At 44.1% G+C, this 1,153,433-nt stretch overlaps 1 protein-coding gene across 1 annotated transcript; it reads right to left on the minus strand.

Annotated features, from left to right (window-relative positions):
• Nucleotides 1-172,442: 172,442 nt before the first annotated feature.
• Nucleotides 172,443-776,449, minus strand: LOC147683687 (phospholipid scramblase 1-like). Its single transcript, XM_086944890.1, has 8 exons — nt 776,380-776,449; nt 666,421-666,453; nt 626,192-626,334; nt 517,357-517,387; nt 459,034-459,209; nt 397,666-397,830; nt 304,005-304,145; nt 172,443-172,712 (listed from the first exon to the last, which is right to left on the minus strand). Exons 2-8 carry the CDS (start codon nt 666,443-666,445, stop codon nt 172,659-172,661), a joined length of 735 nt encoding a protein of 244 aa, XP_086801016.1. The 5' UTR covers nt 666,446-666,453; nt 776,380-776,449; the 3' UTR covers nt 172,443-172,658.
• Between the last annotated feature and the right edge of the window lie 376,984 nt (nt 776,450-1,153,433).

Raw genomic sequence — 1,153,433 nt, forward strand, 5'->3', positions numbered from 1 at the left:
TTCCCTATCGTTTACAGCACTTATTTATTCCAAACGTTCCTCATAATTCTATTTTTTCCTAAATCGTCTTTGATCTTCTTGTATACTGTTTCTAAATTCTTATCTTGCCTCTACTATGACTCTCTGTGCTACTACTAGATTATTATTAGTCTGTCTGTGTAGCTAGGTAAGCTTGCACAGTTGGCAAAAGGTGTTAAACAAAACTCCTATTCAGCAATAGCTCTAGGCACTGACAGATAGATTCATGAAGCAAGTTTGCGATCGCAATTGTTGCGAATTCGCAAAATCGAGCGCAAATTCAGTGAAAGCCATTCATGAAAGAGAAAATCGCAAAATAGCACAATCGCAAAATAATAATTGTGAAATCGCTAATAAAATCGCAGAATCCTGAAACCTGCCAAATTGCGATTATGAAATAGCGAGAAACCAATGATTCTGCGAAAACAGTTGCGAAGTCGCTAAATATTCGCTATCGGCATTCAAGAAAAATGGCAGTTAGCGAAATACACGAAAATCGCAAATAGCGATGCGCAAATTAAGGAGAAATCAAACCAGGTGGTAACCAACAAAGAAAAAAAAAATAATTTCAAAGTAAATTGCATACAGGTGCTGGCCTGACCAAACACACTTAAGGACATGCAGCTGCAGACTGTGGACTCTCACAATGCCAGGACTCTACATGGTGGTGAGGCGGCGTAGGCTGCAGCGAGCAGCACAGAACAGGCGTAGAATCCAGGATCGGATATTCCGGCAGCGGGTCACCCTTCTGGGTCAAACCAGGGAGCAAATCTATGCCAAGTATCGGCTAAGTGGCCCAATGATTATCAAGCTAATCCCTAGACCCCCTGCTGCAGCATCCAACAAGGAGAACCAATGCCGTCCCCACCCATGTACTGGTATTGTGCTGCCTGCACCTACTGGCTTCCGGAAGCTTCCAGGAGATAGTTGCTGTCGCTGGGGGCATATCCCAGCCCACCATGTCCCGCTGCCTCAGTAGTTTTCTGGATGCAATGCTGACCAGGCTACACCACTACATTTCATTCCCAACCACCCAGCAGGACTTAAATGACACCAAGCTGAAATTCTACAACATTGCACAATTTCCGCATGTAATTGGATGCATTGACTGTACCCATATCCACATCTGCCCACCAGCACAAACGGAGTACATGTACCGCAACCGCAAATCCTACCACTCCCTCAATATCCAGATGGTGTGCAACGCCAAGAATATCATCACGGACATAGTGGCACAATATCCGGGCAGCACACATGACTCCTTCATCTTCCGGCACAGCGGCATTCACACACGACTAGCAAGGGGAGACTTTGGCGAAGGACACCTACTGGGTAAGTACACATGTCCCCATATACTATACTTTCATCCTGTATCTGCGCAGAATAGGCACTCACCCTGTGCTCATTTCCCGCAGGTGACAGCGCCTACGGTCTACGTGAGTACCTCCTCACCCCATACCTCAACCCAGCCACACCGCAGCAACGGCGTTACAATGCTGCACACATACGGACACGAAATTGCATTGAGAGGACATTTGGCCTATTGAAGAGCCGTTTCCGCATACTGCACAAGACTGGTAGGGCCATCAAATACACACCTGAGGTCTGCTGCCGCATCGTGGCCGTGTGTACAATAATCCACAACATTGCCACCAAGCGCAGGATACCAGTGGAGATATCAGGCAGTGAGTCTGAAGGTGACAACCGGCCACCTCCACATGTACGTCATGCCCGCGGACAAGATCCTGCGGAAGGACACAGGCGCCGCAACCACATCACTACGAACTGTTTCTAGTGCACACATTCCACTATCACAACACTGCACCCATGCATGACGAATGTAATAATGACATGAGTGTGTATGAAGTTTGACCATTTTTCTTTAATGTTACATCACATTAAATTGGCCTTCAAGTATTAAATTGTCTGATGGGGAGAGTATTGCTCCATACCTCCCCATGCTGGGGTAGGGGGTTTGCAGGGGTCGACTGCATGGCCTCCTTCATAGTTTTACAGTCCTCACTGATGTTGACGACGAGACGCCCCAAGTCGTCTCTCCGCATCCTGAGGGACGGTGTTGGCCCTACTTCCTGATGTTGGTACACAGACAAAATATCGATATTTAAATATCGATATGCAAAAATATCGAAGTTTAAATATTGATATACAAAAATATCGAAGGTAAGTAATATCGACAGTCTAAATATCGATATTGGTATGATATCAGTAATATCGAAGTTGTAAATATCGATGTTAATAATATCGAAATTAATAACTTTGATGTTACTAATATCAATTTTTAAATAAATTTAGTGTATATTATATTGTATTTATTATGTTTTATTATTTATTTTTAATGTTATTTTATAAAATATTGTCGTTTACTACTGTAGCGGGTTGTGGGTTTATAGGGGAATAGGGTGGGAAGTAATTTAATTATGTTAAATTAATTATTAATTATTAGGAATTATTAATTAATTAATTGAGAGTTAATTTTAAATTATTTTTAATTAATTTATTAATTGATAAATATGTTCTGTAGCGGGTTATGGGTTTATAGGGGAATAGGGTGGGAAGTAATTTAATAATAATTAATTAATTGATATATGTTTGTACATATTTTAATTAATAATTAATTGGTAATTAATTTCTATTAATTACTTAATTAATTATTATAATTTTTTTCATATTTTTTAATGATTAATTAGTTGGTAATTAATTATTATTAATTATTTAATTAAATTAATTATAGTAATTTTTATATATAATTTATTGTTATTTTTAATTAATTAATTGTGCAAAATAATATTAATTTTTAAATTAAATTAATTACAGCAAATGTGCTAATATATTTACTTTATTGTTATTGTTAATTAATAATTAATTGGTAATTAAATAATATTAGTTAATTTTGGGTACAGGGGTATTTTTAGGGTTCAGGGTCAGTTTTCAGTTCATGGGTAAAGGGGTATTTTTAGGGTTCAGGGTCAGTTTTCAGTTCATGGGTAAAGGGGTATTTTTAGGGTTCAGGGTCAGTTTTCAGTTCATGGGGAAAGGGGTATTTTTAGGGTTCAGGGTCAGTTTTCAGTTTTTGGGTAAAGGGGTATTTTTAGGGTTCAGGGTCAGTTTTCAGTTTGTGGGTAAAGGGGTATTTTTAGGGTTCAGGGTCAGTTTTCAGTTTTTGGGTAAAGGGGTATTTTTAGGGTTCAGGGTCAGTTTTCAGTTCATGGGTAAAGGGGTATTTTTAGGGTTCTGGGTCAGTTTTGGGTTTTTGGGGTACAGTCGTACAGGGTAAAAATTAAATAAATTTAAATTAAATCAATTAAATGAAATTACAAAATATAAAATTACATTAAATTACTACGTTTTTAATTTATTTTAAATGTATATGTATTAGTTTTAATTTTTTAATTATGTTTTAATATGTTTATTTAATATTTGTAACATTATATGTATTTTATAATTATTTTAAAATTATTATTAATACATTTAAAAAAACGATATTTTTAATTTCGATATTTTTGTACTACGATATTATTTTTTCGATATCTTTGTACTTACCTTGTTAGGGATAGGATTCCGATATTTTTGACTTCGATATTTTTGTCCCGATATTTTTGTATGTCTATATTTTTGATTTCGATATTTAGTCAGACATTCCTGATGTTGGCCTGCTGCTGCGGCGAGGTGCAGGCAACGGTGGTAAGGATGCACTGCTGTTGGTCGACGCAGCCTCACTTGCGTCGTCACCCCCCTCTGCTTCTTCCTGGCCAGTGGCTTGTCTGCCAAGCACAGCTGCAGTGAGTAGGTCGAGTGACCTGGCCACATCCTGGCAACACTGCACCATTAGGGCCTGCATGGCAAGTGACCGTCGTGCAAGCTGAGATGTGGCGTGGCCAACAACATGATTTGACCTAGTGTAGGCGGATAGGCGGGCCAGTAGTTGGTGGTGGCGTCAACGGGTCATGTCCTGCTGGGATACAAGCAGCTGTTTTTTTTGTCTCACAGCTGCTGTCATCTGGGCAATATGTTGTCCCTTTGCCTGCATCTGTGCAAGCATTGCTGCCATGTGGAGTGCCTGCATGCGATGCACCGCCAACATGCAGCGTTCGATGACCAGGCCTGGGTCGGGTGTTTCTAGTGCCCTGCCGGTGCCTGCTGGGCCCTGGCGCTGCTGGCGCCTCAGTGCGCTGGTCTGTGACCTGGCACCAGGTGTGTGCCTCGTCTGCCTCCGAGGCGCTGGTGGTGGAGCCTGTACCATTGCTGTGGCGGCACGGGGTGGTGGTTGTGTTGGTGGTGGTGGCTGCACTGCAGTGGCTGCAGGGGTGGCCCTGTCCGCACGGGGTGGTGGTGGTGTTGGTGGTGGTGGCTGCACTGCAGTGGCTGCAGGGGTGGCCCTGTCCGCACGGGGTAGTGGTGCTGGTTGCACTGCTGGTTGCTGTGATGTGCCGGGATTTTGGGAGGACTGTCCCTCACCCTCAGTGTCCTCCTGGCTCTCAGCGATGTGTAGCGCATCGCTGTCCGTGCTGCCTTGATCACCTGCACCTGTAATGTGAAAGGGTGCATGATTAATGTGATGTGTCTTGCGCAGACAATGTTGATACATGCACGCAGCCTTGCTTTCCCTGACTGGGTTTTGGTTTGACTTAGCAATGAGTGCTCTGGCACTGTTGGGCTGACTGCGGGCTCATGATTACACTACAACTACCACAATGCAATTGGGCTTTTTTGGTGAGCTTGGTCTGCATTTTTGGGGATGTCATGTTGCTAGTTCAGGACTTAAGGGCATTGTTAGGGGACTGGGTCGCAGTCGCATGGCACTTACCTTCTGTTTGTGGTTGGCTGGGTCGAGAGGAGTCCAGCTGAAGGACCCCCACGCAGGCTGCTGGCGCTATGGTGTCCTCAATCAGGTCCTCCAATGGGGTGTTAGGAGTGGCTAAAGGTTCCCCTCCACTGGTGCCCAGTTGATCCCCAAGCTTCACAGCAATCCGCTCCTTGGAACGTCCTCTCAGGTCGTACCAGCGCTTTTTGATGTCGTCAATGGAGCGCTGCGTGACACCGACAGAATTGACCTTGGCGCGGATGCGCTGCCAGATCCTGCGCTTCTCGGGCTCAGGCAGCCTCCAAGAGTCTTTCCCAAACAGCTTGCCATAGTCCTTGCACACCCCCTCAATTATGTGCTCCAATTCAGCTTCAGAAAATTTCATTTTCCTCTTCCTCTCCTGCCCACTGCTCCCTGCTGCTTCCTGGGACATCTTTTTAAACTTTCCTTCAGGCTGGGGTGCTGCAGGGTCTTGCTTTTGGAGCTCCTCATTTTCCTGCTGCCACTCCCTAGCTCTGTGTTCTGTTTGTGGGTGTGGTGAGCCTACTTCCTGGTTGTGATGTCATCAGTGGGCTCGAAATGCGACTTCCCGTTTTTGCAATCTCGTAGTTAGCGAGATCGCAATTTGCGATATCGCTATTAGCGATATCGCAATTTCGTCATGGGAAAATGCCGAAACTGCGATTATTTAGCGATTGCGGCTAGATCGCAATCGCCAATTGTGATCGATTGCGATTCACTATTTTTCCTCGCATTTTATCATGAATGCCATTCTGCGACTCTCAAAAAGCAATTCGCTATTTTTCGCTATTTGCTAATCGCCAAATGGTAGCTTCATGAATCTGGCTGTGAGTGCAGTCCTCGGGGTTGTCCATAATGTCTATTGAAGTCTTCCAAATGTTTATGCTTTGACAATTCCCAACAATAAAATGTCAAAGGCCACCAAGAGTAAGATACTAGTTTCCTTTGTGATTGGATAGATGGACATACTACTACTGTTGGAGGGACTGTTCTGCACATACAGAACTATGGACAAGAAATAGGGCATTGGTGTTGATAATAGAGGCAGTTAGACTTTCCACATACCTCAGTCATAACAGAACAGTTGAACCCCCAATCTCCTTACTGACTAGCTAGTGTGTCAGAGTCATTATTAAGCTCCCGAATGCAGCGATGATCCCCAATGATTATACAACCCAGAACATAAGACTACGGAGTCAGAGTCCCGACCTCTCAGAGTCACAGACTCATGCTTGCAAATTGCAAACCTTTCGCTCACTCAGGGGCATTCTGGCTCCCTACACGAGAGGGGACTTTCTTCACAATATAGAACAAAGTTAGGATGACAAGAGTAACAAATGATGTCTTTAATTTATAAAAAGGATTGATGTAAGGTAACTTGGGCTATATTAGAGATATTAGGACTGCTTAGAATCAGGGAGCTAGATTTTCTTAAACAAATTTTATGACATTAAGAAGTTTCAGTTTTTTTTCCTCCCTTGATGAAAGATCTATAATACCGATATTCAGTAATATGGTATTATCTTTAGATCCACCCCTCTGATCATCACATAAATAACAAAGAGTGGATGAAGACTGGGGACTGAGACAGACGAATTGCGTTATACATGCGCTTAGAGTCACCGCACCCTGGTGACTATGCTTCACTAATAGAACTAAAGGACTATAGGGTTGATTTAATTAAGTGGGGGCTACTAATAGAGCTCCACCATATATGTGCTCTCTCCTCTCTACAGATTAAAAAATACTTTTACCATCACTGATTGAACAGACGTTGGTTTCCTTCCTTATCGGCTGTACCACATGAGAGGACAGAGAACCCCCAAGTAATCGGTAGGTTATAGTAGGGGTTAGGGGTATACAAGATACCCAGAAATCAGACATGAAGGAGGCATTAAATTAACTTAACTGAAGTGGTTTTGGTATTGTTTCTCTCTATAGTACCTACTTCAAGAAGCGCTTGGAGCCTTAAGGAGCCCCGCTTAATTTTAATATTTCTCCGGTGGAGTATAGACCACCCTGTAGTGATCAGTAGGTCTTAAAAAGGGTTGGGGGATCTATGTAATGTATCTCCCCCACAGATCATAAGAGGACAAAAAATTTAAATTTAAAATATAACGGGACCATTGTTCTTCTACCCACAGTGTTAGTACTAAGAAAAGATTGGAGCCCTAAGGAGCCCCGCTAAAACATTCAAATTGTGGAAATATCTTCTGAACCACCCCAGAAATACCATGAGTTGGGTAGAATCAATTTCCTTCCCGGCTTGGCCGGGAGAGACAATGATAAAAAGGACATGATTTGTGTGAAAGTAGGTGCACGTATGGAGAGGTATGTGTATATGTATGGGATGGATGAATGGTATTTGAGGACACCTTGGACAATTATGTTGTACAATAACAAATTGTTAGGACGATGTGACCAGGGATCTTTATACTAGGTCCAAATGCCATCATGCTTTAGATAATGTGGTTCCTAAAGGGAAGGGGTGTTACAAAAACCTGTTTAAGCCAATCTGTACAGGAATTAGAAGGGATAAATACTACTCTCCTCCCTATGACTTTAGGTGATAGAGGCAAGAACATTACGATTGGGACTTTAGGTTATACATTTCTTCATTGGTATGATATGCTTAAGTAAATAATAACACACTGCTTATATGTTTTTTGATTAGGATTCACTGGTGTTTTTAATTGAAAGAGAACAGTCTATAAACTTTGTCTTGAAGAAGGTGGCTCACAATAATATAAGGGCCATCGAAACGCGTCAACGCATTATATGGTGTTGCATCCAAGGATCTGATTGGGTGGTGAATAGATGAAATGATTTATGGAAGATATTATGACAATGAATTCTATGTGGAGTAACACATTTATGATGCTTTTATGATTACACATTGTTGTTTGTTGTTCTCTCATTTTTATTCCCCTGTATTGCCAGTATATTGGTTTTTTTTATATACACATTTTTTTTATTATTGTTTATGTATTATCTGAATTTGTTCACAAACGTATTTTTAACCATTGTATAAATTCTATATATTGTATTAAAATGTGTTTACTTTTGCATATCAGCCCTTTTTTTGAGCATTGTTATACATAATTAATTGACTGTTATAGCTCTGGTTGATTTCTCTCTTTGTTGTGATCGGTGATACTATAGCTGTCGTGGATAAATGAGGTTGAGTGAATTAGTATGGATGGTTAAAATCTCTCTCTTGGGTGTGGGGTCGCTCCCATTCTCTCGATTTAGACCACCAAGAATAAGATACTAGTTTACTTTTTGATTGGATAGGAGGACATACTCCTACTGTTGAAGGGACTATTCTGCACATACAGAACTATGGACAAGAAATAGGGCATTGGTGTTGATAATAAATGCAGTTAGACTTTCCACATACCTCAGTCATAACAGAACAGTTAAACCCCCAATCTCCTTACTGACTAGCTAGTGTGTCAGAGTCATGATTTAGCTCCCGAATGTAGAGATGATTATACAACCCAGAACATAAGACTACTGAGTCAGAGTCCCGACCTTTCAGAGTCACAGACTCATGCTTGCAAATTGCAAACCCTTTCGCTCACTCACTCAAGACCTAAAACCACAAAGTCTATGTAAGTGTTAAAGTTTTATTAAAAGTAAAACTAGTTCTGTGTGTACTCTGTATATTAAATTTAAAGTGTGCATTATATAAAAACATTTATTAATATCAACTTCATGTGAGATAAACAGTGAACGACTGTAAACTGAAAAGTGGCTGATTTCACACATTAATTGTAGGAGAGCCCTCACCTGGTTGGAACTTAAAGTCTTGGTGGTGAAGATGACGACTCCGACTAACATTCATGATCTTGCTCTTGTTCATAGAAGGGAAGCTTCTGTCTGTTATGAGAAAAATGGTGTGTGTTAAAAAAAACATTCATCAGTTGTGCCAAAAAGTGTAGCATCACATGTTATTGCTAAGCATGAATAAAAAACACAATTCCCTGAAGAAAGGGACATTTTTAGTTTAAACAAGAGAGTCACAATTATTAAATTTGTTTATGTAGTACTAGTAACATATGTTTTCATTCCCAGACAAAATAGGGAGTTGTTTATATGGCATCTAAAAATATTAAATGTATTTTCTAGGCGTAACACCATCAGCACAGCCCACCACCATCGCCGGGGCCAGCGCGGAGGTGGTCACTCCAGTGGCGGATGCGATGCCACAGCCAGCAGGAACTGCTATGGGGGATGCCACGGTAGTGGCGGGCAGTGGTAAGTTATTATATTCCTTACTTATTGAGATTGCAGAGTGGGCTCTCTGCAGGCTCTCTGCAGGGGTGTATATGTTGTACAGTACAAGTACACTTTACTGTTAAGAAGACTTACAAATTTAGAACTAAGTTTTTGTCAACCAGGTAGAAGACAGTCACCCTTGACTTTGCATTAGCAATAGCATTAGGAGTGGGAGTTGACGAGTAACCAATGGCCTCCTCTAAATTTGACTTCAACTCAGCTGTAAAAGTTTTATCGATACGCCAAGTCAGATAGGAGATGGACTTGATGGATGGGATGAACAAAAAGGGAAAGAAGGGTGTAAGGAAGGATGAGCAAGTTAAAATTAATGACTGGCAGAGAATGATACGTGTTTTTGAATGCTGCCCGAGGTGGCTGGGAATCTGATGCATGGCCGGTTGAAGGCTGAAGCAAGGATAGGTGGAAGGAGAAAGAAAAGAGCACTGCCTGTGTGGGTGAAACAGAAACTGTATGTGTGTGCAATATATCCTTTGGTTCAAATTCAAATGCAAGTCAAGCACGGATGCATGTCTTGCGGTTTACAAAATAAAATAAAAAGGTTGTTTTTGGGTGAGAAAAAGTAAGGTTCGTCCAGTTGAGACATTAAGAGGAATGATTGACATTTACTTTAAATGGATGGATGCCTGGGTGGTACCTTCCTCATAGATAGCATAGGTGTATGTAGACAGAGTAGACAGTCACTAGATGAAGAGTGTTACTTTGAAGAGCATGTAACACCGCACGTCCGTGCCGGAGTAGCAATGCCGAGGAAAGTAGAAGTTGTAATTTTTCAGAATACTACCATGACTAGTAGCAGTAGTTTGCGAGCACAGCATATTTCCGTCGATTACGGGGACCACTCACTACCTCTGTTAATCATTTTACAACTGTGTCATTCATGTGTGGCCTATCAGTGTTTACTCAATCAAAAACAAAGCACCTAAAGTCATCCCATATGTAAGCAAATATCCTGTGAAGGGATAGATGATCATCTTATTTATCTTCTTCATTTTCCTTTTGTAGTAGTCAGGGGCTGGGCAGGGTGAAAGTTAAATTAATTAAGCAGTAGCCCTTGTAACAGAGTATGGCCATTGCCACCCGTAATAGAAAAGTAAGAGCTTCACCACCTGCATGTACTGGTCTGGACTGGTAACAGTAACGCAAGTCTGTGTCATCATGGCTTGCATCGGTTTTCTCGGGTGCAAGTTGACTGCTCTGGCATTATGCCGGCTTCCACAAGTTTACGTATCAATTTCGCCAAACAAGAGAGAGGAAGAAGACTGGTGTACTGTCTGAGTCTAATGTAGTGAGTCCATATAGTGCTAGTAGAATTCCTGAATCTCCCACTAATGTTAGAGCAGAGGGCCACAAAGTGGGAGGTTAGATAGATACATGCTACAAATGTTATGTACTGTGCTTGCAAGTTGCTAGTGCTACTGTGACACAACTTTCTGCTGAATTATTTTGTGTTAAACTTAAAGAGCATTGGTTACAGTATGTTTTTCTTTCTTCATATAGATACTCTTTCTAAGCTAACACGGAAGGAGATGGCTATAAGGGCCCGGCAAGGGAAGCTGGAGGCAACTGTCGCCGAATATCGGCGGCTGGTGGCCCAGGAGGAGGAGGATGACTCGCAGTCCACAACATCCACGGCAGCTGCATCATCCTCCGCTCCCCCTGGGGCATACAGTCAGCGCAAGCCTCCAGTGGTATGGAGCCGTGGTCCGGCAGCCACCCGCCGCCGCGCAACAAGAACAACCGCTGCCCCCCACAGTACCTGCAAGTGCAAGGCTCGTGTGCACCGATTGACCCTGTGAGTGGGCTACCTTGAGCAGGAGGTGGCGAGGCAGAAAGCCCTGCTCAAGGACCTCCGGAGAGAGCTGCGTGACCACCTGGCTACAGGAGGACACCGCCGGCGAAAGTAAAAAGACTGTAACGTGCCCCTTTTTTAAAGACTTTTGGGGGGTGGGAATTGGGTGTTGGGGTTTTTGGACTTTTGGGGACATTTGATTTCATGGTTATTGGTAGGGGTTAGGGAGGGGGCTGGGCCGTGTCTTCTTGTGGGATAGTTTATTTTTGTTAGGGCTCAAATAATTATTTATTTCAACTTAAACATAGCATACGCGTTTTTTTACTGTTTTATGGGGGAGGCAGGGGGGGTGGTTAACTGTACGTTTCTTTTCCTGAAACTTAACTGGCTGGTTGATTCAAATTGTCTAATTACCCAAATTTGTACAAAAGTGCCACTGACAGACGTAGTGAATTAAATTGTCCTACTACTTTACTATTACTACCATCAGTCTCTCCTCTCCTCCTACTCCATTATTCTTCCTCCCCCAAAATGCTTATCTTACCTGTGATTTGTGTTTCAGAATAGGGCTAGGCACAGGGCTGGCCGCATGGCAAATAGCGATTAAGGTTGGCTATGGAATCCTGGACGGATGAAATGTCATAGTTGTGGTGGTAGTAGTAGTAGTACACACTGGCAGTAGCAGCATATGAAAAAAAGGAAATGAAACATTGAGTGGCCTGAGCGGAGTGTTAGAACTGTACGATAGATAGTACTGTACACAAGAACAGTGCCATAAATTGTAGCCTAAGCAATGCTAAAGTATTCAAAATATAACTACTAGTTGCGTGGAGTATGGCTACTACAAGAAATAGTACTGAAGGTGAAGGACACAGCAGCGTAAGCATTCGTCACGTGTAGGAGGAGGATGTTGTTGATGATCAATCCACTTAATGGTGCACATAAAATTCTGATTTGATTTGCAAATACTCATGGGTGTGTGTCAAGCAGAATAAGAATAGGAATATACACTTGGATTCCTTCACCAGCCTTGAAATTGATTTTCTCTTGCTTTGACCTTATCCTCCCCAGCAAGTGTGTGGAATTATTGTTGTCATTTAGTCACACCTCAATAAAAACCACACAGACCAGGGGAAGAGGATTAGGGTTTGAAAATTGGATGGGAATGGGGTTTTTTGTGAAAGTTTCGTGGAGAGAGGAAAAAGAAACACAGCATGGACAAACAACACATGAAGAAAAACAAATTGTTGAATATGAATACATCCATAAATCTTTTAAGGGACATAAAGGAAGTGCACTGCATGCATGAAGTTGTTTGCTAAATGGATGGTTAGGTTACCGAAAAGTAGTATTTACTACATTTTACTAACTATGAATAAACAATTTGACAGTACAGGGCTGCAGTAATTACTCAATGTCACTTGCCTATCTGCCCTCAGAGAGAATAAACACTTATTAGTACATTAAATTAGTTTTAAAAATAGAAAATAAACTGATCAAATATCTGTAGGGATGAATTTGAAGCAGAGAGCAAACGCACAGAGTCACACTCATAGAAGTTCACAACAATAACATTATTTAAAAGGTGAGGAGAAGTGAAGAGGATACTGTAACTGTATGTTGTAGTTGTCCTGTTGAATTTGGGAAGTTGCATGCATCCAGCCATTCCTCCTATTCGCGGTACTCCTCCATTCCATCTGACGCTCTGTCGATCAATCTTGGTGACCACCAGACACACTGTCCACTGCCTGCCTGGCGGATGCGGAATTGCGGATTGCTAATGGTAAGCCTAAATTAATGTTTTTCCCATCACACAGGGTAAAAGCCAGCCTGTAATTGTTGCTGGAAAAACAGAAAGGGATAATAATTAGCACACAGCAGGCCAGGGCCATGCAGACGGTCAAGGCAGGCTCCACTGGGTGAACCAACCTCCATGTAGCATACCTCTTTGACACAGACAGACAAAGCAGATCTAATTTTATACAGCAAGCCGCATAGCCACAATTTTACATGAACTGCTGTCTGGACTCTGGCATAACACACTCCTCTGACTCAACCACTCCATACCACGACTAGACAGACACTTAGTTCTGCTGTGGTTGTTGTTGACTTGTTTACATGTTTGCAACTCACGAAAGGGCCATAGTTCTTCCGTAAACTGACGATGATGATCCATCCATCCCAGTGAGTGTCTGTAAAGAATAAAGATATTATGTAACTTTGATCATCAAGACTCATCATCATCATGGTATATTAGCAAACTCAATGTTGTTCATGCAGTCAATGTCTACACACAGTGAGTCCAAGGACATTTTCCATATTAGAAAATGCTGCCTAGTGACCCCTGCAGTAGAAGTACAATTTGGATTAAACAAGGTAAAAACAGAGTAGACTTGAGTTACATTTAGTGTGTAAAAGATGAAATAATAACAGAACACATACGATTCATTTCATGCACAACAAACAAAACAGCAATTGCTTTCATCAGAGCCAGACAGCCAGTGTTGACCACTGCATTCCATCTCATTATTCATTACCTGTTCTGCTTTTTGTCTGCATCTTATTCTTAAAGTGAAGGCCCACAGGGAAGTCTCTCGTGTCAATTTCATATAGTCAGTAATTCCAGTCCCACTTCTTGTGAGGGGACTCGTCTACAAAGCAACAGTTTCTTGATTTTGCGTAATCCAGCCATCTACCTTGAGGGAAATGGATAGGGGGAGTCTGGAGGAGGAGGATAGAGGAGTATGACTGAGTTGTGAACTTGTAAACTTCAGGAATGCAGACAGTGGCACATTCAATAAAGAAATAAGACAAAGACAGTGCTGCTGATGGATTTGTTGTGATTAGAGTTTTGTTGTGGTAAAAGTTGCAAAACAAAGAAAGACACACAGGAATAAAAGTGAATAAGGACGAAAAAAAGAAAGTCAGTATTTCAGGCCTAGGTTTCAGGGAAGTAGAGCTCGTCCTCAAACTCTGTGAATGGAACCTGGAGTAGGTCAGCTAACAGAGAAGAACTTCTGTCACCTAACTCAGTGTCCTCTTCTTCCTGCGTGGATTCACGTATTTTGTAATCTTGTTGTATGAAGTGCTGATTCATCTTGATCAGTGTTAACCTCTCCACATTTTTGGGCAAGAGGCGGGTCCTTTTTGAAATTACAATGGCACCAGCACCACTGAAAACACATTCAGAAAACATGCTTGACGAGTGGGCAAGCCAAATAATTTGTACCCAGCTTGGTGATCAGTGGCCATTGAGGCCTTTTCCCATACCAATACACCAATGGGTTCTAATCAAGAAGACCTCTGTTGGGTCATCCAGATAGGCCTGCACCATCCATTCAAGGTCCTCCATGGGTGCTCCACTTTGCGTACCATCTGTTGCCTTTGCATCAACACTGGAACGAGCTAACCCATGATGATTCTCCAATCTGCTTCCGACAATATTATGGCTGCGGCTGGTGCAGGTGATGATGATGATGATACGGTTGCTGCTGTCAGTAAAGGCGGTGAGGGAAAGTGACTGCCTTCGGCCACAGAAGTGTACCTTAATGCCAGATGGCCTGCTGCTTCAGTAGTACTTGTGGTGGTTCCTTCAATTTGCTGCCACTCTTTTTCGAACCGAGTGGATGACAGAGCTAGCCAATGTTCGTACTTGGAAACATCTGCTTCAGAAAAAGGAATGAATGAATTGCTGGCCAGTTCCTTTTTGTACCGTGGATCCAGACTAGTGGCACAAATGTAATGTTGTTCTGAATGTATTGCTTTAAGCCTTTCAGTGTCAACTAGTCGGCTTAATACCCTCTCCGCCAACTGATATCCGTCTTGTTTTTAAGCATCAACTCGGAATGTTGAAGACACCGCCTTCAGTTGGTGCTCTAGCATGCGCAACAATGGGATAGCTTTGCCAAAGTACAGTCCTCCCTACCGACTTCATGCGTGAACACTTCAAAAGGACGAAGCATGTCTGTCAGGCTTTTAACTAGGTCCCATTCATCCACTTCTAGCCTATTGTCTTTCATAGAAGCACCCTGTGCGTTAAAGACATACTCATTGATTACCAAGTACTGCTCAAACAGACGCTCAAGCATGTAGAATGTTGAGTTCTAACTTGTTGCCACCTCCTGGATGAGTCCTCTGACTGGCACTCTATACTGTTATGTTGAATGATCCTCAGCTGCTTCCGGGCCTTAAAAGAATGGCTGAAATGTGTGCAGATTCTTCGGCAGGTGGTCAGTACATTGTTGACTGTGTTTTCTTTTTTCAAGAAATCTTGAACAACAATGTTAATACTGTGCGCCAAACACTGCACTCTGAAATAGCCACCATCAGACATGGCCTTAACTATATTACTGCCATTATCCGTGGAAACATAACCAATCATGCACTTTCTTGGATGCAGCCATTCAAAGACCTTACTGTTAAACTCCTCCAAAATGTTTCCTGCAGTAAGAGATTTCTCCATGGCAAACATGGCTACTGGTACATGTTTCCGAGTAGCTTGAAAAATTGTGACACTGTCAACACCTGCAGCTATCTTATCTCTAAGCCCCGCAAAAGAGACCCAATGTGCAGTGATGCACATGTAATCAACGGCTTGGCAACTGGTCCACATGTCTGTTGTCAGGTGGATAGTGTGAACAGCACTCTTCTACAAAGCTACCCCAATCACCTCCAGCACATCTAGATGTAGTGCTGGAACCGCAACTCTGGCAAAATAGGACCGGCTAGGAACCTTCCATTTAGGGAAGACTGTTGCCACAAATTCTAGAAAACCCACCTCTTCCAAGAAAGAAAAAGGGAGAAGGTCCAGCGCTAACCTTTTAGCCAGCATTGCATTATAAAGTCGTGCCGTTGGGTGGTTGCGTTCAAATGGCGCCTCCGACCAAAACATGCTTCTGAAAGAGGGGACGCTTATAGAACAAGCTTATAGTATAGCAGCCCTTACATATTTATGAGATATCTAACACCTTTCAGGTAAACATGTACTCGGTGGCAGTTCTGATGCGCTGCAGTTTTTTGCAAGTTTTTCTATTGATTAAATATAGTGAGCATTCTTTTTGCTGTCTTTTTCCTTTCAGGACTCTGAAAGAGGGGACGCATGTAGAACAAGCTTATTGTGTAGTAGTCCTTACATATATATGAGATATCAAACACCTTTCAGGTAAACATGTATTTGGTGGCAGTTCTTTTTATACAACCATCATGTGAAAAGACCCACTGAGTGAGGTGTCTTCTTATTTCATAGGTACATATTACTGTGACCACAAGGCATTTAAGAAAATACGAAGTGGATTGGGACAGTAGCTGGGATCAGCATCTCCTTGCCTTGTTAGGTATATATATATGGATCCTATATCACGCATGTTATAAGCTATTAAGACATATATCTGAAACTACGTCTTTCCCTGTGCAGACTTTTGGCGCAAGGTGTCAATTGAATAAATCCATGGCCATAGATGATGCAGGAAACAGTTGTGGTAGAAAGAGCAACATAACATGTATGCAATCTATCTTTAGAAATCAATCTGGTATAAAGCTGGCTTGGAAAATAGAGACACTCTGTGAGTGGATCAAAAGTGTAGGACATACCATCTGTTCTATCTGTCTCATAGGATAAAGAACGCATTAACCTTTATTCCACACCTCAGAATGGAAGGAAAGGTATACCCCCTTCTAACCAGTTGAGCTTAATGCTTCTTTGATTCCATCCGCCACTTTTAGTAAGTGTTTATGGATGCAATATATGTAACTGTGGAGGCAGATTTTATATGTTCTCCGCAAAATGTTATGTATATTTTCACTTGGGTGCTTGGTGATGGTTTATATACACAGTGGCTGTGTCAAGCTCATTTCACCATGAGTAGGTAGGGAAAAAATGAGTTTTGTTATGGTATTGGGTTGTTTCATCTTTGTTTTTTTCGGTTGCACAATCCTCTTGTAGGGTTAATGTAAAGGTAAACATTGTTCTCTTGATGGTCCATAGATATGTAAATAATAGAAGATTTGTTCTTGTCATCAGAGTGAGCATCTTTCATAGTATATATTTATATTTCCTTAGGTGGTTGTTTTCCCCGGGCTGAGTAGACACTCCTCTTTGTTTTCTGGCTTGTCCTGAAAAAGGTGGCATGTCATCCTTGTTTAGCCACCGAAATGCGTCAACTAGAGCCTAATCAAGATCCTGCCTTGTGCAGTTGTTGGATATAGTTTATGGAAACTACTATGTCATTCTGTAGCAGATCCTCCCAGAGAAATTGAATGTGTGTTTGCGGAAGTGGTTCCATGGTATGAAAGTGTGTGTGTGAGTTTGTTGAGTGTCTCCTCTCGCGGGGTCAAAATGTGTTGTGTATATTATGTCTTTTGATCTTTTGCTTATATATTTTGATTTTGAATATTCTATGTATTGCCTTTTTTGAAATTGTAAAAAAGAGAAAAATAAGTTATATATGTTTTAAAAAAGAGAATAAGATGATAAAAATATTTTTGATAAAGGAAATTAAAAAGATATTTTTGTGAATTGGTCTGTGTTTTGAATAGTTTTTGGATGGCTCACATATGAAAAGGGAAATAATAGCAATGTAAAATAACTGTAGGTCAGAGGGAGACTTTTTGCTTTGATGGTTCTGTATTTCCCCTCTTCTCCCTGACCTTTCATTGCTTTTCTAGCGGAGGTCCCCCTTTTTCTGCCAAACATGTCTCCTGTTGCATGTTTCTGAGTAGCTTCAAAAATTGTGACACTGTCAACACCTGCAGCTATCTTATCTCTAACCCCCGCAAAAGAGACCCAGTGTGCAGTGATGCACATGTAATCAATGGCTGGGGAACTGGTCCACATGTCTGTTGTCAGGTGGATAGTGTGAACAGCACTCTTTTACAAAGCTGCCCCAATCACCTCCAGCACATGTTGATGTAGTGCTGGAACCACAACTCTGGCAAAATAGGACCGGCTAGGAACCTTCCATTTAGGGAAGACTGTTGGCACAAATTCTAGAAAACCCACCCCTTCCAAGAAAGAAAAAGGGAGAAGGTCCAGCGCTAACCTTTTAGCCAGCATTGCATTATAAAGACGTGCCGTTAAGTGGTTGCGTTCAAATGGCGCCTCCGACCAAAACATGCTTTGAATGGAGGTCTTGACCGTTTTCATTTGTGATGAGGAGGATCCAGACCTCTTCAACCCAGTTAGACTCATTGATGTACTTTTTCGCATTGGTGTCTCTACCAGACTACTGTGCCTCCTTGATGTTGCTGGGGTAGAGGAGGGTGTGGGCGCTACCACTTCAGTGCTGCTGCCAGGGGTATTGTGTGTACCAAAAAAGTGTCTCTCAGTTGTTCACCTTCCCCCTGCATGATCAGCTCCTCCTCGTCATCAGATGCAATATCAATGTCTGCATTTGGATTTGTACTTTTGGCTTTTCGGATGTTACTCAGGTGTGCCTCCCACTGGATAATGTGGTGTTTTTTTAGATGACCTCTCTGGCCCCCTCTCTGGCCCCTAATACTAAAGAAGTCCCAAACTGGGGACTGGAGATTTCTGGTGATGGTGGAGGTGCTACTTTCAATGCCAGATGAAGTGGAGGATGGGTGTGGCTGAATTGGACTCTGTTGTGCACTTACAGCACCATTACTTGAGGTAATGGAGGTTGAGCTGAATGGAGGTCCCTGCCAGCCCTTCTGACGAGAAAATATGGAAGCTGTAGGTTGTGTTGGTGTAGTAGTTATTACCTGTGTTGGTGGTGGTACCAGTGCCACGCCGCCCACATTCTGCAGAGCAGCATTTCGGGATAGGGTAAAAATGTCTATCTGCTGCATTCCCGCTGGGGCTGGAGTGACGACTATGATGACTGGGTTGTCAGACTGTTCATCAGCAGCAGAATACACCACTTCTACTTCTTGTTCGTCGTCACCCGTAAGTGAAAGCCTTGCGGGAACCTTCCTTTTAGCTACCTTTGTCGGCTCATGGCGTGCCTCCCTCTCAGACTGCATTGGTGGGTTCCAATCAAGATCTAGATCATCAGAAGAAAGGGGGTTGGAAGAAGAACTTGTACTAGCCCTCCTTGACCTTTTTCTTGCTGGGGATCTGGAAGACTATGGATCATCAGGAGGAGTGGCTTGCTCCCGTGATACCTCCGCTTGAATGATGATTTCCTGATGTGCCCCTACTTCTGGAGGAACAGTCATTGTGGGCATTTGTGCCTCTCCATGCACCTCTACTTGCGCCACTCCTTGCGCCACTCCTTGCGCCACTCCTTGCGCCACTCCTTGCGCCACTCCTTGCGCCACTCCTTGCGCCACTCCTTGCGCCACTCCTTGCGCCACTCCTTGCGCCACTCCTTGCGCCACTCCTTGCGCCACTCCTTGCGCCACTCCTTGCGCCACTCCTTGCACCTCTCCTTGTTGCACCTGTGGTTCTCGTTGCACCTGTGGTTGGACACTCGTCAGATGAGTTACACCCTGCGTTAATTGGATGCTACTTTGCGATGAGTCAACGCCAACTTCACTGGTCGATGGTGAAACAACAATTAAAGAGGCTGCCTCTGCGGCACTCATGGACTTGGGCCAAACTTGGCGTGGTGGCCCTGAGACCAATGAAGCGGAGGTGCTGCTCCCCACTTGGTCCCCGGGGGACACCGCTGCTGCAGGTGTAGTTTTTTTTTCCCTAAAAAAGTGTGTGTCGGCACACCAGTCTCCTTGGTAAGTGGCATCACTTGCTTCTTCTGCTCCTTCTTACTGGCAGTGGCACTGGCAAGTTTCTTGGTAGAGGAGCTACGGCCACCTTTCTTTGGGCCCATCTTCTTCAGATGTCAGAACAGCAGGATGTAGTTGCACGAGTTGCAGAGTTGTCTGTGGCCCCCACACATGACGTCCCGTGACGTTGTGCACACACTGCAGCAGGACTTCTTCCTGGCACTATAAAAAGTGTTGATAATGAGGATGATGATTTCTGGTTCCACTTCTCAGTCTTTGTGCACCTAAAGCAAAGGAAGCCAGAGGAACATCAGTTAAATAAATGTTGCATATGTTGTGCTTCAATTTATATTTGCAACTAGGCATTTATTTTGATTAACACAACACACCCAAAAACGGAAAAACCCAAAAATAAAAATTGCAATTCTAATCCAAAATGGATGTTTAAATTAATAGAAGAGAGACCACACAGAGAGCGTTGTTTCATGCATCACTGGCTACCCCAGGGCATATAATGGATGAAAGCAATGCAGACTGGGTGCAGGCCTATGGCCCAAAGCACATTGCCTGGCTACAAAATGGTCCCTAGAGACCCCCACCCAATGGCCAGGCCCTGGGCCAGGCCTTAAAATGGTCCCCACCTACATGGCCAGGCCCTGGACCAGGCCCCAACAACACCCAAAAAATCAAAATTCACACAAAATCACCCCAATCCAATGGCATCTATGTCCTAAATAATGTTTAAAATCAAGTGAACACAAAAAGACTTGGCCCATGCACCACTGACTACCCCTGGGCATAATGGATGAAAGCATAGCAGACTGGGTGCAGGTCTATGGCACAAAGCACACTGCCTGGCTTCAAAATGGCCCCTAGAGACCGCCACCCACATGCCCAGGACCTGGACCAGGCCTCAAAATGGCCCCCACCCACATGGCCAGGCCCTGGACCAGGCCCCAACAACACCCAAAAAATCGAAATACACACAAAAATCACTACAATCCAATGACATCCATGCCCTAAATGATGTTTAAAATCATGAGAATACACAGAAAGACTTGGCCCATGCACCACTGACTACCCCTGGGCCTACTGGCTAGTGTGGCTTTAAAACGCACCCCAAAATTACCAAAAAACATCCACATAGATATAACAGTGAGCTATTCAATTCCATGCCATCCATGCCGTAAATGATATTTAAGTTACAAAAAAAACTCACAGAAACAGTTGTATCATGCACCCATGACTAACCCTTTGCCTGCTAGATACTGTTGCTACCCACAATATATTTTTATTATTTTTCAAAAAGTTGTAAAAAAGTTTATAAGTTGTAGTTGCAGCAACTGGAATGCCCCAAACAAACAACATCAACTTACTTGTAAAATCTCAACTCAAAAAGTGATCCAAACAAAAAGTCCTCAAATACAAATATCCAGCATCAGCCACAAAGAGTAATTCTTCCAGCTCCAGATCCAAATGAAAAGTGACCAGGACATGGACAAAGCAGTGGGAGGAGCCTGCTGGACAGGAACAGGAAGTTGGAGACTCTGGGGCACTTCTTTCCTCCCATCCCCCCAAAAAGGCACTCCTTGCACAAAAAAGTGCAGCCAAATGTCAATCTGAGGAGTTATTCTGATCCAAATCATCAATTTCAGAAGGTGTATGCTGCCAGAGATAGATTTCTTGTGCATAGTTGCAATTTTTGCTATTTCCGGAAAGCAAGATGTTCAAATCTCCCGCCGCATGTCAACTGCGCGGCGCATCTACAGGTTCGCAATTGTTTACTCTCGTGATTCCTAATCGCGGGCCCTCACGACGTATTCGCGTTCTGAAAGTCTCGCAGCGCAAGATGGCGGGCCGCAATGACGTACTCGCGGTTGAAAAGTCTTGCGCGATCACGTCATGACGTCCTCGCTGACGAAAAGTCACGTGCAATCACGCAGCAAGATCGAAAATGGCGCAGCGCTCCCAAACCGGGAGGAAAACAACTCGGCAAACTCAGAATCATGGTAAGTCAACGCTGCGCGCGCAAGATTGTAGTTTTTTAAGCACGACCAAGCAAAAAAAGTCCGCAAACTCGCGAATTGCAAATTCTTTGACAATTTCGCGCGATTCGTGGACCGCGAAATTGCCAAACATTCGCAAATTCCGCAAGCGGAACGGATTTTCAACCCACACTTATCTGTGTGTAGCAGATACTGTGAAGTATTTAGAGTGTGTTAGGAAAATAAATCCATATTTTTATAACTACTATGTGGGTCTCCTTTCATTTAACCAATACAATAAGGTTGCATTCTGGTAAAACAAGCTGCTTAACATTCCTTCAAGACTAAGCCTGCTCACTACAGCTACCACTTGGATAGCTTTCTAAGGTTTTCTTTGACCTCTTAAATCACCATAAAGGTTGTTTGGCTGGTGCAAGGTGCCCACTTTAATTAGTGGACCTCAAATACCAAGCCAACTTCTCACATTGATGTGCAGCTGTGGGATTCAAGCCTGCATTGTTTAACCAGATAAACCTTTGTATTGATTAATTGAAAACCACTAAGTTCTAGGTACTATAATTCTAGCTTAAGATAAGTAAGTTCTACTGAACTTAGGGTTGGGTAAGTCAAGGATTTAGCACACCCTTACTCCAACCTCAGAGTGTTTAGTTCCCACTAGGTGAGATATATGCAACACCTCACCACACTTAGCTTGTCTACTAAAGGAGATGCCAGCGGATGCCTGCCCTCTAGATACAGCGAGCTTTCCTTTCAAGAATTAAAAAGCCTTGTGTGCCTCTAGAAAGTTGAAGACAGGGAGAGGTGCCAACACTCTTTGTCTTATTAAAAAGTTACTGTTAGATGACCTTGGGAAGACTCCTGGGTCAGATGAACAGGACAGAGAGGGTGGGACTGGGAATGAAGACAGGTCAGGAGGTGACACCTTTTATAACCTAGATTCAAACCTTGGCAAGGAGGACCAAGATGGGTACTGCCTGGGCAGCTCAAATCTCCCAGGGGACAAGGCCGACAGGGCTCCCTCTTCACCCCTCTTGGAAGAGTTACCAAGGAGATCTAGATCTCCCTCTACAGAGTCAGCTCACTCAGGACAGTCTGTAGGGACCTCTGTATCTAGCAAGAGGGACCACTATTTTGATAGGGAATACCAATTTCTTGAACTTGAGAAAGCTAAGCTTAGGCTCAGGTAAGAGCAATTGGCCCTTGATAAAGAGCCTAGAAGTCCAGAGAGCTAGAAATAAGATGGGACTAGAGTCCCATGGTGGCAACAATAGTGCCCCTAGAGTTAAAGAACATTCATTTGACCATAGGAACCTGCGCAAGATTGTCCCTCCCTACCATGTTGGGGATGACATCCATAAATGGACAACTGCCTTAGAGAGGGCATGTTAAGTTCAGAGGGTCCCTCAGGAGCAGTGGGCAGCTCTATTGTGGCTCTTCTTTTCTGACAAAGGTAGAGATAATCTCCTCACTGTTATAGGAGAGGATGCTGACAACTATTCAATCTTGAAGAGTGCTCTCATTGATGGGTCTGGCTTAACCACTGAACAGTACAGGATTAAGATAGAGACACCCAGAAGGCACAGAATCAGGATTGGGTAGACTCTTTGGATAGTGCCATTAAGGCTATGGAAGGCTGGTTGCTTGGCAGCAAAGTAAATGATTTTAAAGGATTATACAATTTGATTATGAGGGCGCAGATCTTTAATAATTCCCTAAATCAGTTATTGCATCAGTGCATGCTTGACTCTCATCTGAAACCTCCCCAGGAATTTGGAAAGAGGCAGATAAGTGGATCAGAACCAGGGTGAAGCAGAAAATGCAGAATCATGATGGTGACCAGAAGAAGGAAGATGCTGAAACATCAGATAAGGTTGGGGACAAGTGTAGAGATGACAAGACTTCATCAGTGCTCCAAAAACCTGCATCTGGGGGGGGGGGGGGGGTCGCAATCCAACAAAAGTAAAAGCAAAAATAAACCTTGGTGATATCTCTGTACACAGAAGACACACTGGACAAAAGATGCTGATTGTCCAAAAGCCAATGAAAATATTCCTACCACCACTGCCCCTCAGGCAACTACGCCCCCTAGCACAAGTGCAGGTGGTGGTACAGAGTACAAGGGATTAGTATGGTTAATCTAGGGCTCTGGGATGGGTTCTGGCCTAGTCAGAACTCCAGGTCTGGTTGTGCAACTCTGTGATGATGGCATGGATATTGTCACCTTATTTGTCAGTCCTAGTAAACTGGGCAAATACAGACAACAGCCTTTGATCAATGGTAAGGAGGCCATGGCGTACAGGGACACAGGTGCAAGTGTCACTATGGTGACAGAGAATCTTGTGTGCCCTGACTAAATCATATTTGTTGAAATGTTCCAAGTGACCAATGCCAACAATGTCAGGACAGATCATTCCTTGGTAGTTGTTAATTTCAGCAGGGGAGGGGTAACTGGCCCTAAGAAAGTTGTGGTTAGCTTAGATCTTCCAGTGGAGTGTTTGTTGGGAAATGATTTGGAAACTTCAGCTTGGGCTGAAGTAGAGTTAGGGACTCATGCAGCAATGCTGGACATCACTGCAGATGTGTTTGCTGTGACCAGGTCACAGTCCAAGCTGGCTAAAAATGAACAGGCATTGGATCCTGGAACAATGTACTCAAGGCCTTCCAAGAGAAGGTCAACTAAGAATGAGCAACCCAATATACCCTTGAGGGCTTGGGCGATAGGTATGAAAGGGTAATTGTGCCATCAAGGGTTTTTGGTAAACTGTTTAATATTCAGAATTATATATTATTTTGTGGTCCTAAACAATTGACACCACTGATGCACAATTTGTGTCAGACAAAGTTTTTAGACAAGTAGAGCTAATACCAGACGGTAATAAAAAGAGAGAGCAATAGCAGGGTGTATGGAAAAGTTCTGTTTGTTTTAATTATTCACAAAACAAGAATAAAATATACATGGGTATACCATTTGTTGCGAAAGCTACAATAGGAAAAATATCAATAAAACAGCCTATTTGCAGCAACTGTTGTAGCTTATCCATCTATTTACAAATTATATCATTACAAGCGGTGGAACAAGCGCAGTCGACGTTTCGGTCTCTAGAGTTGCGTTATGGAGACCATCCTCAGGACAAACAAATCAAATAATGAATACCCTAAAAAACAGTAAAAATGATAATTAAAAAACTGTTTTATTCCCATTCAAGGGATTTACATATATTATCCAAATAAAACCCCAAGCTCTCTACATGATTTTAATAACAAACTATGTTACTTTTTGATTTTTTATCATTCATGATATTTCATTCAATGACACCTTAACAATCAAAAGAGATTGTCAACATACTTTAAGGCATATTGCAACATCATTATCTTTTGTACATATTTCATTATCATTTTAACATTCTTGATGGTATTGTCTGTTAACCAACAACATTGTTCGATTACACTTTGTAACACTCAATTTATCATATAGTGGATATGGTCTGTATGAAAACACAAATCAATCCAATCGCAATTTAGAGATAAAATTCTGATCCATTTAACCTCGTTACAATTAGCAGATTCGGCAGAAACTTTTACCTTTCTTATAGATTAATGAAGATCATGGAGTTTAAATGGGCCTCCAATTCAAGTAGATGGTAGCGCTGAGTGCAATCATCTGTTTTCAGAAAAGCAGAGATAAACCATACATGAGTTGTTTATAAAGCATGTATTATATGTAACCCTCGTTCATGGCAAAACAAATATCAGGGCAAACTTGTTAATGCATTCATATCGGTCTTTTAATTAGAATTCAACTTGAATGCATTATTTGGAGGTAAATAGATATTTTTATTTTTATTTGAGTTAAATGATTGGATTCCCCCAAAAAAACTCTTATTCTTGGCCTTATTTTCTATAAACTGCAACAGGCGTATGACTATTTCTCGACATTGTCGTGTGTGTAGTCGATCATATATTACATTTGGGCCCGAAGGATCGTATGCTTCAATATTTGTCGCACCTGTGTGTTGTGGTGGACAGACTGATTATATATCTGCATGCATATATTAAACGACGGTGTTATTGTTATAAGAGATGCAGAGATTCTCAACTGGATGCTTAATGCATGCTAAACACACAGCTCACATTAAAAATTAAAAGTTATTATATCAGCCATTAATTATATCTGTCACAATATGAGGAACAAAGGTAAATTGTGAGATTTACCTGTAAAGACAGGAATCGACTGATTTTGTCTCTCCCTAGGTAACTTTAGAGGTGGCGCTGCTGATAAACACGCACATCTAGTCTGTACTTCAGTTCTCTAACGGAGATAAATCAAGGAGAACTTATCAAACATCATTTCAACTAAGACCTTTCATCTCATATGTTTTAAAATTACCACAAAGGGAGTATTGGCCTAGAACGATATCGATGTTAAAGGACTAACATACCTGTATATTTAAGCGATTGGCAGGCCCTCGGTCACTTTTACATGAAGTTCACTTAACACGGCGGTCCTACAAATGGTAATAAGGAAATCACCATAAATATTATGAGGTGCCCAGATTTAAACTAGCTTAGAGGACATTAAACTAGTTTCTCAACCATAGAAGAAGACCTTTCTCCTGAGGCGGAAGCCGGGAGCTACAGGCACGAGCACTCGCTCTTTTTAAACCACTTGAGAGTCACAAAATTACTGGTATTTTAGCTAAATTTACCTGTTGACAAACTGTGTGAATGTGTGCGTGTTGACATTAAGAACCCCACCTTTCCACAGCTGCACTCACCCGCCTTCAGCCTCACAGCGGATCTTAGCGCTGTTGAGGTCTCGCAAGGTAAACAATCTTTGCCGCCATTTCCCGCCGCACTCGGAGGCCACGCCCCTTTTTACGAGGCCACGCCCCCTGGGTATTTAATACGCGAAATCCGAGCATTGGGTTAGAAGACCTTTCTCCTGAGGCGGAAGCCGGGAGCTACAGGCACGAGCACTCGCTCTTTTTAAACCACTTGAGAGTCACAAAATTACTTGTATTTTAGCTAAATTGACCTGTTGACAAACTGTGTGAATGTGTGCGTGTTGACATTAAGAACCCCACTTTTCCACAGCTGCACTCACCCGCCTTCAGCCTCACAGCGGATCTTAGCGCTGTTGAGGTCTCGCAAGGTAAACAATCTTTGCCGCCATTTCCCGCTGCACTCGGAGGCCACGCCCCTTTTTACGATGCCACGCCCCCTGGGTATTTAAGACGCGAAATCTGAGCATTGGGTTAGAAGACCTTTCTCCTGAGGCGGAAGCCGGGAGCTACAGGCACGAGCACTCGATCTTTTTAAACCACTTGAGAGTCACAAAATTACTTGTATTTTAGCTAAATTGACCTGTTGACAAACTGTGTGAATGTGTGCGTGTTGACATTAAGAACCCCACCTTTCCACAGCTGCACTCACCCGCCTTCAGCCTCACAGCGGATCTTAGCGCTGTTGAGGTCTCGCAAGGTAAACAATCTTTGCCGCCATTTCCCGCCGCACTCGAAGACCACGCCCCTTTTTACGAGGCCACGCCCCTCTAATCAGGACCCCCTACCTCTATAAAAATGTGCTTGTACCGAACGCGCAGCGGGCGAGCGCAGCGGGCGCGACTTTTGCGCGCCGAAGGTGCGCCTAAGGCAAGCCCGTCTGCGCCCGTCCGCGCCAGCTCCGTGCCTAGGGCTTGCCATGCTGCCAGTCCCCTACCAACCCCGAGAATCATGTGGACCAGCACTCAGCTACGTGACTTAGGTAAGAAATCATGCCCATCTCCCTCCACTTGTAGCTTCCCCCTACCCTGTCCCTTCCGGCACAAATGTCCAAATTGTCCTTTCTCCCTCTGTCCTGACTGGACCCGAACTAGGAATAGTACACCTACTACTAAGCAACGCCCCCCTACCAACACCTATTCCATGGGCTTGGTGAACTGTCGCTCTCTACCCAGCCACGCCACTGACATCTGGCTTCTACTATCTAACTCAGCCTGGGACGCAATGTTCCTAACAAAGACTTGGATAAAAGACTCCTCCAACCCTGACATCGCACTAGCTCTACCCACTGACTACTACTTCATGGGACTCAGCCGTGAAGGCCCCAAAACAGGAGGAGGAATCGCAGTGTTTCTAAAGAAACACCTAAAAATCACCTCAAGAAAAATACCAAACGTTAACCCCATTGAAGCTATGTACTTTTCTATCTCCGACTCCACCACAGCAATCTGCTCAGGGATCCTGGTCTATAACCCCCCGAACACCCCTCAACCTGCAGTCCTAAAACTATTGGCTGTAACAGCAGATCTCTCCCTCAAACACCCCCACTTCTTGGTTCTGGGAGACTTCAACCACCATGTGGATGTAATTAGCTGCAACCGCACCGCCCAACTCCTCGAGGCTATGCAAAACATCAATCTTATGCAAAAAGTAAAAGGCCCTACTCATAAAGCAGGTCATACCCTCGACCTTATTTTTTCAAATAGCGAGAAATTCAAAATACTCCCATCTCTACCCCTACCATGGTCCGACCATTTTCTTATACCCTTCGAGCTACCCCTGACCTCAGTCACAAAACAAGAGTCCGCCATCAGAGCTAAGGGCAGAAAATGGCATAAACTTACACTTGCTGCCCTAGAACCTAACTACCACACCAGTCTAATCCCTCTCCCGGACGACCTTAACAAAGCAGTGAATGTACTAAACAGCGACCTCACGGCCGCCATTGAGAAAGTCGCTCCTCTTCAAAACCTCTCCTCCCGTAGAAAACAACCATCGGCTCCATGGTTCACGGAAGCACTACGTGCACATAGAAGTACGTGCAAAAAGCTAGAACGACAATGGAGACAGAATTACGATACAGGAGCTAAGGCCCTCTATCGACAAAGCCTTAAAGAGTTTCGCAAACTCAAACGTCAATCCATGAGCACCTATTTCTGCGAAACAATTGCCAAAGCAAAAAACTCCACCAAGACTCTATTCAATCTAGTGAAAGAATTCACTCACCCCAGCGCACTCTGCACTCCTGTCCCCGAGTCACAGACACTATGCGAAAACCTATCTAACTTCTTCGAAGATAAAATTGCTAACATAGCGGCAGCAATCATTCAGAAAGATCCAGATACCTCCACAGATCTCACCCCCAGTAGTACTCATGCATTTACTTCATTCCAGCCCCTTAGCAAAGAACTTGCGCTTAAGCTACTTCTGGAATGTAAATCTGGCTCACCTCTGGACCCAGCCCCTGCTCGGATCATGAAGGAAATTGCCCCCATCATCATTAACCCCCTATTAGATATCTGGAATGCCTCATTACGCACGGGGGTGGTCCCCACGGCCTGGAAACACGCCATGCTAATCCCTCTACAAAAAAAATCTGGCATTGACCCCTCCTGCCTAAACAACTACAGACCAATTTCACTTCTTCCCAAACCCGCAAAAGTTCTGGAAAAAGCCGTCCAAAAACAACTGTCCCATTACTTGGAATCCAACTCCCTATTACACGACACCCAGTCAGGCTTTAGACCAGACTATAGCACTGAGTCGGCGCTGCTCGAGGTATCCGAATCGATCCGCGAATGCACGGACAAGGGAGAGGAGGCCATGTTGGTCCTCCTCGACCTATCCGCTGCATTCGATACCATTTCACACGACAAACTTCTGATTCGTCTACAAGAAGTTGGTATCAGCGGACCCCCCCTGGAATGGATAAAATCCTTCCTTACAGACAGAACACAGCAAGTGATGCTGGGACCTTTTCTCTCATCTAAAAAACAGCTGATCTGGGGCGTCCCTCAGGGTTCTGCCCTCAGCCCGCTCCTTTTTAACGTGTACCTCAAACCTCTGGCTAAAGTTGTTGAATTCTGGGGCGTCAAAGTAACCTTTTATGCTGACGACATCCAACTGGTGTTCGCCTTCAAAGAACACACTGAAAAATCTTTTAACAACTTTCGTCTCTGCATGCTCAACATCGCAGCCTGGATGTCCGCTAACAACCTGAAACTCAATACTGACAAAACCGAGGTCCTGTTCTTCAATCAAAAATCGCCTATTCCCTCCAATCTCTGGTGGCCGTCTGAACTTAACCCCCCCCCAGAACCAGTTCAAACCGCCCGCAACCTTGGTTTTCAATTCAACACCTCCCTCTCATGCACAACTCAAATAAACAAAGTTACCTCAGCTTGTTTCGGGAAACTCCGAATGATAAAAAAAATCATTCCTTACCTCCCACTCGAGTCCCGTAAAACTGTGGTTCATGCCCTCATCACTGCTCATCTGGATTATGCCAACAGCCTATACGTAGGCGCCCCCACTTACCTCATCCACCAACTTCAAAAAGTCCAGAACGCGGCAGCCAGGTTAGTCTGCAATATCCCCTACCGCCATTCCATCACACCCCACCTAATCAAACTTCACTGGCTCCCTATAAAACTCCGTATTCAATTTAAGGCCTTAACTCTGGCCTTCAGAGCGCTTAATGACCGAGGCCCATCCTACCTACGTCAAAGAATGAGATTTTCTCAAGCTCCAAGAAACCTGAGATCAAATCATCTCCGCCTCATGATCTGCCCCCGCTTTCGCCTCACTCGCACTGGGGGAAGGTCCCTGGCAGTAGCCACCTCTAAACTGTGGAACCAACTACCCACTGAGCTAAGATTCCTGACGTCCGAACCCCAATTAAGGAAAAAACTGAAAACCTGGTTATTCTCACAGATCTAAACTTCCCCATTCCTCTCCTTCCCTCCTGAGAATATGTCTTCAGCGCCGGGACACCTCCGTCGGAGGTAGCTGTGCGCTCTACAAAATTCTAAATAAATAATAAATAAAATAAATAGATCCTGAGTTTTAAAGATATATCATTTACCTGGCTAAACAAAGGTCGAAGGCGATCCTCACAGTTCAACAGGCAGCAGCAATCCGGCAGAGATCATGTGATTCTCTCGCCTCATGGTTTTTATACCCTGTTTGTTTGGTAATAGAAATAGGACTAACAAAGTGTGTCCCTTCTTTGTCTCCTCTAAAGGAGAGACGCGGCCATCTTGTAATATGCAATTTGCCGACTTTAGTAGTCGTGAAAATGAGGAAGTACAGAGTATATCATTACTCTGTTACATTTAAACGGGGGAATTCAAATTGTGTACTTAACATAGTGAAAAGACTAGTTTTGTTTATTTTTATTTTTTAAGGGACGACTCGAATGACGAATGTTAATCAATGAATGACTTACAAACGGGCGCTTTTATGGTGTTTGTTCCAGGATTATTTAGTATCCTACTATTTCCGTGGTTAAAGTATTTGTATACATTCAAGTCTGCTTATTCTTTCTAGTCTTTCTTATTCTAAGAAACGTGTAGGTTTACAAATGGAGTTGCCAATAAAAGCATTGATCATGAAATTACAATGTCAGGTAGAACAACTTGGTTGGTGGTGATGCATGTTTATATATAGTTTGTTGAACTCATTTGAATGCCATATATTCCAATTGCCAGTAAATATAAGACAAGATATTAATGTTCTTTACCATTTGATTCATATTGTACATTGCTTTACATATTGATGTATAGTCCCTCCTGGCTTTATGCCAGTTTACATCTAATCATAATGTGATGTCCCTCCTGGCCATCTGCCAGTTTACAGCTGATTATAAAAAATACAAAAATACATTGATTGTATCCTTCAGAGACTTGCAAGCGAATGCCATTCAGTAGCACTATTCAGTCCTTGCTCAATGGTATTGGCATTGCATATTAGCTTGCCCTCCCTTAGTGTCAAAATACGGTCTACATTTTGTTGTCGTTTGGTGGGTTTGATCACATCAACTACCCACCAGGACATTTGGTTGAACTTGTGTCCTGATCTGAGATAATGCTCCACAAGGGGCGCATTTTCTACACGGCACCTGATGCGGGATTGATGATGAAGTATCCTTTTTTTGATTGGTTGTATTGTCTTGCCAATATAAGCTAACTGGCATGGACACCTAATGCAGTACACCACATTAGTGGTGTTGCAGTTTGAGAACGACTTAAGCTGTAGATTTAGACCATTGATGTTACATGACTTCACTGATTGTGTGGTATGGCATGCCTGACAATTGCAGCATTTCTGATGGCCCACAAAGGGGACTAGTTGTCTCATGTTGTCCACAATATTCTTTTCTCTGGTGTTTTCATAGGCATGGACCAGCCGTCCTGCACATTGGCACCCCTCTTAAATGCAAAGAGAGGTTTTTGGATGAGTTCAGGTATCACTTGAAGTAAACTCCAGTGTTTCAACACAATCTTTTTAATGGCATTAGCATGGGTGCCAAAGGTGGACACACAGATTAGATTCTCTTTCTTTGGACGTTTTTTTACCTTTAGAAGCTCCTCCCTGGGATTGTACCAGGCTCTCTTTAAAGATTTCTTTAGTAGCTTAGATGGATACCCCCTTGCTTTAAGTTTGTCCTTCAGCTTTTTTGCTTCAAGGAAATAGTCTGCCCTAAGAGTACAATTTCGGCGCAAGCGCAGAAACTGCCCAAATGGCAGCCCATCCTTCAAGGATTGTGGGTGATGGCTTTGATACTTTAGGAGCGTATTACGGGAGGTGGGTTTCGTATATAGGCTTGTGTATAGACGATTTTTCAGGTCACATTTGATGTATATATCAAGAAAATTCATTTCAGTGACATATTCCAAAGTGAATTTAAGATGGCTACTCTGGTTGTTGAGCAATATATGAAAGTCTTGCAGTTCTACGTCAGTGCCGTGCCATACCATAAATACATCGTCGATGTATCTCAACCACTTTCGGATATTTCCTAAGAAAGGGTTGGATACATCGTGGACAAATAAAGTTTCAAAATGAGCTACATAAATATTAGCTATGTCCGGGGCGTATACTGCCCCCATAGCTACCCCATTGAGTTGTTGGTAATAGGTGTTTTCAAATAGAAAAAAAGTTTTCGCATAGTGATATGCGAACACATTCTACTATAAAGTCCGTAGGGACCTCATGCGGACGGGGTCTACCATCTAACAGATTGTTTAGGATGGTTAGTACTTCAGCTTGTGGTATGTTCATATACAAGCTTTCAATATCCATGGTGACTAAAATGTCACTCATGGAATTAAACTCAAAAATGTCAACTTCATTTATTACTGCCAACGTGTCCCTGATGTATGAAGGAGAGTCGATGGCAAAAGGTCTGATAAAATGGTCGGCATATTGTGCTAGGGGCTTAAGGATCGAATTGCACCCTGACACAATAGGTCTCCCGGGTGGGTTGACTTGATCCTTGTGCACTTTAGGTAGTAGGTAGATTGCAGGTGTTGTCGGGGTTTTATTGATGAGGAAGGCAGCTTCTTTTTCATTGAGCCAACCTCCATCAAGACCCTTTTTGCTTAATGTTGAAATTTCTTGCATAAGTCGTGTTGTGGGATTAATTGTTAACTCCCTGTAGTTGGTAGTATTTGAGAGTTGTTTTAACATTTCAGCGTTGTATTTGCTACGTTCCCACAAAACTATTCCTCCCCCTTTTTCCGCAGGTTTAATTACGGTATCTTCCAATGTCTGCAGATTTCGTAAAGCTCTTTGTTGGTCAACTGAAAAGTTGGACTTATAGTGAATTCTCTTTTTGAAGAGGTTATCTATTTCTATCAGAAATGCATTTTCAAAGGTTACAACCTCTTTCTTAAAATAGAATTAAGAGGGTAGAAAGTTGAGGGACAACAAAGGCCCGTAATCCCTGGACTTTTGCTACTGGTGTTACTTGCAAAAAAGTTTTTGAGTCTCACAGATCGAATGAATTTGCACATTTCCAATTTTGTTTCAAATAAATCATTCTTATATGTTGGTGCAAAGCTAAGCCCTGCGGACAAAACATCAATCTCTTGTTCAGATAATATATGGTTAGATAAGTTGAAAATAGGGATGGAGAGATTAGGTGTTACCACTCGTAGTATTGGTTCCAAGTCTTGCGAAACCCTGGTGTATATGGTTTCCGGTTCCATCCTCTCCTCTGAGGTTGGGGCTGCGGTCTGTACTGTTGACCGTTGTGTTGTCGTTCCTGTACTAAAAAATTCTGCTGGCGTGAGGTTGAGGCCTGTTGGTCTTGATGCTGGTGATTGTTTTCACCAGATCTGTCACTACCAGATTCTGAGATGATGTCAGAGAAATTAATCCTCTTTCTTCCCCTAATAGGTTGGTTGGTATTCTGAGGGGCATAAAAATCTTTTTGTAAGTAAGGGTATGTACGCTCTTCATTATACCTTCTTATATTGCTTTGGAGTTTATCCGGTTTTTTGTGGGCATTAAAGGCCTCAAAGTCCTTGATTGTTTGCTGGACTTTGTCCAATAAAAACTTGCTATTGGTGATTATTGAATCCCCTAGAATTTTCTTCTCCAGGGCTTCTATTTCCGTAGTCAACAATTTAATCTGTCTACCAGCTGTTTCAATACTCAACACCATCCAGGTGCGAGAACATCTGTTGACCGAATAGCTGAAGCCAATTTTAAAGTCCTCGTCATCCGTAAATATGATTGGTATATTACAGATTTGCAAACCGGCTGGTATAATGTTCGCGCTCAGACAATCAGTGAGGAACTTTGCGTGTAGCTCCTTTCTTACCAACTTCTTTTTCAATCTTTCTAGCTGATTTAGATCAGTTTCATGGGCTGGTTGGACAACTGTACTTTTGTTGCCCAACAGTGAAGGCCCTGCCGCTACTTTCAGGATATACTCTTCTGAGTAGGCCAAAGTCTCTGCCTCAGACATGTAGTAGAATGATAGACTTACGACAAACCACTTGTTGTAGTGGCCCGCACCAGACCACCGTTTGTGCTTGAACTGTCAACTAAGAATGAGCAACCCAATATACCCTTGAGGGCTTGGGCGATAGGTATGAAAGGGTAATTGTGCCGTCAAGCGTTTTTGTTAAACTTTTGAATATTCAGAATTTTATATTATTTTTTGGTCCTAATTATTTGACACCACTGATGCACAATTTGTGTCAGACAAAGTTTTTAGACAAGTAGAGCTAATACCAGACCGTAATAAAAAGAGAGAGTAAAAGCAGGGTGTATGGAAAAGTTCTGTTTGTTTTAATTATTCACAAAACAATAATAAAATATACATGGGTATACCATTTGTTGCAAAAGCTACAATAGGAAAAATGTCAATAAAACAGCCTATTTGCAGCAATTGTTGTAGCTTATCCACCTATTTACAAATTATATCATTACAAGCGGTGGAACAAGCGCAGTCGACGTTTCGGTCTCTAGACTTGCGTTATGGAGACCATCCTCAGGACAAACAAATCAAATAATGAATACCCTAAAAAACAGTAAAAACGATATTTAAAAAACGGTTTTATTCCCATTCAAGGGATTTACATATATTATCCAAATAAAACCTTAAGCTCTCTACATGATTTTAATAACAAACTATATTACTTTTTGATTTTTTATCATTCATGATATTTCATTCAATGACACCTTAACAATCAAAAGAGATTGTCAACATACTTTAAGGCATATTGCAACATCATTATCTTTTGTACATATTTCATTATCATTTTAACATTCTTGATGGTATTGTCTGTTAACCAACAACATTGTTCGATTATACTTTGTAACACTCAATTTATCATATAGTGGATATGGTCTGTATGAAAACACAAATCAATCCAACTGCAATTTAGAGATAAAATTCTGATCCATTTAACCTGGTCACAATTAGCAGATTCGGCAGAAACTTTTACCTTTCTTATAGATTAATGAAGATCATGGAGTTTAAATGGGCCTCAAATTCAAGTAGATGGTAGTGCTGAGTGCAATCATCTGTTTTCGGAAAAGCAGAGATAAACCATACATGAGTTGTTTATAAAGCATGTATTATATGTAACCCTCGTTCATGGCAAAACAAATATCAGGGCAAACTTGTTAATACATTCATATTGGTCTTTTATATATATTATATATTTTATTCTTGTTCTGTGAATAATTAAAACAAACAGAACTTTTCCATATACCCTGCTATTGCTCTCTCTTTTTATTACCGTCTGGTATTAGCTCTACTTGTCTAAAAACTTTGTCTGACATAAATTGTGCATCAGTGGTGTCAAATGTTTAGGACCACAAAATAATATATAATTCTGAATATTCAACAGTTTAACAAAAACCCTTGACGGCACAATTACCCTTTCATACCTATCACCCAAGCCCTCAAGGGTATATTGGGTTGCTCATTCTTAGTTGACATATCAAGCACAGACGGTGGTCTGGTGTGGGCCACTATAACAAGTGGTTTGTCGTAAGTCTATCATTCTACTACATGTCTGAGGCAAAGACTTTGGCCTACTCAGAAGAGTATATCCTGAAAGTAGCGGCAGGGCCTTCCCTGTTGGGCAACAAAAGTACAGTTGTCCAACCAGCCCATGAAACTGATCTAAATCAGCTAGAAAGATTGAAAAAGAAGTTGGTAGGAACAGAGCTTCACGCAAAGTTCCTCACTGATTGTCTGAGCGCGAACATTATACAGGCCGGTTTGCAAATACGTAATATACCAATCATATTTACGGATGACGAGGACTTTAAAATTGGCTTCAGCTATTCGGCCAACAGATGTTCTCGCACCTGGATGGTGTTGAGTATTGAAACAGCTGGTAGACAGATTAAATTGTTGACTACGGAAATAGAAGCCCTGGAGAAGAAAATTCTAGGGGATTCAACAATCACCAATAGCAAGTTTTTATTGGACAAAGTCCAGCAAACAATCAAGGACTTTGAGGCCTTTAATGCCCACAAAAAAACGGATAAACTCCAAAGCGATATAAGAAGGTATAATAAAGAGCGTACATACCCTTACTTACAAAAAGATTTTTATGCCCCTCAGAATACCAACCAACCTATTAGGGGAAGAAAGAGGATTAATTTCTCTGACAACATCTCAGAATCTGGTAGTGACAGATCTGGTGAAAACAATCACCAGCATCAAGACCAACAGGCCTCAACCTCACGCCAGCCGAATTTTTTAGTACAGGAACGACAACACAACGGTCAACAGTACAGACCGCAGCCCCAACCTCAGAGGAGACGATGGAATCGGAAACCATATACACCAGGGTTTCGCAAGACTCGGAACCAATACTACGAGTGGTAACACCTAATCTCTCCATCCCTATTTTCAACTTATCTAACCATATATTATCTGAACAAGAGAATTATGTTTTGTCCGCAGGGCTTAGCTTTGTACCAACATATAAGAATGATTTATTTGAAACGAAATTGTAAATGTACAAATTCTTTCGATCTGTGAGACTCAAAAACTTTTTTGTAAATAACACCAGTAGCAAAAGTCCAGGGATTACGGGCCTTCGTTGTCCCTCAACTTACTACCCTCTTTATTCTATGGTTAAGAAAGAGGTTGTAACCTTTGAAAATGCGGTTCTGATAGAAATAGATAACCTCTTCAAAAAGAGAATTCACTATAAGTCCAACTTTTCAGTTGACCAACAAAGAGCTTTACGAAATCTGCAGACATTGGAAGATACCGTAATTAAACCTGCGGACAAGGGGGGAGGAATAGTTTTGAGGGAACGCAGCAAATACAACGCTGAAATGTTAAAACAACTCTCAAATACTACCAACTACAGGGAGTTAAGAATGAATCCCACAACACGATTATGCAAGAAATTTCAACATTAAGCAAAAAGGGTCTTGATGGAGGTTGGCTCAATGAAAAAGAAGCTGCCTTCCTCATCAATAAAACCCCGACAACACCTGCAATCTACCTACTCCCTAAAGTGCACAAGGATCAAGTCAACCCACCCGGGAGACCTATTGTGTCAGGGTGCAATTCGATCCTTAAACCCCTAGCACAATATGCCGACCATTTTATCAGACCTTTTGCCATCGACTCTCCTTCATACATCAGGGACACGTTGGCAGTAATAAATGAAGTTGAAAATTTTGAGTTTAATTCCATGAGTGACATTTTAGTCACCTTGGATATTGAAAGCTTGTATTCGAACATACCACAAGCTGAAGTACTAACCATCCTAAACAATCTGTTAGATGGTAGACCCCGTCCGCATGAGGTCCCTACGGACTTTATAGTAGAATGTGTTCGCATATCACTATGCGAAAACTTCTTTCTATTTGAAAACACCTATTACCAACAACTCAATGGGGTAGCTATGGGGGCAGTATATGCCCTGGAATTAGCTAATATTTATGTAGCTCATTTTGAAACTTTATTCATCCATGATGTACCCAAGCCTTTCTTAGTAAATATCCGAAAGTGGTTGAGATACATCGACGATGTATTTATGGTATGGCACGGCACTGACGTAGAACTGCAAGACTTTCATGTATGGCTCAACAACCAGAGTAGCCATCTTAAATTCACTTTGGAATATAATGTCACTGAAATGAATTTTCTTGATATATACATCAAATGTGACCTGAATAATCGTCTATACACAAGCCTATATACATAACCCACCTCCCGTAATACGCTCCTAAAGTATCAAAGCCATCACCCACAAGCCCTGAAGGATTGGCTGCCATTTGGGCAGTTTCTGCGCTTGCGCCGAAATTGTACTCTTAGGGCAGACTATTTCCTTGAAGCAAAAAAGCTGAAGGACAAACTTAAAGCAAGGGGGTATCCATCTAAGCTACTAAAGAAATCTTTAAAGAGAGCCTGGTACAATCCCAGGGAGGAGCTTCTAAAGGTAAAAAACCGTCCAAAGAAAGAGAATCTAATCTGTGTGTCCACCTTTGGCACCCATGCTAATGCCATTAAAAGATCGTGTTGAAACACTGGAGTTTACTTCAAGTGATACCTGAACTCATCCAAAAACCTCTCTTTGCATTTAAGAGGGGTACCAATGTGCAGGACCGGCTGGTCCATGCCTATGAAAACACCAGAGAAAAGAATATTGTGGACAACATGAGACAACTAGTCCCTGTTGTGGGCCATCATAAATGCGGCAATTGTCAGGCATGCCATACCACACAATCTGTGAAGTCATGTAACATCAATGGTCTAAATCTACAGCTTAAGTAGTTCTCAAACTGCAACACCACTAATGTGGTGTACTGCAATAGGTGTCCATGCCAGTTAGCTTATATTGGCAAGACAATACAACCAATCAAAAAAAGGATACTTCAACATCAATCCTGCATCAGGTGCCGTGTAGAAAATGCGCCCCTAGTGCAGCATTATCTCAGATCAGGACACAAGTTCAACCAAATGTCCTGGTGGGTAGTTGATGTGATCAAACCCACCAAAAGACAACAAAATGTAGACCGTATTTTGACACTAAGGGAGGGCAAGCTAATATGCAATGCCAATACCATTGAGCAAGGACTGAATAGTGCTACTGAATGGCATTCGCTTGCATGTCTTTGAAGGATACAATCAATGTATTTTTGATAATCAGCTGTAAACTGGCAGATGGCCAGGAGGGACATCACATTATGATTAGATGTAAACTGGCATAAAGCCAGGAGGGACTATACATCAATATGTAAAGCAATGTACAATATGAATCATAAGTTGTGAACTGGTGACTGGCAAGGAGGACAAATGGTAAAGAACATTAATATCTTGTCTTATATTTACTGGCAATTGGAATATATGGCATTCAAATGAGTTCAACAAACTATAGATAAACATGCATCACCACCAACCAAGTTGTTCTACCTGACATTGTAATTTCATGATCAATGCTTTTATTGGCAACTCCATTTGGAAACCTACACGTTTCTTAGAATAAGTAAGACTAGAAAGAATAAGCAGACTTGAATGTATACAAATACTTTAACCACGGAAATAGTAGGATACTAAATAATCCTGGGACAAACACCATACAAGCGCCCGTTTGTAAATCATTCATTGATTAACATTCGTCATTCGAGTCGTCCCTTAAAAAATAAAAATAAACAAAACTAGTCTTTTCACTATGTTAAGTACACAATTTGAATTTCCCCGTTTAAATGTAACAGAGTAATGATATACTCTGTACTTCCTCATTTTCACAACTACTAAAGTCGGCAAATTGCATATTACAAGATGGCCGCGTCTCTCCTTTAGAGGAGACAAAGAAGGGACACACTTTGTTAGTCATATTTCTATTACCAAACAAACAGGGTATAAAAACCATGAGGCGAGAGAATCACATGATCTCTGCCGGATTGCTGCTGCCTGTTGAACTGTGAGGATCGCCTTTGACCTTTGTTTAGCCAGGTAAAAAATATATCTTTAAAACTCAGGATCTATGGTTGAGAAACTAGTTTAATGTCCTCTAAGCTAGTTTAAATCTGGGCACCTCATAATATTTATGGTGATTTCCTTATTACCATTTGTAGGACCGCCGTGTTAAGTGAACTTCATGTAAAAGTGACTGAGGGCCTGCCAATCGCTTAAATATACAGGTATGTTAGTTCTTTAACATCGATATCCTACTAGGCCAATACTCCATTTGTGGTAATTTTAAAACATATGAGAAGTATCCAAAGAGGTTGGTACAGCGATCGCTCAAGAGAGCGAAGAACAACAATCGCATGGCATTGTTAGAACCATCAATCCAGAAACCTCCGCTTGAAAGATTGACTTTTGTCACCACCTTTGGGACCTTGTCCAATAGGATACAGAAGGTAGTCAAACGTCACTGGTCCATTTTAAACTCAGATGAATCGACAATACAGACTCCCCTCTTCTCCTTTAAAAGAGGTCCGAATCTCAGGGACCGTCTTGTTCACACGAGACCACGTATGAAAGAACCCAGGGCTCTAGGTACTCTATGGGACCTTCCTCCAGTGACATGTCACCATCCATGTTGCTCTTGTCATTCCTGTCCTCAAACTAAGAAGTCCACCGAAATAGATATAGGCACGACACGACCCTGGATCCAAAACAAATTCACAAATTGTAACAGTGACAATCTGGTATACCTGATCACATGTCCCTGCGGTCTTAAATACGTGGGAATGACCACTCGCAAGATCAGAGTGAGAATATCGGAACACAAGAGCACCATTAGGTGCAAAAGGCAAGCCACCAAACTGACAAATCACTTCCTGGAGGCACGCCATCCATCTACCGCTTTCCAATGGACTGTGATTGAACAACCTACCATACCGCCACATATTACTGACATAAGCAGATTCTTACTGTTAAGAGAGCAGAAATGGGTGTTCAAATTGGGTACTAATCGCGTTGGGCTCAACGATGATATACCATGGGGTAGCCTTTGATTTCTAAATTTCCCTTTCTGTTAATATTTGAAAAACAGTATTACAACTAATCTGCATACCATGCATATTCTGAAATACAAGGGGTGGTATGACTTTGTCTCAATACTGTATACACGTGTGCATTATAATACCACACTGGTACACACAATATTTGCATATTTTTATTGGTACCTCGTACCCACTCTGCCACAGTAATACAGGGCATAAACAACTCGAGGATCAAGGTTACACAACAGTTCCATTTGCCAAACTGACCTGCTTCATCACAACAACATGAAGCTTGAAGGTACTAATTGACTGTCTCACACTACAGACTGAATACTAATGCATAATAGAGCAGTGTTATGTTTTTCTTATATTCGGGATATTTAAATCACATGTCAGAATATGCTGATTATTAAAACAAAAATAAACTCGCCGAACTTACACACTATCGGCATGTTAAATTCACCCTTTTGTGGAACTCTTCTTATAATAACCAAAGCTAGCACTTTTTGGGCTCGAAATGAGGCTGTAATCTATACACATCAGCCCGTTCACGGGGCTTTGTTAATTTCTTCAAGTATTGATAACATCTAGCCCCCATTGGCTCTCAAATCAGCCAATCAGGATGCACACTGAGATGCATGTGACGCTGGCTGTTCCAATGACAATGAGCCGATTAATAAAACAAACAAACTCGCCGAATTAATAACCATTGGCATGTTGATGTTACCCCTTTCACAATTTCTTACAACTCTTCTCATAAATAACCTAAGTTTGCACCTCTTTGGCTTAGAACGAGGCCATTTACATCAGTCCATTTACGGGGCTTTGTTTACCTTTTTAAGTATCGACAACATCCAGCCCCCATTGGCTCATAAGTCAGCCAATCAGGATGCTCGCTGAGATACATGTGACGCTCGCTATTCCAATGTCAATGAGCGAAAAACAGTATTACAACTAATCTGCATACCATGCATATTCTGAAATACAAGGGGTGGTATGACTTTGTCACAATACTGTATACACGTGTGCATTATAATACCACACTGGTACACACGATATTTGCATATTTTTATGGGTACCTCGTACCCACTCTGCCACAGTAATACAGGGCAAACAACTCGAGGATCAGGGTTACACAACATTTCCATTTGCCAAACTGACCTGCTTCATCACAACAACATGAAGCTTGAAGGTACTAATTGACTGTCTCACACTACAGACTGAATACTAATGCATAATAGAGCAGTGTTATTTTTTTCTTATATTCGGGATATTTAAAGCACATGTCAGAATATGCTGATTAATAAAACTAAAATAAACTCGCCGAATTTACACACTATCGGCATGTTAAATTCACCCTTTTGTGGAACTCTTCTTATAATAACCAAAGCTTGCACTTTTTGGGTCGAAATGAGGCTGTAATCTATACACATCAGCCCGTTCACGGGGCTTTGTTTACTTCTTCAAGTATTGATAACATCTAGCCCCCATTGGCTCTCAAATCAGCCAATCAGGATGCACACTGAGATGCATGTGACGCTGGCTGTTCCAATGACAATGAGCCGATTAATAAAACATAAACAAACTCGCCGAATTAATAACCATCGGCATGTTGATGTTACCCCTTTCACAATTTCTTACAACTCTTTTCATAAATAACCTAGGTTTGCACCTCTTTGGCTTAGAACGAGGCCATTTACATCAGTCCATTTACGGGGCTTTGTTTACCTTTTTAAGTATCGACAACATCCCAAGTCAAAAAGGAAGATCATCCTGGAGTGATTCTGAAGTCATTCAATGACTTCAGCAAGGCTATTCCTGCAATTAACTGGGGAGGTCATCCGAAGCCATCCTGAAGTCTGCCCACAGGCAAAAATATTTAAAATGGGATGACTTTATCTAGAGTCATCAGAGAAACTACTCCAGGATTAGGGCCCGATTACTTCAGTGGAAAAGATGTGATGAGCTTGAACTACTGCCGGATGATCCCATGCTGATTACAGGATTAGGGTGAATTACTCCAGGATGGGTCCCTGATTACTTCAGTGGAAAACGTGTGATGATCTTGTACTACTCCAGAATGATCCCATGATGATTTCGGATTAGGGTGGATTACTCCAGGATGATCTTTTGAGTATTTCAGGATGGGGCTGTATCATTACAGAATCATTTTGTGATGACTTCAGAATTAGGCTCCATTACTCATGGATGATCCAAGGATAACTTTATAATGTGACTGGAACCGTACTATTTGATGAATTAATAATGGGGATGTATTACCGCAGGATGGGTACTGGCTGTATTACTGCATGGCGGTGTCAATATGTAGAAGTATTATTCTAGGATGATTTCCAGTAGTAATACTTGTTTGCCATTCACAAGATGTTAAGAAATACAGTTTTATTACTTTGTTAGCAGAGCAAATAATGGTTACAAAAACAAGCATTGGCAAAGCCAATAGGTTTCGCCTTTTTGACCATGTGACTTGCCAATGTCTTTTGTCGATGGTCTGTAGTATCGGTTAAAATGAACAAGCATTGGCAAAGCCAAATGATCTTGCCTTTGCAAGAGCTATTGTCTTTGCCAATATGTTTTAGCCATATTGTACACAAGCGTGGCTGTTCAGCACGGCTAAAAGTTATTGGGGTAAAGAAGAGAAAGTTAGTGGGGTAAAGAAGAGTTGCATGTTGAAAAGTGCAATGTGATGAAGTAGCATAGATTCTAGCGACAGTGTCATGGAGTGGTGTAGAACAGAGTGGCGTTAAGTGTTGCATAGACTAGATTGCTGAGGAGTGGCATGAAGTGTAGCCGTGTAGGAAAGTGGAATGGCAGAGTGGAGTAAAGTGTTGTAGAATCGAGTGTCTGAGTGGAGTGGCATGGATTAGAGCGGAGTAGTATGTTGTAGAATAGAGTGGACTAAAGTGGCATGGAAGGGGTTAGGTAGAGCGTTGTTGAGTAGTGTTGGAGAGTGACATAGCATGTAGTAGTGTTGTAGAGAGGAGTGGCAAAGAGTCGAGTAGAGGTTTATGGAGTAGAGTATCACCGAGTGGAGTATCAAAGCTTATAGTGTGTTAAAGTGCAGTAGCCTAGATTGAAGCAGTGTAAAAAACAGTGGTGCAGAGTAGACTGGCGTAGAGTGCACTGGTTAAGTAGAGTGGTATAGAGTGCATTGGCGCAGAGTAAAGCGATGTAGGGTGCAGAGTAGATTGCAGTGGTGTAAAGTAGATTGTTTCAGAGAAGAGTGGCATAGAGTGGAGAGGTGCATGGTAGATAGGTGCAGGCTAGATTGCAGAGATGTGGAGCATAGTACAGTGACAGAGTAGTGTAGAGTGCAATGGTACAGAATAGATTAGAGTGGCGTAGAGCAATGCAGATTGCAGAGTGAGTGACTTAGATTCCAGTCGTTCAGAGTAGCGTGGCATTGAGTTCAGTTTCAGAGAAGGCAGTCTTGTAGAGCTGAGAATCAAAAGTGCAGGGGCGCAGAGTAAAATAGTGGTGCAGCTTAGAGTGCAGTGGAGTTCAGTGGCAGAGAGTGCAGTGTGGCAGAGTAGACTGTCATAGAGTGAAGTGGTATATGGTAGAGTGGTGTAAAATACATTGGCAAAAAGTCCAGGAGCCTTGAGGGACGTTGAGAGTAGTGGTAGCAGAGTGGTGGTGTCAAGTGGTGACACAAAGTGGTGTTATCGAGTATAGTGGCAAAATGTAGAGTGAGATGGAGTGGCATAGAGTTGTAGAGAACTTAGTTTACCATCCTTCTGAGACTGGTAAATGGAGAAATAGGAAAGAGTGTAATAGCAACAACTGTAAGATACAACGCTTAAAAGATGGAGGTATAGTATAAAAAATGAATCCTAGTTTGGTGATAGCAGGCCTTTAATGTAGGAAAAATCACCATATGGTACCCTAACTTCACTGTAGATTCATGTGCAATGAGAACAGCGCCCTTGACACTAATAGGAATGTGGGAGTATAGGCAAATGGGCAGTACCTAGGCTGAGCAATGAGGGACGGGCAGGCGACAGAGCAGAGTGGGATGAGGAGGTAGTGTGGTAGAACAAATCCAAATGCATGTTGAAAGACACAAATGTAGAGGGCTGCGAATTGGCTTAGTAAAGAAATGTGACATGACTGGGGATATGTTGCTATGCCGCAATTACCAGAAGGGCTGGGAAGATTAGGTTGGTAGAGAGGAACGAGCACCAGGGAAAGAAAGGGCAGTGTCTTATGTATTTTGTAATCAAAGAGGAACAGAAATTAGCGGAGTAGAGGGTAATATGATTTGAATGGGCAGATGCCATATAGGTAGATATATAAAAGTGCCAGTTTGACACTGGGGGGGGGGACACAAGGTTGAGAGACAATGTAACTGCAGGAGAGGTAGTAATAGAGGGAGGGTGGGCAGACTAGGGCTGGGTGAAACTGGACATAGGGGCACCAGAGTCAGCTAGGCAGAATGTGTCTGGGAGTATGATGCCGGAGAGGTACAACAGTCAGCTAAGCACAGTGGGCAGGTAGCTGAAGCAAAATTTATTTTAAACAAGAAGAGTGGGCAGGGTGGCAGGAAGAGATTGAACGCAGGACCAGAGCCGCCGGGGTAGATCAGGGCTGTGCAGAGGGGAGCTGTGTACATGAGGAGGGTAAGCACTGGGCGCCTCAGGCTAACTGCAAAGTGGCACCCTCTGGCAAAGTATTAGTGTTCACTGCAGAGAAACAGGATGGAGATGTAGCTATGAAGAGACAGGATTGGTGTAACATTATGGACACAAGGGTAGTAGCGTGTATGCCGCCCAGGTAAAAGAAAACAAAACTGAAATGTGTCTAAAATGACACACAGCTTGGCTTAAAACCACAAAGACAGCTAAGAAATACTGCCCACCCACTTGCTTTTCACTTCCTCCTCCACCGCAGGTTCCCCAGCATAGTATCGACTTCCCCTGCAGCGACAGAGTCACAACAGCAGGGTAGGCCCAGACCTCATTCTTAAGTTCTTACCGCAGCCAGCAAACCAGATGTGGTCTGGGCAAATGACACTGGTGCTACTCTCAAGGTGTGCTCACCAGCAGTGCCCTCAGAGTGGGCGTGGAGGGCAGCCAATGCCTGGCTTAGTGGAGCAAGAGACGGCTCCAGCAACACAGCCTTAGCACTGCAGCAGCGACTGCGTCTGACACAGGAGCAGCCCTTGCCCCCTGCCCCAGTACCCGGCCAGCACCGCCACCAGCAGTGGAGTAAAGGGTCACGGAGTGGAGTGTTGTATAGTGGAGGGGCATAGAGAGTTACAGAGCAGAGTAGTGTGTCAGAGTAAAGTGGCGTAGAGGGCGTTTAACAGAGTGGCAGTGTCGTGGAGTGGCATAGAGCGTCTTGGAGTGCTGTAGAGTGGTGTACCGTATAGTGAGGTGTCATTGATTGGAGTATCAAAGTAGAGAGTTGTTGCAAAAAATGTAGGAGCATAGAGTGGAGGGGTGTATCATGGAGTGGTATGTTGTATAGTGTCAAAGTAGAGTGACAGTGGATTGGCATGTTGTAAAGTAGAAGAGAGTGGAGTGTGGTAGAGGAGCATGTGGTAGAGGGGAGGGGCATGGTGTGGTGGAGAGCAGAGTGGTGTGGCGTGGAGTATGCCTGGTGTGATGGTGCACTGCCTGTACAGTCAACACATTTCCAATTGAAATGACTATTACATTTGCTCAGGCATATAGTTTTACTGATTTAAAGTAAACAGTGCACAAAACAATGTGTGGAAGTGTCATATCTTAGTGTACTGATTTGTTCTAAATTATATTGAAATATTTGTTTCCACGTCACCTCAAAGAATTACAAAAAATTTGCTTCATTTGTGCTTTCCCTATTCTGATATATAGAGATGTGTGCAGAGGGAAGTGAGCAAGAGCACGGTTGAGAGAAAAACTATAGTGTAAAGAGTAGATAAATAGGGTGGTACTTGCTTGTAGAGGGTGGAGAGCTCATGTGCAGTATAAAGATGACTGATGTGGACAACAATGTGCACAGTAGAGATCGGATAAAAGGTTAGAAAGTGGAATTACACAGAGTATAGGCAAGGGACTAGCCAGAAAATTTAAATACCCACCACTTTGACCAAAACTCGTATGACACCAAGCAAGTGAAGCAAGTCATCAGGACCATCCCAGATAGGCTTGCTTTTCTCTTACATCCAACCATCTATCCATTCATTCTACCATCCACTTACTGATAATCATCATTTCACCTTTACATTCTATTGTCCATCCAATATTCAGTCCTTCACCATTCCATCCATCCATATACCCATCTACATGCAAACCTATTCATCCATCTTCAAACCGATCCCCAAAACATATCTATCCTTTCACTCAGTCATCCATCATTTCACTTGTCCATCTCCACTTGAATCCATCGATCCTTTCACTCATCCATCCACTCTTTGCTCATGTATCCATCCTTTTACTCCATCCATCCATCCTCCGTTTCACTCATTCATTGACTGATCCACCCTTTCACTCATCCAGCCTTTTACCCATCTATCCTCCCATCCATCCATATACCCTTTCAATCACTCATCCACCCCTCCTATCACTCATTTATCCATCCATCAGCCTTTCACTCATCTGTCTACCATTTAATACAGCCAGCCATCTACCCTTCCTCTCACATATCCATGCATACATTCACCCTTTCATTTAGCCCATCCATTTATCGTCCCAGTCCTATTTACTCTTTCCCTCATCCATCCACCCTTCCTCTCATCTATCCATCCATCCTTTTACTCATCCATCTATTTTTCCTTTACTCATCCATCCTTGCCTCCATTCTTTCACTCCTTTATCCATGCACCTATCCATCCATCATCCATTTACCTTTTCACTCATTCATCAATCCACCCTTTTTTCAGCCACCCGTCCCTTCACTCATCCATTCACCCTTCAACACATTGATCCACTCATCCATTTACACTTTCACTCATCCATTCTCACTTTTACTCCTCCATTCTCACCTTCACTCATCCATCCACCCTTTTCACTGATCTAACCATCCACCCTTTCATCCAGCTATCCATATATTCTCCCTTTCACTCATCCATACATCCACTAATCCACCCTTTCACTCCGTCAATTTACACATCCACTCACTGATCCATCCATTTATCTTTAGACTCATTGATGCATCCTTTTACTCACTCATCCATCCTCCCATCATCAATCCAGCCTCTCTCTCATCTATCCTTACATGTGTTTCACTCATTCATTCATGCATCTATCCATCCACCTTTTCACTCACACATCCATGCTTTGGCTCAACCATCAATCCTTTCCCTCACTCATCCACCTTTCACCCTACCTTTTATCTATCCTCCCTTTCACCGATTCGTCCACCCTTCCAACCTAGCCATCCATCCAGCCTTTCACTCCATCCATCCTTTCATTCAGCCATCCTTTCACTTACTCGTACATACATCCTTTCACACATCCATTCATCCTTTCTTTCATTACTCCATTCTTACATCCATCCTTTCACTATTTCACCTATCCATGCATCCCTTCACTCACCCACCCCTCCACCAGTTCACTCATCCGCTCACCTTCCGACCTTTCCTGTGCCGAGTTGCAGACAAAAGAGCCCCACAGTCGCTGTATTTGTAAAGCAGTGTTGACAATTAACACCTGTGAGTATAGGGAACATAATGCGGATGGACAGTCTATGTGGTGAGAAGAGAGCACGTGCAGAGGATGGAGACCAAGTGTCTGGAGTATGTAGTTGTAGAGCAGACGCATGGCCGGGCTTGAACAGAAAAAAAGACCCAGGCAGTAAAATTAAGGAGGCCTGGTAAATCATCTAGTTAAATAGTGGCCCACAGTTGTATTCAGGCAGTTTTGACCTTGTATAGCCATTTGTATATGTTATTTACACGGTATGGGACCTGCATTCTTTGACCTTGCAGCAAGCAATGTGTGTGGTACTAACTGGGAAAGCAACAGTTAAAAGTGGCCCACCAGAACCATGAAACTAGTCCACAAACAGCCCAAATAATGCCCCACATACTGCCCTATCAGATCAGCCGTTGCGGCACTACCAGGCCAGTCCGACCCGGACCAAACTTAAAAGAGAAGTAATGTAAAGGACGAGTAGCAGGAAAATGGAGCAGGGGTTCAGGAGGAAGAACGCAAGCTGCACCGGGACAGAGGGAAGTGTCGAACCTGGGAGAAGAGATGAAGAAAGATGCGTAGAACAAAGATTTTTTTTAAAGCGTATTTATGGCTCGAGTGTGGTGTGCAGAATGAAGAAAAAGATTAGTAATCAGAACGAAAAAAACCAGCCTTAAAAAACGCAAGACCGAGAGAGAAGTCCTCGACCCCTACTTAAAAGTGCAAACCTGGTCAATCTCTCACCTTGGGGGAGGGGAATTCAGTGCCTTATTTGCCTTTGTTTCTCCCTGCAACCGTGACTACACTCACTCCCTTCCTGCCAGAGCGCTGCACTTGTTTTAAAACCAAGCCCCATCCTCCGTTTGCATCTGAAAGTTGAAAGAAAGCGCCCTTTCTTGTGCTGCAGGTAAGCGCAGCTCGGAAGGACCGGCATTTCCCTTTGTTTCAGCAGCAGCGCAGAGCACACACCATGACGAGCGACGAGCCGGGGTCGAGTAGCCCGATTGCAGGTCAACAATCCTCCTGCTGATTGGCCGAAATGGCCTGTGGGCGGGCAAAGGTCACAAAGGTCGGTTGCAGGAAAGGCCGTTTCCATTGGTCACCCAACTTTATTGAAAGCTCAAGAAAGGCTAAAAGACAGAGTTGCAGTTCTAATGCTGTGAGAAGAATGCCAAACATTTGCAATGCAATAGCTCTCGCATTTACGCGAGTTTGAGATATTGACATTGCAAATAACAGTGCCTTTTATTCTTGTTTTTGTTTTAAAAACATAAATAAAAAGGCATTGTTATCTACAATGCCAATAGCTGAAACTCTTGTAACTGCAAGGCCTATTGTATTGCAAATGCTTGTTTATATGTGTAACTAGTCATGTGGAGATCAGCGAGGACCTATGAAGAAAGAGGCAACTGTCTGTGATACACTAAAACGTGCTCTAGAACACGAGGTCTATAAACTTCTGAAGTGGCCCCCTTACTTCATGTGTGTGTTACAAAAATCAACTCTTTAACATACTCACAATGTCAAAAACACCATGATTTGAGCTTCATTTTTTTGCAAAACATTTTTATTAGCCATATATGAATTTGTAATTGAGATTGGTAACGACTGAAAGTGACAACAGTTATGAACAGATGCGTGAAACGTATTAAAATACATTTAGAAACTGCTTTAAAGAATAAATAAACAGTGCCCGGAGTGCTTTTTGTTCTTAAAGAGTTAGCTATTTGCTTGTAATGGGTTTAATTTGCATTTTCTTGTCCTATAATTCGATCAATCTAGCTGCATACTTTGGTCTTCCATTGCCACATAATTCCAGTGGCTCTGACGTAGATCGTGGTTCAAGACTTTAACAATACACCACTCCATAAGTAGGGCCCATAATGCTATTACGACTCTAAACCCTTCCTGGTTTGTTTATAATTTTTAAAAGCAACATATATTTTGTCCCCCATCCACCTAATTGGTTACTTGACCTGATTAAGATTCCGTCCCCTCTGTCTTCTTCAATCCTAAACTTTCCTTTGACAACCGCACCTATGCATTCTGGGAGCTGTAGTTCTAGCTCACTTGGAGGAACAAGATGGACCTTTAGATAACATTAGTTGTAGCAAAAAAATATTCAACCCAATCAAAAACTGAGAGAACAACCACTGACGAATCAGAACGCAGCCTCCCGTCCAAGCACACGCATACAGACACCATGATTTTCTTTAAAGGGGTGATGCATCGCCATATGCAATATGTGCGGAGCTGGAGAGTCTCGCCCTTTCTAGAACAAAAGTAATTACTCTAAACCTACCGCTGAAAAACATGTGATAGCTAATGGTAGTTAAAAGCATAAACACAAACATATTTTTTCATTATAACTCATTTCCAGAATATACATGTCTATATAACTTAGCAGTGTTTTCTGGTAGGTGTTCACACATAGAATAAGTTAATCTTTTGCGCGCACTAATATTTCGCTCGTCTGGTTAGGTGTGCTGTCCCCGCCCACGGCAGTTTCTAAAATGAAGCCTCTTAAAGTTACACGGATTTTGTCGTTTAAAAGGTAATGTGATGCTTGCACTGTCAAGCCAGACCTAAAAACTCTTGACGGGTTCCTCTAAAGCAATGAAATAGCCCAACAGGTTTATGCATCTGCTGCTGAAATCCTTATACAGCCTTCACGTGTGAAACCGGAGCAGGTCAAATCAGGGACTTATCCTTCCGAAGTCGATAAAATGAGCAACGCTGTGTTGTAGTTAAATAGCGTCTACGAATCACTGAGCTGTGAAGCCGCAAGGCCAGGGCAGAAATAACTTTGTAAAATGAGTTGTTTTTAGTACCCTGTAACACTTCACATTAGTTAGTTGCAAAACAACACATTAACCCGATATTAAGTTGGCCAATTGCAAAGGTTTGCACAATACCAGCACGAGGAGTGTCCCAGGGGGTTGAACTCATGGAGAAGGTCAAAAGGAACTGCAGTAAAACACTTCCCTGCGAAGCCACTGTACTTGGGGTAGATTTAAACTAGAGGATAGCTGAAAGGGTTCGGGCGCTGCTGCAGAGAACAGCCTGCTGCCAGAAGCTTCTGAGTTTTAACTGCTAAAGAGCAGAGACCGCTGAATTAAGCAGTCCCGAGTAAGGTAGTAATATAAGACCCCCTACTAAACGTGGCAAAAATAATTAAGTGTTAGGTTTTCATAGCTCTCAAATTGCACATCAAACGTGGGAGTAGTACACCGAGTTGTAGTGTTCACTTTATTCTGGTACTCTTATTTTTTTAAGCCGGAAAGAAGGTTCAGTGAGTTGAACATTCGCCGCTGAAACGTGAAGTGATGTGAAGGTACCTAGGCTCTTTTAAACTGGGTAACAATAACACATTGCATTTACAGGTATTTGGAAATGGCACGTGTGGCATTCAGCACTAGATAAAAAAGTCATTATTAATGACAGTTTTATTATTTTTAAAGCAAAATCGTGCGTACAAGTCCCGGAGGCAAGACAAGAGGAATGGGTTAAGTGCTTCTGTGGTTGGCGAGTTTTCCAGATGTATCTGCTGCATAAACTGCAGCTTTCAAAAAAAAAATCACACTGTTTCTAGCTCAAACATATCAAAAGTCACTGAAGAGACGGCTTAGCTCCACACAGTGACAGATCCTGAGCAAAGGTTAACGGGATACCTTTCATTTGCGGATCACTAATTACACGTGGTAAACTGGTACAAGTTTGTTAAACTTTGCCCAAACAGGACCCAAAGCTGTTAAAACAACCATACAATACTGCTGCAGATTGTGCAATGTTATGCCTCATAATTTGCATTTTCTTGTCCTGTAATTCGATCAATCTAGCTGCATACTTTGGTCTTCCATTGCCACATAATTCCAGTGGCTCTGACGTAGATCGTGGTTCAAGACTTTAACAATACACCACTCCATAAGTAGGGCCCATAATGCTATTACGACTCTAAACCCTTCCTGTTTTTTTTTTGTTTTTTTTTATCCTCATTTGCCTGGCCACCTCTTATTTAACCTCCAACTGCCAACCACTCTATCCAGGAGCATAGTTTCCTCTGCATCCTATGCTCTATTAGGTGGAATTCGGCAATGGATGGCCCGAAGAGTATCGTGGGAAAAGACTCCAAACTTGAAGTTTTATTCAGTTGAACTAGCCATTCTGAGCCGACTGGGGGGGGGGCCTAGTTCTTGGAGTTTCAAGGCATAATCATAGGACCGGGGAAAAAAAAAAAAACCCCGGTTATTGTCTCCATTGAACCAGAACGTCCCAAAAGATACGGCTCCGCTCGCTGCCTGATCTCCTCAAGTCAGTTTTAGAGGTTGCGTAGAGAGACGACAGCCAATTTGCGTGGGTTGGTGCTAAATTTTCAATCCAAACCTTGCATATCTCTCTTCTTGCAAGTAGTATGGCAAAAAACAGAAATGTCCTAGCGTGGCCCTTTATATTGTTGTCCCATCCAAATATGATCAAGGAAAGTGTGATGGAGATCGAAGTATTAAGAATGGAGTCCAGAGTTGCTTTAACTTCATTCCAAAATTGTAATATGTTGGGGCATTCTTTAAACATGTGGACATCTGAGGCTGCGATATGGCCACATTTATTGCATTTCTTCCCTGGGATAAATTTAGAAAGTTTGAGCGGTGTAAAATATGCACGGTGAATTGTAAAAAAATGATTGCGTCTTAGCCATGCGGGTTTGACACATTTATATAGTAGGGTACAGGAGTTCTGCCAGGTTTCAATGCTCTGGGCCCCCAGATCTGAGCCCCATAGTTGTTCCGGAAGGATGAAATCTCCGTCTATCTCTTCTAGCAGGCACCAATACCATTTCGAGACCTCTTTACCCCCTGCAGGTTGCGCTACCAATTTCTCTTCTGTGATGCTATACTTCCCTAATGGTACTCCAGACCTGTTTGTTGCCTTAGCCCAACTATCTAGTTGTAGATACTTAATCCTCGAGAGCTCTATCCCCCGCTGCTCCCGCAAATCCTCCCAGGGCCTCAGAGTCGCCTGTCAACACATCACCCCATGTTAGTATCCCTCCTGATCTCAACGGGATAGTAAGCCTATCATCCCAGCAGGAAGGGAGCCCAGGGGATTCCCAGATGGGTGCAAGGTTGGAGTAGTATGACAAACCCAGGTTCCTCCTTATATGTGACCATAGCTTTGCTTGGGACATAAGAGTTTTTAATTTTACTTTCTTGAAGTATTTCTGTTCTCCAAACTTGAACATGTAGCCGTTAGTTGGTAAGCCAGCACCAATCAACATTGCCATGAACATAATGCCTTTTGATGTATTAGATGGTACTTTTAAAAGCATTCTCGAATGGGATTGTTGGAATGCCCACGCATAGTATTGTAGATCGGGTAGGGATAGGCCCCCCTTTTCCCTCCTCCTCCTCAGCTTTTTCCAGGATATTCTTGCTGACTTATATCCCCAAACGAAGGAGTTAAGCTCTCTCTGGCATTTCTCTAGCGCTGTTTTATCAAATGCAAGGGGGATCGTGTTAAATAAGAAGGTAAACTTGGGAAGAATTGACATCTTTAGCAGGCTTACTCTGCCTAGGATAGTTAGTGGGAGATTGGACCAAGATTTTAGAGATTTTTTGATTTCCTTGAGAATTCTCTCAAGATTAACTTGGGCAATTTGTGTAATATCTTGCACTATCCGAATTCCCAAATATCTCATTGTGTTTGATGTATTTAACCGTAGGTCAGGTATGTTCCATGCCATGATATCTGTTTTAGAGGCGTTTATCTCATAGCCCGAGATACGGCCGAAATCTTCGGCTCTCTCGATGACTACTGGTAGAGCGATCTCCGGGTCTGAGGTAAAGACCAAGATGTCATCTGCGTACAAGGCTACTCGCTTTTCCCACTCCCCGAACCTGAAAGATGGAATCGAGTCTTCTCGTCTGAGAACTTCCGCAAACGGTTCTATGTATAGGTTAAAGAGGAGGGGGGAAAGCGGGCAGCCCTGTCTTGTGCCTCTGGAGATCTTGAACGATTCAGTCAGCTTTCCATTTATTAGAAGCCGTGCTGTTGGCGATTTATATATAAGTTTTATTGTTCGGCAGAGTTTCTCCCCTAAGTTGACCTTTTTTAAAACGTCGTTTAAGTAGGGCCAGTTTACCCTGTCGAAAGCTTTAGCTGCGTCCAGGGTGAGGGTTGCCAGTGGAATAGAAAAGGCTGAGGCGATGTCGATTGCTCCCACTAGATCATATGTTAGGTCGGAAAGCTAACGCCCTTTAATGAATCCCTTTTGATCTTGATGGATTATTTCCCCCATAACTGATCCCAATCTAGCTGCTAAAATAGAAGCATATATTTTGTAATCATTATTTAACAATGATATAGGGCGGTAAGACCCACATAGAGTTGGGTCTTTTCCAGGTTTTAAGATCAAGACTATAGTTGCCTCGCTCCATGATTGAGGTGGGTCGTTACCGTCCTTCAGAATGCCGTTGAAAAGGGCCGTCAGAGTGGGGACAATTGTATCGGCCAAGGCTCTATACAGTTCTCCGGGGAGTCCGTCAGGACCTGTGGCTTTGCCATGTTTTAGTGCGGATACAGTCTTTTTAACCTCTGTCTCTGAGATATCCAATTCCAATGCCTCACTTTGCGCTTGCGATAAATGTGGAAGAGATACCTTATCCAGCCATGACTTCCTTGCCTGTTGGTCATCTATAATATCATCCCTATATATTTCCGCAAAAAACTGCGTAAAGGCAGTACTGATTCCTACATCTGTTGACCTGAGCTGATTTTCCCCCGCTGCCATGATCCCTCTTATGTGGTTTTTTGCTTGGTCTGCTTTGACCCTCCAGGCTAAAATCTTACCTGCGGTTTCTCCAAATTCAAAATTGGACAGTTTACTCGCCTCCCATTTCTTTGAGACCCTTTCTTGTAGGATATCTTCTATCTGACTTTTGAGGTCTGACATATTTTTTTGATCTTGTAGTGAGCCAGTTGTGCCCCTAAGCCTTTGTTCAATTATCTCCAGCTCCTGTTCTAAGTTTTTGATTTTGGCTAGATAGTTTTTCCTCCTAAAGGAAGCTCTGTTGGTGATGCAACCTCTCAGGTATGCCTTAAGAGTTTCCCATACTAAGGCTAGGGAGGTTGAGTGCAAGTTGCTATCTAAAAACATCCTAGCTTCGGAGTTGAGGTATGTCACTTCCTCCGGGACCAGTAGAATAGTTCGATCAAATGCCCAAGAGGGATGTTTTTTGTGAATTTGAAGTATTAAGGTGAAAGAGAGAGCTGAATGGTCGGATAAGTGGGAGGGTATATAGTTAATGCTGGCTATAGAGTTTTGGAGACAGTAGCTGAACAGGGCAAAATCTATACGTGAAGTATGTTTATATTTTAGATTCCTATAAGATACCCCTGGTTTAGTGCCGGCTCTTTCTCTCCATAGATCTGCCAGACCCAGATCCTCCATAATCCCTTTTAGAGTCTGTCTAGATTTTGAAGGGGGTTGGCAACTATACCTGCTACTATTAGTGGTTTTATCAAGTTATGGGTTCAAAATGACGTTAAAGTCCCCTGTTCAAATTATGGGGTCAGAGGTAGTTATTAAATCGTTCCTTATTATTTCCAATAAAGATGGGTCGTCAGAGTTAGGACCGTAATATCCGACTAGATTGTATTTCTGCCCATGTATAGAGAGGTTTACTATGAGCCATCTTCCAGATTTGTCCTCTCTGAATTCAAGAATCCGCACGTTGGCGGGTTTTTTGCAGATTAAGAGAATTCCTCTTATATTTGCATTATGGTCAGTACTTAAGAATACGTCAATCCATTTTTGCTTTTTTAAAATTGCGTCTGCCTCGTTTTTTAAGAGATGTGATTCTTGGATAATGATGATCTGCGCCGGGGAGTCGCGCAAATATTGAAAAACGCGTTCTCTTCTCCCCTGCACGCGCAAACCATTCACGTTCCAAGATAAAAAAGATAACGATGTCATTTCACCTTCTCATTGCTCACTTCCATTCCACCCGGTTTAGTATTTGTTGCTTTGTTTCTTTTAGTTATTGTCTCTAAGGCGATTGGACTGTAAGAAAGAAAAGTCTGTTTTAAAGGGCCAGACTTCTGAGGATAATTTTGAATTTTTATGCTTTTGTGCCCCCCCCCCCCCCCCACCCCTTTGGAGAACCCATCCATACTTACTCCGACCAGTTGTTGGGCCGGTTTGCGCTGATCTGAGCTCTACTCTCAACACGGAGTTACACTCCTTAAAAATAGCTGAGAAAAAACATTGTACTGTCGAGCACATTCACCATCACCATCACCATCACCATCCACTTTCCCCGTTTATTTATTACTCACTTTCTCTAAATAGTGTACATTTATTCATTTAATCATTTGTTTATCTACAGGAAAGGGTTGTTTATGAAATAGTGCAATATATTTATTTATTTATTTATATATATATATATATTTTTTTTTTTATTTATTTATATATATATATTATTTTTTTTCCCCTCTCTTTATTTATATATGGATTTTTTTTTCCCCTCTATTCTTCATTCTTCCCCCTCCCTCTCCCCAAAAGCTCATAAGACTCCTACTTAGTTATTACGTTGTTCAGCTTGTTGAGTAAGAACAGGTACACTGCAATGAGGGGGGGGACCTAATCGTTTAACATTTGCCCTGCGAGTGGTTCTGAATGGACTCCAGGAGCTCATCCGCCTCAAATGGTGTTCTAACATTATACATCTTGTTATTATACATGATGCGTAAGTAGGCCGGGAATCTCATCTGGACTGTTGCACCTGCCGTTCTAAAACTATCCATCTTCTGTCCCAACTCCCACTGCCTATCAAGTGTAGCCTTGGATAGATCAGAGCGGATCTCAAAAGGGAATTCTGAGCATTTTGTAGTTTTAAGTTTAAGCGCAGTGTTAAGAATTTTCTCCTTTAAGGTATAAGTCAAGAAGTTGACAAGGATTTTCCGAGGTTTAGACCTGCCTGCGTTAAGACGGAACGGGTCACGATGGATCCTTTGGATGTCTTTCTCCAACACTTCAACTGTCTCCTCGAGATCCAAAGCTTCCTTCAAAAGATTTACAACGAAACTCTTAATATCCCCGCCTTCTTTCCCCTCCGGTATTTTGAGAAGACGCAGGTTGTTTCTGCGTGAGAAATTCTCTAAAGTTTCCATTCTTTCTTTCATCGCATCTCCCTCCTTGCGTAGGTTGTGAATTTTTAACACAGCAGCTTCCAGGTTAGCTTTTACCGCCCCCACTGTGTTCTCCAATGCCTCCGTTCTTACACCCAAGCCATCTACTTTCCTTTCTAAAGCTTCACAAGAAGAGCGAATGTCGTTTTGGTTTGCTTTGGAGACCAAAAAATCGCTACGAATTTCTTCTCTCATTGAAGCGATTGAAGCTGCCAAAGCCGCCAATGCCGACTCGCTCGCAGCTGTTTGCTACCTGCCGTGACTCTCTTGTGAATCTCCGTGTGGAAAGGAGTTAAGCCAGTCCTAGAGTGAAGGCGCTTGGAGGCTGCTTGTCAGAGGACGGGACTGCGAGACCCAGGGTTCTGCGCGCGAAGATCGGAGCGCCCCTGGAGTCTCTTCCCGCCTCTGTCCCGCCCTGATTGCTCGGCTGCCTGCTCTGACCTGATTTGCCAGCTTCAGCATATACAGCTCGCGGCCCCCGCTCCGCGGGTGCCGCTCGCAGCTGTTTGCTACCTGCCGTGACTCTCTTGTGAATCTCCGTGTGGAAAGGAGTTAAGCCAGTCCTAGAGTGAAGGCGCTTGGAGGCTGCTTGTCAGAGGACGGGACTGCGAGACCCAGGGTTCTGCGCGCGAAGATCGGAGCGCCCCTGGAGTCTCTTCCCGCCTCTGTCCCGCCCTGATTGCTCGGCTGCCTGCTCTGACCTGATTTGCCAGCTTCAGCATATACAGCTCGCGGCCCCCGCTCCGCGGGTGCCGCTCGCAGCTGTTTGCTACCTGCCGTGACTCTCTTGTGAATCTCCGTGTGGAAAGGAGTTAAGCCAGTCCTAGAGTGAAGGCGCTTGGAGGCTGCTTGTCAGAGGACGGGACTGCGAGACCCAGGGTTCTGCGCGCGAAGATCGGAGCGCCCCTGGAGTCTCTTCCCGCCTCTGTCCCGCCCTGATTGCTCGGCTGCCTGCTCTGACCTGATTTGCCAGCTTCAGCATATACAGCTCGCGGCCCCCGCTCCGCGGGTGCCGCTCGCAGCTGTTTGCTACCTGCCGTGACTCTCTTGTGAATCTCCGTGTGGAAAGGAGTTAAGCCAGTCCTAGAGTGAAGGCGCTTGGAGGCTGCTTGTCAGAGGACGGGACTGCGAGACCCAGGGTTCTGCGCGCGAAGATCGGAGCGCCCCTGGAGTCTCTTCCCGCCTCTGTTCCGCCTATTTAAGCCACACCCTCCACGCTAAGCGGGACGCGTGCGGGACGCCGGGCGAAGCCCGGGCAAAGGGCGGGCCGTCTGTGGCCGTCCGGGGACGACCGAGGACGGGACGGACCTCCCCTCTTCAATCTTGCCCACCCGCAAGGTAAGAAATAAGATCATTCTCAAATCACTTACAATTACCAAGCGAATTCAATAACCTCTGGTTCACGCTGTAATATACACAAGAACTATAAAAAGATCTACAAATGGGCTTCAAAAAACTACGCTCACGTACAATTTTTATGAAAAGAATGGGGACTGAAAACGCTATACGGAAATCTACAGACAAAGCCATAAAACCAGGCCGTGTAGTTCAAACACCAGCAATAAGTTCCTACTTTACTCAACTCACAACAAAAGTCATGCAAACTTCATATACTTCAGATCAAGAAAACTCTTTCAAGGTTTCCACAATCTTTAAGGAAACCGAAAGCACCCCCAAATTGCCTGATGCACAATATCAAACGGGCCAACTGGACCATGACTTAAGCAATAAAATACCACATACCCCCAAAGACCTAAAAAACTCAGACCGAGAACTGTCTACCCTACTAACTTCTACACCTCTAGAGAACAGAGGGAATTCAATGTTACTCGGAGATCCAAAAGTCACCAAAACAAACGATAGCTCACAAAAACCGGATTACAGAACAAGCCTTGACTCGCAAGAAACAAAATCTCCTCCTGTTATCTTTTCGGAGCTTTCTATGGACCTCTTTAATAAAACTATCAATAACAATAATAACACAACCTTAACCATATCTAAAGCTTTGTTTTCTCTGCAAGAGATTCTAGAATCAGTCCTCTCCTTCTTGGGAAACATCCTAGAAAATTCCGACCAAACACTGGACGCACAAATAGGGATCTTAAAATTCCTGGTAGATAAGAAAAAGAAAAAAGACCTTCTTGTAGCGGGGGAACACAAAAACACAGACTCAATTGACAACAATCAAAAAGAATTATTAAAGGGTCACAAAAAAGACCAGAAGAATAGAACCCGCAATTCTGGTACTCAGACTACTGAGATTCTAATACAACAAGAACAAATATCGGATAATCAAAATGATTCAGTTGTTTATTCTTTAAAAAAACTCTTCAAAGAAAAACACCAACAAAAAAATGAGCACTACCCAATATTTTCAAAAAAAAGTGCAATAAATACTCCTGCTAAAGACTATAAACCTATAACTCAGGAAACTCACAATATCAAAAATCAAGAAGAGGAAGTAATGACATCTAAAACAAAATCGGAAAATATCCCAGAGGGAAAGGAAAGAAGGAGGAAAAAACCATTAAGAAGGATCCAGAAAAAGAAATCCTACAAATTAAAATTTCAAAACCCTGCTAAAACTCAAAAACTTGAAGAGGATAAAGAGGAAACCTTAATAGCATCCGTAATTGTAGAAAACTCAGCTCTCAACAATAATGACTCAGAAAAAATACCACATCTGGATCCAAGAGCTAAAGAATATGTCCCCATCATACACACAGAGGAATCAGAGCAAACTTATAACAAAATAAAAAATAGGGGCGACACAACTAAGTACAACCACAGGGACACAGAACTTGCCTCGAAAATTCTTCAATTTGAGGAACTTTTCCCAAGCGATCCAGCTCCACTAAATAGAGGAAGATTAATTCATTTATTAAGACACATCGAACCATTGCACTCGCTAAATAGTAATGAGTTTGATCTAGTCTCCTTTCCCTGCAAAGACAATGTCAAGCTAACAAGGGTAACTTTCTGGTCATCTGTCCTACCGGAGATTATACTCAAGGAGAAGGAGACACTACACAGACATGGCTACGATGTAGTGGAAAAGAAAGAACAAACGGTCCCCAAAGATATAAGGGGGTACAATGCTCAAATCCACGCTCTCTCCAACTCAGTAGGGACGCAATTCAAAAGAAATTCTGTGGCTACCGCAAACCCAGTAAAGACATATACCGATCAACTAACTACAGGGCAAGAAAAACTAAAAATCTTAGTTAATAAAGGACAACGAGCAGTATGGTACCAAGCTCCAAAAAAATCCGACAATGACAATAACATTAAATCTTGGGCTTGGGTATCAGAAACCTTGAATAGCAACAAAATCAAAATTTCCAACCAACATTTTGTTTAGCATTGGCACAAAAATAACTTCCTGGAACATCGCAGGTGGGATAAAGAATAAATTGCCCACTGCCTTGGGAACTCATCCGGACATCCTGTTTTTACAAGAAACGTGGGCAGTCGAATCGATCTCTTGTAAAAACTACTTTGTATATGAAATTCCGGCTAAAAACTCTTGCAGAGGTCACGCCAAAGGTGGTCTAGCCATTCTATTGAGCGGAGAATTTATCTGGGCACAGGAAATAGTGGAAACTAATCTCGAAAATCTACAATGCATTAAGATCTCCACCGTAAAACACTGTACGACCCTTCCCAACACAACTTTACTCTTCAACGTCTATGCACCACCGGGAAAAAAACATGACATAATATTCCTTAACATCATGGAAAAAATAGAGTCTATAACCGAACAATATCCTTATTCTTCTTTTTTAATTGTCGGCGATTTCAACAGCAAAATTTCGAACACTACAATTAATACTTGGGCAAAACTATTGATTGTAGAAGGCAGGGAAATCATCACTCCACAATTCCCAGATGGGATACTTAGTGACAAAAGAGGGAATCTATTATTGTCAACATTAACAAGGCTTAACGGCGCAATAGTGAACGGCACTACGGAAGGGGACATTCCCGCGAAATACACTAGGCGTGGCAATGGGTCTCCCTCCATCATTGACTACATAATCACCAGCATGGATTTGCAAGACTCCGTAACACATTTGCTTAACCAATTTGGCCATGAAAGCGACCATGCTCTAATGCTTTTGAATACTGATTGGCTTCCAAAATCCTATGCAACTTGCCATATTAATTACCTCAAAAGCAACATAGTGTTAAACAAAGAAAAAAGACGTATTTACTGGAACTCCTCGACCATTGACAAAATTACATCTCAGATTGATTATTCCCTAATTTTTACGAAAAGATTTTCCGAAAATCCTATTGAAAACTTCGAAAATATTATAATAGATTTCAGAAATTTCATTTTAAATATGACAAAGGATGCAGATAGAACTGGAAAGATGAACGACGATAACAAAAGGCGCACTTTCAAGACCACTGAAATAAAGAAACAATTAAATAAATATATCCGCGCTCAATTCATGAGTCCGACACCAATTTTAAAAAAGGAAATAAATAAACTAAAAAACCAACTGAGACGCGAAAACCAAAGAAACAAAAAAACTTTACAGGATCGCAACTGGGTCGACATCCAGATCGCAGCGAAACATAACAACCAACGCAAATATTGGTATTTAATAGGAAAACTCTCTGGTACAAAAAAGAATTTACAGCCAATTCCGGTCCCTCCAAAAGATTGGGAAGCTTTTTTGTTAGACCTTTATAAATTAAACCCAACTACACTAACTGAAAACCGTGTTGATAACTACAAAGCTAAAGAAAGAAGTCCCATAAGTAAAACAACAGCATCATCAGTTGAATTAAACATCCGCAAGGCAAGAACCACTGGTGCTTCTGGCCCTGACCAGATCCCTATTAAAGCACTGCAAACAGCCCCTAAGGAATGGAGTGGACTACTATACCCCTTATTCAACTATATTTTAGATACAGGCCAGGTCCCAAAATCCTGGCGGGGAAGTATCGTCATCCCCATCCACAAAAAGGGTAGCAAAACCAGTGCCTGCAACTACCGCCAAATTGCTCTTATAGACGCCGTGGGTAAAGTATTCGCTGCTGAAATTCTTCAACGTTTAAAAGAATGGGCTTTCTCATCTGGCCTGATCCCTATGTTCCAAGCAGGATTCAGACCCAACCACGCGGTAACAGACAACATCGCAGTTATCCAGGTCATCCTCGATAAATACGTAATCCAAAAAAACCAGGTTGTCTACGCTGCCTTTATAGATTACTCTACAGCATTCGATCGCGTAGATCGTCCAACGCTGTGGAGGAAATTGAAGAAGCTTGGCATACAGGAACAACTACTACAATCAATTGTAAGCCTACACACCGATACGTGGTGCCAAGTTCAACTAGGGGGAGAAAAGGGTTATACAGAAAAAATCAAAACTGAAAATGGACTAAAGCAAGGGTGCCTTCTAGCCCCACTCCTTTTTTCTCTCTACTTAAGTGACCTGTGTAATTCTCTGCAATCAGGATCCAACCTACCCCCGTCAATAGCAAACCAAAAAATTAACGCATTGCTATATGCGGACGATATTGTCTTGTTGGACCTCACTCCCTTTGGATTACAAACATCGTTGGATCTGCTGTTCAACTACTCCAAAGAGAACTTTCTAGTCCCAAACATCAAAAAAACAAAAGTGCTTGCCTTCTCTGGGAGGAAGGGAAGCGCAAGATATGTTTGGAACTTAGGAGGAGATAAATTGGAAGAGGTGGCAGACTATCCCTACCTAGGCAGGACCCTCTCCAAAAATCTCACTAATGCAAAGCAGATAAGTAACTTACAAAGGAAAACTGATATTCACACTGCGGCCCTTCAGAAACTCTACAGCGCAACAGGCAATAGGCACTTCTCTTCCCTAATAAATGTCTACAAATCTAAAATACCACCTGTATTATCTTACGCTATGGAGTACATACCTATCAAACAATGGGTTTTTATGGATCGTAAAGAGGGAAAGGTTTTGAGGAAAATTTTAAAATTATCAGACGCAGTCCCAGTCCAGGCACTAAGATTGGAATTATCTGTTACTAGCTCATATGCTGTAGCCCTTGCAAATGTCATAAGGTGGGCATACCAACTATTGCATGCAAAAGAGAATACCTTAAGGTCGCTGTTGAAAAAAGAAACTTTTGAGTCTGATATGAAAAAGCAGACCTTCCAAGAAAACGTGACAGAGGCATTCCGCATCGCTAATATTGACGCTAAAATGTTGCCCACCTGGTCACCAGCACAATTAAAATTGTTTTTAAAATGTTTTACCCCAAAAATAAGTTTCGAGATGGACTTTAAGCACTGTAGTAACCTACCTACTTATAAACCTTTCGTCGATACATTAGAATACAAACAGTGCCGATCCTACATCAATTTAACCTTGACCCACGGTGCAAGGAGAACAATTGCCATGCTTCGATTGGGTATCCTTCCTGTACTCTCATATACTTCAAGATGGCTTCCGGGAGGATCGCCTTTATGTACTTTGTGCGCAGGCGGCGACCAGACTCTAGAGCACTTGTTATTAATATGCCCGAACCAGAATGTAACGTCAGCCCGCACAAGATTTCTTGACCCTATTTATCATTCTAGCAGAATTCAGTCGAAGAAAGACCTTATTAGTCTATGTAAACAACCTCCGAATGAATTCATCTGCTATAATCTGTACACATTTCTGAAACTGTTTTTAGCTTTGTATTGAGAAACTGACAAACTTTTTTACTATGTATATGTTGAATTATATTTGTGGTCCTCGGTTGAGTACCAGTACAAATAAAACTTTTTGACTTTGACTTTGACTTCGGTCGCAGTGTGAGTTGTGATGCCAGCCTCCCCTTCCTCCTCTCTCTCCCCTGAGGCCTTCGAGGAACCTGTTAGTGACCTGTTTAGGGCCTCTCCTTCATCATCACATGGAATGTTTGCCTCCACCAACTGTGACGGAGCGGATGGTGATGGGTCAGCCATTTCCGTTAGTGGGGGTGAATTCACTGAGGGGATATCAATACCAAGAGGAGTGTCAGGGCTCTCTTCTTGATTATTAACTGGGCTTAGATCCAGAACTTGGGGCAGGACTTTAAAAAAAGAGCGTAAAGAGGGGGTGATTTTCGCAGCACTGTTAGTTGAAACTAGAGTCTTAGCCCCTTCTTGGCTGTTTTTACTGATTCTTTTGTTTCCCCTCCCTTTAGCTTTCGTTCTTGTAGCTGTCAGTTTAGGTTTCTGACTGGGTTTCTTTTTCCCTTTCTCTTTTGGTAAAGCTGGTGGACTAAAAGAGGCAGGCTCGCTTGAAGGGTTGCTTACAACGGGGACGGGAGGGAGGGCTGGAGCGGGGACAGAGGACTCAATTGCTGCTGTTGTATGAAACACTGCCTCTGAACAAGGGGATTCTGGTAGCTGTAGTAAAGACTGGCTGATCCTTTTAATTTCTTTTAGATTATTAATTACAGAGTTGAGGTTACTTGTCACCCCTAATGAAGTGCCCTTGTTACTGCCAAGACTTGATTTCCCTGATCCCTCTGAATGCAAAAACACCCCCACCCTCGGCTCCTTACTGTCACAGGTATTGTGTGTTGCTAAGCCGGCACCAGCTCGCACCTGGGGCTTGTTAATGGGCTCAGACTGCTTCTGTAGCAGTTGAACCACTGTGCCTCCGGAGCCCACACATTCAAGTCTGCCTCTAAGCAGACCTCGCGCCGAGCGACCCCGGCGAAGCTCCACGGCTGCTCTGCTCCACGAACTCTGAGGGGGCGGAGAGCTGCCGGAGGGCAGGGAGAAACACATCCGAGTCGTACCGGTTAACCAGGCAAAGGTGAAACGAGAAATGAGCCGGCAATCCCTTTCCGCGCACTTCCGCTACTCTGGCTCCGCTCTCCCGTTTCCAGCTCCACTCTAGCACCAGCGGTTCAGTCGGCAGGCGCCTTGAGACCGGGGGGGGGGGGCAGGGCAGTGACACTTCCAAGATCTCCGAAGCGGACCTGGACTGGCGAGGGGAATCAGCCCGGAAGCCTCCGGCAACCTCCAACCTCGCTTCGCTCCGCTATTCCGTTCCGATTCCGATGGCAGTCAATCAGTCCGGCGGTTTATGTCATCGCGCCGAGTCAGGTAGGGGAAAGAGAGCAGAAAAACAGCGGGAATTCAAAAGTGCCCGATCATCTCGCCGAACGGAGAGGAGTGCTTCCCCATGCCAGAGGAGCTCAGAGGATCAGCGCGCGCACCGCACTAGCCTGCGGTCGCCATTGTTATCTACAATGCCAATAGCTGAAACTCTTGTAACTGCAAGGCCTATTGTATTGCAAATGCTTGTTTATATGTGTAACTAGTCATGTGGAGATCAGCGAGGACCTATGAAGAAAGAGGCAACTGTCTGTGATACACTAAAACGTGCTCTAGAACACGAGGTCTATAAACTTCTGAAGTGGCCCCCTTACTTCATGTGTGTGTTACAAAAATCAACTCATTAACATACTCACAATGTCAAAAACACCATGATTTGAGCTTCATTTTTTTGCAAAACATTTTTATTAGCCATATATGAATTTGTAATTGAGATTGGTAACGACTGAAAGTGACAACAGTTATGAACAGATGCGTGAAATGTATTAAAATACATTTAGAAACTGCTTTAAAGAATAAATAAACAGTGCCCGGAGTGCTTTTTGTTCTTAAAGAGTTAGCTATTTGCTTGTAATGGGTTTAATTTGCATTTTCTTGTCCTATAATTCGATCAATCTAGCTGCATACTTTGGTCTTCCATTGCCACATAATTCCAGTGGCTCTGACGTAGATCGTGGTTCAAGACTTTAACAATACACCACTCCATAAGTAGGGCCCATAATGCTATTACGACTCTAAACCCTTCCTGGTTTGTTTATAATTTTTAAAAGCAACATATATTTTGTCCCCCATCCACCTAATTGGTTACTTGACCTGATTAAGATTCCGTCCGCTCTATGTCTTCTTAAATCCTAAACTTTCCTTTGACAACCGAAGCTATGCATTCTGGGAGCTGTAGTCTTAGCTCACTTGGAGGAACAAGATGGACCTTTAGATAACAATAGTTGTATCAAAAAAAAAATCAATCCAATCAAAAACGTTTTATAGAGCGCGAACCAGACCCGTGAGGGTATCAGAACGCTTTACAGGAAGGTGGTAAAAAAATTCTTAGGACGGGGTATTCAATTGGGATAGGAACAGGTATTAGGATAGGAACAAGTAATTGGGATAGGAACCGGTGATTGGGATAGGAACCGGTACTCCTTCATCAGGATTAGTCACACTGAAGTCATCAGATACTCATTCTCAAATCCTTCTGAAATCATCAGGAATATAACACCTTGTGAAGTCATTAGATGCTCATTCTCAAGTAATCCTCAAATCATCAGCAATAGTCACACCTTGTGAAGTAATCAGATACTCATTGTCAAGTCATTCGCAAGTCATCAAGCTCAAGTTTCTAAACTCTGCTGATGACTTCAAGAGCTTGATGATGTCTGAGAATGTGAAAATGACTTCTAGAGTAGTTGGATAATCATCCAATGACTCTAGGATGGCTTCTAAAGTAATCCTGTTTGACCTGGGCATCCAGCCCCCATTAGCTCATAAGTCAGCCAATCAGGATGCTCGCTGAGATACATGTAAATGTGCTGGACTTGTAAATGTGCTGGACTTGTAAAGCGCACAGCTGCCCGTAAGCGTCCCGGCGCTTGCTTAGGGAACCCATCCTGGTATTCCCCTGTGAGAAACCACGGCAGGGTGTCCACAAGGTGAAAGCCAGGCATCCCGCCGCGAGGGGCCGTAGTGGAGATTAAGCAAGCTATTGCCCAGAGTCGCAGAGTGTGACCCCGTGAGTTGAGTAGGCACCAGAGCGAGAATTGTCGAGTCCGTGGAATTTTGAGCCCGAGACCTGCCGAGGCGGGGAATCGAACCCTGGTCCACAGTCGATCTCAGCTTCCGGGTCTGCCGCCTCTAACCACTGAGCCACGCTTCTCCTAGTGACGCTCGCTATTGCAATGGCAGTGAGCGTTATATACTGCAGCCCAGACGGCCTTCCTCACCTCCCCGATCGGCTCAGATGCCGATTAGAAGTACCGACGGAGAGGTAATGTGACCGTCGGCATGCTGCCAGCGCTGCTAGGGTAGGGCCTTTGGTTGTATTAACAGCAAAGAGGCCTAGCCAGTGAATTCAATAATTTCCTATGCCAGCGACAAATCGGTTCCTACATGTCAGTTTACAGTAAGATTGTAACGTCTGGCTGGCATTCTGGCTTCACGTGGGGAACAATGTGGCTCCACTTTTACAAGCGCTAGCAGAGGGTCACTATAATATGGACACTGACCCAATAATCCATATTGATCACGGAGCTTGAGTGATAGAGTAAACAGTGCGTCTGGTGCTCATATCTGTCTGTCTGTAAACACGAGATATAGGGGCATTTTTCAGCTTTGCTGTTCTCTGCCCTTCTTTTAGAGCGGTGCTTCCCTTACACCCTGAGCCGTGGCCAGGTGGGGTGAGGTCGTTACACCTTCCAAGTGGGGTAAGATGCTGATCTCCTTTGGTGACTTTTGATAAATCAGCACAAAGTTTGAGAACATGGCACTTAATAAGATGTTTCTATGACTGTGCCTTCACAAATGTTTTTCGTAGCTTGGATTGTACAATTTAAACCGACAATGCTTTAACTAGGATAAGAATGCTGTGCCTCCCCTATTAGATTACTGTCTAACAACTCTATGTTTTCACTATTCCCAGCAATTTTCCATTTTGGAACGGTGACAGTTCCGATACAGACATCTAGTGGACACAGGTGATCCAAGTATCGGGTTTGATATTATAATTTGGAGTACTTTTTCTTTAATGCACATTAGTTCGTAGTAGCAAATAAGTGTATAGTGGTCCTGATGAAAGCAATGACAACATAAGTCATATATTGCAGAAACATGTTGACCCTAGAATACCTTAGATGATTCAAGTTGGATTGTCCATGTCTACTTTTTAATATTGGAAAAGCGGGTAGCGACAGAATAAAGTTATGTTTAGCACCCTCCTATCCAATTTTACTTCACACACTTCTTTCTTGTTTTTTCACCACTATTTTTTGCACTACGACATCAGTCCCCTTCTCTTAAACATCCTCTCAGTTGAGAAGTAGGACCACGTTAATCTCATTGACCATGAGAGGTCTGTTACAATCCTAGCTCTCCATGAGTAACATAAGAGATAACACCATCAGTGGTCTTAGAAGGAACCCAAATGATGAAGGGCGGTTCCGTGTGGTGACTGATGGGCATCCTCACATGATCATTTGTTGGGTTTAATGTAAGGTTGACCCTTATTGTTCTAATATCTAACATGGCTGTGTAAATCTCTTGGAGAAGCACATTTAGCATTCTTGTTCATGTTGTTTTCAGACCCTCTGACACTTTCTTTTTCTTAAGTACTGTCGGGCCGTATCAGAGTGTGGTCTCTAAAAATCCCTTTTTGACCCTCCTCCAATATATATCGTTATTGTTTCTTGAGCAGTCTCTCGGCTGCAGGTCTTTTATCTAGAATACAGACCAACTTTTGGTCTGATTACGCTAGCACATTTTGCTAGACGTAAGCTCTCTCGTGTTTGCAGACGTCATTGTCGAGTGCCTGAGCGTTTCCTTTTCTTGTTCCCTTAAAAATGGCTGAACACCAGGGTCTTTCCTTTGATGAGGATGATTTACAACTCGCCCTGGCAAGCCATCCTGATCTATTAGAAACATTGCCAATAGCCGTAACCAGTAATGAAGATGAATGGGGTAAAATTCTTCTTTTAAAAAAATCCCACACTCGCACCACATTGCATGGGACTTTGATGGCACAATATTTACGGAACATCTGTGCACCTATTGGACTGATTGTCACCAACAGTCCTAGACTGTTCCTGAAGGATAAGGAGTTCCTCAAGAGCTGGTCCCTCATCGCTTGGCGATGTACCAGGGACTGGCTTATACTGATTATACAAACATCTAAAAGAATAGCGGACACAATACTGATTGAAATCCAACTGTTAGAATCCCAGATAAAAACAACTTTATCCACAAAAGCTTTTCAAAAGAACCAGGACGAAACAAATAAAAACAACAGAGAGTTCAAAGAGTTCACGGTGTCGGTTAAGATTGAAAAATTCCGGAAGGATTTGGACAAGTTCAAATTTGATAAGGTTTACCCTTATACAAGTGATACGTATGTCCCTCCTGATTTCACTGCCAATGGACATAAAAATGGGTCCAATTACGGGACCTCAAGTTCCGATGATATTAGCTCAGGGAGTGACACTGGGTACACCAATCAAGGTTCTAAACCAAGAGGTAGAGGAAGGAGGAACTACCGCAACAACTGGAGGGGCAATCAACACAATCAAACCCCAATGTGGTGGCCCCCAAACACGTGGCAATACGGTGGACCTCCGTTCCCAACCCAAATGGGACCGCAACAAATGGGTCCTTTTCAACCACACATGGGACCCTTTCCACCTCCATTCCCTAACAACTTTCAAGGGCAGCCTTTTTTAGGCGTAGGCCGAGGACGGTCGCGAGGCAGGAAGAGAGGTCAACAGCAACCGCAGGTTCACTACAGCCCCCCTACAACCTCAACCCGGAACCTGAGGAGTACATCAACAAAGAACAAAGACCCAACACCGACCAGCTTGGAACCGGGCTCGTGATCAATCTAAGTCAACATGTGTTGACACCAATTGAAGAGAAAGCCCTAAACAGAGGACTGGGCTTTGTCCCAACACATGTCAATGACCATTTTGAAACGCGCCTTGAACTAGCTAATTTCCTACGCAAAGTGAGACTACACTTCTTCTTTGCCAATAAACAAGGATCTGAAATGGATGAGGTACGAGAGACCAATACTGGACTGAAACGGAAATCCACCTTCACTCCTCCCTCACATGCTATGCCCCCGAAGGTATTGGCTTTTGAACAAGCTATTGAGAAAAATATAGAAGAACTGTTTTCCCCACATGAACGGGTCTTTCACAATTTCCCTAAAGAAGAGCAGCTGGCCTTGAGGAATCTATCAGCATGTTCTGATTTAACAATAAAACCGGCTGACAAAGGGGGAGCAATTGTCCTCCTAGACACCAGTACTTATCGTGCTGAATGCCTTCGCCAATTGAGCGATGGGAAATCATATCGCCCTCTTGATGTCGACCCGACTGAAGAACTTAAAACCATCATCTCCACCATGACTGAGGAAGCGTTAGCTGAAGGATGGATCACATCTCAAGAGGCGTCGTTTTTGTGTACTCCACATCCTGTGATACCATATTTTTACGCCTTACCAAAGGTACACAAGGAACAAAGACCACCACCAGGCCGCCTCATAATATCGGGCATTAGTTCTATTCTTGAACCGTTATCAACATTTGTTGATTTCTTTTTACGTCCGATGGTACAAGAAATGCCAACGTACCTTAAAGATACGGGTGATGTTCTATGCCTCCTACCTGAAATTGAATTCGACCTACCTATGGATCTCCTGGTTTCATTTTATGTAGAAGACCTCTACACTTCCATACCTCAAGATGAAACCCTTGAAGGTATTGAACATCTTCTACAATCCAAAACATTGGATAGTATTACTCCTGTGAGTTTCATCATGGCCTGTGCGACTCTAGCTCTTAAGCGCAATTTTTTCAGGTTCGAAGACACCATATACCTCCAAGTATCGGGCACCAGCATGGGGAGCGTTTACGCTCCCAGCTTGGCGAATCTTTATGTTCATTCTTTTGAACAACGGCACGTGCTTGCAGACACCAACCCCTTTCTTCGATGTATCAGAACCTGGAAAAGGTACATCGATGTCCTTGTGGTATGGAGAGGCACTAGTGTGAGCTGCCTAGAGTTCTTGGGATGGCTTAATAGCAGGAATGAGTTTCTCCGGTTCACCATAGAGATAGGGAAAGACAGACCAGCTTTCCTTGACCTACTGATGACATCGACTACAGAGGGTTTACATTCTGAACTTTATAGAAAACCTCTGGCAAAGAATTCCCTCCTATGTTTTGACAGCCACCACCCTAAATCCTTATGGGAGAACCTGCCATATGGACAGTTTCTTAAAGTTCATAGAAACTGTTCGAGTCCAGGAGCCTTTCAACATCATTCCATTGCATTGAAAGAACAATTGATAACCAGGAAGTATCCAAAGAGGTTGGTACAGCGATCGCTCAAGAGAGCGAAGAACAACAATCGCATGGGATTGTTAGAACCATCAATCCAGAAACCTCCGCTTGAAAGATTGACTTTTGTCACCACCTTTGGGACCTTGTCCAATAGGATACAGAAGGTAGTCAAACATCACTGGCCCATTTTAAACTCAGATGAATCGACAATACAGACTCCCCTCTTCTCCTTTAAGAGAGGTCCGAATCTCAGGGACCGTCTTGTTCACACGAGACCACGTATGAAAGAACCCAGGGCTCTAGGTACTCTATGGGACCTTCCTCCAGTGACAGGTCACCATCCATGTGGCTCTTGTCATTCCTGTCCTCAAACTAAGAAGTCCACCGAAATAGATATAGGCACGACACGACCCTGGATCCAAATCAAATTCACAAATTGTAACAGTGACAATCTGGTATACCTGATCACATGTCCCTGCGGTCTTAAATACGTGGGAATGACCACTCGCAAGATCAGAGTGAGAATATCCGAACACAAGAGCACCATTAGGTGCAAAAGGCAAGCCACCAAACTGACAAATCACTTCCTGGAGGCACGCGATCCATCTACCGCTTTCCAATGGACTGTGATTGAACAACCTACCATACCGCCACACATTACTGACATAAGCAGATTCTTACTGTTAAGAGAGCAGAAATGGGTGTTCAAATTCGGTACTAATCGCGTTGGGCTCAACGATGATATACCATGGGGTAGCCTTTGATTTCTAAATTTCCCTTTCTGTTAATATTTGAAAAACAGTATTACAACTAATCTGCATACCATGCATATTCTGAAATACAAGGGGTGGTATGACTTTGTCACAATACTGTATACACGTGTGCATTATAATACCACACTGGTACACACGATATTTGCATATTTTTATGGGTACCTCGTACCCACTCTGCCACAGTAATACAGGGCATAAACAACTCGAGGATCAGGGTTACACAACAGTTCCATTTGCCAAACTGACCTGCTTCATCACAACAACATGAAGCTTGAAGGTACTAATTGACTGTCTCACACTACAGACTGAATACTAATGCATAATAGAGCAGTGTTATGTTTTTCTTATATTCGGGATCTTTAAAGCACATGTCAGAATATGCTGATTAATAAAACAAAAATAAACTCGCCGAATTTACACACTATCGGCATGTTAAATTCACCCTTTTGTGGAACTCTTCTTATAATAACCAAAGCTTTCACTTTTTGGGCTCGAAATGAGGCTGTAATCTATACACATCAATCAATCAATCAATCAATGACACTTATAGAGCGCGCTACATACCCGTAGGGTCTCAAGGCGCTGGGGGAGGGGGGGTGCCGCTACTGCTCGAACAGCCAGGTCTTCAGCTTCTTCCTGAAGGAGAGGTGGTCTTGGGTCAGGCGCAGGTCGGCCGGGAGGGAGTTCCAGGTCTTGGCGGCAGGTAGGAGAAGGACCTTCCTCCTGTAGTCGCTCTTCGGATGCGGGGGACGGCGGCGAGGGCGTGGTTGGCTGATCGGAGGTGGCGTTTGGGAGCGTAGAAGTTGATGCGGCTGTTGAGGTAGCTCGGGTCTTGGTCGTGTAGGGCTTTGTGTGCGTGGGTGAGGAGGCGGAAGGTGATTCTTTTGTTGACGGGGAGCCAGTGAAGGTCTCTCAGATGTCCGGAGATGTGGCTGGTTCGTGGGATGACGAGGATGAGTCTGGCTGAAGCGTTCTGGATCCGCTGGAGTCTCTTCTGGAGCTTGGCGGTGGTACCGGCGTAGAGGGCGTTGCCGTAGTCCAGTCGGCTGGTGACGAGGGCCTAGGTGACGGTCTTCCTGGTCTCGGTGGGGATCCACCAGAAGATCTTCCGTAGCATGCGTAGGATGTTGAAGCACGCCGAGGAGACGTTGTTGACTTGCCTGGTCATGGAGAGGGAGGAGTCCAGGATGAAGCCCAGGTTGCGTGCATGGTCTGTCGGTTTGGGTGCGGTGCCCAGGGCGGGAGGCCACCAGGAGTCGTCCCAGGCGGAGGGTGAAGAGCCCAGGATGAGGACCTCCGTCTTGTCAGAGTTCAGTTTCAGGCGGCTGGTCGTCATCCACTCGGCTACCTCTTTCATCCCTTCGTGTAGGTTGGCTCTGGCGGTGGCGGGGTCGTTGGTCAGGGAGTGGATCAGCTGGGTGTCGTCGGCGTAGGAGATTATGCTGAGGTTGTGTTGGCATGCGATGGCCGCGAGGGGGCTCATGTAGACGTTGAAGAGGGTGGGGCTCAGAGAGGATCCTTGAGGGACGCCGCAGATGACTTCGGAGGCCTCTGACTTGTACGGTGGTAGGCGGACTTGATGGAGCAAGGATTCGCACGTGAAGCGCCTTGCCCAGTGCAAGAACCTCGCCAAATGTATAATACTACTAAAATCATTGTTTGTCGTTTATTGTACGTTTTCCCAAACACGCGGGTGTCCCTGGATGCTTGCTTGTATGTCTTTTTCATATTAACGAAGCTTGCATTAAGGAAAATGGCTGCTTCGCTGAAATTCAGTCTGCGCATGCGTCGGTCATACCCATGTGATGTGACGCACTCGCATTCTGGAGGGAGTTTTGTGCTCATGCGCACTGTTGCAAAAATGGCCGCTTGTCTCTCACCACGCTTTCTGCTTGCTACCGCTGCTTTAGCCTATCTGTCCTTTCGCACTAAACCATAATGCTATAGTCATTATAAAGTAAGGGTTGGTTAATGTTCTATCATGGTATACAGTGTAATCATTTTGGATGTGATTTTAATTTGTTCTCGCTTACTTTTCATGTACCGCGTCTTTGTGGGCTGGGGCATACGTGAGCAACGCCATCTTGAGGCTCCTCTGAACCCTGTCAGCTGACCAGGGAAAATCCTAACTGCGCAGAAGCTAAAACTAGCCAGCTGGCTCCTGAAGCTCGATGCGCCTGGGAACCCATCCCGAAGATGCAAGATTGTACCTTGAACTATCATACACTGTTGCTATATACTGAACTCGTGTATTGTATTCTGTATTCCTATGCCTGGGAACGTGAACCCGGGGGGCGGGTATGCAAATCTGAATATTAAATATGGGAAAGCTGAATTTTAGGAGGTGGTAATGATCGCACCACCTCTCTTGACCAATCATAATATGAGAAGCTGTCACTTGCAACATTAGTGGGTGGTCTGAGGGTCCCCAAAACTGTATAATTGCCCTAGTTTAGCTTAGGAAAATTGTCCGACTTGTCCGAGTAGCAGACCTGTCACTGACCCTACGATCTCAATAGGTGCTCAATCTGAAAGTGCTGCGGAGCACTTTGTCCATACTTTCCACAAACTCCTAAGGGGTGGAAAATCCTAAGTGCTGGCGAAGCACTTTGCTGGGAAATTCGAAAATCCAATCGGGGTTTCTGGCGGATTTCTTGCGGAAGGGGGTAACGCAGGCGTTGCTGTCCGAAGCTGTGGGTGTTGGTCGTACTCTGGGAGGCCCAGTCCTTTGACCCGAACCTGAGGGGTATCCTGTCCTGGTCTGTCCGTGGGTTGTACCTGTTCGCATCTGGTGTTCCTTTTCCGAGGGTCCCTGTCCCCGTCTTCCCAACTGACCCGTGGCCAGGGTTGGTCTTCAATCTGAATTAGGTAAATATTGATTGTGGGTTTGCGTATCTCTATCTCTCTCTCTTTCTTTCTCTCCCTCGTATAATCTATTAAAGCATTTTTCCTGTGATATTGCTCTATTGCCGTTGAAACATCAAGTATATGTGTCTGATTTAGTTGGTTCCTTCTCTCCCCCCCTCCTTTAGGAGCTCATTGATTCTATTATAAGTAATAGCTTGTTCCCATTTTTCCCTTTCCTTTAGTGGATTGCAGTGAACTTAGCAAGAATAGTCTAAAGTGATAAGGATAAGTACATGTTTTTAGGTCCATCCATAACTCTTGTCTTAGTATATAATTGCAGTGATTAGGTCTGTCCAAAAACCTACCTCTAGTCTTCCCATATATCCTAATGGTCATATTTTTTGTGCAAAGTTACCTATTGGTGTTGATATTGATGTTTGACATATTATTCTGCATATCGCTTATTGTCTTGGCATCTTCTCTTTGAATCTTCATATAAAGTGTTAAAATTCATCAGGTGTCTGTGGTCATTTTACAGAAAGTGAATAAGTATGTACTGCCGTAAAGAAATGTTTTAGGTTCCTGTCTACTATTTTCCCTTTTAGCTCCAGGTCCGTCGAAAGTTTGTGCCTGTGGTAAGTCAGGTGCATGGTAAGCAGAGGTAATCCTGATCCATTTATTACTCATAGAAGCGTGCCAGGATTTCACCCGGTTCGCAGGAATCACTAATTGAAATTGAATGCACGCCAGGGCCCAGTGCGTGTAAGAAATTGGTGACCCGGGTGAACTGCGCGCTCTATCAGTAATTTTCTGGTAGCAGTAGTATGGTTTGGACTAGTTAGATTAGGTAGACAGGGAAATTAAGAAACAAACCGTGAATATAAAATGTGCTGCTGATTTTCTACTATATTGTTTGAAATATTTTGAAATGTTTTAAGGATATGTGTAAAAGTATATGATTTTTTTGCATTTTTGCTATAGATATTACATGTTGAATTAACCCAGGATTGTTTGTAAGTGTTCAGTGTAGTCCGAATCCCCGGGGAAGTATTTTAGCTAACGGTGAGCAGAATCCGGTTAGCTGTTGAAGTCACTAGGGTCTGAATCATTAGTGTAGGGTTAAAAGAATAACTGGAAGCACTAATTAGGATCTTTGTTATATCTGAATAATTGATAGCTACGAGTCCGGTATAAAACTTTCATTGCGATATCACCTAGTAAGGGTCGCATACGGAAAGGAGTAGTAGGGTCTCCGAGGCTTGACTGGTAAGTAAAATAGTTCACTGGTGAAATCCCGGCTCAGTACATATCCCTGACGAAAGTGGATGAGTCGGAAGAATAACGGGCTCTATATTACTCGAGTGTGAGGTTAGGCAAAGAAGTCTACCCAGAGTGAATGAGAAGTAGACAGAAGTGGTTTACTTGCAGTGAAAGGAAGTTTTTCTATCTCTTTAGAACACTCAGACATAGTGGCAGACGTTGTGTGTTAGTAACTAAGTTTTACATTTGCACTTTAGGAAAAGTTAAAAGTTTCCGTTACCTTGTGAAGGAGGGAGTCAGTCGGAGAGCTGCTCTGACGTCACTCTGTGCCGCGCTGGTATTGGTCAAGACAGCGGGTGTGTAGTGAAGCTGAATTTGTGAAGGAGGGGTGAGTGCCGGAGCGTGAGACTTGTTCTCGTGAAAGGCCGCGCACCCATTGGTTAAGAATTTCTGTATTCACAGACCTGATTGGGTATTGTGAAATAAAATTCGCGCTAGCATTGGAAGTACAAAGGTAAACAAAATTAATCAAGCCGAGTTCGAAGAGAGTCCCGAAGATTATATGTGGTATCCAGATTTTATACCTCATCCCAAATACCTAGGATTTTATAAGGATCAGCTTAGACGAGGTAGACCACACATGATGTATGGAATAAAGAGGAAAATGTCATTTACTGACAAGGTAAAGAATTTCTTCAAACCCGACAAGCCCATTAGGACGAGGGAAGGTGTGCTCATTCCCCCGCCGAATACTCCTGCTTCTTTCATGATGTTTGATAAAGGGTATCACACTTGTGTCTGGTTAGAAAATTGGGCAAAATATACTGTAGATGACGGAATTCTAGCATTCCCTGTTGAAGGTACCTTTAATGGTCGGATCCTGTTTAACTTAAGGACCCGTATGAATGAATTACACCCTAGACCTAGGTTGACCCAGTACGAAGCTCTGGAGGAATGGGAGATTGAGGCTGCAGAGCGAGATAAACCCCGGATGGATAAGGGAGTGAGTAAATGGTATCCTAAGCTTCCAACGCCAACCAAAGAGCAGAAAATGAAACAGTGGAGGCAATCTATGTTAACTGAAGGACTATTCCCTATGATGGGGGTGTTGGAAGAAAGGAAAGGAAAATGCAAAGAAAAGACCCATCACCTAGCACCTATGGGGGACTTAGATGATGAACACTTGGAAGATTTGCTAATGAAAAATCCACCTCCCTATGATGCAGACTCAGAACCTGTGCCCTCTCGAAATCCCTTTACAAATTATCCCAGATGTAGGAGGGACAGTAATACAGATGGAACAGGGACAGACAGTAAAACCAGTGAAAGGGACGGGTTTTGCAGACCTAAATCCACAGTCCCGAATTATCAGCCATTCGGAGAAGATCCACCTCGATTGGTCACTCCGACAGCTCCGAATATTTATCCGTCCTTAGTACCTCAAGTATTGCATGACAAATCTGCCGGAAGGGTATTAGGAGAAAAAGAGAGAGAGGCCCTGTCTAAACAGCGAGATGAGTTAGTTCGAACCATTGCCCAGATGCATCCCCATCCTGATTCCTTGACTATTCCAGTAACTATTGGTCCAGCTATTCCTCTGTATAGAAATGACATGACTAGTCCCCATCCTCCTGTTGTCACCTCAATGCTGCCTACTTCTAGCATCCCGACCCCGAGGAAGGAGGTATTCATAGATGAGGATCAAGAGAGTGAGTGTGAATCTGTGGTTCTGATGGATCTGCCCATTAGAGAATCGAGGGCTAGTATAATAGGGACAAAAAGTCAGCCCAGACAAAAGGAAGTGTTGATTGAAAGTGCAACTGGGATTAAGAGTGCCGCCTTGGTTTCCCCAGAAGAATTGGACAAATGGACAAAGGAGCTAGAGAAAGAGGTCACTCCCCAACCCAGAGCATTGGAAATATATAAATTGAGAATAGAAATAGAAGAAATGATGGCTGGGAACGTAGGAGTTGAGCGCCTAAGCTCGTATAATGAAGAAGAGTTACTGTTTATCAGTAAAAATCTTACCCGAAGTGCTAGGTTGCTCCATGAAAAGATAATGGATACAGCAGAAGAAATGGGAATTGATGTTAGTCGCTCCAAAATTCTTCAGAAACCTTACAGAGTGGATTTCTCAGACAAAGATTTAGAAAGCCTGAATGTGATGGGAAAACAGATCCAAGTAAAAGAATTGTTGAAACTCCTGCAGAAGTGGGGCGAGGTGGGGAAGTGGAGAACCCGGTGGGCAAAGAAAAAGGAAAGCAGCAGGGCTGGGTCAGTAACTTCAGAATTCGTATTAAAGGAAGTAACACCAACAGAAAAATTGTGCCCCATGAGGGAGGTCCCGGGAGGAAAATATGTCCATGTCCCTTGGTCCCGACAGGATATTGTGTCATTTACAAATGACTTCCCGAAATTACGGGAGAAGCCTGTTGATTGGTACAGGCAGGTAGAACGCTTCATAAAAGTTCAGAAATGTCTGCTGAAAGACCTGGATGGTTTTTTCGACATTGTGGTCCCTGTAGATCTGTGGACCGACTGTAAAATTGAAATTGATTGGCCCAGTGAGGAATTTCCCAGAGATGAGAAAACAGGTGCGCCTGCACCTGAAGTAATGAGGAAGTATGAACAAGTCATACAATATCTCAAGAAAAAGGTTCCCGCAAAGGAAACAGACTGGACCCGAATAGATAGAACCACCCAAGAACGTGATGAAACTGTTCACTCCTATTATGAAAGGCTACTGCAAGTGTTTAAAACATACAGCGGTATCGACAATGTGGACATGAAAGACATGACACATTTCAGTTACAGATTTGTGCTAGGATTAAGGCCCGAAATTTCCCAATGGATTAGAGACAATAAAATCAGTTGGCAGGGAAAACCAATAGATGATGTCTTGAAATATGCAAAATACTGCGAAGATGAAATCGAAAACAAAAGGAAGGCCCTCAAGGAGAAGGTAATGTGGGCACAGGTGAAGTTGGCTGAACAACAAGAACAGCAGTTAAGTAACTTGAATTCTAATAAGAACTCACAGAATACCACTGGTGGGGGAGGAGGAGGAAAACCCCGAACTAAAATGAGTAGAGAAGAGGCCATGAAGAAATTCCCGTGCCATGGGTGCGGCCAGATAGGGCATTGGAGAGACGAGTGTCCACACCTGCAGGCCGGTAATGCCCCTGTAAATGGTTTAAATCCACAGGTGCAGAAAGAGGGGACAAGGAAGAACCAGCAACAGGTAAAATTACCCCCAGTACCTCGCGCTCCTAGACAGAATTTTAAGAATCAGGGTCAGCAGAATGAAAGGGCGGAAGCATGGGAAGTCGAGAATGAAAGAAACGCAGTCATTCCACAATATTTGTTAAATGATACCTTCTTCTGTGAAGATCAAGATTGACGGGGCCTGAGAGGGGAGGATGAGGAGTGCGTACTTGGCGCCTCCTTGCCGGTAGACCAGACTGGACCATACATTGAAGGAAAGGTTGAAGGAAAAGATGTCACCTTTCTGTTGGACACTGGCGCTACCAGATCTACTGTAAGAACAGTGGATGTTCCTAACCTACCCCTCTCGGGAGAAGCAATCCAAGTAGTGGGAGTCTCAAATCAAATAATAAGTACCCCAGTAACCGAACCAATGGAAATTTCTATAGGAAATTTCAAGGAAATGCACAGATTTGTGGTCTGTGATTCCAGTCCCGTAAACCTGCTAGGACGTGATTTGTTGTGCAAAATGCGTTGTACCATTTACTGCACACCAAATGGTGTCGAAATTCAGACCCCCGATGAAGATGGCCTGTACAAACTGATGTTAGTTAGACAAGATGCTGATATAAAATCATTGACAATTGAAGATTTACCTGAAGAGCTCCAGTTAAGAGTAGTACCAGAAGTGTGGGATTTCACAGGAAAAGATGTAGGCCTGATGGCAAATGTGGACCCAGTTAAAATAGCAATAAAAACGAATGCTGTATACCCCAAAACCAGACAGTACAAAATGAGTGCAGAAGTGAAAGCAGGAGTGGCGACTGAAATTACCCGGCTGCTCGAAGCAGAAATAATAGAAGAAGTGATGAGCAGCCCCTGTAATTCGCCTATCATTGGGATCAAAAAGCCTAGTGGGAAGTACCGGGTAGTGCAAGATTTGCGCAAAGTAAACCAAATTGTTGTACCTTGCTGCCCTATTGTACCCAACCCTGCAGTAATACTATATCAGATTCCCTGGAATGCAGAATGGTTCACTGTCATCGATCTATGCCACGCATTCTTTTCCATCCCATTACATCCAGAAAGCAAATTCCTTTTCAGTTTTGAATTCGACAGCCATATCTATGTCTGGAATCGTGTCCCCCAGGGGTACACCGAAAGTCCATCGATTTTCAACCAGATACTGAAAAAGTGCCTTGAATCCCTAGTGCTGCCAAGAGAGTCTGTTTTGGTACAGTACATAGATGACCTGTTAGTGGCATCTAAAACCCAAACTGACTGTGTCACTGACACCATTGCCTTGCTGAATCACCTAGGAAAGGGAGGACATAAAGTGTCGCCTGACAAATTGCAGTTTTGTAAGAACTCAGTGAAGTATCTGGGGCACCAGATAGAAAAAGGAATCAGGAAAGTAACTACTGAAAGAATCAAAATAATTAGAGCAATGGAACTGCCCAAAACTCAGAAAGAAGTGAGAATGTTTCTAGGAGTTGTGGGTTACTGTAGACAATGGATTGTAGGGTTTGCTGCACTGGCCAGGCCCCTGATAAAATTGACCAAGAAAGGAGTAGAAGACCCCGTCAGTTGGGACAACGAAAGCATGAACGCTTGGGTAACATTGAGAAATTGCCTATGTACAGCTCCTGCATTAGGTATGCCGGACTACTCTAAATCTTTTGAACTATTCTGTGACACCAGAGAAAATTGTGCTCTTTCAGTTCTGACCCAGGAGCACGGATTAGTTAGACGCCCAGTGGCCTATTTTTCGGCCACCCTAGATCCGGTGGCTGCTGGATTGCCGGGGTGTCTGAAGGCAGTTGCTGCTACTTGTGTCAGTCTGGAACAGAGTGAGAACATTGTCATGGGACATCACGTCACTGTATATGTTCCTCATTCTGTTGTAATCCTGCTAACTAGAACTAAGACCCAGTACCTCACACCTAGTCGGCTGACTAAGTATGAAAGAATCCTGATTGGTGCTGAAAACGTCACCATTTCCCGGTGCAATGTCCTAAACCCAGCGACACTGTTACCTGTCCCCCTGGATGTAGAACCAGAAGAGGAGGGGGAGCATAATTGCATTGATCTGACTGAGTTCAGTACTAAGCCCCGTCCGGACATCCGTGAAATAGCATTACTTGATGGGGATGAGACAATGTTTGTGGACGGCTCATGTTTAAGACATGAGAATGGAGGTCTGTGTGCTGCCTACGCTGTGGTCACGTTGACGAAAACCATAGAGGCATCATACTTAAGCGAGGTGAAATCTGCACAGGTGGCAGAGCTCATCGCGTTAACTAGAGCCTGTAAGAGGGGTAAGAACAAAAGAATAACTGTGTACACCGACAGCCAGTATTGTTACGGGGTTGTTCATGACTTCGGCCAGTTGTGGTTGCAAAGAGAATTCATGACTTCCTCAGGCACCCCCATCAGAAATGGAAAAGTGGTGCATAACTTACTGGAAGCTATCCAATTGCCCAAAGAATTGGCAGTGGTCAAGTGTGCGGCTCACAGATCAGGAAACGATGATGTGACCGCCGGTAATAGATACGCTGACCAAATTGCACAGTTTTGTGCCCGACATCAAATGTCCCTCCAAATTGCATTGTGGAGTGGAACCAGCTGCCAACTTATGTTGTTTGAGAATGTGTCAACGTGGGAAGAACTAAAGGATTTGCAACAGGCAACAGACAGGCAAGAAAAAGGCAGGTGGGCCGCAAATGAATGCAAGTTGAGAGAGGATGGTGTGGTGGTAAGCGCGACTGGGGTGCCTGTGCTGCCTGATAGCTTGGTAGACCCCATGATCAGAATGATACATGAACCAACACATATGGGAAGAGACGCAATGTGTCGGGTGTTTGACAAGGTGTTCTGTAACTCAAAATTCAGGAACCAGGCGGAAAGGCTTTGCCAGAGGTGCCTAGTGTGTCAGCAATTTAATGCAGGAAAAAGGACTGTGGTAGAACAGAGTACCATTGGGAAGGCAGTAGGTCCCTTTGTCAGAATGCAGGCAGACTTTGTAACCATGCCAAATTGCAAAGGATATAGATATATCCTAGTCATAGTTTGTCTGTTCTCCAGGTGGGTGGAGGCTTACCCAGCAAAGAAGAATGATGCCCTAACTACAGCTAAGCTATTGCTCAGGGAGCTGATACCTAGGTATGGGATCCCAGAGACTATCGAAACGGACCAAGGTGGGCATTTTGCCAACGATGTCCTATTGGAACTCTGTAAAGCATTCAAAATGAAGCAAAGACTACATTGTGCCTACCATCCAGAGGCTTCTGGAGTAGTGGAACAAATAAACGGCACCCTGAAGTCCAGGTTGGGAAAAATGTGTGATTCCACAAAAATGAACTGGATAGAGGCTTTACCCCTTGTGCTGATGAGTTTGAGAAGTATCCCGAACCGAAAGACTGGCCTGAGTCCCCATGAAGTGTTGATGGGAAGAGTGATGCGGCAGGCATGGGTACCCGGACACAAACTGCTAAGCATTTCTGATGATATGGTGCTAGAATACTGCAAGCAGCTGGGTGACCAAGTGCGTTCTCTCTCTCAGCAGATTGGAGAGACAGAAGACGAGTGGCCAAAGACTCCAGCACATAAACTGCAACCAGGAGATTGGGTGGCGTTAAAGAAACACACCCGGAGCAGTTGCCTGAAACCCAGGTGGGGAAAGCCACGACAAGTGATCCTCGTCACTACCACTGCTGTAAAGTGTGCTGGTGTACCGAAGTGGATCCACGCCAGCCACACCAAGCGGGTAACTGGAGAAGACGCGACTGAAGCTGAAGGCAGCGCAGCTGATGAGGCTTCCGAAGAGGAGAGTCCGTAACTAGCTGACATCGAGCTGCCGAGCACAAGTCAAGACATTGAATGGTTCCCCGCCGACGACCCGGTTCATGATCCAATACGAACCAGGAAATATTCCTACTTAGACAGTGAGTGGGATAGTCCAGGTGAGCTAGAAATAGACGAAGCAGATCAGGTCCACGAGAATCACATCACACCTGATCAGGAAGTAGGCCAAGTAGGGTCAGATCAAGGCATCGAGACTCCTCCTGGAACTCCGGAGTCCGGAAAGGGACAGATAGTAATTAGAGCTGACGTTCATGCAGAAGAAAACGAAGAGATCGAAGAGCATGAACAGGAACAGATAGAAATAGATCAATGTGCTCAGACACCAGAAATAAAACCAACTAAACAGAAAAAGCAAGTACGATTTGAATCTGAGCAGGGTCAGACTAGGGACCAGGCAGAAGAGATAGATGAAAGACCTGGAACTAGTCAGTCAGGTAGGGAAACAGAAGTGCCACAACAAAAAGTAAAAAGAGTGCACGAAGAAGGGCAAGTTTCCTCAACTACTGGGAGGAAAGGAGGCAGAAGTGCACCTCGATACGTCAAGAGACTAAGGCTCAGACTGAAAACAGTCGGAGAAAAACTGAAAGACCGAAAAAGGGCTGAAAGTGAAAGAGAGGCAGCCAAAGGCAAATCGCTGAGAAAGAGCGACAGAATAAAGAAACAGAACCGGCTGTATCGAAGCCCTGAATGGACTTACTTTGTGTTGGAAGAAATTGACGAACCACACCTCAGTGGCAACAGTGACGACGAGTCCATTGCTGATCGGAGTTCGGACGAAGACCCTCCTTGAGAGAGCCCAGAAGTGAACCTCTGGTACAAGGAAACGAAGAGGGGTAGCAAAAGCCTCCTGTAAGCTAAAAATGTCTGATCCGAGTGTCTCTGGGAGATCCAGATGTGGGTGTCTTAAAACTTGCTGTAAAATATGCTTATGTAGCGTAGCTATGCTAATAGTAATGTGGATAGGACTAACAATCTTCTTACCGTTTATGATAAGTAAGAATCCTAACTTTTCCCCTACTGAACCTGAAGCAGTAGACGTAGGGGCTGACCCGACTGCAGAAACACCACGAAACTTAGAAAGACGCGACAAACAAATGAGTCTGACACACACACGACCTAACTTAGAAGCATCAGATGAGGATGGACTACATTTTCACAAAATGAAAAACAGGACACATTTAAATGTTTTTGCTAACTTGTTAGTGCATTATGTAGAAGCTATGGAAATAGAAGACTGTTATGTCTGCATGAAGCTACCTACCTCAGTGGCTGAAGGCGTGACATACCATCATCTACCGTTAACCTATGGAATTTCCTGCAGTATTTTAGCTAGCTTGTTCTATAGAAGCACTTTGCAATACTATTATTCAAATGATGACGTAGTATTTTCTGAACTGCCTATTAGAGGACACTTGAACCGTGTACATACTACAAGTGACGTGACCCGTTATATGGGAGAATATTTTCTGACTATAGGTAACAGATTTAAATGAAGCTAGAGAATCTAATTTGACCTGTTCTCTGCAAGAGCAGGAAAAGATGTTCATTAAGATGGCAGACAGAAGGAGAGAAAAGTTTCAAAAGAAAGCAAATGACGAAAAGGATAGAGTCCCTAGGTGGGCTGAGCACATGGATAACACCTCGCAAGGCGAAGCTAATCCTGCCTTGTTGCTGGATTTTGAACGAAAGGGGAAACTTTGTATCCATAGGGAAAAGACAGAGTACTATAACAATGTATTCATCGGTTCCAGCGAGTGTGAACATAATTATAAGGTAATTGGAGGTTGGGGTTTCAAAAATGGGTCAGAACCTGTGTTTCCCGGAATATATTATATATGTGGGAACAAGGCTTATTTTAAATTGCCGGATCACTGGTATGGAAGCTGCTACTTTGGCATTGTTTTCCCGAAAATATACCATGTGAATAATGCAGCTGGAAGCGATGACGATACTAATGGCTTAGTGCGTAGTAGACGTGAAAGTGTAGGTGAAATTATAGGTGATATTTTCAGTGCACTGATACCTGGAATGGGGGTAGTTCTGAACACCCATAGAATCTGCAAATTGTCTACAGTGGTGGACCGGTTATCAACGGACACTGCTGCAGGATTCCTGATGGTCAATACCGAAATGGTTGCGATCAGATCAATGGTTTTACAAAACCGTCTTGCCCTTGACACCCTATTAGCAAAAGAGGGCGGAGTCTGTAGAATGCTGAAGGCGCAACATTGTTGCACTTACATTCCTGACAAAAGTATCGAATTAAAACAATATGTGAAGAACATAACTAATTTGGAAAAGGAACTCAAACCATTGGAGGTTGACAGTGCCTGGACGAGACTGACTGGAGGTCTCTCCTCTATAGGTAGTTGGTTTTCTAACCTAGGTAGAAATATTTTATGGAAAATACTGATGCCAATAGTTGTGATAGGTATAATTATATTGATTATTTTTATCTGCTGCAAATGCCAAAAGTGTAAAAAGAAATACACAGTAAATCAGAGGGGGGTGAAAAGAAATATTGATGAACTGGAATTAGAAGAACTAAAGAATACAATCTACAAAAAGGCGAAAAATCACCACTCTCATAGAGAAGCTGAAAGAAAACTGAACAATAAATTTGTTGAAATTGAAATGAGTGATGTGGATGAATGAGAAAAGTTGGCATCTGCTTCCTTTATGTAGTGATGATAGTAAATATCATCAAAGAGGGGATTGATGGAGCAAGGATTCGCACGTGAAGCGCCTTGCCCAGTGCAAGAACCTCGCCAAATGTATAATACTACTAAAATCATTGTTTGTCGTTTATTGTACGTTTTCCCAAACACACGGGTGTCCCCGGATGCTTGCTTGTATGTCTTTTTCATATTAACGAAGCTTGCATTAAGGAAAATGGCTGCTTCGCTGAAATTCAGTCTGCGCATGCGTCGGTCATACCCATGTGATGTGACGCACTCGCATTCTGGAGGGAGTTTTGTGCTCATGCGCACTGTTGCAAAAATGGCCGCTTGTCTCTCACCACGCTTTCTGCTTGCTACCGCTGCTTTAGCCTATCTGTCCTTTCGCACTAAACCATAATGCTATAGTCATTATAAAGTAAGGGTTGGTTAATGTTCTATCATGGTATACAGTGTAATCATTTTGGATGTGATTTTAATTTGTTCTCGCTTACTTTTCATGTACCGCGTCTTTGTGGGCTGGGGCATACGTGAGCAACGCCATCTTGAGGCTCCTCTGAACCCTGTCAGCTGACCAGGGAAAATCCTAACTGCGCAGAAGCTAAAACTAGCCAGCTGGCTCCTGAAGCTCGATGCGCCTGGGAACCCATCCCGAAGATGCAAGATTGTACCTTGAACTATCATACACTGTTGCTATATACTGAACTCGTGTATTGTATTCTGTATTCCTATGCCTGGGAACGTGAACCCGGGGGGCGGGTATGCAAACCTGAATATTAAATATGGGAAAGCTGAATTTTAGGAGGTGGTAATGATCGCACCACCTCTCTTGACCAATCATAATATGAGAAGCTGTCACTTGCAACATTAGTGGGTGGTCTGAGGGTCCCCAAAACTGTATAATTGCCCTAGTTTAGCTTAGGAAAATTGTCCGACTTGTCCGAGTAGCAGACCTGTCACTGACCCTACGATCTCAATAGGTGCTCAATCTGAAAGTGCTGCGGAGCACTTTGTCCATACTTTCCACAAACTCCTAAGGGGTGGAAAATCCTAAGTGCTGGCGAAGCACTTTGCTGGGAAATTCGAAAATCCAATCGGGGTTTCTGGCGGATTACTTGCGGAAGGGGGTAACGCAGGCGTTGCTGTCCGAAGCTGTGGGTGTTGGTCGTACCCTGGGAGGCCCAGTCCTTTGACCCGAACCTGAGGGGTATCCTGTCCTGGTCTGTCCGTGGGTTGTACCTGTTCGCATCTGGTGTTCCTTTTCCGAGGGTCCCTGTCCCCGTCTTCCCAACTGACCCGTGGCCAGGGTTGGTCTTCAATCTGAATTAGGTAAATATTGATTGTGGGTTTGCGTATCTCTATCTCTCTCTCTTTCTTTCTCTCCCTCGTATAATCTATTAAAGCATTTTTCCTGTGATATTGCTCTATTGCCGTTGAAACATCAAGTATATGTGTCTGATTTAGTTGGTTCCTTCTCTCCCCCCCTCCTTTAGGAGCTCATTGATTCTATTATAAGTAATAGCTTGTTCCCATTTTTCCCTTTCCTTTAGTGGATTGCAGTGAACTTAGCAAGAATAGTCTAAAGTGATAAGGATAAGTACATGTTTTTAGGTCCATCCATAACTCTTGTCTTAGTATATAATTGCAGTGATTAGGTCTGTCCAAAAACCTACCTCTAGTCTTCCCATATATCCTAATGGTCATATTTTTTGTGCAAAGTTACCTATTGGTGTTGATATTGATGTTTGACATATTATTCTGCATATCGCTTATTGTCTTGGCATCTTCTCTTTGAATCTTCATATAAAGTGTTAAAATTCATCAGGTGTCACTCTGTGGTCATTTTACAGAAAGTGAATAAGTATGTACTGCCGTAAAGAAATGTTTTAGGTTCCTGTCTACTATTTTCCCTTTTAGCTCCAGGTCCGTCGAAAGTTTGTGCCTGTGGTAAGTCAGGTGCATGGTAAGCAGAGGTAATCCTGATCCATTTATTACTCATAGAAGCGTGCCAGGATTTCACCCGGTTCGCAGGAATCACTAATTGAAATTGAATGCACGCCAGGGCCCAGTGCGTGTAAGAAATTGGTGACCCGGGTGAACTGCGCGCTCTATCAGACTCTCTGAGTTCTTCCGTCGAGGAAGGAGATGATCCATTCCAGCGCCTTGTCCTGGATTCCGACGTTGCTGAGGCGCTGTACTAGGGTGCGGTGGCAGACAGTGTCGAATGCCGCGGAGAGGTCTAGGAGGATGAGGGCCGCTGTTTCTCAGTTGTCCATCAGGGCTCGGATGTCATCGGTGGCGGCGATGAGGGCGGTCTCGGTGCTGTGATTGGCTCGGAAGCCGGACTGTGAAGGGTCGAGGGATCCATTCGTCTCGAGGAAGGCGGCCATCTGCTTGTTGATGGTCTTCTCGATGACTTTGGCTGGAAACGGGAGGAGCGAGATGGGCGGTAGTTCTTGAGTTCGGTGGGGTCCGCTGTTGGTTTTTTGAGTAGAGCGCTGAGTTCGGCGTGCTTCCAGCTCTCAGGGAAGGTGGCGGTGTTGAAGGATGTGTTGATGATGTCTCGCAGGTGGGGTGCGATGACAGCGTTGGCCTTGTTGAAGACGTGGTGAGGGCAGGGGTCGGTTGGTGATCCGGAGTGGATGGAGTTCATCGTGCGGATGGTGTCTTCGGTGCTGATCGGGGTCCAGGCGTGGAGGGTGGTGGTGGGGGGTGGTTGTTCGGTCATGGTGTGCGTTGGTTGGTTGTTGAAGCTGTTGTGTATGTCTGCGATCTTGTTGTGGAAGTATGAAGCGAGGGAGTTGCAGAGGTCTTGCGATGGGGTGATGTCGTTGTTTCCTGCGCTGGGGTTGGATAGCTCTTTCACGATGTTGAAGAGTTCCTTGCTGATGTGTGCGTTGTTGTCCAGCCGGTCCTTGAATGCAGTTTTCTTGGCGGCGCGGATCAGCTGGTGGTGCTTCCGAGTGGCCTGCTTGAGGGTGGTCCTGTTGTCCGGTGTAGGTTCCCTTCTCCAGACTTTCTCGAGGGCTCGGCAGTTCTTCTTGGAGCTCTTGAGTTCGTCGGTGAACCACGGGGCTTTCTTGCTGCCGGGTCTGCTGGGCGGGGTCCTCAGCGGGGCGAGCTCGTCCGCGCAGTTGCTGATCCACTTCGTGAGGTTGTCGGCGGCCTGGTTGGGGTTCGCTGAGCTGGCAGGAGGGTGCTGGCTCAGGGAGGTGGCGAGCTGGTCTGCTGAGATCTTGTTCCAGCTTCTGCGGGCGGCCTGTTGCTGGTGGTGGTGGGTCGTCGTTCTCTTGAAGGTGAAGTGGACGCAGCTGTGGTCCGTCCATTGAAGCTCTGTGGCGTGGCTGAAGTTGATGTCTGTGCTGGAGGAGAAGACTGCGTCGAGTGTGTGTCCGGCGAGGTGGGTGGGGGTGGACACCAGCTGCTTGAGTCCAAGATTGGCGAGGTTGTCGAGCAGGGTGCTGGTGTTGCGGTCGTTGTTGTTCTCCAGATGGAAGTTGAGGTCTCCCAGGAGGATGTAGTCAGCGGAGGGGAGGGCATGCGGGCTGACGAAGTCGGCGATGTCCTCGCTGAATGGGGTGCGTGGTCCCGGGGGTCGGTAGATCAGGGTGCCTCTGAGGGTGGTGTTCGGGTTGGTGTGGATCTGGAAGTGCAGGTGTTCGGCGCTGGTCAGGGTGTTGTCGGTGCTGGTCGTGAGATGGATGGTGTTCCTGTGGATGATGGCGATGCCTCCTCCCATCTGGTTAGCGTTGCGGTCCCTCCGGACGATCTTGTAGCCCTCTGGGATGGCGATGGCGATGTCGGGAGCTGAAGAGGCGTTCATCCAGGTCTCCGTGAGGAAGGCAACGTCAGGGGCTGTGGCGTCTAGGAGGTTCCAGAGTTCGATGGCGTGTCTGTGGACGGAGCGGGTGTTGAGCAGGATGCACTTGAGGTGGGTGCTGCTGGTGTTTGACTTGGCGGGTGCTGGAGCGAGGCAGGTCCGGATGCAGGAGAATTTGCAGGCGTGGCAGCTGAAAGGTCCATGGGTGCGTCGTGGTGTGGCTTGGTGGCAGTCTGGAAGTCGGCCGGTGTTGAGTGCGATGAGGGTGGCGGCGGAGTACATCAGGCGGGTAGGTCGGGGTCTTCGAGGGCCAGGGGTCCTGGCGCTGGGCGCCGTCCGGTCGCGGACGGGCGCAGACGGGCTTACCTTTGGCGCGCCTTCGGCGCACAATCGGCGCGCCCGCTGCGCGTGACCGCTGCGCGTTCGCAAGGTCGCCATTTAAGGCAAAGTGCGCGGGTGGGCGGAGCAGCTGGGAGGCGGGAGCGGGGAGGGAACAGAAGAAAAAAAGGGGCGGGGCAAATGGCGGTGGCGGGAAGCGGGGAGGGAGAGCGGAGGGCGGCGAGGTAGGCGGGCAAACAGGAAGGAAACTGAGACACGGCACAGGGACTACACCAAATGAAACAGGCACAAATGGAGGGCAAAACAAATGGCAAAAACAGTGAGAGAAACGATGTCACGGCACAAATAAACACAAGCACAAATGGAGGGCAAAACAATGGCAAAAACAGTGAGAGAAACGATGTCACGGCACAAATAAACACAAGCACAAATGGAGGGCAAAACAATGGCAAAAACAGTGAGAGAAACGATCACACGGCACAGAAAAATACAAGCACAAATGGAGGGCAAAACAATGGCGAAAACCAGTGGGGAGCGACCAGGCGGCAGCGAGGCCGGCGGCGAGGCAGCAAGGCAGGCAAGGGGCACACGCAGCAGCTGGTGGCCGTGCGGCGCGGGGGTGTCCCACAAGTAGGTCACACATCAGCCCGTTCACGGGGCTTTGTTTACTTATTCAAGTATTGATAACATCTAGCCCCCATTGGCTCTCAAATCAGCCAATCAGGATGCACACTGAGATGCATGTGACGCTGCCTGTTCCAATGACAATGAGCCGATTAATAAAACATAAACAAACTCGCCAAATTAATAACCCTCGGCATGTTGATGTTACCCCTTTCACAATTTCTTACAACTCTTCTCATAAATAACCTAAGTTTGCACCTCTTTGGCTTAGAACGAGGCCATTTACATCAGTCCATTTACGGGGCTTTGTTTACCTTTTTAAGTATCGACAACATCCAGCCCCCATTGGCTCATAAGTCAGCCAATCAGGATGCTCGCTGAGATACATGTGACGCTCGCTATCCCAATGGCAATGAGCGTTATATACTGCAGCCCAGACGGCCTTCCTCACCTCCCCGATCGGCTCAGATGCCGATTAGAAGTACCGACGGAGAGGTAAGGTGACCGTCGGCATGCTGCCAGCGCTGCGAGGGTAGGGCCTTTGGTTGTATTAACAGCAAAGAGGCCTAGCCAGTGAATTCAATACTTTCCTATGCCAGCAACAAATCGGTTCCTACATGTCAGTTTACAGTAAGATTGTAACGTCTACCTGGCATTCTGGCTTCACGTGGGGAACAATGTGGCTCCACTTTTACAAGCGCTAGCAGAGGGTCCCTATAATATGGACACTGACCCAATAATCCATATTGATCATGGAGCTTGAGTGATAGAGTAAACAGTGCATCTGGCGCTCATATCTGTCTGTCTGTAAACACGAGATATAGGGGGCATTTTTCAGCTTTGCTGTTCTCTGCCCTTCTTTTAGAGCGGTGCTTCCCTTACACCCTGAGCCGTGGCCAGGTGGGGTGAGGTCGTTACACCTTCCAAGTGGGGTAAGATGCTGATCTCCTTTGGTGACTTTTGATAAATCAGCACAAAGTTTGAGAACAAGGCACTTAATAAGATGTTTCTATGGCTGTGCCTTCACAAATGTTTTTCATAGCTTGGATTTTACAATTTAAACCGACAATGCTTTAACTAGGATAAGAATGCTGTGCCTCCCCTATTAGATTACTGTCTAACAACTCTATGTTTTCACTATTCCCAGCAATTTTCCATTTTGGAACGGTGACAGTTCCGATACAGACATCTAGTGGACACAGGTGATCCAAGTATCGGGTTTGAGATTATAATTTGGAGCACTTTTTCTTTAATGCACATTAGTTCGTAGTAGCAAATAAGTGTATAGTGGTCCTGATGAAAGCAATGACAACATAAGTCATATATTGCAGAAACATGTTGACCCTAGAATACCTTAGATGATCCAAGTTGGATTGTCCATGTCTACTTTTTAATATTGGAAAAGCGGGTAGCGACAGAATAAAGTTATGTTTAGCACCCTCCTATCCAATTTTACTTCACACACTTCTTTCTTGTTTTTTCACCACTATTTTTTGCACTACGACATCAGTCCCCTTCTCTTAAACATCCTCTCAGTTGAGAAGTAGGACCACGTTAATCTCATTGACCATGAGAGGGCTGTTACAATCCTAGCTCTCCATGAGTAACATAAGAGATAACACCATCAGTAGTCTTAGAAGGAACCCAAGTGATGAAGGGCGGTTCCGTGTGGTGACTGATGGGCATCCTCACATGATCATTTGTTGGGTTTAATGTAAGGTTGACCCTTATTTTTCTAATATCTAACATGGTTGTGTAAATCTCTTGGAGACGCACATTTAGCATTCTTGTTCATGTTGTTTTCAGACCCTCTGACACTTTCTGTTTCTTAAGTACTGTCGGGGCCGTATCAGAGTGTGGTCTCTAAAAATCCCTTTTTGACCCTCCTCCAATATATGTCGTTATTGAACTGTGAGGATCGCCTTCGACCTTTGTTTAGCCAGGTAAATGATATAAATTTAGAACTCAGGATCTATGGTTGAGAAACTAGTTTAATGTCCTCTAAGCTAGTTTAAATCTGGGCACCTCATAATATTTATGGTCATTTCCTTATTACCATTTGTAGGACCGCCGTGTTCAAGTGAACTTCATGTAAAAGTGACAGAGGGCCTGCCAATCGCTTAAATATACAGGTATGTTAGTCCTTTAACATCGATATCCTACTAGGCCAATACTCCCCATGTGGTAATTTTAAAACATATGAGATAAAAGGTCTTAGTTGAAATGATGTTTGATAAGTTCTCCTTGATTTAGCTCCGTTAGAGAACTGAAGTACAGACTAGATGTGCGTGTTTATCAGCAGCGCCACCTCTAAAGTTACACAGGGAGAGACAAAATCAGTCGATTCCTGTCTTTACAGGTAAATCTCACAATTTACCTTTGTTCCTCATATCGTGACAGATATAATTAATTGCTGATATGATAACTTTTAATTTTTAATGTGAGCTGTGTGTTTAGCATGCATTAAGCAGCCAGTTGAGAATCTCTGCATCTCTTATAACAATAACACCGTCGTTTAATATATGTATGCAGATATATAATCAGTCTGTCCACCACAACACACAGGTGAGACAAATATTGAAGCATACGATCCTTTGGGCCCGAATGTAATATATGATCGACTACACACACGACAATGTCGAGAAATAGTTGTACGCCTGTTGCAGTTTATAGAAAATAAGGCCAAGAATAAGAGTTTTTTTTGGGAATCGAATCATTTAACTCAAATAAAAATAAAAATATCTATTTACCTCCAAATAATGCATTCAAGTTGAATTCTAATTAAAAGACCGATATGAATGCATTAACAAGTTTGCCCTGATATTTGTTTTGCCATGAACGAGGGTTACATATAATACATGCTTTATAAACAACTCATGTATGGTTTATCTCTGCTTTTCTGAAAACAGATGATTGCACTCAGCGCTACCATCTACTTGAATTTGAGCCCCATTTAAACTCCATGATCTTCATTAATCTATAAGAAAGGTAAAAGTTTTTGCCGAATCTGCTAATTGTGACCAGGTTAAATGGATCAGAATTCTATCTCTAAATTGCAATTGGATTGATTTGTGTTTTCATACAGACCATATCCACTATATGATAAATTGAGTGTTACAAAGTATAATCGAACAATGTTGTTGGTTAACAGACAATACCATCAAGAATGTTAAAATGATAATGAAATATGTACAAAAGATAATGATGTTGCAATATGCCTTAAAGTATGTTGACAATCTCTTTTGATTGTTAAGGTGTCATTGAATGAAATATCATGAATGATAAAAAAATCAAAAAGTGATATAGTTTGTTATTAAAATCATGTAGAGAGCATAGGGTTTTATTTGGATAATATATGTAAATCCCTTGAATGGGAATAAAACAGTTTTTTAATTATCGTTTTTACTGTTTTTTAGGGTATTCATTATTTGATTTGTTTGTCCTGAGGATGGTCTCCATAACCCAAGTCTAGAGACCGAAATGTCGACTGCGCTTGTTCCACCGCTTGTAATGACATAATTTGTAAATAGGTGGATAAGCTACAACAATTGCTGCAAATAGGCTGTTTTATTGATATTTTTCCTATTGTAGCTTTTGCAACAAATGGTATACCCATGTATATTTTATTCTTGTTTTGTGAATAATTAAAACAAACAGAACTTTTCCATATACCCTGCTATTGCTCTCTCTTTTTATTACCGTCTGGTATTAGCTCTACTTGTCTAAAAACTTTGTCTGACATAAATTGTGCATCAGTGGTGTCAAATGTTTAGGACCACAAAATAATATATAATTCTGAATATTCAACAGTTTAACAAAAACCCTTTCATTCCAAGAGAAGGAGGGGTAAGGCTGTGTCTTCCCCCCAGACTCAGTGGGAAGATCAATCTCTTGAGGGAGATGATCTCAGCCCCTGTGAAGGAACTGTCTCAGATGAACTGGAACTTGATCGGGTTGAGTTCTTGGGGACAGGTGGTCCTTTCAGGGCAGACTTGAATTTGGAGCAGCAAACCTGCCCCTCTCTTGAACCCACTTAGACAGCAAGCTGCTGCTGAGGCTGCTGGGAATGTCATTGGATCATAAAAGATCCATTGGGACAAGGGACTCCTATACTCAGAGCGTAGAGACCCCAAGCCTGGTGCCACCAGGAGGTTGGTCATACCTCTGAAGTTTAGGGGCTTCCTACTCACCCTAGCACATGACATTCCATTAGCAGGACACCTAGGCCAAAGTCAGACATGCTTGTCCCTCACTTTCACTGGCCTCACATGCCCCCTCATATCACTACCTGTGGTGGGTGTTCCCTTTCAGAGGGTTGGGATTGACATAATTGGTCCCATGAACCCTCCAACTGCATCTGGGCACAGTTAAATTCTAGCGGTAATGCATCATACCGCTAGGTATCCAGAGGTTATACCGTTTAGAACAACCACTGCTGTTTTGGTGACCAGGGCCCTCCTGGGAATTAATTTTTTCCAGAGTGGGTTTACCTATGGAGGTCTTAACTGCTGAGGTACAAACTTCATGTTAAGGTAAATCACTGTAATGTGGAAAGAGTATGACCTGAACTACAAATTCACCACACCCTGTCACCCACAGTGCAATGGGTTAGTTGAAAGGTTCAACAAAACCCTAAAAGCCATGATCATGGGCCTCCCAGAAAAGCTTAAGCTAAAATGGAATGTCTTTTTTCCCTGCCTTCTCTTTGCCTACAGAAAGGTCTCACAAAAAGCGATTGGCTATAGCCCTTTTGAACTTTTGTTTAGGCATCCAGTTAGGGGTCCAATGTGTTTGGTGAAGGAGAGATGGTTATTTCTCAAACCTCCGAAACAAGACATAGTGGACTATGTACTTGGTCTCTGCTCCAGATTGGCTGAGTACATGAAGAAGGCAAGCAGAAACCTTAGTCACGAATTGCAAAAGCTTGTCATGACCAAAAGGCTGTGCTGACTATTTATCAGCCAGGGCAGAAGGTGTGGGTGTTGGAGCCTGTGGCCCCAGCAGCTCTCCAAGATAAATGGAGTAGACCCGTACCATACTTAAGCAAAAGGGAGAAGTCACCTACTTGGTGGACCTTGGTACTCCCAGGAGCCCCCATAGGGTGTTCCATGGAAACAGGTTCAAGCCATACATTGACAGAGCTAACATGGCTTTGCTCATGGCAACTCGTGAGTGAAGGAGGAATGGAGTGACCCACTCCCTGACCTTCTCTCACAGAACCCTGATGATGGATCACTTGATGGTGTAGTCTTGGCAGACAGCCTCACTGATCAACAGCAGATTGATTGTAGGAAAGTCGTCAATCAATACAGACATGTGTTTTCTCTGTAACCCAGTCAAACCACCTGGTGTACCCATGAAGTGGGCACTGGTGAGAGCCCTGATGTGAAGAATGAAATCTACAGGCAGCCTTACCATGTCAGAGATTGCATCAGGACAGAGGTCTAAAAGATACTGAAATTGGGAGTGATTGAGCCCTCCGATAGCCCTTGGGATAGCCCACTAGTCCTGGTACCTAAACCTCTCACCCAGGGTGGTAAGAGAGAGAGGAGGTGTTGTGTGGATTACATGGGACCCAATGCAGTCACTAGGATTGGTGCTCATCCTATGTTTGCTCTGAAAAAGAATAAGAACATAGGTCAACAAATAATTAGAGCAGACTTGGGTACCTCTAACGTCAAAAGTGATTTACGCACCCTATGGAACTTAAATCCGGTGAAAGGCCATCACAAATGTGGAACCTGCATATCGTGCGCCAGCACTATTGAAGGCACCACTTTTGAACACAACACCATTAAGTGGACCCACAATGAATTTACAAATTGTAAAAGCAAAAATATTGTTTATGTAATAGTTTGTCCATGTGACAAACTTTACATTGGGAAAACTAATCAGCAAGTTACACAAAGATTGGCCCAATCAAACAAAAAGAGCTGACCGCACCCATTGTACAGCATTTTATTGATCTTGAGCATACCGAGAAAGATCTAAAATGGTCCGTACTGTCAGGGATAAAGGCTACCCCATGTGGAGGTAATGTGGAGACATTACTGTTAAGAAGAGAAGCGTATCTGATTGCAAAATATGACTGCGTGAGTGGAAGCTTGAACGAATATGGAGAATGCTGAAATTGGTTAAATGGGTCAGATGTAATATGACCACTGATGCAAAATGCCCCAAAGAAATGGAAATGCGAATAGTAAATAACCTGCATCTTTTGAATGAATCCTTGGACTACATGTCCCATAACCACCTGCGCATATGTCCCAGTATAAACCAAGTCACGTGACTATCAACAAACACTCACTGGAGCAGAAATCTGACTAGACATAAGCAGCTACACGGAAACACCGCAGGCATCCTGAAATCTGGTATAGAATATCGAGAGCTTCACGTGATAAATAATTTTTCTAAAACGCGGATTATCCTTTAAATTTCGCAGCGGACGCGGGAACTAACATACCAACAAAAGAGGCGCCGTCCCATTCAAAACGATGACGTTCAGTTAACACACCGAAAGCCCGAAGTAAGTAAAGGTGAATTACAAAAAGTTTTAGACGATAACATTCAGAGCCTTTTAACTGAAACCGCACTGCTTGAACGTTACAATACCCGGTGAGCTCCTCGAAACAAAACCTGCAACAAATTTAGCCTAGAGGACAAGCGGTGGCAGAAACCAAAGTCATTTAAAATGTTATTTATACCGTGTTGAATTTTCTGGGCTAACAAAACAACTAGTAACACAGTGTCCCCACTGAAAAAGAGATACATCTATTGTGTTTCACTTTGCAGATTAAAACAAAAACGGCAGTCAAGAGTCTGAAACAAACATAGTAGACTTGTTCACACAGCACAAGAAGGTACAAAATAAATGCTAAACAACCCTCTTGTAAGTGACATTATATGTGAAGGTCCCATATTAAAGTATGTCCTCCCCTTACTTCAACACAGGTACCCAACTAATAAGCCCTGAAGAAAAGTCCGATAAATGAACCACGGACTTGGAAACGCGTCAGCTTTGGTACATTTGTAAAAACGAATGCTTTTTCCGCAAAAGGCTTTTTTGAATATTTCCATGAGTGCAATGGTATAAAAAATGTACATTAGGTTTAAAGCCTTTGTGTGAGCAGGTTTAAACTAAATACAAAATTCTTATTCGCAAACCTGGCACAATCACTTGGTAGGGTACAATTGTGAAGTTAGATAAACTTGTTTGTGATAAATGTATTGTATAACAGTGAACATATTTATTAATAATTTTTGTTGTATTGTAAAAAGTGTTATAGTAAATGTAAATATACGTTCTGTGCACGGCAACGAACAAACCTCAGACGTTGTCAAAAATTTCCCCAGAAAAAAGTGTTGAAATTTGTACCACTTGAAAAAATTGTGTATAAACATCCAAGGATTAACTACCTTAGGGTGAGATTCTGCTTAAAATAAAGTAGAGGCAGATCAAAACAGTGACCGGGTCCTTCTTGTTTTATAACATCCTATTCATAGGGCAGATGAGCTTATTGACACTTTGGCCTCAGCCAAGTATCTAAGTACATTTGACCCAACTGCTGGATATCGGCAAATCACTCTAGCTGAGGATGCCAAACCAAAAACATCATTTTTAACCCCTAGTGGGCACTATCAATTTATTGTAATGCCCTTTGGTATGAAGAATGCACCTGCCACTTTCAAAAGGCTCGTGAATAAAATCCTTACATGCCTGGAAGCCCATAGTACAGCATATCTTGATGATATTGCTGTCTTTAACTCCACCTGGGAGGATCACCTGGTACACCTGAAAAATGTTTTGGAGGCTCTGCAAAGAGCAGGGCTTGCTATCAAGGCCACAAAGTGCCAGATAGGGCAGAGCAAGGTTCTGTATCTGGGCAGCCTTGTGGTTGGAGGCCAGGATTAACCATTCCCGATCAAAATCTAGACCATAATGGACTGGGTTGTTCCTACTACCCAGACTCAGGTCAGAGCTTTCCTTGGGTCTGCCAGGGTATTACAGGATATTTGTATGGACATGGGTCTATAGTGGCTCCCTTGAATGATCGCACATCGAAGAGAATATCCAAGATGGTTCATTGGACAGTAAGTTGTCACAAGGTATTTTATGATCTCAAGCAGACCATGTGCACTGCCTTCATTCTGCAGAGTTAAGACTACTCCAAGCAATTTATTGTCCAAACAGATGCATCTGAGTTTGGGGTAGGGACTGTGTTGTTACAACTTAATGCAGAGGGTCAGGATCAACCAGTATCTTTTATAAGCAGATGGTTGACCCCCAGAGAGAAATGTTGGTCAGCTAGAAAGAGGGAAGCCTTCGCTGTGGTCTGGGCCCTGAAGAAGCTGAGGCTATACCTGATTGGCACTCACTTAATTATTCAGACAGACCAAAAAGACCCTCCTATGGCTAAACCAGATGAAGGGGAAAAACCCAAAAGTTTTTAGGGGGTCCATTTCCCAACAGGGGGTGGACTATAGGGTGGAACTTAAACCTAGGAGTAACCTTGCCAATGCAGATGGACTCTCCAGATATTTCCACTTAGGAAATGAAGACTCAACTGACCAAGGTTACTCTCATCTCATTATGTTGGGGGGGTTGTGTAGGAAAGTAGGATCTGCTTCTTATGGTTACCCCCACTCTTTGCTTCATGTTACACTGTTTTTGACTAGTCTGTCTTGGACCCAGCTTATCAGGACCACAGTCTACCTGATTTCTCCTTAAAATGTTATGCCACGTACTTAGATACACTCCAGAATGGATACTGGGGTACCCTTGTCAGTCCTTAGTATATGGTAACCATATACCCAGGGCATAGGTCATGAAAAATGGAACTACAGGCCTGCCATTGCAGACTGTGTAAGATGGTGCAGGCACCTCTTACTTTAAATATAGGTTTCCTATATTAAGGGTCACTGCACTTAAGACCTATAAGCCAAACCTATAGAAGGCCTTAACAATCATGAAGGCAGGGTGCTTTGTTCTAAGTGAGAGGGGACCCCTGTATGATCAGGACACCCCTGTAGCCTAGGTGGGAGGTATGATTCCATCCCTGAGAAATGAGCTCTGTGAGGTCCCTGGTGTTCCTGGTACCAGCCTTCTAGTCCCAGGCAGCCCAAAAGGGTTGCTGCTGACCATAGACACATTTATGCCCTCCTGTTGCTGAGCCAAGCTCGAGCAGGGAAAGGCAGAACAATATACATCCTGTCACATGGGGGTGTGACCACCTCCCAGGCTAGGTTTAGTGTATTAGGCCTGGGTTGGTGAGCTTGCCAGCTACCAAAAATCTGTATGAGGGGCGTATCTGCTGTCCCTGTGCATAGTCCAGTTCAAACCAGTCCTGGGAGCCATTGGCACCTGCTCTGGCACAAAACTGGACAAATAACATGGGAGTAACCTCTCCACTGTCCTGACCCTCCCCTGGGAGGGTCCCCTTAATCTGTCCAACACCATCCCATGTGTACAAAAGGGCTTACCTGGCTGTAGGATCCGAGATTCAACGTGGACAAGATTATGAATCACAAACCACTGAACTTCGACCGCTGGACACTCTGGACTTTGCTGGACTTTGTTTGGGTCTGACTTCGTCTCCCTCTCAGTCTGAAGCTTTGTCTGTGGCCGTACCCGTGCCCGTACCCGTACACCATACAGGTTCCATGCAGGACCTGTGGAGTATCAAGAACAACCAAAGACATCTCCCTTGGAGTGAAGGAGTCACTCCCCTGCAGTCGCAACTGACTGGACTGCTGATTCTGAGCTCCTGCAAACTCTGAAGGCTTCCACAACACAGGAGGGGGGTTCTATGTCCCTTGAGGTCCAAGTGGTCCTCTCACCAAGTTTGACGTCAAAATACCCTTACACCTCTGCACTGCATACTTTTGCAAGTGCATATGCTTGTTGGTTTTCCCAAAACAAGTGCACTGGGCTTCTATTAGCCCCAACCTCTGGCACAGTTTCCACCAAAGAACTTCAGTCCGCACCTGGAGCACCCAACATCGGTGGGTATTCGTCTACCAAGCCCCTGGCCACTCCCGAGTGACCCAGACTTTGTTCGCTCTGCTTTCAGGTACTCTTCATCAAGAATTCAACTTTGGATTCCAAAGGACACTGTTCTTCTTCCCAGCAGTGGCTCTTCCTTGAAGTCCTCGATTGAGATCGACCAAGGTTTCTGACACCATTTCAGCCCTATGTATCTTGCTGCCCTGGGATAGGTATCTCTGGTACTACGGTATCCACTGGAGGGGTGGCTCTTCAACTTTCTATAATCCAAAGGCCTTCTTTGTAATCAACTGGGTAGTTAAAAACTGCAACCGCAACTCTCCCACTGAATTGTACGTAGCACGCGGTTGTGTTCTCACACTGCACCGGTCCTCTGTGGGGTCCCTACTTACTCACCTTGGGTGGTTCCTTGGGGTTCCAAGTGATTCCACTTCCTCTAGACATTGTCTTGACTCGAGTCTTGGTTCTTATATCACTATTTTAGAATATGATTTGGTCTCCCCCTGAGTCCCACTGTGTATTAGTGTTACTTATGATTGTTTCTGTGCTACAGTATTGTGTGCTCTTTGTTTATCTGTGTGTAGCAGATACTGTGAAGTATTTAGTGTTATAAAGATAAATCCATATTTTTATAACTACTTTGTGGGTCTCCTTTCATTTAACTAATACAAAAAGGTTGCATTCTGGTAAAACAAGCTGCTTAACATTCCTTCAATACTAAGCTTGAAGACTGTTCACTACAGCTACAATTTGGATAGCTTTCTAAGTTTATCTTTGACCTCTTAAATCACCATAAGGGTTGTTTGGTGCAAGGTGCCCACTATAACTAGTGTATATCATATACCAGGCCAACTTCTCACACCATGGCTTCTGCGTCCAGCAAGTCATTCACCACTACATCTTTGAAACCCCATTGTTCTCTGAAGATGTCTGCTAGTCTGCCTACCCTGCTCCCTTGTCCATCTTTGTTATAGCCCTTAGATATGGTGTTTGCAATAATGGGGTTAGATTCTTCAGACAGCCAGGTTTCTGTAACATAAAAAATCAAGAATGCCTTCCTTTAAGATGTCATAGATATTGTATGCGTGTTGTTTGCATTGCACGTTGCGTTAATCAATGCACCACACCCTGGGATAGCATATTTTTTTTAAAGGCCATAGCAGGCTTCTCTTATGTGTTCCACTGTCCCACGTATGATTAAAGTGACAGTCTGGGCAGTTGATCTTTTAAAAATCTTTTTATTGTAAATAGGCTGTTCGGAATTCGGTTTAAACCGATTATGCTCGAGAAAACCATACTGTCTAAAAATTAGCTGACCCGGTTGAAACCGAGTGTCACTGATTTTTCACATTCTTATACTGCTTGGCCACTTGAGGGAGCCAAAGCTGTACAAAGCTGAACTGTGCTGAAAAGGTTGCTCGTTAAAGTGAACGGAAACCTCCCACTGCCTGCATTGGTTCTTTTTGAGGGTTTTCCATTGTTTGTTTCCCCGTGTTGCACGATACATTTTTCTGATTGGGCTAAGGTGCACGGGTGGCCTGTTTGTGTGCAGGAGCTCGGGGTGGTTTAATGGGCTATCAGCATGCTAACTTCTGGAGGGGCCCCTTTTTATCTGGGGAGAAGAGCTACTTAGTCTTCGCCCGCAGGGGTCTCCACCCCCTTTCAGACAATTCTCAGGCGTGCAATACATACGCTCGAGGCGGCGGATTTCACCCTGGCAGGGGGCCCAGGGAGGAGCTGGGCTGGCCAAGTCCTGCTCCTAAACACACAGCTTGACGGCAGCAGGTAGCAAGGCAGGGCTGGGAAACACAGAACTTGGGCGGGACAGCTGTTAGAGTGCGTCAGACCTCTCTTTGCATCTGAGCAGAAAACGCGCATTTTCAGTTATTGCTCAGAATGCCCATATGGCTCAAAGGGCTTCAGCGTCCTCCCCTCTCCCCCCTCCCCCCTTGTCGTGTGCCTCAACCCGGTGAGTCAGCTTCCCGGTCACACACACAGCCTCGCCAGAGTACTTCACAGGTCTTTAAAAGACCATTTACGTCTGGACTAGGCTTTGTTGCTTTTTCACCCCTTCATCTCCAGAATCCTTCATCTCCATTCTGGAGATGAAGGGGTGAAAAAGCAACAAAGCCTCGTCCAGACGTAAATGGTCTTTTAAAGACCTGTGAAGTACTCGGGTGCAGCTGTGTGTGTGACTGGGAAGCGGACTCAGCCCCTGTCTCAGGCAGAGAGCCTATTCCTGGAAGAATTACACTCCCCACCTCCCCAAATTTGGCTACAGTTGCAGCTTTGAGAATTCCTCTAAAATTGTTATCCCTGCAGCTGCTTAGGCGTGCATTTTCCGTTATTGTTATCACTGCCAATATAATCCGTGTTTTATGTGCATATAGAAACCAGCCCTCGTTCTGACGAAAATGCTGCACCGGAGTCACCCTGGTGACAGCCTGGGGGCCTATGCTGCAAAATACCTCTTAGCAATTTAATCTGACCCAGGGCACATTTCCTGGAAGCCCATGGAGGAGTGAAGGAGATTAGCCACTGCGGAGGGAGAGGAATATTGCTTAAAAAAACAGGTGGGAAAGACTTGCGACACCACCGCTCAGTAACTGTTTTCCAGTTCCAACTGGATCGAGGGGATAGTGAAAATCATTCACCACTGAAAGGTCACCTGGCACGTTGTGTTCTAGGTGGCTGGAAACATGAAATTCAACCAGCACGTTATTTCACCCGATGCAAAAATAATGTACAATGTGGCGGTCTCCTTTAAAGGTTAGTAATTAGTATGGAGACTATGGCCCACATGCATCAAGCACTTTTTCATTCGCAAACGGTGCGATTCCTTAAAATCGGCCGTTTGCGAATGCAAAAGTGCTTTTTGGGATGCATGAAGCAATTTTAGAATTCGCAACATTGTTGCGAGTTCTAAAATTGCTGGTGCTTTTAAGAAGTCACAGATGTGCGACTTCTTAAAAGCAATGCATCATTAGTTTTAGAAGTGGAAATTCGCAATTAGGGTTCCAAATTTACCGAGTGGTTGAACCACTCGGTAAATTTGGAAAAAGTGTTTAAAATGTTGAAAATGCTTTTTTTTCAACATTCATGTTACGGACACACATGTCCTTAGGACATGTGTGTGTGCAACATGATGCGAAAAATACATTTCAGGGGTGCATGGGGGGGTCCTTTGGACCCCCCCCTGCACCCATGAAATTTTCTAAGTGCCACTCGCAATTTGCATTGACTCCTATGGGCCTTTTGGCCCATAGGAATCAATGGGAATTGCGAAAATTAACTTAAGAATTCGGTATTTCTTTGGGATTCGGTAAAAATTGCGATTTTTACCGAATCACAAGGAAATACCGAAAAAAATGATGCATAGCATTTTGCACTTCCTAATTTGCGATTCCTTATTTTTCGCAAATTAGGAAGTGCAAAATGTCACAATGATGCATGTGGGCCTTTGCCTCATCTGATTTACAAATCCTGTCCCACTCCCCTCAGGGCTAATCTCCACCATGTCAGATAAAGTGTTCTCTCTTTAGCCGCTTTTTTGTGTCAGGTTAATCACAGCCCGTGTGTCTCTTTTTGTCAGTTTTCATGTGGTGTTTAACCTGACAGTCATGAGGCATATATTGGATTCATATAAGACACCTCTTCCTTTGGTTTTAGTATCTTCAGTTATTTCTCTCCACCAGATTTTATGATTTACTTCGCAGTACTCCGTGTTGAAATCTGTGGTTAAGATTCTTAAGAGGAAGATGAATATTTCAGTATTGTTTTTATTAGGTTTATCAGAGATTGTGTCTGCTGAAAAGTGTGCAGGTGCAACAGAAATGAAAGAAGAATTACTGGATTCACTGAAAATATCTCAGAGGCAGAATTTAATAGCAAAGTTTCAATGCTGGCACGGACTAGGGGCCTCATTTATGAGAAATGACGCATCGCTGCGTGACAGCAGTGATGCGTCACTTCTCAGTGCGCACTCCTTGCGACATACCTGATGCGTCATATTTAATGTATGACGCATCATGTCGCAAGGAGTTACAGATACGTCAGTATTTCTGACGTATCTGTGAGCGCAAAAGTGACGCAGTGCTGGAGTGTGTCACAAAAGTGATGCAACTCCAAAAATGCGTCCTTTCACATGGGGCAAGCCCCATGTGAAAGGTCCAGCGCCAGTCTTACGCCTGCTGTGAGGCAGGCGCAAGATTTTAACGCAACGGCGTCCTAAAAGTCATGCAGTGAAATCTCATAAATTTCACTGCGTCACTTCTACGACCCTTCCTTGCGGCAATACGCCTCCCTTGCATACATTATACCTGGCGCAGGTATTCTGTGCCGCAGGGGTTTACAAAGTGAGGCATCTACCTAGATGCGTCACTTTGTAAATATGGCGCAACAAGGCGCATTTTTTACGCCACTGGTGCGTCACAAAAAGTGACACACTGGCGGCGTAAAAGTGACGCACAGCCTCGTAAATGAGGCCCTAGGATTCTAGGCACCCCTGGCAGCTCAGCAGTTGTTTAGTAGCCTGGACAGCCACCCCCAGAAATGCTGCCCAACTTGAGTTACTTAATCAGGAGGAGGCCCTCTTCAATACCAAATACATGAAAGTGGGGAATATGCATTCTTTTAGGCAGATGTGTTCAAGTTTGAGATACTACATATACACAGAAGACCAATGTCTTCCTTGAAAGTTCGGTTAAAATAAATGCAATTTTTTGTTCAAGCCATTTGGTTCAACTGTAAATTGTATTTATATAGCTCTGACTATCCCTAGAATGGCATTGAAGCACTCTGCAGGAGCGAACAGCACGCTACTTCGGAGGATTAGAGTTCACTCAGAAGAAATAACAATGAATTACTGTGTTTCTAATGGGCAAGACAACTGACTGTGGCCAAAGAGGGCCTTAGTTGTTGGATAGCTTCCGGGCGAGGTCAGGGTGAAGTCATTGACATTTGGTGGAAATCTCTAACTGAGATATATTTGAATTTCGCACCCAAAGAAGGTCCCTTGCCAGTTGAATACTTTTTACACTTTTGCTAGTGAAAATTTCTCCCTCCATACATACTCACTTCTTTGGACCTCGATTGTTCCAGTGGAGCAAGGCTGCAGGCTGTAGTCGAAGAGCGAGATACCTTCTACACCAGGTCCAGCTGAATTGGATTTGCTGATGCAGAAAAGCTCAGAGCAGGAGCAACCTAATTTTTGGGGCAGTGTCAAGGCAAAGTCGTCGGATCAGCTTGGCAGGAGGTCTTGAAGATCTGACTGTGATTTGGGCCTTCCCAGCCTGTGGTGGACACTCCTGTTTTAGCAGACACAGACTGTCAATCATTGGCTCATCTGCAGCATTACTGAGTCTTTGCTTCCATACTTGGTACTGGGTTGGAATTGCTGCTCGCAGTATGAGATATTTTGACCCCAGTAATGACTGATTTTCTGCACCGACAGTTCTGCACCCACACTAATTTCTAAACTAGATAGTGCGCTTAATCGGGTATCCCCGGCCACTATTTACCCTACAGAACCCAGTGAACAAACTATAGAGAAGATATATTACCTTCCGTATACATATATAACTTCCATGTACCTATGTATCTTTATATTTCTTTCTTTACTCCTAATTCAGAATATCCAATACACTAAACTATACCAATCTCATTATATTCTCTACCACTACTCTCTGACTCATCCCATAGCTCATTCAACAAATCTGTACAAGTTCTAGATCCCTTCCGTAAAGGTGAATTTTCTCTGGACTTTGATAAGTGCTGCTTCATTTTAGCCTGCTTCAATAACTCCGAGGGCATATACACCCAGTTCAATGCATTGTTCCAGCACCTGTCCCAGGGAATTACAATTTTCAGGTGCAGCAAATTGTGTACTGGCTGTTTTGACATGGTCTGCCTCAATTGGCAATGTGGAGAGGGCCTGTACACAGATGACAGTTTACATAGGAAGGAAAGCGCGAGTGTGCATGATCAATGACTCACTGAAGAAGTATTGTATCTTGTACTACAATAAGATTGACTTGTAAAATGTGTTTGGACCCCATAAATGCTGTAGTACACTGCCTATATACCAGTCCCTATCATTGCAGAAAGCAAGCAATAATAAAAGCAAAACGTTCCATAAACACCGGAAAAACACCATTAATGTTGTTTTTAACTGCACGAAAATGTGTAACCACTGATAACCACTGTTTTTTTAAGGTTTTGAAATCACTGGAATACACTGAAAAAACCCCACCAGAATTTACCAAAAATAGAAACTGAAAACAGGAAAGCCTAATTGTAAATAAAGGCTCCAGTAAACAGCACGTTAGTCAGCATCGGTAATACATAGATACATGGAAGGCTCAGCAAAAGTTACACATCCTGGTGACAATTTAGCCTACATATACAAATCAAGCCCCTGGTGTACATCCCTTCGCCCGCAGTTGATACACCCAGTCTCTCCACCTAGGAAATATCACCCATCACGTAATATGGACAGCTCATTCCCAATGCCCCTCCCATACCCACTCCCAACCCACATCAGGCAATAGTACTCTGTCACGAAGCTGAACAGAGGTGTGCAATCTGCGGGATCACCCTCAACATCCAATCAAGTGTCATGGATCTGATTGCACCATGGCTACCAACCCAGATCAGACGCCTCCTGGGTATCAACTAGTTCTCCCCTATACAGCCGCCATGCCGCCCAAATTTTTTCCCATTTCTTGGGGCACCTGCTACTTTTATATATGACTCTCTCAGCTCTTTGGCACCAATCGAGGTCTCGTTCCCAGTCCTCCACTGTCGGTAAGATCTCACTCCTCCAAAGTCTTGCTATATTCCTCTTGGCAACCACACTTGCCAGTGCCAACCAGATCTTGTTCCATTTCGGACAGGTGGTATCACCCCTGACCTCCAGGACATGCCATCTACCTTCCAGCGGGACCTCTGCCCCCACAACCTTCGCCATGATGTCAGACAGTCTGGACCAGTAGGCCCGGACCTTGGTGCAATCCCACAATATATGGAAGAACGAACCCACTTCTCCAAACCCTCTCAAGCAGAATTGCGAGTTCACATAGCATATCCGGTACTGGGTCATGCGTGGGGTGTAGAAGTGATACAGAATGCGGAGCTGAACCAGACGGAATCTAGCTCAGATCGCCACCTTTCGTGGGCCTTGCAAGGCCTCCCTCCAGTCATCGTCCTCTAACAACCCTATGTCCGATTCCCATTTTTCCCTTAACGGACCCAAGGGATGAGTCAGATTATTAATATGTTTTTTGTACGTGAGGGAGATGGCTTTATCTATCATTGGATCCAGCAACAACCTGTCTTCCAGTGGGTCCTATTCCGGTACTTGCTCCCCAGCTGGTAGATGGTTATATAGGGCATGTCTGAGCTGTTGTTAGTGCAGGAACTCACCATTCCCCATTTGGAATTCCGTCTGGAGAGACCCGAATCCCACCATATCCCCTCTCTTCCATACATCCCCAAGCACATCGATACCTATAAGGCTCCATTTGCGAAGATCTTGTAGCTTCGCCACTGCTGGGAGAAAGTTCCCAGCCCATAGAGGGGTCTGATCCGTTAGCTTCGCCTCCCAAGCTATTTTGTTGCCCGTTTCCACACCCCAACAACTGCGGCCGTCTGTGGTGGCAGGGACATGCAGCATCTGCCTCTACTATAAATAGCAGTCAAATATGTATCGTTTCCGAAGACCATGCGGTCCAACTGGTATGCCCGCTTTTCCATGGGGGCAAACACCCACCCATTGACGTTAATCAGCTGGGTCGCCCAATAATACAGACGGACGTCTGCGACCGCCAGCCCACCTTCATACACTCCCTCTGCAGTTTTTTAAGAGCGATTCTTGGATACCCCCCGTTCCATAAAAAAGAGCGCTGCTCCGATTCAATCACTCTGAAGATCTGCTCCAGTACCAGGAATGGCGTATTCTGCAATACGTAGAGTAGTCGGGGGAGTGCCATAATTTTAAATAAGACAGCACGACCCATCAGGAAAAGCGGGAGGGTCTTCCAATGCTTGATGTCTCCACGTAATCGCTCCAGTTGAGACGATACGTTCAAGCGCATAAATTCTGCCTTCGACTTCGTTATCCAGATCCCCAGGTAGCGGAATACCTCCTTCCACACCGTCCCTTCGCACGTTTCTGTTAGGTACGGTGGCGGACCCGCCAGGACATGACCCAGGGACTTATCCCAGTTGATACGGTATCCTGAGTAGGCAACAAACCTGCGTAAGATCTCCATCAATCTCTGGATGGAGGCAGCTGGCCTTGGAACGTACAGGAGAACATCGTCAGCGTATAGTGAAATACGCTCCTCCCATCCGCTCCCCAGATCTATGCCCCGCACTCTGGGGTCTGTCTGCACCCACGTCACCAATGGTTCCAGGGCTAAGGCGAACAGGGTCAGGGAGAGCGGGCATCCCTGCCTCGAGCCCCGCCCGAGTCTGAACTCCCGGGACAGGGCTCCATTAACTCTAACTGTTGCCAGTGGTTCGGTGTAGAGCAGTTTCACCCACGCCCGGAATTTGATCCCAAAACCCAGTTTTGCTAAAACAGCGTAAATGTAATGCCATTCCATATTATCGAAAGCCATGTGGGCATCTAGTGATAGCAGGGCCGCCGGTTCGTGTGGTCGGGCTGATACCATCTGTAGTACCCCAAAAAGACGCTGTAAATTAAGCAGCATGCTCCTGTGTAGCATAAAGCCTGACTGATCCGGGTGGATTAGAGATTGCACCACTGCCCCCAGTCTGGTGGCTAGGAGGACTTTACCCAGGACCTTCGTTTCATAGTTGAGGAGTGATATGGGCCTGTAAGAACTGCACAGGTCTTGTGGATTGCCGGATTTATGAATTACTACAATCGTAGCAGATCGAAGGTCCTTCACCAGCAGCCCCTCGTGCAGGGCCTCATTATACATCTGCAGCATGTGGTGCGCAACTCTGCCAGAGACACACCCAAATGCCTCTGCCAGGAACCCGTTGGGCCCCGGCGCCTTCCCTGTCTGCACCCATGGCATTTTCCATCTCTTTCACCGTAACATCGGAGTCCAAAATACCTCTATCTGCCGGCTCCAAAGTGGGCATCTGCAAGGGGGCCAAAAAATCCTCACATTCCCGCTCACTTCGCAGAGTGTGGGACCGATAAACTGTCTCATAATAAAGAGCAAACTCTTCTGCTATACCCACGCTCGTAGTCTGCATCGTCCCCGCCTTCGTCCGGATCCCAGGCACCCAGTTACACTCCCTGTCCCTCCTCTCCAGCCAGGCTATCATCTTGTTTGCCTTGTCACCCAGATCATACACGGGCCTCTGGGTAGCTAGAGCTCGCGACCTCGCCTGATCAGAGAGCACATCATTTATTTATTTCTCAAGGAGCAGCAGTCTATGTCACCTATCCTGTTCTTGCTCTTGTGTTTCCTCCCTCTCCCTCTCTAAGGCGTGGAACTCCGATTCTAATCTTTCAATATGGGCACCTTTCTCCTTTCGCCGTTTGCCCACCTCCGCTTGCACAAACCCCCTGACTTCTGTCTTATAAGCCTCCCATACAATACTGTGTGACTGAACCGAGCCAACGTTGTCTGAAAAGTATTGGTCTACACGCTCACAAAACTGTGTCCGAAACTCTTGTTCTTTAAACAAAAAAGCCTCAAGTCTAGGGGGAGCACTCCAATCCCTCTCTGGGCCCTGTAGTTGCACCTCCACCGGGGAGTGGTCCGATATGCCCCTTCCCTTATCACACCCACCATGGAAGGAGTTCATGCAGCCTACTTGTGTGAATAAATAATCGAGTCTGGACCCTGACCCGTGCGCTGCAGTTATATGTGTATATTGCCGAAGGTGGGGGTTGTGTGCACTCCAAAGGTCAAACCAAGCCCATCGCCTGCCCAAAATCCCAGAGGTGGCTTGCCCTCCCCCTGTTAGATGGACCCGGTGATCTATCAATGTCTCTTACCATAACCTCGTCACATCCCCCTCTAAGAGGAGGACCCCAGTCGGCATCTCCGGGAGCAGTTTCCCAATATCCGGGAACGTGGTACTGTGCAATTTTGGGGGAATATAGAGTGAGCAAATGTTAAGAGTCAGGCCCTCCCACTGGCCGGTTATAGCTGCATATCTTCCCAAAGGATCAAAACCGTGCCTCCCGATCACCAGCGGGAGGGAATTTTTAATCAGGATTCCAGCCCCCCTTAGCCGGTGGTGAAGCCGGCATGGGCCCTCAGCATGTAACCAAATCTATTAAGGGCCTTATTGTGATTTCCTATCAGATGTGTTTCCTGGAGTAATACTATATTGGGGCATGCCTGTGGAGATATTGAAGAACCATAGTCCACTTGATCTTGTTCTGCAGGCCGTTAACATTCCAGGATAGTATAGTGACTTTCTGTGCCCTTGATGTATGCATCATAAAGATAGATACATACAAACCGAGAAGACGGTTCCTCAACTCTACCACCCCCACCACCCGCCTAGCCACCAATCGTGCCTCTGGAGCCAAAATAACTTTGTAGCAGATCAACAATAATGCCATATGCAAACACACAAACAACCCCCCAACCCTCCCCCCTGCTACCCTGCTTCGCAGGCCAAACGGGCCCAACATACCCCAACAAGCAGAGCGCCTGTCCTATGCAGTTGATCTTAAACTCCACCGAAGGGACCCTTGGCTCTGTTTGACACTTGGTAATAGGCAGGAGATCCAGCAGAACATCAACTGTATCTAATGCAAATCTTACTGTCTGAAAGCTCCCGGACAGTGTGGCTGGCACTGGTTGCCTCTGGGACGCTGATGGGTGCAGATGGGCTTGCCTCAGGCACACCTTTGGCTTGCCCCTGGATACTGATGTAAGAAATAAAGAAAAGTAAATATAAAAAGATTAGTGATACAGCTAATAATCACCCCAAAAATATTTTGTCAAGGAAGGACAAACACAGTAACATTGAACTTTTCTAAATCAGATCACCGATAGTACTAGTATTGTGGACCTACTCCTAACTTACTAAACCTAACCCTATTCCAAACCACATTTTGGAACTACTACTACATTGCAATAAATGGTCTTTGCTTCTCATCTCATTCTCAATCTCTCAACCCACTTTGACGGGCTGACTCAGTTTGCATTTTGTTCAATCCATAGATGCATGCATACTACACATCATTGGAAGACTGCTTGGGACTGTACAAGGTACAACAAAAAAAGGCACAGAGTAGTGAGAGAATGCTAACTCACTAATACTAATAAATACCACTATCTTAGTGACAGGATAGGGGAGTCTCTGCATGACTTCTTAAATAATCTGCCCAAGCGAGCGCCAATGAAAAGGATTAGGTAGCACTGAGCACCTGGCTAGATGAGGATTACATAATATTTGTAATGTAAACTTAACTTATCCCCAAGTGTGAGTAGCATGTTTGCTATTTGGGAAACAAATATTAGCATGGACGCAACAAATAAATGACGTTTACTTAATGAGCCCCACACCCTCAATGCCAAGCAGGGCAAGGCCCTTTTCCCGGTCCAGGATGTCAGTCCACCGATGTGTAAGCTGTTGTTGGGGTCGTCACCCAGAGCTGTGATGCACACCCTCTCCCAGTGCTGCAGAAGCTCCTGGAGGCCATACAAACTGCCAGGCCTGTCGCCTGCTGCCAGAGTTGAGGGGAGGTGGCGTTGCTCATAAATAAAAATAGTGCAGCAACCTCCATATCTGAAAAATAGTGCAGGGCTGCACCTCTTCGCTGCTCTGCTGATCGCAAGGTAGGCAGCTAGTTTTGGGGTGGTTCAGGGGGTTGGAGGGCCTGTGCTGCTGCTCTCCTGCTCTGCCTTGGTGCTTGGTGGGGGGGTAGGATAGATACAGGAAAATGAAGGAAGGAAGTAAGGAAAACTAAAGAGGAAGTAAAGCAAAACATGTACAAAAGTCACACAAACAGACATGTGATTTCCGGTGCGAGAATGCACGTCATGTTGAAGAAAATGTAATACATTACGTGAACAGCTGTGCAGAGTAGCTCTACCCCCTCCAGGAACTCCGCGTAGTGCGGCAGAGTATTTGGGGCACCTCACAGAGTTCCACTTAGTGCAATTCCGTGAACTCTGCCGAGGTATAGTAGTAACATATGATATTAGAAGTTGGGCAAAGTGAACTTATGAACTTTTAGGCATTGGTTTTTACAGGTGTGGGTCAGAGTGTTGTAGGGTTTATATTTTATTGTGTAAGTGGAACTTTGAATTGACTATGCCATCCTTGTCCAAGTTTGATTAATACTGGGTACTCATTGTCTATTGATCTGTTATTTATTATGTTACTCTGTTGTAGCATTTGTAACGACAACCATTTGCCAACCATTTTTTTGTGCATTTGATAACTGATTAAAAAATACATCAAATTAAACCTAACATTACATCCACAAAGTAAACGTCCATGAGGAATACAAAATCAAGTAGATAGGACTAGTAAGGTAGAGCAAAATGTGTTATACTCTAGCATAATTTACAGAATGATTTACATAAATCATGCAATTTCTCATTACACAATATGTTTGAAAAAGAATATTTCTTTAAAAATGTGTTCTACAAACATGCTTTTCACTTGTCTTTTCCCTTCTTCACCAAACTCTCATTAGTCTCCGACTTCAAGTTCAGTGATAATAGGTGTTTTTGACTTTAGGAATGTTGTATTTATAAAATATTTTACTCTACAAGAAGAACAAATAATATGAATATGTCACAATTAGAAGGGTTTATGCACATTTTGCAAACCTGTGCTAAACAATAGTAGAACTGCACTAATCATGTTTTGATCTCACTTGTTTATTAGGCCCAAGCGACTAAGGGATTAGAGAGTAACAGTAGCACACTATAAATTCATAAACCAGTGAATTATTTAGTATTCTGGAAATATTTTTAAAAAACTGAGAAATACACATTTGATTAAATTGTTATTATGCATATTTGGCGCAGGGCATCGTTGTAATCTACGCATGCTCTAGTGACAGATTTTTTTTAAACACATTTACTATTTCATAAAAATTGACTTTGAAAAATATTGTTATCATAAATGGTTGTATTGGAAATGTCCATCTTGTGAGTGTTATCCACCCAGTTATTTGAGTTGACAGTTTATGTTGCAGTAGAACTCTTTGCCAATGCAACTCTTTGTGAACTTGTTTAAATTTGTATATACCTGATTGGAACCTTTAACTTGCCCATACGCCCCTAGTATATGCCACCCAGTGTACTCAGTGCTTATAAGTGAAGGGTCACTAGTGGGCTCCAGCACCCTTTGCACCATCCACTGCAGTGGCACATAAATCCGAACAGGGCCAACATTGAAAACTTGCAGTTCAGTTTTAAAACTGTCATTTCAATCTATTATATTAAACCCTTTTGGAAAAGCCAAATACCTTCTTTTTAAGCATTAATAAGTCACCCCTAAACCTACTGTAGGAAGGAACTTGGAGCTGTAGCATAGAACTCTCATCAGATGGTCTTAGATTGACATGGAGAACAGTCGCAGCTGCACGCCAATTACAGAAAGTGATCAGTGAGATTCTCCATGTGTTTAGGGCATGCCTTAATAAAGCCAACATCAAAAAGGTAGAATACACACCAATTTGTTGCTTCCCAGAATTATAATGCTCAAAGGCTAAATATTACTGCGTGCAACCCTGGTTGAGCGCTCCGTCCATGCGCGTGAAATGTAACTGTCTAGGATGCACTGCAAATGTTACAAATAGATTAGTTCCAACAATGTTTCAAGTTTTAGTTTTCTAGCTTTTTAACTAGTGAGGTCACATGATTGGGAGAGATCACGTCCATGATTTAATACTTGAAACGTCAACATCTCTTTCAAAGGTACATACCCTCCAGTGAGAGGCGAGATCAGACATCTTTTTTTAAGGTAATATCGAGCGATTATTTGAGTTAATACACGGTGTTTGGGGGGCACGGGAGTTTAGGTTTGAAGCATGGGAACAGAGAATCATGATGTAGAATGAAAAGCAGAGCACAGATTTTTTTCGGACTTTTTGCATGGATACGTTCATTTTATTTAAGTTGAAACATGTAAAAGGTGGGCACAATTTATAAGTGAAGAAGGGCAGTGTGAAACCATGAGTATTCATGAGATTGACATGGGTATGAGTCATTTATATATGATCTGTTATATTGTAGTTACCGCTGATGAAGGGTCTCAAATGCCCGAAATGCATTGGGTTTTATCAAATACGTCTTGCTTTGAAGAAAAGTGAATCTCCGGGGGCCTCATTTATGAGGCTGTGCGTCACTTTTACGCCGCTGGTGCGTCACTTTTTGTGACGCACCAGCGGCTTAAAAAATGCGCTTTGTTGTGCCATATTTACAAAGTGACGCATCTAGGTAGATGCGTCACTTTGTAAACCCCTGCGCCACATTATACCTGCGCCAGGTATAATGTATGCAAGGGGGGCGTATTGACACAAGGAAGGGTCGTAGAAGTGACGCAGTGAAATCCATGAGATTTCACTGCGTCACTTTTAGGACGTCGTTGTGTCAAAATCTTGCGCCTGCCTCAACGCAGGCGTAAGACTGACGCAGGCCCTTTCACATGGGGCTTGCCCCATGTGAAGGGACGCATTGCTGGAGTTGCGTCACTTTTGCGACACACTCCAGCAATGCGTCACTTTTGCGCTTACAGATATGTCAGAAATACTGACGTATCTGTAACTCCTTGCGACATGATGCGTCATACATTAAATATGACGCATCAGGAATGTCACAAGGAGTGCGCACTGAGAAGTGCCGCATCGCTGCTTTCACGCAGCGATGCGTCATTTCTCATAAATGAGGCCCCTTGTGTTTAGAAAAAAGTCTATGAAGTCAGCGATTGAACTTGGTTGTGATATAAGCATGAGCAAAATTGAAGGAAACGCGAACTATAGATAAAATTGGAAGAAATAAAACTATGAATTGAACTTGAAAACTTGTTGAAACTGATCAATTCGTAACATTTGCAGTGCATCCTGGCCCGGGGCCTGACGAGGAGCCAATACTTTGCACGCCGAAGAACACACTGTTTACCCAGCAGCCGTAGCTTTTGTCCAACTGTATTACCTCATTAAGAAAGAGCTTATGTGACCTATAAAACCCCATAGTATTTAACCAAAATGGTTTAGTCATGAGCGCCCCATCGCTAATTGCTAATTGCACTTAAGGCCTCGCTGAAGAATTCGCAAGCAGTGATAGACCTACACAAGTCATATAAGCAAGTAACTGCAGCCAGAAAAGAGGAAGTACTAGATCAGCATTGGGACTCCCTAATCTTAACGGCCAACACCAACAACAGCAAACTCTTTTGGTTAGCAGTAACAGTTCAATCAAGTAGAATGAAAGATTAGCTGAAATATCACAAGTTAGGCTTGGTAATGGCATTTCTGTAATATTTATGCACCCCTCCCCACCGACACTAAACATACCCTGGACCCAAACGGTGCAGAGATAGAATAACGGGTAAAAAAATATTGAGTTGCATAAATATCTAGTCATTAATCAGTGGCGTCACTAGGGGGTGCGGGGGGTGCGGACCGCACCGGGTGACACCCTCACATGGGGGTGACACCATCTGGTTACGCTGTGCATGTAACACAGTGACAGCTCTGCAGCCTTGCCTCTGCCCTGCTTGTATAAAGTATTCCTGGGTGGCGTGGGCGCGGCCTTTTGGGAGGGAGGGGTGAGGGGGGGTGAGCAGACACCAGACCAAATTGAGAGTGTGCAAAAGGCCGCTTTTATTGAAACAGGTGCATATTTACAACAATACAAACCTGGAAACCGCCTCACAAAACTAGTCCTCACTAAATAAGATGTTACCTTACAACCCCAAACGTCAGGCCCGCCCCTAACACGTCACAAACCCCGCCCCCACCCAGCACAACATAATTACAATTCAAACAATACCAAAACCTGATAATCATTTAAATATCATCCCAACCCACCGCATAACATCACATTCCAAAAATTACCCACCAACAACTTACATTACCCAAAACCTTGTAACCACCCCACGAAACAACTATTTAAACTTTTCCAGCCATAGCCCAACTTTAGCAAAAACCCAACAGCCTTCATGTCCCTGCTGACCAAGAACGCCCAATTTCCGCACGGCACCTGTTCCAAGCGACAATGAACAACATTTGTTTGTTACCCCATATCCACCTGTTCCGACAAAAAGACCCGAAAATTATGGAAGCATAAACTAAATAAATAAATAAAAGGAATTAAATAAATAAATAAAAGACCCAGGGAAAAGAGGAAAAAGAGCTAACCGAGAAAAGGGAGGGAGGGAGGGAAAATTTTTAAATTAATCTAATGAGCTCCCGGCCACCAGGTCATTCAACCTAAAATGGTGGCCGGGAGGAGGAGCCAAAGGAATATATAACTGGGCTCCCTCAGTAGGAACCGAGGGAGCCCAAAACAAGCCCAAAAGCAGCCCAAGGCTGGCGCTCCGAGCACAACCCCCCCCACTAGCCCCTCCCAATCAGCCCGGGGGTGGGGACCTCCCTACGGTCGGCTGCCCCCCCCTCAAGCCCCCCTTGGGAGGGAGGGGTGAGGGGGGATGAGCAGACACCAGACCAAATTGAGAGTGTGCAAAAGGCCGCTTTTATTGAAACAGGTGCATATTTACAACAATACAAACCTGGCAACCGCCACACAAAACTAGTCCTCACTAAATAAGATGTTACCTTACAACCCCAAACGTCAGGCCCGCCCCTAACACGTCACAAACCCCGCCCCCATCCAGCACAACATAATTACAATTCAAACAATACCAAAACCTGATAATCATTTAAATATCATCCCAACCCACCGCATAACATCACATTCCAAAAATTACCCACCAACAACTTACATTACCCAAAACCTTGTAACCACCCCACGAAACAACTATTTAAACTTTTCCAGCCATAGCCCAACTTTAGCAAAAACCCAACAGCCTTCATGTCCCTGCTGACCAAGAACGCCCAATTTCCGCCACCCAGAAAAGAGGGGGAAAGGAATTACCCTCCTCTCTTTCTGCCCCCCAAAACTGACCAACCAAGAAACCAGAACACCTCAACCCAAAAAATTTTGAATCTTCAAGCACCTGGAGAGCACCTCTCGCAATTCCAATAAATATAAATCCATCCCTATACGAGACAAATGAACACCATCGCTGCGAAAGAATTCCATAGTGTCATAACGGATGTCCTTATGGGACACCCGCCCAAAACCCAGATCTCTACAAAAACGGGAAACCTCCAAATTCAACTTCCTCTGCGCCTTATCAACCGCCCTAGGCTTGATCGCACCCCTCCAGGTTCTTCTAGGGACCAACTCTGTCCATAAAACATGGCAGCCCGCCCATTGTTGACGAATAAGGGAAAGATCCTTCTTCATCGCTCTCAATAAAACCACCCCTTTCACCCCACAAAGGTCATTCTCACCAAGGTGCAACAGCAATACATCAGGACAAATACCCCCCACCAACCAGGAATTCAAGGCCGGGATAAGCTCCCTCCAGATCATACCTCCCTTCCCCTTCCATACAACATTAAACAGCCGAGAATTAAAACCAAGCGTGGGACCAAAATAGCTTCTTATAGCTTGAGCCTCCGCGCGCCTAATGAAGGAATGTCCCACTATCCAGATCGTCATGACAGAAGAACGGGGGCCGGCCACTGAACCTGAAAAAGAAAAGCAGCATCAAACTCAAGAAAAATTATCATCCGCAGGCGCCAAAACAGGAACATTACGCACATAGCGCCTAAAACAGTTGGAGGACCAACGCCCTAAAGCCATAATGTCTTGCTGCGACCAACCCCTGTTATGAGCTTCTGTTGCCGCCCCAATCCTGAAAGAATGCGTACCATACTGTGTCTCATCCAAGCCCATGAAGCGCAGCGCTTTACGCAAAACCATGCGCAGTTGGTACTCAGTCACCCTGGAACCATCCCTATGTCGAAAAACAGGGCCCTCAAAGGCGGCCCCCGAACAGTCCCGCAAACGCCTGGCCCACCTCAAAGGACACGTCTCAGAAGGGGAAGAAGCTTCCAGCCAAATGCCCCTCCCCTTGCTGTGTTGATCAGTTTTCGCCCGGGCCAACCAGACGTGCAACCCTGTGTCCAAAAATCGAACATTCCCCCACCCCACCCCAAAAGTAACTTTCGACCCCAGTAACTCAGAAACTCTGAAAGCACCAAAAAACATCCAAACCATAAGAGTAGAGAACAGACAAACCTCAAACTCATTCAAACAAACTGAGGGCAAGACCTGCAAAACTCGGGCCAATGTCTGCCAAGACAAAGGTTGGCGAACCATGTGTTCCCTACCCCTCTCCCTAGACCAACCTTCCAGCATGCGCTTACCCACCTCCCCTGCTGAAGGAGAATAGCCCCACAGTAATTTGCCCATGAAAGCAATACCAGCCAATTTTCCAGCAATCGTCACACGTGTCAAACCTCTGTCCATCAAGTTAAGAATGAACTGTACCACATCTTCAGATCGTCTCCAGCCCGGAGCGCGCCAGCCGGCCCCAGATTCCAAAAACTCTTTCCAGGCCAATTCATACGCTGCCCTAGTGGAAACTGCGAGCGAACCTACCACCAACTGCAAAACCCTGTCTCGCCTACAGTCCACAGATGTTCTGGCATGTGGGTCGGCGTCCTGTCCGCCTCCGAGGCTAGCCCATGGAATCTCTCCCACTGTGAACGAGACAAAGCATCCGCAATGTCATTGTCCACCCCAGGAATGTGTAAGGCCTTAAAACTGATGTCATACGTCAAACACCCCAACACAAAGACTCGCAAGAGCTTCAAGATGTGAGCATCCCTGGCCGACTGCCGATTGATAATATCCACCACAGCCTTATTATCAATTCGAAACAGCACTTTTTTGTGAGCAAGCTCCTGACCCCACAAAGTCAATGCCACCACCACAGGGAAAAGCTCAAGGAAGGCAATACTCCTGCCTCCGTTCTTCCACGCAGCAGGCCACTGTTCAGCGCACCATCTGCCCTGCCAGTAAAGACCGAAACCATCACTGCCTGCAGCATCTGAAAAAATTTGGACGTCCCAAATCCAATTCTCTTCTCTGTACAGAGGAATGCCATTGAAAGAGTGTAAAAAGGCTACCCACATCCGCAGATCCTCCTTAACACCCGCTGACAAGCGGACGTGATGGTGAGGTAAAAACTGACCAGACAGAGCTCTACCCAAACGCCTGCAAAAAGTTCTACCTGCCCTAACCACCCTACAAGCAAATTTAAGATGGCCCAGCAGCACCTGAACTTCCTTCACTGTCACCTTTGCCTTATTCAACATAACATGTAAGAGGTCCAACATTTTTGCTTTTTTATCCACTGGTAAGCGTGCCTCCATAACATTAGAATCAATTTCGATCCCCAAAAAAGACATGGTCGCGCATGGGCCCATTGTCTTTTCCGGTGCCAACGGCACACCTAAAAATTCCATTAGAGTCTGGAAGGTTCTCAAAGCATTCTGGCAAGCCGAGGAATTGGGAGCAACCACAAAAAAGAAATCATCCAGGTAGTGGGTCACAAGCTGGTGTCCTGAAGTATTGGTGAAAAACCACTGGAGAAAGGTGCTGAAAGTCTCAAATAATGAACAGGACATGGAACAGCCCATTGGTAAGGCCTTATCAACATACCACTTCCCATGAAATTGAATACCCAACAGCTCCCAATCCTCAGGGTGTACTGGCAACAAACGAAATGCAGATTTTATATCACACTTAGCCATTGCCGCACCAGTGCCGGCAGATACAACCAAGGCCATAGCCACATCCACTGAGGAATAAGATACTGAGGCAGCTTCGCCGTCAATGAAATCATTAACCGACGAGCCCTCCGGCCATGACAAATGTTGAATCAATCGAAACTGCCCAGGCTCTTTCTTAGGGACCACACCAATGGGAGACACGATAAGGTTATCCAAGGGCCAATCATCAAAGGGTCCCGCCATCCTTCCTTCACACACCTCTTTGTCCAATTTGTCCTGTACCACAGTGGGGTGTTCATTGGCCGACAACAGATTTTTTGACCACCGCCGCACCCGCGGCCCATTGTAACCAAGACGAAAACCTTTTTGAAAACCATCCAACAGTAACTTAACGGCCTCGGCATCCTCATAACCCCTTAAGGCCACTGCCAAGTGAAAGTGATTAACTGGCGTTCGAGCCTTTGGGCCCAGCCCCTGAATTGTTCTTCCCCCCCCTGTTAGGCTGAGGTTGCTGGGCAGGACCCGGGGAATTCCCTGACTGTTGTGACCATTGCCTGCCCCCGGAAACACGGGGCCCCCAACACCTTGCAAGAGGGTGTGTTCTACCACATTGGGAGCACACGTGCTTAAACTTACAATACTCCCTGGGGCAATAACCTCTGTTAAAATCCCAACACGTCCCATCTGCAGGGAGGGCTGATGCTGTTGGACCCACCCCTCCCCGGGTGGGCTTCCCCTGAAAGGGCCGAGAAGGTAAGGGATATCCACTGGCCGTAAAAATCGTCTTCCCACCAGCAGAAGCCCCCATCGTGTGTTGCCACAAATCATTATCCAGCTCCCCCCATTTTGCCTCAGGATCCCAAGCCATCCGGGCTCGAAATTCTTCGTCATACTGGGACCAGGCATACCCGCTACCCGTAATCTGTGCCTTTCTGATCACATCCATATATTTAAACAGCACCACACAGCGCTCCGGGAATTTCTCACAGTACACGCTGGCATATATAAGAAATGCCGCAGTCCAGTTTTCTATGGTCAAAGGCACTTTGGGGCGCTTAGCCAACTCGTACTCCTCCTCTTTAGACCCTTCCTTGGATCGAACCTCCCTATGTAAGAGCTTTAACAGTTCCACATATTCCCCTTTCCAAATCCTCTCCTTAGTAGATAGCATTAAATGGGCGCCCAAAGGTTTTGTGACACCCATGTAAGGCAATTTCTTTATTTTAAGTTCCTTACTGTGTAGGGGGTCTTTACCTACCTCCATGGGCTCAGTAACAGTGCCAGAATCCACCTTAGAACCCGCCCCCGTCAGTGGTACCCACTCCCTGATCTTTAACGTAACGACCTTTGTGAAGCTTTAGGTCCACACTCTCAGAAGGAGGTTCCCCCCCGTACCCACAGACACCATCATTGGTTTTGCTCGCGGCCCAGTAAGCTCACCTGGATTCAACAACGGAGGCTGGGCCTGCCTCACTCTCCATGCCAACTGTTCCACATTTTCACCCGTCCGAGGAACCCTCCCCGCGGGGCCGCTCTCTCGAGGAGGTCTTGATACTGTAGTTTCCGAATGTACCACCACATGAGTCTGCAAAACATCATCAGAAGCGTGAAAAAGCCCCCCCCCTTGTACCCCCAGCACGTATCTCGCCCTCCTCAGGGCTCTCCTCATCGTAATCTAAAACCAAAGATTTCTCCAACCTAGGAGGGGCCAACACCTTTGACGGACTTCTGAAACCAACCTGGGCCTTACCAGCCCGTACTGACACCTGAGGCGGGGGAGCCGACTGGACCCGTCTGTACTCCCCCGAACGTTGACCAGTTTTATACACTTTAACCAACGATGAATCCCTTTGTTGATGAGAAGAAACAGTTGGGGGCAGCGAGGACGCGCCGGTCCTGCTTCTGCCAACCCCGCCGATATCCAAAGAACCTGACAATGGGGCCAGCGAGGACGCGCCTGGTCCGCTTCTGCCAACCCCGCTGATACCTGTAGAAAGAGAAGTTGGGGCCAGCGAGGGCGCGCCCGACCTGCTTCTGCTGACCGTGCCGAGATCCTGAAAGGAAGACGTTGGGGCCAACGAGGTCGCGCTTGACCTGCTTACGTTGACCGCGCCGGGGTCCCTCGCCGGTACGGGGTATGCAGCGCCAGGCTCCACCCTCCCTTCTCCTCGGTGTAACTGGGCCGCACTCCACCCTACCAAGTCTGCCTCTCCACAACGCTCTCTGACCTGCAAAGAAAAAGGCTGAACTGATGTGCCGGGACCCTTACTACCAGAACGGCCAAAACTATCAACACCACTAGCCATACAAAAACTAGAATCCTGAAACTGCACTTGACCAACCTCCCGAGCAACAGACCCCTTAGATCGAACCGACAACCCCCGCCGAGGAGGGGAAGGCTCCACGTCCTCACCACCACTACTCCAGTTCAACAACTCCTGAAAAATCTTAGACGCAGGTCCCGATGCCAGTCCACCCTGCCCTCTCTGCTGGATATCAGAGCGGGGCTGCTCCATTCTCCCAAGCGATCTGCCCCCAACAGGCAAACCCGGAAAACTCAAAGTGCCCCCAAAACCACTCAGCATATCAGTGCCCTGAATGGGTGTAGCCCTGCCCGCATCACGAATCCCCTCTGACCAGGAAGGAAAAACATCCAAACCCTCCCAAGATCTAACACCCACCTGCCTATCCCCACTCTCCTGCAAAGTAACATTGACAGCACCACCCACAGAAGGCTCAACTAACCCCTTGCCAGCCCCAGAAACATCCTGTGTATCACACAACAAAACACGACCAGACTGCTGACCCAACAAACCTGCCCCTGCCCTCCTTTCCACCTGCGCACACTCCCCCTCCCCCACAGAACCACTGAGCACAGAAAGTACCTCCCCCCGGGTTGAGGCAGGGGGGGAAAACAACAGGGGGCTATATGGCACAAAAGCAGACTGCACTGCACCACCGGCAACATCACTAACATGCACAACCTCCCCAGAAAAACGGGCCGGCGTCGAAAAGCGATCACCACCAGCCCCTGTGCATACAAGCGGAGTTACAGCCTGTCCATTCCCTCGAGCCCCCAAATCTGTTAGATCCATAAACTGTCCATTAGGCCCAACAGCCGGCAACACACCCTCACCGCCAGCGCGAGGCCCGGAGATTCCAGCGCGCGCATGCGCGTCAACCGCCAGCTCCCCACTCAATAGCTCTGCGTCATGCGACACGGAGGCAGAAGCCGAGCATTTCCTGCCTCCGCGCTTACCGGCCCGCTTGCCTCTGGCAGCGGGGACCGAAAGCGACCTCACCGGCAGCCCCACAGACGCCAGGGGAGCCAGCACCAAACCCTCCTCCAATCCCGCCTCGCGCGGCGCAACTGTTTCCCCCCCCGCATGCGTCACGGTACCAGGGGCCGCTCTCCAGAGAGCGCGGGCGGCCCCTCTCACTTACCGCCTCCCTACGTGACTTCTTCGGCGAACCACACGCCGCGACCACCGCCGCAACACGCGCCGAAGCCTGCCGCCGAGGACGCGCCGCTCCAGGCACGTCACCTAATACCAGGTCCAGGCGTCCCGCCTCACTAAGAAGGCGGATCGCCTCCAGAACACGGTAATCTTCCCCAGACATGTCTCAGAATAAAACACCACAAAAATTTTAAAATTCATCTAATGAGCTCCCGGCCACCAGGTCATTCAACCTAAAATGGTGGCCGGGAGGAGGAGCCAAAGGAATATATAACTGGGCTCCCTCAGTAGGAACCGAGGGAGCCCAAAACAAGCCCAAAAGCAGCCCAAGGCTGGCGCTCCGAGCACAACCCCCCCCCACTAGCCCCTCCCAATCAGCCCGGGGGTGGGGACCTCCCTACGGTCGGCTGCCCCCCCCAAGCCCCCCATTTTCGGACAGTGATCTGTGTCAGTAGAGGCCGTGCCCAATTGCTGTTTTCGCTTTGCAGGACGTTACGTAATGTTACGCTGCCGCTTCCTGCGGTGGCGGGAGTGAGGCTTAGTACTGCACCAGACTCGAGTCTCTCATGGCCGCCCACCGTGCAAGAGAGGCAAGAGAGCATGATCGATTGCGGCGGGAAGCAGGAAATTCTGATTTTAAAAGTAAGTGTGCCATCGATGCAGTGCACTCTGCCTCCAGTCTTCACCCCAGGCTGTTGGCAGTCGAGTCGACTCGTCCCGCCGCAGGAAATTCTGATTTTAAAAGTAATTGTGCCATCGATGTGCACAGTGCACTCTGCCTTCAGTCTTCACCCCAGGCTGCTGGCACTCGAGTTGACTCATCCCGGCCATCGACTCGAGTGCCAGCAGCCCGGGGTGAAGACTCGAGGCAGAGTGCACATCGATGGCACACTTGCTTTTAAAATCAGAATTTCCCGCTCGCCCGGCCTGCCTCTAAGAGTTCATTGCCACCCCTGTGCCAAATTAGATAATAACAGGAGGAGTTCGGTGGTCGTCCCGTCACCTCCTGACCTCGACACTTCCTGCCTTTTTAGTCCCTGTTGTGGGCGGGGGGGGGGGGTCTCTGAAGGTTGTGTCCCACACAGCGTGAGTCTGAGAGCAGGTGCTGTGTGTCTTTAAAAGGCACAACAACAGCACGGCTCTCTAGACAACAGTGCCATTTAGCAGATTATATAACGGCCATCACTACCTGAAATGTGTCCAGATTGCCAGCAGCTGCCTGTGTCCAAGGAGTGTGACAGACAGTCTGCATCCCCAGCAGTCTTTAGATTTTCAGCTGCAGCACTGTGACTCGTGAAACTTGGTAAGAGTAAAAAATGAAAGCTGCTGCCATTTTAAATGTTCATGCTAAGGTCAGATTTTAAGTTTTATTAGATAGCTGCCAAGGTTTCAGATTGCTATGTGTGTCATTTTCATAATTTTTGTATAATTTGTTATATTTATATGTTTCCCTCATTTTCATTGCTTGATTTTTGCTCGCAAAAAGTGTCACTCATATTTGTTGAAATGTCACTCATAATTGCACTACAATTATGAAAATGTCACACATAGCAATCTGAAACCTTGGCAGCTATGAGGCTACAGGTTTGGAACTGGAAGCCTGGCTGGGCAATTGCGACTGTGAAGGCCGCGGTCATAGAATCAACGCGACCGCGGCTGGAGCTTAGGCACACGCTACAGTACTGCAGCTGAGCCTTGAATGCAGCGGGCTGAGGGAGTCCAGTAGATAGTTGAGGCCTGAAGGACTCACTATGTAAGCTTGGGGCGGCCCGGCCTTAAACCGCATTTCCCGTCTGCCGTTCACCCCCTGTAATGTAAGTAAATTTATTTTCAACAGACTACTGCAGGTAAAATGTGCGTTATGTAGCGCGGCTCGCTGTAACGCACTTTATTTAAATCATGCGACGTTAGCAATGGCTCTTGTGCATGCGTGCGTGCGCGCCTCGCACCCTTGTCCCCGGAAAAAATAAGCGGACCGGGGCTCTCTGACGCGACGCCTGTAAGTCCACTCAAGTTTTTTGGCTCATTAAGGCAACTCACCTGGGCCGCTGGCTACATCGGTGCCCCGCCGGCTACACTGGTGCTTGGAACGTAGCAGCGCGCTGACTGGGCCGTGGACCTCTTCTGCTTTGGGTAAGAGTTTGTTGGAGCCTCGCACATGATTGTTAGGGCGGCCTAGTCGTGAAGGGCACTACGTTATTGCCCTTCCATTTGTGGTGCTTTGCAGCAAACTTATGAGTTTTTCATTGCTCATATAGGTGTTATTTATATTTGTGTTTCCCTCGTCTTCATTGATTTTGCTTGTGAAAGGTGTCACTCCTATTTGTGGTAATGTCACTCATAAGTACACTAAAAATATGAAAATGTCACACGTAGCAAACTAAAACCTTGGCAGCTATGCTTTGCTTTATCATCAGGAGGAACCCTGGGTGGAGAAGGCGACGAGGAAAGGGTTAAAAGACCAGCAGGCGGGGGAGGGGGCTGCAGGCGGAGGGGGAGGGATGGTGCAGGCGGAGGGTGAGGGATGGTGCAGGCAGAGAGGGAGATGGTGCAGGCAGAGGGTGAGATGTTGCTGGCGGAGGGGAGATGGTGCAGGAAGAGGGTCAGATGGTGCAGGCAGAGGGAGAGATGATGCAGGCAGGGGGTGAGATGGTGCAGGCGCAGGGGAGATGGTGCCGACAGAGGAAGAGATGGTGCCGACAGAGGAAGAGATGGTGCCGACAGAGGAAGAGATGGTGCAGGCGGAGGGGAGATGGTGCAGGCAGAGGGAGAGATGGTGCAGGCAGAGGGAGAGATGGTGCAGGCAGTGGGGAGATGGTGCAGGCAGTGGGGAGATGGTGCAGGCAGTGGGGAGATGGTGCAGGCAGTGGGGAGATGGTGCAGGCAGAGGGGGAGATGGTTCAGGCAGGGGGGAGATGGTGCAGGCAGAGGAGAGATGGTGCAGACAGAGGGATGAGATGGTGCAGGCAGAGGGGAGAGATGGTGCGGACAGAGGGAGAGATGGTGCAGGCAGAGGGGAGATTGTGCAGGAAGAGGGTGAGATGGAGCAGGCAGCAGGCAGGGGGTGATTTGGTGCAGGCGGAGGGGAGATGGTGTAGGCAGAGGGGAGAGATGGTGCAGGCAGAGATGGTGCAGACAGAGGTAGAGATGGTGCAGGCAGGGGGTGAGATGGTGCAGGTAGAGGGGAGATGGTGCAGGCGGAGGGGAGATGGTGCTGGCAGAGGGAGATGGTGCAGGCAGAGGGGAGAAGGTGCAGGCAGAGTGGGAGAAGGTGCAGGCAGAGTGGGAGAAGGTGCAGGCAGAGTGGGAGAAGGTGCAGGCAGAGTGGGAGAAGGTGCAGGCAGAGTGGGAGATGGTGCAGGCAGAGTGGGAGATGGTGCAGGCAGAGGGGAGATGGTGCAGGCAGAGGGGAGATGGTGCAGGCAGAGGGGAGATGGTGCAGGCAGAGGGGAGAGATGGTGCAGGCAGAGGGGAGAGATGGTGCGGACAGAGGGAGAGATGGTGTAGGCGGGGGTGAAATGGTGCAGGCAGAGGGGAGATGGTCCATCCGGTAAGTTGTGAGGGGGTGACACCACGAGTTACCCGCACCGGGTGACACCAACCCTAGTGACGCCACTGTCATTAATATCGGAGGTCGGAAATATCGACAGAGAGAATATCGTGGCCAAGAATGTCGCTTTAAGGTGAGTAATATCAATTTTAAATATATCAAAGTGTTTAATAATATATTTAATATTTAATGTATTTGATATGTATTATTATATTAACGATTTATTTAAAAGTTGATATTTTATATATCTATAGGTTTCACATCAATGTTTTTATACACTCAGATAAAAGAATGGGCAAACGAAAAGTAAATTTTTTTATCTATGTCAATGTGGTATTAGATCTAAGATCGGCACAGTAGAGCAGTGTCTCAATGTAAAGTTACTGATTGGTAAATATATTATAGCACAAAACTTCCCAATATATCTGGCATTCATGGACCTGAACACAGGGTTCAGTAGTATAAATAGATCAGAGCTTTGGTCCATCCTTTTAGCTCTTGGTATGGATGAAGCATTGGTGTACTTTATAGCATATTTGCACAGAGACATAAAGTTCATAATAATCAGGGGAAGGTGTCTCGGGCAATCGTAATTGCTACAGGAGTGAGAAAAGGATGTATTCTAGCCCCACTCTTATTAATTTCATATATAAACAATCTTCATCCTTTATTCTCATTCATTATGCCTGATGTAACAAAATTTAAAGGCTCATTTTTACCATTGTCGCTATATGCTGATGATGCCGTACTAATGGCCACACCCGAGGGCTCTGTGACTGTTAGTGCAAGGTTACGTAAATCATGCAGCCAGAAAAAACGTAATCTGGCTTCACTTAAAGTGGGTTAGTCTATACTAATATGCCTCGCACCTTTTCTTACCTGGGATTATTCTTCGCTGATATTGGCTCAGGGACTGCACATGTTGCGCAAAGTAGTAATACATGTTCCTGAGCAATTAATTCACTGTTCACTGTATCCCAACCAAGGAGTGGTGGAGCTCCTCTCCCACTCCTACAGATCTTTGAGATACAATGTCTACCAATAGCTACTTATGGGGCTGAGGTATGAGGAAATGCTTTGATTACTGGGGGTAATCCCCATTATTCTTAGTCCTACTCGTCCTTGACCCAGTCATAACACATGAGGTATTCCACACGACAGGAAACAAAACAGGAAACGCTTTTTTACTCCACCCACCCTCCTGTCAGGTGCTATAACACACCTCACCACCAGAAGCAAATCCTGATGTACCAAGCACCAAAGGCCTGGAAAGGGAGGGCAGGTGAGTTGTATGACTGGGTCGAGGACGAGTAGGACTAAGAGTAATGGGGATTACCCCCAGTAATCAAAGCATTACCTCTACGTCCCTCGTCCTCGACCCAGTCATAACACATGAGGCATACCAAAGCAACACCAAAAAGGCCTTTGGCACACCACAAACAGAAACAGTACAGACACAAAGGAGTGCAGCAAGACAGAGTTAAATAATAAACAGAAATCAAACAGGGGGGGACCCCCACCTTTTGCAACACACCAGAACCAAAATTAGGGCGGCCAGACAGAGCACAATTCAAGCGATAATGTCGCACAAAAGTGGACTCGGATGCCCAGGTCCCCGCCCTACAAATCTCCTCAAGAGGAACTCCATGGAAAGCAGCCCAAGAAGCAGACACACCCCTGGTACATCTCGCCTGAACACCAGACGGGCAAGGCAAACCAGAGCCCTGGTAAGCCAAAGAGATCACAGCCTTGATCCAACGACCCAAAGTAAGGCGAGAGGCAGCTTTTCCCCTACCAGCCAAACCAAAGGTCACGAAGAGGGAGTCAGAAGACCGAAACCCCGCAGAACGTGCAACATAAACAGACAAAGCACGCCTCACATCTAAAGAATGGAGCAAGATGTCAGAAGGCGAGGAAGGAGAAGGACAGAGAGAAGGAAGAACCAATTCCTGTGAGGAATGGAAACGTGAACAAACCTTAGGCAAAAACCCGGGGTCCAAAGAAAGGACCACCGCGTCGTCCATAAACCTCAAGAAGGGGGGAGAACAGCGCAATGCCGTAAGCTCTCCCAACCTCCGAGCAGATGTAACAGCACTAAAAAGGCCACCTTGAAAGACAGGAATTTCAAGTCCACGGACTCCAAAGGCTCAAAGGGAGGGGACTGCAAAGCCCCCAAAACCAAAGAAAGATCCCAAGGAGGAACCTGAGAGCGGACAGAAGGAGCAGAAAGGGAGAAACTCCGAAACAGACGGCAAACCAACAATCCATCCGAAAGGCCCGGATAGCAGCCCACTGACCCTTCAAAGTGGACAAAGCATAACGTTTTTGAAAGCCATCCAAAAAAAACTGAAGAACAGAAGAAACATCACAGGAGGTAGGGGACAGGCCCAGGGAAGCACACCAAGAGGAAAAGGAAACCCAGTGCTTGTAATAGGAGGAAAGAGTGGACTTCCGACGAGAAGCCTGCATCACGGTGATGAGGTGGTCGGGCAAACCCCAGACACCAAGAGACAGCCGTTCAACCTCCAGACCGACAAGGTGAGAGGAACCAACAGGGAGGTCGACGTGGAACTCAGAGGAGGCGGGAAGTGGGGTAGGATCCACGGAGGGCCCACCGCCAGAATCAGCAGCAGAGGAAACCAGGAGCGGCGAGGCCAATAAGGCAGAACAGCCACCACCTGAGCCCCCACCCGCTGAACTTTCAGCAAGAAAGCAGGGATCAGAGGAAAGGGGGGGAATCCATAGAGGAACCAAGGAGGCCAAAGGACAGACAAGGCATCCACTCCCCAAGCCCCTGACTCCGGAGTCCTGGAGCAGAACAGGGGAAGCAGGGCATCGGTCCGGGAGGCAAACAGATCCAACACCGGAGTCCCGAATCTCCGGCAGAGCAACCTGAAAATCCAAGGGGCCAGACACAGGGAGAGAGAGGACGGGAACCTCCGACTCAAGGAATCGGCAACCACGTTGTCCACACCCCGAATGTGCTGAGCAGAGAGGGCCACCAGATGACACTCGGCCCAACTCGCAATTGCTCACGCCACCAAGTTCAGGGAAAGGCAGCGGGTACTCCAACTAAGCCCTAGCGACCTATGTGCTCTCTCCACCACAAACATCGCAGAAAAAACGTTATCTCCTAGCAGCTGGACAAACAATTTTTCAATGAACTGTTCCATATTGCCTGTGGGAATCGATTCTGGAAGGCCCACTATTCGCAGGTTACAGCGCCGAGAATGAGCTTCTAAATCCTCCGTCTACTCATGTAGGATATGCATTACTTTCCCCAGTTGCTTATGTTCAGCATCCAGTGTGGTATGTGCCTCTTCTACCTCCTCCAGGTGCCTGTCTGACATATCCAGCCGCTCAGCGTGCTTATCTAGGCGCTCCGCCATTCTGTCCATCCTATAGGTTAGGGCATCCATTTTAGTTCCCAGACTAGCGATGCCGCTCTGTAGCGAATGTTCCATGGACTTAAGTATGGATCTTATGTCGTCGTCTTCATGCTATTGCGCTGGCAGCTGCACCCCAGCACCACCGCCTGGTCCAGGGTCTAGCGATTTGGATCTTCGCTGCTCAAACAGCAACTTTGATTTTGTTTTGTCTCCCTTGCCCATTGCAGCCTTGGGCGTCTACCTCCTACAACCAGGGCGTAGTCTATCCCGGTCTCCCACACTCCAGCAAGCAGATTCCACTCCAGCGCCGGTCTCACCGATCCTTCAGCTTAGCCCCTCTCGTCCTGCTGCCACCGTTCACCTGCTGCTTGTCTCCCTGCCCCCCACGATGTCTCACGGTCGACTGGCAACGACTTGCTCCTCTTGGCTTTCTCCTGCTCAGTCCAAGCAGATAGCGCACGCCAGTGGGCCTGGCCTGCAACACACCTCCACTCACAAGGCCACAATGGGGGAACCAATGCTCTCCTCCAACTCGGTCTGCCTGGCACCTGTAGGGGACGATAACGACCCCGGGGACTCCCTGCACGCTCCTTTCCTTCACCCGTCAATCACCAGGGGGTACAGTGCCTCTGTTAACCAGCTGCCCCGAGCACCACACAGCCTTCAGCCAGTACAGTCAGTGGGAGGGGGGTTCCACGCTTCACTCCTCGTTGTGGAGGGTCCACCTCTCTCTTCTTTTGTGTGTACTCCACCAGTTGCCCGCAGCAGCCTCTCCACTGCCGCAGCACATTTCTGCTATCCAGTGCTCCTCGCCGCTGTAATTTTCAGTGCTCTCGCCGGGAGAGTTCCGTTCTGGCCTCTCCCCCCTCGGGGTCTTGTCCAGCCGCGCACCGCATGCCGCAGGACCCAGCCCGGCCCCAGTGAGCACCACACGCCGGGGATCAGCGGCCCAGCCCCGAAGAATACTTCGCCCCCTGCGCTCACACTGCCAGTCGTGCTAGGAGCAGGGTGGTTGTCCCTGCCGGCACTGGACCTCTTTAGACGCCGTGGGGCATCTCTTGCTGTCTCCCAAGCTGCAGGATTATCGAAATATAGCCAGATGGCTATGTGGAGCTCTGGGCTCAGGCGGCTATTAAGCTTCCAGGCTAGCTTCGCCCCCCTGATCTCACTTTCTTTTAAGATTATTGTTGGGATGACACACAACCTGAATTCCACAATAGCCACTGTGATTTTGGACTTTTTTGGGAACGCCACTAATTTTATTTCGGAACTTGTTAAAGACTGTAACTGAGGGATCTTGCGGATCAGATTCACTATTCTCCCTCGGTTAAGTGGATAATTTCTAGAGGGAAATAAGTCTGAAAATTCCTAGAAGCACAATTGACTCCACTGTACCTGGAAACTTGTTGCCCCTGAAGTGTGTTCTTTGTTTTGGGCGTAGGATAAAGCAGATTCCTCTGTATCGCACCCCGGCATAGAGAAATTTGGAGCAGAAGGATTTAGTTGTTTTTGATTTGCTTTCTCCATGAGTTCTTGGTTACTATGACAGATCTCATGTACACTTATTACTGATCTTGAAGATTGTTCCTTTTCTGAGGTTTTACATTAATGGGTTTAATGTATCAAAAATTGTAACTTCTGTGCTTTCTTTTTCGTGAATCTTCTTCTAGCTCTTTTCTCAGTCTCTTGCAGCCAATCTTTTTTTATCTTTTTTTCCTTTTTACTTGAAGCTGGGTCTGGAAGATCTATTATCGAGGGTTCACTATTTGTTGTGACTTTTTTACTTGTCTCTGCATTAGGAGATGTAGGTAGGCCCTTGGGTCCACATTGATAGAAGATTGAATAGAAAGGAATTACTTTGTTTTGGACTTTTCCTTAATTGGATCTTTGTGGAGAAGTGTGGCTCACTGGTTAGAGCGATATTTTGCTGGGTTAGGGAGCACTCCGTTCAACCTGTTTTTCCTGTTATTCACAATGGTGCTACGGTTACAGGGTTTGTCAGTCCCTTGTAAGTAATAGTTTGTTTATGTTGGGTATGTTGGCCCAACGAACCGTGCACTGTTCACTTCGTGCTATGCACCTAAACTTATTTCATTTGTTCAACAAAGAATGAACCTTATATAATTTCAGTTTCTTCTTTTTATTTTAACTTCTTTTATCTCTTTTTATCATGTGTGTATTTTACCACATAATATTATTAGCAATTGTTCATATTCCATACACAATCAAAATAACAGCCAAAATAACATTAACATTTCTATTCATGTTATAATTTACAGTGCCATATAATATAAATTTTTTGAAAGAGCCCAATGCATTTCGGCACTACCAAAGTGCCTTCATCAGGGGCGAACCTTGGTACGTTGTACTCAATGCTCTAACCGCTAATGTTGTAGCTTCAAAAAACTCCCTGATTGTCCAGCACTATGACGTTCTGTGAAATCCAACTGTTGCACTCCCTCTTGTTCACCAAACTTCCTCGCCGTCTTACTCTAGCCTGCTGTTACTCCCGTAAGTGTTTCACTGGTTAGAGCGGCAGACCCTGATGCAGAGATCTGACCCGGGACCAGGGTTCAATTCACGTTGCAGCAGGGTCTTGGGCTCAATATCCGCGGACCCGATGATTCTCGCCACGGTGCCTACTCTAATCATGGGTCCCACATTAAGCAAGCAATAGCTTGCTTAATATCCACACCGGCCCCAATCGCTAAGGATGCCTGGCTTCACCTTGGGATGCCCAGGAGTGGGCGCCTCACAGCAACAGGCCAGGATGGGTTCCTCAGCAGTACAGCGCGGGGACACACTGGCTAGTGTAACCAGGCGCTTTATTTAGCTCAGTTACATACTTACTAACTTACTAAATAGTTTTCAAAGGAATTTTTTTTCTCCATTATCTGTTTTTTTTTATCTTTCCTTTTTTAGAATTCCAGTTGGTTTGGGTCGCGTTTTATTTCTTTATTAGAGAGGGAGCTTCTAGTAATGGGTTATCTTTTGGAATATCCAATGTTCCTACCCCCACTCCTGTGCCTTTCAATGGTGAGTCAAGTTGGTCCATTTGATGATGTTTCTTTTTCTTGTTGACTAGGTATTGGAGCATTCCAATTTGATGTCCAGCATCTGATCAGAATTTTCCATTATATTCATTAGGAGATGTAGTACTGACTTCAAGATTGTTTTGAAGGGTAAATAATGTATCAGACACTGGAGTTTGGCCATTGGATGAGACCATATTATTTAAAAATGGAAGTTCCAATCGATGAGAATAATTCCCTTCTAGAGCTGATGTTTTCTGTGGAGTGCTATTTGGAGAGTGCCCGGGTCTTCCCTGTTGCTTTATCTACCCTTCGGAATAGTGTTTCGTTGATTTTTATATCTGGGAAAGTAAAGTCTGTTTTGGAAATTTGACAGTTTTTTTTAATATTAAGACTAGTAGATGGATCAGAAGATCCTTGATGATCATTGTCTTTCTCAGATGTTAAGGTTGTAATGTCATTTATATTCATTCCGTCGCAGGCTTTATTATTTTGCAAGGAAGAACTGCTGTTTTCGCTTTGTCTATTCCTTTTTCCAATGCTTTGCCCTGATCAATTTGTTCAATTTTAAAGGACCCTTGGTCAGTTTTAATGGGTTTTATAAAAAGATTTGAGATTTCAGCATTCCCTGACAGGAATCCGATATGGGCCGCCTTGCCTGGGCATTTTTGTGATGTTTGCTGTGAGCCCAGTCTTTTCACATGGATTGAACGTGAACACAAGTTTTTTATAAACCATTAGGAGGGAAGTGACAGATGACAAGTAGTAGAAGCTACTGGTCAGATTGTACTATTGCTACAGTTTTTATTTGACACTGGATTGCCTGGTTAGTGCCAGTTGTAAGCCGATGTGATCCATTCTGTCTTCAGTAAGGATAGCTAGTAGGCGAAAAACCACAGGCATTTAAAAGAGGCTACTGGTCACTGTCTCTTGTCAGGTCAGGGAAATGCAATGTTGTTGAGAGTCTGTGCTGGCTGACCAAAGTTTGGTTGGGTGGGGGGGCCTGTTGTAGGTAACTGGAGACAGACATGGAATGATGTCACATCACCATATGATGCACGCTCTAGGCTAAATGTTATGATGATCGAGAGAGTTGCCAGTTTGATCAGCCCGATTCATGCAGCCACTTGTTTGTAATTGTTGGTTGTTGTAATTGTTCTCAATTAATTGATCACACATAAATCATAAAATGAATCATTAAAAAAGGACTATGCTCTTGCTCTGTCTCAGAGTCTTCTTGGTACACTAATCATGAAGCTTACCTTCTATCCTTCTCCTTGACTCTTCAATATCATTTCTGTTTTACAATGCATAGGCCTTCTCTTCTCCTGCAATAAAAGCAAATGCGCCAGTACACTCATTCTTACCTTATCGGACCACTTCAGCCAGGTACCCAAGATTGACGAAAAATCCCAAAAAGAATGCAGATGCACCAACCAATTTGGCAATTCTTTTAAGAATCATTTTTTTAGAACTGTGTGGATTTGATTCAATCCTCCATAATTTGAATTTACTTTTTTCAAACCCAAGTAACAGAACATTTAGATATATAATAATATAATAACTTGGGTCTGTGGGGCTGATGGACTGTTTACAATGCATTTAACTTAACTGTGTCATACTCATTCCTTCATTTCCTTCCACAACAGATTGATGATGGTTGGCTGTTCATCACCCAGATGACTATTGTCTTTGTGTACGGATTGTCTTTGTCACTCCTTTTCCCAAATTCCCTTTACCGTCCATTCATCAAACCCTAACCTTCTTGCCCTGGGCTGTGTGATTTATTGAGGTGTGACTCAGTTTGCACCATTAATTGATTACACACTTGGTGGGGTAGATGTTGTGAAAGTAACACCAAATCAGTGCAGTCTTTTCAGTTCTATTACCTAAAAAATAGTCCACATAGTCCACTTTAACCACCCATGCATAAAACATGATTGATATTTTAGATATAGAAGAACATAATTTGTCAGCCCATTATTCATGCACTGTGTTGCGGAAATGCTTAACGTTATCCACTTCAGACTTTGAGTTCACTTCAAGATTCGAGTATTTCATAACTTCCGTTTTACAAAAAATACTACCTCTCCATTGCTCTGAAGAATTTACCATTGCTATTTTTTATTATATATTCACTATCATGTATTCTTTGTTGTGTAGTAGTCTGGTCTCAATTGTTTTCAAAGCTATGATATAATAATAGATAAATTGAAAAAATTATCAGGTCAGGCGTACGGTTCCCCTGTGAATGTGCACACTTTTTATGGAAAACCACAGAGGTTTCTAATCCAAAATTGTTCAATCCAATCAATCAATGAATTACATATTTAAACCATGATTTTTCATTCTTTTCATGAATTGTATTTTCAAAAGGTATCCATTTGAATTCTTCAATCAAGAGCAATGCATTAAACATCCAGTTATATTTCATCCATGGATTTCAAGAACCCAATTCATTTAGGGTCCATGAACCAGACCCTTTATCAGGGGTCAAAAACAAAAAATTACATAAATCAAGATTCCAATCAGTCCATCCCAGTATGCAATAAAACATAACAGTATCATAATACAATGATTACCATGAACCATAATTAAGTCTCCACCCAGGACCTTCAGCATTCTGTTATATACTGCAACATTATATTCATTAACATTCGAGTACATGTGACACTAAACATTTGCCATATATAATAAAATACCCATGCAGGAAAATGTATGTTGGAATGACAGAAAGAAAAATTAAAACACGAATAACTGAACACAAAAGCAATTTAAGATTGAGGAATGAAAAGTCATCAGTGGCCATACATTGGCAAGAAGCTGAACATAATGTGTCGCAGCTGAGATTCACAATCTTGGAGTCACTAACGAGTCGTCCAGATATGGATACACATAAACAGTTGCTAAAATCTGAATTATTTTGGATTAAGAGACTGATTAAGAGACTGAATTCCTCTCACACGTCTGGGTTGAACGACCGTATTGAACTAGCATGCTTTTTGTAAACAAATATGATGTCCTTGTAGTATTTTTGAATTATGCTTTGGCGACTAGATAAGATTTATTTTCCTTTTTATCAGGATGATCTAGCCCATATATTTAATATGTTTAATTTTATATTGCTGTAATATGCTGATTTACACTTTCTACATTTTATAACCATCTGATGTTCACTCAATCGGGTAGAACTAACTCCAACATTATAAGCACGTTTTTTTATATTTTATTGCTCTCCAACACTCTAGAGTACTCAAGGGCCCTTTAAACAGCAACCTGACACCAGCATGTGATTTTGGTCACGTCTTGTACGTAATGCGCATTTAAATCCACTGAACGTTTTCGAGTTGATTTCATTTTGAACTTGACTAGGGCGTAATTGCCGAATGCAGTAAGGATATTCACCTAGCAGCGCTTTAAACAGATAGCCCGGTAAGATTCAGCTACGCGCTTAGTACACACCACGCAATGCGAGACGGCTGAGTTCCCGGTTAACATTGGGTGAACGCGAGTCCGTACAAGAGATAGAATCAGCTAGTGGGAGGTGTTCTGGAAGCCGTTCGGGCTGCATGCGAAATTCCGATTATAAAATTGAGAACGCTTGACTAACGCTCATTGTAAACCATTGAGTGGAATCGGTAGAATCATGATTTATACTGAGTTATGAAGACGCATCCCAGAGTTTAGCGCACAAACTAATTACCATGAAGATGCAAGTTAGCACACACTATTCTCAGTTCAGCGGGCTGCCACAGAAAGCACTACTGCGTTTAAAGCATATGTTACATTGCAGGTTTTAGTAGTCAAACTTGGGGTATTGAGAACTCAAGTTATATCATTCAGATGGCTGGTGGAGACAGCCATTACAACGCGGGCTTTACACCGCGCTACCATTTACGACGCAGCCATCACAACGCAAGTCGTTACAATGACTTGCGCTGGATGGCGCTATATACTAAGGAATAGTATGATTTACTATTCCAACACCTTCCCTACTGGTACGTAGGCTGGAGTTGGAATAGTAAATCATACTATTCCTAAATCCAGAGCCTACAGCGCAAGTCATTGTAACGTCTTGCGTTGTGATGGATGCGTTGTAATGGTAGCGCGGTGTAAAGCCCGCGTTGTCATGACATACATCCGATGGCTAGCATTGTATGAAGAACATTAGTATGTTAATGAATAGAATGTTGAAGTATATAACAGAATGCTGAAGGTCTTGGGTGGAGACTTAATTATGGCTCATGGTAATGATTGTATTATGAAACTGTTATGTTTTTTGAATACCGGGAAGGAATGATTGGAATCTTGATTTATGTCATTTTTTATTTTAGACCCCTGAAGAAGGGTCTGGTTCATGGACCCGAAATGCATTGGGTTTTTGAAATCCATGGTTCAAATATACTTGGATGTTTAATGCATTGCTCTTGATTGAAGAATTCAAATGGATACCTTTTGAAAATAAAATTCATGAAAATAATGAAAAATCATGGTTTAAAAATGTAATTTATTGATTGATTGGATTGAACAATTTTGGATTAGAACCCTCTGTGGTTTTCCATAAAAAGTGCACACATTCTCCGGGGAACGGGACGCCTGACCTGACCATTTTTCACTTTCGATAGGCACTGGCAGACGCAGTGTAACGACTGGAGCAGCACCAAACGAAATTTTGATTATCAGAACAAGTATAAATAATCTTAGTGTGCACAGATAATCTACATTATTATAATAATACATACCCCCGTCTAACTCAGTGTTTATCTTTCAATTTAGTTGCCTGTGATGTATAATCATTCTGATTCATCCTACAGTTCTAGTTCACCTAGGTGGGAGTGTGACCTCGGTTCTGATTTCTTCACTGTAAGTGTGCTGGGCTGCTACTACTACCACCACCATAAAATAGAACCTTGGGACACCATTCAGCCGTCACTTCATCTATTCGAGTAAGAGAACTACAGAGCTTTGTTGTAGACAATATAAGCAATGGCACCACCTTTACTGGTCAATGTAGTTGCAGACTGCAGAAATTAGGAGAGTATTAAGATAAGAGTACCGCATAGCTTATTGTTATTCATTATTAGCAGATTTTAAATTCAAGTTTTGCTAAAAGGCAGCAGTGCAAAGTATAACACCCCCAAAGGATTTAAGTTAGAAATAAAGTAAAATACATATTTAGTACCCTTTTTAATAATATAATAAAATCCACCCCTTCCAAACACAGTTTGCGCACCCCTCTCCTCAAACAATTTCCAAATCGTCCAATAGAAAAGTAAAGTCCAAAATGTCCCTGTCAAACTCCCATCATGTCTTCCCTCTACACCCTCAACAAGTCTCACACACTAAAACAAACTAGACACAGACTGCCAGGAGCTCTCTGAGATCCCCTCCATCTGTTCCTGCCTTGCTTCAAAGCAAGATAGCCTCAGTAGGATGTGGCAGTGGAAGGTGCGGTCTGAAATAGATGGGGGCAGCATTGATGGAATGACAGTGTTGCGTGTTTATCTAGGTTCCTGATCGATACTGTGACCTTATGCCCCTATTCGGCTATAAATCCATTTATTCCCTATATTGGCATAACCGTTCAAGTGCGATATTCAGAAAGTCATCTCTGGCCTCACACGAACAGAGCCACATTCCAGAATAGTTCTCTGCCACTTCCTTTGCAACCAATTAGTGCAATGACAGAGCAGAAGTCACTATCTGATATTCCTAGATTAACACTCCGAGTTCTTCAACAAGATAAAAACTCAGCAAACCTGGAAAGCCCCGCTTGCTGTGTTTTGATTAGCAATGGAACTCTAATGAGCAACTGATAGCTATCACTTCCTAGTGACATCTTTTATTGACGTCTTATGTCCAGCAAACTTACGTCAAACCAGGCACCTGTCAGGTATAAATATTACCAACATTGCCTTAAGCAATTGCCTGTTGCTAGCTGTCTGCAAGTGAAGCTAGCACCCTGTTGCTGCAGCCTGCTGCCCGTTGCCTGAAGCTGCTGATACCATTATCGCTGCTAAAGTGCGAACAATGGTGTGGTGTAACTAGGAGCTGAACAGCCGTCCCTCTACAAAGAGCCCAGCAGATGCCAAGCTGCCCGCGGACGCTGTCCCCCCTCCTTCTCCTCGACGCGCTGAAGAGAGACGCTGTCTTTCTCCTGCAGAGAAATCCAGCTCCAGCGTTTCTGGTCTGCCCTCGCGGGTGACTGGGATACCGAGTTCCTCCTGAAGGAGATACCAGACCTCCATCATTCTATTCAGAGGTATGGTGTTGACTAAACCCTTAGTGAGAATTCTTGAAGCAAACCTTGGCAAAATCAACTTAACTTAAAGCTACTTACTTACTCCCCTTCCAAGTGTAAGGCTTAGGTCAGGCACACTGGGGTAGGCGTAGTTAGAAGCACCAGTTGAGTATTTTAGCCTAATGTATATATGAATGTATATATGTTTTATTACTTTTAAACCATTATATGGCTAAGAAACCATATCAATGCTTTTACAGTATTATTTCGCAATACTTATCTTACTGTACGTACTTTTCATAATCACAAGTCTTGCAATTGTGGCAATACATTTCTCTTGTACGAGAAGAAAGACTGTTCAATAAATGTTAACCCTTTATTGACAAACGCCCGTCTCTCTAGTCTCTACATATTGTGAAAGTAAACTGCACTAACCTGACTGAGTGAAATACCTGTCTATTGTTTCACACGACCCTAGAGATCGACTCTTAATCTGAGGAGCAAAGTTGTCATGTTGCACGGTTGTTGGAAAGCTGCATCCCTTCTTGTCTGTGCCAGGGAAGCTGATCACTTCCCATGCAGAGAAGAAAGTTTCCAGTGACCTCTGAGCTAGTTGGTAACACACCCAATTAAGTTTAGCATAGTCAGTGGAGGCCTGGAAGATCCGCATTTCTACGTCGATACTACTGTTTATGTTATTCCAATGCGCAGGGCCTAGTGGGAAACTAGGAACTACACTACATGGCGCCCAAACGTTTGGTAAGGCGATAAACTAACGCAAGACGTTAGAGTAACTCAGTCGTGCATATTTCACACAGACCCCTTTCTCCCGTAAATACTCCAATAGACGTCTGGAGTGGGTGAAAGGTTAAAATCCGCCCGACCTTAGTAGGAAGAGATTCCTATGTAAAGCTCTGGTTTATTCAACGTTGAAGGATACAGTCTTCCAAAATATTGTGCACCTAATCTTTGTCTCCTTGGAGACCAACTCTGCAAACCTTGCATTTATACAATGCCAGGAGAAAACGGAGCCACTGGGGCCGCAGCAGATGCGACTCAGCAGGGTCCCGAACACACTGAACCGGGTGCAATTATTATCCCGGTCCACTTAAGAAAATCTATAACTTTAAAACTTATAGAGAACGGACTGACACCTCAAGGTGGTAGAGTAATTTTCGTGATAGAGGCTCACGAATATCGGCAGACAGAGGTATTCTATTCATGGATAAACTTTCCAGCGGCAAACGCTAGAACAAAAGAGTTTCACTATTACAAAATAGAGGAACCTCCGAAAGAGTACGCTCCTTTCGAGGAGATTGAAATTCCACTTAAATTTCAAGAGCACCTGCTCTGGCTTAATGGCGCCCTAAAACACAATGATCATATTACCAGGCTCGGTCCACTAGGTAGACCAGGAGCAACGTGGCCGGTTCTAGCCGGCTACACACCACATCCGGACATTGTAAAAATGTCAAAGGAAGAGCTGTTAGTACAGCTAAAAGCACTAAATAAAATACATAGGCAATTAGTCCAATATGTAATGCGGACTGCAACAGTCCAGCCAGCTGTTAATGTACCACAGCTGACCCCTCATCAGGGGAACACTAATAAAATCACACCACAGAACATACAGTCATGTCTTGGTAAAACACCCGTAAAACGGGAACAAATTCCTTTCTGGTTAGCACAGAAAATCACTCAAATAGAGGCAGTATTTCCTGATACTACCCCTATTCTCGAATCACATTCCGATTCACAAAAAGTATACATATGCAAGGAAATGGGCAGTAGCCCAGGCACCGGCATTGTATAAAAATCATGTAGGATGGGATGAGGACTCACCGCCTCACAAAATCCAATTAAAAGGTGAACCAACTGCCCAACGGCAGTATCCCATAAAGCAAGAAGCTAAAAAACAGGTCAGGGAGATCTTAGATCAACTTGAGTACCAGGGGGTGATTGAAACATGCACCTCTCAAATGAACAATCCTTTGTTTCCTGTCTCCAAGCCAGACAATTCATATCGTCTAGTTTTGGACTACAGACATCTTAATACATGTTGTAAATCTTTTGCAGTACAAAACTCGCATAGTGCAGCCCTAATGAATAACATAGTTAGGAAAAAATATAAAACGACATTAGACATATCTAATGGTTTCTTTTGTCAAAACATTGCACCAGAAAGCAGATATTTGACCGCTTTCTCAGCATTTGGGTCGCAGAAAAAATTCTGTCGACTCCCACAGGGGTTCAAGAACAGCCCAGGACTATTCTCAGCTAGAGTAACAGAGTTACTACAGATATATGATGATGAGGCATTATCTTACGTAGATGATATCTATCTCACAGACGACGACTTGGATACTCACTTGAAAAGAGTGAACACCATTATACTTGGGTTCGCAGAAGAGGGTTACAAATTCAACTTTAAAAAGTCTCGAATTGCCCATCTGACAGTACTATTCTTAGGGTACGAATTATCAAGTGAAGGGAAAAGCCTAGCGGACAACTTCTTAGAGAAGTGCGCTGTACTCCAAGCTCCAAAAACGCTGAAGAATTTACAATCCATTCTAGGTTTTCTGAATTTCGGAAGAACATACATTCTAAATTACGCAGAAAGGGTTAAACCTCTCTAGGAACTAATTAAAACTGATTTTAAACAAATCAATTGGACTCAAAAACACACAGAAATTTTGAGATCACTGCAAACAGACATGTTAGCTAAAACAAAATTAGATACACGTGACAACACACGTGATCTTGTAATCCGAGTCATCCCAGGAAGATGCGGATTCACATACCTGACCTCTAATGAGGGAGAAAAGGTACCAATTTCAATTAAATCTCACTTATACACACAAGCAGAAAAAACATTCAGTCACACAGAAAGAACTGTGAAAGCAGTGCAAATCGCATTAGCAAATGAACGAGAACTAGCACACGGCAAACAGATTAATATCCTTACAGCGGAATCCGCCTTCGAGGCGCTATTCAGCCCAGTAAACCTGCCTACAGTGTCACTGGATCCGAAATGGATACAGTATGTAGATTCTCTAGGAGCGGAAGACGTGAAATACTATTTCGCCCCGCAATTCAAAGAACTGAATGGTTTAGAATATGAAGAAGAATATCCTCTGCCAATCGAAATTCTGCCTCTTCCACAGTACGCCTGTATAATCTATACAGATGGATTTGTACAGCATTTCAACGTAGAGAGAAAATCCTACGATGCAGCATGTGCGATTATTAAAGGTCGTTGGCTGTGCGGTAAATTCAGACCGAAAGTAACAAAAACTGAATCTGTAAGAAACTGTTCGGTTCAGAGAACTGAAATCAGATGTTTAAAGATGGCGCTCGAAAATGCAGAACGTGAATTCCCGACACTAATCGTGTGCGATTCTCATTTTTGCGTCAACTCTTACAACAATAAATTGCAGAGGTGGTTTGAAAACGATTACAAAGATGACACAGGTGCCACAATAAAGCATAAATTTCTCTGGAAACAAGTAGCTCTTTTATACAAAGAACTACAAATGACTCACGTGATTCACGCACAGAGTCTTCAACGTGATGGCGTTCACGTTGCAGGGAATTCATTGGCTAATACAGCCACAGCGGAAGCAACTAAACCGCCTTCCGTAGCCACAAAAAAGCGTACAGAAAAATACATAGACGGGGAAACCATGCTGGCAGTGAAAACGACCGTAAAAGGCGACTGTGCAGCACTACCCGTGAACTATCCACTCAATTATGCATACGTAATCGATGCAAACTCCGTTCCTTTTGCTCGAATCCCTGGAGTGGGGGACAGAGTAATTCCAAACAGGAGCAGGAGGGGCTTCCTCTTACTGGAAGCACACATGGGGTTGGGTCTGAGACATCAAACAATTAAGGATTCTCTGAAAAAATTACAATCAGAGTACTGGTGGCCAGGAATGAGCATAGATATTCAATGTTTTGCTCAAAATTGTGAAGACTGCAACAGAGATCGCAGTAATGAACAGGCCAGTGTAGTTTCAGGTACCCTGCTAGACAGCATAAGGCGGTCTATCTGCGCAATCAAAGAAGAGAAGCGCGTCCCATTGTACACAGTTAGGGCTAAACACACTTAAAAATGTGGCCTCCAGCACTCGGCTGACGCCTAGAACTGTTATAAAAGATTTGCGAGTCCATATCGGCATATACACAATTACCACGTTCCATTGTGACCAGGGTCCTGCTTTCAGCTCTCGAGCTTATAAGTAGGCCATGGCAAGCATGGGAATTGGGTTGCGGTATTCTTGTCCGTCGCACCCCGAAGGGAATAGTGTGGTTGAAAGAAAAAACCGGGACATAAAGCGATCTATAACAGCGAAGGTATTAGGTTCAGGCGCTGGGTGGGTCAAACATCTAATAAGTGTCCAGACTAGTCTTAATAACTTGCCAAGAAATTCTCTAAAGGGTTTCAGCCCATACGAACTATTGTTCGGAATTAGAATGAACATTCAGGACCTCGATAGTCAGATGTCAGTGGTACAAGAAAAAACAACAGACTTTGACATCAAAGATCGTTTGGCTGTTTTACAGGAACTGAATGAAACAAGAAAATCCTTAAGCAACATAAAGTTAAAGCAACAGCCAGATACCACTGACGAGGCACCACAAGCAACAGCCCCAGCAAGGCCTTTCTGGATTCCAAAGATTGGGGATCTAGTCAGAGAAAAGATCGCGGTGAAGAAGGAATTTAGGCCTTCTTACAGAAAAGCAGTACCTGTCTTGGCAGTCACCGGAACAAGATCAGTTGTGCTACCGCCCCTTGCTGGTAAAAAGGAGAACAGAGTCGTGTCCATCGACCTGGTAAAACCACAAGCATGTGGCCTATAATCAACAGTAGGCCCAGTGGACTCCCAAGAAACAACAGAATACCCAAACTTGCAACAATCCAAGAGGTTCAAACTGAAAGACTAATCACATTCGATCAGCCTGCAGTGCACAATGAAGGACTATGCAATAATGCCATGGAACTCGTGCCTCTTGAGACACAGATTGAAACAGTTCGTCAAGAAACAACACCAGTCTACAATAATGTGGCATCAGAATCTGCTACTGAGAGACAGATTGAAAGAACAATCCCATCAATCGACAGAACTGCCTCTGGTTATTTCATCAACTTCGACAACTTCTCTGAAGATCAAAACGACCCCGAAGTGATGCCAGAAACAAAAAAGTATTCAAAAGAAAATACAGCAGGACTCCTTCAACAAATCAAAGAATTATATCTGGATTCACTGTTGATTGAGCATTGGATTATTTCAGGGGTATTCATACCCCTACTATGCCTAATTTTAGTTTTAATTTTAGGAAAGTTTATTACAATTGAATGGACACAGCAAGTCAGAACATCAACGTAGTCCTCAAACCACACAGATCATCACACGTGAAGAAAAGAGAACTGTCAACAGTAAATGTCACAGCAATTCCAATACCTGGTGGGGTAGTTTGGGAGAAAACTGACTATGAGATCTATGGTCCGGTCGAAATCCTGAAGTATCCTCATCAACTGAAGGTTTCCTTAAGTGACTTTGTAAAACCTAGCACATTCTCTGATGATTGGGACTTTAACAGTATTAATGACATGATGTCTGATTTAGTAATGTCAGCTAGATTCACAGATCATGATTATTTACAAGGTTTATCTAGTTATGAGCAGCTATTCTGCTACACACACTATGGTGATCATTACTTGCATAAATCTGCACAGCCTAGAAATGTTTTTATGTATAATCAATGGGAACATTGTGCTACACCACCTAAAAGCAGTTCTAAAGCATTTTTTGAGAAATTCAAATACTTCTCAGGGTTTAACACCAGTGATGCAGAAACGTTTTATTACAAACTGTTAGATAAAACAGGAATGAAAACAATGCTGACAAATTCTAAATTGATATATTCAGAAGCATTTTATGAAAAAATGATGACATTTGGTTTTGATAATTGGAAAAATAATATTGAAACGAAAACAATTTGGGGTACAAAAGATTGGCAGGTACAAGGCCTTGAAGCACTATTCAGAACCTGCATGATACCAGAACAAATGTTGTTGTTAAATGACACAATACACCAAACATCCTGTCTTGGCCTAGCTAAGATCAAAGACCTTAAAACACCGTCTATACCAAAGCCAATACCTGAAAATATAACTGCAGATATTGAGTTAGACGTAACAAAAATTTTACATTTTAACAGAACACATCCTGATTGGAAAAAGTGGTTAATCTGGCCTACTGACACAAACAGCTGTCAAGATAGATTCCTGATTAAAACACAGGGGTTAAAAATGACCAAACAAGACCCGAGATACTCCCAGAGACAACATCCAGGGATAATAACAACATACAGTGTAGGGAAACTCTGCCTTGAATGGCTAACATCATCCACACTGGCTGAAATTAAGCAACACTTGTCTTTACTAAAAGATGGTGCTGATTTGCGCGATTTCATTCTTGGACCACGCAAACAGCGTCAAAAGCGTTTCATAGCGACCAGTATCTATGCTACTTACAACGAGGCTTGGAAAGTCAAACAAATTGAAACAGCTGAAAAAATACGAGAAATTGATCGTATTAATTTGGAGAAATCACTTTCTGTAGTAGACAATGGCTTAATGACTCTGTCTTCCAGAATATATTCGTTGGACAATATTGTATCCTCTGCCTTTGATGTGATAGACAGAGACTTGCTAATGTTACGATTTAGAAAAGGGGGTGGTGATGAACAGAGTGTCTGAGTTAAGCAGACCACTCTTACCCAGTCCAAAGATCAGGGCTTGATCCATCACGGTTATTTATCTCACTGCCCCATCCCAGCTCAGAACCTGGCTATATGCAAATCAGTCTGTCCCTGGCCCAGTGCATCATGGGAACAGGGCAGACTAAACTACCAAGCCAATTCTTCACCAGAAAGGAGACAAGCTACCGGGGACCGGTTTCTGGCATTTCAGCCTTCTTCGGCCCGGCTTTCTTGAATCCTGATGGAGCAGTGAGAAAGGGACTCATGTCTGAGTATACCCTGCCACACCTATAGTGGCCAAAAACGATTTAGAAAAGGGGGTGGTGATGAACAGAGTGTCTGAGTTAAGCAGACCACTCTTACCCAGTCCAAAGATCAGGGCTTGATCCATCACCGTTATTTATCTCTCTGCCCCATCCCAGCTCAGAACCTGGCTATATGCAAATCAGTCTGTCCCTGGCCCAGTGCATCATGGGAACAGGGCAGACTAAACTACCAAGCCAATTCTTCACCAGAAAGGAGACAAGCTACCGGGGACCGGTTTCTGGCATTTCAGCCTTCTTCGGCCCGGCTTTCTTGAATCCTGATGGAGCAGTGAGAAAGGGACTCATGTCTGAGTATACCCTGCCACACCTATCGTGGCCAAAAACGATTTAGAAAAGGGGGTGGTGATGAACAGAGTGTCTGAGTTAAGCAGACCACTCTTACCCAGTCCAAAGATCAGGGCTTGATCCATCACCGTTATTTATCTCACTGCCCCATCCCAGCTCAGAACCTGGCTATATGCAAATCAGTCTTTCCCTGGCCCAGTGCATCATGGGAACAGGGCAGACTAAACTACCAAGCCAATTCTTCACCAGAAAGGAGACAAGCTACCGGGGACCGGTTTCTGGCATTTCAGCCTTCTTCGGCCCGGCTTGCTTGAATCCTGATGGAGCAGTGAGAAAGGGACTCATGTCTGAGTATACCCTGCCACACCTATAGTAGCCAAAAACGATTTAGAAAAGGTGGTGGTGATGAACAGAGTGTCTGAGTTAAGCAGACCACTCTTACCCAGTCCAAAGATCAGGGCTTGATCCATCACCGTTATTTATCTCACTGCCCCATCCCAGCTCAGAACCTGGCTATATGCAAATCAGTCTGTCCCTGGCCCAGTGCATCATGGGAACAGGGCAGACTAAACTACCAAGCCAATTCTTCACCAGAAAGGAGACAAGCTACCGGGGACCGGTTTCTGGCATTTCAGCCTTCTTCGGCCCGGCTTGCTTGAATCCTGATGGAGCAGTGAGAAAGGGACTCATGTCTGAGTATACCCTGCCACACCTATAGTGGCCAAAAACGATTTAGAAAAGGGGGTGGTGATGAACAGAGTGTCTGAGTTAGGCAGACCACTCTTACCCAGTCCAAAGATCAGGGCTTGATCCATCACCGTTATTTATCTCACTGCCCCATCCCAGCTCAGAACCTGGCTATATGCAAATCAGTCTGTCCCTGGCCCAGTGCATCATGGGAACAGGGCAGACTAAACTACCAAGCCAATTCTTCACCAGAAAGGAGACAAGCTACCGGGGACCGGTTTCTGGCATTTCAGCCTTCTTCGGCCCTGCTTGCTTGAATCCTGATGGAGCAGTGAGAAAGGGACTCATGTCTGAGTATACCCTGCCACACCTATAGTGGCCAAAAACGATTTAGAAAAGGGGGTGGTGATGAACAGAGTGTCTGAGTTAAGCAGACCACTCTTACCCAGTCCAAAGATCAGGGCTTGATCCATCACCGTTATTTATCTCACTGCCCCATCCCAGCTCAGAACCTGGCTATATGCAAATCAGTCTGTCCCTGGCCCAGTGCATCATGGGAACAGGGCAGACTAAACTACCAAGCCAATTCTTCACCAGAAAGGAGACAAGCTACCGGGGACCGGTTTCTGGCATTTCAGCCTTCTTCGGCCCGGCTTGCTTGAATCCTGATGGAGCAGTGAGAAAGGGACTCATGTCTGAGTATACCCTGCCACACCTATAGTGGCCAAAAACGATTTAGAAAAGGGGGTGGTGATGAACAGAGTGTCTGAGTTAAGCAGACCACTCTTACCCAGTCCAAAGATCAGGGCTTGATCCATCACCGTTATTTATCTCACTGCCCCATCCCAGCTCAGAACCTGGCTATATGCAAATCAGTCTGTCCCTTGCCCAGTGCATCATGGGAACAGGGCAGACTAAACTACCAAGCCAATTCTTCACCAGAAAGGAGACAAGCTACCGGGGACCGGTTTCTGGCATTTCAGCCTTCTTCGGCCCGGCTTGCTTGAATCCTGATGGAGCAGTGAGAAAGGGACTCATGTCTGAGTATACCCTGCCACACCTATAGTGGCCAAAAACGATTTAGAAAAGGGGGTGGTGATGAACAGAGTGTCTGAGTTAAGCAGACCACTCTTACCCAGTCCAAAGATCAGGGCTTGATCCATCACCGTTATTTATCTCACTGCCCCATCCCAGCTCAGAACCTGTTACAGCATGGCCAGTCACAATTACGTTCTATTATACAATTAGGCTGGACGCTGCAAAATCTTCGTTCAGGCTATGTGCCTTGGCGTTTAATCAACACAACGTCATTATTTTCCATTTTTAACCTTACTGATAAACAGATCAGTTTGGGACAGAAAGGAGCAGACTATACAATCCTGAGCATCGAAAAACTTGAGAGATTACCATTGACAATGTCAGAGAGTCCTGTCATTGAATGGATAATACACGGAATTATCACCATTCCGATAACAACTTTCCGATTTAAAAAGTGCCTTGAATACATACCTGCTGGCCAGTATGAACAATTGGGTAAAGGATATGTAAAATCAGAGTGGAAATTACCATACACACATTCTTGCTATAGTGACAGCGACAAAAATGTATTTCTTAGTGGTGAAAATTGTAAACATTCACTGAGCGGTATACTTTTGTGTCAGGGTATTAATTTACACGGAGCATGTGATGGAAATTCTAACAACCTTTCATGCCACCAGCTAGTCACACCTGCAACTCAGATAGAGCCCTTCTTTATGCAACTTGCAAACGGGAGTTACATTCTTAGAACGGATCACAGATGTTGTGGCCTAGTGCCAGGGAAAAGTTATCTAGTAAGTGTAACATCCATGGTCAAATGCTGTATGCAGGCATTGTTCCCGAGTGGGCCTGCAGACACAGTGACTCCCATCTGGCCTCGTCTGAATCTCTTTTCTATACGAATTGATACTTTAAGCAAAATGAAGTCTGTGCTTTTGCAGACAACAGTGCCCATAACGTCATCAAAAGAGACGTATGATCTTCTAGTTGCAAGGACAGCTACTGAAGTTCATGAACTTTTATCAACAAATTGCCCCGTGCATTTCGTAGAAATGCTTAGCCAACTCCTTAACATGTCTAGTGCCACAAGCATCCCAGCCATATTTAAGACGATTTTTACGGGACTGCTAACACCTTTTCAAGCAATTTTGGGAATCGTTCCTAATTTTGTACACTCTGTTTTTGGCGGCATACCCTTATTTTTGGGACTTGTAGCAGGGATTTTATTTTTGTCCGTCCTGCTTCGTTATGGCAAGCCAAAGCTCAGACATAGCTCCCATGGGAATGGAAGAGACAATCCTAGCAATGCGCTACCGGGACAGGATAACTAACGTCCTCAGATTGGCCAGGCTGAGAGATCTAAACATGACCTGGTTCCTTTCATTCAGACCTATATGGCAGAACTGTATCTTACCGGTACTTCGATGTATGCTATGCGGAGATGAATGCGTGTTGGGCATCTGTCTTTCACTTCCATCAGCAGTACCAATGGACGTCGATACTTTGCTCAGTCCAATAACGGCTCACGCATTGTGTTGTCCCCAGCGGCTACCAATCCTGATGACAGCATTCGTTGAGACTCCTGTACTACACTAGGTGGTAACAGTGGAGCGAGTGAAAAAAGCAGCATCACCCAGGTACGACCTTCTGTGAGCATTGCTGAACCCGACTATGATGACAGCAATCATTCTCACACCTGCCAAGTTACAGCGATATCGAATTTGGTTGAACTGCAACCTGATTTTGTAGACCAATTCTTTGAGAGCCTGTCTGATATGATGTTCTCACACGAACAGAAATAATAACTTTGGAGAAGCTTTCCGACACACAGCGTTCCCATGAACTCTGAATTCGGCCTTCAGTTTGATCAACAAAAACTGCTAAAAGCGTTGGAACTCTATTTCCCCGTTCAAGCAATAATTCTTTTGAATTGGACATTTTTTAATATTGACCCTTTTCTGGCACGAACAATTCTTTGCTTAAGGTAAAAACTATTCTTAAAGAACAGAAGCTTCAAACTTCTATTTTTAAACACATCTAGAGATATAACAACTTACATCAGCCTCTAGCACACATTTATTGCAATGCATTTATATGTGATGATTTATCTCGCCCTTCTTCTGTTTCAGAGATATTTCATGTGTAATTATTTTTGCTTAATCGTTCATTGATTTCATATGCAATAATTTTTGAATGATTTCTATACTTCAAAAACGTACAGTACCTAAATTTCACGTATTACAAATACGCCTATTTCAAATGCATTTATGTATTTTGGGGTGGGCAATGTTACACATGCATCTAATTGCTCTAGTTTAGTAATTTGATGGACATGAAAACGTGGAGTGGGTGTTGCGTGTTTATCTAGGTTCCTGATCGATACTGTGACCTTATGCCCCTATTAGGCTATAAATCCATTTATTCCCTATATTGGCAAAACCGTTCAAGTGCGATATTCAGAAAGTCATCTCTGGCCTCACACGAACAGAGCCACATTCCAGAATAGTTCTCTGCCACTTCCTTTGCAACCAATTGGTGCAATGACAGAGCAGAAGTCACTATCTGATATTCCTAGATTAACACTCCGAGTTCTTCAACAAGATAAAAACTCAGCAAACCTGGAAATCCCCGCTTGCTGTGTTTTGATTAGTAATGGAACTCTAATGAGCAACTGATAGCTATCACTTCCTAGTGACATCTTTTATTGACGTCTTATGTCCAGCAAACTTACGTCAAACCAGGCACCTGTCAGGTATAAATATTACCAACATTGCCTTAAGCAATTGCCTGTTGCTAGCTGTCTGCAAGTGAAGCTAGCACCCTGTTGCTGCAGCCTGCTGCCCGTCGCCTGAAGCTGCTGATACCATTATCGCTGCTAAAGCGCGAACGATGGTGTGGTGTAACTAGGAGCTGAACAGCCGTCCCTCTGCGAAGAGCCCAGCAGATGCCAAGCTGCCCGCGGACGCTGTCCCCCCTCCTTCTCCTCGACGCGCTGAAGAGAGACGCTGTCTTTCTCCTGCAGAGAAATCCAGCTCCAGCGTTTCTGGTCTGCCCTCGCGGGTGACTGGGATACCGAGTTCCTCCTGAAGGAGATACCAGACCTCCATCATTCTATTCAGAGGTATGGTGTTGACTAAACCCTTAGTGAGAATTCTTGAAGCAAACCTTGGCAAAATCAACTTAACTTAAAGCTACTTACTTACTCCCCTTCCAAGTGTAAGGCTTAGGTCAGGCACACTGGGGTAGGCGTAGTTAGAAGCACCAGTTGAGTATTTTAGCCTAATGTATATATGAATGTATATATGTTTTATTACTTTTAAACCATTATATGGCTAAGAAACCATATCAATGCTTTTACAGTATTATTTCGCAATACTTATCTTACTGGACGTACTTTTCATAATCACAAGTCTTGCAATTGTGGCAATACATTTCTCTTGTACGAGAAGAAAGACTGTTCAATAAATGTTAACCCTTTATTGACAAACGCCCGTCTCTCTAGTCTCTACATATTGTGAAAGTAAACTGCACTAACCTGACTGAGTGAAATACCTGTCTATTGTTTCACACGACCCTAGAGATTGACTCTTAATCTGAGGAGCAAAGTTGTCATGTTGCACGGTTGTTGGAAAGCTGAATCCCTTCTTGTCTGAGCCAGGGAAGCTGATCACTTCCCATGCAGAGAAGAACGTTTCCAGTGACCTCTGAGCTAGTTGGTAACACACCCAATTAAGTTTAGCATAGTCAGTGGAGGCCTGGAAGATCCGCATTTCTACGTCGATACTACTGTTTATGTTATTCCAATGCGCAGGGCCTAGTGGGAAACTAGGAACTACACTACAACAGCGAGCCATTGCCAGCGACTGCTGCACCGGTGTTGTTTCTGAGAGGCTGGAGGTGCTTGCGGCTGGCTGGGGCCCTGGACAGCTGCCTACTCCTCCTTCTCCTGGGCCACCAGCTGCTGGTACCCTCTCTGTATGTCCTCCAGCTTTTGCTGCTGCAGCTGGGCTTCTACATCCTGTTGAGATGGCTGACCAACAGGAGTAGCTATAGCAGGAAAGAAAAGGGACAGGCAGCAGTACATTGCTTGTTCACTAGGGCCATTTAATTTGATGTGATTACCATCACAGCTATTACCCACACATGCCTCATATAAATCACACCTGCCTCATATAAAACTAAAGGCAAATGGCAAGTGCACTAACTGTCTGAAAGGAATTAAGGCAGAATAGACAGCATAACAGTTTAAAAAACAGTTTTTTATTTTGAAGGAGTTCCTCATAAAAACTAAAGGGACACATTGTGTGGAAAAAAAAATGAATTCTCACTAATGAGTAAGGCATTATGCACTATGGAATACAAGTATCCTCTCTCTTGTTGTGCTAAATTGATTGAGGCATGCTAGCTGGCACCCTAGTTGTACTCATTAATCATACTTTTCTACTCTCTGCAGTCTGCAGATGGGGCAGCTGTGATATACAATTATCTTATTGCAGTGACCCTGCTCCTCTCCAAAATACCCTTCAATTACGGCCTGAAAACAAGGCAGAATAATATTAATGAATGATACACGTCACATATAAAATCATATGGATATCCTGTCTGCAGTAAGTAGATGGTAGGACAAGCGATGCACTGCAGTACTGGGAAAGGATTAAAGAATAGGATGTAGATTGTATTTGGCATGTTCATCACAGACTATCCCATCTGCAAAAGTCAAGGCATTTAGTTAGTCCGACTTTACTCTCTGACCTCACCCTCCACCACACTGTAATATTATTTTCCAACAAATACTTTGCTCGGCAGTAAGGAAAGAAAACTTAACTTAGTGGTGTGTCACTGATTATCATAATGCGCCTAAGCTTTGGCTAGTGAGTTACTGTGGTTGACAAATGTTGAAAGGCAAAAATTTGAACAGGTGTAAATCCGTATTGGGGGCCCTGATAAAATATATCAGTTGGCCACAAAACGTGGCGCATGACAAAAATAGATTTTTCCAAATTTTCGGAAGGCTGAGACAGAACTTAGGAAAGAATAAAGGAGAGAAGTACTAGGAAGTGACTGAGTGGGCACCAGGAGGGAAGGAAAACATACCTTGTTTTCGTATTACTGTATATTGAGAACTTTGTGAATGCCACAGTAACTGAAGCAGATGCACATTGCACAGCCAACACTGCTGTACTGAATTGAATTATGCAGTAATTTGGTCATCATGGGAGGCAGTGGCAAAATGCCATGGGTAGGGAGGAGTGTGGTGATTGATGATGGGTGGGATACATAATATCTGCCTCGCTCTAATTCTCTTCACTCTTGGCCTTGATACACACCTTTTAAGCTTTACATTCTCTCATCCAGTCGCTCACTATTGAAAACCATCCATCCATATATATATTCATCTATCCAAACATGGTACTCAACAAGCCTTTCACCAACATTCATTTAGACACCCACACATCCTTTCACCCATCCTGCTTTACCCCACCTGAGCATTCCTTTCACCCACCCAGTCAGGCATCATATCACTCATACCCTTTCACCCAGCCAGGCAGGCATCCTTTAACCTGTACAACATTGCAACCCCAAGAACTCTTTCTCACCTGCACACCAGCCTGCTGCTCGGTAGCGGAACAGTCCACGGAGGACTTCTACATTGTCCAAAACGCCCGGGACTACACTTCCCAGAGTCACCAGGGGCGCCTACCAGCCATATCATCTTTCTTCCGCAGGAGGCGCTTTAAATCTCCTGCAGGGCTCCCGCATCGCAGGTCCCTAGGAACTCTTTCTCACCTGCATGCCAGCCTGCTGCTCCGTAGCTGAACAGTCCACGGGGGACTGCTACGTTGTCTAACACGCCCGGGACTCCACTTCCCAGAGTCCCCAGGGGCGCCTACCAGCCGCGTCATCTTTCTGCACCAGGAGGCGCTTTAAATCCCCTGCAGGGCCCCCGCAGCGCCCGTCAGAGCCAGGAGGAGGCGGGGCGGGCCATACCATTTGGCTCTGGGCCCTGGGTTCATATTTGTTGCACAAGACACTAACAAATGGCAGCAAAGCGGGGATCAGGAGGCATTAAGTTCACAACCCCAAAGACATCAGGGACATCGACACTAGATGGATACCTATTGCGAGCAACGAAGGCGATCGAAAAGGAGATAAAAACTGCAGAAAGAAGAATATCAGTAGAAGGTGGTCGTGCAACTGATAACATCTCAGCAGAAACAGGTACTTTTAACATAATTGAGGCTATCACTGCTAGTGAAATATTTAATAAATCACCATCACTTCCTATACTGGACCCGGAGTCAATACACAGCCAAGGGACTCCAGAACAGGCACCTGCCCAAGCAGAGAACACTATGGCCCTGAAAAAAAGGAGAAAGACTAAACATATTGACCCCTCCGGCTCTACCCATACCAGGTCAAAGAAAAACAGCAAAGGCCCAATTGGGGTTACCGGGGATGGGCCTCAGACCTGGAGTAAGCTTATTGACAAAACTAAGAATATAGATCTTTCCCCCTCAAACTCACCTGAGATGTTAATATGCCTCTTAGAAGAATCTTTGGCAAGAACTCTTTGCCCATTAATCCTGAGATTGGAAAAAATAGAGGCTAACATTGAACTGCTGTTAAATGCTGTAACAGGGTGGGAAGGGAGGGGGAGCGGAAAGCGGGGTCCAATAGGAAGGTGGGTGCCGAAGAGGCTTTACTAACACATCACGATCTCTGCAAACAGGGGACGGAAGCTAGGGATCAAACTAACAGTCACTTGGAGCTGTACACTGGTGCTATGACCAGAAGGAAAATAGAACCCGTACTGAAGAAAGCCCTAGAAACAGGCAATAGGTTGAATTGTCCAGTTGGGGAAATGGGAAAAAATGTACTACCTGCCGCCCTAGGAGAAAGGGAGGAAAGCACTGCACCAGCAGGAAAATTCCTCTTAGCTAACCCCAAACCCGGTCTAGCTAGAGGCCACGATAAAATCACACTACACCTCGTACCTGAATGCTCCCCGTATGTAGTAGTGCTAACTAATACCCCACCTCTCAAAGAAAATGAAAAGGAATCCTATGCGGGGCTAAAGAACCAGGTGTGCCATTGGTTGACTCAAAATTTGGATCTGTCAAATGCTTATTTTGGAGACACTTTTGCTTGTAAGAAGGGTTAGGTGGGTTGGCCCTATGACTAAGAAACATAAGGGGGATTGCATTGTAATTAGTTGCAGATCCCACTCGCTAGCAAAGTGGCTAGCTGACCGGAGTTGGATGCTAGCAAATCAAAGCTTAGGACAATGCCCCAAACTACTGCCATTGGCCTGCTTTTATAGGAACTTAGCACCTAATGAGGGGGCCCTGATGATGAGTAGGGACGGCCCCTTGGGTGAAGCTATTAACATAGGGCCCAGTGCTTTAGAACTTAAAAATAGATACCAGCCGCTCACAAATATAGATGATCTAGATTGACTCAATGGAGTCCGTAGACAGATGTTAGGTGTAGGCAATGGACGTACCGTAATAAATGGGGCACAACCAAATGAACGAGTAAAGGATAATTCAAACTGTCCCAGCACAATCGTCCAGTCCAATATGTATCCCGAAGATGGGGGAAAACAACTGAACAACAAAGACCCTCAGATAAATATTGCAAATTCTAGTGACCTAACAATTCTGTCTTGGAATATGGCGGGTATCAACTCAAAGCTTAATGAACCTGAATGGTGCACTTTTATCGACAAATATCACATATGCTTATTCCAGGAGACCAGGGCAGTAGAGAAAGTGTATAAATTGGACTTTACTACCTTTAGTATTGAGGCAAAAAAGGGACCAATGGGCCGCCCTGTAGAGGGCATATTGATATGGGTGAACAACTCCCTGATAGGGAAAATCAAAAACATTAATCTTGGATGCGATTACCTAATTGGGTTAGAAATACTTCTCCCCACAGGGGGCGCCCCCTTGAATAACTTGAATGTATACAATCGGATGAGCAGTCCACATAGGCCCTCTGAAACACTGACACTTCTGGGGAACCATCTTGACTTAGTAAGAGGGAGGCACCGGCTAATAATTGCTGGTGATTTAAATATTAACTTTGAGCCTGTTGATTATATCCAGGAACTTATTGAAGAGGGAGATGAAGCAAGAGGAATCCCGAAACTGGAAATTCCACCAATAAAAAAGTGTAATAGTGCAGTTCAACAAGTACCTTCTTTGACCATTGATCATGGGCTATGAGCATGCAGTGGTAGGACCGACTCCCATAGGAAAGCCGGCTTTACTTTTAAGAGAAGGGTATGTAAATCCAGAATCGACTATTTTTTAGCCGACATTGAACTTTGGGGAAATATAAAAGATATGGTGGTTGTAGATAGAGATGACAGATAGCCTGGAAGCCCCGCTATCCTTGCCCTTAAGGAAAGATACATCCATTATGGTTGAGGAGACTACTCTGGTCATATATTCAATTCAGAAAGGGAAGGCTCCTGGCTTGGACAAACTGCCTGGAGACATGCATAGGGCATAGCCTGAAATATAGGGGGCATTAGTAAGTAGAGTTTTCAACGCCATCCTGGAAGAGAGAGAGGTCCCACTGTCCGGGAGGGGCGCTGAAATCATTCCCATCTTCAAGAAAGGAGAAAAGGGCTCCCCTGAAACCTACAGAACCATCAGTCTCATTGATGTTTCCCAAAAATTCTTTGGGAAGATTATACTAGCCAGCATCCAACAGTGGATGGAGAATAATCATGTACTCTCCGATCTCCAGGCGGGCTTCAGGGAGTCCACGAGCACAACGGACCAGGTCCTCAGATTCCTTATGTTAATCTGGAAGGAAGTGGTCATCAATAGAGGTTACCTGTACGTTGTGTTCGTGGACCTAAAAACAGCATTTGATTCCTTCGATAGAACCTAACTGTGATCCGTCTTGAGAGAGATGGGTCTACCACCATAACTGCTTAATATCTTGGTTCGTTCATACATAAACAACTTTGCAAAGGTTAGATGAAACTCGGAGGGTAGACTTACGGGCAACCTAAAGATCCAAAAAGGTGTCCGCCTGGGGTGCGTCCTGGCCCCTACTTTATTTACACTTTTTGTAAATGGAGGGATAGATGAGCTATTCAATTGTGATGGAGATCCTCCCAAAATGGCGGGCAGAACTGTCCCCTGCTTGCTATATGCGGATGACACCCTAGTGATTGCAAAAACAACTAGGGGAATCCAGAACCTCCTCAATAGATTTGAGGAAGCCTGCAATTCTAGGGGGTTTGTAATCAACTGCAGTAAGACAACATACATGGTGTTCAACCCCTATAAGCACCAAAAGGGAAAGCTGCTTCTCAACTCCCAAAGATGGAAACGGGTGAAATCTTTTGATTATCTTGGGGTTTGAATTAACAAAAATCTTACTTGGTCTGACCAAATAGAAAAGAGCACTTTAATACTCCAACATGTAGACAGTGCAATAAAAAAGAGGGTCAAAGTTTCCCTATATAGGCCAATATCCCCATTATTAGAACTGCACAGCGCAAAAGGGCTCGGCGCAGCGCTCTATGGAGCTGAACTTTGGGGCTTGAAAAAACTAAAAGGTCTAGCTCTAGCGGAAAATAGGTTCATTAGGATAATTCTACATCTTCCTATTAATACCCCTCTCTTACCCTTGAGATTGGACCTTGGCCTTAGATCCATTGCCCATTTTGCGATCCTGAGGGTATTACATTTTTGGATCAGGATCTGGGTCAACAACTCTCAAGTTCCTCTCAGAAGCTGTTTAACGGAGCTAATCATTCTTCATAAAATGAATGGGCGTGTTAAATGGCTTGAAGGGATCAGAGATTGGTTTTATAAATTTAGTATGGGTTTTGTTTGGGATGCCCCGGAAGGCATTAAGAAAGAGATGGTTTCCACACTGAAAAAGAGGTTCTGGGATTTCCAAGATCAGTGTAATTTAAATTTGAACGCCCATGGCATATTGACCTCTTCCTTTCTTGAAATTAAACCCAGTTTTAGCCTTGAACCGTTCCTTGATGAGATTGAACCACCCCAGGCAAGAATGTTGTTTTTACAATTCAGATATGGGAAGGTTATACTAGCCAGCATCCAACATTGGATGGAGAATAGTCATGTACTCTACGATCTCCAGGCGGGCTTCAGGGAGTCCACGAGCACAACGGACCGGGTCCTCAGATTCCTTATGGTAATCTGGAAGGAAGTGGTCATCAATAGAGGTCACCTGTACGTTGTGTTTGTGGATCTAAAAACAGCTTTTGATTCCATCAATAGAACCCAACTGTGATCTGTCCTGAGAGAGGTGGGTCTACCACCATACCTGCTTAATATCTTGGTTCATTTACACGTAAACAACTTTGCAAAGGTTAGATGGAACTCGGAGGCCGGACTTACGGGCAACCTAAAGATCCCAAAAGGTGTCCGCCAGGGGTGCGTCCTGGCACCTACTTTATTTACACTTTTTGTAAATAGAGTGATAGATGAGCTATTCAATTGTGATGGAGATCCTCCCAAAATGGCGGGCAGAACTGACCACTGCCTGCTATTTGCGGATGACACCCTACTGATTGCAAAAACACCAAGGGGAATCCAGAACCTCCTCAATAGATTTGAGGGGGCCTGCATTTCTAGGGGGCTTGTAATCAACTGCAGTAAGACAAAATACATGGTGTTCAACCCCTATAAGCACCAAAAGGGAAAGCTGCTTTTCAACTCCCAAAGTTTGGAACGGATGAAATCTTTTGATTATCTTGGGGTTCGAATTAACAAAAATCTTACTTGGTCTGACCAAGTAGAAAAGAGCACTTTAACACTCCAACATGTAGACAGTGCAATAAACAAGAGGGTCAAAGCTTCCCCATATAGGCCAATATCCCCATTGATAGAACTGCACAGAACAAAAGGGCTAGGCGCAGCGCTCTATGGAGCTGAACTTTGGGGCTTGGAAAACTTAAAAGGTCTAGCTCCAGCGGAAAGTAGGTTCATTAGGATAATTCTACATCTTCCTATTAACACCCCTCCCCTACCCTTGAGATTGGACCTTGGCCTTAGATCCATTGCCCATTTTGCGATCCTGAGGGTATTAACATTTTGGATCTGGATCTGGGTCAACAACTCTCAAGTTCCTCTCAGAAGCTGTTTAACGGAGCTAATCAATCTACATAAAATGAATGGGCATGTTAAATGGCTTGAAGGGATCAGAGATTGGTTTTATAAACTTAGTATGGGTTTTGTTTGGGATGCCCCAGAAGGCATTAAGAAAGAGATGGTTTCCACACTGAAAAAGAGGTTCTGGGATTTCCAAGATCAGTGTAATTTAAATTTAAACGCCCATGGCATATTGACCTCTGCCTTTCTTGAAATAAAACCCAGTTTTAGCCCTTAACCGTTCCTTGATGAGGTGGAACCACCAAAGGTGAGAATGTTGTTTTTACAATTCAGATATGGCACCCTGCCTTTAAACTCAGTAAAGAGTAAATGGGGACATGATCTACTCCTTTCGGCATGTCCCATGTGCCATTCTGCCACAGAGACTAGTAATCACTTTGGGGTATATTACCAAGCAATAGCGATAATTATCGCTATTGCTTGGTTAGAGACAAAAAATTACCGCTGAGCTGTGGCGATTTTTATCACAGATAAACCTTGGTATTACCAAGGTTTATCGCAAATGCGATAAAAATCGTCCGCTATGCATGAATATCGCTGAAAAGTCTGCAATATTCATGCATTACCAAGCTAATGCTCTTAGCCATGTTATCCACCTCCCATTGGATAACTTGGCTAAGAACTGCTCAGGGCAGGTGTTGGCTTTTGGAGATATTTGCGCTTAGCGCGAATATCTCCATAAGTTGGTAATAGGAGATAGCGATGTTAAACCCCCTTGATAATATGCCCCTTTATTCTTTACTGCACAGCTTATGCAGACCTTGGTAGGAACTGGATTGCACCAATGTGTTGCTTGCTATCATGTCAAATCCCCCAGTAGAGGCAATGAGAATTTTTGAATCAGAGACGACTAGATGGATGGTCTTTGCCTTCTCGAGATTCTTGCTCTATGCTTGGTGGAGGAGAGCGAAGACTATTAAAAACTACCTAGCCGATAAATTGTGATTATGATCTGCGATAAACAAAGTATGTGAAAAAAGGCAAATGAACTGTGATCAACATTATATTAAGTAATGCACTTTTGCTTGTGAATGTATTTTAGGGATCATGTTTTAATAGTTGTTACATTTATATGGTGGAACCTCCCCTTTTTAATTATTTTTATGAAGTAATTTGTTTTAACTATGAACTGTGATGTTTCTATTTTGTTATGGTCATAAAAATTATCGAATAAAATGTTACTTACTATTACAACCTTTCAACCATCAGTCACCCACCCATGCATCCTATCACCCACCTATATGTATCCTTTCAACCACTCATCCTTTCACATGTATTACATTTCACCCATCCTTCCTCCTTCCATCCTTTTTTCCCTTTTCCAGCAACCCATCAGTGTTAAAGTTCATTATGAACCTTTGTCTCCTGAGTTGCAGATAGAAAAGGCCATTAACTACTCAACTCCTGTGGTATCTGCTAAATAGGGTGTTCACGAGTCAACGCCCTTGCAGTGAGGATATTACCAATTGGGAATAAGCAAGCAATGTGGCTTACCACTGATCATCCCTGCCGCTGCTGGGATCCCCCCCAACTGCCACTGCCACAAACACTCGGCTGGCACTCGCTGATGGCTTTGGCACTCTGTGGAGCTAGAAAAACATTAAACAGATGCCAGATATACGTCCCTCTATTATTATTTTCTTAGTCATTAGAGAAATGCAACCACAGTACCTCACTACTCACTACAGTTTAGCCACAGTATCTCCTATGAAAATATCATGTTGGGCGTTTTGTTGGCAGTATTTGAAAAGCCAGGTAGTCAAGCCAAACAAAAACATTTTGTAAAAGAGGGGCAGCTCTGTGATGAATCTGAATTATTGAAGTGCAATAAAGGGGTAGAATAATTGGTCAATAAAAGACAAATGGTCTTGGTTGGAAAATGCAATGGGGCCCTCCTCTTACTTCCAGCCATGCTGAACTGTTATCAACTGCTGGTATACTATGATAATAATATATACACAAAATTGTGGGGTCCACTATGACTATGGCCCCTTTCTCATTTTAATTTTTAAGCATGAGCAAGAAAAAGAAAGCCTTCTCAACTAACATGCATAGAATACCTTACGTGTCAAGGAATCTTCCAAGTAAAATACCTGACCTAACATTCGTTTTCTGAGTCTTACAGGACCTGTCCACACGATATATCGGGGGAGAAAGAAAGTTTACTTAGAAAGCAGAAGAAAGTAGTAGTACAGATAGTCTGAAGTCAATTACAGAAACTTGAGATATAGGAAAATTAGTATGTACTACCCTACATTCCAGACCATACTCAGAAAATGGTGGTTACCTCCCTTATTCAGTCAAAATTGGATTACTGCAATGGGCTTTATCTCAATGCCCAAAAGCAGTGTCTGAAGAAGCTCCAGATAGTTCAAAATTCGGCGGCTCGTCTATTGCTGAATCTGCCTAGGTATACATCTGTTTCAGAGGAGATCAGGAAGTTGCACTGGCTTCCAGTGTCTCAACGAATCAAATTTAAGGCTCTCTGTGTGGCCTACAAAGCTCTGATGCAGAAGGGTCCAGATTTTCTTCAGAATCTCTTTGTGTGGTATCAGCCAGCTAGACAGCTCCATTCAATGGGGCAAAACTTCTAGTGGTGCCTAGAATTCGGACCTTGCACTGGGGCGGGCGAAGCTTTCAGTACAGTACATCCAAACTGTGGAACTCTCTTCCATAGAGAATAGGAATGCCAGCTCCCTTTTGAGTTTTAGAAAAAATTTAAAAACTTGGTTGTTTCAGTGATTGGCGCACTGCAGGTTACTTGTCCTCAGCGCCGAGACACCATTTTGGTATTTGTGCGCTTTATAAATAGCATCATCATTATCATTATCAATAGGGCAGTGTAGGGATAAGAAAAATCTAGGAAACAGATAGAACGAAGAGGAGTTGGAAAAGAATTAGGAGATAGGCACAGTAAAAACCAAGGACAATTATTTTTTTAATGTGAAACGGTAAAGGTTAGCAAAATAATAATAATATTAATAGGAGGACTTACTGGGGCCAGCAGAACCATCTGCCTTGGCACTTTTGGAGGCACCCCTGGCTCCTACACTCACCTCCGTGGTTCCAAGCCCAGTCCACTGCTTGATATGATATGATAAGTGATATGTAATGCACACAGCTACTCCAAAGGAGTGCCCCGGCACAGATTTATTATTTATTTATTTATTTATAGTGTTTTATATAGCGCGGACAAGACCCGTGGGTATCAGAGCGCTTAACAAGGGAGGAATTACATATAAAGATAATAAAAACAATAACAACAACAAGAGAGTAGTGAGGTAGAAGGCAATATACTAAATGGACGAGATTAAATATAAATATATTCATAATGGCTGCGCAATTAGCATTATGTGGCGAGCAAGGCTTGGCTAGTGTCATGGTAACAAACCATGCTCGTTGAGGTAGGGTTAGAAGGCGATCGAGTGCATATCAAGGATAATAAGTATAGATAAATCAAGTGAGGTAGAAGTTATATATAATGACTGTGACATATAGTAACGGTACCACATATAGGGATAAATAAATCAAGTGAGGTAGAGTTATAAAGTATGACTGTGAGATATCGTTAAAAGTTCACACTTATAAGAGGTAGTAGTGATGTGTCAAGCCTTGGCTTGGGCACGGCATCAGATCATTGTTCGATAATGATTTTCCCATTTTCAAGGAGAGGGGGGCCCTCAGATAGCGTACTTGATCATCCCAGTGATCCTTGGGTTTCTCTAAGTAGGGTATCTACTCATCAAGTGGCTCTTCAGTTCTCGTTTGAATGTTACTGTATTTTGAATCTTCCTGATGTTTGGAGGGAGTGAGTTCCATGTTCTGGGGGCAGCTCCAGAGAATGCTCGGTTGTAGGTCTTTTTCTTGTGGAAAAAGGCTGGACGTAATAGCAAGTCTTTTGCGCTTCTAGTTGTTCTGTTACCTCCTGAGATCTTAAGTTTCTTAGCTAAATATCTAGGTGTGTTGTAGTGAACCGCTTTGTGCGTAATACAGGCCATCTTCATTTGAATTCTGGCCTCGTATGGTAGCCAGTTTAGTGCTTTCAGGTGAGGAGATATGTGATCGAATTTCTTCGTTCCCGTAATGAGTCTCGCCGCTGCGTTGAGGCAGGCTTTCAGTGGTGCTGTGGACGTTTTTGGTAGGCCCGCTAATGTGGTGCAGCCGTATTCGATCCTCGAGATGACTAGTGATTGGATAGCCAGTTTTAGATCTGCCTCAGTGATAAAGGGTTTCAATTTTCTTAAATAGTTCAGGTGGAAGCGGGCGCTCTTGGCCATTGAGTTAATATGGTTTTTCATGTCGAGGTTCTTGTCTAGTGTAATTCCTAGTGATTTGGCTGAGTCAACTAGGGTCGGGGTGCAGTTTAGTGCTGTCACCAATTTAGTCCACTCTATAACTTCAGATTGGTTTCTAGTCGTTGAGATTAGCAGGAATTCAGTTTTCTGGGCGTTTAGTTTCAGGTGGTTCATTGTTAACCATCGCAAAGTACTCTTGAGTGTCTTATTCATTAGGTCAATGTCCTCGAGGGATGCGATCTTTATGTATAATTGCGTGTCGTCCGCATACATATGATAGGATACCTGTGATTTTTGAAGGATCTCCGTGAGAGGTTCTACATATAAGTTGAATAAATCTGGGGACAGCGAAGAGCCTTGTGGGACCCCTATTGTGTTGGGGCTCGGGGAAGAGATTGCTTGGTTAACCAGGAATCGCTGAGTCCTGTTCTGTAGGAAAGAATTGAACCATTTCAGCACGTTTCCAGACAAACCCATCCTGTCTTGTAGTCTGGTCAAAAGCACTTCGTGCTTTACCGTATCAAATGCTGATGATAGGTCAAGGAGGATCAGTAGGCAAGATTGATTTCGGTCCAGTGCTTGAAGGGCGTCATCAACAATGTGTAAGATCGCAGTTTCGGTGCTGTGCCCTGTTCTGAAACCTGATTGGCAATCGTCCAGTAGCGAGAATTTAGCGATGTGTTGACTTAGTTGGCCCTGCACGCATTTCTCAATGAGTTTAGCCAGTAGCGGGATGTTGGTCACTGGTCGATAGTTGTTTGGATCTGTAGCAACAGCTGTCGGTTTTTTGAGGATGGGCATCACCTGCCCAGTTTTTAGACAGTCAGGGAGGGTTCCTTGTCCAAGTGAGGCGTTTATTATCTCGGTCCAGATCGGAACTAGAGTGTGGCTGATGTCTCTTACACACTTTCCTGGTAATGGGTCTTGAAAGTGGTTGTTCGGTCTAAGTTCTGCCAGCGTTCTTGCTATCTTTTCCTGGTCGTATAGTTCAAATGTGACCCATTTTGCTTTATTTTTAGTTTGGAGGCTCTCTGGTGAGAAATTGGACTCGTTAATGGATGGAGGCAGTGCCTTAAGGTTAGCTGCTGCAATTGTGAGGTCATCTTCAAGCAATTTGGATTTTTTCGTGAAGAATGAGGAGAATTCCTCGCAGCTTATGGGAGTTTTAGTATTCTCTAAAACCGTTTTGGCAAGTTTATTTGACTGTTGATTTAAAATCTCAAAGAGTTTTCGAGGTCTGTTCTTGGCGCTGTCCAACTCTTCTCTGATAAATTCTTTTTTTGAGTTGATTATTTTTTTGTTGTATTCTCTTCTTGTTTTTCTGAGTGCTTTCAGCTCAGGGGAGGAGGGATGGTGTCTCCATCTCCTTTCGGCCATTCTCAGTTTGCGCCGATCCTCATTCAATGATTCATTAAACCAAGGATTTTTTGGTTTCTCTGATACCTTTTTCATTTTTTGGGGCATGGTGTCCTTGACGATATTACCGATTGAGGTTATGTAGTGATCCGTCAGCTCATTGACATTTTGCTTATTGATGGGTGGCTTCAGGTCTCTCTCACACCTTTTAACCAGTATTTCAGTGTTAGCCTCCTTCGTGTCTCGGATCAGTTTCTTGAGCTTGCGTGGTTGCACGGTCCTGCCCTTTGTCATTGTAGGGATCGTGAATGTTATGATGTGATGGTCAGACCAGTCACATGGGTCAATAGCCAGGATGGATGTCTCATCCTTTCTTGAGATAATCCAGTCTAAGGTCGCTCCTTGTGAGTGAGTGGGTTGGTTGCAAGCTTGAACCAGGTTTAGCTCATTGAGGAAGTTTTTAAGTGAGTTGACCAATTTGTCGCCGCCGTCATTCCAATGGAGGTTAAAGTCACCCAGGAATATGTTATTGGCGTCCGAGTTAGAGTTGGTCGTTATGATCTCCATCAGTTGTTCTATGAACTTAGCGTTCTCTCCTGGTGGGTGGTAGAATGTATGCAGTTTGCAGCTTTGATTCTTTGGTGTTCTCACATTAATACCAAGGTATTCACAGGATTCTAAGGGGTCATATTGGAAATGGCAGACCTCGATCTCCGACCGATGAATGCAAGCAATGCCTCCTCCCACATTCCTAGGTCTGTCTAGCCTGATGATGTTATATTGTGACGGTACTAAGAGATCCATGGTAGGAGATGATGATTCATTGAGCCATGTCTCTGTGAGGATAGCCAGGTCAATTTCCTTATTGATGATGAGGGCAGCTATGTCTGCTGCGTGTTTCGTTGCCGAACGACAATTAAGTAGAAGGCAGTTCAGAGGTTTCTGTGATTTAACAAGTTTTCTGTTCCCTGCTTCGGATGCAATAAGCTGAATATGTTGTAGGTTTTGGTGAATTGCTTTCCTGTCATTCTTTCTGGTCGTTCTATTAGAGTCAATCGTTACTGTTTTGATATTCTCCACCTTACTACAGTCAGGTTGTTCATAGGACCTGAGTAAGGCCCGAATTTCTTCATTCGACAAGGGCTTTGTCCTGTTGGGTCTGTTTTGTCTAAGTACCAGATTCTGGATATGTGAGACTCTGGTGTGCGTGCTTATCGTCATCTCCCATATTTTTCCAATTGTCTGCGAGACTTTCATCGAGTTTTGCGCCAGATTACCTACGAGATTTTTGAGCTCCTTGATTTCCTTCAGTGTTCGGGATGTGTACTTGTGTGAGGTAAACCTGGCTGGATGAGCATTGAAGTTTGCTCTTCTCTGCCGCTGATCTAGTCTCAATCCCATAAACCTTTTCTTGGAAAGGGGAGTTTTTGTGGATAAGGATCTGTAGAATTCCAGTCTCGTATTCGAGGGAGGAGCGGGTAGGTCGATGTCATCTACTCTGCTCGTTTCATTAGCCTCATAGGGGTATTCGCTTGGAGCTAGGGTACAGTCTTCCAGCGCAGTGGGGTTGGGCATTAGCGGCACCGGCTCTTTCCTTGGGACCCGATTCTTCACTTTGTTTCCAAGGTTGGTGGCCATCGCTATCCTTTCTCTCTCTGTCAGCAGGGAGAGAATTAGACTTGCACAAAGAACCAGGTTTTCAGTTTCTTCCTAAACTGATTGCATGCCAAATGCATCCATGAATGTTAGTGATCTACCCCCTGAATTTTGACGCTGAAACTTTGGAATCACTGCTGTGAATTTGTTGGTCAGTTGTAAATGCCTAGTAGGGTAGTAGGAGCTAAATCTAACCCCAAGGTAATCAGGCCTGTCTGATACAAAGCATCATGTACCAATGTCAGAGCCTTAAATTTGACTTTCTCCCTGATGGGAAGCCATTGGAGTCCCCGCAAGTGTGAATTGATGTGCTGCCTTCTCGGCACATTTAGCAGAAGGTGAGAAGCCGTGTTCTGGATCATTTGTAATTTATCCAATTAGTACTCCGGTATGCCCAGATTTAGTGCATTGCCATAGTCTATTCTAGATGTTATTAGTGCTTGGATGACTGTGTTCCTTGCTGAGAAGGATAGCAATGGCAGAAATTCTTAAGGGAGATCTTAATCCCAAAATATATGCCTACCAACTTTTTGACTTGAGGACAGAAAGATAATTTATTGTCAAAGGTTATTCCCATGTTTTTCACTGAGTGTTTCTGGAAACCTGGACGGGAGGCATCATATGATCAAGGAATTCACCAGGAGTTTGGTGGGGATGTCCCAAAGATGAGGATTTCTGTTTTTTCCTCATTGCATTTGATTTGAGCTATGGCTAGCCAGGGGAATACTGTGGTTAGGCAGGTGTTAATCTGTGTGCCCTTTCACTCACATCCTTTGTTCTAGGAGAAAAGCATGTATGTGTCATCCGCATAGGAAATCACCTTTGCTCCCAGTTCTTCTGCTACAAATGCCAAGGGAGTGAGATATAAACTGAAGAGTGTTCGATTCAAGCCCTAGACTTGGAAACACCTGTATCCGCCTCCCGAGGACTTGCCAAGCAGGGAGGAATCAAACTTGCTGGCCTCTGTCTGATAAAAATTAAGTTAGCCAGTCCAACCCATGCCCTGTCACTACGATGGCCTGGAGGCAGTGAAGCAGCAGAGTGTTGCTTCTGGTATTGAAAGCCGCTGATATATGCAGCATGATCAATATAGCCGCTCCCCCCACTTAGGATATCTTTAATATATTCTGATACCTCAACCAGTGCGGTCTCAGTACCTTAGCATGCTCTAGAGCTAGATTGACTTGGGTGTAGCAACTTATTTGCTTCCAAGAATATTGACAGTTGTATATGCACCTGCTTCTCCATAATTTTGGATAAGGCTGGAAGCAAGAACATAGGCCTATATTTGAATAGCAGGGTCTGCAGCTGGATTTTTATTAAGTGGAAGGATTATTGCATGCTTCCATGCACTAGGGACTGAATATGTCCTTATTGAGGTTTTTAGAGTCCAGTTTGCCACAGGATTGATAGTATCTGCCATCAATGCAAACAGTTTCGGGGGGGCACAGATCTTTTGGGGAGGCTGATTAGACGCTTTAGGAAACTTCAATGTGAAATCCAACGGGATAGTTTCATAGCTGCTTTGATTTGTACTAGCCAGTGGGATCTTCCTAGTATGCTGTAAGATCTCAGCGTCAACCTCAGGTAATTGGCCTCTAACTAGGGTGGCTTGAATACTAGAGATCTTGCTGGTAAAGGAGCTTGACAGCTTTTCACACCAGTCGACCAAGGCTACCTTGGTGTAAGTGCAGGCTGGAGGGGTCATAAAACTCTTGACTGTAGAAATAATCTCTTTTGATCTATCTACTGCCTTTCCTACGCGTTCCTCGATGTAAGCTTGCTTAGCTTCGGTTACAGCCACGTACTATACGTTTTGTGCAAGTTTGAAAGTCTCTTTATGGGCTGAGTTATAATCCTTCCTCCATTTATGTTCTAGCGCCTTAAAGCATTTTTTCTCTGTTTTATGGGTGGCCATGAACCAAGGATGTGAAGATGTACTTCTGTGTCTTCTGCTCTGAAGAGCCGGGGCAAGACATTCTTCTGGGTTTCTCATCCAATTGTCAAATTTCATGAGATCCTTGTTCAGTATGCCTGCTAAATCTGGGATGCATTGCTTTAGGATTTTCTAGAACCCCTGCGGTTCTATTTTACTTTAAGCTGTCCCATTTCGGGTCAGAATGCTCAGGGAAGATCTTGTTTTACTGGCATTTGCCAAGAATGTCTGATTAAATGGTGATCCAACCAAGGCAGTAGTTGGGAATCTTCCATCTGTTTTATTACATTGGAGTCCAGTGTGTGCCCTCCTCGATTGGTCAGTTTCATCAGATATAGACTTAAATTAAGTAGAATCGTTATTTCTTTAAAAATCAAGGCTACTGAATCATTTGTTTTGGCTAGATGTAGTTTAAAATCTTAAAAAATCATTAAATGCAGATATCTTAGAGCTAGATGTGTGGTGGCTTTATCAAGTGATTTTAGAAAAGAGCCAGTTGGACCTGGTGGCCTATAGGATAGAACTCCGGCTACTGAGTGTTGGTGTTATATGGAAATTCAAAAGCCTGTGGCTTCTGCGTCCAGCTAGTCATTCTCCACTATGTCTTGGAAACTGCATTCTTCTCGGAGGATGACTGCTATTCTCCCATCCCTGCCCACTTCTCAATCTTTTCTATAGATTTTGAACCCCTTAGCTATGGCATTGTCAATGACGGAGTTCAATTCCTCTGCTATCCAGGTTTCTGTATTACAGAGAAAATCAAGACTACCTTCCTTTAAGAGGTCGCAGATATTGAACGCATGTTTTTGCATTGATCGTGAGTAAATCAACGCAGCAAGCACTGGGATACCTTCTTTTTTAAAGGACCGCTCTTATTTGTTACTCTGCCCCATGTATGATATTAGTGACAGTCTGGGCAGTTGATCTTAAACCCCACCAAAGGGGCCCTATGCTCTGTTTGATACTTGGTAAGTGGAGCGAGATCCAGCAGAACATCTCTACTGTATCTAATGCAAATCTTACTGCCTAAAAGCTCCCGGGCAGCGTGGTTGGTGCTGGCCGCTGACGGGCACAGACAGGCTTGCCTTAGACTAGCCTTCGATTTGCCCCTGGATACTGATGTAAGAAATAAAGCAAACAAACTATTAAAAGCTTTGTGGTACAGTTAATAATATCCCCAAATATATTTTGACAAGGAAAGGCAAATGCCGTAACAATAGAACTTCTCTAAATCAGATCACTTATAGAGTTAATATTGTGTACCTATTCCTAATTAACTAAACCTAACTCAATTCCCAAATTTACTAAACTACATTTTGGAACTACTAATACATTTCCACAAATGATCTTTCCTTCCTGTCTCGTTCTCATTTTCTCCAACCCCTATGATGGGACAAATCAGTCTGCATTTTGTTCAATGCATAGATGCATGTATACAACACATCATAGGGAGATTGCTTGGGACTGTACGAGCTACAAAAAGAAAGACAGAGTGTAGTGAGAGAACGCTAACTCATCAATACTAACTACAATCGCTATCTGCCGCAGCCGCCTACACCTCTGAAAAAATGGGGGTTAGGGGCCTGGTGCTGTCACTCCCCTGCTCTGCCATGGTGCTGGATGGTGTGGGGAGGATAGAAACAGGAAAAGGAAGGAAGGAATGAAAAATAAAGAGGAAGTAAAGCAAAAAAATGAAAAATGTATAAAAGTCACAAAATAAAATGTGTGATTTCCGGTACGAGAACGCACGTCACGTTGAAGAAAATGTAATACATCAAGTGAACGGCTGCGGCGAGTAGCTCTGCCCGCTCGAGGAACTCCGCATGATGCGGCAGAGTTCGTGGGGCACTACATGGAGTTCCATTTAGTGCAACTCCATGAACTCCGCCGAGGCCTAGTAGTAACATATGATGTTGAAGGGTGAGCAAGGTGAACTTGTGAACTGTTAGGCATTAGTTTTCACAGGTGTGGGTCTGAGTGGTTTAGGGTTTAGATTTCATTGTTTATGTGGAACTTTGAATTGACTATGATATTCTTGTCTTAGTTTGATTAACACAGTGTAGTCTTTGTCCATTGATCTGTTTTTTATTATTTTACTCTGTCGTAACATTTGTAACAGCCATGTGCCAGCCATTTTTTAAGTGCATTTGATAACTGATTAAAAAATACACCAAATAAAACCAGAGATTACATCAACAAAGTACAAGTCTATGAGGCATACAAAATCAAGTAAGTAGGACTACGATTATGAGTAGAGCAGGGCAACATTTATTTTACACTTGCATAATGTAAATAATGATGTACATAAATTGTGCATTTTCTCATTACACAATTTTTGCAGAAAGTTTGAAAAAGAGTAGCAGTTAAAATTTTGTTCTACATAAATGCGTTTCAGTTGTCTTTTCCCTCCTTCACCAAACTCTCATTAGTCTTCGCCTTCATGCTCAGTAATGGGGACTTGGAGGCTTAGGAACGGTGTATTCGTAAAATATTTTACTCTACAAGAAGAAAAAATAATATGAAAAAGTCACAATTAGCAGGGCTTCTGCACATTTTTCAAACCTGTGTGACACATTGTAGAACTGCACTTTTCATGTTTGATGCTACTTGTTTATTTCCTCAAAGCCACTACGGGATTAGAGGGTAACAGTAGAAAACTGTGAATTCATAAACAAGCAAATCATTTAGTATTCTGGGAATTTTTTTAAAAACAGACAAATAGAAAGTTGATTAAATTGTTAACCATTATGCACATTTGGAAAAGGGCAATTTAGTAATACAAATGCTTTAGTGACAGAAAAAATGCACAACACATTTACTACTTCGTAAAAATTCATATTAACATTCAAGAATGCTGTTATTATAAATGGCGGTATTCAAAAGGTCAATCTTGTGTGTGGTACTCACCCAGTTATTTGAGTTGATTGTTTACTGTGTACTTTATTCCCACTAACCAGTGGGTTAAGTGCCAGTGCTCTTTATAAACATGATGACATTTGCATATATTACTGATTGGCATTTTCAACTTGTCCATAAGTCCCTAGGACCTCATTTATGAGGCTGTGCGTCACTTTTACACCGCTGGTACGTCACTATTTGTGACGCACCAGTGGCGTAAAAAATGCGCCTTGTTATGCCATTTTTACAAAGTGACTCATCTAGGTAGAGGCGTCACTTTGTAAACCCCTGCGCCACATTATACCTGCGCCAGGTGTAATGTATGCAAGGGGGGCGTATTGACGCAAGGAAGGGTCGTAGAAGTGACGCAGTGAAATCCATGAGATTTCACTGCGTCAATTTTAGGACGCTGTTGCGTCAAAATCTTGCGCCTGCCTCACAGCAGGCGTAAGACTGACGCAGGCCCTTTCACATGGGGCTTGCCCCATGTGAAAGGACTCGTTGCTGGAGTTGCGTCACTTTTGTGACACACTCCAGCAATGCGTCACTTTTGCGCTTACAGATACGTCAGAAAAACTGACGTATCTGTAACTCCTTGCGACATGATGCGTCATATATTAAATATGACACATCAGGAATGTCGCAAGGAGTGCGCACTGAGTGTCGCATCGCTGCTTTCACGCAGCGATGCGCCATTTCTCATAAATGAGGCCCCTTGTATATGCCACCCAGTGTACTCAGTGCTTGTAAGTGAAGTGTCCCTAGTGGGCTCCAACACCCATTGCACCATCCACTACAGTGGCACACAAACCCGACCCCAGGCCACCTTTGCAGCCTAGCGGTGCAGTTTGAAAACTGTTGTATCAGCTTATTAAAATAAACCCTTTTGGCAGGCCTAAAACCGTCTTTTCAAGCATTAATAAGACACCCATAACCCTAATATAGAAAGGAAATTGGAGCTGGTTGCATAAAATGCTGATCACCTCATCAGATGGTCTTAGATTAACAAATAGAACAGGCGCACCTGCAGCCCTATTTCAGAAAGGGATCAGTGAGAATCTCCAAGCGGTAATGATGTGCCTTAATGAAGAACAGAGGGGCATATTACCAAGCAATAGCGATAATTATCGCTATGCATGGTTAGCGGTTAAAATTATATCAACGCGCTCCGACGATTTTTACCGCTGAGATACCTTGATATTATCAAGGTTTATCTCAAAAGCGGTAAAAATCCTGCGAAATGCATGAATATCGCTGAAAAATCAGCGATATTCATGCATTATCGTGACAATGCTCTTAGCCATGTTATCCTCCTTCAATTGGATAACATGGCTAAGAACTGCTCTGTGCAGGCGTTAGCTTTTGGAGATATTCGCGATTAGCGCGAATATTTCCAAAAGTAAGGCTTTGTTGATAATTGGAGATAGCGATATTAGCGACTGTTTCCAGTCGCTAACATCTTGGCACACCGACTTTGCATGTCATTAGCGATAAATATCGCTGACATGCAAAGTGGGCCCCAAGATAATCGCTATCTCCTATTAGCTGTCGCTAACTGGTGTTAGCGACAACTAGGTATATGGCGATAAAATTATCGCCGCTTTCGCGGGAAAAAGTCCCGCTAAGGCGGGGATAATGGTCCTTGGTAATATGCCCCACAGTGCTTACCCATCAGTCGTGGCTTTTGTCTAGCGCTGTTCCCTCATTAAGGAAGAGATAATGAGACCTATAAATTCCCACAGTATTAAACAAAAATGATTTAGTCATGAGTGAACCATATCTAGTCGCAAACTGCTACAGGCACTTAAGGCCTCTCCGAGGAACCTGCAAGCATTGATAGACCCACGTAAGTCATAAAAGCAAGTAACTGCAGCCAGAAAAAAGCAAGTACTAGATCAGCAGTGGGACTCCCTAGTTGTACCGGCCCAGTCAAAGAACAGAAAACTCTTTTGGTTAGCAGTGAACAAGATAAAACAGTTCAATCAAATAGATTCGAAGATTAGCCATAATATCACAAGTGAGGCCTGAGAATTGTATTTCTCTAATATTTATGCACCCCTTTCCACTGACACAGAACATACCCGGAACCCAAATTTTGTCTCGGTGCAGGTAACCCTGAGGGAAGTTGAGGATGCAATAAATCATAGTATTGGGGGCCAGGCTACCAGCCCGACAGAAGACCGATCAACCTTTTTAAATCTAACCCAAGATTTTGGGCTCTGATGTTATTATAGCCTTAAAGCCCGCCGTAGCGGGCTATACCGGCTAATCATTAAACGCCTGAGCCGAAGGCGAGGGATTTTAACGAGACAGCTAGACTTTAATTGCCGGTATAGCCCTGCTACGAAGGGCTATAAGGCTATTAGAACATTCTGCCACTAGAGGGCAGAATGTTCTAACAAATTCAACAAAGGGTTCTCGAAGCTCGAGGGGATATAAATCCCCTCGAGCTTCGAGAAGCCTTTGTAGAACATTGGAATGTTGCTCTGCTGGCCTTTACCGGCCTGTAGAAGCAGGGAGCACTCCATTGTCTGCAATGGAGCTCCCAACATTCCAATGTTCTAATAAACGTTAATTATATTGTAGGACATTTCTCTTTACCAAGTACATGGTCAACATCAACTATAGTTCCCATTTTTTAAAATGGGAGATTGCTCACAGCCCAGCTGTTGTAGGCCCATTTCGCTAATTGATACAACACTAAGGGCCAGATGTAGGTAGGCGTTTACCGGGTGGTAACGGCCGAATTCGGCCGTTACCGACCGGTAAGAGCAATTTGACATGTAGGTCCCTGTATTTTACAGACTCGGTAAATTTACCGATAGGTAAATTTACCGAGTATGTAAAATACCGAGTCGGTATCATTACGGATTCCGGTAAATTGGTATGTAGGTGGGACTCTTCTGAGTCCCACAAGCAGTACAAAATCGGTATTTTACCATCAAATACTACTTGATGGTAAAATACCGTTTCTGGTGTGCATGCACATGTGTGCATGCACACCTATGCCATATGACAGGCAGACCTGCCCTTAGGGCAGGTATGCCTGCCACATGGCACCCGAGCCTCTTTTGGGGGTGCCAGAGGGTGTCAAAGTGACACCCCCTGCACCCTTGTGACAGTCGGTATTTTCCGATGTGGTAAATACCGACCGGAAAATGCCCAATCAATCCTATGGGCTTCAAAGCCCATAGGAATGAATGGGCATTAACTGGTCGGTATTTCCCGCATCGGAAAATACCGACTGTTTCCGATTCGGTAATTGCACATCTGCATTTACCTACATTTCGGTACTTTTATTTTCCGACCTCTGAAATACCGAGTCGGTATGACTCGGTATTTAAGAGGTTGGAAAATAAAATTTACCTACATCTGGCCCTATGGGCCAGATGTAGGTAGGCTTTTACCGGGTGGTAACGGCCGAATTCGGCCGTTACCACCCGGTAAAAGCAATTCGACATGTAGGTCCCTGTAATTTACAGACTCGGTAAATTTACCGATAGGTAAATTTACTGAGTATGTAAAATACCGAGTCGGTAACATTATGGATACCGGTAAATTGGTATGTAGGTGGGACTCTTCTGAGTCCCACAAGCAGTACAAAATCGGTATTTTACCATCAAATAATGCTTGATGGTAAAATACCGTTTCAGGTGTGCATGCACATGTGTGCATGCACACCTATGCCATATGACAGGCAGACCTGCCCTTAGGGCAGGTATGCCTGCCACATGGCACCCGAGCCTCTTTTGGGGGTGCCAGAGGGTGTCAAAGTGACACCCCCTGCACCCTTGTGGCTATCGGTATTTACCGATGTGGTAAATACCGACCCGTAAATGCCCGTTCATTCCTATGGGCTTCAAAGCCCATAGGAATGCATGGGCATCAACTGGTCGGTATTTACCGCATCGGAAATTACCGACTGTTTCCGATTCGGTAATTGCACATCTGCAATTACCTACATCTCGGTATTTTTATTTTCCGACCTCTGAAATACCGAGTCGGTATGACTCGGTATTTAAGAGGTCGGAAAATAAAAATTACCTACATCTGGCCCTAAATATTTTGGGGAGGGTCTTATATAATCAGATAAAAGAATGGGCAAACGAGAAGTCCATTTTTTATTCTTGTCTATATGGTTTTAGTTCTGAGATCGACACATTAGAGCACTGACTCAATCTTCCCTTATTGATTGGAAAACATCCTATAGCATAAAACTGCCCAATATATCTGGCATTTATGGACCCGACCACAGTGTTCAATAGTATAAATCTCTCAAAGCTGTGGTCCTTTTAGGTCTTGGTATTGATGAAGCACTGGTGCACTTTATAGCATATTTGCACAGGGACACGAAGGCCAGAATATTCAGGGGGAGGTGTCTCGGGCCATTGGAATTACTAGGGGAAAGAGAAATGTGTTCTAGCCCCACTTTTATATATTTTATATATGAACAATCTTCATCCATTTTTATCATCATTTACTTCTGATGTCCCTAAATTTAGAGCTCATTTTTACACGCCTGGTAAATGCCTATGATGCCGTACTAAGGTCCCTCACCCTGAGGGCTCAGCGACTGTTAGTGCAAGGTTTAGTAAATGTCATGGCATCACTGGATCTACGTACTAATTTGAGTAAATCTTATATAATGTCATGCGGCCCGAAAAAACCTAATGTGGCTTCCCTTAAAGTGGGTGAGTCTATTTTAAAATGCACTCGCACTTTTTCATACCTGGGATTAATCTTCGCCTATAATGGCTCAAGTACTACACATGTTGCACAAAGCAATAATACATTTTCAAGAGCGAATAATTCACTGTTCAGTATACCCCGACCAAGGAGGGGTGGAGCTCTTCTCCCACTCCTGCAGATCTTTAAGATCTAATGCTTACCAATAGCTATTTATGGGGCTGAGATATGGGGTATGAATAAGTGCAATCTAATTCAAGTAGAAGAAGATAGATTTTGCAGAAGAGTTCTAGGGGTGCCTAATTCCACTTCAAATTTTATTTGTCATAATGAAATGAACATCCCTATCAGTAAAGATTATATCTATGTCCGTCCCCTTTTATTATGGTTAGCAATATAGAGAAACACAGAAGCAAGCCTCAATAGAGATATTATCTCACATTTTCAGGCATCTGAAAAAGATAAGAGTATCCTATGGTTGGCGACAGTAGTATCACTACTTATAAAAGGCTGGTTGCCAATCGGTGTTTTAAAACCCTTACGGACCTCACACCATCGATAGAAAACAGCTACAAGAAGATTTTTATGAATACCTACAGACCGATACATTAGCTGCTGAGATTTCAAAAGCGAGTGTGGCAGCAAAATTTGGAATTAACAAATTGATTACAAGGTATTTAACAAAGACCATGGGGCACTAGGAGCGAAGTTTACTGTTTTGTTGCAGGGCAGGCACGGTTAAATATTTGTTATGTTTCCCCTTAGGATTTCATGTAAATCTTGATATTTCTCCCTGCCCGTGTAATGGAAGCTCATACCAATCTATGTTACATTTAATATTTTTTTTGTGGCTTTTACATTCTGCGAGTATTTTACTTACCATAATCAAGAAGCTTGCCATCAGGGATTTTAGAGTAGCATATAGTAAGTAGCTTCAATTCACTATTTTGCTGTGATTACCTGGAGTGTGCCGGGCAGAGCGTGCTGGGATCTTTTTTCTGCCTACTTCTCGCGGAACCCGCTTCGCGGGTCCCACATCGCTGGGACTGCCTGCTGTTGCCCCAGGACTTCTGCCTGTAGCTGAGAGGTGGGACGTAGGAGCTGCAGGGCTGCGAGCGGAGCGCGGGGCTGGGACTACCTCTCCCAGAAGCGCCCGCCGCCCAGATCAACAGCACCTGGGCTGCTCTCCCTGCTGGCCCCTCCCCATCAGCTTGAAAAACCCGAGCCTTCACCTTTCCTGTGGGACGCTTTGCTGTGATCACCTGGAGTGTGCCGGGCAGAGCGTGCTGGGATCTTTTTTCTGCCTACTTCTTGCGGAACCTGCTTCGCGGGTCCCGCATCGCTGGGACTGCCTGCTGTTGCCCCAGGACTTCTGCCTGTAGCAGAGAGGTGGGACGTAGGAGCTGCAGGGCTGCGAGCGGAGCGCGGGGCTGGGACTACCTCTCCCAGAAGCGCCCGCCACCCAGATCAACAGCACCTGGGCTGCTCTCCCTGCTGGCCCCTCCCCTTTACCACAGACTTACAAATTGACTAGATCAGTGACGCTGCGCGGGAGCGACCGGGAGAAGCCCGGGACAAGGGCGGGACCATCTGTGGCCATCAGGGGCCGTAGGAGGCCGGGCTGGGCCACCCCTCTTGGCCTTTGGACAAAAACCTGGTGAACATTACTATTAGGTGGTAAAGTAGTTTAGTCGCCCATACAGTCATAGTTGATGTTGGGTGCCCGCTGTGACTTTAATTCCCGTACTCTGGTTGTATAGCTTGTTTACTTGTCAACATGCCTCTACGTTCGGGTAGAGATCGTTCTGTAGCACTTCAGACTTCAAAGGGGGTGGTATCAGGCCCACTAGATGCTTTTATAACTAAAGCTACGGGTATTTTAGAAAAAGAAATAGCGTTTGTTGAGAAAAGGTTGTCCCTAGATTTAATTAATGGGAAACGTTCTTCCTTGGGGCACATTGTTACAGTACCAAGCCCATCACCTAACTTACCACCTCCCCCTAATTTGGTTCTTGTACCAGTCGAGATACATAATGACACTGAAGGTTCCCCTCTACTGCATTGTATTTCTGATAATACCATTGGTGATGCAGATTCATCTGTGAGTGGAGTAAAAGATAGCGTACTATCTGCTACACCTTCACTACTGGACTCCTCCTCTGAAGAGGAGACTCTGGAGATGAATCACCCTGGTAAGAGGAAGCGTAACAAAGGTAGGCAGAAAGGTGGAGTTTCAAAGGCATTAAAAACCGCTAGTCCATTGTTGCGTGTGTCTGAAACTCTCCTTTCAAGGGATGACCCATTACTTACTATACCATCGGGTGGCTCTGTTACTTCCGCTTCTAATCCCACAGGGGTCCCCCTTACTAGCATAGTAAATATGAATGTAAATAATGTTGACCTGCTAGCTCAAATGGAAATCCTAGCTAAGACACTTTTGCTCCCGGTACTAGAGAGAACTAGACTTATGAATAAAAAAATTGACAGCTTAGAGACCCTTATTACAGATAATTCCTGTCTACTTAAAAAAAACTGGTTAACCATCAGGCTAAGCAGTTGGTCTCTTCTAGTGGTTCTGGTCATTCTAACCCCAAATCTTCAGGCCATACTGATACAGTTACCAAGGCTATCCCACCTGGGGATCCGTCAGAGGTTAGGGACATTAGACCGGTCCCTAAAGCTAGGACTTCAAAGCCACCTAGTGCACTAAATAAACCTTCTACCCCGGTTACCCAAACTGTTATACCTAAGAAGGCAAGTTTTAAATCTTATGGGTTACCACTGTTATCTACCCCCAAGCCTGTGAGCTCTGCACAGGCCTCTACTTCAGGGGTAGGCAGCTCCAAACCGACTTCCCATCAAAATGCTAGTACTTGTGTTGCAGCTTGGTGTACACAACCTCCTAAGAGAGTTACTAGAACAGGACCTCCCCCAGCAGATCTACCATTGGATGCCACACCATATACTATCGTCCTGACAGGTGTTGCACCCTTAAGGGACAGACAATCGGAATCACATGGAGACTTATTGAATAAAGTAGCCTTTTGGCTTAATAAAAATCGTCCCCTTCCACCTTCCTCTTCCACAAAGATTCTGACAGTCCGCAGAGCTGATTGGGTGGGTTATTGTCCAAAGGACTTGGAAGGCGATTGCATTTTAATAAATTTTCGGGATCCATGGGTGGTCAACTACATTCGCAGAGAGGCAAGATTCGGAAGAACAGGGGATGTACAATCCTTAAGCTTGTCTTACTTTTATCCTAAAAGGTATGGTCCGCCCCCTCCCAGAAATTTTCCATCTCATAGACCGGTGGGGAGAAACGTGGTAGAGAGGTTTCCTAACTCGCCCTTCTACCCGTGTCTCTCGAACAGGTTTGATCCACTGTCTGGGCTGAAATGTGTGGATTGACTGGGGTATGTTCATGGTCTAGATAGCTCTAGTAGGGATTCCATAGGTTGTAGCCAACTCTCCATCTCCCCAAGAAATAATGCCACTGAGGAGGGTAATAGCAAGGACCATGCAGAATCATACCGTTAATCACCTCCTCTGAGATCTAGTCCCTTTTGGAGGGCGAATGATGAATTAGAAGAGGATATGTGTACCTTAGATGCACCTGCTTAACGTCAGAGGTCATACTGTGTAATGACAGGAAAAGAGTAAAATGGTCTAGGGTAGTTGTAGACCCCTCCATAATAAAAGGTATAGAGGAAGAAGTGGCAAAGACACTGGTTGCAATGGAAGTTGTATCATCCTCCCAGGGGACTATCTCCCAGATTAGTGATCTTCACGACCAGTGCTTTGCGGAACTAAAAACCCTGTTAACAACCCCATTAATTCCAAGGAAGGATAATGTCCGGACCAAATGGTATAATAAAAGTTGTAGGGTAGCGCTCATCTATAAAAAAACACTATGGGCCGCGAAGAAGGAATGGGAGGACCGACATTGGTCAGAGCTCCTTTCGGCATGTCTAACATCAAACCAAATTAAGTTTTGGGAAATCGTTAAGTGGGGTGCGAACCAGGATTCCAAAACCCCGTGAATCATGTTTCAGTGGAAGACTGGGTGGCTTTCTATTCATTGCAGTTCAGAGCCCCGGATGTGGATCAGGATTCTCATCAAGAGTTGGATGTAGTCTTGCCTTTTAACCCTGATTGCTCGCTTGTTTTTAATACCTCTGACACGAAGTATGCTTTGGGTGCAGTCCACTCAGTTAGAGCGCCTGGGATGGACGCAATACCCTCTGATCTTTTTAAAATGAATTTTGACATTTGGGTTCCCTACATAACCATGCTTGTGAATGCAATCGCTGCAGGGGCAAGGATCCCGGACTCCTGGAAAGGGGCGGAGATTCTTCCAGTATTTAAAAAAGGAGACCGCTCAGTCCCGGGGAACTATCGCCCTATAAGCCTGATAGATTCTATCCAAAAAATAGTTGCCAGGATGGTACTCGTGAGAATCCAGGGGTGGATGGAGCAAGAAAATATTCTGTCTCCTATGCAAGCTGGATTTAGAGTAGGCACCAGCACCCTAGATCAGGTCTTTAGACTTAACATGTTGTTTTGGAAGGTTGTCAAGTTGGGTGGTGGTGCCATTTATGCCGCTTTTGTGGACCTTAAATTGGCTTTTGATTTAGTACCAAGAGAGAAAATGTGGAAATCCCTTAGACTCATGGGTCTGCCACCCGAACTTCTTGATTTAGTGGTTAGACTCCATGAAGATAACTTCACTAAAGTGAGATGGGGTAAACAAGGTCAGGTGACTGATAGTTTTCCAGTCACATGCGTGTGCGACAGGAATGCGTGTTGGCACCCACCTTATTCCTTTTGTTTATTAATCAGGTTGTAAAATTCTTTTCTGATACCCCGACCGATGCACCATCTTTGGGTGGGTTTAAATACCCGATGTTGATTTTTGCAGATGATACCCTGCTTCTCTCAAAAACTCGTAGGGGGTTGCAAATAGCCCTCAACAGGTTTGCTGAGTTTTGCAGGATTAATGATCTGCAGATCAACACAGACAAAACCAAATTTATGGTTTTTAGCAACAAAAGCCCTATCAAAACCTCTATCACTTTGAATGGTACCCTGATTGAACAAGTGGATACAATGACGTACCTGGGTGTGACCCTGGACTACAGCTTTAGCTGGAAACCCCAGATAGAGGCTTTATATCTTAAGTTTGTCCGCCTCTCGGGCTGCTTATTACAGGAGCAAAAAAAGTCCCTGACCAAACGTATTGCCCTGGTGATAAAGATTTACGAAGCAAAAATTAACACAGCCATATTATATGGCGCTGATGTGTGGGGGTATAAAGATTTGTCTCTCCTTGTTAAGGCACAAAATAAATTCCTGCGTAATTTGGTGGGTCTTCCTCAATCTACACCCACCAAACCACTGCTGTTAGATTTGGGCTGCAAACCCTTCAACGACTTGGCTCTTTTCCGTCTGGTGGCCCTATGGCGACGGCTCTGGACTACTCCAGAGCTTAGCCTATTTGCCAAGGAACTGGATGAAGTTAGGTCATTGTGGGGGGCTTCTCAAATCCCCTGGCTAAGGGAAGTAAAATCTGTGCTGGATGAGATGGGTCTCAACCACCTCTGGTCGAACCCGGGGGATTCCCTCTTTCCCTCTAAACAGGATTTCAAGGATTATACTGGGCCACAGTAAAGCATCTAGCAGTGGTCCAGTCGGATGCTTCTAACCTAACTGGGCATTTTCTGGTACATAAATTGACCCCTTCTTTAGAATCTTACTGGGATGTAATCACTAAAACCCTCGACCGGAAATTATACCACCAGTTCCGTGTCGGATCACTCCCAGTCAATTCCTTTGCCGGGAAATGGTCTGCGAATACAAATTATACTTGTCCTTGGTGCCCTAATCACCCGGAAAGCATGGGTCATTTTTTCTTTGCATGCCCAGCGTACCGTGAACCGCGGTTAAAATGGCTTAAGCCCATATGTAGTAATCTTGAAATCAAAGGGTTCTTAGAAGCCATGAGGATATTTCGCACTAACACTTCTGAAATGGTGGTGGTTGGTGTGGCCAAGTATCTAGGCGGAGCCTGGATTATTCGAACTAGGAACTCTAATGTCTCTTAATGCCTGTTTTTTACATATTTTATAAAGTTGATTGATATTATAACTCGAAGTCTTTATGAAATTGTCTATCAAATTGTTTAATATCTTTTTTAAATGAGGAAAACTTTTAGATGATGATCGTTACTATGGTTTTACAAAATATTGGTGTTTTTTATCTATTGTCTTTTATGAATTGATATTTGAAATAAAGACTTTTTGAACTTGAACTTGAACTTGACAATATTTTTTATGTGGGTACATTTCATAAAAATGCTGTAAAACCATGCTTGACAAAGGACACTTATCAGAATTGTCTTTCACTAATATCATAGTCTAATGACATACCTTTTATCTTAGTTTTATTGTGAATTTTTTGAAAAGTCAGTTTTATTATCTACTGTGATTTTAAAATGTACTTCTTTAGATACTTTTGTCTCTGAATAAATATATAATTAATTGATTAATTGAAATCATCTATATTGTAGGCTTACTGCTCAAACAGGGTGTCTTACATTTAAAAGTATGACATGAAAACATTTACTGCCACACATGTTCTAAAATGAAAAAAAGCCTAAAAGCTACTTGCACTGTGCCAAAGTTGGAGCTTTCATAGGGAAACACTGGAGTAAATTATAATATGCCATAATGCTCAATTCAGGCTGGTAGCAGCTAGAACATATAATTCAAGGTTCTTTTTAATGGACAAAATCACAATGAATTGTAAAGTTGGATGCTGTCTAACTATTGGGAAAATGGCACTTTTTTGCCTATAACCACTTTGTGTAAGAATTTCAACTGTCACCTGTCAGCTGATGGTGCCCTTATAGCGAGGTGTGAACTGCTCCTGGCACAGGAAACACGGCCTTGGGTGTGGATAGGAATTGTTCATACATTGGCATAATGACCTGGGGGTTGTGCCCAGCCCCTTGATTAACTCCAGCAGAACTCTCTTTTCAAAGCCAGTAATATCTCACACCTGGACCTGCCCCTCCATTATCCTCCTAGTCAGTCTCACACGAATTCCAATGATGGGAGGGAGTTGCCACAGAACTGGTTTAGAGTAACCAGAAGAGAAAGCGTTGCTCATTTCCATAGCCACACCTTTTGTTGGGCACAGTGAGCTTGGATGAGGGGAATAAAGGTTCTGCCATGTTAGATAAAGGGAGAAAAAAGGCACTGTGAGATAATTTTACAGGAAACAACCTACAGAAGGTGATGAAAAAGTGGGTGGGGTCACACCTGGGAACATTTACCACATTGGTTAGGAAATGTAGAGGAGTTTCACCCACCCACAGGCTGGCACAGTGCATAAATGTTGCATTCCCAATATCCTCTTTAAAGCACTGCGAGAGCTGATTCAGAAAACAGCAAAATATAATGGTGTACTCGTCACTTATATCCTATATTAATTGTGTTGGTGTAGGTCAATTGGTGCAATTACTCATATATTTCAAATGTACAGAGCAAATTTTACTAAGCTTATAATAGAAAAACTCAAAATAATGTTCATCAACGCTTCAAAGGTTGACATGAATGATAGTTTTACTTGGTCCTGATATTACAAAGAAGCACTGAGTGTTGTAACTGCAATTACAGTTTCTTAACAGTGACTATAGAGATGTTGGTAGAGATGCTTCATAGATTGTTTCAGCAGACACGTGTTTCGTCCATGCTTGGGACTTTTTCAAGACTATATCCAAAGTTCAGTTTGAGAAAGTAGAGTAAAATGTAAGATTCCATTTCTTCTTATAAGCCAACAGGCTCATACGACTCACTCAAAATTTGAGACATTCTTAGGAAATGAAAGAGTTGAACCCAATAGTGCATTTACTCCACTTTTATCCCATGGTGCGTGTCTACATTTATTTATTTCTTTTCACAATAAAAATCTATATTAAGAAAATAACATAAAAAATTGCACCAATTGACCTAGACCATCACAATTTTAATAGGATATAATGGAGGAGTGCCCCGCTATTCTTTGTTTTGTTCATGTTTTGGCTGAGAAATTGTTTCTCTGGTCCAGATAAACTCATTATGGCAACAGGTGTGTTTTAGCATTCAGAGCACCACTGTTGTTTTTACCTACCTCACATTTCTCTAAATATAGGGATGTGTGACTTCTGCACTACAGACAAGTTCGAACTAGATTGGATAATTTCTATTCAAAATGAAAGAGGCTTCGAAATCCAAGTTCCAAAAAAAAATCCAGTATGAATAATTAATCTCAAAATAATTAAATAAAGATTGTCTTACGTTCTTAAGCACACTACTTGATACATTGGACTTGTGATGTGGATCTTGCATTATGAAGCCATTTGCAACTTGAATTAATTAAAGGACAGTATTTTCTCACAACCAATCTTTTTTTGTGTGGTTTTGGACCAGCCCTGGACCCTGCTGCTGGACTCTGCTGTAGTGAACATTGACCCTCCTATTGCTGTCCCCAAGGTACTGTACTCTTGGCTGTGGTCAAAGTGTACTCCTCCCTGCCTAACCCTAAAACAGTGGACTTAGAAATGCATTTCCATCTTCTGCTCTGAGAACCGTCGTGGGACCATTTCCAACCTGTCCAGCCAATGCGCATATGGTGTATGACTACTAAGATTGAGTTTGCCACAGATCCTGATATATTATTCTCCACAGCAAAAAGTCTGATTCAGTGGAACTGACATCAAATGGAATCTAATGGCGTCTAGCACTCTTTGGCTACAGCCTGCAGCATAGATCTGCTTAGGAATTTGACATCCAGAAAAGTTTTGAAGTCCGAACATAAAAAGCTTTCCAGAGACAATGCCAAAGGGGGACCACTTGACATTGAGGGGTTCTGAGGTGCTAAATTTGAACTTTTCCTTCTAAGAATTTTTCCCACCTAAGCCAATGGTTTAATTGACACTCCATTCTTTGGCAACCTGATGATATTGAACCCTCCTTAACAACAGCCTACTGCCTGTCCTCAATAAAGACTTTTGATTTGACTTGTCTTGACTTCACTAAAATGTTTCTGAGTGCAAAGTAAACTTAGTTGATCAAGAGAAATCTGTTCCTAGCTTCAAATCATTGTGGTCGACCTTGAAAATTGTCCTATTCTCAAACATTCATTTTAACATGGTGGGCACTAAATGCTGTTGGTGTTAATTTTGGCCTAAACTTTAAAAATTCATGTCTCCTTTTCAACTGATTGGTGCTTATGTTGTGGGGCCATTTTAATAATTGAAATGTACTCTATTTTCAAAATTGGTTTCGGATTTTTCTTGTGTTCAAGTAGTGCAAATATTTCACACATTGCCTCTAAGTTAAGCCTGGCGGCTCTGTGAAAGCTACCCGAGGGTTGAACACAGGTTTATTTAAAGACTTTAGAGGCTCACCTTGGTAAGGACTGAGGGTATGACTTGTGGTGGTTACCCACTCCACTCAACTAATGTTCGATTTCTCACAGGCAAGTTCTCTACTTACTTGCTGTTAAAAGTAACTAATTACAATGCTTGCAAATCTCATATATCTATAACACTCCTCAATGTACCTTACATTTTATAATTTATTGTTATATTGTTCTGCCTTTCATTTTGTCCTAAAACATCTACATATTGTAGAGTTATTTCTTCTTCGTGTACATAAAAACTTATTACAAACACTGTATAAAATAAATTAAACTATTTTATTGAGTAATTCCCACTTCCAAAGTTCATTAGACAATTCATACTTTTACATTTAACCATAGGCTACGCAATGATCAAAACAGTTTAAAAGATAAAACTTAATTTTCAAAAAGTCAGCACTTGTTTTAAACATCAATGAGCATGCAGTTACATTTTGTTCACTCATTAAAACAACTAATCAATACATGATCTGTATAATAAAGTCTGCTCTCAGTAGCACTGAACATAACACATCATTATTCATTCAGAGAGTGCTACTTTAAGAAAGGGGTGTACATTTCTTTAATAAATCTGTTCAACTCCAATGTAGAATTAAGCATTGCACAAATGTGTTTTTGTCTGTTCTTTAAGAAAACAAAAAAACTCCTTCTCCTGAGTTTGGCAATGGATTTGTAATGCTAAATTCCCATAGGGGGGCGTTTACACAAGTGGGAGGGACTCAATCTTTGCGTGGGTTACCAAATTTACACCTTTGCATTTGTCAGATCAATAATAACATGAAAATATTGCAAACACAACATTAAAAATGGCATTAATTTATTTTAAGATGATTTAAAAACAACAACACATTATTTCATCAAAACAATCTTATGCACATTCGTATTGGCTGTTGACCAGCTATATTTAAAAACTCCAATTTCTAAAATATGTTATTAAGCATAGTTACACAAATCTAAGTATACATCATTGTCTGTTCTTTGACACAGCTGGATAGCGGGAGGTATGAAATACAGTTCAACGTCCTCTTTGGTTGCACGTACTCCACTCTCAAGAAATACAAGTCAAAGCCAAAAATTATCATTCAGCCATTAGGACAGGCATGTGCAAAACTAGTGAAGTACGGTTTCCAGGCAGTACTACAGACCCAAGAGCACATAAGGCTTTCCAAACTAAACCTACATTTACAAATTCCCAGATGTAATACTGTAAACCTTTATTTTTTGTGACTCATTGTTGGTGTTAGTGGAATCATCAAGTGTTACTGAATTACATGCTTACCTTTAAAGGCAATAACAAATTACTTATGTTAATGCACTTCTAAAGATTACTTTCTGTTACATGGAATCTGTAGCATATAACCCCCCCTTTCTTTTAGCCTTACACCAGGCTAAGATAATTTTGCTGCGTACATGTTTCTCCTAGATTTCCCAATGCTTTGTTAATTGGTCTTGATTTGCCACCTAAGGGTTTTGGCAAGACAAACTGTGAAATTTAAATAAATGCAGAACTCAGGAGACACAGGAAGCAGGCAATAATCATTTATTGGAACAAAGGTTACAGGAAGATGACCCCAGCCACAGCTGACCACCGTCAGGATAGTTTTACTCACACTCGCCGCTCGGCTCCGAACCTGGTTTTCCTGTGCCTCACAGCTTTGCAATCCCTGTCTCGCCACTGTGACTCCCTAAAGTGACCCGTCCAACCTTTGTACCACCCATCCACCCTGGTACTAGCCTTGAGGTTGGTTTTCTCGATCTCAGTAGTTCAAAAGGGGTAACGCCTGTGGTTTGGTGAGGAGTGAGTCTATAAGCTTCCAGGCATTTAACAACCTTTCCAACTCAACCCACTAGCCCTCGCTAGCTGGATCCCTTCTTTGATGGTTTTATTAAATCGTTCAACCATCCCATTAGTCTCAAGGTGATATAGCGCACATCTCTTGTGTGAAATACCACTGCTTCCTAGGAAATTTTGCATTTCTTTAGAGCAGAGTTGCACGCCATTGTCAGTCAATAAGCTGCTAGGCAGCCCTTCCCTGAGGAACACTTCTTGTAAGAAATCAATTACAACCTTAGTTGTGACCTCAGACACAAATTTCACCTCCGGCCACCTTGAGTACAGATCTATAAGTGCCAGGATGTAAGGGGTTCGATGTTCACCGGTTAGTGGGTCCACAATGTCTAACGCCACGTCCACCCATGGACCTTCGGTGAGTGGCCTGCACTGCATTGGAGGTGTGTGGCGTTTTAGAACCTTGTCGCTGGTAGAGCACGGTACACAGTCTCTTATTTCCCTCTCGATCTCAGTGTCCATGCTGGGCCACTAGTTGTCTGCACGCAACCTTTGCTTTATTTTGGTGATCCCTAAGAGCCCTTCATGGGCCAGGTTGACTAGGCGGTTTCTTAAGATCTCAAGTGGGACCAACCTCGTGCCCTTGAACAGACAGTCATCTGTGACTGATAGTTCGTTTCTGACCATCCAAAACGATCTTAGTGCCTCTTCTTGTTTGTCTTTGTCTTTACATCCTTCCTTAGTTTTCTCACACACTTTATTTTAGTAGTGCATCATTTCTCAGAGTCTCATTCCAACTTTCTTCTTCAATGGCTCCTTGGATAACAATTCACACATTCTCCGACTGTATCTCCTTCTCCTCCTCATCTTCCTCCTCTGTGCCGGTCGGATCCTCTTTCGTCTCCCTCACCAGGCGTGAAAGACAGTCTGCTGATAGGCTCCTTAGTCCCGGTACGTATTCGACATCGAACGTGTACTCTTGGAGACTCACCACCCATCATCTTATCCAACTTGAAATGGAGTCCAGCCCTTTCCTGCTGAAAACTTCGACCAGGGGCTTATGGTCTGTCCTCAGGTGAAACCGCAAATTCAGAGACACAAAGTCTCTGAACTTGCTCATTGCCCAATATACCGCCAGTGCTTCTTTCTCAATCAATGAGTAATTTAGCTCAGCCTTGCGGAGCGATCGTGAAGCAAACTCTATCGTTTCCTCAACTTTATTGCCCATCTGCGTGAGGACCGCTCCCAGTCCTTGCGTCGGTGGTCAGCACTGTCTTCCTCCTTGGTATAAAACCTTTGAGACTCGGGGCTTCTGCCAGTGCCCTTTTAGTAAAAACAACAGGTGATGGACCGAATGTGGATCAATGTCACACACTCAACCCGGTCCAAAGATCTGGGCCCAAATCCATCATTTTTTTGCACTCCACACCACCCCGGGTTAGACAATGGCGATATGCAAATCAGCTCTGACCCTGTGCCCCATGGGAACAGTCCAGTCCAAACTACAAAAGCCATGTCCTTCCCAGAACGGAATCAAGCATCCGAGGACCGGACCGGTTTCGAGGTGACACCTCTCATCAGCCCGGCTAGCTTGACTCCAGTGGTGTGGAGTGCCTGGGACCCACGTCTGGGCATCCCCAGCGCACTTAGGGCAGAATTTGCAAAAACAACAGGTGATGGACTGAATGTGGATCAATGTCACACACTCAACCCAGTCCAAAGATCTGGGCCCAAATCCATCGTTTTTTTGCACTCCACACCACCCCGGGTTAGACAATGGCGATATGCAAATCAGCTCTGACCCTGTGCCCCATGGGAACAGTCCAGTCCGAACTACAAAAGCCATGTCCTTCCCAGAACGGAATCAAGCATACGAGGACCGGACCGGTTTCGAGGTAACACCTCTCATCAGCCCGGCTAGCTTGACTCCAGTGGTGTCCATCACCTGTTGTTTTTGCAAATTCCGCCCTAAGTGCGCTGGGGATGCCCAGACGTGGGTCCCAGGCACTCCACACCACTGGAGTCAAGCTAGCCGGGCTGATGAGAGGTGTTACCTCGAAACCGGTCCGGTCCTCGGATGCTTGATTCTGTTCTGGGAAGGACATGGCTTTTGTAGTTCGGACTGGACTGTTCCCATGGGGCACAGGGTCAGAGCTGATTTGCATATCGCCATTGTCTAACCCGGGGTGGTGTGGAGTGCAAAAAAACGATGGATTTGGGCCCAGATCTTCGGACTGGGTTGAGTGTGTGACATTGATCCACATTCGGTCCATCACCTGTTGTTTTTGCAAGTGCCCTTTTAGTGTCTTCAAATTCCTTCTGGCACTCTTAATTCCAATTGAAGGCTACCCCTTTTTTAAGAAGGTTGCGTATCGCATATGTGCGTCTAGCAGAGTTTTGTACAAAATCTCATCTTTGTTCTTGAGTGGAGAGAGGTTAATGATAGTGATTTGTAGTTCTGTCTTGGGGTGATTTCCCTCTGCCCTCACCTTATGACCCAGGAATTCTATTTCGGCACAGCCAATTTTGCACTTGTCCTTCTTTACTGTGAGTCCCTGTTCTTTGAATCTCTCCAGTACATGTCTCAGCCTGGATCCATGTTGTTCGTCGTTCTACGCAAAAATCAGCACGTCATCCTGGTAGCACATGACCCCAAGAATGCATTTGAGCAAGTTACTCATTATCCTTTGGAAAACTGCTGCGGCAGAGACTAGCCCGAATGGCACCCGCTTGAATTTGTATGCCCCCATGGGCGTAATTAACGCTGTGAGTTCTTGCGAGTCAGGGTGGAGCCTAACTTGGTAATAGGCTGAGGTCAGATCTAGTGTGGTAAATATCTTTGCTCCCTCCAGTGTGCACATCATTTGTGAGATGTTCGGAAGTGGGAATTTGTTGACGATAACTTCCTTGTTCAAAGCCCTGAGATCAATGCATAGCCAAACAGTCCCATCCGTCTTCTTGGCTGCGACTATTGGTGCCAGCCACTCTGTGACTTCTATTGGTTCTATCACCTTTAACCTGCATAATTTCTCCAACTCCTCCCTCACAGCTTCTTGTATGGCAATACGGAGATTTCTGACTTTTGCTGAAACAGGCTTGGCATTCTCCTTGAGCTTTATTCTATGGGAATAATTTGTGAGGCACCCCAAATCCTCTGCAAAGACCTCTTTGACCTCTTCCTCTACCCCCACGAGGGCTTTCCCCACCTCCTGTACTAGTATCTGGGGATCCTTGTTGGGATTAAGATAAATGCCTAGTTCCTTTTGCGCTTGCCACCCTTGAATGTTGTCACCTTTTTTAGACATGTAGATCTTGGTAGCAGTTTCTCTGTCTTTATTGCCAACTGTACCCCAAAAGTAACCTTTCATGCATAAGGGCTGCCCCCGTACCCTCCTGGTCTGACATCCATTTTCTGCAGTTTAAGTTTACTTTTCCACACTCTCTCTCAAATTCCACTGCAGATATGATCATGATCTTGGAACATGAATGAAACATTGCTTCCATTCCTGTCCCCTCCACAGTTATTACATCCTTAGGATTGCACACCAACTCTCCCTGTACCTGTTACACAATTTCATCACAAACCTGAGTTCAGCTATCCCTACCCTGTTTTCTGTGAATGCTAACACTTCAGCAACATTGTTTGAAATGACCCTTCTTCCCACACTTATTACATATTGACTTTAGGGCAGGACAATACCTGTCACTTGCCATGTGACCTTGTTTGCCGCACCTGTAACAGTTTCCTTTGAAACTCCAACCCCCTCTGGCCTCCCTCTGTTCCTTTTTTGTTCTTTGACTGCGAGTATATTCTCACCTTACACTGACACTTCATTCACTTTGACTTTACTCTCACCGTCTTGCTTTATTTCATTCACACCTTGCATCATGTGTTCCACCTGTTTCACTACTATGAGCACCTCCCCCAGGGGCGGGTTGTCTTTTAGCCATAGCTCCTCTCTTATACGTTCAATCTTACAGGTCAAGACAAACTATTCTGGGATTCCCTCTTCACAAGCTCCCCCAAACTTGCAAGCAGCTGCCAGTTTACGCAACTCAGAGACAAACTCTTCTATGGTTTCCCCTTCCTTCTGCCCTCTCTTTCCAAAGTGATAACTCTCCATAATGGTGCTTATCTTTGGTAGGTTATGTATATCTAGTTTTTTCAGGCTTATCTCATACTCATTTAACACCTTCGCATCATTCGTGTTCAACTCTGGAAGATGCTCCAACACCTCATGTCCTTCTGCACCTAAGTAATGCATTAAAAGGGCAACTTTCCTTTCAAGCCCTAAGTTTGGTCCACATACCACTGCATAGTTTTGGAAGACTTTCTTCCATTTGTTCTACTTGAGGGTTGGTTCTCCCGGAGTGGGCAAACAGAATAGAGTAGGTGTTACATTCTGCATGGTTGTGCTAAACTGCAGATGATGGGGTATAAAAGCTGTTGGATGACTACTAGCGAATGGTAAATTCAAGAAACCCACAATGCTTCTATATCAAATAGTTGTTACCTTTATAGAAGGAAAAATAAACATAGGGAGGTCAAAAGAAAAGATATGAAATGGTGACAGCAAGGAAGAAACTTGAGTGTTACTGCCAAGAAGCTTAACACTTGCGCTCACTAGGTGGCGCTGCAGTACAATAGATTATTCAGTATAATGGCAGAGACTCTTTCACGCTCTGTCTATACATTTTCCTTTACTCTGCCTGCGGATGTGTTCAACAAAATTGTTGGGGTGATTCGGGGAGTGAAACCAGTCTCAGTTATCCTCACCCAGATGTTCAACGCTGAGACACTACACAGAGACCGAAAGGCTGCTACGAGGTTCAGTCGCGCTTTCACAGTTCAGCCTGTCCTACAGTCACCAAATCGATGTGAACCTTCAGAACAGAAAATTAAATAATCCGACTAAAACCAACGTCCCTGGGCTCTTCTTAAGATGGCCTAGCCGGTACTTTCTTTCCCATGCCTTGATTCCGTGGTTTCCCTGCTGCGCTGATGTCACCCGCCTGACAGGACGGCCCCGGCTCCATCCTCTTCGGCGCTCCTCCTCAGCTCTCACCACCATTCTATATTCATAAAAGTGCTCGGAGAATCTTTACGCACTGCTGCCAGCACCACTGATTAACATGCACACAGACAGCTGTTACGCTTCACTGCCCAACAGATCCTCACAGTTCAAGTCCGTCTGCATGGGCATCCTCTGGCCTAAGACTCTTGAGGAAAACCTCTCTTCTACCGATGCCTGCTCCCCACTACCCTGGCAGTGTTTTTTGCCTGCTCCACACCATCACAAAACACTCCTCGCACCACTCTTGTCACCGCCACCACTCCAGGAACCAGCAGCGACTACTCAGTCATGAACACGGTGTAAGCAACCAGACCACCGAAGGCAGGTAGGTGCCTGTTCTTCTTGCTTGTCCTTTTTTTTTTTAATACCATGTCAAGAGTGATCCTCGACCAGTTCTAAAGGAATCACTCTCAAGCGCGAGGAAAATTCTTATGTCTCACAATTTTCCTCTACTCACGCTGCGAAAGCTGGGGCTTCTTTTCCACACTCCAGCTTGTTGAGGTCATTTATTCCACTTCTGCTTCTTATAATCCCCGTCCTCGTCGCCAGTGTGAAATTTAAGTAAATGCAGAACTCAGGAGACACAGGATGAAGCAGGCAATAAACATTTATTGGAACAAAAGTTACAGGAAGATGACCCTAGCCACAGCTGACCGCCATCAGGATAGCTTCACTCACACTCGGCTACGAACGTTCACCGCTGTGACATTTGGAAGGAAGTCACAGTGGTGTCAACCAAGTATCAACCTGGAGGAGGGTGGTGGGAGGGTGGTGGGAGATAAGATAAGGCTCCCCCTGGGGAGGAGGATACCACACAAACTCTACTTATTCACCTCAGCTAGTAGCAAAGTGGTATAGGTGAACCTATAAGTCAAAAGTTAAATTGGGATACATTGATCAAACTGTTTTTTTTTCTCAGATGCTCGTGGGGAAATACGTATCTGAAAAGTAATAATATACTGTACAGCATATTCAGAATATACCCAAGGAATAACAACAGAGTAATACTCCGAATAACAATGTTTTCCCAAAGCGCACATTCAGCAGTTGTAAAAGTGGAGGAAGAGTAGGACTGAGGAGCTTTTCATAACAAAGAATATGATTAAAATGATCCTGGGGTCGCATTCATTGGCCAAACCCGGAGCCACTTTGCAGATATGTATAGGTATTCCTTTAGATCCCACATAAGCAGGCAATTTGAAAATGTTGCTAGTCTTTTTACTTGCAACTCCAATTACACTTCAAAGGTGCCGCTGATTACATTTTTGATAAACTACTAGCATAGTATGAAAATGTAAGAGCTCTTTTGACACTTGCATGATTCCCTACTTTGATTTGGGTGGTGATATTGGCAGTGGTATCTTCGTATTTATCACTGGGCAAATAAATATCATATGCAATACTTCTTCAGCTGGTGAGACATGACCTAGAGTGGCCTCAGTAAAACAAATTACCCACAGAAACCCTAATAATTTGCAGTGATAAAGCGGACTTCTCACTGCGTCAAGGATTGCCAGAGACGGTGGTTCCTGCCTGACTGCCCTTCTTCCTCGCCCTTCACCTTTCGCGACACCCGCTGCGCGGGTGCCGCTCAGCTGTTCCCCGGGCCGGTCTCCCGCTGGTGTGAGCGGCTCTGCGGTCTGCAGAGAGCACACGCGCTCCCAGTAGAGGACAGGCCGGGTGAGCAATCTAAAAGTGCCAGCAACGCGTTGAGCCTGCCGGGGTACTGCGAGGTCCAGCAGCCTCTGCTCTACACAGCTGGTGCCTCTTCCCCCGGCGGCCACGCCCCCAGCCTCCAGCATTTCAATCGCTGTTTCCATCGGCTGTGGTGGGTGCTTTTCAGCGGACTTCTCACTGCGTCAAGGATTGCCAGAGACGGTGGTTCCTGCCTGACTGCCCTTCTTCCTCGCCCTTCACCTTTCGCGACACCCGCTGCGCGGGTGCCGCTCAGCTGTTCCCCGGGCCGGTCTCTCGCTGGTGTGAGCGACTCTGCGGTCGGCAGAGAGCACACGCGCTCCCAGTAGAGGACAGGCCGGGTGAGCAATCTAAAAGTGCCAGCAACGCGTTGAGCCTGCCGGGGGACTGCGAGGTCCAGCAGCCTCTGCTCTACACAGCTGGTGCCTCTTCCCCCGGAGGCCACACCCCCAGCCTCCAGCATTTCAATCGCTGTTTCCATCGGCTGTGGTGGGTGCTTTTCAGCGGACTTCTCACTGCGTCAAGGATTGCCAGAGACGGTGGTTCCTGCCTGACTGCCCTTCTTCCTCGCCCTTCACCTTTCGCGACACCCGCTGCGCGGGTGCCGCTCAGCTGTTCCCCGGGCCGGTCTCCCGCTGGTGTGAGCGGCTCTGCGGTCGGCAGAGAGCACACGCGCTCCCAGTAGAGGACAGGCCGGGTGAGCAATCTAAAAGTGCCAGCAACGCGTTGAGCCTGCCGGGGGACTGCGAGGTCCAGCAGCCTCTGCTCTACACAGCTGGTGCCTCTTCCCCCGGCGGCCACGCCCCCAGCCTCCAGCATTTCAATCGCTGTTTCCATCGGCTGTGGTGGGTGCTTTTCAGCGGACTTCTCACTGCGTCAAGGATTGCCAGAGACGGTGGTTCCTGCCTGACTGCCCTTCTTCCTCGCCCTTCACCTTTCGCGACACCCGCTGCGCGGGTGCCGCTCAGCTGTTCCCCGGGCCGGTCTCCCGCTGGTGTGAGCGGCTCTGCGGTCGGCAGAGAGCACACGCGCTCCCAGTAGAGGACAGGCCGGGTGAGCAATCTAAAAGTGCCAGCAACGCGTTGAGCCTGCCGGGGGTCTGCGAGGTCCAGCAGCCTCTGCTCTACACAGCTGGTGCCTCTTCCCCCGGCGGCCACGCCCCCAGCCTCCAGCATTTCAATCGCTGTTTCCATCGGCTGTGGTGGGTGCTTTTCAGCGGACTTCTCACTGCGTCAAGGATTGCCAGAGACGGTGGTTCCTGCCTTACTGCCCTTCTTCCTCGCCCTTCACCTTTCGCGACACCCGCTGCGCGGGTGCCGCTCAGCTGTTCCCCGGGCCGGTCTCCCGCTGGTGTGAGCGGCTCTGCGGTCGGCAGAGAGCACACGCACTCCCAGTAGAGGACAGGCCGGGTGAGCAATCTAAAAGTGCCAGCAACGCGTTGAGCCTGCCGGGGGACTGCGAGGTCCAGCAGCCTCTGCTCTACACAGCTGGTGCCTCTTCCCCCGGCGGCCACGCCCCCAGCCTCCAGCATTTCAATCGCTGTTTCCATCGGCTGTGGTGGGTGCTTTTCAGCGGACTTCTCACTGCGTCAAGGATTGCCAGAGACGGTGGTTCCTGCCTGACTGCCCTTCTTCCTCGCCCTTCACCTTTCGCGACACCCGCTGCGCGGGTGCCGCTCAGCTGTTCCCCGGGCCGGTCTCCCGCTGGTGTGAGCGGCTCTGCGGTCGGCAGAGAGCACACGCACTCCCAGTAGAGGACAGGCCGGGTGAGCAATCTAAAAGTGCCAGCAACGCGTTGAGCCTGCCGGGGGACTGCGAGGTCCAGCAGCCTCTGCTCTACACAGCTGGTGCCTCTTCCCCCGGCGGCCACGCCCCCAGCCTCCAGCATTTCAATCGCTGTTTCCATCGGCTGTGGTGGGTGCTTTTCAGCGGACTTCTCACTGCGTCAAGGATTGCCAGAGACGGTGGTTCCTGCCTGACTGCCCTTCTTCCTCGCCCTTCACCTTTCGCGACACCCGCTGCGCGGGTGCCGCTCAGCTGTTCCCCGGGCCGGTCTCCCGCTGGTGTGAGCGGCTCTGCGGTCGGCAGAGAGCACACGCACTCCCAGTAGAGGACAGGCCGGGTGAGCAATCTAAAAGTGCCAGCAACGCGTTGAGCCTGCCGGGGGACTGCGAGGTCCAGCAGCCTCTGCTCTACACAGCTGGTGCCTCTTCCCCCGGCGGCCACGCCCCCAGCCTCCAGCATTTCAATCGCTGTTTCCATCGGCTGTGGTGGGTGCTTTTCAGCGGACTTCTCACTGCGTCAAGGATTGCCAGAGACGGTGGTTCCTGCCTGACTGCCCTTCTTCCTCGCCCTTCACCTTTTGCGACACCCGCTGCGCGGGTGCCGCTCAGCTGTTCCCCGGGCCGGTCTCCCGCTGGTGTGAGCGGCTCTGCGGTCGGCAGTGAGCACACGCGCTCCCAGTAGAGGACAGGCCGGGTGAGCAATCTAAAAGTGCCAGCAACGCGTTGAGCCTGCCGGGGGACTGCGAGGTCCAGCAGCCTCTGCTCTACACAGCTGGTGCCTCTTCCCCCGGCGGCCACGCCCCCAGCCTCCAGCATTTCAATCGCTGTTTCCATCGGCTGTGGTGGGTGCTTTTCAGCGGACTTCTCACTGCGTCAAGGATTGCCAGAGACGGTGGTTCCTGCCTGACTGCCCTTCTTCCTCGCCCTTCACCTTTCGCGACACCCGCTGCGCGGGTGCCGCTCAGCTGTTCCCCGGGCCGGTCTCCCGCTGGTGTGAGCGGCTCTGCGGTCGGCAGAGAGCACACGCGCTCCCTGTAGAGGACAGGCCGGGTGAGCAATCTAAAAGTGCCAGCAACGCGTTGAGCCTGCCGGGGGACTGCGAGGTCCAGCAGCCTCTGCTCTACACAGCTGGTGCCTCTTCCCCCGGCGGCCACGCCCCCTACCTCCTCGTATATTCTGACTCGTGCACTCCCGCATCGCGGGACGCACGCGGGACGCAGGCCGGGGCGAAGACCGGGCAAAGAGCGGGCCGTTTGAGGCCGTTCGAGTACGAGAGAGTCCGGTCCGGGCCCTGTCTCCTGCCTGCCATACCGAGGTGTCTGAAACATTACCAATATGACTACAAGGGAAACTAGGAGTAAAACATCTTCCCTGGCGGCGGCGGGAGTTGTCAAAGGCCCTATCGACACCTACTTTGCCAAAGCGGGTTCTCTCCTGATTGAAGAAATTGAGGTCCTCGAGCGAAGAATCTCCCAAGAAATAGACTGGGTAAGGAGATCTTCAATGGGCCCGATGGCTCAAGCTAGAACACCTGAAGATAGATCGGGTTTACCTACTAGTAACAGCATTGACCAGGTAACCCGCTCACTATCCAATTCCACAACTAATAACCCAGAGTTTACCATTGAGGCTCCAAGCGATCTTGAGGATATGAGCCTCATGGCTCTACCTAATTCCCAAACCATCCAACCGCTCCTAACAGAGAACACAGACGCAGCTAAAGTCACAGAACCTAATAAAGATAGAAATAGGGGGACTAGAGAGGGGGCCATACCAAAAAAAAGGAAGCAGGGTACACCAAACATAGACGATGATAAGATCAAAGCACCCACACCTAAAAAGCCTAGAGGTAAAGGGGGGAAGGGGGCCACCTCTGCACCAATGCTAGAAAGATCAGCAATGCCAACTTCCCCCAGCACTGTCAACCAAACCACACTACCACAGTCCACCAACAATGTGCAACTAGATACTACCTCTGATGACATTACACTAGAGGATATAGGCACTCTCCTTAGGTCCTTGCTAAGTCCCCTCGAGGCTAGACTGATCAAAATCGAAGCGAGATTAGTCACCATCGAAAAGGCCACAGTGCAATTGGCCGACTCTAGGAAAACTGATAACAATGGGACAAAGATAGCGAAAGAGGGGTCATGTCCTAAACCCCCTAGGGGCAATGGACCCCCCACAGTAATAAACAATAAGCCCCCCCTTACAAACCCCAAACCAGCTCAATCCATATCTAATAATACTTTGCAACCACCTGAGGCCAACAAGGCCCCTATCTTAACACCACAAACTGCGACTGCCACTCCAAAAATAAACTCGGCAGTAAAAGATAAGGCCTTGCCACCGACTAACACCAAAGGTAATCCACCACAGACTAGAGAGAAACTGAACCCCAAACGTAGATCTAAGCCTATAAATCTCCCTCCTGAGGTAGCACCTTACACCCTAGTTCTGGCAGGGGTACCGGAATTAAACCACTCCACTTTCGAATCTATGACTTCACTGAAGAACAAAGTCATTAACTGGCTCTCGGAAAACAGACCACTTCCGAGAGGAACAACTAGTGACATTTCTATGGCTAGGAGGGTACCGTGGGTGGGCTATACAGAGAAATCAATCGGGGGAGACTGTATTCTGGTCACTTTTAGAGACCCGAACACTGCCGCGTACATTTGTACGTGGGCTCCCGATGAGGACTCTGGTACCGTCGTTCAACCACTCCCTCTTTCATTTTTCTACCCCTCCAATCTCTACAACACTGAGGATTACAGATGGGGGTATCACCAAGAGCTGTTGGAGGGTAGGGAAAATTGTTACAGGGAGAGATTGGACCATCAGCAACACAGAGGAAGACCATTAGAACAGTTTTCTTCATACGGTAATGAGGCTGGCTGGGAAACTGTCCCGAGAAGGAGGGGGGGAGGTGGTGCCCATATGAGAGGAATCCCTGGGCCTTATAGAATACACTACCCTGCCCATCTCGCTACGCACAACAGATATAGTAGCCTAGAAACAGTGGACTGACAGGAGGTTGAGGAGCGGAATGCTCTAATGGCAGTTCCCACGAACGAGAGTAGGACACCTCCCGATGCACCCAGCATAGTTGAACTTAGTCAAGTTCGTGGAACGACGAACTTAATTACACCCACTGTCAATAAGCCTACGGGCATGAATTATCCCCCTACAATCCAACAGGCGCCCATTGAGCTTACCTCCAATAACTCCGCCATTCCTGGTCAAGCAACTACTGCTCTAGCACAAATAATAGTGACCTCTTGGAATGTGGCAGGCCTTGCTAGTAAAATTGACTGCACAGAGTGGGGCTCTTATATTAGCTCTAAAAACATACTTCTCTTTCAAGAGACCTGGGCGCGTGAGGAAATATCCTTCCCGGGCTTTGCCTCCTTTTCTAAAGCTGCCAAATGGGGGGGAAGGGGCAGGCCATCAGGGGGGCTCACGACATGGGTAGCTACGGACCTAGGATGTCAGGCCTCTTATCTAGAAACCGCCTCGGACGACCTATTGGCTGTTCTACTTGAGTGGCCTGACTCCACGAAGCTGCTAGTTATCAATATTTACTCAAGGCCAGTACCAATGCACAAAGAATCAGGTACTATAGATGAGTTAGCAGGGCTTTTAGAAGACATCCCATGTGAACTCGCCTGCGTGGTAGGAGGGGATTTTAACTGCCACTACGAACCCCTGCCTGGACTGCCAGTCAGTCAGAATATCTTTATTCGACTTAATCAAAGTCATACAAAGAAGCAATAGCAATAAAACATGACATAAAAAGTATAATTAGAATTCCTGGTATCTAAAAGCATCAAGTTCAATGTACATTATAAATACTATTTACACAATTTAAAAAGATACATTTATATATAAGACAATACATATACTCTCATTACAATTAATAATCTCTTAGGGCGGAGATTGGCCAACAGCTTTCGCCCTTGCTGCGGCGACTAAAAAATTTGCAAGACTAAATGCTGTGCGTGGGTTTGTCATAAGCTGTAAATAGAGCAGCGCGGGGCGCACCTGTGTGAACCCTGCATCTTTAAGTATGGGGAGCAAATACTTTTTCCTCTGCTCATGATATAGACTACAAAACATGACAAAATGCATTGTGTCCTGCACAGAGAAATGGTCACAACTGCAAGGGGCGGCTAGTTCTGGCTTCTGCCAACCCTTAAAAGAGCCTAGGTGAAAGTGAATAAGATTAAACCTAAGTTTAGTTAATAAAAACCTATGGTAAGGGATTGTTACAAAGCGGAGGTAAGGAGCCAAATAAGGATCGCTAACCAGTAGATAGTGAGCCCTTACTGCAGGTTTCTGCAGCTCGTCTACCTCGCGGCATGCTTCCTTCCTTTCTTTGAAGGCCTTTTTTGTATAAGCTATGTCCAGAGCCCTAATATTCTCTGGGCAGCGGAAAAGTTCTGGGCGACCCAATTCTATAAAGGATTTACTTAAATAGGCCAGCCAAGGGATTTTACTGCAGTTATCCAGAGATAGGACATCCCTCAAAATTTTGTGGTTCAGTGGAAGATCGACGTTTAGCCACATTTTCAACCACAAGATCAAGGGTGCAACACTTAATGAGTCCGACAGATATGGCAAACCAACCTCCTTATGGATGGAATAGGTTGGGGTTGATTGAGGGACAGAAAGGAGAGATCTTATGAAACAATTTTCTGCTCTCTGAATGGGGTCAAGGTTTACATAACCCCACAGAGGAGATCCATATGACGCGATGGCAACAGGTTTACTCTTATATATCTTCAACATCGCTTCCATGGGCCTGGCACCCAGCTTGCCGGCAAAACCCAAGAGTGCGGAGGCAGATCTAGTAACTGCCAGCCTCTTTGCACTTATCTGTGGACCCCAGGTGCCTTTTTGATCAAACAACACTCCCAGATAAGGAAATGTGGTTACCTCCGACACAGGGATCCCACTACAAAAGAATGATTTATGTCTTCTCTTCACACACTCTCGGCCCATGACCATTGTATGGGATTTGGATGCGTTGACCTTTAGGTCCAGATTTTCCATAAAGGAACTGAAAGAATTAAGAAGAACCTGCAGGCCAACACCCGTGCGGGCAATCAACACGGCTCATCCGCGTACAGGAGTGCCGGGATATGGGTATCCCCTGCACGTGGTACATCCGTGCCCATGCCCCTCAGGTGCGCCCCCAGGCCGTTAATGTAAATGGTAAAAAGCGTGGGGGCCAGAATGCAGCCTTGCCGTACCCCTTTCAGGGATTTAAATAAAGGGGTACACCTGCCATTGTTGGACACTCGAACGGCTGCAAAAAGCTCCTGGTGCAGTGAGGCCATAAACATAACCAGGGCTTCATCGATTCCCAAATCCAACAGAATCGGCCATAATTTGGACCTATTAACGAGGTCGAAAGCCGACGAAAGGTCCATAAAGGCCAAAAACACTGAACCCTCCTTAGCCACTGTGTATTTAGAGATGAGTAGATACAGGTTAATGCATTGCTCGATTGTACCTTTACTCTCTCTAAAGCCATATTGCAGTTCGCACAGCCCACCACATCCCTCGACATTCTCCCTCAACCTAGATAAAAGGACTCTCCCCAGAATTTTTACGGATGAGTCCAAAAGGGATATAGGCCTGTAGAATGCTGGGTCGTCCCGCTGACCTTTGTTTTTATAGATGGGGACGATGGTGGATTTAGCCCATGAAGCAGGCGCTGAATTGAAATTAACTGCATTAAACACGTTGGACAACACCCTCGACCACATTTTAGGTGAGAACATAAAAAAGTCGGCCGGAACTCCGTCCGGACCAGGTGCCTTGTGTTTGGTGGTTTCCATGAGCGCCTTTTCTACTTCTTGGGGGTTAAAGACTATAGGGTTTACAGTCCCACTAGGCAGTGAACATCTATTAATGTCCTCATCGGCTACATCTCCCCCATATACATTTTTAAAAAAAGACAACCATTTTTCCTCGGTAATCACACAGTCCATGGGTAAATTATTATCCTCTGAGAAAAGGGGCTGCTTAATAATTTCCCAGAATCTTCTGCTGTCCTTCAGCACTGCCGCTGAGAGAAGGTCATCCCATGCTTCACGTTTAATGGATTCTTTGCGGCTCTTTACGGCAGTCTTATAAATTTTCCTTAACCTCACAATTTCCTCTTTTACTCTAGGAACAATTTTTAGAGCCGCCAACAAATCTCTGTGAGCCTTCGAACATGCGGAATCAAACCAACGCTTGTGACCCTGAGTTCCCTAAAGGGGTTTAGCTAAAAGATCTTTGGAAACCTGCACACATAATTCCTCATAAGCTGATACCATGAGGCTCCCTTGGGTGTCAGGGTTCTGACATAGCTCGACCTTGGTTTTAATCTTAGGGAAGCATTTTTTGTAGAAGTTTTCTGGGATCACCTTCGCCCATTTTACTCTTCTGTCTTGAACTATGGTCTTCAAGGAATGGGCTGATTTTACAATTGATGGTGCTGCTCCCATCTGACTGCCCCACTCCACTTCAAGTAGTACTGGGTTGTGATCACTGAAGTGGGTTGCTACCGTACTATACGCGGTGGTAAGAGTTAAAATGCCAAGAGAAACAAAGATATAGTCTATCACAGACCCATGCTGGCCGCCGGTGAAAGTTGGCATTCTCGGACCTAAGTTGGGTTCATAAAGATTATAGTTAGCAAGTAGGTCTTCAAGCTCCTGGCCCTCTCCCGAATGTTCGAAATGAGGCACTACTGAAGCGGCATCATCATCTTCACGTGCTCCTCTTCCCTTACAGGCTAAATTACATAAATGTATATTAAAATCACCTAGTAAAATTGACTCGGATGCAAATGAGATATTCTGTAAGACTGAATTTAAAATACTATCTAAACTGGCGATATTACGACCGTCATAGACGTGATTACCAGAGTTATAGAACTTAACGTATAAGGTCCTACTAGTTTTATTGATGATCCTTTCGACAATCAATATATTATCAGATTCAGACCTAATCTGCCTGTAACTTCCTTTTAAGTCCAAGGCGAATAAGAGCGCCAGACCGCCTTTGGCCCTGCCCAATCTACTAGGGACAGCAGGTCTTGTGAAGCTAGTATACCCGTCCCACCAGATTTTATTGGATGTGTCCCAAGTTTCTTGCAAAGCAATAATGTGGTACTTTGAGATAAATCTCCACCATACTGGGTCCTGGCGTTTGGTGTTTAAGCCTGCCACATTCCAGCTTATAATCTTACATGACTCCCTAATAATCATAGACTTGCTGCCACTCACTGGGTCTCCTTCCGCTGTTGCTTGTGCTAAAGGGGGCCCGGTTGTATTCGCGTGACTGCAACGCTGTGTCGACTCTCTGGACGTACCCGTGTTAGGACCAGACTCAGTCCCAAATGAGATTGTTTGCTGACCTGGGATAGTGGATGGTTGGGGCTCAGTGACTTCGTTAAACATATGAAAACTATGGGGATTATCGGTGCTAAAGCCATCGCTACACGAATTTGGATTGATCAAACCAGCATTATTTTGGTCAGTACCTGGTTCAAGTCAATCACAGGTGTTAAGGTCAGATAAGGGGCCAAACCTGTTACCTGTAGTAAAACCCCATGCAGAGGGGGTGGCTAATTGAGCCTGGCCAGCATGAGCTAAGTTCCACAGGGGATGTGGGGTGATTGGGTGGACCAAAGACGGGTCCATTCTCTGCCACTGTGTTGGCCTAAAGCCCCGTGCACTATGGTCGTACCCTGATACGCCGTTCCCCCACCCGTTTGTTCCCAGCACCTGTGGGTGAGCCGGCGGAATGTTTCGCTCGTACGAGTAAATGGGTCTTCCTGACACTTGCTGTACTGTAGGCAGGAACCGGTCATTTACGTATCGCGAGCCCGTGGCCCCTCCCCAGCTACTGTTATTCCTATACTTATTATGCATGTTGGTGTTAGGTAAAGTAGCAGATTGAGACCCGTTATTGAAAAATCTGAGAGTTAGTGGAACTATAGAGCCGTTACGCTTCTGAGGTGGGAAGACGTTGTTGAGGATTTCTGGAAGGACCTCGGCATTAGTGAAGTTTATAATGACACAATCGCCTTGAAACCTTTTCGGCTTGCTGCCAATCCTGCCTGGACTGCGTGATGGTCCCTCCCATGAGGAAGACTCATGCTGCCTCATCCCAGAGACGGTGGCACCACCTCCGAGGGCTTGGACTCCCCTGGCCCTGCAGATAACTGCCCTTACCCTCAATCTAGGTCTAAGGGCCTGCAATGGCCGTTGTAGATCAGATATACCCAGCCTTTATACTTATAACAAAACTGGCAGTGAATCTAGACTGGACTACATAATGATTAAATTATTTATGTGGCCAGCAATAGTCGACTTCCAAGTCACTGAAAGAATGGATAGTGACCATAACGCACTGGAATTGACTCTTTCCCTGCCCGGGGGTGAGGTTACACCCCACGGATCAGGCAAAGACAAGGAGGGCCTCCTACTAGAAAACAATCGGAGGAAAGTCAAGTGGGAGAAACTGGCCAACAGTATAGACAGGATACCCCGGCTATATGAACGGATCATCCCCTTCTTGGAGATTGCCTTCCAGGTTGGGAATGAGGTTCAAGACAATGCTAGCAGAGATAAGCTTGCACAAATACATGCCAATATGATTAATTCCTTAGAAGAGGACTTATTTTTTTCCTCTGGGAAAAGGAAAGGTCCCACGCCCAAGATGTCTTGGTACAACGCCACCTGTAGGGAAGCTAAAACCCTCTTGCTACATGCCATAAAAGAACGCCTTAACAGAGAAGAAATCCGTGCCAGTAGAAAAGCGTATAAAACTCTCCTGGAGAACGCCCGGGCCGAATGGGACCATGACTATTGGGAAAATCTCACCAAAGCACTAACAACAAGAGATTCCTGCAAATTTTGGCGTATAGTCGCGAATGGCACGGAGGACCTATCCTCCGCAATAGAGCCCAATATATCCCCTCTGGTGTGGCACAGTCATTTTGAAGCCCTGTATGCGGAGGGAGGGGGGGATCAAAACACTGATATAATAACATACACATCCAGCGCCACTGGAGCTCCCTTCAATGAAAAAGAAGTGAGAGATGCCATAAAAGGTTTAGCTGCAGGGAAAGCCCCGGGACTAGACGGGGTGCCAGGGGACTTGTTCAAACAAGAACCTGGGATATGGGCACCTTACCTCACATTGATATTCAATGCCATCTTGGGGGGAATGGAGGTACCCGATACTTGGAGGGGAGCTGAGGTGGTTCCAATTTATAAAAAGGGATCCCCTCTGCTTCCCTCGAACTATCGACCTATTAGTCTCATCGACATATCCCAGAAACTCTTTGGTAGACTGATCTTGAATCGTTTACAGGCCTGGATAGAAGAGATGGACATCCTGTCCCCCTATCAGGCAGGTTTCAGGCAGGGTGTCTCGACCATAGATCAAATCTTCAGGCTAAACCTACTCTACTGGAGAACAGCTGTAATCGAGGGCGGCACTCTATATTCCATCTTTGTAGACTTACGTGCCGCCTTCGATTTGGTACCCAGAGCGAGGCTGTGGAGGGTCATGGAAGAGCTAAACGTCCCTGGGGATATTTTGGCAATCCTGATGAGACTCCACTGTAACAACTATGCCCGCGTAAGGTGTGGCAAAGGTGGCAAGCTAACCGAAAGGTTCCCCGTTCGCAGAGGGGTGAGACAGGGCTGCGTCCTCGCACCGACCCTGTTTTGCCTCTTTGTGAACGGGGTTGTTGCCCACCTAAACAGGATTGCCAACACCGATGCTCCAAAGTTGACAGGCCACAGGGTGCCTGCAATTATGTTTGCAGATGACACCCTGCTGCTGTCTAAATCCCCTATGGGAATCCAACGCATCTTAGATGGCTTTCTGGAGTTTTGCTCCGAACGTGGATTGGAGATCAACCCACAAAAAACTAAATTTATGATCTTAAATCCAAACCCCCATAATCGAGCCCCACCCAGGCTAGGCACTGTCCAATTAGAACGTGTGCATAATATTGAATACTTGGGGATTACTCTAAACGAACATCTAACTTGGACGACTCACCAGACCAAAGTGACCATCAAACTGGCTCAGTTGGCGGGTGGCACGATGCGTCTGGCGAATAAATCTTCTTATCGCCCACTAACCCCAATTATTCATATTTACAAAACCCAGGCCCGGGCGGGTGTCACATATGGGGGTGAATTGTGGGGGCATTCCAAACTCCCAAAACTACAGCTAATTGAAAACAAATTCCTGAGACAGGTTGTCGCCCTACCTCAGAGCACCCCCCTACTCCCCCTCAGACTAGACCTGGGAATTCGATCTATAACAGAAGAGCTGGGACTCAAACCGCTAACCTTTTGGAGACGCCTGTGGTGTAGCCCAGACCTTATAAGCTACAGAGAGGAATTACAGGAATTTCTAGAGCTAAGGAACGCCAAACGAATTCCGTGGATGATTTATGTCAGGGCAATGCTTGAGGAGATGGGTTTCCCGGAACTATGGAGGGATCCCCTAAACTTTTGTGTAAAGACTCCAAAGAAAGTACTCGTGAGAGCATTTTATGAATTGATGTTGACAAAAGCTATCGATGCCACGAGAGAAGGATCCTTGACACATTCGTTCCTCAAAGTGAAAGACTCTTATCATCTTGAAAGTGCTCTTGACTCAATCTCCCCCACACTAACGAGCAAATTATTTCTACAGTGGAGGTATGGATGCCTCCCTCTAGCTTCATTCACAGCGTCATGGCAATCACGATCCACCACAGAACTCTGCCCAGTGTGTGCTCATCAGAAAGAAGACGATGTTCATGCCGTCTTCTTCTGCAAGGGCTACGAGAGGAGTAGGAGATCCTGGCTAGTCCCGCTACTTAAAAACTTGGGCTTCAGATCTTTTCAACCTGCCTATAGAATTTTAAAGTCAGACCTCTCTCCCATTGTGGTTTTCGCCCTTTCAAAATTTTTGACCTCTATGTGGTTCATCCGGAATCGTGCGCTGAAAAGACTTATATAACAGTACCCCTGAAATTTTTACTGCTTTTACTGTACCCTATGTTCCCTTTTTCTTAAAATGTTCTTAATCATTGGATCACACTATGTTTAATCATTTTTTTACTGTGTACAAATACTATGCATCTTTTATGATCTGTGATCGAAATAAAGATTTTTGAAATGAATTCCCCACACAATTGGAAGATATAATATTCTTCAAGCCCATATATTATTATATGTTGTAATTTACAGGCCTAGACATATATGAACTTGACCTGTATTTGTTTGTTTTAGTGTACTTACTTAGATTAGGCTTGTTTTTCGCCTTCGAATTATGCCTTAGAATAGAAGGTTCAGTGAAAAGGGGGTGGTATGGGGTGGAAGTAATCCAGGGGGTGGTTTGCTTCTTGAGAGTTTCCGCTTTATAGAGTGTGGGAATGCCATGGGGTGGGTCGCAAAAAAGGTCAATTAATCTCCAGTCTCCTTTTACTAGCCTGTTCCTTGGCATTCTCAGCGCATGTTAGTCGGAGAACTCATAGGGATGTTAAGCAAGAAAGTTCTCGAAAGTCCCATGCTAGGAACTGAATGCTTGGGCCTCATTTGGTAAAAGTGTGCTAGTTTATTTTTTATGGAGGCCGCATTTTTTTTCATGCCGAGAAATTAACATTATTTAAGCAGCCAGGTTGGAACTTTTTCATATGTGTACCTTGTCTAGAGTTTGATCGAGGAAGTGAAAGAGTTTTTCCCTAAGTGGCCTATTCCATTCCCCTATGTATAGTTTTGGAACTGCTGGGTAATGGTGGGTTAAGTGGGGGATGTATGTCTGTATGTATGTATGCATGTATGTATGTAGTGAATTTGTAAAGCGCAGGAATCACCCCCGGAGGGGTAGCTCCACGCTGTCGAGGATCGAGGGTCAGACAGGCACGAACCACCATAACTTAGGCTTTCAACAATTCTGTCTTCAGGAGTTTCCTGAGTGAATGAAACTGGGGCATTTGCACAAGTTCTCCGGCAGGGTGTTCCAGTGTTTTGTAGCCAGATAGGCAACAGTTTTGCCTCCTGATCGAATTTTCCTAAAGCGCAGGACGACTAGCAACCCTTTACCTTCTAATCGGAGACAATGATTCGGACAGTTCATTTGAAACTTATCTGCCAGATAGCTTGGGCTTGCACCATAAAGTGCTTTATGGGCTAGACAACAAAGCTTGAATTTTATTCTCTGGCAGATAGGGAGCCAGTAGAGAAGTTTCAGCAATGGCCTAGGGGAAGTACGAGGTGGTTTCTTGAGGGCCAAGCGTGTGGCCACATTCTGGACAATCTGCTTAGCAGTGATTCACGGCTGCCAATAGAGCATTACATTAGTCATGGCAACCAATTATCAGAGCCTGAATGAAGGTTCTGCGAGCAGAGAGAGACAACCATAAAAAAACTCTACACAGAAGACTCAGGGTATGGAAGCAGGTCTCTACTGTGGCCAATATTTGGTCCTTCATTGATAGCTGAGCATCTATCCAGACCCTTAAATCGTTGGCCACAGGGGTTGAAGAGGGAGCAGGGCCCAGCACTGTCGGCCACCACTCAGGGCCTTCCCCCGCTACTGATTAATAGGCCCACTTCTTAGCTATGCATGAATTCTTGCAGTCCCATATATTTGCCTAGCAGTGTGGAAGTGGCAATAGTGGAAGGGTCTGTATTATGTAAAGAATCTTGGGGAAGGGGAGCCGAGTCATTATTATCTCAGCAGTCCTGCCCAGCCAGAAATGTTCCCACTTCTCTACTTTGTAGATCTGAGTGGGTTGTAGTCAGTGTGGTTGCATTCCGATGATTTCCCCTCTGGGGGGCATATTTTTAGGCCTAGATATGGCACGCATCAAGTTTCCCATAAGAAAGTAAAGAGGAGTTCCCTCTGAGCTCCTTCTCCCTGTGGGATAGTTAGTTGAGGACCTGCACCTTTTGTATGTCAGCTTTGAAGCCGGAAATGCTGCCAAATGGATCAAGCTCCAGCAAGAGTAAAGCGGCAAGGTGCGTGTTTGGGTAAGAGTGCCCATACAATCATCTACATAGAATGCTATTTTGTGCTTTAGGTGGCCTATATAGATTTGTTTGATCTGAGTATTCATTGTTTTCCTTTCCACTAGGAGCTTCATATGTATGGCAAACAAGAGGAGGGACAGGGGCCATCTCTGACGTATGCTTCTTGCTTTAGTGACAGTGAGTGAGCCCATCTTGTCCTGGAGCCTTGCCTGTCTGGAGCCTAGCTATGGCCGACTGTACTTCACTCTCCTGGATGTCTTTTTTTAATTTTTTTTTTATTAAAGTACTTTTAGAGCGCACTATCACCGATTGGTTGCTTGGCGCTTTGATCAGTGATAACATGAACATAGAGGGGAGAGAGTTATGTAAATGCTTGTCTGAAAAGCCAGGTCTTCAAGGCTTTCCGGAAAGAGAAGAGGTCTTGACAATTCCGGGACTCCATCGGGAGAGAGTTCCACAAGCAGGGAGCGAGGGTGGCAAACCTACGACCTCCTGCACGCTTTAAGTTGAAGGTAGGCGACTGCAGGAGGTTCTGATGGCGTGAGCGTAGGTTGCGGGACGGGGTGTATTTGGAAATCAGATTGTTGATGAATAGAGGGCTTTTACAGTATAAGGACTTGAAAATTATGCAGCCAGTTTTGAAGGCACATCGTTGGGCCACCGGGAGCCAGTGTAGTTTCCTGAGGAGGGGGGTGGCTGCCTGGCGCCTGGGTTGGTTCAGAATTAACCTTGCGGCATGGTTCTGTGCCATCTGGAGTCGCTTAACTAGGTAGTTGGGAAGACCTAGATAGATGGAGTTAGCGTAATCCAGATGGGATAATACAGTAGCCATCACCACCTGGGTGAGTGCCTCGGGTGTGAGCAGGCGACGTACCTTCCGAATTTTCTTCAGTTGGAAGAAACACTTGGAGACCACTTGACCAACTTGAGTTTTTAGAGATAAGTCCCGATCCACGGTGACTCCTAGTGTTTTAGCTGACAGGGAAGGTGTTGGGGCTTAGCCTAGTTCAGAAGGCCAATAGTGCGGGCCCCAGTGCTTGCTGCTATCGCCAGTCAGGACTAGTTCCGTTTTGCCCGGATTTAATTTGAGCTGATTCTGGTCCATCCAAGTTTTGATGAACCTCATGGTGGACTGGAAGTGCCGTATGGAGTCTTCGGTGTTATCGATGGTGAATAGCAGCTGTAAATCGTCTGCGTAGTTGAAGACTCTCACCTGATTATCTCTTAAGGTCTGGATCAGAGGGAGGATGTACAGATTAAATAGGTGAGGAGACAGGGAGGAGCCCTGTGGCACTCCGCAGGTGATGGCCTGTTTGGTGCCCATTAAGTCACCTAGACGCAGAGTTTGATTACGGTCAGTCAGGAAGGATCTCAGCCAGTCGGCTGCTAGTTCCCTGACGCCGGCTTGTTCGACACGGTCGACCAAGATGTTGTGGTCGACCGTGTCAAAGGCGGACGAGAGGTCCAAGAGCACCAGGGCTTGCGGAGAGTGTCTGTCAGCACAGTCTCGCAGGGTGTCCAGAACTGTCGTGACTACTGCTTCGGTAGAATGAGCAGGCCGAAAGCCTGCCTGATGAGGGTCGAAGCAGGAGGATCCCTCAAGGAAATTAGATAAACATTTGGCCACATGTGCCTCAAGTACTTTTGCCAAATAGGGCAGCAGTGAGATCGGCCGAAAGTTGGCCTTGCAGGCAGGGTCTGCCCCCGGTTTTTTTAGGAGCGGGATGACTATGGCTTCTTTAAAAGCTGTGGGGACTAGGCCAAGTGTCAAGGATTTGTTCAAAATAGTAAGGGCAGGAGCAGGGTGGGTCAGGAAACACTCTTTTAGGATGTGGGGCGGGCAGCTATCTGAGGGAGCTCCAGATTTTACTCTAGATAGTAGTTCCCAAAAATGGTCCTGGGTAATGGGTGGGAACCTGCTCAAGGTGTAGTGGTTTGGCTTGATTGACATGCCAGAAGTGAGGGGGGACACTGGTCGAGGAATGCTGGCTTTGATGTCCAGTATTTTGTCGATGAAGTATACGTTAAGTGAATCACATAACGACTGGGTAGGGATGATCTTGGGTCGGACTGTGTCAAGGTTTGTAAGTTCGTTAAGGATGGAAAAGATGTCTTTAGACTTATTTGTGGATTCCAAAATTTTAGAGGAAAAGTAGGATGCTTTGGCCGTCCGGATGGCCATCATGTATTCTTTCCTAGCTTCCATAAAGATTTTTTTTAAGTCAGGGTCGTACTTCCTACGCCATTGGCGTTCTAGTTGTCGTAAGGTCAATTTCCTTGCTTTTAAGTCGGTGGAGAACCACCGATTGGCGTCAACGCGTCTTGCCCGTTTGATTTTTTTAAGAGGGGCATGGGAATCCCTGGCCGTATTGAGCCAGCTGGTGAGCGACGAGACCGAGGAATTGATCTCATCATGAGTAGGTGGGATGGTGTTGGCTAGTGACTCTAAAAAAGCTGGTTTGTTGATTGAGTTCCAATTCCTGGCTGACCCACCACCGACAGGTGCGGCAGTGGTCACAGGGGAGATGCAGAGGTTAAATTGCAAAAGGGCATGATCAGACCAGATGCATGGTGATATGGTTGGGGCAGTGGTACAAGTGGTTTTAGACCACAACTGGTCGAGGATGTGGCCCTTACAGTGAGTGGCAGAGGAGACTAGTTGGGTAAGATTTAGGTTGGATAGGAGGTCCGACAGTTCGGCTGAGTGGGGGCCCTCTAGGGGGTCTTTATACCAATAGTTTAGGTCTCCAATCAAAAAGATTTTAGGGTGTTCGAGTGCTAGATTAGCAAGTTGGTCGGCCAAAATCATAGGAAATGTAGGCATTGGGGTCGGGGGTCTGTACAGTAGAACACACGCGATAGTCGAGTCAGGAGTGGTGATTTTCATCACAAGGTTGTCTGACTCCTCCAGCAGGAGGCTAGCAAGGGAGGTGACGGTCAGATTGGAACGAATAATAGCTGCTACTCCTCCCCCTTTCCCGCTGATCCGATCAGCGTGGATGATGTAGTAGTTGGGTGGGAGTGCTGCAATGATGTCGGGAGCAGAGTTGGAGTTTAACCATGTCTCCGTGAGCAGGAGAATATCCGGTTTTTCTATCTCTAATAGGAGAAAGATGTCCAACTGGTGTTTTACCAGGGAGCGAGTGTTTAGGTAGAAGATGGTGAGTAGGATGTCAAGAAATAATTTATCCAGGCATAGGTTTGATGTTTGACAGAGAAGACTGTATAATCCTGGTTCCAAAATCGCCAAACACTCTTTTACCAGTATGAACACATCCCTTGAATACAGGATACAGAAGCAACTTTAGACAAGTAGGCAGAGGCTTCAGTGGAGATTAACGTTTCTGCATAATGAAGGTCAGCATAGAAGCTACTTCTCGATAGTTGTGTTAGTTCTGCTCCAATGGCCCCTTGGATCTCCATTATTTTACTCACTTGTATTTGGGCCCTCAACCGATAGATGTTTAGTCACCTAGCTTTGTGGCCTCCAGCATAGTACTTCTGCTTGCTGTAGAGTAGAGAGTACTCCGCTTAATTCATATCTAGTGCTTTGAGCTCTTTTCTGGCCAGTTTTAATAACCTCTTCTTTCTATGGTAGCCAGACTGTTTGTGGGCCTCCTCTAAGTCTTTTATTTAGCTATGCAGGACAATGCATTTATCCTTTCTTCTATTAGTGATTCTTACAGAGATAACTTTCAGAGTGCTCCAAAGGACCAATTTTAGGTTGTTGAATAGCAGGTATATTGAGGTACTCAGTGTGTCATTCATGCAGTGAAAATTGTGGACCACTTTTTTGATCTCCATTTAGAGAAGTTCATATGTTAGTAGCTTGGGGTTGAGGTGCCACGTCCAGTGGGATGCGAGTTAACTTGGATTGCTCAAGGAGATCAAAATTGAGCAGTGATTGAAAAGTGCTGTGGCCCCTATTTCTACTTGATTAGTGACTACTGAAAGGCAGTAGGATGTCAAGAAATAATTTATCCAGGCATAGGTTTGATGTTTGACAGAGAAGACTGTATAATCCTGGTTCCAAAATCGCCAAACACTCAACAGGCCCATTTCCTGCAGCCACCACTGGCCTTCTGTTGTGAAAGGTCCAATTTACCCTGCTGTTTGTGCTGATTCATCTAGTAGCATGTCTGGGTCTAGGTTGAAGTCCCCTCCTATCAGTATGTTGGCAACAGGAGTGGCTATCACCTGCCCCAGAGCATTAAGGATGAATCCTTCTATGTGGTCATTAGGGGTATAGATGGTGGCCAGAATAAAGGTGTATGTGTGTATTGAGATTCTTAGTGAAAGGAGTCTTACAGGTTGTTCTGTTTGTATCTGAAGAACTTTGCCTTGAACGTACAAGGCAAGCAGGAATGCCACTTCTGTTTTTTTGCCAATAGGGTCATTCATATATGTAATGTGTTTGAAGTGAAGTACTTTCTCTACTGTTGCTAAGACTGGAGTAGGAATAGTAAATGTAACCCCTTAGAAGTCCAACGATTTCCCTGCTGTTGCACAGACAGGAGTGGGAAAAGTAAATCTAACCCTTCCAAAGTCCAACACTTTCCCTACTATTGTGCTTTTGATGAGTGAATACTAAATTTAAAACCATGTGAAGTCCAGCACATTCTCTTCTATTGTGCTGAATGGAGTGGGAATAGTAAATTTAACCACTCCAAAATCTAATACTCTCTATGCCTTTGTTCAGAGCTTTTTGAGTTATGGCAAAGATTGGAGAGCGATGTCCAACACATTCTCTACTATTGTGCTGAATGGAGTGGGAATAGTAAATGTAACCCCTCCAAAGTCTAATACTCTCTGCTGTTGTTCAGCTCTTTTTATGTTATGGCAAAGATTGGATAGGGAATAGTAAATCAAACCCATCCAGTGCCACACTTTCCCTGCTATTGCACTGTTTGGAGTGTAGATAATAAATGCAACACCTTTAAAGTCCAACAGTTTGCCTACTGTTGTACTGGCTAGAGTTTGAATAGTAAATGCAACCCCTCCAAAGTGTAAACCTTTCCATATTGTTGCTTGGACTGGAGTGGTAATAATAAGTGTAACCCCTTCAAAGTCCAAACCTTTCTCTATAGTTCCACAGCCAGGAGTATGAATAGTAGATCTAACCTTAACAAAGTCCTATGTTTTCCCACTATTACGTTGTCTGAGTGGGAATAATAAACTTAGCTCCTCTGTAGTCTAGCACTTCCTTATTGTTGCATTGTTTAGAGTGGGAATAGTCAATAATAGCCCCAACCCAAAGTCTAACACTTTCCCTACTCTTGCACTGTTTGGAGTGGAAATAGTAAATATAATTTCTACAGAGTCCAACAATTTCCCCACATTTGAGCTTACTGGAGTAGGAATAGCAAATGTAGCCTTTCCAAAGTCGAAAGCTTTCCGTACTGTTGCTTAGACTGGAGTGGGAATAATAAATGTAGCCCCTTCAAAGCTCAATACGTTCTCTAATGTTGTGCAGATTGGAGTAATAATAAATTAAAACCCTCTGAAGTCCAATACTTTGGCTACTGTTGCATAAACGGGAGTAGGAATATTATAGTTAATATTCCAAGCCTTTAATACTTTTCTTAACATTTGTTAAATATATTTTTTATTATTAGTTGTTTATGTTATATAGTTGAAAAAATATGTAAATATTTTTCAATTTTTCAAATGTGTTTTTGTTTTATTAACATTTTTTATATTTTATTTATTTGCTAATATTATCAATATTTTGTTTTTGAATTGTAAATATTATACATATAGATTTATTTTCACCGAAAAAACAATGATTAAATAAATGTCATATCTAGGTCTGATAAAAAGATCTGGGTTTTTTGTTTAAAAAAACTTTAGAAATTCACAGAAAAAAACAAAGGTTAAAGTGATCTTTTAGTTAGGTGAATATTGTCACTGATAACATTAACGTTTTGAACTAGAAAAACACAGAACATCACCAGATATAGTTAGCAGCGCTTAAAATAACTTGCATTCCCATGCAATGCTTATGTCCTCACACATACCACTTATGGCATGTTCTATGACATAATTTATGACATCACTGATGACAGTTCATATGACATCATGTCATGAGTGATTCATTTCTATTTTTTAGTTCAAAACGTTAATGTTATCACTGACATATTCACCTAACTATGACATTATTTTAACCTATGCTTTTCAGTCAGTTTCTAAGGTGTTTTAAAAAAAATAAAAAAGATCTTATCACACCTAAATATAATGTTATTTTAACATTTTCCTTTTTCTAACTACCCCACAAAGGACGTGTATGGTGTGGGGTTGACTGTAGGGTGAGTGGAGGGACTGGCATCTCCTTTCAGAAGTCTTTCTTAGATGACCGATGTGCATAGTAGTGTGTGAGGAGGGACCTGCGTCTCCTTTCAGACATTTCTCTCTCAAATGAAGGATTTGCATGGCAAAGTGTGGTGAGGGGCTCCCCTCTCCACCAAGAAACCTCTATTGTATGATGGGGGTGCATAGTAGGGTATGGGGAGGGACTTACTTCTCTGCTCAGAGCTCTTCCCAATCTGATGGGTGTAAATACAAGGGTTGGATAAACACCATCTCCAGTCACACTCCAGCCTACAGTGTGTTTTAAAAGGTCACCTATTCCTTTCTAGTTTTTACGATCCTGCAAAACTCTTGCCAGATCATACCAATTTGAAAAAAAATTTAACATTTTATTCATCGAGGCCTTATATCTCACACACTCCCTCTCAATAATTAGGTACACAATATCCATTCCTACTAGTAGAGTGTATTCACAACTTATCTACTCCTTTTTACTAATCACAATCTCGCGATAATCCTGCAAGATCATAAACTTGTTCAATTAAACAATATAGATTTACTTTCAACACAGTACTTATAGGGCTACTCTCAAACTTTAGGGGTACTGTAGGCCTTTCTGCTACCCCTTAAGCAGTTCTTTACCACATTTTCACAACACCCACAATTTTTCACAGTAAACAGCAATAGCAGTCCTTTCATTTCTAAAACTCCAACAACCAGCAAATCAGAGGTCTCACTCTTGCAAGACTCATTTTTTCAATTTGCCCTCTTGTGGGATACTTGTGAGGCTCTTGCAAGCCCAACCTTCCAAATATCCCTATTTTATTACACTTATTATCTCCAGACTACCAAACAAATTTATCACAAAAAGCACAATCTGTAAATCAAGATGCAGCTTCTGGCAGAAATTGTAGGAATACCGTTGAGCAATTTTTGCTTTAGCTTTGTCTAAAAAAGTTTTGGAAATCCATGGGGATTTTGCATTTTGGATCCCCCTTTTTTCTCAGCCCCCTCTTGATTGATCACCCCAAAACTTTCTAGGAACGAGCTAAGGTGGATAAACGTTTTTTGGAATGTTTTGGGAAGAGTGGTCAAATGGGGCCAAAGTTCTTGGCAGTCCAAAAAACACTCATTCTATGGAGACACAAATATATATCAATGCCTATCTATATATAGCTGTATATATAACCAAGAAAGCCGGAGCACAGTGGCACTAAGTGCAGCAGTCCGCATTTGGCCCGGGATGCCTCAGTATAGCCAAAAAACATTCCTCAGAAGTAAAGCATGTCGCGGACACACTTGAAGTTTCAATGCAATTTAATCCAAAAATGTAAGGGAGCCATTAGGATGGCGGGCGGACTTTGCCCACACGCCATCCTCACGGTACTTGGGACAGCCCGCCATTAGAGTGGGGGTCAAGTAGGGGGTATTAGGAGACGCCCGCGACAGTGGTGGGCGCATCCTGCATTTTTAACATTGTAGCGGGCGGTGCTCTCAGCACGGCCCGCCACAATGCTAAAAATGCATGTATTCATTTGCATACACAAAGTGGCAGGTACAGCGTGGTGCCTGCCGCTTTGTGTATGCAAATCCTGGGGGGTACCACAGTGCACCCCCCACCTCACATTCACTCAGGGGGCCCACAGGGGGCCCCCGAAGTGAAGACCGCATTCCTTTCGGTAGTGGCATCGCCGCCTCGGAAAGGCATCCGTTGCAGCCCATACTAATAAGGCTGGCGTGTCTGATAGACACCACCACCATATTAAACCTTTTCCGCCCCGTTTGCCATGCAGCGGACAGTCTTTCCGTCCACCGGGGACCCCCCAGCCATGCTAATATGGCGGGGGTCATTCTGGTTAGGATGGCGGGCAGATTAAGGGCAGGGGCAATCCTCCCGCCATCCTAATGGGCCCCTAAGTCTTTACCAAAGCATTTCAGCCATTGCCTTGATAATGGTGATGTCACTTGGGATGTCACTGACCATGTCATCAGTGATGTATTATGTGAGGACATAAGCAGTGCATTACAAGGGCATAAGTTATATTTATCTCAGGTAACTATAACTGCTGAATGTCACTGGTTTTGCACAAAGGAAATCTGAGCCTAACTATAACGTCCCTGTAGCCTTTGGTTTTTTTTCTGTGAATGTCTAATGCTTCTTTAATTCTATTTCCTAACTATGACGTCCCTGTAACCTTTGTTTTTTTCATTGGATTTCTAAGGTTTTTTAAATTCTATTTCCTAACTATAACGTCCCTGTAACCTTTGATCTTTTCAGTAAATTTCTATTTATCCTGGGCCAAATAAGGCTCAAGGAGAGGGGGGTTGCGAGGCCCCCTCCTTTCTTGATTTAGGGCCTGGCCTGGGGAGGTGGCTGTCCCTAGGGCTGAGAAAGGCCTGTTGGAGCACACTGCCTCCTCCTATTTTCTAGAATACAAAAGGTATTTGGCCCTGGGGATTTGGTGGTCACCGGAGACTGGGGGGTCAGCGATGCCCCAAGAGGTGGTGGTCCCTGAGACTGTGAGGGAGGCCATACAGCCCTCCCCTGCGATAATATCAGTTAATAGCCTAGGGAGTAGGCTGTCCTCTGTGTTGCAGGTGTGCCTTGTATACTTCCACATCAGTGTACTTATTTTTGCCCCAGGTAGGAGGCGGTCCGTGAGGCAAGAGGGTACCCCATGGTCACCCCTGCATTATTATAAAACACTGCCCAAAGGATTTGGCCCACCCAATAAACACACACACATACACTTATGGACCTACTAATACACAGCCGGTAAAAGACATGTACACCCACTCACAATAACATTCTACCACTAACGCATCTACTCAAAAACTCATGTACCCATTCTTGGACCCACTAAGACACACATATTCTTAAGTAAAGAGCCATTCAGAGACTTATACACCCATGTACAGATACACTCAGAGACTGACACACCTACTCACAGACCAATTGGGAGACATATCGACCTACTCACACATATAGTGAGACATTGATGGACGTACTAACAGACCACACCGATACTCATGCATTTGTTGATTTAGCCACTGAAAGACTGGAACATTCAGTTATGAACCTACTCACAGACTCATGCACACATTCGCAGACCCAATAAAAAACTCATGCAGCCATTTGGGGACCCACTTAGACACTCATTCGCTTATTTACATACACACATGGAGACTTATACAGTCTCATACAAACTCACTTAGAGTTTCACACATCTACTGACAGACACACTTAGAAATGGAGACACCTATTTACAGACCCACTCAGGACTCATGCACTGACTCACACATCTATGCAGTCACTGATGCACCCACTAACTGCTCATGCACTCATCCTGTCAACCAGGCACTACTGATGCACTCATCCAATCACCAAGACACTGCTTATGCACATATTGAATCATTTATCCACCACTCATTCAATTATCCTTCCAACACTCATGCATTTATCAATCATACATGCAGCACTGACAGTCATTGAATTCTGCATGCACCAATTATGCACTTAGTACAGACATACAGTTTTTCTTTTTTTAACTATGAAAGGCGGATCTGTAATGACCCCTATTTTTATTTACTTTTTTGGAACTCCGTTTGGAATTTTCTTCATATTTTTAAATATTTTCAACTTTTTTTTATTTTTCGGGAAAAATAAAAAGGCAAGAGTGGCGAAAAAATATTGTGAGATCAAAAGTAAAGAGCAGTTCAAAAACTAGTCAAAATAATAACAAGAAATTAATATATGTGCTTGTCAGCAATGTCCAAAATAATGTCAACAGACTGTTAGAGTGGCATTTCAATCCAAATAGTATAGAGCCACGTGGCTTAATTTAAGACAGATATCAGGCTGGTGGCTCTGAACTGAGGATACCATTGAAGTTGGTGCTGCTACAGTGTTCCTTGGCTGGTCTTTCATTCTTTCCCTTTATGCCATTTTCAATTGCCTTTTGTGCAGTGCTTAATTTGTAAAATATTAAGTTCGGGTGCTCAAATATTTTCAGGAGGCCACACCCACTTCCCCAACTCCACCCACTTCCTTCACTGGCTCCACCCATATCCTCAACTGGTTCAACTGGTACTGCTAAAGCCAGATGTAATACCCGATCTGAATTTCAGCAAGGTGGCCTTCCTCAAGTAAGGCTTTGATAGGAGTTTGAGGGAGGACGAGGTGAGTTACCGGAAGTGCAATCAGTGGTTCTAATTGGAGACAGTTTGGACTGGAGGGAAAATAGAATTACATGCCACTGTCAGTGAGACCAGCCAGATATATGTAGTATGGTGTGTAAGAGTGTGGAGAGAACTGTTTTAAGGGGATAGGTTCTCAGAGAGAGGATTTTTGCATTCTTTCTTTGCAGTTTTATATAGCGCGACCTCAACCCTAAGGTATTGGAGTGCTTTACATGAGTACAACCAGTTACATTACACAAGGCGAGCGTGGCTTCAGAAACTAGTGCAGATCACTATCTAGAGATGAGTGCAACACATGTGAGGGAATGCAAGTGAAGTTTGTAAATGCCTGGATGGAGTCTCCAAGTACCAGAAGACTAGCACGTATGTCAAGGGTTAATTTAATGGGCCGTGGACAGACAAAATATGATGGCTGAAGTGGACCAGCATGACAGTAGGAAGTAGTGGGTTTTCTACAGCCCCTATCCCAAAGGTCTGTAGGAGAGCCAATGTTGAAAAGGAAACACCTTTTTACATTTTTAGGTCAGGATTACAAGATATCCTGTATCCCCACTTGTAAGGTCTATCTCTTTGATTTACGGAATATCAGCACTTCATGTTGGTCTGCGTTGAGCGGCTGCTCAATAATAACTATGGTTCCCCATGGGTTTACATCTCAATTTAAGATCATAATAGCTCAGGTGTCCAGAAGGTTCCTTGCAGCTGATCTTTTGTCCTGTATAGCATGCAAGGTCCAGACCATCACTGTTAGCTGAATGAAGTCAAGTCAGGTATTGCTCTCAGCTTTGCAGGCGGCATTCAGTCTGTCATCAGTGTTGTCATTTGAGATGACATCAGTGATGTCATCAGTGATGTCACTGACCATGTCATGAATGATGTAATATGTGACATCATCACCAATGGATTGCGGGCGCGAGAGTTACAGTTAGTACAACTAACTTTTACGGAGGAATTTCAATGGTTTTGTATGAGTTAAATGTCCAGCTAACTTTAACACCCTTGAAACCTATGGTTTTTTCAGTGAATTTCTAAGGTTTTTTAAATGATAATTCCTAACTATAACCTGAAACCTATGGTTTTTTCAGTGAATTTCAAAGGTTTTTTAAATGACAATTCCTAATTATAATGTTGAACACTTCCCCATATTTTCAACAAGAAACTACATCTGCAATGCTACCTAAAAAAACAGGCAGCAGTTCCACTTACCACTAACCAATTAATATCAACATTTAACTAATGTAAGGAGGTCGACTATGTACTGCGTGAATTACATCCAACTCACACCCATATTAAAAGAACAATATGTGATAGAGGTTCTAATTATACACTTCCGACACTAAACAAAATCACAATACTCAGCGCCAGCACCGCTACAACTACTCCTCCGAACCCCTCCCCTCTACTCCTTCACAGGCAGTGCAAAACAGGACAACAAACCTGCCCAAAATAATATATCCCCTCAACAGCACACTAGCTCAATGTTCAGAGATGTGGCAACCAAGTATATATAAAGGAAAGAACTCGCACATCAACAATAATGTACACAACGGCAAGACTACCAGTGAAATGCTCTACACAATTCACTATACAAATAAAAAACTTTTCCGTGTCTAGAAATACCATTGATACGTGTAATGTACTGCATAGTGGATGCAACCATATTATCTCAGACACTGGGGAATATTTTGGTCATGTAGCTGTGTCCCCCCCCTTTGAAGCAGAAGCTGAGTGGGCTGGTCCAACGTACACAACGTCAGCGTAAGACTATAAATAATTTGGCTACTCCTTGTGTGTGACTCACTTCTGCAATGAGAAGAGACTCCACCACAGTGAACGTCCTCACCCTGCCACGTGGCTGCCGCCATGACCACATGCCTCCTCGATACAGGCCCATTGCGAACTCAGAGCCACAGCAACACAGGCATATCTGTATCGACTACTGCCTTCGATCTACACTGCGGACAGCGGGGTTCACAACTTAAATTAAGCTTTGGATCTACACTACGGACAGCATTGAAGTTAGCCTGGATTTATGTAAAGCAGAGGCAATTGTATTCTATATCCTCAGACTTTGTTAAAATAAGTGACAAAAATTCTTCTTCGATATCTGTGGTCACTACTGCCTTCGATCTACAGTGCGGTCAGTAGAGTTTACAACTTGATACCAGTTGCGGATAAGCACTACAGACAACATTGAATTCAGTCTCAATTCATTTAAGGCAGGGACAATTGTACTATGTCATCAGATTTTGTTAAAGTATGTGACAAAAAAGCATTCCTTGATATCTGTGTCAACTATTGCCTTCGATCTACACTGCACACAGCAAGGTTCACAACTTGAATTCAGTTTTCCATGTACACTGCAGACAGTATTGAAGTTAGCCTTGATTTATGTAAGGCAGAGACAATTTTGTTAAATGATGCAACAAAAAACATTCCTCAGTGTCTGTACTGAGTACTGCCTTCAAATGTACACTGTGATCAACAGAGCTTACCACTTGATACCAGGAGTGCATCAGCACTACAGACATCATTGAATTAAGTCTCGATTTATTTAAGGCAGAGACAATTGCACTCAGTCCTCAGATATTCTTAAAGTATGTGACAAAAAACATTCCTTGATGTCTGTGTCAACTACTGCCTTCGATCTACAGTGTGGTCAGTAGAGTTTACAACTTGATAAAAGTTGCGCTTCAGTACTACAGACAACATTGAATTCAATCTCGATTTATTTAAGGCAGAGACAGTTGTACTGTGTCCTCAGATTTTGTTAACCGCATGCACGTTAGCGGGTTTTCCCGCTGCGTGCTGAAATTTAAAAATCGCGGCTTTCGTGACAAAGCCAGCTCATCATGCGCGCAGCGCAGGTAACGCCTATGACGAGCTGGCTTTGTCATCCGCATCGAAGGGGTTAAAGTATGTGACAAAAAATCATTCCTCGATGTCTGTGTCAACTGCTGCCTTCGATCTACATTGCGAACTGCAGGGTTCACAACTTGAATTCAGCTTTGCATCTACACTATGGACAGGAGGAAATTCTGCCTTGATTTATTTAAGGCAGAGACAATTGTACTGTATGTATTTAGATTTTGTTAATATAAGTGACAAAAATCATTTGTTGATATCTGTGCTGACTAACACTGGGCGTAGTGGGCGTAGTAGGGCTACGCGGAGCATCACAAAGTGGGGGGAATCTATGCACACCTGCACACTTCGCGTAGCCCCACTATGCGCACACTCGGCAAGCCGAACCCTTCGGTTATTTTTCAAGGCAGACGCTGGTGCTGATGTCCCTTGGATTATTTTTCGTAGACCTGACACGTTTCATTGCTTCTGCCACTCATCAGAGGTCGCTTTAGTAAAAGACTCGTGCAGGCAGTTCTGGTTACTTTTATTTGGTTATCTTCATGCCATGCCCTAAAAGGGCTGTTCGATGTTTACAAAGCATCCTGGTTTCAGTAGTCCAATCCAGAACCAGTGTTACACCTATAGTAGGTCCTGCTATCGTGTCATGATTTTAAGCAGTATTCACCCATAGTGGACACGCCCCTCAGTGATTACATTTTAGAAAATAAAAGTTACAATTCTCAACAATTTTTCATCTCATTTTCCAGAATTTTAGATTGACAGATTTGGTAGTAGTTTGAAATTGTTTTCTTGATTGTTTTATATACTTGCTTATTAAATATTTCCTAAGAAATGTTTGTGAGATGATGCAAAATCAAAGCAAGGTAGGATATGTTGATATAAATCTCCCCTTGAGCCATGCAGGTATTTTTAATCTCTTAGGATGTCACAATCGCTGATGAATCTGATTACATTTGTCGAGATAAAATACCACAATTAAAGCACACTCAATCATTTAAATTTGACGCCAGCCACTGCCTTATTCTAAATAAGACTTTGAGACCAGAGGCTGGATCAAAAGTCTGTTTTGACCAGTGATATTTTATGTCCTCCATGATGACATTACTTGCTTTAAACATATTTTACAACAGCTTTATGAAAACAAAATTCTGGAGGTGGTAATGTTTCACAAGACTGTTTGTGCAAAGATTCTGTGTGGCATTCTATTGTGCTTTTTATGTGTTCTGTGTTTTTTTTGCCCTGCTCTGTTTTTATTGCAATGTGTGTAGTACTGTAGTTGTGTTACATTCTGTTTTTACTGTTTGTTGTGATGTGCCCTGCTATGTTTTAATTGTGTAGATACGTTTCTTTGTGTAGATATTTGGGTTATATTCCAATGCAGCTACATTTCCAACCATAGTCAACACATGCTGTAAAGGTTCCTCTAACAAGCAATAATTCATATTATTGTTGGAGGTAAAATAGCACTGCTCCAGCTCTTAAGCTATTTAAAGACACACAATTGATGGATGGAATGCAAAACAAATCAAAACATTCACCCCAGTCAAGTGATCTGGGTTAAATCCATCATTCTTTTGCTCACCATGCCATCTGGCCATATGCTGGACTGTTCCCATTAGGAGCAGGGTCAAGACTGATTTGTGTATGGCTGGGTCCAAACTGGAATGGCATGGTGAGCAAAAGAACATTGGATTTAGGCCCAGATCTCTGTACTGGGGTGAATGTATGACATTGCTATGCATTCTGTCCATCAATTGTTCTTTTTGCATTTGTCACCCCAGGTGGGATGGGTATGCCTAGACGTGGGTCCCGTGCTCTCCATGCCACTGGAGTCAAGCTAGTCTGGCTGATGAGAGCTGAAAGCCCGAAACCGGTCCTAGGATGCTTGTTTCCAGTCCAAGGAGGACCTGGCCTGGCAGTTCGGGCTGGACTGTTTCCATTGGGTGCATGGTCAAGACTGATTTGCATATGAATGGGTCCAAACTGGAATGGCATGGTGAGCAAAAGAATTATGGATTTAGGCCCAGATCTCGGTACTGGGGTGAATGTATGACATTGTTCTGCATTCTGTTCATCAATTGTTCTTTTTGCATTTGTCACTCCAAGTGGGACGGGTATGCCTTGACGTGGGTCCCGTGCTCTCCATGCCACTGGAGTCAAGCTATACTGGCTGATGAGAGCTTGAAGCCCATAACCGGTCATAGGATGGTTGTTTCCAGTCCAGGGAGGACCTGGCCTGGCAGTTCGAGCTGGACTGTTCCAATTGGGTGCAGAGTCAAGACTGATTTGCATATGGCTGGGTCCAAACTGGAATGGCATGTTGAGCAAAAAAATGAGGGATATAGGCCCAGATCTCTGTACTTGAGGTGAATCTATGACATTGGTCTGCATTCTGTCCATCAATTGTTCTTTTTGCAATTGTCACCCCGAGTTGGACGAGTATGCCTAGACGTGGGTACCATGCTCTCCATGCCACTGGAGTCAAGTTATCCTGGCTGATGAGGGTTAATAGCCCGAAGCAAGACCTAGGATGCTTGTTTCCAGTCCTGGGAGGACCTGGCCTGGCAGTAAGGGATGGACTGTTCCCATTGGGTGCAGGGTCAAGACTGATTTGCATATGGCTGGGGCCAACCTGGAATGGCATGGTGAGCAAAGAAATTATGGATTTAGGCACAGATCTCTGTACTGAGGTGAATGTATGACATTGTTCTGCATTCTATCTATCAATCGTTCTTTTTGCAATTGTCACCCTGATTGGGACGGGTATGCCTAGACGTGGGGCCCCTGCTATCCATGCCACTGGAGTCAAGCTATCCTGGCTGATGAGGGCTGAAAGCCTGAAACTGGTCCTTGGATACTTGTTTCCAGTCCAGGGAGAACCTGTCCTGGCAGTTCGGGCTGGACTGGTTCCATTGGGTGCAGGGTCAAGAATGATTTGCATATGGGTGGATCAAAACTGGAATGGCATGGTGAGCCAAAATATTATGGATTTAGGCCAAGATCTCTTTACTGGGGTGAATGTATGACATTGTTCCGCATTCTGTCCATCAATTGTTTTGTTTGCATTCGTCACCCCGAGTGGGAAGGGTATGCCTAGACATGGGTCCCGTGCTCTCCAGGCCACTGGAGTCAAGCTATCCTGGCTGATGAGGGCTGAAAGCCCAAAACTTGTCCTAGGATGCTTGTTTCCAGTCCAGGGAGGACCTGGCCTGGCGGTTCGGGCTCGACTAATTCTATTGGGTGCAGTGTCAAGATTGATTTGCATATGGCTGGGTTCAAACTGCAATGGCATGATGAGCAAAAACACGATGGATTTAGGGCCAGATCTCTGTACTTGGGTGAATGTATGACATTGTTCTGCATTCTGTCTATCAATTGTTCTTTTTGCACTTTTCACCCCAAGGGGGACGGGTATGCCTAGATGTGGGTCCCGTGCTCTCCATGCCACTGGAGGCAGGATATCCTGGCTGATGAGGGCTGAAAACCTGAAACTGGCCTAGGATGCTTGTTTCCAATCCAGGGAGGACCTTGCCTAGACGTTCGGGCTGGACTGTTTCCATTGGGTGCAGCGTCAAGACTGATTTGCGCATGGCTGGGTTGAAACTGGAATGGCATGTTGTACAGGGAAAATGTTTAAATATTATTTTATCTCTAAAATTATTGTAAATTATTCTCATATATTTAGTTGAAATGTAGTGCACAATTAAGAAAGATGACATAATATTAATAGCTTAAATTTGAATGAAATATTAAAATAATTTAAATATATTTGGGTGTGGCCAAGATGACAGACCAGTAAGACGTCATTCCCCATCTCTTTAACCTTCCACCGGCCCAGCCGATTATAGCCACCTGTCAGCCCTAAAGAAGCCATCAATTGTTGCTGTCACTCCCGGGAGCCAGCAAGCCGGGGAGCCGGGGAGCCGGGAAGCCCCAGTATGGAGATGGGGCTCCAGTGGCAAAATTAGCCAACACCCAACTCGAGCTCCAGTGACCGGCAGGCTCTGGAAAGAACACCTGACATGGGGCGGGCCTGAAACACTCGGCCAAGAAGAGCGTCTCGATCCTAGGTGGCCTGCACCTGAGTGCCTGACCAGAACAGCGGGGCAGGTAAATGGAGGAGCATGGAGTTGGAGTTGACGGCTTCACCTCCCAATGGTCCTGAGAGATGCCCGGAGCATTGTCTTTGTGCGGATGGTTTGCCTGGGCCCAGCTAGAGGGAAACCTAAGATTCGACCATTCTCCTGCTATTTGAGTTGGAGAGGGTAGCCTTGTTCCCCGAAATTCCATTGATGTGGGACACAGACAGGAGTTGCTGGTGAGTGTCTCAAGTGCGAGGTGGCCGAGGCCAGGGAAGGACACAGACACTTGGAGGGACCTGCCCCTGGTAAAGAAGACCGCAGCAACCTGGTTTGGTGGAACCGGCACGTGAGCGCAGACAATAGGTACACACAGACAACATGGACAATAGGTAGCAGCAGCAAAATTAGGGGGGGTGCAACCACTTCCACTAATTGGTGGCCAGGAGCTGGGCTGCTTCGGGGGGGGGGGTAGATGGGCATGGTTCGGCCTCACTGACATTGAGAGTGCATGCAGCCAGAGGCAAGAGCTTCATACCTCTCCCTGGACCGCACATCCCTGTGCCTTGAAACAGGAGAGCTCACTGTGCCTATAGGAGAACAGCAATTGAGGGAGTGATAGACTGGAGATCTGCACCATTGGGCCTTCCCTGGGACTGTTGGTGCTGGGAGCAAAACCAGATATGTCCCCTTCACTGTGGGGAGTAATGATGCCTTTTCTAGCAGCTGCCTGCTTTGGGATCCACACTGTGGGGGGGCACCCAGAGCTAGACACCCTTCTACCACTGCATGATTCTCCTCCACGTGGGGTTCCCAGACACAGTGCCCACACAACTAAGATTTGACATGCAGCTGCGTGGCAGCATTAATTGTTCCTGGTGACAAACTAGAGGTAGGTCTCTTTTGGGAGAACCTGACCTTTGGATACAATATTCTTTTGGCGGAAAATGATTTGCCACCTGAGTTCATTATGGATTGCCCAAAAAAAGAAACTGTAATTTTATCAACTTTCTCTGACCTTGTTCCAGAATCACTAAAACATTCATATGTTCATGAGTGGGCGGTAGCACTAGCTCCTGCATTATACTGAAATCATGTATTGTGGATGTTGAGTCACCTCACCATGTAGTTCCAGTAAAAACGACTCCAACTTCACAGCGGCAGCACCCATAAAAACATGAAGTGAAAAGCAAGTCAGGGAGATTTTAGATCAACTTGAATATCAAGGTGTGAATGAGATTTGCACCTCTCCCATGAATAAGTCTTTGTTTCCCGTAATGAAACCCGGCAATTCAAACCATCTAGTTTTAGACTACAGGCATTTGAACACATGCACGAAAACATTTGCAGTACAGAATGCACACTGTGCCGCATTAACCTCATCCATGCTCGTGACGGAACCGTTCCGTCATGAGCCATGGGTGGGCTATGCTGTGACGGAACGGTTCCGTCACGGCCCTGCTGCCGTGCCTGCGCGGCGCGAATTCCGCGCATGCGCTAACGTTCTAAAGAACGGGCGGGGCCGTGACGGAACCGTTCCGTCACAAGCACAGCTCACCCGCGAGCCATGACGGAGCGGTTCCGTCACAAGCACGGAACCCCCGCGTGGCCGCCTCACCCCCTTAGCGCTGCGGCGGAAAAGCCGCCGCAGCGAAGGGGTTAATGAGTAGCATTGTGTGCGAAAAATACAACACAACACTAGATATCTGAAATAGATTTTTTTGGCAAAATATAGCGTCTGAAAGCAGAAATTTGAAAGCATTTCTGGCCATCAGCTTTCAATGGCAATTCTGTGGACTTTCCCCAAGAATATAGGAGTAGCCCTGTATTGTTCTCAGCAAGAGTATAAGAGTAACTGGGGGGTGCTAGAGGGCGCACACGCAGTATGGCCGCACTTTCGTGAGGCTCCTGCTGCCTGGACCTAAAATCCTGCAATTATCCTAAACAACTGGAGCATTATGAGGCTGTAACCTTGCCAGCTTGGAGAACTGGGGGAAAGCTACCCTCGATGTAAAACTGGGCCGATCGGATGCTGTGTGCCTCAATGCCGACCTGCTGAAAAACTGGCCGACGATAGCGCTGTCCTGGAGAGGAGGCTTGGAGCGGCATGCCTCAGTAGGTGAGTCCGAGGCTCCAATAACGGTGACTGGGACGCACGGCGGGGTACGCCAACAGACAGCTTCTGCGGGAGCGGGAAGACAAGCTTAGCCGCTGAGACACTGCGGAGCATTGCAAAAAACACAGTTGATGGACAGAATGCAGAACAATGTCTTACATTCACCCCAGTACAAAGATCTGGGCCTAAATCCATCGTTTTTTTGCACTCCACACCACCCTAGGTAAGACAATGGCTATATGCAAATCAGCCTTGACCCTGTGCCTCATGGGAACAGTCCAGCCCGAACTACCAAGCCATGTCCTTCCTAGACCGGAATCAAGCATCCAAGGACCGGTTTCTGGCTATCAGCCTTCTTCAGCCTGGATAGCTTGACTCCAGTGATGTGGAGAGCCTGGGACTCACGTCTGAGCATACCCAGCCCACTCGGGGTGAAAATTGCAAAAAACACAGTTGATGGACAGAATGCAGAACAATGTCTTACATTCACCCCAGTACAAAGATCTGGGCCTAAATCCAAAATTTGTTTGCACTCCACACCACCCTAGGTCAGACAATGGCTATATGCAAATCAGCCTTGACCCTGTGCCTCATGGGAACAGTCCAGCCCGAACTACCAAGCCATGTCTTTCCTAGACCGGAATCAAGCATACAAGGACCGGTTTCTGGCTATCAGCCTTCTTCAGCCTGGATAGCTTGACTCCAGTGATGCGGAGAGCCTGGGACTCACGTCTGAGCATACCCAGCCCTCTCGGGGTGAAAATTGCAAAAAACACAGTTGATGGACAGAATGCAGAACAATGCAGAAGGAAACAGCGATTTTTCACCAATCCTCAACAAGCGGAGGACTTCCTCGGCACAGTGAAGCGTACTCACCGTAGAGGCGGCAGCCCAGAAAGTTCCCAGAAATCCTCTTAACCGAGAGACGAATATGACCCGCAATGATATTGGCACGGAGGCACCACTAGGCGCCGGTCTTGGATATGGCGAGTATATATGAACTCAATAATGGTGATACAAAGGTGAGACATTCACAGTTGTTCCAGTTGTTTGATAGCACAGTGTTCCAGGCTCCCCTCCCCCCTTGAAGGGTCCCGGGCGCACCAACAAAAGGGGGCCTCAGGGGGGAGTTGTTACTGTGTTGCCATATGGAAATGACCCCCAATGGGAATACCCCATTATCTGAACTTAGCACACATAGTTCAGGGGACTTAAAGGCTTGATTGACTCTGTTGGGGACAACGGTGGGGGGAGGGTAATGGATACTGGCAAGATTGGGTGGCTTCGGTGGGAGGGGGTGGGTGGAGGTAGGGGGGTTTGTTGTTTGGAAATGTTTGTAGAAATGTTGGGCCCATGGAGACGTTAGAGGGTTCTACTGAAGTATTCTGTGCAGCATCACCGGTACGCTACAGCCATGATAAGTGGTGGGGAACCAGAAAGGGGACACACCGCTCTGCTAACGCTCGACACATGACCAGCACTAGGAAAGTATGGCTGAGACGACTTTAGGCAAATTGAACATCATCACTTGGAATGTGAGGGGTTTGGGGGATCCCAGAAAGAAGAGGCAAATCCTATCGTATTTGGACAGGCATAACGCGCACATAGCAATGCTGCAAGAGACTCACTTCCCACGAAACACACCGAACACATGTGCCTATAAATGGGCAGCACATAGAACTTTTTCTTCCTATTCCACATACACATGGGGAACTGCAACCCTGATCAAGAAAAAGGCACAGTTTCAGCTGTTGGTAGCGTCCTGTGATTCAGAGGGGAGATATTGTATCGCAAGGGGGCGGCTGGGCTCCCAGTCAGTGACACTGGCATGCTGCTATGGATCCAACACAGATGAACCTGGGGTTCTTTGATGCGCTGTGGGCCAAAATATTTAAGACAGCATCTACACATGTAATCTGGGGGGGTGATTTCAATGTCACATACTGCCCCAACATGGACAGGTCCCGTGCAGCGTCGCAACATTACACGAAAGCGCAGGCAGGGGTGCGTGAGATTATAGAAGCATATCAGCTGACTGCCGCCTGGTGACACAGGCACCCACAGACACTGGAGGGCACTCATTTCACAGCGCAGGCACAATCCTGGGCTAGGTTAGACTACTTTCTGGTGTCTAGAGAATTGGCACCAGCGGTGGCCGATACAAGACACCTCGCTAGGACTTATGCTCTGCTCTGCTGACTTTAATATACTGCGCAGCCCATGGAGACTCTATGCACCTATACTACTTGATACGGTGTTCCAGGAGGAGCTGCGGGAGGGGATACATGAGTGTTTTAAGAGAAACAAGAACTCTGTCAATAGTGTGGAGATCATCTGGGATGCATTCAATGTAACGATTCAGGGATACTGCATAGCGAAGGAGGTCTGGAGTCTTTAGGGATATACAGACTACTTGGAGAGATTGCTGAAAATACGAAGGGCGCAACTCAAACTATCTTTAGGGAGAAACTCACGGCATACATGGAAGAAGCACAGAGAGAGGCGAAATTTAAGGGAAAATACTGGGTGGATAGGAACTATGGAAAGGGAGATAGCCCTGGCAAGATATTCGCGCAGAAGGTAAGGCAGCCCTGCTGCTCCAACTACATAACAGGGGTGGAGAATATGGAGGGGGTGGTCTGCCGGGACACAAGCAGCATGCTCAACACCCTTGTGGGGCATTATAGTAAGCTTTACACTACGACAAGGCAGGATGACCTAGATTTGGACGACTTTCTCGGGGAGGTAGCTTTGGACTGGCTCAGCGATGGGCAGAGGGCCTTTTTATGCACGCCATTTGAGTTGGATGAGATGAAGGAGGCTATAATGAGTCTGCAATCGGGTAAAGCAACGGGCACAGATGGGATCCCTGCTGAATTTTACAAAACATATATGGATCTGATGGCTCCTATTCTCAATGAAGCGCATGAAGACGCATTGGATGTTGGACATTTACCTCCCACAATGAAGGAAGCTGTCATAATGTCACTGTTGAAGCCGTGAAAGGCACCTGAGCACTGTGATTTGTATCGGCCTCTCTCGCTCCTTAATTGTGATGCTAAGATTTTAGCCGAACTCATCGCAACGAGACTGAGCCTGCTGATGGAGGCTCAATCGGGCTTTGTGCCCAGGAGAGCTACGTTCCGCAATCTGAGGACGCTCTTTGCTACTCTAAACAATGTGTCCCCGGACCTCGCTCTTTCTGTGATTCTTTTAGACGCCACCAAGGCATTCAGCTCCATAGAGTGGGATTACATCTTTGGAGTGATGCTGAGAATGGGGTTCCCACCGTTGTTTTTGTCATGGATTAAATTGCTATACACCTTGCTAGTAGCGAAGATTCTTATTAATGGCCATGCCTCACGAACTTACAGGATAACGAGGGGGACTCGACAGGGGTGCCCACTATCACCATTACTATTTGCCATCGCTGTAGAGCTGCTTGCAGCGAAATTCCGTCAACATCAAAATGATAAGGCCCTGAGGTGTTATCAGTGCCAAATAATCATATCCCTCAATGCAGATGATATTACCTTGTATATCTGTGACCCGCAGAAAAACATGAACCCGGTACTGTGGGAGTTCATAGTGTTTGGGTGGATTTCGGGGGTCCAAGTAAACTGGGGGAAGTCTAGTTGTTTTCCGCTTAATGAGGCTACTGGGTCCTTCTTGATGGAGTACCCTTGGAGTGGTGTGATGATGAACTGAAATATCTAGGGATCTGAATCACCAGAGATAGGTAGGAACTTCTGAGAATGAATTATGGTACGACTGTGACTCGAATTGCAGAAAGTGTTACACGGTGGGTGGCTTTACCTCTGTCCATGGCTGGACGTGCGTTATTGATAAAAATAGTGATACTCCCCCAACTGCTTTATCTATTTTTAAACATATCCTATTACCCGGGAGCGCACTTCTTTAGGACGCTTAAATCGCCTAGTGTGGGGAGGCAAACAACCTAGATTGCAGTTGGAGGTGCTGACGCGGCCTTACGCTAAAGGTGAATTTGAAATACCAAACTTTGAGCTGTATTTTGCGGCTGAGCAGGCCCATTATGCATGGTTTTGGGTGCAGCAACTGAAGTATATGCCACAGGTGGCAGCGGAACACTGGTTGGCACAACCCATTCTCCTAGAGGGGGCACTCTACCTACCGATAGGGGACAGAGATAAACAACCCAACGCTTTTGCGTGCACGATAACAGCATGGCGACGGTTCGGACACATGCTGGATGTGCCCTTGTTATATCCGCCATTGCTGCCCCTAGTGTACCACCCGGACATGCCACTGCTACAGGAGGCGCTCCTTCATAAGTTTAAACACCGGGCCAACATCGCTAATTGGGGGGACTTGTACATTGAAGGCTGATTTCGTACTATGGACCATATGTTTCAAACAGAGCAGACGACACCACTTACAAGCCCTAGACCAAAATCAAGCATGCCTACTGATTCTCCTGGACCTGTCATCGGCATTTGACACGGTAAATCATGAAGCACTATTGACCAGGGATTGTCCGGAAATGTGCTGAAATGGTTCAATTCTTTCCTACGGAAAAGAACACAACGATTCCTGGTTAACCAAGCAATCTCACCCCTTGCCCTAACACAATTGCGGTCCTTCAAGGTTCAACGCTATCCCCAGATTTATTCAACTTGTATGTCGAACCCCTCACAGAAATTCTTCGGAATTCACAGATATCCTCTCACATGTATGCAGACGACACGCAAATATACATAAAGATCGCCTCCCTTGATGGCATTGATCTAATGAATGAGACACTAAAGATGGCTTTGCAATGGTTAACTGCTAATCATTTGAAACTAAATGCCCATAAAACAGAATTCTTGCTAATTTCACCTCCAAGGAGCCATACGGAAGTAAAGGAATGGACCAAATTGGTGACTGCGCTAAATTGCACCCCAACCCAGGTCAACTCAGCTAAATCACTAGGAATCACGTTAGATGAGAAACTTGACAGGAGAGCCCACATTAATTCAATGGCTAAAAGTGCCCACTTCCACTTGAACTATTTAAGAAAATTGAAACCATTCATCTCAGAGGCGGATCTAAAACTGGCTATCCAATCCTTAGTTATCTCTAGGATCGAATATGGTTGCACCACCTTAGCCGGCCTACCTAAAACTTCCACAGCACCACTAAAAGCTTGTCTCAACGCAACGGCAAGACTCATAACTGGATCTAGGAAATTTGATCATATATCTCCTCACCTGAAAGCACTAAACTGGCTACCTTATGAGGCCAGAATTCAAATGAAGATAGTGTGTATTACCCACAAAGCGGTTCACTACAACACGCCAAGATACCTACCCAAGAAAATTAAGCTATCGGGAGGTAACAGACCAACTAGGAGTGCCAAGGAGCTGCTGTTGAGGCCAGCCATTTTCCGAAAGAAAAAGACTTATGACAGAGCGTTCTCAGGAGCTGCCCCCAGAGTCTGGAACTCACTCCCTCCAAGCATTAGGAAGATTCAAAATATTGTAACATTCAAGGGGGAATTGAAGAGCCATATGATGAGTAAATACCCTACATGGAAGCTTATTGATCACTGGTATGATCATCTATGTCAGCAGAAGGGTAATCCTCGACATGAATATTACGAAGATTAATCAATGACACCTGACTGACTCCACGTACAAGCCTAGGCTGTATCCTTATCGCTACCTCAGGTCAATGTGAACTTATAACTGTATCTCATGGCCACATCTATATAATATTTTACCTCACTTATGTTTGTTTATATGGCTCTTGATATAAGTTAAGCCTTACTCACCTCTTAATACAAATTGCACATGCGTTAGGTATATATACATTTACGCACCCCCTCACAGCCATATATTCTTCTACCTCATATCTGTTTGTTGTTATAATTGTTATTATATTGTCAATCTGTATCTTACTCTCTTATGTTAAACGCTCTGATACCCACGGGTCGTGTTCACGCTATACAAAACACTATAATAAATAAATAAATTCATAAATAAATACTTGACGTTTTTCTGTACATCAGACTACAGCAGGTAATAAGATCGCTTACTCCTAACTTCCTGGAGGAACCCCAAGTGTTGGCTACCCTGCAGCTCCTTCTGGGCAAGGTTACAGCCAGAAGACTAGTATCCCTGATATATAAAACATCAAACACACAGAGGGAACTGCCACCACACTGTTGTGCATCTGTGGGAGGAAGAATTAGGAACTGCCCTAACGGATGAACAATGGGAGACCTGCTGCCTGCAGACTGAACACGTATCCGTGAGCAGTAGACTCCAGATTATACACTACAAGTTTTTACATAGGCTATACTACACCCCGGCTAAAATGTGTAAATATAGACTTAGAGAAAATGACAGATGTGACAGATGCCATACTGAGGGGGCAGATTTTCTACACCTGCCGTGGGAATGCCCCGGAATCAGGGATTACTGGGTCCAGGTTTTTCACGCATTGCAAATAATGATTGATACTCCATTGGAACATGCTCCTTTGTTGGCCTTGCTGGGGTATATTAAGCCCCTACGAGCAGAACACTGTAAATTTGTTGCCATGGTGCTATTATTGGCCAAGAGGAGAGTGGCTTGCAGATGGGGCAGGGGGCGTGCACTTAAATCCAAGATATTGCTTGATGACTTGATAACATTGCAAGAGAAGCTTACGACATATGTAGAATTGCTACCCATGGCCACCATGCCCAATAATATATGGGCCCCAATGACATGCTATCTGATTACTCACCTGAGAGGTGAGAAATAAGTCCTTTTGAAAAACCATGAAACAGAGTGCAAGTGTGTACGACCGCTTGGAACTAGATATGAGTGGGGAACGTTGAATGGGCTATAAATGTGAGACTAGGATGCACTGATTGATTCATGCTGATTGGGCTAGGCCAAACATGTAACATAGGATGGGAGGTGGAGCAATGTAACTGAAAGAGAAGAGCTGATGGAAGGTTATACCTGGCTATAGAAATAGATAGAACTGGTACCCTAAAAGAAATGTGGCTAATACAACGATGTTGTACTGAACTTGACATGCGACAATGCTTATCTTGGATGTAAATGATGTAACAAAGAACCCGAACAGTTTTCAATGTGGATAAATGTTGATGATGCTATTGTATGTAAATTGAAACTAATAAAAAGAATGTTAAAAAAAACAGTATCAGATTAACTTCTGAATTTTGTTGAGGAGGCATTGTCCTAAATAGATGATATTTATCTGACGGACGATGAATTATTGGATCACTTGTGTGAGAAGTTGGCCCGATATGCAGTGCTCACTATTCTAGTGATCACTATGCATCGGTCCAAACGACCCTTATGGTGATTGGTTGTAAGTCAACCTTAGACCAGCTATCCTAGTAGCGTGGATACGAGCAGTCTTCGGGCTAAACTCTAGAGGGCGTGTTAAGCCAGCTGTCATACCATCACATACCCCTTGAACACCAAGTGAAAGGACACCACACAAGTGTTATGAAAATAAACAGTGTATTTATTTAAAGTCACAACAGCCCTGTACTCTTTATGAGGCCAGGGTACTAAGCACACAACAAAACTCTTAGGAAAATACTTCAAGTGCACAATCTATACAAGTGCCCGAGGGCACGGAAAGTTAGTGGTCTCGGGCGAACCCGATAAGGTAAGTCGGGAGCGATAGGGACTCGGGACCCTTAGATACTGAGGCTATGCGGGCACCGAAATGCCGAAGTTACCTAGCCCGGGGGGCTGCGGCTGCACAAGTCTTTACAGACGTTGGGAGTCCACGCTGACGAACCAGGAGCCGGAAGGAAGGAGTTGCTGGCCGGCGACCAGTGGAGATAGTTCGTAGGGATCCAAGCCTGGATCAGAGATGGATGACACCTGAAAGCAGAGGGGACCAAGTTCGTAACTACTAGCCAGTAGTCAGAGGGCACCAGGAGGGCACCGGATGATCGTCACCTCGACTAGGTGAGTGGGCGACGCTAGGCTCTGCAGTCTCACGGACCAGGAGGCGTTGTCGGCGACCAGGATGGAGGTGCGAGCTGTCCCACAAAGGTTGATGCTGTCGGCGTCGCTGGGCCCAGGATTGGGGCAACAAGCCTTGGCAAATTCAGGGCCACGTGGTGGACCTAAAATGGCGTCTTGAGTGGACCAGGAGGGTCCAGGGTGCTCCTCTCTCAGAAGGGAGCAAAGGCCAGTCTGGAGCAACCAGACCAGCAGCGTTATTTGTCGGACGTCATTGAGAAGGCCACAAGCCAGCGGCTAGTAACCAGACAACGTGATGAGCAGCGGAAAGCAGAAGGGCCCCACGCAGATCGTGGAGATGCTGGGAGGCTGTACTTTGGTGCTGGAGCTGCTCAAGGTCGGGGTTTCTCGGACCCCAGAGCACTCACCAGAGGATCCCTCGGTGGTCGTGACGGTTTAAGAAATCGTGCAGGTTTTGAAGATGGCCGGTCCCTCGAGGTCTCGTCGCACCCACAGATCTCAGCTGAGCTGACGATGTGGGTAGAGGTCAGAGGTGCCAGGGAAGCCGGTTCTCGTTGAGCTGGGCAGTCGGATTCCTGAGGAAGGACGTGCAGCAAACCGCAGAGTTCTTAGATGGTGCCTGCAGATGCAGGGTGACTACTCCTTAGCCACAAGGGAGAAATCTTGAGAAGAAGTCGAGAGTTCCTTTCGTAGAAAGTAGTTCTTGATTCAAAGATGATTTAATTTGGAAGGGTCCCCGCTCCTGCCTTAATCCTAAAGAAAGGGGTGGGTACGCGACTAGGTCCTGCCCTAGGGGTGGGACCAGGAAGGGGGGTAGTTACACTCCTCTCCCATGCCGGACTTTCCCCAGGTCAGGGGCTGGTGTGCCCCTGGAACTGGTTCTAGCCGGCAGATGCGTAGTGAGCACCGGGGTGCCACTCCGCAGTCACCTTCCTGTAAAGCCCTGCCTACCCAGGATACACAAAACCCTGTCTGGGATGGTGCGAGCACCGCCCCGGACAGGAAACCCTTTGTCCAAGCTCTCCTCACTGGAAGGACTCCCAGCAGCAGGAGGTCAGACTCGTGTCTGTGGTGGCAGCATCCATTTTGTGGAGCTGAGGCTTCAGTTAACTTTAACCGGGGTTCACAGTTACGTACATGTCGTGTCCCTCTAGGGTGGAATGCTAACCCCGTCGCCAGCATTGGTGAGGGGTCAGTATCCCGATTCGTATGACACCTTACTCGGCATGTCTTGATAACGCGATACCGAAGTTACCAATATGGTACGCGTTATCAAGGAACAGCCATTGGGTTTTGGTTCCGCAAGCTGCAACCGGGCTCGGCTCGTGCCAGAGCCCAATTCACACGATTCCACGCACTCTGCCTTCAGGAGTGTCAAGGCCTGCCATAGTAGTGGCTGATAGGAATTCGGGTGTCCATTTGAGGGTTAGATAGAGGTATACTATATCTAAAGCAAAGGGCGAGTACGCCACGTTGCCCCAGCTGTCGCGCAGCCAGTTGTGTCAGATTTAGATGGCCATCCAGGGGTGGCATAATACATGCTTCAGCCCCTGGTAGGCCCTTGGTACACCGATGCCCTGAGTTACAGGGTCTGACAAGGTGGCCCAGTTCCAATTGGGTAATGCACCTAAGGTACACATATCAATTTAGCGAGAGAACAGCTAGGCTGTGGGTCTGATTGGCAGGCCCACAGCCCGAGAAAGTCATAAACCAGTGAAACAAAAGCAAAAAATCTGGGTGATCATAGGATTGCAGACCCTACTCTCCTACATGACCCCCCCCCAAACGTTGGGACAATAAACTAACCTTGACCAGGTAAGTCTTCTTGTTCTAAGTGGAAATACCTGGAGAGCCCATCTGCATTGCCATGATCAGTGCCAGGTCTATGCTCCACTGTGAAGTCCATCCCCTGTAGCAAAATGGACCACCTAAGCAGTTTGGGGTTTTCACCCTTCATCTGATTTAGCCATAAGAGGGGCTTATGGTCGGTCTGAATCTTGAAATGAGTGCCAAACAAGTATGGCCTCAGTTTCTTCAGGGCCCAAGCCACAGCAAAGGCCTCCCTCTCAATAGCTGACCAATTTTTCTCTCTGGGTGTCAGCCGTCTGCTTATAAAAGCAATGGGCTGGTCATTACCATCAAAATTCAGTTGAGATAGAACAGCTCCCACACCCAACTCAGAAGCATTTGTTTGGACAATGAATGGTTTGGAGTAGTCTGAGGATAGGTGCCGTGCACATGGCCTGTTTTAGGTCATCGAATGTTTTTTGACAGCTCGCTGTCCACTGAACCTTTTTTGGCATTTTCTTACTTGTCAGTTCATTAAGTGGAGTCACAATCGATCCATAATTTCTGACAAACTTTCGGTAGTAACCAGTCAGGCCCAAGAAAGCTCGAACCTGAGTCTGGGTGGTTGGAGGAGCCAGTCCCTGATTGACTGTATCTTGCTCTCCAGTGGTTGAACTTGGCCTCCACCTACAAGGTGGCCCAAGTATACAACCTGTGTCTGCCCTATCTGGCACTTGGTGGCCTTGATAGTGAGACCTGCTGCTTGCAGAGCCTCTAACACTTTCCTCAGGTGGACCAGGTGATCCTCCCAGGTGGAGCTAAAGACAGCAATATCGTCAAGATACGCCGCACAGAAGTCATCCAGCCCAGTGAGAACGTGATTCACCAGCCTTTGGAAGGTGGCAGGTGCATTTTTCAAACCAAAGGGCATTACCACAAATTGATAATGCCCACCAGGGGTAGAAAATGCTGTTTTAGGCTTGGCGTCCTCAGCTAACCTGATTTGCCAATACCCAGCTGTCAGGTCAAACGTACTTAAGTAGTTGGCAGAAGCCGATCTATCTATAAGCTCATCTGCCCTTGGTATTGGGTGGGCATCAATCTTAGTGACTGCATTGAGACCCCTGTAGTCTACGCAGAACCTCATCTCTTTCTTACTACCCGGGGTGTGAGGTTTCGGCACTAGAACTACGGGACTAGCCCAAGGGCTATCCGAGGGTTCAATGACTCCCAACTCCAACATTTTCTGCACTTCAGTTTTGATGCAGTCTCTAACGTGATCGGGCTGCCTGTAGATTTTACTCTTGACGGGCAAGCTGTCACCAGTGTCAACCTCATGGGTACACCAATTGGTCTGACTGGGTGTTAGAGAGAACATATGCCGGAAGGATTGAAGAACCTGTTTACAATCCTTCTGTTGATGTTCAGAGAGGCTGCCACAAAAGACAATACCGTCTACTGACCCATCGTCAGGATTCTGAGTGAGCAGGTCTGGGAGAGGGTCACTCTCTTCCTCCTGTCCCTCATCTATTGCCATGAGCAAGCTCATGTCCTTCCTGTCGACATATGCTTTGAGCCTGTTGACATGGAGCACCCTGTGGGGGCACCTGGGAGTTCCAAGGTCCACCAGGTAGGTGACCTCTCCCTTTTTCTCCAGGATGGTGTAGGGCCCAGACCATTTGTCTTTGAGTGCTGCTGGGGCCACTGGCTCCAACACCCACACCTTCTGTCCAGGCTGATAAACAGTCAGGACAGCTTTTTGGTCATGCCAAGCTTTTTGGAGTTCTTGGCTGGCCTTAAGGTTTTCGGATGCCTTCTCCATGCACTCAGCCATCCGGGAGCGGAGGCCAAGCACATAGTCCACTATGCTGGTTGCAGGCTTTTTGAGAGGTCTCTCCCATCCTTCCTTCACCAAACACAGGCGTCCTCTTACAGGATGTCCGTACAAAAGTTCAAAAGGGCTGTAGCCAACCCCCTTCTGTGGGACTTCTCTATAAGCGAATAAAAGGCAGGGAATCAGGACGTCCCATCTACGCCGGAGCTTTTCAGGTAGTCCATGAATCATCCCTTTCAGGGTCCTGTTGAACCTTTCAACAAGCCCATTGCATTGTGGGTGATAGGGTGTAGTGAACTTGTAGTTGACACCACATTCCTTCCACATAGCAGTCAAGTAACTCGACATGAAGTTTGCACCTCTGTCAGAGACAACCTCCTTAGGGAAGCCCACTCTGGAGAACACTCCAACTAGGGCTCTTGCCACAACAGGTGCTGTAGTGGTCCTAAGGGGAATAGCTTCAGGGTACCTGGTGGCATGATCCACTACCACCAGTATAAACTTGTGCCCTGATGCTGTCTGGGGTTCCATTGGACCGACAATGTCAATCCCCACTCTTTCAAAGGGCACCCCCACCACAGGCATTGGCATAAGGGGGGCCTTTGTTGTGCCACCTGACTTACCACTGGCTTGGCAAGTGACACAGGAGCGACAAAACTCCTTGGTATCTTCGTTCATGTGAGGCCAGTGAAAGTGCGAGACAAGCCTGTCCCACGTCTTCGTCTGTCCTAAGTGTCCTGCTAAGGGAATCTCGTGGGCCAAGGTAAGAAGGAAACCACGCTGAGACAAGGGGATAACCAGCCTCCTGGTCATGACAGGCTTGGGGTCTCTTGCCTCAGTGTACAGGAGTCCATCCTCCCAGTATACCTTGTGGGTACCCGTGGCGTTCCCAGCAGCCTCAGCAGCAGCCTGCTGTCTGAGGGTTTCAAGGGAAGGGCAGTCTAACTGGTCCTTCCCCAGGTCTTCTCGTGTGGGTCCCCCTGAGCCCAGAAACTCAACTTGATCAAGTTCGAGTTCTTTAGGTTCAGTTTCCCGCAATTCCTGGAGGTCAGCCTCCTCTGAGACCTGATCCTCGACCTGGGGCAAGGGGGAAGGCGATGCCTTAACCCGACTGCTCTTCTTCTTGGGAGGTGTCTGGTCCGTTGTTCCAGGATCCAGCACCGGTTCAGTGGGGCATCTTCTGACCTGTGACCTAGTCACAGTAAGCACGTGTGCTGGCAAGCCTAACATCTCCATGTGAGTCCTGTGCTCCACTTCTGACCATTGCGATGACTCCAAATCATTGCCCAACAAACAATCCACTGGGAGGTCTGAACTAACAACAACCTTTTTCTGGCCATTTACCCCTCCCCAGGAAAAGCAACAATCGCCATACTATGACTGGTAGTGACGTTGCTGGCATTGGTCACCAGGAATTCTGTACCTGGCATGATCTGTCCAGGGTCCACAAAGTTAGGCGTCACCATGGTGACACTGGCACAAGTGTCCCTATAGGCCTGAGCCATTTTTCCATTTATTAAAGGCGTCTGTCGGTATTTGCCCAAAGTATTGGGACTGACATCGGGGGACATATCCACATCCCCCGTACAGACAAGGACAGCCTGAGTGAGTGTGCCAACTAAGTTGTCACATCCCTCAGAACCCAAGGTTAACCCAACTAATCCCTTGGGAGGTGCACTGCTACTGCTGGCTGTACTAGGGGGCACAGGTGCCTTAGGGGCTGCAGTAGCAGGAGTCTGCCCTCCTTTCTTGGTGCACTCACTAAACCAGTGAGTTTTACTTTTACAGTATTGGCACCACCTTTTTGATTGGCCTTCTTGATTCTTCTTTTTCTGGGAAGCCTGACCCCCACCCTCTTTGGGTTGTTGGGGACCTGTCGAAGACTTCTGGTCATTTTGTTCACCCTTAGAATCTTTACCCTTCTGGTCTGCTTTCTTCTGACCACCCTGGTTCTGGCCCTGGTTTTGCTTAACCCTTGTTCTGACCCATCTGTCTGCCTTCTTTCCCAATTCTTGGGGAGAGGTCAGATCCGAGTCGACAAGGTGCTGATGCAACAACTGGTTCTGACAATTGTTTAAAATCTGTTCTCGCATGATCAAATTATACAATCCTGTGTAATCAGTAACCTTACTGCCCAGCAACCAGCCCTCCAAAGCCTTAGTGGCACAATCGACAAAATCAGACCAGTCCTGAGACTGAGTTTTCTGGGTATCCCTGAACAGCAACCTGTACTGCTCAGTGGTTAGGCCGAACCCATCAATCAGTGTGTTCTTCAGGACCTGGTAATTGTTAGCATCCTCCACTCTAGTAGTGAGGAGCTTATCTCTCCCTTTACCTTCAAAGGAGAGCCACAAGATAGCTGCCCACTGACTCTGGGGGACGCACTGTACAGTGCAGGCCCTCTCCAAAGCAGTAATCCATTAGTGGATGTCGTCCCCTTGCTTAAAGGGGGGCACTATCTTATTCAGGTGCCTAGTGTCTAAACTCCTGTTTTCCCTTGGGGGAATGCTGCCACCAGTGGGGTTTGTCCCACTCAATTCTTGCTCTCTAGCAAAGGCGGGTCTCTCTTTGGCCAGGGCAAGTTCTTCCCTTTCAATCCTCAGATTGACTTCCCGCACTTTAGCTTCGCACACTCTCCTCTGAGGGGATGTCATCCCTCTTTGAGAAGAGCCTCGAGAGCCATTGGTTCGAGCGGATCTATTAGAGCCTCTAGACAGAGACCTAACTCGTCCATTCCCAACGTTAAGCTGGCCTGAGAGGGGCCCCAGGGGTCTCCTAGTACCATTCTCGTGCCGGCTTAAGTTGTCCCTAGTTAGCTGGCTAACTACTACTGGACCTTTGTCTGCCTCGTCCTCAGATGGCTCTGGATCCTCATCCTCCTCTTCACCTTCTGCGGAGAGATGGATATGGTCAGGGTCATCCAAGGTTCCCTCGAGGGGGGGCATATTCCCTTCTGGATGAGAAGGGTCTGTGTTACCAGCCCTCCTAGCATCATAAGTTTCTAAGAGACCAATCAGAAACGTAATGGTAGGGTTTGCACCCTGTTTTAGCTTCCGAGATGTACAGATCTGTTGCATCTCTTGGAAGCTAAGTGCAGCTGGACATCTGGACATGACCTGTGGATGGTCGACTGACACAAGGGGAGGCTCAGAGTTTCCTCCTTTGTCTGACATGCTGCTTCTAGTGTGTGTAAGTGATGCACCTACCTACACTATATGTTTACCTACTGATCCCTTGCTAAGAGTTGTAGCCAAGGTGTGCTAAGCCTTGGGGAGCTACAACAGCTGGTTCAGTAGAACTCAGAGTATTCTAAGCTAAGTTATATGTACCTGGAGTACTTATGCGATCTTTCACAAGATATTCTTAGGATACGCATGGTAAAACAACAGCAAGCTCAAATCCCAACCGCTGCTCACCAATGTGAGAAGTTGGCCCGATATGCAGTGCTCACTATTCTAGTGATCACTATGCATCGGTCCAAACGACCCTTATGGTGATTGGTTGTAAGTCAACCTTAGACCAGCTATCCAAGTAGCGTGGATACGAGCAGTCTTCGGGCTAAACTCTAGAGGGCGTGTTAAGCCAGCTGTTATACCATCACATACCCCTTGAACACCAAGTGAAAGGACACCACACAAGTGTTATGAAAATAAACAGTGTATTTATTTAAAGTCACAACAGCCCTGTACTCTTTATGAGACCAGGGTACTAAGCACACAACAAAACTCTTAAGAAAATACTTCAAGTGCACAATCTATACAAGTGCCCGAGGGCACGGAAAGTTAGTGGTCTCGGGCGAACCCGATAAGGTAAGTCGGGAGCGATAGGGACTCGGGACCCTTAGATACTGAGGCTATGCGGGCACCGAAATGCCGAAGTTACCTAGCCCGGGGGGCTGCGGCTGCACAAGTCTTTACAGACGTCGGGAGTCCTCGCTGACGAACCAGGAGCCGGAAGGAAGGAGTTGCTGGCCGGCGACCAGTGGAGATAGTTTGTAGGGATCCAAGCCTGGATCAGAGATGGATGACACCTGAAAGCAGAGGGGACCAAGTTCGTAACTACTAGCCAGTAGTCAGAGGGCACCAGGAGGGCACCGGATGATCGTCACCTCGACTAGGTGAGTGGGCGACGCTAGGCTCTGCTGTCTCACGGACCAGGAGGCGTTGTCGGCGACCAGGATGGAGGTGCGAGCTGTCCCACGAAGGTTGATGCTGTCGGCGTCGCTGGGCCCAGGATTGGGGCAACAAGCCTTGGCAAATTCAGGGCCACGTGGTGGACCTAAAATGGCGTCTTGAGTGGACCAGGAGGGTCCGGGATGCTCCTCTCTCAGAAGGGAGCAAAGGCCAGTCTGGAGCAACCAGACCAGCAGCGTTATTTGTCGGATGTCGTCGAGAAGGCCACAAGCCAGCGGCTAGTAACCAGACAACGTGATGAGCAGCGGAAAGCAGAAGGGCCCCACGCAGATCGTGGAGATGCTGGGAGGCTGTACTTTGGTGCTGGAGCTGCTCAAGGTCGGGGTTTCTCGGACCCCAGAGCACTCACCAGAGGATCCCTCGGTGGTCGTGCCGGTTTAAGAAATCGTGCAGGTTTTGAAGATGGCCGGTCCCTCGAGGTCTCGTCGCACCCACAGATCTCAGCTGAGCTGACGATGTGGGTGGAGGTCAGAGGTGCCAGGGAAGCCGGTTCTCGTCGAACTGGGCAGTCGGATTCCTGAGGAAGGACGTGCAGCAAACCGCAGAGTTCTTAGATGGTGCCTGCGGATGCAGGGTGACTACTCCTTAGCCACAAGGGAGAAATCTTGAGAAGAAGTCGAGAGTTCCTTTCGTAGAAAGTAGTTCTTGATTCAAAGATGATCTAATTTGGAAGGGTCCCCGCTCCTGCATTTATCCTAAAGAAAGGGGTGGGTACGCGACTAGGTCCTGCCCTAGGGGTGGGACCAGGAAGGGGGGTAGTTACACTCCTCTCCCATGCCGGACTTTCCCCAGGTCCGGGGCTGGTGTGCCCCTGGAACTGGTTCTAGCCGGCAGATGCATAGTGAGCACCGGGGTGCCACTCCGCAGTCACCTTCCTGTAAAGCCCTGCCTACCCAGGATACACAAAACCCTGTCTGGGATGGTGCGAGCACCGCCCCGGACAGGAAACCCTTTGTCCAAGCTCTCCTCGCTGGAAGGACTCCCAGCAGCAGGAGGTCAGACTCGTGTCTGTGGTGGCAGCATCCATTTTGTTGAGCTGAGGCTTCAGTTAACTTTAACCGCGGTTCACAGTTACGTACATGTCGTGTCCCTCTAGAAGGGTAGAATGCTAACCCCGTCGCCAGCATTGGTGAGGGGTCAGTATCCCGATTCGTATGACACCTTACTCGACATGTCTTGATAACGCGATACCGAAGTTACCAATATGGTACGCGTTATCATGGAACAGCCATTGGGTCTTGGTTCCGCAAGCTGCAACTGGGCTCGGCTCGTGCCAGAGCCCAATTCACACGATTCCACGCACTCTGCCTTCAGGATTGTCAAGGCCTGCCATAGGAGTGGCTGATAGGAATTCGGGTGTCCATTTGAGGGTTAGATAGAGGTATACTATATCTAAAGCAAAGGGCGAGTACGCCACGTTGCCCCAGCTGTCGCGCAGCCAGTTGTGTCAGATTTAGATGGCCATCCAGGGGTGGCATAATACATGCTTCAGCCCCTGGTAGGCCCTTGGTACACCGATGCCCTGAGTTACAGGGTCTGACAAGGTGGCCCAGTTCCAATTGGGTAATCACCTAAGGTACACATATCAATTTAGCGAGAGAACAGCTAGGCTGTGGGTCTGATTGGCAGGCCCACAGCCCGAGAAAGTCGTAAACCAGTGAAACAAAAGCAAAAAATCTGGGTGATCATAGGATTGCAGACCCTACTCTCCTACATGACCCCCCCCCAAGCGTTGGGACAATAAACTAACCTTGACCAGGTGAGTCTTCTTGTTCTAAGTGGAAATACCTGGAGAGCCCATCTGCATTGCCATGATCAGTGCCAGGTCTATGCTCCACTGTGAAGTCCATCCCCTGTAGCGAAATGGACCACCTAAGCAGTTTGGGGTTTTCACCCTTCATCTGATTTAGCCATAAGAGGGCCTTATGGTCGGTCTGAATCTTGAAATGAGTGCCAAACAAGTATGGCCTCAGTTTCTTCAGGGCCCAAACCACAGCAAAGGCCTCCCTCTCAATAGCGGACCAATTTTTCTCTCTGGGGGTCAGCCGTCTGCTTATAAAAGCAATGGGCTGGTCATTACCATCAAAATTCAGTTGAGATAGAACAGCTCCCACACCCAACTCAGAAGCATCTGTTTGGACAATGAATGGTTTGGAGTAGTCTGGACTCTTGAGGAGAGGTGCCGTGCACATGGCCTGTTTTAGGTCATCGAATGCTTTTTGACAGCTCGCTGTCCACTGAACCTTTTTTGGCATTTTCTTACTTGTCAGTTCATTAAGTGGAGTCACAATCGATCCATAATTTCTGACAAACTTTCAGTAGTAACCAGTCAGGCCCAAGAAAGCTCGAACCTGAGTCTGGGTGGTTGGAGGAGCCCAGTCCCTGATTGACTGTATCTTGCTCTCTAGTGGTTGAACTTGGCCTCCACCTATAAGGTGGCCCAAGTATACAACCTGTGTCTGCCCTATCTGGCACTTGGTGGCCTTGATAGTGAGACCTGCTGCTTGCAGAGCCTCTAACACTTTCCTCAGGTGGACCAGGTGATCCTCCTAGGTGGAGCTAAAGACAGCAATATCGTCAAGATACGCCGCACAGACATCATCCAGCCCAGTGAGAACGTGATTCACCAGCCTTTGGAAGGTGGCAGGTGCATTTTTCAAACCAAAGGGCATTACCACATATTGATAATGCCCACCAGGGGTAGAAAATGCTGTTTTAGGCTTGGCGTCCTCAGCTAACCTGATTTGCCAATACCCAGCTGTCAGGTCAAACGTACTTAAGTAGTTGGCAGAAGCCAATCTATCTATAAGCTCATCTGCCCTTGGTATTGGGTGGGCATCAGTCTTAGTGACTGCATTGAGACCCCTGTAGTCTACGCAGAACCTCATCTCTTTCTTACCACCCGGGGTGTGAGGTTTCGGCACTAGAACTACGGGACTAGCCCAAGGGCTATCCGAGGGTTCAATGACTCCCAACTCCAACATTTTCTGCACTTCAGTTTTGATGCAGTCTCTAACGTGATCGGGCTGCCTGTAGATTTTACTCTTGACGGGCAAGCTGTCACCAGTGTCATTCTCATGGGTACACCAATTGGTCTGACTGGGTGTTAGAGAGAACATATGCCGGAAGGATTGAAGAACCTGTTTACAATCCTTCTGTTGATGTTCAGAGAGGCTGCCACAAAAGACAACACCGTCTACTGACCCATCGTCAGGATTCTGAGTGAGCAGGTCTGGGAGAGGGTCACTCTCTTCCTCCTGTCCCTCATCTATGGCCATGAGCAAGCTCATGTCCTTCCTGTCAACATATGCTTTGAGCCTGTTGACATGAAGCACCCTGTGGGGGCTCCTGGGAGTTTTAAGGTCCACCAGGTAGGTGACCTCTCCCTTTTTCTCCAGGATGGTGTAGGGCCCAGACCATTTGTCTTTGAGTGCTGCTGGGGCCACTGGCTCCAACACCCACACCTTCTGTCCAGGCTGATAAACAGTCAGGACAGCCTTTTGGTCATGCAAAGCGTTTTGGAGTTCTTGGCTGGCCTTAAGGTTTTCGGATGCCTTCTCCATGTACTCAGCCATCCGGGAGCGGAGGCCAAGCACATAGTCCACTATGCTGGTTGCAGGCTTTTTGAGAGGTCTCTCCCATCCTTCCTTCACCAAACACAGGGGTCCTCTTACAGGATGTCCGTACAAAAGTTCAAAAGGGCTGTAGCCAACCCCCTTCTGTGGGACTTCTCTATAAGCGAATAAAAGGCAGGGAATCAGGACGTCCCATCTACGCCGAAGCTTTTCAGGTAGTCCATGAATCATCCCTTTCAGGGTCCTGTTGAACCTTTCAACAAGCCCATTGCATTGTGGGTGATAGGGTGTAGTGAACTTGTAGTTGACACCACATTCCTTCCACATAGCAGTCTAGTAACTCGACATGAAGTTTGCACCTCTGTCAGAGACAACCTCCTTAGGGAAGCCCACTCTGGAGAACACTCCAACTAGGGCTCTTGCCACAACAGGTGCTGTAGTGGTCCTAAGGGGAATAGCTTCAGGATACCTGGTGGCATGATCCACTACCACCAGTATAAACTTGTGCCCTGATGCTGTCTGGGGTTCCATTGGACCGACAATGTCAATCCCCACTCTTTCAAAGGGCACCCCCACCACAGGCATTGGTATAAGGGGGGCCTTTGTTGTGCCACCTGACTTACCACTGGCTTGGCAAGTGACACAGGAGCGACAAAACTCCTTGGTACCTTCGTTCATGTGAGGCCAGTGAAAGTGCGAGACAAGCCTGTCCCACGTCTTCGTCTGTCCTAAGTGTCCTGCTAAGGGAATCTCGTGGGCCAAGGTAAGAAGGAAACCATGCTGAGACAAGGGGATAACCAGCCTCCTGGTCATGCCAGGCTTGGGGTCTCTTGCCTCAGTGTACAGGAGTCCATCCTCCCAGTATACCTTGTGGGTACCTGTGCCGTTCCCAGAAGCCTCAGCAGCAGCCTGCTGTCTGAGGGTTTCAATGGAAGGGCAGTCTAACTGGTCCTTCCCCAGGTCTTCTCGTGTGGGTCCCCCTGAGCCCAGAAACTCAACTTGATCAAGTTCAAGTTCTTTAGGTTCAGTTTCCCGCAATTCCTGGAGGTCAGCCTCCTCTGAGACCTGATCCTCGACCTGGGGCAAGGGGGAAGGCGATGCCTTAACCCGACTGCTTTTCTTCTTGGGAGGTGTCTGGTCCGTTGTTCCAGGATCCAGCATCGGTTCAGTGGGGCATCTTCTGACCTGTGACCAAGTCACAGCAAGCACGTGTGCTGGCAAGCCTAACATCTCCATGTGAGTCCTGTGCTCCACTTCTGACCATTGCGATGACTCCAAATCATTGCCCAACAAACAATCCACTGGGAGGTCTGAACTAACAACAACCTTTTTCTGGCCATTTACCCCTCCCCAGGAAAAGCAACAATCGCCATACTATGACTGGTAGTGACGTTGCTGGCATTGGTCACCAGGAATTCTGTACCTGGCATGATCTGTCCAGGGTCCACAAAGTTAGGCGTCACCATGGTGACACTGGCACAAGTGTCCCTATAGGCCTGAGCCATTTTTCCATTTATTAAAGGCGTCTGTCGGTATTTGCCCAAAGTATTGGGACTGACATCGGGGGACATATCCACATCCGCCGTACAGACAAGGACAGCCTGAGTGAGTGTGCCAACTAAGTTGTCACATCCCTCAGAACCCAAGGTTAACCCAACTAATCCCTTGGGAGGTGCACTGCTACTGCTGGCTGTACTAGGGGGCACAGGTGCCTTAGGGGCTGCAGTAGCAGGAGTCTGCCCTCCTTTCTTGGTGCACTCACTAAACCAGTGAGTTTTACTTTTACAGTATTGGCACCACCTTTTTGATTGGCCTTCTTGATTCTTCTTTTTCTGGGAAGCCTGACCCCCACCCTCTTTGGGTTGTTGGGGACCTGTCGAAGACTTCTGGTCATTTTGTTCACCCTTAGAAACTTTACCCTTCTGGTCTGCTTTCTTCTGACCACCCTGGTTCTGGCCCTGGTTTTGCTTAACCCTTGTTCTGACCCATCTGTCTGCCTTCTTTCCCAATTCTTGGGGAGAGGTCAGATCCGAGTCGACAAGGTGCTGATGCAACAACTGGTTCTGACAATTGTTTAAAATCTGTTCTCGCATGATCAAATTATACAATCCTGTGTAATCAGTAACCTTACTGCCCAGCAACCAGCCCTCCAAAGCCTTAGTGGCACAATCGACAAAATCAGACCAGTCCTGAGACTGAGTTTTCAGGGTATCCCTGAACAGCAACCTGTACTGCTCAGTGGTTAGGCCGAACCCATCAATCAGTGTGTTCTTCAGGACCTGGTAATTGTTAGCATCCTCCACTCTAGTAGTGAGGAGCTTATCTCTACCTTTACCTTCAAAGGAGAGAACTCTGGGGGACGCACTGTACAGTGCAGGCCCTCTCCAAAGCAGTAATCCATTAGTGGATGTCGTCCCCTTGCTTAAAGGGGGGCACTATCTTACTCAGGTGCCTAGTGTCTAAAATCCTGTTTTCCCTTGGGGGAATGCTGCCACCAGTGGGGTTTGTCCCACTCAATTCTTGCTCTCTAGCAAAGGCGAGTCTCTCTTTGGCCAGGGCAAGTTCTTCCCTTTCAATCCTCAGATTGACTTCCCGCACTTTAGCTTCGTACACTCTCCTCTGAGGGGATTTCATCCCTCTTTGAGAAGAGCCTCGAGAGCCATTGGTTCGAACGGATCTATTAGAGCCTCTAGACAGAGACCTAACTCGTCCATTCCCAACGTTAAGCTGGCCTGAGAGGGGCCCCAGGGGTCTCCTAGTACCATTCTCGTGCCGGCTTAAGTTGTCCCTAGTTAGCTGGCTAACTACTACTGGACCTTTGTCTGCCTCGTCCTCAGATGGCTCTGGATCCTCATCCTCCTCTTCACCTTCTGCGGAGAGATGGATAAGGTCAGGGTCACCTAAGGTTCCCTCGAGGGGGGGCATATTCCCTTCTGGATGAGAAGGGTCTGTGTTACCAGCCCTCCTAGCATCATAAGTCTCTAAGAGACCAATCAGAAACGTAATGGTAGGGTTTGCACCCTGTTTTAGCTTCCGAGATGTACAGATCTGTTGCATCTCTTGGAAGCTAAGTGCAGCATATCTGGACATGACCTGTGGATGGTCGACTGACACAAGGGGAGACTCAGAGTTTCCTCCTTTGTCTGACATGCTGCTTCTAGTGTGGTGTAAGTGATGCACCTACCTACACTATATGTTTACCTACTGATCCCTTGCTAAGAGTTGTAGCCAAGGTGTGCTAAGCCTTGGGGAGCTACAACAGCTGGTTCAGTAGAACTCAGAGTATTCTAAGCTAAGTTATATGTACCTGGAGTACTTATGCGATCTTTCACAAGATATTCTTAGGATACGCTTGGTAAAACAACAGCAAGCTCAAATCCCAACCGCTGCTTACCAATGTGAGAAGTTGGCCCGATATGCAGTGCTCACTATTCTAGTGATCACTATGCATCGGTCCAAACGACCCTTATGGTGATTGGTTGTAAGTCAACCTCAGACCAGCCATCCTAGTAGCGTGGATACGAGCAGTCTGCGGGCTAAACTCTAGAGGGCGTGTTAAGCCAGCTGTTATACCATCACATACCTCTTGAACACCAAGTGAAAGGACACCACACAAGTGTTATGAAAATAAACAGTGTATTTATTTAAAGTCACAACAGCCCTGTACTCTTTATGAGGCTAGGGTACTAAGCACACAACAAAACTCTTAAGAAAATACTTCAAGTGCACAATCTATACAAGTGCCCGAGGGCACGGAAAGTTAGTGGTCTCGGGCGAACCCGATAAGGTAAGTCGGGAGCGATAGGGACTCGGGACCCTTAGATACTGAGGCTATGCGGGCACCGAAATGCCGAAGTTACCTAGCCCGGGGGGCTGCGGCTGCACAAGTCTTTACAGACGTCGGGAGTCCTCGCTGACGAACCAGGAGCCGGAAGGAAGGAGTTGCTGGCCGGCGACCAGTGGAGATAGTTCGTAGGGATCCAAGCCTGGATCAGAGATGGATGACACCTGAAAGCAGAGGGGACCAAGTTCGTAACTACTAGCCAGTAGTCAGAGGGCATCAGGAGGGCACCGGATGATCGTCACCTCGACTAGGTGAGTGGGCGACGCTAGGCTCTGCAGTCTCACGGACCAGGAGGCGTTGTCGGCGACCAGGATGGAGGTGCGAGCTGTCCCACGAAGGTTGATGCTGTCGGCGTCGCTGGGCCCAGGATTGGGGCAACAAGCCTTGGCAAATTCAGGGCCACGTGGTGGACCTAAAATGGCGTCTTGAGTGGACCAGGAGGGTCCGGGGTGCTCCTCTCTCCGAAGGGAGCAAAGGCCAGTCTGGAGCAACCAGACCAGCAGCGTTATTTGTCGGACGTCGTCGAGAAGGCCACAAGCCAGCGGCTAGTAACCAGACAACGTGATGAGCAGCGGAAAGCAGAAGGGACCCACGCAGATCGTGGAGATGCTGGGAGGCTGTACTTTGGTGCTGGAGCTGCTCAAGGTCGGGGTTTCTCGGACCCCAGCGCACTCACCAGAGGATCCCTCGGTGGTCGTGCCAGTTTAAGAAATCGTGCAGGTTTTGAAGATGGCCGGTCCCTCGAGGTCTCGTCACACCCACAGATCTCAGCTGAGCTGACGATGTGGGTAGAGGTCAGAGGTGCCAGGGAAGCCGGTTCTCGTCGAGCTGGGCAGTCGGATTCCTGAGGAAGGACGTACAGCAAACCGCAGAGTTCTTAGATGGTGCCTGCGGATGCAGGGTGACTACTCCTTAGCCACAAGAGAAAAATCTTGAGAAGAAGTCGAGAGTTCCTTTCGTAGAAAGTAGTTCTTGATTCAAAGATGATCTAATTTGGAAGGGTCCCCGCTCCTGCCTTTATCCTAAAGAAAAGGGTGGGTACGCGACTAAGTCCTGCCCTAGGGGTGGGACCAGGAAGGGAGGTAGTTACACCCCTCTCCCATGCCGGACTTTCCCCAGGTCAGGGGCTGGTGTGCCCCTGGAACTGGTTCTAGCCGGCAGATGCGTAGTGAGCACCGGGGTGCCACTCCGCAGTCACCTTCCTGTAAAGCCCTGCCTACCCAGGATACACAAAACCCTGTCTGGGATGGTGCGAGCACCGCCCCGGACAGGAAACCCTTTGTCCAAGCTCTCCTCGCTGGAAGGGCTCCCAGCAGCAGGAGGTCAGACTCGTGTCTCTGGTGGCAGCATCCATTTTGTGGAGCTGAGGCTTCAGTTAACTTTAACCGGGGTTCACAGTTACGTACATGTTGTGTCCCTGTAGAAGGGTGGAATGCTAACCCCGTCGCCAGCATTGGTGAGGGGTCAGTATCCCGATTCGTATGACACCTTACTCGACATGTCTTGATAACGCGATACCGAAGTTACCAATATGGTACGCGTTATCATGGAACAGCCATTGGGTTTTGGTTCCGCAAGCTGCAACCGGGCTCGGCTCGTGCCAGAGCCCAATTCACACGATTCCACGCACTCTGCCTTCAGGATTGTCAAGGCCTGCCATAGGAGTGGCTGATAGGAATTCGGGTGTCCATTTGAGGGTTAGATATAGGTATACTATATCTAAAGCAAAGGGCGAGTACGCCACGTTGCCCCAGCTGTCGCGCAGCCAGTTGTGTCAGATTTAGATGGCCATCCAGGGTTGGCATAATACATGCTTCAGCCCCTGGTAGGCCCTGGGTACACCAATGCCCTGAGTTACAGGGTCTGACAAGGTGGCCCAGTTCCAATTGGGCAATGCACCTAAGGTACACATATCAATTTAGCGAGAGAACAGCTAGGCTGTGGGTCTGATTGGCAGGCCCACAGCCCGAGAAAGTCGTAAACCAGTGAAACAAAAGCAAAAAATCTGGGTGATCATAGGATTGCAGACCCTACTCTCCTACAACTTGCCCAGGGTGAACAACATAATTATGGAGTTCGCCTCTGAGGGCTAAAAATATATCTTTAGGAAATCAAAAATTGCCCAACTAAGGCCCCCATTAGGATGGCAGGCGGACTTTGCCCGCCCGCCATCCTCGTGCAAAATGGGACTGCCCGCCATAGGAACGGTGGTCCCGCCTTGAGCATTATGATGCGCCCGCCACACAGGCCTATCTGGATCTTTATTGTCCGAATTAGTGTTATTGACTTGTTTTTATTGTCCAGTAGAGGGTTTATTCATACCAGAGGAAGCGATAATTAGAGCTAAGACTAAACAGGAACTTAATGGTGTGCTTAAAACAGCCCTAATTTTGTGTGTATAATTTGGTTGCACATTGATTTGTGCCTACAGCACCTTGAGGTAGTAGGTGTTTTGGGGCGGATATAGCACCCGCTTTGTACATTCAATAGTATATTCATATTTATCACGCTCTACTTCTTGTTACATCACTGTGTTGTTTAGTGAAATGTGCAGACGCTTCCCTATGGGAACGCTACTAACTAAATTGTATTTTGTTGATGGGTCGCAGATTAGGGTAAATATTTGCTGCACACCCGGCATGACAAGAAGAGTGGGTAGGGTGGGTCATAGTGTTACAAAAAATGTTGAGGAGGACTGTATCATAGTTAATGTAAGACACCCAATACATGCTGAAGCAAGGGCTGAGAGTCACTTTATGCAAGACTCTAAAACTACAATTAAAATGTTACTCCTTCACTACTTTTATCCCACTTACTCCTTTCTTCTTGATTGCCCTAGGCAGTCTGTATTCAGGCCATTGAGGATTACACGGGGCGATAATGGTAGATTTGCATTCCCATTAGTCAATAGGTTTGAACCCTTGTTATGTCTAGATGTGCTAGATGGCAATGATTGATTGCCATCTGACCAGGCAGAGATGTTGGGTACAAGGCCCATGGGCTAGATGGGTAATGTATCTATTTCACCCCCCTAGTCAGCATTTATTACTCCTGTTCCCATTTGTATGAAGTTCATGTCCTGGAACAGCGGGACTGAGGTCCAAAAGAGATGATGCATTGTGGCTGAGGATTCTTGCTCGTTGTCACATAATTGTTTTGCAGGAAACATAGGATACTGATAATTCTTTTTTCTAGGATGGCTTCTACTCTTTTTTTGAAAGTTAATCCTTATCTCCAGTTGACAGAGCCAAGGATGGCCTCCTTCTTTTTGTTTCACTCAAATTAACTTGCACTACCAGAGAAGTAGACTGTCACTCACCCCACCTGTTAGCAGTAGAGCTGTTGCTATTCACAAACCACCCTCCCCTGTTGGTAGTACATTTTTACAATTCCTTTTGTAGAAATTTTGATGTTCAACACATTGCAGCATTAGATGGGTTTCTTTAACAAAACAGGGAGAGGGAAGACTCTTACTATGAAGTCATAATTCTAGGTGATTTTAATACACATCAATGTCAGCTTGATAGTTCTTTCGCAAAGGGTCATGCGGATATATTACCGCCTTTCCATTTTGAGCACTCAGAATCATGTCATCTCATAGAAGAACTCCTTGCAGCTAACAGTCTGCTTTGCATAGAACATGCTGGGGGGAAGCTCCTGTTCCCACTTATTCAGGCAGGAGTTCCTCCAGCACTATTGATTTGTTACTGCTTTCTGCCCTCGTGCGTCTGCAGTCCATAAACTGAATGTCTCTTGGAACAGTTATAGTAATCACAATCCCTTAAAGCTTGAACTGGCTCATTCATTTAACTCACACAGAGGGGAGGGAAGGAGCATTCCAAACTCTCCTTTTAGCACAAAGACCTAGCACACAAGTTAAAATGGGAGAAGGTGATACCGGAGATTTTTCTGCATAATCTGTATGTAGATTGTGCAGAAGAGATTTAACTCTGTTTGGATATAGGAACACAATACATAACTGTACTAGATGCTCTAAATAAACTTATTAAGCAGATAGCCGATAACCTAACCACTGATTGTAGGTGTAATAGAGCCAAGGAGAAAAAGTAGTTTTATGGCACCTGCTCTAAGGCTCACAGGTGCCTAATGCTGGCTCTCAAGCAAAACCTGAGGGATGAGGTAAGAGCCAGGTATTGTAGGAGGGCCTACAAACTAGCAACCCAGCAAAAGAAGAAGGCTATCAGGGAGCGGGCATGAGAGACCCTGAGTCAGGCATGTGTGCTGAAAGATAGCACCAAGTTCTGGGAAGTGGTCATCAATACTTTTTTTTAGATACAGCAAATTCTAGAGTAGATTGCACTATAGCTGCAGAGATATGGGTTCTCCACTTTGAAGGGATGCACGGTGGCGAAGATGTAGAAGGGTCCGATGAACACTGGGATCCTCTCATGGTGACTGTGCCATTGCGTTCCAACACAGACAAGGTACATAGAGCTATCCTTGCCAAAGCTGGGGAAAAAGTGCCAGGTCCAGATGGGGTCCCTTCGGACCTCTATAAAACTGACCCTCTGACCTGGGCCAAGATATTGACACAGGTCTTTAATGCGGCCTGTCTATGTGGCTTTTCCTCTTCTTTGTCAAAGGCTATTGTTTTACATATTTTTTTTAAAAGCATAAGGGAGAGCCCAGCGTGCATCGACCAATCTCCATTCTAGATTCAGTTGCAAAAATGATGGGAAAGGTGATCCTGGAACATTTACCCTCTAGGTTACATAATTTGAATGCTATTTCAGACTTACAGTACGGTTTTAGTAGGGGCAGAAGGATGTTAGATCAATGCATAAATTTACAATTGGTGGCTGGAAATATACTTTAGCTTAGGGGGGACCCCTGGATGTGGACCTAACTTTGGCATTTGACCTCATCAACAGATCCAAGATGTGGTCTATCCTCCTGGGTCTGGGCATGGGAATAGATTTGGTGGCTTTTCTACACTCCACCCATGCTAACATTACTGCTGCGTTGAGATATAACAAGGATGCCAGTGTGTCAGCCTCCTGGGAGGTCAAGAGACGGGTCAGGCAGGGTTGTATTTTGACACTCCTGCTGTTTACGCTTTACATCAATAAGCTAGGGTACGCCCTTTCTGCAACAAGTAAAGAAATCCCTAGGGCCGGCCCAAATTGTATTTCGGCACTTCTCTATGCAGACAATGCGGTATTGTTTGCTAGGACTGCCATAGTTCTTCAAAAACATTTAAATGATTTTAATCAATTTTATGGATTCCCTTGACCTTGCAACAATTTTTTATAAATCTCAGACCATGATAATCGGTACTCAGAAGGCTGTTAGGTGTAAATGTTCTGTAGGGGAGAACTATGGAAAGATTCAACTTGACCCTACTTGGGTGTGGTGTTTGATGACAGAGGGTCATGGGTTGCTCAAAGAGCACACAAAAAGAACATTTAGGCAAGAGTAGTGGGGGCAACCATGGACTTTGCAAAGCGATTAGGGGCTAAGCCTGTATCCGCACTGTTATAGGTGTCTAGAGATAAATGTATCCCAATGGCCACATATGGATGCGATGTGCAGGGGTGCGAGGATGTAAAAGACTTGAGGGTGGTGGAAAACAAATTTATGTGTAGACTCCTTGCTGTCCCCCCCTGTACCCCTGCCATCATGATGCATGAGGAGCTTGGCCTGGGATACATTTCAGATCTTTTCGCAGTCATGCATTGATGCATTCGAGGAGAATCTGGTCAAGTCCAGCTCCCACTTTCAATAGTCTTGTAAAAGCAGACTGTGCTGCAATTGAGGGGGCTCTGCATATTCATTGGTTAAGGTATATTGTGGAGCAGATGAGGTGGCTACATTGCCCTGATTTGTATATGAACTCCAGGCCTTTACGCCCTAGTGACATTAGGAAAATTAAACATCTGTTTATGGCTAGGCAGCAGGGAGAAAGGGTGGGTATGGAACTTGCTAAGCCCTTGGTGAGAAAATATGTTACACTAAGCTTAAGCTTGCAGGTGCTGCCCTATTTGTCACTTGTTAACATTGTTCACCTTCGCTACTTGTTAACCAGATTCAGATTTAACTTTATACACTGGTTACTAGCCATTCCCAGGGGCTTCTCAAAGCCAGGTGCCTTAAAGCCATGTCCATGTGAAAATTTCTCTGACCAGTACACTCTGCATTATATATCACCTTTGTGAATTTTATGGCACTTTGCGGGAAAATAAATCACTTTCCCCTGCTTAGATCTGGCCATTTTGTTCAAGTAAGGTCTGCATTAGAGATGTCACAAGGACCGTGGTCAGCGAAGAGATACAGCAGTGATGTTGAGTCTCCCACTCAGGACACACACACATTTGGGTCTCCGTGTAATGGGAAGAATTCTGCCTTTTTCCAAAACACCGAAATTTGAATTCCAAAACATCATTTTAGTTTTATTTTTCTCTCTTAGCTTTCAATGAACACTAAGTCTTTCAGTGTGCTTAGTTGGTCTTACAGTATATTGACTATTTAGATGACTTATAGAGCTTTTTAACTTTTGCATTGTTTTTTAACTCATACCATGTTTTTAGATGTTTTTATACTCATATTTTCGCAATGTCTTTTCTGCTTTTTAAAAGGCATATTTTAGCATTTGTTAATATTATCGTCCAGACGGATGAGGAGTGGGATTTATGAGGCTCAATGTACCCCAATATAGGCATAGGTAGTTACACAACCTTTTACCTACATTTGTCCTACCTTGTTCTACATAACGGCTCTGCTGCTGACCTTTTACCTAGTTAGGTGCTGAATAAATGTTGTGTGGTTTTCTTTGAAAACTATCCTAATTCATTATGCATGAGGATTCTTAGTATCCCAGCATTATTACCATCTTCTGCCTAATAACTTTGTGTAAAAGACACCACTATCGTCATACTTGGACGACAGGCCCACAGTACTATGACACATCTAGGTAGAATCCCTGAGGATTCCTTTTGGGTAAAGAAATACCACATCTTAACTGGGCAAACCAGAGGAGAAGCTTCCATGCTGATATGAGACTCTAAAGCCCCTGAACACAGATATTCCAGCACGCAGTGGGCTGACATCTCTTGCGAGGTGTCCAACTAAAGACTAAGAGGGGGTCCTTAGTTCTCTCACATCTTGTAATCGGGTGACTCTATCCTAGTGGAATTCTTGGCTATACACCTACATACATGCGAGTTCCATTTAAGTACATTTAGTTAGGGTTTGCATCTAAGGAGTACTCATGATTGCTGCCATGTACGTGTATGCCTGCATATACTCATTGTTTAAGCACCATGGTAGAATTCTTCCTTATATTTACTCTGCTGGTGCTTACAACCGTATACATCTATATCTGTCTAATGCTTGTTACACTACACGTATTTTATACTAGAATGACGCTGGTTCAATAAATGTTTATTGAAAACGTCCTCCCCGTTTATTCTGTAAATCTCTCTGAGAGCAAGTGAGCACTAGTGACTGAGCAAAAAGTAGTACACTGTTTCAACGATCCCAGAGGGGTCAGGGTTGGCAAGTTCAATAGTTGCCAGAAACTATTCGCTCCTTGGTAAGGTTGTGGGGCTTATTGTGGCACTGTGAGCTGGCTTGTCTGCATACTATCATATCCTTTGGGGATGTCTGGAATCAGTCTGGACACCAATCCCTTAGTTTATGTTGTCTAAACACGCAGATCCTATATAAATTTGTTGGAACTATACAACAAACCTATCTGACTAGGGATCTATAATGTGGAAAATATAATGTCCAATTCCTCCAATACTAGGGTATATAAAACATCTTTCATAAAGACTCTGCTTATAGCTTCATTACCCCCCCCCCCCCCCCCCCACCCCCACCCCTGGGACACCTAGGGGAGACTTTAGGGATTCTGACTATGCAAAAATAATGTAGATCCTTAATCCACAGGGATCCTAGCAAAAAAGTCGATTTTGGGAAACACTTTACTACAATGGCGTTAGTGAAATGTTTAGTTTCTCTGTTCCCAAGGCATATAAAACATATTTTAAGAGGGTTGTCCTTGTGTACCAGTCCCCTTACCCCTGGGACACCTAGGGGAGAACCTGGCGGTACCTAATAAGCTTAATATTTTGGTTTATCAATTTCCAAGTGCTCCAATTTACACCTAAAAGCAGTACTGCAACACAGGGTTGCTTTTACACTGCCCTCAGGCTCTCAGCACTGCACACATGCAAGTACAGAAAGAGCTGTGGCCTATAAACTTCAATGCCATATTATATACAAGGGACTTAAAGGTATTTTTAATCCCCCTGCCTTATTATGAACTTGGGTTGGACTGTTCCCATGAGGCACAGGGTCAAGACAGATTTGCATATGGCCATGTCTGAACTGGGGAGGCGTGGTGAGCAAAATAACGATGGATTAAACCCAGATCTGTGACTTGGGGTGAATGTTTTGCCAATGTGCAACATTCCGTCCATCATTTTGTGTATTTTGTTATTATGAACTAGGGCCTTGTAGGGGAGGTAATGCCAATCATAGGGGTACCCTAACCCATAGTGTACACTAGTGTATGTAGGTGTTTTCACTGTATTGTAAGTGTGTTTTCAGCATTGTTCTGGCCCTGAACCTGCTTAGGCATAGCCCAGGGACAAAGTCAGTTACCATCAGTACCAGGCAGCATAATATTGGTGTGCCCAGTTCACACCATGACTTTGCAACAGTGTGTAATGTGTGGGTGCTCACTACAATTCATGAAGAGATCACTTCCCCAGTCACAGTTTGGTGTCAGATGGCCAAAAACCGCAGGCCCACCTGTATACTTGATTAAAACAACTTAAAGGGCAGAGTGGAGAAGAATGACCAGGTTCTTCAGCCATACAATGCGAGTTTCAAAACTCGCACTTGGCATTAGAAACTGTTTACCCACCCGATCCAGATAGCAACATATGATGCATATGTTGTTTATTGTTAGACAACTACAGAAAGCCTCAAGTTTTTTCCTTGACCTTCAGTTTTCTGTGATTGAAAGTCTCATTGCTACAGAAGCAGCAGGCTGCAGAAGCGAATATTTGCTGCTACAATTCCTGCAACACCCAAAAAGGAGCGACCATGTTGTCGTTGTAAAGTGTGTTTGAGCAGAGGAAGAGGCAGGAGAGTCTTGTCTACTGTCCCCAGTGCACATCTCAGCCAGCCTTGAGTTTTCCAATTTACTTTACGTTGTATCATACTAAAGCAAAGTACTCAACAATTTACTGAGGTGGAGCTCCAGTTAGGTAAACCTTTCAATTGCTGTGAATGGATACTTACTGTCTATGAGCCACTACTTCGCAAGGCAATCAGCCGCATACTTTTAGTTCCTCTACTTCAAGGAATCATGGACTTTTTAACACCTTTATCTGCTCTCAGAACGTGGTATGTGTTCTGTTTACTGATTGGCAAGTGCATTATAGTGCCTGCACGGCACATAATGGTGGACAGAACATAAGCCACATTGTCACTGAGTACCCTGTTTGGCAAAATGTTAAAGGCTTGACTGGATTTTGAAGTGTTTGTTAGGGGACCTATGTATGTATGATACTACACATGGACAACCCTGATTGCCATCAAGAACCAGCATAACTGTAACAAGTCAAAAAATGTCCAATGGGACTAATTCCCCAACATTTCTACTTGCTTTGAAAGTGTGCAAACTCAATTAGTAACTTGTGCCACAATCATTTTATTGAAAGGAGTTGCAGGACAGAATATCTTATATGATGATTGTTTTCACATCCTTAGTACCAGATGTGAAAGCAATCATTATACAAGATATTGTGTCCTGTACTGTTTTTTAATAACATTGGGTATGATGCAGGTTAATAATTGAGTTTTCACCCTGTCAAAGTAAAAGTGTCGGTGAATGAGTATGAGAGGATGTTTGTTTGGCTTATTATTTTAGGCAATATTCCCAGCATGTTTACTTTCTTTTCAAAGGTGGATATGCTCACTCAGTTCAAGGAATTGGCCTTAGGACATATTCAGACATCTTTAACTTGCATCCACAAACTGGAAGGAGTAGGACTTCGCACAGTAAGTGCGATGTTGGAGCATGAAAGACATGTTTTCTCATACTTCAAGTAGCTAGGGACGGTTCACTGACAGAATATTGACCACAAAGGTATAGTTGTAAAAAATATTGAAGAAAAAATATGAGACACAAAAATATCGACTCCCTACACTTAAAAAGGTAGGTACAAAAATATTTTTAAAAAGATATAGTTTACAATAACATAGTTGTATTAAATATCGATTGTAAAATACATATATTTTAAAATATTAATATAAACATTTATTAAATACTAACATTTGTTTATAAAACATAAAATATAAATAAATGTATATTTCAACAAATACAACAAATAAAATTCCTTTAGAAATGTAAACGCAGAGGTGACCAAGATGGCGGTGAGGTGAGACGTACCTTGCAGTCTCTCCGCCGACCGCCGACTTTCAACACCGTCTTCAGCCTCCGGGAAAGGTGCCAGAGGGGACAACTGCTGCTGACAGTGCAGCTGCGCCTGCGATGCCCGGGGGGGTCTCTCGCCACAGCCAGAGCCGCTGTAGGGGTGTATTGCATTGAGCTCCAGGGTCGCCATCCAGCGGTGCTGCCTGCTCCCTGTGCTGAGACCGAGCCGAGGAGGAGACCCACATCCTTCTGCCCCCCGTGGTGAGTGGAGATCGGGGAACCGGGTGTCTGCTCGGGTGGGGGTCGCAGAGGGGGTGCTGCGCAGTCACCCCATGGGGCCTTGGCACCGGAGAGGAGTGAGCGTGCCCAGAAGTGGGAAGAATTACCCCGGAGGCTATGGGGCGGCCTATATTCCAGCGGCGCCCGAGCCGCGAGACCAGACTGCCTCTCTGTCTCCTGCACCTACCAAGCACCCTGGGCCTTTGGACGACCAGGCCCTCACTGCCATGGGCCACCTGGTATCCGGATCTGGCGCGGCGGGGACGTCTCAATGCCCAGGGTGCCCTGGCTCTCGGAGCGCCCATCTGCAGAGCTGGCACTCCCTGGCGGGAATGTATCTGGCGTGCTATGGCCTGGCCCCAACAGTTTGGCCCTCAGCTGGCAAGAGACCCGACAGAGGGCCTTGGAGACCGCGCCCTACAGTTCTGCCGGCCTAACCTGTGCCTGAGGTAGGCCAGAAGTGACTAGGCCCAGGCAGCACTGAGGGTTCCTTGGGGTTTGCAGCCCCCTATCTGGAGTTTTGCGGGGCACTGCTGGTCACCATCGGAGGTGCTAGCCGGGTCTGAGCGGGGCAATCTCTGAGGACATGCAGGGCGGGCTCCTGAAGTGAACTGCCTGGGAGCCAGGGGGTGTGCTTGAAGTAGTTACAATTTGGCTGCTGCCTCCTGCCCTGGGCCGTTGCAGAAGCTGGACTAGGCATCAAGAAGCGGCTGAAGCTGGCCCTGGTGTCCCCTCCTGACCCACATAGTCCTGCTCTGGTGTAGGGCTGGAGCTGGCTTGCGCCACACTTCAATTGCCGTAGGCCCAGGAAAAGTCCTCCAGCCGCTCCCGAAGGGACAAGACCCAGCCCAGGAGAAGGCGGCCACCTTGACACCTAAGGATACCCAAGATGAACCGGTGACCCAGTCCTTACTTAAGTCCCTCTTTACGATGTTCCGGGAAGATCTCCACACCCTGAAACGTGATCTTACCTCTGAAACAAAGGACATTCGCAAAGATGTTGATGGCATTTGGGAGCGCGTGTCGTCGCTGGAAGACAAATGTGAAGACAGGGTGCAGAAATCTCCTCGCTTCAACAAGAGGTTATTCGAATCCATGAGCAGTAGGTCGATCTCCAAGCGCACATTCGAGGGGTGGCACGGACTTGGAAGCGGGGGACATCTTTGCTTAAGTGATAGTTATGTTACAGCTGCTTATATAGCGCAACGGCTGCCCCAGCGAAGGGGCGTCCCGGCGCTTCAACCACATTCTGGGGAATCTGCCTACCGCTGAGCTCAAAATCGACAGGGCCCACCGATAGGGCCCCCTTGAGCAGACAGCGCAGCCCCTGCAGACGTCTTGGCCTGCATTCAGGACTTTGGCACCAAGAAGGAGATCCTGCATAAGGCCAGAGACATGCACTCGGTCATGTATCAAGCCCAATGTCCCACTCTTTACCAAGACCCAGCGGCAATAACTTTGCAGAAGCGCAGGCTCATCATGGACCACCTCTGCCAACGGAACATTTCCTATTCTTGGGGACACCCGTTTCATTAGATGTTCTACTTGGAGGGAAAACAATACCAGCTCCGTTCGTTGGAGGAGGCCTGCAGACTTCTTTATGTTGAACTCCCGGATGAAGAAGGCAATAAAGGTGTCTTGAGCCCGGCGGCCGGGGTCTCATCATCGGGCTGGCAGAGACAGCGACGCCGCAGAAGACCTAAACAACCGGACCCTGTCACAATTGCGATGAGCCAGAAGTCAACATTGGAGTCACTTACGAGGACTTGGCAAAAACCCACCCTTTGGGATAGTAGCTGAGGCTGTTTGTCTTTTCCTATAATGAGGCGGGAGGTGGGGAGGGTACACTCTTGGTCACTTCATGGACCCCACACCGAACTTCTTCTGTTCATCCCAGAATGACGGACTTTCTTGTTCCATAGTTTTGACTCTTGTTGTTTTTTTGTTTTTTTTCTCTTTTTTGGGGGCGCTTGTCCACTGGTTTTTAATATGAGCAGTGATAGGCTCAGTTGGCTCATTCCTATTCCCTGCAGGTTAGGCCCCGGGATCCATAGCAATACTTGGGTTTACACTCTCTAGATGGCTCCCACTACGCTTCGAATCCTGACCCTGAAAGTGGGGGAACTTAACAATCCTATCAAAAGGAGAGCAATTTTGTGCTATCTTGAACACTCCAAGGCAGACATCTGCCTCCACCAAGAAACGCATCTACTAACCCGGCACTGCCACCGCTTTAAATCTCACCTCTTTCCCACTCAGCTTTTTTCCTCTAGCGCCACTAAAAGAGCAGGGGTAGCCATCCTGGTTTCCCGCTCCTTTCAGGGAAGAGTTCTCCAGAAGGGGGCAGAGATTAGAGGGAGGCTTCTCATATACCAGTTTGATATTGGGGTACTGATTTTCATGATTGGGTCCATCTACCCCCCCAACGAGGGGCAAGAACAGTTCTTACATGATACATTGCCTGATGGTAGAGCGTAGGATTTTGCTAGGGGATTGACTTCGCTCGACAATTCGTGGGATAGGTCAGCACAACTCTCCGGTCAGGAGGATGCGCTCTCTTGGAAGGGCCTAGACCGCCTGAAAGACTTGGGAATGGTGGATCTTTGGCGTGCTACCCACCCAAACAACCACGGATACTCATTCCATTTGAGCGTCCATAAGACCTAGGCTCACCTTGATTATTTCCTAGGCACAGAGGTGCTCCGGACTCTGCTGCTGGAGTCAAGGATTTTAACAGCTTCCCTCTCTAACCACGCACAGGTGACAGTCACCTTCACGCTTCCCCACTTCAGCAACCTTCCCACCACTGGTGTCACCGCAACACACTTCTGTATCCCACGGAGGTGGTCCAACAGATACAACGTGCAATAGATTATTTCTTGACACATAATGATAACAATGACACCCCACTCTCCACACAGAGGGCGTCACTTAAACAGGGGGGAGATCATTTCTATTGTGACAGCAGACAACGCCGACCGCAAATGCAAGAGAGATGAGCTCAAACAACGTACCAAGGAGCTTGAACAGATGCAACAGCGCACAGGAGCTCCCAGGATCTGGAGGCAGATGCACGCAGTACTGCCCCCAGCTCGCGGCCATTGATAACGATAGGGCAGAATATGCTGCGCTACGCTTACGCCAGGCATTTTACACAGGGGTTACCGTTGTGGCCGGTTGCTCACTCATAAGTTACGCAAAGTTCGTCAGCGCCACGGGGTCCGGGCGGTATCGGACGACGCGGACATACCGAATATCTTCTGTGACTTTTATGCTCACCTGTATGAGGCTCAAACAAATCCCTAGGAGCAGGAGATACACATGGAAGAGGTCATAGCGGCAATCTCATGCCTCAAGCTGGCTAAATCGTCCGGCACTGAAGGCTATACGGTAGCCTTTAACAAGACCTTCCGCCCAACTATAGCACCTCTTTTGACGTGTCTATTTAATTCTTTTGCGACGGCGGGGGCAATACCAGTAGACATGCTGGAAGTGGCCATTGTGGTTATCCCTAAGGCAGGGAAAGACAAGACTAGCTGTGGGGCCTATCACCCTATTTCGCTCCCTAATATTGACCTCAAACTTTTAACAGGTATCTTGGCTGAAAGGATGGCACCCCACATGCCGGGACTCATAGACCCAGACCAGGCGGGGTTTATCCCGCAGCAACAGATGGGCGATAATAGTAAAAGTGTACTCCACCTCATTGAGAAGGTCTCCCGGGTCCCTGAGGAATATATGCTTCCCACAATAGATGAGGAGAAGGCCTTTGATAGTGTCCACTGGCTGTTCCTTGAATAGGTGCCGATCCAAGTGGGGTTGGTGGAGAAATTCTGTATCTTAATTCTCAATTGCTTCTGGTGTCCCTCGGCCTTGGTCTGGCTAAACAGTCACACCTCGTCCAGGTTGCCTATCTCCAGTGGTACCCGTCAGGGATGTCCCCTCCCCCCTTTCTTTTCGCGCTCTATATGGAGCCCTTTGCCCAACGTTTCAGGCGCAATTCTCTTATCACCAGGAAGAAATTTGGGGGTGACATTTATACCATTCGCCTCTACGCTGATGACATCTTGGTGTCTCTCTCCGATCCCTCCCGGGCCTTGGGTTTCTTCATGGCGGAACTAGGTTGCTTCACTAAGGTGTCAGGCTTTAAAGTTAATGTTGAGAAATCAGTCGCTCTTAACGTCTCCATGCTGCCCTCCACCCTGGAGTGCCTACGCGCTGCGTACCCCCCACAATGGTCGGTCGGATCCATCCCCTATCTCGGCATCCAGCTGATGCCAGCGCTTCTAGAGATCAGCCATCACCTACACCAAACTGCTGACATAGATCCGAGTGAAGCTACGGCGGTGGACATATATCCTGATCTCCTGGCTAGGGGGAGTGGCTGCTATAACAATGACTATCCTGCCCCAAATACTCTGTCTTCCAGACTCTCCCTTTATGGCCCCCCGGGGAGGATCAAGCAGGTTCAATCGGAACTTGTCACATTTTATCTGGCAGGGTTGCCGATCCTGCATGAAGGGAACCATTGCGAGGCTAACCCAAAAAAAAGCGGGCTAGGAGTCCCGGACCTTTGACTCTACTTTCAACCTACACAACTCTGGCATTTAGTAGAATGGAGCAGATCTACATCAGAGAAACATGGACTGTTCCAAGACCAAGCGGTAGCAGCCACAGCTCTGCAGCGCGTTCCCTTTTCATGTAAGGCCCACAGACCTGCTAATCTCTATGCCTCCGATATAACTAGGATGATTCTGGAATCCTGAGATCAGACCTGCTTGAAATACATTTTGACCTCTTTCCCATCTCCCCTCACTCCACTATTCAACAACCCAGATTTTGACCCCGGTATGGGTGAGACTTCTTTTGCGAGCTGGTGGCCTACGGACTGTCGGGCTCTGGGACATTAGTTCGATCTTGATGGGATTCTACCTTTCCCTCAAGTCCTGTCACACTATGGGATCCCAGAATCAGAGTGTTTCAACTATCTCCCGCTCCGTCATTGGGCTCTCCACCCCCTCTTAAAGCCACACGCCCAGCACCTTCTCACACCATATGAAAAATGGCTGCTAACTCGCTCATCCGGCAAGAAACTCATTTCGGATTTGTACAATATGCTGCTCATCGGACATACACATGCATATAACACAGGGCGCATGCGTTGGAAACGGGATCTTGTTCGGGCGATTAGCCATAACGAGTGGGAAGGGATATAATATAGGGCTCTACACTCAGCCCGCAACATGGGACTGATGGAGACCATGACTAAGGTGACCACATACTGGTATTACACTCCGGACCGCCTTCACTCGATGAACCCACTACAAAGCGCTGACTGCTGGCGGGGTTGCGGGTAGCGGGGCACGCTGGTGCATCTACTGTGGGAGTGTGAGCAGCTGCATGCTTACTAGGCGCAGGTCATTGACGAAATCGACAAACACTTTGACACTTAGCTCCCTCGCTTCCCAAGTTATATTCTCCTGGGCCTTCCCAATGCCCTCACATACCCTCTTCACTCACAGCGAGATTGCCAGATGGTGGTTGCGCTGGGCTTGGCCACACAAAATATTCTGCTTCACTGGCGGACTACATGTATCCCCACATTTACTCGCTGGCTACAGCGTCTTTGGCAGGTCCTGGGAATGGGAAAGATCGCTCTTACATTGGCAGGAAAGGGTTCCACCTATGCGGACCTTTGGCAGCCATTCCTCGCCCTACTAGGCTCTGAGTTTAGGGAGCTCACATGCCCGAGGTACCTCCGCCTGCTGCGCCTCACAACACCACCTGAGGGGGAATCTCAGGGAGCTTCACGACCTAAAAAGAAGTAAACATATCCTGAAAGGATATTTTTGTTGGTGGACGAGGGTCCGGTGGGGGTTGAGGGGGTGGTGGGGTGAGTTCTTTTTTTTCTTTCTGGCCATTCACAGTAGTAACGCAGCTGGTTTTTGCATGATGTTCAATTTCCTGGGGCTTCACTTGACATTGGTTAGTAAACCTATGTGAAGCTTATTGTTAGCCTTTGCTACGAAATAAAAGATTTAAACCATAAAATTGTAAACACACACCCATAGCTACATATCCACTTGGATGCTATGCTTCTTTTGGAACTTCAATGTAATTTCCATTGAAATCAATGGAAACTCCATGACGAGTTACCCTTGTCATTAGCGGCGAAGAGGATATAGATGAACATATATAAAAAATATATATAAACTAATATTTATATTATTAATATAATTTGAAAATCACAAATATCATATTATCAAAACTATATGTAAACATATTTAAATATACCAAAAAATTAAATATTTAAAAAAATCAGTTTAATTTAAAATAAAAATTAAGCAACACACATATTTTACAATATCTTTCAAAATAAGTTACAAACAAAAATATTTTTAATTATAAATAGTATTATTATAATAAATCAAACACATAATTGTATTAATTAAAACAACATCAAATGAAATATATAATACAAATTAAAATAAACACATATGAATTTCCCACTACATTATAAGCAAAACATTTTCATACTAAATAAATATAAAAATAAGTATTCCCACCTACACAAAAGTAACAATTTTGTTTACATCACAAAAATAAGATTTACTTTTCTAACCACATTAAATATAAAATTACTTAAAATATAACATTGCAACATACTAGAATTTACTATTCCCACTACACTTAACAAAAAATAAAATGTATAATTTACATAAAAAAAGAAATCCCACTACAGTCAGTGCAACAGTAGGGAAAGTGTCGGATTGTGGAGGGGAACATTTACTATTCCCACTCCAGTCAGTGCAACAGTAGGGAAAGTGTTGGATTGCAGAGGGATAAAATTTACTAATTCACCTCCAGTTAGTGCAGCAATAGGGAAAGTGTTAGATTGCGGAGGGGTAAAATGAACTATTCCCACTCCAGTCAATACAACAGTAGGGAAAGTGTTGGATTGCAAAGAGGTAACATTTTCCATTCCCACTTCAGTAGGTGCAAATTAAAAACAAATAAAATATTTAAAAAAAATTCAATTAGAAAAAATATATATATATAATATGTTGAATAAAGTACAAATATTTTTTAATATAAAAAATAAGAACATATTACAATGTTAAATACATATCACAAAAACCTACAAATAATATTATAATAAAATACAAAAATAAATTACATACAAATAAAAATTTTTATTTTAAAAGTATTTATTACCAAAATATATTGATCACATGAATTTAATTAGTAACTTCCCACCCTACAACCACACAATACTCAAAACCTACACCTAAAACTTAACTAAAACAAAAAATTGTGTACACTAATAATATACATTTTTATCAACAAACCAAATACAATTAATCAAATAATAATGAACAATTAATGTTAATTAAAGTTTTTTCCACTGTATATCCCCACAAAACACATAACACACAAAGATGTACCAGAAAATTATCAAATTAATAGTTAATATTCCTTAAAAAGTTATACTTATTTAGTAAAAATGAATTTACTTCCCACCCCATACAGCTACAAAACAAACATTTAAAATAAAAATAAAATAATTCCTAAAGTAACATATTTATCAATTAAACAATTATTATTTATGATCTAGATATAAATTAATTACAATTAATTAACGTTCCACCCTTTACCCCAAAAACCCCACAAGTCACAACTAAAATTTAAAAAAAGTAAGACAATTAAAATAATTAATTTATAATTACATAATTAATAGTATTCAACAATTAATTATTAACTATTTAAAATTTAATTACACCTCACCCTTTACCCCTATAAACCCCACAACCTGCACCTAAAAAATGTAATTAAACAAAGAACAGAGTTAATTATCAATTAAATAATTAATATTAAGTAACAACAAATTATTACATAATTACTGCCCTATAAAACCCACAACTCGTGCAAAACATTTACATAAAAAATTGTAATAGCACAATTACCCTAATTAAATATCATTTAAATAAATATTACATAAAATATTCATTAATTATGCATTAATGCCTCCTGAAGACTGTCCCATATCAAGTACTTCAGGAATACAGTCTGCAAAGAGGACATTATTATGGTGCTTTACACAGATAAGTAGACTTGGAGTAGAGTAAAGGGAGGGAGAAATGAGACTGTAGAAACAATGGGCCCGATTCACACAATGAATTTAAGACTAAATCCTAAACGTACTACTATTTGGTATTCACAGAATACACTTACTACTTTCGAGATTCACAGATTAAACCTACTAATTTTGGGATTCACAGAATGAACTTACTACTTTCGGTATTCACAGAATAGATTTAAGACTACTAACTTTACGTCCGCACTCGGGCCGTAAATTCCGGCCCGGGGGTGGAGTTTCCGGCTTGGGGGCAGAGCTTACGGCCCGGAGGCAGGGCTTCCGGCCTGGAGGCGGAGAGGTGGAGATTTCAGCCATGGCTAAATACCCACCTCCGAGCCGGAAGCTCCGCCTCCAAGCCGCAAGCTCCGCCTCTGGGCCGGAAACTCCGCCTCCGGGCCGTAAGCTCTGCCCCCAAGCCGGAAACCCCGCCTCCGGGCCGGAATTTACGGCCCGAGTGCGGACGTAAAGTTAGTAGTCTTAAATCTATTCTGTGAATACCGAAAGTAGTAAGTTTATTCTGTGAATCCCGAAAGTAGTAAGTTTAATCTGTGAATCCCGAAAGTAGTAAGTGCATTCTGTGAATACCAAATAGTAGTAAGTTTAGGATTTAGTCTTAAGTTCATTCTGTGAATCGGGCCCAATGGGACAGTAACACGAACTATGCCTGGCAACCCCCTCCTTTTCCCCCTTCTGATTTCGGATCAGCTGTTCCATCGCTCAGTAGGGAAGGGAGAATCATGTGGGCCCCCTGCTTTACACCCAAGGGCATTCCCCATCTGTTTTTAGAGGTGGGTGGGCAAAGAAATGCCAGCATTGTTGAGTTGCTGTTGTGGGGGTGTGGGATGGGGAACACTGTTTCAAATCCAACTTAGTAATGCAACAAAATGGGTACAGTTGTTTATACGTGTACAGAAGAAGATAAGTAGCGGTAGGTCTACAAAATTCTACAGCGAATATATAATGTTTAACATATGTCTCAGGGTACCGCACCACTGACAATTAAATTGCTGACATGGAATATTTGAGGTCTGGGGGACCTTCGTGGGCATAGACGGATATTATCATACCTTGATAGGCACCATTTTCACATCGCCATGCTTCAGGAAACACACTTTGATGCGAGACATACCCCGACATTTTCCAGCAAATGGGCTGCGCATCAAATGTTTTCTGTGTATTCCTCATACTCCAGAGGCACAGCGATTATCATCAAGAAGAACTTTTCATTCATCCAGGGCGGAGTGAGCTATGACTCAAAAGGGAGGTACTGCATGATGTGGGGCAGGCTGAGTTCACATTCTGTCACATTGGTGTGCTGCTATGGTCTGAACGTAGATGACCCGGAATTCTACACTACAGTGTGGGGAAAAATCCTTGAACTAGGTTCCACACATGTAATATAGGGAGGAGATCTCAACACAGTACTAAATACTATTAATGCTAGATCTAATCCCCTCCCACATCACTACACTAATACCCATGGTATATTGCTTGATATGATCTCCGACAACAGCCTTCTAGATGCGTGGCGACACATTCATCCTGCGAAAAGGGAAATCCCACACAACACAGCGATGCACTCAACATGGGCTAGACTAGATTGCTGGGTGATTACCAGGGGTGATGCACCATGGATAGTTAATGCTGAAGAACTAGCCAGGACATACTCTGATCATGCCCCTGTCAGTATGACAATATGTCCACTGGCACTGAATGCAACCCCCAGGAGCTGGAAACTCACTCCAGAAGCATTGTTAGATACCGCTTTCCAATCCAAACTGGGCCAAGAAACCACAGACTTTTTTCCAGAGAAACGTAGGCTCAGTAACACATATGGGCACAGTGTGGGAGGCCTTTAATGTCACAATGCGAGGCTCATGTATAGCTAAGAGCATCGGAGTCTTACGAGACATACAACAAAATTTGCAGACGTTAGAAGGGAGTTAAAGAAGCTGGAAGGTGAGATCGGGAATGGTACAAATGGTGCTCTCCAAACAGAATTCAGGGATAAACTCTCCAAAAATAAAATTACTGCAGAGAGAGAAGCCTGCTTTCGAGGGAAATATTTCTTTTTGCGCTGGTATGGGAAAGGAATGAGGCAAGGCACTGGCAGAAGAAATTGGTCAACCCGGCTTCTCTAATTGCGTGATGGAGATTACTGATGATGACAAGGTGAGACATAGAGACAGTAAAAATATACTAACCATTTTTATGGTATATTATGCTAACTTATATAGATCTTGCAGGCAACACCCACTTGACTTATCCAACTATTTGGGTGTCCTAGCTTTCGGTTGGCTTGGATATACACAAAGGGAATTCCTCGTGGCACCTCTCGAGGTGGATGAAATACGTGCCACAATCATGCAAATGGAGTCAGGCACAGCCCCCGGGTCAGATGGCCTCCCGATAGACTTTTAACGTATATTAGTCAACTGATCCCTATACTAAAAGAGGTATTTGAAGAAGCTCAAGAAACAGGCATTCTCCAGTGCTCGATGGGAGAAGCTCTTATAACATCACTCCTAAAACCAAGTATGCCCGCAGACACATGCGATTCATATAGGCCACTTTCCTCAATCAATAATGACGCAAAAATACTTGCGAAAGTATTGGCTAAAAGATTAAGACTTCTGATGGAGAAGCTAGTGTTGCCTGATCAGGTTGTATTCATTTCAAAGAAGGAGACATCTCATAACCTCTGAACGTTATTCTCCATACTGCAGAATGTAGACTCTCAACTGGCCCTTTTGGCAGTCTTGCTGGACACCACAAAGGCCTTTGATTCCGTTGAATGGGATTATGTATTTACCATATTACAATGCATGGCAAATCCTAAAGAATTCCTGGTATGGATACACCTACTATATATTTACCAAGGCAGCCAAGGTCATTAATACTGGTCAGACTTCATCAGCATTCTCTGTTACATATGGCACGAGGCAGGGGTGCCCCCTTTCCCCTCTGCTTTTTGCGCACATGATTGCGCCCCTTGGGACCAAAGTGAGACAGCAACACAATGACAAAGCTTTGCATTGTCGCATACGTTCCATTCTCATCTCCTTATACACATGATATTACTCTCTATCTTAGAAACCACCAACAGAATCTAAACCCTATATTGAGGGAATTTGTCCAGTTTGGGTACCTTTCAGGAATACATATAAATTGGGGGAAATCCCAGATCTTCCCACTTACTACATCTACAAAGTTATTCACTCCCCACTTCCCTATAGAGTAGTGTGCCACAGAGGTGAAATATTTAGGAATACATATAACTACTGATCGGACTGAACTGATGTGTTTAAATTACGGTAGGACCCTGGAAAAAATCACTAGCAGTGTCACTTGGTGGATCCAGCAATCTATGGAAACCTACCAAACCCTGATAGTTCTGAAAACTAGTCACCCGGGGGAGTCCAGGGAGATGTAGCTTATGTGATTCCCCCAACATTTTCCTACCCAGAATCCCCTGCAAACCTCACATTTAGCTAAAACAAATCACATTTTCCTCAAATATCTGTGTGGGAAAGTTTTGTGATCACAGGACGGGCACACATTTCCTACCACCCAGCAATTCCCCAGGTCTCCTGCTAAAAATGCTGCCTCACTTCTGTGGGTGGGCTAAGTACCCACAACTGGGAAGGGCCCAAAACGTGTTATGGAGACATCAACGTTATCTATCACAGAATGGCCTGGCTTTGCAAATGGTGTCACCTGTATTTTTGGTCCCTGGCTCGGCGACCCTCTAGGGAAACCTACCAAACCCAGACAGTTCTGAAAACTAGACACTAGACATGAAGGTTTGGCTTGCTTGGGTACCCCAATGTTTTTCTACCCAGAATCTCCTACAAATGTAGCTAAAAATATCACATTTTCCTTACATTATCGAGAGACGTGGGGGAATGCTGGGTGGGTGGAAGTTTGTGACTCCCCACAGATTCTTGAACTTTTCATCACAGAAATATGAGGAAATTGTGTTTGCAAAGTTTGATATTCGCAAGGGATTCTGGGTAAGAGAACCTGGTGAGAGGTTGTCTTGTTTTAAAAAATGCATGGTTTTGCTTGGTTTCTCTAGGTGACGGCTGAGCTAAGCTACAAAATCCACAGCTAGGCACATTGCAAAAAAAGGGCCAGTTTTCACTGGAAAAATGTAATGTGTCCATGTTATGTTTTGGGCCGTTACCTGTCAGAGGCAACAGGCCTACCCACAAAAGTAACGTTCTATATATTTTTTAGGAGACTAGGGAGAATACTGGGTGGGAGGAAGTTTGTGGCTTCCCGTAGATTTCTGAACTTTCCATAACAGAAATATGAGGAAAATGTGTTTTACTTTCAAAGTTTGAGGTTTGCAATGGATTCTGGGTAAGAGAACCTGGTGAGAGCCACACAAGGCACTCGATACTGGGATCTCCTGGGTGTGTAGTTTTAAAAAATGTACAGTTTTTCTAGGCTTACCTAGGTGCCGGCTGAGCTAAGCTCCCAAATGCACAGCTGGGCACATTGCAAAAAAAAGGGTCAGTTTTCACTGGAAAAATGTGATGTGTCAACGATGCGTTTTTGGACTGTTTCTTGTCTTGGGCACTAAGCCTGCCCACACAAGTGAGGTACATTTTCAAAGGAAGACAATAGAGGAATGCTGAGTGGGAGGAAGTATTTGATTTATTTTGACAATGTTTGAGGTTTGTAAGGGACTCTGGGTAACAGAAACAGGTGAGAGCCACATAACTCAACCCGTCCCAATTCCCCTGGGTGTCTTGTTTTCATAAATTTACAAGTTTGCTAGGTTTCCCTAGGTGCCGACTGAGCTATGGTTTCAAAACCACAGCTAGACACATTGCAAAAAAATGGTCAGTATTCAATGGAAAAATGTTGTGTACATGTTGCGTTTTGGGCTGTTTCAGGTCGCAGCCACTAGGCTAAATGACACATGTGAGGTGCCATTTTTATTGGGCGACTAGTAGGAATGCTGTGTGGGTTGAAATGTGTGGCTCTCCACAGATTCTGGAACATTTCATCACAGAAATGTGCTGAAAATGTGTTTTTTACAAAGTTATGGTTTGCAAGTTATTCTGGGTAGCAGAACCTGGTGGGAGCCACACAAGTTACCACATCCTGAATTCCCCTGGCTGTCTCACTTACATTTTTTTACAGGTTTGTTAGATTTCCCTAGGTGCCGGTTGAGCTAGGGTTCAAATTCCACAGCTAGGAACATGTAAAAAAAGGGTCAGTTTTCACTGGAATAGTATGATATGTCCACATTGCATTTTCGGCTGTTTCCTGTTGCGGGCAGTAAGCCTAGCCACACAAGTGAGGTGCCATTTTTATCAGGAGACTTAGGGGAAAACAGAATTGAAGAGCAAGTGTTATTACCAATTGACTTTCTATGTATTTCTGACTTCAAAATGTAAAATAGTGTGTAAGAAATCTGTCATGCTACTGTGAGTACCCACAATTTTGGAGATGTGTAAATACCCACTGCGTCTAAACTGCATATGTTTTTTCCATTTCAGAAATACATAGGTTTCCTTGATACCTATTTTTCACTCTTTATATTTTACCAAACAAGTCCTATATATCCCTGCTATCAAAAGAATCCACAGACGTAACGGTGTATTGCTTTAAAAAAAATGCCATTCTTAGAAGAATTTACAGGTGAAAACCTTGGCACAAATGGCTGTTTTTTTCAACTTAATTTCAATATTTTTTTAGTCCAAATGTTACCTTTTATAAGAAATCCTTTAAGGATATAAGCAAATGACCTCTTGGTGAATTTAGAATTTTGTATACTTTTCAGAAATGTGTAGGTTTCACACCCATTTGTACAACTAACTGGAAAGAGGTTGAAAGCACAAAAAATAGGAAAAATAGGCTATGTCAAACTAAAATGCCAAAACTGTGTAGAACATTTTGGTTTTCTGACAAAAGTCTGCTTCTTCTTGAGAGCTTTTAATATAGTGACTGAGGCACCACAAATCCTTTATTGATAACATTTGCAGGGGGAAAAAAACAAACGCTTTCTTCAGCAGCACTTCTTTACAATTTTTCCACAAACCCTGGGTACTTTTATATTTCCCATGATGTTGGAAATAAAGGACGCAATTATGGTGTGGATACCTTATGTGGAATAAAAGTTATGAATCTCTGAGCACAAACTACACAAAAAAGCCAAAAAAGGGCTCAGCACTTGGCGGAGGAAAGGCATTTAAGGGATTAATAGGAAGTTAGCTAAGTCCTATAAGCATATGAAGTAGACCTTGATAAAATGATTTAGACTTGCTACTGAAGAGTAGAGGGAAAAAACAGACATGGGTGGACTTTGTGAACTCCTCAGTCAAAGCACTAGGGCCATGAGGTGGACACTTATGATGGATTTTATATTTTTATTCAGAAGGAGCACATTTTAACTAATTGTGGCTCAGAGACATTACATTAGCATTTTGTGACTTCTAAGCTGTCTTCTCCCAGTGAGCTGGGTAAGATAGCTAACAAATGGACCAGAACCAGGGTGTATAGAAACGCCTATGGTGGGAATGACCAGAAAATGAGCTCACAGACCTCGCAGTAGGGGAAGGATTTGAACAACACATAATATATAAAAAATGAATTTCTCTAAAGGCCCCAAAATACTTCTCAGGAGGGTGGGCCCCAAGACTTCTCCCAGTCCAAAGGCAAGGGGTACCAGAGTAAGAGCTGGGATCCAGCAAACACTTTCCTGTTAAGTCATGAATGTCATCAGGCAGTTCATATTAAAGGAGATGCAGTATGCCCCAAAAAGTCCCCCAATTGTGGACAGTCCAAGGAAGTGGTTAACACATGAGTGAGGGTAAAAGTGTACTATGAGTAGGCCAGCGATTACGCAGAGGCCACATTAGTTTACCTGGCAGGGGTGGATATTGAAACCCTGGCCTTCTTGTCTCCAAGCTTGGAGGAGTATAGAAAAACGCCATAGAATAATGTACTGAGATAGAGGCTCTGAGAGATACAGGTGTCAGTATTTCTATGGTAGCAGCTAGACTGGTTTCTCCAGACTAAATGTTGCCTGGTGTCATTTTCCAGATTAACATTGCTGCCAGTGAGACTAAGCTCTAGCCAATGGCCTTGGTAAACTTAGAATGGGGAAGGGGTACTGGCCCAAAGAAGATGGGTGTGTCCTCTGTCATCCCAGTGGAGTATCTGTTGGGAAATGATCTTGAGACTTCTGCATTGGCAGAGGTTGAGGGGAAGGCTCATGCAGAACTGCTTGGTGCCCTGAGTGGTTGTGTGCTACTACCTGCGTACCCGGCGCCTTAATTTAATCTCACTCCGGGCTTCAAGCACCCTCTGGATATTCGGGCACCGCATAGCGGGCATTGCATACCTGCCGCCTTAATTTATTCTCACTCAGGAATTCGAGTACCCACTTTCCAATGACTTGCTCAGGGGATTGAGCACTCCGTAAACGGCTATTTTTACCTAGTAGTGTGAGCACCTTTGATTTTAATTATCTAATACCGTTGATTAAATCCTTGTGCTCAGCCATGCTTTTACCACCAGAGCTTGGCTACTTCACCGATTCCCTACACCGATCGAGGCATGCTGTGGGAGGTCACAACTTTGTTGTAGCTCATATTAAGTGGGAATCAGTTCACTTGTTAGTCACATGATCTAAACGTCCTTCGTATAAAGGGATTTCTCTCAACAACATCTGTGCATCTTCCTCACTGACCACTTCTAAACCACAATCTGGTCACATATAAGCACGTTAAGAGAGACCCGTAATTCCCTTGGCAGTACAGCCACCCTGAATTACTTCCCTTTTTTCCCTTTCTAGGTTTGACCTATTGGCTACCCAACAGGCTGCAATATCTCCACCTGTTTCCCATGTGAGTAACCTTCGCTCACACACGTCAAGCTTGACGTTTTTAATACCAGACCTCTCTGAAAACATTCTCCCTTTCCTTTCCAGACTGTCCCCTGTCTTGATAAAGACCCGCCGCGCCCACCAACTGGGGCGCTTTAGGGTCGAAAGGTCGACGCTTACCATTGGTCAAGATAACTCCAGGAGCTTGTACAGTTACCCCTTGTCTCCTTGGAGTACTAATTCAATACTCTGGCCTTCTTACTTCCCCATGTATAATCTGTATATATGTGTCACTGAATTTAATGCACTGTTCACTTTGTTCACCAACAGTCACGTTCATCACATGTTTTCCTAACGGTTTACCATTTATTGAATCTTGTGGCATCACAGAATCAAGTAATTCTTGTGTATCGTGATTGTTTTTTACCCATAGAAAGACTTGATTCTCAGTTGTTTTCAGAGAGGTTTATTCAATGTGTAATGAGCTGATCTAGCCTTTCTTTAAAGTAATTTCTCGTTACCCAACAGAACCACTTTGTATTTAACCACTACCAGAGTGCAGCCAAAATGTCCCGGAGGTCATGGAGCCTTGGATACTGAAACAGTGGACCAAGTTACCCAAACTAAGAGAAAGGGCAAGAGGTCTGATAAGGCAATGCCTAAAAGATCACGGGACCAGTGGTGTGTTCTCCTGAGGGAGATATCCTTGTGCCCGAGGAGGTAACTGCGGCTGAAATTGTGTGGCCTGACCTGGCAGAACTCTTAAGTGCAGGGGGACCCTCCGGAGAGGACCTATGCCAAGGGAAAAAGACATGTCCTACTCTTGAAAGCCTTACGAGGCAAGTTGTAAGTCAAGAAGAGGGAAATGTCAGTGGTACCCAGAGGGTCTCCTGGTAGAATGTTTTTTGTATACACTGAGGCCAAGAACCTCAAACCAGGTGCAGCCAGGAGAGTGATGGCCCACTAAATGTAGAGAGCCTTCATCTTCACTGTGGCCCAAGACATCCCCCTAGCTGGACATCTGGGACAAACCATAACCTGCCACAGGTTGTTTGCCAAATTTTTGTGGCCCTAGATTTGTGGAAAAGGGAAGGAGTTTGTTTCTCCTGTGTGAACTGTCAAGCCACTGGCAATACAGGCTCACAACCAAAGAATCCCTTAATTACACTATCAGTGGTTGAGACTCCCTTTGAGAGGGTAGGGATTGACATTGTTGATACACTTCACCCTCAAATTGCATCTAGGAATAGATTTATTCTGGTGGTGGTGGGTCATGCCACTGGATACCAAGAGGCAATTCCCCAAGGCCAACTTTGAAATCTTCACCAGGTTTGGGTTTCCTAAAGACGTGGTCTCAGAGAGATGTACTAACTGTATATCTCCATACATAAAAGCTATGTGGGGTGAATGTAGTTTGAGCTATACGTTCACTACCCCCTATCCCCCTCAGACACATGGTTTAGTTTAAAGGTTCCACACAACCATGAAAGGCATGATTATGGGCCTCCCTGAAAAACTCAGAAGGAAATGGGGTCTTGAAATTGTGCCTACTGTTTGCATACAGCGAGGTACCACCAAGAGGGGTTGGATTCAGCTCATTTTAACCTTTGTTTGGCCATCCTGTAAGGGGCCCATTGAGCCTTGTAAGGGAAGAATGAGAGAGATTCGTCAAGCAGGACTTAGTAGACCTGCTGATAGGCCTATGTTCATATATGGCAGAGAACATGAATAGGGCAAACAGGAACCTAGAGTCCAGTGAGGAGCTTATCAAACACTGGTGTGACAAGAAATCAGCACTGGTGGAGTACCAACTAGGTCAGCTGGTGTGGATATATGAGCCTGTGGCTCAGAGGGCTCTCCGGGATCAGTGGACTGAGCTCTATTCAATCTTGAAGAAGAAAGGGGATGTCACCCACTTGGTTGACTTAGGTACCTCAAGAAGTCCTCACAGAGTTCTCCATGTGAATTGTCTAAAACACACCACGACGGTGTTGATATGACCCTGCTCATGGTCATGGATGTAGGCCAGGAGTACAAAAATGAACACCTCCTTGACCTGCTGTCAAAGAACCCCCAGGATGGGTCAGTGGAAGGTGTTGTCTTGTCTAAACTCCCTCACTACAAAACAGCAATCTGACTGCAGGCAAGTCCTGGAACAGTTTGCTGAGCTCTTCTCCTTACCCCGTGGACAGACAACATGGCTTACCCATGATAAAGACGCTGGTGACATCCTCTGTGTCAAAAACAAAATTAACAGGTTGTCAGACCAAGTTAAGGGTTGCATAAAGACTGAGGTCAGCAAGGTGTTAGAGTTTGGGGTTATTGAACCTGCCGACAGTCCCTAGGCTAGCCCAGTAGTACTGGTCTTCAACTCTCATTCCTAAGGTAGGAAACCTGAGATGGGGTTCTTTTGAAATATAGGGGTCTTAATGCTGTTACCAAAACTTATGCTGACCCCTTTCAAAGAGCAGATGAATTGATTGACAAGCTGGGTGCACACAAAGTCTTAAGTATCTTTGATTTAACATCAGGGTACTGGTAGATTGGACTCACCTCAGGAGCAATAGAGAGGTCAGCATTTTTAACTCCAGAAGGTCACTACCAGTTCAAAGTGATGCTTTTTGGATTAAATAATACACCGCCACCTTCCAGACGTTGGTAAATAGATTTCTTTTAGGGTTGATGACTTCACTGCATCATATCTTGAATATATAGCAGGCTGTCACGGGCTGGGCACCCCCTCCCCTACAATACTGCCCGGAGGGAATAAATCCCAAGAAGACTGGTGGTCCAGACCTTCTGAAAAACAACATGCCCTTTCTTTTCAGCCAGAGAACTGGAGACCCACAGCATACACTGTATGGTTTGAAAACTCCCCTGATACAGAGAGATATACCTTTAACGACCGAGAAGAACAGCGAAGCCCCGCCTGGAGAAGTGATGTCACCTGGGATGAACCAATGGAAGCTCCGCACCGGGACAGAAGAGGAGGTGAAAAACCCGGAAGCAGGAAGGACGCAGAGACCGAGGGAAGCAAGCTGAACAGAAGCTACCGCACAATGCTAAAGACCTGAGGACCGAGCAGATGCCTGGAGGCCACCGACTCTGTGTAGAACCCAGCCACACTCCAGGAGGAGTGAGGCTGTCACACGTACGGAGCCGAGTGTCGGGCTGGGTCGGGAGGAAAGAGAGGGAGGAGGAGTGACCGCAGAATATTAATCTGAGGTTAGGCTTAAATCAAGTCAAGTTTAACTTTATTGGTTATCAGATAAGAACAATCATAAAACAGATATTCATACATAGTTAATAGCCAAAATATAAAATCACCAATCTCATTTAGTTCATTTAAATAATTGTCTTCCGAAATCTAAAAACAAATTTAAAAAATGCAGACAAATGTGCAATGGTTAAAAAATTATCCAATTTTTGCAGTTCTAAAAATGCAGGCAGACATTGAGTACATTCCATGATTTTCAACAGGGGCACAATCATTTTTTTCCTTTGGATGATGTAGAATCTACAGAAAAAAAGGATATGAATGTCTGACTGCTCTGAAGAGTCGTCACAAAGACATTTGATCATTTGCTTAATCCAGATATTCACTTCAGGGAAGCTGAGGGAACGGTGTAACAGATTTAGTCTAAAACGAGTCAGTAAAAACCTTTCAAAATCGCTAATTTTTAAATTAATATATGGTTGCATGTGATCAGAAGTCATGATCAGTTGATATGCGACCACGGTTTTCTTTACCATTTCCGATTTAATTCTTAGGTCGCACAAATGACTCATGCATACTTCTTTAAGAAGCTTCCTAGATATGTCACACACAGTTGAGGGGTCATCATAGTATTCCCTGTGCCCTATCTTAATTAGGAAAGTTCTTACATAGGTTAACCACGCTACCCTCCCAACATTCGCTAGGCCCATAACATCCCTTAAAATAGAGCAATTGAACTCACATTCCTCAGTTGACCAAATCCTGTGCCACAATAGTACCGGGGCAACCTTAATAATGTCTTCTATATACGGTACCCCTAGCTCAGCGTGACTAACATAAGTTGATACACTATACAGTACTGCTAATAGAAATTTTAAGAAGGTATTCTCTACTACTTGTAGTGATTTTATGTTTACATAACACCATACCCCTGCACCATATGTAGCAACTGTCATGCAGGTAGATCTATACACAGTTAAAAGCTCCCTGATAGGTTTTTTGCCCATCTTTCTGCTAAATGTTTTCAAAGCTGTAATGGATTTGATGAACAGTAGTCTCCTGGATTGTATTGCGTCGGTCCATCTACCTATTTCATCAAACAGTACTCCAAGATATGGAAAGGTGGGAGTCTGTTCAAGTCGTTTGGAGCAGACAAATATTGTTTTATCCTTTTTGTGCTTCCTAGGGCCGTATGTCACGCTAAAGGTCTTAGTGCAGTTAATTTTTAAATCTAGATTTGTCATAAAAGCTGTAAAAGAGTTAACCACCGTTTGCATGGCCAGCGGTGTCCTGGCCATTAAAACAGCATCATCAGCATATTGGAGCACAGGGAAACACCTTCTCCCAACAAGTGGCATGTCCCTGCATTCCTCCAACAAAGTTTTTTCAAGACAATTAATGTAAATTGTAAACAAAAACGGAACATGGACGCAGCCTTGCCGAACTCCTCTTGATACGGTGAATCGATCAGTACATTCTCCGCTCATTACATACCTAACCAGCGCTGAAGTCCTCATGTAAAGTTCCCTGAGAAAGTTAAATATGCCAACCTCCACTCCTAGGTTCCGAAGGACCAACCATGGCTTCGAATGGGTGACACAGTCAAAAGCTGACGTTAAGTCAACAAATGTTAAAAACATTCGACCACCCTTTGCTTTAGCATACTTTTCTAGTAAAAGATGCAAATTAAGACATTGGTCAATGGTACCTAGACCCTTCCTAAAACCATATTGAAGGTCGCTTATTGCCGACCGTTCATCGGCCCACAATTGCAGTCGATTTAAAATTACCCTGCCCAAGATTTTAATGGTAGAGTCTAAAAAGGAAATGGGCCGATAGCAGTGGCAACTCGATCTATCGCCCCTTTTAAAAAATAGGAACTATTATTGACTGGCACCATGAAGATAATAGCCCATAGGAACAGGATGCATTAAAAAGTTGTGTAAGCAGTGGGCCCCAAAGATCCATGTTGCTTTTAAAATAATCAACTGGAACGCCATCGGGGCCTGGCGCTTTACCTCCAGCACTGTCTCTTATACTCATGTTTACTTCGCTCAGTGTGATTCCCAGGTCCAGCTTAACCCTACTCTGTGCTGATTCAGACATATCATGGTCATCGTTAGGAGCAGGATCATGGTTAATTTTAACACTATAAAGTTCCTCATAGTGCTTCACCCATTCAATATCAAAATAGTTATTTCAACCCTAGCCTTTTCTTAATCTGCAAATAGGGTAGGTATTACCACTTTCCAAAAGGCAGATGAATCCTTGTTCTGCGATGCCTCACACAGTGCATCCCATACTTCCTTTTTTCTAATATCTTTCCTTAGTTTAAGATTTTTCTTATACTTCTTTCTTATCTTTTTTACAAGCTCCGTATCACGGATCGGAGCATTCAAGGCGAGCTTCAGCTTAGAACCAGTCTTAGTGCAGACTGTATCAAACCATCTCGATTGCTCTATAAAGGAAGAAGGGAAGGGAAGGGGGGGCAAGAGGGTGGGTCAGGGGGGAGGAAGGGGGCACTTTGGTGTGTTTCTGGGGTGAAAATGTGGGAAAAAATGTGTTCACAGCAATTAACACAGGAAAAATATGATGGGAGTAGAAAACAAAATGAATGTGTCAGTATCCTCATTATAAGTTTTAGATTTTTTGTATGGTGGGCAGTAGATAGGTGGATGGTAGGGTACGGATTGGCACAATGGCGAATAAAGGTATAAGAATTTGCTCCATGAATGTGTCCGGGCTGCACAACTTCACAAAAAGACAAAAAGTAGCTGCGGAATTGAGCTATATTCGGCCGGACAAATTGTGCATACAAGAAACTCACATTCCCTGGTCAAAAAGGGGAATGTTAAAGGAATTAGGGTTCACATTAGTGGTCGCGTCCGGTCAGTCTACTATGATAAGGGGAGTAGCTATTCTTGTTAAACAAAATCATGTAAATATTGTACGGAAAATAATGGATAAAAACGGACGGTGGGCTATTGCAGAGTGTAGGATTGAAGGGAGACAGTTAACGCTATGCACAGTTTCCGGAGCTAATTTGGATGACCAGGCGGCCCTGAATGAAATAAATTTAGAATTAGCTATTTTCCCACAACCAGTAGTGGTTTGTGGGGATATGAATATAAATCTATTGAATAGTGCAATACAGGATGGTTTTGATAAATATACAGATCGGAAACCGATTGTATAAAGCACTTGTCAATTTATTAAAAGATCAAGGTTTAGTGGATGTATGGGGGCGGCTTAGGGGGGAAGACAATGGGTTTACATTTTATTCACATCCGATCCGCATAAGAAGTTGGTCAGATTAGATTATTTTTTTGTGCCAGAGACTATATTGGGCGGGGCTATAATAAAACCCTATCCTAGGGTTACATCTGACCATTCTCCTATAGAGCTGGAATTCAAGTGGGGTGTGAATAACCCAAAGCGCTCTAATTTTACTTATGACCGGAAGCTGGGTTTGAACAAGGAATTTAAAGTGCATATGGATAGCTGGATTCAGTCTTTTTTTCAGCTATAACAAGGGGACGGCTAATGTTTGCACAGTATGGGGCACATTTAAAGTGGGATTCCATGGTGAATGCATGAGTTTTTCAATTTGGCAGCAAAATATATTTAAAAAAGAGATCGCCATGCTATATGACCAGCTAGCAGAGGCAGAGACCTTATTAACGAGGGAAGTAGTTAGTGGCCGGAAAGAGCTATGGGAGTTAGAGAATATGGTGGCAAAGGCCAGGGCCAATGTTCTTGGGTTTTGGAGTACTGAGATCGCAAGAACATTTTTAACATCTAAAATGCAAAGCCATGAGTTTGGGGAAAATATTGGGAGAAGGCTTGCAGTCAGACTGCGGATGAAGGAGTCAGCTAGGAATATTCAAGCAATGAGGGATAGTGAGGGGGCATTACATTCGGAGCCGCAGCAGATTCTTAATATATTTCAGAAGTTTTACTCTGAATTATACACTCAGGAAGGAGGGAATGGAATGGGTTTGGATTGGAACGATATGCTGGAAATGGGGTTGAAGGTTCTAGAGCCTATGTTAGCTAGTCATTTGGACACTCCTATAACGATGTCTGAACTAAAAGTTGCCGTTAAGAGTCTGGCAATTGGTAAGGCGGCAGGCCCTGACAGAATCCTGGGGAGGTTTACAGACAGTTTTTTAATTACATTAAGGAGGAACTACTGAGTGTAATGCAGATGGCCCAGTTGGGAAGTCCTCCTAGTACTTGGTCGGAGGCGACTATTGCGGTATTTTGCAAGAAAGGCAAAGCCCCGGACTTGGTGGGATCTTATCGGCCCATATCCCTACTAAACGCCGATAATAAAATTTACTCAAAGATTCTGGCCAATCGCTTATCTGAAGTTATAGCTTCTTTAGTATCTCAGCAACAGCATGGTTTTATACCTAAAAGAGGCACGGTAGACCACATAAATAAAGTAATCACGTTATATGACATCACTGCTGTGAATAATAAATAATTAGCGCTTTTTTTACTTGACGCGGAAAAAGCGTTTGACCGGGTGCATTGGGGCGATTTGTGGAGGCTCATGGCTAAAATGGGATTCGGTCAGAAATTTATTACATCAATACAATCCCTTTACTCTTCACCAAAGGCTAGGATATCAGCCATGGGATTACTTTCAGACTCTTTGAATATTACTCGAGGGACTCGCCAAGGTTGCCCCTGCTCCCCATTATTATTTGCCCTGTATATTAATCCTTTTATAGAACAATTAAACCAGAACATACTTATCCCCCCGTATTATGTTTTTGATTATTTCTTTTCTGTATTCGCATATGCGGATGACATCGCTGTTGTAACAGTTAATCCGGGAACAGCCATTGTAGAGATTGAGAGGCTTGCTAAGGAGTTTGGATCTATAACAGGGTACAAACTTAATGAATCAAAGACCCAGATCCTGTGTTCAGAAGCTTTAACTTGGGAAGATGAAAGGGTGGTTAAAGAAGTCATTTATTTGGGGATATTGATTAAAGCTAATATGACGGAGCAGGTCAATGCTAATTGGAATGATTTGTAAGTCGAAATTAAGATGTCTCTTGATAGGTGGGAAGGACTGTATTTTACTATTATCGGTTGCACTAACATTATTAAAATTAATGTCCTACCTAAGGTTTTATACTTGTTTAGGTTGATTCCTTTGGAATTCCCCAAACACAGGATACAGGCCCTGCAATCCTTATGTGGCAAATTAATCTGGAGCCCTGGAAAGCCGAGGCGGGTGATGAAGTATATGATGCTACCATTAGAGAGGGGGGGGGGGTTAGCGGTCCCAGATTTTTTTCTTTACCATGTGATCTGTTTTTTATTGAAAATGAGGATACTGATAACAGGGGAGACAGTCGATCATATGTCCAACTACCCATCTATCTTTGAAATTTTGCTGGGGTCTTGTGCGAAGCAGAGTCTATTTATTGAAATAGACGGTAGCTATTACAAGCGCACTCGCTTCAAGGTTTTGCTGGGTGCATATAAGGTCTGGAGATGGCTTGCCAGGATAATGGCTATGGGGAAATTTTTGTACTATACACCTTTTAAAGCATCTAGGATACTGCCTACGATATTTTCAGATGGAATGTTACAAAATTGGCAGAGAAAAGGGGTGAGGTGGCTGGGGAATATTTGTTTGGAAAATGGCACGTGTAAATCATTTGATGACTTTCTTAGCTTTTTTACGAGATCCGTATCACGGATCGGAGCACTCAAGGCGAGCTTCAGCTTAGAACAAGTCTTAGTGCAGACTGTATCAAACCATATCGATTGCTTAAGCGTGGGATTTTCTGTCTCTACCCATAGGGCATTTTTGATATTTTCAGCTATAATTTTAAAATTGGACACGATAACCGAATCATCCGCATTGTCATCAAGACATGCTATAATGTTAAAATTACAGTTTTTAATCACCTTATTCAAAAGGTCTTCAGGTACTATTTCTTTCCATTTAAGGGCATATCCATTCTGTCGATTAGGAACTATGTCCTGAACTTCCTTATTTGGGATATTTATTCTGGGGAGGTCTTTACCTACTTGTGCAATCTTCAGGCTTAGAGGGAAATGATCGCTCAAGGGATTGTCAAGAGTTTTACATTCTAGCACATCCCCACCAAGTCAAGTCAAGTCAAGTCAAGAGATTTATATAGCGCGCTACATACCCATAGGGTCTCAAGGCGCTTGAGGCAGGGTGGGGGATTACTTGTCGAATATCCAAGTTTTAAGTTGCTTTCTGAATGCTAGGTGGTTCTGAGTAAGGCGAAGGTGAGTGGGAAGTGAGTTCCAGGTTTTAGCTGCCAGGTAGGGGAAGGATCTACCTCCCATGGTGGTTTTGTTGATGCGTGGGTTAGGAGGCGGAAAGTGATCCTCTTATTAACGTGGAGCCAGTGGAGGTTTTTCAGGTGACCAGAGATGTGGTCTTTACGCGGGATGTCTAGTATGAGCCTGGCTGAAGCGTTCTGGATGCGTTGAAGTTTTTTCTGGAGTTTTGCGTTGGTACCGGCGTATAGGGTGTTTCCGTAGTCCAGGCGGCTCGTGACCAGTGCGTGGGTGACCGTTTTTCTAGTTTCGGTGGGGATCCAGCGAAATGTTTTTTTGAGCATGCGAAGGATGTTGTAGCAAGATGATGAAACGGCGTTGACTTGTTTGGTCATCGAGAGTGAGGAGTCCAGGTTGACGCCCAGGTTCCGTGCGTGGTCCGTCGGGATGGGTGCTTTTCCAAGGGCCTCTGGCCACCAAGAGTCATCCCAGGCGGAGGGGGAGGTGCCTAAGATGAGGACTTCTGTTTTGTCTTAGTTCAGTTTCAGACGGCTGTGCTTCATCCATTTGGCTACTTCTTTCATTCCTTCGTGTAAGTTGGTTTTGGCGGTGTTAGGGTCTTTGGTGAGTGAGAGGATCAGTTGAGTGTCGTCAGCGTAGGAGAGGATGTTGAGATTGCGTTGGCGAGTGATGGCCGCAAGGGGGCTCATGTATACGTTGAAGAGGGTGGGGCTGAGTGACGATCCTTGTGGCACGCTGCAGATGACATCTGAGGCCTCTGATTTGAATGGTGGGAGGCGGACTCTCTGGGTTCTTCCGGTGAGGAATGAGGTGATCCATTCCAGTGCTTTTCCTTGGATTCCGACGTTTCTGAGGCGTTGTAGAAGGGTGCTATGACAGACTGTGTCGAAGGCAGCGGAGAGGTCAAGGAGGATGAGGGCGACTGTGTCTCCATTGTCCAGTAGAGTTCGAATGTCGTCTGTTGCTGCGATAAGTGCGGTCTCGGTGCTGTGTTTGGCTCGGAAGCCGGACTGTGAGGGGTTGAGGGATTTGTTGGCTTCGAGGAAGGCGGCGAGCTGGTTGTTGACAGCTTTCTCGATGACTTTGGCCGGGAATGGAAGAAGCGAGATGGGGCGGTAGTTTTTGAGTTCGGTGGGGTCAGCTGTGGGTTTTTTCAGAAGGGCGCTGAGTTCGGTGTGTATCCAGCTTTCTGGGAAGGTGCCGGAGTTGAGGGAGCAGTTGATGACATCTCGGAGGTGTGGTGCTATGATGGAGTCTGCTTTGTTGAAGATGTGGTGAGGGCATGGGTCAGTTGGGGATCCTGAGTGGATGGAGTTCATCAGGCGGATGGTGTCCTCAGTGGAGATTGGGTTCCAGTCGTTGAGGATGTTCAAGGGGGGTGAAGGTCCTGTAGAAGGTTGGGTGGGTTGGTCTCCGGGTCGGTTGTCGAAGCTGTTGTGGATGTTTGCGATTTTGTTGTGGAAGAAGGAAGCTAGGGAGTCGCAGAGGGCTTGGGAGGGGGTGATGTCGTTGCAGTTGGCTGATGGGTTGGTAAATTCTTTGACGATGTTGAATAATTCCTTGCTGTTGTGGGCGTTGTTATCTAGTCGGTCTTTGAATGCGGCTTTCTTGGCGGACCGGATAAGTTGGTGGTGTATGCGGGTGGCGTTTTTGAAGGCGTCCCTGGTGCTGGTGTTTGGGTCTTTTTTCCAGGCTTTCTCAAGGGAGCGACAGAGTTTCTTCGATTTCTTAAGATCATCGTTGAACCAGGGGGCGTTTTTGAAGCCTAGTTTGATTTGACGTTTTTTCAACGGTGCTAGGATGTCGGCGCTGTTAGATAGCCATTGGGTGAGGTTAATGGCTGCTTGGTCAGGGTTTTGGGAGTGGGCAGGGGGGTTTTGAAGAAGCGATGAGGAGATCTGGTCGATGGTGATTTTGTTCCAGTTTCTTCGCATAGTAGGTTGTGGATGGTTGTGGGTTGTGGTTTTCTTGTAGATATAGTGAACGCAGCTGTGGTCCGTCCAATGGAGAGCTGTGGTGTGGCTGAAGGAGACATGTTTGCTGGAGGTGAAGATAGGGTCGAGTGTGTGACCTGCAGTGTGGGTGGGGGTAGTGACAAGTTGTTTGAGTCCGAGGTCGGCGAGATTGTCCAGAAGGGTGGTGGTGCTGCTGTCATTGCTCTTTTCCAGGTGAAAATTGAGGTCTCCCAATAGAATGTAGTCCTCGGAGGGGAGGGCGTGTGGGGTGATAAAGTCAGTGATGTCGTCCCTGAATTGTGCACGGGGTCCTGGAGGCCGGTAGAGGAGGGTGCCTCTGAGTGTGGTCTTGGGGTCGGTGTGGATCTGGAAGTGGAGGTGTTCGGCGCTGGCAAGGTTGGCGTCAGAGCTGGTTGAAATGCGGATGGAATTCTTATGGACGAGAGCGATGCCTCCTCCTGTTTGCTTGATGCGGTCCTTACGGATGATCTTGTATCCTTCCGGGATGGCAATGGTGATGTCTGGGGCTGAAGAGGCATTCATCCATGTTTCTGTAAGCAAGACGACGTCTGGTGAGATGGTGTCTAGTAGATTCCAGAGGTCGATGGCGTGTCTGTGGACCAAGCGGGTGTTGAGCAGGATGCATTTAAGGTGGTTGGTGTCAGGTCTCCGTATGGTGGTGGTGGGTGTGGAGTTGGTTTTGGTGCCGTCAAATTTGCAGGAGTTGCAAGAGAAGGGTCCATGGGTGTGTCCAGGAGCGGCTAGGGCGCAGTTTGGGGATCGGCCGGGGTTAAGGGCTAGGAGGGTGGTGGCATCGTAGGTGATGCGAGTGGGCTGGGCATTACGGGAACCAGGGGGTCTGGCGCTGGGCGCGGTCCAGGCGCGGACGGGCGTAGACGGGCGATATCGCGATGATATCAAAACAAAGTCTATGGTGGAGTTTGCACCTCTGCTGTTAAACGTTGGACGGAACGGGACCTCGCTCTTACCAGTTCTATTTGCGAAGTCCAATTCACATGAAAAAATGATCTCATTTAAATGGTTCCAACAGGCAGTGTGTTCAAAATGGCTAAAGCTAGTGGCCTTCTCTAGCATTAAGCCACAGGTGCCATTTTCCCCATATTTACATAGGGGCAGGTAAAGTCCCCTCCCCAGATTACACAAACTGATTTTACCTTCCCTTCCATCTGGCTTTTAATGTCTTTGTCCAACTTATCAACGTTTGGTCAACAGCGGCCGCCAGTACGTTGTTGTAGAAATTTACAACGACCAAGTGTAGATCTTTTTCAATCACTATCCTAATTATATGGTAGAACCAATTGTTAACAACCATCTCAATCCTGCAGCACATTAGCAAGTTGGACACATAGGTACACAGACCTCCTTTTGCCCTGCCGTAGAGAGAGGGAATTGCTGGTGAGTGAAAAGTCTTAAAGACGCATAAATGCGGAGCTTCAGTCACCCAAGTTTCTTGTAGACTTACAATGTTGTAGTCTCTAATCGCATTCAACCATGAGGGATTAAAAAGTTTCGTTTTAAGGCCCGCAACATTCCAAAACATAGTTGTCCAGGATCTCTCCGTAGTTATAACTTCCTCCATGACAGTGGGTTGGGATGCCTGGGTAGTCTGCTGTTAAAATGCTCAACTTATTGCGATTGTAAAACACAGTTCCCGGAGAGGCTTTATCGGGGACCTCTGTGCCTATTCCCGGATCCGCCTTACTGTCACCATCTGTGTAGATTGCCTCATCCCGTTTTGGGCTATCATTGCCCATGGGAACATATAGGATCGAGTCCATATTGTTACAATCCAGTCAGTCGACTCCCTCCAATCCATGGAGTGTCTCAAATCGATTAAATAAGGGAAGACAAAAATCTGGTCTATGTATATTTGGGCATCTATGTGGCATATCTGTCCTATTTCGCAAAAAGAGTAGAGTACCAAACATTGGGTGAGGATAAAAGTAGCTCAGATCAAGGGTTTAGATCCCACCCTCCCCGCTGTGTTCTTTCCCATCGCATATACACCTTACCACCCTGGGATCCCTAAAGTTCACAATTTTGCAGTCTCCCTCTTGATCCTTACATCTGCGTCAATCAATCAATCAATCAATCACGTCATTTGTATAGCACACTACTCACCCGGGAGGGTCTCAAGGCGCTGGGGGAGGGGAAAGTTACTGCTCGAACAGCCAGGTCTTGAGCTGCTTCCTGAAGGTAAGTTGGTCTTGGGTTCGCCGAAGGTGGGTGGGGAGGGAGTTCCACGTCTTGGCTGCCAGGTAGGAGAAGGATCTTCCTTCGGCGGTGGCTCTGCGGATGCGCGGTACGGTGGCGAGTGCGTGGCCGGTCGATCGTAGCTGGCGGGTGGGCATGTAGAAGGTCATGCGGTCGTTGAGGTACTTGGGGCCCAGGTTGTGGAGAGCCTTGTGTGTGTGGGTGAGGAGTCTGAACGTGATTCTCTTGCTGACGGGGAGCCAGTGCAGGTCTCTCAGGTGTCCGGTGATGTGGCTGTGTTGGGGGATGTCGAGGATGAGTCGGGCGGAGGCGTTCTGGATGCGTTGGAGTCATTTTTGGAGTTTCGCTGTGGTTCCGGCGTAGAGGGCGTCCAAACCAGCTCACCCTTCTGACATGCAAAATTTCCGCGTTTGTATAGCCCGGTAGTGATCTGTTACTATTAAGCCAGAAGATGACTTTATTTTTCAATTCCCTGTGGGTTTCTAATTTATCCTGTTGGATCTCTGGTACCCCTGTCAGTATTACAGTGTATGGGGCAGTATCTGGGAGGAAAATAAATACATGGATGCCTCTTTTTTCCATGCTCTGGGCCTAATCCCTCTTTCACTTTATTAGTTACCTCTCCAGCTAGTTTTGAGTTTACCGACTCCTCTCTAACCATCCTCCCAGATACTTCTGCACTCTTACTAAGCATGGGCTGAAAATTCGTTCCGCTCGCGGAATTTGCGGATTTTCCGCGATTTCGCGACCCGTGAATCTCGCGAAATCGCAGTAAAATCCGTGAATTAGCGGGATGAATTTTCAGCCAAGCACTTACAGGGTTACAGCACCAGGTGCAAAAGTTGAAGCTAATTTTTTGTAACCTTTTACAAAAGGGTTTCAAAGAAATTAACTTCAACTTGGGCACCTGCTGCTGTAAGCCTGTAAGTGCTTCCTGGTGCCTCGTTGCCTACTTACAACTATTCTCTGACCCTGCTCTGACCCTTGAAGCAGGGTCAGAGAATAGTTACAAGTAGGCAATGCGGCGCCTGTCACGAAAATTAAACCTCAACAGGAAGCACTGACAGATATAAAAACAAGCAATGCAATAGGTCTCGCATTAGGAAAGTTTGAGCTATTGGTTTTGTAAATGACATTTTTTTTTATTTATGTTTTGGTTTTGAAAATAGCTAAATTAATAGCTTTGTCATTTACAATGCCAATAGTTATAACTTTCGCAAATGTGACACCTAAAGCATTTGTAATGCAACATGTTTTGTATTTACGTGACTTAGATGTATTGATATTACAAATTACAATGGCTTTTAATTTTTTAAAATAATTAATACTTAAATAAAATGATTTTAATTTATAATGGCAATAGCTTAAACTTTTGTAAATAACTTTTGTGAAGATTATGTTCAGTGTATTTTATTGTGACGAAAATCCAAGAACAGAAGTGAAATATTAACATCTTTTTGTGACATTTGTAATAAAGCTTGAAACATTGAGGGAACATATTTGAACCAGTTGTTGTTGAATGGTTGCACAGATTGATGCTGTGGTGGCGCTGATTGGTGCTGTGGTGGTGCTGAGTGGTGCTGTGGTGATGCTGAGTGGTGCTGTCGTGGTGCTGAGTGATACTGGGATGGCGCTGAGTGATGCTGGGGTGGTGCTGAGTAGTGCTGTGGTGGTGCTTAGTGGTGCTGTGGTGGTGCTGAGTGATGCTGTGGTGGTGCTAAGTGATAATGTGGTGGCGCTGAGTGATGCTGTTGTGGCACTGAGTGATGCTGTGGTGGCGCTGAGTGGTGCTGTGGTGGTCCTGAGTGGTGCTGTGGTGGTGCTGAGTGATGCTGTGGCAGTGCTGAGTGGTGCTGTGGTGGTGCTGAGTGATAATGTGGTGGTGCTGAGTGAAGCTGTGGTGGCGCTGAGTGATGCTGTGGTGGTGCTGAGTGGTGCTGTGGTGGTGCTGAGTGTTGCTGAGTGGTGCTGAGTGATGCTGTTGTGGTGCTGAGTGATGCTGTGGTGGTGCTGAGTGGTGCTGTGGTGGTGCTGAGTGATGTTGTGGTGATGCTGAGTGATGCTCTGGTGGCACTGAGTGGTGCTGTGGTGGTGCTGAGTGGTGCTGTGGTGGTGCTGAGTGGTGCTGTGGTGGGGCTGAGTGATGCTGTGGTGGTGCTGAGTGGTGCTGTGGTGGTGCTGAGTGATAATGTGGTGGTGCTGAGTGATAATGTGGTGGTGCTGAGTGATGCTGGGGTAGCGCTGAGTGATGATGTGGTGATGCAGAGGGCAGAAAGGCACAAAAGCAGTCTAACAAAGTGCAGAAGGGCAGAAAAACAAGGGGAAAACGAGTCTAACAGAGGGCAGAAGAGCACAAAAAACAGTCTAACAGAGGACAGAAGGGCAGAAAAACAAGGGAAAAACTAGTCTAACACAGGGCAGAAGGGCACAAAAAAGAGTCTAACAGGGGGCAGAAAGGCACAAAAACAAGTCTAACAGAGGACAGAAGGGCAGAAAAACAAGGGAAAAGCGAATCTAACAGAGGGCAGAAGGGCACAAAAAACGAGTCTAACAGGGGGCAGAAAGGCTCAAAAACGAGTCTAACAGAGGGCCGAAGGGCACAAAAAATGAGTCTAACAGAGGGCAGAAGGACCAAAAAACAAGAGAATAACAGAGGGCAGAAGGGCACAAAAAACGAGTCTAACAGAGGGCAGAAGGGCAGAAAAACAAGGGGAAAATGAGTCTAACAGAGGGCAGAAGGGCACAAAAAACGAGTCTAACAGGGGGCAGAACGGCAGAAAAACAAAGGAAAAACGAGTCTGACAAAGGGCAGAAGGGCACAAAAACAAGGGAAAAACGAGTCTAACAGAGGGCAGAAGGGCACAAAAAACGAGTCTAACAGGGGGCAGAATGAATCCCGCCCTGCGTGTTTGTCCACAAATATGCCACCTACTTCGACGACATTGGGGTGTACAGCCCCAGTTGGGAGTAACATCTTTTAGACCTTCCTGAGGTCCTGACAGACCTATCCAAAGCCTGACTCCACATAAACCCCAAAAAGTCAAGAATAGGGTTTGAGAAGGTTAAATATCTGGGATATGTGTTAGGAAACGGGCTCATAGAACCCCAAGAAGAAAAAGTGAGCGCGATCAGAGACACCCCTTTTCCCTCCAACAAACATGAAGTATGCGCATTTCTGGGTCTTCTGGGATACTATTGCAGGTTCATACCTCATTATTAAGAGATAGCTTCTCCCCTGGCCGAGCTACTAAAGAAGGGAGTGCCAAATAGGACATTGTTATACCCCTCAGAAGAGGTAGAAGAAACATTCCGGCGTCTATAGGACGCCATCACCACCTCTCCCGTCTTGTCCTCCCTGACTTCTCATGGCCCTTCCTATTACAGACAGATGCATCGGAGCACGGCCTTGGAGCCATCCTTTCACAAACCTCTCTGAATGGGTCGAACACCCGATCCTCTTCATAAGGAGAAAATTGTTCTAGAGAGAAAAAAAATATCCCACCATTGAAAAAGAATGCCTAGCTATAAAATCGGCGGTGGACAAATTGCGTTATTACCCAGAAGGGACACTATTCATCCTTTATTCTGACCATGTACCTCTCCAGGGGGTGAGTAGGAATATGGGACATAATCTTCGTGTTTTGCGATGGTTCCTAAGCTTACAACATTTTTTCATTCGAAGTAAAACACCGTAAGGGTACAGACAACGGCAATGCGGACTTCTTGTCAAGGGTTCTACCTCCGCCCGATCAAGAGAATGCAAGGGGGGTATGTCACGGATCCGGCACCCCGTCCCCTACAATACTGCCCAGAGAGAATAAATCCCAAGAAGAGTGGTGGTCCAGAACTTCTGAAAATCAACATGTCCTTTCTTTTGAGCCAGAGAACTGGAGACCCACCGCAAACACTGTATGGTTTGAAAACTTCCCTGATACAGAGAGCTGTACCTTTAACGACCAAGAAGAACAGAGAAGCCCTGCCTGGAGAAGCAACGTCACCTGGGACGAACCAACGGAAGCGTCTCACCGGGACAGAAGAGGAGGCAAAAAACCTGGAAGCAGGAAGGATGCAGAGACCAAGGAAAGCAAGCTGAACAGAGGCGAGAACTCCTGGAAGCTACCCCGCACCGCTAAAGACCTAAGGACCGAGCAGACACCTGGAGGCCAACGACCCTGCGTAGTGCCCAGTCACACTCGAGGAGGAGTGTGGCTCCCACAGATACAGAGCTGAGTGTCGGGCTGGGTCGGGAGGAAAGAGAGGGAGGCGGAGTGATGGCAGAGTTTCAAGCTGAGGTCAGGTTTAAATCACAACCTGCCCCTTCCAATCACGAGTACTCCCTTTTGCCGCGTACGCCCAAAATTGAATATCGGAGTGCCCTCACTTCCCCTCCCTGATGCAGCTATAAAAACATACAAACCGGCTGACGCATGGTTTTCTTTTTTCCTTTTTCCCTACGCCCAAGGAGCGGAGTACCAGAGCCAAAAAACGAGGTGGTGTGAACAAAAAGCTGGATAAGAAACATTATCCACTGAAAACATAGAACACTTTCTTTTCTTTCTGGTTTATTACGCTGGCATCCCTAAAAGTACGTGTATACAGGAAAAGGGTTCTACCTCCTGTCAAGGGTTCCTGTCAAGGTTTCTACCTCCGCCCGATCAAGAGAATGCAAGGGGGGGTATGTCACGGGTCCGGCACCCCGTCCCCTACAATACTGCCCAGAGAGAATAAATCCCAAGAAGACTGGTGGTCCAGAACTTCTGAAAATCAACATGTCCTTTCTTTCGAGCCAGAGAACTGTAGACCCACCGCAAACACTGTATGGTTTGATAACTTCCCTGATACAGAGAGCTATACCTTTAACGACCAAGAAGAACAGAGAAGCTCTGCCTGGAGAAGCAACGTCACCTGGGACGAACCAACGGAAGCGCCTCACCGGGACATGAAGTATGTGCGTTTCTGGGTCTTCTGGGATAGTATTGCAGGTTCGTACCTCATTATTAAGAGATAGCCTAGAGCGGAGTACCAGAGCCAAAAAACGAGGCGGTGTGAACAAAAAGCTGGATAAGAAACATTATCCACTGAAAACATAGAACACTTTCTTTTCTTTCTGGTTTATTACGCTGGCATCCCTAAAAGTACGTGTATACAGGAAAATAAAGCCAGGTTTGAGACATACTGAAGTAAATCTCTTTTCTGACCAGTACCCCATTGACCCCCTCCCACTACACTGTCCTTCGCTCCACCTGGGAGGATCACCTGGTCACCTCAAGGCAGTGTTATAGGCCCTGCATCAGGCAGGCCTAACTATCAAGGACAGCAATTCCCAGATAGGGCAGAGTTCTGTAGTGTATTTGGGCCACTTTGTTGGTGGAGGTCAAGTGCAACCTCTACTGCTCAAGATTCAGATTATTCTGGACTTGGGAACTCACAAAACTCAGATTCAAGTCAAGGGATTCCTTAGCTTGACTGGATACTAAAAGAGTTTTCTGAAGGGTTATGGGACCATTGTGGCTCCACACACTAAATGTACCTCCAAAAAACAGCCTAAGAAGGTCATATGGACCACAGAATGCCAAATGGCATTTGACACCCTGAAGGTGTCTTTGTGCTCTGCACCAGTACTGAAACCATCTGACTGTGGTAAACAGTTCATTGTCTAAACAGATGCTTCTGAACTATTGAGGCACTGTTAGCAGAAACTAATGATGAGAGATACAATCAACCAGTTATGTATATCAACAGGAGACTCCTCCCTAGAAATCAGCGTAGGAGTGCCAATGAGAAGGAAGCCTTTGCTGTGGGTTGGTCCCTGAGGAAGCTGAAACCCTACTTGTTTGGGACTCACTTTGAGGTTCAAACTGATCAGAGGCTTCTCAGATGGCTGATGCAGAGAGAGGAAAACCTCAAACTGTTTAAGTGATCCATTTCCCTACTAGAATGGACTTTACACTGTAACACAGACCAGGAACTTACCATGCCATTGCAGATGGCCTTTCCAGGTTTTTACACTTAGTTATAAAAACTACCAGAGGATAGGTTAGTTGATCATCACCTTTCATCTGGGGGCGGTCATGTAGGAAAATGCCCCTTTTTGTATGGTCGCCACCACTTTTTCCTCACAATGCTGATGGTTGTGCCTCTGAAAGTGCAATGGAGACTTCTGCCCAGACCTGTGCTCTCTCCTAAAACTGTTATGTTTGACTTGATAATCCCAAATTAACAAACGCTTTACCACCTTATAAGTCCCTTGTATATGGTACCAGGGGTGCCCAGGTCACTGATGGTAAAGCGGTCCGTAGGGCTACAGCACAACTTTGTGCCACCCTGCGTGACTCAGGCAACCTACTGATAGTAGGCTATCTATTACAGACTACCAGAACAAGGAGAACTGCTCGAACTTGACTGTGCCCTCACCATGTGTGGCACAATCTCATACACTGTCCTTAATGTATGTAAAAATAATTGATGGACAGAATGCAGAACAATGTTATACATTAACCCCAGTACAGAGATCTGGGCCTAAATCCATCGTTTTATGCTCACCATGCCATTCCAGTTTGGACCGAGGCATATGCAAATCAGTCTTGAACCTGCGCCCAATGGGAGCAGTCCAGCCCGAACTGCCAGGCCAGGTCCTCCTTGAACTGGAAACAAGCATCCTAGGACTGGCTTCGGGGTTTCATCCCTCATCAGCCTGGATAGCTTGACTTCAGTGGTGTGGAGAGCACAGGACTCACGTCTGGGCATACCCGTCCCACTTGGGGTGACAATTGACAGTTCGGGCTGGACTATTCTCTTGAGGCACAGGGTTAAGACTGATTTGCATATTGCCAGGTCTAAACTGGGGTGGCATGGTGAGCAAAACAATTATGGATTTAACCCAGATCTCTTGACTGGGGGTGAATGTTTAGATTTGTTCTGCATTCCGTCCATCAATTTTGTGTCTTTTGCTTTCTCACCCTTAGTGCACTGGGTATGCCCCGACGTGGGTCCTGGGCTCACTGTCCCACTGTAATCAAGCTATCCTGGCTGATGAGGGGTGAAACCCTGAAACCGGTCCTAGGATGCTTGTTTCCGGTCCAGGGGAGACCTGGCTTGGCAGTTAGGGATGGACTGTTCCCAGGAGGCAAGTAGTCAAGACTGATTTGCATATGGCCAGGTCTAAACTGGGATGGCATGGTGAGCAAAATAATGATGGACTTAACCCAGATCTCATGACTGGGGGTGAATGTTTTGATTTGTTCTGCATTCTGTCCATCAAATTGCGTGTCTTTTGCTTATTATATGTAAGGCATCCATCAGGAAGGTCTCCTCAGCTCAGGAGACAGGGTGCATTATATTTAAGGTGTGGACATTTAAGTGCAAGCCTATATGTCCCTTTAGTGGTGGCCTCCATCGAAATCCACTAAATGTGCTATCAGTCCATAGGATAACATGGGCTGCCAACTAGGCTCCCTAGAAATTGGGGCTCCATCATGAGACCATTAAAATAGGTTATGGTTGGTAATAAACAGCGTGCCTTCTCATCCCTGAAATATTTCTCATACTCTGGTTGATGTGAAATGCACACAGAAGGAACGTTAGACGTTACCCCCTGGTTGCTCTTAGCTTTACGGTGTTTCGACTGACCTGTCTGTGCTTTCCTGCACCTGTTGCTGCCAAGACAATATCCTCACCTCCTGCCAGGCAGTGTGATCACTCTCAGGAGTCAAAGACAAATGGTTGGCACTAAAAAGGTCGCACCTCCACCCCCCCCCCAGATGGCTAGTGAATTGGCGCATCAGAGCGGTGAGCCTCAAAGGCCACCAACTCTGATATGCATGTGGGCTGTCCACAGAGAAGGAAACAGCCATCCCCTTGCCCCAGGCATGCTTGCACACCAACAAGGTGAGAAATTAGTGATGGGAAATGTGCACAATGCCTGGAAGGCCGTCCACACCTCTAGGGTGGGCAACCTCGTCTGTGTACCTAAAACTAAATTCATCTTTAGGAGGGCAGGAATTGTGGGTTCTTTAGGAGGGCAGAAATTGTGGGTTCTTGGAAGAAAAGTTGACCTACAGCACTGGATGTGGTCATCTCCGGGGCAGACCAACTCCAGGACCTAGACACCCATTGGCTACTAGCTCCACACCCCTAACTCTCCTAAATCTAGGATTTAAGGGACCCCTGACACCAGAACCTCAGATCTCAACAAATAACTTCAAGGAAGGACTAAGAGGAGACTCGTGTCACCGACAACAGGACTTTGCTCACCAGCAAAAGCAAAAGAGGGATACTTTGTCCCTGAGGCAATAGACTTGGTACTGCATGAATGACCATGAACAGTGACCAAAACTCAACACTCCCAAAGAGAGGGAACCTTGTAGAAGCAAGAAGCACCCTCAGTCTCCCCTGGACTAGTGACTCTAGTCCCCTGTGAACTGCATGTGAAAACACTCACTAGATCTAAAACAAACGGATAAATGGATCTATTCGAAAAAAGTATATGTGGTATTGAATGCATGCCTAACTTTGCTACACATGCCAGGAAATGGTTTCCTCCTTGATGTATATTGGTTTATTAATACAGCGTTCTCTGCTATGGGTGTGAGGATTTTGGGACTTATACATCACACTCAAGTGATGGATTACCTAGGAAGTTTGAAAGCATTCAAAATATCTAAATTTGTGATTATTCCCAAGCAGCAATCCATCGCATTTCCATCCTGGAAATTAGATTTGGAGTAACCTCTCTTCCAGGAAGGAAAGAAAAACCTACAGATAACAGAAAATGTGCATTTGCACCGGAACTCCTTTCACCCTGTGCAGACGTCTCTGCTATGGAGAACGCATTTCAGGGGGGAGTTTGAGACTTTTTAAAAGTCACAGGGCATCCCCTGTAGTATCCCAACAAACCTGCATTTGTGCAGTTTTCCCGACGTGTTACTGGGAATGTTGGAATAGTAAAACATCCTAAAAGCATACTCAAGTACAGGCGTACATCTCCACCCATAGAATTTTGTTACGAATTCCCAGAATCTCCAATCACTGTTTGTGGAACATTTCCCACATGTATCTCCACATCTAACAAGCATAGCCCAAGCCTAAGTATTAAAGAACATGGAGGAAGCAACTAAATAGTCCACTTGTCACCAACAACTCTTGAAGTGAAGAAAAGAAAGTGTAACGCTGTTGTAACATCGTCATTGTAAAATTATCATAAATCTAAGGATGTGCAAAGAAGACAAGGCACAAAGAAGACACTAACATAGTGGAATATAAGAGGTGCATTAATACATCCGAACACCATGCATTTCTACCCATATATTAGAACATGCATAGTTTATTATTCTGTGGAGCCGGAATGTATATAATTATCCAATATAAAAGTACATTATAATAATTAGCAGATTTAAACTATGAATATGGTAGTTTATATTTTTGCTCTTCGCTTTGCGAATTGGCCGTTACATCCCATTCATTTTGAACCTTAATCACAGTAGAATCAGTACCTTCTAAGGATTGGGTTTTTAAATTCCTGTTTGTGTGGTGTCACTGTGTGCAAAATTCCCTTACTTGCCTTGTGCATAATTGTGCAAAAATATTAGGAAAATCATGTGAAATTAGCATAACAGAAAACCAGTTGTTTAATACTAGATTTTTTTGTAGAATGCATCATCGCATGAGGACACATTTTACACAATCACTAAATCACGCTGTTCATGTTGTGTTGCGTAATTTGAGCCATTTTGTGTAACAAACACAATGCAAAATGAGAAATTATGCAAAATTATGCCGGTGTAGCAAAGTTCACTTGAGCGATTTTGTTGTTTTTATCGCAGCAATAAAAACCACATGCCCTGTTAGATTTCAGAAGATCAAACATGTTGGAAGTTAAGGGGAGAAAGAGGATCAGTAATTACCTGAACATCTGTATAGGCACCATAATCTACATGTTATATTAAGCCTCATTTCATGCACAATATTGGCAGTCTGATAATATATCAGACTCGTCGTAAAGTCCTCAAACAGTATTTATACAGAGATCGATATTTGTCATTTTTGTTAATTTTTAACACATGAATCAAAATGCACAATATGTTGCCATTTGTTTTAATTTATTCATCCATTATGTGCAAGAAGATTGTGCCCATTTACATTCAACCAAATACATTAGTCACTGCATTGTGCAATACTAGGAAAACACCAGTAACTTACTATGTACAAGCCGGCTGCAATCAAAAGAGCTTTTCTATCAACAGCAAGGTCCACAGGAAATTGGACTTCTAATCGTGCCTCCGGACAGCAATCAAGGTGTGCAATGCGACCGCATTCAACATGAGTGTCCAACTCTTTTACCTACAAGAAACCAATGAAGTTAAAATAATGTTTGTCCTAAAAATATCTGCTTATAGATTTGGAATCGTTAGCTTACAATGGACATGTCAAGGAACATATTTGTGATAACATTTCAAACCACCCAACAGATTTTGCAGTGCACACCAAAGTTAAATACTACATTTAGTAGTTAACTTGTCTTTTTGAAGACTACAGTATGTCATTTCTAGTATTGAATAGAATTATTTTACAATGCAGAAAATCTGTAGAATTCAAACCTACCAGACAACGTTTGAATGTTACTGGACTACCATGAATACTGACAGACTGCTAAACAAGTAGTTATATATTCTATGCCTATAGTGCTCGTTTATAGTGCAAAATATGTTACAAATAACAGGTTAAACACAATGAAATAGTAATGGTCTACATGGCCGGGGCGGGAACACAAACCAGCCCTGGAAATTCAGCTGAACTGGCCAGGAGGGGCGTGTGTGGGGGCGGTATGGTAGTGAGAAGTACTGCCCGGAAGTGAGGGGTAACAGGGAGCTTGTGTTAATCAGCAGGGCCTCTTTTGTTACAGGGGGCCGTAATTGCAGCAGTGCTGCAAAACCGGCCTCTGTAAAAAAGAGGCCACCACTTCTCAAAATTTCCACCCTTCAGCCCACCGGGAAAACAACTGGTGCTCACTTCGACCAGACCGGGCCTGCTTTTCTATGATGAATGATAATGAACTAACAAACATATGCCATTTGGTGGTATGCAGATACTGTAATGACTGTATGTTTGCTACCTTTCCAAGAGAAAATTTCAAATAATCTGTTGGTGTTTTTAAGAATTTTCAAATGATCTAACTTCATACAACATAGGACTGTATACAAAATCGTATGTTTTCATTAGTAATATGACATTTTGGGCTGCGAAGATCGCGTTTACTTTCTCTCCATTAACTCTTTGCTGCAAGCTTCAAGCAAGGAAGAACTTTTATTTTGCCATTTTATAAGCATATTACATACTACTTTTTTTAAGCATATTACATACTACTTTGTAAAGGAATGCTGAATCTATTTGTCTCTTGCCGCTCCAATGGAAAATATTCACTGCTGTGACCTCGTTGGCTTCATTTGGAACAAGTTGTTTTTTCACGGCATCGTTGTTTGTTGAGATATTTTATTAAGCTTTTCTTCATCTTCTCTCAATTCATAAGGTGATTTCCGTTTATTCATTGACATGGCTAACGATCTACACAGTGCTAGATCTTCCTCAAATGGTACAAAACCAAATAGACACAAAAATGATCCGCCTTCTCCTATCCTCTCCTCGCAAAATCCAGTTTTGGACTCTATAATGGATGACGTGCATGATGTGCAACCCTTTATGGCCACTACAAATGAAAGATTAAAACAGATTGAGGAGAGATGGATGACTATGGAAGCAAAAGAACTGGATCTTGAACAACGAGTTAGTGACATACAGAATGCCTCTTAAAAGATTTCAGCATTGGAACAAGAGATTCATAAGTTAAAAATCCACACTGAAGATCTTAAAAATCGTAATTGCAGAAATAACCTACGCCTTTATGGTCGTCCGGAGAATATTGAAGGGTCCGACATGGACTCATTTTTGCAAAAATTCCTCCCAGAACTTCTATATATCCAGCCATATACAACTCCTCTTAATATACAAAGGGCACATCATCTGTGCCGGCTCCATCCTACTGCTACTAAACCATGTAGAATCATAATACTCTTTCTGGAATTCACCGAATCGATGCACGTCTTGAAAGCTGTTAGACTTAAACGCCGTCTTATTTGGTTGGGCCACAATATCTTCATATCTCAAGATATTTCCAATGCAACAAACGCCCGACGCAAATAATTTCTGGCTCTAATATCTCAAATGCGACATCTTAACATCCAGTATGGAATTCTCCATCCTTTCTCTTCAAAATTACATATAATGGGCAGTCACGTTCCTTTGATGAACCGGAAAAACTTAAACTCTTCCTCCATAACTTGATGTCTCCTGGCATGGAGTCTAATTCTTGACTTTTCCTTTTTTGTCAGGATTATTAAGTTGCTCCCAAATAAGCTTGCTTACTTAGTATTTTCTGATGCTCTACATTCTACCTTTACGTGTGAGGTTCTCTGTCTCCCTATTTCCTCTACCTGATACTATAACTCATGTCCTCTGGCGTCACTATGCCCCTTTCATCTTGATCCCTCTTCTCTTCACAGATCTGGATGTTATCCTTTGATCTGTTTGCTGGTTTCCTACTTCTATTTCATTCTTTTCTTTTCCTTTCCTTCCTGCTCTTCTCATATTTTCTCACTCTTCTTTTTCATTTACTGTTTATGTTTTATGGTTAAAATATATTTTTCTCATCACATAAAAAATGATGGTTTTTTTTTTCGTTAATTCTGCAGTTTCGTGTTCGTGTTTCCTCATGTACCCCCTAATCCAATATCATGGTTAATGTGGTCTTGTGGAATGTTCGTGGTCTAGGTCATCCTGTCAAACATCAAAAGGTATTTTCTCATTTAGCTAAACTTAATGCCCACGTTTCTTTCTTACAGGAAACCCATTGCAATGATTAAGAGTCTCTTAAACTTAAACATCAATGGGTTAGTCAAATTGTCTTTTTACCAATATAGTCATTGGGTGTTGGTTGATGCTAACATTAACAAAGTGCAAATTTCATTTTTTAATATTTATGGTCCTGTTAAACCTGATCTGGATTTTTGGCAAACTATAAAAATGAAACTTTATCAATGTCTAATTCGAATGTTGTGGTTGGTGGTGGCTTTAATAATTGGCTGGACCCCTTTGCAGACAGGAAATCCAAGTGTAAATTGAAACCTGACAAAAGCCACAAATCTTTCCAATCTGCCATTTCATCTCGTGCTTTATTTGACTCATGGAAAACTTGCAATCCTGATGCCTCAGAATTTACTTTCTTTTCTCCTATTCACTGTACAAGGTCTCGTATTGATTACATTTTAATTTCCAAATCTTTATTACCTTGTCTCTACTCATCCAGAGTTGGTTCTATTTTTATTTCTGATCATGCTCCTGTCTCTACATCTATTGATTTATCCATCACCACTTGCAAACAAGGTCGCTGGGGATTAAACAATCATCTTTTATCAGATCGCACCTTTATCTCAGAAGCAATCACTTTCATCAATTAATTTTTTGTTATTAACAAGTCTTTGGATACTTCTACCCAAAACAATTGGGATGCTTTTAAGGCATCTTTTAGAGCCTTCACTATCGCTTACTCATCAAAGAAAAATAAGCTATTAAAATGTCAAATATAAAGACACCCTAACATTAATTAAAAACCTAGAACACAAATATTTCTCATCCAAATCCCCCTCATCATTACAGAGCTAATTAAGAATACATCTACCCTGAATACAATTGCTACTGTACATGCATGTAACATACTCCTTAAGGTTAAATCTAAATTCCATTGAGGCCAAAATAAAGCAGGCAAAATGTTAGTGAACTATTTAAAAATCAAATCAGAACGTAAAACCATTGGTCCTATTCATGCTGAAACGAACAATAAACTCCTTTCCTCTGACTCTGACATTATTAGCACATTTCAATCTTATTATAAACTCTTATATACAGAAACTACTAATCCCTCTAAAGATGACTTTATGTCCTTTTTTCCAAGATGTTCCTAAACCTAAATCTCTACCAGATATAGGTTTACCACTTGAGGAGGATATTTCTCTTCAGGAAATTTCTGATGCCCTCAAATCCATGAACAAATCAGAGTCTCCTGGTCCAGGTGGTTTTTCGATTGAAGTATTTTGAGCCTTTTCCTCGATTTTTGCACATAAATAATTAGATCTTTTTAATTCATTTATATCCAATTCCAAGGCTTGTGGCTCCTTCCTAGAAGCCCTTATCATTGTAATCCCTAAACCTGATAAAGACCCCTCCTACTGCAAAAATGTTCATCCTATATCACTAATTAATTATGATTGTAACATTTTTTCAAAGAGTTTGGCCTCACATCTTGAGAAAGTTATTTCTCTCCTTGTCCACCCAGATCAAGCTGGCTTTGTTAAAGGACGTTTATCCTCTGATAATGCCAGAATGTTTGCCAATATTCTCACCCTTAGTAAAAAATAACACTCTCCCCTAGCTGCTTCATCTTTCGATGCTGAAAAAGCTTTTGATCGAGGTAATTGGGATTTTATGTTACATACATTACACTGGTTTGGATTTGGTCCAAAGTTTGTTTCATTTATTAAATTACTATACACAAACCCAAAAGCATGTGTTTTTGTCAATGGTCTTTTTTCCCCATAAATTTCTTTACAAAGAGGCACACGTCAAAAATGCCCACTTTCCCCTTTACTTTTCCTATTATGCTCGGAACCCTTTCTTGAGCATATTAGAAATAATCCTCTTATTACTGGTTTTAATTTGAAATCACATCAAATTAAACTTTCTGCATATGCAGATGATGTTTTAATTTACATGTCTAATCCAGATACTTCTTTACCTCCATTTCTACAGGAAATCATATCATTTTCTAATGTGTCAGGTTATAAACTTAATTTCTCCAAGAGTGAAATTCTACCTTTGAACACTTCATGTTATAGCCACATGTTTGACTCAACTAATTTTTCACAGTGTCCTAAATAAATTAAGGGGTAGATGTATCAACATACCCTTTTGCGATTTCTAAATAGCGATTTGTAAGGAATCGCTAATTAGAAATCGCAAAATGGGATGTATGTAGAAAATCGCTATTTTTTAGCGATTTCTTAATCTTTCTTATTTGCGAATTCGCAATTTGCGAATTCACAATTAAGGAATAATTTCTAATTCATTCCAATGGGCCAGGAGGCCCATAGGAATGATTGTGAAATAAATCTCAATTTGCGATTCGCAATTTGCTAATCGCAAATTGAGAATAAATTCAAGGGTGCAGGGGTGTCTCAAGGACACCCTGCTGCACCCCTGAAATTTACATGTTTGTGCATATGGCGCACATACATGCCCTAAATGTATGTGCGTCACATGCCACCTTCACAAATGCCAAATTGTGCATTTTTAAAAGAATTTGCAAATTACCGCCAACTTCAAGTTGGTGGTAATTTGCGATTTCTTAACATAAATTGCAATTCCAAAATGCTACATACATAGCACTTAAGGAATCGCAAAATTGCGATTCCTTAAGTGCTTAAGCAAAATAAGGAATCGCACATTTTTGCGATTCCTTATTTTGCGAATTTTTGTTACATGCCAAAACATGCAAAAAGACCGTTTGCGATTCGCAAACGCCGGAATTCTGCGAATTCCGGCCTTTGCGAATCGCAAATGGCTTGATACATCTAGCCCTAAATATTTAGGCACATGGTTTTCTTCTAATATTCGTGAGATCCTATCCTACAATTTCTCCACTCTAAAACTTAAAATTATCAATTTGCTGACTTCTTGGTCTCCTTTATTTTTATCTTGGTGGGGCAGACTTGATGCAATTAAAATGATGATTGTTCCACAGATATTATTCATGCTATCCATGTTACCCTTCAAAATCCCCAACTATTATTTTACCCAACTTAACTCTATATGTACTTAAGTTTCTTTGGAATAATATGCATTCACACATTGCCCTATCCAAATTAATTTGTCCCAAAACTGAAGGGGGGACAGATTTCAAATTATATCATAAGGTTTTTTTTGATTCATCAATTCTATGCTATGTCCAAGGATTATCAAGACTCTCCTAAACCCTCCTGGGTTACTGCTGAATGTTCTTTGCTCAATGACTTCTCATTATACGATATTGTTTTTATGACCAATTGTACATTTATTTCCAAGTATCCAATTTTAAAATACTCCTAATACCTTTTGTATACACTTTTCCTTAAGAATTTTGACAGTTATCAGTTTTTTCTTACCTCATCACTATGGTATAACAAACACATCAAATTTCGTGACAAAACATTTTATTACAAACATTGGAAAGAAAAGGGTATTTTTATGTCAATCAATTGATTGTGGATAATACAATTTTGCCTTTCAATCAATGGAAGGAAACTTTAAACTTACCGGATTCATGTACTCTGCAATATAACATTTTAGCCCCAATTTTCCATAGTGTTTAACAAAAGTTAATTTTATTGTCAAGCCCAGTTTCATTCACACCTGATACACCTTCATATCAAATCTCCTCTGATACTATTCCTAGTGCCTCTTTTAGCTCTTTTAGATATAAAACCTTTTCCACGTGTAATGGCACACGGAATAAAACATCTGTTGAGCTTGATTGAGAACAGGATTTATCCATAACACTATCTATTCTCCAATGGGATAGGTTTTGGCAAAAACTCTTCAAAACCTCCAAAGCTGCTAATATTACACAATCCCTATATTTTATTTTCAATAGAGGTGTCATTACTCCCCTATGTTTACACAAATGTAACCAGTCCCTCTCATCATCTTGTTGGTCATGTTCTAATGCTAAAGGTTCTTTAACACATTTACTTTATTACTGTCCCAAAACTTATGATTTTTCGAAATGTGTCTGGTCAAAGTCCTTTTTGATTTTTTCCTATAAGATTCAATTTAATATCATAATGTATTTTTAGGTATGATGTCTCCTGATTTTGATCTAATTACCTCTAAATCAATTTTATTTGAATTATTTATTGCCGTAGCTTTTAAGGTTATTTTATCATGTTGGAAAGATAACTCTAAATTATCCGTTTTACTTTACTTAATCTGATATATGATGAGCATAGAATTGCAATGGTGCCGAATAATTCAATTCATGTACAAATCAGAACTGATTTTTATGGCTACCGTTCACTACTTATCTGTCTTCAAATTCTCCTTCAACATAACTTCTTTTATTTCCAACAGTATCTATATATTTTTCTTTTTCATTTCTTTCTCTCTCTTTGGTCTTCTTTTCAATCTCTCTTTTTCTTGTCTTTCTTTCTTTTTTTTAAAAAAAAATTCTCTTATCTTGTATAATATGTACTCTCATATTTTTCACAGGTTATTAAATATGCCAGTACGTAGTTCAGTATATTTTCATATATGTGGTTTTTGATTGGCTACTTTTTCAGAACTATTAATACAAATGTTCTGCATTATGCTGATTTCATATTTTCTATCTCAATTATTTTATAGATGTTATTAATATGTAACTATGTACTTACTTCTTTTGCTGAACAAAATATTATATTTGTATTCCTGTGTTCTTTATCTTCAATAAAAATGATTTAACTAAAAAAAAAAGGAGCTGATTTCGATGTACCAGAAATTGGGACCACCAGACAGGCTGTCGGCGGTCCCTCAAGAAGCATTATGATGCGACCACCACCATGGCGGTCGCAATGCCTATATTTTGTATTGTTGCTGGCTGCAGCACCCGACGCAATACAAAAAATGGTCACTGCACATATCCCTGCACTAAGTGGGAGGCACCATGCAGTGCCTGTCACATGGTGCAGGGAATGTGGTGCCCCCCAGTACCCACATCGGAGGGCCAGGGGGGAAAGGGGGCCCCAAAGTCCCTTTCCGCCAGCCTTTTCATGCTGGGTTAACTGCCATGAAAAAGGTGGTTTAAAAGGACACTGTAATCCCTAATCAGAGCCTTAGTGTACAGAAAATGGTGTGAAGATGATTGAAGACCTATGTATTATGTTGAACATAATATATACCCAAAGCATTTTATATCTAAATGTTTTCCTAAATAATATCTAATGCTAAAATACCTAGCATTGCTAGATCATTAATATAAACAAGTATACAAATGCACTTTAACAAGCTTTCCACGTATATGATAGAAGTGCTGAGTACTCAAAAGAAGTGAATGTGCAAATGAACTAGAGCAAATGCCCCCAAATCCATATGGTCTGTGAAGAAAACTTTATCTAAAATGTCAGCATACCCATTATTTAACTGGCCTGGTCTGTATTTTTATTTGCAGAGAAAAGAGGTAGGAAAAGCAGTAAAATCAGGTATTATTTCCTTTATTTAAATGGAAAACTAAAGCAGCAAAACCATAAAGAAATTACTTGAAAGGTATTTGAGGAATCTCTAAATTACTCTTAAGTTTTTATTAAACTAATCAGATGGATACATGACGTTTCAAAAGTATACAGAGGATGTTGCACAAATTATTTTCCATCTAGCAGGCCTTGAAGTTTCTAGAATACCAAAATATGTGCCAGTGCCGGGTATTTTTTTCTGACAAAGTTGTCAACCCTAGCTGTGTCTGACTGAAAACACACAGACAATGATGAAGGTGTTGACGTATGAAGATATATTGCTATCTTGTCAAGCAAAATCCTAAAATATATTTTTCTATGGCACTTACACTTTTTTTTCTATTTTCTCGAAGTTTTCTACAGCTCAAACTTGACCTGAAAGTGGGTATCAGAGCTCTTTACATCAGTAGCAGTTGCAGGACATGAGGACACATATAGTTTTTTACGGAAAGGGGAGATTAAGTGATTTGCCCAGAATCACAGGATGTTGAGCATCATTGCAGAGACTTGAACCCGGCTCCCTAGATTTGAAGTCCACTGCCATAACCATTAGGCTACATCCTCTCCTTATTAACATGCAGTTGGAAAAAAAAATGTATTCCAGCATCTCCGGTTAAAAATGATGAAAGTATTCTCTATCAGTGATATGTTTTTTTTATAAAATGTACTACTATGTTCTCTTTCAGTGAACATTGTGCTCTAATTAGGGGATGTGCATTAGCTACATAGTGCTATACCTACCTTTTAATACATGGTATCACTGGTTTAATAGCAGAATACACCTAATGTGCCTGGTTGCAAGAGTGCATTGTTGACATGTGACATGGGTGGTGTAGGTTGGATCACATCACTGTAGGAAAGTGCCTTTTTGAACAAGGTCAGCCCCCACCTTTTGCTTGATGTCTGATGTGATTTCGAACTGTAAGTGCACTGGGTCCCTGCTACCCAGGTTCCCAGTGCAAGATCTGTTTCCCAAAAGTGTTCCACGATTGGTATACCTTCTGCCACCCCTGTTAAGTCCCTTAAAAATGGTACCCCTGGTGCCTAGGGCATAACTACTGAAGAGGGTCCACTTGGACTATAGCATACATTATGCCACCCCAAAGACCCTCACTGGTAGACCTGGCTTGTGCAGCGGGTTTATACCCAGATTGTTTGCTTTTTGGCCTCCTGCTTTTGTTGGTGTTATGATTGTGCACTTTACCACTGCTTATCAATGCTGAAGTGCATAATCTCTCCCTGTAAATTGTGTTGATGGATTGGTGTTTCCATAATTGGCTTATTTGATTTACTAGTCGGTCCCTAGTACTGTGCACTGTGTGTGCCCAGGGCCTGTAAATAAAATGCTGTTAGTGGGCTTGCAGCACTGATTGTGTGACCCACCTAAGCAGCCTGTAAAATGTAACACAAACCAATCACTTCTGTGTCTGTGCACAGTTTTGTACTGCTATGTCGAATTGGCAACTGCACCCACTTGCCAGGGTAAGTCACCCCTAAGGTAGGCCTGAGGTACCCCTGTGGGCAGAGTGCAGTGTATGGGAAAGGTAGGACATGCCCTGGTGTGTGTGGCATGTCCTGATAGTGAAATATTGCCAATTACGTTTTTCACCATTGCAAGGCAATCTGCCCCATAGGATAGAATGGGGAGTTAACTTATAACATCTTATAAGTATAACTGCCATTGGTAACAAGATGGGTAAGTAAAGTTTAGCATGCCTGAACTCAGAATGTAAGGATGCATCTTTTAGTGAGTTTGAAAATACCAATTTAAGAAAGTTGGTATTTTCTTGATTAGCCTTCCTGTGTGCCTCTGCTAGGTTTGTGTATTGACTGTCTGATTTTGGAGTGGTACGGACTGGGGATGTCCATTCTATTCAAACAGCTGTTGGGAGGGTGAGGTGTGTCCTACCTTTCCAGGGTGAGTCAGGGCTGGGCTGAATGGACCTGGGTTTTAGAGTAGGGGGAGAAGATTCCTTTCACACCGGAATGGGCCTGGTCTGCCAAGGACAATGCTGTTTCCTCCTCCTGCCAGGCAGGAAGCTGCACCAGAGAGGACAGAACTGGTTTTGACTCGGCACAGGGCTTCTCTGCCACTAGAGAGCAAAGGATTTTGCTGTATAAATATTGGGGCCCAGACCCCAAAATTTTAGACTTCTTCTGGAAATCAATAGGAACCTCCGCCAAGGAGAAGATCTGGAAGAAACTGGAGGAGGAGTGCTGCCCCTTTGCTGTGTGCTGTCAGGAGCTAGTCTACAGTGATTGTTTCTGCCAAGGAGAGGAACTGTGTGTGTGTATCCTGCTTGCAAAGTGTCTCCAAGGGCTTGGAATGGAGTTTGTCCCCTGTTCAAGAGGTCTCAGGAACAGCAAAGACCTCACCATCCTTCTGGGCACTGCCCCCGGTTCCACTGGTTCCAGTTGCTGCAGAAGAAAAGAACAGAGCATTCTGGCACTGAGTACGCCGCTGACTCCTGAAGGCACTGCAGGGAGCACCGCCTCCCTTTGCAGTGCAACCTGGGTCTCACCGACTCTGTCAATGAGCCACTGCTTACACACCATCCTGTGGGCACTGCACTCTGCACCACTTTGGTACGTGCTGCACAGATGTCACTGACTCCGTCGCTGCCCGACTCAAACATCAACCGGCTCCATCGCTGCACCGTAGCCTGCCAGCATTGCATAGAGCACTGTTTCACCCTGCAATGCAAGCCTTGGCCTCATGACTCCATCAACGAGCCGCGGCCTGCACTGAGCAGTGAGGACACCACATGCTAGAATGCTTCCATCCCACATTGCAACCACAACAGTTGCCCCGACAGAATTGCATCGGTGCCTTGGCCACAACAAGAAAGGTACTGTATCCGAGTCTGTTGCTGCTTTAGCTGACCTGTACCGATGTGGTTGGCTGGAACGGTTAGACTCTGTTGCATTCAGTATCACGGAAGCCCCGAATGGTTCAACTGTGCTTTAAACGTTATTCCTGCAAGTTAAAGATTATTTTGCACAGTAACTATTTTTATAGGATTGTATGTTGGATTTTTGTCGTTTTTGGTCTTGTGTGGTTTAGATAAAGTTTCATTTATTTTTCTAAACTGGTGCGGTGTCCATTTGTATTGTTTTTATCATGTTACTGTATGCATGTACAAATGCTTTACACACTGCCTTTGAGATAAGTCTGTCTGCTCTTGCAAAGTTACCAAGGGGGTGAGCAGGGGTTATTTTAGAAGTGTATCTCCCTTACACTGACTAGGAAGATGTGTCCCTACTTAGACAAAGGTACCTACCTCTGCCAACTGAAGACACCCATTTCTAACACTCACCAAGACTATGCAATCTGTTATTGCAGGCTGCGTGTCATGGTGCAGAGAAAACCACAGAGTTGGCACGGTACACAGCCTGCGTGCCGTATCCACAGGCATTGAATGAGGTATAGGTAAGTCACCCTTACTGCAGGACTTACAGCTCTAAGGCAGGGTGCACTATACACCATGTATGGACATATCTGCATGAGTAGATATGGTCCTACAATACCTGAGCCCTTCTTGAATGCTGTAAGTGCACAAGGAGCCTATAAAGGGCACATGGGTTGGATACTGGTCATTTCGAGAGTCCAAACTCCATGAAGGCGCCCTTGTACCCTGGGATGTTTGATAAAAAACATCTCACCCTAATAATTCCTCACTGATGTCAATGTTCGATTTATCTTTAAATGCAAAAATAACAGATGATGGACGGAATGCAGAATCAATCAGACATTCACACCCAGTGACAGATCTGGGTTAAATCCCTAGTTTTTTGCATGCCCACCATTCCAGTTTAGACCCAGCCATATGCAAATCAATCTTGACCCTTTCCCCATGGGAATAGTTCGGGCTGAACTGCCAGGCTAGGTCCTCCTTGGACCAGAAACAAGCATCCTAGGATCAGTTTTGGGGTTTCAACCCTCATCAGCCAGGATAGCTTAAATCTGCTGGTGTAGTGAGCACAGGACCCATGTCTGGGCATACCCTTCCCACTTAGGGCATGAAGTGCAAAAACAACAGAGGATGGGCAGTATGCTTAATCAATAGAACATTCACCCCCAGTCACAGATCTGGGTTAAATTCATTGTATTTTCAAATGCCATGCCATGCCAGTTTAGACCCAGCCATATGCAAATCAGTCTTGACCCTGTTCATCATGGGAACAGTGCAGCCTGAACTGCGAGGAAGGTCCTCCATGGACCTTAAACAAGAATTCAAGGGGTTTCACCTCTCATCAGCCAGGATATCTTGAATCTAGGGCCTTGGCGAGCAAAGGACCCACATTTGGGCATACCCTTACCAATTAAAGTGACAAATACAAAAAGAACAGATGATGGACAAATTGCAGAATCAATTGAACATTCACCCCAAGTCACAGATCTGCATTAAACCCATTGTTTTTTACACGCCAAGCCATTCCAGTTTAGACCCAGCCATATGCAAATCAGTCTTGACCTTGTTCCCATGGTAACATTCCAGTCAAAACTGCAAGGCCAGGTCCACCCTGGAACAGAAACAGGCATCCAAGGACCAATTTTAGTGTTTTACCCCTCACTAGCCAGAATAGATTGAATCTGGTGGCGCAATGAGATAGCAATCCGATCTGGGCATACCCTTCCCAGGTATGGCGACAAATGCAAAAATAACAGATGATGAGCGGAATATTGAAACAATTGAATATTCACCCCCAGTCACAGTTATGGGTTAAATCATTTTTTAAGGCCATGCCATTCCAGCTTACACCACGCCATATGCAAATCAGTCTTGACCCTGTTCCCCATGGGAACAACCCAGGCCGAACTGCCAGGTCAGGTCTTCCCTGGATCAGAAACAAGCATCCGACGACTGGTTTCGGGGTTTTACTGCTCATCAGCATTTCTTTTTTGACACGATTGGGACATTTTTAAATCACTAAATTCACATTTCACGTATCACAAAAAACCCAGCTCCGCAGTAAGCTGGCGTTGCAGCTCACTAGAGTGGCATTCGTCTACTCCTGGTGGGGCCCGATGATGAAGCATGTCACCAACTAGGTTGATGAATGAGGGCTTTCTAAACAACCTAATGAGGTTTCTCCCACAGTTGATCCTGGACTTTGAGTGTCGCGACATGATGCTCTTTTTCTAGTCTTCATTGGTATGACGCTCCTTAGTTGTTTTTGTGGTCACCAGAACAGTAAGCCATATTGGCCACTGACACCTGTCAGTCATGGCTCTCTTACCTCTGAGGTGTCATGTGACTGGCACACCCTATCCCCTATCCCTTCTGTCAGATCAGGGATGGCATCCTGACACTGAACCACCTGCTCAGGGTCTGCACCCTGCAACTGGACAAGAGTGTGTCTCCTCCCTGGGCTCTGCACCCTTTCACCTGGAGAGGTACCCCCAGAAACAAAACTGGTTGGGGTATTGCTACTAGTCACCTCTTCCTCCAGGTCAGGGGGGACACTCTGAAACTGATCCTCCAATCCAGGGTCTGTACCCTTAGGCTGGACTGGTGCCTGACAACCCAGGACTTCTGGTGGCGTACACCAACCCTTACCAAGGGAAACACACTTCCCATGAGCTGTGCAAGAGTCTACCTAGTGCAGGTCTCTAGCCTCCTGTCCCTGACACAATGTAGTCTTATAGTTACAACGATGGTAATAGATATTTATACAGGCACTTATGAAGACACATCCGGCTTGGGTGAATAGTGATCCCAAGGGATTTTTAAACATCAGCATTATGCTTTTTTTTAACGATACAGGAGATTTCTGTGGTTTCACTGAAAGCACATGTTTTAAAGAGTATTGTTAGTTCAGTATAATAGGGTGGTCATTAGATCTGTGTAGCTTAATGGCTGGAGGTTGATTGAGGTCTATATTGAAACAGTTTATTTACAGAGCCCATGTTTCAAATTTTTTTAATAGTGGAATTCGAGGAGAGTTAGTCAACAGGTTTCAGTTCATCAAAAGCATAACACATGTTTGGGTGTTCCCTTCAAAGATGGCGACTATGACATTTTGCTCTTAGAGCCTGCCCACGGGTGGAAAACATGGAGTTCCTCATCTATGTTGCGTATCTATAAATGGTTTCAAAACACGAGTCTCGGTCAAACAGCGGGTTCGCAACTTGCAGTGAGCATCTTCAGTTTCTATAAGAGGTAGGTGAGATGCACAGCTTCGAGCACCTAGTTGGGCTAGGATTACCAAGGGCTATTTCTTTAGGCTGATGGGTTTCCAGTTATGTTTCTGCAGATTTGCCATTGAGTAGCACAGAGAACCACGCCCTTGTTTCAGCGTGGGTCAGACACTCAGCTTACTTAGTTTTAGTACTCTACTATGAGCTGGTATGTTTAAGTTTGTTCATAATTCTATGGCAGGACCGGAGGCTTCGGATTATGCCTTCTTTCTATCGCTTTATTTTTCCAGAGCAGCAAGAAAAAACATAAACAAACTACTTTTCCCATGAACATTTGGGAAAAAAAACAAAGTCAACATGAGTCCTTTCACAGTGTCCATGCACCGGTAGCTCCCATCATGCCCTGCTGCCGCTTCCTCTTCCTCTTTCTTCGCTGCTCAGCAGCAAGTTAAGTCGGTTTTTTCTTCTCTCCTGGGTTTGTGGGGTCGGTGGATTGAGCGTTTTTCAGGCGCTGGTTGTTTTTTCCCTGTCACAGATTCCCTTATGATTGCGGGATGCTTTTGCGCTCCTCACGCGATTCTGGTGCCCAGTAGTGCGCGGTGCGGTCATCTCGCCGCTAGGGGGCAGTGTCTCGGCTGATGGCAGGCGCGCTGTAAGATGCTTTTTAGAGCGTTTTTTAGCACCTTTTCAGCAGCGTGTAGCCTGTGCCCTGCCACCCGGTTCTGACACCCTCAGGGGTCGCAATTTAGGTATTCCCTAAGTTTCAATAGACGCCCTGTGTGGGTTGTATGGTGAGTTTTGACACCCTGCGGGGTCGTAATTGCGCCAGTGTTCGGCGCGGGGACGCTTCACAGGGTTGCGCACTGGATTTTGAGGGCTGCAGCGTTCCCCGAGGGGCTACCCCCTATAATTGTGTGCCTCAGGCCACCCATATCCCTGGGACCTTCCCAGACCATACAGTGCCCCTTGTGGTCAAATTCATTCCCTGTGCCAGACCTCTCTGCCCCTTGGAGCTTCTCTTAACTCACTATGCAGAGGGAGTCAGGCCAGTATACAGAGGAGGACCCTCTGAATTACGACCCTTTGGACGATGACTTTTACTAGGTGGTTGACGACTCAATCTTTAGGGCGGTAGACCAAGCAATGGTACCCCTTGAGCAACGGCTCTCGGCGCGGTTGGATGAGGCATACACTAAGCTCACGGCCCTTATTCCCGCGCCTCTCCCGGCCTCAGGCCTTGACCCGTCACCGCCTCCCCCTCCCCCTAAGAGACCTTGTATGGAGGGGGTTGACCCTACGGCTTTTGCGAAGGTGAAGACTGCATTTCGGGCTATAGAGGGGTCCCAATCCCCGCTGGTCCTCCCCGGGGAGTTGCCGCCACCTACTCCTCATACTATGTCTCCAGAACCACAACAGGACGATGATTCTCCGGACTCGGAGGAGAAGGCATGTTCCTCCAGGTCTTGGCTCCCGTCTCAACCTTCCTCCTCCGCGGGTCCTTCAGACATGTTGGACCCGGACGATATCGTCCACCCCAGGTCATCAGAATGGGTCCCATGCGATAAAGTGGCCCAGTATGTCGCGAATCGCCTCAGGAGGCCGGTGGATAAAGATGCCCGTAGCCGCCTTCGGGCGGAGTGCCCTCGGCCTTCCTTAGAGAGTAAGGTAGCCATGACTCCGGATATTGATCCAAAGATGGCTACCTTCCTGGCCAAATTTGTCAAGGATCCCCGGAAGGGGATAGACAGGTCCTGGCGTACGTGCCAGGACAAGCGACTCGATGCTGTAGGCCCCATGACTAAAATTCTGGACAGGGCGGAGGAAGCCAAGCTGTCGGGGGACATGATTTCCCCGGAGGTTCTGTCAAATTGGGCACAACGCGCCATCATTTTTCTGGGCAATGCTAACTGTGCCCTCTCTATGGAGAGGAGGAGGTCTCTCTTAATTAAAGTGGACCCCAAGTTAGGAGACCTCGCCTCGTCCGAGGCTGGCGCTGTGGCCCAGGGTGGGCTATTTGGAGACCCCTTTATCAAGGAGCTCGGTAAATTTGTAGCAACTTTTAGCTCCTTGGACCGGGCTCAGTCCAACATTAAGAAGGTCTTCGCCCCTCGTGTTTTTGACAGGGCCGGACGAGGCAGGGGCCGCTCGTTCGGTCGGGGCACCAGCTCAGACAGAGGACAAGGCTCCGGATGCGGGCAGTTTCAAGACAATGCCCGTTTCAACAACTTCTACCCCACCAGAGGGCAGAAGTTACGATGAAGTGGTGGTCAGAGAGGCCAACAACAAGGTGGTGGACGAGGTGAGTGTGCTACCCTCTGCGAGCTTGCGGGTAGGGGGGGCACCTAGCGCAGTTCTTCACAGCGTGGGCTTCCCTTACCAGCGATGCCTGGGTGCTGCAGACGGTTCAGGGCTTCCAGTTGGAGTTCCATGGCCGTCCGTGTCAGCCTCAGCGTCCTCGCTAAGCATGGGCGGAAAATCCGTTTCGCTCGCGGATTTTGCGGATTTTCGGTAAATTCGCAATCCGCGAGATTCGCGAATCTCCCGCAAAATCCGCAAATCCGCGAGCAGCGGATTTTGCTCGCACTGTTCGCGTGAGTTCGCGGCTTCCCAGTACAACTTCGCGCCCCGCGAATAAGCGCTAAATTGCAGAAATACGATTTTAGCAAAACTGAAACTACTTACCAGGTTCAAAAGTTCAGGCTCATCATTAGTAGCCATTTCCTGTAGTGCTTCCTGAGGGGCCCCTCCAGAGTTCAGTTGCCAGTTGCAACTATTATGTGACCCTGCTCTGAACCTCAGAATAGTTACACATATGCCACAAAGGTCCTGAATTACAGCTAAGGGAGACAAGCAGGAGCCAGGCTGGAAGTTCAAATCCATTAATCAGCCCCTAATTCATTATTGTCAGTTGGGGCAGGGCAGGTGTTGTAACTAATTTTGCAACAATGAAAGCACTTAGCAAGTGCAAAAGATCACTAATCAGGAAGCACTAAGGAAGCAGGTGCCAGCTAAAAATATATTCTGCGACACATTAATCAGCCCCAAATTAATTCAGGTCACTTGAGGCAGGGAAGGTGTGCTTGCGTTGCCACAATAATGTACACTGACTGGACAACCAGAGGGTGCTGTGATGAAACAGAGGGTGGCATGGGTGGGCCAGAGGGTGGCATGAGTAGTCAGAGAGTGGCAGTGGTGACAGAGAGTGGCAGTGATGAAGAAGAGTGTCCCAAACAGGCTGGACACGTAGAAACAACAAGTTCGCGAAACTTGCGACCCGACAGGTAAGTTCGCGTTTTGCGAAATTGTACAAAACCCTCGCGAACTGGCAGAAACCCGCGCGAACACCAAAAAAAAAAAAATCCGCAAATTCGCGAGAATTCACGGATTTTGCGGATTGCGAGTTCGCAAATCCGCCAAATTCGCGAACGCGAGATTCGCAAAATTCGCCCATGCTTAGTCCTCGCCCCATTGCCTTTTCGCAGCGCGATGCAGCTTTGGTGAGCGAAGAGGTCGCTGCCCTCCTCCAAAAAGGGGAGATGTGTTGCGCTTGCGAACACCCCTCCGGTTTTCTAAGCAACCTCTTCTTGGTCGACAAGGTCGACGGGGGCCGTCGCCCGGTGATCAATTTAAAGGATTTCAACGAATAGCTGGTGTACCGCCATTTCAAGATTGAGGGGATTCACCTCTTGAGGGATGTGTTGCGCCCGTCCGATTGGATGGTCAGGCTCGACTTAAAAGACGCTTACTTAGCGGTCCCGATTTTCCCTCCACACCGTCGTTTCCTCCAGTTCAGGTGGGTCGGTCAGGTTTACGAGTTCACCACGCTACCTTTCGAGCTATCCTCGGCGCCGTGGTGCTTCACAAAGGTGTTGCGTCCGGCGGTGGAGACCTTACGGGCTCGAGGTGTCAGGATGATAGTGTATTTGGACGACATGCTGTTCATGGACCAGTGCCCGAGACGCCTTCGGTCTCAATTGCAGTCCGCGGTCGACCTTCTTCAAGGTTTGGGTTTTGTTATCAACGAGAAGAAGTCCCTTTGTATTGTAGTTCCTATTTTCCCTATAGGCCCTGTGCATTGGAATAACATAAACAGCAGTGTAGACTTAGGAGTGCGGTCTCCTAGTTCTCTACTGACTATGTTAGACTTAATTGGGTTTGTACCAGCTAGCTCAGAGGTCACTGGAAACTTTCTTGACTGAATAGGAAGTGATCAGCTTCCCTGGCTCAGACAAGAAGGGATTCAGTTTTCCAACAACCGCATAAACATGACAACTTTGCTCCTCAGAATAAGAGTCAATCTCTAGAGTCGTGTGAAACAATAGACAGCTATTTCACTCAGTCAGTTGTGCAGAATTACTTTTACCAGTAGGCAGAGAATAGAGAGACGGGCATTTTCAATAAAAGATATTATTTATTGAGCAGTCTTCCTTCTCATGCAAGAGAAATGAATTGCCACAATTGCAAGACTTGTTATTATAAAAAGTGCGTACAGTAAAAGGAGTATCACGAAATAATACTGTAAAAGCATGGATATGGTTTCTTAGCCATAAGATGGTTAAAATGAATAAAATATATACATTCATATATACATTTGGCTAACGTACTCAACTGGTGCTTCTAACTACGCCTACCCCAATGTACCTGACCTAAGCCTAATACGTGGGAGAGAGTAAGTAAGTAGCAGGTTTAGTTTTGCCTAGGGTTTGCTTCAAGAATTCTCTCTGAGGATTTAGTCAGCACCATACCTCTGGAATGGAATGTAGGAGGTCTGGTTTCTCCTCTCAGGACTTGATATTCCAGTTACCCACAAGGGTAGGCTGGAAATGCCGGCTCTGGATTTTCTCGGCAGGAGAAAAGACAGCGTCTTTCTCAGCGCGTCAAGGAGGAGGGGCAGCGTCCGTGGGCTTCTCGCATCTGCTGGGCTTTCTGCAAGGGGACAGCTGTTCTGCTCCAGTATTCACCACCGCCGTGTTTGCTTAAGGCAACGTCGGTATTATTTATATCTGAAAGGTGCCGAGTTTGACGTACGTTTTTGGACATAAGACGTTAATAAAGATGTCACTAAGAACTGGTCGTTCTTACAGTGCTTGCAAGAGTTCTATTACTAATCAAAACAAAGCAAGCGGGGCTTTCCCAGGTTGCTGGGGGGTTAGGTATGTCGAAAGAACTCGGTGTGTTATCAAGGAATCTAAGGAAGTGGCTTCTGCTGTGTCATGTACTGTAATGAGCTGCAGAGACGAGTTACTGAAATGTGGCTCTGATCGTTTATGCCATTATAGGTATATCTATTGATTTATAGCCGTATAGGGCCATGAGGTCACAATATTGATCGGGGTCCTAGATAGAACACAACACCCACTCCACGAATTTATGTCCATCAAATTACTAAAAACAAAAGCAATAAGATGCGCGTGTATTCCTACCCACCCCAAAATACATATTGCATTTGAAATGGTGTATATGAAATACATGAAAATGATGATAGGTACTGTACGTTTTTAAGCATAGTAATCATTCAAAAATTATTGCATATGTAATCAGTTTGAACCATTTTGCGAATAATTACACATGAAATGTCTCTTAATACAGATAAAAAGGGCAAGACTATTCCATCACATATAAATACAATTGCTATAAAATGTGCTAGAGGCCATGGTAATATATTGTCTCTAGATTTACTAAGAATAGAAGCTCTGTTCTTTATGAATAGTTCTACTTTAACCTCATAGCTGCTATTACACATTCCTCCCCAGTGCTGCGCTGTCCATTAGAACTAGTGCTGAATGGACGTTCAATGGTCGTGCGCAGCACTGGGGAGGTAGTGCTGCCGTCGGCCAATGCACCGAGGCAGCACTTAAGGGGTTAAGCAAACAGTTTTTGTGCCAGAAAAAAAGGTAAATATTTTGAAAAATTGTCTGAATAAAAAAAAAATGTTTTCATGGGGAGCGGGAAAATAGAGTTCCAAACGCTTTTCAGGAGTTTATGTTTATCAAAACTGAAGGCCGAATTCAGAGTTCATGGGAACACTGTGAGCCGGATTCTTTTTCCAAAAGTTATTGTTTTTGCTCAGGGGAGAACATCATATCAGACAGGCTCGCAAAGAATAGGTCTACATATTCAGGTGACAGTTCTACCAGGTTCGATAGTGCAGTAACCTGGCAGTTGTGAGAATGATTGCTATCATCGATGTCTGGATCAGCAATGCTCACAGAAGGTCGTACCTGGGTGATGCTGCTTTCATTTCTCACTTCACTGCCGCCACCTAGTCGTAGCGCAGGAGTCTCAACGAATGCCGTCATCAGGATTGGTAGCCGCTGGGGACAACACGATGCGTGAGCCGTTACAGGACTTAGCAAAGTATTGATATCCATTGGTACTGCTGATGGTAGTGCAAGACAGGTGTCTAACACGCATTCTCTCCGCATAGCATACATCGAAGCACAGGTAAGATGCAGGTCTGCCGTATAGGTCTGAATGAAAGAAACCAGGTCATGTTCAGATCTCTCAGCCGGGCCAATCCAAGGACTTTAGTTATGCGGTCCCGGTAGCGCATTGCTAAGATCGTTTCTTCCAACCTTGCCGGAGTCATGTCTGTGTTTTGGCTGGCCATATCGGAGCAGAAGGGGCAAAAATAAAATGCCTGCTACGAGTCCCAAAAGTAGTGGTAGGCCGCCAAAGACCGAATGGACCAAATTTTGAATAATGCCTAGAACTGCTTTGAATGGTGTTAGCAGTCCCGAAAAAATCGTTTAAATACATTCGAGATACCTACGGCATCCGACATATTTAGGATTTGGCTGAGCATTTCTGTGAAATGCACGGGGCAATTTGTTGATAAAAGTTCATGTATCTCCGATGTTGTCCTTGCAACTTGGAGATCATACCTCTCTTTTGATGACGTGATAGGCACTGTTGTCTGCAAAAGCACAGACTTCATTCTGCTTAAAGTATCAATTCGTATCAAAGAGATTTTCAAAGGAGGCCAAATCGGAGTCTCGAAGTCTCCAGGGTCGTTTGGAAACAATGCTTGCATACAGCAAGTGACCATGGAAGTCACGCTTACGAGATATGCTTTCCCTGGCACCAAGCCACAACAGCTGTGGTCTGTTATTAGAATGTAACTCTCGTTAGAAAGTTGCTTAAAGAAAGGCTCTATCTGCGTTGCAGGTGTGACGTGCTGGTGGCATGAAAGGTTGTTTGAAGTCCCTTCACAGGCCCCATGTAAATTAATACCCTAGCACATAAGTATACTGCTTAGTGAATGTTTGCAATTTTTACCACTAAGAAATACATTTTTGTTGTTGTCACTGTAGCATGTGTGTGTATATGGTAATTCCCATGATGACTTAATGTACCCTTTACCCAACTTTTCATACTGGCCTGCCGGTATATACTCAAGGCAATTTTTAAATTGGAAAGTTGTTATCCGAATGGTGATAATCCCGTATATTATCCATTCAATGACAGGTCTTTCTGACATTGTCAATGGTAATCTCTCAAGTTTTTCGATGCTCAGGATTGTATAGTCTGCTCCTTTCTGTGCCAAACTGATTTGTTTATCAGTAAGGTTAAAGATGGAAAACAATGACAATGTGTTGATTAGAAGCCATGGCACATAGCCGGAACGAAGATTTTGCAACGTCCAGCCTAGCTGTATAATAGAACGTAATTGGGACTGGCCGTGTTGTAACATTAGCAAGTCTTTATCTATTATTTTGATGGCAGATGATACAATACTGTCCAGTGAATATATTCTGGAGGACAGAGTCATTAACCCATTGTCCACAACAGAAAGTGATTTTTCCAAATTAATAAGATCAATTTCTCGTATTTTCTCGGCTGTTTCAATTTGAGTTTCTTTCCAAGCCTGGTTGTATGCCGCATATATGCTGGCCACTATGAAACGTTTTTGACGCTGTTTGCGTGGTCCCATAATGAAATCACGCAAGTCAGCACCTTCTTTAAGTAAAGTTAAGTATTGCTTAACTTCTGCCAGTGTGGATGTTTCTAGCCATTCGAGGCAGAGTTTCCCTACACTGTATGTTGTTACTATCCCTGGATGTTGTCTCTGGGAGTATCTAGGGTCTGGTCTGGTCATTGTTAACCCCTGTGTTTTGTTCAGGAATCTATCTTGACAGTTATTAGTGTCTGTTGGCCAGATTAACCACTTTTTCCAATCAGGATGTGTTCTGTTTTGATGTAAAATTTGGGATACGTCTATTTCAATATCTGTGGTAGTATTATCAGGTATTGGTTTTGGAATAGACGGTTTGTTTAAGTCCTTAATCTTAGCTAGGCCAAGACAGGTTGTTTGGTGAATTTTGTCATTTAAGAACATTATTTGTTCTGGGATCATGCAGGCTCGAAATAATGCTTCTAGGCCTTGTACCTGCCAATCTTTTGTACCCCAGATTGTTTTTGTTTTTCCAGAAATCAAAACCAAATGTAATCATTTTTTCATAAAATGCTTCTGAATATATCAATTTAGTATTTGTCAGCATGGTTTTCGTCCCTGTCTTATCCAACAGTTTATAATAAAATGTTTCAGCATTACTTGTATTAAACCCTGAGAAGTATTGGAATTTCTCATAAAACGTTTTGAACTGCTTTTGGGTGGTGTAGCACAATGTTCCCATTGGGTTTATTTAAAAACATTTCTAGGTTGAGCAGATTTATGTAAAAAGTGGTCTGCGTAATGTGAAAAACAGTACATCTGTTCATAATTAGATGAAACTTGCAAATAATCATGTTCTGTGAATTTTGCTGACAACACTAAATCCGACATCATATTATTTATACTTTCAAAATCCCAATCATCAGAGAATGTACTTGGTTTTACAAAGTCACTTAATGAAACCTTGAACTGGTGAAGATATTTCAAGATCTCGACCGGGCCATATATTTCATAGTCAGTCTTGTCCCAAACTACCCCGCCGGGTATTGGAATGGCTGTGACATTCACTGATGATAGTTCTCTTTTCTTGATGTGGGATGATCTGTGTGGTTTCAGAACTAAGTTGATGTTCTGACTTGCTGTGTCCATTGAACTGTATTTTCCCTCAATGAATTTTCCCAAACAAAGTACCATGATGAGCCAAAGCAAGAGGAAAAATACACCTAGCCCAAACCAAAACTCTAACCATGGAGAAATAAGATAAGTTTCCTTGAGTTGATGAAAGAGGTCTGTTGCTTTTTCTTTAAAAGTCTTTATTTCTGGCGTCACTTCAGGGTCACTTTGATTTTCAGAAAAATTGTCGAAATTGATGAAGTAGCCAGATGCAGTTCTGTCGATTGTTGGAATTGTTTTTCCCAATTGGCTTTCATTAGCACATTCTGATGCCACATCATTGTAGACTGGTGTTTCACGATGAACTGATTCAATTTGAGTTCCAAGAGGCACGAGTTCAATGGCTTTGTTGCATAGTCCTTCTTTGTGTACTGCAGGTTTATCAAATGTGATTAGTCTTTCAGTTTGAACCTCTTGGATTGTTGCAAATATGGGTATTATGTTACTTCCTGGGAGTCCACTGGGCCTGCTATTTATTATAGGCCACATGATTGCGGTTTTACCAGGTCGATTGATACAACTCGGTTCTCCTTTTTACCAGCAAGGGGCGGTAGTACTACTGATCTTGTTCCGTTGATACTTAAGACAGGTACTGCTTTTCTGTAAGAAGGCCCAAATTCCTTCTTCACCGCTATTTTTTGCCTGACCAGATCCCCAATTTTTGGAATCCAGACAGATCTTGCTGGGACAGGTGGTGTGTCTTCAGTGGTAGATTGCTGTTGCTTTTGCTTTATGTTGCTTAAGGATTTTCTTGTTTCATTTAAGTCCTGTAAAACAGCCAAACGATCTTTGATGTCAAAGTCTTTATTTTCATCTTTTACCACTGAAGCCTGACTATCAAGGTCCTGAACATACATTCTAGTTCCGAACAATAGTTCGTACGGGCTGAAACCTTTTAGAGAATTTCTTGGTAAATTATTAAGACTACGTTGGACACTTGTTAAATGTTTGACCCACCCATCACCCGAACCTAATACCTTTGCTGTTATAGATTGCTTGATGTCATGGTTTTTTCTTTCCACTACACTATTTCCCTCAGGATGGAATGGACAAGAGAATCGCAATCCAATGCCCATGCTGGTCATGGTCTCCTTATAAGCTCGAGAGCTAAAAGCAGGACCCTGGTCAGAATGAAGCATGGCAACTGCGTATGTGCCGATAAAGACTCGCAGATCTTTTATAACAGTTTTGGCGTCAGCCGAGCGCTGGGGCCACATCCATATGAATCTCGTACAGGAATCCACTGCAACCATGATATATTTATAGTTGCCATCCCTTTGTAAGGGACCACAGTGGTCCACGTAAACACATGCTAATGGTTTGTCTGAGATGAGAAGGGGTGTCTGCGCTGGTCGTTTCACTGTTGATACTTTCATTTTTTGGCATATTTCGAATTCAAGCACATATTTCCTAGTTTGTATTCTAATGCGCGGCCACCAATATCTTTGTTTTAACAATGATATTGTTGCGGAAACACCAGCGTGTGCAGAAGCAAGCCCTTTGTGTGCCGCTGTAATTAGTCCTAACCTGTGTTCCGTTTGGAATTACTCTATCCCCCACTCCAGGGATTTGAGCAAAAGGAACATTATTCGTATCTGTTAAATATGAGTACTTTTCTGGAAAGCCTCTTGGGAGTGTTTTTCTATCATCTTTTACTGACGCACTGACAGCTTGTAGTATGTCACTGTCTATTTTTGTTTTTGACCGGGTAATAGCAGCTACGGAAGCCGTTTGCACAGCTGCCTTTGCAGCTTCATCAGCCAATGAATTCCCTGCAACGTGAACGCCATCACATTGATGACTCAGAGTGTGTATCACGTGAGTCTTTTGTAGTTCTTTCTGTAAAAGAACTACTTGTTCCCAAAGCATTTTTTGCTTGATTGTACCACCTTTTGCATCTTTGAACCCGTTTTCAACCCAATTCTGCAAGTATTCATTATAAGATTGAACGCAATAATATGAATCGCACACTATAAGTGTGGGGAATTCGGGATCGGTATTCTCAAGCGCCATCTTAAATGCTAGTAGTTCAGCTCGCTGAGCTGTACAGTCTCCTAGAGATTGCGTTTTAGTGACCAGTGGTCTAAATTTTCCTTTGTGCCAACGACCTTTAACAATCGCGCATGCAGCACTGTAAGCTTGTTTACCCCAAACTGCGGGTTGTGCTGATCCATCTGTATATATGATACATCCGTATTGTTCTAGAGGCAGGATCTCAAGTGGCAGAGGACATTCATATTCATATTGTAAAAATTCCTGTGTCTTTAAGTTAGGATCAAATTCATACACTACGTCTGTGGCAGCAAGAGAAGTAACCCATTGGATCCATCTCGGATGCTACTTTCATAAGAAACAGGGTGGGACTGCAGGGTTGTAACACTGTAGGATAATGGACTATTTAGAGCGTAGCTTACGTGGTACGATCAGACAACTGTATGCAGAGCTCTATGCATTAAAAACAGATGATAGAGAGAAATATGCCAATAAGTGGGTGGAAAAAGTAGGGGCAAACCCCGAGGGTCTACAAGCCTCATTAGATCTAGGCCGGTCTGTTTTGTGCTCGGCAACGTTACAAACTCAGCACTATAAGACAGTCTATTTTATGTATCATACACCTGCTAGAATTGCCCAGTGGGGGGGTAGCACTGGAATAACTTGTCCGCGATGTAACTCAACTAGTGCCAATATTACACACATGTTTGCACAATGCCCACAACTCTATACACTAAAACTGGCAATCAAAGAATTTCTGGAGGGATCTCTGGGGATGAAGATTAAATTAACGGATGAGTTGATAATGCTAGGGGTCAGTATAGGAGATAATAGTGATTATCCAGAATTTGTGTTTATGGTTACGGCAGTTTTTAGGATTATTATTGCAAGGGCCTGGATTGATAAGACGGCACCTACATTTTAGTCATGGATAGCAAGGCTTCTTTCCACATACAACTTGGAGAAAGCTATCTATGATAGGAAAGGCAGAAGGGCAAGGGCATTGGGGGGTAGGATATCGTTACCCATTGAGCAATGGAAGAATAGGGGTAAATAGGGGTTAAAAGATGTCTTTTTTAGGTTCTTTTGCTTTTTTTTCTTTATTCTGCTGAATGTCGAACTTTCTGTGTATATGATATCTGTACTGTAAAAATGCATTGGATTCATTGGAAAAATGTGGGGGGGGGGACTCAATAAAAATATATAAAAAAAAAAAAAAAGGATCCATCTCGGATGCAGAGCTTTAGCATTTGGAATGCTCGCTTTAGTTACTGCTTCTAAAGCAGGTATAGGTGTAACGATTATTATTTGTTTACCTTGTGCTAGGGCCCTTTCTTTTGCTACGGCAGTCTGAACCGCAGTTAGAATTTTTTCCATTGAACTAAATTTTATTTCAGCTTTTGTGTACAAATGTGATTTGTAAGCTATTGGTACCGTTTCTTCCTCATTAGAGGTCAGGTACGTGAATCTGCATCTTCCTGGGATGACCCGGATTACAAGGTTGCGTGTATTGTCACGTGTTTCTAATTTTGTTTTTGCTAACATGTCTGTTTGCAGTGATCTCAAAATTTCTGTGTGTTTTTGAGTCCAGTTGATTGGTTTAAAATCAGGTTTAATTAATTCGTTGAGAGGTTTAATCCTTTCTGCGTAGTTTAGTATGTAAGTTCTTCCGAAATTCAGGAAGCCTAGAATTGATTGTAAGTTCTTCAGCGTTTTTGGTGCTTGGAGTACAGCGCACTTCTCTAAGAAGTTGTCCGCCAGGCTTTTTCCTTCACTTGATAATTCGTAACCTAAAAATAGTACTGTTAGATGGGCAATTCGAGACTTTTTAAAGTTGAATTTGTAACCCTCTGCTGCGAAACCAAGTATTATGGTGTTCACCCTTTTCAAGTGAGTATCCAGGTCGTCGTCTGTGAGATAGATGTCTTCGACATAAGATAATGCCTCATCATCATATATTTGTAGTAACTCTGTTACTCTGGCTGAAAATAATCCCGGGCTATTCTTGAACCCCTGTGGGAGCCTACAGATTTTTTTCTGTGATCCCATTATTGAGAAAGCGGTCAAGTACCTGCTTTCTGGTGCAATATTTTGACAAAAGAACCCATTAGATATGTCTAATGTTGTTTTGTATTTTTTCCGAATTATGTTATTCATCAGTGCCGCACTGTGCGAGTTCTGTACCGCAAAGGTTTTGCAACACGAGTTAAGGTGTCTGTAATCCAGGACTAGACGGTACGAATTGTCTGGTTTGGAGACAGGAAACAAAGGATTGATCATTTGAGAGGTGCATGTTTCAATCACCCCCTGGTATTCAAGTTGATCTAAAATCTCCCTGACCTGTTTTTTAGCTTCTTGCTTAATAGGGTACTGCCTTTGTGCAGTAGGTTGACTTTTTAACTGGATTTTGTGAGGAGGAGAGTCCTCATACCATCCTACATGATTTTTATATAATGCTGGTGCCTGGGCTACTTCCCATTTCCTTGCTTATACATATTTAGTGTGAATTGGAATGTGATTTGAGAAGGCAGGCATAATCATTTCTTCGCCATGAGGGCACTCTCTGACAAACTCCGGGGGCCAATCTTTCTCCGCTAACAGGATGTCATAGCCTTTTGAGAGATTATCCCAAAATAGACCCCTTATTTTCCTAGTCTTATCTCCCTCTATACGCAGTGTTATTTCGTATATCTTATGAGGTTCGCTAACTCTGGTGTCTGCAGTTTCTACTTGAATGTATTAATTTGTGTCCACTGTCTCCAGATGACTCATCAGGGTCTTGCGAGCTATGCTGATTTCTGCTGCACTGTCTAGCATTGTCTGTGCCCACTCTCCGTTTTTCAGCTGTGTCCTCAGTATTTTACGGCATGTTCGATTACTCTAATACTGGCTACCGTCTTTCTTGGAAATTTTAACTTTTTACTTTGAGCAGGTTCCTTGTCTTTAACTTGGTGTGCTCTCCTGGGTCTGACCGCCCTCTTCTTTCCGATTTCTGCAAAAAAGATCGAGAGGGACTTGTATCAATACTTTGATATCTATCAGGCTTTTTCAAGTTATTCCTATTTCTTAGGTTGTATCTTTTTATAGAGTGCTCCCTCTGGGGAGACTGGTGTTCTCGAGTCGGAGTTCTTTCCCTCCGTCGAGGAGACCTTCCTCTGGGCTGGAAACCTTTTTCCTTGGGAGTGGACTGTTTATTTCCATCCCAATTTTTCTTTGGAGTATTTTGATTTTTTTTAATAAATAATTTTTCAGGATTTTCGAGTAGTTGGAGTTTTACTGGTTTCTTACCTAAACTATCTCTACCTTGTTCCTCATAGCATTTTTCTATGATTCTGGTGAGCTCAATTGGTTGATCTGTTATATCTGTTTCTTTCAATTTCTGGCGGATCGCCACAGATGCTGCTTCTCCTTTTATGTTGGCTAGTAATATAGGCGAGACCTGCTTGAAGTCGTTCAGTAATTTCATACCAAGAGTTAAAGCAGGTTCTGGACCGTATTCATTCTGAATTTGTTTTAGCACATCTGGTATTACCGCCATGGATGGAACACCATGTGTTTTTGTGTAAATGGAAGCAAAGACTGTACCCCAAGTGTCACAGTCCTCCACGTGTGGTGCGACCCCCATTGGAAGGCAGATGGTCAGAATTCTGTGTTTCTCAATAGGGGTAGTATTTGGGAATACTGCCTCTATTTGAGTAATGTTCTGTGCTAACCAGAAAGGGATTTGTTCCCGTTTTATGGGTGTTTTTCCAAGACATGATTGTATGTTCTGTGGTGTGATTTTATTTGTGTTCCCCTGATGAGGGGTCAGCTGTGGAATATTAGCAGCTGTTTGGACTGTTGCAGTCCGCATTACATATTGGACTAACTGTCTATGTATTTTAATCAGTAATTTTAGCTGTACTAAAAGCTCATCTTTTGACATTTTTTCAATGTCCGGATGTGGGGTGTAGCTGTCTAGAACCGGCCACGTTGCTCCTGGTTTACCTAGTGGACCGAGCCTGGTAATGTGATCATTGTGTTTTAGGGCGCCTTTAAACCAGAGCAGGTGCTCTTGGTATTTTAATGGGATTTCAATCTCCTCGAAAGGAGCGTACTCATCCGGTGGTTCCTCTATTTTGTAAAAGTGGAATTCATGTGTTATAGAGTTTGCCACTGGAAAGTTTATCCATGAATAGAATACCTCTGTCTGCCGATATTCGTGTGCCTCTATCACGAAAATGACAGTACCACCTCGTGAGGTCAGTCCGTTTTCTATAAGTTTTAACGTTATAGTTTTTCTTATGTTTGCCGGGATGATATTTACACCCGGTGGATAAATTCCTGTTTCATCGGATTCCCGCTGAGTCGCATTTACTGTGGCATCAGCGGTCCCGTTGTTTTCTACTGACATTGTATAAATGAAAGTTTTGCAGAGTAGGTCTCCAAGGAGACAAAGATTAGGTGCACAATATTTTGGAACACTGTATCCTTCAACGTTGAATAAACCAGAAACTCTACATAGGAATCTCTTCCTACTAAGTTGAGGTGGATTTTAACCTCCCACCCACTCCAGACGTCTATTGGAGTAATTACGGGAGAAAGGGTCTGTGTGAAAAAGCACGACTGAGTTACTCTAACGTCTTGCGTTAGTTTTATCGCCTTACCAAACGTGGGCGCCATGTAGTGTAGTTCCTATTTTCCCTATAGGCCCTGTGCATTTGAATAACATAAACAGCAGTGTAGACGTAGGAGTGCGGTCTCCTAGTTCTCTACTGACTATGTTAGACTTAATTGGGTTTGTACCAGCTAGCTCAGAGGTCACTGGAAACTTTCTTGACTGAATAGGAAGTGATCAGCTTCCCTGGCTCAGACAAGAAGGGATTCAGTTTTCCAACAACCGCATTAACATGACAACTTTGCTCCTCAGAATAAGAGTCAATCTCTAGAGTCGTGTGAAACAATAGACAGCTATTTCACTCAGTCAGTTGTGCAGAATTACTTTCACCAGTATGCAGAGAACAGAGAGACGGGCGTTTTCAATAAAAGATATTATTTATTGAGCAGTCTTCTTTCTCATGCAAGAGAAATGAATTGCCACAATTGCAAGACTTGTTATTATAAAAAGTGCGTACAGTAAAATGAGTATCACGAAATAATACTGTAAAAGCATGGATATGGTTTCTTAGCCATAAGATGGTTAAAATGAATAAAATATATACATTCATATATACATTTGGCTAACGTACTCAACTGGTGCTTCTAACTACACCTACCCCAATGTACCTGACCTAAGCCTAATACGTGGGAGGGAGTAAGTAAGTAGCAGGTTTAGTTTTGCCAAGGGTTTGCTTCAAGAATTCTCTCTAAGGGTTTAGTCAGCACCGTACCTCTGGAATGGAATGTAGGAGGTCTGGTTTCTCCTCCCAGGACTCGATATTCCAGTTACCCGCAAGGGTAGGCTGGAAACGCCGGAGCTGGATTTTCTCAGCAGGAGAAAAGACAGCGTCTTTCTCAGCTCGTCAAGGAGGAGGGGCAGTGTCCCTGGGCTTCTCGCATCTGCTGGGCTTTCTGCAAGGGGACAGCTGTTCTGCTCCAGTATTCACCACCACCGCGTTTGCTTAAGGCAACGTCGGTATTATTTATACCTGAAAGGTGCCGAGTTTGACGTAGGTTTTTGGACATAAGACATCAATAAAGATGTCACTAAGAACTGGTCGTTCTTACAGTGCTTGCAAGAGTTCTATTACTAATCAAAACAAAGCAAGCGGGGCTTTCCCAGGTTTCTGGGGGGTTTGGTATGTCGAAAGAACTCGGTGTGTTATCTAGGAATCTAAGGAAGTGGCTTCTGCTGTGTCATGTACTGTAATGAGCTGCAGAGACGAGTTACTGAAATATGGCTCTGATCGCTTATGCCATTATAGGGATATCTATTGATTTATAGCCGTATAGGGCCATGAGGTCACAATATTGATCGGGGTCCTAGATAGAACACAACACCTTCTGGTTCCCATCCAGTGTGCAACCTTTCTCGGTTTCAACATAGATTCGGTGTCTTCAACCTTGAGTCTACCCACCAGGAAGATGGCGAAGATCAGGCACGACTTGCGCCAGACTCTGGCGAAGCCATTGATATCTTTACGTCACCTGGTGCGGTTGGTGGGCCTGTTGTCGTCTTCGATTCAGGCCATCTTTCCCGGGCCCCTTCACTATCGGGCATGCAACGCTTGAAGGCGTATCATCTCAGGAAAGGGCTAACATACTCTCAGCTAATCCCGTTGTCGGACGGCGTGAGGGACGAAATGAGGTGGTTGCTCACGCACATGGAGGCTTGGAATAGCCGTGCGATTTTTGGCTCCGCTCCGGACATCGTGATAGAGTCGGATGCCAGTCGTTCAGGCTGGGGAGCCAGGTGCGGAGATTTCTCCACAGGTGGCGCCTGGTCCGCTTTCGAGCAATCTTTACAAATCAACTGTTTGGAGTTACTGGCGGGCTCCTTTCCGGTTCAGTGTTGGACCAAGGACAGGGTGCAGTCCTGCGTCCTTCTCAGGATGGACAACGTGTCTGCGGTCCGTTATATCAACCATCTGGGGGGCACCAGATCCAAAATGCTGGCGGACCTCGCAAGAGATTTTTGGCACTTCTGCCTGGACCATCAAGTGTCGGTCACGGCGGAGTATTTGCTGGGGCGACAGAACGAGGTAGCACTCCCAGAACATCCTAGATGCCAGCGTATGGAAGCTGGATCCTCTTCTGTTCGCCAGGCTGTCGGACCAGTTGGGTCCCTTCTCAGTGGACCGTTTTGCGTCCTGCCTGGACCATCAACTCCCGGGGTATTTCAGTTGGTGCCCCAATCCAGCGGCGGAGGTGACAGATGCGTTCCTCCAGGACTGGTCAAACGAGCAGGGGTATGCGTTTCCCCCTTTCTCGATGATAACGCGCGTGTCGGCGTTGCTACGTCGCCAGTCGGCGCAGGTGGTGATGATCACTCCATGGTGGAGGTCACAAGTTTGGTTTCCAGTTCTTCTGGAACTATCTTGGGATTCTCCAATCCTACTCCCCCACTCTCCTCACATTCTCCTCAATCCAGACGGAGCTCCCCACCGGTTGGTCCAAGAGGGCTCTCTGCGGCTGATGGCCTGGAGGCTCTCCGGCGTCGTTGGACGCTCCCGGGCCTTTCGGGAAAGGCAGAGGACTTGCTTTCTAAAGCCTGGGCTGATAGCACGACCAAGCGATACAGATCGGCATGGCATAGATGGAGTCGTTGGTGTGTGCGACAGAATTTTGATCCCGTGGGGGCAGCTGTAGTCCACGTCCTTAATTTCTTGGCCGAACTGGCTCAGGAGGGACTGGCCTACCGGTCGATCAATACCTTCCGATCTGCGATTTCAGCAGGGCACGACTTGGTGCAGGGTTCCCCGATTGGAGAACACCCTTTGATTTGTAGACTCCTGAGAGGAATTCACCTCTAATTGCTGCCCGAGCCTCGGTACTCCATCCTGTGGGACGTGAACAAGGTATTGAATTTGTTCCTTTCTTGGCAGCCGAACAGGTTCCTGTCTCGTAAGAAGTTGACTGCTAAGTTTGCGATGTTGTTGTGCCTGGTATCTTGCTGACGGGTCTCGGATGTGCGGGCTCTCGATATCACGGCCAGAGTTTTTTCTCCGGAAGGAGTTTCTTTCACTGTCAGTAGAAGGACTAAGACCCTTACTAGGGTTATTTCATACCCCGCATTTCAGGACTCCCCTAAACTGTGTGTTGTGCAGTGCCTCCGTGCTTATGAGGATATGACTGATGATACTCGCCCTCCGGGTGAGAGACAACTTCTCATTGCCCTACGGAAACCGTACAAGGCTGTTACTTCGCCAACGATCACCCGATGGGTGTGTTGGGTAATGCAGGAGGCGGGGATTGATACCAAACAATTTGGCGCTCACTCAGCGAGAGGAGCTATGGCATGAAAATTTTTGCCCTCGAGGCTCGCCTAGAGGATTTGATGAGAGCGGCCGATTGGTCCTCAGACTCAACATTCAAGAGGTTCTATTTCAAGCCAGTTATAGAAGTAGCTCGGCTGGTTTTCGATAAGCTTTGAACTGGCATAATCCTGCCATAGAATGAGAATTTGCCTAGCCTTCGTGCTGGTAAGTTCCAATTCGATTAAGGACTCAGAGGCGAGGATTATCCCTCCCAGGGACTTCGTTGAAGTGGACCGTCCCCGTATGCAACGTAAGTAAATCTTTCATGATGCTTCGTTTGCTGAATCTGCTGTTGCTCTGAATAGTGTTGTTTTTCAATTGGATGATGACTTTCTGTTAGGACAGTCAAGATCTGACGGTGTGTTCTTTTGCAGGGACTGAAGGTTCCAAGCAGGATGTGTGAATGGACCGGTACATGGGCTTCGCGCGAAGAAAGAGGAAGAGGAAGCGGCAGCAGGGCATGATGGGAGCTGCCGGTGCATGGACACTGTGAAAGGACTCATGTTGACTTTGTTTTTTTCCCAAATGTTCATGGGAAAAGTAGTTTGTTTATGTTTTTTCTTGCTGCTGTGGAAAAATAAAGCGATAGAAAGAAGGCATAATCCTCGCCTCGGAGTCCTTAATAGAATCCGAGTCCTTAATAGAATTGGAACTTACCAGCGCGAAGGCAAGGCAAATTCTCATTACCAGTTATATACACTTCAAAGTTTTTATGGAGTCAAATACTAATTATAATTGCTTTTTATTGTTTACTAGGTATTCGAATAGGGTGGCTATTCAGGAGCAAGTAAGTGTACAGTAACATATATTGATGCTTGAGTAACCTGAGTGAGAGGTACCTTTGGAATAGATTTCAGAATATGGATTATTATTACCACTGGAATTGGATTCATTTTGAATGAGAAATTTATGTTGCTTTTTGCTAATTCAAGCATGTTTTGTTTCTGTTAAATTTTCTCCATCTATTGCATTCAGAAAACTGGTTGGGTGAGCACATATTAAGATCTTACTCTGAACAACGGTGGACTTTTTATCAATTTGCTGTGTATTTCCTCAATACACATGAAAGCTTCTAAATTACAGGTGATCTACTTTGTATCTTCATATTTGGCTCACTTATTGTAATTGTAATTGCATTGGTAGAGTGCTTACTACCCCTGACGAGGCATCAAAGCACTTTTTCGTCGAGTAGCACGCTATCCGGGAGCAATAGAGTATTAGTGTTGAATTAGTATAGTGAAACATGCAAAGGCATTTTCGGAAGGACAGCAGAAGGACAGAAGAGGAAAAAAGGTTTGTATTTATATAGTGCTTTGTACCCCTGATGGGGTGTTGAAGCGCTTTTTATGGCGAGTAGCACGCTACTCCGGAAACCCATAAAGGATTAATGGTGAATTAGTATGATGAAATATGAAAGTAATTTGTGTGGTGGATATAAGTCAGTTATTTCGAGTGAAAATGATAGAGGAGGAATAGCTGGTAAAGAAAGGTTTGCATTCATATAGCGCTTATTTCCCCTGATGGAGTGTTGAAGCGCTTCTCTGGCGAGCAGCAGACTACTCCAGAGCCCATAAAGGATTAGTGGTGAATTAGTATAGTGGAATATGGAATTAGAGAAGAGAACATGTTAGTCTGTGAAGAAAAGTTAGAACAGTGAAGAATTTCTTTTTTAGGTCCTAGCAGTAGGAGAAGGCCTTTGGATAAGTAAAAAGGTTTTTGGGAGGGGAGGAGTCTGAGGGAAGAGTTTAGAAAGTTTTGTTTTGGGGGATTGGTATAGTAAAAGAGGTGTCAGATGATGCAAGTAGGGGTAGAGTAGGAGAGAGTCAAGAAATGGTTATTTTGGGGAACATAGTAGTGGTATGGGATTTGGGATTAATGAGAGAGTGAGTGTAGAGGATATAATGATAGATGTATAGGGTGAGAGATAGGGTAGTGAATTGGAAAGAGTAGTAGAAATAAGTTTGTGATGAGTCAGAAAGTTGGGCTAGAAGATATATTGAGAGAAGTATAGGCTGAGAAATAGGGCAGTGCATTGGAAATGCTAAATGAGAATTAAGTGATAAATATATAGATCCACAAGTACATTGAAAGTATATAGATGCACAAAGAAGGTAAGTATATTTTGATTAAAGATATTGATAGAGGTACAGGATGAGAAACAGGGTAGTGTATTGGATATGTTTTTTCAGGAGAAAATTAACAGGCACACAGATCCATGTACATGGAGGTACATAGATGCACAATGGAAACAAGTACATTTTAGACCAAAGATTTTTTTTGTTGCTTTTTTGTTTTTATTACAACATAATTAATCTAAATGTTTATCAAAGCAATACACAAAGATAGGTGCATATCTTTAGTGAATATAAATGCTTATATACAGAGGTACACATACATAGAGTGGGTATTAACGAATGGGAAGATGGGCGGCATTTCTGGCCCTGGTCCGGACCAGTCTCAAACATGCACTCACCCTTGTCCTCTCCACCCTTAGCCTTGACACCCGGGCTGAGACGCCCTAAGCCGTGACTGTTTATAGCCCTAGTAGTGAGGTGACCCCTTAAGGAAATGGGAACCCTAGCCCTAACACTATCCAATCACAACACTAGCCCTAAAATCTAGAACGAATAGGAGACCAGGACGCTACATCCAATCTTAACTCTAGTCCAAGCATCCATTCAGTTGACAAAAACCCTGATCTATACATTCAATAGAGGCCCTAGCCTACCAGTTGTCCCAACCCTAGTCCAAGCAACTAATGGAATAGTAATCCCTAGTTGCTACTTCCAATAGAAAGCTTAACCCTACTCTTAGACACACAACAAGTCCAGCAACCAATCAGACCAGAAGCCCTAGTCACTACCTCCAATTAAAGGCCTAACCCAAGCCCTAGTCCCAACCTAGCCTCAACAACCAATAACACAGAAAGCCCTAGTCTCTACTTCCAATAGAAATCCTAACACTAGCCCTAGTCCCAACCCTACATTGATTGAAACAAAGACCCAGAAACCAATCAGAACCCTCAAAAACCCAACCAATGAGGACACTAACCCTAATACAATAGAGGAATGAAAACAATGGTCCGTGACCAACTTCAAAAGATTTAACAGTTAGGATTGTGTGAAGACACTACAATCTGGTAAGTTACCATAGATTTGTATGCATGTAATATATACCTATTTATGCAAGTACAAGTTAAAGTGGACCACACAAGCAAAAATTGCCAAATTCTGTAGTTAAATAACAGTTAATTATTTGCATGAATCAAAAATGATTTATACTCTTTCAAAGATCAAAGGTTGCGCGTGAAAGAAGAGAAAAGGGAAGGGTTGAATCAAAGAATTAAGGTAATATGTTAGATATTTTACAATAACTGGTAACAAAGACCAGTCAGAACAGGCCTGTCCAAAAAACAATTTACAAGTAATCTGTAAATTTCAATTCTGCACTTAATGCCTTTTCAACAATAGGAACATGAGAATGTTGGTATAGGTCTTGATTAGTAGGTGGGCGTCGACGTTTCGACTCAACTGTGCTGTCAGAGAATTGACACCTTAGCTGCGAGTCTTCATCAGAACCTTGTGTTTGCAACCTATGAGTAGGAATTCGAAATAAAAAAACTGCGCTGGTGTGTGTGGTACAACAGGAATGGTCGAGTAATACTTAGTCAACTGACCTTGACCTGGAGCCAAGCCTGGCCTCACAGGTGTGTATAAAACTGTTCCAAAATGCCCAAAATTGCAGAGGAACCAGTTGCAGGGTGAGTCGATCCCCAAATATAATTCCAATTCTAAAATCGGGGCCCCATCCTGAAAGGTATGTAGAGAAAACGATCAGGATCAGATACTAACATGAATGTGTGAGCACGAGGCGTCGATCAAGGGAACATGCAGTATGCAATATATCCCGGCCCCCTAATGTGCCTAAGCGATATTAGGGGGACGGGATATGTGAGTCCAGGCTTGGCTCAAGGTTAAGGTCAGTTGACTAAGTATTACTCGACCATTCCTGTTGTACCACACACACCAGCGCAGTTTTTTTATTTCAAATTCCTACTCATAGGTTGCAAACACAAGGTCCTGATGAAGACTCGCAATTGAAATTCACAGATTACTTGTAAATCGTTTTTTGGACAGGCCTGTTCTGACTGGTCTTTGCTACCGGTTATTGTAAAATATCTAACATATTACCTTCATTCTTTGATTCAAGCTTTCACCTCCCACCACCACTACCCTTCCCTTTTCTCTTCTTTCACGTGCAACCTTTGATCTTTGAAAGAGTATAAATAATTTTTGATTCATGCAAATAAATAACTGTTATTTAACTACAGAATTTTGCGCTTTTTGCTTGTGTGGTCCACTTTAACTTGTACTTGCATTAATAGGTATATATTACATGCATACAAATCTATGGTAACTTACCAGATTGTAGTGTCTTCACACAATCCTAACTGTTAAATCTTTTGAAGTTTGGTCTCGGACCAATGTTTTAATTCCCGTATTGTGCCCAGGTCCGTATTGAGTTCAAGGGCTACCCCATTATCTATAATGCCTAATACAATAGACACATTAGATACAACCACCAATCAATTAGTGTAAGCATGTGCCAAACAATATCAGACTATCTAAAATCCCAGCTACATCAGACAAGGTTTGCTGGCCAGGGTGTTGGAAGCTGCTCCTCTATTCAGAAATCTCCTAGGAGAAAGACAGGCTCAATCCACACTTTGGACTTCTGCAGGTAAGGGCCTAAAAAACTTGTCCTCTAACAACACTATTTGTATCAAACTTTACTCCCTCTCCTGGCCAAAAAAACAAAGTACGCAGTCCCTAATAAACACAGTGTAATAATGTGAGGGTAGTCTGCTCACAACAAGACTATAGAGGCATGATCCAAGATACTGCGAGTGTAGACTGCTCACACCGAGGCTATTGAGGGATGCGCTATGATAATTCTTGGGTACACTGCTCACAGCGAGGCTATTGAGGCCTTTTCTAATATTCTGCCAGGGTAGACTGCTCACAATGAGGTTATGGAGAGATGCTCCTAGATACTGCAAGAGTAGACTGCTCACAGCGAGGCTACAGAGGAATGCTCAAAGATACTGTGAGGGTAGACTGCTCACATCGAGGCTATAGAGGCATGATCCAAGATACTTCAAGGGTAGACTGCTCACAACAAGGCTATGGAGGCATGATCCAAGATACTGCAAGGGTAGACTGCTCACAGCAAAACTGGAGAGAGATGCCCCTGTCATAGTTTAGCAATAATTAGGTTAAGCATTAGCAGAAGACATTCAGTATTTCGAGACTATCTTGCCCGTTTTACGGAATCCATTTTGTATTTCTGTCTGCCATTTTGTATGCCATGTGCTCTGTCCTACCTTTCTGTCAACTGCACTTGAAATCTGCCTAGAGACAAGATATGTTTAGTCTCCTCTACTTCGCACAAGCTCAGAAGAGCATACAGCTGTCTCCAACTTGTAACTCTCAAGATGTGCCCACCAAAATTAGCTAACTGTCAGCCCTCCCCCCTTGTTGTTAGCACACTCACTGTATGACCTTATATGTGTCTGAAATCAGTACTCTGTACCTTGTATCGCCTTCATTTCAGCCCCTGTGTGGGTATAAAAGGACCAAGCTCCTTCTAGTCAGTGAGCTACATCATACTATACCAAAGGGTGTTGTGTGAATGTAGTTCCACCTCATGAGGTTTATTAAACTCTGTCTTTTCTATTCCAGTTTCTCTGCCAACTTCTTGCTATTGGTCTGAGGACTCTGTGTAGAGAAGTGCGAATCCCTTGCACTAGTAGGCCTGGCTGAGGCTTGCTACCACACCCCAAGATACTGCGTGGTTAGCCAGCTCACAACAAGGCTATAGAGGGATACTCTAATATACTGCAAGGGTAGCCTGCTCCCAGCGAGGATGTTGAGGCATGTTCCAATATTCTGCCAGGGTAGACTGCTCACAATAAGGTTATAGAGAGATGCTCCAAGATACTGCGAAAGTAGACTGCTCACAGCGAGGCTACAGAGGCATGCTCCATGGTACTGCGAGGGTAGACTGCTCACAATATGATTGTAGAGAGATGAGCCAAAATTCTGCGAGGGTAGACAGCTCACAACAAGGCTACTGAGGGATGCGCTATGATACTGCGAGGGTAGACTGCGCACAGCAAGGCTAATGAGGCATGTTAAAATATTCTGCCAGGGGAGACTGCTCACAATAAGGTTATAGAGAGATGCTCCAAGATACTGCGAGAGTAGACTGCTCACTGGGAGGCTACAGGGACATGCGCCAAGGTACTGCAAGGGTAGACTGCTCAAAATAAGGTTATAGAGAGATGCGCCAAAATACTGCGAGGGTAGACAGCTCACAACAAGGCTATTGAAGAATGCGCAATGATACAGCGAGGGTAGACTGCTCACAGCGAGGCTGGAGAGAGATGCTCCAAGATACTGCAAGGGTAGACTGCTCCCATCGAGGCTACAGAGGTATGTTCTAATATTCTGCCAGGGTAGACTGCTCACAGCAAGGCTACAGAGGCATTCTGCAAGATGCTGCGAGGGTAAACTTCTCACAATGAGGTTATAGAGAGATGCTCCAAGATACTGCCAGGGTAGGCTACTCACAGCGCGGCTATAGAGGCAAGCGCTATGATAATGTCAGGGTAGACTGCTCACAGCAAGGCTTTAGAGGCATTATCCAAGATACGTCAACGGTAGACTGCTCACAACGAGGCTTTAGAGGGATGCCTTAAAATATATTGAGGGTAGTCTGCTCACAACAAGGTTATAGAGTGATGATCCAAGATACTTCGTGGGTAGACTACTCACAGTGAGGCTATGGAGGCCTGCTTTAAAATATTGTGGACGTAGACTGCTCACAATAAGGCTATGGAGAGATGCTCCAAGATCCTGCGAGAGTAGACTGCTCACAGCAAGGCTCTAGAGGCCTGTTTTAAAATATTGTGAGGATAGACTGTTCACAACAAGGTTACAGAGAGATGATCCAAGATACTTTGTGGGCAGACTTCTCACAACAAGGCTTTAGAGGCATGATCCAAGATACTGTGAGGGTGGACTGCTCACAGCGAGGCTATAGAGAGATGTGCCAAGATATTGCGAGGGTAGACTGCTCACATCGAGGCTATAGAGGCATGGGCTATGATAATCTGAGGGTAGACTGCTCACAGCAAGGCTATAGAGGCATGATCCAAGATATTTTTATGGTAGACTGCTCACAGCTGGGCTTTAGAGTGATGCTCACAACAATTTTATAGAGTAATGATCCAAGATACTTCTAGGGTAGACTGCTCACAGCAAGGCTATGGAGGCATGATCCAAGATACTGCGAGGGTAGACTCCTCATAGCAAGGTTGTAGAGGCCTGCTTTAAAATATTGTGAGGGTAAACTGTTCACAACAAGGTTACGGAGAGATGATCCAAGATACTTTGAGGGCAGACTTCTCACAATAAGGCTTTAGAGGTATGATCCATGATACTACGAGGGTAGACTGCTCTCAGCGAGGCTATAGACAGATGCGACAAGATACTGCAAGGATAGACTACTCACAGCTAGGCTTTAGAGGGATGCACAAAGATACTGCAAGGGTAGACTGCTCATCGCGAGGCTGGAGAGAGATGCTCCAAGATACTACAAGGGTAGACTGCTCACATCAAGGCTATTGAGGGAGGGAGTTGGTTATTACTGAACGTTTAAGAGCTTTATGTGACATAAAGGTGTTTTTAAGATCTTGTTTCGCAAGACCTCTAGGGGGACAGTTTTCTAACAGCAAATTGATATCAATGATACTATTATAACAATCTACACCATATTTAAGCCACGGTATCTGCATACAGTTGTCTAATCCAAGGCAGTCCCTAATTATAAGTTGGTTGAACTCGGTCTCTTCCTTAAGCCAAATTGCTCGGTAAAGCAATAGAGGCCTAAGTGAGGCGAGCTCGGTCAGGTGAAAAACCCCTGCCTCTCTATGGATCAACTCTGTTGGAGCAGATTTAGGGAGGCACAATAATTTCTTAACAAAGTTATTTTATTCTATCTGTAGACAATCAGTTTTGCAGTAACCCCAAAGCCCCGCCCCGTAGAGGGCAATGGATACACTGCGTGCCTTCTAGATTTCCAGCATATCCTTGATTCGCCTATCCCCCAGCTTAGACGCAAATTTAAAAATGCCATAAGAACTTTTGCTCATTTTGGTTCGAACATTCGTTAATTCATGCCCCCACCTACCATCACTAGTAAAAGTAACCCCCAGGTAGCAAAAACTATTCACATTCTGCACTTTAACCCCTTCTATAAAGAAGGAGTGATATCTGCCCGCTTTAGTCCCACAAGTCATCGTATGAGTTTTATTCTTGTTGATCAACAGTCTCCTGCTCCCAATAAATTCAGTGAACTTGTCCATCAGACGCTGCAGGCCAACGGGTGTCCGTGACAGGAGCACTGCATCGTCTGCATATAGCAGAACTGGGACACTATCCCCTGCAACCTGTGGAGCATCAGCCTTGATGGTTTTCAAGGCGGCTTCAACCCCGTTAACAAAAAGGGTAAATAAAAGGGGCGCAAGGACACAACCCTGCCTAATTCCCCGTTTAACATTAAAATTACTAGTACATTCCCTGCTAACACCATACCGAACACATGTTTTCAGCTTGCTGTATAGTCTGGCGAGAAAAAAGATAATTTCTTTCGGGGCACCCATGTCAAGCAAAACTGTCCAAAGAAGTGAGTGATTCACTAAATCAAAAGCACTGCTAAGGTCAGCAAAGCAAAGATAGATGTTACCGGGTTTGGCTCTGGTGTACTTGCCTATCAACAACTCTAAATTCAGGCACTGATCTAGGGTCCCTCTACCCTTCCTGAATCCATATTATGAGTTTGCAAGGATTCCATTCTAATCAGCCCACTCCCCTAATCTGAAAAGCAGGACTCTGCTCATAATTTTTACAGACAATTCGAGCAGGCTGATGGACCGGTAGTTACTTGCCAGAGCTTTATCCCCCTTTTTATAGATTGAGACTATAATGGAGTCGCCCCATGTTGGTGGGATCATGGTGTTTACCGCAGCGTTGAGTACCAATGTAAGTATTGGTCCCCAAAGCTGCGGTTGAGCCCTGTAAACATCTATCGGGACTCCATCTGACCCCTGGGCCTTACCCCCCTTACTATTTTTAATACCATTTTCCACCTCTCCCAACGTAATATCTAAAGGCACTACAGGCCAAGTCCTATTTTCGTTGGGCGTCATAGTATTATCTTAAAAAATCGCGGAAAAATGGTTCACCCAGTCCTCGCTGCCTACATTAGATGAAAGATGCGGGATTTTGTCATCTTGGAGGAAAGGGGAGTTAACAGAGGACCAAAACAGGCGACTATCGGCAGTTTCTGCTGCCTGAGTAAGATGCTCCCAGGCTTCCTGCTGTAATTCCCTCTTTCTTTTGGATAGCGCCTGTTTATAATCAAATCTTAAGAGTTTGACTCTGTCTTTGTCCCTTGGGGTATTGGCCAAAGCTTGTTTGAGTTGTGAGAGCAGGGACGTACATGCATGGTCAAACCATCCAATCCCTTTCCCTCCTTTGCCTACTTTTTTCCCCGTAAAGATGTTAATAATGACAGTATTGATATTAAGAAAATGAGTCATAACCTGAGCAGACGGGCATCCTAGAGATAAGATAATGTCAATGTCCATCATGCATTTATTTATGATTAAAGGTTCCACTGTGGCCGAATTTTCACCTTTCCATCTCAGCCTAACCCCAGTAGGCCTATGTGGCTCTATATTTGCCAATACTCTAGTGGGCGGTTCGATTCTAATCATCCATGTAGTTATTTGCAAGCTAACACAGTTATGGTCGCTCAAGGAGGATGTATCCCTTACTGTAATTATGCAATGGGGTACCAAGATGGATGAGACCATAATATGATCGATGATGGAGCTCACATTCCTTCCAGTACAGGTGGGAATTGAGCACTCACTCCCCTCCAGTACAGTACGCAATAGCTCTAGATCATATGAAACCATAGTGCTATTGATTGCCTCTCCATAAGCATTATCTGGAAAGTGGGACATATTCTCCCCGTTGTTAGTTAGGATCCCACAGACCCTAGAGGAGGATAAACTACATACTTAAAATCCCCCACCCAAACAAAAATAAAAGTGCATGTTGCTTCGCTTACCAGCTTCATTAGGGCACAGGATAACTCATCTATCACTTTGTGCCGGGAATTAGTAAAAATGTTATTATAAAAATTAATTAAAAGCACATCAGTGCTATCCAGTAAACGTACCCACAGGATTTGTGAATGTGGTTCGACTAACAAGTGTTTAATGATAGTCAACTTTACATCTACTGAGATAAGGATAAGGAGACCTCCCTTTGCCCTGCCATGGCTAGATTCAGAGGCATCTAAACTGTAGCATGTATACCCTTCAAGGCTAGGTTTATCAACACACCACGTCTCTTGCCGGCATAAAATATCATAGGACCTTACGATATCCTCCCATTCCAATTTGAATGCCTTAGATGTCCATCCGGCAATATTCCAACTTGCCATAGAAATCCCCACAGAATGACAATTATTGGCGATATCAACAGTGTTATTGGAACAATTACCCCTACTACTTAGGTCAGACCCCGGTGCACCTATACAATTGCCTGTGGCATTCCCTGTAGCATTCACTGTAACCTCAACAATCTCATTTGCACAGTGAACCACTGTCCCACTTTCAGGATTGCCCGTAATGGCAGAAGGTAGGTCATCTCTCACCTCACTTATATTGTTCTTGGTGGTACTCAGGATAACGTCCCTCCCAGTCCCAGGCCCCGTCTGATGTCAATCATTTTGGTCCAAGAAACTCAAGGACTGGTACCTGTTCTGGACCGGGACTTGATAGACCATCCCATTAACAGGCGAAAAAATGTTATCGCAGTTAGGTGCAAAATTAGGAGTGTGTGTTACAAATCTATGACCACTGGGAACAGGATTCAACAAGGGCGTGGGCAAGATAGATCTGCCACCAGTAAGTCCAGGGTTGAAAGTGGGTAGCAAAGGTCTGTTACCATTAGATATAAAGTTAGAGTTGAAAGCCCCATCTCTACAATTAACGGAAGGCAACCAATTAAGATGATTATAAAAGTAGCCCAAAGGTCTTGCGGCTACATCAGTCTCGGACTGTGTTAAGGCAGCTGCTCTAAGTAAGACCGTCGCAACATGTTGGGGGTATTTAAAATTAATAATCACACAGTCACCCCCGCAGGTCTTCCTGGTGTTACCGATCCAGTTAACCCTTCTGATAGATATAATTTGGTCAGAGTAGTTAACTGGATAACCACAGTGACGATTTAACCATCAGACTGTTTTATTTTTTAAAGAATCTCCGGATTCCTGAGGGTGTGGGGCCTGGATTAGAGGCGGGAAGTTAGTTAAAACCACAACATAGGGTACACACTCTGGTGGGAGGTCTACTGGGCGGTTATTTATACCCACATACACCCCATCGGAACCTGCTACAACAGTTGGAACAACTGGCGACTGCATGGTCCTGACTCTATTTGGTGCTGGTAATGTACTTGCACTGGAATTTGCACCTGCAGGCCCTGTGGCCGCTGGTGTAACCACCGGTACCTGCACAGGTCGACCCGTATTACGTGCTGGTAGTGGTTTCGGACAAGTCAAAACAGGTGTCGCCTGTGGTGGTTGTCTTCCTACATTTGGGCCAGGGGGGGCAGTATTGAGATGGCGAGGCCTTCCCTTATCTAGCTTAGGTGCAGGTTGAGGACATGTAGCAACTCTAATTGGTAGTACGGAATTATCCAATTTGGCTACATGCTGATCCACCACAGCCCCTAAGCTCAATACTTCAGCCGACAGTGCATCAATTTTAACTAATAAAGGCTCCACAACCGACTTCAATTTGTCATCGATACAACTCACTAACAAGTCAAATTGTTTAATATTGATGGTAACACAATTGTCCTTGGTAGGAGTCCCTTTATCACCAATATTCTCCTTGGGAGTGGTGTCCTTTTTTTCCTGGCTGAATGGCTTCCCCGTTTAAGAGCAGGTTTCCTACATGCTCTCATGAAACGTGTGGCCCTAGTGGATTGTTGCGGGGTGCCATCGAGAGTCTCAGATAGGTCTGGTAGGTCTTCCGCTGCAGTAGGATCATCTGGAGCCTCTGCAGCAATGGATTCAACATTAATACTGATGTTAGCAATCTCGGCTGCCACATTAGTGTTGTTACTGCCCTCCTTGGTGGGGTCCAGTGATAGGTCCGATGGGAGGTCAGGTAAGTTGCCTTTCCCTAGGCGATTTTCTTCTATCGCTGTTAATTCTGCTGACAACTTTCAGCAGATAGTTGTCCGTTAGGGTAGTTTGAATTGACATGGTTGGTAACGGGTCAAAGCAGCAAGCAGTTACAAAGCAGCACACAAGGGGTCAGAAATGCAAGAACCACACAATCCTTGCTAGATGCTTGGAAAACAGCTATCAGCCCTATGAGTATGGACTGGTACTCACAGTTACAGCCAAGGGGGGTGGCCCGTCCCGTCCCTGGTCACCCCCGGACGGCCACAGACGGCCCCGCCCTTGTCCCGGGCTTCTCCCGGTCGCTCCCGCACTCGACTCGCGTGGCGAGAGGCGCTCCGCGCTTATCTGGCGCCTCCGGGTGCAGTGCTGGCGTCACAGACTCGACCTGGGTGGCGGGGCAGCTGGAAGTTGTGGTCTTTGTTCCCAGGTGCTCGCCGCTGTTACTGGCGAGCTGCCGTTTCCCTCACGGCGCCCGCTGCAGGAGTGGACACACGAGCCGTTCCCCTCACGGCCAAACAGGTTTGTCAGGAGTCCCACTTATGTGGGCAATTTTTACCCATAGGAATCAATGGGATAAAAGCAGAAAAATGCATAGAAATTCAGGCAATACTATCACAAAGTTTACCTTCTCATTTTAGGTCGATATCAGGACCAGGTCCAAAGTTCCTGCAGGAGAATTTTGAGAGCATCCTGAATCGCCAGAGAGCAGGGTGTTGAGGTCTTGGAAGCAGCTGCACAAAGACAAAGGGGGCCACTTGAAAGTACACTGCACAGAGTGATTTACAGGTAAGTTTGATGAGTCTCCTTGGACGGAGGAGGTCTCAAGAGCTTCGGGACCATGGGAGCACAGAAGTTTGATAGGTGCTGGGGCTGGTTGGGCCGAGTACAGAGTGAATAGGTCAACTGGGCATCGTGCATCTTGAGGTCCTCGTGGACATGAGCAGGCATCTTCGAGAGGTGATTCCGGGACAGCTGAGCCACTCAGGAAGTTTTGAGACAGGGTGTCTCAATGTCCCTCGTTAAGTGTTTGCTTCTGGTGCTTTTGGAAACTGAAGTGGACTCTTTTTCTCAGTTTTTGTTGTTGGGGTCTGGTACCTTGGGTAGTGGTACACCGTGGCTCTTTTAGGTCCTGATGTCTGTGTTAAGGTTGTCAGGGAGCAGCAAGTCAACTACATAGACTTCACAGGATTTGTGCCTGCTGGGCGCAGGAGAGTGATACCTTTACTCCAAGGCAATTGTTAGGAGGCTGGAGGTGCTCTGAGGTTCTTTGAGTCCTTTCAGATTAAGGATGACACAGCAGGCAGCAATTGTGGAATTCGGGGAGCAGATGGAAGGGTTTGATGCTCTTTTCTTCTGCAGCAAGGCTTCAGTTCTCGTGCAGGAGCTTTTTTTTGTCCTGGTCTTCTCTTGTCCATTGAATCTGGTGTTCAGGTCTCTGGAATCCAACTAAATACTGAATTTAGTGTAATGTTACAAAGTTTAACAGTTATTGGCTAATAGGCTACTTACCTTTAGGGGGACTACACTCTCTAGTGACCTCTTCCTACCCTAGCCCTCAAGATGGTGGAATTTCAGGAGAGGTGTTCACCTCACCTGCCCAGCCCTAAAGGCAGGGTGGGGTAAGTGGGTACCCTCTTCCTAATCTAAGTAATTTCCCCACCTTTCCCCCCACCAAATGTAGAGCAGGTAAGGGGATTTGGCCTCCCCCATTATCTAGAGGTTCCTGGGCATCACCTCTGAAGCTTCTCACCCATGGAGACCATGCTGTTCTGGTGGAGGTGTCAAGCACCCACGCCCAGAGCAGGCTTTGCATCTGACCTCTGAGAGTGCTGACTTTCACCATATGAGGTTAGAACCATGTTTGGTGGTGGCAGACCGGCGAAGACATGTCAGAGACAACCCCATGGTGTGGTAGGGTTTCAAGGGATTCTCTAAAAGGGCCGCCTGTGTGAATTTATTTATAAATCTAACATTGGCATCAGTGAGGATTTAGTAAGACAAGGTGCTTGGTACCACACACCCTAGCAATCGGTGAAGCCATCATGGAGCTAGGAAACCTGTGCTGCCCAGTATTTATCCCATGTACTCTTTATGGGTTCCTTGCACACTTACAATACCTCAGCATAGAATACAGATTGTAGGGGTATATATGTTCATGCTGATATGCCCTCACATATGTTATAGTGTACCTAGTCTTAGGGCTAAAGGCCTTCAGTAGGGATGACTTACCTTTATCATATGCAGTGAATGGGTGGTATGCCACACAGGGCTGTGTGCCATGTTGACTCTTTAGATTTGTCTCCACCAAGACTCGCAGCCTGCAAAGACAGAGTGCATAGCCTTGGTGAGGGCCCCTGGGGTGGCACAACCAGTGCTGCAGCCCTATAGGACCCTCTTGAGTACCATTCCCTAGGTACCAGGGGTTCCACTTACTAGGAACACACAGGGGAGCTGAAGTTGTGTAAATCATGCTACCGTTTTTAGGGAAGACTTCTGGCAGTGGGAACTTAGTTAGCAGGGCCCCAGCGCACTTGCAGTTTGAAATCACATCAGACTTTATGCAACAAGTGGGTGCTAACCATGTAAAAAAAAACACTTTCCTATACGGGTTGTCAAAAAATGACCCAGCACTTTCAGGGATGGTTGACTTACAGCAGAGTATAAGACATTTGGTGCCTACAACACACTGAGGAAAGCAAGTTCTCCTTATATTCCTTGGTGCATAACCTTGCTCCCCTGCTAGATCTTTTCCTATAATGCATGGTGATCAGTCCTATGATTCTCCATACTGAATATTTGGCACGGACCCAGTGTGATAATTGCCTGCTCAATGTGATGCTGCAGTAGGGGAGGACTCGTCCTAGTATTCTCACATGGCAACTGCAGACAGAGGCAATCCAGGTTGTCCTTTTCCGCAGTGCATTGGCAACACATATTACGCAATACTTTACCTCGAACGCGGGCTCTGCTTGCTTCAGGGAGGTGGAATGTGAGGCATATGAAGTAGTTGTGACGGGGGACTGCATCACCACTGTTTAAGGTGTACAGATGACATTGAGAAATGAGGTTAAATTAAAGGAGGGCGAGCTGCACCAACTCAAAAAAACTCTTCTGGTAAGCTCAACAGAGGCTGACTGGCTGTGTCAGTTAAAAGGAAAACACCGGGATCTTGAAGAATGGCTGGGGAAACTGGATTATAATTCTAACAAAAGAAGAAGGGGAGGGAGCTGAAAATGTCCAGTGCCCGTGCTCCAATGTAAAGAATTAACCAAAATGAGGGGTCACTGTTCTCAAAGCAAAAGAAAGGGAGAAAGAGTTGGTCCACAGTGTAGAGAGGAGAGTCAGTGAGTTTCTAATTTGTTGCCCTCACACATCCCAAGGGATGTCAAGCTTCATCATAGGGCAGTTGCTGCAATGCCCTATGAGTCCCCAGAAGGGTCACATTTGCAGAGATATTTTAGAGAATTCTGGCCATATGATGCGTGTAAGGAAGTGCTCATAAGATAGTAAGCGAATATGAAATGAACTAGAGGCTATTGATGCTGTGTTATTTTAATGGGTGTATTCCTCTGTCAAGAGTAAAAAACTTGAAGGTTGGGGCTACTAGCGGGTTATAATGGCCCTTGGTAGCCAGGTATAAATATGTGTAGTGATAGTTATATATTTATTGGGTCAACATGTCTTGTGATCCTGTTGATCTCAGGGAGAGATCCTTGGCACTTCTTCCAGACCAGAAAAAGAATATAAGTGAGTGAACATGTTGAGGGGCCTTTCCTTAAATAGAGTGGTGCCAACTATTGGATCCTAACTTTAGTAATCTAACCCCCTGCGTTTTCTGGGGAAATCCCCCTTGGTCATGGCGAGAGGGTGTAGTACCATCAATGAGGCTCAGGTGGTTGCTCCAAAAGGCCACACCTACCCCTCCTCTCTTGTGCCTGAATGTTCGTGGATTACTAAAGTTAGGATCAAATAGTTGGCACCATTCTATTAGAGGGAAGGCCCCGGCATACTTTCACTCACTTGTATTATTTTTCTGGTCCAGAAGAATGGAGTTCTGGACTTTTTGGTTCCGTCCAGAGGTGTCAGGGAACAACACCCAAAGACCCCGGAGTTCCACCTGCCTTGGTGCGCAAATGAACAGAAACACGGGCTTCTCGATGGTGGCGTCAAAGACCAAAGGTTTATTACTGCAGGGACACAGAAGTCACAGAAACTACGCATAGGCAGTAACCAGGAGCCTGTTCGATTTGTACATTGAGGGTTGCTCCTTATATACTAAAATTTGTGCTCCAGGCAAATATTTCACATGTTAATACATTCCCAAACCTTTGTGTCTCAAACAATAAATATTTGGCGTTACACAGGAACTGTCGATAATATCTGATGCCAAACATCACGAAGAGGGGTTCCCACTAGTCCATCACAATCCCTTGTCAATATTGCATTCAAGAGCCGGACCGCCTCATCGTAAATTTCGTTACCTCCCCCTAATAAAGGCCCAGAAGGAAAGGAGCAGAGCCAGGTGCAGGAGATAGGAAAGCGGGATAAGAGATGTTTGTGGGTTGTAAATGGGCAAGGCTATCGGCTTCGGCCGCCTAATCATGATCGGGACAATGGACACGAGAACCAGTTCAGGTGGGCTAGCCTCGGGCAGAAGAGGCAGCCTTTGTTGAGTCATGCAGCTACAGCGTGATCTGGTTTAAGGTACACGTGTCATGAAAGAGGTGAATCTCCGGCTAAGGCCACGTGTCCTTAATCGAAATGAAGTGATCAGAGGTTATTGCGTATGTGAGGGCAAGAAACACAAAATGGCGGACATAATCTAAGATGGATGCCGTGGGTAGATCAGAAATGTGTTCATAACGGGAGTGCTCTTGCCCGTATCGTAGCGAAAACACCAGGATATGCTAAATGGATCATTTGCGGTTCGCTGATACTAATATTATGTATTTCCGACAATATTGAAAACACGGGTTCAAATCGTCACGGAACCTCAGACCCTCCTTTTGCCCTTACATAGGCAATTACTCAGTCTATATCAGAGTCTAGTTCTATACTCATCAGGTCGGTGACATGTTGTTGTATCATCATCCTTTCTCGTGCCTTTTCTCCAATCGCAGGTGGTTTCTTAAAACAAGTTGCAGCACAAAGACTACACAAAGCTGGACCACACTGGATAATCAGGCAGCATGAGAATAGGAATACTAAGATGACACCGATGACCATTAGAACCTTCCACCCCCCAATGTTGCTAAAATAATCAAAAATGTAACGGCACATTGCATCAAAAAGCATTTGCTACGAAGAATTCTATAAAGTCTGTTTCTGCGAACATAAATCACATTTTCTCGTTGCAGCGCAGGAAGCTCCATCTTCTACAATCCGCTCGCGACCGCTGATGATGTGTACATAGATGAAAATGCCTCTATCAGCCCTGGGAGTTCCCAGAACCAACAGAAAGATCGACCTTGTGTCAGACCCCTGCAGATTCAAACTAGGCACACAGCCACGACCCTACGGCTACCCAGACGGCAAGGCAATTTAAAAACAATAAACAATAGCAAACTTCCTGGCTGAAGGCAAATGTTCAATATATCAAAATCACAATATGCAGTTGCCTGCTTTATTTGTCCATTTTACGTTTTCTCAAGTTGTATCTCTGCTTCGCAGGTACTGTCTGATCGGAAAATAGTGTATCTCTAGCAGCTGTTGCAGTGTTTAAGTTCGCAGATAGCAAAGTTTCTTCTGATGTTGGAGACAAATGTTCAGTGTTCAAAGTAGTCTTTTCAGGAGGAGAGTCATGTTTTGAAGTGTCAGTAATCAATTCGGCATCGCTGAAAGAGATGAACTTCGGTGTGCTTTCAGATTCGGAGGCACCAATTCCCTTCTTTACCCAGTCGTCATAAGGGAGCGGCAGGGGTACACGCTTTACATGTGATGCGTGTACCCAGTGTTTGCGGCCAGCTACACGAACTGCTGTCCTCGTTGCCAGTAAGATCTGGAAGGGCCCCACAAATCTTGGTTGAAGGTTCTTCGTCCTCGCGAAGTTCTTGATGACAACAAATTCTCCTGGTTTCAGCTGATGCCCTGGACTCTCCGGAGGCTTTGGCAAAGCATCGAAAACCTGTTGATGAATAAGACTCAATTTAGCAGTCAAGTCGTAAAGGTAGTCTATCAACATAGGATATTCTAGAGAGTTAAATTCCTTAGGCCTTGGCACGCCCCAGATATTTGCTGGGCGGCCAAAGACTATCTCGTATGGGCTAAGCCCCACTCTAGAATGTACAGTTGCTCTTGTTGATAACAAAGCCAAAGGAAGTGCGTCTGGCCAGGCTAAACCCGTGGATGCTTGTATTTTAGCTATCTTCAGTTTGAGGGTGCCATTGTAACCCTCCACTAAACCAGCTGACTGGGGATGGTTCGCACTGTGGAATTTTTGTTTCAAACCTAGGCCTGCACATACACTCTGCATAACTTTCCCTATAAACTCACTTCCGTTATCTGACCATACAATCCGTGGCATTCCAAATCTAGGGAAATATTCTTTGAGAAGAATTTTGGCAGTTGATAAGGCAGTATTGTCCTTCAGCGGGTATGCTTCTATCCACCTGGAAAAAGCACAGACCACCACCAGGACATATTTCAAATTATTCCATGTGAATGAAGTCTAACTGTATCACTTCGAAAGGGCAGGAAGGAGGAGCGAAATGACCAGCTGGAGTTGGAGTTCCCTTGCCAGGATTATGCATCAGGCATACCATACAGTTTTTCACCACTCTTTCTGCACACTTACTAATTCCCTCATTTTTCCAGACTGGAGCCAACATCTTACAGATACCTTTAGAACTTATATGTGCTACTCCATGCGCCATTGTCACTACTGCAAGCACATACGCATCCGGCAACATCCAACGCTGCTGCTCTGTCAAATCAATCCAACATCCATTCGAGTCCAACTTGCCCGTACTCTCTCTCCATACACGTTTCTCTTCCTCAGTTGCTTCTTTCTGAATCTCTTTCACACTTTCCATTGTGTCCTCACACATCCCAGACTCAGCGATCCATCTTGCAGACGTTGCAACATACATTCTACTCATCGTGTCTCTAGCTGTCTGTTTAGCAATTTCGTCAGCAAAAGCATTCCCACGACCAACATCATCCGTGATTGCTTTATGAGCACTGCACTTAACAATCGCAACTTCAGTCGGCAAGGTTAGAGATTCCAACAAGTCGTTAACTAGCTGACCATGCTGAATCTTAGTCCCATGGGACGTAATGAAACCTCTTTCTCTCCACAAACGGCCAAAACTATGGGCCACGCCAAATGCGTACTGACTATCTGTAAACACATTCACTCTCTTTCCCTTAGCTAAAACACATGCTCTCGTTAGAGCTATTAATTCTGCAGCCTGGGCAGAATTCTGACTCACTCTTGCAGTCTCTACAATCGTCTTCAAAGTCGTTACTGCGTAAGCAGCAGTCACATCACCATTCTCCAATTTAAAACATGACCCATCCACATACAGCGTGCCATCCGGATCTGATAATGGAGTATCCCTCAAGTCAATGCGTCCTTTTGTCTCTTCCTCCGTTTTGAAACAGCAATCATGTGGTTCGGAATCACTCGACTCTTGATTAGCCGGCAACAACGTTGCTGGATTCAATACATTACATCTTTTGATCTGAATATGACTCGCTAGTAATGTCAGCTCGTAACCAGATAATCTCGCACTAGTGAGGTGTTGTGTCTTAGTTCGGTTCATGAGCGTGTCCACTGCATGAGGAACCATGACCACTAGCATGTTGTTCATTACCAGACCAGCAGATTGTCGAATGGAAGCCGCAGCTGCCGCTGTAGCCCTCAAACAACTAGGTAACGCTCTAGCTACCGGATCTAATGTTGATGAGAAATACGCACAAGGGCGTTGTTTATCACCAAATTTCTGTGTCAGGACACTCAACGCGCAACCTTCTCTCTCGTGAACGTAGAGCGTGAATGGCTTCCTGTAATCAGGTGTACCCAATACAGGAGCTGAACACAAGGCTTTTCGTAATTCAGTAAAACTCTCTTGACATTCATCAGACCATGGCACCGGACTCGGAACATTTTTCCCAGTCAAAGCTACCAATGGTTTCGCTAAAAGAGAAAAATTTGGGATCCACTGCCTACAGTAAGAGGTAATACCTAAAAAGGCACGTACTTCTCTCTGTGTGCGTGGAACACTCATTTGCGTAATTGCTTTTATTCTTTCTGGGGTCAACTTCCTTCCCTCCTTTGACAAGAGATGACCTAGGTAGGTCACTTCTTGGCAGCAGTATTGCATCTTGGAAGGTGACACCTTGTGATTCAGATCAGACAAATGATGCAATAAGGAAATTGTAGCTGCTTTGCAAGTTTCCTTGTCATCGGCAGCCACTAAAAGATCGTCTACATACTGTACTAGGGCAGAACCTGGAGGAAGGACAAAAGAATCTAACTGGCTTTTTAATGCTTGACTATAAATAGACGGACTTTCACAGTAGCCCTGCGGAGCGCGTTTAAATCTAAAACTTCGACCTCCTAGACAGAAGCCGAAAATATCTCTGCTTTCCTCGGCTATCGGAATGCTGAAAAAGGCATTCTTTAAGTCGATGACTGAGAACCAAGTGGCTGTAGCAGGAATTAATGTTAGCAAGGCAGTAATGTCTGGAACCACAGGGAATTGCGGAACTACAATCTTATTAACTTCTCTAAGGTCTATGACAAACCTGTACACTGGAGGTTTCGTAGGATCAGTTCGTTTCAGAATCGGCAATACAGGACTATTACAGACATTTCCTCGAGTTTCTTCAACCACACCTTTTTTAATCAAATCTTGCACAATTAATAAAAGTGCACGTTCTCCTTCACTAGATATTTTATATTGGTGAATTCTTGGAAATTTTACATTTGCTTTCAAAGTTACTACATACGGTGGTATTTCTAAAAGGCCTACATCATTAGGACCAGTCGCCCAAAGAGAATCAGGGAGTGAGCGCAGCTCTGGCGGGAGTGTGTCCATTGACAAGTACATCGGAGAAGTAATTCTTTTACCCAAAGTAAGCTGTACTCCTTCCGGAGAACAGTACAATGTCGCATATAGCCGTTTTAACAAGTCTAAACCAAGCAGATTTTCATTACAACCTGTCGTCAAAATCAGGGGTGCTTTCAATTGACACGGTCCAACAGAAATAGACAAAGGACCAGATATCGGGTTGTAAACAGGGGCGCCTGAAAAACCTACAGAAACATTTGTTGAGCCAGACAAAGGTGCGCCAGGGAGTTTCGCATGAATGATAGAACTTTTTGCGGCACCAGTATCCAACAGAAACGGTTCGACTACACCTGATGTTGCTACTGCGACATAAGGCCCACTCTGATCCACTGGAACTGATACTACTCCCTCTCTCTGTCCATGGCTGTCCTAGTACCCATTTTGCTGAAATCCCTCATCCACTTCACAATAGTCTTCAACAAGATATTGTTGAGATCTATTCTGCTGAGTAGACTGTCCATTTCGCTGATCAAAGTGATTGGAAGGACGATCATTCGTCTGCGGAGGTATAACACCTCGCCCTCGACCTCTAGAATTCTGCACAAATCCACCACGACCTCTCTGAGCTGCTGCAGCATTATTTTGCGCTAAGATCGGACATTAATTTTTGTAGTGACCCTCTTTCTTACAGTACGCACACTGATTCCACTGATATTGAGGCCCCGTTGAACTATAATCTGTCCTCTGATACGAATTCTGTTGCATATTAGTCTGATTCGTGCGAGGCGGATACGCCTGCTGTAAAAGAACTTTAGTTTTTAAATCTTTCGTTTTCTTCTCTGATTTTTCCTTTTCCTCTTTATCCCTATTTTCGTAGTACTGTGCAGTCGCAAGTATTTGCGCAGTTGTAGAAACAGCCCACGCACTCTCTGAATCCTTTAATTTATTGCATAACTCAGGTAACAAATTATGCACAAATTTATCGACAAACAGTCTCTGTCCTCCTTCAGTGCTCATATCCTGACCACTATGATCTACAAAAGTCTCTTCGAACCTTGTGAAGAAGTCGGAGACACTTTCATCTTTCTTTTGCTTGCATGCGGATAATTTATCCCAATTAACACGCAACGCAGGCATCAGAGTCTTCATTAAGTCAATTATTCTACCTGGAAGATTAGCAATTAGGGGTTCGGGTTTTGCACCACCCGTTTGCTGACCATCCGCTGCAGTGATAGCTGCCCAATCACCACCTAAGGCTGCTTGATGATCCTCCCTACGAATTTTAGCCCACACTGGTTGTGGAACTACATTTCCAAATAACATGTCAATGTCCGCTAAGTTCATTATACAAGCCTCAACTGTCTGTGTTAATTCCTTGTAATATCCAGCAGGATTTTTACGTGGATCTGGCAAGGCCTGTTTCACCGCTAGCACTTCAGCTCGCTTCCATGGAATGTGTATCCACACTCGTTGGAACTGTGCTGGAGCAGCTGCAATACCCGCATTATCATCACGTTGTATTGCTTCGCGCCAGATTGGAGGAACCTCCCTCATAGGATATTGGCGACTTAGCTTCATTTTACCTTTCTCTAAATCTCTCGGCGAACGAAGAGATGGATCATTCCTAAAACTTAAAATAAGTTCCATCGCTTCTTTTATATTATCGCCCACTATCATTCCTGCAGCAAACTCTTTTTGGATTTTAATTAAATCTTCCAAGTCTGATTCAACATCATCTTCCTCTATTTCCTCACGTAACAACGAGCACATCTCATCAAAGACGTACCGTTGCGTTGGTTCCTTCCACTGCATAAATGTGTCTAGCACATCTCTCGTACTGTATCTTCTACTTTTCGTAATCCATCTGAGAGCCGTGGAATCTAAAATTCCCCGTTCCTCAGTACTTGGATGCTGACTACGTCTCTGAACTGAATCAGAAGTAGGAGTCTTAATTAAAGATTTATATAAAGGAGACAGTATATTAGCAACAGAATCAGTGATTTTTCGACGTACAGAAAGTGGAGTTAACACACTTGCAGACGTAGAGAACACAGTAGAGGTAGGAACAGATAGCGAGGCAGTAGGAGTATCGAGAAAAATAGTTTGTGAAGTAGTAGGTGTAAGCGAGACAGATACAGGTATAGAAGTCGGCAACCCAGGAAGAGGAGGAGCCGTAGGAACATTCACATTAACCACAGGAGGCACAGGGGCTTGATTCTGAGGGGCAGGAGCAGGAATACCAGGTTGTCCAGCAACCGGCAATTGAACATTCGGTACAAGTGGAGCCGTAGCACCTTGTGCATACGGTGGAGGTGACCGTAACAGATAAGACAACAGGGGATCATTTTCGGGATCCTCTAGTATCTTAGCTGTTTTCGATGGCAAGGCAGGATAGCACTTGTCAATCGCTAAATTATGCTCTCTAATTGCTACATCTATAGCCTTCTCGCACTCATTATCCTGCAACTGTGTAGTTGCTTGCTCTAGAGTTAGCTCTTCTTTCTCTTTCTGTTCTCTTTTAAATTTCTTCATTTCTCTCTGTTTGGATTCCTTTCGCCAATAACGGAAAGAATCAAACATTGCCGGCCGGACTTTCTTACTAAACAATTTCGTTTCTAAATTATCAAGAATCTCGGGTTCAAAACTACCATGTAGTGGCCAGCTAAGGACACCATCCTTCTTAGTATAGCGGACCCACACCTCATTATAGGATATAGGACCCACACCATGTTTGCAATATAAGTCATAAAGGGGAGTCCCAATCGGAGGAACCAGACAGGAATCCTCCAATCGTGAGTCATGGTTGCAACCGAAACAAGACAACATTTTCCGACTTACCATTTTCAATCCGGAACACAAGACAAACAAAACACGGAACAAATATGTGCACTCGAACCAAGAACTTAGGCCTACCAAAACCAAACTAATGTATCGATACCCAAACTGAACCAAATAGATTATCGTAACCAGAATAACTAGTGATAACCTTACGAAACCAAACCAAACCAAGAACCGATCAAGGATTTTAACAATCCTCACAAAGTAACCAGCTAGCTATCACTAAATACTTAACTGAGGCACTGAAGACGTCACCAAGGAGAAACCGTCACGTTTCGCTGTACTAAGGGCTGCACCTCGGGTCCAAGACAGGGCGACGGTCAAGGCAACGGCCCACTGCAGCCGTCCTGAACGGGAACCCTCGTGGAAGAGAACTTCGGGCCACTTTTGCGATATGCCGGGATCGATGAAGTGGGGCGCCTCCCTCGGAAATCTTCACACGAAGCCTCTCGAACTCTTCAGGCTTTTGGACCGGTACCGAATGACGTCGCCCCACGTGGGGCGCCAATTGGAGTTCTGGACTTTTTGGTTCCGTCCAGAGGTGTCAGGGAACAACACCCAAAGACCCCGGAGTTCCACCTGCCTTGGTGCGCAAATGAACAGAAACACGGGCTTCTCGATGGTGGCGTCAAAGACCAAAGGTTTATTACTGCAGGGACACAGAAGTCACAGAAACTACGCATAGGCAGTAACCAGGAGCCTGTTCGATTTGTACATTGAGGGTTGCTCCTTATATACTAAAATTTGTGCTCCAGGCAAATATTTCACATGTTAGTACATTCCCAAACCTTTGTGTCTCAAACAATAAATATTTGGCGTTACACAGGAACTGTCGATAATATCTGATGCCAAACATCACGAAGAGGGGTTCCCACTAGTCCATCACAATCCCTTGTCAATATTGCATTCAAGAGCCGGACCGCCTCATCGTAAATTTCGTTACCTCCCCCTAATAAAGGCCCAGAAGGAAAGGAGCAGAGCCAGGTGCAGGAGATAGGAAAGCGGGATAAGAGATGTTTGTGGGTTGTAAATGGGCAAGGCTACCGGCTTCGGCCGCCTAATCATGATCGGGACAATGGACACGAGAACCAGTTCAGGTGGGCTAGCCTCGGGCAGAAGAGGCAGCCTTTGTTGAGTCATGCAGCTACAGCGTGATCTGGTTTAAGGTACACGTGTCATGAAAGAGGTGAATCTCCGGCTAAGGCCACGTGTCCTTAATCGAAATGAAGTGATCAGAGGTTATTGCGTATGTGAGGGCAAGAAACACAAAATGGCGGACATAATCTAAGATGGATGCAGTGGGTAGATCAGAAATGTGTTCATAACGGGAGTGCTCTTGCCCGTATCGTAGCGAAAACACCAGGATATGCTAAATGGATCATTTGCGGTTCGCTGATACTAATATTATGTATTTCCGACAATATTGAAAACACGGGTTCAAATCGTCACGGAACCTCAAGAAGCACCAATTTAGCAAATACAAGTTGATGGACGGAGTGCTGAAACTTTTCAGACACTCACCCTCAGTCACAGATCAGGGTTGAATCCATCATTGTTCTTTATCTCACTTCACCACCCCAGTTCAGACCCAGCCATATGCAAATCAGTCTTAACCTAGTTCCTTATGGAAACAGTCCAACCCAAACTGCCAAGCCAGGTCTTTCCTGGACTGGAAACAAGCATCCTGGAACCGGTTTCGGGGTAACACCCCATATCTGTCAGGGTAGCTTGAGTCCAGTGGCAAAGGGAGGAAGAGATAATAATTTAGCCCCTATCTCACAGATCAAATGTGCTAATATTACAAGGTGAGAGTCTATACCCACAATTTCTCTCTTGCTCAGTTGTTATGACAAAATATATCCTGACTCTTTAACAAACGTGAACAATAACAGTTGCAAAGCAGTACAACTAATAATAAATGTATTAATAATACATAATAATAGCAACAACAGTAATAACTAGGCCTGGGCGGTGAACTTCACTCAATTCAATTCAATTCAAAGAATCTTTATTCGGTGATTAGAAAACACCATAAAAGCACACACATATTTACATGAATAAAAAAAAAACATTAAACATTTACAAGATCCTTATACAAAGTATTAGTATTAATGTAGAACACAAGCAGGAAAGAATATAACACTTTAAAAAGGTAAAATCAGAAACATTTCATTCATCTCCCCTAGTTAGCCTTAAACGGACCGCTACCTTAATAAAATTCATTATACAACACAGTGTTAAGGGGTCCGATGCTTTTTGTAAAAAGACCAATGCCTCCCTGGCATGTTCTAGTTTGGCTTTTTTAAAGACATTTACAAGAAATCTACGCCTGGGCATTGTGAAAAAAGGACAGAGTAAAACAAAGTGAAGAGAATCCTGCGGAGACCTATTGTCGCAGCCGCAGGATCCCTTCTGTTCAATTGATGTTGTGAAGCCTGCTGGTGATGCCAATATAAATGGGAGTAGGTTCAGTCTAAAACGACACATCAAGAATCTATCCTGTGCGTTATGCATAAGGTACAGATATGGCTCCATACCCTCCACACTCTTCACCAGGTTGTGGGCCCTCACTGTCTTTTTAAGCCCTTCAGCCTCAGCTCTGCGTTGACTTTTCAGCTCTAGGAAAATTTTCCCTACTTGCATCTTATGCTGGGCTACAATTGTTGCAGGGTTAGTGAAGAGATTCCCAAAGCCTAGTTCCTCTAGGGTGTTCTTTACATAATTGAGCCAGGGAATACGCATACATTTGTCCCTCTCTAGACAGTCCGTTAAGATTTCTCTGCTTAGAGACGCATCAGGATTAACCCAGATTTTTAGCCAGGCCACAATTGGCCTGAGTTTTACTAAGTCTTCTAGGTGTGGCCTCCCTAATTACCTGTGTGTTACGAAGCCAGCAGTACTTGGGGGTACCCTCAGGATGGATTTTAGATATTTGTTTTCTTCCCGTTGAATTCTTATGGTATTAACAAAGCCCCATACTTCTGCCCCATAGATTACTTTAGAGCATGATACGGAGCTGTACAGGTTCATCACCTGTTCCGGGCTCCATCTGCCTAGCCTCCTGCCGTAACTTGCTATTACCCCGTTAGAAGCGATCATTTTACTACAACGCTCCTCTACCAGGGAATTAAACTGTAAGGCGCCATCAAAATTTACACCAAGATAAGGAAACGTTTTGACCTCTTCTACTACATGGCTTCCTATTGTGTAGGTGAATTTAGAGGAAGTTTTTTTGCCAGCCAGGAGCACGTAGGATTTGCCCAGGTTGACAGAAAGATCTAGGGCACCCATGAACTTAACGAATCCGTCGATCAAGATTTGTAAGCTCCTGGGTGTGCGTGCAATCAAGACCGCGTCATCTGCATAAAGCAGAACAGGAATCTGACGCGACCCCACCCTTGGGCAATCTGCCTTTAAACCTAACAGGTGCTGCTCCAAGTTGTTAATATAAAGGGAGAACAAAAAAGGGGCAAGAATGCAGCCCTGCCGGACTCCACTCATGCAGGGAAAAGAGTCGGTCAGTCCCCCCTCCCTGTTATATTGGACCTTGGCCGTGGTATCGCTATGCAGGTCCCTAAGTATGTTGATTAGGCCACTCTCTATCCCCATGCTGGACATCATGTCCCACAATTTCTCCCTGTTGACGTGATCAAATGCCGCTGCCAAATCCATGAATCCCACATAGATCGATTCGTCACTGGCCATGGTATATTTGGCTGCTAGCATGTAAAGGTTCAGGCATTGATCACTAGTGGACCTTCCTGTCCTAAATCCATATTGAGTGTCCGAGAAGATGTTATTTTCTTCGGTCCACTCGGACAGTCTGTTGAGGATCGCCCTTCCCAGGAGTTTGGCCGAAACGTCAATCAAAGAAATAGGACGATAGCACTTGGGATCGTCCCTATTGCCCTTCTTGAAAATCGGCACGATTATCGCTTTGGACCAGGACGGTGGCAAACCACAAGTAATGGCAGTATTTATGACCCTGGTCATTAAAGGGGCCCAGAGTTCTATGCTGCTCAGAAACAGGTCGGGGGGAATTCCGTCAGGGCCTGGGGCTTTGTTTTTGGTCAGACCCTCTATCCCAGCAGTGATCTCCTTAATAGTAAATACAACCGTTGAAGCCTGGGTTTGAATTTCAGGTAGCTCTACGGGAGTATCGGGCTCATGATTATAGAGACCCCTATAGTGGGTAACCCACTGTTCTGGGAGAATATTTGACCCTATCTCCGGGGTGTCGTTTTCCTGGAAGGTTGGTTTATTAATGATTCTCCAGAAACCCGCTAAATCCTTTCTTTCCCCTGCTTCTCTTAGGTCTGCCCACGCTTCTGCCTGGAGAGCGAGTTTCCTCCTCTTGGTCTCTTTTTTATTTATCTCCCTACACGCCTTGATTTTTTGGGGGTCCCTTGGTTTAAATTTAAGGCTGCTTTTAAGCTCCCTCAGTGCTTTGGAGCATACATTATCGAACCATCGAGGGTTACCGTGGTTCCTTGTGGGCGCACTAGTTTTTAATAGGCCATCAATCAGATTAGCAATCTGATCGAATGCTTCCAGTAGCCTTGATCCGTGGACTTCTGTGTCTAAACAGTCGTTAATGGCAGATTTGCCAGCGTCCACCAAGGCCTTATAAAACTTTACCCCGTTTATTTTGGACCACTTTAATCTCCTACCTTGGTCTGTTACCCTCTCGCTGATTGTGCGATGGTCTCTACTTTTTGAACCCACCCTATACATCAGCTCCAAAACAAGTGGGTTGTGGTCGCTGAAGCTGCTCCATTCAATCCCTACATTAATTATCTTATTTAGCAGGGATCTTGAGACCAGAATGTAGTCTATGACGGATGAGCATCCTCTGCCCTTGAATGTGGGTGGGAGTGTACCATCCTTCTGCGTGCCTATCATATTAATAGTGTGCTCAAGATCATACTTGAGCCGGAGCATACTAAAGGCTGACCCTGTCGGCGTATGGGAAAAATGTGGCCCCTTCTCCGTGGGGCATTGGGACCAGTCAGTGTTTGTTGGGACCAATGCCAGACAAAGGTGGCAATTAAAGTCACCCATAACCAGCAGCACATATGACTGCCCCTTTTTCTGGACTGTTGATTCCTGACCCAACCTATAATCCAGTTCAGCTACAAGAGAAGTATGATTTCCCGCTATCTCGTTGTTATAGATATTAAAGACTGTGAATCTTAGCCCCTTCCCGGAGAACCGAACTGCCTGAATCCCATGGGAGTTCCAATCTGGGGAAGACCAACTGCCCGGAAGGTCTAAATCTATGTAAATGGATAGTCCTCCCATGGCTCTCCCTGATCTTGATTTTTGTGCGGGAACAAAGAAACACTTATACCCTTGCAAGTGAAAATTGTTCTCCGGGGCCCATGTCTCCTGCAGGCTGATTACATGGAATTTTCTAATGTAATCAAGCCATTCTTTATTGTTAAATTTACCTGCCAAACCTGCTATGTTCCAAGAAATCATTCTCAGTACCTCACCACTCCGCTCTAATCCCCCTTGGAGCCCCGTTTGTGTCTCACACTCTGACTCTTGTATGTCCAGCCCATGTCCCCCTCCTATGCATTCAATATCTGTAACCCTGGGCCCCTCTAACCCAGCCTTCCCGACCCAACTCGATGGAGTTTGCTGTGCCAGGAAACTTTGCTCCTCCATCTCCTCTACCAAGGCCTCTTTTTCCCCATCTCCAAGAGGGACAGTATCCGTTTGTCAATCAACCCCCTCAAGGCCGTTCAAACAGTTGAACCGGTTGAAAGTGTGAAAGGGTGGCTCTGGGCGGCTAAATAGTGGCCTGGGGTTAAATTCATGATGTGAAGTAGTGTGGCTCACTGGTTAGAGGCGGCAGACCCGAGAGCAGAGGACGGCCCGGGACCAGGGTTCGATTCCCGGCGCGGCAGGTTTCTGGACCAGGGTCAGCGGACTTGATAATTCTCTCGCCTCGGTGCCCACTCTGATCAGCGATCACACTCGGCAACTCTGGGCATTAGCTTGCCTCATCTTCACTAACGGCCCCACCAGACCGCCGGGGATGCCTGGTCTCACCCTGGAGATACCCATTAAGGGACCATCTCTCAGGGAAGCCAGGAAGGGTTTCGCAGCGGTCGAAGCGCCTTGGGACCCTACGGGTAAGTAGTGCGCTATATAAATGCCAATACATACATACATACATGATGTCTTCCCCTCCGACCAACCCTCTCCCAGTTATCATAGGTTTGAAACGGATGCACAGGGGCAGGGATGGGGGGAAAGAAGAAGGACACCTGAAGGGTTTGAATTAATGATTCCCGAGATCTGTTTTTTCCTTGACATATGTGAGAAACAGTTCCAGCATCCCTGAAGCTCACCAGTATGCAGTCCCCTATTATAGATTTATGTGTTCTCCCCACCCATGGCACCCTTCTAACCATTATAATTTCGTTATTTAGATGTACCGGGAGGGGTCTGTTCGTGTTTAGCCACTTGATTACCCTGCTTTTTAAGGAACAAAAATCCTCAGCTTCACCCTCTTCAAGAGGGGGGACGCCCGCCATGACAACCGTGAAATCATTTGCCTCTGGAGGTAGATTAGGTCTACGTGGCCTGGGGGGACGCTTCATTAAAGGTGTCGGTGCAGCACTAACTACAGGCTGTACCAGAGGGACAGAGTCTATGGGGAGAGTAGGCCTATTGGGGTTAAGTGACTTGGTTGGTACTGGATTAGTCCTCAGGGGTTGTGGAGGGGCCGCAGCATTCGCGGCCTGTGGGGGGGCTAAGCTCATTACGCTATTTGAGGGCTGCCGGGGGGCCGTGGGAGTGGAAATGAGCTCCGGGGACCTTCCCTGGAGGCCAGCCGGGGTTTTCATGCTACTTAATGTGGCCTCCAGGATGGTAAGTCTTATCTCGACCTTCTTAATCCTCTCGCTGATCGGTAGTAGTAGTGACCTGAGCAGGAATTCCAGGTTACCTAGCGGGGCAACAGAAAGGGGGACATTGCCAATATTATTTCCTGTGTCTTTTGTCAGAGCAGGGGCCAAGGCATCCTGTGCAGCGGGTTTGAGATGTAAATCATCCGCTGATCTCACAGTCGGTGTGGAGGGTTTTGATGACCTCCCAAACTCAGAGTGAGGAATTTTGGGTTTGTTTTTGCCCTGGGCACCCCTCGACTTCCTCCTACGTTTGTTTGGGGGGGGCCCATGTGCACCTTGTACAGCGGCTGGTTTAGGTTTGGCTTTCCTAGCTTTCGGGGCTGAGGGGGGTTGAGAAATTAAGTCGATAGTTACCCTGCTTGGGCTTGGACTGGTGGCTGGGGTTAGACTCGTAGATGGGACTGGTGGGGTGTTTGTACAGTCCCTCAACAGGAGGGGGACATTGTCTATTGAGGTCGACTCTGCACTAAGCGTGGTAGAATATTCTGCAAGGGGTCTATGTTTCAAGTTATCTATAGAGCGTCTCCGCTCTGCCCTGAGCCGGATTAAGGTACTCTCCTTGTCCCCATCCCACACAGCCCGGGGAAAGTAGTTCTCTAAGGTTCTATTTTTAGCTCCTCCCTGCTTCATGGGGGTACCCTCCCTTGCCGGGGACGGCATGTCAGCAGGAATTGGATGGTAATATGTGGGGAGCTATAACTACTATTTGAACCGGGACTTAGAGATCCAAAGCAAGAGAGTGGGCCCAGCCCAGCCTACTCCGGCCTATGACGGCCTAAGACGGTCCCGCCCTTGTCCCGGGCTTCTCCCGGGACGCTCCCGCGCAGCGGGGATGACTAACACAATTTATAGGGGGAGGAGTGAAAGGGGGCGTGTCCAAACAGGGAGAGCTGCCCAGGTGACTCGGGCAGGTCAGCAACAGCAGGGACTCCTGGGAACTGGAGTCCAGTTGCCAAACACGCTCGCAGCCCTGCAGCACTTACGCCCACAGCAATCCTTTCAGTCACCTGCACCCAAGAGTCAAAGCCCACGAAGCGGGACCCGCGGAGCGGGTCCGGCGAGGAGCAGCGTTTTTGGAGGCACACAGGGTTTCACAGCACAAGAGCGCTACGCCAGCAGCAAAGGTCCAAATCCCATCAGGCGAGGCAGTAGCAAGGCGAGTCCCACGAGGTTAGCAGGTCCGGTGAATTTGAGCAGGCTGATGGGGGCGTGTCCAAACAGGGAGAGCTGCCCAGGTGACTCGGGCAGGTCAGCAACAGCAGGGACTCCTGGGAACTGGAGTCCAGCTGCCAAACACGCTCGCAGCCCTGCAGCACTTACGCCCACAGCAATCCTTTCAGTCACCTGCACCCAAGAGTCAAAGCCCACGAAGCGGGACCCGCGGAGCGGGTCCGGCGAGGAGCAGCGTTTTTGGAGGCACACAGGGTTTCACAGCACAAGAGCGCTACGCCAGCAGCAAAGGTCCAAATCCCATCAGGCGAGGCAGTAGCAAGGCGAGTCCCACGAGGTTAGCAGGTCCGGTGAATTTGAGCAGGCTGATGGGGGCGTGTCCAAACAGGGAGAGCTGCCCAGGTGACTCGGGCAGGTCAGCAACAGCAGGGACTCCTGGGAACTGGAGTCCAGTTGCCAAACACGCTCGCAGCCCTGCAGCACTTACGCCCACAGCAATCCTTTCAGTCACCTGCACCCAAGAGTCAAAGCCCACGAAGCGGGACCCGCGGAGCGGGTCCGGCGAGGAGCAGCGTTTTTGGAGGCACACAGGGTTTCACAGCACAAGAGCGCTACGCCAGCAGCAAAGGTCCAAATCCCATCAGGCGAGGCAGTAGCAAGGCGAGCCCCACGAGGTTAGCAGGTCCGGTGAATTTAAGCAGGCTGATGGGGCCGTGTCCAAACAGGGAGAGCTGCCCAGGTGACTCGGGCAGGTCAGCAACAGCAGGGACTCCTGGGAACTGGAGTCCAGTTGCCAAACACGCTCGCAGCCCTGCAGCACTTACGCCCACAGCAATCCTTTCAGTCACCTGCACCCAAGAGTCAAAGCCCACGAAGCGCGACCCGCGGAGCGGGTCCGGCGAGGAGCAGCGTTTTTGGAGGCACACAGGGTTTCACAGCACAAGAGCGCTACGCCAGCAGCAAAGGTCCAAATCCCATCAGGTGAGGCAGTAGCAAGGCGAGTTCACTCAGTTCGTGGAGTTTGCACAGTTTTCTGCACTCCGCGGAGCTCGTGGAGTGCAGAAAACTCCGCTTCGCCATTTGCAGTAGAGTTTTTTCCCCGATCGGGAATGGTAAGTTTGCGATCGCAAATGGTAAGTTCGCAGGCTCGAGCGGCAGCTCGGGTAGAATTTCCACCCGAGCGCCAGGAATAGCAGCACAAACTACAAATCGCACTGCACTCCGCCACTCGCCGAACTTCAAGGAGTTTTTTTGTAACTTCGCAGAGTGCCACGTAGCAAAACTCAGCGAACTACGCCCAGATTTGGTATTAACAATACTCATGACGTACGACAAACAGTAGCACTTAAGTGATGTACTGCTGTTCAATTAATTGAAAACCACTAACTGAACTAAATCTTTCACTCCAGAGTTTTGCATTTAGAGTCCATTTGAACGTGATAAAAGTAACGCCAAATGCCCCATTTATTGGGAGATGCCAAAGCACTATAGAGGGGTGATTCATTACAACCAACTCTAGGTGCTATGAATTCCTTGGTTCCCACTTTCCCCTTATTATGTCATCATCTTTCTGCACTACATTCTGTGAAAAATAGCTCCTTTGTTCTTCAACATTACGGTAAATGCCCCGAAAAGCCCTACAAATGCCAGTATACATGGGATTACTTTCTATGATCAACTACAGAGTGAACATTAACAAACCAATATAAAACCAAGGACAGAGAAAAAGCAACAATAATTCCACAGACGAAAAAACATAGTCCCAATACAAGTGACATCAGAAAGGCATCAAGCACACGTGAGGTAAGAATGAGTCAAGAGGCCGACATGCTAGGTGTGTGATGGACAGTGAACTTTAAATGTATTTTGTAAATTCTAACACCCCAGAAACATATGCAATCGTCACTGATGTACATAATGTATTGGACAGTAAGCACACAATGTTTTCAGATACTCACTACAAACTTACACTACATTACTTGGTCAGTCAAATTATAAAGACTACACCAGATCTGTACTAATTCTTGTAGGTTCCCACCTATGACAGCCCACGTGTCTTAAGACACCTGGCTGAGACAGAAGATAGTTCAGTTTAGTCAGGCCACACTCCCAATCTATTTTAACTGTTTAACTGAGACTCAATCACAATAAAATTAGGAAAGGAGAAGTCCAATAGCAAATATCCCGAAGGTTAAATGGGACAAGATCCAATTTCCTTCAAATTCCCTTAGTTTGGCTGAATTAGAGTTACAAATTTGACCATTCCGCAAAAAAAATAACCTTTCTCCAATGTTTGTGAGACTAGACTTAAAATAGGAAATCTGACCCACCTAAAAATATGAGGTCATATTCACAAAGATAAATGTACAGTTTTGTGTATGTTTAGAAACCTTTGCTATTCATAAAGGTTTTTAAGAGTAGGATCCTTATGAGTGCAGAGTCTCCGTACATAAAATAATATGTTTTTTTATGTGCAAAGACTCTGCAACTCCACAACAGCATAGAAGCAACGGGCTTCTATGTTGCTTGGATTGAAGGATCAAATGGAATAAAAGCAACTAGCTAACAACTAGGGAGTGCACGTCTCTCATTTGGTTTGGCAGAGAGAGGTGTGTTTGGATGTTACCGGGCTCTTCACCCGGTTGCACACCACTGCCACATGGTCTTGGGAAACAGGAGGATCTTTGTGGGAAAACTGATTTTTTAAACTATATTTATACTATTTATAAAATTCTATATTTTGAAGTAGACAATTAGGTAGTACACATTGTTAAACTTTATATATTTTTGAAAGTCAATATTTTTGTAGTAAGCATTGGGATATTTTTATAGATATAAATGATGATGTTTTGCTGTTAGATGTTATTTGTTATATTTGTGTAATTCGTTTTTGTGGCAAAATCATTAGAAACACAACCATAAACTAGACCTTGAGGTTATTCTAATACAGTGAAGCTGGTACTTATTGAGGAAAGTTAAAGATAGTGTCATTGACACTGAAACATTGAGTAGATCAAATTGTAAATATCAGTAAAACACCAGGACACATTAATTCACATCTGAGAGATAACTGCAATTGTATGGTGAACCCATGGGCATAAGGGTAACTTCTGCATGATTGTTATCCCAGAAGGGAAGGAACAAGAAGTTGAAATGATCCATACAACAAATGGCCATAATTATTGCCCCTGATGAACATTGACGCTGCAAAGCCTGGAATGTAGTTATGATAATTATTGCCCTTTTTGAGTTAAGCCCTCATAAATGGGGAGCTAAAATCTGCATGTCCTAGTATGTAGCAGTTATTTTACCCGAGTACATTTCAGCATATATGGCCTACCAAAATGTATTTGTGGAAAGAGGATTTTATTGCACACTGTAATTCACATTTTTCGTCCTACCGCAATCAAAGGTTTGTACACAGGTCACCTTATGATCAAGGCAAAACAGGTGTATCATGAACCATCCCAAACTGTTGTCTTCAGGGCAAACTTATACCTTTGATAATTAGTGAGCAAAATGTGATCCTGAGTAACTTAGAAATCAACCTGTGATTCTGTCTTCTAATTCTGATGTGATAAATTAAGATCCAGTATTGGATTGTGCTCAAGAGGTCCATATCCACCCTACTAAATTAATGATAACAATGGGCATGACTGTGGTTCTCAAGAAACCATGTGTTACAATTCAGATGGATGATGAGAAGGGAAGGGCCTTAATAATGTCAATTCGAGATTACTGTGAACAGTCAAGGAACAACTATACAATTGCTATGAGCTCTGCACCGAAATCTGAAAGCATCCATCAAGGGTAAATACACATAAAGTGGTATACCTATGTTAACTTCAACTCCTCAACTAAATAACACAATCAAAATGACTTGTGGAACTGCAGGGAGGACTAGAACTGTCAGTCTCTTTCATAACACTCCTGTTTCTCACCCAAAATGTAAGTAGCCCTGATGAAGTCTAATGCTATTGAAGAGGCTATACTAAAACATGTAATCACAACTGGATATTAGAACCTAAAGGAAACTCAGGTTAATGAGTGAGTGCGCGGGAGAGCGCCGGGAGAAGCCCGGGACAAGGGCGGGACCGTCTAAGGCCGTCCAAGGACGATCAAGGTCGGGTTGGGCCCACTCTCCTTCATCGGTGATTTGAGGACCTTCTTCCATTGACTGGTATTAAGACTTTGTACTCGTTCATTTTTGTTTTTTTTATAAATTATAAATTGAATCTTATACTCATATGATGTCCTTACGTTCAGGGAAGGGTAGGCAGGTAACTGTAAAGACGACTAATGGGAAAGCCACTGGAACCTTAGATGATTTTATAACCCGGGCAACGGGGATTTTAGAAAAAGAAATTGCCCTTACTGAAAAGTGTTTGTCATTAGACTTAATAACAGGGAAACGCTCCTCTTTGGGACGAATTGGCTCATCAACTACCCCCAACAAGACAACAATTACCCCCAATAAGAGTACAGAAATTAATTTGGAAGCTAGCCCAAATCTTGTCATAATTTCAGACTCCCAGCCAACTATGGTTGAAGATTTAGGGGGCTGCCCAGATGAAGCACCTACACCTACACCTGTACCTATACTATCAGGTATTACGGGGGATAGCGCCTAACATTGTAATCTGAGTATTAATGGGTCTACTCCTATGCAACCCCGAGTCTTAGATTGCGATCAAGAACTCACGCAACCTAATAAACGGAAAAGAGGGGGGAACCATAGGAAGGGAAGTAGAGCCAAGCTAGCTAAGACAGTTGCACCTAGAGTATCGGCAAATGTGCCCAAGCAAAAGGGAACCCATTCAGGTGATGTGGGACAGAAAATCTTTTCTTTCAATAATAATAATGAGGAACTATTGGGGAAAATTGAGAAATTGGTCCAGAACCTTCTGTTGCCCCTCCTAGAGAGAATGCAAATTGTTAACTTAAAGTTAGACCAATTAGAACACCTCATCTCACTTAATACCCATTCTCTTGAAACATTGGCAAATAAGAATAAATCACCTGAGTCGGGGGGTAATAATAATAATATTATCTCAAGAAAAGGGGGCCAGAAAAATCCAAGTAAAGCACCCCAAACACCCACAATTGTGGACCCCAAGGTGGCACCCGTTCCTTTAGTGCGGACTAAACCCGTACCATCAGCACGCACTAGATCTGCAGTGGTGGCCACTGTGGGGTCCCAAAGCCAAAATGTGGCAGGCACAGCATCAACGTCTGAGGCAACTACATCTAAGCAGGGAGTCACCTCTGGGCCTAAACCAATTCCACCACAGGGAACTGTAGACGATAGTGAGAGAGTACCTAAAAAGAAATTACCTCCCGTAAATTTGCCTCCAGACTCTGTCCCTTTTATGGTAATCCTGACAGGAGTCCCTGCAGTTATGCCTAATAAATCGGAATCAAACCAGGATCTTAAAAATAAAGTAACATTTTGGCTTAATAATAACAGGCCACTTCCCCCTGCCTCTAAAACAAAAATACTCAGTGTGCGAAGAGTCCCCTGGGTGGGTCCAAGCGAGAAGGATCTAGAGGGGGATTGTATTCTGATTAACTTCAGGGACACTTGGGTAAAAGATATGATTTGCCGTAAACCAAGGTTTGCCAGAGTTGGAGATATCCAATGTATAGGTTTGGAATATTTTTATCCTAATTTGAATTATGTCCCACCGAATCCGTACCATAAGAATTCTGGGCTGAGCTTCCAGAACGAAACATATCCTAGGTGGACTCGGAGAAATATGGCCGCATGGCCGAACCATAATAACCCGGGAATGTGACACCAGGGTGATGGCTACTTTAGGGGACCACCATGTAACAATTACAACTTTTTGCAACCACCCTATAACGACCCAAGACTGAGAATCCAGGGAGATGATTACCTAGGGTGGATGCCAAGTAATATTCCCCTAAGAAATCTTTTGATCCGCTTGTGGGTATGGAGGAGTTGGATTGACCACTACAAACTCTTTCTGGAGATGTTTTGCCAATAGTAGAGCTGAGCCAGAGGGCGAATGGGGAAAGTTGTAATGATAATTTGGTGGAGGATGTCTCCGTATGTGATGAACATATTATTAACCTTCAAGACTCAGAGGTTTGCACCACCCAAGAAAGTGAAACAAATTTAACTACCTTAAGGCAAGATTTGGTAGCAATACTAGAATTAGTTGGAGAAAAACTATGTGAATCAAGGTTGTGTCTAATTTCATGGAACATCGCTGGGCTCGCTACTAGATTGGAGGATGAGGCCTGGTTGGATTATGTGGGTGATCATGACATTTTGTGTCTTCAGGAGACATGGAGCCGAACCCCCCAGAACATTGATGGCTTTCAACCATTTAATGTCCTGGCGGTGCCTTCACCAGCGGGGAGGGCAAAAGGTGGGATAATGACAGCAATTTCCCTCAAATTATGTAAACTTGTAACATCTAAGATATTTGACACCCCATGGTATCAATTGCTTATGTTGGAAAATCTGTTTCCGGAACCACTGTTATTGATTAACTGGTATTATAATATCTTTAATGACAATGAGACATCTATAATATCGAACTTGGAGGAAGCAATAGCCAAGGCACGTTGTGAACAGCCCCTACTTTTTATCATTTGGGTGGGGGACTTCAATTGCTCACTATGCAGTTATGGGGACTCAAATGTGTGTGGTTTGAAAGATTCACATGAACACCCTCTGACACACTTTAAACACACACCCCAGGGGGATGCTTTAAATAATATCATCATCTTAAATGACCTATGTATAGTGGAGCCCTGGGTTGGCCCAAATTCGGCCCCAATACCAACCTTTCAGGGAAGTAGAGGCACGATAAGTTTTATTGATTTCGCAATTGTGTCTAGTGGCTATTTTCATTATGTTGACAAGCTTGAGGTAATCGCAAATGCTGCCAGTGACCACAACCCTCTAATGTTATCCCTGCTTTGTCCTGTTAAATCCAAACATCCAGTCTGGGAGCAACCTATAAAGTATAACAGAAATCAAGGCATTACCCTCAAATGGGGCAAAATAGACGCTGTTGGTCTAGAGGCAGAAATCCTAAATGCCTATAGCTCCGAATTTGACTCATGTCTATCGCCTACAGCTAACCCTGAAAAGGTCATAGGGAATTTTGAAATTTTATGTGGGCATGTAGCTGAGTGTCTTAAAAAACCAATTGGGAAAAATAAACCAAAGGGCCCCAGATGGTTTGATGCCGTGTGCTCTGCATTGCATAGATCCTTAAAAAAGGCATTAAAACAAAAACCAAGGGATAAAGAGCTGGTTAGAACGACCAGACTGGCCTATAAAGAGGCCATCAGAACAAGGAAGCAGTATTTAAAAAACCTAGCTTGGGAGGATCTAGAGAAGGCCTCGGAATTAAAAGATAGTAGGCTCTTCTGGGAAGTAATTAATCGTCCCCTTTTTACGAGCGATGGTAAGGATAACATTGTGATGCAGATTACAGGTGAATCATGGGAATCTCACTTTGGAATTTTTTTTAACCCAAATGGAATTCTAACTCAGGAACCATTGGAAGACACTAGGGAGATGGTGGTCTCACAGACATCTTTGTCCCTGAGTTCTTCGCTTACTCTGCAAGAGGTGGAGGATGCCTTGAGGAAAGGCATATTACTAAAAGCCCCTGGCCCTGATTCAGTACCTTTGGATTTCTTTAGGCATAACATCAAGGTTTGGGCTCCTTTACTGCTAAATGTGTTCAGGGCAGTTGTTATTGGCCATATCCCGGCATCATGGAAGGAGGCAGTGGTGGTGCCGATCTTTAAGAAAGGCGACAGATCGGACCCCCGATGCTATCGCCCCATTTCACTAATTGATGCATCATGTAAACTATTAGGTAGGGTCATCTTAGCTAGATTGGAATCATGGGCAGATTCGGTGGGCCTCATTGTGAATTCCCAATACGGGTTCAGAAAAGGTAAAGGGACGGTCGAACAGTGTCTGAATTTGGTACTAATCATAGGAAAGTACATGAAGGCAAGGAATTCTTCCATCCACCTTGCCTTCATGGACCTTTCAAGTGCATTCGGCACTGTGTGTCGGAGTAAGCTCTGGCAAATGATGGGGATATGGGCTTTGAGGAACCCTTGGTCACTTTGCTTCGTAGAATGCATGAATCGACAACTGTAGCCATAAGGTTCGGGCCAGGGGGGATAATGACAAAATCTATCCCCTCAACTGAGGGCGTACGACAAGGTTGCATATTAGCCCCTTTTTTGTTCCTTGTGTACACAAATGGCCTGGAAAAGTATCTGTTGGACCATTGTCATGACTTCCCAAAGGTTAACGGCCGGAGTATACCAATGCTTTCTTATGCCGATGGCACAGTACTTATGACCCTCACAGGAAATAGCATGCAGATCTGTCTTGATGCCTTTAATACCTTCATGTTGGACCTAGACCTGAAGGTAAACTTCACAAAATCTTTTGCAATGGTCTGTGGCCCAAAGGGGACTAAATCCAGAAAGTTTGTGGTAGATAATTTCACCATCGAAAAGGTAGAAAATTTTAACTATCTGGGAAACCTTTTTAATAATAAATTGAGTTGGGCCCCATTAATGAAGGTTCGAGTTCAGAGCGCTAGTCGCTCTATAGAAGGTCTGTTTCGCTTCTGTGGCAAGCTAGGTCAAAAACCTATCACACATTTAAAAACCCTGTATAGATCAAAATGTTTGTCTGTGGCCACCTATGGGGCAGGGGTTTGGGGGATTGAAAGCCCTGCCCCGATACAAGTCATGGAGAACAAATTCATAAAGCGTGTACTAGCAATTCCACCAGGCTCATCAAACAAATTTGCTCATGATGAAATAGGTTTGAGCTATGTGAGTGATACCATTCGTCTTTCACCCTTATTATTATGGGGCAAAATATGGTTATCCGAGGATCTTCAGCTCTCTAGAGACATTCTCCAGGACTGTTTAAACCTGGAGAATGGGAAGCAGATCCCTTGGTTATCATATGTTAATGAAATGCTTCATAAAATAGGTCTGGGTGACATCTACGATAACCCTGAAAAAATCTAGGGAGACATTAAAACCGTCATCAAAACAAGTTACTGGAAATCTTCACATGCTCATTCCCTGGTTAGGCCATCTGGATCTATGGTTAACTTACAGCACCAGTTTTATTTAACCTTCACAACTCATGTGCAATGGCGATTTTATCTCACAAGGTTTAGGCTAAACATCCTGCATTTTCTTTTTGCCTTCCCTAAACAAGGGGGTTGGTGTGAGAGGCTGCCCCCTTGTCCTTGTAATAACAAAGTTAGTCATAGTACTATGCATGTTGTCCTTTTTTGTTCCTTATATAAGGATCCGAGAAATAGGTTTATTAAGCATATTTTGAAGGGGAAGCAACCATGTACCTACAAAGAAGGTTGTGACTACTTGTTATCATTGTCATCTTCTGGAGTGTGTTGTGCTATGCTAAATTTCATACGAGTGTCTCTCCTGATTAGGAAACGGTATGGTTAATTTGGCCTTAGACCTTTTGTTCATGTAGAATGTTGTATTGTGATTCTTATCCTTTTGCTCCTTCTGATGGCCATTCTAGTATGAATATTCTATGAAATAACACCTGTTGACTTAAAGTGAACGGTACGGGCCTTATTTTCTGTATGTTTTGCCATGTAAAACTACCTGTGAACATATCAATTAATGTTTTCTTACCGGTTCAATGTGTAATTTTAAAATTGCTTTCTTTTAAAATGTTTTTAAATCATGTTCTGTAAAATGTTACTTTTATGATTCTTCTCTGAATCGAATAAAGTTTTTGAACCGAACCGGGTGAGTGAAATAAAGTGGACTATTATGTGGGTTGGATGGGAGTCTACCACAAGTAATAAAGGCACTTGTGTGGTCCAGAAAAGGTTTCAGCAATTGAATCCTAAACTCCACCCTGGCAGGGTACTTAAGGCATTAAGCAGAACTTAAGAACATGTGTAAAGAGTTTAGAAGTATCAAAACAATGTAAAAGTCAAATATACAACATAATAAAAATCCCACTCCATTTTATTAAAATTTAGAATAATTTATTGAACAAAATGACACAAAAAATACTAAAATCAAATACCGTGAACCAGAAACATGAATTTTCAAAGTATAAAAATTTACAGATAGCGCCAAACAGCATTAATTGTCACCCTCTATCATCTGGTTGTGCTTGCCCAGGACCTAGGCACAATTTAAGGCCAGCCACAATGGATTGCAGTTTGGATACAGAAACCAAGTTCGTCCTGGTTGGAAGTTTTACCTTCTGACCTTGGTTTAAGATGTAAAAGCAAATAAGTCTTTGGGGTAACCATGGCAGAGATTACTCTTCCTCTGCCATTGTAATATCCTCTCTGATGTACAAACGGAGTATGGGCCATTGGAGGTTGACCTGAATATGCGCCCCCCACCAAATTTGCATTTTGCCGACATACACATTGTTGTCACTGCTGATCACTGCCAAGAAAATGCTGGCAATAATGGACATTAAAAACAGCAATATGCCCCATTGAGGGAAGGCACTATATATATTTATTTAATTCTCAATAACAAATCCAGTTGTGATGTTTTGTGATTGAAAAATAAAAAATGTTTTAATTATCTTGGACAGAGCCGTCCGACAAAGATACAATGCATTGATAGGAACCGCCTTGATGGCGGTTCTTGTCTATGCATTACATGTCCACCAGTCCAACGGACATTTATACATTTGGCAGTCGGGATTTCCCCCAGGGCAAAAAAGTAAAATCTTCTGTCCCCTTGGTGGAAGGATGGCCCAATCAACAAAGAATAAATCTTAGTCTCTCAAATGGATGTACAACATCCTCAGCTGTGCAAGGGAGTGTATGTGGCATAGAAGGCCTCCACTAGGCCAGATAGCCATCAGACAAGATCAGGGCAGGTAAAATACACAATTCATGGCCAAGGAAGGTTTCTGTCCTGGATACTTTTGGCACCTTCACCCATTAAAGATGTCTACATCATTGGTGGTCAAGATGATGTGAATGAATGAATTAGGGAATGAATTAGGGATTTATATAGCGCGACTAAGCCCAAAGGCATCAAGGCGCTAGAAGATGGTGCAGAAGTTTGTGCTGAGGGAAGAGTGGATAGGCTATACGTAGGCTTTCAGGAAGAACCAGGTCTTAAGTCTCAGTAAGATGCACATTCGGAGCTCTCCGCTCCCCTGGGGCCTTTTATGGCAATTCTGGAGGCATCGGGGTGCCGATTCTGGCAGGGAACACCCCCCGGATTGGCACTGCTTCACAGAGAGGGGCCGGGGTTGGCACTAATACTCCAGTGCAGCACCGTTTGGTTGCAGATGGAGTGCCCTGGGACACTGCCGGAGCCCAGAGAGGCCTGGGACAAGCCTGGCGAGGAGGATCCGGCCTCCCTCTCTGAGGCCCTGGTGCAGGAGAAGCTACCATGCCCAGTGATCCACACCTTTTCTGTGGTGCCCCTTCTCTGAGAGCCTGCTGCAAAGCTTGCGGGTGCCTGTCTGGTGGCCCCTCTGATGTGGCTCCGGGGAACAGCAGCGTCAGAAGAGCACCAGCAGCCCCGACGGATCCGAGGGGCCCTGAGGGCTGGTCTTCATGGCCATGAGGCCATGGGGGTGAGCGTGCACATCAGCGACTCTAGCTGGGCCTTCCAGCGCATTGACAAGATGGGTGGCTCTCTTGGTTCCTTTCTACCAAGATCAGCCTCTCCTGCCCTGCCTGGGCCCCAGGACTGGTTCTGCACACTCCTTGGTGGCCTGGCTGGGTGGCGATTGGGAGTGGCTTTGGGAGTGATTGACTCCAGAGCCCCGTAAGGCACGAAACCCACACAGCAGACCTGAGCGCACTGCCTACTGTGGGTGTGGACACCTCCGGTTGGAAGATGCTGCAGACCCCCTCACACACACTGCTCCGTCGATGTCCTCTGACACTGGTGGAGATCCCGGCGCGGAGAAGCACAACCTCGATAGCCCCAGAAATAAATGCTGTTGGGAAAGGGTCCCAGTGGGGGCCATAGCTATCCACCCAGCCCCTGCTGTATTGTCTGTTATGTGGCCAGTGAATACTTATTTGAAGGGCAAGGGGCCGTGGTTTTCCCACCAGACGATCTGTGGGATCTGTGAGACACAGAAACGCTAGGTGGAGTGAAATATGCTTTTTTAACTTTTTTCCTTTGTTGGTACAGCCTCACTTTTAAATTTGTGCACTTTCCTACCTGTTCTTCACCGCCTGCTCCCCGCTCCACCACAGGCTTGGCCCGATTGTTGTGGGGGGAGCAGCGGGGCTACATCTTTGCGGGAAAGTCAGGGGGAGGTGGTTGCACTGACGTCAGTAATCAGCTGACGCTCGAGGTACAACGTCCAATTAACGCTCCTGTCGCAGAGTGGGCGGAGCCGTGTGGGTAGGCATTTAATGGGAGTCCCATCTCATTCCCGCTTCGGACGCGCGCAGCAGGCGGGCCTAAGGCAAGCCCGTCTGCGCCCCTCCACGCCAGATCCGCGACCAGTGCCAGTTATGCTGTCAGTGGCCAATTTTCGCCTCGTGTTTGTTGGTCTAGAAATCAATTATTAGCCCTTAGGACAGCGATGTGTGGCAGTGATCGTGCCTGCTTCCAACTAGCCATTTCAGCTGCAAAGACTGCCCTGTTGCCCTCCCCCCTCTCTCCCAACGACTGCGGCCTGGGGCTAGAGTAGTTCCACTTACCAAAACGTCAGCGGTAGTCAAAGCTTGTCTGCTTATTTGTCGCTCCCTCCCCCGACACGCAGACGATATCTGGCTTTCTGTGATGTCTCATGCCTGAGACTTGATGTTCCTGACTGAGACTTGGGTCAAGGATACTTTAAAACCAGATATAAGCCTGGCAATCCCTCCGGAGTATAGATTTGCAGGGATAAATCGTTCAGGCGACAAAGCAGGAGGCGGAATTGCTGTCATTCACATTGGACTCTTACGTCCAGAAAGCTAGAAAACATTGGCCCTATGGAGGCCATGTATTTTAGTATTTCTGATCAAAGACACCTGATCGCGGCTGGGGTGCTGGTATATAATCCCCCCGGCACACCTCCTTCTCACCTCTCAGAGCTTTTAGCAATTATTGCAGATCTTGCGCTGAAGCACCCGCACTTCATTATTCTGGGAGATTTCAATCTTCATATAGATGACACCACATGCGCAAAATCCTGCTCCTTGGTAGATACCATGGCAGGCATAAATTTCGATCAGAAAGTCCGTGGCCCCACCCATCAGGTGGGCCATACCTTGGACCTCATGTTTACTAATTTGTCAGGCCTATCTATCTCGCCTCCACTTCCCCTCACCTGGTCAGATCACTATGTAATTCCTTTCATGCTGACCTTCCCCAGGACACCTATCCTTCCCTCTAAGGCGGGTGACCTGGGCAGGAAATAGTACAAAGTTACCTGTGAGCCCCTTCAGCATTCTGTTGCTGAGGTGAACTGGCTGCCCTCAGATGTTTTGAATACAATGGTAACTAAATTTAATGAACAACTATCTTCAGCTACAGACACCATTGCCCCTTTGCAACCTTTGTCCTCGGCGCGTGGCCAGCCTACTGCACCCCGGTTTTCTCAAGCATTACGGGAAGAGAGGAGTGGATGCAAGAAGCTTGAACGCAGCTGGCGAGTCTCCTATGACCCCCTTGCCAAAGCCACCTATAGAGCCGCACTAAAAAAACTTCATAAGCTCAAACGGGTTTCGATGAAAGACTTTTTTACTAATAAAATTAAGGCAGCAGAGAAATCCGCGAAATCCTTGTTTTCAATTATCAAGGAATTCACTAACCCTGCGACAGCTGCAAGCAAGATCGAACCCAGTCAAGAACTTTGCGATGGCTTGTCCGATTTTTTTCATAACAAGATCATTGACATCTTTACTGGCTTTAAACAAACTGCTGTCTGCAGGTCGGACAGCCCTGCTCACGATACTTCCATCTCACAGGGCAAATTGTTATCTAGTTTTGAACCAGTATCTTTGGACACTGCTCTGCTGAAAATGCAACACTGCAAATCTGGCTCTCCATTAGACTCAGTTCTGGCACAGATCTTCACCGTTCTTGCACCTGTAATCACAGCCCTTCTAGTTTCTATTTGGAATTTTTCCCTATCCTCAGATCAGTTCCCTAAGGCATGGAAGCAGGCCATGCTGCTGCCCATTTTGAAGAAAGCTGAGGCTTACCCAGCTGTTTTTAGTAATTACCGGCTCATCTCACTCCTCCCAAAACCTGCCAAGATACTGGAAAAAGTTGTCCAGGAACAACTAGCCGCCTACTTGGAATCGCGAGGTCTCCTTCATGACTCACAGTCCGGATTTCGTGCCGGATATAGTACGGAAACTGCCTTACTGGAAGTCTCTGAGACTATTCGGGAGAGCGTGGACAGAGGCGAGGTGGCCATGTTGGTGCTCCTCGATCTGTCCGCAGCGTTCAATACTGTCTCAAACTCCACCTTGCTTGTCAGATTACACAACCTAGGGATTAGAGGCACTTCCCTTGCCTGGATAAGATCATTCTTGTCGGCAAGAACACAGCAGGTCTGGTGTCGACCTTTCGTCTCTAAAGAAAAAAAAACCTTGAGTTGTGGAGCACCCCAAAGATCGGCTCTCTGCCCCCTTTTTTTAATGTTTATCTGGCACCACTTACCAAGGTCATAGAAGACTATGGGGCAAGAAAGGCCTCTTCAATTTTAGACAATGCCTCACTAAGATTGTATCCTGGATGACAGACAATACCCTTAAGTTAAATACTGATAAGACGGAAGTGCTGTTTTTTAATCAAAAGGCCCCACTGCTGCCATCCTTGTGGTGGCCGGCTGAGCTCAATCCTCCCCTATCCCAGGGGATTCGGCTCAAAATCTGGGCTTTGTAGTTGAGAAAGAATTGTCCTGCAAGGCCCAAATTAAAAAAGTCACCTCCGCCTGCTTCTGTAAGCTGCGCATGATAAAAAAAATCGTTCCTTATCTCCCCCTTGACTCGCGCAGGATGATTGTCCACGCCCTCAATACCTCCCACCTGGATTATTCCAACAGCCTCTATGTGGGTGCCCCAGCCTATCTCATTCATCATTTACAGATTACACGGAATGCAGCCGCTAGGCGAATCTGCAACAACCAGTACCATCATTCAATTACCCCGCATCTGAAGAGACTTCACTGGCTCCCGGTCGCCTCCCACATCCAGTTCAAGGCCCTGGTCCTGTCTTTCAGGGCACTGAACGGCAGGGGACCCGGGTATCTCAGACGTAGGCTCCAGTTGGTGCACTCAGCTCGCACTCTTAAATCTAATCACCTCCGCCTGATGCTCCCCCCCAGGTTCCAGCACCATAGGAAAGGCGGCAGAGCCTTTGTGGTGGTTACAGCAAAGCTCTGGAATAGTATGCCCCTTAGTCTTCGTTTTATTGACTCAGAATCACTGTTTAGGTGTAGCTTAAAGACTTGGCTGTTTTCTAACCTCTACTTTTTTAATGCTCATGATGTTTCAGTTGTCCGCAGCGCCGGGACACCCCAGTCGGGGATAGCCGCGTGCTTAATAAATTTCTAAAATAAATAAACTTCACCACTTCTCCGGGCCCCCTCCATCAGTGGCTCTCTGTGCACTCTCCCTTTATTCCTGTGCTGGGCCCAACACCCTCAGAAGCTATGGCAGCCCCCAAATGTAGGAAGGATAGGTCTGTCAAAGAGCTTCTGCTCAAGTTTGCTCAGATGTCGGAGCACCAGACAAGCCCGGGGCACGCGGACCAAACTGAGGGGGCTGAGGACCCAGAGGCCCCGGTCAGCCATGCATTCTTGGAGTTTCTCTTCTCGTGGTCAAGCTGAACCCGACTCACAGGGTGGGCCCACGCAGGGCGGTCCCTGCGCCCCTGAAGGACATCTACCCTTGCTTTCACGACTACCAACTGAAGGAGAGGATTCCCCATGAGTTTCGACAGTACCCAGATTTCACCTACCTGGGACAGAAGCCCACCTTATTCCAGGATTTAGCCGCATCTATGCTACTCAAGCACAAGTCCTTTCGGCTGATCACGCTCTACTTATGAGACTCAGGCATAAAGTACTCCTGTGGGTACCCATTTAGGCTGATCTTCTCCTACAAGGGGCAATTGCAGCAGATTTGTTCACTCTCAGTGGCCTATAAGCTCTTTGGTATAAATGAGCCTGCACCAGACCAACCCAACTAGAACTCGCGACCCACAGTATTAATTCCCCCCCTGTGCGAGAGAATTAATCAGTGGGTGAAGTTTGGACGGCTCCCGGCCATCATGAGCCCACGCACACCGTGATTTATTACAGCTGGGATCCATCCTGAGTATGGGAGCACCACGCCCAACCCCACCCCCCTCACACCGCAGCGGAATTTGCCCCGCAGCAAAGGGTTTAAGAAACGTGAATGAGCTTAGCAGGTAAAAGACATATAAAATTGTTGCTGATTTGGGAGAAAACAGTCCAATCTTCCTGTAGCCCGGTAATGTTCTCAGATCGATCTGCATCTTTTATAACCGTTTTCATATTAGATCGTTTGGTCTCCGGTTTGTCATAAAAGTCTTCTAGTCCTAACCTATAAAAAGTTTGTTTGCTAGCAACCAAATGGTTAATTGATAATTTGCACAACACCTTAAAATTATCATAACTTGCTCACTGCCATATACACTGTATTCAACTTGGTAGCCCCACTACATTCTTCACAAAACTTTCCAACAAACATCTTCTACCTCGGCTCCTTCCTGGAAAGTTTCGGGGTGATTTGCCAAACAGGGGCAGGAAAAAAGGTGAGTCCCAAATCCCTTTTTCCACATTCTTCTTTCAATCAAGAAATTGGACAGTGATGCTCAAAAAGTGCTGAACGGAACAAAAAAATTTACAGAAAGCTAGTGCCTGGTCCAGAAAGCATTTTCTTTTGTGATTTAGTGTAAATCCGTTCAGTAGTTTTTTTAGAATTTAAGGTTTAAAATGTCAGTATATTTCACAAGTGGATCTGCCATCCTGTGGCCTTCTTAATGGCATGGGTAATGTTGGTACTGTTGGTGGTAATGTTAATAATTATAGCAATGTTGTTGTGGTAATAGTAGTGATGTTGTTTATAGTTATGGGTTATGGTAATGGTATTGGTAGTGATGGCTGTGGTAATGTTGATGAAGTTGCCAATGGTGGTGGTGGTAATGGTGGCAGTATTAGCTGAAAAAGTAGTGGTGAATGTAAAGGTGGTAGAGATGGTGATGGGGTGATTCCTGTGTAAGAGAAGATAGCAGTGGAGTTGCAAATATATGCTCCTATCAGTGAATGTCCTTTCCAGATACAGACCGTAAGCTGGAAAAATTCTCATTCACACTGCCTGAAAAGCCAAACATTGAGGGCCACATTTATGTAGGTTTTTTGCATTCGCAAACAGTGCGTTTCAGTAAAATAGGCCATTTGCGAATGAAAAATAACCTTTCTTGTTGTATGAAAGGCTTTGTAGTCGCAACTTTAGATAATCACAATTGTTGTGATTACCTAAAATTGTGACTATAAATATGTATTTGCAAATTGCTATTCCCTTAGCACATTAATAAAGCATTTCCCAAATACAAACTGTGCATTTAGGAAAATGCAATTACTGTAAACTTAAATTCGATGGTAACCATGTGCAAACTTTGGAAAATGCAGAAAACTGCATTTTTAAAGTGCCATGTGGCACCCACATGCCCCTAGGGCATGTCTGGGCTTTACATGTGCACATTTATCTTTGTTGGGGGGTGCTTCAGGTGGGCCTTATGCAACCTTGGCTTTGCATTACCTAATTTACAATTCCCAATTAGTTAATCGTAAATTAGCTAATACAAAGCCATTCCCACCAATGGGCCTTCATTGGAACACATTGAAATATATTACATAATATTGATTCACTATTTACTGAATTGATATTAGGTAAAATTAAGGAATAACAAATTCTTTGGCGATTCCTTACATACATAGTATTTTGCGATTACCAAATAGTGATTCGATAAAAATTGGTAATCACAAAATGCTTATTTGATGCATGTGGTTCTGAGTGTCTATTATTTGCGATGAAAATAAATGTAAGCCATATTGCCTATAAACCAATGACAGAAGGGTCAGACATTGTTACATTTAATGCATGTTGTCTTGTAGGCTCAACTTAAGTATGAGTGACAATTCAATAAATAGCTCCTCAAAGACGCTTCCATTGATGGAACACTGGTTTAAATATCATCCTTCAACCCACTGTGTGCTCAATAGCAGTCTGCCCAGACCACACAGGCTCATCCTATCTGAGATGTAAGGACCGAGGCCAACATGAAAGTGCACACCCACTTGTCCCATTCTAGACCTGCATTGAACAGAGCATTAGGCTTGGCGCACTCCATTTATTCCTTGCATCAAAGGGCATCTATTAGAGCTATCATAGGAGATGGAGCAACTTTCCAGAAAATTATAGATCTTACTATGTGCTTCTGAGCCTCTCCACTGCTTTTCCATTACCACCTGTCTCTCCATCATCACCAACCACATAATTCAGGAACAAGAACCCAAGTGTAAGGAACCAGAAATAGACCTATCATGTTTAGCACTATAGATGAGATGCTCCCACCCTGCCTCAGTTTCCGACACCTGCTAAACAGTACCTGACTCCTGAAGCAGAGGAGTATCCTCAACCCCTGATTACCCTGTGGACACAACCATTTCCTTCACGATCACCCATCAATCTATCAATACTGTCTAATCCACATACATTTACTATGTTCAAGGCTGGGATGCATTTGGAATAGTAGACTGTCAGCTGACATTGCTGAAGTCTCAGTCTGCATAAGATCTATGTTGATCATATTGCAAGTAGGCTTACAGCAGGTCTCTCGTACCACCTGTGCCCGAAGACCCAAGAAGCAGTGCAAAAAAACACAATCACCAAGATTGACCTTTTTTATCAGCTATCTTAGAATACTACACTAAACTCATGACAACCAAAAACATAAAAATCTAAGTAGTCATACATGGTGTAGTCAATTTGCATAGTTCCTTTAGAAAACTCCTCATTATCATATCTATCAATGGCACTACCTTGACACAAGCCAGTGAAAAGAACTTGCAGATCTTTGAGGTGATTTTTCAATCATCAAACTGTGTGTGGCCAAAGTCATAGCACTCATACCCCTTAACCTAATAATGCTTCTGCCATGTCTAGATCTACGCCGTATACCACCATCCCTATTCTTTAGCACTTCCAATCACCGCCTTCCTGTCACCACCTTCCGATCATCACACACATCCCTCTGTTCTAAAGTCTTCCAAAGTAATGCCTTGTCTGCAAGTGCATCCACTCCCTTTACAAATCAAATTCTGCTAGAACCTATAACAGCACCTTTATCAAACCTGTCAAAGTCCAGGCAGTTATCGAGGTTTAATGAACACTTACAAAACAAGGCAAAATACTCTTAATGTGCATGCCCTCCTGTTTGAATTCCACTGTTGCAGGGCTGACCTAACTGAGACTTGGAGCGCAGCAACACAATTACAACTATCAATTACCTCTTTCCAAATGCCATGACATCTTTTTTAGGTCTCGCCTATGCAGCGCGCATATGCTGCATAGGAAAAAGACCTTTAGAAAGCAATTTAGTTTTGCAGTCAAAAACTTGCACACGTTGCATTGCTTTGAATGGCAACGCTTGGATGTTTGACAAGTTCCTTGTAGGAGCGAGCTTTGAAACCATCTGTTTGTAATTAACAGATGGTTCCTGCTCGCTACCGCAAGGAAAACAGGCGCAGACCCCCTCCTCTCTCCCCTTCCCCGATGCATCTCGCCAAACTTTCTTTTTCTCTTTGAGCGCGAGGCACGAATGCTTGTTAGTTTTGGACTTGCCACCTCGTTAAATCCAGCACCATTCCAAAATGGAATGGCGTCATGCTGAAACGGAGCTTGTTTTTATATTCTTGAGCTAGGCAGAGTGCAGAAGTCTTGATGGTCTTGCGAAGCTGAGTGCGGTGACGCAGGGTAGTATGCTGAGGCTTGTGGTGTTGAATGTGTTGGGCCTGGTGGTGTATGCTCTGCAGGCTGTACATGGGAGAGGCGACAGGGAACGGACGGACACACAGTGACTCCACAGTGGGTAGGAGGGAAAAAGAAAGATAGTATACGTATCCCGTGGTAGCAGCCTCTGCGGAATACGTTGTGGCGAGACTCAGAAGTGTAGCAGTGCATGTGACCGTAGACACCTGTCTGTGCATGATTGCATTTCAGACACGCCTGCATGCCCTCCGCTCACTCGCTTGTCTCTTTCGTACTGTTTGTGGTCGCACATTGGACGCGTCCCTTTCTACCTGGATGTAACTTAACTTGTTTTCTCATGTGTCCATCTTTCAGTCTTTATGGTCAAATGGTGGTTACAGGCTTGCTCCTTTGCAAGGTGACAAGTATATACAACACACTGGTTTTTGGAGTTTACCTCCTCCTTCCCTGGGAAGGTGAACTGCACGTGCGATATAAAGACGTTGTATTTCCAAGGTTTCTACACAAGAGACATAGGACCTCTAGCACTGTGCAATTTTTTAATAAGAGTTTCTGTATTTTGATTGCTGGATGGAGCTATGCAGTTCAAGTGTGGTTGTACCAGCCTTTAGCTGGACCGGGTGTCTGTAGGGTGTGATAATTGTATTTCCTGAAGGTCATTCATACATTAGATTAGAGACATTTGGCAACATGCAAAATGAAAGCTTTGCTTGTGAACTACTGTTTTTTGCGGTCTCACTTTAAGGCAATTATGCCCATTCTCTGCCCATCTTCCCAAAATACTCCAGCTGCATATTTGCAACAATTAAAATTGCCACATATGTGACTATCGCTCAGTGTGCTTTACTGAGTTCTGCCTCAAATTCAGAGCTCTCAATCGTGCACAGTTACAAAAACCAACCAAAGCCTGAAATCACTCAGACACCTAGAACAGAATCAGTTCAAAATGTGCACTATACAAGAGTACAGGCATCATTTTTGTTGATCTAAAACATAACATCAGAGAAAAGTATAGCCTTAACATTAAGCATTCTACATGAGCCAGAGAAAGATTAACAGCTGCCTTCACATTATTATATTCAGAAATTATAGCACATCTAAATGACAGTACAGGCTAACCATTGCGTCCGGCTAAAATTACCAGCGAATATTCATCCAAGTACAATTTCTTAACAAGCATTTGCAATGCAATAGATCTTCCATTTTAGAAACTTTCACTCATTGGTATTGTAAATCACAATGCCTTCTATTCTTGTAGCTTTTTTAAACACACAAATAAAAAACATTTTCATTTACCATGCCAATAGCTAAAAATCTTATAATTGCGAGACCTATTGCATTGCAAATGCTTGTTTATATTGAAATTGCAAGCCAGGGAAAACTAGGAGAAATGGTAGAACTACCCTGCATGTGGCAATTGTCCTTCATAGCAATTTCAGACACTAAACAGCCATCCTTTGAGTGCCTAGCAGCTTGCTGCTTTATTAATCTCACTAGTACCTTCATCTCATTAGTGATGACCATTCTTTTATAACACATATTTTTCTGGGAAAATTCCTCAGACTCATCTTTGTCCTACAACCCTTCTAGAAACATCAAATGTTGGGTTTTAAGGGCATATGTCACACCTGCTACAGATGTTATTGACAACACGCAAGCCCCTCTAAAATGGGTGCTGAGTAATACTGAGCACATAGTTGAACACAAATAACCTTACATTTGTAGTCTTAAAAAATTATATCTAGGTCACCCCAGTCAAAGTCAGAGCATTAATTTATTTCTATCAACAGTTCAAATTTTATATACAAATGAATCGCCTACACTCAAAGCAACATACCTTGCATAACTATCTGACACTACAGAAGTATCAGCTCAGAGGTGTTTGGATCTGCCTATATTATCTGCAAAGCCAAACACACATCTAATACTGACCCCAAAACCCAGCTTGACAAGCTCTACATGCACATATCATCCACAATAGAAAATTACATCCCATCCGGAGTCTAAAAAACCCATAGTGAACAGCAACTTTGTTGACAGCTTGCACAAGTGGGATCTAGCCATACTGATGGATGCCCATGGAAACATGGGCAGGTAATGGCATAAGGCTATTTATGAGGAAGACAGCATTATTTGTAAGTGATACAGAAGTTATCAAAAACCCATTAAAATTTGAGAAATCCGTATGCTACCACATGCATAAATAAGGCCCCAACCAAAGAAAGGAAATCCCCAGCATCTAACAGAGCTGTCTAACTCAAAAGCACGAAAATGCAAGCCCTCCATACCTTGGCAACACAGTTTATCAAGTAATTTTTTTAAACCACCTACATTCATAAAACCATTATCAGAAATCCGGAGCAGCCTCCTTATCTTTCGATTCCACCTTTTTATTGAAATTCACCTTTGTAAATAAAAATCTAGCTCAAGTACCCCTGCTCGGTTATTTGCTTCAAGCAATTTCTCCCCTCACATGTGATGGGATCCACTAATAAGAAAAACCCCTTGTTCATGCTAAAATAATTTGTTGGCCCACTAAAACGGTCCAACGTCAATCCTTCTAAAGAAGCATTTACAGAACCCAAATATTCTAATCAAATAGCACCCCATTTCCAATCTCTCATCCCTCAGAAAAATCATGGGAAGAGAGTATATAGAATTACATCAAGAGTATTTGCAACTAATTGCTTCATTTCTATCAGTCTAGATTTTAAAGTGTAAGAAGTGTGACCATTCCCCAGTCAGTCTAAAGGAAGAACATTTTCTCCGAGGACAAAGACCACAAAATTGGCCTTGTATTCCTACACCAATCTGCCACTTACAACACTATTAGCCATTGATTGCTCCGGTAAAATTTAGAACACTCTGCATGCATATCCAGTCCTACTCAACAATGAACCCATTATTATCTCACGAAGACCACCTAGAAAGTCTGAATAAATCTGTTGAATCACCCTCTTTGCGAGTATCCTGATGTTTTCCTAAGGACTTCTCTGCAATATCTAGGTACACTCTCTTGCCAGGCTCCTTGAACACAATCAGGTGGACATTATAACAACAACTCTATAATATATTTTCAACTAAGGAAATTATGTGTAGTCCATTGAACATTACTTCTCCCTATGATAATTTTTTCCAAGAGAGTTTAAACTGTGCCAAATCTGAGATTCTAGCCATCAGTGACACTGGTACTGATTCACCACCCTTTGATTTACCGCCAAGACTTGGGGGCCCTCCTGCCGTTGATCCAAAAGTAAGGAATCTGGTGAACCAAATACAGATTTTATTGTGTTTCACATCATATTGTAAGCAATTTCCTACAAGATGCATACAATGTTCCTACTTGGATACTAGACAAATATCTGAATCTTTGCTCATCCACTTAAACTCACTTTTATAATTCTGATTATTGTGTGCTTTTTGGACTTTTTACGTGATCTGTTTGACTCTGCTTTCTCTCTGCACAGATGCCATACTGACGATAAAAACTAGGTTATCTCTAAAAGCCAACATCTTTCGAGAGGTACAATTTAGCTCACTTTCCTCGTAATAAGTGTTGGTCAGCTGGATAGTGTTTAATCTTTCAGTTGGGATGTCAAAGGAGATCTGAATGTAAGCATAACAGTATGAATTATGCTTGGTATTTTGTTGGAGATAACAACCTATCCAGCATAACCATGCTATAGATAAGAACCAGCTCACAGAACCTCTAATGATGAATAGCTTTTGATTCTTTTTGCCTAAATATCACTTAAGCCTCCATACTAATTTAACACTAAAGGTGGAAAATTTGTAACATTGAGTACCATTAACAAAATCCTTGCACAGTAGTCCCAAAATAAAAAGATGCAACCACCATTCTGGCAACAATGTGTGTTGATAAATAAACACTGAAATTGTGACAGGTATCATGAATCGATCTGAATATAAAAATCTTGACCTGTGCTGCATGATACAAATTTGTCTCAATGAAGGTTCAGAACCACTTGTTGATGAAGTACTACCTAATAAATATAATATATTATGTTAGGATGCACCAAACAGTTCCATCTGGTAACTCTAACACCTGATTCCCAACTCTAACTATATTCATGGAGACAGAGAACTTTGAATCCCCAACCTTCACAAGACTTCCTTTCCTCTCTCGAATCCATTCCCCTTATTGTGAAATATGTACTTCTGTCTCAGAATCATTTCTTGTGATTGACCCAATTGCACATTTTTCAGTAAACCACCTACAATTTTTAAATTTCTTTGCTTCCTCAACAAACTTTTATGTTAACCAAGGGCATGTGTGTGTGTAAAATGTAAGTTTCAAAAATGCATTTTTTTGCATTTTTGAAACTTTTCGCAAATTACCATGAAGGTTCACTTCATGGTAATTTTCCCCTTCCTAATTGCGAATTCGCAAATTAAAATTAATCATGCATAGCATTTAAGAAATCGCAAAATTTGCGATTTCTTAAATGCTATCGCAATTTGAGAAATCGCAAAAAATTGCGATTTCTTAAATTGCGATAAATGAAAAATAAATGATGCATCCCAAAAAGTGATTTTGGAATCACAAACGGACGAATTTTGCGATTCGCACCGGTTGCGATTCCAAAACCTCTTGATGCATGTGCCCCTTAGAGTCTAATAGACTTGAATCCTTAACAAAAGCATCAGTCAATTTATTAAGATATTGACCAAGAACTTGTGCCTAGCAACCACCTCATTTACTTTTTTCATATAATGCAAATCTATTGTTTTATAGCCATTTCATACATATCTATTTTGTTATCATGTTCCTCTTCAAAAACTAATGGGGTTAGATGATACAAAATGTGTCTTCCTTCTTTACCTAGACGGTGTTTTGAAATTGCAAATTTTCTTTCGTCAGTATACACATCTTTACCTATTTCTTCCATGTACACCTCAAATCCATGTTTCCATTGTGCCCAGTCAAGATTTGAGTCACCAGGATTTGATAAAAAGATGTGGCACTGTAATTCCTTCCATTAAACACCAATATGTTGTACTTGGAAGGTGTGCGAATTACCCAAGGTGTTACAGTAGGCAATGATTTGCCTCAAAGAATTGTCCAAAGCAGGCAAACCAAACTCTCAACCATGCACAGGGGTGTGAATCACGGGATGACCTCTTAACAGAATTGCAAAACCTTTCATAGCAATCTTTACTGGGTGTCGGTCAATTAAACGTGAGCTCATTTAGATAAACATAAACAAGTAAATTCAACACAGAATATTGAGATATGGTTGTCGAATGTGACAACACATGTAAATGTTATTTCACACAGAAATACTTCACCCAATATGGCCACCGATACATGACAAAGCATGCAAGCATCCCTGCTTCAGCAGTCACAAGCTATCTGCCTTGCGCTCCAATTCTTGAGCTCTTCTCGTGTGCTTTTGCTGTTGTGCAGACACTCTGGGCCCGATTCACAGAACTAACTTAAGACAAAATCCTAAACTTACTACTTTTGGTATTCACAGAAGTTAGGATTTTGTCTTAAAACAAACTTAAGACAGACTTAAGACAGACTCAAGACAAAATCCTATCTTAAGTCTGTTTTAAGTCTGTCTTAAGACAAACTTGAGACAAAATCTTAACTTCTGTGAATACCAAAAGTAGTAAGTTTAGGATTTTGTCTTAAGTTAGTTCTGTGAATCGGGCCCTCTGTTGCCACACTCCTCAGGCCTCACGCAGATGCTTTGTCCTCATGCATCTCTGCTTTTGCGCAGACTCTGCACACATGTAAGCTCACCTTATGCCAGCTAAATCTGTTGAAATAAATATTTCCCCTGTGCTTCTGTTAAACCAGTCAATGTCCCCCACCACTGGCATGGATCTCCTACAAAGTTGCAGTACTGTAATTTTTAAATCCATGGTCTTTGGTTATGCTAGTGTACTGTAAACCTCACTACAGTGCTCCCGACTTCTCTCCATCAGGCCTGCTCATTGCAAGTGTAACATTCAATTCTCCAATGAAGAGCCCATAACTGCAAGGATTGATTAAAGTGACTAGTTCTTAGAAACTGGATTCCTGGTTGGCTGAGGTATGCATCCAGGCAATACAGGAACCACCACTTTAGTCGGGGTATGCTAAGTACATACTAAAAGATAACATGTGTGCAGCTCCTGGCAGCCTGGCACAGAGCAGTCAGCCTAATCTAAAGAGGCAATATGTAAAGTATTTGTGCAACACAATCCCTCTTTAACACAATGAATACAAAGCAAAAATACTTCACATAGGTTTATATAGATAGATTATAATATTATAAACTAACCAACACTAAAATGACAAAAGCCATTGTATAGAAGATAAGGTATTGAATTTTAAAGGAATAAAAGCAGTTAAGTGGTTCGAAGCCAGTAGCGCTGAAAAGGTTAATTTAGGTCATGCTGGACCAAGGCAAATTGAAAGTTCAGGCAGACCTCGAGGGACTGATGGCCGGCTACATGACCCCCGTAGGCCACGGTGAACAAAATACCCTCCCTGGTCATGAACAGTGAGATGAGTCCCGCAGGTGCTTGATGTGTCGGTTTTCTCCATGCAGTGTAGGCAATGCGATGCGTCAGTTCCAAAGACTGGTGCTGGAGACTAGAGGCGTACAGCGATGCACTAGATTCTACCACACAGTTGCGGAGATGCACCGCTTCCACCAAGTGGCGGTGATATTCTTTCTGTTGCGTCGATCTCTGGAGGCAAAGTGATGGTTCCAAAGTGATGCGCTAATTTTACTCCCGCAACTGGATTGATGCACCAGTTCTCCTACATGCAGACAGGAGACGCTTTGAAATCCATGTTGCAAGTATCTGGGCTACTTAAAGTGTTCCAGGCACAAGAGCAGGGTTAGAGACTTTGATATCCCTGAGTGTCAAACAACAGGAGGCAAGCCAACAATCCCTTGGTGATCATATGGAGGGAAGGCAGAGTGGAACTTTCCTTCAGCACAGAGCAGCAGGTATCAGGGCAACAAACAGAAAAGCAGGCTTTCCAAATCAGCATTCCAGTTGAGTCCTTTTAGCAGTGCAGCAGTTCTTCTGGCAGAGCTGAATAACAAGTCCAGTAGTGTCTGATTTTAGGGGGTCAGAGACGCGGTACATATTCCGAAAAGTGCCTTTGATGTGGAGGTGACTTGAAAGCAGCTCTCTGAGGTGCACAAGTATCCCTTTCAACCCAGTTCTGTCTGCCAGGATATCTGTGTGGGGGGTAGTCAGTCCTCCTTTTGTGTGGGGAGGACACAATCTATTCAAGGGAAGTGAACTGTCACTTGCTGGAATCTTGGCATCGTTTGTAGAACCTGATATGTGTCAAGATTTCAGGCAAGACATCACACACCTGCTGTCAAACAATTCCGTTCTGAGAAGACAAACTCCCAAAGTGTAAGTTTGGTTTCTCTGGAGAAAAAATGTATTTATGACTTTTATGTGCAGGAAGTGTTCTCCCTGTGTGACTCAGCCATTGTGAAGTTCCCTGCCTGTGTTTACCATGCATTACCTTCAGGTTACATTTTTGCACTGACAGAGATAGCAGAGGCTCTACTGATATAACCTGCCACTTCTCTAAACTGAGTGCTGGGACCACAAGTTTGGCAGGACAGGAGCGCCTCTTATTTATGGCAGTGTTCCTGCTCAGCTATACTATAGACAAGGCTATTGGTCTGTTTTATGCCAGGAAAAACTTTGGTGAATAGGCCCCAAAGTATATTTCATTGGCAGACCGTATTATGATGATTGTAAGTGAGCATCCATCTGAAAGGGTTCTGATTGCAACCTAAAGTAGGTAACTCCGTAAATATCTTCTAACAATGTTTTCACCACACTTGTGATGTCTGATTAGCAATGTATGTATTATTCAAAGAGTGCATAGATTCAAGGGATATATGTAAGGCTGTGTCTAACCCGCAAATTCCATCCACTCGAATGCACTGCCAATAATCAGCAGAGAGAACTGGCAATCACTTATTGCAGCTGTATAGTAATTATCTGATAAACGGTGTAGTGCTTTGAAGTTAGAAATAAGCTTTGTTTGATGACATACCTTCAATACATTCACTCCCATGGTGCAAATGCCTTTGATTTTCATTATATTCTCCATAGCCTCATTTTGAATCGTGAATATAGGCAGAATGGGGTTACAATTTTGAACAATACGCCCAAGTTTTGAGCTTTTTGTGTAGGAACCTTCAAGATACTCCACTTTCATCTATAAAGAAAAAAAGAGAAACATAAGAAAATGGCATATGTTCATAAAATCTAACACATGCCTATATTTATAGTAAATATGCAGAATATGTGAGCACATAATTTATATTTTAAAGTGCTGTTTGCAAGGGAATGTTTATGTATCAATATGTAAAACTTGGGAATCTTTAAAAATAACGTTCTGCAGTGCTGTTCTGTAATCCTACACAGTATTTAAAATATGCAGGTGGCTGGTGGTGGTAGGCACTGGCATTTATTTCTCCCCAAAGGGACTTAAGAAATCATCACACCGGTGTCAATCCCAATGGCATAACACAGAGTGATGTGGCCCCTCCTACAGAATATGAAGAGGAGTCCCTGAGTTTACAAATATCTCCTAATGTGTTAGCTCTACCCTGCACTGCAGGGGCTTCAGAGGATTCTGTTACACCCCTGGTCAGACCCAGAGCTTGGCTGCCACTGCTATCCAAGTTCTGCCTCACAGAGACCTAATTATAGATTATATAACAACAGTTACCCCTTCACCACAATGTGCATGAGCTTTAATTTCAGTTACTAATCCTGCTGAAGTAAAAACATTGTGTCCACTCTGTCGGACTTAATGTATTGGGATCAGCATATTGTACATCTAATGACCCCCGCTGGACTCAGAATTCTCTCTCACTGATTCAAAACAAATCTGGAAAGTAGAGTGCATGCTCCTGTACCACTGTTTTATCTACCTGCTTCCTCCTGACTTTGTGAGCTACTGTGCCACCCTTCCAATTCTATATGGCTGCAAGAATGTGCCACAGAAGGCAGCTGACCACTTTGAGAGCAGTCTCCTTTACTGAGTCTTAAAGTGCTTCAGCCATCTTCATGCCCTAATCCAGCTCTATAGAGTGAGTGACTTGCTGAGGGTGGGAGAGCAGGGTGCTGACTTTGTGTTGCTGAGACACCGCTGGCAAGGACCCTACTCTCCCCAGATTTGAAGTGTGATGGCAGATTTATGAATGAGCCCTGATCAGGCCAGACCTATGTGGAATATCAGACTCAGGTTTCATGAACAGGTGTCTTCTAGGTCTGGTTTCTCCTGGTGCTGGCAGATAGCAATCGGGGCTCAGAAGTCACTGGCAGCAAAAAGAGAGGCTTGAGCAATGATGGTAGAGCAAACACTGCATGACAGCATCAGAACAAGAATCAAAAGAATTAATGAATGGAACACAGCACACCTTTGGCCTGATTCTAGTGCTAATGGCCCCAGTTGTGACCGAGTGACTTCACATTCTGTGCAACTGACACAATACTGCTGTGACCTGTGGTGATGAGCACTGCATGAACATCAGATGTTAGTGGGACATAGGAGGACATAAGTGACAACCATGGTGATAACCCAGTGTAAAAGTCTGGTACTAGAAGCTACCATGGTCAATTTGTTTCCACTACAGTGATGACTGATGCTCTTCAAAATCATGGATAGTGGCAGTGACCAGTCAATTCGTGAACCCTGATATGCTCACCATGACAATCACACCATGCATGGTCCATTGCCCAACACACACCTCATCTGTGACCTTTCTGCCTAATTCGATAGTTAAATGCAGTGGTGAAGGAGACTGGTTAAATCTTCAAGTCTACGGGAGATTGATCACAGACTTTCATAGCTATTAACAAAGGTAACTTACACTTGTCTGTAAAAAAATCATTGAAATTTACCAGTTATAGTTATCTCTAGTAACTATGACTCATGCCCTAAGGTAACAATACCTTGTCTTCTTGCCATGAACAGGTAATTATCCTAGATATTAGAACATTGGAATGTTGGGAGCTCCATTGAAAATAATGGAGTGATCTTGGATTCTAATGGGCAGTAGAAGCCCATAGCTCCAAAATTCCAATGTTGTCATGCAAAGCTGTTGATGTGAACAAAGGCCTCTCGGGAACCAAGAGGATCTCAACCCCCTCGGGGTCCTTGAGGCCTTTGTTTTATTTGTTAGAACATTCAGCTCTCTTGTGGCAGAATGTTATAATAGCCTTAAAGCTCTCCTATTCAAACATTAAAGTCCTGCTCCCTTGTAAAAGGCCCTTGCCTTCAGCTCAGGCCTTTAATGCTTGAGCGGGTCTTTAATGGACGATATAGCCTACTACGGCGGGCTACAATACTATATTAAATCCCTCATGACATGTTCTATAACATTATTGATAACATCACTGCAACATTTAAATGAAATCTTTTTTTTTTGTTGAGTTTTATATAGAGCAAACTAGACCTGAGAATCAGGTATCAGAGCGCTTTACATGAGCACCAGGTTCGTTACATGAGGACACATTCAGTTTTGTTAGGCACAGAGAGATTAAATGATTTGCCCAGAATCACAGAATGTTGAGTGTCATTGCCGAGACTCGAACCAGGTTCCCCAGCTTCAAGGTAGACAACTCTAGCCGTAGGGCTACATCCGTTCCCAAATCATTGTTAACAAGATTGTTCTTCGCAGGGCACAAGTAATAGTCACCCTAGGACACGAGTTATAATTACTAAAAATAAATACAACTGGTGAATTTCAGTGTTTGTTTTAGTTTAAAATATAACTTTGACAGAGAAACTATCACCTATTTCTCGTACCTATAATGTCACTTTAATCTCAGTTTTTTCTCAGTGAAAATATATATATACCTCTGTCTAACTCTCTCTCTCACTATATATATGTGACCAAGATCTCACCAGAGATCGAAACGTTTCTTTGTTGCCGAAAATAAACCTGTAATATTTGCAACTTCAAAACCGGAGTGGCTTCCTTTTTCCGGCCAGGATTGATATATATATATATATATAAATCAACAAATAGAGCACTCTGCATTGAAGGGCCTCACACGGTGTAGAATTTCCATCTGTAGGCGGAAAGAAAGGCTTGCAGACAGTATCCTTTCAGGCATATACATTCAGCTTGCCTCATTTCCATATTTCCAAACATCTTTCGGGCAGCATTGCCCTTGATCACTGGTGTAGGCAGATTCAAAAGCAGCAATAGTTCAAAGCACACCTGCGCCTTTTTTTAAATACCCGCCCCTCTCGGCTTGCACTCGCTTTGCATTATTCTTACGCTCGCTTTGCATTAATGTAGATGTAGTCTTCACAATATTGATCGCGTAGTGCGTATATAATCCTTACTGCCTGTGCTTGGGTCTTCAGGTGATGGTCAATCCACATTCCCCAACAATGATAATGGTTCAAATCTATTTTGTATGGCCACATTAAAAGGATTCCACCTTGGTCTGTAAATCGGTGCCAAGAATGTGGGCTGTCCTTCCAAGCTTAGGGGTTTATAGAAAAGACCTAGAGGGAGTACACAAATTTCTCTTTCATTTATACGTGTTTTCCCTATCCTGGTCAGTAATACATGAATGAGCCTGGGATCTCTGAATGTCAGAACAATAGAGTCCCCAGACGCCATTTTCTCTCTATTGCCTACCCAGATGACACGGCGGGCCATTTTAAAGTTTGTAAATAGGGCTTCGCCCGAGCCAGTTTTATCCCCTTGCCATGAGAGTGATTTATTACGCAGAGTTTCCCATGATTCATGGGATGATTCTGGTAATGGCTGAACATTAGCTATTACAATACCATAAGGTGAAACAGCCGGCGGCAAATCTAGATGGCTACCATTGCTTCTAAAAATCTTAGGTATAGGCCTCTCTATTCTTTGACTCACATCTTGCCCCTTAGATTTTTGCGTGTCCGGGATCTGTCCGAGGTTGACCTGATTTGCCGTAGTATTACTATTGATAATATTGCCTGGGTTTGTCTGGGTATCTTTCTCTATAGGGCCATTCACACATGAAATTACCGGATTCAATGGCTTAGTAGGGTTGCCCAGTACCAATGAATAAATGTTATTAGCATTGTGCCTTGATTGGTAATCGTTTTTCAATTGGGTCTCAATGGCCTCCACTTTTTCACATAGGTTTCCCATTGTACCCACTAAAAAAGAGTACCAATTTATCCAAGGTTTTTGTGATGTTAACCAAATCTTTTCTAGATTCCTCTACAGGGTATCCGATTTTTTCAGACCCAGCTCCCATCTGTTTCTTATTCTGGGTTGACTTAACAGACTTGTTAGTGACTTTTCTTTTTCTCTCTGGAGTTTTTCTATTTTTGGACAAATTTGTATTCCCATCTTTGGTCATATCATTATTACCTTGATTTTGTACGGGATTTTTTGCCCTTTTTGGTGGGGGCTCGATCTCCTGTTCGGAGTCTGTAACCTCAATATGATCTGAAATATCCAAAACACACCCATTCATTGCCTCCGTCTTAACTACCCCTACATTAGTAGTATCACCCTGACTTTGTTGTGTTTCTCCCCCTGCACTGAAATCTACAGGTATGGATAGTCTACCCTGTGATAATGCCTCCTCTAAAGATAATATTTGTTCCTCAATAGCTCCCATGGCCCCTTTAAGATATGTCATCAGTGACTGTTGAGCTCCTCGGCCCCCAGTTTCTATAATGGTACTGGAGGTGGAAATATTCTTTCTTTTTCCCATGATGAAAGGATGATGCTATCACGTATCCCAAAAAGGAATTATACTAATACAGGAGCAACGCACTGCGGGGGAATTTTGCTGGGAATACTATGATATTACAGGGTAGAAGTAGAGATGGTTATAGCAACAAGTGCGGGATTGTATATAAAATATACTTGTATTATATCAGCACACAGTACAAATCTGTGTAAATTATGCTGGGGTTGGGACAAGGGGGTAAAGTGCCAAAGTTCCAGCAGCTCAATACCAGAGTATACAAAAGTAAACAAAGGGTTACTGTAATGCTACAGTAAAAAGTGCAAATAGTGCTGGGATAAGGACTAAGGGGATAAAGTGGCCTCGTGCCTATAGGTAAATACTAAAAAGGACATTAGTTATGATGGAAGAGTGTGCAAAATTATGCAGGGATAATGATTCACAGGATAAAGTGTCTATGTGCCAACAACTAATTACTAAAAAGTACAATAGTACAATAGTTACTTATAAAAACATCAGCGCACTATAACAGGAATATATAAAACTAATTAAGCTGTCACCTAAAGAGGTAAAGTGCCAACCGCTGTTACAGGAGTCTAGGGCTAGGGCTAGTTATTATAATAGGTCCCCGCGCTATAAAAGAATGTGCAAAACTATGCTAGAGTAGAAAATGGGAGAATAAAGTGCCTATGTGCAGATGTGCAGTACACGAATGTGCAAATATTTACTTATAACAGCCTACACTAAGGCATTATTTTTGACAGCACACTACAGGTAAATGTGCAAATGCAAAGGAACCCAGAGCTAACGCGTATAAAGTACTCTAGTAATGATCACAAATGTAATCACATACACATAAAGGTTTGGTACTATCTTTGGTGCCCCGAATATTATAAACCCAGCCTCCGTTAAAAAAACCACAATGTCACAGTTAAAAATTGGTCAAGATGCGATCTAAGAAACAATTATAAAAATGCTAATATATACCAGTCCGTCTTACAAACACAGGGGGCTCTATCGTGAAACGCAGCTAGCAGAAATAATGTTCTAAGGCAGTCACAAAATATCCAGATTGTGTGGGATGTGAAGTGGATTCAAGCAGCCTCTATTAAAGCCTAGGGCACTCACAAGCCACAGTCGTTCAATCTTGAGCCACTCCCCTGAAACAGGTGTCCTGTTGGGATCCCAGACGTTAGTGGAGGGGCCCAGCCCAGCCTCAATCAACAAAGACCTGGGTTGAATCAATAATTATCCCACTATTTAAAAAAGGTGATTGTCATGACCCGGGGTGCTACCGACCAATTTCCCTCTCGACTCAATAGTAAAAGTGGTAGGCCGCATTGTCTTGGAGCACTTGCAATACTGGGGAGAAGACAATCAGGTATTGTCTGACCTACAGTATGGCTTCCGAAAAGGGCTAGGCACTACAGAGCCAAGCCTAAACCTGTCTATTTTCATTGGCAAGTATACCAAAGCAAAAAAGGGCAGTCTGTTTTTGGTGTTCATGGATCTCACCGTGGCCTTCGACTCCGTAATGCATTGGAAGCTATAGGAGGTCCTGGTAGCAATGGGGGTTGACCAAAACATTATAGCGTTATTGCAACAATTGTATAACAGAGCCTCAGCCAGTGTTCGTTATGGCATAGGAGGGGAGCATACTGATTCATTCCCCATTAGAAGAGGGGTCAGGCAGGGTTGTGTCCTGGGCCCCTTCCTTTTAAATCTGTATATAAATGGCCTTGGTGAAGCTCTGATAAGGCAGGGACATGACTTCCCTCAAGCTGGAGGGCAACCTATTCCATCCCTTCCATATGCAGATGATGCAGTCTTAATAGCGCGGACACAAAATGGTCTGCAGACGGTCCTAGACAGCTTTAATGACTTCATGAAAGATCTGGGACTTATTATTAATGTCTCTAAAACCTTTGTCATGAGATGCGGTAAGAGGATTCAGAAAGTAAGGGAAATGTTCCTGGATTGCAAAAAGTTAGCGACAATAAGGAAATTTTCATATCTGGGTATTTTATTTAATCAGAACGACACCTTGTCCCATACAATAACTACTAAAAAAGCTTGCATGTACAAGAGCAACCACAGTCCTAGCATCCTTCGCTAAGAAATTGAGGAAGAAGCGGCCAGGGGAACTTTTGCAAATATTTCAAGCAAAGTGCATCACAGCTGCTATGTACGGGGCAGGGGTGTGGGGCTTCGCTGACCCCCTCCCACTGCAGCAGGTGGAAAATTCCTTCTTGCAGTACATTTTGTCTGCTCCTACGAGCATGTCCTCCTTTGTTTGTCACGAGGAGCTGGGCCTTCCTTTTATTTCGGACCTCATCAGATTGGAACCAGTACTCCTGTGGCATAGGATCTGGACCAAGGAGCAGACAAAATTAAATAGAGACATTATGAAGGACAGCATTTTCCTGGATGGGGCCTTAAAGATCAACTTTATATGCAATTTCATGAAGGACCTAGGTCACCCGGAATACTTAAAAAATCCCACCACTATGTTAGCAGTGGTGAGAAAGACTTTGAGAAGGGAGGGTCTACAATTATTGGACTCCTTGAGAATGGCAGGGGAAATGGTGAAGCCTAGCATTATGCAACATTAATTAATGCTCTCTTGTATTCAAATGAAGCCCTACCTATTATTTGTACCAGGATCATATGATAGGATGCTTCTGACAAGATTTAGATTGGGCAATGTCTACAGAATACCGACAACACTATCTATGAACGACTGGTCACGTAACCTTTCGCTTTGCCTCTGTGACAGACATTCAGAGCAGTCCACAATTCATTTAATGTTCTTTTGTAAGTTTTATGAAGAGTTGAGGAAAGTGTGGATACTTCCACTCTTAAAACATCAAGGGGTAATGCAATGCTGTCCAGCTTTGCTTTAGCTGCAGTCTTGAAAGATAAACACACTGCGTGGAGAGTAACAAGGTTTTTTAAGAAGGCTATCCTGCAGCGAAAACACATGATATTGGATGCTCTGTAAACTCAGGGCACCTTCTCTGCAGCACATAGCAGGTTTTTAAAATACAACATTTGCATTTGTATGATTTTATGACACCTTAAATATATTGTGTATATTTTGTAGATTTTATCTTGTGTAATTTCTAATGAAATTTTATATAAATTGTTCTGATGTTTTTGTGCTTTTATGATTGGTACAATAACAATCGAATAAAGGTTTCCCTAACTTGACTTGACTGAATCACACTCACTGAGCTGATCATCAAATATTACTATCTCCTTTCTGGGATTACGGAAAGGAGTTGTTACAGCTTGGGCTTTTGGGCAACTCATTTTATCCCCATATAATGGAATAGCAGAACCTATAGTCACTGGTACTGTCAATGCTTCAGGGTTTAGATTCAATTGACCTATTTTCTGTATTAGTTCCTCTCTATTTATATTTAATGCTTCTCTTTCTTTATCTTGGAGTACCCTATTAACTGATGTATCATGTAAAATTTAAGGTATTACTGGTGCACTTGGGGTGAATCTACTGGGTCCTTCTTGGTACGGTGGAGGATTTTTAGTTAACGTGTCCTTCAACAATTCATCATCTGATTCACCATATCCTGTCACATTTATGTGTTTTGTTCTCTCTTTACACTTGCTTCCTGATTGTTCCTCAGCCATTAACACTGGGTATAAACCTTCTGATACTATAGCTCTTCTCCATTTCTTCATCTGACCTTTGTGTGACTCACACGAATATCGGGCAAAAAATCCTTTATATCTCCCACCTCAGCATTTCTCTCGTTCATATGGTTCAGTCTCCCATTCTTCTAAAGCCTCATACTGGTTTAATCTTGTTCTTGGTTCGAATCATTCATCCTCATCCTCAAATTCTGAAGAATTCTCCCATTAAACGTACCATTTTCAGGAAAAGCTAGAACTCCATCACCTTTTGCATATTCTATCCAATTTTCCAACCATACACAAGAATGATATCCTCTTTCAATCATCATAAAAGAAGCAGGTGGCGAATAGGAATTCCCTCTAGTCAATACAGGCTTCTCTTTCTTAAAGAAATTCTTAATTTTCTTTAGTAACAAAATGTTTTTCTTTTCTCCATACATTCTAGTTAAATGATAAATAAAATTGTATTCTGCAAACCCTTGAAATATTCTATCTGCGCAACTCACACTAGCAGTCAAATCAGAATCCTGCATACAATTTCTCTTTCAACCAATCCTAGCGTGGCTTCTATCTATTTAACCAATCAAACTCAGGCTCATGCTCACGCTCCTGGTCTGACCAATGCTAGCCCGGCCTTTTAGTGATGTCAGTAATACTCCTCACTACTGACCCCTCCTTTACAAAGCTGCTTCTCTCACTCCTGTGACTGACCCTCCCTTCACAAGGTAATACGAAAAATGTATGTCTTAATACTTTTCATTAAATTCTTCGTTAATAACAATATAAAAACATTCACTACTCTGCCTGTTTCACTAAACAAAGGATAGATTTTCAACTTATTCTGGAGTCTCAGAATTGCTCCTCTTCAACTAAGAGTAAAAATCTCTGTATACCCTTCATTCAAGTTCGGAAGAACCTGTCACTCCTTCAGTGTTACCCTTATTAGGAAATAAGACCAAAGTTTCACCAGCAAACTCTCTGCTATCACTCACACTCAACTTTTATACAAAATAGTTCCTAATTTAACACTGCCAGCTCTGCATAGCTTCTCAGTGCTATTCTAACAGACGAGTAACCTCACTGCAGTTTGGCTTCTGTCACCAGCCGCTATTCATTCCCCGGGAAGTTACAGACGACACAAAACAAGACGCTAACTCTTTTGTTAAACATAAATCAATAATCAATATTTATCACCAAACTGGTCAATAATAACCATAACTCTGCTACCAGAAAACTGATCCAGCGGCGTACCAACAATAGATACTTGACTACCATACACTCTCCTGGGCCCATAAACAACAAACACAATTGAGTAAACCACTGGAGTCAAAGTTTATATGTGTGATCACAATATCAGGATTAGTTAATTATTATTCTTAACTAACCTTTCACTGATCAAAAAGTTCTTTCCTCTGGTCGATAGACCATTAGATGAACTAATTGATAGTGATAATGAACATAACTATAACTTTTCTATACTTGAAGTAAAATAACCACAGACTCAGGAATGTTTTAAGCCTTTATTTAAATTAAATACATGTGAACCATATCAAAAACACAGTACAGACACCATTACTAGTAGGAGATAAAATTAAATTAATTAATCATCAAACACATACTTCAAACTCTTGCAATGACTTATGCTCAGAAAGGGAGAGGACAGAGAGAAAAGAACATCTGCAAATAAACTAAATTATATTTACCAAGAATGGTCCCCTGGGATAGTTCCGGAGACAAAGACTTCAGGACAGAATTCATGACAGGCTAGTTGACGTCTCTAGAAACAACGATTGTGCCGCACCCCTCGCTGACACTCTCTTCCTCCTCGAGATTCTTCCGCGATCTTCTTATTTAACCCAATTAAATTAGGATAGAAAGTTCTGCTTCAGGCTCTGCATTCGATTCATCATCAGCATTTCTGAGCATCTCTTCCAGCATCAGCATCACCCGCTACACCGACAGCATCCCGAGCTCTGCAGTATTCAGCAAATCTTCATCTGACTAACTAACTAATGCTATCTCAATTATACCTTTCGTTCTTCATGTACCTCCCACTAAAGTTTCAATATCGTAAAAATACAAAATCTAGATGCCCCAAACTTAAAGTAAAAAAAATATGTTTTTACAGTCGTATTGTTGGAAAAATGTTGGCTATCGGTAAAAATGTCCAAGTGGTGGCCTCTCACATTTGGTTCTAATACTGCCTATTCCTGGGCCCACGTGTGGGTGCATACACATTATTTTATTAGGAGAAGGGCACCCAGCCACAGTAAGCAAACATGTGTGGCTTCTGCCAGCACCCAAAATAGGTGCTAGCAAGGGAGTCTGTGGGCAGCTTTGTCCTTGGGCCTCCCCTTGCAGTCCCAACATTTGGAGATTTTGTAGGTTTCTGGATGGGGTTGGGAGACCAACCCAGAAAAAAAAACATGTCTGGCTTTCACCAGGACACAAGATCACATAATTTACCCAGCTTACAAGGTTGTTGAGTGCCCTGGGTTGGACTGAAGTACTCAACCAAAAAAGAAAACTTAAAATGTCGATAAAATGAAAAATAAATGGTCGTCTGGAGCTACCAATGAATTAGTCACTTTTTCCAGGAGGGGGGAGTTCCCCATAAGGCTCTACATGGGCTACTCTGTATACTTATTGATTGTTTGGGGTGCGAGAATCTGGGCCCGGGCACCACCAATATGTTACACTAGTGTTGTGGGGGCTGTAGGAAGTACAGAAGCTCTCCAGATATGATACATAAAACTTAACTCTTGGTTTCTTGCGATGTATACAAAATGACCACAAGAAATGTTTGGTGCTTGGACATACTATTGGAAAAACAAATATCGTGGGATAGAATATTGTGTCAAAAGTATTGAGGACAAGAATATTGTGAAAGGGTAGGTAAGGTTTTACTATATATAACTCCACATATATGTACCTTGACGATCTATATATCTCTTCAATGTGCATACATCTGGAGTTAACAACAGTAAATTTATATTTACCTACTTGCACTTACCTTCTCGATGTTCTTGTCCTCTATATATTTTACATGATATTCTGTCCACACGATATTTGGGTTTCAGAAATTCTGTCACTGATCCGATAAGTTCACAAGTTTTCTCAGCATTTTTAGAGCTGGAGCTTTTGCTCCTAAGTTGAGAATGGCAGCGATACTTTGTGTTTAATTTTAAGTCTACTTTAAGAGGCCTGAAGAATTTTAAAGAAGACTCTGACACCTGTTTAATGTTGTTTTGATGATATAATTTTTATTGATAGACCTTGAAAAGCTGGAAACGCCTATGGATATAGTTTTGAAGCTTATTCATTAATTAGTTTTCATTTTATCAACCTCCTGGACGCTAAACCTTTTACCCCTGGAATAATAACAAATTTCTTTGCTATTTGCAGTACTTCGCATTTATGTCTTTACAGCGTTTTGTCCACATATGGCATGTACGTCAAATTTGTGTCCTTTTTTTCAACATCCTGTAAATTCTAAAGGTTTCCAGAGTTTGTATATTTCCATGGAGTTGTCTTAGAAAATAGCCAAAATGTAGTTAAATTATGTTTTTGATCCTGAAAAAAGGGGAAAAAGTGATGCTCAAGAAAGCATATGTCTTTTTTTCTAACAATGGCATCATTAAAGGGTTGGCTGTGATTGGACCACCATCTTCCCAGCTTCTGGGACTAAGTACAGATGTATCAAAAACTATTTTTTAATACAGTTGTTTTAATTTTCTAAGAGATAGTCAATTTTTCCTAATTTTTGTGGCTTCAACCTACTTGCAGTTTTGATTTGGCAAGGCATCATTTTTCCTAAAGAAACTAACTGATGAAATAAAGACATAATGAAAATTATTAAGAAAAAACTGCCGTTTATGACTACATTTTAATCTGTGACATCTTCTCATGATGCCTGATTTACAAAAGCAATATATCGGTATGTTCCTTAGACCCCTTTTGTCACAGGGATATATAGGCTTTGTAGGTTCTCCAAGAGGTATCCAACCCAAGGCCAACAATGAGTTACACCTTACAATAATATTTCAATATGTACTGATCATGCAGCAATGCATACATTAAAATAAAAAGAACGAAAAATGGATATGAAGGACACCTATTTATTTCTGCAATACACACAAGATACTGAGCTTAGGAACAGTTGTTATTTGTATACCTCTGAATATGCAGTTACCAATAGAAAATCTCCTGCAAGTTCAACTGCTTCAGTACCCTCACCAAACCCACTTCCTCCACACACAGCTCCGACTCTAACCGCCTGAAGTGCATCCTGATTAACACCCGCTCGGTCCATAGACACGCAACTGAACTCTGGGACCTACTCGACACTGCATCACCGGACATCGCCTTCCTTACAGAAACATGGATGAACATATCATCAGCACCCGACATCGCCATAGCCATACCAGACGCTTACAAGATTATCCGAAAAGACCGCACCAATCAAACAGGAGGAGGCATCGCCATCATCCACAGGAACACCATCAAAATCACGACCAGCTCCGACGATAATCTTGCAACCACCGAACATTTCCACTTTCAGATCCGCACCGACCCTAGGACCACACTTAGAGGCACCCTCATCTACAGGCCTCCAGGTACCCGCACTCAATTCAGCGATGACATCATGGACTTCGTCAGCTCACATGCCCTCGCCTCCGAGAACTACATTCTTTTAGGAGACCTCAACTATCACCTTGAAAACAAACACGACAACAACACCACCACCCTTCTGGACAACCTGGCCAATCTCGGACTCAAACAACTTGTTGACACCCCCACCCATACAGCCGGACACACACTCGACCCTATCTTCACCTCCAGCAAGCATATCTCCTTCTATCGTACCACAGCTCTCCATTGGACGGACCACAGCTGTGTTCACTTCAGCTACAAAACCACCCTGAACCACAACCGCCCACAACCTATTTCTCGGAGAAACTGGAACAAAATCACCTCCGACCAACTCCTCACTTCACTCAACCAAACCCCCCCCACCCTCTCATTGGACCCAAACCAAGCGGCCACCAATCTCAAGCAATGGATCACCCACAGTGCTGACGAATTAGCACCCCTGAAAAAGCACCAAATCAAATCAGCCAGCATTAAGGCTCCCTGGTTCAATGATGACCTTAAAAAATCCAAGAAGCTATGCCGCACCCTGGAGAAATCATGGAGAAAAAACCCAACCACCGACAACATGGCCACCCTCAAGGCAGCCACCCGCAAACACCACCAACTGATTCGATCCACCAAGAAATCAGCATTCAAGGATCATCTCGACAACAACACTCACAACAGCAAGGAACTCTTCAACATCGTCAAAGAATTCACCAACCCCACCGCAGCATCTAACGACATCACTCCCTCCCAAGACCTCTGCGATGCGTTATCCTCCTTCTTCTACAACAAAATTGCCGACATCCACAACAGCTTCGAGAATACTTCCAGCGATCAACGCTCCCCACCCCCCCCAGATCCAACTTCGCTAACTAACAACCTTAGCGCCTGGAACCCAATCACCACTGAAGACACCATCCGCCTAATGAACTCAATCCACTCTGGCTCGCCAACCGACCCCTGCCCCCACCACATCTTCAACAAAGCTGACTCCATCATCGCACCCCATCTCCGTGATGTCATCAACTGCTCGTTCAACTCTGCCACCTTTCCAGAAAGCTGGAAACACGCCGAACTCAGCACCCTTCTGAAGAAACCCACAGCAGACCCCTCTGAACTCTTTCCCGGCCAAAGTCATTGAGAAAGCCGTCAACAACCAGCTCGCCGCCTTCCTTGAATCCAACAACTCCCTCGATCCATCTCAATCCGGGTTTCGAGCCAAACACAGCACCGAAACCGCCCTCATTGCAGCGACTGACGATATCCAAACACTACTGGACAACGGAGAAACAGTGGCCCTCATTCTACTCGACCTCTCCGCCGCTTTCGACACAGTCTGCCACAGCACCCTTATACAACGCCTCAGCCATATTGGCAGACAAGGAAAAGCCCTGGACTGGATCATCTCATTCCTCGCTGGGAGAACTCAAAGAGTCCGACTTCCCCCATTCAACTCAGAGGCCACTGAAGTCATCTGTGGCGTACCACAAGGATCTTCACTCAGTCCCACCCTCTTCAACGTTTACATGAGTCCACTCGCTTCCATCGCGCGTCAACACAACCTCAACATCATCTCGTACGCCGACGACACCCAGTTAATCCTTTCCCTCACCAAAGACCCTAACACCGCCAAAACCAATCTTCACGAAGGCATGAAAGAAGTAGCCGAATGGATGAAACATAGCCGCCTAAAACTCAACTCAGACAAAACGGAGGTGCTCATCCTAGGACTTTCCCCCTCTGCCTGGGACGACTCTTGGTGGCCTTCCGCTCTGGGCACAGCACCCACACCCACAGATCACGCATGCAACCTTGGCTTCATCCTAGACTCCTCTCTCTCGATGTCCAGACAAGTCAACGCAGTCTCATCCTCCTGCTTCAACGTACTCCGCACCCTCAAAAAGATCTTCCGCTGGATCCCCCTGGAGACTAGAAAGACTGTCACCCACGCACTGGTCACGAGTCGACTGGACTATGGTAACACACTATACGCCGGAATCACAGCAAAATTACAGAAAAAACTCCAATGCATCCAAAACGCATCAGCGAGACTCATATTGGACATTCCTCGACAGATCACATCTCCGGACACCTAAAAGACCTCCACTGGCTTCCCGTCAACAAAAGAATTATGTTCCGTCTTCTCACCCACGCACACAAGGCCCTCTACAATCTAGGACCCGAATGCCTCAACACTCGACTGTCCTTCTAGAAACCCACCCGCCAACTAAGATCGTCCAATCAAGCCATCGCCGCAGTCCCACGCATCCGAAAATCCACCATAGGTGGCAGATCCTTCTCCTTCCTGGCTGCCAAGACCTGGAACTCACTCCCCACTCACCTCCGCCTTACTCAAAACCACGTCTCCTTCAGAAAAGAACTTAAAACCTGGCTATTCGACAAATAATGGACCCCTTCCCCAAGCGCCTTGGGACCCTCTGGGTGAGTAGGTCGCTATATAAATGCCTGAACTTGAACTTGAATAGTATCTTGTAATTTAGAGAGTATTTTGCAGAATATGTTCCTTCTTGCATACTTGCTTACATTTGGAAGTCACAAATGCAGAGAAAGCCAGTTGCTAAAACAAGTGTTCCACGTCATTTTAAAACAGCACTCCGCCTGTGTGCCTGTCCCTAGTGCCTGTGACACAAAACTCCCCAAAACACAACTCAGAAACAGAATTTTCACCCAGAAGAATTTGAACTTTTTTTTTACAATATGTGTGGCCATGGGTTTTGGACCCTAGCTCAGCTGCACTCAGGCAGATCTACCAAACCCATACATTTATGTGTGTAAATATGTTTAGCATTTTGTAGTTAGAAGTATAGATGAATAATCAAGATATAAATAGAGTTATAATATAAAATCTGTGCAAGGGTTAGGTACTCCAGAAAAATAGTCACTTGATTTAACCAATTATCAAAACAGATATGTAAGAAGCTAGAAAATCAGGCTGCAGTAATGTGTACACTCATTACGTTGACCCAGTAAATGTGGTTGAATTAGAATATCAAGAAAGGAAGAAAGATATCAATGAGCATGTAAAAAATGCTCCTCACTCAGGGCAGATAAAGTAGATGAAGTCCATAAGAATATGAATAACAACATTGCCATCCCACTGATGGGACTTCCCATGATGATATGTGGAAGTGAAGAAACTTGATACATCAGGATGAGGTGAAATGGCACACAGAGTCAGGAGATCAGGTAAAGAATGGTCTCTAGATGTCAAATATCTAAAGCTGAACATTCAGCCTATAGATCAGCTGTTCATGGGCCACCATTGTGGCCATGGCTGCCATCCAGTCATATTATGTGGAAGGGGAGATCATTTTCCAGCATCTAAGACAAAATTTCACAGTCGCCAGGGATAAGTCTGTCCATCAATTCTTGTTGTTATTGAAACCAGAGATATTGCTCTTACCATGAAGAACTGTCAGTGCTTATGTGGTGGGGATTGTGAGGTCGCTTGTTTCTTTTGGAGTTCTTCAAACGTGGTACCAACATTTCTGGAAATGGCAGGAAGACCACAGGATATATAGGAGGTTGCAGCCAGGTTTTTAACAATACCAGCACTATTTCATGGTGGGCATTCAGGCTCGGAGGAGCTTGTAAGACATCCAATTGTAGATCCAGTGTAAGAGAGGAGGTGCACGGTGTGAGAGATGCTCTCCACTCCAATCTCACAGGAACTTACTTTTGGAAGCATCATAGATTTGAGTAGAAATAATTCAATTTTAGATTTTGAGGCATGTGCAATGGAGAGGTAAGTGTATTCCTTTGCAGTTGGGTGTAATAGGCGCCAGGGGTATAGGAGTGTGTGGTCCATCATGATGTCTTTGAAGATGTTTTTTTTACTATCACCTACTATCCGTTTTGCTGAGATACAGATTCAGGACCATATTCCAGTTCCCTAATGAGTATTTTCTTCCTGTCAAAATCTGTAAGTGTTCTATTCAGTTTTGAGGGCCAGGCATGCTTAGTGCCTGTCAGGTCATGACCAGAGCCGATGAAAATATTGTTGTCCAATATTTTCAGTTACACAAAAGGAATGGTGTCCTGCATTGTCAGTCCACATCTATAGTACCTGTTCAGTGAGAGTTTTATGAAGGAGAATAGTCACTCCATTTTTCCTACTGGTGTCTGGTGCATCCAGGGTTTGTTGAGATGTCTTCGGTGAGATGGAGATGCCCACCAAGTCTCTCCATAGCTTGGCTGACTCCGGTCCTGTGAGATGGGTGCCCTGTATGAGGGCTATGCCTGGCTTTTTGGACTTCAGATATGTTAAGACTTTATTTTTTTTAAATATCTTAATATAGTGAGTCAGGCCACTCAAGGTGAGTGATCAGATAGATAGTTTCTTGTCCCAGTATTGAGCATGATGGGAGAGACACCACTAAATGATGGATAGAGAGGCAAGTGCTTAAATGTTCAGAAGAGGTGAGAAAGATGTCCTGCAGGTGAATCCAGAGGATCGTAAGTTTATTCTGGTTCAATGCATTTACTACAGTGAGGAGTGAGGATGTTATGAGCTTGTTAAAAGGACGTGAAATAAGCTGTTGATTATATACTTTAGGTTAGGCAGTAAGGGCCCCAAATGCGCACCTTTATCCAATGAAAGTATCTGTTTAAAGGGGAATCCTGTAATATTTTTGTAACTGTGGGTAAAAGGAAATTCCATGTGGGTTTTTGCTAGGACCATCATGATTTTAATGGTGGTTGTGATTTATCCCCGTCCATGGTTGTCGGGGGAACCTTTGTTTTGAAACTTCGGCACTCCAAGCCTATGGTGTGCATCCTAGGTTAAGGGATGCTGGGTCTGACGGTAGCATGATTCTATACATAGTAACAGGTGGTGCAGTGAGGTTTTCCAGTCAAATTCTATCATTCTACCATCAACCACGACTATCATAGTAACCAGGACCAATAAAACAAAGCAGAGATCTATTTTCTTGGGGAGAGGTTGAAGAGCTAGAAATTGCATTTGTCTTATAGGAGAAATCAGTCGATAGCATGATTGTACTACCTTTGTAGATATATGGATCATGCTTCCTTGCACCGTGAATAATCACTCTAATCTGCTATGAGCACAATAGGTTTGTTATGATCAGCCTGGGTGAGTTCTTCTTGAGTTAGTTATTTGTGGTTGCTCTTTGGATTCTCTGAAATTCTAGTAGAGGATTAAATTCTGTTTGCAGAAGCCCCTGAAGGAATGGGATCATATCCTATTTGTCTGCCATTTCCAAGCTCCAAAAAGGTGGCTATTACTCCTACCAGTTCTGCCCTTTAAGTCTGTCAACTTTTTCTGGGTATACCAGAGCTCCTTACCCCAGTCAATTGATTCTGTGGTTCAGTTTTCCAATATCTCCATGCGTTTGTCCCATCAAATGCTGGATTTGATGACGGTTATAATCCAGTGTTATAAAGGTCTGTATTTCTTTAAATTCTGCCATTATGGCATCCAATGTGACTCCAGATGGGCACATGGAGGCTGAAGAACTTGGATGTTTTGTGGGGGATACCGCTTCAGAGAACAGGACTTTCCAGGACGTTTTATTCCCAGACATCGGATGCTGGTAGTAGAACTAGAAAAGAATAGCCTGGGTTGGAAGAGGGGCCATGAATTACCGATGGGGAGCCGGCCAATCAAACCTGTCTCACTTGATCCCCCTTTTAGAACCTGCAAAGGTACTGGACTGGGGGGAATGTGAGAAGTCAAATTCCCCTTAATATTGCAGGTGATTGCAGAGTCTTACATCTGCTATATACTGCTTGCAGTGTTGTTGTCAGGCCAGGAGATAGCAGTCGTCTCGGATAGATGCAAGGGAAAAAGGCAGGAATAATGTGGAGATTACCCCAGGATGTTCCAACCTGGGCGCCTGCTGAAGACAGAGAGTCAGCCAGGATTATGGCATCTCCTGTGTACCAGTGCAACTGACTTGGTACAAAACTAGGACTGGGACCGTCCCACTGGGAGGCAGATTGTGCAGTGCTTTCCAGCTGGGACTGGCAAGGCATACTCCTTCCATCCCCACAGAGCTGGTACTGCTAGAGATGACCCAAGAGGCAGCTTACGTGAAGCACAGCAGTACTTACCTGGTAAATAGTAATAGAGGATTTCTACAGATGGAAGTGCCCGGATGGTGAGATGGGTGTCGGCTGTCACGGAGGAAGGAGGCCAAACAGGAGCTGTATTGGGACAGCCGTCTCTCTCAGCAGGCCTCTGTGGGACAAGCAGTTCCATAGACAACGTACAGTAGGATCAAAGCACGTCACAGGTATCCCCGACATTGGTGGAGAATGTGCTGGTCCTTCTATGGCATTCAATAGCAGAATTACTTAATTTTTCAGGCGACACAATGGGAAGGGTTCATGGAGCACAACTAGGAACCTATTTTTCTAAATGTGGGTAACTTTTTATTTTGGGCCATAGCTCTGCTGGCACCTAAACAAACCTACCAAACCCATAGACACCAAGTAGATTCCAGGATGGTGTGACTTGAGTGGCTCTCACCAGGTTTTCTTAACAACAAGGTCTTCTAAAACATGTTTTTCCTCACATTTCTGTTAGGGAAACATCTAAAATGTACATGAATCCAAATATTATTCACCACTCAGCATTCCTCCACATCTCTCTATAAAAATGCTACCTCACTTGTGTGGGTGGGCATAGTAGCCAAGATATATTTTGGACCCAAGACGAATCAGGGACATTCAATCTTTTTTGACTGAAAACTGACCTTTTTTTGCAATTTTGGTAACTGTGGATTTTGTGCCATAGACTACAGGCAGCTAGGGAAACCTATCAAACCCATTAATTTCTGACAACTAGACACCCCAGTAGTCCAGGATGGCATGACTTGTGTGGCTCTCAATAGATTTCCTCACCCAGAAACTGTTTCAAGCCTCAAAATGTGGCTGAAAACACACATTATTCCTACATTTATGTGAGGAAAACTTTGGGAATATGTGGAGAATCCCAAATGTTCTACCACCCAGCATTCCTGAAGTCTCCCTATAAAAATAATAGATGTGGTTACGTGTGGAGTTATGCTCCCTACCACCTGCGGGCACTCCGCTGTCTATGTGACATAACAATATAAATGGTGTCATTTTAAGCAAGGCAGACATACTGACTTTATCCATGAGGCAGAACAAAAAATAGAAACCGTGCCTATTGGCTTTATCAAGGAGTCCAGGGGTTCGAGAAAGTTTCAGACACATGTGAGTGAGCCTTAAACGCAGAGATTTAAATGATCCAGGCTGTTCTAAAAAAGATGCTTACAAGGATGCAAGGCTGGTGAGAGGAGGCAGAACATTCAGACAAATCAGAGAGCAAGACAAGGGAGAGGGGAGCAGTGCAGAGTAGATTGGAGCAGAGCCGTAAGTGCAGTGAGGCATGGTGAGCTGTGAGCCATGTAGTGGGAGACTGGTGTGTGGGAAGGTCTTCGGTAACAGTTGCATTACCCTGCCACCTCTCCGCTAGTTCTATCCTCACAGCCCCCCTCAAGCTCTTGCTCTTGCTCCAGCATACTGCCCTGAGAACTGCCATGCAAAAAACATGGAAAACAGTGCACTGAGCCAACGCAAGCTCGCTACAACCTGGCCTCGAGGCCTCAAGGCCTCTGGGCCCCTCCCTACACTCTGTATGAGCAGGATTCGCACAGATTTGCCAGAAGCAGCAGTGGAAGAACTCAGCAAACGCACAGCAAGCACAGTGTCATCATTTCTTCAAGGCTTCTTAAAGGCCATTAAGTTCCTCCCAGCATTTTTAAATTTGGCAAGAAGTGTGGGCAGCAAGCAGTAAGCATCAGGATACACGGGAGGAGCAGGTTTAGGCCCTGGTCTGCAGAAGTGACCTATCCTGAAATAGGGGCGGCCTCTGATGAAGCGGACTTTTGAAATGGATGAATTTCGCAGGGCTCAATATGAGATTCCCAGACAGACTGATGAAACAGGAGTTTAGATTTACTAATACAGAGAGAGATCATTATATGACATTACTAAAAGTAAAATTTAGAATCAATTTTTGGATTTGTTTGGTGATTTATTAATTACCGGATGAGGGAGTTGATGAAGCGGACTTTTGAAATAAGTTTAAAAATAAGTACGCTGATTTTAAAACTCTCATAATTTTTAATTCACTAATGAGTGTTGCATGTTTTTGTACTAATTCAACCTAGAATAATGTGCACCAACATAAACATTTGGGTTTAACTATATGTGCTCTTGTCATGTTTGTCGTTTTGTTTTAAATAATATATTTACTCTGTCTTTTGTTTTGTCAAATTAATTGCGGCTATTTCAAATAATTGCATGAGCATTCTTTTAAATGTGCTTTTGTTTATGTTGTGTCTTTTTATGTGACTGTGTTATGTTTGTCTTTTGTAGGCAAAGCTAGGTAACACAGAACAATTATCATTTCTTGAATTAATTATTGTCTTGTGTTTCCTTGCATACTAGACTCATGCTAAAAGAGGCCTGTGGCCTATTTCTAAAATGGATGTCCGAAGTCCTGTCAAAGTTGTGCCTTGCACAGCAGCGTTTGGAAAGGAAAATATTTTCTTCATTTATTCTTTGAAAGACGCTTGTAAAAGCAAAGCTGTGTGGAGCATTGAAATGATCTCTGATAAAGTTTTCATGGCTAAGGACAGGATGTTTAGCGGCGGAAAGGCTTGGACGAAGGGAGCAAAGGACATTTTGCTCAATGTTGCGACTCTCGGAAGAGTCTGTGACACTCATAATAAATGAACAATGCCGCTCTTGAGGAAATGTGACTTTTGCTATGCGAAAGGCAAATGACTTCATCGGACGATTTTCTTGACCAATCGTGCTTCGTGTTGCACGGATATTTGTATTCTTTTAGTTAGTTTTAGATAGGAAAAAGGTATAAAAATTGCCCCTTAGAAAGAGCACTGTCGACTCGTTCCTGTGCTCGGGAGATGCTGCCAGATTTCTGACCCACTTAAGAACTTTTCTAACTTGTGTTTTTCCCTTTGGGTTTCTTTAGTTAAGTTAGGGAAATAGGGTTTTAGGGAATGAGTTCTATAAAGCTTTAAGCATTTCTCATGCTAATTTGATTTAAACTGACAGTCTAATGTGCCTGTTCTAATAAATAAAGCTGCTAAATAAAATGCTAATAAAGTTTTAAGTTCTTAAAATGCTCTTTGCTCAATAAATAAAGTTAATAAAATAGATTTTGAAATGACAAGCTGGTCTTGTTTGTTTCTTTAAGTTACCAATAGTTAATCCATTGCCTATGTTTTTGACCTAATTAAATGTTATTATGTGTTTTCTGATTAATTAGGTCAATAGATTCAGATGGTCAATTCATGTCTCAGTCATTTATGGGCCTAGTGAAGAACTATTTAATATGATGAGAATCATGGTGTAGAGTTGTACATATGAGACTGAATTTCCTTTGGCCCGCTGGATCAAATCTTTAGTAGCATAGGATGGTTACTATGGTAACTGACATGTTACATGGTAATTATATAGGATACATGTTTAACACATGTTAAGTTTTGTCTAGTTGTTATATGTTGTCGAAAGGGTTTTTCCAGCAGTGAGAAAAAGCCTATGTGCCGGCAGAATAGTGTGACAGGTGAAGTTACACAGTTCATTTGTTCCGTTTCAAAATTAGTGGTACTAACTTATCACTAAGTGTTGTGGACGTACAACACAAGTTTAGGTATTTTTTAGGTATGACAAGTTGCATGATTAGTGAGGTTTGCCTATGAAATTGTAGTTCTGAGTGTAGGGACTAGGAGCCCGTTTTAAAGGTGAACAACCGTTTCAATGCAACTTTTACAACGCACTACCATGCGTTGTAACGTCATACATCCCGTTTTAAAACTCGTTGCGAAAAGAGTAGTAGGATTTTTCCGAGCTTGTGTGAAGGGTGAGGTAGCATCGTCTATTCTTACTGGCGTTTGTGGATTTCTATTGGTTGGTTAAAGTCCTGCCGAAGATTTCATGTATGCATGAATAGGTTTTCCGTATGAAAGTTGTAAAACTGTTTTGTGAAAATAGCGTCGTCTATTTCACGAGAGTGTAATCTTGAATGTCTGGTAAAACTATCACTTTATTTAGTGAAACGGACAAATGGTTTGTTTTTCTGTAGTTATTAATTGAAAAGGATTGTTTTAAAATGGCGCTGTGAAAATATTTTGTAAAGGAGGGGTGAGTTTACGGAGTGACACTGACAAGCACAGCTTCGCTGCAGCGGCAGTATACGTCACTAGGTTTGCGCTGTGATTGGTTGACATACATCACAGCGAGCGCACTGATTGGTTCACATGACCAAAACGAGTGGTTAGTTGATTGGTCCTTTCTGAAAACTAGATTTTCATTGGTTGAGCAAGGTAGTGACGTGGCTTAACCTGATTGGCTTGTTGGTGAGTTTCGCACACGGATTGGTCGGAGTAGCGGAACAACAGGGAAATATTTACGATTCTTTCTAATTTGTACGGAATAGTTTAAAAACATGAGTGTTTGGAATAAAGAAGAAAAGAAGCCTTCATCGTTTCAGAAAATTAAACATTTATTCAATTCTGACAAGAAAATTGAAGCGCGTGGTGGAAAATTACTTTTATAAGTATAAGACACCTGCAGCATATATGGAAGGAGAATATGGTTATCATACTGTTCTCTGGTTTGAAAATTGGATGCAATATACTAAAAATGATGGTGTTTTAGCCTGGCCAGGCCAGAAGATGGATCGTTTAACGTTAAAGTTTTAAGAAACTTAAGAGATAAAATGATGGCTCTTTCACTAAGACCCAGACCCACTCAATTTGAAGCTTTAGTTGAATGGGAAGTTGAAATGATGGAGCTCGAAAGAGAAAATTGGGGAACACCAAGAGGTATTATTAGGGAAACTCACCAAGATAAAGTGCGTCGCTGAAGAAAAGGGGACATGTATTGTATCCGGTTTTAGAAATGGTTTTAGAAACAGCAGGTCAAAAGAATTCCCAGAAAAAAGGGCATCTTGATCAAGAATTAGATGATGCAGTTTTAGAGGACATGTTAAATAGTCCTCCACCTTATCAGCCGTGTTGTTGACATTGTACCCCAAGAAGTCTTTCAGGAGTTTCTCCTAGTGCACCTAGGGAAATTGGAGATTCACCCAGATTTATGAGATTGCCTGAAAGAGCGAGATCGAGAAGCAAAACAAATACCCCAAGAGATAGTTCGAATTTGAGAAATAATTTCTCGAAAAACGATAAAAAGACAGAGTTGCCTGGAGATGTACCAAATATTACAGAATATTTAAAAGCAAAAGGAGAATTAATTCAACAGTTAACAAAAGGCATGGAAGCAGTGACAGTTCCGGTTACGATTGGTCCTGTTGTACCAGTTTTTGACCAGAGTGAAAATAGACATTCTGTTATAGCAAATCCTGTTAATGCAGAAATTCAAAAAGTGGCTGAAAATTTTTATTCTGAATTAACAGAAATCTACAAAGATAAAACAATGCCGAATTTAACTTTAAATCAAAGTTTGTCAAATGTCACACCATCAGCTGCAGAATCAGATTCAGGTTCCATAAATAAAACAGATTTAACACAGAGTCCTCAACAAGTTCCTGAGTCTAAACAACTTGATGTTGCAAAATTAAAAGCAAATTTAGAAGAATTAATAATTAGCACAATTGAAACTGACTGTTTGAAGCAATATCAGGATGATGAATTGTTATTCATTTGCAAAAGTATTCAGTGGAAAACTAAAAATAAATACGAGCAATTTGAAGAGGTGGCTGCTGAATTTGAAATAGATTTGACTCGCCAGAAACAATTGCAAAAGCATTACAGAGTGGATTTTTCTGAGAAGGATATAGAGAACCTAAATACTACAGGCAGAATAACCCATATAAAAGAATTAATTGTGTTTCTAAAAAGATTAGGTGATTTAAGTAAATGGAGAGTAAAATGGACAAAGAAAAGAGAAGAAGAAAAGAGAGAAAGAGGAGAAGTTTTTGGTGAATTTCCTATGAGGGAAATAGCTGGTGGGGGTTATGTTCACGTTCCATGGACAAGACAGGATATTCTACTGTTTACAAATGATTTCCCGCGGCTGGGAGAAAAGCCGGTGGAATGGTATCGTCAGGTTGACAGATTCATTAAATTCTCAAAAGTTCTGTGGATTGATCTTGATGGTTTCTTTGACATTGTTGTCCCATCAGATCTTTGGACAGAATGAAAAATTTCTGTTAGTTGGCCCAAAGAAAAACCGCCTTGACATAAAGTAACAGGCGCTCCTTCAGACATTGTCATGGATTTCTATGACAAAGTAATTGTTTGGCTGAAAGATAAGATTCCTGCTAAAGAAGTAGATTGGGTTAAAATTGACAGAACGAATCAAGAACCAAAAGAATCAGTTCATTCCTTTTATGAAAGGTTACTCCTGGTATTTAAACAATACAGTGGCTATGAAAAATTAAGTGAAAGTGACATGAGCCACTTCATTTACAGGTTTGTTTATGGCCTGAGACCTGAAATTGGAGATATGATTAGAAACGGAATTGTCGGTTGGCAATCACTTTCAGTTGATGACATCCTGAGAAAGGCAAAATACTGCAGCGATGAGTTAGATGCAAAACAGAAGAAACTCAAGGAAAAGGCAATGTGGGCACAAGTGAAGGTAGCTGAACAACGGATAGCAACTTTGGAGAATAAACATTTTCAGCAGAATCCAGGGAAGTTCAAAGGGAATTTTACAAATAAGCCAAAATTTAATATAAATATTGAAGAGCTAAAACAAAAGCTACCTTGTTTTAATTGCGGCAAAATTGGACACTGGAAGCGAGAGTGTAAAAACCCGCCCAGAAATTTAAAAATTCATCATTAAATCCACAGATGCAGAGTGAGATAAATCAGCAGCAACAGCTACAGCGACAGTTAAATGAAATAGGTCAGCAGCAACAGCTACAGCGACAGTTAGTGAATCAGCAAAACCAATTGAATCAACAGAATCAAATTCCACAGCCACCCTTGCCAAATTGCATGAATACACAAAGATACAGTCCAGAGACGGGTTTCTGCGGAGATGAACAGGTAAAAAGATCACAAAAAGTAAATGTGTCAAATGTCTCCCAGCAATTTAGGCTAAAAGAAAATGAGAGCAGCGACTCAAAAGATTTTTCATGACGGTGCCTGAGAGGGAAAGAAGAGTGTGCGCTTGGAGCCACTCTTGAGGTAGATCAGTCAGGTCCATTTGTAAATGGTAAGGTGAATGACAAAGATATCACTTTTCTTGTGGACACTGGTGCTACCCGTTCTACTGTTAGATCAGTAGAAATTGAAAATCTTCCTCTCTCGGGTGAATCCATCCAGGTAGTTGGTGTAGCTAATCAGCAGATTAAAACAAATTTGACAAAGCCAGTTGATGTAGCAATTGGAAATTACAAAGACAAGCACTGATTTGTTGTTTGTAACAGTAGTCCTGTTAATCTTCTAGGACGTGATCTGTTATGTAAGATGAATTGCAAAATTTATTGCTCACCAGAAGGCATTGAGCTTCAAACTTTAGAAGAAGATGGTTTGTACAAATTGACACTACTAATGGTTGATGAAGAAAATAAAATGTTCCCTGCCTTTGATAAAAATAACTTACCTGAGGAATTGAAAGAGACAGTAAATCCGAAAATTTGGGATCTAACTGGTGATGAAATGGGTTTAATGAAACATGTGGACCCAGTAAAAATTACTGTGAGACACGGAATAGATTTTCCTAACATTCCCCAGTACAAAATGAAACCTGAAACTATTGAGGGTGTCATTCATGTGATTGAAAAATTAATTAAGCAAGGTGTTTTAATAGAAATTGAAAGCAGCCCATGTTATTCGCCGATTATGGGAATTAAAAAGCCAAACGGAACATACAGAATAGTTCAGGGCCTGAGAAAGGTTAATAAGATAGTTGTTCCTTGCTGTCCAATTGTACCAAATCCAGCAGTAATTCTATATCAGATTCCACATGATGCAGAATGGTACACGGTTATTGACCTATGTAATGCCTTCTTTACAGTTCCATTGCATCCAGATAGCCAGCAAATGTTTGCGTTCCGGTTCCAGGACCGCATATTAGCATGGTGTCGTATTCCTCAAGGGTATACTGAGAGTCCATCTATCATTAATCAGTTATTAAAGAAATCCCTGGAAGATTTAAAATTGCCCCTGGAGAGTCAACATTGGTCCAGTACATAGATGACCTCCTTGTTGCAGGTAAAACCAGAGAAAATTGTGTAACTGACACCATTACACTTTTGAATCGATTGGCAGATGAAGGACATATAGTGTCACCTGCAAAATTACAGTTTTGCAAACAAGAGGTTAAATACCTTGGTCACAGAATTGCAAAAGGAATCAGACAAGTGACAATTTAAAGAATAAAAATGATTCGAGCGATACAACCACCAACAACACAAAGACAGATCAGAATGTTCCTAAGAATGGTTGGTTATTGTCGTCAATGGATTTGTGGGTTTTCAGTAATTGCAAAACCTTTGCAAAGATTAACAAAAGCAGATATAAAAGACCCGATTGTTTTAACAAAAACAGAATTGGAGGCTTTTGATAAGTTAAAGAAAAGTCTCTGTGAAGCACCAGCATTAAGAATGCCCGATTATGACAAGAAATTTGAGCTGTACTGCAGTGAAAGGGAAGGTTGTGCATTATCAGTTCTCATTCAGAAACATGGAAAAATGAGAAAACCTATAGCATACTTTTCAGCTGTTCTTGATCCTGTTGCAAAAGCATTGCCAGGTTGCTTAAAAGCAGTGGCTGCAACAAGTGTAAGCCTTGAGCAAAGTGAAGGAATCATAATGGGGTTTCCTGTAAAAGTATATGTACCTCATTCAGTTGAAACACTTCTTACTAGAAGTAAAACACAGCACCTGTCGAGTAACAGATTGACCAAATATGAAAAAGTTATTCTGGGATCAGATAATGTATCCATTGTGAGATGTGTTAATCTCAATCCAGCTACACTTTTACCAGATAGTGTGGTTTCTGAAAATGACAATGAAGCTGATGATGTTGATCATGAGTGTTTGGGTGTTTTGGAATACTGTACTAAGCCCAGAAAAGACATTAAAGATGTGCCTTTACCAGAGTCAGACATTGTTTACTTTGTTGATGGCTCCTGTTTAAGAACAGATGAAGGCATTTTGAGAGCAGCATATTCAGTCTGTACTGTTTCTGAAATAGTTGAGGGTTCAACTCTTGAAGGAATTCGTTCAGCACAAGTGGTAGAATTAGTTGCTTTAATTCGTGCCTGTGAAAAAGCGGCAGGGAAAAAGGTTACCATAGTGACTGATAGTCAGTATGGATATGGCGTAGTCCATGACTATGGCCAGCTCTGGTCTCAGAAAGGTTATTTAACCTCTGCAGGAACTCCAATCAGGAATGCAAAATTGATCAAAAGATTGATTGATGGTATTCAGTTATCAGAAAAAATAGCTGTGGTCAAATGTGGGGCGCACAAAAAAGGACAAGATTACATAACAAAGGGAAATGCCTTTGCGGATGAAACTGCACGATACTGTGCGAAAAATAATCTTTCACTTAATCAGGAAAAGGATAATGACCATATAATGAACTCTCTCATGCTAATATCTGTGGAAGAAACATGGCAAGGAGTGAAAGACTTACAAGATGAGGCAGACGATGAGGAGGAAAACACTTGGCTCAAAGAAGGTTGCAGGCAGCAAGAGGAAGATGGAATTTGGCTTTAAAAAGATGGCAGACCTGTTATGCCCAATTGCCTGATTGCTGACATGTTTTGCAAAACAGAGAAACCCACACTTCACGTTATTTCAAAAAGTCTTATTCAAGTAAAAAAGAATGAACAAAAGCTAATATGTTCATCTCGGCAATTATTTACACCTTTTAATCGTATTTTTAGAATGATAAATACTGTTTTTTAGAAAGAGAAGACAACGTTCTTCACATACATAGCCACACAATCTTGTTGTCTTAATTATACAAACACATATATACAAAAGAGTGAAACATACAGTTATTACAATTCATTTCATGTTACACAACATTATATTCAAAAAATGAAAACAGGGGGAAAAAAGAAAGAAAGGTAAAAAAAGATGTCAAAATATTTCAAATGAACATCATCAAAATACCAAAGCATAAGTACAATTCTTTTCTAAATACTGAAATGTCATCAATCAATGTGGATACTCAGTATAAAGGTAGATGTCAACAATGTTTTCAAAAGATAAGGCTTAATCCCCTTTGTCAATAGCGTTTTCAAAAAATAGGATTTAATCCTCTTTGCCGACACGTTTTGAGTGTGGGTTCCTTGTCCCCAGACTCTCATCAGGGCCAAATCAATCCTTTTCCCAATCCTTATCCTAATAATGAAAAAACAAATTGTACATACTTATTAAGACAGCTTCCCTCAACCTTCTCAGTCTGTTTGTTATCTACATGTTTTGCACTGAGGTGCCTTACCTCAAAGTTGTAGAGGTAAAGGTCACTCTTGAAGCTTATGAATGAAGCTGTGTGCACGCTTCTAGAACAAAGATTATTGTGTATTTGTTAGCTAAGGTGATTCTACATTCATTTCTTTTAAAATTTGCAAAGTGGGGGGCAGGACGTTCATACCTGTGACTGAGTGTCTCAAAAAATCAGATGTATGAGCTATTTTTTCTCATCATTTTGAAACAGGACCACTTGTAATTCCAATTTTGTTTCTTTCTGTGAAAAGAGTAACCAAAGTGGCGTGTTATGGCTGTCTTTACATTTTGGTTCTTAGCCATTGTTCTCTAAGGGGACCGCTGAACTACTCACCGTGAGCTTCCTCACGTTGGTCGTGGTGTCTCGCACCAGCCTTGACTAGCGGTAACCGTTCACTGACACCGAATCTGTAACATGAAAGAACCCGTTAGGGCCGCTGTGTTGGTGGCAAGGAATTCGAGCGTTTGGAAACAAACCAGGGATCCACGCTTACCTATTTCTTTCACTAGCTTTCCTCTTAATGCGCTCCTTGTTCTGAATCACCAGTGTTGGTAAAACAGGCCGCCTGTTGGTTTCTTTAAACTTTCTTGGCCAATCCAATGTGAGCATTACAGTGAAGCCACGGGAGTGCATTCTGGGAAATGTAGTGAATTGAACGACTCAAATTGAGTTATTGTTAGAGTCTGTTCAATTCGCTCATGGAATTGAGTCCTTTGTTAATGCTGTCGAATCTCATTATTAGGTACGCTTCCTTGCGCAACAGCGCCTGCTCTACATTTGGTGATCTATGTTTTGGATCAATGCTTGACAAAACCGTCCAAGTGAATTCGGTCTCTTTGTGATTCAAAGCCACAAAATGGTCTACCATTGGGGGATCGATGCTGTGAAATTCGAATGTTCGCCTGTTGGCATGTTTTGCCGATGTATATTTTATTGCAAGCACACATTACTGCATAAATGACGTTCTTGCTTTTGCAATTAGTATGCATCTCATGTCTCCATTTGATGCCGTTATGGCAGAATTCATTTCCTTCTATAGTACTACTGCAGGCGACACACATACCGCATTTGTGGTGTCCAGTAATGGGTTTAAGTTTCCACTGTGATATGAGGTCACTCTTAGTTTTTGGAACATAGCTGTCTGCCCGGATGATTTGTTGGCCGATACTGGGATTTTTTCTCATGGCGAAAATTGGTCTTTCCAAAGGGTTTTCGAGTCCCTCTAGCAAGTGCCAGTTTCGCAGGATGATTTGCCTGAATTTATTAGTATGCGCCCCATAGGTGGTCACACAGACCAGTTTGTTTAGTTCCTTTTTTGATTTAATTTTTAGGAGCTCTTCCCTAGGAGTGTACCTCGCTCTTTTTTTTGAATGCTTTAACAGTTTTTTTGGGTAACCCCTCTTGTCCATTTCATCACAAAATGAGGCTGCATGTGTATCAAAATCAGTTATTTCAGAACAATTTCTTCTTATTCTCAGCAGCTGGCCATAAGGTAAATTTTGTTTCAGACACTGGGGATGCGCACTGTTATAATGTAAAATAGTGTTTTTGTCCGTCTCTTTTTTGAATAAAGAGGTTGTAAACTTGTCTCCTTCGATGCCAACTTCTACATCCAAGAAAGTCATTCTCTTTTTGCTTGAATCAATTGAGAATTTAATGTCTGGATGTCTTACATTCAACCAGCCATAGAAATTATCGAGTTCTACCTGGCTCCCCTGCCACAGGAGCCAGATGTCATCGATGTATCGTGCGATTCGTGCCCACTGTTTTATGTTGTCACTGTATGGGTTGTTCCTATAGATGAATCTTTCCTCGTACTGGGCCATGTACAACACAGCCATTTCTGGTGCATAAGGACAACCCATGGCCGTGCCTTTGATCTGAATAAAAAACTCATTTTCAAATTTAAAGTAATTACTCCTCAAGGAGATTTCTGCCAATGATATGATGAAAGCAGTGGGGACCCTATGGGGTCTCTCCCGTTGCTCCAGATAAAATTCCATAGCCACACCCCCCTGTTTTACAATGATTGCTGACATGGCACGGATGTACCATGGACCAGGTCATTTAGGAAGAGACACAATGATCAGACAGTTCAGGGAGACTTGGTATAATCCAAAATTTAGGGTTATTGCAGAGTCACTTTGCCAGCGTTGTTTGATCTGTCAGTAAATCAATCCAAACAGAAGAACAGTTGTTAGCATGGGAACCATAGGACGGGAGGGTGGTCCTTTTACTAGTTTGCAAATGGATTTTATTGACATGCCACCACATAACAGGCTGAGGTACGTTCTTGTTATTGTCTGTCTGTTTTCAAGATGGGTGGAAGCGTTCCCAACACGTCACAATGATTCAATTACTGTTGCAAAATTGCTCTTAAGGGAGATAATACCTAGATATTAATTTCCCAGTAACTATTGAAAGTGATCGTGGTACACACTTTGAAAACAGACTGATTGAATTAATTTGTGAAGCCTTTGGCATTAAACAAAAATTGCACTGTGCTTACAGAACAGAAGCATCAGGTGTCGTTGAACAGATCAATGGCACAATTAAAAACAGAATTTCAAAAATGTGTCTAGCCACAGGAATAAAATGGACTGATGCACTTCCACTTGCTTTGATGTCTTTGAGAAGCACACCAGATAAAAGAACAGGTCTTAGCCCTCATGACATACTCATGGGTAGGGTAATGAGACAGGCTTTTGTTCCGGTTGGAAAGTTGTTAGCAATAAATGATAGTGCAATTTTAGACTATTGTAAGCAGCTCTCTGTTGTGGTAACTTCTGTATTCCATCAGGTGGGAACAGATGTGATTTCAAAAGAAAAGGAGCAGGCTCATGATCTATTGCCAGGAGCCTGGGTCAGAACAAAAGTTCATCGGAGGAGGAACTGTTTAGTACCCAGGTGGCAAAAAGCAAGACAGGTGATACTTGTCACAACAAATGCTGTCAAGTGTAGAGGTCTGTAAAGGTGGGTGCATGCAAGTCATACTATTCGTGTACCAGTACCTGATAACCCTGATGAAGATAGTGATGACACTACATCTGATTCAGATTCAGAAGGAGAACCTGAAGATCCATATTCTGAAGATCGACAGGGTAGTCGACATCTGGAGTTCAAAAGCAGATCAAGCATTAAATGAAAAAGATCTAGACATCGTTGTTGATGATTCAGAGAAGGATGAGGATGTTCTAGAAAAAAGAATTGGAAAAGAAGCTGTGTCAGAAGAGATTCAAGATCAGGAGAGTATTGAAAAGCAGATTGGAAACTCTGGAAGCAGGAACGGAAATTCTCAAACTGGGAAGCTAGAAGTAATTCCGGAAGTGGAGGACGAATTACCAAGTACCAGCTACAGAGATGTTGTTACTAACGGAGTGAAGCTGCCGAGTAAAGAAGTTCCTAGATACAGTATTGAAATCTCTGAAACTGACTCGGATGAAAGTGACGAAGAGTCTGAAATAAGAAAATTCCGAAAAAGAGCTTGGAGAGCTGAATGTAATGAAATTGAGCCTAAGAAGAAACTGTTGAGAAAAGGCGATGTCTGGCCAAAAGAAGACTTGAAATTCAAACTGGTGAATAGATCGAAAGAACAAGTAAACGGGATATCGAGTCAGAAGAGTGATTCAGACAGAAAAGAGCAAGCTGCAAAGAAGATTGAAGTAATTACTAGACAAAGCAAAAGACCATTGAAGCCAAATCACAAGAACAAATCTCCAGAGTGGGCCTATATATTGATTCCACCAGTAGTTGAAATTAGTAGTAGTAGTCAGGAAGATTTGGAAGAAAATAGTGACAATGATTAGGTTTAATTTTCTTTAAGTTGAGGATCATTTTTGGCATAAGGCTGAAGAAATTGTGTTAGGTGACACAAGGTTGAAGAAATTGTGTTAGCTGGAAACACTTTTTATGGACGCAAGGTCGAAGAAAAGCTGTTAGAGGGTTACTAAAAAAAATGTAAAAAAATTTCATAGGAGAGGGTATTATTTCAATTAAAAACTAATTTAAAATTTTTGTTTTTAGTAAAAGTAGTAAAAAAAAAAAAAGATGCCTAATACTGATAATTCAAGGTGTGCTATTCTCAGAAGATGTTGCAAAATGTCTTCCATTTGTGTGATTCTAATCATTCTAGTTTGGTTAATCTTAGCAGTCATCTTTCCTCTTGGCAGTGATAAAGAGGATTATAAGGTGAATATGACAAGTAAAGCTGAATCTAAACAAGCTGTTCATGATATTGCAGGCAAAACTAACAGGGTTATTGAGCATAAACCAGAGTTCCATCAGGACAGATCTGTTGGAGATTTTTCTACTAATTCTTTTTCAAGACTCTTATCGGAGTATGTTAGAGTCATGGATGTTAAAGACTGTTATGTGTGTGTTAAACTTCCTACATCAGTTTCTGAAGGGGTCAAGTATAATATGCTTCCTCTTACTTATGGAATAACATGCAGCGTTATATCTAGTTTGTTCTATCAAACAGGTCGTCTGGAGTACTATTACTCAGACTTTGATGAGACATTCGCTAACTTGAAGGTTGTACATAGTCTTAACAAAGTTAGGCCTGCTAAGCAGATGAGGGAATTTTTCCTGGTAACTAATGAACTCACCTACAAGTATGCTTACAAAAATAATTTAACCTGCAAAATGAGAGATGAAGAAAGATCTTTTCTTAATTTGGTTGAGGAAAGGAGGGCGATTTATAAAAGAAAAGAAATGCTGAAACAGACTAAATCTAAGTTTTGGCAGCTTGAGGATGAGAAGCTTAATGGTGAAAATAGATTTGATGCTATTCACATAGATGATCCAGTTAGTGGAAAATTTTGCATTAGAAGAGATAACACGCTTTACGACAATTATTTTGTCGGTGCAAGCCAGTGTGAGGACACTTATCGAATTGTAGGGGGTTGGGGATTTAAAGGTGGTAAGGACCCAATTTTCCCAGGAATTTATTTTGTTTGTGGGAACAAAGCATATTTTAGTCTCCCCGACCATTGGTAAGGTACATGTTACCTTGGTCTTGTCTTTCCTAAACATTTTCATGTTGACAGAAATGGGGAAGGTTCATTTGAAATTGGCAAACACCTGAATAGATATAAAAGAGAAAGCTTTTCTGAGATCATGGGAGATATATTTGGCGCAATAATTCCTATGGTAGGAATTACTCTGAATGCAATCAAAATCAGAATAGTTTCCACAATTGTTGACAGGTTGTCCACTGATACAGCAAGTGGCTTTCAAATGGTTAGTACTGAGGTTGTTGCCACCAGAAGCATGGTTATGCTAAACAGGCTTGCTTTAGACATTCTCCTAGCAATAGAGGGACGAGTCTGTGGGATTTTGCATGTTCAGCACTGCTGCACATATATCCCAGATAAAAGTCAGAAGATAGAATTACTGATAAAGAATATCACTGAATTTCACTCAGAAATAGAACCCATGGAAAGTGACAATTTTTCAGAACGTTTAGCTAAAAGGTTTGGGTCAATCAAGGAATGGTTTGCTGACATTGGTAGTTCAATCATTGGCAAAGTGCTTTATCCTGTAATAATCATTGTAATAGTGACACTTTTGTTAAAAATCAGTTGCATGATTCACAAGAGAAAGAAGCATGTGAGGGAAAAGAGACAAATGTATAAACTCAGAAAGGCACAGGAGAAGGAGATAGAAATGGATGAATTTTGCAGGACTCAATATGAGATTCCCAGACAGACTGATGAAACAGGAGTTTAGATTTAGAATACATTTTTGGATTTGTTTGGTGATTTATAAATCACCAGATGAGGGAGTTGATGAAGCAGACTTTTGAAATAAGTTTAAAAATAAGTACGCTGATTTTAAAACTCCCATAATTTTTAATTCACTAATGAGTGTTGCATGTTTTTGTACTAATTCAACCTAGAATAATGTGCACCAACATAAACATTTGGGTTTAACTATATGTGCTCTTGTCATGTTTGTCGTTTTGTTTTAAATAATATATATTACTCTGTCTTTTGTTTTGTCAAATTAATTGCGGCTATTTCAAATAATTGCATGAGCATTCTTTTAAATGTGCTTTTGTTTATGTCGTGTCTTTTTATGTGACTGTGTTATGTTTGTCTTTTGTATGCAAAGCTAGGTAACATAGACTAATGGGTTAACATTAGTCAGGGGGGGTGGGTAACAGAATAATTATCATTTCTTGTGTTTCCTTGCATACTAGACTCATGCTAAAAGAGGCCTGTGGCCTTTTTCAAAAATGGATGTCCGAAGTCCTGTCAAAGTTGGGCCTTGCGTTTGTAAAGGAAAATATTTTCTTCATTTATTCTTTGAAAGGCGCTTGTAAAAGCAAAGCTGTGTGGAGCATTGAAATGATCTCTGATAAAGTTTTCATGGCCAAGGACAGGATGTTTAGCGGCGGAAAGGCTTGCACGAAGGATGCAAAGGACATTTTGCTCAATGTTGCGACTCTCGGAAGAGTCTGTGACACTCATAATAAATGAACAATGCCGCTCTTGAGGAAATGTGACTTTTGCTATGCGAAAGGCAAATGACTTCATCGGACGATTTTCTTGACCAATCGTGCTTCGTGTTGCACGGATATTTGTATTCTTTTAGTTAGTTTTAGATAGGAAAAAGGTATAAAAAAGAAAGAGCACTGTCGACTCGTTCCTGTGCTCGGGAGATGCTGCCGGATTTTTGACCCACGTAAGAACTTTTCTAACTTGTGTTTTACCCTTTAGGTTTCTTTAGTTAAGTTAGGGAAATAGGGTTTTAGGGAATGAGTTCTATAAAGCTTTAAGCATTTCTCATGCTGATTTGATTTAAACTGACAGTCTAATGTGCCTGTTCTAATAAATAAAGCTGCTAAATAAAATGCTAATAAAGTTTTAAGTTCTTAAAATGCTCTTTGCTCAATAAATAAAGTTAATAAAATAGATTTTGAAATGACAAGCTGGTCTTGTTTGTTTCTTTAGGTTACCAATAGTTAATCCATTGCCTATGTTTTTGACCTAATTAAATGTTATTATGTGTTTTCTGATTAATTAGGTCAATAGATTCAGATGGTCAATTCATGTCTCAGTCATTTATGGGCCTAGTGAAGAACTATTTAATATGATGAGAATCATGGTGTAGAGTTGTACATATGAGACTGAATTTCCTTTGGCCCGCTGGATCACCTCCAACCAGTATGTGCTTACCCCCGCGTTTTATCAGTCAGCAACCAACAACAGGTACCTTCTGAACTGCGTGCCCTGCTCCTCGGGCTCTGCTCAGCCCTATCACCCCCTCTAACAGCTCTGCAGTGTCCTGACAGTACCCTGTGAATTCAAGTACAGCGGCAAGGGCGCGTGACTGCAATGTCAGCAAGGACTCCAAGAAAAATCTCTGCAAGGAAAACACCGTTCCCTCCAAACGCACATGTCCATTCATCCAAAAGCAAGAAAGTAAGCAGGTGAGCAAGTGACTATAAACTATGCCACTCTTCTGATCAAAGTTTGATAGCCTTAAAGTCCTTAAAAGCCCTTTAACCCCTCCCCTGCTGGTGACGGAACCACTCCGCCATCAGCCGCGGTCGCGCTGTGCTGATAACGGAGCGGTTCCGTCACGGCCCGCTCGGCACGCCTGCGCAGCGCGGATTCCGCGCCTGCTCTGAGCATTCTATTGAGCGGGCGAGGCCATGACGGAACCGCTCCGTCATGAGCACTATAGAAGCTAAAGGTCCAGGAAGGAATCATTAATAATATACTTTCAAAATTGTCTGTGTCACATGCGTGAACACTTAAATAATTATAGTGACCATAGGGCTTCATAAGTAACACTCAAAGTTGTATCAAAAATAGATTATTTTTAATTTTCAGTGCATAAATAGCTTGTTTTTGACAATAAAGGTCTGGCAACAGAAATACTACCAAAGCAGATATAACAGGTAATATGGTAGTAAACAAACACCTTCAGCATATAATGTGGATACACTAAAAGAACCACATATAACCCCTTAAGTGCTGCGTCGGTGCGTTGGCCGACGGCAGCACTACCTCCCCAGTGCTGCGCACGTCCATTGAACGTTCATTCAGCACTAGTTCCAATGGACAGCGCAGCACTGGGGAGGTTTGTGTACGAGCATCTAAGGTGTTAAGTACATTAAACACAATGAAATTCACAAATTATATTTTAAGTGAATTTTACAGTATGTTGCATAAAAGGCGTTTAAGCGTCGACGTTTCGGCCCTCGTTGGTCATAAATGTATAACGATCCGTAGGGCCATCTTCAGGACAGAAGAGTTGCACAGAAGTATCTAATATAAACATAATAACATAGGCATACATGAAACCCTAGGGTACAAGGAGATGGATACTCAGCTCAACACAAACAGACAATAAAGTGACAATAAAGTGATGGGAGCATGACCAACTACATGCAAAACACCAGCTGAATATAATCGCCAAGTGAAACTATGAGTGCAATTTCCAAACTTATTACCAAAACCCCGTGCCATTTTCTCTCAGGTCCAATTTTATATACAACATGCCAAACCAGTAAATACTAAAAGGTTAAACCTCTTGTCCAACGATTAGTCTGATAGAAAGAAAGACAGTGACCTCAGGAATAATCAATCGTGAGTAGCGCTAAGTGTATTCTGCTCGTTAGAGTGTTACTCACGATAATAGCACGCCAGACAGGTCGTTCTACAAAGTAACACAGAATCGAATCAGCTCAACAAAGCAATGCGATACAGCGCGCCCATTCCCAATACACCCAAACGTGAGAAAAGTAGCGGACTTACAGATCAGAAGGCCACCATATGATCTGTAAAAAATACAGATCGTGGTTAAATCCTGGACAAAACTGCTGAATGTCTAGTTAAAGTTGCATTTGTTAATGGCAAGTACTTACTTAAGCAGCAAACGATAACCGGCTCAACTAAGTCCGTGTTGATCCCCTTGAAAAATCACGGCATCAATCTCATCCCACACACAGCGCGATTAAAACGCCATGTAGTGATGGCGTCACAAGGACGGAACACGTGGCGGCCATCTTAGAAAGGCATTCGGGTGGTCAAAAGCCTGTCTGTATGTCTCCGAAAAAAGGGGCAAACATACATATACAATTAAATAACAAAGAGCAAAGAACATAACGAATATATATTTTTATTTTTATTTCTGAAAACGATCTACATCAAAAATCAAAAATCAAAAATCAAAAAGTACTGATTGCAGCACACAGCCGTGTGTAGGATTCCGACAATCAGTACACAAAGTTACCAACAAAATTCAGCAAAGCAGAATAGAGGAAACCCCGAGTTATACAAGAGCAGTTTACAATCGCCAACATACGATGGATCAATCAAGGATCAGACAAGAGTGGCCAGCGTATGCCATTCAATAAAGGCATTTAGCCCATTTTCCACAGTATTACACAGCCAGATCAGTTTATTCTCTCTTTGAGCTAGCAGCTTTTCCACATTAGGTCTTCTCCTTGTACCCTTTACAACCTCAATAACAAACCATTTCATATCAGAAGGGGCGTGTAACATGCTGTTATAGTGTTCCACGAGCGGAGTAGTACTAACATTGCACCTGATACGAGATTGGTGTTGTGTAATGCGTTTCCTTATTTCTTGTGTTGTCTTGCCAATATAGTTAACGGCGCAAGGACATTGGATACAGTAGACCACGTTTTTGGTCATACAATTGGAATGGTGTTTTAACGTTATTTGTCTCCCATTAATACAACAGGTTTTTGTGACCTGAGTGGTTGCACATGCCGTACATCCACCGCAAGGAAAATGTCCAACAATAGGTGCTAAGCCCCACAGACTTGTTAGAGTATTGATCTTAGGTTCAACATAAGCTTTTACAAGGTGATCACAAAGGTTTTTTCCTCTCTTAAATGCAAATCTTGGAATGGCTAATTGCGGTTCTACCTTTTTAATCAGATGCCAAATGCGTCTGATGATTTTGGTGATTTGCGTGGATTCTGTACCATACGTCAAAACACATGTGATGGACTGTGTATTATCGATGTTATCATTGGCAGACCGATTTTTTTGCAATAAGGCCTGTCGATCGTAGAACCAAGCACGCTTCATGGCGTGCTTGACCAACCGGTAAGGATATGAACGCATCACGCGGCTGGTGACGGAGCGGTTCCGTCACCAGCACGGGACCGCCGCGCGCCCCCCGACCCCTTAGCACTGCGGTGGAATAGCCGCCGCAGTGAAGGGGTTAAAGCTTTTCTAAAACATTTCAAGTCAACTCAACATTCCAGGGCTCTTCAGCACAGAATGCTCGTTCCCCTCCTCTGTTGACAGTCAAAGGGCAGTAGTAGCAAAAGTGAGGGGGAGGTGAGGCGGCGCTGGAAAAGGCTTCCCGCTCTTGTGACCAGTGCCCAGGAGGAAAACTTATGAGGTTGGGCAAAATGCAAAAGGAACCAGAACTAGCTTCAAGGCACAGGAAGAACAAGGCGTGCAAGTCAAGCTCTTCCCTGGTGAACAGGGAGCTTTCATCTCCAGGCTCGGAGCCTAGCCCATAAACCAGCACCCATCAATGGGGCTTTTGTAGGCTCCCACCATCGACATCTCTAAGCACCCTGACCAATTAACTGTTCTCGATGCCCTCAAGACAGCTCCATCGGACGCAAAAAGAACTGTCGGGCACAGTAGCCCCGGTGACCCAATCCTACTTGACATTTTCAAAAAGCCCCCCTTGGCACCCAGCTGGATTGCTTCAGCAACAAGAAGGGCCAGTAGTCTGGCCGTGATAACAGAAAGGCCAATGCAACTAAAATGTCAGGTCCTTGTGCACCCAACCCTGTCAACAGGATTCATCCAGGACTATAAGGTAGCCAAAATATTGGAGGCTGAGGAGGCTGCAGTCGAGATGCCTCAACCTAGGAACTCCAACACCAATTTGATCATAATGGCCCACAAGCAGGGGATCTACCACAAATCAACCCCTAGGGCAGCAGCACCAGCCCGTAGTCTTGGGCTTGGTGCCGGTCCAAGAGCCCCACTTCTGGGGTCACCTGGAACAGTCCATCTTCATGACTCTTCACACAATATATATATATATACACCCTCACTTAATCCTGTGGAGCATGACCCTCAATCCAGTGTATGTTCACAATTGCCAATTAATTCTTGACCGGGTCCAGTCCCAGAGAAGTTTGTGAACAGTTTTTTCAGTCCCCAGCAGCCCAATGGACTTGGGCATCATCAGGGATTATAATTCCACTATCATCAGCAAAACCGTCCATCCGGGACTACTCAGGAAATATCGACCTGAGATCTGGTGGCATGGAACTCAAGATCAATCTCTCTTGGAATTGTCACTTCACCTCACAGACCCAATCTGTAGCTCATCTATGCAAGGCAAAATCACTCCGGAAATTAATATATCCCCCCCCCCACTGCTACTTGGTCTCGACTATTGCAAACACTCCAATCAACCGTCTCTGCACTAAATTACCTCTCAGATAAACTGGACCTCCAAGTTGATCTTTTGAACTTGCTGCCTGTCTTCACAGCAGGGATCAACAACAAGCTCGATAACCTAAACAAATTAATTTTCAGAGCACAATCCACTGCAACTTTCATGCACTCGGTTTGTTGCTGGTCCCCCATCATAGACAGTCTGGCATTGCTCCGACCTTTCTGAATACAATCCTGTCAGAAATTAAGGGATTGACCGATGTTCCTAGACAATACCATCAAACAATTTGAGCAAGTCCTCCCCAAACGGATGTATGTCGTTACAACGTATACTTTTACAACGCATACCTTAACAACGCATTTTTTATACTGCAACATCCATTACAACGCATTCCATTACAACGCATGCCATTACAACGAAATCTTTGAAACTACCTTTACAACACATTCCACTACAACGCATACTACATTTACAACGCATACCATTACAACGCATACCATTACATTGCATACATGGTAAGTATTGGATAGTGTAGGGGTAAAAATTACTATTCTAACTCCAGGGGGTGCAACAGTAGGGTAAGTGTTGGATAGTGTAGGGGTTAAAATTAATATTCTAACTCCAGGGGGTGCAACAGTAGGGTAAGTATTGGATAGTGTAGGGGTGCAACAGTAGGGTAAGTGTTGGATAGTGTAGGTATGCGTTGTAATGGTATGCATTGTAATGACTGCGTTGTAAAGGTATGCATTGTAGTGGTATGCGTTGTAGTGTCATGTGTTGTAATGGTTGCATTGTAATGGCATGCGTTGTAATGGATGTTGCGGTGTAAAAATTTCGTTGTAAAGGTAGTGCGTTGTAAAAGTTGCGTTGTAAGTGTTGTTTCCCTCCCCAAACTCATGAAGGTTGTAACACCCATGCTGCAGCAATGCACATTGTATGTATCAGTTCCAGTCCAGGGCCGGAAGGCCCAGGGCGGCAGCGTGTTTATCTGAAATTGCCAATGTCACTAACACATCAGCACATGTAGGTCTGTTCATGAGTGGGGAATTCTCTCCCCACTCACCTCCGACTCACACAGAACCACCTCTCCTTCAGAAAACAACTAAAAACCTGGCTATTCGATAAGTAATGCACCCACCCTCCCTCAAGCGCCTTGAGACCCTCTGTGTGAGTAGCGCGCTATACAAATTCCTGAACTTGAACTTGAACATTAGTACACACACACAATCAATAGGTTCAAGCCCAGAGACTCAGACTGCCCCTGAAAACATCGGGCCAAAGGGTCCTCAGCAACCACCTTCCCTCAGTAAGAGGGAAAGGAAAAGGCTCCGCTAAGAAGCAAACAAGGCAAGAAGCACCTCTACCCCTACTCGTATACTGTTTCCATTATTCACAGTGAAGTAAAACATCCACCCGGTCCATTGAAGTGGAAAATGTCTCCCATACCCTATAATATGAACCATCTCGGCCCCTACTAAGGATCAGACACCAGCTAAACCCCAAGCAATACTCATTCCCAGCCCACACCAGAGAGTTCCTTCCTACAGGTACACTGGGCAGCTCTCTCGTGCTCACTCAAGCAATCAATGACCCCCCTAGGATACTTTGCACTCAGCAACAAGCAACATTGGATCCCTCTGCTACCAAACTGTTGTTTACTCCAGAATATCACTCGCAAGGCCCTCATGATATCCTAAATGGAGGGAATGTTTTCATGTTATTGTATGCCGTCCCAGAGCTAAATGGCCTGAACTCACATGATATTGTAGCAATACCAGCAGCGACCTCAAGTGCATCCTGCTCAACACCCGCTCCATCAACAAACACGCCGTGGAACTCTGGAACCTCCTCGACACAACATCACCAGACATCGCCTTCCTCACTGAAACATGGATGAACGCCTCCTCAGCCCCCGACATCGCCATCCCGGATGGATACAAGATCATCAGGAGGGACCGCGTCAACCAGACCGGAGGAGGCATCGCCATCGTCCACAAGAACACCATCCGCATCACGACCGACGCCGACGACACCTTCGCCACCGCCGAACACCTCCACTTCCAGATTCACACCAACCCTAAGACGACCCTCAGAGGCACCCTCATCTACAGACCCCCGGGACCATGCACACAATTCGGCGAAGACATCACGGACTTCATCAGCCCACACGCCCTCCCCTCCTCCGACTACATCCTCCTAGGGGACCTCAAATTCCACCTGGAGAACAACAAGGACCGCAACACCGCCGCCCTGCTGGACAACCTCGCCAACCTCAGACTCAAGTAACTGGTCAATACCCCCACCCACTACGCCGGCCACACGCTTGATCCCGTCTTCTCATCCAGCAAGCACATCACCTTCAGCCACTCCACCGGACTCCACTGGACCGACCACAGCTGCGTCCACTTCAGCTTCAGAAAAACCACAACCCACCACCACCCGCAACAGGCTCCTCACAGGTGCTGGAGCAAGATCACCGCCGACCAGCTCACCACCTCCCTCAGCCAGAACCCACCTGCCAGCACATCGGACCCCAACGAAGCAGCCCGCAACTTCACGCAGTGGCTGACCGCCTGCGCCGACGACCTCGCACCACTGAAGAACCCTCCCAGCAGACCCAAAAGCAAGAAGGCCCCCTGGTTCACTGACGATTTCAAGGACTCCAAGAAGACCTGCCGCACCCTCGAGAAAGCCTGGCTTCTCGACCAGACCACTGACAACATGACCGCCCTCAAACACGCCACCCGCAAGCACCACCAGCTCATCCGCACCACCAAGAAGAAATCACTGAAGGAGCGACTGGACAACAACGCCCACGATAGCAAAGAACTCTTCAGCATCGTCAAGGAGTTCTCCACCCCCAGCACCGGCAACAACGACTTCACCCCTTCACAAGATCTCTGCGACTCCCTCGCCTTGTTTTTCCACCGCAAGATCGCCGACATCCACAACAGTTTTGGCGCACCATCCACGCACCCAACCATTGAACCAACGCACCCCACCGCCACCCTCTCCGCACCTGGACCACGGTGACCACCGAAGACACAGCCCGCACGATGAACACCATCCACTCCGGTTCTCCAACCGACCCCTGCCCCCACCACGCCTACAACAAGGCCGGCTCCACCATCGCACCCCAACTCCGGGACATCATCAACACCTCCTTCAACTCTGCCACCTTCCCGGAGAGCTGGAAGCATGCCGAGCTCAGTGCCCTACTGAAGAAACCAACAGCGGACCCCACCGACCTCAAAAACTTCTGCCCCATCTCGCTCCTCCCTTTTCCTGCCAAAGTCATCGAGAAGATCGCCAACAGACAGCTTGCCGCCTTCCTCGAGACAAACGGATCCCTCGACCCCTCGCAGTCCGGATTCAGAGCCAACCACAGCACCGAGACCGCCCTCATCGCAGCCACCGACGACATCCGAGCCCTGCTCGACAATGGGGAAACAGTGGCCCTCGTCCTCCTGGACCTCTCTGCAGCGTTCGACTCTGTCTGCCACCACACCCTAGTCCAACGCCTCAGCAACACCGGCATCCAAGAGAAGGCACTGAAGTGGATCATCTCGTTCCTCACCGGAAGAACACAGAGAGTCCGCCTCCCCCTGTTTCGATCCGAGGCCACCGAAGTCATCTGCGGGGTCCCGCAAGGATCATCACTCAGCCCCACCCTCTTCAACGTCTACATGAGACCTCTCGCTGCCATCGCACGCCAACACAACCTCAACATCATCTCCTACGCCGACGACACCCAGCTGATCCTCTCCCTCACCAGAGACCCCGACACCGCCAGAACCAGCCTCCACAAAGGGATGAAAGACGTCGCCGAGTGGATGAAGAACAGCCGCCTGAAACTGACCTCAGACAAGACAGAACTCCTCATCCTGGGACCATCACCCTCCGCCTGGGACGACTCATGGTGGCCCCCAGCCCTGGGCACCACCCCCAAGCCAACAGACCACGCACGCAACCTGGGCTTCATCCTGGACTCCTCCCTCTCGATGACCAGACAAGTCAACGCCGTCTCCTCATCATGCTTTCACACCCTTCGCATGCTCCGCAAAATCTTCCGATGGATCCCGACCGAAACCAGGAAGACGGTCACCCAGGCCCTCGTCACCAGCTGACTGGACTACGGAAACACCCTCTACGCCGGAACCACAGCCAAGCTACAGAAAAGACTCCAACGCATCCAGAACGCCTCCGCCCGACTCATCCTGGACATCCCCCGAAGCAGCCACATCTCCGGCCACCTGAGGGACCTGCACTGGCTCCCCGTCAACAAGAGGATCACGTTCAGGCTCCTCACCCACACACACAAGTCTCTCCACGACCTGGGCCCCAAGTACCTCAATGACCGCCTGACCTTCCACACGCCCACCCGCCAGCTACGGTCTGCTAGCCTCGCCCTCACCGCTGTACCACGCATCCGAAGAGCCACCGCCGGAGGCAGATCCTTCTCCTACCTGGCGGCCAAGACATGGAACTCCCTCCCCATCCACCTTCGGCTGACCCAGGACCACCTCGCCTTCAGGAGACAACTCAAGACCTGGCTGTTCGAGCAGTAGCGGACTCCTTCCCCCAAGCACCTTGAGACCCTTCCGGGTGAGTAGCGCGCTATACAAATGTTATGATTGATTGATTGATTGATTGAGCTTCTCCCCTCAAGGGGTTCTCAACCACAGAAACCATGCTTGTGACCTTTGTCTATTCGGCCTCCGTGCAGCTAATTCTTTCCAGATATGACACATTCCGTCAATGGGGCATCAAGATCTGCCCCCTCAAAGCGATTGATTACCCTAGAGTACTGGAAAAACACCAGCACTCTGAGACCCTTATGAAAGAGCCATACTCCATTCTAAAAAAACTCCAGAGGGTGCAAAATTACAACCAGTTCTGAACCCAGAGCAGCAGTAATTGACCTATCAGGGATTTGCTTGAACTCTTTGCCCACAGTCCTTTCACACACAAGTTTCAACTGAACTGATTGGCCGACATCCAAGCTCCTCAAGCCAGATAGCTATCTCTCTGTTTATAGAATATCAATGGTCCCCTGAAGAAATTGCAGTCTTTTGACCTATTACATTTTTCAAAAGGTCATGATAGAATTGCACTGCAGGAAACATGGGCTGGGCTGATTAATCCCATCATGGGATATATTGAGCATTAGAAGCCGGCCCAGAGAAAGAGCAAGTTTGGTAAACGGAGAGGAGGCCAGTCACTATATGTTGCAGTTACAATACAAGGGAACATCAAGATGATAACAATTCAAGAGAGCTGAATACAAGGGATGAAAATAAACAACAGGAGGTCACAGAGTCCTCTCTTACTGATCAACAGTTTTGTCAGCCCCAGCATAAGGAGAACAGGTCAAACTTAAATCAGTTGATTTTGGCCTTGTGTGATGTAATAAGGGACGGTATGGTAACAGGGATTTCAACACCGATCTCATCAAGAGGACCCAGACGATTTCTCCTTGGCTACTACCACAAACATCACAGATCAAATTAGACCAAGGGGCTGCCAGGGCACGAGTCAGGGGTACAGGCAGGTGGACGGCGTCCAACCACTATTTTCACAGGGTGAATGCCGTCCACCCTGCCAAGAAGTTGAGCCCCACTAAATAATGTGCTGAACTCGTCCCGGTGTAATTTCCAAACAATGGGACACTTTCAGCAGCGCCTGCACTTTGTCTGCGTTCCGTCTGCAACAAGCAACTACCTACAGGCTGGGACAGGGTGTTCCTATTTTAGACTCCTGCTGGGCCCATAACAAAGGCCGAATTTGAGAGGTCATCAGGCCTCCTTTTGTTTGAGTGTCCTGGTTGGGATCAGTCAGGAGCCTCACACCTAGAAGCAAATGTAGCAGAGGGGAAACAAAGGTTAGCACTTCACACATACTTAAGAGAGGCAGCTTTTCACTGTATCAGGCTCTGTTTACTAGATATGCACTGTAAGAATGTCAGATGTGATGGTTCCACCAGTAGTTACATAATACAAAATGTAATTGATATAGTGCTTACTACCCCTGAGGAGGCGTTGAAATAATTTAAGTAACACTGTTTTTTCTTGTATAGCGCTACTCATCCCAAAGCAGAGTGTCACAGCACTTTAAATCACAAGTACATATTAAAGTTGTGGCTTGTGATGCCACTTCCTATGATGTTAATTCCTGTGCGGCCACATATAATGTCATGCATCATGATGTCACGTGTTGTGATGTCACACGCTGTGATGTCACTTGCATACTGCCTAACTAGGGGCTGCCAACGCTGCTAATCTTGCATTTCAACACTGTGGATATCAAAGTGCTGAATGACAGGCTGACTCAAGACATTCCACCAAACTGGTCAAGAACCAACTGAAAAACCGTAGGGCATATTAGCAAGGGCAATATCGCCGCTTTAGCAGGACTTTTTCCCGCTAAAGTGGCGATAATGTTATCACCCTATTAGCAAGCTGTCGCTACCAGCAGTTAGCGACAGCTTTTAGGCGGAAGCGACCGGTTTGGGGCTCACTTTGCATGTCAGCGATATTTATCGCTAATGACATACAAAGTGGGCGTACCCAAACGTTAGCGACTGAAAGCAGTTGCTAACACAGTAATGGACTATTAGCAATACACGCAACGCAATGAAAAAACGTGCGCTAACCGCGATTAGTGCCAGGTTTTACACCTGGTAAAAACCTGACTTAGCCATATTAGTCAATGGGAGGTGGATTCTACGTCTAAGTCCCCACCTGCCTATTAGCGAGATTTTCCTTAGCGATAGGATTTTTATCGCTGGAAAGCTCACGTTAAACATGGGATTCGCCGCTATCGCTGGATTTTTTTTATTGCATTGGAGATAAACGTTGGTAATACTGCATTATCTCCGCGATAAAATCCCGCCATAGGAGGCGATAAAAAAATTGCGCTAGGCGAGGTTTGCGATAATTATCGCAAGTTGTTGCTAGTATGCCCCCGTAGTCCTCTCTTACTAATCAACAGTTTTGTCAGTTTTTGTCAGTATTCTAAAGCATCCTAAATGGAGTGAATCCCTCAGTGCCGATATCAAGGTGGAATGTAACACATTAGCTGAGGAAAAGGATCCAAGCACAGAATCACCTATCGCCACATTGATAGGTCTCACTGCTTGGCTCCTTGAAAAAGTTTCATGTCCAGTCCGCCAGCTTAACCACCCTAAACCAGCCTTTGAATCGTCAATGATTCGGCAGCTAAAGAAAGTCTGCACGACGACAATGAGGAGAGTCCAAAAGAACCCCAGGTCGAAAGAGCTTATCAGTGCTTTTAAGCTAGCTTAGAAAAACTGCTGGAAGGCCAGTAACAAAAAGAAACTAAGATGTCTAAATGACTTCTGGAAAATCCTCTTACTGAACCAGAATGGTTCCAGATGGAAACATCACTGAACCAGAATGGGTGTCTTTTTTTTCTGGGCACTTCTTGGCAAGCTGGAATGAAGACTCGGGTTCACATGATGGACTTTATAACCTGGTAACATCTACCACTTCCAGCGATTCTCTTGATCGGGAATGTTTGCCTCACAGAGCCATAGACATGGCTCCTCTAACAAAGTGGCTGTCACGTGATTGGCCAGAACAGATGGGCCCCCTGGGCCAAATTGCCTCCCTTTTTGTTTTTAAAGATATTTTTTATTGGTATTTAACCTTACATGAACAGAATGGCACACAACCCAATACCTTTCGCGAAGCAGGTAAGTATCAATGGTGTTCAATCAACCATAACAGTGTAACAGAAGTGCTACATATAATCTTTTATAGTGACCTTTTCGCATGATGTAATTGTGCAAAGGATGGTTTGCGGATGTGCTCTATCTCGCATGGCCTCTTCACATGACAATCAGAAGCTTTCCACCTGGGTCTTGGGTAGTTCCCGTAGTATGTTCAAACACAGAGCCCCCGAATGTCTTCTCTCAGGAGCACAAGTGGGCGGGGGTAGCTGGAATTATTCATAGGCAGTGAGAATCTATTCCTAGAGGAGAAATATGATATGCCTGTCCAGTAGTCAGCAGTTTAAAATAAAAGAAAAAAAAGGAACGTGAAACTTAACTAAAGTGTCTTAGTGGGGTACAATCTTCAGCTGTGAGCAGGCAGGTCACAGGCTGTGTATTCCGGCAGGTGCTGGCCTCATGCATGCATCATGAGGTGTCCGAGTTGTAAGTATTCAAGTCCAGGAGTGTGGGGAAGAGGGTATTGTGGATCATGCGGTATGTTGTGTATAAGCCATTTGTCCCTCCTCCTGTCATAGTACTCCTTTGTCATCAGTCCTCCGACTCTCAGTCAGTTGTTTCTCCTTTGCTCTCCCTATCTAATTCGTCTCTCTTGGTCTGTCCGTAGCTCATCAGATTCATCCTGGTCTGTATCTGCGTCTCTGCCAAGGTGTTCCCAGTTCCCCAGGATCTCTGCCCGAAGCTCGGTCAGGGGGCGTCGTCGGATGCCTGGCATCCTCCCTTCGAAGGGTCCGTTCCTCTGCACCCGCCAAGATAATGACATTCCTCACCCAGGTGTCAACCACTGGGCCTTTCCCCGATGTCCTTGTAATTGCTATTCTATGTTTATTTAAGGTTAGTGAACCTAGTGCCCACTTTATGGGCCTCATTTATGAGAAATGACGCATCGCTGCGTGAAAACAGCGATGCGTCACTTTTCACTGCGCTCTCCCTGCGACACTAACAATGCGTCATATTTACAGTATGACACATCTTGTCGCACGAAGTTACAGATATGTCAGTATTTCTGACGTATCTGTAGGCGCAAAAGTGATGCATTGCTGGAGTGTGTCACAAAAGTGACGCAACTCCTTCAATGTGTCCTTTCACATGGGGCAAGCCCCATGTGAAAGGGCCTGTGTCAGTCTCACAGCAGGCGTAAGAAATTTATGCATTTGTGTCCTAGAAGTGACGCAGTGAAATCTTAAAGATTTCACTGCGTCACTTCCATGACCCTTTCTTGCGTCAAAACGCCCCCCTTGCATACATTATACCTGGCGCAGGTATAATGTGGTGCAGGGGTTTACAAAGTGACGCATCTACCTAGATGTGTCACTTTGTAAATATGGCGCAACAAGGCACATTTTTTACGCCACTGGTGTGTCACAAAAAGTGACGCACCGGCGGTGTAAAAGTGACGCACAGCCTCATAAATGAGGCCCTATGTGTTTTGGGTCTGGGGAGCCCTCCCAACAGGCAAGCTTTTGTTGTGCAAGGAAGGGTGCATCCAAGCGTGGAGCAGAGTCAGCCGAGGTCTGCGTTCCAAAAGAACTGGATAGTAGGGCATCCCCATGTCATATGACAGAAATCTGCATCAGGGAGACGACACCTTGGGCACCTCCGGGGTTCCCCGCAATATATCACCTGCAGTCTATGAGGTATGAGCTATGTCATATGTAGGAAATGAAATTGTATACACTTTAGTCTAGAGTTGGGGGGTCCTTTTCACGCACATTTCTCCCTCACACATGCCTTCAGTTCAGACACTCTCCCTTCTATCACAGACACTGGTGCACCCTCACACTCACTCTCTCGCTCGGACTCTCCTCTCTCATGCACACTCGCAGCTTGCTCTATCTGATGCGTCGCATCCCGTGTGACCCTGGACATTTTGAACAGGTGCAGGGCAGGGGCTGCTTCTGTTTACAATGACCTGCAGGTAACTGCAACGTCTCGATACGTGGAAAGCGAAAGACATTTTCGCCACTGTCCCCATTAGGTGTCAATGTTGTCTTAAAATAATCATTGTGTGTATTTTGTATATATAGTTCTTTGCATGCATTATCAGCAGAGCCTCTCAGTCGAAGTTGCAAAATTGTGGACCACAGCTTGTTTTCAACAACATCATTTACAAAAATGATCCTTCAATATTCAATCCGGTGATAAGAAACATAAAACAACAGCCATTCTCGAGTCTCTGCATTTGTGTAAGGCAGAGGTTAAACAAGCATTGATATAGCCAATAGGTCTCGCCTTTGGGACCTTATAAGTGTTTAGCCATGCAACAGTTGATTTGTGGCACCAAGGATATTGTGCTGGATAACTAAACACTTATAAGGTCCCAAAGGCGAGACCTATTGGCTTATGCCAATGCTTGTTAGGGTAGGCTAACATCCTGCTCTATTCCCTATCCATGATTTCATGGGCCAGGATTCCATCCCGATTAGCGCTCAGAACCGTTAATGGTTTCCTCCCCATGTCAATCAAGAGGCAGTAAAACCACGACACCTATGAGCCCCTGGAAAGCAAACACTGCAGCATGTCACGTGAGGCAGGTTCATCCCGCCCATTGTCCCACAGATCCTCAAAAGTCGGCATAAGAGCGACACAATTCAGGAACTGGCCCCTAGGTTATGCACGTTGTTCCAACAGCTCCTCCAAGGGAACAAGGGTATGAAGGTGCCCATTGAGAAGCAGTCCACTGCCATACTCACCCAAGCCTCTGTCCAATCTGAATGGTGTGCAGCGGTAAAACAGGTAACAACGGTTTCTTGTGGGAAGCCCACCAGTGGTAAAACAGGTGCATAAAGCAGGGTTCCCCAGGTCCGCACCAGGCAACAGCACCAGCAACGCAGTGATACCCGTAACAAGATCCTGAATTGTAGGATAACTACATCATAACGTAGTAACCAAGGCAGAAGTCGTCCGTTTATGTTGGGCCACGCCCACCAAGTCTGAGGTGCCCCGTTAGACTTCGTCAAGCCATCTGGCTATCCATGGCAGCTATGCAGTTAAATAGTAGAGTTCAAAGTCTGGTGCCATGAGACCTCCCTCATCTAGTGGGCACCATTGTTAAGTGCCTGATGGGTACCCTGTGTAGCTCAGGGCAGATGAGCCATGGCAGTAATCTCCCAGATTTACCCACCACCTCATGGCCTCTAGCTATATAGTTTCTATATTATGGCATCTCAGTTGCTTTAATACAGCATTGTCTCCAAAAGCTTTCGGTGAGCAGAGTGGTCTGACTCTAAGCTGTTAACTAATGTATGAAGGGTGCCGTCTAATATGAGCAGTTTTTGATTGAGTTCCCTACAAATACCCACTTACTGGCCCATGTAATGACCATGGATCACAACCATAAAGGCCTCCCATTGAATCAGGGCAGACGAAGCAGAGCCTTGATTATTAGTAAAGTACTCCAAGATGGCTGTGTGGAGGGATTCTCTGTAAGAATCATCCTCAAGCACCACCAGTTGGAGACACCACACAGGGATCTCTGGTCTGTTTCTAAAGGGAGATACCCCAGAAGAAAAGGACTGTGATTGAAGAGGGTGTTTGTCCCAGATAGTCAGTGAAGGTCGCATATTGGCACATCCTCTCAGAGCACAAGAATATGTCCACCCTGTGTGATGGGCATAGTTGTGGGAGAAGTATGAATATTCTCATTGTAGAACATGCCGGGTGCGCTAAATGTCTGTCAAGTCCCAGTGATGCAACTAGTTCAGAAACTCCGCTGCTATTCTATGGGCTGTTGCACCAGGTAAGGGGAGTGTTGAACCATCCAATAGGACATCGGAGACACAATTAAAGTCCCCTCCCGCTAGGAAGTCTCCTCCCACTAGTTACCCCAGCAGGGCCGACAATGATTGGAGGAAGGCAGGTTGATCCTGATTAGGTGCATAAATGCTCCCCAGAATAACCTCTCTCCCTAGTAGCCTGCCCCTCACCAAGACATATCGACCCTCCCTTTCAATCATTTACTGTATGTGTTCAAAGAGGGTCCCAGCACTGATCCACACCAATGCCCCCTCACGTAAGCAGAGTGGGAAGTGGCGTACAGTTGGCCTAGCCATCTACAGCATAGACACTCCACTTCCACTCCGTGAGGTGGGACTATTGCAAAATTGTGAACTGTACGCCTCTGTGTCGCAGATATCAGTGGATATTGTGGAGCTTGACTGCAGATCCCATCCCTGGACATTCCACGTGAAGAAAATGAGACCTTGAGTTTTATTAGCTATTGAACGTGTATTGCCATAAACCATGTCCAGATCTTCCCATGTCACCCCCGGAACCACGCCCCGCACCATCCAAGCAGTGGTCCCCCAAGACAGCCAAAAGCAAGAACTTCAACAGCAAACTAACCATCCCCAGGGCAGAGCAGCAGCGGCTGTCCACCCAAACTAAAAATAACCAGAAATCAGATTCATCAGTAAAGCACCACCAGGCTCTTGGAAGGGGTCACGTGGGAGAGTGCATGTCATGAATATCTAATCATCACAGGCTTCCGCTCCGGACTACATATAGTACTTGCACCAGAGTTAATCGAGGGCCATTGTGTGAGCTTGGAACTGGTCAACTTCAGAACTATGCAAGTGGACTATAAATGAGCAATCACCTCACCTCTCCAAAACACGCATGGTACAGCACTAATTAATAATATTGTAGGTAAAAAGTTTAAAACTACTTTGGATATCTCAAATGGATTTTTCAGTCAAACTTTGGCTCCAGAGAGCCGTGACTTATCGGCATTCAGCACTCTCGGCTCTCGGAGGCGCTATACGAGATTACCTATGGGTATAAAAATAGCCCTGGCTCTTTGCAGCATGTATTCTGTCCCTTTTAAATGACATTGATCTTGATGCTTTTTCAAATGTTGATGACATTTACCTGAGAGATGATGACTTAAATCCTATCTTGCATACGTGGATCGCATCATCACTGGTTTTGTCACTTTAGGCTACAAATTTAACTATGCAAATTCACATATAGCCTTTTTAACCAATCTTTTTCTTGGCTGTGATCGAACAAATAGGGGTAGGGGTTTAGCACCCCACTTTCTGGAGAAGTGTGCTTAATTGGAACCTTCATCTACTCGTAAGAAATTACAGTCTCTGCTAGTTTTTTAAATTTTGGCTGAACTTATATTCCTGACTATGCTCAACATATCACGCCACTGTACAGCTGCTTGATACACCCTTCATTTTCCGCTTCCTCTTGGCTTCCGGAACACACCGCGGTGTTGCGTGCGTTACAAACTGACTTGCTTGCAACACAATATTTACAAACTAGACTAAATACAACCAATTTGGTATCCGAATTTTACCCGATTCGACCAGTTTTACTTATGTGACTTTTAATGAGAGTGATACAGTTCCTATTACCTTTAAAATCAAATCTATATACTCCTGCAGAATTGCATTTCTCTTCTACTGAAAAAAATCTTACTGCTGTGAAGATGGTGATTCTGAAGGAACACCCTCCTGCCCAAGGTAAACTCTTTTTGTAGTTTCTCTCATGCCTACCTTAGAGGCGGTCACAAAAGCTAGTGTTCCTAACTGTAAAGCTCTGCATCCTCATTGGGTACAATAGGCTACATCCTTGACATCGACTGATGTTTTTGTTTTTTGTTTTTGATCCATCCCTACAAACTTAGGAGTTTCTTCAGTATAAACATGTTCACCCTCTCCCTTCGATGGATCTTCCTATTGATCAGTACAAATGCATAATTTACAGTGATGGCTCAGCTCAACTAGCAATTGATTCTAAACAAGCTTATTCTGCAGCTTAGGCTATTGTGGTAGGTAGGTAGGATAGTGTTGGTCTACAACAGTCCCTTGGTGACTGCATGGACCAGTTGGCCCAGTTACTAGCTCTGCTTTTGACCCTTGAATTTGCTAATGCTGATTTACCCACTCTTATTGTGAGTGACTCTTTTTTATTGTGTAGAGTCTTTTAATGACAATTTGTTTTTTTGGAAACAGAATTAGTTTCAGGAATCTAAAGGCAGCACAAACAAGCATAAACTGCTTTGGGTCAGAGGGGCTGCTCATAAAGATTGCTTGCCACTTACCCATGGTGTCCATACATTGGGACATCAATGTGCGGGAGCACACACTGATGGAAATTCAATGGATGATGAAGCAGCCAAATCTGCAGTAGCCACAGTCAAAGTAGCAGCAGTTACTAGGTCCATGAATAAAATTGATAATTACATTTTGGCAGCTATAGCCACATCTGAGGAGGGTACTCCTTTCCTGCAGGGGTTTCCTTTGCATTATACTTATCAATTGACTTCTGAAAAAGTCCCATTTGTAACAATTCCTACTGTTGGTGATTGCTTGATTCCCAACGGGGACCACAGACTATCGCTTATCGTAGCCGCCCACGTAGGCTTGGATCCTGCTGATGCAGGAGTGTCGGCTACTGTTTCTCTTTTATAGCAACGCTATTGGAGGCATGGCTTATACCAGCAGACTCGTAAATATGTGCTTTGTCATGATGTTTGTCAACAAATTAAGAGTTCTACTGTATGTGTACAACTCAGACAGATCTTTTAATTTCTGATCATCCATTTTGATGTATTTAGCGGGATCATTGCGGTCCTTTAACATCCAATAATGCTCTCAAATATATTTGGGCTGCAGTGGATTCAGGCACGAGGTTCCTCTAGGATTTGTCGCAGCTCTCTGCTGACATTTGTACTGTTATAAAAGATATGCATGTCTTTGTCAGGACTAACGCCTGTGGCACTTTTCATTCTATGCAAGGTCCGGCTTTTGCCTCAAAGGCTAATCATGATTCAATTAAGTCAATGGTAAGGGCCACCAGTGCTATTTCTCATCTCCATATAGGCCGGAGGGCAATTCCTTTGTGGAGTGGATGAACCGTGACTTAAAGCAGTCTGTAACATCAAGGTTATCAGGTACGTGTCGTGGTTGGTTAACTCACCTCTATGGGGTTCAACGTGCTCTTAATAATCTCCCTAGAAGATCTCTGGGTGGGTGGACCCCGTACTAAATGCTCTAAGGCATTAAGATGTTTGTTACAGACCTTGATGGTCTAGACATTGAGCGGCTTCCACTACTTTTGACGAAGATAACAGCTAATCTAAAAAAGAGTTATGACACTCTGGCGATTACACATTTGCCCTCAACCTCACCAGTGGATGCTGCAGTTCTGATTCCTGTTGTTGGCTGGCTCCCCCAAAGTGGGTAACTGAGTCTTTAAAAAGTGGTGATCAAGAAAGAATTTGGTCCCTTGTATCGTGCCCCTGTTCCAGTGCTTGGTCCTAAGGGCACCAAACTGTGATTTTACCTCCACTACCCGGGTACACAGAGAATCGCTTTGCCTCAATTGAACATGTCAAGTTACACCATATGGCCAATTCTGAATAGTATGTCAAGGAGTGTACTATGAAGGGATATTTCTTTACAGCCTCTGAGCCTTGTTGATTCTGAATTTCCCTGGCTGCTGGAGTAGGATGTTGAGTCCACCAATGACCAAGTATCAGTTTTGCCTTCCTTACAACCTCCAATGGAAATTGTTTATTTTGATCCACCTGTTGAGAACCATGCCCCCCTGTTCCAGTGCTTGGTCCTAAGGGAACCAAACTGGGATTTTATCTCCACTACCTAGGTACAAAGAGAATTGCTTTGTCTCAATTGAACATGTCAAGTTAGACCATATGGCCAATTCTGAATAGTATGTCAAGGAGTGTCTTATGAAGGGATAATTCTTTACAGCCTGGGAGCCTTGTTGATTCTGATTCTCCCTGGCCTCTGGAGTAGGATATTGAGTCTACTAAAGACCAAGTATCAGTTTAGCCTTCCTACAACCTACGATGGAAATTGTTTATTTTGATCCACCTGTTGAGAACCATGCGCCCCTGTTCCAGTGCTTGGTCCTAAGGGCACCAAACTGTGATTTTACCTCCAGTACCTGGGTACAAAAAGAATCGCTTTGTCTCAATTGAACATATCAAGTTACACCATATGGCCAATTCTGAATAGTATGTCAAGGAGTGTCCTATGATGGGATATTTCTTTATAGCCTGTGAGCCTTGTTGATCCTGATTCTCCCTGGCTGCTGGAGTAGGATGTTGAGTCTACTAATGACCAAGTATCAGTTTTGCCTTCCTACAACCTACGATGGAAACTGTTTATTTTGATCCACCTGTTGAGAACCATGCAGACCTGCACACCTCTGTTCTAGGTCCTGACTCTCAGTCTCCACTGTTTCAGTTGAGTTCTTCCAGTTACTATATCGATCAGGATAATTTTTCTTCAGACACTTCTTCTTTGACTACAGTTGTCGCACTGAGACCGGCAAGGATTTGTAATCTTATCTCTTGGTTGAAGCACACTTAGCTGGTTCCCCCATGGACATATGTCTGGATCGTGTTTTCCATGGAGTTCCTGTGGATTGGATTTGGGACCATTTACTTCTTTCTGTTTAAGTGCCACTACCCTCCCAAGAGCTTCAACGTGGGTTCGGTCGACAGTGTGTTGGCCCCACATTCTTCCTTTGAAAATTCTTCGTTTAAATTTCTGCAGTTTAAACACACAGTTGTTAAGGGGTAGGAGAAGATGCCCCACTCCGCCTTCCTAGGTATACCCTTAAACACACATAGTAATGGGGCTACGCAATTAATGTTGCTGTGAAAAAGAGGAGAAAAACCCACAGGTGTTTTAATTTTGCCCTCAACCACAGAAATCTGTGGCATGCTTCGTCATAGTACTGTTGACACACCTCCGAGATAGCCAACGCTTGAGGTGGAGCAATAGGGAGGGGGAAACAAAACAAACACTAAAAGACACTATGCAGGACGTTAGACCTGTCAGCCCTAGGGTGGTCTTACCCCGTTTTGTTGCCCTTTCACTTAATTTTTACCACCATCTTTTGTTGGACCTAGGTCTCTGGGCGCCCTACCACTGCCAAACAGTGCTGAGGTGCAGGTGCTCTCTTCCAATAAAATGGCTGAGACAGGCCCCTGCTACTGCTAAGTGGCCATTGAATACACCCACTAGTAGTTAGGAGCTGGCTGGAACATCCTGATACTGTATCTCTGCCATCCCGCCTTTTTGTTCAATAGCCCAACATGTGGAAGCTCCTGGAACCTTCCAGCCCTGGGAGGGGTTATGCTTTGCCGCCTTAACAGGAGGGTCACCTGACCTAGGGGTATAAGAGGAAAGGAGGGAAACTGAACTAGTCAGTTGGGGCACCACTGGACCTGGGTGAACCTCTGGCGGAGTATAGGCGGTTGGGCCTAGGGGAGGAACCTACACTACTGGGACTGACTGAGCTTAGGCCCTGCTATTCCCAAGTTAGATGAGGGATTCCGTCAGCTTGCTGATCTTGCCCAGTGAGGGGATACCCAGGAGCCCAACTCCAGGGTACTGCAGGGAACCATCCTGCCTCTGATGCCTGGCAACTAACCCCCCCTTCTTCCCCCAAGAACCTACACTTAGACCTGCTGCGCAATCTTCCCCCCAAGACAAGCGCTGAACTGAAGTAGAGGTCTGTCTGCTATGAGCCCTACTTGGGGATCAACCAGGTAATCAGCGCTGTGCCAACTAAGCACCTGATTGAGAGAACTGTGCCCCCCTGCGCTGTGCTCCTAAAGCGCTGTGCCCCTGAAGTGCTGTGTCACCCCCAAGCGCTACTTTGCCCAGGACTTTAAGAGACTGCTGCTGCAAGAACTATGCCCCCTGCGATGTGCTACTTAAGCGCTGTGGTAGTCAATCGCTATATCGCCTAGATCACCGCTGCAGCCCAGGACTTAGTTGCACTGCTGCTGGGCCCCTGTCTGCTGCGATTTGCTAAGCGCTGGGGTAGCGCGTTGTTACTGAACCTCGTATCTGCTCACTAGCGCTGTGCCAGGAAGTGCACTACCTGCCAGGGATCACCGGATCTGAGACGCTGCCTGCATCACCAGCCTGTGAGTGCCTTGGTCGGGCGCTGCTGTAGAGTGCGCCTTGGGCCTGAGAATCACCGCCGCGGCCCCGGCGCCTGCTGACACGGATCCCTGGCCGCCCGAGTTCACCACTGTGGCCCCCGAAGCCTGGGGAGGGCTGCCGCGGTATTGCAGAAGGCCGCGCTAGGCCTGTGAGGGCAGAGAGGCCGTCATCACTTGGCTGGGGCACCGGCCACGTCATCAGCCGTGCCCCCTGCCAGACATGTCCTCATTGGCTCTTGGCGCTGGGCCCTCTCCAGCCTCAACCTCATTGGTCCCAGGGACTGAGAAAGCATTGGGAGGCCCGAGACCAACATGGAACACCGGCAAGGGGGCTCCCAGGAGAGCGAGAGCCCCCGATCTGCCCCACACCAGGACCGAGGAGTAAGGGCCTCGCTTAGGCCAAAGACACAGGTAACACCCCCTGGGGGATGGCGGAGGCAACCAGAGATAGCAGGGCTGCCGAGGAGCCTCAGAACATCAGAGAGTTAGCTCCGTGACCGCTCCTCCCCTCAGGAGACTGCAACTGGGATGTAGGCCCTATTTAACCCTGCAATGGCCCTGTGGGCCCTGAAGGCCTAAAGAAGAAGTGAAATTGTTCAGAGGCCTCCTGAACTGGGCAAAAGACTGCTTTGGCTAGGGATGAACTGTGCTTGAGCTAACCTATGCCAGAGGACTGTTCCTCTTAAAGTGCCCCTGCTTGGGAAATGATGTGTATGTTTCTGGTATGCTATTCATGCCTATGTTGAATCCATATCTACGAAATGTTGCATTTAATGCTCCTGCTTATACGGAATGTGTTTGCCTAGAATGCCGGTAAACGACAGTGAGTTACTTGCATTGAATTAGTATTTGAAAGATGTTGACCCCATTGGCCTGATACAAGAACATTTCCTTTCCTGCACTAAGAGTCTAGATAAAGAGTCTTGAATTGAACAGCAACCTGGTGTGGTGTAGTTTTATTGCGTGTGCCTTCTTGAGTCAGTGTGAGTGTGTGCTGCACCACTGCTTTGCACATTGCCTTCGGGTGCCTTCCTGCCTCGCGCCAAGCTACAGTGTCAGAATAGGTGACCCCAGTTCTAACACAGGATAAAGTGAAAAGTACAGAACAATGTTTAAAATAGACCTCGGGATCTCCAGACCAAACCCTTTAATGATGGACTTCCTGGTCTAATTAAAAGGTCATGTCCAGGACCAATGGATGGGGTTATGATGGGTATTAATGAACCACCTACCCCTCCAAACTGACATCCTGCAGTGATAATAAAGCATCCTACTGTTAAGTTATTAGCGAATTAATTGCTGGGGCTTGGGGTCCTAATAATGAGGGGCCCCCCGCAATTGTGTTGATATAATCGTCAGTATAAGTGATAGTTTCATGTTCAGACATTTGAAAACAAAAATAGGTGCAAGGTCAACAAATAATTAAATATACAATAGGTGATGGTACATAACACACTTAACAACAAAAACACAAAAAACACTATGTACGATATACCAGTGAGCTTATGTACAGATTTCCAACGAAACAAAACAAACCGCTTTTTACAAAAGGGCCCTTGCAGACAGCGCCTGCGCTTATAACTTCAATAACAATAGAGCCACCCAATAATCCCCTAGGGACTGGGTATCGTCAATAACAATAGCAAAAAATGTCCCTAAAGGAGTCATTTATACACAAATTTTAGTATTTGTTAGTGTCATATCCATGAACACTTAGTTTGTGACAATCACAGGAGCTTAAATGATAACAACAGTTTATCAAAAAAGATCAAGTTTTTTTAATAATAAATAGATTTTTTGTCAATTAATTTTTGGGCAACAGAAACTACCAATCATTTCAAACAATGTTGAGTGGTAGGACAAAGAACACCTTTCGCATTATACATGGGTTTTACAACACACTGTACAGCCTTTTCTTTTCTTTGTGTCACAGGTTTTGGATTGGTAGCACTGACATTGAGTATTGTTGTTTTTATATATTAGATGTTATTGTGCAACTATTTGTCCTGAAGATGGTCCCAAGGATCCATGCGACCACCAGGGACCGAAACGTCGACGTATGAACATCGTTTTTACTTAAATCATTTAATTTGGTTTTGTAGACCAATTGAGTTTGTGCAATGACCATTTGAACATGGCTATTTGTAAAACCCATGTATAATGCGAAAGGTGTTCTTTGTCCTACCACTCAACATTGTTTGGAAATGATTGGTAGTTCCTGTTGCCAAAAATTATTATTATTAAAAAAATTGATCTTTTTTTATAAACTGTTGTTATCATTTAAGCTCCTCTGATTGTCACAAACTAAGTGTTCATGGATATGACACTAACAAATACTGAAATTGTTGTATACATGACTCCTTTAGGGACATTTTTTGCTATTGTTATTGACGATACCAAGTCCCTAGGGGATTATTGGGTGGCTCTATTGTTATTGAAGTTCGTAATCAAAGCAACTGTTTCTTTGTGTTTTGACAATTTACGATTTAACAAATTGTGTTATATAAAGCCGGACAAAATGTTAACTATGTTCAAGGAATATACAAAATTTGTGAATTTCAAGGTATGCGAATACATGGAATTCATCAAATTTTACATTATACAATTCTATGTCTGTTTTTTGTTGTTGTGAGAGACATGGTGAAAGGAGAAAATATCAAATGTTGGTATCACTTTCACATGGAGAGTGCTCTTGCCCGGAAAACTGAAGCTAGATACCTGAAAATCTATGCTATTTACGAAATTACTAGTAATGTTAATGAATTTCTGTGAAAAAAGTTATTTTAAATCAGAAGGACAAATGGATAGAACCAGTGACACTGAAAATATACTTACCTCTACATTGACAGGAAACAAACAGCAAAAGCAGGGATCCTTACAATCCAGCCGCATCACAGGAGAACCACGGGTGTTGACTAGGGTTTGTTTATTGGTGACATCTTTCCTAGTTTGGTAAACTATTTTACGGTGAATGTCCCACAACACATATGTGGCTCCTTTACATAAAGTAGCTAAAAAGAAAAAAAAGAAAATACTTCACACTCCAGCACAAGTGTCTTTCTTAATGCCATTTATTTGTGAATTTTGCAATGAGTTTAATGAGAAACCTAGACAATCGAGCATCACTTATGGAGAATTGCATCTAAACCATTACAACACGTATTACAACACTCATAGAAAGTGGGAGTAGGAAGGAGCAATAAAGATATTTCTTATTGTTACGTCTCACCTGGGTAGGTGTAGGTTTTGGACACATTCACATTTATACCATCGATGGTAAATCTAGGAGTGCTCCAAAATCCATGGGTGAATGCGTGGTAGCACCCATGCTCCACCCATGGAATGCCTTCCCAGGTCAGAGTAACACAACGCAGAGTAACACAATGCAGTGATTTGCGCTGTATTGCGTTACTCTAAATTTATTAAGCCAGGGGAGGGGGGGGGGCAGATTAACAAGCCCCTGGCGCCACTTTTGCGTCATTTATCCCATGTTAAAAATGACGCAAAAGTTGCACAATTGGCTTGTAAATCTGCCCCCAGATTGATAAATCTAACTTAAGAGTTGCATTGCTCTTGCTGCATATTGAGTGGTGTAAGAGCAACTCAACTCCTTGATAAATGTGCCCCTCATTGTCTTATTTGTAAATGACTAAAAAGGCATACATTTACTTCAATGGTATTAGGCAACATAAGGGAGTGCATATACATACAAATCGAAACTGGGCAGACTTGTGAAATTCATACAATGTTACCAATTTTAACAGTGTTCCTTTTCGTAAGCCATCTTTCAAGCCATGGTAGCCACACCAACATCAGAAACCAGAGTGGGCTGCATAGCTGATAGCAAAGGATTCAACCAGAACCATGCTGAGTTGAAAAATGTTAGCAACAGCTTGAAAGAATGGCAAACGGCACAACCAGAAAATAACAAAAGGAGTTACAATAGAAAGAGGAAAAACTATTCCCAGGCCATTAAAAGAGCAAACTAGTATAATAGTTAGCCATTGTACTATAAAGCACACAATTAAAAAAATGGAAATCGTCACAAACTACCAGAAAACGTGTACTCTAGATGTGCTAAAAAGCAAAGTGTAGGAAATCTCAATCTAGATTGCTAGAAAAACCACATTGTATTTATCAAACCTAGAATTGCCATATTTTGAATCCATGATTAACATCTCTGAAAAGTATTTGTTTTCCTTTCTGTATCCTCCATTATCCTCCATGTTGGGACAGAAAAGTCTGTCCCCCTGCCCTGAGTGCACAACTTTAGCGTTGTCAGGACCCCTATTGCTTATTTTGTAGTCAGAAGCAAACATGGATCATGCGCATACGCCATAACATAGGCCTGTCTTATTTGTTGAGCTTTTGATAGACTCAAAGGGGGCACCCAAAGTGCTACCATTATAGTGGTGGAAGGCAACTGCTTTTTAACAGGTGCTAACTGCACAGGTGAAGTAGTGGCATCCTACCGTGTAGCGTGTGAACAGTGCCTTTTTACCCTGAGTCACTGGAGTGAGACCTATAGGCTTACTTACCTTTTTAAAAGTTCTGCTGCAGGGTGCTTAACTCACACTTGGTCTCATCAGGTAGATAGAGAGTACTGCTAGGCTCAGGAGTAGTGACTCTACATTGGTTGTATGTGTGCCTCGGAAGGGTACAGTACAGGGATAGAGCAGTACTGTGCAGCACATGTGAGGTTAGTGTATGTGCTGAGTGTATGTATCATTTTTACCAAAACAGAAAAAGAGGCTGTACTCGATCCCACATCTGCCTCTAGTACAATCTCTAAACACAGAGTAATATGTTCTCCTGTTTAACCTGTTTAGACGGCACTAAAATGTTTTGGTACCCTTCAAGAGATTCTGTCTGCTTGTTCCTAATTTCCCTCTCTATATCTTAGCAATTCCAGGAATTGGATGTGATGGGCTCACTCATGTAATGTGACTTGCTTCATCACGGTTACTTTTAGACAACAGTGGTCCTTGGAAAGAAGAAGGTCGAGAACAATAAAATATAGACAGAATCGTAGCTATATTTGTTTTGACATATCCAGCTGGGCAGAGGTCTGATATTTACTTATAACTCAATTGCGAATGTATTATACAAGAATACACAAGGTGGAGCACAAGCCTGTTCCCTACTAATCACATAGATACATACAATAAGGGGGAGAAAAACAGGGGGCTTTTAGGCAAAAGCATAGGGTTAGTTTCACTTAGGATTATGATAATGTCAGAGTACAACAAAAATGAACCACAACACTTTTACACATTTAGTAAACATAATTTAGCTTGTATAAGGTGTTTCAAGAGTGTCGACGGCGTTTCGATCCGCTTGGAGCAATATGCGTATCATCATCAGGACATAATTACTATGCCTAAAGGTTGCCTTAATTACCGGAATTGGGCGGCAAGAACAAGGTGTTGCAAATTAAGGTTTGGGTTAATCCCCTTAATGGTGGGAGGGGAACTAATGCGCCCTCGTGGAGGATGGGAACTGTGTCCTCGTTGTGGGGTGGATGATCCTCCTGGATTTGGAGGTCAGCGTATCAGTGACCGGAGACGTCTGTTACTTCCTGCACGATCGCGGTAGGAGTGCTTCATCATAGGCCTCCTTATCCCACCCTGATGAGATAGTACTACCAAGGTGGAGTCGACCTCAAGTGGGGCTATCTTGAGGGAGTTCTTAAATATTATTTTCTCTGGATAAATACCTGTAATTCAGTTAAATATAATGCAAAATAACTTAAAGTAAACCACAAAAGATCCTTTATTAAGTGGTACCCCCATACATAAAAATACTGTAGAATATATTCAGAGGACAATACTGGGTACCAAAGCCTTTTACCTACCTCTGAGATGCCAATCTGTTTCTGCCCACGATTAGCCTAGCTCGGTCTTAGGCATTTGTCTGGGCTCAAATACTAATCCCTATATTATTTGACATGATGGTATAAAGAAATGTGAAGAGGACTTACCTCTCTTTGATAAGTCATAAGCTGCAGCTTGTCTCCGGGTCTGTGTTCTGCTCCCCACTTCCTGCTGCTTAGTGTAGTTGTCTAAAGACTCGCCTCCCACCTGAGACCTCACTGTTTTCATTCTGCTGCCACCTCATAGCCATTACTCTGCCTTGCTTGTCAATATTTGCCTTTCGTTACTCTGCTCATTGTTGTGCTATTGTGGAATTTCAATTCGTTTCACAGGTTTCACAGTGTTTACTGGTATTGGGTTAATTTGTTGTGCCATTGTCTCTCTTTGTGCACCCCTTCGCCCCCCTTCTTGCTGGGATTTGCAGCTTGGCCCTCGCTCCCCGCCTGCCCCTCCTCCCTGTCAGCTCCTCCCTCCTTCCATCACTACTTATGGAGGTGGCTGCATGATCTCTTTGAAAAGCAGCTGACCTCCTGGTCTGTGTGCTCCTCTCTATTGCCTGCTGCTTAGTGCAGGTGTCTAGTGACTCGCCTCCCACCTGATACCTCACAGGCTTGATCCTGCTGCCTCCCCATCACTTTTACTCTGCCTTTTTTGTCAGTATTTGCCTTTTGTTACGCTGCTAATTGTTGAGCTATAGAGGTATTTTAATTAGTTGAAAGGTTTCTCAGTCTTCACTGGTATTGAGTTAACTTGTTGTGCCATTGTCTCTCTTCATGTGCCGCCGCGTTCCCCCTCCCGCTTCTGCATTTTTCCTGCTCGGGCCCCACTCCCTGCCTTCCCCACCTCCCTGTAACCCCCTCCCTCATCCAAGCGCTACTTACAGAGGCTGCTACAAGGCCATGCAGTGGACACACACAGCAGGTGTGCCGCTGGCACAACAAAAGCGCCAGAAACCCTGGCCCATCATACTTCCACAGATACTCCACCGCAGAAATTCTGTGCCCTAAACTGTTGCCGCACATCACCACACTCCACAGTGAGACCTTCCTCCTGCATCTGCTTCACTTCCACCCCAGGTCTGACTGCCATTGAAGTAAGCAGTGCCAAGCCAGCTCTGGCAGCCGAGATATCCCTGGAACAACTCAGCCGTCTCCTGATAAATGCCAGATTGCAAACACATCACCAAAATCTGGAATAGCATCTCCTCCATGCCCCCCACATGGCCTTCATTAAGGAGATCTGGTGCACCCCAACCATGGCCCTTGACATTGCCACTGCAACACTCACTGGTTGCAAGATTAAACACCATTACTGCACCAACAGACATGGAGGTGGCATTATAATTGTATGCAAATAAACAATCACTTACACCACCACCACTGACAAAACCACGCCAATCGAGGAAAGCATGAACTTCTAGCTCTGTGCCAATGACAAAACCACTATCAAAAGCTCCCTTTGGTTACAGATTGTCAGGACTGCAAACCAGCCTCAGGGATTCCATCAGGGAATTCATCCCTCGCTCGCCAATTAATCCTACGTCTTTCTGAAAGACATCAAGTTCTAACTGGATGACCCCACTGACATCAACTCCAATGACCCCCTGGAAAGACTGGACAACATCAGATTCTCTAATAAAAGAGAGGGACCCCGGCAACCAAAGGGGTGGGTTCCAAAAGACTATAAGTCAAATAAAGTGTCCCCTTTGGGTGAACTTACATATCAAACACTATAATTACGGACTCAACGTTGCATACATAATTGGCTAAATTCATACAGTCCAGCAAGAGCAAAGATGATGCAGGTAGTTAAGATTAAAATGTGTACAATTTATTACAGCAAACATTAAAAAACAAATACAGTACAGTAATTATGTCTTTCTACCAATACAGATAAAATAATCACATAAAAAAATTCTAACATAGTGGGAATGACAACATAGAAAATATTTCTAATTAAAAGAGAAGAGGACACAATAGTCAGACATAAATGAAAACAAACTCCAAATTGTACAAGTATCTTAGATGGAGAAGTTATTTGGTCCAATAACTTTATGTGTCACAATTCTAGCAAAGCATCGACGCGTTTCGGTTTTGGCAACTTCATTTAAAAGCCAGCACCTTCCTCAGGATAAAAATATAGTTTCCCACAAATTACGAAAAATCTTCTTGGGAACAACAAACGCCCTCCTGAATATTGCTCAATCAAACGCTCCTTGTTGTGTAGGTCGCGTTGAGTAGATCAATCTCTTAAGTATTCCTAGGTCACAAGTTACGTTTTCTTGGTTTCAGCACAAGACGAACCAAAGATGCACGCACTTTGAAACAAGGCATGGACACCATCGTGCGCCGCTCTGATTAACTTGAAAAGAGATTGCTGGCGGTCTTACTGTCTATGGGATAGTTACTCCTAACCCCGCCAATATTTGGAAGCAAGAGCCAGGATTACCAGGCCATAAACGCTTCAGATACCGGCTGTGTCTTTTTAGAACCAATAACGCTTCATTATCTTTGGTTCAAATATGATACTCAGTATTTTACAAAGAGTGATGAAAGATTTTACTTGTGTATGAAAAGGTGTATGTGATTGTCACGTGGATGATGTCATCAGTGATGTCATTTGAGATGTCATGAGTGATGTCACTGAGCATGCCATGAATGATGTAATATGTGACATCATCAGCAGTGGATTACGGGTGCGCGAAATATAGTTTGCACAACTAATTATATAGGAGCAATTTCAATGGTTTTGTATGAGTGAAATGTCCAGCTAACAATAACACCCCTAAAACTTATAGTTTCTGAGTGAATTTTAAAGGTTTTTAAAATGCTAATTCCTAACTATACAGGGCCTGAAACCTATGGTTTTTTCAGTGAATTTCAAAGGTTTTTTAAATGCTAATTCCTAACTATATAAGGCCTGAAACCTATGGTTTTGTCAGTGAATTTGCAAGGTTTTTAAATGATAATTCCTAACTATATAAGGCCTGAAACCTATGTTTTTTTCAGTGAATTTCAAAGGCTTTTTTAATGCTAATTCCTAACTATATAAGACCTGAAAGCCCACTAGGAATCTCCAGTATGCGCCAGGGGACTGCATTGCAGAGAGGTGTAATGAAGCCACGCCCCTTTTTACACCTCTCTGCAACGCAGCCCCGTGCATGTTTGAAGAGAGGAAACTAATTCCTCTTGCATACTGTGGGCCCATTGGGGCCAACTAGCCCACCTGGAACCTCCAGTATGCGCCAGGGGGCTGCATTGCACAGAGGTGTAATGAGGCTATGCCCCTTTTTATACCTCTGTGAAACGCAGTCCACTGGTGCATTTGCAGAGGAGGGACTAATTCCCCTTGCATACGGGGGGTCCCAGGGTCATATCTGCCCAAACGCGGATATTCCGAATGATTGAAAATGACTTTTCTTGAGAAACATTTGGATTTGAATTATCATGTCCTATACTTTGGAATTTTTGAAAGACTGACTTTGAGGATGCTATAAATTACTCAAGTCTGCCCGAATTGTGTGGGTAAAATTGATACCTAGTCACTCTGAATAAGAATGTACTCACGTCTCGTCTAACATTTGGAAGAAATATCTAGTTATATGACAACAGGATACCGACATAACTTGAAGGAAATAAGAACGCCCTGAAGAAGTTCTGTTGTACAGAACGAAACGAGTCGGCTGGCTGTGGTACATAAACTTAAGGAAAATAAAAGCATTTGAATATACACCAAGATTCAGCGCTTCAATAAGAAATCTAAGTGATATGATTTGATTGGACTTTTTGTGCAAGTGGTGCTGTGCCAAACTTTGGAATATTCTCCACTACTCTCTACTACTTACTCTCTACTACCCCACTACTCTCTAATACTCACTCTCTACTACTCATTCTCTACTACTCAACTACTCTCTACTACTCTCTTTCTACTACTCACTCCCTACTACTCACTATCTACTACTCTCTACTACTCACTCTCTACTACTCTCTACTCTCTACTACTCACTCGCTACTACTCTCTCTCTACTACTCACTCTTTACTACTCACTCTCTACTACTCTCTACTACTCACTCTCTACTTCTCACTCTCTACTGCTCTCAGCTACTCACTCTCTACTACTCTCTACTACTCCCTCTCTACTACTCCCTCTCTACTACTCACTCTACTACTCACTACTACTCTCTACTACTCACTCTTTACTACTCTCTCTCAGCTACTCTCTACTACTCACTCTACTACTCACTCTCTACTACTCTCTACTATTCTCCCTCTCTGCTACTCACTCTCTACTACTCTCTACTACTCACTCTCTACTACTCTCTACTACTCACTCTTTACTACTCTCTACTACTCACTCTCTACTGGTCTCTACTACTCACTCTACTACTAACTCTCTACTACTCACTCTCTACTACTTACTCTCTGCTACTCTCTCTGCTGCTCGCAACTACTCTCTACTACTCACTCTCTACTCTCTATTACTCACTCTCTCCTCTCTATCTCTCTCTACTTCTTTCTCTACTAGTCTCTACCTCTCTACCTCTACCTCTCTACCTCTACACCTCTACCTCTCTACCTCTCTCTACACGCACACATATACACATATATATATATGCATATAAGGTCAAGTGAACAAGCGGCAGGAGCCGCAAAACGCGTCTTTGACTTTGGGCAAAATAAAATAATGTAAGAAGGAAATTTGGGTCCGTGTCCTGTCTTCTAGCTACATGCGCGATTGAGGCGTGTGCGCTAAACCTCTCAGGATTTCGTAATATATGCATATATATGCATATGCATTTATATATGTATGTGTATTACCTACTGGCGGTCGCCAGTAGGTATATATAGTTAGGATTTTTTCCCTATGGGATTTTTGAAAATTCTATGTCCAATAACTTTGGCATTTGTGGACGGAATTGGCTGAAATTTTCTGGAAAATGGCACATTTTGTTTCTGAGCAGCCTCTGAAAATTGGGGGGGGGGTCGTCAAGGGGGGCCGAGAAAAAAGGGGGGTCCCAAAACGCGTTTTTCCCATTCATTTTTCCATAGGGCGGTTGGCCTCACTTTTAGCTCGAACGGCTGAATGGATTTGCACGAAACTTGGCAAAATTGTAGGGACTGTTAGCCCGATGTGCCTTTGCTAGGTCTCAATATATGTGCTCCAGTGGATTTTGAGAAATTAACGTTCAAAAAAAGATATATATCTGTAACAGCGCTCCGGGTAGCGCTCCGGTTCGCGTACTTTTCGCGTAACGGAACTTTGAGATGCGAAGCTGATTGGCTCTCCGGTGTCTGTCAACATTCTAAACAGTCCGGAGCGGCCGCCATCTTGTCTCTCGGTAGGATCGAGAGACAAGAGGAGGCCAAAACAAAGGGGGAAATTACCATAAGGGGGCATAGTAGATCCTCGTTGACCCCCTAGGTTTTATGTGGAGGTTTTAAAAGGGCCCACCAGGGCAAAAAAAAATATATATTTTTTTTATTTTGCGTGGGGAGCGGCCGGTTCGCGAACCGGAAAGCGTTCTGGGCAGCGTACTATAAGGAAAAAAGAATGATAGACTTTTGAAATACTGTATGTTAATTGTTTGTTGTTTTTGTTGATTATTTTTTAATTTCTTTATTTTTTCAAACATTTTTTTTATTGTGATTGTGTTTCATAATTTATTAAACTTTCTAACATTTCACTGTCAGAAATTTCCTAATTCTCATTGAATATACTTTGTAGTCTTTGAGGGTGTAAAATGTCCTCATTTTTAAGGAGGTTATCTACTGCTTGCACACATTGCAGTAGTTCCTGGTCCCTACTTTCATCCATAAATTCATTTTCATTTTGATCAATGATTTCTTGGCTGCTCACTTGCAGGACAATTTTAAATTCAACTTTCTGTTCGCCTTCCATTTTGCCTGAAATTTGGATAAAAAAAAAATATATTAGTAGAGATAGGGCACTGTTGGGATTAATTTTAGATAGGCAGTTTTTATCAGTAAATTTATCTTTTGGCAGTGTATAGTATCAGAGTGTAAGTAGGACTATAAAAAAGTGTATGTGATTTTACGTAAGTAAATTCATAATTATACAAGAGAAGCCTAACTCCATCCATAACTATAACAGAGAAGTCTATCTAAATCTATAACTACTACAGAGGGATAGTATATAACTATCAGAAAAAGTTTACCATATTAATTTATAGTGTACAATATACTTCAGTTTTAAAAATAACAACTTACCTTCACAAACAAGTTGAAGTGTTTAGTGATAATTCAAATGTAATGTACAACAAGAAGTAGCAGTCAAAATGGCTGTGTTTCCTTCTCTTCCTTTATATATATTCAGGTATATAACCAATCAAATGTCAGGTAATAAAAGTAGAAAATGAAAGTAACATTTTCATTGGTTGTCAATTCCAACACTTCAGATGTGTTTTGTGAAGTAATTTACCTCACGGTATTTAGAGAGGTCTACAGGCTTAATGGCTAAATGAAATTTCAATCAAATTTGTGAAAATGAAAGGGATTGTTATGTAGTATGAGCTAATCTATATTTGGTGAGAGTGTCTCCAGTCGTTTTTCTGTGAATTACTTTCCCACCTTTTTTATTGGACCGCTTCCCGGTATGTGTCCCGGTTCGCGAACCAGCAGCGTTACGGGAGTCCACATTTTGTGTTTCGGTCGAATCAAGATACAAGATGGAGGGCAAATAATGTTCAGAATGGGTAGAAGGGGGCACGGTAGACGTATCTTGACCCCCTAGGTTTTCTGAGGGTGGCTGAGGAGGACCATATGTGCGGGAAAAAAACATTTTTTTTAGAAATTTTGCGCGGTTAGCTTTTGGTTCGCGTACCGGGTAGCGCTCCGGGGAGCGTAGTTTGTTGAAAATTAGAGAAAAAAGTTAGAGAAAAATAATAATTGTGAGTGATCAGATGTAGGGTAGCTCTGAGAAGAGCTTTTGGGTTTATGGTACATTTAGGTACTTATAAGTAGGTACCAATGCACAGTTTTAAATTCAAAATGAAAATTCTGTTGCCCTCATCTGAGAAGTGAACTCCATCTCCTCTGTAGATATCTTGCATGCAGTAACGCAAATTATTGTTGTACATGGAGCCCATTCCATGGTCTCTCATGTAAGCTGAAACAGATTTGTTTACATGCTTCCTCGACTTCTCAATTTGTGGACAAAATTGGTTGGACCACCTCCATTTCTGTCTTTGGCATATATTTGAATATACCAAGGCAGTTTGCCAAAAAAGTGCCATTAATTGCTCAAAGGTGTCCTTTAAAAGCATTTCCAGACCTACCCCAGTCAAAGTGCCCAAATCATTACCTCCACAGTGCACAATTAACAGGTCAGGTTTTGGCAAATGCATAAAGGTTTTCACCAATGGTATCAATTGGTGACATTTTAATCCTCTTTGGCCCAACCACTTAATTTCCACATCTTGTAAATTGAGGTTAGGTAAATTTCTGTTCTCAGCATACCTTTGAGCCCAGTAGATGTAACTATGTCCAACAATCCAGACATAAAACATGGTTAGAGAAGGTTGTGCTGCAGTCAGATGAAGTGTGGTAATGAAAGGGCAGCTGAAACAGTAGGAGTTTGTAAAGAAAAAAAACTGTGGATTTCCAGTGCTAATGATTCATTAGCAGTGATTGGTGCATTTCCATTTCTGAAAACAGAAAGTTAGGGTGCATGGATGTGTTCTTTGAAAGATGTAATTTGAATGGTCAAGGAAAAAACATTTAATGAAAGATTGCACTGAATACGCAGGTGCACTGAGAGTTCAGAGTTCAATTGAAACATTGTTGTGTGAACTTGCAAACATGAGAGGTCTTTCAGGAGGTGGTTGCTAAGCAAAATAGGCAGAGATGGCAGAGGGGGGAAGCGTTTTGATTTGTAAAAAAATGAGGGAAGAGTTATGATTGGCTAATATGAGAGATATGTGTAATGAATATCAGCATTTCTGTGCTTTCTATAGCTGCAGCCTCTGGAGTGCATCCTCTTTGTTCTGCTGAAGACAATTTGGTGTATTACTGAGACTGTTTTGAAACTCAAAAAGTATTTGCTAAGGTGAGAAAAGATTTATTTAATTAAGATAGAGAATAGTATGATTTAAGGAGAAAATGATGAAGAAAGCTGTGTTTTTAAAATGTTGCTTTGTCTCAAGTGATATACAAATAGATTTTGTTTCTTTGAGAAATTGTAATTGCATATTCTGTGTAGAAATCTGGCATGCAGTAACGCAGGTTATTGTTGTACATGGAGCCCATTCCATGGTCTCTCATGTAAGCTGAAACAGATATGTTGTGTTTAAAACGATTTTTGAAAACAATTACATTTCTGGATATGTTCTGCTAGAGCTTCATAGGTTGTTTGGGCCATATTTATAAGGCATTTGAGTGTCTATGATGTTATTGTTCCCATTTTAATTGAAGAGTTTTCTCCATGGGGCAAGTTTCTTGTAAATATGCTCCTGCCTGTGCTTTGCAAATTTAGATTTTGATTATGGGAGTTACATAGCCATGTTAAAAATGTCCCAAAAATGGTGCAAGGGCAATAAAAAAAACGCTTTCATGTGTCTTAAGGACATTTTTAGTCATTTCCTCTTGAATGTAGGTATACAAATGATTTATATGTTGTGTTTAAAAACGATTTTTTGAAATCAATTACATTTCTGGATATGTACTGCTAGAGCTTCATAGGTTGTTTGGGTCATATTTATAAGGCATTTGAGTGTCTATGATGTTATTTTTCACATTTTAATTGGAAAGCTTTCTTCATGGGGCAAGTTTCTTGTAAATATGCTCCCTCCTGTGCTTGGCAAATTTAGATTTTGATTATGGGAGTTACATAGCCATGTTAAAAATGACCCAAAAATGGTGCAAGGGCAATCAAAAAAACGCTTTCATGTGTCTTAAGGACATTTTCAGTCATTTCCTCTTGAACGTAGGTATACAATTGATTTATATGTTGTGTTCAAAAACGTTTTTTGAAATCAATTACATTTCTGGATATGTACTGCTAGAGCTTCATAGGTTGTTTGGAGCATATTTATAAGGCATTTGAGTGTCTCTGATGTTATTTTTCCCATTTTAATTGAAGAGCTTTCTACATGGGGCAAGTTTCTTGTAAATACGCTCCCACCTGTGCTTGGCAAATTTAGTTTGTGATTATGGGAGTTACATAGCCATGTTAAAAATGACCCAAAAATGGTGCAAGGGCAATCAAAAAACGCTTTCATGTGTCTTGAGGACATTTTCAGTCATTTCCTCTTGAATGTAGGTATACAATTGTTTTATATGTTGTGTTTAAAAACGATTTTTTGAAAACAATTACATTTCTGGATATGTACTGGTAGAGCTTCTTAGGTTGTTTGGGCCATATTTATAAGGCATTTGAGTGTCTATGATGTTATTTTTCCCATTTTAATTGAAGAGCTTTCTCCATGGGGCAACTTTCTTGTAAATACGCTCCCACCTGTGCTTGGCAAATTTTGATTTTGATTATGGGAGTTACATAGCCATTTAAAAAATGACCCAAAAATGGTGCAAGGGCAATCAAAAAATGCTTTCATGTGTCTTAAGGACATTTTAAGACAATGAGGAAACACAGGTGATGTAATTCTGAAAAAAGGAAAAAAACACCACTTTTTTCAATTACATTAGTAGTGTTTCCTAAGTTTATGAATGACATTGTGCAGATGAAGTTTAGGTCTGAGCACAGATTCAAAAGAGGTCTGGCCTTTGTTCAAGAGTGAAGTGGACATGACTTACTTCATTGGTAGGCCTTTACATGTATTATCTCCTTTGTATTCTTCAACAAGTGAAAAACTCTTCTGCAACCGTGAGTAGGCCTTACCTTAAACAAACCTCTGGAAAGGACACACCTTATCGTCATCCTGAATCAATCATTTAAAATGTTACGGAGAGATTTATGATAGGTGTAGGCCTGGTTTGTACCACTGTGCGTCATTTTTGTGACGCAGTGGTGGTGCAAAAGATTTGCTATGTTAAATAATAAGTAGGGTGTTAAGTTTTTGATGACTGTTATTCATTTACTGTTTGGTAATAGTGGTTAATAAAATTTTTTATTATATTTTTCCACAGATTCAACTGCAGATCATTTCAAAATTTGAAAATGCCAACTAAGAATCGAATTAGAAAGGCTAGGAAACGTCAAAGATAGCAGGATCATCTATTATTGCAGCAGTCCTCTCCCAAAAAAACCTGTCAAATCACCAAGAAAGCTCCGGGTAAGACCACGAAATCATTCATAAGAAATATTTGTAGTAAAAAAGTATTTCTACAAAACATGTTTCAGTCCAGAAAAAGAGAAGCAATTTAAATGGAAAGGAAAGACCAATCAAAAATGTTACTGCTAGAGCAAGAGATAATTCTGTGCATGATAGTAGAAGGAAACAACAGTTTAGGGACATTCGAAAACGAATGTTCCGCAACAGGATAATAGTTAATTTATTAAAAAATATTAAGAAAGGCCAACAGAAAGTGGCATTTTATAAGAAAAAGAAAAATGTAGAGAAAATTATTGATCATGCTTTCGAAATTAAGCGAAAGTTGTTTATTTTGGTAATCAATAGAATTAGGACACTAAACAAGGTAATTTCTGATTTCAAATCAAATAGTAGATGGAAGAGAGTAGTTAATCGTAGTAACTTTTGTGAAGTTTTTTTCCGGAGAATGGATGCATAGTTCAAGTTGTGAGGCATTTTTTAATGAGGAGAGTTATTTTCAGGATAATGATTTGGTGCTTGCAGTTGACACCAGTGGTCGAGCTTATGAAGTGAAGGATGGTTGTCCAGTTGAAAAAGAAAAACTTGTGACAACAGAGATAGAAGAGGTGTTAGGTAATGAGGTTTTAGAAAGACGTCCTAAAGGTCCTGTGTACATTTGGAAGTGTAGTTCTATTTGCAGTGTGCGACAGGATTCCATCAATTTGCTTAGTGATTTTGTACGGACATTTAATAAGAAAAGTTTGAAGCAGAAAATGAAGTTGTTGCAAGAATTAGATCCTTGCAGAGTGAGACAAGTGACAGGTTTGCGTGGTCATTCACTGGCTTGTCTTTCCAGGAGAGTATGCCAGAGTGTTTTTCATCATTTCAGGATGCTAGCAGTGCATCATAATAAAGTGAGGAAATTAGTCAGAATGTTGTATCATGCTAAGAGTCCAGCAATTATGCTTAAACAATTATGTGCTGCTCTTTTGCATGGTTCTGAAATAGATGTCAAGAATATTTGTGAAGAAATTGAGTTTTGTTACTTTGGAAGTAAAGATGAGAATGTTCAAATTGACCCAGAAGTAGAGGGTAATGTTGAAGATAATGTACAGGTTTCCAGTACAGATAATTTTCAGAAGGAAATTGCCACGTTTCAGATGAAATCAAGTGAGAGGCCTAATTTCACTTGTGTGTGTTGTCGACGGACTTATTACAAGAATCAGATTAAGTTAGTGGATTTATATGCAAAAAGTGAAAGGGAAAATAATAGTGAATGGAAGGATTTTGCCACATACTTGATGGTAGAAAATTGTTTTGATTTGGGATCGGATCAACGTGTGTGTACTTATTGTTGTAACAAATTAAACCAAAACCAGATGCCTGCTAGGGCGGTTCATAATAATCTGGAATTGGTTGAGATTCCTTCTGAATTGAAGGATTTAAATACTTATGAATCTATTTTGATTCAAAGTATCCATCCCTTTCAGGCTATTGTAAGAATAGAGCCAAAGACAGGGAAGTTGCCTCCATCAGATTTACAGAGAGGATTAAAGGGAAGAGTTGTTTATTTGCCTCTAGATTTGAACAAAAACATAAACACAATTGGAGTAGAAAAAGTGGAAGAGGAACCTCTGGTTATCTTAGTTAATGGGGTTCCGACAAAGAATAAGAAAATATGGCAAGATTTAGTGGATGTTAGGAAAGTCAAAAAGGCAACATTGTATTTGAAGAAAAATAATAAGTACTATAAGAATGTATATGTTGCAGAAGAGGAAGTAAGTGATGAAGAGGATAGCGATTTGTGTGCTGGCCAAATTGAGAAAGTAGAGGCCTCTAAAAGTGATGAAATATATGAACATTATAGTGTTCATCCTTTGCATTCCAAGGATGTCATGGGGAATGCTATTGAGTTGTTTCAAATGAAACAAGCCAAAGGGAGTCCCATTAGTGTTTGGGAGGAAAGTTTGGAAGCTCGGTGTTTCCCACAGCTATTTCCAACAGGTCAAGGAGGAAGATATGATGAGCGACCTCATCAAATTCCTGCTTCTGAATACAGGACTTTACGATTGTATGCAGAAGATGCTAGGTTTCGTCAATGTATTCCCTATTTGTTTCATCTCCTGTTTGAAAGCGATCTGTCTGGACTGTCATATGCAGTGAACCACATCTTGAAAAGTGGTATACAGATGCGAAACATCTCGGCAAGTGACTTTATGCATAAAGTCAATGTCCAAGACAGTATTTTGGATTCTCACCTAATTAATCTCATGGCGTGTCAGCGTGGTACTAATGAGTACTGGTACCGTCGTCATGGTGATTTAAAATGTATGCTGAGGAACTTAAGAACTCCGACATGGCTCCTTACTCTCAGCTGTGCCGAGTATGGCTGGGAAGACTTACTTGAATTTCTACGAGAGGCAAATGGAAACATTGAAAACATTGAATTCAAGACACCCGGAGAACTGTGCTCTTTGGATCCAATGAATGTATGCAGGTACTTCAATCATAGATTTGAAGCTATGATGTCTTTCATCACGAATAAGAAGAATCCACCTCTTGGAGAGGTGTTGGATTTCTTCTGGAGAAAGGAGTACCAAGCAAGAGGTGCTCCTCATATACATATGTTGCTGTGGATCAAGGATGCACCTAAATTTGGAACAGATCCGGATGACTTAGTGATGAATTTCATAGAACAGTATTCTACGTGTGCTGTTCCAAACGCAACGGAGAAGAAAAGCCTAAGAGAACAAGTTCTACGTTTCCAAAGCCATCGTTGCGGAAAGTACTGTCGTCGTAAATTCAGAAACAAGGACAAGTTTTACACCAAATGTCGTTTCAACTTTCCACGACCAGTGATTTCTAAAGGAAGAGTGAACAGTTTGATGTCTTCTCTGCGACATAATGTGACGAGGAAATCACCCAAAAATACATACAGTTTGAAAAGGAACGAAGAGTCCAAGTACATCAACGACTACAACCCAGTGATTTTGTCCATGTGGAATGCTAACATGGATATACAGTTTGTGGCTGACAACTGTATGGCTGTGGCTCGGTATGTGACATCTTACATCACCAAAAAAGAAAAGACAGGATTGAAGGATATGTGGGAGGACATTTCCCATGAAAAGAGCCTCAGCAAGAAGTTGTACAGTTTCAGTCTGAAGATGTTGTCGCATCGAGAAATTGGAGCTTACGAATGTTCTGACCGGTTGTCTTCAGCAAGTCTTTATTCTAAATCCAGGAGTATCGTTTGGGCGAGTCTTGGTCTTGCTGCAACGCGTAATCAAGTTCTGAAACCTGTGCGGGAAATTGAGTATTTGGCGGAAAAGGAGCCAAACAGTACCGACATTTTGAAGACCAACATGTTGGATACATATTATCCAAATCGAAGCAGTCACCTCGAGAATGTTTGTTTGTATGAGGTTCTACAAAATTACATATTCAAGAGGAACATCAAAGAAGATATTGAGAAAGGAGTGTATGCTGTAATTGGAAGTGAGGGATGTCTGGTGAAGCAGAGAAAATGCCACTTGGTAAACCATCGAAAATTGAGTGGTGAATCTCCAGAAAAAAAGGAGTTTTTCTATTTAGCCCTTTTGCAACTGTTCAAGCCTTGGCGTGCAGAAGAGGAACTGCTTGGAGATTTCCTCTGTTACGAAGACTCTTTCACTGCCGCCAAGGAGACCATAGAATGTCCTGCTTTTCCCAAAAATCAAGAAATGTTGACTTTGGAAATTGAGCAGGAAGCAACGATTGCAGCCGAGATTGCCAGAGACAGTTCTCAGGACAGTCAGAGTTCTGTTTCATTGAGTCAAGATCCACTAGGAGGACCTATTATCGAAAATGAAGCTGCCACTGCTATGAATGAAGTGGAAAGAGCCATGGCACATGCTCAGGAGGATGCGGTTAACTTAGAAGACTTGGAAAAACAACTCAACGTTGAGCAGAGGAAAATATATGACGAAGTTACCAAGCAAATTGATCATGGATTAAGTCATGAGAAGAAAGAGTGCTCATGTACGTCGTTGAAGCCTGTCCGACTTATTAAAGCAATTTCTTGTTATTTGCAGGAAAGGACTGAGTCATCGCTGTCTTGTGTTGTTACCGCTCCAACTGGACTGGCAGCACGTAACATTAAAGGTATTACTTTGCATCGTCTACTGATGCTGCCAGTGGAGCTTGACAACAAATTACAATACCACAAGTTATCTGGGGATGCTTGTTGTGAAGTTTCAAGAGTCTTGAGGAAAATGAAACTTCTTATCATTGACGAAGTAAGCATGGTTTCAAATGTCATGCTTGCCTTTGTGCATTTGAGAATGCAAGAAGTTCTTAAAACTGAGTATGATGTGTTATTTGGTGGCAAACACATCATTGTTTTCGGAGATCTTCTACAGCTGACACCAGTAAAAGGACAACCTGTGTTCAAAATACTCACGCATGAAGATACCAGGAAGTGCCTAGGGAGCATTGGCAACGTCAATATATGGTTAAACTTCAATTATGCTGAACTGCATGAAAATATGCGTCAGGCAAAGGATGAAGATTACAAGAATATTCTACAAGATATTAGAATTGGAAAAGTGACCGAGCATGGAAAAAAAGCATTACATGCACGATTACTGTCAAATTTATATCCAGAACAAGACGTTGTGCCTGAGAATATTTTTCAGAAAATTACTGAGAAGAAATCCGGAATATGTTTGATGCCAACTCTTGCAGAATGTGCCATCTTCAACAACAAAATGTTGAATTTAGAAAAGCAAGAGATTGTGAAACTTGAAGCTATTGATAGAATAGAGCATATGGGATCAACAATTATTTTGTCTGAGAATTTGAAATCAAAATTGGATGCATTAGAGAAGACTATATCTAAAACTGCGGGTTTTGAAAAGACTTTGAATGTGTGTTTAAATTGTCGAATCATTTTGAGAAGGAATTTACATGTTGAAAGAGGTCTGGTAAATGGATCAATGGGTAATGTTGTTGATTTTGAGAAATACAGAAGTAGAGATGGAATTGAATTTTTAAAAATTAAATTTGATGGCATTGAGGAAGTACAGTTAATTGCTCGTTGTTCTGCTAGGTTTCTGCTTGTTAAAGACTTATATGTTCGCCGTAAGCAGTTTCCTGTTTGCTTGGCATATGCGGTGACAATCCATAAATCGCAAGGTTTAAGTGTAGACAGTGCATTGGTGAATATTGGCAGTTCTGTGTTCAAGGAGGGTATGGCATATGTGGCATTGTCACGAGTTAGAACTTTATCGGGATTGTACTTGATTGATTGTGATGTCACAAACATTTGTGCGGATCTAGATTGTGTTAAGGAATACAATAGGTTAAGAAGAGAGTATGCGCCACATTTGCCTCAATATCCTTTGTTTGAGAAACGTGTGGTAGGCCGTAAACGAAGAAATATCAGTAATAGTAGGGAGGTTGTAGGAAAAAGACCAAAAGTCGATGAACCGAAAATTGTAAGCAGAAAGAAAACGGATTCTGTTGAAGATGTTGTCGGTTTTCAATTTGAAAACAGTTCTGGTGTCAACTGCTATGCAAATGTAGTGGTTAATGTTCTCTTTTCACTAGAGACTTTAAAAGAACAGATTGTGTTCAATTCGGAACAAAGTTTATGCTGTTTGTTGAATTCTGTGTTAGAGAAATGTAGCACTGATCGAACAAAAGTAGAAAGTGTGTCTGAAGTTCGTTATCTGTTAGACGAATGTCCAGGTCAAACAGACTTCTCTGAAAATAATCAGCAGGATTGTCAGGAGTTTTTAATGTATATGCTTGATGTATTGCAAGATGAGGGTGTAGATGTAGATCACCTGTTTGGGCTTTCTTATCAATGGCAGCATGACTGCGAGAACTGTAGGGTATCAAGTACATCTAGTGTAGACTCAGAAAGATTTATATATTTAACTTTGCCAGACAGTAAATCAGTGTCCTTTAATAAGCTAGTAAAAGCAGCTGATCACAACATGGAGTGTAGCCAATGTAAATCTGAAATGATGTCAACATTATTTATACGAAGATATGGCCAGTATGTCATTTTAATGTTCCAACGATGTAGGCCTGATGGAACAAAATTGACAACTTTAATAAAAAAAATTGTTGCTTCGCAGTTGTCAATATCAGGAAGGACTTTTGTAACTGTAGCAATAATCTATCATGACGGTCCTTCAACAACATCAGGACATTACACAGCTTATTTAAAGTCTAGAAACGGCTGGTCATTCTGCAACGATTCTGTTATAACTTTCAAAAACAAATTGCCGTATGACCTTAAAAATTCTTACCTGGTGTTTTTAAAACCAAAATTTTAGGGAAAGAATCTCGGGATGTGCTCTGAGGAATTTCAAGAGGTTCATGGAGTAGAGGGAATATAAGTCTGCAATGCTGTCTAGATTATTGGTCCAAAATTTTGTTTAAAATGTCATTTTAAAAATCCAACTATATAAACCTGATGCAAGTAAGTCTGCTTCATAGTAAGCAGTATCAGTGTGATAGGAAAAGTAGAACATGAGTGAGCAAGAAGAGTAAGATATTAGTAGTCCAGGATTGTGAAAGTAATCTTAAACTTTTTCTTTCTGAAAGTTGCGAAAATAGAAAATGACGGGATTTGGTTACAAGAATTCCAAAAGTTGTAAATCGCTCTAACATGATTTGGCCATGTGGAAACATGTATGTAACATATTTTTCAAAACGATGGAGGTTTTCTTTCAGAAAGTGGCGGGCTGAAAATATTAATAGCACAAAGGAGTGTAAGCTATTCATAGGACATCCTTCGACGTCATGGAAAGTAAGTTAATTTTTATGAGTTTTGAATTCAGATTTCTTATATTGTATGGGTTTTTTAAACACAATCATTTTGATTGTGTTTTTTTTCCCCGCTGTTACATGATGAATACCTTCAAGTCACTGTTTTAGTGAAATTTGATACATTCTGAGAACAGCAAAAATAAACCATTTAACATGTATAATTAATTCTCTACTTTTTGTACTTATGATATACATTTAGAAATGTGAGGTAGATATGAAGAAACTGAGGCTTCTGTAAGTGTCACAGTTAATGCTTACAGTGCTGCACTTCTGGGTACTGTTTTTTTTGAAACCTGAATAGGCCTCACCTCAAACAAACCTCTTGAAAGGACACATCTTATTTGCATCCTGAAACAATCATTTAAAATGTTAGACACAATTTTATGATGGCTTTACATCTCTTTTGCGCTGCTATTGCATCACTATTGTGAGACATCAGCAGTGCAAAAGATGCACCATGTTCCAAAATAGGCCTCACTTCATCAGCATCAAGATACTGTTTGTTTAATATATATATCTTTAGGATTGTGTAGGGGACGTAGAGAAGCAGAGGCTTCTGTAAATGTCAAAGTTGTTGAAAAACTGTTTGTTCTTGAACCTTTTCCCTTGTCTTTTCTAATTTTTAAATACATGATTTAATATTTTTGAAATGTTTGTTCTCTCTTTCACAGATTGAAAGTATGAAAAAAGAATTGAAAAAGTTAACAAGAATTATAAGGTAAATGTTTTCTACTCTTTTCGTTACATTTCAATCACATTCACCTACTTTAGGGCTTCAGACTATAGAGCTTTAAACAAAGATTATTTAAATGTGCAAATTTGGAGCTGTGCCCGTGGGTTTTGGTTCAATACACAAGTGCATTGACCTAAAATGCGTGTGCACATTACCAAATCGCCGTCTGTTTCCTCAGGCGTACTCCTCCCACACCTTTGAAGTGAAGTTTAGCTTCACTATAAACGCCCCGGCTGCTTTACCTTCTCATTCTACTGTCCCCGCTTCGTCCCCTCTCCTGTCTGCCGTGTGCATTTCTCCTCTCCCCCCCTCACAGTAACGTCACTCACACACGCAACACCATTCACACACGCAACGCCATTCACACACGCAACGCCACTCACACACACAACGCCACTCACACACACAACGTCACTCACACACACTACGCCATTCACACACGCAATTCATCCACGCAATGCCACTAATCCACGCAATACCACTCATCCACGCAACACCAATAATCCACACAACGCCAATTATCCACGCAATGCCTCTCATCCACACAACGCCACTCATCCATTTGCAAAACCAAACGAACAAACTCTTCTATTGTGAAACCTATTGCATTTTCAATGCTTGATTCTTTCACTTCCTTATGTATTTTGTTTTCCACAATTATATCCTCTTCCTTCTTTTCTTAGGTAAATAAATCTATTAAACACCATTTCTGGTTTAGTCCCTATAGCTGTCTTTCTTTTTACATCACTCTCTGTTTTCTTCTCTTGTACTTACTCCTTTATTTATTTGTTTTTTTAAATTGGGGTTAGCTCCCGGTTCGCGAACCGGCGAGTGAACCGGAAAGCGAACTAAAAAAAAAACAGCTTGCCAGAGTGTTACACTTTCTAGCAATTTTTGTAAAAAGGGGAGGTAGTTCTGAAAATAACTTTTTTTTTTGTTTTATATTTTTTTTTCTTTTTTGAACATTATTTGTTTTTTTTGTATTTTTTGAACACTTTTTTGTTTTTTTTGTTTTTTTTCAAAGGGAAAGAACAGAAAGAGGCATTGAAAAGGGCTCAACAGGAGCAAAAAAAAAAAATTAAAACTTCTTGCGTTTGGAGCATTGGTGTTTCTCGAAAGCCAAATTAATTAATTTCACACTCATGTTTGCGCATGAAATTAAAGTGCCACAATATAAGCATGTCAACTTCAGATGGACAACATTTTTTTGTATATTTGGCACTGTTTCGTTTGCCGCTGCCACTGAGAGAGAGATATCAGTAGATGTTCTGGCCACCAAAGTTGGGGGGTTCTGTTGTAGTTCACGCATCTCTGCACGACTATAGTTGATTGGATGCCACCTCTGCATATGTCGGTGCATCGTGTAATTTCCATAGCTGTATTTTTTATTAGTTCCCCTGGATAACTTATCTTGGCAGATAAGGCACGTAGCATGGCGTGCATTGACTTTTTTCTCTCCTGGTGGAATGGAAAAAAATTGCCAGATAAAGCTAACTTTGCGATGAGATACCCGGGGTAACTCTTGGACAAATCGTGGTCCCTCTTCTTCCTCTCCGTCTTCTTGTTCCTCTTCCTCCTCTGTGTTTCCAATAAACTGTGCAGGTGGTCCTCTCTTCCTATGAGGAGATGGTGGTGGTGGTGGTGGGGGTGCAGAAGCTGAAGCTACTATTGAAGCCATTTTTTAATCAGAGCAAATGATCAGGTCTTCCTTTCTCAAAGTTGAAAGTCAGAGTGAGAAAAAAGGTGGGGGCTTTCATCATTTGGGAAAAAAAATAGTTCTAAACCAATGAAAAGTGTTATTTTTAGGTCACATGACCTAGTCTTACATCATTAGGAAACCAAAAGTGAAATGAACCAATGAAAACTTTAATAAACAAGTCACATGACCTGTTCCGCTCACGATATGCGGAGCGCGCCTCGGATCGCTTCCGGTTCGCGTTCCGGAGCACTTCCGGGAGCGCTAACGCGGCGCGTCATAAGACGCATTACGCGACAACGTGATGTGTCGCGTTTCCGCGACGCGTCACGATGTTGATTTCTGATGCGGTAGTTGCGTGAACGGAATGTTTACCGGTTAGCGGACCGGGTCGCGGCATCAAATTGAGCTAACGGAAAGCTTCCCGGTTCGCGAACCAGGAGCGAACCCCCCAAAAATTTTTTTTTTAAATAATCATAAACATATAAAATATAATTTGGGATATAAAGAAAAAGACATTTTACAGCTACAGATATTAGCTTTTAAAAAACCATTGAAATTCAATGAAAAAACCATAGGTTATAGACCATATATAGTTAGGAATTAGCATTTACAAAACCTTATTTTACTCACACAAAACCATTGAAATTCCATATATAGTTAGTTGCACTAACTATATATCGCGCACCCGCAATCCACTGCTGATGATGTCACATATTACATCATTCATGACATGGTCAGTGACATCACTGATGACATCACTGATGACATCTCAAATTACATCACTGATGACATCACTGATGACAACATCCAGTGACTGTATGTTTCTGTAAAGTTAAAATATGTCTTACATATTGAAGAATGAGTGGATGTATAAGTGTCTGGATGAAGGATTTAGTAGGTGCATGACTGACTGTATGAGTGAGTGATTAAATGTGTCTCACTGAGGGCATGAGTTAGTGACTAAACTGTCTTAATTTGTACATCATTATGTCTGTTGTTCTGTAAACTGCTGCATGTGTTGATCAGTAGCTATATGAGTAACTATATGGGTTATTGATTGGTTGCCCAAGTATTTGTATGGGAGACTGGATGTGTGTGTGGGTGGCTGGGAGGTGTATGACTCTGTGCATAGATATGTGAGCAGTTGATTCACTAGATGTATGGGTTCAAATGTGCATGTGGAAACCGCTGTATGGGCGGTTGACTGTGTGCATGACTGTATTGGTGAGTGAATGGATATCTCAGTGCTACATGTCAAAGTAAGTACATATGTAAAACACAGTACATGTGAGAGTTGACATATATAAATAACTGTGCATAATATATATATCATTGGGAGCTTGTATCAGGGATTGTATAAGAGAGTAAATATGTGTTAGTATATGTTTGAATAAGTAAAGTGTGTATAACTGTATAGTTGAGAAAATGGAGGTGTGAATGATTTTTTGCATGAATGACTAGGAGTGCGAGTAACTCCATGGATGAGTGACAGTCTGTGAGTGTCTGTTTACACTGATTGTATCTAAGGTTATATTAGAATCTGAAGAATTTCATCGTATTATCACATGAATGTTATCATCAGTGATGTGATGAGTAATGTCAAATGAGATGTCATCAGTGGTGTCATGTGAGATGTCATCAGTGATGTCATCAGTGATATCACTGACCATGTCATGAATGATGTAATATGTGACATCATCAGCAGTGGATTGCGGGTGTGCGATATATAGTTAGGGCAACTAACTATATATGAAATTTCAATGGTTTTGTGTGAGTAAAATATGGTTTTGTAAATGCTAATTCCTAACTATATATGGTCTATAACCTATGGTTTTTTCATTAAATATATATATACATACATATATAAACATATACAATCTGCATTTCTATATAAATACAAATATAAATGCATGCATACATATACATATATGCATACATATGCATGTTATGTACATGAAAGTTTTAAAAACACTAATAAAAGCAAAGCTAAAAAGCCACCTCATTACAAACAGAATGGCTTTAACTTAAACGAGGGCGAGATCTATTACATTTTCAATGCTTGCTTACTTTGGTTCCATCAAGAAGGCATTCAGATGTGTCACACATTTGCCATAAATTCTGAATGTTAGCACTCTAGTTGCTCATTAGATCACTGTAGTAAAGCTACTGCTCACCAGGGAAGTCTGCTGCTGGTGTTCAAAGTGCATGTTTCAGTCTGCATGTCAGAATGTTTTTTTAATAAAATAGAAGAGGATTTGAGAAGTCACTCAAAATGTGCCCACATTTTTTTTTCTGCAGCACTAATCATACTTTCTATGGAAAAATATACCCCCTCATTTTGTTCCTTTTTAAATTAAATGTTTTAAGAGTTACAGCTTTATTCCAATCAAGATGGTTTCAGATGTGCCATACCTGTAATAAGTAGGACTGTTAGCGCTCTAGTTGTTCTTTAGAACACTCTAGGAGGCTGCAGTAGAACACTAAGGAATCAACTGACAGTCTCTTTCCTTGTTGTATGTACATGTTTTACTGAGAATGTCAGACTTCATTCTCACATGACTAAGAAAGATAATGTGTATTTACAGAAAACATGCTTTCAGTTTAGCTTATAGATCCCCTTCCAAACCACTGTGGGAAAAGCATGAGATAATAGTTTTCTTTCAAACATGATTCATGATATCCCAGCAGAAGGCTTTTTCACATGGTAAAATCACCTTAGAACACACCACAATTCCTAAAATGAGTATGGTACCATCAACAAATGATTTATAATGTAACTATTAACTACAATGCTTTTTAATGAGGTGCTATCATGTATATTGGTCCCAAGATGGCTGCCGACACTTCTTGAATGAAGTGCTGACAGTCAATCAGATCTCACGATGAGATGTGTGGTTAGGCTCCGCCCAGATATATATGTGTTTTTGAAGTTGATTTTCATAAAAACCACTGGAGCAATTTTCACCAAATATAGAAAAGGCACTTCTGCGTACCAGTCCCTACAATTTTGCAGAGTTTGGTGTAATTCCATTCAGCGGTTCGGGCTGAAGCTTTGCCTATTCGTCCTATGGAAATTAACATGGGGAAAACACATTTTGGGACACCCCTTTTTTCTCAGCCCCCGCATGACGAATCCCCCCGAACCTTCCAGGGAAGAAGTGGAGCGGAGTGTTAGGCTCCTGCCCAACCCACAGACTGCAGGAACGAGGTATGTCCCAAACCACTTCCCCGACTCACCGGTCACTCACTAGATGAAACAGATGAGTAAACTGATGACCCAGAAAAGGGGGTGGAATATATATATGAAGGCACCAAACCTTCCACCCCTGTAGAGCGTAGTTCAAATAACACCCTTCTCCTCACTTCCACACCGGCAAAAACAGGGAGACAAAAATACACCTCACAATAACCTCTCAGTCCCCAATCCTACCTTTGTACATAATGACCATATCCAGCAATTCACCACACATGCACTTACCAGAAACAAATGCAGGGTTTGCTTCGAGGGGGGTCTAGTCCAGGGTATAAATACTCCAAGATAACTTCTCTTGGGATAGCCTTACAACAGGACTAGTATTTCGGGTGTTTGGTTTGGGCGTGTATGTATATACAGGGTAAAAAACATGCCAAAATAGCAGGTATGAACAAAAAAACCCTGTGTCTTCAGAAAGGATTGTGGGGGAGAAAACAGGGGATCCGAGAATTGATCTCGACTCGGTTCTCAGGAGGACCGAATGGCAATACCCAGCCGGGATTCCACTCAAACGTCATATCCGCCCATATCGAGGCGGAACGGTTACCACAAGACGTGTTTACAGCGCGAACGCCGCGCGTCCAACAATCTTCCTTACAACGTCTCGAGTACAAAAGAAAAAGGCACCAATACGGTGTCTGACAAACAGGAGCCCCTGGATGTCGTTGGCAAGTCTCTATAAAGTGAAGGGGGAAACCAAAATAAAGGAACCACACTAACTAACTACAGTTTACAAGGGACGGGCGTTTAAGAAACGGGAGGGAGGGAACAGGCAATTAACAACAACGGGACTCCAGGACAAGGGAAGAGGGAGAAAGAAAAAAGGGAATACTCCAACGATTCTCACGAGCCCGTGAGAACCAGCAACAGCCAACAAGCTACACAGGAACCAGGATAGCGGGAACCCACAGGTTAGCAATAACAAGCACCAACACTATGGTAGGACTAACTTTTATATGTAACTGGCGTGTCATGTGACCGCAAAGACATGGTCATCAAAAGAGGACTGGGGATCGAATCCTAACAGTACCCCCCCCCATGACCCTCCCACCGGCCGGGGCTTCCGGGGATGCTGTCTATGGAATAACCTCACTAAACGAGGTGCATGCACCCCCCAGCTGGTTCCCATGTCCTGTCTTCCGGGGCATAGCCCTTCCAATCCACCAGGTAATACAACCTTCCCCTCCTACTCCTGGAGTCAAGAATAGCCTGAACCTCAAACTCCTCCTGGCCATCCACCAACACAGGGGCGGGAGGGGGCAAGACCTGATCTGAAGGAACAAAGCGCTTCAACAACGATGTGTGGAAAACTGGATGGATCTTATAATCCGATGGCAATAACAGCTTCAAAGCCACAGGGTTGACCACCTGTACTACAGGGAAAGGGCCTAAATACCGGGGCTGTAGTTTGCGTGACCCCTGTAATCGCAGATTACGTGAAACCAACCATACTTGATCGCCCACCTTGTAACCAGGGGCCGAGACCCTATGACGATCCGCCTGTACTTTCATAGCCGCCTTGGCTTCATGTAGCCTAACCCTTGCCACTTCCCAGATGTCACTCAATCGTTTACACACTTCGTCAATGGCTGGCATGTGCCCAGTGGGTTGGATAGCTAATGCTCTAGGATGGTATCCCATAGAACAAAAGAACGGTGTCATTCCCAGGGCCGTGTGTACACTATTGTTATAGGCGAATTCTGCTATGGGTAAAGCCGTCACCCAATCACACGACAGAGACGTAATCAAGCACCTCAAGTATTGTTCCATTGTCTGGTTGGTACGCTCCGTCTCCCCGTCTGACTGAGGATGATACGCAGATGACAATCGTATATCCATCTTGAGCACCAGACAGAGCTCCGTACAGAAATGGGACACAAATTGCGCCCCCCTATCTGATATTACTGCTGTAGGTAACCCATGTAACCTTACAACCGACGTCATAAACTCCAAAGCCATATCCCTCGCTGTCGGAATCTTTTTAAGTGGTATAAAGTGCGCCATCTTGGTGAACAAGTTCACCACCACAAAGATGGCTGTGAATCCGGACACCAAAGGAAGGTCAGTGACGAAGTCCATACTGACAGTATGCCAAGGGGAAGGAGGAACCTTCAACGGCTGCAACAGACCAGAGGGCTTACTATGTGAGGGCTTATTGATAGCACAAACAGGACAGGCTGACACATACCTTTGAATATCCTGTGCCACGGTCTCCCACCAAAACCATCTCAAGCACAACTCCTTTGTCTTACCCATTCCAGGATGCGCGACTAAAGAGGAGGAGTGACACCACTCCACCACCTTTCCTCTCAGATCGGGTGGAACAAACAACCTATCCCCCTGATATAACAACCCATCCCGGAACACCACCTGAGACAGTTGTAACCATGGACCCAAATCCATCCTGCGCAACTGGTCTTTCACAGTAGAGGAAAACTCTTCCACCGAAGCCACTCCAACTATCTTCCCACTATCAATCATAGGTCTACTCTCCTTTACTGATCTCACCTCCTCCGGGTCAATATGAATCCGAGACAGTGCGTCAGATTTTATCTGCTGAGCAGCGGGTCTGTATGCTATGATAAAATCATATTCGTTGAAGAACAAAACCCATCGCATCTGTCTTGGTGTCAATGCCCGAACTGATCTAAAAAAACTCCAGATTCTTATGGTCCGTATAGATCGTGATCGTATGTCTGGCCCCCCACAAATAGTGACGCCATTCCTCAAAGGACAGTTTCACGGCCAACAACTCATGTTCCGCCACAGTGTAATTGAGTTCGGCTGGCAACAATGTTTTCGAAAAATAGGCAATGGGATGCATATGGCCCGTACCCTCCTCTCTCTGCGACAGTACCCCACCCACCGCACCAGCTGGAGCATCAGTCTCTACATAGAACGGCAAGGCAGGATCAGGATGGGCCAGCACAGGAGCGGACGTAAAGGTCTTCAGCAGCAACCGGAAGGCACTCTGAGTCTCATGGGACCACGAAAAGGGACCCCCTTTCGCAACAAACGAGTCATAGGCGCCACAATATCAGAAAAACGAGCGATAAAGCGCCAGTAAAAATTGGTGAACCCCAGAAGCACCTGTATGTGCTTCACAGTGGATGGCACAGGCCAGGTCACGATCGCATGTATCTTTTTTGGGTCCATACGTATTCCTTCTGCTGAAATCAGGAACCCCAAAAATTCCACCTCTACAGCGTCAAACTGGCACTTTTCGAGTTTGGCATATAGCCGATGTTCCCTCAATTTCTGCAGCACTTGTATCACATGCTTGTGATGGTCTACTCCTGTCTCCGAAAAGATAAGGATGTCGTCCAAGTACACAATTACTGTCCTATCCAGGTACTCGCTCAGGACTTCATTAATGAAATGCTGGAACGCCGCTGGCGCATTGCACAGGCCAAACGGCACCACACAGTATTCAAACAAGCCATGTTTGGTTTTAAAAGCCGTCTTCCACTTATCCCCAGGCCGAACACGAATCAGATGGTAGGCTCCACGCAAGTCCAATTTAGTGAACACCGTGGCCTTGCGGAGCTGGTCCAGCAACACGGGGATGAGAGGAAGAGGGTACCTGTTCTTCACTGTGGCCTTGTTTAATGTCCTGTAATCCACACAAGCCCTCAACGTCCCCTCCTTCTTCAGTATGAAGAAGATCGCTGAAGACACGGGCGAAGAAGAAGGACGGATAAACCCCAGTCCTAGCATCTCATCCAGGTATCCCTTGAGGTGTTTTTCCTCAGGTTCGGATAATGCATAAATACGACTACATGGCAAAGGAACCCCTTCCACTAGGTCGATCCTACAGTCAAAAGACCGATGTGGTGGTAAGCTCTGTGCACAGCCTTTGTCGAAGACATCTTTATAAGCAGCAAACTGCCTTGGGACCCCACTTCCCTCCATGGCTGCACAGAACAACGGAGGGACCTTCTCACTGGCCTCGCTATAACAATGCCTCAAACAGTGATGCAAATCCAACGTCACTAAACGCTGCACCCAATCGATCCTGGGATTGTGCCCCTGGAGCCAAGGTACCCCTAACACCAGACCGAAGGAATCAATCAATCAATCATAGACATTTATAGAGCGCTCTACTTACCCGGAGGGTCTCAAGGCGCTAGGGGGGGAGTGCTGCTACTGCTCGAACAGCCAGGTCTTGAGCTACTTCCTGAAGGCGAGGTGGTCTTGGGTCAGGCGCAGGTCGGTCGGGAGGGAGTTCCAGGTCTTTGCGGCCAGGTAGGAGAAGGACCTTCCTCCTGTCGTCGCTCTTCGGATGCGGGGGACGGCGGCAAGGGCGTGACTGGCTGATCGGAGGTGACTTTTGGGAGAGTAGAAGTTGATGCGGTTGTTGAGGTAGCTCGGGCCTTGATCGTGCAGGGCTTTGTGTGTGTGGGTGAGGAGACGGAAGGTGATTCTCTTGTTGACCAGGAGCCAGTGCAGGTCTCTCAGGTGTCCGGAGATGTGGCTGTGTCGTGGGACGTCGAGGATGAGTCTGGATGAGGCGTTCTGGATCCGTTGGAGTCTCTTCTGGAGCTTGGCGGTGGTTCCGGCGTAGAGGGCGTTACCGTAGTCCAGTCGGCTGGTGACGAGGGCCTGGGTGACCGTCTTCCTGGTCTCGGTGGGGATCCACCGGAAGATCTTACGTAGCATGCGCAGGATGTTGAAGCATGACGAGGAGACGGCGTTGACTTGTTTGGTCATGGAGAGGGAGGAGTCCAGGATGAAGCCCAGGTTGCGTGCGTGTTCTGTCGGTTTGGGTGCGGTGCCCAGGGCGGGGGGCCACCAGGAGTCGTCCCAGGCGGAGGGCGAGGTTCCCAGGATGAGGACTTCTGTCTTGTCTGAGTTCAGCTTCAGGCGGTTGGTCGACATCCACTCGGCTACCTCTTTCATCCCTTCGTGAAGGTTGGCTCTGGCGGCGGCGGGGTCGTTGGTCAGGGAGAGGATCAGCTGGGTGTCGTCGGCGTAGGAGATGATGTTCAGGTTGTGTTGGCGTGCGATGGCCGCGAGGGGGCTCATGTAGACGTTGAAGAGGGTTGGGCTCAGCGAGGATCCTTGGGGTACGCCGCAGATGACTTCGGTGGCCTCTGACTTGTACGGTGGTAGGCCGACTCTCTGTGTCCTTCCGTCGAGGAAGGAGATGATCCATTCCAGTGCCTTCTCCTGGATTCCGATGATGTTGAGGCGCTGCGCTAGGGTGCGGTGGCATACGGTGTCGAAGGCCGCGGAGAGGTCTAGGAGGATGAGGGCCGCTGTTTCTCCGTTGTCCATCAGGGCTCGAATGTCATCGGTGGCAGCGATGAGGGCAGTCTCGGTGCTGTGGTTGGCCCGGAAGCCAGACTGTGAGGGGTCGAGGGATCCATTTGTCTCGAGGAAGGCGGCTAGCTGCTTGTTGACGGTCTTCTCGATGACTTTGGCCAGAAACGGGAGCAGCGAGATGGGGCGGTAGTTCTTGAGTTCGGTGGGATCCGCTGTTGGTTTCTTGAGTAGAGCGCTGAGTTCGGCGTGCTTCCAACTCTCAGGGAAGGTGGCGGTGGTGAAGGAGGTGTTGATGATGTTCCGCAGGTGGGGTGCGATGACAGCGTCGGCCTTGTTGAAGATGTGGTGAGGGCAGGGGTCGGTCGGAGATCCGGAGTGGATGGAGTTCATCATGCGGACGGTGTCTTCAGTGCTGATCGGGGTCCAGGCACGGAGGGTGGTGGTGGGGGGCGTTGGTTCGGTCGTGACGGTCGTGGCGTTCGTCGGTTGGGTGCTGAAGCTGTTGTGTATGTCCGCGATCTTGTTGTGGAAGTAGGAGGCGAGGGAGTTGCAGAGTTCTTGCGATGGGGTGATGTCGTTGTTTCCGGCGTTGGGGTTGGAGAGCTCTTTCACGATGTTGAAGAGTTCCTTGCTGTTGTGTGCGTTGTTGTCCAGCCGGTCCTTGAATGCAGTTTTCTTGGTGGCGCGGATCAGTTGGTGGTGTTTCCGGGTGGCGAGCTTGAGGGTGGTCATGTTGTCTGGTGTTGGCTCCCTTCTCCAGGCTTTCTCGAGGGCTCGGCAGTTCTTCATAGAGCTCTTGAGTTCGTCGGTGAACCATGGGGCCTTCTTGCTGCCGGATCTGCTGGGCGGGGTCCTCAGTGGGGCGAGTTCGTCCGCGCAGTTGCTGATCCACTTCGTGAGGTTGTCGGCGGCCTGGCTGGGGTTCGCTGAGCTGGCGGGAGGGTGCTGGCTCAAGGAAGCGGCGAGCTGGTCGGCTGTGATCTTGTTCCAGCTTCTACAGGCAACCTGTTGCTGGTGGTGGTGGATCGTCGTTCTTTTGAAGGTGAAGTGTACGCAGCTGTGGTCCATCCAGTGGAGTCCGGTGGCGTGGGTGAAGGCGATGTCTTTGCTGGATGAGAAGACGGCGTTGAGTGTGTGTCCGGCGAGGTGGGTGGGGTGGACACCATCTGCTTGAGTCCGAGGTTGGCGAGGTTGTCGAGCAGGGTGGAGGTGTTGCGGTTGTTGTTGTTCTCCAGGTGGAAGTTGAGGTCCCCCAGGAGGATGTAGTCAGCGGAGCGGAGGGCATGCGGGCTGACTAAGTCGCCGATGTCCTCGCTGAATTGGGTGCGTGGCCCCGGGGGTCGGTAGATCAGGGGGCCTCTGAGGGTGGTCTTCGGGTCGGTGTGGATCTGAAAGTGTAGGTGTTCGGGGGTGGTCGGGATGTCGTCGGTGTTGGTTGTGATGCGGATGGTGTCCCTGTGGAGGATGGCGATGCCTCCTCCCATCTGGTTGGCGGTGCGGTCCCCCCGGGTGATCTTGTAGCCCTCTGGGATAGCGATGGCGATGTCGAGCGCTGAAGAGGCGTTCATCCAGGTCTCCGTGAGGAAGGCAACGTCAGGAGCTGTGGTGTCGATGAGGTTCCAGAGTTGAACGGCGTGTCTGTGGACGGAGTGGGTGTTGAGCAGGATGCACTTGAGGAAGTTGCTGCTGGTGTTCGTCTTGGCGGGTGCTGGTGCGAGGCAGGTCCGGATGCAGGTGAACTTGCAGGTGGTGCAGCAGAAGGGTCCGTGGGTGCGTCTCGGGGTGGCTCGGTAGCATCCCGGGATTCGGCCGTCGTTGAGTGCGTTGAGGGAGGCGGCGTCGTAAGTACGGCGGGTGGGCTGGGATCTGCGGGGGCCAGGGGTCCTGGCGCTGGGTGCGGTCCGGTCGCGGACGGGCGCAGACGGGCTTACCTTTGGCGCGCCTTCGGCGCACAATCAGCGCTCCCGCTGCGAGTGACCGCTGCGCGTTCGCACGGCCGCCATATATGGCGTAGTGCTAGGGAGGGCGGAGCAGCTGGGAGGCGGGAGCGGGGAGGGCACACAAAGAAAGGGGGCGTGGTCAGCGGCGAAGGCGGGAAGCGGGGAGCGGGGAGCGGGGAGCGGGGAGGGAGGACACCGGGGGGAACACGAGAACAGGGTACAGGCGAAAAGTAGACCAAAAAAACACACAATAATACCAAACAGGCAGAGGCAATACAATACAATTATACACAAGAGCAGCACAGCGCTAGACCGTAGGGGACCACGCCACTCGGTGGCAGGGGGCGTGGTCTCGCGGCGGCGTCAACAAGGGCAGCAAGGCAGGCTGGAGGGAGGCACACGCAGCAGCTGGTGGCCGTGCGGCGCGGGGGTGTCCTAAACTAGGTCACACTCACCTGCGTCGCACGGCCGCCATATATGGCCAAGTGCTAGGGAGGGCGGAGCAGCTGGGAGGCGGGAGCGGGGAGGGCACACAAAGAAAGGGGGCGTGGTCAGCGGCGAAGGCGGGAAGCGGGGAGCGGGGAGGGAGGACACTGGGGGGAACATGAGAACAGGGGACAGGCGAAAAGTAGACCAAAAAAACACACAATAATACCAAACAGGCAGAGGCAATACAATACAATTATACACAAGAGCAGCACAGCGCTAGACCGTAGGGGACCACGCCGCTCGGTGGCAGGGGGCGTGGTCTCGCGGCGGCGTCAGCAAGGGCAGCAAGGCAGGCTGGAGGGAGGCACACGCAGCAGCTGGTGGCCATGCGGCGCGGGGGTGTCCTAAACTAGGTTACATCAATCAAATCAAACACCACCCACTCCGAGTGTCCATTTTCACACAACAATCGCAGAGGCATAGTCTGTCTGGTGATGCAACCTGATGACAATTCAGTCCCGTCAATCGCTCTTACTGGCTCCGGTTGCTTCTTATAATGGCAGGGAACACCCAACTTCTCTGCTAAGGAGATATCAATAAAATTACCAGTGGCACCAGAATCTAATAGCACCGATACTGGTACCCGTCTTTGCGCTGCCAACAAAAGCTGCAAACAAATGTGGATCAATGTCACACATTCAACCCAGTCCAAAGATCTGGGCCCAAATCCATCGTTTTTTTGCACTCCACACCACCCTGGGTTAGACAATGGCGATATGCAAATCAGCTCTGACCCTGTGCCCCATGGGAACAGTCCAGTCCGAACTACAAAAGCCATGTCCTTCCCATAACGGAATCAAGCATCCGAGGACCGGACCGGTTTCAAGGTAACACCTCTCATCAGCCTGGCTAGCTTGACTCCAGTGGTGTGGAGTGCCTGGGACCCACGTCTGAGCATCCCCAGCGCACTTATGGCGGCAATTGCAAACAAAACAGGTGATGGACCGAATGTGGATCAATGTCACACATTCAACCCAGTCCAAAGATCTGGGCCCAAATCCATCGTTTTTTTGCACTCCACACCACCCTGGGTTAGACAATGGCGATATGCAAATCAGCTCTGACCCTGTGCCCCATGGGAACAGTCCAGTCCGAACTACAAAAGCCATGTCCTTCCCAGAACGGAATCAAGCATCCGAGGACCGGACCGGTTTCGAGGTAACACCTCTCATCAGCCCGGCTAGCTTGACTCCAGTGGTGTGGAATGCCTGGGACCCACGTCTGAGCATCCCCAGCGCACTTATGGCGGCAATTGCAAACAAAACAGGTGATGGACCGAATGTGGATCAATGTCACACATTCAACCCAGTCCAAAGATCTGGGCCCAAATCCATCGTTTTTTTGCACTCCACACCACCCTGGGTTAGACAATGGCGATATGCAAATCAGCTCTGACCCTGTGCCCCATGGGAACAGTCCAGTCCGAACTACAAAAGCCATGTCCTTCCCAGAACGGAATCAAGCATCCGAGGACCGGACCGGTTTCGAGGTAACACCTTCTCATCAGCCCGGCTAGCTTGACTCCAGTGGTGTGGAGTGCCTGGGACCCACGTCTGAGCATCCCCAGCGCACTTATGGCGGCAATTGCAAACAAAACAGGTGATGGACTGAATGTGGATCAATGTCACACATTCAACCCAGTCCAAAGATCTGGGCCCAAATCCATCGTTTTTTTGCACTCCACACCACCCTGGGTTAGACAATGGCGATATGCAAATCAGCTCTGACCCTGTGCCCCATGGGAACAGTCCAGTCCGAACTACAAAAGCCATGTCCTTCCCAGAACGGAATCAAGCATCCGAGGACCGGACCGGTTTCGAGGTAACACCTTCTCATCAGCCCGGCTAGCTTGACTCCAGTGGTGTGGAGTGCCTGGGACCCACGTCTGAGCATCCCCAGCGCACTTATGGCGGCAATTGCAAACAAAACCGGTGATGGACCGAATGTGGATCAATGTCACACATTCAACCCAGTACAAAGATCTTGGCCCAAATCCATCGTTTTTTTGCACTCCACACCACCCTGGGTTAGACAATGGCGATATGCAAATCAGCTCTGACCCTGTGCCCCATGGGAACATTCCAGTCCGAACTACAAAAGCCATGTCCTTCCCAGAACGGAATCAAGCATCCGAGGACCGGACCGGTTTCGAGGTAACACCTCTCATCAGCCCGGCTAGCTTGACTCCAGTGGTGTGGAGTGCCTGGGACCCACGTCTGAGCATCCCCAGCGCACTTATGGCGGCAATTGCAAACAAAACAGGTGATGGACCGAATGTGGATCAATGTCACACATTCAACCCAGTCCAAAGATCTGGGCCCAAATCCATCGTTTTTTTGCACTCCACACCACCCTGGGTTAGAAAATGACGATATGCAAATCAGCTCTGACCCTGTGCCCCATGGGAACAGTCCAGTCCGAACTACAAAAGCCATGTCCTTCCCAGAACGGAATCAAGCATCCGAGGACCGGACCGGTTTCGAGGTAACACCTCTCATCAGCCCGGCTAGCTTGACTCCAGTGGTGTGGAGTGCCTGGGACCCACGTCTGAGCATCCCCAGCGCACTTATGGCGGCAATTGCAAACAAAACAGGTGATGGACCGAATGTGGATCAATGTCACACATTCAACCCAGTCCAAAGATCTGGGCCCAAATCCATCGTTTTTTTGCACTCCACACCACCCTGGGTTAGACAATGGCGATATGCAAATCAGCTCTGACCCTGTGCCCCATGGGAACAGTCCAGTCCGAACTACAAAAGCCATGTCCTTCCCAGAACGGAATCAAGCATCCGAGGACCGGACCGGTTTCGAGGTAACACCTCTCATCAGCCCGGCTAGCTTGACTACAGTGGTGTGGAGTGCCTGGGACCCACGTCTGAGCATCCCCAGCGCACTTATGGCGGCAATTGCAAACAAAACAGGTGATGGACCGAATGTGGATCAATGTCACACATTCAACCCAGTCCAAAGATCTGGGCCCAAATCCATCAACAAAAGCTGGGCAGAAATGACAAAATGTCTGGGCGCCAAATCCACTGCCCCCAACACCTCATATTGACCCCTTGAATGCTCAGTAAGTTGGGACCTTCCCACCTGTACATATGCCACCTTTTTCCCATACCCTACACCTGACGGTTTAACAGGACACTCCCTTGCAAAATGGCCTCCCTGTCCACAATAGAGACATAAATTCTTGTCTCTTCTCCTTTTCTTTTCTTCGGGGGTCAGAGGCCCCCTTACTCCCCCTATCTCCATTGGTTCCGGCAAAGACTTCTGTTCCCCAAGGGGCTGTTTAACCTCCGATTTCATAAAGTTTCCTCGGGACACCTGAAAACGTGCACGATGCCCCCGTCGCTCTGAAAGCCTATGGTTCAGTTTAACCACCAGGTCTATAAACGTGGCGCACTCTTCTGGCGGATCCACCACCTGTGACACCACATCCTTCAAATCATCATTAAGACCCTGGTAGAACAATGAGGTCCGCTTTTCCGCTGGCCAGTGAGTCTCAGAGATCAACCGGTTGAAGGTCGCTATATACGTTAGCAGGTCCTGTCTGCCCTGTCGCAATTTCAGCAACTCGGAATCACTGGCTTGCATGAATGCATGTTTAGCAAATAACCATCGCATCAACTCCTTGAAAGCCTTATAATCACGCAACACCTGATCCTTGCCTTCTACTAAAGGTATAGCCCACAGGGCAGCAGTACCAGCCAAATATGAAAGCGTAAAGGCTACCTTTGCCGCATCATCAGGAAAGGCACCAGGCCTACACATAAAGTGTAACTGACACTGATTCATAAACATCCCGAACTTCCCACTGTCTCCATAGAATCGTTCAGGCTGAGCCAGGGGAACAGGGACAGGGGATGTCACAGTAATAGCGACAGGGGTTCCGCCTCCAGGATTGCTCTGTCCCACCCCTCCATACTGGAAAGTAGCTGGCTGTATTATGGGCGCCTGACCTCTTGGTTGTACGTGCTCTCGTGCTTTTACTGCGCCCAACTCCTGTCTCAATCCTACATTCTCCTGTCGTAAGTCCTGCACCTGAGCCTGCAAGGCTGCCAATGCACCCATCACATCAAGCATGGTAGGGGCTTCAGCCCCTGCCAAGGCCCCTGTATCAACGTCCATCCTAGTTCGGGCAGTGTATTTAAACGTGGGCTTGTTATTCTGTTAGGCTCCTGCCCAACCCACACACTGCAGGAACGAGGTATGTCCCAAACCACTTCCCCGACTCACCGGTCACTCACTAGATGAAACAGATGAGTAAACCGATGACCCAGAAAAGGGGGTGGAATATATATATGAAGGCACCAAACCTTCCACCCCTGTAGAGCGTAGTTCAAATAACACCCTCCTCCTCGCTTCCGCACCTGCATAAACAGGGAGACAAAAATACACCTCACAATAACCTCTCAGTCCCCAATCCTACCTTTTTACATAATGACCATATCCAGCAATTCACCACACATGCACTTACCAGAAACAAATGCAGGGTTTGCTTCGAGGGGGGTCTAGTCCAGGGTATAAATACTCCAAGATAACTTCTCTTGGGATAGCCTTACAACAGGACTAGTATTTCGGGTGTTTGGTTTGGGCGTGTATGTATATACAGGGTAAAAAACATGCCAAAATAGCGGGCATGAACAAAAAACCCCTGTGTCTTCAGAAAGGATTTTGGGGGGGAAAACAGGGGATCCGAGAATCGATCTCGACTCGGTTCTCAGGAGGACCGAATGGCAATACCCAGCCGGGATTCCACTCAAACGTCATATCTGCCCATAACGAGGCGGAACAGTTACCACAAGACGTGTTTACAGCGCGAACGCCGCACGTCCAACAATCTTCCTTACAACGTCTCGAGTACAAAAGAAAAAGGCACCAATACGGTGTCTGACAAACAGGAGCCCCTGGATGTCGTTGGCAAGTCTCTATAAAGAGAAGGGGGAAACCAAAATAAAGGAACCACACTAACTAACTACAGTTTACAAGGGACGGGTGTTTAAGAAACGGGAGGGAGGGAACAGGCAATTAACAACAACGGGACTCCAGGACAAGGGAAGAGGGAGAAAGAAAAAAGGGAATACTCCAACGATTCTCACGAGCCCGTGAGAACCAGCAACAGCCAACAAGCTACACAGGAACCAGGATAGCGGGAACCCACAGGTTAGCAATAACAAGCACCAACACTATGGTAGGACTAACTTTTATGTGTAACTGACGTGTCATGTGACCGCAAAGACATGGTCATCAAAAGAGGACTGGGGACCGAATCCTAACACGGAGCTGGCCTAAATTTTGGAAAATTACACGCAAATTCCTGAACCAGCGCCAAAGTTATTCCCAATAGAATGTTGCGGATTTCCTATGGTAGCTAGGTCCTAACTATATAACTCTAAATATAGGTAATATATATATATATATATATATATATATATATATATATATATATATATATATATATATATATATATATATATATATATATATATATATATATATATATATATATATATATTCACTAAAAAAACCATAGGTTTCACATCAGTTATAGTTAGCTGGAAATTTTACTGACATAAAACCATTGACATTCCACGTTATAGTTAGTTGGACTCACTATAACTTGCGCGTGTAATGCACTGCTGATTACGTCAAATATTACATCACTCATGACATGGTCAGTGACATCACTCATGACATCACTGATGGCACCATCCAGTGAATGTGTGGCTTTCTGAAAAATAAATATATTTTACATATGTATATGTAAAGGTCGATGGAACAATAAATGTTTAAATAAGTGTGTAAATGGATGTTTTTTTTTTTAAATGATTGGTTAACTGGCTTATTAAGTGTATCTTAGTGAATACATATATTAACGATTAATGTTCAAATATTTAAATATATGTATCAGTGTTTCACTTTGTGTATAAATGGCTGCATGGGTTGGTGAGTAGCTACATATGTGTGTATATAGATTATTAGATGTTTTTTTAGTATCAGTATGAGTGTCTGTATGGTTTGGTGGGAGTGTTACTTAGCACATAGATGAATCAATGACTGACTCACTGTTTGTATGTTTTTTGAAGAAGGCATATGTGCAGGACTGTATGGGTGGATGAGTGTGTATATGCGTGTGTTAGTGAGTGAATGACTGTCTCATTAGTGTCTTTATCAGTAACTACATATGTTTTAATCTAGTGTATGTGAGTATTGATGCATATGAGTGAGTATATGTGAGAGTGAGAGATTGAAAGAGGTCATGTTTAAATAATTATGTGTTTCTATAAGTGATTGTTTAAGAGAGTAAGTATATGTAAGTTTCCTTAGAAGTAAGGTGGTAGTGTGTGTATAGCTGTATATGCAAATAAATGGATGTTCAATAGTTTATTTTCATGTGTGAGTATGTGTGTGAGTAACTTTTGGATGACTGTCGGTGTGTAACAGGATGTATAGGTGTATCACTACATATGATGAGTGTATATATGTATGAGTGACTATATAGAACTGTTGGTGAATGAGTGAATGTGTATATAGATGGTGGAATTATTGAATTGGTTGTTGTAACTGGTATGGGTATCTCCATTTAAAAAAAAAAATAATTTATATTTTTCAATGTGTGTTTCATGGGTTACATTACAGTGAAAGGAGGTCTGTCACTCTGTCACAAGGATGATGTCATGAGTGATGTCATGAGTGATGTCACTGACCATGTCATGAGTGATGTAATATGTGACGTCATCAGCAGTGCATTACACGCGCAAGTTATAGTGAGTCCAACTAACTATAACGTGGAATTTCAATGGTTTTATGTCAGTAAAATTTCCAGCTAACTATAACTGATGTGAAACCTATGGTTTTTTTAGTGAATTTAATAGGTTTTTTAAATGCTAATTCCTAACTATAACTGGTGTGAAACCTATGGTTTTTTCAGTGAATTTCATTGGTTTTTTAAATGCTAATTCCTAACTATAACTGGTCTGAAACCTATGGTTTTTTCAGTGAATTTCATAGGCTTTTTTAATGCTAATTCCTAACTATAAGTCTCACTTTATAAGTAAGACTGTTAGCGCTCTAGTTGTTTAGAACACTCTGATACATTCTGTCATTGGGCTACAGTTGGGCTATATTTGAGCTATATTTTTTTTTTGTCTCTGGTGGCCATCTTTGGGCTACATTGGGCTACATTTGGGCTACATTTTGGCTCTAACATATATAAAGCCCAATGTAGCACAATACATATTTTTCCAAAGTTAATTTTCGTAAAAAGCACTTCAGAATAGGGCTACCTGTCCCTTCAATTTTCCCTTTTTTCTTTTTTTTTTTTTCTTGGAGCGCTCCCGGTGCGCGCCCCGGGGAGCGCCCCGAAAAGCGTACTTCTATAAAGCGCCCCGGGGAGCGTCGCGTAAGCGCGTCGGGTCATGTGACCAGAAAATAACACTTTTCATTGGTTCATAACAGTTTTGGTCTCATAATGATGAAGCCCATGGTCGTGTGACCTGTAAATAACACTTTTCATTGGTTCAATAATTATTTTTTTCTAAACCCACCCATTTCTCTCACTATTGATTTGCACTTGGAGAGAGCAAGAGGTGTTTTGTGAATTTTCAACTCATTACTTTCCTGATCTACAGCAATGGCTGCAAGGGAGTCATCCAGCAGTGATTCAGATGGATTTGTGCAAGAGAACTCTCCTCACCAGAAAACAAAGAACCACTTCATCTGGAAATTTTATGACATCCCTGAAGGACAAAAAAAAGTTAATGCAAGTAAAGTAACTTGTAAAATATGTGGAAGTATTTTATCCAGAGGCAATCCTCTGAAAAAATACAGCTTTGGAAATGCCAATTTAATTAGGCATGTCAAAAGAAGACACCCAAAAAATTATTCCAGGGAGAGTGTCAGGGAGCTGGCAGAGAAGGCACGAAGAGATGGCAGCAGCACCTCCACTGGTGGAGCAACACCTTCAGGTTCAACACGTGCAAGAATGGTCCCTAACCTCCAGCCGGTTTTTGCAGGCATAAAATTTTTATGCGTGGACTGTGACGAACTACTCTGTTATGGGGAGCAGAGCGTTGAACTCATTGCAATAAAGAGACAGGAACACCGATGCTCTCCCCGTCCCTACATTTTCTCATTTTTTTGCTCCTGTTGAGCATTTTTTGAATCCCGGTTTTTGTTTTTCCCCTGTAAAAAATCCCCAAAAAATATAAAATCGTTTCAAAAAGTATAAAAAAATATAAAACAACACAAACAAAAAAAAAGTTCTTTTCAGAACTACCTCCAATTTATAAAAAAATGCTATTTTTTTTTTCAAAAAGTGTCATTCTTTTTCTTAATCGTACGCTCCCCTGTCCGCTCCCCGGTGTGCGTACCGGGCGCTCCCCCCGCGCAAATCCCCCCCAAATTTTTTTTTTGCCCCGTACGGCCCTTTTATGACCCCCACATCAAACCTAGGGGGTCAGGGGGGTGTACCCTGCCCCCTTTAGCTCGTTGCCCCCTTTGATTTTTACCACCTCAATCCTACTGAGGTACAAGATGGCGGCCGCTGCGGACTGTTTCGAATGTTTACAGACACCCGAGAGCCAATCAGCTTTCCGTACGCAAGTCGCGTGGCGCGCTTTGAGCGCTCCCCGGTGCGCATACCGGGGCGCGGCTCTAGATATATATATTTTTTTGAACCTAAATTACTCAAAATCCACTGGAGCACATATCCTGAGACATAGCAAAGGCACATCAATCAATCAATCAATTACAGACATTTGTAGAGTGCACTACTTACCCGGAGGGTCTCAAGGGTCTCGGGCTACCAGTCCCTACAATTTTGCCAAATTAGGTGGAAATCCATTCAGCCGTTCGGGCTAAAAGTGAAATCGACCACTCTATGGAAATTAACATGGGGAACACGCGTTTTGGGACCCCCCTTTTATATCGGCCCCCACTTGACGCATCCCCCCCAAACTATCAGGGAAGGACCGGAGCTCCGCGAGGCCATTTTGAGGAAATTTTCAGGCAGATTCGTCAACCGGCGCCAAAGTTATTCCAAATAGAATTTTGAGATTTAACATTGAAAAAAATCCTAACTATAACTACCTACTGGCGACCGCCAGTAGGTAATATATATATATATATATTTTTTTTGGTACGAAGAAAAAGACAGCACTCACGGGGGGTCAAATCCAGGACAGATTTATTGCACACAGGATCAAAGGTTCAGACGATTTTCGGCGGTACGCCTTCGTCAGTTACAGGCGGCCGCCATGACGCTTCAAAATATACACATTATTGCCTCACAGAATCTCACGGGAACTGTCTCACTGAGACGCCATTTTAACATCAGACACTCTCGATATCGGCAAAGAATAAACAAACATGTTAACAATATCAGAGTTGGGTGAACACAATTGCATAAGTGATTTAACTCTTAAATAGATGTGTACATTGCATGGATAAACCTAGTACACGTTCAGTGAAACCACACAGTTCATTCGAGATTATAATGTATAAATACACCAAATAAATGCTTATGGTCACAATACTCACGATCTGAGACAGAAAACTGTTGAAGCCCTCAAATGGGCAAATCAAACAAATGATCCAATACAAAAAGCCATTATACACAATTCAATCTAAGATTATCAAGCTAGTACTACCCAACCCCAAAACAAGTAAGGTTATATATAAATACATTTCTAACTGATGTTCACAAATTGCATTATCAGTCAAAGAAGAATAATTTTCTCAATTCATCTCTAGAGGCCTTAATTCCCAATGAGAGGTAAATAAGAAGAAAAAATCAATTGATAAATACAGTTCATTCAGTGTTTACAAGTGTACCTTCAATTCTTCTCCCATATTCAGACCCAAAGGAGTTTTTGTTGCCAAATCAATAATGTAGCAAGACTCCAATCTCCTGAGGCGTTTTTGTCGATTGCCTCTTCTGGAGTCTACAGCTACATGGTCTAGACAGAAATAACTGAGAAGTTTGCTGTTATGATGTGTGTGGAAATGACGCGCTACCGGTTAACTACTATCATTGTTTTGTTTTGCTCTTTGATGTTCCAAGATACGAATCTTGGCTGGGTGTTTTGTACTCCCTATGTATCTGAGGCCACATGGGCAGCTCAGACAGTACACTACAAAGGGTGCCAAACAATTCATGATCCCTCCTGCCGGGCACATGATAGCTAGTGATCCTCCTGCTGTCTGCGCATGCCTTGCATTTGTTACAGGGATAGAATCCTCCTAAACCCTGTATGCCTCTACTGACTGGTGCTAAGTGGCTTTGTACCAGTAGGTCTTTAAGTGATCTGGTCTTACGGAAGGTAATAGATGGTTGCGCAGGTATGTCACCACCAATAATAGGGTCGGATTTTAATATATTCCAATTGGAGAACATTATTTTCTTCAAGCTCTTTGCAGCATTGGAAAAATTTGTAATGAGCCTGAGATTGGTATTATCTGTAGTTTTATCTTTAGGTGTGTCTTTGATTAGATCTGTTCTGCTTCTACCCTGCGCCTTCTTCCATGCTTCACTTAAAACTCTCTCTTTGTAGCCGCGTTGCCTGAATCTGTTAATCGCTGCACCTGCTTGATTATAGTCTCCTGGTCTGGAGATATTGTGTGGTTAGGCTCCGCCCAGATATATATGTGTTTTTGAAGTTAATTTTCATAAAAACCACTGGAGCAATTTTCACCAAATATAGAAAAGGCACTTTTGCGTACCAGTCCCTACAATTTTTACAAAGTTTGGTGTAATTCCATTCAGCGGTTTGGGCTGTATCCTTGTCTATTCGTCCTATGGAAATTAACATGGGGAAAACACATTTTGGGACCCCCCTTTTTCTCAGCCCCCGCATGACGAATCCCCCTGAAACTTCCAGGGAAGAAGGGGAGCGGAGCTGGCCTAAATTTTGGAAAATTACACGCAAATTCCTCAACCAGCGCCAAAGTTATTCCCAGTAGAATGTTGCGGATTTCCCATGGTAGCTAGGTCATAACTATATATACTTACTGGCTATCGCCAGTTGATAATATATATTTATATATATATATATATATATATATATATATATATATATATATATATATATATATATATATATATATATATATATATATATACATATATGAAACAATCTCAGCTATTTTTCGCCTGGAGCCCAATTACGGATACCGACAGCGCAGAAGAATATATATATATATTTATATATATATATTACCTACTGGCAGTCGCCAGTAGGTAGTTATAGTTAGGATTTTTTTCAATGCAAAATCTCAAAATTCTATTTGAAATAACTTTGGCGCCGGTTGACGGATCTGCCTGAAAATTTCCTCAAAATGGCCTCGTCGAGCTCCGGTCCTCCCCTGAAAGTTTGGGGGGGATGCGTCAAGCGGGGGCCGAGATAAAAGGGGGGTCCCAAAACACGTTTTCCCCATGTTAATTTCCATTGGCGGTCAAACTCACTTTTAGCCCGAACCGCTGAATGGATTTACACCAAACTTGGTATAATTGTAGGGACTGGTAGCCCGATGTGCCTTTGCTATGTCTCAAGATATGTGCTCCAGTGGATTTTGAGTAATTTAGGTTCAAAAAAATATATATATCTATGGCAGCGCCCCGGTACGCGCACCCGGGCGCATACCGGGCGCGCTATGCGACCTGCGTGCGGAAAGCTGATTGGCTCTCGGGTGTCTGTAAACATTCCAAAGAGTCCGGAGCGGCCGCCATCTTGTGTCTCGGTAGGATCGAGATACAAGAGGTGGCTAAAACAAAGGGGGAATTGACCATAATGGAGCAGAGTAGACCCCCCCTTGACCCCCTAGGTTTGATGTGGGGGCAAAAAAAAAAATATTTATTTTCGCGCGGGGAGCGCCCGGTACACGCACCGGGGAGCATACTGGGGAGGGTACCATGGGGAAAAAGAATGACAGTTTTAAAAAAAAGTAGCTGTTTAAAAAAATATATATTTTTGTTGTTGTTTTTTAATATATATATACATACACATACATATATATAAATGCATATGCATATATATGCATATATGTGTATATGTGTGAGTGTAGAGAGAGGTAGAGAGGTAGAGGTGTAGAGGTAGAGAGGTAGAGGTAGAGAGGTAGCGGAAGAGAGGTAGAGACTAGTAGAGAGAGAAGTAGAGAGAGGTAGAGAGGTAGAGAGTAGAGAGTGAGTAATAGAGAGTAAAGAGTGAGTAGTAGAGAGTAGTAGAGAGCAGTAGAGAGAGTAGCAGAGAGTGAGTAGTAGAGAGTAGTAGAGTGAATAGTAGAGTGAGTAGTAGAGAGTAGTAGAGAGTGAGTAGTAGATAGTGAGTAGTAGAGAGTAGTAGAGTGTAAGTAGTAGAGTGAGTAGTAGAGAGCAGTAGAGAGTGAGTAGTAGAGAGTAGTAAAGAGTGAGTAGTAGAGAGTAGTAGAGAGTGAGTAGTAGAGAGTAGTAGAGAGTGAGTAGTAGAGACTAGTAGAGAGAGAGTAGTAGAGAGTGAGTAGTAGAGAGAGAGTAGTAGAGAGTGAGTAGTAGAGAGTAGTAGAGCGTGAGAAGTAGAGAGTAAGTAGTAGAGAGTAGTAGTGAGTAGTAAAGAGTGAGTAGTAGACAGAGAGTGAGTAGTAGAGAGTAGTAGATAGTGAGTAGTAGGGAGTAGTGAGTAGCGAGTAGTAGGGAGTGAATAGTAGAGAGAGAGTAGTAGAGAGTAGTAGAGTAGTAGAGAATGAGTAGTAGAGAGTGAGTATTTGAGAGTAGTCTAGTAGGAGAGAGTAAGTAGTAGAGAGTAGTGGAGAATATTCCAAAGTTTGGCACAGCACCACTTGCACAATGAGTCCAATCAAATCATATCACTTAGAGTCCTTATTGAAGTGCTGAATCTTGGTGTATATTCAAATGCTTTTATTTTCCTTAAGTTTATGTACCACAGCCAGCCGAAACCTTTCGTTCTGTACAACAGAACTTCTTCAGGGCATTCTTATTTCCTTCAAGTTATGTCGGTATCCTGTTGTCATATAACTAGATATTTCTTCCAAAATGTTAGACGAGACGTAAGTACATTCTTATTCAAAGTGACTAGGTATCAATTTTACCCACACAATTCGGGTAGACTTGATTAATTTATAGCATCCTCAAAGCCAGTCTTTCAAAAATTCCAAAGTATAGGACATGATAATCCAAATCCAAATGTTTCTCAAGAAAAGTAATTTTCAATCGTTCGGAATATCGGTGTTTGGGCAGATATGACCCAAGGACCCCCAGTATGCAAGGGGAATTAGACCCCCCTCTGCAAACGCGCCAGTGGCCAGCATTGCAGAGAGGTGTAAAAAGGGTGTGGCCTCATTACACCTCTCTGCAATGCAGCCCCCTGGTGCATACTGGAGGCTCCTGGTGGGATAGTTGGCCCCCAGGGACCCCCAGTATGCAAGGGGAATTAGTTCCCCCTCTGCAAACGCGGCAGGGGGCTGCGTTGCAGAGAGGTGTAACAAGGGGCATAGCCTCAATACACCTCAGCAATGCAGCTCCCTGGCGCATACTGGAGGTTCCAGGTGGGCTAGTTGGCCCCCAGGGGCCCCCAGTATGCAAGGGGAATTAGTTCCCCCTCTTCAAACATGCACGGGGGCTGCGTTGCAGAGAGGTGTAAAAAGGGTCGTGGCTTCATTACACCTCTCTGCAATGCAGTCCCCTGGCGCATACTGGAGATTCCTGGTGGGCTTTCAGGTCTTATATAGTTAGGAATTAGCATTAAGAAAACCTTTGAAATTCACTGAAAAAACCATAGGTTTCACACCAGTTATAGTTAGGAATTAGCATTTAAAAAACCTATGAAATTCACTGAAAAAACCATAGGTTTCACACCAGTTATAGTTAGGAATTAGCATTTAAAAAACCTATTAAATTCACTGAAAAAATATAGGTTTCACACCAGTTATAGTAAGCTGGAAATTTTACTGACATAAAACCATTGAAAGTCCACGTTATAGTTAGTTGGACTCACTATAACTTGCACGAGTAATGCACTGCTGATGACGTCACATATTACATCACTCATGACATAGTCAGTGACAACACTCATGACATCACTGATGACACCATCCTTGTGACAGAGTGACAGACCTCCTTTCACTGTAACCCTTGAAACACATATTCAAAAATAGAAACTAAAATTTTCAATAAAAAGGAGATACCCATACCAGTTACAACAACCAATTCAGTAATTCCACAATTTATATACACATCCACTAATTCACTAGTTCTATATAGTCACTCATACATATGCTCACTCATCATATGTAGTGATACACCTATACATCCTGTAACACACCGCCAGCCTTCCAAAAGTTGCTCACACACATACTCACACATGCAAATAAACTATTGATCATCCATTTATTTGCATATACAGCTATACACACACTACCACCTTACTTTTTAAGGAAACTTACACATACTTACTCTCTTAAACAATCACTTATAGAAACACATACTTATTTAAACAGGAACTCTTACAATCTCTCACTCTCACATATACTCACTTATATACATCAATACTCACATATACTAGATTAAAACATATGTAGCTACTGATAAAGACACTAGTGAGACAGTCATTCACTCACTAACACACACATATAAACACTCATCCATCCATACAGTCCTGCACATATGCCGTCTTCCAAACACATACAAACAGTGAGTCAGTCATTGATGCATCTATGTGCTAAGTAATACCCCCACCAAACCATACAGACACTCATGCTGATACTTAAAAAAACATCTAATAACCCATATACACACACATGTAGCTACTCACCAACCCATGCAGCCACTTATACACAAAGTGAAACACTGATACAAACATTTAAATATTTAAACAATATTCGCTAATATATGTATTCACTAAAATACACTTAATAAGCCAGTTAACCAATCATTTTTTTTTTTAAACATCCATTAAGACACTTATTTAAACATTTATTCTTCCATTGACCTTTACATATACATATATAAAACATATTTATTTTTCAGAAAGGCACACATTCACTGGATGGTGTCATCAGTGATGTCATGACTGATGTCACTGACCCTGTCATGAGTGATGTAATATGTGACGTCATCAGTAGTGCATTACACGCGCAAGTTATAGTGAGTCAAACTAACTATAACGTGGAATTTCAATGGTTTTATGTCAGTAAAATTTCCAGCTAACTATAACTGGTGTGAAACCTATGGTTTTTTCATTGAATATATATATATATATATATATATATATATGAATCCAAAATTCCTGTCCACCCTCCAGGGTACAGAAAAAGGTCGGGACACTTCGGGATATTCAAAAGTATTTATTTACCAACAAAGGTTAACAAAGCCGACGCGTTTCGCCGGAAACGGCAGTGACTAAACGCCTAATTATCGGTAAATTAGAAGAGCTGTTACAATGTCGTCAGACACGTTAAAAGATTGAGAGGCCAAAGCGGTAGAAATGTTTGATGAAGCAGTGACACCGCGACTAAACACCAAATCCCAGAATGCACCTGGGACATCAAATGCTAAAGGTGATACACTAAAGGACAAATTTCGGGCACTGGAGAAATTGTGCAAACAGGAGCAAAGTAAATGGTGGGAGGGAAGATCGTTACAGAGATATTTAGATGTAAAACGGGTGCCGAGGGGTTTGCGTATCCTCCTAGCACCCAGTTACGAGACCCCCGACCCAAACATGCTCAGAGAATGGGCGGAGACTAATCTGGAGTCATCGAGAAAGTTGATGATAATCTTGGTAAAGTACGCGGAATCGGACCGCGCAAAACTACAAGAAAAAATAGATGAAATCAATGAAGAAATAAAAAACATGGGACAAACAGATGAAGCAACAAAATTAAGACAAGAAATGACCATAAGACTTCAAAAAGAGGAAGAAAAAATAAGAGAGCGTAAAACTTACAAGTATCACCGAGACAAAAACGATTATGAGTGTGGTAGAATCTTCACTTTTGCCAAAAAGTATGAAAACATGAAAATTTCAAAGTTCAGTGGTATAAAAGATGCAAATAAAGACTCCCGACAAAACATTCAGGGAAGATCCTCAACCTCCAGCTTAAGCTCCGCAATTGAAAGTGATTCTGAGGACATAAGAGCTGGACGAGTGCCAACCAACATAACAATGGTGGAAGAGCTTGATTTTTTAGTCGAGGAACAAAAACAAATCCTCCGACCAAAGCGCCAAACATCAAAACCACCGGGAAAATCAAAAGTACAACCCGCAAACGTAGAGAAAGGAGACGGGCAAGGAAAAGGAGAATCAACAAGGAGATAGCAAACGCGCAGGTGGAATCGAAAATAGAATCCACCAACGCACCAACAGCAACTAATAACATCACAGTTACTAACTTATCAGACATAACTCTGAACTCAGCTGAATTGCAACTCCTGTCTTTGGGCCTGTCTTTTGCCCCTGAAAGCACCTTTGACTACGCGAAAACGCGTATGGATATCTACAAAGGGATCAGAAAATTAAAACTACGTAAACACCATTTGCTAAAAAGTGATAAAGAGGCACCAACACCTGAAATACCATCGACAAGCGATCAAAATGAAAGAGATCAAATATTCAATACTCAAGAAAGACACTTCATTGAGGAATTGGCAGAAATGGAAACACCACAAACACAAGACGGTGAATCACGCATTGAAATAGAAATTATGCCGGAAGCGAGTGGAATATGCACTACAAATTTCAAACCTCGATCTAAGTTTGTCTCTATAATGCCAAGAGATGGAATAGACATCTATCATGAACAAATCACGAAAGAACTAAAATACCTCAACAGGGCTATAAACAAACCAAAAAACAAAAAGAACAGAAAGATGGAAAAAAGATACAAACAACTAATGAGTAAGCTATCCAAAAACAGACAAGTGGTCATACGAAATGCTGACAAGGGAGGCAATCTAGTTATTTGGAAAAAAACAGACTATCTACTAGAAGCCCAAAAACAACTTATGGATCAGGACTGTTATCGCAGATGTGATCAGAATATTCTGAAATTGACAAATGAGAAGTTATATGCTAAGCTACTAGCGTGGAAAAGCAAAGGTTTGATCAATAAGGATGAATTCCTATTTTTGAAAAATAACACCCCAACAACTCCAGTGCTATATTTCATACCGAAGCTTCACAAAAACAATCTGAACCCACCTGGTAGACCCATCATTTCTGCGAACAACAGCCTAACAGAACACATGTCGCAATATATAGACCACTTTTTACAAGATCATGTCCAACATCTACCCTCGTATTTGAGAGATACAGGAGACTTTTTGGCCAAAATAAAAGATATAAAGTGGCAATCGGATTTCCTGTTAATAACTATGGACATTACCTCGTTATATACGAGCATCAGCCACAGAGATGGCATGCGGGCTACAGAATTCTACCTTAACCAAAGGGATGCTGTCTATGCTGAACACAGTAAAATGTTGCTAGACATGATTGAGTTCTGTTTATATAATAACATCTTTCTTTTCCAGCACAGCCTGTACCAGCAAATAAGAGGCGAAGCTATGGGAGCTAGTTTCTCCCCTAGCTACGCCTGCCTTCATATGGGGTGGTGGGAAGAATTGATCCTCCATCGTAATTTCAATAACATACTGAAGGACCATGTGAAGTGTTGGTGGAGATATATCAATGATTTGTTTATAATATGGCAAGGCACAAAAACAGAGGCTACAACATTCATCAATAAACTTAACCAAAATGACATCAACTTGAACTTTACTGCAGATATTAGCGCCACCAAAGTAACATTCCTGGATGTTGAGGTCTATATAGAACATGGCAATTTGGAAACAAAAATACACAGAAAGCCAACAGCTGTAAATTCCATTTTACACGCAACCAGCCATCATCCTAAACATCTAGTAGAAAGCATTCCATATGGGGAAATGTTACGGATCAAACGTATATGTAGCACACAGCAAGAACTGGTTAAAGCACAAGAGTCAAGTAAAAACAGATTCTTAGCAAGAGGGTATTCAAGAACATGTATTGAAAATGCTGTAACAAAAAGTAATGAAGTAGACAGAAGTTAACTCCTAGAAACAGCACTAGCAAAGACAAACACGAAGGTATCAAAAACAACGATACCAAAAGATGACGAATTCAGGATGATTGTAAGCTACAGTAAACAAAATAAAAAAATCAGTCAAATCATTCGAAAAAACTGGCCATTGGTAAAAAATGACCCAATACTAGGTCCACATTTACCGAGGAAGCCAACGGTCACTCACAGGAGAGCTCCTAATATGAGAGACCGATTAGTAGTGAACAATCCAGTAGAAATCCCCAAAAAGAACTGGCTTAACCAGAGACAAGGTTTCTACAAATGTCAATCTTGTAAAGCTTGCTTAAATGGAGTGAACAAAAAGAGTTTTACCTTAGCATTTGGAAAAGGTGACCAACAAATTAAACATATGCTAACGTGTAAAACGGAATATGTGGTATATATCCTCGAGTGTCCCTGTGGTTTAAAATACGTGGGAAGCACGAAATTACAGGGACATAAAAGAATATTGCAACATATACGTGCGATCAAGAACAAAGACCCTACCTACCCAGTTGCCCGTCATTTTAATGAAAAACACCAGGGAGATGCCAGACTACTCCAATATTACCTAATCGACACGATACCCCCAAGTAAGAGAGGAGGGGATCGGGATGAGAAACTAAGAAGATTAGAAACCAGCTACATACTAAAGCTGGATTCTAAACATCCATATGGGCTCAACTTAACGGAAGATCTATACACGAGCCTATAAATAACAGTCAGGTAATATATAATATAAAACAATCTTAATATGGAGTCTATCAGAGGGGATAGAATAAATGGGCACACATATACATAACAAACCCTGGAAAATTTGACTGCATCCAAGTGTAATCACGTAGAAGAGAGCCTCAACATAAAATATGAAATAGAAAACAAAAGGTTTTTTAAATGCAACTGTCCTTTTTTAAAAAAAACAATTGTAATATACAAAATTATGAATTTTAAGATGTAACACTTTTTAGTAAGTTTTCTGTTTCCTTTTTGTCACCAGGATTTGCACAACAACACTTTTTTCTTTTTCTTTTTCATTCACTAAACTATCCTCATCAGAGGCTTCTGATCAGGATTTTTAAACCACATTAGAATCTGTCTAAGAATATACATTTGGCTCTAGAAAAAGCATAAAAAATCGCTAAGATACTATAAATATACAACACATAAATATGTACAAGCGTAAATTTGCACATGCGTTCTTGCACTTTATGTACATAGCGGAAGGAGCTTGAAAGAAAAAATTGGGTTTTTATTAACAAATGTATATATATATTTATTTATTTATATATTTATAACACTCCCGTAAGAAATGCTCTAAGGTATTTATACCGCGATGAAATGCACTTTATTGCGAAAATTGCACAGGAACAACTGTAAATATGGTGTAAATATGTACATATTTTTATACAATGTATCTTATGGTATTTAAACCGACATGAAATGTTGCATAACAATGCCCTAAAAAGCCAAACAAATGTTAAAACACCAAGAGTACAGATCTGTAAAAATACGAGCACTGTCACTTTAAAACTGCATCACCAAAAAAAGAAAAAAATGCAAATGTTGGTAAATAAGAAACCAGGTGACCATTTACTGTGTCATGTGATCAAGGTACGTCAGTACCGAAACGCGTAATGGCCGACTGAGTAATAGCTCAATAAACCAACAACTTTTTCACCTACTTTGGGTCTGTGCTCCATGTTTCTTTTCGGATGAAGAGAGCGCCTGCGTATATATATATATATATATATATATATATATATATATATATATATATATATATATATATATATATATATATATATATACATATACATATATATATATATTCACTGAAAAAACCATAGGTTATAGACCATATATAGTTAGGGATTAGCATTTACTAAACCTTATTTTACTCGCACAAAACCATTGAAATTCGCATATATAGTTAGTTGCACTAACTATATATCGCGCACCCGCAATCGACTGCTGATGATGTCACATATTACATCATTCATGACATGGTCAGTGACATCACTGATGACATCACTGATGACATCTCAAATGACATCACTGATAACATCTCAAATGATATCACTGATGACATCACTGATGACATCTCATGTGACATTACTGATCACATCACTGATGATATCATTTATGTGATAATACGATGAACCTCTTCAGACTCTAATATAACCTTAGATACAATCAGTGTAAACAGACACTCACAGACTGTCACTCATCCATGGAGTTACTCACACACCAAGTCAGTCATGCAAAGAATCAATCACACCTCCATTTCCTCAACTATACAGTTATACACACCTTACTTATTCAAACATATACTAACACTTATTTATTCTCTTATACAATCCCTGATACAAGCTCATAATGATCCATACAGCCACTCACACATTCACTGGCTCTTATGCACAGTTATTTATATATGTCAACTCTCACATGTACTGTGTTTTACATATGTACTTACTTGCACATGTAGCACTGAGATATCCATTCACTCACCAACACACCCAGGCAGACAGTCAACCGCCCATATAGCTGTTTCCACATGCACTCTTGAACTCATACACTTAGTGAATCAACTGCTTACACATCTATGCACAGAGTCACACACCTCCCAGCCACCTACACACACACTCAGCCTCCCATTCAAATACTTGGGCAACCAATCAATAACCCATATAGCCACTCATATAGCTACTGATCAACACATGCAGCAGCTTACACAACAATAGACATACTGATGTACACATTCAGACAGTTTAGTCACTAACCCATGCACTCAGTGAGACACATTTAATCACTCACTCATACAGTCAGTCACGCACCTACTAAATCCTTCATCCAGACACTTATACATCCACTCATTCTTCAATATGTAAGACATATTTTAACTTTACAGAAACATACAGTCACTGGGTGTTGTCATCAGTGATGTCATCAGTGATGTCACTGACCATGTCCATGAATGATGTAATATGTGACATCATGAGCAGTGGATTGCGGGTGCGCGATATATAGTTAGTGCAACTAACTATATATGCGAATTTCAATGGTTTTGTGCGAGTAAAATAAGGTTTAGTAAATGCTAATCCCTAACTATATATGGTCTATAACCTATGGTTTTTTCAGTGAATTTTCAAGGTTTTGTAAATGCTAATTCCTAACTATATATGGTCTATAACTATATATGGTCACGTTGGGGCTCCACCGGAACTGATCGAATTGGTAGTCTACAGTGTTTCTGGATGTTTCAGACTGAAGCTGGCGTCAGCATGAGAGCACCACCATCTCGTAGCTCCGTCGTGGCCATTCTGCAAGCAATCATGGCAGCCGCTCCCCACCGGAAGCCTGCGGGAGTCGGGGGCCCCCAAGACTTTTGTAGAATCTTCAAGGCTGAGGGGACGCTTTCGAGAATGGGGCCCAAGCCCTAGCAGACAAGCGTCCGAGTTCCAAGGTGTCCCAGGGCCATTTTAGTGGACCAGGCCCAACTCCGAAGAGCCGGCCGCCATTTTAAGAGTCCTGTGGCAGCCGCCTATCGCTGCACCGCAAGAGTGGGCGCAATTCAACTACATGGTGAGCGAGACGCTGTAGCCGCAAGAGCGGGCGGTAAACAGCTAAATGGCGGATGAGGCACAGTGCAGCAAAAGCGGGCGGAAAACTGCTGATTGGTGACTGAAACGGTAAAAAGGCGCCCCACTACAGCAGACGAGCCTCCACCTGGGGAGGCCCGTTCACGCCGCCCCCCCCCCCCCCCCGGGGCGCCCCACGCCGTTTTTCTGTGCAGCATTGTAGGATGCCAAAACCAGTGCGGCAAGTAAAGGACATCACCTGGGTGCCGTCCAGATCTCGGCGCGTTGTGCTGCCTTCGGACTATTCGCACAACAGACCGCTACTGACAAGACACAGTGCAGGAAAAGCGGGCGGAAAACCGCTGAATGGCAAGGGGGTGCCGTCCAGATCTCGGCGAGTTGTGCTGCCTTCGGACTATTCGCACAACAGACCGCTACTGACCATTGTTGCTGTGTTTAAATTTTTTTTTTAACGTGTTTACTGTTTTTGGTGCTTTGTATATATTTATAAGTTATTAAAGTGTTATAATCCTACTACTTTGTTGGAGTGCTATATATTTTTAATGTGACACATAATTGTGAAGACTTTGATGTACAAAAAGGCATCCCTGGAATCTTCCGCTTCAGGCTCGGTCCCACACACCCTCACAGTGAGAATCCCCTCCCCAATTACAATACAGGATCGTTATCAGATAGTAGGAACGCGTGTGGTGTGATAGATCTCATGGGGTGGGGGCCTTGATCTACTGTAACTCCTTTGAAGAGGGGTGATTCTTTACAGTTGAGGCCATAAACTACATCCGCAGGGCAAGGTGATAGCCTGAGACCGGCCTGGACAATCAGACACAAAGGAAGAGGAGTGTCAGAGGGTGCGGTAGTGAATAGGGTGAAAGGGAGGTGTCGGTGGGCACAGGGTGTGATTCTCAGGGAAGAGCAGCGCAGATGGGGGGAGGTTTATGGCCCATGCATAAGAGAGAGAGCGGGGGTGACCAATGTGTGGGGGAGATGCTTGCGAGGGTGGGGAGCCATGCTGAGGATTGGCGGCATGCAGAGAGTGGGTCTGGTCAAGGCATCTAAAATGGCTGCCGTGCACGACAAAAGTGTGGCATTGGAAAAAAAGCAAGATGGCGCAGACAATGTTTATCAATACGGATTAATTTATAACAATTATTTTTAACAATATATTTATTCGCAGTGTCAAAATGGCAGTCAACACTTCCTGATTTCCTTCGAATCGAACGTTAACAGACGTCACGATCGGCGTCGTGCAGAGAGTGGGTCTGGTCAAGGCATCTAAAATGGCTGCCGTGCACGACAAAAGTGTGGCATTGGAAAAAAAGCAAGATGGCGCAGACAATGTTTATCAATACGGATTAATTTATAACAATTATTTTTAACAATATATTTACTCGCAGTGTCAAAATGGCGGTCAACACTTCCTGATTTCCTTCGAATCGAACGTTAACAGAAGTCACGCAGCAAAAAAAAAAAAAAAAACGCTCACGCGCAGCCGCTGGAAGACAAGTATCAACATATATGAGCATCCTCAGCCACCCTCAGAAAACATAAGGGGTCAGGATACGTCTCCCGTACCCCCTTATACCCATTTCTCACATTGTTTTTCCTCCATCTTGTAATTTAATTAAAACGAAACACAAAATGGCGAATTCCCGTTTCACGTCCACGATTTGCTATCCGGTTTGCGAACCGGAAAGCGCTTCTACGGCAAAAAGTCAAATTTTTTTTATTTGCCCCACGGGACCCTTTAATAACCCCAACATCATTCCTAGGGGGTCAAGAAGGGTCTACCTTGCCCCCTTTCATTAAATTCCCCCTTCGTTTTTCTCCTCTTCTTGTCTCTCAATCCTACCGAGAGACAAGATGGCGGCCGCACCGGACTGTTTAGAATGTTGACAGACACTGGAGAGCCAATTAGCTTCGCTTTGCAAAGCTCCGTTACGCGAAAAGTTCGCGAACCGGAGCGCTACCCGGGACGCTGTCACAGATATATCTGTTTTTTAAAACGTTAATTTCTCAAAATCCACTGGAGCACATATATTGAGACCCAGCAAAGGCACATCGGGCTAACAGTCCCTACAATTTTGCCAAGTTTCATGCAAATCCATTCAGCCGTTCGAGCTAAAAGTGAGGCCAAACGCCCTATGGAAAAATGAATGGGAAAAACGTGTTTTGTGACCCCCCTTTTTTCTCGGCCCCCCCTTGACGAAACCCCACCAAATTTTCAGGGTGTGCCATTTTCCTGAAGATTTCAGCCGATTCCGTCCACAAACGCCAAAGTTATTAGACATAGAATTTTCAAAAGTCCCATAGAGAAAAAATCCTAACTATATATACCTACTGGCGACCGCCAGTAGGTAATATATATATATATATATATATATATATATATATATATATATATATATATATATATATATATATATATTTACTTAAAACACCACAGGTTTCAGGGACGTTTTAGTTAGAAATTAGCATTTAAAAAACCCTTACAAATTCAGTGAAAAAACATGGGTTTCAGGGACATTGTAGTTAGGCTGGCATTTCACTCGTAAAAAAAACTGAGAAATTTGTCTGTTATAGTTAGCTGAGCTAACTATAACTCGCACTCCAGTAATGCACTGCTGAAGGCATCACATATCACATCACTTATGACATGGCTTGGGCCTTTAACGCTGGAGCGAGCCTTTAATAGCCGGTATTGCCCGCTACGGTGGGCTATAAGTCTATGCTGTAGATCTATTGCTTTTTATACCTTTCTTCTCCAGTTCCATCCATGATTGATGTTCTTTGAGGTAACATTTGAGAATTGCATTGTAATTAATGAGAGATCAGTCTCAGAAGTAGACCAGTGACATAATCTGTGACATTATATCAGTATTGTTCTTTGCCTTCATCAAATATCATTTGCATCCACAAAACAAATTGAACCAAATGACACAACGATTCCAGGATAATATACTTTAAAAAATCTAAAATAGTAAATCGTGAAAACAATTTTATATTTCAATTTCTTTGAGGAGCATCTGTTCTGCCCATCAGAAGAGATAAGAGTAATTCAAAGATCAGAGCGCCAAATTTGTCATGAAAAACACATACACAAAGAAGAAAATCCCAGAGAATTTACTTCTGAAGCACTTATGAGAATAATAATGCTTACCTTCCATTTGCCCGATGAATATAGTCTCCATCTGTAGTAGGTGACAATAAATAAGATGTCCAGTATTAGTGGTCATAACATGAGTTCACAGGATTGCGATAACATTTTACATAGATTTTTTCTGCATTTTGTGTAACTTTCTATGAAACATGAATTGATGTCCCAGCCATTCAATCATTAATTTACCTGCCATGATTTTCTCCCTGTTTTAGGGCATTCTCTCTTCTCCGATAGTGGTATTTGCACGCCCTTGTGGCAGGGTTTTATTTTTACACAAAATAATTTTGCACATCATGGGATGAGAATATAACAGAGAAGGTTTTTTTTTCCTTTGGCCAAATTGCACAATAGCTGTTTACATTTCTCAAACTATAATAAATACCAGAACTATAACCAAATAATGATTGTACTGAATGGCATAAGACTCAAAACAGCATACATGCACTCTTCGCCAAAGAGAAAGTGGAACGCCGAGGATGTTATAGCACTGAGCCATTGCCAGTTTCCTATTAACCCTTTCGCTGCTAGGGTGTTTCCCCCTCTGTGATAAGTTTTTTTGGGCTATTTGGCGTAGTTCGAGCTTATGCCCCTGTAACTTTTTGACCATGTAAGGTATCCTTGCCAAATTTGCGTACTTTACTTCCACCATTGTGGGAATTCTAAAGGTACCCAGGGTTTGTGGATAACCCTAGAGGGGACCCAGATATTAGCCAAAGTACAGCAATTTCTTTTTCTCAATTGGAAAAAAGTGCTGCAAATGAAAGTGTCTTTTTATTTCCCTTGCAAATGGTATCAACAAAGGTTTTGTGGGGCTGAAATCCCCATTTTCCCAGCATTCAGGGACTGGGAGACTTTTGTTAGAAAACCAACATATTTTACAAAGTTGTGGCATTTAACTGGGACATAGCCTATTTTTGCTACTTTTTGTGCTTTCAACCTTGTCCCAGTTAATGGTAGAATTGGGTATGAAAGCTATAATGGATCCTAGAAAGCTATATATTTCAGAAAAGTGTACAAAGTTCTGAATTCATCAAGGGGTCATTTAAGTACATCCTTTATAGAAACTACCAGTTGAAATTGGGAATATTGAAAATGAGCTAAATAAACAGCCATTTGTGGCAACGTTGTCACCTGTAACTTTTTCACTTTTATGATAGATGTTGGAAAGCAATGTACTGTTACATCCACTTGACATTTCTGCTTGTGGGGATATATAGGACGTTTAGGTTCACCACAAACCCAGAGCCAATAACTGAGCAGTGTCTTGCAATGGTCTTTTATTATGTACCAGGTATATAGCAATTAATTTGGGAAACTATATACAGTCAACAATCAGGATGAAAGACACCTATGTATTTCTGAAATTGGAACAAAATATATAGTTTAGAAATAGTAGCTATTTGCACATTTCCAAAATGCTGAGAACTCATACTAGCATGAGAATGATAGGACATTTTTCAAAGTGACTTCTTTTTTACACATTGTGTTTCATTTGGAAGGCAGAAATGCATTGAAAATTAATAGGCAATAACAATTGTTCTATAGTTCTGTGTTACCCTAAGTCTCTTCGTAAAAAATGGTACCTTGCTTGTGTGCGTAGGCCTAGATCAAAATGCTACGTGGACACACTTAATTTTTACAGTGAAAACTGACCCTTTTTTCAAAGTCCCTATCTGCATGTTTTGAACCCTAGCTCTGCTGGCACCGTGGGAAACCTAGCAAAACTATACATTTTTATAAACTAGACACCTAGGGAAATCCAGGATGGGGTGACTTGTCTGGCTCTAACCAGGTTCTGTTACCCAGAATCTCTTGAAAACCTTTGCAAAGTGCCTAGCTGCAGATTTTGAACCCTAGCTCTGTTAGCATCTAGGGTAACCTAGCAAACCTATACATTTTTTAAAACTAGACACCCAGGGGAATCTAAGACAAGGTGACTTGTCTGGCTCTCACCAGCTTCTATTACCCAGAATTACTTAAAAACCTCAAACTTTGTAAAATGAAGCAAATTATCCTCACAAACTTCTGCCCACCCCACATTTCCCAAAGTATTCCAAGAAAAATGGTACCTCACTTGTGTGGGTAGGCCCAGTGCCTGCAACAGGAAACGGCCCAAAACGCAATGTGGACACTTCACATTTTCAAGGTGAAAATTGACCCTTTTTTGCACAGTGCATAGCTGTAGATTTCGAACCCTAGCTCTGCCGACACCTAAGGAAACCTAGCAAACCTATCCATTTTTGAAAACTCGATACCCAGGGGAATCCAGGATAAGAGGACTTGTCTAGCTCTCACCAGGTTCTGTTACTCATAATCCCTTGCAAACCTCAATGTCAAAAAAACACACTTTCCTCATATTTCTGTGGTGGAAAGTTCTGGAATCTGTGTGGATACACACAATTTCGCCCACCACACATCCCCTAAACTATTCTGAGATAAATGTTACTTCACTTGTGTGGGTTAGCCTAGTGCCCCTGACAGGAAATGGCCCAAAACACAACATGGACATACCACATTTTCAAGGTCATAATGAACCCTTTTTTTGCAAAGTGCCTAGCTGTAGATTTTTAACCCTAGCTCTGCCGGCACCTGGGTAAACCTAGCAGACCTATACATATTTGAAAACTAGACACCCAGGGAAATACATGATTGGGTGAGTGGTAAACAGGATTGGGCGCACGCTGCTCAACCTCTCAGCTGGATTGCCCCTGTGCATTCTGGGTTCAGTGACTTGTTTGGCTCTCACCAGGTTCTGTTACGGAGAATCCTTTCCAAACCTCAAACTTTGACACAAAAAAACACACTTTCCTCACATTTCGGTGGTGGAAAGTTCTGGATTCTGCGTGGATCCACAAAATTCTACCCACCCCTCATTCCCCATAGCCGTCCGAGAAAAATGATACTTGACTTGTGTGGGTAGGCTCAGTGCCCGCAACAGGAAATGGCCCAAAACGCAGCATGGACACACCACATTTTCACAGTGAAAACGGACCCTTTTTTTGCAAAGGGCCTAGCTGTAGATTTCAAACCTTAGCTCTGCTGGCACCTAGGGAAACCTAGTAAACTTATATATTTTTGAAAACTAGAAACCCAGGGGAATACAGGATTGGGTGACTTGTCTGACTCTCACCAGGCTCTGTTACCCAGAATCCCTTGCAAACCTCAAACTTTGTCAAAAAGACAACATTTTCCTCATATTTCTGTGGTAGAAAGTTCTGAAATCTGTGTGGATCCACAAATTTCCTACCACCCAGCGTTTCCCAAGGTCTCCCAATAAAAATGGAAAAATGGTACCTCATTTGCATGGGGGATCTTGAAAATTAAAACGGACTCGCTGTTGGAGGCTATTTTACCTTGTTGCTGACCTAGGGGCTTTGAAAACCAGCTGCAAGTCTCCCCCGCCGCTGCAACAAACAACACGCGGCTGCCGAGGGGGGACTTCAGCCCCCAGGTCTCCCTGCTCACACCACCCTGCCCACTTCGGCGCCCGGAGGCGCTTATAGGCGAGGCATTTCCCCAGTGGAGCGGGGATCTTGAAAATTAAATCGGACTCACTGTTGGAGGCTATTTTACCTTGTTGCTGACCTAGGGGCTTTGAAAACCAGCTGCAAGTCTCCCCCGCCACCGCTACAAACAACACGCGGCCGCCGAGGGGGGGGACTACAGCCCCCAGGTCTCCCTGCTCACTCCACCCCACCCACTTCCGCGCCCGGAGGCGCTTATAGGCGAGGCATTTCTCCGGTGGAGCGGGGAACATGAAAATTAAAACGGACTTGCTGTTGGAGACTATTTTACCTTGTTGCTGACCTAGGGGCTTTGAAAACCAGCTGCTAGTCTCCCCCGCCGCCGCTACAAACAACACGTGGCCACCGAGGGGGGGGGACTACAGCCCCCAGGTCTTCCTGCTCACTGCACCCCGCCCACTTCCGCGCCTGGAGGCGCTTATAGGCGAGGCATTTCTCCCGGGTTGCGGGACGCGCGCGGGACCAGCCGGGCTGAGCCTGGGCAGAGGGCGGACCGTCTGTGGCCGTCCAGGGCAGGAGGAGACAGGGCAGGGCCATATCCCTTACATTTTCTTTTCCACATATGGCTGGTGAGCGTCTTCACATTTACATTATCTTCCGGTGCTGACCTGTAATATAAAATGGGAAAGAACGGCGCCATAGCCACCGGGACTAACTTAAATGCCATCGACACCGCACTGAAGCATGCAATTACCCTGGTGAGTAATGAAATACAGATTGCAAAGAAAAGACTGTCCGTGGGCTCCATCAAACCACCAGGTACAAACCTTCTTGATACCCTAGACAATAGCCCAGCTCGATCCTCATCACATACGGCAACTGTACATTCCCCTAAAATTGTAACAGGAGACACCTCTCTGGAATTGATAGGCCCAGAATTGATTATCCCGGTTGTCAATGTTGAAGCTGACTCTAGCCAAATTGACGAATCACTTACGGTGAATGTACCCACTACACCTGACCCTGAAATATGTGTTACTAAAAAGAAGAGGAAGGCATCCAAACAACCCTGCCCTAACCCTAAAAGAATACAGCCACCTCGTCTGAAACCCCAACGAGCAACTTTAAATAGATGGTTCAAGGGCAATTTCACTACCACCGACCCTACCATCAATCTTGAACCCTCCACGTACCAAGTTCCAACTGGCAATGGATGCAGCGATATCACTGCTCCAACCGCTCCAACTATTGTAACCGAGGAGGGTTCACAATGTAACCCTAAAGAAACAAACTCCACACAAACTGGATTTTCTGACTTTATATTGGGGGACACAGCTATCTACATTCTTGTCGATACAGTCTGTAACCGCATCAAAGGACTGATATACTCAAGTTTTGATAGGTTGTGGAAATGATTAGACCGTCTGGAAAGTCTAATTTCGAAACCTACCCCGCCTAATAAGGAAGCTAATGAACTTACCAACTCTGTTAACCCCGGAAAAACCACATGCCAGGGAAACAACTGACTCTCCCTCCACCCTTAGCATCTAAAATCGCTGTACCTAAGCCTTCAGGGACCTCAATGTCTGCACCAGCACCTCCACCAACTCAAATCACTAAATCCGTGTCAGTCACCAATGATCGTAATACACCTATATGCCCCAGCTCATCACACTACACCAATGTAAACCCTGCTTATAGCAGGACGATAGATAATGCCAACATAGCTGTGCCCACGGACAAAATGTCTGATGAACCCAATAAAGATATTCTGAACCTGCCACCTCCATCTTGCCCATACATCATAATCCTGGCAGGGGTTCCTCCCCTTCAGAGAAATAAATCTGAGTCTTGGGTCCAGCTTAGAAACAAATGTATGGGTTGGTTGGCTAAACATAAAAGGTTAAAAAGGCCTGACATGAGTGTAATTTTAATGGTCCGTAGGGTGGGCTGGGAAGGCCACGCTCCAAAAACAATCCAAGGGGACTGCATTGTTATTAATTTTTCACACCCACGGATCGCTGGATCCATACTTGAAGTTACGGAAATCAGTGACTCCAGCCAAACTAACATCTGCGCCTTGCCCCTGGGGTTCTTTTACAGTTACATCATCCAGTCCCTAGCTTCCCCCAGCTTATAAATCAATATCTGGCCCTTTCTGATCTGGATACACTTGACTGACCATCTGAGTCATCCATCCTCAACAACTCGCTGGTATGTGTGAACGCGGACATGTCTGTCCCTGTAAGCCGTGAAGCAACAATCCATTGTAAAGCTGAGACATCCGAATCCATATTGAAGGTCTTGAGCTGGAACGTGGCAGGCTTAGCCTCAAAGTTACAATTATCAGAGTGGGTGGACGTGATTAGGGAATATGATGTCCTCTTGTTCCAAGAGACTTGGGCTCCTAAAGAGCTATACCTCGAGGGATATGAATGGTTTAATACCATCCCCACCACCCCCAGCCACGGTAGACTGATAGGGGGACTATCAATATGGATTAGAATTGCTTTAGGAGGTAGAATAAAATTAATTCCAACAGGTCACGCCAATTTCCAAGCTCTAATTTACACAAGAGGTCCCTCTATTTGCTTTATTAATTTTTACAATAATGACTTTTTAACAATCCCGAATCCCAATTTTGTCCAACTTGTTAATTTTATTATGGATCAAGATAACCTACTAGAGAAATATAATTTGGCGGGCATTTTCTTGGGGGGCGACTTTAACGCTAGGATTGGAAGAGGCCCCGTTAGATTCCCCTGTGGTCCAAATACCCATAACCCATGTAAAAGGGGACATGAGCTGATTATTCATTTAGTTAACTCAAACCTCCTAAATGTTATGGATATCGCACCAACTAATAATAATAATGAGAATCCAACACCCACCTATAGAGGACTGGGACAAGGATCAGTTATTGACTATGCTTTTATATCACCCTCGTTACAAAGCTATCTCCTCGGGGCAGAGGTAAAGTGGTCCTCTTACGGAGACCATAATCCCATAATTGTTTTATTAAAGGTAGCACGTGGTGAAAAATTCAGGGGGGAACCAGGAGCGCGTGACTTACTCCTCTCCACTGTCACACTGAGAGTCAAATGGAGAGGATTAGATTACAAAGAACTCTTTGTTAAGATGATAAAAACATATCCCACTCTATGGAAAACGTGCCTGGCCTTATCAGACCCCAATCCCTCAGTAGTTATTGCTTTTACAGAACTATTTGAAGGCATAAAAAACTCTGATTTCTAGACCAGTGGGTACCCGTAACCCTGACCCAAAATGGTTTGATAACATCTGCTCCAGAGCCAATCGGGAGTTGAGAGCGTCTCTGTCAGCAGATACCGGAGGCCCGATGCTTATTCGCACCCTAAGGACAAATTATAAGAGGGCCTTAAGAACCAGGCGCGACACTGTCTTAAAAGAATAGTGGGAAAAGTTGGCTTGCGCCGCCAATACCAATAGCACAACTATCTTTTGGTCCGCTACTAAATCCTTAAGAACTTTTGGGAATCCCTCCACACCCATAGACTGTAACATTTCTAATGAAACATGGGTTAACCACTTCTCCGGAATATACGCTCCCCAATTATATTGTGATAACTCCTTTCTGTTATGTGTCCTACTAAAATTTTAATAACTATAGGTGAGGTCGAGGAGGCAATATCCCAAAGTATGGGTAATAAAGTCCCAGGCCCCGATGGCCTACCGATAGACCTCATAAAAGTAGAACAGGAATTCTGGACCCCCTTATTATTAAATGTTTTTAATAACTTAACCACAACTGATATACCTAAGTCATGGTCAGCCTCTGTTTTTGTACCTATTTTTAAAAAAGGATCAAGATCGTATCATAGCTGCAATAGGCTGATCTCTTTAATCAACAATACCCTCAAAATACTGGGAAGAGAGGGGCGTGGCTTAGCGGCTGAACATGGTGGTCGCTTAGCTGTAGGGCTCCGTGAGCGAGGCAGTGACCCCACTACAATCCGACCACTAATCCGAACTTAATCAACCTCTGATCGGAGGAACCCGGCTCTAGGACTGAGCGGGAATCACCCGGAGGCAGAACGGCCGAAATCGGATGCCGGGAAGCGGACTTCTGTCATCCGTCGCCAGGGGGCCTGCAGCGACCCTGCGACACCGGGCTCCAGTGGGACTAGAGGCCGGGCGGAAGTAAGTGCGACTCGGCAGAGGGCGACCGGAAGGGCGCACTACCCGGTGCCCCCCCCAGTGACAGTCCGAAACCTTTGGCCGGAGCGATCCCCCTGGCACCCCTGAGTGGCTGTGTTCCAACTCGCCCGCAAGTGAGAGGGGTCAGCGAAAGGCAGCAACGAGGAATCAGCATTGGCGCACTAAGTCCCCCTGCAGTGAACGATACCTACGGTGAGAGGCGGACGGAGCGCCCGCTCGGCAAGGGCCCTACAAGACGGCTGCCAGTTCCCCCCCCCACCCCCCCCCCCCCCGAAAATACAAAAGACTGCACACGCGCAACTCGCGGCATTTGCCGCTACGAACAGAACTGTTGAGCAGCGCACTTTGATAGGAGGCGGACCTCGCCCCCACACGCGGCTGGGGGAAGAGAGAAGAGCTGGGGTGCGGCAGAGGGGGGCACGAGGGCCAGGGACCAACGGAGGTGCTGGGCGGGGGCCGAAAAACGACATAAAGACCCATAAACTGCCAGTGGCCAGGGAGAGACGCAGGTACCACACCACTCAGGCACAGCAGGCACTGGAAGTGTGGTCTGGCATTGCAGCACCAGACAATACGATCGCAGCGGCAGGCAGGGCCCGAGGGCAAGGTGGAACAAAGAGTGTCAGGCAGGCTACACGATGCATTGGGACTGACTCGGGTCTGACTGCACATTCAACACGCAGTGGAAACGGGTGAGCAACGCCACTGAGGCCCACCTTTATCCTGGTAGGCACAGACGCCCCCCCCCCTTGGGATCACTCGCCACAGAAAAGGTAGACAACAAGGGTACCGAGAAGAAACATGGCTGGCAAGGGCCCGAAAAACGCCTCATCGCAGTCTAAACTGGAGAAATTTGCATACGACAGACAGGCGCACTCCCAGGCAGAACCGCGCACATCAACGGGGAGGACGCCAGAGAACGATGGGACAAAAAAAGCAACACTTGATGACGTGATGAAGGCGCTGGCACAAGTGCAGGCAACAGTGGGGTCCATGGCCACCGAGGTCTCACTCCTTAGGGCGGACTTCCAAAAAATGGGAGAAAGAGTGAAACAGGTCGAGGTGGTCACTAAATCTCTGATTGAAGACGTATCTGACCTACAATTGGCAATGGAACGAGTGGCGGCAGAGAATAAGACACTGAAAGAGAAGCTGGACGACCAGGAGGGGCGCTCCAGGCGCAACAACGTACGAATTCTTGGGGTCCCGGAATCGGGAGGAACTAGAGCCATGGATCTGTATGTGGAAGACCTGATCAAGACTCAGCTCAAACCTAAGGGTCTATCGCAATTTTTCTCCGTTGAAAGGGCGCACAGAGTTCCAGGGGGACAACCCAAGCCTGGAGCCCCCCTAGACCCATACTAGCGAGACTCTTTAACTTTCGGGACCGGGATGCGATCCTGCAGGCTGCGAGGAGGGCCGCGCCGCTGCAGGTCCAAAACTCTACAGTAGCCTTTTTCCCGGACTATACTGCAGAGGTGGCGCGCCGGAGGAGGACCTTCCTTGATGTCAAGAGGGAACTGAGAGCTAAGGAACTGCCGTACTCCATGCTGTTCCCGGCCCGGCTGCGAGTGGTCGCGGACAGTAAGGTTTGGTTTTTCGACACGCCAGAGTCGGCGCGCGAATGGTTGGATGGCTGGCGACAAGTAGGACTACCCCGCCGCTCGCATAGAACAAACCAGAGCCAACGCGGTGACAGCCAACCGAGATCTCAAGCATCAGGTGGTGTTGCATCGACACACTCCCAGGCGCAGGACAATACCGACGCACTGGAAGACGTGGAAGAATAGTCGCCCGGCACCAAACGAGATGATCACTGACATGGCTTTGTGGGTGAGACCCGGCTTAGACACTGTCCCAGGGGAGTCCGGAGAGGGCAGGGGTCCTGTTCACTCCGGAGGACACTTCACCCCAGCAAGCAAGTACTGTTTATGGGTTGGGCAAAGCACTCTGCTGAGTTGGGGTGGCGGGCAGTTCTAAGCCCGTCTGGCAGGGAGGCAGGGAGGGGGGAGGAGTGGGGGGGTTGTTTAGCTGTACATTGCAAACCGCAAACTGTGACAGGTTACACATTTTTCCAGGTTCAGTTTGGGAAGGGAGAAGGGAAGTTAGTTGAGTTTTTCAGAGTTCCACAGGATTGGTCGGGTTGCGCTGGCTGGTACCCGCGCTGCTTCATTGGTGGGGAGGGGTGGGCCATTGTGACCGCATTACACACTGGACACATGATCATCTACACAAAGGACCATGGCAGAGTACCCACGACGTAGGCGGGAAGAGGGTGCACCTAGATCCCTGGGAGCACCCCTACGCATACTAACATGGAACGTACGGGGCCTGGGAGACAAGGTCAAACGAGGGCTGGTACTCACTGCACTGAAAAGACAGGGGCCGGCTCTAGCACTCCTTCAAGAAACACATTTACAGGGTGGGACCACCAAGGCGCTTGATAGAAGAGGCTATAAAATTATCGCACATTCAGAGTTTACATCAGGATCCCGAGGAACTGGGATTTTGCTTAAGAAATCCTCACAGTTTATACCACTGAGTACGAAGATTGATGGGCAGGGTTCCTTTGCGGCCCTACAGGGACAGTGGGAAGGAAGGCTTATTAATGTGGTCTCGGTATATATCCCACCGGCGCTTCATTCGGTCTTGCTTCCAGCGCTGGGTGAGTTCCTACTGGCCCTTCCAGAGGGAGACATCATACTTGGGGGGGATTTTAATGCCACTGTAGATGATACACTTGACAGGTTCCCGGCCGCAGGCATAACCGGGGGTCCCTCACGCTTCCAACGTTTCCTGACCGCTATGGGTCTAGTGGATATATGGCGGCATGCACACCCTAGCATGAATCAATACACTTTCCACTCTGCTGTCCACAACAGTCTCTCGAGGATAGATTAATTCTTGGCACTGGGAGAATGCATACAACACGTAGACACCATAGACATCCAACCCAGAGGCATATCGGACCACTCCCCGATTCTCTTAACACTCGCCACCCAGGAGAAAACGCGCAAACGACTTTACCCCATACAGGCAGCATACCTCAAGGCGCCCAAAGTCAGGAAAGCACTCAAAACGGCGACGAAGCAGTACTTCGAAGAGAATCTGGAGTCAGTGCGCTCGGCTGCGACCCTATGGGAAGCATACAAGACAGTGTTAAGGGGGCAAGCAATAACCACACTTACAGGCTATAGACGGGAAAAAGCGCTCGAATTGGCCGAAATAGAACTGGCACTGCGAGAAGCGACAATAAGACACGAAACACACCCCACGCCGGACACAGCCCACACACTGCACCTCCAACAACACTCGTATACGGAGTATTTGCGGCACCAAGTCAGAGGGCAGATAACGGAAACAAAGAACAGAATTTATGAGATAGGAGATAAGGCGGGCAGGATGTTGGCCTGGTTAGACAAGAAGGGAGGGAGCACTAAGGGTATCCAACAAGTGAAAGACAGGAGAGGTACACTGCACACGAGCCCGGAGCGAATCGTAGAAATACTTGCTGACCACTTTGAGGGTGTTTACACGTCTGACAGGGAGGTGACAGTAGAAATGGCCAGGGTGGCACTAGAATCTATCCACACACCGAGGCTGCAGCCGGAGGCATCAGCGGAACTAGAGGCAGATCTAACCATGGACGAAATCCACATGGCGATACGTGCGATAAAACCCGGTAAGGCGATCGGCCCAAATGGCATCCCGATAGAATGGTACCAGGCCACGTCGGAAAGGCTCAGTAAACACCTACTGGCCATGTATACGGATTGCCTTGCAAAAGGCGAGCTCCCACCTGACCAAAGAGTAGCGACCATCATCGCGATACCTAAGCCAGGGAAACCACCGGAAGATTGCGATTCCTATCGCCCCATATCCCTGCTCAATGCAGAAGTTAAAATACTAGCCAAACTCCTGGCTACCCGACTATTGACACACCTGCCAGACCTCATACATCCCGATCAGTCCGGGTTCATGCCGCACAGAAACACGGCACTGAATCTGCGAAGAGTGCACGGGGTGTTGGCAAGAGCGGACTCGATTCTCGAACCAGCGGTTATATTGGCCCTCGATGCGAAAATGGCATTCGATTTGGTCGAGTGGAACTACCTGTTCGAGGTCCTGGCGCACTTAGGGTTTGGACCCAAATTCATAGCATGGGTCAGATTGCTGTATGCGAGACCAGTGGCACAGGTGGTAGCGAACGGCCATATCTCGCGCACAATTCCATTGGGGAGAGGCACTCGACAGGGTTGCCCCCTGTCACCACTACTTTTCGCGATAGCCCTAGAACCATTAGCACACCTGATACGATCTACCCCACTGATTAGAGGGATTTCCTGGGCTGGGGGAGGGGAGGACCGCGTCTCCCTATACGCAGACGACATGCTAGTTTACCTCACTGACCCGGAGCACAGCATTCCAGCGCTTCTGACTCTGTGTGATGAACACGGAAAAGTCTCGGGATATACGCTGAACTGGAATAAGTCGGAACTTTATGTTCTGAAGGGACCGGGCCCGACATTGAATGCTCATTGCCCCTTGACCGAAGCCGGTTCATCCTTTAAATACCTGGGCATACATGTCACCAAGGACCCGGTAGAATTTGCGCAGAAAAACCTGAGGCCACCTATAGAACGGCTTAAACAGGACGTTGGGTTCTGGGCCGGACTACCCCTCACGATGCTGGGTAAGGCAGCATTGTACAAAATTATGTCACTGCCCCGTTTCCTATACATCCTGGAGAATACGCCGTACCCGGTGGAACCAGGTTACTTTAGGAAAGTGTCAGCGCTGGTGGCAAGTCTCCTGTGGAGTAACCGCCCGGCCCGCATCGCGCAGGCCAAACTGCACAAAGGGTGGTACGACGGAGGGATTGCACTGCCAGACCTGAAATTGTATTACTGGGCAGCGCAGCTGAAAATCATAAATCAGTGGATCCACGCCCCCCAAAATGACCCAGCCTTCAGAGCAGACAGGATACAGTTAGGCGCAAGTACCCTACTGGCCCCCTTGTACGACCAACGAGTAGTGCGCAAACTGACGGGACCCACAAGACTCACAGCGACGATATGGCATAGGGCGCAGGCGACACTAGGATGGAAAGGGAGAATAACTAAACTTACTTCCCTGTGGGACTCCAGAGAGCTGGGGAACCTGCGGAACATCAAGGGCTTCTCCCATTGGGATGTGATAGGCCTGTCCACGGTGGGAGATTTGTGGGAACAGGGCACGGTGACCCCACTTGCACGACTGAGAGAACAATATGAGTTAGGGCCACGAGAAGAATTCCGATATGCACAGATTCGGCACGCGCTGCTTACAGCCATCCCCCCAGAGACGGAAGTGCCAGAGGCCTCCCCACTTGAAGACCGCCTCCTTACGGACTATATGCCAGAGCGAGCAACCTCGCTCACATACCGTAAGTTAAGTAACAATTTGCCGGATCCCATGATCAAACTCAAGGAAAAGTGGGAGGGGGACGTGGCAGCAATGGACGAAACCGAGTGGAATGAGGCAGTGGCTTCACCCAAAGAAGTAGGTATCTCAGCTAAATTCCGGCTCATACAGCTCAAAATACTACATAGAGTGTATTATACTAGAACGACACTACACCTCATACACCGCGCGCAGCACCCATTCTGTCTCCGAGGGTGTGGGGAGGAAGTGACTTTCTTCCACACAATATGGGACTGCCCACGCATTCAAGAATACTGGAGGCGTATATTACGCACTATATCACAGACTGTGGGGATCTCCTTGATCCCTGAACCACGAAAATGCTTGCTTAATGTGTGGGAACCCAATGATTTGTCCAGGCATGGACTGCAGTGGGTCACCTTGGGCATGGTCATAGCTAAAAGGGACATAGCACAGAAATGGGGGGCGATGGAGGTGCCGACGAGAACACAATGGTGTGAGAATATGGACAGGGTAATGGTCACAGAAAGGGAGGTGTATGCTAGCAGGGCCCGAGAAAATGGAATAAGATCTGGACCCTGTGGAATACATACCGGGGTGACATTTGCGAACCCTTGCCAGAGGACGAACCAATATCTTCTGATGAGGAAGGGGAGGACGATTAGCGTTCATAAGAAGAGGTTGAGTGGGGGTAGGAATAAGGAATGGGGGAGGCCATGGGAGTCGGGAGGGACGAAACGGAGGGGCACACAGGGCAAGTACCCCGTAGGAATTTCCATGTTCAACTATCATTAGCAATAATTAATATGTGTGACCTTGCAGATCTGAATGTAGAGTACTCTGTAAGACACTTTGCACAGCATAGTGTATGCGGACTCACTTCAACACATGACGACCTACCTGTGATTTCTTTGTTGATTTTGCACGTTGTTTATTGTTGAAAAAACAAACCTATTCAAATTAGAACATTACTTGTGAATGATGCTCCTTTACTTAAGTACGAAGTAACCGGACCACGAAAACAGCAACAGATATACAGACTTTTACAATAATGGGGCTAGTTCAGCAATGATGTGGCGGCCGGCCCGTTGGGTTGTAGGCCAGATGCTGTGTAAGACTAAAAGGAGCAATAAAGGTTTTGGAAAAAAAAAAATACAGGGAAGAGTTTTATTTAATAAAATCAGGGTATGGGCTGAATAAGAAAATATTTTAAATAAATGCCAGTTAGGTTTCCGGAGCCACCTGGGGACAGTGGAACAGTGCTTGAATTTGAACCTATTTATAGGGAAATATACCATCACCAGACACAGTCCACTGCACTTGGCTTTTATGGACCTTTCGTCCGCTTTCGACTTTGTTAACAGGTCGAAACTGCTGGCATAAAGTCTTACCCCACAGCGTTCTCCTCAGTCTCCCGAGTAAAATGATACCTCACTTGTGTGGGTGTCCAATGCAGCATTGACTAAAAACGTATTTTAAAAAAAAATTTGTGCTTAGAATTCGGAGTGCTATACCCTTAATCCCTCTGTTTTGGGCTCTTCCCAGTCACAGGCCCTTGCCCGGAGCCAAAAACCCAGGTGAGCCCCCTTGCAAAACCAGGTTGCTTTGCGATAGGTAATTTTGATGTCCCCACAATACGTTTTGGGCCCTTGCCTGTCGCGGGTATTTGACCTGTCCCGTAGTTTCTATCTACCCTATACAGGATCTGCGTGTTTGGATAGGCTAACTAGATATTGGTACGCACAAAGTTGTATAAAACATTTGTTTTGCTAACATTTTTCAAACTTCTAAAGGAATTCTAAAAAGAATTATGCAATTCATAGCTCTAAAGTATCCGTAGTTATAGTCCGAACCACTTTAAGCATTATAAAGCCATGTATGCCCAATAAACCAGGAATATCAATTTTGTTTTTGAGTTCAAATTTGAGCTTGTTTAAAAAAGGGCGAATTTCTTCTAGCACATATCAAGGCAAATGAGAGAAATGTTTATGTGTCCTGGCTGGTAGGTTCAACATTTTTGTTGTTTGCTTCCACAGTAGACAGTTCTGTCACACCTCACAGACTACATCAATAGACCACAGATGATGTTCCACACTGTCCACAGCACTGGTGCTGGGGAATCCTGCGCGCCGTCCAAAGCCTGTGTGTCAGAGGAGGAGCCGGTCCCCATACAAACAGGTGCAGTTATTGATGGAGCGAGGTGGTAAAAGCAACATTTTGTGTATCCCTCTCAAAGTCAATGTTCCATAACGTTAACATTTACTAATGGAATGTTTTGTGAATTAATCAACCATAGTATAAGATGCATACATTTTATTTTTTTAAACACTAGAGTACTAATTTTGCTTGCATGTTGCAATAAAATTAACTAAAATGTATTGTTATTGTGTTGTGAATTAATGTGCAGCTTAGATATAAACAAACGCAGCTTAAATGTGCTTATTGTACACGTTTTGTGCAAAGAAGTGGTCGAATATGTAAGTATAAAACGCCTCTGTGTGGGTGTGGCCTATTTGCTAGATAACAACTAATGGGGAAACATTAGTTTGGTGGGAGGTAAACAGAAGGGTTTTGCTTCCATATTTAACATGAATTTGTGTTTGTTTCTATGATAGTTCCAAAAAGTGGCCTCTGAGGCCTGTATGAAAGATGGCTGCTCGGGTAAACTGTGAGCGAGAGATGGACAGCGCAGGCGCACCAAAAGCCTGCAAGTCAGAGTGAACTGCCTGTGCTCGAGGAGGTTCAAGGCTACCACGGCCCTGAATCTAGGATGGGTGCCAAACATGGACGTTTGAATGTTCTGATCCTGGGAAAGGGTCCTGATGTTACCACTGAAGGACATGACTAGGCCATGGACTGTCCTAAAACAAAGCCCTTTTATTTTTCTGCTGATTCGTTGTGAAAATGATGTTGTAATGGTGAGAAGATGCTCACCCACCCCGATTTTGTCCAATCAGAATCTGAATAAGTAATAGTAGATATTTTTTAGATGGATTAAGTTAGGAAATTAGTGTATAAAACCCCCTGGTTTGGTCTAGAGGGGGTTGCTTTTCCCGATTTCTACTCGAAGTGCTGTCTGATTGAAGATTGACTCCTGGATGTAAGAACTCTTTGAATATTTTTGTTTGCTTTACAGGATTGAAGGATAAGATGAGGGTGTTAGTTAAGGATGTTAGTGTTAGTTAAATAATAATCAATGCACAAATGTCAGACATAATAAAGTTTTGCTTTTAATAAAATTGGGAAAATGGAATTTTAAAAGTTGGTATTGTGATTTTCCTATGCCTAATTTTCTTTCTAGCAGATCCATTGCCACAATGGTGGTGCGTCTGAATAATTAAATGTTTGAATAAAACCATGGTAAAGAGTAATAAACTGTAGGTGTAAATAATAACCAATACGATAGGTTTTAGACACTCCACCAAATGTTACAGCATTTCTCAATTGCGATTCACCAAAACCTTGAAACCAAGTGTAAGTGAACAGAGTATACGTGAAGTGTTATGGGCCCCACTGACTAATGATTGTGTGTTTAAAGGTTTCAGGGAAAATGGTGAGTAATGATTAGAAATTATCTTTGGAGCCGTGCTGTAGCAGATATATCTTGGTAGCAGAGTAGTGGTTGCTAAGGAAATTAGCTAGGGTTATGTATAAAGTGCTATATACAATGTGATGCATAAGATTTATGACTAACATCTGTTGAGTTCGTATTGCGTTATATGTAGTTCTGGAAAGGCTTCCAAGTGATGAGTGAAGCTAGTGCCTCTGTCTGCAGGCGGAGGAAGTGTGGCAAGTAAAGTCACACAGTGCATTGGTCTGTTTCAAAAAAGGAGTATCGTCGAATACTGTGGTGGTATTGTCGCATATCACTGTTTAGGGACAATAGATGTGAAAGGATAAATGTATTGTGAGGACAGTCTATGAAATCTTAGCCTTCAAGCGCAGAGATCATTGCGTATCCTGATTAAAACTTACTGCTGGGAGAGTAGTAGAACTTAACCCGAGCTTGAAAGAAGGGTAAAGGAGCGGCGTCTACTTTACTGGCGATAGAGGAATTCTGTGGTGGGTTAGATGGAAGCGCTGCCTACTGGTAAAACAGAGTTCATGTATATATGAATAGGGTTTTCCGTATAAACGTGTGTAAATGATATTGCAATATGCGTTCTGGTGAAACTCTGGTATTGTCTAAGGAGGTGAAAAAGATCTCTGTATATGCTTTCCTGGAGAAACGAGTTTGTTATTGCTTGATAGAAGGGTAAAATAGGGTAGTACTATTTTATCAACGAGTCTAAAAATTCTGAGGAGATAAGCGTCGTCTACTCTGGTTACAGAATACTTGTGTGATTGAGAAATCTATCGCTTTATTAGCGAAACAGGCAAATGGTATTGTTTTGTGTAAGTTACTAACAGATTTTGTAAAATACCTTGTAAATACGGCTTCTTGAAAAAACTCTGTAAAGGAGGGGTCAGTCAGCGTTGCAGAAACCGGCACGCTGGTGACGTCAAAAGTGTCGCGCTGGGATTGGTCCACGTGACCAAGACAGAGTGGGAGCTGATTAGTTCATCACAAAAAGCAGCAAAAGCAATTGGTTAAGCACTATAGTGACGTATCGTGTTCTAATTGGTACATTAGTGTGAACCGCACTGTGATAGGTTGGTGTTACGGAAACAGTAATAGAATAGTACGCGATCTTCTGAAAGCAGGGAAATTTATTGAAAATGTCATACTACTATTATGATGATGACAAGAAGAAACCTTCATGGTTTAAAAAGCTGAAGAACATGTTTGTGAAAGACAAAGAGGTAGTTACGAGAGAGGGAAAAATACTTCCTTCGCCGAAAACACCTGCTTCTTATATCATATAGAAATATGGTTATCATACGTGTGTTTGGTTAGAGAATTGGGTACAGTATACCAAGGATGATGGTGTGCTAGCCTTTCCAGAAGGAGGATCGTTTGATTTGGCAATTTTACGAAATTTAAGAGACAAAATGATGAAACTTGAACCGAGACCTAGACCAGCTCAGTTTGAAGGATTGGTTGAGTGGGAAGCTGAGATGCATGAAATGGAAAGTGAGAGGTTGAGCAGGCATATCAGACCAAGAGGTAAAAGTCGAGATTTATGGGGAGAAACACATGAGACTAGAATGCGGAGATGGAGGAATGGAAGCATGTGTGATGGCATGTATCCAGTCAGATTCGTAGAAGAATATGAGGGACGAAAATGTACATAGAAGAAAAAGAATGTTGGATTAGGGAATCAAAGCTATGGTGAAAGTGAATCAGTGGATGCTGTATTAGAAGAAATATTGAATAGGAGACCTCCACCATATCAACCAAGTTCTTTATGGACTACCCCGAATGCCTCAATAGCAGAAGAAAGAGTAAATGAAACGCCAAGACAACCATCACATTTCAGAGATTTCCCTGCGAGAGTAGAAGCAAGATATGTCCAGAGTACACCAATAGGAGAAGCTACAATTACAGGTACTCCTGCACAGAGTAATAATTCACACAAAATTGTGTTAAGTGCGGAAAGACGAAATGATGTACAGCCAAATATGTCTGATTATGTGCGTTCTGCACATGAACTGATTCAAAACCTTACTAAAAATATGGAAGCTGTAACTGTCCCAGTAACGATTGGACCTGTAATGCCAGTATTTGAAAATCAGAGAATAAAAGAGCTGAGTTTAACAATTCCATTACTACAAGGTCTGCAGAAAGCAAAACTGGAATATTTATCCTGATTTGTCAGAAATAAGGCGGAATATAAATGTAAATCCAAAAGAATTGACTTTTAATCAAAGTTTGTTATGCAGATACCCGACAGGAGCAGAATCTGACTCTGCAACCCCAGAAAGAAGTGTAGACAAAATAGATCTAACGTAAATACCTCTAGGACCATCAGATAAAGAATTGAGTGAATGAATTAAAACTTTAAAATTAAAAGAGCAGGAATCAAAAGTGCTGGATGTGGCCAAATTAAAAGTAGATATGGAAGAATTAATAATTGGAACGATCGGGACAGACTGATTAAAAACATACCAGGATGATTAGCTCATGTTTTTATGTAAAAGCATAACCGGGAGAGCTAAGACAATGCATGATCAACTAGAAGGACTGGCACGTGAATGTGGAATAGAATTTCAAAAAATAAAATAATTGCAGAAGACTTATTGAGTAGATTTTCCAGAAAGAGACATTGAAAACATGAATACTGCTGGAAGACTAGTTCAGATAAAAGACTTGATTGTGCTGTTGCGTAAATGGGGTGATGTAGGTAAATGGAGAGTTGAGTGGGCAAAGAAGAAATTAGTGATATATCTACATTAGCTTTTCCGATTAGAGAGAAAGAAACAGTGGCAACTGAATTCCCTATGAGAGAAATTCCTGGAGGAGGATATGTACACGTTCTTTGGAGCAGACAAGATATATTGTCATTTACAATTCCCTAGATTAAGAGAAAAATCAGTAGAGTGGTATAGACAAGTAGACAGATTTGTAAAAGTGTCAAAAGTATTATGGATTGATTTGGATGGGTTGTTAGATATAGTGGTGCCAACAGATTTATGGACAGAATGTGAAATATCTGTGGATTGGCCAAGGGAGAAGTATCCCAGAGACAAGATAGCAGGAGCTCTATCACCAGATGGGATGAGAAAATATGAACAAGTGATAGTGTGGTTAAAAAATAAAATACCTCCAAAAGAAACTGATTGGGTAAAGATAGGACCACACAAGAACCGAAAGAAACTGTGCATTCATTTTATGGAAGATATTTGTTAGTTTTTAAACAGTATAGTGGTTAAGAGGAACTAAATGAAAAGGATATGAGCCATTTTGTGTATAAAGTTTGTATATGGATTAAGACCGGAAATTTCAGACATGATTAGACACAGCATGATGGATTGGCAGTCAAGCTCAGTAGATAAGGTACTGAGACAGGCGAAATATTGCAGTTGAAGGAAAAAAGCCATGTGGGCACAAGTAAAGGTAGCAGAACAACAGGTAGCACAGATGGAGAGTAAGAATGTAGGGGATCAAGGTGGTTTAAAGGCAAACCCAAATTAGTAGGGAATATTGATGAATTGAAAAAGAAAATGCCATGTTTCAATTGCCCCCTTTTCTGAATCGTTTTTGGCCACTATAGGTGTGGCAGGGTATACTCAGACATGAGTCCCTTTCTCACTGCACCATCAGGATTCAAGCAAGCCGGGCCGAAGACGGCTGAAATGCCAGAAACCGGTCCCCGGTAGCTTGTCTCCTTTCTGGTGAAGAATTGGCTTGGTAGTTTAGTCTGCCCTGTTCCCATGATGCACTGGGCCAGGGACAGACTGATTTGCATATAGCCAGGTTCTGATCTGGGATGGTGCAGTGAGATAAATAACGGTGATGGATCAAGCCCTGATCTTTGGACTGGGTAAGAGTGGTCTGCTTAATTCAGAAACTCTGTTCATCACCACCCTCTTTTCTGTAATATTTCAATTGCGGCAAATTAGGGCATTGAAAACGAGAGTGTAAATGTCCACCTAGACTTAATGGAGAACATGCGTAATTGAATCCGCAGGTGCAGTTTGAGGTAAATCAGCAGCAACCGCAACAACAGCAGATAACAAATCAACAAAGGCAGGTGCCGCAACCGCCACTGCCATACAGTGGGAATCAGCAGAGATACAGTGCAGAGGCAGGATTCAGCGGAGGTGAGCAGGTAAACAGACTGCAAAGAGTAAATACTTGTCCTCAATATCGGTTGCTAGAGGAGAATTGCAGTTAGCCGAATGAGAGTTTCTGACGGTGCCTGACGGAGGAAGAAGAGTGTATGCTTGGAGCCACTCTTGAGGTAGATCAGTCAGGTCCATTTGTGAGCGGAAAAGTGAATGATGTGGAAATAACTTTCCTAGTGGACACTGGTGCTACCCGTTCTACTGTTAGATCAGTGGAAATTCAAAATCTTCCTCTCTCGGGTGAGACAATCCAGGTTGTAGGTGTAGCTAATAGGCAAATAAATGCTCCTTTGACAAAACCAGTTGAAATAGAAATTGGGACATACAAAGATATGCATCGATTTGTGGTGTGTGATAGCAGTCCTATTAATTTGTTAGGCAGAGATGTACTGTGCAAGATGAACGGTGCCATATATTTTTCACCAGATGGCATAGAATTGCAAACTCCAGATGAAGATAGTTTGTATAAATTGACAATGCTCATGATTGAAGCAGAGCAGGATAAACTGTTTCCTGTTTTTGATAAAGAGAAAATTCTGGTTGAATTGAAAGAGGCAGTGAAGGAAAGAGTGTGAGATTTCACTGGAAAGATATAGGGTTGATGAAAGGGGTTGATCCTGTGAAAGTTACAGTAAAAGAAGGTGCAAGTTACCCAAATATACCTCAGTATAAAATGACTGCAGAAGTAATTGAAGGAATAACTCCAGTAATCGATAAAATGATTGAGCAGGGAATTTTAAGAGAAATTGAGAGCAGTCCTTGCAATTCACCAATTATGGGATTGAAAAAGCCAAACAGAACATTCAGAATTGTGCAGGACCTGAGAAAGGTTAATAAAATTGTTGTCCCATGTTGTCCAATTGTTCCGAATCCAGCAGTAGTTTTGTACCAAATACCTCATGATGCAGAATGGTACATTGTGATTGATCTGTGCAATGCGTTCTTTACTGTTCCATTGCATCCAGAAAGTCAACCAATTTTTGCGTTCTGTTTCCAAAATCCTATCCTAGCATGGTGCAGAATTCCACAAGGGTACACTGAGAGTCCATCGATTTTTAATCAGCTGCTAAAGAAATCAGTAGAAAGTTTGAGCATGCCTGGAGAGTCTGTGTTAGTACAGTACATTCATGATCTTTTGGTTGCATCAAAAACAAAGGATGACTGTGTAATTGATACAGTGGCATTGTTAAATCATTTGGCTGTGGAGGGACATAAAGTGTCTCCATAAAAATTACAGTTTTGTCAAAAAGAAGTACAATACTTAGGCTACAAGATTGCTAAAGGAATCAGACAGGTCACAATTGAGAGAATTAAAATGATACAAGGAATGCAGCCACCTAAAACCCAAAGACAGGTAAGAATGTTCCTGGGAATGGTAGGTTATTGCAGACAGTGGATAAGTGGATTTTTGTTGATTGCAAAACCATTGCAGAGATTGACAACATCAGATATCAGAGACCCTATTGTTCTGACCAAAACAGAGATGGAAGCATTTGAACAGAAGTTGTGTGAAGCATCAGCTTTGGAAATGCCTGATTATGAGAAAGAATTTGAACTGTACTGTAGTGAGCAAGAAGGATGTGCTTTGTCAGTGTTGATTCAAAGACATGGAAGAATTAGAAAACCAATTGCGTATTTCTCAGCTGTTTTGGACCCTGTTGCAAAGGCTTTGCCAGCTTGTCTGAAAGCTGTAGCAGCAACCAATGTAAGTCTGGAGCAAATTGAAGGAATTGTGATGGGATTTCCTGTGTAAGGCGTATGTACCTCATTCTGTGGAGATTCTCCTCACTAGAGCAAAGACACAGTACATGACTAACAGCAGAATGACCCGTATGGGAAAATAATTTTGGGAGCTGAGAATGTGACAGTTGCCAGATGTGTGAATGTCAACCCATCAGCATTGTTACCTGATACCATTGAGGCAGAAGTAAAAGGTGAGCTTGATCACAAGTGTTTGGATTTTTTGGAGTATTTTACAAAGCCTCGTCCAGACATTAAAGATGAACCTTAACTTGAATCAGATTTTGTAATGTTTGTGGGTGGATCATGCTTGAGAACAGAGAGTGGTGTTCTAAGTGCTGCATATGCTTTCTGTACAGTGGCAGAAGTGTTGGAAGCATCTTGTCTGAAATGAATTAATTCTGCTCAAATAGCCGAATTGATTGCTTTGATATGAGCATGTGAATTAGGAAAAGAGGTGAAAGTAACCATAGAGACTGATAGTCAATATGGTTAAGGAGTTGTTCATGATTATGGACAGCTTCGGTCCCAAAGAGGCTATTTGACCTTTGCAGGAACACCTATTCGGAATGCGGAGTTTGTGAATACACTAATAGATGTGATTCAATTGCCTGAAAGATTGGCTGTAGTGAAATATTCTTCTCATAAAAAGGGTGAAGATTATATCACTTGTGGAAACAGTCATGAAGCTTATTGAAAATGAAGCACAAAACTTCGGTAGAGCTTCGGGTTATAAGCTAAATTCCAGTAAGACACAGCTCGTGCTTAATAATAAGATTAGGATGAGAGACCCGAGAGTGACTGATAAAGCAACATACTTGGGTGTTAGTATTAGTGCCAATGTCGGGGACATTGTAAATAACAATCTAGAGCCATTAATGCTACACACCAAGAGAGAATTGTCCCGCTTAGATAACCTGCACTTATCTATCGGAGGTAGAACAAATGTAGTGAAGATGGTTTTTTTTCCTAAGTTCCTATATTTCTTTAGAGCAATTTGCTTGGAATTCCCACCACATGTATTTAAGAAAATGGATTCAATGTTTTCACAATTGTTATGGGGTTATAGTAAACCCCGGAGAGCACTCAAAAGGATCACACTACCTAGAGAGCGTGGGGGGTGGGCGTTACCTAATTTTAGGCTTTATTATTGGGCTTCAGTTATGAATTATAGCACAAGATTGTTAAAATCTAACCCAGATGATCTGAGTATCCCTACACCACAAGAACTCATCCTAGGGAATGGGAGCAATGGTTGTCTCTGGCGTCATGTTAACGATGATCACCTTAAAAAGGTGAAATTTAAAACCATCAAAAATGTTGTGAAAGTGTGGGGACAGGTAAAAAAACTGCTGGGTATAGGGCGATTTTCACATTATACACTGGTTCTTCAGAACTCAGATCTCCCAGAAATATTTCATGACTCCTATATACGGAACTGGTGTACGCTAGGCATAGAGTAACTTGGATGTTTTTTCTCTCCTCAGGGAATGAAATCATTCGATGAATTAAAAGAAGATTATAATATCCTTAACAGGGATTTCTTCAAATATCTTCAAGTGAGAGATTTTTTGCTAAAAAAAGGGGGTGGCCGTATTAAATTCCAAGCATGTCAAATCATAGAAAATATGTGTAACAACAAGCCACCAAGAATTGGTGAGATCTATGACAGCTTTAATATCTTACTCCCAGATGATATGGACAAACATGGGGCGGCATGGCAAATTAAGCTAGAAGTTCCACCTAACATTCCACTTTTGGCATATGATCTATCATTAACTTACTTAATGTCCCTAAAATTACAGACACAATTCTACAAAACATATTTTTCGTTATATTATACACTGTATAAAATTTCTAAATGGGGGACAGGTAAGGGCACTACTTGTCCGCGATGTGCACTTACTGCTGCGGACAGTGTGCATATGTTGGCCACATGTAATACTCTATCAAACATTATAAATGAAATGTCTGGGTTTCTTTCGGAGATTACCGGGGTAGGGATTAACATATCAACTGAAGAGATTATGCTGGGCATCACTAATAAAGAACGACCTAGACAGGTGCAAGGGGTGATCTTCGTGGCAATGGCAATCTTTCGACTATGTGTCGCATCAGCTTGGCTCGATCCCATTCCACCATCTTTTCCCCAATGGAAAGCAAGATTACTTGCGACATGTAGCCTCGAGATAGCCATTTATAAACAAAAAGGACGTAATGTTCGGCAGAGAGGAATGAAAATTTGGACTCCTTTGTTAGATTGGATACAGGCGCACTGAAGATATGAACTGAAAATACCTTGGTTAATTGATAAAATGTGTTACCCTACAAACAATGTAACCCAACCTTATTGAGAATACCAATTGTTGACTTACTAAATCAGTATAGAAAAAAATTGTTCGACTAAAAAGGCATTGAATATTGACCTTAATATGTGTTTCTTTTCCTTTCTCTGTTTTCCCTTATCCCAGGTTTATGAATTTGTATATATGTAATGTAAATCTCTTTGTAAATAGGAATTGAATCACCTGTCCCCATGGGGGGTGGGGGGTGGGGGGTGGGAACCAAGGGTTATAAATAAATTGTTGTGAAAAACTGAATAAAGATAAGTTAAAGCAAAAAAAATGGAAACAGTCATGCAGATGCAATTGCGAGACACCGTGCAAAGAACCATATTTCTTCAATTAATCGAGAAAAAATCGAAGAACATGTTTTGAGTCCTTTAATGCTAACCACTGTAGTTGAGACATGGCAGGAAGTGAAACAGATGCAGGAAGAGGCAGAAGCAGAGGAAAAAGATATTTGGCTAAAATCAGGATGCAGACAAAGGGAGGAAGATGAAATCTGGGATTACAAAGATGAAAGACCAGTAATGCCCGATAGCATGATCTCAGATATGGCCCGAATATATCATGGTCAGGCCCACATTGGTAGAGATGCTATGATTTGTCTCTTTAGATAGACTTGGTATAATCCTAAATTCAGAATAATTGCTGAAAGCCTATGTCAGAGGTGCTTGGTCTGCCAGCAATGTAATCCAAAGAGAAGAACTGTTGTAAGTCTGGGACCCATAGGACGGGAGGGTGGTCCATTTACAAGAGTTCAGATGGATTTTGTTGAGCTTCCTCCATGCAACAGACTCAGATATGTTCTTGTGATAATCTGTAAGTTCTCTCAATGGGTGGAAGCTTTCCCCATGCAAAGAAATGATTGATTGACTGTTTCAAAACTGTTCTTGCATGAGATAATACCACGTTTCGGTTTCCCAGTGACGATTGAGTCAGACCGAGGCCCTGATTTTCAAAAAGAACTCATGCAGATTATCTGTGAAGCTCTGGACATTCGCCAGAAGCTGCATTGTGCTTACAGACCTGAGGCTTCAGGAGTGGTAGAGCAGGTGAATGGAACAATTAAAAACAGAATTTCAAAAATGTGTTTGGCAATAGGATTAAAGTGGTCTGATGCTTTGCCACTTGTTTTGATGACACTGAGAAGCATACCTGACAGGAAAACTGGATAAGTCCACATGAGATTTTGATGAGCAGGGGGATGAGACAGGCCTATGTACCAGTTGATAAGTTGTTGACAATTAATGATGACATCATACTGGATTACTGCAGAAATCTGTCTGATGTGCTAACTTCTGTGCTCCACCAGGTGGGACTGAATCAAATTCCAAAGAGAAAAATCCAACTCATGATCTAGTCCCTGGGGACTGGGTACGAGTGAAAGTCTACCACAGAAGGAATTGTTTGGTACCAAGGTGGCAAAGACCACGTCAAGTTATTTTGGTTAGTACTACTGCAGTTAAGTGTGCTGGACTGAAAAGGTGGGTTCGTGCTAGTCACACCATCCGTGTGCCTGAACCTGAATACCCATACAACGGTGAAAGTACAACTGACTCTGATTCTGAAGGTGAACCAGAAAAGACTCCAGATACTGAAAATCGACAGGAACGTCGGCATGTGGAAGTATCAGAAGCCAGTTCTGTGTCTGAAGGTGAGGTGACAGGAAGATTGTGGAAATACTAGATTCAGAAGATCAACCTGAAGATCGAGAATCAGTAAAGACAGACACCAGTAAAGACTCAAAAGAAAGTGAAGAGAAAGCTGTTGAAAAGGAGAAAACTGAAAAGCAAACTGAAAACTCTGAAAGCAGGAACGGAAATCCTGAGACTGGGGAAGAGGAAGTAACTCATGATAAGGATGAGATTCCAAGTACCAGTTATGAAGGTGTTCCTAACAGAGTACCAGAAGAGAAAACGAAATCTGATGAAGACAAAGACATTGTAAAAATCATAATCAATGATACAGTTGAAGATACTGAAAGTGAAACTGATGACAGTGCAGACGAAACTCCATTAAGAAAAAGCACAAGAAAAAGAGCTTGGAGAGTGGAGCATAACACAGTAGAGACAAAGACTACGAAAGTCTGCAAAGGAGACAATTGGCCTAAAGGAACTGGTGAATTGAGATTCAAACTAGTGAACAAAACAAAAGAACCAGAAGAGCAAGTGAACGAGATTAATAGCCAGAAAGAAAGACTGGGAAAGAAAATAGAGACTATTCAAAGGCCAAAAAGAGTAAGACATCCAAATCAGAGGTACAAATCACCTGAGTGGACATATATTGTCCTACCAACAATTGTTGAGGTTAATAGCAGTCAGGAAAATCTGTACAATCCAAAAACAACTGAGAAAAGTGAATAAAGAAGTCAACTAAGAAATTGAAGATAGGTGCTCAAAGTATATGATATAAAAGTAAAAAGTCTGAAGTCCTGTGACTCGATTATTGTAAATATAGGAGAGGTCAAAGTTGACAAAAGGGCGAAGAAAACTTGCTAGAAAAATCTAATTATAGTATAATCTAGAATAGAAATTGACACAAGGTCAAAGAAAAACTTGTTAGTGTGCTGAGTGGTTTGTAACTTGTAAGTGACATATGGTCGAAGAAACGGTGTTAGGGAAAATGGCAATGAACAACCATAAAACAAAATGTTCTTTTGTTAGAAAATGGTGTAGATGTTTTGCAATATGTATGGGATTGTTGATTATATTGTGGGTAATTTTAGCTATTGTGATTCCATTTCAAAGCAATTTAACAAAATTAAAACCGAATTTGAGTTCAAATAAGCCAAGTGAGAAAGAAATGATTTATGAGACTCATGTGTACAAACCAGAGTTGCATCAAGATAGATCTATCAGTGACTTTACTAAAAATACTTTTTCAAAGTTGTTGCCTGAGTACATTAAAACTATGAATGTTGATGACTGTTATATTTGTGTAAAATTGCCAGCATCAGTGTCAGAAGGGGTGACATATCGCCACCTTCCTCTTACATATGGAGTAACTTGTAGTGTAATTGCAAGTTTGTTTTATAAGACTGGGAAATTGGAATATCATTATTCCAATGTAGACAAAATATTTGCAAAATTAAAAATTGATGGTATGTTGAATAAAAGGAAACCTGCAAAGGAAATGGGAGAGTATTTCTTAGAATTAGATGAGTTGACACATGAATATGCTTTAATAATAACTTGACATGTAAAATGAGAATTGAGGAGAAGGCATTTCTAAACATGGTTGAGGAAAGAAGAATTGCTTACAAACGAAATGAGGAAATGAAACATGCAAAATCTAAATATTTTACATTTGATGATGAAAATATTGAGGATAAGAATGTGAATGTAGCCATTAATATAGATGCTCCAATGTTGGGAACCTTTTGAATTGGAAGAGACAATTCAATGTATGACAAATATTTTGTGGGAGCAAGTCAATATCAAGACACCTATAGAATTATAGGGGGGTGGGGATGTGAAGGAGGAGATGATCCTCTTTTTCCTGGAATTTATTTTATTTGTGGGAATAGAGCTTATTATAGGTTACCAGACCATTGGTACGGGACATGTTATGTGGGTTTGGTCTTTCCTAAAATTTTCCATGCAGATAGAAGCACTAATGGAAAGCATGAGATAGGTAAAGTTCTAAGTCGGAAAAGAAGAGAAAGCGTGTGCCTGAACCTGAATAGGTGATGTATTTGGAGCATTGATACCAGCAGTGGGAATTTTGTTTAATGCAAATAGAATCAGAAAATTGTCCACAATAGTTGATCGATTATCAACTGACACAGCTGGAGGATTCCTGATGGTAAATACTGAAATGGTTGCTATGAGAGCTATGCAAAATCGACTTGCCCTTGATATAATTTTAGCAAAAGAGGGAGGAGTCTGTGGGATTTTGAAGGTGCAACATTGTTGTACTTATATCCCAGATAAAAGTCAGAATATTGAAAAATATATTATAAATATTACAGATTTGCATAAAGACATTGAACCACTGGAGGTTGAAGGTGTCCTCGAAAGGCTGGGGAAAGGTTTCTCAGCAATTGAGCATTGGTTCCAAGAAATAGGTAGTTCAATTATAGGTAAAATACTAATACCGATAACAATCTTAGTGATAGTAATTTTTATGATAAGATTATGCTGTATATACAAAGGTAGAAGAGATTTTAGAAAGTCAATAAGATTTTAGAAAGTCAATTGGAAAAAGAAGAAAATAAGAAAAAGAAATGAAGAGCAGCAGGCAAGAATGAGAGAAAAGAATGAAATAGAAATGGAAGAAACAAGAGAAAAGATTTTCAAAGACTCAAAAGAGAAAGAAACAAAAGTATAGATGACATTAAACAGAAGAATTCGAAACATGTTCTGCAAAATTTTCCAAAATTTTGAGAGATATTTGGTGATAAAATCACCAGATGAGGGAATTGATGAAGCGAGGTTGTAAAAGTAAAATTTTGTGTCCCCCTCTCAAAGTCAATGTTCCATAACGTTAACATTTACTAATGGAATGTTTTGTGAATTAATCAGCCATAGTATAAGATGCATACATTTTTTTTTACACACAGGAGTACTAATTTTGCTTGCATGTTGCATTAAAATTAACTAATATGTATTGTTATCGTGTTGTGAATTAATGCTCATCTTAGATATAAACAAACGCAGCTTAAATGTACTTATTGTACACGTTTTGTGCTTAGAAGTGGTCAAATATGTAAGTATAAAACGCATCTGTGTGGCTTATTTGCTAGGTAACAACTAATGGGGAAACATTAGTTTGGTGGGAGGTAAACAGAATGGTTTTATTTCCATATTTAACATGAATTTGTGTTTGTTTCAATGATAGTTCCAAAAAGTGGCCTCTGAGGCCTGTATGAAAGATGGCTGATCTGGTAAACTGAGAGCAAGAGCTGGACAGCGCAGGTGTGCTCAAAGCCTGCAAGTCAGAGTGAACTGCCTGTGCTCGAGGAGGTTCAAGGCTACCTCGGCCCGGAACCTTGGATGGGTGCCAAACATGGACGTTTGAATGTTCTGATCTTGGGAAAGGGTCCTGACGTTACCACTGAAGGAAATGACTAGGCCATAGACTGTCCTAAAACAAAGCCCCTTTATTTTTCTGCTGATTCGTTGTGAAAATGATGTTGTAATGGTGAGAAGATTCTCACCCACCCAGATGTTGTCCAATCAGAATCCGAATAAGTAATAGTAGATACTTTTTAGATAGATTAAGTTAGGAAATTAGTGTGTAAAAACCCCTGGTTTCGTCTAGAGGGGGTCGCTTTTCCCGATTTCTACATGAAGTGCTGTCCGATTGAAGATTGACTCCTGGATGTAAGAACTCTTTGAATATTTTTGTTTGCTTTACAGGATTGAAGGATAAGATGAGGGTGTTAGTTAGGGATGCTAGGAGAGAATGAATTTGGAACTATCTGTTCTTTGCTAAAACTTTAACTGATTTTTAAAATAAGCGATTTTTCCTGAGCTCTAAATAAAATGATCATTTTAAAATAAAGTTTACAATTTTACTGAATAAAGAATTAATCAATGCATAAATGTCAGACATAATAAATTTTTGCTTTTAATAAAATTGGGAAAATGGAATTTTAAAAGCTGGTCTTGTGATTTTCCTACTCCTAATTTTCTTTCTAGCAGATCCATTGCCACAATAGTGGTGCGTCTGAATAATTAAATGTTTGAATAAAACCATGGTAAAGTGTAATAAACTATAGGTGTAAATAATAACTGAGAATATAGGTTTTAGACACTCTACCAAATGTTACAGTATTTCTCCATTGCGATTCACCAAAACCTTGAAACCAAGTGTAAGTGAACAGAGTATACGTGCAGTGTTATGGGCCCCACTGACGAAGGATTGTGTGTTTTAAGTTTTCAGGGAAAATGGTGAGTAATGTTTAGAAATGATTTTTGGAGCCGCGATGTAGGCTTATCACCCAAGGTGGCTCAAGGAATGCCGCCATCGACATCGGAATACGCTTAGGACACTGCAGAAAATGAGCCGTTATCGGGTCAAGTAAAGCATTCATGTCCGGTTGTGCACATGACTTGCATGTCAAACAAAGGTCCAATACGCATTCTCAGCAAAACAGGCATCGGAGGACAGGTAAGATGCATTTAGTTTTCCTAGGGGAGGCATGCCTAGATGTTGTACCATGCGGTCAAGGTATTTACGCTCCAAGAGAGCTTTTTCCATCTCCTTGGTGACTGGGATGTTCATTGCATAGCAGATGGAAAGCATTCAGTATACCTGCTACTAGAAACAGGATGAGCAAAAGTCCTCCAAATATGCTTCCGAATATGGAGTGTCTGAAGTTTGGTATAACTCCAAATGCCGTCTGAAAAGTGCTCAGAAGTCCAGAACCTATGGTCTTAAATAGGTGGATTATGCCTGTAGTATCAGACATGTTAAAGATACGATTTACCAATTCTGCAAAATGGAAAGAGCAGTTTGTATGGATAGGAGGCTGTATCTCTGCCGTAGATCTTGCGATCTGGAGATCAAAAGTCTCTCGAGCAGAGGTTAAGGGCCAGACTTCTGTAAAAGCATGGCTTTCATTCTGCTTAGAGTATCAAACCATATTAAAGAAACATTCAGTGAAGGCCATAATGGCACATCCCTGACTGTATGTGTCAGTAGATACAATACTTGCATACAACAAGTAACCCTAGAGCTCACAGTTACCAGATATGCGTTGTCCGGAGCATTCTGCAGCAGCCTTGACTGTTCAGCATCTAGTAACTCCCATTTTAAAGTAGCCTGAATGCTGGAGTAATCACTGCAGCTTGGGCACCCCTGAAATGACAGTACAGGTTCGCTATAGAACCATTACAAGCCCTGTGCAGCATTATGTCCTGGCATATAAGTGATCCACTTAAAGCGTACTTACAGTTTGTACCACTCAAAAACACTTCTCGATCCCCACTCCAGCATCGAAATCTGTATGGTAATTCCTATAATTCCTTAATGTATTCCATACTCATTTCTTCATTACTGCCTGCCTGCTTTTGTTCAAGGCAGTACTGAAACTGAAAAGCAGTGACCGGAAGAGTTATGTGGCCATGGATTAACCATTCTGTGGACTGTGATTCTGCCTTTGTAAACGCTAATCTATCCAGTTTTTTATATAAAGCATTGTATATTTTGCTCCCCTTTGTGCCATTTCAATCTGTTTATCTGTTAGATTGTATTCAAAGAACAGAGTTGTGCCATTAATAGAACTTCAAGGCACATAGCCTGCAAGCAGTGTCCAGTTTACCAACATAATAGAGCGTAATTGAGATTGTCCGTGTTGTAATACTGCCAAATCTTGTTCTAGTATGTCTGTCGCAGAAGATACAATGTTGCCTAAAGAATATATCCTGGAGGTCAATGTAGATAACCCATTGTCTCCTGCAGCTAGAGATTTTTCTAGATTAAAACGGTCTATTTCACGTAATCTCTCTGCTTCCTGTTGTTGGGATATTTTCCATATTTCATGGTAAACAGCATAAATGAAATGTTTCTGACGTGGCTTCCTGGGACCTAGTAAAAAATACCTGAGATCCACATCATGTGATAGTAAGGATAAGTGTTGTTTCACCTGTGTGAGTGTTGTGGTTTTTAGCCAATCAAGGCACAACTTCCCAACACTGTTGGATGTCACTACCCCTGGATGTTCTCTCTGTATATAACGTGGATCTGGCCTATGGATACTAAACCCTTCGGTTTTACTCCTGAATCTTGCCTGACAACTATTGGTGTCTGTGAGCCAAATCAACCATTTCTTCCAATCAGGGCCTGATCTGCTGTATTGCATAAGGTCATGTTATGTTATGTTACCCTCGGTGTGTGATGAAGTTGGCTTCGAGGTGTGTTCGAGTCTTTGTTCTTGGCTAGTCAAAGACAAGACGTCTGTTGCACTGTCTTGTTCAAAAACATGATCTGCTGAGGGATGAGGCATGCTCTAAATAAGGTATCCATTTCCTGAACATGCCATTCTCTAGTACCTCAGACTGATTTTAGGTCTATGGTGTCTATCCATAAGTTGAAACCTTGTACAGACAGTTGGGCAATAAAGGAAGCAGAGTAAATCTGTTTGGTGTTTGTTAACATATTTTTCTATGCTGATGTTGGTGCGACCGTATAATAATATGAGGCTGTGTTGGACATATTAAAGCCCGAAAAATCATGAGAAAAAAATTTCAAATTTTTTTTTTTTTTTAACCTGTTCAGTCTTTATTGAGGCCACTGACATCTTTGGTCTGAAAACCACATGCATCTTTGATGCTATTTCACAATATGTGAACAGCACACAAAGTGTGAAAGTGTTTCTGAATGTCGAGGCAGAAAGTGGTAAGAAACCACTTAGGGTGTTGCTACTTTCAATAGGAATTGGGTGAGGCAGTCCATGGAGAAGGACTATTGCATCTTGTTTCAGATCTGAAGTAGTCATGTAGAATTGGCACTCCCATGACCTTTCAAGTAGAATCCAGCGCACAAATAGGTCTCTCTGGCTCGGACAATGCTAGAGAGTTTCATCATGGCTCAGCTAATCTCTTCTTTGATGGGCTGTATTTGAACATCCACCTTCTTATAGGAGCCCATTCCAGCAGCTCGTTCAGCCTCTGCCTGTGTGTAAACATATTTCTTGGTTTAGCAGATTTATGCAGAAAATTATGACCATAGTGTTGATAGCAATACATTGTTTTGAAGTCTGATGTGCTTTTCCAATGTTTCACGATTAGAAAATGCAACAGATTTTTCCAAATCCGACAACATATTGTTTACAGTTTCAAAATCCCATTCATCAGAAAATGTACTTGAGGTAATGATATCACTCAATGATATTTTAAATAAATGAGGAGTTTGGTCGGACCAATTATAAAGAAATCAACCTTGTCCCAAACTATACCATCAGGTATAGGAACTGCTGTGATGTTCAATGATGACAAGTCTCTTTGTCTTCGATGGGATGATTGGTGTGGTTTTAAAATTAAACTCACCTTTTCGGCTTCAGGGCTTTGTCAAAGGTATTTTCCATTAATGAGCATGCTAAAAACAATTACCAAACCAAACCAGAGAAGAAAGAAAAGTATCTCGGTGATTACCCATACTTCTACCCAAGGCGACACCAGGTAAGTCTTTTTATGTATATTCAGAAAGTCTTTAACTTGCTGCTTGCATGATCTTAGGGCTGGCACCGTTTCCAACTCACTTGGATCCAAAGGAAACGTATCAAAGTTTATGAAGTAGCCAGAAGCAGCTTGATCAATTGTTGGTATTGCATAAGGATTTGTGAAAAATCGTAGTTTACTCTTGTTGAGGCGTGTTGATGTATTTGGTCATATTGAATTTTGTCTTTCACTTTGACTCTGAACTTGAACTTCAAGTTCAAGAGAAACGAGTTTCATAGCATTATTCCATAGTCCATCATTCCGTGCAGGTGACTCTTCGAATATGATGAGTCTTTCCGTTTGAACTTCTTTAATTGTAGCAAGAGGAGGGCGTCTGCTACTTTGGAGTCCATGGGCCTACTACTCAGTATAGGCTACATAGTGTGGTTTGATTAGGTTGATTGAGACAAATCTTTTCTCCTTTTTTCCGGTAAGAGACGGTAGAAGTACAATTCTTGTTCCTTTATCTTCTTGGACAGATGTTTTATCAAACTCTCACCCATGCCTCATACTCTAGCTGTTAAAGTTTGCTTTAAGTCCCGGTTTTTCCTCTCTATGACCAAATTATCATCAGGATGATATGGAGAGGAGTACTGCAATGCTATACCCAAACCTCGCATGGCCTCTTTGCAAACCCGAGAGCTAAACGCAGGGCTCTGTTCAGAATGTAATGGTCCAACTGCGTATGTCGTATAAAAACGTGGAAATCTTTTATAACAGTTTGAGCATCAACCGCTAATAGGGGCCACAACGATATGAATCTCGAGCAGGAATACACTGCAACCATGATATATCTGTAAGCCCCATCTCTTTGTAAGGTGCCACAGTGGTCCAAGTAAACACACGCCAGTGGTTTTTCTAACATTAATAAAGGTGTCTGTGCTGGATGTGTTACAGTGTAACCTTTCATCTTCTGGCAGATGTCTCATTTCAAGACATTGTCTTTAGTCTGCTTCCTTAACCCTGGTAAAGTTCTAAGTCGGAAAAGAAGAGAAAGCGTGTGCCTGAACCTGAATAGGTGATGTATTTGGAGCATTGATACCAGCAGTGGGAATTTTGTTTAATGCAAATAGAATCAGAAAATTGTCCACAATAGTTGATCGATTATCAACTGACACAGCTGGAGGATTCCTGATGGTAAATACTGAAATGGTTGCTATGAGAGCTATGCAAAATCGACTTGCCCTTGATATAATTTTAGCAAAAGAGGGAGGAGTCTGTGGGATTTTGAAGGTGCAACATTGTTGTACTTATATCCCAGATAAAAGTCAGAATATTGAAAAATATATTATAAATATTACAGATTTGCATAAAGACATTGAACCACTGGAGGTTGAAGGTGTCCTCGAAAGGCTGGGGAAAGGTTTCTCAGCAATTGAGCATTGGTTCCAAGAAATAGGTAGTTCAATTATAGGTAAAATACTAATACCGATAACAATCTTAGTGATAGTAATTTTTATGATAAGATTATGCTGTATATACAAAGGTAGAAGAGATTTTAGAAAGTCAATAAGATTTTAGAAAGTCAATTGGAAAAAGAAGAAAATAAGAAAAAGAAATGAAGAGCAGCAGGCAAGAATGAGAGAAAAGAATGAAATAGAAATGGAAGAAACAAGAGAAAAGATTTTCAAAGACTCAAAAGAGAAAGAAACAAAAGTATAGATGACATTAAACAGAAGAATTCGAAACATGTTCTGCAAAATTTTCCAAAATTTTGAGAGATATTTGGTGATAAAATCACCAGATGAGGGAATTGATGGAGCGAGGTTGTAAAAGTAAAATTTTGGGTACCCCTCTCAAAGTCAATGTTCCATAACGTTAACATTTACTAATGGAATGTTTTGTGAATTAATCAGCCATAGTATAAGATGCATACATTTTTTTTTACACACAGGAGTACTAATTTTGCTTGCATGTTGCATTAAAATTAACTAATATGTATTGTTATCGTGTTGTGAATTAATGCTCATCTTAGATATAAACAAACGCAGCTTAAATGTACTTATTGTACACGTTTTGTGCTCAGAAGTGGTCAAATATGTAAGTATAAAACGCATCTGTGTGGCTTATTTGCTAGGTAACAACTAATGGGGAAACATTAGTTTGGTGGGAGGTAAACAGAATGGTTTTATTTCCATATTTAACATGAATTTGTGTTTGTTTCAATGATAGTTCCAAAAAGTGGCCTCTGAGGCCTGTATGAAAGATGGCTGATCTGGTAAACTGAGAGCAAGAGCTGGACAGCGCAGGTGTGCTCAAAGCCTGCAAGTCAGAGTGAACTGCCTGTGCTCGAGGAGGTTCAAGGCTACCTCGGCCCGGAACCTTGGATGGGTGCCAAACATGGACGTTTGAATGTTCTGATCTTGGGAAAGGGTCCTGACGTTACCACTGAAGGAAATGACTAGGCCATAGACTGTCCTAAAACAAAGCCCCTTTATTTTTCTGCTGATTCGTTGTGAAAATGATGTTGTAATGGTGAGAAGATTCTCACCCACCCAGATGTTGTCCAATCAGAATCCGAATAAGTAATAGTAGATACTTTTTAGATAGATTAAGTTAGGAAATTAGTGTGTAAAAACCCCTGGTTTCGTCTAGAGGGGGTCGCTTTTCCCGATTTCTACATGAAGTGCTGTCCGATTGAAGATTGACTCCTGGATGTAAGAACTCTTTGAATATTTTTGTTTGCTTTACAGGATTGAAGGATAAGATGAGGGTGTTAGTTAGGGATGCTAGGAGAGAATGAATTTGGAACTATCTGTTCTTTGCTAAAACTTTAACTGATTTTTAAAATAAGCGATTTTTCCTGAGCTCTAAATAAAATGATCATTTTAAAATAAAGTTTACAATTTTACTGAATAAAGAATTAATCAATGCATAAATGTCAGACATAATAAATTTTTGCTTTTAATAAAATTGGGAAAATGGAATTTTAAAAGCTGGTCTTGTGATTTTCCTACTCCTAATTTTCTTTCTAGCAGATCCATTGCCACAATAGTGGTGCGTCTGAATAATTAAATGTTTGAATAAAACCATGGTAAAGTGTAATAAACTATAGGTGTAAATAATAACTGAGAATATAGGTTTTAGACACTCTACCAAATGTTACAGTATTTCTCCATTGCGATTCACCAAAACCTTGAAACCAAGTGTAAGTGAACAGAGTATACGTGCAGTGTTATGGGCCCCACTGACGAAGGATTGTGTGTTTTAAGTTTTCAGGGAAAATGGTGAGTAATGTTTAGAAATGATTTTTGGAGCCGCGATGTAGGCTTATCACCCAAGGTGGCTCAAGGAATGCCGCCATCGACATCGGAATACGCTTAGGACACTGCAGAAAATGAGCCGTTATCGGGTCAAGTAAAGCATTCATGTCCGGTTGTGCACATGACTTGCATGTCAAACAAAGGTCCAATACGCATTCTCAGCAAAACAGGCATCGGAGGACAGGTAAGATGCATTTAGTTTTCCTAGGGGAGGCATGCCTAGATGTTGTACCATGCGGTCAAGGTATTTACGCTCCAAGAGAGCTTTTTCCATCTCCTTGGTGACTGGGATGTTCATTGCATAGCAGATGGAAAGCATTCAGTATACCTGCTACTAGAAACAGGATGAGCAAAAGTCCTCCAAATATGCTTCCGAATATGGAGTGTCTGAAGTTTGGTATAACTCCAAATGCCGTCTGAAAAGTGCTCAGAAGTCCAGAACCTATGGTCTTAAATAGGTGGATTATGCCTGTAGTATCAGACATGTTAAAGATACGATTTACCAATTCTGCAAAATGGAAAGAGCAGTTTGTATGGATAGGAGGCTGTATCTCTGCCGTAGATCTTGCGATCTGGAGATCAAAAGTCTCTCAAGCAGAGGTTAAGGGCCAGACTTCTGTAAAAGCATGGCTTTCATTCTGCTTAGAGTATCAAACCATATTAAAGAAACATTCAGTGAAGGCCATAATGGCACATCCCTGACTGTATGTGTCAGTAGATACAATACTTGCATACAACAAGTAACCCTAGAGCTCACAGTTACCAGATATGCATTGTCCGGAGCATTCTGCAGCAGCCTTGACTGTTCAGCATCTAGTAACTCCCATTTTAAAGTAGCCTGAATGCTGGAGTAATCACTGCAGCTTGGGCACCCCTGAAATGACAGTACAGGTTCGCTATAGAACCATTACAAGCCCTGTGCAGCATTATGTCCTGGCATATAAGTGATCCACTTAAAGCGTACTTACAGTTTGTACCGCTCAAAAACACTTCTCGATCCCCACTCCAGCATCGAAATCTGTATGGTAATTCCTATAATTCCTTAATGTATTCCATACTCATTTCTTCATTACTGCCTGCCTGCTTTTGTTCAAGGCAGTACTGAAACTGAAAAGCAGTGACCGGAAGAGTTATGTGGCCATGGATTAACCATTCTGTGGACTGTGATTCTGCTTTTGTAAACGCTAATCTATCCAGTTTTTTATATAAAGCATTGTATATTTTGCTCCCCTTTGTGCCATTTCAATCTGTTTATCTGTTAGATTGTATTCAAAGAACAGAGTTGTGCCATTAATAGAACTTCAAGGCACATAGCCTGCAAGCAGTGTCCAGTTTACCAACATAATAGAGCGTAATTGAGATTGTCCGTGTTGTAATACTGCCAAATCTTGTTCTAGTATGTCTGTCGCAGAAGATACAATGTTGCCTAAAGAATATATCCTGGAGGTCAATGTAGATAACCCATTGTCTCCTGCAGCTAGAGATTTTTCTAGATTAAAACGGTCTATTTCACGTAATCTCTCTGCTTCCTGTTGTTGGGATATTTTCCATATTTCATGGTAAACAGCATAAATGAAATGTTTCTGACGTGGCTTCCTGGGACCTAGTAAAAAATACCTGAGATCCACATCATGTGATAGTAAGGATAAGTGTTGTTTCACCTGTGTGAGTGTTGTGGTTTTTAGCCAATCAAGGCACAACTTCCCAACACTGTTGGATGTCACTACCCCTGGATGTTCTCTCTGTATATAACGTGGATCTGGCCTATGGATACTAAACCCTTCGGTTTTACTCCTGAATCTTGCCTGACAACTATTGGTGTCTGTGAGCCAAATCAACCATTTCTTCCAATCAGGGCCTGATCTGCTGTATTGCATAAGGTCATGTTATGTTATGTTACCCTCGGTGTGTGATGAAGTTGGCATTCGAGGTGTGTTCGAGTCTTTGTTCTTGGCTAGTCAAAGACAAGACGTCTGTTGCACTGTCTTGTTCAAAAACATGATCTGCTGAGGGATGAGGCATGCTCTAAATAAGGTATCCATTTCCTGAACATGCCATTCTCTAGTACCTCAGACTGATTTTAGGTCTATGGTGTCTATCCATAAGTTGAAACCTTGTACAGACAGTTGGGCAATAAAGGAAGCAGAGTAAATCTGTTTGGTGTTTGTTAACATATTTTTCTATGCTGATGTTGGTGCGACCGTATAATAATATGAGGCTGTGTTGGACATATTAAAGCCCGAAAAATCATGAGAAAAAAATTTCAAATGTTTTTTTTTTTTTTAACCTGTTCAGTCTTTATTGAGGCCACTGACATCTTTGGTCTGAAAACCACATGCATCTTTGATGCTATTTCACAATATGTGAACAGCACACAAAGTGTGAAAGTGTTTCTGAATGTCGAGGCAGAAAGTGGTAAGAAACCACTTAGGGTGTTGCTACTTTCAATAGGAATTGGGTGAGGCAGTCCATGGAGAAGGACTATTGCATCTTGTTTCAGATCTGAAGTAGTCATGTAGAATTGGCACTCCCATGACCTTTCAAGTAGAATCCAGAGCACAAATAGGTCTCTCTGGCTCGGACAATGCTAGAGAGTTTCATCATGGCTCAGCTAATCTCTTCTTTGATGGGCTGTATTTGAACATCCACCTTCTTATAGGAGCCCATTCCAGCAGCTCGTTCAGCCTCTGCCTGTGTGTAAACATATTTCTTGGTTTAGCAGATTTATGCAGAAAATTATGACCATAGCGTTGATAGCAATACATTGTTTTGAAGTCTGATGTGCTTTTCCAATGTTTCACGATTAGAAAATGCAACAGATTTTTCCAAATCCGACAACATATTGTTTACAGTTTCAAAATCCCATTCATCAGAAAATGTACTTGAGGTAATGATATCACTCAATGATATTTTAAATAAATGAGGAGTTTGGTCGGACCAATTATATAGAAATCAACCTTGTCCCAAACTATACCATCAGGTATAGGAACTGCTGTGATGTTCAATGATGACAAGTCTCTTTGTCTTCGATGGGATGATTGGTGTGGTTTTAAAATTAAACTCACCTTTTCGGCTTCAGGGCTTTGTCAAAGGTATTTTCCATTAATGAGCATGCTAAAAACAATTACCAAACCAAACCAGAGAAGAATGAAAAGTATCTCGGTGATTACCCATAGTTCTACCCAAGGCGACACCAGGTAAGTCTTTTTATGTATATTCAGAAAGTCTTTAACTTGCTGCTTGCATGATCTTAGGGCTGGCACCGTTTCCAACTCACTTGGATCCAAAGGAAACGTATCAAAGTTTATGAAGTAGCCAGAAGCAGCTTGATCAATTGTTGGTATTGCATAAGGATTTGTGAAAAATCGTAGTTTACTCTTGTTGAGGCGTGTTGATGTATTTGGTCATATTGAATTTTGTCTTTCACTTTGACTCTGAACTTGAACTTCAAGTTCAAGAGGAACGAGTTTCATAGCATTATTCCATAGTCCATCATTCCGTGCAGGTGACTCTTCGAATATGATGAGTCTTTCCGTTTGAACTTCTTTAATTGTAGCAAGAGGAGGGCGTCTGCTACTTTGGAGTCCATGGGCCTACTACTCAGTATAGGCTACATAGTGTGGTTTGATTAGGTTGATTGAGACAAATCTTTTCTCCTTTTTTCCGGTAAGAGACGGTAGAAGTACAATTCTTGTTCCTTTATCTTCTTGGACAGATGTTTTATCAAACTCTCACCCATGCCTCATACTCTAGCTGTTAAAGTTTGCTTTAAGTCCCGGTTTTTCCTCTCTATGACCAAATTATCATCAGGATGATATGGAGAGGAGTACTGCAATGCTATACCCAAACCTCGCATGGCCTCTTTGCAAACCCGAGAGCTAAACGCAGGGCTCTGTTCAGAATGTAATGGTCCAACTGCGTATGTCGTATAAAAACGTGGAAATCTTTTATAACAGTTTGAGCATCAACCGCTAATAGGGGCCACAACGATATGAATCTCGAGCAGGAATACACTGCAACCATGATATATCTGTAAGCCCCATCTCTTTGTAAGGTGCCACAGTGGTCCAAGTAAACACACGCCAGTGGTTTTTCTAACATTAATAAAGGTGTCTGTGCTGGATGTGTTACAGTGTAACCTTTCATCTTCTGGCAGATGTCTCATTTCAAGACATTGTCTTTAGTCTGCTTCCTTAACCCTGGTCACCAATAGCATTGTTTCAATAAAGAAACAGTCACTGTAACTCGTGCGTGTGCAGAACCTATCGATTCGTGTGCTTCTAGAATTATGCCTAACCTACGATCCATGTTTGGAATTACTCTATCCCCCACTCCAGGAATCTGAGCAAATGGAATGTTATTGGCATCTAGCTTGTAGGAGTACTTGAGTGGAATTATTTTTGGTACTGCTTTTAAGTTTTTGCAAGAAGCAAGAAGCAATGACAGCCACCATAATCTCACCGTCTATTCTTGTTTTTGAACAAGTGATTGCAGCTACGACAGCCGTATGAACCGCCCCTACTGCGGCATCATCAGCCAATTAATTTCCTTCAACATGAATGCCATCACACTGATGACTCAGTGTATGTATAACATGAGCCCTCTGTAGTTCAGCTTTCAACTCCACTACCAGTTCCCATCACAGTTTGTGCTTAATTGTGCCACCTTTTGCATCTTTTAACCCGTTTGTAATCCAGTACTGCAAATATTAATTACATGACAGCACACAGTGAAAGGAATCGCACACAATTAGTGTGGGGAATTCTCAATCCTTATTTGCCAGTATCAAGGGCTTTAATTCTGCAAGCTGTGCTGTGCAGTCTCCTAGAGATTGCGCTTTTGTGCAACTTTGATGGAACTTTCCATCCCGCATGTGACCTTTCACTATTGTACATGCTGCGCTATATTGCTGCTTACTTCCTATTGCTAGTTGAACAGAGCCGTCAGAGTAAATTATATATTCAAACTGATCTAGAGTCATTATTTAGTTTGGTAGAGGATATTCTTGTTTGTATTGTAGACATGCTTATGTTTTAGATTTGAGTCATACCTGTATTCTACATCTGTTGCAGTATGAGAATTAGCCATTTTATCCATCTCGGATGTAAGGCGTAAAGCGTTAGGAACATCTACACGTTTGTCGCACCCTCTAAGGTTGGGACTGGAGTCACTACTATTATTCGTTTCCCCTGTGCCAGTACTCTTTCTCTCACTACAGCAGTCTGTACTGCTGTCAGAATCTTTTCTGTAGATGCGAATTGCATCTCAGCATTTGTGTACAAATGTGATTTGCATGCAATTGGTATGGTTTCACCTTCATTATATGTTAGGTAAGTGTACCCTGACTGACCGCAACTATAAGGATCACCAGGTTGCATGCGTTTACGCGCGTCTGTAAGTATTTGGAAGCTATCATGGCAGCTTCTAGGGAGCAAAGGATATCTGTGTGTTCCTGTGTCCATTGTCTAACTGAAAAGTCAGGTTTTATTAAATCGTAGAAAGGTTTTACTCTTTCTGCGTAATCCAAAATGTATGTTCTACCAAAATTCTGGAATACCAGGATTGATTGTAAATTTTTCAATGATTTTGGAGGTTGGAGCAGTGCACATTATTCTAAAAAGTTGGCTACCAGGATTTTCCCTTCACTTGAAAGCTCATATCCAAAAAAGGACAATGAGGTGGGCAATTTTTGGATTTTCAAAGTTGAATTTGTAGCCCACAGATGCAAATCCCAAAATTATGGCTCAACCATCTTGCAAAAATCATGAATACATACAAGTATATAAAACACATGATAAAAAGTGTGTTCTCCTACAATGCCACCCTAACTAGATGTACCTAAATGTACCTAGCATCCGTGTAGATGTTATGCCAAGAATCCCTCTAGTATCTAGTCAACACCATTACCTGAGAATGAGAAAATCTGGTACCTCGTCCTGGTCTTGAGTTGGACACCCCATGGAGGGATGGTAGACCACTGCGAGCTTGAGGGTCTGTATGCAGGAACCACATTATATCTAGTCAGTGTGTCAGCCGGGAAGTCTTGGTCTCCTCCATCTTTCTAAGCAAGACATGATGTATATATACCCATAGGTCTCCCCAGGGGTCCTACCTTGCTCTGCTACTCTGTCAGCTGAACAGATGATGTAGGGTCTGAACTTTATACAGAGATATTATAAAGGAGATGTTAGTCCTGCTGTGCTTCCAGGAAGCCTCATGCATAATGTATGAGATTCAAACTAGGGAAAAACCTGTGTTCTGAATGCAGTGTTATATATCTAGGTAAAAAGTCATTCCCTTCCAGAACCGTTATGTATGTAATGTTGGGATGAAAATAGGTGAAAGGTTGCATTGTTACCTGTGCCTATCTAGGGTGCCTATATGGAATATAACAGGTCCACCCACAGGAGTGAGGTATCACTTTTACAAGGAGACCTGGGGGAACGGGGGATGGTAGGAATGTGATCCTACAGCGTTCCCAACAGAAATTTGAGATAAATTTGATTTTCTTATCACAATTTGAGGTTTGCAGGGGATTCTGGGTAGGGAAATGTTGGGGGAGCGACATAAGCCATACCTCCCTGGACTCCCCCGAGTCTCTAGTTTTCAGTAAAGTGTGGGTTTGATAGGATTTCCTAGATGGCTGCCGACCCTGGGACCAGAAACGCAGATGCCCCCATGTATTAAAAAATGACCTAGTTCTGCAAGGGTGGTCAGATAAGGTGCTATTGCCCCATCTGGCTCCCAGGGGGGCAGAAAGAAGACTGCAAATTCCCTACCTGGTGGCTAGTGGATAGATCCCTGCTTAAGATTGCCCTCCTGGGGCGATCCCCAAGGAGGGATCCACTAGGGAGTGGTACAATTGCAAAGGGGAGATTCTCCCATTTCCAATTATCCCTCTCCCATCTTTCATAGTTCATAGTTTTCAGTCTGCTAATTGTGTCTCTGTCTCTTGGAGAATCTAATAAAGCTTTCCTTAGTTTTCTATTTATTACTGAGCACTCTGTATCAAACCAACCCCTATTTTTATTGTTTTTCCCTCTGGGTGGGCACGTGAGTTTCTCTGCAATTTGAGCCGTAATCTTACAGAAAGCTTCCACAATAAGCCTCGGGGTGGACATAAAATCTGTACTAGTGTAGAAATCATTTAAGGAGACAAGTATGATGTCCTTGGTTTTTGCTGTGGCATCTATAGTTGGCCTTCTTAGACTAAGTCCATTTTTACCCTGTATTCCAAGTTGCTTGAGCATTGTGGGCTATTAGACTTTGTAATGTTTATGTTAAGAACCAGTGTCAGGGCAGCATGATCACTAAGAGCATTTTGGATAGCAATAAGAGAATCTATTATGCGTTCACCGTTTTCAGTCACCATTACATGGTCAATAACAGAGATTGTACAATTCCCAAAATATGTAGGTAATTCCAATGCTCTTTCACTAACACATTGTGCCATAGAACCAAATTGTACCTGTACATCGTTTCATTTAAGATTTCTCCATATGGGTTATTCATAAAGTGTAACATACCATCACCATTAGTTTTAAGATATCCGCATCTTTCAGGGTCCTGTCTATATCATTTAGAGATATTACATTTACCACCCATAATAAGATATAGTCATCCTCAATTTTGGCTAAAAATAAATCAATTTCTTTGGTTATGTCCATTATTACTGTCACTCTTTTTTAATTAAAAACCTTGTTATAAAAATTTATCATAACTAAGTTAACCATTTCATCTGTGATAAAATGGATAAAGTGAAAATAAGGGGAGGATAGGTAAGTCTTTAGAACTTTCATTGTGGAGAATATTGATATTCAAGCTAGCCTGGCTGATGAAGGGTGTTACCCAGAAGCCGGTCCCAATATGCTTGTTTCTGGCTCCGGGAAGACCTGGTTTGGCAGTTTGGGCTTGACTTTTCCCTTGAGTGACAGGGCCAAGACTGATTCGCATATAGCTGGGTCTAAACTGAGGTGGCGAAGTGAGCTAAAGAATGATGATATTTTCAACCCAGATCTGTGACTGGGGGTGAATGTCTGAAAAGTTTCAGAGACCAAACAGCATCTCCTTGTGTTTGCTTTGTTCACCCCAAGTTGGCAGGGTATGCCCAGATGTGGGTCCCTTGCTCATTTTACCACTGGATTCAAGCAAGCCTGGCTGATTAAGGGTGATACCCAGAAACTGGTCCCAGGATGCTTGTTTATAGTTCAGGGAAGACCTGGCTTTGCAGTTTGGGCTGGACTGTTTCCATGATGCACAGGACCTAGACTGATTTGCATATAGCTGGGTCTGAATTGAGGTGGCGAAGTGAGCTCAAGAATGATGATGGCTTCAACCCAGATCTGTAACTGGGGGAGAGTGTCTGCAAAATTTCAGCACTCCGTCCATATTCTCCTTTTCTTTGCACGGATATTGATAATGAAACAGCTAGGCCTTCTTTAACCCGCGCCCCCCTCTAAGGGAGTTACTGGGGTTAGAAATGACATGAAGTCCTCCACAAAGAATTCATCTTTTAACAACGTCTCTTGAAAACAATTTATTTGAGATTGGTTCATAGACTCTAACCACTCTGGGTTTGTTTGTTTATTCCTTAGTCCTGCAACGTTCCAGGACTTCAATATAATTTTAGTAATTTTTCGTATCTTGGCAGTTTTGAGGACTTGTCTCCCTAAAATGAGGATTTCTTGATTATCCTGTGTAACAACGGGCAGATTTGGGGGCTCGGTCATTGAGCATAGACGATAATTCCGGTACCAGTTCTCGATTCCTTATGGCATAATCTTGCTAGTGTATCCTTGAGACTATTAGTTGTGGGCCCAACTCCAGAATAACTATTGCAGGGTTTTCATTGTGTACATCAAAGTGATTATGGCCATTTTCTCCAACCTTCTCCTGCTGTCAATCCTGGTCATCAAGGTAAGAGAGGGGGAGAAACCGATTCATTGTTGGGATTACAGGCTGGGATTGTATGTACATATCGATTTATACCAACATCATTTTGACCCTCTTGAAATGTTTTTGGGGTGCTTTTTTACATACAGTTTGATTGAAGTTGTAGGGTTATACATAAACATTTAAGACCTATAAAAATATCCCAGAGGTTCAGTTCTAATGGTCTTAGGAGTATTGCTATCACCATACTAATTTGCCGGATCATAAAGAAGGGTTTTTACCACAAAAGGGGTGCGGATATTCTACACAATGCAGTCATCTTTGCCAATTTTCCCTGAGGCTCCTATCCACCCATCTCTTCTAACCATTATAATTTCTTTAGCCAAGAAGTTTGTGCTCCAGGATATTTTTAGCCAATCAATACATCACCGTATTCTTTAGCTCCTGCCAGCTTTCCCTTACATTGGGCTTTAAAATGTATACATTTCTTAATATAATTACAAATGGTGTTGATTCAGGTAGAAGATTTAAAATTATCAAAGGGTTGGTCTTTTGATAGTGTTAATATTTGTCATTTGTGGTAAAAGCGGCCGGATTTTGCGTAGATGTCTATTCTGTGTCCGCAGTTATAGATTTGGGGTCCCCAATGTTTCCTTGCGCGGTTTCCCTTACGGCAGAGTTACCTGTGTATAATTGTAAGTGACCTAATATTTCCTTGTGAGCAACTTCAAGTGCACTGACTCCAGATTTTATGGCATCCAGCTCCTTCTTGAAGCATTCTTCTAGAGTTAATAGCCTATTATGCACATTTTTTAGGGAACAGTCTGTTTTCTTAACAGGCTTCAACAGTTTCTATTTGGTATTAGATCTAGATGTCTTGATCTTAGTATTATTTCCTTTACCTCCTCTTATTGTCTTCTTCCTTTTTGGATCTTTCCGAAGTGTGTCTGCCGATTTGCAGATTTTCTTTGCCGGGGGACAGCAATTGCCCGTTTGCAAAGCACTCGCTAATCGTCAGGGACCTATTAAACACACATGGAGTCACAGATTTTAAAACGTTTGGTGGGGTCTTTGTTTTTGTTGGGCTGTCTTTTTCTGTTATCTTGTCCATAACATTATGCAAGACAGAATTTGTAGTGGCCAATCTAACTTCCGCATTAGTCATTTCACTGTTCAATATACCCATATCGTTTGTCAGATAGTTTACTATTGAGTTAGTGGGGGCAGGTGCTTTTGAGGCCCCTATCCATAACGGCTGCGAAAGTTTACGTTTGCCCATTTGTAATGATTTTAGTATTGGCTAATAATTATAATGTGAGGAAGCTACACAACAGGCAGTCGAAAAAGAAGAACAAATTTGTAAAAGTTTACGCACAGACCTGCATTTTCTTCTTCCACTTTTTGCTCGCATTAAATATACCACTTCAGCGTTTTGTCTTTGTTCAGCCAGGTACTACTGGTGCCACAGCTGCCCTCAACAGTATGTAGTATCCTCCTAGTGCGAAAAGAGTGATGGTAGCAGATGCGGCGTAAGGGTTTTACCCCTAGGTTTTGCAGAAAGTCTTTGAATTCACTACCTTGAAATGGCGGCCCATTGTCTGTTTTGATCACTTGGGGAATTTCAAACATTGCAAAGATATTGCTGAGTATCGGCTGTACATTTGCGAAACTGGTGGACGACGTCACCTTGACCACCGGGTATTTGGTATAACTGTCTATCAACACTACTGTCACTCTTCCATCAGGAAAACGGCCGAAATCCAAACTGAGCCAGGTCCATGGTGCCGGATACGGGTCCTCAGTGATGACAGGCGTGGGTGTATCCGGTAGACTGGTGAGCTGGCATGCTCGGCGGTTTCGTACAACATTATCGACTTTCTCCTCCATGTTGGGAAACCACACTTTTTCCCTCATTCGGGCCTTCATCCTTCGCGTTCCTTGATGACCTTCATGGGCTAGCAAGGTCGCCTGGTCCTGTAGAGTGATGGGGATGACTACTCGTGATCCTCGAAGTATGAGCCCATTGTTTGCTCTGCTGAGCTCGTTGTATACTTTCCAAAACTGTGACAAACGTGTGCGATCTGCCTCATTCCAGCCACTTACATTGCGCAAAAAGTTCTCCCATGACCCAGCTTCTATAGCTCCCTTGACTCTTGTCAGTACTGCATCATTGTCATACTGGGCTACGATGATGTCGGCCGATAGTGCCTGGGGGCATGACAGTTGAGAAACCATGTCCACAAATTCCTCAGTCAGCATTTCTTGATCTACTGCCACGCTTGCATCTATAGGGGGATACCTTGACAGGAAATCTGCTGGGTTCTTTGCCCCCGGTCTGTAGACCAATTCCATTTGATAATGTTGGATCTGGATGGCCCATCTCTCAATCCGAGGTGGGGGTGTGGAGCTGTCCCTTTAAACAACGGTATCAGCGGTTGATGATCTGTGATCATCCGAAATGGATGACCCGTTATATACAAGTGGAAATGGTTGCAGGCCCATTTCACTGCCAACACCTCTCTCTCAATTTGTGAATACCTTGCCTCTGTTGCCGTCAGAGCCTTGCTTGCAAACGCTAGGGAAACCCACACTCCTGGTTCTGCCTCCTGTGTTAGGAGCGCGCCCAAGACTACCGGGCTGGCATCCACCAGTATCTCCGTCTGTCTAGCTGTGTCGAAATACGTCATCGTTGTGCTGTCCAGTAGAGTTGCTTTCCCCTTGTCCAATGCTTCGGCTTCCATCTTGGACCATCGCCAGGGATTCTCTTTTTTCATCAAATTCCTCAGCGGTTCCGCTATGGTGGCTAGCTGAAGGATGAAACGGGCACAGTACTGCGCCATGCCCATGAAACTTCTCACCTCTGACGCTGTTGTTGGGGCTGGAGCACACTTTATGGCAGACGACTTCCGGGGATCTACCCTGACTCCCTCCGAGTCAAAGACGTATCCGAAAAACTCTATGGATTGCTTAAAGAATTGGCACTTCTCTTTGTGTAATGTGACTCCAAATTCCGCCACTCTCCGAAGCGTTGCTTTCAACCTCCGATGGTGTTCTTCACTGGTCTTGGCATGGATGAGTATGTCATCACTGACGTTTAGTACTCCAGGCAGTCCTGACAAAATCTCCTTTATAGCGTTCTGAAAGATTTCTGCAGCTGAGGTTATACCAAAATTTAATCTCTTATACCTTCTTAGGCCCAGGTGCGTTGAAAACGTCGTGATGTAGCGACTTTCCTCAGCCAGCTTCAACCGATGGTAGCCTGGATTCAGATCTAGTTTGGAGAACCACTGGGCTCCATTTAGGTCGGTTACTATGTCATCTACCGTGGGCGTGAGATGCCTCTCCCTTTTTATCGCTTTGTGGGGCATCTGCATGTCAATGCATATCCGTATTTGGCCTGGCTGTCGGGGTTTCTCCGCAATCACCATCGATGACACCCATGGCGTCGGCCCCGTTACCTTCTCTATTACTCCTTGCCCCTCCAACTTCCTCAGCTCCTGCTCAACTGCCGATCGGAGATGGAACGGGATTCTCTGATGCCTCAATGCTATGGGTTGTATGGCCTTGTCAATGTGTAGTTTGACTGGTGGTCTTTTAATAGTTCCCAAACCTTGAAATAACGACAGAAACATTTAAAGGATTTCCTCAGTGTGTAGTGCTTTGACTGCATTAGCAAAAGCAATTAACTTGAGATCTTCCGCTGTGTGACTTCCTACTAGCAAGTCTGCCTTCTTGTCAATCACGTGAAACTTGGTTGTCAGTTCCTGATCCTCTGCTCTGACTCGTACAGTTATTTTCCCTCGCAACAGTAGCGGTGTTTTGCTGCCATACGTTAGAATCCGAGCTTTTGACTGCACCAGCTGTGGTCTCGGTTTTAGCGCCTTATAGTGCTGAATACCCATTAATCGTGGCTCCCGTGTCTATGACTCTAGTGACTGTCGATCCGTCAATTTGAATCTGACACTTCAGTTGTGGTCTCCTCCTTCTCTTGAGCTCGCTCACGAACGAGATGTAGTAGCACTCTTCTTCATCCTCGGTCGATGAATCATCTAACCTTTGTGGATAGCAGGACTGTGTTCTGGTTCCTTTCGAGTGGTGTGCCTCCTCTAAGGCAAGTTGTCTGACTGCTTTGGTTGGTGTCTTTCTGACTGCGGTTCCTTGTCCTCGAAAACTTCCTCTCGCACCACCCCTGCAGACACTGGCGAAATGGTTCCATCCTCCACACTTGGCGCACGCCTTGCAGCGTGCTGGGCAGCCATCTTGGCCGTGTTCTTCATATCCACAGAAACCACATGGCGTGCGACGCGGCGTCCTGGTCGGCCATCTTCCTCATCCTCCTTGGCCACTGTTCCGCACTGCATCTACCCTTTCTGTTTTTACAGTGACCTCAGTGTTCACTGTGGGGTTTATGGCAGCCTCCATCGCTGTGGCTCGCGCATCTGACAATTCATGTGACCTAGCCAACATCAATATTTCATCCAGTGTTATTCGGGGTTGTCTCAGTATCAGTTTCCTGAGATGTTTATTCTTGCAGCCTTGAATTAACTGTGCCGTCACCTCTTTTGTTTGGTCATCGTCTGGACAGGTGCTTATTAGTTCCCTTAACCGTGCATGGAAGGCGTCCATTGTTTCTCCTTCTCGCTGCCTTGTCTGCCTGAATTTGAAACGCTCATAATGGGGATTCAATTGTGGGTCAAAGTGTGCATTTAGCGCTTGTACTGCAGCATCATAGTCCGTTGCTACTCCGGTGTTCGGCAAGTGTGTGAATAATTTGTATAACTCATCCCCTCCAAAGTGCAAAAGCAGGGGTCTTTTCACCTCATTGTCTTTTTCTCTTGTTGCCGTGAAATAGTTGTTCAATCCGCTCAGCCACACAGTCCATCTTGGTGCTGCCGTTCCTATGTCAATCAGTGCACTAAACGGCGGTATAGGGTAGATTTGTGAGTGTGGTGACTGCTGGACTACTGGTCCCACTACTTGCTGTCCTGCCGGCCCTGCCACCTGCACTGGGGCTACTGCCTGCTGCATCCCCCCTGGCGCAGCATTGTCTGAGACAACTGACATTGCTTCTGTGGTTAGTCGGGACCTTCTTCCACATCTCACTTGCCAACACCACTGCTTGTTGATCGTCTCACTCCGCGCTTTGACACACTATCTCCACCCCACTGCCTGTTCACTGTGGTTCCACGCTGGTGCTTCTTATTGTACGTGCCAATGCTTTCTTTTTCTTTTTTCACTGCCTTGTCTGCTGCGGCGTCATCATAATTCTCTCATTTGCATGTGCCAATGCTTGTTTATGTGCCCTCTAAGCCACCTCGACTTCCCTGGCTCACCGTCTCTTCATTGCACACTGTCTCGGGGCACCTCTCTGCTCCTTCGCTGGAGCCGCCGCTTCACGGTGAGGCCTCTTCACACGTCTCCGACGCTGGGGCTGGCGTTGTGCACACTGCGCATGCACGCACCACGCGGCTTTCCAGCCAGGCCTTTGTTTTGCTTGGCCCGCTCTTCACCGCGTCTCCCTCCATCCTGGGGCCCTGCCTGCCTGCCGGTCCCTCACGCAGCCTTCCTCACGCTGCTTACCGGGATCGCTGGCCCAGCGGCGTCTTCAGGTGACGGCTCAATCACGTTCTCGGCACACATGCAGACCGGCGACCGCGCTTCACAGCGGCACCGATAAGGCTTCCTCACTCTCCTCTTCGGGTTCCTACAAAGAAACGTCCCCACCCTTGTCGCCAGTGTAAGGGAGTAAGGGTTCACTGCAGTGCGGGGCCTACACAATTTAATAATAACGACACCACACACTATGAATAGTACTCTGGACCAGAAGCCACGAGCAACCTCCGTCCCTTTATTTATAGCCTTCTGGCCATGCCTGGCCAGAAGGTGATACAATGTATGTGGGTGCTTCTGGGTCTCCGCCGAGACCCACGAAACACTAGAGCATCACATTGGTCACCAGATGCCTCGGTAAGTGTTTACCGCGCTGCGGGGGCCCTGTGGACACTTTAGCACCTCCTGTCACGGCACCGGCGGCGTCACTGCCGCGATCTAAGGTGGGGTCTGGAGTCCTGGTCCCCGGTCACCAGATGCCTCTGTAAGTGTTTCCCGCGCTGCAAGGGCCCTGTGGGCACTTTAGCACCTCCTGACGCGGCATCGTCGGCTTCACTGCCGCGATCTAAGGTGGAGGTTGGACTCCTGCTTCCCGGTCACCAGATACCTCGGTAAGTGTTTCCCTAGCTGTGTCTCCTCCGCTCCACACTGGATTAGTGCTTCTTGCTAGCCCCCTCAAGTGTAGACTATAGTCCACAGCATAGTTTCTTCTCCTTTACTACCATCTGCTGCATGTGATGCAAATGGGATCCAGCTGCCTGCCCTGCAGCCTTCATTCTCCGCTTCATGGCTGATAAATAATTCATCTTTTTGGCCAACTTCTCGCGCCACTGTTGGAAGGGATGCTGCGCCTTCTACCAAATCTGAGTACGTCTCTAGGAAACTCTTTTCAGCTACCTGTGAAGAAATTAGGTGAATGTGTGCTCTGTAAACCACTTGACTTCTATATGGATAGCATGGATCTGACCAGTGCCCTGTTAAAAGCCTTGAATCTTGGCAGTTCCAAACCCAACACCACAGTTTAAAGATGGATGAGTTGATTTGAGTTTCTTTCCTTTAGCTTTTTGCAGTATAAACAGGAGGTAAAGTTACTTTAAGAATTGATTCACGTGCATGTAGAAGATTACTAACCTTGGGTATTCGCTACGATCGCAAGTTGTGCGTAGTTTGTGCTACTATGCGCTATGTGAATTGCACGTAGAACAGTGCAAAAACGCGTAGCTTAGCGGGCATTTTTTGCTTGCTTGCGGTCCTCAATATCAAGTTGGCGACCGCAAGCGAGCAAAACCAACATCCCGGGGAGACTTTTTCCTCATTTGTGATCAGCAACATCAAGTTGCCGATCATGAGTATAGAACATTTACCTCCCGGTGAGATTCTCAACGCGTGGAGGTCAGGTTTCTCATTGCAAGTGGTCGCCTATGCTCGCGACTGCTCCCGATGAGAAACTACCAGTTCGCGTCGAGAAAGCTGCCGCTCAAGTACAAATCTACTCGAGCGGCAGAAAAAAAAAGGCTTGCACTGTGCAAGATGCCATTTGCAATGATTGCACAGTGCAGACAAGCATCCGGCACTGTGCAATCAGTGCAAACAGCATTTTCCCTACCGCACTACGCAGTTCGCGTAGCTGCACACTTAGCGTGCGTAGTGCAAAGTGCATTTGGCATAGCTACGCCTAGCGATACTATGCAAACTACGCCCAGGATTAACAATTACATGTCTTGTGGGCAACAACCTCAACCCTGTAGCTGAAATCATATTTATTTGATGCAACAGAGACATCTAGTGTCCAATGTTATGAACTACAGAAAATAGGAGTTTACGATTATCTTAACGGCGACATGAAATTGATAACAAATATACTCCTCCTTCTCGTGGATTACCATGGAGTGACACACCGCAAGCTCCACCCAGGCTATTTATCAATCGAACTCAACAGATCATACCAACATGATAGGAGAGTGTCAGTACAACTCAAGAGGATTCTGGAAGCCATGGATCACTTTGAAGTTTAGTGGATGCACCCCTCTGAAAAGTAACATTCTTTTTACTCTGGGGCTCATCACATCTTATTTCCTATGGATCACTGCATCACTCAATGATATGACATCAGCCAATTCCACAACATGAAACGCTTAACGAGAGTGATATTGGACTATTCACCTCTATGGGTGGATCTTCTGGACTGGGAGCCGCGGTCTTACCACTCATGGAGGTTAGACCCTTGGATCCTGAAGGATAGTAGGGTGATAGTAAAACTTTGAGAGGGGATGAAAACAAATTTGCTGGAAATATGAATGCAGTCGCAACCCACATAATCCAAGGCGAGGCCAATAAGACTATTAGTAGAGGCCAGGTTATTTCATTAACTACTGCCAAAGAATGGGACCACAGGGCAGTAGCTGAGCAAGAGGAGGATGGCATGCATATACTACAGTTGTGCTTCCCAAAATTTTTAGAACCATAGCCCAAATTTTAGAATGACAAACTTTCATGACCCACATAGCTCTAATAGACATGAGGCAGGAGATGTTTTAATGTAACTAAAGTATCTTGTGGTAGACACTATCATTTACACAGCACATTTGAAAATGGCCACTGGATTCAAGCTAGCCTGGCTGATGAGGGGTGATGCCCCAAAACCAGTTCCAGGATGTTTGCATCTATTCCAGCGAGGACCTGGCCTGGCAGTTCGGGCTGGACTGTGCCCATGGGGAACAGGTTCAAGAATGTTTTGCATATGGCTTGGTCTGAAGTGGAATGGCATGGGGAGCAAAATAATGATGTATTTAGGCCCAGATCACTGTACTGGGTTGATTGTGTAACATTGTGCAGCATCCTGTCCATCAATTGTTTTTTTTTGCATTTGTCTCCCCTAGTGGGACAGGTTTGCCCAAATATGGGTCCCGCGCTCTCCATGCCACTGGAGTCAAGCTAGCCTGGCTGCTGAGGGGTCCCAGGATGATTTTTTCCCATCCAGGGAGGACCTAGCCGAGCAGTTCGGGCTGGACTGTTCCCATGGGAAACAGGGTCAAGCCTGATTTGAGTATGGCTGGGTCTGAACTGGAATGGCAGGGGGAGTAAAAAAACACAGATTTAGGCCCAGATCTCTGTACTGGGGTGAATGTTTGACATTCTGCAGCATTCTGTTCATCAATTGTTCTTTTTGCAATATTCTAAATGTGAACAGACATTTAGTTTTACAGATAAAAACTGAATTTCACAAAACGAATAATGTGTGGAAATCAGGTTTCAGAGAATATTTATCATTTGTGAATCACCAAGTAAAGTGTCTTGATTTTTTGGTGGTCCTATTAACATCTTTGTTTCCATCACACTTCAGAATTACAAAAACAATGTGCTTCATTTCTGCATTTTAAACTGCTGAATGTGAAGTACATTGACAGGTGTTGGGAAAATGGCCCTCTCAGAAGGGTACTCCAAACGTTTTGCCTTCCTCCCCCTGTTTTTCTGACATTCTTTTGGCTTGCTTTAGGACTCTGAACAATTTACCACTACTGACCAGTGCTAAATTCATGTGCTCTGTTCTCTAAAACATGGTACAATTGGTTTACACCTGTTTAGCATATTTCGTTTGCTTTTAAGTCCCTAGTAAAGTGGCGTACAACATACCCAGTGCCTCTAATCTAAATGTTACTTGGGGCCTGCAGCACTGATTGTGCCACCCAAATACATAGCCTTTCAAACCTGTCTCTGGCCTGCCATTGCAAGGCATATTGTAGTGTAGTTCCTATATTCCCAATAGGCTCTGCGCATTGGAATAATATATTCAGCAGTGTAGACGTAGGACTAAGGTCGACTAGGTCTCTACTGACTATATTAGACTTAAGGTTTGTCAGCTAGCTCAGAGGTCACTAGAAACTTTCCCCAAAAAAACTAGGAGGAGTTTAACCTCCCTGGATAGACAAGAAGGGATTAGCTTCCGACAACCATATAACATGACAACTTTGCTCCCTCAGAATAAGAGTGTATCCCTAGAGTCGTGTGAAAACAATAGGCAGCTATTTCACTCAGTCAAATGTGCGTACTTAGTTTCACCAGAGTGCAGAGAAAAGAGAGACGGGCGTTTTCAATAAAAGGTGTAATTTATTGAGCAGTCTTCTTTCTCATGCAAGAGAAATGAATTGCCATAATTGCAATACCTAATGTAAAGTAAAGTGCGTACAGTACAAAGAGTATTATGAAATAATACTGTAAAAGCATTGATATGGTTTCTTAGCCATAAGATACTTTAAAATGGATAAAATATATACATACATATATACATTGACTAATCGTACTCAACTGGTGCTTCTAAATACGCCTACCCCGGTGTACCTGACCTAAGCCTAATACGTGGGAAGGAGTAAGTAGGTAGCAGTTTAAGTTAAGTTGGTTTTGCCAAGAATCTGACTCAAGAATTCTCTTTAAGGATTTAGGGAGCTCCGTACCTGTGTAATAGAATGCAGGAGGTCTGGTATCTCTCTTTCAGGACTCGATATCCCAGCAGCCCGCGAAGGCGGCTGAGAACACCGGAGCTGGATTTCTCGGCAGGAGAAAAGACAGCGTCTCTCTCAGTGCGTCAAGAAGGAGGAGCAGCGTCCGTGGGCTCTCGCATCAGCTGGGCTCTCGGGCAAGTAGATAGCTGCTCGGCTCCAAAACCACCACCGTGTGTTTGCTTAAGGCAACGTTGGTATATTTATACCTGAAAGGTGCCGAGTTTGACGTAAGGTTTGGACATAAGACGTCAATAAAGATGTCACTAAGAACTGACTGTTCCTTTAGTGTTCGCTGGAGTTCAATGACAAATCAAAACAAAAGCAAATGGGGATTTCCCAGGTTTCTGGAGGTTTGGTGTGTCGAAAGAATTAGTTGTGCTCTCTAGGAATCTAAGGAAGTAGCTTTGATGTGCTTTGGACTGCAAGGGCTATTTACTAAATATGGATCTGAATATTATGCCATTATAGGGATATTAGTGATTATAGACGTACAAGGGCATAAAATAGCAACATTGAATTAGGTTCCTAGATAAAAACACAATAATATGTGTACAGGTTACAGACACTTTGACTTGGCATTTAAAACCACTTGCCATGCCTTTAACTCCCCTTTTATTACACATAAGTCACCCCTTAGGTAAGCCCTAGATTGCCTGAAAGACCTGGGGCTTGATGTAGGTAAATCATTTTTACCGATTCTAAAATACTGAATTTTACCAATTCGGTATTTTAGAATCGGTAAATCTGATGTAGGTAAATATTCTGTGTTTTTTACAGAATCAGTAGGATTTGGTAATTACCGAATCAGTATTTACAGATTCGGTAATTGCCATTCATTCCTATGGGCCTGGAGGCTCATAGGAATGAATGTCAATTACCGAATCGGTAATTACCGATTCAGTAAATACCGAATAATTCAAAGGTGGCAGGGTGTCACTTTGACACCCTGTTGCACCCCTGATTAGGGCTTGTGTGCCCTGTGGCAACATACATGCCCTGAGGGCACGTATGTGTGCCACATGGCACAGGTGTACATGCACAGATTTGCATTTACACAGGTATTCGTTATTTACCACCAACTAATAGTTGGTGGTAAATAACGAATCCTTAAAGCCCTGTGGCACTGTTTACAGTGCCACCTACATCTCAAAATACAGATTTGGTAATTTTACCAAATCAGTAATTTTACCAAATCAGTAATTTTACCACATCGGTAAATTTACCTATTCGGTAAAACTACTGAATCTATATTTTAAGATGTCCTACATCTCAGTATACAAATACCGGTCGGTAACGGTCGAAAATCGGTATTTTGGGCTGTTACCGACCGGTATTTGGATACCTACATCAGGCCCTTAGTGCTGTGTAAGTAAATGTTTGGACATTAACTTTTAAGTTTTACATCTCCAGGTAGTAGCAAACAGCTAAATTCATTTTTCACTACTCTGAGGCCTAATCCTCTTATAGGTTAGCATTGAGTATTCCTTAAAAACTTTTTCATCTTTTATTCCTGATTAGAAAGGAGTAGCTGTGTCATGGTTCATATCTTTGGAATGGTAATAATAAATCCTTTTTTACAGGTAAAGTTAGATTATCATTTCTATTTTAGAAATACCACTTTTAGAAAATGGACATTTCTCTGCGGCATGTCTCCAATACATAGCTGGGATAGGTGGAAGCCACACTTGGGCATTCCCTCTAGACAGCTACAAACAATTTAAGGGTGGGAGTGACAGAGAACCCATCTGCCATTCATATACATTTTAACAAGTCTTCCTGGGCAGGAAGAGGGAGGTGAAGCTGACCCTTATTTATTTATTCAAGGTTTTATATAGCGCGAACAAGATCTTTGCAGATATCAGAGCGCTTTACAGAGGGGGCGTGGCTTGGACGCCGATGGCGATGGTCGCCTGAGAGCTCGGCTCCGAGACTGAGCCCGCATTTATCCTGAATTCCGAGGGTTTTTGGGCGCCCCGATCCCCACAAATCGAAGATCGAGTTGGAGCCGACTTGGTGAGGCACCTGAGTAAACCCGAAAATCGACTGCTCTTGTCGAAAAGCGAAGTTGCGGAGGGAGCGGAGCGGAGCTCAAGATGGCGCCCGGACCTGCTCGATAGACCTGCCGAGACCCTCGGCCCGGAAGAGCCTGCTGGCTCTGCACGTGCCTTCTCCACGTCTCCTCTTTCAGAGAGACGGCAATCCACCCGACGCCCCGGGAGTGTCCGGACACCGTAGACATCCCCGGAAGATTGATAGTCGATTTTCCGGCGTCGAGTTGACCCCGGCGACCGGAGGTCTTGGCCGTAAAAGCGGATCCGCCCGAGACGATCAGCTGTACTCCGCTGAGATCCTGTAATCATCGGGTCCCGAGGAACTTTATAGGCGACACTACAACATTGCCCTGTGGGAGACCCGGCTTTATTGGTGACTGCAGACCGAGGCCTCACTTGATCCGACGGGTCCACATCGATTGGCGGTGATCGCCCCCACATCCCCCCTAGTGGCCTCCGGGGACTCAGCGGTGGTTTCATCCCGAGAGATCGGAGAAGTGGCAGAACGCTGCGCCACTGCGCTGGGAACGATTGAAGGCCCGCAGCACCGCGGCCGATCGCCGGGAGATCAACAGCCGACGCCCATATCTGGCGGGTCGCCTGCCGAGCTTCATACTGCAGGGCACGTCCGCCATGGGGTAACTAAGAGGACCTAAAGGGACCACTCCGGCCGCCTCGGACACGGAGGCACCGGATAAGGACGATCGACATGACCCGGAGAGTTCTGGAGGGCCTCACCTACAGCAACAATTTGATAGGATCCTGGAGGCGATCGCAGATACACGATCGGCCCTACAACAAGACATCGCCCAAGTTGCGACGAGCCTGGACCTCCTCAGAGCGGATCATGGTAAGCTCTCGGAAAGAGTCAAAGAGAGCTCGGTGAAGGTCCTAGAGCCGGTGCAAAAGACTCTGGCCGCTGCGATGAAGGATGCCCTGACCTGGATCGGTGACTTGGAGAGACGGGTGGAGGACGCTGAAGGGCGTAACAGGAGGAACAATATTCGTGTGGTGGGCCTACCGGAGAAAATTGAAAATGGCGACATGGTGTCCTATCTAGAATCTTGGCTCCGGACTGTAGTGGCGCCGGAGGGTCTGTCCTCCTTCTATACCCTGGAGCGAGCACACAGGGTACCGGCCAGACTCCTCAACAAAGCCGCTCCCCGCGCCCGGTGGTGGCGCGATTATTGCACTTCCGAGACAGGGATCTTCTCCTCAATGCCGCCAGACACAATGGCCCATACCAGGTGGAGAACAGCCACGTGAACATTTTCCCGGACTATACCTATGAGACCCACCGTAAGCGGACCTCCTTCCTAGCGGTCAAACGTGAACTGCGGAGCGAGGGTATACAGTACTCCCTGCTCTTTCCAGCGAGACTCCGCATCATCCTTGATGATACGACTAAATTTTTTGAAACCCCGGAGGACGTTTGCAATTGGCTTGAACTGTACAGGGCTGGCAAAGATGGCTTCGGATCCTCCTTCCAGGCGACGTCGGAGCCTGGACAGCAATGGCGATCCAAAAGACTTTGGAGCCGCCGCGGTAAACCGGGCAAGCCCTCGACGATAGAGACTTTGACCGAGCGGCGAGGAGCGTTGGAAATGGTTTCCAACTTATCTGGCTCCCAGGGCGGTCCCATCGTCGAAGAATCGGAACCTGGCGGAGAGGGGGCTCACTCGGACACTGAGGACTCGGAGACTGATAGTGTAAATTTACCTGTGGTTACTCCGGACTCGGCAGAGGGCATGCTGGATGGGCAGGGATGAACTCGGGTGAGCTGGCTCCATTTGGGCGGGGGAATGTGGCGGGGGGTGAGGAGGTTGTGGGAGTTGTTGCTTGACCATGAATCACCAGTGGGATTGGGGGGCCTTGCTCTGCCTGATACGTATGATTTGGTGCTCGGTCTAGTCTCGGCAGCCCGAGACTCGGTGGCCCGTTGCTGGCGCCCGGCCGCACTCGGCCCTTAAGGCACACCTACGGTGGCTACCGTAGGATTAGTTGGGAAAAGGGAGTTTACTGAGGGTACAGTTTGGATGGGAACTGGATGGTGCTATTTGGGTCCTATTCTGGGGTGGGTGGGAGGTGGTTTGTTTCAGGGGGAAGTTCTAATGCTTTTGGGGGGGTGGCCACCATTGGTGTTGAATCGACTATTGAACGATCCATGACTGAGCATTGCTGGGGGAACAAATGTGACAATTTGGGACAATGGCTGAGATCACTAATGTAAAATGCGTCACTTGGAATGTGCGGGGCCTTCACACTATGTCCAGACGGCACAAAATTCACACTTATCTGGTGCGTAGAGGGGTGCAGATAGCGTTGCTGCAGGAGACACATCTTACTAAGGCGGAAGGGGCAGCGCTACGGCGTAGATGGAGAGGGCAGGTTTACTACACCACATATTCAGCTTATGCGAGAGGGGTGTTGATCTGGATAAGAGCTGGGATACCCCTACAGGTTTCCAAATCTGTGGTGGATCCGGATGGACGCTACGTGGCTATCTCTGGCACATTGGGGGGTAGGGCCCTGAATATTTGTTGCATTTATGCGCCTAACGTGGACCAGCTCGCCTTCCTGTCCGGGTTGTCGGGCTCCTTGGCCCACTTCCTGTCGGGGACCCTCCTGCTGGGAGGAGATTTTAACTCGGTGGTGGATGTTGACATCGATCGTTCACACCCCCCCCTTCCGGACTCCCCGGTCCGACGGGTAGCTAAAGGCAGGAAGGAATGGCAGGCTCAATGGGGGCTGACAGACATTTGGCGTGCGCAGCACCCCCATACTAGAGACTATTCGTACTTTTCTGGTATGCACGAATTACATGTAAGACTGGATGGGTTTCTGGGGTCGACGGAATTGGTGTCCGCGACTGTGCGATCTGAATATTTGGCTAGGACCATCTCGGATCACAACCCCCTGTTAGTGGATTTCAGATGGTTTCCGGGGGTCCCCAGCGTACCCGCTTGGAAACTGCGCCCCGAGATATTGGAGGATATAGTCTTCAAGGCGGACCTAGAGGATAAAATTACTGACTATTTTGCGACCAATGGGGGCACTGCTGGGTTGAGGGCTTCGGAGTGGGATGCTTTTAAAGTGGTGGTCAGGGGCTATTGTATATCCAAAAAAGTGGGAATGCGACGTGTCATTCTTGATGACCTGGCCAACGCAGACCGGAAGCTCCGCGAGATGGAGCTTCGCTGCCCCGGCCACCCAGAACTTCAGGAACGTACCGCTGCAGCGAGAGAGGCAGTGGCGGCGGAGGTCGAATGATTGCGATGTTTTGATTATAAGGCCTATGTCACCAGATCACTCACAGAAGGGGACAAAACCCCGGGCCTCGATGGGCTCCCGGTGGAATTCTACTCCACCTACGTGGATCTCTTGGCACCCCGGCTATTAGTAGTCTACAGGGAAGCGAAACGCCTGGGACGCCTCCCCGGCTCGATGTGTGAAGCCTTGGTAGTCCCCCTCCTCAAATCTGGTAGGGAGTCCGATGACCCGGCGTCCTATCGACCGTTATCAATGCTAACGATCGATTATAAGATTCTGAGCAGCATATTGGCTTCGAGACTGTTGGGGCACATGCGTTCCTTAGTACATGAGGATCATGCAGGATTTATCCCTAAACGCAATACAACTATGTATATTCGTCGCTTATTCCGTCTACTGGAGGAACCACACACAGAGGCCCTGTGCCCCTTGGTCCTTTCGGTTGACCTGGAAAAGGCCTTTGACAGCCTGGAATGCGAATATTTACGTAGAGTACTACTGCGTTTCGGTCTGGGAGAGGGATTTGTCAGATGGACCATGGTACTTTATGCCTCAGCGGCGGCCAGGGTGAGGGCGGGCCCGCTGGTCTCTCAACAATACCCAGTGGAACGAGGCACGAGACAAGGATGCTCGTTATCCCCTCTGCTCTTCGCGCTCGCGGTGGAACCACTAGCGTTATCGGTCCGGACTGGAGCCTACTTCGGCGGACTACAGACTTTATCAGGACAACAATACATCTCTCTTTATGCTGATGACCTGCTGCTCTTCCTTGAGGACTCGAGTAATGCTCTGGATGGGGCTGAAGAGGCTCTCACGGCATTCGGAGAGATCTCGGGCCTTAAGGTGAATTGGGCCAAGACTTGCCTATTCCCGGTTCGAAAGGGGGAGCCCAGACCCGACACCGCTAGAGAGATTAGATGGGAATCTAGCTGCCTCAAGTACCTGGGGGTATATGTGTACCATGACCCTGCCGATCTTTTGGACGGCAATATAGCCCGCTGTATTCGCGCGCTGCGAGGCAGCATGGACTTCTGGGCCACCTTGCTGCTTTCGATGGCTGGGCGTATAGCACTGCTGAAAATGGTGATATTACCCCAGCTGATATATTATTTTAGAGCGCTCCCGATTTGGGTTCCGCCGGCCACCTTCCGGCTCTTGAGATCTATGGTGGTGGGGTTCCTCTGGGGGTCAGGCCGCCGAAGGGTGGCACTCAAGACCCTGATGAGACCAAAATCGGAGGGCGGCCTGGCGGTGCCGGATTTCGAAAAATACTATCTAGGGGCTCAATTGCAAACCCTCACCCAGGAGATAGCGAGAGAGTTCCGAGGCCCGGAGGATGGGAGAGGCAGGGGAATGCCCAGACACGTTATCTCCTACATTGCATTACGCCAGCGCTTAGCTCTGCAAGACCTCACGCTCGAGGAACGGACTATACGGCTGTGCTGGAATTGCGCCCACACTCGGGGGGAGCTGAAACTCCTGTATGCTCCGGAGATTCCATTGGGGATGTTAACTGCCTTGCCGCACGGTGGAGACTGGTCGCGCTTAAGGCACTGGGAAGATGCAGGGTTGCAGTTAGTGGGAGATCTTTATGAAGATGGGGTGTTACTGCCCTTCCAGGAGATTTTAGACCGCTTTGACGTTCCCCGAGGCGACTTCCTCCATACAGCTATTATTAGAGCAATTCAGACGCACTGGAAGAGGGGTATGGAGGAGCCACCAATATCATCGGTGTGCCAATATGTTATGATGTCCTCGGGGACGGTCAAGGCGGTCATGTGTTTATATAATAGATTAATTAATGAGGGTCTGCCCCCGCTTGATGTACTACGGAACCGGTGGGAAGCCGACATAGGGAAAGATATACCGGAAACGACGTGGGCACAACTAATGCGTCGGGCCTGGAAAGGCACGCGCCACGCCCGGTTTCAATTGGTTCACTTTTATGTACTTCACAGGGCCTACCTGACTCCGGCGAAAATCCAACAATACTTCGCCACAGACACGGCGGCTTGTCCCAGATGCCGAGCACCCGCGGCGGACCTCATACATATGCTGTGGTCCTGCCCAGCGCTGTCCTCCTACTGGCTCCTGATAGAGGACACCCTCAATGGGGTCACGGGGAGAGACTTGACTTTTGACGCGGCGGTGGGGATCCTACATTGGTTCCCTCATACCCCTAAAAACAAAATCTCTAGTAAATTTATTGACCTGGGGCTCATTCTCGCAAAGAGGGAGATAACCAGGCATTGGAAGGCACAAGTTGGTCCAACAGGCGCTAAATGGCACAACGAACTCCTGAAGTGGGCCACGGGGGAGAGCACCCTGCGATACCAGCTGGCGAGGCGACAGCAGAATGAGAGGGTGCTGGAAGTTGCATTGGAATGGGAGACGTTAGTGCAGGCCTTGCGAGATTACAGCGCTTCCAGCGATTCCGAGAGTGATGACGCAGCACAACCTGAGTCCCGTTAGGTGCCCATAACACTGATCTCTACACAGTTAATTAAGGTCTCTTTCCACGAGCTCTTCTTACACATACACCACACTGATGGCGGGGCTGGGCGGGGGGAGGGGTTGGGTTGAGTTGGGGTTGGGGGGTTTTTCTTTTAGGATGATTTAGAAAAGCAGATGAAGATTGCTTGTTTATCTGGATCAACCCCAGCAATATGCTGGATCCCCATATGCGACTTTATAGCAGACGCCGCCCGACCCTTGGGTTGTGGGCTGAATGGCTGTGTATAGAAGGTGTTTTCTCACGGGGGATCTGTTGTTTTTCTTTTCCACTGAAGTTATGTCGCTGATCTATCATGTAACTTTGGCTAATTCCTGCAGAAAAAATATATTTAAAAAAAAAAAAAAAAAACAGAGCTCTTTACAGAAATAGAGGGAAGGGGCAACCAGGGGGTGATTAAACAAATTCTTGAAAACAATATAATAGTAGGTAGTAGGTGAGTTGCAAGGTAGGAAAGCAATTTATTTTTATTTATTTATTTATTGACATTTGTAGAGCGCGGCGAATACCCGTGGGCGTCTCTGCGCTAATTAAGGGATGGATCAGCAACTGGGGTAAAGAAGATATACAAGGCTATTGGTCAAATAACCACGTCTTTAGCTGTTTGCGGAATGTGGACAGGGAGGGACTTGCTCGGATATGTGCTGGAAGGGTGTTCCAGAGTCTAGGGGCGGCAACCAGGAAACGCCTGTCGCCCCAGGTGACTGTTCTAGTGCGAGGCACAGCCAAGAAGTTCTGAATAGAGGAACAAAGAGATCGGGTTGGGACATGATGGAGAAGATTCTGTTTTCTGAATCAAGTAAGAGTATAACACAACAAACAATCAGGAAACCAATAATACAGAAGCTGCGCAATGTATTTGATCCAGTAACACTAGAGCTCAGGTGAACTTAGCCTTAAGGATGGCTTTTACCTCTTTCTTAAAAAATGCAGTGGAGGAGATAAGCCTGGTTTCAGGCGGGAGTGCATTCCAGATCCTGGGTGCCATTCCTGAGAAGGAGCGTTTGTATGTTTTAACCTTCCAGAATCTTCGAGGTTTCAGGAGGAGTTTTTTTTGCTTCTATTGGATCTCGAGCCTCCTGATATAGTCAGCTTTTGAGTGAGGTAGTTGGGTGACTTGTGATGTACGGCCGAGTGTGTCATACAGGCAATTTTCAACTGTATTCTGGCTTCAAAAGGCAGCCAGTTCAGGGTTTTTAAGTCGGGGGATATATGCGAGTGTTTTCTTGAGCCAGTGATGAGTCTCACTGCAGCGTTCAGGGAGGCTCTTAGGGGTGCCGTTGTTGATAGGGGGAGCCCGCAGAGAGCCGCAATTCCGTAGTCTATGCGAGGGATGACTAGGGCTTGTACAGCAGTTAGGAAGTCCTTGGGTGGGAGGAAGGGTTTGAGTTTCCTCAAAGTGTTGATTTGGAAATTAGCCCCTTTAGTTGTTTTGCTAATGTGCTGCTGCATGTTGAGATTGGAGTCAAGTGTGATGCCTAGGGATTTTGCGGAGTCCACGATGGTGGGCTGAACATTGAGTGCGGTTAGATGATTGAGCCAGGTTTGGGTGATGGTTTTTTTCGCAGGAGGTGCGATCAGAAGGAACTCAGTTTTCAGAGCATTTAGTTTGAGGTGATTATTGGCCAGCCAAGATTGGGTGCCTCTTAGTGTGGAGTTCAGAAGTTTGATGTCTTCCGGGCATTGTAGCTTGAGGTAAAGTTGAGTGTCATCAGCGTACATATGGAAGTGTACATTCGATGCCTGAAGCAAGGTGGTGAGTGGTTCCATGACGAGGTTGAACAATGTGGGGGATAGGGAAGATCCTTGTTGGACGCCTAGTGTTACGGGCACAGATGAGGACAGCACGTTGTTGATCTTGAACTTCTGAGACCGGTTCTGTAGGAAGGAAGTGAACCATTTGAGGACAGTCCCGGATAAACCCATTCTGGTATTTAACTACTCCAGTAGACTCTCATGTTTGACCGTATCAAATGCTGAGGAGAGATCAAGAAGGATGAGGAGGCAGGAGTCATTGCAATCAAGGATTTGGAGGGCGTCATCAATTATGTGAGTCATAGCCGTTTCCGTGCTGTGTTTTGCTCGGAATCCTGATTGATGAGAGTTGAGGAGGTCAAACTGATCTATGTGTTTTGTCAGTTGGAGTTGTACACATTTTTCTAGCAGTTTGGCCAAGGTGGGGATATTGGTGATAGGGCGGTAATTGTTTAGGTCGGCCGGGTCAGCTGTAGGTTTCTTGAGGATAGGCGTGACTTGCCCTACCTTGAGGGAGTCTGGGATGAGCCCTTGTTGAAGGGAACCGTTAATGATTTTAGTCCAGAGTGGGAGGAGCAGGGGGGGTGAAGTCTTTTACAGCATTAGCCGGTAGGGGGTCTGTGAGGTGATTAGAAGGCTTCAAGGTGTAGAGCAGTTTGTGAATTGTTTCCTCAGAGTAGGTGAGGAAGGACGTCCATGACGCGTTGCTTTTAGGTTGAATGTTAGTTGTGCTGATGGCGATGGGGCTGGAGTATCGGTTTACATCATTGAGTTGATCACTTCTTATATTGGCGGTCTTTAGCTTAAAGAAAGCTGAAAAGTCTTCACAGCTTGGAGTATCACTTGTTGTGCTGATTGATTGTATGGGTTGCATTTTGGTTTCGGCTTTGACTAGCTCGAACAGTTTTCTTGGTCGGTTTTTTGCTTGGTCCAGCTGTTGGCTAAAAAAGTCTGATTTCGAGTGCTTGATTTTCCTAAAGTAGGCATTTCTCTTATTCTTAAGTGTTTTAAGGTGCAGTGCTGAGGGGTCAGATCTCCAGGTGCGCTCTGCCATTCACATAGCACGCCTGTCTTCATTGAGTCTACCATCATACCATGGGTTTGAGTTCTTGGTGGAGACTCTCTTCAGTTGCAGGGGGGCGGCTTCGTTGATTATTGAGGTCATAGAGTCGAGGTAGAGGTCGGTCAGAGAGTGAACATCAGAGACGCCCGCAGGGGGAAGGAGGAGACTGCGGGTGTGGGAAGGCAAGGAGTTGGGGTTAAGATTCTTCATGTCCCTTTTCCAGATCTTGGTTTTGGTGGGTTGAGCCGGGTTAGGTTTGACCTTTTCGTTGATGAAGAATGTGATAATGTGGTGGTCTGACCAGTCACAGGGTAGGATTGCCTCCAGATGGGTAGAGTCCTCTTTGGCGATGATAAGGTCAAGGATAGAGCCTTTGTCGTGTGTTGGACAGTTGCAGATTTGGGTGAGGTCAAGCGCATTAAGGAAAGTTTTGAGACTATTCACCACAGCGTCTTTCTGGTCGTTCCAGTGGAGGTTGAAGTCACCCAGGTAGATTTGAGTGATCTGTCGCCCGGCGTTTAATGTTATTATGTCCATGAGTTGTTGGGAGAAGGTGAGGTTGTCCCTGGGTGGGTGGTAGATGACATGCAGGGAGCATACAGGTTTGCCCTCGCTGTAATATCAAGGCAGATGAGTTCACAGGAGGTGAGGGAGGGGGAGGTGGCTTTAGTGACAGCGAGGTTGCTCCTATAAATGCATGCGATGCCCCCGCCCGTCTTGCCAGTTCTGTCGAGTCTAATGATGTGATAGTTGGGGGGGACAAGTATGTCCATTATAGGTGTAGAGGCTTCAGTTAGCCACGTTTCAGTCAGAATGGCTAGGTCAAGGTCCATTGTTAAGATGAGATCCGCGATGCCGGAGGAGTGTCTCGGGCCGATCTGCAGTTGCGAAGGAGACATTTGAGTCTGGGAGTGAGAGGGGTGGTCGAGTGTTCTAGAGAAAGGGGGACTTTTCTGAAATTATTGGGGACAGAGCTTCTGTTGCTCAGTGTAGGGGGCCCAAGGGGATTTGTGAGAATCATGGGTATGGGAAGGTGTGTGTTGGTTGTGTGTTTAGTGGGACCTGGGCCATATGAGCGGAGGAGAGTGTATAGGTCGCGGTCAGAGAGGGGGTTGAGGGTGCGACGAGGGCGGCAGGTGATATTGCGAGCGGGGATAGAGGGCCAACGCGGGGGGTAATGAATGAAAGGGTCTGTGGGGAGGGTGGGGGACTTGTTGAGGGCGGAAGTTGTGGGTAGGGGGTGTCTGGGGTGTGTGAAGAGAAGTTCTTTGATGGTGTGGAGATCTTCTTTGACTTGTAGGAGGGTGGATATAATCATGTCCAGGGTTGGTTTGGGAATGGTTTTGGGAATGAGAGCCGTGGGCGAGTGGTTGAGTGGGGCACTGGAGTGGGAACTGGAGCGGAGGGGGAGGGATGTGCTAGCGATGGTGCAGGGCTCTGCGGCAGTAGTAGGTGTGGTGGCATTCGATGGATGAGAGAGATTGTGGGTAGGGCGTGTGGATGAGGTAGAGGGGGCGTTGGTAGCATAGGTGATGGCGCTGGGGGGAGGCGGCGCATGTGAGTTGAGGGATGAGTGTAGGCTGGAGATGGTGGGGGTGCAAGTAAGATAGTGGGGGCTGAGAATGGGGGGAGAGAGGTTGAGGGGTTAGGGAAAGGGAGGTCGTGTGTTCCGTGAGTCTGGCTGGGCGAGTGGGGTAGTGTGGAATGAGAGTGGGGGGGAGATAGGGTGAGAGATGGTCCTGCAGCGGGGCGTGGGAGATATGTTCAGGGCGGTGGTGGGTTCTGCGAGGCTCGTATGAGGGATGCGGTAGGGGGTAAGGAGGGTGGGGGTATGGGGGATGTATGAAGGGGAGTGATCTTCGCTAGTGCATGAGAGGTGTGGCGAGGTGGAATCAAGTGGGTGACTGATTACAGCGCAGGGGGGAGGGGTGTGTGTCGTTCAGATGATGTGATAGGTTAGGAAAGTTAGATTGACGATTGGGAGTTGAGGGTGTTGTGTAGTCCGCGGTATTAGGAGTGGGGGTCCGTCGGTTGGAGATATGATCTATGAAGGTGGAGAACAGGTTGTCGAGTAGGTCAAGTTTCCTATCAGTGGATTGGAATAGGATGATCCCATTGTTGTAGATGGAGATAGTGGCTCTGCCAGGGATAAGTTGGGATGGTGTAATAGAAAGTGTTAGCCCATGAGCGGATTTTCTAGTGGTGGAGATAGTGAGAGTGGAGAGGAACACTTTCCTCCACTGTGCTCTACGTGGAGTGTAGAGGATGATATCAGTGCTCGTGGCCCCATTAATTAGTGAGAAATAGGTGTCCACAAACGGGGTTTCGGGGTGGGTCTCCAGGAAGTTGTTTTTGAAGCGCTTGGCGGTTTTTTTGGTGAGCTCAGGTGGGTAGTTAATTTTGTATGTATGCTTGCCCATGCTTTCCATGATGGAAGAGGTGTAGGTAGAGGAAGGGGGGTGTGTGTGTGGGTGGGTGTGTGAAGTTATAGGGCGGTAAGCATGAAAAGAAAAGAGAATGTTAGGTATGGGTTGTGAGGATGACTAGTCTAAGATGGCCACCAAAGTGGAGGATCAGTCTAAGATGGCCGCCAGAATAGAATATAGAGAGGCAGGGGTATTAGTCCTTTTTCTGTTGTTGTTGGGAATTAGAGAGTCCAGTTTCCCTTTCTACTGAGGGGCAGGTCGAGTTAGTCCAGTTTCTATCTTGCTGCTTCTATGTTGCTGCTTGGTGGGGAGGAGAGCGACTTATCTCCGTTTTGGTGACCCCTGACCGAGTTGGTATGCAGCCTCATGGTCAACTGGGGGCAGTGGGGCGATTTATTGCTCCAATTTATGGCCCCCGCCATTTTAGACAATGGGAACGCTGCCAGGTCAACGAGAATAATGAATAGGTAATGTCCTGTTTCCCACACAAAGGGCTGATTACCCCTTACTGATGATTGAGAGCTAGGGCTGGGATGAAGGAGGCACCAGTGCACTTTAAGGGCCTGCGTTGAAGTACCCTCACTTCAAAGGCACAACTGGATATAAGTACTGAGGCTCTGCCCTAACAAGATAGTACACTACTGGACATGTGAAGAACTCTGCCAGGGTTAAAAACTGCTGTGCTACAAGGATTGATACTCTTATTGACTGATGCTCTGGAAGAAATTCTTTTCTGCTTTGCCCTGCTGCCTGGTAATCTCTACCCTACTGAGGAAAAGGAGAGGACTCACTTGAACCCAATAGTGACTCCAAGGGCTTGCTGGCTTGCTCCCTCTGCTGTAGTCTCAGGGTCATCAAAGACTTCCTCCAAATCTGAAAACGTACCTGGACTCTGTCATCAGAGAAACCTAACCTGCCAAGTGGTGCCAAACTAGTCCTGGGCCGTTGAAAGGTGATTTCTGTTGTCCAGAACAATCACAATCGACACAGTAATGACTTCGCACTGATCAGAACTGGTGCATTGCCCTTTGACATTGATGCAGGAGCCGATTAACAACCTCGCTTAGACAGACTGCAAAGCACAATGCCAACGGACAGTCAGGCGTTGGAAAGGTGTTTTGATGTGAAGCCTTCTTCGACTGCACGGATTGGCACCAACAATTCAACTCCATCCACCAAGTTTGTGACGACGTAGCACCTCCTTGTATCAAGTCTTCAACATCAATGCTTAATCCATCCACTTGCCTGAGTCCTTTAGCCAGTCTGCCCTCCAGCACGAGTGGCCTAAACTTTGGATTCACTATGGTCCAATGAGACCTCAAGTACCGCCTTGGTACTATTGACTTCTAAGCATTATTATTGATGTCATCTTTAAAAATTCATACCTCTGGTTCTCCAAATTGGATTTATGTAATTTTGGTCTTGATTTTCTCATAAAAATATTATCTATTTTTATAAACCTGTGTGAAGTATTTTGTGATGTTTTCATTGTGTCGCTATGTGTGTGTGTATGTTGCACAAATACTTGCCTCTTTAGATAAGGCTGACTGTTCAGTGCCACACTACCAGAGGGTGAGCACATGTAATCTTTTAGTGTGTGTCTAGCTTTCCCTGACTAGGATTGTGGTCCCTACCTGGACAGGCTGCATACCTCTATCAACTAGAGACCCAATTCCTAACAACAAGTATTTACATTTTGTTATATGTTTTTAATATTCTTGTGTGTAATATAATTGTGTGATCGCTTTTATGATTTTTAGTAATTGAAATAAAGTGCTATTGACTTGACTTCACTTGTTATATGTTACGAAAAGGACCATCCTACATCCATTCCTTTCACACTTCTTGTATCGCAACAGGATTGTCCCATACATTACTTTACTTTTCTTTCTCTGACTGCAAATGAGATTAGTTTGTAAACACGAATTCCCATGTTACATTAATGTGTGAGAAGACATCGCCTGACATTTGACCTCTGACTTTGAAGCGCAGCAAACATCATATAAAGAAAGAATTTAAAGTCTTCTTTATTTATTGCTTGGACTTTTGCAACCTACTATAAATCGGCCTGTGACCCATCAGCGGGGCGGGACCCACAGTTTGGAAAAAATCTGCCATAAAAAGGTTATATATCAGCAACAAAGATGCACAAAGTAACAATGCTCTCAGACTCAAACCAAAGGAATTCCAGAACGTAATGAATAATGAAGCAAAGAATACTTTATCGGCTGCTCAAAGACGCCTTTATGATGTCAGCAATAAAACGGGCAAGCTGTTGACTTTGCTGGTGGGAAGCAAAATAGTTGCAACAATTGGATGACATTGCTCAGGGGGGCTGATGTGGCAAAAGTGTTGAGCAACAACTAGGTGGCTGCAATTTTTGCAAAATTCTTTGTGTCTCGCTATCAGTTGAGTTCACAAAAGGGGGTGTAAGAAGTGTGGACTTTCAAAAGGATATTTTCATGTCACAACCATTGCATGAACAGCATCTGATGTTTGAGGCGAAAAGTACAAAAAATGAGACTGAAGAAGTAATGAAAGCATTACAATCAGGTAAGACTGATGGGTCGAATTGAATTCTGGGTGAATTTTACAAAGAAATTGCCAGCGAGAAAAGTCCCCATCTCCACGTTTGGGAAAGCCAATGAGATGAGGAAACTGCCCTATGATTTATGTTTGGGCACAATAGTGACCATTCCGAAAAAAGGTCATTGTATGGACGAGTGTGGCTTGTATAGGTCAATTTTGCAGATTAATATAAAGACACACATTTGTGGCCAAATACTGACTATGCATCTCCGGTGGGTCATTTCAGTTAATACACTCTGCAATCCAACTTTAAGCTTGATCGAAGTAACTGTCACAACCTCAGGCAGTGTTTTTTCTGTATGGAATACAGTTTGCCCCCTAATTGCACAAGAGGGGACATCCATATTGGTTGGCATTCCACCACTATGTGCCCATCTGGTAAAAACACCTATATAATGAGGCCTGATGCCCGGTCAGAGGCACGCCCATCTTCGCCTGGACAGAGCTAGGGGCCAGGAACCCTGGACTATTTCCAGGAAAACAGATACACTACTTCTCCGAGGAATTAAAACTCCTCATGTGGTCATCGAATGAAGAATGCTTGTATTCAATGGCCCCAGAGTCTCTACTCAGTAAGAGTCGAAAGTGTGATCATTCAATCAATCAATCACTTTATTTGATCTAAAAAAAAACATAGATCATAAAAGTACAGTACAATATAAAATATCTATTTACAAAAGTGTCAATGGGTAACACAACATTATAACAGGACAGTATCGTGTCTCACCACACTCCACCATTTTATGTCAGTGATACAATAACATCTAAGAAAAAGGATTACAAAAATCTCAGTTAGGGCCACAACGCGCTCCTATTTCCCTAATTACCTCTTCCATAAAACCGTCATTCTTACTTTAATTATTACATTCATTCAATTAGTTTAATAAATATTTTGAAAAGCCCCATTAAAAGAGCATTCAAAATAATGGTCTCCATGTGATGTATTCAAAATTCTGAAAAGCATAAAAGAATATCAAGAAATAGAAATGGAAAAATGGAAAAATACATATCTCAAATTGCCAGGACAGTGACAATCATAATTCCATTACTTTTTTCCTACGGTTGAGATCTCCTGCTCATCAATAAAAAGCATAGGTAAGACGCTAGACAATAGCAAACAAAGTGATCAGGCAACATTTGTAAAATAATAATGCTGGACGACATTGCATAATTTGCATTTCCGCATTTCCGTGGGGAGACACTGTCCATGTTAAGTTGCATCTTACTTCGTCTAGTATAATCCCAAAGGCTGTTTGTGCAATGCTAGGGTCTATATAGGGATCAAGGCAGACCAATATCTCCTTCTGTCTATCGTCCACAATCAAAGGGACAAATTCCCCCTTATTAATCTTGCTCGATTTCAAGACTACTAAATTCCTTCTTGCATTATGGAGTTTTAGTACTCTCTCTTCAGCAGAGGTTTCTGTTTTCCTTCCCCCTTCAGTAGGCAGGATAAAGCTGCGTGGTCACTAAAAACTGTAAAATGTGTTTAAATATTTGTAAAGAAGGCTTTTTGGGGTAAAGATACTACTGTATAATCGATGGAAGTACTCTGGAAGCAAGTAACAAATGTATTGTCTAGTAAACCTGTGTAGGTGTCAATACATTGTAATGTCCTTATTGTAAGGAGTCTGTTAAGGGAGTTACCATAGTATTGTGTAAAAAATGTGGTTTTACTTCCCCCTCATCATCCATAAAGCCACACACCAATTTGATCATCATACCAGAGATATGCGCATTGAAATCCCCCATCCATAGGATGTTGAGGTTCTTATGATGAGTTTTGAGAATTCATGTGATCGCCTTCTTCAGTGAATCTGCCACCCTTGACATCCCCCCATCAAAGTTATCATTCTAATAATTGATTAAAAGCAGATGACTTCCCCCAAATCCTTAATACACCAGAACGTGGTAATATGGTGCGTTGATAAATTGAATGTAGGGAGAGATTACTTTGTGTTGGAGGTGGCAGATACCCCCTCCAGTAGAGGACATGAGTTGGTGAACAAACTGATCTATGTGTTTTGTCAGTTGGAGTTGTACGCATTTTTCTAGCAGTTTGGCCAAGGTGGGGATATTGGTGATAGAGCGGTAATTGTTTAGGTCGGCCGGGTCAGCTGTAGGTTTCTTGAGGATAGGCGTGACTTGCCCTGCCTTGAGGGAGTCTGGGATGAGCCCTTGTTGAAGGGAACCGTTAATGATTTTAGTCCAGAGTGGGAGGAGCAGAGGGGTGAAGTCTTTTACAGCATTAGCCGGTAGGGGGTCTGTGAGGTGATTAGAAGGCTTCAAGGTGTCGAGCAGTTTGTGAATTGTTTCCTCATAGTAGGTGAGGAAGGACGTCCATGACGCGTCGTTTTTAGGTTGAATGTTAGTTGTGCTGATGGCGATGGGGCTGGAGTATCGGTTTACATCATTGAGTGGATCACTTCTTATATTGGCGGTCTTTAGCTTAAAGAAAGCGGAAAAGTCTTCACAGCTTGGAGTATCACTTGTTGTGCTGATTGATTGTATGGGTTGCATTTTGGTTTGGGCTTTGACTAGCTCGAACAGTTTTCTTGGTCGGTTTTTTGCTTGGTCCAGCTGTTGGCTAAAAAAGTCTGATTTCGAGTGCTTGATTTTCCTAAAGTAGGCATTTCTCTTATTCTTAAGTGTTTTAAGGTGCAGTGCTGAGGGGTCAGATCTCCAGGTGCGCTCTGCCATTCACATAGCACGCCTGTCTTCATTGAGTCTACCATCATACCATGGGTTTGAGTTCTTGGTGGAGACTCTCTTCAGTTGCAGGAGGGCGGCTTCGTTGATTATTGAGGTCATAGAGTCGAGGTAGAGGTCGGTCAGAGAGTGAACATCGGAGACGCCCGCAGGGGGAAGGAGGAGACTGCGGGTGTGGGAAGGCAAGGAGTTGGGGTTAAGATTCTTCATGTCCCTTTTCCAGATCTTGGTTTTGGTGGGTTGAGCCGGGTTAGGTTTGACCTTTTCGTTGATGAAGAATGTGATAATGTGGTGGTCTGACCAGTCACAGGGTAGGATTGCCTCCAGATGGGTAGAGTCCTCTTTGGCGATGATAAGGTCAAGGATAGAGCCTTTGTCGTGTGTTGGACTGTTGCAGATTTGGGTGAGGTCAAGCGCATTAAGGAAAGTTTTGAGACTATTCACCACAGCGTCTTTCTGGTTGTTCCAGTGGAGGTTGAAGTCACCCAGGTAGATTTGAGTGATCTGTCGCCCGGCGTTGGATGTTATCATGTCCATGAGTTGTTGGGAGAAGGTGAGGTTGTCCCTGGGTGGGTGGTAGATGACATGCAGGGAGCATACAGGTTTGCCCTCGCTGGTAATATCAAGGCAGATGAGTTCACAGGAGGTGAGGGAGGGGGAGGTGGCTTTAGTGACAGCGAGGTTGCTTCTATAAATGCATGCGATGCCCCCGCCCGTCTTGCCAGTTCTGTCGAGTCTAATGATGTGATAGTTGGGGGGACAAGTATGTCCATTATAGGTGTAGAGGCTTCGGTTAGCCACGTTTCAGTCAGAATGGCTAGGTCAAGGTCCATTGTTAAGATGAGATCCGCGATGCCGGAGGAGTGTCTCGGGGCCGATCTGCAGTTGAGAAGGAGACATTTGAGTCTCGGAGTGAGAGGGGTGGTCGAGTGTTCTAGAGAAAGGGGGACTTTTCTGAGATTATTGGGGACAGAGCTTCTGTTGCTCAGTGTGGGGGGCCTAAGGGGATTTGTGAGAATCATGGGTATGGGAAGGTGTGTGTTGGTTGTGTGTTTAGTGGGACCTGGGCCATATGAGCGGAGGAGAGTGTATAGGTCGCGGTCAGAGAGGGGGTTGAGGGTGCGACGAGGGCGGCAGGTGATATTGCGAGCGGGGATAGAGGGCCAACGCGGGGGGTAATGAATGAAAGGGTTTGTGGGGAGGGTGGGGGACTTGTTGAGGGCGGAAGTGGTGGGTAGGGGGTGTCTGGGGTGTGTGAAGAGAAGTTCTTTGATGGTGTGGAGATCTTCTTTGACTTGTAGGAGGGTGGATATAATCATGTCCAGGGTTGGTTTGGGGATGGTATTGGGAATGAGAGCCGTGAGTGGGGCACTGGAGTGGGAACTGGAGCAGAGGGGGAGGGATGTGCTAGCCACGGTGCAGGGCTCTGCGGCAGTAGTAGGTGGGGTGGCATTCGATGGATGAGAGAGATTGTGGGTAGGGCGTGTGGATGAGGTAGGGGGGGCGTTGGTAGCATAGGTGATGGCGCTGGGGGGAGGCGGCGCATGTGAGTTGAGGGATGAGTGTAGGCTGGAGATGGTGGGGGTGCAAGTAAGATAGTGGGGGCTGAGAATGGGGGGAGAGAGGTTGAGGGGTTAGGGAAAGGGAGGTGGTGTGTTCCATGAGTCTGGCTGTGCGAGTGGGGTAGTGTGGAGTGAGAGTGGGGGGGAGATAGGGTGAGAGATGGTCCTGCAGCGGGGCGTGGGAGATATGTTCAGGGCGGTGGTGGGTTCTGCGAGGATCGTATGAGGGATGCGGTAGGGGGTAAGGAGGGTGGGGGTATGGGGGATGTATGAAGGGGAGTGATCTTCGCTAGTGCATGAGAGGTGTGGCGAGGTGGAATCGAGTGGGTGACTGATTACAGCGCGGGGGGGAGGGGTGTGTGTCGTTCAGATGATGTGATAGGTTAGGCAAGTTAGATTGACGATTGGGAGTTGAGGGTGTTGTGTAGTCCGCGGTATTAGGAGTGGGGGTCCGTCGGTTGGAGATATGATCTATGAAGGTGGGGAACAGGTTGTCGAGTAGGTCAAGGTTCCTATCAGTGGATTGGAATAGGATGATCCCATTGTTGTAGATGGAGATAGTGGCTCTGCCAGGGAAAAGTTGGGATGGTGTAATAGAAAGTGTTAGCCCATGAGAGGATTTTCTAGTGGTGGAGATAGTGAGAGTGGAGAGGAACACTTTCCTCCACTGTGCTCTATGTGGAGTGTAGAAGATGATATCAGTGCTCGTGGCCCCATTAATTAGTGAGAAATAGGTGTCCACAAACGGGGTTTCGGGGTGGGTCTTCAGGAAGTTGTTTTTGAAGCGCTTGGCGTTTTTTTTTGTGAGCTTGGGTGGGTAGTTAATTTTGTATGTATGCTTGCCCATGCTTTCCATGATGGAAGAGGTGTAGGTAGAGGAAGGGGGGTGTGTGTGTGGGTGGGTGTGTGAAGTTATAGGGCGGTAAGCATGAAAAGAAAAGAGAATGGAGGATAGCTTTAGGTGTGGGTTGTGAGGAGGACTAGTCTAAGATGGCCACCAAAGTGGAGGATCAGTCTAAGATGGCCGCCAGAATAGAATATAGAGAGGCAGGGGTATTAGTCCTTTGTCTGTTGTAGATGGGGATTAGAGAGTTCAGTCTAGCCTTAGGTGTGGGATGTGTGGATGACTAGTCTGAGATGGCCACCAAAGTGGAGGATTAGTCAAAGATGGCCGCCAAAATAGAATATAGAGAGGCAGGGGTATTAGTCCTTTTTCTGTTGTTGTTGGGAATTAGAGAGTCCAGTTTCCCTTTCTACTGAGGGGCAGGTCGAGTTAGTCCAGTTTCTATGTTGCTGCTTCTATGTTGCTGCTTGGTGGGGAGGAGAGCAACTTATCTCCGTTTTGGTGACCCCTGACCGAGTTGGTATGCAGCCTCATGGTCAACTGGGGGCAGTGGGGCGATTTATTGCTCCAATTTATGCCCCCCCCATTTTAGACAATGGGAACACTGCCAGGTCAACGAGAATAATGAATAGGTAATGTCCTGTTTCCCACACAAAGGGCTGATTACCCCTTACTGATGGTTGAGAGCTAGGGCTGGGATGAAGGAGGCACCAGTGCACTTTAAGGGCCTGCGTTGAAGTACCCCCACTTCAAAGGTACAACTGGATATAAGTACTGAGGCTCTGCCCTAACAAGATAGTACACTACTGGACATGTGAAGAACTCTGCCAGGGTTAAAAACTGCTGTGCTACAAGGATTGATACTCTTATTGACTGATGCTCTGGAAGAAATTCTTTTCTGCTTTGCCCTGCTGCCTGGTAATCTCTACCCTACTGAGGACAAGGAGTGACTCACTTGAACCCAATAGTGACTCCAAGGGCTTGCTGGCTTGCTCCCTCTGCTGTAGTCTCAGGGTCATCAAAGACTTCCTACAACTCTGAAAACGTACCTGGACTCTGTCATCAGAGAAACCTAACCTGCCAAGTGGTGCCAAACTAGTCCTGGGCCGTTGAAAGGTGATTTCTGTTGTCCAGAACAATCACAATCGACACAGTAATGACTTCGCACTGATCAGAACTGGTGCATTGCCCTTTGACATTGATGCAGGAGCCGATTAACAACCTCGCTTAGACAGACTGCAAAGCACAATACCAACGGAAAGTCAGGCGTTGGAAAGGTGTTTTGATGTGAAGCCTTCTTCGACTGCACGGATTGGCACCAACAATTCAACTCCATCCACCAAGTTTGTGACGACGTAGCACCTCCTTGTATCAAGTCTTCAACATCAATGCTTAATCCATCCACTTGCCTGAGTCCTTTAGCCAGTCTGCCCTCCATCACGAGTGGCCTAAACTTTGGATTCACTCAGGTCCAATGAGACCTCAAGTACCGCCTTGGTGCTATTGACTTCTAAGCATTATTATTGATGTCATCTTTAAAAATTCATACCTCTGGTTCTCCAAATTGGATTTATGTAATTTTGGTCTTGATTGTCTCATAAAAATATTATCTATTTTTATAAACCTGTGTGAAGTATTTTGTGATGTTTTCATTGTGTCGCTATGTGTGTGTGTATGTTGCACAAATACTTGCCTCTTTAGATAAGGCTGACTGTTCAGTGCCACACTACCAGAGGGTGAGCACATGTAATCTTTTAGTGTGTGTCTAGCTTTCCCTGACTAGGATTGTGGTCCCTACCTGGACAGGCTGCATACCTCTATCAACTAGAGACCCAATTCCTAACAACAAGTATTTACATTTTGTTATATGTTTTTAATATTCTTGTGTGTAATATAATTGTGTGATCGCTTTTATGATTTTTAGTAATTGAAATAAAGTGCTATTGACTTGACTTCACTTGTTATATGTTACGAAAAGGACCATCCTACATCCATTCCTTTCACACTTCTTGTATCGCAACAGGATTGTCCCATACATTACTTTACTTTTCTTTCTCTGACTGCAAATGAGATTAGTTTGTAAACACGAATTCCCATGTTACATTAATGTGTGAGAAGACATCGCCTGACATTTGACCTCTGACTTTGAAGCGCAGCAAACATCATATAAAGAAAGAATTTAAAGTCTTCTTTATTTATTGCTTGGACTTTTGCAACCTACTATAAATCGGCCTGTGACCCATCAGCGGGGCGGGACCCACAGTTTGGAAAAAATCTGCCATAAAAAGGTTATATATCAGCAACAAAGATGCACAAAGTAACAATGCTCTCAGACTCAAACCAAAGGAATTCCAGAACGTAATGAATAATGAAGCAAAGAATACTTTATCGGCTGCTCAAAGACGCCTTTATGATGTCAGCAATAAAACGGGCAAGCTGTTGACTTTGCTGGTGGGAAGCAAAATAGTTGCAACAATTGGATGACATTGCTCAGGGGGGCTGATGTGGCAAAAGTGTTGAGCAACAACTAGGTGGCTGCAATTTTTGCAAAATTCTTTGTGTCTCGCTATCAGTTGAGTTCACAAAAGGGGGTGCAAGAAGTGTGGACCTTTCAGAAGGATATTTTCATGTCACAACCATTGCATGAACAGCATCTGATGTTTGAGGCGAAAATTAAAAAAAATGAGACTGAAGAAGTAATGAAAGCAATCCAATCAGGTCAGACATCTGGGTCGAATTGAATTCTGGGTAAATCTTACAAAGAAATTGCTAGCAAGATAAGTCCCCATCTCCACGTTTGGGGAAGCCCATGAGATGGGGAAACTGCCCTATGATTTATGTTTGGGCACGATAATGATCATTCCGAAAAAAAGGTCATTGTATGGACGAGTGTGGATGTATAGGTCAATTTTGCAGATTAATATAAGGACACACATTTTTGGCCAAATACTGACTATGCATCGCCGGTGGGTCATTTCAGTTAATACACTCAGCAATCCAACTTTATGCTTGATCGAAGTAACTGTCACAACCTCAGGCAGTGTTTTTTCTATATGGAATACACTTTGCCCCCTAATTGCACAAGAGGGGACATCCATATTGGTTGGCATTCCACCACTATGTGCCCATCTGGTAAAAACACCTATATAATGAGGCCTGATGCCCGGTCAGAGGCACGCCCATCTGCGCCTGGACAGAGCTAGGGGCCAGGAACCCTGGACTATTTCCTGGAAAACAGATACACTACTTCTCCGAGGAATTAAAACTCCTCATGTGGTCATCGAATGAAGAATGCTTGTATTCAATGGCCCCAGAGTCTCTACTCAGAAGGTGTCGAAAGTATGATCATTCAATCAATCAATCACTTTATTTGATCTAAAAAAACATAGATCATAACAGTACAGTACAATATAAATCATCTATTTACAAAAGTGTCAATGGGTAACACGACATTATAACAGGACAGTATCGTGTCTCACCACACTCCACCCTGTTATGTCAGTAATACAATAACATCTAAGAAAAAGGATTACAAAAATCTCAGTTAGGGCCACAAAGCGCTCCTATTTCCCTAATTACCTCTTCCATAAAACCGACATTCTTACTTTAATTATTACATTCATTCAATTAGTTTAATAAATAATTTGAAAAGCCCCATTAAAAGAGCATTAAAAATAATGGTCACAAAATACATATATCAAATTGCCAGGACAGTGACAATCATAATTCCATTACTTTTTTCCTACGGTTAAGATCTCCTGCTCATCAATAAAAAGCATAGGTAAGACGCCAGACAATAGCAAACAAAGTGATCAGGAAACATTAGTAAAATAATAATGCTGGCTGGCATTGCGTAATTTGCATTTCTGCAAAAGGGGTAGAATAAATCTTTTACGAGCTGCCACATAAAACTACAGAAAATAATTATATGCACATTTATTTGAGAAGATATTCTGTCGCACGGACAAGCAGGCAAGGCTTGGGGAGAAAAGATTCCATGTGGGTGACCCAAAATACATGGAATAAGGTTTAATCAATACCTTACTAAAATTAATCAGTGTCGAGGACTTGTCACAAACAATAAGTTGGAATTTGCATCAAAGCTAATAGTGGGGGTATGCAGACAAAATATTGATATTTAAATATCGATATACAATAATATTGAAGTTTAAATATCGAAGGGACATAATATAGAAGGTAATTCATATCGAAAGATTTAATATCAATATTAGTAATATCGAAGTTTTAAATATCGATGTAAGTAATATCGTTGTTAGTAATTTCGATGTTACTAATATCGATTTTTAAATTATTTTTGTGTATATTATTATGTATTTATTATGATTTTAATTTATTTTTATGTAATTTAATTAAATGTTGTATTTTAGTACTGTAGCGGGTTGTAGGTTTGTAGGGAAATAGGGTGGTAAGTAATTTAATTATTTTAAATTAATCATTAATTAGTAGGAATTATATATTAATTTTAATTATTTGGTAATTATTTTTAATTAATTGGTAATTAATTTTAATTAATTGATTAATTTATAATAATGTTCTGTAGTGGGTTGTGGGTTTATAGGGGAATAGGGTGGGAAGTACTTTAATTATGTTAAATTAATTATTAATTAGTAGGAATTACAAATTAATTTTAGTTAATTGATAATTATTTTGTATTAATTGGTAAATTATTTTAATTAATTGATTAATTGATAATTATGCTCTGTAGCGGGTTGTGGGTTTATAGGGGAATAGGGTGGGAAGTCATTAAAATGTAATTAAGTAAAATGTTTTATAATTAATTGTTTTGTTAATTATATAATTGTTAATTAATTATTAATTGGTAATTAAATATTATTAAATGGTATTTTTTATTAATTTTTTTAGTTAAATATATTTTGCTAATCATGTTTTTAATCATTATGTATTGGTATTTGTAAATGGTTTATATTTATTTAATAGTTAAGTTTTTTATTATTTAAAAAAATACATTTATTCATAAGTATGTTATTTTTACCCCTATGCTATCCAACACTTTCCCTACTGTTGCAGTCTCTGGAGTTGGAATAGTAATTGTTAGCCCTACGCTATCCAACACTTTCCCTACTGTTGCACTCTTTGGAGTTGAAATAGTAATTGTTACCCCTACACTATCCAACACTTTCCCTACTGTTGCACTCTCTTGAGTTGGAATAGTAATTGTTACCCCTACGCTATCCAACACTTTCCCTACTGTTGCACTCTCTGGAGTTGGAATACTAATTTTTACCCCTACGCTATCCAACACTTTCCCTACTTTTGCACTCTCTGCAGTGGGAATAGTAATTGTTACCCCTACGCTATCCAACACTTTCCCTACTGTTGCACTCTCTGGAGTTGGAATAGTAATTGTTACCCCTACGCTATCCAACACGTTCCCTACTGTTGCACTCTTTGGAGTTGGAGTAGTAATTGTTACCCCTATGCTATCCAACACTTTCCCTACTGTTGCACTCCCTGGAGTGGGAATAGTAATTGTTACCCCTACTCTATACAACACTTTCCCTACTGTTGCACTCTCTGGAGTGGGAATAGTAATTGTTACCCCTACGCTATCCAACACTTTCCCTACTGTTGCACTCTCTGGATTTGGAATAGTAATTGTTACCCCTACGCTATCCAACACTTTCCCTACTGTTCCACTCTCTGGAGTGGGAATAGTAATTGTTACCCCTACGCTATCCAACACTTTCGCTACTGTTGCACTCTCTGGAGTTGGAATAGTAATTTTTACCCCTACGCTATCCAACACTTTCCCTACTGTTGCACTCTCTGGAGTGGGAAGAGTAATTGTTACCCCTACGCTATCCAACACTTTCCCTACTGTTGCACTCTCTGGTGTGGGAATAGTAATTTTTACCCCTACGCTATCCAACACTTTCTCTACTGTTGCACTCTCTGGAGTTGGAATAGTAATTTTTACCCCTACGCTATCCAACACTTTCCGTACTGTTGCACTCTCTGGAGTGGGAATAGTAATTTTTACCCGTACGCTATCCAAAATGTATTTAATTTTTTTCATTTGTTTTACATTTGTATTAATTGTTATTTATAATATTATTTGATGTATATAAATGTATTTGCAATTTATTATATTTTTATTTATTTATAAGTAAATAAAATAATTTATTAGAGGTATTATTATTGAAGTATATACTATGTATTATATCTTTATTATTATTAGTTTTTATTACATTATTTATTAATTGTAAATATTATAATATATTTTTAACTATGTTTATTACATTTATAAGTATTTTTTTGTAAATATTAAATTTTTTTAATAAAAAAAACGATATTTAAAAAAACGATATTTTTGATATCGATATTTTGTTCTCGATATTTTTGTACTTACCTTGTTAGAGATAGGATCTCGATATTAATTTCATCAATATTTTTGTTGCGGTATTTTTGTAGGTAGATATTTTTGTAGTCGATATTTTGTCATAGATTCAATAGTGAGGCCCTTGAGATATAATGACACCATAAATTCATTAAGATTTTTTCCACTCTCTCTCTAGTCATCTTAGTTGGAAACATTCTTTTGATTCACGTTTTGGCGATTGTTAGACAATTAGCCAGATTCTCAAACACTGGTTGTAAGCCAATAGAACTGTGTTTTTAAGATATTGGCACCATGGACTTTTATACGGATAGTCGAGAATTAGAAAGTCCCTCATTATACTTTGTCTCAAATTAACAGTTTCTCTTCTCCAAAATGAGTGGCACAGTAAGATTGGGGCTAGGCAGACAATATCTGATATATATGGAACAGCCATCTCTGTATGACAGTTAGCATTTGAGCACCCTCTGGGAAGAGCTAAGAGTTTCTTCAGATGGCTGTCCTGAGTGCTTTGGAGGGTGTCTATATTGGCCATGCCCTATACGTCTGCCCCACATATGGCTACAGAGAAAGCTTTTGCGGTATAGATCTTTTTGATTACCTCCAGTGGCTTAGAACCCAGTTTTTCAATATAGGAAAATATGGCCATACTTCTATTTTCATACTGGAGGATTCTATTAGCTACTATATTTGACCAGGTGTTCATTCTATCGAACAGGACGCCTAGACAGGAGGTTTCCGTCACTTCCACTTTACATCCCACTATGTGGAAGTTTAGAAGTTTCCTTGGCTGTTGCCCTGTCACTAGAATGAAAGATTTTGTGACATTGACTTGAAGGTCTAGATTATTCATACATTTCACATACTCCTCTATGAGTCTCTGCAGTGTCATGCCACTCCTGGCTATGAGCACTTCGTCATCTGCATATAGGAGTATAGGGACATGGACCAAGTTGACTATGTGGACTTCAGAGGGTTGAATCTAATAGGCCTGCCTCCACACCGTTAGTATATACATTGATAACAGGAAGGGGGCGAGAATGTGCCCCTTCCTGACTTCCCTGCTAATGTGGAACTGCCTTGTGCCTCCCCCTGATTCCCGTACTGAATGCCTGCTGAGGCTTGGGAGTACAGCTGTCATATGAATAATATCATTGTATCGTCTACGCCATCTCTTCCAAAACTCTTTATAGTTAGGAATGGGAGTCACAGTCAAAGGCTGCTGATGAGTCCAGGAATGCCATATACACCTTTCCTTTTGTTGACTGTGATGTATTATGCTATAATCATGCCCAGGTTTAAGCATTGGTCAAATGTTCATTTCTTCTTCTTAAAGCCACACTGTGCTGGTATTAGGATATTTGTCTCTTTAGCCCATCCCTCTAATCTATTCAGAAGTAGTCATCCCAATAATGTTGCCAAAACTATCCAGTAAAGATATGGGTCTTTAATTAATTTTTGGGCAGTAATTTGTCCCCTTTTATTATGAATGGGGATTATAATTGTCTTTTTCCAGAATTCCGGCATCCCCACCCTAGCTAACACATTAAAATATTAGTTAATAATGGTACCAAGAAGTCAGAGTTTCGAAAAAGACATCTATGGGGGCTGCATCCGACCCAGGAGCCTTAGAAGAGCTACACTGCAGCAGCCAAGACTGACCTCTGCCTTGCTAAAAGTTAGGCTAGAAATAGGGAATTAGGCTATCACATTGAAGGTTCCCAACCCTCTTGTGATAGCCTGAATACTTTTGAGGAATGTGCCACCCAAGTATCTACGTCCACATGGAGATCTAGATTAGGGTTCTGTGTCATCTTTCAAAAAAGGAGCATTGATTTCAGCCCAAAAATTCCGTGAATTGTTTGAGTTTACTGCCTAATTGGAGATTCTCTCAGGCATCCTTTAAGGTTTTTAGTCTAGCCTTCCGTGATTCTTTATATAAGTGTGGCATGAGCCTAACTCAGTCCTTATCTCAACGGTTTGACCTGAGAGCTGTGTGCAAATTGGTTAGAAACTTTGGGCATGATGTGTCAAACCAACGAGTTGCTAAGGTGCTGTGGGGAGACACTGTCCATGTTAAGTTGCATCTTACTTCGTCTAGTATAATCCCAAAGGCTGTTTGTGCAATGCTAGGGTCTATATAGGGATCAAGGCAGACCAATATCTCCTTCTGTCTATCGTCCACAATCAAAGGGACAAATTCCCCCTTATTAATCTTGCTCGATTTCAAGACTACTAAATTCCTTCTTGCATTATGGAGTTTTAGTACTCTCTCTTCAGCAGAGGTTTCTGTTTTCCTTTCCCCTTCAGTAGGCAGGATAAAGCTGCGTGGTCACTAAAAACTGTAAAATGTGTTTAAATATTTGTAAAGAAGGCTTTTTGGGGTAAAGATACTACTGTATAATCGATGGAAGTACTCTGGAAGCAAGTAACAAATGTATTGTCTAGTAACCCTGTGTAGGTGTCAATACATTGTAATGTCCTTATTGTAAGGAGTCTGTTAAGGGAGTTACCATAGTATTGTGTAAAAAATGTGGTTTTACTTCCCCCTCATCATCAATAAAGCCACACACCAATTTGATCATCATACCAGAGATATGCGCATTGAAATCCCCCATCCATAGGATGTTGAGGTTCTTATGATGAGTTTTGAGAATTCATGTGATCGCCTTCTTCAGTGAATCTGCCACCCTTGACATCACCCCATCAAAGTTATCATTCTAATAATTGATTAAAAGCAGATGACTTCCCCCAAATCCTTAATACACCAGAACGTGGTAATATGGGGAATCATTAAAAAAGCCAAATACTTTGGGCCAGATGTATCAAGGGGTTTCCCGTCCGCAAACATTGGCCCGTTTATGAACAGGAAAAAGCCTTTTGGGATGTATAATCCCAAAAAGCCATTGCAAAATAAGATATTGTAAATATTGCGATTCCCTATCTTGCTAATGCATTTGAGGAATCGCAAATCACCACCAACTTCAAGTTGGTGGTAATTTGTGATTTCGTAGAAAAATGCATTTTTTTGCATTTTTATCAGTGCCATGTGGCGCACATACATGCCCTTAGGGCATGTATGTGGGCCACATGTGCACACATGCATATTTTATGGGTACAACAGGGTGTCCTTTCGGCACCCTTGCACCCTTGAAAATGCATGCGCAATTTGCGAGTACCTATTGGGTACGCGCAAATTGCTCATGCAATTCCAATTCATTTCTACGGGCCTCTTGGCCCATAGAAATGAATGGGAGGCCATTCCTGTTTTGCCACTTGCAATTTGCGAGTCGCAAATAAGGAATGCGTAGGAATCTCTATTTTAATTACGAAACCTACATACATTGCATTTTGCAGAGTCCTTAATAGCGAATTGGTAAAATTCGCTATTCAGGATTTAAAAAATGCAATGTTGATACATCTGCCCCCTTAGTGTCTTACTTTGTTTCTAATCAGGGTCAAAATACCCCCATATTGCTCTGCCTACTTTCGAAGGCATTGCTGCGTATGAAAAGAACGGAATCCCACTATATGAGTTGAGTCTACTTCCCTAGTTTCCAGTTAGCATATTAGGTCAAAGAAAGTTATAAGGCTTACCCTTTCTGGGTCACACAATTTTGATCTTAGACAGGCTATGTTCCAAGTGATTATTTTAGGTAATGATTACCCATCTCATTCGTAGTTGGGATCGTCCGGAGTTATTGGTACAGCTCCTCGGTGCTGGTGGAGTCAGCCTATCTGGCCCCTGTCAATCGCATGTGTCAAAACCTTCCAGTGGAGCGTAATGATTGGTTATATGTAATGGAAAACTATCTAATTTGTTGTGGGGCTTTAATGAGAAAGGGGGGATGGTAGAACATCCCTGTTCCTATTCCCCAATATTTCGGCATAAGGGTCCGTAAAAAAGTAGATCTGGTCTCTGGTGAAGGTTGGTTGGAAAGTGTAGTCAACAGGTTCCTCACTTAAGTGGTATGGTCCACTCATGCCACTCTCATGGCCATGATCTGTCTAGAGAGGCCATGACTCCCTTTAGCATGCTTGGTCATCCAGTGTAAAGCTTTACACAATAATTGTTTGGTGGACTCTTTCTAGGTTTTGCCCAGCTCTGGAGTATTTGCCAGGATGATGTTGTATTTAGCTATAAAAGTATAGTTGGTTCAGTCCGACCCCCTCTGTTTTGCCCCAGTTGGGCTGACCCTTTTCCTACATGTCAACGTTCTAAGTCGCGCTCCTGTCAGTACTTGACTGGCAGGGTTATGGATGTCGTGTATGTGTTCTTTCTGAATAAAGGACTTCAAGTTACAGAGCGTGGTTCTTAAATACAATACTGGCCACGATCGTTAGGAGGAGGCCAACGTACGACGTCCCCTCCATTCGTTACCCGGGACCAGTGGGAATGAGTAAAAGTAACGTAATGAAACGGAACGTGAAGAGAGACAAGAAGTAAATGTTGCGGCTGAGCAAAGTGAGCCTGCCAGCAACCGAAGTGAGAAAAGTAAATTACATGTGAAGGAGCAGACGAAAAAAAAAAAGAGGAAAAGTGTGTGGGAACCGGCAGGCAGAAAGGTGGAAACAGCTGCAACGGGACTAATCTGCCGGTGAAATGGGCAGCAACTGAAAAGGAAAAAGGAGATAAGTACCCACAGCGAGACTACGCAAGTTGAGGCAAACGAGAAACTGATTGCGGGCGTGATGAGCTGTGAATGAGAGGAGGAGACAAGTTGTGGAAATCAGCAGGCTGGAAGGAGAGAACAGCTGAGAGCAACAGCTCTGCTGGCGATTGAGCTGTGACGAGATGAAAGGAATTACCCACAGTGTGATGGCGTAAGCAGAAAAGAAAAAAAAAGTGAAACTGATCTGCTGGTGGAAACCATGGTGGTGACTGAAAGGAGGATAATAAAGGAAATTAGAGGTACTCACAGTTGCTGGTGCTGTCTGAGGTGACGGGGTGCCGGAAGGCTATCCACAGAGCAGAGCCATAGTGGCGATTGGCGGCATCCGTGAGAAGGTGACATGGCGCAGGGAATCTGAGGTGAGAGAAATCATCGTGGTGTCTGGAGCAGGCGACGCGTGAAAAAGTAAGCGTAAGGAAATCCGGTGAGGAACGGTGCCGCCGTGATTTAGAGTAAGGCAGCAGGGTGAAAGTCGGTGAGGCGGAATTTTGTGCGACGGCGGAGGCGGTATCCTGTGAGAGAAATAGCCTCTGTGTGGTAGAAGGAAGCTGGGGCCAGGGTGAGACGACGGAGTAGGCTTCTCGTGTTGAAGAAGGATCCTGGGAGGAGCTGTGCCGTCGTGAATTGGAGCAAGGAATCAGGGTGATAGACGGCGAGGCAGTACTTTGTGTGACAGCGGAGGCCAGCGGGAAGTAAGTGTAGAAGAAATCTCCAGAGAGAGACTGAACCGCCGTGTGAAAGGAGGGTGCTGTAGCCGTTTAAAACGAAGGTGGGAGGCATTCTGTGGTGGAAGAAGTGAGGCATTCCCGTGCACGAAGAGAGTCTTCCTGAGTTGGGAGTCTTCCTGAAGAGTGGTGGTGACCGGCTGCAACTGCGTGAGGCGAGTGACTGACGACGTGAGAATAAGGAGTTCCGTTGTGACAGATTCGTCAAATACCCCGCGAACATCATCAGCAGATTCCTCACAGAACTGACATAAGGAGCTGAGCTAATTTGCGGAGGAACTTATTGGCAGAACTGAAGTAGTCCCTTTTAGGTCATTCTTAAGGGGTGGGAGCACAGTAATTGTGAAGAGTAGGTTAATATTGCTGAAGTAGAGACCCTCAGGAAACTGCTGGAGTGTCTTATTGGCAGATTCCAAAGGAAAATAAAGTGTGAGGAGAGGGGAACTGTTATATGGTGAATGGTCACACGAGTGGGGGAACACTATTTAAGTTGTGACAGGAAATAATTGTTCATGAGCAGAATATTCAAATGTATTGGTAAGGACGTATATTGAAATTAATAATTTGCAGTATCTGTGGAGGATGTGTAATGGTTTGAAAGAAAAGTGAAGGAGTTAGGGGAGTGACTAGCTTTTAGGTAGATTAGGGTGCAATAAACTGTGCCATACACTACTAGTAGGCAGTGCACTATAGGTGCAGACCAACAGGGAGCTATAACCCATTCTTTTTCCGCAAGTCATCCTGGAAATGGCGGCAGCAAGCATGAATCAACCGCCACCTTTCCTAACAGAGGAAGGGGAGCCAGTGCTGCCATGGAAAGAGAAAGGGTTTTGAGTCATACGTGGTCGCAATAGGAGCAAGTTGGTTTTCTGCTGTCAGGAAGCAGAACATACTCCTGATAAATCTAGGAATGGAAGGAAGGAAAGTTTTTGACAGCCTACCAGATTTGGAAGGAGGGGTAGGTGAAGGTGACGACATGGATATCTACGATAAAAGCTTAAAGAAACTAGAATTGCAATATGCAGACAAGATAAATGTAGTGTTGGAAAAAAAGTTTTATGGAAGAGTGCAAGGGAAGAACGAGAAAGTAGGAAACTATATAGCATGCTTGAGAGGATTAGCGAATACATGTGAATTCAATGATCTTACCGAATCACTTATAAGAGATCAGCTGGTGAGGTGCACCAACAACAAGAAAATTCAGGAGAAGTTGTTGGTGGGAAATTCTGATTTGAGAAATACCATAGATTTAGCCAAGAGTGCAGAACACACCGCAGAATGCGTGAAGGAAATGAATATAGTTGAGGGACGTAAGGTGAATGAAATTGGTGGTAGCTGGGAGGTCAATCGAGAAGTGTATGCTGTAAAGAACATAAAGAGCAAAGACTCCTACAGGGAACAAAAGGAAGAGAAGTATAAGGAAGAAGATAGACTTAAATGTTTTAGATGCGGAAGTTCCAGACATTTAGCGAATAGTACCAGATGTATGACAAGATAAGCAACGTGCAGGAATTGCAACAGGAAAGGGCATTATGAAAGAGCATGCAAAGATAATCCAAAAGTTAAATCTGTGAATCTGGTGAGCAATAGTGATGAGTGTGAAGAAGGGTATGTGTTATCCATTCGCAATAAGGATGTAGACTCTGTGAAGAGAAAAGACTTACCAAAATGTGTAATTGATCTTAATGGTGATATGATAGAAGTATTTACAGATTCTTGTTCTCAATTTACTATCATCAATTTAAAGACGTACAAGGAAAAATCTGGAAAAAGGGGCTTAAGGTTGATGGAACCTGATGTTTCCCCTATTGGCTACAACAGTGAGAGAATACCACTAGAAGGTATGTTCATAGGGAAAATATCCTTTAAGGGAAGAAGCACGTTAGGAAAAGTCCTAGTGGTGATAGATGGTCTAAATTTGCTGGGATGGGCTCAACAAAAAGAATTAAGGATGATCCTATATTCTACTAGTGAAGAACCAGTCATGATATCAAGTAAAAGGGAGTTTGGTGAAGAGATGATAGAAGGGAAAGAAAATATGTGCAATGAGAATTCTATTGCGGAAATGGGAAACTCTGAAGGAGTTCAGAGAGAGTATGTAAGGCAGGAAGAGATAGAACCTGCAAGGAACTCAAGTGGAGTCGTGCCCATAGTAATAAGAGCTGAAGAGGGCACCAATAAAAAGGTGCCAACCAGTGAGGAAGGAAAGCATAAAAAATGAGGGTCCTTCCTCGAGGCCAGTGGGACATTGACGAGGACATGGTCATGGCTATGGATATTAGCACCAGGTGGGGAGGTACCACCCCAAGTCAAGAGGTAGAGGAGGAAGAAGAGGAAATGATTGTTGATCCTAAGTTCTTAATTGATCTAGGAGAGCAGGAGGAAGAGATTAAGGAGGGAAGAAAGGAACTAATTATCCAGGGAAGGAACTTAGATAGAGATTGTGAAACTGTACCCCAAGAGATCAAGAGAGGAAGGGTTGTGACTAAAGCCCAGGTGGGTCAATTGGGTTGGAATTCTACGATAAACGGAAAGTATTCTAGACTGTGCAGGTGTACTGAGAGTGAGATGACTGCAGTAGGCAAGGAAGTCTGCATGTTGGCAGTTGAGGCATCCACCTGTGTTTATGAGAAATTCGTAAAGGGCAGAGTAGGACCTTGGGAGGCTAAAGAAGCGGAAGCAAGATGCAACGAGCCCCAGGGGGGGGGGGGGGGGGGTTGACATTTCTGTGGAGGAAAAAGTGTGTAGAAAAGGAGACTATCAACTTAGTAACAGTGGGTTGTCAAGGAAGGTTAAGAAATGAAGGAGCACCTCTAACATTGGTGTTGGAACATGAGATTCAGATTAGTCCAGCCACACACGAGGGAGGGACATTATAAGGGAGTTGCATTTGACAAAGTCCTACATTATATCATACAAGAATGAATAGAATATTTGAGAAAGGGATCAGATGTTTAAGGAGACTTCACAAATGGTTAGTAACTTATAGTCAACTGGAGGAAAGCCTTGAGGAAACAAATTGGTTGTATCTAACCTTATCAGCTGACGAGCTTAGGCCATCCACGGGGGAATTACGAAAAAATAAATAGACCAGGCACTAGCATAGGAATACTAACCACTAAGGAGAAGGAGGAGGACAAGGAGGACACGGGAAAGTAATAGGAAGATTAAGGAATGTTAGTTGGGACATCTTTATGCCAGCCCTTCTGTGTCGGGAAAAGGAATTTGGGAGCACGCCTACAAGCAAAAGTTGGTTACTTTGATCTGTGTCACTGAAATGTTCAAATGTTGTCTGCAGACCAAAATGTCATCTTGTGCTGTTACCCTGGTAAGCTGTTTATTATGGGGTAGGAGATGTGTTGTATTTAGCTATAAAAGTATAGTTGGCTCAGTCCGACCCCCTCTGTTTTGCCCCAGTTGGGCTGACCCTTTTCCTACATGTCAACGTTCTAAGTCGCGCTCCTGTCAGTACTTGACTGGCAGGGTTATGGATGTCGTGTATGTGTTCTTTCTGAATAAAGGACTTCAAGTTACAGAGCGTGGTTCTTAATTACTATAGATGACAACATATTGGCAAACTGTTGGGAGGAGATATAACCTCTAGTGGGTCTGCTGCCTATTACAGTCTTCCCATCATTCCTCCGTTCATGCCTTCCAATTTAGTTGAAAACTATATTTATTGATTTTCATAATAAACAAATGAAACAAAAGACAGTACAGTTATTCAGTAATTAGAGGGTAACCGTGATTTCAGGTCCGTAATTTCAGGTCCTTATACACATATTTGTTATCAAAAAAATCATTTAGGTAGTTTAGGGGCCTTTGTTCTTAGTTTCACTGGCCTATCATCTAGTGTGCTACCGCGTCTATATGGGATAGGAATAATTTGGTAATTTGAGTAGAAAGGAGTCATTGACTAGATGTTGATGTTGGTCTTGAGGTGTTCCTTATATGTTGGGGTTTGGATTTCAAGATGCCATCCCTCCCTTCAGTAGCCCCATGAGCAACCACTCCCTGATGATGTAATTCAAGGTGGGCGGTGACACCCGATGGCTGAAATGGGAGTGGTTCACTATCCAGTGCCTGCTCCTGTACACACGCCAAACTGTGTTCCCTCCCCCTTCGTATCTAAATCCTAGCTTAATAAGTGTGGCTAAGCCTTCTCCAATTTTCATCAGTCTGTCAAGGACAGGTTGTAACAGAGGGGTAAGGAGGACGTCTGCCGCCCTGGTGTGGAACGAGTCCAATGTTTTTATAATCTTGCCTCCTTGTTCTTTTGCTTCAGCCTTCCATTTGCCCATTGTCTTAAAATGAAGTACTCTTGATACCAACGTCTAGAGCGGTGAAGTTAGAGGGAGGCCCCGGCCCGGCCTCTTCTGGGCTTTGACGGGCGTGGACAAGCCCGCCCTTGGCCTAGGCTTTTCCCGGGCGTGGACCGGGCAAGTCTGCGCGTGTGTTCCATGACACAGGTCAACGACGCGCTTATTTGCACATTGGGATTGCGGGGGATGGTGGGGATTATGGTTTCCACCAGTGGTGCAGTGATGGAGTAGTCCAGGTGGGAACAGCTTCTCCCCTGTTTGCAATCAAATCAGCTACAGCTGCTGCCGCAAATCGGCGCAGCGCTGATGTGCGTGTTTGCATTGCACGGGATGATGAGGATTTTAGTTCCCCTCAGTCATTCAGTGATGGAGCAGTCCAGGCGGGCATAGCTTCCCTCTGTCTGTGCGCAAAGCAGCTACAGCTGTCGGTGTCATGCTTATGTGCGTGTTGTCGTTGTGGGGTTGATGGAGATTGTGGTTTCCCCCTGTGGTGCGGTTATGGAGCAGTCCAAGCAGGCACAGCTTCTCCCCTGTCTGTAAGCAAAGTGGCTACAATCATTTCTTTGACAGTATGTTCTCTGCTTCACATACTGCAAAGAACATTCAAGCTTTTACATTCCCCAAGCAAATGGCGACAGACTGGCATATGTATCTAGTCAACTGCATATCGCTTCCCAAACACAAAATGGAAATATTTACCCTACTCGAAGAAAAAGGACCCAAGGCCTTCTTTCTTACAGAAACCTGGCTGTACAATGATAGTGGGACAGATGACTCAATTGCCCTCCCTCCAAGATATTATATTGTATTGTAATTGCATTTATATAGCACTTTCTACCTCTGATGAGGCATCTAAGTGTTTTTTGGGCGAGTAGCACCCTACTCCGGGACCCATTGAGGATTAGTGTTGAATTAGTATAGTGAAACATGCAAGTACATTTTAAGTGGTGGATAGGTTAGTCAGTTATTTGGAATCGGAAGAATAGCAGAAGGATAGAAGAGGAAAAAAAGGTTTGTATTTATATAGCGCGTGTTACCCCTTATGGGGTGCTGAAGCATGCTACTCCGGAAACCCATAAAGGATTAGTGCTGAATTAGTATGGTGAAATATGAAAGTAATTTGAGTGGTGGATATTAGCCACTTATTTGGAGTGAGAAGGGAAGCAGAGGGATACAAGGGGAAGAAAGGTTCCCATTCATGTAGCACCTGTTACCCCTGATGGGTATTGAAATGCTTTTCTGGTGAGTAGGACGCTACTCTGGAACCCATTAAGGATTAGTGTTGAAAATTAGTTTAGTAAAATATGACGTAATTTGAGTTATGGATATGTTATTCAGGTATTTGGATGGAGAAGAGTAGGTTGCGGGAAAGAAGAGGGAAAGAGGTTTGTATTTACATAGCACTTGCTACCCCTTGAAGGGGTTTTGAAGTGCTTTATTGGCGAGTAGCATGCTACTCTGAAACCCATAAGGATTAGTGGTGAATTAGTATAGTGGAATATGGAATTTGAGAAGTGAACATGTTAGTCTGGTATTTTTTATCGAAAAGGAAAGTGGAGGGATAGAAGGGTGAAGGATTTTTTTGGAGGTCATAGCAGTAGGAGGAGGCTTTTGGGTGAGTAAAAAGGGTTTTTTGAGGGGAAGAGTCAGAGGGAAGAGTTTAGAAAGGTTGTTTTGGGGGTCGGTATAGTTAAAGAGGTGTCAGATGATGCAAGATGGGTAGAGTAGGAGAGAGTCTAAAAAGGGTTATTTTGGGGATTCTAGTAGAGGTATGGGGTTTGGGATAAATGAGAGAGTGGATGCAGGGGATATATTGATAGATGTATAGGGTGAGAGATAGGGTAGTGCATTGGAAAGAGTAATAGAAAGAAGTTTGAGATGAGTCAGATGGTTGGGCTAGAAGATATATTGAGAGAGTTATAGACTGAGATATAGGGTAGTGCATTTGAAATGCTAAATTAGAAGAAAGTGATAAATATATAGATCCATAAGTACATTGAAAGTATATAAATGCATAATGGAGGTAAGTATATGTGGATTAAAGATATTGATAGAGGTACAGGATGAAAAACTGGGTAGTGCATTGGATATGTTTTTTCAGGAGAAAAGTAACACAGATCAAAGTACATGCAAGGTACATAGATGCACAATGGAAGTAAGTACATGTAGACCAAAGAAGATATTTATTTATTTATTTATTTTCCACAACATAATTATTCTGCAAGTTTATACAAAGCAATAAACAAAGATAGGTACATATCTATAGTGAAAATAAATGCTTATATACAGAGGAATATGCTGTAAATTTCTGTTTGTGTATGGTGCTTATGTGGAGAAGAGCAAATTCTTGAGTAGTTTTCTAAAGATAAGGTGGTTGTCGGTGGATCTTATGTTGGGGGGTAAAGAGTTCCATACTTTGGCTTCTTGAACAGAGAAGGATGTGCCACCCATGGTTTTTCCTTGAATGTTGGGATTTTGAGGCGGGGTGCCCCTTTAGTGCGTAGGTTCCTTTGTTGAATGTGTTTGGTGATTTTATTACTGATGAAGAGCGGTCCCATTCCATGTATTGCTTTGTCGATGATACAATGTAACTTGAACGTTGATTTTCTGGCAATCAGTAACCAATGCAGGGCTTTCAAGGCAAGTGAGATGTGGGTTCGTGGTTTGATATGCAAGATTAGTCTGGCAGTCGAGTTCTGAATCCGTTGTAGCCTTTTCATGGTTGTTAAAGGTGATCCGAGGTAGATGCTATTGGTGTAATCGATTTTGGACAGAACAAGGGAGATGGTAGCTGGGACCTTGTGTGGAAATCCCAAATGAGGGAAAATTTGTTGCAGCATTTTTATAGTGACAAAGTTTGATCTTCCTAGTTTGTCCACTTGGGCATTCATCAACAGCTTGGAGTCCATGGTCCTTCCATGGTTTCTTACGTCCTTCGATACTTTAGGCAGTCATCCCAGTTCATCAGGCCAGGCAGCAAGCAGGTCCTAATGTTTCCAATTGACACACGTGAGTATTTCTGTTTTTGAAGCATTCCATTTGAGATGGCTCCAAGTCATCCACTGATCCACGGCTCTGAGACACTGAAAATTGGGGATTTTCTAATGTCTTTGGGGCATTCCAGTTGAATGAGTATTTGTGTGTCATATGCATAGTTATAGCCCGTGAGGTGAAATTGATTGATCAGTACCGGGAATGATGTAGATGTTGATAAGCATGGGCAAGATGATAGAACCTTGAGGGACCCCTGCTTTTGTGTAGTATGGTTTGGATGAGAAAGGTGGGACACAATCCAGTCTAGAGCAGTTCCCTCTGTGCAGGCTTCATAGAGTCTTTGTATGCAACTGTTAGAAATGACCGACCTGGAAAGAACAGAGGGGGAGTTGCTATTATTGCTAAAATACAATTTGAGTGCAGGGTATCTTCCATTCCGAAGACAGATTCTGAAAACCGAGTTTTTCACTCCATCTCTCTGATGCATTAACTTTTTTGGGACTTTTCTGATATCACCCTCCTCAGCTGGTGACACATTTTGTCCAGGTACTTCCTGAAGTATTAGCGGAATACCGTATGTAAGCCGGCAGTTTTACACTATTAGGAGACTTAATATTTCAATTTGACACGAATTGTTGCGTACAGGCAAATTAATTCAATCATGATTTCACGACAATTCAGCTAGCACAACTGGTAAATCAGCCCACTTACTGGAAGGGCCATATATTAGACCCTATTTTCTCAAATATTTTGCTTTTGAAGATATCAATTCTGTGGTCTGGTTATTTCTTTTTTTTTTTTTTTAATTTTTGGGAAACCTTTATTGTGCAGTATAAAGAGAACAAATACGGGCCTACAACCACCAGGCCGGCCACAATATCATTTAAAGCACGAATGTAAACAATGCGGCGACACAGTAGCTCATCAAAACAACATAGCGAACAATTAGAGTTACACCGGATAACACCGTGTTACCGTGTCCCAGGAGCAGTGAAGGTTAATTTTAAGATTTTGTCCCAAATATCAAGTTTATCTTTTTTAAGAATAGTAAGTCAAGGAGAGCAGAGTCCGTGCAAACACTTCATGACCCAATTAGGCGACTTCATCAAGCGACAATCAACAACAACAGGAGCCGAAACCCCCCAGTGAACATGACGGCACAAGAGTATACATAACAGGATAGTGAAACCAATCAATAGGCACCGTGCCCACCGTCGCCCACCCACTACCAATCCCATTCCCGGACCCAAGATAGACATAGGAAAAGAAAAGAACTCAAGAATAAGGAGAAAAACAAGGCCCATAGAACTAAAAACAGTAACTAAAATCTCAACCCCCCACCCTACACGCATGCAGAGGCTATGGTCCACCCCCCCAGCAGTGTGTCTGTCGCCCATTAAGGAACCCGAAATATAGTAGCAAAGAAAAGGAAGAAAAAGAAAATAGAAACCTTTTATTACCAGAGGAGGGCCAAATCCAGAGCCTCCCGGACTCCCAAGCCAGAAATTGTACTCCCCCACCCCTTACATGAAATTATCGCAATAAGCAGCAAATACAAAATGAGGTGGAAAGAGTCATCACTGCAATACGTGCCGAGGAAGCGTCCCAGGCCTTGTCCCCACCAGCCATCCCAGCACAAATCATCACATGAAAACCACCTAGCCCTGACCAGATCGTAAATGTCCACCCAGCCATGGCTCCCGACAAGCGTTCACCTCAGAGAGAACAAAGACACAAGATGGCCACCCTCGGCAGAGTCGAGAAATCCAGGAGTAAAATGGACGCCGCCAAGCACTACCAGGTCCATTGTCCCAAGGAAATGTTGTTTTCAGGGACGACTGGGTTCGAAGAGTGTAGCTCAGAAATAGCGGAGCTTGCTGATCAGGAACTGCCAGGAGAGCCAGTTGCTGCGCCGATGGCGCTGTGGACAAGGGCTGCAATATCACGGCTGGAATAGCGATTTCCAGCAGTAAGGGAAACACTGTAGCGCTGCCAGTAGAACTATCTGCAATACGCTCGGGCGACAACATTGTATCGCAGTCGGGGCTCGGTGAGGTTAGATCAGCACCGCGAGGGCCACAAGTTGAAGACATAGGCGCCTCTGAAAGTCTGGTTATTTCTTTTTTTTATTTTTTTATTTTTGGGAAACCTTTATTGTGCAGTATAAAGAGAACAAATACGGGCCTACAACCACCAGGCCGGCCACAATATCATTTAAAGCACGAATGTAAACAATGCGGCGACACAGTAGCTCATCAAAACAACATAGCGAACAATTAGAGTTACACCGGATAACACCGTGTTACCGTGTCCCAGGAGCAGTGAAGGTTAATTTTAAGATTTTGTCCCAAATATCAAGTTTATCTTTTTTAAGAATAGTAAGTCAAGGAGAGCAGAGTCCGTGCAAACACTTCATGACCCAATTAGGCGACTTCATCAAGCGACAATCAACAACAACAGGAGCCGAAACCCCCCAGTGAACATGACGGCACAAGAGTATACATAACAGGATAGTGAAACCAATCAATAGGCACCGTGCCCACCGTCGCCCACCCACTACCAATCCCATTCCCGGACCCAAGATAGACATAGGAAAAGAAAAGAACTCAAGAATAAGGAGAAAAACAAGGCCCATAGAACTAAAAACAGTAACTAAAATCTCAACCCCCCACCCTACACGCATGCAGAGGCTATGGTCCACCCCCCCCAGCAGTGTGTCTGTCGCCCATTAAGGAACCCGAAATATAGTAGCAAAGAAAAGGAAGAAAAAGAAAATAGAAACCTTTTATTACCAGAGGAGGGCCAAATCCAGAGCCTCCCGGACTCCCAAGCCAGAAATTGTACTCCCCCACCCCTTACATGAAATTATCGCAATAAGCAGCAAATACAAAATGAGGTGGAAAGAGTCATCACTGCAATACGTGCCGAGGAAGCGTCCCAGGCCTTGTCCCCACCAGCCATCCCAGCACAAATCATCACATGAAAACCACCTAGCCCTGACCAGATCGTAAATGTCCACCCAGCCATGGCTCCCGACAAGCGTTCACCTCAGAGAGAACAAAGACACAAGATGGCCACCCTCGGCAGAGTCGAGAAATCCAGGAGTAAAATGGACGCCGCCAAGCACTACCAGGTCCATTGTCCCAAGGAAATGTTGTTTTCAGGGACGACTGGGTTCGAAGAGTGTAGCTCAGAAATAGCGGAGCTTGCTGATCAGGAACTGCCAGGAGAGCCAGTTGCTGCGCCGATGGCGCTGTGGACAAGGGCTGCAATATCACGGCTGGAATAGCGATTTCCAGCAGTAAGGGAAACACTGTAGCGCTGCCAGTAGAACTATCTGCAATACGCTCGGGCGACAACATTGTATCGCAGTCGGGGCTCGGTGAGGTTAGATCAGCACCGCGAGGGCCACAAGTTGAAGACATAGGCGCCTCTGAAAGTCTCGCATCGTCGAGCTTCCTGCCCAGCATTCTAGCGCTCTCACGCCATTCAGCCATTAGATCGGCAAGCGCTAATAAAATGGAGCCGCAGTTCAATCCAGGCAAATTATCCATCTTGCCAGCGGTGAAAATAGGGTCCCAGGCCATCAATGCAATCCAGGGCAACTGGCAGCGGGAGGACCACAAGAGGAGTCCCCCTCCCCGGTCAACTCTGGGTGGGGGCAAAACCAGAAGCAGGCTCCGCTAGCTGGGTGTACGCCAACGCGGGGAAGTACAGCGCGTCTCACCTGAGCATATTTCAGGCAGCCGAAAGAAGACTGCGCGATAGAGGCTGGTGTGAGTAGTCCCGGCGTGCAGTCCGTGGTAGAACGCCAGCCGTGCCCCAGCGCAGTCATTTCAAGGAGCTCCGGCAGCCGCCATATTTGCAGAGCAGCCCGGGTCTCAGCTCCAGGGCTAGGAGCGGCCGTTAACGTAGCTCGGCAATATCTCCGGCTGGGGGGCTGGTAGGGCCCTCGGAGGAACACCAGTAGCCTCAGCACTCCTTCACCGTCCTCCCGCCATAGAACGATATCAGGATAGGAAGCAGTGTGTAACTGCGGGAGACAAAGGCTCGAGGAGCCGGGAGGCTATACGTCCGTCTCCGCCGCCATCTTGGCTCCTCCTCCCGGTCTGGTTATTTCTTAATTCAGTTTAGTATCCCCAAAGATTGACACCCAAACCCAAAAGAGCCCCTGTTCAGCAATCTAGGCAATGGTCCAAACTGAACATTATAGGCTGGCAAATAGCTTTGAGCAAGTCCATCCTCAGACTTTTTGGAGAGTTATATGCCTCTTATCGAGTATTTAAGGAATGGATAGACTCTACACTGGAAATGATGGTACCTCGAAGCATTAGTCGATCTCCCAGAGCCAGAGTAAATAAATGTTGGTTTTCACCAGAGCTAAAAGTTTTAAATAAGGAAATATATGAGACAGGAAAGAAAATGGAGGTGTCAAAATGATGAAGAAAGTACACAAGCCTCTATAGCCTGTAAACAAATCTTTAAAAAATACCACCACGCAATCTGCAGGCCCAAGTTGTATGATCTTGCGATAAAATTTAGCAGGCGGTACATCCCCCAAGAGAAATATACAACATGCTCAATTTGATCTTCAAACATAATGTGGCAGGATCAGGGCCTCTCTCTCTGTCAGGAGAACAATGTGAGCAGTTTGCTCACTCCTTTCGTTCTTGAAAAAGTCAAAAACATTTATGACTCCCTAGTGGTGCTACAAGACCCCATTACCTCACCAAAAGCCATAAGTGCGGATAGCCAGACGTCTGCAGGATTTTTATCCTTTCCAAGAATTAACACAAATGACATTTTTGGGGTAGGAAGCACAATTAAATTAGGGTCTCCGTTAGATCCAGTCCTGGATAACATTCTGTTGAACGTAGGAGAAGTCATACTGTCTGCCTTAAAAGCCACATAAAACACCTCTTTGGAGGAAGACTCTTCCCAGAATCATGGAATCACTCAATCATTAGGCCTCTGCTAAAAAAGGCCTAACTGGACCAGAAAACTATAAACCTATTTCATTATTGCCCGGCATATGTAAAATCCTAGCGAAGTGGTTGAACAGCTCTCTTTCAAAGTTCTTGGATACCAACAAGTTGCTGCACCAAGATCAGACCGATTTTCATTTTGGCTGTACCATGGAGACAGCTCTTTTGCTGGGCTGGCTACCAAATATATGAGAGTGAATCCTTTTTGCATTTGAGCTCAGCATTTGATACGGTCTCCCACTGAGTCCAGCGAGAGAGGATAAAGGCATCAGGGATCACTTGATCTGCATTAAAGTGGTTAATAGTGTTTGTTAACCAAAAGAAGTTTTCAAATCAGCAAAGGCCTTTTTATGTCTGAAACCTGCAAATGGTGATGTGGAGTGCCACAGGTCTCTGCACTGATCCCTACGCTTTTTTAACATTTATGCTAAATCACTCCCAGATATCATCTGTTCTCATGGTTTTACTAATGTATTTTATGTGGACGATACTCAAATTGTCACCTCTATATCTCCAGACACCAACACTCCCTCAAAGAGACTCTATACATGTCTAGAGCAGGTGGCCAGCTGGATAGTGGCAAGCTGCCTAAGCTGAATGGGGACAAATCAGAGGTGATGGTGGTAGGCAATAAGCCATCACTCTGGGAACAACTAACATGGCCCCCATGCTTGTGAGAATCCCCCGCCCCAAAAGCTGAAGTGAAGAATCTTGGTGTCATCTTAGATAAGAATCTGACCATGAATCCAGAAGCCAAAAAGATAGCAAGCACTTGCTTTGGCCTGCTAAGATATTTAGGGAAGACACTTAAATGGCTTCCATTGGAATGTGGTAAGGACGGTGGTACAAGGCCTGATACTTTCACGCCTCAACTACAACAACTTATTATTTCTGGGTAGCCCAACCTATGTCACAAAAAAACTGCAGGTCATACAAATTGTGGCAGCACGGGCACTTGTGGGCCTGACCATATTTAATTCAGCACACCCAGCTATTCTACAATTACATTGGCTACCCATCAACGGACGCATAGAATTCAAGGCTCTATGCATCACCTACAAGCTAAAATGCTCAGCATGTCCTCATGTATTACAACACCGCATCACATCACATACAGTCACAAGAGCACCAAGATCAAATGATCTTTCCCTCCTTACAGTTCCCAGAACGAGGGTAAGAGGCCAATCATTCGCTTTTCTCACGGCCATGTTGTGGAACTCTCTTCCCTTACAGATTAGGTCTAATAACAATTTGGCACATTTTAGGAAACAACTAAAAACATACCTTTTTAGATAAACTATTAGGCCTTTCTTAGACATGTTGTGAGCTTTCCTTTTGTTAGTGCTGGGAAGCCTGATTTGGGCAGCTGTTTGCACTCTACAAAACCCTATAACATAACACAACATAACATAGATATATCCTGGAACCAACCACAATCCTATCCCTGGACCCGGCTAAAGCCTTTTAAATGTTAAAATGAGATTACATGTTTGAAGCTCTAAAATGCATGGGCTTGGGTTCCAATGACAGGCCCTGGCTAGGGTTGCAGTACAACACACCACTAGAAACCACTAGCGAGAGTTTGGGTGAAGGGAACCTACTTGGGGCCCTGTCTATTTCCCTGAATGATCAAAAGGCACTTGAGCCCCATGACTTTTTGACTGTGAAGCGATGCTTTGGAGTGGGGGTTTAGTTAGGATGGCACATGGGAAGATCACGTCTATCTATATGCTGATAATATCCTACTTTATTTGATGTACCCAGAACTGACCACTGACTGTATGTTACAGGAGTTAGACCTTTTTGGCGACTTTTCCTGTTTTTACATTAACTGGTAGAACTCTGCGTTGTATCTTCTATCAGTATGGTCACCATTGCAAACCATTGCAAACCTTACCGTGTCTAATTCTCAAAAGGAGGGATTCAAATATCTATATCACTAGGGACTAAGACTTTCATAGAAACCTATACACAGTCCCCAACAAATTTCACATAGATGTTACGTTCTGATGGAGCTTGCCATTAGCTCTTCCTGCTTAAGGTGGTAGTCTTGCATAAATGTATATATACCTTCCAGAATGCCCTATTGGTTAACTGCAGAGCTCTTCAAGAGGGTGGATGTTGAAATGAGAAAATTGCTCTGGGATAAGAAGCTAGCCAGAACCCGCTATTGGGGAACCAGTTAAGAGAGACTATGAAGGAGGATCACACTCTTGGATATTCAGGCATACCACTTGGCTTCCCAGTTGCCTCTTGGGCATACAATGCCACATTGTACAGCTGTATATTAGGATGTTTGACATTGGACAGGAGGACATTAACAAGAGAAATGGGACTTAATTGGTACCAGCAGACTGGGAGATATTTGGGGAATGTCACTAGAAGAACTTAAAACTGAGTTCAAAATGGGAGACAAATCCACCACCTAGCTTTTTCTACAATATACCTGAAAATTGCCAGCAACACCCCAGGCACCCTAGTAGACCAAAAGACTAAATTTGAGGAAGATGTCTGCAAGTTCCTGGATGGGAAATGTAAGAAATAGATTAGTGCCCACTGGTCGGGCTTCCATTTGGTACAATTGAAGATACTGTACAGGGATATCTCACTGGGCCACTCCTTGCTGGGATAGGCTATTCTCCAAACAATTATTACAAGTGGACAGAAGAAAACGCTCCTGCATATGTTATGATAATTTCAAGTGCTGATAACCCTGTAGTCTGGGGTGGGAAGATGGCTTGCAAACATTTCGGGTTCAAAGGCACCACCTTCACCCCAGTCAAGCTCTGTATGCTTGACATATGGGGAAATATAACCAAGCAAAGATACCCCACAAATCTGCATAAATTGACATGGACCGGTGCCTGCTCGCTGGGTGAAAAACAAATCTATGAAAGTAGGGGAAGCCCAAAAAACGGAAAAGGTTCTAGCAACCATGGCAGTCGAAGTAGATGGTGAAATTGACAGGATTGTATATTTCCAAAAGGTTGTAATATAGGACACTTAGTATGTGTTTGGTGCTCCATGCGGAAGATGGGTTGAGGCAGGGCAATTTGCAACTGTAGGTTACTGGTTTGTAGAACTTTTTAAATAAAAAGTATTTAAATCTTTCTTGGGGGAAGAAAGCAAATGATGAAAAACATACATATATCCTTTAAACACTGTCTCTCTTACCATCAGATACTATAGTATTGCATTTCATTATCTGGGCAGATGTCCAATTGTCATCTAGTGCATGACTCTCCTCTGTTGCCCTTCTTAATAACTAGTTCAAAATACCTGCTGTAATATGTATTGGTCTTAGCATCCTAGGATCATATTTTAACATCTAGGACCCTGAAATTCATCACTGAACCCCTCTCTCTAAAGAGCACTGGTGCTTCACCTTTTAGCTTCATGCCCAACATCTGCTCGAGATCATTCTACCTGTACAAATGTGATGGGGGAGTTTGAAGACCCATTTACTTAGGACAGAGTGGCATGTGTCAGTCAATAGTAGCAGTGTGAGTTCCGTGTCTCTTTTGTCTTTGCTCATATTCTCTACTCGTTAGTATCCCATTGGAGCCAGCTGTATCTGTAAAGGAAAGCAGAAGCAGAGTATCGTCAGCGTAGGATATCAGTGCAATCCCTGTGGATGTGATATCCTATGCCAATGGTTAAAAGTAAACATTGGACATGGTGGGTCCTAATAAAGTGCCCTGGAGGAAACCATGGGGTAAAGTGTGTGACTGAGAGCTGTGGCCTGGAAGGAGCATTCAGAGAGAAAAGATGCAAACCAGGACAATGCCACCTCACCTATACCAATGCGTTGTAAGCACTGCAATAGGTTTTGTAAGACTCCATATCAAATAAGGCACTCAAGTCCAACAAGATCAGGGCTGAAGACCGGCCTTCGTCCAGGACACTACGAGTTTATTCTATGACTGCGAGAAGTGCAGATTTCGTACTATGACCGGGCTTGGAAAAAATTTGGGAAATATCCAAGATGTTATTGACAACCAGGAACTTGGTCAGAATACCATTAATACCATTAACCTGTTTCTCTGTTAACATCACAAGAAAAGGGAGGAGAGAAATAGGACAGACATTTTCAGGTTTGGAGGCCTCCAAAGAAGGTTTCTTCAGAAGGGGAATAATCTTGACGTGCTTCCAAGGACTTGGCACGTGGGCTGACAAGGACAGACCAATCACTTTTAAGCAAAGTGGGAGAAGAGAGTCCTGAAATTTGAGCAACAGATCAGGTTTGAGTGGATCTGCAGGTGAGAACGATTTAACTTGCCTATAAAGGGAGAGCAGCTCAGGCAGACACAAAAGAGGAAGAAAATTGAGGGCCGGTGTAAGACTGCTAACAGCTGTCAATGCTGTGGTGTCTAGCCTTCTCACCCTAACTGCGCCAGGTATGTCCCGGGCTCACTGTGCCACTGGATTCAAGCTATCCTGGCTGATAATGGGTAAAACCCGAAACCGATCCTTGGATGCTTCTTTCCAGTCCAGGAAAGACTTGGCTTGGCAGTTCGGGCTGGAGTGTTCCCATGAGGCACAAGGTCATGACTGATTTGCATATGACCAGGTCTAAATTGGGGTGACAAAGTGAGCAAAATATTGATGGATTTCCCCCAGATCTCTTGACTGGGGGTGTATGTTTTGATTTGTTCTGCATTCCATCTATCAACTGTGTGTCTTTTGCTTTCTTTCCCTAAGTGTGGCAGGTATGCTGAGACGTGGGTCCCGGGCTCATTGTGCTACTGGATTCAAGCTTTCTTGACTGATAAGGAGTGAAACCCCGAAACTGGCCTTAGGATGCTTGTTTCTGGTCCAGGGAGGACCTAGCTTGGCTGTTTGGGTTGGACTGTTTCTATGAGGCACAGGATCAAGACTGATTTGCATATGTCCAGGTCTAAATTGGGGTGGCATGGTGAGAAAAATAATGATGGGTTTAACACAGATCTCTTGATTTGGGGTGAATGTTTTGATTTGTTCTGCATTCCTTCCATCAATTGTGTGTCTTTTGCCTTCTTGCCCTAAGGTTGCCAATTATGCCTAGACGTGGGTCCCGGGCTCACTGTGCCACTAGATTCAAGCTATCCTAGCTGATGAGGGGTGAAACCCCGAAAACGGGCCTAGGATGCTTGTTTCTGGTCCAGGGAGGACCTCACTTGGCAGTTCAGGCTGGACTGTTCCCAAGAGGCACAGGGTCAAGACTCATTTGCATAAGGCCAGGTCTAAATTGGGGTGGTATGGTGAGAAACATAATGATGGGTTTAACCCAGATCTCTTGACTGGGGGTAATGATTTGATTTGTTCTACATTCTGTCCATCATTTGTGTATCTTTTGCTTTCTCCCACTAAGGGAGAAGGGTATGCCCAGAAGTGGGTCCGGGGCTCACTATGCCACTGGATTTAAGCTATTCTGGATGATGTGGAGTGACACCCTGAAACCGGTCCCAGGATGCTTGTTTCTGGTCCAGGGAGGACCTTGTTGGCAGTTCGGGCTGGACTATTCCCATGAGGCACAGGGTCATGACTAATTTGCATATGGCCAGGTCTAAATTGGGGTGGTATGGTGAGCAAAAAAATGATGGATTTAACCCAGATCTCTTGACTAGGGGTGAATGTTTTAATTTGTTCTGCATTCTGTCCATCAAGTGTGTGTCTTTTGTTTTCTCCCCCTTGTTTTCGCCGGGTACACTCAGACATGGGTACCAGGCTCACTGTGCCACTGGATTCAAGATACCCTGGCTGATGAGAGGTGAAACCCTGAATCCGGTCCCAGGATGCTTGTTTCTGAACCAGGGGGGACCTCACTTGGCAGTTCGGGCTGGACTGTTCCCATGAGGCACAGGGTCAAAATTGATTTCCATATGACCAGGTCTAAATTTAGGGGTATGGTGAGCAAAATAATTATCGGTTTAAAACAGATCTCTTGATTGGTGATCTATTTTGATTTATTCTGCATTCTGTCCATCAATTGTGTCTTTTGCTTTCTCCCCTTAAGGGTGCCGGGTCTGCCCAGAAATGGGTCCCGGGCTCACTGTGCCACTGGACTCAAGCTATCCTGGCTGATGAGGGGTGAAACCCCGAAACCGGGCCTAGGATGCTTGTTTGTGATCCAGGGAGGACCTCACTTGGCAGTTCAGGCTGGACTGTTCCCAAGAGGCAGAGGGTTAAGTCTGATTTGCATATGGCCAGGTCTAAATTGGGGTGGTATGGTGAGGAAAATAATGATGGTTTAACCCAGATCTCTTGATTGGGGGTAATGATTTGATTTGTTCTACATTCTGCCCATCCTTTGTGTGTCTTTTGCTTTCTCCCACTAAGGGAGGCGGGTATGCCCAGACGTGGGTCCCGAGCTCACTATGCCACTGGACTTAAGCTATCCTGGCTGATGAGGGGTGACACACTAAAACCGGTCCCAGGATGCTTGTTTCTGGTCCAGGGAGGACCTGGTTGGCAGTTCGGGCTGGACTATTCCCATGAGGCACAAGGTCATGACTGATTTGCATATGGCCAGGTCTAAATTGGGGTGGTATGGTGAGCAAAAAAATGATGGATTTAACCCAGATTTCTTGACTGGGGGTGAAAGTTTTAATTTGTTCTGCATTCTGTCCATCAAGTGTGGGTCTTTTGTTTTCTCCCCCTTCTTTTCGCTGGGTACACTCAGATATGGGTACCGGGCTCACTGTGCCACTGGATTCAAGATACCCTGGCTGATGAGAGGTAAAACCCCGAATCCGTTCCTAGGATGCTTGTTTCTGGACCAGGGAGGACCTCACCTGGCAGTTCAGGCTGGACTGTTCCCATGAGGCACAGGGTCAAGATTGATTTGCATATGGCCAGGTCTAAATTTAGGGGTGTGGTGAGCAAAATAATGATGGGTTTAACCCAGATCTCTTGATTGGGGATCTGTTTTGATTTGTTCTGCATTCTGTCCATCAATTGTGTCTTTTGCTTTCTCCCCTTAAGGGCTCCAGGTATGCCCAGACATGGGTTCCGGGCTCACTGTGCCACTGGATTTACGCTATCCTGGCTGATGAGGGGTGAAACCCCAAAACCTGTCCTAGGATGTTTGTTTCTGGTCCAGGGAGGACCTGGCTTGGCAGTTCGGGCTGGACTGTTCCCCGGAGACACAGGGTCAAAACTGATTTTCATACGGCCAGGTCTAAATTGGGGTGGTATTATGAGCAAAATAATGATGGATTTAACCCAGATCTCTTGACTGGGGTGGCTGTTTTGATTTGTTCTGCATTCTGTCCATCAATTGGGTTTCTTGTGGTGCCTAGCTTCGGTACAGGGACATTCAAGAAAAAGTGCCAGTAGATATCCTCTATTTTGCCAGTAAATTATTCTGCTAACTTCTCACAATGCACACTAGCAGTATTGAATTTAAAATGCACTGGCATAATTCACATTACACCATTTACACACAATCCCCCAAATGGGGTAACTATTTGTTGCAGTGCACAGCACAATTTAATTTACATTTCACTTTAATTTATACAATTCATTATATTTAAGGTCAGATTCCCAAAGCTTTGTTCCATGACTGTGACTTACTCTAGGAAATTCAGGAGTTAGTCACACAAAAGTCATGTATAATCACAATAGGTCAAAACAAAGTTTTAAATTAGGATGTTAGTTTTCAAACTGTACCTGAGTGAGATCGTTCAGTAGTGGGTATCTTATGATGGCATCTTGACCTGGTGTGCTATCAAGTGCTCCCTTCCTCACAGGTTGATTTTGAATTGGGAATGCTGCATTACTCCCAAAACAGCTTTCAATAAGGTCAGGATGCCCTGGTGTGAGAAGGATTACATAGTTAATAGTAATATGAAAACAATGTCAAGGCAATGTCATTCTTTTTTGTAAACTACAACATCTTTTTATACGATTCCTTTCAATCATACACTGAGAGGAGTAATTAGAGCATGTGCTCACAGAGTTAGGGCTTGTTTTAGAGTTTGTCTGGCAATATAAGTCATTGCAAATGCAATGGAGTGCCCTATCCAACAAACTCTCGGTCTGCAAAGCTCATTTAGAGATAACGGACCTTCAGTTTTCTGTCAAAGGACCCCCCCTTTGGCTCTTGCTAGCAAAAGCTTACTCTAATGCCCCAAATGAGTTGGTGCTGTCAGATATTAAAATACTCACTCTATTTAGGATGGACACTGTAATATCTTTTTTTTCTTTCTGTCACCACAAGTAAAAGCTTGGTGGAGAGGAACAGGAAAAAAAACATTGACACCCACACTGTGGGAGAAAACATCCAAAGTGTGGGGGGGATTATTGATATTTGTTTTTCAGAAACAAATTCATGCTTTTGGACTTTGTTAATGAAAACAAAAATTCTGTAAACGTTTGATGAACTGATGCTAAATTGAAGACCGCAGTCCACCATAGCTCTTGCACAATGAATGGAACAGGTTTGATGGTGGTTCCTTTCAATGTACAGAGATTACCACTGGTTAGGAAGTCATCTCTAAATATGGAAAATAAGTATCAGGGTGGTGGAGATAATATGCTCCACCACCATGATGGGTGGAGTCTTATCTGACGTACCCTAAATCATTTAGGGGTAAAGTTATTGGTAAGCTAGGGGTATTATTTGGTGTTGTTTTGCTGTTAAAGAGCAAGACAAGTGGCGGGACAATACAGGCAGACCTATTTCACCACCTTTAAATATAATGATGTCTTGTTGACCATGGATATACAAACACACAAAGGCAATATTTAATGTTTATATTTGGCCTGGACAATGCATGTGTTGTGATTTCAAGACCTTTTGTTTTCATATCCATAGGCTCAAGGACAACTCAATACTTATCATTGGTTGGATTCATTGTCACTCTCATTTGTTTGCACTTTTCTTGTCTCCTGCTGTACGATTGCTTCCTGTTTGTGTGTTTATCCTGTACCTGGATCCTAGATACATTACTTGTGTCTGCTACACATTTTTTAGGTGTTTTTTACTTCTGATTTAAGCATCATAGAACAATAAATCTATTTCAAATGTCTCCTTCATTCACTTCTCCTCTCTCTGTGTTCCTCCTTCAGTCAGCTTGCCCCCAGTCACCCTGCCACCTTTTCTGGTCTGTGTTGCCTTGCCGCTACACTCCCTCTCTCACCCTTCCTGCCTCCCCTGTCCATGTTCACTTACCCCCACTCTCCCTCCATCTACTACTTGTCTGTGTTGGTTTGCCATTTTTTTCTAATTTTTGTCCATGCTGGTTTACACACACTCTCCCTCCCTATCTTGGTTCACTGGCCATTTAGGCTTGCCCCCACCCTTTGTCCCTCCATTTGTTCATTATCCATGTTGGCATGCCCCCAGCCTTACTCACACCCTCAGTTCATTGTCTGTGTTGGCTTGCCCCCACACTCCCTCTGTTGCTCATGTTGGCTTGCTCACCCTTGCTTACCCTCCCTCCTTCCATTGTTTCTGTTGCCCTGACACCTCTCTCACTCTGTTGTCCATCTTGGCCCTCTATCTGCTATAAACAAACAAAAGTATATGATGCAGACACCACTGGCTTCATCATAGTGCTCTTTTTCCCCATACCCGCTGCCATTCAAATTGCCTCCCCCCTCCCTGTCTGTTTCCATCGAAAGACAGTAAGATAAAGAAATGCAATGTGACACGGTCAGCACCAGCCTTATCATAGTGTATTTTTGTTGTTGTTGCTTAGAGCATGCTGCCCAGCAGTTCCGGTGCTCTACAACATGTCTAAAATATTATTGACCACGGGAAGCCTACTTGTTTTACCAATGCTCACTTCATACTATTTGCCACTCTCCGAACAGTAGCGATACCCTTCTGCATAGCATCCGTGTTCGAGAATCTAAATGATTCTGCCCCAGCAGTACTGGATAAGTATGTAAAATGTGTTCCGGCAAAAGCAGATTAAACAGTTCATCATAGGTTGTTTCCACTTTTTCCTCTTCACCTTCCACCAAATTTAGGGGCTCATTAGGATGGCGGACGGAAGTGCCTCCGCAGACCCAGAGTATGCGGAACAAGCCTATTTTCCGTGCGCCCGTCGCGGACACTCCGTCCGCCAAATCAGGATACCAAATACGTGCCAAAATCCTTCCACGGCGGTAGAACACGGTCCGCCGCACCACCACACCCAACCACGCGCGGACGTAACCTTTCCAGAGACTCCGCCGTACGGACTGACGACTAGGACCGTCCTCCAAATCAAGATGGCGGAAAACACACACAAAAGCGCGGCGGAAAAACAACCTGCCTGAACACGGCGGATGCTCCACAGCGACCATACCCACCACGAGCCGCACGCCGACATGGACCCTGCACTACAGGCATACCCGATACTCTACGCGATCCAGTACGTCCTCGTCTTGGCCCACCATCGACGACGACCGGCAAGGGCGGTGACGTAGGGAGGGGGGAGTGACATGTCCCGAAATGCACATATGCCTGTGTACGGCAACGCCTCCAAGGGCCCTGACCCAGGTAGGGGAGAGTGACACGTAGCAGAACCCACCGCCCCCAAGAAAATACCAATCCACACCAGCATCACACACGCAAGAATGACTCTGACAAAGCACGACACATTAATCCCAATTTTATTTACGCAGATTCGGAGCAAAGTCACAGTCTAGGATGGAGCATGGCCATAGTGGACACCAGAGCAGGAACATCAGATGCAGTACATCAGTATGAGGATAGCAACAGGGCAGTGTGGACACCAGAGCAGGTACATCAGAGGCAGTACATCAGTATCAGAACAGCAACAGGGCAGCAACAGGGCAGTGTGGACACCAGAGCAGGTACATCAGAGTCAGTACATCAGTATGAGGATAGCAACAGGGCAGTGTGGACACCAGAGCAGGTACATCAGAGGCAGTACATCAGTATCAGAACAGCAACAGGGCAGCAACAGGGCAGTGTGGACACCAGAGCAGGTACATCAGAGTCAGTACATCAGTATGAGGATAGCAACAGGGCAGTGTGGACACCAGAGCAGGTACATCAGAGGCAGTACATCAGTATCAGAACAGCAACAGGGCAGCAACAGGGCAGTGTGGACACCAGAGCAGGTACATCAGAGTCAGTACATCAGTATGAGAATAGCAACAGGGCATTGTGGACACCAGAGCAGGTACATCAGAGGCAGTACATCAGTATCAGAACAGCAACAGGGCAGCAACAGGGCAGTGTGGACACCAGAGCAGGTACATCAGAGTCAGCACATCAGTATGAGAATAGCAACAGGGCAGCAACAGGGCAGTGTGGACACCAGAGCAGGTACATCAGAGGCAGTACATCAGTATCAGAACAGCAACAGGGCAGCAACAGGGCAGTGTGGACACCAGAGCAGGTACATCAGAGTCAGTACATCAGTATGAGCACAGCAACAGGGCAGTGTGGACACCAGAGCAGGTACATCAGAGTCAGTACATCAGTATGAGAATAGCAACAGGGCATTGTGGACACCAGAGCAGGTACATCAGAGGCAGTACATCAGTATCAGAACAGCAACAGGGCAGCAACAGGGCAGTGTGGACACCAGAGCAGGTACATCAGAGTCAGTACATCAGTATGAGCACAGCAACAGGGCAGTGTGGACACCAGAGCAGGTACATCAGAGTCAGCACATCAGTATGAGAATAGCAACAGGGCAGCAACAGGGCAGTGTGGACACCAGAGCAGGTACATCAGAGGCAGTACATCAGTATCAGAACAGCAACAGGGCAGCAACAGGGCAGTGTGGACACCAGAGCAGGTACATCAGAGTCAGAACATCAGTATGAGCACAGCAACAGGGCAGTGTGGACACCAGAGCAGGTACATCAGAGTCAGTACATCAGTATGAGAATAGCAACAGGGCATTGTGGACACCAGAGCAGGTACATCAGAGGCAGTACATCAGTATCAGAACAGCAACAGGGCAGTGTGGACACCAGAGCAGGTACATCAGAGCCAGTACATGAGAGGGCCAAGTGCTCCAACAGTCCATTGCACTGAAAACGTCCATCAGAGGCAGCACATGAGAGGGGCTAAGGGCACCAACAGTCCTTTGCACTGAAAACGTCCATCAGAGGCAGCACAGGAGAGGGCACAATGCAGTTTCAGAACAGCAACAGGGCAGCAACAGGGCAGTGTGGACACCAGAGCAGGTACATCAGAGCCAGTACATGAGAGGGGCCAAGTGGTCCAACAGTTCATTGCACTGAAAACGTCCATCAGATGCAGCACATGAGAGGGGCTAAGGGCACCAACGGTCCTTTGCACTGAAAACGTCCATCAGAGGCAGCACATGAGAGGGCACAATGCAGTTTCAGAACAGCAACAGGGCAGCAACAGGGCAGTGTGGACACCAGAGCAGGTACATCAGAGTCAGTACATCAGTATGAGGATAGCAACAGGGCAGTGTGGACACCAGAGCAGGTACATCAGATGCAGTACATCAGTATGAGAATAGCAACAGGGCAGTGTGGACACCAGAGCAGGTACATCAGAGGCAGTACATCAGTATGAGAATAGCAACAGGGCAGTGTGGACACCAGAGCAGGTACATCAGAGGCAGTACATCAGTATGAGCACAGCAACAGGGCAGTGTGGACACCAGAGCAGGTACATCAGAGTCAGTACATCAGTATGAGAATAGCAACAGGGCAGCAACAGGGCAGTGTGGACACCAGAGCAGGTACATCAGAGGCAGTACATCAGTATGAGGATAGCAACAGGGCAGTGTGGACACCAGAGCAGGTACATCAGAGGCAGTACATCAGTATCAGAACAGCAACAGGGCATCAACAGGGCAGTGTGGACACCAGAGCAGGTACATCAGAGGCAGGACATCAGAGGGCACAGTACAGCAACTTACAGCACACTATCAGGTGGATTGCGTGAACTACCCGCATCGGACACACTGACAGCACCAGAAACCGGAGTGTGACACACAGCCACAGATGTAGTGACTGACACGTGAGCCACAGACCCAGATACACTGCCAGCACCTGATACATGAGTGTGAGACACAGCCACAGACCGAGTGACTGACACATGGCCCATAGACCCAGATACACTGCCAGCACCTGATACAGGAGTGTGAGACACAGCCACAGCCCGAGTGACTGACACATGGCCCATAGACCCAGATACACTGCCAGCACCTGATACAGAAGTGTGAGACACAGCCACAGCCCGAGTGACTGACACATGGCCCATAGACCCAGATACACAGCCAGCACCTGATACAGGAGTGTGAGACACAGCCACAGCCCGAGTGACTGACACATGGCCCATAGACCCAGATACACAGCCAGCACCTGATACAGGAGTGTGAGACACAGCCACAGATGTAGTGACTGACACATGGCCCATAGACCCAGATACACTGCCAGCACCTGATACAGGAGTGTGAGACACAGCCACAGCCCGAGTGACTGACACATGGCCCATAGACCCAGATACACTGCCAGCACCTGATACAGGATAGGTCTCGACTGATACCCTGCCACTAACAGACACATGCGAGTCAAGTGCACCAGCGCCACTGTGACCACTGAAATGATGAGCCACAGGGCTGTATGGTCCAGGAGGCAGGGTGGCTCTGGGAGCGGGGGATAGTTGCAATTGGCCGACATCGGATTGGGCATGTGTCAATGCTGTGTGTCTACGCTTCTTTTGGACATGTGCCTGCACCCTGGACAGGACAGGACTCACAAGTCGACCGGACTGAGAAGCAATTTCACCCACCATGGGAGGTGCTTGTGCTGGGGGGGCAATGGTCTCTGGGGACGTGCTGGAGCCTGCTTGTCGTTTGCTGTGTGGCTGCCTTGTGGCCTCTGCAACATGTGTCATGGGGGATGCCACGACAGGGTCCACCTGCATCCGTCCCTGACGGGCCATGATGGGAGTGGAGGTAAGGGGTGACTCCACTGCGGAGTCTTCTGTATTCCATTTCCCAGAAAACAGCTGTCTCAGAGCAACAATGGGTGATGTATGCCTGTCCCTGACAGCGCCACTGTCCATGGGAGATGCCTTGGGCCTTGGATGTTCCATTTCCGTTGGAGTACTGTAGTCTGTGGACTTGCCCTGTTCCCTGGATGGTGCCCTCTTCCAGGCAGCAGACTTGTCGTCTGTGGTGTACATATCACCAGGACACCCCTTCTGCCCATGTGTGTCCTCGCCCCTGGGACTGTCCGTGCTCCTCTTAGGTGCGTTTGTCTTGTGACTATTCTTGTCCCTGCCCTTGGGAGTGGCTCCTTCCTTCGTAGTCTCCCTGCCCTTGGGAGTGCCTACATCCTTCCTGCTTTCCCTGCCCTTGGGAGTGGCACCTTCCTTCGTAGCCTCCCTGCCCTTGGGAGTGCCTACATCCTTCCTGCTTTCCCTGCCCTTGGGAGTGGCACCTTCCTTCGTAGCCTCCCTGCCCTTGGGAGTGCCTACATCCTTCCTGCTTTCCCTGCCCTTGGGAGTGGCACCTTCCTTCGTAGCCTCCCTGCCCTTGGGAGTGCCTACATCCTTCCTGCTTTCCCTGCCCTTGGGAGTGGCACCTTCCTTCGTAGCCTCCCTGCCCTTGGGAGTGCCTACATCCTTCCTGCTTTCCCTGCCCTTGGGAGTGGCACCTTCCTTCGTAGTCTCCCTGCCCTTGGGAGTGCCTACATCCTTCCTGCTGTCCCTGCCCTTGGGAGTGGCTCCTACCTGCCTAGTCTCCCTGCCCTTGGGAGTGCCTACTTCCTTCCTGCTTTCCCTGGCCTTGGGAGTGGCTCCTTCCTTCCTAGTGTCCCTGGCACTGGGAGTATGCGAGCCCTCAAGAGATGTATTCGTCTTCTCACTGTCCTCGTACAGGGTAGTGTCAATGGAAGCGGGAGTGAGTCTTGGCCTGGTAGTACCTTGTGTGTGGGGTGGCTGTGCAGCATGTGTAGCCATTACACCCAACCCCTCTTTTGCCTCACGTCTTTGTACTCCATTATATCTGACGTTGTCCTTGTGAACAGATTTACCTGACCTAGGGGATGGGGTCTGAGGCCTCCGTGCCTTGACGTGCTGGCTGACGCTGCTTCTAGTGCAATAACCTGTATTAGAGTCCAGGTCAGAAAATTCACTCCCCCCTGACACATCCAGAGTTGTAGATGGTGGAACAGAAGTACCACCCAGTCCATGCGACTGTGCAATGGCAGACGACACACTGTTAGACAATGACTGCAGTGTCCTGTGTACACCAGCCAGATCACCATGCATACCTTCCATGAATGCCACCACCTGCCCCAACTTCCTATCGTGGTCTTGGAAAGCATTAATCATATTGGTCTGGCCCACACACAGCTGTCGCAGCAGATCAACAGCCTCTGCACAAAGTGCATTTTGGGTCACCGAGGCTGGGGCAGCGGTGCCGACACCGAACGCCACTTTGCTCCACCTACTCCTGCGTGCACGAACAGTACATGGTGCAGTTGGCGGCAGGGTGGGCCCTGTGTGCTGTGTCCCGACCGAAGGTGTTGGTTGCCCACTCCCAGTCTGTGACAACAGTGCTGACTCACCAACACTGTGGGAAGATGATGACGATGTTGTCTCCACATGCGAGTCCTCCGGGACGGTCCTGTCCCCCTCTCCGGCGCTGGCCCTTCGGTGTCAGTCTGCGTGTGCGCGACGTCTGATCCGGATGCATTGCCTTCTGTAATCTCCGCCGTCTGTGGCTGAGTGCCCTCTGCCAAAGCTGAAATGCACAGGAAATGGGTGTAAGTAATGGGCACACACACGTACAGTACTGCTGCGGAATCCCTAAAGCCACTGATGACAATGTCCATCGATCCCCCAACCTGCACACGGCCCACCCCAAGCAGTCATCCTCACAGGAATTCAGTGGCGTTGGCCGTAATACATGTACAGCATGCACACTGGGCATGAGGAACTACATCAGCACACAAGTGTTGCCAAGGGGTGACGGAGCACTAAAGCATGTGCATGACAACTGAACAGCTTAGCAGGTGGCGTCTCAACATGCCGCATCTGCAAGTGAAAATTTAACTGTGGCAATGTCACCAACATGCCATTGGAAAAAGACTCACGAACGACGGAAGACCCTAATGTGTGTGGGCAACCATACATGCATTGCACTCACAAGCAACATACACTGACAGCATGCTTACCGCCACGTTGCTGTTCATCCACACGCAACCGCTCGGACAGGTCAGGATGCGTCACAGCTATGATACGGTGCATGAGAGGGGTCATTGAGCGTCGGGCCAGACGTGCCATCCTTGGAATCATCCCTAGTGTCACTTCCGCTACATTCTTGCTCAGTCTGGAAATGTCGTCCCAGCGTTTGTGGCAGTGTGTATGTCGTCTATTGAACACCCCCGCTGCTCGTACTTCACGTGCAATGCTCCTCCACACGTCCTTGCGAAGGTGCAGCTTCACCTACCATGATGGGAGACAAAAGGGTGGAAGTCAGGGGACAGTTGGCCAGTCACACAGATAGGAGCAACACATTACTCTCAGCAGCCATGCACATATCGATTCTTTTGTTGTTCACACATCACACCGCCAAGTTACCAGAGCCCAGGTGCCATATGACACCTCATGCACCACAACTCATCCCCCACAGCACTTACCACCTGTCCGGGTGCGCCGTACAGGCGTCCGTAGTTGCGTAGCACAGCGTCCACGAGGACATCCAGCTCCGCGGCGGTGAAGGGACGAGACCGGACCTCTTTGACTCCCGACATGGCAAGGTCACGGAGTATGGCACTAGAGCGGCAGTCGGTGGTCAGCTCCGCAGCAGCAGGTGGAGGTGATGGTCACAGGCAGCAGTCGGTGGTCAGCTCCGCAGCAGCAGGTGGAGGTGATGGTCACAGGCAGCAGTCGGTGGTCAGCTCCGCAGCAGCAGGTGGAGGTGATGGTCACAGGCAGCAGTCGGTGGTCATCGTAGAAAGTATGCTTTTGCACATCACACATATATAGGGCCCTGTGGCCATGTCAGTGGCATACGGCGCCAGCCATTGGTCCGCCGTGAGAGCGTGTTTGGAATTGGGCCAATGATTGGCCCTGGTGTTGAGGTGAACAGCATACGGTACTTGCAATTGGCCAACCGTGGCCCATGTCCACACCTCCCATTGGCTGCACGTGCACAGACCGTCACGCTCACACACCGGCAAGTGCACGTGCTAGACACCGGGACGGATGCATCATTTGCAACAAAGTTGTAACAGTGGCACCACCATGGCGGGGCACGTATTCGGCGGGGGAGGTGGAGGTCAAAACATCCATAAGCTGATGTCCATGCACATGGCAGTTCATGACCCCCCTTACAGTGACATTGCATCAGCCAGCCTACACCGGCCGGCCCAGCTCTACCCACTACCGCCGTGCCAGGCCCAGCCCATGACCGCCCCACCCAGCCACCACCACCCTCTCTATGGACATGGGGGCCTGTTGGGAGTTGTAGTTCCGACCCCTCACACACCCCACCCAGCCACCACCACCCTCTCTATTGACATGGGGGCCTGTTGGGAGTTGTAGTTCCGACCCCTCACACACCCCACCCACCACCACCACCCTCTCTATGGACATGGGGGCCTGTTGGAAGTAGGACTAGTGACCCCTCACACACCCCACCCACCACCACCACCCTCTCTATGGACATGGGGGCCTGTTGGAAGTAGGACTAGTGACCCCTCACACACCCCACCCAGCCACCACCACCCTCTCTATGGACATGGGGGCCTGTTGGGAGTTGTAGTTCCGACCCCTCACACACCCCACCCACCACCACCACCCTCTCTATGGACATGGGGGCCTGTTGGAAGTGGGACTAGTGACCCCTCACACACCCCACCCAGCCACCACCACCCTCTCTATGGACATGGGGGCCTGTTGGGAGTTGTAGTTCCGACCCCTCACACACCCCACCCAGCACCACCACCCTCTCTATGGACATGGGGGCCTGTTGGAAGTAGGACTAGTGACCCCTCACACACCCCACCCAGCCACCACCACCCTCTCTATTGACATGGGGGCCTGTTGGAAGTAGGACTAGTGACCCCTCATACACCCCACCCAGCCACCACCACCCTCTCTAAGGACATGGGGGCCTGTTGGGAGTTGTAGTTCTGACCCCTCACACACCCCACCCACCACCACCACCCTCTCTATGGACATGGGGGCCTGTTGGAAGTAGGACTAGTGACCCCTCACACACCCCACCCAGCCACCACCACCCTCTCTATGGACATGGGGGCCTGTTGGGAGTTGTAGTTCCGACCCCTCACACACCCCACCCACCACCACCACCCTCTCTATGGACATGGGGGCCTGTTGGGAGTTGTAGTTCCGACCCCTCACACACCCCACCCACCACCACCACCCTCTCTATGGACATGGGGGCCTGTTGGGAGTTGTAGTTCCGACCCCTCACACACCCCACCCACCACCACCACCCTCTCTATGGACATGGGGGCCTGTTGGGAGTTGTAGTTCCGACCCCTCACACACCCCACCCAGCCACCACCACCCTCTCTATGGACATGGGGGCCTGTTGGAAGTGGGACTAGTGACCCCTCACACACCCCACCCACACACCACCACCCTCTCTATGGACATGGGGGCCTGTAGGAGTGCTTTAGAGGTTGGTGAGTATGTGGACTGCATGCAAGGCTGGGGTATGTGGGATGTGTCTTCAGAGTTGTGTGAGGCACACCGTGTTGTTGTGTTTGTGGTGGTTGGTTGGTACTTACCAGCCTCTTCTCCATCAGGAAGTCCATCGAGGGTCTCAGGGTGCAGGATGGCCAGCACCTTCTCCTCCCACTCGGTGTATGGTAGGGGCTCCGGGGGGGTTCCACCGCCTGTGTGGTTGGCCCGGAGGAAGTTCCTGGCCCTAATGGACTTCACCCGGGTCGTTAGGTCGTGCCACCGCCTCTGGATGTCAGCCTTGGTCCTCGGGATGCTCCCGGAGGCATTGACCCTGGTGACGATACGGTCCCACAGGCTGTTCTTCCGAGCTATGCTCGTCTGCTGCACGAGGGATCCGAAGATGTGGGGTACAACACGAATGATCTCATCCACCATTACCCTGAGCTCGGTGTCGGAGAATTTTGGATTCTTCTTGGGTGCCATGGTGCTCGGGGTGTGTGTTTGTGTGGAGTTCTGAGGTGCTGGTGTGTGGTGTTTGGGTATGGTGTGGTGGGTGTTTGTGTGCAGGGTGTGTTTCGGTGTGGGTTATGTGTATGAATTAAATAGTTTGCTGTTGGTCAAGTCAAGTCAAGTGTTGTCTCCTGCTGGCAGCTATGCTGTGATGCAGAGGATTTATAGTCTGTGTGTTGGCCCTGTGTGAATGTTGATTGGCAGTCAGGTGATAGGTGGGTGTGTTGTCAGGTGTGGTCTATGCAGTTCTTGGGGGTGGGTAATTGTGTCTTGTGTTTGGTTTAGATGTGTCAGGTGGGTGGTCGTCCATTTTGCTGTGTTTGGTGATGGATTCGGTCGGTATGTATGCCATTGGTTTGACTGTAGGGATGTTGGACTTCCGCTGTGGTGCCCCGTTTCTCATAGCATTGCTACCGCCGCGGACGTGGATCGCGGTGGCTACCGGGGTACTTACGGAGTTATCCTAATTGCGGACCCGGAAAGTTTGCAGGTATCGCGGGGGAGGTTGTTGTTCTCCGTGTCATGTGCGTACGCGGCGGTCGGTGTTTTATAGGTTCCGTCCGCATGCCGCGGACTCAGGTGTACTTCGACCGCCGCGGACAGGGATTGTTGTGCTCCGTCCGCCGCGGTCGGCGTTTCGGTCACATTTGATCCTAATCGCTAATGCGGATTTTCTGCGGGCAGGTCCGGAGTATCTTGCCACCTTCCACGGCGGCTGGAGCACGTTTCCGTACGCGATCCTAATCGACCCCTTATTGAGCAACTTATATTCAGATTTTCAAAATATGTTTCTTGATGTTTTTCTTCAAGTGTTTGGTGGAGCTTTTCCCAAACCTTTCTTGCGAGATCCTAATTCCTAATCACATGTTTTTCTGGATTATTTCATCATATTCTATTCAATTTATTCCAATGTACATTTCGGATTTCTCGTCGTTCAAATTAGGTATTCAACATGGCAATTCAAGAGTCGCCTGTAATACCAGTACATTTATTTGTAGTTCTCGGCTAACTCTTTTGGAATGAAGTGGTGACGGGATTGTGGAAAAGTTATGGCAATAGTTTCCTGTGCTGCATCATTAATTGATGATGACTTAGACATAGCACATTAATGACTACCATAAAATTGCAATACAAGAAACATGAAAAAGAATGATGGTCAGTAATATCTGTAACCAAAACCAATAAAGAGCTTTAAGATTAAGGTCTTGTTCCTAGGTTATGATCTTGTTACACTGTTGGATAACTGCTTTGGAGCATGTTTTTATTAAGAATATAAATGGATTTGTGCTGCATGAGGGACAAGTCTTCTCTCTCTTCTGACTACAGAATTAATTTTATTTGGAATTGCCGATCTCCAGAGCAGTATGTATTAGGTATACAGAGTTAATGTCCTTGATTTCAAGGGAAGCTCTTCTAGTTGATAGAACAAATCAAGAAAGGCTCCAATTGGAAAAAGACATTTTTAATTCAGTTCTCGGTGATCTAAAGTCACAAAACAGACACCAGAGTCATGTAAAACAAACTCAAGATCTGACAGAAGCAAATTTGGTTGATTTATTCAATGTGGCTTGGGCATGCCTTTTCACACCCATATCCAAGAATAAGTGAGAACCTGAATCTAATATCAAAGGCTAGGTTTTATCAGGAGAATGTAAATAGAATGTGTCCATGTTTAACAAAAGGTTTCTCTCTGGTGCAAGCCTGCAAGGTAGAATACATTGCAGAGATCACTTGCAGTGGCAGTACATCCACGCTTCATTACATATACAGTAATCACCACCTACCCAGGTGAGGTGCTCTGGAAGGCTTCAGGGTGAATTAGATGGCATTTCTCTGTTCCCCTCTGCTAGTTGAGCACTTTTCATTGCATTTTTCATTTCATTTTGATTTTTAGGTAAAAGCCTACCAGACAGTGCAGCTATCTGGTTACAAAGACATACTGGGGATATGCTGAAAGCTTACCTAGAAATGCATCCCCATTGGTTATCGTTGACTTTGTAGTTTGTTCCTCATGTTTGCTCACTTTTGATTAGCTGGATCGATTTGTTTAGCACTTCCAGCTTGTCGTTGTCCCTCCTGTGGAAGATAGCCCGTAAACTAACTTTCTGATTTGCTCCTTCTATTATTCCACAAGTGCTAATTTTTCAGCAACAATTTTTTCTTTTTTGTAAAGCACTTCATAAAAGAGTATATATTTTTTTACAGCGGTCTTCCTGGTGTACTTCTCGGCCCACCCCAGCACTGCATTTTATTCTAGTATAGCATTTGTTTAGAAACTTAAAACTCACTGAAGTTAGTGGGAAAGTATTTTTTGTGTAGGTCTTCTGAAAAAAAAAACACTTTAGTAAAAATAATGAGCATGCCAGAGAAAAGTAAGTAAGGAACCTTTATTGTGAATGGTTAATTAAAACCGTTTACAAAATACATTTTAAATAAATCTCAGTTCTGTAAAATCATTCAGTATACTAAAAGTTTGTAAAAGAGATTAATAGGTGAATAAAAAAAGATGTGAAAATAGTGGGACTCACACAGCAGTCTTAATTTCGTTAGTTTTGGGTTGTGTGGTCCTTCATTCTAGGCTGGCTGAAAGGGTCCCATCTGTGCAAGCTCTGTGCAGTTTCTTTTCTGCCAGTGTTAGAAATTTCACCAGCCTGCAATTCAGCTGGTGGTTGTCTGGTTTAAAGCATGCTGTCACTACTAGTCTCTGCGTGCAAATCCTGTGAAGTTGAATTGTGGTTTGAGCAACCAAGCCCTTTTTTTAGGTCACACCTGAGCCAGCGCACATGCGCTGCTCTGCAAGGCTTTTGTAAGGGTTTCCAAAAGGACTTCCAACTCCCTCAGCTTTGCTCGGGTTTTTTTTGTTGGTGCCACGCATTTGATTGGCCATTTGCGTAAGGCTTCCACAAAAGAAAGCATGGAAATTGCCAAAAGCTCAGGTATGTCCCGCCTTATTTTTTAATGTCCCCTCCCATGTCCTAGGGGTCTTGGGAGCACGCAGGGTTCTATCTCTTCTGGCAGATGCATTCCTTACAGCGCGCACTCCCGGCTTGTCTAATGAGCTTTCACTTGTTTAATTTTTGTGGTTTCCACAGTCTGAGTCTTTTTTAGGTCTCGCTCTCGAGACCTATTGTTGTCGAGATGCCTCTCAAGGGAGACAGACCGGGGCACGCGTGGCGATTCTGGACAGTGAATGCGCACGTCCAGCCCAGCTTCATGCACATCTCTCAATCACGCACGCACACACAGCCACACTCACGGAAGCAGACACACACACGCGCGCGCGCAGACACACACACACACACACACGCACACACCTACATGTTTATATCACTCTATGAAGACCAGTGAAAAAAACCTACATTATGAGGGCCACCCTTTCTGATCATCAGAGAATCAAAATGATCATACATTTTATGTAAGCATGGGGGAATTTTGCGAATCTCGCGTTCGCGCATTTTGCGGATTTGCGAACTCGCAATCCGCAAAATCCGCGAATTCTCGCGAATTTGCGGATTTTTTTTTTTTTTTTGTGTTTGCCACTCTCTGTCACCACTGCCACTCTCTGACTACTCATGCCACCCTCTGGCCCACCCATGCCACCCTCTGTTTCATCACAGCACCCTCTGGTTGTCCAGTTTTACATTATTGTGGCAAAGCAAAGCACACCTTCCCTGCCTCAAGTGACCTGAATTAATTTGGGGCTGATTAATGTGTCACAGAATATTTTTTTAGCTGGCACCTGCTTCCATAGTGCTTCCTGGTTAGTGATCTTTTGCACTTGCTAAGTGCTTTCATTGTTGCAAAATTAGTTACAACACCTGCCCTGCCCCAACTGACAATAATGAATTAGGGACTGATTAATGGATTTGAACTTCCAGCCTGGCTCCTGCTTGTCTCCCTTAGCTGTAATTCAGGACCTTTGTGGCATATGTGTAACTATTCTGAGGTTCAGAGCAGGGTCACATAATAGTTGCAACTGGCAACTGAACTCTGGAGAGCCCCCTCAGGAAGCACTACAGGAAATGGCTACTAATGATGAGCCTGAACTTTTGAACCTGGTAAGTAGTTTCAGTTTTGCTAAGATCGTATTTCTGCAATTTAGCGCTTATTCGCGGGGCGCGAAGTTGTACTGGAAAGCCGCGAACTCACGCGAACAGTGCGAGCAAGCCATAAAATCCGCTGCTCGCGGATTTGCGGATTTTGCGGGAGATTCGCGAATCTCGCGGATTGCGAATTTACCGAAAATCCGCAAAATCCGCGAGCGAAACGGATTTCCCGCTGCCCTCTAATTTTATGTTTATACTATAATGACAGTATGAAAGTTATATCAGATTTTCAAAAAACGATTATGGGAATAGTTTTGAGACTTTCTGACATAACCCCCTTATGAGGACCGCATATGTCCCGTATCCAAGAGTTATGAAGACCATTTTTACACACTACATAAAGACAGCAAACAGCTTTACGAGGACCGGTGTGTGTTTTTATACAAGGCTGTTTATGAGGACCAGATTATATTTTACATATAGTGTCTTCCTATTTGGTACAGTATATATTTGTCAAAAAAACAGCCTTTATTTGGATCCCTTTCGTATGTGACTGACAATTTATTACAGAATACATATGCATTTAGCAAACACTGCTTTCTTATTTCATCCAGTGTATATTTAACTGACCATACTGGATTTCAAATAGTGTATTATTTAGACAATACCTTTAAAAAATAGTTCCTAACTGCTAAAATATCCATCTTTTCACTGTGTTTCCCTTTGAATTTGTGTAGTTCTGCATCCTCAATTCAGTTGGTATTTTGAACATTTGCGAAGTGAAGAGCTGCTTTTCAGTTTCCAGCCACATGTGCTATATTCTTAAAGTGGTAAAAAATGTAGGGCCCGGATTAGGCATTGTAGCACTTGTAAAACTGCAGACGGGATCTCCATCTCGTTTGTGAAGGTGTATCCCATTCATCCAACTCTAATTATGGCATTTGACAATTTGTAAGTAAATTCTGTCCATAAATTGTGAAAAGCTGGTTAAACGTCAACTTCAACATAAGAACTTGAGGTCGCTCAGATAAGACCTGGAAGGCAAGAGTAGAGCTGAACCTATTTTGATCTTTAAAATGGGGATACATAGGTGTTTGTCTTTCTGTAGCTATGAGTTTTACACATGTTTAGGTGCCTGATATGTCTGTGCTTCTATTGCCATCATATGGATCATATCTTAGTGTGTGTCAAAAAAGTGTGATCTGTTATCCATCACAACGAGGACCATATGATATTGTGTGTTAAACATCTGACCCTATTCTCATAGCAATTACCTCACCATTAGGTCTGATGCAAATTTGTGCTGTTATCAAAGCTACTGTTATCAAGCATGAATTTCTTTTCTATTCAATAAGGACTATATCACCTAGTATATTACAATTGCATGTGGTTTTACCATTCACACTGAGAAACAGATAATATGGCATGCTACAAGATTTTGTTCTTTGATACATCACATTGAGGGCCACATCATGGTGTTTGTTAGTAATATGAGCGGGTGCCTATTCATCACAGAGGACATTTTCATACTGTGTATTGCAGGGTTGGGCATGCTTTAAACATCACCAGGAGAAAAATATTATGGAGTGTGTTACAAGTCAATGCTTGTTAGACCAGTCAGCATTAGGGTGGTCGTCCCCAAAGCTGATTGCCTTCACCCCCACTATATTTCTGAATTTGCTTTTGTTGGCCATAGGACTGCTAACCAGTGCTAAACTGCTTGTTCACATTCCCTAAAACATGATACAATTGGGCTACAGACCCCATTGTCACATTTAATTTATTTGCAAGTACATAGTAAAGTAATATTGCATGTACACCCACGGCCTGTAAATTAAATGCTATTAGTGTCCCTACAGCACTTTTTGAGCCACCCACTTAAGTAGACTTTTTTTAACCTGTCCCTGGTCTGCCACTGCAGCTTGTGGGTGCAATTTTAAACTGCCATTTCCACCTGTCAAAATAAACCTTTTACCAAGCGTAAACCATTCTGTTGAGTACATATAAGTCACCTATAGGGTAGGCCCTCAAATGTCAGAAAGTGCCAGTCCACAAACATCAAATTTCCACTAGTACATACTCAACACGTGTATCACGTTATCTATATTCTTTTTGTCAGTGTAACCAACGTGTAAATACAGTTTTAAACAATAACTTAAAAGGCTTGCAAATTTCGCACAAAGACGCGGGATGACTATGTCCACTTGGATTTTACTAATGCAGCAACGTTGTTGATAACTAGTGGATTCGTGTAGCAATGTAATGTAAACTGAAATATGATTTTAACACTATATCTACAAGTTAATCAACTGACTCTCTAAAAAACAATGTATTAAAACACTGCCTCATGATAAATCAAAAACAGATATCGCAAAGATTGTGCTGGCATAGTTTAATGACAAAATGATGCTTGGGACCTACATCTTTAAAACAATCTGAACTGGGGAAAATTAGCCTGCTCACATTGAACTGAGAAGAAAAGTAAACGAACGAAAAAAGGGGGCAGGGGGGTCAAAATCTGGGATCTTATAGAAACTTATTCATTTGACACGGTGTCCACTAACACCATAAACACAATTTCTTCGGGAACGCAGGTCGAAACACACGTGTGCTATGTGTTTTCCACAATGTTTACATGCCACTTAAATCAGTAAGAGAACACGCTGACAAATTATGGTTTTCAGTTTTATAAAAAATGTACGATAATGGTAGCCTTATCGTTCAAGGATGGTAAGATTTCGAGGAAAACATAAGGGCTGTAAGGCAAATTATCACTTCAGTTTTAAAGCACCAGATATTTTTCTCAATAGCTTGTTTTTATTAACACAGGTAGGTGTGTTAGCTCAAAAAGCAGTCACACTGGCTTCACAACTCAAATATTATTACTGAAGCTGTGGTGCCGTTTTATTAGGTTTCGCCAGAGAGACCTATTGTGGTTGTGATGCCTGCCAAGTGAGACAGACCAGTGCACAAGCAGAATCTGCTCTGTGAACGTGCTTCCCACGAGCCGATTCTGGTATGTGAACGCGCTTCCCATGGACAGCTTTTGCGCGTTAAATCGAATTTGAGTGCTCCTCTCCGGAAGACCTGCTGGGCGTTAATTATAGGTGAGTGCTCCTGTGACTGCTCCTGTCCGGAAGATGTGTTGAGCAGGCGTCTTACTGGCGCTTCGCGTTCATTAGGCATAAAAGCTGCAGGGGACGCGATAATTAGGGCAGTATGTTTTAGGACTGTCAATTACTTGTTAAGACGTGAGCTCATTGTCCAAGTCGCTCAACCCTCAGCACTGTGCACTCTGAATGCGGGAACGGAGCGTGCCATCTCGAGCACAGCACTCCTGAACCTTTCCCGCGTCACACGGCTGTAATCTTGGAACCTGTCGGAGACACGACTCAGCTACATTAACCGCATCGCTGCTGCAGCAATTTTTGTGCTGTGCAGCAATTTGCGAAAAGCAGCGTTACAACGCCACCCGTGGCTGATGACGAGCTGAGCTCGTCATCAGCAGCGAAGGGGTTAAAGAATTGATAAACCATCATTTAACACATGGGGTTTTAATAAGACTCAGGGCAGCGAGCTGCTGAGCAGCTGAGTGGGCACGTAGCCGGGCACCTACCGAAGACCCTTCACACCCCTGATCGCCATTATAGCCTTGACTAATTGGCCTCTCGGCTTGGCAGCCTCCCAGCGGGTGCCTGCTGGTCTGAACGGGTTATTTATAGAAAGTGGGCGTGCTGGGCCAAGAAAGTGCAAAGGCGTCAGATGACTAAACCAAGGGCACATGAGGCGCCTCCTGCCCCAAGCCAGCGGGGAGCCGTTGATGAAGCCATCCAAAACACGCAGGTAACCGAAAACCGGATTCCCAGAGCAGCGGCTGCCATCATGCGCTGGGGCTCTAGGCCGCGCCATAATCCTGTGGTATAATAACACTTCAAAGTCACTATAGGCTGTCTGGGGCGGCACTGTAAGAGTGGCCGTTTGCCCTCTGCCTCCAGAATTGTGCAGCAATATGGGGTTCAAGAATGTCTGCATTGAGCAGGGTTTGCTGAAGTCGGACAGCAGCAGAGAAGGTATGGAATATACCGATGAACGAATGAACGGAATGTACGCTTCCTGAAGTTCAGTGAATGGTGGCATTTTTGGAATGGAGATTTGTTTCTGTTTAAAACCATGCAATCTATTTTAAAGGGACTTAGCACAGGGGTACATAAATCCCAAACATAACAGATGTTGGAGGGTGCACAACTGATAAATGGTTCGTACCTGCCCATCATGAACACAAAGGAGAACCAGACGGTTGAAGAGTATATATATCCCATTATATTTCTGAAAACAAATGTGTATAGGGGATTCAGAGTCTGTCAATCTGGGCAGCTTGCGGGCTCGAATTGCAAGTTTTCTCATAACGTGTTGCAGAGGCGATATAGAGACTTGTTGAGCAGCTCGTTTTTGAGAAGTTTTCATGGAGTGCAAGTTTCAGCTTCTGGCCGAATTTAACTGTACATCTTTATTTGTTTTGTTGTTGTTCATGTGCGCAGGCCTGTTTGGCAATACCCCTGATATAGTTAATTTCTTTTCTTGTGCCACAGCCATGATTTTCTTCTGAGCTGCCACATGTCTGCCCTGTTACAGCTGAGAACTGACTTTACATCACATTGCAGTCTGTCTTCCCACTGACTGTAAGCTGTGTTAGTATTTGCTCGCACCTGGGTCAGGTGATTGTGAGAGCCACTGGTACTTGCCAACGTAACTTCTCTGTGCCTCAAGTATCACTGAGTCAGCAGAGCCTGTAGTGTATCTCTGTGTGACAAACTGCGAGTGGGGTGATGGTGCCACCAGCAGGGTTTGGCAGGTTGTGGGCAGCATGCAGGACCAGGGAGCACTGCTCAGTAATACAACTTGTGGATTATGATGTGACTCGTTTTAGAGTTCCTTGTTGCTCAAATGAGTGTAATTTCTGAAATGTTTATATTTCTCTTGTCTTCATTGCTTGCTATAGCTCACGAGAAAATGTCACTCATATTCGTTGAAATGTCACTCATAATTACACTGAAATTAAGAAAATGTCACACATAGCAATCTGAAACCTTGGCAGCTATGTGTCACCAATGTCATTAAAAAGTTCATGGAGGCAAACAAATGACTGGGAAGGAGCGAGAAGAAACATGCAAAGCCATTTCGTGGTGGCCCTGTGTGTAGCAGCTGGCCCGGCTGGCTTTAGAGCAGTCCCAGAAGGTTTAACCTATTGCATGGGAGCACTGATAGATTTGGGGTGGCAGAGCTTGGAGTAAAGAAGGCCCACTGATGTCGTCTACCAAATATCCAGGAGCAGACTCAGGCAGGGACCAAAATTGGGCCTCGGCATCCCAAAAAATAAACCCACAATGCAGATCACATTCTTTCACCAAATATTGCTTGAATAGTATCACAACCTTTTATCAAATATTGCTTTGCTAGTATCACAACCTTTAATCAAATGTTGCTTTGCTTTTATCACAACCTTTCACCAAATATTGCTTCACTAGTATCTCAACCTTTCACCAAATATTGCTTGGCTAGTATCATAGGGTTAATATTTGGAGAAATTGATTGTAAATGAAGCCTTGAAAGTGTTTTAAGGCCAATAACATTGATATGGACTGGAAACACTGCATCTCTGAAAACCGAATGCTTACTTTCAGTCTCAGTATATTGCACATGGCATCAACCATATACTGGGCTCTGGTTCTCAGATTTCAGAACTCTAGTACAAAATCCAATTGGGAATGGTCAGGTCAGTAATAGAAACTATAATGACAAAAAGAAAGAGCATATCTAAAATTCTCCCTCACTTGAAGATTCACAATGGAGGCATTTTGTGAAACAGAATCTCTAATGACACAGAATAAATATGTCTCGGAGCCTAGATCATGGCCTATATCTGAACATTGCACACAAGGTCTCATTGAATGTGCTATGAACAAAATATTAAGGGCCATGGGAAATACAAGGAGGTCGAATGAAGGTTTGTTCTGTCGGATGCAGAAGAAGGCCAGTGTTTGCACCTTCTGGCCTAGGCTCAAAACAGGCCCTAGTCTGAAAGAAGGCAGAAGTAGACTCTATTGAGTGGACACATGAACAGAAAATGAAAACAGAAAGTATGTCCTGAAACAAACTTAAAAACAACCTGGTGCAAGCTAAAATACACTTGGAACGGATTCACATTACACATAATATGTAGTTTAAAGCACACATTCACCCATGGGCATCAAGGCTCTGAATAACAGATGTGTATTGTGTTACCCAACTCAGTGAAATTGGAGTCTGGTGAATTAGGCTTTATTGTGAGTAGCACCATTTTTCTCGAATACCTTGCCCTCCTCTATTCACAATAGCAAGATGGCCATGACCTTCTAATGTCTCTTGAGGGAGTAGCTTTTCCCCTAAAACTATCTTCTCAACTGTTGTCAAGCCGCATATTGACTCTGTTCAGTAGCCCATGAAGTGACTTAGGTAGAAAGCGATCATTTAAATATCTTCCCTTAACATCTAACTTCTTTCCCTGATCAATGTCCAGCATACTGCCAGCCTACTCATATAGGCCATATGACAAGATCCCGCGATACACACTCGCTCACACTCTAGGGTCATACAACTATCACAAACTCCTTTGGGGCATGATTTTTTTTTTACTCACTACCAAAGAGAACATACCTATGCTGCAGTTATCTGTATATAATCTGTTTTTCATGTGTTTCAATGCCAGTTAGATAGCCCAGTGTGTTAACGTGCTTGCTGCTGATATCTGTGTGAAGTTTGTTATTGACAGGTTTATATACTCTTAAAGTAGCTCGATGGTTTCAGCATATATTGAACAGATGTATGCAGTCTATAGGTCACAAGTTCTAATTTCAGCAAGATTGTTTTGTGGTTTAGTGTGCCTGCTCCAGAAACCTGGGAGTAACTTTCATATCACAGATCATTCATGACAAGTCTGATCCAGCCTTTCATCCTCTTGAAGTTGATAAAACAAAGATAACTGATTACTGACTTTTTTCATGCTCAATTGTGCTAAAACAAGGGTGCCCATCAAATGTGGAGGACTGAACCCATGCCAGATTTCAGATTAAAAGCTAACTATGTATTTGAGCTCCATTAGGTTTATTGTATTATATGTGCCTACATTGAAAGTCTGGCTTGTATTTACCCCACCTGAACCTATGTTTGATATACCTAATCTAATAAAAGTCCAGATGGGGAACAAAATTACTGCATTTAATGTCTGAATTTACATAGAATAGAAACACAAAAGAACATAAACAAGCACTGGTATGGCCAATAGGACTCGCATTTGGCACCTTATAAGTAGTTTTCTTTCTTGTGGCTCGTGTGCCTCTCACCCTGCTAAATACCTGCCCCCCCCCCCCCTCCCCTTGCCCTCTGTTGCTCCCTTGTGTGCTTCTGTCTCTCGTATGCTTTTCTTATCGTGCTCCGCTTTACTCTTTTCCATAGAGGTGATGCTTTTATTACTCCCTCTCTCCATTGCTTCACCAGATGTTGACTCTACCTGGAAAAAGAGGTGTAGTGTCATCCGTTTCCAACACCTTGAGTGGATCTAAAGCTGCATCGACTTATTTCTCCCCACCCCGCGTACTGTAGTTCAGCACAATAGGTCTTGCATTAGCAAGAGTATAACCTATTGCCATTGTAAATGACAATGCCTTAGACTTAGGTTCTAAAAACCAAAACATAAATAGAAGGCATTGTCATTTACAATGCCAATAGCTCAAACTCATGTAAATGCGAGACCTATTGCATTGCAAATGCTTCTTATTGTTTTCTGTGAAGCTACGAACTTTCACTTTCCGCTGCTGCCACAGGCAGAAAATGCAACTACAAACTTTCATAACCAACTGGAAATGGAGTTCCTGAAGCGTACATTAAAGTGCAAAGCAGCGCCCAGGACCGAGGACACCAAACACCTGTGGGCGCAGGGGAGAACTCCTGAGGTTTAACTCTTAACCTAAATCAAACCAATTCGATTTCTCTTGGCAGTAAAATTTATTAGACAAAAACTGTCTCTGCCATTTTAAGTTTAAGTGTCTGGTTGTTATAACTCAATTTAATGTTTTTTTTAACCCTGTAAATATTTTAAACAATTTTTTAACTATATTTATTGATGTGTTTCAAGCACATCCTCATGAATTTGACTGAGACGAGTTATGGTTAGTAATTGGTCATGCACTAGCACTTTTTCTGACTGTGTATTTTTGTATATTGTCGATAATAATGTGGTCATGTATATTATGTATTCTGAATGTATATTATGTATTTTGTACATCTTTTATGCTGCAATTGCAACGAAATAAAGATTATTGAATTGAAAACCAATTCAGTTCTTCATTAAAAACTGCACATATCCCAGTTCCAAAATAATTGTGATGAATAGAAAAATAACAAATCCTCCTTTATGCGTGTCACTAAACAGAAGAGTATGCATGCTAATATAACTACAATAATTGTTTTTATTGCTGTTTGTCGTCTTCTTATTAATGAGCTTTCATTTGTTTCATTTTAGTGGGTTAAAGCGTCAAAGTCGGTTTAACTGTTTTCTGTGAACCTACGAACTTTCACTTACCGCCACTGCCACGGGCAGAAAACGCAACTTCAAACTTCCAAACCAGTCGGAAACGGAGGTCCTGAAGCGTACATTAAAGCGCAAAGCAGCGCCCAGGACTGAGGACACCAAGCACCTGTGGTCGCGGGGGCCACCTCCTGAGATTTAACTCTTAATTTAAATCAAACAAATTTGGCAATTCCTTAAAAACCCGCACATATCGTAGTTCCAAAATAACTGTGATGAGAAGAAAAATAACAAATCCTCCTTTATGCCTGTCACTAAACAGAGGAATACGCATGCTAATAAAACTATAATAAATGTTTTTATTGCCGCTCGTCTTCTTATTATTGGTATTATTATTCTTAATAATACTAATAATTTATTTACTTAATTTATTTATTTATTTCAGTTAAAATCCATGGGTGTTGAATTGCTAGATGTATGATGTTATCAGAATCATTCTTACTATTAATAATGTTCTTGTTTATAAAATAAATCACTTCTAGTGACAGTATATTGCTAGTGCTAATAATAATAACAATAATAATGTTAATAATTTGAATATAATATTAATAATAATATTAATAAAAGTATTATTGTATCAATAGTAGTTTTGTTTACAAGTCTTCCGGTGTTTATTACTCCAAAGGAAGAAAACGATCTGAAACTCTTCACCCAGGTTAAATTATTTCCCCCCAAAATCCTTACTATTTTCACTACATCATTATTTTGTTTAGTAGTAACATTGTTGTTATCAATATGCGGGAAAATTATTACCATCAATATTATTATTATTAGTGATAGTATTACTTGCCATTTCAATTACCATAGTCTTCATTACTAATATCTGGCAGTATTAATAATGGTACTTCTAGCCAAAAAATTAAATATAATTATACTGGGTGTGTCATTAAAAATGGCACTACTGCATAGCGCGAATACCAAAAGTGATAGTAGTAATATTAATAATACCTTTAATCTACATTGCAGAATTTTTACCTAGTCAAGTATTGCAGTGAGTTGGTTGCGTTGTTGACACCAGACTTAAGCATTGAATTGTCACTGGGTGCCAGAAAGACTCCCTTCAGCGTTGTGTTGGTTGTAAAAGTTGCTGAAGCTGCAGCACGCGCATTGCCAGATGTGCGCATTGTGATATTAGTTGTCACAGGTCCTGCGTGGCTACTTTACGTGTAGTGCTTTTAGTGCGTACATTGCCGCTGTACCCTTTCCTGAGTCAGGTGCCCCCACCCCCGCCATATGGGTTTTCGCAGGACGCTCAACGCTTTTTAGATTCCTTACCCTCTGCCACGTGTACATTGAACTTTACACTGTGCCTACCTCGTGTGCATTAAAGAGGGGGCACCACCATGACGTGTACTGTGCTCGGACCCCAGTATCCTGGGTGGACACAGTCCACTGACGGCCGTGCACTGCGCCTCAGCGCTGCTGCCTTGCTAGCAGTCCTTGGCCCTTTAGTGCGCGCACACTGCAGTTAAACTGCCACTGCCAAGAGGACAGTGTCCTGATGTCCTAGATGTTGTATCGCCATGCCTGTCCTGACTAGATCCCAGAGTCAAGCATGGCAGGAAAGGGAAGAGGAGGAGCTTGCGAGGAAAGCGGCAGTTTGCGCCTGTACACAAGAGAATAAAGACGTGATACAAGGCAGTAGGTGTCTAGTGTATTGTTTTGACGGGGAACATAAAAACTGTTGATGAGGGTGGGATGTGGTGCCACCCACCTCTACCTCCCGTGCTGTAAAAGAAAAAACGAAGCCACACTACCGCGAGTGAAGAGCGGAGCGTCCATATTGCCGGAGAGAGCGCAAGTGACGGCCTAGCACGCTGATGCAACCTGTGACCAGGAAACACACCCCAAGAACTCAAAGAATTCGGGGATCTAACTGAAGCCTCCAAAAGAGTGGACATTGCATATGGTGCCAGGGGTAAGCCAAATTAAAATGACCCATTGAAGATAGCGTGCAGAAGTCATTTCAGCTGCCATTTTGGAGTCAGGCACACCACATTGACTAAGCCTGATCCCCAACATGGAAGCCATCATAGAGTCAGGCGATACACAAAAAGCTCCCCGGAGCCCGCCGAAAGTGTTGCTGAGACCCATAGACGCTACTGCGGCCCACCGAAGCCACATTGCACCCTACCATGTTGACACCACCCGACTCTTGGCAACAGGTGGTGCCTGGCCCTGCGCAACTGCCCCACAGCCCAGACCGATACTCATGGGTTTATCATTCCTGCGTCCTCCCGAGCCCCTAATACTGACGTCTGGAAACAGTATGGGCCCCAAGTGGAAGATCTGGCTCGAGGACTTTGAAGACTTCATGAAGGGATCACAAGTCTGTGACCCTGACAAACAACTCATTGCCCTACGAAACTTAGTGGGCAAAGACGTTGGACAAATCATTAATGAACTACCCCCAGCCAATGCTATGTCTTACGAGGATGTGAGAGAACCCCTAAATAGGAAGTTCCCTCACAAGCGGAACCTAGACTATGAGTGCTACATGTTCAACTTTGCGCCCCAAGAGTGGGATCAGACCATGGGCGACTGTATCTCCCGCCGAAAGCATCTAGCTCGCTATTGCGAATTTGACAACTTCAACACAGAAGACGCACATCGCCTACGCATTATCGAGGGGTGTCAGTCTGAGTCACTATGCCGTTGACTACTAAAAGAGCACTACTCTTTCGACAACATAGAAGAACTCACCCGAATAAATGACCAAGAGGAGGAGCATGCGAAAAAGATGGAAGTCAGCAAAACAGAGAAAAGAGAACAAGCTCTCCACGTACAATCTCACACAGAACCAAGATGTCGTCCGGATCACCATAAAGCTGGAAGATCCACAGGGTCACCTAGCACAAGGTCACCTCGCAGCGGGACCAAGAGCAGTCACTCCCGGAGACAACCACCACAGTGCTATCGTTGTGGTCAAGACTACCCTCACATGGGTCAGTGTCCAGCAATTGGCCAACAGTGCCACCAATGTGGGAAAGATAACCATTTGAAGCGGCTTGCCAAACCCATCGCACAGAAAAGGTACTGGCCAAGCGAAACACAGGGTCACGTCACCACGTAAGGGCTGTACAAGGACAAAGAGACCATTCAACGAGCTTGTCGAGGTACAGTACCCAGTCACACATCTCATACAGATCCCAGTGGTCAATGTCCAGAGAGTCGTCCGCCTTCATCCCCATATCACAAGACAGTGACGAGTATGTGTGCATGGTGGCGGATCCAGACAGACTGAAGAAATACCCTTGGCTACACATCCAAATGGGAAGCCACTCCGTCAAGTTTGTACTAGACACGGGTACGACACTCAACTAAATTTGCGTCACCGAGTACCAGAGTATGAATCCAACACTGAAACTGGAGCCAGCCGCAGTGCGAGTCTACACGTGGATGTCCAAAGAATCATTGCTGTATTTAGGACAATTTTGGACAACGCTAACATACAAAGACAGGAACATTCTTGTGCAAATCCTTGTGATTGAAGGCTCCCAAGCAGCAGACTGTCTTCTCAGCTTACCAACAGCCGAACGCCTGAAGTTGATGGAGATTCTGTACAGAGTGGTTGACTCACCAGACATCGTCAACAACTTCCCAAAGCTGTTCAGGGGCCTAGGAAAACTAGCTCACTTCAATGGTCAGGCTGGCCATCAACGAGCAAATAACACCAGTGGCACAGCATCACAGGAAAGTGCCATTCCACCTGCAGCAAGCAGTGGATGTTGAACTCCAAGACCTACTAAGGGCGGATATCATAGAATGATTGACTGAAACCACCCTATGGGTGTCGCTAATAGTAGTTGTGCCCAAGAGAGGACAGGAAAACAAGGTACGCCTGTGTGTGGACATGCGAACCTAGAACACAGCCATCGAAAGGGAGCAGCATCCAGGACCCCACATCAGCAAAATGATTACACGCCTGAACGGAGCAAAAGCCTTCTCGAAGCTGGATCTCATAAAGGATACCACCAACTTGAGCTCCACAAAAAATATAGATATATTACCACATTCACCACACACCAAGGACTTTTCAGATACAAACGCCTCAACTTCGGGATCTCGTCAGCGGCTGAGATTTTTCAGGACGCTGTCCGGTGAGTAATCCAAAACATCCCAAATGCATTCAACTACAGTAACAACATCTTAGTGTTCGGAGAGACCCAGAAAGATTACAGCAAAGTGCTGGACCGGGTGTGCTACGCCCTCCTCAACGCCAATCTCACACTCAAACAAGATAAACGTGAGTTTCATAAGTCAACTCTCAAATTCTACCGTCATATCTTCTCAAAAGAGGGCATGAGACCTGACCCCGAGAAAGTATCAGCACTCTCCGACACTCAACAACCACATGATGTCAGCGACATCCGCTCGTTCCTGGGTATGGCCAGTTACTGCGCCCGTTATTTCAAAGACTACGCAAACATCAGCTACCTGCTACGAGAACCTGGGTATGGCCAGTTACTGCGCCCGTCAAAGACTACGCAAACATCAGCTACCTGCTACGAGAACTGACACGACAAGTGCAAAGCTTCCAATGGTCCGATAAATGTGAACACGTCTTTAACATATTCAAAACAGCTGTAAGCTCAGCCATCAACCTGGCATATTTCAACCCCAAACAGAAGACAGAAATCACCGTAGATGCCAGTCCCGTCGGGCTAATTGCGATTCTGGTGCAGTACGATGACGAAGACGACCAACGCCACATTGTTGCATACATCAGTCGCAGCCTCACCAACATGCAATACACATATTCCCAACCGGAAAAAGAAAGCCTGGTGGTCGTGAAGGCCTTTGAGCATTTTCACCTCTTTGCATATGGCAAGCACTTCACACTCATCACCGATCACCAAGCTCTGACAACCATCTTTGGGAACCACCAGGCGAAGATGCCTATGTGGATTGAACGGTGGAGAATCAGTTTGCCAGACTACACTTATACCATCATTCACAAACCGGGGAAGGAGGAGAATCCGCCAGACTTCATATTACGGCACCTACAGGCTCTGACGCGAGTGCAACGCTCTGTAAACGATGAATATCTCCACTTAGTCATTGACCAGGCATGCCCACCTGCTGTTTCACTAGAGACCATCATAGAAGCTTCTGCTAAAGATGCCATGCTCCAAAATATCATGCATCGTGTCTGCACCTATTCGTGGAGACACTTGGAAGAGTAAATGAGAAGTGACGCCATCAACACTCAAGAAAGCGCTGCAAGAGCATGCCTGTTTCTTTTGACCAAATTATAGAGACCACAGTCCAAAATGGCCCACATTGGCAATTGGTAGGGGAGAAGAATCACATTCCCCCCTGCAGATGTCGAACCTCCCAGACAGCGTATGGCATTGGCAACAAGTAGCTGTCGACTTCTTCGACCCGCTGAAGTCGGGAAACTACATCATTGTCATCATGGACGAGAACTCTTGATTCCCCATTGCTCACCAAATTCCCTCTACCAAAGTGACCACCATCATACCTGCCATTGACGAAGCATTTGCTGTGTGGGGAATCCCTACGGTGGTAAAGACTGATAATGGACTACCTTATAATGGACAGGAATTTGCAGAGACACCTGAATTTCAAGCACCGAAAGATCACTGCCTTGTGGCCCCAGGCCAACAGGGGGGTCAAACTATTTATGGCCACAATAAAAAAGACAATGCAACAAGCTGAACTAGCTCATTGAGACATTCAGCCAGCATTAAATGAAGTGCTGTGGGCATACAGGACCACGCCTTACAGCACTACAAATCAATGCCCTGCCACTCCGATGCTTGGGCGAATTCCAAGCACCCGGATACCGACTGCAGACACTGTCACACAGTCCAGAATCACGACTTCAGACTAACAGACGCTGGCAGAACTCGATCGGACCAAGAAAGCGAAAATGAAAGGATATGCTGACCACTGGAGACATGCCAGGATGTCCGACATCCGAGAAGGAGACTGGGTGCTGGTGAGGCAGGATAGGAAAACCAAAGCGGACAGTCGTTACTATGCTCATCCGTTGACAAGAAGGAAGGGGACCATGATTACAGCTGAGTCCTGAATCAAGAGAACAAGAAGAAATGTGTCACACTTCAAAAAGTGTGACCCAACAGCATATACCCAGTCTCAAGAACCTGACTGGGACACAAACCTGTCAAGTCAAGAAGAGAGCAATCATGAAGAACCTAGACGAGTGTCGGAGTCATGTGACAATAGAGAGGGGCATCTCTCTAGCGGACCAGGAATCAGCTGACCATGGAGAACTGTTCAAAAACCCACCGACTCATTGAAGATCTCCGAGAGAGACATTGAACATTCAAAATACAAAAAAGGGGGAGATGTCGTATCGCCATGCCTGTCCTGACTAGATCCTAGACTCGGGCATGGCAGGAAAGGGAGGAGAAGAAGCTTGTAGGAAAGCAGCAGTTCGCGCCTGCACACATAGGTTCTACTTTACATTAACAAGCATATGCGATGCAATAGGTCTCACATTTGAAGAGTTTGAGCTATTGGCATTGTAAATGACGATGCCCTTTTATTAAATGTTTTGAAAACTCACAAAGGTGAGACCTATTGGCTATGCAAATGCTTGTCCTTCAAGTGATTGCAGGTGCCGATCAAGTGTGCCATGTCCTCCTTTCTGTTTCTGCACAGACGGCAGCTTGTTGAGGTTTGCCCCTTCAGCCATGGTGAGAGATGCAGGATAGGTGGACGTTTTCCAAGCCAATGTTTAAGGAATATTTCTTTCATGATCCTTGAATATACCAGGCTGAAGCATATTTATGGGCTGAAAGTTTTGTAGCTATTGATGGTCATCTAGGCATGGCTCCTTTTTTGCAAAGGCAGCTTTATCTTCTATTCAAGAGAGCCTCCTAGTGGTCCTTCGTACTACTTTTTTGAATAGTGCATCAGTGGTTAGAGTGTCCCAGAGTTGGAAAAGACCTGTAGTTGCAAGACGGTTTTAAAAAAAAATTCTGGCCAGTGATGTTGTTCGATGCTGTAGTTCTAGGATTAAAGTGTCCGCAGGGGCATTCTTGCTTTTATGCCAACAGTTTATATGCAGAGAGGATAGCTGAGGAGCTCAACTTCACTCCTTACTCCAATCTAGAGGTTAGAGAGTTAAGGATTCTCCATAAAGCTAAGACAATAAGAACTGGTTCCAACCCTACCAGAATACAACTCTTGGAGTTCCTGGCAGGGTATGCATGGGACCACCCCAATGCTGAAGATGAGTATCTTCAAGCAGTGGGACAAAGTAGTGAGGACATTGAGGTCTTAGACCCCCACCTCAACGCTTAGGGAGGATGGGACCTTACCCTACCCCTCCAGATCTCTAGATCTCATAGAGGTAGGGCAGACTCTGTAGAAGGCAGTGAAGACAATTTCACTGAAGAGGACAACCTTTAAGAAAGGTTGCCCAAAAGACTAGAGCTAGAGACTAGGCTTTGAGCTATATACAAAGAAAGAGTAGAGATGGGCCTAGGGTCCATCAATGGTGAAAGCAATTTAAACAACAAAGAGAGGGAAGGATCGTATGATCCTAAAATCCCCAAAGGGATTGACCCTAAATGTGAGGATGTTGATATCACCAAATGGATGACAACCTTTGAGAGGACTTGTGTAGCCAGGAACGTGTGAAAGACTCACTGGGGGAGGGGGGGTACTCCTTTGAGAACTGTTCACTGGTAAGAGCAGGGACAGACTTCTGACCTTTACTTTGGCAGAGTCTTATGAACTCATGGTGGGCACCCTGATTGAGCGATTTGGACTCACAACTGAGGAGTACAGAAATAAATTCAGGGGGTTCAGAAAAAAGATCAGATTCAGTCTTGGGGGAATTTGTAAACTACTTAGCAAAAACATTAAGTGGCTGGCTGACTGGAAGTAAAGTACAGGATTATGATGGACCTTATCATTTGTTTATGACGGAACCCATATTAAGTAACTGCATTAATGAAAAGTTGCATTTGTATCTGGTAGACCTAGGTCAATTTTCTCCTCAAGAATTGGGAAAGAAGATGAATCACTGGGCTTGACTAGGATGACCAAAATGTCCACTGGGGGTGACCAAAAGAAAGGGGTTACAAAGTCTCCCCAGGAAAAAGAGGGTGAGCATCCTAAAGATAAAAATAAGGAGTCCCAGGTAGCCCCCTAAAAACCTGTCCAGGAGGGTGGGTCCAAAGATACCTCACAACCTATAACTGGGTACCATGGTAAAGACTGGGATCCCAACAAGGTATGGTGTCACAACTGTCAACAACAGGAGGCCACATCAAGGACCCTAGCTGCCTTAAAAACAAAGCCCCTATTGTAGCTCCGGGGTGGCCAGTGTAGCCTATGAGGGTAGTTCCTCAGATGAGGAAGTCCACATACCCTTCAACTGGAAAATGGTCCCAAAAGGTGAGTTGGAGATTCAAGAGGGGAGTAGACACTTCCACCACCTACTGGTGAATGGAATCTCCACCACTGTCCTGAGAGATACCTGTGTCAGCAGTCACACTGTGGTACATGACTCGGTACTCTCGAAACAGTATGTCCCAGGGGAGACAAAACGTGTGAGGGCTATTCCAGGGGAGGTCAATGTTAGGCCTGTAGCTTTAGTGCCCCTAGAAATAGCTGGGTCCCTTAGCTGTAGAAAGGTGGTACCCAATAAGACCTCCCCCTTGATTGTCTCCTTGTGAAACACAACCCATAGGTTGGTCTGAGCCAAAGTGAGGCACTGATAAAGTGCCAGTCCTTACCCAAGGAATCAGGGGGATGAGCCTACAGGTAGTGCAGATAAGCCCCAAAAAAAAAAGAACATGTTGGAAAGGTGGACAACTGTTAGCCACAGTTCCCGTGGGCCAGGGAGATTCTTTCCAAATAAGGGAGAACTCCAAAGTTGGCACTGATGAAGGCCTCCCTAGCCCACAAAAAGACCTGCCTAGTCAGGCAACTGTTCAGCCTGAGTTGCAGGCTCCTCAGCTGACAGAACAGTACAGAGGGTGGAAGTAGGGTGTACACTACATAGTACAGTGCCCCCTACCCTAAACCAGCAGACAGGTGCCCCAACCCAAAAGAAGCCAAGTTAGCCCCTTCACCTATCATTGAAGAGCTAAAGGTGTAGTTCTGGACACTGAGAACTGTCATTGGCCTCTGCTGGGTGTTAGCCTTCATGGCAGCACTGTCCTTGGCATGGTGGTCTAGCCTAATTCCAACATCAATGTAGACTCCATGACCCTGTTGGTCATGGTGGGGTTACTCAAGCAGTGGGTAGCCCTAGCTAAGTTAGAATATGCAGAGGTAGGCACCTCTGAACCCAAACTAAACAGACGGGGTAAAGACACTAAAGATTAAGGATTTGGGCATGGGGAATTAGGTCCTGAAATTGTTGAGGTAGGTCAGCTCCCCAAATGGGACTGGCCTGGAATGTAGGATGTAAGGCAGAGTAGGCTTGCAACTTTCAAACCACTTCCCTTACTCTTAACCACCTGAAAGACTGGGAGGATTGTCCCAGGTTTGGCTGAGACTCCTGGCTTTTTGGCTGGGGGAGCTTGTGTATTAAAGTAGGTTTCTATTGCAGTAATCCCCACCACTTTTTGCCAGATTTCTGATGCAATTTGACTTCAAGTGCCATAGGTCCCTGCCAATCAGGTTCCCAGGGCCTGTGTTCTTTCCAAAAAAGTGTACCTTTGAATCCACAATTGGCACATCTTTGGCCACAGGTAAGCCCCTTGTAAAAGGTACAGTGGGTACAAAGGCACTGTGACTATGGAAGGTCTCTTAGGGCTGCAGCACCTTTTGTGCTACCATTAGAGACTCTGCACCTTAACATCCACTCACTGCCAACGTAGGCTGCTTGCTTTTACGCAGAGAAAAGTGAAGAGTCAACATGGCACACATACCTGTGTACCATGCCTGCAACCTACTGCCGGTGGCCTAGGTAAGTCACCCGTCTAGCAGAGTGCACTAGACCACAGATGAGGGTACATTTCCATGAGCACCTTACCCCTATTGTGTCTGAGTCCATTCTTAGACATTGTCAAGTCAAGTCAAGTCAATAAATTTATATAGCGCGGTACATACCCAGAGGGTCTCAAGGCGCTTGAAGAAGGGTGGGGAATTACTTGTCAAATATCCACGTTTTAAGTTGCTTTCTGAATGCTAGGTGGTTCTGAGTAAGGCGAAGGTGAGTGGGAAGTGAGTTCCAGGTTTTAGCTGCCAGGTAGGAGAAGGATCTACCTCCCATGGTGGTTTTGTTGATGCGAGGTACAGTGGCAAGGGCTTGGTTGGAGGATCGTAGCTGGCGGGAGGGGGTGTAGAAGGACAGTCGTGTGTTGAGGCATTCGGGTCCGATTTCGTAGAGTGCTTTGTGTGCGTGGGTTAGGAGCCGGAAAGTAATCCTCTTATTGACGGGGAGCCAGTGGAGGTTTTTCAGGTGACCAGAGATGTGTTCTTTACGCGGGATGTCTAATATGAGCCTGGCTGAAGCGTTCTGTATGCGTTGGAGTTTTTTCTGGAGTTTTGCGGTGTTACCGGCGTAGAGGGTGTTTCCGAAGTCCAGTCGGCTCGTGACCAGAGCGTGGGTGACCGTTTTTCTAGTTTCGGTGGGGATCCAACGAAATGTTTTTTTGAGCATGCGAAGAATGTTGAAGCAAGATGAAGAAACGGCGTTGACTTGTCTGTTCATCGAGAGTGAGGAATCCAGGATGACGCCTAGGTTCCGTGCGTGGTCCGTCGGGATGGGTGCTTTTCCAAGGGCCTCTGGCCACCAAGAGTCATCCCAGGCGGAGGGGGAAGTGCCTAGGATGAGGACTTCTGTTTTGTCTGAGTTCAGTTTCAGACGGCTGTGCTTCATCCAGTCGGCTACTTCTTTCATTCCTTCATGCAGGTTGGTTTTGGCAGTGTTAGGGTCTCTGGTGAGAGATAGGATCAGTTGAGTGTCATCGGCGTAGGAGATGATGTTGAGGTTGTGTTGGCGTGCGATGACCGCGAGGGGGCTCATGTATACGTTGAAGAGGGTGGGGCTGAGTGAAGATCCTTGTGGTACGCCGCAGATGACTTCAGTGGCCTCAGACTTGAATGGTGAGAGGCGGACTCTCTGAGTTCTTCCGGTGAGGAACGAGGTGATCCATTCCAGTGCTTTTCCTTGGATTCCGACGTTTCTGAGGCGTTGTAAAAGGGTGCTATGACAGACCGTGTCGAAGGCTGCGGAGAGGTCGAGGAGGATGAGGGCGACTGTGTCTCCATTGTCCAGTAGAGTTCGAATGTCGTCTGTTGCTGCTATGAGGGCGGTTTCAGTGCTGTGCTTGGCTCGGAAGCCGGATTGTGAGGAGTCGAGGGATTTGTTGGTTTCGAGGAATGCGGCGAACTGGTTGTTGACCGCTTTCTCGATGACTTTGGCCGGGAATGGAAGGAGTGAGATAGGGCGGTAGTTTTTGAGTTCGGTGGGGTCAGCTGTGGGTTTCTTCAGGAGGGCGCTGAGTTCTGCGTGTTTCCAGCTTTCCGGGAAGGTTGCGGAGTTGAGGGAGCAGTTGATGACGTCTCGGAGGTGCGGTGCTATAATGGAGTCTGCTTTGTTGGAGATGTGGTGAGGGCATGGGTCTGTGGGGGATCCTGAGTGGATAGAGTTCATCAGACGGATGGTGTCCTCAGTGGAGATTGGCTTCCAGTCATTGAGGATGTTCAAGGGGGGTGGGGGTCCTGCAGGGGGTTGGGTGGGTTGGTCTTCGGGTCGGTTGTCGAAGCTGTTGTGGATGTCTGCAATTTTGTTGTGGAAGAATGAGGCTAGGGAGTCGCAGAGGGCTTGAGAGGGGGTGATGTCGTTGGAGTTGGCTGAGGGGTTGGTAAATTCCTTGACGATGTTGAATAATTCCTTGCTGTTGTGGGCGTTGTTATCTAGTCGGTCCTTCAAAGTGGCTTTCTTAGCATTCCGGATCAGTTGGTGGTGTATGCGGGTGGCGTTTTTGAAGGCGTCCTTGGTGCTGGTGGTTGGGTCTTTTTTCCAGGCCTTCTCAAGAGAGCGACAGAGTTTCTTGGATTTCTTAAGATCATCGTTGAACCAGGAGGCCTTCTTGCTGCCTAGTTTGAATTGTCGTTTTTTCAGTGGTGCTAGGATGTCGGCGCTGTTGGATAACCATTGGGTGAGGTTGGTGGCTGCTTGGTCGGGGTTTGAGGAGTGGGCTGGGGGGTTTAGAAGAAGCGATGAGGAGATCTGGTCGATGATGATTTTGTTCCAGTTTCTTTGCAGAGTGGGTTGGGGGTGATTGTTGGATGTGGGCTTGTAGTAGGTAAAGTGAACGCAGCTGTGGTCAGTCCAAAGGAGAGCTGTGGTGTGGCTGAAGGAGACATGTTTGCTGGAGGTGAAGATAGGGTCGAGTGTGTGACCTGCGATGTGGGTGGGGGTAGTGACAAGTTGTTTAAGTCCGAGGTTGGCGAGGTTGTCCAAAAGAGTGATGGTGTTGCGGTCGTTGTTCTTTTCAAGGTGAAAGTTGAGGTCTCCCAAAAGGATGTAATCCTCGGAGGGGAGCGCGTGTGGAGTGATGAAGTCCGTGATGTCTTCACTAAATTGTGCGCGGGGTCCTGGTGGCCTGTAAAGGAGGGTGCCTCTGAGTGTGGTCTTGGGGTCGGTGTGGATCTGGAAGTGAAGGTGTTCAGTGTTGGCGAGATTGACGTCTGAGCTGGTTGAGATGCGGAAGGATTTCTTATGGAAAATAGCGATGCCTCCTCCTGTATGGCCGGTACGGTCCTTGCGAATGATCTTATAGCCTTCCGGGATGGCAATGGTGATGTCTGGGGCTGATGTGGCGTCATCCATGTTTCTGTTAGGAAGGCGACGTCCGGAGAAATGGTGTCTAGTAGATTCCAGAGGTCAATGGCGTGCCTGTGGACTGAGCGGGTGTTGAGCAGGATGCATTGTAGGTGGTTGGGGTCGGATATCTGTTGTGTGTTCGTAGATGAGGAGTTGTTCTTGGTGCCGTCGAACTTGCAGGAGTTGCAGGAGAAGGGTCCATGGGTGTGTCCAGGAGCGGCTTGGACGCAGTTGGGGGAACGGCCGGGGTTAAGGGCTAGGAGGGTGGTGGCATCGTAAGTAATGCGGGAGGGGTTGGCATTACGAGGACCAGGGGGTATGGCGCTGGGCGCGGTCCAGGCGCGGACGGGCGTAGACGGGCTTACCTTTGGCGCACCTTCGGCGTGGCCGTAGCGCGTGGACGCTGCGCGTGGAACCATCTGACTAACATGGGTGGTGGAGGGGGCGGAGCGTGGGAGGGGGAGCTGGGAGGCGTGGGCGTAGGGGGAGGGACGGGCTGCAGGCACAACAAAATGGTGTCCAAACAACAACAAGAAGGACAGCACTACGCTATGGGCGCAATCAGGCAGCAATTGACCTCAGGGGGCAGTGCGGGAAGAGCGGACTAGCGGTGGAATACAAGAAAAAATAATAATACTTTAAATCACCACACAAAGCGATGCGGAGCACTACGCCACCGATCGGGAGAGGAGAGGAGCAGCGCTACGCACACAGCCACAATGTAGATGAAATATGCAAAGCAAGCAGGGCGGAGCGCTACGTTACATCTCGAATGCTAAAGCAATTCAGATGAAATATAATGCAATGAGAAGCAGCGCTACGATACCACAGCAGCGCTATGATGTCGGGAGGAAGGCTGGAGCGACCGCTTTCAAAGGAGTCAAGCAAGTCACAGAGAATCCCCAGCTTGGCCGTTCCTAGTGAGTAAGTGCAGTAATACTATAAAGAGTATATGGTCTGGGAGTTGGTTATTATGAACTCCAGAGATCCATAATGCAAGGGTGTCTGCGTGAAGCAGAAGATTGTTTATGTACAGGAAGGTCCCCCTTCCTGCACATAAACAATCTTGAAATGCCATTTTGTCACTTCTATGTGTGCTGCTTAATGCAGCCCACATGAAAATTACAAAATGTCATTTTTTAAGGGTTGTTTATGTATAGAAAGGAAGACCTTCCTGTACATAACAAATCCAACGCATATTGCTTTTTCCATGTGTTGGGCACAAACAGCACACATGGAAAAAGCAAAAACAAGGAGAAATAAAGCATTTCTCCTCGTTTCACCAAGTTAATACCTGGTTTTCCCTGGTCTTAATTTTGGCGCTGCCTCCTATTTACGCTGCTCTTGGAAATAGGGGGCAGCATCAAAATCAATGGGTGTTGCCGTGGAACATCCACCCCAACACCCACTGCCCACCCCTTTCATACTAAACATAGCGTGAAAGGGAGCTTTTTTTTACAAGGCAGCATTAAGCCACGGTAAGTGGTTTAACGCTGCCTTGTAAATAGTGAACAGGTAAAATGTGCCTTCAAGGGATTTATTAAGGTACTTAGTTATATTATTCTCAATCACAATTAGGTGTAAGGTTTATTATTTGCTCACTAATTTATTTATTTTGGCAAATTATTTTCTAACAATACAATTTTTTGTACTTATGAGCTAATAATATAGAAATATATCTCAAAAGAGTATATATCGCAAAACAGGAAATAGCAAGAAACAACAGCAAAAATGCACAGGTGTGTACAAAAGTAATGATATTTATCTTCAGATTTCAAAAAGGGTACTCGCATGAAACAATTACAAGCGAACAAGAAGGGAGCATTCAATTATTTTGAACTTCACTGTTATCTTGCCAGAGCCCTTAAGGGTAGGTTTGGTTGCCCATTATACCTACCTCCCTTGTAAATAAGGCAAAGCCCCAATCACCACTGAAACGTCACAAAAAGGTGACGTTCCTGTGGCGATAGGGCCTTGTACATATGCCCCTCAGTGGTTTGTTTTCCAAGAAGAGAACTGAAGATGCTCAATGCTGCTTCGGTCTCTTCAGACTGCTGTGACTAATGCTGTGAACAGGATTTTTTCCAGAAGAAACCACACAGTATTAAACAAAATTCATAAATCCTAAAAACACAGTTCCATATTTGGGTGCACTCTACACTCTCTAGCTTTAAGAGTTTGATATATATTAGAAGTTAGTACAACACACACCAAGCACAGGGGTTTGAGGCTATATGAAATTGCACCTATCCACTAGTGTCACTCGAATATCTGAGAATTTTAGGTGCTAAGGACAGGAGATCCAGACCCCTAGGTCTCCCTGAGACTAAGAAGTCTCAAACAACACAATTTGACACAATGTCCAGCACTCTATAAACGTATGGAGATGATCTATTTCTTTATCGCATAGTGGCAAATTAAACAATAATTATCAGAGAGCACCATATAATTGCAACATTTCAATCATTCCATCCAAGTAAGTTAGGAGTCTTCAATAGTTGAGTAGTCAGGTCTTTTATTCTGTTCAAAATGTTATCTTCATAAAAACAATGTTGTAGCCAGTGCCTACGCGTTTCGTCCAACCGGACTTCTTCAGGGCAGGTTAGTCACTGTTTTATTGTTGTCTAGTCTGATGCTTCGTCTAAGGAGTTTGTCTCTAAAACTTCTTTCTCAACGTAGTTGTGCAAGTATTAAAGCGAATACCTTGTAAGCAGTGAGTATGTTTTCTTAGTTGGGGGTCCCGTAACTTAGAGAGATATTTTCATGCTTTATTTGATGAAATAGTTTTGCTGAGCCGGGGCGTTGTAGGTCCAACTTGTTGTTGTTAGCTGTAGAGTCGAAGCATCGTGGCATCATAACCGCATTCGTTTTCGGTTATGATGCCACGATGCTTCGACTCTACAGCTAACAACAACAAGTTGGACCTACAACGCCCCGGAGAAAGAAGTTTTAGAGACAAACTCCTTAGACGAAGCATCAGACTAGACAACAATAAAACAGTGACTAACCTGCCCTGAAGAAGTCCGGTTGGACGAAACGCGTAGGCACTGGCTACAACATTGTTTTTATGAAGATAACATTTTGAACAGAATAAAAGACCTGACTACCCAACTATTGAAGACTCCTAACTTACTTGGATGGAATGATTGAAATGTTGCAATTATATGGTGCTCTCTGATAATTATTGTTTAATTTGCCACTATGCGATAAAGAAATAGATCATCTCCATACGTTTATAGAGTGCTGGACATTGTGTCAAATTATATATTAGAAGTTACCAGTAGACATGAACGGTACAAATAATGTCCAACTTACCTTGACTATCCACTGGTAAGCTCATTATTATTCCTGAAAAATAAAAAATATATTGACATATATATTTTTAAAAATATTATTAAAAACAAAGCACTTTTTAAAGCAATTTAAACAATTTATCCTCAGAGGTCTGCTCAGGAAGAGAGAAATTATTGTGCTAGGTATATGTCGGCCGTGGATGCTAATAGCCCCCGATCCTATATGCCATCTAAGTATCTTCTAAGGAACATAGGTTGTTGGGAGAGAAGTTTGATCTTTCGCCTTTGGGCTGGCACCTTAAAATACTTACTTTCTTTTCCTTTGTTTTGCTTTGGGCTTTAACATCAATCTTATTATCATTATTATTATTATATTTAATTTTATACAGCGCGCAGCTACCCAGAGGTTTCCCAGCGCTAAACAGAAGAGCAAATGTCCTGCCTTTGTGGTACTTGGAGTGGTTCTTGCAGTAATCAAACAGTGTCACATTTTTTATTTTTCTGCAACTTTTATAAAAAATACACTAAACAATATCTGATTCCCTATTTTAAAGTAATTACCAACATTGATTATAGAACAGACTATCTGGCAATTCTTAAGTTTGAGAAGGACGATTTGATCCTTCGCATAAGTTCTTTTCTGAGAGTGGCAGTTCACTCACGTGCTTCTATGAGCATTCCGTAACATACTAAAATGTAACCAAGCCTGCTATGTTGTTAGCCGTAAGCACTTATAAATATTTTCATGGTATGGAGTATCAAAAGAAAGGGCCGTTCGCATAACAGACCAGATTTACAGTCTGTACTAAATTGCACTTTATTTTATGCTGCTAAAACTGTTTACATCTGATTGCACTTTATCATAATATGCTGATATTTGTTAAACACTTGATTGTATCTTCTAGCACAATGTTGCTATTTGTCAGGGTCATAAACTCCCCACGTTTTAATGCTATTCTTGACACTGTTGTTTTTCACATTATGCCTTTTTAACATATTTATGCTATTGAAGTCCCCTAATGCAATTTGGAAGTTCTCATCCATTCACTGTTTTTATGTTCTGCTTCTTTTATAATAATCTGTATTGTTGCTGGTATTTTTGACATTTGCTTTTATGGATATTTCATATCCGAATAAAGATTGAATTGATTGATTGATGTATAATTCATTCCCCATATCTAATTAAAAAAGGATAACCATTATGCATCTAAAGAGGCTGCTAAAGTCAGTGTGGCAGAGCCTTGAACCTTGAGTTTGGCAAGAACAGAATTTAATTATGTATGGAATTTTACATCATTGTTTGGCTGCAGATTGTGCTGTTTGCTGAGTGCTATGAAGCACTCCCTTGATCATATTATACACTGAAAACAAATTATATAAAATGATGTTGAAAAGTGTGGATTGTAAATAACAGTGAGAAATTTTAAGATATGACAAATTAGAAATGTACAGTAGAACGGAAATAATGTAAATGTAAATTGATACTTGTATAGCGCACTACTCTCCCGCAAGGGTCTCAAGGCGCTTGTACGAATACCGCTGTGGAACCCATCCTGGCTTTCCCTGTGAGGCGTCCACTCCTGGGCACCCTCAAGGTGGAGGCCAGGCATCATTTGCGTTGTGGGGGCCGTTGTGGAGATTAAGCAAGCTATTGCCCAGAGTTGCAAAGTGGGACTCCATGCTTGGAATAGGCACCGAGGCGAGAATTATCAGGTCCGTGGAATTTTTGAGCCCAAGACCCGCCGAGGCGGGGAATTGAACCCTGGTCCCGGGCTAGACCTCTGCATCAGGGTCTGCTGCTCTAATCATTGAAACCATTAATGAAAAATGAGGGTAACCCAAAAGGATACGGACCTGGGTATAGTGCGATAAGAATAAACAATGGTCCAGAACCTATTTCTTAGTACACTGATTCAATCAGTACTACTGAATGAATCAGTGTACTAAGAAATTGGTTCTTGACCATTGTTTATTCTTATCGCTCTAATCATTGAGCCACACTTCTCCACTGTGAACAGTGTTTGTAATCTGCTGTTTCTCATTCATGAAGCCCAGTGTGAAACACAACCTAGTGGGAGAAGCATTTTAACCATTGTTCCAAGGCAGGAAGACCACAGGTGATCAGTGTGCTTCTCTGCACCAACTACAGGATGTCCATGTGAGGCAACAGGCATGTTATTGGGCTGTCATATTTGTAGGGTTATAAAAGAAAATCAAAACATAACATGCACTTAACATGAAAGGTAAATGAAAAGGCTCCACTGTGACTAACAGTTCATACATTGCAGCGGAATCAATTCCCAGTGCAAGTCATTTTCCCATACAATCGTAACAATCTGTGATCATATAGTCAAGCTTAAGTCCAGTCTCGTGTTTCCAAATGCTCATGGTGTAACACGATAACTCTAGAAGTACAATATTGTACATCAAGAAATTCGGCCTGCCTACAGACATTAAGTTCCTATATGGAGCCGGTTCTGGTGGCTCAGTGGACTAATGCATCCACTACAGGAACCCGTGTTTGACCTCACGGTCACAGGTTCAAATCCCAGCGGGTCCACTCATCCTTTCATCCATATGAGGTCGATAAAATGAGTACCATTGAGTTGGGTAACAATAAACATCTGTTATTCAGCGCCAAGATTCCTCCGAGTGAACGTGCACTTTACAAATACACATGTTATGGTATTTTGGAGATTTCACATTCAGTTTTCATTAGAAACATCTCAACAGTATTCTCTTAAATTATTTTATATGGAACAGAGGAAATGATATACATCTAATTGCTATAAAGAAAACAGAGTTGCATAAACATAATATGGAATTGAGTTGGAACCATCTAACGGGAAGATTCAATAAAGGAAGTGTAACTGATCAGAAGTTCAAAAGCAAATTTCTATTACAGAAGGTAACATTTGATCAAACTCTTTTTTTCAGATCAGCAACCTTATTAAAGGGGCATATATTCTGAATTTAAGCTGGCTGTTCAATATCTTCAGTCCTTCTTTTTTCCCAATTAGTTTTTATAATTTGCATTGAGGCTCAGGTTGTGTTGCAGGGTTCGTCCTCATCTAGAATTATTTTCAAAATAAACTGCTTGGTGTGGGACATTCAATGTAGTTGAAGTGCTTTGTCAGTGCTTGTGGCAATAAAGAGATTCTGAAACCGCTATTGTATTGTAAAAGATTGTAATTGCATGTATTTAGCACTTACTAAACCCAATAAGGCATTGAAGCACTTTATGCCAGATGCTGTTACGGAATCCAAGGTTAGTAGTTAATCCAGTGGGGATTGTTGGTAATTGAAATCAGTTGTGGACTCTCAATGCATGTCTGTCTCTGATCACTTGTCTGTGGTGGGTGACATCTGGGCATTTGTATTCCCCCTAGACAGCCACACAATGGAAGCTTAGGTGTGACTTGATGGGCCATCCTGGAAGGATGGAGAGGAGAAGTTGGACTCAGCCTCATTCACACCTAAATAGGCTGTGTTTTGTTCCCACACAAAGAGCTGCATACCCCCCTGTGGTGAGTATGGAGCCAAGGCAGGAAGGTCTCGACCTCTGGGCACTTCAAAGGCTTGTCCTTGAAGTCTCTCCCACTTCAAAGGCCCAACTGGGTATGCATACTGGACCTCCGACAACACCACTTCTGTTCACTTCTCGACCTGTGACTACTCTGCCTAGAAGAACTGTTGCGCTCCTGCAGGACTGCCACTCGACTGGACTGATGCTTGCTGGACTCCTTCCTTGCTGTGTTGCCTTGTTGCCTACAGCTCTCTCTAGCCTGGATGAAAAGGACTGGACCTGCATCACTAGAACCCAGAGTTCCTACAAAGGATAGCTGGAAATCCTTCTGATCATAAGTCTCAGAGACTTAAAAGACTTCCAACAATCCTGCTCCCACACCTAGACTCTGCCATTTTTGAGTCTGCCCTGCCATGTGGTGCCACCCCAGTCCAGGACCCTTGAAAGTGGGCCTATGTTTTTTGCTCCAGCAGAATCGACACATCCTCTGCTGCAGGAGCAGAATAAACCTGTCACTGCTGTTGTCAGGCATAGAATGGGTACATTGCCTTCAGTACTGCCCCTGCACCACTTTTTTCCGGCATAAGATCCTCGGCCCCTGCCAACACCAGCCTTGACAACTACAACATAGATCTGTATCACAGCCTCTGTGCTCATCAAAACTGGCTCATTGCCGCAATTGCATAATGCATCTTCAACACTGGTCTTCGCATAGCACCTGGACCCTCAACGTTCATGCAGTAGGAACCTGCAATCTAGCCCAGCTGCATCTGTGAACCAATACATCACTGCTGCTGCATGGAGAAAATCGATGCATCAATTCAACTACTTGGTTCAGAAATGACACAAAGCTCCCCAATCAGGAACAAAGATACTTTAGTTCAGTGCCTCCAACTGGATCCCTATAGCCAGACCATGCTCCATCAAGGTCCGCCTGAACTTTTGACTTTGCCCGGGTCCAGCACAGCCAGATATCCCCAGTTGGCGCTATGTGCTTCCAAGTGCTATTTCACAGTTTAACCTTTAACAATTCATAAATTAAGTTCTACTTATTGGATGTTAGTAGGTTTGGTTTTGGTCTTGTTTTATTTACTGAATGTTGTTATATTTTTCAGATTTTGTGTGGTATCTTTTTCTGTGGTACTTTCACATTTTTACTGTTTGAAATGTTGCACAAATACTTTACACACTGGCTCTAAGTTAAGCCTGATTGTTTTGTGCCAAGCTATCAGAGGGTGATTGAAAGTTAATTTAGGGTTTGTCTGACATTTACCCTGACTAGGATTGTGGTTGCTATTTCAATGAGATTCATACTTCAGTTAACCAACAATGCAATTTGTAACACCCTCTGAGGATACAGAACCGTAGAAAAAAAAATTATCCGCTTGCGAGATAGTACTAAATTTGGTACTTCTTAGAGGCCCTAGAATCAGGCAATCAATTTTTACACTGCTTGGCTACTGCTAGACCACTGCTTCAACCAGAACAGCTGATGAGCATTTGTTGGAAGTGTAAACTGATGGCTGACATATATATAGGAAAATACCGGGAGCTTTAGGCTGTGCTTGAATGAAACAGTGCCCGCATGGGCAAAGAAATGTTAGCGAATATACGGGGAAAATAATGCCGACATTTAATTTGAACAGTGAAAAGGAGAAGCTTTAAATGATGGAGTGGATGTCTTCTGATATGCACCCTTAAAGGTGACCTCACAGTATTGATTTACAACAGAAAAAGTCTAAATAAGGTCCTCAGCTGGTAGTGGTAGCAAATAAAGAGGGAAGTCTGAGCTATTTGGGTGTCCCCCAGGCATAGAAGTGGATCTTTCTAAGCAGCTAAAATTAGTAAGGCTGTCTGCCAGAGCTTTTGATATGAATTAAATGTATCCATTGACAACGTTTTTCAGTTTAGCATTAAGGTACTAACACAAGCAGACACAGGCAGATAAATATGCCTGAATTATTTTTGTCTTGCCTCTAGAGAGATTGCCTGTTTCCTGTGACATTGTGCTGTTCTTTTTTATTTTCCAGGGCCTTCAAGTTGCTCACACTATCAAAAACACAGCATAAACAGTCTGTTTGCATTTCTGAATGTTTGTGCATAATAACAAGGCCTATTGAATTTGCTAGAGCTAGTCTTGTTTATTTGTATAGTGGGAGTGTAATTCACAGCATAAGTTTGACTTAGGCATGTTCCTTTGGCCTGGGTAGGTATGATTATCACAGTCTCTTTAACACATACAAAGTATAGCCCTTTGTAGTTAATGTAATATATTAATACTGCTAAAATTAAATGCTCAGGTGACACTGCTTCTATATATACATGATAAAAGCAATATTGTAGTCGGTCCTGCCAGCCATTACATTATTGCCCAATCTCTGAAATGTTGTCAGAGTATTTCTGTGACTAAAAGGCAATTTTTAGGCGAAAGGTGGGAAATTGGCTCCCCCAAAAAAGATCTGTAATAGGAGGATCACAATCAGAAATGTGTGTGGTATCACTGCTTCTTTCAATAAGAGGTCCTTATGAGTTTACAGATAATCCCACTGTCACTGAACCTTTCTAAAGTAATCATTGGAGTAAATACTCAAGATGTCTCACCTTTACAATGAGCTCATCAGTTTTAAGAATTGCTTTTTTCTTAGAGACATCTATTAGAAGTTAGAGTGCATGCAGAAATAAAATTCCTGCTCTAATATGGATTTAGAATTATTGGGTTACTCAGTAGTCTAGTGGGTTATTTAATTACACCCTCAACTGCAATCCTTTAGTCTCAGATGTGAATGCAGATCCACAAATGTCAAGATCACTCTGTTTCGAGCCTCACTCTCAAGTAGCTTTCAGTGTCTAGTCCATTCTTGGTAGCAATGTTGCAAACATTATCATTGCTTACTCTTCTGTCCAATGATCAGAGCAGAGGCATGTTCACAGACCATGAAACATCTTTCCATACCCCATGCTCAAATTGGCTGCTATTAGTCACTGGATACTCTTGGCTCTCTTGGCTTACTACCCTTTATCATAGAATCAGTGCTTAATTTGTAAACAAATAGAATAAAAGTAACCAGGGCCTTCACCAGGAGGCTACAGCAGCCAGAACCATCCATTGCGCCTGCCAGCACCCCCAGTGATAGAACCAACACACACTACTAACAATCACACCCTAAAAGTATGACAAATCAGACTATTCCAGGCCCCCAAATCTGTAAGAATGGCTTGGGGAGCAGGTATGAGTCATTGTTAATCTATATTGAATCAATAAACAACGCTTACTATATTCATCTCTAATTTACACGAACAGCGCCACCATGTTGTACACCTAAGAGGGTGTGCATAACATTAACACTTTACTGAACCAGCCTGTGTCCAAGTGGGCAATGACCTGAGAGGGTGTACATAACATGTACACTCTTCGCATGTCACTTATCATAAGTTCCAGGGTTGACAATTAAGTGTTGCTGCTGAGCACCATAAACCAAATGATCACTGCATAGAAAACACCATAATCTTATAACTCTTCTTGGTAGCTTGTTGACTGGGACTAGCTATAAACTTTACTATACTGAATCACTATAACCAAGCATAGGTAATTGACTTCTGGAAGGTTTTGTTCAGCTCGCTTTTAATTAGTATATAAGTGACTAACTACTATAGTATCGAAGCATTGTGGCTTTTAACATATGAAGACAAGATCATCTCCTATACAATGACTTCTGCTTGGTGAAAGAGACATTGTGAATTGTAAATCTGTATGCATAGTCTATTGTATACTTCTTCTCCCTGTTCTGATTGATGATTTACATTCTACCAATCATTTAGGATTTGTAAGTGGCTCTCTTACAACTGATAGAATCTTGGTTCAAAAATCACGGGATGTCTCACTCTACATGCCCCAAAGCTATGCTTAAGGACTACTGTATAAATGTTATGATGAATCTAACGAGACACAAATGGTCTTCTCTATGACTACTCAGGTACGGACGAAGGCAAGAGGTAAGAGATTCTGGTACATCAAAGTTATATGTCCCCACAGGTTAATATATCATTCAAACACAATTCTAGCACAAAGGTAGATTAATGAGGCTGTACTCAAGTAGTTTTTGTAAAAAGTGTATACAATTTTTTATTAATATCACATACAATTTGGTTTGGTAGTACTTTAAAAACATAGATGAGCACACATCTCAATTCAATACACAATTTATAAAATGCAAAATATAATACATAAAACAAGAATCAGAAAAATGTTGATGCGGCGTTTCAGCTTTTTTTTTTTATAAAACACCTTCTTCAGGACAGATTCTAGATTAAAAAAAACACGGAATTACCAAACATTGATAATCATAGTGTTGTCTCTGTATACACATTCTTGCACATTTCTTCGTTACCTATACAGCAACTAAGTTCACATATCCTCATACTTTTTTTTATATCTATACACAATTGATGTGGTTAACCTTATTTTTAATCTTTTTTAGTCTGTTACCTTTCTCTTAGTCCTAGTTCTTTCAGTCTATGTCTATGTAGACTGACCCTTATTCTATTGTAGTAGTCAAAGAGAACCCAAAGTGTCACATACCTTCGAAATTAAAGGTTAAAAACATTTGTCTTGAACTCAATGGTATATTGAAGTTCGTTCTGCTACAGGGTCCCTTCAATCTTGTGGGTCTGTTGGCTATCAGTGCTTCTTATGGAGATAATTAGAAAAGCACAACTTGCCAAAGCCCACTTTTTGCTTTAAAGGAAGCCAATCATTTATGAGCAATAGGACAAACACAATTTCTCTATATTTGACCTGGTATATTTATTTATACCCATCAATTTCAGCATTTCTTATTATTTTATACTTTTTTAGTCAGAGAAGAACAAAATATACATTCACCTATTCACAATAAATCTGTACAAAACTATCTACAAAACACTTCATATATACAATTCATTTATACAATTAGCAAACATTCTACATGTAACACAAAAAACATGCAAAAAAATTGATTCAGAATGCTATTCAACAAAATGATCAAATCAATGCTCATGCAGAAAAGGAAAAGAAGAGACAAAGTCAGGAAAAAAGAGGGGGGAGGAGTAATAGCTTATTGTTTTGAAACATTTAGTGTTACAAATAACTCCCTCCAATTTGCCAACGCATTTCTAGTCCAAAGAACTGAATTTCTGGACTGTCATCAGGGCTCTGTCACTTGTCTGTCAAATTTTAATCCTGCCACACTTGGTGTTCTCCAGGACATGAGACTTCTAGACTGTTTTCTTATCAGTAAAAGATAGAAGGACCGACTTTTTTCATCAAGATATAAATTTCCTCAACGGTTTAAATTTTAATTGCAGCTGTTGATCGATTTTAGAGTCCACTTTATGAGATGTAATCTTCGTCAAAGCGGTACGTTTAGCGCTAATCCTGGTTTTGTTGTTTGGTTCGGGGCGTCTGCCGCGCAGCGCGCGCCGCGCTTAGTGCTTGCACGTTCCACTTTCCTGGTCCTCCGCTGCCGATTATCTGGTTCACAACCGCTTTTGAGACGACTTCCCTCAATTTTGATGAGCATAATGGAGCATATGGAGATAATGGCAACTGACTAAGAGGTAAGAAGGAAAAACAGTATATTGTATACATTACTTATGTATGACCTTCCTAACTTACAAATGGGGATCTTTGTATTACCTTAAGTGATAGTGAGTGTGGCGATACACACTGTCCAGGGGAGCCACCCATATGTAAGGAAATACTGCTTAATGGTATTTCTGTAGAAAAATTATGTTGGTTGAAGTTATCGGATGGTCTTACTGTTTTAGTTTGGTGTGCATCTAGTGGTGGGATACGGAACTTACCATTCTTCATTAAGCGGATCACTGCAACGACAGACCTTCTTTTGCTGCGTACACTGGCACATAAGGACTCGGGGTTGTCCTCCCGTCTTTATGAAGTTTCACTCTCACTTCTGTAAGAAAATTTAGTATAGTATTACCTCCCTGTATTATGAGGATGGCTAATGTTTTTTTTTGGTTATTCGAGCGTCTTTATTAGGGTCATTGGCAGAATTGCTACACTGTGGTAGTCCCTTCTATTGAGTGCAATTAGTCTAGTGTGTTCTTTTCTTGGCTGTTAGTTTTCAATGTGTTTTAGCCCTTTTTATTGGCTATATCTCTTTACCAGCTCATTGCCCATTAGTGGATCGAACATTACGTCTCTTAAATACTCGCGGTAATGCGTGTTTAATTTGGGGAATTCATATTTATTTTAGACATTTAATTGTTGCCCCCACGATACTTCTTTTAATGTCTTATCGTCTATACTGGGAGGCTGATTGTGGCCTTGTGTTATGACCATCCTTTCGTATTGGGCATTCAAAGTGGACAATGGAGTTAGATCTCCTCTCAGGATATTTATAATCAGAGGAGAGGTCTATTCTCGAAAACCGGCGATCTATTGCCGTCACTAATATTATTCTATATCCAGTGAATATATGTTAGTTGTTTACTCCGATTTCTATTTCCAGTTAGTGATAACTTTAGCTTCCATAGTCTATACGCTATGCGAAAGGTACTTCTTTTACCTTACCTTGACAAAGTAATCCGGCCTCCCTGCTCCTTTCTAAGGCAACGTCGCCAAGTTCGTCTTCTTCTGGTCAAAGAGACGAATAGCCTTGCAGTCGGACTCTGCTGCTTTTATGCTAGCCGCGCTCTGATTGGAATGTGATTCCAGCTCTATGATTGGTCGATGAGTAACCAATCCGAGCTATGTTGCCATGGCAACCTGGACGCATATCGCTGAGAAAGTAGCTGCCAATTGCGGTGTGTTTACCGCTCTCTGATAGGTCTGTTGGAGTATAATTACAGCTCTGCGATTGGTCAGTTAGTAACCAATCTGCGCTCTGTTGCCCTGGCTACCTGGACGCATAATACTGAGTGAGTTAATGTCAGTTGCGGGATATTTACCACTCTATGATTGGTCCGTTGTTAACCAATCTGATACCTGTTACTCTGGTAACCTAAACGCATCCCACCTAATGTTATTGTAGCTTCTGGGGCAGGTCTTAAAAAGACGGTCCTCCACTGGTTCTCTTCCTTTCTCCACAACTGCTCACAAAGAATAAAAATGTAAAACTTTGAGTCCAAGCTCCTCCCTGTCAACAGGGATGTTCCACAAGGAGCAGTGCTCTCCCGTCAGCTTTTAAACATTTACATTGAACCACTCCACTCAGGAAATCCAACATCCCTTATGACCTGTATGCGGATGACACACAACTCTATCTGGAAACCACCTCCATTGACGACATCCAGAGACTCGACGCCACGCTCAGAGAGGTACAATACAGGCTCTCAAACAATCACCTGAAACTCAATCAAGAGAAAACGGAAATACTCCTCATCTCAGCCAAGGACAAAACCCCACAAATTGCAGAATGGCTCAAAGTTATTGATGCCCTCAATGGTAACCTCATCCTGGCGGATTCGGTAAAATCTCTAGGTATCACCTTAGGCCCGAAACCGGACATGAAAAAAAATATCACAAGATCCGCAAAAAGTGCCTTCCTTAGTTTGAAATTACTGTAGAAAATAAAACCCTTCCTCCCGCCCAAGGACCTTCAACAAGCCACCCAAGCACTGGTGCTCTCCAGAATTGACTATGGGATAGCAGCCCTGACTGGGACGGCAAAATCCCACCTCGCCCCCCTGAAAACAACCTTTAATGCAGCTGCCAGAATGGTCACTGGAACTAAGAAATGTAATCACATCTCCCCTACACTCAGAGAACTCAAATGGCTCCCAATTGAGTTGAAAGCCAGCTTCAGAACAGCCTGCCTCACCCACAAAGCCCTGCACACTGGCATACCGGAATGCCTGGCTGCCAAACTCAAAAGCGCCGGCCATTTCAGGAACCTCAGGAGCTCCAACACTCTGCTACTCATCCCGCTGAAAACTCGCAAGCAAAAAACTGCAGCAAAATCATTTGCCGTAAAGGCCCCCAAAATCTTGAACTCCAACCCACATCATAACAATCCCCTCATTTCCAAAATTAAAAAATCTGGTCAAAATCCTTATCTTCGATCGCTCTTGAATGAACCAATAGGAGCCAAGGATGCACCCTAGCCAGCTCTCTATCTAACTTTAATTTTTGACCAGTGACACTGATTCGGATCAAGAAAACTTTTTAGACACTCGTCCTCTGTGAAGAAAGAAACTTTTTGCAGGCCCGTCTTGTTTGACCTGCACTCTCCATGCCCCTCTGTGGAACTACGCCTTTGTTCGCCCTCTACCCGGCTCGATACCCAGGTTTTACAAAACTCTGCACTGCCTATTTGCACATAATTTACTTGAAGTAAAACACTATGATACCCTCGGGTCCAGCTAGCGCTACATAAAACTCCTAAAATAAATAAATGAATACATTCAATCAGATTGGGAGGAGACAAAATGGCATTTGAGAGAGGTGAAGCTCACCTACATGCCTATTTCTTTTTGGAAATGTTCACAACACTTCATCATCATCATCAAATCACTTTATTTGAACAAATACAAATTGATCATAGAAGTACAAGCATCTTTAAAATCATCATCTTACAAAATGTAATAAATAAAATGTATCAGTTAAAAAGTCAGTAAAAGCAGAGTAAGATTTGTCATATAATCCTAGCTATTGTTGTGGTCTCCTATATTTTAGGGACAGGCACTAGAAGGACGCTACACAAAAGCAGACAAAATGATCAGGCAAGATTTGTAAAATAAAACAGGTCTGGACAATACTGTCCAAATTTGTATTTATGCATAACTGGGAAGATTTGATTGGGGAGACACACCATCGCAAAGACATGGTGGCAACGTTTAAGAAGAAGATTATCCCATTGGGTAACCCAACATACAAAGAATGAGGTTTAATCAAAACCTTAATAATACAAATCTATGATGATGATGATTTGTCACATATGAATAGAATGCAACTGACCCCTTGAGAACGACCGGCCCCTATATGTAGGATATCACCATATATGTATTACTATTGGTTTTGTATCTCTCTTTGGTCATTAAGGTTAAAAGTTACTTTTAATAGATTTTGTGTGATATTTAAGTATTCCGCTGGCTTTTCAACAAGGGATAGGGGACAAAGAAGTTAGGATGCTCTTGACGTAAGAGATCCATGTGATCCTAAATGCATGGTCCAAAACGAGGTATTCTTTAACAAATTGTTGTGTGATATCGAGATATTTCCTTCTCCACATAGAGTGCCATAAGAGTATTGGTGCTAAACGTATCTGATCAGATGTATAAGGGATATCTAATTTGAGATGGCAGATGAAGTTAGAATAGCTTCTAGGGATGGCTACTATTTGTTTCCAAAAGGTTTCTCCTATAATGTGAAGGGAGGCAGTTTCGCTGTACCCTCATACCCCAGCCACATTGGTAGCTACGGAGGTAGATTTGGCTGTGTAGTCTTTTTTAATGACATCCAATGGTTTGGAGCCTAGTTTTTTAACAAAGGAATATAGGGCAATGATACTTTTTTCCAGATGTAAACCCCTATTGGACACCCTATGAGACCATGTTGCCAAACTGTCAAATGTGACTCTTAAGTATGAGAATATATCTATCTGTGCCATCTTCCAACCTGCTAAATAAAGGGATGATTTTATCTTTGTCCTGTCACTAAAGTAAAGGATTTTTTCTCATTGACTTGTAGGTCTACATTTTTCATGAGCATCACATACTCCTCTATGAGTGTCTGGTGTGTCATGCCACGTCTCCCCTCTATTTAAACATGCCACATCTCCCCTCTATTTACAAAATCTAGCTCACCTTTACGTCCCTTTGCGCACTCTCCGGTCTTCCACACTAGCTAAATTCCAAGTCCTTAAGACCAGACTTTCCCGCATGGGAGGGCACTCCTTCTCATATGTGGGTCCTGTCTTGTTCCGCAAATCTCTGAAGACCTGGCTCTTTGGCCAATAGTTCTCTCCCGTCTCTTTGCTGCTGCCTCACGGCACCGGGAAACCTTTTTTGGGTAGCTGTTGTGCTGACACATACATTTTATTAAATAAAATTGTAAAAAATGCAAGTACGAACAAATAGCACTGCATCAACAGCATAGAGGCGTATGGGAATACAAACCTGATTCATCTTTGGAAAGTCCAGAGTAAGATCTAACAGGGGTGCATCCACACCATTGGTATAAATGGAAAAAAGAAATGGAGTGAGAACACAACCCTGTCTTACCTTCTATTGATGTCAAACCACCTAGTGTACTCTCCGTTTCCCATTGCGGACACATACCAAAGCCTTTGAATATAGCTGTCCATTAAAAATAATGATTGTCTCATCAATGCCATCACGGGCATATCTCGCCATAGTTGATGATGTGCAACACTATCAAATGCTGCACAACAGTCCATAAAAGCCAGATAGGCTTTGCCTTTTTTGGCTTGGGTGTATTTAGCTATAAACAGGCTCAGATTAAGTCACTTATCCAGTGTTCCTTTACCCTTTTTAAAGCCATATTAGACAGGAATCAAGATTTAGTTTTGAGAGGTCCATTACTCTAATCTATTAAGTAAAACTGGACCCATGTATTTGGCAGGGCTATCTAATAGGGAAATGGGTTTATAGTTTTTTGGCTCTGATTCATCACCTTTTTTTGTAAATGGGGATTATAATAGACTTTGACCAGGAATCCGGTGGGCCCACATTGGCAATAATATTAAAAACATTGGTCAATACTGACCCCCAAAGGTCCTGTTGCTCCAAAGATAAATATTTTGAGACACCATCTGGACAGGGGGCCTTATTGCTAGTACACTGCAGCAAAGCTTCTCTGACTTCAACACAGCTGTTTTTTTGGGAAAGTTTCAAAACACTTATCTTTTCTCACCTCTTGTAAATGCATGCCGGTGACAGAGATATTACTAAATATATCTTAATCTGTAACTTATAAGTTTACAACCATGGAAATAACAATCATGAATTGAGTGCTTTTTAAAAATTATTAGAAGTGCCCATGGGCACCATAGTGGAGATGGGCAGTGTCGACAAGGATTCAAAAAGACTTTGGGTACGACTCCTTCAGTTTGTTGTTCATAAGAAAATATATCAAAGTTATATATTTTCACATGCGTACCTCTCTTTAAATGTATTGTTGGACCTCTTTATCCCTATTTTAAAGGGTTTAGAAAATGTCTCATGATATAACATGTCTCTTCAGTCTACCACAATGCATGTGCTCTGACCCTTCAAAACGTGTTGAATTGCTATCACCTAATTGTGATATTTAACTTTCTTATCTGTCCATAGTATATGGTTTCCTAATTCCATCTATGGCAAGGAAGGTTAAATGTCACATATGAACTACAGCACTACAGTGCATTCTACTAGTGTGACATGCCAAACATGACTCCTGACCTGCCACAACAGCCTGTCGGCTGCAGTTTCAAACTGCCACCTGCCTATCAAATTAAACACTTTTTAATAAGTGAAAAACCTTCCCTTTAATTATTTAGAAGTCACGCTATGTATGACTCATAGCCCACAAGACAGGGTGCATGGTATTTAAAAAATGAAATGAAAAAATATAAAGTTAACATATCCCTACAGTTACAAGAAGCCAAAGCTTTTTTCGCTCTAGCAAAGCTAGCAGTACCATAGAGAAACCCAGGGATGCACCATTACAGTTAATACTGCTATCTAAAGTTAGGAAACTCCTAGAAATATCATTGTTGGACTCTGTAGTATTTATTAAAAGTACAATTCACTGGTTAAATTGAAACTTTAATAAACATAAAGCTGAAGGTACTTTCAAAAAGCTACATTTTCCCTGTTTAAATCCTCTGGAGGAATGTCTACTTGGCCTTCATGCACCTCAGCTCAGGATTCGATAATATGAATTGCTTGAAGCTATGGTATATCATGGTAGGCATGGGGTGACCCTAATTCTGTCTGCTTTCTTAGGCAATTTAATAACAAGTAACTGTAAGTGCAAGGCATGGCATAAACAGTGAGCTACAAGACCCTTCAAACTAGTGATGGGAGATCAGCAAGGTTGTGTTTTGCTGCTGTTTTTGTACTTGCTTCACATTAAAGAATATAAGGGACACCTATAAATTTGGAACATGGATTTGCCACTTGTAGGCACCCTCCTAATTCCTGAGTCGCTCTGTGCGGACTGCATGGTGCTGATAGCTAGATCTCCATTTGCGCTACAGAGTTTATTTGATGAATTATCTGCCTTCATATTGTGCTGAAAGCAATTGGTGAACCAACTAAAGATCCTTATTACAAGTATGACCCAAAGTCCTATATGGTTTCAATCCTCCCCTAACTGGGGGTTTATATGATGATATGTGTACTTGGAACCCACTAGGATGTGTCAAAACAGCAGATTCTGGGAGACGTGTGGAAGCAGTGATGGAGATACTACCTACCAAATTTAGAAATTACCACCAAGCTGGCAGTCATTTCTAAAGCATTGGCAGGAAGCTCTGTCACAGCAGTTCCTGTCAATGCTTTTTTACATTTTGGTCCAGGGCTCTGTCAACATGACAGGGCCATGCACCAAACTCTTATTTTCAAAAAGAAAATCGAGAAGCTTTATTTTCTTTTTGGAAATTAAAAAGATCATGTGACCCTTGACATAGAAGTCATCTTTCATTGCTAGGTGGTATTTTGTGCTTTTTACTGTCCCATACCACCAGGTTTTGTCTAGTAGTGATGAACATTAAAAAATGATATATGTCCATCTATCCTCATTGGGCCAACCTATGGATAGACTACATATTAATCAGGCGGGTGGAGCACTATGTTGGTGGGGAGGGAACAGTGTCGCTGTTGCAACGGCGTTTCCCACGTCATCATATAAATGATCCCAAAGTTTGAATGTAGAAATCTTCTCTGGGCCAAGGGGTTAAAATATCCAACTGTGTATGAGGCTTGAATGGGTCTGAAATTTTAATTTCTCCAACTCCAGGCTTTTCTTGCCAAAGGCCAGCAGCTTCACTGGGACCTCATCTAATGCATATTCAACATCATGTAGCCCTCTTTGAAAAAATCTGCTGCTTGTACCGCTGAAGCTCAGCCGGCTATTAGGAGGTGGTAGTGGAAAGCTTTGTGCCGCTTTTGTTGCTGGGTGCTGATATTGTAGCTATGGTGCAATTCGGCCCCCGGGAACAAAAACGGCCCCCAGGGGACTAAAATTGGCCCCCACACTGGCGGTACACCAGGGAAACCCCCAGTGCACGCTATGGCTAGTTCAGCCCTGTGAGGATATTTGTGAGAAAGGTAGGTGCTTTCGTGGGTCTCTTGAGTGTCAAAGATCATCCTCACCCTCTTGTTTTGTCTGATCAATTTTGCAGAAAATGCAGTTTCTGTGTTTCAGAATTCAAATCTCATAAACCTTAACTAGCAGGGGTTTTTCATAAAATTTACATTTTCTAAGATTGCCTCCATTACAACATTGAAATCAGGACAGCTGTTACCAAGGATCTCATTATAGATGACATATGGGAAGCACTGGCTGCATATAACTGCTTCCTCTGACATATATTTAAGATAAAATGAAGAGCCAAGGTGAACATACACAATTACATTTGCTGATCTTTCACTGCAAAGGAATGTTTCCTTGGATGTCAACATGGGGTTTATTCTTTAATCTTTCTCAGCTCAAGGGAGCTCTGTCAGAGTATGCAGTTCTTAAGTTAAGCTTTGAATTCCCATATACCTATTATTTCTTACAGACTCTACCCATGCAGAACATTGCTCACAGAACAGGATAGGGTGATGAATATTGGCCTTCTGAGTTTAAAGAATCCGGACATGCTTTGGAACTTTAGGATTGTGCCATTCACCGGAATGTAAGTGACCATTCCAATTTTGTAAGAAAAGGGATCTTTGTGCGTAATCACCTACAAATGTATGGATTGATGCTGCTAGTTTTTCAACTCTGTGCTGCACTGGGATCCACTCACGAGGCTCCAATGCCTGTGCTCTGACCACCTTAAACCATAAGCAATGGGCTAATACCTGATTGGTATTGTTAGACATGTCAGCCTTAGGGTGGTCTCCCCTAACTTTTTGCTCTCTCGCCTCTCCATTTGGACTATATATTTTTGTTGGATTTAGGACTCTGGACACTTTACCACTGCTAATTAGTGCTAAGGTGTGGGTGTTCTCCCATAAAACATGGTTGCATTGGTAAACATGTCTCAGTTCTCTGCCCTTGCAGTGAGGCCTATCACTTCCATGGGCCAGCATTGGGGATTCCCATATATTCATTTAGGGGGTAATTCCTGATCAGGAAGGAGTAGCTGTTTCACGTTTAGCATGGTTGGAATGGTAGTGAGAAATCTTCGTCATTGGTGTATTTGGTTTTACCATTACTGTTCCGGAAATGACACTTTTAGAAAGTGGACATTTCTCTGTCCTTTACTCAGCTCTGTGTACCTGCTGCCTGATCCCAATCCACGTCTGGCCAGGGTAGCAGCTCCACATTGGCAAACTCCCTAGACTTCCCTAATCGCTGGAGGACTGCCTCCATCTTAATACTGACTGTCTTCTTGGGTTGAGAGGGAGAAGTGGTGATTCGCACTTACATCTGAATAGGGTATTTTCTAGTAGTGCAAATAGCTAGAAGGCAGGTCAGGAAAGGAAGGAAACCCAACAGAACTTCAAAAACGCGTCAAGAAGCATCTGCTCCTTCTAGTAGATGGGTGCAGGGTATAAAAACAGGGCTCTGACTCAACATATTTTAACACTTTTTGACCAAGAAGAAACTCTGCTGGAGTAAAGCCTACTGCACCAGAATGATTAGCACTTTGCTTAGTCTAACTGTTCCCAGGAACTGCTACCCTTCTGAGCTGCCTTTCTGCCTGCTGATCTTTGCCCTGCCAGGAAGGATTGAAGGACATCCCCAGAGTAAACATAGGGCTTGCCCCCTGTTCTTGCCAGAGGTCTCAGGAGCACAAAAGACCTCTCTCCACTGCAAGATCTGTCTCCTAATAGTGTGCGGGGACCGGGATCCATTATCACCAGCCCTGTGTTCTGACGACTTCGCATCCAGCGCGTGCAGAGCGCATTAGGACTGCAAACTCAACTGTGCCCCAGTGCGTGCTAACAAATCCTGAAGGGATCCTCTGCAGTGCTTCTCAGTCAGTGGTTGGAATCAGACCTCACGAGGCACATTCGAGTTGGCATATTATCCTGCATCGTCCAGAGCCACAGCTTTGCATTAGCACCACACTATTGAACTTCCTTGGTTGGACATTAAACTATAAATAACAGGTGGACCACCTTTTGCTGCGACCCTCGCAGCGGAGACAACCTGGTTGCCCTTTCTGAGGGGAGTGTACCTTCTTGGGACTCTGTGACTGTCCCAACAGCTGATCACTGTGCTACCAGCAGGTAATAGACCCACACTCTTGTTGTAACCATTCCAGATCAAACCTGCAGTGGTACCTTTCATGAATGATGAGATATTACCCTAAAGTCCCTAAGACAGGCCACCCTAGATTTGTGACACTGCTCGATTCTGTAGTACATGGATATCTCTTGAAGCACTGATCGGACTCATCACCAATTCATTTGATCTAATATTGCTTTGGCTAAAACTAGTTATTAAATTACCACAAGTTGATCTATTGAGTGGATCTGTATAATTTTGAAAAGACTCTGCCTATAAGGGTGATATATATTTGTCTGTACAGCCTTTTGTCGCTTTTTCATTGTGTTGCTGGGAGTGTATGTTATACAAATCTTTAAACGTTGTCTCTTGTGATAAGCCCCCCTGCTCTACATCAGCTACCAAAGTGTGGGTACAGGGCCCCTGTGGGTGTTTTGGACCTAACCCTGAATAGAGTGGTGGTGCCTGCTTGGACAAGGGTGCATACCCCTGCTAATCAGAGTCCCTATTTCTACTTTGCATATTTAACTTACTTATAAGTCTCTACTATATGAGATTCTGGGCATCCAGGGCTAGTAAGTTAAATATAACCAATAACTGCAGCACTTATTGTGCCACCACTGCAGTGACAAAGTGAAAACATGGCTCTCGGTCTACCATTGCAGCATAGTTGAGCAGCTTTTAGGCTCCCAACTCAATATGGTCAAATAACCCCTTTGCCAAGTCCAAACCTTTCTCTTTAATATTTTGAAGTCGCTCCTTAGGCAGGCCCCATTAGCCCATAAGACAATATGCTTGATAATACAAAGGAGAATATGTAAAATCCATTGTTTACATGTCCTTACAATAAAAAATGTCAATTGTCTTTTTCACTGTACTAAGGCTGGTATCCACTTTGGCTTATATAGGCTTTTACAATCCCAGCCACTAAACGCTATCTTCCATTCGAGACCGCTGAATGTAGTACTTTAAGATATAAATTCAAGAGTTATATTAAACGTGACTAATTGCTGAAGTCAGATTTAAAGTAACTTTTAATACAAAGGTGAATTTAGAAAGGAGCCACTTTCTTTCCCCAAATTTCCAATAGATGTTTCTAGTTTCTAAGTGCAAAGGTAAAATCATGACTGGGACCAATCCGGGACCAGCATCTGACCCCAAATTGTACCGCAGTGTACCTTAAACGTTGACTTTGCCCCAGACCCTTGTGTTGAAGCCTCATAGACAACCACTCAGAGTGAAAATCTGTGATTTTCAAGCTTTTTAAAACTTTTTGAAGTGAAAAGTAGGGATTTATAAAAACCCTGATAAAAAAATCATAACCCTGGTTCCCTTCATCAGATGTTTTTCTTTCTTTGGTATATATCTAAAGAGCAAAATACATCTTATTTTTATAAAATGGGAGGGGATTTTATTGTGTCATGTTTATTACGTATTTAATATTTGCATACTCATAAACGCTTCACACTTGTTTTCCCATGAGTTAAACTTGACTGGTCTATGCCACACCTACCTAGGACTGAGCTACGATTGTTTAAAGACACCTAACTGGACCTAATACAGGAAAGTGACATTATTACTTGGTGACTGGATCCACAAAGACCTAGATGCTGCCTCAAGTTTTTGCACTGAGTTCAAGGTGTCACTAGATTACCTGTAAGTACGGGTAAACACACTGACCAATGGATTTTACATTTTGAAGTGATGAATCATTACATCCACTAGTTTTGTATGTTCACTATCTGTTTTCTTCTTTTTTGTTGGTCCTGAAGAAAGCCATTATACTTCTACGGAGGGTATAAGGCTGAAACATGTCAAACCCCACTGTCTAAGACAGATTGAATAAACCCCTGTCATATTGTTTCATTTTAATCCTAACCTCTGAACGCCCCATTAAAGTTTGTTGTAGCGCTCCTCAACGTTAGTTTGAGCTCACCTATACTTCTTCTTCTTGCTCCCTATACCACACCCTGCTCATGCATAGGTGTTAGTGTGCCTCTTTTCTCACAAATAAATCCCTGAGCTCCTCCCCGTTAGAGAGGAGGTTGTAGCCTTTATTACAACTAGGTTTTAAATGCAAAGAGGTCTCCCTATGATGAAGCATGCTACCTTTGGGTGGGTGAGGGAACAGTCCTGTGAAAGGAATACTCCAGCACTCTCTCTAGTATGAGGCCCCGGGGCCTATCTGGTGCTTTCAAGTTGTGACAAAGGGGAGTTGACCTCAGCAGGACTTTAAACCTCCTCAGGCTCTTTTTTGTGTTATCTCAACACACCCTAACTCATACTCCACTTCCTCACACCCTTTTATTGTTTCTAGCATTATGTAGCCTCAATTGTCATAGCAAAATTTTCAGGACTAACTTTTGAGGTTAGTGTTAAAGGTTTATGCAGTAATAAAGCAAAGGTCATGGCATAGGATTTCACATTGAATGCGTGGTGAAGGAGTATTCAACCGGTGGTGCTATGGGTCAATGTAATATCTCAGTATATAACTTGATATAGGGATTCAAAATGTATGACAAAGGGGGATAATTTCTGTGGAAGCTGCAATGAGACATTCCCAGAAGGTGGCAGAGCATCTGCGATGACAGAGGATGCTAAGAGAGGCTTTCTACTGTGAATTATTTTCTCGTTGATTGTAGTCTACCAGCTGAGTGTCATATTCCTCTAATCAAATGTCTCAGTAGAGATAAGGCTGTGAGTTACATAGTGGGAAGAGTATGCACATTTGTCTGCTTGATGTTTTCTTGTGGTTTGGTTTTCTCAGCTATGTTTCCAAGAAACCTCTTTTTTGTTTTGGAATTCAATTCAATCAGGATTTGTAAAGAGCAGCAAATAACCAGTGTCTCTTCAGCAGGGGTGGAGTAATTCCTACATAGAGGGTATTCCTGTAGTCCAGCGCCCTGGTGACAAGGGCCTGCATTGCAGTCCTTCTTGTGCTGACTGGGAATCACCTGAAAATCTTGATTGGCATGCATAGGATATGGAAGCAGGTAGGTCAGACTGTATTTACCTGTTTCTTCATAGATAACTTACTGCCCAAGATGATGCTGAGGTTGTGGTCATGGTGTGACAGGCGGGGATGGATTGAGTTCAGCAGGTGACAATGAGTCATTCTATGGCAAATATTGTTCTCAAAGATGAGGACTTCTGTCTTCTCTGTGTTGAGCTGCAGACAGTTGCCCCAGGGTCAAGACTGATTTGCATATGGCTGGATTCAAACTGGAATGTCATGGTGAGCAAAAACGATGGATTTAGGCCCAGATCTCTGTACTGGGGTGAATGTATGATATTGTTCTGCATTCTGTCCATCAATTGTTGTTTTTGCATTTGCCACCCTGAGTGAGACGGGTATGCCCAGACGTGAGTCCCGTGCTCTTCATGCCACTGGAATCAAGCTATCCTGGCTGATGAGGGCTTGAAAGCCCCAAACGATCCTAGGATACTTGTTTCCAGTCCAAGGAGGACCTGGCTTGGCAGTTCGAGCTAGACTGTTCCCATGTGGCACAGGGTCAAGACTGATTTGCATATGGCTGGGTTCAAACTGGAATGGCATGGTGAGCAAAAAACGATGGATTTATGCCCAGATCTCTGTACTGGGGTTAATGTATGACATTGTTCTGCATTCTGTCCATCAACTGTTTTTTTTGCATTCGTCACCCCGAGTGGGACGGGTAAGCTCAAACGTGAGTCCCGTGCTCTCCATTCCACTGGAATCAAGCTATCCTGGCTGATGAGGCCTGAAAGCCCGAAACCGGTCCTAGGATGCTTGTTTCCAGTCCAGTGAGGATCTGGCTTGGCAGTTCGGGCTGGACTGTTCCCATGGGGCACAGGGTCAAGACTGATTTGCATATGGCTGGGTTCAAACTGGAATGGTATGGTGAGCAAAAAAACGATGGATTTAGGCTCAGATCTCTGCACTGGGGTGAATGTATGACATTGTTCTGCATTCTGTTTATCAATTGTTGTTTTTGCATTTGACAGTTGCCCTTCATCCAGTCTGCGATATTCATCATACGTCAGTGGAAGATGGTTCTGGTGGTGGAGAGACCTTCTGATACCGAGAGGATGAGCTGGGTGTCAATGGCATAGGAGAGGATGTTGAGTCCATGCTTTCTGATGGTGTTGACCAAGGGGTTCATGTATGTTTTTCTAGATGGCGGAGCTGAGGAAGTATCCTAGGGGATGCCGCTGATGATCTTCTTAGGTTACGAGGTGAACATTGGGAGACGGATTCTCTGGGCTCTTCCATCAAGGTATGAGGCTATCCATTTGAGGGAGTCTCCCTGTAATCCGATGTGGTGGAGTCTGTTGATCAAGATGTGGTGGGATACGATGTTAAAGGCTGCTGAGTGGTCCAAGAGGATGAGGGCTTCGGTTTTGCTGCAATGCAGGAGGGCCTTGATGTCATCAGTGGCTGCGTTCAGGGCAGTCTCTTTGCATGTTTGGCTCAAAATCTGGATTCAGAGGGGTCAGGAGGTTGTTGTGAATGAGGTGTTTGGTGAGTTGCTGGTTGATTGCCTTTTCAAGAGCCTGCACTGGAAAGTGGAGCAAGGAAATGGGCAGGTAATTCTTCAGTTCTGCTTGGTCTGTGGATTTTTTCTTCAGGAGAAGCCTCACTTCAGCGTGTTTCCAGTCATCAGGAACGAGTCTGAGTTGATGGGGATGTTCAGGACTTTCTTGAGCTCATAGATAATTGTCTTGCTCCTGAGGTTGAAGATGTGGTGGGGACAGGGGTCCGCGGGTGCTCCCAAGAGTACTGAGTTCATGATGGGGATTTTGGCTGGAGTTGTGAGAGGGTCCTAATAGGTGAGGAGGTGTTTTTGGTTTGAGTTCAGGGCAGGAGCAGTCTGATCCTGTTGGCGGCGGGGGTCGGGGTTTCAAGTTTTCTTAGATGGCTGAGATCTTGCTTTGGAAGAAATCACCAGGGTGTCACACAGTTCAGGAAGAGGGTGATTTGTTTTCAGTGACTGCTGGGTTGGAGAACTCCTTCACAATGGCAAAGAACCCCTTGCTGTGGTTTGTGCTGGCTTCTATACGGTCTGTTAGGGTATTTACTTTGTTTCTTTCAGGAAGCAGTGGTACTGCTTAAGTGCTGTCTTGAAGTTGGTATGGTTTCCTGTCTTTTTGCTGGTTTTCTACTTCCTTTCCATTTACAAGCAGTAGCATTTGGTAGATTTTAGCTCCACCGTGACCCAGCTGGCTTTTCTGGCAGGTCCTTTGGCTTTGGTTGGCTCTGTGGGTGCTTCTGTCATCGCATTCTGTGATGCACTAGGAGAATATCTTTCCTGGGTTGTATATTGTGTCTGGGAGGTGGAAGTTGAGAGCATTGTTCCACTGGTCTTCTGATATTTTTTTCCAGTTTCTTCATGTGAAACCGGAGGGCATGGTGTCAGTGTTGGTAGATCCTGAGATGGTGAAGTGAACTTTGTAGTGGTTGGTCCAGGTGAGCTGCGAAACATGGTTGTACTTGACTCTGTCGCTGGACATAAAAATGGGGTTGAGTGTAGTATCTGCACTGTGAGTGGGGTCAGTGACAAGTTGACTGAGACCGATATTGCTTATGTTTTCCACATGGTCAGTTGTGTTTGTGTTGCTGGGGTCGTCAAGGTGGAAGTTATTATCCCCTAGTAAGATCTACTGCTTGGAGTCTATGGTGATCAGGGCGATAAGGTCAGGGATGGCATTGTAGAAGCAGGGGTGTGGTCTAGGTGGTCTGTATGCAAGGGTGTCTCTGGTGTGTTTTTTTCCATTTTGTGAAGTTGGAAGTTGAGATGCTTCATTATCGGGGTTAGGCCCTCTGAGGAAGTTGTACAGCGGATGGTGTCCTTGTAGTTTATGACAATTCCACCTCTGTTATTGTTCGTTTGATCCCGGTGTGTCATTCTGTAGCATTCATGAGTGGTGATGGGTGATGTGGAGGCGAGGTTCAGCCAGGTCTCTGTGAAGAAGATGATGTCTGGGGTGAGGAATGAGATCCTGTCCCAGAAGTCTGTAGCGTGTTTTTCAGAGTGTTCGTGCATTGAGTAGAATTCGCTGGAGCTGTGCTCTGGCAGTCTCGGTCAGTGTGGTGGATGTATTTGTGTTTTCAGAAGCTTTGGTGTTGTTGGTTACTTCTGTGTTGCAGGTGAAGCGGCAGTGCTAGCAGGAGAACGGTCTTCTAGTGGTGCATGGGAATATGCTGCAGCAGTTGTCGATGCAACTAAAATCCAGAGCCCTGAGTTCTAAGCATTGTAGCTGCATGGGGTGAAAGAACCAGAGTTCCTGGTGCTGGGCGCAGTTCAGGCGTGGACGGGCGCAATTGTTTGCCCTAAAACTGCCTTTTTGTGTGATGCATCCATGTTCTCTCTGCTGTCACTCTTTTGAATGACTACATGTCAAAAGAGTACTGCAACGATAATCAAAACTGTATAGTAAAAAAACAAGTTTTTGTCTGAGATGGTAAACTCACATAAAGTAAAGAGGTGTGGTGTAAAACAATTTGGACTCAGCAGGTGCTTTTTTGGTACTACACCTGGGAGCAACTTAATAATATTTCAAAAGCATCATGCAGCAAGGCAAATTGCTTCATTGTGTGAAAGGGAGAGAAGAGAAATGTGCCATATCTGCTAAAATAAGGTACACCTCTGCTCTCTCCTTGCACTTGCACACTGTGTGCTGCCTAGCACCAATGCAGGCACACTTGCCCCATGTTGCATAGGTGCCTGAATTACAATCAGTTTGGGCTGGACAGTTCCCATGAGGAACAGGGTCAAAACTGATTTGCAAAGGGCTGGGTCCAAACTGTGATGGCATGGTGAGCAAAAGAACAATGGATTAAACCTGTGTCTTTGTGACTGGGGGTCAATGTTTGCATAGTTCAGACTTCCGTCCACCCTTTGTTCCTTTTGCTTTTGTTGCTCTAAGTGGGAAGGTTATGCCCAGATGTGGGTCCTTTGCTCACTACACCACTGGACTTAAGCTAGCTTGGCTGATATGGGGTGTTACCCTGAAGCCAGTCCAAGGCTGCATGTTTCCGGTCCAATGAGGACCTTGTCTGGCAGTTCAGGCTGGACTGTTCCTATGAGGAACAAGGTCAAGACTGATATGCATATGGCTGGGTCCAAACTGTGGTGTCATAGTGAGCAAAAGAATGATGGGGTAAACCCAGACCTGTGACTGGGGTGAGTGGTTGAAAAGTTTCAGCACTCCATCTATCATCTTGTTGTATTTGCAATGTTTGCCTGAAGTGTCCATGGGTATTCCCAGACATGGATCCATTGCCATTGGATTCAAGCTAGCCTGGCTGATGAGGGGTGTTACCCTGAAACCAGTCCCAGGATGCTTGCTTCCTGTCTAGTGATGATGTGGCCTGGCAGTTGGATCTGGACTGTTCCAATGAGGAACAGGGTCAAGACTGATTTGCATATGGCTTGGTCCAAACTGGGGTGGCATAATGAGCAAACAAATGATGGATTAAACTCAGATCTATGACTGGGGTTAGTGGTTGAAAAGTTTCAGCATCCATCCATCAACTTAATGCTGTGTTTGCTATGTTTGCCGTAAGTGGCAAAGGGTATGCCTAGAAACTGGTCTATTTCTCGCTGTGCCACTGGACTCAAGTTAACCTGGCTGAGGAGAGGGTAATTCCCCAAAATCCATTCCCAGGATGCTTGTTTCCTGTCCAGTGAAGACCTGGACTGTTCTCCTGAGGAACAGATTGAAGACTGATTTGCATATGGCTGGGTGCAAACTGGGGTGAGAAAGTGAGCAAATGAACGATGGATTAAACCCAGACGTTTGACTGGGGGTGCATTTCAGCACCCCGTCCATCATCTTGTTTTGTTTACTTTTAGAAAGTTGGCATTTTCATGACCTAACCATTTGCATCCACTGCTTGTTTCCTCGATCACATGACTAGGTGTAGTTGGCAGTTGTCATTTGTGCATTCCTCCCTGGCAGTATTACAGAGGGAAATCGGTGTACCAGGATGGGCTATCTCTAGCAGGATTGAGGGTCAAAGCTGTCATCTACCACTGTGGAACTTCAAAGAATCTGCCTCAGCACACTTTCAAAGGGTATCACACCAGTCTAGTTTGACCCCAAATAATCTAGGGGCAGGGCGGGGAGGAAGAAAATTCCAACCATACCTGTGGGGGAAAAGCTCCAGATGTTTTTCCCACTTCAAAGTGGGCACCAGGTACAAAGGTTAAACCCTTGGACCCCACTCTTCAGTACACCCCTGGACCTTTAGATTCCTCAGAAGAAGGACTGACCTGCTACTTGAAGGTTACCCTGCTGCCTTAGGCCTGATTAGATTTCTCAGAAGAAAGACTGGATCTGCTACCTTCATCTCAAACTGAGTGACGCCAATGGTCCGCTGACTAATCTACTGGTCTGACCTCGGGGGACATGCCAAGCTCCAAAGGCCTCCCTGGACCTGCTCAGCTGACCCGCTGCACTGGACATTCAACTTAAACTGTCAGAACCCTGCTGGCTTCTGCTGAAGGGACTTCTTGATCCCCAAGTAGTGCCTCTCCAAGTCTTGGGTCCTTGGCTTATATCAGAGAGAGCTCCTACTAGCCTAACTTAAGGTGCTGCCAAATCTGGCATAAAGCAGCACGAAGCACAGCAAAGCCTCACTGCTTAGCTGAAAGCGTAATCATGACTGATGCCAAGCAATAAAAAGCACTTGAAAGCCTTACGGCACAGCTGCCAACCTCCTTAGAACTGATACACAGTGAGGCAAAACCCCACAAAGACTTGCTACACAGCTCTGTCAAAACTGAGGCAGCGCGATTCAACTCAATACAGAACTTCTCATTGCAGCACCTCGCAAATTCTTATCAGAGCTGGTTCAGCTAGATGTAACCCGATGCAGCACCTCGCATCATAGCCCTCACAGTTACTAATTGTATGATGCAACACCTCACAAACAACACTGTGCCAACGATGTACCAAGGATGTAAGTTACTATCCCAAGTGGGCCAAACTTGGTCCTGTTCCCATGCTTCACTCCACCGCAATTGACCTGAACCTAGGACTTGTTCCTAGTCCAGCACGGCCTGATATCCTCAGTTGGTCCTTTGCGCCTTTTGCCGATACTTTTGTCTACATCTTTAAAATTGCATTACTCTGGTTCTATTTTATGGATTTTTGTTTGTTTGTTGTCAAAAAATGTAAACAATTTTACTCACGTTTTCTAAATTGGTATGGGATTTTTCTTGTATTTTCACTTTAATACTGTTTGTATGCTGCATAAATACTTTATGATTGCCTCCAAGTTAAACCTCACTGCTTTTTATGCCAAGCAACCAGAGAGTTAAACCAATTAATCAGTAAATCAATCAGGATTTATAAAGTGTAGCTAATTATCCAATAGGGTATGTAGGCGCTTACAAGTCCCAGAGGCGTATTAGAACAGCCATCTTTTGAGAGCAATTTGGAATTCCAGAAGTGAGGTGATGTCCAGTGGTGTGTGGGGAGTCTATTGCCAGTCTTTGTTGTGATGTGGGAGAAAGATCATCCTTCACTTCTGCTTCAGTAGAAGTGGGAAGCATGGGCAAGTGAAAGGGAGGTGGAGCGTAGTCTTCTAAATGGTTGGTGGGAGTTCAGGCAATGGTTAATTTAGGTAATGCTTGGCTGTGCAGAGCATTGTGTGCGTGAGCCAGAAGCTTGAATTGGCATCTCTTATGTACTGGGAGCCAGTGGAGTTTCCTGAAGTGGGGTGTGATGTGGGATAATCGGGGAAAGCTAAGGATGAGTCTGGCTGCAGCGTTCTCTATGGCCTGCAGTCTCTGTAGAAGGTGTGCAGTGATTTCTATGCAGAGGGCATTGCCATAGTCCGAGGTTAGTTTAGTGACTTTGGTGGTTCACCTTGACAAGGATTTTGATTGTTGCTTGATAAGGATTCACATACCCCTAAATCAACAACCCTATTTTTCAAATTGGTATACAGTGATGGGATTCATTAGTTGTGGTTGTGCAATAGCGTACAGTAATTTTGTGTAACACTAAAATCCCATATGAATAATTTGATATCATAGTCAACCTATTTTTACAATTAACCTGATTAGCTCTTTTCCTTTATCAAAATCCACCATTATTTTACATGAGTGTTTGTGCCATTAGCCCTGCTGTTAAGGATTAAGTTTAAGTTAAGCCAGTTGGAGAGCTGCACTGCAGCTGGACTTAGAGAGTTCTGGGAGGAGAGGGGTCTTCCAGAAAAGAAGAGCAATATAAAGATGGAGCTCCAGAAGACTTTTATGGCATGGCCAGAAGCCCGCCAGTTGCTAGCTTCAATAGAAGGCCGGGATCAGGAGGAGAATATGGAGGGGGCAAGCAGAAGACCTAGGTATTGGTGCTGGGGTCCAGCCCTCAGAGGAGGATGGCAACTTACCTACAGGTGAGGAGTTCCTTGCCAGGGCAGACAGCAGTATGTCTTTACTGTGGCTGTCCCCTAAAAGAAGGCTGACAGGATGGCTGAGAAAGAAATCAGGCTGCATATGGCAAAACTGAAAATGAAGGGAGAGAAGAGAAGAGATAGGATGAGGCAGAGAGAAACTTGACAAGGGAGAAGACTGAGGCAGAAAGACATTTGGCAAAGGAGGAGCTACAAAAGAGAGAGCCTTGGCTGAAAAGGAACTATTACTGGCTCATGAAGTGAGCATGAAGGAGTTGCATATGCCTTCAATTTTCAGGTGGGCCTACCAGGGAGCAATTCTGAAAGATACAGACAGACTGCCTAATTCTAGAGGGCTTGAGGCAGCAAGTTGAGGGCCATGCATGTGGAGTTTACTGCATCTACTGGGTGAATGATCTCATATGTTGCAAGCCTAAGGCACCTGCACCTGTGTAACCTGTGTGTAGGCAATCCTTCAATGCTGTAGGGCCTTCCTACTGGGACTGGCTCATGATTTACCTCTGCCAGGATATCTGGGGCAGAACAAGACCTTTGCAAGTATTGTCTCCCACTTTTATTGACACTAGCTTAACACAGCATCAGATACATTCTTTAAGTCATGTCCCTCCTGCCAAGCCAGTAGGAAATCAGGGAAAGAATTCCAATGGTTCCCTTCCCTGTTGTTGGATCTCCCTTTGAAAGGGTGGACATCAACATTGTTGGGCCCCTGTCCTTAAACCTGCCTTGAGGAACAGGTTTATCATGGGTTTGATGGTCCATGCTACTAGATACCCAGAGGCCATCTCTCTGGAGTCTATAACTGCACTTGCAGTGGCTATAACCCTGATAGGTATTTTTACCTGAGTGGGAATCTCCAAGAAAGTGGTCTCAGACAGTTACACCAGCTTCATGTTTGCATACATGAAGTCCATGTGCGATCAGTGTGGGCTGACGTACAAGTTCTCCACACCCTATCACATGGAAGCAAATGAGCTTGTGGAGAGATTCAACAAGACCCTCAGGGCATGATTAATAACTTTTCTGAGCCTATGAGGCAGAAGTGGGGCATCCACTTATCATGCCTGCTCTTTACGTACAGGGAGGTATGGCAGAAGAGAGCTGGGTTTAGCCCCTTTGAACTCCTCTATGGCCACCCTGTTAGGGGACCTCTCAGTCTGGGGAAGGAAGGGTGGGGGCAAGCTCCCAGCAAGTCTCACCAGGATATAGTTAACTAGATGCTGGCCCTCTAAAACTAGATGCATAAGTTCTGGATAAAGGATTCTGAGAACTTAGAAGCCAGCCTGTAAGCCTAACAGTGCTGGTGCAACCAGCACGTCACACTGGTTGTGTAATAGTTTGGCCGAAAAGTGTGGGTTATGGAGTACAAAAATCATGGGTCTCAATAGACTACTATTATAGGCCCTACAAGGTAAAGGAACAAAGAGGGGAGTTCACCTACCTGGTGGACCTTAAGTCCCTAGGAATCCCTCACGGGTACTCCATTTCAACCCTCTTAAACCCCCCTTTGAGAGATCTGAGGACATCATGCTCTTCCTGACATCAAGTGATTTACAAAAGAGAATGAGGCACAATTTATTGCGCCTATCACTGCCATGAGATCTAGTGCAACTTGGAGTAAGGAGCTGCATGTGTATGGTAGATCTTTCATCTTAACCTTCCTCACAGGCGAGAATCATTAGACTCCTTATAGAACACGCATAACTTAGTACTCAAAGCTGTATACCAAATGTATTGAAAACCTTCAAATTGTCCTAATCATAATTTCAAAATTAATTCAACCAAGTTACATAATGCACAGACTCCAAGGTAGTGTTTCTTTAAAAGTTGATTCCTTTATTCATGATCTTCTCAAGAGATATTATGCTTTCAAACTACTTCATAAACTAGGGGAGGTCAACCTACCTTAAATTTGTTTTTACACAACATAAATTAATATACCTTGTTTTGTGAGTCTTTCTGTATATAGCGGCAAAAGAATCTTCACAGCATGAGAACATGAAAGACACCCTCTTTCTTTGTCCTTTCTTACAACACCTGGGTACATAAATCCTCCATCCTCTGTAGGATGTGACCATTTACAGACCTAAAAGAATGCATGAAACCACAAGTTATGGCAACTTACTTAATTGTGTATGCTCACCAACAACTTACATTTAATTAGAGGTCCAACTCAAGTCCATTGTTCTACACAATCCATAATATGTTATGTGTATACCCTGGCCACTTAGGCCGAACATAGCAAACACAATAAGATGATGAACAAAGTGCTGAAACTTTTAAGCCACTCCCTCCCAGTCACATTTCTAAGTTTACTCCACCATCATTCTTCTGCTCACTAAGCGCCCTAGTTGGACCCAGCCATATGCAAATCAATCTTCAACCTGTTCCTCATGGGAACAGTGCTGCCTGAACTGCCAGGCCCCGTCCTCCCTGGACCTGAAACAAGAATCCTGGGACCGCTTTCAGGGTAACACCCCTCATCCGCCAGGCTAGCCTGAATCTAGTGGCACTGTAAGCAACAGACCCACATCTGGGCATACCCTGGCCTCTGAGGGTGAACTAAGCAAGCACAATATGGACGACATACTTAAAAACACAGATCCCCAGTAACAGATCTGGGTTCAATTCCTCATTGCTCTTCTGTTCACTACGCCACCATAGTTTGGATCCAGCCATATGCAAATCAGTCTTGACCTTGTTCCTCATAGGAAAAGTCCAGACCAAACTGCCTGGCGAAGACTTCCCTGGACCAGAAACAAGCATCCTGAGACTGCTTTTGGGATAACACCCCTCATTAGCCAGGCTAGCTTGAATCAGGTGTCAAAGTGAGCAATGGACCGATGACTGGCATGCCGTGCCCACTCTGGACAAGGACAATAAGATGAAGGATATGTGCTGAAACTTTTCAGGCACTCACCCCTAGTCACAAATCTGGGTTTAATCCATCATTGTACTTCTGCTTCCTAAGCCACCGCAGTTTGGACCCAGTCATATGCAAATCAGTCTTGACCCTGTTCCTCATGGAAACAATCTAGCTGGAATTGTCAGGCCACGTCTTCCCTGGACTGGAAACAAGCATCCTGGACCAGTTTCAGTGTAACACCCCTCATCAGCCAGTCTACCTTGAATCCAGTGGAAAAGTCTGCAATGTGACCCAAGTCTGGGGATACTTTTGCCACTTAGACAAAACGTAACAAACACAATAAGATGATGGATGGAGTGCTGAAACATTCAGACACTCATCTCCAGTCACAGATCTGAGTGTAATCCATCATCGTTCTTCTGCTCACTAAGCCATCCCAGTTTGGACCCAGCCATATGTAAAACAGTCTTCATCCTGGTCCTCATGGGAACAGATCATCCTGAACTGCCAGGCCACATCTTCTCTGGACCTGAAACAAGCATCCTGTGACCAGTTTCAGGGTAACACTCCTCATCAGCCAGGCTAGCTTGAATCCAGAGGTAAAGTAACCAAGGGACCCACATCAGGGCATACCTTGGCCACTGAGGGTGAACATAGCAAGAACAATAAGATGATGGAGGTTGTTCTGAAACTTCTCAGACACAGATCCACAGTCACAGATCTGGGTGCAATCCACCATTGTTCTTCTGCTCACTATGTCATCCTAGCTTGGACCAAGCCATATGCAAATCAGTCTTGACCCTGTTCCTCATGGGAACAGTCCAGCCCGACCTGCCAGGCAAGGTCTTCCCTAGACTGGAAACAAGCATCCTGGGACTGGTTTTGGGGTAACACACCTCATCAGCCAGGCTAGCTTGAATCCAGTGGCAAAGTGAGCAATGGACCCACGTCTGGGCATGCCCTGGCCAATTAGGGCAAAGACAATAAGATGATGGTAATCATCTTACATCTGGATGTAATCCATCATTGTTCTTCTGCTCACTAAGCCACCCCAGTTTGGACCCAAACATATATAAATCAGTCTACACCTTGTTCCTCATTCCCTCAAGGAAACAGTCCAGCTTGAATTGCCAGGCCAGGTCTTCCATGGACCAGAAACAATCATCCTAGGACCAGTTTCCGGGTAACACCCCTCATCAGCCAGTCTAGCTTAAATCCAGGGCCAAAGTGAGCAAGGGACCCAAGTCTGGGCATACCCTTGCCACTTAGGGAAAACATAACAAACACATTAAGATGATGAATGGAGTGCTGAAACCTTTCAGACACTAACTCTCAGTCGCAGATCTGGGTTTAATCCACTGTGGTTCTTCTACTCACTAAGCCACCCCAGTTTGGACCGAGCCATATGGAAATCAGTCGTGACCCTGTTCCTCATGGGAACAGTCCAGCCCGACCTGCCAGGCAAGGTCTTCCCTAGACTGGAAACAAGCATCCTGGGACTGGTTTTGGGGTAACACACCTCATCAGCTAAGCTACCTTGAATGCAGGGACAATTTGAGCAAGGAACCCATGTCTGGACATACTCTGTTCACTTAGGGTAAATATAGCAAACACATCCCCGGAAACGGGTCCCAGGATGTTTGTTTCTGGTCCAAGGAAGACAGGGCTTGTCAACTCGAGCTAGACTGTTCTCATGAGGAACAGGGTCAAGACACATTTGCTTATGGCTGTGTCTGAACTGGGGTGGCAAAGTGAGCTAAAAACAATGATGGATTCAACCCAGATCAAATCGTGACAAGGGGTAAGTGCCTAAAAAGTGTCAGTGCTCCGCCCATCATTTTCTTGTGCTTGCTTAATACATTTGGTGTACAGCTCTGATGGCTGAGTCATGCATGTTCATTTCTCACCAACATCCTATCCTCCAATGAGCAAGATAGATCATTAGTCAATGATAACTTATCCCCTGCTCTGGTTCAATGGCAGCAGAATGACTATCACCAGTTTCTCAATCAGTTTGCCTCTCTGTACTCTCCCATTACTGGGCTTGTACACATGTTTACCCATGACATAGATACTGAAGTCAGGATGCCTATGAAAAATTAAATTTACAGGTTGTCAGACAAATCGTGGGCTAGCATTAAGGAGGATGCCTCTAAAATGCCTGCATTGAGGGTAATGGAGCACTCTAGTAGTCTCTGGTCCAGCCCTGTAGTGATGGTCCTTAAAGCCGCCATATTGGGCGCACCCCCAGAACTCAGGTCCTGCATGATTACAGGGGGCTCAACTCAATCACCAAGACTAATGCTCACGCCATCCCAGAGCTTATAAGGTCATTGACAGGCTGTAACATGCCAGGTTCCTGAGTACCTTTGACTTGACATCAGGGGACTGACAGATTGCCCTGACTGAGTTAAGCAAAGAGAGGTCTGCAATTTCTACCCCAGATGGCCACTTCTAATTTGGGATGATGCCCTTTGAGTTGAACAAGGCCCCTGCCACCTTTCAGAGGTTGGTTACCTGGGCCCTGGATGGAAAGGAGGCTTTGAGTGCTGGATACTTGGGCCTAGTATACTATTGCAAATAAAAGATTGAAGTCTCAAAGAGGAACATTGAAGCCTGCCTGGAGAGCAAATATAAAAAAGCCAGGTTACAGTATATTTAGGAGAAAGTTAGAACCATTACTTACTTGAGTAAGATCTGCATTCCCACCTTGGGCCTACCTAGCATCTGCAGGTATGCTGATAGCTACTGAGATTTTGTAAATCACTGAAAGATTCTAACCGTCTTCCCTGCCTTCTACCTCATGGTGTAATCAAATGGGCAAAAGTAACCATGGCAATTGGCACTGTTGTGAGCAGTGATTTCGTACTCTGAGAAGGAGAACATATCTGGTCTATGTTCAATTAATGAATCATTGATTTGAAGTTGATACTTTTGATAGTTTAGTAGTAAGCACTGCACATATAATCAATACCTCAATTATGTGATTTTATCTGATGTAGCATAGCTAGAATGCAGATCCAGTAGGTTTTATGCAAAGCACTTTTTGAAAAAATCAGCCAATGAGGATTGGTGACAGTACCTGCTGCAATTGTAAGCTAACATCACCTATGTAGGAAGGGGGAGCATTATGTCGTGATGCTTGCTAGGTTTAATTATGCAATACTCTCACAATATCCCAAAGATGGTCCTTGGATTCAAAATAATATGTCCTTAGGTCGGTCCTGGTAGAGTGGTAAGGCGCAGTCAGGCTTTACTAGTGGAATATGTGTTAAGCATTTGAGAGTACCAACATGGAAGATAAGTAACTGACACAACTCAAAGAAATCCAACACCTACATACAAAAAAAGCAGATGTTTATATATATTTTGACACCAAAATGAAGTCAATCGGATATGTTACATCAGAGTTATGGATTTTGGAAGCAAAATGTAATCTGTGGAAAACAGTACTGCAAACATTATCATTGCGATCAATTGGAAAAAGCACTAGTGACAATCGGTATCTTGCCAGGCAAGTTGTGTGGAACTCAAGGAGGGTAAAGGTAATGTGGATCTTAGGATGAAGCCATGCAAATTAGTTTGAAAAGCCTGGGTGCAGAGTTGTTCTGGCTGACCTTGGTGCTGAAGCGTGAGCCGTAAGGGTGCTGGTTATACCACTTACACATTGGTGGTGAAGAACCGGGCGCAAAAAGTCAACAATGAAGCCACTTTGAGACTGGATGAAGATTTGGGGAGTTCCCTTGACATGCAGCTTCAAGTAAAGGTGGTAGTTGCCATACTGGTGACCAACAAGCCTTGGCAGTGGTAACGTCAGTAGAAAGATATTTCAACTTCCAGAGGTCCAGTCATCTAAAGTAGCCACCTGAAACTTTCTCTAGGCCAGAACTACACTCCCTACAATGCACTCGACCATCTACTTTTGGAAAATCCCTCGGAATGCCCGATGGCCAGCAATTCTTTGGATTCAGAGCACTGTTCTTACCAGCGATGTTCAGTGCCACTTAAGCTTTCACATGAGTCACTCTGTCACACTAATTGTAAATAGTGGATTTTAGGATTTGTATTGGAATGTCCTGTTTTCCTCCTTTTAAATTGTGTCTTATTGTGTAAAAATGACCGTTAGTGAATGTTTTGAAATATGATAATGTATTGTATGAATTGTTAGTTTTTAATGTCGTACTGCATTTTGGTCTTGACTCCCGATGTTTGTATTTTTTTTTGGTTTTTGCTATGAAACAAATAAAGTACTTCTGACTGACTGACTGACTGAGTCACTCTGTCTTGGGGAACCAAGCTTTGGTCCAGGGCAAGTGGCAGTAATGCAGCATCAGGAGAGTTGCCACAGGTAAATAATATCACGTCTTTGGTTTGTGCAGCTTCTGTTGTCGCAGACTCGAGTCTCTTCTTGTCTACTTTGCTGCAAATCAGATTAGAACTGAGGTTCTGGTGTCAGGGGGAGCCCATAAATCCTAGATTTAGGGGCATTGTGGACGTGGGTGAAACTGGCAATGGACTACTAGACCCAGCAGCTAGTTCACCCCTGAGGTGACCACATCTGGGGAGTGGGTTAGCTTTTCTACTCAAAATCCTCTATTTTACCACTTTTAAAAATGGCAGGTCTTCCTTAGCTGTACAGACTAGTTAGCCCGCCCTAGAGGTGTGACTCGTCTTCTGGGGGGTACACCTCATGAACATCTCAGTTTGCCACCTGCCTGGGCGCAAGTATGCCTGGGGGCAGGGGAAAATCTGTTTACTCCTTATGGAGGCATCCTAGGTGCATATCACAGATGGTGAAGGTGTTGAAGCACACTGCCTTGATGTGCCACTTCACTAGCCATTCTGTCAGGGAAGGAAGTGTGACCACCTTCCCCTTCAGGCCATTCTTTCTGATTACTGGGAGAGTTCACACTTCCTGGCAGGGATTCAGATTCTTATCCTGGCTGCAGCAGCTGCGGGTTGGCAGCCTGAAAACAGGAAATGCAGAGGCAACCAAGCAGGTAACCTCTATGGCAGAGGACTTCAAATTTTTTTACTGTGAGCCCCCACCTAAGCAAAATGTTTTGAGTTCGGGCCCCCCGCCAAAACTTTTTGGGAAGGATTGGGGGAGCGGGAGGGGCATGGTTGTGTGCAGGGAGCAGGGCTTATGAGATGATTTCAGGAATTCTTTTTCTATAGCTTATGAACCGCACCAAATATGAGACTTATAAAACAGCAAATGCATCAAACAAAAACAGATATCCCAAACAAACTACTCCCCATAATTGGGGTGTTGTGAGCCCCTCATACTATTTGACCCCAATGTAACAATACCTGCTGCACTTATGATAACTGCAGTCCTGAGTAGCAGGCTATCTCCTCTGCCTCTTTTACGGCGTCCCCACCATGATGGATCATCACCTCTGTCCTAATGCTTAAAAGAACAATAGGCTCAGATGCCCCTTTTTTTAAAGGTAGACAGTCATACTTGTGATGCAGTGGGCCCCCTAATTTCCTGGCCCCCAGTCCTGCTGCATCTGCTCCTTTATGATAACCAGCAGTGACCACTTACACACTTGGCAGCAGTACCAGCTTCACTAATGAAAGACCCTTTTAAAAAAACAAAAACACTTATATTGTCACCTTCTTTGGGATATCTCTCTGAAGAAGCAGTCTCTGCCCATTTGTAAACATAAAAATGAGTCTGCATACAGTGCTCCTTATTCTGGGCCTTCTCTTTGACAATATCTTTGAACCTCGCTCCTTTCATAGACCATTTCTGTGAGGCCCCAAGGATCGAGAGGATTAGAGCTCTGCATCTGAATGCAACCCTGCTGGCCTTCACCCTGCCACCCCATGGACTCGGCTTTCACAAAAAAACTTCCCCTGAATGGTTAATACTGACTTTGAGATGCCTGTGCCTGAAACGAAGTGTGTGGCGGAAGTGCAGAAAGTTAAAAAAGAAACCGGCCTTCTTACCAGACATTAATTGATTGAGTCACTTCAAGCCAGGGCCACTGGAATTATGAGTTTCTGCAGCAGGAGCTTTTTCCACATAATTATCAGTTTAGTGCATTTGCTACATGTTCCGGAGCAGTGGAAGGCCCTTTGCAAAGATTGACTGGTAATCGTGTAGTTGCTTTCTGCTGTATTTGGCTGTTAAACTGGTACTAATGAGGTGAAATATTTCCCCTGACAGCGTTACCGTGAGTTAACATGACAAAATAATGAAGTAATGCTAACCACACATTGTCGTGCATTGTACCACACAATTTACCTTTTCTTGCCGCATAATTTAGTGATACCTGCCACATAATGTTGTCCTCTTCTGCTGAATAATTCCAGTGGATCTGCTTAAAGCTCTATGGTGGCAAAGATCTATTCATTTTAAGATGTAATGTTAAGGAGTTATCAGCTGGGATCTGGAATAGTGGAGACACTTACAAAAATGTCTGCATTTGTGACAGTTTGATTACTTATTACTAAAATGTATATTTCGTAAGAACTTGTTTTATCTCATTCACTGCATCATTTTGCAGCAGCCTAGCTTAGAGTATGTAAATACTGTTTTAAAATAATGACTTACATATTCACAGTGCTTTCTGCTACAGTCTGGGACCTCATAGCTATATAAACAGTGCCATTGGAATTATGCGGAAGGAGAAGGCCAAATTATGCAGCATGGTTGACAAATCTGCAGCAAGCAAAAGCGAATTATGCTGCATATTTTGTGATAGCATTATTGCACTATTTTGCTATTTTTACACTTGTTAACATTGTCCTGGCCTTTATTGCCCCTCATAAGTACCACATTAACACCCAAATATAGCAATAAGCAACAGAAAGGTGACCAGTCTACCTTTAGAAAGGGCCTTCCACTCCAAGGTAACTTGTGTTGCTGCATTTTTTAATCTGCAAATTATGCTGCAGATGATGGATTATGTGGCAAATGCGGGGAAAACCCTAAATATGTGCTGAGAGTGCAGGGTGAGTGTGAAAGTGAAGGGTGAAAATGAGGAGTGAGTTGTCTGAATGCAGGGTAAATTCCCAGACACTTGAAGTTAATCAGCATGTTATTGATGTGGTGTAGGGTTTCAGATATAAGTTGAACTATTGCTATTATGGAATTAATCAGGGAATTGTCGGTGAAATATATAATGTGCTAATCCCGCAACAAACTTCCAGTCTTCTGATTAGGGTTGCCAGCTCATTATTTAGATGTTGCAGACATTACAAAAATAAACATTCACCTAAAGCCCTATTTTCAGCACTTATCTGTGCGTACTTTTAAAAGCAAATATAAAGCACTTTTAAATGTGTTCTAGGGCTGCCAGAATGATTCATGACTGAAAATAAAAGGAACAGACAGAAAGTAACTTTACAAATGAATACATACTTTTTTATTTAAGACAATATTTAGTGTCAAAGCAAGGTTTTTGCAGGCTCTTTAAACATACAAGGCTGGCATTTTTTCTATTGGCAACCCTTTTTTGTATTCCTTTTCATGAAATGCATTTTCTCACTACAGCAGTACATTTATAATACAATTGTAAGGAATAGGTAGAGTCCGGGCCCAGGAAAAAGAAAAAAAAACTAAGCTTCGGTAACCAGTTCCTGAAGGTATTTAAATGGTCTTTAAAGACCTGTGAAATACTCGGTTGTGCTGGAGTCTTAATAAGACTCCAGACACTACCCAGCCAAGCCCCTCTGACCTCTGGCCCAACGGCAACTCTGAGGGCTTCGGAGTAAATGAAGACAGCCTGGAAATACAGCAAATAAACATCGCTGCACTTCCAGCCGTCTTCATTTACATGTGCTTGCAGAGGCCTTTGCTCCCCCCTGGGAACCCATCAACACCCCCCAGGGGGGCGCGCCCTACAGTTTGAAGAACTGTGCTCTAAGGTATTCACCTGAGTGCATGTTGCATTGTCCTCAACGCAAGATTTGTGTCGGGGTAAGGCAGCATATTGTTTGATACCAAACATGACATATTTCAGTGGCACCATAATGAAGCTAATGACCTCAATTTTGCCCGGCTGCCAGCTCATGTTATTCTATGGCCCGCCTATCACTTATATCAGCCTTTCATTGTTTAGCCCACTATAGGGACATATAAGCTTGCACTTACATATCTACACCTGTAACATAATACACCCAGCCTCCTGGACTCCGGAGGCCTTCCTTAGGGGGTGACAGACATACATTAAAAATAGTGCGTTGACTTTGCCTCACATGGTGAGTGAAAAGTCAAGCCTGAGCAGTTTGCACAGCTCCTGTAGTCTGCAATGTCACTCCTGTTGTCAGTAGTTTACATGTGCCTCTCAGGGTGGCACAAATAGTGCTTTAGACCCTGGGGATCTCTTTAACACCCATGCCCAGGATACCACTGGTACCATATACTAGGGGCTTATAAGGGTGTTAAAGTCCTTGCCAATTAGGTTTACTAATTCACTCATCTCAGTTATAGGAAGAGAGCACTGGAACTGGGGCCTGAGGAGCAGGCTTCAGTGCACTTTCAGTGTCATAAGCATCTGCAGTGGACATACATTGTGGGGTGACCATACAAAAAGGGCACTGTCCTACAATTTACCCCACCCAGGCGAAAGGTGATGAACAATTAACCTATCCCCTGGTAGTTCTCATTGTCTAAATAGAAAAATTTGCAAAGGCCATCTGCATTGGCATGGTCAGTCCCCGGTCTATGTTCCATTAAGAAGTCCATAACCTGTAGGGAAATGGATCCCCTCAACAATTAGGGCTCTCACTCCTCATCTGCATCAACCATACGAGAGACATGTAGTTGGTTTACACCTTGAAGTGAGTCTCAAGCAAGTATGGTCTCAGCTTTGTCAGGGATGAAACCACAGCAAAGGCTTTCCTCTCAATGGCTCTCCAACACTGCTCTCAAGGGAGTAGTTGCCTGCTGATATAGGCAACTCGTTCATACTGGCTCTAATCATTTTTTTGTGACAACACTGCCCCAATCTCATGTTAAGAAGTGTCTGTTTGTACAGTGGACTCCTTTCCATAGTCTAGTGCCTTCAGGGCAAGTTGTGAGCACATAGCCTCCTTCAGGATGTCAAAGGCCTATTGGCATCCTGTGCTCCAGATGACCTTCTTAGGCTGCTTTACGGAGGTAGGTTCGGTGAGTGGGACCACAATAGCCCCAAACACCATTCACAAAGCTCTTGTAGTAGTAATTCAAGCTAAGGAAAGACCTGCCCCGGGTCTGGGTATTGAGAGCCCCCCCCTCCCCGAATCCAGAATGGTCTGGATCTTGGGTTGGAGAGGTTGGACTTGGCCTCCACCTCCAAGGTGGTCCATTTACAGAACAGAACTCTGCCCTATCTGAGACATACTGGCCTGGATCCTTAGGCCTGACTGCTGCAGGGTCTGTAAGCCATCCCTCAGGTGAAACAGGCGATCCACCCCGGTGGAACCAAAGACAGCTATATCATTTACAATTGTCCATGTTGTCCATGCCTGAAAGTATTTATTTCACCAAACTTTGGAAAGTGGCAGGTGCATTTTTCAGAACAAAAGGCATCGCCTTAAATTAAAAGTGCCCTACTGGGGTTGAAAATGGTGACCACTTCTTTGCACCCTGTGTGAGTCCAAACTGCTAGTACCCTGATTTTAAATCAAAAGTGCTCAATAATATGTTGCATCCAGCTTGCCAATGAGCTCATCTGCCGTGGGAATGGGGTGTGCATCAGTTTTAGTGATTCCATTTAAACATCTGTAATTCACACAGAACCTCATCTGTGGTTCTCCACCTTTTGAGGCAGGTTTGGGGACCGTTACCACTGGGCTAGCCCATGAACTGTCAGAGGGTTCAATCACCGCTACCTCTAGCAAGTTCCCTACCTCACTTTGATGCAGACTTTAACATGATCAGTCAGTCTGTATATTTTGTTTTTGACAGGGAGGCTGTCATCAGAGTCCACATCATGGGCACATCATCTTGTCTGTCCTTCGGTCAAAGAAAAGATCTCAGCAAACGGGCCTAGGACTTGCCTGCAGTCAGATTGCTGTGGCAGACTCAGAGAGTCTGATAAAACAAAACCCTCTACTGAACCCTCTTGTGGGTTGTTTGACAGTAGTGAAGCGTGCTCCTAATGATCCATTAGTTGCATCCCGTGGGCACTCAAAGGTAGGTTCCTCTGTGACAAAAATGAGGACTCCACACAGTTTAATAGAGTTACTCTCTCCTTTTTTATTGATTGAATTAATTCATTTTTGTCACAGAGGAGCCTACTTTTGAATACCCACGGGGATGCAACTAATGGATCATTAGGAGCACGCTTCACTTATGTTTAAAGGACGTCTTGGACGGTAGGCGCCACCCGCGGAGCACCTAAAAAACCTTATTTACATATTTTGAATTTATTTTTGGAACATTTAAGAGAAAACAAGGCTGTGCACATGTATCTAATAACGTTGTTTGACAGTAGGTCAGGTTGGATTTCACTTTCCTCCTCCTAGTCTCCATCAGTAGCAATGAACATGGTCATGTCAGATCTCTCCTGCTGTTGCCTCAGGCAATTTACATGGAGTACTCTAGGAGGACTCTTGGAGATGCCTACATCTACCAAGTGGGTGACTTCTCCATTTCTCTGCAAAATGGATAGGGCCTAGCCCACTTCTCATTGAGGGGTCTGCTGGCCACAGACTCCAACACCCATACCAATTAACCTGCTTCGTATTCAACCTATGCTGACTTTTGTTCATGCCAGGGCTTGATAGGCTCCTATCTGGCCTCCAAATGTTTGGTTGCTCTCCTTAAGTGCTCAGCCATGTGGGAATGCAGGCCCAGCATATTGTCCACTATGTCCTGTTTGGGCTCTTGAGAGGTTTCTCCCATCCTTCCCTCACCAGTCACAGAGGACCCTTTACAAGATGGTCAAACAAAAGTTCAAATGGGCTGAATCCAACCCTGTTTTGTGTCATCTCTCTGCAGCCAAACAAGAGGCAGTGTAACAGGACATCTCATCTCCTAAGTTTTTCAGAGAGGCAGATTATCATCTAGTTCATGTTTTTGTTAAAACTTTAAACTTAAACATTTGTCTGAGGGTGATGGGGAGGTGAACTTGTACTTCACTCCATATTCATCCCACATTGCTTTTAGGTGTGCAGACATGAAATGTGTCCTTTTATCAGAGACAACCTCTTTCGGGAAAACCCACCCTGGTGAATAGATCAAGGAGGGGAAGGGAGAATCACCTTTGGGTACCTAGTGGCATTGTCCACTACCACTAGAATGAATCTGTTACCAGATGCAGTTTGAGGGTCAAGGGGAATAACAATGTCAATCCCTGCCCTTTCAAAGGGAGTCTCAACCACTGGAAGGGGAATTAAGGGAGCCTTTAGTGGGCCCCTGTCTCTTCACTGGCTTGAAAGCTAACCTGGAGCTTCAAAACTCCTACACTGCTTCAGAAATCTGCTTCAGCCCTTGGGATCACTGAGCCCAAGGGCTGTGATTACGGACAGGTTGAGATTGTTACCATTCTTACCATTCTCCATTGTGTCTAAACTTTTACCTGAAACGTGGGACTTTTTAAAACTTTAAAATCATTTAAACCTTTTCCCAACTTCCTAAATCTTTTTCTGTTGTACCATTTAAATAGGGGGCTCAAAGGGCCCTAAAATACCAATTTGAAAAAAATCTAAAACTTTTTGGAAACACGTTTTGTGAGTCTAAATTCAATTGTGGATTTCTCATGCAAAAATCACTTATGACCAAGTTGTACTGCCACAAACAAGTTCAGGACTCCTTCGCCTTGCACCAATTTCGGAAGGTGGTGTATTATATGGTGATGCTGGTTAGTCTTTACAATGCAATACTTTCACAAAACACCAAAGATTGTCCTTAGATTCACAATAATAAATTGTTGTCTCAGTCCTGGTAGAGTGGCTAGGAGCAGTCATTCTTTACTAGAGGAACATGTGTTAACCCCTTCCATGCTGATGACGAACCCCAGCCGTCATGCACTACGGTGCTCGTGTGCTGATGACGGCTGGGGATCATCACGGCCCGCCCCTGTTTGTGCTGTTTACAGCACACCAGGGGAATCGCGGCCGCATGGAAAGGGTTAAGCATTATAGAGTATCAACATGGACAATAAGTAATTGATACAACTTGAAAGAAATCCAACCTAAAGTTGTAAACCTAAAGCAAATTGTTATACATATTTAGACACAAAAATGAAGTCACAGATAAACTAAATCAGGGCTGCACCACTCCAAACAAACCAATCATTACATGTGAATCTAATCAAATAGTCCTCGAATTGAAAAAAAAGATTCTTCTTTATTGTTTTGTTCTTTAAAAAACGCAGCCAACGATTTTCATCCTGTTATGCAGGAATTCTTCAGGGCATTCAATATTCACAATGGGCAAGAGAGGAGGTTGGTAGTAACCTATTGTGATTATCTCCACACCATACAGACGTCAATCTCATATATTTTAGGAACATACATCAAAATTTCAATTCACTTCATACGTCCATCACAGTTCAAAAGCGAATGAAAGTGGGATGCTAATCGCATCTACAGAAACACTTAGTATGATAATCACGGTATTGAGAGCCAAGTGGCGATAAAATAGGAAGAGGCCTACAGGCTGGAGCGGTGGCGAAAATACTTTCTGACGCCCTGCTGAACAACAAGCATGAGGTGTAATATGTGCTGTTCTAAATTTATCAGCACTATATGTAATGATTATTTCGTTTGGAGTGGTGCAGCCCTGATTTAGTTTATCTGTGGGATAAGGCATGTGTCCAACTCAGCATGTTAAGGGTTACAATGTTTTGCTTTGGTGTAGCTTTTACTGCTCTTCATGTGTTACAGGTTCAAATGCTTGTTTAAGGTGTTACTCCTGTGCTAAGCTTCTCTTTCTTTTGCAGGCACTATCATTTCCAGCTATCTGTGGCAGTTATATTGGGTGTGGTACAGGCCTACATTAAGCCCGGGCTTAAAACTCGGCTCCAGTCGCAGAGTTTGCAAAATTCAACAACTCTGCGTTCCGCAGAGAATGTGGAGTTTATGTTAAAATCAGTATTCCACTACAGAGTAGAGTTTTTTTGCGGTAGGGTGATCAAAATGTCCTTTCATGTGTGTGTGAGTGACTTGCAGGGTCCACGATACTTTCAAGGCCGTTCGCAGGCACCACAAGATTTGGTAGTCAGCTGCATGCTCCAGCGAGATTTTGTGATTACCAACATCATTCAGGCACACCAGCAGCTTCTGGCTGATGTTTTCTACTTACGCAATCCTGAACATGCTGGATATACTACGGATGCAATCTGGGGAAAATTCTCACCTCGAAAAGCATCAATATCTTCACGAAATGATGATTTGGAGTTAAAACCCCTCCTCAAATTGAATTTGGTGTTTTTTTGTGTGAGGAGTCCTTTATACAAAACTGTTTTCCAACGGAAGGAAGTGCCTCAGAGTCTTCAACTTCCTGTTCCTGCCCAGCAGGCTCTTCCTAGTACTCTGTCTGATTTGGAGCTAGAAGGAGCACTCTTTGTGTTTGCTGCATATCCCATTGGATTAAGGACTTTGTATTTGGGATTTTACAAGTAAGTGGAATAGCTGGTGTTTTTTGTTTGATTGGTCCATGCACCTGCATTTGTTTGTACTTTAATGGATTTTTAAAATATATTGTAGCAGGTGGCGTATTTTTTCAGTAGGGGCCAAGTGATTTATTTCCATTTCATCTTTTTTTTTGTAGAGGAAATAGGTTGCACAGTTTACTACATAATCTCGATCTTTTTTTTTAAATAGCTTTACAATATTGATTTAATTCACTATGTGGCCTAGTCTGGGAATTGGCCTCCCAGACAGTAGGCCCAGTGCTATTTATGGGTGCATGAAACAACTGTCTCTGTGGTGTCTGTTAAATTTGAAATAGCATTTTAGGCCATGGATAGATTTGGACTGAAATACAAAATACGATTTCTGGAGTATTTCACGTTTTCCCCCGAAAACAGTGTATTGGACTAGGTGGGTTAATGCCTTTGAAGGATATGTGTTGTTGCAAAAAAAATGTGGGACTGTTAGTTTTAATTCTTGGCATTGCTGAATGAATTCAGTGTTTTCTGTTTTACCATGCCTCCTTTGTCTGGCCATTGTGTGTGTTTTTGCCAAAGGCCACCTTTTGCTTTTGTTACACAAGCCATTTGGCCACTGGCCAGGGGCTATTTTGTATAGTCAGTGAACTGTCCATAGGCCTGCATGCGCTCTTTGTTATACAGGCCTTCTGCCTCTTGTTGTGAGCGACCATATGGCTGGCGGCCATTTTGTGTATCCAGACACGGTGCTTTTTCCACAGGTGTGCATGTCTTCTTTGTTATGTAAATGCCTTCTTACTGGTTTCTGCTGTTGTGCTCATGAGGTTGGCAGCCGTTTTGTGTAAGCAACCAGTGTGCTTTTGTCATAAGCCTGCATGCGTTTCCTAACACATGCGCAATATTCTTTGAGTTAAATTCACTATGTGGCCAAGTCTGCCAATGGGCCTTCCAGCCAGTAGGCCCACTTCTAGTCATCGGTACACGACACAACTGTTTCGGTGTTGTCTGTTGGATGTAACAGCCTTTTTAGGCCACGGATGGATTTGGATTGATATACAAAATGTGTTTTTTTCGATGGTGTTTCACATATTTTTCATGCACACAGTATACAGGTGGGGTAATGCCTTTGGTTGATGTGTGTTGTTGTAAACACTTTTAGTTCTGTTAATTTATGATTTTGGCATTGCTGAATTAACGCTGTTTTCTTTGTTTTACTATGCCTCCTTTGTCTGGCCAGTGTGTGTGTGTGTGTGTGTGTGTGTGCGTCGTTGTGTGTGTGTTTGCCATGGACCTCCATTTGTCTTTGTTCCGCATGCCATGTGGCTGGGGGCAATTTTTTATACAGTCAGTGTCCATGGGCCTGCATGGGATTTTTGTTTTCCAGGCCTCACCCTCCTGCCTCTTGTTGTTGTGACCATGTGACTGCTGGCCTTTTTATGTTACCATTATCCAGCCAGTGTGCTTTCACCATAGGACTGCATGTGTTCTCTTGTGAGCACGTAAACAGTGGCCATTTTGTGTAGGCAGCCAGTGTGTTTTCCCTATAGGCCTGCATGACTTCTTTTTATCCCCAATGCCTTCCTGTTTAGTGTTGTTGTTTTTGATGGCAATGTTGCACGGGTTGGCAGCCATTTTGTGCAGCCAATGTGGCCCTTTGCCATAGGCTGCATGGTTAGCTGAGCAATTAGATATCAGTTTAATAACTTATTATTATATCTTTGAGGATAACTTCACTTATTTTTTACTTTTTTAACATTTTTATTGATTGGAAAACTATATTTTTACTTTATCAATTTTTTTTATTTTTGTTGAATTTAAAAAATATATTTTTTTCTTCATACCATTTTTCACTACATCAAACATCAATCAACCCAATGACTGCTATAAAGATGACAGAACGCCAGCACCCTGACTGAGCACAAGTATCGGAAGGCACAAACCTGTGCATTAACAGGACCGATCCGGGCTATTAGATAACTTTGTTTTATGTAATATTTGCGGTTGGAAATTCCCCCTTATTCACCCATACTGGTGTCCCGATTCACAGCATCTTTTGAATAGCTCGCACTTTTGATTCTTGAGAGGTGATCGCCTCACTGAGAACAAGCAAACCCTGCCGGGTTGGAATTCTCACCAGGAAGTGTGACCAGGAAGCTGTTTTCTCCTCATCTGCTGCTCTGATTGGTCTCTGACCCTTTATAATCAAGAGGCATGTTAACTCGCATAGGAAGCAAATTCAGTAACGCAATAATCAGCCCAAAAAATTATTGAGCACTGTCAACACTAGGCAGGTGTGCTTTCTCCCCATATCTACCGTCTACAATTAGCTGTAGTCCTTGATGGAGGTCTTTGCATCCATGAGTTTCTCGAGCACAATCCCAAAGTAGTTTCTGTGACCAGGAGGCTGCTTTCCCCTCATCTGCTGCTCTGATCGGTCTCTGACCCTTTATAATTAAGAGGCATGTAAACTCGCATAGGAAAGGAAGCAAATTCAGTAAAGCATTAATCAGCCCATTAGTGAGCACTGTCGAGGCTAGGCAGGTGTGCTTTCTCCCCATATCTACCGTCTACAATTAGGTGTAGTGCTTCAATTAGGTCTTTGCATCCATGAGTTTCTCGAGCGCAATCCTGTTTAGCTCAGTGACCAGGAGGCTGCTTTCCCCTCATCTGCTGCTCTCATCAGTCTCTGACCCTTTATAATTAAGAGGCATGTGAACTCACATAGAAACCCCGCCCGTTTGGGCCCGCCCCCCACACACTAGCAGTATTGAACGTCTTCCTGCCATTTCCCCACTATGATGGACAGCTCACTCAAGGGACTGCAGCGACTTTTGGCGCAGTGACAAAGTTACAGACACATATGGTCACTGAAGGGAGACAACTCTTCTGTCCCTTTATGCAGCTGTAGTGTAGGAAAAAGCACCATATATCTACCCAATCAGGTAGCACTTACTGATTAGCCAGTAGATTAGCCTGCAGACTAGAGATTACAACGGGCGCAGCAAAATCTCTGCGAGCAAGCAAAATGCTGCATGTTCGCAGAGATTTTGTGCCGTTTCGTGGAAGTTTGCGGAAGGCAACTCCGCAAATTCCGCCCACCCCTCTAGTTAAGGACATGGCCTATGTTGGCTATTTCTGGGTGCTGTGTTTGGCGCACTGCATCAACATGATTGTACAAGAGTTTCTCATAAAAGAATACCAAGTAAGCAACTTACTGTCCACCTGCAAAAGAATCTGCCCTAATTTCAGCCATTCATTTAAAGCCAGGAAACAACTGAGGGGCATTCAGTGTGATAATATAGTATGCCAGTCCTATCAAAGAATTTGTCATACAAAGAGGGGATGAAACTGCAAAAGGCATGATCATTGAAATAGACTAATGGGGCCCAGTCAAATGCCTGACAGAGATGCAGCTTCCTTTTGAGGTGTTCCTACCGGAAGTCAGCAAAGAGGACACTACCATGGGCCAAGCTATCCAGTTGTTACGCATGCTACAGGAACAGCTAAATGAAGTGTCTGCTATGTACACAAGTGTGGAGGAAAAAAATATGCATATGACTTCCAAGGGATTTTGGAGTATTATTAATGCTCCGTTCCTTAAACCATTATCCACTTTAACCCTGGATTGCCATATAGACGAGGAGGCATGGGTCTCATATTTCTCTAGCATATTTGATCCTAATTAGGAGGGGGAACCCACAGTCTTTATCTAGGTGTGATCCTAGAAAACATCCCCTGATCTTTGACCACCATAAAATAAAAGTAGCCCTTATGCAGTGTTCGGGAAACAAAGCGCCCAGACCAGATTGTACCTTTATAGATTTCCTCCTTGATCAGCCTGACTTATGTGGTCCAGTGCTGATAAAGGTCTTTAATGGTATATCTAAGGTAAGTCCTCCTGACTCATGGAATAAATCTATTTTAGTTCAAATTTACAAGAAAGAGGTCAAAGATGAAGCCAAAAATTACAGGCCAATCTCGCTGCTAGATAACACAGCTAAATTAATGGAAAGGGTTTTATTAAACAGACTAGAGGAGTGGGCAGCCAGCAATGAGGTCTTAATCCCAATACAACATGGTTTTAAAAAAGGTATGGGCTTTCAGGACCAGTGTCTTAATGTATGCCTATTAATCGCCAAGTACTCTCAAGTAAAACCTGAAAGATTGCACTTGGCGTTTATGGACTTGTTGGCAGCATTTGACTACGTGGCACATCAACATCTATGGAGGATAATGAAGGAAATGGGAATAGATGAGGCTATTATATATTTTATCAGACAGCTCTACTCATCAGCCATGGCCTGCGTCAGATACGGAAGAGAGGGGGAGTGCAACCGGCCGTTTCCAATTAACAGGGGTGTCCGGCAGGGTTGTGTGCTTGCCCCATTTCTTTTCTCTTTTTACACCAATGGGGTGGAAGCTCCCCTGCTGGACTCCCAAAGTTAATAATGTTTGCACTCCAGTTCTCCTGTATGCTGATGACGCAGTGCTAATTGTCCACACAGGCCTCGCCCTTCAAAAGTTATTAGATAATTATGTATCCTATATGTCAAAACTGAGGCTAAAAGCCAATGAGGCCAAGTCCTTTGTTTTAATTACTGGCTGTAAAAAGAAGAAGGTCCCAAACTTCCATACATCAGGACAGAAAATAGCACATACTGATAATTTTTCCAACCTTGGTGTAACGTTTGATAAGCAATTATCATGGTTAAATATGCTTGTGACTAGAGGATTATCATTTGAGAGAAGCATTATTGCCCTACATTCATTTGTTAAAAAATTGGGAGTAAAATCCATGGACATGGCAAAAAAGTTTATGCAGCCAAATCAGTCTCAGTAGCAACCTATGGGGCAGGCATTTGGGGCTACATTAACTCCTCCCCCCTACCAGTCATAGAGGACACATTTTGGAAAAAAATAGTGAGCTTCCCCGTAAGTTGCTCCAGTCTCATTGCTCATGCAGAATTGGATGTCCCTTATGTGACCGACACAATTGCTTTGGCTCCCAAAATGTTATGGCATTCCATAAGGAGAAGGGAATCTATCCATATTACACAGAAGTTAATAAAAGACTGCCTATTCCTGGAAAATGCCCACAAGATCACATGGATTTCCTATATTAAATATACTTTTTCATCTTTAGTATTAGAACATCTATTCTCTATCCTCCATCAACAATATCAGGGTGGGCATTTTGTTGGTGGCAATTTTTGAAAAGCCTCTCAACACAACAACATGTAAAGGACTAGAATAGGGAGAGGAATTTGGATTTACTAATAAATTGCAATGAATGGTACTTGCATCTAAGTTCCAATCTCATTTACAATCATTTTCAACCCCCTTTTACAGGAAAATTCACTAAGTCTGCATTTTGTTTTTAAATGCATAGATGGACGCATGCATACATCAAATTGGTTGGTTGCTTGTCACTGTACAAGCTACACAAAAGGTTCTTAGAACTGAAGTGAGAAGGTGGCACTGCTAAATTACTAATACTAATGCCACCACTATCTTAGTGAGAGTCTATACTCTGCATTTCATAAGTTCTTATATAATCAGACACAAGTACGATTAGGTAGCTCTGAGCACCTATATAGAATAATGATCACATACTATAAGATTTGTAAACCTAACTTACCTGCATGTGAGCAGCATGCTTGCTATTTGTGAAAAAATATTACCAATAATATAGTGACCTCACCCCCTACCAGGTCCAGTAGGTCCTGCTGTAGGTCCAGGATGTCGGACCACAGGTGTGTTAGCTGATTATGGGTGCACCGGATTGCTAGACCAGCGATGCACTGCCCAGCGCACCCTCGCCCAGCCCTGCTTGTGCTCGTGGAGTCCGAACTCAGACCCAGACCTGCTACATGCTGCAAGGGTGGAGGGGAGGTGGCACTGGACAAAAACAGTGCTGGCACCTCTACCTCCTAAAACAAAGCCAGGGATACGCCCCTTCCGCAAGGAAGGTGACTCATGGTCACCACCTTTTTTGGGGCACCCTTCTCTGCCATGATGCTGGGGGGGTGGAAGAGAGAAAATGTAGAAAGTATAACAAAGAGGAATAAGAGGGAAGAAAGTACTAAAAATTAGGAAAGAAGCAGAGAGAAATAATTAGGTACAAAACAACAAAAAAACACAAAAAAGTAGAAAAAGCGCAAAATACACAGAGAGACAGAGGGTAACATAATAAATAAAAAATATCTAAAAAAGCTTTAAGAAATAAAGGATTGACAAGAATAAAGACGGATTAAAAAGTAGCCTCCAGCACCATGAACAGACTAAGAAACAAAATGGCTGCGCCCATGTGCGATCGCGTTGTGCAGTTCACATGATATTTCTGCTGGAAACCAATCTGCATTGCGTTATGCAACAAGCAACTTCACCCGCTTGCGGAACTTTGTGTAGTGCGGCAGAGTGTTTTGGCATATTTGCAGAGTTCCCAATAGTGCTTTTACATGAACTCTGGCCACCCTTAGCCTACATAAGCAGCTCTGCCCTTGGGGTGCTGCTCACTATTCTTTGATTTCAGCAGAAGCTCTGAGTTTTCATTTCAGTTACAGTAAAGGTGGCTGGCCCCGGGGGATGCCAGCTTCATGCTCATGTGTTGGTGAGTGACAGACATTCCTGTTGTATCCAACCCCAGATGTCACGCATGTGCACAGCAAACATATTCCCTCCCACCTGGCTCCAGTCTTCATGCTAATGTGTGATCACAGTAAAAGGCCTCTCTTTTCCTCTGCCTGCCGCAGATAATTCGTCTTCAGTCCAGTTGCCACTGACTTTTGATATTCAGAGCAGGCAGTGCTCTGAGCGGTAAGCCCCAATTTGGAAAACACGCTCACTTTCATTCTTCCGTATTATTGTTAAGGGCTACGCCCTTTACTGTTGTTGCCGTGCTGCATCATAGCATTCACAGACGGTGTCTTGACTTGTGGTGTAAGAGTATCAGTGTGGACTCGGGCTCAAGACTCTCTCTGTGATGAATGACAATTAGTGCCTGTGACTATTTGAACGGTGTGCTTGAATTTTCATTAGGGGCACAGTGTTATTTACACAACTTGCAAGTAGTCATCGTAGATGATAATTGAGTCTCCTTTGATTTTGCAAGCAGCATTGTGAGAATACATTTATACATATTTACACAAGAAAGATTGTTTTAGATTATAGAATACTAAAGTGACATTTGAGACAGAGACTAATCTTGATGGCTCTTACGTCTCATTTTGATTTATGCTGTTGACTCACTTTTCCTTTTCATATCTCCTTCCCCGCAGTTCCCTTCTCGCATCCTTCTCCCTGCCTGGCCTCTTTAAGCCTCAGTACTATAACAGCATAGTGAATTTGAACTGCCTGCAGGAGGGCCAAAATCTCTTTGTGCAGATCCCAAGGAAGACGACAGGTGTTACATGAGGTTAGCAGAAAGTTATTTTGATGTCCAAAGATCCTCTGTAAAAAGGAAGCCACCTGCAACTCGCTGGAGGTCGGTACTATGTACACCCCAATGAGCTGGGCCATCTACTTTTGAACGATCCCTTGGAGGGCCTGATTTTCATCAATATTTTGGTTCTGGAGCAACATTTTCACCTGTTTTTACCTGCAGTGTGCAGGGGTCTAGTGCCACTAGTCCATGGGAGTCTGGAGTTTCCTTTGACTCTCAAAGGGGTCCCTTTTTCTGTGGAACTGAGCTTTAGTCCTGGACACATTGCAGTCATGCAATTCCAAGAAGTTTGCCACAGGTGCAGAGTATCACACCTTTTGTTTGTGCAGCTTCTGTTGTCGCAGACTCGGTCTCTTCTTGTGTCTTTTCCTGCATGTGAGACTGCAACTAAGGTTCTGGTGTCAGAGGTACCCCTTAAATCCTAGATTTAGGGACATTAGGGATGTGAGTGCAAGTGGCCAATGGGTTACTAGCCCCAGTGGCTCATTCGCCCCTAATATGACCACATTCGGGGCTGTCCATCACCATTTCTACACAGAATCCTCTATTCTACCACTTTTAAAAATCACAAATACCTTTCTCGGCTGTACAGACTAGTTAGCCCACCCTAGAGGTGTGGCTAGTCTTCTGAAGGGTATACACCTTTGGAATACCTCATTTTTCTTCCTGCCCAGGTGCAACTATGTCTGGGGACAGGAGCAAAGTTGTTTCCTACTTTGGGAGGCAGCCTGGTTGCATATCACTGTTGATGAAGGCTTTGAAGCTCACCACCTTTATTTGCCAGTTCACTAGCCATCCTGTCAGGGTGATAAGTCTGACCTACTTCCCATTCAGGCCATTGTTTCAAACTGCTGGGAGAGTTCACAGCTCCTAACAGGGGGCCAGATTCCTATCTCAGCTGCAGCAGCTGCAGGCTGGCAACCTTAGCACAGAAAAGGCTGAGGTAATTATGTTGCATCGTCCTCCAAAAAATATTGTGTCAGGGGTGAGGAGGCATATTGTTTGAAACCAAAGATTACATATTTCTACGGTACCACATTGGAGCTGACAACCTTAAGTTTACCCGAGTGCCAGCGCACGTCATCCTTTGGATATCCTATCACTTATACTAGCCTTTAATGGTATAGGCCACCATATGGACATATAAGCTAGCACTTACATGTCCACACCTTAAATATAATGCAACCTGCCTCCTGGGCTCAGAGTCAAGTCAAGTCAAGTCAAGTCAATTCAACACTTGTATAGCGCACTACATACCCAGAGGGTCTCAAGGCGCTTGAGGAAAAGGGGGTATTTACTTATCGAATATCCAAGTTTTTAGTTGTTTTCTGAAGGAGAGGTGGTTCTGTGTAAGGTTGAGGTGGATGGGGAGAGAATTCCAGGTTTTGGCCGCTAAGTAGGAGAAGGATCTTCCCCCCATGGTGGCTCTGTGGATGCGCGGGACAGCGGCTAGGGCTTGATTGGACGATCGCAGCTGGCGGGTGGGGGTGTAAAAGGATAGGCGCGTGTTGAGGCATTCAGGTCCTAGGTCGTAGAGGGCTTTGTGTGCGTGGGTGAGGAGACAGAACGTTATCCTCTTGTTGACGGGGAGCCAGTGGAGGTCTTTTAGGTGACCGGTAATGTGATCTTTGCGGGGAATGTCTAGTATGAGTCTGGCTGATGCGTTTTGGATGCGTTGGAGTTTTTTCTGTAGTTTGGCTGTGGTTCCGGCGTACAGGGTGTTTCCATAGTCCAGTCGGCTTGTGACCAGTGCGTGGGTGACCGTTTTTCTTGTTTCGGTGGGGATCCAACGGAATGTTTTTTTGAGCATGCGTAGGATGTTGAAGCATGATGATGTGACGGCGTTGACTTGTCTGGTCATCGAGAGTGAGGAGTCCAGGATGAAGCCCAGGTTACGTGCGTGGTCCATAGGTATGGGTGCGTTTCCCAGAGCTGGTGGCCACCATGAGTCGTCCTAAGCGGAGGGGGATGATCCTAGGATGAGGACTTCCGTTTTGTCCGAGTTCAGTTTTAGACGGCTGTTCTTCATTTACTCGGCTACTTCTTTCAACCCTTCGTGTAGGTTGGTTTTGGCGGTGTTTGGGTCTTTGGTGAGGGAGAGGATCAGCTGGGTGTCATCCGCGTAGGAGATGATGTTAAGGTTATGTTGTCGCGCGATGGTTGCGAGGGGGCTCATGTATACGTTGAAGAGGGTAGGACTGAGTGATGATCCTTGTGGTACGCCGCAGATGACTTCGGTGGCCTCAGATCTAAAAGGGGGGAGGCGGACTCTTTGGGTTCTACCGGCGAGGAACGAGATGATCCATTCCAAGGCTTTTCCTTGTATTCCGACGTTGCTGAGGCGTTGTATAATGGTGCTATGACAGACTGTGTCGAAGGCTGCGGAGAGGTCAAGTAGGATGAGGGCAACTGTTTCTCCATTGTCCAGTAGTGTTCGAATGTCGTCTGTTGCTGCGATGAGGGCGGTCTCTGTGCTGTGTTTGGCTCGGAAGCCCGACTGTGAAGGGTCGAGGGATATGTTGGATTCGAGGAAGGCGGCGAGCTGGCTGTTGACGGCTTTCTCAATGACTTTGGCAGGGAATGGGAGGAGCGAGATGGGGCGGTAGTTTTTGAGTTCAGTGGGGTCTGCTGTGGGTTTCTTCAGAAGGGCACTGAGTTCGGCATGTTTCCAGCTTTCCGGGAAGGTAGCGGAGTTGAGGGAGCAGTTGATGACGTCTCGGAGATGGGGTGTGATAATGGAGTCTGCTTTATTGAAGATGTGGTGGGGACATGGGTCGGTTGGGGATCCTGAGTGGATGGAGTTCATCAGGCGGATGGTGTCTTCAGTGGTGATTGGGTTCCAGGTGTAGAGGCTGTTCGAGGGGGGGTTTCGTTCGGAGGTGGGTGGAGTGGGTTGGTCTTCGGCCTGGTTGTCAAAGCTGTTATGGATGTCGGCGATTTTGTTGTGGAAGAATGAGGCCAGGGAGTCGCAGAGGACTTGGGAGGGAGTGATGTCATTGGTGCTGGCGGTGGGGTTGGTAAATTCTTTGATGATGTTGAATAGTTCCTTGCTGTTGTGGGCGTTGTTGTCAAGTTGGTCCTTGAATGCTGATTTCTTGGTTGATCGGATCAGTTGGTGGTGCTTGCGGGTGGCGTTTTTGAAGGTGGCCAAGGTGATAGTGTTTGGGTCTTTTCTCCAGGCTTTCTCAAGGGTACGGCAGAGTTTCTTGGATTTCTTAAGGTCATTGTTGAACCAGGGGGCTTTTTTGCTGTTTTGCTTGATTTGATGGTTTTTCAAGGGTGCTAATTCGTCGGCGCTGTGGGTGATCCAGTGTGTGAGGTTGGTGGCTGCTTGGTTTGGGTCCGATGAATTGGCAGGAGGGTTTTGGTGAAGCGATGTGAAGAGCTGGTCGGTGGTGATTTTGTTCCAGTTTCTTCGGAGAATTGGTTGAGGGTGGTTGTGGGTCGTGGTCTTTTTGTATTTGAAGTGAACGCAGCTGTGGTCCGTCCAATGGAGAGCTGTGGTGAGATTGAAGGAGATGTGCTTGCTGGATGTGAAGATTGGGTCGAGCGTGTGTTCGGCGTAGTGGGTGGGGGTGTCTACAAGTTGTTTGAGTCCGAGATTGGCGAGATTGTCAAGAAGGGTGGTAGTGTTGCTGTCGTTGTTCTTTTCCAGGTGGAAATTGAGGTCTCCCAGTAGAATGTATTCCTCAGAGGGGAAAACGTGTGGGGTGAGGAAGTCAGTGATGTCTTCGCTGAATTGTGTGCGGGTCCTGGTGGTCTGTAGAGGAGGGTGCCTCTGAGTGTGGTCTTGGGGTCAGTGTGGATCTGGAAGTGAAGGTGTTTGGCGATAGCGAGGTTATCGTCAGAACTGGTCGTGACGCAGATGGAGTTCTTATGGACGATGGCGATGCCTCCTCCTGTTTTGTTGGTGCGGTCCTTTCGGATGATCTTGTAGCCGTCCGGGATGGCTATGGAGATGTCGGGCGCTGATGAGGCGTTCATCCAGGTTTCTGTTAGGAAGGTGATGTCAGGAGATGTGGTGTCGAGTAGGTTCCAAAGGTCAATGGCGTGTTTGTGAACCGAGCTGGTGTTGAGTAGCATGCATTTTAGGTGGTTAGTGCCGGAGCTCTGTTTGGGGTTTGTGGGTTTGGTGTGGGTCCTGATGCAGTTGAACTTGCAGGAGTGGCAAGTGAATGGTCCATGGGTGTGTCCTGGGGCGGCTTGGTGGCAGTTTGGTGGATGGCCGAGGTTGAGGGCTGAGAGGGTTGCGGCGTTGTATGTGAATCGGGAGGAGATGGGTTTGCGAGGACCAGGGGGTCTGGCGCTAGGTGCGGTCCAGGCGCGGACGGGCGTAGACGGGCTTACCTTTGGCGCACCTTCGGCGCGCAATGGACGCGTCCGCTGCGTGTGAACGCTGCGCGAAAATGCATCCGTCATAAATGGATAGTGGAGGGGGCGGAGAGTGGGAGGGGCAGCTGGGAGGTGGGAGCGGGGGGGAGGGACGGGCTGGAGGCACATCAAAATGGCAGCAACAATAACACAAGGCAAACCGGGTGAGATTGGGGCACGATGCTAAATAATGCTGTGGGCACAATCAGGCACTACTAAATCTCAGGGAGCAATGCAGGCAATGCGAGTGGTGGAGCGCTAGGAACATACACAGGCACAATAAATTACAAGCAATGCAAAGCGCTACAGCAACTAAGCAGGCACAAATTAGCACAAATCGATTATAAGGCACAGAATCGTTTTGGCAGCAGTGGGGAGAACAGCGCTAAAATACCAAGAGACAGCAGTGGGGAGAACAGCGCTACGATACCAAGAGGCAGGGTGGAGCGACCGCTTCTGCCGGAGACAGGCTGGTCACAGTGCTACACCGGACGGGACGTGCCTGATAGCCAGTGGGTGGGAGGGGCAGCTGGGAGGCGGGAGCAGGGGGGGAGGGACGGGCTGGAGGCACAACAAAATGACAGCAACAATAACACAAGGCAAACAGGGCGAGATTGGGGCATGATGCTAAATAATGCTGTGGGCACAATCAGGCACTACTAAATCTCAGGGAGCAATGCAGGCAATGCGAGCGGTGGAGCGCCAGGAACATACACAGGCACAATAAATTATAAGCAATGCGAAGCGCTACAGCAACTAAGCAGGCACAAATTAGCACAAATCGATTATAAGGCACAGAATCGTTTTGGCAGCAGTGGGGAGAACAGCGCTACGATACCAAGAGACAGCAGTGGGGAGAACAGCGCTACGATACCAAGAGGCAGGGTGGAGCGACCTCTTCTGCCGGAGACAGGCTGCCTTCATTAGTGAGGACTGGCTTATTTTAAAAGTAGTGCATTGACTTTGCCATACATGATTAGGGCCAAGTAAAGTTTGTGCAATTTGCACTGCTCCTGTAGTCTGCAATGGCAGGCCTGCTGTCAGTAGCGTACATGGGCCACTCAGGGTGGAATAAACAGTGCTTCGGCCCTGGAGCCCCATTAACACCCATGTCCTGGGTACCACAGGTACCATATACTGAGGCTTATGCGAACATATCAATTTATCTCTTTCCCAGGGCAAAGTTCCAGTGCCTTCTAAGAGACTAAAGTGCTCCCTCCCTTTAAACAAGAGGAATGAACCTGCCATACTTAAGAATTTCAGACCAATCTATCTGCTTCTCTACTTAGCTGAATGACTAGTCTCATGTAGCTCAACATCTTTTTGTCATTTTTGGAGGAGTCAGGCCTTTTAAATTCGTATCAGGCTGGTTTTTAACCTGCCCCTGCTAATACCACAGTCATCCTTGCTGCTGTGGATGATTTCAGAAAGGAAGTGGATAATTGGACCACCCAGGCACTGCTCCTAATAGATTTTTCAGTAGCATTTGACACAGTTGACTTTATTTTATTGATTGAAAGTGTCAGGACTGTAGGACGGTGTGACACTGCTCTTGAGCAGTTGGCCCTCTTTCTCAAGGAGTGGATTTAATTTGTCTCTTTTCCCCATAGGTTCAGTTAGATTCTAGGGATCTTTCTTATCCCCCCACCTTTTTAACCTTTACATTCATCTGGCCATTGACTTAAGGTTATGAAGCTAAAAAATATTTTTACACTATGAAAGTGTCTAATAGTTAAAATATCTGCTTCCTGGAATTTTTCTATGACATATTACAGAAGTTTGAAAAAATTATTCAGCAAGAATGAATGTCAAGACAATTGCTGTTGTTTTTTCCCGTACAGAATGTTTAGCTCATGATGAAAAATTTTGCAAAACTGGATTCGAAAATGAAGAAGTTTGCCAGTGTTCTATTTTTAACATGCCACCACCCATATTCTAGAGACCTTTTACAGTAAAACATGAACAAGATTACTGATCACTTTCCACCACTTACCACAGACAAGTGCAACAGATTTTGGTACACAGTGAAGTTTCAAAAAGCATAAAGTAGCTATTCACCATAATTACCATGTGCCATTTTCCAAATATTAAGGGTCTCATTTACAAGCCATTGTGCCACCAGTGCGTCACTTTTTTAGATGCACGAATGGCGCAGTGTGACTGCCCATTTTGGCAAGGCCACGTAAAATCACCCTGTATGGCTTTTAATGATCTTGTGAATATGGGCACCTTTCACACATTACTCTTTGTGAAAGGGTCATTCCATGGATATTGCTATGGGTGTGCCCATGCAACATCCATGAAACCTGACACAATCTCAGATTTACAAAGTATTGTGAACCTGGAAATGCACACATAGAAGGAGCAAAGTGCTATTAAAGACTGTTTTTGTGCAGTAATGTGTCCCTTCCTGCACCACAACAATCATCCCTGCAACTCAGGCAACCTTGCACCATGGCACAAGGGTGTATGCGTTGGTGCACCCTACAAAATAATGTATGTCTCTCTAAAACCACATTCACTTATTGCCCAAAGTGTCTTACCCGCTTCTGTAATGTCGCAGAGTAGGCATCACGAGAGTCTTCCCCCACTGAACCGCTGTCAGAATCCAACAGATTCTTGTAGACTTTCCTGCATTGGATTCCAATATTCTGTAACAGAATGTGTTGTTTTCTCAGTGGAGAAACTTTTTCTTAGCACATTAGGTGTATGAGTTGGAGCACAGCTGCTGTTTGTGCGCCGGCACAGGAGAGAAGTGCAGCAATCTTATAAATATGGTGCATTTCTGCCCTTTTAGTTTCACACAGCAGCACAGCTGGAAGGCATGCTGTGCTGCTGTGCATCACAATATTGTAAATGAGGTCTTGAATTTGTCTTACCGATATGTGCCTTAACCTGATTACCTCCCTTCAAGAGTACTGTGTTAGTCTAGCAAAATGTAGAAAAAGAATGATTTAAACTAATGCTATGCTGCTTTGGTGGAAAGATGTATTTCTCACTTTTTATACAAGGTCTGCTTGATTCATACTTACTGCCTTTCTGAGTCTGTCCATGCTGTCACATTTATCTTGATTTCTCCCCAACGTTTCTAACTTGTATCTCTTAACCAACTAGGGTTTTTCTTCCTGGGCAATTAAGTCTGCTTTGATTTGTTTGAGACAACTTTATAACAGGTTGTGTTTGTATTTGTGATTTCGACCTACGTTGACATATATTGACTAATGAATTATTGTACTGGCCATTGAATTGCATTTAATTTAATCATTTGAATTTATAATCTTACTTATCCTTTGATAAACCTTCATGGTTGCAAATGTAATGCTCTCTACCATCTTTGCTAGGCCTAATGTGCTTCACATTATTGAAATGTATTGAATATTGTATCAGCCTGGCTTGCACCTAAATATCTATTTATGTGGGATTACACAAAAATGAGTGCATCATAAAGTGCTGCATCAAACTATTAAATAAACAAGTGTGGAGAGATGCCCAAGTCGCTACACCAGCTGCTTCTATTAAGGAAACAAACTGATTGATGAATACGTGTGGCATATTTATAATCCATCTTCTACAAGCCCTTAAATTATTCAGTAAGAATGAACTTTGGAAAGTTGCTCGTGGTCATTTCCATACAGTATATTTGCCTCTTGATAACAAAAAAAAATTTGGAAAACAAATACCAAAAATAAAAATGTGATATTTTCAACCCTTTCTAAAGGTCATTCAGAGCAAGTTGCTATTCCTAGTACAGCATGAGTCATAAATCGTAGCATTAGAGGAGGGGATAGGTTGGCTGCTTTTTGAAATTGCACTTTTGAGTAAAGTTATTAGGCCTCGCTCGTTCATTCACTGTTCACGCAATCCAGATGGAGTGTGGTTTTATTGCATAAAATCTACTTGCTGAAAATCCTTGCTTGCGATTCCGAAATTCTCTTAAATTAGCTTACTCTGATAGCATATTTGCTTAGAAGCTTTATTAAAAGGAGCAAATGATTTTATATTAATTTTGGGAAACGGGTTTGGGATATTATTTGACTTAGTATGGTCACGGAGTTGTAGACGCCCTTCTGTGGAACCTGACGCCCTGGGAGAGGACCGTGCACCCCTGCACCTTAAGACTGCTGTAGCGCCTCGACGGACCCGCTTCGCGGGTCCCGCAGCGCTTGCTTTATTGACTCTGGGAGCTGTCTGCGGGAGACCAGAGGAACGCGGGGCAGGTGAGCGAGCTAGCAGGGCTGCGAGCATTGAGGCAGGGACTCCAGCGTCCAGGAGTCCCTGCGCGCCCAAACAGTCACACCTGGGCTGCTCTCCCCGCTGGCCACGCCCCCCGCCAACGGAGCCAAAAACGGAACACTCACTCACCTTCCTGGGACCCTCCACGGAGTTGTAGACGCCCTTCTGTGGATCCTGACGCCCTGGGAGAGGACCGTGCACCCCTGCACCTTAAGACTGCTGTAGCGCCTCGCCGGACCCGCTCCGCGGGTCCCGCAGCGCTTGCTTTATTGACTCTGGGAGCTGTCTGCGGGAGACCAGAGGAACGCGGGGCAGGTGAGCGAGCTAGCGGGGCTGCGAGCATTGAGGCAGGGACTCCAGCGTCCAGGAGTCCCTGCGCGCCCAAACAGTCACACCTGGGCTGCTCTCCCCGCTGGCCACACCCCCCTGTCCACCAGCCAATCTCTAGTAGTAACGGGGTATAAGGCAGTTTGCTGGTACCGCTCAGCGGGAGCAAGCGGGAGCGCGCCGGGAGAAGCCCTGGACAAGGGCGGGACCGTCTGTGGCCGTCCAGGGCCGGACGAGGCCGGGCTGGGCCTATTCTCTTGGTCCCGCCGCCCACCCCCAGGTACTGAAGCTGATAGACAACCTCATTGCTTGTATCCCACCCCAAGAAACTATGCCGTCCCCGGCAAGGGAATGCACTCCCTTAAGACAGGCAGGAACAAAAAACATGACCTTAGATAACTACTTCCCACGGGCGGGGGTAGAAGGGGACAAGGAAAACATGCTAAGTCGTCTTAGGGCTGAGCGGAGACGCTCTATTGACAATTTGAAAGGCCGACCCCTAGGAGACCATCCCCCTACACCTACCACAGATCTAACACTATTGGAAGACGTCCCTATCCTGCTTAGGGATGTCACAAAAACGCCCCCAGAAACACCAAGGACCTCAACTCCAGTGAGGAGCGAAAGCCCAACCAGGGAGACGATAGATCTAATCTCCCAACCCCCCCCACAAACAAAGCCTAGAAAAGCTAAACCCAAACAAATTGCTGCGCAGGGTGTATTTGGACCCCCTCCAAATAAACGGAGGAGGAAGTCGAAGGGTGCCCAGGTTAAAAATAAACCCAAGATCTCCCACTCCGACTTTGGGAAGCCACCTAAACATACCCCACCAACTGTGACTGTGGCGGGTGATTTACACCCTGTACCCACGGCTCAGGAGGGTGGGGTCCCCATTGTGCCTAACGAGATGGCTAGCAACACCACCAATGCCCCTCTTTCTGTTGCCCCGTTGGGCAACCTGGAATTCCTGCTTATGTCACTTTTGCTACCTATTAGTGAAAGTATTAAAAAAGTGGAAATAAGATTAACCATCCTTGAGGCCACACTAAGTAGCATTAAAAACCCGCCCAAATCCCATGAAAAGGCCCTTAAATCCACTGTCAGTTCAAAAGCCCCGAACAGCGCACTACATCTGGCTCCCCCACAGGCGCCCATTACGACCATCCCACCACAAACTCAGAGGAACAATCCCGCCTTAAATAAACCATCCAATTGTACAGGATCTAGCCCCTCTGCAAAGGTAAACAGCGTTCCCTTAGTACAGCCGAAAGAAAGTGTTGTGCCTAACCCAATAATGAAGCCCCCCCCTAGGCCACGCAGACCCAACTTACCACCAGAGGCGAATGACTTCACAGTAGTTATGGCGGGCGTCCCACCATTAAAGGAGGGTGAAGCTGAGGATTTCTGCACTTTAAAAACTAGGGTGATTAAGTGGCTAGATCAGAATAGACCCTTACCTGTACACCTAAGTAACGAGATAATAATGGTCAGAAGGGTACCCTGGATAGGGAGAACACGTAAATCCATCATAGGGGACTGCATATTGGTGAGCTTCAGGGATACTGGAACAGTTGCTCACATATGCCAGGGTAGGAATAGATCACTAGTGACAACAATTCAAACACTTCAGGTGTCCTTTTTCTTTCCTCCTGTCCCGGTTCGCACACATGGGACCCGTTCTTACGACAACTGGGAAAGGGTGGGCCGAAGGGGCGCCCAGCACCATGAGTTCTATCCCAGGCCACCATTTAACAGGCCATTACCACCCTTCCAAACTTTTAATCGGTTCCACTGTTTGGATGGACTCGAGGGGGTGGACTGACAAACAGAACACTGCAGGTGGGATAGTGGGGACAGAGGTGCCCAAAACGTAGAGCAGGAGATTCCCAGCCACCTATCAACAGGTAGTGCCCGGAGCCAGGTGATGGATGAACCGAGGGTCGTAGAAAATGCTCACATGGGTGATGCGCAAGGACCAGTCCCGGGGGAGGAAGGGCGAGAACCTCTAGGTGGGATGCAACGAAATGGGGTCCAGGTGGGGGATGCACTAAAAATAATTTCATGGAATATAGCCGGTTTGGCTGGGAAAGTCAACAACAAGGAGTGGCTTGAATATATCAGGAAATTCCACATAATATGCCTGCAGGAGACCTGGGCCCTGGAGAATAATTTTCATCTAGAAGGGTATAAGTCCTTTGTTGTACCTGCGCAAAAATCAAGATCAGGGAGAGCCATGGGAGGTTTGGCTATTTATACAGAACTGAGCCTACCGGGAAAATATGCTTGCCTTGAGTGCAACTCTCACAGGATTCAGGCTGTTAGGTTCACGGGGAAAGGACTTAGATTCGTCGCTGTAAACCTCTATAATAATGAGATTGCGGGATCTAACTCCCCTCTTGCCCTCGAACTGGATAACAGGTTGAGTCAGGTACTAACAGGTCAAAAAAACGGGCTTCCTTATGGGCTAGTGGTTATGGGAGATTTTAACTGCCATTTGTGCCCAGCACTGGTCCAAACAAACATAGATTGGTCCCGATGTCCATTGGAGAATGGACCGCATTTCTCTCACACGCCGTTGGGCCTAGCCCTGAGGATGTTACGGCTTAAATATGATCTTGGACATACCATTAACATGGTAGGGATGCAGGAGGGTGGCACACTCCCCCCCACATTTAAGGGTAGAGGATGCTCCTCCTTTATAGATTATATCTTGGTCTCTAGGGCACTAATGAATAAGACAATTAGTGTAGGGATTGAGTGGAGTGGTTTTAGCGACCACAACCCTCTTGTCCTGGAACTGCTGTATTTGGCAGGCCCAAGAACTAGAGCCCACCCTACTATCACTGAGAGAGCAACAGACCAGGGCAGGAGATTAAAATGGGCTAAAATTGATGGGGAAAAGTTTTATAAGGGCTTGGTGGACGCAGGGAAACTAGCTATTAATGATTGCCTGGACACCGAAGTCCATGGACCGAGGGTAATGGAAGCCTTCGACCAGATTGCTAAGCTGGTCGACGGTTTACTAAAAACTAGTGTGCCTCTCAAGACTGACGGGAATCGCCGTTGGTTTGATAAAGCCTGCTCTAAAGCTCTGAGGGAGCTGAAAAGCAGCCTTAAAGCCAAACCAAGGGTCCCCCACAAAGTTAAAGAGTGTAGAGACGTTTACAAAAGGGAAATTAAGAGGAGGAAGTTTGCCTTGCAGGCGGAAGCATGGGCAGATTTACGAGAAGCGGGGGAAAATAAGGACCTAGCGGGTTTCTGGAAAATAATTAATAACCCAACCTTCCAGGAAAAAGACTCCCCGGATATAGGGGCTAATATTCTCCCAGAGCAGTGGATTAACCACTTTAGGGGCCTCTATAATCACGAGCCAGGTTCCATTGTAGACTCCCCGGCCAGCTCTATCGAGGCCACACTGGTGGAATTTTCCATCAAGGAAATAATTGCAGGGATTGAGGGTCTGACTAAAAACAAAGCACCGGGGCCTGACGGAATCCCTCCCGATCTTTTTCTGAGTAACATCGAACTGTGGGCCCCCCTTATGACAAGGGTAATAAACACCGCTATTATTTATGGCCTGCCCCGATCCTGGTCCACGGCAGTAATTGTGCCAATTTTCAAAAAGGGCAATAGGGATGACCCAAAGTGCTACCGTCCGATCTCCCTGATCGATGTGTCAGCAAAGCTTTTGGGGAGGGCAATCCTTAATAGATTGTCCGAGTGGACCGAGGAAAGGAACATCTTCTCGGACACTCAATACGGCTTTAGGGCAGGGAGGTCGACTAGTGATCAGTGTCTGAATCTATATATGCTGACTGCCAAGTATACCATAGCTAGTGATGAACCCATTTATATGGGTTTTATGGACTTGGCAGCAGCATTTGATCACGTGAACAGGGAAAAATTGTGGGGCATGATGCTCAGCTTGGGGATAGAGAGCGGCCTAATTAACATCTTGAGAGAACTGCATAGTGATACTACTGCCAAGGTCCGCTTTAATAGGGAGGGGGGGCTGACTAGTTCCTTTCCTTGCAAGAGTGGAGTTCGTCAAGGCTGCATTCTCGCTCCCTTTTTGTTTTCCCTTTATGTCAACAACTTAGAGCAGTTTCTGCTAGGATTGAAGGCAGATTGCCCAAGGGTGGAGTCGCGGCATATTCCCGTTCTGCTTTATGCAGATGATGCGGTTTTGATCGCACACACACCGAGGAGCCTTCAAACTCTGATTGACGGATTTGTTAGCTTTATGGGTGCCCTGGATCTTTCTGCAAATCTCAGTAAATGTTATGTGCTCCTGGCAGGGAAAAAAAACGCCTCTAAATTTACCTACAAAATAGGGAGCCACACTTTGGAAGAGGTTAAAACATTTCCATACCTTGGTGTTACATTTGATGGTGCCTTGCGGTTTGATACCTTGGTGGAGGAACGCTGTGGTAAAATGGTATCATCTAACGGGGCAATTGCTAGTTATGGCAGGAGGCTAGGAAGATGGTCCCCGGAACAGGTGTTAAACCTGTATAGCTCTGTATCATGCTCCAAGGTAATTTATGGGGCAGAGGTATGGGGCTTTGTTAATACCACTAGCATACAAAGAGAAGAAAACAAATACTTGAAATCAGTTCTGAGGGCCCCACAATGTACTGCTGGTTTGATTGCCCACAGTGAGTTAGGGAGACCATACATAGAAGATCTGATAAAATTGAGGCCAATCATAGCCTGGTTAAAAATTTGGGTGAACCCGGAGGCGTCACTAAGTAGAGAAATTTTATCAGATTGTCTAAAGAGGGACAAATGTATGCGCATCCCTTGGCTCCTTTATGTAAAGAATAACTTAGAGGAGCTAGGCCTTGGGAACCTCTTCTTTCACCCTGCATCGATTGTAGCCCAGGACAAACAGCAAGTGGGGAGAATATTCCTGGAACAGAAAACCATGTGCAGAGAGGAGGCTGAAGGTTGTAAAAAGACTGTGAGGGCCCATTGCCAAGTAAAAAGCGTTCAAGGTATGGAGCCGTACTTGTTTCTCATGCACAATGCCCAGGATAGGTTCCTGATGTGCCGATTTAGACTTAACTTACTCCCATTCATGTTGGCATCACCAGCGGGGTTTGTCACAACAATAGACCAGAAGGGGCCCTGCGGCTGCGACAACAGGTCTCCGCAGGATTCCCTTCATCTGGTCTTACTTTGCCCTCTCTACTCTATGCCCCGGCGTAAATACCTTGTAAATATCTTGAAAAAAGCTAATTTGGTCCACGCTAGGGAGGCATTAGTTTTCTTACAGAAAGTCGAGGACCCTTTGACACTGTGTAGCATTATGAATTTTATTAAAGTTGCCCTAAGACTAAGGCTCACTAGAGGTGTAGATTGAAACCTTTTATTCTCTCTTTTTAATGTTAAATATGGCCATACTGCTGCAGCTATGTCTGTAAATTTATTGCACAAAGAATTCTGAAATGTTTAATGTTTTTTTATTGTGTAAATATGAATGTGCTTTTATGGTGTTTTTTAATCACCGAATAAAGATTCTTTGAATTGAATTGAATTGACTTAGTATGTGAAATTAATCAAATTCTTTCAGAAATATTACCCTCTTACTTGTCTGAGATGGTGGATGGATGCTTCTCACATGCATTGTTGCTAATGTACTCACCCCACCACACCCGAGAAGTGAAGGTGTGAGGCAGAAAAGCGATTGTGTATCTTCCCTTCAGGATTTTTTTAGAGGGAAAGACTGCTTTTATAGGGTCATCCCATAGTTTGGTCATGCCCAACCTCACTAGCAAGGATCTAATCTCCTTCAGCCATTTGATTTTATGGAAGGAGTCATTTTCAAAGATATCCATAAGACCCTGGGAATAGCGTGACAGTTTCTCAGTAGCCCATATTCTACGCCAATACAATAATGGGCGGAGAATGGCCAGATCTTCAACTGCTTTCCTACCTAGATCCCATAAGAGTGGTGCTAGTGGGGTACTTTGCGGGACACTGGTAACTTTACGTAGGAAATCATTCCCCACCAAGGACAGGCGTTTTAGGTTTTCGAACCCCCACAGTTCGGCTCCATATAGGGCCTTCATCCCAAAAATATCAAGGGCTGGACTAATTGGTTTAGTTAGCGAGGTTTTAAATTTTTGTAAAAGAAATCCTGACTGCTGTTGGTGCTTTAAGACAGCCAGATCAAGTTGGCTATTCCAACGCATATCCCTCTGCAGGGTAACACCCAGATAGGTAAAAGCATCAACCTGCTCTAGTGGACAATTATTAATATGTATGCTACCTCTGAAAGATTTGTGTTCATTGAAAGACTTGTCTTGGCAGTATTTATTTCCAGACCATGCAAAGGGCAAAAATCTCCGTACCGTTGGAGGGCTCGCTGGAGGGCGCTCAGGGTTTTGGGGATAATCAAGGTATCGTCCACAATCATGAGGATTGGGATACGAATACCTGCCAACCCAGGGGCATCCATGGGGGCCAAGGAAAGGTAGTCCGCCACCCCATTGACGAAGAGCGAGAACAGGGTAGGCACCATAACGCATCCCTTTCGCACTCCTCGCTCAACGGGGAAGGCTTCCGTAACCTCACCCTGCAACCCCCACCGAACCCGGACAAATTTATCCTCATGCAGGCGCACGATAAGTGTCAGCAACTCCGGAGCCATCCCCAATTCCTCCAAGACTTGCCATAATTTACAGAGCGGTACTAAATCGAAAGCTGCCCTCACATCAACAAATACAGCGTACAGAGCCCCTTTTCCCAAGACCACTGACCACCAATAGAGGGTAATAAAACAAAAAACTTGATCGATTGTGCTTGTTTTAGGGAGGAGGCCGGCCTGTAATGGACTTAAGATGTTATTTCCGATGATCCAAGTCTGTATTTTATACTAAACTAATCTACCCATGATTTTCTGAATGGAGTCGAATAGACTAATAGGCTAATCGTTGCCTGCAAGAGACTTATCCCCTTTTTTATACACCGGAACGATTTCTGCCCCCTTCCAAGAATAAGGGCCAGCCGCTCCTTGAGCTATAGCGTTTGCCAAATAGGCAATGTATAATCGCCAAGTTTGTTTATCATTTAAAAACACATCAGCAGGGATGCAATCAATACCCGGTGCTCTTCCCTCAGTTACTGTCTCTAATGCCCTATCAACATTTTCTAGGGGGAAAGCAGTTCCTTCATAAAATGTGCAGGTGGGTGTACCATTGCTCTCATCACTACCACTACAGACGTATTGTGACTTGAAATAATCAACCCACAGGTGCTGGGCGATATTATTTTGCGGACGGTCCGAACACCCACCCCTGTCCCATTTGTATGTGTCCCAGAATAGTTTTGGATTTTTAGTCACGCACGCTTCTTTAAGCTCCCTCCACTTGCACTCGTCCCATATCTTTTTTGCCTCTAGCTGTACTTTCCTATAACAGCCCGTGCCCCTCTTACCTTACTCGGGTCCCTCGTTTTTAGTGCTAGACCCAGCTCAGCCTGTGCTTGTCGACAAGCTTCATTGTACCAGCCCACGTTTTTTTTTCTAAATTTACTTTTACCTGAGCCTGACTTACAAAAATGTATTTTACGTTGAGCAAAAAGTTTAGTATGGGCTTCGATAATAAAAGAATGGAAGTCCCCATTGGTGGCACTAGACCCCAGATCTACTAGTACCTTATTTGCATAATTTGTAATAGAAATCAAGGGATCAGGGTGCTCAATAACTTTGCACCACTTAAGGTGGCGCTCATCAATTGCTAGAGCAAGGTCAGGAGCTGTTTTATCCTGGGTTGCTACTACAACTCCATCTAATCCCAACCTAAATAGGGAGGTAAGGGGATTATGATCACTCTATATACGAGCCGTTACCGCCATATCCACTAAGCAATGCCACAATTTTAGATGGACGAGCAGGTAATCTATACAGCTGAACCTGTGGCCATTATCATTCGTTCTGTTGCCCTGTCTATCGGATGACGTTCGGCCGTTGGCTGCCCTTAGTTGGTTCCCCATACATAGTCCCTTCAGTTGTATTGCCGCCTCAGTCCATTTTTTTATAGGTACCAAATCAAGTTGGGGAATACCCCATCTTGAATCTTCCTCCTCCGTTAAACTCTGGTCTTCATACCCTAGCGGCTCAAAGGTCGTATTAAAATCCCCCGCTACGAGAGGCAGTGTATTGCTAGGCAAGGCCTCAATTAGGACATCTAGAGCTGATATTGTCTCAGCCTTTTTCCCTCCCGGGTGGCCTCTTGCATAAACATTGAAAATATCGATGCTTACCCCAGATGGAAAGCTGAGTCTCACTGCGGGAATATCATTATTTGAAACAGGAAGTTGTTGAATTTTACAGCTTAAATCCTGCTTAGCCCAAATCACTAGTCCTCCTATTGGGCGTTCCTTTTTCTTTTTTACAGCAGGCACATAGAAATTGAGATAACCCAGCCGAAATACAGAATCCACCGGCCAAGTCTCTTGAAAGAGGTAAATATCAAATTTATCAATAAAATCGGACAATATGGCGAGGCTAGTTTCAATCCCAAGCCCGCTATATTCCAGGATCCCAATGACATCAAGCAGTTTTTACTAGAAGATCTACCAACATTCTTAACCCGACAAATTAAAAGATCACGCGATGCTCTATATTCGGCTCAGGAGCTAGAAGTAAATTATTCTCACTCAGAGCATAGTTTAGTGTTACCTCACAACCCATCTGGTTCGAGACTACACTCTCTACATTTGGTGGAAATCCATTAGGCTTAAGGCACAATGCCTCTCCCTAAGAACTGGTATTGTCAAGAGATAGATTTAAACTCTTGTCTAAGTTATCCTCAATGAAGGCCACTGTGTTAAACCTTGGGCAGCATACAGATAGTCGTCGTCAATCGCAGTCTTCCAGCCCAGACAACATGTAATACCTATTAATCATCCTTATGCCCCCTGTGGTACTCCAATTATGTAACCCCCCATCTGATAAGATTTTTCTAGGGGCAGTGTATGCTGATGGGTAAAAGTAAGTCAAGAGCAATGACTGAATTAGGGACACTGGGCCTATATGGGCCCAGTTACAAATATATTCAACAGCCCTCTTATCCTTGAAGTTGATAATTACACAATCCCCCTCTGTAGCCTTTGCCCGCGCCCCCACCCAATCTACTCTTCTTCTAGCAAACAAGATTTCAGCAGATACATGGGTGGGGAGTGGGATTTTGGGATTAAGCCAATGGATACATTTATTCTTGAGCTCCATGTATGATTCCCTTTTATCCTGGCTCAATGAAGGAACCCCCACTAGGACCACCGCATAAGGGGCAGATTCAGATGGAAGATCTATACTTGGTAGGCTTTTTGTAGGTGGAGCAGAGGGGAAATTATTCGCTAATGGTTTTTGAATTACAGGTCTACTGGCTTTCACTTGACTTGCCCTGCCACTCTGCAGGGCTTGATTGGACGCTACTGGTTTACTCGAAGAGTTTAAGAGGGAGGGATATGGAGACCTAACAGGGGCGGCAGCATTAACTATATTATTTCCATTCTGTGGGGCTGTAAGGTCAACAACTGCATTATTATGCCCAGTCAAATTTGTTTGTGTACCAGTTGCCCCATTGATCCGATTTCCACCCCGCGCCATGCCCGGTGCGAATGATAGTTCTAGACACACAAGTCTACTTTCTATAGAGTCCAGTCTATCATATATTGGGAGGCATGTCTTTTTAAAAATATGTTCCAACTTAGTCCAAAAAGTCGATTCCAGCTCAGCAGGTAATACATCCCCAGGGCTCGATGATAGGGAGTCCACTTCATTTGTAAGTTTGACATATGGCAAAACTGTGGGAAGGGGTTGGAGACACATTCTCATTAGCTGAATTAGCTTTCATGATTTTTGCTTTCCTTCCTTTCGCTTAGGCTGGGACCCCACTCCGCTTCCTTTAGGACGACAAACCTACATTTGGTTGAAGTACCCCTGATTTAGAGCTATAGGCAGATCGGGTCTTAACGCTAAATAATGGCGATCTAGAGCTAATAGTGTTAGAATTAGTATTAATGACATTACTAATGTCCAATGAAGCAGCGTCACTTACCGGGGGGCATACCAAGCACCCAGCAGGTTGCAATAGCTGGTTTCCCTCGCCCTCCCCAGAGCTGGTCGATATAGCATTGGCCAGCAGCCTGATGGGGGATTGGTGACCGAGCATTGGCCAAACTTCCAAATGAAGATCTTTTGTCGAGTGCAATATCCAGCGATAATCTCTTTTCTGTCAGCTCAATTTTATGAGCTAAGACAGAGGACGCTCTTACGAGGAATTTATCCAGAGTACCTATTAATGAACCTCCAGTGATTGATTTGCTGGCGTTCCCGCCTGTAGATGAAGACATGATTTTAGTAGGGGTAGAATCAACTCCTCCTCGGGATGGCTGATGGTAACAAATCAATATCAATTTACTTGATGGTTGCACCCACACACACTAACCTGGTGACCTCTGGTGAATCAATGTGGCAGGAGACTCACTCCCACTGGATCCGCGCTGCGGGCTACACAAAGGCAAGCAAGGCACACAAGCAGAGAAAAATATCTGAACCCCGGTAGCGGTCTACTCAATAATATTAGACTTACTATAGCCACAAATTATGCGCTGATTTTAGACTCCCCTGTTAGAACTATACCAGGCATTATTGAATATCCCTGGATCTGTGATTCAAGGGGGTGAGAACTCAGTCTCCTTCAAAACCCATAGCTAGATTCATCAACCAACAGCCATAAGCAGAATAAGCCATGAATGGTGAGCGCACTAAAATAATGTATGCTGGGGCTGGATTTAGCAGGTTTATGGCAAGGAGAACAACCACATAAAATGGAATATTCCTGATTTTCAGCAAAATATCAAGCTACCGCCAGATTAAATAATTTCCTTTCGTCTAGTAATTTGAAATTAATCTGTTATATGCATATTCCAAATGGTTTTACAGACCATGCCTTGGTTAAGATGAAAGTATCTGGGATTAGGGATCTAAAAACATCTCAAGATGGTTTTTAAAAAAGGTCAATCTGGAGAATGAGGATTGGTGTAAAAAACTTTCCTATGAAATAGCAAGCTTCTTTCTGACTAGCAATATCAGCACAGGTAGAGACAATTTAGGAGGCGTTCAAACAACTGCAAGGGGCTATATAACTTGCAAAGATATAGCACAAACTTAGGGGCCGATTAGGATGGAGGATTTTCCACCTCCTCCGGGCCGGCGGAAGCCACCTCCGGCCCGGAGGAGGCGGAAAATCCATTGCGGGCTCACCAAAGACCCACCGCCACATTACGATGGCTGGTGGGTCTTGGTTTCTGTCCGCTGCTTTTCCGCCGCGGTCGGATTACAACCGCGGCGGAAAAGCTCTCATTTGGCTGGCAGTGTCTATCAGACACCGCCGGCCAAATTAGGAAGCATTTGAAAACATGCTTTTCCGCGGCGGTTTTTCCGCCGTGGAAAAGCATGTGTACTTTTGATTTTGGGGGCCCGTTGCGGGCCCCCAGGGTGTTGGTGGGTGGGGGGTGCACATGGGGGGTACCTATGGTACCCCCCAGCATTTACATGCACAATGCGGCAGGCACCGCGCGGTGCCTGCCGCTTTGTGCATGTAAATGTTACACATGCACTTTTAACATTGCGGCGGGTGCTGCTTCAAGCAGCACCCGCCGCAATGTTAAATATCCAGGATGTGACCGCCAGGGTGGCGGTCACATCCTAATCGCACATGAGGGAACGCCGCAGCCCATGCGGACGTTCCCTCATACTCTGGGGTCGCGGACGGACTCAAGTCCGTCCGCGATCCTAATCGACCCCTAAATGCCCATGAGCGCATAGGGCAAAGTTAGAGCTAGATGCGAATTAGGCAAATGTGCAATATTTTTGTAATAAAACTCTTTTTAATAAATTGCCACTTAGACAAGCAAGGACATGAATGCAAGAATATTATCATGCCAGAGGCCGCTCTGCTAATACAGCATATCTACAAAACATGTATGAGGAGAATGATTTTGCAGGTAGATAGTTAGCATGGAAGGTACGAGATCACCAAGCTCAAAATAGGGTTATATCCCTCATATTTAAAAAAAAAACTAAAGTTCATATAATGTTATGTTATGTTATGTTAATAAAAATTTATAGAGCGCGCGTACGCCCGAGGGCTTCTTGGCGCTGGTACGATAAAAAACATAACAAGAGGTGAGTCTGCCAGAGGAGTTATTTCGGGTAAGCCTTTGTGAAGAGGTGAGTCTTAAAAGCCTTTCTGAAGGCAAGGAGGTCTTTGCTCTGTCTGAGGGCTAGTGGCAAAGAGTTCCATAGGGTGGCTGCTAGGAAGTGGAAGCTGCTGCCGCCTTGTCGTTTTTTCTTAAAACGAGGAACTTCTAAAAGGTCTTTGTGGGCAGATCTTAGATTCCGTGAGGGGACATATCTACCAATCAGCTGTCTGATAAATAGAGGTCCCTTGTGTTGCAGAGCCTTAAAGATGATGCATCCGACTTTGAATTCGGCTCTTTGAGCCACGGGTAGCCAATGCAAACTCTCTAAGCCTGGTTTGATAGGTTCCCATTTGGGTACTTTGCATATCAGCCTAGCGGCCTGATTCTGCAGGTACTGTAGTCTTTTGAGTTGTCCTACGGGTAGGCCTAGGTATAGGCTATTAGAAAAGTCAATGTGGGAGAGGACTAGGGCCATGACTACCTGGATTAAGGCGGAGGGAGTGAGGAAATGGGCGATTTTCCTGATTTTCCTCAGCTGGAAAAATCCAGAGGAGACCACGGTTCCAATTTGGCAGCAGCAATGAGGTTAAGAGAGACATTACGCACGCCAACACAACCTCAACATAATCTCCTACGCCGACGACACCCAGCTGATCCTCTCCCTGACCAACGACCCCGCCGCCGCCAGAGCCAACCTGCACGAAGGGATGAGAGAGGTAGCCGAGTGGATGACGACGAGCCGCCTGAAGCTGAACACAGATAAGACGGAGGTCCTCATCCTGGGCTCCTCGCCCTCCGCCTGGGACGACTCCTGGTGGCCCCCCGCCCTGGGCACCGCACCCAAACCAACGGACCACGCACGCAACCTGGGTTTCATCTTGGACTCCTCCCTCTCCATGACCAGGCAAGTCAACGCAGGATATAATGGACTCGGCGCACATAAAGGATTGATTCTGAAAACAATACGAAACAATATATAGTGCACAACAGGACGTGGATGTTCTGAGACTTAGGGGTTTCCTCAGTGAGCTCCCTATCACCAAGATACAGACAAGCCAAGGACAAGCCTTGGAAGCTAATCAATCAATCAATCAATCAAAGACATTTATAGAGCGCACTACCTACCCGTAGGGTCTCGAGGCGCTTTGGGGGGGGGGGGGGTGCCGCTACTGCTCGAACAGCCAGGTCTTGAGCTTCTTCCTGAAGGAGAGGTGGTCTTGGGTCAGGCGCAGGTCGGCAGGGAGGGAGTTCCAGGTCTTGGCGGCCAGGTAGGAGAAGGACCTTCCTCCTGTAGTGGCTCTGCGGATGCGTGGGACGGCGGCGAGGGCGTGGCTGGCGGATCGGAGGTGGCGTTTGGGAGCGTAGAAGTTGATTCGGTTGTTGAGGTAGCTCGGGCCTTGGTCGTGGAGAGCTTTGTGTGCGTGGGTAAGGAGGCGGAAGGTGATTCTCTTGTTGACCGGGAGCCAGTGCAGGTCTCTTAGGTGTCCGGAGATGTGGCTGTGTCGTGGGATGTCGAGGATGAGTCTGGCTGAGATGTTCTGGATGCGCTGGAGTCTCTTCTGGATCTTGGCGGTGGTTCCGGCGTAGAGTGCGTTGCCTTAGTCCAGTCGGCTGGTGACGAGGGCCTGGGTAACGGTCTTCCTGGTCTCTGTGGGGATCCACCAGAAGATCTTCCGAAGCATGCGCAGGATGTTGAAGCACGACGAGGAGACGGCGTTGACTTGCCTGGTCATGGAGAGGGAGGAGTCCAAGATGAAACCCAGGTTGCGTGCGTGGTCCGTTGGTTTGGGTGCGGTGCCCAGGGCGGGGGGCCACCAGGAGTCGTCCCAGGCGGAGGGCGAGGAGCCCAGGATGAGGACCTCCGTCTTATCTGTGTTCAGCTTCAGGCGGCTCGTCGTCATCCACTCGGCTACCTCTCTCATCCCTTCGTGCAGGTTGGCTCTGGCGGCGGCGGGGTCGTTGGTCAGGGAGAGGATCAGCTGGGTGTCGTCGGCGTAGGAGATTATGTTGAGGTTGTGTTGGCGTGCGTAATGTCTCTCTTAACCTCATTGCTGCTATATGAATTCCCCCCCTGTGCTGGACAATACAGAACAGGGTGTGGTCATGACGGAACCATTCCGTCATCAGCACAGCTCAACCGTGACTGATGACGAAATGGTTCCGTCACAAGCATCGAAGGGGTTAAAGATATCGAAGACGTTGTGAAACTATTAGCAAATGTACAGGCCTGTGTAGAAGATCGTCTACCAGCTGAACTGTATAAAAAGTTTTCACCAGTTCTAAACCTGGAGCTTGTCAAATTAACAAATCACATTTTAGAAGGGGGTGAATTCCAGGCTTCATTTTGTATGGCAATTGTAGTAAGGTCTTTGAAGAAAAATAAAGATAAAGAATATATTAATTCATATAGACCAATAAGTTGTCTAAATTTCGATTATTAAATTATAACTAAACTTTTATTGATCAGAATTTGTAGCAGTTTAGGTTCGGTCATACATTCCTTTTTTTTATTTTTATTGAAGTTTTCCCTCTTTCCCCCCCCCCCTGAGATATGGACAGGGCACAATAACAATCAATGCAGCGCAAAATCATATATACATTTGGGAATTATACAAAGCATAGAAAACAAGTGTAATATTAAATCATACATAGTTTTTCCAAAGCAAATCATATATACCAGAGATACATAAACTTCTATACACTACGTTCTCGATTTCCTCCCCCCCGCCAATAAAACCATAATCAATAATCGGGACCTTATTTCCAGCGAACTAGAGGCTCCCATATTTGCAGACCCAGCTTCTTGCCGTTTCTCCCCCTCCTTGCATAAATGGCTGATTCTAACTTTTGAGTAGATAGTATCTTCCCCAACCATTGATGATATGTAGGAGGGTTAGGATCCAACCATGCCGAAGCAACTAATAGTCTGAGAGTAGCCAATGCTACAAATAGAAACTTTTCATTATCCACGTGCGTCTCAAGGCTGACTCCTAATAACATTAGAACTGGATTTAATTCTATTGTAGTTGCTAATACATTCTGTAAAAATTGCTCAATATCCCGTTTTATACTATTTAAATGTGGGCAAAGTGAGAAAATATGCATTAGGTCCGCCCCCGGACTACCACATCTAAAGCAGGTGGTTCCCGAAATACCCCCCCATTGAGCAATTTTCCCAGGTGTATAATACAGATGGAATAGAGTCTTATAGTGTTGAGCCTGTAATGATGATGAGCACAACAATTTTCTTCCCATCTCTAATGAATCTGAGAAAATATCACTATTTATATCCAAATCTACAGACCACCTATTAATCCATTTCTCCATATCATCTTTCTTTAGTATAGTCATCTCCGAATAGAATCTCTTTATGGTGCAATCTGAGCCTGTTTCTGTAATATCCAGCATTATATTTCTATCGAACCCCAAGGGCCCTCCTTTCCTATTTATTAAACAGCTCCTTATTTGAAGGTATTTAAAAAAATGTTTTGTGTCTAAAGTATATCGAGCCTGTAGCTCAACAAATTGTAAAATACCTTGGGGTCCGTAAATATCTCCAATCTTTCTTATCCCCCGCCTCTCCCAGTCTTGGAATACAGCTCCCGAAAAAAACATACTAGGGAGTGAAGGGTTGTTTTTGAACCTAGTGTAAAAATTATATTTCCCAATTCCTATCTTTTTTGATATTCCCTTCCAAACATTGTGCGCTGCCATTAGGGTCTTAAACCGCGTTCTTTTATAATAACTTTCCTCAGTGAATCTCAAAAATATATTTTCCGCATTTTTACCAAGAACCAAACCATAAATTGCAAGTGAACCTACGTTGTCCCAATCATCTATATCCGCCCCCCCTACCAATCCCAACATGTTTTGGAATGCAGCGGCCCAATAATACACTTTTAAATCTGGTAAAGACCAGCCCCCACGCTCCCGGGGTAAAGACATATATCTCAGTGCCCTACGTGTTTTTCCTTTAGCCCAAACAAAGTGATTGATCATTTGTTCACATATTTTAAACCACTTATTTTCAAATAAAAGTGGGATAGCCCTAAATATATACAAAAATTTTGGCAATGTCATCATTTTAATAATATTGACCCGGCCAACTAATGATAAGCGTAGATTTTCGTACCGGTCCAGGTCCTTCTTTGTTTTACTTATTATTGGAGCAATATTATTTTCTACCAGATTATTTAAATCAGCTGATATATTAATTCCAAGATAGGTCCCCGCCTGAACCACACGAATATTATCACACGTAGTCGCTGAGTTTTTGATAATCTGGGTCTTGGAGGCATTTAGGGCGTACCCGGATATCCGTCCAAATCTGCGGGCCTCTTCTTCTATATAGACAGTTGCCTCTGTGGGGTTTGGTGTTATCACCGCCACGCCATCAGCATAAGCCAATATCTTACACAGACCTAGCAATGTTGGCAGTGAAGTTATCTCTGGACAAAGCTCTAATTTACGGATCAATGGGTCCATATACATGGCGAATAATAATGGGGAACATGGGCACCCCTGCCGTGTACCCCTTTTAATTAAGAATTGACCTGTAGTGTCCCCATTAACTCTTAAAGCCGCAGCTGGTTCTTTATATAGAGTTTGTAATGCTTTTATAAACCCACCCCTAAGTCCAGCTCTGGCCAAGGTGTACCACAAATAGTCCCAGGAGACCCGATCAAACGCTTTTTCAGCGTCGAGCAGCATTACTGCCATCGGGTCTCCTGTGACTTCGGTGGAATCCAATAATGTTATTACTTTCCTAGTATGGTGGGTCGTTCCTCTACCAGGAATGAAGCCATGTTGAGTATAACAAACTAAAGAGCTTATTACTTCTGCAAATCTCATTGCCAACATTTTTGAATATATTTTAGTATCATTATTCATTAATGTAATAGGGCGGTAGGACCCAGGCTCATCATCCGGCTTACCCTTTTTGAGAATCAGGACAATGTCTGCCCCCCCCCCACGACTTTGGTATGGACTGTCCGAGCTGTGCAGATTGAATCACTCTAGTTAACTCTTGAGAGAGCACTCCCCAGAAAGTTTTATAAAATTCTAGAGGTATCTGGTCGGGACCAGATGCCTTACCTGAAGGAAGTTTACCCATGGCTTCCTTAACCTCTTCCATCTCTAGCTGAGTTTCTAATCTATCTGCTTCTTCATCCGAGACCCTCTCAGTTGGTATATTCTCTAAGTAATCGCTAATCTCTTCACTACTACAGGGGTGTTGATGATCATAGAGGGTCTGGTAAAACTTCCTAAATACTTCCCTTATCTCTTCAGGGCCAGTTTGTATATTACCGTTTTCGTCTCTAATTTGCTTAACCGTCCCTGCTGCCGCTATCTGCCTAGTGCGCATCGCCAGTACATGCCCAACTTTTTCGTTATATTCATAACACTTCTCCCTATGGATTGTATAGTGTACTGCCGCTTTTTTTGCCAATTCCCCTTCCGCCTCGCTTTTAACTTTTACTAGATCTATCAAATATTGTTCAGCCGGCTCCCCTCTAATAAGACAATTATTAAGTTGTTCTTCTGCTTCTGAGACGGCTCTCTCTAACTCCCTTTGCAGTGCCCCTTCCATTTTGCGTTTATGAATACTATAACTACATGTTTCTCCACGTACACCTGCCTTGAAAGCATCCCATATGACTCCCACCGATGCAGTTCCTTTATTATATTAAAAAAACTCGGTGATCCATTTCGACATATGTAGTATATAATCCTCTTCTAAGAGGAGTCTTCTTTCAAAAGTCCATACCCGATTAGGTCTTTTACCTCCTTCTAATTTTAATTCCAAAATTAACGGGTTATGATCACTTAAAATTCTTGGCAGTCTTTCAATCTTGACCCTTGACATTAAATTGTTAGAGATCATAAAGTAGTCGAGCCTAACACAAACTTGGTGTGGTGCGGAGTAGTAAGTATATCCTTTCTGTTGTGATCTAATTGTGCCCCAAACATCATTCAGGTTATTATTACACAGGAGATCAACAAGTGCCTTATGGACTCTTTTCTTACGGCCTTTATAACATCTATTATGACCAGTTCCTAACCCGTCAGCCCCATTAATATTCAAATCTCCTCCTATAATAACCTGTGGGGGCCAAGCAGCTAGCTCAGAGTCTAAAAACTGTAATACCTCCGGATCATCCTGCGTGGATCCATATACTGACACCATCGTTGTCCAAGTCCCATCTATCTCTATCTCTGCTATGGCCCATCTTCCCCATTTGTCCTCTAATTTTCTCCCTATTATCAAATTCTTCCTCCTTGACAAAATGGCAACTCCTCTATTTTTAGCCCCTTGTTTAGAACTAGCTATGAGCTGATAGCCCAACTGATTCAAACAAAACTCCTGGGTACTCATTATGTGCGTCTCTTGCAAAAAAATAAAATCCACATTCATCTGGCGTAAACGAGCACCTATCTTATACCTCTTTTGGACATCATTTAGGCCGCTCACATTCCATGTTACAAACCTAAGTATCATTACTGAATTGCCTGGAACCATTGACTGCTTGTTCACTTGTCATTATTTTAACAAAATTCGACTTCAGTACTACTGATACATACAATGCATAGATATTGATTTCAATGCTCCCTCCCTTGACACTCTGCCACTGAGTCACTTTTTCCATCGCGTGCCCACCATGACCCCTACAAATTTCATTGCCTTTGTGCCCTGTCCCTAAGTTCTCCCTCCCCCCCCAGAGAGCCCACCCTCAGGATCCCTCCCCCCTACGGGCAAATAGGTCCATAAGACCTATGTCTGGCCGACGTTTGCCACCGGGTTATCCCACCCCCCCTCCCTGATTTTCCTGGCCTATATACATCATTCAGAATGCTCCCTCACGTATAAACATAGTTAGGCGAGTATACTGTCACTTGAAATTTTTGTCAGCAACTGCTACCCATTAGGTAATGGTTTTGCACTTTAAACAGGTATATCAACCAACTTAACCATATCAAAATAAAAAGAGAAATTTTCCTCGAGAATAAGTATATGGCAAGAAAAAAAGGAATAGGCAAAGCAGTTAGGAGCACTGTTGTACAATCAACCTTCAATTAAAGATTTATAAAGATATACTTAGAGATCTGACTACTCCTGCTACCCTGCTTTTTCTCTTTTTTTTGTTTTTTTTGTATAATATGCTACTTTTTACGGGGTATGTTTTTAACAGGGCCAGTTTGTACATCTTGAACCTCTAGAGTACTACGTGGAGACTTTTGACGGCTCCTATTCTCTCTCAAGTAGGTGAGATATTCTTGCGCCATAATTTCAGAATAAAAAACTCTGAAATTACCCTCTAGTCCAACTTTTAGACGTGCCGGAAACAAAAGGAAAGCCTCATAACCTATATTTTGAAATGGAGTAATGAGCTGCCTCATCCGCCACCTTCTTTCCACGGTGGCGTGGCAGAAATACGGACGGGCAAAAAACTCACTTTCCTTGTAGGAGCGTTTAGACTGTGGCTTTGCCTTGTTGATTATTTATTCGCGCAAAAGAAAGTTACCAACATAAATCAATATTGCACGGGGCTTGCCCTGCAATTCCTTTCGTACCAGCGGGAATCGATGCGCTCTTTGAATCTCATGTTCCCAGTCCCATGAGGCTAGATCGGGAAATGCACCTTTCAACAATTCAATAACAAAAGCTCGTGCATCCCCCCCTCTTTCCCCTCCTGAATTCCAATTAATCTGACATTATTCCGCCTTTGTCTGTTTTCGAAGTCCTCTAGCTTCCAGAGCATGTCAGCAGTTGTCTTATCCTTATCATCACCGGCATCTTTCATCTTAACAAAATCGTCTTCCAATTTACTTGTTCTGACCTCTAGCTCAGATACTCTCCCAACCATGTCCTCATACATTTTGTTAACCTTGTGCAGAGAGGATTGTATCTTTTTGTTTGCACGTCTAGCCCTCCTACTTGATCTCTGACTCTCAGCACGTGCCTCAGTTTGGATTTGCTTTAAAGTCGAGAATAGGACTTCGAAATTTGAGGCACCCCTTTCAGAGCCTCCCTCCGCTCTGTGAGAGGTAAACTCCTGAACACTTGTTTCCGTATTAAAAAATACTCCAGTCTGGGTTATTCCGCACTCTGCTGTATTATCCCAAACTAATTTTTTTGCAACTGGTTTCACTTGTCTTCTGTGTGGTGCTTTAGATTGATTCCTGCGACTTGGGTTGCCGGTTTTCGCTTTACCCTTATATACAGAATCATTATCTTTTGACTTCCTAGGCTCCTCTCTTAGGCCTTTTTTTACTTTTGGCCTTACCACTTTTTGGACTGTCTCATGCTCCAAGGAATCAGTATCGCTGTCCGAGAGGGTTGAGGCGTTACCAGTTCTGGATATATCAGTTTCTGAACCTAAACCTGAGCCTACCACAGAATCTGAGGTGCCTGATTCTGAATCTGAAATAGATGAATCTGAGCTGTTTGTTTCGCTTCCATCAAGCTCATCCTCATCTTCTTCATTGTCTGCTTCATCATTCCCAGTGAAGAAAATCTCTTCACCAGGTGATGCCAACAATGGCTCTGGAATACTTTGCAAATGCTTTATGTCACCAGTGCTTGTGCTTGTGGCCCCTAAGATGTAATTATTTAACTTCAATGGCTCCATTGCTTCCTGTACTTGTGCGTGTGTCTGCATTTCCATAGCCTGCATTCCTCCATTATCTCCAAGGGGGGCGGTATTCACAGCCTCACTCACCGCACTGTTCGCGGTGCCAGGTTCAGAAACTCTAGTTAGGTATAGGACTGAGGATGGATCTGTAGGATTATTTTCTCCCTCTGTTAAGGCAGTATCTGCATCAGGCTCCTGGCCCTTTAAATCCGTGGCTCCGCCCCCTGCTGCTGCCGCCGCTGAAAGGAGGGCTGCTAACTCCGATTCTGTAATCTCTCCCCCTGCGAGAGGCTTCGCTAGGCTGCCTGTGATCTCGATGCCCATCGGAACCTCAGTGGCCCCAGCGGCGGCCACTGCAGCACTCTGCCCTCGCGTGTGACCCAGCCTCTCTCCACACATAGCTGCCAGCGTGAGGATGAAAGGCGCCTGCTGCTCCGCCTGTGTAGCCGCCAAAACTCCCGCCGCTAGTCCCGGTGCAGGTAGGAAGGACTCCACTATTGTAGTCTGTCGTAATGCTGGCTCTTTTCCCAATGCTTCCGCCAATTTCAGGTCGATAATCCCCTTGCTTTGACCTTTACCGGATCGGGCACTTTCCGTCTTGCCCGCTTTGGTCAGCTCTTTTTCCTTTAGCTTTCGTGCCTTAGCCTCCTTTGCTTCTTTCGCCGCCTCTCGCCTTAACTGGGCTTTGGACCTTGACTTAGCTCTCAGATTGCCAGCCGAGGCTCCAGGACCATCTGCAAACATTTCATCGTCCTCGGAGTGGGCTAAATCGTTGCTTTTGTTGTTCGTGCGATATATTTTGGGCGCCATCGTTGTAGAGTAATACAAGCGTCCCGCCTGAAATGTCCTTTCAATTAAAGCTTTGAACGCTTCCAAAAATGTCCTTCCCTTATTTGACTTCTTAACATGCGTAAGATCCTTAAGTATTAGGGGCCAGTCCGTCAAAGTTGCAAACATCTCATCCACGGGCACTCCAGGATATAATGCTAGCTATAAAATATTGCGTCGCGCCAAAACTTTTGATAAATATTATCAACTAGGTGAGCATTCTTTCATTCCATCAAGCCACCATCAGGAGCAGGGTGGGGTGCAACCTTCCCCTACGGCGTCTCGGCGGCCATCTTGCCCCGAATAAGTGCCTTTTGCCTCGGTCATACATTCCAATCAGTGCGGCTTCGTATCAATCAGGCAGACAATTATTTTTTGTTTAAATCTCTTTTATTAGAATTATAATCAAAGAGAAAATACGAACAAACACCAGGCAATAAGCACTGATAGTAAGGCTTGCCTGTGAAAAAAGAAAAATAACAAAAAAAGAACACAAACAAGAAACCGAGGAGAGAAAGAGAAGAGAAGGAGGAGAGAAGAGAGAGGGGGAGAGAGGGCACAGTGTTCCAGTGGCAAGGACGAGCTACAGTGGATGAGGAGTGAGCCCCCAATACAGAGCGTCTGATCTATCCATACCTGGAAGGGGTTGACAAGTACTCTTGAATTTGGCATCAGTGTGGGCTAAACGATGGGAGAGGAGGTCCATCGCCATTACCTGCCATAGTCGGGTGAGCCACACCAAGGAGAGGGGGGTCAAGGCCTTCTTCTAATGAAGCTCTATAACCTGCTTTGCCGCATTCAGCATGTGGAGAATCAAGCGCCAGTCCGAGTGAGTCATTGCTTTAAGAGAGCACGCTCTGACCCCGACAATCACTACCCCTGGTGCATTCGGAACGGGAAAGCTCAGCACCTCCCTGATGTGGCTCAAGATCTTTTTCCAAAAAATTGTCAAGAGCGGGCAAGATCACCCTATGTGCATGAAAGAGCTGGGAGTGATCTGGCAGTGCCAGCAGATAGGCGTGGAATTGGGGAACATCTTTTGCAATTGAAGAGGGGTGTAGTACCAAGGAGTCTTGATTTTGTAAGCTGTTTCCTGTTGTGCAATGCTTTTAAAAGTGCCAGGAATGTCCCTCCACAATTGTTCCAAGTGGTCGGGGGGATGTCCTCCTCAAGGTCTGTGTGCCACCGCTGATGATGGGTATGAGATGGGAACGCATCTGAGTGTTAAAGGACCTTATACATCCTAGAGATCAGGCCCCAGGAACCATCAAAGGAGCAGAGAAGCCCTCAAAGAGGGTAAATGGGCGCGTAGCGCCCTCCATGTAAGGAGGCACGCAACAATTATTTTTTAATTCTAACTTTCTGATTGAAGCCTTGGATTATTGTTTACAAAAAAAAAATCCTGCACAGATTATGCTTTTAGGCACCGGAAATGCTTTTTATTTAGTGTGGTGGGAAATCGTTTTACTATACATGGCAAGTTTGGGTTCCCCGCTAATTTTATTATAATAATTTCCAGTTTTTATAAAGGTGCCTCTGCAGAAATAATTATTAATTGTAGAAGTTTTGGCACATGTAATGTCAGCAGAGGTACAAGACAGGGGTGTCCTCTGTCACCAATACGTTTTGCTCTCTTTATAGAGCAGCTAGCCAGCGCAGTTTGAAATAATTCAGACATATTACCATCACTGCCAGGAATGTCTAGTATTAAATTATATGCTGATGATATGGCTTTTTTTTCTAAAGCCAGATTCAGCTAACTAAAAGAGGGTGTTTGACATTTTTTATGACTATGAATCATTAGGAGGTATAAAGAAACTTAAAACAAAGATTTTATTATGCAATAGCACACACAAACTTTATTATCTGAACTCCTTCCTGCAGTTAATTTAAGGCCCAAGAGATACTTAGGGATATATGTTTCAGAAAATGCTACTGATCTATATATTTTTAAATATGTTGCCATAATAAGCAAGATTAAGAGGCTGTTTGCAAAATGGACAAAGTTACCTTTGTCAATAATGGGTTGTGTGGCTTTAATTCAAATGTCTATTCTACCTCTGTGTAATTTTCTGTTTGCTGCTATCCCAAATGCTCTACAGATTACATTTTTTAAAGAAAGCAGGGGATCTATTCAGCATTTGTATGGGCTAAAAAAAATGCCTAGATTGGCAATGGACATAATATGCAGGCAGGATAAAGAAGGAGGGCTGGCCTTCCCCGACTTGAAAGGATATTACTTTGCAAATTTCGCACATATCACATATAGATATTTTAAGCACCACGTGTGATACAGTTAGACAATTTTTTAAAATTGATCTTTCAGGAAAATTAAATAGTTGATTTTTCATGCCTTACGAATGCTCCCAAAAAAGTCAGATATAAGACGCCGCAGTGGACCATTAGGCGTAGACAGCAAATGTATTTCCATTATGCTGTCCCTCCTATTAATGAAGTCACCTATTTAATGGATATATATATTAGGGATCAACACTCGTTAGATTAAAATGAAGCTGCCAGATGGGAGAGAAATGGTTATTGTATGATATGGGACTTTGTTAATGCAGAAAATGGAAATGTTTGAGATAAGTCAATCCTTGCATTAGGCTTTCAAACCAGGCAATACAATGGTCCCTTATTAAGTTTAGTTACTTTCTATGGGATATGGACCCTAAGGTATATTGGCAAACTTGGAGCTGGTAGAGCACCTGATAGAATCTAGCACTCGTAGATCTATTAGTTGGCGGGTTTCCTCTCTCTTAACTAACAAGAATGTTAAGGTCCAAGAGAATGTGCAGGACAAATGGAAGGCTAAAGAACATCTATGGATTTCTGCTACAACTTGGGATAAAATAAATTAACTAAATTTTACCCTATTTACGGGGGCGCACTTATGTCATACGCAGTTCTATACCAAAAGGCTGCTTTGCAGAACTTCAAGTTTCTTACCTAAAATTAATTCTCACATCTCTGCAAATTGTTTTAGATACTTCATGGAAGGGGTGGGTGGATTGAACCCATATTATATGGTGCTGTTCAAGATTAAGAGAATTCTGGGCTGAGATTCATCAGTACTGCCTTCATACATTAGAATTAGAATATCAATTCGACATCTAGACAGCGGTCCTCGGGTATTCATCCTATCTAAATGTTAGTCTTTTTGTAAAAAAAAAAAAAATATTTATTATTGTTTTAAAAGCAAGGTCATTAGGGGGGCGTGGTTTGGACGCCGATCGGGATGGCGGCGTGAGCTTGCAGCTCCGCGCAGGGTCCCGCTATTTCTCCTGAAAACCGCGCCTGGGGCGACCCTTGCTCGGCGCAACTTGTTTACGAAGTGTTGGGGAACCACTGGTGAGCGGAGGAGATCTCTTTGGGGTCTGCTAGTCCCACGGAGACCTAGTCAGACGGCGTCCGAGGTGTTGCCCGGAGTGCGAAGAAAATGGCGGCGGTGAGGGTCGATGGTCTCTGAACCGAAACTGAGCGGAATTGGCATCGGCTGGCGGGGTGGCCCACCTTTGTGAGATCGGAGTTGCAGGATCTGCTGGCACGGATCTGAGGAGCGGGGGAGATTGGTGGTTACCATTGGACTGGAGTACTGGGGACACGTACTCGTCTCTACTTCCCCCCTCCCCCTCCACCCCGGTTCTGGCGACAGTGGGACGGACGGCGCTAGAACTTTTGGTCCCTGGTGTTACGGGCACTGGAGAGGCTCTCTATCACGTTCGTTGCTGAGGCGCACGTCCCCTGGGTAGAGATTATCGGGGCCTGGTGAGGTCCGGGCCTGCCCGTGTAGCTGCGACAGAGACACTTAAGAATGCGGCTGAGGGTGGAGCGGCCATCACGGAGCAGAGCCGGGAGGATTCGGCCGCGCTATCCCAGGTTGGCGAGGCCTCCCCGCCGATGATGGACCAGGAGCAGAGACTGAATCGGCGCCTGGATGCTATTCTGGATGCCATCACCTCGACCAAGGAGGCATTGCAGCAGGACATTGCGCAGGTCGCTACGGGGCTGGGGCTCCTAAGAGCGGATCATGCCAAGTTGGCGGATAAGGTTAAGGACCATGAGCAGCTGTTATTGGATCTGAAACCGGCGGTGGTGACCGCGGAGCATAAGATAACGGACATTCTGGCCCGGCTGGACTCATTGGAGCGGCGAGCTTAGGATGCTGAAAGCCGCAATAGGCGCAACAACGTGCGGGTCGTAGGCCTGCCGGAAAGAATTGAAGGGGAGGATGCGGTGGCCTACATGGAGGACTGGTTCCGGACAGTGGTGGCACCAGAGGTATTCACTCCTTTCTTTACGTTGGAGCGGGCACACAGGGTGCCGGCTCGTCCACCAGCGCTTGGCCGCCCCCCTAGACCGATGGTGGTGAAGCTCCTTCATTACAAAGACCGGGACCTCCTCATCCAGAAAGCTCGGGCCTCGGGCCCGTATGAGGTGGAGAACAGCCGAGTCACGATCTTCCCGGACTATACTCAGGCGGTCCAGAAGAATAGGGCATCCTTCTTAGCGGTGAAAAAGGAGCTGCGGGAGGAGGGCATCCAGTATTCCTTGCTCTTCCCGGCCAAGCTGCGGATAATCCTGGATGGGACCACTCATTTCTTTCAAACTCCGGATGAAGTGTGGCTGTGGCTGGAATCATATAGAGCTGGTACGGACAGGAATAGCAAAAGTCAACGTGCGAAGCCTAAGCCTCCCCAGGTCCGGAAATCTCAGAGGATTCGCTCCCGCACTAAGCTTCAGCGAGAGACACGAGAGGCTCAAATGGCTGCGGACAAAAGAGGGGCGCTGGCAGCGACGGCGGCCATTACGAGATCACAGCAGGAGAGTGACTTGGCGGCTACGGACTCTGGAGAAGACGGTGGCAGGACTGGGTAGGAACTTTCGGAGGCGGAGAGCTTGAAGGGGCCGGTGGTCACCCCCCAAACGTCTGATGAGATTTTTCATGGCTGATTCTTTTATGGGACTTGGGAAACTGTTTCTGGTAGGGTGGTATCCTGTTGGCGTTGGGTGGATCGCCTGGAAGGGTGCAGCATCAGCATTGCGGGATGGAAGGCGAGGGGGCGCGGGCTCCGCCTGCCCGGGGTCGGCGGTAACTCACCCCCTCAGGGCCCTTAAGGCCTTCTGTGGTGGCGACCACAGGTTAGTCGGATGTGTGTTTTGTTTGAGGTTTGGATCGGGGCTCCCACTGGGTTTGTAGGCTCTGTCCTGGGGAGCGGGGTTTGGGGAGTTTTTCTTATGGTTTGTTTTGGGGAGGGCAACCGCTGTGATGTGGGCATTGAATGGCTATACCTGAACTGGATTGCTCAATGTTGGTATGGGGACGTTACCTAACTTGAAATGCCTAACGTGGAATGTCCGAGGACTGCGAACTATGGTCAAACGCCACAAAGTGCATGCTTATTTGGTGCGGCGGGGAGTTCAAGTTGCCATGCTGCAGGAGACTCATCTAACGAAACAGGAATGCATCGCACTACAGAAGAGGTGGCGGGGTCAGGTCTTTGGCACTACTTACTCCGCGTTTGCTAGAGGGGTACTGATATGGGTGCGGGCGGGGGTACCGTTCCAGGTGTTGAATCAATTGGTGGATCCTGAGGGCAGATATGTGGCGGTGGAGGGGAGGTTGTATGGCCGGGATGTGGTTTTCAGCTGCATATACGCTCCAAATGTTGAACAGGCCCGCTTCTTTGATGGTCTATCTGGCTCCTTGGCCTCTTTTTTAGCGGGGCCTCTGATACTGGGGGGGGACTTTAATTCGATCACAGATGTGGCCTTAGATAGATCACACCCACCACTCGTTGATTCCCCTGTACGTAAGTTAGCCGCACACAGGAAGGATTGGCAGGAAAGATGGGGATTGCTGGATGTGTGGCGGGAACAACACCGGGATGGTAGGGACTATTCCTTTTTTTCAGCCCTCCACGCCTTGCATTTTAGGATTGACTCGGTACTATGCAGCGGGTCCTTAGCCCCATTGGTCTCCCATACGGAGTATCTGGCTATGACCATATCGGATCATAATCCTTTGCTGGTGCATGTCCAATGGCAGAGAGCGCGCTCCGCGATTCCAACATGGCGGCTCCAGCCCGACACCCTGGAGGACTCGGTGTTTAGTGACGCAGTCCAACGGGGCATAGATCAGTATTTTGGTGAGAATGAGGGGACAGCTTCTTGTAGGTCCACTGAATGGGACGCGATGAAAGTGGTGGTGAGAGGAGTATGCTTGGGGAGGTTCGCGAATGCTCGACTGTCTGTGTTGAATGCGCTTGCCAGTGCGGAGGAGAAAGTGAGGGATTTGGAGCGGCGTAGGCCGGACCGACCGGATCTACAGACCCGGCTGCTGGAAGCTAAGGAGGTGGTGGCCACCGAAACGGAACAGCTACGGAGCTATGACTACAGACAATATGCCATTAGAGCGCATGCTGAGAGGGATAAGGTGGGCACGTTACTGGCTAGATTTGCTAATCCTGAACTCAGAGGCTGCCCAGTCTTGAGCATCAGAAATGATCTGGGGGAGACGGTCTACTCCCAAATGGCGGTACAGGGCCTACTACGCTGAGTTGTACGAGAGTCAGTTAGGAGTGGAGCCATGCGAAATAGCGGAATCTCTGGAGTCAGTGCAGCTTCCGGCGCTTGATGACGACAATGCAAAAGACTTAGGTGGACCTGTTACGCTGGCCGAGATTAGGGCGGCCATTAAACATATGGCGAGGAATAAAACACCCGGGGTGGATGGCCTGCCAATAGAATTTTACCAGAAGTATGCTGATAGCTTGGCGCCCAGACTGCTGGTGGTGTATGAGGAGGCTCATAGGTTGGGGGGTCTGCCCGGATCGATGAGGGAGGCATTGATAGTGCCGTTGCTAAAACCCGGCAGGCGGCTGATGTGAGGTCTTACAGGCCACTGTCCATGCTGCCGGTGGACTATAAGATACTGAGCCGGATCTTGGCCACCAGGTTGGCCCCGCATATGACCGGCTTGGTGCACAGGGACCAAGCGGGGTTTATCCCCACGAGGAGTACGGCATTAAATATTCGCCGTCTGATAGGGATACTGGATGGCACAGCAGATACGGACGGTACCCAGGCGGTGTTGTCTGTGGACATTGAGAAAGCTTTTTATAGTTTGGAATGGGTCTATCTGGATGAAGTCCTAGTGAGGTTCGGCATTGGTGAAGGGTTTCGCAGATGGACGAAGGTGTTGTATTCCTCGGCGACGGCGCGAGTACGACTGGGCAATCTGGTGTCAGCGGCTTATCCTGTTGGTAGGGGGACGAGACAGGGGTGCTCCCTTTCCCCTCTTCTGTTTGCACTGGCGATGGAACCACTGGCGGTACGAGCCAGGTCGGGAGACATGTACGCAGGGATTGCAAGAGGTGGGCAGTTGCACTACATATCATTGTACGCGGACGATCTGCTACTGTACATGGAGGATACGGAACGGGCTCTGGAAGGGGCAATGGAGATGTTGTCTGAGTTTGGTCGGTTGTCGGGCCTCAGGGTTAACTGGACGAAGACGTGTGTCTTCCCGCTTAGAGCGACCACGCCCTGCCCCGCCCGTGATATAGGGGTGGTCTGGGAGCCATCTTGCTTCACTTATCTGGGAGTCCGTATCTACCACGAGGTTGTGGACTTATTAGAGGACAATATTGGGCGGTGCGTACGGGCGCTGAGAGGTTGCATGTCTTTCTGGGCGTCCCTCCCCCTGTCGGTGTTGGGTAGGGTGGCTCTGCTGAAGATGGTGGCGCTTCCGCGGCTCTTGTACTATTTTTGCACGCTGCCCATTTGGATTCCCCAGAGGGTCTTCAGGGATCTGCGGACGATGGTCATTGACTTCCTTTGGGGGCACGGCCGCCGTAGAGTGGCACTGAACACGTTGCTCCGCCCTAAGCTTGAGGGGGGGATGGCCGTCCCGGACTTTGAGTTGTATTATTTGGCCGCGCAGCTTCAGGTTCTCACACAGCATGTGGCTAGTGTGTATAGAGGGCCGGACCGCGACCGAGAGCAGGGGATTCAGCGCCATGTCCTGGCCTATATCATTATGCAGCAGAAACTGGAGTTACGGGGTCTTACTATGGAGGAGCGGACGCTCAGGTTATGCTGGCAGAGAAGTCTGAGGAGGGCGAAGGCGACCCGGCCGTATGCCCCGGAGATACCGATAGGCATGCTGACTGCGCTGCCGCATGGGGGCGACTGGTCCCCATTATTGGAGTGGGAGGAGATGGGGGACTTGTACATTGATGGAACGTTGGTGCCCTTCCAAATGCTCATTTTCAACAACAAAAGGAGAGGTAGGGAGAATGAGGACACTCTCTTAGTCCCCGGTTAATTATGCAAAAACAAGAAAAGAGAGGTCAGATCAGGCTATTGATCAATCTAAACGCAAACTTTACAGACCACAGTTCATGGAGTTAACACAAGATTCGACTACCACAACCGATTTGGGTGATAAAGAAAGCCCTCACACACTGACCTAGTCAGTGTCATGCTTCATCATCGGGCCCCACCGACAGAGGCCGAATGCCTCTGTGGTGTGCTACGACGCCAGAAAAACTGCGGAGCAGGTTTTGTGTTTTGGAGGGCGTGCTCTTGTTTACAGTGAAAGGTTTAAAAGTGCCTGAAAAAGGGTATCGAAAAAAATATATTTAATAAATGATCCCTGAGGCACAAAGTAAGGAGTATTATGTGTCTGTATTTACATGCCAAGGTTTAAGGTTGGTAAAATACAGAATATACTCAATTTTTTTTTTTTAGTCAACATGTTTCAGCCATAAGGGTGGTATATTACCGTGGCATACCGCAGTTTTTCTGGCGTCGTAGCACACCACAGAGGCATTCGGCCTCTGTCGGTGGGGCCCGATGATGAAGCATGACACTGACTAGGTCAGTGTGTGAGGGCTTTCTTTATCACCCAAATCGGTTGTGGTAGTCGAATCTTGTGTTAACTCCATGAACTGTGGTCTGTAAAGTTTGCGTTTAGATTGATCAATAGCCTGATCTGACCGCCCTTCCAAATGCTACAGGAACAGTTTGGGCTGCCGGAGGGGAGCTTCCTCTTGCACGCGGCTGTGGTGGCGGCCATGCAAAAGCATTGGCGAGAGGGGCTCATTGAACCGGGCACGACTATGGCTTGCCAGTATGTAGTGATGGCCGCCGGCACCTTTAAAGCGGTGACCTGCCTCCATAATAGGATGTTGCCTGAGGGGTTGGAGCCGCTCCTGGGCCTGAACGCGAAATGGGAGGTGAGCATAGGCAGGTCCATTCCGGATTCGGCGTGGGGTCATATCCTTAAGCGTACGTGGAATGGCACGAGGAACGCGCGCTTTCAGCAGGTGCATTTTTATGTTTTGCATAAGGCCTACTTGACGCCGGAGAAGATCAAACGATACTTTCAGGTACAGGAGGCGCGGTGTCCGAGGTGCATGGCGTTGGAGGCGGATCTGGATCATCTGTTATGGGGCTGCCCGAAACTGGAGGACTACTGGGAGGAGGTTGGGGGACTCCTCAATGCAGTGACCGACAGGGAGGTGGAGTTTGATATGGCGGCGCGCTTGTTGCTCTGGTTCCCACACACAAAAAACACCAAGGTGACAAGCAAATTTATTGACCTGGGGCTGATACTGGCGCAGAGGGAGATCACCTGGCACTGGGAGTCTAGGGAGGGGCCGTCGGTGAGGAGGTGGACGAATGTATTGCTGAGGTGGTCTGAATGTGATAGTGTGCTCCGTATGAGACAAGCAGTCAAGCTTGACAACAAAAAGAGCCTGGAATCAGCGCGGGCGTGGGAGTTGATAGTGCAGGCTCTGCGTGACTCCTTGGTGGACGATGAGGATTGAATGGATGGGGCATGAGGACACTGCGAGGCTTATGAATGTGGAGGTATAAGTAGATCTGTAGCGGGACCCATACCGGAGTCAGGGGCACGGCACACATCAGCAGCGGTTGCTGGGGGGGAGGGCATGGGTGTTGTTCTGGGGCTGTTGAGGGGTGGGTTGGACACCGGGATGCAGGTTGGGGGCGGAGGCACTACCGGGCCTGTGACTGCCTTACGGTTGGTAGAGCATGAACAGATAGCGGAGCAGGGCAGGGGCATGTGGCACTGTTATAACAGGGTCCTCACAGGGTCTGGGGGGCGGATTGCAGTATCGCCATGAGACCGGCTGTTAGCTTAGGATGGACGTGTTGGGGTTGAGTTAAGGGTTGGGGGGGTAAAATGCAGATACATGAAAAGATTTCGACCATTGTCCCTCAGGGATGCTCACTGTGATGTCTTCTGGCAATTTGGAACATTATGCCGCCCGGCCCCCGGGATACGGGCAGAATGGCTGTGTATACACTATGTTATTCGAACTATGCGGGGGGACACCATGAGTGTGCTGGTTGATTTATTGTATGCAATGGTTTCTAATTCTGCAATAAAAACAAATTTTAAAAAAATAAATAAATAAATAAAATCAAGGTCAATAAATCTTCATAAATGGTATGCTAAAGAAGCTCCAAAATGTGAACATTGACGGTGCAAATTATGTGCTAAGATCAGGCTCCTACAGGAAATTCTTAAAACTTTGAAAAGCATTTGGCTAAGATTTCCTATAGGTAATATGTGCAATGCAGAAGTATGGATTTATGGCAATCTTATTTTTTTTTTTAGCTTGTAAATCAAATTTCTAAAGTGATTATAATGATGCAATTGCTTCTTTTGTGTTTCTTTTTAGCATTTATTGACTGACTGTGTAATTTATTAATTCTTTCAATAAAACATATATTAAAGAAAAATAAATACCTAGAAAATAAAGAATCAAATGCTATAACCTTTCTCTATTTGGAAGAAAATTTAGTGTTTTCCTCACCTTGATAAATTGCCTGAACTGAAATTCTGTTTAGAGGCCTAGAAATTTAGAATTGAACATCATCTTCCTTGGTAGCCCTAAATGTGAGGGCAGTATGAGATACTGGGAACTGTTTTTCTTGTATGAATGTAAAATGTCACCATACCAGTTTGTGAATGCACAGTCCTGTAAATCTATTTTTACATCCAAAAATTCTTCTTCCTTTGTTGTTTAGGTATACTGCAACAAGCAAAATATTAGCCAAAGAGCTGTTATGTAGGATGACAACTTTCACTTGTTACATATATCACAAGTTTGATGAATAAAAAAAGCTATTTGAAAAATATCGTGTTATGCCAGTATCACTGTTGTTTAAAAGATTTATGTCTTACTACACTATTGTAAATAAACTACTGAAATCTCAAAGAGGTGTATTGAAGCCTACCTGGAGAGAAATATTATAAATGACATGTGACAGTAACTTTAGTAGAAAGTAAGAATCCTTGACCAGCATACTTTGCTTCTGCCATCTCTGCACAGATAAATAAGCAGAAGGAGGCGGTGCCTAACACTGGGTGCTGACAAGTACACATTGGACATGCACAGTATGTCAGGGGACATTACTCTTTATGCCCCAAGGTGTAATGGGAGCTGCAGTTCAGTACTCCTCTAATTATGATATTTACACTGGCAGCCCGATGGTTGGCGCAAGTGTCAACCAAGAGATTCTGACCATTGACTTCAGGTTAACGAGCTAAAAAACATTGGTACACCATGAAAGTGTCTAATAGTTAAAAATAGCTGCTAGCTGGAATTTTTCTGTGACGTATTAGAGACGTTTCAAAAAACTATTCAGCAAGAGTGAACATCAACACAGTTGCTGTTGGGTTTTCCCGTACAGAAAGTTTATTTCATGTTGAAAAAATGTTGCAAAACAGGAATGGAAAAATACATGGCCTACCTTAGAACAATGACAGTGTTGTGTTTTTAACATGCTCCCACCCGCATTCTAGAAACATTTTACAGTAAATAAGTGTACAAGATTACTCATCTCTTTCGACCACATAGGAAAGTGCAACACTTTTTGGTACACTGTGAAGTTGAAAAAAACTTAAAGTAGCTATTCAACATAATTACCATGTGTCATTTTCCAAATATTAAGGGTCTCATTTACAAGCCATTGCGCCGCCAGAGTGTCACTTTTTTAGACGCACCAATGGCGCAGTGTGACTGCCCATATTGACAAGGCCATGTAAATTCACCCTACATGACTTTTAATGATCTTGTGACTATGGGCCCCGTTCACACATTACACTGTGTAAAAGGGGCATTTCATGGACATTGCTATGGGTGTTCCTATGCAACATCCAAGAAACCTGACACATTCCCAGATTTACAAAGTGTCGGCAACCTGGAAATGGACACATAGAAGGAGCAAAACGCCATTAAAGATTGTTTTTGTGCAGTAAATTGTTCCGTCCTGCACAACAACAATCATCCCTGCAGTTCAGGCAACCTTGCACCATGGCACAAGGGTGTGTGTGTTGGCGCACCCTACAAAACATGCCACAACCAACATTCTAGAAACATTTTACAGTAAATAAGTGTACAAGATTACTCATCTCTTTCGATCACATAGGAAAGTACAGCAAATTTTGGTACACTGTGAAGTTACTAATACTTCAATGAGCTATTCTCCATAGTTACCACCTGCCATTTTTCAAACAATAAAGCAGTTTTAAAACGGTATATCATCACCCACCAGAATGGTAACATTCAGTCCAAACCGTACTTAAAGGTCTGATGTGTCTATGGAGAAATGATTTGGGGTTGAAGGGCCTAACTTTCTTAACCAGGAACACAACGCTGGTGACCCCTTCCAATCATTGCCCTATTATAAAAGTTCATGGTTAAATAAAAGAAAGCAGAAAAAAACCTAAGCAGTCTGCTTACCGCTGATATCTCCTAGTGACATAATATAAAATGGAGACTACTCCCCTGCAGAATATGCTAACAGGCCAGAGTCTCACGAATGATACAGCTATTCATTGGCCATCTGGTAAATGTGGGCCACCCAGAAGGGATGGGGGCCTCCTGCACAGTAAAGTGTGCAGGGGCCTGTATCTTGCCCTGGGCTACGAGATCCACCAATGCATGCCTTTCCGGAAGGCTAGGAGTGTAAGAGATTATGTGGTACATTCTCTACTACAAAAGAAAAATATTGACAATCAAACATCTCTTTGGAACCTTCCGCCCTTGGTAGGGCATTACAAATGTGGGGCCTGCAAGGCATGTTCTATGGCTATGGAGACAAAACAATGCACATATAATAACTACACCCATACCCTACGACACCACACCAACTGTAATACCATGGGGGTGATCTATGCCTTTCTCTGCCCCTGTGGGTTCATGTATATAGGTCAAACCACGCAGAAGGCAAAAACATGTATCCTGCAGCATTGCAGCAGAGTACGTTGTAAGGTACAGGGGGCAGCTTTGGTGGACCACTTCTCTAGGTTCAACCACCAACCCGAAAGCCTTAAGTGGTGGATAATCGAGAAAGTGACACAGAATTCACAATGAGGTAACATTATGAACATAATGAGTACCCGAGAATGTAGATGGATGCATTTTTTCAATACTGTCAATAGGGGACTGAATGAGCATGAAGAGGTTGCTAGACAAATGGCATCCATCTATAATGGTTAATTTCACTATCTACGAATATTGAATATATTGACTGGATGATTGATGGATATTTCCGTCTCCATGTTTCATCAATGAAGAAATGTCAAAGGTTTTTAGTAGTATGTTAACCCAACTATTGTGATGTTTAACATAATAATCATCTTTTTTCCTATCTAATGGTTTGTTGTAAGTCTGTACATCAATTTGTTAACTGTAATCTGATGTAACTGTACATGGATGTAAGTCCTTGAATAGTATTTATGTTACCTTAGGCTTCAGGTTGCCTTACCTATGTATTTCTGTATATATTGTCTGGGTACTGAGTTTATAATATATTCATTAAGAGTATTCCATACCTTATCGTTTTTCTGTTTCAAAAATGTTTTGGGTTTAATTGTCACAGTTTCATGTTAGCCAATTTATGCCTTGGTTCATTTTCTGCGATTATATCATTCATTATGATGTTAATCGAATAGCCCTTTACATTCGAGATTCAATCACATCCGCGCTAAGTATTTTTTCCATTGAGGGGAGTCACATGCACCACGTGATCTTACGTGTGATGCAGACGTGCCCGTTACCTTTTGGAACACATTGGATATCCCTTCACATTCGGTATTCAATTACCCAGCGCAAAGTATTTTTTCTATTTCGGGACGTCACACGCACCGCGGATCTGACGTGCTGTGCAGACGTGCCCGTTACTCTAGGGAAGACGCCGGCTCTCCCATGGCCCTTTGATTTGATCGTGGTTCCATAATTGATATTAGAGAAAACAAAAGGGAACCCAGTTGCTTTTTGGTTCTGCCTATTGTTTTATTTTGGGGAGATTTTTCCACCCTATTGTGTTTAATCAATGGGTGTTTTGATTATTTCTTTGAAAATACAAGTTGCTTCACTTGAATAAATATTTATAGTAGTCTGAGGACTTGCTTTGTCATACATAACATGGTATTCGTTATATACAAATTTTTACATTTAACACCAAAAACAAACAATTGTGATACAACTATACATAGACATTTATGCTGTACAATTTACATTTAACATGAAACGAGGTGTAGACTGTACCCGACTAACGGATTTCAGCACCAGCCCTTCCTCAAGTTTCTTTAGTATATTTAAGGTCTGGTATCGCAAGGGCAGAGTTTACAAAAATTATTCTGTTGACTGAAAGAGTAAGTTAGTGTATAACCCCCTTTGAGCTAAAACGATTCGTCTACTGGAGTGAACAAAGGTAAGCCGACGCGTTTCCAAGCCTGTGTCTTGATCGTCAGGCTCTTCTTCAGGGCTTTTGTTAGTGGGTACCTATGTAAAAACAATATGGGACACGTTTGAAAAAAGGAACCTCTCTCTTGTGCTGGGAAAGTGCCTTAAGTCAGTTACGCTCGCTATTACCTTTGCGGGAAAAGGAGTCTGAGTCTGTCTTGATCGCGACTTCTGACTGACAACTCGTTCTGCAGAGGTAAAGGGCAATTTTTATGTCTAATTTCCATATGTGTACAACATGTATGATGTCACTATTGTTCTATTAGGGATAAAAACGTCAGGACTTCCATTTACCTATTTTTCATGTTGTGGTGGCCGTGATTCGGAGTCTTTTTTTATACTCTTTAATAAGGTGTTGTTGAAGCGGCGGCGGCAGTCTATGTAAATGACAAAGTATAAAGATTTCTGTAATTCGAGCATTTCAACCTTTACGGGATTTGTTTGCTCGATTCACCCTTTGAGCTAATTACTTACTTTGGGTTTCAGCCCACAGGCTGGCCGCTGCTCTCGTGATTCTGACGGCGTCTGTATTCTTTCAACTAGGTGTTTGTCGTGTTTGCTGCAAAAACGAGAGGGATTGATTTTAGGGGGATGTTTGGCAAAGGTGTTTGTTTTGTCCCCTTGTTTCGTTTCTTACCTTTAGAAATCTTTTGTGGCTCCGTGATTTTCTGCCTGCTCCCGTGTTGGACGATGTGTTAAGTGGTGCTGGTCACATGACTTCTTTACTTTTACTCGTGACATGTGGTTTAGAGGTTCTGGGAAATGTAGTCCTGAATGACGTTGGTTATTGAGTCTTGTACAGAGGATGCAGCTGTACTTTCAGGCTTCAAATTGTTCATTGAGTCCTGTGGTCACGCAGTCAAACTTCATAATTAGATACGCTTCTCTTCTGAGTAAAAGGGTTTCCACATTGCCTCCCCTTAATGGGGCTTTTATTACAGAGAGAACCGACCACCTTAGATCTCTTTCTGTGTGGTTCTGGTCAAGGAAGTGTTGCACCGTTGGTGCATTTAATACTCTTTGTTTTATTCTGGAACGGTGTTGTGCCAATCTCTGTGAAATTTGTTGATTTGTTTTACCAATGTAAATTTTGTCACATGGAAAAATTATTACATAGACAATGTTTTTGCTTTTGCAATTAGTGAATTCTTTGTGGCTTCATTTTGTGTTCAAATGTCGTGCCTTCGATGGTACTTGCACATGCAACGCAAGTTCCACATTTGTGATGTTCCTGTAATGGATTTAAGTTCCATATAGTGCGGAGATCACTTTTTACTTTTGATGTGCCTAAGTCTGCTCTTATTAATTGTTGACCAAGGTTTTTATTCTTTTTGAGGGCAAACAACGTATTGATTTACGTACGAGATATATTCAGCGTTGGCAGACTTGGTGTTCGACCTGCTGCGTGAGGTTGTATCCACTAGATGCCCACCGGTTTAGCTGAAATTAAGGCCAATAGTTTTCTCTTTTAGATCATGTCGTCAAAATAAACATTTAGATAAATTGAAAGTAGTTTTTCTTAGTATGAAGTCTTCCAAAGAGCAAAAAACGGCTGCATGCATTCACGTCAGGGCGACGTGACGTGAATGCATGCAGCCGTTTTTGGATACAACCTCACGCAGCAGGTCGAACACTGAGTCTGCCAACGCTGAATATATATTGTACGTAAATAAATACGTTTTTCGGGAAGGATCATAGCAATTCCAGGGTCTTCAGATATTGTCCTTTGTCCTGAAGATGGTCTCAACAATGAACATATAGGAGACCGAAACGTCGACTCACGCTTTTCCTACCTGGATTAATTGATTATTTGTAATTAGGCAGGAAAGCGCTAACAATTGTTCCAAAGAAGTGTTCATTTGATTGTCCATCATTTATTTCTTGTAACATTGTAGACATTGATTTTGTACCCTGTTTTTAAACATTTTTTAGAGTATTAAATACGATTTTCCATATACAACCTGCACCTCTGCTATTCTTTCTCTGTTCACTTACTGTGACTGCTTTAAAGTATATGAATTATTGTTGTTGCACTTCTGCACTTTTGGTCTAAATTGTGGTTGGTCACTAACTAGCATCACAAGCTTTAAGCTCCAACTGACTCTAAGAAAATCCCTTGAAGGTACTCTTACCCTTCCATGTCTTAAATGCGGCAGTCTGAATGAAGATGATTTACACATGTTTTTATACTGCCCGAAGATTCAGCTCTTTTGGGAGGCCGTGAGTAATTGCCTGTCCAGTGTTTTAAATCTGCAGATTAAGGTAAGCCCTGCATTGGTTATATTTGAAGGATTGGAACAGCATTGTTCTGTCAATAAGGACAACGCAAAGTTGGTATTCTATGCTGTGCTCCTAGCGCGCCGGGAGATCTGTAAACTATAGGTATCTCTGGTTCCCCCAACAATGTATGGTTGGCTGAAATCTAAGAGTTATATTGCTAAGTTGGATATTTTGGATCAGGGAAAAAAAGAATTATGAATTTTGGACTCCCTTTGTGTCCTGGTGTGGTTTATGAATGGAATAACTTGAATACGATTTAACGATTAAGCCTTCACCTGCCTCAGCTGGATTTAGTCTTTTCTGTGTGAGCAGAAGGACATGGGGAAGGGTCTGCGGTCAAATGAAGGAGGAGGTTTCTCAGTAAAATTTCATGGGTGTTGTTTTGGGAACCTACACCTTTTTACCCCTTTTCCAGCATATGAGGTTTGAAAACCCTGGATTGGCATCTTTAGAAGAAGGGTGGAAATGAGGCAAATGGGGAGAAAAGAAAAAAAAAGCAATTCTTGCCATCCACTTCGGATAAACCACACTTCAGACACTTTGATATTTTAGAACCAGTATATTGTATGTAATGTAGAAAGATGATTGTGTATTAAAGGGGCGGGTTTTATTGTGTCATAGATTAGCTTAAATGATTTTCACTCATATCCAATAATCCTCCCCTTTACAATGCAGTCACTTACAGTGAAGCTTGTTCTCTTTGTAGACAATGCCCTTGTATATTCTGCAAACCCACACCTCAAGATCCCAGGCTGCAAGTCCTAGCTGAAAAGTTTGGTCAGCACACACTCAGGATATCACATCAACAAGGACAAAACCGAGATTATGTCATGGTCTAAAGGTTGCTATACAAATACATTAAATCACTAAATTTGATATTTTTTGGTCATAATAACCAAGAGCCTAAAAGATATAACCACGACAAACACAACAAGGGTAGTTAAGGATATTGAAATATGGATATGGAAGTAATGGAACCTCCCATTAAAGATATATGGAAGATCAAACTGAATAAAATTGATGATTCTCACCAAACTAACCTTCTTGCTTAGTTTTAGTTGTATATCATGATTTTACCTAAGAGAGTGGTTAAGAGACTTCAAGGGGAAATTAGTTCCTTTATTTGGGGGGGCAAATTACCTAGATGCTCATGGAAAAAGCATAGGAACAAACTAATAAAAGGTAGTTTAGCACTATCTTATTTCCAGATATATGCCTTTCAGTTTAAGAACGTTTGTATGCCAAATTTAGCCCCTATCTTTTTTCACCGATGCTTGAAGAGCATGTCCTGGATGAGTTCTGCAGTGGTTTAGAAACCCAACGTACATCAAAAATTCAAGCTAAAGATACTAAAATCAAGCCTCTGAATATGGAGTATATTAAGAAATATCTTTGGAATACACTATTATTCGAATATTTCCAGAATCTGGGACTCCGCCAGAACACCTGATTGTATAAAGGATAAACTCACCAAACCTCTTAGAGAGAAGATCGTTGCCGTGGGGCAGCTCAGCATAGCATTCACTCCTGCTTAAACGGGACTTGGTCAGCGCGCTCGCTTTTAAAACGCCCGTTTTTGCATTTTGGTTTGTTTTGTTTTACTTAGCCCTTGCTTTTAATTGGGAATTGCCCCCTTACCTGCACTGTAATTGTTCTGCACCGCTGCTTTAGCGGGTCCGGTTCTGGGGCTGGAGGGGTTGTGCAGCGCATACTTCGTGGGCGCCATCTTGGGAAGGTCACTGACGCTTTGGTAGCGTCATATTGCGCGTTTGCGTGGGGCAGTATCTTCTTCACCAAAAAGGCCCTATTTAAGGCGGTCCTCTGTTCTGTTCATTGTTTGGGATCGTTGCCGTGGGGCAGCTCAGCATAGCATTCACTTCTGCTTAAACGCGACTTGGTCAGCGCGCTCGCTTTTAAAACGCCCGTTTTTGCATTTTGGTTTGTTTTGTTTTACTTAGCCCTTGCTTTTAATTGGGAATTGCCCCCTTACCTGCACTGTAATTGTTCTGCACCGCTGCTTTAGCAGGTCCGGTTCTGGGGCTGGAGGGGTTGTGCAGCGCATACTTCGTGGGCGCCATCTTGGGAAGGTCACTGACGCTTTGGTAGCGCCATATTGAGCGTCCTCGTGGGGCAGTATCTTCTTCACCAAAAAGGCCCTATTTAAACCTGTCCTCACAGCGTAGCAGGATCGCGTAGCGGGGTCGCCCTCGCTTTGCCTGAGTCTTGCCAGAGTCCTGCCCGTCTGCGCCCGTCAGCGTCCCGGAGGCGGCGGAGTGGCGGCCGGATCAGTTCTCTCTGGGTCCTCCGCAGCTGTTTGGAGGATGATTTACTATTCTTCGCTGGAACTTCGCTCCTTGCATAAGGTCTCAGCCGCCTGTTGTAGTGTTTTTCCTGCCCGTTGTAGAGGTAAGAGGCGATGTCCGGGCTGTGGCTGGACACCCACCTATGCTCCGGTTCTTTCATTACAGAAAGAAGAGGTTAGAACGAAACATCTCTGCCTACTTCTTAACACCAGATCTGTCGGCAAACACTCTTTGGAGATCTAGGACCTCCTTGCTACGGAACAACCACTCTGTTTAATGCTAACAGATACGTGGTTGGGTGATTCATCTAATCCGGACATCCTGGCAGCTATTCCACCTGACTATAACATCTTTCGTAATGATAGACTGAAGGGGAGTGGCTCATGTTGTGAACAAGCAGGCTGCTTGCTTTATCATCCCGACTGAAACCATTATTGGCTCCGAGTCTTTGGCTTTCTCCATCACCCTGGCTTCCCATCAAGCCCTTACAGGGTTGCTGGTATATAGACCCCCTGGTCCAACGGGATCTTTCTTTGAGGATCTTCATGCAGTTGTGGCAGGCCTGGCGTTGAGGGTGGATTTCCATATGGATGAGGACGTGGATCCAGATGAGAATAAGCTATTTGACATCACGGCCCCCCTTGGTCTGGTGCCTTTTCTTTTTGGCCCCACACATGACAAGGGTAACACTCTGGATCAGGTCTTTTCCACGGTCACACTCGAGGACATAGAGCTAGTCCCGGTGCTCTGGTCCGACCACAGGCTTGCCAGGTTCTGCGTACGGGGCAGGGAGAAACTGTCCAAAATTGATTCTAGAACGCAGGGACCTGTCTCCAGCGCACTCCATCGTGTAACTCCTGAGATGCTAGCTTAGGCCTTTCTGGACCATCCGTGTCCCCTTTCAGGTGATCTGGAGCAGGACGTAGACTCCTTACAGTTCTGGTTGACTGATAGGCAGAACGACCTTGCCCCTGTGTTGGCGTCGAGGGCCACCTCTAAGCGAGTCTCGGCTCCGTGGTTTACGGATGCATTGCTTGCCTCCCGCCACCAGTGTAAGGTGGCGGAGAGGGCCTGGCGTTTCCAGTATGATCTGATGGCTAAACTTGCGTACAGGACTGCTATTAAGTCCTATCATCGTGATATTCTTCGCAAGAAAAAGGATTATTTATCTAGGGGGATTGAGGCAGCCTCTAACTCCTGTAAGGAGATTTTCACTGTTGTGAGGGAGTTCATAACTCCTAGATCTAACCCTTCTGAAATTGCTCCCTCTGAGTCATGGGCCTGTGACCTCGCTAAATTTTTTACAGACAAGATCAGGTTGATCCAGGATTCCTTTCAGGGGAGGCCAGTGGAAGTTCAGCTCAGCAGTGGCGATGGGATAGTTGCATCTCCTATATTGGATCCAGCTTTGTGTGTCTTCCCGCCCATCTCCCCTGCCACCACTTTTGCATTTTTGACCAACCTTAAATCTGGGTCACCATTAGACTCTTGTCCAGCCAAATTTTTGGCAAGGATGGCGGAGGTGGTCAACCCGCTGGTCAATCCACTCTTGAACCGCTCCTTGAGGGAGGGGTTGGTTCCACAGGCATGGAAGCAGGCCATGGTGATCCACCTCCTCAAAAAGCCGGGCTCTGACTCCGAGGTGTTGGCTAATTATAGGCCTATCTCGCTTCTTCCAGCGTTAGCTAAAATCACGGAAAAGCACGTACATAGCGTACTTTCCGCTTTTCTGGAGACTAATAATTTGCTGCACCCTTCACAATCTGGCTTTCGGCCCAATGTGAGCACCGAGACTGCGCTCTTAGAAGTGTCTGAGGCCATCAAGGAGGTTCTGGACTCTGGAGGTAGAGCCATGCTTGTCGTGCTCGATCTGTCGGCGGCTTTCGACACGTCCCCCATGAGAGGCTCCTCGTCAGACTCTATAACATCGGTCTGAGGGGGACGGTGTTCAGCTGGTTCACATCTTTTCTAGCGGGCCGTCGACAAACGGTCTGGGTCCCCCCTAGCTCCGCTGAGATCCCGCCTTTGGGAGTCGGAGTTCCGCAGGGCTCTGTGTTGAGCCCGACTCTTTTTAACATCTTTATGACCCCTCTGGCGGCACTGGCGGAGTCTTTTGGGGCCCAGATCGTTTCCTACGCCGATGACACCCAGCTTCTCTTCACGTGCAGGAAAGGGGAGGACTTCGATGGAGAGAGCATTCGGGATTGTATCGGTGCGGTCTTTAATTGGTTTCGGCAGAACAGCCTTAAATGCAACTCCGACAAGTCGGAGGTGCTGTTCTTTGGCTGTACCTCAGACCCGGATTGGCAGGCATGGTGGCCGAACGATATGTTTCCTCCAGCTCAGGCATCCCAGGTGGCAAAAAACCTGGGTGTTAAGATTGATAACAATCTGACAATGAAATCTCAGATTCTGGGCCTCTCGGGCACATGTTTCGGAATCTTAAAGATGCTGCGAAAGTTCCTCCCTTTGCTCACTGAAGGGCATAGGAAGATCACGGTGCAAGCTCTGATTGGCTCAAGAATAGATTATGCCAACGCTCTCTACTTGGCTCTCCCAGATTATCTTGTGCAGTGGCTTCAAGTTGTGCAGAATTCGGCAGCGCGCGCCATTTTTGGCCTCCGCAGGCGTGACAGAGTGTCCGGCCTGCTATAGTCACTTCACTGGCTGCCTATCCGAAAGCGGATAGCTTTTAAGGCCCTGACGGTGGCCCATAAGGCGCTCTTCAGCTCGGGAGCAAAATACCTTCAGCGCAGGCTTGCCTTTTATCGTCCAACTAGAGCTCTTCGTTCGGAGTCTCTGTCTCTTGCGGTGGTTCCCCGGGTCAGGAAGGCCCGTGTGGGGGGGCGCTCCTTTAGTGTGAAGGCGCCCCAGCTTTGGAATACCTTGCCACTGGCTCTACGAAGAATTTCGAATCTGCTGTCCTTTAGGAAAAATTTGAAAACCTGGCTTTTTACTCTTTAGTTATGTTATTGTGTTTATCTGGAAAATCTTTCTTCTGTTATGTTTCTCTTTTCTGAGCTGCCAAAACAAAGCGCCGGGACACTCCGTTGGAGTAGCCGTGCGCTATAAAAATAAAGTATATCATAACATAACATAACATGTACAAGTGGAGACTCCAGAACAGTATCACAGTTAAAATCATGCAGTTGTTCTTCATGGAGTTGAAAAAAAGAAAGGCCAGCACTCGTAAATCGTGACAATAATCATCTTTAATAGATTCACAAAGGAGTCAGTAGTGCGCTAACCAAAATGGCTGCTTATCTGTAGTCTCAGGCACAAATCTGTTTACTGATGAACATTCTGATGATGATGTGAGACAAGTTTCCTGCTCTCTTCTTTCAGCAACTGCTTTCTGAAGTCGCTAGGCTCATGCAGTGAGATTTTTTGTGTGCCTTTTTCCTGTTAGGGAGTAGTAACACTTTTTCCTGAAAGCTTTCCTCCAATTAAGAAGTAGCCCCCTCATTTGAACTGGGTGGTCTGTCGACTTGACTTTCATTGGTTACACCAATTTCTTCATCTGACTCCCTCTTAAAGGGATTGCTTTTCTTTGGCTTCCTAATGCCTTACAGGGCTTTTTCCCCAGCTATTCTAATACAATGGATACCAGCTGCATAATAGTATTGCAGGAATTATTTTTACCTATTAATATTTCTCTCATAGAGTTACTATAAGACTCTCCATAACCCGATTCCCCTGTGATCTCTTAATAAATAACTGTTTTAAATGCTGCTTATACCACATTAATTACAATTAAATCACCATTTACCTCATTTCATCCCATTTGATACCATAGTAACTACGGACTATCTGGATTACACTCTGTCTGACACTGCTTATGCACCTTTATTCAGCATCAGTAAGTACTGTACTAAGAACATCCTTTCTACAAAAGTCAATACTGAAGTAAAACACCGATCAAGTATCACTACCAAAACTTTGGGAGGAAATTCAATCTATCCATTTCAATACACACTCTATCTGCACCGATGTAAATCCTATCCAAAGAGACATTGCCTCCCACTCCATGAAAGTATACAACAACAAGATAAAAATACAGCACAATTCCAAAGAAATTTCAGTTATGGCTCCTTTAGTTAACCAGACATCTCCTATGAACATAGCTTTAATAGACCTGGAGAACAAGATCTAAAAATATAATTTATAGATATGTGATGTTCCAGATAATATTGAAGGACAGAACCTTAGACTCTATTTGGAATCTACTTCAACTCAATTAGCATTACATTTCCAGAAACATTTGAAATTGATGTTGTACTTTCCGTTCTCACCTCAATCTATGTCAAATCAAGCCCAGATAAATTATATTTAAAATTCTGAACCATCATCATCTGCTTCTTATCAGAAAAGCAGCAAGAGACATTCTAAGCTAATTATAGACGGCAACAGATTTTGTATTTACCAGGGTTTTGCGAAGGAAACTTTGAAAATGTGTCTTCAAGGTTCCAAACTATGAAGAGACTGAAATATGCAGGATATAAATACAGACTTTTTGATCAATCCTAGATGTGTATTTGGACAAGCAGTATTTCGAAATCTTTTTTTCTCTCCCTCAGACTTGATAACATTTCTTGATCAACATGATCTCAATAGAGACTCATACCTCGGGAGCAGCAGTTGCTTAATATAGAATTGCTCAAAGCATATTCTATCTTTATGTTCACAAAAGTAGGTATAGGCAGTGAGTTCTGTCTTGTTTCGCACCTCTGTCTCTACTCTTCATTTGATATGTGGTCTTACAGTATGACCTATTTTTCCATTCTGTCTTGTTTTTATGAGCTATTTATTTTTCTGTGTTTCATTTCTCCTTTTCTCTCATCCCTGTTCATTAAAATAAACTATGTATTGTCTTGGTTAATGTGAAAAGTCTTTAACATCCAGTCAAGCGGTATAAAATAAATACTTATGCTGCTCCCACTGTGCAGGAGGAATATCCTGATCTGTTTCTAGATTAAGTGTATGCTTCCACCTGGAGGGAGCATTTTCAAAGCTCCCACCCAGCCATTTTCAAAGCTCCTGCAAGCTGGGAGCAGATTTTGTGTTTTCTCCCATTTGGCAGGAGTTTTGACAATCCTCTAGCCAAGCAGGAGCAAACACAAGTTTCCCTGGCTGTGTCCTGGGGGTGAGCTCTCTAGGACACCGCAAGTGATCCGACCCTGGGGCCAATAAACATTCCTTGGAGGATGTATGGCACCCATTCCTTTTTCTAAAGTTAGCTGTCCTGGGGGATGGGGTCCTCAAGGCCTTTTCAAAGTTTAGAGAGGGCTCCCTCTCCTTAAAATAGACTTTGGACACCGGTGTATGGGGTCCGTGAGGCTAAATACAGCCTCAAGAGAGGGGCCACTTGCTATTTCCTGTGGGGACCAAAGCAGCTTATGGAGGGGACCCTCCCCTTAATACATAGTTTGGGACGAGGGAAGGGAGTCCACAGGGCCAAAACTGGCCTGGGAAGGGGACGCATGTGCCCCATCCTTTAAAAAAAATGTGGGCCCCGGGGATGGGGACCTCGAGACCAGAAACTGACTTAAGGATTCTCCACACACCACCGTGCTGCAAAAAAATAAAAAAGCGTTGTTTCCTTGGGCACTGGGCCCTCCCGGGGGGAGAGGGGTGTAAAAAATGCACAGAATCCTGCATTTCTTTTTTCAAAACTTTTTTGCTGCAGGTCGTCTGCAAATTTGTGGCTTTTTAAAAAACATTACTTGCAGCCCAATCCAGGTCTAGGGTTTCCGTTTTTTAATCTTGTTTAGGTTTCGGGGCTGAGCCTGAGTTTTAAACTGTCTCCCTCCACCTCCTGATTGAGGTGACTCCGTAACTACAAAATCGATTTACATAAAAAAACACAAACAAATCACTTTCTGGACCAAAATCTAGCTTGATGTTAAATTTGGTGTAAATCTGTGTCTTTAAAGTAGCTTAGAACTCTTTAACTGTACATAAAGATGTTGGGGCACATTTACAAAACAGAAAGCATCAAAGAGCCATAGCTACAAAGATATGGCGTTGTTGCTCTCTTTCCCAATGCTGGTGTACAAACAGGCTTGTAACTGACATATACACATCTTTCCACCACTGGTGTCTAGCACAGGTTTTTTCCAGTACAAAATACTACTCCAAGACAAACTTTAGAAAGTTTCCCACGTTTTAGGAGTGCTGTACAGTGTGGCATTCATACATATTTAGAAAAGTTAGAATAAATAAAAGCATTCCTTCTTGTTTGTGCCTGCCTCAAAGAGGTGGTATGTTTTGGTGCAAAATCATGTGTATTATTTTTAGTAGATAGGACTTTGTGGCACAATTCATGGGTTGTAGCATGGGAATGCCCACGTACCACTCGATAATAAGTACCACAAGGAAGGCAAACCACTATTTGTGTTATTTTAAAGGCTAATTTCCTGTTCAAAAACAGTTTGAGCTATAAAGTACATTTATTGTCTTGGTTTATGTCACTTTGTGTTACTTTGCACATGTGCAAAGGATTGATGGATCTGTCCAACTGTGTCTAGTTCCTTACAAGTGTCTCTACAACTTCCTCCGTATCCCTGAGGTGTGTTTATATAGTCACTTTGTAAATCTTTTATAGATAATTAACGTAAAGACGTGGTGACGAGTTTAAGAAACGTCATATTGAAGCGTGAACTGTGAAACAATCTCAAAAGAAAACTAGACACGAACAAAAAAAAAGGCTCAGAGCCCCAGCAGCCTCATAAAGATAAACTTTATTTTACAAATAAATAGTTTTTCCTCCTTGCTATCTACAATACGGTACATTAAATCGAAAAAGTGGAGACATAAATGCGCACTTACTGTATAAGCGTTTATTTGCCTGAACCGATGTCTGAAATTCACCTGGAGGTTTCACGTTGTTGGCACTCGCTCGACGCGACAATGAAATGAAAGCTTCTTTGCTGCATCGAGCTTGCTCACATTCCAAACTGCTTCACTTCCTCATACGCAGTGAAACGACATTTAAAACGTAAAGGTATTGTTCAGTTAAATACAGTGAAGCAATCTGTAGAGCTAAGTAAGTATAACCTCACTTACACCTTTCAAAGAACACCTTGGGTCAAGAACGAGCAATAATAATAAAACGATTTAATAAAAAAGAAAATATACATTTCTCTACCCACTTAAAAAGAATACAATGTGGGGAATGGCTTTTGCTATAAGTCATTCAATTAATTGTAGGTAGTGAGGTGATTCTTCCGCAGCAGAATTATATGAGGGTGATATTGTGATGCAGTAGGCAAAGGAGTTAACTTATCAAGCCCTTGACCACTCCTGAATCCCTCTTGCATGCATCACTAGCAGTCCTACGCAGTTATAGGGCATATGGCCCTGACTTGCTGAAAATTATTTAGAAGGGCTGAAAGGTCCAAAAAGTGTGAATGGCTTTCTAGGTTCGGGAATTTCAATTTTTTAAAATTGTGTTTTTTTTTTAATTATGTATATCTACGGGACAGAAATCCTGGACTCATTAGCATATCCAATGCGTTTCATTTTAAGAATGACATGCAATTGTAGGTCTGTAAAATGTAAAACATGGGAGCTCTAGAAAAAGTGTTGAAAAGTGATGACCTCAGAAGGGCTCCTTGGTCTTGACTCGAGGCATGACTAAACTAGAATTATCTAAGAAATGTTCAACATGTAAACTGCTTACTGCTTACCACATGTGGCCTAGTCTACTGGCAAGACTCAAAGTGTTATTGAAACCGAAAAATATGCACTTTTTTAAACTAAATTTAATGATACAAATTTCAAAGAAAAAGAGCTTACAAAAAAGGAAAAAGTGATGAGCTTAACAGAAATTTAGATAAAATGAATATTGGATGCATGCCCTTGATGCCGTGAAGAATAGTTTAACAAAGCACATTATTCCAAACTTTCTCTTAAAAATACAACATATCTACTCTCAGAATTAAAAAAAATCTTCAACTAGAAGCACATTTTAATATTGTCAGTTAAGGCTGTTAATAAAGTGACACAGACAAGGTTTCTCTGCGTAGCCAGGGTTTAGTGGCCACCAAGTGTCACGGCCACCATCTCGGCACCACCACCCACTCACACAACAGCAAGGAACTATTCAGCATTGCCAAAGAATTTGTTCACCCCATCAGTGAAAATACAGACATCCCCCCTTCCCAGGACCTCTGCAACAATCTCAGTTCCTTCTTCCACCACAAAATCAAGACAATCTATGACAACTACAAAAACGACAACCAAAACGCAGAACCTGCACCTCCTGCTCCTTATACCGCGCGACCTACACTTGACATTTGGACTGCTCTGACCACTGAGGACACTCTGAAGACCATGAAGCTAATCTACTCTGTCGCCCCCACGGACCTCTGCTCACAACCCATCTATCACAGAGACGCCAACATCATTGCCCGAGCTCTGCCAAATCATCAACCACTCCTTCAACCGCCTCCTTCCTCGATGACTGGAAACATGCCAAGATAAACCCTCTCCTGAAGAAACCCTTGGCAGACCCCACCGACCTCAAAATCTCTCTACTTCTGTTTCCATCGAAGGTCAACGAAAAAGCTCTCAACAGCCAGCTTGCCTCCTTCATTGAAGAAAACAACATCCTCAACACCTCCCAATTCGCCTTCAGAAAAAAACCACAGCAGAGAAACCACCCTCCTATCCACAACAGCTGACATCCGCTCACTCCTTGACCTAGGGGAGACCATGGCCCTCATCCTCCTGGGCCTCGCTGCAGCCTTTGGCACTGTCTCTCACCGCACCATAGCCGCAGACTTCATGACGCAGGGATTTAAAACATGGGCCTTGACTGGATCCGATCATTCCTCTCCGGCAGAACGTATCGGGTCAGACTCCCACCCTTCCTCTCGGATCCAACACCGACCACCTGCGGAGTTCCACAAGGATTCCCCCATCAGCCCCACCCTGTTCAACGTCTAAATTGTCCGCCCGCCCCATCATCAAATCCAACAGACTCACCATTGTGTTCTACGCAGATGACACCCAACTATCCCTATCCAACATACTCAACACTTCCAAACACACCTTTCAAGAGGGAATGAATGCAGTCACAAAGTGGATGAAGAACAGCTGCCTACAACTCAACACAGTAAAAACTGAAGTACTCATCATGGGCCCACACCCCGATGGCTTAACCAACACCTGGTGGTCCCCCGCCCTCAGAAACCTACCCTCCCCCACTGATCACGCACACAAGCTTAGAATTATCCTGGACTACACACTCAAAATTAACTGCCAAATCAATGCTGTCTCATCATCCTGCTTCCACACCCTCTGACTCCCATGAAAGACCTTTAAATGGTTCCTCTTCGAAAACAAAAACACTGTCGCACACCCCATCAACATCAGCGGACTTGACTACAACAGCGCTCTCTATGCAAGAACCTCACTGCAAACTCCAGAACATCCAGAACGCCCCTGCCAGACTTGTTCTCAACCTATTGCGATGCTGTCACATCACCCAACACTTGTAGACACTGCAATGGCTCCTCATCGAGAAGAGAATCACCTTCAAGCTTCTCCACAAAACTGGACCTGCATTCTATAACAACCACCTCTCTTTGAATGCACCCCAAATATCCCTCCACTCAGCCCAGCTCTCCCTTGCAACTGTGCCTTGGATAAAGAAGACCAGATCAGGGGGTCACTCCTTCTCCTTTCTAGCGGCCAAGGCATGGAACACCCTCCCACTCCACCTCAAACAGACGCCAGCACTCGCCAAGTTCATGAAGGACCTCAGGACCTGGCTCTTTGACGGATCGCCGTGAACATCCGGGACCTACGCCACCCTCCAGAGCCTTGAGACCCTCTCTGGTGAGTAGCCGAGCTTAACAATCCCATGATTGATTGATTGATTTCACCTACTCCCCTTGCCCGGATTGATAAGCAGTCAGGGGTTTCCTCTGGTGAGTGCAGTGGATCGAGGTCTGTGGGGATATGGGGTGTGACCTACAGCCAAACATTTAAAATTGTTAAAACACAGGGTCATTAATCTTGGGGGTTCCACCTGATCCAAGCTGGAGAACCTCCCAACAGAAGCAGCTTCTTTCTCACCCACACAATTCCCCCCAGTTTTTCTCAGATTGTTTTATACCTACTAGGCAAATGGTGAGCAAAATGAGGAGGGGTAGACACAATTTTCCCCAGATTTATCGTAGTACATTTTAAAAGCTCTGGGATAGCTTCCACTTTGCAAATCCGATACCACCCTCACATTGAGAGACAGGAACATTTCAACCACAATTTAGGTCACAAATCGTTTTTACTTTTCATACCAAGTTTCACTTAGAAGCAGATGTTCATTTCATACCTCTTCCTAATTGTGATTCACACCGAGTCACAAAAGACATTTAGCAAGTTGGAAAGGCTATTTCAACTCTTTAAATGCCTTGCATGCTTCCATTTTGTATTGCAAAGACTGTGATCTTGTGAATCAGATGCTTTGCAAAAGCAAAATATATTGATACTTTGATACACCGACTTGTCAACTGCATTTGACACTGTAAATAGACTTCTATCAGGAAAGGGGGCCAAATGGTACAGCCGAGCAGATCTTTTGTAGTTGGTAGTTCAATGGCATCGGGGCTCATGGACTAGAAAATAATTTACGGGTAATGGGGCCTTGTCCAAAAAGACAGCGCCCCAATGGGTTTAGGCAAGGGTGTATTCTGGATTCACTTTTTTTTCAATTACCATGGTGGATGCCTTGGCAGGCCTACATCAGGTCAGGTGTTTCCTTCTAAATTAGATATGGAGACTATAGCTGTGCTGTTTTATGCGGATGACACTGCGTTATTAGATCTGATGCCAGTCAGTCTGAAAAGGCAACTTGATGCTCTCTCACATTATTGTAAGGGAAATTACCTAAAGATAAATATGGGCAAAACTAAGATCATGGTTTTCTCAAAAGGTAAGACGTGTTCCCTGAAGTTCAGGTGGTGGCTAAGTGGTTTTCAAAAGAAAGTGGTAAATGTATAACGATACTTAGGACTGTTAGTTAGCCACAATCTAGACTTCAGGTGTCATGTTTTGCTGCAAGAATTGAGTGTCAAGTCTATTGCTGGTGTGCTTCAGAGATTGGATTCTGCTTTTGGCAATAAGCCTGTAGAAGTGCTGGGAAAGGTGTATAATGGGAAAATAGTTACTCTGTTGCTCTATTTTTGCGAGGTTTTGTTAGAAAAACCTGTTAAGCGCTTACAAATTGTAGAAACAACCATTTGGAAAAAATGGATGGGATTGCTCACAGGCTCAGTGAGTAGTGCCCTGAGGTTAGAGTTGGACCTTACTAACATGCTCTTTAAATATAGACAGAGGTTGCTCAACTATAGGACTGGTCTTCTAAGACCTGAAGAAGGCTCCCTGACTCATTCCATAAAAACTTCACCTACATGGGAAGCACATAGGAGAATGGGTAAATGACATACAGGTTATCCAGGCTTCCCTGAATTTCCATGCATGGTATTCCCCCCACAAAGATTGCTATGCTCCATCAGGGACACGCATTAAAACGCTTAATGAAAGAGTGTCTGCTAAATCATGACTTTACTGATGTTTGTAAGAGAATCAACTTGCAACATCTACTTGAGGCAGATTCTAGTCATCTAATCCAGCCCTACTTGAGAGATATTAAGAGTAGATCCGTTAGGTGGTGGGCTCTGGAGATCAGGCTTGGTCAGGTACCCTCCTTCCTTAGGTGGAAGGGGATTGGTCAGGCGGGCTGGGCAAGGATCCCTGCCCTTTTTGTAAGCTTGATGCGCTGTCACTTTTGCACATGATTGTCTTTTTTGTTTCCTTTACTAAAATAAGAACAAGCCTGTTAATGCCGGTTTTTAGAAAGCTGCAGGGTTGTTGTATTAGTGGTCTGGTGAGGATAATTCTGCATTGTAATAAAATGTTGGTATGATAAGCTTTCTGCAAAATCCCTGTCCGTTGTACCCAAAAAGTTAGCTACTATGACCTTGCTTATAAAATAATGTTATTTGCTCCTTGCACAAAACTGTAGACTGTGAGCATGTATGTATTTTATTCTGTCACTATTTGTTAAATGTACAACCGTGAATTTTTATTAAGTTTTGCACACTTTGCCTCTATTGCACATTTTGTTTGTATAAGTCAACTTTTTCTATTGCCAAATTTGCCTACGTAGTATATAGCCAATATTTTTTCGGACCTGGTCGTGGTGGGCTCTCAACTGCAACTATCCTTTCACGTTTTATGAGTATACTCTGTGTCCATACTGGTCTGCAGCTCCTTACTTAGAGATATTGATCTGTATGTGAACGCTAGCTGTTTTATTTGTGATTTTTACAAATTATCTTGAATATTATTTATTTATTTTTTGTGAGATGAATGGTTTTTATTGCTGAATTGACATAATATCGAACAAATTAAAAAATATGATATGACTGGTAAGCGGTCAGGAGTTTCCTCTGGTGAGTGCGGGGGCTCGAAGTCTGTGGAATTATGCAGTGTGGTCTAATGCCAAATATTCAAACCTGTTAATCCATAGGGTCAGGCATCTTTGTAGTTTCACCTGATCCAAGCTGGAGGACCTGCCATCAGAGGCAGCTTCTTTTCCAGGCACACAATACCCCAACATTTTTCAGAAATTGTTTTATACCTAGTATGCAGATGATGAACACAATTTGGAGGGGTAGACACAGTACAACCCAGATTTATTATAGTACATCTCAAAAGCTATGGGATAGCTTCCACTTTGCAAATCTGGTACCAACCTCAAATTGGGAGTCTGGAGCGTTTCAACCACAATTCAGGCCCCAAATCATTGGTACTTTTCAAATCGCACTTGGGAGCAGATGTTCATTTCATGCATCTTCCTAATTGGAATTCACATCACAGTGACAGACAAAGGATGATTTGCAAGTTGGAACGCCTATTCCAACTCAGAAAGTGTCTTTGATACTTTGCATGCTTGTATTTTGGGTTTCAAAGCCTGGGACTTCTTTTAATCAGATGCTTTGCAACAGCAAAATATATCGATTCTTTTGGGCCTGGGATCTTGTTCACTATGGGGGAACAAGAAGATACATATTTGGAACTATTTTCAAATTCACATTTTTTATGAGGGCATTTCTGAAGAGGCTATATCCACTAGGCCAGGAAACAGGAACCAACTGGACATTCTACATTCTGACATTTCCCTCCTGGGCTACAGGGCAGGAAGGGATTCCCCAACTCCAGCATGCGCCATACCCCATTCTACATGCAGCCACCCTCCATTTGGAGCTAGTTTGACCATTTTACCAGAAATAATTTTGGTATACATTATTGACCTGGACACAGATCAATTTAGATAATTAAATTGGGAAACAAGTAAGGTGAGATTGCACTCTGAGAGCTTAGATAGTGTAGCATAACAGTATCTTAAAAATACTTTTAAGACCTCAACCATATTTTATTTGTGAAAAAACACATTTAATTTTTTGACTAAAATGTGATTTTATGATAAAGTACTTAAACGTTAAACTAACAAAGTAACATTTTAAGGTTTTGGAAATTCAGGGCCTAGTCAAACAGTTAAGTTCACATTTGTAAGACCACCCCTACACATAGGAGTAGATCTAGTCACTGAGAAAATTAACAATTTCCATGCAGAGATCTTCACCCAGGTGTAGACTTAGGAGTCACCTGCCCCCAAATAATGGGCTGCAAACTTCGAAATCCAATTTACAGCCATAGAATTCTATTATCAACTTTCCCTCTGTTTGTGTATCACTTCACAACCATGGTGATGACCACAACAAACTCCAATTATATCTTCCTATAGAAAGTAATAGGGAATTTTATGCACATTATTTTTAAATTCATAGAAATATATGGTTATGATAAAAAAAATTAAAACTATTTCCCTAACTGCCATTCATGTAAAACTACCAATGGAAAAAACACCAGCAGTAAAACTTAACATATCATTAGATTTTAATTTATTTAATTAGTGTATTAATACTTATTTTTTTTAATTAAAATCAATTAAAGTTTTTCACCCTTACAGTATAATTTGGTTGAATCTTTCACAACAGTTGATGATGCAAATTACACATTATGTGCTCCATAATATATTTTTTAATCAAATAAGTACTTATTGCATTTTATTAAAATGTTATAATGTATAATAAAGAATTACCATATATTATTAAAATTAAAATTCATTTAAATACATTTTAATAGAAAATGTGTTTTAATACAATTCATTGAATATGTCATCCTGTGCGTTAGTGCCTGTGTAATTGAGTTATAGAGAAGTGTGTTGCACTATCGGTGGCAAGCCATTTATGTGATGCTTGACTTACTAGAGGTTAGGTTGGGGTACATTTGAGACTTTCTTTTATTAGTACTACCACTGTAGATTTAAATGTGTATTTTGTAATTTGTAATTGTCTTACTCTCATATCGGTGAGTTTTTGTATTAGCTTGCTCCTCCAAAACTCACTTCTTTAAATTCCCTTAACCTAGGTATATTCCATTTTAAATCACTCTCACTTGTCCTTCTCAAATGTACTGCTAAGATCAGAGACCTCTGCACGGAAAAGTAGGCGAGATGAAGATCTACATCTTAACCTTGTACCTCCTTTGACTTGTTTTTGAAATTGGACTCAAGGATCTTATCTGTATCATGTGTAATTTTAATCCCAAGATATTTAATCTCTTTTTCAACTCTCAGGTAGATACTGCCCCTATTCCAGAATATTATCTCTGTCTTGGAGGCGTTCGCTGCATATCCCAATACGTTCCCAAAGGCCACTACTGATAACAATGCTTGTAAATTTGCTGTTTATATCATCAAGTCGTCTGCATAGAAAGAAATCTTTTTATGCATTTTGCATAAATGGGACTATCTTCCTTTCTGCTCCACGTTTTCTTGCCAGCAATTCAATATTTAGATTGAAAAGAAGAGGGGAAAGGGGCAGTTTAGCCTGGAATCTCTCATGATTGTAAACTCTGTTGTTGTTCTCCCATTTATATGAACGTTGGCCGAGGGAGTAGAATACATTAGCTGGATCACATTTCACATTTCTCACCTATGTTGTTGAGTCTTAGTACAGCATTCAGAAAGGGACAGTTTTCCCTATCGTAGACATGTGTGGCCTCCAGCATGAAAACTGCTATTCTGGTCCCAAAGGTAGTAGCTAGGTCGACTGCACATATTAACTTGTGTTATTTCATGGAGGAATCTACCTTTTGATCACTATGCACCAAGGCAACCAGGCTTAGCCTCTTGGCCAAAATGTTGGCAAATAGTTTATAACCGCTGTTTGAAAGCGATATGAGTCTATATCATTCACAAACTTAGGGTTTTTCCCTGGCTTTACGATTAACACCTTGGCTGCTAGGCATTTTCCCCCTCCTGTGCTGAAAATTGCTATTCTTCTTTATTTATGACGAGCTCAGCTCGTCATCAGCACAGCTCAACTGTGCATCATGCTCGTCATGAGCATCGAAAGGGTTAAGGAGAGTACTGCCTCTTCCCATGAATGTGGAAGTGCTGCACGGTTTCTCAAAATTTCACCAAGCAATGTTGTCAAGATGAAGGTTGTTGTTTCTCTCAGGGCCCAATAAAACTAATTTGGGAAGTCATCCGGGCCAGCCACTTTCCCTCTCAGTAAGCAGAATCCCTAACAACTGCTCCAAAGAGAGTGGGGGGAAGGCCTTAGCCAGCAACTGACAATCAGTTCCTGGAATGTGGCAGGACTCAAGAAACTTTTAAAGGAAAACTCAGTTCTTGACTACCTTCTCAACTGCGAGATACTCAGCCTCCAGGAGACATGGCCCACAGCACCCACATCCCTTGCAGGATATTACCAATTTTATGTTACAGCCACAATATGTAAAATATTTAGCTGCTCGTCTGATGGTCTCAATTTTCATCAAACACCCCTGCGAAATACTGGCCACTGAAATACCTATCAATTCACAAGCACTGCAAGTCCTGCTCATCAAAGGCCTAAAATCTCATTCTCAAGCCCTACTTCTGTGCCAACCAATTGCTACCTTAACGCCACACAGCACCAGAAGAATGAGGCTCTGGTCTTCTTAGTAAATATGATCCACTAGTTGCTGAATAAATATTAGTATAAAAAATATAGGATGCCCCACGCTTGTGGAGCCACAGATCCTATTATCCAATAGGACAAATCTGCGTGTGTGAGAGTCTGGGGTGATCTAGTTTGGATTTGACAATGATATACAGTTGCTGTTTAATATGCTTGTTTTTAAATAGACAATCATAGACCCTTTGGAAACATATTCAAAAGACAAATTAAAAAGACATAGAATACTTGTACTACAGGGTGACTCTGATAAAAATAATGTGAATACAAATTAAGTTCTGGTAGAAAAAATACAAATTTATTCTTTCGATACAAATTAAAACATGTCGTAGTATTAAAAACAATGGTAAAAAAACATGAATATCAATACACACGTTCGTACTCGAAGACGAAGGTAATCGGGTGACGCTGTGACGAGGAGCAGGGAGGCCGGATCTACTCTAAAAGAGCACGGTGGCATGAGAAAATCTGAACAGGAGAAAACTTTCAGAATACTTCCTGGGCATATCCCATAATAGGTGCAGCCTACTGCAGCGGTTTGCAACCATAACTATTGGAAACTCCACACTAAAGGATATAACGGTGGCTCCCTCGCACAGTGCATAAGGCCTGTCATCTAAAGAAAAAAGATAATCTTCCTTATAACCCATTGATTCGTGGCCAAACAGATCGTATAAGACCGGGGCAATATTTCCCACTTACATTGATAAAAGTGGATGATAACAGTGAATTTTAAGAATCGGTCCTGAAGAAGGTGTCACATAAAGAAAACTGAAACGCTGTGTCGACCTAAATCTTCGATTCTTGATGTTATGTACCCAATTTGTTTTTATTTATATGTATAATATTGTGTGTATTGATATTCATGTTTTTTTACCATTGTTTTAATACCACAACATGTTTTAATTTGTATCGAAAGAATAAATTTGTATTTTTTCTACCAGAACTTAATTTGTATTCACATGAATTTTTATCAGAGTCACCCTGTAGTACAAGTATTCTATGTCTTTTTAATTTGTCTTTTGAATATTTTTCCAAAGGGTCTATGATTGTCTATTTACAAACAAGCATATTAAACAGCAACCGTATATCATTGTCAAATCCAAACTAGATCACCCCAGACTCTCACACACGCAGATTTGTCCTATTGGACAATAGGATCTGTGGATCCACAAGCGTGGGACTTCCTATATTTTTTATACCTATTTCCCCTAGTCCCAGACAACTACTTAAAGGGGGCCTCCTCATTAATTTCTTCGAATAAATATTAGTCCCATCAGGCAATCATAGTTGGAGATTTGAACACCAGGACCTTAGGCTAGTCCTTCAACTCCGTCGTTTGGCATGTGACACTGCACTCCTACACTCTCTCCTTCATAAAAATACATTTAATTCACCTCAAACCTTAAAAGAAGCTGGCTTTCCCCTCAGGTTTGCCACCCCCACTTTTAGTAACATGTACATAATTGATTACATCTTCATCATTGAAGGGCTGGCACCCATGCTCCAAGACTTCGGAGACGGTGACAGGAATAAAAGCCACAATAGACCCTTGTACGCAACCTTTCAATCAGTTTCTAGTGACTTACTACTATCGTTTGGGGAACCAGCAGGGGGAAAGCGCCACAAGATCCCTCACAAAATCAAATGGTCAGCTAAACTAGGAGGCAACATTCTACTTTGGATTGAGGAAAGAAAGCTAGGCACCAAGCCACTCACCTCAATAAAATCGCCGGTACACTAGGAGGAACTTATAGTAGAGCTCCAACAGTCACTATGGATTGAACAATAGAAACCTCTGAGAATATGCTCCTCCATCTCAACACACAACCTTTGTAGCACCAAGGAGAGGATTGGTTGCATCCATACTCCCCATGGCACCCTGGCCGCTCGAAGAAGAGGCAGCAAAATAGAATCTAGCCAATCGCTCACTGCTATTAGAGTATCCTACAAGCATAAAGTATGGCATCACAAAAGGGAGAACATCGATGCAGAGTGGCTCAGAATGTTCTCCCTATTTTAAGACAAGAACCACTATCATCATTGTAAGCACATGAACTGCCTCTACAATTTAGGACCGACCAAAGGAAACGGTGTGGCTGAAAAGGGTTGGATTAACTATGTGAAATGGCTATACACAATGGACCTGACTGAGCCACCAACACCTCTCACATCCTGCTCTGCCCCAGAACCCTGGGTCCAACATTGCATCTTCATCACAGAAGGTGCAGTAAAGACAACGATTAATAAAATGAGGAGCAAAGGGCTCCCAGGCGCAAACGGGATTCCTGCCTTTGTGCTCAAAACGGTGCAAATATTCTTGGCCGGAACACCAATGCCACTTTTTAACCACGCTGTTGCCACTGCAATGATACTGACCACTTGGAGGGGTTTAATTATTTTCCTTGTTCTCCTCTACATTGAAGGCAAAGCCTATGCATGCATTCTGCTAGAGGAGTTATAAACCTGGGTGTTGGAAAAAGGAATTCTCCTGTTCACCCAATATGAATGTTGGCCTGACTGTTCAACAATGGACAACATCATAGCACTGGGAATTTTATACAATAAAGCAGTTTAGAGAAAGCAACACCCCCTGTTCTGCTTCTTTTTTATTTATAGTGCTGCCTTTGAGAGAGTAGATAAGGCAGGCTATTGCAAATGCTAACCCCTTGGGGTATCCCGCCCTAGCTCCTCAAGGTGATAACATCTTTATATCAGGAGATTTTGGTCTGGGTGTAAACAAGCCCCACCACAGTCACCACCAGCGTGCTCATCAACAACAGGCCAAAACAGGGCTGCGTGTTACTCCCCCTCCTGTTTACCCTCTCTACTGCAGTTCAGGATGCAGTTGTGAATGCACCAGTTCAGTTACACCAAGGTTGGGAAGAGGACGCCTTCCCATTTTGCAGTATGCAGATGACACTATATTTATGGGCAACACCAAACCCGACCTACAGAGAGTACTTAACGCCCTCCTTCATTACAACCAAGAAAACAAACTCCAGGTGAACCAGAGCAGAACCATTGTCGTCATTTTTGGCATATACCACACAAAAATCAAATCCACTGGCATCTCAGAGATTTACAATTCACAACATCCCCAGCTTATATTTACCTCAGTATCTCGTTCGCAGAAGGGGCCAAACCGGCTGTCCACCAAAGGCATCTCATAACTAAGTCCACCTGTGCCATCCATACTCTGAAGTGCCAAAGCAATCGTCTGCAAATGTCTCCCACTGAGCCCATGCTGACAGTCTTGAGAGAAAAAACAATCTTGGCTCCCAATTATGGTCCCTTAGCCTTTCCACTGCTCTGGACAGACCTCTAATGAATTCTCAGATCACTATATACAAGAAAGCCCTGCTGGCTCCCCGGCAGGCCAGAAGAACACGACTGAGGCTGAAGCTGGGTTCCAGGGGCCCTGATCTTGTGTATCAGGAGGACTTAATAAAATATTATATCAGGGTCCTTTGTACCCTAGAGCCTTCCCTCACTAGAGTCAGTCTATGAAGAGGAAGGCACTATAAGACAAACCCAGTTAGTAATGGCAATCAGCACATTGAAGTTCATAGCAGCCAACCTGCATACCCAAGAACTACCATTTTCAATCTGGAAACAGCTGTGAACAGGCAGGAGATACGAACCTTGTTTGAATGGGACAATGAACAACTACGTGATTGCTCCACTAAAGAGATGTTAGAGGCAACTTCACCCAGAGAAAGGCACAGTCCTACTTTCAAAACAGAATCCTAGCTTCATCTACTATGTTGCTGCCCCAAACTAGCGATGATCATTATCGCCTGCTTCTTCCTCTGTTTTGGACCAGTGGCACCAGATGGTGCAGGGAGACCTTAGATCTCTGCTTCTCCAATAACATGCCAAGTATCCCAGACTTGAGTCCCGTGCTAACCATGCCACTGGAATCAAGCTATCCAGGCTGATGAGGTCCTTGAATGCTTGTTTACAGTCCAGGGAGGACCTGGCATGGCAGTTTAGTTTCAAACTGGAATGGCATGGTGAGCAAAAAAACGATGGATTTAGGCCCAGATCTCCGTACTAGGGTGAATGTATGACATTGTTCTGCATTCAGTCCATCAACTGTTGTTTTTGCATTTGTCACCCCGAGTGGGACGGGTATGCTCAGACGTGAGTCCCGTGTTCACCATGCCACTAGAATCAAGCTATACAGGCTGATGAGGGTTGAAAGACCGAAACCGGTCCTTGGATGCTTGTTTCCAGTCCAGGGAGGACCTGGCTTTGCAGTTCGGGCTGGACTGTTCTCATGGGGCACAGGATCAAGACTGATTTGCATATGGCTGGGTTCAAACTGGAATGGCATGGTGAGCAAAAAAACCATGGATTTAGGCCCAGATCTCCGTACTGGGATGAATGTATGACATTGTTCTGCATTTTGGCCATCAACAGCTGTTTTTGCATTTGTCACCTGGAGTGGGACGGGTATGCTCAGACGTAAGTCCTGTGCTCACCATCCCACTGGAATCAAGCTATCCAGGCTGATGAGGGCTGAAAGCCCGAAACCGGTCCTTGGATGCTTGTTTCCAGTCCAGGGAGGACCTGGCTTGACAGTTCGGGCTGGACTGTTCCCATTGGGTGCAGGGTCAAGACTGATTTGCATATGGCTGGGTTCAAACTGGAATGGCATGGTGAGCAAAAAAACGATGGATTTAGGCCCAGATCTCCGTACTGGGGTGAATGTATGACATTGTTCTGCATTCTGTCCATCAACAGCTGTTTTTGCATTTGTCACCCGGAGTGGGACGGGTATGCTCAGACGTAAGTCCCGTGCTCACCATCCCACTGGAATCAAGCTATCCATGCTGATGAGGGCTGAAAGCCCGAAACCGGTCCTTGGATGCTTGTTTCCAGTCCAGGGAGGACCTGGCTTGGCAGTTCGGGCTGGACTGTTCCCATTGGGTGCAGGGTCAAGACTGATTTACATATGGTTGGGTTCAAACTGGAATGGCATGGTGAGCAAAAAACAATGGATTTAGGCCCAGATCTCCGTACTGGGGTGATTGTATGACATTGTTCTGCATTCTGTCCATCAACTGTTGTTTTTGCATTTGTCACCCCGAGTGGGACGGGTTTGCTCAGACGTGAGTCCCGTGCTCACCATGCCACTGGAATCAAGCTATACAGGCTGATGAGGGCTGAAAGCCCGAAACCGGTCCTTGGATGCTTGTTTCAAGTCCAGGGAGGACCTGGCTTGGCAGTTCGGGCTGGACTGTTCCCATGGGGCACAGGGTCAAGACTGATTTGCATATGGCTGGGTTCAAACTGGAATGGCATGGTGAGCGAAAAAACTATGGATTTAGGCCCAGATCTCTGTACTGGGGTGAATGTATAACATTGTTCTGCATTCTGTCCATCAACTGTTGTTTTTGCAAGTATCCTAGCCAGACAGTGGAAATTCACAAACTCCATCTGACTTTCACTCACAAATATACCCACAGGGTCACACTTGCACCTAGCAGTACACTACATGTTTTTCATCAAGCTCCCAGGAGACACAGTCAGCCCATATCGACAACGGCAAGGGCCACATGCAATGCTCCCCATGACCCCAAGGCTTCACACACTGTAGTTTGTCTGTCTCCTACACCACCTTTGAGAGCCCCACCCTATCGGTGCAGGAAGCTAAGCCAAGTCCAGATAAACTTCCTGATGTGCCCGCTTGCCAAGCATCTCAAGCGCCAAACTGTAACAGGCCCTACTAGTTGGCAGTTTGTAAATTATTCCCCCCTCCCACAATCCTAGACGTATCCTTCTTTGCGCATTCCTTTTAAAAACCTTCTGACCATACCTTTATCTCTTTTTAAATAATTGGAAACTTTGTTTATTTCTCTCAAAAGTTTTTATTAATAATTCCAGGTGGTATTTATTTTATTCATGTGTAATTGCACCACATGCCTTCAGACACAAACGAACATGGATAAACTATTTAATTTCATTTCACTTTCCCTCTCTTACTCAGATTAACTGCCTGCCTAACCTCTTGTAACCCTATTTCTTGGTCTAGACACACTCTCTTGTTTACCGCTAGTCTAATATATGGAAAATATACCCTTACAACGCATGTGAATACATTGCATGCCATTGCAACGCTGTTTGGAGTAAGGACTTGGAATGTAATGGTATGCATGGTAACAACGCGGTCGCTGTAACAACTGCATTGTAGTGGTGACAGCTTTGTAAATGCTGTTTCCCATTATGTGTAACACACACCAGCCACTCAGCCACCATTTCCTCTGTCACTGTCAGTTTCTCTGAATATATCTGTAAAATAATTAAGAAAAAAAGCCTTTTCAATATCGCCAATGCTTAAGAGAGTTAATCCTGTTGTGTTGTCTTCAATGTCATGACTATGTTCCTGACCTGTTCCGTTTTGATTGTCCAAACCAGAAATTTCCATATGCATGCCCCACACTCAAAATTTGCAGCTTGCCTGACACCCATCTATATTCCCTATTTTTCTGAGCTGAGATACAAATTAGCCTCCCTCTCATAAATGTCTTATATGCTTTCAGAACTGTAGATAGAGGGGCTGAACAGACGTTTAGATTCAAAGATATTTAAATGCTCAATGACCCCAGGGTCAAATAATAGAGTCCAAGGAGGGTGAAGGGTGGGAGCTAGGGGAGTACTGAGTGGGGAGATTAGGGAGAAAAAAGAAATGAAATGGCAAAAAAGTACTCAGAAACCTTTTTGGATACCTTATTGAGATGCAGCCTGGCGTTTTAAAGTATGATGATAGGCAGACCCCAGGATTAAGAAGATAGTAGTGACTTTTTCAAATTCAGTCATGTAACGCCAATGGGCTAATGATGGTAAGGCGATGTAATAAATTGTTACAATACTTAAAGGAATCAGCAGCTCATATAATAATGTTGCAAGAGGCACATCTTACTAGGAAGGAGTGTTTAGAGCTGTTCAGTAACAAAAGTAGGTTTGAGACATTGTATGCTCAGACCAGAATTGTAATGTGACTGGGGTAGCAAACAGAAACAGAAACTTGAGGCAACCATAAAAGGGAGTGAGTTGGATAAGCTGGGCAGATGGCTCATCACAACGTACAGTTGTACAGGAAGGAGGGCTTTGGAGTGTCTGTGTCTCTAGGCTTACCGGGGTTCCATGGTGAAGGCCGCATGGAGGTACCCGGCATTAGTCCTTTTCCAAGCTGCCCTCTAAAAATGCTGGGAGAATTCAAGTCAGCATCTGAACTTTTAAAAAGCACCTGAAATATTCATAAGCACTTGAACCATTAATGTGTCGACGGTGTCTCATGACATCACTGATGACACCATCCTTGTGACAGAGTGACAGACCTCCTTTCAGTGTAATGTAACCCTTGAAACACATATTCAAAAATAAAAACTAACATTTAAAAAACCAACCAATTCAGTAATTCCATCTATATACACATCCACTCATTCACCAAAAGTTCTATGTAGTAACTCATACATATACTCACTCATCATATGTAGTGATACACCTACACATCCTGTTACACACCGACAGTCATCCAAAAGTTACTTACACACATCCTCAAACATGCAAATAAACTATTGAACATCCATTTATTTGCATATACAGCTATACACACACTACCACCTTACTTCTAAGGAAACTTACACATACTTACTCTCTTAAACAATCACTTATAGAAACACATACTTATTTAAAAAGGAACTCTTACAATCTCTCACTCTCACATATACTCACTTATATACATCAATACTCACATATACTAGAGTAAAACATATGTAGTTACTGATAAAGACACTAGTGAGACAGTCATTCACTCACTAACATACACATGTACACACTCATCCACCCATACAGTCCTGCACATATGCTGTCTTCAAAACACATACAAACAGTAAGTCAGTCATTGATGCATCTATGTGCTAAGTAATACCCCCACCAAACCAAACAGACACTCATACTGATACTAAAAAATACATCTAATAACCCATAAACACACACAAGTAGCAACTCACCAACCCATGCAGCCACTTATACACAAAGTGAAACACTGATACATATATTTAAATATTTAAACATTATTCGCTAATATATGTATTCACTAAGATTGTCTTAATAAGCCAAGCCAGTTATCCAATCATTTTTTTTAAAAATCCATTTAGACACTTATTTAAACATTTATTCTTCCATCGACCTTTACATATACATATATAAAACATATTTAATGTTGCAGATTTCCTATGGAAAGATGGAAAGTAGATCCTAACTATAACTACCTACTGGCGACTGCCAGTAGGCAATATATATATATATATATATATACATATATATATATCCATCGAAGTTTGCCTGCAGGAAAGAAGGAGCCCACAAGCAAGGTAACATTCAGCCTTTTAATAACCTTGTTGGAAGCAGCAGTGAAATGGATGCAAATTTCAGCAACAGCATAGAAGTCCAGCCTGACGCATTTCGTATCTCTACTTCATCAGAGGCTCGGGCTTGTGTTCAAAGGCAAACGATTTTTGGCAGCTACACAGCATTATAACTCCCGCCTCAGAGTGCGTGGCCAGCCAAATGGCATCCTGGTCTTTGTAGTTACCTGTCCTCCCCAGTGGGTAGCCTGCCCTTGAGCACACAAATTGTCAGAAATAAACCACAGTGGGGTGTGCTGCATCATATCACAAGACGCAGCTGTCCTTTATCTGCCAACAATGGCCCCTTGCTTCCTCTCGGTGGCGCTGTTAAAGCGTCTCCCTGGTGGGCTAGCACAGCCCCAGGGATCACTCCGCGGCTCGGGCATGCCGCTCAAAATCCATCGAAGTTTGCCTGCAGGAAAGGAGGAGCCCACAAGCAAGGTAACATTCAGCCTTTTAATAACCTTGTTGGAAGCAGCAGTGAAATGGATGCAAATTTCAGCAACAGCATAGAAGTCCAGCCTGACGCGTTTCGTATCTCTACTTCATCAGAGGCTCGGGCTTGTGTTCAAAGGCAAACGATTTTTGGCAGCTACACAGCATTATAACTCCCGCCTCAGAGGGCGGAGGTCAGCCCTGGGGCTGTTCCAGCCCCCACGGAGACGCTTACAACGCCACCAATGTGGGAGCAAGGAGCGTTTGTTGGGGATAATGGACAGCTGCGGAGTTGTGATGTGACTCTGCATACCCCACTGTGGTCTCACCTCTTCATCAACAATGTGCTCCAAGGCAGACCACTCACTGAAGGAGGACAGGACATCACACTACAGGTACCATGAAGCCCTGCGACCGGCAACGCCCACTAGGGCGGGTACTTGTGCCGTGGTTTTGCCTAAAGAATGCCTGCCTTGCAGCTCGAGTCAGTGCCTCTGAAGAAGTAGCAGTACGAAACGTGTCAGACTGACTTTTCATTGAATTTGCTGTATTTACATCCATTTCGCAAGCTGCGATCCTGACAAAGAATTAAAAGCTGAAATTTTTACCTTGCTCGTGGGCCCCTCTTTCTTCCAGGCAAACTTGGTTTTGGACATATATATATACTGGAATTACCTACTATTTGGAATAACCTTGACGCCGGTTGAAGAATCGTCGCAAAATTTTCAAAACTGGTGGGGCGATCGGGTCCGCTCCTATCCTGAAAGTCTCGGGGTGATTCATGAAGGTGGGGCCGTGAAAAAAAGGGGTCCTTAAATGTGTTTTCCCCATTCAATTTTCCATAGGAACTGTTCATCACTGCTCCAGCGCGAACGGCTCAACTGAATTACACCAAATTTGGCAAAGTGGTAGTCTCGTGCCTTTTGGTTATATTGTGGAAAAAGGTAGGGCCGATATTGATCAGGAACCTTTTTCAGTATTGCCCGGCGATAACCGCCTCTTATACCACTCGAAGCTATCAAACAAAGAGGCAGGCGCTGGAGACTGGAAGGCAGGAAACAGAAGTTTATTCCGACGGAGCAGAACACGTCAACTCAGACAACGGGGTATCTTCTCGAGGTGCTCTAACCGCATCTCTGAGGCCTGGCCTCTTATACACAGGTTTATGGTCTTTATTACAGTTTATTGCATGTGGCACATTCTTGCAAACACTTTGAAGTACGGAAAGACATCCTCGGAATCCCCGCTTCAAGCCCGTTCCCACACACATTTACAGTCGAAGTCCCCACCCCGGTCACAACAGGTGACGACTGTCGCGCAGCTGGGCATTCTGCCGATTCCCGGAATGCATGTAGTTGATCGGATCTCATGGGGTGGGGGCTTTGATCAGTTTGTGGATCCTTTGATGGGAGAAGCTTCCTACTGTATGGGGGCAATAAACAGCATCCGCAGGGCCAGGTGGCGGCCTGGGAACGAGCAGGACAATCGGGCACAGAGGAAAGGGGGTTTTATCAAAGGACACAGGATCATGAAAGGAATGGAGGGAGGTGTTGGGCTGGGAACAGGATGGGGTTCCGAGGCAGGGTTGCGCTGAAGAGGGGTGTATGGCCCAAGCATGTGAGAGCGGGGGCTGTCAGCGCGCGGGGGATGCCTGCGAGGTTAGGAGAGAGAGAGAGAGAGACGCGCTGGCTATCGGCGGTGGGCAGAGAGGCCATTGCATTCAAAATGGCTGCCACTTACGTGCACGAATGGGCCTAAAAAGGGACAAGATGGCGCCGATAATGTTGACGCTGCAAACTAGATTTTAACAGTCCTCCCTTTTCAACATATCTAGCCAACTTGTCTAATCGATGTCTATCTTCATCAAATTCCTAACCTCAACATCGTACAATGCTCTCATGCGTTCCTTTTCGAAGTCCACAGTCTTAGGGCAGATACAATTCGCACATAGTGAACACAGAGGCGGCAGAACCCACATATCACGACAACAGGAGTCAGGATAATCGTAAACAATCTCCACCCCCAGTTCTTAACAGTACTCCAAAAACCATCCACCAAGCGACCATTCTTCTTGCTCCTGGAGGAACTTCTGAGGAAAGTCTGTGGAGATGTTTGATGGCTTTGTACACTGAGGGTGAATTGTCCGGTATATAGGTGCAGCAGCTGGACCCAATGATGCAGCATGCTCCTCCACGATCCGCTAGAACCACATCTAGAACAAGGCGGTTCTGGAGAGCCACCAGGCGGACCGCTTGAAGCTCGGCTGTATTGTTCGCAAGGATGCCAGCTGTAATGTTCATCGTTGTCTCGACTGCCTGGGTCAAGTGTCGGATGGTATGGCTGTTCGCCATTGGGCCTCAGAGTGGAACAAGTCCCTTCATTGCATCAAGGAACTGTGCTCCGGTGGTGTCGGCTTGCTCGATGTCCTTGGCTCGTTTTTGTCTGTGGTGATTCGCTGGAGCCACATAGGTTGGAGGAAGGATGAAGGAGATAAAACAGGTGCCCCCCCAGCCTTTGGGGAGCCAGGTGTAGGCCTTTGTACCACAAACAAAGTACATGTTCGGAGAGGAGACAAAAAAGGGTGGATCGGTGGAGTCCAAAGTTTTGGTGATGTGGCAAGCACTGCGGCCTACCAGCTGTGTCCCAAGCCCTTCGATGCACATAAGGCCTGTGACGTTGATGACGGATAGGGCCACAGTCAGGGTGGCAGCTGTTCGTTTCCGGAGGTAGGAGAAGGTGGGTCTGGTCGGATTGTTAAACACCTGCATTTCAATTCGTTCTTTGACAGGGATGTCCATGTGGATAGAGTCGTTGGAGGTCTGTGGGCAGAAGTGCGTAGCAGTTTTCTTTGTTTTGTTCTGCCAGACTTCATGAAAGAAATGTGTCATAGTTTTGCTGGAGGTGGCATTATCCCTATAGCTTTATTAGCAAGAATATCAGCCAAGCGAGGCAGGAGCCGTGAATTGAGAAGGGTGAAGGGATGAAGGGTGTTGAATGTCCAGTGGTGTGGGGTAGCAACCCACAGATCCAGCAGTTGGTGGCATTGGTAGCAAGATTGTGCTGGTGCAGCAGTTGCACAAAGGAATTATTCCAAAACTCCTCTCGCCTTTCCCGGAGTTGGGGTGAAAGAGAAATCAGATAATGTTCTTTCATTGTGGTAGGCTGTGCAGTGGTCAGGAATTTCTCATGAGCTGGTGCGCTCTCTTCCACGATCCAGAGGGTAGTCATGAGAAGGAGGCAAAAGAGAAGGGCGATAAAAAGTGCAATAGTCTTTGAACTATGGATTTTGTCAGTCTTTGGATTTCTGTAGTGAATCTTCGGATGTCCGGTTGCTTCCATCATCTTCTTATCGGGCGCTTCCATCATCTTCTTATCGGGCGCTTCCATCACCTTCAAGGGAGCTCGGTAGCGGGCAGAACCACAAACTTCGTCTGGCTTTCTCTCCTGACAGCCTTTGTAGTGTTAGGCCACCGCTCTGAGAATTATGACTTAGTAAGTGGTCTGCTTAGCCAAAGCTCCCTCCTTTCGTTGCAGGTTATACCCTTCTCTGCTTGGTACAGTGAGGTCAGGATATTTTGCCAATTCGAGTGTCTCTGTATCAGGAAAACAGTTCAAGGATGGTCGATCTTTGTGCAGGAGCTCCTCTTGGGTGGCCACGTCTTCGGTCGTCGTCAGAGTCGAGGAGATCTTCTTGCACCCAATTGCGCTTTCCTTCCACTCGAACAGCTGTTCGGGTGGTGAGTAGGACTTGCCAGGGGCCCGTCCACCGGGGTTCCAGACACTTGGCACGCTGGAAGTTGCGGATCAGGATGAAATCCCCGGGTTGCAGGTTGTGTCCGGGACCCCTGGAAGCGTCAGGAATGGCATGCAGCACCTGTTGGTGGACAACAGACAGTGTCTCAGTCAATTTATACAAGTTATCGGACATTAGGACGTCCGGGACGTCATGAATGGAAGTCGGTTTTGGTGCAGACCAGACGCTCATGGGCCGGCCGAAAACGACCTCATACGGCGTCAAGTGGTGTTTGGTGGGTGTAGAACGCATCGATAGCAATGCCAGTGGGAGAGCGTCTGGCCACTTCAGTCCTGTGGTAGCCACTATTTTAGCCAGTTTTAGTTTTAGGGTGGCATTGTGTGGTTCAACTAGTCCAGCAGATTGGGGATGGAAGACTGCGTGGAACTTCTGTTTTACACCCAACCCCTTCAAGATGAGTTGGATAACTTCGGCTACGAAGTGGGGGCCATTGTCGCTCCACAAAATTCGACAAAGGCTGTAACGAGGGAAGAATTCCTTTAGTAGTACCTTTGCAGTGGCCATAGCAGTGTTGTCGCAGGTTGGATAGGCTTCCACCCACTTGCTAAAAGCGCACACCACAACAAGTACGTACTTCAGGCCTTGGCACCTTTCTAGCTGGATGTAGTCCATCTGCAGGACTTCAAACGGGTGATTGGGAACCCCAAACCCTCCCCGGGGTACTACAGTTCCTTTCCCAGGGTTGTGTTGCAGGCATATCAGACATTGTTGGACCAGACGTTTGGCGGAGTCTGCAATCTTGTCATTGTGCCAAACCTGGGAGACAAGCTCGGTCATAGGGGCTGATCCTATGTGTGCAGGGGAGTGTGCCATGGTCAGTATGGGGATCAGGTATGAATCGGGTAGCAACCATTCGTTCGTGTCTTTTGTTCGCCAGCAGCCTTCATCGTCTTTCAGTCCCACCCGTGCCCATTCAGTCAATTCGTGTTGTGAGCTGGCCATTTGGATGTCCCTAATAGTTTCCCTAGCGTCTGTCCATTTCTCGGCTTGTGACCTGGTCACGTACATGCGTGTTGTCGTCCTATTCTCAGCTGTGGTTCGGGCAGTCAAGTCGGCTAGTGCATTCCCTTGTCCAATGATGTCTGTCACCTTTTTGTGTGCTTGGAATTTTATTACTGCAAATTGCTTGGGAAGAAGGACTGCTTCAGTTAGGGCGGAGACTAGATCTCCGTGCAAGATGGGGGTGCCATGCGAGGTCAAGAATCCCCTCTCCTTCCAAAGGAGCCCAAAATGGTGAACCACCCCGAAGGCATACTGGCTGTCGGTGTAAATGTTTGCTGGGGTTCCTGCTGCCAGGATACATGCCCGTGTGAGGGCAATCAGTTCTGCTGCCTGTGCAGATCTTTGTGTGATGCGGGCTGTCTCTACTACAGTTCGGGCTGTGGTGACTGCATAAGCAGCTGAGGTGGTGCCATCGGGGAGTTTGATGCAAGAGCCATCCACCCACAGCTCTCCGTCAGGGTCAGGAAAAGCCATGTCTCTGAGGTCAACCCTACTCCTGGTCTGTTCGTCCGTGAGGGTCACACAGTCATGTACAGGGGACACATTGGGATCGTTCTCTGGTAGGGGCAACAAAGTTGCCGGGTTCAGTGTGGTGCATCTTTTCAGGGTGATGTGGGGTGCAAGCAAAGTCAATTCGTATCCAGTCAGTCGTGCACTCGTCAGGTGTTGCGTCTTAGTCTGGTTCAGGAGGGTGTCAACCGCATGGGGTAGTAACATCGTGAGGGAATTCAAGAGCACGATCCCCTCACTCTGTCGGATAGAGATAGCAGCGGCAGCTACAGCTCGAAGGCAGGCAGGCAAGGCTCTGGCTACAGGGTCAAGAGTGGCAGAGAAGTAAGCGCATGGTCGTTGCTTTGGGCCCATGGACTGGGTCAAGACAGACAAAGCACATCCCTCCCTTTCGTGAGTGTAGAGGGAGAAGGGCTTCGTGTAATCGGGGGTTCCTAGGACAGGGGCTGAACAAAGGGCATCTCGTAGTTCTATGAAGGAGGATTGACATTCAGGGGTCCAAAGGAGTGGGAAGGGGAGATCTTTAGCTAGCAGAGAAAGCAGCGGTTTCACAATGAGGCTGAAATTCGGTAACCACTTTCGGCAGAAGGAAGTGAGGCCTAGTAGGGAGCGGACTTGCTTCTGAGTGTTAGGGACAGGGGTCTCTAGAATGGTTTGGATTCGATCGGGAGTAAGTTTCCTTCCGTCCTTGGACAAGAGGTAGCCTAAGTAAGTGACCTGGGGTTGGCAGAATTGCAGCTTCTTTTTAGAGACCTTGTGGCCATTTTCCGCAAGGAAGTGCAGGAGTTGGATGGTGGCTGTGACTGCGACTGGAGTGGTATCGGCCGCCAAAAGGATGTCATCGACGCATTGTATCAACACCACTCCATCGGATAACTGGACTTCGTCCAGTTGTCTCTTGAGGGCCTGACTGTAGATGCTGGGGCTTTCTGTGTAGCCTTGGGGTGCTCGACAGAATCTATATGAGCGGGCTTTTAAGGTGAAGCCAAAGAGGTATCGGCTGTCTGGATGGATGGGGATAGAGAAGAAAGCATTTTTTAGGTCAATGACAGTGAAGGTGGTGGCAGTAGAAGGAATCAAAGTCAGAATAGTGGTGATGTCCGAGACCACGGGGTACTGAGGTACAACTACTTTGTTGACCTCTCGAAGGTCGATGATGAAGCGGTACGCTTTCTCATCTCCCTCTCCTTGTTTCTTTATGATGGGTAAGATAGGGCTGTTGCAAACATTGCTAACCACTTCCTCTACCACTCCTGTGTCTATCAGGGACTGAATAATCTTCACCAATGCCTTCTCGCCCTCGGGCGATATCCGATATTGTGGAAGTTTTGGGAGTATTGCGTCCTGTCGAACAGTTATGTGCACTGGGTCAATCATCATGCGTCCTACGTCCGAATCAGTCTTGGCCCACAGATACGGAGGCAGAGTGTCAAGTAGGGACGAGTCAGTGTCAGTGATGGAAAACATGCGTCGGGAAGGACAATGTCTGAGCAGAGATGGGTTGCCGTACAGAAAGACTCGAACTCCATCTTGTGAACATCTAATAGTAGCTCGGAAATGTTTCAGCAAGTCAAGTCCCATAATGGCGTCAGGGGTATTGGAGGAAAGCAAAAACGTTGTGTCAGTGGTGTTGTTCTCTAGGTCCAAGGAGATCGGTGTGGACAAAGGGTTAGTGGAGGGCGTTCTATCGAAACCTATCGATGTTACAAGCGAGCCAGACAAGGGTGCCCTTGGAATCAGTCATTTAGATAACGCACTACGTGTCGCGCCAGTGTCTACCAGAAATGGAGACTTCGTACCTAGGACCTTAGCAGTGACATAAGGACCTTGCTGGTCAACATAGAGCTCGACTCGATCCCTCCCTTGCCCTAGGCAGTCCTATGCGAAGTCGTGGGTGTCGTCACAGTCAGACTGCTGGTACTGGTTCTGTCGGGGATGGTCAAATGTATTCGGCCTGCTTGATCTGTCGTTATTCGTATCATTCGTGGACCCCCGTTGCTGTCCTCTATTGCTCGGTCTACCCGCTACGTCTTTGGGGTCCTTATTCCTGTTCATCTCCAACAGAACCGGACACCGGGATTTCCAATGGCCGAATCCTTTGCAGAATGCACACTGGTCCTCGCTAATGTCTTTACGTCCAACATGGGGTGCCGGAGTATGGTCTTTAGGGGGTGCGTTCCTAGGGGCATTTGTCTGGTAGTTCCCTTTGTACTGTTCTCGTCCTATAGTCACCCCTTGCAACTGCGCAATCATCACTCTCTCCTTCAAGTCTTTCTTCTTTTTCTCTGTCGCTCTATCTTTTTCATTTTTCTGATGCTCATAGTATTGGGCCATCTGGAGGATAGCCGCGGGTTTGGAGGCCGCCCAACTACTCTCGCTGGCCTGTAGTTTCTGAAAGACCTCCTGCGACAGACCTTTGACGTAGTTCTGGACAAACAGATGGTGTCCGGTTGCAGTGGTCATGTCCTGGCCGCTGTAATCGGAGAACACCGTTTCAAACCGGGAGAAGTATTCCGATACGTCTTCCTGGGGTTTCTGACGACAGGACGTTACTATCGACCAGTCCACTTTCTTTTCTGGGATCAGGGTTTTTAGTTTCTGCACAATTTTGTCTGGGAGTTCTAAAATGGATTTCAAAGGCTTCTGTCCAGGCTCTCGTTGCCTATCTATGCCATCGAGTTGTGACCAGGTATGTCCAAACAGCTCAAGGTGGTCGACTTTCCGGATTTGCTTCCACACATCAGCTGGCAGAAATAACCCGAAAAACAAATCAATGTCAGCCAGGGTCATAATTGTTGAACCTAAGGCTGTACCTAATTCAGTGTAGAAGCCAGTGGGGTTTTTACATAAATTGGGCAGAGATTTCCGGAACGTCAGAATATCTTGCCGATCCCATGGCTGGTAGACCCAGTTGTACACTACCCTCCCTCTTGCATCTTGGTGGTTGACGTCATCGTGTGTTCCCAGACCTCGTGGGGAACCCAGTAGGGGGCAGACTCTCTTATTGGCATCATGGTGCTAGCTTGTTCTATTCGTGGTTCGGTCGCTACAGGTGTCGTAGGTTTAGCTTCCGACTCTTGTTCAGTATGGTGGCGGAAAACCTCAAGCGTACGCGCAAGGAGGTCCGTCACGTCACACTGGCCCTCATCCCCGATATCGACCTTTCTATACAGAGTCGTTAGGCTCTCTAGACCTTTGTCTCGATATCGGTCCTCATAAGCATTTAGGGCATGGTAACATAATCGTACGACAAAGTGCCGTCTGTGGCTCCCAGCATATGAGTTGAACATATCCATGATGTGCTCCTCACTCTCCTTCCGTTCTACTAGTGTCCTGACTACCTTGTCAATCCCTGCTCGCTCATCATTGCTCAACCTGTTCGTTCTCGTGGAATCTGTCTTTCGGGCCTCAGGATCATCTAACACCGCTGCGTGTGCTGTGTCTAGTACAAGGGGTTCGGCCGGCGCTGAGGCCATGGGGACCGAGGCCCTGGGACTACTCTCACTGGTGCTTGGAGGTAGTGGGTGCTGTGCTAAAGGTTGGGAAGGGGCATAAGGAGGGGGCATGCAGATGATCGGAGGACCTAATAAAAGATCATCGTTGGCTCGCTGCTTCGAGGGCAATTCAGGATAGAGCGTAGAGGGTGTTCTAACAGGACACTGACTCCATGTTTCGGGTTCCTGTTTCCGTTTGGCTTCCTCTCTCTCCTTAATTTCTTCTTCTAATTTCCTAGCAGCTAGGTGGGCTGCCTTTCGTAGCTCTTTCTCTAATCTAATTTTGTTTCTCTTTTTTCGTTGTTCTGTTTCTTTGCGCCACATGCCGAGACTATCAAGCATAGTGGGCGTTGTCTTATTGTTACCGAGGGCTGTTTCTAGCGCGCTTATTTTGTCTTCATCGAAAGACCCTATCAGTGACCACTGACTTTTCAGATCCTTTTTCGTATATTTATGCCATAATTTGTTCATCTCTAATAAGCGGTCCGGGCTGAACCAACTACCAATCAGTGGGGAGAAGATAGGCATGACGGATTGCAACGGGGACAAAAGTCTGCACTACCTATCTTATCACTGCTTGCAAAGACTAGACAGAATATTTCTATTCTTCGTTATTTACAGGCAGAGAACACCTCCAAAGAACCAATATCGAACAGTCAATGTTCGGACAATCAAACAATCAAATGGGGAGAATAATAGGCACGACGGGTTACAAAGGGGACAAAAGTCTGCGTTACCTACTCTTCACTACCTGCAAAGAGAGGACCTGTTCTTCTCCGTTTGCAGACAGGGAATCTCCAGAGAACAATCCGCGAACAACAATGTCCGGGTCAAACAATCAATCAGTGGGGGAGAAAGATAGGCACGACGGGTTACAACGGGGACAAAAGTCTGCGTTACCTACCCTTTGCTAACTGCAAAGGAAGAGAGAATCTATTCTTCTCCGTTTGCAGACAGTGAATCTCCAAAAAGAACCAACAATTCGAAGAGCAATACTAGTATTTTCCAAACAATCAAACAATCATTTCGCAATTTGTCGTGTTACACGACCTTACCCGGACCGCATGGACAGTTTCTTGTCTTCCGAATCCAGCGCCCGATCGTCCACTATTCTTCGTGACTGTCCCGGCACTCCTGATGGTTCCCAGTCAGGACCGTAGATCACTCGAGAGAGGTCTGTTCGGAACCAGTGAAGTTCGGATGATCGGCTATCAGACGAGGGTCTATCGGACAGGAGCTCTCCCAATCGTTGCAGTCGTTCACTCTGTCGTCAGGACCTCTTCCACTGGATCCACGAGTCACTCATGGGCCCCACGTTAGGTGCCAATTGTGGAAAAAGGTAGGGCCGATGTTGATCAGGAACCTTTTTCAGTATTGCCCGGCGATAACCGCCTCTTATACCACTCGAAGCTATCAAACAAAGAGGCAGGCGCTGGAGACTGGAAGGCAGGAAACAGAAGTTTATTCCGACGGAGCAGAACACGTCAACTCAGACAACAGGGTATCTTCTCGAGGTGCTCTAACCGCATCTCTGAGGCCTGGCCTCTTATACACAGGTTTATGGTCTTTATTACAGTTTATTGCATGTGGCACATTCTTGCAAACACTTTGAAGTACGGAAAGACATCCTCGGAATCCCCGCTTCAAGCCCGTTCCCACACACATTTACAGTAGAAGTCCCCACCCTGGTCACAACAGGTGACGACTGTCGCGCAGCTGGGCATTCCGCCGATTCCCGGAATGCATGTGGTTGATCGGATCTCATGGGGTGGGGGCTTTGATCAGGTTCTGGATCCTTTGATGGGAGAAGCTTCCTACTGTATGGGGGCAATAAACAGCATCCGCAGGGCCAGGTGGCGGCCTGGGAACGAGCAGGACAATCGGGCACAGAGGAAAGGGGGTTTTATCAAAGGACACAGGATCATGAAAGGAATGGAGGGAGGTGTTGGGCTGGGAACAGGATGGGGTTCCGAGGCAGGGTTGTGCTGAAGAGGGGTTTATGGCCCAAGCATGTGAGAACGGGGATTGTCAGCACGCGGGGGATGCCTGCCAGGTTAGGAGAGAGAGAGAGAGAGACGCGCTGGCTATCGGCGGTGGGCAGAGAGGCCATGGCATTCAAAATGGCTGCCGCTTACGCGCACGAATGGGCCTAAAAAGGGACAAGATGGCGCCGATAATGTTGACGCTGCAAACTAGATTTTAACAATATGGTGTAAATCCGTTTAGTAGCTCCTGAGAAAATTACTATTAAAAGTACATATATATCTATGGCCTCGGTGGATCCGCGCATCTTGGGCGTACTATAAGCGCACCATCCCGATCACGCGCTGAATGCTAACTAGCTGTCAAGTGCTTGTTAACATTCAAAACCAGGAAGTGTTGGTAGCCATTTTGTGCTTCGGTAGAAGCGAGGATCTAGAAATTAGTGGAACAAGTGTTCAGAATGTATAAAGGGGGCAGGTAAGAAATAATTTGACCATCTAGACCTGCTTAGGGGGTTCCACAATGACCCCTAGGGCCCCCCAAATTATAATTTTTTTTTAAATGGAGAAATGTGTGCTGGGTGCATGGATTTGCCGTAAAAAAAAATGAAGCAGGTGCTCCTGTGCTTGTTGGAAAATTAGCTACCTGGGAAGGACAAATCCCGGGGTCTAAAATATTACATTTGAAGCGGGGGCCAAGAAAAAAGGGGGGTCCCAAAACATTTTTTCCCCATCCAATTCTCCATAGGAGCCGTTCATTGCGGCTGAACGGAATTATACCAAATTTGGCAAAGAGGTAGTCCTCGGTTCAGACTTGTGCCTTTTTGCTTAAACGGTGTAAATCCGTTCAGTAGTTTTTGAGAAAATTACAATTTAAAGTACATATATATCTATGGCCCCGGTGGATCCGCGCATCTTGTGCGCACTCTAAGAACACCGTCCCGATCACGCGCTAATTGACTGTAAAGTGATTGTCAACATTCAAAACCAGGAAGTGTTGGCAGCCATTTTGTGCCTCAGTAGAAGCGTGAATTTATAATTTAGTTGGATAAGCATTCAAAATGTATAAAGGGGGCAGGTAAGAAATATTTTTACTCTCTAGACCTGCTTAGGGGATCCCACAAGGACCCCTAGGGCCCCAAAAAAATCCTATATTTTTTTTAAACTAAGAAATTTGAGTTGGGTGCATGGATCTGCCGTAATAAAAATAAAAATGAAGCGCGGGCTCCTGTGCTTGTTTAAAAATTTGCTACCTGGGAGGGCCAAATCCCGGGGTCTAAAATATTACATTTGATGGGGGTTCAGAGGGGTCCTGTAGCCCGGATATTGCCATTCCTTGGTGCTTCAAAATAAATGGGTGAGGGAGCTCATTGCCATCCTCTGGGGTTTTTTATATTTTGGGAGGGGGGCCACGTGGTCTCCATTCTGGAGCAGTCGAAAGCCGTGGGGAACACCACCCCCCTGGCGGCTCCTGCTGTGTCTCGGGGTGTCTACCCCCGGGACACTGCTGTTTGCTATTGCAGGGCAGGAGTCTAGATTCCCGCTGTGTCATAGCAAACTTGAGGGCATATTAACAAGCGCCATTTCACCGCAATTTTTTTTAAAAAGCAAAAAATGCGCTGAAAATTATATTGCCCTATTTACTAGGCGACGCTAAGATGCATTAACGCATGTCAGCAGCCGGATTGCTAACGGCTCGCCTTGTATCTCCAATGAGTTGCAATGTAGGCATTCCCAGTGGCAAGGTAGGTGTTCCTACGGCAATATAACATGGAAGAGACCCCCATAAAGAGAGAGTAGGTTTTCGTTATCTTTCTTTCAAAATGCAAACCAAGTTTGCTCTGGCATGGCGGGAGCCTCGACTCTCAAGCAGCAGTGTTGAAAAAATCTTTCAGTAAGAAAACAAAGGATTTTGAAGTCCATTATCGCCGTTTCAGCTGTAGTTTGCTGCCGTTAAAGCGGCGATAATTTTAACGCGGTCCTTTTAAATATGCCCCTATGTTTTGTAATTTTGACAATCCCGTCTCCTATGGAGAAGTGTGGCTCAATGGTTAGAGCGACAGACCCTGATGCAGAGGTCTAGCCCGGGACCAGGGTTCAATTCCCCACCTCGGCGGGTCTTGGGCTCAAAAATTCCACGGACCTGATAATTCTTGCCTCGGTGCCTATTCCTATCATGGAGTGCCACTCTGCAACTCTGGGTAATAGATTGCTTAATCTCCACAACGGCCCCCACAACGCTAAGGATGCCTGGCCTCCACCTTGGGGGTGCCCAGGAGTGGATGCCTCACAGGGAAAGCCAGGATGGGTACCACAGCGGTATTCGTACAAGCGCCTTGAGACCCTTGCGGGTGAGTAGTGCGCTATACAAGTATCAATTTACCTTACATTTGAATGGGCACGAAGTATTTAGTGAAGTGTACACTGTGAATCATGAAGCAACACTGTCCAATTGTGATCGATAAAGAATTTGAAGAGTTGTGTACTTCTTTTGCTTGTAATGTACATAGAGGTAGATTTACAAGTCCCTTGCGCCACTATTGCATCACTTTTAACATTGGAAAAGTGGCGCAAAAGTGCGCAAGGGGCTAGTAAATGTGCTCCACAGTGTTCTAATGCCTTAGTTTGCTTTTCCCTCTGTCATGTAGAGGATCCTGGATAAATATAACGTTTTCTGTACAGCCAGTACCTTTCAACCCTACCCCCAAACTGCTTACTGCCTGTTACCATAGTAACAGTTCATGGAACACTTAAGTGAGCACACAGGTCACAAGTTCACCACACAATGTTGCTAATCCAAACAAACAGTTCATCGCAGCTACAGACTCTGGTAAAGAGCTGGTAAAAAGTTAGCCTCAGTATTGTACTTCCAGTTTTAAACATCATTTGTACTTTTTATTCTTTAATGTTCTCTAAGCATATGATTATCATACTAAATAATAGTGAAATGTTGTCAAAAAAAGAAGACGTATACACTTAAAAATGTTTTAATTAACTTTTATTACAACAAAAATAAATAACTAGAAACGTAACTTTCACATAACAATATAATAAACAAAATGTGAGATGGACTCCAATGGTAGGAGGGTAGGTAACCTACAAAACAAAAATTGAAAATAAGTGTTTAAAATTAGATCGATGAGACTGAAGGAGGTCGAAGATCACAAATTAACATAACACTTCGCTAATATTGGTTATTTGCACGTGTGCAGTGTGCCTGATACATGCCACCCCTCTCATAGGCCCGCGTTGAAAAGTTGTCTGTAGGGAAGTGCCTACTGCGTCAGATCTACAGTATGGTCCAGCAAGTCTTTAAAATAATTCAGAGACAGAATTCGGTGAGAGAGATCACGTCATTATGCAGGACAATATTGTTTATTTGCAATGTATTTAATTGGAGGCATTGTGTATCTAGGCCGCTCTGCTTACCTTTTGTAAACACTGTGTTCAACAGAGCTCACAACTTGAGTTCTGCTTTGTTTCTACACTGCAGACTGTATTGAATTCAGCCTTGATTTATTTATCAGAGAGAGAAACAGTTAGGGTTTTGGCTAAAGCGTAGTAAGGCTACGCCAAATCTATATTCAACAAACAAAATGCCAGTACTGCGCATTAAATTCAAGCTAACAGTAATTGAGTTGACATTCCTCAATTACAAAGACCACTCTTTCAGTCTGACTTATCAAACATATTTCATTTATTTTCTTTTTTCTTTTTTCATATCTTTCTTTTTGTTTTTTTATTTTTTATTTTTCATTGGGGGTGTCTCAAAACATTGGTGGAGGAACACACAACATTCAATTGTTTTGATTAAAACATAACAGCGTGTTTCCATCTAGTGGAGGTGTTAGCACCTGCTCTCAAAAATAGGATTAACGCAGGGCATATACACATCCCTTACATCGTCCTTTTTTCTCCCTTTCCCCGCACTACCCTATGAATTGTGTAGTCTTGTCTTGTGTATGTTTAAAAAGTGCACTTCCTGTTGTCCATTGAATGTTGTGTGTTCCTCCACCAATGTTTTGAGACACCCCCAATGTCAATAATCTGGTTACATTGTATATTAGTTGTGAAAGATTTTTGACCCAGTCGGAGTCATCTGTATGTTGCTAGGTTTTTTGAAAACTGACGACATCCGAGCCCTGATGGACAACGGGGAAACAGCGGCCCTCATCCTCCTAGACCTCTCCGCGGCCTTCGACACGGTCTGCCACCGCACCCTAGTGCAGCGCCTCAGCAACGTCGGAATCCAGGAGAAGGCGCTGGAATGGATCGTCTCCTTTCTCGACGGAAGAACACAAAGAGTCCGCCTACCACCGTACAAGTCAGAGGCCACCAAAGTCATCTGCGGCGTCCCTCAAGGATCCTCACTGAGCCCGACTCTCTTCAACGTCTACATGAGCCCCCTCGCGGCCATCGCACGCCAACACAACCTCAACATAATCTCCTTCGCCGACGACACCCAGCTGATCCTCTCCCTGACCAACGACCCCGCCGCCGCCAGAGCCAACCTGCACGAAGGGATGAGAGAGGTAGCCGAGTGGATGACGACGAGCCGCCTGAAGCTGAACACAGATAAGACGGAGGTCCTCATCCTGGGCTCCTCGCCCTCCGCCTGGGACGACTCCTGGTGGCCCCCCGCCCTGGGCACCGCACCCAAACCGACGGACCACGCACGCAACCTGGGTTTCATCTTGGACTCCTCCCTCTCCATGACCAGGCAAGTCAACGCCGTCTCCTCGTCGTGCTTCAACATCCTGCGCATGCTTCGGAAGATCTTCTGGTGGATCCCCACAGAGACCAGGAAGACCGTCACCCAGGCCCTCGTCACCAGCCGACTGGACTACGGCAACGCACTCTACGCCGGAACCACCGCCAAGATCCAGAAGAGACTCCAGCGCATCCAGAACGCCTCAGCCAGACTCATCCTCGACATCCCACGACACAGCCACATCTCCGGACACCTAAGAGACTTGCACTGGCTCCCGGTCAACAAGAGAATCACCTTCCGCCTCCTTACCCACGCACACAAAGCTCTCCACGACCAAGGCCCGAGCTACCTCAACAACCGAATCAACTTCTACGCTCCCAAACGCCACCTCCGATCCGCCAGCCACGCCCTCGCCGCCGTCCCACGCATCCGCAGAGCCACTACAGGAGGAAGGTCCTTCTCCTACCTGGCCGCCAAGACCTGGAACTCCCTCCCGGCCGACCTGCGCCTGACCCAAGACCACCTCTCCTTCAGGAAGAAGCTCAAGACCTGGCTGTTCGAGCAGTAGCGGCACCCCCCCCCAAGCGCCTCGAGACCATACGGGTAGGTAGTGCGCTCTATAAATGTCTTTGATTGATTGATTGATTGACAAGGAAATGGAAAGTTTGCATCTCTGCAACCTCTCGAATTTTTCACCTTAGTCATCTTCCACTCAATCAACACAACAACCACAAATACACACACCTACTTGCTACCATTCTTGCCTAAGCTTATCAATTATTCTTCTTTAATTCAAATTCAAAGTGCATGCCCTTTATTCAGCCTTCTTTGTAACTACTACCCGTGAATAGCAGTGGGTAATTTGCACACTTCTGTCCTTTCTTGCGTCTTTTCTACCACACACGGCAGCAGGTTTACAAGCCCCTTGCGCCACTTTTGCATCATTTTTCCCACAACCTTGTAAATCTGCCCAACTGTGTGTACTTTATGCACTAGCTTTCTTCCTTAGTTGTTGTACTAGTTTCTCTTGCTCCCACTGCGGAATCCAACACCCTATCTGTGTTATGACCTGGAAGTCCAAAGATCCACTTCACTGACAATGCAGTGGGTAGTTTGCGTCTCTCCAACCTTTCTTATTTTTCATGTTTTTCATCTTCCACTCAATCTACACATCATCCACACATACACACATCTAAGTGCTGCATTCCTTAGTTGTGATTATCAACTATTCTTCTAGTTTATATTCATATTCAAAGTGCAAGCCCTTTATCGAGCCTTTTTGTTGTAACTACTGTTTCAGGAATTCTGCTCATACACATAACTGTGCATAAAGACTTAGGACCTCAGTGAATTACGGTGTACCAAAACCCACCTTACAACACAAACCCCCTACCACACTAGCAATCAGTGACTCATTGGTTCTACGCCCTAGAGCAAAAACACCAATGACTAGTCAACCCAGAAAATGCGACTTAGATTACATGAAGTAAAGTGGATAACAAAAACACTCTCTCAATGTAGTCTTACACCAGTCCAAAACAAGATATAAATAAAGACACGTGCAACTTTGAAATGTTTATTTCTAACGCCATATTCTCATGCACAGTACCTTAGAAAATTCAACCAAACATATTATCAAAAACAAGGTTGTCAGCATTGTTACTATTCTATGAAATACAAACGGAAAAAGCATCCTATAATGCTAAAGTTAAACAAATTTAAAATATACCTACATTTCACCCTCCCTACCTAGCAAATTAGTTTATAACTACAGAAAGTCTCATAGGATTACATGGACAGACCCATGCCTCTGGTACTCAGCAGAAGTGGATCACATTCAGTGCTCCACAAACTGTCAAGATACCAATGTTTTCCAACTGTGTGTAACTTTGCCTCCACAATGGATTATGAAACGAGCAAGTATCAGAGGTGGCCACAGCTCCATATGTATTATGGCTCGAATGTGTGAGGATTATTCTGAATAACAGACACAGTATTCAAGATAACCTTGATGTTCCATGCTCTCATTATGCACACAAAACTAGCGAGGCAGTTTACAAATCTAGCATACCAAATTATTCTCATATAAAGCAAAATACTCAAACTTCTCTAAGCAATATCACAAGTATGTGTTGTGTGCAAAGCAGAGCAGGAAAGCAAAAATAGCGTGTAAGCTTCTAATAAACCCATACTAACTTAACAGGGTGTGAGTGCAAAGCTCAGCCCACAGCACCCTTTCTTGATCAAAGCATGTGATATAAACGTGGGCGAATTAGGAACGCAGAGTCCTAGCCTAAAAAGCAGAGTCAAGTTCACATTTCCAAAAAAAAGTTATTCGCTCTTTGGTAGGAAGCAGTAACTAAATAATAAAGAATACGTTGAAAAATCAAAGAGTCTTAATCCAACAGCGTGTAAGCACAGTATGTAGCAACAGCCTCCAACAGGAAGTCAATGTTCTCACCTGAAAACATTTCAGCCATCCAATTCAATAGTGGGAATGAACATACATGTTCCTCAGCGACCAGAGACTCTATCACCATCGGAGGAAAACTTGGGTCATCTTCTATGTAACTGCGTGCCAAGAACTCAAGCGCCGCTGCAAAAACATTCCAACGTCTCATTATTCCATGTGTCGCTGCTAAGGCCATAATCCCACCGCCAGAACAGAGCACGTCATGAACCAGTAAGGGGCTCATCAGCTGGTCATAATCCGCGTTGGGAGACACCATATTGCAGAGACACAAATTCAGGGCCCAGTCGAAATCACAGCTCAGGCAATGGAACACAGGTTGAATGCATGTGAAAAAGGAAAATCGAAACGATAATCTATAGGCTGCACTCAATGTAGCCAAAGGCAGCGCTCCGTAATAACTAATTATTCGGTTGCGAAGCAGCAACAACCGGGACATATTATCGTCTGCTGCAGGATGTGCATCCATATTTATGTAAACAAAGTAATAAAAGCACACCGGCAACTAATGCGAGTATTAAGCGCAATCCACCAAAGATGCTGGAAAAAATCTAATGAAAAAATCCCAATAAGACACCAAACATACTTTCTACAGAAGTCACACGGCCACTGTTTAGTACTTTAAAAAAGTAAGATAACCCTGTAGTCAAGGACACATTAAGGATACTCTAAAATAACTCCCCAAAATTCAAGAGCACGTCTGTATTTAATAAATCATGCACTTCTGTGCGGGTGTTTGCTACATGAAGGACAAATGTTTCTGTACCAGATATAAGAGCGAACTCTTTTTGAGACAATAGCGCTCTTATACGATTCATTTGGTTAACTCTGCTTTCATGGTAAAATCGACAGCCAGATGGAAACATCCAGCTTCCCATGCAGAGGAGTTAACACAACTTGTTTTTTAATCAAACCACACGCTCACTTACCCTAATCATGTAAGGAATGCCTGCTAACATTGCACAACAATCTCCATTATTTCAAAGTAAATAACTCCTGTTTCCAGTAAACTGAACTTTGTTATGATAGCAGGTGTCGGACTACCTTTCAAAACTCAGTCCAAATTAGGCGCATCTTGTATACAAGAGCCATGCAATTGTATGTGTCTACAAATTAAAGAGTGGTCTGGTACTATTGTGCAATCCTCGCCATTCACATAGACTTCTTTTCCCTCCCTCAGACACCTATATGTAAATGGTAATAACCAAGCTTCATGCAGATAAGATCTCCCTAAACATCCATATCTGCCTATAGCATAGTATTTCATGCAAACCTCAAACTTAACCAGGTTTAAAAATAACGTTCTGATACTGTGGATAAGCCACACACCTGAATTGAATATCCAATGAGTGACCATTTCAAACCATTCTCATAGCACGCCCTGTGCTCTGATTTAACAGTGAGAGAGTGATCACACCATAGGTTGTACTGCTAATCCTTCTCAGCGTCCGCTACGAATACCCTTTGACGTTACACATCGCATCAAAGCTTCCGTGTGACGTCATGTATGGCGCCCCGTACAAAAAAGACGCAAATGTTTTTAATTGTTTAAAAACATATATTCATGTATTTAATGAACATACTAACAGAAGACTTAATTTAGGATAATTATGGAATAATTTTTTTTAAGTTTTAAAAATCCTATATTACTTCTATATTGTATGAGTGCCGCTGCGTGCCCCTCCGCCTGGTACCTAAGACTCCACCACAACCAGACCCAGTTCATAAGCACGCGTGATCGTCACCACAAAACCATTAGCACGCATATCGCTTTTCCACACATGCTTTCACAACTAGTATGCAATTACCACACATAAAGAATGCATAATCTTAATAATGTTTTTTTGTTGACCAACACTTGTTGTAATGCCTGTGCCTTACGTCCTTCAAATTAGTTTCTAGGTAAACGTGTGACCAAGTCTGATAAGATCGGAGGCCAAGGACAAACACCGTGGTATCTGTGGCGCAAAATCTCATCGATCACAGAGAAAATATGCGCAGGGTAAAATGAAAGTAACAGGTATAATAAAAATAACGGAGGAAAAGTACTAAAATGGCGGTTGGACGGAGTATGTAATCAACATTTGGCGCCTCAACACTACATTTCAAATAAATATACATACAATATGTTTATTAATATATTACAAAAGTATAGCACCGGATGACACACATGACCCGGGAAAAGAAAGCGGCAAATTTAATACCTAAAATCAGGAGAGGTTTGCTTGGCGAACTTGAAGAAAAAGAAAAAAAAGTACACTTGCAAGCAAGGCTGCGCATGCGTAGGGAGTACAACTGATGCAGGAAAAAAAACGGAAAGTTTTACATACTGTCTTAGAAATATAGCTCTAAAAATTGCCCCCGTAATTTGCTCCCCCGGGACCTAATAAACAAAGCGGACTTCTATTTTTTTTTCACCTTTTCCACCACGTACAAGTACTGCACGAGTACCCCGCCATTTTTTATTTTTTTTAAAATAAAAATTGAGCCTAAAGATCCATGTATCACCCCCCTGACCAAGACTATAGGGTCAGAATGTTTCTACCCTGCCCCCTTTCCTTATTTCTCAACTTTGTTTTACTGTTTTCTTGTGACTCGGCTCTCGCGACAAACAAGATGGCTGCCAACATTTCCTGTTTTGGAGTATTGACAACCAATCAGCATGCAGCTCTTGCTCGTAATAGTACGTATTTCAATACGAGTAGGCCGCGATTTTCCTTTAAAAAAATAAAAATAAAAAAAGAGCCTAAACATCCATGTACGACCTCCTGAGCAAGCCTAGAGGGTCAGAATGTTTCTAGCCTACCCCCTTCCCTTATTTCTCAACTTTATTTTACTGTTTCCTTGTGACTCGGTTCTAGTGAGGAACAAGATGGCCGCCAACACTTCCTGGTTTCGTGTGTTGACAGACAGTTAACAGCCAATCAACATGCAGCTCGCGCTCGTAATTGAACAGATTTCCGTATGCGTGCTGAAATCCATCTCTAGATTTCGCTATGATTTTACTTGCAATTTCTCAGAAACTACTGAACGGATTTACACCATTTAACAAAAAGCACAATCTGCGAACAGAACTCTACCCCTCTGCCAAATTTTGTGTAATTTCGTTCAGCCGTTCAGGATGTAGCCCTGGCTAAAGGTCCCTATGGAAAATTGTATGGAGAAAACACGTTTTGGGACCCCCTTTTTTCTCTGCACCCACTTGAAAAATCACCCCCAAACTTTCAGGGAACGAGCGGAACCAAGCAGGCCATTTTCTTGGAGAAATACACGAAGATTCGTCCACCGACGCAAAAGTTATTCCAAATAGAATGTTGTGGATTTCCTATGGAAACTAGGTCCTAACTATAACTACCGCCAGTAATTAATATATATATATATATATATATATATATCTGTTTCAGGGTAGATAAAGAGAAATCAGCAGAAAACTGGCCCTGGCCGGGAGTCGTTTAGTCGCATGACCTTCTGATCATTGTTCTTTAGTGCTGCAAATGTGTTTTAACACGTCCATGTGCATATTTATACATCATCAGGAGACTAAAACTATTATGAAAGGCATCTACAGATCAGTCAACTTACTTTTCTCAGGAATCTCAGAAACCAGGGCTTAGAATTGAGGACACACACTAAAATATCGTAAACCCTTCATGGAATAACACCCTTTAAAAGTTTTTTTAATGCAATATATTCTGAACGTTTTATTATAAAATTATTTTTCTTGATTTGACCCAGAATATCCACAACGTTTTGATAGTAGTCTGGTGAAAATCTGCAAAGGGCATCAGATTCCAGAAACAAATGGCACATCCGGGCATTCAAATGTCTCAAAAAACATGAAATCCTAAAATAAAAAGAGAAAAAAAAATGTAATTTGTAATTTCGAAAATAAATGATTTTAACATTTGCACGAATTCAGCTGTCCTCATCCAGAAATGACAAATATCATTATTTATGTATTCATGTAATTTTCAATGCAGCTCTCTCAGTTTAATTTGTCCCAGAGGTTTTTCAAGCTCTCAGGGCAATGCTTGCACACATAGGAGCATATTTACTAACTTTGCATTCAATGCAGTGCCAATGCTGCAACCATAGCTGCTGCTCTGAGTGTGTGAAATGCAAAGTTAGTATGTGTGCTGTGCAGTGCAGCACACATGCAGAGTTTAAACAATTTGGAAAAATAAAACCATTTGTCCAAGTTAATGCCAACTTCCGTGAGGCATAGTTTTTTGGTACCTTATTGTCAGTCCTGTCTGCAAGTTTTGGGAGATAGGGCTTTGCAACAAAAAACTCAAGTGGGTGCATGTGAACATACAGTCTGTCTATAGTAATGAAAAGCAGCACATAAGGCTTTACGTTGGTTCACATCCCTTTTGTGACTGAAACCTTGTGTTAGTAAATCTGCCCCATGGTTTTGAAAAGTACTCGGGCAAAAATGTACAAATTTATCACACAATTCACTAGGTGAAAAAGTAAGAGAAGGGCAGAGCTATATCTATTAACCTGGTGTGGCCAAAGAGATCCACACCAGCACCATTGTTTTCCTGAACATTAATCCACCCTAGGTTCACATACTAGGGTATCCTTGTTTATCCTTACTACCTATATCTATTATCCAGCGCTGACACACAGGCTGATTTGCACCACACAACATAGTGCAAGGGTGTGTGCATATCTAGCATAGTATTTGTACTTGAAAGTTACTGTTTCAATATAAAACTGTTCTGACATTGTAAATGTGCTGTACTGTAGAACACACATGAAAATTGCAAAGCTGGAAAGGTTGATAGAAAAGGAAAAGTTTATCAAACATTACCCCTGCCTCAAGGAGGCACACTTTTTTGGTACAATACGCTGTCTACCTTTTTGTCTACCATTTTCTTTAGCGGATAGGGATTTATGTCAAAAACCATGGGTGGGTGCATTGGAATGCCCATCTAACAACCATGGTACTCCCCTTGTCATAAAGTTGAGCCAAGTAGTACATAGTACTACTTTGCGTAACCTTTAGGGGTACTTTCCAGAGGCAAACGGCTGGAAAGTTAATATAAATTCAACACTTGGCACTAGTTTTCATCACTTTTGTGATGTATATCCAGCAGAGAGTGTGGAGCTTCTTTGAAATTACAGTAAGAAAACAGTCTTACCCAGAGGGTATGGGAAAAGTAGCTAAATAAAGCATTGCCTACTGGGCAAACATTGACATCATTGTAACTCCGTAGGCACTGACAGCCCCACTGCAGAGCATTAACTACGGCCTTCAAAGCTAATTTACCTCTGCATTCTACAGGTGTAAGTGGTGCAGAAAGCATGTAGTAGTGTACCAAATGTGCCGGAATCTTATGCTTTCACAGAAAACGATTTTTGTGAATCAAAAATCTCTTTGCATAATAGGAAATCTACATTTTCTTACTGTGCACCAGAATATTGTGAAACATGCATAAAGAAGGTTAATGTTAAAAAAAACAGTGATGGCTTATCAATGTATGTGAATTTCATTTAGGCGCCTATGTAAACGTTTTTTTAAGCATGCACTGGTTGCAAATGTTACTCAGTCACAAAGACATTTGTATTATACTGTACTCCTAAAGATCTATACATTATAAAGCATCTAGGCAGCATATAAGTATATGACTTGTTTTATCAGCATATAGTCCAAATCCCCCAATCAGGATGAGTCTCTTGTATGCTGTATGTCAGTGGATCCATTACGATAATAAATGTCTGCTAGGAGAGGACAAAATGGTCATGTAAGCACGGACCTGGTGAACTAATCTAACATAAAATGACACTAGATACAAATAATTGTATTGTATTTGGCTATGCAAGGATTTAACTTTTTATTTCAAACAATAAAAGAGCATCACAACAATAATATGTCTACAACATAAACAAATAATAGTTATTTCTACTCAGTTTGTGCTACATTTTAATTCCAGCACTGTTCAAAAACCTAATACTCTACCCATAGATGTTCTTATTGCAGAATCTAAAGTGTACAGAACCAAATTCAAAACGGATTTTAATATAGTCTCTGTTTACTCCTGATTCAACTGTATTCTCAAGCCATCATATAAGAATCCTCCCAAATAATGCGCTCCAAAGATTCCATGTCAAATCTTGTTGACTTTAAATCCTGCCCGCACATTCACCATTTTGAAGTTTTAATACAAAGCTGATTAAATATCTGTGCATATGTTTCCCTGACATCTGCTGACATGTGTAGGTAATAACCACTGAATTCTCTTGTAGACCAGCGTCCGGTCATTACAGTTGCTTTGTTTTTGCGAGTTAATACTTTTGGTGCATAGTCTGGATTGATCGTATTGCTGTCTCTTGTGACCCTGCTTCGCTCCCCTTTGACCTCCATTTTGTTGTTGTTGTGCTTTCCCCTGGCCCGCCTCTACTCCCCGCTACCGCCTCCCAGCTGACCCTCCCACGCTCCGCCCCCTCCACTCTCCATTTAGGACAGATGGACAATCGCGCAGCGTCCACGCGCATCGGTTGCGCCAAAGGTAAGCCCGTCTACGCCCGTCCTCGCCTGGACCACGCCCAGCACCAGACCCCCAGGCCCCCGCAAACTCATCGCCCCCCGCATCACTTACGACGCCTCCACCCTCTCAGCACTAAACCCCGGCTGCCTCCCTAACTGCGCCCAAGCAGCACCAGGACACACCCATGGACCCTTCACCTGCCACTCCTGCAAATTCAACTGCAACAAGACCCACACCAAATCCACAAATACCAAACAGAGATCCGACACCAACCACCTTAAATGCATCCTTCTTAACACCCGCTCGGTTCACAAACACGCCATCGACCTTTGGAATCTACTCGATACCATTTCTCCGGACATCGCCTTCCTAACAGAAATTTGGATGAATGCCTCATCAGCTCCAGACATCACCATAGCCATCCCGGACGGCTACAAGATCATCCGTAAGGACCGCACCAACCAAACAGGAGGAGGCATCGCCATCGTCCACAAGAACACCATCCGCGTCTCAACCAGCTCAGAAGACAACCTCGCTATCGCCGAACACCTTCACTTCCAGATCCACACCGACCCCAAGACCACACTCAGAGGCACCCTCCTCTACAGGCCACCAGGACCCCGTACAAAATTCAGCGAAGACATCACTGACTTCATCACCCCACATGCCCTCCCCTCGGAAGAATACATTCTACTGGGAGACCTCAATTTTCATCTGGAAAAGAGCAACGACAGTAAGACTACCTCCCTTCTGGACAATCTCGCCAATCTCAGACTCAAACAACTTGTTAACACCCCCACACACTATGCAGGACACACACTTGACCCTATCTTCACCTCCAGTATGCATATCTCCTTCACTCACACCACACCCCTCCACTGGACGGACCACAGTTGCATCCACTTCATTTACAATAAGACCACGATCCACAACCACCCTCAACCAACTCTGCGAAGAAATTGGAACAAAATCACCTTCGACCAGATCTCCACATTGCTTCTTCAAAAACCCCCTGCCTATTCAACGAACCCTAACCAAGCCGCCATCAACCTCACACAATGGTTAACCCAAACCGCCGACAAACTAGCACCCTTGAAAAAACATCAAATCAAGCAAGGAAGCAAGAACGCCCCCTGGTTCAACGATGACCTTAAGAAATCCAAGAAGCTCTGTCGCTCCCTTGAGAAAATTTGGAAAAAAGACCCAAACACTATCACCCAAGCCGCCTTCAAAAACGCCACCCGCAAACACCACCAACTAATCCGATCAGCCAAGAAATCAGCACTCAAAGACCGACTAGACAACAACGCCCACAACAGCAAGGAACTTTTCAACATCATCAAAGAATTCACCAACCCCACCGCCAGCTCCAACGACATCACCCCCTCTCAAGCCCTCTACAACTCCCTCGCCTCATTCTTCCATGACAAAATCGCCGACATCCATAACAGCTTTGACAACCAACCCGTAAACCAGTCCACCCCACTCACCTCCGAACCTTTACCTCCTCCGAATAACCTTTTCGACTGGAACCCAATCTCCACAGAAGACACCATTCGCCTGATGAACTCCATCCACTCAGGATCCCCTACAGACCAATGCCCCCATCACATCTTCAACAAAGCAGACTCCATTATCGCACCCCACCTCTGAGACATCATCAACTGCTCCGTCAAGTCTGCCACATTCCCAGAAAGCTGGAAACACGCCGAACTCAGCGCCCTTCTGAAAAAACCCACAGCAGACCCCACCGAACTCAAAAACTACCGCCCCATCTCGCTCCTCCCATTCCCGGCCAAAGTCATTGAGAAAGCCGTAAACAATCAGCTCGCCGCCTTCCTCGAAACCAACAAATCCCTCGACTCCTCACAGTCCGGCTTCCGAGCCAAACACAGCACCGAAACCGCCCTCATCGCAGCAACAGATGACATTCGAACACTTCTGGACAACGGAGACACAGTCGCCCTCATCCTCCTTGACCTCTCTGCAGCCTTCGACACAGTCTGCCATAGCACCCTCATACAACGCCTCAGAAACATCGGAATTCAAGGAAAAGCATTGGAATGGATCATCTTGTTCCTCGCAGGAAGAACTCAGAGAGTCCGCCTCCCCCCTTTTAAGTCAGAGGCCATCGAAGTCATCTGCGGCGTCCCGCAAGGATCATCACTCAGCCCCACCCTCTTCAACGTCTACATGAGCCCCCTCGCATCCATCGCACGTCAACACAACCTCAACATCATCTCCTACGCTGATAACACTCAGCTAATCCTCTCACTCACCAAAGACCCAATCACCGCCAAAACCAACCTACATGAAGGGATGAAAGAAGTAGCCGAGTGGATGAAGCACAGCCGGCTGAAACTGAACTCGGACAAAACGGAAGTCCTCATTTTAGGTGCATCCCCTTCCGCCTGGGATGACTCTTGGTGGCCAACGGCCCTAGGAAAAGCTCCCATACCGACGGACCACGCACAGAACCTGGGCATCATCCTGGACTCCTCACTCTCGATGACCAGACAAGTCAACGCCGTCTCATCATCATGCTTCAACATCCTACGCATGCTCAAAAAAACCTTTCGCTGGATCCCCACCGAAACAAGAAAAACGGTCACCCACGCACTGGTTACAAGCCGTCTGGACTACAGAAACACCCTTTACGCCGGTACCACCGCAAAACTGCAGAAAAAACTCCAACGCATCCAAAATGCTTCAGCCAGACTCATACTAGACATCCCCCGCACAGACCACATCTCCGTTCACCTGAAAGACCTTCACTGGCTCCCTGTCAACAAGAGGATAACGTTACGCCTCCTCACCCACGCACACAAAGCCCTATACGAACTTGGACCTGATTGTCTCAACACCCGCCTTTCCTTTTACACCCCCACCCACCAGCTGCGCTCGTCCAACCAAGCCCTCGCCACTGTTCCGCGCATCCACAAAACCACCATGGGGGGAAGATCCTTCTCCTACTTAGCGGCCAAAACTTGGAATTCCCTTCCCATCCACCTCCGCCTTACTCAGAAACACCTAGCCTTCAGAAAACAGCTTAAAACCTGGATATTCGATAAGTAACCCCCCCCCCCCCCAATTCCTCAAGCGCCTTGAGACCCCCTGGGTATGTAGTGCGCTATATAAATTCTGACTTGACTTGACTTGACTTGGTCTTTCTAACGCTGGCCTTGTGTTCTCCCCATCTGAGTTTATCACACACCAAGGTACCAGGTATGTCAATGATCCTATTTCTTTTTTTGTGCTTCCACATGCGTGGGTCTGTTCACACTGCCCCAAACAGTATTATACCGCCACAACCTACCTTGATCTCATACATCTGGTCACCAGGCAAATCTCAATCTTGCGATCATTCCCTACTTGTTACAAAAAGCCTAACTAAACTTATACTTGCCAATTATCGATCCAAGAACACCCTTGCTGCCACACCATTTTGTGATATGACAACTATTGAAGGTATCGATAATTTATCCTTCATCTCTTGGAATGTTGCAGGTTTCAGATCCAAATTTTCACTACCTGACTGGATTTCTTTTGTGGATGACCACAACATATGTATGTTTCAGGAAACGTGGTCAGCAGAGCTAATCTGCAAACCTCGGTTTCTCAACTTTTTTATCCCATGTATCCCAGCTATTCTGGGCCAATGGGGCATGCCAACTGGAGGCCTTGCTATCTGGGTTAGAGCCTCTCTTAATTGTGGTATAAGACAATTAACTTCTGGATCACCTAATATATTGGCCATAGAAATCAAATGTAAGACCAAATGGAAACTCAATATTTACAATGTATACTTCAGAGGCACTAAAGGTGGGGCCCAGTCATCAACAGTCCATATACTTGAAGGCTTTCTTGATTTTCCTACTTCCATTATGAATCGTTTAATCGCTGGTGACTTTAATGCCACCTTCAAACCCCTAGATTCAGTGTACAAATCTTCGCATAGCGAAGAAGACATAATATGAAATATCATGCAGATACAAGTTCTTTGGCATTATACCTTTATATTGTACCAACCTAACTCATGATTTTGGTGCAAGTGGTATGTCAAGAAGTGTCTGCAGTCAGTCACCAGAGTCAGCTCCTACATTTCTTACTACCATATATATGTTATATTAGGGGGTGTTCATCCTCGTAAATGCCTTGATTAACTCCAATACCCACCTTGCTTTTATGCAATATAATGTTTTATGTAACTTTCCAGAATCCTTTGAAGGTTGTATCTACCATAGCTCACATGCAAGTGTATAAACACAAGCTTCTGGTTGTTTTTTTTACATTACTACAAAATAGCAAATAATTATAGTGCAGGTATGTTAGCAAAACCAGATTACCAATCTGCTATTTCAAATGTGATATGGCAATCAAAGGTTAGATGAATTTATTTATTTAAGAGTTTTATAAAGCTCTAGCTAGACCAGCAGATATCGGAGCTCTCTACACCAGTAAAGGTTCACATGAAAGATAGCAAGTATGTAATCAAATCAGTAGTTGAGCACAAGAGAGGACAAATAATGAGGAAGGGGTATAGGGAGGACTAGGGGTAAAGAGCCTGTCAAGTTGCATGATAGATGACTCACTAGTTGAGATTCCGGTTTAGGAGATGGTACTTTAGCTGTCTCTTGAAGCTCAAGAAGGAAGGGTTCGTTCTTATATATACGAAGATGGAGTTTCAGATTTCAGGGGCATTGCTCGAGAAAGAGAGTGACAGTGTTTTTTGTTTGTGGGATTTAGGCAGAATGAGGAGTAGGGTGACCATAAGGAATATTTACAAATCTTACTTCAAATACTTCACATTGATTTTGTTACTTAGAAGCCCAGATATGTGTTCCCCTATTCCACAATGGACCACACAAGAACAATATGATCTCTGAATTTGATTTATTATAGTGCCATATGCTAATACATGAAGCAAATCATTATAATCTTGAAAGTGTATGCATAAATTAAAGGCTACTATAAGGCACATGTTAAAGTCATAAATAAGCATGAAGTGTAGATAATGGGTTATATCAAGGCAAAGGAGTCAACGGAAAAGGAATATGTATGCTTCTTCGTTTTTGATTGACTCTACTGCCTTTATATAACCTAATATCTATACTTCAAAACCCATTATCAGCTTTAACCTGTGGCTTATAGCAGTTTTTTATTTATGTATACTGGTAGACCTGACAGCTGTGGTGTGGTCTTCTCCCAACATTTTTGTTAGCATTAGGACTCTGCACTTTACCACAGCTCACCAGTGCTAAAGTGCTTGTACTCGCTTCTTTAAGCATGGAGAAATTGGCCTACACCTCGGTGGCACATTTAACTTACAAGTAAGTCCCTAGTAAAGTAGAACTAAATGTACCCAGGGCCTGTAAACTAAATGCTACTAGGGGGCCTGTAGCCAGCATTTGGCCACCCACTAAAGCAACCTTTTAAAACATGTCTCAGGCTTGCCATTGCAGCCTATATTGCAGTTTTAAACTGCCCATCTCCCTGGCATAATAAACCCTTTGCCAGGTCTAAATCTTCATTTTATTATACATAGGTCACCCCTAAGGTAAGCCATATTGACCCATAGGGACGGGACCATCTATATATATAAAAACAAATGTATGTCTGTCTGTCTGTCTGTTTGTTCTTTATGCATTACAACACCATTCATCCGATCGCCATGAAACTTTGGGAAGTTGTTGAGTACAGTCCCGTGAAGGTTTCTGGCATATGCATTACTACACCATTCATCCGATCTCCATGAAACTTTGGGAAGTTGTTGAGTACACTCCCGCGAAGGTTTCTGGCATATGCATTACTACACCATTCATTCGATCGCCATGAAACTTTGGGAAGTTGTTGAGTACACTCCCGCAAAGGTTTCTGCCATAAATTTTTCGGGGGGGAATATCTTCCCCCCAGGGCCCTCATAATCTTTTGAATACTGATGTATGCACCAGACCGAAAAACAACAAATTGTGTATCCACAAGCACTCCAATAAATACATAGAATTAAAACACTGTTCATCCGATCGCCATGAAACTTTGGGAAGTTGTTCAGTACACTCCTGCAAAGGTTTCTGCTATAATTTTTTTTTAAATATCGGCCCCCCAGGGCCCTCATAATCTTTCGAATACTGATGTATGCACCAGACGGAAAAACAACAAATTGTGTATCCACAAGCACTCCAATAAATAAATAGAATTGAAACACCATTCAGCTGATCGCCATGAAACTTTGGGAAGTTGTTGAGTACACTCCCGCAAAAGTTTCTGCCATAAACTTTTTTAAATATCGGTCCCCTAGGGCCCTCATAATCTTTCGAATACTGATGTACGTATGAGACGGAAAAACTAAAAATCGAGCACTCGTATAAATAAATAGACTTAAAACGACACTTTGAAATGTTTTCCATATTAAAATGAATACGTTTCAATAAAAATGACACAATGTAAATTGAATGTTATCATGACAAGTTTCCTTGAATTCCCTTTCTTCGGAGATCGCAGCAACGTGCGACGGGTAAGCTAGTTGTATATAAAACGTAGAACATGTGGGTTTTAGTTTTAATGTCCTGGTAGTTCAATACTCCTAGACTTGTTTTTCACTAGCGTACGGCCATTAAATAACCTTGGCTTGCCCTATTACATTTAGTATGTTTTAACTGTTAATTGGGAGCAGTTCAAAAAATGATGTTGGACTTAAATGAATTACAATTTTAAATATTCACTAATGGACTATGTGGCGCCATCTCTATGTTCTTCTCTACACTAGCAAATCCTGTTTAGTTGGACCTCTTGGGGAAGGCATCAGGACAAGTCACTTACAGCATGCAAAGTTGTCCTGCTGAATATTTGTTCTCCACAAGTATGACTACGTCCAAAGGTTAACTCTACACTTCAACTTCATCCAGTGGCTCCCTGAGGGCAATGCCCCCCCTTGGACACCGGGCTGTCTTGCACCACTAAACTTTTCCATTTTCAGGAACTTTTCTTCAAAATGTATTTGAAGTTTGAAGGTAAGCCGATACCGGGCCCAATCCACCTTGTGTATCCAAAGGGCATTCCATTCTGAACTGCCAAAACTTTCAACTTTGACCTAGTCTCATACAACCAGATACTCGAGGTTGTTGCTTTGATTTATCTAGCGTTATTTTACATTAAACATTTTACAAAATCATAACTGGGGTTCTACTGATTGGATTTCATTCATTTGATGGCATTTTGTTAATTAAAATGTACTCTATTTTTCAAGTTAATTTTGTATTTTTCTTTGGTTGTGTTTTTATTTTATTACTGTTTGTATGCTGCATAAATACTTAACACAGTGCTTTAAAGGTCATCTTGCCTTGTTTTGAGCATAGCTACCAGAGGGTTAAACACAAGTTAATGTTGTGACTCTTGTAGTTCACCCAGACAAGGATTGCGGTTGTTGCTTAGGTAGAGTTTCATCTCTAAAACATTAACCAGATTGCCTACATATACACTTTTCATGAATATGATAGTTTTACTTAATCATTGTGCTTGCATACCAAAGCATATAGTTTAATAATGTGTAGGATGCACTATGATCTATTTTTCGACCTATTATCTCACACACACAAAAGTACCAAATGTATTACTAGCTTCACATTCAAATAACCCTGTTTTTTTCTACAGCATTGCATCCTCAAATTGCAGCTATTTCAAAAGTCCTAAAATCTGGTGTGAAAAGCTGGTTTTACTTAAAACTTCACATTGTCACCTCTTCTTCTTCTTTTAAATAGCTATGTCTCTCAATTCCATCCTCTGTATGCCTTACATCTGAGCACAACCTTCTTTAAATTAAATGCACATTATGCCTTAATCTCTATTAATGCATTTCTGCAAATTGCCCACAGCTTATTTTAAAGACTACAAGTTCTCTTTTGAAAGTCATACCACTGCAACCTAGCAATACCGTATTTCCCATTGCTCATCTCTAATGCCACAAATTCTTCTCCGTGAATTCACATACCACCACAACCCCACTGATGCTCACACCTAACTTCTCTTAATTTAATCTACCACAAATAAAGTGGAGAAAATGTATTGAATTGTTTGCCTTTAGTTCATACGACTAATCCCAATAAAAAACACAACCAATTACACTGGACTAAACAATAACCCTGTGATCTGGAGCAGTGTACTGTGTTATGCAAAGGGCTTCAACGCCTCCTCGGGGATAGTAAGTGCCATATAAATGCACTTACAATTGTAATTACAATTGCATTTTCATAAAAGACATTTGAACAGTAGTTTTCTTCATACGTTTTTATTCTTCTGAAGAAACACTGTTAAAAGCCTCTTTAATCTGATAATGTGAAGAGAGGTGCATCTATATATGGGAGTGCTCTGTAGGACATTCTACCAAATAACATTAGCAGCACATGGGTGTCTGGGCTTCTCCAGCTAATGCTGCATTCATGTCTATTAAAAGAGTTCTTAGCGCAGTAGAACCTAAGATAGATAACTTGTGAGGATGCAGGTATTTAAAGAAAGTTTGATATGTTGATTCGTTTTACCTAGTTAATGTCATAACAGTAATCTCTCAAATTAAACTGAATATTTTTGGCACTAGAAAAGTGTATAGTAAAGATCCATAGATGCACAATTGTGTGCATGTACTGAGTGGTTCAGGGGCTGAGGAAGGGGTGGACACCTACAACCTACATGCTAGATCTCTGGGAGGACTAGTTGCATATCTTTAAACTGATTCTGTCTATGTTATAGCTTGAAGAAGGCCCATGAAAGGAGACTCCTCTCTAGTTTATCTGCTATGTGGGGCCTACATGAAATCTCAGGGGACCAAGAGATATCCCTCAGCTATGACCAAAAACTTGTGAAAGATCAAAAAGCTCACATGTATGCACACATTTGGGCTTTGGATGTCCCAAAACGTCTTGAGGCTGAAGAAGGGTAAAACCGAGGTTCTCCAATTTGGGCGAAATACCTCTTTTTGGCAACCCAACTGGTGGCCTCAGCAAATGGGAAAGATTCTTACTACCACCTCAAAGGTGAAAAATCTAGGAGTCTATTTTGACACCAAGTTTTCTTTGCGAGGGGAAAATAAACCCAATCACCTTTGCATACTTTTAATTGATCAAAACAATTAGGAAACTTCTCCCATACATCCCGTCCGACCTGCATAAAACTTCAGTAACAGCCTTGATCCTGTCTAGAATAGATTACTGTAGGGGGCTGTTTCTAAATATACGGTCACATCTCCTTAACAAAATGCAAGTCCTCCAAAATGTGTCAGCACACCTTTCACTTGACATTCCGAAACGGTAATCAGTGGCCAACGCCCTCTCAATTCTACACTGGCTTCCAGTTAAAAGAAGGGTAGAATTCAAGGCCCTCTGTATCGCCTATAAAGCACTACATGGCCTGGGCCCTGAATTTTTCGCAGAAAAGTTCAAGTGGTATATTCCTGGAAGGCAGCTGTGCTCTGTGACCTCTGCGAATTGCGATTCTCCTATTACCATAACAGAAAAATCTGGATTTCATTAAAGACACGGAGGCTCACATTATGCATAGACTTTTAATGCAGTCTCTAAGCAGTCGCATGCATCATAGTTAAAAGGTTCCATAAAAGAACATTCAGAATAAATAAAGGGCATGAGCCAACAAGTGTTGGCCTCTTTTAAATGTGGAAATACAGAGAAGTCCGTAAAACAACAATATAAACTTCAAAATATCCAAATATCTTCAGAAGAACTTCAGGAGGAAACATCCGAAATCCAAACCAGTTCAGAAGAACTTCAGGAGGAAAAATCCAAGGATGGTAAACTGTAGAAGGATTCAATCATCTTGAAATTAAGAAGGATTATCTTTAAAAAAGAGAAGATGTAAATTTGGAGCAAAGCAAACCAAGTAAAAAAGGATAATAAGATTCATATCACAATAAATATAAAATAACATGTTAGAACTGTAAGCCAGATAATAAAGAGTAATACAGAGGTAAAGCTGTAAACGTATAAGCAAATATAAAGGAACATATCCCAGGGAGGGATGGGTGGGATAATGGGACATTCAATGTCTTTAATAAAATCCAGATTCTCCAGTCATGGTAATAGGAGAATCGCAATTTTATTACAAGAACGGAGGCTACATTATGCATGTTGGTAGCTTTGCAATACTACGTCAGACATATGTTCTATAGGCTTACAATAATGTCAAGCAAAATTGCTAGCATTTGACCAATCAGCAGCTTTAAGAATATCATTTAACTTACCACCAGACCAGAGGGACTTGCTGGCCATGGCACCGCTAAGAGTGTGTGTCTGATATTTACGTAAATCGATACCAGCTAAACTCATGGCTGTTTTAACCCATCTAGCAATGGAAGTAGAAGAAATAGCTTTATGTGATCTAACAAAGGAAATAAATAATTGATTGACATCAGAGGGTCGAAGAAGAGACATTCTCTGATCGTATTCTCTTAAACAATCAACCAAAAAAAGTTTATGGCAGGAGTCAAGGCGAGGATAGAAAATAGAATCGGACATAGTCTTAGTTCTTCTATAAATGTCAAACTTCACACCAAAGATGTTATAGGACCTAATACAAATCTCCAAAGCTTTGATGTCAGAGACGCTTCAACAGGAAATAAGACATAAAAGAGTAGCAAGTTTGATTGAGAGGAATTTTCTGTTAAGGAAAGTGTTATCGGGCCAACTAGTGAAAAGTTCTAAAATTAAGTTAACATCCCAAAGAGAATCATACTTTGGTTTAGGGGGTCTTCTTAGACGGATGCTCATCATAACTCTGCAAATTATAACATTTTTACCTACAGTCTAACCATTCACGAGAGTATGACCAGCAGATATAGCTGATCTATAGCAATTGATGGTTCTATAGCTAATACCCCTGTCAAATTGTTCACAGAGGAAATTTACTACGTCAACAAAAGGTGCCTTAAGGAAATCCAGGTTCCTTTCCACGCACCAGTGAACCCAGGTTCTCCAAATGTTGTTGTATCTGTAGTGGGTGCCAGGAGACCATGACTCTGAGAGGAGAGTTGAAGCTGTAGACGAAAGTCCTGAGATCACGTTTGATCTCCTGACACTCTCCCGGCAAGAAGACTCAAACTCCCTGTCTGGATCAGAGGGTAAATTCTGCCATCTACATCTGTTAGAAGATGATCCAAGAAAGGAATCATGAAGGGGATGTCGCAAGCTAGTTCCAGAGCCATTGGAAACCAAGCTTGTGAAGGCAGGAAGAGAGTTATTAGAACAAAGGAGCACCGTTCGATCCTCACTTTCTGTAAAACTCTTTGGATCATGGCAAAGGGGGAAAGGCATACGCTCTCAGGTCTTTCCAGGGTTGGAGAAAGGCGTTCACAGCTAGGGCTCCGTAGCCGCGGCCGGTAGTGGGAGTACCGGCCGGGCGGTGACGTGGGTTGGGGGAGGGGCAGGGTGGGGGTAGTAATGTATGGATTACGGACTTTAACAGGTAAGTAAACATAAAAATAAATAAAATGAATTTCGTTGAGTGCAGTGCATCACCAAATGCGATGCAGTGCGCACAATGAAATTCAGCCAGGCTTGCTTGAATCCAGTGGCAAAGTGAGCAAGGGACTCACGTCTGAGCATACCCTGCCAACTTATGGCGAACAAAGCATGCAAAAGGGAGTGGTGATGGACTTATCAAGGCATAAAGACCAGCTGTGAGTTCCAAGTAATTTATGTGTAGAGAGGATTCTTGCTGAGACCAGGTTCCACCGGTGTTCTGGCCAAGAAGACAAGCTCCCCAGCCATGCAGGCTGGCATCTGACTCTAAAACGAATTCGGGTTTCGAACCAAAAATCACTTTTTCGTTCCAATATTCCAGGTTTTCCAGCCACCTATTCAATTCCAGTTTGGCGTCCGGGTCTAGAGAAATATGATCTTCTTACCAAAGACCATATCTTAGAGCCCTTGCTGTCACTCTTTGTAGGGCTTGATAATTCAGAGGGGCAGGAAAGATTGCTTGGATAGAGGAGGAGAGAAGACCGAGAAGTCTGGCCAGCTCCCTGAGTGGAAAGTCTCCTTGTTTCAGTACATGACAAATTTCTTTTTTGATTTTGGCAATCTTTTTGGAAGGAAGACTGAGAAGATATCGGGATGTGTCCACAGTGAAAACCAAAAATTGCATCAATCTTGAAGGGATCATTACTGATTTCTCTTTGTTGATGATGAAGCCTGGATTCTCCAGAAGGTTCATAGCTGTTTTTTGGTCTTGATAGATTTGTGAAAGATCTTGAGACATAATTCAAATGTCGTCTAGGTAGATGATCAAACGGATTCCCCTTTCTCTTAAAAAAGAGGCGACTGGCCTTATGAGCTTGGTAAAGCACCAGGGGGCTGAAGAAAGTCAGAATGGGATAGTTTGAACTGGTACAGTCAATCTTTCCAAAGGAATTGGAGAAAAGACTGATGGATTTCGGCCATAGGAATGGTAAAATAGGCGTCCTTCAGGTCTAGTTTGACCAGCCTGTCTCCTTCCAGAAGAAGATGTCTCAAAAGGTGAATTCCATCCATTTTGAAGTGTCTGTACACCAGAAATGTGTTGAGATGTTTTAAATTTATAACAGGTCTCCACCTTTTGTCTTTTTTCTCCACTAGGGACAGGGTGCTTATGAATTCCAGTTCTTCTGGGGAAACTTCCACGATCGCACTTTTCTTGAGCGTAGAGGGGATCTCTTCTTCTATTATTTTTTCCTGTTCTGAGGAGATTGGAAAAATATTTGGAAGAGAAAACTGAGTAGGAATTTCTGTAAAATCTATCTTGAAACTCTTGACGGTGTTCAAGACCCAAGGATCTTGAGTGACCATCTTCCAGTTCTGAAAAAAGAACTTGAGTCTCCCTCCCACCTCTAGGGGGAAAGAAAGAGGGCCAGGAGAGGCAGTAATACTCACTTTGTGTAATGTCGGAGGAGGATTGACCGCGAGATCTAAAATCCTCTTGAACGCATGCCTCGTCCTCTCTGGGGATAGAACTGCGAGTTATTGATTTGCTGAACGCCTCTTCCGAAACTGCGTGACCTTGAGGAGGGTCTTTGGTTAAGTCGGCCGGAAGAGAGGCCCCTTCTTCCGACCCTACCAAAAAGGTTATTGTTAAAAACCTTACGGATGTTATGTTGGGCTTTATCTAAAGTCGTAAAGGTTGAAACATACTTGCCAAGAGATTTTTTGAGATCCTCACCAAACAGCAACCCTTTAGGGTTCTGAGAGGTCTCCTTGTCAGCCATGTCAGATAGTTTAGGATTAATTTTGGTTAAGACAACTCTACGCCACTCAGCGTTCAGCCTTGCATTAGCATTTCCAAGGAGGATTAGGACTCTCTAGCTCCACCCTCTAATTAAGTCAGTGTTAAGGAGAGTGCCGTCAATATGGCTGTCCTCAGCTGCATCAATAATTCTTGCCAATGAATGAATGAAAACAGATTTGTATTGCGCAAAACTTTGCCCAAGGGCATCAAGGCGCAAAGAATGGAAGAAATGGAACCAGTGCACAGGACGGAGGAGGGAACTACAGGTAAGCTTTAGTGAAGAGCCAGGTCTTTAAGGCTTTGTGGAATTGGTCAAGTGATGTGAGGCCCTTGAGCTTATCCGGGAGGAGGTTCCAGAGCTCTGGGGCACTAGGCCTAGGACGTCAAGAACACGGTACTGACATCCTTTAAGTGATCTCTCCTTGCCTTTTCGAGGATCCTGTCCAAGTTTAACAAGAAATGTTATCAATTCTGGGCCCTCAGAATATTGTGAGTGTTACGCTCAAGTGGGAATCTCAGCCATTTGTTAATGAATTTTGCCACGTGGTCGGGAGGCCACCATTCGGAACTCCTAGGATGTTTAAGGTTGAGGGGAGAAAACATTTCCTCTCCTAGAGGGTCAAGAATGGTATCTTTCAGAGTAGAAGAAGGTTCTGGAGGGTTAAAAAGGTCTTTGTAGTAGTCATCATTTAAATCAAGGACGTATTCGTCGGGGGTATCTGAAGAATTATCATCCCTGAATTTGTTTTCAATCATAAGGTCATGAGCACTTACATTTTGTGTGCCGCTGAGGTCACCAGGATATCTTGTGCCGCGGGGGACCCCATGATAAGTCATGCCGCGAGGGACACCAAGATGATTTGAGGTGTGAAGACCTCCGATTGAATTTGAGGTGCAAGGACCTCCCAGATATTGTGAGGTGCGAGGATCTCCCACAGTGCTTTTAGGGGCCAATTGTTCAATGTTTTTAACTTTTTTGTATCTTTTACCCCTCAGATCATCAACATTATGACCCTCAGTAAATTCATCTTCGTCAGATGAGATAGACCTTTTAGAAGACATTACCTTCTTCAAAGTATTAAGCATGTAGGATTGCATTTCATCATCTAAAACTTTTTTTAAATGCTCACTTTCAATATTGGCAGTGGGGGCAGAAGCACCCTCAGAGTCAGATTCAGACATGAGTATTCTATAAATAAATGACAATGGTAGTGAGTCTAAGGAGGTTAAAACTATTAAGGGCAATGGTAGTGAGGTAGTGAACCTTAAAATCAATGAAAGGCTTTTTTTTATATATTGTTAAATAATGTTATTAATTTTAGATCAAAAAGGCTTAAGAAAGAGACTTGCAGTAAACGAGGCACAGCTGATTGCGAAGGTCAAGTAACTAACTCGAAATCGCTCGTGATCAGCTGTGTCCTGAATATCCATGGTAACTGGCGTCTCGTGCCGGCAATAGCAAGTAAGAAATGCTTGTCTCTAGGGGAAGAGGAAAGAACCTTAGCAACGCGCGTATGTGACGCTGTTGTCGTCGAGGTTCTGCCCTCTAATTCCAAGCGTTATGCACTCGCGCTTGGAGCGCGATAAGAAGATAGGCAAGAAACTATGTATTAAAGGAGTTTAAAGTTCAACAAAGAATGAGAAAGGAGGCAGAGGGGGCAAGCGCTCAAAGGGGAGCGTAACCTGTAGGGAATTAAGAGGATCCTGAAACCGGCAAATTAACATAAAATAATGTAAACGTCGGTAAGAACATGAAACAAGTATAATCAGCAAATACTTACGTGTGCAGTAGGGGAAAGGAAACCGTTAGGAAAAAGGCATAAATACCCATAGTAAACAGAGTAAAGGAGAGAAAGGGGATTTCCATAAATAGGAAATCAGTGTGGAAGCAGATGGGAAGAAGGAGGGAGGAAACAATAGCCCAAATTATCAAATATTGCCAGTAAAAGACAAAGATATGTGTTATATTCCCTGTAGTATTTCCCTTTTAACTGTACATTTCCCTTTTAATTACTTTGTGTTCTTTCAACTATGGCACATGCTGTGCAGTTGTGGTTACATCATTTAGAACTGTTGCTTAGGCATTCTTCTGTTAGTCTTGGGAACAGCAGTACTGTGCTCCTTTTTTATTAAACTGCTTATAAGTTCTTTTGGACTTCAAGATTATTCTTTTTGGGAAATCTTCACAATAAGGTAATAAAGGAAGACAACTTATCTGCTCAGAGCCGCATTTAAAAGAGGCAGACTCTTGTTGGCTCATGCCCTTTATTTATTCTGAATGTTCTTTTATGGAACCTTTTAACTATGATGTATGCGGCTGCTTAGAGACTGCATTAAAAGTCTATGCATAATGTAGCCTCCGTTCTTGTAATGAAATCTGACAATCCCCAGGGCCAACATGGCCTCCTGGGGGTGGGGTGGGGGTGAAGCTTTATCTCAGGTACAGCCAGATTTTGGAACCCCCTCCCACTGGCTCTAAAAACAGAAAACTATTTGCTGGGATTTCCCAAACGTTTGAAAACTCACCTTTTTATTATTAGCACATCACTGCATTTTAACTATACACTCTGGTTAGTACATCAGGGGGAGCTGCCTGCTGCGACTAGACACCTCCAGGTATTGGCGAACGTAATGAATCTAATTGCCATTTCATTTCATTTCAAAATATGTCAGGTTGACCCACTGCTGATTCCTAAGGAACTGTCCTTAACCTTAGGATACCTAGACCCAAAAAGAAAGTACGGCTTGGACGGTGTATGCAATCTGTAGTGGTAGGATATGAGCCCAGTATCGTTTTCATAACTGGCATAACGTTACCTATTCTAGGTAATATCATATGGAATAAAATATGCAAAATGACGAGATTGCACTGTTACGCCACCTCGCATACATAAGATGCCAGTTCAGGAAAAAAGCAGTAGTGAGAAAACAGAAACAATGTGATGATGCGTGGCAGCAAAGCAATCAACCCATATACGGACAGCATTTCTTTAATGTAGGCACCAATAAAAAGATGTGAAAAAATTATTTTGTGTTAATTTTGTCACATAAAAGGACAATTCTGGTACATTTTGAGAATGAGATGCATCTTTTATTACCTTTCACAGAGAAGGTCCCATAGAAAATGAGGTTGCTGTACATACACTGTTAACTTTCTCTTCCTGAAAACGCCTCTCTGTGCTTTGTACAGACCTTGGTAATTTGGGATTTCGATTTTGAAGAGAATAAATCATGATTCCTTTGTCTGCAATTACTGCTGCATCATCCATCCTTGAAAGTTCGAATCTTTATTCTTAGGGAAAATCAAGTAAATCCAGTGCAGTTTGTGTTGGCAGGCCCGAGCCACTATTTTTGTTCCTTCTGTGTTTTTCCCCATTATGTTTTTCTGTTTGTTGCTGACAATCTGAAGTCGAAGTTAGGGAAGGCGCAGGCAGGCTCATGTGAAACTAAGGGATAATAGAAATTACTGGATGATGAAGGCCTGTAGCTGATAATATTTCCTAATTTCCCTTGTGTTTTTGTGACTTTTTTTCCAGATCTGTCTTCATACTGAGAAGTGTTTTACTTGTTAGGGCCAAGTCTGCTGTAGACCCTAAATGCATTTTCTAGTGTATTTCTAACATTCTCACTGCTTCTGTGCTAGAGATATTTTTTATATGTTTTGGTTTTGTAGATGGCCCTGTTTTCATAAAAAATGTATGTTTTTTTGTCTGCGTATGGCTGTCAGTGACTAGGATTGGGGTGGCTCTGGGAGTCTAGGTCTATATGCCACTTTCCTTTGTTCTTCCCCATGTGCTTGTCCACAGTTTGTGTGTGTGTGCATGTGTGTTTGTGATTGTGTCAGATGGTTAACTAATTGTTTTTCTTCAACTTTTAAAGGTATTTCGTATAAGTAACTGTTGGCTTGTGCTGATTGCATTGGGAGCACATCTCTTCATATGTTCTCATTGTTCTCATCTTGCTGTGCTGTTAGTATATGTATTGTATTGGTTGAAGTTTATTTTACTTTAGTGTTGCTGTTTTACTGGTGGTGTACTAAGTCCCACTGATAGGTCCAGTTACATTTCAGGTGAATATTTGTGCAGGCCTTCCCCTACAATACTGCAAGTTCTGCTAGTGGAGGGAGAGGATGAGGCTCTGACCAAGGTATGATAACCATCTACTGATTGCGTCCCATGCTTTCTTCTTTCCTGTCAATGTGGCTACCATAATTTGTGGAGCCAGTGGGGTGTATGTGGTTTGAGAAATAGGTAGCCTTATGTTTCTAACTATGACTTGCGCCCCCGAAATGCACTGCTTATGACCTTACATATTACATCACTCATGACATTGTCAGTGTCATCACTGATGACATCTCAATTGACATCACTCATGACATCCCTTGTGGGCAGTTAAACAGTGTCCCGCAGTGGGCTCTCTGGGATATAATAGTGGAGGAGGCCCTAGGGGATGGCATCCCTGGGGCTTTTAGAGTCAATGGAGGAGGCCGTGCACCCCCTTTTCTATTATTGTATATGTTACTCTTGGGATGCTGGGAGGGGCTCTTGTGCACTCCCTTCCCTTTCAAATTATATCAGGCCCAGGAGATAAATTCCCAGGAACCATGATCAGCCCAAGGAGGGTAGCTGTGTGCCCCCTCCCTAAATATTACATTTCAATGCTGTGGGACAGGCCCCAGCTGCCATTTCGGTATTTTGTTTATATGCCACAACCGCTGCTTTAAACTCCAATGCTGTCCAGCTCTGCACCCCCCCCCCCCCCCATAGAATGCTACAAACCTTTGCATCATGGTAAGCCCAATGATCATTACTGTATGGGGGAATATGTGCAAAGTCAACACTTCAAAAAGATAACTGTTAGAAAGAAAGGAGATGACGTTGAACTGCTACAAGGAGGTGGTGGTGATCAGGAGGATGTTATCATGTGAATCAGCCCTCTGACTTTCTCACAGTGAGTAGTCAATACATGCAGCAAGATTGGCATGGCACAAGTAAAAGAAGCATACAGGCACCCCAATTCATCAAACCAGCTTATCTGTAACTCTTATGTCACTTTGTGATGTACCTTTACAAAGAAAACAGTGAAAGGAGTGGGGTTTCTGGAATTTATGGAGAGCTTCTGCCCTAAAATGAAGGGTTCCTAACTGCATCTGCTTTTCCACTGTTTTTGTGACAGTGCTGCACCATCAAATGCAGGAATTGGTTGGTGGGGCAATTAAGAGTGCTATTCAGTCCATCCAACTCGCAACAGACATGTGGAACACATGTCACGCAACAGACTACATGTTCATCACGGTACACTGGGTCTTCCTCTCGGGGGTTAAGGTAAGGCTAGCTGGTCTCACCATTGTGGATTCTAATTGAGGCATTCAGCTGCAAAAACATTTTCAATGTTCTTCATGGAGAAATCATACACACTGCCATTATTGTGGAGGAATTTAATTCCAAAATCTATGAATGGTTTAAATCCAGAGGACTCAGTACTGGATGTGTTGCCACTGACAAAGGCAGTTACATTCTCAAAGACATTGTTTGATGGAAGATAATTCTGAGTACTTTGTTTGACGCATTTCATTAACCTTATTGTGTGCGACTTCTTCAAAAACGAAGTAGCAGTCAGCATACTGACCACTAGATTTATACTCATTTCAGTCAAATTTTTAAATCACGGAAGCAGCTGAGGCTTATAGAGTTTGCTAATAGAGTCCCCGTAAAAGCCCTCTTATAGGAGGTGCTAACTCATTGGAACTCTACCATCAATATGCAGTAGCACCTGTTTGAGCACAGCATATATTTCAATAATTATGTACTACATAGTAAAGGGGATGCTACAGGCAAAGCCATGATGATGGAGATTTACAAATGGGGACTAATGGAGTGCATGAACGTTAGCCTCCCCGAGTAGTGCGAGTGCGGATACGTCTTTACCGGATGAAAGAGGAATTCAAAGCATCTCAAATTAAATGTCTCCCTGAACTTCGAAAGGCGCAGTGCTGCCTCTGAACTTCGAAAGGCGCAGTGCTGCCTCAGATCGCCCCAGATCACCCGGACTTACAGCCGTTAGAGACCGCTTAGCGGGAGAGACGCATCATACCGATAGACAAGAAACATAAACGGTTTCGAAAATAACAATACAACGGTTACTCGCGTTTACAACCACGGAGAGATTGACTTCAAGCTCCTAGTTTCAGACATTGTGACAACAAGTCTATTATCGGATCCACAACAAAAAACAAGCCTTTGCACCAACAATCAGTAGAAAAAAGATAATATCTGACAAAATAGGAAGTAACACAAAAATAAACCCTGAAGTCAATGCTTGTAGCTTGATAGGAATCCTTTCCCAGAACTAAAGATACCCAACCATGCAGGGGCCATAAAAATATTTGTTTATGTATGAATATTCTGCAAGACAGGTCCTGAGGAAGGCGGTCTACACTGCCGAAACGCGTCGACCTTGCGTATTAATTTGCACTTCCACCTGTGATCCCTCAGACGCAGAATCAAGAATGAATGTAGTATGTATGACAAGTAAGGGGTGTATGTACCTGTGTGAATGTTGATTGTTTTGTAATCTGTTTTCCCTGCATGAAATAGTTTTTTACTGACGATATTACAAAAGAATGAGTTTTATACTATGTGTTTTTTGATAAAATATATTAACTGATGTGATAAATCGATAAATGAAAAAAACTTTTGTACTAAGAAATACAACTAAAGAAAAAAATAATAAAATTATAAAGTTCCAAAAAAAACTTTTCCTGTTGTTTGCCCTTATGTATTAAAATACAAAAATTAAAGTGTTGGATATATACCGTTAAAGTCATAGAGGTCAAGGGGGAATATATTTCTTGATAGTGCATGACACTACTGACTTTTGAGATTTTGACATGGGAAGTCAGTAAGGAGAGCAGTGCCATAAGCCAAGGCACCCCCCTTTGTACTTAGCAGGAACATTTGCAAAAGGTGGAACAAACAGCTACTTTGGACAACAGCCTAATACTTTGTTTGAACAAAAATAATAGGCTCCAGAAAGAAATTTCTGTCCTCCGAAGAGAGTACATTTGTGCCAAAATACTGTATCCAAATTACAAAAGCACTATCTCTTTCATTCCTGTTTCGAAAAGGAATATCTCAATTTATAAGAATTGGAATGTCAGGAAAGCAGGTGACTTAAATGATAAATGGCTGCGAATTTGATGCCATAGCAGATCTGAAGTGCTACCTTCAAACTCCGAAGAGAGCAGTTTAGGCCCAAAATCAAGAAGACTGCTGCAACTGCATCATCAGCACCCACCAATGGCAACAGCTTAGCCTGCTACTGAGCCTACAGCACCTGCAGCTTCACTGCCAACAACGGCAACATCTGGGTTGGCTTATGGGTGTGGCAGGAATTATATCAAGTGTACAGGTACAGGCAAAACAAAAACAATGACTGTCTACAACAATGGCAATTGAGAAGATGGAACAAGGTTGTTTGTATGACCCAAGATAGAGTTGGATCAAGAACTATTGACCTATTGGCTTGGGAAGAAGGAAATGTGGCCAGACCTCATCAAGCTGGCAATCAACTATCTTAACATGTCCTATAGCAAGTGTACCAAAGGAGGCATACTCAGAAAAGGAAGGGCAACAGTCTGAAGGACCAGTCTCTCTCCTCAAAATGTCCGGAGACTTGTGATGTTTAAAATGAATAAACATTTTATCCCCAAATGTATAAGGCTCTAGAAGACATGACCATGGACGAGAGCAGCTTCTCAGACATTTCAAGTGTGGCGTGTTATCATCCTTGAGATGACTACCTTAATTTTATGATGAGGTCTACATGCAGGATTAAAACATAGTAACACAAAAGAAACGTCTTCCGAAAAAAAAAAAGCAGAAAAGGGTGCATTTCCAATTAAATGGACCATTGTGCAGAGCACCGATAAACAATCAAGGAGGACACAGCAATTTTGGCCTGGTGACTGAAAAGTGAGCAGTGGCAAAGAAAGGAAACTACAGAAACCTTAGGGTCAACCATAGACTTTGCAGTGAACAATCAATTTTAATAATGTCAGCAATGGATGGCTCCAGAACAATTCTTTAAAAACAGGTTGACTGCTTCTCAAGGCTAACATTGCATTCCCATGTTCAACTGTAGGTTAAGAAGCAAAGGACTTCACAAATTATCTATGTTGCTTCCATGAGAAAAAGGGGGCACATGGGTAGATTGACACCACAGTAGAAACATGTAACTTGCTTCACTGAATGCCAAAGGGATGATTCCTGTGATGGATGACCATAGACAAGATGAACATGCTATTTCATGCTTTTCTGACCATGTAATTCAGGATGAACGTTGAGAGTTTTAATTTAATTAGCATTTTGGTAATTCTACACCAATGATCTTGTTTTTCTGAACTGTGTCAGTTTGTCTAGGTTAGATTAAGATTTAAATTGATGTTATATTCTTGTTCAACAGATCTGCCTCTTTTCAGAAGAAATAAAATCTGCAAGCCTCCACACAAATACCTGTTACAAAAGTAGTTAAAGAAGTAGTACTGCCTATCTACTTCTATAGGAAAGTAGAAGACTCAAAGAGGTCTACTCTTGCGCACTGGAAAGGAACAAGTTATAATAATGCAGACTAGTGGCTTGTGTGGCGTAACGCAAATCTTTGCGGTGGATTTGATGATGGGCACAGCTACATCTTTTATTTTTTGGGGTAATTTATCATTTAGTTAACAAACAGCTAGATATATGGGATGTGTGGTGCCACACTGGCCCTTATTAAGTTGCATTTTACCTTATGCTTCTCACTCGGACTCCTTATACACCATGTTTACTTTGACCATTTCTCCTGCAAAAAATGTCTGAACCTCTTAGGCATTCCTGCTCTATGGTTAAACCATCCTCCCAAGATGAAAAATATCAAAGAATGCAGTTTACCATTAGTGTACAGTTTATTTTTCTTAATTTCTGTCATGATTATTTTTAAGTGTGTGTATTGTTGATATTTTGGACATCAGCCTAGATATCTATAACTAACATGGATTCGCTGAATGCTGTGCTTGTCTCTCTATTCTTTTACCCAATTCTCCCACCCATCCAATCCTCAATACCATAAACCTCTTCCCCTATTGTTGAGAGAAATATTGCAGAGTTGCAAAGGGCAGGTGATTATTTAACACCTTCGCTGCTAGGTGTTTTCCCCTCCGGTGCTGGATGATGCCCATTTCCCATTGTTTCATGACGAGCTCAGCTCGTCATCAGCACAGCTCAACCGTGCATCATGACGAGCTGAGCTCGTCATCAGCATCGAAAGTGTTAAGCAGTTTAAACTGGTATGGGGGAGGTTAGAAAAAAGTGCTACATCATTGTGTAGTGAATACATTTTAGCAATAGTAGTCCAAGGTTAGTTAGTGTGCATTTGTTTTCATGATCTGTGCCCGAAGGAGAATCATTCTACCGAATAATACTACCAACACAACCTCTTTCTGTTACTTCAATGTTCAGTATGCGTATTTTATTAACTTACTCCTTCTGTACACTGTGTTGATTTATGCTGATCTTTGTCTTGGATTCTACGCTCACTCTGTTTTGGCCCCTGATCTGCCCACAGGGGGCATAATGCCCACTATAAGCTAGGGATGTTTTTTAAATATAGGGGTGAGGGGCTACCCAGCTTGGGCCTGCCTACGCCCACACCCCAAGTAAATGAAGCAACAGTCTTCAAATGGAATAGTTAACCCGATCTGCTACGCGGGGGAGGATGGCAGAAAGCCCACTGTATGGCAGCAATATATATTTTTTATATTTGTAATAAAATAATGGGGGGGTCTTCCCCATCATAACATTAGACCTCACTCTCAACCCTAAAACATCTCCAGTCTTTCTGTGCCACTGGGGGCAAAAGCATCCAATAGCAATGGCAAGCAAGAGGACATTCGATTTTTTGGGGTTGTACAAATGGGTCAGGAGAGTTTGGCTAACTCGCAGTATCATACCACTTGCAATGGTGAATAGCTGCACTTTTTGAGCTTTGAAACGCTACCACCTGGATAAACCTACCAAACCCAGACAGTTCTGAAAACTAAACATTTGGGGCAGTCCACTGTGGTGTGCTTTGTGTGCATCCTATACCATTTTCTTAACCAGAATGCCCTGAAAACCTCTAACACTGATTAAAAAAACACATTTTCCTCACATTTCTCTGAGCAAAACTTCTGGAATCTGTGGGAAGTCACAAATTACCTACCACACAGCATTCTCCCATGTCTCTTTATAAAAATGATACCTCACTTGTATTAGTGGGTCAAGAGACCTTGACACAAAAGGCCACTAGTACCACTTGGGGATATCAGCAGTTGGGTTATCTGCTGGATTTGTGGACATGCTTGGCCACAGCCATGGAAAACAATGAACCACAGGCATATTTGAAAAGTAGACAACCAGAGAATTCCAGGATGGTGTGTCTTATGTAAATCCCATGGAGTTTGTTATACCTAAAATGCCCTGCAAACCTCTTACATTGCCGGAAAACATGCATTTTCCCTACATTTCTATGATAGAAATTTCCAGAATACACAGGAACACACACCTTTTCTACAACCCTGCATTGCCCTACTTGTGCCCATAAAAAAACACTGTACCACTTGTGTGGTTGGGCATAGTGCCAGTGACAGGAATGGATCCAACCAAGGTCAATGAAAGTTCCCAAGCAGGGGCTCCCATTGTCCTTGGTTTGATCTGTTCCTATTGCGGGCACTAGGCTGAACCAAACAAGTGCAGCAGCTTTTTTTATCAGCACAGGTCCCGCAATGCTGGGAGGTAGGAATTTTGGGGATTACTGTGGATTCAGTTAGTTTCCATCACAGAAAAGTAAGGAAAATGCTTGGTTTCAGTCAAAGTCTGATAATTGCAGGGAATTATGGGTAAAAACACCTCATGGGAGCTATGCTCACTACCCATACTGGAAATATTTGATATATATCTATGTTGCATTTTGGCCCGTCTCCTATCATGGGTACTAGGCCTACCCACACAAGTGAGGTACCATTTTTATCGGAAGGCTTGGGGCTAAAGCTGCATAGAAAGACGTTTGAGACTCCCCACAAATTCCAGAACTTTTCATCACAGAAATGTGAAAAAATGTGTTTTCGGTTGTTAAGCTTTGAGGTTTGGAGGGGATTCTGGGTAAAACAACCTGGTGAAAGCCACGTAAGTCACAGAATACTAGATTTCCCTAGGTATCTAGTTCTTTCAAAGGTCACCATGAGAAACAAGCTAAAACATGAATGAGGGCAGCTCATCTAGGCACCAGGCCAAGCCCACACCTCAAACCATGCCCAACTTTCTTTCTGCTCCCCAATGAGGTGAAGATTGGATGTGTTTAACCCAAACAGCCCCAAGGGGGCAGAAAGCCAACTGAACACTAGAAATAATGGCTTAAAAAGAAAAAAGGGGTGACTACCTTCAGGAACTCCTTTGGCAAACTTTGCTCCATTTGGGTCATCTTGTTGAATCTCATCTTTTAACATCATCATTTAAGAAAAAAAAAATGAATGTTGTCTTTCACTAAACTGAAAGCATCTTGACAATATTCATGTTCTCCTAAAAGTTCTTCACAAAGCCATGTCAAGGGTAACAGCACAGCCAAGTAGAAAACTCAATTTTCTCTGCAGATTGACATGATATTTTAAGGTGCTTGATGAAACTTGGTTTGTGGTGTCTAACTAGACAACCACTGCTTCCTCTTGTTGCAAAATTACCATCTTCTGCATTCTTTTCAGCATTTCTACAACACAACAGTGTGCAAACTCTTATGGACACAAACCTTCCAGCATTGGATTCAAATCTGGATAGTAAATATCCAGCATGTTTTTTTTCAGGATATCGGTACCCCCAGCATCCGCATGTGCCAAGTACTCAATCTCCGTAAAATATTTAAACGCTATGTTTCTGTTGGAAGCCTGACTTACACTCAACCAAAATATGTTTTTGCATTCAGTACAGAGTAGACCTACTTATGCAGTCACAGATTTCACAGGACCCAATCTTATGAATCGACAGCATCTTGAGCCCACAGCTATGAAGCTTTTGAGGTACTGTGCTCTCTTATGACATTTCTTCCCTGACATATTTCATTTCAGTTTTCTGATATTTTGCAATATTGGAAACCATGTAGAGAGCAACTGCAATGGTGGTGTCTGCTACAAACTAAATCCATGTTTGTGTTCCATGCAGATGCAAAACCATGATTGTAGTCATTTAAATACTTTGAAGCCTCACATGTTTTTAAAGTTATATGCTTTCAGTGACTTGCCATTAACACTGTATCTGACTGCAGACATGAAGCTTTCCACTCTGTCTTCTGAACACAGGGGCCTTGGAAAACTAATTTGACATCTGGTGTAGTACTTCTCTTTGGATCTGAACCCAGGATGACATAACTTTCAACATGTATGAGAGTGACTGCAGCACTTTTGTCTTAGACTTTTATTTCAAAGACCGACTTGGAGTTTCACAACTCACAAAGTGTTCACTAAAAGAAGACAGGTTCATTTTAGTATTCTTCAAATGTGGGTACACATGCCACACATTGGAGGATGTGAACTTGAGCAGCTGATCTAGCTTTATATTTCCTCCAGATATAGCTTTCAACTTCGCAACGTGTAGGATTTATTTATTGCAGGTGGATCAAATAATTCCTTGATATCTGTGGTTAAAGTACAGACACATATTTTCTACATATATTGAACACACTCCATCAAAAGTCTTAACGCTTATGTCAATAACGTTTGAGTTTGGACTCCTAGGCATACTGTGGATAACTGAAATAAAAACCAAGTGGGAGCACCTAAACTGCATAACATTAACTTGAATTCAGCATGAATGGCAACTGACACTTCAATGACAATATAAATTGCTCCGTTCAAGAGTGCTTTGGTTGCTCTAATTGAAGAGGAGGACTTTTTACAAAGCACAATTTGTGCACTGGTTGAACATCCTTATATGATGAGCCAACAGCATCCAACCAGGATGAAATGTGCTTTACATACTTTTGCAAAACAAGGTGGCTAAGGAATGTCTAAGTTTGAATGTTTGTGGACTTTCGATTGATCAAAGACTTTACAGAATGTTCTGATTTTTACAATTGCCTCGGTGTAATGGTATAAAAAGGTTTCACTCTGTTAGCTGACTTTGGTCTGAATATGCAGAGATCACTACTCTGCCATTCATACACAGGTGTAGATACACATCTATGTCATCTTTCATACAAGAATACGATTGCTTCTTTCTTTTTTTTTTTTTAGAAACTAGTTGTTCCTTTAAGAACAGGTGTACCTTTTTCAGCCGACATGCATGTGCATCTTTGTCTTTGAAAAACATGAAATATGTGTGAGTGTGTTTCTTTACGGAAAACATCTTCTGTGTTAAGTGTTTCCACTCGCCTTTGTAAAAGTAGCAAACGTTAAATTTTACAACTTTGTATCTTTGTCTTTGTTTTTTTCCCAAGTATCATGAATAAGATAATGTTTTAATTTTGTTTAGAATTCGAATGAACATCTTTCTCTTAACACAGAATGTTTTATCCATCAAACTTTCCAGATTCAGCTTTTGACTATATCTACCTAGTATTTCCCTCATCAGTTTCAATATTTTCATCAGGTTCCTAATAGGCTAACATTAACTTGTCTGCATTGGATAGTTTCCCCTTTTGGAAATCTATGGGTGGTCTCAGGGGCAACTACTCACCTGATATCTTCCTAAACAGAAACTTATTTTTCAACAAATTCCTATAGGTAACATTGGCTGCTTTAGAAACAAGCATTTGCAATGTAATAGGTCTCGCATTTGTGGAAGTTAGAGCTATTGACTTTTTAAATGACCATGTTTTTTCCTTTTTTTTGTTGCTGTAAAGTTATTATTTAAAGAAAATGTTTTACATTGTCCAGTGGTTTCTATGTAGAGAGATTATACATTAAATAAGAAACCAATGGGTTCTATGTGCAGGTGGAACTCAACAAATCTGTTTGCAGCAGGTTTGAATTATTCCACAGAGGTTCTGGAGCTTGGATCAGGACCTCAAACATTGTGAATTAAATACCTTGAAATTATGACTACTGGTCAGACACTTCACTTGTTCATGCACGTGTACAATCCAGCAGAGTATCTGCAGATTTGTGAACTATGGGCAAAACTTGCCAGGAGGGTTAAAGAGAATGCTTATTTACGATTCCCTAGGGGTTTGTGAAAGTGCTTAATATTTTTCATGAAATTAGAAATACATTTCACAAAATGACACTCTTTTTAGAGAAGATGTTTGCCAGTGCCTTGCATCATTTTCCACACGAGTGCACTCTTTGGTCGTAATACATAAGTAATTAGCACACTTGTAAAGACCAGAAAGCAATTCATATCAGAGAGGCAGAATGACTTAATGACACAATTGCAATTTATTAATTGTGTTTCAATAACAGCTAACATTATTACTTACCTTAATAAGCTGTCATTTGGCACACGTGTATCTGCAGTAGGCATCTTAACCCACTGATCTATCTTACTGGAACTAGCATGGCAGAGAGAACGGAAGTCCAGGAGGCTTAGCAGACATTATTAGCTGGAGGTTCTTCAGTTTGTGGGTTTCAGCAGTTTCCCAGATAGGGGGCAATTAGTATGAGATTTCAGTCTAGAGCCAGGTTTAGCCTTATGATGAAACAGGGGAGAGTCAAAAATGTTTGTGTACCCCTTGTAAAGTCAATCTCTCATAATAATAACATGTATTAACCGTGCGGAGCATGAGAAATAATCAACCAAGCATACACAGAATAAAGTTACACGTGGGAAAACTAACTTGCTGATTTGCAAAATCTAATTTACTAATAAAATGAAGAAGTCATACTAATATAGAGAAGTGGTTTATTTTTATAATGAATAAAAGTGTGTATTTGGGCTTTTTTACTGAATGTCTGTGTGGCAAAACAATAAATTTGGTAAGTATAATACGCATATATGTTGCTTATTGCTACGTAACCTCTAACAGGGTAAATTAGATTGGTGGGAGGTAAACAGAAGGGCTAAAATTCTTAATCTAACATCTATTGTGTTTGTTTTCATGTTAGTTCCCCTTGAGGCCTGTGCGGCCTCGTTCAAAAATGGCTGTTTCTGTGAGACTTCGAGAAATATGGCTCTGTGCGTGCGTGACTGTGGTAGAGATGTTTGAACGGCCTGTGCTCAGAGCGAGAGATGGCAAGGTCAGCTTGGCCTAGGACACCGGAGATGTGCCAAAGGATGCTTGAATTTAAAAGCCTAGGAAAATTGTGTGCTGTAACTTTGTGATGTATAAAAGATACAAGGACAGGATGACAAATTGCAAAATGGACAATTTTGGCAGTGAGAGACTATGCAAGGATAACATAGCAAATTATGAACTGGTTTGGACAAGGATCACATGAGGTGATCTTCACCACCCCTCTAATGGACCAATGAGAAATGAGTATGCACCCTAAAGTTTCAATTTTGAGTCAGATAGTTAGGGGGAAAGGGTATAAAGGAGCCTGTATAAAATAGGGAAAAAGTTGGTTCCGTGAATTTTATTGGGCACCACGACATGCTGTTGGTCTGAACAATTTTTGGTGCGAAAAGACTTTGATTATTTTTGGACTTTAAAATTTTGATGGGGCAAAGAATTGAATGTGGAGTCCGTTTGGGAGGTAGACAATCGAGGAGGTTGGAAAGACAGTAAGCTTGGGATCCTGTTTCGTTGCAATTCTGCCATCATCTATGGCAGACCGGTAATATGTTTTCTAAATTTACTATTTCTTGAATGTTTTAATAAATGCTCGAAATGTTCTTTTCGAAATGCTATTTTCTTTAATAACTGAATTTAGATAAACGCTTTTATAAACATTATCGGAGTCTGTGTTCCTTTAAATTTAAAGTCATGACAAGGTAAAATAAAAAAATATTGGGAATATTGTGATTGAGCTGGTCTTAATCTCCATCAAATAACTTCTACTAGCTGGTCCATCGACCAAAACAGTGGGGTGCCTTGATGTTATTTCCTAATATTTTTAGAGAAAGGGAATATGTACATATATGTATATAATGTATAGAATTTAGAACTAGACTAATAAGGTACTCAGCTGTCCAGCAGCTGGCCTTCTGTTCTCACTGATTTAGGAGCAGTATGGTGTGTGAATGTTTGACTCACGGTGCCATGGGCCCGACTGATGAGCAAAAAAAGTCAGCTCCTGGGTTAAGTGAGATGAATTGGGAGGGTAGTTTGAGAGCCGCGCTGGATCCGATTTCTTGGTAGCAGAAGTCGGGTTGCTATAGGTTAGTTTGGATGAATAATGCATAGTTTGACCAGTTGAGTGTATATAAAAATATATTCAAAGGCTTATGTCGAACACTTTAAGTTGAGTTTGTATTCCGTTAAATGTAGTCGGAATTTTGACGCTTCTGAAAGTAGGAAGTTGGTTATTCTGTCTGCAGGCAGAGGAAATGTGTGGCAAGAGAAGTCGCACAGTACATTGTCTGATTTCATAGTGGTAATCTCGTCTTGTGTTATTGTTAGGGACATTTTCCGTGTGAAAGGGGTGAATGTATAGCGAAGTCAACCTGTAAGATCTCAGCCTTAAGAACAGGAGTCAAAATGTACTCTGATTAAAACTTATCCCCTAAGTTAGTAAGAAGGATAAGGTAGATTGAAGTGCTACTTTATCGGCAAAACAAAAATTCTGTGGTAGGGAAGAGGTAAGCGCTACCTACTGGAAATGCAGAACACTTGTGTGTTTGAGTAAACTATCCCTTTTGTTTTAGTGAAATAGACAATGGAAATGTTTTGCGTTGTAACTAACTGATTTGACTTCTATAAAAAAAATATATAATATATTTAGCGAGAACTGGAATAGGTCATTGTGATTGTGACGAGTTCTATTCTGATTGGTGCGTTAGTGTGAATCGCGCTGGGATAGGTTAGCATATCGGAGCAATTTGAGAAAGAACGCACAATTGTTTTGAAGTAAAATAATCTGTGGAACAATTAATTATTAGTATGAGCATGACAGGGAGAAACCTTCATGGTTTAAGAAGCTTAAAAATGTATTTAAAAAGGACAAGGAAATAGTTACTAGAGAGGCAAAAGTGCTTCCTCCACCAAAAACGCCTGCATCATACATGATGGCGAAATATTTGCATTTGGCTAGAAAATTGGGTGAAGTATACTTAAAATGTTGAAGTATTGGCATTTCCAGAAGTAGGTTTGTTTAGCGCAGCAGTGATGAGGCTTGAACCGAGACCTAGACCTACACAATTTGAAGCGTTAAAAGAATGGGAAGATGAAATGCATGAAAGAGAATGAGAGAGATTTATAGAAAAGAAAATCACTGTGGTTCCAGAGGATTGTGGAGAGATATGCATGAGAGTAGAATGAAAAGATGGAGAAATGTGGGATGGGATGTATCCAATGTGAACATTTGATGAGACTGTAGGGAGAAAAAGTACAGAGAAAAAGAAAAATCTAGAAATACGAAAGAGAAGTTATGGAATCAGTGACACTGAAGATGAGGTGCTGGAAAAGATTTCAAATAGAAGACCCCCTCCATATCAGCCAACTTCTGCAGTGGTGACACCAAATGCACCACCAATGGAGATTGGATTGACAGGAACGAAATGAAATAAAAAGTATTTCAGAAAACTCAGAGTTAATACAAGTTGAAAATCATAGTACTTCTAATTAGTGCAATCAACAATGAATTAGCTGAGAAAATTCAGGAACTTATGATAAATATAGAAGCTGTAACTGTACCAGTAACTCTAGGTCCTGTAAAACCAGTCTTTGAAAATCAAAGAATAAATGAGCCTTCGTTAACAATTCTGTTGAATCTGAGTTTGCAAAAAGTAAAGGAAAAGATTTATCAAGACTTAAATGAAACTAGAAATACAATTAGGACAACACCACCTGATTTACCTATAAATCAAAGCCCAATATATAGAATTACTATGGGAGCAGAATCAGCATCTGAGACTCCAGAAAGAAGTATAGATGAAATAGATTTGACAAAAACTCGATAGGCCCAACAGTAGAAGAATTAAATGATTGGGTTAAAACCCTACCACAAAAAGATTTTGAACCCAAACTTTTAGACATGGTTAGACTAAAAATAGATATGGAAGAAAAGATTATTGTAAGGATTATAAGTGAAAGACTAAAAACATATCAAGATGAAGAGCTTATGTTCATGTGCACAAGTATAACTTGGAGAGCTAAAAATGTACATGATAAATTAGAAGAAATAGCAAACAAATTAGGAATAGAGTTTGGCAAAATAAAAATGCTACAGAAACCCTACAGAGTAGATTTTACTGAAAAGGATATAGATCATTTGAATACAACAGGAAGATTAATCCAAATAAAATAATTAATTGTGTTACTGAGAAAATGGGGAGATGTAGATCGATGGAGAAGCAGATGGACAAAGAAAAAAAAAGAGGCCAATGATAAAACATCCTTAGCATTTCCTGTCAAAGAAAAAGAATCAGTAGTGACCGAATATCCCATGAGAGAAATACCAGGAGGAGGTTATGTACATGTACCATGGACTAGTCAGGATGTAGATCGATGGAGAAGCAGATGGACAAAGAAAAAAAAAAGAGGCCAATGATAAAACATCCTTAGCATTTCCTGTCAAAGAAAAAGAATCAGTAGTGACCGAATATCCCATGAGAGAAATACCAGGAGGAGGTTATGTACATGTACCATGGACTAGTCAGGATATATTGTAATTTACAAATGATTGTCCAAGATTGCGATAAAACTCCGTAGAATGGTACACAAAAGTATATAGGTTTGTGAAAGTGTCAAAAGTGTTGTGGGAAGATTAAGATGGATTATTTGACATAGTTGTACCTGCAGATTTGTGAACAGAATGTAAAACTACAGTTGATTGGCCAAAAGAAGAACATTCAAGAGATGCTAAAACAGGTGCTCCAGGTCCAGAGGTAATAAGGAAATATGATCAAGTTATACAAATTTTGAAAAATACAATTCATCCAAAAGAAATAGATTGGGTAGAGATTGATAGCAGTCTTCAAGAACCTAAAGAATCTGTACATGCTTACTATTAAAGGTTGCTTTTAGTGTTTAAACAATACAGTGGGTATGAAACATTAAGTGAAAAGGATATGAGTCATTTTAGGTTTGTGTTTTGTTTGAGACCCGAAATAAGTGAAATGATAAAACACCACATGATGTGCTGGCAATCCAGCTCAGTGGACGATGTGCTAAGATAGGCAAAGTATTGTAGTGATGAAATTGATGCCAAACAGTGAAAATTTAATGAAAAGGCTATGTGGCCACAAGTGAAAGTAGCAGAACAACAGGAAGCACAGTTAAATAATCAAAATAATGAAGTGAGTCAAGTAAAAATGAAGGGCAATATGAATAAAGAGAAAGGAAAAATGAATATAGATGAAGCAAAAAAGAAATGGCCATGTCATAATTGCGGCAAGATAGGACGTTGGAGGAACGAGTGTAAGTTACCCCCAAAGGGTAATCCAGAAAATAAATCATTGAATCCACAGGTGCAGAATGAGGTAAATCCACAGTCATCGCCACAGCAACAGGTAGTTATTCAACAGAGTCAGATGCCAGTACCATCTCTCCCACAAAGTGTAAATCTCAAGAAATACAATGCAGAGACAGGATTCTACGGAGGAGAGTAGGTAAAAAGATCACCGCGTACAGCTGTAATTCCACAGTTTTGGTTGAGAACGGATGGAAATGAGTCAGATGAGAGCTACTGACGGTGCCTAGGAGAGGAAGTGGAGTGCGTGCTTGGCGCAACTCTGGAGGTAGATCAATCTAGTACTTTTGTGAATGGAAAGGTGAATGGTGTAAATATTACTTTCCTAGTGGATGCAGGTGCTACCTGTTCTGCCGTTAGATCAGTAGAAATTCAAAACCTTCCTCTCTCAGGTGAGCATATCCAAGTCGTAAGTGTAACAAATAAGCAGATTAAAACATCACTCACTCAACTGGTAGAAGTAGAAATTGGAAATTTTAAAGAGATGCATCGTTTTGTGGTATGTGACAGCAGTCCTGTTAATTTGTTTGGATGCGACATACTTTGTAAAATGAACTGTGCCCTTTACTGTTCACCAGATGGTATTGCCTTTCAAACAGCAGATGTAGAACATTCTGTATAAAATGACCATGTCGATAATAGATTCAGAAAAGAGTGAAATGTTTCCTGTGTTTGACAAAGAGAAAATCCCAAATGAATTAAAAGAAACAGTCAAAGAAGAAGTATGGGAATTAACAGGAGAAGAGATATGTCTAATGAAAGGTGTGAGTCCTGTATAGATTTTTGTAAAAGAAGGAGCTATTTACCCGAATACTCCACAGTATAAATTAACACCAGAAATAATTGAAGGAGTAACCCCTGTACTTGTCAAAATGATTGAGCAAGGAATTCTGAAGAAAATAATGAGTAACCCATGTAATTCACCTATGATGGGAATGAAATAGCCAAATGTAACATTTAGGATAGTGCAGTGATCTGTCAGCCTTAGGGCGGTCTTCCCTATTTTTTTCGCTTTTGCCTCATTTTTCTGACCTACTTTTTGTTGGCCTTGGGTCTCTGGGCACCTTCCTATTGCTTACCAATGCTAAGGTGCAGGTGCTCTCCTCCCTTAAGATGGCAGCCACTGACCCCTGCTACTGCAGCGTGGTCTTTTTAGGCGCACTCTAGTAGCCAGGAGCTGGCTGGAACCCTTAAACAATGTTGCAATGCCAGCCTGACAGCCTGCCCATAGCTAGAATGAGGGAAGCTCCTGGAACCTTCCAGAACAGGGGAGGTGACACCAAATGCCACTGCCAACTGCCAACTGTAGCTATATAAGGAAAGGGAGGGAAACTTTCCAGAGAGAGTAGTTGGGGCATCACACACCTTGGGGAACCTACGCAGGAGACTTAGGCGGTAGGGCCTAGTAAGGAACCTATGCCACTGGGGGTGACAGGGTTTAGGCGCTGCCCAGCAAGCTGTGTGAGGAACCCTGAACTAGCCCACTGATCTGGCCCAGCAGGTGGGGAACCCAGGGACCACATGAAGTGATTTACTGAGGAAACTGGACAAGCCTTCAACTCACCACCCCCCCTCTGTTCAAATAACTTCTACCAAGGGCGCAGGACCCAGCTAGCGCCAATAAGGCCTTCTTACTGCCCACAAGACTGATGGGGAATCAACCAGGTATTAGCGCTGCATTCCCCTTGAGAAGCGCTGTGAACTGCTAACTGCCAAGCGCTGTATTCCCCTTGAAAAGCGCTGTGAACTGCTAATTGCCAAGTGCTGTATTCCCCTTGAGAGGCGCTATGAACTGCTGACGGGGAAGTGCTGTGCCCCTTATGAGAAGCGCTACTGCGTGGAGACCCTGTGTGGATCCTGAAAGTGCTGCCAGAGGCGTGATGGTAAATTGCCCTAAAGCGCCCTGAGGACCGAGCGCTTTGACCACTTAACGCTTCTCTGCTTGGACCCCCCAGTCACACTTCTGTCGAGCGCTCTTGCACTTCTGCTTTAGCCTTTGAGCCTTACTGTCATCGTTGCAGCCTGGCGCTTCTCCGTGACGCCAGTACTGCCTTCTGCTCCCCCTCGGCGGCCCCCAGAGCGAAGAGAAGGCCGCCATAAAATCTGGTCAGGCCGCAGTAGGCCTCGTTAGGCCTGAAGCCGGGATCTAGCATTACGTGACAGGGGTGCTGGTGCAATTCCGCTCCCCCGTGCTTTGATTTGGTCTCTCAAATTGTGCTCCGTGAGCCGCTCTGCAGTTGGCGGTCGCTGCGCACCCTGGCCTCCTCTTGGTCCCCGGTCCCTGCAGGCTCTGAGGGAGGACTGGGACCAGAGCTGAAACCTGCGCGGGGGGGGCTCACAGAGACTACCGGAGCCTCTGCGCACCCCCAACTTTACCGGAGGGCTTAAAAGGAGCCCGGGAGCCTACAACACCACCGGAGGGCACGGTAGGAAGAGCGCGCCTCCGGGAGTCATCTTACCTTGTGCTGACCCTTCGCAAGGGCCCGAACAGGGGCCGAAGAAGTGAGGTAAACCCCCGGGGAGGCTCCAAGTCCGCCCTCCCCGCGGGAGACCATAGTTGGGCCCCGTTGGCCCCAAGAGATACTAAGGACTGGGCAGGAGCTCTAAGAAAAGTTAACCCCTTAGCAGGGGAAAGGTTGTTCTACTGTGGTGGCCTGATTGTTAAGGAAATTGTCATACTTAGCTCCTGGGAGTCATCTCCTGCCTATTATGACCAAAGGAAATGCTCATATCTAAGTGTTGAATTGCTTTATTCCAGCCTGATGAAATGCCCTGTATTTGCTGATAAATGGCCTATTTTTTTGCAGCTAGGAAATGTTTACCCTCCATTAGTGACTGCTGCTGAGCAATGAGATGTTATTTAAAAGTCTGAGAAGGAAATTCTTTGCAGGTGCTGACTAGGAGTAAGGCTGTTACCAGGCCTACCGTTATTTAATATTTAATATTTATTTATTTACATATTTATTGCTGAGAAATGCAAAACCTGTGTTTTAAAGGAACGGCAATGAGTTAATACCGCTGTGATTTTTGACTGCTCTGATCCTAATTCAAGATAATTCAAGATAAAACTTATTTATTTGAATCAAGCATTCTGGTGTGGACTCAGTCCTTGCATGCACTTATTGTCTCAGTGGATGAGTGTGTTGTGTAGTCACTTTAGACCTAAGCTTCAGGTGCCTGCCGACTCGGTCCAAGATACCCCACGGGGACCTGGCGAACCCAGTTCCTACATTTGGTGGACTGAAGAAAATAAAAATGGGTAAAGTTTTTAGTGAATATTTCCTTGAAACACAAGAATTAACTTTAGGATATGCTTTTAAAAATAACTTGACCTGTAGAATGCGTAAGGAGGATAAAGTACTTCTGGACATGGTAGAAGAGAGGAGAATAAGATATCAAAGAAAAGCAACTGAAAGTAAATCAAAATCAACAATGTGGAACTTTGAAGATGAAAACCTTGATGAGAATAATATACATGTAGAAATAAGTATAGATATGCCTCAAGAAGTGAAACTGTGTATTGGTAGAGACAACTCTTTGTATGACAAATATTTTGTAGGTGCAAGTGAATGTAAAGATACATATAAAATCAAAGGGGATGGGGATTTGAAGGTGGAAATAATCCTGATTTTCCTGGAATTTATTTTTTATAGGTAAACCATTACCACGTAGAAGAAGGTAAAGTTTCTTAGAAATAATAGGTGACCTTTTTAGAGCATTGCTACCAGCAGTGGGTATATCTTTTAATGCAAATAAAATTTGAAAATTGTCAACGATAGTGGATTGTTTATCAACAAATACTGCTGGAGGATTTTTAGTGGTAAATACTGAAATGGTTGCTATGAGAGCTATGGTGATGCAAAATCGAATTGCTCTTGATATTTTATTGGCAAAGAAGGAGAAGTATGTGGAGTTTTACAGGTACAACACTGTTGTACATATATCCCAGACAAAAGCCAGAATATTCAAAGACATATTGAAAATATTTCTGAATTACATAAAGAAAATACTCCACTGGAGGTTAATGGTGTTCTAGAGAAACTTGGCAAGATTTTTTCAGCTGTGAAACAGTGGTTTGTAGAAATAGGTAGATCAATAATAGGGAAAGTATTAATTCCACTAACTATAAACATTTTTGTAGCATTAGTATTAAGATTAGTGTGCAAGTGTATTAGAAAAAGAAAAACTGAAAAATTGATGAAAGAGAAAATAGAAAATAGAAAAAAGTAAAGAAAGAGAGTGTGAAATGGGTGAAATAGAGTTGGAGGAATATAAAGAAAAAATGTATGAGAATACAAAAAGACAAGGTATAAAGGATACTAAAGTCTAAGCTAAACCAAATGAAAGAACTTGAAACATGTTTATTTTAAAATTTTACTGGGGTGTTTTGTTGTGCTAAAATCACCAAAGGGGGGAGTTGATGGAGCAGGGAAGAGACAAAAAATTTTGTGTACCCCTTGTAAAGTCAATCTCTCATAATAATAACATGTAATAACAGGGTGGAGCATGAGAATTATTCAACCCAACATACACAGAATAAAGTTGCACGTGAGAAAACAAAATTGCTGATTTGCATAAACTAATTTACTAATAAAATTAAGAAGTCATATTAATATAGAGCAGTGATTTTTTAAATAATAAATATAAGTGTGTATATGTGCTTTTTAACTGAATGTATGTGTGGAAAAACAATACATTTGGTAAGTATAAGACGCATATATGTTGCTTATTGCTAGGTAACGTCTAACAAGGTAAATTAGAATGGTGGGAGGTTAACAGAAGGCCTAAAATTCTAAATCTAACGTCTATATTGTTTGTTTTCATGTTAGTTCCCATTGAGGCCTGTGCAGCCTAGTTCGAAAATGGTTGTTTATGCAAGACTTTGAGAAATATGGCTTTACGCATGCGTGACAATGCTGGAGATGTTTGAGCGGCCTGTGTTCAGAGCGAGAGATGTCAAGGTCAGCTTGGCCTAGGACACCAGAGATGTGCCACAGGATGCTTGAATTTAAAAGCCTGGGAAAAATTGTGTGCTGTAACTTCGTGATGTATAAATGATACAAGGACAGGATGACAAGTTGCAAAATGGACATTTTTGGCCATGAAAGACTATGCAAGGATGACATAGCAAATTATGAAATGGTTTGGACAAGGAGGACATGAGGTGATCTTCACCACCCCTCTACTGGACCAATGAGAAATGAGTATGGACCCTAAAGTTTCAATTTTGAGTCAGATAGTTAGGGAAAAAGGGTATAAAAGAGCCTGTATGAAAGAGGGAAAAAGTTGGTTCCATACATTTTATTGCGCACCACAACATGTTGTTGGTCTGAACAATTTTTGGTGCGAAAAGACTTTGATTATTATTTGACTTTGACATTTTGATGTGGCAAAGAATTGACAACAGTATGTGGGAGCACACCGCTAACCTCTCAGCTCGCTCCCATATTATCGAGTATTTCGCCAAGGTTGACGCAGAAAGTGCTGATCTCTAGACACGTGTTTCTGGTTTATTAACCGTCATTGGTAGAGAATGCAGTCATTATTTTGGGGTTTGCTGAGCAGGCTGCCAAACATTATATCAGGTCCGGTACCTCTCACTGGAGCACAGGTGCTTCATCCACAAGCTCGTCAACTCAATGACTCATGGGAGTACTTTAAATAGACAACAGGATGTGGGAGCACATCGCTGACTTCTCAGGCAAGGTTCGCCCCTGGCATTCTGGTAAATGCAGGCTCTTGTAGCTCGCTCCGATTTTTTTGAGTATTTCGCCAAGGTTGTCACAGATAGTGCTGATCTCTAGACATGTGTTTCTAGTTTCTTAACAGTAATCAGTAGAGAATAAAGTCTTTATTTTGGGGTTTGCTGAAAAATATCTCAGAATACAAAATGAGATGTCATCAGTGATGTCATTTGAGATGTCATCAGTGATGTCATCAGTGAATGCTAATTCCTAACTATATAAGGCCTGAAACCTATGGTTTTTTAAGTGAATATATATATATATATATATATATATATTACCTACTGGCGATAGCCAGTAGGTATATATAGTTAGGATTTTTTCTCTATGGAACTTTTGAAAATTCTATGCCTAATAACTTTGGCGTTTGTGGACGGAATTGGCTGAAATTTTCAGGAAAATGGCACATTTTGTTTCTGAGCAGCTCCTGGAAATTTGGGGGGGGGTTCGTCAAGGGGGGGTTGAGAAAAAAGGGGGGTCCCAAAACGCGTTTTTCCCATGTTAATTTCCATAGGGCGGTTGGACTCACTTTTAGCCCGAACGGCTGAATGGATTTCCACGAAACTTGGCAAAATTGTAGGGACTGTTAGCCCGATGTGCCTTTGCTAGGTCTCAATATATGTGCTTCAGTGAATTTTGAGAAATTAACGTTTAAAACAAGATATATATCTGTAACAGCGCTCCGGGCAGCGCTCCGGTTCGCGTACTTTTCGCGTATCGGAACTTTGCGAAGCGAAGCTGATTGGCTCTCCGGTGTCTGTCAACATTCTAAACAGTCCGGTGCGGCCGCCATCTTGTCTCTCGGTAGGATCGAGAGACAAGAGGAGGCCAAAACAAAGGGGGAAATGAAGGAAAGGGGGCAAGGTAGACCCCTTCTGACCCCCTAGGATTGATGAGGGGATATTATAGAGCCACGCTGGGCCCCAAAAAAAAAAAGAAATCCGATTTTTTCGCCGTAGAGACGCGTCTTGGTACGCGAACCGGGCAGCTAACCGGGCAGCTAACCGGGAAGCTAACCGGCAGTGTAATGGGAGTCTGACGAGTAGCTGATTGGCTGTCAACATTGTAAACAGTCCGGAGCGGCCGCCATCTTGTCTCTCGGTAGGATCGAGAGACAAGAGGAGGCCAAAACAAAGGGGGAAATGAAGGAAAGAGGGCAAGGTAGACCCCTTCTGACCCCCTAGGATTGATGAGGGGATATTATAGAGCCACGCTGGGCCCAAAAAAAAAAAAGAAATTCCGATTTTTTCGCCGTAGAGACGCGTCTTGGTACGCGAACCGGGCAGCTAACCGGGCAGCTAACCGGGAAGCTAACCGGCAGTGTAACGGGAGTCTGAGGAGAAGCTGATTGGCTGTTATCATTGTAAACAGTCTGGAGCGGCCGCCATCTTGTCTCTCTGTGGGATCGAGAGACAAGAGGTGGAAAAAAAAAAGGTGTAAATGAATGAAAGGGGTAAGGCAAACCCCTCCTGAACCCCTAGGATTGATGAGGGGGCTATTAAAGTTCCCTGGGGGGTGAAAAAAAAAATTGCGATTTTTCGCGGTAAAGGTGCTTCCTGGTACGTTAACCGGGCAGCTAACCGGCAGCGTAACGGGAGTCCGACATATTGTGTTTTTTGAACATCTGTGATATGTGCACGTGTGGATTTTGTCTAATTAAGGTTAAAAAAATATATATATATCTTTAAGCGTGTTCTGGCGCGCTTACGTTTTGGGTTTGGTTTGCGCTGCAGAGACAATACGTCACGGTTATGCGATGCATCATTAGGCGTCTCACGGGCTACGTGATACGTCACTTAATAAAGAATATATTTTACAGCTATAGATATTAGCTTTTAAAAAACCAATGAAATTCACAGAAAAAACCATAGGTTATAGACCATATATAGTTAGGAATTTGCATTTACAAAACCTTGAAAATTCACTGAAAAAACCATAGGTTATAGACCATATATAGTTAGGGATTAGCATTTAAAAAACCTTATTTTATTTGCACAAAACCATTGAAATTCCATATATAGTTAGTTGCACTAACTATATATCGCGGACCCGCAATCCACTGCTAATGATGTCACATATTACATCATTCATGACATGGTCAGTGACATCACTGATGACATCACTGATGACATCTCAAATGACATCACTGATGACATCACTGATGACATCTCAAATGACATCACTGATGACATCACTGACATCTCATTTGACATTACTGATTACATCACTGATGATATCATTTATGTGATAATACATCTTCAGACTCTAATATAACCTTAGATACACTCAGTGTAAACAGGCACTCACAGACTGTCACACATCCATGGAGTTACCCACACACCTAGTCAGTCATGCAAATAATCAATCACACCTCAATTTCCTCAACTATACAGTTATACACACCTTACTTATTCAAACATATACTAACACATATTTACTCTCTTATACAATCCTTGATACAAGTTCACAATGATTCATACAGCCACTCTCACATTCACTGGCTCTTATGTTCAGTTATTTATATATGTCAACTCTCACATGGAGTGTGTTTTACATATGTACTTACTTTGACATGTAGAACTGAGATATCCATTCACTCACCAATATACTCATGCACACAGTCAACTGTCATACAGCTGTTTCTACATGCACTTTTGAACCCATACACCTAGGGAATCAACTGCTCACACATCTATGCACAGAGTTATACACCTCCCAGCCACCCACACACATACTCAGTCTCCCATACAAATACTTGGGCAACCATTCAATAACCCATATAGTTACTGATATAGCTACTGATTTAAACATGCAGCAGTTTACAGAAGAACATAAATAATGATTGCCAAATTAAGACACTTTAATCACTAACCCATGCACTCAGTGAGACACATTTAATCACTCACTCATACAGTCAGTCATGCACCTACTAAATCCTTCATCCAGACACTTATACATCCACTCATTCTTCAATATGTAAGACATATTTTAACTTTACAGAAACATACAGTCACTGGGTGTTGTCATCAGTGATGTCATCAGTGATGTCATTTGAGATGTCATCAGTGATGTCATCAGTGATGTCACTGACCATGTCATGAATGATGTAATATGTGACATCATTAGCAGTGGATTGCGGGTCCGCGATATATAGTTAGTGCAACTAACTATATATGGAATTTCAATGGTTTTGTGCAAATAAAATAAGGTTTTTTAAATGCTAATCCCTAACTATATATGGTCTATAACCTATGGTTTTTTCAGTGAATTTTCAAGGTTTTGTAAATGCAAATTCCTAACTATATATGGTCTATAACCTATGGTTTTTTCTGTGAATATATATATATATATATATTACCTACTGGCGGTCGCCAGTAGGTAGTTATAGTTAGGATTTTTTTCAATGTTAAATCTCAAAATTCTATTTGGAATAACTTTGGCGCCGGTTGATGAATCTGCCTGAAAATATCCTCACAATGGCCTTGCGGCGCCCCGATCTTTCCCTGAATGTTTGGGGGGGATTTGTCTAGCGGGGGCTGAGATAACAGGGGGGTCCCAAAACGTGTTTTCCCCATGTTAATTTCCTTAGGGCGGTCAACCTCACTTTTAGCCCGAACGGCTGAATGGATTTCCACCAAACTTGGCAAAATTGTAGGGACTGGTAGCCCGATGTGCCTTTGCTATGTCTCAAGATATGTGCTCCAGTGGATTCTGAGTAATTTAGGTTCAAATAAATATATATATCTATGGCAGCGCCCCGGTACGCGCACCGGGGAGCGCTCCGGGCGCGCCACGCGACTTGAGCACGGAAAGCTGATTGGCTCTCGGGTGTCTGTAAACATTCGAAACAGTCCGGAGCGGCCGCCATTTTGTGTCTCGGTAAAATCGAGACATAAGAGGTGGAAAAATCAAAGGGGGAAATGACCATAAGGGGGCAGGAATAGACCCCCCCCGACCCCCTAGGTTTGATGTGGGGGCCATAAAAGGGCCCAGCGGGGCAAAAAAAAAGTATTTTTTTTTATTTGCGCGGGGGGAGAGCCCGGTACACGCACCGGGGAGCGGACCGGGGAGTGTACCATGGGGAAAAAAGAATGACAGACTTTTCCAAAAATGAAGCCTTTTTTTTATAAATAGGAGGTAGTTCTAAAAAGAACTGTTTTTTTTTCTTTTTGTTGTTTTATATTTTTTTATTATTTTTTTGAACATTTTGTACTTTTTTGGGGTTTTCTGAACAGTTTTATATTTTTTGTATTTTTCATGGGGAGAAACGAAAAAACAGGGAATTGAAAATGGCTCAACTGGAGCAAAAAAAAAAAGAAAAGAAATAATTAGGGTTGATTGGGGCATTTGTGGTTGTCCCCAGCAAGAACGATGAGCTTTACGCTCTGTTCTCCGTAGGAGATGGTCTTCCCACAATATTTACAGATAATTCTGAAATCTGCAAATCGTGGCTGAATGCAAGGCATCGTCTCACTCTTCTCTGGTTCCGACGGAGGGGGTTGCTTCCTTTTTGAGGTGGTGCTTGTGGATTGGGGAGGGTTACTGGCTAGTTCCCTCATCTCTGCAGCAGAATAATTTATTGGATGCTTGTGCTGCATGTGGCGTATCATCGTGTTGTTCCCAAATGAATATTTCTTATTCGGGTTTCCCCTGGAAAGTTCCACGCCACAGATTCTGCAAGTCACCTTTGCTGCATTTACTTTTTTCTTCCCCTGTGGGATAGAAAAAAACTCCCAAATAATGTGTGGTCTTGGCTGGTATGGGGTATTTTGTTCTTGAAGACATCTTGAACTCCTCTCCTCCTCCTCCTCTTCCTCTTCTTGTTGACCACCAATAATATCTTGAGGTGGTCCTCTTGGTGGTTATGGTGGTGGTGGTGGTGCAGATGCACCAGCTGCTGCTACTACTGAAGCCATTATATTGATCACAAAGGTACAGAGAGGTACACACAGGTCTTCCTAAATCAAAGGACAAAGTCAGAATGAGAAAAAAAAGGTGGGGTCTTTCATCCTTTTGAAAAAAAAATGTATTGAACCAATGAAAAGTGTTATTTTTAGGTCACATGACCAGGGGCTTCATCAATATGAAACCAAAACTGTTATGAACCAATGAAAAGTGTTATTTTCAGGTCACATGACCCGACGCACTTACGCTACACGCATCGCGTAAGCGCGTCGGATGCCTATGTTGTGCGATCGTATTCGCTCGAGTGCTTCCGGGTGTGCTTACGCCGTGCGTATCACGCGGACGCGGCTACGTGATACGTCACGATCATGTTTTCATTCGCGATATTGGCGCTTATGGGACGCTCCCGGTGCGCGCCCCTGGGCGCTTCATAAAACTACGCTTTCCGGGGCGCTCACCGGGGCGCGCACCGGGAGTGCTCCAAGGCAAAAAAAAATATTAAAAAAAAGAAAAAAAATAATAATTTGGCAAAATTGTAGGGACTGGTAGCCCGATGTGCCTTTGCTATGTCTCAAGATATATGCTCAAGTGTTTTTTACGAAAAATAACTTTGAAAAAATATATATTGGGCTACATTGGGCTATATATATGTTAGAGCCCAAATGTAGCCCAAATGTCGCCCAATGTAGCCCAATGTAGCCCAAAGATGGCCACCAGAGACAAAAAAAACAAATGTAGCCCAAATATCAGCCAGATGTAGCCCAACTATAGCCCAATGACAGAATGAACCAGAGTGTTCTAAAGAACAACTAGAGCGCTAACAGTCTTACTTATAAAGTGAGACTTATAGTTAGGAATTAGCATTTAAAAAACTTTTGAAATTCACTAAAAAAACCATAGGTTTCACACCAGTTATAGTTAGGAATTAGCATTTAAAAAACCTTTGAAATTCACTGAAAAAACCATAGGTTTCACACCAGTTATAGTTAGGAATTAGCATTTAAAAAACCTATTAAATTAACTGAAAAAACCATAGGTTTCACACCAGTTATAGTTAGCTGGAAATTTTACTGACATAAGACCAATGAAATTACACGTTATAGTTAGTTGGACTCACTATAACTTGCGCGCCTGCAATGCACTGCTGATGATGTCACATATTATACCACTCATGACATGGTCAGTGACATCACTCATGACATCACTGATGACACTATCATTGTGACAGAATGACAGACCTCCTTTCAGTGTAATGTAACCCTTGAAACACATATTCAAAAATAGAAACTAACATTTTCATAAAAGTGGATATACCCATAACAGTTACAACAACCAATTCAGTAATTCCACCATCTATATACACATTCACTCATTCACCAACAGTTCTATATAGTCACTCATACATATACTCACTCATCATATGTAGTGATACACCTATACATCGTGTTACACACCGACAGTCATCAAAAGGTTACTCACACACATACCTACACATGCAAATAAACTAATAAACATTCATTTATTTACATATACAGATATACACACACTACCACCTTACTTCTAAGGAAACTTACACATACTTACTCTCTTAAACAATCACTTATAGAAACACATACTTATTTAAAAAGGAACTCTTACAATCTCTCATTCTCACATATGCTCACTTATATATATCAATACTCACATATACTAGATTAAAACATATGTCGTTACTGATAAAGACAATAGTGAGATAGTCGTTTACTCACTAACACACACATATACACACTCATCCATCCATATAGTCCTGCACATATGCTGTCTTCAAAACACACACAAACAGTGAGTCAGTCACCAACCCATGCAGCCACTTATACACAAAGTAAAACACTGATACATATATTTAAATATTTAAAAATTAGTCGCCAATATATGTATTCACTAAGATACACTTAATAAGCCAGTTAACCAATCAACTTAAAAAAAAACATACATTAAGACACTTATTTAAACATTTATTTTTCCATTGACCTTTACATATACATATATAAAACATATTTATTTTTCAGAAAGACACACATTCACTGGATGGTGTCATCAGTGATGTCATGAGTGATGTCACTGACCATGTCATGAGTGATGTAATATGTGACGTCATCAGCAGTGCAATGTAGGCGCGCAAGTTATAGTGAGTCCAACTAACTATAACGTGTAATTTCATTGGTTTTATGTCAGTAAAATTTCCAGCTAACTATAACTGGTGTGAAACCTATGGTTTTTTCAGTGAATTTAATAGGTTTTTTAAATGCTAATTCCTAACTATAACTGGTGTGAAACCTATGTTTTTTTCAGTGAATATATATATATATATATATATATATGTATATATATATATATATATATATTCATATATATAGTTAGGGATTAGCATTTACAAAACCTTATTTTACTCGCACAAAACCATTGAAATTCGCATATATAGTTAGTTGCACTAACTATATATCGTGCACCCGCAATCCACTGCTGATCATGTCACATATTACATCATTCATGACATGGTCAGTGACATCACTGATGACATCACTGATGACATCTCAAATGACATCACTGATGACATCACTGATGACATCTCAAATGACATCACTGATGACATCACTGATGACATCTCATTTGACATTACTGATCACATCATTGATGACATCATTCATGTGATAATAGGATGAACCTCTTCAGACTCTAATATAACCTTAGATACACTCAGTGTAAACAGACACTCACAGACTGTCACTCATCCATGGAGTTACTCACACACCTGGTCAGTCATGCAAAGAATCAATCATACCTCCATTTCCTCAACTATACAGTTATACACACCTTACTTATTCAAACATATACTAACACATATTTACTCTCTTATACAATCCCTTATACAAGTTCACAATGATCCATACAGCCAATCACACATTCACTGGCTCTTATGCACAGATTTTTATATATGTCAACTCTCACATGTACTGTGTTTTACATATGTACTTACTTTGACATGTAGCACTGAGATATCCATTCACTCACCAATACACTCATGCACACAGTCAACCGCCCATACAGCTGTTTCCACATGCACTTTTGAACCCATACATCTAGTGAATCAACTGCTCACACATCTATGCACAGAGACATACTCCTCCCAGCCACCCACACACACACTCAGTCTCCCATACAAATACTTGGGCAACCAATCAATAACCCATATAGTTACTCATATAGCTACTGATCAACACATGCAGCAGTTTACAGAACAACAGACATAATGATGCACAAATTAAGACAGTTTAGTCACTAACCCATGCACTCAGTGAGACACATTTAATCACTCACTCATACAGTCAGTCATGAACCTAGTATATCCTTCACCCAGACACTTATACATCCACTCATTCTTCAATATGTAAGACATATTTTAACTTTACAGAAACATACAGTCACTGGATGTTGTCATCAGTGATGTCATCAGTGATGTCATTTGAGATGTCATCAGTGATGTCATCAGTGATGTCACTGACCATGTCATGAATGATGTAATATGTGACATGATCAGCAGTGGATTGTGGGTGCGCGATATATAGTTAGTGCAACTAACTATATATGCGAATTTCAATGGTTTTGTGCGAGTAAAATAAGGTTTTGTAAATGCTAATCCCTAACTATATATGGTCAATTTCAATTCAAATATCTTTATTCGATTGTAAACATTACAATCATAAAAGCACAATTCATCAACAAACAATAACAAAGCAGTCCGGATATTTCACAAGTACAAATTTCTTTAGACAATGTAAAAGACAGAAGCAACGGGCAGCATAGACTTTTTTTAAAAATATATAAAAATATATAAATAAATTCAGTACAATAAAAGATTAAAAATGCCTAAAGGCATTAGCGGCATAATTATCCCTCCATACTTTTCCTGAAGGTAATTGCTAATTTCAGGAAATTACAAATAAATAAAGTGCTATCGCTTTTCAGTAGTTGAAGGTAATAAAGTGCAGGTTTTATCTGTGCAAAATTCAGTTTTTTAAGGCAGGGCTTTAAGTATAGCCTCCGGCGCACTATGTAATAAGGACAAATGAATAAAAAGTGTGCCAGGTCTTGCGGAGACTTCCCGTCGCAGCCGCAAGCTGGCAACACCTCACCCCGATGGGCCCCACTTGGTACCGCCAGGAGGAGATAAAACAGGTCAAAACGGAACCTTGTTAGCAAATAACGTTCATAGCCCGTCATAGGCCATGATAAATATGGTTCCATTTGTAGACAAGTTTTAAGTAGGACATGTTTCCTAATACTATATATGGTCTATAACCTATGTTTTTTTCAGTGAATTTTCAAGGTTTTGTAAATGCTAATCCCTAACTATATATGGTCTATAACCTATGGTTTTTTCAGTGAATTTCAATGGTTTTTTAAAAGCAAATATCAAAAGCTGTAAAATGTATTCTTATTCTAATTCAAAAATATATTTTATATTTTTGTAATATATATTTTTTAAAATTTTTTTCAAATTATTTTTTTTGTTTCGCTGCCGGTCCGCGAACCGGGCAGCTTCCCGTTAGCTTCATTTTGTTCCGCCATCCGGTCTATGAACCAGTAAACGTTCCGTTAGCGCAACTACCGCGTTAGAAATCAACATTGTGACGCATCGCGTAAGCGCAACGTATCACGTTACCGCGTAATGCGTCTTATGACGTGCCGCGTTAGCGCACCCGGAAGCGCTCCGGAACGCGAACTGAGGCGCGAAGCGCAGCGCCCCGGAAGCGATCCGGGGCGCGGCGCAGAGCGCGTAACGTAAGCATAACAGGTCATGTGACTTGTTTATAAAACTTTTCATTGGTTCATGTTTCTTTTGGTTTCCTAATGATGGAAGGCTTGGTCATATGACCTAAAAATAACACTTTTCATTGGTTTAGAACATTTTTTTTCACAAATGATGAAAGCCCAACTTTTTTTTTCTCACTCTGACTTGTAAAGCAAAGGACCCAGATGCATTTCCAGTTTATCACTAACAATGTTCCAGGCTAATGTATTTTCCCGGGAAATTTACAACTGTCCTGCAAGTAAAATATTCCTATTTCGAGAAAAAGGGCATTTCTTCGTTCCATGAGGGAGCCGTTGAGCAAAAGAGGCTCGGCCTGCTGTCTTAGTCGCTGATAGGCCTGAATATCGGATTCTTATCGATCACTTTATGTTGCAGGAGTGGAAAACACAACAGCCCTTGACCATTTATCTTTACAGCATTCCTGCCTATTATACCTTTTAACCGTCATGTAATTGGGCTGCTTTATTTAACTTGCCTTTTACTGATTCGAAAACAGTGGATATTATTCAAAACTTTACCAATCTAGGTACTACTACCATGTTTTGTTTTAAAAACCTTTATTGTGAAAATGTCAGTATACAAATACGGGCCGATAACCACGTGGGCCGGACACGGAGCAAACTGGAATCGTATATGATGAGGGGACATTTATACTGTAGAAGAACGTAACTGGCGGGCCATTAGGTTTCAAGAACTAAGGTGTCTAACAGTTGCGGAATCGGTGGACGTAAATTTTATAATTAAAGTACGACAGGGCCAGTTACAATAAAATTATCTAGATATACATTTGCGGGCAAGTACCATGGGTGACATTAATTCGAACTTTCAATAGTACAGTAATCAATAACACATCAGAACTTAATATCAATAGGGATGTCCAAATGTTCAATCAGTACTCGTCCCCGCCCGCCATGTGCTTCAAAACTGCATACATATCTCGTGATATCAAGGCTGGGCAACCAGTACACAACAAGGAGTTGCGAGTCCCATTTATACCGGCGCCATTTTGTGCGAGGCCGGGCAGGTCCAGGATATAGTCAAAATGTCTCCACCAACCAGCGGTCGGACCAGAACCCCTTTCAGCAGTCAAAAAAGGTTCCGTTAAATGACAACAGAAGAGATAGGCAACAAGAACCATCAGTCAAAAGAGGGGAGGGCAAGTTCTTCCCTACCGGGTCACGTTGGGGCTCCACCCGACTGATCGAATTGGTAGTCTACAGTGTTTCTGGATGTTTCAGACTGAAGCTGGTGTCAGCATGAGAGCACCACCATCTCGTGGCTCCGTCGTGGCCATTCCGCAAGCAATCATGGCAGCCGCTCCCCACCGGAAGCCTGCGGGAGTCGGAGGCCCCAGTGACTTTTGTAGAATCTTCAAGGCTGAGGGGACGCTTTCGGGAATGGAGCCCATGCCCTAGCAGGCAAGCGTCCGAGTTCCAAGGTGTCCCAGGGCCATTTTAGTGGACCAGGCCCAAATCCGAAGAGCCGGCCGCCATTTTGAGAGTCCTGTGGCAGCCGCCTATCGCTGCACCGCAAGAGTGGGCGCAATTCAGCTGGATGGTGGGCGAGATGCTGTAGCCGCAAGAGCGGGCACAACTCAGCTGGATGGCGGGTGAGGCACTGTGCCGCAAGAGCGGGCGCAACTCAGCTGGATGGCGGGTGAGGCACTGTGCCGCAAGAGCAGGCGCAACTCAGCTGGATGGTGAGTGAAACACCAAGGGTCGCCCCACTGCAGCTGAAGAGCCTCCACCTGGGGAGGCGGGGGAGGCCCGTTCGCGCCACCTCCCCCCCGGGGCGCCCCACGCCGTCTTTCGGTGCAGCATTGTAGCATGGCAAGACCAGTGCGGCAACTTGCTGGACACCACCTCGGTGCCGTCCGGATCTCGGCCCGTTGTGCTGCCTTCGGCCTATTCGCACAACGGTCCGCTACTGACGCCGCCTCACAGGCCGATGGATTTTGTAGGCTTTTTATAGCCCAAAGCCGACTAAAAGACAGCCCAAAGCAGCCCATTGTTGCTACTCCGGGGAGGGAGGGGCAGGGACATTGTCAAGCGGACGGTGAATGCTTTGAGATGGATGTTGCAGCAGGCTGCCATGTAAATAGTTGTTTAAAATGTTTTTTTTTAACGTGTTTACTTTTTTGGAGCGTTGTATATATTTATAAGTTATTAAAGTGTTATAATCCTACTACTTTGTTGGAGTGCTATATATTTGTAATGTGGCAACGAGCACAAAGATTTTACTGTATAACCAGAAAAAGACATAGTCCAATTGTGCGTGATCTAGTCCAATCTGGTGACGCCGATAGTGGGTATCAGCAGACTTTCATTTGTATAGGGTTTGTCGGTTATTGGGCGGGGTGGGTGGTAGGGCAGGCATGCTTAGGCAGCGAGGGCGGCGGAGCCGAACTACCTCGTGGCCATCCCGACCGCGAGCTTGGCTCCTCCCCCTGGTTTCATACTTTTTGCGGAGGGCTATTTCCTGGTGTTTCTTGTTTTAGCAGGGTCAGAAAGGATCCTATCAGTGGCCTACTGATTTTGTTTGATTCCTTTCGTTTTGCCATAATTTGCTAGGAAGGTACCGTGGCTAATCCGTATTTTATATATATGTCCTCTTTATATAGGGGTGCCCTCCGGTGGGGCTGGACGAGCTACCTCTAATAAATGGTCCGGGTAGAACCAATTACCAATCAGTGGGGAGAAGATAGGCATGACAGATTACAAAAGGGGGGACAAGGGTCCGCACTACCTATCTTTTCACTGCTTGCAAAGACTAGACGGAATATCTCTATTCCACGTTATTTGTAAGCAGAGAATACCTCCAAAGAACTAATATCAAACAACCAGTGTTCGGACAATCAAACAATCAAATGGTGAGAAAGAGATAGGCACAACGGGTTACAACGGGGGACAAAGGTCCGCGTTACCTACCCTTCACTACCTGCAAAGGAAGAGAGAATCTTCGTATTCCTCTCCGTTTGTAGACAGAGAATCTCCAAAGAGGACCAATGTATCAAGTAGCGACCAAGGCTAAACGAACCAATCAATCGAATAATACTAGTATTTTCAAACAATTCCGATACAAACGATCAATCAAATAGTCAATCAGGTGGATAAAACCATCCTGCCAATCAGACGTATAAAACGTCCTACTTAACCTTACCCGGACCACGAGGACAGTTCTTCGCCTTCCGCTTCCAGCGCCCGATCGTCCTCTTACTCCAGTTTTACCACAGCACTCCTGTGGGGTCCCAGTCAGGACAGCAGGTCACTCAAGAGAGGTCCGTTCAGAATCGGTGAAGTTCACTCAATCGGCAGTCAGACGAGGGTCCCCTCCAGGCAGGTATACTCTAATCTTTTAGACGTTCACCCCGTCGTCAGGACCTCTCTTACTGAACCCACATGTCGCTGATGGGCCCCGCGTTGGGACGCCAATTGAGGAAAAGCAGCCAGTTACTGTCGAATGCCCAGACTATTGGCGCAAGGACGCCTCTAATTTCCCATAGCAAATAGTTACCAAATAAAGAGACAAGCGCTGGGAGCTGGAACGCAAGAACAGGGTTTATTTCTCATGAAGAGAGCCTGTCATTTCGGACACGCACACAGAATGTCTTCGGAGGTGCTCTGACCACATATCCGAGGCCTGGCCTCTTATACACAGGTTTATTGCTTTATTACATGTGACACATTCTTGTGAAGACTTTGATGTACAGAAAAGCATCCCTGGAATCTTCCGCTTCAGGCTCGGTCCCACACACCCTTACAGTGAGAATCCCCTCCCCAATCACAATACAGGATCGTTATCAGATAGTAGGAACAGCAGGACATTCCACCGATTCCCGGAATGCGTGTGGTGTGACGGATCTCATGGGGTGGGGGCCTTGATCTATTATAACTCCTTTGAAGAGGGGTGATTCTTTACAGTTGGGGCCATAAACTACATCCACAGGGCTAGGTGATAGCCTGGGACCGGCCTGGACAATCGGACATAGAGGAAGAGGAGTGTCAGAGGGTGCGGTATAGGTGTGGGCGGAAAATCCGTTCCGCTCGCGGATTTTGCGGATTTTCGGGAAATCCGCAATCCGCGAGATTTGCGAATTTCCCGCAAAATCCGCAAATCCGCGAGCAGCGGATTTTGCTCGCGCTGCTCGCACTGTTAGCGTGAGTTCGCGCCCCGCGAATAAGTGCGAAATTGCAGAAATACGATCTTGGCAAAACTGAAAGTAACTACTTACCAGGTTCAAAAGTTCAGGCACATCATTAGTAGCCATTTCCTGTAGGGCTTCCTGAGGGGCCCCTCCAGAGTTCAGTTGCCAGTTGAAACTATTATGTGACCCTGCTCTGAACCTCAGAATAGTTACACATATGCCACAAAGGTCCTGAATTACAGCTAAGGGAGACAAGCAGGAGCCAGGCTGGAAGTTAAAATCCATTAATCAGCCCCTAATTCATTATTGTCAGTTGGGGCAGGGCAGGTGTTGTAACTAATTTTGCAACAATGAAAGCACTTAGCAAGTGCAAAAGATCACTAATCAGGGCGCACTAAGGAAGCAGGTGCCAGCTAAAAAAATATTCTGTGACACATTAATCAGCCCCAAATTAATTCAGGTCACTTGAGGCAGGGAAGGTGTGCTTTGCTTTGCCGAAAATAATGTACACTGGACAACCAGAGGGTGTAGTGATGAAACAGAGGGTGGCATGGGTGGGCCAGAGGGTGGCATGAGTAGTCAGAGAGTGGCAGTGGTGACAGAGAGTGGCAGTGATGAAGAAGAGTGTCCCAAACAGGCTGGACACGTAGAAACAACAAGTTCGCAAAACTTGCGACCCGACAGGTAAGTTCGCAAATTGCGAAATTGTAAAAACCCTCGCGAACTGGCAGAAACACGGGCGAACACAAAAAAAAAAAAAATCCGCAAATTCGCGGGAATTCGCGGATTTTGCGGATTGCGAATCCGCAAATCCGCAAAATTCGCGGATTGCCAATCCGCAAAATCCGCTCATGCTTAGTGCGGTAGTGAATAGGGTGAAAGGGAGGTGTCGGGCAGGCACGGGGTGTGATTCTCAGGGAAGAGCAGCGCAGATGGGGGGAGGTTTATGGCCCATGCATGAGAGAGAGAGCGGGGGTGACCAGTGCGTGGGGGAGATGCTTGCGAGGGTGGGGAGCCGTGCTGAGGATCGGCGGCGTGCAGAGAGTGGGTCTGGGCAAGGCATCTAAAATGGCTGCCGTGCACGACAAAAGTGTGGCACTGGAAAAAAGGCAAGATGGCGCAGACAATGTTTATCAATACGGATCAATTTTCCACAGAGAGAGCGGGGGTGGTCAGAGAGGGGGGGTGTTCGTAGCGCCAGGGAGACTCGCTGGGGAACGGCGAGGGGCAGAGGGGCCATAGCGATTTCAAAATGGCTGCTGCTTGCTAGAGCGTACGTGCCTGAGTGGGGACAAGGTGGCGCCGATTATGTTGACATCGCAAACCAGATTTTAACACATAGACATGGAAGTGAAAACTGCACCATTGCTCCCCCCCCCCCGACTGACACTCTCCTTTGCCTCAGCTTGGATCATCATTTGCTAAAGTGTTCGAAGACCCCACCGTGAGTATAAGCACAACCGGGGCCTTACTGCACACCCTGAGAAAAACTACGCAGCAAGACAATCTCTACCTTCTCCCTTTTCCATGTTCCAACGCTTTGAAATGAACAATATATTTACTCGCAGTGACAAAATGGCGGTCAACACTTCCTGATTTCCTTCGAATCGAACGTTAACAGACGTCACGCAGCAAAAAAAAATTCGCTCACGCGCAGCCGCTGCAAGACATGTATCAACATATATGAGCCTCCTCAGCCACCCTCAGAAAACCTAGGGGGTCAGGATACATCTCCCGTGCCCCCTTATACCCATTTGGACAAACTCGTTTGATATATGGCGTGGCGCACAGCGGGGTTTTTTTGTAGCTTAGTGGTAGACAAAATTGTTGCCGTTAGGTGGAGTTTAAAGGTTGATTTTTTGGTTGCCACAACAAGTAACGTGACCGTCCAGGCTCGTTGTGAATAGATGTCTATACTGTGCGTTACAGAGGGCGTAAACGCATCCTTGATTTTGGGCACACTCTTGGGTTTAGTCAATGTAGACTGACTCCAATGGGTTCTACTAAATCAATTTATTTTTTCAAAAGTTCATAAATTTCAATATTGTTCAGAAATCACATATTCCCAAGTTGTTCAAAAAGGATTACAATCGCTTTCAAGAATTTAGCATAGGTGCTCCGATGCATTTCGGGCAAAACAGCCCTTTCTCTAGGAGCTCTGAAAAGATGTGAAAACAAAAACACTCATTTACAATCTCAAACATGATACGAAATTAAATAACACAGTAACTGATTGCATATTCTTAGTGTAATGTCCGGGAATGTGCGTCATCTATGTGGTACCTTATAACCCTAGGTGGGGTGAAAGAGGAAAGGGTGGCGGGGGATAGAAAGATTATGGGTCAAAAAAACTCACGTATCTAGATCCGAGGTGTGGAGTGGAATCCCTAAGGGAGAAGTTAACAGGGTGTTAAAAAGACATCAGAGATCAGACGTTAATGGAGGTTAACGTAGGTCTCGGAACGGAGCTCCGACTTACTGTTAGGAGGTGATATCTAGAAGTTGGCGTTCCATGGCGGGAATCACTGGGAGCTTGCGGAGTTTTCGCGGAGTGGGCGGGGATGATCGGGAAACTACGCGGAGTTATAGGCGCCAGGTGAAATGATGAAAATAAAAAAGGGACTGCTACTAGAAAGTGAATGTGGCGGCCATCTTAAGGTGGTAGGGTGTGATAGATGTGAGGTGAATATGTAAACAATGGAGTGTGAAAAACATACTCAAGCTTATAGAACAAAGGATTCACGGGGAAACATGAATACCAACAGGTATTAAAGAAAGCAACTCAGTTCGATTCGGTCATTAAGGCCGAAAGGCTTCAATGCCTGCAGTCTATATATCCAGGCAGTTTCGCGCTGGAGAAGGATTTTATTATTGTCTTTCCCTTCATCTTTATTGACGATTTCAAGGACCAAAAATTTGAGCTGAGCCACGTTGTGGTTGTGTTCATTAAAGTGCATTGCAATGCTCGATTTCTGTTTTTTTGTGCGGATATTAGATTTGTGTTCATTAAGGCGAACTTTGATTTTTCTTGTCGTTTTTCCCACGTATATCATGCCATATGGGCATTTCAGTAGGTATATCAAGTTGCAAGAATCGCAAGTGGCATTAACGTGCAGTTTGATTTTAAATCCTTTCATGGGATGATTGATACTGTTGCCCTTGATCACGTTGTTACAATTGTTGCAATTGTGGCACGGTCGTGTGCCCGTGCAAGCGATTTGTTGGGTGGGTTCTCTGGATAGAATTTCCTTGATATTTTCAGTAATCTCGTCTGCCCTTTTGGGGTAACATGACTTAGGCAGGGTGATCACTGGCCCTTTTACAGTGGTAAAACCTGTGATTTTGTGAATTGCAGTACTAGCAACCACAAAGGAGGCTTTGTACATCCCGCCCTTGTTTCTGTGCACAGAGGCAAGAGGTTCAAAGATGGGAATCTGAAAGTTGTGCACACCAATCTCAGGTTCCAAATATATTACACTTGACACTGAATTTTTTTAAGTAGATGTGTAGAGGGAAAGCACAGGAGTTACATTTATAGGTGCAGAAACTCGTTTAATAGCTCTGACATTGATTATTTATTTATTTAATACAGAGGTTTTCTTTGTGTTTGCTGCCAATTTCTTTAAAATGTTGATTTAAAAAAGAAATAAAGGTTAATGAATAAAGGGAGGTTAAAGTTCAATCATTAAGATACTGTGAACAATATTCTACAACTTTGAAGCCTGATCTAAGCTGGGCACCTTTTAAAAAAAGTTATCCTTCAATTAGCACCCCTATCTAGTGCTGAATTCATCGAATAAGCCAGGCACACTTTAAGACCTGCCTCTCTGTTTCATAGTCTTGGGGCATCGTTGGCTAATCATATGGATGGATAATAAGTAGAGGTTTCTAGCTGGTAAGGTGTCAATTTGTGAACGTATTCCATGTCTATACTGCAGTAGAATTCAGTGCGCGGTCATTTAAATCTCATCTTAGCTTTGACTGGGAAACAATGTATGGCTTTACAGTTGGGTCTGATGTGGTTCCTACTTCTGAGGGTTTAGGTACAGTGTGACTGCATGATTCTTATATCTTTTCACCCTGCCACAGAGTTTCTTGAAAATGTCATAGTAAATGATATTTGCATAGTTGAGGTGTGAAATGACCAGAGCTCAACACAGTGGCCAGTCAGAAGTTGCTGGTTTTCAAAGTACAGAGAGCTCCAGGTTGAAAATCTTGGGCATTGCATTAATGACGAGAGCAAAAGTGAGTTCAGGGAGCAAAAGTAAGTTCAACATTGAGGAGTGTCCCCGGATTCCTTAATTTTAGAGAGACTGGGGAGGGTTACCAAGGCCAGGGAGCTCACAATCTCTATTTCTAGGAGCTCACTTTTGGCACCACTCATGCAAAGAAAGCTTTCTTTCATTCAATGGATGACATGGTCCAGGATGAGGTAATATTGGGTTTTTGAGTTTTCTAAATGGAAGAAAATGGGTGTACCATTAGTGAACTTTTGACATTTCCACATACATTTCAAGGTGGCATATGTAGATGTTAAATAGAAGACAGAACAGGGGAGATCTGTGGCTAATGCCACAAGATACCAAGCGTGTGGATGTATTGACCTTCCCAATCCTGACGCTTGGCTAATGACATATGACTGGATCCATTGCACTGTTGGTCTGGACATAAATGTGCAGTGTTCAAGTCTTTCTCTAATATAATGCGATCAACAGTGTCATATGTAGCAGAAATCTGAGCAGTATGATATGTTTTATTATCGACTTAAAGTCCGCCATAGCGAGGGCCTTTGAAAAGGGAACGGGTCTTTAATGGCAGGTAGAGCCCGCTATGGAGGGCTTTAAGACAATTCGATTATTCCACCACTAGAGGGCAGAATGTTCTAAAGAAAAACAAAAGCCTCATGGAGCCCAAGGAGGTTGAGGTCCCCTTGGGCTCTGTGAGGCCTTTGTTAAACCTAGGAATGTTGACACTCCAGGCTTATAGCGCCATTAGAAGCTCAGAGAACTCCAATGTTTTTAATGAAGTGCTCAATATTGTAATGTTCTAATTTGTCTTCATTCATGGAAATCTTTTCCCAATATTTGCCAAGGTGGTTCCAGTACACCTAGGAGACTGAAATTCTGACTGATGGTGCTGAGAAAAGGTATTTTAAGTTCTACTTGACAGGCCAAAAGGATGGCAGTAAAGAGGCCACCATCCAACCACAAAGATGAGTTCCCTTACTGCGTTTTTTCCAGCCCAGTGAGCCTAGTCCCCATACTAATTGTCATGTACAACAGGCGAGTTTAAATGCACAGTACCTTTTAATCACAGGGAGGTGGATGACAATGCACTGCATCAGTAGCCCTAAGCTGCTCACCCACCACAATCCACATTAACCTGCACTGATTGTAATTACACCACTCAAAGCATAAAAAGCAGACCTCACTTGAGGTGTTTTTAGGACATGCCATCTGATATCTTATCCACATCAATTGTTGTGGTGTAGAAATATTGTGTTGGAATCTTTTCTGTTTTCTGACATTTCAGAAATATCGATCAAAAGGTTTGTTCGGAAAACATAACATTAGTCTTCTCTTTAATACTGTAATGAGCTGCTAACTAATATCTAAGCTGCTTGACACACATAACAACTCAAATCATAGGAAAACAACTAATTAGGAACTTACAAGTAGAAAACAGGCACCAACCAGTATTGCTTTCATCTTTACATCAAGGTCTCTGGGGAAACGTATTCCAAATTCGTCAGCATCAAACAATAGCTCCTTCACTGCTCCACCAAAGTGCTTGGAAATAGATCCAATGGAATTACTTCCATCTGGAGTTTTCACCTGTAAATATATCAATGTATTCAATATATAATTAAGGAAAAATACATATTACCTTAATTCAAGAAGTGCTATTGGCACAACAGTCAAGTATGAAATGACTCTCTCTTACACCCTTAGGGCTGTATTACATAATAGGGGAAGTACCTAATTTGTAAAAAAAATAAAATAGGTGCAATGACTCAAAATAATCACAGAATCTTTTTACCAGTGCTGTCGAATGCGGGGTTGACATTTGATTCATGTACTAACATTCACCACCATGCTGCTCTCCTTAGATGTTCGGGGCCTCTCGGACAACTACAGAAAGGTAATTTCATTTTTACAGCGCTGAACACCAATTGGATGGCACCGCTGCCCTTCCTCTTTATGTTACAGCGATAAAGCACGTGAGGGCGCCTCGCAAATAGACATTATGAGACTGAGAGTTGGAAAATGCCCCCTAGCATGATGAATAATGAGCAAAGGACTTTGTTCTAGGCTCCCTCCAGTGCACAGTCTGAAGGAGCATTAACAAAAGTAAGGTTTTTTGGCATTTTATTGCGTAAAACTAGTCGAGCTTGCAAAATACCCAACTACGACTGGGAGTCTCGCTCTCTGTCCGTCTAGGTGAAGTCAAATAGAATCTTTTGACATAGCATTTCACTGCTGAAATAGTTTTTAATAAAACTATGGTTATTCCACCAGCTTTTGTTCTAACGTGCTTACCAAAACAACATTGTTCTCTTTACCAGCCCTGTGTCTCTACTGGTCTCCAACAATAAGCATTCGAGAAAAATGCTTTGTTTGATGATCAATGAGGCAGGTACTGGAGGAGGTAGAAAGACATTCACACTGAAATCCAGTGGTCTGTTCAGTCTAGCACCCAGCAACAGAGAGCCCGATTCACAGAACTAACTTACTACAAAATCCTAAACTTACTACCATTTTGGTATTCAGTCAGTCAGTCAGTCAAAAGTCTTTATTTCGATTAGTTAAAATCATAAAAGCAGCATCAAAACAACATACATACAAGTTAAAAAGTTTTAAAAACTATACACAAACGGATGAAGATACTGTTTTTTAACGACAACTAAGACATATGCGAGATATATACAATTCATGACTTGTGCATAAAGTGTGCAAGTGTGTGCAAATGGCAAATTTTATAGTGCAAAAAGGCAAATTTTGTAGCGCCACAAAGGCTCTGTGCAAATATAAAATTCTACAAGCGGATAAAAATAATTCGAATATGCAATCTCAATTACAAATCACAATTTGTTCAAATATAAACTCTTATGTCACCTCAGTTTATATGCTTAATGAAAGTGGCTACCCCCTTCTCCTTCTGCTACATCCTGAAGTAGACAGGTATTCCCAATACTTTTGTTAATCCTCACTGCTGCCACCAAGAAGCTAGCTACACTAAAAATAGTGTGCATGCTGCTTAGTAGCTGCAAGTTTATGAGGGCTGGTCTCACTTGCAAGAATCCAGCATCTCTTAATATGGGCAAAAGAATTTTTTTACGGGGCACAGAGTACTTATCACAGAACATAATTAAATGGAGTGTATCTTGAGAGGAGAGGTTATCACAGGAGCATGGTGCAGAATCTTCCGGTTTAGCCCAATGCTCAAAAGAACCCAAAGAAAAGTGTATTTGATTAAACCTAAATCTTGTCAGTAAGAAACGGTGGAAAGGTTTTGTGACAATCCTTAAGTAAGGTTCTAATGAGGGGGATGACTGCAGAAGGTAAATACTTCTTACACCCTTTTTTTTGAGCTCCTCATCCTCTTATCAGCCTCCAACAAAATTCTAAAATTTTGTTTGATCCAAACCACGTCTTCTTTCTTAATACTCTCTGGAGCTGTGTAGAGGTCGGGTCGGCCAAGTCTGGCACACGCCGCTCTAACGTATGCCAGCCAAGGGATTCCCTCGGCCTTCTCCAGAGCCAGGCAGTCTTTTAGGATCAAATGATTAAGTGTGATTTCCTCATTGAGCCACGTTGATGCCCAACAGATCAGGGGCGCAGTCTTTAGGTGATCAGTAATGTAGCCTAAGCCTAGCTCCGCGTGTATGGAGAGAGTTGGGGTTGACTGTGGATCTAAGGAATCTGTTTTCCACTAGCTGAATTTTACTAACAGAGGCATACCCCCAAATAGATGCCCCATAGGATGCAATAGCGCAGCATTTAGATTGATATATTTTTAGCATTGCTTCCATGGGTCTTGCTCCTAATTTTTTAGCAAAATTGAGAAGGGCTGATGTAGATCTTATAACAGCGTTACATTTCAATATCTCTTGGGGGAGCCAATTACCGTTTTCATCGAAAAGGACACCTAAATAATTAAAAGCAGGTACCCTTGAGAGATGGTTGCCCAAGCATCTGAATGTGGGGACCTTGCTGGTCTTCCTTCTGCGTCCCGCGATTTGCTGCTGTTAACTTTAAGAGCTAGTGACTCCATAAAGGTGCAAAAGCTATCCAGCAGCCTTTGCAGGCCCACACCTGTCCGAGCAATTAAGACGGCATCGTCCGCGTAGAGGAGGACCGGAATACCCGATCCCCCTGCACGCGGAATATCTGCCCCCACCCCCGTCAATGATTTTTCAAGGCCGTTAATGTATATTGTAAATAACAGGGGTGCCAGGATGCAGTCTTGTCTGACGCCCCGCCTAGAGTTAAAATGGCTGGTACACCTTCCCCCCTGCGTGACCCTCACTGCTGCTGTAAGGTTCTGGTGGAGATCACTTAGAAAGTAAACTAAGGGTGCTTCAATACCCAAGTCCAGTAGGATATTCCACCGTTTGGAGCGATTCACCAGGTCAAAAGCTGACGAAAGGTCCATGAACCCGAGATATAACAAGCCATCTTTTGTCACAGTGTATTTATTAATCAAAAGATGTAGGTTCAGGCATTGATCCATGGTGCTTCTATGTTGTCTAAATCCATACTGTAGATTCGAGAGCACCCCCCTGTCAGTCAACCAATCCCCCAGTTTCTGCAAGATGGCTCTGCCCATGATCTTAACCGCTGAGTCCAAAAGGGAGATTGGTCTATAACAGGCGGGGTCCTCTCTCCGGCCTTTTTTAAATATGGGAACTAATATTGAAGTAGCCCAAGAAAGGGGGAAACCCATGTTTGATGCGGCAATAAAAACGTTATTTAAAATTTTTGCCCAAAAAGCGGGATATAGTATATAGAGATCAGCGGGCACCCCGTCTGGGCCTAGGGCCTTGTGTTTCAACGTGTCACGAATTGCCTTTTCTACATCCGCTGTTCTAAATTTCACAGGCTGTGTTTGACGTCTCGGGGTAGGTTCGCTAGGGTGTGATTCCCGATGATCCCTGTCACTATAGATGTTTATAAAGTGATTAAGCCAGACATCATCAGGAATCACACAGTCTGTGTCTGGATTAGCCCTTTCCGAAAAGTAGGACTGGTTTATGGTGGCCCAGAACTTCCTGCTATCTCTCAAAACATCTATCGACTGCAGGTTATCCCATGCCTCTTCTTTGATTTTATTTTTCTGTATAGTTATTGCCCGTTTGTATTCCTTGCGAAGGGAGGAGACGAGAGCTCTATCCCTTGGGGTGCATTTAAGGGCTTTTAAAAGCGCCCCATGTGTTTTTGAACATGTTGAGTCAAACCACCTAAATGCCTTATTGTTGTTGGACCTGCTCTCCTTTTGTAGATTTTCAGCAACTTGATTACAAATTACTGAAAAGGAGGATAGGATTTCTGGCCCCGCGGCTTTCTCGTCCAGGCATATCCCAAGGTTAGACTCTACTTGGGTCACTAAGTTCTCGAAAAAGGCTTCTGGGACTACCGCTTCCCACTTTATGCGTCTTCCTTGGTCTTTCGTAGACAGGGGCATTAGTGCAGCTCTGTCTAAGTCGGAAGTAGCGCCCTTGCACCTCAATTTAACTTCTAATGCAAGCGGATTATGGTCGCTAAAAGTCGATATCACAACCTTATACGACCAAGTTTTTATCTTGATACATGGGGAAGCAAAGATATAATCAATCACAGACTCCATGCCACTTCCCATAAAAGTGGGAACTTGCTCTCCTCGCTCTTCCTTGTCTGGTTCAGTAAGATTTAGCTTGGATAATAGTTCCTCTAGGGCGCCCCCCTTTTTGGTGTGTTCAAAATGGGGAAGTCTTCCATTTGTTAGTCCCATTATAACCTCACCATAGCAATCCCATTGACAGGGGTGTAAATTAAAATCCCCCATAAAAATGATCTCAAAATCAAACGAAATTTTAGACTTATATACTGACAAATAACGATCTAATGCACTCAAATGATCCTCATGCGGGGTATTTCCTGTTGTATTATACAGATTTATTAAAAGATAATGTTGATCGGCTATCAACCAGTCAATTATGAGGAAGTTATCTGAGTCCCCATTGAGAATTTTGAATTTACCTACTAAATCTAGGGAAACCAGGAAAAGTAAACCCCCCTTAGGTCTTCCCGCTGAGCCCTTGACCGCGGGGATAGAAAAACTGTGGTAGCCGTCTAATATAAAACTCGAGTCTACATCCCATGTTTCCTGGAAAGCCAGGATATCATACTGTTTTAGAAATTTTAGCCAAATAGGATCTGTGCTTTTGGCCCTGATTCCCGCAACATTCCAGCTAATCATTTTGCACGTGTCAGCCTGGTTGTTTCTTTTATCAGTTACATCAGTTGCATCGATAATCCCGCTTCCAGGGTCCCCTGATTCACCCCCCAGTCAATCATTTTGATCCATATGCGACAGGGGTGAGAAAGGATTATATAACTCTATCTCATCCTTATATGTCAGCTGTGCCTGGGGATCTAGTTGTATGAGTGAGAGTAAAGAACCTAATGGAGTGATGGTCTCCCCTCCCTTTCCCTGCACATGTGCAACAGTCTCCTGGCTGCTCTGCGTTGTTTGATGGAGTACTGAGGGTTGAGTGAGCGTTGCTATTGATTCTAATGGAACAATAGTCCCTTCACCCCTTGGGTGTGCATGTGTTAAACTTCCCTGGCCACGCATCCTTGTCTGGTAGGATATTAAAGGTATGTGGGTGGGACCTGGGATGTAGCGTGTGTGTGGCAGATTTGATTGTTGACGGCTACTAAGAGCCCCAACTGGGGGATAGAAAAACCCTAGTCGGAGAGGTCGAATCCCCTTGTTATCGATATTAGAACCGTCCCAGAATAGCTTGTGAGCGGTATGCCTGTTACTGAAGTTTACCACTACACAGTCTCCAGGAATATTTTTTGGTCGATGACCCACCCAATGAACCCTCCTTGCCGTCGTGAGTGCACGGACTACTTCCTCGCCACCCGAGCTAAACTGGTGGCACCATTGTCTCGCTTTAGTCATTAGCTCGGCAGTGGTTTCAGTGATGTTGCCTCTAATAGGAGGTACCCCTGTGAAGACCGCAACCAATGGTGCCGCCTCTGGGGGCAGTTCCAGATTGCGGCCCGCCAGTGTTGTCGGCCCTTGCTCATGATTGACGACTGGCTGAGTCCCATGTTTGAACTGGGCAAGGGGTTCCCCACCGCTTTGTTCCCCTGAGATGTCCCTGTCTACCTTTGCAGACCCCCTGCACCATCACTTATTTTCTGTGTATCAGCAGTTATCTGACTACGAGCGGGTACTGCAGGCTGAATAACCCCCCCAATGTCCCCTTATATTGTTTAAGCATTTCATCAATTTTTTCACATTTTTTCAGAAGCCCAGACACACATGTATTTAAAGTATCAACAATGCCCTTTGTTATGGACACCAGGGCTGGTTCCAAATGCGAGATAAATAAGCCTTCCACCATATACCTGATTAAGTCCTTAAGGGCAGCTTCTATTCCCACAGTCTTGGTCTTTAATGTCTTTTTTCTGCCCATCATGGTGGTGCTTTTTCGTCTGTATTTCGGGGGGGCTTATGTGTAACAACATCCGGTATGGTTGCAGTCTCCGGGGGAATGTCCTGGATGGTGGGGGGAGTTATCTGGGTGGAGAGTGAGCCCCGAGTCACAATAACAACATTGGGCTCTAAAGGAATCGGCCGGGAGTTACCTATTGTTGAACTTTGTATGGACTTTGTTGGTTCTGTGGGGTTAAGGCCCAAATCTTTTTCTGCATTAGCAATCTCTTTTGATAGGACCCCCACAGGAGATGTGAAATAGGAAATTATTGACTCAGACTTCCTAGGGTATTTAGCTTTAGTCCCAATATCATCAGGTGCACATACCTTTTTCCTTTTGCCCATGGCGCTGGCAGAGTATTAGGGGGGTGGCCCGTCCCGTCCCTTGTTGTCCCCGGACGGCCACAGACGGCCCCGCCCTTGACCCGGGCGCTCCCGCGCGCGACTCGCGGGGCAAGAGGGCGCTGTGTGTTTTTGTAGCGCCTCCTGGCGCTCTGCTGACGCGTGTCAGGCGCGCCGCCCCAGAGGTTGGTGGGGCTGCTGGGGATTGTAGGCGGGAGGGAGTCTCCCGGTGTGCAAAGCTCCTGCCGTTTCCCTCACGGCGTGATGCAGCGCCAAGAGCCGATGCCCCTGCGCTGATTTACTGCGTGTGGCTGGATGTCCCCCGGGCTCACGGGCGCTGTGTGTTTTTGTAGCGCCTCCTGGCGCTCTGCTGACGCGTGTCAGGCGCGCCGCCCCCGAGGTTGGTGGGGCTGCTGGGGATTGTAGGCGGGAGGGAGTCTCCCGGTGTGCAAAGCTCCTGCCATTTCCCTCACGGCGTGATGCAGCGCCAAGAGCCGATGCCCCTGCGCTGATTTACTGCGTGTGGCTGGATGTCCCCCGGGCTCACGGGCGCTGTGTGTTTTTGTAGCGCCTCCTGGCGCTCTGCTGACGAGTGTCAGGCGCGCCGCCCCCGAGGTTGGTGGGGCTGCTGGGGGTTGTAGGCGGGAGGGAGTCTCCCGGTGTGCAAAGCTCCTGACGTTTCCCTCACGGCGTGATGCAGCGCCAAGAGCCGATGCCCCTGCGCTGATTTACTGCGTGTGGCTGGATGTTTTGGTATTCACAGAATGCACTTACTCATTTTGGTATTCACAGAAGCACTTACTCATTGACGAGTAAGTGCCTTCTGTGAATACCAAAATTAGTAAGTTACTCAAAATGAGTAAGTAACTCATTTTGGTATTCACAGAAGGTACGTTACTCATCAATGAGTAAGTGCTTTCAGTGAATACCAAAATGAGTAAGTGCATTCTATGAATACCAAAATGAATAAGTGTCATCTGTAAATACCAAAATGAGTAAGTTACTCATTTTGGTATTCACAGAAGGCACTTACTCATCAATGAGTAAGTGCCTTCTGTGAATACCAAAATGAGTAAGTGCATTTTATGAATACCAAAATGAGTAAGTGCATTCTGTGAATACCAAAATGAGTAACTGCATTTTATGAATACCAAAATGAGAAAGTGCATTCTGTGAATACCAAAATGAGTAAGTTTAGAATTTTGTAGTAAGTTAGTTCTATGAATCGGGCCCATTGTGCCCAAGAGAACTCAATGTACTCACCAATCCGCAGACACTGACAGTCCATGGGGAATTGTTGAGCCAAGCCTAAAGTAAGAGCGGCATCGTGGCAGTGGCAGAGGCATAAGGCCTTGTTTAGGGTCTGATTGGAACCACAGATTATTCTCCCCCCACTCCCTGGTGAGACCCTCATGTCAGTCCGGAGAGTAAACATGCAGATGCGAGTGCAGCAGCCATAGTCGGCTTCTGCGGAGAGCGGGGTGTCTGCAGAAGCAGCTCACCTACATCGAGTGTGGCTTACCGTCCCTCCAGGCACCCCCACTAGCAGTACTCAGGCTCCACTCCTACCAAATTGCACCTCACGTGCACACTAGATGCGCAGATACAGGACTGACAGAGCTGGCATTTTAAGGCACCAGTAGCAGAAGGAAACCTTTAATTTCATAAACTAGCAAGTGGCTGTGAGGAGTAGTTACCAGGGGGTCCTTGATGCGCTGGTCTTTCTATTAATGTTTCTTCGTGGTTTTATGAAGTAGCACGCATCTCGCAGCACATCGCATTCAGTGGAGGTGGAGATGGCGTCGCGCAGGGACGCCAGCCAGCCTACCATTGCAGCCCGTGGAGAATGCCCATTGCAGCCGTATCAGCAAGGAAGACAAGGCGAGCAAGATTCGATCAGGTCCTGGTCAAGGGTAGAAGAAGCCCATCTGCATATATTGTCAGCCTGAGTCTTGAGGCGCTGCACCCCGGTCCCCATCCCACCTCGCCCCACAGCTGCTGGCCTGCTTCTGCTTCATTTTGCTAGTGGCATCTATCATCAAGCGGGGGATAGGGAGGTGAGGAGAGGAGGGGCAGAGTGGGAGTCAGCTGTGAAGTGTGTGCCTCAGGAGACCCACAGAGGTGGTCTGGCTAGCGCTGGGTGCGGCTTGTGGGCATCCTGTAGTGTGCCCCGCTTGTGCTCAGACCAGATATGATATGATATTGTTTTTATAAAGCGCGACTTACACTCCACGGAGCATCTTGGCGCTAGTCATATGTGTCACAGAGAAATAAAAGCAAGTGAGCCATAGGAGGACTCAGTAGGAGAGTGTCTGGTATGTCTGAAGGTGGGAAATTAAATTAACGCAAAACAGGAAGTGTCAGTGATATTGAAAATCCAGGTTTTAAGAGCCTTTCAAAAGAGGTTCTCTGACGGGATCAGACGCAGCTGGAGTGGGAGCTTATTCCAGGCTCTTGCTCCTAATACTCCAAGGGATTTTCCTCCTTTTGTAGCGAGTCTGAATTTGGGGATCACAAGTAGGTTTAAGTTGGACTATCTAAGTGAGCGAGAGGGTGCGTATCTTCCGAACCTTTTGGACAGGTAGGTGGGGCCCAACTGGAGGTAGGCTCTGAAAGTGATTAATAGGATTTTAAATAGTCAAGTCAAGTCACGTCAAGTCATAAAATTTATATAGCGCACTACATACCCAAAGGGTCTCAAGGCGCTTAGGGAGGGGAGGAGGATTACTTGTCAAATATCCACGTTTTAAGTTGCTTTCTGAATGCTAGGTGGTTCTGGGTAAGGCGAAGGTAAGTGGGAATTGAGTTCCATGTTTTAGCTGCCAGGTATGAGAAGGATCTACCTCCCATGGTGGTCTTGTTGATGCGAGGTACAGTGGCGAGGGCTTGGCTGGAAGATCGTAGTTGGCGGGAGGGGGTGTAGAAGGACAGTCGTGAGTTGAGGCATTCTGGTCCAATTTCGTAGAGTGCTTTGTGTGCGTGGGTTAGGAGTCGGAAAGTGATCCTCTTATTGATGGGTAGCCAGTGGAGGTTTTTCAGGTGACCAGAGATGTGTTTGTTACGCGGGATGTCTAATATGATCCTGGCCGAGGCGTTTTGGATTTGTTGGAGTTTTTTCTGGAGTTTAGCGGTAGTACCTGCGTAGAGGGTGTTTCCGTAGTCCAGTCGGCTCGTGACCAGAGCGTGGGTGACTGTTTTCCTGGTTTCGGTGGGGATCCAGCGAAATGTTTTTTTGAGCATGCGAAGAATGTTGAAGCAGGATGAGGAGACGGCGCTGACTTGTCTGTACATTGAAAGTGAAGAATCCAGGATAACGCCTAGGTTCCGTGCGTGGTCTGTCGGGATGGGTGCTTTTCCAAGGGCTTCCGGCCACCAAGAGTACATCCCATGCAGAGGGGGATGTACCTAAGATTAGGACTTCTGTTTTATCTGAGTTCAGTTTCAGACGGCTGTGTTTCATCCATTCGGCAACTTCTTTCATTCCTTCGTGTAGGTTAGTTTTGGCGGTGCTAGGGTCATTGGTGAGTGAAAGGATCAGTTGAGTGTCATCCGCGTAGGAGATGACGTTGAGGTTGTGTTGGTGGGCGATGGCCACGAGGGGGCTCATGTATACGTTGAAGAGGGTGGGACTGAGTGAGGATCCTTGTGGTACGCCACAGATGACTTCAGTGGCCTCGGACTTGAATGGTGGAAGGCGGACTCTCTGGGTTCTTCCGGTGAGGAACGAGGTGATCCATTCCAGTGCTTTTCCTTGTATTCCGATGTTTCTGAGGCGTTGTAAAAGGGTGCTGTGGCAGACTGTGTCGAAGGCTGCAGAGAGGTCGAGGAGGATGAGGGCGACTGTGTCTCCATTGTCCAGTAGAGTTCGAATGTTGTCTGTTGCTGCGATGAGGGCGGTCTCAGTGCTGTGTTTTGCTCGGAAGCCAGACTGTGAGGAGTCGAGGGATTTGTTGGCTTCGAAGAAAGCGGCGAGCTGGTTGTTGACAGCTTTCTCGATGACTTTGGCCGGGAATGGAAGGAGCGAGATGGGGCGGTAGTTTTTGAGTTCGGTGGGGTCCGCTGTGGGTTTTTTCAGAAGGGCGCTGAGTTCGGCGTGTTTCCAGCTTTCCGGGAAGGTGGCGGAGTTGAAGGAGCAGTTGATGACGTCTCGGAGGTGCGGTGCTATGACGGAGTCTGCTTTGTTGAAGATGTGGTGAGGACATGGGTCTGTGGGGGATCCTGAGTGGATGGAGTTCATCAGTCGGATGGTGTCCTCGGTGGAGATTGGGTTCCAATCGTTAAGGGTGTTCAAGGGGGGTGAATGTTCAGCATATGGTTGGGTGGGTTGGTCTCCGGGTTGGTTGTCGAAGCTGTTGTGGATGTCTGCAATTTTGTTGTGGAAGAATGAAGCTAGGGAGTCGCAGAGGGCTTGAGAGGGGGTGATGTCGTTGGAGTTGGCAGAGGGATTGGTAAATTCCTTGACAATGTTGAAAAGTTCCTTGCTGTTGTGGGCGTTGTTATCTAGTCGATCCTTGAATGCTGTTTTCTTGGCCTTTTGGATTAGTTGGTGGTGTAGGCGGGTGGCGTTTTTGAAGGCGTCCTTGGTGCTAGTGGTTGGGTCTTTTTTCCAGGCCTTTTCAAGGGAGCGGCAGAGTTTCTTGGACTTCTTAAGATCATCGTTGAACCATGAGGCCTTCTTGCTGCCAGGTTTGCTTTGACGTTTTTTCAGTGGTGCTAGGAAGTCGGCGCTGTTGGATAACCATAGGGTGAAGTTGGTGGCGGCTTGGTCTGGGTTAGAAGAGTGGGCTGGGGTGTTTAGAAGGAGCGATGAGGAGATCTGGTCGATGGTGATTTTGTTCCAGTTTCTTTGCAGAGTTGGTTGGGGGTGGTTGATGGGTTTAGGCTTGTTGTAGGTAAAGTGAACGCAGCTGTGGTCAGTCCAAAGGAGAGCCGTAGTGTGGCTGAAGGAGACGTGATTGCTGGAGGTGAAGATAGGGTCGAGAGTATGACCTGCGATGTGGGTGGGGGAAGTGACCAGTTGTTTAAGTCCGAGGTTGGCGAGGTTGTCCAGCAGGGTGGTGGAGTTGCGGTCGTTGTTCTTTTCAAGGTGAAAGTTGAGGTCTCCCAGAAGGATGTAATCTTTGGAGGGGAGCGCGTGTGGAGTGATGAAGTCCGTGATGTCTTCACTGAATTGTGCGCGGGGTCCTGGTGGTCTGTATAGGAGGGTGCCTCTGAGTGTGGTCTTGGGGTCGATGTGGATCTGGAAGTGAAGGTGTTCAGAGTTGGCGAGATTGACGTCTGAGCTGGTTGAGATGTGGATTGATTTTTTATGGACGATAGCGATTCCTCCTCCTGTGTGGCCGGTACGGTCCTTACGTGTGATCTTATAGTCTTCAGGGATGGCAATGGTGATGTCTGGGGCGGAGGAAGCGTTCATCCATGTTTCTGTTAGGAAGGCGACGTCTGGAGAGATGGTGTCTAGTAGATTCCATAGGTCGATGGCGTGCCTGTGGACCGATCGGGTGTTGAGCAAGATGCATTGTAGGTGGTTGGGGTCGGGAATTTGTGGTGTGATCGTAGCGGAGTTGGTGACGGTGCCGATGAATTTGCAGGAGTAGCATTAGAAAGGTCCATGGGTGTGTCCAGGAGCGGCGTGGACGCAGTTGGTGGAGAAGCAGCCGTTTGATTAAGGGATTTTCCAATTACTGAACTCGAAATACCAGAGTGCACTACGCTGTGACGCCCAGTAGGCGGGACATCTAACGGTTATTTCAGAGTGCGGTTAATTGCTTCTTCACATTTGCCCAAGTCCTGTGAACAAGGGCACCGTGACGCCCGAAAAGCGTAAGGTTATATTTGTGGCAAGAAGAATTGAGTGCGTCTGTGGCTGTTGTGCAGTATAACCTAGCAGGAATAAAAACACTCATCAAGGTGTGTGGCATCCTAAAGATGGTGCTTCTCGATTGTGATGTTTAAGTGCGGCCCACCAGGGTCGTGGGAGGCCCCCCTGCGCATAAAGAGGTGTCCGGTGCTGTACTACAATGGCACAACATGAAGCCTTGCTGGTTTCTGCTGTAAAGGACTATGAATATATCGGCACAACTACGGAGTGCATACAAACCTACCAAGGTATTTGAACTGTTTAATGTGGAAGAAGCAGCCGTTTGATTAAGGGATTTTCAAAATTACTGAACTCGAAATACCAGAGTGCACTAAGCTGTGACGCCCAGTAGGCGGGACATCTAACGGTTATTTCAGAGTGCGGTTACCTGCTTCTTCACATTTGCCCAAGTCCTGTGAACAAGGGCGCTGTGACGCCCGAAACGCGTAAGGTTATATTTGTGGCAAGAAGAATTGAGTGTGTCTGTGGCTGTTGTGCAGTATAACCTAGCAGGAATAAAAACACTCATCAAGGTGTGTGGCCTCCTAAATCTGGTGCTTCTCGTTTGTGAAGTTTAAGTGCGGCCCACGAGGGTCGTGGGAGGCCCCCCTGCGCATAAAGCGGTGTCCGGTGCTGTACTACAATGGCACAACATGAAGCCTTGCAGGTTTCTGCTGTAAAGGACTATGAATATATCGCCACAACTACGGAGTGCATACAAACCTACCAAGGTATTTGAACTGTTTAATGTGGAAGAAGCAGCCGTTTGATTAAGGGATTTTCAAAATTACTGAACTCGAAATACCAGAGTGCACTAGGCTGTGACGCCCAGTAGGCGGGACATCTAACGGTTATTTCAGAGTGCGGTTAATTGCTTCTTCACATTTGCCCAAGTCCTGTGAACAAGGGCGCCATGACACCCGAAACGCGTAAGGTTATATTTGTGGCAAGAAGAATTGAGCGCGTCTGTGGCTGTTGTGCAGTATAACCTAGCAGGAATAAAAACACTCATCAAGGTGTGTGGCCTCCTAAATCTGGTGCTTCTCGTTTGTGATGTTTAAATGCGGCCCACCAGGGTCATGGGAGGCCCCCCTGCGCATAAAGCGGTGTCCGGTGCTGTACTACAATGGCACAACATGGAGCCTTGCTGGTTTCTGCTGTAAAGGACTATGAATATATCGCCACAACTACGGAGTGCATACAAACCTACCAAGGTATTTGAACTGTTTAATGTGGAAGAAGCAGCCATTTGATTAAGGGATTTTCCAATTACTGAACTCGAAATACCAGAGTGCACTAAGCTGTGACGCCCAGCAGGCGGGACATCTAACGGTTATTTCAGAGTGCGGTTAATTGCTTCTTCACATTTGCCCAAGTCCTGTGAACAAGGGCGCCGTGATGCCCGAAACGCGTAAGGTTATATTAGTGGCAATAAGAATTGAGTGCGTCTGTGGCTGTTGTGCAGTATAACCTAGCAGGAATAAAAACACTCATCAAGGTGTGTGGCCTCCTAAATCTGGTGCTTCTCGTTTGTGATGTTTAAATGCGGCCCACCAGGGTCGTGGGAGGCCCCCCTGCGCATAAAGCGGTGTCCGGTGCTGTACTACAATGGCACAACATGGAGCCTTGCTGGTTTCTGCTGTAAAGGACTATGAATATATCGCCACAACTACAGAGTGCATACAAACCTACCAAGGTATTTGAACTGTTTAATGTGGAAGAAGCAGCCGTTTGATTAAGGGATTTTCCAATTACTGAACTCGAAATACCAGAGTGCACTAAGCTGTGACGCCCAGCAGGCGGGACATCTAACGGTTATTTCAGAGTGTGGTTAATTGCTTCTTCACATTTGCCCAAGTCCTGTGAACAAGGGCGCCGTGATGCCCGAAACGCGTAAGGTTATATTTGTGGCAAGAAGAATTGAGTGCGTCTGTGGCTGTTGTGCAGTATAACCTAGCAGGAATAAAAACACTCATCAAGGTGTGTGGCCTCCTAAATCTGGTGCTTCTCGTTTGTGATGTTTAAATGCGGCCCACCAGGGTCGTGGGAGGCCTCCCAGCGCATAAAGCGGTGTCCGGTGCTGTACTACAATGGCACAACATGGAGCCTTGCTGGTTTCTGCTGTAAAGGACTATGAATATATCGCCACAACTACGGAGTGCATACAAACCTGCCAAGGTATTTGAACTGTTTAATGTGGAAGAAGCAGCCGTTTGATTAAGGGATTTTCCAATTACTGAACTCGAAATACCAGAGTGCACTAAGCTGTGACGCCGAGCAGGCGGGACATCTAACGGTTATTTCAGAGTGCGGTTAATTGCTTCTTCACATTTGCCCAAGTCCTGTGAACAAGGGCGCCGTGATGCCCGAAACGCCTAAGGTTATATTTGTGGCAAGAAGAATTGAGTGCGTCTGTGGCTGTTGTGCAGTATAACCTAGCAGGAATAAAAACACTCATCAAGGTGTGTGGCCTCCTAAATCTGGTGCTTCTCATTTGTGATGTTTAAGTGCGGCCCACCAGGGTTGTGGGAGGCCCCCCTGCGCATAAAGCGGTGTCCAGTGCTGTACTACAATGGCACAACATGGAGCCTTGCTGGTTTCTGCTGTAAAGGACTATGAATATATCGCCACAACTACGGAGTGCATACAAACCTACCAAGGTATTTGAACTGTTTAATGTGGAAGAAGCAGCCGTTTGATTAAGGGATTTTCCAATTACTGAACTCGAAATACCAGAGTGCTCTAAGCTGTGACGCCCAGTAGGCGGGACATCTAACGGTTATTTCAGAGTGCGGTTAATTGCTTCTTCACATTTGCCCAAGTTCTCTGAACAAGGCGCCGTGACGCCCGAAACGCGTAAGGTTATATTTGTGGCAAGAAGAACTGAGTGCGTCTGTGGCTGTTGTGCAGTATAACCTAGCAGGAATAAAAACACTCATCAAGGTGTGTGGCCTCCTAAATCTGGTGCTTCTCGTTTGTGATATATATATATATATATATCTTTTCGGAAATCCAGAGAAGGTTTCCATTGTTTTGAAACGCCGAGTTGCATTCAAACGTGCAGGCTATAAATCACCGCAGTTAAGAACAACCAAAAACAGGCATAATGTTGAGCAGCGCAGTACGAGAGAGAGAACAGGATGCAGATGCGTTATTCGACAGCGTAACAAAGAATAAAACTAAAAATGTGAACAAAACTGCGCAAAATGAAAATACTGAAGATGCCAATAAAGATACGAACATTTTGTTGAGAAACTTGGAGAAAAAAATGAAAGCGGAGTTAACTAAATGGTGGGAGAGCAAATCTTTAACTAAATACGTGGAGGTGAACAGGGTCCCTCGTGGGCTACGCATACTGTTAGCTCCCAGCTTCGAAAAACCCAATCCAGCCATGTTACTCGAGTGGGGAGAGAGTAATTTACAACAATCCTTGAACCTCATACGAATCTTAATCAAGTATGCTGATATAGATCGTTTAGCTCTCACTAAGGAAATAGAAGAAATGGAACATGATCTGAGCAAAGCTGAAAACCAGGATTGGATTTCAACAAAAATGAATGAAATCAAAGAACGTCTAAAAAAATATGAAGAAAAAATAAAAAATAGAAAAGTACATAAATTTTCCAGAGACTTGGAGGATTATGAAAGAGGGCAAATCTACACTTTTGCGAAGAAATATGAGAATATTCGAAAAATGAAAGGAACTATTGTGACTAAACCGAATATTTTGGAAGCCAAACAACAAACACCAGCTGGTGACACACCTGAAATAGACACAATATCACTCACAAGTGACTCCAGTATCAGTTCAGCTGGTTCAAGTTCAAGCATTTTGGAACCCACAAACACCATTCCGGGTTTAGGGGAAGAAGTGGATTTTTTAGTCCAGGACCGCTTGAAGACCTTGAGACCAAGGAAAGAGAGAAATCAAGCAGACGAAGGCGGAACAACATCAGAAAAACCGCCCACAGGAAACGCAAAAGGCAAGCCAAAAAAGAGGCAAAACTACTGGCGGAAAAAGAAATAATCAATGACAACATCGTAGTTAACCTCAGCACATTAACACTCACGAGGGCCGAGGAACAGCTGCTTTCCTTAGGTTTAAATTTCTGCCCTAACACCAATTTTGACTATGCTTCCACCCGTGTAGATTTGTTTCTATTCATCAGAAAACTAAAACTTAAGAAATTCTATGCCCTAAAAGACCTAGGCGAGGACAAACAAAACAAATCAAGAGCCTCACATCCCTCTGGCGTGCAGGTCGGAGAAATACCAACTTTATGGGCATTACATGGTTTAAGTAATGAAGATGAACTGAGCTCCCAAGCACCTACACAAACCAAATTACGAGAACTTAACTTGCTGCAAAAAGATGCCGGGGAAAGCCCTTTCTAACCTAAATCCTCCTTCATCCCTTTGATGCCGAAAGACGCCATCGACGTCTTTCATGATCGCATCGTCGAGGAGATCAAAGACTTAAATTGTTCCATTAATCGCAACAGGAAATTTGAACTAAACCAACAACAAGTTTCTCTTAACAAACTTATTAACAAGCTAGCCAACAATTCTGCCATCATTGTTAAGAAATCAGATAAAGGGGGCAATGTTGTCCTGTAGCCCAAACAACAATATGATGTAGAAGCCAAAAGACAGTTAAATAACAGTGATTGTTATGAACTAACCACACGGAACAAATACAATAAAGCGAAAGATAACATCAAGAAAGAACTACTAAAATGGAAGTATGAGGGCTTAATATCAAACGAGGAATATAATTTCTTGTTTAATACTCATCCAAGGTTACCTTTTCTTTTTCTGTTACCAAAGCTACATAAGAACACTATCCCAGTTCCTGGACGCCCTATAATCTCGGCGATAGGTAGCATGACTGAGAATGTGGGCTCATACATAGACTTCTATTTACAGGACCTAGTGAAAACCATGCCCTCCTACTTGAAGGACACAGGCGATTTTTTAAGACACATTGGAAATATGACCTGGTCCAAAGAATTGATTCTATTGACTTTGGATATAGAATCACTCTATACCAGCATTCGACACGAGTGTGGCTTACGTGGAGTTGAACACTTTTTGAAAACACGTCCTGCTGAATATGCCATGCATAACAAGATGCTCATGGCTCTCATCTCGTGGTGTTTAAATAACAATTACTTTTCATTTGAAAAGAATGTGTACAGGCAGAAACAGGGGGTGGCCATGGGGGCCTGCTTTTACCCGAGCTACGCGGGGTTACACGTGGGCTACTGGGAAAAGCAGGTCCTCATGACAGACCACAGAGCTATATTTGAACAAAATGTTGTTTCTTGGCTTCGTTATATAGACGATGTTTTTGTTATTTGGAAGGGTGACATGCAGAGTGCACAAGATTTTGTTGACTTGTTAAATATCAATGAGTTCAACTTACATTTCACCTCACACATGAGTACCACCATGTTAGAATTTCTGGATGTCCAAGTACAAATAATTGATGACAAATTAACAACCACAGCATACAGAAAACCAACTGCTGGAAATGCTATATTACACGCTTCAAGTGCGCACCCGCGTCATTTGATAGCAAGCATACCCTACGGGGAATTGTTACGACTTAAGCGCATTTGCAGCACTTCGGAACAATTCGATACCTGTAGCCAGTCATGTTTGGATCGCATGCGACATAGGGGATATAGTGAAGACATCCTTAACAGAGCCATAGCTAAAACTAATGAAAGACCAAGATCTGCCTTGTTACCCAACACCACTGAGCAAGATACTCACATAACAGAGGAAAATAGTTCACCTAGACTGATTACCATGTATAGCAAACAGGAACGCAAGATACGGAATATCCTGAATAAAAATTGGCCCATAGTTCTAACTGATCCAATTCTAAAAACCACGTTACCAGAGCGTCCCAGTGTAACATTTAGAAAATCAAAGAACATGGCGAATCTTTTATCTAAAGAGACCCCCACTGAGACTACAAACATCCAAACGTGGCTACCCACAAGTAATGGTTTTCGCAAATGCGCGACTTGTCGGGCATGCAACTTTGGAGCCAATACTACCACATACAGGACCCCCTTTAAAACTAAAGAACAGTCCATCAGGGGTAAATACGACTGCCGCACTGAGTATGCCATATATATTCTTACCTGTACATGTGGGTTACGATATGTAGGCAGTACGAGGAATCCTGTACATATGCGCATCCTACAGCACATTCGTGCCATCATTAATTGTGACCCGGCTTACCCGGTAGCCAGACATTTTAAAATAAGCCACAATAAAGATGTTAATTGTCTTACTTATTTTGTAATTGATCAGGCACCGTTACTTAAACGAGGCGACAGAGACAAGGCACTAAGACAATTAGAGACAAGATACATTCTCAATCTCAACAGTAAACATCCTAATGGTCTTAACGATAGAGAGGATATGCACACCTTTCTATGAACGAACTCACCTTGTCTCGTCCCTGAATCTGTTTCTCTGATTAAGGTCATATTAACAACCTGTAATTTCTGTCAGCAATTTTTATAGTTGTTTTGTAAATTTGCGACATCATGAGAATTGATTAATGGCTTCATCTTTCAGATTTTGAATTTTATCTCTTTCTATAATCACTTTTTAAACTTCCTTTTTTTGCACTATTATCACTCAGCACTTTAAACTTGGTTTGGGAATTTGCAACATATGGTTACTTTATCTACCAATGGTTCTCTCCCGGGAGCGGGATAGACCAATTATCCAGGTTAACCATTCCAGCACTAGCACTTTAGTTGTTCATAATTGCAACTGCTCAGATAATATGAAGTGCAAGGTTTAAACATAATATCTTAGCGAGGCAGCTTTAGTATGCATTTACACTACAAGCATCAAAGCAATGAGTATTTCGATTGCATCAATATATAATGTTATTTGCACATCTATTTTAGCATAATATGAATTCTTATATGCAACATAATTATTATTAAATGGCTTTTTTTAAAAGGGTCTTTTATATAACAAATTTTAACATATTTATATGTTATTTATTTTGTGCATTTGACTTACGATATAAATGTTATTTATTATGTGTATTTGTCATACGAGTTCATGCTGCTAGCTTATTTTGCACAGCCTAACGCATTTATGCGGTTATAAGGTACCATTTTCACTTTGAAAAACGTAAAAATCATGAGTGTTAAAACAGTGCTGTTGTTCATGTAAAACGCTATATTGCAATGCTACCAATCCTGTGCATATGTAAATTCTCCACATTTGGAGTCTATCTTCAGTGTTTATCACCAGAGCACGCGGTGTCATCACGAGAAAAGAAAGAAAAAAATTAGTGTGTGCCCTATTTAAAGTGAACACTACTGCATGTCCGCCATGTGATCAAGGGCAGTTCCTGCCCGAAACGCGTCATGCCTACCTTAACTGCCAATGGATAATAAACCTTTGCTGTGAACACTCGGAAAGTCGTGTGGTGGTCCGTATTTTTCTGTGGTTACAGCCTGGGAAGCAGAGATTGACCCATATATATATATATATATATGATGACACCATCCAGTGAATGTGTGTCTTTCTGAAAAATAAATTTGTTTTGTATATGTATTTGTAAAGTACGATGGAAGAATAAATGGTTAAATAAGTGTGTAAATGGATGTTTGTTTTTAAAAGAATTGATTGGTTAACTACCTTATTAAGTGTATTTTAGTAAATACATATATTAGTAACTTTTAAATATTGAAATGTATGTATCAGTGTTTCACTTTGTGTGTAAGTGGCTGTATGGGTTGGTGACTGACTCACTCTTTGTATGTGTTTTGAAGACAGCATATGTACAGGACTGTATGGATGGATGAGTGTGTATATGTTAGTGAGTAAACGACTGTCTCACTATTGTCTTTTTCAGTAACAACATATGTTTTAATCTAGTATATGTGAGTATTGATTTATAAAAGAGAGTATATGTGAGAGTGAGAGATTATAAGAGTTCCTGTTTAAATAAGTATGTGTTTATATAAGTGATTGTTTAAGATGTGTAAGTATTCTTAGAAGTAAAGTGGTAGTGTGTGTATTGCTGTATATGCAAATAAATGGATGTTCAATAGTTTTTTTGCATGTGTGAATATGTGTGTGAGTAACTTTTGGATGACTGTCGAAGTGTAACAGGATGTATAGGTGTATCACTACATATAATGAGTGAGTATATGTATGAGTGACTATATAGAACTGTTGGTGAATGAGTGGATGTGTATATAGATGGTGGAATTACTGAATTGTTTGTTGTAACTGGTATGGGTATCTCCATTTTTTTGAAAATGTTAAATACTATTTTTGAATATGTGTTTCAAGGCTTACATTACACTGAAAGGAGGTCTCTCACTCTGTCACAAGGATGGTGTCATCAGTGATGTCATGAGTGATGTCACTGACCATGTCATGAGTGATGTAATATGTGACGTCATCAGCAGTGCATTGCAGGCGCGCAAGTTATACTGAGTCCAACTAACTATAACGTGGGAATTTCAATGGTTTTATGTCAATAAAATTTCCAGCTAACTATAACTGGCGTGAAACCTATGGTTTTTTCAGTGAATTTAATAGGTTTTTTAAATGCTAATTCCTAACTATAACTGGTGTGAAACCTATGGTTTTTTCAGTGAATTTCATAGGTTTTTTAAATGCTAATTCCTTTCTATATCGAGTTTCTAACCTATGTTTTTTTTTACAATTTGCTGTTTTGTGTAAGTATTCATTTTTAAGTTTTTTTTTTAATCATTTTTTCCTGGGGCGCTCTGGGTGCGCGCTCCGGTAAGCTCTCCGGTAAGCACTCCGGTAAGCTCTCTGGTAAGCTCACCGGTAAGCTCACCGGAAAGCGCACCCAGAGCGCTACTTTCGTTTGTGAAAAAAATAAGAATGAAAAGTTAATAATAACGCAAAACATTTCGTACCATACAAATAGAAGCAGTTTTTTTTTATAAGGAAATGAAAATGATTATGCATTTCCGTAAAACTATGATGACATCACTTTGGCGCCTACGTTCGCGCCGCGTATGCGCCCCCGGAAGCGCCTACGTTCGCGCCGCGGGTGCACCCCCGGAAGCGCCTACGTTCGCGCCGTGTATGCGCCCCGGAAGCGCCTACGTTCGTGCCGCGTGTGCGCACCCGGAAGCGCTCCGGTGCGCGCAGCGTCAGCGCGTCAAGTCATGTGACCTTAAAATAACACTTTTCATTGGTTGCTAACAGTTTTTTTTACAAAGAATGAAATCCCGACCCATTTCCTTCACTTCTTCTTTCACTTTTGTGATTGCAAGACCTGTCTTTTTGCTCCTGGATCTTTCTTGGCTTTACCATGGCTGCCAGAGAATCCAGCAGTGATGAAGAACCTGAATTCATCAATGAAGAGCCTTCTCAACGAAAGGTGAAGGAACATTTTATTTGGAAATTTTTTAAAATACCACCTAACCAAAAAAAGGTGAATGCTCCAAAAGTGGAGTGCAGGATCTGCAAAGAAGTCCTGTCACGGGTTAACCCCTTAAAAAAATACTCATTTGGAAACTTCACGATGATCCGGCATGTGGAGAGGAAGCACCCACAGAATTTTGCCTGGGAAAGTGTCAGGGCTCTGGCACAAGAGGTTCCCAGTGATGGGGCCTCTACATCCACCAGAGGAGCAACTTCTTCGGGGAGGGGGCAATCGCAGGAGCTGGTGCCAAACATTCAACCTGCTTTTAACCATGGTGCCCTCAGATGCAGATACTGCGATCAACTGCTTACCTTTGGAGAACAAAGTGTACAGCTCATGGTTCGAGCATTAGAAAACCATCTCTGCCCTTTCCACCCCTAATTTTATTTGTTCTTTTTGCTCCTGTTGAGCAGTTTCCATTCCCTGTTTTTGTTCCTGTTTTGAAAAAAGAAGAAAACAAAAAGTTCTTTTCAGAACTACCTCCAATTCTCATCAAAGAGCTATATTCTTTAAAAAATGAAAAAGAGTAAGTGAAATGGAGTGCATTGATAATGGAAAGGAAAATGAGTAAGAAAGAACAGAAAGGTATGAGAGGAGAAAGGAAGTGAAGTAGGGGGACTGAAAGAAGGTGAGTGTTGGGAAGGAAAGTAAGGAGAAGAAGAGTGAATATAGGGAATATTGATATTCAAAGAAAATGTTGAAAAGGAACGGGAGTGGAAGGGTAAGAAAAGATACATTGCTGGAGTTGAAGGCTGAAAGCCTCATTTATGAAGCCATGCGTCACCTTAACACCACCAGAGCGTCACTTTTTGTGACGCATCAGTCCAGTAAAAAATGCACCTTATTTATTCATATTTACAAAGTGGCGCATCTAGGTAGATGCGTCACTTTGTAAGCCCCTGCGCCACATTAATCCTACGTCAGGTGTAATGTATGCAAAAGGGACGTATTGACGCAAGAAAGGGTCGTAGAGATGAAGCAGTGAAATCTATGAGATATCACTGCGTAACTTTTATGACGCTGTTGCGTCCAAATCTTACGCCTGTTTCACAGCAGGCGTGCAGGCCCTTTCACATGGGGCTTGGCCCCATGTGAAAGGATACATTGCTGGAGTTGCTTCATTTTTGTGACACACTCCAGCAATGCTTCACTTTTGCGCTTACAGATACGTCTGAAATACTGACGGATCTAAAAGAACTTCCAACATAATACGTCATAAATTTAATATGACGCATGAGTAGAAGACTGAAGGACTCATTTATGAGGCCATGCGTCACTTTAACGCCACCGATGCGTTACTTTTTGTGACGCACCAGTGCTGTAAAAAATGCACCTTATTCAGTCATGTTTACTAAGCATGGGCGGAAAATCCGTTACGCTAGCGGATTTTGCGGATTTTCGGTAAATTCGCAATCCGCAAACGCTCGCGAATTTACCGAAAATCCGCAAATTCGCACGCAGCGGATTTTTTTTCTTTGCGGTGTAAGTTCGCAATTGCAAACATGTAGGTGCGGCGGGCAGCAACAATCTCGCACTCGCGAAATTACAAAAATTGCAATTCTGCACAAGAAATCTACTAGCAAGCAGCATAGACCTTCTGAAAATGATGATTTTTATAAGAATAACTCCTCAGGTTGACATTTGCCTGCACTTTTTTGGATTTGAGGCCTTTTGATTTTCTTTGGATAACTTTTGGATTAGAAATCAACTTTCTCATATAAGCTTGGTGGGGCATTACAGTTGCTGTAATGCTGTTCTGCAGAAAAACGAGTTTTGCAAAAGTGAAAGCAGGTTCAAAAGTTCAAACTCATCATTAGTAACCGTTCCCTGTAGTGCTTCCGGACAAGGGCCCCTCCAGAGTTCAGTTGCTAGTTGCAACAATTGTATGACCCTGCTCTGACCCTCACAGCAGGCTCATAGAGTAGCTACAAGTAGGCCACAAAGGTCCTGGAAAAAAAAAATGCACTGCAACAGAAAGCAAATTACAGATAAGGAAGCAGGTGCCAGACTGGAATTTTAAAACAGTGACACATTAATAAATCAACCCCAAATTAATTCATGTCAGTTGAAGCAGGCAGGTGTGCTTGCTTTTTCCCCCCATAATCTACAGTGATGATGAACCAGAGGGGGGCATTGATGTACCAGAGGGTGGCATGGGTGAAACAGAGGGTGGCAGGGGTGAAACAGAGGGTGCTGGGAGCCTGTGATGATGAACCAGACGTAGAAACAACATAATCGTGACCGTTGCGAGCCGACATGTAAGTTCGCAATTGCGAACTGTTACAAAACCCTTGCGAACTGGCAGAAATCCTTGCGAACTGGCAGAAATCCTTGCGAACACAAAAAAAAATCCGCAAATTCGCGAGAATTCGCGGATTTTGCGGATTGCGAGTTCGCAAATTCGCAAAATTCGCGAATGCCAGATTCGCAAAATTCGCCCATGCTTAATATTTACAAAGTGACACATCTAGGTAGTTGCATCACTTTGTAAGCCCCTGCGCCACATTATTCCTACGTCAGGTGTAATGTATGCAAAAGGGACGTATTGACGCAAGAAAGGGTCGTAGAGGTGACACAGTGAATAAACTGGAGGCCTCATTTCTGAAAAGTGACGCATCACTGCGTGAAAACAGCGATGCGTCACTTTTCTTTGCGCACTCCTTACGATATTCCAGATGTGTCATATTTAATGTATGACGAATCATGTCGCAAGGAGTTAGAGATACGTCAGTATTTCTGTCGTATCTGTAAACACAAAAGTGACGCATTGCTGGAGTGCGTCACAAAAGTGACGCAACTCCAGTAATGCGTCCTTTCACATGGGGAAAGCACCATGTGAAAGGTCTTGCGTCAGTCTTACACCTGCTGTGAGGCCGGCGCAAGATTTTGACGCAACAGCATCCTAAAAGTGAAGCAGTGAAATCTCATAGATTTCACTGCGTCACTATTACGAAGCTTTTTGCGGGGGAACGCCCCCTCTGCATACATTATACCTGACGCAGGTATAATGTGGCGCAGGGTTTTAAAAAGTGACCCATCTACCTAGATGCGTCACTTTTTAAATATAGCGCAACGAGGCGCATTTTTTTACACCGTTGATGCGATGCGTCACTTTTCTGTGCGCACTCCTTACGACATTCCAGATGTGTCATATTTAATGTATGACGAATCATGTCGCAAGGAGTTACAGATACGTCAGTATTTCTGACGTATCTGTAAACACAAAAGTGACGCATTGCTGGAGTGAGTCACAAAAGTGACGCAACTCCAGTAATGCGTCCTTTCACATGGGGAAAGAACCATGTGAAAGGTCTTGCGTCAGTCTTACACCTGTTGTGAGGCAGGCGCAAGATTTTGACGCAACAGCATCCTAAAAGTGACGCAGTGAAATCTCATAGATTTCACTGCGTCACTATTACGAAGCTTTTTGCGGGGGAACGCCCCCTCTGCATACATTATACCTGACGCAGGTATAATGTGGCGCAGGGTTTTAAAAAGTGACCCATCTACCTAGATGCGTCACTTTTTAAATATAGCGCAACGAGGCGCATTTTTTTACACCGCTGGTGCAATGCGTCACTTTTCTGTGCTCACTCCTTAAGACATTCCAGATGTGTCATATTTAATGTATGACGAATCATGTCGCAAGGAGTTACAGATACGTCAGTATTGCTGAAGTATCCGTAAACACAAAAGTGATGCATTGCTGGAGTGCGTCACAAAAGTGGCGCAACTCCAGTAATGCGTCCTTTCACATGGGGAAAGCACCATGTGAAAGGTCTTGCGTCAGTCTTACACCTGCTGTGAGGCAGGCGCAAAATTTTGACGCAACAGCATCCTAAAAGTGACGCAGTGAAATCTCATAGATTTCACTGCGTCACTATTACGAAGCTTTTTGCGGGGGAACGCCCCCTCTGCATACATTATACCCGACGCAGGTATAATGTGGCGCAGGGTTTTTAAAAAGTGACCCATCTACCTAGATGCGTCAATTTTTAAATATAGCGCAACGAGGCGCATTTTTTTACACCACTGGTGCAATGCGTCACTTTTCTGTGCACACTCCTTACGACATTCCAGATGTGTCATATTTAATGTATGACGAATCATGTCGCAAGGAGTTACAGATACGTCAGTATTTCTGACGTATTCGTAAACACAAAAGTGACATATTGCTGGAGTGCGTCACAAAAGTGACGCAACTTTAGTAATGCGTCCTTTCACATGGGGAAAGCACCATGTGGACGGGCTTGCGTCAGTCTTACACCTGCTGTGAGGCAGGCGCAAGATTTTGACGCAACAGCATCCTAAAAGTGACGCAGTGAAATCTCATAGATTTCACTGCGTCGCTATTACGAAGCTTTTTGCGGGGGAACGCCCCCTCTGCATACATTATACCTGACGCAGGTATAATGTGGCGCAGGGTTTTAAAAAGTGACCCATCTACCTAGATTCGTCACTTTTTAAATATAGCGCAACGAGGCGCATTTATTTACACCGCTGGTGCGTCACAAAAAGTGACGCACAGGCGGCACAAAACTGTCGCAAGGCCTTCATAAATAAGGCCCTGGATTTTCCCCGTGCTTCGCTCCCCGGTGCGCTTCCTGGTGCGCTTCCCGGTGCGCGTACCGGGCTCTCCCCCCGCGCAAATTGAAAAAAAATATTTTTTAAAATGCCCCGCGGGACCCTATTTTAGCCCCCACATCAAACCTAGGGGGTCAGGAGGGGGTCTACTCTGCCCCCTTTATAGTCATTTCTCCCTTTTTTTTATGTCACCTCTTGTGTCTCGATCCTACCGAGACACAAGATGGCGGCCGCTCCGGACTGTTTCGAATGTTTACAGACACCCGTGAGCCAATCAGCTTTCCGCGCGCAAGTCGCGTGTCGCGCCTTGTGCGCTCCCCGGTGCGCGCACCGGAGCGCGCCTATAGATCTATATATTTTTTTGAACCTAAATTACTCAAAATCCACTGGAGCACATATCTTGAGACATAGCAAAGGCACATCGGGCTACCAGTCCATACAATTTTGCCAAGTTTGGTGGAAATCCAGTCAGCCGTTCGGGCTAAAAGTGAAATTGACCGCCCTATGGAAATTAACATGGGGAAAACACGTTTTTGGACCCCCCTTTTATCTCGGCTCCCGCTTGACGAATCCCCCCCAAACTTTCAGGGAAGGACCGGAACGCCGCGAGGCCATTTTGAGGAAATTTTCTGTCAGATCCGTCAACCGGCGGCATAGTTATTCCGAATAGAATTTTGAGATTTAACATTGAAAAAAATCCTAACTATAACTACCTACTGGCGACTGCCAGTAGGTTATATATATATATATATATATATATATATATATATATATATATATATATATATATATATATATATATATATATATATATATATATATATATATATATATATAATCCAACAAAACAGGATACCCAAAAGTGAAGAGGCCGCAGGAAGTTTAAATCTCGCTCATGTAATTTATCAGCAGCTTGCAAGCAGGTGACAAGGCAGCAGAACACATCTAAAATAATCGCCAGACTCGTTTCAGGAAGTTTGTCATCCCTTCTTCAGTGGCGTGTGATTTGTAGAGGGCATGATGCACCGTTGGTTGTGCACACCTCAATTATAAGCACCTGCCTTAGTAGGGCGTGGCCATATGCACGGCCTTCTGGGTGTCGTAGTGCGCACATGTTCCTCCCCAGTGGGCGTGCAAATGGAGTCCTCCAAAGTAACACCAAATAATGTCCTAAGTGGGTGGATGCGTTTGCTGTCAGTTATCTGCCCCGCTTTTCAGATGCCATGCCGAGCGAACGGGCACCACCCTGCAAGGCACCAGATCTTCTTCCTCCCTATCGCACTTACACCAGAGTGGTGTAGGCTCGGGATACGTAGAACAGCGGTGTGCCTGTTTTCTCAACTGGGACCGACCGAACACATCCAACAAAACAGGATACCCAAAAGTGAAGAGGCCGCAGGAAGTTTAAATCTTGCTCATGGGCACAATTTGTTTGTCCAGTATTCTCCTACTGCTATGCTCATGGGACTATTCCGCCCTCTTAGAGAGGAAGTATTTTAGTTCCATTATATAAAAAGGGTCCTAAACCATCCCCTGCCAGCATTAGATAACTTGCACTATTGGATGCGACTGGAAAATTGTTTGCCAAGAGCATACTCCTTCATCTCCAGCATTGGGCCTTTGCAAATGACTTTGACCCCATGGAGCAAGCTGGGTTGCGTAATCATAGTGGCACTCTAGATAATATTACTGCCCTGCAAACCTTGGGCAAGGGAATGACTTTATACACTGCCTTTATAGATTTCTCCATGGGGTTTGATCAGGTTGACCGGGAGACACTGTGGAGGAAACTAGCCGCAATGGGTATCCCAGGCACCTGCTCAGATTGATCATTGCACTGCATTCCTCCACCTGGACTCAGGTCTTGATGGGAGGTAACCAGGGCTTGTCAAGTAAAGTAGAGACTTATAATGGGCTGAAGCAGGGGTGCCTAAAAGCCCCTTTCCTTTGCTATCTTTATATTAATGATTTGCTGAGTAGGGTGGGGCTCTGTAAAGGGGATTTCCTGAAATTAGGAACTTTGAAAGTGAGCTGCCTGCTTTATGCGGATGATGCCATCCTGCTAGATCTAACCCTGATTGGACTACAAAGGCGACTTAATGAGTTAGTACAATACTCGGATGATCACTCCTTAAAAATAAATACCTCAAAAAGTAAAATTATGGATTTTAGGTATCGTGGAGGCAGAGTAAGAAAGAATATGCATTGGTTTTTGAGGAAAGACAATCTTGACGTAGTATAGTAGTAACCAAAACTAGGAAGATTTTTTCAAGCAAGTATTCTAATAGTGATTACATTGACCAGTGCAGAAGTAAGGCAATATCCCAGGCCTCTGCAATCAGCAGGCTTTATAAATGTTGTGGGCAAAGACACTTTGCACATGTCTTATCAGTTTACAAAATTAAAATCCTTCCCATTCTGAGTTGTGCTTGTGCATCAGTGGATGAACAGCACTGGGTTTATTTTGGGAATGAAAGGGCACATCTGGCGCTAAATATGTAATCTGAACCACACGACGATCCGGCTCAAATTGAGGCTACTTTCGACCTATGTGTCTGCCATGACTGAGTGCTTAAGATAGAGCAATGCACTACCGAATAGGGTTGAGAACCCCTTAAGGTTAGTATTGCGAGAGGTAATATTTGCCTTCCTAAAGGGAAAAAGCGTTGTCTTCAGGAACTATGAGAAAGTGGCAGACTTATTTAAAATGGAGCATACTGGTGTAGGCCCTCTATAAAAACAAGTTTGAAATCTCAAAACAATTTTTTTTATGAAGTCTCCTGTTAAAGAGATACAGTATTGTGCTAAGTGTATTCCAGTAACGACATAAAAATGGTGAGTAGCATTTATAAACAGCCTCAACCTTACGTTGTATGGAATCTTCTTCATGGAGAGCGAAGAACTATCTTGTTGCTAAGGTTGAACTTGCTTCCCCTACGAATTATAACAGGGGCGTTGAAGGGTTTATTGAGGCAGGATAGACTCTGTCACCTATGTGGAAACTGGGTTCAGGATCTAAATCATGTTTGATTTCTCTGTTCCCTGTTACAACCATTACAGCATAGTTTTTTGAGACCACTGTATTTAAAATACAACACTGCAACAGCTGAGAAGGCTCAAAACTGTCTCATGCCCTCCTTCTGAAACAATGCGTTTCAAATTTCTCTTGCTTTTTTTTAGCAATTTTTAAATATATTTTAGAGAAGGACTCATCTGTTGTGCTTAGTTGCAGTAGGCGGAACAGGGTCACTTCTGGGTAAAGTTCAGTGTATATTACTTATAATTTATATGTAGAATTTAAGGATCTTTTGCATTATACAGTTGAAGTCATTAGAGTATTTAAGGGTATGATATGATTTGCACTGAGCAAGTCACGATGGTAACTTAAAGGATTTGGGTAATTAGTATTGCATCTGTTCACTTGCACTTTAGACATTGTGGGGCAGATTTATGTTAACTGGCGCATCCCCAGGGATGCGCCAGTTAACATGCGCCACAGTGCGCCACAGCTCCGCCAGCCATGGTGCGCCGCATTTATAATGCGGCGCACCATGGTGCAAAAACGGCACAGATGCGTGACGCATCTGTGCCGGAAATGTGTCGCATTGCTGGAGTTGCGTCGCAAGCGCGACGCAGCTCCAGCAAGGCTCGGGGGTGCCCCATTTTAACAATGCTGCGTCAAGACCTACGCCTGCTTCAAGCAGGCGCAGGCTTTTGACGCAGCATTGGCTTAAAAGTGACTGAGTGAAATCTCATTGATTTCACTCAGCCACTTTTGCGAGGCGCACCTGCCCCGGAACGCCCACCCTGCGCCGGAACGCCCACAAGCGGCGCATGGCTTTACAACGTGACGCATCTGCCTAGATGCGTCACGTTGTAAATCGTTCGTAGGAATGCGCCACGTTTACGCCACCTTGCGTGACGCAACAGCGGCGTAAACGTGGCGCAAGGGCCTCATAAATCTGCCCCAGAGTATGCTGCTACGAACTTCGTACGGCATAACAAAATTTGTATTTTAAGGTCTTTTGTATGTAATCTGCATAGGGTCCACTTAGGGCAAAATTCATTTTTCATTATAACTAGAAAATTTTAAAGGACTTGCGAAACAGTTTTTATACTCGAGCACATGCAGAATTTTTTTATGCTGCTATGCATTGTGTACTGCATTGCGCAACTGTTAGGTTATTACATGGGTAAAATTCATTATATATTACAAATAGAACTTTGAGATCTCTGCATTGTACAGGTGAATTTGTAGAAGTATCTAATGACACAATTTGATTTGCACTGATCCAGTTAGCTCTGTATTTTAAAGGATCGAAGAAATTGGTTTTGTATCTGCAATTCTGCACTTTTGACTTCCTGTATGCAACTATGTAATTTTGTACTGTTCTGTGAAAATTGTAATTTGTGATGTCTTTGCTTATAATATATCTTGCTAATAAGCTCTGGATGATCTGGTATATTGGAGTTTATTTTCTGTATACTTTTATATAGAACTCTTTGGAGCTCCAAATCATAATAAAAATGTAATTGAATTGGTTGTCCCAGGCAGCAAGATGCACGCAATTGCAGTCACCCTCTTCACTCCACGGGCACCACATTCCTCTTTGAAAAATCATCTCCACTTCAGTTGCCCACATGAAAGAAAGATCTAGCACTGGCCCTGCAAAATAAGTGCCAGTGCTGTTCCCCCGAAACCACAGGCACAAATTAGGCGCCGATTAGGGGGCATATTTACAATGCTCCTGTGGCACTTTTATACCACTGGAGAGTCACGTAAGCGACGTCTTGGAGATGCAGTGTGTCTGGCTCATACTTCCCATGAAGACCCCGGAACAAAGATTCAGGTTTCTACCGCTCAAAGTTTTTCCACAGCAGTAAATCCATTTCAGCCGGACATTGCAGAGAGGCTATCGGGTCTCATGGAGTCCTGTTCAGCTGCAGCTTTCAGCTTTGCCAAACAGGAGGAATCCAAGATCAAAGAAGTAACTAAGTATGCAGGTAAAACTGTTGCGACACCCCACTGGGAAGCGTCCCTCTGGTGCACTGCCTATGTCCAATCAGAATAACTTTAAATCTCTTTAGTCAAAAAATAAACCGTAGTGAGATTTAAAGAGATTCCGATTGGACAAAGACAGTGCACCTGAGAGACGCTTTTCAGTGGGGCAGCGCAACAGTTTCATTTGAAGTTTCATGTGCTAGGCTCAGAGGACACTACCTCGCTGCAAGCCCATCAAATCAAACACTTGTTGGCAATATTCATTAAAATCCTAGATTACATACGGAGTGCAAGATTCATAGCCTACTAAGTATGAAGGTAGAAATCTTCACCAAGTAAAGCGCCAAAGGTATGTTGCAGGTGAAGGGCCTTCTTTGGCTATGAATATTTATTTATTTCTACTCTCAGAGCTTTCCTGGAAAAAGTCAACAGCTTCCTCAGGTCTTCATTCAATGGATATCTGGCCTAGTTGAGCCTTTCTCAGGCACAGAATGCTGCCTTGCCCTACTGAGGATTTCTGACTTCCATTTTGGAGACTAAGGGCCTAATTACAATAGTGGGCCGACCGCAACCAACGGCTAATTGGTGTTGCGGTCCAATCACCATCTGCTGCTGCAGTTGGACCAACGCTTTACAATGCATGCAGTCAGAGGCAGAAGTCGGAGGGACCGACTGACGCTTTCCAACTGACTCAAGGAACCCATCTGCCGGTTGGAAACTCCTCATAATCCCTTAAGGACGCCGTTTCCGCCTGTGGGATTTTGATATCAGTTTCTGACAGCCAATCCATATTTGCTTTTCAGACATGGATTGGCTATTGGAAACTGACTTTGGGGGCCCCAACAGGACCATTTTGCCCCCTGACAGTCCACATTTGGGCCTGGGGCTTCCTCAACAGACCTGCACAATGTGGCAGGCACCATGAAGTGCCTGTCATGGTGCCTGACAAACAGTGCATGGCATTATGCCTGCCACACGGTGCTGGGATGTTTACAAACTTCAATTTTTCAATGGGAGCTTGTGCTGCTGGTGTTTTCAGGCTGCCACACGAGCTCCCATTGGAAAATGGATGTTTCCGGCCTCAATATGTGTGTTAACATTCAAATTAGGGTGTCAGAACCGGCAACCTATAGTCAGGCGGTTCCTTATCCGCAAAATGTCCAACATCGTAATGAGGGGCTAAGTCAGAAGGCACAACCTCTGACTAGGACAAACCTGGTTTCTGTATCCAACCACATACTCCCTCCCCATTCCCCTTAGAGCATGCCTTTTTACTTGTTAAGCACAATCAAATGACCACAGTTGGCCTTTAACATATGTTGTCAATATTTTCATTATAAATGTTAACAATTCATATATCTAGTTCCTCATATTCGATTTTTGTTGATTTGTGTCATTTTATTTATTACATTATTCTCTATCTTTATAAATTGGAGTGAAATCTTTATTGTGGTATGATTTAAAATGTTTTAACTGTTCAGGTTTAAATTACAGAAACCTATACTGGACCTAACAGGAATAGTGACATTATTACTTGTGGTAGAGTACCAGCAACCAAAACTAATAACTCACTTTCTCACAGAGATCTTTACAAAATTAGGCAAGAGCAACAGTAAAATAAAAAGATGAAGATTTTGCAAAGTCATATTCCATGCAAATGTGGAAATATTCATTGACATTGGAATCAGTTTGGTTGCATGGCCATTGACGTATGTAACAGCACATGCCATCACTCTCAGATTATGCTCATTCATCAAAGCAGGATATCTAATCTAGTACACATATTTTACTGTGCCAAATATCTAGCTCTTTATCTAAAGTAATTAAATACCATTCATTTAAGAGGAAAATGTACAGCTGTTATTCACATATCAGACAACGAAGTACTTTGGACCAGAGGTTGAAGAAAGTACTCTTGAAGGAGAGAGCAGAAATCTGGACATAGCTTCTGTAAATATAAGGACTTAATCAAAACATATAGGTTTATTAACAGCCAAACCTTCAGAAATTCTCATCAAACCAGCAGCTTCAGAGGATGGGTGCCATCCAGCTATCCATGGTTTGAAAGGACTTCATCTGATGAAGTCTGTAACATTGGCAGCTTGAGGATTTCTAATTCTATTTGAGAGGCTAAGTTATTTGACCGGGACAAACATCCTTGGTGTGTCTGACCCACGCTCTATCAGGGTCAGTCAAAAATGTGGCTAGGTCCCTGTCAACCATGAACAGTGATTACTGACTGCTGCTTTATTTTTTCTTGATGCTTTTATTTGATTCCCCTTGTTGGATTTCTGTTTTTTGGTGTCATTTTGTTTATTGTTTTTTCTCTATTTTTATAAATTGAAGTTGGATTTTACTGAGGTGTGTTTTTGACTTTTTACCAATTGTGGTGCTACTACATGCTTTACACATTTTCTCTGAGTGAAGAATGTGTGATCTGGGCCATAGCTACAGGGGGTTTAGCTCTGGTTTAAATTATTATACCTTTGCCTTGACTTGTTAGCGCCTTTGTTTCTTGTGGTGGACTACTCTCCACCCCAATAAATAATTCACTTTCCAACAGGTTAAAAAAACAGGAATGTGTCGGACTCCACTGGGTGCTCCTATCTCAAACCTTTGCACCTTGGTAGATACAATGGAAAAATCGAACCACCCCTTCTTGGCAGAAAAAAATAAAGAGAAATGTTGAGCACTTTGAGAGTGTAAATATTTGGAGGGATCTAATTTCCCTGGACAATTTACATTTTTGATCAATGACAATATCCGTGAGTTTCCATTGATGAGAATCTTTGCATGTGTAAAAAATAGCACAATTTACATATTTAACCTATCGTTCATCAACTCAATAAATCAGAATTATCATTTGAAACACAATATTTGCATAAAACACATGTAGTTTCAGGTGCTTTACTTCCTACCACTGACATAAAGTATTTCTGGTTAAGCCAGACTACATTTAAAGGTTGATGGTGCCGAATGTGTGGAGCCAATAACGAATCAATATGTCAGGATCGCTCTCCTTGAACTGCTAAATGGGAAAAGTGCATCTTATGCCTTGCCAATTTACAATGCCATACATTTTATTACATAGGATACATTTTATTACGGCCTATTACCTTTGATGTTAATTTCATTTTAGGGATGTTCAAAGTACTTGCACAAGGTACCACTAACTTTACATTTGGCTGACCTTTTCGTGTGCAACAAACATATGCAGGTGGCGAGTAATCTTGGAGACTCTTGGATGTTAATGGGTTAATAGAAGACACTGTGCAACATGGTAGGAGTTCAAGTAACTCTTTCTGCCTAGTATATCATGTTTTACCACATTTTGTAGGCGCATGTATAAGCTAGCAAAGTCTTGTGAATCCATAAGAAGTAGAGAGAAAGTTTACAGTTCCTGAGCAGCTGGTGCTCCTCGTGCCTCCCAAGATCTCTCATCTTAGCGATTCAAAGAGACAGTGAGAACCTGTGTAGTAGAGAGCTGACCAATAAATCTAATCAGAGCGACTGACCGGAACTACGGTAAGGGGATTTAACTCATAGGGGTTGCTCATTGTCTCTGTCCCATTGTTGCCTACATTTGCTGGGGGAACTGTTCAAGAATTTCAACCTGTTCTAGGTTTGAAAGTGTGACTTGCCGATATCTAAATGAACAAGAGGTACCCCAAATCGATGACAATGTGCTTGAGTAATTCAAATAGGAGAATTAAGAGAACCTCAAAATCAGTGTACTAAAATTCCTAAATCTCTTTTTTTTTAATTGAAATCAGACATATTACAGTACAGTATACGAAAAAACGAAGAGAAAAGAGAAAACTAGAAAAAGGAATAAAGCATAGCACAGCGATATAGCTCATCATAGTCAATCTTATAGCTTGGTACTTCATTGCCCCTGATCAATCCCATCCCTTTTTTCCCATGGTTATCACCAGATTTTAGCAGTTATTATGATATTACTTGTTTACAGCAAATTGCAGTCCATTCCATTAGCCAGTACCTTGTCTGTTTTGTTCCTCCATCCAAACACTTAGAGGCTTCCAAATGTTCATGCCTTTTTTCATAGATTTTAGCCCTTTACACTTATAGAGTGCTATTTTCTGCCGCCCAATATATATTAGCCTATAGAGCCACTGATGACATGTAGGGGGTTCCTGATCCTTCCATGCTGTGGCAATCAAAAGGCGTGAAATTGCCACTATTATAAACACAAAATCACTCTGTACCAAATCGAGCCGCAGCCTACAGTCATATCCAAATAACATCAGTATAGAGTAGATTCTTAAATTTTCCCCAATGTCTGGAGCATAAAGGACTCAATCATCAGATTTTCTTTTCCCCACTTAAAAAGTTTGGAAGGTGTATAGTACAGATTATAAACTGTTTTATATTGTTGAGCATTTAAGTTAGCCGACATAAAAACTGTATTCCCAATCTTCAGTACCTTATCTATATCTACCTCTGCATCACTTAGCTTATTCATCCAACTTAGTTCTTTCTTTTCAACATCGTCCGGTATACTCTTTAGCAGCTAAAAGGTAAAAGGTCTTTGATTCTATTCTCAGAGTTACCCATAATCTGCAGAATTGGTATCGGCCCCAAATTGATACAATCCTTAGAGATTCCTCTTATAAAATTACTCGTTTGTAAATATTTATAATACGAGTCCCGCTGCAGGCCAAACCTTTGAACTAGCTCAATAAACGCCATCAATTCCTGATTCGAATAAACCTATGCCATTGTAACGATCCCCGCTTGTTACCATTTTTCAGCCATGCCATCGTATAAAGTCGGGCGTGAAATGTCAGATTGCCAGAGTGATGTATATTTAGTATACCTCCTTATTTTACAAATTTTCTCTATCCTTATCCAAATTTTCATGGCACACTCTATGCATTTATAACTTTTCTTTTGATAGTTTTTCAAGTCATCTTGATGCAGACATATTCCTCCTGCAGCTTCTCCTATCGCAAGTTGATAAATAGTTGGTACTGTTAGCATATCACTTCGCTTATTTTCAAAATAATAGAGAGTACCTAGTTGGTGCAGAGCGGTAGCCCAATAGTATAACTGAATATTGGGGGCATTCCAGCCCACGCGGTCAACTGGCAGGGTCAGATATTTATATGCACGGGGATTTTTTGATAACTCCAAATAAAATAAGAAAACATCCCCTCAATTTTGCGTTTTTTGCTTACCGCTAACTCCGATGGGATAGCCCGAAATAGGTATAAAATCTTAGCAAATATTTCCATTTTAATTAAGTTAATCCTCCCTATTATTGTAAGATATTATTGTAAGATGTATTGTAAGATGTATTGTAAGATGTAAATGATCTATACGTCTTTACTCCCTATTGATTGAACCCACTATTGAGTCTATATTTAGCGCTCACAGATTAGTTATTTTAGATGTTATTATAACCCCGAAATATGTTGCTGACTCAGATAGCTTGTAGCAAGCAGTGGGAGGAACAGATAATTTGCGTCTTGGATTTATTTGGAGTGGTGTGGCTCACTGGTTAGAGGTGGCAGACCCGAAAGCAGAGAACGGCCCGGGACCAAGGTTCAATTCCCGACGCGGCAGGGTCAGCGGGCTCGATAATTCTTGCTTCGGTGCCTACTCTAACCAGGGATCACACTCGGCAACTCTGGGCATTAGCTTGCCTCATCTCTACAATGGCCCCCCACATTCGCCCGGGATGCCTGGTTTCACCTTGGAGATACCCAGTAGGGACCATCTCACAGGGATAGCCAGGACGGGTTCCCCAGCGGTCTACAGCGCCACGACGCCTCAGGGCAGCAGTGCGCTTTACAAGACCACATACATTACATTACATTACATTACATTTAGAAGATATCCAGACCACCTTCCACATTTTTTTGCCTTCTTTTCTATTTCTGTAATTGCCTCCTTTGGAGCTGATGTTATTATGGCAATGTCATCAGCATATGCCAGAATGTTTGTCTCATACTTATGAGTAACCGGTATAATTAATTGATTATTCAAAATTTGGGAGATAAATGCAAACAGGATTGGGGAGCAGGGGCAACCTTGGTAGGTACCCCTTTCTACCTCCAACCTCCTAGATGTGTGCCCCATTATTTGTATCCTTGCATGGGGTTTATAATACATGGCCAGTATTGCCCTGAGAAATCCTGTGCCAAAACCTCTCTCAGGCAATTTGGCCCACAAATATTGCCAGCCCACCCGATCAAAGGCTTTCTCCGCATCCAGGAGGACCACAGCCACCTCTCTTTTCTCAACCTCGGCGATGTCCAATATTGAGATTACACGTCTTGTGTGGTCTGTGGTCCCCCGGCCGGGAACAAAGCTATGTTGCCATGGTGAAATGAGTGCAACTATATTCTTATGTAATTGGGTGACTATAATTTTAGAGTATAGTTTGACATCTGCATTCATGAGTGAGATTGGACGATATGACGAGGGCAGTTCAGGGGGTTTACCCTTCTTTAGAAAAACTATAACATCTGTATCCTGCCATGACGGTGGAGGTTTTCCACGATGTTGAATATCCATAAATAGATCTTGCAAAAGGGGCAATATTTGTAGAGAAAGCATTTGATACACTTCAATAGGTGTTTTATCTGGCCCAGCTGCTTTACCCGATGAGAGAGACCCCAAAGCCTCCTGTACTTCTTTTAGAGTGATTTCCAATTCTAGTTCTTGAGAAATTTCATCATTTACCCTAGGACTTGGGGTATCACTATTACCAATATCTGCTTAGTCCACTTGGTCCTCTGTCTGGTCATCTGGTTGAACTAATCTAGTATAGAATTCCTCAAAGACTTCAATAATCTTTTCTGAGTTTGATACGCTATTTTTATCTTGCATTTTTAGAATATTATTCCAAATATTTTTTTGTCTAGTTCTTAAAGCCAGTAATCTCCCTGTTGTCTCTCCGTATTCATAAAGTTTTTTGCGATTTGTCTGAAATTTTTGCGCCACCTTCTCTTCAAAGTACTGACTGATTTCAGATGTAACCAGTGCTATTTTACATGTATGCTGTGCTGCCAGTACATTTCCTAAAGTGCCATTAATATTTATTTGGATATGTACCATTTCAAGTTTAGCAAGATTATGAATCAGTTGATCCGTCTGTATTTTATGATTATGTTGGCTACATACCCTATCACTTCACCCCTCAAGGCAGCCTTAAATGTTTCTAGCACCACCGCTCGGGATGCACCATATCTATAAGAATCAAAGAATGTCTGCGTCCAATGTTTAATGTAGGTAGAAAACCTTTTATCTAATAGTAATTTTTTATCAAAAGTCCAAAGAGTTTGTCTATTCAAAGCCTGAACCTCCTTAATTTCCAAAACTTGGGGATTATGTCAAAGTCAAAGTCAATTTTTTATTGTATAAAATTATTAAAAATCATTACAAAATGCATTTTGATCATCATAGAACATAAAACACTTATATAATGTTAACTATTAGAGACTGTTAGCCATATGAAAAATAAATATCATGTATTTCAATTTGATACTATGATTCCCTGTTCAGCTTGCTGTAAGAGGGATTGGGCTTTCATCATGTATTTAACTCCCCTGCAGGCCAACATAGGAGATGATCCATCTAGCCATCGAATTACAGCTTGCCTACATGTTCGAATGTTCAATTTATTAAAAATGTTCTTTAAAAGCCGTCTCCTCAAATCCTTAAGCACCGGGCAAACACATAGTAAGTGAATTAATGTTTCATTCTGATATCCACATAGACGACAATAAGGGTCAGTGTGACAATTTTTCCAGGATGGTAACAAATCCTTTGAAAACTGTAAGCCTAGTCGATGTTTTATATATCTTTGTTTTAGTGGCTTTCCAGATAGGTCTGTGGCTTTATCCCGCAATATGAGTTTATCACAGTCCACCCGTGTCGTCTTTTTGCGGTACTTGTTTTGTCTTCCAGATAAGATTCCCATTTGACCTTGGGGATTATGATCCGAGTACAGCTGTGGGAGTTTTTTCATATCCAGATTATCCACCATTTGGCTAGGGGCTAAGAAATAGTCTAGGCGAACAAACTTTTTATGAGGGGGTGCGAAAAATATGTAAAAGTGGGATCATGTTGTTGCTTTTCTAACCAAACATCGGCTAGCCCATGACTATTTTTAAGAGCAACAAGTGCTGTATATACTTTAGACTTCCTTCCTACATAAGAGCTTAAAGCTCTACCTCCATCTATATGTAAATTGAAGTTGCCACATATAATCAGCGAGCGTGGCCACTGGGCTAACTCAATCTCCAGCTCTTTCCAAATGTATGGATCATCCAGATTTGACCCGTACCCATTTACCACAGTTAAGCCCAGGGAAAGCTCCGTTATTGCCGATCGGCCCCATCTATCAGACTTTGTTCGAAGGGCCGTCCCACTACGTTGCTTGACATATATGGCCACCCCTCTCGTCATAGATGTCTGAGAGGAGCAAACACCTAGGTTATACCCTCGAAACTCAAGAAGAGATTTATTGCCCCATACAATATGCGTCTCTTGTAAAGATAACACTTTCCAGTTCAGCATAGTAATTAGCTCAAAAACCCTTGCCCATTTTACTTTATCATTTAAACCACCAACATTTGATGAGCAAATCAAATATGTACCCATATTTTAAGAGTGTAAATACCTTAGATAGCCATTGCCAATAATTCTGAAATCCCTTCATTGTGCTGTGTACTCCATTATATATACATATGCAAACATCTGATTTAAGTTTTTTGTTTTGCTCACCCCTACCCCCTACCCCAATGTCCCCTATTGCCCTCCTTCACTTCCCCCTTCCGTGATTCCAACACTCACCACCCCCTTCAACCCCAGTGACCTCCTCTTCCACCCACCCTACACCCACTACTTTTGGAAAAAGGGCTTATGACCCTTGCAATTGGGAGACTACACCCCAGTATCCTCTCTGTTCGTTTTCCACGTTTAATCTTTGGATGTCTACCTATCAATGTTACACCGTCTAAGTTTGCATATTGCTTTGATTATACCAGCATTTACACAAAGCCCTAGTCCAAAGTTTGTTCTGATCTCATACTTTTAACTCATACTTTCTCTTTGTTATTTCACCCTGAATTTCCATACATTTTCATAAAGCGTTCAGATATTCTTTGGCTTGTATTTCTGATACAAAGAAGCGTTTCTGACCCTTATTCAGCACTTTCAGTGTTGCTGGGTTCAGCAGAAAAGCCTGCTCGCCTTTGTTCTGAAAGGGGCTTATTAGTTGTCTTAGGTGCCATCTTCTCTCCACTGTGTGGTAGCAATAATCCGGCCTCACAAAAAATTGGATCCCTTTGCCTTGTTGTTTCCAATCAGGTTGTGCCAAGTCATACAGTGCTTGACGAGCCAAACAATTGTTCAAATTGATCAGGATTGCTCTAGGGCGATTTTCAGTTTGACCCTTTTTTCCAACAGGCTGTTTAAACAGAAATCTGTGGGGTCTCTGTATCTCATTAGCCCAGTTCCACATTGTTAGCTCGGGAAAGCCTCCATAAATAGTTCCTGCACAAACTTGCGGATATCTGTCCTTTTTACTCCTTCTGGGATTCCCAGTATCCTGAGGTTATTTCGTCAAAGCCAGTTCTCTAAGTCAACTTTCTCTGCATATCCTCATGCTGGGATGTTATCATATCCATAGCAGCTCTTTGTACCACCACTTCATCCTCTAGAGTGGATATCCACTGCATTAATTCTTTCAGTGAATTCACTTCAAGTCTTTGCAATTCTCCTAACAGTATTTTGAAGTTTGCGGCAGGCAGTGTGTGTCTTTTAATTTTCCAAGCGGGTCTCCACTTTATGTTCCACCATTGATTGGTGAATTAACATCAGTGATACCTAGGGTGGCACTGTAGCTCCCGGAAGATGTTCCTCACCACCTTGTAATTCAGGTGCGGGTTGTGGGGAGAGAGATATTTTCCACATCAAACTCTTGCCTGCCCTGGCTTGAGATGTGTCCGCATTTATAGTCTTTTGCACAACGGGTTTGTTCCACACCATAGTAGCATCTAAGTTTTTCTCTTCCACTATAGAGTCCATTGTAGAGTCATTATGCTCACTCCCAATCTCGTTATAGACCCTTCTAGGGACTCCCCTTTCAGAATTTCATCTTGCTCCTCATCTGACACGTCTGATGGGTCTGATAGTGAGAAAAAAGGTTCACTTGAGTCACTCTCGCCACTAGGTCCGATTGTTTTCACTATATTCAATCCTGGTTCTGTGTACTGGTTAGTAAGGAAATCAGGAACCTGGTCTTCTATAGTTCCCTCCGGATTTTGTGCTATTGGCACTATCAATTGAGCCACACTTTCAGATTGCCCACCTGACAAATCCTCCCCTGCTGACTCTAAAACGTTTAATTGACTTACTGATTCTGGTGGGAGCTTTAGTTGATGCACAGTATTGTGTGTTGCTTTAGTTTTTTCTTTCCTAGACATTGAAAAAATATGTGGTACTTTCTTGTTTTTTCCCTCGCTCATATATTCATCCTTGCAATTGGGGCAATTTAGCTCTCCTACTGCCCCCTCCAGAGCCTTTTCTTAATCCTTCCTCTTATTTGAGAGTCCTAAAGTCGATTGCCCACTCGGATTTCTAACATCCCTCTGCTTTTGCCGCCTCATGTCGATTTTGGTGGCATCTTGATGTATTATCCACTCCATTTTCCTCCTGATATAATACCACTAGCAAGTTATAGCTGTAAGCTTTGTTATGTTTGCTGATTTAGCTTCAAAGCGGTGCAACAATGTAGCTATTTAATGGCTACATCAATCTAAGTTTACAAGGGATAGCATCGGCGTAACCCCCTGGACACTCACCCTTCCTGCCTTCCTCCACAGAGCCATTCAATTTCTTTATTCACCGCACCTTGTTTGTGAGTGCAGCCATCTCTGGTACACCAAGCGAGAAGAAAACAGCCTGCCGCTGTGTCCTCCGTTAATTCCAGTGATTCACACCAGCTGACACGCCTCCCATCACCTCAGCAAGGCTTCAGTACACCAGAGAATAGCCCTCTGTAGCGCCCTCCATTGGCTCCTGTGATTCACACCAGCTGATGAGCCTCCCAGCACCTCAGCAAGGCTTCGATACACCAGATGCAGCCTGCCGCGGCGTCCTCCATTTGGCCCCAGTGACTCCGCCCAGCCTCCCGGCTACCTCATTCTCAGCTTCAGTCTCTGGGCCAATTGTACCGTCTCCTTTCTCCTTCTCGTTTAATTTTTCTTCTCCAAGAATTTTACACATCTGACATCTCTGTACTTGTTTTTTTCATGAACAGAGAGGAGACGCTGTGGAGCTCACCTCTCACACGTCTGTCTCGGACGCCATCTTGTTAAAATTCCTAAATCTCTAGGGAGAAAACTACTTTAAACTATAAACTGGTATTAGTGAAAGAAATACCTACTAGAAGTAAAAGCCAGTAAATATGCTAAAAGTCAAACCAAATCTTCCTTCCTTTTCAGGCAAAATATTTGAGTCAACCAATCCTCATTGTTTGAGAAGCATAGAGTCACTTCTTGTATGATTATCTAATTATGTTATGTGAACAACACAAATTGGAGACAGCATCTAATTTCAGATCTCCACCTTGCAGAGGCCTCCCTAAATCCCTTCCTTGCATCTACCATACTCCGAACCTCTAGCTTATACAACACAGAGTTGATGCTGCCAGAAGGTGGACATTTTGAGGGTACTGCTCCTGAGGAACAAAGTGTCTTGACACAATACCACATTTGCTATGTGTTTGTAGTGTAGTGTTTGTAGTGTAGTGTAGTGTAGTGTGGCTCAAGTGAAGTAGTGTGGCTCACTGGTTAGAGGCCGCAGACCCGAGAGCAGAGGACGGCCCGGGACCAGGGTTCGATTCCCGGCGCGGCAGGTTTCTGGACCAGGGTCAGCGGACTCGATAATTCTCTCGCCTCGGTGCCCACTCTGATCAGCGATCACACTCGGCAACTCTGGGCATTAGCTTGCCTCATCTTCACTAACGGCCCCACCAGACCGCTGGGGATGCCTGGTCTCACCCTGGAGATACCCATTAAGGGACCATCTCTCAGGGAAGCCAGGAAGGGTTTCGCAGCGGTCGAAGCGCCATGGGACCCTACGGGTAAGTAGTGCGCTATATAAATGCCAATACATTTGTTCTGCCTTAATGAATGAATGCAAAAGACATTTAAAACCCACATTTCCAAACATGGAGGAAAGAACAGTTGAGCATGTGCTCTAGAAGTGTGTAATGGGCATTGATTTTCAATTGCGAGCCAGAATGATTAGATTTATAGATATACTATTAACCACACTAGACCAATGAAAAAACGGAAATGCATTTTCATACATATGAAATACATGTTATACAAAAATAATCATTTACAGACTTGTTTTCAGTTTTGTTATTTGGGTAACAGAAATGTCCTTTTTTGACCGAAGGTGAATATGAAGCAAGAAGCATAATTTATGGTTTGAGTAGGTGTCTCTATGATCTGTGATGTCACAATATGTTTAGATCTCAATTCTGTGCTGCTAGAAATTGGGTCTCTAGTAGCCAGAGGTATGAACCCTGTCAAAGTAGAGACTACAATTCCCGTCAGATACACACTAAGAGATAACCTGTGCGCACCCTCTGGTAGCTTGACACAGAGCAGTCAGGCTTATCTAAATAGGCAATGTGTAGAGTATTTGTACAGCACAGAAACACAGTAGCACAATTAGGCCTGGGCAAAGTTTGCAGAGTTGTGCTACGCGGATTTCCGAGAAGTCACAAAAACACTCTGACACTCTATACGGAGTTCCGATGGCGGGCAGAGTTTGTCTACATGTCCACTTGCGTTCCAGTGAGAATGTTTATTTCCCCTTTCTTCATTATTTCATTCTTCTTGCCTTTCCCATTTTTTCCTCAGGTTTACAAACCCAGGCGATCTTTGGTGTGGATGAGGTGACTGACAGCACAGTCTTGTTTTGTGCAGCGCTGCCTCCCCTTCATGCTGGCAACAGGTCCAGTAACTGATATCCCCTGTGGCTCTGGGGGAGGGTGCACCGGTGCGTGCAGTGCACCAGCCAGGTTGGGTGCACCATCCAGCAGCTGTCATACCCCTTGGTGGATATCATGGACCAGGAACTGGCCCTGCTCGGCCTGCTAGGTATCAAATTTCCTGAACAGTATTAATAATTTTTTGTTGTGTTTGTGCTCTACAATGTAAAAACATTGTTTCCAAATAGTATGCTGCCCACACTCAGAGGTAAGTTATGTTGAGTTTACTTTCGAATATTAATGTGTGATCTAGTGTATAGTTTCTGCTAGGGAAGTGATCAGCACTACCTAATTGTACTCACCATTGGTGCTCGCTTTGGCTGAATTATTAAGGAGCCATTGCAGACTATTCTCCTGCCACTATAGTGAATCAGTGATATCAGTGAGTAGCTGGTTCTCTCTGTGACTTTGTTTATGTAGCTGGTACAGTTCCAAGTTATTTCACAGAGATGTGTAGAATGCAGCTATGCATTGCAAAAAAGGGAGGCTGAGTTGGTCTATGATGTGCGTTGAGAAATGGGAATAAAATCAAAGATCATTCACTGCAATGCATTAGTTCCAAATGCAGTGTTCGTTAGGGAAATTTGGAATAGGGATTTCAGGATTAGTATGGGCAACTCAACGATAGTCAATAGCCTTAAAAGTAGCGCCGGCAATCTGTTTTAGAGAAGTATACTGTTACTGCATTTGCTTGTCATAAACATTTTGTGGAGATTAACTGAATCACTAATCTAGTTTTTCTTCATAATTTCTTACAGCAGCACCCAAAGGAAAGAATAGGGACATTGTTGAGGGTCTAAGAGAAGCTGGTTAGGAGGTGCTGACCACCAGCGCAGCTGGTGAGGGCTTTGCTGACCCCAAAAGTCCTAATATATATAATTATTTTTTCCTTAATGTTGGGTTTTATGATTGTTGTGGACTTAGGGTAGAATATTGGGATATTGGAATTTTGGTCCTGAGTTCCAGGATGGGAGTTGCTGCCTGAAGGCCAGTGTTGATGTTGAGAAATAAAGTTGCTTTGACACCCTTATCTGCCGTGTTCCTTCTACGTGGTGATGAGGACGGGATACAAACCAACTCATGCAAAGCACAATGGATTCAATGTTTGTTTCATTCCTGTTAATCTTGCATAAACCTACATGTATTCATTAGTTTTTTTATAGCTGACTTTTCCGGTCTCTATACTAGACTCTAGTTCACTTATCTTCTGCTTTGTTGGCTATCCTTCCCTCTCTCCTATATAGCTTGTGATAATGTAAGACTAAGAATAGCACATTTTTGTACTCCACTGTCTAGTGTGAAGATTGTAGGCCCACAGAATCTAGTGTTATAAATAACAATCACCATGTTTGTTTGTTGAAAGGACTTTCTTTTTCCTGCTCACACTCTAAGAGTTTAGTTCTGTGAGAGTTGCCATGGTCTTCATGGACCACCTCCCCATGTAGTGTGCTGCTGTCTCATTCCTTTATACACTATTCCAGCAGTTTCAATGATAGTGCAGCATGGCTGGAAAAATGTAGTAGGTCCCACTCAATTGAATTTTCTAACCAACACCATATGTCTTTCATTGACGATTATTCCACCCCTGGTTTGTCTAACCCTGTGAACCAATCAAATGCCCAGTGATAGTTTTCTCAGAGGATACTGAAGTGATAACTGAACTGTAGTGATGTATTGCAGTTGTATTTGGGGGGTGTATCTGGCATCAAAAATATGTATAATGTTTTATTCTAGCCACACAGAATACCAGTGATGCTGCCTCCAGTGCCGCTGCAGGAGGAGACAAGTCAGTTGCATGGGGAGAAGCAACAGCAGGGACCAACACTGGTAAGTCACATCATTTCCTGCACTTACTATACTCACTAGCTCGTACCAGGCCATCGGTAACACGTGATGTGAACCCCCCAGCTTTACCAGCTGCAGCGGGTAGAGTTATTATGGCCTCTTCTATCCCCAACTCTCCAAAAGCTCTCATAATGAGCATTGATGGCTTGAGGAAACCATTAAAGAACTGAAGTTGAAATGAAAGGAAATGGTATATAAATAAAAGGGTGGGTGGATCAAAGGGTGTGTGAGTGAATAAAGGGATGAATTGGTGAAAGAATGGTTTGAAGAAAGGGTGAATAATTGAATGGCTGGATAATGGATCGGAAATTTTGGTGAAAGACTGGATGAGACACAGTAAAGCTTGATTATTGTGGCTATGGTTGAATTAGAATGGAAGGATGAATGAATTTTCAGATTGTTTGGATTATTAAGCACCTTTTGTCATCTTCTACTTACAGCAGACAGGATAATATTAATATCCACATTTCATAAATGAGGTGTGTAAAGTAGTAAATAATTTATTATGAATCTGCGTCTTTGGAGTCGGGGTAGAAAGAGAAATGCATTTGGAGAAGAGCAGGGCCATTGGAATAAAAAATAGACATTGTCAACTAGAGATGCCCCAGCTGCAGACAGTAGCGAACTACCCGACACGCTAGCTAGCAATGAGCATGCTTCATTATTTTTGCCCAACATACAACTTGGTCTCCATAGTGCATAATGCATACTCATCAATAAGAGGTAATTTATTCTTCAACTCAAAGTATCTGTTTATATTTACTTTAAAACCCTTTAGAATGAAACAATAAACAATCACCATTTTTTGAATCTGGTTGTATTCTGCCTTCAAACTTTTCTGCCACATAGTCAATGATTTTAATGCAAGGCATGAGTAGAAGAAGATACATTTGTCCTTGTGACTCTCCTAATCCAAATCCCAACAAATTCCAATTGCCCTAGGGGACCAGCAATGTACAACAACAGTGCCACCCAGTAATTTAAAACAGTTGTTTGCACAGAGCAATAATTAAAATTTGCCTTTTTTATTTTTCTAAATATAGCTGCTTCTGCTGGTCCAGCCAGACAGACCACCCACCAGACAGGAGATAGTGGGCCATCTTCGGTGGTGGCGGCAGAGGCCGGATCATATCCAGAAAGAGTACTGTAGAGGAAGAAACAAATACCTCACAGCCAGGCCCCAGTGCAGTCGGTCCTCCTCAGCCTCCAGCCTCCCCACCATCCCATCGTAGCTGACCCCATCTTCCATCAACTGGTCCGACCCCCTCCCACACTGACAGCACCAGGTCATTGCTGCGCCACATGCTGCAGTGGCTGGACTCCATCAAGAGTTGTCTCATCACAACAGAACAGAGCCTGGACCAGCCCTGCACCGACATCCAAAATGTCCTCTTTTAAACCCTTTCTAAAAAAACTGCTTTGGTGGGAGGGACTTGTTGTGGTTGAGGCTGAGTGGGAAGGGAACTGGGACTGGGTTTTACTTTCTTTAGACATTTTGAATTCTGCAACATTGCGACAGTGGTCTGTAGGTCTGGGGAAAGGGTTGATTATGTTGTGTGGGTAGAAAGGGTGGGTTTCCTTGTAAAGATAATAAGGAAACAATTTTATTTCATCTTAATTTATTCCAGAAGTCATTTGTTTTACTTTTACTTTGCACTGCTGCCTTCAGCTTTTACACAACCTGTTTATGTGCTTGTAAGAGAGAGAGTAGCGCTTAGTTACAGGGTAATACTTCTCTAACTATCTTGACCATTAGTGGAAATGCTGCAATGACCTATATTGTCTGCAAAAACCTATAAAAACAATAGTAACAGTTAGTTACTTACTTACTAAGTTAACTAGCTCACTTCACTCCATTCTATTTGTCTTATCTGAATATAGATGAAGCAATAACATGGAAGGCATCACAACTTCACAGGTGAGGTCGCACTTCCAGTTCCACCCAGGTGAGCTCCAACTGTAGGATTAACCCAGAGGTCTTCAAACCTTTGGATTCCGAGATCCCCCTGTCAACATTTTGAGGTATATGGACTCCCTCCTGACAAAAATTCTAAACCTGTAGGCAGGGCTACTTGGAATTACAAAGCAGGTGAGGACCAAATTAAGCAACAGACTTGAACAAATTGTGTTGGAAGAAAATGTAAATAATGTTATGCCGCGTATTTTTGGATAGTATTGATTCATTAGTTTGACATTTTTTACACACAGTAACACTGAGGAAAGATATCACCCCATCAGTACCAGTTTATAACCAAAATACAGCTTTTATCAGAAAGATGTCTAGTCAACCTGTGTGAAGTGCCCTCCACTCCTCAGGAATACGCGCTACCACATTAGAAGCTCACCTAGCCCTGGCTGGGAGCAGCAGGGGTCCCTTAAAACCCTGGTGGTCTTGTGCAGAGCTAAGCAGTTTACCCATGCTGCTTTCCTCTCACCCCTCCCTTCCATCCCTCTCTCCTCTCCCAATCCAAGATTCCTCTCTCACTTTGCAGGCCATTTTCTTTTACCCTTTTTTACAACTTCTGAACTTTCCCCATGCAATCTCTCACTTTACCTTAAATCGCCTCTTGTCATTCTGTCTTTTAAATGCCCTAATCTCTATTACAGTCACATTTATCTCATGGTCTCTCTGGTCCCGTCACCTCCTATGCCCTTCAGCCCTTGTCATTCACCTCAAGTCTCTCAATTAAAATTTTTGTCTATTTGTATCTTACACCTCACCAATCCCCCACTCATCTTTCACATCTCTCCTTTGTTCTTCCACACCTTCTTGAACCAACGTCCCTCTCCGCTGTTACCTCAGCACCAGTGCCTAATTTGAGCAGGTGGTTTCCAGTGCTCCGCACTAGCACCTAAATATGCACACTGGCACTATGACAGTCTTCTACATGGTGGCTTTGTTTGTGTAATTTAGAGATGAGCAGAATAGCTGTTTATTAATTCAACACACATTAAAAATGATAAACTCCTGACACCCATGTCAGTCTGATAGCTTTGTGGGCTTGAAATAGACTGAATAGTCACACTTGTATAAGTGTTATGATTGGTAGTTGCATAGGTATTGTCATTGGCCCCGCAGGCCAGGCAATGAGTGGGTGGTTAAAGTTGCAGCGGCCTACTGCTGAGGGCCCTGGTACAATTCAAAGGTGGATACAGTTCCAACTATTCCAGGAATTCATCTACATCTAAATCTGCATATTTATCAAACTCCAGCGCTGGTCCAGGCACTACAATACGTTTTGATTCCAGAGCAAAAGTGGGCAAAAAGCCTGTATTCATGGCTCTGCCAATGCCACAGGTTAACAAGTGGTTCGCTGAGCCTACATACTCAGTGCTTTAAAAATTGTACGACTCAAGCACATCCACAGGACCAAATTCTCACGATTTGGAGTGCCGAGATGCAATGGGACTTGTATATAATGGTTTTAAAAGATAAATTATTCTTATAATAGAAATTGAAAAAAGTGAAAAACACTGTGTAAAGAAAAAAAGCTTTAAGATGTATGAATGTTTTTTTCGTTCTTGGTTAATTTCATTTGTGGTTGAACTGTGAAATTCTTACCTTCCTGGAGTTTTATTCACAGCTGTGTGTGATAGAACTGTTTAAATGTAAGGAATGGGCAGACCCAGAAAATACACAGCCTCCGTAACCAGTTTACAAAGGCTTGTAAATATGCAAATGGTCTTTAACGACCTGTGAAAAACTCGGGCCGTGTGGGAGATAAGGCTCCAGACACTTCCCAGCCGAGCCCACAGCAGCTCGGGTTGCAGTGCAGCAGCCCGGTCTGAGACACAGACGGGGAGGAGGGGGGCTGATGCCCTTGTAGTGCTGGGCAGAAGTGTGACTGGGAATGCACGACCCCCTTTGTATCACTCCATGCCCCCCTGGGGGTCACGACCGACAGTTTGAAGACCCCTGGATTAACCTGAATGACTGACTATCCATCGTAGGCAAGCAAATGGAAATAAAAAGACTGAGTTAGTAGGGTATATTTTATCAAAGCTTTACAAAATTGACACCAGAGTACTACATAATGACACAACAAGAATCTCTGATAGTGCTAAAAAAACAATAAATAGCAATACTAATAATTGTTGGCAAATGGGGAGCCAGTAGTAGTTATGAAATCCTCGAGTTTTAAAAAATTAACTCAATGTCTGGAGTGGACAAGCTTAGCTTACGCGTTTACGGGTACACAACACATGGCCTGAATGGTGATCTTGACGACTGATGTTTTTCATTCTGTATCTAAAAAATGTATCACTTTTTATGCTTAGTAGGGTAAATGGGGCCAGTGTGGGCTATTGCTTAAAAGATCCTGCAGTAAGTTGGTCTTGCTTTCACCACATCCACCCCACCAAGTTGTGATTCATGGATGGTGTAAGTTAAGCCACACCTCAATAAATAACAAAGCTAGGGGAAAGGGGGTTAGGGGTTTGATGAATGGATGGGAAGGGGGATTTAGGGAAAGGTTTGACAAAGAAAAACACTACACAAGGACAACATTCATCAGGGCAATGAGCAGCATATAATTCGTTATCAATCTGTTGAGGAGGGAAACAAAAGGAAAAGTATGACTGAGTACTGATAATCAATTGCAAACAATCCTTCTGCCCCCAAGACCAACGTTCTTGGATATCTAAATGTACTGTCTTCTAGGCTGGGAAGTGAACACATCCACCCAGTTCTCCAAATGATTGGTAAAAGAAAAATGATACTGTATTGCAAAATTAGGTAGTGGATCTGCATTTTCCTCAGGAATGTCCACTCTTATGTGCCTGTCAGGACTGGTCTGTGTAGAGCTCAGCTTTCACCTTTCATTTGTGCAGGAGACTACAAGAAGGCCTGCAGATTGTAAAAAAGAAAAAGTATTTTAGAGTAAAGGAGAAGGACTGAAGAAAGGTAAGCTTTATGAGGTATGTATCAGGAAGACTCAAAGGCAGAACAAAAAAACAAGAGGAGGACTCAGAGTTTCATTTTTGTCACAAGTCTGACACACACAAACACAGAAGCATTTAAAAAATAAACACACCTTTCTCCATTCCACATATCTGAGTAGTAGGCCAGAGACTGTTTGAACAGGAGTCAATAACTTCTTGCTTCTAGCTGTTGATGAAGTAGTTCCGCAGCTCCCGCCCTGAGTTCTTCCATCCTCCGCCCACTCCGAATAAGTCCATCCCAGACCAGTCATCATGACCCTAGCAACATACATGTGCAATGCATTGCTGTTGAAGAACAAGTAGAAAAACAGAATTGCAGTATTTTGCATGGGTTTATGTTACCTAAAGAGACTGTTCTTGTTTCTGAAAAACAGAAAAATGGTGAGGACCCTGCAATGAAATCTGACTAAGTGTGAAATATCCAATCATATCCAGGGAAAACATTATCACCCATCACTCAGGCCCCAAACATTGCAGATTTATTTATTTATTTAGAAGCTTGTAAAGCGCACGGCTACCTCCGGCGGAGGTGTCCCGGCGCTAAGATTACGTGAGAGTTCCCAAAGAGAGTAACCAGGATCAAATCCGACTGAGGGAGAAGGAAAATACTGAAGACCTAACGTTTAGTGAACAACCAGGTCTTAAGTTTGCGTCGAAAGGCTGGCTCGGATTCAGTGAACCTGAGGTCAAGAGGAAGGCTATTCCAGAGCTTGGCAGCAGTGACGGTGAAAGATCTGTTGCCACTACGAGAAAGCCTAAATCTAGGCACCATCAGTAGACGGAGACTGTTGGATCTCAGGTGTCTAACTGAAGAAGATCAATAATCATCTCAAGATCAAGAAAGTTCCACATTCCAGAATTAAAGTTCAACCCTCCCTCACAGTCACCACATGAATCAACAATCATCACTCACAATCACATCACTCATTGGTGCAATGGTTACCTGATCCAATCCAAGCACAGTGGTAGGTATACTATCTCCCATATGATGCAAGCAACAGATTGGAATTAGGCAGTCTTGTAAATCTAATGATTGTCTGGGGTAGCCATTCTTGAAGATTAAAAAAAAGAAGGATAATAGGAGTGGACCATACCGGTTAATTTATTTTCACTAAGTAAGTATGCAAAGGGCAATCATCTTCAGGGAAAGCAAGATTACCCCAAACATTGCATAACAATCATCTCAGGCAAATTCCCACTTTACAGTTCAACATTCTCACTCTCAATCTGCCACCACATGAATCATCAATCATCATCATCACTTGCACAACCACTCCCTCACAATTGCACTAGTTGTAGTTTTACCTCTTCTAATCCAAGCACGGGTAATTTAGGTACTAGGTATTAAACTTTGATGCAGGCAACACATAGGAATTTGGAATTGGTAATCACTCTTGTAAATCACTGATCATCTAAGGCAGACCTTCTAGCACTAAGAGATGAAAAATGGGATAGGGATTGTCTCCAATATCATGAAGGAATTGTGAGGGCTTCTTTAATGCATACTGGTTTAACTGAATCTGGCAATATATGTGACAAAAAAAGTGGTGGGACAGCATAAATCTGACACAACAATTTTAAAGTTACAGTGTCTATATTTGTTTTTGCAAAGATAGCTCAATGAGAAGTAATGAAAAGGTTCTTTAGGGGCACTGGGATACTTAGTCTGGTTAGTAGAGTTTGTCCTTAAACTCAGATGATTCACCCAGTAGTTGAGCAACTATTACACTTGATTTCATTTCTTACCAATCATCCTCCTCCCCGTCCTGTGCTTTTTCTGGAACAGTGTAATTGTGTGGTATAAAATGTTGGTTCATTTTGATCATAGTCAATCTCTCCAAGTTATCAGACAAATAACTGGCCCTTCTCACTGTAACAACTGCACCAGCTGCACTGAACACATGATAAGCTGACACACTGGCTACAGGACAAATCAGATATTGTATTGCGAGCCCGCTGAGCTCTGGCCATTGGCTCATCTTCCCATACCAATACATCAATGTATTTTATTCCACATAGACCTCTTTTGGATCATCCAGATAGTCCGGGAACATCCTGTTCATGGTCACTAGTGCTGACATTTGCTCAACAAGATTTGCGATTGCCTCTGCAGTGGACTTGAGTTCTAACGAGTGAAAACGACACAATGCAGAGTTTAGGTCTGGTCCTTTTGTTGCTGCTGTTGTTGGTGATCTGGTTGATGGTGTTGTTGGGTGCTGTGAAACAAGACTGCCCTCTCTGGAAGTTGAAGGCGGCACCTCAGAACTGCTGGGTGGGACTTGAAGTTCCAGACATTCTTCTTCCAAGTCTCTGGCTTACTCTCGAATCCACCTCTTGTATTTTAAAAATATCCCTTTCCGAAAAAGGAATGAAAGTGAGCAGAATGTTTTTGTACCATGGATCAAGTAGTGTGGCACAGAAGGAAGTACACTTTGGATGCGATGATGTCATGTTGAAGCCTTATAATATAAACCAAGCGAAGGATTAAGGTCTTAAACTGGGCATGCACTCCTGTGTTTTCATTTACACCTGCAGGATTGTACCTTTTAGACACCTTCTTCGCTGGTCTGTGTGATATGTAACAACAAGATAGTTTGGTTCATTGTACTGTCCTCCTTGCTAACATCCTGTGTGAAAGCCTCAAAAGGGAGTATCCTGTGTGAGGCATTTGACTAGGCCCAATTTGTCCGCATTCATGGTCATAACTTTCCCAGCCGCATCCACTCCTCTTTGAATGACATAGTCATTGATCTATTTGTAATGCTCAAACAGATGTTGCAACATGTAAAAGGTTGAGTTCCAATGTGCTGGCACCTCTTGTATGAGGGCTTTAACTGGTGTATTATTATTATGCTGATTAATCCGCAACTGCTTGCGAGCTTTAACAGGATGGCTGAAATGAGTACAGATTCTTCTGCAGGTGGCGAGTATGTTTCTGACTATGTCTTCTTTTTGAGGCGGTCCTACACTACCAGGTTGATGCAATGGGCCAAACACAGGACACTGAAGTAGCCACCATCTGACATGCCCTTGACTACATTACTGCCATTGTCCATGGCAACAAATCCAACTCTGAGACCTCTGGGTCACAGCCATTCATACACCTTGCTGTTAAATTCCTCCAAGTTGTTTAAAGCTGTATGTGATTTCTCCATGGTGAATATGTCCACTGTTGCATGCCGCCAAACGCTCTTAAAATTTTCTTCAAGTGTTCTGCCTGTAGATATCTTTTCCTTTACCCCGCAAAAGAGATCCAATGTACAGTGATAAACATTTAATCAGTTGCCTGACAACTGGTTTACATGTCTGTTATCAGATAGATGGTGTGAACAGCACTTTGCTCCAATGCTTGTCCAATCAACTGTAGCACCTCGTGATGCAGCACTGGAACATCAACTCTGGCAAAATACGTCTGATATGGTACCCTACAGTTCAGGTAAATGGCTGTCACAAATTCTAAGAATCCCACTCCTTCCACGAAAGAAAAAGGGAGAAGGTCCATCTCTAACATTTTTGCCAGTTTTCATTGTACAAACATGCGGTTGGGTGGATCCACTCCTAGGACCCTTCCTGCCTGAACATGCCCGGAATAGTAGCCTAGATTTTTCTCTTTTCTGAGGCCACTGACAGAAGCGTCTTTCGAGAAGTAGATTGTGGTGGCAGACTCAATGTGCATCATGCTCGTCCAGTCACTGTATGCTCTGCTGTCTCCATCTCACTCATAGTCTTTGTAAACAGCAGTCATCTAGCTGCTGCAAGCACACGCGAACGCTATCTTCTGACTATAAATAACAATGGTGGTTTGCACTCGCTGTCACTCGAGTTGAGATGTGCGCGAGAGGGAACAGCCGCGTCTTCCGTGGTAAGTGTAATACGGCGTTTAGAATCAATGTAGGCATTTTCTGTGAACAGATGTAAGTTATGGATATAACACTAAGCATCCGACTTGTGATTTATCATAGATTGAAGCTCGGATCCGGCAGGAAATATCACCGCCATGTTTGCGGTGAGTCATGACTATACGATCAGTGTGCTCTAGCAAAGACAGTAGACAAGCTGGATATACGGTTAAATCTCAGGGCCTTTAAACTAAAACCAACCCCCCCCGTTTTCCTTCCTATTCAGATCGCTAACCAAAACTGAAATACGCTACGGAAATGAATGTCCGTTAATTTCGACATATGAAGTTCTGCTTTATTCTGTGACTTTTGGGTAACTATATTTTTGAGTATTGCAAGTCGTATTTGCTTGCTTCAGTGCTTAAGTAACTCATGAGGTGGATTTCACTCTCGTTAACAAGCTGATACCCTACCTTCATTTTGATCTTTGAGAAAAAACGACAGAGATCTTATAATAATGTAGATCGTCAATAGGGCATGACGATTTGGGTTTATCCTGATGTGCCCTGGTTGTTTTGTCCTCTAGTGTATGATGATTGCCCTGTTTTTAACCCGGCTGGGTAATCTTTGATGCTTTTTCATTAAAGCACATTTTGATAAAAAGTAAATTTCGTTGGTGTGGGACTTACTTTATTACTGCCCACTACTCTGATCAAAGCCTAATTCTTTTAGGTTCACGCTCTCTCTCACATCCGGAGCCTCCTGGCCCACTACGTGTCCTAGACGGTGCCACGCGACTCGGTGTGGCTTTTTAGGTAATATGTTGCGATTGTTATAGCCTCTTTAAGTAATTGTATGTAAAATTCCTCATACTGAATAGTATGCTTTTACTCATAGGCGCCCTCCTTCACCTCCCTGGCATCCTGTCCCCACTTGTCCTGATGAAGACCCAGCAGTAGGGCATGAATCAGCCTACGTCTCTGGGGTCGAAACGTCGACACGCCCTCTTCCATTCCTACCCAACAACAACAGATCATTTTTGGCTGTGTTAGATTGTAATGGGATAGGAATATTCAATTGTATGAAATACTTGAATGGAAATGTAAATATGTCATTGTGGTACCTAATTCTAAATGCACATGAGACCACGTGTGATTTCTTTTGAAACTTTTCTATATTTTGCACTACCCTGATTACACTCCCTTCCCTCACCTGTCCTTCTTTCCCACACCCTTCCCTCTTTGGGCAATAAGAATAAGTTTATTACTTTGTTTGATAAATGTACATACTACTGATCTGCAATTGAGGATGTGTATTAAATAACATCTCTCAGAGTAATTTTTCCAGAAAGTTCTTTATATATCTTTTTATGCGAATTGTGATTTTGTGCTCTTAACATTATTTCAACTGGGACCCCTTTATATGTAACAGGGCCTATTGCAAAATCACACAAAATGGCTAACAATCAAATGGTCAAACAGCAAGCAAGGTGGCATGGCCAATAAAAAGAAGACATGCAGGCCTATGCAAGGGCACACTGACTGCCTATACAAAATGGCTGCCAGCCACATGGTCACAACAACAAGCAAGGAAGAAGGCATGAGAAACAAAGATGACATGCAGGCCTATATCAAAAGCACTCTGGCTGGCTAGAAAAATGGCTGCCAGCCACATGGTCACAACAACAAGCAAGAAGGTCTGGGCAACAAAGAACACATGCAGGGATATGGCTAAAGTATACTGGCTGCCTACACAAAAAGGCCAATGACAAAATAGTCAATCAGCAAGCAAGGAGTCCTGGCCACAACAAATAAGACATGCAGGCCTATAACAAAAGCACACTGGCTGCCTCTGCAAAATGGCCACTGACCACATGGTCAAATAGCAAGCAAGGAGGCATGGTCACAAACAAAAAACACATGCAGGCATATTGGCACTGACTATACAAAATGTCCCCTGGCAAATGGTAACCCATGGCAAACACATTGACACAGTAACCAGACAAAGGATGTATGGATTGTTAACACAGAACAGGAGCAATAATTAGGCAATGCCAAAAATGGACATTAACTGGGATAAGAAATTTGACATAAACGCACATCCGTCAAGGGCATCAAATATAATTATCCCAACTTTACACTTTTTAATTTAAAAAATCATGAAATACCCCCAAAAACATCTATACTACTATTATAAAGAGAGAACTTGCACCTTTTGGCAAGGTAAACTCGGGAACCACAGCGCCAATCCACACACCCAATACATTGTTGCAAACCACAGGGTGTGTAGATGGACATAGGCTGCATAAAATAAAAAATAAACGTAAATTAAAAAAATGAAGTTTAAAAAAAAAGTAGTCCACTAAAACAAGCGCCGGCCGCGACATAGCGAAGACCGCGACCTACACCTGCATGATGACGCGTGGGGAGGAGCGGTGACGTGCGGCGAGGAGTGAGGAGTGGTGCGGCGGCTCAGGTAAGGCGAGGGGCGGGAGGCGGTCTGGACAATGTCGGGGCGGGCGGGGGCTAAGTCGAATGCGCGGCTCAGGTAAGGCCTGAGGCGGGCGGGAGGCGGGCGGGCGGGGGACCCGGCCGGGACTAAAGAAATTATCAGAATGCATCCCCCAGCCCCCTTCTGCCCCCGGGCAATGCCGGGGCGGGCTGGAGGCGGGCAGGAGGCAGGCGGGCGGGCAGCCGTACAAGCAATGTCGGGGCGGGCGGGGGGCCCGGCTGGGACTACACAAATACTAAAAATGCAGCCCCCTGCCCCCTTCTGCCCCCTGGCAACGCCGGGGCAGGCTGGAGGCGGGCGGGAGGCAGGCGGGCAGGCAGCCATACAAGCAATGTCGGGGCGGGCGGGGGGCCCGGCCGGGACAACACAAATACTGAAAATGCAGCCCCCAGCCCCCTTCTGCCCCCGGGCAACGCCGGGGCGGGCTGCTAGTATTTTATAATTTAATCCAATTCCAAACATCGCCTAAATTATGTTTTAATTCAGCAGACACCACAGAAACAGTTGTTTCAGGTAACCCATGACTAGTACTGGGCCTACTGGCTGGAAGGTCCATTGGCGTACTAGGTCACATATTGAATTAAATGAATATTGCTATTTTTTTACATAAGAAGAAAAATTACATGCAAAAAATAATTAGGCCCTACTGAAACTGCAGGACACCCGTCACAATACATTTTAAATATCAAAAAGAAGTATACGGAAATCCTGGTGCATACTCCCAATCAAACAAACAACACCCTTATACACCAGTTTTTCAACTTACTTGTGAAATCTCAAATACAAAGGGCCCAATTCACAAAAGTAATCTGAGACAAAATCCTAACTTTACAACTTTCAGTATTCACAAAAAGAATGTAGTAGTAGTAAGGTTAGGAATCCTAACTTTACTACTACTAAATCCCTTTTGTGAATACCGAAAGTGGTAAAGTTAGGATTTTGTCTCAGTTTAGTAGTAGTAAAGTTAGGAAACCTTACTTTACTACTACTAAATGCCTTTTGTGAGTACTGAAAGACGTAAAGGTAGGATTTTGTCTCAAATTACCTTTGTGAATAGGGCCCTTTGTATTTGAGATTTCCAAGTAAGTTGAAAACTGATGTATAAGGGTGTTGTTTGTTTGATTCAGAGACTCTGTCCCTCACCACCCCTTGTTGTAAATAAGTTTGTTTGATTGTGAGCATGCACCAGGACTAGTGGTCCATGTCCTTAAATCCAATGGTATATTTGAATCAGACAAGGAGAGTGATCCTTTCAGCTCCAAATCCCAATAAAAAGTGACCAGAAGATGGGCAAAGCACTGGGAGGAGGCTGCTGGACAGGAATAGGAAGTTAGAGTCTTTGGGGAACTTCCTTCCTGTTGGAAAAAGAGTACAGAAAAAAGTCTTCTTGCACAATAAACAACTCCAACAGCCAGTTGGAGAAAAAAATCCACTTGAAAAGCCTCTCATCTGAATCTCAACTCAAATGCTGCTCAAGCGTAATGTTTACAATCACAATTGGCACTACATTGTTGCTGTTGCAGCGAGTGAGGGCGAAGTCTTGCAGGAGCTTGCTAGTGGTATGAGAAGTCTTGTGCGCACAAGCAAGTGGCCCACAATTATCTTGCCATTCACAAGTGATAGCCAAAACAAAACTTGAGCGTGCAAACTGTAAAAACCTGCTTCACACCTAAAAGGCGGAATTCAGGAAATCTGTGTTCCTCCATGGAGTGCTGAAATTCCACAAACTCTGTGAATAGATCGCAGTTCATGCCCATCCCTAGACACAATTAAAACACCAAAAAGGGCTACACACAAGTTTAGAACAATTGAGAATATTTAGCCGAGTAAAACAAGCTGAAAACAACAAAACTCCAATCAGTAGAAGATGAGATATTATTTTTTAAAGATGAAATACAAAAACAGTGCTTAGAAGTCAATAGCACTAAATGGTTAAATTTCACGCTTACCATAGGGGACTCCCTGTCCTTAAGGAGTCCCCATACACCTATAACCAAGTCTGAGTTTTTCTTTAGCGCCTTCATAAGTAACTGTTTTGTAGAGAAGTGAGTTCTCAGGCGCATATTGTGGGACTACCCATTTGAAATGTATTTCACTCGAAGCTAGGAGTGGATACGGCCATAAGTTGTTTATTACTTTCTTAGGGTACACTTTTTTGTATAAATAGGTTGTAGTATTTGTATTGTACAGTTTGTGTATATGATTTGTATATATTGTATATGCCGTATTGTTTTATATATATTGTGTCATAGATGTTTATTATTATTTCTTTGAGCCACTCTCGCTGTTTCCGTATATGTCTATATGATTTTTTTTATACAAATGTCATTAATAACTTGCAGTCAACAAGATAATTAATTATTTCTTGTTTGCAATTAAATGTTTGATTAATCCCTTGAGTACCACCTTGTTCTACCTTTTCATCCTTGGATGTCCCTTGCTCAGGTACGGGAGGGTTATGTGGGAAGAACCCCTAACCATTTTTCTACCATGGGGAAGGGATGGCCAGCTAGAAGACTCATGCAGGTCCCGCTGAAAAAGTACCTTGGATGGCGTTGATGTTTGGAATGTGATGCATCAATCTTTTCCATGCAGTCGAGCCACTTCATCGTCGTTGAGCTTTGTTGAAATGTAGGCAATGCATTGTCGATGAGCCACGTGGAGCATCTTCATTGGGCTGTGCAGGCTGTAGAACAGCCTTTGTGTCTGCATTGAAGGGTGATGCCTCAGTTCCGTTAGGGGTAAAGGTGGCAATGCATCAGTTTTTTACAAAAACCTACCGTGCCAACTTTGGAGGCCCAGGAACAGATGGGGGACCTCTGGCAAGGATAGGACTCACAGATGGCAGAGTCCAGCAGCAGCAGTCTGTGGCTGTCTAGAAGGAATGCACACAGTGGAGCTGACACCTAGCACATAAGTGTATTGGAGACAGACTGCAGGCACATTGAGCAAAGTTTAGAGCAGAGAAATATTCACTTTCAGAAAGTGGCACTTCTAAAATAGCAATGTCAAACCCAACTTTACCACTAAAGAGGATTTGCCATTACCATTCCAAAGGTGTGAGCATTACTTAGCTGCTCTTTTTATAATCAGGATGTTCAGTTTACAAGTGTTTAATAGAATGTCCTGTGCTAGCCTATGGGTGGAGTTGGCCTCACAGTAGTGACAAACAAATGTAGCTGTTTGTCACTACCAGGACATGTAAAACTTGAAAGTACATGTCCTCCCATTTAGTTACACAGCATCCAGACCATAGGGCTACTTATGGTCAAAGTGGCAGTAAACTGCACAAAGAGGTGCTGCAATAGCAGTCCTGAGACAGTTTTGAAAGGCTACTTGTGTCTGTTGGACAACCAGTGCTGCAGGCTCTCTAGTAGCATTTAGATTACAGGCTCTGGGCATATGGTATACCACTTTAAAAAGGACTTTTAAGATAACTAATTATCCCAATACGGTATATACCAATGTCACCATGTTTAGGGAAGAAGCACATGCACTTTAACACTGGTCAGCAGCGGTAAAGTGCTCAGAGTCCAACTGCCAACAAAAAGATACAGCAAAAAGGTAAGAGAAGCTGGCAGAAGTTGAGGGAAGACCACCCTAAGGATGATTGGTCAAACATATGCAGATATAATAATGTTAATAGTCTACAATATGTGTGGTTTTATTTACTGTGTAGGGTATTGTCACTTTAGGTACAGATCCAGTCGAAGATACTACAGCAGTTGTTTCCTATGTGGATCAGCCTAAGTGTGCTAAAGACAGAACAAACAGCTTCTGTCCATGGTCAAACACAACATTAATAAAATGTCTCCAAAAACATGTACTATAATAAAAGACAAAAGGGTTAAAAGTCCATTAACGATTATAACCCTCTAACTGTTTCTAAGTGGAATACAAACGCTGTTCAGTTTTTAGATTACATGTTTACTGCAGCTTCTCATTATGTCACATCTTACATTACAAAGTCAGAAAATATTGCAATAAAGGTAATCTGAGAAGAGAATGTGTCATTGAAATCCTTAGCTCAAAAACTGTAGAGCTTAGGTCTCAGCATGCTCTCCCATTGTGAAGGTGGATCATATGAAACATTTGATAGAATCAGGGGCTCCATCCCATATAGTAAATGCTAAAATAGTCTTAAGGTGAGCATAGACCCACCTTCCTAAAGGAAAAAAGTACTGAGATTCTTTTAAGTTTTTTAATACCTGTCTCTAAGAGATTCAACATTAATGATCATGAATCCAAACATACTAGATACTTATTACCCAAACCCTACTCCAGCCCTGAGAAAATGTGCATCTCCGTATGATTTTGTACACTATTACATAAATAGAAACAATGTCAAAGACAATCTCAAAGTTTGTGAGAGACTGTAGTGTAGTGTGGAATCACCAAACCTGAGGGCCCATTAAGATATCGGTGGATCGCCACTACCCATATGGCGGTGGCGATCCGCCCGCAAGAAACCAACACCCGCTTAAGAATTCCCCCGCTAAATTACCATGGCGGAGGGACCCCAGTGGACGGGAAGACCGTCCGCCGGTTTTCTGCCAGTAGGTAATCTGCCCGATTGCCTACTGTGGGGAAAAGAAGTTTATATGGTGGCGGAGTCTGGTAGACACCACCATCCATATTAGTATGAATGCGGGGTGTTGCCTTTCCGTTGCGGCAACTCTGCCATGGAAAGGAGGGTGGGTTTTGCCATTGGGGGCCCGTAGCAAGCCACCAGGGATTCTGGGGGTGGGGGGTGCACATGGAGGATACCTATGGTACCCCCTGTAGTTCCATGCACAACATGGCAGGCACCGCACAGTGCCTGCCACGTTGTGCATGGAATTGCACGATATGCCTTCTTGGCATTGCGGCGGGCATTGATGAGAGCACCGCCCGCCGCAATCTCAATAATTCAGGATGCACCCGCCAGTGTGGCGGGTGCATACTAATGTCACCAACGGGACCCCCGCACCAACTGCGGGCGGTGCCATTCCACAAAAGGATAGTGGGTGGACAAAGTCAACCCGCCATCCTAATGATCCCCCCAAGTCTCAAAACTTGCTGTTAACTATTGTGTCAGACTGATCAGAAAAGGAATTTTTTTACATGGGTGAATTAAAACTTTTTAAGCAATGGCATTTAGAAGAGGAACTTTAAAGAGAATATGGCCCTTCTAAGGATTCCTTCATTGAAGTGAAAGGCAACATTTAGGGGTTGATTCCGATGTCGTTCGGGAGGGCTCAGAATCTGATTCGGGTTAGCTAAATCCAATCTGGAGAACGTGTTTCCAACCTATTCAGTCACACTTCCGAATGAGCAAGTACGATGCCTGGAAACTGGGAGGGCTATCCAAATCGGTTCCAAAAGAAATTTGGACAGGTCGCTTATTTCAGAGCTAAATCATACAGCTCTATGGACTCGATTTCTGGATGAACATGTACGATGACCTATTCGGACAGCCGTCACTATCGCTTTCTCCATGAATCTGTCTTTGGGGCCTATAGCAGGATCCCCTTCATTGAGATATCGGTGGATTGCCACCACCGATATTGCAGTGGCGATCCGCCCGCAAGAAACCAACGCCCGCTTAAGAATTCCCCCGCTAAATTACCATGGTGGGGGGACCCCAGTGGACGGGAAGACCGTCCGCCGGTTTTCTGCCAGTAGGCAATCTGCCCGATTGCCTACTGGGGGGAAAAGAAGTTTATATGGTGGCGGAGTCTGGTAGACACCACCATCCATATTAGTATGAATGTGGGGTGTTGCCTTTCCGTTGCGGCAACTCTGCCATGGAAAGGAGGGTGGGTTTTGCCATTGGGGGCCCGTAGCAAGCCACCAGGGATTCTTGGGGTGGGGGGTGCACATGGAGGATACCTATGGTACCCCCTGTAGTTCCATGCACAACATGGCAGGCACCGCACAGTGCCTGCCACGTTGTGCATGGAATTGCACGATATGCCTTCTTGGCATTGCGGCAGGCATTGATGAGAGCACCGCCCGCCGCAATCTCAATAATTCAGGATGCACCCGCCAGTGTGGCGGGTGCATACTAATGTCACCAACGGGACCCCCGCACCAACTGCGGGCGGTGCTAATCCACAAAAGGATAGCGGGTGGACAAAGTCCACCCGCCATCCTAATGATCCCCCCAAGTCTCAAAACTTGCTGTTAACTATTGTGTCAGACTGCTCAGAAAAGGAATTTTTTTACATGGGTGAATTAAAAAATTTTAAGCGATGGCATTTAGAAGAGGAACTTTAAAGAGAATATGGCCCTTCTAAGGATTCCTTCATTGAAGTGAAAGGCAACATTTAGGGGTTGATTCCGATGTTGTTCGGGAGGGCTCAGAATCTGATTCGGGTTAGCTAAATCCAATCTCGAGTACGTGTTTCCAACCTATTCAGTCACACTTCCGAATGAGCAAGTACGATGCCTGGAAACTGGTAGGGATATCCAAATCGGTTCCAAAAGGAATTTGGACAGGTCGCTTATTTCAGAGCTTAATCATACAGCTCTATGGACTCGATTTCCGGATGAACATGTACGATGAACATGAACATGTACTTGCTCGGTCGGCCACTCCCCCGATCTGAGTCCTTCGAAAAGCATTCGGGAACCGATTCGGTCAGCATGCTTTCCGAATAAGATTGGAATCGGGCCCTTAACGTCAAATTTTCTGACTTGGGTCAAAAATGTTAGACAATGAAATTCAACAAGAAGAATTTGCTTCAGCAGAAATTGCTAAAGACAATCCTGAGAGAAGGCACAGTTCAGAGACAGGAATTAAGGATCCATTTGGTCAACCCCTGTAGGTATGAATGATGCAGAAAATATTATATGCAAATTCACAACTGAATCAATTTATTTCGATGCTCTCACAGCAAAACGTAATTAGGACCAACTTGTCATTTACAAAACATCAGACTTGTGAAACATTACTATCCCTATCATTTAGCATTCATAATGCAGTGGTACATGGTGTGGGAAACACTGCCTTCTGTACACCCAAGGACATGGAATAGCACCAGTTAAAAATCTACTGCGATCGAGCCTTAGAGGTTTCATGTACTTAGCTTATATGGAGTCTTTAATTTTGCAAAATATTTCCATTCTCTAACTGAATTTTCAGAAAAGGTCATGTGAAAGAATGATTATCAGTTATAGTTATAGTTTAAGCTCTAATGAAAAGCTGTTTAGGCTATAGATATAGGTTCAATTGTTTAAACTGTGTATCCTGAATTTTTGTTGATGGTCATAGTAGAGTAAAAACAAACAAAATAACTAACAAGAAAAATATTGAGTACCTTGTCCTTGAGCTTTGGCCTCCCACAGACTTGCGGCTAACCCAATACTGTGCATAGGCCAAGGCTTTGTGTGGTGTGGGGTTGGGGTCCTGTTGGGGGCCCTGCTCCCAACACCAATGCCTTATCTCTAAAGGGCAGGGGGCTGGGTGCCCATAGGGATTTGAGCAAAGGACCTGCCCAACGGCCAGGCCTTACAGCCAATTCTATGCCATGCATAGCTTAATGCTATCCTCAGTGAGGGAATTTCGTGACTATGATAAAAAAAACGAAATTCATCGAAAAGCCCAAAGTTAAAGTGACATTATAGGTAGGTATGATGAAAAGATCCTACTTTACATAAAAGAAACAATCAAAATCAATGAGAAAACCTAAGACTAAAGTGAAGTTATAGTTAAAAATGGTAAAAAAATATTAATTTGGGGTGAAAAAAGAGACGTTATAGTGAGGTGAGGTAATAACATTTTAGCATATGTTTTAAAAACCCTTGAAATTCATTGGAAAAACAAAAGTTAAAGTACATTATTATTAGGTGTTGAACGTATATAAGAACTAATTTAAAAAAAACAAAAGACCACAGAAATTCACCAGTTATAGTTTACCTTCCTAACTACAACTTGCATTCCTGCCATGCACTGCTTATAACCTCACATATTACATCACTCATGGCACACTAAATTACATTGCTGATGACATCTCCAATTACATTATTGATGACAGCAATGATCAAATCACTGATGACATCATTCAATGGATATGACAGTTTTGTAAAGGCTCATCATACTGGAATGTATTCAGGAAGGTACACATAGACACAAATGTATATATCACCTGCGGTATAATGGGTGTATCCTTATAATTGATGACTTGTAATACATCCACTTACTGATTATAAATAAAAGGCATCACAACTTAACAGTAACAAGGTTTTGCTGTTGAGTTCTGATATCACAATGCCTGCTGGAATCTGTGTTATCCCCGTGCACTCGATTTTTGCTGATTTTAATGTTCAATTGAGTTAAACAACATTCGGGTTGGCGCTACTTCCGACGCACATAGTCAAGCCGTGCCTTTAAATATGTAAGCGTGGAGTGGGAAGGATCACTTCTCAAAAGGATGTGCGCTCAATATACTTGAAACCCTAGGGGTTTCTTAACGGTTCATTCATATAATTGCAGGACAAACATGTCAGTTCAAATAATTTTCAGTCACATTTTATTTCCATGATTTAAATTCCATTTCCATGATGATCAATACATTTCTTGATCTCAAATTCCCAAATACTTCAAAATACCCAATGCATTTCGAGTCAATAATAACCCTTCGTCACGGGTCTGTGGAGGAATAATACAGGACCAAAATAAAAACTCGCTACCAGAAACAACACTATCTGTATCATTTTACAACCAACGGTAACTGATTCTGATCATGCATTAGCATACAACCTCCGTGGGAGGAAGGGTAGAAGTGTACAAGGTGTTTAAAACGATACGGATTCCACACAGTGACTCGAAATAGTGACACACCGAATGTGAAAAAACTGTGAAGTACCAAAGATCTTAAAGAACTACAAAGCGTGAAAAAAAGAGTTGATAGTAACAAGAAACCCAACAAATAACAGGACGCCACCATAAATTCAAACTTACATCCAAAATTGGGAAAACGCTCCTAGCGGAATCGGCAAACAAACAATGTGGGAACCATTGGTGAAGTTAAACCAATCGGCGGGCAGGCTCTCACATGTGACGTGTGTCACGTGATATGAGTGTGGAGTATTCAGAACAGTGTAAACGGTGATGTAAACAATGAGTGCAATAAAGTAGTACAATACATTACAACAACGAACAAACATGACGAAAATTTCAGGAATAGGAAAACAGAGGGAAAGCTCAAGGACGTGTGTGGAACGATAAAGTGTACGCAAAATATAATGCATGACGTGTGACAACAACAGATGAAAAAATAAAAACATGCATGTGATAAACAGTGAATATCAATGTAAACAAACAATATTAATGACATGATCAAGATGAGAAGTTCATCGTAGTTCACAAGAAACAAAAAACTGCATCAAAATGGAGAAGTGGAGAAGTGTGGCTCAATGCTTAGAGCGGCAGACCTTGATGCAGAACGCTGGCCAGGGACCAGGGTTCGATTCCCGCCTCTGCAGGTTTCGGGCTTAAATTCCTCTGACCGGATATTCTCGCCTCAGTGCCGATTCTAAGCATGGGTCCCACGCTGCAACTCTGGGCAATAGCTTGCTTAGTCCCCACAAAGGCCCCCTGATACACAAGGGATGCCTGGTTTCACCATGGGATGCCCAGGAGTGGACACCCCACAAGTAAAAGCCAGGAGGGGTTCCCTTGTGGTAGGAGTACAAGCGCCGGGATGCCTCCGGGTCACTGTACGCGCTATACAAATACGCCACATTTACATTTACAAATGGTTCAATCAATATTAGGAAGCTCAAAACAGTTCAATCAATATTAATGGACTCAAAACAGTTCATCATACCAATGCAAGACATAAAGAAACTGGTTCAGTTAAAGAAAACAGGCATATTAAATCCTATCGTTCATCCCCACCGGTTGGAGACAATTCAGTTTTTTAATCCAAAAGTACTCTGCCTGTAATCTCTGTTCAATGGGATTGATGTCCCGGTGTTGTGGGATGACCTCCAAAATCATGCATCTCAGTTGTGCAATCTGATGTCTAGCTTCTTTCCAATGATTGACCATAGTAGATTTACTGTTGCCAAGCCTTATGTTGCTTTTGTGTTCCATAATACGCACTTTCAGTTTGCGCTCTGATTGTCCAACATATACTTTGCCGCAAGGGTATTTGATGACGTAAATTATATTCTTGGTGTCACAAGTGCTGGAGTGATGCAATTGAATTTGATGCCCCTTGGTGGGGTGAGGAAAACCGTTGCCTATGAAAACGTTACTACAGTGTACACAATTTAGACATTTTTGCATACCCTTGAATGGGATTTTGAGTGGTCAGTATTTCTTTCAAATTCCTTGATCTTTGGAATGCAAAGGTAATCTTTTCATTATAAAGGTCTTACTGATCCGGTTCCATTTGGATTAATGACCAATGTTTGTTGATAATGCTTTTGAAACGTAGCGCTTCAGTGGAATATTTTAAAACGCAGACAGTTTGGTTGGATTTGGGTGGTTGCTTTACTTGTAATAAAATATCCCTTGGTGTAGCCTTGACTTTTTCAAGAGCAACTTTCAAAATAGGTTCTGGATAACCTCTTGAATGATATTTGTTGGTTTGTGATTCCCATGCTTCTTGTAAATCAACATCATGAGTGGTGATCCTTTTTAATCTGATATATTGTGATGTGGGTAAATGTTTCTTTAGTGTCTCAGGGTGAAAGCTCTGAAATAAGAGGCTTGAATTTCTGTCCATCTTTTTAACGTGTACTTTGGTACTCAGCCTGTTGTTTTGTAATGATATATTAACATCTAAGAATGCTATGGTTGACTTGTCAATAGTATGGGTGAATTTGATCCGCTCATTATGTAGATTCAGCATGGCGATGTTCTCTTCCAATTTGTCTTTTTCGCCTTTCCAAATTAAAAAAAATATTGTCAATGTAACGCTTGAAAGTCAACAGATTGGTTGTCCAAAAGTATTGTTGAAAATATGGTCAGTCTCAAATTTATGCATGAATATATTGGCCTATGAGGGAGCCCCCCCAAAGCCCATCGAAGTTCCATTACATTGATTGAAAAACTTTCCTTGCCCCTCGAAATAACTGTAATACAAAGCGAATTGCATCAATTCAAGAATGAACAATTGTTGGGATTCTTCGAGCCCGCTATTGAGCAAACTCCATTCAAGGGCTTCAATTCCCTCATTGTGAGGTATAGACGTGTAAAGAGCAATGGCATCTATGGTGCATAACCAGTATGTTGCTCCTTCTTCAAGTTTGATGGAATTTAACAAATTGAGAAATGCTGTAGTATCCTTAATGTAAGTTTGACACTTTTGAACGATAGGTTGCAAAAACGTATCTACAAATTTACCAATTGGTTCGGAGATTGAACCACACGCCGAGACTATCGGTCTAAACGGAGGATTACCAGGGTCTTCATGTATCTTGGGCAACATATAGAGTTGCGGTCTTCTAGGATATTTTCTTTCAAAATTTTTGAGAGTTTTCTCACTGATCCACTTCATTTCCCATGCATGATCAATGATTTTCTGTAGAAAAGCTTGATACTCATTAGTGGGATCAAGCTCTAATGGTAAATAAATGTATTCATTGGGCACGTGATTGTCTACACTGTTCAACTAGTAATCAAAGTTCATGACAATAAGGGCTCCTCCCTTGTCAGCCTTTTGAAACATTAAATTCTTGTCTTGACTCAAGTTCTTGAGAGTATTCCATTCTTTATTAGTCAAGTTAGATCTTTTCGGTTTAGAGAAAGAGATTTTCTGAACATCTGATAGCACCAACCTTTCAAAAGTTTCTATTGTTTTGTGCGAGAAAGGTGAAAAAAAGTACTTTTCAGTTTAAACTCTTTATCCCAAGAGTCAATATTCTTTGTGTTATCAACGTCTTTGAAAAAGATCTCAGTTTTAACATCCTGGAAAATTTAAACAAAGCAACTTAATATTCTCCTAAATTGGACCGATATGTCGGAACAAAAGTCGTTCCTTTATTCAGAAGTTTCTTCTGTGCTTCAGTGAGTGATGTTGAAGAAATGTTTATGATTAAGTTGCTTTCGCCAATTGACTCTGCGTTCTTTTGGCTATCTCGTCTTCTGTTTCCTTTGCCCCTTCTTGTCTTTCTGTTTGTGGAGGAGCGTTTGCCGCCGGACTGGACTCTAAAAAAGACGGTTGTTGTGTGGTTTGTTTCTCAAGCTGTTGTTGAACGGATTTTACTGGACCTCTTGTTTGAGCAAATTCCGAGTTAGATACCACACTTTCTTGTGATGATGTAGCCATAGATTTCTTCTGTTGTTGTTGCCACTTTTTTTGGTTATAAATTTTGGCCCACGTGTAAACTTCTTCAAGTTTATAATCGATGGTATTGCGGCTGTACTTGCGTACCTTTCTTTCATTCACTTCCTTGGCGTACCGTTCTAATTTCGCATCAATATCTTCCAGTGTTTTTTGTAAATCAGGAATTTTGTTGATTTCCATTTTTAAAGTTTTGATTTCATCCTCAAAAAACAAACAACCAAATCCAACCAAACTGTCTGCGTTTTAAAATATTCCACTGAAGCGCTACGTATCAAAAGCATTATCAACAAACATTGGTCATTAATCCAAATGGAACCAGATCTGAAAGACCTTTATAATGAAAAGATCACCTTTGCATTCCACAGATCAAGGAATTTGAATGAAATACTGAGCACTCCTAAGAAAAACAAAATCACATTCAAGGGTATGCAAAAATGTCTAAATTGTGTACACTGTAGTAACGTTATCACAGGCAACAGTTTTCCTCACCCCACCAAGGGGTATCAAATTCAATTGCATCACTCCAGCACTTGTGACACCAAGAATATAATTTGCGTCATCAAATGCCCTTGTGGCAAAGTATATGTGGACAATCAGAGAGCAAACTGAAAGTGCGTATTACGGAACACAAAACTCAAAAGCAACATAAATCTACTGTGGCCAATCATTGGAAAGAAGCTAGACATCAGATTGCACAACTGAGATGCATGATTTTGAAGGTCATCCCACAACGCCGGGACATTGATCCAGTTAAACAGAGACTACAGTCAGAATACTTTTGGATTAAAAACTGAATTCTCTCCAACCGGTGGGGATGAACGATAGGATTGAATATGCCTGTTTTCTTTAACTGAACCAGTTTCTTTATATCTTGCATTGGTATGATGAACTGTTTTGAGTCCATTAAAGTTGATTGAACTGTTTTGAGCTTCCTAATATTCCTTGAACCATTTTGATGCAGTTTTTTGTTTCTTGTAAAATACGATGAACTTCTCATCTTGATCATGTCATTATTATGGTTTGTTTACATTAATATTCACTGTTTATCACATGCATGTTTTGATTTTTTCATCTGTTGTTGTCACACATCATGCATTATATTTTGCGTACACTTTATCGTTCCACACACGTCCTTGAGCTTTCCCTCGATTTTCCTATTTCTGAAATTGTGGTCATGTTTGTTCGTTGTTGTAATGTATTGTACTACTTTATTGTACTCATTGTTTACATCACCGTTTACACTGTTCTAAAGCCGCCACACTCATATCACTTGACACACGTCACACGCGAGAGCCTGCGTGCTGATTGGTTTAACATTGTTTGTTTGCCGATTTGGCTGTAAGTTTGAATTTATGGTGGCGTTCTGTTACTCGTTGGGTTTCTGGTTACTATCGACTCTTTTTCTCCCGCTTTATAGTTCTTTAAGATCTTTGGTGCTTCACAAATTTTTCACATTCGGTGTGTCAATATTTTGAGTCACTGTGCGGAATCCGTATCGTTTTAAACACCTTGTACACTTCTACCCTTCCTACCATGCATGATCAGAATCAGTTACCGTTTGTTGTAAAATAATACAGATAGTGTTGTTTCTGGTAGGGAGTATTTATTTTGGTCCTGTATTATTCCTCCACAGACCCCTGACAAAGGTCCTTACATTGACCCAAAATGTATTGGGTATTTCGAAGTATTTGGGAATTTGAGATCAAGAAATGTATTGATCATCATGGAATGGAATTTAAATCATGGAAATAAAATGTGACTGAAAATGATTCAAACTGGCACGTTTGTCCTGCAATTATATGAATGAACTGTTAAGAAACCCCTACGGTTTCAAGTATATTGAGCGCACATCCTTGTGAGAAGTGATCCTTCCCACTCCACGCTTACATCACAATGCCTGCTGCCAGAGACAGCTGCCGAGGTAAAAGGTAGGTCAGGTAACAGTGCAGTTGTTTAAAGTAATGAAAATTAAACATTGCTTTTCTTTCTCCTACTCTATTTTTCTAGCTTATAATAACAAGCATAAAGAACATGCTTAATTTTTGCACTCCTTAGATATTTATAGAAAAGTTAGAATCTTTCTACATATCTCTTCACATTTCTAGCCATTGCAGCTTTGTTGTTTTAAAGCAAAATTGTATTGAACTGTCTCTAATATATTTTTGCAACACATTTCTAATTGGTTTTTTATGTGTTTACTTTTTCACTAGAGATTCTCTTTTTATTCTTCCTGTTTGCAATGATGCTCTCTCTTTCAGGGTAAAGAGCTACCCACCAAAGTTTTAGGTGGTTTGTGGGAAAGCTGATTGTGTGACCATGTATTATATGGGATGAAGTACCTCCTGCCGTACCTGATAATGATATTGCAAGTCACCTCAGAGTTCCATAACCTTATAATGGAACTCAGCCTGTATATGGTTATGGAACTCCTAGGTGAATAGCATTGTCCTCTCAATATACAGCAGGTGAAACTTTACCCATATATTTTATGCTCTTTTTTACTGGTATTGAGGGGGGCGTAAGAGCTTGAATGGTTCTGTAGACATTAATAGGATCAGCAACATATTAAATCTTGGATATTGTTAAAAAAGGAAAATGTGTTTATTATTTACCTTAAAGTGATGTGCTTGTTAAATACCTCATCTGACACAGAATTTTAAGAGAAGAGGTTCACTTCTCTACATTAGCCAATTCTAAGCCATGCACTACCAGGCTCTATTGACAACCACCCGAGGTATGTAAAACTAGTGCACACATTTATAGAAATGAGCAGAATTTAACAATGCCAGCAGTCATAGTGTAACTTACTACATCTGTATGTGAGACACCCATTGATTATGCAGATGAAAACAATGTATAAAATCTAAGAATGTTCAGTAAACCTTTGGATATAAAAATATGCACTTCATAAATCTTCAGTTTATATACAAAATATTTTTAGCACTTCATGACAGCTCTTTACTGTCAGAATGTAGGCACAAATCGATAAGAAAAAATTGAATTCTTAGGGAAAGCATTAGTTTTTCTGACATGCTTTTGATAAATAACCTCTGAATGAAACCACACTCTATTTGAGACATACGTCTGCAACTCACACTAGTTGTTCTCATACTCTACCTTGCTTCAATGAAGTACTGCTTTCAGTTTAAACTTCACTGGTACTTAAAGTGTACACCATTTAACGTTTGCCATACTGAATGTGTTTAGTCTCCAATACTGTACTGCTTCCATTTGAGAAGCAGTAGCTTTGGATGATGTCGTCAGTGAGGTTATCTATTATGCCATAAATTACGTCATTTGAGAAGTCATCAATGACAGCATTTACCATGCCATGAATGATGTAATTTTTGTGGTCATAGCTGTGCATGAAGAAGGCTAAAGTTATATTTGCCTCAGTAAACTAATTGGTGATTTTCAAAGTTTGTTTGGTTTTTAAATGTTAGGTTTTATATTCTTATGACACCTAACTATAAAGTCACACTAACATTTGAATTTTTCAGTGAATTTATAACGTTTCTAAACATAAGCTGAATTATTTTTACTTTGCCTAACTATAATGTCACTTTAACATTTGGTTTTATCAGTGAAAGTGATATATATTTTGACTGGATCTGCCTTCATAATGATACGTTGCCAGACAAGATAACGTATTTGACATCATTCACAGTGCTAAATTAATCTGCAGGATATTTAGCCTCCGTAAACAAATAAAGAATCTAACTGTATGGTCAACCCAGTATATCTTCTTCTTTCAGTGCTAGTAAAACAAATGCTTTCACAATTATAATTATTTTATAAGAGCATTAATCAGCACATCTGATAAACTCACCCCTGCAGGCCCATCCATGAAGCAAGGGTGAGGCAATGAGAATTGCACTTGGTGTGCAAGTTGTGTTTTGCATGGCTGTTGTGCAAGTGGGAACACTGCTAAATAGTATTTCACCCATAAATTCTACCTGCTGCAGGGAAGCAAAGTCTCTGGGTGGCACAGATATGCAGAAATAGAATCTCTCCATTGTATTCCCCAAAAACTCATATTCACCACCCTTCAAAATTACTAAGATCCCCCAGATAATGGCAAATAAACTATGAGAAAATAGCGCAGAGTTTTAGGAGTCATAATGAGGACCGGAATGGGCTGAGAAAGATGGGAAACTTAGAAAGTCAGAAGAGACAGAGAGAGACATATTTAGGGCACATGGAGACACTTATAGGGTTGAGAAGGCATGATAAGTTAAATGAAGGTATCTTAGGACCTTACTATATTTTTTTACTACTTTATCACATTATAAAAAATGACAAAATCCCATATTGTGAAACATAATGATGAAGTAGGCAAGTCATTTCAGGGTAACAGCATGCAATTCCTTAGTTTTATTATGTTAATAAACAAATACTTTATTCTGTAACATACCGTAAAAGTTGTATTTCCACAGCAGCTTATCATTAGCAATGGACCCCTTAGAAGAAGCACTTTTTCCTTATTCTCATTCTCAATGGTAAAACATGGGAAAAGAGGATTCCAGGTTTGTACACAGTAGCCAATAATCGTCTTGGGAGGAGATTCCACTACCAACTTATAGAGCATAAAAGTAAATGTATTATTAATACTTCAACTTCACTATGAAAAGTTTAAAACACCCAAAGACACAATGAAAAATAACTTTTCAATAGGCAGTATAATTATATATTCATTTGGAATTATTTGTTTGAAGCATCATAGAATATGTCACCTACTCATTCAATTGTTTTGTTTTGTATTTTATGAACTTATACCAACACAGAAATATGTCTGAACTGAACATGTTTAAAGGATACTTACCTGTTCTCTAGCATAGGCATCTCCCGTGGATAAGCATCCAGAGTCAAATACTCCTCTCTATGAAGAGTTATGCAGAAAGAACGTCTATGGTACAAGCATTGCAGTAACCTCTCAACATCATTGGAGCTAAAAGGTCAATAGTCCAACGATGGCTCAGAGGCTACAAACACCCCAGCTCCATTTGGTCATTATAACTTTTGAGAACAGGAACAGGCTACACTTCATGATCAGAATGAAAGGTAGGTTTGGTTGATTGGAAAACCACTGCAGAAGTTGAACAATTTTTTTTCATTGTTAGTTGATGTTCTATGCAGTTCAATTCTTAAATGAAAAGATCAGAAAGTAGTGAACAACTGCAGTGTGGAGTGTGTTGAATGAGTCTTTATTCAAGGCCTCACAAAATCCACATGTTAGCAATAGGGTTTATTGATTGCATTGTCTTCTGGTAGTTACTTTGCAAATTTCACTAGTATGTGTGTAGGTAACGAGAATTCATATGTTAGCTTTCACTTGTAAAGATTAAAATGTGGTTTTGAAATGTATGAATGAGATGACAAATTGACGAAAGTCACTAATATTTTATCATCTTCACAATAAATACAACAATGGGGAAATTCTATCAGTTTGGTCTCTTTAACAAATAGTGAACAGAAAAAACATGACTAGACTCATCAGTACACTAATCAATAAACTGTCAACTAGTATTTAGGATAGTAACTAATTTTTAGTTTGTGTAAAATGTTCATTTACGAGTTGTTTCAATGGATTTATCTGGCTATTTGTCATATTTCTGAAAACGTTAATATAGCCTTATAGCCCACTGTAGAGGGCTATACTGACTATTAAAGGCCTTCTCCAGCGTTAAAGGCCAGAGCCAAAGGCGAGGGCCTTTAACAAGGGAGAGGGACTTTAATTGCCAGTATAGCCCAGATACGAAGGGCTATAAGGCTATTAAAACATTCTGCCACTAGAGGGTAGACTGTTCTAACAAAAAAGAACAAAGCCTTATAGGAGCGTGAGGGGATTGGAATCCCCTCAGGCTCCTCGAAGCCTTTGTTCACAGCCAGAGCTGTGAACAAAGAAACATTGGAATGTTTGAGATCCAGGTTTATACCAGCCATTATAAGCCCGGAGCGCTCCATTGTTTTCAATGGAGCTCCCAACATTCCAATGTTCTAATTAACGTTAATACATTTGAATTCTCAACAGCAATAGATATCTATTATCAACAGTAGCAAATGGTTGTTCACCACTAAATGGGGAGACATAGAGCCTGATTTAGATCTTGGCAGTCCGACCGCTGATCTGCAGCTGGGCGGCGGGACTGAGTATTTCACTGAGCCAACAGTCTTCTTCTGTCTGTCATACTTAGATACATATACGATGCACAGAAGACTGCCTCAGTGGTGGTCTTTCCTGCTGGTGAAACACCAGATGTTGCCCTCTTGATGGCGGGATAGCGCCGAGTTGATTTGGATGTTCCCGTTGGGATGGCAGTATCCTGTCAGTGGAGTACTGTCAGGGAGCAAACGCAGTGTTGCGGACACAGGCATGTCACCGATTTTTACTTACATAAACATATATGTGGTTTGCGGTTTGGGGTTTCAAAGCTTTATTCGAGCAATATACTCATAAAAGGACAACATACATTTAAAAATTACAAAACATAAAATTGACCAATTTATACATTCAATGATAAAAACTGTTGTGCAAGCTTTAACAAGAAGGAAATAAAAACAGTTAAAAACACATTTACTCGTGAATCAATCTACATTAAAGGAGATAGCCCTCCATCTGATGGACCATGCCCACCCCAGGTATTTTGCTGTTCCCAAAACAATTGGCAAATCTGTAGAAGTACAAATAATTCTTAGCGCCTCAACACCACTAGATATCCCTAAGTTCCTACAAACGGGAACTAACCATACTCTTCGAGGGGTGTCGTATGCCTTACAAAGGAATAAGAAGTGGCCTATGCTTTCCTTGGCTGCACCACACACCGGGCAGCACGAGTTGGTCGCACTCCTCCACCTGCCTGTCAAGGATCTCAGGGGGAGGGAACGAGATCTTAGCTGGAACATTAGCTTCCTGTCCCCTGGGACAGTGATACTGTCCCAGTATAGTTCTAACAATGGACACAGTTTAATTTCCAAGAAGCGCCCCCCCATCGTGTCAGATCTCGTTCTGCTCCAGAGTCTGCCATTGACCCTTTCCCAATATAAACTTTTAATGGTACTTTTACTAGGAAAAATTTCCCCATGTATGTGTACATATATGTGTGTGTAGGATATTCTTATTGATCTTAATATATACATACTACTGTGAACATAACATACACACACCATGCAATGTATACCCACAATTATCATCAGGGTAATTAATCTACCTTCTAAACAACAATCATTTAGGTTTTAGTTGATCAGGTCTCTTTTTTCAGAACCAGGTCGCTTTGCCATTGTTTATCTGCAGTGGTGAGGAAACTACTGATAGTTCTCTTAGTTATAAATTCAATTGCTGTATAATAAGAGAGCTTTTAATCAGGTGACTCTACCCTAGTGGTGTGACTATGTAATTCCTGGCCAACTATTTTGTAATGCATTTAGTAGGTGATAACATGGATTGACTAATACTGCATCCTCTTTCTCCAAAGTTTACTCACACTTCATCTCTTATCATCAGGATTCTGGCAAAAACTGTTCTTGTAAAGCCACTCTGAAGTGAAAAAATTATCAAGTTGCCAGAGGTATTATATCATAGTAACACAACAACATTAAATCTTTCTGGTCCAGATGGTTCACTGATAAAACATCAACACCCAAAACAACCAAATACCACAATATCGAATCGTAAATAGCGCTGTCAAAAATATCGACATCCTATATTTATAATGGAAAGTACAAAAATATCGGAAAAAAATATTGATGGCATGAATATAGATGTACAAAATATCATTTTTTTAAATATATAAAATACCCAAATTAATATTAAATATACTAAACAATAACATTTTTTTTTTAAAGATGTAATATACATTTTAACAAATATAACAAATAAATGTAACTAATAAAGTTAAACATGCATATATAATAATTATATATATATATATATATATATTGAAAAAATGGAGTTGCTAACAAGATCAAACCATTGAAGTATCTTCCTGGTGCATTATGGACTTCAGAGCATTCTAGGACTGCGAAGTGACGTCACAGTCTCAGATAAAGGGAACACTATCAAGGTCACACCCTCAACTATCCACAATGGGTCACCTGTGACCAAGGCTTTACACAAGCTGAAACGCGTTAGGAATTCTATGCTGCCATGCTGATGTAATTATGAATAAAAGCGCCTGTCTGCAAATTCTGGTGTGTGGTGCTCTTCTCTGCTGTTCAAGGGAGGATGTTTTGGATATGAGCGAGGTGCTCCGGTCTCCACGCGCCAAGGCCGGCCTGTTTGGGTCGGGGCTAACTGTCGGAGACATGAAGGTAGATATATGTGACTACATATTATCGGTACATCGATGACGTGTTCCTGTTATAGCGCGGGACACAATTGGAGGCAGAATTATTCATTTCTGAGATTAATAACAATTCTCTAAATTTGAACTTTACCTCCAATATTGATAAATCACAGATCGATTTCCTTGATGTGAGGCTTCAAGTCAAGGAGGGCGTGCTGTGTACTACGCTGTTCAGGAAGCCAACGGCTTGGAACAGTACGCTACATGCCAAAAGTTCCCATCCCAAACATCTAATAGCTAGTATACCGTATGTCGAAGTACTCACACTAAAACGGATTTGAAGCAATAATGAGGATTTTGCCAAGATGAAATGCGTGCGCGTTTAAAGGTGAGAGGCTACAGTGATAAAATCATAAACAAGGCTATCACAAAAGCGAGTGACCGACCCAGGGATACCTTGTTTCAGAAGGGCAATACTAGCGCGGGAGATGAAAATGATACACAAGATAGCCCTCGGTTTATCACTACCTTCTCCAAACAAGAGAGAAAAATAAGATCCATAGTGTCCTAACACAGGACCATTGTGCTTACAGACAGCATTCTACAATAAAAACTTCCCAGATTACCATCCATTACTTTTAGAAAGGGCAAATCCATGGATACAGAGTTAGATAAAAACTCCCCTGAAACCAGAAAACCAATAACGTGGTTGAAAAATGTAAATGGATTCAGAAGATGCACATCTTGTCCTGCTTGTAAATTTGGTTGCAACAAAACTACTTATTGCACCCCTTTTGAAACCTCTCCTGTCCCCAATAAGGGCAGTTACAACTGCAAGATTGAACATGCTGTTTACGTTCTGTCGTTCACCTGCGGCCTTAACTACATTAGTAGTCCAAGCTGCAGGTGCACGTCAGAATATTGCAGCATATTAGGGCAATTTTGCATAATGATCCCCCATACCCTGTGGCCCGGCATTTTTCCAGTTGCCATGACAAAGATATTAATTGTCTTACGTACTATGTCATCAGTGATGTGCCCATGTACAAGAGGGGTGGAAACCGGGAACATCAATTAAGACAACTGGAAACAAAGTTGATATTAGATTTCAATAGCAAATGGCCGCATGGGTTAAACAATACGGAGGATGTGCACACTTTCATGTAGTATTGGTTGAGCATATATCGCTGCAGTATGGTGTTTATCAGAATTGTAAATATTATATATTTTTCCACCATTACCATTTTTTATGCTTTACGCAGAATCTTTCCATGACCATTTGTTAATGTTGTTGTAGGTTTTTTAGCAAACTTTTTTACCAATTTTAGAATTGTTTTAATAATTGCTCCGGCTGGAGTTTTTTATTATCAAGGAATTGGAATGCACGTTTGCTATGAATTATTAGTATATTAACTATGGTCTTAATGTATATCTTTTTACTGCACTGCACTTTCCCCTTTTGATATAGGGGATGGGTTTGTTATTTGCACAATATTTTAAGCACCTTATAAGTATTTCACTATAGTATAGCTAGCACTTACGCACTTTATAGGTCTTTAAGCATTCTGGATTTATCCAGTTATTGTCACGAGGATAATTCTCATAGGCATTTATTGTCAATCATTGATGAATTATGGATTTACCCAGCTAGAATAGTAAATGCTACTATTTATTTATTTAGCTTGGAGATTACTTTGTATTTATACAGTGATTTATTTATGTTTGGTCCTCTTTTTGTTAAAAAATGCACTGTCATTTCAACATTTTAGTAACAAACATGCATTTCTCTGTAGGGCGAGTAATCCCAGCGTTCAATATCATGATCGCAATCTGCCCTCAATGTCTATGATCACGTGACTTTCACTAATGCAAATTGGGTGTGCAACACTGTTTTGCGATTCCCAATGGGGTCTCAAATTGTGAGGCTCATTAATATTAATGATCCTCTCACAATTTGCTAGCTCATTATGAATGCCAGCCCTCCCAAGGATGGTGGCCTGCTGGGCTCAGCAGACTACCTTGTCTGGGACTGCTTTTTAATAAACCAGATTTTTTTTTATATACACCGATTTTCCTTAAAAGAAAACGAGATGCATTTTAAAAAAATGAAACGTATTCATTTAAAATTTTAAAGGCAGGCAGTGGTCCCTGGGACCACTGCCCGCACTTGAAAAATTATTTTGCATGCATTTGCAAATGCATTACCACCTACTTGAAATATGTGGTAATTGCGAGTGATTTGCGACCACAATTGCGGTCACAAAACATTAGTACATTATTTTGAGACATCGCTATGCGAAAGGCAATGCCCATTCCAAAAAGCAAGTCGCAAAACCTATTTAGCGAGTTGCAAAAACATTATGACTCGCTAAATAGGCTTTGTAAATGACCCAATATGTTTTTGCATGCGTAAACGGGTTTGCAAACCAGTCTGCGCATGCGAAAATGGGTTGTACATTTGGCCCTGAACTATTTAAAAATACTTGAATGTAAATTCCAGTCAGTGCAACAGTAGTGAATATGTAGGATAGCGGAAGGGTAAAAATTACTATTCCCCTTTCAGTGAATGCAACAAGAAGGAAAGTGTTGGGAAGCGGAGGGGTAAAAATTACTATTCCCACTCCAATGAGTGCAACAATAGGGAAAGTGTAGGTAAGCGGAGGTGTAAAGATTACTACTCCCACTGCAATGAGTGCAATATTAGGGAAAGTATTGGATAGCAGAGGGTTAAAAATTACTATTACCACTCCAGTCAGAGGAACAGTAGGGAAAGTGTTAGATATAGGAGGGGTAGAAATGACTATTCCGACTCAAGTCAGTGCAACAGTAGTGAAAGTGTTGGATAGCGGAGGGGTAATAATTACTATTCCCTAACCAGTCAGTGCAACAGTAAGGAAAGTTGGATAGCGGAGGGGTAACAATTACTATTCTCTCTTTAGTGAGTGTAACAGTAGGGAAAGTGTTGCCTAGTGGAGGAATAACATTTACTATTCCCACTCCAGTCATTGTAACACTAGGGAAAGTGTTGGATTGTGGAGAGATACACATTAGTATTCCCACTCAAGTCAATTCAAAATTAAAAATTATAAATATGTTAAAAATTAAAATAACAATAATGTATTATCAAGAACTAAAAAAATTAAAACATATTGTAATGTTAAATACATATCACAAATACCTACTAATATTATATTAAATAAAATATAAAAATATTTTTCAAACAACTATTTGTAGTTAGAAATTACTTATAAACAAAAGCATTATTACATAGATGTATTTTATTTACAACCAATCCTATAACACAACACAATTTACAACTCACATCTAAATAAAAAATAAAAAGTACTTCATTAATTAACATAATTATCAATTAAATTAATATTATTAATTAAAAAACGAATTAAAACACATACACATTAATTACCTACCCACCCTTTACCCCTGTAAACCCCACAACCCACACCTAAAATTTATTACACAATTTCCATATTCAATTTTCACTTAATTAGTTAATATTAATTAACAACTAATTATTAATTAATTAAAAATACATTACTTCTCACCCTTGACTCCTATAAAACCCACAACCCACACCTAGAATTAATGACACAATTTTCATATTTAATTTTCAATTATTTATTTGAAAATACACAATTTTCATATTTAGTTTTCAGTTAATTAATTATTATCAATTAACAACTACATATTAATTAATTAAAAATAAAATACTTCCTACCCTATACCCCTAAAAACCCCACAAGCCACACCTAAAATTAATTACAAAATTTTCATATTTAATTTTAAAATAATTTAATCAATATTAATCAACAAGTAATAATTAATTAATTAAAAATACATGACGTCTCACCCTCTTTCACTCCATAAACACCACACCCAACACCTACAATGAATTACACAATTACCATAATTAATTAACAATTAATTAATTCATATTAATTAACAACAAATTAATAAATATTTAAAAATAAAATATAATTCTTTCATTATAACTAAATTACTTCCCACCCTATTTCCCTCTAAATCCATAACCCACTTCGGAACGACAAAAATTCTAAATGTAATTAAAATAAAATTGATAACTACAAGAAATTTAACACATATATTAAAAACATAAACAATGCTGATACAAAAAATATATCACATACATTTAAATATATACTAAAATACATAACACTAATCGAAATTTAAAACACCTATATTTTTTCAAATTATATTCATGACAATATTTCTTCCCTTCAAATCAATATTCTTGACTACGATATTCTTGCTGTCGATATTTCTGACTTTAGGAATTTAGGAATCAATATTTATGTAGTTCGACATTTCCAACTCAATATTTTGTCTGCACCCAGGTCGGATGTATCAATATGGAAATAGCGCTTACCAAGTTGTGATTCTTTATTAATCATAATTAGGTAATCGCTGTTCCTAATGTATGAAACTCATATAGTTTCAATTAGGTATGTTGCAATTTGAGACCCATTAGGAATTGCTAAAATCACAGGGATGGTGACTGCTGGGGTCAGCAGACCACCACAAGTGTGATTGCTTTTAAATAAAGCAATCATTTTTTAATCAATTATTTTTAATGCAGCCTGATTTTTTGGAAAGAAAAACTGATTGCATTTAAAAAAGAAAAATGAAAAGTTTTATTTCATTTTTTAAGAGCAGGCATTGGTCTGTGGGACAACTGCCTGCTTTTAAAAAATTGTTTTACGAACATTACAAAGGGGAAGGATTCTCGTGCGGACCCCTTGATGTTTGCAAATGGGTTACCACCTACTTGAAGTAGGTTGTAAAATGAGAATGTTTCGATCACTAAACATTCTTACATACCACTACATTTCGTTATTAGGAAGGGATGCCCTATACACGCCCCTTCCTAATGCCAAATCAGTACTTATTTGCAATTCCAAACTGCGATTCGGAGGCATGTTACCGAATCGCAATTTGGGAATGATGCATACCAAAATGCATTTTTCCAGTCGCAAGCAGCCCAATTCTGTGCATTGGGCAATTTAGCATTTTTAACCTCTTATTTGGGAGGTGTATCTGCTAACTGGGCAATCCCTTCAAAAGAAACAAATCTTTCCTTTTTGTATAACTATTCCGCTTTTAACGCTATCATGACTAACTTATTTGCAAAACATGTTTTTATCCAAGCAAGTGCCAATGAGTTAATAAACCTACGAAAAGGTTCTAGTGACCTGCTAACTTATACCACTACTTCCAATCGGCTGGTGGCAGAATGGTGCTTGCCAGAAGAGAAAAGAACAGCCTTATCCTGCAGAGAGTTAGACAACCATAATGCATCCCTCTCGCACATCATTGATCTGCCCGACAATTTTGGAAAATGTATGGATTTAGTGGTTAAGCTAGATCACCGATTGGGCGGGGAAAGGGTGACCGATCCCACAGTGACAACAGAAGGATTGCACTCAAAACCAAGAAGAAGCAGTCAGACAGTAAGGGGCCCATTATTTAGTGGCGGACGGGCTTTTTCCACCAGCCAACGTAATGATAAACGGGACCGATCGCCAGAGGTGCAGCGGACTCACTATACCAATTAGGATGCGCCCGCCACCCTGGCAGTCGCATCCTGCATATTATGTATTGTGGTATGCGGTGCTGTCAGCAACACCTACCTCAATGGTAAATATGGCATGCACAAAGTGACAGGCACCGCGTGGTGCCCGCCACCCTGTGCATGCCAATGAAGGGGGGTACCATGGGTATCTCCCAAGTTTGGGCATCCACCTCCACACCCCCCTTGACGGCCTACAACGGGTCCAAAAAGGCATTCTCCGCATGCCTTTCCATGGCAGAGTCTCCACCATGGAAAGGCATGCCCCACGCACCCATCCTAATATGGCTGGCGGGACCTGCAAGGCACCGCCACCACATTGTGGGCCTTTTCCACCCGGGAGGCAATCTTGATGATTGCCTGCTGGTGGAAAAGCTGCAGACGGTATTTCCGTCTCCTTGGTACCCTCTGCAATGCTAAAGTTGCAGGGGTAAATGGCCGTCTAGCAGAGAGCTCTGTGGGTGGATTGCCACCGCTGGTTGGGGGGTGGCGATCTGCCCACGTTCATAATAGGCCCCTAAGACACTTGATACTGAACCTATGCAGATGGGAGATATAAGGGGTCCGCTGTCTACTGAGGAAGCCTATGTCTTTATTGTGGCAAAGATGATCATTTTGTTTGGGAATGTTGTGCAAAACCAAAAAAGACTAAGGCTGTGGCTATTGTAGAGGTTGATGAAAAACAGAGAAAACCTAGGCTCTCAACCAGAAGGGAGATTGCCTCCTTGAGAGAAGCAGTACAGATCTCACATTATCTAAAGAATAAAGGAACACAAATTCGGTGGCATCTGACTACATGAGTCACTGTAATCCTATCCCCACTGAGAGGCACATAATATCCATGTCTATTGACTCAGTGACCACAGGTAATTGCTTTGTTCTGACCCTAGCTGCCAAGTTCCAGCTCAGAAAAGTTCCCAAAGAAAAACCTGAGCCTGTGCGAATAGTAAATGTTTCAGAGTTGTCTTCTGGCCTAATTTCTTTTCATTTTTCAGACAGTGGTTCCCACCTTAGTGTGTGAAAATGGGCATACTGAATGACTTGTCTTTGATTAAATAGGTGTCTAGTTCTGCTAAGTTCTTCTGTTCAAACCAGCACATGGGCCACTGGAGCTGAGCAGCTGCATAATATAGTTAGTACTACGAAATTATCCTCTTAGGATTAATGTGATCTACTTTTGGAGCCTTGAAAAAGTCGCAAGTGAGCGACAAAATACGTGTTGGCTGTAGCTGTATCATTGTTAGAACAACTGAACAATTGTGATGAAGATTGCCTGCTGAACTTAACACACATTGAACTTTTTTATATTAAACAATTTTGCTGATCGTGGATACTCAGATGTTTACTTGTATGTGCTGTCCTCTGTATTTGGCTTAAAATATTCCTTCCATGTACAGTAAGTACAGTTTTCTGAGGTATCAATGATCTCCCACAGGCATTACTTTGGACCCCAAAAAGGTAGAAGGGATTACAATTGGCCAAATCCAACAAATGTCAAGGAAACTCAAAAGGTACCTAGCTTTGACAATTTCTCTTGTCATTTTCAGAGATAGTGGTGCCATAACATAACTGCTAAAAAAGGGCAATCAATTCCATGGTCTCCAAAAGCCAGTCAGACATTGCAACTGTTAAAAACTAAATTTACCACTGGCCACATGCATCACATAGTATTTTATTCCAAACATATTCTACCAGCAGAGCAAAACTGTAAGGTGGCTGATAGAGAACTTCTGGCCATCAAACTTCTGTTCATTGAATTTAGGCATTACCTATAGGGAGCTAAAATACAGTCAAAATATTCACAGATCATAAAAATGTACAATTCTTTAGCTCTGGTATGACTCTCACTCGGTCTAATGCAATGGCCGTATTTCTTTAATGGGTTTATTTTCATCATCTTCTATCACCCAGGGACCGAGCGGTTACAGTCTGATGTTCTTTCTGGATTGGGGTATGCTCACTTTTCCCATTTCACATCAGACTCCTCTACCATCGTTCTACCAGAAAAGATAGTCGCAGTCAGTGAAGGAAGACACATTTATAGCAGCCTTACATGATGAATATAAAAAACTGAAGGAAGAAGAATGGATCAAAACAGCTAACCATACTATCACAGAAAAGCTGTCCCTTCACACTCAGAACCTGTACATACCTACAATAGAATTTAGATGTTAGGTAATTCAATGGAATCATTAGCGGGACACCTGGGCCATGTTCCTTCTAATTGATTTCTTCAACTTCGTGTGTGGGTGCAGCAAAAAATATCAGTGCAAATATCACTCAAATATTTCCTTAATAAAGTGAAAAGATATTGTATTTCTACACATGCAGCACCACATGAAGAGTCTAAGGGGTCCATTAGGATGGCGGGCGGAAACAGTCAGCCCGCCACCCTAACGGAGATCGGGACCGCCCGCCTAAAGGGTGGGGGTCCCGACATTGGCATTAGGATGCGCCCGCCACTGTGACGGGCGCATTCCTCAAAGTAACATTGTGGCGGGTGGTGCTCACTGCACCGCCCGCCACAATGTTAAAAACAAATGCACGCATTTGCACACTCGAAGCGGCAGGCACCGCGCGGTGCCTGCCGCTGCGATTATGCAAATGCAGGGGGGTACCACAGGTACCCCCCCGTGTGCCACCCCCCTTTGCCCGTCACTCTGGGGGCCCACAGGGGCCCCCCAGAGTGAACACCGCATGCCTTTCCGTGGCGGCATTGCCGCCACGGAAAGGCATTGAGAAATGCCTATTCTAATATGGCTGGCGGTGTCTGATAGACACCGTCACCATGTTATCCCTTTTCCGCCCCGGCCGCTATGCGACCGGGGCGGAAAACAGGCGGGCGGTCTTTCCGACCGCTGCGGTCCCCTCCGCCATCGTAATATGGCGGGGGGGAATGCAGGGAAGGATGTCGGGCGGACTGCCTCCGCCAGGGTGGCGGTGGCCACCGCTACCCTGGCGGAGGCAATCCGCCCGACATCCTAATGGCCCCTTAAGGCATGTTTGCAACATACAACACACATAAAAAGGATACAGTATTCAAGAGCATAGTCCCTATTAAAAGTCTTTTAATGTAACAATGTGTCCCTTACTATCACTTGTCAAATGTGAATGCTACATCCCTGAGAGGTGTCTGTGTTATTCAAGATTGCACCACAATGGAATCTGAGCATATGCATTGTAGTGCCCTATCCTTAGCCAACCACAAAACATTCCTTACATGCATTTCATCTCCTGCTGCATTTCTTGCATGCCTTTTGCAGCCTTGCCAAGTACCACGCATCAGGCTTAGACAACCGCATTTTAGTATAGTGGTCCGCATCACCACACTAAAATGCATTAATCACACATTTGTAGCACTTTGACAACACCTGCGTGTTGTGAGGGAGAAGCCGGAACTGCAGCTGCAAAGTGCATGTTGTAGGCACTATTGCAGTAGACAACCATGCTTCAGTCAAGCTGCCAGTTTGTGGTCTCATTGTGCAATATACTTTTGATCACCCGGATATGCTTCTGCTACCGACACTACTAGACCAGTAGGCATAATCAGGAACAATTAAACAAATGGTAGACATATCTAACCACCAGCATACTTCAGTTATTTTTCAAAATCACACGAGGAACATAATTGCTTTGGATTGCAGAAAATGCCACTTAAATTAAGAGCTGGGGTGACATTCGCAAACAACAGAAGTGTTGCTGTAGAGAAGTAAGATAGTTGCTATGCAGCGATGAGGTTCAGACCCTAATCACTTTCTGTTCTGGAAGTCCTAGCTGCAGTCCTGTAGGACACTTGGGTCTTTCTGAAAGGGTAAATAGTGCCCTGGTAGTGAAGCACCGCTGGAAGCATCATGCAGTAGATACAAGTCAGGTACCACTGCAGGAGAGGGACCCCTCTGCGGTCGGGGAAGTGGTGGCCTGTCGCTTGAGGGGGTTTAGTGAGTGAAGCCGCCTGGGTCCACTTGGAAGGACCAATCAAACATTCTACTCACCTCCTGGGTGCAGTACCCAAAAACAACTTAGCTGTCTGCTCATTTTCAGCACCGCTGTTGCCGGGAACACTCAGCTGCGGAGCTTTACTTTGTTCAGGGACAATTTGTGCTGCCCATTGTCTGGACCACCTGGGGAACTGACAGTCTGGAATGAATGAGTGCGAGATAGCCTCTTGGTAAGAGAACAAAAAGGAGTGCAGGGCTATTTTCCCACAGGAGGAAGAAAAGCACAAAAGGAAGAAAGCAAGAAGAGCACGGTGGAGGGAGAGTTTAAAGGTAGCAGAAAAACAGGAGTGAGAAAGCAGCATGGAGCAGTTGAGATTGCATAGAAAAGCACAAAAGGGACAGAGAATCACAGAGAGTAGGATTGTTTTGCAGATGGAGAAACACATAGAGAGGAAAAGCAACATGGAGCAGGAAAGCATACAAGGGAAAGAGCAACATGGAGTGCCGGAGGTAGTGCCTCAGTGACTCTGCTTCAAAATGTACTTTAAAATGTAATTAATAGATCTAGCATGCCACAGTGGTGCCGGTCTGACTACCTCATACCTTGATTTTGCTCGTGAGAAAGTGTCTGCCATAGTCATTGAAACGGCATTCATAATACACTGAAATTAAGACAATGTTACACGTAGCAATCTGAAACCTTGGTAACTATGCATTTGTTAATAAACCGTGGCATATTGTGAGCCTTTCTGAACGTTTTCATGTTCATATCAGCTGCCGTTTTGCCTATACACAGTGCAATGAACTTGAATACTATCAAAAAGGCTTCTAATCTACACCCCTCTATCAATAGGATGACCATACGTCATGAATTTGCCGGTACAGTCCTGGTTTTTTATCACCTGTCACAGTTGATTTTAGGCGCGTTTTTATATTGCTTTGCACAAGAGCATACACACACACTTGATGGTGCTTCGCATGCAGAGAGCTGGTTGCTGATGATGATGTGATCCCTTACCACTAGGATCTTGAGGTATGGGGGCCGCTCTGCTAAAACCCAAAAGAGACCTTCTTAGATATAATATAATATACTAGCTAGGGAGGGTGAGAATTAGGTTTTGTTAAACCCCATTCATTTTAGCATAATACTATGCTTGCACCATTTGTGTTCTATGGACTAGTGACTATTTCTTGTATTAGCTAAGATACTGCGCTTGAGAGCACGGCATTACTGAATAAACATTTCAAATGTGCATGTTCCTCTTTTACTCCTTGTTCTGGATTGAAATGTTTGTATAACGAAAGAGTGTTCATGTGTTCCACGTTACCTGAGGTGTACTAAGTCCAAGTTCTGGTTTGTCTAAGCATTGGGAGTTTGTGATAACCAATGAGACACTGTAGCTAGTCTGGTAGGGGAGTTTGGGTACTAAGGTGAGTTTTGCCACAGCCTAATTCACTGAGGTTCCAGGCCTCTATGCACAGTTCTGTCTGAGCACGGAATCCCTGCGACATGGCGCTCAATCGTTGGTGGTCTTATAGCATGATACTTGAGTAGTACATCATTTCAGTCCTTAACCCCTTCATTGCTGTTTCCGGTTAACGGTGGTGCCTGATAAACCTATCTATATTAGTATAGGTCTTTTCAAGCTTAAATCTTTCTAAACGGTTTCCTTGAATTGCTACCCAGTTGTGCTACAGGGTTGACTCTGCACCTTTACCTTTCTGTGTTGCTATGGCCGCGGAGGAAATTCCGCAGCATAGTCGCATTGCGGGACGCAATCATTTGCAAAATTATAATGTTCCTGTGGATGGCATGGCGGTCATTATGGTGGTGAGTGCGGAAGTGGCTTACCCATACAGAATTTTTTATTCGTGGGTGACCTTCCCTGCTGTGGACGGTACTTCTGGTGTGTTCCATACGTACACTCCCTCTGTTGTGCCGAATGAATATACTCCCTATAGGGCACAGGAGAATCCTCTTGATACTTGGCAGCATCGAGTTTGGTTTAATGGCGCCCTACCCCATCCATTAGCAGCTCCAAGGTTGGGTTCTTTGTCCATTCCAGGAGCTACTTGGCCTGTTTTGGCTGGGTTCACCCCTCATCCTCAACATGGAGCATGTTCAGTAGCTGATTTGAGATGACTTCATGTAGTCTCAATTAGCGTGATCAGGTCGTTAGTGCAATACATTACCCGCAATCTCCCAGGTGGGGCCCCAGGTGGTGCGGCGCTCCCCGTTGGACAGAGCGGTATGAAGCTCAGTCCCGTTATAGTCAACGCTGTGATGGGCAGGCGTCCCCAAGAACAGGATGATTTTCCTTTCTGGCTTGCCGAGAAGTTTGACCAGCTGGAAGCAGTATTTCCTAACACGTCTCCTGGTGAATTAGCTTACCTAAGGACTTGACCTCCGAAATCGGTGACTGTGAGAGCTGGGGAAAAACATTTGCGGCAGTCTACGCGAGGTGTTACGGCACTCCGTCTATGGCTGTCCTGCTGACAGTCCTTAAACGTGTTCAAGATGACCACAGACCAAAGGCTGCGGTTGAATTGGGTATGCGCCTCTGTGGCACCTTTGATGTGGTTTGCGATCTCATCCTTGCTAATGTCAAGGGGGATGCGGTGAACTTTCAGGTAGCCAATGCTTTGCAGGTGGTTCCCAATGCCGATAAACCCCGGCAGTTGGCGAAAATTATTGTGGCAGCTTATAAAACCGTAGGCCGCAATAGTAGGGGTCTCAAGCCCTTTTCTACTAAAGAGAAAAAACAACCCCAAGGGCAGAAGTCGGAAAGCGATGATCAGCCCAAGTCCAAAAAACAAAATTGGCCTTAAAAACAGAAACAGGGAAAACAGCTACAACAGAAACAGGAGTCCCATCCTGTGTCTCCATTGCCTGCGCCCACAGAACATGTTTATGACTTGCGCGATCGCGCGACGATAAAATCACCTGATCGCTTTCAGGTTTCTGAACATCGCTCTCCTTTTTCTTTACAGGACTCATCGGCTTTTTCATCCGGTGGTGGAGGAGGCGGCAAGGGTCGGGCGGCCAGCAAGGACGCGACCAGGCCCGCCCGAAAGAAGGCAAAGGCAAGCAGGACGATTCTACACCGAAGAGACCCCAGTTTCAGAAAAAGAAAGTCGCTGCTTTAACAGCTCACAGATATGCCACATATAGTGAGAACCCAGCTTCGGAATCAGACGTGGGCCCTGACCTTGCTGGACAGCGCAGCGGAGATTACCATACTGCGAGAGGCCCTGCGTCCACTACTGAAGGTGACAGCAACTGAAGGTTATGTTGTTGTGGAGACAGCTGACACCAGAGTAGCTCCCCCTGACAGGATCTATGAAATAGTCTTATTCATTGAAGGTGACATTCACTGCACCACAGAGGGGGTATTTTGGGAGAATCTTACGACTACCTATGATATTTTGTTAGCAGAGGCTGACTGGCCCCCACCTTTTGTGCTCGCAGCTCCGAGAGGGGAGGAGGTAATCCTCCCTAGTTTCGCGCACACAGTCTCGAAGGATCATGCGCTGAATTTGCAGAAGAGTGGGCTAAGGCCCTTGCGCCGGCTATGTACCGTACTCACTGTGGATGAGATAAATGTTCCCCTCACCACGAGATTCCTTTGCGGTCTATGCCTCAGCCTCAACCCCAATATCCCTTAAAACGTGAAGCAAAGGCTTCCGTTGCGGAAATCCTTGAACAATTGGAATATCAGGGTGTTATTGAAACTTGTGTGTTCCCAATGAATAACCCTCTTTTTACTATAACCAAGCCTGACGGTTCATTTTGTTTGGTATTGGATTACCGGCATTTGAACTCGCATTACCGTACCTGTTCAGTACAGAATACTCACGGCTCTGCTTTAGTGGATAGTCTCGTGCGTAAGCGGTTTAAAACCACGCTTGACATATCCAACGGTTTTTATGCCCACCATCTGGATGGTCTTAGTTCCCAATGGACTTCCTTTACTTGCGGCGGTGTCCATTAACATTTCAAACATTTACCTATGGGCTAAAAGAATATCCTGGAGTGTTTGCTGCTTGCATAGTCTCTCTCTTAGAGAGGGTTTACCCGGATGCTTGTTCAGATGTGGATGACATTTATCTCACGGATGATGAACTGTGGGAGCATCTGTGTCGAGTTGACCCTTAATTTGTAGCTTTGCGGACTTCGGTTACAAGTTTAACTTTGCAAAATCGCACATTGCAGTGTACACAGTGTTGTTCCTAGGCTACGAGCTCAACAATGAAGGTCGAGGATTGGCTCCTCACTTCTTGGAGAAATGCGCACAATTGCGCGCTCCGACAACTCTGAAAAAGTTACAAACTTTACTGGGCTTTTTGAATTTCGGAAGGACATACATTCCGGATTATGCTCAGCGTATCAAGCCCTTGTATGCTTTGATACAACCAAATTTTACGAAATAGAACTGGCTGCCTGAGCACTCAGCTATACTGCAGTCTTTGCAGGCTGATATGCTCGCTTCTAAATACGTATTGACTCGTGATAATCACACCAACCTGGTGATAAGAATCATCCCTGGGATGGTGGGTTTCACATACCTTACTTTTAACGAAGGAGATACAGTACCTATTGCTTACCAGTCACACTTGTACACTTCGGCTGAAATGCGATTTTCCACTGTGGAGAACATTTTGACGGCTGTGCAGATGGCGATTCTAAAGGAACGCGCTCTGTCACAGGGAAAACGCATGTTGCTTTGGAGGCAGTTACGAAAACCAGTGTAGCGAATTCTAAAGCTTTGCACCCTCGGTGGATACAATGGGCTGCGTCATTGACGTCTCCGGATGTCACATTAATTTTTGACGCCTCCTTACGGTCGCAAGAGTTTTTGCAATATGAGTTTGTTCATCCTGCACCTTTAGCTATGCGGCCTATGGAGGATTTCCATTGCATCATATACACTGATGGTTCGGCGCAGGTTGCTCATGGTTCTAAACACGCCTACATTTCCGCATGCGCCATTGTGGTAGGTGCCATGGTGAATGATGAGTTAATGTCCAGAGTCGCGCACATGCAGACTCTAGGGGACTGCACCGCACAATTAGCAGAGCTCCGTGCTCTAATGCTTGCATTGGAGTACGCTGATCCTAGTGTGACAACACTAATCGTAAGTGATTCTTACTACTGCATCCAGTCTTACAATGAAAACTTGTTCTTTTGGATTCAGAATGATTTTCTTGATTCCAAGGGTAGCACAATAAAACATAAAATGATCTGGGTCCGAGTGGCTGAGCTTAAAGAACAGTTGCCACTCGTGTTTGTAACTCATACTCTCAGTCATCAGCGCATGGAAGTCCACGCTGTTGGCAACTCGCTTGCTGATGAAGCAGCGAAATCAGCGGTATCGACATATTTAGTTGCAGCAGTCACACGGTCCAAAAGTAAGATTGATAATGATATCTTGTCGGCTGTTGCTGCCACTGAGAAGGGAGATAAATATCCTACGGGGTTCCTTTCGAAGTACACATACCACTTAAGTCCCGATAAGGTTCTTTATGTGAAAATTCCGGAACTTGGGGAGAGGTTGACGCCCAGACATTCACTGATCACCGCGGCCCATGAAAGGGTTGCGTCTGCGCATGCTGGCGTTTCAGCTACTGTGGCTCAGTTGCAACAACGTTTTTAGTGGCGGGGACTGTACAAACAGATGCGTGACTATGTCCTTCAATGTGACATTTGCCAGCAAATTAAGCCTTCAACTGCTACGCGTCCACCCCAAACACAGTTGTTCATTTCTAATAAACCGTTTGGTTGTGTTTATTTAGATCACTTCGATCCTTTTTCTTCTGATACTGCGTACAAGTACATCTTGGTAGCAGTTTATTCATGCACACGCTTTGTTTGGGTCTGGCCTCATCGCAGCGCTGATTCACAGACTGTCATCAGGGATTTGTGTGTCTTTGTAGGGATTTTTGCCTGTGGTACCTTCCATTCGGATCAGGGTCCTGCTTTCGCCTCTAAGGCCTATAGGGATGCCATGACTTCGATGGGGTCCAAGTCAAGTTTTTGTCTCCATACCGACCCTGAGGGTAATAGTGTTGTGGAGCGAATGAACCGTGACTTAAAGCAATCACTGACAGCTCGAGTTATAGGCACTGGCAGAAACTGGTTGGCCCATCTTTATAGCGTGCAGCGTGTCCTTAATAATCTCCCTAGAAGGTCTCCGGGTGGGTGGACCCCGTACAATATGCTCTTTGGTATCAGGATGTATGTCCTGGACCTTGACCGTCTAGAGGCGGTCGATTCGGCTGTCTCCTTTGACGTAGATGAACATTGCAATGTTTTACAGACTCTACAAGAGACCAGAGACAGTCTCGCAAAGGAACACTTGCCCTCTACCCCGGATGATGCCTTGCAGATCCCGGTAGTTGGCTGGCTACCCCAAGTTGGAGAACTAGTTCGGGAGAAGATCGATAACAAAAAGGAATTCGGTCCCTCATACCGTGCTCCGGTTCCCGTGCTTGGAGTGAAGGGCACAAGAACAGTCATTTTACCACCACTTCCAGGTCATAAAGAGAACAGGTATATCTCCATTGACAATTTCAAAATACACAGAGTGGCCGATTCTTCTTAGCATGACACCGGCAGTCTCATGTCCTTCGATGGTGAGAAATTCTGTTTTGGCCACTGCTTCGGATTGTGCACCGGAGTTGGTCCTTAAGATGCCTGCAATTTCCAGTCCGTTATTGAGTGCTTTGCCTGGTACTCACATTGATGATACAGATTACACCTACCCAACTGACTTATCAATGCCTGATTTGCAAACTCGTTTAGCCACAGAACCCAGATTTTCATTTGACAGTGTTTCACGTACATTAGAGAAGCCCTCAAGGCTGAGAGCCTATGCAACTTTGTTTAAAAACATTTTTTGATACCCCCTTGGACTAACATTTGGTAGGGGCTTTTTGCTCTCTATATTTTATGTCACTTGGTTTTGTGTTGTATTTTTTCCAATTTGTCAATGGACATTATGTCGAGGAGAGAACATGCATTAAACATCTGAATGGAACTTTAGCTCCCCTCTCCTCATCAAATTCAGCACACAGGTTGAAGAGAGACTTGGCCTTTGTTAACATCACCGCATGGCCTGTCCTGGATGGAATAGTCTGGTATGCAGTTAAACTTCAAATCCATGGCCCGACTGAAGTTGTTAATGTTCCTATTGTACTTAGAGTTAATATGGGGGATGTCGTTCAACAAAATATACGTTCTGATGATTGGGAATTTCGGGCCGTAGAGGCTTTGTTTGCTGATTTGAAATATTATGCTGCCTTTGATGCTGAGGATTTGTATTTAGAATCTGCTAATTATGGTGATTTGTTTTGTTACCATTATTTTGGCAATCACTATTTGCACAAAACTAATTCTAGGAGGGGTAATGTGAAGTATACCCAGTGGGAACATTGCCCAGCTCCTTTAAGAGGCAGCTCAGACACATTTTTAAAAAAATATACATATTTTACTGATTTTAATCAATCCAATCCTGTATCATTTTATTTTAAAATGACAGACAAATCCAATTCCAAAGTTAGACTTACCGATACTAAGTTACTGTATTCAAAGTCCTTTCTAGACCAACTGGCTGTTGGTGGCTACGAGTTATGGAAGGAAACTATTGACCTTAAATCAGTTTGGGGTTCTAAAAGTTGGCAGGTACAAGGCACTGAGGCTTTGCACCGTGCATGTCTCATCCAAAATCATATGTTGTTTTTGAATGTCCATCACCACCCCCTTTTGTACCGTTTTTGAATTCTAGCATCTCACAGACAACATGCTTTGGATTGACTACTTCTAAAAAATTAAATACTCCTTCCTTCCCTGATTTGGAAGAATATTCGGGTTGGGACAATTCAACAAAATTTTCAATAAGAGAGTTGCAGACCCTTTTGCTAAATTCATCCTTTAATATATCCAGTTTGGATCCCAAGGGTTGGTTGATGTGGCACAGAAGTGCAGATTCGTGCCAACATCGTTTTTTGGGCCTGGCTGAGGGTTTTACCCAGGTCAGAGTAGATCCCCGTTATGAGAGTGACCATTCTGTAACCACTTATTCAGTAGGCAAATTATGTCAGAATTGGCTCAAACACTCTATATTGGACTCTGTAAAATTACATTTGTCTAAACTGACTGACGAGGTTGACTTAAATGATTTCATCAAGGGCCCGGCTAAAGGTAGATCTAAAAGATGGATCTATGCCATTTATAATGAACTCTGGAAAACATCACAGATTGAAGCGGCTACCCGCCTTAGGGCTATTAACCAAGCTAATTTAGAAAATGTGCTTGCAGTTGTGGACAACAGCATTAATACCCTTTCCTCCCGAATTTATACATTAGATAATATTGTTTCATCTGTAGTTGAAATTGTACATGATGAAGTGTCTGTTTTGTTCCATGGTCAAAATCAATTGCGTTCTGTTATGCAGTTTGCGTGGACCTTACAGATGCTGAAAAACGGTAAAGTGCCTTGGGCCTATGTTAATGTCACTTCTCTGTTTGCACCTTTTAATTTGACTGAAAAACGTTTGCTTTCCATGAGAGATGCTTCTTTTTCGATGTTACACATTGAACGCTTAGAGTCTTTACCCTTTTCAGTGGCAGAGGCCACGGCTGCAACGTGGCTAGTCCACGGAGTGATTACCCTACCTTTCACGCTCTTCCAGTTTTCAAATTGCATGAAGTATTTTGCAATAGGCAGATATGAAGGGCTCGGTACCTCCTACTTACATGAAGCCTGGTCGTTCCCTTTTACTTATAGATGCCTTAGGGACGGAAAGGAGGTATATCTGAATGGGGATGAGTCTACAGAAACACCAGATCACTCGTTGATGTGTAGACACATCTAATTGCATGGTTCATATAACCAGAACCGCCCTAACTTAGCATCTGTTTTGAAAGGTAAACCGGTGCCTGCTATAGTTCCGACTTTTACCTTATTAGTTAACGGGAGTTATTTACTTTTAAACAATGAAGATTGTTGTGGGTTATTGAAAGGCATAGCTTACGTTGTAACAGTGAGTGAGCGTGTCGTTTGCTGTAAGAATGTGCTTTATTCACCCCCGCATGGGAACCTGGATGTTTCCATCTGGCCGAGAATTCCGGCCTTGAAGTCAGACTTCAATAAGATGAGCAGAATAAGAGCCTTATTGTCACAAAAAGAAGTTGCCCTGACATCTGCTCGCGAAACATTTGTCCTCACGTAGCTAACACCCGCACAGAAGTGCATGCCTTATTAAATACTGACCTTCCTTTACATTTTGGTGAGCCGATTCACACAATCGTTAACGCATCCTCCACTTCGGGGCTGGCTCGTTTTTTAAAAGTAGTAAGCGGTGGCTTAGTGACTTCTTTCCAGAAAGTATTTGAAGTCATTCCTGCTTTCCTTCACTCGATATTCTCTGGTCTATTTGGTGGACTTCCTGTTTTACTGGCACTGGCTGCTGTTTTTTTGTTACTATTTTGTTTATTGCAAAATGGATGTCCGTCCTGTCTTCGCAAACGAGCGGGAGCAGTTGGCACTGTTTCGCAACAAGATGCTTGAATACTAATATCGTGTGCTGCCACTTGCCACTTTGAGTGCATCATATAGATTATCGTTTCGATTTTCCTATTTCACCTGTGTCCAGCCTTTATTTTATTGCCTGATCTGTGATTTCATGTGGGCCCTGGATTTGTGTCTCTACAATTTGGTGTCTCCTGAAGTGGATTATGATCATCTCACGAGTCCCTTAGTTGCTCATGAATTGCTTTGTTCTGACGGAGGGATTATGGCCTTTGCAGCGATGCATGGAGTTCTGGGTCGTTCGAATATATTCGCAGCGGCGCAAGATTTCTTGGCACACAGCTTCATTGAGATCCCACCGAGTTGTCCTCTGATGGTACTAGAGGCTCCTGGAATTGAAGAGCATGTATGTTCTTTCTCTCTATTAAATTGGATGACTGAGTTGTTTTCTGATGATAACAGTGACTTCCTTTTGGACGCGGTTGCTGCATATTTCGCCTGCTCAGTTTTAGGCTGACTCCTTTTGATGCCATTGATGTCATGCTTTTTTCTTCTCTCAAAATGTTTCCAAATTCTTATGGGCATTTCTTAATAGAACAGACATATTGGCTTTACTAATAGTGGACATTACAATGTGATGCTGGTGAGATTTTGGATTTTTTTCCCTCACCAACTCGATTTCGAACTGAGCGTTTTATTGAACTCTGCTTTCAACAATTGAGTCCCTTTTCTTATCTTATCTGATCTGATACGTGCTCGGATCAAGGGAGGGTGATATAAGGATAGATGTAGCCTGATTACTGTGTTAAGTTAGCATGAGCTTTTTGTGGGTTTAAACGCCATTTTTCCTTTCTGCTGCTTTTTGCACACAACACAAATCTGCTGCTTTAGCTTTGAGCCTAGTAAAATGTTTTCGGTTCATACGAGAATAATATGTTGTTACACTGATATCAGCCTTGCTTGGCGAGCTGTGTCTGTACAGTGAGTTCTGAAACCTTCAAGGATATCTCAACACAGTAGTTGTTATGAGCACTGATCTTCGCACGTCCCTAGACATAACATAACATACATGCAGCTGCAGCCAAGTTCTGGCTTTAGGCGTGTTTTTATATTGCTTTGCACAAGAGCATACACACACACTTGATGGTGCTTCCAATGCAGAGAGCTGGTTGCTGATTATGTGATCCCTTACCACTAGGATCTTGAGGTATGGGGCCACTCTGCTAAAACCCAAAAGAGACCTTCTTAGATATAATATAATATAGTAGCTAGGGAGGGTGAGAATTAGGTTTTGTTAAACCCTATTCATTTTAGCATAATACTATGCTTGCACCATTTGTGTTCTATGGACTAGTAACTATGCTGATACTTTGTTTCTTATAATATGTTTGCTTGTATTAGCTAAGATACTGTGCTTGAGAGCACAGCATTAGTGAATAAACATTTCAAATGTGCACGTGTCCTCTTTTACTCCTTGTTCTGGATTGAAATGATTGTGTAACGAAAGAGTGTTCATGTGTTCCACGTTACCTGAGGTGTACTAAGTTCATGTTCTGGTTTGTCTAAGCATTGGGAGTTTGTGATAACCAATGAGACACTGTAGCTAGTCTGGTAGGAGAGTTTGGGTACTAAGGTGAGTTTTGGCACACCCTAATTCACTGAGGTTCCAAGCCTCTATGCACAGTTCTGTCTGAGCACGGAATCCCTGCGACAAAATATGCTAACAGATGAAATCTCTACAGTGAAATGTCTGCGCAGACACCCCTGTTGATTTCAGACAAACCATTAGCTTGTGTCAACTTGGACCACTACGGTCCCTTGCAAAGGGACAGTAACTATAAATATATAATGGTTGCAGTGAATTCATGCTCAAGGTTCCTATGACTGTGGCCTCAGCGCTCGGCTGACGCTCGAACTGTTATAAAAGATTTGCAAGTCATTATCGGCACATATGTATTTGGCACACTACATTCTGACCAGGGCCCTGCGTTTAGCTCTCAGGCTTACAAAGAAGCCATAGCCAGTTTTGTGCGTAGCATTGCAGTACTCCTCTCAGTTTCATCCTGAGGGAGATTCTGTTGTGGAAAGGAAAAACCGGACCATAAAGCAGTCTATAACAGCTAGAGTATTAGGTTCGGGTGATGGGTGGGTCAAACATCTTTAGGGGGTCCAACGCTTATTAAATAATTTGCCAAGCAAGTTCTCTAGGGGGGTCACTATTTGGGACAAGAATGTGGGTTCCAGATCTCAAATGTAAAGGCACAGTGGTGGAAAATAAACCCTTTGATATCTAAGATCGTTAGACTGTTTTACAGGATCTAAATGAGCTAAGATCGAATTAAAGCAACCTATTCCTGAAGCCACCCACAACTGGGGAAAAACCGGCAGTCCCAGCAAGGCCTGTCTGGATCCCAAAAGTTGGGGATCTAGTCAGAGAGAAGATTGCGGAAAAGAAGGAATTTGGACCTTTTTACAGACAACCAGTACCTGTCCTAGCCATCCACGGAACAAGAACAGAACTTCTGCCGCACCTTGCTGGAAAAAAGGAGAAAAGATTTGTGTCAATCGAACTCATCAAACCACACTAAGTGGGCAATACTAAATAGTAGGCCTCGTGGACTCCAACTTAGTAGCAGACATCCTCCTCTTGCGACTATCCAAGCGGTTCAGAATGAAAGACTCATCGCCATCGAGAATTCAGCAGTAAGAACTGAAGGGATAAGCAAAAATGCTTGAAACTTAAGTAACAGTTTGTCCAGATACACCTGTCTACACCAAAGTAACACATGATCAACTGGTTCCAGCAATTTCAACGAATCCTGATGCTATTCCAACAATTGAGCGAGCTGCTTCTGCCTATTTCATTACCTTTGATACTTTTTTCTGAGGATCCAAGTGAGCCTGAAATGATGCCAGCCTTAAAAACTTTCAAACAGCAAGTACAAAACATTTTTCATTTACTGAAAGAGACTTATCTGGTTTCACCATGGATTGAACTATGGATAATTTCTGGAATATTTTTTTCTCTGCTTTGGCTAGCTTTAGTAATGACTCTTAGCCTGCTTGTGAATGGCAGATACATTTATTTGGACACTGAAAGTAAAAATGGGAACTTACTTTTGAAGCCACACCAATCATCCCATTGTGAAAAAAGAGAATTGTCAGCAGTGAAAATCACATATGTTCCTATACTGGATGGGTTAGTTTGGGACAAAACCGATTTTGACATATTCGAACCCGACAGAACTTTGGAAGATTCCACATTTATTTAAAATTTCATTAAGTGACTTTATTACCTCCAGTACCTATACTGATGATTGGGACTTCGAGACTAAGAACATGTTGTATGATTTAGAGAGGGCTGCTGCATTATCACAATAAAACTTAGAGGGTTCATCAGGCTACAAACAGTTTTATTGTTACAACCACTATGGTCATCATTTATTGCATAAATCTGCAACACCTAGAAATATGTTTTTGTTTAACTAATAGGAACATGTTCCTACACCACCAAAGGGTAGTTAAAAAAAGTTTGCAAATACTTTTCCATATTTTTCAGGGTATGATACATCTGATCCAGAAACCCTTTTTTTATAATAATGTAATAAAACAGGACAGCAAAATATGTTAACTAATACAAAACAGATTTATTCTGCAGCCTGTAATGCCCAACTGTCTAGACAAGGGTTTGACTTTTAGAAAGACACAATCATCACAAAACCTGTCTGGAGTTCTAGAGATTGACAAGTGCAGGGGAATGAAGCTTTGTTTAGAGTCTGAGGACCAGATGTAGGTGGCCATTTACCGTCCGGTAACGGCCGATTTCCGCCGTTACCGACCGGTAAATGGGTATTTGGGATGTAGGGGGCCAATTTTACCGAATCAGTAAATTTACCGAATCGGTAAAATACCGAATCGGTATTTTTACCGACTCGGTAACTTCTAGATGTAGGTGGGACTCTTCTGAGTCCCAAAGGCCTTTCAGATTCGGTATTTTACCACCCAATCCAATTGGGTGGTAAAATACCGAATCCAGGTGTGCATGCACATGTGTGCATGCACACCTTTGCCATGTGACAGACAGACATGCCCTTAGGGCATGTCTGTGTGCCACATGGCACACATGCCTGTATTTGGGGTGCTAGAGGGTGTCAAAGTGACACCCCCTGCACCCTTGCTGGAATCGATATTTACTGAATCGGTAAATAACGATTTGGTAATGCCCATTGATTCCTTTGGGCTTCAATGCCCATAGGAATCAATGGGCATTACCGAATCGGTATTTACAGAACCGGTAAATACCGAATCTTAACGATTCGGTATTTACCGATTCTGTAATACTTACATCCCCCCCACTCTATTTTACCACTTCTTAAATACTGAATCTGTAAAATACGGTATTTAAGAAGTGGTAAAATAAAATTACCTACATCTAGGCCTGAATCATCCCACAGCAAGTAATGTTTTTGAATGACACTGTGCAACAAATATCTTGCCTTGGATTAGCTAAGATCCAAGACATGAACACACCTTCTGTACCTACACCGGCAAGTAATAGCACTACACAGTCACCGTAGACATAATACTACAACACAACAGATCTGACCCTGATTGGGAAAAATGGTTGCTCTGGCCCACAGGCACAAACATCTGTCAAAAATGATTCCTGAAAAGAATGCAGGGCTTTACAATGCATAGTCCAGATCCACGTTATGTTCAACGACAGCACCCCGGGGTAGTAACAACATACAGTATAGGAAAATTGTGCCTCGACTGGTTACAAAAATCTACACTTCAGGATGTGAAACAACACTTATCTTTACTTAAAGCAGGCGCAGACTTTAGGTATTTCTAGCTAGGACTAAGAAAACCACGTCAAAAACGTTTCATACATGCTGCCATTTATGCTGCTTATAATGAAATATGGAAGGTTACACAGGCAAAGGCTGCAGAAAGAATATGTGAATTGATCGTATTAACTTAGAGAAATCTCTCGCTGTGGTCAACAATGGGTTAACAACTTTGTCATCCAGAATATATTCGCTGGACAACATTGTATCCTCTGCTATTGACATACTGGAACAAGATTTAGCCATGCTACAACATGGCCAATTTCAGTTACGTTCTATTTTGTTATTAGGCTGGACGCTGCAATCCTTGTGTGCAGGCTATGTGCCTTAGCGTTTTATCAACATGTCAGCTCTGTTTTCTGAATACAATCTCACAGACAAAAAGATCGAACTGACACAAAGAGGAGCAAAGAATACAGAGCTGAGCAATGAAAAACTGGAAAAATTACCATTTACGGTAGCATAAAAGCCAGCTACAGAATGGCTTATCCATGGCAAAATAACTCTGCCTGTCATTACTTTTCATTTTCAGTATTGCCTCAAACAAATGCAGGCAGGCAAATATGAAAGGTTGGGTAAAGAATACATTAGGACATCCTGGGATTTACCATATAAATACAGATGTTGGAGTGGGGGTCGTGAAGTGTTGCTAAGCGGTACACACTGTGAATATGCACTTAGCGCATCACTCATAAACTCAGGACATATCTTTACAATGGGCTTGTAATGGTTCTGTGGGAAATTTGTCCTGCCACCTGCAGGGTACACCACCTGCTGTGATTAATTCAATGTTTGGCCAACTTTCTAACAGGAGATACCTCATGTTGAATGATGAAAGTTGATGTGGCATGTTGTCAGGAATTCCATATCTGGTAATGGTTACTTGTTGTATGCAAGTATTGTTTCCCCAAATATACACAGTCAGGGAGTCGCCCCTACGGCCTTCATTGAATGTTTCTTTTATAGTTTTGATACTTTAAGCAGAATGAAAGCCATGCTATTGCAACAGCGCGTGCCTTTGACCTCAGCCAAAGAAACCTATGATCTCCAAATTGCAAGGACTTTGACTGAGATACTAGCTCTGATTCCTACAAACTGCCCTATACATTTCTAGAAATGTTGGGACCAATCTTAAACATGTTTGATACGAGTGGCATTGTACATATATTTAAGACTATAGTTTCAGGACTGTTAACACCTTTTCAGGCGGTCCTCAGAATCATTCCAGATTTTGTGCACTCAGTGTTTAGTGGTCTTCCATTAATTCTAGCAATCATTGCTGGAATCCAGATTTTATTCCTACTACTACGCTATGGCAAGCCGATCCACCGGCGTCACTCCCAGCAATGTGGAAAAAGCTCTCCTAGAACAGAAGTGTCATGAGCGCATAGTGCAAATGTTGGGAATACCTGGTCTAAGGGAACTTAACACAACATGGTTTCTGTTATTTAGACCAATCTGGCAAGATTGCATCTTAACTGTTCTATGCTGCCTGCTTTGCGTGAAGAATATGTGCTAGACACCTGTCTAACACTGCCATCAGTCTTGCTACGGATACAATACTCTGCTGGACCCGAGAACGGCCCATGCTCTGTGTTGTCCCCAGAGGCTACCAATTCTGATGACGGCATTCATTGAGATCTCACAGACTCAACTTGCTGCTGCTGAGGTACGAGATGGATCAACGGGTACAGGTAACAACGGACACGAAAAATGCTGTGGCATCTAGTGCTGAAGGCGATGCTTCATGTCTTTGTACAATTTCCCTTCTGAACGAGGTATTCCAATTGTCACCGACATCAGTAGACAATCTTTTATCTAAAGGAATAGATGATTTCATATTTACGCCAGACCCATACACTGACTTTTGATTCGGCTCACAGTGTACTGGAAACGCGATGAATATTGCCGCCATGTTTACAAAATAGAACAAAACCTGAAACTCTTCCTAACAACTGACTTTTATTCTAAATTTCAAAATACATGGCAATTTAGTCTACTTACACTAGAGTTATTCCTATAGAACGGACTTCTTTGAATACTTCATAGGATACATTGTCACATTACTATTCACCAAATTTTCATTAGGTACCATGATATGAAATGTCCTTGATTTTTGAATAATTGTCAACCATTTTTTATGAAAGCGCCATATGTATATATTTATATCCATTCATATTGCATTTATCTCCAATATATGGCCAGAAAGAAAACTGTTTTTAAATGTACAGTTTCATTTCATTACATGTTTAGTGAAAGTTTTCTTGAACTTACTTTAGAATGCTTTTTACAAATGTTTTTAGCAATAGGTGGTACTAAGTTTAATGTTTAATATTTAATGTTTAGCATTTAGTATTATCGTTCATTCGAAAGTGGAGTGGGTGTTGAATTCTGCTTTTGCGTCCGTATATAGGTTGTCCTAAAACATGCCCTCATATAGGCACAATTCGCATTGCCCTTATATGGGCATAAGATCCCAGTCCTTATTTAGGCATTAGCCATGCTATCCAAAAACAGGCATGGCCACCTACATCTGTCCAACCAACGTCACAACGAGTTCTTAGAAACCAGGCCCTTAAGCTCTTGGTAGTTTCTCTAGCACAGGATTATCGATTTCTTCAAGAACTCATTTATTATGCATGAACCGCTATTCCCTAAGAGTTCATACCTCACGTCTTCCTCTGCCTGACTTTACGTCAATATTAACATTCCAAGGCACCTTCTAGTTATAAATATACCTTCCCTTGCTCAAGCAAGTTAGAGGAGACCTCGACTTTAAAGGAGCCATATCCCAGCCTGACGCACTGACGAGAGACACAGTCATCCCTGCTCGCAGAGAATACAGCTTCCAGTGATCTGACTCCCTTCGTGGGGTGTTAGAGTTTGAGACCCGTAAAGAGATTCCCACCTCTCTCATTCTAAAGGTATTGAGCTGACTAGAAGCTTGAGGGTCTCTTGGCATACCAGACCATACCATACCATACTTTATCATACTATAGCAATATATTGACTAGATCGTCTATACAATACAGCACCTACGTCTTACCTTGTACTACACTTAGGTTAGGTACACTAGGGTAGAACTAGTTAGATAAGCATCTTATGAGTACTCATATTTTTAACTTATGTTATTTATGTATATGAATGTTTTATAACTAGAAGGCAATGCTAGAACAATACTATTTCTTTCTGCAGCTTACGCTGTACATAATATATCTCGCATACTCTCTTACGATTGTAACAGCACATATCTCTTAAACGAGAAACAAGACTGTTCAATAATTCCTTTTATTGAAACGCTAGTCTACTATTTCTGTGTAACTCTGAAGAAACTAAGCATGCACAATGAGTTGAGTTAAACTGTTATCTGTTGTTTCCACGATTCTGAGAGTGTTCGGATTCTATAGGGACTCAAAGTTGTCATGTTTAGGCGGTTGCCAGAAACTACTCCCTTCTTGTTTACAAGGAGTTTCTAGTGGTCTCCGAGCTAGCTGGCACAAAGTAATTAAGTTTAATATACTCGATAGGGGCATACTGACCTCAGTCCTATGCCAAGCCTATAGTGTATATTATTCCAATACGCAGAGCCTATTAGGGAAATAGGAACTGCACTACACTATGTGCTTCATTAAAGTAAAAATTGTAGCCAGTCCTGTCAAGTACCACGCATCAGGCATTAGACTAACATATTTCAGTGTGGTGGTCCATATCACTGCACTGAAATGCAAAGTCACTCATTTATAAATCCTCCATCAAATGGCAATCCCAGTCCCAGCTTTTAATTAGCACCACTCACAGAAACCTGCCAGTGCATAGTCAGCCCTGCTTGTGTAGACTTGGGGGTTTGATCAGCTAGCTTTGCGCTGGCTTTAGGGACTATAATGTAACAACTTCACCCATACTGGGCTGGCGCTGTATTCAGCTTCACTGACCTCATGTGACAACATGAGCTACTCAGTGTCTGCGTAATTTATCCTGTGCCCAAGGTCTGATAGACTGAGAAAGACAGCACCTACCTATAGGCTACCTGCTGCTTGCGGTGCACGCATGCGCACAACACTTAGTTTACAATTGGCAGAGGGCACCATGCATTGTTGTGCCAACCCACAATGCCCTAATGTGCCTATGGATGCCCGCAACCCTACGCAGACTGTGGCCGCAGCGGAAGTGGTGCTACTTCATGTTGAGCATACAGCCTGTATGAGTCGTTGCATCCTGGACAGTGGCATCTGCCCGCAGCCTGGCCCTTGCAGGAAGAGTTGTCGCTGCAGGCTGCTGGCATCTTCCAAAGTCACAGGTGAGACCTAGGGGTGCAAGTAGCCTTGAGTCTGGTATGTTGATAGTAAACCCTGCCCATCCATACCAGACTGGGTTTTGAAGCGGCCTAAGGACGTCGACCGTAACGCAGCCTGTGAACACCGAGAACCACGCTAAACCTTTCCCAGCACTGTGATATTTAAATAATCAAAGCACACTTATGAATGCTTTTTCCTGTATATGCCTGTCACTTGCAGGCCCTTGGTGGACTTTGCTGGAAACTGAGAAAGTGTGGCGCAGCCCAGGATGGCGATCTTAAATAATTTAGTTAAAATCTTACCTGCTCATTTCCTCAGTCCCCTGCAGCCTCACAGACAGGTTAATGTTGTCAAACGTTCAGTTGTTGACTGCACAACTGTTCACCACATGCACTTTTTCAATTGTGTGGCACAGTTACAATGTACTGGAAACAGCGTCACCATCACGGCCCGGGTAACAGCGAGCTGAGTCTTACAGCTACCAAGTGCAGTTTACGTTAGGACTCAGACTCAGTGCGGCCACTTAAACACACAGACAGCATCCCCTCCCTGTTGACACAGGCCAAAGGCTACGTGCCATACGGATAACAAAGCACCGTACAATCTGAAGCCAGTCCTAAAAGGCCATGCCCTGCCTCTCGCCTGCAATAATAAGCAAAGCCACACCAATGACCCCTTGCCCCATCTCAACCTGTCCCGAATCTTGCTTGGCACAGTTGAGCTGAACACTGCGGATGTGAATGTGGTTAAGATGGACTGCAAAGGAGTCGGTTAGTCTTGGTGGTTATGAATAGAATTAGTTCTAATGGCTGTGTGGTGTTTGAATGCACTGTGTGGGGCAGGTTGGTTCATATTGGGAATAGGGTTCTAGTGTACTGGATAGAGCCAGGATGATTTTGTTCTCAAGAAAGTGTCAATCAAAGTTGTTGAAATGTGACTCACAATTGCACTCAGGGCAAGAGTCAGGGTACAAGGGGGTGGATGGCGTCCACCACTTTTTTCACAGGGTGAACACAGCCCACCCAGCCAAGAATTTGGGCCCCACTGAATATTGTGCTGAACTCGTCCCAGTGTAATTTCAAACACCAGGACACTTTCAGCAGCACCTGCACGTTGTCTGCTTTCCATCTGCAACAAGCAACAACGTGCAGGCGGCGCTTTTTTATGTAAGACTCCTGCCAGGCCTATTTCAAACGTTACAGGAAAAAGGGTATGCCCAGAAGAGTTCCTGGGACCTGGGTTCAATCTGGTACATAGAAGAAGGGGTCCCAGTACACAATATGTCTAAAAAAGGGGGAGGATAAGGAAAAATATACATACATATACACAAGAAAAATCTAACACAGTTAAAATGTACACTGTTATCTATTCACAATGTCCTTGGAAGAGCAATACATCATACATAAATATCATAAATTCAAAAATGTTTGTGCCCCAAACAGGACGTGAGGGAGAAGTAAAGGGAGGTGTGCAGAAGTATGTGCAAAGTTTCAGAAAGGGCTAAAGGATAAATAAGTGCTAGTCGTAAGATCCACTTTTCATCAGCGTTATATACTGGCTTCGTAACAGAGCCAGAAAAAACAATATATGTCCTTTGGATATTTAGGCAAGACCATGCTTCCAGCGCCTAAGTGGTTATTCTCAAAAGTTGGCGCAAGCTGATGCAGAGGTAAGATGTCGATGTTTCAACCCCATATACAATGCTAGGTGCCCGTGAACCTTAAAGAGGGGTCTTCATCAGGACTGGGATGGTGTTGTGGGGCAGGGTTACCTATAGAGATATAGTGATAAATTGTGAATACATAGGGGAAGCAAAATGGTGAATTAAAAATCGCGAAATGAGTTTAGGAAAAAAGGGGTTGTTACCATGGAATTACATGGATGGGTTGGGCCAGCCGGCTCCAAAACAGCGAGAACAGTAAATATGTGTAGAAACAAAAGTGGGCCCATGAGCTCCAGAGTATAAACCTTGGGGGTACAAACATTTTGAGCAAAGAAATGGATATGAAGCCGCTTGCACTCACGTGGATCGAGACAAATCGAAGTCCAATTTGTTTCCTGATTAATTGAAGCTGCCGCATGGGTCAGCAAAATAAAACCTCCGTGTTGGTCAGCAACACTCTAAAAAATAATAAATAAATAAAAACAGCCACGGAAGGGGCATTGTTAGCCAAATAGCTTGAGTACCGGGTTGGGTCTCAATACATTGGGGCAGTGGGTGGGGCAATAAATACCTTAGAGCGCGGTCGAAGCCGGCGTCAGACTGAAGTTCAGTTGAATCCTCTCGATGGTAAAAGGCAACCGCGAGATGAACGGGCCGCGTTAATGAGAGAAAGCACGCTGGGCGCGTGCAGGCTGTCTCATGCACGATGCGTAGACAGCCACCGTTGAAAGACTGGACGATCAGGATTGCCGTCGTAGAATTTAGAAAGGTGAAAAAGATGTGCAGGACCCCACAATATACTAAGACTAAGACTAAGACTAATCAAGTTTTCAAGTTTATTTTATTTTTATGACTTTGGAACTCAAAAGACATCCACATAAAAAAAAAAGATGAATCATACATTCTCAAACAGTAAAATATGATTTACAAATGCACTAAATATTATAAAACATCAGATAAAATCAATATTAATAATCATGACATCCGTATAACATTTTAATACATATCTAAAGAACACTTAACAAAAGTTAAAAATTCTATGACAAAACATTTCATTTGGTGGTTTATAGATGGCGTCTATTACTGCAGAGGCACAAAAAATTGATATTTGTAGACAGATTGGCCTCATCCTTTTACGTCAATATAATAGTAGAGCGGGACAGATAAAGAGCACATGGGTAACATCCTGGATGGAATTATTACACAAATTACAGACTGGGGAGGAACCGTACCATTTAGATAGTACATTATTTAGTGGAAGTGAACCCTGCCTCAATATTAGCCATAAATGGCGCACTCCATGGGAGAGGTTCCAAGTAATATAAGATTGTACTTTATTTATCACACAACAGTCAATAGCTGGATGAATGCCTCTCTTTAGAATACGGGCTTCCCTGTCCATAGTGAAACTTAATTTCCAGGTGGCCTGTTTCAAAATGGCCTTTAATTGATATGGTGATAAAATAAAAAGTACAGTTTCGTCCAATTGAAGCAAGTCAACCGCAATTCTAACATTTTTAACTATTAATGATTGCTCATTTAAGGTTCCTAATAAATATTTCCGAATAAAAGATCTTAATGTATCAGGATCACCCTTAACATGGCTTGTAACCCATCGCACTATCCCTGCAAGACCCTGTACCCAACTACTTCCCAAACCAAATTCCAACCTGAGTACGGCTACAGGACAAGCAGAGTTAACTGAGGCTAGGTTCCGTAAAATGGTACCTCTGTTGTATTTAGAAAACCCATTTTCCTGAGTCCAGTAGTTCAATACCATACAACAGGAAAGCAGGAATTTTAGCACGAAATATCTCTAATAGGAGTGCAAAGTGTCTTCTTCCTGTGGATCTATAGAGGGAAGCTAGACTTTTCCCCTGTGTAATTGCTTTACGGATATTGTTTTCTATATGAGCTTTATCACTTAAATTTCCGCACAACGTTTTTCCCAGGAAGGCATATGGTTTTAGCAGTTCCAATTTGTGTCCACCTACAGACCAAACAAAATTCTCATACTTCAACTTTTTCCTTCCATGCATACACATTACTTTACTTTTAGATACATTTATCTTTAAGTAATGGGCCTCTGCATATTCATGTAATACCTGCAGACGACTATTTAATCCCCTCGGTGTCAGATCCAATATTAATATGTCGTCAGCATAAAGTAAACAGACAATCGATTTTCCCCCCAGTAATGGGGCGATATCTTCACTTAAAGACAGAGCATAAGGGAGGTCAGATATATATAAGGAGAATAATAGAGGGGCCAATAAACATCCTTGTTTTAAGCCGTTTATTGTAGGGATAGCTTGGGAGAGACCTCTTTCCCCTCCCATCAAGACTCTCCACCAAGTATCAGTATGGAGAGCACGGACTAACTCCATGAGGTTGGCCGGCATGCCAAGGTCCGATAGTTTTCTCCACAGCAAGAGATGATCTACTTTATCGAATGCTGTGGAGAAGTCTATAAATGCTGTGTACACCTTTCCTTTTGTAACTTTAACATATTTTTCATTTATTACCTGTAATGCCGTTAGATTATACATAGTTCCATGCTTTGACCTAAATCCGGTTTGTTCAAAAGGTAAGATTTTACCGGTGTCCCCCCAGTCATTAATTTGCATTAAGAGGCATTTGGCAAACACTTTACCCACAGCATTTAAAGTGCAATTTGTCGGTAGTTATGTGGAACATCTCGGTCTCCCTTCTTGAAAAGGGGGACTAATATACTCCCCTTTCGAGGCAGGAGAACCGTTTTATTTACATAGCAGTAACTAAACACCGGGTAAAGGATTTTACTCCACATTGTACTATTTTGTTTCAAAACTGTAATTGGGAGCTCATCCGGGCCCTTCGCGCCGGAGGATCGCATCCCCTTGATGGCCAATTCAATATCTTTTTCGGATGGCGATCCATACATTGAGAGGTCTTCATTTAGTCCACTACAATCAATTAGAGTTCAATTACTTGCATATAGGTTCTGAATATAGCCAACCCATTTATGCTCCTCAATAGCAACTGGAAGTGGTCTTGATCTAACTCCATATCCCTCCCCGATGAGAGACCAAAACGTTCTTACTTGACCTTTCAACACTGCTTCTCTCAGTTTGATCCAAATGCTATCTTCCCTCTCTATTCTCAACTTAACCTTCACCCTAGTCCTCCTCCTCTTTAATAGTGAGATTCTATGATATCTATCAGAGGAGTAGGTCAAGTACTGTTCTCTAATTAATTTATTTATTTCAATATTAAACAGACGTAGAGATCTGGGAATTACTTTAGTATTACTTTTTTGGTTCGACTTCTTTGCAACAGCAATCACCGTATTCATAAAGTCATCAAAACATTTGATTTCTGATCCATTCCAGTTGGACAAATTCTCCACAGCGGCCTCTAAAATACTTTCCAAAACCCGGATTGCCCTGGTATCCCAATAGCATCTCCCTGATTTCTTACCAAAACCATCAAATTCACTATTTAGTGACCATGGATCGCTCAGGTTTGGATTTAAATTTACAGTGAGAGTTAATACTTTATGGTCACTGTGGAGAGTATTGGAGACCTTAAGATCTTTCAAAAGGAAGAAGGAGGGACTTCCCACTATCACATAGTCTAGAATGGATTCTCTGCTGTTCAATTTACAGGTAAAGTTCGCCGGTGTATCTGAGGGCAGTCTTCCATTTGCTATAATGCCATCAACTTTTATTAATTCATCAAGGAGCAATTTCCCTCTCTTATTCGTCCTAATATTTCATGGAAAGAGTGCTTGTGGAATCTGCAAGGATTCTTCTTTTTCGGTATTTCTGAATATATCCAGATTAAGATTGGAGATTTTACAGTTAAGATCGCCTAACAAAACTATATGAGGGGAGGGTTCTACTTCATTGACTTTCTTAATGTATAAAAAGACCGTCTTCAGGAGTACATCGTGACAGGCGTCCGGTGGAATATAAGCATTTATCAAGATCAATGGTTTACATTTTGCAATGTTATCAGGATTGTCCAATGTTATTGACAGAAAAAGGTTGGTAGGATCTATGTATTAATCATAATTCCATTTTATCTTATTTGACAGCAGGCATGCCACCCCTCACCTTGCATGTCCTCTCCTGGATGGAATGGCTATACCATCTAGAGTGAAATAATCCTTACATATTAATTCCTCTGTACACCAAGTCTCTTGAAGACAAATCACGTTTGCATCTAATGTATATAAATATTGTAACTTTTCCGTACTATTCTTTATTCCTACAGCATTCCACTGCTAAAAGAATGGGTGCTGTGGAAGATTATTATTGGATCTGCTCGACAATATACTCATTTGGCACTAAATATACTGGAGACAAAATATTTACAGATACTAGGCAGATACTGTCATGATGCCCCTTTGAGTCGCGCACCTCTCAAGCATGAGGGTGAAGTCAGACTGGATATTGCCGTCATTGAAAACCACTTGAAAAGAGGGTGAAGGCGTACCTGATGTTGTAGTACATGAATTAAATAAAAGCCACAACTTGAAAAAACTGTTATCTTTTGTTACACCCAAAAAAAAATGTTAAGTTATATGATCATATTCAGTGGATCCAGGAATCTCAGTGACACGTACCTCTCACTCACGAGGGTAAAGGCGTCTGGTTAATGACATAATGAGTACGGATCAAAAAATTAGTACATAGCATTTCAGAGGGTCAAAAAAGGTTGTTCAAACACAATGCATCTAGGACCTAGCACGGGATACGGCTACCAGGACTACGGATACCCACCACAGCTTTCTTTTTTAGGTTAGGATCAATGGAGACCCTGACGGGGCAGCAGCAACAACTGGTCCGGGGGACCACCACGGGGACAGCAAACCAGCAACGTGAATTGGGACGGAGGCAGAGGACGTGCAAAGAAGCAAGTCACCTTTCGACCGGAGGATCACGGCGAGATTTCGACTCAGCACAAGGTCTACCGGTGGTGATGGCTCCATCTAATCCAGTTGTGAACATCTCTACATACACCCTGAAGGATGAAGAGATCAAGGTCCTCAGTAGGGGCCTTTCATACATCCTACCGCGCCTCCCAACAAGTTTGCTGTCAAAGCCGAACTATATACATTCTTCAGAAAGATTCGCCTACGCTATTACTTTAGAAATTCTACAACTCAGCAAAGAGTGTCCCATACAGGCTTGCGAGTACCATCAACGTTTTTTCCACCAACTTACGCTATGACAAGCAAGATACTAGCTTATGAGGATGTAGTCCATCGAGACGTCAGTAAGATTTTACAGGAATGCAAATATATCAAATTTAACATCAGCAATACTGAGAAAAACGCTTTGACTGCCCTCAAAGAGAACAAAGCCTTGGTTATTAAACCCGCGGATAAGGGTGGTGCCATCGCGGTACAGGATTTGAATAAATACAAAGACGAAATCTACAGGCAACTGATGGATGGAGTAAGTTATAAGAAGTTACCAACTGACCCCTCTAGAAGCCTGGCGCTTGAAATCCTGGAGGTCACACAAATGGGCCTGGACCAAGGATTTCTCACGGATCAAGAATTTCGATACCTGAACCAAAGCCACCCGCGACTACCGACGATATACACTCTGCCAAAGTTACATAAGGACATGCTGAACCCACCTGGACATCCCATAGTGTCCGGCTGTGGTTCAATGCTTGAACCCCTTTGCAAGTATATTGATTATTTCTTAAAACCAATTGCAGAGAATACGCAGGCTTACTTACGGGATACAACGCAGACAATTAACATTGTGGACGGAAGTCCATTTGACCCAATGAGACAGCTATTGGTCACCTGTGACAAAGTGTCACTATATACCAGCATTCCGTAACTCAATGCCCTGGAGGATGCAAAGGCGGCACTTGATACGAGAACTGCACCGGTACCTGTCCCTACTGATTTCATCATCACTCTCCTTAAGATAGCTACGATGAAAAATGTCTTCATTTTTCAAAATGAATTTTTCTTACAAACCAAGGGGTAGCTATGGGGGCAACATTTGCCCTGATCTAGCTATAATCTTTATTCATGATTTTGGAAGGAGATACATTTTCAACTATTCAAATCCATTCAAATGTAACGTGGAGCTTTGGGTGCGTTACATAAATGACATTCTCCTGATCTGGACTGGTGATAACTCCCAGTTAGCAGGCTTCCATACCTGGTTGAACCTAAGAACCCCGGACATCCAGTTTACTTTACAATCAGACGCCCAACGGATCAATTTCATGGATATAACAATATTCTCGGACATAGAAGAACTTTATACAACTCTATATCGAAAACCAGCTGAACGGAATTCCCTTCTCCAATACGACAGCTACCATCCCAGAGGCCTCCGAGACAATCTTCCTTTTGGGAGTTCCTGCACATCCGCAGGAACTGCTCCATTAAGAATGACTATATGACGGAATCCCAAGAACTAGCTGACCACCTTTTAGAGCGGGGTTGCCTGGCGAGATTGATCAAGAAAGCGAGGAAGCAGGCATGGTTTAGCCCTAGAGAATGCCTGCTACAACCTAAAGACAGAGCCGATATGGCAAATGAGAGGATGATCTGTGTAACAACTTTTTCAACCAAAAGTAATGCCATCAAGAAGGTCATAAATAAACACTGGACGCGGGGGCGTGGCCAGCCAGGCAATATTGAGGACACGACTCCTTAGAGCTCCGTCCCTAGAGCCCAGATTTCTCCTGCAATTCTCCTGTGAGAGTGGTTTAAGCTCACCTATACCAGGCGGAGCAGCTGCGGCACTAGCTGAGGAGCCTGCCGGTGTGTGAAACGCCGGAAACCGAGACCGCAGCGGAGGGGAATCGGCAGCCGGACTGAAGAGGCACGGAGGAGCTAAAACAGCACAAAACCCGGCCGGGGCCTTGACGAGTAGGAAGGGCCTCGGCTTCGGAAATGGGGCGGAGGAAGAGGGAGCCGGGCCTGATCGGCGCTGTGGACCCCTGTGCAGGCCGGCAGTGTGCAGCGGCGGCCCTGGAGTGGGTGACCAGGCGACAGGAGGCATCCAGAGAGGCCGTGAGGGGGACCGCGAGGAGAGGCCCCGAGGCGGCTGGTTCCGCGGAGCCGAGAACGGATGAAGGCGCGTTGCTCTCAACCAGCACTGCGACGAGGTGGGAGAGCCCCACGCTGCGCATCCACAGGAGGGCCCCGAAGCTCGAGGGAGAGGCGGAGGCAAGATTTTGCCCACCGGAGGACTCTGAGTGCAGGCATCAACAGAGAGGAAAGCAGGGAGACAAGCTACAGCGCACCCACCCTGGAGATAGACTGCCCTGTGGGCCGGTGGCGGGGCTGAGGGCAGCAGTGGTGAATCGACGGACCCCTGTGGTGCACAGCGGTAGTCCAGTGGCGGACAGCAGGGGAGAGGCTTGGCCCTAGTGAGCGGCCACGGAGAAGACGTAGCTGGTGCCCACGGCCGGCCAGTGAGTCGCTGGGGCCCCCGGTACACTGTGCGTCAGGTGTTTAAAGGCTACGGGGGCGCTGGAAGTTGTGGCCGGAGCTGAGGGGCTTGGCAGGACTGCGGAGGTCGGGTCGCGAGGTGAGGAAGGTGCGGCAAGCCGTGGAATTCTCCCCCTCGGATGCCATTTTGTCCCGGGTGCCATTTTGCTCCCTCACACGATACAAGGCCTCTGTCCCCTGGACCGCATCAGTCGCTCTCCTTATGGTGGGCACCGCTGGACACCGAGGCCGCGCCCGCAGTGCAGAACTGAGAGGAAAGGTGACCCCCCTGCGATACTGGAGCGGGGGTGCACCTGGGGAAACATAGCTGCCTGTGCCCGCATGCCCCCAGGCGATGAGGCGTGCACCGCAGGATTGGGGCTGGTCTGGGTTGAGGATAGCCCCCGAATGTCACTGGTAGAGGCGTCGGATGGCGGAGGTCCATCGCAGCTAATTTCCGCCTAATCAGCGCGCAGCCTCACCTGCCTGAGCAAGGCTGATTCCCCTGCAGCCACAACCAGAAATTAAAACAGGTCAGTGAACGCTTGGGGGAAAGTTGCTGACTGCACACGCTGGAGAGGGATCAAGCGAGAGTCTGGGAGCAGAACTGAGCGGTGAACTGTCCTCGAATGTCTGGGCTTCTGGGGGCCAACCCAGCTGAAGTCCTCCTAGTTGGCGCACAGTGTTGACTGGTTGACCGATAGGAACAGGAGCCCCTCCCCACTACCCGACGTTGCTCCTGGACCCGAGGCCGGACGTGCTGATGCCCACGGCGCAGCAACTTGTAATGGGCAGGCTTCGGGACAGAGCCCAAGGGAAGCAACAGGACGCGAGCGGCCCTGACCTTCCGCAGGAACAGGGACGGATGGCCATGGACCCCACGGCTACTCTAGCGGCCAAAATGACACTGTTTTAGCAGCGGTGGAACGCATCGGGATGACCCCAGAACAAATTAAGACCTCTTTAGACGTGCGGATCGATAAAGTCACGTCTGACTTCATGCTGTTGCATGTGGACCATCGTAATGGTGGGACTACTGTTTAGGAACCGTGTGGCCCGGGTATGACTAGGGCCGTACGTCTCGGAGGAAGTGGCGGTGGGCAGGGGCACCGTTGCTCTTTGTGCTGGCCATGGAACCCTTAGCCGCGGCCATGAGACAGCTCCTGGTGGATGGTATCCCATTGGGCGACGGCGTCCACCAAGTGTCTTTTTACGCTGATGACCTATTTGTCTTTGTCAGAGATGTGGGCCAGAGCAGCTAGCCCCATTGCTGAGCCGCTTCGCCTGTCTCTCGGGGCTCCATGTTAATGCAGGCAAGTCATGCCTTTACGCTTTTAACAATGAGGTTGCCGACCCGGAGTATAGCCTCCATGGCACGCAAGTCCAGTGGCGGGCGGACACGTTTAAATACCTGGGGAGAAGTGTGGCTCAATGGTTAGAGTGCTAGACCCTGATGCAGAGGTCTAGCCCGGGACCATGGTTCAATTCCCCGCCTCGGCGGGTCTTGGGCTCAAAAATTCCACGGACCAGATAATTCTTGCCTCGGTGCCTATTCTAATCATAGAGTCCCACTCTGCAACTCTGGGCAATAGCTTGCTTAATCTCCACAATGGCCCGCACAACGCTAAGGATGCCTGGCCTCCACCCTGGGGGTGCCCAGGAGTGGACGCCTCACAGGAAAAGCCAGGACGGGTTCCACAGCGGTATTCGTACAAGCGCCTTGAGACCCTTGCAGGTGAGTAGTGCGCTATACAAGTATCAATTTACATTTTACATTTACATCCAGATCTACCGCCAACCGGCAGACCTACTAGATGGGAACTTGGGAAGAGCGATGACGGCGCTCAGGGCCCAGATCGGCTTCTGGTCCACGCTCCCCCTGACACCCACAGGTAGAGTGGCCCTGGCCAAAATGGTGATGCTCCCTCACCTTCTATATTATTTCGCGAATGTGCCCTTGTTTGTGCCTGCGTCCTTCTTCTCCAAGCTTAACAGGATCCTGCGCGACTTAATCTGAGGTGCATCCCGACACCGTCTGGCTCTCAGGAAACAGTTTTTGTCCACAGACAAAAGTGGATTGGCCGCTCCCTGCTTCGAGCACTATTACCTGGCAGTGCAGCTCCAATGGATTGCCCGCTGGCTAGCGGACAGAGGGAGAGAAGACACTGCAACGAATGAGCCGCCTTACACTCTGGAGCAGATAACTGCGTTATTCCACCCGTTAGCGGCATTGGCATGCCACACTCCATTACCGTTAGCGGTGGCATACAAATGCTTCCACAGGGCTCTGCATCTTACGAGGAAGGTGCTTCCCTGTGCACCTGCGGTGCCACTAGAAGGCTCGCCGGGAGGAGTAGGTGTCCTCAGGCGCCACATGCTAGAGCAGTGGCAGGAGTCGGATATCCAGACGCTGGGCGACTTATATCAAGATGGAGCTCTGATTCCCTTTGAGACGTTAGTCGCAGATGCTGGGCTTCCCCCCGGGGGGTTCCTAATGCGCCGATCCCTCACGGCCCACATGGTGGCTGGATGAGGCGACGTCACAGAGGAACCAGCACAGTACTTGACAGTGCAATACCTGCATGTCATGGGCAGGGGCAGGCATCTGATCAAGTGTTTTTCCGCATCCTTACGGATGCACACGGAACTAGATCTGACTCCACTCAGGGAAAAATGGGAACGCGACCTGGGACACCTGTTAACGGACAAAGAATGGGAGAAGATACTTAAAAGCCCGGTGCGCATCCCCAGAAATATGCGCTTTCGCCAGATCCAAGTGTACATAGTTCATAGGGCCTATCTCACCCGCAACTTAATAAATAAATACTTTCACACGGCGGATGCGTCTTGCCCCCGGTGTGGCGAGCTAAATGCGTATCTTCTCCACCTCCTGTGGCACTGTCCGGGGCTTGGCACCTACTGGAGAGACATCAGTGCCCTGCTCACACAATGCACTGGCCTCACAGTCCGTTGTAACTGGCCTGAATTCCTCTTGCATCATTTCAAGCGGTCGCCTAAAGACAAGGCATCTTCCAGGTTCCTGGATTTGGGGATGGTAACAGCGGTGCGACTCCTCACAAGGAAATGGAAGGCAAGTGACTCGCCCAGCGTGCTGGCATGGATCCTGTCCCTCCTGCCATGAATCCGAGCAGAATGGACTGCCATTCGGAGAGAGGAAATAGTGGGGCTCCGCAGGGAACCCATGGCGGAGAAGTGGGAGTGCATACTTAACGCTCTACAGGCGGCAGGGGATACTGCAGCTGAGGGGGCGGAGGGGAACCAAGCTGGTATGGTGGGTAGAAGAGAGGGTGCGCGGTGAACAACACCACTGACACACAGGCTGAGGCGCAGCATGTAATTGTGGCGAGGGTGCTACAGGAATGGAAGTGCACGCATGATTCGGGGTGAGGGGAGGCAGGAGGACTGAAAAGGGGTGTAGCATAAAATCAGGGGGCGAGGTGGGCCTCAGGGATGGGAACGGGGGGTGATTTGTACTATATCCTGGTGACAGTGCCACATCTGATGTTCTTGTCTACTTGCAAATGTTTGGATTACAATTGAGTTACACATGTAAGACTTGTCTATTCACGCAGAAATGGGACGCATTGACTCTTATATATATCACGGACATGTCTGGGCGCCCAAGACTCAGCTACATGCTATTACTGTGTCACCTCTGCAGCGCATTTTTTGCATGCCGCAATACCAGCGCAGTGGCAACTAGGCAGAGTTGGTGAACTACCTGGATTATAACAGTGCAACCAATGTAATGTTGAAATATATAAATGGCAATAAAAAGATTTGACAAAAAATAAATAAACACTGGACGCTCATAACCGATGACATCAAGCAAGATGCCCTTCCCCTCCATTCATACAAAAGAGCCAAGAATATCAAGGACCAGGTAGTCCTCTCCTTCCTGGAACCGCCAGAACCAGCGACGATTCTTTCCTTGTGGAATCTACCGCCCATTTTGGGCCACCACAGTTGTGGATCTTGTAAAGCTTGTGCAACCGCAATCCAGACTAAAGAGTTCATACATAACCACCAGAAAGTCACTCTCAAGTCCCATACAAACTGCAACACTACAAACGTTATCTACGTGATACGATGTCCCTGCACCCTGGTGTATGTCGGGCAGACACAACAAAAAATTGAAGTCAGGATAATGCAACACTGCAGTAGGATACGCTGTACTGTACCCAAGCCACCTCTAGTAGAATATTTCAAGAGCACGCACCTGATTACTTTGAATGGACTTTTCTGGAGAAAGTGCCCCTAGGAGCAAGGGGCGGCAATATGAACATGATATTTTAAACATCCGGGAATCCAAGTGAATGGCAATTCTGGACTCTATTAACAACGGTCTAAACGAACTGGACAGTAGCCACGCCTAATTGGCTACACTATGCTGATAGGTCAAGGTTTTACATGAGGTTACTCTTTTCCCCCCTATGCTCAACGAATTTTTTCCTGATGACTTTATATGATTGGCCCACCACTGTCTCATAATAGCACACATTCATTGAAGTTGAAATTGAAAAGAATGTATTAAGCGCACGTTGACCAACCAGTTTCTTGGCGCTGAGGACAGATGTAAGAGGAGAACTGCTCACTCAGCGAAAGCTTGTGAGAACAGCCAGGTTTTCAGCCGTTTGTGGAAATCCATGTAATGAGCCGTAGTTCTAACAGTAAAAGGTAAGGAGTTCCAAAAGGAAGGGGCCAGGTAAGAAAAGCACAGGCCACTACGTTTCTTCCTTTTGAAGCGGGGGATATGCAATAATTTTTTGGTAGAAGAACGAAGAGCACGAATAAGAAAATAGAGCTTAAGTTTGGTGGAAACACACACAGGGGCAGATCCAACAAAGGCCTTAAAGATCAGGCACTCAAGCTTAAACAGAGAGGGTTCAGTGAGGGTTAACCAGTGGAGGGATTTAAGAAGAAGGGTGGTGTGATGGAATTTAGGAAGTTCGTAGACTAGCCTTGCGGCTTGATTTTGAATAAGTTGAAGACGGCGAAGCTCATAGGTGGGTATACCGACATACAGGGCATTCGTGTAGTCCAGACGCGAGATAACCATGGCTAGCAACATTAATTTAAGCGCCTCAGTGGAAATAAAATGGGAGATCTTACGTATAATGCGCAAATTAAGAAAGCATGAGGACACCACAGCACTGACTTGGTGATGCATAGAAAGGTCGCTGCTGACCTTAATGCCTAGGCTTTTAACAGTGTGGGAGGGGGAAGTGGAGTAACCAAGGGAAGAGGGCCAGAAGGTGGAAGACCAGGGACTAGGAACACCACCGGTAAGTACCAGCTTGGTCTTTTCTGGCTTGAGCTTTAGATGGTTCATGCTCATCCAGTCGCTAATAAAGATCATAACAGATTGAAAATTGAGGATGGAAGAAGGGGAGGAAGAGATAGTAAAGATGAGCTGGAGATCGTCGGCGTAATTAAATACCGTAACGTCCAGTTTGTGAAGGGCCAAGATAAGAGGAAGAATATAAAGATTGAAAAGAAGGGGAGAAATAAAAGAACCCTGGGGAACACCACAAGTGAAGGGGTAGGCAGTGGATGAAAAGCCGGCTAACTGAACAGATTGATGACGGTTTTCCAGGAATGAGGAGATCCAAGCTAAAGAGGATCCCCGTATGCCATCACTCTTGACACAGTCAACCAAAATAACATGGTCGACCGTGTCAAATGCGGTCGAAAGATCCAAGAGGACCAAGGCCTGAAAATAATTCGCGTCGGAGCCACATATAAGTTTGTCGAGGACAGTGAGAATGACAGACTCAGTTGAGTGTGCAGGACGGAAACCCGCTTGATGGGGATCCAAGAAGTTCGAGGTCTCGATAAAATGACTGAAACAGGATGTAACGTGGCTCTCTAGAAGCTTCCCCAAAAAAGGGGAATAAGGAAATAGGGAGGAAGCTGCTGGGGAGGGAGTGGTTGGCCCCTGTCTTCTTCAAAATGGGTATAACTTTAGCAGATTTGAAAAGGTCAGGGACCAGCCCCAGTGTAAGAGAGTTAATTAGCAAAGAAAGAGGGGGATCAGGACAGGAAGACAAGACCTCCTTCAGTTAATAAACTGGGCAACTGCCAGTAGGATAGCCCGATTTAACTTTAGAAAGCAAAATAGAAACATTTTCCCTGGAAATATGAGGAAACTGATCCAGGGATTGTGTGTTTGGCTGAAGAACATGGCAAGAAAATTTGGGAGAGAGAGGGGGAATATTTGCTTTAATGGTAATGATTTTATCGATGAAATACTCATTAAGGGAATTAAAGAGAACTTGTGAAGAGGAAGGTTTGAGAGTAGCCCTTGCAGATGTGGCAAGGTCATGAACTGTAGAAAAGATATCCTTAGATTTATTGGAAGAAAGGAGAATTTTGGATGTGAAATAGTCCGATCTGGCAGAAAGAATAGATTTGTTATAGTCATGCAGTTCATTGTGTTTGAACAACCTTTTTTGAACCTTTGAAATGCTATGTACTAATTTTTGGATCCGTACTGATTATGTCATTAACAAGAAGTCTTTACCCTCGTGTGTGAGAGGTTCGTGTCACTGAGATTCCTGGATCCACTGAATATGATCATATAACTTAAATTTTTTATTTTTTTTGTGTAACAAAAGATAACAGTTTTTTCAAGTTGTGGCTTTTATTTCATTCATGTACTACAACATCTGGTACGCTTTCACCCTCTTTTCGAGTGGTTTTCAATGACGGCAAAATCCAGTCTGCCTTCACCCTCATGCTCGAGAGGTGCCCGACTCAAAAGGGCATCATGACAGTATCTGCCTGGTATCTGTAAATAATTTGTCTCCAGTATATTTAATGACAAATGAGTATTTTGTGGGGTGCTGCACATCTTTTTCACCTTTCTAAATTCTTCAACAGAAATCCTTAATAATGACACTGATCGTCCAGTCTTTCTACCGTGGCTGTCTACCCATCGTGCATGAGACAACATGCACGCACGCAGCGTGCTTCCTCTCATAAATGTGGCCCGTTCACCTCCCGGCTGCCTTTTCCCTTCGAGAGGATTCAACTGAACTCCAGTCTGACGCTGGCTTTGACCGCGCTCCCCACCCACTACCCCCAATGTATTGAGACCCAACCTGGTTCTCAATGCTATTCAGCTAACAATGCCCCCTCCACGGCTGTTTTTATTTATTTTTTAAAGTGTTACTGACCTATACGGCGGCTTTATTTTGCTGACCCATGTGGCGGCTTCAATTCATCAGGGAACAAGTTGGACTTCAATTCGTCTCGATCTGCGTGAGTGCAAGCGGCTTCATATCCATTTCTTTGCTCACAATTTATGTACCCCCAAGGTTTATACTCTGGAGCTCATGGGCCCACTTTTTTTTCGACAGATATTTCCCATTCTCGCTGTTTTGGAGCCGGCAGGCCCAGTCCATCCATGTAATTCCATGGTAACAACCCCTTTTTTCCTAAACTCTTTTCGCGATTTTTAATTCACCATTTCGCTTCCCCTATGTACACTATTTTTCACTATATCACCCTAGGTAACCCTGCTCCACCATACCACCCCAATCCTGATGAAGACCCCTCTCTAAGGTTCACGGACACCTAGCATTGTATATAGGGTCGAAAAGTCAACATCTTACCCCTGCACCAGCTTGCGCCAACTTTTGAGATTAACCACTTAGGCGCTGGAAGCATGGTCTTGCCTAAATATCCAAAGGACATGTATTGTTTTCTCTGGCTCCATTACAAAGCAGGTATTTAACGCTGATGAAAAGTGGATCTTACGACTAGCACTTATTTATCCTTTAACCCTTTCTGAATCTTTGCACATACTTCTGCAAACCTCCCTTTGCTTCTTGTTCACGTCCTGTTTGGTTCACAAACGTTTTTGAATTTATGATATTTATGTATGATGTATTGCTCTTCCAAGGACATTGTGAATAAATAACAGTGTACCTTTTAACTGTGTTAGATTTTTCTTGTGTATATGTATGTATATTTTTCCTTCTCCTCCCCCTTATTTAGACATATTGGGGCAGATTTATGAAGGACTTGCGCCGCCGGTGTGTCATTTTTTCCCATGTTAAAAATGACGCACCGGCGGCGCAAGGCCTTCATAAATCTGCCCCATTGTGTACTGGGACGTCTTTTTCTATGGGCCTATTTCAAAGGCAGAATTTGAGGGGTCATCTGGCCTCCTTTTGTTCGAATCTCTTGGCTGGGAGCAGTCAAGAGCCTCTATGATGTCAATCCCTGTGATGCCATGTGTGATGCAACTCCTGTGATGTCAATTCCTGAGATGCCATTTGTGATGTCGATTCCCATGATGCTATGTGTGACGTCAATACCTGTGATGCTATGTGTGATGTCGGCGCCGTGATGTCGCGGCGCCGTGATGTCACGTACTGTGATGTCACTTGCATACTGCCTAACTAGGCTAGTCCCCCCACTTTTTTTAGGATTTGTGACCTGATTGCACTCAAATTTTGAAAATTGCACACATAGCAATCTGAAACCTTGGCAGCTATGTGTAGTCCATTTTCTGCTTGTGTGAAATTTCCCAGTTTTGGGCTTTAAAATTCTGGTCGCCCTATCTGTCAACAAAAGGCACACAGCAAGCCTAACAGAACTTCACAATCCCTAATATATATTAGGGATTGTGAAAACACAAGTCGTGCTGTTAGGCTTGCTGCATACCTTTTGTTAATAGAGTCTGGCAAATTGTGTGCCTTTTTGAAAGATTTAATGTTATTTGCAGGGCCCACCATGCTTACACAAGGGGCTGCATTTAACATGAAAGCTTTCAAAAAGGCACACAAACTGCTGTGCTCTGTTAAGAAAAAGTATGCAGCAAGCCCAACAGCACGACGTGCTTTCACAATCAGTAATACATATTAGTGATTGTGAAAGCACACGTTGTGCTGCTAGGCTTGTTGCATGCCTTTTATCAATAGAGCGTGGCAAATTGCGTGCCTTTTTGAAAGTTTTCATGTAAATTGCAGGGCCTGACATGCTTACACAAGGGGCTGCTTTTAACATGAAAACTTTCAAAAAGGCACACAAACTGCTCTTCTCTGTTAAGAAAAAGCTTGCAGCAAGCCCACCAGCAGGATGTGTGCTTTCACAATCACTAATATATGTTAATGACACGTCATGCTTTCAGGCTTGCTGCATGACTTTTCTTGATAGAGCAGGAAGGAGGGCAGATTGTCAGCTTTTCTTCAAGTATTCATGTTAATCGCAGGGTCCATCATGCTTCTACAGGGCGCTGTGATTAACATGAATACTTGCCGCTGGTGGTGTGCACGCGCCTTAAAGGGAACAGTGCACCCGGTAGATAGAAAACCCTAAGGATTTGTCAAAATAAAATCTGGTGGAACAACATGCATAAGGATACACAAGACTACGTATCTGGTTGCACAACTTGTGCACGAAACAAGAACACTTACACTATGCCTGCAGGCTTATTACACCCTCTGCCTATACCCCAGTTCCTTGGCACACCACTACTCTAGATTTTTAACTAACCTTCCAGCAAGCAATACCTACTCTAACATTTTAGTAGTTGTGACATGTTATCAAAAATGGCATATTTCATTCCCCTCAAAAAGATACCCATCGCTGAATAATTTAGTCAAATATTCATTGATCATATTGTAAGACTGCAACTGAAATCATCTTAGCTCGCCATGTTCAGTTCACATTAACATTTTGGAGAACACTCTTTGATAAGTTATGAATAGAGGTAGCCTTGTCATCTGGCTTTCACCCACATACCAATGGGCAAACTGAGCATGTCAATCTATCCCTAGAAACGACCTTAAGATACTGACTATCCACGTACACAGGACGACGGGATCAGGCCTCTTCCCAGCTGAATTCACTTATAATTACAGAACCCACTCAGCCACAAACTACACACCTTTCCTTATGTCAGGAGAACATCCTCAGGCCCGTTCTATTGATATATCAAGAGTTTCTACTATGCTACCTTCAGTCACAGAAAGATTAGAACAAATGCATGAGATTTAAAACCATGCTAGGACAAGGTTGGCAATAGCCAAATTGGTCATGAAGGCACAATCAGAGAACCCCAGCACCTGTATATAAGGTAGGAGACAAGGTATGGTTATCAACACGACACCTAGAACTAGAAGGCCCAAGGAAACTACGATCACAGGATATATGTCTTTATGACATTATCAAGATAAATATTCCAGTCACCTTCGAGCTACTGCTTCCCCCTGACTACACTATCCACCCAGTGTTTCATGTGTCACTGATCAAGCCATGCAAAAAGAACAAGTAATGGACAGAATGCAGAACAATGTCATACATTCACCCCAGTACAGAGAAATGGTCCTAAATCCATAGTTTTTTTTCTCACCATGCTATTCCAGTTTAGACCCAGGCATATCCAAATAAGTCTTGACCCTGCCCCCATTGGGAACAGTTTAGCCCAAACTGCGAGGACAGGTCCTCCCAGGACTGGAAACAAGCATCCTAGGACCGATTTTGGGCGTTTAGCCTTCATCAGCCAGGATAGCTTGACTCCAGTGGCATGGAGAGCACGGGACCCATGTCTGGGCATACCTGTCCCACTCGGGGTGACAAATGCAAAAAGAACAATTAATGGACAGAATGCAGAACATTGTTATACATTCACCCCAGTACGGAGATCTGGGCTTAAATCCATTGTTTTGTTGCTCACCATGCCATTCTACTCTGGACTCATCCAGATGCAAACCAGTCTTGACCCTGCAATCAATGGGAACAGTCCAGCCCGAACTGCCAGGCCAGGTCCTCCCTGGACTAGAAACAAGCATCCTAGGACCGGTTTTGGGGCTTTCAGCCCTCATCAGCCAGGATAGCTTGATTCCAGTGGCTTGGAGAGCACGGGACCCATGTCTGGGCATACCCGTCCCACTCAGGGTGAAATATGCAAAAAGAACAATTAATGGAAAGAATGCAGAACAATGTCATACATTCACCCCAGTACAGATATCTGGGCCTAAATCCATCGTTTTTTTGCTCACCATGCCATTTCAGTTTGGACCCAGCCAGATGCAAACCAGTCTTGACCTGGCACCCAATGGGAACAGCCCAGCCCGAACTGCCGGGCCAGGTCCTCCCTGGACTGAAAACAAGCAACCTAGGACCGGTTTCGAGCTTTCAGCCCTCATCAGCCAGGATAGCTTGACTCCAGTGGCATGGAGACCACAGGGTCCACGTCTGGGAATACCCGCCCCACTCGGGCGGACAGATGCAAAAAGAATAATTAATGCACACAACGCAGAACAATGTCATACATTCATCCCAGTATCTGTCCTTAAATCCATTGTTTGTTGCTCACCATGCCATTCCAATATTGCCATATACAAATCAGTCTTGACCTCACGCTCAATGCGAACAGTCCAGCCCAAATTGCGAGGCCAGGTCCTCCCTGGACTGGACCAAGCATCCTAGGACAGGTTTCAAGCTTTCAGCCTTCATCTGCCAGGATAGCTTGTCTCCAGTGGGATGGAAAGCCCGGGACCCAAGTCTGGGCATACCAGTCCCACTCTGGGTGAGAAATGCAAAAAGAACAATGGACAGAATGCAGAACAATGTCAAACATTCACTCCAGTACAGAGATCTAAGCCAAAGTCCATCATTTTTTTGTCACCATGCCATTCCAGTTTGGGTTCAGCCATATGCAAATCAGTTTTGACTCTGCAATCAATTGGAACAGTCTAGCTGGAACTGCCAGGCCAGGTACTCCCTGGACTGGAAAAAAGCATCCCTAGGACCGATTTTGGGTTTTCAGCCCTCATCAGCCAGGATAGCTTGACTCTAGTGGCTTTGAGAGCATGGGACCCACGTTTGGGCATACCCGTCCCACTCGGGGTGAAAAATGCAAAGAGAACAATTATTGGACAGAATGCAGAAAAATGTCATACATTCACCGCAGTACAGAGATCTGGGCAAAAAAAATCCATTGTTTTTTGCTCACCATGCCATTTCAGTTTGGACCCAGCCAGACGCAAATCAGTCTTGACTCGGCATCCAATGGGAACAGTCCAGCCTGAACTTCCAAGCCAGGTCATCCCTGGACTGGAAACAAGCATCCTAGGACCAGTTTCGAGCTTTCAGGCCTGATCAACCAGGATAGCTTGACTCCAATGGCATGGAGACCACGGGCCCAGGTCTGGGCAAACCCGTCTCACTCAGGGGGACAAATGAAAAAAGAACATTTAATGGACGGAATGCAGAGCATCGTCATACATTCACCCCAGTACAGAGATCTGGGTCTAAATCTATCATTTTTTTGCTCACCATGCTATTCCACTTTCGATCCAGCCATATGCAAATCAGTCCTAACCCTGTGCCCAATGGGAACAGTCCAGCCCGTACTGCCAGGCCAGGTCCTCACTGGAGTGGAAACAAGCATCCTAGGACCGGTTTAGGCCTTTCAGCCCTCATCAGCTAGGATAGCTTGACTCCAGTGGCATGGAGAGCACAGGACTCACATCTGGGCATGCCCATCCCTCTCGGGGTGACAAGTGCAAAAAGAACAATTAATGGACATAATGCAGGACAATGTCATACACTCAATCCAGTAAAGAGATCTGGGCCTGAATCCATCGTTTTATTGCTCACCATGCCATTAGAGTTTGGACCCAGCCATATGCAAATCATTCTTGACCCTGCGCCCAATGGGAACAGTCCAGCCCCAACTGTCAGGCCAGGTCGTCCCTGGATTGGAAACAAGCATCCTAGGACCTGTTTCTGGCTTTCATCCCTCATCAGCCGGGATATATTGACTCTAGTGGCATGGAGAGCACGAGGCCCACATCTGGGCATACCATCCCACTTGGGGTGACAAATGCACAAAGAACAATTAATGGACAGAATGCAGAGTAATGTCATACATTAACCCCAGTACAGCGATCTGGGCCTAAATCCATAGTTTTTTTGCTCAACATGCCATTCCAGTTTGGACCCAGCCATATGCAAATCAGTCTTAACCCTGCTCCCAATGGGAACAGTTCAGCCCGAACTACCAGGCAAGGTCCGACCTGGACTGTAAACAAGCGACCCAAGATCGGTTTTGAGCTTTCAGCCCTCATCAGCCAGGATAGCTTGATTCCAGTGGCATGGGGAGCATGAGGTCCACGTCTGGGCATACCCATCCCGCTTGGGGTGACAAATGCAAAAAGAAAAATTAATGGACAATATGGAGAACAATGTCATACATTCAATCCTGTAGAGACCTGGGCCTAAATCAATTGTTTTTTTGCTCACCATGCCATTCCAATTTGAAACCAGCCATCTGCAAATTATTCATGACCCTGCGCCCAATAGGAACAGTCCAGCCCGAACTGCCAGGCCAGGTCCTCCCTGGACTGGAAACAAGCATCCTAAGATCGGTTTTGGGCTTTCAGCCCTCATCTGCCAGGATAGCTTGACTCCAGTTGCATTGGGAGCATGGGACCCACGTCTGGGCATACCCTTCCCATTTGAGGTGACAGATGCAAAAAGAACAATTAATGGACAGAATGCAGAACAATGTCATACATTCAATCCAGTAGAGACCTGGGCCTAAATCAATTGTTTTTTTGCTCACCATGCCATTCCGTAATGAACCAGCCATCTGCAAATCATTCATGACCCTGGGCCCAATGGGAACAGTCCAGCCCGTACTGCTAGACCAGGTCCTCCCTGGACTGGAAACAAGCATACTAAGATCGATTTTGTCCTTTCAGGCCTCATCAGCTAGGATAGCTTTACTCCAGTGGCATGGAGAGCACGAGGACCACGTATGGGCATACCAATCCCACTCGGGGTGCCAAATGCAAAAAGAAAAATTAATGGACAGTATGCAGAACAGTGTCATACATTAACCCCAGTACAGAGATCTGGGCCAAAAAACAGATTTTTTTTGCTCACCATGCCATTCCAGTTTGGACCCAGCAATATTCAAATCAGTATTGACCCTGCTCCCAATGGGAACGGTTCAACCCGATTTTCCAGGCGAGGTCCGACCTGGACTGGAAGCAAGCATCCTAGGACCGATTTCGGGCTTTCAGCCCTCATCAGCCAGGATACGTTGACTCCAGTTGCATGGAGAGCAGAGGATTCACGTCTGGGCATGCCCATCTCACTCGGGTTGACAAATGCAAAAAGAACAATTAATCGGCAGAATGCAGGACAATGTCATACACTCAACCCAGTAAAGAGATCTGGGCCTGAATCCATCGTTTTATTACTCACCATGCCATTAGAGTTTGGACCCAGCCATATGCAAATCATTCTTGACCCTGCGCCCAATGGGAACAGTCCAGCCCCAACTGTCAGGCCAGGTCGTCCCTGGATTGGAAACAAGCATCGTAGGACCTGTTTCGGGCTTTCATCCATCATCAGCCGGTATAGCTTGACTCCAGTGGCACTGAGAGCATGAGGCCCACATCTGGGCATACCATCCCACTCGGAGTGACAAATGCACAAAGAACAATTAATGGACAGAATGTAGAGTAATGTCATACATTAAACCCAGTACAGAGCTCAGGACCTAAATCCATTGTTTTTTTGCTCACCATGCCATTCCAGTTTGGACCCAGCCATATGCAAATCAGGCTTAACCCTGCTCCCAACGGGAACAGTTCAGCCCGAACTTCCAGGCAAGGTCCGCCCTGGACTGGAAACAAGCATCCTAAGATCGGTTTTGGGCTTTCAGCCCTCATCAGCCAGGATAGCTAGACTCCAATGGCATGGAGAGCACAAGGTCCACGTCTGGACATACCCATCCCACTTGTGGTGACAAATACAAAAAGAATAATGAAAGGATAGTATGCAAAACACATTCAATCCCGTAGAGACATGGGTCTAAATCAATCATTTTTTTGCTCACCATGCCATTCCAGTTTGGAAGCTGCCATCTGCACATAATTCATGGCCCTGCGCCCAATGGGAACAGTCCAGCCCGAACTGCCAGGCCAGGTCCTCCCTGTACTGGAAACAAGCATCCTAAGATCGATTTTGGGCTTTCAGCCCTCATCTGCCAGGATAGCTTGACTCCAGAGGCATGGAGAGCACGAGGTACACGTCTGGGCATACCCATCCCACTTGGGGTGACAAATGCAAAAAGAACAATTAATAGACAGTATGCAGAACAATGTCATACATTAACCCCACTACAGAGATCTGGGCCAAAAAGCAGAATTTTTTTGCTCACCATGCCATTCCAGTTTGGACCCTGCAATATGCAAATCAGTATTGACCCTGCTCCCAATTGGAACCGTTCAGCCCGATTTTCCAGGCGAGGTCAGCCCTGGAATGGAAACAAGCATAGCAGGACTCGTTTTGGGCTTTCAGCCCTCAACAGCCAAGATACCTTGACTCCAGTTGCAAGGAGAGCACAGGATCCACGTCTGGGAATGCCCATCCCACTCGGGATGACAAATGCAAAAAGAACAATTAGTGGACAGATTGCAGAGCAATGCCATACATTAACCCCGGTACAGAGGTCTGGGCCTAAATCCATATTTTTTTTGCTCAACATGCCATTGAAATTTGGACCCAGCCAGATGCAAATCATTCCTGTCCCGGAACCCAATGGGAACTGTACAGCCAGGCCAGGCCCTCCCTGGACTGCAATCAAGCATCCTAGGACCGGCTTCGAGCTTTCATCCCTCATCAGACAGGATAGCTTGACTTCAGTGGCATGGAGACCAGGGGGCCCAAGTCTGGGTATACCCGTCCCACTCAGGGGGACAAATACAAAAAGAACAATTAATTGACAGAATGCTGAGCAATGTCATAAATTCACCCAGTACAGAGATCTGGGCCTAAATCCATCGTTTTTTGGCTCTCCATTACAAATTGGACCCAGCCATATGCCCAATGGGAACAGTCCAGCAGGAACTGCCAGGCCAGGTCCTCACTGAACTGGAAACAAGCATCCTAGGACAAATTTTGGGCTTTCAGCTCTCATCAACCAGGATAGCTTGACTCCAGTGGCAAGCAGAGCACGTGACCCACGTCTAGGGCATACCTGTCCCACTGGTGGTGACAAATGCAAAAAGAACAATTAATGGACAGAATGCTGAGCAATGTCATGCCCTCCCCCCAGTACAGAGATCCGGGCCTAAATCCATTGTTTTTTTGCTCACCATGCCGTTGCAGTTTGGACCCAGTCATATGCAAATCAGTCTTGACCCTGCACCCAATGGGAACAGTCCAGCCCAAACAGCCTGGCCACGTCCTCCCTGGACTGGAAACAAGCATCCTAGGACCAGTTTCGGGCTTTCAGCCCTCATCAGTCAGGATAGCTTGACTCCAGTGACATAGAGAGCGCGGGACCTACGTCTGGGCATACTCGTCCCACTCAGGGTGACAAATGCATTAATAAAAATTAATGGACAGAATGCTGAGCAATGTCATGCCTTCACCCCAGTACAGAGATCTGGGCCTAAATCAATTGTTTTTTGGCTCATCATGTCATTCCAGTTTGGACCCAACCATATGCAAATCAATCTTGACCCTGCACCCAATGGGAACAGTATAGCCCGAACTGCCAGGCCAGGTCCTCCCTGGACTGGAAACTAGCATCCAATGGCTGGTCTTGGGCTTTCAGCCCTCATCAGCCAGGATAGCTTGACTCCAGTGGCCTGGAGAGCGCGTGACCCACGTCTGGGCATACTCGTCCCACTTGGGGTGACAAAGGCATAATGAACAATTAATGGACAGAATGCAGAACAATGTCCTACATTCTCCACAGTACAGAGATCAGGGCCTAAATCCATCGTTTTTTTGCTCACCATGCCATTCCAGTCTGGACCCTGCTATATGCACACCAGTCTTGACCATGCACCCAATGGGAACAGTCCATTCCAAACTCCCAGGTTAGGCTCTCCTTGGACTGGAAACAAGCATCCTAGGACCGGTTTAGGCCTTTCAGCACTCATCAGCTAGGATAGCTTGACTCCAGTGGCATGGAGAGCACAGGACCCACATCTGGGCATGTCCATCCCACTTGGGGTGACAAATGCAAAAAGAACAATTAATGGGTAGAATATAGGACAATGTCATACACTCAACCCAGTAAAGAGATCTGGGCCTGAATCCATCGTTGTATTGCTCACCATGCCATTAGAGTTTGGACGCAGCCATAAGCAAATCAGTCTTAACCCTGCTCCCAATGAGAACAGTTCAGCCCGAACTTCCCGGCACGGTCCGCCCTGGAAAGGGAAAAAGCATCGGTTTTCGGCTTTCTGCCATCATCAGCCAGGATAGCTTGACTCTAGTGGCATGGGGAACACGAGGTCCACGACTGGGCATACCCATCCCACTTGGGGTGACAAATGCAAAAAGAACAATTAATGGACAGTATGCAGAACAATGTCATACATTCAATCCGGTAGAGACCTGGGCCTAAATCAATTTTTTTTTTGCTCACGACGCCATTCAAGTTTGGAACCAGCCATCTGCAAATCATTCATGAACCTGCGCCCAATGGGAACAGTCCAGCCTGAACTGCCAGGCCAGGTCCTCCGTGGACTGGAAACAAGCATCCTAAGATCGGTTTTGGGCTTTCAGCCCTCATCAGCCAGGATAGCTTGACTTCAGTGGCATGGATAGCATGAGGTCCACGTCTGGGCATACCCATCCCACTCGGGGTGACAAATGCAAAAAGAACAATTAATGAACAGTATGCAGAACAATGTCATACATTAACCCCAGTACAGAGATCTGGGCCAAAAAACAGAATTTTTTGCTCACCATGCCATTCCAGTTTGGACCCAGTAATATGCAAATCAGTATTGACCCTGCTCCCAAATGGGAACGGTTCAGTCGATTTTCCAGACGAGGTCCGCCCTGGACTGGACACAAGCATCCTAGGACCGGTTTTGGGCTTTCAGCCCCCATCAGCCAGGATACCTTGATTCCAGTTGCATGGAGAGCACAGGATCCACGTCTAGGAATGCCCATCCCACTCGGGATGACAAATGCAAAAAGAACAATTAGTGGACAGATTGCAGAACAATGCCATACATTCATCCCAGTACAGAGATCTGGGCCTAAATCCATATTTTTTTTGCTCAACATGCCATTGAAATTTGGACCCAGCCAGATGCAAATCAGTCTTGACCCGGCACCCAATGGGAACAGTACAGCCAGGCCAGGACCTCCCTGGACTGCAAACAAGCATCCTAGGATCGGTTTCGAGCTTTCAGCCCTCATCAGACGGGATAGCTTGACTTCAGTGGCATGGAGACCAGGGGGCCCACATCTGGGTATACCCGTCACACTCAGGGGGACAAATGCAAAAGAACAATTAATGGACAGAATGCTGAGCAATGTCATAGATTCAGCCAGTACAGAGATCTGGGCCTAAATCCATCGTTTTTTGGCACGCCATTCCAGTTTGGACCCAGCCATACGCCCAATGGGAACAGTCCAGCAGAAACTGCCAGGCCAGGTCCTCACTGGACTGTAAACAAGCATCCTAGGACTGGTTTTGGGCTTTCAGCCCTCAGCAGCCAGGATAGCTTGACTCCAGTGGCACGGAGAGCACGTGACCCACGTCTGGGCATACCTGTCCCGCTTGTGGTGACAAATGCAAAAATAACAATTAATGGACAGAATGCTGAGCAATGTCATGCCTCCCCCCAGTACAGAGATCTGGGCATAAATCTAATGTTTTGCCTACCATGCCTTTCCAGTTTGGACCCAGCCATATGAAAATCAGTCTTGACCCTGCACCTAATTTGAACAGTCCAGCCCGAACTGCCTGGCCAGGTCCTCCCTGTACTAGAAACAAGCATCCTAGGACCATTTGCGGGCTTTCAGCCCTCATCAGTCAGGATAGCTTGACTCCAGTGGCATGGAGAGCACGGGACCCACGTCTGGGCATACTCGTCCCACTCGGGGTGACAAATGCATAAAGAACAATTAATGGACAGAATGCTGAGCAATGTCATGCCTTCACCCTAGTACAGAGATCAGGGCCTAAATCCATTGTTTTTTGGCTCACCATGTCATTCCAGTTTGGACCCAGCCATATGCAAATCAATCTTGACCCTGCACCCAATGGGAACAGTCTAGCCCGAACTTCCAGGCCAGGTCCTCCCTGGACTGGAAACAAGCATCAAAGGACCGGTATTGGGCTTTCAGCCCCCATCAGCCAGCATAGCTTGACTCCAGTGGCATGGAGACCCCGGGGCCCACGTCTGGGCATACCCGTCCCATATGCAAATCAGTCTTGACCCTGCCACTTATCTGTTTCCTTGCTTCCAGTACTCTGTCTTGCCAGCTCCTTTGATCCTCTCACTTTGAACTTGCTGTAAAGAACATCCTGCATTAGTCTTGCACATTAATGGAAAAAACAACGAGATAAAAAGGAGGAATGCAATAACGCACATGATTTTACTATGCACTGAGCTCAGTTGCAACAACATGCTGCAAAACAATTGTAACCGGTGTTTTGTTCAACTTTTACATATTGTTGTCAGGGCTCTGACAGAGAAGCCTTGGATGAAGCTAACTCCATCCAAATTTGCTTGTGGGTTTGATAAAGGAGCTTCTACCGACAATCTTAATGAAAACAAAACAACAGAACTATAGATTCCTTTAGATTTGAAAAGCTTTCATGAGGTGATACTTCAAGAGACAGAGTTAAAACAGACTAAAGCTTTATTATTTGTTTGTTTATAGGTGCCATATATGCTAGTACCATTCATCAGACGAATAGACGAGCTACAGCATCTTTGACTCTACACACTCTCCCCATCCCAACCACAATCCCCTGGTATTCGCCACCCGAGCTGTGCCTCCTCCTGTAAACTGAGGGTAAGTCTCCGGAGGATTCGGGAACTAGCGTCTCTGCACCATTGGAATCATCGGGGGTCCAGGTAGGTGGCTTTGGACACCTGATTTCGCATGCACTGGGAATGATGAAGACCTCATAACATCAATAGCACACGCATAAAACTTTTGCCGATCACAAACCACCTCTTGGAGCCGAGACAGTAAGGACAGTAGGGACGTTTACCAGAACAATTAGTAGTCCCAGTCCATTTCCTGTATCGGATGAAATTCAACAAGATCTGGCCTCGCACTACACTCTCCATTGAGCATCCTTCTGCCTCCTCCTTAACCTCAAATTTCTACAAACTCTCAAAGCCTGCTGATTGGGTCATGTCCCTTCAAAACCTAGAAGGTAGCTTGTCCTGGTTGGAAGTGGCTGGCCTCAGCCAGGGCCAGCAGGCCCTAAAGTTCCTGGATAGGACAGAGTTGAAGAGAAAAGGGAGTGCCAGGATAGAGAGTCTCCTCAAATCCATCTCAGCTCCAGCCGTGGTATTCAGAAATAGGCTTACTGCCATATCTGGCCTAGAGACGAAGCTAACAACACACAATAACTTACACACTGGGAGAGCAAATAGGCCCCACCTTGGACACTGCCACATCAGAGACACATGGGGCCATGTGAAAGCTCTGGTACATGACAATGGAAATAAGCAGCTCACATAATAAAGTAGGAAAACAATCACAATGCCCGTAAATTGCCCAAAGATAGCCGAAAAAAGTAATCTCTATAAAAAGGGCGTTGTCAAGAAACCTGGCACCGGTAGGGAGGGGCCCACTACACGCCACGTGCTGGGACTAAAAGGGTATACATGTGACCCCAGAGCCTGCTGTGATCGCCCACAACATCTAATTATAGTATGCCCCCTCTGTACACATCACCCTGTGCACATGTAGGTCAAAATGCATGCACCACATTCCCTCACAAGGGAAAACAGAGTATCAGACATCAAAGACACCCATGAACTAGATAAAAAAAAACAGGCCATCCACAGGCTCATGATCACCACCACTTAACAAAATGTATCCTTTTCAGTCATGGTGAGGGGAGAACTGATGACCCATGAGCAAAAATTAAGGCAACCCATGAATAAACGCTGATGTCTCAAAAAAAGTAGACACCCTCATTGGCGGCCTCTTCCCGGTGTCCCAACAAAAATAATATGTTTGAATGTAAGAGCATACCCCTAAAAAGGAAAGGAAGAGTAATCCCCAAGAATGATTGACAATGATACATAAGGATGCAAATGTTTTCTGAAACCTAACCAACAAACAACAGCTCTTATCCAATAGGTCTGCCATCAAGCCATTAAATGTGCACCACCTTTACAATGGCCCACCATCTCTGCAGCAACCTCTTCCATAATCCTAAAAATACCCAATGGTGCAAGGGCAAGATCTTAAACTTTCATCAAACTTTTATACAGAAATCTCCCAATATTTCCTCTCCATTAACCCTGGTTCAGAAATTCATGGTCAGGTAGGCCCTGTGACCTAGGCCTGAGGCAACTGTTTGACAGATCACAGGTTGGTGGCAAGTAACCAGTCGGAAAAACATGCAAACAGAAAAAACCTAGATTGTAAATTGTAAAATTGATACTGGTATAGCGCACTACTCACCCGCAAGGGTCTCAAGGCACTTGTATGAATACCGCTGTGGAATCCATCCTGGCTTTCCCTGTGAGGTGTCCACTCCTGGGCACCACCAAGGTGGAGGCCAGGCATCCTTAGCATTGTGGGGCCGTTGTGGAGATTAAGCAAGCTACTGCCCAGAGTTGCAGAGTGGGACTCTATGGTTAGAATAGGCACCGAGGCGAGAATTATCAGGTCCGTGGAATTTTTGAGCCCAAGACCCGCCGAGGCGGGGAATTGAACCCTGGTCCCGGGCTAGACCTCTGCATCAGGGTCTGCCGCTCTAACCATTGAGCCACACTTCTCCACTAGCCCTACAGATAGGCAGCAACACCACAATGTTCCGAGGAGATTGTCTCCAATAAAACGCACATTGCGGGAGGGGTGCATGCTCCCAAAACACCATATAGTTAGAAACTACATGAAGTTAGGAGCACTCATCCAATCAGAACACAGCACACACAACACATGTAGTGATCACGCTCTTCCCACGATATCTGGGCACGTTACCGATTGGCCCTCATTGTGACCAGGCAGGGTCGAGGCCCACCTGCCTTTGTCACCAGGTGAAAATAATTTATGACTCCATGACTAGGCCTACATTCATCTCCCAAAAAAGGATCTTTGAATTGTCTTATGATGCATCAAGAAATGTTTATATAGACGTTTAAAACGATTGTACTTCGAGACAGTCCTCAGACCCCCTACTCTGTAACTGTGTTTGATTAACCCAACTGTTCTTTTTTTTGCCAAACGCTTCTTGTGTTTGGTTTTCAAGGTAAATTCAGAATCAACCAACAGGGGTGTACTAACGTACTGCACCCACATACAGGGGAGTACATATACCCAAAATCTTCCTCCCTAGAGGTGTTGAGGGGGCACATGGAGTACACCATCTCTATTTGGTAGCTAGTCAATTCAGTTCTTGAGAGCTTCTTTACCTCCTCACCCATGTATTTAATGCAGAACAGGCACAAATGAAAAGTGTTCCTCCCTCATTAGCATGGGGCCTTGCCCGAGACAAAAAAGGGAATGATCCATTGTGATTGTGCTTCAGCAAAATGTGTACTGTTGGGATCAACATTGTAGAAGAGGCTGTGCAAAAACCTATGGTCCCTTCTGTAATACAACAGTGTCCCAGGATTGCAAAAAGTGGGCACACATGCCCATTGTCCTCCAAGGGCATTTTCTGTAATACTGTAGTTGGTGAACATAAATGACTGCAAAAGCCTATAGAATTACACAAATACCCTATTGAATCATCATGGGATGCACACTTGTGTCTTCTCAATAAATAAGTTGCACGTTAGCAGCAGCCTCTCTCACCCAATAATACTTGTTCCATGGACAAATGAGTGCCAAGTCTTAAATTAGGTGCTTTGGCAATTCACAATTATAAAATATATCCAAAGCTGTACAGTTTATATGGTTTTACACTTCTTACGAGGCAGTGCACAATTCCATAATACATTGATTAAAAAAAATGGAAGAAATTGGAGACATGAGGACTATACATAGTGGCTTAGTTAGTGTAATTTGTTGGTGGGGACAGTTTATATGCAGATTTACATGAGTAGAAATGTATTTTCTATAATTAGAAGATGGCCTAAATGTGACAAGCAACTTTACAAAAAATAATAAGTTGTACTTAGTGTAACCTTATGATCATTTGTTTGGAGGACAATGGTGACATACATGTGGAATGATATATGTGCAATCACTATAATAACATTTTTGATGTTTATATTTTATGAGGCATTAACAGGAAACTAATGACATGTAAACATGATATAATTATCTTTGTATCAAACCTAAATAGAAGCTAGGCAAAAGCAATTGAATAGCAATACGTACCTCCTGCATGTAAAAAGGGAAGATACCAGTGGTACACCTGAAAGGTCTGTGAATTCTTATTAATTCACGCTTCTTTAAATCAACAATTTTTATCACAAATGATCGAGCTGATCCACAAAGCATTCGGGTGCAGCACCAATTCTTTTCTGCAGCATAGAAAACCTTTTTTCCTTTATATTTTATTACATATTTGTTGTTTGTTTCAAACCCAGTTAAAGCTGTAGAAGAAAAGCACAGAAGTTAACAGGAAAACATGCAACCACGACACAATAGGACTTGCTAGATACAACAACTTTCTACAAATATGTGGATAGCCTTTAATCAAAAATCGTTCACAGTATTTAATTTATAGCTACTTGTGGCATAGACCACATATATGTTTTTTTTTGTCTTAGCAGGCTGCATGCTTTAACCACTTCAGTCGGCTGTTAACTCTGACTTCTCATTTTACTCAACGTAGACATTCACCTAATTCCTCGTTTTTAGTATTGTATTTCTCGATTAGGATGTATATGGGAGTTTGCACACATAGCTGGATTCTTAGGGGCAGATTTATGAGGCCGTTGCGCCGCAATTGCGTCACTTTATTTGACGCAACTGCGGCGCAAACAATGCGCCCTATTTACAACGTGACGCATCTAGGAGATGCGTCACGTTGTAAAGCACTGCGCCATAAGGAGGCGTTCCTGCGCAGGGGGGGCGTTCCTGTGCAGGAACTCCTCCTGAAAGTGGCTGAGGGAAATCTATGAGATTTCACTCAGTCACTTTCAGGGCAATGCTGCGTCAAAACCCTGCGCCTGCTTGAAGCAGGCGTAGGTCTTGACACAGCATTGTGCAGATGGTGTACCCCCGAGCCTTGCTGGAGCTGCGTGGCGCTTGCGATGCAACTCCAGCAATGCGCCACATTTCCGGCACAGATGCGTGACGCATCTGTGCCGTTTTTGCACCATGGTGCGATGCATTATAAATGCGGCGCACCATGGTTGGCGGAACTGTGGCGCACTGGGCGCACGTTAACTGGCGCATCCCTGGGGATGCGCCAGTTAACATAAATCTGCCCCTTAGTTTTGAGGTAATTGCAGCACATCTGTGATTTTCTTGGGAATTTTTAAACAGGAAGTACTTGCTGAAACGTACTCATCGAAATAGTCAGAAAGAAGCAGAATCTCCTAATTAGTGGGTAGCGTTTTATGTTTTACTAATAATGTTTATATATCACCAGCACATGGCTCATGACTTTAGATGAAAGACAATACAATATGTCTTCCATCTTTTTAAAGTTATCTTGATGCTTATTTTTCTTTTTTTTTAAAGCATGCAGATCAGTGATCAATGAAGATCCAATTTTAGAAATGCACATTTGTTGCATTTTACAATGGCTTTCTGCTGTTTGGCTCATACATAAATGTCAGTTTCAACTTCATTCCTTCCATGATGACTTTAATCACTGTTGTTTCTCCAAGGATCAAGCAATAATGGACACATGGTGACTGCAGGAAGGCACCACTTTAAACCCCTATTGATATGATTGATTTGACTTATAAGAATACCAGTCCTCTTAGAGCTATAGTGCTGTCCAAAATATACTTTGTGTGTGTTTTCTTTTTTTTTTAAATATCTGTATTTAGATTTTACAACAGTTAAATTAACCCCACAGTCCCCCACCCACCCCCCTACCGGGCAGACACGTACATGGAAATCAGAAAGCAATGTATTTAATAGGCAGGAAAAACAAATCAGCGCAAAATAAACACAATATAGCGCAAAATAAACACAATATATATATAGTCAACAGAAGTACATACTAGAATAAAATACAATAAGTAATCAGAACAAAATAATCCTTAAAGCGTGGAAATCACTCTAAACACCCGCAGCTTGACGCCATGCTATCTGGGGGTTCCAGATTTTTAGGCCTTTTTTCCGTCGTTTCCTACCCATGCCTTTATAAATAGCAATTTCGACATTAGCCACAGCAAGAAATCTGGCTAGCCATTGTTGGAAGGATGGGGCATTGCGGTCTCGCCATGCAGAAGCAATGCAAAGCCTGAAGACAGCCATTGCAATAAAAATAAGCTCATGGCCTACATCGGGGCTTTCTGGATTTCCATTAGTTAATATAACTGTTTTATTTAAGATTGTGGATAGGAATTTCTCTATTTCTTGTTTAACCGTTTTTAGTCCCTCACAGGATGAAAAAATATGTATACAATCGGCGCTATAGAGGTTGCACCTCGGGCAGCATGAGCTCATACCGGATCCCCATTTTGCTATTCTATCCGGCGTGTAATATAAAAAGAAACATGTTTTAAAAATTTGTGCTTGGAGTTTAGTAGACATTAAAATTGTTTGGGACATTTCAAAGGCCTGACTAAACTCGTTATCTGAGATGTCTGCTTTCTCCTGCCATTTCTGCGAAATTTTTTCCATATTGTGTGAGAACAAAGCCATAATGTGTAAGTATATGCCCCCAATCTTATTCCTAGTGCCCAATATTAGTGTGTCTATTAATTTGATTTTACCCATATTTCTCCTCCCACCAGTCTTTTGGGACAAAAAAATCTCTCAATTGGAGGTATTTAAAAAAATTGCACCTGTCCAGGCCAAATTTATTTTTTAATTCCTCAAAGGACAGTACCCCATCAGCGGAGAAAAGGGAGCCCAGCTGGTTAATCCCTTCTTCATGACCTTTACGCATATAGATGTCTTTAAAAATAGCAGGCAGGTCGGGATTATCTTTTATAGTAGTGTAAAAAGAGAGTCTTCCTAACCCTACCAGTTTCCTTACTGTTTTTCATACTTTAAACCCACTAAGTAGTGTTTTAAATCTATTTTTTTTTATAGTAGCTGTTGTGTAGGTGCCTCCACCAGTACCCTCTGCTCTCTCTCTAACAACAGTTGGAAGGTAGATGGTGTATAGGCCTCCCCTGCTCCATTTTCCCAGTTACTCTCGAGCAGCTCCCTGCTGTAAAGGAGTACAGTTGCCCAATAGTATGCTTGCATATTCGAAAGGCCCAGCCCACCCCGATCTTTCTGAAGGGTGAGGAGCTTCTGGGCGCGTGGTGGTTGTGAATACGCCCAGATGAAGCTGGAAAACATCTGATCGATAGATCTAAGCCAGGTTGCCGAAAATTCTAGACAGATTGATTGAAGGAGGTACAGGATCTTGGGAAAGAAGACCATCTTAATCGCATTTACTCTGCCTATAAGAGAGGTGTAAATTATCTAGGCGCTTTAGGTCTTTTTGGATTACAGTAGTTATTGGTTTTAAGTTGACGTTGACAAGGTTTTCGAGGTCAGATGTGATTGAAATGCCTAGATAGGTTGCTTGTTCCAACACCCGATCATTGCTCATCGCACAGTTTTTGCCTTGAACAATCTGGGTTTTCCCTTGATTAAGTGCATATCTTGACAAAACTCCAAATTGTTTGCCTTTTCCTCTATTGCGGGTATTGCCATATTTGGGTCAGTTGTTACAATAGCGATATCATCCGCATAGGCTGGCGTCTTGGTGGGAAAGGATTTTAAAATTACCTGACTGATTGCCCTGTCTTCTAGATGTCTAATAAATGAATCTATATAAATCGCAAAGAGTAGTGGAGAAAACGGGTGGCCTTGTCGTGTCCCACGTGAAATTATTAGTTCTTCTGTCAGACTGCCATTTACCATCACTAGGGCCCTAGGATTTATATACAGTTTTTGGACGGCGTGAATGTACCCATCTTGGATCCCAATTCTAGCCATTGCCGCCCATAGGAAGTGCCAGGAGACCCTATCAAACGCTTTTTCCGCGTCAAGCAAAACCAGCGCCATAGGGTCCCCTGTCACCTCCATACCATCAAAGTGATTACCCGATTAACATGATAAACGGTCAATCTACCCGGTATAAAGCCATGTTGGCTTGGTGAGATCACTTTGTGAATTAAAGGGGCAATTCTATTAGTCAGCATTTTCGCATACATTTTCAAGTCTGAATTAATCAGGGTAATGGGGCGGTATGACCCAAGCTGTTCTGGGGGTTTATTCTTTTTTGGAAAGATAATTATTTTTGTCCGGGACCAGGACTTCGGTGGCACACCCCCTTTAAAGATATGTATGATTAAGCCCACCAGGATTTTTTTAATATGGTTTAGGAATACAGCATAAAATTCTGAGGCAATCTAACTCTGTAGCTTTCCCTCCATTTAGCTTTTTAATTACCCCTATGATTTCCCCCTCTGAGGGCAATTCTTCTAAGCTATTTGCATCCTCTGTATCAAACTTAATAGGTTGGGAATTATCCAGGTAAGCCTCAATTTTGGTCTGATCAGCCTCTCCTGCTCCTGAGTATAGATTTTGGTAGAACTGCCAAAACGCATCTCTTATGAGTTTAGGGTCTTTTACCCGAGATCCGAGGGGATCCTGAATTTCTCGAATTAAATTTGAGGTGGCCTGTTGTCTCATACTGCTAGCTGATGCCCAATTTGCTCGTTAACTTCTTATACCCTCTCTTTTTGAGCTAGTGCTTTTCCCATTGCTTTTTCAGTAAAAATATTCAAAATCTTCGCTTTTGCATTTGCCACTTGATTCTGTAGTTTTACTACTTCTTCTCTACTGAATTGGCTATTGTTGCTTGTGCCGTCTATTAGCCCTTCCTCAGCTTTCCTCAAATTATCTTGCAACCCCTGCATAGCTACCCGGTTTTGTTTGTTACTTTTTTAGTGAGTATCGAGTAGTCCCTCCCCGTACCCCTGCTTTTAGCGTGTCCCATATAACTTCAATCGAAGCACTTCCTTCATTATCCTTTAAAAAGTTAGGAATCCACTCCCTCATATGTTTGCAATAGTTTTCGTCCGAGAGCAGGGCTTTCTCGAAGGTCCATACATTAGGTGTATTAATTCCAGAGTCCAGCTCTAGTGCACAGATAAGGGGATTATGATCCGACAGGATACGAGGAAGTTTCATTATCTGGCATTTAGATTTAATAGAGTTAGATGCTAAGAAATAGTCTAGTTTAGCATGGGTGAGATGCGGGTTGGAAAAGTAAGTGAACCCCGGGTCCCCAGGGTTTGATGTCTGCTAGCCATCCATCTGGCCATGAGTCAGGCACAGATGTTTTAATGCCTTGAAAACCTTGGGTTTACGCCCTGTATAGTGCCACTCCTCATTTACAGACCAATTGTGGGGTAATTTTTATTTTTTATTTATTTTTTGAAAATATTTTTTTCAAATATTTTCAAAAACAATATACAAAATCAACGTCAGCTTTGGCCAGGGACCACCCCCCCGGGCACCACAAAGAGAAAAAAAAAATCCATCTTTTTAGCAGTTTAGGTAAATAGCAATGGGATAATAAATGAAAGCCAGAAGAAAACAAAGAGATAAACCCGCTCCAAAGCCTTTATACAATACTAAGCGAATAAACTTAAAAAGAAAGAGAATAAAATGCAGAGATAAGAAGACCAAAAGAGTTTGAAAAAACAGAGGGCGAACAGAAGGGATATTTTAGAGAGTAGCAAAATAGCAAGAGGGAAAAGCAAAAAGAAAAAAGGATAGACATCCGAAGTTATGACAGGAAACACATCACAGCTTCAATTGAGTACAGCCATAGCATAATTAGATTGATGGCGTGCCAACCAGCTAGCTCCAGGGTGTTAATATCTCCCCACTGAATGATGACCCAAGGCCGGGTACCAGAATAATTTACTCATGTGCCCCATTACTCCATTTGCCGAGGGATTCCCAGACTATCAGTCCAGTTTTTTTACCACGTTTCCCCTTTTTAGAGTAGATCGCCATTTCTAATTCACAGGTTGCCAATAATCTTGCCTGCCATTGTGAAAATGACGGTAATGTTCAGATCCTTCCAAGGAGCTGCAATACATATCCGGTATATTGTCATAGCAACAAAAATCAAAGGTCCCCCGACCCGGGTACTGTCGTCCAGCCCCAATAAAACTAGTGAAGGATTTAGTTGTTTATTCTGTCCCAGTACCACACCCATAAAGATCTGTATTTGGTGTAACAGTGGTGCTAGATTTGGGCATGTGGCAAACATATGGACCTGGTCTGCAGCAAATTCCCGACATCTGGGGCAGAGGGTTCCGTTTCCGGTTCCCCACTTCGCTATTTTGTCTGGAGTAATATAGAGGAAAAACTCTGTTTTGTAAAATTGGGCCTGTAACTTCGTGGACAGTAGATATTTGTGGGCTAGTTTCAGAGCACTACTGAAGAGATTCTGGTCAATGTTTAACTTGGTTTGCTATTTTGTGTCTATTTTCCCCAGGTTGTCGGGCATTTTATTATTCAGGATAGAATAGATTGCCCCAATCCGTAGTGGGTTGTCTCCCTGAATTCTATCGACCATTTCTATTTTGTCAAAGCCCGCCATGCCACCGGTTTTACGGTCCAGAAAGTTTTTGACTGTCATATAATGGAAGACCTGATTTCCCTCAAGCGAGAATTGGGTTCTGAGATCCAAAAAAGACTGAATCCCCTTCAGAGTAACCAGGTCCCCCAATTTCACCGCACCTGCATTATACCATTTCTGAAAATATGAGTTATCAAATAATGAAGGGAGCATTGGATTATTCTTAATAGGGGTGTAGTAATTTAATCTACCGAGGCCAAAGAGTTTCCGAAAGCTCGAGAAATCTCGATATGCATTCATTAGGGACTTAAACCGAACGCGCTTGTAATAGCTATATTCAAGTCGTCTCCTTGCTATTTTCTCCCAGCAAGGCTTTGTAGGTGGATGGTAAGCCTGCATGATCCTGGTCCCTGTCCTCATGGAGTAAAAACGAACTATACTGCAGCAGTGTAGCCCAACAATATAACTTAAGATTTGGCAGCGCCCATCCTCCTCTCTCCTTAGGAAGCGAGAGCAGTTTATATGATCTTCTTGTGTTTGAGTAGGCCCATATAAATTGGCAAAAGAGTTGTTCAAATATGTGGAGTATTTTACTATTGAATTTCAATGGGATCGTTCTAAAGAAGTATAGGAGCTTCGTGAAGTACGTCATCTTTATTACATTGCACCGTCCAATAATAGTCAAATGTAGATTATTAATTTTTTAAGTGCTTTCTGGGATCAGATTATCTTCCACTATTGCGTCAATGTTGGCCCTAATGGTCACACCCAAGTATTTTGCTTTAAGGGTAACTCGGCTATCAGTCCAAGTTATTCTATCATTCAGAATTATCTGTGTCTTAGTTTTATTTAGAGCGTACCCTGAGAGTTTTCCAAATTCCTGGGCTTCTCGCTTCAGAGCTTTAATGGCCTTTTTGGGATCAGGAGTAATGATAGCTAAATCGTCTGCATATGCCATGCTTTTTGTGCTTATGCCGTGTCTAACATCTGCTGGGATTTCAGGGTTTAATTCTATTCTTGTGATGAGTGGGTTTATAAAAAGGGTGAACAACAGTGGGGAGCATGGGCACCCCTGCCTGGTCCCATGAGAAATTTCTATTGGCCCGGTTAAGTTCCCATTCACCATAATTTTGGCTCTTGGAGTTTTGTACAACGCCTGGATTGCCTGCAACATAGTGGGACCAAATCCTGCCCGACCTAGCACCTCCCAAAGAAAGTACCAGGAGACCCAATCAAAAGCCTTTTCGGCATACAACAATATTAAGGCGATCGGATCTCCTGCTACTTTTGCTGCATCAAGAAGTATAATAGTTCTTTGTACATGCTCCGTTGTTGCTTTTTTTGGGATAAACCCATGTTGCCACTCTGAGACTAAGCTCTGTATACTTTGGGATATTCTACTGGCCAGAATTTTGGAGAAAATCTTGGAGTCCGTATTTATAAGAGTAATTGGCCTGTAGGATGACATTTCGAGTGGGGATTTATCTTTTTTGGGAAAAATTACAATCTTTGCCAGAGACTATGTTGGAAGAGGATCAGAGCCGCCAAAAATTGAAGCAATCACTAAAGTGAAAATGTCTTTGATCTGTAGTTCAAAAACCTTATAGAATTCTGCTGGTATGCCATCTAGGCCCGTAGCCTTACCATCCAGCAGGGCCTTGATTGCGCCCGATATTTCCTCCCAGTTTGGGGAATGCTCCATCTGTTCTTGTGGAGAAAGTTTGCCCATGGGTATAGGGTCAAGATATGTCGCTATGTCTACCTTCTTATCCTCTACTGGTCTTAAATCCTCCTCAGTAAATAGGTCCCTATAAAACCCTTCAAAAGCTTCATGTATCTTCCCCTGATCTTTGGTGGGGTGTTCCAAATTAGTATTAATTGCAGTTATTGTGTTCAATGTAGACTGTTGTCTAATTGCTAGTGCCAGCTGATGCCCTATTTGCTCCCCACAGTCATAGATTCTTCCTCGTGTTGCGGCCCATTTAGAAGCTATCCTTTCTGAAAAGATTGAGCCTATCTCTGCCTTAACTGCTGCTAGTTTGTGTTTAATAGCCTCTATATCTCCCCCTGTTTTAATTGCCTGAGTAAGTATTGTTTCTTCTACTGTCAGTTTGTTTTGCAGTTTCTGCACCTGTTCCTTTTCCTTTTTGCTTCTACTGATGGAGATGCTAAGAGTCTCAACCCGAACACCAACTTTGAACGTGTCCCATACTATCATAAGCGGAGCAGAGTCTAGGTTTATTTTGAAGAATTCCACTATCCACTTCTGCATATACTTTATATATTCGGCATCATATAGCAACGCCTTTTCAAATGTCCAGTTTGTGCTTGTGTCTCTGTTTTTTAGACCTTTGACGGTTAGTGATAGTGGGTTGTGGTCTTATAAGAACTGGGGTGAAATCTCAATATGGGAGAGATTAATCAGTGAGGAAGAGATAAGAAAATAATCAATTCTTGTCAATGATGTATGTGGTGCTGAGAAGAACATAAAACCCTCTTGTTTAGGCCTCAATTCGGCCTAAACATTTACCAGCCCATGTGTTTCAATCAAGTTTAGCATAGCCTGGAACACTTTTGGCTTTCTCCCTGTATATCTCCAATTCTTATCTATTCGCCAATCGCTAGGAAGATTCAAGTTCAGATCCCCACACAATATGATGGGAGTTTTCCAATGCGCTAGCTCCCCTGTAACTGTCGTGCTTGCATACAAAGACGTGGTTGGCAAGCGTCAGCCCCTGATGGTTGGCAAACGCACGGCGCATGCGCAAAGAGCCAAGCATGCGCAGAGAGAACAGACCTGTCATTAAACCACCACCCTTCCCTACATTGAACACTTTGCGTTCCGTTCCAGTACTGAGGTCGTTAGTTTGTTACGTTTCCGGATCACGGTGGTGGCGAGCAGCGGGTTCCGTCGGGTCTTCGCCGGGCGTCGGTGCTTCTCCATTAAGGTACCGTCGACTATTAGGAGATTCTGGTTGTGCGCATTTATCAGTCATACCTAAAGCGTGTTTGTGAGTTCATGCACGCGTGTACATTTGTTTCATTTATGGAGCCTCGTAGCTTTCCCTGAGTTTAAGGGATTTGTTTAGTTTTTTATTGATTCTTAATTGGGTTTACCACGCGGTGCGTGGAGGATTGAAGGAGATTTACTTAGTGTGCCTTCATACTTGGATACAAACCGGGACTAGTGGAGCATTGATACTAGTCCCGGCGCTGACTCATTGTTTCCCAGGAACTAGAGGAGTGTTGATTCTAGTTCCAGGCATTAAGGCTTCTTTATAAACTATACACAGGTAGGCAGTAGTGGTTATTTACTCATTTCCCTGCATAGAATAACGACAGGCTATTCACTTTGCATTATATTACACAGGAGACAGAGATTACCAGTCCTGGATGCCATTTCTTCCATATCTTACACCTTCCCAGCTTTACTCATCCAAGACCCCTGTAGGTACCTGCTCTCTCTATCAGTATCCTTGTTTGTTACACTTAGAAGTATTGTACTAACCATATGTTCTTTACATCTACATAGGAATCTGGTCTTCAGACGTTCTGTGGTTCCAGGAATAATAGTCACTCCTCCGGTGCAAAGACGACACCTGTATTTTGTTTTTTCCCCCACTTTCCTTGTTTTGTCTCCCTGTGTTCCCTTGACGGGCATCACTATTCCTGCGCAGTGATAATATTCTGGCAGGTGGTGAACCGGTTAGGGGAGACAGTGGAAAGAGCATCACCTTCCGGGTACTTCTGAGGCAACATTCGTGTCAAGCATTACAGAACGCGAAGCCTTTATCTATTTGCCACCCAAGTACCATGGAGGTGACTTTAGGCGACCTGGCAAACATGATGGGTAATCTCCAGAGAGAAACCCAATCATAGCCGATAGATTAGATAGAATGGACATAGATGGTGGGGCAGGAACTGCAGGATCACAGACACCTGTAATACAAGTGGTCACTCCTCCTCCCCCTATACCGATAGCTCCCCCAGAAAGATTCAATGGAGACCCTGCCAAATGTGCGGCATTCATCAGTCAGTGCCAATTACATTTTATGTGTAAAGCGACTTGCTTCCCTACAGATCAAGCTAAGGTGGCTTTCGTCCTTTCATATTTAGGAGGCCCTGCAGCAAATTGGGCCATACCCTTAATCGAGAGAGATGATCCCCTCCTTCTAGACTATAATGCATTCAAGAGGGAATTACGGAAATTATTCGACAAACACACATTTACACATGCAGTGGATACTGAGCTTTTGAAACTCAAACAGGGTTCTAAGGATCTAGCTACATATATATCCACTTTTCACCGTTTAGTAGCAGAAGCGGAATGGCCTTGTGAGAAGCTCAGCGCCTTGTTTTATAAAGGACTGCGTGATGAATTGAAAGACGCTTTAGCTCATGTGGTGGACCCCCCAGATACATGTCCTGAACTAATTGATTTAGTTGTAAAGCTGGATCATCGCTTAGGAGAAAGAAGGAAGGATAAGACTAGGGGCGACTTCAATAGGATACCTTTTAAAGAAAGTAAGACAGAGACTGAAGGGAGTGTAGAAGCTACAGGGCCTATGCAGATAGGGAGTATTAAGGGACCCCTTAGTGAAGCAGAAAAACAACGCAGAAGAAATCTTAAATTGTGTCTGTATTGAGGTAAAGCTGGACATTTCCTGAGGGAATGTCCCGTTAAACCCAAACAGAAGAGACAGTCGGAAAACTAGAGGACCCGAAGCCCAGAGAGACTAAGGCATCGGGTCATTCAGGATCTATAGTCTCCTCCTCATTGGCTCATTCACAGAGTCACTTTTTTGTGCCTTCTTTGTTGCAAAGCCATACTCATAAATTAGAAGTCGCAATAATGATTGATTCCGGAGCTTCCGGTAACTTTATGGATGGTGATTGGGCAAAAGAGAATCATTTTTCCTACATACCTAAGGCAATCCTGGAAGAGGTCTATACCTTTGATGGGAGTTCTTTGAAATCTGGCCCCATAACACATACCACAGAAACATTAGAAGTAATCATAGAGGATGCCCATAGGGAATCTCTTAGTTTTGATATCATTCAATCCCCGCAATTTCCAGTGGTATTAGGACTTCTCTGGTTAAGACTCCATAACCCTACCATTGATTGGCAGACGGAACGGAAATATGTTTGATGATGTATCCTGCCATACCCACAAGAAACACCTTGCATCTATGTTGTCCAGTACACCTGCCACGTTATTAGAAACTACATCGGGGGAACCCCTGATAGATCCAGTAGATCAGGAGCCAGTAGTTGGTGAAAGGGAAGAAGAGGTGGAACAACCTGATGCGAGATTACCTGAGGTCTATCACGAGTATTCATCAATTTTTGATGCCAAGGAAGCCACCAGGCTACCCCCTCATAGGGTGTACGATTGTAGAATTGACCTACAAGCAGGGGCTCATATTCCGACTAGCAGAGTTTATGCTTTGACCGAAAAAGAAAACATTTACCTAGGAGAATATTTGGATAAGATGCTGGATCTCGGGTTCATCAGAGTATCTAGATCCCCTGCTTCATCAGCTCTCTTTTTTATCCCTAAATGTGAGGGTGGTTTGCGTTGCTGCATAGATTATTGTTCCCTTAATGCAGTAACCATAAAGAACAGATACCCGTTACCACTCATCTCCTCTCTCATGGATCAAGTTAAGACTGCCAAGTATTTTACCAAGCTTGATCTTAGTGGGGCATATCATCTTGTTAGGGTAAGAGAAGGAGATGAGTGGAAAACGGCGTTTTGCACCAAATTCGGATTGTTTGAATATATGGTGATGCCCTTTGGGCTCTGTAATGCGCCTTCCGCGTTCCAGTATTTCATCAACGATGTGCTGAAAGACCTACTAGACAAATGTGTCATCGCCTACATTGATGATCTTATCTATTCCGCCACATTGAAGGAACATGAGGGTCATGTTCAAGCTGTATTACAGAGACTAAAGAATAACTACCTGTTCTGTAAATTGGACAAATGTTTTTTCCACAGGTCCAAGGTTGCCTTTTTGGGGTACATATTGTCATCTCAGGGATTGCAAATGGATCCGCACAAAGTACAGGCTGTGGTTCAGTGGCCCTCTCCCACTTCGGTTAAGGACATACAACGATTCCTTGGCTTCGCCAATTTTTACAGGCGTTTTATCGAACACTTTTCGGAGATTGTAACACCCATCACCAAACTCCTGAGAAAAGATACGCCTTTTGTATGGTCCGCCGAAGCTGAACAGTCTTTTCAGACCTTGAAGAAAGCCTTTACTGGGGCCCCTATACTTAGACATCCCGACCAACAGAGCCCCTTCGTGGTAGAGGTTGATGCATCCCAAGTGGCAGTAGGAGGAGTATTATCTCAAGCCCACCCCGAGACCTGAGAATTACATCCTGTAGCCTATTATTCTCATAAGCTCACACCTGCAGAAATCAATTATGCCATTGGAGAAAGAGAGTTGCTTGCAATAAAGAAGGTACTGGAGGAATGGAGGCAATACCTATTGGGTTCCAGATACACGGTCACCATAATAACAGACCATTGCAATTTACAGTATCTCAAATCCACGAAAGCTTTTTCCATGAGACAGCTGCGATGGACTCAGTTCTTTGGTGGCTATGATTTTGAAATCCATTTTAGAGAAGGAAGGAAGAACAGTAAAGCAGATGCTTTGTCCCGTTTGGGGTTTAATAGTCCCCCAATAGATGAACATCCTCCCTCCATCATAGATACTAATAAGATCATCGGAGGTACCTTCACGGAAGAACAATTCCTGAAGGAGGTGGCTAGCGCTCAACAACAACCAGAAGCTGATGCCTTTCTCAGGACTCAGAACACTCAAACAAGACAAGGGTTACAATATGTACATGATGGGTTATACTTACCTGAAGCTCAACAGAGACAGACAGTTATGAATTGGTGTCATGCCCAAGGCATAGCGGGTCATCCAGGGTATAAGAAGACAATTGAATTGGTAAAACGCTATTGTTGGTGGCCAACCCTGAATCAGGATGTACAACAGTACGTCAAAACCTGCGCTATCTGTGCACAAGGCAAGGCCTCTCACACCATACCGGTAGGGCTTTTATGTCCTCTTCCCTCTCCACCGGGCCCTTGGCACACAGTGTCAATGGACTTCATTGTTGAATTGCCACGCACTAAGAAAAGTAATAACACTGTATTGGTACTGGTAGATCTGTTCACTAAATTAGCCCATTTCATACCTTTATCTGGCCTCCCTACATCAAGTACACTGGCACAAGTCTTTCTACATAACCTCATCAGACTACATGGCATTCCTTCTGTTCTTATTACAGACAGAGGTACACAATTTGTATCCAAATTCTGGAGACAATTGTGTACTTTGTTACAGATTGATGTTCGGTTGTCCTCTAGTCATCATCCTCAGACGGATGGACAAACCGAACGGGTCAATCAAAGCCTGGAACAATTTATGAGATGCCAGTCCCTTCAGTCAAATCAAGAGTGGGATGAAATGATCTGGTTAGCTGAACTATCGTACAATAACAGTCATCACTTTTCTACATTGTCTACCCCCTTTTTTGGGTCCCATGGTTTCCATCCCAGAGTTTTACCCATTCCTCTGTCAGTAACATGTAACACTCCATCAGTCACCTCTTTGGTTCAGCAATTGCAGACAGTACATACTTTCATACAAGATAATCTAGACAAGGCAAAGGTGGCATATAAGAAAGATGCAGATGCCCATAGAAAACCAGAACCTGTGTATCAGTCAGGGGATAAAGTGTGGCTATCAACCAGACATTTAGCTTTGCGGGGTTCTTGTAAATTCAGACCTAAGTTTATAGGACCCTTTCAGGTGACAAAGGTCATTAATCCTGTAGCATTACAACTAGAACTCCCTCCATCCATGAAAATACACCCAGTTTTCCATGTATCCCTTATCAAACCCGTTGCACCTGGTACACGCCTCCAACCAAGACTGAGTCCGGTGATAGTGGATTCAGAAGAAGAGTATGAAGTTGAAAAGATCATTGATTCTAGACGTTGTAGAGGCAGATTACAATACTTGATTCATTGGAAAGGGTATGGTATTGAGGAACGTAGCTGGGAACCTGCGAGTCAGATACATGTGCCCCGATTGCTACGCCTATTCCATCGACGATATCCCAACAAACCCAAACCTATTGGTGGGGGAGTAGGGGGGGGTGTACTGTCGTGCTTGCATACAAAGACGTGGTTGGCAAGCGTCAGCCCCTGATGGTTGGCAAACGCACGGCACATGCGCGAAGAGCCAAGCATGAGCAGAGAGAACAGACCCGTCATTAAACCACCCCCCTTCCCTGCATTGAACGCTTCGCGTTCCGTTCCGGTACTGAGGTCCTTAGTTTGTTACGTTTCCGGGTCACGGTGGTGGCGAGCAGCGGGTTCCGTCGGGTCTTCGCCGGGCATCGGTGCTTTTCCATTAAGGTACCATCGACTATTAGGTGATTCTGGTTGTGCGCATTTAGCAGTCATACCTGAAGCGTGTTTGTGTGTTCATACACGCGTGTACGTTTGTTTCATTTATGGAGCCTCGTAGCTTTCCCTGAGTTTAAGGGATTTGTTTAGTTTTTTATTGATTCTTAATTTGGTTTACCACGCGGTGCGTGGAGGATTGAAGGACATTTACTTAGTGTGCCTTCATACTTGGATACAAACCGGGACTAGTGGAGCATTGATACTAGTCCCGGCGCTGACTCATTGTTTCCCTGGAACTAGAGGAGTGTTGATTCTAGTTCCAGGCATTAAGGCTTCTTTATAAACTATACACAGGTAGGCAGTAGTGGTTATTTACTCATTTCCCTGCATAGAATAGCGACAGGTTATTCACTTTGCATTATATTACACAGGAGACAGAGATTACCAGTCCTGGATGCCATTTCTTCCATATCTTACACCTTCCCAGCTTTACTCATCCAACACCCCTGTAGGTACCTGCTCTCTCTATCAGTATCCTTGTTTGTTACACTTAGGAGTATTGTACTAACCATATGTTCTTTACATCTACATAGGAATCCGGTCTTCAGACGTTCTGTGGTTCCAGGAATAATAGTCACTCCTCTGGTGCAAAGACGACACCTGTATTTTGTTTTTCCCCCACTTTCCTTGTTTTGTCTCCCTGTGTTCCCTTGACGGGCATCACTATTCCTGCGCAGTGATAATATTCTGGCAGGTGGTGAACCGGTTAGGGGAGACAGTGGAAAGAGCATCACCTTCCTGGTACTTCTGAGGCAACATTCGTGTCAAGCATTACAGTAACCCAGTCTATTACTCCTGGGTCGTCCTGATTACTCCCATATATGGAGCATAGCGTGAATGTGCTATTTGCTGTCACTGAGCACCCCACTAACACCCATCTACAGAGGCTGTCAGATTTAACCCTATCTATTTGTAAGGCCAACCTGTGATTAGCTAACACCCCTACTCCTTTCACTTTCAACCCCTGTGTTGTAGTACCTATTACCTTGTACCCTAGTGAACTCAAAATTTGCTTCTGAGACCCTTCGACGTGTGTCTCTTGCAGACAGATTAAATCTGGGCCCAACGCTTGCAGACCTTGTGTTTTCTTCTGCCTTTTTGCCACGTTGTTGAGCCCACAGATGTTTACAGATAATATTTTAATTTTATTTCTGTCAGTCATCCCTTACTAATGAATTTTCCTCTACCAAGCTGCAAGTTTCTCCCTCTCCTTTTTTTGTTTTATTAATCCCCTTTCCCTTTTTTTCCCCTTCTTTCCTGTAACTAAATTCAAGCTGCTACCCGGTGCCCATTCCAGTGCTGCCTTCTGGTGCCCTCCCCCCCTTGCCGCCCCCCACCCTTATTGAGCAGTCAAGATGACCTTGGATGATGGCAGTCAAGTGTGAGTCCCAGCCATCGAGCCACCCTTATGAAAACAGCGAAGAAGTACAAAAGTCCCGGGAGTCTCTATGCCAACATTTAGTCCATAATTATTCAGAATCATCGTCTTTGTTCCATGATTTCTTTTAGGTATTCATCAGCCTTAACCTCAGATAAGAAGACTCACTTTTTTCCTTCATGCAGCACCTTTAGTCTAGCCGGGTTCATCAGAAAGACCTGTGCCCCTCTCTGCTGGAATGGTGAGAATAGTTGGCGCAGCCGCCATCTGCGCTCTACGGTTGTATGGCAGAAGTCAGGTTTTGCAAAGAATTTGACTCCATTCGCCTCCCTCTGTGCATTAGGTCTTACTGTGTCATAAATCAGTTCACTCAGTAGGAAATTACTAAAGAAAACCGGAAAGACCCTAGGTTTACCATTAGATTCAACTTACCCCCGTCTAGGCTTGATGTTGAAGGGGAATCGATGGGCCCTTTGAATTTCCAAGTCCCAGTTCCAGTTTGTCTCGGAGGGGAAGGATGCTCGTAATAGTTTGACTATAAACCCTCTGGGGTCCTCCCCTTCAACTCCCTCTGGAATCCCCAATAATCAACGGTTGTTACAGCAATGATTTCCATATGATGTTGCCTCCACGTGTGTTTGAGCAAGCAGGCTCCTCTGGCTCCTCTGACCCCCGCTCTCACTCTCACCCCCAGGGTCAGAGTGATTTTTACGAGCACGGCTTCACTCGCGGTTCCTGCACCAGCTCGTGCGTCCGCGGCCGTCTCTCCCGCTGTCAGGCTGACAGAGCGATGATAGCAGATCATCGAGATTCTCCTGTCATGCAGTAGTGGCGCGATGACTGGATTGCTGCTCTCCTCACACAAGCCCCATCACTGCTCCTATGCCTTGTGATTCCTTATCAGATTTTCTGAATTAGACTTTGTTTCCCAATTCTAGCCATTGCCACCCATAGGAAGTGCCAGGAGACCCTATCAAACGATTTTTCTGCGTCAAGCAAAACCAGGGCCATAGGGGCCCCTGCCACCTCTTACCATCAAAGTGATTACCCGATTAACTTGATAAACGGTCAATCTACCCGGTATAAAGCCATGTTGGCTTGGTGAGATCACTTTGTGAATTAAAGGGGCAATTCTATTAGCCAGCATTTTCGCATACATTTTTGAGTCTGAATTAATCAGAGTAATGGGGCGGTATGACCCAAGCTGTTCCGGGGGTTTATTCAAGGTATTGGTTTTCAAAATCCTTAGTCTATCAAGATACTTCCTAAAACCCAGGTTATAACATATTTGCCAAATCTATTTCCATCTGTAGTTAGTATATACAGTACAGAAAAATACGACATGTGCTATATTTCCTCTGCTTGCAAGGTAAACAAAGTACAGTTATGGTCACTAGAGCCTTGCCTCTTAGAATTCCATCTTGTGGTACATGTTTTAATTTGGAGGATGTCAAAACTAAATTTCACGTCAAGTGTTTTAGCTAACTGAGACTGCACATCATCCAAATGAGGTTCAAAGTATGGAGTAGGCTTAGCAGACAAAAATTGAATAGTCAACCTTCCTAACCTAGAGTTTATATGTATTACATTGAGCATGTATTCCCAATAAAAACATTTTTAGATGATTTTTAGAATGAACAGTCAAGGACTGCGGATCATTTTAGAAAGATCCCAGGTCCAGTTTGACAAAGTAGGAGTGAAAATGTCAGTACCAAGAGAAGCTAATGGCCTCTCAAGGTCCAATAGTTCACTGAGTCCCTCCCTATAATAGGCACGTTCCAGCGCAGTCCAAATTTCCAGCCAGGAGAGCAATGGTCCTAAGAGTGCCTCAAGTGCAGTATTTCTTTAAGATGAATATCTTGGTAGACATGACAGTGATCTTATACATGTGTTCTTTCCCAGAGTGAGTTTATTAATATCATAAGGTCCCACAATTCTGCTCTGTTTAAGGCAGCTGCTTGGGCCTTATGTGTATATATTTCAGTGGCTGGGGAGATTGCTCTAGATGTTATCTCCTGATGTTTCTTCAATATTGCCATGGAACTATGGGCTAGCACAGCTGTACTTTTATCAATGTGGTGGGACCAAGAGAACATTGAATCAAGCTTGATAGCAAAGTAATTAAACTTAGATACCCACTCTAATGTCTGCTCACACGCACAATATTCTCTCTGAGTGCCTTATGAGGTCTAATTACCATACATTTGTGCTTTTCTAGGGTTAATTTCTAGACCCTTTGTATCACAATAATCATTATATTTGTCAAGCAATCTCTATAGGCTATTCGGGGTCTGTGACAACAAAATTGTGTCATCTGCAAAAGTAATGTAGAGACTGGAACCCCAGTGAGCTTTGGGGAGTCATGGTTACACTCATTAAGGGTTTCTATAAAATCATTTACATAGAGCGAGCAGAGCGTAGGCACTAGCACACAAATCTGTCTTACTCCCCTATTTATGGGAATATGTTCAGTAAACTCACCCCAGGGATCTCAGCACACTTTCGCAAAATTATCCTGATGCAGTCTTATTATCGGCATTGGACAATCTTTCCCCTTGATTCCTAAGAGACACCCCCAAGGGGCTCCTTAGGACAAGATCAAAAGCTACCCTTAAATCAATTAATGCTATATATACACGCCTTCCCTTCAGCTTTTCTAAACTTCAAACAATGCATAAATGTCTGAACACCTGCTCTATTTTACTAACCTAGGTCTAAATCCCACTAGATAGGGTGAAATGATCTTGCTTTACTTGATGCAGTCATTTAGTTTGTTACTTTTTAAATGAATAGTACAGTTTATAAGTTTTGGTTATATTTTCTTGACATCTTCACATTACTTTCATGAAAAGCCAATAATTTCTTCTGTCTACACGTTTTCTATTCTAAAAAAATTAAACTACAAAAAACAACAGCAATTTAAAAATACAGGAGAAAACTGTTAATCCACATTTTGGAGAAAGCAGAACAAAAGCATTTTGACAATGAACACACCTAAAAAGGATACATTGTTTAAACTAAAAATTGTTGTACTTATATTAAACCTGAAACACTCGCAATTCAGTATATTTTGGTAAAACCTCAATGAGGTTCATTCAAATGTATTTTGTATTCCTTTATGATAACATAAATGAATTTAAAGTAGCTAATACAAATATTACTTAAAATAAGTCTGCATCTAAAATAAATCTTGTATCAAATATATTTAGCAGGTAAATGAGAATCATCAAAACAGTATTGTAAAGAGAAACGTAAAAGGCATACCTTCAATTAGTTCAAACCTTTGATGAACAGCCAGCTCTTCCATCTGAAATGGCAAAACACCAACTATTATGCCTCATGGAAAAGTAAGAACGTAATATAAAAATCTCCAATAAGATGAATTTGACCAGGAAAGGAAAGGAATGCAATTAGGCAATTTAAGGCCCAAGTTATGTTATATGTTATGTTATATGGGTATTTATAACGCGCACAACTACTCTTGAGTATCCTGGCGCGGATCATAACCACAGAGAAATCCTAGAGAGCGCACAGCAATGTATTAGTAGGCTTGATTGAAAAGGTGAGTCTTAAGCAGCTTTTTGAAGCAGTTCAGGTCTTTGGTGTCCCTGAGAGTGAACGGAAGGGCGTTCCAGAGGGTAGCTGTTTTAACCGAAAATGATGAGCCACCCAGTCTAGAGCGCTTGAAGCGTGGTATTACCAGCCTGCGTTGAGAAGCCGACCTGAGATGTCGGCTGGGCACGTGAAATGTTACTCTTTTCTTCAGATACGCCGGGCCAGTATCATGTAGGGCTCGGTGAGTGAGAACCAGAGCCTTAAATTGCACTCTTTGGGCCACTGGCAGCCAGTGGAGTGTGGCCAGTTGTGATCTTATACTGATGTGCCTAGGGATGCCCAGCAGAAGTCTTGCCGTCGCATTCTGAATAAGCTGCAGCTTGTTTAACAGAAAAGAGGGGGAGCCCAGGTAGAGAGCATTGGCATAGTCCAGTCGGGACAGTATCAGGGCTCTGGCAACTGTTTCTTTGGCCGTCTGGGGCAAGAGAGGGAAAAATCTGCCTAGGGATTTAAGGGTCCCAAAGCAGGCGCCCGTCAGTCTTTTAATCTGCTCTGCAAATCGCAGATCATCATTAAACCAAATGCCCAGATTCTTGGCAGGGCCCCCCTCGGTGAGAGGACGGGGGAAATCGGGAGGCCAAACAAATTCAATAAATTGGTTTGGAAAGTGACCATATAGTATAATTTCCGATTTTCCATCGTTGCATTTAAGCCTAGCCTGTGCCAACCAAGTGAATACGGCTGCCAGACACCTTTGTGCTGTGGCCGTTTCAGATTGTGTTTTACCCCAAGTGAACAAGAGCTGGGTGTCATCGGCGTAAGCCATAATTTTTGCACCCAGCTTCTCAGCCAGGTAGATCAGAGGGGTCATATAGATGTTAAAAAGAGGTGGGCTCAATGTTGAGCCCTGTGGGACCCCCGTCTGAACTAACCTGGCCGAGGAAGAATGAGGGGGCATCCAAACTTGCTGATACCGTGAGTCCAAAAAGGACTCCAGCCAGGACCAAACGGCCCCCGTGAGGCCGATATCTGTGAGGCGAGCCAAAAGGAGTTGATGAGGGACCGTATCAAAGGCGGCAGAGAGGTCCAATAAAATTAGTACCGCTCTGCCGCCCCCGTCCGTACACTCCCTGATGGCTTCCACCACCTCAACCAAGGCTGTCTCTGTGCTAAAGGAAGACCTAAAGCCCGACTGGGCTGGGTGAAGCGCCCCAGATTCTTCAACAAAGGCGTTAAGCTGCCGAAAGATCACCTTTTCACAGACTTTCGCCAATGCCGGAAGCAAAGAAATGGGGCGGTAGTTTGCTGCGACAAGAGGGTCTGCTGAAGGCTTTTTTAAGAGGGGCAGAAGTTTCGCTTGCTTCCACTGTCTGGGTACCGTTGCCGATTGCATTGACCAGTTTACCAAGGCTGAAACCTCTGCCGCTACACAGTCCGCTACTCCAGCTAAAACTCTTGCCGGACAAGGGTCCGCGGGGGAGCCTGATTTGAGGGCTTTCAGCAGAGCAACAATGTCTGTTTGGTCGGCCATAGTAAATTTGGCCAGACAATTGCTCGAGAGAGTACCTGGTGCCTCTGCTAGCGGAAAAGTGGCCGCTGCACTTAAGGCAAATCCCTCTTCAATTAACTTAATTTTATTAATGAAAAAGGTTGAGATCTCCTCACACCAGTCTGCGGAAATCGGAATCTTTTTTTTTTCTGCTAGAGGTGACAGAAAGCTTTGGACTATAGAGAAGATCTCCTTATCATTATTCTCTGCCTTTAAAATTCTAGTTGCAAAGTAAGCGCCTTTTGCAGTCTTAATTGCAGCATAGTATTCTCTTTGAACTAGACGGAGGTCGGCTTTGGCTTGAGGAGAGTAAGCAGCTCTCCAATGCCGCTCGGATTTTTTATATGCTCTTTTTAGTTCTCCAAGCGCTGGCGTATACCAGGGTTGAGAAGGCAGACCGCGTCGGTGGTTTTGCGGGTCCGGTTTAGAGGAGGCCTCTACACCTCTGCAGATCCAGGCAAGTACAAGGAAGAGACCTCATAAACTGGATCTCCATGTAAAAGACATGGCCTGCTCAGTGACCGACCCAGTCTTTAGTGACATCAGTCTATGAACTAGAGACATTTTCACGTGTGCCAGGTTCGAGACTAAGGGCCTCATTTATGAGGCCTTGCGTCAGTTTTGCGCTTCCGGTGTGTCACTTTTTATGACGCATCGGTTGTGTAAAACATGCCTCCTGTTGCGCACTATTTACAAAGTGACACATCTAAGCAGATGCGTCACTTTGTAAACCCCTTGCGCTACATTATACCTGCCTCATGTACTCAGGGGGGCGTTTCCCCCGCAAAAAGCCTCGTAGAAGTGACGCAGTGAAATCTATGACATTTCACTGCGTCACTTCTAGGATGCCGCTGCGTCAAAATCTTGTGCCTGCTTCACAGCAGGCGTAAGACTGATGCAGGCCCATTTATATAGGGCTTGCCCCATATGAAAGGACGCATTGCTGGAGTTGCGTCACTTTTGTGACACACTCCAGCAATGCGTCACTTTTGCACTTACAGATACATCCGAAATAATGACGTATCTGTAACTCCTTGCGACATGATGCGTCATACATTAAATATGACGCATCAGGTATGTCACAAGGAGTGCACACTGAGAAATGACGCATCGCTGCTTTTTACGTAGCGATGGGCCATTTCTCATAAATGAGGTCCTCACCATTCTAAATCTTTTGGTATGTTGTAAAAAACCCTACACTTATTAGATAAACACATAAGATGAATTTGTTTCTGATGCACATAAGATGGCACCCCTACTAAAAGTCTAGAATCCCAGAAGAAAACAAGAGACTCTATTACTGTAACATTCCATCATTACTATTAATTTTGTTGAAAGAACTGTCTAGGTCTCTCCCAGTCCAGTAGAATTAACTTGAAATAAATTACTTTTCAGCAAAGATTTTCAGATGTGGTCCAACTATTGCTGCTAAGCTTCCAAGGCATGTCATGAAAAATGTTTGGAAATGTCTGCTTACACTATTCTGGGCTAATAAGCCCCCTATAAGTGGCAAGACAATCCTAAGCAAACCCCTGGAGAGGGATCTTGGCTTGCTAGATTTCGCCTATTACTTTACAACTCTCAAACTTATACTAAACTTCTGGAGGGAAGCCTGGGCTTGTTAGATTTCTCCTCTTCTCTTACTTTACAACTCCCCAACTTAGGCCAGGTCTTGACTGACTGAACACTAACAAGATGATACCTTGGCTGTTGTTCAAAGGAGGCTATTTTCCCAACTCCCTTGGATCATCTATTTTTAGTTCCATCATGTTACGGGATGACCGATAAAGGCAGTCCCAGCAAGGAGAGTGCTCCTGGGTTATTACAATACTGTCACTTGCAGTATGAAAATGATTACACTCCTCAACCCAATAATGCTCTTACCTAGCAACTGCGGGCCTGATTCCCCAAGGGCCTCCACACTTGTGGCAGAGTCCTGAAGTTGTGGGGGAGTCTCCGCCATTGGGGCAGAATCTCCTCAATGTGGAGATTTTGCCCAGAGTGCGGAGACTCCCCAATGTTTGCGGGTGGAGGCCCTCTTGCGAATCAGGCCCCCAGACTTTCTACTTGGTCTACTCGACCCTCAATTTCAACAACCCCACTTGAAGACTTCATGGAAGTTAGAAGGTTTTTAGGAGAATATGGAATCAAGAAGGAGGGGGAACTGTAATAAACACTTCCAAGTCCATCCAAATGATAATGCTAAATTGGCACAAGCTCCACATTGAACATCAAATGAAGATATACATATCCAGTCAATAAGAGAAGTGACACTGGTAGAAAAGAATTTATCTTAGACCTGTACATGTAAAGGTTTCTCGAAATTATATATAGCCATAAAAGGCCTACCTACAGTGAAATGACGTTTATGAAACTAGATGGGAAAGCGACTAGGGTTGTGAACTAGCTTTAGAGGAAATGGTAGACAGCTGTAAAAAGATGCATTGCACCTAATACAGGGAACATGCTGTTAATCGAACTTCATGTTGGAACCTGACTCCAAATAGACTTAGAGCCATGTTTCGTTGCATGAACAACTGATGGCGGAACTGTGGTGTGCAATGGGTTCTCTTCCATATTTGGTGGTCTTGTTCAAAGATTCTATCTTACCATTTTGGGCATGATTACTTCAATTATTAAATGCCATCACAGGACTGGCTCTCTCAATGGATGCAGCAGTGCTATTATTAGGTTTATCAGGGAAGGACAACGTTTTTGCAGAGCATACAGTGTTAGCCAGACTTATTACACTTTGTTTAGTGACCACTACATTAACCCTGGCCTAAAACAGAAACATCCCTCATCTCTGTATTTGGTGGTCTAATTTATGGCTGATTTTCATAATGAAAGAAATCGACAGTCCTAATAGTTGATTATAATTGCTAAGGATAAACTCTGGAAACCTTTTCAAATGAATGTAAGACAATAAGAAGGTGGGTGGAGGGTGTCAGGGTATTTACTGGACGTTAACTGGACAGGCGGAATGCATAACTGTTTTGGCTTCTCAGAGGAGGAAGTATTGCAATCACATGAGGATCTAAGGGCAACCCACTGACTTAGTTATTGTACAAGGAGGGCTCAGTTGAACATAGGGACAAAGCTACATACTCTCTAAATTATTTTTTGTGTTGAGTGTTGAAGACTTTTCTTGATTTTGGTGAAGTGTGTGCTGATTTTCCATATTCATTCAATATGTACATTTTTAATTAAAACATATTTCTCCTTTTGTAATGATTGAAATTATAATATTTCTGATTTCACGAATCGTAGCTGTGATTTTTGCTACACCATAACAAGTGCATTTTAGGGCATTTTTAGTTTTGTGTTTGTGGAATCATAACTGACCTTTACCTGTATTTATTTCAGTATATGCATATATTGTATATATACACAGGATCTGAAAACAATATGTTCAGAAGACAGACTAATCCAATCCAAATACATTTTTTAAAAATACATTAGAAATACTATCTATAGGGGTAATAAGTTACTAGCCAATAAGCTTGAATGGTGGTGTCAAACAGCCTATTTATGTTCCTTTTAGCTGTGGTAAGAACAGTTTACGTAGAGGTTTCCTTTTTCTGAAAAAAAGCTAAAAACAAAAGTTCAATTTAAGTCTGAGGTTTAGGTTCATATTTTTGGGAGAGTGGGGTGTTTTTATCAGAGCAAGTACATACAGCTAATTGTACAAAGAGAAATATGTGAGGGGCCAACTTGTGTGGAGGCAGTGGAGATATTAGGAAAAGAGGCTTCTGGTTAATGCATGGTCTCCGTTTGTCATCATTTTGAGGTGGACTGGGAACAACTAGGAGTATTGGACCTCCAGATGTCGGAGTCGATGTTTGACTCCTAGGAAGGAGGAGCACTGCCGCTGAACAGCTCGGGTGTAGTCCTGAGACAGCATAATGGTCTTGTCCTGAGCCTTCAGGGGTTGAGTCAGTCTGGTGGCCCATATAATAGCCTCATGTTCTTTAATATGTAATGATATAGTCAGCATCAGGTGGGGGTGCACCCGGTAGAGGGCAGTGGAATGGCACTCAATGGGCCCTCTCCAAACAGAAGGTGGTAGGGTCAAACACAGGAACAAATGACTTGAACACGTTTCCAGGTAATATAAGGGAATGTGGCCCTTTACTCCAACTGGTAGGCCCAGGATCTGGGTGCTGCTTCGGCGTGAGTGCCCTACGCCTCCTCTCTCCTCTGCCCTTCCCTCAAGTTGATGTACTTGGAGCTCCAGGACAGCACATTGGTTATCTGTGGCTAGTGGTTGTAGGGTGGTTAGTGTTTTTCCCCATCTGCAACTTTGTCTGAGAGCTTGTGCTGGTTGTTATGCAGGAAGCTCAGACCTGTTGCGAGTTTGTTTGATGTTGAAAGGAGAGGTGTGGCAGGGAAAGAGGAAGGTGGGTGCCTATGTGGGAGTCGCTGATCACAACCTACCCATGTTGGAGTGGTTGAGCACTGGCATAGTGGTGCGGGGAGCTGCACAGTAGTTGGCCCTGAAGCTAGAAGGGTAGCATCTCCAAGTGGGAGGTGTGTGCCTCCTCAATATGTGCCAGATGTGGGGGCAATAAGTCTTTGTCTGGTATCATACAACAGAAGGAGCCCCTAGGGGTGGCAAACTCGCGGCATTGCTGTCGGCAATGGAGTACATGAGGGATGGTTGCTATTGGAAACCCTCCGGGTCCCCAAGTAAGGGCAGGGTGGTTGTCAATGCTTGTCCCACCTAGCCAACCGAGAGAAGTGAATACACGCCTTCTATGGTGGCATTGCTATGTTCATGAGCATCGAAGTCGCTGTAGCCACCTTCCGTGATGCAGATGATGTCCCACCCACTACAATTTGAGTGCCAATGACGTGGGAGTCAGGAAAAGCTCCTGGTGGGGGCAGTTGTGTCTTGACCCTTGCTACGGGCCCCCACAGGCTATCTCGTGCTGCACTCCTCTGGGCTGTCGCTGGCAGATTTATGTAGTCATGGCCCACACTGAGCATTGGAGCTGAACCGCCATCTCGGGCAACCTCCATTTCCCCATCCAGTGGCTGCCCATGCAGGTAAGGGCGGTGCAGCAGTGGGTGAAAGTGACAAACAACGGTATAGGAAATGTAAAATAAGTGAATGAATAAAACCACTTACTCTGTGCTCACCGCATTGCTGACTCGGCGATGTGGCGAGAGCAAGGTAAGTGGTTTTATTTATTTATTTTACAATCTTTATCCCTTCATTTGTCACTTTTAGCCTCCCACCCACGCCCAACAGCGCTTACCTGTACGGGCCACCACTGTCCCTGTCTCTGCTGGTTGGCCAAGGAATGAGTAGCAGAGCAGAAAACAAGGTAGAGTGGTGTGAGCCCCGGGGCAGCATAGACTGAGGCCGACCCTTCTCTCGCATCAGGAGCCATGGCCGTTTCACAACACGGTATCTCTAGGAAAGCTCCACATCTGAATTTGTTGTCAGCATATTCCTACATCTCGGAAGTCTCCCATAACAGGGCGGATGCCTAGCGTTGAGGTCCAGCGGTGTCAGGGAGTGTGCATCACCCTCGAAGTCAGGCCATGGGCATGGTTATTTATGGATATTGAGACAGATGGACGGGGCTCTATCTACGCGAGTCTGCCATTTTGGCTTGCTAAGCCAAAACCCTTCCAGGAGTATAGCTACATATATTAACATGAACAGGCACTTTTTTAATGAAAGTTGGTGTATCACTATTTTTTATGAACTTCAAACTATTATGTAATGGTTACTGGAACATGAATATTAGAGTGAAGGTTTTTATTCCAAATAGGGGTTGTGCATTCAAGATTTAAAATAATCCATTGTGCAAATTGTTGTTGTCCAGATGGAGGAGACCTACAGTTGATTGGGTTCCAAAATGCTAATGCTGTAATACCATGTGTGAGGCTCATATTCATGACCACCATTTGTTCACGGTCACTCATTTCCAGTGTTTAATTTGCTAATGGATCTCCCATTTTCCATTCGAAATGTATATACTAACTTTAAGCTGTTTTAATGCTTGAGACCTCTGTGAAAAAGTAGATTTGTTTCAAATAATTTTGGCACCTGTTGTTATTTTGTTGTATTGGTCTATTTGATCACACACAAATGTATAGGAATACCATATTTGTTACAAGAATTATGTCAAAGATAGATACTGAATTGTTAAAACGCCCATAGGTTCAGAAAACAGATACCCCACAGTTTTGATTTAGTCACTGTGCTGTAATGACATTACAATTGGCATTGTTTTGTCTACATAGATAACAATGACTTAAGAGGTGTTGTTGGAGGGTCCCCATGAGGCATAATTTACGTATACACCCAGTGGGGTGACATTGATGTCATTTGGGCTTCTACACCCACACTCTTGTCTCCGCTACACTGGCACAGTTCAAGCCCATAGGAGAAAAGATGTCCCAGTGTAGCAGGTTCCCTGCTGTCGACCTCTCTGAAGTATGCACAGTTGGAAAAATTCCACATAGACCAAGTGGAGTGATGCAATAGCCTTTATCATCTCTGAATGCACCTCCAAATAGCGGGGGCAATTGCAGCTAGGAGACTACATGACTGTGAACAGAACTGCAGAGGCAATGCTCTACCTGAACAGTGAGAATATGTGAAGCAGAATCAATTATAAGGAGAACAGGAGGTCAGGAGAAAGGAGGTAGGGGGAACAGAGGTCAAACAGGATGGTGCAACTAGGACAACAAAAAATATGGAGGAGAGGGGAGTAGCAGTGAGGTGTAAGCGGTATTGGAAGAATCCTGTCCATTGATGATGGCTTAGATGAAATGGAGCAGAAGGTGAAGTTGGAGTAGTTATAAAGTTAAGGTTGTCCAGGATGTTGGTGCTCAGAATGGGACCCCAGAAGACTTTGCCCAATTTCCTTGAAGCTGGGGAAAAGAGGAGTGGACTGAGCAATGGTGAAAGGTAAATGGTAGGGTTTATGAAGGTCTCAAGGACATTCTGCAAAGCAAACCAGGACATCTTAAGTAGTAACTTCCAATATTCCATTTTGCAAGTAGATAACCTAAAGAACAGGGAGAGTTTGTAATTCTGTATTGCCCTCTCTTGCAATGTTTCCTTCTCTGGAATTCTAAACTTTTGTAGCCCCCCGCCTACCACTAGGAATGTCTTACCTCCTGAGAATAAACCATTTCCCAGGTTGCATTTAGATATTAGAACCTCTTAGAGACTTCAACTTGCAAATGGACGTAGCTTCTGGCAAAGCTAGTCTGGCACTAATAGTATCTTGTGAGGGCACCTAAATTGCTACCTTTGACCACCATGCCTGCTCAAACCAGCCAATCACTTGTCCTTATTTTTTTCCAACCTTTTGCTTTCAGTCAAAAAACCTACAGTCCTAGCATGGACAGATCAATTGTTGATCTCATTTAGTTAGTCAAGAAGTTATATTTCCCAAATCAGGCCATAAGGGCAGCATCATGGACTGAGCCAGGAATAAAGTCAAGCCTTCTGAGCTCACAGAAATATTAGTAGACTTACCACTAACCTTTAGTAGCAACTTTTATGCTCCTCAAATGGCACCTGAGGATAACTCTTCTTGTGACATTTTTAGAATCACTACATCCTATCTTAGTTCTACAGCCTGCAGCCCCTCCATTCCAGCTTCAGCAGACTTATGTGAAAAACTATCCACATTTTTTAAGTACAAGATTTTAAATCAGGCTTCCCAGTCCATTCATTATCTCTAGCCACTACAACTTCTGATATTGGCTTCCTGTGCACCACTATAGTTGTTTGGTCTCTTGGCAAGTATGATCCTAGTCCGATGGAACATATAATAGGCACTTTGTGGGTTGATATTTGCATCATGTCTGCCGTCTCACATTCATTTGTTTTGTACAAATGTGGACCTATTTCTTTGGAACAAAATAAATAAGTCCTCAAGCAATTAAAATTGGGGTCAGTGAGTGGTCCTTGTTCTCCAGTTATTCTCAGCCCATTAGTTGATGTAAGTGCTCCACAGTTACATTAATTTTCAACTACTCCCTGGAGTCTCTAGTGATTATGGAAAATGTTTAATGTGGTACCTCTTTTTAAAAAACCTACTTTCAATCCATCTGTCTTCTCACATTGTGACCAGTTATAATTTCTCCCCTCTTCCTATAAAATGGTGAGCAAGCTGGTCGATTCCCAGGTGGCAGCCTATATGGAAGATAACATAGCTTTTCATTACACGCAATCCAGCTTCTGCACTGTCACTGTACAGAAACATGCCTTTTGGAGGTTACTGAGCTGACTAAGAACACTCAAGATACAGGCAAAGGTGCCATCTTGATCCTATTAGATCAATTAGTAGCATTCAGCACTGTTTTCTACCCCATAATGCTGTAATGCTTGATGGAAGTTGGCATTGGCAGCACTGCCTGGAGCTGGACAAAGTCCTACTTGGAAGGTAGGGAACAAGATATCCTGCTGGCTCTATTACTCTTATCTTGCAAGAAGTTAGACCATGGGGTGCCAAACCGCTCTTTGAGTCCTACATAATTTAACATCATTTTGGCCCCTTTAGCTACACTTATACAATCATGAGGTTTTAAAATAATCTCATATACAAATGATATACAACAACTGGCTATGGATCCATCTTCTTCAAATATAGCTGCTTCTTTTAAATGCTGCTTTAAATTTGCAATGCATTACAGAGTAAACTGAGATCCTTCTGCTCGGACAGAGGATTTGAGCTCTTGTTGTGTGACTGCTGGCCTAATTATTATCCTTTCTCTCCTGAGCCTTCCATCTTGACCAAGAACCTTGGAGTTAAGTTGGATATCAACCCGTCCTTCCAACCCCAGATTTTGTCTGTCACTGGGATACGTTTTGCTCTACTCCGCTCTATTAAAGATGTTCTTCTTCTTCTCCTTCTTACCACACTCAAGACGGTAGTCCAGGATGGATTATCTCAATATTCAGTACTTTAGCCTTCCCGGATAACTGATTGACAGACTTCAAGTGTTTCAGAATTGGACCACCCATTTCGGGGATTCTGAACTAGGAGCATATTTTCCAACATCTTCTAGACTTGCACTGGCTTCCAATCAGGAAAGTATCCTTTCTACTGCCTTTACCTTCATGCATCAGGCCATTTCTAAGTGTGGCCCACAGCATTTGACCATCACGCCAAAGGGCTCCTTGCAGCATCAGTCCTATTTTCAGCTTCTCTTCTGCTGGCCACAATTCGTTGGGGGGGAACTTTTAAAAGCACTGCCACACTCCCACGGACTCACCGGACTCTCGCCATGAGTGTGGGCTCTTCGAGGGGCATCACAGGCATTGGGGACTTCATCCCCCAGCCCCCCCTGGGCCGGGCATACAGAAGACATCACTTCAAAGCACCCGGAGGCGCTTAAATCACCGTCACACCTCCCGCGGCGCGGGACAACTTCTCTTCTCTTCTGCTGGCAACAATTCGTTGAGGGGAAACTTTTAAAACCACTGCCACACTCCCACGGACTCACCGGACTCTCGCCGTAAGTGTGGGCTGTTCGAGGGGCATCGCAGGTATTGGGGACTTCATCCCCCAGCACCCCCTGGGCCGCGCACACGGAAGACGTCACTCCAAAGCACCTGGAGGCGCTTAAATCACCGTTGTGCCTTCCGCGGCGTGGGAAAACTTCTCTTCTCTTCTGATGGCCACAATTCGTTGAGGGGTAACTTTTAAAAGCATTGTCACACTCCCACGGACTCACCGGACTCTCGCCGTATGTGTGGGCTGTTCGAGGGGCACCACAGGCATTGGGGACTTCATCCCCCAGCACCCCCTGGGCCGTGCACACAGAACACGTCACTCCAAAGCGCTCGGAGGCGCTTAAATCACTGTTGCGGCTCCCGTGGCGCGGGACATGCGCGGGTGTGCCCGGGCACTGCCCGGTCCAAGGGCGGGCCCTTCCGCGCCTGTCATCACCAGGAAGAGGCATGGCAGGGTCCCCCCTTTCATCTGGTCCTCAGGCCATACAGACTTAAGGTACTGTTTGACTCAATTAGGCTGGCCCCCGGTGGCAATATACTGGGGTATGTAACTGTTAAGTCTGCTTCATTTATTGCAGATTAGTGTATCTAAAACTGAAAGCGGGGTGCTTTTACTGTTTTTAAATGGGGAAAAGGAAGGCAATGGAGGGTGGGGGAACACTTTTAAGTAAAAAAGGAAAAAAGGCTAAGAAAGTACCCCACACAAGTAGCCAGTAATTGTGTTTTATCTAGAATTGAATCCATTGTCAATGAATGTGAAGAAGTGTTGGGAGCTAGTAACATTAACAACGTTGACAATACCATCAATCCACTTGATGATGTTCTAGCCCAGACACAGAGAAGAGTAATTCCCTCTATTTTTAATAAGAAATCATCTCAAAAGGATAAGCACCCTATCTGTGAAGTACATAGTTCATATGATGCGACTCCAGGGGGAACTCTCCCCGTTGAAACCCCAATTATGACAAAAAGTGCCACTTCTAAAGGGATCCAACAGGATTGCGCGTCCGACTCACAACTACCTTGCACAAATAGGTTTGCATTCCTAGAACACATTAATGAAGGAATTCCAGTAGCTACATTGATTGATCACAATGCTGCAGACCCTGCCACGGATGCAACAATCTGCAGCATCTGTGAACCTACAAATAAGGGTTTATTGCAGAGAATTAAACTCCTTGAAAAGGAATTGGCTTCTTTGAGAGAGAAGGTTGAGGTGTTTACAAGTAGAATTGATCACCCGCTGGTTACATCTGCCCCACCCTCACAACCTACCCCCACTAGTCTAGCAAATGGGGCTTTATCAGGGAGTTTTCGGGGGCTGGGGCTAGGCCACCTTTAGGGTCAAGCAATCATGCCCAGGGCCCACAGGGTATGACCACCAGATCTCACATTACTAGATCTTATGCTGAGACTGTCATAGACCGGTGTACTAAAGGGAATTCATTAGTCAACCCTCCATCAAAGTAAGTCACCATTGTCCTGCTCCCTCCAAGGTTGGCCAGAATAAACAGGCTGGAATGAGTATACAAGGCAGTACCATCCACCTACAGAACACCTTCCCAACAATGTACATGACCCAGGTGCCAAAATACAATATTGGTCGGAGCTATGAAAGCAGCGAATTCCTTCTAAATAAAGCCATTCACTGGCTACCGCATGTAAGGGGCTGTAGGTCAATTATAGGGGAGGAAATGGCAAAAGTGAGGAGAATTATATCGGGCAACTCCCAGACCGACTGTATTGAGTCCCAGCTATTTATTGCAGAAATGGCTTAGAATCTACTAGCCCTACAGTTTCACACGTTCCCCCCTGAGTATTCTTCTATCCAGATTCAACGCTTTCCGCTCTGGTCATCGATCAGGGTGGGGAGAGATTCTGGACTGAGTTCAGTAGATTGACTGGATGAGACACCGCCACCAAACACCCCCACTGGGTCATTGGGGGGGAGATGTGGTAAAGCTGACTTAGGTCATAGTAGTACGAGGTTATAAAGAGATGTGGGGGGGAGCTCCAATGTAGATTGGGTTAGGTGTGTAGAAGACAGAGATGCTCGACTCACTGGATCAAATTCAAGAGCGATTAATTTCCTCTCCTGGAACATAGCAGGTCTTTAAAAAAAACGGGCTCTCCCAGAGTTGGAATGAGTTCATTGACAACTATGACATCTGCCTGTTCCAGGAGACCTGGAGCATGGTCCCCTTGTTCAAATCAGGGTTTACCACATATGTTATTCCAGCTATAAGTTCAGGTTAAGGCCGCCCCTCGGGGGGTCTCCACATTTGGGTTAACATCGCATTGAACTGGTCCATTATTAGGCATAACCTACCATCACAGGATATTCTACACCTGACGATTAAAGGGCCATCAAATGGCACCAATGTGGAGATATTTAATGTATAGGCAAGAGGGTCTCCCGGAGCCCAAACATCAGCAACCCTAACAGCATTGGAGTCCGAGTTGTCCTGCACTCCCCCCCACTCTGGTATCATTGTATCAGGAGATTTCAACTGCACATTCGAACCATTGAGTGGTGAGGATTTTTTGGGCATCGGTGAGGAGGATAATTAATGGGCTATACCAGCCTTCAATATAGTGCCAATAAAGAAGTGGACCCAAAAGGCTATTCAAATTAACGCCTTAACCCTAGAATATAATTTAAGAGCAGTTAATGGCAAGACACGCTCAGACCAAAGCGGGGCGAACGCATACAATAGGTCCACCTGCTCCTCACGGATAGACTATATTTTGCTGGATACACGTCTATGGGGCGATCTTGAGTTCAAACCCACAATGGACAGTGACCACAATCCCCTGTGTATGCAAATACCTGTAATTGGGCTGTTACCCCCATTAAGAGCGCTAATGCTACGATTATGACAACAAAGGAGGTTGTGCCTTCCAATTGCAACAGACGCCTTAAATGGCAAAAGGTTGCAAATCAGGAAGAGAAACTGCTTAGTATATAGAGCAGAAGACTATAGAGCTTGAACTACCTAATGATACTCATGAGGACTTCCCATTCCCTAAGTATTACCGAGAAATAATAGAAAGGCTGTGAAAGTTTTTTATCATTAAGTCCCATATTGAGCCGAAAGGGTGTCCACCCGACCCTCTAATCCCTGGTACTCTGCTACATGCAGGGAAAAGAGACAGGCCCTATCAATAGCTCTTCAGGAAAAAGACTCTGTAACAATAAGAGCAGCTAAGAAGCAGTACACCAGAGCGAAAGAACAAGCTAAGCGCAATTGGGAAGAATCACACTGGCAGGAGCTTAAATCTGCCTGGCAACTGAAAGACACAGCTGTGTTTTGGGAGATAATTAACGAAGGTATCCGGAAGGGAGCTTTCCCGATACCAAACCACATTACAGGGCGCCAGTGGCACTACCACTTTCATAGTCTGTACTGTGGCGATGAAGGAAACCTGTCCCTACATAACGAGATGCCTCTACCCATCGCCAAGGGTTCTACATCACCTGAACCCTTCGGGATCAACAAGGTATCCTCGGCTATAACGAGTATAGCTCCAGGAAAGGCGGCGGGTCCCGATGGTCTCCCCGCTGATCTACTCCTGTATGACCCAAAGCCCTGGGCTCACTTCATTCTGTTCTTGATGAACCTTATTGCTAGAGGCCATGCCATTCCCGACTCCTGGAAGGGTGCTGAGGTGGTGACCATTTACAAAAAGGGGGACAGGGAGGCCCTGCCAACTACAGGCCGATTAGCTTAATCAACGTAATACAAAAGGTGGTTGGCAGGGTCCTCCTCATGAGGATAAGGTCTTAGATGGATGATGGAGACGTCCTCTCACATTTCCAGGCAGGTTTTAGACAGAAAGTAGGCACGATGGACCAGGCCTGTAGATTTTTTATGATTCACTGGAAATCTGTGGTCAATGAGAAAGGCAGTCTTTACCTGGCCTTCATTGACCTGAAGACTGCCTTCGGCCTGGTGCCACGTGCCAAGCTTTGGCAGGTGTTCTATGACCTTGGTATTCCCCCCTTGATCCTTGATTTCATCATCCATCTCCATGAGAGGAATTATGCTAGAATAAGGTGGGGTAACCAGGGCCAGTTGACAGAAAAGGTGGCGGTGAACAGGGGGGGACGCCAGGGTTGTGTGTTGGCCCCGACTTTGTTCTCTCTCTTTGTCAATGGAGTGTTAGACCATTTGAGAGAGGACCCAGCCAACACCCCAACCCTGGTCGGTGAGAAATCCCCCACCCTCCTCTTCACCGACGACACCCTCCTGATATCGAAAAGTCCAGGAGACCTGCCAGATAAGTTTAACCTGTTTTGTGATTCACGGGGGTTATCCATTAACACTACTAAAACTAAGCTGATGACACTATCCCATCTAAACGATTTAGAAATGGTATCACCCTCAATGGCACCCCACTAGAGTTAGTCGAATCCTTCGACTATTTGGGTATACGGGTAAATAACTTGTTGCAGTGGAATTCCCATCTGGTTAAAATGCTTCTCAACCACAAGCGGGTATCAGGGTCAATTCTAAGGGACCAGCAACTCTCTGTTAGTAGACCAGTAGCCCCGGCCCTTGTGGTCTATGAGGGCAAAGCATTACCCTCGGCTCCCTACTAGAACACCCCTGACCTAGTAAGATCAGATAATAAGTTCTATAGAGGTCTGGTTTCCCTCCCACTCTCGACCCCATTGATACCGCTCCACCAGGTCTATGGGAAATGCTGCATTAAAGACATTGCAAGGCTTCGCCCCTTACTATTTTGGGTCCGCCTAAGAAGGACCCCTGAATTGGCAAACTATGCTGCTGCCCTTAGCGAACTTAATAAATTGGACACAGGCAATAAGGTCAAATGGATTTGCAACCTTAGACAACTTGTATTAGACATTGGGCTTGGGGAGGCGTGGGCTAGCCAGACTCCACCACCCAAACAAACAATAAAGAAAGTTTATTGTGAATGGGTACACACGGATGAGGCTCTCAACCCTAACCAGGGAATTCATAACCGAGCAGTTCCTGGACCATAAACCTGTCAGAAAATTGGAACCCCTTCTCAACTTTATTCAATCTCCAAGAGAAAGAATGCTCTACCTGAAGTTGAGGTTTGGAATTCTCCCGCTTAATGAACTTACAGTAGTCTGGAAACAGTACAATGTAACATCTCCTTCTTGCCTTGGCTGTGCAGCCCCCTCTGAGTCCATTTCCCATTTTCTTTTTGCCTGCCTAGCATATAGGCTTGCTAGAAGAAAATGGTGAAACCTGTCTCTAACAAAGTGGGATCCAAAAACGACAGGGAGGCTTTACGTATTTTAAATACGGATACTACCTCCCTTAGTATGGTTTGCGGGGTAGCCAAGTTCCTGGGCAGCGCTTGGTTGACACGAACCCAGCTGCTAAGGGACAACAAAAGCTCGGCTCACCTTTTATGCTCTGTTGTTTTTACTGTCTATACTTCAAATGTTTTAATTGTTTTATCATACATATTTTAATGCAAATTCTTAGATGTGTATTTATTGAAAGTTGTATGGAATAATGGATTATTCAAATGATGAATTTCGATTGCACATGCTTTTATGATAACTTTATATTGAATAAAGTACATACAACAACCAACCTATTTTCAGCATTTTGGACTAATCTGACTGTCAAAAGTGGGGCTTGAGCCTCAAGTATCAGGCCTCCCAGACATGTCTGGCATTGGTCCAGCTGGAAATAAGATATTGATCTTCTGCCAACACCATGGTGTGTATAGTGATGGTACTTTTCAACCCTAATGCTTCACACTTAGCAGAGCAGATGCCCACATATTGCCTGCCTTGCGCCTAGTTAAAAGGTGTGGGTGAGCAGTTCAGAAAACTATACTCTACCCAGGAACGAAATTGAAGCTGGAATCAAAACAGGTCTGACACGAAAGGGACAATGCACCAATGTGGTTATGGGCCAATGGCAAAACAACACTCAGGCTTCAGGTCATTTAGCAGGATGGAGGGTCGCATCACTTACGGCAATGACAAGATTTTAAAATTGCTGAACTGATTTGCCATAATATGAAAATGGACAATATGGTGCAATCTTTCATCAATACACTTGTATGTCAACAGCGGAAATCTGCTTTGTGAATGCTTCATATAGTGCATTGTTTTGGGTGGAATGTGCAGGGGAATTCAATGAAGAGATTTTGCTCTTGGAACTGAGAAAAATGCAGATGGTATTCCATGTCAAATCAGGTCTTGAATGCAGACTTGCATACATCTGTGCCACTCTAAATACCACATTTCTGGTGACAGGAACACATCTCGCTTGCACTGTCAATATACAATCAGAGATACAACACTGATACCATGCAGCACCTTCTTAGCAAAGTGCAGTTTTGAAAAGAGCTAGAAATACACTAATTTTTCCAAAATTCTTAAACTACCTCAAAGACAAAGGGGAGATGTATGTTGAGCATAACCTCGTATTGTTGGAAAGTGGTGTGCAATTCAATAAGGCAAACGGTCAGGTACTTTTAAAGACATCATGCAGAAGAAAAGTGATCAGAAATGCTGTTTTCGTGAAAACAATAATGTGTCCATTTGTTTGTAAGGCTTCTGCATGAGGCGGGAGAATACGTTAAAGCCTCAGTCTCATGATAGTCTTTAAAAGTGCATAGATTTATAAAGCCGGAACAGGGTATTTAATGAACGTATCATACCTGCAAAATAATTCCATATATTATTTCTATTGCTGCTGATGGCCTGAAAAAAAAACACCTGGAAGGTATCTTCCAGAAGACTTTTTTACATGTTGATGTCCACAAAGCAAGTGAAAGGGCTGATGAAATGATGCAAGCATTTAGGCCCACATGCATCAAGCATTTTTGGAATCGCAAACGGTGCGATTCCTTAAAATCGGCCGTTTGCGATTCCAAAAATGCTTTTTTGGATGCATCAAGCTATTTTAGAAATCGCAACATTTTTGCGATTTCTAAAATTGCGATTGCTTTTAAGAAATTGCAAATTTGCGATTTCTTAAAAGCAATGCATGATTACTTTTTAAATTGCGAATTCGCAAATAGAGGGATAAATTTACCGAGTAGTTGAACTACTCAGTAAATTTGCAACAAGTGTAAATAACGCAGAAAATGCATTTTTAAAACATTCATGTTACGGACACACATGTCCTTAGGACATGTGTGTGTGCAACATGATGCGAAAAATACGTTTCAGGGGTGCATGGGGGGGTCATTTAGACCCCCCTCTCCACCCTTGAAATGGATTGATGAATTGCGATTTTCAAATTGCGAATTCGCAATTCCCATTCATTCCTATGGGCATTTTGGCCCATAGGAATGAATGGGAATTGCAAATTCGCAATGTGAAAGTCGCATTTTTTATGCGATTCGGTAAAAATAGCGATTTTTACCGAATTGCATAAAAAAGGAAAAAATAGTCATGCATAGGCTTTTGCGATTTCTAAATTGCGAATCGCTATTTTTCGCAATTTAGAAATCGCAAAAGCCGATATTGATGCATGTGGGCCTTACTCTTTTCCTGTGACTTGGTAATAGATTTCTTAGGAGATACTCTGAAAATGAATACTCAAACTGAATGATTGTAGGTAGGGGTTTGATCTCTCCTTTCCCTGACCAGCACATCATGCCCTATGGAAAATCGATATTCTCAAGTGAAGGCGCATGATGTCTCATTGGTATTATGTTACTACCTTGGTTATCAGGAAGTAAAAATACCATTACATTCATGACACCCCCTTGATTTACGCAGCACTGCCTCTGTCACTTCATCTTCTAAGAAACTTCACTCATCCAACTCCTGATCTTAACCCTCATTCTGGCTCAAATTCCGAATCTCACCATAACTCAACTCTAAAAACAAACCTCTATTCAAAAGCTAACTTTAACCCAAGCCCTAACCCACACTCTAACCAATATTGTTTGCGATAATGTCGTAATGCCGATGGGTTGATATGTCAGTGTAGTGAAGTGTTGATATAGCCGGATGTAGGTAGTAGTATTCCGAAGAAGCAGAAGTACACTGTCAGAATCTCACGTGGCAGGTTCCAATTTGGTTGCAAGGATAACACAGTGCCAGGGCTTTCTTTTGTAAAAAACTTGATAGGCTAGGTGGTCCTGTACTGCCTGTTCAGTTCCTACTTATGGAGTGAGTGGACTGTTTGGGCTGCCAGTTATTTGGTTCGGGACTCTTGAAATTTGAAAGGCGAGGCTGACCAAGCTTTCTATTCACATTAAGTATGGGCAAATTTTGCGGATCTGCGGTCCGCAAATTTGCGCGAAATCGCAAAAAAACTGCGAATTCGCTGATTTTTTTGCGATTTGCACCATACTTAAATGGAGTACTTTCTACTGGCTAATCAATATGTGCTACCTCGTTGGGTAAATGTATAGTGCTTTTCCAACACTACAGCTGCGTAAAGGGCCAGAAGAGTTGCCTCCAGTGACCATGTGTGTGTAACTTTGCCATCGCGCCGAAGGGCGCCGGAGTCCCTCGAGTGAGCTGTCCATCATAGTGTGTAAAGGGCGGGAAGACGGTGCACACCGCTAGTGTGTGGGGGGCGAACAGGGGGGCTTCTATTCGAGTTCACATGCCTCTTGTATGTATAAAAGGTCAGACACCAATCAGAGCAGCAGATTAGGAGAAAGAAGCTCCTGGTCACGGGGATTGCGCCCGTGAAAGTCAGGGATGCAAAGGCCTCCATCAAGCATCATAGCTAATTTTCGACTGTAGATATTGGGAGAAAGCACACCTGGCCAGCCTCGACAAAGCACACAATTGTTTTGGGCTGATTAAGGAGTTACTGAATTTGAGCTTCAACTCAGGCACCTGCTTTATATATATCTGTAAGTGCTTCCTGTTGACGTTTTAATTTTTGTGACAGGAGCATCGTGCCAGAATGAATCCTGCGCTGCATATTTGTCCAAGATGATGTCACCGTTTTGTGCGATACCTCTACTCAACTGGAGTACTTTCTACTGGCAGTGGCTAACCAGTAAGTGCTACCTCGTTGGGTAAATGTATAGTGCTTTTCCTGCACTACAGCTGTGTAGGGCCAGAAGAGTTGCCTCCAGTGACCATGTGTGTGAAACTTTGCCATCGCGCCGAAGGGCGCTGGGGTCCATAGAGTGAGCTGTCCATCATAGTTTGTAAAGGGCGGGAAGACTGTGCACACCGCTAGTGTGTGTGGGGCAAACGGGGAGGGGGGGCTTCTATGCGAGTTCACATGTAAGCATGGGCGGAAAATCCGTTCCGCTCGCGGATTTTGCGGATTTTCGGGAAATTCGCAATCCGCGAGATTCGCGAATCTCCCGCAAAATCCGCAAATCCGCGAGCAGCGGATTTTGCTCGCACTGCTCGCACTGTTCGCGTGAGTTCGCGCCCCGCGAATAAGTGCAAAATTGCAGAAATACGCTCTTAGCAAAACTGAAAGTAACTACTTACCAGGTTCAAAAGTTCAGGCTCATCATTAGTAGCCATTTCCTGTAGTGCTTCCTGAGGGGCACCTCCAGAGTTCAGTTGCCAGTCGAAACTATTATGTGACCCTGCTCTGAACCTCAGAATAGTTACACATATGCCACAAAGGTCCTGAATTACAGCTAAGGGAGACAAGCAGGAGCCAGGCTGGAAGTTAAAATCCATTAATCAGCCCCTAATTCATTATTGTCAGTTGGGGCAGGGCAGGTGTTGTAACTAATTTTGCAACAATGAAAGCACTTAGCAAGTGCAAAAGATCACTAATCAGGGCGCACTAAGGAAGCAGGTGCCAGCTAAAAAAATATTCTGTGACACATTAATCAGCCCCAAATTAATTCAGGTCACTTGAGGCAGGGAAGGTGTGCTTTGCTTTGCCGAAAATAATGTACACTGGACAATCAGAGGGTGTGGTGATGAAACAGAGGGTGGCATGGGTGGGCCAGAGGGTGGCATGAGTAGTCAGAGAGTGGCAGTGGTGACAGAGAGTGGCAGTGATGAAGAAGAGTGTCCCAAACAGGCTGGACACGTAGAAACAACAAGTTCGCAAAACTTGCGACCCGACAGGTAAGTTCGCAAATTGCGAAATTGTAAAAACCCTCGCGAACTGGCAGAAACACGGGCGAACACAAAAAAAAAAAATCTGCGAATTCGCGGATTTTGCGGATTGCGAATCCGCAAATCCGCAAAATTCGCGAGCACGAGATCCGCAAAATTCGCCCATGCTTATTCACATGCCTCTTGTGAGTATAAAAGGTAAGACACCGATCAGAGCAGCAGATGAGGAGAAGGAAGCTCCTGGTCACGGGGATTGCGCCCGTGAAAGTCAGGGATGCAAAGGCCTCCATTAAGCATCAGCTAATTTTCGATGGTAGATATTGGGAGAAAGCACACCTGCCCAGCCTCGACAAAGTGCACAAGTTTTTGGGGCTGATTAAGGGGTTACTAAATTTGAGCTTCAACTCGGGCACCTGCTTTATCTACATCTGTATGTGCTTCCTATTGACGTTTAATTTTTGTGACAGGAGCATAGTGCCAGAATGAATCCTGCGCTGCATATTTGTCCAAGATGACGCCACCGTTTTGTGCGATACCTCTACTCAACTGGAGTAATTTCTACTGGCTAACCAGTAAGTTCTACCTCGTTGGGTAAATGTATAGTGCTTTTCCTGCACTACAGCTGCGTAGGGCCAGAAGAGTTGCCTCCAGTGACCATGTGTGTATAACTTTGCCATCGCGCCGAAGGGTGCCAGGGTCCCTTGAGTGAGCTGTCCATCATAGTGTGTAAATGGCGGGAAGATGGTGCACACCGCTAGTGTGTGGGGGGCTTCTATGCGAATTCACATGCCTCTTGTGTGTATAAAAGGTAAGACACCGATCAGAGCAGCAGATGAGGAGAAGGAAGCTCCTGGTCACGGGTATTGCGCCTGTGAAAGTCAGGGATGCAAAGGCTTCCATCAAGCATCAATTAATTTTCGACGGTAGATATTGGGAGAAATCACACCTGCCCAGCCCCGACAAAGCGCACAATTTTTTGGGGCTGATTAAGGAGGTACTGAATTTGAGCTTCAACTCGGGCACCTGCTTGATCTATATCTGTAAGTGCTTCTTGTTGACATTTAATTTTTGTGACAGGAGCCTCGTTGTCTACTTTTAACTATTCTCTGTTCCTGCTTCGAGGGTCAGAGCAGGGTCAGAGAATAGTTGCAAGTAGGCAACGAGGCGCCGCTCAGGAAGCACTTACACGTGCGGGGTGGCCAATGTACCCCTGTACCCAACAGGCTGTACCTGCCCTGGAGTTCTAGGAGAGAACACTTGTCCCTCCCTTTGGGCGAACCCATTCGAGAATGGCGCAGCCCCCTAAGGAACTTAAATTAACTGCTCACCAATCATGACCTTACCGCCACAGGCCAGCGTAGTTGACCGACTATCTGGCCCCCCCTACCCTCCTACACTGAAAGGTCATGCCCTGCCTCAAAAATCCCACTAGCCAAGCCATTATATTTTTCAACCCAACTAACACTCCTGTACTTCAGCCTTTTGTGGAAGCAAAGAAATTTGTGATATCATTCGATGCAAGTGTTTTTAGGCCTTGGTGCTGTGTTGTTGCAAAGAGCTGGTGGGTCTGAGTGGGTAATTGCGTATGCTTCTAAGACATTAAATGAAGCAGAGTGTAAGTATTCAAATTTCTTTTTTTTAAGTATTCCATTATTGAACTCAAATTATTAGCTTGTGTGTGGCCACTAACCATTTTAGACAGTTTGTGTGGGGTAACCGTTTTGCCATTGTGTCAGGCCACAAGCCCCTTTGAGAGAGAAACAAGTAGAGAAGCAAAAGGATAACAGAACAGAAAACCAAATACACACAGAAATATTCTTCTTTGCAATAATAAGGAGAAGAGGTTAAACACACCAGAAGACAATAAAAGAATAAGTGAGGGTAGTTAATATGCTCCATATGACAAACCCACTCATTCATCACTAACACAAAGAAACTGAACACTTCAATAAATGTTGAGCAATGATGGTTCATTACTGCAAAATATAAATGAAATTGAAAATGAATTTTTTACACCTCTAACAAAATAGAGCACCAGCAGTCTGATGTTGTAGACTCCGGTGGGGAATTCAAAGTGTTGTGCACTGGACTCAATGATGTTCCTCTTAGTATTTTAAGTAGTTCCTTCTCTGTAGTTTTGTCATGCGTCGTTCCGTTTCTCCAATCGTCACCAGTAAAGGCCCCACCAGGAGCAGCTGTCCTGCTGCTCAGCCTCAAAGATAACTGATAAATCTCATAAACGTACACAGATAGAACAGTACATGACATCACAGAAACTGGCTGAGCAGCAGAGAACACTAAGAAAGGATAAAAAGGAGGGAACGTAGGATGCCACAAGCAGCCACTGCTGCGGCTGTGATCGATGCAGGGTGTGTGGAAGGGCGAGAGAAGAGGAGAGCAGGTGGAATTTCAGTCACTTGTTGAGGTCGGCAGGTCCTTGGTTGTAGAAGGGCTTTGTAGACTTACATGAGGATCTTGAACTGGCATCTTTTCTGGACTGGGAGCCAGTGGCAGTCTCTCAAGTGGGGGACAATGTGAATTTCATTTGGAGAGGTCCAGGATTAGTCTGGCTGCAGTGTTCTGTTTTTTCTGGAGTCTTCTGGGGAGCTGAGTGTTTTTTTTTCAGTTTTTTTAAAGCTTTATTCGACATTTGTCATAAAAGCATTCACCTAACCCTAATACAATAAATACTACACATAAAATACTTTCTAAAATACATATTAAACGTAGATTGTCTAATAAATACATAGTAAAATACAAAGCATTATCACAATTCATATAAAATGTAGATCTTAAAATTAGAGTATAATGGGGAAAGTGCAGAAGTAATAGTGTACATAATTCATTGGGATGTAATTGCCATTAATGAACGAGTGCGAATTAACCATGCCCAGGCCAAAAATGTTGCTACACCAACCACAAACACAGTAGAACAATCAGATTCAAGTATCCTAAGGGCTACAGATTGGCTGCGAGTGCCCATGTTTAGGCACACTGGTTTTAGCCATTTGCGTCTTGGGCTCGAATACAGTGGACAACAGAACAACAAATGGGAAATGTGCTCAGTTTGTTCATTGCAATGGTGACAGTGTTCGTCCCAAGCTGGGGACCAATTTTTCTTAAAGGCATTCACCGGAAGTGTACCTATGCGAAATTGGAAATATAATTTTCTATCATATGGTCGTTCAATAACGTCCCAGAATGGTTCGCATGAGGGGTACATTTTTATATCCAAGAAGCTAATTGTTAAGCTTGAACTTGAACCATCACAAGCCATTGTAAGATACACCATTTCCCAATATAGTTCTTTCAGCTTTGCTTTCGTGGGGAAGCTGGCCACATCTTTAGTATCCCATAGATATTCCAATTTCAGTTTTACAAGGAGTCCCCGGAGTTCCTTTAGCCATGGGATACTATGGAAACGATCGAACTTAATGACGTCTATCAAGGCCGCCGCATAGTGGCTTAGTTCTGGGGTCACCATGAGCCGTCTCCAGTATAGGAGAGGCCGCAGCCTAGCTATGTCCTCTATACTTTTCCTACCGAGGTCCAATTTTAGTGGAGTTGTGGGTGTGCTTTGTGGGACCATCACAAGCCCTCGCAGAAACCTGTTTTCTGCACGGCCCAGTTCTCTCAAGTTTTAAAACCCCCATAATTCAGATCCATATAAACAAGCCCCCAGTACTTTCATGGTGTAAATTTCCAGTGCACAGTTTACCGGCTTAGTTAGCGAGGTTCGATGTTTTAGGGCAATTGCACCTGCTAACTGTCTAAACTTTAGTATGGTTGTATTAATGTGCGATTTCCAGCTCATATTTTCCTGGAGGATGATACCTAGGTAAGAAAAAGAGTCCACCCTTTCTAGGGGAGTACCTTTATATTTTATTACACCTTTAAAGGTGGACTGCTGGTTAAGGCACATGAATTTGGTTTTAGTGGTATTCAGTTCAAGGCCCCTACCATCACAAAATACACCAAAGGCATCAACCACTTTTTGGAGACCGCTGGGGGTGCGAGAAAGTAAAAGCGTGTCGTCCGCGAACATCAGGACGGGGACACGGGAGCCTGCAATTACTGGGGCGTCACTAGCAATATTCTGTAAATGTTCGACAATACCATTTATATAAATTGAGAATAGAGTTGGCGCTAGGACGCACCCTTGTCTCACCCCACGTTCTATCGGAAAGGGATCAGTTACTTCTCCTTGCTTGCCCCATCTGATTCTTGCAAAATTATTTTCGTGGAGACGAACAAGGAGTGTAAGGAGTTCCTGGCTTAGGCCTGCATCCGCCAGAGTCTGCCAGAGTTTTTCTCTGGGGACCAAATCGAAAGCGGCTTTTAAGTCCACAAAAACTGCATACAATGTCCCCTTCTTTAGTGTAACGTTTCTCCAGTAGATGGTTAGAAAGTGGAGAACTTGATCAACGCTACTAGTTAAAGGGCGAAACCCAGCTTGGTATGATGACAGAATATTCTTTTCATCAATCCATTGTTGTAGTTTATTCTGGACTAGGCGGCCCATTAGTTTTTGCGCTGTATCAATCAAACTAATGGGTCTGTAGTTTTTAGCCAGAGTTCTATCGCCTTTTTTGAATATGGGAATAATTTCAGCTCCCTTCCATGAGGCAGGTACTTCCCCTCCCATTGCCACCGCATTGGCCAGCATTGTGAAATAGCTACACCAGGAGTTCCGGTCCGATAGAAATATGTCAGCCGGAATTCCATCCATACCTGGGGAGCTGAGTGGAGATGCTGGCATAGAGGTTATTGCCATAGTCGAGGCAGCCGAAGACAAGGGCCTGGGTGACAGTCTTTCTGGTATTGGTTTGGACCCACCAGAAGATTCCATGGAGCATGCAAAGTGTGTGGAGCAGGAGGATGTGAGTGTGTTAACCTGTCATTTCATGCTGAGTTCGCTGCCAAGGATGATGGCGAGGCTGTGTTTGGTCGGTGTGGGTCCCAGTTCTGCAGACCACCAGCTGTGGCCCCATGCAGAGATGTTCTTCCTGAAGATCGGGGGTTCACTTTTACCAGAGTTGAATTGGAGGCAGTTACCTCTCATTCATTCGGCTACATTGGGCATGGTATCACAGAAGTTGATTTTGGCGTTAGAGGATTCCTCAGTGAGTGAGAGGATCAGTTGAGTGTCATCTGTGTTGGAGATTATGTTGAGTCCATGGGATATGACATCTGCAAGGGGGGTCATGTGGATGTTGAACAGTGTGGGGCTGAGGGATGATCCTTGTGGTATGCCGCATAGGATGTCTTTGGGTGGGGAGGTGAATGGAGGCAGTCTGTTGCTCTGTACCTGTCCGTTAAGGAAAGGGCCATTCACATGAGGGCATTTTGCTGTTGTAGAGTCTGCTAATGAGGGTGTTATGCGAGACTGTTTTAAACGCTGCTGAGAGGTCGAAGTGTATCAGGACCACAGTTTCTCCAAGGTTGAGGCGTAAAGTGATGTAATCTGTGGCATTGGTCAGTGCAGTCTTGGTGCTGTGTTTGGCCCGGAATCCCAATTGTGAGGCTCCCAGTAGGTGTTTTATTTCCTAGGAATTCAGTGAGCTACAGGCCAATGGCTTTCTTGAGTACTTTGGCTGGGTAGGGCAACATAGAGAACAGATGATAATTTTTTAGATCGCTGGGGTCAGCCGAGGCTTTCTTTAGGAGGGGTCTGATGTTTGTGTATTTCCAAATGTTTGGGAGACGGAGGTGTTGAGGAACCTGGTGAGCTGTGTGCTGATTGGGTTCATTGCGAGGTTGAAGAGGTGGTGGAGACAGGGTTCGTTGGGCATCCTAGAGTTGATCGAAGACACTTCAGGGCAAACGTAAATAGTGTTCAGAAACTGTACGATCTCTCAAGAGCCTTCACCAATTGCTGTATTTGAATATTTTACAATGCTGATTAGGCTACTTCATTATTATTACATGCATACAGTATAAGAAGAGAAGTCATAATTCCTAACACTTTGGTGGGAGATTGTGTGTAGATTTGCTGGTGGAACTTGGCTGAGAACGCCAGGCAGGTGTTACCGGTAGGTGGGCATCGGGAAATTATGTCTATTCTGCTCCAGTGGAGAATCAAGGTACTTGACAGATTTGCCTCCCACTGTTTGGGAGAGCTCCAGACTATTTCATCATTTAATAAACCATGTTTTTATATTTAGTATTTGTTCACTGGCTCTAGCTTCTGATTTGATTTTCTTTGCAGAAGATGTTTTTTTACCAGCAATCACCCCCTTTCTTAGGAGCATATTCTTGTCTTCCCGGCAATCATTGTGTTTTTTCTTGATTTTTAGAAAAAAATAAATAAGAACTCAAAATGTCGTTACTCAAATTTGGATGATGTGAATGTTGTGTACCATACATTGGAAGGAAAGTATGTGTACTGTTGGACAGATTTTGACAGCCCCAGAAATTTCCTTCGGCTCTCATCTCCTTGCAGGTTGACTGCAGATTGAGATAGCTCTGTTGGGAGCTTGTAATGATCTTTCTTTAGAATGATTATCTGGCAAAAACCTCATCAAAGTGGTGTGTTGGAAATTATGTTGTAACACCTGCAGCCCTCCAAGGCTGATCAAAAGACCTACTTCAAGTACAAACATTGTCCAAAATACATGATAAACCATTCTGCACTCTGTCAAATGTGAGTCTGCTGTAGACTCAATGCATGCTACTACCTCAACATTGAAAAGTCTGAAGAGGTGCTATAGGTACCAGTATACACTCTGCAGGACTTCCCTAAATAGCAAAAGTTGCTAAAAGAGGGAAGCTCCGGGCAGAATCTATTCATGCCAGCACAGTGGCAGCCTGCCTATTCAACCAAAGTGCTGACTGAAGGAGTAGTGAGTGAATAGTTCAGTGTATTTGTGGATGGTAATGTGTTGAGCATGTTAATAAGACCCTCAAAAGCAGGAATTATGCTCTAGAAGGGACATTGAGGATGAAGCAAGGCATTCTTTTACCTTTTCTAAGTTTTGGATATAAAGAGGTATCACAAAAATGCATTGGTATTTAGCACCTTTCAATAATTTGTGCCACACTTTCCAGGGCCCCTTTACTTATATCAAGCAAGGATTGGAGGGCAACACTAGGGGGCATATTTACAAGCCCTGATCGCCACAGGAATATCAATTTCATTGACATTCCTGGTGTGATAGGGACTTCACATTAATTACAAGGTGGTGTTAAGCCACGTAACATGGCTTAACACCACCTTATAACTATGGCACCTTTTCACACTGTACATTGCGTGAAAGGAGTAGGCAATGGGTGTTGCAATGAGTGGTTCACCACAACACCCAATGAGTTTGATGCTGCTCCCTATTTACAAGGGTGGTGCAAATACGAGCGAGTGCCAAAATTAAGACCATGGCGAAACGTTTTTGCTGTTTCTATGTGGGCTGCATTGTGCAGCAAACATAGAAACATCAAAGTGCCATAAATGATTGTTTATGTGCAGGATGGTGTCCCTTCCGGCACACAAATAATGAATTAAAAAATGACGATTTGCAACTTCTATGTGTGCTGCTCAATGCAGCACACATAGCAGTTACAAATCGCCATTATGGATTGTTTATGTGTAGGAAGGGACACATTCCTGCACATAATCAACCATCCCCTCAAAGCAGGCACTCTTGCACTATGGTACAAGGGTGCATCTGTTGGTGCTAGGCATCTGAGTTCCCCGCCAGCACTAGGGAAAATGCTGTAAAATGGTGCATCCCTGCATTTTCAGAATGGCTGACCGGTGTGGACAAGGGACAAATAAGATCAATTGGTCATCTGGCAAAATGGAGCAGATTTTCCTCGATTTGAAACAATTATACATGTATACTATCACATAGCATCAGCTCAACAATGGAAGAATATGAGTTAGAACTTTCAACCTAGGGAGCAAAATCTTAAAAACTGCATCATTATTATGCATCATGCCCAGCCCCACTGCACAGAAAAAACTTTACTTCCTAGTACTGTGCTACTTTTTCTGTTTCTTGCGGTACTCTATATATTTGTAGTTGCATGGGATGCACTGTCTCCAATAAAGAAAATGAGTGTAGTTGTGCATTTGCATTCCTGATTAAATAAGGAAGGACACACACATGGGCTTCTGCCATGCCAATGACAAATGTATTTACATATTGTTTAGTTAGAGAATTGAATTTCAGATTTCTAAATTGGGCACACATAAGAATTTGTTAGAACATGCTTTCAGAAAAAAGTTTGTACCGGAATCAGAGCTTCCAATTCAGGTGGATAGTCTTCAGAATCTTCTTGGTGTGGATAACCTATAAAAAACACACAAATCAATATTTAATTTGTATTCATACACATTAGTTGTTAACTAGTTCTATCTATTATGCCTTTTCAAGTGCCAGTAAGTATTACCTATTTCAAAAGTATACATTGCAAGTTTCAAGTTTCAAGTTTAAATACTTTATTCGACAACATTGTCATAAAAGCTTTCTTCCCTAACCTAAACAGAATAAATACTAATCTAATAATAAAAACGTATTAAATGCCATACATTTATACATAGTTGACGAATAACGATCTTTAAAATTACACATTCTTTTTAAAAAGAGAATCATCACAGACCAAAGGAAGCTCATGTAGTTCATGGGGGTTTTAAAGTGCGCGTGCGGATTATCCAGGCCCAACCTAGGAATTTAGCCACAGCAATTGCAAGTTGAGGGGCACAATTTGATTTTAGGATCCTAAAAGCCTCAATACATCTCCTTGTGCCCAAGTTTCTGCATGCCGGTTTCAGCCATCTATTCCTTGGGGCACCGTATAGTGGACATACAAATAAAAAGTGCAAAATATCTTCTACATGGGATTTACAATGGGAGCATGTGTTTACGTTATCTGGGGACCACTTAACAGTAAAAGCATTTAGGGGCAGGGTGCCGACTCTGAACTGGAAGAACAATTTCCTATCTAGAGGCTTGGAGATCAAGTCCCAGTACTGTTCAAACATTGGGGAGGTTTTTATCTCTAGGAACTGGGATGTCAAAGCAGGAGATTGGCTAGAGGTCAGTGCTGTATTATTTATCATGTCCCAGTATAACTTTTTTATTGTAGTCTTAGAAGGAAAGACATCTGGGTCTGTTTTTGGACCACAAGTGTTCGAGGTGCAGTTTTTGGAGTAATTTTCTCACTTCTTTTAGCCAAACAACTTTATGGAAGATATCAGAGTTATCAACGTCCAATAAGGCAGCAGCATAGTGTCCCAACTCCGGGGTGGATTTTATACGCCTCCAATATAGAAGGGGGCGGAGTCTGATCATGTCCTCAATCCTTTTTCTCCCCAGGTCGTAAAGGAGAGGAGTGGAGGGGGTGCTCTGTGGAACCCCAATTAAGCCCCTCAGGAATTTGTTTTCTGCCACTGCTAAAGCATTCAAATTGGTAAAACCCCAAAGTTCTGAACCATAAAGGCATGCACCCAGCACTTTCATGCCATAGATCTCCAATGTTGGCTGTATTGGTTTTGTAAATGATGTTTTATACTTTTTGGCTATTGCCCCTGCCAACTGGTTAAATTTTAACAATACCAAGTCCATATGGGATCTCCAATTCATATTAGCGTTCAGGGAGATGCCTAGATAGGTGAAAGCATCCACTTCTTCCAAAAAGCCCCGTTGTAAACCATTTTCCCCTTGAATTTTTTGGAGGGATTCAGATTCATGAATTTTGTCTTTGTTGTATTTATTTCTAAGCCCCGGGTCCGGCAGAATTCGCCAAAAGCGTTTATTGTCTTTTGTAGTCCACTAGGGGTACGCGAGACCAGCAAGGTATCGTCTGCGAACATTAGTACTGGCACTCGCTTCCTGTCTAGTAAAGGAGCATCCGTCGGTACTTGCTTCAAAAAATCCACAATGCCATTAATGTAGAGGGAAAATAACGTGGGGGCCAGGACACAGCCCTGTCTTACACCTCTCTCAACAGGGAAGGTTTCCGTGACCTCACCCTGGTCACCCCACCTAATCCGGGCATAATTGTTCTCGTGGAGTCTTATAAGCAAAGTTAGTAATTCCGGGCTTATTCCTAAATCCCTTAAAACATTCCAAAGTTTTTCTCGGGGAACTAAATCAAACGCGGACTTTAGGTCAACGAAGACTGCGAACAAAGGACCATTTAGCAGGGTGACATTTTTCCAGTATAAAGTTAAAAAGTGGAACACCTGGTCAACAGAGCTGGTTAGAGGGCGAAATCCCGCTTGATAAGGCGAAAGAATATCCTTGTCCACTATCCAGGCTTGTAACTTGTTTTGAACCAGCCTGCCCATCAGTTTTTGGGCACAGTCGATAAGGCTGATTGGCCTGTAGTTGCATGCTAGAGCCTTATCTCCTTTTTTGTAAACAGGGATTATTTCTGCTCCTTTCCATGTTGTAGGAATCTTTGCCCCCTGAGCGATAGCATTTCCAAGCCATACAAAATATTTACACCAGCTATCTCTGGCTAATAAGAAAACATCAGCTGGTATACCATCAATGCCTGGGGCCCTGCCTCTGGTCACTCCATCCATTGCCTCATGTACATCTTTTAATGTGAATAATTAATCGACAAAAAATACCCTTTGTAGAGGGGAAGCTGTCTGGGGGCCTGTGTTGTCAGCATATTGGGGTTTGAAGAAGTCAATCCAGGACTCCTTAGGTACATGATTTTTTGGGCATTCCGCTGCACCCCCTGAGCCCCACTTTAATATGGCCCAGAACTCTTTCTGGTGTTTATCAACACATGCCTTCTTCAGATCTAACCAAAGATTCTCATCCCATTGCTTTTTTGCCTTTAACTGGGTTTTTCTGTATTCGTCCCTAGCTTTTAAAACTCCCATTTTGGATCTTAGAGCATTACTAAGATTATGTCTTGCTATTCTACATGATTGATTGTACCAACCCTTCTTTATGGGTTGTCCATTACCCTTCTTCTTCTTGCTTGTTTTCAAGAATAACTTCTGAATACTAGCAAAAAACTTTGGCTGTGACTCTTCAATCATCTCTTTAAAATTTTCATCATTTGTTAAAACCTGTAGTCTGGCGACTTCATCAATAACTAGCCCCTCAAGGACCTGCCTATCCTCTGCATTGGCTACTAGAGTTGCCCATCTAACATGACGAAGATTATTTGATGAAACAACATCTGAAGTCATAAAATTCCTAGCTGGATTTTCTGTCCTTATGTTATGTTCTAGGTTGAATAATAAAGACAGAGGATTGTGATCACTCTCCAACCTAGATATGACCTGCATGTCGATTACATTACTCCAGGCTCTGACATCTATCAGAATATAATCAATCCTACTGCTTGATCTTAGGTTATCAAAGGTATGCCTACCCTGGATATCTGAAGGAGTGCGGCCATTGGCTGCCCTCAATCCTCTGGACAGGCATAAGCTTTTAACCTGAATGGCTACTTCTGTCCATTTTTTAACCACTGGAATGTCTAACTGAGGAATTCCCCATTTGGAGTCTTCTTCATATGTCAGCTCATTATCCTCACAACCTAGAGGTTCAAATGTTGTGTTTAGGTCTCCTCCCACCAAGATATTGTACTGGGTAGATATCATCTCTAAATCAACATCTAAATCTCCTACTATATCTGAGGATATGCCCCCTTGGGTACCCCTAGTATAGATGTTGTATATTGCCAACTTGCAACCACTGTTGCAAGTGAGCAGTATAGAAAGTAGGTCGTTATTAGAGATATGGTTCTGCTTGATGGTGCATTGCAGAGCTTGCCGTATCCAAATAATTAGACCCCCTGAAGGGCGTCCCTTTGTATTCTTCTTCGCAGGAATATAAAAGTTTAAAAATCCCAGGCGAAAGACTGGTGACACTGACTATGTCTCTTGAAGCAGCACAATGTCATAGGAATCTATAAAGTCGCACCATTCCGGGGTCTCTATTTTATGTTGGATACCTGCGATATTCCAAGAGATGATCTTGATGGGACTTTCCCTTTCCATATTCCTCTTGTTTAAGGGAATAGTCAGGTTAGGGGAAGGCACACCAGGTGGAGACCTTACTTCAACTAGTTTAATACCAGATTGAGCAGCAAATGAGCTGTACTCTACTGATTTGGAGGTATGGCCTCTAATTTCAAGTATCCTAGTCTCTCCACTATCTATTTCTTTTGTCATGGGAGTACTAGGATTCCCGTGCTTGACCTCTATAATCTTTAGTTGCCCTACACTCATCGGGTTTTCCAGTCAGTCACATTGGCTTAATCCTGATATGGCAGAAAACCTATTTTCGATCGCAATTCCCCAGTTATTTTTGTTTGCCGGGTATTTGGCTTTTCTTATTACAGGGTTCCATTTAGTTTTTAACAATGTTGGATTTATGGTATTTCCCTTTTTTGTATAAAAGAAATCCAGCGTTAATGGCACTATTTCTGTAGATCTACGCTGGGGGGGGTATATATTAGCTAGTATATTTGGTAGGACTTCAGGATCTGAGAGGTGCAACACCACGCAATCCCCCCTAAACTTTTTAATGCCACCCCCCAATCCATTCAACCCTTCTAGCTTTTACTACTTCCTGTGCCAGCTGGTCCCTGCCTCCTGGTTTAAAAGCCATATTCTTTGATAACCAATGAAGAGATTTGTTTATCAAAGAAGGGATGTTCTCCTCTTGTCCTGGTTCTAATTGGGGAACATTTGCTAGAACCAGTATTAATGGGGAAGCTTCCACTACTAGTTCTACAGGACCTTTATCTATATTCTCTAATTCATTGGTATTTCTAGTAACAGGCCCTGCAGTATCCTCGACCATGGAAGCTGAGTTTAGAATGCCCATCCCCTCTCCCCCTTGACCAGGCCGGGACGTGGTATATTGGGAGGTGTTTGCGGCAATATCTGGGCAAACTACAGCTTTAGTATTTTTCGGATCTGCCATAGCCAAGTTTATTGGGACAGACTTTGGTGCTTCTATTATGGTTTTTTGCAGAAGCGATCCCAATCTAGTGACCTCTGCTGTAAGCAGGTCAATTTTACTTAGGAGTGGTTTAGTAATCGTTTTGAATTTATTATCTATGGCGTTCAGTAGCTTTTTGAATTGATCTTCATCTAGATGAATTCCACCTCCCCCATTATTCCCGATGTCATCACCGTTTTTCTCCTCAGAGGAGGCCTCAAGGCATTTTTTACCTGATCTAAGTCCGCCCCTTTTTGGTATGTTTTTACCCTTACCCTTTATTACTCTAGGGGCTGGCACCGGTGTAGGGATTTCCTCCTCTAAGGTATTACTTTCAACATCGGTTGTACATTCTGGAGCTGGTTCATTAATTTCGACTAATAATTGGGTCAGTGGATTATTATCAGGGGTTTGAAAGACCTCGTTACTAATGTCAAGTACTGAAACTGGTAGAGGTGTATTATCAATGAGTAAGTCCGGCGAATAGCTAAGACCCAATGATGACCTCCTGTCCTGGTTGATTTTGGCAATTTTCTGTACCATATAATTATCTATTGTGTTCAGAGGAGCAGAAGATGCTTTGGATTTCGACATGTTATTATCAGCAATGGTAGTCCTTTGGTATGAAAGTCAGTATGAAGAACCAGACAATTACAGGAATGGAAGGGTGACAGCACTTACTTGAATAAAAATGGACAGCGTTCTTGGCCCTGCTCCTGCCTCCTCGTGCCGCTGAGGGCCGTAGAGGGCCCGCCCTTTGCCCGGGCTTAGCCCCGGGCGTCCCGCGTAGCGGGTAACTGGGGCGCTTTTGTGCGCCTCCTGGCGCCCTTGCGTCGTTGCTGAGCGCGCCGCCGCGTAGGCTGCCGGGAATTGAAGTCCCGGAGCGGCGGCGCGTGTGGTCCTGCTGGTACTTGACTCTCGGCAGTGGCGGCTTGTGTCCTGGCGCCTGTTTACCCCCAAATGACTCCTGGCGGTGGCGGCGTGGCAGCGTTATGCAGGTAAGTGGTTTGGCTGACTCCCCCGCTTTGCCGGTAGCTGGGGCGCTTTTGTGCGCCTCCTGGCGCCCTCGCGTCGTTGCTGAGCGCGCCGCCGCGTAGGCTGCCGGGAATTGAAGTCCCGGAGCGGCGGCGCGTGTGGTCCTGCTGGTACTTGACTCTCGGCAGTGGCGGCTTGTGTCCTGGCGCCTGTTTACCCCCAAATGACTCCTGGCGGTGGCGGCGTGGCAGCGTTATGCAGGTAAGTGGTTTGGCTGACTCCCCCGCTTTGCCGGTAGCTGGGGCGCTTTTGTGCGCCTCCTGGCGCCCTTGCATCGTTGCTGAGCGCGCCGCCGCGTAGGCTGCCGGGAATTGAAGTCCCGGAGCGGCGGCGCGTGTGGTCCTGCTGGTACTTGACTCTCGGCAGTGGCGGCGTGTGTCCTGGCGCCTGTTTACCCCCAAATGACTCCTGGCGGTGGCGGCGTGGCAGCGTTATGCAGGTAAGTGGTTTGGCTGACTCCCCCGCTTTGCCGGTAGCTGGGGCGCTTTTGTGCGCCTCCTGGCGCCCTCGCGTCGTTCCTGAGCGCGCCGCCGCGTAGGCTGCCGGGAATTGAAGTCCCGGAGCGGCGGCGCGTGTGGTCCTGCTGGTACTTGACTCTCGGCAGTGGCGGCTTTTGTCCTGGCGCCTGTTTACCCCCAAATGACTCCTGGCGGTGGCGGCGTGGCAGCGTTATGCAGGTAAGTGGTTTGGCTGACTCCCCCGCTTTGCCGGTAGCTGGGGCGCTTTTGTGCGCCTCCTGGCGCCCTCGCGTCGTTGCTGAGCGCGCCGCTGCGTAGGCTGCCGGGAATTGAAGTCCCGGAGCGGCGGCGCGTGTGGTCCTGCTGGTACTTGACTCTCGGCAGTGGCGGCTTGTGTCCTGGCGCCTGTTTACCCCCAAATGACTCCTGGCGGTGGCGGCGTGGCAGCGTTATGCAGGTAAGTGGTTTGGCTGACTCCCATGTTGCATGTTACATGAGAGAAACATTGGAAAATAAAGTGTTCGGATTACACCACCAGTCTATAACAAATAGAGTGTTTCCATCATCGATAATATAATTACAAGACACAAAAATGCACTGTTTAAATAAAACATATTTCTGCTTATTCCACTAAATTTACCCTGTGCAAGATCAAGAAATTTATGTTTACTTTGACAAGCTGAAAGGAATCCCATTGCACAGCAGAGATAAATCAATCAATCAATCATTACATTTGTAAAGCGCACCACATACCAGGGAGGGTCTCAAGGCGCTGGCGGGGGGGGGGTGCTACAGATGGGACATTCACTGAAGATTTAAGGCTTGAATTAGCTGAGCTTGCACAACTCTTCTGCATAAAAATTCATACAAAGCAGGCAAATATCAACTTAAAAGCAGCTTTGATCACCTATTGGTTGCGTAGGCCAACTTTTCCAGAATGTGCTGTATCGTGTAAAGTATCAATGTTTCAAAATCAATAAATGTATCAGAAATATTCATCACGGCTTAAACCAAGGTTGAATAAAACAATAAAAAAAAGTCTAATCATGGATTTTCAGCAAAAGCTGAGATAAATAAAATGGAAAATACCTGGCAAAAATATACTCAATTATTTATCCTAAAATGCAGCAGGCCCAGCCATTGTCAAGTAAGTCAATAAGGCCCCATAAATGAAAGAGAACAGTAGTGGGAAAGGATCTTTTTAATTAAATCAGAATGCCACTTAATTTGCTCTGTACTCAGTTGAGGCTAGTCACGCCCTTGCGATTTCCTTTAAAAAAATATTTTCACATTCACATGCTTTCTTTAGACGCAGGATTTTATCACAACAGTTGCCTCAGGGATGTGTCTGTCAGCAGCTCCGTAGCATTGGAAAAGCTGATGGAGATCATGGTCACAAGCGTGGGATGTCACGTTACAAATTGGGTACAATGGGTATACTGCTGTTTGACATACCTGGAGACCTGCATATATCACACGCAAAATGATTTACTGGAAGGTAACGTGGGTAGAGCCATCAGGGGTTTTAAGAGCAACCTTGAGTTTTGGGGTACACTGCCTATGTTTGTGGCCAGTCGAGTGGCCCTTCTCAAGATGGTGACTCTCCCCAGGTTCCTATACTATTTTAGAACCTTACCTGTTTGGATACCGGGGAAGATTTTTACACAACTTAAGATGTTTACGGGGTTCCTCTGAGCTGCTGTCAGACGAAGGGTGGCCATGAAAGTGTTAATGAGACCAAATTCGGAGAGGGTCTGGTGGTTCTTGACCTTGAGACGTTATTTAGCGGCTGAAGTGCAGTTGCTTACCCAAGCAGTAGCATTGGAATTTCGAGGACTTGATGAGCATGAAAAAGGACAGACCCCCGGACGGACACTTTCCCAAATAATCTTACAATTGCCACTACGACTTAAGTTCCTTACTAATGAGTTGAGGATATTTCAGCTCTGTTGGAATAGGAGTCAGAGGCGAGCGTAGATCGCACACCCTTATGGCCCTGAGATCCCCTTAGCCATGTGTGCTGCACTACCACTTGGCAGTAACTGGAATGCGCTGGCTGTTTGGAGGGAGAAGGGACTGACTGTACTGGGGGATTATATGAGGACACCTTGCTTCCTTTTGCTACATTGCAGGAACGGTATGACGTATCATGCAGTGATTTTTTTGCTCCATTCTGCACTCGTTGTGGCCATTCAAAAACACTGTAGAGAAGGGTTGCTTGAACCACATCTATCAATAACTGCCAGTATGTAATATCAGCAGCGGAACCTTTAAGGCAGTCACCTGCCGTTATAGGCGTATGACTCAAGAGGCACTGACTCCGTTAATAATATTGCGGCTAAAGTCGGAGGAGGACCTGAGTGATGAAATTCCTGAGAAAAAGTGGGCTGAACTAGTTGAACGGGCGTGGAAAAGTACTAGAGATGCCCGCTTCCAACTGGTGCATTTTTACATCCTACACAGGGCATACCGTACCCCAGCCAAAATTTATAAATATTTTGATACTAATTCGGCAATGTACCCACATTGTAATATGAAAGGGGCTGATTTTCGTCATATGATGTGAGATTTTACTCAACTGGAGAATTATTGGGAAGAGGAGGTAACACCACTGAATGAAATCACTGATAGAGATGTAGAACCCATTTTAGGCCCCTGCCTCTTGCACTGGTTACCCCACACATCAAAGAATAACATCACTAGCAAGTTTTTGGACTTGTGCCTTCTCCTAGCCAAAAGAAACATTACAGCACATTGGAAGTCAAAGAAGGGCCCAAGTGTTCAGAGATGTAAGTCTGATTTACTCAAATGGGAGAAAAGCAAGGGAACCGTTAGCTTACAGCTAGCTAAGCACGCAAATAGTGAGAAAGCTCTAGTAGCAGCGCAGGTTTGGGAAACTTTAGGAGTACTGCTGAAAATTCCAGACACTGACCTGGACGAGGACCCTGTAGCTGTTGGATCTGCTGAGTCGACCTGATTAATGCCTAATCTATAGCTTGAGGCATATGCTCTCTGAGGTCACAGATCCTCCTGCTTCTGGCATAGAGGTATTTCCCTGATGTTTGTCATGACCACTTTTACTGTATTTACTTGTACTGAATCTAGATGTGGATACAGCCATTGTTAAGTGTGACACGCCGGGGAGGGGAGAGGGATAGGAGGGAGAGTGGGAGTTCAGTTTAGTATTTTAATTGTGAGACAGGTATATTTACTACGGTACTCTCTACGAATGCTTGGATGCCGCTACTTTACTTGTATAACGATCATTTTGTTGACATCTGGTACCCTTGTAATGTGGTGTGGCCACTGTAAATGTCTGTCGCTAGTTACTAGGCGCGGCTATACCAAACTTTTCTTATAGGCACAACTGCTTGCCTATATATTCTGCTGATGACTGTATTGTTATGTTTTGAAGAAAACAATAAAAACGTTGTTGTGGGATGTCACGTAATTAGCTGTAAAAAGACCCAGGGGCATATTATCAACGGCATGCGTTGAATATCGCAAATCGTGCTGAGTGCAAATTTGATTATCGCTGTCTATTGCTGGATTACATCGCCATGTTAGCGGCGTATTAGCAACGCTTAGCTCACAGGCGATATACAAACCAGCGATAGAAGGCAATAATCATCATTAGCGTGTGAAATCAAGCAATGATTTCACAGCGCTAATGAAAAGCTTGTTAATATGAGAGTGTGGAATTAACCTGTCAATCCACCTCCCATACTAAACATGCTTAAGTCAGGTTTTGACCAGATGTAAGGATCCGGCGATAACTACGGTTAGCGGGGCTATTAATATTGCTTCGCAAGACCGGGGCCGCGTTGTTAATACAGCACTGTAGCGCCCCCTTTCATATTGTATTTTTGAGGGAACGCCTGCTTTGCTTCTCATTAGTGATGTTTATTGCTGGCATGAGATGCGTTGCAAAATCAACTGCTAACTGCTAACTTGCGCTAATGCATGTTAGCGACGCCTTGTAAATAGGGCGATAAAAATATTTCTGCTTTAGCAGTAAAAAGTGCAGCTAAAGCAGCGATACTGCCCTTGATAATATGTCTCCTAATTCTGTAGCAAGCTTGACAGATGGTCAGCTTCCATTGGTGGTTGAATAAGTGGTTGCTGGTACAATGTTATCAACTTTTAGGTGGATCGTGACTGCTGGTGGAGGGGAAGGCAGTTTGACCAACTTCAACTGGCTTTGCAGATGTCTTATGTCAAAGGGTTTTGTGATGAAGAACAATGTAAGAGCTAAACATGGACCAGCAAGGATGAGAATGGTGCTCTGTGTTTCTCTACTGGGTAGGCTGGTCCTATTAGAGGTTAGAAGAGTCAAAATCCTGTTTGTGACTACTCCGCCCAGTGCCAGACATATAGGAAAACCCAGACTACAAAGTGTTTCTTCAATCCAGTGACTATTAGGACAACACCCATAGCAAACCATTATGTTATAGGGGGTTACAACTGCTGCTCTCCATTCAGGAGGCATCAATGCTGCATTGTGCCTTTTTTAACACTTCTAAGTTCTTTGGTAAGTTGGATAGAAATATTATATGGATAAAGCTACTGTCAATGAAGGCTGCACATAGATTGATGATCAGATAAGCAAACTGTACAGGGACACATGGGCTGAACTAAATAAATGTCCCCTGTCAAAGATATTTTATGGGGGCTATGTCCCCGTGACACAGCTGTTCAACTTATATATGTGTGACTGTGAGGCAGAACACAAAATAGGTGATAGGCAAAGCCCTGCACTCGTTCTCCACAATCACCTCCTGCTGCATAATTCCCAAAGCCCCCTTTTTCCAATGTATTTTTTGTTAACAGCACAATTAAAGATGATGTCAGCAGTGATGTTATAAGAGATTGTATTAGTGATGTTATCAATGATACCATGCACAGTGTCATGTGTGGCTGCACCATTGAAAAAAGCTACATTCAGTAAAAAACAACCTTCCCAACCCTGGTTTTCAGAAACTCCAAGGACCCAGAAACAAGTTTGCAGAAAGCTCGAAAGGACATGGAGAATAAGCTACGACCCAGATAGTAAAACCAAATATACAATCTCCCTGAAAATCTATAAAAAAATGATATTTACAGCAGAAAGTCAGTATTTCACCATAAAAATAGAAGAGGCAAAAAACTCTAGCCGAGAGCTATTCTCCACGGTAAAAAAAATATCCAAAATACATGTAAATAAGAATATGCCAGCCAGTACTGAGTTCTGCAATACTCTGGGTCAGTTCTTTGTCGACAAAGTGACTCGGGTCTATGAATCCTTTAATGCAACCAACCCACAGACCCCCCGCCCCAGACAAAATAAACCAAAACGAAAACTCGGTCCCCAGAAAAACACCTAAACCACCACCATTTAAGTTCTACATCACTGAGAGAGAACAGGTCCACCAAGTAATTATGACTACAAATTCCGGGGCATGTTCAGATCCTTGTCCACCAAAAACTTTCCACCTCTTCCCAGAACTGCTCAGAAAATGGTAGAACTTTTGGGTCACATAGTGAACTCAGGTTCCTACCCCGACCTCCGGAAATTAACATCAGTCTTACCTTTGTTAAAAAAAAAAAAAAAACCTAGACTCAGAAGAACAGGGAAACTACAGGCCAATAGCCAGGATTCCCTTTTGTGCCAAGGTAGTTGAGAAGCTCTTGAACAAACAACTTGCCCAGTTTATCACCGAGGCAGACATCCTTGACCTGTCCCAGACGGTTTCTGTGAGGGATACGGTACTGAGACAGCCCTGCTGATGGCGGTGGAAGAACTCAGGGGCGTGTTGGACACCGGGGGGAAGGCCGCCTTGATTTTTTTAGATCTCTCGGTGGCCTTCGACACGGTTAATCACAACACGCTCCTGAACCGATTAGCATTAGCAGGAGTACATAAGGATGCACGAAATATACTGGCATCTTTCCTAGACAATAGAACCTTCACAGTGGAACTAGGAGGGATAAGATCTAAACCCTTCAACTTTCCCTGTGGGGTTCTGCAGGGATCATCATTAAGCCCTACGCTTTTTAATTTATATGTAGCACCACTAGCTGGAATTATCAGGGCAGCGGGATTCCTGCCATTGTCATACGCGGATGACACGCAAATTGTTGTGTCAATCAAAAATGACAGCTCTAATACCGCAGACAAGTTTAAAAACTGCATGACACAGGTCAGCCAGTGGATGGAGCAGAACTGCTTAAAACTGAATGGGGACAAGAGTGAGGTCATGTTACTGGGAACAAATGCAGAAATTTGGTCACCAGATTGGTGGCCGGCGGATTTGGGAAACTGTCCTTCACCTGTAACTAAAGTCAAAAACGTTGGCATCATGCTAGATAACAGGCTCACCTTTGATGCCAAAACCAGCAAATTAGCATCCACTATGTGGTTCATCCTAAAAAAGATCAGGAAACTAGTGCCATATATTCCTCTGGATTCTCGTAAAACTGTAGTGACCACCTTAGCCTTGTCAAGACTCGATTACGCATTATACGCTGAGATGCAGGCATAACATTTGAACAAACTACAACGCCTGCAGAACTCGGCAGCACGCCTAATCCTAGACATCCCGTGAACAGAACACATATCACACCATCTGGATACCTTACATTGGCTCCCACTGGCAAAACGAATAAGGTTTAAATCACTATGTCTAGCATATAAGGCACTCCAGGGTAAGGGACCCCTGTTCCTCAGAACCCACCTAAAGTCATATACCCCCTAAAGAGAACTAAGATCAAGCCAGGCAAAACGGGTAGAAATCCCTAGGTTCAAACAGGCAAGATGTGGGGGGCAGAAGCTTTATAGTGCATGCTGCCAAAGACTGGAATCGTCTTCCCCTTGCTATCAAGAACTGTACCTCCCTGATGTCATTTAGGAAATCAGTAAAGACATGGCTCTTCAACCTCCGCTAAATCCAGCTCCTGCAACACCAGGACAAGGTCTCTTTCTTCAGGGCTAAGACGCCCAAGGGCATACACGCGCTTTACAAAACCACAAATCCAATCAAATCAAATAAAATCATGTCACATGTAAGTTCAGAAAGTTTGCATGATGGGGTGGAGATGAATTATGGCTAGTTTATTCCAGTAGTTTTCAGGTTTTGTTTTGTAACCATAATGGTGAGTTTCTGAGTTTTTGAAATATATATTAACCCCTCCGATGCTGATGACGAGCAGCCATGGTGCACGTGTGCTGATGACGAGCTGAGCTTGTGATGGCCGTTAGAACGCTCACATGCGGGGCTAATTCCCCTGCTGTGCTAAACATTCTAAGGAACGGGCGTGGCCGTGACGAGCTCAGCTCGTCATCAGCACACGAGCACTGTGGCTGATGAGGAGCAGAGCTCGTCATCAGCAACGGGGCATTGTGCGCGCCCCCCTCCCTCCCAGCACAGCGGGGGAATAACCCCCGCAGCAAAGGGGTTAAGGGGTTTATTAGCAAAGCTACCATTGATTTTCTTATACCTTGTGGTGATTTGTTGTGAATTTCTGATTTGTTTGCTCATATACTGGTTTATTTTGCCCAACTTCCTATTTACAGCCAAACACTGCAACGCACAGCCTTTGGGCCACTTTAAGTTGGGCGTGGGCAAAGCTCCAAGTTTATAGCAAGGAAACATGGGCTTGCTACACCGGACGAAAAGTTTGACCGATAGCTGATATACCAAGGGTCCATCCGTCAATGTTTATTTGAACATCCCCCATAGGATTGGTGTTGTTCCGATGTAAAGGAAGTAACCATTGTCAGACGCCCCAGTAGGTTGGTGGGATGCACCATGTTGGCACCTCACAGTGATGTTTACGTTGTTTGAATGGTATTGTACTTATCAAGAGCTTCATGTTTTCTCAATCTCTCTGCACCATCCACTTCTGGGACCTTAGGTCCATTTGAACAATAAAGTGATTGACAGTTAAATAGGATCAACGTTGCCTTGAAAACCAAATTACAGTAAAGGATCTGACTTTGAACTTTGTTGCTGCCCAGAGTGCAGGAAAAATAGGAATAATTCAGTTATTGTGAGATTTCCAGTGCTGAATAGCACTGACAGTTCTGCCAACATCAGGGAACGCTGCTCATTGCAGCAGAACATGACACCCCTAGAGATATCTGCAGTCCAACCTGTGCCTGCAATTCCAGCTTAGGTAGAGCCTCAAACGCATTTAACATAGGAGGTCCGCTCAGAGCCAGGGGAAAGGCCTGGCCCAGGGTGGTCTTGCCTGCACTTGCTCACAATGATTCATGAGAAGGAGTTACTGTTACTATGTCTGGAAAATAATTAAAATGGTTTGACTTCAGCATCCTAATTTTTTTAATTCGTACTTTAAAGAATGCAATTGCAGGATGAAACTTAAAACACTTTAACACTTCCCAAAAACTTTGAATTGGAAATAGCTTGTGTATTTGATTATAAACAAATGGTATAAAGCTGAAAGTATGAGAGAATGCTTAACAGGAAAAAAAGGAAATACAAAAAATATTCAGTATCTAAAGAAAACTGGGGATGTTATAGACTGTTACATAAAATAATAAAAATTTCAATTATGAGTTCTGGCTCCTTCTAGTTTTTAAGAAAGTAGTCAACCACCTGTTCCATCTCGTGTCCAGCTAAGATTTAATGAGAATTTCTCTGTCTGCCCTATGTGCCAATGGCCATGCTGCAAAGAAAGGGAATTCTCTTTTTGCCCTGCAGTTTCTTACAAATAGTAAAAATATTAAGTCAACAGTGAAGCCATCTATATTAAATGGAAATAAACAACACATGACTAAGCAGATTGTAAATAGTAAATCTAAAGCTCACTCTAAGACATGCATCACAAATGTACAATTCATAATTTCTTCTTTGCAGAACACCAGTAACAAAACTTCGAAAACCAGGGGCCGGATGAAGGTAAATCCGATTTACCAACTCTTAAATACCGAACCATACCGATTCGGTATTTAAGAGTCGGTAAATTGGAAGTAGGCAGATGTAGGTAATTCTTATATCAGAATTACCGATTCGGTAGGATTCGGTATTTACCGATTCAGTAAATACCGAATCGGTATTGCCCATTGATTCCTATGGGCCTTGAAGCCCATAGGAATCAAGGGGAAATACCGATTTGGTATTTTACAGAATCAGTAAATTTACCTATGCGGTAAATTTACCGATTCTGTAAAATAATGCCCCCTACATCTCATTCACCAAATACCGGTCGGTAACGGCCAAATTCGGCCGTTACTGACCGGTATTTGTTGACCTACATCGGGCCCCAAATCATCTATGACAGGAAATCTCTATTGGCCATATTTAGAGTTTGGTGACCTGAGTGCTTCATCCCAATCTTGATGGAGTACCCTGTCCACCAGATCCTCACTTCATCCTGCTCATTCAGAGAAAGACGAACTGCAACTTTTTAACAACAGAGTGTCTTCACTGACAGAATACTTCCACCGACGGTCTGACAGAGCAGGGGCCATCAGAGGAAGAGCTTTACACCGTCCACCTAGTTTAGTGTAGACTGTGTAAAGTCTTTTGTCACTGCCAGGAAAAAAACTAGTGTTAAACGGCAATAAAAAGCAATACTGACCCCTACACTCTGGAAGAAAACTCCCAAGGTGTGGGGGACATTAGTGTTTTGTTTTTCAAAAAGAAACACCTGCTTTAGGAGTTTGTTTTTGAATAATAAAAAACTTTTTAAAAGTTTGACAGCCAGCCATCATAGCTGACGATACTGCCTGTGAAAGGCTTTCTACATCAACAGGAACTGCCATCAAGGCTTTTATTACTCTCAAGGTAGAGTTGTCCAAAGGGCCAGGAGATAACTCTACTTTTGGTAGGCAGAGGACCCTCGGGATAGCAGAGGTATTGTTCTCCACCATCCAGAACGAGTAAACACAATCTGCTGAACTCTAAATACGGCCCTCAGATTCAAACATCTGTTTGGCACATACAAGACAGTAATAGAATATGCCACTTCAAAATCTTTGAAATTAATTGTTATCAATGCTTCTGTTACTAATACAATGTCCCTGGACTATTGAAACATGTATGAATATGACATTCAAGATATTCAATATCTGACATCTTTTTGCTTCAAAATCCAGAATGAAGGTCTCATAACAAAGTAATTGTTGAAATAATCTTCTAAATATGAAACCATGTGTGCCTCCGATATGTGTTGTCATCAATGATGTCATTTCAGATGTCATGTTGATTTTATTAAAGATGTCATAGAACATGCCATGAGAGAAGTAATATGTGGGGTAATAAGAAGTGCCTGACGAGGGCACAAATTACAGTTAGTTCAGTTAACTATAACTGGGGAATTTCAGTGGTTTTTTTTTGTTTAAAATGTAACATTTTAACTGACATTTTCTCCTTACTATAATGTCACATTAACCTTAGTTTTCTTCAGTGAATTTCTCAGGCTTTTTTTAATACAAATTAAGATATAATAAACATAACTGACTTCAACATCACTTTAACTATTGTTAGTTCAGTGAATTTATTGTTTTTATTTTTACATAAAGTAATATTTTATTACCATAGAACCTCTGGAGGTAGCAAAACCCCTTTACTGGCCAACCCCAATAGACTTGCAGTGCCCCAAAGCTCTAACATTATTTTAAGCCTACTGCTGTGAAACAATATGGGATCACACTGAGCCGCAAGGCACTACTTTTGTAGCAGAGTGTCACAAAAAAATATATATATTTTACTCCAAGGTGGGTCCCTCCGGAACCCTCCCTCAATGGTCAGGGGGTCAGTGTAACCCTACCCTGAACCCTTATTTCTTATTTTTATTAGTTTTCAACAATACAGGACTAAGCTCTCAACATAGAATGGTGGACACAACATATTGTGGCCAGCCAATGAGATTGCGTGTTTTCAGTTCACTGTACCATGGTTCTTTACCCTTACATGAACCTTTAAAACATTTACTACTCAGTACATTACCCAACTCTGAACTCTAAAGGTCTGTTACTAAGCCCTATCCATATCCATTCTTGATCCCTAAAAACCCTTAAACCCATTACCACCCCATACCGGTGCCCTTACCCATCCCTAAACCCTAGTAACCCTTAAATACCCTGTACTCTTAGCCAAAGTGAACCCTAAAAAACCCTCACGAACATCAACCCTTACCTAGTGCTGAGCCCTAAAAACCCCTTATTAACTCCAGCCCTGAACCTTAAAATTCCTTACCAACCTGTACACATACCCATTCCTGAACCCTTAAAATGACTTACACCTGTTCCGTTATCCATCTACGGACCCTAAAAACCCCTAGAACCCTTACCATCCCATACCCTTACTCAGCCATAAACCCTAGAAACCCCTACCACCCAACACTCTTATGAAAATCCTAAAAATAATTTTCCTAACACCTACCTATCCGCCTATAACCTTTACTACCCTGTTCCCTGACCCATATCTGAACCCTAAAAAGCCTTTCCAGCCCATATACTTATCCGTCCCTGAAACCTTATAATTCTATACACCCCTTAATTTCCCCATATTTCCCTTAATAAATAATAAGTTAAAAACCTTACTATCATTACAAAATCCTGCATTCTAAAGTACTGAAAAATGGCCCTCATTGTACTTACCTGCATGAAAACACTCCACATTGTAATGTCCATTGTGGTCCCATTGCTACGTACACATTTAATAATCATGGGGCTACATCCCAAAACCACCAAGACTGTGCAGCTTCCTATGGTAAAATATATAAAAAAGTAAAAACTTTTTGTAACTCGAAAAAAATTATTACATATATTTTTAAGTTAAATATCAATGTACAATAAAAAGATCTACAGTAATATTAACTTAATTCTGAATTAGGTCTTAATTAATTTAAAAATATTAAGTCCAAATAATTTCAAATAAATTTCCACCTAAAGTAAAAAACAAAGATTCTTTATTATGTATTAACAATTATTACAAATGATGGATAGAATTAAATGAAAATAATGTAATTGTGTTTTAATAAAAGTTACTGTTAGATTAATTTATAAATTCAATTCAATGTCAACATTTCATAACTAAATATTAAATGTTTAATTTTGGGATATTTGTAACATTAATATATATTTATTTATATTTTTTTGACTATTTCAGATAATTGAATTAAATTGAACATTATTTCCTTGACTTTTTGTTTTCAGTTCCTCCGCCGTTTTTAGGTCTCGCCTAGGCAACTCATGCCCTGTCTCGTTGAGACATGCAGTATATGCTTTACTATGTGTGTCACAGCCTCTTTTCAAATCATTGTTTCCATTTGTTATTGAGTGTGCCTTTCAACATGTTGTACTTGGTATTGGTTAATAGTTTTCTAAGTCCCTTCTTTTTGACTGTTGGGCTCGCCTATGGCTATTGGCCCCTTTAATTGTTTTCCTCAGTTCTTTATGTCTCGCAGCCCGGATAAGGGAGGAAGCTAAGTCGCCATTGTCTGTCGACGCAACTGAGCTGCAGGTCTAATATATCAGTGTGAGAGTGATTCTGCAGAAGCTCTTCAGCCGCGCCCTTCCCACACCAGGTTAGAGACGACTGCCGCGGGATGCGACATTATATCGCACAAAGCCATTATGGGGAAGAGGGAGGATGGGATGAGGGAGTCGTGCCAGCCATGTTGGCAGTATCTAAGGGCGCTGGCAATTGTGGCACGTTCTTTGGGGTTACGTTCCACAAATAAATACGATAACCATCAATCAATCAATCAATCAATCAATCAGAGTACTTGCAAAGTGCTCTACTTACCCGTGAGGGTCCCAAGGCGCTGAGGGGAGGGGAAGTGCTGCTACTGCTCGAAGAGCCAGCTCTTGAAGAGTCTTCTGAAGGCGAGTAGGTCTTGGGTCTGCCGTATGTGGGTAGGGAGGGTGTTCCAGGTCTTGGCCGCGAGGTAGGAGAAGGATCTGCCGCTGGAGGTCGTTTGTTGGATGCGGGGGACAGCGGTGAGGGTGAGGCTGGCGGGTGGGGGTGTGGAAGCTGAGTCTGGTGTTCAGGTAGGCTGGTCCGGCGTTGTGGAGTGCTTTGTGTGTGTGGGTGAGGAGCTTGAAGGTGATCCTCTTGTTGAAGGGGAGCCAGTGTAGGTCTCTCAGGTGGGGGCTGATGTGGCTGCGGCGGGGGATGTTGACGATCAGTCGGGCAGAGGCGTTTTGGATGCATTGTAGTCGTCGTAGGTGTTTGGCTGGGATTCCTGTGTAGAGTGCGTTGCTGTAGTCCAGTCTGAAGCTGACGAGGGCCTGTGTCACCGTTCTTCTTGTTTCGGTTGGGATCCACTTCTAGATCCTGTGGAGCATGAGGAGGGTGTTGCAGCAGGAGGAGGAGATGGCATTGACCTGCTTAGACATGGAGAGGGAGGAGTCGAGGATGAATCCTAGATTGCACGCATGGTCGGTGGTTGTTGGTGCTGTTCCCAGTGTGGTCGGCCGCCAGGAGTCGTCCCAGGCTGAGGGGGTGGGTCCGAGGATGAGGACCTCCATCTTGTCCGAGTTCAGCTTCAGACAGCTGCTCCTCATCCCGTCGGCCTTCATTCCCTCATGGAGGTTGGTTTTGGCGGTGGGTGGGTCCTTGGTGAGGGAGAGGATGAGCTGGGTGTCGTCGGCGTAGGAGATGATGTTGAGGTCATGATGGCGGGCCTCTTTGCGAGGGGGGCCATGTAGACATTGAACAGCGTTGGGCTGAGGGATGAGCCCTGGGGGACGCCGCAGATGATGTCGGTGGCTTTGGATCGGAAGGGTGGGAGGCAGACGCTCAGGGTTCTGCCGGAGAGGAAGGACGTGGTCCAGTTCAAGAGCCTTCTCATGGATTCTGGCTTCTAGGAGGCGTGTCTTTAGAGAGCAATGACAGACAGTGTCTAAGTCGGCAGACTGGTCCAGGAGGATGAGGGCTGATGTTTTGCCGTTGTCTATTTGGCGCCTGATGTCGTCTGTGGCCGCGATGAGAACTGTCTTGGTGCTGTGGTTTTGTCTGAATCAGGGTTGGGACGGGTTCAAGATGTTGTTGTCTTCCAGGTGGCGGGCCAGTTGCATGTTGATGATTTTCTCGATGACCTTTTCCCGGGAACAGGAGCAGGGAGATGGGCCGGAAGTTCTTGAGGTCCTTGGGGTCCGCTTTGGGCTTCTTAAGGAGGGCGCTGATTTTGGCGTGCTTCCAGCTTTCCGGGAATGTTGCTGTTTCGAAGGAGATGTTGATGACCTTCTGTAGTTGGGGTGCGATGGCTGCATCTGCCTTGTTGAATACGTGGTGTGGGTCAGACGGAGATCCTGAATGGATGGAGTTTATGAACTTGCGTGTCTCGTTGTCGTTGGCATTGGACCAGGAGGTCTGGCGGTTGGCGCTGGTGGTGTTCACAGGGGAGGTGGATTCTGGCGTAGTCGGGCAGTCGTGGTGTTGAAGCTGTCATGGATGTCAGCAATCTTGCGGTGGAAGTAGATGGTTAGTGAGTCGCACAGTTCTTGTGAGGGCGGGATATCGTTGGGGCTGGGGTTGGAGAGTCCTTTTACGATACTGAAGAGCTCTTTGCTGTTGTGTGCATTGTTATCCAAGGGGTCTTTGAAGAAGGATCTCTTGGCTAATCTGATGAGGTGGTGGTGTCTGCGGCTGACGTCCTTGTGGGCTCGGTGGTTGTCCGGTGTGCGTTCATGGACCCATGTCTTCTCCAATTTCCGGCATGTGCGTTTAGAGGTTTGGAGCTCATCGGTAAACCAGGTAGCTCTCTTGTTGGCATGACTGTTGGAGGGTTTTTTGAGCGGGTCGAGGGTGTTGGCGCAGTCGTCGTCCCAACTGTCTGAGGTTTTGGGCTGCGACGTCTGGGTTGGTGGGGTCTGTGGGTGGGTTCTTTCCAAGGGAGGTGATCAGCTGGTCTTCAGTGACTTTGCTCCAGCAACGGCGAGGCCGCTGTTGGGTGCGGTGGTGCGTGGTTGGTTTCTTGAAGGTGAAATGGATGCAGCGGGGGTCGGTCCAGTGGAATTCGATGGTGTGGTCGAAGGCGACGTGGGAGCCTGTGGAGAAGACAGGATCCAGCGTGTGGCCGGTGGCGTGGGTGGGTGCGGTGACGAGTTGTCTGAGGCCGAGGTTTGCGAGGTTGTCGATCAGGGTGGCAGAGTTGGCATTGTTGTTGTCTCAAGGTGGAAGTTCAGGTCCCTGAGGAGGATGTAGTCCGTGGAGGCAAGTGCGTGGGTGCTGGCGAGGTCGTTGATGGAATCCCTGAACTGAGCCCGGGGTCTGGGGGGTCTGTAGATGAGTATTCCTCTGAGGTTGTGTTGGGGTCGGTGTGGATCTGGAAGTGCAGGTGTTCAACAGTTTTGAGGGTGTCGTCTGCGTGGGTGGTGACCTTGAGGGTGGACTTGTGGATGATGGCTATTCCTCCTCCGATTCTGTTTTCGCGATCCGTGCAGGTGATCTTGTAGCCTTCCGGGATAGCTATGGCGATGTCGGGCGACGAGGAGTCGTTCCACCAGGTCTCGGTCAGGAAGGCCATGTCTGGGGTGGAGGTGTCGAGCAGATCCCAGAGCTCGACGGAGTGTTTGCGTGCGGAGCGGATGTTGAGGAGTATGCAGCGGAGGTGGTTGGGTTCAGTCCTTCGAGGTTTCGTGGTTCTATCGCAGGTGAAGCTGCATGTGTGGCAGGAGAAGGGTCCGTTTTGGTGCGGCCTGGAAGCAGGTGTGGTTTCGGCTGGCGTTGAGTGCGTGGAGGGTGCTGGCATCATAGTGGATTCTGGTGTTGTGTGGTTCCCGGGGTCCAGGGGTTCTGGCGTTGGGTGCAGTCCAGGCGCAGACGGGCACAGACAGGCTTGCCTTTGGCGCCCCTTCGGCAGCCAGCGGCGTGCCCACTTCTCGGCCTGCATATGAGGTGGCTTGGGAGGGAGGAGCAGCTGGGAGGCGGGAGCGGGGAGGCGAATGGGTGTACAGGGGGGCGGGCTGCAGGGAAGCAGCGGCAGGAAATGGGCGGATCGGGAGTGGCGGGGGCAGGGGGAACTGGTGCACAGGGCAGAGGGGAGGGAAAAATCCAGGAAACAAGGAGGCAGCAGGGGGGTAGGAACCAGGCAGTCAGGTGATGAGCAGCGGTGTGGGGGCTATCTGCCTGCGAGCAGGGTCAAAGGTAACAAAAAAGTGCAGAAAGGTCACAAAAAATGGGGGGAACGAGTGGCACAGAGGCACAAAGGTCCCCAGAAAGGGCAGAAAAGGGCACAAAAAACAGGGGGTAATGAGTGGCACAGAGGCAGAAAGGTCCCAAGAAAGGGCAGAAAGGTCACAAAAAATGGGGGGAACGAGAGGCACAGAGGCACAAAGGTCCCCAGAAAGGGCAGAAAGGTCACAAAAAACGGGGGGAAACAAGTGGCACAGAGGCACAAAGCTAAAAATGCGGGGAAATGAGTGGTACAGAGGCACAAAGGTCACACGAAAGGGCAGAAAAGATCACAAAAAACGGGGGAAAACGAGTGGCACAGAGGCAGAAAGATCCCAAGAAAGGGTAGAAAGGTCACAAAAAATGGCAGTAAATGCGAGACACAGAGGCAGAAAGGTCCCAAGAAAGGGCAGAAAAGTTCACAAAAAATGGGGGAAAATGAGTGGCACAGAGGCACAAAGGTCCGAAGAAAGGCCAGAAAAGGTCACAAAAAGCGGGGGGAAACGAGTGGCACAGAGGCACAAAAGTCCAAAGAAAGGGCAGAAAAGGACGCAAAAAACAGGGGGAAATGAGTGGCACAGAGGCAGAAAGGTCCCAAGAAAGGCAGAAAGGTCACATAAAATGGGGGAAACGAGTGGCACAGGGGCACAAAGGTCCCAAGAAAGGGCAGAAAAGGTCACAAAAAACAGGGGGAAATGAGTGGCACAGGGGCAAAAAGGTCTAAAGAAAGGGCAGAAATGTCAGAGAAATGCAGAGGGCATAACGGGCAGAGAGACACGGGGGCCGCGAGGGGAGCAGAAGGACAAACCGGGCAGAGAGACATGGGGAAGCGAGGGAGAGAACGGGCACAGGCGGTGCTGTGCGGTGGGCAAGCAACCTACCTGGAAGTGTCATGGGTCGCTCCTTAAGGGTATAAAAACAAACTTTTGTTTTTGGTAAAACGTGAGTATAGTAGGAGACAACAGATAAAACGTGCGACAATGGGATCACAAAGTCACTCCTCGAAAGTTGCACTTTCAAGGTCATGCGAATCACCGGGCAGATGCGGTTACTTCACTTAGAGACCCCTGACATTATATCCCACTGCAAAATACGTCATTTCCATACCAGTCCGCATAGATTTGAGTCAGTTCTTTTCCACTCTCGTAGAGGCTGTCTAGGGGCAAACTGTTTAAAGGTGACCTTGTCCAGCCATCTATAACGTAGGCCATTCCAGACTACACCTTCTGACCATAGACGGCTGCGACAATGGAAAAGAACATGCATGCTCATGACAGAAGCTCTATCCTCCTCCACCGTTCTGAACGAGAACCTTGGTATGATAATATAAGCACACCCTGTGCGTGGGGTTGCCACCCCTTAGGGATATTTTCCCAAGAGCAAGCTAGAGAGTGGAAAGCAGTGGCTTGGGTGTCATGTGGGTGACCAGCACTGCAACTAGGGTCCTCACTGGACTTCTTTCCCTTCCTCAAGGCAGGTGCTCACTAAAAGCATTATACCTGTGTAACAGCCTGCTTCAAGACTTGTTGGAAGTAAAATGGAAACAAGTAGGGTTCTTATAACCTTTTAGTTCACATGCTTGTTAGTTTTCATACATTAATTTCATCACATGAGTGACAGAGAGAAAATTATCTGATTAATTGTAATCTTCATTAATACAAGTTATAGTTTTCTTTGTCTCAGTGGATATAAAATGAGCTCTGTCACATCAGGGTACAGATTTCACCTCTAGAAATAAAGGCTCGAATTGGCCCCTACCAATAGTTATTTATGCGTTATCATACAGTGCATACTTCACTTAGAGGTGTTAGAGCACTATACAATAGAGCAAGGTATATTGTATCAGACATTATGGTTACATATTTAGAGAGTATAAATTCACACAAAAATACACATTACACACTAAAATTGGAGAGATTAGGGTTAAAAAAGTACATAGTTCACAGTTGAAGCAAAAAATCAAACTAGTTCTCCTTTGAGGAACATGAAACAGTCAGAGCCAAATAATTATTAGTAGCAGTGTCTTTGAAAGAAAAAAGCTTTAAGGTCCTTTTTGAAAATGCCGAAAGATGTGGTAGTGCAAAGGTATGGAGGAAGTGACAATATGGCCATCATAGATTTTGTTTTGTGCTGTTGCCATAAAGCAGGAGCCATTATTATATACATCCAGTTCTACCAACCAATCAATCTTTTATGGAGCATGGGAAATCACCTTTGAGGATCTTGAGGCTCTGGGGCTATTCGCTGTTGCGTGGAGGTGATTCATCAAATAACCAGGTATTTAGCTCGCTTCTGAATTGTTTGAGTGATAGTGCAGTCCAGAGGTGCCGGGGGAGGTTGTTCCAAGCATTGACTGCCAGGTACAAGATAGAGCATCCTCCACTGTTGCCTCTACAGATCTGTGGGGTGTCTGTGATGGAGAGGGAGGCTCAACAACTATGCCTTTAGTTCGCTTCTGAATTGCTGGAGTGACAGTGCAGTCCTGAGGTGCAAGGGGAGGTTATTCCAAACTTTGGCTTCCAGGTACGAGATGCAGCGTCCTCCATTGTTGGCTGATTCGTGGGGTATCTGCGATGGAGAGGGAGGCTGAACGGAGGTGTCTTGGTGGTTGGAGGAAGGTTAGTCATTCGCTGTGCTGGGCCTTGTAGGTGTGGGTCAGCATCTTGAACTGCCATCTCTTCTAAATCAGTTGCCAGTGTAGTTTCTTGAGATGGGGTGTAATGTGGGTTCCTCTGGGGAGGTCGAGTATGAGTCTGGGAACTGAGTTCTGTATCTTTTGGAGTCTCTTCAGGAGGTATGCAATGAATCCTGCATGTATCCGTAGTCAAATCTGCTGTTGTTGAGGGCCTGAATGGTTGTCCATCTGGTGTTGACTGGAAACCACCAGAAAATCTTGCGGAACATGTGAAGGGTGTGATAGCAGGAGAAAAAGACTGTGTTGACTTCAGTTCAGTTCAATTCAAAATCTTTATTCGAATTACAGAAATTCATAAAAGCACATATCTTAATACAGAATCCATAAAAACCGATGTTCCATTAAAGATACAAAATTAGGGATAAAACGTGCGAAGGTATTACTTTAGGCATTTTCCATCATCTTGCGAGCATAAACAGCAATTTTTTAAAAAGTACAAATACAACAGATTATTTTCTCATTGTCAAGAGTTAACAGCGCCCGATAAGATTGACCCAAAGTGATAGGTCCATATTTTTTTAAAAAACTGAATTAAAAGCCATTCTGTATATTTCAGATAGTATTTAAAGGAAAAGTGCAAATCATTTTGGTTACTTTGCCCATTACAAGGGCCACTGATTTTAACTGTACTTGGCTGGTGACCCAAGGGAAAGTTTAGCAAATACCTGATGGAACCAGCCCTTAATCGAAACAAAAGTCTTCTTTCCCAATTTGTCAGTGGTAATGTTAGATACAGTGCAAAAGGATGTCTGGGTGCCTCTATATTTAGGTACCTAACAACTGTAGTTTTCCACAATTCATTCTTAAATCTTCTCGATGAATAAAGTGTATATAGTGCTTCCTTTAGTTCAGATTTCTTGACTGTACTAGCGTGACTTGGATTAACAAAGATATTATCCATGTGTTAGACCTGTCTGGCTTTTTGGCGAAGTCCCTCCTAATTATTATTTATTTTGTCCCCTTTTTGCCCCTCATACCCTTGATAATTTTTTTGTCTACTGACTTTTTGTAGGTGTTGGCCAGGGGGATAGGTGTTCTTTCTCCCCCTCATAATCTTTTACCTCAGGCCCAGAGGCCTGTTCTGACAGGAAGGTTGGCACCACCTAAAATGGTGGCCACCAACTGCCCCAACTGTCACACACAGAACTTGGCCATAGCCTAACATAGGGCATTCTAGAACCTTCTGGTCCATTCTGGACCACTGAAGGGCAGCCTATATAAGGCGGAATGTGGGGCAGCCATTTTGTCTACCTGTGGAAGTCAGCTGGAGGACAGGTTGTAGCTAAGGGTGGGAAAAGGTTAGGCTTAGGGTTGACCTCCTGGACTGGGAAGCTGCCTATTTGGTCCAACCCACTACTCCCCTTTTAGTTACTTGTCTTGGCCCCGCTGTGGGAAGTTACTGGAGACCCTGGGCGCCTAGCTTGCCCCTTTTCTAAATCAGGGAGGGGAAGAATTAAGGAGAAGGAGACTGCAGCCTGGGGAGTGCGGTCCTCTGCCCAGTTGGAGAGACTGGTAAAAAGTGTACCCTTATCCTCAGCCTCGGTCCAGAGACTGGTAATTGCACTAGACTGTCCCCTACTTCATAATCCCCTGGAGCATCATCTCTCACCTGCTGTGGTGGAGCACCACTGAGGAGAGCAGCAGGCACTGGAGGAGCCAGGAGAAAAAGGGCTGTTCCGCCCTTCCACCCCCCAATCCAGCGTGGGGAGCGGTGTCGCTGTAGATCTGCAACTGCCAGCCCTGAGGTGAGGAGCGGAGAAGAAGGGCAGCGCAGCGCGACCAGCGCGGTCTCTGTGAGAGAGACACTAGCTCTCCGCGCATGCCCCGTTGAGCCACCGGGCTCCGTGAGGCGGAGCCGGATCCGAGGAGGCGGAAGGTGAGAGCGAGTAGGAGCGCCTCGCGCATGACCAGAAGATCAGCGCGTCCCCTGTGAGAGCGAGTAGGAGCGCCTCGCGCATGACCAGAAGATCAGCGCGTCCCCTGCCAGAGCGAGGAGGAGCGCCGGGAGTCCCCGGCGGTAGCTGCACACAAGAGTTTCTCTTCCCCCTGCCCGAGCGCCATACAGTGAGGCGGGCGCTAGCGGGGAGGGAGATCTGAGAAGCTCAAAAGCGGCTGGAGAGCTTGGGGGAAATCCGCCTCGGTAGTTGCTAGTGTCACACTGAGGAGAGCTGAGGGCCCCTCAGGCTAGTATAACTCGCCAGCACGTGGCTCTCTTTTGTCCTAACCACTGTCCCTTCCTCATCCTCTGGTACAGCGAGAATACCACCGCCTGGTATAAACAAGTAAGGAGGAGTTCTGAAAGGGGGAGAGTGACGCTGGTGATTAACTTGAGGATAACTTATTCAATGGTCATTTTTCCACAGTTGTGCAGCCTACAGTGGGGAGGAACTTGAGGAAACCCTCAGTAACTGTGTACTATAAGTATAGTGTACTACATAATAATCCCATTCAACTACTTTTGGGGCTTAATTAAATGCTTATTTAAGTGAGTCTAACCCAATTGTATTCAAATAAGTAGTAGAAAATCTAAATGTTTTCCATGTAAATGAGAGTGTTGCTCTGGTCTGATTTAGGAGTTGATCTTGCCAAATTCTAAAGTAAGCTGAGTACAGTCATTACCTAATTGAGCTATGAAAGAATAAGAATTGTCTGCCAGTAGTCCATGTGAATTGACTATATTATAAATGCCAATTGTTAATATGATCTAGCGTTGAAAAGTATTCCTGCTTTATTCCACACAAACTGAAGTGTAATTTAATTGTGAATTAAAAAAAGGCGAACAGAGCAAAGATATTATTTTTATAAAACAGTACGTATTTTCCCACATTTTTGGTGTAGTGTTTTCCTTTTGAGTGCTATTGCGTGGAATTACTTTTGGGTGGTCTGCAACCTTTACACTGTGCCTCTGAATTGTTAGTCTTGCCCTAGGCCAGGCTACCCCAGTTCCAACACCATGCCTATTTTGCGCAAGTTGGTATACACATATGAAAGCCACGGGATCTTCATCCCCCTATGACAGCTTAAGCAGCCAGTTATTATCTCTTGTGTGAGTGTCGCTGAGTGATTCATCCAAACTGAATGCCAAAATAGCACTGGTCGGGCACTAACAAAGTCCGAGACAAACTGTAAGTTTAGTTCATTGTGTGCGAAAAAATTAGATGTAAAAATTGGCACATTTAACAATTTCCTGCAAAACCTATTTTCTTCTTGCTAGAAAATGGTACTGTTCCCAATGCCCCATACTTCTGCCCCATAGGTTGCTACTGGGACACACTGTAATTAAAAAATGTTAACAATCTCTTTAGCAACGTTTGATCTCTTTGGTCTAGGGATACTTAACCCCGTGTATGCTCATGACGAGCTGAGCTCGTCATGGCATACAGTGCTCGGTGCTCATGACGAGCTCAGCTCGTCATGAACCCCACCCGCGTGGTAGGCGTCAGCGCTCCCCCCGCGGGTGCCCGATTTTCTAAGTTTCTGCGAAGAAGGCAGGGGAAGGCCTTCCCCTGCCTCCCCCTGCCCCCTCCCCACCTGCTTCATCAATGACGTCAGGGCCGAGGCGCGCTGACGTCATTGGAGGTTCCCTTTCTCCTCCGACGCGCAGGGAAGCCTTTTGCTTCCTGCGGGTGGTAGGAGAAAGAGGTAAGTTTGGGGACTGTAGCGGGGGGGATTTAAACTGAAGAAGCATCGGGGGAAAGGAAAGGAAAGGGTTTTTCTTTCCCTCGAAGCCTCTTTAGAGCATTCCTGCTGCACGATCGTGCGATCGTGCAGCAGGAATGCCCAGTAGACACCAGGGAATTTTTGTTATTTGGCAATGTTTGTTGGTTTGGGGAACGGACCCTTGGGCAAGGGTCGCTCCCCTGTAGGGGGCATATATTATAACTTGTTGGCCACCCGGGAGGGGGCACAACTTAAGTTTATTTTTTTTTTAAAAACAAAAGAATCGGGCATAGTTTTGGAGAGTGGCCCCTTGGGCAAGGGCCACTCTCACGGGGGCCATTTTAGGTGCTTTGTTTAGTTTTGGGGAGCGACACCTCCTAAGGCAAGGTTCGCTCCCCTTTAGGGGGCATATTTTTTAGGTTGTTGGCCACCCGGGAGGGGGCACAACTTTATTTAAAATAATTTTAAACCACTTAAAAAATCGGGCATTATTTTGGAGAGTGGCCCCTTGGGCAAGGGCCACTCTAACGGGGGCCAGTTTAGGTGTTCAGAAGTTTTGGGGAGTGACCCCTTAGGCAAGGGTTGCTCTCCTTTAGGGGAGATATTTTTTTACTTGTTGGCACCCCGGCAGGGGGCACAACTTTATTTAATTAATTTTGAACCACTGTTCAATTATATTTATGAAATCGGGCATTGTTTTGGAGAATGGCCCCTTGGGCAAAGGCCACTCTCACGGGGACCATTTTAGGTTTTCAAAAAACATTTTTATTTACCCCTTAGGCAGAGGTCGCTCCCCTTTAGGGGACATTTCGCACGCCTTTGGCTACCCCCGGGGGAGTCTAATTTTTCAATAATTTAAAGGATGTGCTGGGGAGCGGCCCCTTTGGCATGGGTTACTCCCCTTGGGGGCCATTTTAGGTAGCCCACAATTGTTTTTTGTGTGTAGGAGAGCGACCATCTAAGACTAGGGTCGCTCCCCTCTTGGGGGCAATTTTGTTTTTAATTTAGGGATGTGCTGGTGAGTGGCCCCTTGGAGAAGGGTTACTCCCTTTGGGGGCCTTTTTTGGATGCCCACATTTTTTGTTTTTGTTTTGGGGCCCATCCTTTTAGCTTTGTGTGCCTCCTTGGGGGGTGGGAAAATTAAAAGTGGTAATAATTTGTTTGACACACTGTGCCAATTGTGTAAATGTAATGGGGAGTGTCCCTTTGTGCAAAGGTCACTACCCTTTTTTGGCACAAATATTTTGCCTTGCCATTTTGGTATGCCCATGATCTTAGGTTGTTGCTCACTGCAGCACCCCAGTTCAGACATGGCCATATGCAAATTAGTCTGACCCTATGCTTCATGGGAGCAGTCCAGCCTGAACTGCCCAGCCATATCTTACTTGGCCCAGAAACAACCATAATGGGACTGGTTAATGGCTAATCAGCCGTTATCCGCCAGGTTAGCTTGAGTCCCGTCGCAAAGTGAGCAAGGGACCCACCTCTGCCAACTTAGGGCAAGGGGTCAGTCTTATTTGCATTTGGCCATGTCTAACATGGGTTGGTGAATTGAGCTAAATAATGATGATGGATTAAACCAAGATCAGTTGACTGGGGGTGAGTGTTAGATTTGCTCCAGGGCTCCGTCTATCATCCCCCTTTTGGTGTTTTCTTGAAGGGCAGTTTTGCTGGGTTTTTTATGGGTCACTTGGGCACCAGGGTTTATTTTTATGTTGGGGATCCGCCCCTTGGACCTAGGCCATTCCCCCTTTATGGGAGGATGATTGTGGCCTTTTCTGCCCTCTTTGAGTGGCAGAGTAGCAGTCCCATCTGTTCCCAAGGGGGGCAGAAGCCAGTAGACACCAGAATTTTTAAAAAGTTGTCTTTTTGGGGGTGGCCTAAAGGGATAGGGTTGCTCCCCTACTGATATTATACTGTTAGGCCCACCTACCCCTTAACTTGGCATGTTGGACTAGTGTATATTTTGTGTATGTGAAACTAATGTTTTTTTCTTCTTTTTAAATCTAGTCTAAAGCTTTTGTTTCCTGTTTGCGGTTTCGACAGTGGTTGTTCTGCAGTTTTGTGTTTTTGCAGGTAAGAAAATTATTTTTGTTGTAGGTACTCCAAATGAGTAATATTGCAATGTTTGGATTTTTTTTTTTGTAAGTGGTGTCTTAGTGGCATTTAGTTAGTGTTTTGAGCATGAACATTTTTGTGAAGTGTTTTGCATTGTCTTATGTCTATTTTTTTCTCTTTCTTTTTTAGTGGGATATTGTTGATCCATACTGTGTCAGTGCAAACTACGTGGTGGTGAGTTTAGTTGCTTCTGGCAAGTGAGTGGTATTGTTTTGCACTGTGTAGTTATTTTTGATAAAGGTGAATTTTGTTCATTGCTTATTTCACATAGTGATTGTAGTTGTTGACTTGTGTGTCAAGTTATTTTTGTTAGTAATCATTATGGCTAGCCGTAGAATGACTGCTCAGCAGGTGGTAGGTATGCTTCTTGAATCTTCCTCTGAGCCGGATTATGACACTGACAGTGCGTCTGAGGGAGAGGAGGGAGGGGAAGATTCTGGCAGTGAGTTTTCTCTCCACATGGAATCATTGGATGATGAAGGTACTCTCAGTGCAGATGAAGGGCCTGTGTTAGAGGAGGACACTGCTGTGCCGATGGTGCAAGAGGCAGCTGGATTGCAGCCTGAGGCTGCTAGTCTTCCTACTGGAAGTGTTGGACTCTGGGTTGATCCTAACATGATGCAGCCGGTGTTGCCTGCCTTTAGCGGTGATGCAGGGTGTAGAGTGGATTGTGAAAACTTTTTGCCTATACAGTATTTTCAGTTGTTTATGGAAGATGTGTTTTTGGGTATGATTGTTGAGCAGACTAATTTGTATGCTGACCAGTTTTTGAGGGTCAACAGTGACAAACTTAGGCCCGACTCTAGAGCTACCCGGTGAACTCCCACAAATTTGGAAGAGCTGAAGAAGTTTTTGGGATTGACTTTGATGGGTTTGTTAAAGAAGCCGAAACTGGCTTCATATTGGTCTTCTAGTCCTTTGATGGCAACAGCCATATTTCCAGCAGTCATGACTCGTGATCGGTATTTACTTTTGCTACGCATGTTGCATTTTGTGGATAATTCTGAGGCATTGCCACGTAGTCACCCTGACTGTGACCGTCTTTTTAAGATTTGGCCTGTTCTTGATCACTTTGTTGATCATTTTTCAGAGATTTACATTCCTGGGAAAGAAATTTCTATTGATGAGTCTTTAGTTTTGTTCAAGGGTCGTTTGGTTTTTAGGCAGTACATCCCTAGCAAGAGGGCACGCTATGGAATTAAACTGTATATGTTGTCTGAGAGTAAGACAGGGTATGTTTTTAATTTTCGTGTGTACACTGGTAGAGATTCCACTATTGACCCCCCTGGTTGTCCGTCCACTTTTGGAGTGTCAGAGAAAATTGTGTGGGATCTTGCTAGAAGATTGTTCAACAGAGGCCACCATTTGTACCTTGATAACTTCTACACTGCTGTGCAATTGTTTAAGGAATTGTTTAAAGTGGACACTTTTGCATGTGGCACAATCTGCTCTAACCGCAAAAGTTTTCCAAAGGAGCTTTTTTGCAAGAAACTTCAGAGGGGTCAGTGCAGTTCCTTACGTTGTGGCGAACTACTAGCTATGAAATTTGTGGACAGGAGGGATGTGTACATGCTGAGTACCATCCATGATGAGAGTACTTCACCTCTGCCAGTTTGGGGTCAGGTTGCTGAAGTGCACAAACCTGTGTGCATTCAGGACTACAATAAGCACATGGGTGGTGTTGACAGAGTAGATCAGAGTTTGGAACCTTACACTGCTATTCGGAAGGCTTATGTTTGGTATAAGAAGTTGGCCATCCATTTTTTCAACTTAGCAACTTTCAATGCATTTATTGTGTTCAAGGCGTGTTCTCCTGGGTCAAAGTTGACCTTTCTTCAGTTTCAGCACTCTGTGATATCTAGCCTTGTTGTGGAGCAAGTAAGTGTCCCTAGATTTGGAGTGGTGGAGGATGTTGCTCGATGGAAAGATCGCCACTTTCCTGATTACATTCCTCCCACATCTACAAAAGACTTTCCCACTAGGAGATGTAGAGTCTGTTGGCGAAGAGGTTTGTGGAAGGAGACTCGTCTTTACTGCCCTGGGTGTCCTTCTAACCCTGGGCTGTGTGTGTCTGCTTGTTATAGAGCTTACCACACACAAAATAATTTTTGGGAGTATCCATGAGTGGTAATATGTACTGCCTGGTCTGTGTTTTTTAAATAGTTTGTATTCTTTTTCAAGGTTTGCATTTGTGCAATGTTTTTAGTTACAGATTTTGTGTTACTAGATTTTTATCTATTTGCAATTATTTTGTTTGTTTTGTTAAAAAAAATTCAAAATGTGATGGTGGTGTGCGTAGGCTGGCGGTGTGGGCGGAGTGGTGCTTGGCTGGCGGTGTGTGGGGCGTGGCGCTTGGCTGTCGGTGTGCGTAGAGTGGCTTTTGGCTGGTGGTGTGCGTGGAGTGGTATTTGGCTGGCGGTGTGTGTGGAGTGATGCTTGGCTGGAGCTGTGTGTGGAGTGGTGCCTGGCTGGTGGTGTGCGTGGAGTGGTGCTTGGCTGGTGGTGTGTGTGGAATGGCGCTTGACTGGCAGTGTGCGTGGAGTGAGCTCTTTAAAACTGTTGATTCCTTGGTCAAACTGCAAGCCCCTGACCCTGTCATTCCTTCACAGAATCTATGTGATAAGATCGCCTCCTTCTTCCACACTAAAATCCAGGATATCCACCTGGCCCTCGAGGAACAAAGAGCTGGTCTCAGTGCATCCACATCCGGGGTAGAGATGAATTTAACCACCACAGAAATCTCCCCTTCAAGCACCCTGGACTCTTTTCCCCCGTTGGTCTTGCAAGATCTTGAGCTATTGCTAACTAAGACCAAGTCTGGCTCTCCCTTGGATACCTGTCCACTGAAAGTCATCAAGCAGTGTAGGGATACCCTCCTACCTCCGCTGCTAGAGATAATGAATCTAGCCATTAGAGACGGTATCTTCCCTATAGAATGGAAGAAGGCGGTAGTAAAACCCCTGCTGAAAAAGGCCTCCCTGGATCCGGGGGTCCTAAAGAACTTCCGGCCTATTTCCCTGCTCCCTGCCCCAGCGAAGATGCTTGAGGCACATCTTAACAAGCATCTCGCTGTTTTTGTGGAAAGCTCGGGATGCCTAGACCCCTCCCAGCATGGATTTAGGAGAGAATTCAGCACCGAGTCAGCCCTCACCATCGTGCTCGATAAGATCCGTACGACAGTAGACGAGGGCCAGACCTCTCTCCTGGTCCTGCTCGATCTAACTGCGGCTTTCAATACCCTCTCCCCCTCAGTCCTTACATCTCGGCTGAGGGAGGTGGGGGTGAAGAACGCAGCTCTGGATCTTTTGACCTCCTTCCTCACGGGGAGGGAACAAAGAGTCAAGCTGGGGGAGTTCCTATCTCCATCCCGATCTGTGCAATGTGGGGTCCCTCAAGGGTCAGCACTTAGCCCGACCCTTTTTAATATCTATGTTACCCCACTAGCCAAACTAATAAGATCTTTCGGGATGGAGGTAGTCTCTTACGCAGACGACACTCAAATCCTCGTCTCTCTTCCCCATGCAGATGAACTAATCGCCTCCAAGTTTAGATCCTGCATGGAGGCGGTTGGTCATTGGATGATTCAGAACTCTCTAAAACTGAATGGGGAGAAGACTGAGGTGATGGTGTTCAGGGGGAAAGAAAACATCTGGTCAGCCAACTGGTGGCCTGACTCACTAGGAACATGCCCTTCCCCTACAACTTCTGCCAAGAACCTCGGGGTGCTGATAGACCCGGCTCTCGGCTTAGGCAGCCAGGTGAGCAGAACTGTTTCCACCTGCTGGGGTCTGATCCACACCCTACGAAGGATCAGGAAATATCTCTCCTTGCAGGCAAGGAAACAAATAGCTGTTGCTCTCATCGGCTCGCGTTTGGACTACTGTAATGCACTGTATGCTGGGCTTAATAAAGGCCAGCTGCAGCGCTTACAGGTAGTCCAAAACGCCATAGCTAGATTTGTCCTGGATATCCCCAGACGCTCTTCGGCCACTGCAGCCAGGAAAACGCTGCATTGGCTGCCGGTAGAACACCGTATCCGGTTCAAAGTTCTATGCATGACCTACAGAGCCATTGCCAAAAATAGCGACACAGGGATTGGGTCCATCATTTCCCACTATATTCCCGGAAGGAACTTGCGTTCCTCTGGGAAATTGCATCTGACAGCCCCCCGTGTATGAAGAGCCAAATGGGGTGGCAGAGCCTTTTCCACTCTTGCTCCTAAGTGGTGGAATGACCTTCCCCTGGACCTGAGATCTCTCCCGTCTTTACAGCACTTCCGCTCTGCTCTAAAAACTCTTCTCTTTCAGCAAGCTTATATGTAAGGTTTCCTGTCTCCTTCTTTGATCATTCTCTGATCATTTTGTTAGGCGCCTTGATACCTGCGGGTTATTGTCTTGCGCAATATAAATCGCCATTCAATTCAATTCAGTGGTGCTTGGCTGGTGGTGTGCGTGGAGTGGCGCTTGGCTGGTGTGTGTGGAGTGGTACTTGGCTGGTGTGTGTGGAGTGGTACTTGGCTGTCTGTGCGCAGAGTGGTGGCTTGGCTGGCGGTGTGTGTGGAGTGGTGGCTTGGCTGGCGGTGTGCGTGGAGTGGTGCTTGGCTGGTGGTGTGCGTGGAGTGGCGCTTGGCTGGTGATGTGCGTGGAGTGGTACTTGGCTGTCGGTGTGCGTGGAGTGGTGTTTGGCTGGCAGTGTGCATGGTCTGGTGCTTGTATGGTGGTGTGGGTGGACTGGTGCTCGGCTGGCGGTGTGTGAGTAGTTACTTTCTGTTGGTCACTACACACACTGCTAGTTGAGTAACACTCCACGCAGTCCATCATTTTGTGTACTTGCAGTGTCAGGAATGTGGGCGTGTGAAAGTGATGGGCCCTTGTGAGGAAATATAAATTTTTGGCCAAGTTATGTTCCCTATCGTGTACCCCATCGTCTCCATGTGCGAGTTTAAAGTGCATGTAACTTCCCTCCTGTGCCAGCTATGAAGACGCAAATACATTTGCGTCCAACGTTAACATATCCTCTTTCCGACCCACCCTGAATGGGTTGAATAGTCCGTTCCTAAGTATGCCATGCCAACGTCTTTTTGTGGTGTACTTTACACGTTTCTCAGCTCTGGCAAAGTAGGCCCTGAATTTCTGCCATCGAGCTTTTTCTGCCTTCTGACTCTGAAAACCTCAGCCCAGGCTGCCCAGGCTGCCCCCGTACCTGTGAACTCTGCCTTACTTCCAGCGCGGCCCACCGCGCTTAGCTCAGCCTGCTGCCTGCCAGGAATGAATTCAACCTTCGAGTTATCTGTTTCCTCTCCGAAGATGCATTCCTGCCTACTAGTTTAAGTAAACATTCCCCCAGCTGTAGAGCAAAAGGGCCTGGCCTTACTGTCTCTGTGCAAGTAATTCATAGCCTCTGTTACCACGCTACCATGGAAGGCCCATGCCCCCACGCTTTTCATGCAGACACTTAGGCGCCTATACACGCACTCACAGTCAGTATAGAATAGCTTCTGCCCCAGAGACCTTTCCGCCCAGATAGCTCAGTTCCTAAACATCAGATATCAGATATGATAGAAGCACAAGTTGATCTGACATGCCAGACTCCTGTCTCTTTCCGCTAGTTGAAATGTCAAGTCCCCTGCACCCTTCAGCTTCACGTCAGTTACACGTCATGCAGCTGCGCGCGCATCCAGGCCTCAGATTTCTGCTGACATTGCAAGATTCTGCTTATTGTTGCCACCCACTTATGGCACCTACCTGTGACGTTTCTAGCACACACTTCTATGTTCACGCCTAGTTCACGCCTCCTAATTACGTATCATGACCACGTGTGTGTTTTATCTTGTTTCTCTCAGCTGTTACGCCTTCTGCATTGACTTCAATTATGTATATTAAGTATAAAAGTAATGTAATGTCAATAAAGTATGCTCTATCCCTTCTTACACCCCTGTGGTGGTAAGAATCCGATATCCGGTCATGACCATTCCTTTCTAAGGAATAAAACCCCTAAGAACTCTAACACCACGGACTCTGTTTCTTTCTTTCCGATTGAGTTATTATTGATTAAGTACTTACCTGCATAGAAATTAAGATGGTAAATTAAATATTTACGACACTTGAATGGCGCTGTCTGCTGGTGTGAGCAGCAGCGGGGAGAGACGCGCTTAGGACCACAGAGAACCATACTAAAGTGGGGGGCGGGTGGAAAGTTAGGACTTAAATGAGGAAGTCTGTGCCTTTGAGTATTAAAATTGTTGATAAGAAATCCAAGCATTACCTTCCTCTTGCTTTGTCCTCATCACAGTCTTTACAGAATGAGCGTATACCAAAGCTGAGCAAACATTATTAAATAAATGCATCATACATGCAACACCTCGTGAAGATTTATTGATTCGCAAATCATACCAATCTTGCAACTGTACTGCTGATATAATAGCTGAGTCAAATGTGAAATGTATAGTGAGAAATAAAGGTGTCTGAGGTGGCCAAGGACCTGCATAAATATCTGTAAAGATGAGGTCCATTTAGAAGCTGCTGCCCGGGAAGAGGCCATACCTTTAGTGGAATGCCCTCTAAATTAACGAAAGAACAGGAAATACAGCTTTTTGCTAGGCCAAAAAAACTATAATTTTTACTGATCTACTCAGGGTGGAAGTACAAGGATGGTGACTCTTATTTGTTAGCTCAAAAGTAACAAACAAAAAAACAGCTGGGCAGAATGACAACATTCTATGCTGGTAAATAGATAGAGCCCTGTAATGATCTAAAGAATGCCAAAGGACTCCTTGATATGATGTAAGGGGCTGCAGGCAACACAGAGTCGGGAGAAAAATGAAAAGATGAGGAGGTCTTAATTAGTAATTTAGGGTTAGGCCTAAGAACCACCTTTTCTTCAAAAAACGTTTAGAAAGGATCATGAGAAAGAAATACCCCAAATTACCCTAGTCCACGATCCAATGAGACAGCCAATAGAAAATAAGGCCTTCAACATAAGACATTTCATAGAGACTGACTTTAATGGCTTTGAATGGGGCTCTTGCAAAGCAGTTACAACCCGAGGAAAGTCCCAGGAAGGGATTTGGGTAACCACTAAGGTCTTTTTCAATGAAAACTTTCAGGCAGACAGAATGCGATGGAGTTGAACCCGGCATTACAGGCATCTGTGATGACTCTGATGATTGCCCACTGGCTACATAATATAGAGAGAGCGGGCCCTGAATGGAAGCCATTCCTGAAAAATTCTAACATGTTCGAAATTTTACTGGAAGAGGCTTTGAGATTTTTAGAACACTCCAGACATCAAAATGTATCCAATGTCTCCCCTATAGTTCTAAAGTTCTCGGTTTCCTAGAATTTTGACTAGGCAGAGCAACCACTGAGGAACAATCTAATCCTTCCAACTTTTGCCTTTTAATTCCCAGGCCTCCAAGGACAGACAATGGAGAGTTTTCTCTGGCAGGAGAGGAAACTTCAGGGGGAGATGGAGATATTGAAAAAACCCAAGAAGACTGGATTGCTAACTAACAAAGGAGGGGAAACCAGGTGCGGCAAGACCATTAATGAATCACCAGGACCTTCACTCTTTCCTCTCTGATTTTGCAGAAAACTTTGCTGAGTAAAGCAGAGGGAAGAAAGGCAAAGAGAGAGGCTCCTGGGCCACCAGAAGGTCACTATATTCACTGCTCATGCCTAGGGACATGAAAGGAAGGTACACCATTTTGGGAGAAAAGCATTTTGAGGACATGCAAAAAAGTCTCACCAAGGAAAATCTATCATCGTCTGTATTTCCTGAAACAAGTGAGGGCAAGGATTCATGGTCACTCATGATAGGAATGAGTGATTCAGCATGTGTACCTGCTCATACTCCTTGCCCAGCACATAGATTGTAGTTAGAAAGAACATTCTCCTCTGTCCAAATTTCAGTGAATTCCACGGGGTGAACTGAGGGACTTGTTACTACCTAAATGGCTAACATAGGCCCTAGTGAACTGATTGTCCACAAGTACCTGTACTGCCTAGTTATGGAGGTAAGGAGTAAGAGTCAGAGCATTTGTTTGTACTATTAAAGCCCCTTCCAGTTGAAGAGAAAAATAGCTCCTCTTAACCACAGACCCTGGCTGCGTGAATTCCCACAGTGGCACCTCACTCAAACTGCTGGCATCCATAGTGACTGGCAAAGGAGGAGCCCGCAGCATTCTTTTGTCCAGATGTGAGGGATGTAGCCTCCTTTAGTAATTTCAGAGTCACCACTGAAGAAACAGGAACCATAAACTCATAGACTTTTGTTCCTGGATTCCAATTAGATAGGAGATGATTTACCAAATGAAAGAGAATAGTAAGAAAGCTGCTATGTCCCCAGAGACCACCAGCCGGTGTCTTGCCGGTGCATGTTTGCACAGAAGAAGAGTTCTCAGCAACTACTTGTAAATGAAGATCACTTGGAAGCACAAGGCGTTTCCAGGCTGTCTTCGTTGATATAAAACAAGCATTTGCAATGCAATCGGTCTCGCATTTATGCAAGTTTAAGCTATTGCCATTGTAAATGACAATGTGTTTTATTTAAGTTTTCAAAACCAAAACAGAAATAAAAGGAAGACATTTACAATGCCAATACCTCAAACATGCATAAATGCGAGACCTATTGCAATGCAAATGCTTGTTTTCTATGGGACCGTGTTGCAGTATGAGTTGTTGGCCATATGTGAAACTGGACTCACTCCAGCTCTAAGTTGGAGTAATTTACTACTGTTTTGAGACCTGTTTTGGTTGCAGTAACATTAGAAGTGTGGTTTGTGAATAGTGATGGGTTCATTCTTTTGTGGATAGGCGCATTACCCTCCCTAAACCCATCCCTAACGCATCCCAAATCCTCCCTCATTTACTAATACGAATTAAACTTCCATGAAGATTTCTCCTCACCGAAGAGAATGGAGAGGTGGGAGGAGAGATTTACACTTGTATGTTTGTGAATAGCTGCTGTTAGACCTGGCATCCTTGGCGTGGTTTTCCCTGTCTTTTTGCCTCTACCTCTTGTATTTATGACTTTGTGCTGGATTTATTTTTGCTGGTTTAGGTTCTCTGGACACTGCTGATTAGTGCTAAAGTGCAAGTGATCCCTGTGTAAATTGTGGATATGATTGGTTATCCATGATTGCCATATTTGATTTACTGGTAAGTTCCTGGTAAAGTGCACTGTGTGTGCCCAGGGCCTATAAACCAAATGGTACACACATTTTCCAGGATGTAACCTTCCCTTTTCTTACATGTAGGTAACCCTTAAGGTAAACCCAAGGTAACCCCATGGGTAGGGTGCAGTTTATGTTAAAGGTAGGACAAGTACTTGTGTGTTTTACATGTCGTAATAGTGAACATTGAGTATTCTTTTTTCACTATTTCAAGAACTAGCTCTCCCATAGGCTATCACTGGAGCTGCCTTGCAACATTTTGCAGGTGTAACTTTCAATTGGAAACAGTTAGAGATTTGGAGTTTAGGCTCTCAAATGTGTTTTTAAATTGTGTGTTTGAAAATGCCACTTTTAGAAAGTGGGCTTTTTCTTGTTTTACCATCCTGTGTGCCTCTGCCTGCTGGTGGATACACTGTCTGGTTTTAGACTGACAGGGGCTGTTTGTGCATTCACTCCAGATATTTACACAAAGGGCGTTGAGGTGTGCCCTGCATATGCTGATGGGCCATCAAGGGCTGGAGTGGTGTGAGGTATTGTCACTGACACTTGAATAAGCTGCGGCTGCTCTATACAATGCTGTTTCCACTTCCTGTAGTGCAACTGGACAAGGGTTTACTGCGCAACAGAGACTATCTGAACAAATACTTCAAAGGGAAAAAAGGGTATAAGTATAAGGCCTAAAACACCAAAACTTTAGATTAGTTCTGATGTGAATCCTGCTTGAGAAGATCTCCAAAGGCTTGAAGTAGAGTTTGCCTCCTGTTGCATACACCGAAGCCGCGGTCACATCTCGCTGGGTGAGCACAGACCCGACTGCGATGACACTGCACCCCTACGCCGGCTGACACCACCTTCGCATTACATCTGAAGCCATCATCGAGGCCACTGCCACTGCCACCTAGCCCAAGGACATCACTCAATGGGTGGATAAAGCATCGTCTGACACGACCAATGCCAGCACCTCCTGCACAACATCACAGAGTCAATAACCAAGGAAGGTGGCTGGCCAGCACTGCACTGTCATAAGTAATAACACACCGCCTCCAACGCCACGTCACCTACCCTGAACAGTAAGAAACCAACACCTCACCTCCCCTGCAACAGTAAGGGACATATACCTCACCTCATCTGAGTAGCAGTAAGGAACCAATGCCTCATCTCCCCTGTGGCAGTAAGGAACCAACACCTCACCTTCTCTGTGGAAGTAAGGACCAAGGCATCCAAGCACTTTATCACCTCCCTGACATCATGTGATGCAATTGTTTGGACAATCACAAGTGGTACTGTATCTCTGATGGTCATTGTTACACCTTGGCCAGTCCGTGCACCTCACAGCCGGTGCCATACTTCAGATTTGTTCCTGCCATGACGTTGAGATAGCCCAAGTTGAAGCTATTGTCTTGTAAGAGCTATATTTTGGGAGAAAGCTTAAACAAGTGTTATTTTGATAATTGCATATTAGATTTGCGTTATTTTGGTCTTGTTTGGTTTAAATAAAGATACTTTATTTTTCTACTGGTGTGATGTCCTTTTGTTTTCACTGTGTTACTGTGGATTATATACAAATATTTTACACATATTGCCTCTGTAGTTTACCCTGACTGCTCTGTACCAAGCTACGAGAGGGTGAGCACAAGAAGACTTAGGCGTGTACTTTACTCATCCTGACAAGAAGAAAAGGTCCCTACTTTGACAAGGTGTAGATCACTGCCAACTAGAGACCCCCATTTCTACCAATAGCATAATAGCACTCTGTAGTACTTTAGTAGTACTCTTGTAATACTACTACTGGTACTACAAAATGAATGGACCCCTTAATTGCTATCTAATTTTATTCCACGGAAATAGTTTCCACAGAAAAGCATATGAATAGCTCAGTTTTCTCCATTCTCATTCAGATTAGTTAGCAGTGCTCCTGTTCCAAAATTGGGTGCACTATCTGGAAAATGACTGGAGTCCTCAGCACATGAGCTGAAACACCCACTTTTAAGATCTCAAATGGCTTCTGAATAACTGTGGTGGAGTTGGCGGGCCTGGTCTATATGTTAGATGATCACTTCTGCCAAAGGTTTACTAAACTGTCACCAATATTTTCTATAACACCAACTGAGGCTGAAAATGGCCTGTACTCTGGTTTAAGTTGTGAGATGGTCAGAATTCCCAAAGAGGTGTGTGAGATGGTAGAGAGACAAAATATCAAAATAAAAATATCGATATACAATCATATCGATGTTATAATTTCGATGGTATAGAATATCGATGTGCAAAATATCGACAGACAGAATATCGTTTTTATGGTATGTATGTTACTAATATCGAAATTTACTAATATCGAAATTTTGTTTAGTGTTATGTATTTTATTATGTTGTTTATATGTTTGTTAAATATGTTTTTTAATGTATGTTTGAAAATTTGTTATTTTTTTTACATTTTGCGTTTTAGTATCAGAGCGGGTTGTGGGTTTATAGGGGAATATGGTATGAAGTAATTTAATAATAATTAATTAATTAATATAATTGTTTAAATATTTTTCATTAATAATTAATTGGTAATTAATTAATATTAATTAGTTAATAAAATTAATTAGAGTTAATGTGCTAATATATTTAATGTTTTGTTATTGTTAATTAATATTTAATTGGTAATTAATTAATATGAATTAGTTACTTACATTAATTAGAGTTAATGTGCTAATATATTTAATTTTTTGTTATTGTTAATGAATAATTATTTGGTAATTCATTAATATTAATTAGTTAATTAATTTAATTAGAGTTAATGTGTTAATATATTTGAATTGTTGTTATTGTTGAATAATAATTAATTAGTAATTACATAATATTAATTATTTATTTAAATTAATTAGAGTTAATGTGCTAATATATTAACTTTTTTGTTATTGTTAAATAATAATTAATTGGTCATTAAAAATTATTAGGTGATTAAATGATGTGATTTATTTATGTGTAGTGGGTTGTGTGTTTATAGGGGAATAGGGTGTGATATAATTAAATGTAATTAAAGAGATTGTATTTATTTATTGGTATTTATTGTTAATTATTTGGTAATTATTATGTGTTAATTAGTTCTTTATAATTACATCAATTTAATAATATTAATTGCTATTAATTGATTAATTGATATTTATATTAATTTGGTTTTTACCCCTATGCTATCCAACACTTTCCATACTGTTGCACCCTCTGGGGTGGGAATAGTAAGTTTTACCCCTACGCTATCCAACCCTTTCCCTACTTTTGCACCCTCTGGAGTGGGAATAGTAATTTTTACCCCTACGCTATCCAACATTTTCCCTACTGTTGCACCCTCTGGAGTGGGAATAGTAATTTTTACCCCTACGCTATCCAACGCTTTCCCTACTGTTGCACCCTCTGGAGTGGTAATAGTAATTTTTACCCCTACGCTATCCAACACTTTCCCTACTGTTGCACCCTATGGAGTGGGAATAGTATTTTTTACCCCTACGCTATCCAACATTTGCCCTACTGTTGCACCCTCTGGAGTGGGAATAGTAATTTTAATCCCTACGCTATCCAACGCTTTCCCTACTGTTACACCCTCTGAAGTGGGAATATGAATTTTTACCCCTACGCTATCCAACACTTTCCCTACTGTTGCACCCTCTGGAGTGGGAATAGTAATTTTTACCCCTACGGTATCCAACAATTTCCCTACTGTTGCACCCTCTGAAGTGGGAATAGTTATTTTTACCCCTATGCTATCCAACGCTTTTCCTACTGTTGCACCCTCTGGTGTGGGAATAGTAAGTTTTACCCCTACGCTATCCAACGCTTTCCCTACTGTTGCACCCTCTGGAGTGGGAATAGTAATGTAAACCCCTACGCTATCCAACGCTTTCCCTACTGTTGCACCCTCTGGAGTGGGAATAGTAATTTTTACCCCTACGCTATCCAACTCTTTCCCTACTGTTGCAATATGTGGAGTAAGTGTATATATTAATTTATATGTAGACTTTTTGATTTATTTTAAATGTGTATGTATTAGTTATAATTTTTAAAATGTTTTAATGTTTCTATTTAATATTTGTAATATTATATGTATTTTTAAATTATTTTCACATTATTATTAATGCATTAAAAAAACAATATTTTTAATTTCAATAATTTTGTACTACGATATTTTATTTTTGATATTTTTGTATTTACCTTTATGAAGATATAACTCCGATATTTTTGATGTCGATATTTTTGTGTCGATATTTATGTATGTAGATATTCTGTCCGTCGATATTATGTCATAGATTCGTGTGAGATGGTGCAACTTCATGCAAATAGAGTCTTCATTCGCACCCTCTCTCTATACATCATTAACCTCCACATAGACCCTCAGAGGACCCTACTCAATTGCACTGAAAAGGTGATACCACAATATGGAAGGTACAATATTATATTTGAATGTGGCCTTGTTTAATGATATGCAGGGACTGAATTCCTTTTAAGCTTTCATTAATTTCTGGTCAACAGAAATCAGCCCTGGAGGGAAGTGTGGCCCCCTCGCCTTGCTTTTCAGAAAAAGAGAAAAAGGCTGGGTCCCGGAGGATGGGGACTCTGGGGCCAAAATCATCCCAGGTGGTGAACTGCTCACCCCCTCCCTTTCATTTTAAAAATAAATTTAGAAAAAGGCCAGGCCCGGACCGGGCTGAAATCAGCCTGGAAAGGTGGTCATGTGGCCCGATCCCTCAAAAAAAGGGCACGGCCCCGGGGGATGGGGTTACAAGGGCTGAAATCGGACCAGGGAAGGGGGACCGCATTGCCCTTCTCCCATAAAAAACAATTCAGGGCTGACAAGTCACCAGAGGCCCCACCCCCTTTATCCACAACTCTGCAAATGCCCCTCTTGGTGCACTGCAGGTTGGGGGATGAAGTTTTCATGGATGCTGATGATCCTTGGGGTCCAGGAACCCCTTCTGTTTCCTACAGTAAGGCCAGGACAGCGGGATTTCTGAGAGGTCATCTGAGGCCGTGCCCCCTTTCTGCACCAGCCTACAAATGTACATGCTGGAAACTTCTGGTTGGGGGATGAAGTCTCCTTGGCTGCTGAGGGTCCATGGGGCCAACAAGCCCTCCTGATACCTCCAGTAAATCCCACTCAGCAATATTGCAGAAAGGTCTTCGTATGCTATGCCCCCTTTCTCCACCACTCTGCAAGTGTGCCTCCTGGTGCACTACTGGTTGGGGATTAAAGATCTCCTGGAAGCTGCAGGTCCTTAGGGGCCAAGAAGCCCTCCTGTAACCTCTAGTAAGTGTGATACAGCGGAATTCATGAGAGCTGGGTCGAGGTCTTGTAGTGAAGGGAGGGCCCTGTGTGCACACATTGCTATGTTAACATAAGCTTATTAGATGTTTAAATGCCATTTTGCTATTTTGCAGCTTTTGCACAGGACACTGCATCTAATTGTTGTTGTACGTTAGACTTCTTGAAAATCTTCACATGAGAAAGGCTTGTTTTCAACATCCCTAGACTTACATCGCAACCTCAGTCTGTACAGTGTGTGCAGAAGCCTCCAAGGTTATCATAACAATGTAAGCTGTTATTCGGGCTGATCGGCCCATGCTCTAGACACAACATGCACACAGCTGCAGCTAACTGAAATTCTTGTGCCTTTAATATTGTGCTGCATGCATGATGAGGGCACTTGGAGAATATCCTTTTCCAGAGAGAGAGAGATTTTGCTGATCCTGATGTGCTTCACTTCCGCTGATCTTGGAGGTATGGGGTTCCCCATTCAAGCCTAAGAGACGTCCTATTATTATAAAACCTAGTTCCTAGCCGGGGAGGGTGGTATATACAAGGCAATATAGGACCTGTTTCCACTATCATTATAATATGATTTCTCCCTTTGTATTTTATGGAATTGTAACAATGTTGATCAGATTATTTTTAATCATATGCCTGCTTAAGTTGGCAAAATTACTGCATCTTAGAGCATGTATTTAAAATAAACATTTTAAACTTTTCTGTGTCTCTATTTACTCACATTGTGGACTGGCATGAAAATACCAAATGAAAGAGTGTTCTTGATTCCCACCATTCCTGAGAGTAACCTAAGTTGCATGTTATGGGTTGTCCCATCATTGGTAGCTTCGCTATAATACGGAGAGCTAATGAGACATTTATGCTAGTCGGTTAGGGGTTCTAGGTTTATGTATAAGTTTATTCAAGCTTGATATTTCAAAAAGGTTCTTATTTTGAATTATAACCCATTTGTGCTACAATTCATTTGCATTGTCTTTTCGCTTCTGTGTCCTCATGGCTGAAATTGAGATCCCACTGCATAGTAGGGTGGCCGTCCGCAATCATTTGCAGGCATTTGGTGTCACCTTAGAAGGCATGGCGGTTGTTTTCGTGGTGAGTGCTGAGGCTTCGTACCCATTTGAGATTTTCTACTTGTGGGATACCTTTCCTGCAGTGAATTCTGCTAGTGGTACATTTCAAGGTTACTCGCCCACTGCCGTGCCTATGGACTACACTCCATATAGGACACTGGAGATTCAGATTACGGTGTGGCAGCATCGAGTTTCGTTTGATGGCGCCCTTCCCCACTCGGTAACGGTGATTCGGTTAGGTCCCTTGTCTATTCCTGGGGCTTCCTGGCAGGTTAGGCCAGGCACACACCGCATCCGTGTTATTTGACAGTCACTGTAGCTGAGTTCCGTTTACTCAATGCCTCCCTCGTCGGAGTGCATCGGGCTTTAGTGCGATACTTCGCCCGCAACGTCCAGTTGGGGCCACCTGGTGCTGCGGCGCAACCAGCTGGACAGGCTGGGATGAAAATTAATCCTGTCATGGTTAATTCGGTTATAGGCAAGCGGCCCCAAGATAAAGACAATATGCTTTTTTGGCTTGCTGAGAAATTTGACCAGCTGGAAGCAGTGTTTCCTGATACGACTCCTGTTTTAAAACACAGGATTCTAACTATTAGTTTGCAGAAAGACTTAATACCGGCGGTAACAGATGGTGAGACCTGGGGTAAAACATTTGGGGCAGTCTACGCTAAGTGCTTCGGCACCCCATCTATTGCTGTCGTGCCCTCCGTGATCAAGTGTGTTCAGGATCAACATAGTCCAGAGACGAATGTTGAATCGGGAATGAGACTCGTAGGGGTGTTTGACATAGTTTCCGATCTGGTCCTTGCTAATGTCAAGGGAGATGTGGCAAGCTTTCAAGTGTCTAATGCTTTATGTGATGTTCCCAATGCCGATAAGCCCCGGCAGTTGCCGAAGATCATTGGAGAGGCTTATAAGACCATTGGCCGCAATACCTACAAACCTACCTATAATAATATAGGTATTTTCAAGCTTGAATCTTTCAAAACGGTTTCCTTGAATTACTACCCAGTTGTGCTACGTACTTTTTATTGTACCTTTTTCTTTCTGTGTCACTATGGCTGCAATGGACATTCCGCAACATAGTCGCATTGCGCTGCGCAATCATTTGCAGACTTATAATGTCCCCGTGGATGGCATGGCTGTGATTATGGTTGTGAGTGCGAAAGTCGCTTACCCTTACGAAATATTTTATTTGTGGGTGACCTTCCCGGCTGTGAACGCAAATACTAATGTGTTCGACACGTACACTGCCACGGCTGTTCCAAACGAATATGCTCTGTATAGGACACAGGAAGTTCCGATTAACGCTTGGCAGCACTGTGTTTGGTTGAATGGCGTCCTACCCCACTCTTCAACAGCTCCGAGGTTAGGTCCCTTGTCCATTCCAGGCGCGACTTGGCCTGTTTTGGCTGGATTTACACCTCATACTCAGCACGGGGCGTGTTCTGTTGCTGAATTAAGACGACTACATGTAGTCGCGATTAGCGTGATTAGGTCGTTAGTGCAATACATTACCTGCAATCTCCCGGGTTGGGCTCCAGGTGGTGCAGCGCTTCCTGCTGGACAGGGTGGAATGAAGCTTAGTCCTGTGATGGTCAACGCTGTAATGGGCAAGCGCCCCCAGGATGAGTATGAATTTCCTTTCTGGCTTGCCGAAATGTTTGACCAGCTGGAAGCAGTATTCCCTAACACGACTCCTGGTGAAAAACACAGGATTCTGACAATTAGCATGCCAAAGGACTTGATCGCAGAAATTGGTGACTGTGAGTTGTGGGGAAAGATCTTTGCGGCAGTTTATGCGAGGTGCTTCGCCACTCCGTCCATGACATGCCTTCCAATGGTCATTAAACGTGTTCAAGATGAGCATGGACCTGAGGCAGCGGTTGAATTGGGCATGCGCCTATGCGGCTCCTTTGACGTAGTTTCCGATCTAATACTTGCGAATATCAAGGGGGATGCGGTGAACTTTCAGGTGTCTAATGCATTGAAGGCGGTCCCCAATGCCGACAAACTCCGAAAGTTACCGAGAATTATTGTGGCGGCTTATAAAACCGTGGGCTGCAATAGCGTGGGTGTCAAGCCATTTTCCACTAAGGAGAAAAAACAACCCAAAGGGCCGAAGTCAGAGAATTACGAACAGCCCAAGACCAAAAAACAAAATTGCGTAAACAACAACAACAGAAACAGGAGTCTCATCCTGCATCACCAGTGCCTGCACCTACAGAACGTATTTATGACTTGCTCGATCGTGCGACGATAAAATCTCCTGATCGTTTTCAGGTTTCTGAACAACGCTCTCCTCGTTCTTTTCAGGACTCATCGGCCTCATCGTCCGGTGGTGGAGGAGCCGGCAGAGGTCGGGTGGCCAGTAGGGACCCGACCAACCCCGCCCGAAAAACAGTAACAGCAAGCAGGACGATTCAACACAGAAGTGACCCCAGTTTCAGAAAAAGAAAGTTGCCGCTTTGACAGAGAGATATGCCACAGATAGTGAGAATGCAGCTTCGGAATCAGACATGGGCTCTGACCTTGCTAGACAGCGCAGCGGAGATTACCATTGTGCAAGAGGCCCTGCATCCACTACTGAAGGTGACAGCGACTGACCAATATGTTGTTGTGGAGACAGCTGATAATAGAGTAGCTCCCCCTGATAAACTTTTTAACATTGTCCTTTTAATTGAAGGTGACATCAAACGTACCATAAAAGGGGTATTTTGGGAAAATCTTATGACTACCTATGACATTTTGTTAGCGGAGGCTGACTGGCCCCACCTTTTGTTCTCGCAGCTCCGAGAGGGGAGGAGATAATCCTCCCTAGCTTCGTGCACACAGTCTCGAAAGAGCATGCGCTGAATTTTGCAGAAGCGTGGGCAAAGGCTCTTGCGTTGGCTCTGTACCGTACACATTGTGTATGGGACATTTTTTCCCCACACTACGAGATTCCCTTACGGTCTATGCCACAGCCTCAACCTCAATATCCCATCCGGGGTAAAGCTAAGGCTTCCGTTGCGAAAATCCTTGAGCAATTGGAATATCAAGGTGTAATTGAAACTAGTGTGTCACTGATGAATAACCCTCTTTTTACTGTGACCAAGCCTGACGTCTCATATCGTTTGGTATTGGATTACCGGCATTTGAACTCGCATTGCAGTACCTGTTTAGTACAGAATACTCACGGCTCTGCTCTTGTGGATGGTCTTGTACGTAAACGGTTTAAAACCACACTTGACATATCCAACGTTTTTTTTTGCCCACAATTTGGATGGACTGTGTTCCCAGTGAACTAGTTTTACCTGTTTGCTGCCCGTATAGTCTCTCTCTTAGAGGATAGACATTGATGCGTGTTCGTATGTTGATGACATTTATCTCACTGACGACGAGCTTTGGGCACATCTGTGTCGCGTTGACCGCATAATTTGTAACTTTGCGGACTTTGGTTACAAATTCAACTTTGCAAAGTCCCACATTGCAGAGTACACAGTGTTGTTCCTGGGCAATGAGCTCAACAATGAAGATCGAGGATTGGCTCCTCACTTCTTGGAGAAATGCACACAACTGCGCGCTCCGACAACTCTGAAAAAATTAAACTCCTTGCTGGGATTTTTGAATTTCGGGCGTACTTATATTCCCGAATATGCCCAGAGTATCAAGCCTCTGTATGCATTGATACAACCAACTTTTACCAAATCTTGCTGGCTGCCGGAACATTCAGCTATTTTGCAATCTTTGCAGGCGGATCTTCTAGAATCTAAATTCTTACTGACTCGTGATAGCACACTAACCTGGCGATAAGAATCATCCCTGGGGTGGTGGGTTTCACGTACCTTACTTTTAACGAGGGAGACACAGTACCTATTGCTTACAAGTCACACTTGTACACATTGGCTGAAATGCGGTTTTCCTCTGTGGAAAAAGTTTTAACAACAGTGCAGATGGCGATTCTCAAGGAAATGCACTGTCGCAGGGAAAACGCATGTTGGTTGTGACCCCGTTTCCTGCTATGGAGGCAGTGATGAAAGCCAGTGTACCAAATTCTAAAGCTTTGCACCCTCAGTGGATACAATGGCCTGCATCATTGACGTCTCTGGATGTCACGTTTATTTGTGATGCCTCCTTACGGTCACAGGAGTTTTTGCAGTATGAGTTTGTTCATCCTGCCCCTTTGGCTATGCGGGCTTTGGTACACTTCCATTGCATCATATACACTGATGGTTCGGCTCAGGTTGCGCATGGGTCTAAGCACGCATACGTTTCCGCTTGCGCTATTGTGGTGGGTGCCGTGGTGAATGATGAGTTCAAGTCCAGAGTCGTGCACACGCAGACTCTAGGGGACTGCACCGCACAATTGGCAGAGCTTCGTGCTCTGATGCTTGCATTGGAGTACGCTGAGCTGATCCTGGTGTGACAACTCTTATTGTGAGTGATTCTTACTACTGTGTCCAGTCTTACAATGAAAACCTGTTCTTTTAGATTCAGAATGATTTTCGGGATTCCAAAGGTGGCCCAATAAAACATAAAATGATCTGGGTCCGAGTGGCTGTGCTTAAAGAGCAATTGCCCCTCGTGTTTGTGATTCATACTCTCGGTCATCAGCGCGTGGGAGTCCACGCTGTTGGCAATTCGCTTGCCGATGAGGCAGCAAAATCAGCGGTATCGACATATTTAGTTGCAGCAGTTACACGTTCCAAAACTAAGATTGATGATGATATCTTGGAAGCTGTTGCTGCTACTGAGAAGGAAGGTAAATATCCAAAAGGATTCCCTTCGAAGTATTTATACCACTTAAGTCCTGGTAAAGTCCCTTGTGTGAAAATTCCCGATGTTGGTGGGAGATTACTTCCCAACGCGGACCGCAGGCCTACACTGATTACAGCAGCCCATGAAGGTGTTGTGTCTGCGCATGCGGGCGCTTCGGCTACTGTAGCACAGTTACAACAACGTTTCTGGTGGTGGGGGCTGTACAAACAGACGCGTGACTGTGTCCTTCATTGTGACATTTGCCAGCAGATTAAGCCTTCTACTGCTGCGCGTCCGCCCCAGACAAAGTTTTACATTTCTAATAAACCCCTTGGGTGTGTTTATTTAGATCACTGCTGTCCCTTTTCTTGTGATACTGCGTATAAGTACATCTTGGTAGCAGTTGATTCATGCACACGCGTTGTGTGGGTCTGGCCTCACCGCAGCGCGGATTCATAAGAGACCTGCGTATCTTTGTAGGGATTTTTGCCTGTGGTACCTTCTATTTGGATCAGGGTCCGGCTTTCGCCTCTAAGGCCTATAAGGATGCCATGTTTCGTTGGGGGTCCAAGTCAAGTTTTCGTCTCCATACAGACCTGAGGGTAATAGTGTTGTGGAACAGATGAGCCGAGATTTAAAGCAGTCTTTGACGGCTCGAGTTATAGGCACTGGCAGGAATTGGCAGGCCCATCTCAATGGCGGGGATAAAAACCAAGGGGTTAGGGAGTGAAGAGGTAGTACTCAAAGGAGTACTAAAGTGGATGCATCCTCCTCCATGCAATGGTTCAAGGAAATAAAAAGATCCACCTCAGAGAGGTTAAAGTTTGTCTAAATGTATAAGGCATACACAGTGTTTGTTAAAATACCCCTCACACACGGAAAGCAACACTTACAACGCAACTTTTACAATGCACTACCTTTACAATGAAACATTTACAACGCAACATCCATTACAACGCATGCCATTACAACAGAACCATTATAACGCATGTCACTACAATGCATACCACTACAACGCATGTCATTAAAACGCAGTCATTACAACGCATACCATTACAATGCATACCTACACTATCCAACACTTACCCTACTGTTGCACCCCCTGGAGTTAGAATAGTAATTTTTACCCCTACACTATCCAATACTTACCCTACTGTTGCACCCCCTAGAGTTAGAATAGTAAGTTTTACCCCTACACTATCCAACACTTACCCTACTGTTGCACCCCCCTGGAGTTAGAATAGTAATTTTTACCCCTACACTATCTAATACTTACCATACATGCAATGTAATCGTATGCGTTGTAATGGTATGCGTTGTAAATGTAGTATGCGTTGTACTGGAATGCGTTGTGAAGGTAGTTTCAAAGAATTCATTGTAATGGCATGCGTTGCAATGGAATGCGTTGTAATGGATGTTGCGGTGTCAAAAATGTGTTGTAAAGGTATGCGTTGTAAAAGTATGCGTTGTAACGACATACATCACTCACACACCAAAAAGGCCCTTGGTGTCGTGCTTCATCATCGGGGTCTTCCCGCCCCGCTGCGGGACGGGGCGTGCTATGACTGACGAATACCCTGGAGCACTCAAATAATGTAAGTGCTATGTGAGGTGTATTGGAGTGAGTGAAGTAGGGTCATGGGTGAATGAAGAAGTGGTGTTAAAAAACACCTGCCCTTATGGAAAAACAAATTCTATTTGGTCATAGGCTGGTATCGTTAAAAAAGTGGGTCAGAGAAATCATGCAGACAATGTGCTGATTTTCCTAGGGTGTCAACATGTTTCGGAGCTGTGAAAGCTCCTTCGTCAGGACGGAGTAAGATCCCTCTGTCACTCACTATGTTGCTATCAATAAGTTGTGAAAAGAAATATATACATGTGAATTGTTAAAATACAATACCTATGTTGTATGATTTTATAGGGTTGTTTGAGAAGCTCTATCGGTATTTCTGAGTATAAGCTATGAAATAAAGGAGTCAATGCCCCATGAGCCTTCGGGTTTGAGAGTTTCAACAAATGAAACTGTCATATGCAGTAGTGAAGTGCTCACGTCCTCTCACATCATCCCGGGCTTCCGCAGCATGCAGCGTGCTCTTAATAATCTCCCTAGAAGGTCTCTGGGTGGGCAGACCCCATACGAAATGCTCTTTGGTACCAAGATGTATGTACCGGACCTTGACGGTCTAGACTCGGTGGCTCAGGCTGTCTCCTTTGACGTAGATGAACATTGCAATGTTTTACAGGATCTACAAAAGACAAGAGACAGTCTTGCAAAGGAACATTTGCCCTCCTCCTCGGATGATACGTTTTAGATCCCAGTAGTTGGCTGGCTACCCCAAGTTGGAGAACTGGTTCGTGAGAAGATCAATAACAAGAAAGAATTTGGTCCCTCTTATCGAGCTCCAGTTCCAGTGCTTGGAGTGAAGGGCACATGAACGGTCATTTTACCACCACTTCCAGGTTGTAAAGAGAACAGGTATATCTCCATTGACAATGTCAAGATACACAGAGTGGGCAGGGGCATAGCTAGAGCTTGTGGCGGTCGGGGCTACCCCTCAGATTGCCGCCCCCTCCTTTGCTGGGGAAAAAGGACGGTGCGCACTTGAAAGATGTCCGAGTCTCCGGGAGATGTGAGAGTCTCCTTACGTCCAATACCACTCTGGACACATCCCAGCATGGCTTCTGTGTGGGCCACAGCACCGAAACGGCACTCTTGAGTGTGACTGAACACCTCTGGACCATCTTGGACTCCGGCAAGACGGCAGCACTGATACTATTAGACCTCAGTGCTGCCTTTGATACAGTCTCACACGAGGTGCTGTTACTTCGGCTAGAGTAGGTAGGAATATCGGGACTGGCCCTGGACTGGTTTAAGGCATTTCTGTCTGAAAGGTTATTCCGGGTCTCCACTCCTCCGTTCCTTTCCAAAGAACAGTCGATCAAACAGGGAGTGCACCAGGGATCTGCGCTCAGTCCAACATTATTTAACATTTACGTCCTACCACTGGCTGAGATAGCCAAGAGATGGGGGCTATTGTTAGTATCATACGCTGATGATACTCAGTTAGTGGTGACTCTGAGAGATGAAGCTGGACTGAGCGCACAAAATTTCAAACAGGGTCTTACAGCCATAACCACCTGGATGGAAGCTAACTACTTACAACTAAACGCGGGCAAGACCGAGGTCTTACTTGTAGGTAAAGAGGCGGCGGCTTGGGAAGACAAATGGTGGACTGAGACTCTTGGCAAGCTCCCTGAGCCTAAAAGCCAGGTGAAAAACCTCGAAGTTTGGATTGACTCCTTTCTCAACTTCACCCACCATACAAAAAAGGTTGCTGCCTCATGCTTCAGGATCCTCCGGAACCTTAAGCAGATCCTAAAGTTTTTCGATCCCCAGACGCGCCAACTCGTGATACAGTCTGCCATCCTTTCGGGGCTGGATTATGCTAACTCCCTACTCTTAGGGGTAAACCAGGCTGAGAAAGCAAGGCTGCAACGAGTTCAGAATGCTGCAGCGGGAGCCTTGACAGGTCTCCACCGCCATCACTCTGTGGCAAGTACACTTACCAAACTCCACTGGCTCTCGGTGGAGAAGACGATTCATTTCAAGACCTTATGCCTCGCATTCAGAATTCTGAAAACCGCCTCCCCACCCATGTTATGCCCACCCTTGACCGCATACATGCCTGGACGCACTCTCCGCTCGGGGGGCCAGAGCCTGGCAGTGGTCCCCCGTATTAAAAAAGCCCGGATGGGAGGCCGCTCCTTCCGGTACCTTGCAGCTAAGCTTTGGAATGCCCTACCTTTTCGGATTCATGGAATAACTGATCTCTTGCCATTCAGAAAGGACATAAAAACCCATCTCTTCTGCTAGACGGTTACATTATGTGATTTCCACTGTTCCATCTGTTGTGGCGTACTGTTTTCCTTTCTGGAAAGCGCTGGGACGCCCCTTTGCTGAGGCAGCCGTGCGCGATAGAAGATCATATAACATAACATAACATAACGTATTGCTGCTAACAGTTACCTCGATCATGCAAGTTACATGCACATACATGACACGGTCATTGGCAAAGCCAATAGCTCTGGCGAAATACGTGACCTATTGGCTATGCCAATGGTTGTTTTGTTTTTTATAGGCACTGTGAGATCAAATGGTTTGCCCAGAATCACAGGATGTTAATTGCAATTGTGTCAGAACTGGCTCAGACATTCTACCTTGGCGTCAGTTAAATTGCATTTATCTAAACTGACTGATAATGTTGATTTGAATGATTTTATTAAAGGCCCGGCTAAAGGTAGATCTAAAAGATGGATATATGCTGTTTATAATGAATTCTGGAAAGCTTCCCAGGTTGAGGCGGCTACCCACCTTAGAGCTATAGATCAAGTTAATTTAGAAAAAGTGCTGGCAGTTGTAGATAACAGCATTTAGAGCCATATGTATGAAGCCAAAAATCAGTCACAAACGCTGCGATTCGTTAAAAAGTAGCGTTTGCGACTGAAAAATCGCTATTGGCAATGTATGAAGCCAAAAACGTATGCAAAATAAGGAATCCCAAATTTGCGATTCCCAAGCGTTGCGAAAATGCAAAATAGCGATTACAATAGCGATATCCAAATTAGCGATGAAATCTGTTTGCGAAAATCGCTAAAGTGGAAATCGCTATTTAGAAATCGCAATGGAATGTATCAACCAATCGCAAATAGCAAAATACTAAAAATCGCAAAATAAGGAATCGCAATTACCATCAAGTGGGAGCAGGTGGTAACCAGATGCAAACTATAAATTGAAACCCAGAATGCAACACACTCCCTACCACAATGTCCGGGCTGTACAAGGTAGTGAGGAGCCGAAGAGTGAGAGCTCTGGCGCAGAGGAGGAGACGGTAGGAGAGGATATTCCGGTTGTGCACCACCATCTTTCAACGCACTGAGGAGGATATCTACACCCATTACAGACTGGAGGAAGACAGCATACTTGATTTGATTGAGGAACTGAGGCCCCCCTTCCGGTTGCGCACCACCATCTTTCAACGCACTGAGGAGGATATCTACACCCATTACAGACTGGAGGAAGACAGCATACCTGATTTGATTGAGGAACTGAGGCCCCACCTAGAACACCCCACCCGCAGGACCCAAGCCATACCCACACACATCCAGGTCCTCTGTTCACTACACCTGCTGGCCTCAGGCAGTTTCCAGGGGGTCATAGCCTCTGCAGGAGGGGTGTCACAAAGTGCCCTGTCACGCTTTTTCCATGCGTTCCTCAACGCCATGAAACATAGGATGCAACATCACATACACTTCCCCAGCACCCCACAGGAACTAGCACAGACCAAGCAGGAATTTTACAACTTAGCCCAATTCCCCCACGTCATAGGATGTATAGATGGAACACATGTTGCCATTTCACCCCTCTCAAACATAGAGTATGTATTCCGGAACAGGAAATGCTACCACTCACTGAACATACAGATGGTGTGTGATGCCAAAAACATAATCACCGATATAGTGGCAAAGTACCCTGGAAGCACACATGACGCCTTCATATTCCGACACAGTGGGCTATACCGTAGACTCTCAAGAGGGGAATTTGGAGAGGGATACCTACTAGGTAACAGCACACACTGTCAGCCCACATTTCACATGGCCAGCATGTGCATCACAGTGACTGACCTTTAAAGATTTCCACCCACAGGGGACAGTGCCTATGCAGTCCGGGATTTCATCCTGACACCCTACCTGAATCCTGCCACTGCTGGGGAGCGGCGCTACAACCGGGCACACATTTCAACAAGAGGCACCATCGAGAGAACATTTGGGATTTTGAAGAGCAGATTCCGATGCATACACAAGAGTGGAGGAGCAATCCAATACAGCCCTGAGACGTGCTGCAAAATTGTTGTACCTTGTGCCATGCTCCACAACATTGCAACCAGGAAAGGGACACCTGTGGAGTTGAGTGACTCCGAATCCTCTGACGTGGAGGGACCTGGACCCATACACATGGAAGCTGGCGTAGCTGCTGCTGCAGCTGGCCAACAGAGGCATGATGAGATCATGCGAAACTACTTCTAGGTGAGTGAAAATGATACACTGACAACTTCTTGCTTTGCAAACGTGTTTACTACCCAATTGCAACAATGTAACACATCCAAAAAAACATGGATGAACTCTCCCAAACAAAAACACATGTTTCCATCACAGTGCTACAAAATCAGTCATTAGTGCAGCAAGTGCTACACTGTTGCTGGCCCCATATCTCCCCTGTGTGGTATTTTCTTTTTGCTGCAGTCCCTATTGTTGTGTGGCAGGCCTGGTGCTCCGGCCACTACGGCGCCTCTCAACAGTGGGTGGTGGTGTGTTTGAGCTCCGCACCGACTGTGAGTCCTCCTCACTGGGGGTAAGCACCCCGGGTCCAGCAGTGTGCAGCGCACGCGGCTCATCCAGGGTGGCAGTTGACTGCACCACTACAGTGGCTATGTCCTGGATACCATGCGAGAATTCACGCTGTGTCTGTATGGCACGCCTTGCCAGCATATTGGTGGAGGAGGCCAGGCGAATAATAGCACGCGTGTAGTGGTCCATGCGGGCCATTTCTTTGCGCCTAGCTGCTCGTTCCACTCTCAACTCTGCAGTCAGCTCCTGCACAGCCCCCCTGATTTCCTCCCGTATTCCTCTGTTCCCTGCCCTGATCTCCCTCTGAATGGCCTTCATGTGTTTCGCATGCAGGCGGTGAACCTGCAGCATGTGCATTTCCAGGCCTGCGAACACCGATTCCTCTTGTTGGACATTGGAGCTGATGGCCGTGCGGGGTCTACGCCTGCCTCTGGACATTGGTCTGGACTCCTGCTGCTGGGGTACTGGTGCATCAGACTGCACATTTTCATTTTCATCCTCATCGTCATCCATAATCCTGAATGGCCTGATGCTCCTCCTACTTTGTCCCTGTGGTCAGATGAAAGGACTGTCCTCCCCATCTGATTCATGGCCATGGCTGCCTTCTCCTGAGGCTTGGGGTCCTGTCTCTGTTGCAATGGCTGTAGCCTTCCCACTTGCAGGTGCTGTGGAGAGAACAGCACACATTCATTTTCTTGTCATTATATGTGATGTTCAAATACATTTTTTCACAGTGTTCCCTGACTTTACTTGTGTCATTCACTTTTCCTGACCTGAACATTTGTACAAAGTGAATATTTGTTGCTACATTCAACATTTCAGACTATGGTGACTACATCTCCCATAATGCATTGCTGTGACAGCCTGCGTATAATTGCTCTAGCCTGCCATGTGGTTCCCCTAATTCCTAGGTTGCTGCAGGGGGTTGCTGGGGGTGGTTTAGGGTGGGGAGGCATGCTTCTTACCTGGTCTTGCAGCTGGTTGTGATGAGCTGTCGAGCACGGACACACCCGCAACACTCTGTGGAGGCAGTGTGGCCTCTACCAGCTCCTCCAGTGGTGTAGAGTCAGGGACGTTGGAGGTTCCCCCACCGGTGAGCTGGGACTGCTCCAGCCTGGCAGCCAACTTCTCCTTGGAGCGCTGTCGCAGGTCATACCAGCGCTTCCGCAACACTTCCACTGTCCTGTGGGTGACTCCCAGGGCATTCACTTTGGCTTGGATGCCCTCCCAAATCCTTCTCTTGCTGGCTTCTGGCACCTTGTGGGAACTCCTCCCAAATAATGCCTCATGGTGTGGCACCATTTTGGTGATGAGGGTCTCTAGTTCATCCTCTGAAAACTTGAGCTTCCTCTTCCTGCCTGCTTCCCCTTCTTGCTGCTCCTGCTGGCTTGCTGGGACATCCTGGTTTCCACCTTCTGCCAAACAACACTCTCACACTCTCTGTCTCTATCCTGAAGCACCATGGCAAATCACTCACTTCCTGGATGGTGATATCATCATTATGCTTCAGGATTGCGATTGGAGGTTTCCAGAAAATCGCTAAATTGCTATTTTTCGCGTGGGAACATCGCAATTTAGCGATTTTCGGGCTGCGATCGCGCTATTTTGCGATTTTCTGGTTGTGAACTCGCTAATTTTCGATTTTTCACGTTTAAGGAATTGCTGAATTGCATCGCGCAAAAATTTAGCGATTTTGGGCGAATCACTAAAAATTTGCGATTGCGTTGTTTCATCCCGATTTGCGATTCTGATTTAGCGATTCGGTAACAATCGCTATTTCAGAATCGCAAATCGTTTTCTTGATACATATGGCCCTAACACACTCTCTTCCCGCATTTACATGTTAGATAATATTGTGTCATCTGTTGTAGATATTGTGCAAGATGAAGTGTCTGCTTTGTACCACGGTCAAAATCAGTTGCGCTCCATTATGCAATTTGCATGGACATTACAGACCCTTAAGGCAGGTAAAGTGCTGTGGCATTACATGAATACTTCGTCCTTGTTTGCCCCTTTTAATTTGACTGACAAGCAACCCTTACTATCAATGAAGGATGCTTCTTTTTCTATGTTGCACATTGAGAGGTTGGAGCCTTTACAGTTTTCTGTGGCTGAAGCCAATGCTGCAACGTGGCTTATTCACAGTTTAATAACCTTGCTGTTTCCTTTGTTCCAATTTAAAAATTGTGTGAAGTACTTTGCCATTGGCAGATACGAGCCTCTAGGAAGTTCTTATCTCCATGAAACCTGGTTGCTTCCTTTTACATATAGATGCTTAGGGAGGGAAGAGAAGTTTATTTGAATGGTGAAGAATGCACTGAAACACCGGATCATTCCTTAATGTGTCGACATATCCAATTACATGGCTCTTGCAACCAACACAAGCCTAATTTAGCCTGTGTTTTGTAAGGTACACCCGTGCCTGCAATTGTTCCCACATTCTTATTGCTGGCAAATAGGAGTTATTTACTTTTAAACAATGAGGATTGTTGTGGGTTAAAAAAAGGGATTGCTTATGTCGTTACAGTCAGTGAACGTGTAGTTTGTTGCAAGAATGTAATGTATCCACCCCCGCATGGGAAACTTGATGTTTCCATCTGGCCTAAAATTCCGACCTTGAAAGCAGAGTTCAATAAGATGAGTCACATAAGAGCTCTTTTGTCCCAAAAAGAAGTTGCCCTCACATCTGCTCGTGAAACATTTGTCCTTCACGTGGCTAACACCCGCACAGAAGTGCATGCCTTATTAAATACTGATTTGCCCTTGCAATTCGGTGAGTTAATTCACACTATCTTCAATGCGTTCTCCACTTCGGGGCTGGCACACTTTTTTAAAGTTATAAGAAGTGGCTTAGTGTCTTCCTTCCAAAAGATTTTCAGAGTCATTTCAGCTTTCTTTCATTCTATTTTCTCCAGCCTGTTTGGTGGATTTCCCTTGCTACTGGCTCTTGCTGCTGGCGTGCTATTACTGTTTTGTTTATTTCAAAATGGATGCACATCCTGTGTTACAAGACAAGCTGTCTCGGCTAGGGCTGCTTCGCGCCCGGATGCTTGAGTACTATGGTGCGCTGCCTCTTGCTACATTGAGTGCAGCTTATGGACTTTCATTTCGATTTTCCTACTTTACATGTGTCCAGCCTGTTTTCCATTGCCTGAATTGCGACTTCGAATGGGCCCTGGATTTGTTTTTCTGCAATATGGTGTCTCCCGATGTGGATTATAATCAACTTATGAGTCCCTTAGTTACTCATGAATTGCTTTGTTCTGATGGAGAGATTATGGCATTTGCAGCGATGCATGGTATACTGGGTCGTTGGAATGTGTTCGCAGCGGTACACGATTTCTTGGCTCACAGCTTCCTCGGGATCCCACCGAGTTGTCCTCTAATGGTGCAAGAGGCTCCTGTAATTGAAGAGCATGTATGTTCATTCCCTTTATTAAATTGGATGGCCGATTTGTTTTCGGATGATAACAGTGACTTCCTGTTGGAGGCTGTTGCTGCATATTTTGCATATTCATTATTAGGATGAACTGTGTTTGAAGTCTCGACTTTTTGACCTACACATTTCGTTGGATTATTGGATTTTTGGGGGGGGAATCTCAGAATTTTTTTGAAAGGCTTGCATATTTACTTTATCAATGTCCAATACTGAGTTTTTTCACAACTATTATATTTTTTTCGCTTAGATTTTTAAAGTGCCAAATTAGAGACTTGTGTTTGAACTGTCGAAATTGAACTCCGCGTTCCTAAATTTGTCCCTTCTTACTTGCCCTATCAGTGCTCGGATCAAAGGGAGGGTGTCTTGTGAATTGGTTTCACCTTTGCACTGTGTTAAGTTAGCATGGGCTTGTTAAAAGTTTAGACTCCATTTTTCCTTTTCTGCTGCCTCTGCACACAACACATTTTGTTATTAATGCTTTTCGCCTAGTTAGGTAGGTATTTTGCTTTACACAAGAACAACATGTTTGCTTATAATATCAGCCTTGCTTGGTAAGCTGTGTCTGTACAGTGAGTGCCGAGGCCTTATAGGTTATTTCAACACAGCGCTTATTGTTTGGATTGATCAGCGCACAGAGTAGACATAATATGGATGCAGCTGTTGGCAACTTTGGGTTCAGGCACGTTTAACAAGGCACTGCGTGAAGCAGGATACACACACTTGATGAATATCCCTATGCAGAGAGTTGGTGCAGGAGATGATGTGATCCATTTCTGCTGAACCCAAAGGTATGGGCCCGCCCTTTTAAACCCAAAGAGACCTTCTGCATAATATACTAGCTAGGGATGGTAAACTGAGGTTCTATTTAGACCTTTTTCCTTTAGCATTTTAACATGCTTTCACCCTTTGTATTTTATGGAATAGTAACTATACTGTTAACCTTCTTCCTTATAATATGTTTGCTTGTATTAGCTAAGACACTGCGTTTGAGAACACTGCATTAGAAATAAACATTTCAAACTCGCACGTGTCCTCATTGGCTCCTTGTTCTGGGTTAATATGTTAGTATAACAAAAGAGTGTTCATGTGTTCCACGTTACCTGAGGTGTTCTAAGTCCATGTTCTGGGTTGTCTAATCATTGGGAGTCGATAAGTACCAATGAGTCACTGATAGCTGGTCTGGTAGGGGATTTTGGATACTGAGGTAAGTTTTGGCACAGCCTAATTCACTGAGGTTCCAAGTCTCTATGCACAGTTCTGTACAGGATCAGAAATCCCTGCCACACCAAAGAGCATGCTGCTCACACTCAGAGGTAAGCTATGCTTAGTTTACACTGGTATATTTTTGTGCTATCCAGTTTCTACTTTCTGCTCGGCAGGTGCTCAGCTGTACCTAATCGCACTCATTAGATGCTCACTTTTGCTGATTAATTGAGAAGCCATTGCGGACTTTTCTCCTGCCACTATAGTGAATGAGTGAGTAGCCATTTTTCTCTGTGACTTTGTTTATTTAGCTCGTACAGTTTCAAGTTATTTCATTGAAATCACAGTGATGTGAAGTATGCATCTATGCAAGCCAAAAAAGGGAGACTGAGTTGGTCCTTCAAGGGTGTTGAGAAATCGGAATAGAATCAAACCCATTCACTGCAATATTTTCATTCCAAATGTAGTTTTTGTTAAGGAAATTTGGAATATGGATTTAAAGACAATTGATAGACTCGAGTCAAAACTAGTCGTACTAGTCATCTGTTTTAGCAAAGTATAAGACTGCGTTTGATTTTCATAAAAATTGGTGGAGATTATTAACTGAATCACAAATACATTTTTATTTAAGGATTTGAAGCGTGAGGTAGTGAGGACACATGAGACGTTTGCACCAATGACTGTAGAGGTGGGGAGGGTAACATATATTTAAATTTGGGATGAATAGCACAGTCGCTCATAAGCAACAACAAGCGTTTAAGAGGAGGTTCAAGAGTTGCGATGTTTACATCAGGTATTCATGGGGGTTGGACATGGTGTCAAACTCAAGATAGGGTAGTGATGTAGTACGGCCTTGTGGGGTGGTACTTTCCAAATGTCATTGAGGTGTCTTAGGGCTGAGAGGGGATTATGTTTGCATGTCATGGGGCAGATTGTTTTTGGTAGTTGAGGTCAAAGAAACAGTTCTGTTTGATTTCTTTTTCGTTCAGAAGAGTGTTTATGTTAGGGGGTAAGGGTGGATTACACAATATAGTTTAAGTACAATAAAATAGCAGGGAGTTACTTTATGGGGGATGGAATTCTGATGCATGGGTACATATGCACAAACCAAATTGTTTTCGGATGATAACAGTGACTTCCTGTTGGAGGCTGTTGCTGCATATTTTGCATATTCATTATTAGGATAAACTGTGTTTGCAGTCTCGATTTTTTGACCTATACATCTCGTTGGATTATTGGATTTTTTGGGGGGAATCTCAGAATTTTTTGAAAGGCTTGCCTATTGACTTTATCAATGTCCAATACTGAGTTTTTTCACAACTATTATATTTTTTTTCTCTTAGATTTTTAAAGTGCCAAATTAGAGACTTGTGTTTGAACTGTCGAAACTGAATTCCGCGTTCCTAAATTTGTCCCTTCTTACTTGCCCTATCAGTGCTCGGATCAAAGGGAGGGTGTCTTATGAATTGGTTTCACCTTTGCACTGTGTTAAGTTAGTATGGGCTTGCTAGAAGTTTAGACTCCATTTTTCCTTTTCTGCTGCCTCTGCACACAACACATTTTGTTATTAATGCTTTTCGCCTAGTTAGGTAGGTATTTTGCTTTACACGAGAATAACTTGTTTGCTTATAATATCAGCCTTGCTTGGTAAGCAGTGTCTGTACAGTGAGTGCCAAGGCCTTCTAGGTTATTTCAACACAGCGCTTATTGTTTGGATTGATCAGCGCACAGAGTAGACATAATATGGATGCAGCTGTTGGCAACTTTGGGTTCAGGCACGTTTAACAAGGCACTGCGTGAAGCAGGATACACACACTTGATGAATATCCCTATGCAGAGAGTTGGTGCAGGAGATGATGTGATCCATTTCTGCTGAACCCGAAGGTATGGGCCCGCCCTTCTAAACCCAAAGAGACCTTCTGTATAACATACTAGCTAGGGAGGGTAAACTGAGGTTCTATTTAGACCTTTTTCTTTTAGCATTTTAACATGCTTTCACCCTTTGTGTTTTATGGAATAGTAACCATACTGTTAACCTTCTTAGTTATAAAATGTTTGCTTGTATTAGCTAAGACACTGCATTTGAGAACACTGCATTATAAATAAACATTTCAAACTCGCACGTGTCCTCATTGGCTCCTTGTTCTGGGTTGATATGTTAGTATAACGAAAGAGTTTATGTGTTCCACGTTACCTGAGGTGTTCTAAGTCCATGTTCTGGGTTGTCTAATCATTGGGGGTCGCTAAGTACCAATGAGTCACTGATAGCTAGTCTGGAAGGGGATTTTGGATACTGAGGTAAGTTTTGGCACAGCCTAATTCACTGAGGTTCCAAGTCTCTATGCACAGTTCTGTATAGGATCAGAAATCCCTGCCACACCAAATAGCATGCTGCTCACACTCAGAGGTAAGGTATGCTTGGTTTACACTGGTATATTTTTGTGCTATCCAGTTTCTACTTTCTGCTCTGCAGGTGCTCAGCTATATGTAATCGCACTCATCAGATGCTCACTTTTGCTGATTAATTGAGAAGCCATTGCGGACTTTTCTCCTGTCACTATAGTGAATGAGTGAGTAGCCATTTCTCTCTGTGACTTTGTTTATGTAGCTCGTACAGTTTCAAGTTATTTCATTGAAATCACAGTGATGTGAAGTATGCATCTATGCCAGCCAAAAAAGGGAGACTGAGTTGGTCCTTCAAGGGTGTTGAGAAATCGGAATAGAATCAAACCCATTCACTGCAATATTTTCATTCTAAATGTAGTTTTTGTTAAGGAAATTTGGAATATGGATTTAAAGTCAATTGATAGACTCGAGTCAAAACTAGTAGTACTAGTCATCTGTTTTAGCAAAGTATAAGACTGCGTTTGATTTTCATAAAAATTTGTGGAGATTATTAACTGAATCACAAATACATTTTTAGTTAAGGATTTGGAGCGTGAGGTAGTGAGGACACATGAGACGTTTGCACCAATGACCGTAGAGGAGGGGAGGGTAACATATATTTAAATTTGGGATGAATAGCATAGTCGCTCATAAGCAACAACAAGCGTTTAAGAGGAGGTTCAAGAGTTGCGATGTTTACATCAGGTATTCATGGGGGTTGGACATGGTGTCAAGCTCAAGATAGGGTAGTGATGTAGTACGGTCTTGTGGGGTGGTAGTTTCAAAATGTCATTGAGGTGTCTTAGGGCTGAGAGGGGATTATGTTTGGATGTCATGGGCCAGTTTGTTTTTGGTAGTTGAGGTCAAAGAAACAGTTCTGTTTGATTTCTTTTTCATTCAGAAGAGTGTTTATGTTAGGGGGTAAGGGTGGATTACACAATATAGTTTAAGTACAATAAAATAGCAGGGAGTTCTTTATGGGGGATGGAATTGGGATGCATGGGTACATATGCACAAACTGTTTTGCGCCAACAGAAGCATGAGAATTTAGGGGGATTGTCAATTTATATTATGTGGGATGGAAATGAGATGTGACTTATAATGACAAACGTAAAATTGATGTGGCTATTGACGGGCAAATTTTGCACAGATATTTGGTCTGCCATCTGAAGATCACCAAGTGATAGATGAGAAGGATGGAAAAAATGTGGGAACCAGGACACTCTCTTTTCCCATTGATCTCGAGATTACTCTTGTGGAAGTAGAGCTAGCTCTCCTAGCCAGTAAGAGTGGAAAGGCTCAAGGCCCCGATGGGGTTCCAGTTGATTTTTATAAGTACCACCCGGAACTGTGGACCCCTATCTTAACCTGAGTTTTGGAAGCGTCATGTGCGGTAGGGTTGGTAGACTCATGGTCCGAAGGAATTTGGTCCTAATCTTTAAAAAGGGGGATCGACAATCCCCCCCTTGTTACCACCCAATATCGCTTCTGGACTCTCTGGGCAAGGTGGCTGGACGAATCATCCTTGAGCGCCTTCAGCTCTGGGCTGATGAGAACAAGATCCAATCGGACATTCAATTTGGGTTCCGTGAGGTTCTTGGTACCACAGAACAAGTTTTGAATCTGACCCTTTACACAGGTAAATAGGTATATGCTAAGGGTGGGGCCTTGCATATTGCATACGTCATACGTCGACCTATCAGCAGCTTTTGACTGCGTCAGTCACAGCAAGTTATGGTCCATTCTACTGGCAATGGGGGTAGAATTACCTTTAGTAAACGTCTTTCGGGAATTATATTCCAGCGCAAAAGCACGAGTGAGGTACGGCCTTGAGGGGCACTTAACGGCGCCATTCAGTGTACAGCGGGGGGTAAGGCAGGGCTGTGTCCTGGCACCCTTTCTTTTTACACTCTATACCAACGGTCTTGAGCAGGACATGGTGAAAAGGTGTCAGAACCTACCATTAATCAACAAGCGCCCTATACCTGCCCTGCTTTACGCGGATGACGCAGTGAGTTTAGCTCGTCCTCCCCTGAAATTGCAGCATGCTCTCCTAAGATATCACACTTTTATGGCCAGTATTGATTTGGAAATTAACATTAAAAAAACTTATGTCATGACATCAGGTCCCAAAACTTAGAGATCAAAGGCAATTTTTATAGATAACTTAAAGCTTGAAAACACAAAGACATACCCCTATTTAGGAATTGTAATAGACAACAAATACACGTGGAAACAAGCAATCAAGACCAGAAAAATGTTATTCATGAGGGCAACAGCTGCATTAGTTAATTTTTCACGAAAACTAGGCAAATGGCCCCCCACTGAACTTATTCATATTTACCAGGCTAAATGTATAAGTACTGCAATTTACGGGGCCGGGGTGTGGGGTTACGGAAAGGTGGATTCCAGCCAAAATGTTGAAAATCCATTTTTAAGGTATCTCCTCGCCTTACCGCAGGGTTCCTCAACTTTTTCGTGCCACATAGAACTGGGTTTGTCATATCTGACAGACATAGTTAACACTCTACCACTTCTTTTATGGCACCGTATACGGACATCCACTAAAACAACTTTGTGTCAAGAGGAAGACCTTATTCAGGATTGTCTTTTGCTAGAAAACGCTCATAAGATAGGGTGGATTGCCTTTATTAAAAACTTCCTATTTGATCTGGGAATGGCTGAATATTTCCATACGCCCACAGCAATAGCCGAACTATCAAGAAAAGCTTTTAAAACAATCTGCATGGGGGGCGTGGCCAAGATGGCGGGCTGAGAGGTCGCACTTGCCGAGAGCTCCCGGGCCCCTGAAACCCTGCACCGCTCGTAACCGCTGATTCCCCCCCGGATCAAGCGGTGACTGAGCCTGGAGACCCCGGTGGGGGTGTGGAGTGATCGTTGAGCCTTGATTGCCCCGCCGGAGGTGCGATTTTGACCGAGATAGCCTGGGGCGGAGCCCGCTGGGCGGCTTGTGTGCGATCCGGAGGCCGCGAGACCTCCAGGCTTGGGGTCCCGACGGTGTGCTCGGCTGCCTGTGAGTGACCCGCTGAAGTGCCTGTGCCGCGGTGCCAGAGTGGGTGCCGAAGGGGACTTCGCTAGCGGAGCGGAGCCGACCGGAGGAGGTCGACGAGAACGGAGCTGAACGGAGGAGGTCGACGGAGGCGGATCTGGCATCCGGCTGCTACGCAAGTATGGGGCTTGAGAGTACTCGCCTCGTGCGGCCGTTCCGGCCCAACCCCGGTTGTGGAGGAGTGGTGTTGCGCCCCCGGAGCAGATATTCCCCTAGGAGTGCCGGCCCCGGCTGCCCCTGCCCCGCGAGCCTGCCCTCCGGCTGTGTTTCTCGCCACTGGACTTGCGACGGGGGTAGGCCTCACTCCCTGGGCGTTGGCCCATTGACTGTAACGGGCGGCCATTTTGTGAAATTCGACCGGGCTGCTTGGCCTTGCTCGGGATCTCTGTGTGGCGGTGCTTCCTGGCCGGTGTATAGCTGCCCTGGCCCTGGTGACCTCTTCGCCGAGCGACGGCCATCGTTGACTACTGTGCCGCCAGGATGTCGAACGCTAGGAGACAAAGGAGGGGCGATCGGACTTTGCCGGACATGTTGGGGCGCGGTGCCCTACGCAGCAGAGGGAACCAAACCGCCACGACCTCCCCGGCCCCGTCCAGGGGCGCTGAGGGCGGAGAGCCCCCGGTGACACGATCATTCCTTGAGTCGCTGTTCAGCTCCTTGCGGGAGGATTTTCAAACTTTGAAGCAGGAGGTGGCCGGGGAGGTCCGCAAGGTACGGAGAGAGGTGGACTCCCTGGGGGAGCGGGTCAACACCGTGGAGGAAGCTGGTCACTCCAGGGACGAGGAGATCACCCACCTGCAGCAAGAGGTCCTGCGGCTGCGGGAGCAACAGATTGAGCTGCAGGCCCACGCCGAGGACCTCGAAAATCGGTCCAGGCGGAATAACATCAGGGTCCGAGGCGTCCCGTCCGGCGAGGAGGGTGAAGACGTGACCGCATACCTGGAGGCCCTCTTCCGTGCAATTTTAGGGGAGTCAGAAGACTTTCAAGTCCGCATCGACAGGGCGCACCGGGTGGGCCGCCCCCGCAGGGCTACAGCACCTCCACCGGACATCCTGGCCTTCCTGCCGGACTTCCCCTTGAAGGAGCGGATCCTCCGCGAGGCGTGGAGGCAGCAGCCTTTCCGATTCCGAGACCACCCGGTGGCCCTGTATCAGGATTTATCTACGGTCACACTGCAGAAGAGAAAATCCTTTAATATCGCCACGGACTTCCTCCGGGAGCAGGGGACGCAGTACTCTTGGGGGCACCCTTTCCGCCTGATTTTTAGGTGGAACAGAACATTGCACCAGCTCCGGTCCCTCCAGGATGTCTGCGGGGTGTTGGGCATCACAGCATCTGATACGGACACCCCGGCGCCGCGCCGCAGACGGAGCACTCGGGACGGTTGGCAGCAGGCTGGGGAGAGGCGATCCCCGCCGCCGGAGCGACCGGACTCGCCCACGATTCGGGCGGACATGTCGGCCGCCATTCAGGAGGCCTCCAGAGCGACGGCGACTGGTGAAGTGGCCCTGATGGCCTGAACTTACTCCGGGGGGAGTCTGCACTAGCCTTTTCTTATTGCAGGTGCGGGGGCTCTGGGGGTGGGTGGGGCAGGATGGCGAGTGCAGGTGGTGGTGGCTGGACGTCCACTAGATTGACTTTCCACGGCCTTGTCCGACAAGGACCGGACTGGGACAATGACTTCTTTGCGCAGTTTGAGAAGCGGGGAGCGGGAATGGGTACAGCAGGGGGGTGTTTTGAGTTTGGGGGTTTGCAAGGGGGCTGGAAGTTGGGAGTGGTGCGGAGTCGGGTGTGTGAAGTTCCAAGGGGAGGGGGGGTTCCTCTAGTTGTGGGGGTTTGGGGTTCGGGGACTGTACTGTGCCGTAGGGATGTCTGTGTTTGCTGTGCGCTGAGGTTCCGTGAGATGGCCTCCGTGTTCGCTTCCTGGGCTTTGCCCACCTATGTGCGTTTCAATGATTCCCCTCCTTGATGGCTCTTAAAGTTGTTACTCTGAATGTGAAAGGGCTGAATAATCCGGTTAAAAGGCGGGCAGTATTGTCTCTGTTGGAGAACTCCCAGGCTGATATCTGCCTGCTACAAGAGACCCATCTGCTGGCCAAAGACTGTCCCAGAATGCATACCCCCAAATTCCCCACGCAGCTTTTCTCCTCCAGTGCTTCTAAAACGGCAGAGGTAGCACTTCTGTTCTCCAAGGGGTTCAGGGGGGAGATCTTACACAAAGTGGCGGAACAGAAAGGGGGGCTCTTGGCATACAGGATTAGGGTGGGAGGCTTGGTGCTGACTGTAGGCTCTATCTACGGCCCCAATGACCGCCAGGACCAATTCTTGCACAGGGCACTGGAGGACGTGGCGTCCACCTCTGATAGGCACTTAGTGTTGGGGGGAGACCTGAATCTTGTTTTCGACGCGGCTCTGGACAGGTCTGTGCAACGGCGCCACCAGTTGGGTGAGCTCTCGGGCTCGGTTCGCGCCCGACTTGAGGAGCTGGACTTGCATGACATGTAGCGCCACCTCCACCCTACTACCCGTGCGTACTCCTACTTCTCACACGCACACAAGTCCTATGCGCGACTGGACCATCTACTTGTGTCGGGTCCGATGCTCGTTTTAGCTTCGAACGCTGACATGGGGGTCCTCTCTCTTTCCGATCATGCGCCGGTGGAGGGTACTTTCAACCTGCCCCCGGTGGCTCGGCTGAGGGGGGTCTGGCAGCTCCGGGACACACTATTGCACAGACGGTCGACGGTGGACCAGATTCGCGCGGCCATTGCGGAATTCCAGCGTGTAAACGACAATGATGACACCTCTCGCGCGACGCAGTGGGCAGCCCTGAAGGCTGTGCTCCGGGGAGAATTTATTGCTATCTCTTCGGCGGAGAACAAGGATCAACAGCTCAAAAGGGACGAGCTTACCCGGCAGGTGCGGGAGCTGGAGCCGGTTCATCATAGAACGGGAGCCCCCAGAGTCTGGAGGCAGCTGAAAGCCGCCAGGAAACTCTTGTCTGCCCTGGACACGGACCGGGCGGAGTACGCGATGCTTCGTCTGAAGCACAAGTATTATACCGGTGGCGACCGATGCGGACGGCTCCTGGCCAACAAGCTCAGGGTGCAGCACCAACAGCACCGAGTGAAGGAGCTGGTTGACCCGGCTGGAGGTTCTGCCACGGCAGATGAGCAAATAGCGGACGTTTTCCGTAGCTTTTACGCAGACCTCTACACTGGCGAGGCCCCCTCCGCCCAGGCGGAGGCGGACTATCTGGAGTCGGTGCCGCTCCCGTCGTTAACGCCGGATCGGGCTCAGTATCTGGAACGGGAGATCCGTATCGAGGAGGTGGTCACGGCGATCTCCCGGCTCAAACCGGGCAAGGCCCCGGGACCGGATGGCTTCGTCCCTCTGTTTTATAAGACCTTCTGTCAGGAGCTGGCGCCTCTGTTGACCCGCCTTTTCAACACATTTGCGGAGCCGGGTGCCATCCCCCCCGAATTTCTTCAGGCCACGGTCTCAGTGATCCCGAAACCGGGCAAGGACAGGACTGCCTGTGGGTCCTATCGTCCTATCTCGCTGCTGAACACGGACTTGAAAGTGTTCACCAGCATATTGGCAGCACGCTTGGCACTTCATCTCCCGGGCATGGTCGATTCGGATCAAGCGGGCTTTGTGCCTGGCAGGCAGACAGTGGACAACGGGAAGAGAGTGACTCATATTCTTGAGAAGGCCTCCAGGATCCAGGGGGAAAGGATGCTCCTTTCCATAGACGCGGAGAAGGCGTTTGACAGGGTGCACTGGCCCTACCTAGAGAGGGTCTTGAGCAAGTTCGGGATAGGCGAGAAGTTCCGTCATCTGATTTTCAACTGCTACCGGTTCCCGTCCGCGGTGGTCCGAGTGAACGGAGGCAGTTCCCGGCCCTTTCCCATAGAACGGGGTACGCGACAAGGGTGCCCACTGTCCCCTTTGCTCTTTGCTCTTTATATGGAGCCGTTTGCTCAAAGGGTTCGGCAGAACCCCGATATCGTCGGAATCAAGATGGGCGAATTTCATCACGCGATTAGCCTGTATGCAGATGACGTCATTTTGACGCTCGACGACCCACGGAGGTCGCTGCCGGCTTGTATTGCGGAATTGGACCTCTTCGCCGCGGTGGCGGGCTTTAAGGTGAACCTCGGGAAATCAGCTGCCCTCGACATTTCGCTCACCAGCGCCACCAGGGCGGAATTGCAGAGGCTTTAGGTATTTAGGGATCCTGTTGGCGCCCTCCCTTCCGGCGATGGTCACGGCCAATTATGCGGCTTTGAGCACGAAAATCAGAGAGAAACTGGGTCGGTGGGATAAGGGCACGTTGTCGCTGCTAGGTAGGGTGGCTGCAGTGAAGATGACCCTCCTGCCTCAGGTACTATACCTGTTTAGGGCGTTGCCGCTCCAGCCCCCCACAGGGTGGCTCGCTGAGACTCAATCGGCCATTGCGCGGTTTGTGTGGCAGGGCCGCAGACCGCGGATTAAGAGGAACATCGCTACGCTGGCGCCCGAATCTGGGGGGCTGGGGATACCAGATTTACGGAAATACTTCCAGGCCGCCCAACTCCGCTATCTGGTGGAATGGAGCCGGTGGGAGTCAGACAAACACTGGCTGTTCCAGGACCAGGCGGTAGCGGGCAGGACGCTACAGGAGGTCCCATTCTTGAAGCGGGCTCATCGACCCCCTAACCTTTACGCATCTCTCGTGACGCGTGTCCCGCTTCGGGCGTGGGACTCAGTGGCCACTAGGCATGAACTTACTACTTTTAGCTCTCCCTTCACGCCGTTAATTGGCAATCCGGACTTCGGTCCGGGAACGGAGCCTGGTGCTTACGAGCGCTGGCGGGCAGCCCGCTGTTGCTCTTTGTATCACCTATACGGCCCTGAGGGTGTCATCCCCTTCCAGGACTTGCAGCGGGACTACGGCTTCCCAGAGACGGAGCGCATGAGGTACATGCAGGCGCGCCACTGGGCACTACAACCCCAAGTGCGCGAAAAGGCGGACCGGGAGATCACGGTGTATGAGCGCTGGTTAATCACTCGCACGTCGGACGCTAAACTAATCTCCGATTTGTATAAGATGCTGCAGCCCCCCCCTTTCACATTCACAACCCCGGTCAGGAGCGTTGGGAACGGGAGCTCGGACGAGTGTTGAGCCACACGGAATGGGACCACATCTCCTATCGCTCACGCCACTCGGCCTATCACACGGGGCTCACGGAGACCTTCACCAAAATTTCGACCTACTGGTACCGCACTCCGGAGAAATTACATGAGATGGATAGGTCAATACCGGGGACGTGCTGGCGTAACTGTGGCCAAACTGGCACGCTTACACACATACTGTGGGACTGTCCCCTTTTGGCTTCTTATTGGGAGGAGGTTCTGGGTGAGGTGGAAAAATGTTTTGAGATAGAGCTGCCACGGTCCCTTGCCTATGTTCTACTGGGTTTGCCGAATGGGTTGATGTACCCCCTCGGGTCTAGAAGGGGTAGACAGATTGCGATAGCTCTAGGGTCAGCGGTGCAAAACATTCTCATACACTGGCGCTCCACCACACTCCCCACTGTTGTCGGCTGGCTGCATAGATTGTGGCATGTCCTTGGCATGGAAAAGATGTCCTTAGTGGCCCTGGGGATACAGACGCTTTTGAGGAGCTATGGGCGCCTTTCCATAGCCTGTTGTGTTCTGAGTTCAGGGAGATCACCTGCCCTAGATATCTCAGGTTGTTACGGCTGACGCCGCCACCGGATCCGCCTGTTTGATTGGGCGGGGTTGGCATTGAGTAGCGGAGTCAACCGGAGGGTCGATACGAGGGGAGAGCAGATGGTCATTGGCACAGTACAGGGGGTGGGTTGGGGTGTGGTAGTTGGGGGGTTTTGTTGGTTAGGTAGGTTGTGGAGCAGGGTTGTTTCCCCACCCCTTCCCCCCCCTTTCCTTTTTTTCCCCTCCCTTCCCCCCCTCCCTCTTCCCCTTCCCCCCCTCCCCCCCCTCTTTTTTATCTTTAACCACAGGCGCACAAGCTGTGTTCCCAAGCCGGATGGTGCCTACTGAAGAGACATAACTGCTTTGATGTATCTACTGTATTGTACGCATTGATTGTGGGGCACCTGTGGTTTTTCTTTTTCTTGCCCTGTTGTTTCCTTCCTTACCCTGCTTCAATAAAATACTTTAAACCTAAAACAATCTGCATGAAACATTTAGAGCAGCTCTGTTTGAGTAACGAGGTTACCAAAACAACTGTGCAACACATGCTAACAGTTCAAACAACTTTGACCATCCAACCGAACCTAACTTTTATCTTAAGCAGTTATGAGAGGTTATTATTAACAAGCTTTAGGATGAATACTTTTCACCGTTTTATCACCTTCCCGCGAACTAATGATTGGGCAAAATGTTTATCATTCTGCCCCTGTGATGAACTTTCTAGTCAAACTACAATGAATACTGTTTTGTTTTGTAAGTTCTTTACTGAGCCAAGAAAGTGTTGGATAATTCCCATCTTGAAGATTATGGGTCTCAGAAGATGCCGACCGGCATTCCTTCGTCTCCAATTTTTGGACGAGGAACATATTGTGAAAGAAGTTGCCAGATTTCTGATGTTTGTAATAAGACACAGGATCAACTTAGAGTAATTTATGAAATTTATATTCCGATTACGTTTATCTTTCTGTCTATTTTATGTTTTAGACTCAGATTTTATAAATGATGATTGATTATCTGTATTTTAGAAGACCCCAAAATTGTAATAATTTTATCCTGTGTATAGAAATATTTTTAAGTATTTTTATGACAAAATATTCGTTTTGTAAATGTACTGTAATGGTTTTTCAACAACATGAACACCGAATAAAGGATTTGATTGATTGACTTATAAGTACATTTTTATAATTTGCAGATACTCTTGATGAAGGTTTTTTTACTGAAATGCATTGAGTAGGATGTGCAGAGAATCAAGTGGAAGAAAGTTCAGAATATGTTCATGTATAGGCCTGGATGGGCAATACATAGAAATATTTTCACGCCAAAAATATGCAACGAATTTAACAGCTTTTGACCTGATGAAAAAAGATGTGAAAAATTATGAGGAAAAGTGAAGAAAATTAAATGGACTAAAATTGTTAACTTTGGTGAAATTGTATTATTTCAAGATACAAATGTGCATACGGCTGTGCAACCCGCTGTGACCTGCTAAACCATCAGGCTAACACTGTTGATTGAATAATGTTTTATTCTAGCCACACAGAGCATTGGTGATGCTGGCTCCAATGGCGCTGCAGGAGGAAACGGGTCAGTTGGAGGTGGAGAACCAGCAGCAGAGAAGGGCACTGGTAAGTCAAATCATTTCTTGCAATTACTATGCTCACTAGCTATTGCCATAGCGTCACTCGTTGTCATAAAAAATAACCGTGAAGTGAACCTTCCCAGCTTTACCAGCCACAGTGGTGGTTGACTTATTATGGCCTTTTCTATCTGCAACTCGGCAAAATCTCACATAATGAGTGTTGATGGCTTGAGAGAGACATGAAGGAATGGAAGGTAATTTAAAAGAAAAGAAATGGTACAAGAGGGAAAGGGTGGGTGGGTGAGAGGATGCGTGGGTGGGTCCAAGGGATGGATGGGCAAAAGGATGGTTTGAAGAACGGGTTGCATTTGAATGGGTGGAGAATGGATTGGAAATTTTAGTGAAAAACTGGATGGGAGAAAATAAAGCTTAATGAGGATGGCTGCGAGTGAATTAGAATGAAAGGATGAACTAATATTTGGATTGTTCGAATGAATAAGCAAGGCATCTCTTTTTCTCATGAGGAGTATGCCGCTCACCTACTTTGCTTACTTGGTTTATGTAGGGTTATCAAAATCATTCAGAGCTATGATTCCAAGTGGAGGTATTGATTTTTATTATTTGTTCTACTCCCTTGACTTGCTGTATTTCTTAAGTGAGCCAGATCTATCCTAACTACAGGCATCATCCCACCCTTCCCGCCAATGGCATTTTTGCCAACTATGACCGTTGTGCAGTATGGGTCAATCAATTTGTGACTGCAGTGTTGGCAGTTTAATGTAGATCTGCTTCAGTTAATGCGACATTTACTATGTTTCATTGCATTGCAAACCGAACATACAAGGTGTGTGTTGGCCCTTTACCCACTCAGTCACCTCTTAATACTTCACTCCTTTATTTTTTCCTAAGTTCTTTCATCCCAACCTACCAAATTGGAAAACCCATTCTTGGCATGTGCCACATTTAATGCAATACCCATGTGAAGTGTTCTGTTTAATGCCTTATTACAAGGCATGGCATCCCCACCACTTAGGCAGGGGCTGAAATAATACCAATCTACAAAAAGGCTTCCCCGCTCTTGCCTGTCAACTATCGCCCGATTAACCTCATAGATGTTGGTCAGAAACTACTTGCCTGAGTTTTATTGGGGTGTCTCCAAGCCTGGATGGAGGAATATAATAGTCTTACCCCCCTACAAGCCGGGTTTAGAGCCAGAACATCAACGGTTGACAAAATATTTAGGCTACAGCAGATATATTGGAAATCTGTCTACATTGAGGGTGGCAGCCTCTATGGAATTTTTGTAGACCTAAATTCTGCTTCGACCTGGTACAGAGGGACACACTATGGGCAATTTTAACTGACATGGGCGTACCAGAGTATCTGTGTCAGTAGCTAAAATGTCTACATGAGTGTAATTTTGCTTGAATTAGATATGGCAAAAATGCCAAACTCACAGCCCCTCTGCCCGTAGAGAGAGGCGTCCGCCAGGGCTGCGTCGTCGCACCTACACTCTTCTCCCTTTTCATTAATGGCCTAATAGACTCATTGGTTGCAGGGAAGAATATCGATGCCCCTAGGCTGGCGCAGCGTAAAATCCCAGCCCTGATGTTTGCAGATGATACGCTCCTGCTCGCAAAATCCAGCATGGGAATCCAGAGGATGCTGCAAACATTGGGGACTGTAGATTAACCTGCAAAAAATGAAGTATATGGCCTTTAATGTAGGCAATTCCACCCGCCCCAATCCTTGCTTGGATGGTAGACCCCTGGAGAGGGTAACCATCTTTGAGTATCTGGGAATGACGCTGACAGAAGGTATGGATTGGGGTGCCCAAATTAACAAAGCAGGGCTGAAATTAACCCAAATAACGGGGGCATTTTAAAACTATATAGGAGCTGTACTGAAATATTGGTCAGCCCAGTGGTGAAGATCTATAAGATCCAGGCTAGGAGCGCTGCTCTTTATGTAGCAGAACAATGGGGACACTGTGCATCGGGCTTGTTAGTCCGTACTGAGAACTCTTTTATCAGATACCTAATGGACCTCCCTACTAGTACACCCCTAACACCGCTCCACGTGGATCTTGGGGTTAGACCCATTGTGGATGAGGTTGCTCTCAGACCTCTTCTCTATAGGCCCCGTCTTTGGAGCACCCCAGAACTAGCTACATGTGGGGACAAATTGATTGATGTTATGGGTCAGCGAGGTTCAGGGAAGATACCATGGTTGGTTTTCATTAAGAGTATTTGTGTGGGTTTGGGTAGGGGTAATCTATGGAGTACAGCAGGAGAAACCTCCCAAATAACCTCTAGAAAGACCTTGGTAGAGAGCTATAAAGAATAAAAGCTCAACAAGCTCGAAAGCTAATCCACCGTGGGCCACCTGATGACAGAGTTCCTGGTAGTAAAAAACAGGTACAGCCTAGAATCAGTGCTGGACGATATCCAGCCACTCCTCGCCAGAAAACTTTACTTACAATTTAGACATGGAGTGCTCCCGCTGTGCTCTTTTACTAAAAAATGGGAGGGCGCCACTAGCGGGGGGTGTCCGGCATGTAACATCTCAGATGAAACAGAACTCCATGTTTTATTTTTTTGTGAGGGTTATAGGAGGGCTAGGTCATGCTGGTTACTCCAACTTTGTAGGAAGCTGGGGTCCAGACACTGTAGCGATGTGTATCGCCTACTAAAATTTGACACACAAATACACATTGTCTTCTCCATTTCACGGTTCTTATTCACCATGTGGTGCACCTGTAGGGCCATCCTAAAAAAGATGGCTCACCAGGATGGCACTGTAGAAATTATATGATTGTCTCCAACAATGTACTTCCCCGGACATAATCTGGGCTAATGCGGGAGTGGCTACACCAGAAACTGGAACTGATTATTTTTAAGTTAAATTTTAAACTGTGTACATTTTATGAACTTAATGTATTATACTAGGTGTTTTTAATAATGCCTTTATGGAATTGTGTGCTGAAATAAAGTTTTATGACTGACTGATTCGAGAATATATTTCATGGTTTCCCATAACAGATTTAGGTTACACTTGTTTAGATTTTTACTGTTCGAATTGTACCATGACTGAATAAGCCAAAGAAGATGAATCGATGATCAGTATACTGGCCCTTCTATGACATATAAAAAAGCTCTACCCTACCTATCTAATTCAGCTACCTGACTCCCTGCAGTAGAGAAAATCTAGTTTCCTTTCCTTGGTTACTGCTTAGCAAATTCATTTGTTGAAATAAGTGGTGGCAGGCAAGGCCACTGAGTAAAGTAGGAGTAAGTGCATGATTTGATGTCAAATGTGGCACATGGGATACATAGTGACATATGTACCAAATAAAATCTATTTAGCCCATTCCTTTAACTGTAGTGCAGTCCATTAGATTCATTATCTTCAACGTCTACTTACAGCAGACAGGGCAATTCATATATTAATATATGCATTTCATACGTGAGGTGCGTGGCATTGTATCTCATTTATTATTCATCTGCCTCTTTGGAGACAGGGTAGACACTGTTTATAGTTACTTGAAAAGCCTTTAGAAGAAAAAAACGAATCCTGTGCTGTTAACTCTCCGCTTATTGATACTTTTCGGCCTCAGAGTCAGTGCTTTTTCATGTTTCGCAACATGTGTGGGTAAAAAATAACATTGGTCTTGTGACTCTCCTAATCATAATTACATCAAATACATTCCAATGACTCTAGGAGACCAGCAATGCAGTGCTACTCTGCCACCCATTAGTTTAAAACAATTGTTTTTTAAGCGCATCATTTACAATTTGACTTTTTTGTTTTTCTCTATACAGCTGCTCCTGCTGGTCTAGCCAGACCACCCAACAGGCAGGAGATAGTGGCTTGTTTCTGGCGGCAGAGGCTGGAGCATATCCGGCTGGAATACCTTCGGCTGGTGGTCCTGGAAGAGGAGGAGGAGGAAATGAACACACAACAGCCTGGCCTCAGTGCAGCCTGACCCCCTCAGCATCCAGCCTCCCAGCCATCCCATCGCCAGTGGCACTGCCAGCCAACTGTTGCCACCCCCACTACACTGACAACAGACCATTGCTGTGCCGCATCCTGCAGCGGCGGGACACCATCGAGGGCCAGCTCAAAACAATGGAGCAGAGCCTGGACCAGCTCCTGACCGACATCCATAATGCCCTCTTTAGATCTTTTGGAATTTTTTGCTTTTTTTGGGAGTGATTTGTTTTTTGTTGGGGCTGGATAGAGAGGGTAGGAAGGGAGTTAGGACTGGAAAAACATTTTGTTGAACATTTTGAGCTTTGGGGCTTGGGTCCGTTTTGTTTGGGTAGTGGGGTGGGTATGTTGTTTGAGTGGATTTCTTTGTAAATAAATCAAAGGGAAAACTATTTTATTCGATCTAAATTTATGCCTGAAGTAGTTTCTTTTACTTGGCACTGCTGTTTTTAAGTAGTTTTACGCAGTCTGTGTATGTGCTTGTAGTTTAAGATAGAGCGTAACACTTAGTTATAGAGTCTAGACTTATATTTCTCTAACTATCCTGACCATTTTGGGGAATTCCGCAATGATGACCTATATTGTGTACAACTATCTAGATAAACAACAGTAGCAGTAAGTTACTTTCTTACTAAGTTAAATTTCATCCATACTAGTTGTCTAGCCAGAATATACATGCAGCAATAACAGGGGAGGCATCACAATTTCACAAGCGAGGTACTATTTCCAGTTTCACCCAGGTGAGCTCCAACTGTAGGATTGATCTGAATCATTGATTGCTTATCCATAGTGGTCTACTAAATGGAAGTAAAAAGACTGAGTTAGTGGGTTATATATTTATCAAAGATTAATAAAGAATTGACACTATCTGATTACTATGTGATAACACAATGAGAATGCATGATTGTGCTAAAATAGAAATGCATAGCAATACTAGTAAGTTTTGGCTAATGTGGAGCTAGCAGTATTATCTGTGAAATCCCCAAGTTCTAAAAAATTGACTTAAAGTCTGGAGTGGACCAGCTTAAGTTAAGCATTTACAGTTAGGCAACCCAAGGCCTGAATGATAATACTGATAACTGATGTTCTTCATTCTATATCTAAAACATGGATCATTTGTAATATGTAGGTTGGTAATGCGCTGGTGTGGGCTACTGCTTAGAGTATTCTACAGTAAGTTGGTGTTGCTTTCACCACATCTGCCCCACCAAGTGTGTGATCCATTGATGGTGTAATTTAAGCCACACCTTAATAAGTTACATAGTAAGGGGATTGAGGAAAAGGTTAGACAAAGAAAAACACCACAACGCAGGGACAACAATCATCTGGGCAATAAGCAGCAGCACATTATTCACCATCAATCTGTTGTTAGAAGGCAAAAAAGACATGAGTATGACAGAGTACAGATAAAAGCATTGTAAACAGTCCTTCTGCCTGAGACCCAAGTTATCAGATATCTAAATGTTCTGTCTTCTAAGTTAGGAAGTGAACCTACCCACCCACTTCTCTAAGTTAATGACTATTAAAAGAAAAATGATACTGGATTGCAAAATTAAGTGGTGCATCTGCATTCGCTTAAGGAATGTCGTCTCTTTGGGGCTGTCTGCACTGGTCGGGTAGATAAGCAAGAGTATTGCTGACTGAGATAGCTTTCGCCTTCCATTAATTTAGGAGACTAGAAGAAGGCCTGTGGATTGTACAAAAGAGACTGTATTTTAGAGTCATAGAGAAGGACAGAAAGAAGGCAAGCTTCTCGAGGAGTGCATAAAAGATTTCTCAGAGGCAGAGCAAAAAAATAAAACAAGGACTCAGATTTTCACTTTTTACATAAGTCTAACACACACACACACACACAGCAGCATTTCACAACCAGATCTCTCTCTAGTCCACACAGCTGAGTACTGGGCTTTAGACTCTTGGTTTACCTTTGAACTGAAGTCAATGCTCTATAACTTCTTGCCTCGAGATTTTGATGAGGTAGTCCTGAAGTTCCCGCCATGAGTTCTTCCATGATCCTCCTCCTGACTGTGAGAAATGCCTTCCCATACAGTCATCATTATCATGAATCATGAGGACCCTAGCAAGATAGATGTGGAGTGCACTGCTGTTGAAGTAGAGAATAAAATAGAATTGCAGTATTTTGCATAGGTTTTTATTTTTTACCTAAAATTACTGTCCTGATCTCTAAAGAACCAGACAAATTGAGAACTCCCTTCTATTACCTGCTACGTGTGAAAAGGCTGAATACCTACAGGGGGAAACTAGCACCTATCACTCAAGCCCTAAACAATGCAGTCAATAATCACCTCAAGAAATTTCCCACATTACAGTTCAACACACCCTCCCTCACTTTCAACCTCTACATCAATTATCTCTCACAGTCACTTGATAATCTGATCACTTATTGGTGTAGTGGTTGCCTGTTCGACTTCAAGCTGTAATGCATGCAACATATTGGAATGTGGCAGTCTTGTAAATAAAACAAATGCCGGGGCAGCCATCGTAGATGATGAAAAAAACTGAAGAATCATAGGAGCGGACCATACAGGTTAATTCATTTTTGCGAAGTAAGACTGTAAGGGCCAATCACCACCAGGGGACCCAAACATTGCAAATCAGTATTCTAATGCAAGTTGCCACAGTACAGTTCAATACCCTCCCTCACTGTCTACCACCACATGAACCATGAGTCACGTAACCAGTCACTCACCATTGCAATAATTGAAGTTACCTCTTCCAATCTTAGCACGGGGAGTTTATGTATCAAGTATTCAATCATCTTTAATGCAGGCAACACATTGGAATTTGGTATTCGCAAGCAGGCTTGTGGAAAATAAATGATTTAATAGGCCAGACCTCCTAATACGAAGTGATGCAAAAAGGGATCGGCATTGGGCAATAGGAATGCAAGGGGGGCAGGCTTTGTCCCCAGTATCATAAAGGAATTGTGGAGTCTTATTCAATGAACACTGGTCCGACTACAATCCGAAAATATATATACTAAAGAATACAAAACTTAGGGCAGCATGAATCTGACACAAAAATAATAATGTTGTAGCTAATTTTATTGTCCTTTTTTTGCAAAAAAAAGAACTACGCTCAATGAGAATTGTTTTTAAAGTTCTAGCGGGGCACTGGCATACTTAGTCAGGGAAGTAAAGTTCATCTTCAAACTCAGGTGGTTCATCCAGACGTTGGTCACCCTCCTTCTCCTCCTGTGCAGCTGTTTCAGGAACGGTGTAATTGGGCAGTATCAAAAGTTGGTTTACTTTTATCATAGTCAATCACTCCATGTTTTGAGGCAAGAGTCTGGTCCTTCTCACTGTGACAGACACACTGGCAACAGGACAAGCCAGATACTGTATTGCCAGTCTGCTGATCTCAGGCCATTGGTGCATGTTCCCATACCAATTCAGCAATGGATTTTGATCCACATAGATCTCTTCTGGATCATCCAGATACTCCTGTAGCATACTGTGGATGGTCATTGATGCTGCCACTTGCTCAACCTATTTTGCCATCGCCTCTGTACTGGACTTGAGCCCTGCAAATTGAAACCAATACAATGCAGAGGTTGGGACCAGTCCTTCTGTTGCCGTTATTGCCAGTGTTCTGGTTGATGGTGGTGTTGCCTGCTGTGAGACAAGACTGCCCTCTCTCAAAGTTGGAGGCGGCACCCTAGAATGGCGGAGTGGGACTCTCAGACTTGCTTACAATCCACCTCTTGTATTTTAAAATAGCCCCTTCAGAAAAAGCAATGAAGTATTGTTTTGTAAAGTGGATGAAGTAGTGTGGCACAGATGCACTCTTTGGACTTGATGATGTAATGTTTCAGTCTTATATTAGAAGCCAAGCGAAAGACTTGGGTACTCAAATAAGGCATGCGCTTCTGTTTTTTTATTCACACCTGCGGGGTTGAACCTTTCAGACACATTCTTTAACTGGTGTTGTAAGTGATGCAACAACAAGATGGCCTGGCCCATCATACTGTACTCCTTGCTAACTTCCCATGTGAAAACCTCAAAAGAGAGTAGCATATGTGTCAGGCATTTGATAAGCCCCATTTGTCCGCATCCATGGTCATAGCTTTCATAACTGCATCCCCTGCTCTTTGAATGACAGTCATTGATCTGTACATCACAAAAAGACGCTGCAACATGTAAAAGGTGAAGTTCCAATGTGTTGGCACCACCTGTATCAGGGCTTCAACTGGTGCTCTAATATTATGCTGAATGATCTGCAGCTGCTTCTAAACTTTAGTATTAAATCTCTTTATTGTTGAGCAATGCATCGCATACAGCAACAGGTGCAAATATAATCACTAGACGGTAGGAACAGTGCAATAGCATTAAGCCGTCAATGAGATGCTAACACAGCAAGCCGCCTACAACCCAACTGGGCCGTCCGCGTCTTAAGGGCTAAAAACCAGTTGCATGCTGTGTTGCTTACGAACTTTAAAGGAATGGCTGAAATGAGTGTAGATTCTTCAGCAGGTGGTCAGTAGGATGCTGACTATGTCTTCTTTTTTGAGGAAGTCTTGCACCGCCAGGTTGATGCAATGGGCCAAACACAGGACCCTGAAATAGCTTCTGTTTGACATGGAATTGACTATGTTAATGCCATTGTCTGTGGCAACAAATCCAATTCTAAGACATCTGGGTCACAGTCATTCATACACCTTGCTGTTATATTCCTCCAAGATGTTTACAGCTGTACGATTTCTCCATCTCAAACATGACCACTTTTGCATGCCGCTGAACACCCTTAAAACTTTCTTCATGGCCAAGACCTGAAGATATCTTTTGCTTTACCCCTGCAAAAGAAATCTAGTATGCAGTTATGCACATGAAATCAGTTACCTGACAACTGGTCCACATATATTTGTTCTCAGGTGGATGGTGTGAACAAAACTTTGCAGCAAAGCTTGTCAAATCAACAGCATGGCACATTGTGATGCAGCGCTGGAAAAGCCACTCTGGCAAAATTGGACCCACTCAGTACCTTCCAGTTTGGGCAGATGAGTGCCACCAATTCTAAGAATCTCTCTTTTCCCAAAAAAGAAAAAATATGAGGTCCAGCGCTAAACTTTTTAGCAGTTTCCCATTTTACAAATGTGCGGTTGGGTGGTTTCGCTCCAAGGGCCCCGTCTGTCTAAACATGCCCATAATAGTAGCCTGGATTTTCTTCTCTTCTTGGTGCACTGACACAGGCATATTTTGAGAAGTAGATGCTAGTGGAAGACTCAATGTGCGACATGGTGGTGGGGCAGTCACTGTTTGCTGTGGTGTTTCCGTCTCACTCATAGTCTTCTTGTGCCATTGTAAAGTCACTGAGGTGGGTGTATCTGCTGGTGCACTGCTGAGGACAGGGCTGCTTTCCTCATCATCCCTTTTAATCGTGATTGAACTTGTCGGTGATGATTGTGTGGTATTTTTTCATATGGAATGTCTGGCCTCCAGTCCCATAATGTGTACCAGGCTTAGCTCAATTAACATTTGTGTGGCAAATGGTGCCTACTGCAGTATGCTCCCCCTCCTTGCTAGCTGTAAAAAAAGTCCCAAACTGGGGAGGAGTACTTTTTTACTGTGCCACTTTCAATGTCTGAAGAAGAACTGGAGGTAGGTGGTATGTCACTGATTGCATCACTGCTACTCCTAAGGCAGGGGTTGGTGTCTCAGTTGAGGCTTTGGAAATATGGGAGCTGGTGGTGTGGGTACCTGTGCCACAACCCTCAGACTGGTTGAATAGCAATGTAAGATTCCTCTGTGTCACCTTCCACCATGACTACCTCATCATCATAATCCCCCTCTTCATCCCCTTCCATAAGTCTAAGTCTTTCCGGAACTTTTCTTTTCCCTTGCCTCTCCTGCTGTCTCCTGGTCTCTGTCGGGGTCTACTCCATGTCGCTGTCATTTTATCAGAAGTGGTGCTTAGAGAAGATAGTGCAGTAGTACCCTTCCTTTTGATTGTTGGAGATCTGTGAGCCAATGATTCTGAAAGAGGAGGTTTGACTTCTAGCTTGAAATGAAGTTCAACCTCCTGTTCTGCTCCATCATCACACAAATGTACCATTGCGGCTGCGGTCCACTTTGCTGTGTTTCCTGAAACGATTGTGTACTACTTTGCAAAAGGGACAAATCCAATTCAAGATTACTACTCATCGGTGTCAACATGATTGCACTATCTGCTTCATGACAGACATGGTCCTGGATTTGATTGGGAATGGTACAGTTGATGCAGGAGTACGACTCTCAGCTTGCTTGCCAGAGGCCGATGCGGCAGGCACAACTTTCCTGAAAAAGGTTGCAGTCGGCACGCCAGTGGTGGAAATCTGATTATTCTCCTTCCCACTAGCCACTTTCTTGGCACACCTTTCTTTGAGGCCAACTGGAAGCTGTCAGTTGGCAATGACACTAACCTTCACATCAAGCTGAATAGATGACCTTGTTGATTAGTCAGTCACATCATGCAGAGGCCTTCTGTCTGGCAGTACTGTGGGTGATGTCCCTTCTCTTGTGCACCTAAAAGCAAACAAGCAAGAAGAACATCAGTGAAACATGGCATTGTTGCAGTTCAAGTAGTAGTACAAACAAACAATATCATTTAGTGTGCTGAGTAAGCAATATTACAGTCTAACTTTCAATTCATAAAATCACACCAACATAAACTTTCAATCTGTGCAGTGCACTCAGGAAGGATCAGAAAGAGAATCAACAACAACATGCAGATGTAACTTTTTGCTTTATGTGCATCACCTTGGGATGTGGCACTCAAGGAGGTGCAGGTGACAATGGAATAATCCTTAGACAATGAATGCTGGTGTGCAGTGCAGCAATTTCAGTCATAGGGTTGATGCCAGATGTTAGGAAAATGGAAACAAACTTTTTTAATAGAAAATAAAGAAAGTATTCAAACATTTTAATTAGAAAATGAAAATAATTTTTGAATAAGATTTTTTAAAAATGAAACAAATTTAAAAAACTACCAAATTTAAACTAAAAAAATTACAATACATTTTTTGAAAAAAATATATTTGTTTTAAAAAAATTAAAATTAAAACTATTAAAAAAGTTAAAATACAAAAAAATTAAAGATAAGAGGAAATACCCATATTCATATTAATTTATAAAAACTGTAATCATTGTCAACTATCCATGCTAGCCTATGGCAAAGGAGCACACTGGCTGGACACACAAAATGGCTGCCAGCCAGTGCCACATGGTCATTAACAACAACTAACACTGAGCAAGAAGGCATGGCCACAAACAGAGAACTGCATTATGCTGAGGCGTCATTAGACCCCAAGTCCAATTGCACAGCTTAATGATGGATTTACCACACTCTCCATATGATATGATAATCCATTTTCATCCATGTACTCAAAATATTTCATACACTTTTGGTTGCTTTTAATCCTATTTGTTCACACATGGGGTGTCATGCAATTTCCACAGTTTCTTATGTTAGAAATGTGATAAGAGGAAATACCCATATTCTAATTTTAAATTCTTTCCGAGTACTTAGGTGGGAGTCTAGTTGGCACACTAGTTGGCTAAACAAAATGGCCGCCAGTTACATGGTTACAACAACAGCAACCAGCAAGGAGGCATGGCCACAAAGGACCAATAGTAATTGTTCTGGGACCATTACTAACTGTGTACTGCGGAATTGATGTGTGACTGACTGTTTATTTTTAACAACTTCAGCTAGCTGCAAGGAGTAAGGTTCCTGTAAAATGTTACCAGGCCATATCAGAGAGGATTTCGCCCTCTAGGATTATAACAGGGCGGATGTTTACCCCCACCTTCAAGATAGCCAAGATGGAGACCAGACCCTCCTCAGAATTGCATTTATTCATTCCTGTAGCAATTTATAATAGATACCCACCTTAGTTTCATCAGCACTGTATGTGTTATTTAAATGTTGACACTGATATAAAATATAGGTTTTTTTGTAGACTAATTTTTCCTAAATAATATCTAAGGTTGACTCCTGGTCATTGGAAAATATTTTGTGTTGGGTCACCGTATCCTTTTATTAATAAGAAATAGAGTATTATTTTCTAGAATACGAGTGCGTTGATATATGTGACAAGCTCCGAGATGGCCACCACAGTTACCAGACTTGCCCGGATATTGAATGTATCTACTTCTGGGGCAATGCACATGTAAAACGAGCTGTCCTGCAACGCCCAATGTTGGAAACAATAGAAGCACTTGGACTGATGCAAGAGGTGAGTGAAATGATACCTGTAGGGAGTGTATGTGGAATGTCTTTTTATCGCGTGGGGTGCTCCGCCCATCTTCACCCTTCAGAGGGAGGTTTTTTTTTCTAATTTTAAATTCTTTCCGAGTATTTAGGTGGGAGTCTGTCTTTTTTGCTAATAATCAATTAAAAGAGACACATAATGCACTGGACCCCAGTGGTTGCCAGCGCAGTTGGGTCGATGGATCCTTACACGCTTTTATGCACCACAGCTTGCCTAATGCTTAAGAATAGATGTGCTCATGTAGTGAAACACGTTACGAATATGTACTGTGTAGTGCGGGAACCTACACCTGTAGTTTTAGAGTTTATGTTGATGCAGTATTAAACGACAAGCGCCTTGGCTTATTTAATCTGAAACAGTGCAGAATCGTGTTTCCGTTCCTTAAATTATAAATGCATGAATTGTTGCAATAAATATGAGTTTCACAGCTGCCTAATCCTTTCCTCAAACAGTTTAACACACTAATTTGCACCTTGGGTGGACATTATCGTCCTTGAATGTATGTAATGCAGAGAGGAATAGATCAGTATCTTATATTGCAGAGTTCACCGTGTTCCCAAATGCACACCGGGAAAGTCTTTCATCGCCCATTCATAGACATATTAGTGGACAGCAGCCTGTACCCTTCTCATATCTTAGAGTATGCAGTATAGATGTGATGTTTGAGACCTATTAACATGTGGTAGTATCTGATTGGTTTCTAGTTTTGGCTATTGGGCTTGAGGGTTATCCAAATCCAGACGTGCTCTATATTGATACCCGGTACAGTGACCCAAGCACAGAGCAGGCGGGTCCGCTACTGGTACTAAAAGTCTTTTGACATTTATGATAAGGAACCAGTGAAGTGTAGCATTTCCACTCATCTAAATCTCCGGCAATGATCTCATCTTCAGTATAATGGTTGATTTAGAACCTTATACCAACATATATTTTCTGTGAAACAGGAATCTGTCTCTCAGGTAAGAGCATGCATGTATAAAGGATGAAATAGGTCTGACATCCACCAATCATGATACTGGGCCCTTAGTCGTTCTTACACTTATGGAGATAATGTTTCTTCTTCTAGAACCGAGGACAGGATCCATTCACTCTGGTAGTAAAAAGACTAACAAAGATTTTGCTGCAGCATGCTATCAGGAAGCACATCACTGATTGTGGTGTGTACATTTTTATTGCAGCTTGAAAAGAACAATTGGTATGACTGAATGGGATTTGCATAATTGCGTATGATGACTGAAGACAGAATCTCCACTCATGCACATAACAGCATCAAGGAGTTTGCCCAACCCAACCAGCGAGTCCACCGACATCCCTCCTTCACAAGACCTCTGTGACAAACTCAGCACATTTTTCTACCACAAAATCAAGAACATCTAAGACAACTTTGACAAAGACAACCAACACACTGAACCCTCAC

This window comes from Lissotriton vulgaris, chromosome 11 (assembly GCF_964263255.1).
Source record: "Lissotriton vulgaris chromosome 11, aLisVul1.2, whole genome shotgun sequence".
In the NCBI taxonomy this organism is placed as follows: Eukaryota; Metazoa; Chordata; class Amphibia; order Caudata; family Salamandridae; genus Lissotriton; species Lissotriton vulgaris.

What these genes read in the sequence shown, in the direction of transcription:
- LOC147683687 (XM_086944890.1), bottom strand. Translation starts at nt 666,445, where the DNA reads ATGAGCTTACCAGTGGATAGTCAAG. An exon ending in TGTTTCCTGTCAATGTAGAG is followed by an intron (nt 397,831 to 459,033) that starts GTAAGTATATTT and finishes TTTTCTTTATAG; the next exon opens with ATGAAAGTGGAGTATCTTGA. An exon ending in TGGGAGTGAATGTATTGAAG is followed by an intron (nt 304,146 to 397,665) that starts GTATGTCATCAA and finishes GGTTTCTTGTAG; the next exon opens with GTAAAAGAGTTGGACACTCA.